The following is a 1153433-nucleotide window of genomic DNA, read 5'->3' as shown; positions in this document are numbered from 1 at the left end:
GGAGACTTCACCTTCACTAGAACCCTATTTTGCAGACAGAGCACTAGAAGAGGAATTAATCCATCAGGCAAAACAAGATCTCAAGTCAGATTTGATTCCTCTGGTAAAACCTCCTCTGCATTTCTGACTTCACATGGAGGGAACCAAGGATGGCATTTGGCCCCAACGTTAATCTACCTAATATTGACATGGCAGAAAATATCCTTTCTGCCTCTATGGGCATTGCATGTGTAACAAATCTTCATGTACCTATGCGCCTATATGCAGATGATTCTGTCATGCTTCCGTGTACACCTAGGGCGCTAAAGGCCAAACTAGAGGTCACAGAAATATATTGCAAGGAGAATAATCTGGTGATTAATATTTCCAAATCTAGCAAAATGGTGTTTCGGGCTCTGCAGTCAAACACAAAATGAACAAAATCTTTTTGCAAAAGAAACCTTTAGAACCAGTAGAATTACAATCAGACAAACCGGATGAATAATGCACCTAAGTGAAGGCTTATTCAGATCAACTTTCATGCAGTAACTAATGGACCACTGAATGAATAGGTGCATTTGAGGTTACGCTTTAACCTCAACCAAATATACTGTTTAAACAAAATACACCAAACAAACTGCGCTAGTTCCACATGAAATATTTTAATATCTGTTCATCCTAAATATTTCTATCCCTAAACATAGAGACTTACCCTCACCAAAAATAATTAAGCTTTATGTCTTAGCCGCATTAGGCAACATGTGTATCCCCCACTCTTAGTCGTTTTCAAGGCTATATATCAGCAGTTAATTCTCTAATAATGACAGCAATTCTTCTGAAAGTTGACAACCAATCTTTGATCATGCCTATACATTATTGATTAAAACCCCAAAGAATAGGTCTGCTGCAAAAATAAAAAAGGGAAATGAAAAGGTAGAGAGAAACAGTAAATAAAGTAATTAAAAATAGAATATTTATGTAATTCTGTACCAACTTATTCCAAATATCGAATAATTAACATTTCAGAGAATCCCAAGTCTGTTCTTGAACAATGCAACTTAATAAGCACCTCATTAATTTAGTTAATTTAGTTAAACTAATTTAACTTTAACTTTAACTCCACCTTTCGTGAATAACACCCTGTATATTTAGTTAATGTTAATGTTAAAGGATATTTATACCATGCACTATCACCACTGGAGTGCTCCCCCTGGTGCTCTGGCGGCTCTGAAAAAGGGAAGGGGGTGAGTTAGTGGGAATAAGCTGGAAAAGTGCGAGAGAGCAGTGATGTGCTGTTGGCAGCCTCAGCACGGTGGGTCCGTACCCTGGGCTTGGGGTGTTTTATGGTCAGTAGTTATCGTGTGCTGTTGTACGAGTCTATGGGCCTCATTACAACTCTGGCAGTAGCCGTCCCGTTAAAAATGGCATGGCTGCCGCCGGAGTTGCATTTTTTCCATTTGCGGGTGCCGGAATCAAGGTTGTCCCGATCCCCATTCTGCTCCATAGGGCTGAATGGGGATGGGGACGTCGAATGCACCAGCACATTCAGAATTGTGCCGGTGCATCCGACGTGCTCTGCTCGCGGGTGCCGTTACACCATCCAGGAAAAACCTGGCAGGTGAAACAGCCCCCGCGAGCAGAGCACGTAGTATGGCGGTCTGGGAACTACGGTACCGGCATGCTTACCGGTACCGCAGTTCCCAGACCGCCATGGTTGTAATGAGGGCCTATGTGCGGTTTGTCTTGTTGCAGTGTAGTGAAGTATGTGCCGATTGCTGTGCTGTAGGTTTGTGGTTGTGTTTGGTTAGAGTTTGAGAGGTGTATGCAGAGGGATGAAGTTGTTAGTGGATTGGTTAATTGGCATTGCTGTCTTTGCAATTATCACTATTCACTATTCCATCCCAGTGTGGCACTTGCTAATCTTCAATATCCTATCAATGTGTGATGCGGGCTACAGGTGAGCATTCCATTTAAGTCCATCTAAGTGTGGCATATGCTAACATTCACATTTCTATCTAGGTGTGACGCAGGCTAAAGTTAGGAGTCCCATCTAGGTGTGACACATGCTAACATTCACATTTCTATCTATGCAGGCTAGGTTGAGCATTCCATCTAAGTGTGGTGCATGCAAACATTCATAATCCTCTCTAGATGAGATACAGGCTAAAGTTGTGAGTTCCATCTATGTGAGGCACATGCTAACATTCACATTTCTATCTAGGTGTGACGTAGGATAAATAGATATTGAAATATTTCATGTGGAACTAGTGCCTTTAGAACAAATGACATAATTTTTTTATTTAGGTGCTAGGCTGGCTAATAATGTCTCCTGAATCCCACATATCATCATGGCCAGAAATTTGGGGACACTGTGGCCTATAGCTACAAGCCGATATCGGTAAACTCACTGTTTCAAACAGGGTGCGTGACAGATCATCATTTAAGACTGGAAAAGATCAACTTGGGTAAAGAATAATCTGTTTCCATGTAACTGTATGAATGTGATACATTTGTTCAAACTATGTACCTCTTGATTTTGCATGTGATTATTGAACATGTTATCTGGTGAATAGTAGCCTGAAGGAAGACCAGATGGTCGAAACACATGTCGGCTATATTAATTTTTGATTATCCAAATAACAATGCATTATTTTGCCTAAAGAATAATCTAATTGACTTTTCAAGGGAGGAGCATTTTTCTGTGTCTGTTCCTTTGAAGTATCAGATTGCTCTGCAATCGCGATTGCAGGTTCTAGATTTGGAAAGGCCGTTGGAACTAAGCCATGTAAGACAAGCATTGGGTTTAGTAAGCGTGCCTACTCTCAGCAAGAAACAGAGACAGAACAACATGCGAGCTATGGAGACGGCTTATCTTCCTTGGTCTGACATCTATAGGGAAGAATTCTTCCAACAAACTTTTCTGTGAACTTTAAGGAAGCTGCAACAAAGATTTCTGTTTGCGTTGGCCAAGTGTGAGAAAGTGTTGCTGGCCAGCAATTTGAAGAGATGGCGATACTCAGCTGACACAAGGTGTCCCAGCTGCCCAAGAGATATGGGAGATGTCCATCATGTCTTACTGCCTTGTCCAACACTTGGTGATTGGGAGATGAATGCTGCAAGGCCTGTCGCTAGTTTTCTACATGCTGCATGGACACCCAGACCTAATTCTGTAAAGAATGATGGGTAGGGCTGGAAGCACGAGACCGTCATATGAGCTTTGGTGCACATCAAGCATCTCTTTTTCTTCCTTGTCATGTAGTCTTGTATGTAGATGTATCATTATGGTCGAATCAACGATCAAAAAACGGTTCCAAAACGTATAGAACAATACTGCATTTTATTTTTGTAGTCTTGTATATTCAATTTCAGTGGTTCTTAATATGTAATGTTGACTATGCTGATAACGCGTATCTTTTATTTTGTCTCTTTCACTGTGATTTTACTGTGCATGTTATCTGATGTTGTAGCATGTTTTTTATCACAAAAGGTTCTTGGAGCCGAAAGTGCAAAATAAATAAATGTAAAACAGGTCAGCACTGCGCAGTGATGTATTTAATCATTGCTATGAAATGCCTGGCCAACCTTCAGTCAGTCCAAAATAGGGCTATCAGGATTAGATGTGGCTTGAGGAAATACCACCCTGCCTTTGCCCACCAGCGGATCTTGCGCTGACTGCTTGTGAATCACCGGTTCCTTGCATGGGTTATCGGGTAGGTCTGGAAACTGGTCTGTGGTTCTGCACTTTCTTACTTGTATAGTATGTTTGGACTTCCTACTCCAGCCAGACCTCTAAAATCTGAAGTCGACACAAACATAAAAGCCCTCCAATACAACAAGTCAGACTGGGGTGGAACATGTCTACCAGTTCTGCATGGAACACCGTGCCCAAATAGTTGATTAATCTTTCTTGCTTGATAATTTTTAAAAAGAAACTAAAGAATTTCTTGTTGTTGCAAATTACTTGAATCCCATTTGCTTTTGAGGAGATAAGTGCGCGATGGTATTTAGCCTGTCGACACTTTTGAATTCCGTTTTGTAGGGATGCATTAGCCTATTTATTTTTATTTATGAATGTCCAGGGCTTTGGGGCTACATTTCTGTGGGATATTCTGCGCTGGATACATAAGAATAAACAAGCAAACGTATACTGTGCATTTGCTTCAATTTCCACCTCGGTGATCCTCTCACAAGCCATTTCTAATGCTTCACATTTTTTGGTAATTCAACAGGCGACAGCGGCAGAAATCATTCTACAATGTCTTGCCCGTATAATGCATTACCAAGGATACATAAAAAGCAAGTGTCACTGAAGAGTATTTTTCGGATAGCATGCCGGCATAATCGCTCAACGAGCTAAGCGCTTCCATCTGTCTGTGTTCAAACTGCAGGAAACAGGTCTGAATCCCAGCACGACTGACTTAGTCATTCATCCTTCTGAGGTAGATAAACTGAGTATCATCAAATTGGGTAATTATAGAACCTATTATAGCATTGATTGGAAGCATCAGGAACCCACCCTAAGTCACCATAAAAAGGCAGGATATGATTAGTTCACAGCAGCGGGTATAGTTTGTGCTTCAGCCAGTCAGACTGGCCAGAATGCTCAGAATGTGCTCCATAACTGCTGACATGGTCAACATTCCAAGGGAAACAAACAGAAATGTCGCCCTCATTTGTGCGCCTCCACAGTCACTGCGAGTTTGGGGGCGTATAAAATGCTGACTCCCAATACTGCGCCCAAGCAGAGCAGGGGTTACGTGGGTGTCCCCCGCTCTCCTTGTGGGCACTAACGGCAAACGGGGGCTGGTAAACTGGTGACAAGAAAGTAAAAAATGAAAAAAAGCACTTGCAGCATCAGCTCCGACCCATGCAAGTGGGAGGGACCAACGCTGCAGGGATAGCGGGGAGTCCGCAGCGCATACAGAAGTGTGCCACCGTAAAGGTAAGTGGGGTGGGGGGACGTGGGTAAAGTGATCTATTTGATCACTCCCTGCACAGTAATTGGCGTCGACATTTTCATCGGCGCAGTTACGGGTGGCGCAGTGATCACATAGATTCCATTCCATGCAGTCAGAGGCATAGCTCAACTACCTGCTGCTGTGCGCCCCCTTAAAATCCTGTTGTCACACATACCTCGTTCCATCAAGGCGTCTCCCTCTGTGACTCCTCATCTGCTGCCTTCGCCCACCTGCGTCATCCACATCCTTTCCTCTTTTGGGGGAAATTAACATGAAAGACTGCGTTGCACACCACGGCTGCTGAGTGACATTTTCTTGGCATGCATCTTGGCCTTGGATTTTATCATTTTTTTACCCTCTCTTTTCTCCCTCATGCTTGTTGTACAAAGGAGGAAAAAGAGGATCCACGCCCTGTGCTATTGGCATCATAGTAGCGTTACAGACCTTGATGAGGGATCATGATCGATAGGGATAATGTCCTTTCCCTACTAAAAACATGCATGCAGCATTATCCTCTGGGTCTACAATGCTAAATGACTGTGATATCACAAGTGTGGTAGTCTGCTATGCTCTCTCTGCCATGTTGGTCAAATATTGCTGATCAATGATGAAATAACATTCTGTAGACATGTTCATGAAATTCAAATGGTGTGCCCAATGAAAATATCTACCAAAATCATAATAATCCAGAATTCTGTTGATATTTGCATGGATTGCAGACCCTTTCTTTCATTAAATAAATCCACTCAATTACCTTAGATATGAATGTGCCCCTTTCTTGCAAAATCCAAGCAATTCCTGAGAATTCTATATCCTGCAGACATTGCCTTGGAACAGATTCCCAACTTGCTCGTGATATTTCACTGGAAATGTATGTTGCACTAAAATGTCCAGGCAAATATATGGAGGCATGTTAGAAATTCCACAGTCCTGAGAAATGTTCCTAAACTGGGAGGCCCATTTCTCACAGTATTAAATAACAGCAATTTTGTGTATTTTGTTGAGGGGATGTCTATGGTGTTTTTTAGTAATAATAAATGTAGCGCACTCAACAACCCGGCTAAGTAGAAAGGCAGGAGAGTTCCTTTCCTCCAGGTAATTTTGGGAACAAAGAAAGGAATGAGCTGAAAATAAAATCTTGAACAATACATTTAGTCCAAAACTTAGATATTGAATCAAAAGATACTAAAATATATTTAAAATTAAATGTAAATAACGCAATTCAATAGTACATGCAACAGCAGCACAATATCAATGCAAATTCAATGGGCAATCATTCCACATCACACACATCACATCCAGACATACCAGATATACACAAACCACTGAACAACATACTGCAAATATGGACTAACTAAAACAACCAGGATGGTGTGTGGGGAATCACAATCACAATTCCCTAACTAAAACAAATAACACAATAATATGACTACATGTAGGCAACCAGAGAACATAATGAATAAATTGTTAGGAGTATCTTCGGGCTACTACCAAAAGCACCAACTGGTTTCGACATAATAAGTTTAGTTATAAACGTCTTCACCAGGGGAAGAAAGAAAATCCTGAAAGAACATATTAGGAATGTATAAGATGAGAAACACAGGCAAAATTGTGTTGCAGTACACCAAAGTATTTGAAACCATACTTACAAATCAATTAGGGCCATTTTAAAAGAGGCCAAAAAAATGATCGGGCAACCAAAATTAATTAGGAAACTGATCAGGAATGGGGTCATGAAACAAAAGTGCACTCATCAGTGGAACAGAATGGAAGAAGGCAGAAAGCCAGCCATCCAAGAGTAGGAGAGCTAACAAACAATAAAACCCCCACAATATCACACCCATTGTCTAAAAACAAAATACACCCAGTCAATGTGCGAGAAAAGGAACATTGAGAAAATGAAACAAAGAAACGAATGGAAAAGATAAATATGTATAAATCTGGACCTGAAACGACCGCTCAGCGTTCCAAGGAGGGATACAATCGATTCCCAAAACACATTAGCAAGCACACATCCCATCGACTTTTCCAAACAGCTGTACTGGGCAAATGTCCACTCCAGACTGCGTACAAGGTCCCAACACAATATGAAGAGGAAAACACGCCAGCTGAATTGGCGTCAGCATATACAGCGTGAGAAAAGCATTGCATGGAAAAAAACACAAAGGCAGTGTGCCAATACACAAATGGAAAGCACGCAAAAGAAACAAGAATAACGCCTTTGTTGTGCATAAACAAAAAGTGACGCTGAATGTATACTCAGCACCCCACCATATGGCGTGATATAGATGCTTCTGTGGTCAAAGGAATTAGACCTCTTCAAGTGTGCAAAGGAATTGGGCCAGGTGGTCTTTCCAAAGTAGCATTGAAGGCCTTTTCATTCTGATAACAGCATTTATTTTTTCTTTGTTTATGGAGATACATGATGGTTGGGTAGTTAATAAGTAGGTGGGCTGCCCTTGATAATATGCTATCATTTACTCAAACTAGATGTCTTCTTGGTTTGACACATGTGTCTAACTGCTCCGTGCAAGCATTGCAATCAAAAAGGCTTTGGTTGTGCTGGCAGCTCTCCTACATTTGGTGTTCACTGTTTTCACCACATCCTTGTCAAACATACTCCTGGCGCATCTTTCCTGGACTTTATACATTGATTGAACTACTGAATCTGAAGTGCCACCTCCAAGATGGCGACGGCTTGCACCAGCCCCACTAAGTCCCAATATTACCCACCTAAATGTTTCTGGTGAATCATTTTGTGACTGACCCGGTCTCTGAGATTTGTCTCCCAGAGGTTCTCCCCATTACTTCCTGCGGACGGTGCAGGTATGGTGCTGCTTTGCAAGCTATATTAAATCAGGCCCCGCTCTTCATGCCAGAGCATGGAGCACGCACAGAGGATTGTAGTAATCGGGTCTGTGGCAGCTTGCAATCTCCTCGGCTCGTCTCTGCACTTATTATAATCCATATTTAATTTTGAGCAGATTAGAAGACCAAGCTACCACACTGGTGTTGTCCGGACTGTGTGGAACTTACTTGCTGCTTGAGAAGAGCCTTCGGCCCTATGTCCACACCTGCCAGAACCTCATGCAAATTGTGCTGGAGTTAAAGAACAATGCCACACGGAAAGCAGGGCGAGTCCGTGGGACACCTGCCGTGTTCTATTGCTGTGATGCTTGGAGGAGTGGTTTAGTGTGTTTGCACAGACAGTGTTCCTCCTCCTGGATTGTTTCACCTGCTGGTGGTGTGTGGAGCTGGCACCTGGGATCTGAGGGATGCACTTAGATATTGTTGCAGACTGATTAACTTGGCGGCAGTCTCTTCATGGTGCTCTCCCTCCATAGCTGAGATGCACTAGTGCCTGCTGCTCTCATCTCCTTTAGGGGAGTGCTTCCTCTGCCATGTCCTGCCAGAGATTTGCTGTTTACTCTTTTCACACAGTATTGCAGTGACTGTTGTTTTCCCTCCCATTCAACTCTGTTTTCTTGGCATGTGTACGCGTGATAAGACAAACCCCTGCCTGGCCTTTGATAAGGGAACCCATTGAAAAGTAGGGACCACTCTCCAGCAATCCTAGGTTGGCTTAGCATCCAGGGTCGGGCTGGACCATAAAATTGTCTCGGGCACCAATGAAAAAGTGGGCCACTGTTGCAAATAGCTATTCATGCCTTTTGTGACAATGTTTGAATAGTAACCAAGGGGGACTTTTTTGAGAAAGTGTGATGCAAATTGTGCATTTTAAAGAATATTTATTCAGCAACACTGGCCCACTTTGACAAAAAACACTTGCCCACACCAGCATTTTGTGTTTTTAGTTCAGCCATGGGCCTAGGGGTCTATAGGCCAGTCCGAGCCTGTCAGCATCATCCTAATTGGCTGCACATACGGGTGAGGTTAGAGAAATGTTTTCTCAACTGAAATCGGCACTAAAGGACTTGGTTCAAAGATGGACTCTCTCGCTTGCAAGGTGGATTTCCTCTAAGCCCACCTAGATAAGCCTGGCTCACGAATGACAGTGTTGCAGAGTACAGTCTACGAACTTGACAACTGAGAAACTGTGAGCCAGAATGGCTGAAGCTGAACAACGTTATTTTAAGTCAGAAGATGCTCTACTATAACTAGAATCCTCTGTTATAGCACTAAGCGCTGAACTTAAAACCAGGCTGGGAAAAAAATGATGGCCTTGAAAACCACTTCTGACCAAACAACGTGTGTATCATTGGACTCCCAGAAACCACTCCACATCCTTGCAAATATTCTTAGAGTAAAATCTCCCGGTTATACTAGGTGACCTGGTGTTCTCAGCCCATTTACAAGTTGAACGTGGGCACGACTGGCACCATGGTTACCACTGCACCCAATAATCACAAGAATCGTCAACTACCAGGAGAGAAACTTGATCCTTAAAGCGGCCACGGTAAAAAGGCACCTCCAGTACCAATCTGCAACTATACAGCTCTCCCTTGACTACAGCTTGACATTTCAGGCATCAAGGAAAACCTTCAAGGATGTTCTGAAATTCCTCAGAGATGGGCAGATTCAAGATGCATGCTGTGCCCAGCTAAATTAAAATAGTCTATAACAGCAAGCCCCACTTTTTCACGTCCCCAGCTGAGGCACTAGAACTTTGCAAAACTAATATCAGAGCCCCTGTACACATCATGGAGCTAACCTTCCACTGGGTGGCATTGCTGCCTCAGGTTTCACTCTGAAGGCCCTATCCTGACTGTGCTCTCTTGCCTTGGGGTGTTGGTGCGCACCGTGAGCCACCTAGGAGTGGTCCCCAGGAAGAAGCCAAGGTTTGAATGAGTTATGATTTTTGTTATCTGGTACATGGTTCATGGGGTTTCCACTCGTAAATTGGGGTCGCCAGTGAGGGTGGAGGTGAGAGGGGATGCGACATTTATAAAAATTAACCAGCAAACAGATCTGTAAGCGAAGGCCTGATACAGGGTGGGCGAGCCTATACTTTTGAGTGCATTTGGTCTAGGCGGGAGCATGCAAGATCACACTCTGGCAAAGGCCAAATTCAATGTGCTAACGTATGTGTCACTAAACATTGGAACCATTCGATGTATTTCCTGGAATGTCAGCAGCCTAAATAACCCACTTAAAACGCATGAAGTCCATTCTGTTCAGGAGTGCAGGGCCAGGACTGGCTGGCTTCCTGAGCGTCTGCTCTGTCTAGACTCCCGCCGTACACATCGGCCTGGCTGTACATTTCTCCACTACTTCTGCGCTAGTGTCATGTTATATAATTATAATAGTAATAATAATATTGCTAATGGGTGCATGGATAATGTTGGCAGAGCATACACCTGGATCTGGTAAATGTATGAGCAATAACCTTGGTTTCTGGCACATTTTCTAGGGTGAGCTCATTGGGGTGACCCTGGCCACTTGTGCTTGGGCGACCTTCCCTGTCTCACTGTGATCTATGCTGATGGGGATACCTTTGCCTGTATTACATAGGTTTTCTGCTGCGCTATGGCTCCATGACACCTGGGGTCCCCTCCAGGAAGGGTTTGGAGATCTCACCATGTACCACCTCAAGGTGTTGCATCATGGACCGGGTGGCTCCCTTGGCAGCTAGAGCTGGCAACCCTCTGGTAGGGCTTTCAAACAGTTGACCTTATCAAACTAGGCTATACTATTCATTCTGGGTCTTTACTAGTTATGCCTTGGGAAAACGGAACACCAACTCACACCAGGGAGGTGCAATGGAGCACATTGTATGGCTCATAATTCGGACATTAACAGCTGGTATTGGACCACATTCCAAGCACTCTGCGTTGCTCAGTGCATCTCCGCGTGGAAGTGACTGTTACATACGCCTCACGTCCCGCATGCACGGTGAGGTGAGGCGCCTGCTGAATAAAGGGCCCGCCCTGCCGGAAGAGAGGCAGTTCCTGGCACGAGCCAGAGCGAGCGTGTTGTGTTGTGTCCTTCATTCCGTTCCTCTGCCAGGCCCGATGCAGGCCCTGATCATCTCTCCCTCCACCGGCTGCACCGCAAGGAGGGATCTAACAGTGGCTTCCGACTGGTGGTAGCGTCCCTTGCACATTGGTGCCAACTGCTCACCATGGACATGGGGCACTATCTTTCCCCTCTTACTTGCCTTTCTTTTTCGAGGTTGAAGCAAATAGTGCTCTGAATACCAAGCCCCCGGAGTACTAAAAGGGATGTAAAAATCATGCACAAAAGGTGCACGTATGGGTTCACTCCTCATTCAACATTGTGGGTGGTGGTGAGGTTTTTGACAGGTGGAGAGGGGGCGCAGAATTAAATGTATTTTACTGCATTTCCGATTTGCTCCTACTCCGTTAGATGATTCTAAAGGCCAAAACTGGAGCAAACCTGGTGATGACGGTAACGTGCTTGAGATGCACAAGTGCAACAGTGATTCACAAAGATTTGCTCCAGGGCATCCCAGAAAGGCCCCGTGCAACTACATATTTGCTCAGCTTTTCGCCATTGTGAATCAGGTCAGAGATGCTCAGAGAAGGGTTTCCTGATTTGCCCCAATGTAAATCTTTGGGAATCAGGTCACATATATTCATTGGTAATTCAGGCATACATATATGTTTCTGAAAAAAAGATTTGGGACTGCTCAACAGATGTCCTTAAAAGGAGGTCTGAATTTCGTCAACCGGTCGTGAGTTCTAAAAGTACGCACAGAGATAACACATTCTGTCACGTGGTACTGAATAAGGGAGACGAAATGAATGATGTCTGTTCCTTGCCCCCTAAATCCCTGATTAAATAATATGACTTGGCAAGTTGTCAGAGTTCTAGTGGTAATCGGAAGTACTGGTTGACAATCCCTCATAGACTGGGTCAGTGCAGAATGTGGCTTTTTCGATTAAATCAACTGGATGGGCCTGAGGCACTGGGCGCGTGCAATAAAGCAATGCCTGCAGAGCATCTACCCAGGATGTGTTGAACTTAAAGTGTAATGCTTAAGGCATCGGCTTTTACATGTTCATAAAACATAAGTTAGGCGTAAATGGTTTCTCCCCGGATCCTTGCCATGTGAGAATGACGCCGCTTCCAGCGATGTCACAGCGCCTCTTCTACATCCATCTTCTGCTAGAGTGGTGGATGCTGTGCTGAACATGTGACTGTCACTGAAATGAACACCTTTTCTGGCTGTAATTAAGAACTTATTAAAGTGATTGGATCGTGGGACATATTATGTTCACTTTTATATGTGCGAGTCTTAATGTTAAATGTATATACTTGAGCCTATACCGTTGTATGTCTACACCATGTGCAGACTTTAAATTAAAATATGAACAATAATACAAATATGAAGTTAAAGAACACTCACTGACCCTCTGAGAACAACATTAAGAGACTGAAAATCATTTCTGAGTTCCATGAGTCTGTAGGCGTGTTCCTCCTGTATTATCCTGGAAACCCTCTGTCCCCAACAATATACAGTGGGGTTGGACTAGTGTGCCCAATTTATTGCTGGCAAACAAAAAGCGCTCTTATCACGAGTGCCTTGCTTTCTCTAGTCAAGTCAGCCATTTTGTGGATATGTTGACGATGGCTTCATGTTACACTCATACCACATAACCAGTCATAGACCTTCTTCTTACAAGCCAGTTTATTCTGATGTGCTATGTGAGTACATTAGTCGTTATGTGATGTTATGTTATGTAAGGTGCCAAAGTCCGAAGGCGACCAGGCGCCATAGAAGAAAAGAAAGAACCCTATCTAAGCTAGGTGGCAGGTCAAGGACTAAATAAACAGAAATGTCTTCAGCTGGTTCCGAAAAGCCAGCTGGTTGACTGTGTTACGTAGAGCAGCCAGCAGGGCATTCCAAGCTTGTGCAGCCCACACATGAAAAGCGTGACCGTTTCCGCCAGCTCTTTTAAAACAATCTACTTGCAGGAGACAAACTTTGGCTGACCGAAGTGGTCTTCTAGGTAAATATAATCTCAGCTTGTTCTTAAGATATATAGGTGCGTCACCGTAGACACATTTGTGACAAATGGTCAGAAGTTTGAATTGAATCCTGGCCAAGACTGGCAACCAGTAGAGAGTCCTCTTGGCTGCTGATGTGGGCTCAAGGCGCTTCATCTGGAAGACAATGCGTACTGCAGAGTTTTGATTCTTATGAAGTCTCCGAAGGTCCACCTTCTTGGCTCTTCCCAAGAGGGCATTGCAATAGTCCACTCTTGGTAGTATTACAGCCCGGACCAATTCAGTACGGTTGTCCTCTGAAACTAGAGGGCCACTTAACGGAGTACTTTCAGGTGATAATTAGTGCTTTTTATGATTGCATCCACATGGACATTATTCTCTACATTGGCCTCCAAATAAGTGCCCAAAGTTTTGACCTTATGTACTACTGGAATCTGATTTCCATCAACCAGGAAACTGCTGTACAGGGGATCCAGTTTCTCTCTAACCTATTTAGGGCCGTACAGCATTAGTTCTGTCTTTGTATGGTAAAGGCAGAGCCAGTTAGTTGTCATCCAGCTTTTCAGCATTTGGTAGGCCTGATCCAATGTTTGTTGGTCTTTATTATGGTCTCCACTAACCTCCAGTGCCAGCTGAAAGTCATCTGCATAGTTGCAGAAAAAGAGATCTGAGTTGTCAAGATCCCTATATAGTGGAATAATGTAAATATTAAAAAGCAGAGGGGAAAGGCAAGCTCCCTGAGGAAGTCCACAGATGGTAATCTCGGCATAAGAGGCACTGTCGCCCCAATGCACTCTGGAACTGCGTTCCTCAAGAAACGACTTAAGCCAAGTCGTTGCCTCTTCTGAGAGACCTCCCACAGTAGACATCCGATGCAATAGGATCCTGTCTCTGATCCAGCAAGTCGAAAGCTGCCGATATGTCTAATAACATCAGCAACCCCGACTTGCTAGATTGCAAACCCGATAGCATATATGTCTGCAAATCCAATAAGGCACTCTCTGTGCCATGGAAACTGTGAAACCCTGACTGTTTTTTCTGGAAAATACCATTTTCCAACACATGTGTCTAAAGTTGTAGCGTTGCTACTTTATCCACAAGTTTTAGAAAGAAAAGAGTATTGGTAATCGTCCTGAGGTTAGCGGCATCATTAGGATCCAAGGCAACTTTTTTTAACAATGGAGTAACAGCTACATGTTTTATAGAATGGGGGATTTGGCTTGTACAGAAAGAGGAGTTTACGAACCAGCAGAGGAAAAGCGTGAAAATATCCTTATGTTCAAGTATGATTTTTGACGGTAGGAGTTCGCCCGGGCAATTTGTGGGGTGCATGGCCCGAATGATGTTACAGATTTCTGTCTTGGTGTGTTCTTTAAAGCTAAATTCAGCCTGAGGTGGGTGAGAAAGTTGCTCTCCATGGACTGGAGGTTTAGCGGCAGTCTTAACTTTAGACTGTGTCTTCTTGGCATTTCTATGACTGGGATCTTTATGAATAACAGTAGCGGTTATTTTAACTAGTTCTTGAAGAATTTTCTTCTGAGCTTTTTTAAATTTATTGGTGAATGCTTTTTGCACTTTTTTACAATTGTCATTAGTGGGTTTAATGACCGGACATATGCTGGCAGGCTGTTCCCAGAACCTCAAGAGTCTGAAGAGTTCTCTAGATTGGTTTCCAGCTTGGCCGATGTGATTATTGTAAAAGTTCTGTTTTGCTTGTATTATTTTCATTGGTTTTCCAGATTTCTAGATTTTCCGGGGTAGTGTCTTTTTGCCAAGTATGTTCTGCCTGTCTTTTCGCTATTTTTAGTTCTGTCAACGCGGGAGTAAACCATCTATGATGGTTTGGAGTGTCTCTGGCCGTTCTGATTTTCAGAGGGGCAACCTGATCTAACATTTTTGAGATTTCATTGTTATAAATGTTAATAAGCGTATCTGGGTTATCTAAGTTCTTAGTTTTATTCGTTATAGCCTCCAAGCATGTTGAGAGGACAGGTAAGGTAACAGCCATCATATTCCTACTATGCACTTTGTGCATCGGTTCGTGCTTTCTGGAGGGGGGGGGGTAATAGGAAGTGTCAACTGGAAACGGATGGAAAAATGATCTGACCAAACACATGGCATAGTAGTCATGTTGTCAATCAAAATGTTTCCACTTCCCACCCAGTCCAAAATATGTCCTTTTATATGTGTAGGTTCATTGTTGTCGATAGTAATATGATGGCTGTTAAAGGATTTGTAAAGATGAATAGCCTTACTATCCTTAACATGTCCCTTCCACAAATTAAAGTCGCCCAAAATCACCACTGCAGAATTGGTGGTCAACAGCGGTGTAATGGTATCTACAATGTCGTCGTTAAAATTAGAGGACTCACCAGGGGGGCGATAGATTAGATTAAGATTGATACTATGGTTTGGACCAACAAGCAATTTAGTGTGTAGGAGATCACAACCTACACAATCCATTGTGCATTGGTAGATGCTTAGTTCCTTCTTACATATAATTGCCACACCACCTCCAGTGCTCACCTCTCAGTGTTTACCAAAAAAGGCATAACCTGGGGGTGTCACCTGCTCTATAGTGGGGCCATGTGCGTCGGTAAGCCAAGTCTCTGTAACACACATAATGCCCACATCATTATCTAGAATGAAATCATTAATATATACCATATGTTTAACCAGAGATCTTGTATTTAGTAAGGCTACCTTCAACAGGTTCACTTAAAAACAACTAAGCTGACAACTACCCAATTGCAACCCTGAGCTAGAATCTTTGGTGGTGCTGATCAGGAACTGGGGCTGCTTAGGCCCACCCAGAATTCAGCACCTCTATCTTCCTGAACCTTTATAGTGTTCCTTACTATCCTTAGACTCTGGCCTCAGTATTACATGGCTCTAGGCAGATGGTCAGACGTGATTTATTGTTCGTAATATAATTTGGGTATTTTATATGCGTAAACATAGCTTCAGGGGTTCAGTACATTAACAGGGGTTACAGGCATACATTAGACGATTACAAGGATAACTGTCCTCTCAACATAACATTTATAAACAGCCCACTATTTAGGGTCTTGGTCTTCACGACACCCACAGCCTCGCACAGCACATGAAAACCCAACACACCAGAAAGGTAACATCCTCGATCTTATCATCAATGCACTATCTTTCCTCCACTACAGCTCTCCTCTCCTGATTGACTGGTCTGACCTCCTAGCTGTGTCTTTCAACATCCTGCACTCCACCCCAGTCAAGCACTCCCTGCAGAAACCCATCAGACAAACCTTCAGGTCCTTCAAGCAATTACCGGTGGAAGCCCTCACGGAAGACCTTGCCAGCCTCCACCTTACATGGACCGAACATCCCCAACTGAACTGTGGCTCTCTACTGGAAGCACTCAACACCACCCTTTCAGCCTCTGTCATGATCTCTGCTTCCAAAAGGTCAGGGTTTTCCCAACTCCCTTGGAAGCAGATCCATAACCCAGGTTCCGAGTGCCAACCAGTCCCAATTGGGACCTTTTGGACCCAGTCCTGGCGCAAGTGGCACCAGGCTCATAAATATGCCCAGTCCCAGCGCTGGAAGCGCCGGGCTCATAATGCTTGGGTGGACTTACCTGCAGCAGACCATGCTGCTTACTTGCCTGCCAGTTGAGCCTCTGATCCTCTTCTGTTTGGAACTACTTTTCCTGTTGGGTGGGGCTGGAGCCACTCCCTAGATTTAGAACACTGGAACTCTTCTGGAAGGCAGGAACTCTTTTCTTACCAGGAACTCTTTTCTTACTTAGGCGTGGCTGTGGAAGGAGACACCTAAGCACTACAGGAGGCTATTTAAACCACACCCGGTGGATGAATCTTGCTTTGCGTTATTCTGCACTCTCTGCAGCAGGACGCTCATCGTGTCTTCTGCATCCAGTCCTGGGCCTAAGGAAAAAGGCTTACCATCCTGAATCCAGTCTTCAGCAACACCTATAAAGACAAGAAAGAACAGGTTAGCATTCCGGCATCTGAAAGGCAAAGGCTTACCATCCAGAATCCAGTCTTCAGCAACACCTATAAAGACAAGAAAGAACAGGTTAGCATTCCGGCATCGGAAAGGCAAAGGCTTACCAACTCTTTGCACGCTCCGGAGGCCTTCGGCGCTGCATCCGCATCTGAAAGACAAAACAAGGTGCGTTTAAAGACATTGGGGAACTTTAATACTCACGTGCCATTACTCCTTTCCACATCTAATCCAGTGGGTATTCCGGCACCCTGCAGCCGCTCCGAACTCGTACCTGCAAAATAAAAAGACAGTTAGAGTGCATCGTGAAGCAGGCAACAAGCGCTTACTCACGTGCTTCCAGGCGCTTCTATTCATCACACGGGCTCCATCTTCAACTCACTTCAGCCCGTCATCCGCCATCGCCGGAAACCTGCAAAACAAGAGACATCAATACTAAAGACTTTAAAAAGACATTTGGATGACTCGAAACTTACCGTTCGTGCAGTAAACGACGGACAGCAGTCCTCTGAAGTCAAGAGGCCTGCGCTACCTATCCAGTGAAGAAACTGGCTACAGCACCCTGCCCCGAGGCAGATGGAGAGCTCGGCATTCACTTACCTAAGGTGAGAGCGTTAACCTTTGGGGTCTACAGGAGAGGAGAAGAGGAAAGAGATAGGGACACCCCAATAACCCCAGTTCATTAACCCCATATTTTCTATCTGCAGACATCTTACTCTACACGTCAGGCATACAGTGCACAGAGGTCCAGCCCAAAGAGCCAACCGGGTGCTACACATCACCTTTGAAGATACGGTAGTCGCCCAGTCAAGACCGGCGCCTCTGCGAGAATCAGGTGAGCGTTACAGAACGCAAAGCCTACCGCAAAACTCTCGCCCAGGCACTATGGAAACCTCGGATACTGACCCCCTAGCCCGGTTACTTGGGGAACTAAGGGCAGAAGTGCATGCAACTCGTCAGGAAACGAATGCTCTAAGAAGGGAACTAATTATTTCCAAGGAGAGAACAGACAATCTTGCTAGACAAGTGCTACAGTCACAAGCCGTACAGACCCCGTTACCCACATCAGGGGCAAATCTTCCTTCAACATCCTCTATGAATCCAGTGCAGATCAACCTACCTGGGAATGTACCTCTGGCTCCGCCCGAGCGATTTTCTGGTGACCCAAAGAGGTTTGCAGTATTTATCAATCAGTGCCGGTTGCACTTCTTATGCCGGCCAGCAGCCTTTCCAACTGATCAAGCTAAAGTAGCTTTTGTACTTTCGTACCTTAGTGGCAATGCGGCAGACTGGTCGATCCCTCTAGTTCATCAAGATGATCCGGTTCTCCATGATTTTCAAGCCTTTCAGCTTAGTATGGAAAAACTGTTCGCAAGACATTCACAGGGACAGGCCTTGGACAATGAGCTTCTTTCGTTGCGACAGGGTAATCAAGACCTTTTGGCTTATATTGCATCTTTCAATAGACTAATAGTGGAAACTCAATGGCCTGAGGACAAAAGGATTACGCTGTTTTATAGAGGTCTACGTGGAGAGCTCAAAGACGTTTTAGCCCAAGTAGTGAATCCCCCACAAGACTGTTCGGATTACATAGACTTGGTCGTTCAAATAGATCACAGGCTGCAGAACAGGAAGGCCGATCGTTCCAAGTTTGATGCTCGAGTATTTTCCAAACCGCCAACTCCTTCCAAAGGAGTAGACTCCGGGGAATCCATGCAAATAGGGGGTCTGAAAGGTCCTCTAACACAACGGGAGCGTGAAAGGAGGAAACAGTTGCAATTATGCCTATATTGCGGAAACTCAGGGCACTTTCTTCGAGACTGTCCGGTGAAACCTGCCAAGAAGGCAGTAGGAGCTGCAGTTACCAAAGTTACAAACTCTGAGCAGGGAAACGACCTCGCCCGACAAGAATAGAGGTCCTCTTGCCGAGCGTAAAAACCAGTTCCGTGACCTCGCATTTCGTGATACCTATGGTCCTCATTAGCCCTGATAATCCAGATCGATTACATGCAATTGAAGCTTACGTCGACAGCGGTGCCATCGGCAATTATGTGGATCATGAAATGGTTTTGAGGATGAATCTGACTCTTTGTCCCAAGGCTGTAAAGGACGTCATTACTACGGTGGATGGTACGGAGATAGCCTCCGGGCCAGTAACGCATACTACTCAAGAAGTGACGCTAGTAAGTCAAGATGGACACCATGAGAAGATCGTGTTCGATGTGATCAAGGCCCCTCAGTTTCAGATTATTCTAGGAATACCTTGGTTAGAGAAACACAATCCTCTGATCGATTGGCGAGCAAGAACGGTCCAGTTTCCAGAATGTGTCTCTACTTGTCACCCTCCACCTGGTGTTGCACTGGCCGCAATTTCTTCAGAGACTCCCCAGTTACCTCCCGAATACCTAGAATACCAAGATGTTTTCCGGAAGGATCAGGCTAACTCTCTACCTCCTCATAGGTCTTATGACTGCCAGATAGACCTGATACCTGGATCTACTCCTCCTTGTAGTAGAATTTATGCCCTCACCGAGCCTGAGAACCTTCACCTTCGACAATACCTGGATCAATACCTGGCAAATGGGTTTATTCGTCCTTCCAAGTCCCCTGCTTCTTCAGCTTTGTTCTTCGTTCCAAAAAAGGAAGGAGACCTTAGAACTTGTATCGATTATCGCTCCCTGAACCAGATCACCGTTAAGAATAGATATCCGTTACCTTTGATCCCTGAACTCCTGGACCAAGTCAGAAAAGCATGCATATATACAAAGCTGGATCTTAGAGGAGCTTACCACTTGGTACGAGTAAAAGAGGGCGATGAATGGAAGACGGCCTTCCGCACCAAGTATGGGCTATTTGAATATCAGGTCATGCCCTTCGGACTTTGCAATGCCCCGGCCGCCTTTCAATATTTTATGAACGATGTCCTCAGAGAGCTCATAGATGTATGTGTTGTTGTTTACATTGACGACATCCTCGTTTATTCTTCATCGGAATCTGAACATCGGAAACACGTGAAAATGGTCCTCGAAAGATTGCGTCAACACAAACTTTTCGCTAAGTTGGAAAAATGTGTTTTCAACGTGACTGAAGTTGAATTCTTGGGATTCATATTATCACCTGGCGGGGTGCGTATGGATTCAAAGAAGGTCGATGCAGTTCTCAAATGGCCATCACCATCCTCCGTAAAAGGTGTGCAAAGCATGTTAGGCTTCGCTAACTTTTACCGCAGGTTTATCCCCGAGTTCTCTCGAATAGTCCAGCCCATCACTGCCTTGTTAAAGAAAAACAAACGTTTTGAATGGTCTACCGAGGCGGAACAAGCTTTCCAGGATTTGAAGACTAAATTTATCTCTGCACCAATCTTAAAACACCCTCGCCCCGAACTCCCCTACATCGTGGAAACTGATGCTTCAAGCCTTGCCATGGGGGCAGTTCTATCACAAAAGGACCCGGTAACCAATCAGTTGCATCCCGTGGCATTTTGGTCCCGCAAATTCTCGCCTCCTGAAGTCAATTACACGATTACTGACAAGGAACTTCTGGCTATCAAGTCTGCCTTTAAGGCTTGGCGGCATTATCTGCTGGGGGCCCGACACACCGTTACTGTGATTACGGATCACCGAAACCTGCAATATTTGAAAACCGCAAAAGCCCAATCCTCTAGACAACTCCGTTGGGCATTATTCTTTGCCGAGTTTGACTTCATAATTACCTATCGACCAGGTACAAAGAACGGTAAAGCCGATGCCCTTTCTCGGATGGGAGTGGAAGAACACTTGATCAACCCTAAACCTGTACCAATCATTCCCGAACAAAGAATTCTGGGTGTAATCGCCACAGAATCCATAGAGGAAGTTAAGGATAAAGCCAGGCAACTTGTAACTCCAGCAGATATACAGAATTGGCATCTGCAGGGAAAGGACTTTGCAGTAAAGGACAACTTATTGTATTTCCAAGAACGATTATACCTACCCAGCACAGATTTACAGAAAAAAGTAATCTCTTGTTATCACGACTCTTTAATGGAAGGTCATCCCGGTATAGCCAAGACCTCAGAAAAGATCAAGCGCTACTTCTGGTGGCCGTCTTGGAAAAAAGATATCAGAGACTTTATAATGTCCTGTGGAGTATGCGCCCAAAACAAGAGTCAAAAGGAAAGACCAGCAGGCCTCTTACGCCCTATTGACATCCCACCTCGCCCTTGGCATACGCTTTCTATGGACTTCATCACCGATCTACCTCCATGCTCCGGATACAATACGATTCTAGTAATCGTGGACTTATTCTCCAAGATGGCGCATTTCATTCCGCTCAAAGGCTTGCCAACAGCAGCAACTCTGGCCCGAGAATTTCTCGAAAACATCGTCCGACTGCACGGTTTTCCTTCGGTTCTAATTTCGGATCGAGGTAGTCAATTTATTTCTCATTTTTGGCGAAGTTGCTGTCGGTCGGCTCAAATTGATGTGAGACTATCGACCAGTCACCACCCTCAGACCGACGGACAAACCGAGAGGACCAATCAAACTCTGGAACAGTATTTACGCTGCATGCTGCAACAAACTGAAAAAACTTGGAAAGATATCCTTTGGATAGCCGAGTATGCCTACAATAACTCTGTCCACTCGGGAACTGGGAAAACCCCGTTTTTTCTTTTGTACGGCAGTCACCCTCGAACCTCGGAGTTGGATCCCCTCCAAGATCTTGAAACACCAGCAGTAGACTACCTGCATTCTACAATCACCCAAGCCTTTAAGGAAGCTGTTTCTCACCTTCAAAGGGCTAAAGAACAATACAAGAAAGGAGCAGATCAACATCGGAAGGAAGCCCCTCACTATCAAGTAGGGGATCAAGTCTGGTTATCCACCAAATATCTATCTCTAAAAGGGCCACGCACATTCAACCCAAGATACCTTGGTCCCTATTCCATCACTACCATAGTAAACCCAGTAGCGGTCAAGTTGGACTTGCCCCCGCACATGAAGATACATCCGGTCTTCCACGTCTCTCTATTAAAACCCGTGCAACCTCAAACCCGACTAACCAAATCTCCAAAACCTATCCTAGTGGATGGAGAACTCGAGTTTGAAGTCAAAAGCATTCTGGACTCCAAGATCTCCAAATCTAAACTATTCTACCTAATTGACTGGAAAGGCTACGGCCCCCAAGAGAGATCCTGGGAACCTGCTGAATATGTCCACGCTCCTCGCCTAATCAAAAGATTTCACCGAACATTTCCTGACAAGCCAAAACCCCCGGAGAAGCGCGGTTTGGGAGGGGCCTTGAGGGGGGTACTGTCATGATCTCTGCTTCCAAAAGGTCAGGGTTTTCCCAACTCCCTTGGAAGCAGATCCATAACCCAGGTTCCGAGTGCCAACCAGTCCCAATTGGGACCTTTTGGACCCAGTCCTGGCGCAAGTGGCACCAGGCTCATAAATATGCCCAGTCCCAGCGCTGGAAGCGCCGGGCTCATAATGCTTGGGTGGACTTACCTGCAGCAGACCATGCTGCTTACTTGCCTGCCAGTTGAGCCTCTGATCCTCTTCTGTTTGGAACTACTTTTCCTGTTGGGTGGGGCTGGAGCCACTCCCTAGATTTAGAACACTGGAACTCTTCTGGAAGGCAGGAACTCTTTTCTTACCAGGAACTCTTTTCTTACTTAGGCGTGGCTGTGGAAGGAGACACCTAAGCACTACAGGAGGCTATTTAAACCACACTCGGTGGATAAATCTTGCTTTGCGTTATTCATCACTCTCTGCAGCAGGACGCTCATCGTGTCTTCTGCATCCAGTCCTGGGCCTAAGGAAAAAGGCTTACCATCCTGAATCCAGTCTTCAGCAACACCTATAAAGACAAGAAAGAACAGGTTAGCATTCCGGCATCTGAAAGGCAAAGGCTTACCATCCAGAATCCAGTCTTCAGCAACACCTATAAAGACAAGAAAGAACAGGTTAGCATTCCGGCATCGGAAAGGCAAAGGCTTACCAACTCTTTGCACGCTCCGGAGGCCTTCGGCGCTGCATCCGCATCTGAAAGACAAAACAAGGTGCGTTTAAAGACATTGGGGAACTTTAATACTCACGTGCCATTACTCCTTTCCACATCTAATCCAGTGGGTATTCCGGCACCCTGCAGCCGCTCCGAACTCGTACCTGCAAAATAAAAAGACAGTTAGAGTGCATCGTGAAGCAGGCAACAAGCGCTTACTCACGTGCTTCCAGGCGCTTCTATTCATCACACGGGCTCCATCTTCAACTCACTTCAGCCCGTCATCCGCCATCGCCGGAAACCTGCAAAACAAGAGACATCAATACTAAAGACTTTAAAAAGACATTTGGATGACTCGAAACTTACCGTTCGTGCAGTAAACGACGGACAGCAGTCCTCTGAAGTCAAGAGGCCTGCGCTACCTATCCAGTGAAGAAACTGGCTACAGCACCCTGCCCCGAGGCAGATGGAGAGCTCGGCATTCACTTACCTAAGGTGAGAGCGTTAACCTTTGGGGTCTACAGGAGAGGAGAAGAGGAAAGAGATAGGGACACCCCAATAACCCCAGTTCATTAACCCCATATTTTCTATCTGCAGACATCTTACTCTACACGTCAGGCATACAGTGCACAGAGGTCCAGCCCAAAGAGCCAACCGGGTGCTACACATCACCTTTGAAGATACGGTAGTCGCCCAGTCAAGACCGGCGCCTCTGCGAGAATCAGGTGAGCGTTACAGCCTCCATCTACCGACACGCGCTTCTGAAACAATGCACCTGCAAACCGAAACCATCAGAACCCTGGTACACGCAAGAACTCAACCTCAGCAAAAGAGTCATCATGAAACAAGAGAAAACCTGGTGCCGCTCTAGGACAGCATTCGACTTAGTGCTCCTCAAAGAACTCAGAGAAACCCACCAACATCTCATCAACACAGCCAAGGCCCTCTACTGTCCGAACACCATAGCATAAGCTGACAACAAAAGCAGAGCCCTCTTCAAAGTGGGCAAGCACTGCATCCACCAGCTACCTGCCCCTTCCATTCCACACTCCATTGAAAAATCCACCACCATCAACACCTTCTTCATCGACAAAATCAGCAAGATTTGCCAGCACATAGACACCAGCTCTGTATCCACAGACCCACCTCTGTTCCCTCCTCACGAAATCTCCACACCCTAAACAACATTCAAGACACTCTCGACAGAAGACCTGGTAGAAACTCTGGCCGCGCTCTAAGCCACTACATGTACAGATGACATCCTCCCAGAATCCATCTTCAAGACCCTCCCCGCAGAAGCTCTCCTTCCCTACATGCAGATCAACAACAGCTCCCTAACTCAAGGCACCTTCCCGTCGACCCTAAAAACAGGACAACTCGTCCCTCTACTAAAGAAACCCACTCTGGATCCTGACAACCTAGGTAACTATCGGGCCATCACCCATCTTTCCTTCCTAGGTAAGATCATCGAGAAAGCAGTAGCTGCACAACTGCAACAACCCACCACCCATCTCCTCCAAACCTACCAATCCAGGTGAAGACCCAGATAGAGCATGGAGACAACCATACAGGTAGTCAACAACGCCCTCAACATCCTTGATGATGGCCACCCCAACCTCCTGTTTCTACTCGACCTCTCGGCCGCTTTTGACACAGTAGACCACCAGGCGCTTACGGACACCCTGCATTGGCACAGGGGGATCAGGGGGATCAGCAACCTTGTCCTGTACTGGTTCAAGTCGTACCACGCCAACCGCCAGCACCCATTACGTGTGGAGTCCGGCAGGGCTCCACCCTTCCCCCAGTGATCGTCAATCTATAAATGTAGCCTCAGGGAGCCCTCCTAGCCACACACAAAATCCACATACACCAATATGTCGATGACACACAGCCATGCCTCAAGGTCGACTCCATTATGGACATCGATAGGCTCAAAACCTGCCTCTCACTGATCCAGTCTTGGATGTCAGTGCATACTTGAACCTCAACCCCTCCAAAACCAAATTCCTACTCCTCACCAACAGCACAGAACACCCAGACATACAGACCTGGCTATCAACCATGAACTCTGAGGGCTTCACACCTAAGCTCACCACCTGCAACAAGTCCCTCGGGTACCACATCGACAAACACCTCTCCTTCAAGACACACAAAGCTAAGAAAACTCAGACAGCTTGGTATCAGCTCTCCCTCCTGCAGACAGTCAAGTCCTTCCTCCCTCCAGACAGCTTAAGATCCACTTTTCAAGCACTGGTCCTATCCCACCTAGATGGGGGCAATGCACTCCTTGAAGGCCTCCCATCATCCACCCTTGTGCCCCTGAGAAGTGTCCTACACGTGGCTGCATGCCTGATCAAGGGTTGATGCAGGCATGACCACATCACCCCGGCCCTCATCGTTCTTCACTGGCTCCCACTGCACGCATGAATCACCTTCAAGTCTTTCTGCATCATCTATAAAACAGTCGCCCTCAAGTCACCCGGCTACCTTGCGGAGAAACTCATCATCTCTGGTGGACAGCGCACCACCAGAAGCTAGGACGCGTGCAGACTTGAAATCCGCCGCTGCAAAAAGGAAAGGACCAGAAAACAAGCCTTTTCTGCCTATGCCCCAAGACTATGGAACTTCCTCCCCATCAGACTCGCCCAAACGCTCCGACAATTCAGAAAAGAACTGAAGACCCACCTCTTCAAAGAATCTCTCTGCCTCAACACCTAAGCCATCACATCGCCCCCTGCACGACCTATCTTGCTAAATGCCACCCACCCCTCTCCTCCCGCCACCCAGTACATCTGTACCCCTCCTCTGTGCCCCTATCCCGTCCCGCTGCTGTATATCTGTTCTGTTGTTACCTCTGAAAAGCACTCTGTTATACATCCGTTATGCATCTTGCCAATTTCCATCCTATCTCTCTGCTTACCTTTCTTTCTAAACTTCTGGAATCTCTAGTTGCACCCTTACTGTCTTCCTTTCCTGAATCTACTAATGTCTTTAACTCAGCACAGGCGGGGTTTAGACCAGGCCAGGGTATGCAGAGTGTGTTAGTGTCCGCACAGGATGATATGTCCAGGCTGGTCGATTCAAGTGGGGTTGGGCCCCTGATTTTATTAGATCTGTCAGTGGCATTCGACACTGTCAACCACCCCATCCTGTTATCACACCTGGCTCAGATAGGTTTATCTGGCCAGGTACTTGCCTGGTTTACCTCTTTCCTGGCGGACCGTACACAGACTCTTGCCATGCCTCCTTTTCTTTCATCTCCCTGTTACCCCACTTGTGGTGTCCCCCAGGGCTCGTCTTTGTCTCCGATTTTATTTAATATCTATATCTGGGCATTGGTGTGTCTCATCCGCTGCCATAGACTCAATTGCTACTCCTATGCCGACGACACCCAGATTATAATCCGGTTAGATCGGGATCCCGATCTAACCAGATCCTAATCCGGTTAGATTGGGAAGGTGTTGTCGTGCCTTCGGAGTTGATTGATGGCCATTGGTGAGTGGATGGACTACAACTGGCTCAAGAATAACGGAGACAACACAGAGGTCCTGGTGGTTGGGTGTCCTCCTGACCCTTCACTCTGGTCCACTGCATTTTGGTCCTCCACTCTTGGTCCTCCCCCTTGCCCAGTTGGCAAGGTGAAAAATCTTGGGGTTATCCTCTCTGCTTCTGTCATGATGCCTACCTCTAAGGAGCCAGGCCGGGCCCAGCAACCCCAGAGGCAGACATCATTCACTCCAGGGAAGTCTCAGCGGGCCCAAGTCGGGGCCCTTTGGACTCAGTCCTGGCGCCGTAGGCGCCAGGCTCATAGTGGACCCCAGGCTCATAAAGGAGGATTTATGTGTAAGTGCTTGGGTGCACACTTACCTGATGCAGACCTTGCTGCTTCATCCAGGCCCTCTTGAGGCCTGGATGGGACTACTTTACCTGTGGGTCTACTTTCCACCCGGGTGTGGTCGGGGAAGGATACATACCTGATCGGTGGAAGGATACATACCTGGAACTTCTTCCAAAGCTATTTAAACCCCACCCGAACAGCCACACGTGCTTCGCGTTGTTCTGCACCTAGCAGCTGGACGCTCACCGTGTCTGCTCCTGCATCCTGACTTCTGCCACGCCTGCCAGCACCCTGGATCACCTGCAAAGGGAGAAAGGAGGAGAATTGGAGAAGGAAAGACCTTACCTGCTAAATCTGCATCCCGGAATCATTTCACCGACGATCCTGAAAAGGAAGACATCATTTTAAAAGCATTTCACTACGATCGCTGCAGCGCTGCATTTTACTCACCTTTTCCAGGCGCCTCCATCTTCAGCGGCGATCATCCGGATTTCGCCACGTCCCGGCGCCTAGGGGAAAAAAGACAAGAACAAAGGTGAGAGGGAGAAAAGGAATAAGGAAAGCTCAATTTCCTGAAAACTTACCCGTTGGGTTTTTCCACTTCATTTCGGGTCCTGCCGCTTCCGGACCCCAGCCCCTAAGGGGAAAAAAGGCTAAGACATTGAATGAGCGAATGCAAAGACATTACCTGAGCGCTCATCCCGAACTTACCTGTCATTTACTGAAGCTGCACGTTTCACTTCGGGTCGGCGCCATATCTCCGGCATACCGAACCCCGGCCCCTATGGGGAAAAAGACATAAGAATTAACGCTTGCTGCAATAAGACTACGAACATTATTAAGGCTTGAACTTTTGGACAGAACTTATACTGCGTCTTACCTGAACAGTCAAGCTTACCTGAACACCAATCCTCAATCCAGTGAAGTAACTGGGTTTCAACGCGCCCCTGCATCAGAAGCAGGATGGAGAGCTCTTCCTTCCAGATCCTAAGGTGAGGCTTCACAGGGGAATCGTGGAAGTGGTATCGTGGAGGGTTGGAAGGGAGTGGGAGGCTTGAGCACCATTCTGTCAGTGGGTAACACTCCCTTTTCACGCACAGGAGGATATTCCTGCGAGCCTGAGAAGCTAGAGTTGAGGGGCCCATCCTGTTCATCTTTGGAGTCCGGCGCCCACCTTAAGGAAGCATCAGCACCCGAAGCCGCGCCTCCGTGGGAATCAGGTGAGCGTTACAGAACGCAAAGCTGTACAATAATCTCCCACCCGGGCGCTATGGAGACTTCCGAGACAGATCAGCTGGCCCAGCTTTTAGGGGAATTACGGGCAGAAGTGCACTCAGCCCGCCAGGAGACTAACGCTCTCAGAAGGGAACTAATCCTATCCAAGGAGAGAACTGATGATCTGGCCAAAAGGTTATTGCAGGGCCAGGCAGGACACACGCCTTTACCTGAGTTCGGAAGCACTTCTACATCAATGGGTTTGAATAACCTGGTACAAATCAATCTACCTGGACACATGCCTTTGGCCCCGCCAGAACGTTTTGCAGGGGATCCCAGGAAATATGCCGTTTTTATGAACCAATGCCGTTTACACTTTTTATGCAGGCCCGGGGCCTTCCCCAACGACCAGACCAAAGTAGCCTTTGTACTATCTTACCTCAGTGGCTGTGCTGCCGATTGGTCTATTCCATTGGTAAATCAGGATGATCCCATTCTCCGGGATTTCCAGGGCTTCCAGACCAGCATGGAAAGATTGTTCGCTCGACACGCGCAGGGACAGGCCCTTGACAATGAACTGTTATCCTTACGCCAAGGTAATCAGGATCTTTTGTCTTATATTGCCACCTTTAATAGACTGGTTGTGGAAACCGGATGGCCTGAAGATAAAAGGATCCCATTGTTTCATCGAGGCCTGCGCAGAGAGCTTAAGGATGTTATAGCTCAGATAGTAGATCCACCCCAGGCCTGCGCAGACTACATTGATTTAGTGGTTCAACTTGATCACAGACTTCAAAATAGAAAAGCAGATCGGCTCAAGTACGAAACCAGAATACCCATCAAGACCCACGTTAACTCCAAGAGTAGTGACATTTCCGAACCTATGCAAATTGGCAGTGTTAAAGGACCTTTAACGCAGAAGGAGCGAGAGAGAAGGCGACAAATGCAACTTTGTTTGTATTGCGGGACTTCCGGTCACTTTCTTCGAAGTTGTCGGGTTAAACCACCCAAGAAGGTGGTTGGAGCCACTGATAAAGAGTTATTGACACCTGGTTCGGGAAACGACCAAGCCCGACAAGCGTAGGGGTCTGCTTGCCGAGCTTGAAAACAAACTCTTTGACCTCGCATTTTGTCATGCCAATGGTGCTTGTGAACCCAAAACAGCCTCAGCAGTTGCATGCTATAAAAGCATACATCGACAGTGTAGCTATTGGAAATTACATAGACCGAGAATTGGCTTCCAGGATTAAGCTTCCTCTCCGCCCGAAAGTAACCCAAGATGTAATTACGACAGTTGATGGAACCGAAATAGCCTCTGGGCCTGTAACGCATTCCACTGTTGAAATCACACTGGTGGGTCAGGATGGACATCGGGAAGCAATCGTGTTTGACGTGATCAAGGCCCCACAATTTCAAGTACTTCTTGGAATCCCTTGGTTAGAAACACATAATCCAAGAATAGACTGGCGAGCAAAGAAGATCACTTTTCCTGATTGTGAACCAACTTGTTATCCAAGAAATCCAGCTATGGGTCTGGCCTCTGCAACCTCCACCCCTGTACAGCTACCATCTAAATACCAAGAATTCCAAGACGTTTTTCAGAAAGAGCAGGCTAACACCTTACCTCCCCATCGATCTTACGATTGCCAAATCGACTTGGTACCCAATGCTCCACTACCTTGCAGTAGGATTTACGCTCTTACTGAACCTGAGAACCTGCATTTGCGTCAGTATCTGGATCAATATCTGGCCAATGGCTTCATTCGCCCGTCAAAGTCTCCAGTCTCTTCAGCTTTGTTCTTCATACCTAAGAAGGAAGGAGACCTTAGGACCTGTATTGACTACCGCGCCCTAAATCAGATAACGATTAAGAATCGTTACCCTCTGCCCTTGATACCTGAGCTCATTTACCAAGTAAAAGATGCTCGTGTGTACACCAAGCTAGATCTCCGAGGAGCTTACCACCTGGTGCGTGTAAAAGAGGGCGACAAGTGGAAGACTGCATTCCGCACCAAATTCAGGCTTTTAGAATACCAAGTAATGCCCTTTGGTTTGTGCAACGCACCTGCCGCCTTTCAGTACTTCATGAATGATGTTCTACGGGAACTTATCGATGTTTGTGTCATCGTTTATATTGACGACATCCTGGTGTACTCTTCCTCAGAATCGATCACAGAAAACATGTTAGGGCAGTTCTTGAGAAATTGCGCCAGCACGGACTATTTGCCAAGCTCGAAAAGTGTGTTTTTCATACCACAGAAGTGGAGTTTCTCGGATTCATCCTGACACCTCAAGGAATCCGAATGGACTCGCGGAAAGTGGACGCCATTCTCAAATGGCCGTCCCCTAGCTCTGTGAAGGGAGTACAAAGCATGCTTGGCTTTGCCAACTTCTATCGAAGGTTCATCCCGGAGTTTTCTCAAACTGTTCAACCCATCACAGCTCTCCTAAAGAAAAATAAACGCTTCGAATGGACTCTTGAGGCCGAACAAGCCTTTCAGGACCTGAAAACCAAATTCACCTCTGCACCTGTTTTGAAGCACCCACACCCAGATCTCCCTTACATCGTGGAAACCGATGCATCCAGTTCGGCCATGGGAGCTGGCCTGTCACAAAGAGACCCAGAAACTAACCAACTACACCCAGTAGCCTTTTGGTCCAGAAAATTCTCTCCACCTGAGATCAACTATGCAATTACCGACAAAGAACTACTGGCTATTAAATCGGCCTTCAAGGCTTGGCGTCACTATCTTCTTGGAGCTAGACACACCATCACCGTCATTAAGGACCACAGAAATTTGCAATATTTAAAGTCGGCCAAAGCTCAATCTTCAGGACAACTCCGATGGGCCTTATTCTTTGCGGAATTTGATTTTGTAATTACCTATTGCCCTGGCTGCAAGAATGGTAAAGCAGACGCCTTATCCCGGATTGGCATGGAGGAGCCCAATTCAAGTATAGAACCTGTGCCAATCATACCTGAACAAAGAATTTTGGGCTTAATTTCATTGCAAACTATTGAGGACATCCAAACTCAAGTAAAACAACTTTTAGACTCTTCAGCCTTACTGGAATGGAGTCAAAAGGGTCCTCACTTCACCGTCAAGGATGATTTACCCTACTTCCAGGAGCGGTTGTTTCTGCCAAGTAAAGAATTGCAGGAACTTGTCATCACCCGTCATCACGAATCATTAATGGAAGGACACCCTGGTATCGCGAAAACAGAAGAAAAGATCAAACGCCACTTCTGGTGGCCCTCTTGGAGAAAAGACATAAAGTCTTTTGTGTTATCTTGCGGAATTTGCGCCCAAAATAAGAGTCAAAAGAAAAGGCCTGCCGGTTTACTTCAACCTTTGGACATTCCACCAGCACCTTGGCACATCTTGTCAATGGACTTTATAACTGACCTGCCTCCTTGTGGTGGTTACAACACTATCCTCGTAATAGTGGATCTGTTCTCCAAGATGGCCCATTTCATCCCTTTAAGAGGATTGCCGTCAGCTCCCACCTTGGCCAAGGAATTTATGGAGAATATAGAGCGCATACATGGTTTCCCTTCTATATTAGTCTCAGATCGTGGAAGTCAATTCATCTCCCATTTTTGGAAGAAATGTTGCCAACTGGCACAAATAGATGTGCGCTTATCCACCAGCCACCACCCCCAGACCGACGGACAAACCGAGAGAACCAATCAGACTCTCGAGCAATATCTTCGGTGCATGTTACACCAATCCGAGTTAAATTGGAAAGACATCCTTTGGTTTGCAGAATATGCATACAATAATTCAGTGCATTCTGGAACCGGACAGACTCCTTTTTATATCTTGTATGGTCACCATCCTCGGACCTCTGACCTAGATCCACCTCTGCCCTGGAAATGCCTGCGGTAAATCACCTATATTCCACAATCACCCGAGCCTTCATAGAAGCTACAACGCATTTACAGCAAGCCTAGAAAAGGTATAAAGAAAACGCTGATGTGCACCGAAGTAAAACTCCTCCTTACCAAGTAGGAGATCAGGTATGGCTTGCAACTAAACATTTACCCCTCAGGGGCCCGCAAACTTTTAGTCCCAGATTCATTGAACCTTACCCCATCAAGGCTATTATCAACCCGGTGGCCTTTAAACTCGATTTACCATCCAATATGCGGATTCATCCCGTTTTTCACGCATCTCTTCTGAAACCGGTACAACCTGGAACCAGACTGTCTGAACCTCCAGATCCTATCCAAATTGATGGAGAATTAGAATTCGAAGTGAAGGACATTTTAGATTTCAAGATAGTGAGGTCCAAAATCTTCTATCTTGTTGACTGGAAAGGATATGGACCTCAGGAAAGATCTTGGGAACCCAGTAACTTTGTTCATGCACCACGACTAATACAAAGATTCCATCGGAGATTCCCGCACAAACCAAAACCCCCGGAGGAAAAGACCTTGGGAGGGGCCTTGAGGGGGGGTACTCTCATGATGCCTACCTCTAAGGAGCCAGGCCGGGCCCAGCAACCCCAGAGGCAGACATCATTCACTCCAGGGAAGTCTCAGTGGGCCCAAGTCGGGGCCCTTTGGACCCAGTCCTGGCGCCTTAGGTGCCAGGCTCATAAAGGAGGATTTATGTGTAAGTGCTTGGGTGCACACTTACCTGATGCAGACCTTGCTGCTTCATCCAGGCCCTCTTGAGGCCTGGATGGGACTACTTTACCTGTGGGACTACTTTCCACCCGGGTGTGGTCGGGGAAGGATACATACCTGATCGGTGGAAGGATACATACCTGGAACTTCTTCCAAAGCTATTTAAACCCCACCCGAACAGCCACACGTGCTTCGCGTTGTTCTGCACCTAGCAGCTGGACGCTCACCATGTCTGCTCCTGCATCCTGACTTCTGCCACGCCTGCCAGCACCCTGGATCACCTGCAAAGGGAGAAAGGAGGAGAATTGGAGAAGGAAAGACCTTACCTGCTAAATCTGCATCCCGGAATCATTTCACCGACGATCCTGAAAAGGAAGACATCATTTTAAAAGCATTGCACTACGATCGCTGCAGCGCTGCATTTTACTCACCTTTTCCAGGCGCCTCCATCTTCAGCGGCGATCATCCGGATTTCGCCACGTCCCGGCGCCTAGGGGAAAAAAGACAAGAACAAAGGTGAGAGGGAGAAAAGGAATAAGGAAAGCTCAATTTCCTGAAAACTTACCCGTTGGGTTTTTCCATTTAATTTCGGGTCCTGCCACTTCCGGACCCCGGCCCCTAAGGGGGAAAAAAGGCTAAGACATTGAATGAGCGAATGCAAAGACATTACCTGAGCGCTCATCCCGAACTTACCTGTCATTTACTGAAGCTGCACGTTTCACTTCGGGTCGGCGCCATATCTCCGGCATACCGAACCCCAGCCCCTATGGGGAAAAAGACATAAGAATTAACGCTTGCTGCAATAAGACTACGAACATTATTAAGGCTTGAACTTTTGGACAGAACTTATACTGCGTCTTACCTGAACAGTCAAGCTTACCTGAACACCAATCCTCAATCCAGTGAAGTAACTGGGTTTCAACGCGCCCCTGCATCAGAAGCAGGATGGAGAGCTCTTCCTTCCAGATCCTAAGGTGAGGCTTCACAGGGGAATCGTGGAAGTGGTATTGTGGAGGGTTGGAAGGGAGTGGCAGGCTTGAGCACCATTCCGTCAGTGGGTAACACTCCCTTTTCACGCACAGGAGGATATTCCTGCGAGCCTGAGAAGCTAGAGTTGAGGGGCCCATCCTGTTCATCTTTGGAGTCCGGCGCCCCACCTTAAGGAAGCATCAGCACCCGAAGCCGCGCCTCCGTGGGAATCAGGTGAGCGTTACAGCTTCTCTATCTATGGCAAAACAAGTCGCGGCTGTGTGCCAAGCGGGCCACTACCAATTTAAGGTCTTGAAGAAGGTTCTTCCTATGATCCCTGAACTGCTCCGTCCTCCGGTGGTTGCAGCGTTGGTCCTATCCCGGCTAGACTACTATAACCCGTCGTATCTAGCTAATCCGACTGGCCTCATACAACGTATACAAAATTTGGCTGCTAGGCTGGCCACTGGCACCCCATATGGAGCCCATATTACTCCGGTGCTGTGCTCTCTTCACTGGTTGCCGGTTAGCCAACATATTACATTTAAGGCTATGGGCCTCAGTACACGGTAGGCGGTAAGATACTGCCCTTACCGGCATGGCGCTATCAGCGTGTCCGCCTTCTCAAGACACCGCTAATTACGTGCCATTACGAGTACACGGACACGAGCATAGTGCTATGCCGGTGATGACACTACCGCCATGGCGCTAAAGACCCCGTAAAGACCCTTAGCAGCACCGACGAAAGCGCTGATAGCACTTCCGACAACACGCAAATAGCGGTCACCGCAATTAGCGGTCAGCGCTATTAGCGGTCACCGTAAAATAGCGGAAACAGAAATAGCGTCATCGCACAGGAACGGGAAAGAGCATGGCGGCCATCTTTAAAAACACAATACATTGCCATCCTCTGCCCCCAGGACCTGTTTCCACACCAGTCCCTCAGCAAAGCATCCCGGATACCCTGACAATGCCAAAGGCCATCAAGAAAGGCACGGATTGCCAGCGCAAAGAGAAATTCAACAACGAGGAGCTGATCATGTTGACGGAGACCCTTGCCGCAAATGCAAATGTTGTATTTGCTAATGACATGCGGTGTGAGACACTCATGAAAAAAAGGGCCATTTGGGCAGAGGTGGCCCAGAAAGTCACCACCACCCGCACCATCAAAGACTGCAGGAAGCGGTGGGACGATCTCCACCTCCGGGTCCGCAGCATACTGGCTGCAAATCGCAACCTGGCCATGGCAACAGGAGGTGGCGCTGAATCTACCATCAAACTCAGGGAGTGGGAGGAGACCTGCGCCAGCACAATTGGCGTAGAATCCATCGAAGGAGTCGGGGACATGGAGTTAGTGCGCCCACATCATCAGATGGAGGTGAGTGTACACATTAAACAATGCTTTGTGAAGGGTGAGGCCCCCCCAAATGTGAGCCCAGAATCAGCTCATGGATGCGTCCACAAACATACATGCACACAACCCTGCCCATGTGAGTGTCACACCCCAACACACACACATGCACACATCACCACAGACACTTGCCACACAGACCCATGCATGCGTGACCCACCCGATTGCCCCATTACCTGATTGCCAACTAATGAAGTCCCAATGCATAGAGCAGCATGAATTAATAAATCGGCATGAAGCACGTTGAACCATCACCAATGCCATCCCCCTCTTTGTCCCTCACAGGCTCACAGACTGACAGTGATGAGCAAGGCACTGCGACGCAGGCTCCCGCAGCAAAGAAACAGGCCAGGGCACAGAAGACACTGCCACCACATCAGGGGCACAGGGAGGAGTGAGCACCAGCAGAGGGGTAAACGCAGCAAGAGCGCCACTTCACCAAGGCCTGAAGCCACGGCTGCAACTATTGCTGGACCCACTGCAGTGATCCCCCATCACTGGAAACACCAACGGAGGGCCGGCTCTCTGCTGCCACCAGTTCGACTGGTGAGGCAGTAGCCACCGCACCGCTGTCTGACGTGGAGGACACCATTGACCTGGACACGAAAATGCAGACCCCCAGCCCCCCGCAATCCATTGAGGCAAGCCAACGCCCACCATCTCGATCCGGTATCCATGGCCATTCTGCCGACAAGACCATGGAAGGGTGCTGGAGCCCACAGGTGCCCTCATCTGATGGCTGAGCCATGGACCAGGGCGCAGCAGCCACCCCATGAGCTGGACGCAGTGGCCATGACCTGGCTACCATCAGCCAGAGGCAGGTGGAAATTACAGCGCTGGTTGGCCAGCATGTGGAAGAGGCAGCCTGTCTGAGGGAGGAGGTTAGGGTGAATGCAAGCCAGACCAGAGAGGGCATGGAAGCCTACACCAACAGGAGATGGCTCAACTGAGGCAGGTCCTCACCCACATAGCGGATGCTATGGACCGACAATACCCCCCACCACAGGATCAAACTGGCACCTCCTCCTCTGCAAGTTCACGGCATACAAGCCTCCGCCGCCGCTCCTTGCGCACCATGAGGCGCACACCACATCCCAACCTCCCAATGGCGGTGGTGGGCATGAGAAGTAGGGCCAGCAAGATCTAGCTGGCACATGTGCAGCAGGACACCTACGTTCTACAAGCCACACATGGGGGTGTTGTGGGGGGAGGGGGAAAGGGTGTTTTGGGAATGTTGTGGGGGGAGGGGGGAAAGGGTGGTTGCACAGTTGGGGCCATGCACTTTTTGTTCACAAATTTACTATAATACACTGTTGACAAGTTGAAACACAGGCTTAGACTTCATCATTGTGTATGTGTACTTTATTGGGGACAGGGCCCATTGTGCACTTCAACACAAACACCAGTGCACTAATACCCATATCCATCCAAAAGAGTTGAACCATGTGTCTCAGAATTTTGGTTGATCAGATGTTGACGCACATCGCGTCCCTCCTGGGCATCGCCTCTTACATGACCTGCAGCCCTGTTCCCTCCGTCCTCATCCCCATCATCATCATCCTCATCAGGTGGTTGCATTTCAATGTCAGGGGGCAGTGGCACATTCCGTCTGATACACATATTGTGCAGCATGACACATGCCATGGTGATCTTGGCCACCTTCTCATGGCCGTACAGGAGAGCACCACCCGACCTGCTTAGGCACCGGAACTGTGTCTTCAAAAGGCCAATTGTCTGCTCAATCACGACGCAGGTACGGGTATGTGCACTATTGTATTCCTCTTCATGCCTGTTCTGTGGGTTCCGTTCAGGGGTGAGGAGTCACCTCTTAAGGGGATAGCCAGCATCACCTGCATGGGTGGAAGAATGGGGACTTGTTACTGTTCACCTCAAGTGCAACCTGTACATATCACCCCAATCGACTTTGCATAGTGAGTGGCATCCACGAATCCCAGCATGCATGCAGACGACCTGTGTAACTGCAATGTGCGAAGGTGAGCTCGTCCCTGCAAGTGGACATGCCCCATGCATGCCTCCGACAGTCATTGACATGTCCTGGGTGAGGACAGGTCTTAGGTGTCCCTGGGCCCAGGCAAATTTGGTATCACACTGCTAGTGTACTGCCATTCTGACATCGATGTTGCCATGCTGTGAAGCGTCACTTCAGTGGTGGTGTAGGGGTGTGGTTCAGTGCAATGGCTAGGGGTGATCCCTTTGCATGCACTCAAGGGTGCATTGCTGTGCTGATGTTGTGCAGCGCTACTTTTCTATTGCTATATCGACGCCATGTTGCTGATTTGTGTCATATGTGGTGTGGCATGATGTGCAATGTGCATGTGGATGGATGTGTCATGTTTGGCATCTTGGATTGTTTTCAATGTTGTGCAGCTTCAAATTGCATGTGGGTTCTTTTCCAGTAATTTGTGGCCTTCCTTGATGGACATTGGTGTACAGCTTTATGTCCAGTTGTTCTACGGATGACAGTCCACACCCAGTTGGAGTATGCATCTCTCCCCCCCCGCCCAAATCACCCCCACATCACACTGCCATGTGCTTGCCCTGCTACTCACCAAGTAGCCACGGACGTTGTCTGGCTTGTCACTCCATGTAGAGTGGTATGGTTGAGTTCCGCAGGACCATTGAATCATGGGTTGATCCGAGATATCGGGCACAACAATGTGTGATTGTCTTGTTTGAGTCACATACCATTTGGACATTGATGTAGTGGAATTGCTTACTATTTTGGTAGACTACTTCATTGTGATGTGGGACCACCAATTCCACGTGGGTACAGTTGATGGGCCCAAGTGAATAGAAGCCAACTATGGTGTTTGCAATCTCCTGGGCAGTCCGTGGCAGGGATATGTGTTCACTTGTGTGCTTCAGGAGGGCATCGAGCACCTGGGTCAGCGTGCATGAGAATACTGGTTGTGAGATGCCATGCATCTGCCCTACTGTATGCTGGTAGGTGCCTGTGGCCAGGAAGTGGAGCACAGTCACCACCTTCAGTAGAGGGGGGATGGCAGTTCAGATGTCTATGAGGCTCACGATGTCGTTGTGTATCATGTCCCCGATGCTGTTGATGGTTTCCCGGTCCAGACGATACAGGGTGTGTATCAGCTCAGGGGTTAAGTTGAATGGACTGGCTCGGATCCTGGGGATTGGTGGCTGCCTCTGTGGTATTACTAGGTGCCCAGGTGGTGCTTGCTGCGCCTGTCTCGCCCTCCTCCTCCTCCTCCTGCGTCTCTTCTGGGCTGCCTGTTGTTGTTGGTGCTGCAATGCAATCATGTCCTCCAGCCCATGTAATGTTGCTAGTAATGGAACCATCTTGGTGTGGGAAGGGGTGTGTGAATGAGTGTGCTGTGCTCCTTTTGTGCTACCACAATCTCCATTGCCTCCACCTGTGCTGATTGTGTCCACCTGTGGCAGGTGGGAACACTGCTCAGTTCTCTTAACGGGTGGTTCGCGATGGCGGCATTTACGCCATGCCGGTATGGGATTTTGGGGGCTGATCCATGCCGCTATTAGCACATCCGCATGGCTTGTGATTGGCTGCTAATAGCGCCATGCCGCTATTTACAGGATGAGGGGTCGCGCGGCCGCGGACTAGCCGCTATTAGTGGCACCGTTCTTAGCGGTGCCGCTAATAGTGGTTGGCCGGGTCACAATCAGCATGGGAATTTAACGATACCGGTAATCCCTTACCGGTATCGTTAATTCCTTACCGCCTACCGTGTAATGAGGTCCTATGTGTATAGTTCACCGAGCCATTCATTGTCAAGGGGCTGAGTTCCTTCAAGCTAAATTTCTCCGTTATCAGCCTGAACCGTGTCTCCTCTCCTCTACGGACGATCTTCTTATTGTTCCGAGGTTTCGCCGTACCAGGATAGGTGGTTGCGCCTTTTCCATAGTTGCAGCTAACCTATGGAACGGCTTACCATCTGGAATGAGGAAAATTCCTAAACATCTGGCCTTTAGAAGAGCGCTTAAAACCACTCTCTTCTAGGCTTATTTCTGTGGCTCAATACCTAGTTGACATGCTCTCCCTCTCCGGGCAACAGAAAAGGCTCCATCCACAGATTCACTTACAGACACTATCCTAATGCTGGGGTGTCTAAATAGTTCTATTGTAAAAACTTTCAGGGTAGTGCTTCAAATTAGTAAGCCAAATAACCTTTACATGTATTATTAGGTCATCAAGCATGATAGAAGAAGGCACAAATCCATCGTTCTTGTACTTGAATTCAATTTATTGATTTTTCATATTAACCAAGAAATCATAAGCCATAGCTGGCTAATTACTAAACAGAAAAAGAAACATAAATCCAATGGTAGGAAAAACAATTAAACAATGGAGACTCTCGCTTGTTCAGAAATCACACAGTGAGCGGGTTAGTATCAATTAGTGGTGCAAAAAAACATATTTATGCAAAATGAAAAGAAAAAACTGGGTTTTTTCCCGTTCTATCAACAAGTTATTCAATTGTTCTGTAACACAAAATAGCCCAATTTATAAGACCACTAGTACGGTTAGGTACACAAGATACCCAGCTGTATTTTGGGGGGGGGGGACAGAACAGTCAAATCAGCGTGTCAATTGAATTGCAGGAGCAGAGGACCAAAACCATCGGCTCTCCCTCTCCAGCGCCATGATACCTTCGGGTGACCGTGCGCTTTAAAAGTGAATATAACATAACATAACATCTGTACTGTGTATACTTCTATAAAGTGCTCTTTTGCTTCGCGAAGCTAGGTCCAAGCTCAAAGAATATCACAATAATAATAATAATAAAGGGTCACAAGCAAATAAATAGCATTTACAGTTAGTGGGGAACACTAAACTGTACAGCGTGGTCATCAGAAGGGAAACTGGGATGAGTGGGTTCTGTGAGGTGTATCTTACTAAGAGCGAAGGAGGTGCTCTTTAAAGAAGAGGGTCTTGATTTATGATTTATGTTCTGAATTGCATGAGGGCGGGGGCAAACCTGATGTTAATTAATATGAGATTCCAAGGTCTGGGGGCATAAGCGAAAGATGCTTGTTTTCTGGTCCTTACTCTAATCTGGCCAGGTCCTGGCTTCTGGTGAGGCAAAGACTGCCAGTGACTTTGTCTAGAAGTAACTCAGGAAGGGACTGGCCTGCAACAGGCACAGGGTTGTGGGTGGGGGCTGCAAAGAGGAAGCAGAGCAGAGGAAGCCACAGTGAGGAAAAATAGGAAAAATGCGGTAAAGAGAGAAAGAAGGATGGAGCGATGTGAAGAAAATGGGGCCAAAGAGGGTAAAAAAGGAGAGTGATGAATATAAAAATATGCAAAGTGATAGAGAAAGGCAAAATATGAGGTGCAATAATGGCTTTTCCTGCATGGCCTTCTTGCCTAGCCAGCTAACTCACTCAGCTAAATGCTTGCTTGTCATCATGCAAAGTCTCATTTGCATGTCCTTAAAAGCATCTAAAAGATGCTCTGTTGTATGGCCGTGTCTAATTTATTATGGCCAGCTATTCGTTCTGCTTTGCTTCCATGCTGCAATGCAGGGTTGTGGAATGCATGCTACATGTGCATTAAGACGCAGATCACTTTTGATACCAAATTGCAAGATTTATATTTAAGAGAAATATCGACCACTCCTATAAATGCTTTGCTGCTGCCACCCTTTCAACACCCACCACATGCTTTCCTTCATTGGCACGGAATGGGGATTGGCATTAATTTTAAATCGTCTTGTATCACATCATATATTTAAATTGTCTGCACTTACCTAACATTAGTTTGATGTCTTCCTTTTTGTCGTGTTCCTGGCAAGGACACAGTTAATGGAGCGTCTGAGCTCTGTCAGAAGTGGCGCCAGCCAATGGGGATGCGTGAGGTTCACGCATGCACGTTAGAGTTATCCCACGCTCAGGCAGTTGCCAGCACGAACAATAAAGAAAGGTTAGAACGTTATCTGGCTCTGTGTGCCTATTCCCTTTGCACTGGAGCTAACCCTTCAGTTCCCTCCAGTGCGTGCAGAACACCTTCATGCCATTTCTCACAAGAAGGACAGGACAATGGCGGCGAGGATGGGATCTCAGTGAATGCAACCCAAGTGCGTGAGACTTTCCGACACCTGAATCTTTGAAGCCTTCACAGGGACGACCACTTTCCATGATGTCAGAAGGTGAGCTAAATGAAGAGGATGTGCGCGGTGCAGCAGCTTTTGGCAACCTGGGCTGTTCCAAATTAATGATTTTTGACTGAGAATCAAAGGGGGATGTTTGTCATTGTCATTTAGGAAAAAGCTCTGAGAAACTCTCCCACTAGCTACCATACTGAAAATGGCCAGGGCAGAGTCCAGTGCGGACGCACAAGCTTTGCAGATTGAAACCTCTAAAGTGCCTGGGTAAGAACAAAACTACCAAATATTATGATCAGCCTGAGAGGGACCCGCTGGCAGCCAGGTGTCCAGAGGACCTGCGTCGTCCGGAAGATGCCATTAATGTGGTCTTCCGTTTCCCCATCAAGAAGGAGCGAAGTGTCCCGCATTTGGACGTACATACACCAAGTGTGGCCGAGAGAACCACCTCACCTAGCCATCGTCTGCAATGCTCTGCCTGGACAATTGCCGGGGTACAGCTCTGCAACGTCCAAACAAGAGTTCAGTGCACGCAGCAGCGGTTCAAGGGGAGATGCCAGTGTGAGGCAAGACCTTATGTGCCATGTGAGACAAGTGACGTGAAGCTCCCATTCCCTCTCACCCACCAGAGAACCAACTCAACGCGATTACGCCTACACGATGAACGGCGCGACAACCCCACCTGAAGGCGACCTCAACCTACTGGTAGGGTATCACCAGGTCAAATTCCTCATCGACAATGGCACCACTCTGAACAATATGTGTGTGTCAGAATACTGCAAAATGATGTCTCCGCCACGGTTAAATCCGTCTGACCTGAAGGATTTCCAGTGGGTAGCGAGAGGGGCGGTACAAAATCATGGGAAGTTCTCCACAACATTACAATACAAGGAGAAGTGCACCGAAGCCAAGTTTCATGTACTTCAAGGAGAGGTTCCCAGGAGCAACCTACTTGGTTGCCCCACAGCCATTGAGATGGAGATTGGGGCGGTAACATACAATATGCAGTCCAGGTTCTCGCCCAGACAACTGTTTCCAACCCTATTTTAAGGCATCAGGTGTCTTAAAGGAAGTCCTGTGACGTTCAACATCAACGAATCAGTATCACCGGTTGCTCAACATCAGAGCAAGATTTCAGTACACCTGCAACCACTGGTGGAAGAAGAAATACAATGCCTATTGAGGGAAGGCATAATAGAACCGGTTAATGGCGCCACTCCATGGGTGTCCCCCGTAGTCGCTGTTCCCAAGAGAGGATCCACCAATAAGACAAGCATATTTGTCACCATGCGCCAGATGAATAAGGCAATCGGGTGCAAGAAGCATCCCGAAATGCACTTGGAAGATATGATCAGCCTACTAAATGGAGCAAAGGTGTTTTCAAAACTTGACCTGAACAAAGGATATTGTTAAATTGTGATAGATGAACAGTCCAGGTATACCACCACCCATTTGCCACGCCGACTTGACTCTGCCGATGTAAGAGACTTAGTTTCGGCATCTGCTTGGCTACAGAGATATTTCAGGAGAGTGTGAGGAGAATGATTCACCATGTGAACAATTGCGTCAACTATAGCAATGACATCTTGATATTTGGGGCCGCGCTGGCACAGCATGATCACGCCCTGCGACAAGTGTGCACGGCTCTGGTGGACGCTGGGCTGACACTAAACAGTGAGAAATGTGTCTTTCACAAGTCGCATCTCAAGTTCTATCGACACATCTTCTCACAAGATGGCATGAGCCCAAATCTGAGCAAGGTTGCTGCCATCTCAGAGATCTCACCCCCCAAAGACATCAATGAAGACAGATAATTCATGGAAATGGCCAGCTACTGTGGCCAATACCTCTGAGATTTCACGACTGCCAGTGCCCCCTCTGGGAGCTCACCAAGCAAGACAAACCATTCCAATGGTCAGAACACTGCGAGGACGCATTCGCACAGATCAAAAATGACATTGAATCAGCAGAACACATGACCTACTTTGATACTAATCTGTGAACAGAATTGACCGTCGATGCCAGCCCAGTCGGCCTGGCAGCAATTCTGGCACAACATTAACCGGGATGAGAATCTCCCTGGACCGTTGTTCCCTGCGCCAGCAAGAGCCTTTCAGATGTGGAAAACAGATACTCACAACCGGAAAAAGAAGGCCTTTCCATCCTCTTGGCATGCAAACACTTCCAAATGTTTCTTCTGGATGAACCATTCACGATCGTGACAGATCATCAAGCTCTGGTGGCCATCTACTGAAGTTATCTATGCAAGATGCCTCCCCGAATAGAAATATGGGCCCTGAGATTACAAGATTTTGATTTCACGATCATCCACAAACCGGGCAAGGAATACAACCCGCCATACCTCATGTCACAACACATGCTACCATGCGACTCCACTGACAAAAGCTTAGCGGAAGAATATGTTAACTCTCTCACCTGCCATGGCCCTGCCAGGGCAATCACATCTGAAACCATCCTAGATCACACAAAGTGAGACCTCACACTGATGAAGGCACAAGAACTAATTTGATCTGGAAGATGGAGGGATCCAGAGAGCTCCAATGAAGTACGAGACACCCATCTCAATGTGAAAATGCGTGCATTCAAGAATTTGAGAGAAGAACTGTCGATATCGGCGGATGGACTTGTCATGAGAGGACACTGAGTAGTAATTCCCATGGATCTACGACAAGCAGTCATTGCTCTAGCAAACGAAGGTGACAGTGGAATGGTGGCCACGAAAAGACAAATTAGAGACACTTTGTGGTTCCCAGGCTGGATCAAATTGTAGAGCGCACCATCAATACATGCCACCTATGCCAGAACACCTCCAGACCGAATAGACCGGAGCCCTTGGTGATGTCAGACATGCCCGAACAACCATGGACCCACCTCGCAATTGATATTGATATTTTATTAATATCGCGCTCGTACACAAGTTGACTTCTTTGGCCCCTTTGAAGGAAATAAGTATTGGTTGTACATTATGGACGAGTTTTCTCGATTTCCTCTTGTGCATCTAATACCATCTACGGCGGTCAGCACCGTCATACCAGTACTGGACAACATTTTCTCTGCATGGGGCATTCCAGAAGTACTGAGGTTGGATAATAGCCCATCTTTCAGCAGTCTGGAGTTTGTAAGTTCATGCGGTACATGGGAATTCATCACAGAAGAATTACTGCGCTATGGCAATAGGCCAATGGCATGGTGGAGCAATTCATGGGCAGCTTGAAAAGAGTTCTTCAGCAAAATGAACTCAGACAAATGTTGATCAATCAGGCTGTGTGCAACATGCTTAGGGACTATAGAAACTCGCTGCATGGTACAACAGGGAAATGTCCCTCAGAACTACTGTTTGGCAGGAAAAGAAGGACCGGACTACCTCATTTCCCAGATGAAGTGAGCGATAATGTGAAGCAGACGAGAGATGTAGATGCCCACATGAAGCAAGAGATGAAGGAATACGCTGATAACAGAAGGCGAGCAGAATGCTCTGACCTGCAAATCGGCGACAGGGGGCTTGTATGCAGATGTCAAGATAGAAAGACAGACTCAAAGTTTGATCCAGAACACCTGACGATATCGCATTTCAATGGAACAATGATTACTGCTCGCTCCCCCAGGAGAGTGGTTACTCGGAGTGTCTCTAACTTCAAACTATACAAAGAAGAAGGTTGAAAAAATCAAGGGGAGGAAGGAGCGGCTGTGACACATGAAGGGTTGATGAGAGAGGAAGAAGTTGAGGCACAAGACCAGCAGGAAGAACGTCGGACCAGGTCCACCAGGTGTATTCGAAGGCCTGTATGTCTCATTGAAGAGATGTGAGGACATAAAACTGTGAGTGGCTTTTTGTTTGCCCGAAGAGGGGAGATGTGTCCTGGCAAGGACACAGTTAACAGAGCGTCCAAGCTCCGTCAAAAGAGACGCCAGCCAATGGGGATGCGCGATTTTTGCGCATGCAAGTTAGAGTTATCCAGCGCTCAGGTAGTTGCCGGCGCAAACAATAAAGAAAGGTTAGAACGTTCTCTGACTCTGTGGGCCTATTCCCTCTGCACTGCAGCAAACCCTCCAGTTCCCTCCACTGCTTGTAGAACACCTTCATACCATATCTCACATGAAGGACAGGAGACTTTTCTTTTGTTACTTTCACTCTAACATCCATCAGTGAACTCCCTCATGCTCTTACTATCCTTGTCTCAAATACAGGCTTATGGCTTTCAGCTACCTTTGTCAACAAACCCACTTAAATCGGGTTGCCACACTTTTGGTTACGTGACATTTCTGTACTATGCTCTATTCAACTTCACTCCTTGCCCCTTCAGGCCATTTTCACTCCTAGGCTACTTAACAGCATCATGATTGTTGACAGACATCAGCTGCTGCTGTAACTTCCGTAGGCCTCGTGCCACATTGTGTACCTGAGTTTTCCCTATTCTGTCTATGGGAACCATCCTTATGGCCTGATTTACAGATTGTTTTTCAATGGGACTTTGCCATTGAAAAAGGTGTTTGTAAATCAGGCCCTTAGTTTCGTACGAAGGCTGTCACCACTACATTGAACAAAAAACTGCCACTAAAAGCTTTTTTATCCTGCACATAAAAGGCCCCAACCGTGGCTTATCAAGAACTAACACCTTCACTATTCAACTGCACAAGGCTGAGCGGTGTTGCCATAATATGTACAAGACCTAAAATAGCCATTCTGTTTTTTCTTTCTCTTCACTCTTCCTTTCCTCATATTTGTTCATCTCTTTCCTTCCCTCTCTCGCTGAGAAACACACTCCAACTCATTAGACTTGTAAAATTGCAATGTATTTACACCTGTTCTGTTCACCGGCTCCCACCAATTGATTACTCACTCTCTTTTCTTTATTTTTGGACTATTAGGTGGTGCTGCAGTGCACCTTGCGGCAAAATGACTACTGCTCTGCAAGAGTACAGGGATGAGTAGTTGTTTCTAAACTCTTAGTCAGACCCATGCCACTACTAAACCTGCAGTGGTCTCAGCCATAAAGGTGAACCAGGATGAACATTGACGCTAAGCTATGTCCGCCTTTGTAAGGTAGCATGAGCTGAGGACAGACTATACTCTTCAAGAGGTGGGTAAGCCAGCAAAGAAGAATCCAAAAAAAACAATGGTACTGTGGTACCAAAATAAAATAAATATCTAATCGAGGTTCAATAGAAAATACAAGACTTTAATCAAACTAAAAAGACAAACTAATAAAAAAACAATAACCTACCCCTGTAATGAACTACAAAATTCTAGGAAGAGGTTTGGAGGAAAGGGGCATGTTGGCTATGAAGAAAGGGGTACGTAGGCAATTACTTTTATACCACGGTTCACAACCAGAGAAGTACAAAGGCAGAGGTGTAGGTGAGAGGCACAATTGGATGACTTAGAGAGGTAGAGTGGATGGTGAGATGCTGGAACATATGCGGGAGGGCAGAATCAGTGATAGTGAAAGAATGATATGGATCTGGAGGTGGAAGAAGGAGAGAGAGAGACAGAGAGAGACGAGGGGAGAGAGAGAGAGAGAGAGAGACAGAGAGACAGTGAGACAGAGAGAGACAGGGAGAGAATGACAGAAAGAGAGAGGTATCCTTGAAATTATACAAAGGGGCAGAGCAGATGGAGAAAAGAGCATGGAAATGGTAGAGATGGGCATGAAGGGACAGCTGAGAGTGGGTGAGATTATGAGAAAGGTACACATGGTTTGTGAGGAGGGCAAACGGTAGTGATGGAGACGTGGGAAAAGGGTTGTTATTGATGTGTAAGAATGAGAAGTGGAAGATAAGGGGACGCATAGAGAAGGGGAGAATGTAGTAATGTAGGTGAAAGAATAAGACAGAGATAGAAGGAGGTGAGAAGATGAGGGGCAGAAGTGGTGGGTGGAAATGGCAATGGTCATTGTGACACATTTGCATGTTTTGGATTTTGGTGTCCAGCTAACCCTATTTTTGTGCCCAAACCCAACATTTGACCTGTGGTTGTCCTGGGGCAGATTCCCTGCCACACACTAGTGCCCATCATTCCCTCTGGGATTACTCTACAGCTCCTTAGACTGGCCCCACCTCTTACTCGAATCATGGTATCTTGGTGACATACAATCAGTGCTTGTAATTGGGATGGACAAAAATGTCTCCCCGGGTCTCTTGTGCCCATTAAGGTAACCAATCTGCTTTTGTTCCCGAGACCGGGCCCAGGCCTAAAGTCAAGTAACTTACCCACTACACTTCAGCAACCTCTGGTTAGAATGCTTGTGAAAATTCCTCTCAGGATTGTACTCTGCAGAATATATTCAAGAACAGCTTTGTAAAGATGTGCACCTTTTCTAATTAACTTGCAACATTACAGGAAACTCTTCCTTTTTTAAATAATGTATCATCTTATAATTGGGACACCTGCTCCTTGTTCCCCCCACTCTCTGGCTCATCAACCTGTGAGGCAACAACCTTGGGATCATCTTTGACTCCTCTCTCTTTTTCTCCACACGTCGCCGACCGTGCCAAGAAGTCCAACTTTCAACTTCACCTTCTATGGGGCATTTTACCTTTCCTCACCTTCCTCCAGAAGCTCAACGTCTCCAGAGCCCTGTTTCTCTCTAGGCTACTGCAACAGCCTCTTCCCAAATCTGCCTCGTTCCTCCCTTCAACTAATCCAGAATAGGACTGTGAAATGTACCCTTGGCCTCAATCCCAGGGACTGCATCTCTCCAACCCTGAAATCTCAGCCCTGGCTCCCGGTGACTGCAAGGATCAAATACAAATCCCTTTGCATCATCCACAAGGCTGTCTGGGGCCTGGGACCTCTTTACATCTAGTTTTCCCTCCTAAAATACCTCCCGGACAGAATCCTTTGGTTCTCGGGCTCCAACTCTCTGCAGGCCAAACTTTTCTACAAGCATAGCATAGGCGGTAGATCCCTTTTCTCGGCTGGCTCCTCCCTCTGGAACGGCCTCCCTCCCCCCTCAGACTTGAGCCAGATCTTCTAAAGTTCCAGAAACTTCTCAAGACTTTCCTTTTCTCCTCTTCCTTCCCTCTCCCCCTCCCGTGCTAACTCTCCCTATGCTGCTGCCACTGGGGCTTGGTCCCCTCAGAGTCATACAGGGGACAGACCAACCCACACCAGTCCCCCTAGCATCCTTTGCCAGCACTTGCCCTCGGCTCTCTTTCCCAGTCCAGCCCTAATTGGTCCTCCCTATCCATCGCACTCATCCTCCCTTTCCCTATTTTCCCTTGGCACTTGCCCCTTTGACTCACCCAGCATTTCCCGCCCCCCTTCCCTGTGGGCACCCCATTCAGCACTTTTCTCTCTACCCCTTGCTCCCTTACATTTACCACCTTTTCAAGCACACGCAGGGGAGGATTGTCCCAAAGGCCAAAATAACAATTTTTTGCTGTTCTACTTTTATGATTCCCATGCCCCCCCTCCCCATCTTGTCTTGTGGCGCCTGGAAACACTTGTGTATAGGTGCATAAAAATGTCCAATAAATAAAATCTAGCTGTGCACACATCAGGCCTGGCTCCAGGAATGTTTATCTGGGTGGGCCAGGGTTGTGACCAGGGGGTCCACATTCCATTGGGTGTGGGTCTAGGAGTGCCCTATTCAAAGTGCTGTCATTGATCCAGATTTCTCAGATCTGCAAAAATACATTTGTGCCCTTCTATGAAAAAAGTACATAGCAAAAGAGAAGCAAGGAACATAGTGTTGCAACATCAATCGACCTGTCTTCCCTTCCCGTCTGCTCTCCCCTTTCTGTTATATCTGATCCTCCTTCACCTTTCACCATCCAGACACGTTCCGTCAGCTGCCCTAATCACTGTTACCATTTACCTACCCTTTCACCTGTTCACACCAGCACCCAGCATGCATTTCCTGGCATGGCTTATGAGAATTGAGGATGATGCCTCCTCCTCTTCCTCTGAGAGGGCTGAGCAGATGGTGTATGCCCAGCAATACCTTCCTGAGCACTGAGGCTACACCCAGCAGACCCCGGAGGGGATTCTTGTGCTCCCTCCATCCTGTTGTGAAAGATAGACCCCCACAATACTGAAGCAGGGAATAGGTGATTGTGTTTCCTACAAAATTACATTTTTTTCGAAATTCTTTTTATTTCAAGAAAAGAACATACCATGCCCAATCAATACAGGTAGTCTTGTTGATCTTACCAATATTTAGAAGACAACAACATATCCTCCAATAACATACACATGTATACAATCCTCCCTTCACCCACCCATTCTACATTCGCCCCCTCCTTTCCAACTGAATCCCTACAATAGTCCCATTCTGAATGTCTCCCATCAATGGCTCATGTCCAAAATTTAATTTTAAAGACATTTTTTGTTGCAAATTTTAGTTGAGTTGAGAGTGCAAAGCTGTGCTAGGGTTGTAAGGGCTGCATCAGGAGGCAGACGTTGCTGGTTGAGGGGTTTTCAGCCTCCTGGTATCGCTCCTGGTGGGGTATGGCATGAAGGAGCGGGTCTTGCGCCGCTGCCGTGCCGCTGTACATCATTGTCTGGTACATACTGTTTACACAATGCAATTGTCCGAGATGACTCTTTGATGTGTTTATTTTGATTTGGTATTGAATGACACGATATTTGTTCAATAAATGTGGCCTGGATATTTTTAAAGTTAGATGTTTGTTTGTGTGTTTGTGTCTTAATGCCTGTGCTGGCCATTTATTAAACCATGAGTGAGGTTTTTGGGAATAGCTTATAATGCGAACTGAATCCCTTCTAGGGGCACCTAATTTTAACAGGCAAGGCATAGTGAAATAAAAAAATATGCTCAGGATCACACACTTTGGTTAAGTGGTAAAGTCATAATTTCAGCGTAGCCTGAAATGTAGATGTTTGACCACAAATCTGCAGAGCTCAAGTTGGTACAAATATGTGTTGAAGTTTGGCTTTTAATAACTAAAATACTACTACATTTTATACAGATTACTTTAAAAATGTAAAAGTCACATGTAAAATCAACTTGACAATGTATTCATCATTGTAGAACCATGTTGATGAAAAGATTAAGGTGGGGCATTTTGTTTTGAATCCTAAACTGCATAGAGCAGAATTCTCCTGTTTGCACTTTCTTGCAAAAGGGGCCATTCATTCATTTTAATTGTTTCCAGCAAGTACGGGAAAAGTAAAGAATAAAACAGGTGAAAATCGCCTTAGCTCTTTACTTTACCACTACCACTACGTGTCTGGAAAAGTGTAAATCACTTCCACATTTAGAAATTGTGGGAGTCATCCGCAACGGATTCCTTTTGTCTCCGTCCGCTTTTACCAGGTGTAAAAGTCAGGCAGATCTCATAGCAATCCATTTGTTTTCAGCCAATTTAAAAATATATGCTGATGGAATGCCAATCTAATATGGCTGGGGAACCTGATCTGCTTTCCAACTTCGCTTGTCAAATCATACAAAATCCTGCAGCTCATATAAAGTGGAGCTAAATGCATCTAGCGCCACTTCTTCCACTCCGCTTGACCTGGAAAATAATCCCCTATGACTGTAGTTTTATTTTCCCCATCCTGAATGAAAGCCTAGAAGCTCCAGCACAGCAATCGATGAGAACTTACAAAAAATCTCTTAGAGACACAAAGTGAAATGAAATGCATGTCAAGGTTATTGTTTCACACAGCTTGTTCTGTATCCCTTTAATTACTAATCACCCAACATTCACACTTTAAAAAAATATATAGGGTTTTGAAAAGTTGTTTAAGTGCCACAGCAATGGTCACTGCCTTTTTACTTTTTCTCATCTCTCATTTATTTATTTATTTAATTTATTTCTAAAGCGCTAGGACAGTGGCCCGGAGGCATAAGAGCGCTGATATGACATACAATAAAAAAAAAAAGCTCAGCAAAGCCTTGGGAGAAACCTGAGAGAAAGTAGTGGCGGTCAAGGATCCATTTACTCGAAAGGCAAGGTTTTCAGGACACATTTGAACCTGGGAAGACTGGCAAACAGCCTGAAACCAGGTGGGAGAGTATTCCACAAGTGAGGAATTGCAGCTGGGAAGCATCCATTTTGCACCTGTACCAGTCTGGCCTTTGGGGTGAAAAGCAACCCTGTGCTATTGGATTTTAGATTATGCCTGTTAGATAGCCACTTCAACTGTGCTGCCATATAAAAAAGGTGTATTCCATACATGCAAGCCTGTGAAATGCAAAGGGTACAAAACTTGATTCTCTTTGTAATGGGGAGCCAATGTAATGCTCTGCTTGCTGTTGAGACATGATCTGTTTTGCGCATCCCCATAATGACCCTAACTGCATTGATACGGACAACTTGCAGACGATTGAGCTCTCCTTTGCCTACCCCAAGTAGACTGCTGCCACAGAAGTCTGGGCGGCTCAAAATGATTGCCCTGGCTAGGGTGGCACAAGTGGAGGCCTCAAGGAATGGTCTGAGTTTTGCTAAAAGTGTAATGTAGTATGTTGAGGTAGACACTAGGCCGCTGCGCTGATATGGGACCTCATTGAGAGCTCTTGTTCAATAGTGACTCCCAAGGTTTTTGTTTTGTTTTTTCAAAGTGGGGAGTCGACAGTCTGTGATTTGAAAGAATGAATAGGACTGATCAAGCTGGCGTCACTTGGGGCCGGTGCCCAGGATAGTAATCTCAGTTTTAGTTATTCAGGGCTAGGCCATTATACAACATCCAGAGCTGGATTTGATTGCATGTGGCATTAATGACCTCAGTGTCTTTGGAGTGGTCACCTGATAAAGTGAAAAGACACTGAGTATCAACAGCATATTTAGCATAGCACCTCCTGTTGTAAATAATCTGCCTCTGAGACGTGTTAAAAAGATACAACCTCAGTGATAGGGCCTGTTCAGCCCTGATGTTTGCATTTGAGGGGTGAGGGTAGATCAGAGGAAGGGCATTGGCATTTGTCCCTTGTCTAAATGTTAAATCCACCTCTGATTGCACTCTTTAGAAGATATTGAAGTACTGATTTTTAGTTATAAAAGATGTACACCTTTTATACTTTGCCCGCAACATTACAGAAAACGCTCTTCTTTTTTGTTATTTTACGGGTGTTCATGTTTAATTTCTGGCACTGCCTAAACACCCAGCACCCAGGATTGACATCATACTTTGCAAACTCTGTAAATTTACTCAAACAGATTGAGGTTATGAAGTCAGTACTTATTAGTTTGAATCATGAAACGTTCTGGCAGAGTAGACTAGGCTTCCAAACCAAGATACATTCGATTTAGGTTGGAACCCCACTGGTAAGTATGCATGAGAAGGTCTGAAACTGGTCAATACTTGCCAACCTAGCATAATCATTTTCAGGTAGGCCCTTGTTGGACCAGCTCAGTGCAGCTTGATTCCCAAGGCATAGCCAGCAAGACACCCACATCTGGGCATATACACATTCACTTAGGGAGACAAACGGAAGCAAATATGCATTGACAAAGCAAACGTCTTTGGCTTTTGATAAGGCATGGATAGGCATTTGCCAGACACTGCCATAAGGGCACCACATAAGGGTACCACCTGGTCATAAAATGGGAACAGCTGGAAAGTTGTTCCAGTAACTGGGCATATGATGGCATTGCCTGGAAAATATCAGCTAATACCGATACGCAAGCCAAAACGGATGGAATGTGATTGCTTGTTTAAGACAGGACTTCAGTGCAAGTCACAGAGGCATTGACAGATATATTGCTTATAAAATCAACTGGCTGAAGACACACATTAAGAGAATTGCATTACACCAGGAGCTTAAGTACAGAGGCAATTAAGTAATTAAACACTCAAAAGAATGCTTAGCTATAACACTGGCAGGCCCTATACAGCAACACGTTTGGTGTTACTTTGTTATAGAGCTTGCTCAAAGAGTTCTAGAAAGGTTCGGTTTTGCTGGTGAGGTATTAACACATCCATGGCTAGTCATTAGGTGGGTAAATGACCAGACACACCCATAGGATGTGTGTTTCTTCTCACATTTTATCGCCATCCTATCTGTGTTCCACTGAATGCGTTCTGGTTGTACCAAATAGGTAAAAAGTCTATGAATCAATTAGAACCACTGTCATTGCTCTGGCCATTCATCCATACCATTGTTTGCATATCAGCCTTGGCCCTGTCACTAATATCAGAAGCCTGTCCCAAACTTCTAGACCACAGCTCCTAAAAATCCATGTGGTTACTTGTGTTCCAGTGAAGATGGAAAACGGCCTAGCAATTGAGACTGAACTGCACCTTTGGGTGGCAGCACCAAAAGTCATTTGCTAATGGCTTGTCCCCTTCTCTAATGGTACAGACATAGTGCAAAATTATGTCATGGAATGTTGCGCAGAGCAGCGGTAGTGGTAATGTTTAATTCAAAGCCTTGCATCTATCACTTTTTGATTTTACTACACTCTCTCCTCCAGAATTACATTTTTATTACTACCAAGCTTATATTTTCACTTATACTCAAGTATGTTAATGCAGCAGAATATATACTTTGAATGTAATTTGTAAGGACCCCCAGTCAGTTGACGCACCTTGCGCAGAAATCTGTGTTCAAGCAAATTACCTGTCATTTATATTGTTTGATATAGTTAACAATTTTATTAAGGATGATGTGAAAAACCACTATATTCCCACAAAAAATAAACATACTTTAAAATACAGAAACCAACATTGTGATTGTAGGCTTGAGAAAATAGTTGTAGGCAGCCTGCTTGAATACGTGTGCTACCTCACTTAGAGGTGTGCATGGCCCTCGATCTCTCTGGTTATTTGTACTTTCATGGCTGTGGGGCATAAATCATTGTCCAGGGCAATAAAACAAATCCTGCAGTTCAGCCTCTCAGAATTATGTCTCTGAGGTTGCTGATTAATGTTTAGCGTGTCGCCCACCCGACACTCTCCTTGTTACCAGTGGTGTATAACACCACTGACATGGCCTCCTTTCTGGGGGGTCCAGGGGCTGGCTTTGGGGGGCTTGGCCCCACTGGCCTCCCTGCTGGAGCCAGGCCTGGCACTCATTGAGTCCTCTGCACAAGCATGGTATCTAGCCTGACCTCTGGGTTGCTTACTAGGGCACAGCTAGTCTCTTAAGTCATATCCCGGAAGAATGCACACACGCAACTTTTAGACCTTTCTCATGCATGGACTTCGCTTCCTGAGGGCATTGCATCCACAAAGCGCTTTGAGGCCATACAAATGGGGAAATGGTGCTATATAAATGCTGACTACAATACAATACAATCTCCTGAAATGTAAATGTTTAATTATGGAGAGCGGGGGTGCTAAGAAAAATCTCATGCGTTCGCCCTCAGCTTACAACCCTTTGCGCGTGCTCCTAACCGCCCTGTGTTCTCCCCCCCCGCCCCCGCTGTCCCCACCATATGTGGCTGGTGGGATCCCACAGTTAAGACCCATGAGGTCTCCCTTGCTACCCCTGTGGTCTCCCTTGCTACCCCTAAAAAATAATAAATAAAACAAATAAAACGTTATTAAAAAAATTACAAATCTAAGCTCCTGGGCTGTGGCCTGCCATGTGACTTTATTTTTGGAGTGCCTGCTTTTCTTGCTCAAGCCTCAAAACAGGGGGTTCCACAAATGTAAACTTTGAGCAGTAACCCCAAGTAAGAAAGAATAGGAATAACAAATAATTTATCTTTCTGGAATTCTACATGGGGCACAGGCGCTATATAAATAAACTATCATATAATATACAATAATTGCTAGACTCATTAAAGGTTTATTTAAGGTACACTTCACGGGGTGAGTCACTGATTTAGTCTGTTCTTAAACACATGAACTGAGCCTTTCATCCTTCTGAGGTCGATAAATGAATATCAACACAGGTTGGGTGATATTGTACTATATCGTTTTATATAAAGCGCTTAAGCGAACGTGCTATATAATAACACATCATTATCATTTGGCCGTGGTCGTCTGCTTGCATTCACAGTTATTTGATTACATGGGCCTATACACAGTGATATCAACGATACATATCGTGAGACCTTCTTGTATGAAATGTATATCACATTATAGTGATATTGTAACGTATTTTTCGTAGTGTACCTAGGAACAATGCTGTGTGATGCCACTTCCTGTTTTGTCAAGGGGTGAAAGGCTGTGTTCCATTGCTTCCTGTGAGGGCACTTCGGGGTGGGGGGTGGTCAAATGACATCAGTTCCTGTGATGTAATCAGGGGTCAACGGTCGTGTGATGTCACTTCCGCTACTCCTGGCATTTTGGTGAAATGACTCCCTGACAGTCATATAGTAACCCCACTATATGTTCTGTCTAAAAGGTATTGGTGTAGGGTTAACAGCTTTCGGTTCTCCAGACTTGGAAAAGAAAAAAAAAGCCTTAGAAAAAATGAATCTTTAGGCAGCAAGAAAAATGAAGCCTATTCTTGCATGCATGAAAAGGGACATTTGTCTCCGGATAGCAAGGACAGAAGTGTATTGCTATGGGTTGCTCCCGAACGTTACATGAAATCTTGTCGATCTGAGCACTTTAAGATTTGAAACTGCTCCTCAACGTATATTTCTGCGCTAATGGAAAATCTATATGTAAATGCAGAGGAGGGCCGGGGAAGAGGATATTTCAGGGTGCCGTGACAGATGTCATCTTTCAGGGGCAGAAACGCGTGAAAGGCTAAAAGGCCTTTAAGGAGACACGGCTTTGTTGTACTTAACGCTGATAAATTGCAGCCGGGCCTGCGTGAGAGAATAACAGGGCGCGCTCCCGTCAGCCAGACAGTGATGAATGCGGAGGGCGGCAGCAGCAGGGGAAGTGCACTAAACTGAAATCACCGCATGACACCCCCAGCCTTTCATGGCCTTGTCTCTCTGACCAGAGTAGCCAAGAAAAGCACATTTGAATCCACCCAAAATAATGCATATTTACCTAGTAAAGTTACAAATATCCTATTTTGATTGGGCTTTCATTTCCACCTCACTCTTAAGTTGCAAGCAGCTAATTTCCCGCCTGGACTCTCACTCTTGCCTCCGTCGAGCTTTGGCTCATTGCTGCAGCTACATTTTAGTGGCACCCTGGTATCAATCAGCTACTTTTGGTACCTTGCACCACATTGTGTAATGGAGAGCATGGGGGGAGAGGGGCAGGGAGTGACAGAGAGGGGGAGAGAGAGAGACATTTTGGGGCCCTGGGCAAAGACACCTTTGGGGGCCCTCCCCCCAGGAATCCGAAAAATGAAGGGATACAGAATCCCTGGCCATGCCCATCCCCCAGCCCCAATGCAATCACATCCCATAGCTTGATATGCAGGAACGCAGCAATCAAAATAACTCACTCACCCCCTCAAAACTTGCAGAAATCAAAATAATAAACAAGTGGCATTTCAAAGGCAACATTATGAGTCCACGACGAGGGTACAGGACACGTTTGACACATTTTTAACAAGCAGTGGCAAAGTTAACAGCTTTGTGTATGCATTACCATAACAGCAGTGCTTAATTTGTGGGGGTGGTTGCCGGTGCCCAACACCGGCACTCTTTTTTGGGCACCGGAACTCATGCTGGGCCAGCGCACATGCAATTGCTTTGTTTGTTCTCCCACTTCACTTTACTTCGATTATAAATCATTGGGATTTGTCATTCTGATCTCAATCTCTCTAGTGCTTGCAGGTTTAAAGCCATGGCTGGCTGGGCCTGGGCGGGGCCAGCAATAGCAATGAACAACACACTGTTACAAACAGCCAATGAAAACTACCATTCTGTTGTTACTATGCAGTATTTGATACATTCTGTATAATAACACAGAATGTGCAGTTTTCATTGGCTGTTCTTCTGAGCCAGTGAAATTACATGGTGACGTGTTGTTGTTGCCACAGGAGGCAGCATGGCGCCACCTTCATTTCACAAGTTACTGTGAAGTGAAGGTGTCGAGGCGTGGCGTCGTCGGTCCTGACTTGTGAGAGAGAGAGCCTGCCCTGCTGCACTGCATGGTGTGGCCTAGTTGCTTCCTGGGGCCCCCTCTGCCTGCTTTTTCATTTGTGCGGGTGCCAGTGTGCGCACCAAGCCCCCCACCCTGAGGCCCGACAGGAGACCAAGTCCCAGCTGGCAAAGCAGGTAAGTCACTTGCGTGCTGTGCAGCCTGACCTGTCACAGTCAAGTGATCAGGCAAGGAAGGCCCAGGTCGCGGCCCGGGTGGCGGCACGGTCCCCTGGTGGTGTCCTGACTGCCCAGGAGTCAGGACCCCACCAGGGGCCCGTCCGGACCTAGGCTTCTGTCTGTGTGACCTGTGTGCAGTGTGCTGCTGACTGCAGTCAGTGCCAGGCCCAGGCCAATTTCTGTGACCAGGGGCTGCCGGCTGCCGCGGGCGGCCAGGCCCATGGATTGTGCCCAAAAGTATGTTTTTTACTTTTTTCTTTGAAAACCTGACCTTCCGTGTAGCCGGTGGCCAGGGCCCTGCCCCACAGAAGGTAGGTTTTAAAAGAAATAACTTATTTTGAGTGGCGGCTGTGGCCCATCACTTCGAAAGTGATGGGCTCCGGCCGCCCAAATATATGTTTTTTCTTTTAAAATCTTACCTTCCGTGGGGCCGCTGCACCGCACACTTATTTTTGTCATCAGGCTCAGCATGGCCGTGGCAGTGGTGGCCCCACGGAAGGTAGCCTAAGTGATTGAGGCAAGGCAGGGCAAAGCACAGGACCGGGCGGGGCACAGGCGGCAACGTGGTCCCACTAGTGTCTGTCACAAAAGGAATGAATTGTTGTTTGCAACTTTGGCCACTTTTTCGTTGGTGCTGAGCCCAACTCGAGACAATTGTATGCCCCAGTCCAACCCTGGATAGCATTCATCTAAGCGAAACATGAACTGTGAATTTTTGCCTGGGTGTTTCCGTTCTTCCTTTTAATGTTATCGGCCTCATTAGTTCACAAACGAGCTTCCGTGAGGGGACCCGGTATGGTGCACGTATTGGGCCAAAACCGAACCAGCTGCACTTCGCGAGAAAAGCCCATGCAAAGACGAACTTCTGAAATGCCATTTCAGGCTTAAAGATACACACATGGAAACTAGAAGGGGATAAACATGGTGCACGTGCCCACTAATCTGTCATCATAAATAAAAGCACTAATTGAGTATTCGTGTATAATTCTCAACCGTCTTTTGCTGTCATTTTTTTACATAATTCCAGCGCATGTTTTCTATCCTGATGTGTGGTTTAAACACCAGATGTGGGCCCTTAACCTGGGTACAATACGCTCCGAGCATGTGCTCCAAATGAGAGCACATGCAATCCACAGATAGGAATCCTCAGATAGGGAGGTGGGTGTCTGTTACACCCTGCAGTTTAGTGAAGTATGTCAAGAACATGTCAGTGGGAAGGAGATATCCGAATATGCATTCTCCTCTGGCACCTGGATATTGGGTGACAAAACATATTTAGTTTTTTAATATGTGTTAAGGTGGAAAGAGGCCCTAAGCAGAAGTAGCACAGGCTGTTGATTTCACAACAATGTCTTTCAGAAATGACTTTTTCCAAGTTATCCAACACCATGGTCATGCTTGAAGGAAGGGTGAAGGGGGATGCATTTATGAGATGTGATGACTGATAAGGGCTTGAGAGTAAATTGATTACACAAACACCTGGGTGAGGTGACTGAAGAACGGGCTGAGGGGAGGGTGCTCTTCCTGGAGGTAACCGATTCACAATACTGGGTGTACTTTAACAGACTGTTAGATGGGGCAGAAGGGGTAGAGACAAATACAGTGCAACAGTGACTGAAACAGAATGGGGCATTGCGGCGCAGTTACAGGAGGAGCATGTCTTAGTTGCATATTTACTACTAGCCTGTGCCAGCAGTTGCTGCAGCGCCAAACATGTGACACGGAGCAGCAGCAGTGTGATAGGCAGGTGGTGGGCCGATCTCGGTAGGTCTAGCACTGAACAGGGGCGGCCGGCGCGCCCGCGCTGATGGTGACGCCGCGCCCGCGCTGAGGGCGGCGCCATGCCCGGCATTATGGGGCCAATATTTTTTGGGCACTGGCACTTATCTTTTTACAAATTAAGCAATGCATAACAGTATGACCTGGCCATAAAATGGCAACAGCTGAAGAGTGGTGTGAGTACCTGGGCATATGATAGCAGTGACTGGAAAATGCCTATCTAACAACTACAAACAAGTTAAAACTGTTGGATTTGCCAATGCTTGTTTTTAACAGGCCTTCAGTGCTAGGACATGCATAGTGCATATAAATCAAGTGGACTGCACATTTGTTAAGACATGTTTATTGCATGAGTAACACATTTACAACTGTAATTAAGCCATTAATTCTCAGAAGACTGTTTAGAAAGAACACTGGCACCCCAACGTTTGATATTACAGCTTGATAAAGCTAGCTCACAGAGATCCTAGGAGGGTGTGTTTTGGGCAGGGAGAGGCCCGTAGTGGGTGAGAATGGCCAGATAGATTAGCATAGTCAAGGGAAAGCAATGGATGAGTAAATAACCAAACAACACACACAAGCTGCTTATCTCACCTCACATTCCATCTGCCTTCTTGCTTGACAACAATCCAATAGTTTCAGTTTATGGGTGGCGCATAATCAAAAATATAAATAGTAAGGTCCAACACTCAGATTAGTAGTGTATGAAAATGTACACATACCCTAGCATAGACATATGACTCATATTAGCAGAATGTGAAAGTGCTGAGGCATGCAGACAGATTGGAAGCCATGGGAAAGGTGCATAGAAGAGATAGTGAATATAAATTAGAAGCTACTGGAAAGGTGCATGTATGCTTGCATAGACTTAGATTAGAAGAGCATCATGGTTTCCAAGCAGTATTGATATTAGCCAGCAAAGAAACAATGACTTTGTAGTGTGCAATATATCAAGGCCACAATGATCATACATGACATGTTAAACTATGAGTGAGACATTTTCTGAATAGCATATCCTGAGAATTAAATCACCGTTAGGGGCTGACAACTTGACATTTTTAGAGAATGCCAATTTTGACAGGTTAGGCACTGCATAATTAAATGAATTGCCCAGGATCACACAACTTGGTTATGAGGTGAAGCTGGGAATTGAGCCAATCTGTAATTTCTGCAAATGACACATTGGGCCTTATTCAGAGTTTACCGGTCCGGAAATAACGGTGGTGGTAAACTTGCCGCCACCGGTGTCTCTGGACCGGCAAACTACGAGTTCTGTAGGCGGGTGGCGTTACTCCTGCCAGGTCTGACCTGGCGGGAGTAACACCACCCACCTGCAGCCGGAAATGGAAACACTGGCACTGTTAATTACGGTGCCGGTGTTTCCACTGTCCCTTTTCCCATGGCGTTCTATAGGACGCCATGGGAATGGGGAGCAACGGAATGCCGGCTCTGGAATTACAGGATCACCAGGGCTGGAATGCCCCAGTGATTCCGGCAAGTCCAGAGCTGGTTATTCCCTACAGGTCCGGCGGCAGCCTGCCGGTTTTACCGGCACGAATACCGCCAGACACGTAATGAGGCCCATTGTTTCCCAGTTCTTACCATACAGCAAGTAAATATTAATTGTGAATGTTTGACTTTCATGAACTAAAATAATACCCTGTTTTGTACGAATTAATTGGAAAGTACACAAATCACATAACAACGTAAGTTGACAATATTTAAAATCAAAACTTTATAGAGCAAGTAATGTAAAAGGAGAATGATTACAGCTTCATCTGCTCCATCATGAAGCTAAATATATAAGTACCCAAAAATCAATTGGTGTGATGTTACATATGTAATCTGGGGTTTGCTATTGTATTTTATAGCTTTAAAAACACTCAACACTCAGAATTGTTGATTGTTGTATATGATATGCAGAATTACCTTTGAAATTCTATTTAAAAAAAGCTTCCAATTTCTTGTGCTAAATCAGCACACCTGAAAATAGACAGAGGCTGGTGACATTTGCTCAGCTCTCTTGTGTGTATGACCCCTTCACTCAAATGGCCTACATAAAAAGAAAGATCAGGCAAAGGGCTTTAGAATGTTTACAATGGCACCAGGATGTAAGAAGGCCTGCCTTCCCACAGAAGATAACAAAAGATGATTTGCCCACGATCAATGTATCCTGCACTGGCAAAACAAGGCTACGAGCCTCAACATTTTGGTTCCTTGAATTTGACTACCTAATCCCCTTTCCTGACTAACACTTCATGCTCTTTATTGGATGACTGATGGTTTTTACAACCCTCATTTGGAGGCATCAAGCTAGACCTGCATCATATTGATGCTATTTTACTTTTGATAGCAAGGGCTGTCTGATGAGGTACATTGCAGGTGTTACTATCATAAAAGTATATATACATGGGAGTTGATCAACTTCAAACAGTGCCCAGATATGTTGTTTGAATTCAGGGAGCTGTTGGTACCCCATCTAGGCTCTCCAGAAGAAAGTTCAATCCTTTCTTCTACACTTCCTAACCACAACAGTATGTAGGGAGCATTCAGAGTGTTCTGTCACCTCCAGTGAGCAGGTTCCTGGGTACCAGTGGTCTCAATTACAGTCATTTTCACCAAGCTGGTCATCCCAAGAATTCCCTTGGGATGATTAGAGAGAAGAGCGTGCCCCTTCTTTGCAGATCTTGGTCTTCAACTTTATCATAGAGGACTTTCGATCAGACTGTAATCCCAAACAGGTTCCAGATAAATGCTTCTTCTTCAAGTTACCAAAGGTGAATCAAGTAAGGTCTACACAGCCCTTTTATAATGTGACACATCCAGGGAATGTGTCCCTTCTCCCCTAGGGGGGCCACTCCCTTTGGAGCTAGGGAGGTTAGCCCACTATGCTTAACACCCCATAGGGGACAGGGCAAGCAGGATCACACAGGGGTGACTCCCCCTTCGAGGACAAGGAATCCACAGAAAGGATTTTTATTCCACCTCTCTCAGCTACAGACTCTCATTTGTTTGTTGGCTATATAGGGATTGAGGAAATCAATTGTGTGCAAGACCCTTTTGAAGTGGCTGGTTTGGGTTCTGGCGCTTTGATGTGCTGACAGAGCTGCCTTTAAAGAATTGGTTCCGAGCTATCCCCCATAGAGAGTTCCTGTGCCCTAGAGACAGTGACAGACCTTCTCAGGGGGATGGAAGAGAGGGTTTCCTGTGTGGTACTCAAATGGTTGTTTTGGGTGAAACCAGCTCATACAAATGCCATGCATGAGTCACTGCCCACTGAACAGACAATATAATTACATTAATTGCTTTTGGCTGTATAAGTGTGCAATAACAGTAGCCATTGGGTCAAAACCAGACATGGCTAATATTTAGATATTAATAACATTTCCACCAGTCCCTGAGATCCTAAAATTATAGAGTTTTGATCTGGGCAGCAGACTGTGTTCACAAATGTACATGTGGCCTTTAAGCAGCTGGTTGGGGATGTCACTAGCCAGTCAACCTAGAACTTTCAAAGGCAGAAATACCCGAATAAATGTATCACTAAAAATCAAAAATGCTCAGGCTCTACCGCCCTCACAGATGGCATTCTGTCACACTGGCATCTACATGAATGCCCCAGACTATTGCACCGCTTCTATGCTCAGAATCTTGACAAAACCAGAACTGGCCTGGCGGGGGTTGGACTTTCGGGAGTGAATACTGTGATGCCCCCAGCTGCCACAGCCACCAGCAACAGGCACAACCTTATAGTTGACCCTGACAAAGCTATCTCCCAAGCTGTAGGGAACCCCTCTGCCCCTCTTTACGGGTTTGCATTGAAGGTTTTTAAGGCTAACAAAGTGCAGACATGCCATCCCAGACCACTAGATGGACAGAATGCACTTATTAATAGCAAAAACAACCAAGACAAAAAAGCCCAGAAGTTACTGTAATTCCGCTGGAGTGTGAAAGGTAGTTGCCACCCAGGTTCCTGGAATTTAGAAATAACTCTATCCACTTTGCCCATATTGTCAGTCATCAGATATTTTCAAAATAGAGTTACGCTCCTGTTTTCTCTGTGGACTTTCAGCAAATCCTCCCCAGATCTGCCAGGAACATCAAAGACCAGTGCAGCAACATGCAAACAAAGGGAAGAAGCTAAAGAAAGTAAGGTTATTATCTTGCATTTGTATTGCACCTAATGCCATAGGTTATGGCATCGAAGTGCTTCTTGCTGGCCTTGAATCAAAGGAGTATAACAGAACATTTAGCAGTGGTAGGAAGGAGCAAAGTCGGTTAGATATTTGGGATGGGGGTGAGGGACAGATAAGATGCCCAGGAAGGCATTGGAAGGAAAGGTGGAGGAGCTATGTGTGCAATTGGACCACATTTATCATGGCACTAAACTGTATTCCATGGGGCATGGCGCTGAAAGGAGAGACGGCTGGAGAAATGTGTTCGCCATTGTGAGGAATTCAACCATCCGCATAGTGGGTGTGCGCTCGCGTGGGCTTTTAACATTTTTTAAATGAATTGAATGATGGTAGATCAATCTTCAAAAAATGTGTGGGGCTAATCCACACACATTTTCCTATGCTCACCGCATGACAAACGCATAGACCTGTGTACTCTGGGTAGACAGAGACTACAGGCGCTGTCCCCGGTCATATTTTGTTGGGATCTGACAGGTGGAGCACACAATGCATCACCAGAAAGGGGGTGGGGGGGACAAACCTTCCCCCTGCCATGGCCAGCATAACTAACTAACAAAGGCTCCATGGATCTGCCCTGTCCTTTTGCTGAGCCCTGCAGCTTGGGCCAGCATTTGCATACTAATCAGAGTTTAATTCAAACAAGCCCATATGATGCCTGGCTGCAGAGGCTAACAAAGGAGACAGGGAACCTCAAAATCCTTTTATATTCACTGTATCAACCTGAAGTCAGCTCCCAGCCTCAGTATCCATTGGCAGTGAAAGGTCATGTCTGAGACTGTGTGTATTTCAGTAAGCATTCCTGCAGGGGGACCCCATTCAGAAGGTATGAGAATGTGGTTTGAGGGAACCAGAGAGTCTGGTCTCACTGCTGCTTCAAGGGAGACCTACCGCTCTAATCAGGAACCATAGAGAGCTCCATTAACCAGAGAAAATATTTGATCCACAATAGACAGGAAGATGGGTGGGACTTAGTAGTACATGTTTTCACCCGCTTTAACGTTTCTGTTGCAAAGTACTCTGGTTATGACCTGATGCATACAGGAGATTGTTGGTGGGGACCCAGGATTAGTTCATTAAGGTTGGCTTAGCCTACACCAATCACTGGGGTCCATTTGACTTTAAAAGAGGGCTGAGCCCCTCTTTTGGCAGATCATCTGAAGGCTTCATTAGAAGCAGAAAGAAGAACTCATCATTGGACCCTGGCTGAAGGTACAGCCTGCCTTACATCTTCTGGATGAAGGAAGGCCAGGAACTCCAAGAGGGAAGCAAGATCCCTCCCCTAAACATCTCCCAGGGAACAGAGGGAGATACTGAATCGAGTGGACCCTCCAGCAGCTCCAGAACCGGTCCCCAGCCAGCACACAGCATGCCCTGCTAGGCTCTGCACCAAATCTCCTAAGTGGGACATGCCACAGAGTCTGTGAACCAAACCAAGGACAAGGCAGCTGCCTGCAACATTCTCCTCAGCTTTGGACTGTCCACCATAAAGGATGACACAAGTCCAGTGAAGACGCTAGGAGGAGTGCATTGACAAGCATCTACCGATGTCCACCTTAAAGGACATTTTTTGAGCCAGTGGAGCCCCTCGAGCTGCAACTGACTGCACTGTTGACTGCTATTACACCGAAGTCACTAAAGCCTTGTGAGATGCCTCGAACCAGTGCTTCAGAACTGCCAACCAGCACTGAGACAGCGATTCCTGACCTCATGCCACCATATAGGGCAGCCTGCAGCTGTCCGCCCAGCTTTGCTCGCCAAACTGCCTGCCGCCTGATACCTGCAGTTGTCTCCCATCTTGAGCTCAGTCACAGAAGTGACTAAGCGCCCTGAAACTGACTCGACCCTGTCAAGCACCAAGAACATCTCCAGCACAAGGTACATTGTGGTTCAGTCCCCCAGGTCCTTCTCTGAAGGCTCCTAGTGACATTTCACAAGCCATTGCTCCTTTTGTGTTGAAACTAAGTATCCTTGAACTACCGTCCTGTCAGTATCCAGAGTGCATCCCTTTTCTTTCTTTGAAACTGTCTGTCCTCTGCATTTCTTTACAGTGTGGGTTGTATTTTGTAGTGTGCTAGAAGTGTCTGCTGTGATAATAATAAAGTAGATATTTGTATACAACCTGGACTGGACAGTCCCTTTTATCATTGGGCAATAATTGTATTTTCGCTGTGTTGCAACTAACCAATGATCCACAACCTTTCGGAGATAAACCTGCCGTTCCATCCAGGTCAAGAATGGTGTATAATTTGCTTGTGTTTCCAATCTGTTTGCATCCCTTCTGGCGTACTAGAGGTGTGGGGCTGATTGATGGTTTAGAAACTGAAATTCATCCCTGGACCACTGGTACCCCGGAGGTTGATTAGTCACATTAGTGGCAGGCAGTCGGATCGAGTTGGAGCTTTGCGCAAAGCTTAGTCAATCATTGATAAAAGTACTGTTGCAGACAATGTCAATAGGTGTGTTAAATAATCATGGATCTTGACATAGAGACTGTGAAAGGCATGAGCAAAGGCTGCGCATCCTTTGTCATGAGAGGGGATTTCCCCACAACACTAAGGTTAATTAAACCTGACTCGCAGACCAGCCTCCAAGTTTGGGTAGAAGCGAGGGCGGTAGGGGAGAAGACCCCAGGGGACAGGTTAGACTGCATGTACCTGAATGAAGAAGACCTTCTAGATAGGGTAGTGGAAGATGACGAGAATGACAGTATGAGCAATTTTTCGAGCCAGCTCTTCCGCCGAGGGGCCAAGTGTTGTTCTCCAACACTCTAGAGTGTCACGGATGTCAGAGGCTGGTGTGGCATCCCACAGGTCCCAGACCTCGGCACAGTGTGGCCCTGTAAGTTTCCCAGCTGTTAATGATGTAGCAGCTACTAAGCTCCTGTTGGAGGAGAGGAGACTAGCGCTGGAGGTACAAAAACATTGGGACAAGGTGTTGTGTGCTAGAGGAATTGAGGATTTGCGGTAACAATGTCCAACATTATCAGAGAACCGTGGGCCCATCAAAGACTCCACAATGCAAAAACAGAAGATTCAGCCATGGGGCAAAGTATACTGTCTTTTATTATCCAATACAGACTGGGGTCATACAGGAAAACAAATCTCCAGAAATCTCAGCTCCTGAACCTGTGTCACATGTTATTATTCACAAGTGACATTACAGAAAAGGAGGTCCACCCCAAAAAACCTACGGGGTGTTCATGTTGGTCAGCTTAGACTAACTACCTACAGGACCTATATGGGTTAGTTGTTCTACTGGCTTTTCGACATCAGGTGGCTCCTCCTGAGACTTCCCCCCAAATTGTTACAAACTACGCTGTTGCAGGGTCGCAGGAAGACCAGTGGGCCTCACAACATTCTGCACCACATCACAAATCGAGCTTCTGGATTGGCGAGGGTGGGTCCTCCCAGGCCTGGGACCCTTTCTGGTACCAGAGCTTGTTGTCCCTTTTCAAGGTGATGGGAAGGGACCTGGAGGGCTGTGTGTTCCTTATTGTTGCTACTGGTCTGATCACATAGCCTGGGAGAGTGCATGCAGGTTACGGTTTTGGTGGGCAACACTTGTATCATTTCACTAGATCTCTCTGGGAACAGCTTCTCTTCCTACCACAAGTAAATGTGCATTGTCCTTTCCTGCTGGGTCATATGTGAGTGGACCACAAAATGAAGCCCTTCTGACTGCAATGATGAGGGTTTTATTCTGATTCTTGCAGGTAGCTTGCTGCCTCTGGAACCAGGAATGTTGTACCTGCCTTTGTCGTTGGCTGTGAACACCAGCTCTCTTGTCATTTCTTTGATACATTGGTGTAGTCGGTGACAAGCCAAACAGCGAGTTACCCCTTTCATTCCTCATCCTGCGAGTCAACTTTCGCATAGGAGTCATCAGGGCCATTCCAGGGACCCTCTCTTCAAATGTCTCAATGGAGACCTACAGGGCCACCATAGAGCTGCGCAGACTAGCACCCGACGACAAGAAAGAGGCCAACAGATCCACCTCTGGCAAAAGCAGCGGTAGCTGCTCAAACCAGGGTGCCCAAGATAAACCCCAGTACAACATCCCCAAAGATTTAGTGCAGGCTTACGAGGTGGGGACGGATATTTTTGAATGGTTTGAAGTGCTCAAGCTTGCTTTTCACCTACAGGAGGTAGACGAGGTACTGTATGGTGCAGCCCTGATGAGTCGCTTAGCGACACCAGGGTTTCATGCTATTCATCAGTTAACTCCTGAAGAAAGGCCAGTTTATGAGGGCATGAAGGTGGCCCTGATCAGGAAGTTCTGTAAAACCCCTAAAGAGAATCTCAAGAGTTTCGGAGAGCTCAGAAAGAAAAGCTGGCAGACATTTGAAACATTCATACACTTGTTGTTGAAATATCTGAGTGGGTGGGTGGCTGGGAACACAGTTGACACATTTAAAGGGATGTACAATTTGATTGCGTGTGAACATGCATTGAGGAATTGTGAGGTTGATCTGCACCAGAATCTTGTGGATAAGACTATCACAGACCCTAAGGAGCTTGCAACGACTGCCGACAGGTTTGTGAGCACTTGAGTCTACCAGAAAAAGGCTCAGGTGAGCACACCTGAACCAGAAGAGAAATCTTCAGACAAAAAAGTTAACAAGGATGGGGAGGACAAAGGTCCAACCCAATCCTCTCTGAAGCCAGGCCCCCAAAAGAATTAAGGGAAATCCCAAAATGTTAGTTCAGCCATACACACTGAAAAGAAGAGCGCAGGCACCCCTAACACTGTGACCGCTATGTTCTCACCACCCAAACGTTGTTTCTTGGTAAGGAGCTGGGCCATAGGAAAGGGGATCCTGCTTGCAAGGGCTTACCCAAGCAAGCCATAGTGTATGTTGGATTTGTGGAAGAGGCCATCATTAGTGTAGGCCTCCTAGAAGAGGATTTCCTAGAAGAGGATTTCGCACTAGCCATGGGAGTGTGTGAATGTGGATTGGTTACACTGAGTGGGAACGGTGCCGGGTCTCTAGAAGAGATCACAGTTCCCAATAATAATCAAATCTATCTAGAACATGTGAGTATCAATGGACACAAACCTCCTGCGGACCGAGACATCACGGCTAGTCTCCCTGATGTTACCCGGCAGTGGGTAGAGTCAAGCCAGTATATTGATGGGCCTGATTGTAGCATTAGTAGGTTTGGCGGAAAGGGTAAGTTCCCCTTGGCGATAGTAGACTACAGCTGGCAAAGTGAAATGACCCAGCACTGTGTAGCGGTTAAAGTGTCCATCCCTGTCCGATGTCTGCTGGGTAATGATCTTGCTGATTCTGAGATATTCGCAGTGGCTACCCAATCGGGAGCCAAAGAGATCGCCAGATTGAACACTCTCAGAGCATTAGGGCCTGTAGTGCTACCGGAGCTCTTGTTGGAAGGACCGGTGTGGCCGGTAGCCCCTGGTCCAGTTCCACAGACTGCTGAGTCGCCTACACCTGTGGGAGAGGGTCCAGTAGCCACTGAGGACCCTACTTTGGTAGCAGGAGACTCAGTGACTTCAGAGTTACCTGGCCGCATGTTAGGGAGAATTCTCTCATAAGGCTAATTTCCCAAACCTAGTGTGTCCCCCAGCAGCTTTGCTGGATTTTTGGGGTTTGTTTTTTTCTCCTGCTAAGACTGAGACTCTTTTCCCCCCACTCTTAGGCATGATTTGAGGTATGTCTCTGACTTTTTGTGTGCTTATGGGCTATGGGGTCTTTTACTCCATAGGGTATCATCTGGCTTTTGTGTATGTGTTACACAGCACCCTCAGTGCAGTAACACAGGGGTGTCATAGTGACCCCCAAACATAGACGCTGTACCCTGGGACTGACTACTGTCTCCCAGGGCATGTAAAGTCACCATTGACTTTACTAGTCCAAAATTGTGAACAGAACCAGTACAAACCATCATATTGTGGAAGTACTGGAAGGTGTTAATTTGATTGCCCCTGGGTCTGTTTCCAAGGGGGCACTGTCTAGTCCCCACTTGTCGAGTTTCTGGCTGGTGGCAGTGGTTACCACGCAAAATATTCCACCGGAATATTTCCTATGGGATTTTCCCATTGATTTTAAACGCACCACTTTTTGGTGCAATGTTAAAGATACCGCCGGTTTATTTATTTAATATTAAATCAACGATTGGGTCTTTTTGCCAGAACTCTTTTCTAAAATGCCGTTCGTGTCCGTCTCTGTAACTCCAACCAAGGTCGGGCCCTTTGTTCCACTTTTTGGCGGGCTTCTCCACAGAAGCCCTCCAACTGGTGCCACTCTGTCTGGGTTCCACAGGATGTGTGGGTGGGGGAATCGGCACCCTGGACTGCGTTGCGTTAGCAACTCAAGTCGCACTCTGTTCTGATTGTGCCAGTGGTGAGCCGCCCGGCTCACCACTTAGCATGTTTGAGTGACAGCTAGGCTGTTGAATGGGGGGTTTTCTGCATAAAAGCAGGGCTTTTGGGACTGGAACTTGAGAAGTCGCTACAGGACCTAAGAAATCCGAAGAGAGAAGAAGCTGAGCCATCTGCAACGACCTCACCACTTTCCTGACGACAAGAGGAGATCTTCTGCTGGAAGAGTCTTCTCCCTCTGAGCTTGTGGGATCAACCAGTTCGCCATTTCACCTTCCAGGACGTCTCTTGGTCGAATCGCCCGTGCCAAGCACCCCGGCGGCCGGATAGCTAAGCTGCACCACTGTGACCACGAATACCAGGAACACACCTTTTCACCGACGAACTCTGCGGCTAGTTTCTTCCCTGGGCAGTGCAACGACTCCAAGTTTCCTCCTCGACGAGATTCTCTCTTCCCCTGGTCAAAACCACGAACTGCACCCGCTGCTAGGAACAACTGCCACCGCTGGAGCTTCCTCACTCTTTAAGGTACTTTGTTCTACCTGGCCTCCCTTTCTTCAGTTTGCCCAAGGTGACCCTTAAATCCTTGGCTTGCCAACTGGGTTGGCCCCTAGACCTTCTAACTTTGTCTTTTGAACCACCCCAACCTCTTTTGAACATTTCTACAAAGACCTGAATGCATTGCTAAACCGTGTGATCTTGGGCACATTTCGCCTTGCTCCATTCAAAGTGGGCCTGGCCTATGAACTTTGGCTCTACAGTATACCCTGCCTTCAGTAACTTGATTTTGCCTCTTAAAAGTGTTGGGAACTATTTTATTTTTATGACCTGCCTTTTTCTCTCCCTTTAACCTAATTATTGGAGTGCCATCTAAGTTATGCGCTCACCTCTGTTTTGACAAAAAGTGGTGTTTTAACTTAGTCTAGTAATTGCTAAGGGAGGTGTAAATACTTTTCTGATTGTGTTGGAACTTGCTTTTGATTAATAGTGCTAGTGTATTTTCTAAAGTGTGTGTTAAATAAATAATTATATACTTTTGATACAAAGCTGGTCAGCGTTTGCTTGTTCTACTGTGTTTTTGGCCGTATTGTGTATCCTCTGTATACTGCCTAACTCTTCTTGAAAGAAGTCTGACTGCTCAGCCACAGCTACCAGGTAAATCTGGGTGGTACAGACTGCTACCAATTGGGTTTACTGCTTACTCCTGTAGTCTTAATCTTCTTGCAGTGGTCCCTAAGGGAACTGCACAGGACTCTGCCTAACACCGCAGCGCAGGAAAATGAGGTGGAGGACTAGGTGAGCGCACATCTGAAGGGTCTGCCCAAGCTGGATGAGTTTGCACAAGCTGGAGGCCCCGGATCAGACAGAATTCTTTAAAGCCAAGAAGGAGTGTCTCACTCAGACGGGTCTGTGGAAGCAGGTGGAAGAGTAAGCTAAGGGTGAGGTCCCCTGGACTGTTCGAAGTATACTGGGAGGATGGAGTGTCAGGGTACCAGAAGATTGGTGATTCCCCTATGTCACAGAAAGTCCCTTTTGGATTTGGCTCACAAAATTCATTTAGCGGATCACTTGGGAGTGACTAAGACATCAGACCAGCTGTCTGCTCACTTTTACTGGCCGTAGTTCAGAGTAAAGGTTAAGGAGTTTTCCGATCCTACCCGACTTGTCAAGCTTCTGGCAAGTTACGCAGTGCCACAAAGGTCCCCTTAATTCCCCTTACGTGGTTGAGCTGCCTTTTGAGAGAATAGGCCTGGTTATTGTGGGTCCTTTGGATCCTCAAACTATCACGACCCTCGCCCAAAACCCCCTTTGGAAAACCCATTGGCCAGGTGGCGCCAGGCTCATACACCATGAAAAACAATGTGCTTGGGAACTACTTTATTGTATTGTCAGCCAACATGGAGGCATCCACATAGCTTGGTTCCTAAGAACCAAGCTATGCGGTCTAGTGTTTTGGGTGTGGTAGCATAGGGACTACTTTACCTGGACTATTTTGTTGGGGCTATTTAAACCACACCTGAGCAAGACAACACGCTTCGCGTTACTTTGCAGCTTGCAACGGGATGCTCACTGTGTCCAGCTATTCCCTCGAACCTCGGAGAAGCAGAACCTGCAAGGAGACAAAAGGAACATCATTAGCAGCAGCACCTTACCTGCAGTCTTCATCTTTAAACACTTGCAGCTACTGAGAACAGCTTCCTCGAATCTGCACGCCTCCCAGACAGAAAGACCTGAAAGAGGAAGATAGAGGCAACATTAAAGAAAGCAGTAGAGATATTTACAAATTACGAACTGCTCAAAAGACTTACCTGGCTGGTCGCCTCTCGGCTGGCACCACTATGGACATTCCACCCGCGCTGAAGAACACTGCGACCTACAAGGAAGGAAAACACGGGTTAGCAAAGGCAAGACTTTGCGGCGCTGCGCATAGCGCTTACTTACCGCATCATAGCGCTCTTAATGCACCATCATTTACCAGCGGGGCTCAACCAAGCCAGTTCGCCGTGCTGAAGCTCCGCATACCTAAGGGAGAAAAAAGAGACATTTTAAACAAAGAAAGGCATGCTGGATAGCAACAAAATTAAAGAACAGCAATAAGACCTACCTGAACATTATCAAACGGGCCGGCGTCAGTGAAGTAACTGGACCGCACTCGCCCATGAAAGACAGCGCGCCCCTGCAAAGAAGGCAGGACGGAGAGCACGCCTAATTCTACCACAAGGTGAGGAGAGGGCGCCAGAGGGACTGAAATCATACGGGGGTGGAGGGAGGATACTTACCCCAGTCGGACAGTCTTGAACACAGTCCTCCTTTATTTTCAGGCAGAACCTTCCCCGCAGACCACATCAGGGCAAAGCTGAGAAGCATACCAGCGAGTAACCCGGCTGGGTGACGTCCCTGTGGATACCAGGTGAGCGTAACACAACGCAAAGCCTGCCATAACAAATCCACCTGGGCGCCATGGAGACATCAGAAATGGACCAATTGGCCCAATTACTAGGAGTGCTTCGTGCTGAGATTCATTCTGCCCTATAAGAGACTAACGCCCTCCGGAGAGACCTAATAGTGACCAAAGAACGCACTGAAGAGATTAGCAGGCAATACTTGCAATCACAGGCAGGATAGACGCCTCTACCTGGAAGCAATCCAATGATGCAAAACCCCGCCATACCACCCACTCCGGTACAGATCACGTTACCTGGAACAGTGCCACTGGCACCACCAGAAAGGTTCTCAGGCGACCCACGGAAGTATGCGGCATTGATCAATCAGTGCCACCTTCATTTTCTTTGTAGGCCTTTTGTTTTATCATACCTGAGTGGTAGTGCAGCAGATTGGTCGGTGCCGTTGGTAACCCATGACGATCCTCTATTACATGACTTTGGGGGGTTCCAGAGAGAAATGGAAAAACGTTTTGCTCGCCATACCCAGGAACAAGCAGTAGACAATGAACTCTTGTTCCTCCGACAGGGGAATCAGGACTTGTTAACATACATTGCTACCTTCAACAGACTGGTTGCCGAAGCTAGGTGGCCAGAAAACAAAAGAACCATGTTATTCCATCGAGGTTTACGGGGCGAATTAAAGGACGTCTTAGCCCAGGTGGTTGATCCACCCAGAGACTCTGCAGAATTCATAAATCTGGTTGTGCAACTAGACCACCAGTTGCAGGACTGAAAGGCAGACCGGTCTAAAACGGACCCTCGGACCGTGTATGTTCGACCAAGGGAAAACACACCCCGTGTACTTGAAAATGCTGTAGAACCCATGCAGATTGGAGGGATACGGCCTCCATTAACAAAACAAGAGCGGACAAAAGAAGACAACAAGAGCTTTGTTTGTATTGTGGGAAACCAGGACATTTCCTGAAGGACTGTGTAGTAAAACCCCCAAGAAGAACAGTCAGGGCCACAGAGAAGGATGAAGCTAAGGAATCGGAAAACTACCAAGCTCGACAAACGTAGAGGTCAGTTTGTCGTGTGAGAAGAAAGAGTTGCTGACCTCGCACTTTGCTATACCAGTGATCTTAATTAACCACCAACAGTCGTCAAGAATGCATGCCGTTGAAGCATACATCGATAGCGGAGCAGTTGGAAATTATATTGATCAAGAACTAGCAGTAGAGATGGAGCTTCCTTTGTGTTCTAAGCCAACTATGGACAAGGTAACCCCAGTGGATGGGACAGAAATCGCTTCCAAACCAGTAACCCAGTGCACAGCCAGGGTAACCTTGCTGTGCCAGTACGGACATCGGGAGTCTATTTCATTCGATCTCATCAAGGCACCTCAGTTCATGCTAATACTAGGGATGCCATGGTTGGTTGCTCACAGCCCTTTGATAGACTGGCGGGCAAGAAAATGAACCTTCCCCGGTGACTGCTCCCCTTCCTGCTATTACCAAGAGGAGAAACCCGACGTCTGTATCCCCATGACTCCCGGAGTGACAGTATCAACCCTGGGAGCAACTAATACCTTGCCAAGTGAATACCATGATTTCCAGGATGTTTTCCGAAAGGACCAAGCCAATACATTGCCGCCGCACAGGCCCTATGACTGTCAGATCGACCTTGTTCCTGGTGCACAAATCCCTTGCGGCAGGATCTATGCTCTCACAGAACCAGAAAACCTTCATTTGAAATCCTATTTAGACCAGTAACTTGCAAACGGATTTATCCGTCCTTTGAATTCCCCTGCAACCAGTCCTTTGTTCTTCGTACCGAAAAAGGAAGGAGACTTGAGAACCTGTATTGACTATCGCACATTGAACCAGATCACCGTGAAGAACCGCTACCCCTTGCCACTTATCCCTGAGATGCTAGACCAAGTTAAAGATGCCCAGATTTATACCAAATTGGACCTTCGAGGAGTGTGCCTCCTGGTCCGAGTCAGAAAAGGAGATGAATGGAAAACCGCCTTCCGTACTAAGTACGGCTTGTTTGAATATCAAGTCATGCCCTTCGGGTTATGCAACGCTCCTGCGGCATTCCAGTATTTCATAAATGACGTCTTAAGGGAGTTAATTGATGTGTGCGCCTTAGTGTACATAGACAACATCTTAGTATACTCAGCCTCGGAACACGATCATGTCAGGCACGTTCGTTCAGTCCTCACCAAGCTCCATTGTAGAGGAGGTCCCAGACATGGCCTACACTCCTCCCCCTCATTTCGAGGCACCAGGAACGCACTCGCCAAGGTATGTGACATATGAAGAGCAAATGAACCTACAAACAGCTGCAGTGGGACTCTGCCCAGTATACATCAGAAGATCCATACCGGTTGAAGCACCCATAACCAGACAACCCTGGGCAGCACGGTACCCTATCAGACAGCCATACCAGCTGCTGATACGAAATGAGGAGTACCTACACACTGTCCACGAAGAGACCCCAAAAGCCTTAACGGAAGGCCAGTGGAAATGAGACAAGGGCCTGAACAGATTCGAGAATGAACAAGAGCAGCTATTGAAGATAACACGCCAGTGCAAGTAACTACAAAATTGAATGGAACAGGCACAGAGAAGAGACAATGGGCCTCATTACACGGACGGCGGTAAGGGTTAACGGTCACCGTTAATGGTACCAGTGACCGTTAACCCTTACCGCCTTACTACGAGGTCCCTTTGCGGGGTGGACACTTTAACGCCTGCTTTTTGCAGGCGTTAAAAACCAACCCGCAAAGGGACCAGGGAGCTAAATACGGTACCGCAATTTGCAGTGCCGTAATTAGCACCTTCCCCATTCCCATTATGCCCTATGGGGCAAAAATGGGAATGGGGAAGGGCAATGAGGCCCAATGTTACAATGCCAGGAAACAGTGTTACGAGACAAGATGGAAGCAACTGTCCTGTTAAACGTGTGTAAATAGGCTTGAAACGCAAGATGCTAAGAAATCGATATTACTTGCAATGCTTAGTAGAAGATAGAGCGGCAAGCGCCAACCGCATATCTGCCTCAATAAGGCACATTAAACAAGTGTGACTCCATTTTGTAAAAGCAGAAAAGGTACCTAGGCGGCCAGAGGCCTGCCAGGCCAAGTTTCGAAACCCAGCCTAAGGCAAGAGAAGGAGCAGAATCGAAACTCAACAAAGAGCAGCTCATGCCTGGAAATCGAGGTCAACCGGAGAAGGGGAGGAGAGCGTCAGCTCACAAGACTCCAACTTCAGAGCATACCAGCCTGCCTCATGAAGGTCAAGATAAGGGGAGCCCATGCAGGTGGCTAGGCTGACACAGAATAAATTGCATTAAAAGCTGGAAGCTGAAGCAGATTGATGGTGAACTAACACGTGACCAGCCAGGCGCGAAGAAGTACCATTGCCTGATGTCATCCAGGACTCGAGGATGCCATAACTTTTCCCGATAAGAGACTACAGTTTTGAGGCCATCCTTAGCCAACTAATTTACACGTCGCCCTAAAACACTGATTGATGGAAGGGAGGCAGGGTGAAACTTGGGACACCAGGCACAGGGGTGTCTATTCTGCATGCTGCTAATTAAAGTGGAGATTTATATTTAGGGGTGTAACTTGCCCAATCACAATGGACCATGTAATCTAGAGTCCTAAAGACACTGTAGACAATGAGACGTTGTACTTGTAGTGACGTCAATCACCTGTGATAAAGAGGGATGAGCGTAGACACCCACCCGATAAGAGTTATCCAATCCACATGCTCCATTATCATATACAGATATAACACATATATTTAAGTTACCTTTCCTAACCAATTATATTGCATGATGATTTTTTGTCGAAATTAGACGTCAGTGATGACGATTTGTGCCTATAAAAATTGTTGTTCAACTGAAGTTCGAGGAAGCCGGAGCGAGACCGGTGATCGCACTACAGCTGATTCCCATTTGTTTCCCTGTTTGATGTATGTATGATTAAACAGACTTCCCTTTGCCAAACTACTGGGCCCTCGTTATTGAGTCGTGTCGGAGTAAGTGAATCCTGCATCCGCTGTCCTCACATGGTGCAGCTATCTTGTCTTACAAGTTCTAGAGGGTGAGTGCTGACCAAAGGGCCCGTCAGTGAATTCCTCTCCTCGTGAACACTTGGTAGCATGAAGATGGTTACGGCCATCGATTATAGATTATCGATTGATATAGTCATAAGACACCCTCAGACCAAAGGCACGAAGTAACTCTAGGCCTTCGGTAAGATCACGAGTCCTTTCACCATTCCGGCTGAGTAGACTGAGAAGCTTCCCGTGGACAATGATAGAGTAAACATTTCAAAAAAATCTGCAGTGGGTCTGAAGGAACCCGCCTTTCTAAGCATAACCCTTCTCATTCCCACGGGCAGCGGATCAGACGAAAACCTTAAAAGCAGGAAGAGGAAGGGGCGTTGATCCCAAAGTTCCAGAGAGGAAACGATGCGATCAGTGAGTGAAACAGTAAACTTGTTACTTTGTCAAATGTCGTGTAGGCATTAGAGAATACTGTATATATAGGGGTTAATGACTCGAGCATAAGAAATAAAACGTAAGGAATATCAGGGGGCACCTGAAGTAAAAAAAGTAAGTCAGGGGGGCACCTGAAGTAAAAACGTAAAGATTTGCCTTGTTCCTGCACTTTAAAGAGTGGTCAGAAGGAATGTAAATCCAGAGCCCACAGTGGGGGGACAATTTAGGCTACGATGATGTTTAAAGACGTCATAAGGGGGTTCGTTCAAATCCCATGACGGGGTATTAATTAAAAGGCAGGTATACGTATGACCAGCTGGTGTCTGTCTAGTCTGTCAAACGTCTGTCATATATGTTCTGTTGTATGTCGAATGTAAAATAATTGTATTGGTGATTGTTTAAAATGCATTTTGGATTTACGCTATTCTGTAACTGAGAGGGAATCGCCACTGAATTGATAGGTTTTGAGTAAATTGTTGGTATACAATTTGGTGGGAAAAGATTGGATTGGAGCTTGCGTATTTGGTGCTCGCTCATACTATTAAAAGAATAAAAGAACTGTATAGTTATTGATTGGTGACGGAATTAAGAATGGAGGAAGTTACCCCGCTTGCGCATTTGTGCAAGCAACTGCCCAAGCATGCAACAAAGCTGAAGAAATATAGCCTAGGAGTGGGTTAAGGCCACCGCAAATAAGATGTTTATGCCGTGGCCCCAGAACGGGGCACTATCTAAGGCTGTTTTACAGCACATGACCACCTTCCTACATGCCACATATACCAGCAAAAAGCTAGAGAAATGTCTTGCTGTGCTGGAACTGTGGAAAATGTTTGAAGAAACGAAGGTGGAAGAACCACCCGCAGATTGGATATTAAATGTGAGTACAGAGGGGGGTGAGACGCCTACCGCGCCACCTGCCCCACCTGAACCAGTAATCAAAGGGAGTAAGTCAGAGGGTCTTTACCTGCTAAGAGAACTTAAGGCAGCCACGGAGTACAGCAACCCGGCATATGAGTCGCCTGCATGCAGTGGTGACAGCATCAAAGAAAAAGAGCAGGAAAGTAATCTTGCCGCCGTAGTCCTGAGGGACAAGGAGAGACGCGGTGATGAAGGAAAGGATCAGGCACAGAGTAGTACATCTCGAGAGAGAGAGAGAGAGAGAGAGAGAGAGAGAGAGAGAGAGAGAGAGAGGGAGAGAGAGAGAGAGAGAGAGAGAGAGAGAGAGAGAGAGAGAGAGAGAGAGAGAGAAAGAAGCAGAAAGGTAGGTGCGAGTTAGCATTCGCAAAGGACGAGTGGATGGGAGGTCAGATATTGCTAAAACTTGATGCTAAAGGGAGTGATGACATAAGACCGAGGGAATGGTCTGATGAGGTGCTGAGAAAGGAAAAGGAGAAGGAAAATGATATGAGAGATGAGAGGATAAGAAAGAAGAATAGGTTGAGGCGAGAACAACTATATTGCGAAGAGCAAGGAATACCGCTCAGTCGCACACAATGCGCAGCCTATGAGAAGTACAGGCAGAATATGCTAAAGTTAGAGGAAGAAAGGAGAGTGCAAGAAAGGAAAGTAAAGAAGCGAGAAGACGAGGAAAGTAGAAGGGCAAAGGAACGTAGAAATGAACGGATGAGGGAAGCAGATAAGGCTAGAGAAGAAGCAAAGAAGCAAAAGGAAATAGATGAGGAAGCAGAACGTAAGTACAGACAGAGGGCACGAGATTTAGAATATTTACAACAGGAAGTTAAAAAACCCAATCCTATTGTAGAATGGGAAGACATAGAAGAATTCTTTCCTGCAAGCAATGCGGTACCAAGTACAAGTGGGACAAATATTGAAGATGACTTCGACACCAGAAGCATCGGGGAAACGATTGATCAAATTTACGATGAGATGGGGCTGGAACTAATTTCCCAAGGGGGAAGGGAAGATGAGCGCTTAGAAAGCATTCTGCTATATGACACTGAGGATGTCAACCGAAGTAGTGGGAGCAGGGGACTGTCCCTAGACAGGCTAGAGATTGGGCAGAACGAAGAAGATGCAAGAAGTTGCGTAAACTGGGAGTATTCAGGGTCTGACTCCGGTGGGGAAACGGAGGAAGTGGCATGTGACGAAGAGAGACGGTGCGAAAAACGGCTCCCAAGGGACCGAGAGGTACGATGGTCAGATGCTAGCAGGTCCGCAAGTAGGACACCGAAGTCCGCTGGACAATTGAGCCGACATAAAGAAACACCCCGCGGTCAGAGGGGGGGCGTTGGCGCCTGCCTATGCAGACAGGTTAAGGGCATTGCCAGGCAGACGGCAAGGTGGGAACGTAACCCCGGCAATAGACCGGAGAACTATGAGGAAAGAGAAGGAGGACTGTGCTTTCCAATTCCCGTTGCTAGAAAAAGGGGGAGCAAGACCACAATATATTCCATGGCCACACATGGACCAAGAAAACCTAAAAAATAAGCTTCCAATGCTGACATCGGGAGCCAGAAAGTGGATACATGAGTTAGAGAAAATGACGGGGGGTGTCACCTTAGCCATAGGAGACATTAAGGGCCTCCTAATTGCCATACTGGGTGAAAGAGCCGATGATGTATGGAAACGGGCAGGCTACCCTAGGGTAACCCTAACTGACACCTCCCATGATGGAGCGCCATTTAATAACTGTAGAGCAGCAGTGTGGAAAGGGCTGCGTATGCTATATCCAGACACATCTCATATGGGAGCGATAATGACTCGAAAAATGAAAGAGTCAGAGGATCCGTTGCTTTATATCCAGAATTTTCCAGACGCGTGGGTGCTCGAAACGCATGAATCTTGGACGAAATCCATCCCTGTATTCTATCATATATTGTGCCATGGGTTACCAGAACCGGTGCAAAAACAGCTCAAGAAATTGGTAGGAATAGAAGCTAAACCATGGGCCGAAATCCAGTTGACAATTGCACATTATTGTAGATTGTTACAGGAAAATAATCAGGAAAAGGAGGCAACACGTAAGGGGGAGGAGGCAAAGCTGGTGCAAAGGAAGCTCTCGAAGTATGCTCTTGAGGGAGCAATGCTCACCAGCCCGACCGAACCAAGCATACAGCAAGCGACTAACCTCTCACAAAATAATCAAGGTAGCACAGGATTTTACCCGAGGGGAAGAAGGTTTGGAAATAGAGGATGGCAGAGTAATCAGGGAGGGTTTCAAGGTAACCAAGGAGGGTTTCAGAATGTTCAAGGTGGCTTCCAGAACACACAGATGGCCAATCCAACTGCCAGATGGGCAGATGGCCCGACCACCGCCAGTATGTTGGCTGTGTGGAATGACTGGACACATGGCACGCATGTGCAGAAGTCATGGCATGTGGCAAAATAACCAAGGGATGGGGGCAGGCATGGAAAATCAACCTGCCATCCCGCAGCAGGGTGGTGCCCAAAATCACATGGTGCAGCAGCAGGCGGCAGGCTTGCAGCAAGGTGCACAGCAAATGGTTCAACCACCGAACATGGGGAGTATGCCACAAGGACAACCCCAGCAGGCACCGCCGCAGATGGCTCAGGGCAATAACCCCAGAGGGGGAATTAACCCTGGAAATGGGAGAAACCTACAAGTGCACAGCGGACCGAATCTATATATAAAATAGGACAGCTCACGGGAGACCCTGATGTGTTCTATCCTATCAGTGACACCAGACCCTAATAGGGAACCTAGGGTGAATGTCACCATAGGGCAGTTGTCTTCAAACCTTTTTTGGCCTGGGCCCCCCCTGAGCAAAATTTGGGCAGGCTGGGCCCCCCCAAATGCACCAGATGAACTTTTGTGCGCTGTCACCACACCCTACTCCCAGTACAGACCCTGACCTCTCCCCACCCTGCTCCCACCACTGCTCCCGCCCATCCTGCTCCCACCACAGTCCCATAACATAATTATACACGCATCCATACACATATTTACATAAAAAATAAATCACCATAAACGTACCTTCTGCAGTGGCCTGCGTGTGGTTGCTAAAATGCCCCGCTCCAGCTTGCTCTGCCCGTATGTGCAAGGAGGCGCAGGAGCACCCTCTCGCACATACATACATGCAGTGACCCAGCCAACATTTCCAATGTGCTATGCAAGGCTGGCGAAGCAAAACGCCCCTAGCATTGCATGGCTCAGTGATCATGTGCGGCTGGGTAACTGAACTGTCAAAGGAAAACAGTGTTTCCCTTTGACAGTTCAGCCAGCCCAGGAGCACTCCCTCAGCTGGAAAAAGCAGCTGAGGGAGTGCTCAGTGTTTCACTGGGCTGGCTCCTCGGCTCCTCCATAATGGCTGAGGGGGCCAGTGGGTGGACGCCCCTCACCCATTATGGATGAGCCACCAGACTTGGACTGGCCTACAGGGTAATAGGGCGATGACCATACCAAAAATGCAAAATGCTAGTGTAGGCCAGTCAAAATGGGCCACTTTTTTGGCCAACGTGGGCCAGTTTGAGGAGTTACCTCACTATTCAGCTAGTAGTTTTGACCATTATTGCTGAATAAACATTCTTTAAATATCACAATTTGTTTACATTTGAACAAAAAACACCCCCTTGGGTACTATTCAAACAGTCAGTGACTAAAAGACTGAATATCCATTTGCAACTGCTGGCCACTTTTTCATTGGTGCCTAAGGCCATTTTATGGTCCAGTCTGACCATGTGATCTGCCCCTGCCCTGCCCACATTTCATGATGGGCTCTCGCGCCCCCCCTGCAATGCGGCCGTGCCCCCCTGTGGGGCGCGCCCCACAGTTTGAAGACCTCTGTCATAGGGAGTAAAGAATATTCCTTCCTAGTTGACACGGGTGCAACGCGTTCATGCATACGAGAATGCGCCCCTCGTCTTCCCTGGTGACAGCGTTTTGGTGAAGAACTTCACCAGGACAAGGTGGGACGAACCACGGTTTAATGGCCCGTTTATCATAGAGGACTGCACCCCCTCCACCGTCAAGCTCCAGAGCAGTAGGGCATGGATCTTCCTAAATGACATTAAACCCTACATAGGAGAGAGCCCTCCTGCTACATCCAACTGCAAAGAAGCAACTGACAAACTGACAACAGGGAAGAACCTCAGCACATGAAGACAAGATCCATGGCGAGGAAGAAGGACGCATGAGCAGAAAACCAAGACAAAGAACCTAAATGCAAGTGTGGCATAAAACTGGACAGGTTCCCCAAGCAAAGGGGGATAAGGACATAACAAACACTCTGTACATCCCAGTTGCAGGGTAAGGGGAAGCACAATCAAAGCCACAACAACATTGATAAAATTAACTGTTGAGAGCATGAAATGGCCAAAGTGATACAAGAATCAAGACCCTGATAGACTGTAACCAAAACCTTGCCTAAGAGTGTAACGCAGTATCCTGAAGCAACCAGTATCGAGACTTTAATCACAGAATTCATGGTACATTCCAGCAGAAATCTCAAGTGGGATGTGCTAACCTACTTTCAACTCATGGTGTTATCATACCCGTCACTCATAGGGAGAGGAACCAGTGTCACAGGCTTTATTCGAGATCCTGCAAACAAGAAGGTAATCCGGCAACTGCTGACTGAGTGTACAGCGAAGAGTACACTAATGCTCCCACCTCAAGTGATCATTGATGAACTTACATATATGCTATTTTTCCGCATCATAGAGGAATGCCCAGGACTCGTCGGGAGAACCACAGATACCCTAACCTTTATCAGAGACCCAAGAAACAATGACTTTCTCAACCAAATATGGTACAAATTGAATTACGTGGTTGCAATCTATGCAGCAGGAAAGTGTAAAAACTGTGGGAATCAAAAGAAAAGCTCATGATCAGGACACAACCAAACAGGCCAAATGTCCCTATCACCCCAGGACACCCGGCTGACACACAATGTCCTGTTTAGATTAGTCACAGACTATCCGGAAATGGTGGGGAGTCCTGCAGATGGTGATGTCATCACCTTTCTTAGAGATCCGGCCAACGCCCCACACATGGGCACACTCCTCCAAGGCATAATGCTCCAGGTGGAGCTGTCCAACTTCCAGCGAGAATTCCTAAGGAGATTCCAGTGAGACCTTTCGCCGAGGGACAGATCGAGGAGACAAAAACTGTTAACACAGCAAAAAGGCCTGTGATCTAGAGATTAGAAAACAAGAGCAAATGTCGTTGACACCAGAAGACAGCAGATACGTATTCCGGGTCTTCTTCCACCTCATTGAAAACTTTCCAGAACTAGTGGGTAGACCCAGCAATGTTGACATACCCGCATTCCTCAGTAATCCAGCAAAAAACGCGTAACTGAACCAGCTCCTGAGGGCTATTGCAGCGCGACTAAGAAGCAATTATGGACATCCACTCCTGAGGAGAGCCTTAGAAGGAGGAAATCCAAAATAGAACTTTCTTGTCATCATTTCACTGTGGAGCAGATAGAGAAGAGAGACACTGTTCCTCAACTTGTCGCAGAGAGACCGAACGAAAGGAGCAGACACAAGAACTTCGCCATCGTATTTTTCCTACTCTGAATCCTTCTCATTTTTTTCTATTTTTTCATATATTGACTTCTGCTTTTATTTTGTTCCTGTTGCTACAACATCTTATTTTTGCGATTTTGACTCATTTTCTATTTTACCATATTTTTATTTTTATTTTTGTTCCTATTTTTACAACTTATTTTTGTACGATTAGCTCATCCTTTCCTATTTTAGCCACAAGTTCAGTTTTAATTTTATTTTTTATTTTTACTTTATTTTTATTTTTATTTTTCATGTTCGCTTTTGTTTTTATTTTTACTTTTATTTTTGCAACATTTCATTTTGTGTGATTTTTTATCAGTTCCATCGTTTTATTTTTCACATTTGACCTGTTTCCAGCACGTCCTCAGGACCAAAGCAAATTCTGGGACCTCACCTAGTATCGATATGCTTAGATGGATGTGATCTACCAGAGTTGATAGCCTAACCTTTTTCCATAGTCTAGCAAACAGAACCAAGCTGCATACCCAGAGACTGCCATCATCACCCACAAGAGGGGGACACTGAAAGCACTCGACACTTTAGTAGTAATAAACTTTCGAACTGTGAGACCAGAGCAAAAGAAGGAATAAATAACTGACTATGAACTCTTTCAAAATGGGGGCCCAGAACAGTAACTTGGTTTTACCCCCAACAGAAGGGCGTCCCCGCTTTCCTGGAAGAAAATTCTGCAAACTTTCACTCAGAACGATTATGTGCATATGTACAGTGATCATAATTGTTTTTCTATTATTAACAATCAGAATTGCTTTCTTTATTGGTGCACGAACTGTCCCCCTATCAGTGCACCCACCAGATAATGAACGTCTGGGGCCTACAAAAGCACCCAGACCCTACATAGTGATTCCAGTTCCAAGAAAAGCTAATGATGAAGCAAATGATTTAAACTTGAATATAATTAGCAGTGATACATATACACACAAGGTGATGAATGAAAGAAAAGGCTGGAGACAGGGTCAACACGGTATGAATGATAATGTAGCACTGGCCACGGCATGCACCCACACTCAGAATGCACACAAACAAGGGCAAGTGTCAATGGCTACAAGGCATCCAATGAAGGCAGCAGAGGAGAGACTGCCCGCCGAACTTTCAATTCCAGAGAATAGTAGAGATAACCAAGAAAAACCAAGTGAAATGCCAAAGAAGGAGGGAGTAGCAAGATCCCTCGAAAGAACAGAAGTGGCCACAAAAGAACTCACAGGGAAGACCCACATGGTAACAGAGTCCAAGCAAAGAAACTACACGAGGAGCTGAAAAACAGAACTATACAAACTGTAACTGCAAGCACACCTGCCCCAACGCATGGAACAAGCCGCAGGTCTACAACACAGCCACAAGTTGGGAGGTTGATGAACCAATGGTAGTTACGGGACGTTTATGGCAGACTGCAAAAGGGAAGGAAAGGAAGCACAAATCCTCCTCCTACCACAACGATGCAGTCAAGGCGGCCTGCTCCATCGAGATACCCGAAGTGGAAAAGCAGCACAGATGCATTCAGAGACGTAATCATAGCAAACTACAGAAGAACGCTGAGAATCAAGAGAAGCCCTCATGAAGATAACAATGAACTTAATGACTACCTGGACAGCACAGCCCATCTTGGAAACAACATATGGTACCAGCACATGAAAGAAGTAGGACGAAGGCAGTCAGAAGGAGAATGCTTTGTCTGTGCACTCCTGCCATACAGTATGGGAAAGTCCAAGATCTTCGTGGCTGTAGAAATTGATGTCTCTACAGCACGCTGTATGTCACACGTAGCAATGTGTAACACCAGAGGACAATTTATGGGAAGAGACGCCTCATTGATATGGGCCAACGAAAAGGATTACCCGGATGAAGATGGCTACGTCCAGGACATTAATACAAGAAAACGAGCGCACACCAGAAATCATGTGATCAGGTGCGAGAACCCTGGCGTCAAAGGATCAGGGATAAAATGGGAAGTTAACACAAGGAACCGCAGTTATTATGGACCATTACTGGGCGTGTGAATCCAAGGCATACATAAGACTGCCGAAAAACTGGGGAGGCATATGCACACTAGTGAACGTCCACGTTCCTGCACTAGTGATCCCTAAAAATGACCTGAAGTTGGACAGTTTCCCGAAAGCAGATGCTCATCTAAGAAGAAGAAGAAGATCTGTGTAACTGATATCCAGGATGAAGAGGGAAAATTACTTTTTACCCAAATCAGAAGAGGCATTCCATGCAATCCCATACGAACACAGGCTGTTCAGCCTCACTTCAACAGTATTCACAACACTGCTCCTGCCCCACATCCAAGTTGGAGTAAGTGCTAAATGGTTGCAGATAACCAGATGGGAGTTATTTTTATTGCAGACCATCAAAACAACTATAAAAGGATTCAACGCAATCTAAGAAGAGCTGAAAACAATCAGACTGATGACCCTCCAGAACAGATATGTGTTTGACATGATCACAGCAATGGATGGAGGTGTTTGTGCAAAAATCGGAGAATCATGTTGCACATTCGTACCATCACACGATGAAGAAAACGGAACCCTAACAGAGGCTATAAGCATGCTGACAAGCCTAAACCAGATGATCGATGAAAGTGACGAAGTAGACGATGACAGCTGGTTTGGAGATCTATTGTCATGGGTCCCACAATGGATGGCAGATATATTCAAGTTTCTAGGAGCTCTACTAGCAATAGTGTTGCTAGGATTCTGTGTAATCGAGATAATCATTACACAGTGCCAGAAAACTGTGAAGAAGTCCATGGGGATGAAAATAATGATTGATGTCGAACCGGGATGGAAGCCCAGGGACCTGACTCAAGAAATAAGAGACTTTGTAAAAGCCAGTAAATTTGCGCCAGAAGGAACAAAGTTCACATACCCTAAGAAACGAAGAAGGTATGAGGGAAAATGGATCTACTGCAACCCAAATGGACAATGTCAGCTAATGACGTGGAACAAAGACGAACATGTGAAGACAGCAGTGAGTTTGAAGGGAGTAATAAAAATATGGATCCCAAGGCTCACACATTCACACCATCATGTACCAACGCAGAGGACAATGAGCATAACACTGAAGAAACAAAAGAAATGAATGCAAAGGAGATTGCAGAAGTGGTCGATGAACCGACCAGAGGGGGGAGTGTAGAGGAGGTCTCAGACATGGCCTGCACCCCTCCCCCTCATTTCGAGGCAGCAGGAACACGCTCGCCAAGGTAAATGAAGAGTAAATGAACCTACAAAGAGCTGCAGTGGGTCTCTGCCCAGTATACATCAGAAGATCCATACCGGTTGAAGCACCCATAATCAGACAACCCTGGGCAGCACGGTACCCTATCAGACAGCCATACCAGCCGCTGAAACGAAATGAGGAGTACCTACACACTGTCCACGAAGAGACCCCAAAAGCCTTAACAGAAGGCCAGTGGAAATGAGACAAGGGCCTGAACAGATTCGAGAATGAACAAGAGCAGCTATTGAAGATAACACGCCAGTGCGAGTAACTATGAAATTGAATGGAATAGGCACAGATAAGAGACAATGTTACAACACCAGGAAACAGTGTTACGAGACAAGATGGAAGCAACCGTCCTGTTAAACGTGTGCAAATAGGTTTGAAACGCAAGATGCTAAGAAATCGATATTGCTTGCAATGCTTAGTAGAAGATAGAGCGGCAAGCGCCAACCGTATATCTACCTCAATAAGGAACATTATACAAGTGCGACTCCATTTTGTAAAAGCAGAAAAGGTACCCAGGCAGCTAGAGGCCTGCCAGGCCAAGTTTCGAAACCCAGCCTAAGGCAAGAGAAGGAGCAGAATCGAAACTCAACAAAGAGCAGCTCATGCCTGGAAATCGAGGTCAACCGGAGAAGGGGAGGAGACCGTCAGCCCACAAGACTCCAACTTCAGAGCATACCAGCCTGCCTCATGAAGGTCATGGAATTAAATGCACTAAAAGCTGGAAACTGAAGCAGATTCATGGTGAACTAACACGTGACCAGCCAGACGCGAAGGAGTACCATCGCCTGATATCATCCAGGACCCGAGGATGCCATAACTTTTCCCGATAAGAGACTACAGTTTCGAGGCCATCCTTAGCCAACTAATTGACACGTCGCCCTAAAACACTGATTGATGAAAGGGAGGCAGGGTGAAACTTGGGACACCAGGCACAGGAGTGTCTATTCTGCATGCTGCTGATTAAAGTGGAGATTTATGTTTAGGGGTGTAACTTGCCCAATCACAATGGACCATGTAATCTAGGGTCATATAGACACTTTAACCAATGAGATGTCATACTTGTAGTGACGTCAATCACGTGTGATATAGAGGGATGGGCGTAGACGCCCACCCGATAAGAGTTATCCAATCCACATGCTCCATTATCATATACAGATATAACACCTATATTTAAGTTACCTTTCCTAACCAATTATATTGCATGATGATTTTTTATAGAAATGAGACCTCAGTGATGCCGATTTGTGCCTATAAAAATTGTTCTTCAACTAAAGTTCGAGGAAGTCGGAGCGAGACCGGTGATCGCACTACAGAATGGACGTGCACAAGGTAGATGCCATTCTGGAATGGCCTTCACCAACGTCTCTGAAAGGGGTACAAAGCATGCTGGGCTTTGCAAACTTCTACCGCTGGTTCATCCCAGACTTCTCTCAGGTTGTGCACCCAATCACAGTACTATTACGAAAAAACTATAAAAAGTTTGCTTGGACCGAAGAAGCAGAAGAAGCCTTTCAGGAACTTAAACGAAGGTTTACCTCCACTCCAATCCTGGGACACCCTCGTCCAGACCTCCCTTATGTCGTTGAAACTGATGCATCCAGTCTCGCAATGGGGGCTGTCTTTTCACAGAGAGACCCGGAAACCGGCCAGCTACATCCTGTGGCCTTCTGGTCGAAAAAGTTCTCACCTCCAGAGATTAATTATGCCATCATGGACAAGGAACTCCTGGCTATCAAATCCGCCTTTAAAGCCTGGAGGCACTACCTTCTGGGGGCCAGACACACCATTACAGTCATCACAGACCACCGAAACCTGCAATATCTCAAAACAGCCAATGCCCAGTCCTCTCGCCAATTACGGTGGGCCGTTTTCTTCGACGAATATGATTATGTAATCACATTTCGACCAGGAGTCAGAAACGCGGATGCCTTATCTCGCATGGGCATAGATGAAATAGTATATACAACTCCAGACCCAGTACCTATTATACCTGAAGACAAACTCTTGGGTATCACAACAGCCTTAACACAAGCAGACCTACGAAATCCAACGAACAATGAATCCTGATGTCTACCTCCCATGGCAAACTCAAGGAGAACAATATACCATCAAGGACCAGCTATCCTTTTTTAGGGATCGCCTATATGTACCCAAGAAGGAATTACAACAGCATATTATTTCAAACTATCATGATTCACTGATCGAAGGGCATCCTGGGATCGCCAAAACCCTAGCTAAGGTGAAAGAGAACTTTTGGTGGCCTACCTGGCATAAGGACATCATTCAGTATATTCAGTCCTGCGGTGTCTGCACACAAAATAAATCACAGAAACAAAAACCATCTGGTCTCCTACAACCATTGGACATTCCTCCAGTTCCATGGCACACTCTTTCCCTTGACTTCATCACTGACCTACCTCCAAGGGTTCAACACCATCCTTGTAGTTGTGGACTTATTCTCGAAGATGGCCCATTTTATTCCTCTCAAAGGCCTCCCAGACGCAGCCACTTTAGCAAAAGTGTTCCTGAAGGGCGTGGTTAAGCTAGATGGCTTGTTCTGCCATGTGCCCAGCTCCACTTCTCCTGGGGGGGGGGGGTACGGGTATACTTTATCGCTCTTCCTTCTCTGTTATTTCTTCTCCTCTTGTTCTTCCGTTCTATTTTTCATTTGAATGTATCTATACAATCTATATCCTTTCCCTATCTCTTTTATTGTTGTCTATCGCCCACCTTGTCCTATTGGCTCTTTTTGCAAAAATGTTGATAATCTTTTGTCTCACATCTTACCTACCCCTATCCCTCTTGTATTATTAGGGGACTTTAATCTCTGCCTGTCCTCCAAACACTCTACTATTCCTTTTCTCTCTGTTCTTGACTCTCGTTTCCTACTGCCTCTTTCCACCCCCATCACATACGCCTGACTCCTCTCTTGATCTGATGTTCATCTCAACTTTTACGGCCTCTCCTGTGCGATCTCTCCCAGTCTATCTTTTGGATCATCATTTGCTTTCGGTATCTTTATTTCCTTCAATTTCTGTCTGCCCCTATCCTTCCTTTTCCCCATTCACTTTCTTTAGACGTGATTTACGTAATTTCAACTCTTCCACTCTTTAACACTGCTTGTACTTCTGCTCTTTCTTCTTCATCTTTCTTCTAAGCGCTTACTGCTGCTGAGGCTGCGTCTTTTATTTCCTCCTCTCTTTCTACTACCCTTGATCAACTTTATCCCCTGCCCTCTTTTCATCCCACTCGTAAACATTCCCATCGGTAGCTTTCTCCTCACCTGTGCTCTATATGCCATCTTCTTCGTTGTTTTGAAAGGCTTTTGCTTAAGACCAAATCAACTTCTGACCACACCTCCTATTTCTCTTATGCTCTCTATGATGACTGTCTACTCTCTGCTAAGCGTCTTTACTTCTCTAACCTTCTACACTCCCAGTCCACTCACCATAGGCATCTTTTTCAAACACTTGCACAGCTTCTTTCTCCTCCCACTTTAGATAATTCTGTTAACTCTACTCTGTCTGCCTCCGACTAAGCTCAGTTTTTTCTTCTAAAGTTCTTTCTCTTCATCAGGAAATTGAAGCTTCTAATTCACCTAAAGTGCTACCCTTTCCTATATCCATTCCTCATGCCTCCATTGCTCACTTTGCTCCAGTCTCCAAGTCTCACTGACGTCCTTCTTTTACTTTACTTGCTTCTCCCAATCATCCTATTCCTTCTGCACTTATTTCTAAGGTTTATCCGTTTCTTGTACCTTATCTTGTTTCCTTTTTTAATATATGTCTTTCCACTTCTACTTTTCCTGCTTCATTAAAACATGCATCTATTATCCCGATCCTTAAGAAAGCCACTGCTGATCCTCTGATTGTCTATAGTTTTCACCCTATCTCTCTCCTGTCTTACCTTTCTAAACTTCTTGAACAACGCATTTACTCTCAGATTTCCACGTTTGTTTTTAATTCTTCTATTCTTCCCCAATTTCAGTCTGGTTTTCGTCCTTTTCATTCCACAGAAACTGCTCTTCTTTCTGTGTTGAATTCTCTTCTCTCAGCAAAATATTCTAAGCACTCATCTTTTCTTATTCTTCTAGATTTATCGACTGCTTTAGACACTGTTGCTCACCCGTTACTTCTGGTCTCACTTTCGTCTTTTGGTTTAACAGGCCCTGTCTTGGCCTGGTTTCACTCTCGTCTTTCTAACAGAAAGTTTTCTGTATCTTGGGTGGGCAAGTCTTCTCACTCGTTTTCCCACAGGGTGCCTCAAGGTTCGGCTTTGGGCCCTTTGCTATTCTCTCTTTATTCATCTTATCTCGCAGTCATTATTTTTTCCTTTGGGCTATCTCACCACTTTTATGCTGACGACACCCAACTATTTCTTTTCTTTTCTTCTTTTTCTCCTGAAATTCATCACACTCCTTCTGCTTGCTTAGTTGCTATTACATCTTGGATGTCTTCCCACTACCTTACTCTCAATGCTGGGAAGATTGAAGTACTATTTTGTCCTGCTAATGCTCTCCCTGCCCATCTTCCACATTCTTTTATATCCCTTTCCCCCATCTAAACTCTAAATCTCACGGCTCGTAACCTTGATCTCTACTATGATACTAATCTTTCTTTCTCCTATCACATTTCATAGACCTCTCACTCCTGTCACTTTCACCTCCATAACATTCATAAAGACTTGTCCATTTCTTACTTTTCAAGCATTTAAACTCTCACTTTCTTCTTTAACCTTTTCCTGACTTTTTTACTGTTCAACTACCCTGTTTGGCCTCCCTAACTCTCCTCTTGCACCTCTTAAATCAGTATTCAATTCCTCCATCTGTCTTCTGTGTCTTCTCCCATTTTGAGACTCTATCTCTTCTTCTCTTGCAACACTTGGTTGGCTTCCCTTTCATTATTAAATTCAATTTAATTTACTCTGTCTTGTTTTCGAATTTCTTCATGGTCTTGATCCCAGTTATCTTACTGCACTAATTGTAAAGACTGAAGACGCGTGTCTGTACTCATGCTCTCTATATGCCAGAGTGGAAGCACAGGACACCCCAGCCAAGATTCTCTATTCGGTAGCTATGGGCGAGCAATCAAGGCTTAAGCTCTCGGGAGGTGACGCAGGCTGGTTCTTAAGTGCAGTGTAGTCCGCAAGCACCCACAAAGGTATGTCCACACACTAAGTTAGTGAAAACACATTTCTTTATATAAATAAGGCTTTGAATATGTACACATACAATAACACACTTTGTGCTCCGACACTTCTAAAATGATAAATATATACAGTCTCAATGTGGTACCACAATTACTCTTGATTCCATTAAAATGCATCAACTGTACTCAGTTCAAATGTCATACAAATCAGTTAATAAAGTGAACCAACAATGAACATAGGAGGAAAGCAGGTCGGTTAAAACAATAGGCAGAGTCGTCGGCATCTCTGTGGTCCTCGGGTGGTGGGAAACCCACCGGCGATTCTCCTTGGCGCGCCAACGGCCTTGACTTTCTCTGGCGGAACAAAGCAGTCGTCGGTGATGAGCGAGGCAGTCCTTTGTTCAAAGTGTTCTTAGGCAAAGGAGAGTTGCGGCTCCAGTCATCAGCGGCACGGCATCAAGGGGTCCCTGCTTCTGGGCAACACAGCTTCAACGGGCCTCCAGCGGTTATAGCAAACTTGCGAACCCCGGTCGACGACGTGGACTGAATGTCCGGTGCTTCTCTTCATTTTCCTTGGCGGTCCCCGTCTCTGGTCGAAAGTTTTTCGAAGGCTGGCTTCCAGGGCGCTTCGGCAAAGGCTAGTCGTGCACGATGGTCCCTCGTAGCTCGGGGAGAGGTCTCCTAGCAAGGTCCTCTCTCAGATCAGTCTCGAAAGTCACAGCAGCTTTCGGATTGCAGTGAAGGTAACAGCAGTCAACCTTCTTCTTCAGGCTCGTCAGTCGAGATCAAGAATCCATTTCGACTTCAGCTTCTGAACACTTTCCATCAGTGAGATGTCCCCAGATATACTGTTTGGTCTCTCATTCACTCTGCTGGGTCACACTCAGGCAACCAATCATTCAGAAGAGCATTCATGCAAGCAGGCAGCCAATCAGGCTCTCAGTGCATTCAGGCCATTCACCTCCCCCCAGACACTCACAACAAGAAATATGTATTGGGACAAGTACCCAACCATTCAGCACTCCACACTGCATTCATACCAGTTTCAGGCAGGGCTGTCTCAGTCTTTGTGTCACATAGCAGAAACCAGGAAACCAGACACCAATAACAAGAAGTGCATATTGGTCACACAATCCATTCACCCAGGTCCCACCCCAAAGGTGTACCTACAACATACAGTCACTGGGAAGGCTCCAGCCAGTCTGGCCTGGACTTCCCCATAATACCATGTTTGGAACATCCACCCACCAGCCAGTCAGGGGAAGGGACGGAGTCAGGGCTTCACAGGACTTTGGTAAAAACAAGGTAACAGGCAATAGAAAGCAAGAGGCCACAGGGGCCATCTTGTCTCCTATCAGGAATCAACTGATTCCAATGGCAGGGCCTGGGTATCCCAAAATGGAGGATATTCAGAGCATCTGTGAAATTCAGCATGGAGCTGCCACCAGCCCATACCCTGCTCCGTGGGCCACACACAGGTGCCCAAAACATACACTAGGGGTACATGGTTGTACCCCCACCCATGGGTGCCATAAGGGTATCCCAAGGGTCTGTACACCAAACCGAAAAGAGGAAGAGCTGCAATGCCAGGAGTCCCACATGGATTACTGGGCAGAAAACAATACAGAATACACATGAAAAAGCAATAAAGGACAAGGATTTGGAGGCACACTAATATCTTTCTATATTCCATCTCATTCTCTTTGCTCCTCCTCTCAATTCTTACTCTTAGCTCCCCGTCCTCCCTGTGCTCAGTCTCCTTTTTGTTCCTTTGAACTCCTTGCCGCTCTTCACTGGAATGCTCTTCCACTTTCTCTACGCTCTATTTTTGTCTATTCCCTTTTCCGTGGTTCTTTGAAATCTCATTTACTACACAATTCTTGAGTGATTGTGAGCGTTTTCTGGTTTTAATTGTTTATTAATTTTTTATTGTACTGCTCTCTCATCCTATGTACAACGCTTTGGTTTAAGGTGCTTTATAAAATACAAAGAAAATACAAAATACGAAAACAAAAACTGAGGCTGTCCCTTGAGAACCATCAAAGCCCCCAAGGTTTGCGAAGGCTCTGATTGAATATTCTCCAACAAAGTCGTTTCTGACAGGGGATCAAACTTCATATCTGCGTATTTTAAGGCTATGTGGGAAGAGTGTGGAGTCACCTACCAGATCTCTACATTCTTTCATCCACAAACAAACGGGCTTGTTGAGCGGTTTGACAAGGCCCTGAAAGGCATGATAGCTGGCTTGGAAAAGAACCTGAGGATAAAATGGGATAGTGTCCTGCTATGCCTTCTGTTCGACTACAGGGAGGTGCTAAAGAATGGAATAGGGTTTAGCCCTTTTGAGCTTCTGTTTGGATACCCTGTTCAAGGTCCCCTCGGTCTAGTGAAAGAGAGATGGGAGGGCAGCCCCTCATCTCCTATGCGAGATGTGGTAGACTATGTACTTGGCCTTCGGTCTAGCATGGCAAAGTACATGGCACAGTAGATGAAAACCCTAAAGGCCAGTCAGGAGCTGGTGAAGCACTGGCACGACCAGAAGGCCACAGAGTCAGTCTATTCTCCAGGCCAGTGGGTGTGGATTATGGAGTCTGTCAAACCCTCAAACCCAGTGCCCTTCAGGACAAGTGGACTGGGCCTTACTGTGTGGTTTAAAAAGCCAGTGAGGTGGGGGGCAGGGGGTGCTGTCGAGCAGCGAAGAAAATGGCTGCCTGAGCAAGGAGCTCCGCGTCAGGAAACATCCTAAACACAAAAATATCCTTCGAAGTGCCAAATAAAGTTTTCATTTGCATACCGGAGGAATGCTGATGGTTCACGGCGACAAAGGGTGAGGGCTGGTGTCCCGAAACAACACAGCGGCAGAGGAAAGGAGAATGATAATCCTGAAGGTCAGAGGTGCACACAGATGCCGACCCAGACTTGGGAGGTGAGGAAGAAACTCCTACTGGAAGCCGGTGCTGCGGCAGCCCACGGGGGAGGGGCAGTGATGTCCCTCAGCCAGGAATCGGAACGGAGGCTCCTAGGAGGAGGAACCAGAATACATGCTGAAGGGGCTCCACTGGTAACCCTGCGGTGCTGAGCGGGGGGCATCTGCACCTAGACCCAGTGATACCATAACTCATCCACCAGTGACACAGTCGGCCCCCAGCCTGTCCCCGATTCCCCCCCTTGTCAACAGCAGGCACAAGCAGCGGCGGCCACACCAAGGAAGCCCACTGCACCTCCCTGTACAAACGCATTCCAGCCAGTACCATGGCAATTTGCAGTTAAAACTAACACCTAAAACGAGTGTGCAACCCAATAGATGCCACAACACAGGGACGACATACCAAGGCCCAGAACCAGGAATCACAACATAACAAATATAGCATGCAAATGGCAAAATTGAAGAGTCACCCCCACGGAACAGGCTGCTATTGCAACCTGTGGGTCCACGCAGTCAGTAGCAACTTGATGCGTGGCACCCAGACTGACAGGGTGCAGCACTGAAACTCAAGAGGGAGCTCCTCCATTGTTTTATAGCGAACATCCGTAAATAAGGTGACACCTTAACCACGAGGTATCAGAGAGCAGACCAGGAGCACAGATCCAAGATATTGTCCCCCAGCCAAAGGTCAGAATCAGTAAAACACAGGAAATACGGAACTGAGGCGCAGGCCCCTAAGTTGCACAAAACACTGGAGAAGGCCATAACTCAAATTTAAACAACAATAAAGGAAACAACAACATAAATTAAGCAACATCTGAGGCATTAGGGGAGTAAAGGGGTCCTGATGTAAAAGGAAGCGCAGCAGGCCTTTACCCCAGAAAAGGGTCAGCAACACCTAGGGCACCCACAGAAACAACGCCCTGTTAACAGCAATTACATAGAATGACGAAAGGCGCAGGAAAGAAAAAAGGTCCAATGGACTCCTTCACTAGCTCCCAGGCCCCCACCCAGGGGACACCAGATCCACCCCGGGCCGAAGGACCACATACAACAACCGAAAAAATGCCTGTGGGGACCACCAACTATTGGCGATGCGAAGCAGATTTATGGCAATGTTAAACTGGACGACATTGTTGCAACCATAGGATCGCTTAAATCCAAGTTGGAAAAGGAAAGTGGGCATATCAATGAGGCAGAGACAAGTTGGCGAGGTGGAAGACAAGGTGGGTCAACACAACCGTGATATTGCCAGTCTAAAGATGGAACTTAACAAAGTGAGAGGCAAATGCAATGACCTGGAGTCGCGCTCAAGGAAAAACAACGTGCGCATCGTAGGGGGACCGGAGGTGGCATGTAGGGGCCCTAATGGAAACATTAATTGAGACACTCTTGAAACCCCTGTTTGTATCAGCTACGTCCTGCACACACTTCCTTGTGGCGCGTGCGCACCGCCCCCTCGCCACCATGCCAAGACCGTGTGCCCCTCCGCGCACAATCATCGCCAAGATGCTCAATTACAGAGAGAGAGGGCCTCTTTACGAGGTTGGAGGTAAGTAACGGTCCTTACCAGCATGGAGCAATTAGCATGTCCGTGTAGTAAACAGCCCTGCTAATTGTGTGCCATTACGAGTTTGCCAGCACAAGCTTTGCGCCATGCCGGTAAGGACATTACCGCCATGCCGCTAAAGACCCCAAAATGGCACTTAGCAGCATCAAGGAAAGCGTTGATAGCACTACCGCCATCCATGGATCCGGCATTAGCGGCCACCGCTAATAGCGGGCACCGCTAATGGCGGTGACTGCAAATAAACGGAACCAGAAGTAGCGTCATCGCACAGGAACATGAAAGAGCATGCCGGCCATCTTTAAAAACGCAATCCATTGCCATCCTCAGGCCTCAGGACCAGCATTACCACAACAGCAGCCCCAACTTCACCTAACACCACATCAGAATGCCCAAGGCCCTGAAGCAAGGTGCTGCGAGCCTGCGCACGGTCTGTTTCTCAGTGGAGGAGCTAACTATGCTCGCTGACACACTAGCTGCAAATGCGGAGGTCGTGTTTGTGCAACACATTGTCAGGATTAGTCAGGCGAGTACAAAGGCAGCGAATATGGCAAGGGAAATGTGCACTAAATCACACAGTGAAGAGCTTCAAATTAAACTACGTGCACACAGGAACAACGACTCATGTATGCTAGAACCCAGGAGTGCAAATAGAGTGTGACAACAAAACCAATATATGAAAAGGGATGTGGGGTAAGCACCTGACCGCGAGGAAAGTCGGCAAGCGCCTTACCCCCAATTGCTGTTACAGGTACTGACAGCGCTAAACCCACGTGGAGGGCAAGCAATGACAGGATCTGTGAACTAACACTCTTGATGGTATTAAATAAGGGAACTAAAGAACAGTACTCACGAGGACGAGATAAACCTCTTGAATGTCAGCTAGCCCACGATTCCTGTTGATGAAACTGAGACCCAGAAAGGCTATAACAGCAATGGGAGGAAAACTAAATACCTAAGTTGGAATAGTGATTACAAATTAGTGAGGAAAACATAAGCATTCACACAGGAGCTAGCTACAACAGCACACCACACCTAATAATCAAATGGGAAATAAATGCAGAAGTGCAATGGAAAACATGGAATGGATCCCAATAGAAAGTAAGGATCAGGAGCAGGGAAAAACGAAATAACCAATGCAAACTTCTCCCTACCCCTCCAAGGAAAAGACAGGAAGCTAATCTAAGAGGAAGGCTAAGGCATACGGGTTTACAGCAGCAAAGGACAGAGTCAAAGAAATATAGAACACAGACAAACTGGGCTGCATCTAAAAGGGGAAAGCACTGAGAAATGCTGCCTGCAAACAGAGGAAGACAAAAAGGGAATCAAGGGAGCAGAAATCAATTAGCGCATGAATCCGAGATTCAGGGCGGAGGAACAAGAAAACAGGAACTAGGAACTAGGTACAAAGGCAAGGAACAAGGGACTAGTCACAACAGGAACACTGCAAACGATGACCAGCGCTGGACTGAAGTAAGACTGAGGCTTTTAAAGCTGCTTAACGAGCACACGCCTCAGGTGTGCTGATTGCTGCACCTGCAGCCACAGCTGTTACCTATCCTCCACCCAACCTTGTCCTGCAAGGGTGGAGGTGGAGCAGTGGGCCAGGCATTCTGGGAAGCATAGTCATTTGGTTAAAGAAGCATGCTGGCTGCCAAAAACCTGGAATGGATCCGGAAGGGAAGTAGCTTGAAAAATAGGGATTTAGCGCTCCCAATTCATCACAGCACTGTAGCATAAGGTTCGGAGGAGAGGTCCAGTAGGGAATAAACCCCAAATCATGCCCCCAAGTGGTGGGAACGGGAGCGAAGGGAGCGAGTCGTGACAGTATACCCCCTCCTACGGCCGTCTTCGGGTGCCCGCCACCCGCACGAGACATCTTCTTTCCATGATGGGAGTGCTTTTTCTTTGGAGGTGGCACTGATGGAAATGGTGGCCTGTGGGCAAAGGCAGATGGACTTCCATGATAGGAGTGCTTTGTCTTTGGAGGTGGTACTGATGGAAACGGTGGCTTCTGGTGAGGAAGAGACTCATGGTTCGAAGAAAGGCATGAAGGACTTGCAGGACCTGAAGCAGAGTTGGAAGGTCCAGGAAGCTCAGTCACTGGGAGTGGACCCTTATAAGTCTTTGAGGAGGGAGGCAGGCTGGTGCAACATGCCTTAGACAATGGTAGAAGCCCTGTTAGCCTTTCTGCCGAGAGTGGACATGCGGGAGGTGAGGAAATTGCTGGCTTCAGGAAAGGTTTATGTTCAGCCATTAGAGAAGGTGGCGGCTGAGGTAGAGGTTCAGATTTTCTTCTGTCATCAATCTGGGAAAAGGCTTGTGGTTGAAAGTGACTAAGGTTTGACTGCACATGTTCTACGCCTTGGAGACCTGAAAGTCCAATGGGTTGTACAAGGCTGGTACTCCTGGTGACAGTCGTGTAACCACCTTGTTGCACGTGGGATACAACAGCAGGGACGTTTGGCATACTGATAGGAGTGATAGACGCAGTACTTGGTATTTCAGGCACACTCGCAGAAGGAGCAATAACAGACACATTTTGAACTGCAGCAGTCATTCCCTTCCTTTGGCTACTAGCACCCAACTGGTGCTTCTTGGCGGAATTCTGTTGCACAAGTCCTGTAGGTAATACGCCGGTCTGCACCACCCCCTGAGCACACCCAGGTGAGTGGTTCTGACTCACCACTTGGTCCAGCTTGATGACTCTGAAGCGGGAGCTGGCAAAAGTCTCAAACTCTGATGCTGCATTTTTAGGAGGCTCTGATGCTAAAGTGAAGCAGTTGGGAGAATCGTCTTGTGGAAAAGGCAGGCATTCTGGTGCTCCTCCTGAAGCAAAAGAAAGGCAAGCTAGACGTTCATCGACAGTAAATGGTTGGGATTCAGGAGGAATCGCTGGAGCAGAAGAAAATACAGCAGGATCTGATGGTGTAGACAGGTATACCTCTGATATTGGCAGCGAGGCTAAGCAGGATACAGGCGTCTCATGAACTGAAGGCAAATACTCTGTATACTCCGGGACTGAAGACATGCACTTTTGATGGACTACCGGAGGCTCTAAAGCTGAAGGATGATCTGCAGGATGAGTCACTGTAGCTGAAGACAGGCAGGCCAGAGGAAACCTTGAGGCTGAAGGCATGCAAGCTGAAGCAATCTCGGTTGCTGGATACAAACATGTCCAGGTCTTTGGGACTGGCTCTTGAGTAAATGGCAGACATGGCAGCGGTTCATTGGTTGAAGACACGTGTGCCAAAGATGACTGCAGGGCTGTGGATTGGATCATAGAAGAGTCAATGGTTGTAGGAGGACAGACAGAAGTCTCAGAAGTTGACAGACACATTGGTGGCTCAGGAATGGGGGGCACCTTTAGGGCAGTAGACTCCTTGGCACCAGTAACCAAAGACTGAGCTGTACCCTTGCAGTCCCTTTCTTTAGTGGGTGACACAGAGTCTCTTTCTTTGTAGAAGTCAAATTCAACCAGTGGAATCACCATAGTAAAGTCTCTGTTAATCAGGATTTCGTCAATTGTCCATTCCTCTGTTTTAGCTTCTGAAAGAGGCAGATTAACAATCAACAGTTCAGGAATCGCCTGCCGGTTTTTTGGTTCTGTATACTGTGGAATGAGTCCATCAGAACATGAAATCTGTACTGTCTCTGACTGTTCGTATTGATCAGAATTGGCAGAAGGAAGAGTGAACCCAGAGGTAACATCGTTTTCCACATCAGCTTTAACATCTACTTCAGTCTCAGCAGCTGTATCAAGAGCAGGGCCTAAGTCTACTGTAGTGACTGAATCTGTGTATGCCACCATTGTGGATTGTGTTTGGAAATCAGAAGCTTGTATGTGTGCTAGCTCAGAATTATGACAAACTGCTACACAGGAAATTTTAGGTAAAGGAGTGGCTTGTAAATCTTCAGCTAACTGCAATCCCTGACAAACAGCAGAACAATTGTTAGAAACTGTGCCCAGATTAAGCGCTGTGCTAGACGAAAGACCTTCACTCCCAATAGATCTAACATATTGACAAATATCATGGTTTACCAAAGTCTCTGCACTCAGGGGCTGAACCTTGTTCACTTCCTCAACATCAACAGATAAAGTCTGAGGTGTATTCAGTAAAGAGTGCAAGGTTTTATTCTCCTCTTGTAAAGAAATGAATTCTTGTCTTAACTCCTCAAGCTTAGCTCTTAGCATGCCCTGCATTAACTGTACATCACTATCAGTAGGCACAGGGGGAGGCATAGTGGCCTCAGGGCTGGATCCTGCACTAGCAATCTGGATGTGCACCGATTGTACATTGTCCTCTACTGCTTGCAGGTTCTGTGATTTATAGTTTCTCTTACCAACTTGGTCTGTGTTTCCCTTAAGCAAACTATTGACATTAGACCTCTTGGCATTAGGGACTACAGTATGTACCTGTGCAAAGGAGTATGCTTTAGACTGAGGGTAGAAAACAGAAGTTATGCAAGGAACCCCTCCATTCTTTATGTTTGTACCATGAAACTGTTCTATCTGAGGTGAAGCACAACTGGAATCATGGGGTTCAACAACAGAGGTACTCTTGTATAATAAGTCTAACAGTGTGTTGTTTTCTGCGGCTAAGGCTTGCGCTGACATAGAATCGGGATCAAAATAAAAGATAGAACTAGGATCAGGCAATGTAGGATGTGCCATCCTATGGGAAAAATACTTTGCACGTAAATGCCCATTCGTGACAAGGAGTTCATTTAAGTCAGGACTAGTGATTTGATTGTCACAGGTAAATGTAGGGGAAGCTTTCTGTACAAACTTGTTAGAGGCCTTGCTGCCTTTCTTTCTTAAACTTGCCATATTCAATGGGAATTTTGGGCTGGTCATTCTGTCAGGATTAGTCAGGCGAGTACAAAGGCAGCGAATATGGCAAGGGAAATGTGCACTAAATCACACAGTGAAGAGCTTCAAATTAAACTACGTGCACACAGGAACAACGACTCATGTATGCTAGAACCCAGGAGTGCAAATAGAGTGTGACAACAAAACCAATATATGAAAAGGGATGTGGGGTAAGCACCTGACCGCGAGGAAAGTCGGCAAGCGCCTTACCCCCAATTGCTGTTACAGGTACTGACAGCGCTAAACCCACGTGGAGGGCAAGCAATGACAGGATCTGTGAACTAACACTCTTGATGGTATTAAATAAGGGAACTAAAGAACAGTACTCACGAGGACGAGATAAACCTCTTGAATGTCAGCTAGCCCACGAATCCTGTTGATGAAACTGAGACCCAGAAAGGCTATAACAGCAATGGGAGGAAAACTAAATACCTAAGTTGGAATAGTGATTACAAATTAGTGAGGAAAACATAAGCATTCACACAGGAGCTAGCTACAACAGCACACCACACCTAATAATCAAATGGGAAATAAATGCAGAAGTGCAATGGAAAACATGGAATGGATCCCAATAGAAAGTAAGGATCAGGAGCAGGGAAAAACGAAATAACCAATGCAAACTTCTCCCTACCCCTCCAAGGAAAAGACAGGAAGCTAATCTAAGAGGAAGGCTAAGGCATACGGGTTTACAGCAGCAAAGGACAGAGTCAAAGAAATATAGAACACAGACAAACTGGGCTGCATCTAAAAGGGGAAAGCACTGAGAAATGCTGCCTGCAAACAGAGGAAGACTAAAAGGGAATCAAGGGAGCAGAAATCAATTAGCGCATGAATCCGAGATTCAGGGCGGAGGAACAAGAAAACAGGAACTAGGAACTAGGTACAAAGGCAAGGAACAAGGGACTAGTCACAACAGGAACACTGCAAACGATGACCAGCGCTGGACTGAAGTAAGACTGAGGCTTTTAAAGCTGCTTAACGAGCACACGCCTCAGGTGTGCTGATTGCTGCACCTGCAGCCACAGCTGTTACCTATCCTCCACCCAACCTTGTCCTGCAAGGGTGGAGGTGGAGCAGTGGGCCAGGCATTCTGGGAAGCATAGTCATTTGGTTAAAGAAGCATGCTGGCTGCCAAAAACCTGGAATGGATCCGGAAGGGAAGTAGCTTGAAAAATAGGGATTTAGCGCTCCCAATTCATCACAGCACTGTAGCATAAGGTTCGGAGGAGAGGTCCAGTAGGGAATAAACCCCAAATCATGCCCCCAAGTGGTGGGAACGGGAGCGAAGGGAGCGAGTCGTGACACACATGCGGTGTCCCACCCAGATAAGAAAGAAGGAGATCTGGGAGGAGGTGGCACGCAAAGTCAGTGCGGTGGGCTCCACCCCCCGCACTGTAAAGGACGTGCGCAAGCACTGGGATGACCTGCGCCTCCGTGTCCGGAGCATACTTGCAGCCAATAGGAGCCAGGGCACGGGAACAGGTGGCGGAGGAGGCTCCCCGATCAAGATGACACACTGGGAGGAGACATGTGCCCACACAACTGGCATAGAGACAATCGAGGGAGTGCGAGAAATGGAGTGTGGTGTGCCGTCATTAGCAGATGGAGGTGAGTGTCCACACAAAACACTGCAATGCAAAGCATGTCATCCCCCAAATGTGACACTGGGCCTCATTACGACCCTGGCGGAAATCGAAAAACGATGGCGGAAATGCAATACCGCCATCGAATAGCGCTCGGTGCGACTACGACCCGTCACCGCAAAGTACGATGCCATTAGCGACACCGTAGTGAACGCCAACGCTAACTGCACCAAGTACGCGCGCGCGCGCCATGCCAAACCGTAAATACCACCATGGCGCAAGGGTACGCGAATTCCGACCCTAGCGGACATGTACCTAACGCCATCAAGCACGGCGGAAAGTACCATTCCGCCATGGTGAGAAGTACGGCATCGCGAATCAACCGTAAACGGCCCCACTGAGTGCCTGTACACCGCTCCCTGGCCACATAGTACAACTCCCCGTAGGTGCAATGAAGTCACAATGCAACCAGTGAAATGTACAAGTCACCCATGCATGCCAACGAACAAAAGAATCTCAAGAGGGGCCAATGGGAGCTGCAGGGCACAGATGGCACGAATACAGAAGCCATTCCAATGGACATGACCTCAGTCCCCCACCAAGAAACGCACGCAAACACAGGCACCTGTGACCAGCAATATTCCGAAAATCACATCATTCCACCAGTCCACCTGGCTGACCGGCATCTGTTACACAAAACCTAATCCCCCGCCCCTGAGCATGACATCATTCAAACAGTCATATTGGCAGCCCTCATCCCTGACCTCACTGGGCTTCGTAGGCAAACGCGGCCAGCACAGTACCACGCAACTATACTCCGAAGCTGGAACCCAATGCAGATCTCCTCACAATACATCGCTCCCCAAATAGGAATATGCCACATCACTTGCAAAGAAGAACGCTACACGGCCCATATCAGAATAGAAATTTAATGCACAACAAATTCACCAAGCCCATACAGCCATTAGGCCATGAACTCCAAAACACATTTCACCATTGTGGGCTGCATCCACAAGAAATGACCAGCTACTTCTTGTGTGACGCCCTGTTCCTTCACAGGTGCCCAAAACATACACTAGGGGTACATGGTTGTACCCCCACCCATGGGTGCCATAAGGGTATCCCAAGGGTCTGTACACCAAACTGAAAAGAGGAAGAGCTGCAATGCCAGGAGTCCCACATGGATTACTGGGCAGAAAACAATACAGAATACACATGAAAAAGCAATAAAGGACAAGGATTTGGAGGCACACTAATATCTTTCTATATTCCATCTCATTCTCTTTGCTCCTCCTCTCAATTCTTACTCTTAGCTCCCCGTCCTCCCTGTGCTCAGTCTCCTTTTTGTTCCTTTGAACTCCTTGCCGCTCTTCACTGGAATGCTCTTCCACTTTCTCTACGCTCTATTTTTGTCTATTCCCTTTTCCGTGGTTCTTTGAAATCTCATTTACTACACAATTCTTGAGTGATTGTGAGCGTTTTCTGGTTTTAATTGTTTATTAATTTTTTATTGTACTGCTCTCTCATCCTATGTACAACGCTTTGGTTTAAGGTGCTTTATAAAATACAAAGAAAATACAAAATACGAAAACAAAAACTGAGGCTGTCCCTTGAGAACCATCAAAGCCCCCAAGGTTTGCGAAGGCTCTGATTGAATATTCTCCCATGTTGGATTCCCCAACAAAGTCGTTTCTGACAGGGGATCAAACTTCATATCTGCGTATTTTAAGGCTATGTGGGAAGAGTGTGGAGTCACCTACCAGATCTCTACATTCTTTCATCCACAAACAAACGGGCTTGTTGAGCGGTTTGACAAGGCCCTGAAAGGCATGATAGCTGGCTTGGAAAAGAACCTGAGGATAAAATGGGATATTGTCCTGCTATGCCTTCTGTTCGACTACAGGGAGGTGCTAAAGAATGGAATAGGGTTTAGCCCTTTTGAGCTTCTGTTTGGATACCCTGTTCAAGGTCCCCTCGGTCTAGTGAAAGAGAGATGGGAGGGCAGCCCCTCATCTCCTATGCGAGATGTGGTAGACTATGTACTTGGCCTTCGGTCTAGCATGGCAAAGTACATGGCACAGTAGATGAAAACCCTAAAGGCCAGTCAGGAGCTGGTGAAGCACTGGCACGACCAGAAGGCCACAGAGTCAGTCTATTCTCCAGGCCAGTGGGTGTGGATTATGGAGTCTGTCAAACCCTCAAACCCAGTGCCCTTCAGGACAAGTGGACTGGGCCTTACTGTGTGGTTTAAAAAGCCAGTGAGGTGGGGGGCAGGGGGTGCTGTCGAGCAGCGAAGAAAATGGCTGCCTGAGCAAGGAGCTCCGCGTCAGGAAACATCCTAAACACAAAAATATCCTTCGAAGTGCCAAATAAAGTTTTCATTTGCATACCGGAGGAAAGCTGATGGTTCACGGCGACAAAGGGTGAGGGCTGGTGTCCCGAAACAACACAGCGGCAGAGGAAAGGAGAATGATAATCCTGAAGGTCAGAGGTGCACACAGATGCCGACCCAGACTTGGGAGGTGAGGAAGAAACTCCTACTGGAAGCCGGTGCTGCGGCAGCCCACGGGGGAGGGGCAGTGATGTCCCTCAGCCAGGAATCGGAACGGAGGCTCCTAGGAGGAGGAACCAGAATACATGCTGAAGGGGCTCCACTGGTAACCCTGCGGTGCTGAGCGGGGGGCACCTGCACCTAGACCCAGTGATACCATAACTCATCCACCAGTGACACAGTCGGCCCCCAGCCTGTCCCCGATTCCCCCCCTTGTCAACAGCAGGCACAAGCAGCGGCGGCCACACCAAGGAAGCCCACTGCACCTCCCTGTACAAACGCATTCCAGCCAGTACCATGGCAATTTGCAGTTAAAACTAACACCTAAAACGAGTGTGCAACCCAATAGATGCCACAACACAGGGACGACATACCAAGGCCCAGAACCAGGAATCACAACATAACAAATATAGCATGCAAATGGCAAAATTGAAGAGTCACCCCCACGGAACAGGCTGCTATTGCAACCTGTGGGTCCACGCAGTCACTAGCAACTTGATGCGTGGCACCCAGACTGACAGGGTGCAGCACTGAAACTCAAGAGGGAGCTCCTCCATTGTTTTATAGCGAACATCCGTAAATAAGGTGACACCTTAACCACGAGGTATCAGAGAGCAGACCAGGAGCACAGATCCAAGATATTGTCCCCCAGCCAAAGGTCAGAATCAGTAAAACACAGGAAATACGGAACTGAGGCGCAGGCCCCTAAGTTGCACAAAACACTGGAGAAGGCCATAACTCAAATTTAAACAACAATAAAGGAAACAACAACATAAATTAAGCAACATCTGAGGCATTAGGGGAGTAAAGGGGTCCTGATGTAAAAGGAAGCGCAGCAGGCCTTTACCCCAGAAAAGGGTCAGCAACACCTAGGGCACCCACAGAAACAACGCCCTGTTAACAGCAATTACATAGAATGACGAAAGGCGCAGGAAAGAAAAAAGGTCCAATGGACTCCTTCACTAGCTCCCAGGCCCCCACCCAGGGGACACCAGATCCACCCCGGGCCGAAGGACCACATACAACAACCGAAAAAATGCCTGTGGGGACCACCAACTATCGGCGATGCGAAGCAGATTTATGGCAATGTTAAACTGGACGACATTGTTGCAACCATAGGATCGCTTAAATCCAAGTTGGAAAAGGAAAGTGGGCATATCAATGAGGCAGAGACAAGTTGGCGAGGTGGAAGACAAGGTGGGTCAACACAACCGTGATATTGCCAGTCTAAAGATGGAACTTAACAAAGTGAGAGGCAAATGCAATGACCTGGAGTCGCGCTCAAGGATAAACAACGTGCGCATCGTAGGGGGACCGGAGGTGGCATGTAGGGGCCCTAATGGAAACATTAATTGAGACACTCTTGAAACCCCTGTTTGTATCAGCTACGTCCTGCACACACTTCCTTGTGGCGCGTGCGCACCGCCCCCTCGCCACCATGCCAAGACCGTGTGCCCCTCCGCGCACAATCATCGCCAAGATGCTCAATTACAGAGAGAGAGGGCCTCTTTACGAGGTTGGAGGTAAGTAACGGTCCTTACCAGCATGGAGCAATTAGCATGTCCGTGTAGTAAACAGCCCTGCTAATTGTGTGCCATTACGAGTTTGCCAGCACAAGCTTTGCGCCATGCCGGTAAGGACATTACCGCCATGCCGCTAAAGACCCCAAAATGGCACTTAGCAGCATCAAGGAAAGCGTTGATAGCACTACCGCCATCCATGGATCCGGCATTAGCGGCCACCGCTAATAGCGGGCACCGCTAATAGCGGTGACCGCAAATAAACGGAACCAGAAGTAGCGTCATCGCACAGGAACATGAAAGAGCATGCCGGCCATCTTTAAAAACGCAATCCATTGCCATCCTCAGGCCTCAGGACCAGCATTACCACAACAGCAGCCCCAACTTCACCTAACACCACATCAGAATGCCCAAGGCCCTGAAGCAAGGTGCTGCGAGCCTGCGCACGGTCTGTTTCTCAGTGGAGGAGCTAACTATGCTCGCTGACACACTAGCTGCAAATGCGGAGGTCGTGTTTGTGCAACACATTGTCAGGATTAGTCAGGCGAGTACAAAGGCAGCGAATATGGCAAGGGAAATGTGCACTAAATCACACAGTGAAGAGCTTCAAATTAAACTACGTGCACACAGGAACAACGACTCATGTATGCTAGAACCCAGGAGTGCAAATAGAGTGTGACAACAAAACCAATATATGAAAAGGGATGTGGGGTAAGCACCTGACCGCGAGGAAAGTCGGCAAGCGCCTTACAGGTACTGACAGCGCTAAACCCACGTGGAGGGCAAGCAATGACAGGATCTGTGAACTAACACTCTTGATGGTATTAAATAAGGGAACTAAAGAACAGTACTCACGAGGACGAGATAAACCTCTTGAATGTCAGCTAGCCCACGAATCCTGTTGATGAAACTGAGACCCAGAAAGGCTATAACAGCAATGGGAGGAAAACTAAATACCTAAGTTGGAATAGTGATTACAAATTAGTGAGGAAAACATAAGCATTCACACAGGAGCTAGCTACAACAGCACACCACACCTAATAATCAAATGGGAAATAAATGCAGAAGTGCAATGGAAAACATGGAATGGATCCCAATAGAAAGTAAGGATCAGGAGCAGGGAAAAACGAAATAACCAATGCAAACTTCTCCCTACCCCTCCAAGGAAAAGACAGGAAGCTAATCTAAGAGGAAGGCTAAGGCATACGGGTTTACAGCAGCAAAGGACAGAGTCAAAGAAATATAGAACACAGACAAACTGGGCTGCATCTAAAAGGGGAAAGCACTGAGAAATGCTGCCTGCAAACAGAGGAAGACAAAAAGGGAATCAAGGGAGCAGAAATCAATTAGCGCATGAATCCGAGATTCAGGGCGGAGGAACAAGAAAACAGGAACTAGGAACTAGGTACAAAGGCAAGGAACAAGGGACTAGTCACAACAGGAACACTGCAAACGATGACCAGCGCTGGACTGAAGTAAGACTGAGGCTTTTAAAGCTGCTTAACGAGCACACGCCTCAGGTGTGCTGATTGCTGCACCTGCAGCCACAGCTGTTACCTATCCTCCACCCAACCTTGTCCTGCAAGGGTGGAGGTGGAGCAGTGGGCCAGGCATTCTGGGAAGCATAGTCATTTGGTTAAAGAAGCATGCTGGCTGCCAAAAACCTGGAATGGATCCGGAAGGGAAGTAGCTTGAAAAATAGGGATTTAGCGCTCCCAATTCATCACAGCACTGTAGCATAAGGTTCGGAGGAGAGGTCCAGTAGGGAATAAACCCCAAATCATGCCCCCAAGTGGTGGGAACGGGAGCGAAGGGAGCGAGTCGTGACAGTATACCCCCTCCTACGGCCGTCTTCGGGTGCCCGCCACCCGCACGAGACATCTTCTTTCCATGATGGGAGTGCTTTTTCTTTGGAGGTGGCACTGATGGAAATGGTGGCCTGTGGGCAAAGGCAGATGGACTTCCATGATAGGAGTGCTTTGTCTTTGGAGGTGGTACTGATGGAAACGGTGGCTTCTGGTGAGGAAGAGACTCATGGTTCGAAGAAAGGCATGAAGGACTTGCAGGACCTGAAGCAGAGTTGGAAGGTCCAGGAAGCTCAGTCACTGGGAGTGGACCCTTATAAGTCTTTGAGGAGGGAGGCAGGCTGGTGCAACATGCCTTAGACAATGGTAGAAGCCCTGTTAGCCTTTCTGCCGAGAGTGGACATGCGGGAGGTGAGGAAATTGCTGGCTTCAGGAAAGGTTTATGTTCAGCCATTAGAGAAGGTGGCGGCTGAGGTAGAGGTTCAGATTTTCTTCTGTCATCCATCTGGGAAAAGGCTTGTGGTTGAAAGTGACTAAGGTTTGACTGCACATGTTCTACGCCTTGGAGACCTGAAAGTCCAATGGGTTGTACAAGGCTGGTACTCCTGGTGACAGTCGTGTAACCACCTTGTTGCACGTGGGATACAACAGCAGGGACGTTTGGCATACTGATAGGAGTGATAGACGCAGTACTTGGTATTTCAGGCACACTCGCAGAAGGAGCAATAACAGACACATTTTGAACTGCAGCAGTCATTCCCTTCCTTTGGCTACTAGCACCCAACTGGTGCTTCTTGGCGGAATTCTGTTGCACAAGTCCTGTAGGTAATACGCCGGTCTGCACCACCCCCTGAGCACACCCAGGTGAGTGGTTCTGACTCACCACTTGGTCCAGCTTGATGACTCTGAAGCGGGAGCTGGCAAAAGTCTCAAACTCTGATGCTGCATTTTTAGGAGGCTCTGATGCTAAAGTGAAGCAGTTGGGAGAATCGTCTTGTGGAAAAGGCAGGCATTCTGGTGCTCCTCCTGAAGCAAAAGAAAGGCAAGCTAGACGTTCATCGACAGTAAATGGTTGGGATTCAGGAGGAATCGCTGGAGCAGAAGAAAATACAGCAGGATCTGATGGTGTAGACAGGTATACCTCTGATATTGGCAGCGAGGCTAAGCAGGATACAGGCGTCTCATGAACTGAAGGCAAATACTCTGTATACTCCGGGACTGAAGACATGCACTTTTGATGGACTACCGGAGGCTCTAAAGCTGAAGGATGATCTGCAGGATGAGTCACTGTAGCTGAAGACAGGCAGGCCAGAGGAAACCTTGAGGCTGAAGGCATGCAAGCTGAAGCAATCTCGGTTGCTGGATACAAACATGTCCAGGTCTTTGGGACTGGCTCTTGAGTAAATGGCAGACATGGCAGCGGTTCATTGGTTGAAGACACGTGTGCCAAAGATGACTGCAGGGCTGTGGATTGGATCATAGAAGAGTCAATGGTTGTAGGAGGACAGACAGAAGTCTCAGAAGTTGACAGACACATTGGTGGCTCAGGAATGGGGGGCACCTTTAGGGCAGTAGACTCCTTGGCACCAGTAACCAAAGACTGAGCTGTACCCTTGCAGTCCCTTTCTTTAGTGGGTGACACAGAGTCTCTTTCTTTGTAGAAGTCAAATTCAACCAGTGGAATCACCATAGTAAAGTCTCTGTTAATCAGGATTTCGTCAATTGTCCATTCCTCTGTTTTAGCTTCTGAAAGAGGCAGATTAACAATCAACAGTTCAGGAATCGCCTGCCGGTTTTTTGGTTCTGTATACTGTGGAATGAGTCCATCAGAACATGAAATCTGTACTGTCTCTGACTGTTCGTATTGATCAGAATTGGCAGAAGGAAGAGTGAACCCAGAGGTAACATCGTTTTCCACATCAGCTTTAACATCTACTTCAGTCTCAGCAGCTGTATCAAGAGCAGGGCCTAAGTCTACTGTAGTGACTGAATCTGTGTATGCCACCATTGTGGATTGTGTTTGGAAATCAGAAGCTTGTATGTGTGCTAGCTCAGAATTATGACAAACTGCTACACAGGAAATTTTAGGTAAAGGAGTGGCTTGTAAATCTTCAGCTAACTGCAATCCCTGACAAACAGCAGAACAATTGTTAGAAACTGTGCCCAGATTAAGCGCTGTGCTAGACGAAAGACCTTCACTCCCAATAGATCTAACATATTGACAAATATCATGGTTTACCAAAGTCTCTGCACTCAGGGGCTGAACCGTGTTCACTTCCTCAACATCAACAGATAAAGTCTGAGGTGTATTCAGTAAAGAGTGCAAGGTTTTATTCTCCTCTTGTAAAGAAATGAATTCTTGTCTTAACTCCTCAAGCTTAGCTCTTAGCATGCCCTGCATTAACTGTACATCACTATCAGTAGGCACAGGGGGAGGCATAGTGGCCTCAGGGCTGGATCCTGCACTAGCAATCTGGATGTGCACCGATTGTACATTGTCCTCTACTGCTTGCAGGTTCTGTGATTTATAGTTTCTCTTACCAACTTGGTCTGTGTTTCCCTTAAGCAAACTATTGACATTAGACCTCTTGGCATTAGGGACTACAGTATGTACCTGTGCAAAGGAGTATGCTTTAGACTGAGGGTAGAAAACAGAAGTTATGCAAGGAACCCCTCCATTCTTTATGTTTGTACCATGAAACTGTTCTATCTGAGGTGAAGCACAACTGGAATCATGGGGTTCAACAACAGAGGTACTCTTGTATAATAAGTCTAACAGTGTGTTGTTTTCTGCGGCTAAGGCTTGCGCTGACATAGAATCGGGATCAAAATAAAAGATAGAACTAGGATCAGGCAATGTAGGATGTGCCATCCTATGGGAAAAATACTTTGCACGTAAATGCCCATTCGTGACAAGGAGTTCATTTAAGTCAGGACTAGTGATTTGATTGTCACAGGTAAATGTAGGGGAAGCTTTCTGTACAAACTTGTTAGAGGCCTTGCTGCCTTTCTTTCTTAAACTTGCCATATTCAATGGGAATTTTGGGCTGGTCATTCTGTCAGGATTAGTCAGGCGAGTACAAAGGCAGCGAATATGGCAAGGGAAATGTGCACTAAATCACACAGTGAAGAGCTTCAAATTAAACTACGTGCACACAGGAACAACGACTCATGTATGCTAGAACCCAGGAGTGCAAATAGAGTGTGACAACAAAACCAATATATGAAAAGGGATGTGGGGTAAGCACCTGACCGCGAGGAAAGTCGGCAAGCGCCTTACCCCCAATTGCTGTTACAGGTACTGACAGCGCTAAACCCACGTGGAGGGCAAGCAATGACAGGATCTGTGAACTAACACTCTTGATGGTATTAAATAAGGGAACTAAAGAACAGTACTCACGAGGACGAGATAAACCTCTTGAATGTCAGCTAGCCCACGAATCCTGTTGATGAAACTGAGACCCAGAAAGGCTATAACAGCAATGGGAGGAAAACTAAATACCTAAGTTGGAATAGTGATTACAAATTAGTGAGGAAAACATAAGCATTCACACAGGAGCTAGCTACAACAGCACACCACACCTAATAATCAAATGGGAAATAAATGCAGAAGTGCAATGGAAAACATGGAATGGATCCCAATAGAAAGTAAGGATCAGGAGCAGGGAAAAACGAAATAACCAATGCAAACTTCTCCCTACCCCTCCAAGGAAAAGACAGGAAGCTAATCTAAGAGGAAGGCTAAGGCATACGGGTTTACAGCAGCAAAGGACAGAGTCAAAGAAATATAGAACACAGACAAACTGGGCTGCATCTAAAAGGGGAAAGCACTGAGAAATGCTGCCTGCAAACAGAGGAAGACTAAAAGGGAATCAAGGGAGCAGAAATCAATTAGCGCATGAATCCGAGATTCAGGGCGGAGGAACAAGAAAACAGGAACTAGGAACTAGGTACAAAGGCAAGGAACAAGGGACTAGTCACAACAGGAACACTGCAAACGATGACCAGCGCTGGACTGAAGTAAGACTGAGGCTTTTAAAGCTGCTTAACGAGCACACGCCTCAGGTGTGCTGATTGCTGCACCTGCAGCCACAGCTGTTACCTATCCTCCACCCAACCTTGTCCTGCAAGGGTGGAGGTGGAGCAGTGGGCCAGGCATTCTGGGAAGCATAGTCATTTGGTTAAAGAAGCATGCTGGCTGCCAAAAACCTGGAATGGATCCGGAAGGGAAGTAGCTTGAAAAATAGGGATTTAGCGCTCCCAATTCATCACAGCACTGTAGCATAAGGTTCGGAGGAGAGGTCCAGTAGGGAATAAACCCCAAATCATGCCCCCAAGTGGTGGGAACGGGAGCGAAGGGAGCGAGTCGTGACACACATGCGGTGTCCCACCCAGATAAGAAAGAAGGAGATCTGGGAGGAGGTGGCACGCAAAGTCAGTGCGGTGGGCTCCACCCCCCGCACTGTAAAGGACGTGCGCAAGCACTGGGATGACCTGCGCCTCCGTGTCCGGAGCATACTTGCAGCCAATAGGAGCCAGGGCACGGGAACATGTGGCGGAGGAGGCTCCCCGATCAAGATGACACACTGGGAGGAGACATGTGCCCACACAACTGGCATAGAGACAATCGAGGGAGTGCGAGAAATGGAGTGTGGTGTGCCGTCATTAGCAGATGGAGGTGAGTGTCCACACAAAACACTGCAATGCAAAGCATGTCATCCCCCAAATGTGACACTGGGCCTCATTACGACCCTGGCGGAAATCGAAAAACGATGGCGGAAATGCAATACCGCCATCGAATAGCGCTCGGTGCGACTACGACCCGTCACCGCAAAGTACGATGCCATTAGCGACACCGTAGTGAACGCCAACGCTAACTGCACCAAGTACGCGCGCGCGCGCCATGCCAAACCGTAAATACCACCATGGCGCAAGGGTACGCGAATTCCGACCCTAGCGGACATGTACCTAACGCCATCAAGCACGGCAGAAAGTACCATTCCGCCATGGTGAGAAGTACGGCATCGCGAATCAACCGTAAACGGCCCCACTGAGTGCCTGTACACCGCTCCCTGGCCACATAGTACAACTCCCCGTAGGTGCAATGAAGTCACAATGCAACCAGTGAAATGTACAAGTCACCCATGCATGCCAACGAACAAAAGAATCTCAAGAGGGGCCAATGGGAGCTGCAGGGCACAGATGGCACGAATACAGAAGCCATTCCAATGGACATGACCTCAGTCCCCCACCAAGAAACGCACGCAAACACAGGCACCTGTGACCAGCAATATTCCGAAAATCACATCATTCCACCAGTCCACCTGGCTGACCGGCATCTGTTACACAAAACCTAATCCCCCGCCCCTGAGCATGACATCATTCAAACAGTCATATTGGCAGCCCTCATCCCTGACCTCACTGGGCTTCGTAGGCAAACGCGGCCAGCACAGTACCACGCAACTATACTCCGAAGCTGGAACCCAATGCAGATCTCCTCACAATACATCGCTCCCCAAATAGGAATATGCCACATCACTTGCAAAGAAGAACGCTACACGGCCCATATCAGAATAGAAATTTAATGCACAACAAATTCACCAAGCCCATACAGCCATTAGGCCATGAACTCCAAAACACATTTCACCATTGTGGGCTGCATCCGCAAGAAATGACCAGCTACTTCTTGTGTGACGCCCTGTTCCTTCATGGTACACAGGGCCACATTCTCGTACGAAAAGGCAACATGGAAGCGCACAGAACCGCAGGGCCGTCCCAATGGGGAGGCACTAGTCCAGCTGAAAGGCCGAAATGTTGCTCCGAGCCACTAGTACTGCGTAAGGGCATGTGGCCCATTGGCGATCGTCCCATAAGATCGTAATGCTGCTCCACTGATTAACACGAAGCAGCAGGTGTCGGGAGTAAAAGCCATCTGCAGGAGTGGCATACAGATGGCAGTGGCAAAAGGGGAGGAGATACCTGTCAACCAAAAGAAAAGAAAAAGAATAGAATGGCCATCAGAACTACATTCGAACAACTCACTTCAATGATCACACTAAATCCACAGCCATATGCATGCTAGCCCACTCCAAAGGATCATCACCACCCCAAAACCACTTGCGACTCATAACTATCTATATCGAGGTGAAAACACCATCACAAACGAGTGTACCTGTGCATGCGTCTGTGAAAACAGAATCCATCAGATGGGATTGGTAACGTGCATGGACACAAGTGTCTGAAGGCGCGTCGAGACAGGGAGGGCTCAACAAGGCCAGATAGACGATGGTCCCACTATGGCAGCCCTGCATCACATAGCGCAGGGGAGGCGGACAGATTCCAAGAAGCCCTGTACATGGCAAACACTGTATCAAATCATCTGTCCATGCATCCATTCATCATTCCCTCATCCCGTAATGATAACGCCTGTTTCCATACTCACATAACATGTGAGAATTCCATTGAGTCTGTGCGTTATGCAGCCTGCAAAATCCACTGTGCCCCAGCCCGTAATTCCAGTGTTGTGAAGTAACATGTATTTGGGAACGTCCGGCCTCATCGTCCACTTCGCTATTGCGCATCCCAAACTATTCAGATCAATCATTGCATCCTCGCCATGGCCCCTGTCCCAAGGACATTGAACAATAGAACGTTATATTTGCAGTCAGACCTGTGGGCATCTCCTCGCCGCTAGCTGATAACCGAAAGCGCCGCCCTTCGAATTCCTCATTTGCAACATCACGTCGAAAAGGCATCTGTGGCCGCTTGAAATCACAAATTAATCCATCTAGTGCGGCTGTGTGTGAAAATGGCAACTGCCTTCACTCACAAATGGGACGCCCCGCCCGTCGTTGCAACTCGGTACAGTGATGCATGAGGGTCCACCGTTACTCGAGTACTACGTTCCACTGACCCTTCACAAGTCTGTTCGCGACTGCAAAGATTGTATGTGAAACAATGGGACCATAGCCGGATGAACATATCAACCAATGTTACACGGCCATCGGGTACAAATACATGATTGTAATAGCAAGATGCCATTCCTCGAATTGCAGCGTTGTGTGCGGGACGTGCTCGGCCAAAGGGGAGAGCAGCTTGCACAGGTGGAATGAATACAGCCTGAAAACACATAAATTGCACACCCAGTCTCCTCCCACAACCACACCCACTCCGAAATGCTACCGGCAGGACTCGCGATGTTGGCCCTGGGGGACCTGATAGCACTGCAAGTACTCCAACTCCAAGAAGAAGACGAACACCAACTACAACCGGCCGCACGGAGGAGACGCAGGAGGAGGAGGAGGGCAAGGCAGGGCCAGCAAGGGCCGCCAGCACAGCCACTACCACCACGCAGGCAGCCCGCAATCCCACGCCTCCGAGCACATCCGTTCAACCTCACTGATGAGCAGATCCACACCCTCTACCGTTTGGACCGGGACACCATAGCCGCCATTGTGGACATGACACAGGCTGACCTTGTCAGCATGATAGATAGCCCAACCGCCATCCCACCCCTACTGAAGGTGGTGTCTGTACTCCACTTCCTGGCCACAGGCACCTACCAGCACACAGTCGGACAGTTGCATGGCATTTCTCAGCCACTGTTCTCACGGACACTATTGCAAGTGCTCGATGCCCTCCTGCAGCACGCAGACGACTACATCTCTCTACCACGCTCGGAGCAGGAAATTACCAACACAAAAGTGGGATTCCATGCACTTGCCGGCATACCGGGTTGCATTGGTGCCATCGACTGCACCCATGTGGAATTGGTCGTCCCACATGCCATGGAGGCCCAGTACCGCAACCGAAAACAATTTCATTCTCTGAATGTACAAATGGTGTGTGACTCCAACAGGATCATTACACATTGTTGTGCCCGATTCCCTGGATCAACCCATGATTCTATGGTCTTGAGGAACTCAACAATACCACGCTACATGGAGCGACACGCAGGGTACAGATCCTGGCTACTCGGTGAGTCTCATTTCATGCATGATGATGTGGGGTATGTGATGCGGCAATGACCTGGCAGGAAGGGGGGGGGGTGCGTACGTAGCAATGGCATTCCACATAATTCGTTTATCGTCCACATACAGGACCAGCATGAGGAGGACTACAACCATGCCCACTCACGTACCCGTGTAGTCATAGAACAGGCATTCGGCCTACTGAAGACTCGTTTCCGGTGCCTCAGCAGGTCTGGCGGGGCACTCCTGTACCGCCATGAGAAGGTTGCAAAGATGGTGATGGCATGTGTCATGCTACACAACATGTGCGTACGTAGAAATGTGCCCATGCCCCCTGACGCAGAACTGCAAGCACCTGAAGATGGTCATGATGAGGGTGGGGATGTGGCAGCACCTCAAGGAGTCCGCGAGGCACAGGAGGCACAGGAGGGCCGTGACATTCGTCAGCATCTCATTGATGCATGCTTCTAGCACTCACGCCTGGTGGCTGATACATGGACACGGGACTCGTGGCACTGTGTGTGTCTGGTACATGCACAATATGGACTGTACGCCTATGATGGCCTAGTACACAAAGATCATTGTCCACACATCTCATTGGTTGATCGTGCATTGTTTATGGCATATGTGATATCATGTTGAACACCCTATCGACCCGCCACCCAAGTGAGCCCAACACACCCCCTCCCCCCTCCTACCTCCCCCCCGAACACCAGTGTCCAAAGATGCTCATTGTCAGTGGGCAGTCGCTATTGCAAGCCCCCTCTGCGGGTATCAGGGGCACCCCTGCCTGTGGAGCGCAGGTTCCTCCCAGATCTACGTTGGGGGCTGCCCTGGACGGAACTTGCAACGGATGATGTCTCTGCCTGCTCACGTCCATGCATGTCCCTAAGGGTTTGTAAGAGCTCAGTGAGCACACGGCGCACTGCGGCAAGTTCGGCACATACGTCTTTGGACGTCGCATGCAGTTCCCCCCTCAGGCTCTCGGTGCTTCTCTCCATTTGGACTCTCAGGCTCTCGGTGCTACTCTCCATTTGTACTCTCAGGCACTCGGTGCTACTCTCCATTTGTACTCTCAGGCACTCGGTGCTACTCTCCATTTGTGCCCTTAGTGTCTCTGTACTTCTCTCCATTTCTGCCCTAAGTGTCTCAGTTGATGTTTCTATGTCTGCCTTAGTGCCCCCACATTCATCGGCATGGTCCTTGAGCAGCGTGGCCAGTTGCTGCTGTTGCACGATTAACTGGTCGAGGGACTGTTGCCTCTGCTGGGCCATGGCCATTTGCGGTGGTGTCACAGAGGGGCTGATCACCTCATGTTGCCCTGCCACAGGGCTTGTGGGGGATGGCCAGTCGTCGTCTTGTGGGTGCCCCTGCGTGGTATCCTCATGGTGTACGGGATGGAACAGACAGGGGGATTGGGACAGGTCATGGATGGATCTGACTTCGACATCCCCGTCTTCTGTGTCGGAGCATGCTGCCATTAATGGGGTGTCACCTATGGTGCTGCTGCCACCAGAGGCAGTGCCTTCTGTGGCATCCATTGGGGGGACCTGTGGTGCTGCTGTTGTGGGCATGCTGGCTGCTGGGGTGCCTGTTGATGTTCCCTCCTGTGTGCTGCCACTTGATTTGTGCTGCTGCCGTGTCTTGATGCGTGCAGCTGAGGTGGAGGGTCTTTGGCCGTAGGTCTTGGCCCTCTTTGCAGGTGTGCTGGTAGGGGTGTCCTGAAGCTCGTCATTTGGATCGGACCCTGTGGTGGAGTAAAGGAGGGCGAGCGTTATTAATGGGTCTGTGGGAATTGGAATGGCAATGTATCACATGCATTGGGGTGGTACCTGAGGGTGATTTGGGTCGGGGCCTTGGAGGTGCTTTCATTTGTGTGTGGAGTGAGGGTGCAGTTGTTTGGCAGCCTGCAGTTAGGGTGTGCCTGCTGTACGTGTAGTGGGTGTTTTTGGGGTTTTTAATTATTTATGTATTTATTGTGAGTTTTAAAGTGCGCTATCAGGCCAATGTGTGTGGACGTTCTCCTGGCCATGTGTTGCTGTTGCGCTATGTGGACACATGTGATTCACATGATTGGACATTGTGGATTTGGCATGGTTTTATTTGGGCCACCTACCGGATTCTCCGGATGTCTGCACTCCTTTCTCCATCCCTCCGACTCCCTCTATGCTCTCCATTCCAATGGTGGAGGCACAGATTTCTTCCCAGGGGGTCAACTTGATGGGTGATTCCGATCCTCCCCCGGTGGCTGTGGCAATGTTGCGGTTGGCAGAAAGTATGCTACGGACGCGTATCCGCAGGTCGTCCCATCGCTTTCTGCATTGCTGTGGGTTGCGGGGTGCGGTCCCCACCGCACTTACCCGCTGTGCCACCAGGGCCCATATGGCCTTCTTGTTCGCAAGTGCCGTCCTGGTCATTTGCGTGGAGAAGACGGCGGCGGCATTCTCCTGGAGGGTCTCTGTAAGCACGGTGAGTTCCTCACGGGAGAAGTGGACCTGCCGCTTGCGGTCGCACGCTTTCTTCGCTACTTTTCCCATTTTTCTTGGTTTCACTAGGGTGGATGACGGGTTGGGATGTGTCTCAGGGTAGTGTTTTTAGTGGTTGTGTGGAATTTGTGGTTTTATAGGTGTACGGCGTGATGTTTCCCGTTCCGGGACCATGCTTTTACTTCCGTTTCCGTATATTTACGGTCACCGTACTTTCCGGTTGGCGCTCACTGCGGTGTCCGCTAAGATGGGTGGCGGTATTGCACCTAGGGCGCCGTACGGTGGCGGTGTGGGCCGTTTTGGGGTCATTTCCGCCATCGCGGACTTTGCACTTCCGCCATGCCGTGGTGCTCGTGCCCGATGGGTCGGAATGGGCCGCACTTTGCTCCATCGTGCAATGGCGGAAACGCTATTTACGCTGTGGCGGTCCGGTCAGTCACTTTCCGCCAGGGTCGTAATGAGGGCCACTGAAATTAGCCAATGCATGGGGCATCACACACACATGTACACAACCCTGCCCATAGGCTGTGCACATCCCCATCGCATCCCCATGCATGCAGCACCTCATACATGTGTCACCCAGATGTATGCTTGTATGACCACCCCATATGGCAAGCAACCTGTATGTCACAACTCAAAGTGCAAATGCACAGTACTGCAGCAATAACAACATATGCATGATGTACGTTGTACCATCACCGATGCTGTCCCTCTCTTGGTCACCCACAGGCTCACAATCTGACAGTGAGGACCAGGACTCCATGGCACAAGCCCCAACACAGATGAAGAAGGCCAGGGGCATGTAAGGAGGCAACAGGCCTAGCACATCAAGGGCACTGGCAAACCTGGACTGCCGCAGAGATCCAAAGCCACTCAGGTTGCTAAGTCACCAAGGGGGACCGACAATGTAATAGCACCCACACCAGCCACTCCCACCACACAGGAGCCAGTGGCAGAAGGCTCACTGTCCGCTGCCAACAGTTTGGTTGAAGAAGCAGCTGCCACGGCACCCCTGTCGGATGTAGAGGGACCATGCCAAACACCCGTAGGACAGGGCACACCCAGCCCGTAGCTGACAACCCACCACAGCCCACACCGCACATCCAATGCCAGCAGCCATGAGCTGTCTGGTGGTGAGTCATTGGCAGTAAGATGGAGCCCCAGGGAGAGCTCACCTGATGGCAGACACATGCCGCAAGCTGCGCCAAGATCAACCAAAGGCAGGAACACAGATCAGGGAATCAGCCTCATCCAACAGGAGGAGCTCACTGTGCTGGTTGGCCAGCACGTGAGCGAGGGCGCCCTGGCGAGGGAGGAGTGTCGAGAATACGCTAAGGGCATAAAACTCGCAATAGAAGCCAGTACAACACGCATTTGCGTTGGCAGCTGTGAGGCAGGTCCTCAGCCGCATTGCGGATGCAATGGAGAGCCAGCGTCCTGCACAGGGACTGGAGCAATCAAGCACCTCCTCCTCTGCCAGCTCCAGGCAGACCAGCCCCCTGCGCAGGTCCGCGCAGTCCTTGCGGCGGCCAGACTTGCAATCACCCAATGCTGGTAGAGGACCTGGGAAGTAGGGGCAGCCTGTTATTGGTGACTCTTGCAGACTAATGCTGCATTAAAGTGCACGCCATGTTTGGGGGGAGTTGTAGGGGGAGGGGGGAGAGGGTGTTTGGGGGAGTTGTGGGGGAGGGGGGAGAGGGTGTTTGGGGGAGTTGTGGGGGGAGGGGGAGAGGGCGTTTGGGGTGGAGAGATCATGCACTTCCTATTCACTTAATGGTTAATACGCCCGTTGTGTCAAGAACAATCACATGACTGGACATTGGTTATTGTGTATGTGTGCTTTATTGGTGAACAGTGCACAGTGTCCTTGTCCACACAACACCCAGTGCCCAGAGTCCCACATCCATTGCACCCTCTTCATCCATGTGTATTAGAAATATTGGTCTATCAGATGCAGGCGCACAGCATGTCCCTCCTGTACATCGCCACCTGCCGGACGCGCAGCCCCATCTTCTCCCTCCTCCTCAGCCTCACCAGGCGGTTGCAGTTCAATGTCAGGGGGCAGAGGCACGTTCCGTCTGATGCACATATTGTGCAGCATGACACATGCCTTGATGATCTTGGCCACCTTCTCATGCCCGTACAGGAGTGCCCCACCCGACCTACTGAGGCAGCGAAACCGTGCCTTCAAAAGGCCAATGGTCTGCTCGATCACCACACGGGCACAGGTATGTGCACTATTGTAGTCCTCTTCGTGCCTGTTCTGCGGGTTCCGGACATGGGTAAGGAGCCACCTCTTCAAGGGATAGCCAGCATCACCTGCAAGGGTGCAACAATGGTTATGTGTAAGTGATTTCATCAAATGGAACCTGTACCTATCACACACAAGCCTGCATTGATTTCTTGATCACATCCACATATCCCTGCATTAATGGAGGTAATCAAAGTAACTGCAATGTGTGAAGTCACATGATCCATGGGTGTGCGTAGCATCGTCTAGTTGATGCAGGGGTGTCCTATTCCTTGTAAGTGTTCATGCACTGTGCTTGCCTACGGCAGTTGTTGCCATGATCTAGGTGATGTGTAGTTAATCGTATGCTTTGATCCTGTCACCGTTGGAACCAAACTCTTAATGATCTGCCATTCCACGCTTGATGTCCCCATGCTGCCATGCTGCACTTCTGTGGTGGTGTGCCAGTGACATTCTGTATATTGGCTTCATGTGATTCCTTTGTACGCACTCATGGACGCATGTACGTTGTGATGCTGATCAGCGGCCATTTGCATTGGGCATACTGTGAGCATGTCGCTGCATTGTGTTGCAGAGGGTACTGTCTGATGATGTGCAGTGTACATGTGGATGGATATGGTATGGTTGCAGTACTGGCTTGTTGTCATTGTTGTGCAGCTTAAGTCTTTCATATTGGTTTCAGGTGTCAGGTTCAGTCTGGGCTGCTTTGGGGCACAGTGTATTACAGTATGGGCATTGTTCAGTCTCTCAACTAATACCACCCAGGTGAAGTATGCATCTCTCGCCCCTCCCCAATCTCACCCAGGTGAAGTATGCATTTCTCCCCCCCAATCTCACCCAGGTGAAGTATGCATCTCCCCACACAATCTCACCCAGGTGAAGTATGCATCTCTCCCCCCCCTAATCTCACCCAGGTGAAGTATGCATCTCCCCCCCCCCAATCTCACCCAGGTGAAGTATGCATCTCTCCCCCATCCCAATCTCACCCAGGTGAAGTATGCATCTCCCCCCCCCAATCTCACCCAGGTGAAGTATGCATCTCCCCCATCACACTGCCATGTGCTTGCCATGCAACTCACCGAGTAGCCAGGAACGTTGTCCGGCATGTCGCTCCATGTAGCGTGGTATCGTAGAGTTCTGCAGGACCATTGAATCATGGGTTGATCCGGGAAATCGGGCACAACAATGTGTGATGATCTTGTTTGAGCCACATACCATTTACACGTTGATGGAGTGGTATAGCTTACGGTTGCGGTACACTACCTGCATGGCATGTGGGACCACCAATTCCACATGGGTGCAGTCGAGGGCACCGATGCAACTTGGGATGCCTGCCAGTGAATGGAAGCCAAGTTTGGTGTTGGAGATCTCCTGGGCAGTCCGTGGTAGGGATATGTGGTCGCTTGTGTGCTTCAGGAGGGCATCGAGCACTTGGTTCAGCGTGCGTGAGAATAATGGTTGTGATATGCCATGCACCTGCCCTACCGTTTGCTGGTAGGTGCCTGTGGCCAGGAAGTGGAGCACAGACACCACCTTCAGTAGAGGGGGGATGGTGGTACAGATGTCTATGAGGCTGGCGATGTCGTTGTGTATCATGTCCACAATGGTGGTGATGGTGTCCCAGTCCAGACGGTACAGGGTGTGGATCTGCTCAGGGGTTAGGTTGAATGGACTGGCTCTGATTCGAGGGATTAGGGGCTTCCTGTGTGGTACAACTGCCTGCACTGGTGGGGCATGCTGTGCCTGTCTCACCCTCCTTCTCCTCCTGCGTCTCCTCTGTGCTGCCTGTTGTTGTTGTTGTTGCTAGTGTAGCAATCCAAGCATGTCCTCCAGCTCCAGTATTGCTACTAGTATTGGAATCATTTTGGTGTGGGAATGGGTGTGGGAAGGGGTGTGGTGTGCTCCTTTTGTGCTGGCCCAGTCTACCTTGCATCCACCTGTGCTGATTGTGTGCACCTGTGGCAGTTGAGAACACTGCACGTGGCAGTTTACGGGTGGTTTGCGATGCCGGTATTGCCGGCATGCCGGTATCCACTTTTAGCGCCTTTTTCATGCCAGTATTTGCATGTCCGCCTGACTTGTGATGTCCTCCTGTTTAAGCCATGCCGGTATTGCCTGCATGAAGGGTCGCGTGCCCGCGCCCATGCCGCAATTAGAGGCACTGTTATTTACGGTGCCGCTAATGGCGGGTTGGCGGGTCGTAATATCCCAGAGCGGTAAGTGATGCTGGTAATCCTTTACCGCCATCGTGTTTCCCTTACCTCCAACCTCGTAATGAGCCCCAGAGACCTTATCCTGAAGTTAGAGAGAGAGCAAGAAACACTTTGCTATGAGGCAAATAACATACACATTTACCCAGACTTTGCAGCTGGGATACAAGCGCAGAGGAGCACATACGACCAAGTGAAGCAATTATTAAGAGCAAGGCAGGTCATGTATGCTTTATTTTTCCGGCGAAACTCAGAGTTCAACATGGAGGGAGAGCACACTTTTTTGAGAACCCCACTAATGCTATGAATTACGTGGAGGCGTCCATCCCTCCTCCACAACCAGACCGTAGCAGCGACCAGAATCGAGATCCAGGAACGGTAGGAATACTGGAAGACCCTGGAGACTGAATAGGTGATTCTACTGTATCCTTAACCCAACAGTTTAAGTATATATCAAATGCATAGGCAGGAAAAAATGGTTTAATTGAAGCCTGTGCAGAGGCGCTTGACTAGTAGACCATCAGATGGTAGCTGCTAACAATGTGCCCCAGGGAAGTTCCACAGTTACACAGAGGGTTCATAATCAAGTTGGGGTAGATGGTGAGGATGGAGGGTGTGGGGGGAGTTTACAAGGTTAGAGACCTGGGAAGGGACAGGGCCCGACCAGGCAGCAGGAAATTACCCACTGTGTCTAAGGGAAGCAGGAGTGTTATATAAAAGTTGGCAGACAGGTTAACAGACGAATATGGGGCCACACTGCGGTCATCACAAGGCGGGTACACCAACATGGAGAAGCAAAGCGAAAACAAGAAACAGATGGGTGATCCAATACCGCTAATCTCATGGAATGTACGGCGTCATAATAACCCCATTAAAGCCAGAAAGGTCTTAGCATACATCGAAAGGTATTCCCCTAAATTATGATGCTCCAAGAGACACACGGACTGGGCTCCACACATGAAAGGTTCGCACCTAAATGGGAAGACAAAGGTACAACACCTACTCATCTCAGGCGAGGGGAGCATTTAGACTGATACATAAATCATTGGCTCTCACCACTGACGACGTCCAGGTGGATCCTGAAGGGAGATATGTCATCCGAGGCAAATTAACAGGGGAAAAGATTATGTTGGTAAACACATATGGTTCAAATATTGACTACGCAGCCTTTTATACTCAGGTTTCAAAAACATTGGGAAAAACACTGGATGTCCCTATGAGGAGACTTCAACATGACTCTTAACGTATCCAAAGATAGGTCTAGCACCAGACAACAGGGGCTCATGGCGGCTGCCCAAACACTCAGACAAATAATGAGCTTGTACGGGCTGATAGATGTGTGGAAGGAGTAACACCCAGAGGAAACCGAATACACATATTACTCATCTGTTCATGACGCAACGTCCAGTATTGATTACTGGCTGACATGGATGCACAGACTGCGCGATAGTAAGATTTTGCCGCGTACCTTGTCAGTCCATTCCCCAGTGGTCATGCATATTTCATTGAGCTCGAAACCAAAGCTCTGATCACTATGGAGAATGCCACCGGTGGCTCTATTAGATGACACACTGGTGTCAACCATACATGAAGGAATTGAGATGTTCTTTAATACCAGTGAGGGCACGGTTGCACAATACACAACAATATGGGAAACATTTAAAGTATGGTTACGGGACACAGCGATCTCAGTCACATCAGGGATCCTAAAGAACACCAGAAAGGAGTTGGGGGACCTAGAACAGGAGTTACGTAGACCCGAAAACGAATACGGAACCACTGGAGACAGAGCCCTCTTAGGAATTATTAAGGGAAATCTGCTGAAATTCCCTGAACTTCAGTTCAGATCGAGAGGCCCATCTCATGACGACACAGGTCGAAGCCGTAGATATGGGGAGGAGGATCGGACTGGCCACCCCCTGCCAGGGTTGGTACGTGGTGAAGAGGGAAAATGGAGACCAAATCCATGCCCCGCACCCCAAGCGCCTACATACAAGAACAACAGGAAGAACAAGGAGCGCACTTATCATTTGAACCAGGCCCCAGCGCACCCATGGGTGACAAATATGCTGAAACACACCCACTTCACCAACAGTGCAACTTCCATGCTACATTAGAATCAATGCTGCAATATCAGAATCTACAAACACAAAAATCCCTGTTTAAAGGCTTGCAAATGCCTATATGAACTAAAATGGTCTAAATGCACAGTGTAAAGCTATGTTTCAGGAAAATTACAGCTAAGTTCATTTCACTCACTGAACACTGGCTGCGGGAGCCTTATCAACATTCCTCGCAAAAGAAGTCCGACCTGCCAAGGCCGCAAATTCAAGATAAAATTGTTTTCTGCAGACAGACATTTTTTAATTATCCACAAATGCGAATAAATCACGGCAACCCAGTGTGCTTTTTTTTTCTTTCTGGGAAAGAAAGACATTTTCTCAAGGACACGCACAACATTGAAACATAACTTGTAACAAGCCAGAGCCCAGGTGCGAACTGCTTGTTCAGCTAAAAGTTATGGGAACAAAGTCACATTGCAACAAGATTAGAATTAGGTAATGGGGGCTGGCACAGCTAAATCAACCCACTGACGCAGGAGGTTAATATCCAATTATCAGGCTCTCTATAAGGGCTACATATGTAACCCACCACTTTGCAGCCAATAACAGGAGGAGATAGGTTTCTGGGAGCTGATCCAATTCTGTGAGGTCAGCCTGCAGTGTGATTATAAAACTTACTTGCAAGACAGCCCCGGGGAAGACGGCGCCTGAATTCGCGGTGTGCACGATGCTTTGTGTGTTTTTTTCTTTTCTTTGCCTAGAAATAAATGCAGTTTGAAAACATGCTGCTGCCTGCTTGGCACTCTGTTGCATTTCTGGGGGCCATATGGGAGGTGTTGGGGCCTCCCATAGCTGGTGAGGGTATGGCTGCTGGCCCCCCACTGCCCTGGGGGGGGGGGGATCCAGCTTCTCCCCGACAAGTTGGTGCCCTCTGTGAGGCTCATTGCTCATTGTAACATGGGTAATTGAGCTCTGCCTGCGCAAGCTCTGCGATGGACTGAGCTCCCTGCCGCCGACTCAAGGAAGCTGTGAGACCCTCGCCTGCACCTGAAGACCACCGGAAAAACGCGTAACCGGCTAAAGGCTTCGGGGGCCACTTGGAAATACCCCGCTTGAGGGCAGGTGAGAGCCCTGCAGGAGAAGGGGTCCGGTGAAGCGCATTGAGGGAGTGTCCAGCAGTGGTGCAACTGCCAGTGCAGCATAGGAAAATGTAAGTAAACCAGCAACATGGGCTCTGAGGGGGGGGGAAATGTTTAAAGTAGAAATGTTAAAGTGTTTTTTTTTTAGGGAGGGATTGTAAATTGGGTGGTGGGTGATTGTACATTGTCACAAAATTCAGCGCATTGGTAGTGATCGGCACGTGAATTGTAGTTGGGACTGGGGTGGTGGCAGTGGTCCCTTCTTGTGTTTTTGAGCATATTGGGTGGGGTAGTGACTCCCTACACATAGAACAGGAGTGCCGCGCTGATTGGTCTAGAACAGGAGTGCCGCGCTGATTGGTCTAGAACAGGAGTGCCGCGCTGATTGGTCTGTATGGTGATTTCATGTACGGGGTCTGGATTTCCTATGAATTGACGTTATAGATCAATGAGTAGATGAGGTTCCCTGCTAATTGAGCGTTTTAGTTCAGTGAGTGGATGATGTTTTCCCGCAGGAGGTAGCTAGATTGTTCCCGAGTGCGGAAGATAGTTGGCTGGTTAAGGTCCCCTGGTGAGGAGCGTATCATGCACTAGGCGACGCAGTGTGTGCAGTCCAATTATAAGAGTTTATTGTGGTTTACCTTGTTCCAGTTGAGACAGGAAGACAGCTGTGGGGATTGTGGGGTTTTATTTTGGGATTTTTTGTGGGGTTGGGAGAAATGGGTTATTGTTCTGTGTATGCACATTTGTCTTTTCATTTGCATTGTGTTTTTAGTTTGGTGACGTCACCTTCAGATTGATGCATAAGGACACAAAGTTTGATGGTGAGGAGATAGTGGTGTGGTTTTGGATTTGGAGAATAGGTGACCCAGAGGCGGTGTGTGGAAGACACATGCGCAAGATTGTGGGGGTGTGCCGGAGAAGGCAATGGTTTGGTGAAGATGGATTGCACGTGGAGTGCACTGGCTAAGGTGCGGAGCAAAGAAGGCTCACAGAAGTTGAAAAAAAAAAAAAAAAAAAAAATGTTCAATTATCTTCTAACTTTTGCTCCCTGAACAGCGGACTACCGAGATTTTCGAATTGAATAGAGGTAAAATGTATCACACAATACAGAAATGACTCCCCTTCCCTTGTTGTGTAGCACACAGCTTCCATGCTGAAATAAGTCAGTAAAACATAGTGTGCAAAGATTCAAAAGTACTGAAGGTAAATTAAAAAGACCATGGCTGCTCATAGGCGGCTTCTCCAGAAGCGTGCAGCAATCGCTAAGGACACACATACACAGCACTTACACGGGAATAGCTTTAAAAGCACATGGCTACAGTTGAACTGTGTGCACGAAGGAAAAGGAAAATGCGAGGGGTCAGCTGATGTTGAACAAACACGAGCAGAGGGAAGAGGGGACTCACCCTTCTGAACCTCCGGGAGTGTAATATTTGATGACACAGGGGCAGAGAAAGGCAGATGAGGACAAGTAGGCACAAAATAAATCATTCAAGCATGCGATGGGAGGGGCAGTTAAAAACAGCTTCAACACACACGCACAAGAATCACAATAGCAGTGTCAACAATCACCACAATATGCACCGCCCATGTGGGGAGGATACATGGGGCAGGATGGGATCATTTCAGCAGACACCACAAGCACCAATGCAGGTACTGTCACCACTACATGTACAGACACAACAAATGACAGCACCACTACCCCAGGACTGACTAGAATAACAACACAGGGGCACTGCACAGCAGCCAGCACCCATACAGAACACTGACACAATAGCAATGGTACCGGTTACATGACTGGGTGGGGTCTTCCTGATGGGGAACAAATCTTTCAAAGGACATAGATTGACATTATACCGCTAATAGGACAGCCCAAGACAACCTTGATTTAACTGACTCTGCCACATACACTCATGCTCCACCTCCCCGACAGAGCGGGCGAGACGGGCGCCGACACACACACTCACGCACACTCAATAATGCAGAGGACAATTGCATAGGGGTGGTGATAGGTATCAAAACATTTTCTTTTCTGGGTGACAGTGGGGCGACTAGGCCATGCATTAGGGAAGAGACATTTGTGACATCATGAGCAATGTGGATATGACCACCTTATTAACAGAGAAATCCATAACTTGTTAAACACCAGGCATACACATGTTGAAAGTAAGGAAGATTGTTTAAGAATAATGGGGGTGCACGGTACAGAGGGGGGTGCATAATGATAGCGCATCACAAGAGAGTACATTTAGCTACATCTTTGAGCACACATCTTTCAGTGAGGAGACTGGGCTCATGAATACACGATTAACACAGAACAATCAAATGAGACACACAAGATGGAAGAAAGTGCACTTGAGGGGGGAGGACTACATTTCATTGACAGTTCACCACAGGAGGAGAGAAATAGGGGTAAAGGGTGGATGATCCATGTTCCCAACAGAATTAATTTGGCGACAAAATAACAGTGCAAGTGGTACTGCCACTAGCGCTTTTGAAAATAACACTGGCACAAATGCATTAGCCAACACACATAGGGAAAGAGGTCATTGCTGCACGAACTGGAGCATAATGGTTGTATTAAAATTTGAGAGCAGATATTGGGGGGAGAAATATATATTGTTTAAATGTAACAGTAATTAGAAATATATATTGTTTAAATGTAACAGTAATTACAGTAGTGGAGTAATAAAATACTAGACTAAATGAGTAATTGACAGAGTAGGTAGGCTTTAAAAAGTGGACATGGGGTGGGATAGAGAGAATGGGAGTAAATTGGTAGCGGACTTCATTAGTACCAGCTTAAAGTGCCTGCAGTTCACTGCGAGGCACGCCCTGAGAAGTGTGAGAGGAGCCATAGAAAAAAAATAAATAAATAAATAAATAAAAAAAAGATTTTAAAACCCTGCGATTATCTTAACTAAGTAACATGGTGCACTTAATTTAGAAACACAGCCACCCTATATGACAAATGTACCACCCTGATGTTTCCCTATTTAGCTTGTCAGTGCCCGATGCCCCACGGGACAAAGGCACGCACTATAAACAGCTTACAACAAAAGCACAGTAAATACAAGGATCCAAAGGCCCATTTGTACACTAGCACCCAAATTGCATATATATGATCCAAGTGTGTAATGAGTATCTTCACAAAAATTAAGTGCCTACCAATTTTCTGGGTACATTCCGAATTGTGTAATAATTTACAGTCAGACCGCCATTGAACGCCACCAGGTGGTGACAGGATGGTGCATAGGTGTACCATTGGCTCCTCCCACTAGGACACTGAATAGTGTGAGAGTAGTGCAGAGAGGTTAGGTCAAGAAATTGAAGAATATGTAAATTCTCAGGTCTCAAGCGCTTCCATTTCATTTCTCGCCAGATACAAAGGACCCAGGGCAGGCCTGAAGACAACGGACAACCAACACCCAATGGCTATGGACTACAGTGGGACATTTTCCCCTCCTGACAGACTTTGTCAGAAGTGTAAGGCGTCAAGCCCTACAAAGCGGTGGCCACCCTGGCAACGAGGGAGCAACGATCAACAGGGCCAACGCAAGAGATTTTCATGAACTGCAAAATAGCACGAACTCTCCCGAGTTAGGGAAACATGGCCATCCCATGGTCCAACGCACACTAGCAACTAGAATAGGGACTGACACACGCATTTCCAAAGTTTAATTGAGTTTCATATTACATTTTGTGCACCTACAGCTGTAACACTGTTTTGTTTCTTCTCTTTTCCCCGCACATGCAGGTTGTTGCGTATGTATGCTGTTAGAAATGTGTAGGAAATTTCCTTAATGTTATCTTCCATTAGAAACTGTGAGGCCTACTGATTAAAACATTGTGTAGCATTCCCCACTCAATTGCCCACCCTATCAAGAACCTCAGACCCCTTAGAGCATGTTTCCCTGAAGTATATTTCCTTGCTTCCATTGAATAAACAGCCCAAGATTTTCCCTACCCATATTGAGAAATTTTGAAAACACGAAATGTCCAGGGGGAGGTTTGATTTTGCCCTTAGTGATTGTTTAGTTCGCGGAGCTTGATGTTACTAACATGTACTAACGTATTGACGCTTTTCTTGCGATTTTCAGGCGGGCAACTTTATCATCTCATCAGCTGCAAGGACCCAGCAGCGTAAGTGGTTATGGGCACGCAAATAAGGACTTTTACCTTCACGATGGGACTATTAATGATGAACGAAATAATGGGGGTGGTAATTTGAAAATTAGTTGTAATAATGAGCATTACCGCTGTATCCCCTGCTAACATTCCCTAACCTAAGCAGGAAGAGTTACGGCGTCAGTGGGTAAGGAAAAGCTGCTGCTAAAGTAAGGAGAGTTAAAGGCAGACACAAGGGGAGTAAAACATACACATAACACACATATCAGAAGTGACCAACAACATGCACACATGTACAAAATTGGTAGGGACACCACTGGAGAGAGCTGTCCTGACTGTTCTTTAACATATGCCGGAAGAGAATTGATTACAACAGAACTTACTACAGCAGAGCACGACGCCCATGTATGACAAGGTGTGAAGAAGATTGCAAGGGAAGACAGCAACATTGAGATTGAAAAAAAATAAATAAATAAATAAATAAATAAATAAATAATAAAAGAAGAAAGAAAAACAAAAAAAGAGAAGAAAAAATAAAATGAAAAGGACAAAAATATGATAAGTGCCTAACAGTGTGGGAGAAAAGAGCAAAGATGGTCACTGAAGAAGGACGTATACTGTTAAGGTACCAACGTTATGTTACCAGCACAACAGTGACAAGAAGTGGACAATCATGCTGGATGCAAGAAGGTTGAGAGAAGTTGCGAGATGAGAGCAGGAACATCACTGCTTATGGACTACTATTGAGCACATGCATCCAAAGATCAAGAGAAACTACCACTGAATTGGGGAGGAGAGTGTTCATTGGTGCGCATCAGCATGCCCTTGTTGGTGATGACCAAGGAAGATGTGAAGAGTGACACATTAACAAAGATGGAAAACAACGGAAGAAGAGAAACAGACAGAGAAGTAAAAAGAGGGGGGAATTACTTCTCGAGCGAGACAGAAGGATGAGTGGGTGAAGTACCAGCATACCAAAGAATGATCAGCAAAAAATGCATCTGAAAAGAGAAAGCAAAGAACTAGCTAGTGCTTGCATGGTAATGGATGACATCATGACTGCCTGGTTGCTTGAAGGTGATAACGGAAGGACGAGTACCGAGCACAGCACCATTGTGCAAGATAGAGATACATTGCAAGAGAACAACAGAAGAAGACATCGGAATTCAAATAAGAGACATGGTGAAAGGAAGAGCCGGACTAAGATAGCGGTGCGCAACATGGTTCCAGCAGTAATAAAGGTGGCCACTCCCTGTGATCAGAGGAAGTACGAAGGGAAGTGAGTGTGGTGGAACACAGAAGGGGAACACTCCTATATGTACTGTTGATCAACAACAATGCAGAAAATTATGGACACTTCAAGGAATTGGCAAAGATATGCAGACCGGAAGGAGGTGAATGTTGCTTGGTGGTGTGGTCGACAAAGTCGACCAGAGGGGGGACTGAAGAGGGAAAATGGAGACCAAATCCATGCCCCGCACCCCAAGCGCCTACATACAAGAACAACAGGAAGAACAAGGAGCGCACTTATCATTTGAACCAGGCCCCAGCGCACCCATGGGTGACAAATATGCTGAAACACACCCACTTCACCAACAGTGCAACTTCCATGCTACATTAGAATCAATGCTGCAATATCAGAATCTACAAACACAAAAATCCCTGTTTAAAGGCTTGCAAATGCCTATATGAACTAACATGGTCTAAATGCACAGTGTAAAGCTATGTTTCAGGAAAATTACAGCTAAGTTCATTTCACTCACTGAACACTGGCTGCGGGAGCCTTATCAACATTCCTCGCAAAAGAAGTCCGACCTGCCAAGGCCGCAAATTCAAGATAAAATTGTTTTCTGCAGACAGACATTTTTTAATTATCCACAAATGCGAATAAATCACGGCAACCCAGTGTGCTTTTTTTTTCTTTCTGGGAAAGAAAGACATTTTCTCAAGGACACGCACAACATTGAAACATAACTTGTAACAAGCCAGAGCCCAGGTGCGAACTGCTTGTTCAGCTAAAAGTTATGGGAACAAAGTCACATTGCAACAAGATTAGAATTAGGTAATGGGGGCTGGCACAGCTAAATCAACCCACTGACGCAGGAGGTTAATATCCAATTATCAGGCTCTCTATAAGGGCTACATATGTAACCCACCACTTTGCAGCCAATAACAGGAGGAGATAGGTTTCTGGGAGCTGATCCAATTCTGTGAGGTCAGCCTGCAGTGTGATTATAAAACTTACTTGCAAGACAGCCCCGGGGAAGACGGCGCCTGAATTCGCGGTGTGCACGATGCTTTGTGTGTTTTTTTCTTTTCTTTGCCTAGAAATAAATGCAGTTTGAAAACATGCTGCTGCCTGCTTGGCACTCTGTTGCATTTCTGGGGGCCATATGGGAGGTGTTGGGGCCTCCCATAGCTGGTGAGGGTATGGCTGCTGGCCCCCCACTGCCCTGGGGGGGGGGATCCAGCTTCTCCCCGACAGTGGCGAGTGGGGCTCACAGACTATCACATGCATAGAGGGGTAAGAAAGGCAGCTCTTAGCAGAGACGAAGAGATTAATGAAGAATTTGAGAAATACCACAAGAAACTATATGCTAGAAAAGACACCTGTACAGACGAAAGCGTAGACCAGTTTTTAGAGGAGATAGCACTCACTAACATTGGCGAAGAGGCCCATGAGACACTCGAACCAGTGACACTAGAAGAAATACAAGAGGCCATTTCCTCACTGGCCTCGGCTAAAACACTTGGCCCCAATGGGCTGGCAATGGAATTATATAAGACATATAAAGATATCCTTGCCCTGCGACTACTTAAGGTATGGGAAGAATCTTACGTAAATGGCAACCTCCCACTGACAATGACTGAGGTGGTCATAACAGTGCTCTTTAAACCAGGCAGACAGTCAAGGGAAGTAGCCTCATAACGCCCATTGTCACTGATTAATTCCAATGCAAAAATACTGGCCAAAGTTCTGGCAAATAGGTTTCTCCCATATATGTCCCCTTCTCATACATCCTGACCAATCGGCTTAATCCTGGCAGGTCCACAGCCTTTAATTTGCGGTGTTTGTTCGGGATTATCTCACAGTTCAACCCCCTCGCATCTGCGGTAGCAGCTTCGCTTGATGCTGAAACAGCTTTCGACTCTGTGTCCTGGAACTTTTTATTCAGTGTACTGAGGCGGATCGGACTGGGAGGTTGTTTCAGGAGGTATGTAAGACTACTTTATACGAACCCAACGGCGAAAGTCTGCACCAATGGGCTTATATCAGGACCAATCCCACTGGGCAGAGGAACCCGATAGGGCTGCCCCTTCTCGCCCCTCCTGTTCGCATTAACAATCAAACCGCTTGCACAACAGATGAGGGACAGACATGGGCACACAGAGGGATACATATAGAAGGCCCCCCACAAATGATCTCCCTCTACGCAGAAAATGCCTTACTATACTGGCAAAACCCAGAATCAAATATTAAACCAGAATTGGAAGAGGTAGACAAATTCACACATCACTCAGGGTACAAAATCAATACTACAAAGTCAGAGTTATTCCCAATAATGGACAGCACCATAGAGCCGGAAGACGTATGCGGGTTCAAATGGGCTAAAACTAGCCTGAAATATCTCTCGGTCACAACATCACGAACACTGAAACTGTTGTATGAAAAGGATCAAAAGGTATATCTCAACGCACTTGCCCTAAAATTAGACTTATGGTCTAAATTCCCAATGTCCTTATATGGTAGGATCGCACTGCTTCAACACCATCACAATATGAGCGGGAGCGTAAATTCTTTGTGAAACTCCGTACCCTGGCAACTCAATTTATCTGGGAGGGCACGATGGCCCCTATGAACTGGGAAACATCAACTGAACCTTACGACCCGGGGGGAGGTGGGGGGGCATTAGCAGTCCCAGATTTCGAATTGTACTATCTGGTGGCACAGGCTCACTATTCAGGGTACTGGTACCAGCCTGGCCCCAGTCCACGACACCAAGCCCTAGAATATTAAGGAGCAGCCCAACAGACCTCAAATGGTCATTCTAGACGACCAATACATTAATACATGCACATTCGACCCAGTACGCACAATGGTAAATACATGGCACCGAATATTCAAGTGCCTAGAGATATTTATTCCATTTAGCAGCAAAATGCCCCTCTGGAACTGCCCAGGCCTCTCTCCAACATTTGATAAAGACGTCCAAATCTCATGGGACCCAGGGGAAGAAATTAAGTTCGGAGATTTAAACCAGAAGGAGACTTTGTGACCGAGGATGCATACGAGGCAAAACTGGGCGATAATTCAGTCAAAATGTTACAATATTTTAGAATGCGGGCAGCAGTATGGAAGTGGTGGCCACCATTCCCCAAGGAACCAGAGCCCTCCAACTGCATAGAGGCCATAGAACTAGGAGAGGAGCGGAGGGGGCTGATCTCGAGGCTATACGGGCTGATACAAGACAATACTGTACAACGCAACACAGCAAAGGGAAAATGGGAGAGGGATTTAGCACAGACGAAACTAAGTGGCAGAGATTCTGTTGCTTAACCAAAGACGTCTCTTTTAAAGCCTGCCTGCGACTCATACAATTTAAAATGCTAAATAGGCTACACTACACTCCAGCAAATGTGACACGATACTCCAGAGACACATCAGATAAATGCATGAAATGCGGGGCAGAGGGAGCAGATACGTGCCATAGGTTTTGGAGCTGCCCCAAAGTGACACTATTCTGGGGAGAAGTGGCCGAGGTACTCCATACAATGATATAAATCCCCCCTACCCTACATCCCCTTAAATACTTGCTGGGCGACATTGGGAAGGTCAATCTTAAAATTTGCAGAATGGCTCAGACAATTGGCTTATGTACATGAAAGGGAGGAGGGGTACATTGGGACAGTGACAGCTACAAATTTAGCCAAGAAAATCTGGGGACCATTTTGAGAATAACGAAGAGACACACTATTATAAAATGTGATGAACTGCAATGGAATAATTGAATTTCTAAATGTATGACGCACCTGAAAGAAAATTGATAAATGTACAACTGTAAAATGAACGTCAATGTAACCTCCAGTTACCTAAATAAAGTTTTTAAAAAAAGTCAGTGAGGTGAATTATCTCATTGACGTGAATGGACCTAAACAGATGTGCAGGGCCTTTCACGCCAACCGGCTAAAAGCCCATTATAGCCAAGATGACTTGGTCAAGGCGTTAGTGACAGATGGAGAGACTGAGGAGGAGATCGATCCCCTCCCAGACCTCCTACACACTGAAGCCAGAAAAGGGTCAGTTGAAGGTGTCAACCTTGCAACGGACCTGTCAGAACAGCAACTGACAGACGGTCACCGGTTACTGGCACATTTTGCCCGTCTTTTTCACTGACTCCAGGACGTGCAGAATGGTGCAACCATGATGTAGACACTGGAGACAGTAAGCCGGTGAAGAGTAGGTTTCCCCAGATGTCCGATAAGGTCAAGGACACCATCAAGTAGGAAGTTTCCAAGATGCTGTCCCTAGGAGTTAAAGAGCCATCCCACAGCCCATGAGCAAGCCCAGTGGTACTGGTCCCTAAAAAGACCAGTGGTGGGAAGACTTGAGTTTGTTTTTGTGTGGACTACTGGGGGCTCAATTCTGCCATGAAGACAGATGCTCTCCCCATTCCTTGGGCAGATGATGAGCTCAGCGCTGCCAAGTACATGAGTACCTTTGACCTCACAGCAGGGTGCTGGGAGGTCGGCTTGACAGATGGAGCGAAAGAGAGGTGAGCATTATCAACCCCAGAAGGACATTATCAGTTCACTGTGATGCCCTTCGGATTGAAGAATGCCCCTGCCACCTTTCAGCGGATGGTTAACCAGGGTTTGTCTGTTCTGGAAAACTTCAGTGTTGCCTATTTAGATGCCATTGCTGTGTCCAGCCACACCTGGGAAGACCACTTATCCAAACTGAAACAAGTGCTTCAGGTGCTGCAGAGTGCAGGTCTGACTATCAAGGCCACAAAGTGTCAGATAGCGCAACGCACAGTGACTTACCTAGGTAAGAAACAACCTCTCGAAGCGAAGTTACATGCTGTGAAGGATTGGGACATCCCCACCACACAGACACAGGGTACTACCGGTCGTTCATATAGATGTATGGGACCATTACCATGCCCCTGAATGATGTAACTTCCAAGAAAATGCTGAGGAAGGTAACTCAGACCCCTACCTGTTAAACCTCTGCTCAGGATATAAAGGATGGATTGTGCAGGGCCCCAGTTTTAAATGTGCCAGACTATGGTCAGGAGTTCATTATCCAGACAGACACCTGTGATTTTGGGATTGGAGCAGTGTTAGCGCAGCTGAAATCACAAGGGGTAGAGCAACCCGTCACCTGCATTAGCAGGAAAGGAACTGGGCTGTCATTGAAAAAGAGGCTTACACGGTTGTGTGGGCCATAAAGAAGCTGGAATCCTACATCTTTGGGTCACACTTTACGATCCAGACGGACCACCAGCCCCTTCGATGGTTGATGGCTCTTTGAAGCACTTCACTTGTGTATTTATTTATTTGTTTATTTATTAATGTATTACATTTGTAGAGCGCACACAAACCCGTGGGCATCAGGGAGCTTTTTCCAGTTACATGGGCCCAAGATGGGCAAAGGCATAGGTGCACACGAGAACATTACAGGCATTACGGACATGGTGAACAGTTGTGAGGCCATAGGGTTAAGGCATAGGCATAAATACAGAGGATGCAGTTGCATGCATGGTGACACAGTTGCAGATCGCTGGGGTCGAATTCATAGATTGAACCACGCCAATATATATATCTTTAAAAAAGGTGGCAGGCTCCAGTACAGGACTGTGAGGTGGATTTATGCAAATAGCCAAGTTTTGAGGGTTCTGCAGAAGACCTAGTATGATTCTTCCACTCTGAGGACAAGTGGGAGTGAGTTCCAATGTTTGTCAGCCAAAATTGGAAAACTGGACCCTCCCCTTTGGTTCGTTTGAACTTAGGTTGGGTCAGCTTGTGGGAGTGTTGGACTCTGGTAGGTCTTGTGGAGTGTGCTTTGTTAATGTTCTGTACTAGGTAAGGAGGGACTGTGTTAGAGATACACTTGTGGGTGATTGAGAGGCTCTTGAATAGAATTTGGTCCTTGATGGCTAGCCAGTGGGCAGTTCTGCAGGCAACAGAGAAGTGTTCAGAAGGTGGGGTGTTGAGGGCTGCGCATTGGACATTGTTCTGAATGGTTTGGAGTCTTTTTAGGTTGTGGGTGGATGTGCCAGCAAAAAGGACATTGTAGTAGTTGAGCCTTGCGCCGATCAGAGCCCGGGCGATAGTTAGGCAGTTGTCTCTGGATATGAAGGCCCTAGCTGCATTGGGCAGTTTGGTTGAGTAAGCTGCGGTGGAGGAGATGGCATTTACTTGTCGGGTCATGGAAAGAGTGGCATCAGGTGGACACCTTGTGTTTTTACAGAGGGGGAGACAGGTATCACAGATCTGTCACTATTGAAGGTCGAGTATTGGGAGTCAAGGGTTTTTAGTGTATAAGCAGTGGCGTAACACAAAATGTGGGGGCCCCCCTGCGAGACCTCCCAATGGGGGCCCCCTAAACTCCGCCCCAACATAGGTATGCTCCGCCCACCAGTTTAGACCATGCCCACCACGATATGCTCCGCCCATACACATTTGCTCCACTCGTATATTTACGAGCCATTCGTCCCACTCATACCTTGACGAGCATCTGCACTCAAGTACAATGTTCTCACTCTTATCTCTCCCTGCACTTCTCCCTCTCCCCGTTTTTCTCCTTCTCACTCTCTCTCTTCTCTTTCCCTCCCTCGCTCTCTCTCCCCCACCCACTCTCTCTTGGTTTCCCTTTCTCTCTCGCTGTCTTTCTATCAGGCCAAGAGGTGCCTTTCCGGTGCACCTCGTCAGCCGGTTCTAAACTGCACACCCAGACTAGATGTTCTAGTAGTCAACCCCACCAGAGGAATCAGGCCGGTAAATAAATGAAGAAACACGTCACATGCACAAAACTAGCAGTCCCATGATTACATGATTGTCTTTTGAACTTTAGCGCGTGCCTGCTCTTCTCTGCGCTTGGCTTTGTCGGTATACCTACCCTCTGCTACACGTAGCTCTGCTTCATCAACTTCTACCGTCCACACACCCCACCCTACCATATACGTCATATAAGGTAAAAAACAAAGAACATCTTGTTTTCTAGGAACGAACCCATTCACATGTGTATCAAGTCAAGTCCTAAAAATTAAAGTGGGGGACTCATCAACAAATGCAATAGGAGGTGATGTCACCAGAAATTAGCATATCAAGGTGAAATATGCACATTTCATTAAATTGGCTTTGCATAACCACCCAAATTAAACAGGACAAATGGCATTTGTCTTTCATAAAATCAACAAACACACAAAAGTTATGAGGGGATATTTTCTTCGAATAGTGTTTTTGAAAATTTTAAAAGGTGTGAATGTTTTAAACTTCAAGAACCAATACAAATGTTTTCCCTGGGACTTGCAGTACCGAAATGAAACATTTCATCTTTATTTCTTTGCCATTTTTCATCAAGTTATATAGTGCAGTGGTGAAGTGTCTGGCCTACAAACCTGACAACTGTGGTGTGATCACTAAGGTCGGATTTAATTCATGAATTCAAAGAGGACATTCAATAGCTGGGTGTGACTGAGTACACCACCTGAATAAAGTGGGTGGACTCCGTCCCCCATAGTGGTTTTTAAAACTTTAAATGGTGTGCATGTTTTAAACTTCAAGAACCAATACAAATGTTTTCCCTGGGACTTGCAGAACCGAAATAAAACATTTCACCTTTAGTTGTTTGTCATTTTTCATCAAGTTATAAAGTGCAGTGGTGAAGTGTCTGGCCTAGTACAAACATAATTAACAAAACTGATTAAGTGCGTGCAGCATGTCCTTTGCAATGATTTGCAAAACGTTTTTTTGGGGGGTGACGTTTCCCCCTGTAAAATGTTTTTGTGAATCAGGGCAGGGCAGCAGGCCCATAATATTTTACACTCTCAACCAATAAAAAGCACCCTTTCCAACAGGCTTACGTTACACATGTATAGTAGACATGGTTGTCCCTTAACTCAATGTACAGTCATAATTTACTAAATTATGGGAGGAAGTGGGCAGAAATGTAAGCCTGCTCTGATAGCATGACCCAAGAGGTGAGGGGGTTGTCGGCAGAGGTTATGTTGCCTAGCATCCCTTTTATAATGTCATTGAAAAGCAAGAACATAACACATGGCCAATAAATACAAAGTAATAAATAACCTAAACATCAAATAACACCACCAACAAAAGAAAATCGAAAGCCGGCACATTGGTGATTTTATTTCAGGTGATGTTGCTATTTTACCAGTAGCATTTCCCTTTTCCGGCGCGACATAAAAAGTGCAGTGTTCAAAAGCAAGATATACCACAATTGGATCCAACAGACTCAATTTGTAAAGAGAGTGTCTGTTGGATTTTCAAGCAGAATGTAAGGCAGCAAATGAGAAAACAGACACGGCGACGCCTTCCCTTCGCCAGGGCATGTCGGCGTGGTTCTAGTCTGTAGTAATAGGCGCAGAGCAGAGAGTGACAGCGCAAGCGATGCCAGGATAACAGGGCATTTGATTCCATTTTGTGTATTCACGTGGGCTGATGGCTGTGCCTCATGCCCACCCACTGCGAAGTGTCAGCAAGAGGCCGCAACGGGCTACGGTCACCCCGGGCACTAGTGCGCTTCCGGTTATTAGGCTGGTCCAGAGAGGGCTAATGGCCTCTCAGCTCCCTGGGAAAGCGCCGTCAGCATCCCCCCCCCATGTATCCTCCACAGTAAACGCTTGCATCATATAAGCATGAAATAGTGCAACGCATCCGATTCAGAAGATGCTTCTGCGAAAAAGCGCAATACACAGAGGTCTTGCCCAGATAAGAAGTGTTGTAGCATTGTACAGGGGGCTGTATGTTTACGGACTCCTGGGTGGGCGTGTCAAACAAATGATGAAAGGGGGGTGTTTCATTAAAAAAAATGAAGACGAGAGTGCCATCGCACCCCATCCTAGCCCGGCCAATAGTCACGCATGCATGCACCATCATAGTAAGGCTGCCCAGTGCCCCTGCTGCTAAATTAAAATAAAAAAATAACTTACCTTAGTTGACGACCTTTCAAACTGAAGCCGATCCTGCCTGCCGAATTACAATGGATCACCCGGGCCGGCAACAACATAAGTCTCACTACACAATCATGCGTAGTGTGTCAGGGTGCGGGCGGGCCGTGTGACTCGCTCTCGGCTCGTGCGGAGGCAGGGCTAGCTTGCCAGCTGCGCATGCGCTTTGCAGCATGATGCAGCCCACGCGCAGGCTCAGCTCAGCAAATCTGCAAGGCAAGTTAGTGTGCCTGCCTGAGCTGAGCCTGCCGAGCGACAGTAACTAAACTTCACGTGTGTGAGTGTGCATCCCAAATCCAATCCCAGGCGCCGGGTCCACTGCAGTGCAGACAGTCAGTAGTGCAGCACCCCAACGGCACCATAGACCCAGAGACAGAGGGCCAGACCGTAGTCTCTCTGGGTTATGGTGCCACTGAGGGCTGCTGCTCTGACTGAGAGAACACAGTCAGTGATATTGCTGTGCTGGGACTGGGAGAGGCGGCCCCTCTCAGTGACGATGGCGTGGGGGCCCCCGCAGCCCCTGGGCCCCCCCGCACCGCGGGGGCTGCGGGGGCCCCTGTTACGCCACTGTGTATAAGCGCTTTAAAAATAAACAATTACAATTACAATTAATGGCCATGTAAGGGAAGAACCCTAAGCTTTTGCTTCAGGCCATATCCCTACAGGGATTAGATATGGACATCCAGCACAAGCCAGGATCCCCGCATGGAAATGCAGATGGCCTCAGCCAGTACTTTCGCCTTGATGACGAGCCAGACCTTCAGTAGGGTAATGGTTCAAATGTAGGGGTTGGGGGTCATGTGAGAAATTCGACCATCCGTACGGTGGATGTGCACTCGACTGGGCTTTTTTGACATTTTAAATTAAATTGAATGATGGTAGATCAACCTCCAGAAAATATGTGTGGCTAATCTGCACACATTTTCCTATGCTCATCGCACAACATATGTACTCTGAGTGGACACAGCCTACAGGCGCAGTCCCCCCTTTCATATTTAGTTGGGATCTGACAGGTGGAGTACTCTGGTTATAACCTCACGTATACAGGAGATTGTAAGTGGGGACCCAGGATTGGTTCATTAAGGTAGGCTTAGCCTACACCGATCACTGTGGTCCTTTTGGCTTTAAAAGAGGTCTTTAAAAGAGGGCTGAGCCCATCCTTTGGCAGATCAGCCGAAGGCTTCACCAGAAGCATCATTGGAAACTGGCTGAAGTTACATTGTGCCTTACATCTCCTGCCAGTGAAGGAAGGCCAGGGGAAGCAAGATCACTCCCCTAAACATCTCCCAGGGAAACAGAGGGAAATACCAAATCCAGTGGACCCTCCAGCAGCTCCAGAACCGGTACCCAGCCAGCACACAGCATGCCCTGCTATGCTCTGCAGCAAGTTTCCTAGGAGGGAAGTGCCAGAAAGTCTCTGAACCAAACCAAGGACAAGGTAGCTGCCTGCAACACTCTCCTCAGCTTTGGGCTGTCCATCTTAAAGGACGACACAAGCCCAGTGAAGAAGCTAGGAGGAGTGAATCGGCAAGCATCTACCGACATCCGACTTAAAGGACATTTTCGAGCAAGTCGAGCCCCTCGAGCTGCAACCGACTGCACCGCTGGCTGCTGTTATGCCACGGTCACTAAAGCCATCCGAGATGCCTTGACCAGTGCTTCAGAATTGCTGACCAGCACTGAGACAACGATTCCTGACCCCAAGCCACTGTGTAGGCCAGCCTGCAGCAGTCCGCCCAGCTTTGCTCGCCGAACTGTCTGCTGTATGATACCCGCAGCTGTCTGACATCTTGAACTCTGTTGCAGAAGCTACAAAGCGCCCTGAAACTGACTCGACCCTATCGAGCACCAAGAACATCTCCAGCACAAGGTACATTGTGTTTCTGTGCCCCTGGTCCTTCTCCGAAGACCCTTAGTGACATTTTATGACCCATTGCTCCCTTTGTGTTGAAACCAAATATCCTCAAACTATTGCGATTGATTACTATACCGACTTCCCTCCAGTCAGTATCAAGAGTGCATCCCTCTTCCTTCTTTGAAACTGTCCTCTGCCCTCCTTTACAGGGTGGGTTGTATTTTGTAGTGTGCTAGAACTGTCTGTTGTGATAATAACAAAGTAGAAACTTTTATACAACCTTGACAGGACAGTTCCTTTTATCATTGGATAATAATTGTATTTTCGCTGTGTTGCAACTAACCAACAATCCAAAACCTTTTAGAGATAAGCGTGCCGTTCCTTTCACGTCATATATTGCTAATGCTCTTGCTTGCCTCAAAGCATATGGGAATCTTTCAGAAGCATAAGCACCTCGACTGAGTTACAACAGGGTGATCTCGTTTATAACAATGAAACACATGAAAGAGCGCAGCTAGGGTCAAAGGCTAATATAATGAGGCTTTGTTCTTTGCTAGCAGGATCAATTTAGTTGGCAACCTTGACCTGTTGGGGCCGCTCCTTTACATTGGAAAGTATGAGCCCTGTTGGGTATAAAGGCAGAGGGGTTCAGAGGGAAAGGGACTTTCAGAACTTTGCGTCTTCTGTTGCTGTTGGGTTTGTGCAGTCACTGCTTTCTTCCTATAAACCTGTTCACCAATGTTCACCAAGGCGTCATGTGTGATCCTTTTTCCTCATCAATGTGAACATTAGTTTAAAACAGGGGTGTAGGGTCTAGGTAACACATTGGATGTCATGGTTTGAATTCAGTTCCTTTTTTAAATCATGTTCAGGGGGTGTTACCTGCTGTTTTAGGGCTGCTTCAAAGTTGCTTGAACATTATACATTTGCAGCAAAACATTATAAGGAAACCTCAACATAATATAACATGACCTAACCGGATCTATGTGATTACAGCGAGAACATTTTCTCAATGCCGATTTCATCTAAAATATTTTTAAAGACATTTCACCAGAAATATATGCGGGGAGACCCCTTAAAATCACCTATATGCCGCATGTAAGGAACTCACGATGGCAACAGTAAAGACAGACACAAGTGATCACAGTTCAAGGGTGTTTATTAAACGGTATGTGGGTTGGAAAAACGACTGATCTAAACCTAAATCTGAAATGGGAGCAAGTGTCGACCATCAAATGATAATTAGGCAGTCCCAGTGGCGTTGTGTCAAATAAAAGGGGCCTATACTAAGAAGCCTATTGCCAAACCTAACAACTAATACAAAAAGAGTGTGGGGTGGTTTTCAAGAAAAGAAGTGTTCACAAATAATGTCAGGATGCGGTAGTTTGGATCTCCCTTCCCCATGTTTTGAGCACAGGGTAAGATGGGATCTTGGAGCACAGCACACACTCAAACTTTCCCAGCACAAGTCGACAGTTCCACTTGCAGCTATCAGGACCGTCTATGGCCAAATCTCGTTTCTCTTGGAAGTCTCTTGCCTTTGAGGGCCTGACGGATTCAATAACAAAACAAAAGTTCCTTCAACAGAATGAAAGTTTGTTTCCTGGTTTTACTTTGGGTGATGATTCTTCACCCCAGGGTCTCCCTCTTCCGGGCGTTGACCCCTCTTTATTTTCAGCCTCCCTCCTCCGGATTCACTATGGCTTGTTCTTTCACCTCAGAATCTTAATGTCTTTTTAAACAGTTCCAGTGGACATCCCTCTGCCGGGTTCACCTTTGTCAACAAACTGTTTCTTGGAACTTTAGAATTTGCCCCCTTCTCCTCAGCATCCCTCTTCCTGGTTCACTCTTGCCAACTTCACCTTTACATTTACTTTCAATGTATATAGGATTCACTTCCCTTGCTTTTTCATGTGTCGGGATTCACTTCCCTTGCTTTCTTTATAGTTCTTAGGTCAAAGGCTTTCGACTGTATGGAAATTTTGCTTGACCTCCTGTATGATCACTTCGACCTATCCTGGCGGCTCTCCTACGGCCTTCTGGTATCTGTAGTTTTATACAGATGGGGATCGACCAGAGTTTCTCAGAGCAGCACCCATGTGGTGCCGGTCCCCTTCTGCAGCTGGTCTCCCCTTTGCAATTTTACAGTTCTTTGAACTTCTCTCACTTTCCCACTTTGCGACTTTCATTCACCACAGCCCGGTTCTTATCGGTTCTCCCTTTGACTCACCGGCTGTGAAGTACTGGTTGGCTTTCCTTGTAGCTGGAGTCAAGGCCGGTACCACGGTAGCAGGAGTCTCCCTCTCTCTAGCTTATCAGCATTGATACGCTGCGTGTACGGTTGACATCTGCTGCAACACACTTGGGCTATTGTCCTCGGAATTATGATTCCTTCTGCAGAGGTTTCACAGGGTGTTGTCGAAAAGGGCAAGGTCGTGTCTCTCCTCGTCAGCCTCTCGATGTTTGTCGCCTTTCTCCTCCTCTTGAACTGCCGGGTCTGGATAGCTGTTTCATTGTGCGGTCTGCCTTGCTCGTACTGTGCTCTCTTGCTCCACCTTTTATCCATCTGGGGAAGGGAAAGGGCCATCAGGTGTGTGTGATGCCTGACTTTGCCTGACCCTTGTATTGGGACATGTCAGGTAAACGGCTCAGGGGTTAGTCCGTTCTCTGGTGTGTCGTGAGAAAGTTTTGTGTTGGAAAAGGGGGTGGGGCAGTGGTTTTGAGTGTCCTATGTGGTAGGATGGGGAAACGTTGTAGAAAGAAGAGGGATACTGTGTCTCACCCATCAGTGTCCCACTCCCACTCCCTGATGAACTCCCATCCAGGTGAGCCTCCCTCACTGGTCCATCCCCAGGAACTGGATTTAAGAGAAATGGCCGTGCCCTGGCCACCTGGACGACAGATCCTTGGGGACTAGCTAGGAGACATCTTTAGGTTTCTCACACCCACCTTAATTATTACCCTAACCCAACCCCCCACCTATAGTTGCAATGAAATTTGTTTATAAAATGTGATGAAGTTGTCCTCGAGTGAATCTCCTGAGATGTAATCCCCCTATACCGACCTAACCAGCTAGCAAAAAAGGAAACCAACATCTTATTCTTCCCACCCCATCATCCCCTCAAAAAGGAGTGAATTGGTATCTACAAATACCTGTAAAAAACAGTAGCACTCAGGTAGATTCTTTTTAACTTGCATTAGGCTTTGGGAAAAGACCACATTCATTCCGAAAGAACAGTACATTGCACAACACATTTCTGCAGCTTAAAACATAGCATGGCATCACATAAAACAGTCTAACAAACCAAACCGAACTGAGTGTAGCACGTCAAAGTTTTTAAGGGATTCAGGGTCACATATTCAAGATAAGCTTGTGACAAGTCATGCTGATGAAATGTTGCTGTGAACATTGGGCTGGAGGGGTCCACACATGTACCAAAAAAATAAACTGTCTGTTTGCAGCTGACAAAAAACTGTAATCTTTTTTAAAAAATCACTGAGTGCAAAATTCACAAAATGTAATGCACATATAAAATGCACAGAAGATGTATTTCTTATTTGTTTTACTTTGAGCAATGCAAGGGTAACCTTATCCACAAAGGTGGCCTATTAATTTCCAGTGGGCTCTACTGCATCACAATTGATGCGCTTGCCAGCTATATTTCATAGATTAGTGTGGGGGCCATGTTTGGCGTTCCCTGTACCTCTAGGCCTCTGTGTTTTTTCCCAGGTGCAGAGCTCATACCATTGCAATCTTACCTGACAAAATTGTATTCCTTAAAGGAATATCAGAGTCTACATCGTGAATGCTTGTCATTGTCCTGCACCCATGGACTCTCTCTATTAATAAATAAATAACCATAGTAGTCCTCATGGAACAACTTCATGCACCCCTAATGCATCACCAAATTTCCACAGCCACATAGGCATATCAGAGGTCCATTTCAGTTCTAAATTCCCTATATTGTAATATTATTAACCTCAATAATACATAATATGTTGTCCTCCGAATGATGAAAAACACACCCAGGGCCTGACGTGCAACAAACTGTGCTGGTCTGGCATGTAATCTCACAATTCGCCACTACTAATTTGATCAACTTCAGAAGGATGAAAGGCTGACTTCTTCTTATACAGATTCAAACCTGGAACCTTAAGATTATAGAGATATGTCTACAGTAGATGCATTGATCCATTGAGGCATCTCACTGCAAAGTTTGTGGTACTGCCCTACTTGGATAACATTCACAGACACATAGGACTCCATTTCTTCTAGCTAACCTTTCTCTTCCTTCCTGAATCCTTTAAAGTTATTTTATCCCCCACGAATCAGACCATACGTATCCAAACTTCTTGCAAACTAAAGGGCGATTCTGCAAGATTGGGCTGGAAGAAAAATCAGCGAGAACCCACAAGTCTACTCAATTCTCACTGGGAGATTCACAGAAGCCAGCAGATGAATTTGAAGAAAGTTCGGCAAGGTTACAATAGCAATCTTGAAAATGCGTTCAATCGCAATTCTGAATAGTAGATCGTGATAGGTGGTTATCTTAATTCTACTTGCATTAATCACGCATCTCGGTCTTCTTCTATAACAACCATCACCAGTGACTCACAGTCTATAGTTGGAGGGCATAGATGGAATGCATTTCTTGCAGAATGGGACATTCAAATTACAGTAATAGCACCTAACGAAAACAACTTCACATGGCACAGAGGTTCTAAAAAAATCTTATATCAACGTATTAGGTACACAACCACTTCTGGGAAAGCTTAATTGATGGACAATTGTGAAAATCTGGGTTCCGTAGAATGACTCTGACATCATGGTATGGATGAGTGACTTCTTTATTATGTTTCCAAGCATTACATCTAGTTTCTAGACTCATATTAATCAGATAATAGATTCCAGTTCACATAGGCAAGCACCGGCATCCTCTCTCTCAGGCTTACATCTTCAACTCCCCTCCAGAGAGCACCAGTCATACACAAATATTCCATCCAGTAACATTCCAATGTCACTCATAACACTCACTCCAGATTCCACTAGGATGCAGGAGAAGACAGATCCTTACATATCTCCCCTCCTTAGAGATATCAAAAACACAACCAGCTAACTCAGCATGACAGCTATATAAAACACCCACACACATAGACACCTACACGTTTAATGCACATGCATCATCTCACCAAACAAAGACATTCTGCTAACAACTTCCCAACACCAATGAACGTCCTCACAGCCGTGGGACACACTTTAAAACAATGCCCCTTCCCCTTTCTGCTAAGTGAAGAAGAGGCACCTCCAACTACTGAAATACCATAACTAAACTTTCCACACATAGAGGCACCTAGACCTCTCATACCAATCCTAACTCCAACATCCCACAATAGAACACACACTTAACTCCCTTACACCCTACAATCACAAGACCCAGGTGTGCCTAAACACACACCACTTCCAACCAGGCTGAGTATATCTAATACTCGTGTAACTACTTCACAAACTCAGTGACCCCACTACCCCTCATTTGCCCGTGTTGAAAGTTTTCTTCACACAAAAACCTAAATCCGGGAGTACTACACTACATGCATACCACTAGTGTATCACATATCACTAGAATCACTCACGTTATACTCATTACCTAATCTTCACATATAATGTTCCTAACATTGCACTTAATAACAACATAGTACACACTACTTTAAAACTCTTAAAACTCTAGCATGTATAAACCGATCCACCTGAAAAATTAAAATATGTGCCGTGGTGGGCCCCCTAATCGTCGTCGCCAATGTAAAGGAGGATCGGAGGCACAATGTAGAGAGGCACAAGTAAGTTTATTCACAAGGGGCCCGCCGTGCCCATCCACTCCCCATCGCCTCCAACGGTTCACTGGGTCATGCGAACCAAGCTCCGTAAGATTACAAGGAGATTGGCTCGCGTGCCCCAACATTCCAATGAGATATTCTCTACACACCTCCCTCCTTAACGAAACAAGAAACATTTTCAATTAAAATTTCCAAAGCTAAAATTAACATTTCTACTTTTCTACTTAATAAGTATTATAGGGAATAATTGCATTTGAACATTTGAACTCATTCTGACTCCTAAGCTTTTATCAAAGCGATACAAATAATCTCTGTCAACACTAACAATTTACAATTTAAGCACAGAAGACACACACTCTTTCAATAATATGCATAGTCTTTCATCCACACTGGTTTAGACCTGGATCTCTGATAACTACCGGAACTGTCATTAACATCTCTACCATCACCATTCTCACTCTTATCTTGAACCCTTCCACCAGAACTGTCATGAGCACCTCCACCTTGGGCACTCTCACTCCTACCTTGAACACTTCCACTCTCTTCATCTCTTTTCTTTTTGTTGTCGTTATTAGACTCATTAGTTTCCACTCTCCTATCCTCGTCATATGCTTTCGCAATTCTCCCTTTAGACCAGACCTCTCTTCCTTCTAATATAACCAGACTCTTCCTTACTGCAGAAATCCTTTTTGGACCCATAAACTTGCTGTCCAAACATTCGTTCACCAGTCTGGGATTCTTTATGTATATCATATCTCCTACCTTCCACTCACGCTCTTTCACTTTCTCACGGGCATCAAAACACAATTTGTTTCTCTCCTGGCTCTCCCTGATACATTTCATTATCTGTTCTCTATCCACTTGAACTACTCCTACTACTCCCAACCACCCTGGACACAATTTTGTTCCTGGTTCTCTTCCTTTAAGAGAAACAAATGGTGATACCTTTGTCACTGAATGCGGGGTAGTGAGATAATTCCATGTCATTATCTCTAACATCTGCTTCCATAGCTACCTTACCCTCATGGCTAATTGCAAGCCTTCCTTCAAAAAACGGTTTACCCTCTCCACTAAGCCATTGGCCCTTGGGTGATATAACGCAGTTCTAACATGTCTAATACTATAACTGCTGAGAAATGTTTTCATTGCCAACGAGACAAACTGAACCCCGTTATCCAAAACAAGTTCAGTGGGCACCCCCTCTCTAAGGAAAATTTTCTCTAAGAACGCAATGAGCTCTCTAGCTGTGACCTCTCTTACTGCTTCCCATTCAATCCATTTCGTGTGGAAATCCACCAACACAAACAAAAATTTCATTCCATCTCCCAATCCCATAATGGGGCCCATTATATCCACAGCAACCTTAGACCACGGCTGCTCTGGCACCTTGTTAAAACTCAACGGTGTTTCCCTCGTCACTTTAGTTTTGTCACTCATTTGACACTCCATGCAGTCCTTCACCCACCTTTCTGCCATTTTGTCAATGCGCGGCCACCAGAAATTCTGTCAGAGTTTTCTCTTCATCACACCTTCCCCTGGGTGACCCTCATGAGCCAATTCCAAAAGAGTCTGCCGGATCGCCACTGGAGGTACCACACATCGTCCTCTCCTCAATTTACCTTCACTTATGTTCAACTCCTCCTTAACTTCCCACCATATGTCAAATCTTTTATCCAAACTATTCTTGTGGGGCCATCCCTTCACCGTCCATTCTTTGATCAGCTCTTCATCAGAATCTTCTCCCTGCAACCACTTTTCTTGAGCCACTGCCTCATTAACCTCACCTACCACCGTTTATTCCCCTGTCTCATCCTCCACTATCTCAGTTTCACTGAAAGGCATCCTCGATAGGCAATCTGCTACAACATTCTTCTTCCCTGGGAGAAAACTCAGGTCAAAATTATACCCTTGAAGACCCAAGCCCCACCTGCTTATCCTTGGCGAACCTAAAGCCCACCTTCCACTCTCAAACAACTGTACTAATGGCTTGTGATCAGAGCGAACTACAAATCGCCTACCCCACAAGAAAAATATAAAATGCACCACAGCCCAAAACATGGCCAATGTCTCTCTCTCGATCACTGAATATTTGGACTCCGCCCCCCTCAAAGCTCTTGAGGCAAAGGCAATAATTCTCTCCTTATTCTCTTTATCCAATTGCACCAATGTGGCTCCCAACCCCATTAAGCTAGCATCTACAATCAGAACTGTTTTATCCATGGGATTGAACCTCCCAATAGATGGTGCTTTACTGATTGCTTCTTTGATGCCTTCAAATGCCTTCCCACATTCCGGAGACCACTCAAATCTCGACTCCTTTTTAAGTATCATTCTTATTGGGGCCGACACTATAGCAAAATCTTTCACAAAACGATGGTAATATTCTGCAAGGCCTAGAAAAGACCTCACTTGGTCCTTGTCCGTCGGTACAGGGGCTTTTTCCACAGCTTCTACCAAACATCTTTTTGGTCTCACACCCAGTTCATTGATCTCATGTCCGAGATACTCCACCTTCCTCACTGCAATCTTACACTTGTCTCTTCTCACAGTCATACCGGCTTTCGACAACCTTCCTAACACTTGCCTCAAAACCTCATCATGTTCATCCTTAGAGTTCGCAAACACAAGCATATCATCTTGGAACACTACAACATTCCTCATACCCTCCATCACTTTGTCCATAACTCTCTGAAATACGGCCGCTGCCGAGGCAAGACCAAATGGCATCCTTCGATACATGAAAGTTCCAAAAACTGTAATGAACGCCGTCAAATGCTGGCACTCTTCCTTCAAGGGAATCTGGTGATAAGCCTGTGAAAGGTCAATCACAGAAAATACTCTGGCCTTATCGAGAGTCAACAACTTGTCACTGATTATCGGCAAAGGGTGCCTGTCCACAAGAATGTTCCTGTTGATGTCCCTCATATCAACACAAAGTCTTATATCACCATTTGCCTTGGCTGCCACGACGACTGGCGATAACCATTCTGAACTCTCACTTTCTTCAATAATTCCTTTCTGTAATAAGGACTCAATTTCAGTCTTTAGTCTCTCTCTTAGGTTATGAGGTATCGGCCTCACCTTATGCACCTTGGGAACTGCTCCTGCTTTTAAGCGAATCTCATGTTCAAAATCTCTCACCATTCCCAATTCTCCCTTAAAAACTGCCGGGAACTCCTCCTCCCACTTGTCATGAACCTCAGCCACAGAAACTGGCTCTTCGGCACTTGCTTGTATCCTGATTCCGAGCTTGTGCTGTTCCTCTCAGCCTAGCAAAGACAAGCCTTCCTGTGTGACAAATACTTCTGAATCACAACTCCTGCCCTTATACTTAATCACTGCTTGGAATTTGCCTAACACGTCTATCTTCACATTTCCATAGGCATATGGCTCTATGCCGTGCTCCTTCAATTCTCCTACTTTTCTTTGCAAACAGACTTCATATGTTTTCCTCGAAATCAGAGTCCATGGAGAGCAACTATCCACTTTTAACGCCACCACTCTTCCGTTCAACATAAATACATTGGTTGGAGCACTACGGTTGCCGGATACTTCCGATATTTCCAACACGTGTTTGGTCTGAGTCAGCTGAGAAACATCCGCGTTTTCTTCCTGCTCCGAGATCCTTGCACTTGACCCTATGTACTGCACTTGCCCTGATTCTCTACACACTCTGGCGAAATGCCCTTTCTTCTTGCACTTCAAGCAGAAAATGTTCTTTGCAGGACAAAACGTGCTCGTAGAGATATGGTGATTGCTGCCACATTTGTAGCATTTGACTTCTCTACTCAAATTCATTTTTCTGAATGCTCTCACAGCTGCTACTTCACCCTCTGTTTTTTCACTTTTCATCGCGGACATGTATTTGTGGGTCTGTTCCATTCCCCGTGCAATCTCAATTGCTACTTCTAAAGTCACATCTTTGGTTAACAACCTCTCTTGTATTTTCATGTTGCTTGTGCAACGCACTACTTGATCCAGTATCAATGAGTCGGTCAGTACTCCGAATTCACAGGTGTGACTTAAGGATCTTAGCGCTGCCACAAAGTTTTCCACTGGCTCCTGTGGTTCTTGAACTCTCTGAAAGAATTTGTGCCTTTCAAATGTTGTGTTCTTTTTTGCCTCAAAGTGGATTTCCAGTTTTCTTTCAGCTATATTGTACTGGTCCATATCACCTTGTCCCTCTAGGGGGGCTGAGGCAAGCCATCATAGACACTACGACTCTCAGAGCCCAGGTTGTGCAGAAGGATCGCCTCTTTCCTTCCTGCAGCAAATTTGTCGCCCCCAATTGCTACCAGGTAGGTATCAAAAATCTTCTTCCACCTGTCCCACCTTATGGGTGGTGCTCCCGGCTCAGATAAGAAAGGTGGAGGCGGGGCCATGCTAGCTGCAGCCATGATGGATGTAAAGCGTCACTTGTTCCACCCAGCAACCTTAAACTTGCTTGTCTGTTCCACTAGACTACTTTGTAATTGTCTCTAATTTTCTTCCACTTCAGGCTTGCTAGTCAGCAATGCCGACAATTGTTCGCAACACTGTCTCTGTGTGCACTTCCCTTCTCGTTCATGTGCCGTGACAATTCCACATAAAACTCCCTGGCTTCAAATCCTTTTTTTTTTTCCTCTGGAGCCGGTTGGGCTTGTTTTTCCCTTCGTGCCGAGGGCGTTGTCCCTCTTGATTTCCTGAGTTGTCAGCCTGTGTCAGCCCCTGCCTCCCCTCCTCCTCACCTCTATTGTGCACTGCCAGAAGAGCGCAGCTGATCACACGGCCCAGAGCTCCCATCCTCGTCGCCAATGTGGAGCTCTGTGTTTTAGCAAAATGACTCTGACATCAAGGTGTGGATGAGTAACATCTTTAATCACTTTCCAAGCATAACATCCAGTTTCTAGAGTCATTATTCATCAGATGGTAAAGTCCAGATCTCATAGACAAGCACCAGCATCCTCTCTCTCAGGCTACATCTCTCAACTCCCTCAAGAGAACACCAGTCACACATAAACATTCTAACCAGTAACGTTCCATTGTCAATCATGACACTCACTCCAGATTACATTAGGATGCAGGATAAGACCAGATCCTTACACCGCCGTGTGACACAATTACATCCAATGTCCCTTCCTCTTTCTACTAAGTGAAGAAGAGGCATCCAACTACTGAAAACCATTACTACACTTTACAAACATAGAGGCACCCATACCTCTCATCCAAATCTTAACTCCAACGTCCCCCAATAGAACACACACACAACTCCCTCACACCCTTCAATTGCAAACCGGTATGTGCCTCAACACATACCACCTCCAACTAGGCTGAGTAGTATCTACTTCACTACTCAGTGAATCCATTACCCCAATTGTGCCCATGTTGAAAGTATTCCTTAGTACATCAAGCTCCTTTTTGGGAGAACCCCACTTCATACATCCAAGGAACACACAGACATCAATAACTCTGCTAAAATCCTCAAATTCTCATGACACCTACTGTAAAGGTTCTAAGCACAACAACCATTAACTCTGCTTAACCATCGGCACATATACACTTTAACATAACCAAACTGTCATTAATTCTGCATTATAAAAGTCCCACCTGTGGAGAAAAACATTAGTACAGAGAAAAACGCTACTTTAGTTTCCACATACCAAACTCTAGCAATACTGACTACGTGACCTATACTTCAATAAAAAGTCCATCTGTGGAAGGAAATGTGTGTTAGTTAAACATGCGAGTAACACTCTATTCCACCACTACTAAGCATTTGTTAACAGAGGCCACGACTTTTACACTCCATCCATGCACACCAATCAATATCATGCACCACCACTTGCAACAGGCCCCCATCACACATGTTCTTAAAACACAAATACTGAGTAACATTTCAAAACATCACTAGAACTACGCATGTTTCAATCACTTCCTTCAAAAATGTCACTTTAAACCTCCTTTAAAACCCTTCACATCAGGATTTAAATCCTGCACACCCCTGCCTGACTGAGCACAAACACCTTTGAAAACTAAACTCAATATAAAATTTGTAAACAAAAATTGTAAACCTTGTTCTCTGCTCCTCACCAGTCGACCACTTTGATGGAGCACCCAAATATCTGGACAACATATCCCACAAGAAACTACAACTGTCAATTTCAAGCTCACACTCTCACGCTCTTTAAATGTTATACAGGCCTCACATGACATTTATCACCAAACTAAACTTAATCTGCTATTCCACTAATAAAAAAATCCTCAAAAGCAAAGAAAAATGAATAACTCTGTTCCTTGCTCCTCGTGTCCACATCTTTAAACAAACAGTACCTTCAGGGATACGGCCCCTTCTCATGTCCACTTCATTAAACTAAAATACCTTCAGGGACACGGCCCCTCCTCATGTCCACATCTTTAAACTAAAAGTACCTTCGGAAACACAGCCCCTCGTCAGGCTCAATGATGCAGTGCTCTGCATCTTTGCAATATTGCTTTAGTAACAATGCGACAGCAGCACACCATAATCCGATACCTAATTGAGAGAGCAGACTTGAGAGCGCAGACTCTCCAAACTTCTTCTTTTTGCACTCTTCTGCACAAGGAAACCTCCTACACAGCGCAGGCCGCTCCCTGCACTTCTCGCTGACACACATTTTGCAAGTGTGTCACTGCGCCTGAAAACAGCCGGTTCCAGAGCCTGATATATGCAGCCTTTTCTCCTCAGCAAAGCCAGAATTATGAGCCCCTTCCAGCACTAACTCCCTTATGGTGTTGCTGCATATTGGCTCCGAGCCCCTTCATAAGCACATTTGTGACTCCGAATACCTCCTACTGTGCCATGGGCTCCAAGCCCCCAAGTGTATTCACGGGCTACAAGTCCCTTAGTTGCAGGTACGGGCTCCAAGCCCTCTCAAACGCTGGAATGGCCCCCAGGACCCTCCTCAACTCCAGGCGCTTTGTACCTTAGCCCAAACTCCTTCAAACAACTTCCCTGTCACTTCTTGGTGCAGCTTAGGTTCACAACATCTTCTGATGCTGCTGCCCTGGGCTCCAAGCCCCCAGCTGCGCAGCATGGCTTCCTAATAATCCAGGCGTAACTTAGACCCCAGGCCTCTTCAAATCGCTACTGCCTTGGGCACCAAGCCCTCCATGTCGCAGCTTGGGTTACCAACCCCTTAAAACAATTTTTGGGTCCTCAGCCCTGCCAAAGTCCCTTGACTTTTTCTGTGCTTGACCTGTCTAACTGCTGACAGGCCAGCTGGCCCCTGGCTCTGGCACAGCTCCTTGTTTCCTGCGCCTGTGCCCTTTGCGCTGGGCCCTTCTGCGCCTACAGCATTAAGCGCTCTCCCTACCTGAGAGAGAGGGTCTTCCATGGTTTGGGGGGTGGTGCTTGTCTCTTCTTCTGTGCTGTCCCCCCAGCACAGCCAGCATCCTCGTCGCCAATGTGGAGCTCTGTGTTTTAGCAAAATGACTCTGGCATCAAGGTGTGGATGAGTAACATCTTTAATCAGTTTCCAAGCATAACATCCAGTTTCTAGAGTCATATTAATCAGATAATAGATTCCAGTTCACATAGGCAAGCACCGGCATCCTCTCTCTCAGGCTTACATCTTCAACTCCCCTCCAGAGAACACCAGTCATACACAAACATTCCATCCAGTAACATTCCAATGTCACTCATAACACTCACTCCAGATTCCACTAGGATGCAGGAGAAGACAGATCCTTACAACAATCCCAACAAAAGACGATTGCGGTAGTTAAGATGCTGGAGGACTGTAAGTTAGATTTGTAAAATCTTGGCAAGTGCCCGCTCGGGGGTCTGGTGTTTAACATGATTTCCCTTTAGGAAGGCAAAGCTTTGGACAATTTTTTTTTTGTGGAAGGTCTCTTCTCTTTATCCTTTTTTTGCCCTCTTTCCTCTTTTCTTTTTCTTTTTCTTTGTTTTTTTTAAGAGTTGAAGGTTGAAAAAATAGGTTTATCTGTTTTGGATTTATTCTTTTTAAGCTTTTGGTCTTTATTCATAGTTCAAAACATTCTGTTTGTTTGTGAAAGGTTAGTTTTGTAACCATATACAATAAAAACATTTTTTTTAAAAATCATATATAGACTATTTTGCTGTATCTAATAACCTTGTTAGCTTGTGTGAGGAGGTAACCACGATGAGTCCTGGTTTAGATGATTACCTAATTATCAAGCTTAGCATCAAAACGGCGTTTACAAATACATGATATCATGCCCGCTTTAGGGCTCTTAGATATTGCTCGTCCACTGCGCTCTGTTTATTGGCATTCTTCACTTTGTCACAAATTGATAAATATGATTAGTAAAGAAATCATACTTGGCACAGATGAGCTTAAGTATGGTAAGGACATACAACAAATAGAGGAATGGAACAACGCAACTATTAATCGTTTGACAAGTTAGTGAAAAACAATCATATTAAAGATAAGTGACATCTTCACACACTTAATATGGATGTTGTTCTCAAAAGGCGCCAGAAAAGCAAAGAATTGAGGTACCTAAAAGCTTTACTGGTGCTTCTTACATAAATTCTAAGAGGCAGATTTGTCAAACATATAAAAAATAAGATAAAATCTATCAAACACAGATTGTACATTGTGGACAATCAAAAGATGATTCTGAAATTATGCAATCACTATAAGAGATCGGACAGACACTTATGAGAAATGTTACCTCTGCGCCTTGTGTTAAAATGAATTTGTCCATATCTGCAGAAGCGTGGATTGCATACATGGCGTACAAATTTCAGATGCCAGCTGCATACAACAAAGTATTATTCATCAATGCTGTTAGGACAACAATGGGTTCCTGTCCATGGTCTCTGGAGGACGTGAAGTGGGGCATATCCAAATTAAAATATTCCAAAGCTGCAGGGCCTGATGGTATTCCCTCATGTGTCATCAAACCCGATCCCTCCCTGTGGCATCCATTCCAAAAATTAAATATGGCAACATCTATATATCATATCAACTACCAGAGTCTTGGCTCACATCTATTATTATTATTCCGATTTTTAAAAAGGGTAATCCCCTAGATCCAGCCAACGTTCGACCAAATGCCCTCATGGATTCCTCCTTGAAGGTGTGTTTCATCTTGATTCTGAGTGAATTAGAAAGATAGATGCTGGCCCACGATACCCTCTCACGTTATCAGGTGGGGTTTCGAAAACATGTGGGAACTGCTTTGTATGCCACGATGTTGTCTCACATGCTTCATCTTCATTGGTTGGCGTTCACTGATGACATTATTTTTTTTTATATAAAACCCCCTTTGGCCTGCAAACAAAATTACAAAATCTTCTCAGATTATCCAAAAAATGTAAACTTGCACTCAAATGCCAGTAAGTCTAGAATTATAATATTCACAAACAGGAAAAAAAATATGCTCATTCAAATAGTCAATAGATGGAATTCAAATTGAGCGAACACTTGCACTGAGGTATTTAGGTTATAATGTATGTAATGTTTCATCTATAAGCATGTGGAGGACGGCTCTAAATCAAAACATTAGGCAGCTTATCTCCCAGATGAGTCATTTACAGGAAATACTGCTTATTCTCGATGATGCCGGTGATAGAATTCTACACCTTGAAGGTCGAGGCAATTGTTCTATATGGACTTGACATGTGCCTGGTAAACATTGAAAAAATGCTGGATAAAGTGCAGGGGCTTAAGTGGAAGCAGACTTTAAGACTAGCTAGTTCTTTGCCCAATTCAATATTGAGACATGAACTTGGTCTATCATCATTATCTTCAAAATATCATTGGAGACAATTAAATTATTATGTGAAAATGACATAAATCCTTGTATGAAAATGTATCACAAATGCTTAAAGACGCCAACCCACCCTCCATGCTAATCTACGACTGCAAAATGAAAAAACGTCTTTTAAATATCAATCCAAATGTTGAAGATATTTGTATGCAACTGGCCTATGTGAAAAAAAAATATATGAATACGATTGGATTTATACCATTGAGGCACTCAGTAGCTACGGTAGTTATAAAGAATATGCATGCTGCATAACAAAAAGAGTTGCTTTTATGGCATATTTATTATGTTTTTCATGTGATAAGGCTTGTGCACTCTTCTTGAGATTCAAATTGAATCAATTTCCAACAAATGACAGAATCATACATTGGCAATCTTACAGGGAGGCTAATGCTACTGAGGCATATCGATATTGTTTGTCTACTGAACAATCAGAAACCGTAAAACATCTGGTAATTTTTTGTGAATACTTTGAGGCCCCTATAGCACTGGCCTTCGGTAAATTCAACATGGGGGACACTACTATTTCAAGAGAATGGTTATGGGTTTGATGTATGTGGGGTAACAATACCTCTTTGGTTTTGTCATTCGCTTGCCTTTTGACTATCATCAATGGGGAACTATTAGCAAAAATGTGTGTCTAACTTTCTGGGTGGCTGTGTGTAAGATTTCGGTTTGCAAATTGATTGTACAAGTCAATACGACTGACTCAGACATATGGCTATGAAATAACGTTAAAAAAACTAAATATATTAACTGATTTTTTGTTTGATCTTAAAACTTTTTTATTATATTTTTTGAGACTGTTGGAATTAGAATAAGATGATCTTTAATCAATTGGTAATCTTAACAATAGTTCACAAAGAGAAGTGATGAATAATTTTAAATGCATCTGGTAAGTTTTGCACAATTGCTATTTGCACAAGGATGTCGAAATAGTGCAACCCTTTTATATTGAGGTTCCTAGTTTGTGTGCAAATTATCTATACTGAATATTTGACTTTTAGAGGCTCTAACATGTCTCAGTTACTAAAAAGAGGTTGCAGCAAGAATTGATTACTCATTTCATGTGTATCCTATATTCATATACAATTGCTATTTGCAAAAGGAAGTTGAAACAGTGTGATCTTTTTATGGTGATATCCTAGTTTTTATGTATTTAACTATATTTGAACATCCATCTGTTAGAGGCTTTGAATATGTGTTCGTTATTTTATATGTAATTGTACTTTTCACTTTTTTTTCAAACTACTTGTCTATGCTGATTAATATGTCATAATAATGTAAAAGTTTGTTTACAAACTGAATACAATAAATAAAAAAATAAAAAAGCTACAACAGGCACAGCATGAATGCTCCTTCACCTCTTTAAGGTAGCATGGGCCAAGGGCAAGCTATACTCTTCAAGCATATGATGACTCTTCAAAGGTATCAGTCAGCAAGCAAGCATCCAGGCAATACTCCTATGGTACCAAAAACGAATGTCCAATTAAGGTTATATAAACAATAGGAGTCTTTAAATAAACTAAAACTACAAATAAACTATAAAAAACACTAACAATCCACCCCTGTAAAGAAATAAGCAGAATATGCAGACTTTTGGTTCAAAGGGACACTCTGGGTATGAAGACGATCTGCAGACAATTGTCTTTGAAACAATCTCCAAGTTTAAGTATATGTCTTTTAAGAAGGCATGGCGTGGTTTCTCAGTTGTCACTAGGCCCCATAGAAGAAGGCGAGGGGGACAGAACCACAGTTAGTTACTTTATTGTCTTCAATGGAGTACTGTGAGACCCTGCATGCTCACTATAAATATGCTGCATAATTCACCCATGGTCTACCCCAGTGGATTTTTTTTCAAACATGTTTTTATTGGCATTTCTCGTGAGTACAGTAGAACAACAAAATTGTAATTCATCCTTCACCCCCTGCCCTTATCCCCTCCACTGCCTACACCTTTATACCCAATTGAGGTTGATTCCAGTTGCAAGATCTTTAGTCAGTTCTACCAGGGACATCCCACACTCTACATTATATCTAGTATCTTCAGGTTCTGAGGGCACCATTGCAGCATACAGTTACTCCATAGGTAGTCCAGTACCATAGCCTAGTCCCGATGGAATCTGTCATTTTCCCGTTGTATCCCATTGATCACCCACTGCGTTGCTACCATACTCCATATTTTGTGAAGCCAATTTATGTTTCAGGGTGGTGTTTTCTGCTTCCAGTTCTACGCTAGAACCAACCATGCAGCTATTTCTAGAATCATAAATGCTTTCTGCTGGGATTTCAGAGGTAGTTGGACTTCCGGGTCAAAAAGACCACAAATCCACTCCCTGGGGGAGTGTGAAGGGGGGGCCACCCACCATCCTCTGTATTTGACCTGTGACCTCCCCCCAGAATGGACCCAAGATTAGCCAGTCCCACCAAACATGCCTCCAATCACCTCTCCCTGTGCACCCTGTCCAGCATTCCTGTGCCAATCCGGGTACATTTTGTGTAACCTTTCCGGGGTGTAGTGCAATTGCACCATAATTGTGTATGAGGCTTCTCTGACTTGGATTAATCTTGTGAGTTGCGGTATATTCCTCCAGAGATTCTCCCAGTGTAAGAGCAGGATTTCCTCGCATAATGTCTTCCTCCACCTGTGCATGTAGGTTCATGTGCATTTCTTGGATTCCGCCACCAAGATTGTGTAAAATGTCAAGACTAATTCTTTATCTCCTGTGTGTGTGGTGATGAATTTCTCAAAGGGGGTAAGTGTCCTAGAGGATGCCTGCTTGATCATGGGTTGCTTCAGACAGTACATTAATTGATAGTAGCCTAATCTGTCTTTTTCTGTGAGACCAATCTGCATCTTGAATTCTTCCAAGGTCATAATCTCCCTTGCTCTCATCATATATCCAACCTTTTCACTTTCCACTTCTCTCCAGTGTTGAAAGGAACCCTGCATCGCTCCTGGGGAGAATTGTGGATTCTCAAAAAGCAGGGTAAACAGTGTCAGGTGTGTGGTCAGAGGCCCTTGGGAGATATGGCAGTCCCATATTGCACATGTGACCAACATAACTTAACTAAAGGAGATGTCACAGGGCCTATCCCATTTTTCAAGCCACAGTAGACCTCTCAACTGGGTTCCTGCCACTGCCCGATCCGTTCTGGCCCTGGGTTTAGCCTTGTCGATCTACAGCCATTCCCGGAGCACTCGTAGCTGGGCTGCCTCGTAGTATTTGGTTAGGTTTGGTAGTCCCAAACCCCCTTCCTGTCTTGGGACAATCAGGGTCTCGAGAGCTACCCTTGGTCGATTGTTCTGCCAGATGAACTGTGTCATCAGTTTGTTGGTTGTTCTGAAGAATGAGTGTGGGATTCTAATGGGAAGTGTCTGGAAATGGTATAATAGTTTGGGCAATATGTTCATTTATTTTGTTGCAATCCTGCCCAGCCATGAGATGCGCCGAGGCATCATTTGGGTAAAGTCTGACTGCAGTTTGTTTAGTAGTGCTCAGTAATTTTCCCCGTACATGCCCGAGATTGAAGATGTTAATTTTATCCCAAGATATGTGATGGAACCCGCTGCCTCTTTAAATCGTGAGATCTCGGATAGTTCTACCCTCTGTGTTTTCGCAAGGCCAAAAATTAGCAGTTCCGATTTAGTCTTATTAACCTTCAGACCCGCCACCTGCTCCATGCTGTCTGATTCTTTTATTAGAGCAGGGATAGGGGATTCAGGCTCTGTCAGCATCATCAGCATGTCATCAGCGAAGGCTGCTATTTTATGTTCTTACTCGCCAAATGTAATGCCCTGTATAGCCAGGTTGCTTCGGATGGATTCTTACAGGGGTTCTAGATATATCGCATACAGCAGCGGGGATATGGGGCATCCTTGCCTCGTCTCCCTTGTGATTAGCACTTTCTCTGATAATTGGCCATTTATTGAGAGGCGCATTGATGGGTTTATGTAATTGGCATTTACTTTGCACAAGCAGTCTGTGCCTATACCCATACGCTCCACTGTTTCGAAGAGAAATGGCTATTCCACACGATCAAAGGCCTTTTCGGCATCGAGTGAAATTAATACTGCTGATATCTGTCTGATGTCCGCTTTTTCTATCAGGTGTATCACCTTCCTAGTATTATCACAAGTAAGCCTTCCTTTTATAAATCCTGCTTGGTCCATAGTTATCAGACTCGCCAAGAGGGGCGATAACCTTGCTGCTAGTACCCTGCATATATCTTGGCATCAAGATTTAGTATTGCGATGAGGCGGTAGGAGCCACATTGCTTTAGGTCCTTGTTCGGTTTTCCAAACACCACCACTTTTGCCTCTGACATAGAAGCCGTCACCTTTCCACTTCGCCCTCAGTTGTTTGTTATATGTTTGAGAAAAGCATTGGCCCAGGGGTTTTATAACCTCCTCTACTTCTTCACCAGTAATGTCTTCATCTAACTTTGTGCTGGCGGGTGGCATAAGTCTTCACATTGTTATTTCCCTAGAGTAGTTCTTGACTGTGGTATAGTCGGGGGAGTATGAAAAATAGAGAACCTCATAGAAGCTCTTAAATGACTGCACTATCGCCTCCATGTCCATGGCTGGTTGTCCGTCTGGTTGAGTAATAGCCACCAACCTGTGTTTGGCTTCCTCCTTACTCATTTGCCTGGCTAGGAGCCTACCTGCTTTGTTGGCTCTTATATAGTATTTTTGCCTAATGAGGAAGAGGGCCATTTCGGCTTTTTGTTCGCGCAATAGGTCGAGTTGTCTTTTTGTATCTTTCAACCGTTTATATAGGGCCCTATTTTGTTTCCTTGCAAGTTCCCACATGATTTCCCTTATTTGGGTTTCAAGGTCGAGCTGCACTAATATTCTCTGTTTTCTCTTCTGGGCTTGCATGGCAATAGTCCTCCCTTATCACTGCTTTGAATAATTCCCAGATTCCTTCTTGTGTACAGTTTGGGTTGTCAGTGTGCGAGAAGTAGTCCTCTATTTTGTCTCCCAGCTATTGCATTTGTGTTGTCTCTGCTACTAATTCCCGGGGAAAGGACCAGCCCTATGGTCCCCTGCACGGGCCCCTCCTCTTAAGTACCATCACCAGGGGGGCATGGTCTGAGAGTATTATTGACCCTAGATGTCTGTCCTCTACTTCTCCCATCATTGACGCCGTCGCCTACATATGATCTATTCTCGACTGGGTCTGATATACATGAGAAAAGCAGGTGTATCCTGCTTCCCCACCTTTCACAGTACGCCAGACGTCTGCAAGAGTCAGGTTGTCTATATATTCCTTGGTTGGGGAGGTCCCACTACTTCAGCTTGCCCTACTCCTATCTATTGTGGGATCCCATGCCAAACTGAAATCCCCCGAAAGGATAATTTGTCCCTCTGCGAATTTCTCAAGCTTCAAAAGTGTTTCACGTAGAAAGGTGTCCTGCCCCGTGTTCAGCGTGTATACTGTGCCCAGGTTCAATGTCCTCCCTCCGATCTGTATTAGGACATCAAGGAACCTCCCTTGGCGATCTGCTAGTGTGTGTATTACCTGAGTCCTTAAGAGCTATCATCACACACCTCCGTCCTCCCTTGCGTAATAGATTGGTGTATTTGCAAGAAAATGTGAAGCCAGAATTTGTGTCTGTCAGATTTCTTTATGTGTGTTTCTCAGATATATGTCTGCTGAGAAGTGGCCTATTTCGTCCCTTCATTTTTTTACATTTGGTGGAGGTATTTAGTCCCCTTACATTATGCAACAGTACCTCCAATGTCATGGGATTTCTGTTGGCAATTCTTTACTAGTTGGACTTTTTCATGCAGACCTTTATAATCAGTTTCATCTCCCCTAATGTGACTATGAGAATCTCTCTCCTTTCCCCTTCCCCTCAAACTCTCACAGAGCTTAAATTCTAAACTGTTACTGAAAACCTCCTCCGGATGTAAACATCACCATCTCCCCTTTCCCCAAACTCTCCCTGGCCCCCAAACTGGTCAGGGCTCCTACTCCTAGGAGCTCACCCAGATTCTAGCCTGGGGCCTGTGCCCTGGTATAACCACGGGTTTCTCCCTATTGGGCGTACACTACCCCCCTTATGGATTCCATATCCCACTTCACCTCCATTCTCTCCTTCGAGGCTATTTTATTTTGCCCCTTTGCCAAATTGTATAGAGTCACCTTCAATGTATGCCGCTGGTCTTCTCGTCTTGGCTGTCGGGTCTGCAGGACCGGTCCTGCATGCCGCTGGTGGAGGCTGTTACTCACTCTCCCTCCACTCGTCGAGCCCTGACTTCTTCACCTCTTCCTGGGGGGCCTCTTATTCTCTGTTCTCTGGCTCGCCTCCATCCCCCACTTCTTGACCATTCCCATGGTTTTGATCCCCCCGCAAAGGGAGGGCCAGAGGTCTGCGGGATGGACTGGACGTCACTCTCCTCCAAGTTCATGATCGGTAAGGCCTCTTCACAGGTCTCTGCTCTCGGCTGGCTTCCTTCCCATGAGAAGAGTTTCGTGAACGGTAAAGTCCATTTATAGGAGATGCGTTAAGCTATGAGTTCCTTTGTCGCCGGCATCATAGCCCTCCTTTTCTGTAGTGTGGATAGCGGCAGGTCCTGGTATAGTTGAATAGGGACCCCATTCATTGCGATAGATTGTTGAGCCCCCGCGAAGCGCAGAATCTCTTCTTTCATAGCATAAGAGGACAATGCCGCCAGAACATCTCACGGGCGGGCCCCAAGTCCTTTCCTCATTGGGTCCCACCCCAAGTATGTGGTCGATTTTCCCCTCCTCCGGTTGTACATCCTGCAGCAGGTCCCCAAAGCATTGTTGTATTATGTTTCTTAATTCTGTGTCTGTGACGGCCTCGCTGAGCTCCTTCACAAGGATATTCGTCTGTGAGAGCGATTCTCCAGGTACTCTACCTGTGATTCTAGGTTATGGGTAGCTCTGGCTACTTGCTCAAGTAGTTCGCCATTCTGTCTGACCTCTTCGGACACCTCGGTCAGACCCCGCTCCATCGTGTCCACTCTAGCCTCTAGGCCGTAATCTCTTCTCTCACTTCTTTCAGGGAACTCCGTATATCGTCTTTCATTTTTGTGAGTTGATGTTGGAAGGCATTTTTCATCCTGTCCTCCATTCCCTTGGGACATTCCAGGAGGTCCTCTTTGTTCAGGGCCATTGCTTTACTCGTGGTCTGCGGGTGTTCTTCACCATCCGCCCGATGGGGTGGATCCAGGAATTATCGCCAGCAGTGTTCCAGTTGCCCCTCTTTTGTGGTGGCACGCGATTTGTTTTTAGATGGGGCATCTTCTCCTTCGTAACTGGCATTTGGAGGACCTCCACCTTCTTTTGTTGTTCGTTTGGGCTACCACGTTCGACAGCTATGTGCTATTTCCCCGGCCGGTGTAGTCTGTTAGTGGTTGTCCTTCTTCTCCCCTGTGTCTTTTTTCCCATTGATCTGCCGAATGAAGGAGGTCCCCAAACCAGTCCTCTGAGTCCGGGCCCTCCCTCAATGTCACACTTCGAGTGGTGAGGCTCTCCTGTGAACCCTTTGCTGTGTTGTCCCGGTGCGTGTTATCCAAGCTCCCCTGGCCCCTCGGGGAAATTGTGGGTCATTGAGTTTCGCCCCCTCAACATCCCGATATTCTGTGTCTTCCCCGGGGTAGTGGGATACCCGCCTTTACTGCCGCTTGTCTCTCCCCAAGTCAAGAGCTCTGGGATGCACTGTGGGTTCCAGCTTCCTGTTGCTGGGTAAGGAACGAAGACTCTGAACAAGCATCTTCCTTTCTGAGTCCGGCACCACAGTATCTCTGCGAGTGCTTTCCTCTTTCCTTGTGGTGCCAGGATCCCTTTTCTGCTCTTCTCTGGCGTGGAGGACATTTTTTCCTCCTCCACCCCTCCCTGCGGGTCGCTCTCCCCGAATTACTGCTTTTTTATATGGGGTCGGATTCCTTGTCAGCTGTAATTGGCCCTTGTGGGAATCCGCCGTGCCCGGCCCATTTCCTTTCTTTGCGTACAGCGAGGGGGATTGAATCACTGCTTCGAGAGATGTCAGCAGACTCACAGTTTTGGTGAGGCCGAGCTGAGCTTTCCTCCACCGCTCGTTGTCCTTGTAGACACCGCTGATGCCGGGTGTCGCCCCCGGGGTGCGAGACCTCATTTGCGGGGGTAGGTGGCAGGCTCTTCCCATCTCCCCTGGCTACTCCGTTGTTCCGCTCCCAGCTCACCTAGGTCTCTGTCTGCTCTCCTCAGGATGAGGGACGCATGCCAGCGCCAATCTGTGTTCCAGGACTGGGGTCAGGGGTGGGGGGTTGTTATGCTGAGGATATGACCAGTCTGAACCTTGCCGTGGGTGGGGGTGTGCAAGCTCCTCCTGCTCCATCACTGGTTCAGTCCTCCGCTTTGGTTTTCTCTTCTCAAGGATTCTCTTCTATTGTCACGGTTTGCACCTGGGCGTGTTGCTGCTTTTCAACGGCCCAGGGCCTGCTTTGTCGCCTCTGCAAGGAGAGATGGACAGAACGTCCTCACGCGCTGGTGGCCATCTTGTAATCCCTATCACAGTGGATTTTGATTATTTCCTGGTTGGTCTGGAAAAAAAGGCAAAGGAATCCGGGAGGGTCCAAAATTCCTGTGCCCTTTACAGCCCTAAGTAGTCAACAAGAAGTAGTAGTGGACTGTATGTCCAACCAACATTATTATGAATCCCTATGGGCACTGCAACCACTACCTTCCAACTCCACTCTCTACTTCATTAATTGCTAACGATCCCCAACTGCAAACATCATCACTCCTTCCATTGCTGTCTGAGTATTATTTATTGTGCTATTTATACATGCACATAAAAACCCTAAAAAGACTAGATGTCCTACACCCAGTATGTGGTACATAAGCTTCCTATTTCCATTTTGTCAATGATGTATATATTTTATATTTTAAAAATATTTTAAAATCCTAAATCACAGAAACATGTTATTCTCATTTCTCAGTTACCATCATTGTGTGCAATCTCTTACATTATTTGTTTATTTTTTTCAGCGTCTATGAGCCTCTATCAAAATGTGCAGATTTACTCTTCAACAAATACATATCAACAATTGGATCACACATAGAATACAGAGTGCAGATATGGCAAGCACAATGGGAAGGGTCTTGTCAGCAAAAGGGGGCTGTTTTTGATAGTGACAGCTCTAGAATGTGCACAAGAAAAAGTGGTCAAACACAGTCAACAGCCCTAGCAGAATATAATAAGGGTGGGCTGCTGCTTGGTAGGGGTTTATAGGCCTTGCCCATAGCTCGTAAGCAATTACAGAATAATAATGATACACCCAAAATACTTGTGCATATCCTACATTATAGAATTTTGAAAATAAAGAAGACTGCAATAGTATGGTCTGGTTGTGTGGGAGCAGATTCATGTTCTTGAAAAAACAGTGGAAAACTAGTTCCCAAGATGGCTGCTGCATAATGAAGAAGTGCCCGAGAGTACTGCGTCTGTAATTAAGCAGTAACCTTTTCTCGGATTGGAAAGCCGTGACCACAGCATGATCAGAGGGGGACTCCTAATGCCGCTGATTCCCCGAATCCAGCCAGCCGACCCGTGATCCAACGACCAAGATTGGCTTCAGTGGTGGGTTTGGCCGGCTAATTTGAGAATTGCAGCGAGTGTTCCTGGGCTGAGCTGTCGCACCGGGACTCCTGTACGAGCCCACACTTGTGAGGGAGGATCTTCATGCAGCAGGGGCGGCCAAGTGGCCAGGACTACAGGAGCAGTAAGCTCAAGAGCGGCACAGCTGGGAACGCCTCCCTAGAACTCCGGTGGCCGTGCAGGGAGTGTCCTGGACTAAACGAGCCAGGAGCGGGAGGCCGCGCTTGATCTCACATTGCTTTCCCCGGTCTATCAGGCTGCAGGCAAGTAGGGTGACAGTGGCTTGCCTGCGCACCAACACTTACCTTTATGTGGGCTGGGGTGCTGAGTGTGTCCTGAACACTGTTCAGAACCCGCTAATCTGTTGAAGCTGCCGGAAAGCTGGGACAAAACGAGAGAATGTCATCCTCTGCATCTTGTAGCACAGAGGCCTTAGTAGTATCAGATAAATGCACACAGCATATAGAAGCTGTTTTTCTGGTGATTCGCTGCAAGTACCAGTGACACATATTAGTCTATGGCTAAATCACATGCCAGGAGGCAGGAGAAAACGGTCCCTAGCTGGGCATACAAAGCCAAATCCACAACAGCCTACATATGGATCCACCCATGCTACAGCCCGCCTCGGTCACCTCCACAAGAGACATAGAAATGGTTGGATCCAAAGAAGACTTTACCAAAAGCTTTCATGACTTTCAGGAAAAATCCTCTGCCTATTTCCAGGCACAATTTACCACGTTCACTTCTGAAATCAGACATTCACTAGCCGACTGTAGCAAAGAAATGTCCTCTTTCGGTGAACGAATGGATCCAGGCGGTCTAATATCTGAATGAAAAACCTCCCTGAATCGGTGACGGACCGAGAGCTAAAAGATGCGATAACACAGATTTTTGCAGATCTCATTCCAGGCGAGGAGGACATGAGCATTCCGCTAAATCGGGTCCATAGAATGGAACCTAAGAGGTTAGAACCAGTAGCTCGCCCTCGCGACGTACTGGAAGCATGTGCACACTCTCTGCAAAAGGAGCAAATATTAAGAGAGGCAAGGGCGGCAGCAACAATTACGTACAATGCAGCAGAAATCCAACTTTATCAGGACCTCTCACTGATAACTCTGCAAAGGCAAGGGACATGCACATGGTGGTGAAGGCTCTTCAGGTGCGTGCAATTAAATACAGAGGGACCTTTCCTTTTGGTCTGCTTTTTTCCTTGGAAGGAAGACAGCACAGAATAACATCCAGAGAAGCAGGTATAGTTCTGCTTCAAATTGAGGATGATGCAGCTACTGGATGAACAGCTACTGGATGAACAGAGGTCACAGATGCCACGATGGTACAACGGAATTCAAGTTACTGTCATTAAACATTAGGGGGCTTAATACTCTGCTTCAGCTCAGGAAATTGGAAGGCTTGTTGAGGCGCTACCATGCGGACTTGGTGGCGCATCAAGAAACTCATATTCGGCGCATGGACAGACGCAAATTACATTTATATCAGTATCCGGTCATTATACAGGCAAATGCAGTAGGGAAGGTGGCTGGCGTGCTCATGGCAGTTAAGGCCTGTACCCAAACCAAAGTACAGTGTACCAAGGCCCACAAAGAGGGCAGATATTTATTTAACAGTCTTACAGGTAAGTTCCATTATTCAGACGGTGGCCACATTGTATGCCCCCAATACAGGTTAGGAAGGGTTTTTGAAATTTGTCATGGGGCAGCTAGAATCCTTGAGAGAGGGAGAAGTAGTATTATTAGATGATTTTAATATGGCATGGGACCCTGCACGAGATTGCAGCACTAAATCACGCTATACTCCATCCCCCCGCCCCGCCACCATCGAACGATAATTTGCACAATTGTCCCTATTGGATGCTTGGCTAACTCTCAGGGGGGTGGACAAAGGTTATAGATTTTATTGACATGTGCATCGTTCATTCTCATGCATAGATTACGCTTGGATCTCCATCCCATTGTTAGGTAGTATCATTGAAATAACGACCCATACTATAACATTATCGGATCATGCACCAATAGAGTTAGATTTAAAGATTAATAAGCAAAATCAGAGACTTTGGGCTTGGCGATTCCCAGCACAATTATTACAACACCAAGTTATCAGGGAAAAAATAGCAACGTAAATAAGTGATTAGACGTAAGCAGAAAATGGCACTCAAAATAGAATTAGAGGAGGGACACAGACAAGTAATGAAAAATATGGAAACAAAAACTGGTCCGGCTATACAGGAAGCGTTTAGGGCCGCAGCCAGTAGGCTTCATTTGTATCAAACTAAGAAGGCCGAGAAAGCTCTACTCTTCCTTAGAGAAAAATATTATATTAAAGCTAGCAGGACAGATCGTCACCTGGCCACCCAACTCCATCAGAGAGTGGTTTCCAGGACCATACAGCAGATTAGGCTCCCTTCCGGGAATATCCTTCCTGAAACTTCCCACATTCTTACTCAATTTCCTTCATTCTATTCAGAGCTATACCAGCCGGATCTTCCAGAACTGCCCTCTCAACAGAAATATCTGGACTCGGTCAACTCTCCCTCAATTAACGCAAATGGATAACGAACAGCTTGAACTCGATATTACTCAGAATGAGGTATGTCGATTTATTCACGATCTTCCGTTCAATAAATCTCATGGCCTGGACGGATTTCCAGTGCTTTTTTATAAAACGTATAGCAACATATTGGCTCCTAAATTAACCCAATTATAAATTCTTTCATGTACTCAGATAGTATCTCCCCCACAATGGAAGAGGTGAAAATGGTATTATTCCCCAAACCAGGAAAAGAACCAACTTATTGTGGAATAGCATTAATGAATGCAGATGCTAAGATCTATACTAAAATCTTAGCTAATAGGATAGAAGATTTACTCCCCTTGTTGTTACACCCAGACCAAAAAGGTTTCATTAAGCTTCGGCAGACACATGATAACATTCGCAGGACGTGCCATATAATAGAAAAAGTAGAGAAAAAGAAGATCCTGGTCATTCTCGCCTCCATAGACGCAGAGAAAGCTTTTGATCGGGTTGAATGGTCGTTTCTCTTTCTCATCTTGGCAGAGATGGGGCTCGGGCATAAATTCATAGATAAAATTCGGGCAAATTATAAACAGCCCATAGCAAGACTATCAATAAATGGCCATTTATCTCCTCCCATCTCTTTACAATGCGGGACAAAACAGGGGTGCCCTTTTTCACTGTTACTGTATGCACTCCACTTGGAACCACTACTTGTTAAGGTCAGACAGGTAGATGATATCAGGGGAATTGAATTTGGGGGTATCTCCCATAAAATCATGGCATACACAGAGGATATGCTCCTCTTAGCCTCAGACCCCAAAAATACATTAAGAGCGTCGACATGAGAACTTGTGAAATTTGGGATGGTTGCGGGACTAAACATTTATGAAACTAAATCAGAAGTTTTAAATCTATCCCTCCCTCCCATTGAGGTGCGGGCGTTAAGGTTGCATACACAATTCGGCTGGGAGCAAGATGGGATTGTATTGCTTGGGGTTTTGAAAGGTGTTACGAACAATTACTGAAATGGGGTCCTCTCACCATCTCGTGATTGGGTAGACTCAACTCGTTAAAAAGGGTTATACTTCCAAAAATTCTATATATGTTTCAAGCATTACCTATTTGAGTTCTCATAGCATTCTTCCAGAAGCTGCATAGAGCAATTACTTCATTTAAATGGAATAATAAAACTCCAAGGCTAGCTTTCAGTACGCTAATGACTCCCACAGAGGGTGGGCTGGGTCTCCCGAATTTTATGAAGTATTATCAAGCAGCGCACATTTGGGTCCTTAAATATTGGTGCACTGGTGACACCACGAAAAAGTGGCTACAGATGGAGAGGGCATTGGGGTCCTCAGTTTGGGGGTAAATTATCATTGGTTAAACAGGACCGACCCTCTAATATGCATGCAAATGTAATTCCAAGTTAGTTGAGGAAGTCTGGGATACAGCACTCAAGAAATACCAATTGACGACATTCCCCTCCCCTCTAACGCCCTTATTTTTCAATCCCCAGTTCACCCCTGGTCTTGAACCCAATGCTTTTATGAAATGCAAACATGCGGGTGTGGAAGCCAGAGAGATATGTTTCAGGGGAATGATCTTCAATCTTTTTTTGCAATGTAAACACGATTTTGGTCTTCGGGAGTCCAGCCAATTTCAATATTTCTAAGTCAGGCACTGGATTCTTGCTCCACCAGTGCATAAGGCGGCAACAAGAGATCTTACACCTTTTGAAAAATATGTGACATCTAACCCAGGTAACTTAGCTCTTATTTCAAACCTATATAAATTGATGGTAGATACCACTCTTAAGGTGTCAATAAGCTAGAGAAAACACTGGCATTGCACACTGGGGGAGGAAGTGCAGGAAGAAGATTGGGTTGCACTATGGAAAGCAATACTCAGATTTACCAGGTCAATCCAAATTAGAGAATTTTGGTACAAATTATTGGTGCAATGGCGCTATACACCTGCTCGCTTAAGGGAAATAAAGCCTTCCATTTTGGGTTTAAATGTTGGAAGGGTTGCGGGGGGTTGGGAGATTGGAAACATGTATGGTGGAGTTGTCCAGGGCTTGTCCAATATTGGGAAGAGTTTAACAAATGTATGGTGCAAATGTTTAGCTTGCAAGAACCTAGAATGCTGAGATCGTGCCTTTTGGTGGTGTTGGAAGAGCACTTTTGACAAAGCCCTAAACAATTCTCGAAAGCATTCGTTATGTTACAGTTGGCATCGCTATTGGTGATCACCCAAAAGTGGAAGTCAAAAGATATATATCATCTTGCGGGATCAGGCTCTACCAAGATTTGGCTTACTAATATTCAATCATATTATCTACCCAGATGAGTACCCCAAGATTTGGTTAATTTATGGATAACAACTGGTTAATAATTTGTATTACCTGGTGCATTCATGTGTATTTAGAAATAAAGTGGATTGCCTGCACTGGAAATATGGCAGTTACATGAGAATGGAATCTTCCAGTGTCTAGGCATGAGCAATCATTTTTGGAAATGTATTTGTGTTTGAGAAACTTTCAACACAAGCTGATTGCTCATCCTCTGTTCCTTTTCTCTATCAACAAATCTTTCCTGCTGAAAGATACAACATTACCACCATGTAGACACAAATAGTGTGACCATTAACTTAAACACATGCCGGTACTCGGTTCATTACAAAATGACGGTACGTGATGTCACGCATATGCACGTCACAGCATCTATATGAACAAATGTACAAAATGGCACCCACTGCAAAAGCACACGGGATGCCGAAAGGCCTGGTTTCCTCCAACCAGGGAGGTCTCTTCCAGTTACCCACTGGGTGAGTCTATCCCAGCTTTCTGCTGGTCATTATATAAATGAGAGCAGAACTATATCTAGAACGGTATGTTCTTTTCTCATTGCAGAATTCAATACAATATTGAGACGCATGACCAAGAAGCAAACAATTAGATGAACGTTGTATGGAGCTTATCTCTACTAACGATTCATTTCATTATGCTGAAAGAGTGATAGTTAATGCACAGATTCTCTGAGATACAAATCCCTTCTGTTTTATAGCTAAACATTCACACAATAAAATGAGCAGCCAGCTTTCTTGATAAACGTGCATATACCCTGCCTAAGCCTTTTCATTTTTGTTATATGGCTCATCTATGTCATTTTGAGTGCTTTTTGGGCTCTCATTTGATGAAAGAGCATATTGGAAGCTTGACTAACTCCGTAAAATGTGTCTAAATTGGGTTGATAGGCACCATATATAGAGTAGATCAAGCATCTTCTAGCGAGTACCATTGATAGTTGTGCTTAATAATAGTAATGGTTGTAAATGTATACATGTATACACAAGTGTGCAGTCACAAGCAACGCCTTAAGCTTATTTTTATTCTCTTTTGTCTCCACATCCCTCCCCCCTCCTTTTTCCCTTTTCTCGGGCACTCATATGTTCTTATAATCATTGTGTATCTGTTGTTTTGTAAGCACATGCTTTCACTTTTGTACAATTGTTTACATTGGGTTGCCCAGCCTTCATAAGGATTGCAACAGGGTTGAAACACATGTTGGCTATTGACCATTGAATCTTTGACTTTTGAACATTTGAATACTTACCATTTCGAAATTAAAATAGTTCTATTTATTCTGTATTTTTCACATTCTATAATGTAGGGCATCGCAAGGATATAGGGTGTTTCATTACTGTTCTCTAACAGCTCTAGAATGCTTGTATACCACACGTCCTCAGACAGTATCTATGCATACTCTCCATCCAAAAGAAACAACCCGGGGCTTCATTTTTTGGTGTACAGAGAGAAATTGCCCTTAAGGAGATTTCGTGCCAATTTGACAATGCTTATATCATCAAATAAGAGGTACCGCTACAGGGGCTATGCTGGTCCCAAATATAGCCAAGATATATGGGGAGTCATTGCAGAGGAAAGTGATTTATGAAGTAGACAATCCCCATAGGCAGGACCTTGCCGTGAGAAAGGTACATACATTAAGTGCTCTTCATATGGGAAGGTGATGAAGAAGAGATATATTTGTTGAAGAGATCAATTTGAAAAAAGCAATCAAGGTCATCTAGAGACATAGATGAAGTCTAACGTCTTGGATTTGACTTGCTATAAGTCACATGGTGTTTTTAAAATAAGTTTAAAAAAACATTAATTAAAACTCTCTGCTAAGCTAAACATACTCCCACCCAAAGTAGATTAGGGACAACGTACACTTTGCAAAATGTTTAAGATTGCTGAGAAACAGTGCTAGGAAGAGGGAGTATGGGGAGGGCCGGCAGTTTGAAAAACAAACTAGGCCATGGGGCAAGGGGTACCAATGAAAATTAGCAGAAAGGCCGGGAAAAGGGTTGTAATAATCACAACAAAGCTCTGGAAAATTGAATCAATCAAGGGGGCTCATTACAGGGTTGCCTGTAGAACCCGCTGGTAGGGGAAACGTTACCGGCAACCCCTTAACACCCTTTACCAACGCCTGATATCCCGGGGCCACCAGGATATCATAAGCAGAGGCGGTAATGGTTAATCCCCATTTGGAAATGGGGTCACTGAAGCCACAGTACCATTGCTAACAGTGCCGGTGTCTTCTGTGACAACCATGCCGGTAAGGGCCTGAAAATGCAGCATATCTGTCTTGCCTGGGGATCCGTGTCCCCTACCGGCATTGTTGTAGTATGATGGTCCGGGAAGGGCACTGGTACATTGCTACGAGCACCCTTATTTCCGGACCCCATACTTAAAATGAAGGCCAATATAGCATTCCACTTTGTTCCCTTTACTATGAGAGAGAAGCAGACAATTTGGAGAGAAAACTCAGAACCAGGAGAAACCCCACTAAATGATCGGATGGGCCAGAAAAGGGACTGGTAAGCTATTCAGGAGAAGCACAATTGATCTGTCAAATTTGTTCATCCCTTCTGAATTTCTTGGCCGGATGGTTTCTAGAATGCTTTGCGTTTCTTCCCCATGATGTGCATTGTAACTCATCCCACACAGCACTGTTGCTCACAGCTCACTTGCTTCATGTGGGGAGATCTGCCATGTGAAGTGATTTCTGAAGGAATTGCCAAGTATCTTCAGGGTTCTCAAACCCGTCGTAGCAATCCTTAAATTGTGATGGAAGTTGAGGTGTTCCTGAAGGGTCAACCCTTTGAATGCATCAAACATTTTAGTAAACTCTTTCCATCTCTTTGAGACATCTATCAAGCGGTCATTGATTATCCGCATAAAAATCACATGCTTCCATATTCTGTCTGTGCATCTGGGCACTGGGAACTTTTTCTTTGTGCAGGGAACTCATAGATTTCACAGTAATAATTGTCAATCTCTCACATCTCTCACCTTTGGCCAGTTTTCGGGATAGGGGTCCGATGTTCTCTCTCAGTGGTTAAGAAAGTGGCATCCAAAAGGCCTAAATTGTCTTTGAAACGTGATGTTATAAAGGCCTGTAAACTGAAATGGGGACAGGGTCTCTGAGACGATATGGCACCTAAACACCAGGTGGGTGCTGAAGCATTGGCAGCCATGCGAGCTGCCTAAATGGCAGTCTTGCAGATCTCTCTTTGATCACTGACGTATTGTCACGAAAGCAGAACTTCGGGAGTTGCTGTACCCCATTGTTTTAGCAGCAATCCGGAGCGCTGCAAGTTATGATACTAGCAAGTGGCAAGAAGCTCCATTTGGGACATAGGTCATCCCACTTTCTCCAGAGGAGAGAAAAAAGGGCCCTGGGATATGACTGATAAGCATCCACTGAGTAGGCCTTAATGGAGAGCTTACCGTATGGTAAGCTCTCTCTAAAGGAGCCCAACTAGGCAGTAGAGCTGTGACCGGGATGAACCAGGGAGGCACATAGAGCTGGTACCAGGATGAACCCTGGAGGTTATAACATCTGGGGGCAACATCACGAGTGGTACTGGCCAGATCGTCAACAACGTTTCTTGGCAAAGCCAGGGAAGAGTGAAACCACCCTGCATGAGAGGTGGTAGCCCAGCTCAAATCAACAAACTAACCAAAATGGAGTCCTATCCTCAGCCACACTCTGCCAGTGGTGATGATTGCCACGTGTGCAAAATCAGCTCTAAGGACAAGATATTTTGGCAGCAGTCTATTTACATGTGTCTCTGGAGCAAACCATAGATGATGATCGAATAGACTCGGGTATCCCTCGTCTGACACCCACAGAAGGTAACAAACCAAATCAGCCCAAATGCAAGCATAATACGGCGAAACCAGTATTCAGTTGTCTACAGACTTGAGAACAATCATTATTGGATTAAAAAGGCTATGTATAAATGTCTACTACCCTGTAAGACAAAGACTTGCAATGGAGAACATTTGTATACCCTCAGTGCTTTGCTCACGTAGCTCTGTGGCATGTGTGACTTGGCTCAAATGACTTATTCTACTTTTACATTTCAGGTGGAAGCGTTTTACACCTTTATAAACCATCTATACCTTTGCTGTTGTGCACTACACATGCCCCAATGCACCAACAACAAGGCTGTCATTCTGCTTTGATGATCCCTAATAAGGGTGAAACTGCTGTGCAGTTATCAGCAGCCATGAGAACGGATGGCCTTGGGTTGAAAATTCTATGTGTAAAATAGCACTGAATGCTTGCATTTGGGATACTTTGCATGCCCCCAGTGCCTTAACCATGTGGCTCTGAACTGGAGGTGAACTGCCAGTGATTCCTATTGGGTGGCACCAAGGCATGTGTCACTTATTTTAGGGTCAACTCAACTTCTGCCCCTTTCCAAGTAACCTCTTACCCTATGCCCCTCCCAGCTGCCTCTTGTAACCATCGCTGTCATGGAAAACATTGCATAGCTGAAAGCCCTGCCATGCTCCTTGCATCATTTCCTCCCCCCCAAAAAACAACTTCAAAGTGAGAATGACATAGTATTCTAATATGTATTCCAAAACCTTTGCAGGCCCAAAACATTCTTTGAACAAACATGTATTAAAATATACACATCACATATTTGTCACTGCCCCATTCCTTTTTTAACATGGTCAACTGTCCGCCTCATGAATCTAGTTATATCAAGTGTTTGTGATGCCTGCCATTCGCATAGCCTTGTTCATGGGTTTATGTGCACACTTTAAAAATATCCCTTGATCTGCACCAATATGATTTCAATCAGATTTATGGCAGGAGACTCACGTGGAGTCCTGACCCAATAAAGGCTCTCCATAAATCTTGCAGCAAAGAGATAATCTGGATCATTGTCCTGTGTTATTTTGAGAATTGGGTGTCCTGGGGAATAAAATCTTTCCACCTGTGGGACCAGTGCGACACAGGCAATGTTCTCAATGAAGAAGGCAGTGCTCATCAATCTTTAAATGTTCCCTATCAGGACATGGCTATTTATGGAGATGACCCCCAGGGATAGCCTTTCATTGAGTGTATTGGGTGGCAAAGGGCCTCTCTGATCAAATGCGGTCCTGTTCAAACTTTCAAGCACAATGACTGTGTGGTCCATGAGAATTGTTTCTGCCTAAGTGTCACAGTGATATCAGCATATTAAGAAGGATGACTCTCATGCCATTGCATGTAATAGACTACAGGAATCTATCACACTGTTCTTCATCTTGACATTGGCTTCAGTATTCAAGATTATTGTATGTTATGTTATGTTATGTTCTGTTATGTTATGTTATGTTATACTATGCTACGTTGATTCTTACCATGCATTGTTACCACCCAGGCGCAGTCACCAAGCACTTGTGTGGCTTTGCAAGAGGGGGGTGGCTGGGTTAGTGAGGATAGAGCCAGAAGAAACTGACATCTCTGAGAGTTGTTTTGCACGTGGGAGTTTGTGCGGGATGCCTTGTGTGTTGTAAGCATATGGGTAAAATTCAGTGCCTTGGGTGTGTGGTAGTGTTTTGGGTTGGTGTTGGTGTTGGTGTGCTGTGTGGGTTTGTGGTGGGTTTGGTTATGGGCACTGGTTAGATAGTGTCCATAAGGGATCCAGAGTCACGGGTGGTCGTGGTTATATGATTATCCAGTGTCTTGATGTGTAATTGCATTGTTGATGGTTTTATGGACTATGTGGGTGGTTCACTCTAGGTGTGCTTCAGCATCTGGGGATGCTGGGTGTGTAGGTAGAGTTGATTCTCGGTTTGTTTATGTGTAGTACGGCTAGCCCAAGATCTGGTATGGCGCCAGTTATGTTAGAGGAGCAGGAAGGGGAGAATGGGTTAGTAAATCGGTCAGTTTGCTGGAGACTCTGGCACGGCTCTTTGGTTGCCGCTTGGCGGTATCTTGCTTGTGGTTCTTGGTTGTGGTTCTTTGGCCTATCTTGTCTCCATTCTATTGTGTTTACTTAAAAAGCATAGTATGGTCAAGAGCCCTTATTCATCCCTGGCAAGGTCAAGCACTACACTCCCTGTCAATCATTATGGTCAGCATCTGCTTTTCTTATGATTGAACCACCATGCCACAAACAAAGAGTGGAAGGTAGGTCTTTCAGCTATCAGAGATTCCCCCCGTCTTTGGAATGCCATTCCCAGAACCCTTAAAGGTATGTCCTGCTTCCTGAGCTTCAAGAGTCAACTAAAGGCATTCTTGCTTACTAAGCACTTTGGCAGCAATCATTTTGTCAGTTAAAAATTGCTCCAAAGTCTACCTGGCACCATATGGTCGCTTCTGCCAACATGCCACTCAAGAAGGACCAACAAATAACACACAGCATGGAAATCCTGTCTTGCAAGTCCTCGCCTACCTTTTTCCAATGTTTTATGTACAAAAGCTACTTCTTATTAACATCAAAAATCATAGGTGACATCCTAGAACATAACAAAAAGCACCACCTCAGTACATAAACTTCAAAAAATGAATTATTAATACTGCAAAACTGAGAAGACACAAGGCCGTTTTTTAGCCCCACAGGTTACAGCCCCACTGCCCTTAGTTAAGTGACACAAAAACTTTGCATTAAATTAAAACCAAAGAAATGTGCATGATTTTGTTACCGAATGGTTACCTTGTCGTGTAGTTTTTCTAGACTAAAGTTTATTCAGGGTAAAATCAACTTGCATAGAATTTATTTTGTGATCAGTAGTGGTTGAAACTGCAAAGAAATAAGGACAAACTTGCCATTGTAATGTCCTCATTTTAATTGCTTATTAATCTGCGTCTGCTAAATAGGCAGATTTAATTGGAAACGCTTAAATTGTCAATAATTGTGTTCCTGTTTGATGAGCGGTATTATCGCCTCCCACGCTGGAGCTGGATGATGCAGAAATCACTCTAGCATTTGTACTGATAGAGAGAAGCAATAAAAATAGGACAACTCGCATTCGAATGGTGGCGCTTTCTTGGAATATCAGTACCTTCGATCGCTACTAATTCAACTGGTAGGATGACGCTAAATACCTAATTGACATTTTTTATAATGAATTAATGTGCATACTTCCATGAACTGGTAAATGATAATAGATGGTGTAGTAATTATAAAACAATGTATACATATATTCGTATAGGATTTAATGTCTGTTAATGATCCTTAGCTTTATTCCAATGTGTTAATTTATTATCCATATCTCGAGGTGGTGTTATACTGGGTACTTTACTCATTATTGGTAAAGAATTTGCTGATATGGATTGACAGATGGTAAGCTGCCTATTTTAACAACTGTTGCTAGAAATAATGATGCACTCTTGTGAATGTCTCCCTCAATGGTGCGCTAAATCAATGACTACTTTTTAAATATGTTGCTTGTAATGAAAATGACAGACTCTCACATACAAAGGGGGTCATTCATAGAATTGCGCCAGCCGCGTGCGCCAAAATCCATTTCCGCGCAGAGCGTATTCATGGATTAAAACATCCATAACCAGCCGTAGCGCAGAGTGGTGCAGCGACCCTGCAGCAGTGCCAGTTACGCCCCCAACCCCTCCCTGTGAGCCATGAACAGCACACAATTCCCATACATGGCGCACAGGCCAGTGGACCAGCATACAGCCCTGCAACAACGAATGCGAGCGGGGTACGTGTATTTCAGGGGTGCGCGGGAAGTTTTACCCACGATTGGCCTTGTGCGAGCGGGGTATGTGTATTACGTGGGTGAGCGGGGAGAATCACACGTGATTGGCCCTGTGCGAGTGGGGTACGTGTATTTCGGGGGTGCGCAGGAAGTTTTACCTGTGATTGGCCTTGTGCAAGCGGGGTACGTGTATTACAGTGGTGCGCGGGGAGAATCAGATGCGATTGGCCCTGTGCGAGCGGGGTACGTGTATTTCAGGGGTGCGCAGGAAGTTTTACCAGCGATTGGCCTTGTGCGAGTGGGGTACGTGTATTACGGGGGTGCGCAGGGAGAATCACACGCGATTGGCCCTGTGCGAACGGGGTACATGTATTTCGGGGGTGCGCAGGAAGTTTTACACGCGATTGGCTTTGTGCGAGCGGGGTACATGTATTACAGGGGTGCGCGGGGAGAATCACACGTGATTGGCCCTGTGTGAGCGGGGTACGTGTATTTCAGGGGTACGCAGGAAGTTTTACCAGCGATTGGCCTTGTGCGAGTGGGGTACGTGTATTACGGGGGTGCGCAGGGAGAATCACATGCGATTGGCCCTGTGCGAACAGGGTACATGTATTTCGAGGGTGCGTGGGAAGTTTTACCCGCGATTGGCCTTGTGCGAGTAGGGTACGTGTATTACGGGGGTGCGTGGGGAGAATCACACGTGATTGGCCCTGTGCAAGCGGGGTATGTGTATTTTGGGGATGCGTGGGAAGTTTTACACACGATTGGCCTTGTGCGAGTGGGATACGTGTATTACGGGGGTGCGTGGGGAGAATCACACGCGATTGGCCCTGTGCAAGGGGGTATGTGTATTTTGGGGGTGCGTGGGAAGTTTTACATGCGATTGGCCTTGTGCGAGTGGATGTAGGTGTATTACGGGGTGCGCGGGGAGAATCACATGCGATTGGTCCTGTGCGAGCGGGGTACGTGTATTTCGGGGGTGCGCAGGAAGTTTTACACGCGATTGGCCCTGTGCGAGCGGGGTACGTGTATTTCCGGGGTGCGCGGGAAGTTTTACCCACGATTGGCCTTGTGCGAGCATATTGCAGGGGTGCGCGGGGAGAATCACACGCGATTGGTCCTGTGCGAGCGGGGTACGTGTATTTCAGGGGTGCCCCAACGAATTGTTAGTGTGTGTCCTCCCAGGTGTGCCCTCTCCCCCCTCCCCAGGGCCTGCAGGCAGACCACAACACAGGGGAACACACTGCACCCCTGGCCATGCCCCACAGGCAGCCCATCCACCCTGGCAAAGCCCCCCAGCCAGCCCACATGTCACCACGCACAAGTGAGCACCGAGACATATCCCCCAGCACCCCCATCCACCCAGCATTGAGGGTCAGGCCCGACTCATGTCCCCCAGCACCCTCATCCACCCAGCATTGACGGGCACCTGCAGGCAGGCCCCGACTCATGTTCCCCAGCACTCCCATCCACCCAGCATTGAGGGTCAGGCCCCGACTCATGTTCCCCAGCACCCCCATCCACCCAGCATTGAGGGTCAGGCCCCGACTCATGTCTACCAGCACCCTCATCCACCCAGCATTGACGGGCACCTGCAGGCAGGCCCCGATTCATGTTCCCCAGCACTCCATCCACCCAGCATTGAGGGTCAGGCCCCGACTCATGTTCCCCAGCACCCACATCCACCCAGCATTGAGGGTCAGGCCCCGACTCATGTCCCCCAGCACCCCCATCCACCCAGCATTGAGGGTCAGGCCCCGACTCATGTTCCCCAGCACCCCCATCCACCTAGCATTGAGGGTCAGGCCCCGACACATGTCCCCCAGCACCCCCATCCACCCAGCATTGACGGGCACCTGCAAGCAGGCCCCGACTCATGTTCCCCAGCACCCCCATCCACCCAGCATTGAGGGTCAGGCCCCGACTCATGTTCCCCAGCACCCCCATCCACCCAGCATTGAGGGTTAGCCCCCGACTCCGGTCCCCACCCAACATGTCATGAAGATGCACATTCATGGGCCTTATGTCCACCAAAATCCCTCTGTACGCCGCCCCAGTCTTTAGACACAATCAAGTTTCCCATCCACCCCACACTGAAAGGCCTATTACTTGTCACTAACCAAAAGTCAAATATGCACATCAACACATGTCCGTCACACACACACACTGGGTGCGAGTGATTGCGTAAACCCACATTGTTCCATGCAGTAAACCAAAGGGCAAATACCACACTTGGAATTAAGCAATCAAAATGTGTTGTGCACAAAAATAATAAAAATGATTCAAAGCATGTAAATAATCATGAACAAGAAATCAAGCCATGTACAAATTAAAAATAATAATAATGATGACACAATCCAAATTAATCCTAAATAAAGTTTGTCAAAGATCCTTGTCCACCAAAGTAAATCCAAAGGAAACCAAAATCCAAAAAATCCATTGATCCATGGTGAGGGTAAATGATGTTCGAAAAGAAAACACTGTCCAACTATGTACAAATATTGCAACAAGGGTCCATGAGCCCAACAAATGAAATGAAAGCTATATACAAAACCCTACCTAATTTACAACTATATACAAAATCGTGGGGCATTGTCCAAGAGTCCCAAAATAATTAAAAAAAGAAAGGAAACCTATCACTAACTAACTATATACAATGGCGGCAGGGAAGTCCTGCGGCTCACTCTGTGATGTTGCGGGCCAGGGCATCATCGAACTCCATGTCTATCTCCTGGAGGCGGGACTCTGTCCTGGCCCCGAGGTCTCGCAGGGATGCACTCACGGCCTGTTCCAACTCCCTCCGAGTTGCCTCGAGGCTCTCAGCATGCCTCAACGCCCGATGCATGGAGAACTCCTCCCTGACCATGGTGAGCCACACCTCTTCCGCCCGCCGCCGCTCCACATCTATACGCTGGCCCAACCGCAGCCACACAGAAGACACTCCCATTCCAGGGTTCTCCTGCCCTCTGGCCGATGCCTGCCCCTCTGATGTTGATGGCCCCGAGCCATCATCGCTCCCACCAAGAGGCTGCTGCTGCTGCTGTCCATGTGCCCTGTCCGATGATGCCTGCACATGCTCCATCTGCTGGTCTCCAGTTGTTGGGGTGTCTACACCTGCTGGACCGCCAACTCCCGACTGTGGCAGGGATGGGATCTCCACCAAGCTGGCTGTGTTGGTCGGGCCAGGTCCACAGGGGGCCCTTGTGGAATCTGGGCCGGAAGACGGCAGGGAGAACGACTGGCGCATAGTCTCCACAGAGGAGGAGAGGTCCGCCAGAGTGCGCGACACATGTAGGAACCCACCGACCAAGGCCCCTCCCAACAGTGCCATGTTGCCAGGCAGCTCTTCGTGATCGCGTGCGTGCTCCCCCCAGGAAGCATGTACGTCATCATGAATGTCACACGTGCGCAACGTGACACCAATCAGGACGGAGCCCATTCGGTCATGGGACTCCTCGTCCGCAGGTAGTGGAGAGCCAGATGACGTGGGCCTCCCCCCTACCTGCGGACGGGCCTTGGACGGGGCATCCCTGCTGGTCCATGGTGGTGCAGTCACTGGGTCAGGGACAGCGACATGCACAGGCCCCTCCGCTGTGACCTGCGCTGCCTCCTGACCCTGGCCCTGGACTGCACCACTTGCACCAGTGGTACTACCCCCACCAGGCCCCATGTGCGGCTCAGTAGCGGGCTCCTCCTCCTCTGTGGAGACCACCAACCTGGATGTCTCTGCACCGTCCTCCGCCATTGCAAGCCCCTGTGGTCTCACCTGGCCCTTCCGCTACAGCCTTAGTGGCAGACGCGGCACCAGTCCCCTCGCTCCCAGATGATGGAAATTCCTGGCACGGTGGCTGGGCCTTGCGTCGACGCCTGGTGGAGGCATCCCCGCCGCTGGGCTCCACAGTGCCATCTCCGCCCTCATGGTCACTCGACGCTGCGTAGAAGGAGACATAGAACACAAGCATCAGGGCACTGTACAATAGTCCCCTAGACAGGAAGCAATAACACATGAGTGGCACTGTCAAACGTCACTTCCATCCTGTCCCTCCAGAACACATGGGTCAATGCATGCAACACACATGCAGAAACAGGCATGGCGCATGCAATCAACATCAGCCTCCATGTACAAGGACCTCCATGGACATAAATGTTGCCTTCAAACTCACATGCATCATGGCTCATACTTATCCCATACACACACATCACCGGAGGGTCATGCATCATGGCTCGTACACCACAGACACAGTGGATACAACAGTGACCAGACTGCATGAGTGAATCTACACATCGTCACGAACATGTGTCATGCATCCATGGCGTTTCAAAGTCACACACATGTTTCTCAGACACACAGACATGCACACCATGCATGTACATGAGAGCAGCACCCATCTCTCACCCCCCCACCCATGTCCAAGAACAGGGACTGGCATGCATACATGTGTGCATTCCGCATGCAGCTCCCCATGTCTCATTGGAACACATGCACCATCCATGTGGTTCACGCAATACTGGTCTCACATGCATTTCCATGATGTCCCGGGGCACACGTATCCATACATGGCCTATGTTACACATACAGGCAAGAAGCTGACTACCAGCACACTGCAACATGCCCTGTTTCACACAGCCACTTACCGCTCAACTCCAGACGGGTCTTCCTCCGAAGGATCTGGGCATTGAGCACTGGGCTTAGGCGTTCCAGGACCCTCACCTGTATGTTGCTCAGGTGGACCCGGCACCCCTCTGCATCCTCTGCCTTCATGAGGCGCCGGGCCTTGTTGAGGGTCCTGGACCTGAGGTCCTCCCAGCGCTTCCGGACGTGCTTGCTGTCGTGGTTGCCACCCCCTCCGTGTTGATGGCAACCACGACGTCCTCCCAGATCCTCTCCCGTCCTTCCTTGTCACCACGCGATGGTGTGAATAGGGCATCATAATGCCCCAGGACATGCTCCACCAGGACACCAACTTCCTTCTCACTGAAGCTGGTGGCCCTCTGCGTCTCTGGCTGGGGGTCACCAGTGGTCTTGGATGGTGTTTGCCCCGACATGGTGACCCCCGAGGCAGGCGTGGGTAGGCAACTGGGTCCTGGGGCTGTGCTGGGCTGTGGAGTGATGGTATCCCAGTCGGGAGTCTTCTGTTCCGGCAGATGTGGACACAGCAACTGGACCCTTGCAGATGGCTCACGTGCAGGCACCAAATAGCAGGGCACGTGGCCAGCAGGCAGAAGCAGATGGCAGGTGGTAGCATGCTCGGGACTCTTGGGGGCAGGAAAATGGCCTTTTGGGCAGGAGCGTGGTCTTCCATGTGTTTTCGCGTGGCCAGCTTGATACGGAGTGATTTGGCACGTGAAGAAATTGCACATCAGCGTGTAATTCGAGGAAAGGCCCTTAGCACGTAAGCACGTCTGTGACGTAGCGTGCACGGGCGTTTCCCTCAACACGGGTGCATAGTGGATCAACACGTGAAAAAACCGCACGTCCGTGTGTGAATGCGTGTAATTCGAGGAAAGGGCCTAAGCACGTAAGTGACGTGACGTGCGCATGCGTTTCCCTCAGCATGGGTTAAAGGTGAGTGGGGCCAGCAGTTCGCTGTACGTGCCTTTCGTGGAGACCGACGTGTGTGTTGCTACTTCGTGTTGTTTCACGCGCCATCACAACTTCACAGTGGATAAAGGACGTATCTCTTCTTTTGGCGGGTGTATTGGCTATGCATGTCTTTCATCATCGCGCTAGTCTGACGGTGAATCGCGCACGCTATTTTTCCCACTGTGGGTGCCCCTGTGTATCGCATACCCATTTTCGAGGTCATAGTAGCCTGTGTCTCCCACGCATATGCGTTTTTCGTGTTCCTGGGTGCCACCACATACTGCGGGAGGTTAATTCTACGCATGTAGGCTGCAGGGGTTGCGTGCATGGTTTTACTGCAGTTTTGGGGTGCCTGAGCGTTGCGTGACCCGTCGTTTCATCACCGGGGTCACATACAGCCTTGCAGGTGCAGGGGTGCTGTTAACATCTTGCATCCCACCCCCTTCACCCCAATTGCCCAGGACAATTGTGGTGTACACCTCCCATTGGCACTCCTCCATCTGTGCCGGCATCACTCCATCTGTGCCATGGTTGGGAAGCCACCAAAGGTGAGGGGCGCCTCAGCTGGGCGTACTCGTGGCGGGTGTGGTCAGGGACGTGGCCGGGGTTACCAGGGAGTAGGGAGACTCCAGGGTGTCCAGGGTGGCCGCAGAGGGGGAAGAGGCAGGGGTGCGCCACTTGGGCACGATGTTGTGCCATGTGTTGGTGCAGTCCTGCCACCACCCCCTGTGATTCCGGTAGATGCAGTTCTTGCATCTGGCACTGGCGCCCGTGTGACCCAGCAGTCCGTTTCATCGACTGCCACGGGCCCAAGGGTAGCGGTAGCTGCAGGTGCAGCTGTGGACACCACCACCCAGGCTCAGGGTCTGCCAGCGGAGGCTGCATTGGCACTTGAAGAGTCACTGGAAGATTTCCAGCAGGTCAGGAGGAACAGCGTAGGTGCATGCAGGGCTGCCCTGACCGAGACACGTGTCCCTGGGGCAGCAATGTCATCTGCTGCCCGACCAGCCGGGTGTTGGCAAGTGCAGGGGCAGATGCAGCCAACAACACCCCGGTTGTGAGTCTACCAACCAGGACAGTCGCGGTCAATGACCCTGGCACAGTGGATGTTGCTGCACAGTGTCCATTCCAGGGCACCCAGCAGCCACTGACGCAAGTCAGGCCTTCGGTCGTCCTTCAACCTGCCACTCCCTTGGTTCAATCCACCGGTCCCACTGGCCATACTGGTCAGGGCAGCATTTGCCAGCCAGGGTCTGTGCCACCATACAAGAGGAGGAAGGTTGCATCTGCAGCACAGGCTGGGACCCCAGACACAGCCACGGCCTCCTGCACGTCAAGGAAGAAGCCTTTCTGCAAACAGGAACTGGACTCCCTTGTGGACTACCTGCAGGCCCACAGACAAGACATGCTAGTGGGGCCGAATTGTCAAACTACAGCTGCCCATCGGAATACCCACTGGCAGCATGTCGCGGATAATGTGAGTGCATTCGGCCATAAGGTGCGCACAGCTGCCGAGTGCAAGAAGCGTTGGAATGACATCAAACGTAGCGCTAAGGCCAAGCGTGCCTCTAATTACAGCATGACTCTGGTGACTGGCGGTGGTCCACCACCTGAGGAGAATCACCTCACTCCGCACGAGGCACTCGTTGCGGAGTTCATACCACAAGAATTGGTCGAAGGAGTGGGAGAGATGCAGGACTTTGATGCCCAGTCCAGTGAGTGTTGTTGCGTGTATGTCCAGCCCATGTGTGTTTTGCCTGTGTGATGTGCTGTGCTTGACTGCCACTACATGCTATGTGTACATGGTTTTCATGTGCTAGTCATGCAATGCTTCACTGATGCGTGCTTACTGTGCAGGATGGTGGACATGTAGAGCAGACAGGGACTGTCCTCGTCACCACACTTGCACCCTACTCACATGTTAGTCACCCAGATGCCCCTCCGGTCCATGTTCCTGCTCTCTGCCCCTTCTGCATGTAGCCAGGGGTGGTTTTCCTCTCAGCACTGGGACTATGTCATTGCATGACTGACGTGCATGTGTCCTCTGCCTGCATGCGGGTACTCCACGTAGACATGCCCCCTTGCCCCTCCACCACCCCTGCACCCCAATTACACCATTGCACCTTTGTGCATCATTTTGGCGTACTGCAATGGCCTATTCAAACCTCCTGGATGCTAACTTCCACCAGCCAACCTGCCAGACACATGCAGTGGGGTACATCCTCTGCCCTTCATGCAGGGTCTATCACTTGGACTGTGCAGATGGCAGATGCTCCGCAGGGACATGAGTGCCCATTCATGCTCCATGTGCATTCCATGCATGCCCCTATGTGTCCTTGCCTGGATGATCATTGTAGTACGTGTCTTGTATGAGCAACATTTCATGGGATTTCTACAGCCATCCCATGCCCACTCTGGCCCTGTCCTGTATCACACACATGTTTAGGGTGTCACAGTCTATGCAGGGCACAGTCCTCCCCCAGTTTCAGGCCACTGACTCTGTCCAACTGGTGTAGTGGCTTAGTACACTTTGGTGTACTACTGAGGGTTTGTCATGTGTCCTGCTTACTGTCCCATCATCATCTGCTGTGTTGTCAGTTCACTCAGATGATTCAATTGATGCTAGTCAACACTGTCTGCCAATACACAGGTCTCTGTTCAGCCTTTTGCTACCAAGCAAGGCATCCCTGCATTTTCACTGAGAGGGGTGAGGGGGGGCTTTGCTTGTAGCCATGCAACCCATTGCATGCACATTGCACGTGATGCCTGGACTAGCCCTTCCACTGGCTTCACGATTTGTGATACACATCATGAAGTACTTGTTCATGTAGATAGTGAGTAAAGTACACATGTTCTGCACTGCATCAACCCGCTTCTGAGCCGTGTAACACAGTTCTACATGCCTACTCACTGATGCAATGTCAAATTGACCAGGCATGCATGGCAGGATCTGTTTTGTGTGTGACATGCCTGCTTCATGTGCTGGCTGTCTGTTTGATGTCTATGTGTATGTGTGTCATGTGCTTCTGACATGTGTACTAATATGTTTTTCTCTCCACTTTTCAGGTGATGACGCAATGGAGCCAGAGGATGGTGTTGTCATGCCAGGCACAGGGTTGTCATCACAACCACAACCCGGTACAAGTGGGGGTTGTGGGGTGGTAGACCACGAGAACCCACGTGTGCTCCAGTCCATCTTGTCTTCGCTGGCTATGAGTCCAGCCCAGATGACCACTCTGACAGCCATGTTGAGTTGGATGTGCATCAGGTCCATACATCAGGGGTGAGTGATTCTGATGTGGACACTTCTCTGTCCACGACACCTGCACTGAGGGGCCAGACAGTGGTGGGACCTCCGCCTGTGGTGGTTCGGGACGCAGGGTCACCCTCCACACCAGTCGCTGATGTGCCTGGGGCATCACATAGATGGGGGCATGTAGTCGTGCAACCGCAGGGCAGGCGGTGCCAACCCAACAAGGACGCACGGTCCTTGGGTCCCACAGGTGCCAAGCCCAGCAACACAGTGGCCGCGCGCCACCAAGGTATACTGAGGGGGAGCAAGGCATGACTGCCAATTCAGAACGTCAGGGGGCAGCACTTGATAACATCGCTGCAAGCATGGAACGTGTGGCCCAATCCATGCTCCCCCCTGCTATGCAGGTGCTTCTCCAATGGCAGGTGGCGCAGTCCATGGCCCGCTTGCTCAGGCTGGCCATGGCGGCCTCTGACAGGGCACGCCAGGCTGAAATGTTGTCTCTGCGTCAAGCAATTACTGCTCACGCAGAGGCACACATGGTGGCCCTGAGGGCTGAGTCTCAGTCCCTCAGATCCACTCTGGAGGCCCTCTTGACATCCCAGAGGGTGCGGTCAGAGGAGAGGTTAGAGCAGCTTGAGCGTACCATCTCGGCTGAGCTACATGCTTGCCGTGAGGTGCATCGGTTGTCCAGCCAGACCACGCCGAAAAAATTCTGTGCTACACGTGTTACCTTGCAAGAGAAAGCATGTGTATCACGGGAGGTTCTGCATGCAGACCTGTGTGTCATTGCCGCACAGAACCAAGCTCACCAGTCCGGCAGACTTACTTGGGGTAAGCTGAGCCTAGGCGTGGTCAGGCTCCTGTGCCACGTTGTCCTTTACAGGATGAGGCAGACTCGGATGCCGGAATATCTTCCACACAGGTCGTGGTGTGCAGGCGTTGAGCCCATGGAGGTTTTTTTATTTCTCAACATCATCGCATGTGGGTGTTGAGGTGCACCCTGTACCTCCCCCCTCCTGGGTACCTCCCCCCTGGGTCGTTTTTGATTTTTCCTTTTAGTTTAGTTAGTTAATATTAACTATTTGATAGTTATTTTAATTAGGTTATGTAGGTTGTTCATTGTTAGTTTAATTAGTTAATATAGTTTAATATTGTTTGTGTATTGTGCATTCATGTGACGGTGTGGTGCTTTGTGGCTTTTGAAAGCATCCACTGTCGGTTCCAGCTGGGCCCATCAAGCTTGTCTTGTGTATGTGTTTGCAGCTTGGGGTCCTGACTCACATAGGCCACTCATGCTTCCCTCATCCAGGGGCTCGCTAGGATGGTTCGGTGTCACAAAATATTTCACAAGGGCTTTGGACTTCCTTAATTACTGTTGTCTGTCTGCTGCTGTTCTACTTGTGTTAACACCCCTAGTGGAGATTGGTTGCGTTTCATCCACCCCATGTCTGTAATGAATTTGGGTGAGTATGTGATTGATTTCTCCATTAATTGATGTGAATTGTGATGCATGTTATTTTCTTGCACATATATGTGCTTGATGCACTTCATGCCGTAGACAGTAGCCTGCAACTTTGGCCTGTCAAAGTGACAATGATTGTGGGAGGAGTTTGGATGTAGCTCTGTAACCTGGCCCAGTGACAACCAGCATGTAGACACACACACAGGGAACTGTCAAGCCTTATTAATTTATTTCATGCCTTTTCTGCAGGAAGATGAGCCTCCAGACTACCTTTGCCAGCAGACACAGGGACGACTAATACAGAAAACTGGGCACGTTCGGTGGTGCAGACATGTGGATGTGTGCGTAAACAGATGCACAGGGCTTGTGCTCAGACGTCCGACAGAAGCAGACGTGTTTCCAGGAGATCCTGGCAAGGTGAGCAACACAAGGGCCCACACCGCAGACTACCTTCCACAGGCCACTTGCACATGGATGCTAAGTGGCACCAGTGCTGTGTAGCTTTGCCAGGCATTGTTGGAGAAGCACATAGTACAGCTGACATGCATTGAGGGCCAAATGCCAAGTGCCTTTACTAGTTGTCAGGGGCACACGCAGGGGCCATCAAACATATCCTCGAGTACCCCCTGCTCCATTGAAGCAGAGTAATAAGGGTAGTAGCGTTCCTGGCCAGAAACTGGTACAGCGCACAGGGACAACCAGCGAGGCTCAGACTTGTGGTGAGTGCATGTCATTTGCATGTGCAAATTGCCACGTGCACCACCTACTTAAATCTGCGGCGGCCTGAACGCAACTTGTACTGAAGTTGCACCTTGCTATACGCGTCTAGCAGCTCACCCAGGGACCATTGTATCATGTCTGATTCTTGACCCATTGGTCTTCCATTTCCCGCACGGCCACATGTGCCAGCCTTACTGCATTGACAGTGTATGTACCATCGGTGGCCCAAGCTAACGTATGGGTACATTGCAGCGGACATGGGAGTTTGTTTGTGGAGATGTCACTTACTTTGGGGCATGGATGGGTGTGTGTGTTGTAAACACACATTCAGATTAGTAACTCACGCTCTCTTTGCAGCATTGAAGTGCTCCTGTTACTGGACCTGAGAATGCGCAGGCAGGAGGCCAGCACTCACCCCAGAGATAAGTGTCTCTTTGGCTTTCATTTGACTGATTTGGTACAATGTGCATGATGAACATGTTTTCTCTGACTGAGTATGTGTTTTTGTGATTAGTTGTATTGTGCCTACTTTACCTTGCAAATCAACATCCACTCTCCTGCCCCTCTTTCCGGTGATCCTGAATACCAATGCCTGTCCATGCAACATATCCCTGACCCTCCTTCCCCACCAGGGTCTCAGAGGCCTGTGTTAGTTTGACCTTGCAAGCACCCAGACCACGGAGGGGGAGGTTGGTTCGTGCCACTCCTGCGCCTTGACACCGGAGCTGTGACAGTACCCATCAGTTGTTGCATCATCATTGTATGTTATGTACCGTGAATGGTACCCATCCTGTTGGACCATTGTTCAACTGTGTTACCTTGTCTGTTCTACCATTGTGCTTGTACATATGCTTTGACATTTCCTGCTACCTCAAGTCATCTACTGGAGACTCTTCCAGGATTTTCTGGTGCCTACAGCCTTTTTCACTGGTTTGTGGGTTTGCCTACTTGGAGTTTTCTGCAATGTGGCATTTTTACCAGTCAAGGTGGCCTCTGAGGGAGCTGGACCCTATTTACACGCAAGCTAGAACATGGAGCCCAAGGGGTAGGGTGATCCTGTAGCCAGGTAGACTTGAAGGAAGAAGGCTGCATACCCCAGAGACAGTTGTTCAGAAGGTCACAGTGATGTGTAAGTGAGGGCCTTTTGTTGTTGGACAGTTGGCTTGGCCTACAGTGTTTTGGGTACTCTGACATTGTAATTGTGGGGTACTATGTACATGATGTATTGTGCTGCTCAATGCCTGTTCCTGTGTTGTCTTTACTTTTCAGGTGTCAGGGGATTGGTCATGTGATGTGTACAGGACACTGAGGGTCACTTGATTTCACATGCATATATTGAGTGCATGTCCCTAATGACACACACAGTTTCACAATGATCCACCACATGTACATCCACCCTTCCATGGCCACAGGTGCACACAGATTGCATTTTCAGGCCTGCGGTGTCCATGCAGCACATGATCTATTGCCATTTGGGTACCCTATACATGCGTCATTTGGTTGTAGATTTCATTAGTTGTTTTCATGTGATGCTCAAGGTGTATCTGCAACACAATGGCTGCTCAAAGTGCTGTGTGCTGTGCAGTGTGTTGCAGGAGAAACACACAGCACACGGGTTCGGGAGTTTGGATTTTGCCATGCCCAATGTTCATGTGAACGGGCATTCAGTGTTGTGTTCATGCTACGACTGTTGGAAAGCATTTGTGTCTGACTTTGTATGTGTGGGAGGTTGTTGATCAGTCATTTCATCTGATTCCATGTCAGGCATCATTGTCTCATGCCAGTTTTCATTTATGACATGTCTCTTTGTATATTATTGGTCATGTGTTTGTCTTTTGCTATTCCATGCCATGTCATGGTGTAGCAGACAAGGGTGATGTGGTTTGGCAGGGTTTGGGTGACATACCAGGGATTGTGATGGACTGTTTTGCAGGGGTGTGTGATAAACACCTTGCATGTGTTCCTTTTGGTCACACAGGATTGGTTATTTTTACGTAGCTAGGGATACACACAATGTGGCACTTCCGTGGGAACATTCTCAGGGTGGTAAGGTTGTGACAGTTGACTGTCTCTTTGTCATCATCGATTGTCACCTGGGATGTGCCAGGACTGTGTGCACTCCGCATGGGTGGGAGTTTAGGTGAAAAATGTGGCCACAAGCTGGGTCCGGGCTGCCTCGCCACGTGCCCTATTCCCTCCCATGGGCAGCGCCTGAGCCTGTGGTTGGGAATATGGGGGCACCACCATGTCCACCGGTACCTCCCGTCGTGTTTCAACATTGTGCAGGACACATGCTGCCACAATGATCCTGCACACTACTGGGGGTGCATATAGTAGCTGCCCACCAGAGCGGTCAAGGGAGCGGAAGCGTGACTTGAGCACTCCGAATGTGCGCTCCACTATGCCCCTGGTTGCAATACGGGCATTGTTGTATCTTACCTGGGGTGGTGTGGTGGGGTTCCGGATTGGCATCATCATGTGGTTGCTCAGAGGGTAGGCACTGTCCCCTGGGGAGGTGATAATAGTTGAGATTATTAGGGTTTGGGTATTTGTCTGTGTGTGACTTGCATGCATGTGCACAGGCATTTGTACTCACCTAGGAGCCATGTGTCGCCATGTTGCTCAGCTTCCAGGGCCCGGCTCAGGGCGGAGATTCTGTATATGAAACTGTCATGGGTGGAGCCAGGGTAGTTTGCATAGACAGAGGTGATGATTCCTTTAGCATCGCATACAACCTGCACGTTGATGGAATGCCAGTGCTTGCGGTTTCGATAGATGTACTCAGTGGCCCTAGGTGGACGTAGGGCCACATGGGTGCAATCTATGGCACCAAGCACTTTGGGGAAGTGTGCCACCCTGTAAAAGCCCTGGACCACGGCCTGCCTTTCTGCGGGTGTTCTGGACATGAATATGTGCTTGCGGACTGAGGGGCGTGCAGTGATGATTGCCAACAGCTGGTGTAGGCAGCGTGACTGCGTGGCCTGTGAGACCCCCTCACTATGGCAGTGGTCCGCTGAAATGACCCAGTGGCCAAAAAATGCAGGACATTGAGCACCTTCTCCAAGGGGCTCAATGCTTGTGAGCACAGGGTGGGGGAAGTAAGGTCATCGTCCCACTCCCTGACGAGGTCTAGGATGATATTAGGTGGAAACCTATACCTGCCATAGACGTGGTCGTCAGGCATCCCAAAAAGACTGGCCCGGGGTAACAAAATGCAGGCCCTGGCTATTCTCCTCCTCCTGCAGTGTCCCACGATCAGTGCTGCGACAAATGGGGCATTCATCGTAGCTGTATATACGTGTTTGTTGTTTGCGCACACTTTTATACTGTGCGTGGGGACGCTTCCGCCTGCCTTTGTGTGGCGGACGCGTTGACACCTATGTACGTCTTTTGCCGTGCGCGGGTTTCCCGTATTCAAATCCATGAATACGGGTTGTTCGCGTGCGTGTGGGCATTCTGTGCATTTCCTTGCAGTACTTCCCCAGTTACGCTTTCTTTTTCATGCGTTGTTCTCCATTCTGAGTGTTACACCCTGTGTCCCGCCCCCTTTTTGGTGTGTGTGCGGATGTTGTGCGCTTTCCCTGTGCGCGTCGCGCACGGCGTTCGGGATGTTGCAATGACGTGTGCGCCCGTGTGCGCCACGCACGGGTTTGGCGCACATCCCGAGAAAAACACGTGCAGGGACTTCCATGAATCACACGCGCGCGTGCTTCCTTTTTCACACTTGCGCCAGCTTGCGCCACTTTTTTCGGCGCACGTTTGTTCCATGAATCGGCCCCATAGTGTCCAGACCAGCTCACTGCCTACATATTTTAACCAGTGGTGCTAAAAATAAATGACAGACTAGCTGATGTCCACCACCATGTTAGAATAGCTATGGTAGTCCGTTCTACATATGTTAATAGAAAGTAATGGTGGACTGTACAGTGCAGAATGCCATCACTGAGCTCTTGTCTGCATATGGGCTGAGTCTGTACAAAATCATAATTAAATTCACTTAATGACACCCTCAGTAAATTGATTATGCTAAAGTCCTCTATTTTAGGTTTAGGTGTGGTAATAAAGGTGTTAATGAACTCTATATTTGGTACAAAATAAGTGGAATATATTGAGGGGTTTAAACATGCATCCAGTCAACAAAATAATAAATAAGTCATGCACTACTTAACGCTATATTGTACATTTAAAATGGTGCCACTGCACATCATTGATTCCACTTGATTGATGGTTTCTTTAAACACATTGGACACACTATTGTCAACAACTAGCATCATCCTTCCATAGGAAAGATATTAAAACATGACTTTACTGGTACTCATCTCCAAATTAGATTGTGCTCCAAATCAATTATAATGTTATAGATTCTGAATGAACTTGCAGAAAAAAGTGTGCAAGTGATACTTATTTTAGAGAAATTAATTTAGCCTTATAGACCATGGAAGGGACATTATCACAGGATAATAACCTGCCACCAAGTTATGGCCCAGGGCAAAGACGGCCATACGTTAGGGAAAAGTCAGTGGGGGTCATTCCGAGATTGGAGGCAGCCATGGTGCTATTAGCACCATGGCTGCCTCCAATACCGGGTCCGGGTCCGGGTCTGGCCTGGCTGAATGGGGACGTACCGGGTCCTTACGACCCTGGAGGACCTAGTAAGTCCCCATTCAGTAAACCATTCCCCATTCCCATGTGAGCCCCTATAGGGCTCAATGGGAATGGAGAGGGTGCTAATTACGGGCCCACAAATAGAAGGCCCGTAATTAGCGCCCTGGTCCCTTAGCGGCCTTTGTGGTTCCCACTAAGGGACCTTGGAATTGGGCCGTAAGGGTTTACTGGCACCGGCATCCTTACTGGTGCCCGTTAACCCTTACCGCCCATCTCAGAATGATCCCCAGTATCTCAAGTGATATGGCTGTTAGCACCTAGTGGTGGTAGCAATATATGTTTTGGAGTTTTGGTGGGGAAGTAAAAAGAAAGATTCTTTAATAGTGAGTAAAGTAAATATGCAAACTGAGTTAGTTTATAAAATATGGTTAATGTTGAGGTATTTAAATAACACGGATGTTATCATAAGTAAAGCATTTTAATTGTGAACTTGTTTAAACTGGAGTGGATATAGCATGAGCATACATTATTTATTTATTTATTTATTTATTTATTTATTTATTTATTTACTTATTTATTTATTACTTGTGTATAATCAAAGAGAATGATTTTTACAAGAAGGAGTCCTTTAAATAAATCGGAATTCATTTCTAAAAATGTCAAAGGTGCAAAGTCGGGGGTTGTAATTATGGAGTTGTTGATTTATGATCAGTCTGTGAGGTGGGAAATTAATCTTTAACAGATTTCCGTGAGAGAGTTTGTTGCCTGGGGGGGGGGCGTCTATGATAGTTCGAGCCCGTCAGATGGCATGACTTTTGAGGGCATCGGGAGCCCCAGGGCATTGATTTTAATGAAGGCTACTTCCAGTAGTTTGGCCGCAGCGACCGCCCAGCAAGAATTTTCCCCAGATATCAGACGGCACCACCATGTGTCTTCTTCTATCAAGACGGAGTCAGCCCATAGTGGAGCCAAAAAGGCTGTACGTTCTTGAATTAGAGAGGGGCAGTTTAACAAGAGATGGCGAACAGTCTCAATGGAGTCAGAGGTTTTGCATAGTCTGCAAGTCTTTATAGTCGATAAACTTCTTATCCCTAAAATTTCTCTGGTGTGGAGCAGATTAAGTCGTGCTCTTAGAAATATGGATCGCAGTTTTCTGTGTGGAAATTTTAGACAATACGCCAGAGGGGATTTCAGCTTATTATACGTGAGTGGAAGATTTTTTAGAAACTTTATCGCTGCGGCTTGTTCGATAGTAACAATCCAGTCTTGGATTTTCAATTTTTCGGTGACTCTTTGAGGATTGGTGATAAGGTCGTTTGTTGAACATTGCAGGTCTTCCAGTTTAGTTTTTTGGTGATGTATCCATTTTTGTACGACCTTGCAATTAGTTGATGCCAGCTCGTGCCCGATAATTTTGAAGATCGGCAGGCCGTCTTGGATTAAAGTCTTCCTGAATAGGGCAAGCGAGGCCGCACTTACGGTAGTATTTAGCAAGAGAAGGCCCAGCTCTCTTCTGACAACTGCGATTGGGATTGAGTTCGGGAGACCTAGGAGGGTTTTCCAGATGTATCCCTCTAGTTTCTGCCAAAGTTGGTTTGGGATGGTGAGCGTTGCGTCCATGCATAGGTTAGAGCAGGGACCATTTTTCCCTTATAAAAATTAACAGCCGCAGATAGCGAAAATTTGCCAAACTTTCTGTCAATCATTCTTAATTGGGATGTTAAATGTTAATTAAATGTGGTTAATGTTGTAGTATTAAAATAACACAGATGTTATCATAAGTAAAGCATTTTCATTATGAACGTGTTTAAACTGGAGTGGATATAGCATGAGCATACATTATTTATTTATTTTAGTTTCGTTTTTATAAAGCGCTACATGCCCAGAGGCTTCAGAGCACTAACACTAAGATAATACAAACAAAGTAAAACAGACAAATACCAAGTCAAAAAGCAGGCTATGATCACATCAGGTACTGGATTCTTGCTCCACCTCTGCGTAAGGCGGTAACAAGAGATCTTACACCTTTTGAAAAATATGTGAGATCTAACCCAGGTAACAAAGCTCTTATTTCAAACCTATATAAATTGATGGCAGACACAACTCCTAACGTGTCAATAAGCTATAGAAAACGCTGGCATTGCACACTGGGGGAGGAAGTGCCGGAAGAAGATTGGGCTGCACTATGGAAAGCAATACCCATATTTACCAGGTCGATGCAAATTAGAGAATTTTGGTACAAACTATTGGTGCAATGGCACTATACACCTGCTCGCCTAAGGAAAATGAAGCCCTCCATTTCGGATAAATGTTGGAGGGGGTGCGAGACATTGGGAGACTGGAAACATGTATGGTGGAGTTGTCCGGGGCTGGTCAACTATTGGGAAGAGGTTAACAAATGGATGGTGCAAATGTTTAGCGTCTAAGAACGTAGAACGCTGAGATTGTGCCTTTTGGTGGTGTTGGAAGAGCACTTTCGACAAAGCCCTAAACAATTCTTGAAAGCATTTATGTTACAGTTGGCAGTAAGGTTTGGAAGTGTGTGGCTTTAGAATGGATAACATACTCTATTCAGGGGCAATATTCTAACTTCACCAAAGACTGGAAAATGGTGTTGGACATCCTGCATGAAGATCATAATGTTGCATATTGTCCTCAAACACTTTGCATATTGGGAATTGCTTGAGGCTGTAGAAACTGTTTGAATTTACATTGTGGCAAGTTTATTGTTTGATTCATGCACAGCAGGAAAAGGGGGGCTAGAGGGAATGCTGGGGGCATGGGAGCAAAGTGTGATAGTTATTAATCTTAAACCACAATAAAAATATTTGTTTTAAAACAGTGAAACACGAAATGTATTACTAGATATTGCCAAGACAGCAACAAAATATATCATGTACTTAACAAACATTGGTATTTGTTACCTATGGATAATGATTTGAAAAAGTTAATTGACCCCAGACCAGGGATCACATTTACCAGAGCATCCATGCTTAGAAACAAAAATAGTCCTTCATATTGGAAAGTTGAGAAGGGGAATACTAATCAAGGACTAAATTGGTAACACCCATTGGGGGTAGGATTGTCTAAATGTGGAACCTTTTCAACGTGTGAACATGCACACTATAACACTAAGGAATTTTTCAATGATTCTACTTTTAGGATTAAGATCAGGGATTGTATCAACTGCTGTGCAAAATATGTGGTGTATGCCATTATTTGCTTAGGCCATAACGTGTAAATAGACAGCACAATCAGAGAATTCAGAGTTTGAATCCAAGAACATTTGGCAACATTTGGCAGTCAATAACAGGGATATTTCCACTCATTGACAGAAGTTCCACCAGATGGATGGCAAGACGAATATCCGGTTCATTGGACTCCAAAAGGTCGTATTTGGAAGAAGAGGAGGAGACTGCGAAATTAAATCCGCCGGCAAGTCTCCAAACTCATCTGTAAGATAAGGACAATTGAACATGGTATTAACACGGAACATGAGATGAGTGTATAAATATAATGGATCTCACTTTGATTTTCCTTATCATGGTATTTCATTGTTCGTTCTGGATTTTCTTCAGTACTCATATATCATCTCGGGGGATAAGGCTCAACCTAGATTTGGCCTACTTATATTCAATCACATTATCTAACCAGATGAGTACCCCAAGATTTGGTTAATTTATGGATAACAATTGGTTAATAATTTGTATTACCTGGTACATTCATGTGTATTTAGAAATAAACTGGATTGCCTGCACTGGAAATATAGGAGTTACATAAGAATGGAATCTTCAAGTGTCTATGCATGAGGAATCATTTTTAGAAATGTATTTGTGTTTCAGAAACTATCAACACAAGCTGATTACAACCATGTAGGTACAAATAGTGTGATTATTAACTTAAACACATGCCGCTACTCGGTTCATTACAATATGACGGTACGCGATGTCACGAATATGCATGCCACGTCACGGCTTCTATATGAACAAATGTACAAAATGGCACCCACTGCAAAAGCATGCAGGACACCGAAAGGCCTGGTTTCCTCCAACCAAGGAGGCCTCTTCCAGTTACCCACTGGGTGAGTCTATCCCAGCTTTCTGCTGATCATTATATAACTGACAGCAGAACTGTATCTAGAATGGTGAGAAAAGGAATTCAGTCTGAGCAACTGTAACGAGCTACCTTGGTTGTTCAATTCTTGTGTAATATTTCACTGTATTTATTTGTCTGCTGCATGCGGAGCGGAGGACATTGCGACTGACCAATGCCTGAATCAACATATAACAAACATTCTCCACAAATTCCACTATGCGCTCCAAATTGTAGTTTTTCAAAAATCGAGACTTTTTCAAAGTAATCCAATTTTTAATGGGTATTTGATTTTGTGATTAATCATCCGTTAGGAACATGATAATTCGTTTTCTTTCACATCAATTTGCTTGTAGAAATGGTACATCCCTCTATTTTCAGAAATAGTATACCCTCACATCCTCTTATTTCTTTATTTTCAGAAATAGTACACCCTCTACACGTGTTTCCCCATGTTTAATTCCACATGGTTCATCAGGAGGGATATGTAATTATAGGCGCTTTTTCACTATAAAAAAAGAAAAAGAAAAAAAGGGGAACAAGACCAATATTGTACTTAGTATGTTGCCCCAAGTATGCCCCAGTTGTTAATATATACAGATATCAAAATTACTTACACATTGGTTCTTTATCCTTTGTCCTCATTAAGTGTAAATCCGCCAAGTTTGGCAGCTAAGTAGTCTGATGTGTAATCTCTAAAAGGAAACAGGACTATTTTATAGTCAGAATACAAGGATGTATTCATGTTCTAGATGTATGTTTTCTAAATGGTTCGGGGCTTACCTGAGATCTTTAATTCTTTAGAGTTGTATATTCATGGCTCCATTCTGCAGAGATGCACCGGTTTCGAGTGTTCGATGCATCTCCCAGAATGGCCGCCATTTGTATCGCGTCCGTTGCGTCACGATGCCACGTAATGACGTCATGACGCTCCGGGAGCGAGCCGATCGCCATTTTGGATCGGGAGTGCCCTTTCTATAACAAATATTGTTCGCGGTGAGTAAACAACAGGATAATTTCATTTTTTGTGACTAGCTTGGTTAAACCTCGCACAATTTGTCGGGTTGGAGACATTGTCTTGTAACTTATTTGTTGACTTTCCATAGGTGTCAAGAGTTATGACCTATCATATATCAATATGTCACACTTTACAACATTGGAGAAAAAAAGTATTTTGATTTAAATTATTTGCATTAGCACAATTTTTAAAGATGACGTATATACAATCTACAAGAAATGGCCCATTTCTGTATCTGAGTTCAGACCAGTATTACAGCAGTCAAATATGCAAATCCATTTAGCTTCACATTGGCGAAGTTTTTGTTCTCTGTTTCCTCCTCTTTGGCCTATTTTAACATGTTCAATTCCAAAAAATCTTATGCCATCTGTATCTTGTGTTGGATGGTCCATTAGGTGATGTTTTCCCAAAGGGTATCTAATGTCTCTGTTTTTGATTGATCTCAAATGTTCTGAAATCCGGATTTTCAAAGGCCTCACAGTGCTTCCTATATAGGTCTTGGTACATGTACAGGTGACAGCATAGACTATGTAGTTCGTATTGCAATTCATGAAATGGTTTATCGTGTATATTTTGCCGTTGGGCAGAGTAATTGTTTTTTTACACTTTTCCGCAAACTTGCAATAATTACAATGACCACACTTGAAAAAGCCTTGTAGTTTTTCTTCTGACCAGATTTGACTTATTCCTTTTGATGGTATTTTTTCAATGAAGTGTGATGGGCATAACATTTGCTTTAGATTTTTTGCTTTTCGATTAGTGATGAGTGGCTGATCCCCAACGTAGTTTCTGAGATCATTGTCTAATGTTAGTATATTCCATTGTTTTTGTAGAATTCTCCTTAGGATTTTATTGTCCGTGCTGTATGTTGTTACAAATCTGATTTTTTTGTCTTGTTTTGCCACAAGATCCTGTTTCTTTTTTTCGAGCAAGAGGTCTGAACGGTTCCATTGCTTGACTTTGGATATCGCTTCATTCAGCTGTTTATTGCTGTATCCTCTTTTCAGAAATTTTGCAGTTGCTGTCTCCAAATGTTTATTCTTATCTTGATCTTGAGTGCAATTACATGTTATCCTGATGAATTCCCCGTATGGTATATTCTTGATTGTGTGAGGTGGATGGTTACTACGGGCATGAAGAATGCTGTTTCCTGCGGTTGGTTTTGTGTACAGAGTGGTCTGAATTTTGTTGTTGTCAATGTATAATTGTAAGTCCAAGAAGTGGATCTCGTTTGTGCTTTCTTCCATTGTTAGTTTTAAGTTGTAGTTGTTGTCATTTAGGTATCTGTGGTATTTTTGCAAAGTTATTTGATTTCCATTCCAAATTACCAGTATATCATCTATGTACCTGCCCCAGAAAACAATGTTGTTGTCTTCTGTGAAGGCTTTATGTAGCCAGGCATGTTTAAGTTCAAAACTGCCCATGTAGAGGTTGGCATAGGAGGGTGCGAATTTAGCTCCCATGGCGGTACCTTGGCATTGTTTGTAAATAATATTATTGAACAAAAATATGTTATTATTGAGAACGAAGTTCAACATTTCCAATATCATTTTATTTTGTTCCAAAAAGGAGATAGATCTCGCTTTTAAAAAATATTCTGTTGTATATCTAGAATGGGAAGGCACAATGGTATGTTCTTTTCTCATTGCAGAATTCAATACAATATTGAGACGCATTACCGAGAAGCAAACAATTAGATGAACGTTGTATGGAGCTTATCTCTACTAACGATTCATTTCATTATGCTGAAAGAGTGATAGTTAATGCACAGATTCTCTGAGATACAAATCCCTTCTGTTTTATAGCTAAACATTCACACAATAAAATGAGCAGCCAGCTTTCTTGATAAACATGCATATACCCTGCCTAAGCCTTTACGTTTTTGTTATATGGCTCATCTATGTCATTTTGAGTGCTTTTTGGGCTCTCATTTAATGAAAGAACATATCGGTAGCTTGACTAACTCCGTAAAAAATGTGTCTGAATTGGGTTGATAGGCACCATATATAGAGTAAATCAAGCATCTTCTAGCGAGTACCATTGGTAGTTGTGCTTAATAATAGTAATGGTTGTAAATGTATACATGTATAGACAAGTGTGCATTCACAAGCAACGCCTTAAGCTTATTTTTATAATCTTTTATCTCCATATCCCTCCTCCCCCCTTTTTCCATTTTCTCTGGCACTTATATGTTCTTATAATATTTGTGTATCTGTTGTTTTGTAACCACATGGTTTCACTTTTGTACAATTGTCTACATTGGGTGGCCCAGCCTTGATGAGGACCGCAACAGGGTCAAAACACATGTCGGCTATTGGGCATTGAATCTTTGACTTTTGAACATTTCGATGCTTACTTACCCTTTCAAAATTAAAATAGTTCTAATTATAAGCAATAGACCATACTAGGGAAGTCTTCTGTATTTTTCACATTCTATAATGTAGGGCATGCGCTAAGGATTTGGGGTGTTTCATTACTGTTCTCTAACAGCTCTAGAATGCTTGAATACCACATTTCCTCAGACAGTATCTTTGCATACTCTCCATCCAAAAGAAACAACCCTGGGCTTCATTTTTTGGTGTACAGAGAGAAGTTAAGGAGATTTCTTGCCAATTTGACAATTTGACAATGCTTATATCATCAAATAAGAGGGACCACTACGGGGGCTATGCTGGTCCAAAATATAGCCAAGATTTAAATGGAGTCATTGAAGAGGAAAGTGATTTATGAAGTAGACAATCCCCATAGGAAGGACCTTGCTGTGAGAAAGGTACACACATTAAGTGCTCTTCATATGGGAAGGTGATGAAGAAGAGATATATTTATTGAAGGGATCAATTTGAAAAAAAACTATCAAGGTCATCTAGAGACATAGATGAATGCTAACTTCTTGGATTGGACTCGCTATAAGTCACATGGTGTTTTTAAAATAAGTTTTAAAAAAACATTAATTAAAACTCTCTGCTAAGCTGCACATCCTCCCACCTAAATGAGATTAGGGACAACGTACACTTTGCAAAATGTTTAAGATTGCAAGAAAAACAGTGCTAGGAAGAGGGAATATGGGGAGGGCAGGCAGTTTGAAAAACAAACTAGGCCATGGGGGAGTACCAATGAAAATGATCAGACAGGCCGGGAAAAGGGTTGTAATAATCACAAGAAAGCTCTGGAAAATGGAATCAATCAAGGGGGCTCATTACAGGGTTGCCTGTAGTTTGCCTGGTAGGGAAACGTTACTGGCAACCCCTTAACACCCTTACCAACGCCTGAATATCCTGGGGCCACCGGGATATCATAAGCAGAGGCGGTAATGGTTAATCCCCATTTGGAAATGGGGTCACTGAAGCACCAGTACCATTGCTAACAGTGCCGGTGTCTTCTGTGACAACCATGGCGGTAAGGGCCTGAAAACGCGGCAGATCAGTCTTGCCTTGGGATGCGTGTCCCCCACCAGCCTTTTTGTAGTATGGTCGTCCGGTAAGGTCACCGGTCCATTGTTATGAGCACCCTTATTTCCGGACCGCCGTACTTACATTGAAGGCCAATATAGCATTCCACTTTGTTCCCTTGACTATGAGAGAGAAGAAGAGAATTTGGAGAGAAAACCCAGAACCAGGAGAAACCCCAAGAAATGATCAGATGGGTCAGAAAAGGGACTGGTAAGCTATTCAGGAGAAGCACCATTGATCTGTCAAACTTGTTCATCCCTTCTGATTTTCTTGGCCGGATGGTTTCTAGAATGCTTTGCGTTTCTTCCCCATGATGTGCATTGTAACTCATCCCACACAGCACTGTTGCTCACAGCTCACCTGCTTCATATGGGGAGATCTGTCATGTGAAATGATTGCTGCAGGAATTGCCAAGTATCTTCAGGGTTCTTAAACCTGTGGTAGCAATCCTTAAATTGTAGATGGAAGTTGAGGTGTTCCTGAAGGGACAACACTTTGAATGCATCAACATTTTTAGTAAACTCTTTCCATCTCTTTGAGACATCTATCAAGCGGTCAATGATTATCCGTATAAAAATCACATGCTTCAATATTCTGTCTGTGCATCTGGGCACTGGGAACTTTTTCTTTGTGCAGGGAACTCATAGATTTCACAGTAATAATTGTCAGTCTCTCACCTTTGGCTGGTTTTCGGATAGGGGTCCGATGTGCTCTCTCAGTGGTTAAGCAAGTGGCATCAAAGAGGCCTAAATTTTCTTTGAAAAGTGATGTTATATAGGCCTGTAAACTGAAGTGGTGACAGCGTCCCTGAGACAATATGGCACCTAAACACCAGGTGGGTGCAGAAGCACTGGCAGCCATGTGGGCTGCCTAAATAGCAGTCCTGCAGATCTCTCTTTGATCACTGACGTATTGTCATGAAAGCAAACTTTCAGGAGTTGATGTACCCCATTGTCTTAGCAGCAATCAGGGGATCTGCAAGTTATGATACTAGCAAGTGGCAAGAAGCTCCATTTGGGACACATGTAATCCCAGAATGAGCCCTGGGATATGAATGATAAGCATCCACTGAGTAGGCCTTAATGGAGAGCTTACCGTATGGTAAGCTGTCTGTAAAGAAGCCCAACTAGGCAGTAGAGCTGTGACCGGAATGAACCAGAGAGGCACAGAGAGCTGGTACCATGATGAACCCTGGAGGTTGTAACAGCTGGTGAGTGGCAACATCACGAGTGGTACTGGCCCAGCGCTCAAATCAACAAACTAACCAAGATGGAGTCCGATCCTCAGCCACACTCTGCCAGTGCTGACGATTCCCACTTGTGAAAAATCAGCTCTAAGGACAAGATATTTTGGCAGTAGTCTATTTCCATGTGTCTCTGGAGCAAACCATAGATGATGATGGAATTGACTTGGGTATCCCTCATCTGACACCTACAGAAGGTAACAAACCAAATCAGCCCAAATGCAAGCATAATACGACGAAACCAGTATTCAGTTGTCTACAGCCTTGAGAACAATCAGTCTTGGATTAAAAAGGCGTGTATAAAATTGTCCTGCCCTGTAAGACAAAGACCATTTTCTGGAGCTAAAGACTTGCAATTGGGCGCATATGTAGACCCTCAGTGCTTTGCTCACGTGGCTCTGTGGCATGTGTGACTTGGCTCAAATGACTTATTATACTTTTACATTTCAGGTGGAAGGTTTTTACACACCTTTATAAACCCTGTATACCCTTGCTGTAGTGTGGTACACATGCCCCAATGCACCATCAACAAGACTGTCATTCTGCTTTGATGATCCCTAATAAGGGTGAAACTGCTATGCAGTTATCAGCAGCCATGAGAAAGGATGGCCTTGGGTTGAAAATGCTATGTGTAAAATAGCACTGAATGCTTGCATTTGGGATACTTTGCATGGCCCCAGGGCCTTACTCATGTGTCTCTGAACTGGAGGTGAACTGCCAGTGATTCCTATTGGGTGGCACCAAGGCATGTGTCACTTACCTCTTCTAGCTTACTCTAATGAACTATTGGTTATTATTATTAGTACAAGCATTATTATTTCCCATAAGCTTTTCCACACAGACTTATTTCAGGGTGAACTCAACTTCTGCACTTTTCCAAGTAACCTCTTACCCTATGCCCCTCCCAGCTGCCTCTTGCCACCTTGGCTGTCATGGAAAACATTGCATAGCTGTAAGCCCTGCCATGCTCCTTGCATCAGTTCCTCCCCCCAAAAAACAACTTCAAAGTGAGAATGACATAGTATTCTGATATGGTTTCCAAAACCTTTGCAGGCCCAAAACATTCTTTGAGCATGTATTAAAATATGCACATCACATATTTGCCACTGCCCCATTCCTTTGAACAACCACTGGTAAGATCTTTTTTAACATGGTCAATTGTCCACCTCATGAATCTAGTTATATCAAGTGTTTGTGATGCCTGCCAATAGCATAGCCTTGTTCATGGGTTTATGTGCACACTTTAAAAATATTCCTTGATCTGCACCGATATGATTTCAATCAGATTTATGGCAGGAGACTCAGGTGTAGTCCTGACCCAATAAAGGCTCTCCATAAATCTTGCAGCAGAGAAATATTTTGGATCATTGTCCTGTGTTATTTTGATAATTGGGTGTCCTGGGGAATAAAATCTTTCCACCTGTAGGGCCATTGCCACAAAGACAATGTTCTCAATGAAGAAGGCAGTGCTCATCAATCTTTAAATGTTCCCTATCAGGCCATGGCTATTTTTGGAGATGACCCCGAGACATAGCCTTTCATTGAGTGCATTGAGTGGCAAGTGGCCTCTCTGATCAAATGTGGTCCTGTTCAAACCTTCAAGCACAATGAATGTGTCGTCCATGAGAATTGTTTCTGCCTAAGTGTCACAGTGATATCAGCATCTTATGAAGGCTGTCTCTCATGCCATTGCATGTACTAGATGACAGGAATCTATCACACTGTTCATCAATCTTGACATTGGCTTCAGGTCGCTGTCTTCAAAGTGTTCAAGATTATTGTTATGATATTTTATGTTATGCTATGTTGATTTATACTGCACTCTTACCACCCAGGGGCAGTCTGCAAGCATGCACTCTTACCACCCAGGGGCAGTCTGCAAGCACTCGAGTGGCTCTGCAGGACAGGGGGTTGGGGAGGTTAGTGAGGATAGGGTGAGAGGATCGGTTCAGAACCAGGGGAAACTAACATCTCTGAGAGTTGTTTTGCATTTTGGAGTTTGTTGCGGGAGGCCTTGTGTGTTGCAACTGTATGGGTGAAATCCGGTGCCTTGGATGTGTGGTAGTGTTTTGTGTTGGTGTTGAGTGGGGTTGTGGTGGGTTTGGTTGTGCGCACTGGTTAGATAGTGTCCATAGGGGATCCAGAGTCCATCATTGTTGATGGTTTTATCGACTATGTGGGTGGTTTACTCTAGGTGTGCTTCAGCATCTGGGGATGCTGGGTGTGAAGATAGAGTTGATTCTCAGTTTGTTTATGTGTAATACGGCTAGCTCAAGGTCTGGTATGGCGTCAGTTTTATGTTAGAGGAGCAGGAAGGGGAGAATGGGTTACTAGGTTGGTCGGTTTGCTGGAGTCTCTGGCACAGCTCTTTGGTTGCTGCTTGGCGGTATCTTGCCCGGTTCTTGGGTGTGGTTCCTTGGCCTATCTCGTCTCCATTCTATTGTGTTTGCTTAAAAAGCATAATATGGTCAGGGGCCCTTATTCATCCCTGGCAAGGTCAAGCACTACACTCCCTGTCAATCATTATGGTCAGCATCTGATTTCCTTATGATTGAACCAACATGCCACAAACAAAGAGTGGAAGGTGGGTCTTTCAGCTATCAGAGATCCCCCCAACCCCTGCCTCTGGAATGCCATTCCCAGAAACATTAAAGGTATTTCTTGCTTCCTGAGCTTCAAGAGTTAACTAAAGGCATTCTTGTTTACTAAGCACTTTGGCGGACAATAGATTTGTCAGTTACAAATTGCTCCAAAGTCTACCTGGCACTATATGGTCACTTCTGTCAACATGCCACTCAAGAAGGACCAGAAAATAACACATAGCATGGATATCTTGTCTTGCAAGTCCTTGCCTACCTTTTTCCAATGTTTTATGTACAAAAGCTACTTCTTATTCACATCAAAAATCATAGGTGACATCCTAGAACATAACAAAAAGCACCACCTCAGTACATAAACTGTACAAAAAATGAATTATTAATGCTGCAAAACTGAGAAGACAAAAGGTCGTTTTTTAGCCCCACAGGTTACAGCCCCACTGCCCTTAGTTAAGTGACACAAAAACTTTGCATTAAATTAAAACCAAAGAAATGTGCATGATTTTGTTACCGAATGGTTACCTTGTCGGGTAATGTTTCTAGACTAAAGTTTATTCAGGGTAAAATCAACGTGCATAGAATTTATTTTGTGATCAGTAGTGGTTGAAACTGCAAAGAAATAAGAACAAACTTGCCGTTGTAATTTCCTCATTTTAATTGCTTATTAATCTGCGTCTGCTAAATAGGCAGATTTAATTGGAAACGCTTAAGTTGTCAATAATTGTGTTCCTGTTTGATGAGCGGTATTATCGCCTCTCGCGCTGGAGCTGGGATCTGCTGGTGCTGTATGATGCAGAAATCACTCTAGCATTTGTACTGATAGAGAGAAGCAATAAAAATAGGACAACTCGCATTCGAATGGTGGCGCTTTCTTGGAATATCAGTACCTTCGATCGCTACTAATTCAACTGGCAGGATGACGCTAAATAGCCAATTGAAATTTTTTGTAATGAATTAATGTGCATTCTTCCATGAACTGGTTAATGATAATAGTTGTAGTAATTATAAAATAATGTATACAGTTGGGTGTCCTGACCCACCTTTGGACTATTATGCTGCAACATTTGGTGCTGTGGGCTTAGAAAATCCAAGATGGCGGAAAAGTCCACATTGCGCCAGAATCCAGGAAAACCGCACAGTTTTGGCGCACACCAAAATGTTCCCCTGACCTGCCACCCACCAGTGCGAGCGTGATGGGCCAGGAGTGCCATGGGTGAAATGTGTGCCAAAGGAAAAACAGCAGTGCCGGTTAGCTCAGAAAGCGCTTTCAGATGACCTTTGTTTCTCTGAAATGCAAGCTAAAAATGCCTATTTTAAACATTGCAAGATATTCAAAAATCTCACTGAACACCAGCAGACATTTGGCAGAATGTAGTCTTGTGTGCATACAAAATCCGGGAAAAGAAAGAGCCTAAAATAATGTTCATAATGAAACTGGCTGAGCTGGGGATGTCAGAGCCTAAGTTAAACTGGACTGAAAGACACTAAAATCAAAATGTTTAAAATACATGAGTGACCTACTGTTGAGTGTCACATAGTTTGCAACTGTTAAATGTCATAGTTTTGAACTTAGAATCAGCATTCTAGCTGCATGTGTAAAAATTGTAAGTTTGATTTGGATGAAGAAAAACTGGGAACAAAAGTGACATTTGGCTGAAGCCTGGCTTGAAGAGAGTGAATTCTGCCCGGCAACTACCCCCGACAGAAGTTGAAACTTGCTCTGCCACTCTTCCCAGGCCTGGCTGCATTCTGCTGCCCCCACCAAAAGGAGATGACACCTCCCTGATTGGATCAGGGGAGGAGCAGCTGGGGAGTGCAGGAAACTGAACAATGAGCCTTCCTTGGCTCAGGCAAATGTTAAATTAGGGGGGGTCGTAAATGGCTTCCTCTTGAGAGAAACAGGGAGGGGCAGTGCCTCTGTGAGCAACTTGAGTTGGAGGAAGTGGACAAACCAGAAATTCCACCATGTGCTTTGGGAAACCACACCCCTCTGGGCCAGAGCATAATTTTAAAAAAAGATGGATAATTCATAGTACGGGCTTGTCAAAATGATATAATTAATATCATTATTCTTGTGATTTTTCTGTGCACATTTTAAGAGGTGTTAGAACTCTGTACCATGTTCTGAGGCAAAACCCCATGAATTATGGAGATTACAGACACAGGGTTCATGCTAGAAAAATGAAAATTAACTGGAATATGTGTAGAAAGGCGGTGTACATCTGTGTCATTTTTGGTAAAAATCCAATATTGGTAAACCAACCAAAAAGCGCAAAATGTTGTCATTTCTTGATCAAAGCTCTTAGAAACATCAGAGCTGGAACAGAAACTACCTTATGTGATATATGATGTGTATATGTAATGTCAACCACTTGTGTATCTGGGAAATGTGTTAGTTATGAAAAATTAATTTTCTAAGTAAAAGCAAAGGGGCGTTTCTTCAATAGACTGTAAGACGCTGACTCACTCTGACTCACTGCTCCCTTCTCAAATCAGGTCAAAGAGAAATCCTTGACCTATCAAATCGTGAGTGGGTTGGGCAAAGAAAGTTAGCATCCACACCCATTTTCAAAAGACATAAAAAGAGCCACTGGAAGCCAGACAGGGACATTCATTTTCCAACCTTCAACTGAATTCCTGCGCAGCACTCTGACGGAGAACTTCACTCCAGAACTTAAAGCAGAGAGGCCTGGACCACCAGCTAAATCCTTTTTCAGCAGGCCTTCAGAATCCAGCAATCCAACCAAACTATTCTACAGCCGGGCGAGCTGTTGGATTCTTTGTCAAGAACTTTTGCCAGAACTGGTAGCAGACCCAGAAAGCAGTGCTGTATCCAGAGAGACCAGACCAGATCGCTGTGAGCAAAACCAGAGAGCCAGACCAGCAGAGCAGAGCTGATCCAGATAGCTGTGACTTCAAAACCAACTGCCCGGAGTCCAGTCCAATCTGCTGACCAGACCCTGACGGACTATTTCAAATTCATAGTGTGAGTACTTAGCCAAAACTGTGCAAAAGCAATCTCTTAGCTTAAAATAATCTGATTCAAAACATTTGAACCTGTCCGGAACTGCATCTTAGGAATTGTGTGTCCCTTCTCCGATTTTCAACCTGTAAAAGTGTCATTTTGCCATTTTGAATCATTGTTTAATTTCTGAAAAACTACCTTCACGAAATCGTCCGTATCTCTTGAACCGTTTGTGCTAGGAGCGAGTTTCTTCCTTATAGTTCCTCCGTAATTGCGCTCGACGCACTCGGAAAAAGTGCCACGATTTGCGATTTGGCTCAAATTTCTTCACTTGTCAAAATAGCAGCTTCTTGCTTTCCTTTGCTGAAATTCGTTTGCAACCTGACAATCATTCATAGAGCATTGCTAAAGTGATCCTGAACTAATTTAAAGTAGCTATCACCCACCCTGAATCTCTTATAGGGAATTAAAAACCATTTTTAGCATATTTTACTTCATTGCCACCACATTTAAAAGGATTTTGCCTGTGTTTTAAAATCATCCCTGTGATCTAAGCTTGCTAGGGGGGAACTGAATTGCATGTTGATTGTATCCCTGAAAACTGTGTGCTTTACTTCCATCTCCTTATATTGCATAAAGAGGGGGAGTGAATTGTCAAAAGAAAAAGTGATCACATTATCTCTTGTTGAAATCTTATCAAATTATTTCTGTGTTGCATTCTGTCCCACCTTGCGTTTCCTTGAACCATATAAAGCATTCTCTGCTACCTTAGTCCTCTGTTCTTATTCATAAGTAACCAAGAACTGTGCTACTGTAGGATTACCTATTGCTGATCACTGCTCATATTCACAAGTGTGATATCAAATATTCCTTTATTATAAATTTGTGATATATATCTATTGTTTAATTGTTTAAAATAAACCGTTTTAATTTGCAAAACAAACCTACTTCTTGGCTCAGTGGGGTCAGGGGGATTCTAAGAGAGGGGCGTTATACAAGGGTTCATCATCCAGATTATAACTTGTCATAAAAATATATAAATAAGGGCTTCCCTTGAGCAATCCCAGACAAGGCACTGACTTAGTGGGAATGCTTGATTGGAGTCATTAACAATACATTTATTCGTATAGGATCTGGTAATGATCCTTAGCTTTATTCCAATGTGGTAATTTATTATCCATAGCTCCAGGTGGTGTTATACTGGGTACATTACTCATTATTGGTAAACAATTTGCTGATATAGATTGACAGATGGTAAACTGCCTATTTTAACAACTGATGCTAGAAATAATGATGCACTCTTGTGAATGTCTCCCTCAATGGTGAACTAAATAAATGTCTTCTTTTTAAGTATGTTACTTGTAATGAATGACAGACTCTCACATACAAAGTGTCCAGACCGGCTCACTGCCTACATATTTTAACAAGTGTTGCTAAAAACAAATGACAGACTAGCTGATGTCCACCACCATGTTAGAATAGATGTGGCAGTCCTTTCTACCCGGTTAATAGAAAGAGTAATGGTGGACTGTACAGTGCAGAATGCCATCACTGAGTCTGCATATGGGCTGAGTCTGTTAAAAAATGATGAATAAATTCACTTACCAACACCCTCTATAAATTGATTATTAATGTGCTGACGTCCTCTATTTTAGGTTTATGTGTGGTAATAAATATGTTAGTGAACTCTATATTTGGTACAAAATATGTGGAATATATTGAGGGGTTTAAACATGCATCCAGTCAAAAAAATAATAAATAGGTCATGCACTACTTAACGCTATATTGTACATTTAAAATTGTGCCACTGCACATAATTGATTCCACTTGATTGATGGATTCTTTAAACACATTGGACACACAATTGTCAACAACGAGCATCAACCCTCCATAGGAAAGATATTAAAACATGACTTTACTGGTACTCATCTCCAAATTAGATTGTGCTCCAAATCAATTATAATGTTATAGATTCTGAATGAACTTGCAGAAAAAAGCGTGCAAATGATACTTATTTTAGAGAAATTAATTTAGCCTTATAGAACGTGGGAGCGTACATTATCACAGGATAATAACCTGCCACCAAGTTATGGCCCAGGGCAAAGACGGCCATAAATTACGGAAGAGTCATTATCCCAAGTGATAAGGCTGTTAGCACCTAATGGTGTTAGCAATATATGTTTTCGAATTTTGGTCAGGAAGTAAAAAAAATATTCTTGGACGAGTATGCTCGTCCTTTTTGCATAGACTTCCACAATAGCCTGGCACCTAAGAGGTTAATAGGGAGTAAAGTAATTAGCCAAACTGAGTTAGTTAACAAAAGGTGGTTAGTGTTGTAGTATTAAAATAACACAGATGTTATCATAAGTAAAGCATTTTCATTATGAACTTGTTTAAACTGGAGTGGATATAGCATGAGCATACATTATTTATTTATTTTAGTTTCGTTTTTATAAAGCGCTACATGCCCGGAGGCCTCAGAGCGCTAAAATAACACAAACAAAGCCAAACAGACAAATACCAAGTAAAAAAACAGGATATGAGCATATCAGTAATAAAAAAACAGCAACAATTTGCAAACAGTCCTAAAAAGCATGACAGACGTTCAGGAAAGATATGTTGGTCCTCTACTACCAGTCTCACGGTCGAAGAACCCTTCGGCAAATAATGCCACATATTCAAAAAACTATTTGGTATTTTGACTGCTGCACAAACTCGTATGTAGAGACTGAGCTTTTTGGTATATGATGTGTAGTTTCTCTTTGATGCAATATTCAAAATAGGACTGACAGACGTTACTTGTGAAAAAAAGGTTCCGTACTTTTCATTTTGTGCACACATAAAATTCTGTATAGGTATCCTCAAAATATTCTTAGATTTTGGTGCAAAAAAGGGACCCTTTTGCAATGCACTTATTTCTACCTCATTTTTCATGAGAGAATGGAGACTACTGCTTTCCTTTTTTGCATATTGTGTATCTTGTGTAAATCTGGACCATACGTATGTCCCTTTCTACTTCTCTTGTTGGATGATTGTTTCACTCTATTTCTTATGAATTTGTAGCCTGCGCTCTTACATCTTTGCTTTCTGGTTCTTTAAAAGAAATCTTTCGAGCAAAAGCATTGCGAAACAAGCAATATTCTCTGATTTGTGTTCACTTTCCGAGGACTTGCACATGACAAACCATTGAACATTTCTATACTATGTTTAGAATTTTGCAACAGAACCTCGGACATGAAAAATATCACCGGAACTGTATAGTCTGCTGCATATATCCACTCTCAATATCTTAAACATAACATTGTTGTATTACGTATTATGTTATGTTATGTTATTTTATGTTATGCTATGTTAAATGGATCTCTAAAGTGCACATTTTCACCACACGTGGCATCGTGGCTCTGGACATGATGACCTATTCATGAGAACAGCATAACATTAACAAGGAAAGGGATAGGTTTTAAGCTTATGACAGAAACCAAGGAGGGCAAGCAGGTGGAGAATCAGACTGGGTAGAGGATTCCAAAGACGCATAGCCTGAACTTGAAAGGAGCTGCCACCTGATCATTAATGTTAGAATTTGGTGATTTAAAGTACGCCACCAGAAGAGGCTGCAAGATTCTAGTAGGTATATAGGGGATAAATGTAGTCCTTAGTGTAGGAGATATCTATGGGGCAACCATTAATAAAGGGAGTTGTTCCCCCAATCAAAAGCATCACACCAATAGACCTACTTATATAGCCCTCTCTATGTACTAAATCATACCACGTAGATCCCTCACCCCTGTGCCATAGATAAGCCAAGAATCAGGGCAGTGTGGAGAAAGAATATATATTTATTATTGAACAGGAAAATAATATGTGCACAAAATCGCAAATCGAGCCACCTCACTCAGTGGCCCAAATGCTTTTCTTTCCTAACAATTCACTTTCACACAAAATTGAATCACTAGTTGGTTTAGGATAACACAGATCACATGCTCTTTAACTCCACAACATGTACAGATTTCCTTGTTTGGTTATTTCCACCATGGGTACATAGAAACACAGGTCTATAGAATAATTCAGATACCTGGGTCTCTCCCAAAATACTTTTAGTGTACAGAATTGCGCAGCTCCCTGGACATGACAGAGCAATGTAACTTCTCCATACACTTTGTATGGAGTTTAGTTCATAACATGAAACCTGACTGGATCATACACTTGGCAATACATTTTACATGAAGTTTAATTTAAATAACATACAACACTTTTCTATTGACAAAAACAATTTCACACATGCATCATTCTTTGTTTTTAATCTCCCTGTGCTCTTGGCAATGCTAGCAGTGTTGGAGCACAACAGACTTTAAAAAACAAAACACTTTTATATATAGATATGGAACACTTTTTGCTCCGTCACTATGCAATGAAGAATATCTCTTCTATCAGAGGTCCCTTTCTCACCCTCTGCAGAGATGTGCTTTTAAATCAGTGACTTCACTCTATTTAAGTTGGCAAGACACTTTTCTGCACCAGCACAAACCCAGATGTTAAGTTTACTATGGAAACCCCTCTGCTTTAAGGCATTGTCTAGGGGTAAGGAGCAGTTGGTAATATGGTTTTTATGCACCCCACCCTGTAGGGAATTTTGGGGTTGGCAAAAAGAAAAACTAGTACCCAATTACTTTAACAGACTATACTTCTATCCACACTGGAAGTGATGTTGTTGATTGCAAATGTCAACAATATCACCCCAGTTCAGTTGGCTATAGGGGAGTTAGGGAGTTAAATATATTTTACGTGGTAAAAATACTATGGATCTATTCGGTCTCCGCACTCAATCAATAAGGGAAGATAATAAATCAAACAGATCCCCAAAAGACTTTGGACAGGTTACTTACATAGAATATTTCTGGTTTTTCTGCTCAGGAAAAGTCATCAGAGCTCCTGAATCATCTAATTGGCTGCAAAGGGACTTGGTTAGATGGCCTCTCCGGGTTCAGTCATGGATACCACCAGAATACATCCTTTTATTTGCCTCTCCAGGTTCTCTCCAGATTTTCGTCTTCCTCCTGGTTTAATCCACCTTGAAGACAATTTGAGTTCTCCAGCAATCTTTTTCAGCAGTTCCTACTCAGATGATATCAGACAGCTCTCCCCTTTTCCCATTGTGCATCTCCTTACAAATCTTTAACCACTCGCCAAATGATCTAAATGATCAGGTGCTACCTTATTGGCTCTTGATCTGGATTGGACATCTACTGTCCTTTTCTCTGTTGGTCCCTTTTAGCTATCTTGCATCATCCCTGTGAGTCAGAACTCTACCTCTTTGAAATTGCATTTTAGACCACTTCAGTTATGACCTTAAGAACTACAACATGGCAAACAAATGTAATTTACAAATAAGAGTCACAAACTATATGTTTCTGAAATGGTCCAATCATGCCAGACTGAATGAAACGTGTCTCATTTCAGCACAAGGTTCCAGGTTTGAATGGCAGATTTATGTAATTTACCCAAACAGGACAAATGTTAGTGTCACAAGATTTTAATAAGCTACCATTTCCCTGAATCTCCACATCATGACATTTTCTGGGAAACTAACATGACATTTTAGCTGGAAACTCTAGTTCCAAAGGTCAAGTTATATTATCGGTTGGGGCTTTACATATGCCTTTCAGCGATATAAGTCCCATTTTTGTAAGTGTCAAAGTGCCAAAGATAATGGAAAAAGTATGATCCTACATAGCACCTATTGTAATCTCAATTCATATGCATAATTTGAGTTCCATAAACATCACATTTCTTTCTTCCACTTACATGTATATCCAGCTATCTGTTTCTATGTTGACCCTGCCTGCAATCAACTCACTTAACATTCCTTTTTCCCAGGCATGATTGACCATCTGTTTCTTATCTTTCAGAGCAGAGAAAGACAACCCTACTCCCTCTCTTGTCTGTCAAATGTCATCAGCTCATCGAGAGGGACAACAAATTTACTTGAATTTTGGGGAATTATTCAGAGTTTACATCCATCAGCTGGGTCATTGTTTTTAGAGGGGCCATCTCTTCACCTCATAAACTATTAGTCCGACACAAACTCTGTCCCTTTTCTTGGCTCTGTTAGCTTCAAACAGATCCTTAGATAAAGAGAAAAGCAGAGTTTACACCTGCATCTGATGGGTGAAGGCAAACTGTTCTTAGCCTTCAAATCTCCTTAGAAAATGTTTTTGAGCTGGGCACAGCTTTTCTTCATGCACAGAAAACTGGTATTTATGAATGTTTCAATTCTGTAACACTTGAGGCCTGCTTTAATATAATGCATTAGGTCATCGAAGTCCAACTTCACATATTATGATCTACATTTGAATGGTTCAGGCCAGGGAGTGTCCTCTGTAAACAATTCCTTTCAAACCAAACTGCAAAATGTATTAAATTCCGGTCTGCCAGTCAAATGTGTGCCTTTAAATTACAGGAAGAATGTCTGCTTTTTTAGGCCCAACATGGCCAAGGCCGTTCATCGTCTTGGGGATATATTTAACCCCACATTAGGAAACAAGGTTCCGAAAGCTGCTTTTATAGACCGTGGAGAGGGCTTTAAATAGTACCCTCTCCCTCTCTGGTAATCAGTGAAAGGAGCATGAGGCAGGGATAATGAATGCTCTGCCATTTAGTCTCATCGGATCTGGGACAACTCTCTGTGGTGGCAATTTCACTGCATTTTCTAAGGGTGGGTGTGCCTCCCACACCCTTCTCATATCACCCCATCTCCCAAGCCTCAAATTCCCTTTTAACCTATTTCCTGACATTGCAACTCTTCCCCTTAAAAGTACTGCAACAAATGCATTACAATTGCCCTTCAACAAATGCGGTGAATTGGATGGGTTGAGTTGCTCAGCTAATGTCTCAACACGATACCGGCAGCCGCATTTTATCCGGCGGTAGCACTGTTACCACCGGATTTAAGGGTCTGCCAAATCAGGGCTTCAGCGGATTTCTCCCCAGCTCTGAGCTGGGGGGAAATCCGCTGAAAATTTGCACTCATACCGCCGGCGCGAAATCCGCCGGCGGTATGAGCGCAAAATTCCCCCATTGAGCCCAATGGGGGATGGGGCATTCCCGAATGGGCTCAATGGGGAATGGGGAATTCCAAATCCGCCAAACCCGTGATCCGGCGCTAATAGCGCCGGTGGGTTTGGCGGTAGGGCAGATAGCGCCAGCGCTATTAGCGCCGGCGCTACCGCCCAACTCGTGATGTGGCCCATCGAGTTAGGGGGTCTGATATAAACCATGAGTTGATGTGTGTATTAGGTTTAGATTTACGGGGAGCTAGGGGGACGATGGTGTCCACTGCACACAACATCGTATTGGAATACAGGTTGGATAGCCTGTCTGGGTCTACAAGAGGCGGAAATGGTAGTTGTAGAATGCCAAGCAAAGGCAGGAATTTGTCCTTAGATTTCTTGAGCTGCGTGCATTATTGGGTGGCATAGCAATGGGTGTGCGGGAGGGTGGACTGTTGAGAGGAACTGCGAATGCAATAAAGTGGTGGTCGGTCCAAGGGCAGGGGATGTTAAAGGGGGTGTGATCTGGTAATTGAGCTCGACTAGCCAGTCAAGGGTATGACCTTTTTGAGTAGGTTGGAGTCGTTATGCATTGTTTGAAGCCTAGAACAATGAGGACGTTGTCTACTGAGGCAGCATTGGTGTCAGCGAAATAGTTAAGGCCTAGCTTGAGGTCCTCGAGAAGGATTATTTTTGTGGTAGGTTTGGTGCTGGACCTAAGCACATGTAAGAGGTCCTCCTCAAATGCTTGGAGTGGGCCTGCCGGGTGATATATAATGTACATGGTGATGGTAGCTGTGCATGATATAGGTAGTTTGATGGTGAGTAGGTCACAGTTCTTCAACTGAGTGGTGCTAAGTTGTTTAATGGCGAGGGTGTCTCAAGCCATCTGTGTGACCCCCTCCAAACCTCTAGAGTCAGGTCTATCACTGCAGAAGATGGTGTAACCAGCAGGTATGGTGATCAATAGGGCAGGACCTTACATGTAGTGTATCCACATTTCTGGAATGCTAGCAAGTCCAGGTTGTTGGCTATGAGGTCATGGATGTCCAGGTGGTGGGCAGGGATGGATCTAGCGTTGACTAGCGCACAATTCAGAGGCTGGGTCGGTGGTGTTTCTTGGTGAGAGGCTGGGGGCAACTTTAGCACGGCTTGCCAATGTGGTAGCCATGGGAGATTTCATGCATTGGGTTGCTTCATAGGGCCTCTTGAGGTTGGGCCGGGCTGCTACGGTATGGTTAGCTGGGGACGTTGGGCAGTTGAACAGATCTCTTTGGGCATTGTTGCAGGTCATGCAACTGGGATTAGGCTCTGGGGCAGGGTACTGTGGAGGTACAGGGTCGGATGTAGGCATGCTTTCTGTACTCGGCTGGCCTGTGTGGGTCCATAGGACTTGCAGTGGGTCGTCTGGGGAGCTGTGCAGTGTGGAGAACTTTCGGAGTTGCAGCACGATCTGGCACCATGTGTTTATGTGCCTTCTTTTTTTTTTAACTCTTTTTTTAGTCCAACAAAACAAATTACAATTTAGAAAAGACAAACATAAATTAAACAATCAGAGCCTTCTTGGTATGTCAAATAATGTTCACAGCAGGAGTGGTACAATCCGGACTCTTGTGGTCAATTATTTGTGTGCTGCATTTTATGTGCATGCTTGTGCTTTATTTGTTCACTTGCTATAGCAATAGGTTTGGTTGTGCTACTTAATGCTGAATGGACCAACAAATAAGAGTAACTGACCCTGTGCTGTAGGCTGAAAACACTGGGCTTGAGTCACAAAGAATTTCCCTGGAGGAGCAAATGAGACAATGCCCATTAGCATCAGAGATGTTCTGTTCACATACTGTTTAACTAGTGCAAGTATGCAAATGGCTGGAGCATCTTCGAGATGCTTGAATGCAAGTCGTTGTGAATCACCTTTGCATGCAAGCATTTTGAAGATGCGTCATGCACCTCCAGATTTGCATCAGTTTCATGTCTTGTGAATCAGGTATAAGCGAGTAGCAACAATTCTGAATTACTCATTGGCATCCCCTTGTTTGCTTCAGTGCAAATATTTGTGAATCAGACCCACTTTTCTTCTTTGCAAAAATGCATTTGCAACATTTTGAGTGGTGGACCAATGAGTGATTATTATTTTGACATGTTGCTATTACAGCAAAACCACCCTTCAGTTTTCAGGTCATTTCACTATGTCTCGAACTCGGCTACTGCATTCAGACAGAGAACTGAGTTGCCTCGCTCAAACCACACATCTCAACCATGGTACTCAGCTGGCTGGATTAGTGGGCCAGCCTCCTCATGGACCTCCACCTCTAGGCCTTTGTGCCAATCAGCCAGGTGCTGAACTTTTTCACATGAACCCATTATAATCTCCAAACCGGCTCTGGGCACCACCTTAAGAAAGGAAGACCGCCCACTAAAAGTCAGTCCCTATTATAAGTCCTTCTTCTTCGGTTTACACACATCCAAAGTTCCCCCCTCCCCCATGGCCCCCTTCATGGCAGTATCTATCTTCTTATTGTCCCCCCTCACACTCCTGTTCTACGCTTGCTTTTGCTCCCCCCACCCCCACCTCCCAGCTCTCCATCCAATGGGCACCATTTGAGCTCCCTACCCCGCGAATTGCGGGGATTCTGGGAGTTACTGGCTTCAGGATAACACTTAAAAGCTTGCGCCTCTCTCTGTGGGAAGCCACAGAGTCGCATTGAACTATCAACTGCCCCCAATGGTCCCCAAACCCCTCACCTCCGAATTGCAAATCTGCAAATATGCATGGATGCTGAAAATGATTTTGCAGTCCACCGCTTCCTGAATTCTAAATTCAATATTTATGAATGGCAGTCTGGTGTGGCTTCGGCTCTACGCATTTATTTGCAGAAACACATATACAATAGTAGCTTAACCTTGAATAATAATTGCGTTTGCAGAGGTGGTGCAGAGCAAAAGCAGTGGAACATGGTGCCCTGGGTTCCTTATGTTAGAGCATGGCACATAGGTCCATAAAGATGTCAACACGTCATCTGTTATGTTTGTCATGAATGCATGTGACGGAATAGGCAGAAATGGTGTGCACGAAGAAAACTATGAGGACAATTCACAAAGGAGTCGCCATGGGCAACTGCGTTACTCCTGGATGGAAGTTACTAGGAGTAAGTCAAAGGGGGTGACTTCTGTTTGCACTTCTGTGAAAAAGGTCCCCCTTCCATGCATGTTTTAGCTTTTCCTAAAATGTAGGTGAAGTCGCCTTTATTCTGGAGGATAAGTGTGAATGATTCCCACGATTAATGAATGCAGGAGGCATTTGCAATGGATTTCTACAGATTCCTATGCCTGCTTTTACCAGTTGGCAATTTCAGGTGAATTTCATAGGAATCTATTGCATTACCATCAGTATGAAAACTTTGAAGGAGGATCGGGGAAAGCCGGCAGGGATCGGGGAAAGCCGGGAGACGTGCTATGTCCATCCTGCTCCTCTGCTTCGCCGGACAAAAGTTAGAAAATCTTAGCAGCTTGAAAATGTAGTGGAAATCGGGTTGATGTACCTGCTGGAACAATATGGGTGATATCCTCAGAAGATCGGATAACACCGCGACATCAAAGATAAGCTATACACGCACCACTTCAGTGGACATCTGCCGAACTCTAGAATGTACCTACGACTACGACAAATTCAGTCTAGTTGGTCACATCAGCGCGTCGCACTGAAACACCAGACTTGCCTCAATCCCTCTGTCATTAGAATACAGCAACAACCTATGACAAATTTCGGTCTAGCTAGGTACATATCGAGTCTACTGCACTGCCGCTCTGTCGGGTCCTCCCTCAGCAGCCACCCACATGCCTGACCTCTTGGATTGCTTACTGGAGCCTAGCCAGCCCTCCTGAGTCCTAATCACGGCCAAATGCACACACATATTGAAAGCCTCCTCTTAGAACTTTCCCATACCTGGACTTCGGTCCCCATAGGCGTTCCTACCACAAAGCGCCTTGAGGCCATACAAATGGGAAAAGACACTATATAAATTGACTACTACAAAGCAATACAATACAATCTATGTGTCACCTACACGCCACAAATCCAGTTCCTGGTGAGATACTGATGCATAGAGTGCTGGCACGTGTGGTCTCCGCACATCACTTTGAGAAGACACCCTGTCTCATTTACAGGGTGTCCAGTCAAAGGGTCGAATACATTGTTTCGAATTACAATAGTTTCGAAAAAAAAGGACCGAAAAAAAAATGAATGCCTTTTTTAAAATGTATTTTTATTTTTTGGCTTCCATATAGGAAAAAAAGTGAATTTTAAAACCAAAAACGGCGGTTTGGGGGCCCCCCCAAAATAAAAAATAACATTCCACCTTTTTTCGGTCCTTTTGGTTCGAAACTATTGCATTCAAATCAATTGCAGTCGACCCTTTCACCCACAACCGATTTACAGTACAAGTAGCGCATCGACACTGACCCCATGCTCCGCTGTTCTTCCTCGTATGTTTCAGGTCAGTTGGGAGCAGAGAGACAGCTTTTGTGTGACCAGGGTTAGTTACCAAGGGTGAAGTGCAGCAAGCAAATACACAATTGGTAGTGGGCATCAAGGCATTTAGAGGGGCATTGGGTATTGGGCAATCACTCGTGGACCCACTCACGACCCACTTTTTATAACTGTGCTCAGAACCCTCCCCATCCTCAAACTGTTGAAGCTGGCTTCTCCGCTGGATCCTCGAAGAAGTAGACACCCCGTAGTTGCTGATCTATAATCTTATGATATGTGTGGCCACCTGTAACACTTTTACCGCCCCCTTTGCTGTACCCATGGACCAGCAACGTGGGTTGGAGAAGGGAGGCATGAGGAAACCATTGAAAACATCAAAGGATTCAAGGCACCCTCTCCCCTATCTCTAACAGAAACCCAAAAATAAAGAAATGAAAAGAAAAGCACAAATAGAGAAAATGGTGTACCCCTTTGCAGTGATGTCATAGCAGTTGATTCTGAATTAAACAATCCCCTGCGTGACGTCACAGCTGGAAGATACAGTATTCCGAAAGGGAAGTAGTTGCTATGTCTTAAGATCCAGAGTCCTATGGAAGCCATACACGCCTAAGAAAGAATCGAACGGCAAAAGCCTGAAGCATGGCTTTCCCCGCCCACGGCAGGTGCGTCTGGTAGTAAGTGCATGGGCGGGGCCATCCGAGGAGTCCCACCCACCTTATGTGCATGTCTTCTAGCAACGTTCTGTAGAGTAGCTTGTGTTTAGCAGTGAATGAGCCTTTCATCCTTCCTTGGTCCCGAGATGAGAGCCCACAGGTTAGTGCAATAACTTCCGCTTCTAGGGGTTGTGTATTGCTGTGCACCCACCTGTGCCATCCTGCCAAGATGTAGGTGGGGGCGGGAGAGGGGGGGTGGATTCCAAGGGTCGTTGCATGCTCTTGGATTATCCCCGTATTCTCCCTGCCATACACGACGCCAAAGCTCGTTGTGCACTTGAATTGTGTCTTACACCCCAAACCATTTCAATGAACATTTGCAACGCTAATATGGCCGCACGAAAGGCCATTAACTTGTACCAGATCTGGGGCGACGGGGGCCTCGTGCAATGCCTGGAAATTCCCAGGTGCCAGCAAATTCCGTAGAGAGCTTAAACGCCAGATGGCTGCGATGTATGAGTCCCAGTGCAGTAATTCCATTGGCAAGCAGGCTCAGCACCGACACACCCGTCACAGAGCGGAGAAATGCGGATGTGGGGTGAAAAACCTGCTCCTTTGCGTTCTCTCTGAATCCGTGTGTATAACAATCTGTGATATGAGCAGGCATTTAATCCAGACACGGTGAGTCTGGAGCAGAGAGAGAGAGGGTATGTTTGTGTGCGTGCGTGCGTGCGCGTGTGTGTGAGTGTGCGCGCGCACGTGTGCACATGTGCACACACATGCGTGCATACGCGCACTCAATCCTTCCAATATCTTTAATCGCTAGGCATCCTCAATGTGTGGTCTATTGTTGTAACATGTATCTGTAAGAAATGCACCATGTCTCAGGGTTCAGTGCGCTATATGAATAAATAAATAAATACCAATACATCTTTCTGGGGACACGCTACCTTTGCAGTGTTGTTTCTGCTGTGTTGCAGCATTATTTGTTTGGGGTGCCTAGCGATGGAATGTTTTCTATGTGCCTGCACTAAGCTACATGCTCTATGCTCTGCCCGGCTTGGTTTGGTGTTCTGCACTGTGTTATGTTATGCTACGCCTTGTCATGTTTTGAATCTGTATAAACATGTCATGTCATGTTTTTTCTGTTGAGGATGAATGTGTTCTTTTGCCAAAGTTAACTAGAACCTACCTGAGTGTTGCTGTTTTTCACTTGTTTTGTATGTACTTATTCTCTCTTTTTGGAGGTTTGGGGGATATGATGTTGGTTTCCTTTTATTCTGTATAGATCATGTTATATATATGTTATATTATGTTGATGTTTCATTAGAATGTTTTGCTTTAAATGTCTAATGTTGAAGAGCCTTGAAGCAGCCATAGTACCAACCACCCAAAAGGTACGCAAATAAAAAGAAGTAAAAAAGAAACATCTAATCTGTTAACTTGACCCTACACCCCTGTTTTGATCTAATGTTCACATGATGTCCTCTATTAACAAGACACAGCAAGTGCAGCCCAGATTGAGGCACGTATTCGAAGGCTGTATTATGTAAATGTACTCCCATAAGCGCTCAACCTCATCCAAATAGGATTGCTGCCCCACACACCACTATAATCATTCCGTAAAGGTCAGAGCAAAACTCAAGAGCCCTCCAGGAAGCCCAGACCATGGGTTCTGCTCCCAGGGAAGCCAAAGACGAAATCCCACCCTCACTTAAATGTGCCCAAATTTCCTTTCAGTTTTCCAATCTCTAGAACCTGGCTGTTCATACCCGTTTAGGGGAGTAACTAGAAGAGCCTTGCCTGTGGGCTTACCATAGCACCCTGGAAGGCTCAAAAGCCTGACCACTGCTGAGCTAAGTACAGTCTTTTTGTTATTCAGCACTGTGCCCAGAGGCAAAAGCATAGGGCTCGATAACATATTTAAAAAAATAAAAAATCCTCGTGCCAACCATGACATGCACGAGGAAACCCCCCAAAAATAAAGTTGTTTTGCTGACTTTTCAGGGAGCTTTTTCAAACTTTGCAAATTCAGCTTTCTGGCATACAACCCCTCCCAAATGTTGTTGGTAGCCTATGGTACTAAGTAGAATGACTTTGCCATCTGTGTTTTCTTGGGCATGGATTCAACATGCTTAGGCTCACCATCACACTGTGCAAGGCTCAAACGCCTCACCATTGCTGGCATAAAGGCCTTATGCACTATGCACAGAAGCACAAACCCTAGGCCTAGTCAAGTATATAATCCTTGTGGTAACCATGACTTAAAATACAGACAAAATGCATAACAGGGATGCTGGTGGAGGGTAATGTCATTGTCGAGGTAATCTTGCCTATAAGGGTGATTATTCCACTCCTCTTGCTGGTGAAGTTGGCTAAAATAATCGGGCAGAACAAAGAGTACACCTGCGCTGCCTTAAAGGAATTGTAAATAGATGTAATAACTGAGAAGGTGACTCGACTCGCCCTGAAGGTGCCTTCTGTCTGATCTGCAGGATGGTGTGGTTGGGTATCTAGTGTGTGTTGGAGTTAATCCTGTAAGAGGCTATAGAGGTTCCGCTTAGAGCTGTTATTGTCTTCCTAGCTTGAATAGCTGGTCGCTTGAACTATTTTGTTATGAATGTCATTTTATTACATACAGTGAATTATACTTAGCTTATTGTTTAGAGAACCTAATAGTACTGGGCATAAGTCCATCATGTCTCCTCTTCCCCACCATGTATGCCATGTTCCCCCCAAGCATGCTTCAATACATGTCCGACTCTTGGCACTGGCAATCCTGTCAGCTGCCTTAGCAAACCCAGTGCTCTCCCTTGATGTAGGAATTGTGTTTTACAAAGTAATCTGGGAAAGCCTCCACACTGCTAAGGCCGGCTTGAGCACCTCTCAAGTCCATCACGCAAGCACTCACCATCTAACTATATCACGTTCCATGATTCGTCAGTTCTAGATATTGCCGTAACAATGAAACGCTATTCTAATCCGAGCTGTACTCCCCTGAGCCCTACACTCATGCTTACCCATAACTTATCACATTTGAGAAACATGCATTCCTGCTTTGACATCCATAGCTCCTCCCACTCACCCCAATTGCTTTTCGCCTCTGAGTTTGGTCATCCACAAAACTCCCCTTCCTTTCCACAGACTAAGGTCTGGCGACATGCTAGCATGGCCACAACATGCCACCGTTCAGACAAGGCCAGGCGCCGTAAGACCACTATAGTGGTGATGGGCATAGTATAAATATTGGGTAACATAACATAACATACAACTCAACGGGGTGATTAAATTCCAGACATACCCCCCTGGCGTGGCTAACAGCCCCCGCCCCTCACCCCCCAGCTATCTCTCCATTCAACGTGGTGCCCTATAGAGTACACTTGTTTCCCACGATGAATTCACTACTAGTGCACACATAGCTCTTGCACCTTTTCCTTCTCATGCCTTCCTGAGCATCTTACCTGTCCCCCGGCCTCATCCCAAATATCTACCAGACCTTGCTCCTCCCTACCACCACTAAACATGTTCTAGCAGCCTCCTTTGCCTGTCTGACAGGAAAAGCGCTTGAACTCCATATCCTGTGGCGGGAAGCGCTATACAAATACAAGATAACATAACATATCACATGGAAAGTTAACACAAGCGAAAATGTATCTAGTGCTGTCATACCGCAGAAAAGCTAAAATATACGCTCCCAGTGAGAATCCATTCACTGCTGAGCGGAAGTCACGTGCGTCGCTGGCCAGGCCAAACGCATAAAGCATAGAGCAGGCCAAAAACCTGCGGAGGCTTGAATGAACGACCGTTAATGGCAACTGGTCCAAAAGAGCACACCACGGCCCACTCAGTATACCTTTTATATACAGCGCGCGCAATTACTCGTATGGTACGGTGAAACGTGGTGCGAGTTCGTATTAACAAGACGCAAAACAACGTCTGAACTGTGTTCATGCGTGAAGAGCCTCGGCCTCTTTTGTAGCATTTTTGCAAATGTGCTTGGGGTCCAAGAAACCAGTGTCACGTGGCTGCGTCCCCCTTTGCCGTTCTCAGCTTTCTACGCTACAAATATCGTTCCAGGTGGTTACAATGTTCATAGTGTAAAAAGTCGTTTCTTACACTTCTCTGCTGTAAAGTGTACTTACAATAATACTTAAATGCTTTATATGTTACATTAAACATCGTTAAATCGGAACTGAATATAGGATTGAGCAAAGGGGTCCATCTAGTGGGCACTCGGAATATTACCTGTTTGAAAAAGATGCCGAAGTTCGGAATCACTAAACTTCTGATACATTTTCAATTGGTGCTCCCTTGTTAATATAATTATTATAATTACGTTGTCCATTAGGGAGGAGAATACTAATCGATCCGCTGCAGAGTGCAGCCAAGCTGACCGGCCATTATGTGCGGCGTTCATGTCTATCTACTTGCTGTTCACTGCTCTTAAACTATGGCCCCAAACCCCTATGAAATGTGGTTGTCATTTCCCTCAATATATGGGCAGGGCAGAGTCCCTATGATAGGTGCCTATGTCCGATTATTGGTCTCAATTGGTTTCATTTTAAGATGATTCCAAAGTTACATAAAGATATTGATGTGGCAAATCACTTCAACACTTGAGACTATGCTTAATAAGTGGTGTGGCTATTATTGAGCCAAGAGACAAATGACGTGTGCCTGTGCAATGTAGGAATGGTCACTATATTTTATAGGGAGAAACATTTTATCCAGTTAAACCAAGAGTGAGTTTTTTTTTAAAAAAAGCATAGTCTGAAAAATATGTCTCTCATAGGTTCTGACATTTTTTAAAGAGTTAGGGGCTTGCCGTTTTGACTGGTTAGGCGCTGTGAGATTAAATGAATTGCCCAAGTTGCCCAAGATCACACACTTTGGTTATGTGATGAAGATGGAATCATGTCATACAGAAAGGAAACATAATTTCTATATGTTTGACTTTCATGAGTTAGAATAATACACTGTTTTATAGGCCTGACTTGGAAAGTACACAAATCGCAAGTTAAACTAACATGACAGTAGTTAAAAAATCATACAGAATCATGTTATGGAAATTGCATTTTCTCCATCATAAAAGAAAGTTTACAAATACCAGAATAATTGATGTGAGCCTAAAAATGTTATCTAGATTTTAATACTATATATTTAGTGCCTGATTCATGGAATTATTTGCTTGGAGAAATAGGGAACCTGCATGCCAAACTACGTGCTAAATCTCGTTTGTAGATTCATGGAATCAAATGCTCTGGACTCTTCCTGGACTTGTGCAGAGTTCGCACAGGCTCGGCACTTCTCTGCAAGCCGTTGAGCGCCTTGCACAAGGTGTGGCTTGTGCATAGGGCTGGGAAGGTGGCAGAACACAGAAAATTGGGAAGAACAAGCAAAAAAGTGGGCATTACGAGAGACGGCCCACAATTGTGCAAAATGACACATATTCATGGGACCATTGTCAGGTGCATTAAAAGGCCCTAAACAGAAATCTCTTTTCACCTGAAAAAACCGCATTGAAACCCTGCACCAGAAATGGACGTGCTTTGCTTTCCCTGTCACATGAGTGGCAAGCATTGGAATACTGTATAAAAAAAGCCCTGCATTGTTTTATTCCACCTGAATGACAAGAAGTATGAACAACATTTCAGAACAGCCCTGCGTTGTTTTGTTTTACTTAAATGACATGAAGTTATGCACTGCATCCCAAAAACGGCCCTGCATTGCTGTTGTTTCACTTGAATGACATGAAGTTATGCACTGCATCAAAAATGGCCTTATTGTTCTTTTCATTCACATGAGGGGCAAGAATTGCAATCCTACATCCAGATACGGCTTTTGCTTTCCATTTCACTTGCACGGCTGCCCTTTAAAACATTGCAAATGAAAAACGTCTTGGCTTTTCATTTTATTCAGTGTCAAATCAAAGAACCCTGTGGAAGGGGGCCTACCCCTCATGGCCAATGGACCCACAGTAAATGCAAACTCACTCAAAAAGGACAAATTAAAGAATCTCGTGACATACAAGACAGGAGTTCAAGTATCAGACGCAGAAACAGATTGCACACGTGTAAAAAAGTAATAAAGAAATTACTTTAAAAAGCCACTGTGAAGGGATAGCTTTGCTCGCCCAGAAATGTCAGTGAAATATGCTATGGGGAGGGGGTTTGCTAAGCAATGTACCTTATGTTTCCATTCACAAGACTTCAATCACCTTGGAAGAGGCTCTCAATACTGTTAAAAAACTTCTTCATTGAAATCCCCGCTCTCCACTGAAAGTCGCACCTACAAGTGAATCAGCCTGCACTGACATGTGATGCACTGAGGGCGTTATATTTCCCTGCTCTGCCAGTCCTGAAGCAGGGTCTCGGGGACTTCAAGGAAAGCAAGTGCGGCTAAAAACTTAACTGGGAGGTGTGAGTTCCTCCTGCACCCACTACAAAGGACAAACTGACAACTTCAAAGGGGATAATCAAAATCTCTGGTCACTGGCTGTGGGGGATAAAACGCCCCTCCCACAGAGGGGGAGTGATGCTCCAAATTGACATTAAAGGACTGAGTCCATTTTAAGGCATTTTTGTAACAATTAGAATGAGAAATAATTTAGTTTTATGCTATTGATTTTATATAATTTCCAGGCAGTTTTTAAGAGCTACAGTGCATTTTCCAAGGACTTTGGGGACTGAAATGGCCAGTTAAGACTAGTTTCTGGCTGCTCAGGAGATGTGACAAGTATAAAATTTGATGGAAAGATGGAAGGTGAAATTAGGAATATGGTTGATCATTTGCAAAGTCAAAACTATTATAAAGTTTATGAAAACAAAAAAAAGGTGCCAAAGGGCCATGCTACCTCATACAGAGTTTGCGACCGACTTACCTGATTCCCTATCAACCCCTCCAACCGCATATCTAATACATATGTCAGGGGCTAGTAGAAATATGAAGTTATGGGACATGAATGGGTTTTTGACAAAAAATGGCCAAGAGAACAAAGAAGGGTAATAAAATGCCAATAGACAGATGGTGCTCTCTTCCCTTGGGCCAATCATGCCAGGGGGCGGAGAGAGGAATGGTAAACTGTTCTATCCGAGGGGTAGGGGGAATTATAGAGTAATCCCCCTAGACTGTAAAGGGAGTGATGTCATTTGGGCTATATACGGAGGACTGTACTAGGTCAGAGGACACAAAAATCCAGGGAGACAGGAGACGGAGGATGGAGAGGAGGCAGCTGAACCATGCCAAGGAGAGTGTAGTGACCAGACCCCTTGTCTAGCTGTTCAGAGAGTCCTGAGATTCAGCTGGCTGTCCAGAATCCCAAACCAAGGAGAGTGCAGTGACCAGACCCCTTGCCTAGCTGTCCAGAGGGCCCTGAGATGCAGCTGACTTTCCAGAATCTCAAACCAAGGCTTATTTTGTAAGTAGCAAATAACACCAGCCCTAAATTGCATAAGCCCTTCCTTTTGTAGCATTGCACCCATTGAAAGCCCATTGAAACCCCTTAGAAACACCCATTGAAAACCCAATTGAAAACCTCACATTGCTAGTTTAAATCAGTCACCTTCCCAAAGAGGAATCTGTGTTTAGCCTGTGTATGTTAGCATATTCCCTTTGGTGAACCTCTCAGTGTCTGTGTGAATCCTTAGCATATTCTTAAGTAAATCAATTAATTCCCCATTGAAATTCACGGTACAAGTTAGTTAAAATTCGAAATTAACCCCCTTGTCCCTAGTGTCCTTCTTTAATAATTATAGTCATTAAAGTATAGCCTCAAAAGAATAAGTGTCCTTGTAACTGAAAACCGAATTTGCCAGTGTATTGTTTGCATTACCCCACTAATTCCTATTTGCATCTGTCCTATTAAAACCCCAAATCGTAGTCCCATTGAGAGCAATACCTTTTGCCTACAAATCCATCTGTAATGTGTCTCTGTCTGTGTCCATAAAAAAACGATTTTCCTATTCTGAACTATACACCTTCCCTGAGCTGCCTGCCCTCCTAAATCCTATGTAAAATGAATTTCCATTTTCCGTTTGTATTTTCCCTTTTACATTTGCTTTCTCCCCAAAATCGATTTTCCTACTTTTTTCCTATTGTTTCCCTGGTGTGCTGATTAGTAGTCTCTAAGCTTCCCTATCTCCTCAACTGTAGCAACCCAAATGTCTTTTCATTCTGTCCTATAGCTCTGTGAGTAATAAGCAAAACTCAATACTGCTCCAAAACCGGGTTTTCACTTTCTGTGCTGGCCTCCCATCTTGGGGTGGTGGGCTTTACTCAAAATCCTATTTTCTCTCTCTATCCCTACTCCTTGCCACTACCTTCCATTCAAAGGGATCAACTTAGCTAATGTTTGGGGGTGAGTGTTGCAGGGGAGTGCTAAACCCTTGGTGTTATCTCTTTCTAATAGTTGCTCTTTTTCTGTGTTGCCATTAACGATTTGAGAATTGTAACAGTATATCTTCACTGAATTGTTTTGTAGAGATTAGTGCAATTGTGTACCACAACAGTAGTGGCTGTAAAATTGTTTGATTTTCCTTTTTCATTAAATAATACATTAATAAATATCTATTGATACACACCGGCCTGATTCCTGGTCCATTGTGACATGGGGTGTTTGTGGAGGTTGGGTGCGAGACGGGTTGGAGCCCTACTCAAATAGAAAAGGACCCGTGGTTTATTAAAAATAAAAAAAGCGCTTTATTGTACGCCACATTCATTGTCGGGGAAGGAGTCCCTGGCTGGAGTGTGCCATGTAATGAAACCGTGACACCGCCCATGCAGCCTCTCGGCATAGAAATGGCCACGGAAATCCCTCGATCTCTACGCCACCCAAAGGCAGGAGTAAAGACACTTGAACATAGGAATCACAGCACAGAGGTGGGTTTGCATGTCAGATTTAGGGGTGCGTGTATGCAACCAGGGTTCCGATCCAACTTATTATACGCATGTTGTCGGGGTGCCGGCAACAGTTACGGGGGACCCTGTGCAGGGACCACGAGATGCAGGCCTGCTTGCAGGGGACCCGATGCTCTGTTTGAAGGGTGCATGTATTCGCGCACAGGGGAGCACACAGAGATAGCTGTTCTGGCTGTTTGGGCTTTGCATGGAGCGTGTCGGGAGCAGGCATGACTTGGAGATACGGTCACTTTGCACTGTGAAATCCATGAATACAAAGGGCGCGCATTTTTTTATTCTGCGCGCAGGCCCAAACAGTGTTGTTCTTGGCACGTGGCAATTGCGACAGAAATGCACACTTTTCCAAGAATCGCCCCCTAAATATTTAAATGCACCCAGCAAATTCAACTATGCAATAAGTGCACCTGGTTACATTCATTGTTTGACACCGTTTTGCAAACTCGAATATAATGGTGCCAGAAGACCATGATACTAATAATGCAACTGGAATGTTAGAAGGAAAACATTTTCACTGAAGACAGCATAGTACTAAACAATGAGATGAGATGATCTGTCCAGGATCACAGTATCGCCCGGTGGAAAGTTGGCTACCTAGCCACCTCCCCAACTAATGCTGCTACCCAATGAATAGGGGTTTGTAGAATACTGTTTCACAAAATTGGTAGTCCGTCTGTATTTGTAACAATACCCACAGAGTATTTTACGTTGAGGTTGAGGTCGACTAATTTAAGTCACGGTTGGAGATTTCCGGCTCCTGTTAGCGGGACACATGAGTTTCCCTCACAACACATGTGACAAGAACAAGATCACTGCTTTCAGGCCACCTCATTTAATTGGCAAAATGTATATCCACTTATGAAATAGATATTCTCACACATTCTTCATTTAAATGTATGTTGTAGATATTGTGTACATTGCATTCTAAAGGTTGGAAAGTATTCGGATTTGAATATAAGTAGATTGCCAGTCCTAATGAAGGCCACTCTTCGCATCATTTAGAGAAGGCACATGGGATGTTTGCACCGCCGATCTAATGGCCAAAACACAAGGTGTCGACATATTTCATCATAATACATCCCCCAGATTGGATAACTGACTGTAAATGAGATTAACCAATGTCACAGGAACAGAAGTGATGACTTTTGGTAGACTTGCCATATAGGCAAACCAGGTATAAGAAATGTTTTTTTAAAATAAAAGATTGCCTTAAAAATTAAGGGCAAAGGTATTTTGGCAATGGGTTCTCCTCCTTCAGCCCTACACGGGGAAGGTCGTTATTAATGAATTTCGTACACATGTATAAATCCACTGGAGTGATATGAAATGGATGTTTTTTGCTGGTGGAAATGTGTTTTAATACGTACAAATCGTTTTGACATTTGTGAATTAATAGTGTTGTGAATATGGAGAACAATATATTTTTCTGTACAGAAGTGATAGTAAATGAAAATATTCTTCCAAAAATACTCTTTTTATATAATATTTAATGTGGATATGTAATGGTCTGGAAATGTACTACTCGTTTGAGAGTCGAACCAAAGTGCATGTGAGGGCGGGGTTGCCTACTTCCTTGTGAGATTATGGGCCCGATTCATGGAATTACTTCTGCGGAAAATAGGGGACTTGTGCGCCAAACGGCATGCGTAATCCTGTTCGTCGATTCATGGAATGGATTGCCCTGTACTTTTTTGGGACTTGCGTGTATTTTATGCAGGCTCACCATGTCTCTGCGAGCAGCCGAGTGCCTTCCGTGGGACACCATGCAAAGCATGGGCGAGGCCTGCACAGAGGGCAGAGTAGGGGGCGTAAATCAGAAAATGAGGAAGAACAAGGGAAAAAGTGGGCATTATGAGGGACGGACCTCAGGCAGTTCATACAACGCCCGCAAATGCGCACGACAAAGCGTATTCATGGATGTGACCGCGCAACCTCTCACCTGCAAAATGCCCACCCAGTGCCCTCGAAATCTCTGCTACCCGAAAGCAGGCATGCAGACTTGCGAGTAGGAATCGTAACTCAGGAGGTGTGTTTGCATGTCGGATTCAGAGGTGCGTGCACGCAGACAGGGTTTTGATCATACTTAGGGGTGCAGGTACGCAGTGTAGCGGGGTGCAAGGACTGTTTACGGGGGTTTGCACGCAGTCTGACCGGAAAAAGATATGCGTTATTGGGAAACTGTATGCATGTTCTTGAGGTGCCCATTACAGTTCTGGGGACCCCACGCAGTGGTGCCGAGGTGCTGGCTTAGTTGGGGGGGTCCCCATGCACTGTTCACGGGATGCATGTTTTCGAGCCCTGGGAGCCCACAAGTGTAAGTGAATGTGGTTGTTTTGGCTTTGCTTTGGGGATTGTTGGGGGCGTTCCGGCCGCGACTTGCATATAGGCCTACTTTGTGGGGGCAATTCCATGAATACGCTGGGTGTGCATTTTTTCTTATGCGCGCAGGCTCCTGCATAGTCATTCTCGGCACGCAGGCATTGGGGATGAATGTGCACTTTCCCATGAATCGGACCCATGTTTCCTTCACGTGATTATAGTAGGCCCCCCCCTAAAAACACAGGGGTGACCCATTGGAGATATTGCTACTCAATTTCTACAACCCCTGTTTGGAGAAACCGAGCTCTAGACACATACCACAATGGGGCTTTCTCATGCAAGTACATCATTTTGTAGCACAGTAAGTGTTATTATCACCAAAGTTAATATACACAAGTTAACAACTTCAGAGAGAGGAAAGGTTGAGTTGTTTTGGCAGAAATGGCACTGCGATCTAGCATATGCACACAGATCTTAGAAACAAGTGATTAACATACTGAGCAATCTTCTTTACCATCATTGCACTCTCAAACCTATCCATACATACTTAAACTTCAGGTAGTGCACTCTATTTATATATTCCACAAAGAAAGGTGAAAACACTAAACAAGTTGCATTGTAGTGAACACGCCTAAAAACACGTTTGCTGTACAGTGCGCCTTATGTATAATCTATAAATAAATAAATAAAACACAGAAACTGTATACATTACAGTGAAAGCATGACTCTTTATAAGATTAATTGATTGGGTTGGAACATAGTTGTGAACAAAAGCCAATCAGAGGTCTCAGTGTATCAGCAGAAGCGCACTAGATCATAACTGGGAGTGTACCCAACTCCAGCTTCGATTAAGTATTTAGACAAATTCCCCTGAAAAAAAGCAATTCGGCTCCAGCCAAATTGTGTCTTGGCATTCTGCTCCTGCTGAATACTTTGTCTTATCATTTGAATGCAATTTAACATCTGACAAAGGCACACATGTAGTGGAGATTACAAAATAAAAATTGAATTAAACGCTATACTCATTTTTATAAACCTGAACGTGCAAAAGTTTGACGTTATAGCAAAGCGCAAGCCCTTTATGCCTCACGTTTACACTTTGGGGCTTTTCTATTTTGTTTGTAGGCTGACAAGAGGCACAAAGCAGAAATAACTTTGCTTTCTTCAAATACTACATGGTTTAAAACCAGATTGAATTCATGCTGGGGTTTAACTATTGGACTCTTGCGTGCAGCCCCCAAAAGCAGTCAGACTGCATAGGAATCCATTGTGCATGCTGCCTGAAATGGTTATTTGTAGGCGGCATTTACACGTTTGACAAGGAGAAAAAAAATGAAAGAGTAAAGGCGATTCTGCCTGTTATCACTCTTTCATGTATCATTCCATTTTGTTAGTATTGCATTCAAGCGACCCTCTAGCACAGTGTTATAGGCAGCAGCTCCCTGCGTGCAATTTACATTTTGTCTGATAGCATGCCTCATAAAATGCAAGACTAAAGTACATTATTTGTGTGCATTGGAGTGAATGAGAGGCAAGTGAAGCATTCTTTTCCGGTGGGAATGTCTGTGGAGAAACGAGGAATTCTCAACAGTTGGTGGACAACAGTAGGTGTCAGGTAGTCATTTATGTCAGGCAGAGTGGTATGCCCCCGCCCAAGAGGTCTCTCAGAGGAACTTCATTTTGGCAAATCTCTCCAATTTCCCTGGGGGCCGGTCTGCGAGAGGGAGCATGGAGACATAGGTGTGAGGACATACATAGCCAGAGAGCTATGTTTTACTAGTCAAATTGATTTGGGGGTTGGGGTTGCTGGAAATTGGAAAGCTTTCCAACAGCTGGGCCACCTCTTCTAGGTCAGTAGGGCTGGGGGAAAGTTTGATACATATTGGCAGTGCAAGATGTGACCGACATCACAAAAACCATGTTAGCCTCTAGGATGAACTGTTTACACGGAAATCTGCATTCTTGAAGCCTTACACTTTGAGCATCACTGGTTTTGCATATGCAACATTCCTCCATACATTTGATCCCTGTTTTCTTGTTAATTTTCCTTTTTCTGATGTGTATGCTTTATATAAGGATGATATCTTGATAAAAATCAAGAGACATACATAAAACCTTAAATAGACATTTTATGTTTGTTTCAGAGTGTTGTTTCTAAGTTTGGAATATGATTTATTAAATAAAACAACTAGTCGGCATCATATTCGGCATCAGCCAAATAGTTCACAAATTATTTGGTATTCAGACGAATGCTAAATATGCTATTCGATGCACCCCTAATCATGACACGTGTTGTTTATGCATTGTAGAAAAATGTTCTGTGGCTTCTTCGCATCAGTCAGCCAGGCAGTGGTCCTTCGAGCCTGGCGGCCAAGGCCCAATTTGTCCTCCCATTAAGACATTGCTGAAACCACCTCATACATAGGGAGTGCCTCGGTATACTTAGGATGAAGCATGTGACGTGCCAACACTTTATTCCTTTCACTTTCCAAGCCGCCTACAATCAGAACACTATGCACCACACAGGTCCTGGCAACATGGTCAACCGCTACACATGGAATTGTACAGCCATCACATTCTAACTGCCACCATCCCACTGACATTATTCCAATCCTGGTGATCACACGGCACATGATCCGCCTTCCACCTATGTAGCACCATACCTCAGGCCGCCACACACCTTCCCTCCTTGACCCTCACTGGAAGAACCAATGGCAGTATTGGAACCTTGACTATTTTTGTTCTATATTTGCCCAATTATCTTTACAACTTTCACAGAACCATAATATTAAAAGGACCATAAAACAAAGAAACTCCCTTGGGTATTGCCGTGGGCTTTCTCACTCACACATATTCACCGATCTTTGCATCCACTTTTCTTGTCCCGTCTCACTCCATGCACACACCCCTCATTTTTCCTTGCCTGATGCAAACCTAAGCGCGCACATCACTCCCGAACCTCACACATGGGGGACTTGATGGCAAGCAATAGGTTCCCGCTGTAGTGTTAGTTTCCCTCCTTCTCAACAACCCGAAGGGTGACACTCTGGTGGTCGAATGAGAGGGGAAATGCATCCCTGTAATTCTGGTCACTATTTCATATTCCTTTTCCTCTAATGCTCACTTTGCGAGCCGTATAGCTTCCATTTTGGTCCTGTGTGACCTCTCCACTGCCCTGTTGGATGCAGGGTGGTCCAGTGACACTTTTATATGAGCAGTTCCATTCTCCATCAAAAGTCCTTTGAACTGGCACTGAAAATGTAAGGTCTGTTATCTTTTTACAGCAGGCCATCCTGTCCAAACAACACTTTAAGATGTTTAATCACACTGTGAGACGAGACGTCAAATCATGGAGCACTTTGACCAACACCCACTTCAAGTAATGGTAAACTAGACATACCACAAAATGCCCACCTCTTGAACCCAACCAAACTGGCCCGAGTACATCCATAAACGGATTCTCCCATGCCTTTGATTGGGAGGGAAGGAGTGGTACAGCATGCACTTGTAGCTTGTACATCTTGTTGGAATCCTGACATTTTTGACACAACACCAATACCGATTAAAGCCTGGCCACCAGTAATCATTCCACAAGGCCTGCTTTCTTCACATATCACAATGTGGCATTCATAAGCCATATCTACCACACACTTTCTCACAGCAATGGGTACAATAGCCTTGCCTCCTCTCTACAAGGATTCACCCTCTACACTTAGCTGACCCCTGGCTTGCCAACACATGTTCTGTCCCTCCCTAAAGGCTTTGGCCTATCAGGTCATCCATGAACAGCACACCCAGGTATACACTACAGAACATTATAAAGAAAATACACCTCACTCCATTCCTACTTCATCATTGTTAGGAAGGATTTTCAGAATCATCCCTGTGGACAGATTCTTAGGGTTCTACGTTATTTTGCAGCGGTATTTTTCATCGCAGGTTTTTTCATCGCCGTTTTTTTCCGAAAAACTCATTTTTTTTTGTTTTTTTGGGGGGGTTCCCCCCCATATCCCCCCATATCCCCCCCTTTTTATTTATTCCCTTACACCCACAACCATATATTTAACTTTTTAACCAACCCCCAAAAAAAAAACACGCGATGAAAAATACTGCGGTGAAATGCGTTTATACCATTCTTAGAGGCCACACTTTTCTGATGAAAAGGGACACAAACTAATGTCTAGCCAAACTCTATCTGGGTAGTGTGACTGAACAGCAAGGCTTAGACTGAGGAGTGGGTGAGAGTGGCTGAGGGTTCAGTTAAGCACACACGGAGCACTCTTAAAAATACCCTAGGTAGAATGCATAAAAGTATAGTTATTTATGTAGGCCATAGACAACTATTATCAAATAAAAACCACAGGTAAGTGACCTACCAAAACATTCACTACTTATATTTATACATTCACCTTGGATTGCTGTACTGAGATCACTGACACTTCACAGTTACACATAATTTTCAATGTATTGTAGTGTAGTAAAGCAAATGAATAAAGAAATATAGCTAAATAAGTAATCAAGAGAACTAATTGGTTAGGGAGAAAGACGTTAGCAAACACCATACAAAACCTTAAAACTAAATTTAAAACCTTAAAAAGTTATTTGCTAGCTATACAAGAAGGGCCCCAGTGCCCTTAAAGTTCCAGGTCCCAAGAATATTCTTTTCAGGAGACTAGGAGTCTCTTTTAGGAAGCTTGATCCAACAGGTAAATTGTAAGTGTTTCATAGTTCAGTAAAAATATGAGGAAGGTCTTTAGGGGATCCTCTACCAATTAAACCACCTTAGTGGAGACCTAGGAGAGGATACCAGAACACCACCATTCAGGGCTATGCTAGGGAGAGATAGGGCTAGGACTTTCAGCCATGCAACCCTATGGAGACAGGGGGGGGCAAAACAGGCATGTTACTTACCCCCTGTACTCTGATTCACTCAGGGACCACCATAGAAGTTCCTGAAATTGGTGGGCATTCTAGATTCATGCCTTGGTTCCATTGGAGGAAGCCCGGGGGTCACAGGTGTAGAGGTCACTTCAGGCATCGGGTTCTTGTATCTGGCACATGTGTGGTACCATGCTCAGATGTACCGGAATCTGGACAGCTGTACACTCCGGTGACTCCCAAAGAGTGATACAGGCAGCCAGCAAACAGCGATGGCCAAGTGAACAAAATGGTGGGATCTGCAGAGTCCCAATGCTCAACTCCGGACAGTGACCGCTGCAACGAAGGAGCACAGGAGGCCATCTGTCTAGTCCACAGTATGGTCCTGGGCCTGTTCTGGGGGCTTTCGGTGGCTGGATCTTCAAGGTCGGGACTGGTTGGTCCCACTGGTCTCTCTGAGTGCTGCAGAGAGGCTGGGCTTAGCCAGGCAAGTGAAGAAAGGGCTACTGGTGATCTTCGAACAATGAGCCCTGAGTCTTCAGTGAACTGCTCTCCTTCATAGGGGTCTTGGCACCAACGATGATCTGAAGTGTGGCTGCAGGAGTACTCCATTTATCTAGGATGTGGACTGGAGTTGCAACCAGCCAACCAATGGCAAGGATATGCATAGTTCAAACTGGCATGGGCTGTCCATTCGTGGACAGCCTTTGGCCATAGCATCTGTCCCCCAACAGACATACCTGATCAAGATAAGGAGTGGGTCCAGACAGATCGATCCCACAACATCTGGCCCCACACACACACACACACACACACAGACTGCCACTTTGCCTAGAAGCTGGAGCTTTCCCCAGGATGATGCTTACCATATATGGCAAATCCAACCACACCGGGGCAGGAAGAAGTTCAAAAGACAAGATGGGCAAAGGATTGGTGAAAACATCATGGCACAGCCTTTTTAAAGTATATGGTACTCTATTTGGCATTGTGTGGTAAAATGCAAAAGGGCTCAAACTAGAAAAAAGAAAACACTACAAAGGTATCCGCTGCCACCAGCCCACCCTGGACACATCATGCAAGTAACCACATAACCAAAAATTAGCTAAAAACATGTTACAGGGATGTGTCCCTGCTGCGCTTCGCTGAAGGTAATGTGTGCAGGGCAAGTAAACAAACAACTTTACAATGGAGTACAGAGATCTCCTGCACTGATAGCCATAGGGACAGAGCAGTGCCCCCAAAACAGACAAGCCACATGAGGTAAGTTGAGCAAAAAGACTTCACTTACCTCCAGAAGTCAGTTAACGTTCAAAAGATTAGCAAAAAGACGCGAGTCCCAGATGCCTTATGAAGGGAAAGAAGCAAAAAGAAAAATCTTTCCTAAAAGTCACTATTACCGCACATGTCAAGAAAACCTAGACAACATTCAGAATGTGTTTCAGCCTTTCCTAGAATAAACTCTACAACAAAATCATGGCACTCCATCCTCAAGAACCAACTGTAAATTGTAGTCGACGACACTTTTTAGAGGTATGTGATCAGTGTGTATTGTAAACTTAAGCTAAACTTAAGCTTAAGCTATGTTCACCTCCTCATCTTCACGCATTTTCACCAAAACTGCTTCCAACCCACACCACTGCCATCACCAGTCACTAAAACTGATGGACTTCTATTACCAAATAGTGCCAGGGCTCAGTCAAGTATATTTCTTTTTTGTTATTCTTTCAAACACCCTTTGGCAAGATACATCCAAAACATCGCTCTTCGAAGCAACCTTCTAATTCCAGCTACCTTGTCTGCAAAGCATGGGATGCATTTTTGATAAAATGTCTCCATTCTGAGGAAAGATGCTAATTCCACCTTCTCCAGGGCCTCACAGACAACCTTGATTGTATCATCTCCCTGATTGGTCGCACCCCTCCTCCTGAGATATGTGGTATCCGACAGTCTATCTCTGAAGACTTGCACACATGCTTTTTTTTTCGGACCATCATAGTCAGACCATACCTTTGGGGGATGCTCAGCACCTTAGCTAAGTTTTCATCATGCTCTCTCTCACTGCCCTAATCAATCAGAATGTCATCTTAGAAGCACTGCGCACCACTGCACCCACGAAAGAAATGATGCATTATCTTTGAAAGGCAGATCAAGCAGAAACTAAGCCAAACAGCATGCACGTGAATTGAGAAATCCCATCATGAGTTATGAAAGCAGCCAACCTGCAGAACGCCGAATTTAGGCAAACTTGGTGAGACACAGAAGCCAAGTCTAGCTCTGTAAAATACTGGCACTTTCCCATAGTGTATATCAACTCATTTGTATTGGGTAAAGGGTTGGTTTCCACTATGATGTTCTTGTTATTTGGATAGCTAAGGGCAACGCGTTTGTCTTGGAAACAAGACAACGCGACGCAACACAGGTTTGAATCCCGATCCCGTGCTTAGAAACCACTCTCTAGTATTAAGCATGTTATAAATGAACAATAAAATAAATAAAAAATAGTCACAAGCCCATGCCCAGTTGCACATCCAGATTTGCTTTTTCAACCATTACAAGTGGTGACAGAGACTCAATTGCATTCATTTTCTCAAATATGCCTTCTTGAAGCAGCTTAAACCGATCCTTGCACACAGACTCCCTCAAGATCAAGGGAACGTCACGTATTTTGGCGACAACCGACTTGACTTCCTGCCTGATCTCTATTTTGTGTATCATCCTCTTCATACACCCAATGAGATTAAAAAATCTCAGAGAACCTGTCATCTTTGGTAACTTTAGTTGGCTTCTTCATCTACTATAACTTGCTCATGCACGTCGGGGCCCAACTCAATTCCCAAACTTTTTTATTCTCTCCACCCTAACAGGGAAGTCCATTCCACCAGGTCACAAACTTTGCACCAATGCTTCCTGCCCTTAGATCCCATAATGTCTTGCATGAACCCTACCAACTGAATGGTCTCCTTGTTGTAACATCCTTGAACAATATGTAGCACCTCCAGCTCCTCCGTGCAGACACCCAACTTACGCACCAACAGTTATTTGGAGAAGATGGTAAATTTAGCTCCTGAGTCCACTAGCATCTCAATTTCTATTCCATTTACACAAATTCCTTCTCTGAGACATTCACACTCCTTATCTTCTCCTACACTTTCTCCAGAAATGGTGGCAACCACCCATAAACACTGAGAGCCTACACGCATAATTTCATTGTGTTATTCAGCCCCATCTTCCTCTTCTTCATCAGATCCTAGTGATCATATCATACTAGTCATCGTATCCTAGTAATCGTATCATACTAGTCATCGTATCCTAGTGATCGTATCATACTAGTCATCGTATCCTAGTGATCGTATCATACTTGCAACATTTAGTGAAATGCTCTATACCTGACACCTTTTGGACACTATAAAGGAGCATGTGATGTACTGATAATGTAGTAAATACCTTTTATTCCTTACACTTTACATGTCACCTAAATACAGGGTGCGTGCCTCCAACAGATCCGGGCTTCCCAGTCATCTTTCACTCGTGGATTCCCACAGACCTCGCATTCTAAGTGAAATCGGGCCACTGAAAGCAGTCCATTATGGATCACCTCACAGCATAGGCCACCATTTCCACTTATGTAGCACCTTACCCCGAGCTACCAAAGACGAGGCTCATCAGGGGGGTGCACTCAAAAGAACAGACAATATAAAAAATGGAGTGTGTGCATGACATCTCAAAGAAGCCATGGAATTGAGATGTGGGGAGAGAGCCATCTGTTAGCATATGATAGCTGGTATGGTTCCTGTTCAGAGCTGGGTAAGGTAGCCCATGTCCCTGTACTTGTTAAAAAAACTCCAGAACCAGCTCCATGCATTGATTCAGAATCCCAATGAGAGAAACAGTGTCCTTAAGGAGCACTTAAGTGAAGTCAGGATGAGAGGACCAGAATCAGAAATGACAAGACAGTAACAGGAGCTGAAATCAGCATGGCTTGGGCTTGATGTGCAACTAAAGGGAGTGTGCTTTGACCCATCCATGTGCTAATGTTGTTTAGGGTTTGGCATGGACTCAAACTAGATTTGCTGTGTGCTCTTAGTGTAGCGAAAATGACACAGGCCTATAGGTGTGCTTATCTGTGACTCGGGGAAGAGGGGCAACCGTGTGTTTGTATCTCTACTGCGGGACTTGGTAAAGGACTAAGTATTGGGGATGCATAGATGCAGCCCCCGGCAGCTAGGGAGTAGGAATTGCAGTAGGGCCTATCACCTTTCTCCAAAGTGTATAGAAAGAGGAGTAGTAGGATTTACACAAATAAAGTTGAGGAGATACGGATATGATATGATATGGCATTTATAACGTGCCTTGTCTACCTACAGGCGTCCCTCGGGGGCACATGCACCTCCTCCCTCTTCTCCACGGAAGGATTCCCTTTCCTCGTCTGACATATCTAGTCCCCAACTAGTGTGACTCTCGTCTCCTTTAACATTATCTAAGGTCAGTCTTCTTATGGATAAGGCTCTATGCTCGAGGCTAAACAGATTTTCCTCTTCGACTTGTGATTGGAAGACCAATGTGTGATCTGCTTTCCTTTGGCCTACTGATTTACTACCTTCCCTTAATTCTTGATAGGCTTTATCAATTCTATCTCTGACGCGTCCCATATCAAAGTTGTGTTCTAAGGCTACTCTGGATGGCCCTGACGTTGCACCCTGTAACAGGAGAAACTCCTCTATACTGCCCCATGTTATTGCTGGACTTGGTTCCATTAGCTCCTTTTGAATGCAATCAATATCGCTATGCCACTGTCTTTTCTTTCATTCCAGTTCTTCATCTAATTCCCTTTGCTTTCTTGCTTCCCATCTAACTCTTTCCTCTTTCTGTCTTATCTCCTCTCACATTGCTCCTGCTCTCCTTTCTTCCTCTTCTCTTCGTCTTTGTATTCTTCTATCCTTTAATTTTTTGTGCTTCCTCATCTTCTCTTTTACTTTCTTGTCTATCCCGTTCATCTATTGCTCTCTGCCTGTTGTCATGCTTTCTTTGCTCCTCTGGCCTTTCTTCATTCTTTTCTTGCTCCTCCTGATACATCTGTTCTCGCCGCTGTCTGTTTTTTCTTTTATGCTCATCTTCCTTCAATCTTTTTTCTCATTCCTTGTCTTTTATATCCTGTTCGTCCTGATCTTCTCTTTGCCTTACTTCCTCGATGCTCTTCCCTTCTAGCTTGAGCAACATCTGTCCTCCCATCTATTCGTTCTGTACGAGCGTTACCTCGTCAGTTTTATCCTTCCCTCCCTTCCATCTCTCACTCTCTTGTTCTGATCGCTCACTTTTTTTCCCCTTTCTCCTGTAAGACCTTAAAGATCTGTTTTCTCTTACTCTCTTCTGGACTATCGTCACTGCTATTAGCAAACGGTTTGTATATTGGATTACTATACCCTGTCGCCGCTTTCAGTTCCTTTAAAGGATACAATCCTACATCTTCCGTACTACTGCCTTTTACTTCCGGCAAGGTAAGGGGAGCAGAAGGCTCGGCGCCTGCCCCCCTACACTGATTAAGCATCCACTCTTGACGTGGCAGTTCCTCACTCTCTTCCTGGTACATTTTCCAGAGCTCTAGAATAGCTTACCTTTTCTCCAATTACTTTCCCGTGTACGCAGTGTGCAAGTATGTGGTCATGTGTTGCAGTACTGCTTTCGACAATGATCCCCCTTGTGGCCATGGTATGAACATCTTATCTGCCGCACCTTTCACCCATTTCGCAATATACTATTTGAGCTTGGGCATGGGTTTTTGCATTAGAGGAGTAATGTCTCCCATTGTGAAAAGTCTCAATTGACTGTCAATACTTAAAACTGTTCACAAAATACCTTTATAAAAACACCAAATATGAGCACACTCCAATGATCGCCTCTTAAAACCTTTATCTCCCCAATTTTTTCTGTCTACCTCTGAATCAGTACCGATTGTTTCCTTAGATAGACAATACAACGTTTTTACCTCATCTCCATTCTCATACACCAATTTGTGTCACTCTCAATAGAAATACGTAAACAGACAGACAGGTCGACTCTTTACATAAACCTTAGTGATCACTTCTTAATCTTTGCCCCTAATATTACCTGATCACAGAGTTTAGCTTGTCGTCTTATGTGGACCTGTCCTGCACGTAGCCTAAGTTACTCCAACTGGAGGGTAAGACAATCTCTTTTAAAAACCCCTTGAGGTAGTACTCTCAGGCCTTCTTCTTCTATATCTCTCTTTATATACAAAACAAATCTCCTGTTACCCCCGTTACTTTTTCTCTTACTTCCATGTTATTTTTCCCGTTACTTTCTAAACTATCACAATTCAATTTCCTCAGTTTGCCATTCCCCTTAGTGTACTCACCATTCGCTCGTTCGGCTCGACCACTTTCGCTTTCCGTCCACAAAGCACCTCTAGAAACCAGGTAGGGTTTTCGTCAAAGAGGGACCCTGCCCACCGTCTCGATTCTACTTGCAAGTTTTCTATTCGGCCACTCTACACAGAAAACCCTGTGATCTTCTGGCTAGATGGTGAAGGATATATGACCGTCCGAAGCTCTGGAGTCTACAGGTCGATGGTTCTTATTTCCAACCATCCAACATGCTACCAAGTGAACCCTTATGGTGCTTTAATTGAGGTAACACATCATATGATGGAGGGGATGCAGAATAACTCTTACACCAAAAACAAGATCGACTCAGGAAGTTGGCAAAATGTCTCCACCGACTGTTTTATTTTCAATTGTCTCCCTAAAACAGGGAATTACAACAGACAGCAACAGACGTTCAATCGTGCACTCAATCATTTTGCATAAAAAACACACTTAAGTACTAATAATTTGTCAGAAGTGATGTCATACTATGTGGCAAACTAAGAAAACATATGTAGGTTTGTGATAGGTTCAAGGGGAACATCTAAGTATACTTTATTTAGGGGATCGGGTTTTGATTGGGTCTCTACAGTCAGGTGACAACGTATGCCCACCCCTAGTGCAAGTCATCCTCATCAGTTACAACATACACGGTACACCATTTGCTCTCAAACTATAAGACCCTTCATTATATGGCCTTTTACAATTGGTTGGCACGCTCATACCCCTAGATCTCTCATCGCTCATGCCTTCTGTCATTCAGCTTGTCTTTCAACTTGGCCTTTCAAAGTATCATTGCTTCTGAGAATAAAAGGGAGTATTGGCACATCCTTATTGTAGTGCAGGTCTGCACATCAACTCCTATTTCCATCCTCGACTCACGTGACTGTATTTCAGCCTGTTTTGCAACATTTAAATGTCTTGAATTAATAAACTTGACACTCATGGTGTTCCTTCCTCGCACCTTAACAAGGGCTGATTCAGCTTCTCACGTTTACTGTTCCTCAAGGATAGATAACCAGTTCTTGACTGCTACATCCTTTGACACCAGTCCAGACAGTTATTCCAAGCCTTTCCTCGATCTTCGGGTGTTTTCTTGCTGCAACATTGCCTTCAGATCTTTCTTTCTTCACAGGTCTGAGCTTACTAAATATGTGACACCGATGTCCAGAATTCCATTTAATGGCGGCACCGCGTGCAGTCTATTCACTACTTATAGCCAGCCTTTATGATTACTTAACCTACTTGAATTACAGCATCTGTACAGTTATAAAACGGCTTGCATTTTCTGCAGTGTTCTTCACTGTGCAATCTTCATTCTGCATATGAAAGTCTTCTGGATTCTTTACTTCGTCATCATATTCAATATGGTCTATGCATCGTCTCTTCGACCATTCCTCTCAGTGCGTCACGCTCATTTCCTCTCACGTCACCAGCCTCTTTTCTTCTCATCTTCATATTCCTTCGGGAACCTACGCCAAGAGATTGTCATCTCTGCGAGGGTACATCACATAGGGTCTACTCAATGGATACCTTGTCTCAAAGATTCTTCATGGAATAGGCACCATCACTGGCATTCCACATGTTGCCATATCCCAGCTTGCAAAATATAGGCAGAATGGGGGCGGGACTTCCTGCAGAGGCATTCACCTGCTCCTCTACAATGACACATAGAAAGAACTTCCCTTTGTAAAGATGGAGTCGGGATCACAACTTTCTTGTCACGAAAGTAATAACCGTCTTGTAAGTGATTTCAACCCGGCACTCCACCTAAGTCAATGCCTAGCGTGTGATGAACAGTTGGAACCCTTAATTATATACTTTCTGAATGATGTACCCTTATATCACACCCTTCTCTTTGAATCTCCCCCCTCCCCCGGTCTCACTGAACCAAGAAGCAGGTTGTTTTGCAAAGTTAAAAGATTTAATTTATGGATTTGAACAATATATATGTCACACTTTTATGAATTTGAACAATATCTAGATATCACACTATTAATATATCACAACAATCAACAATCTCTTTAATCAGAATGAGTATGGATAAGAAAAATAATGCAGCATGGAATAATACTTGATATGGATAGGAAATCAATGCAACATAGAATAATAGTTGATGTGGGTTCAATCAAATGCAATGTCACTCTTTCCCCCTGATACTACTCAATCCCCCCTAATATGCAATATAGAGATGGGAGGAGAGAAAACAGGTTTCAGGAATATACAATCTCAACCAATACAGTTTCAATACAATTCCCCCCGCCCCCTCAGCAAGCAGAGAGAAACAGGAATGATTTCAAAACAGGTAAAATGCTTTTGAATGTGGTTTGAATCAATGGGAAAACACGGAAAAAATGACTTTAATTCTCTAAATGGGATTCAAAACTAGTGGGAGCCGCTTTGGATAGTTTCAGGTAAACACTAGCAATGATGATTGAATAACTAGCAGATTGGAAAATGAATTCTGAGGTCGGATGCAAAGAATAGCTGTTTTACACGTGATGAAATTGAGCCAAATGCAAATCTGCAGCAAACTTTTCAGCGCACGAGAAACACGATTGCAGGAAAACTATAAAGAATTTGGCACTTAGATTTTGTTTCTAGCAGGTACGGTTCTGAAGTTATGAAGGTTTTAGTAGAGGTCCATTTTTCAGAAAGAGTCAAGATTTTCAAATGAAAGATGCACTTTTGAACTTACAAACAGATATTCTTTACACTAAGGAGGCTATGAAGATGCAAGATACCCAACGGTCAGCCACCAGAGCAGCGGCGCCTCTGCTCTGACTTTTGCCCACCAAGAAACTTGCCTTCCTTCAGCAAATATATAAGCGCAGAGATGAATTTATCACTACAATTAACAAAGGACTATATGGATGAGGGAAAGATTCAGAAAAACAAGAAAGGTTCTACAATGCAGTTCTGGATATGATAGAATGGTTTTGGATTGGATTACTTAAAGATAAGAGATTGGCTATGGACAATTCTATGCTAGATACTCACAACTATGGTTTTGGAATAGGCCCGTCAGGATCTGGTCAAAGGGTTCTGGACTGGAATTCTGCTAGCCAACCGGACAAGATTCAGGCACCCGGTTCTGGACTCAGTACGGCACTCTGGTCTTTGCACGGCCTCTGGACTGGATCTGACAGGTTGGTTCTGGGTTACAGCTATCTGGTTTCAACTCTGCTCTATTGGTTTGGATCTCTTGGTTCTAGCAAGAGTTATTGGCAAGAAACAGAATCAGCACAGCCACGCTGTTCAATTTTTGATGTGCCCCTTGGAGTTCTGGGGGGTAAAATCAGGTTTCAAGATTTTAAAGGCCAAGCTGAGAAGGGTTCAGCTTTGGAAATGGGCCTCCTACTTTCTGGAGTCTTTGATCTGGGTTCCTCCTGCAGAGCACTTTGCCAGTAAGTCAGTTGATGGGTGAATCTGTGTGTCCCTCTACATCCTAAGCAGTCTCTATTTATGTATTTCCCAAAGGGGTGGGTAGGCTGAATTATACTAACCACACCCTCTAGGAATCCTATTGGTTAGAGTCTTTCCCCTCTCCTGATTTGAGAAGGAAATCTAGTGTCATAGTTATGCTGTATTTTACAACCCAGGCAGTACCTCCCCATTGTTTCAGTACAGTAAATCTATTTTCACACAAATCATATTTACAATATCACCAACTTGCTAATAATACATGTTCACATTACAGATTTAGTATAGCACATATCAGTCCGAGTCCCAAGTCAGTGAGAGCTTTGGTTCAAATTTGACAGTTTTTTGTGCTTTTTGTTGGGTACCCAGTGTCAGATCTGTCCACATTTTTCTCCATACATGCGCATGACATCTGGGCATAATCCTGTAAACTTTCATATTCCTAGCAGTATCACAATTGCTACAACATCCAAATTTCAGTAGTCCTGTCTCTGAACCTCACACAGAGTCCAGAATAGTTTCAAACGGTGAGCAGCATTTTTATATTAACAAACTCTAATTTACAGATTTTTAAACATTTTTCACAGTTTTCTATGAGTCTTTTCCAAAAAGATATTATCTTGTAATCTAAGATACACAAATCTGTCTGGTCCCGCCTCCATGGTTTGCTGGGCCCAGAGCAGTCCCGGGCTCTCTTCCTGCCGGCAGTTGTTTTCTGTTGACAGTTGAATCTGCATATCTTTTCAATCAAGGGAGTCTTTTGTCTCTCCTCAGAGCAACAGGCCAAAATCTCCTCCCACCTCCATTAACAACTCAATCACAGTTCCTGAGCAGAGAGCAGGGGGAAGATGACTTTGTTTGGGGCAAACTGTGGAATGTGCCTTTGAAGTACTGTGGCTAACATTAGTTCACTTTTAAAACCCCTTGTTTAAAATGGTCTTTTCTAAATAAACTTACATTTTCAACAAATATACCCACAGATCTCTTCATTCCAGTCTTTTTAAAACATAGAAATTGAATTGTAGCAACATATATTGCTTTTGATGGCAAGTCTCTTCTTTTCCACAATTTGATTCTAAGACACAAGTTTTAAACTGCCAGTATAAGTAAATGACAGCTCTGACACAGGCGAGCAGCGGTACTGCGCCCATATTCTGACATACTTTTCCAGGCAAGCACCTTTTTGAATGGGAATATTTTTGTAATGAAATGTGCTTCTCCTGACATTGTGCTTAGGTGGATTCTTTAAATATAAATAAAGTGATGTTTAACACCCAACAAGGATGTGGGATCTTTTCTGATGTTTGGGAACCATGATTTTGCACTTTCAACAGCCAAGGAAAAACAGATTTTAAAGCACTTATGGGTTTTCCTTGGAATGCAATACTGCCTTTTCAAATAGTTCCATTTCACTCTGTGGGCAGCCCAATGACAGGTTTTGGTAGGGTGGTCTCCGGTTCTTTAGGTTTCCCTGTGCACTTCTCAGAGATTTCTAGTGCGTAGAGCTTTTTGGCGGCCATCTTGTTGTTTCTGATGAAAGCAGCACACAGTGAGGTTGCAGGGCAGAGCCTAGTGGGTCAGAACATCCCAAGAAGTCCCCCTTGCGATTTGGCATTGATCGTCCATCAATGGGAAGTCGCAAGACTAGGATATCAGTCTTATTTCTTTTGGTTCCAAAAATGGCAAAGTTCATCATCTTTTCTTCCATCAGGGGTGGATCGACCAGTTCCTCGCCCAGTCCTGATGTGGGTATGAAGCGATGCCCCGGGCCCCTTGGATCTTTCCTTCCGGTCCCCGGGTGGCCCTCCTTGGTTTTAGTCTCTATGGTTTCCAATTCTAGGATGACAAGGCAAAAAAATATTTGTAGACATTGCCCCACCACTATTGATGTAGTGGGGCGGACACATACATTTTGACAAATCAGGACACATTTTTCTATTGGCAATTTATTGACTATATAGATGGAATATATTTTATAGTGGTAATTCTAGGGAGCTGGAGTGACCCCCTCTGGGGTTCCAGAATACTCTTCCAGTTGCTGCAGGGTGTGCCTAGGATGGCAACACTTCAATTGGTTAATATGGACCCACTTATCTTCCCCCTCTGCCAAACTTCCTTTGGGGATGCAGATTTTGTAGTCGACTGGTGAGATTTTGTCTACAATTTCAAAAGGTCCCCTCCAGCTAGGAAAAAATATGCGCTGTTTGGCCTGGTTCCTTTGGAAATTGTATAAGTAGACCCGGTCTCCTACATGGTGTTCTTTTCTATTAGTCTTTAAGTCATAGTGGGTCGTCATGCTGTCTGCAGATCTTTCTAGATTTCGCTGAGCATTGGCAAAAGCATGTTGAAGGTGTTTTCTTAGAATTTCAACATACTCATGAGTTGTGGAGGCATTGATCAATGTCTGCGCTTGGGCTCTGTAGAGCAGATGCTTGGGAAATACCATCCTGTGTCCAGTCATCAGCTCAAACAGTGACATTTTAGTTGCAGATGAAGGGGTAGATCTGATGGCCATTAGGACAAGAGGTAATCGAGTATCCCAACTTGGCCCAGAATCTGCCACAAACTTTTTCAATATTCTCACAATTGTCTTGTTGTATCTCTCTACTGCACCACTAGAGGCTAGCCGGTAGGCAATGTGTAATTTCCTTTTTACCCCAAGTATCTCCCACATCTTTGTCATTACTTCACTAGTGAAGTGGCTACCTCAGTCTGACTCGATCCTTTGGGGTAGTCCAAAAAGCAAGAAGATGTGGTTGATCATCAAGGCAGCTGCTGTTTCTGCCTTGCAATTTGGGGCCGGGAGACATTCTACCCATTTAGTAAACAAGCATGTCACGGTCAACATGTACTTGTTCCCCCTAGAGGAGCGAATCACGGTCCCGATAAAATCGACTTACAAATCTGACCATGGCAGTGTCATCCCCCTCTTTTGGAGAGGTGCACAGTGTGTGAGGGATGTTTGCTGAAATTGTGCACACACCTTCAAGTATTGGTCGAGGTCCTGCCCCATGTGTGGCCAGTATGCAACCTCTCTTAAGATTTCAAGTGTTGTATGAAACCCCCTATGACCGGGTGTGGGCGCATCATGGGCGTGACTTAACATCAGGCCTCGTAATGAGGTAGGGACCACCCACTGATCATGGCCAGCTAGGGATCTCCTTACCAACAAACTGTCTTGGATTCAGAACATTTTTGAACATTTCATCAACACTCTGAGGTCCTCTTTCCCAATGTAATCAGTAGCCGTCAGGGGAAAGTTCTCAGGGTCCTCAATGTGTTGATAAAACGTACCAGTTATTGGATCCACTTTCTGAGCGTAATCAAATCAGCATCTGGGGTCTCCTTACTCCATTGTGCAGTTGAGAGTTCATTGTGAGCATTTGTCTGGGACCTAGTGATAGCAGTGACCTGGATTTCCCCCAACAGGGACTCGATCTCAAGTAGATCCCCTTGGATGGCTCCGGTTTTGGCCAGCTGATCAGCTATGTCATTTCCAGTTTTGTCTGATCCCTCTACTTTAGAATGACCCTTGATCTTTTTCCAGTAGATGGTCGAGGTGACCAGATCATCAATATTTTTAATTAATTTCCCATGTTTCAATGGTTTGTTATTAGCACATAACATGCCTCTGGTTTTCCAGTTAACCAGGTGCTCCACAAACCCGTTCCTTACATAATCCGAATCAGTGATTATGACCAGTTCATGGAGTTGGTGTTGGACAGCAGTGAGGATGGCTTGATGCACAGCCATCAACTCTGCCACTTGACTACTTCGGGGGCCAATCTTGTACCCAGCTGAGGGTTCTGGGGAATCATTCACCCATGCATTCCCTACGCCGGCCACAAGTTCTTTTTCCCCGGTGTTGTCAACATGGTAGGAGCATCCATCCACATAGACAGTGGGCATTCCCTCACACTTGTCTTCTTCAAAGACTTTGTGGGGGGAATTAAGGTATGCCTCCATGTTGTCCTTAATTTTCAGACTTTCGTCCTCGGGACAGTTTTCTCTGGCACAATCATGCAAGTCAGCCAGACCTTGCGCGAGGGGACTCTTCTTGTTTTGGCCATATCTGACCTCCACAGGAAAACCTTGCATTGACAGAATCCAGGAAGTAATTTGGGAATTACTTACATTTCCGGCCCGGATTCTGTCACTTTGGAGATATTGCAGAGGCTGGTGTGGAGTCTCCACTATGATGTGTTCCCCCTGGATGAACGGGCGGTAATTCTTCAATGCCCACACCGTTGCCAGGAATGCCGTCTCACAATTGTTGAATTTTTCCTCCACAGAGGATAAAGTTTTACTCGCATAGGGGATTACTTTATTGACCTTGTCATGTTTTTGGTATAATACTGCAGTCAAGCATGTATTACAGAAACCTGTCTCCAAGAAGAACTCCTTGTCTTTGACAGTGTAAGCTAGGCAAGACGCTTGTGAGAGGCTTCTTTTGAGTTATCTTACTGCCTCGGCTTGTTGTGGACCCCACTCCCACTTGACCCCCCCCCTTCAAAAGATGGATCAGGGATCTTGTGATCTCTGCGTAGTCCTCAATGAAGTTTGTGATGTAATAAGTCAGTCCTTAGTTCCCGCAGAGTTGTGGGGTCTTTCAATTTCTGGAGTGCTTCCACTTTCTTTTCCTGGGGACAGAGACCCTGAGGAGTAATCTCATGCCCCAAGAAATGTACATGGGTTCTGCACCACTGTGCCTTTTGAAAGGAAAGTTTTGCTGCGGCAGCCCTCAACTGTGTCAGAACATAATGGATCTCCACTATGTGTTCCTCCACAGTTGAACTTTTGATGAGAACATCATCTACATAGGCCAAGTTACCCCTTTCACCCAGGTCAGGCATGGCCATATGTAGAAAAATGTTGAATTAATTGCCGGAGTTGATGTATCCGAAGGGAGTCCGGGTCCATGTGTACTGCTGCCCCCCGAAGGTGAAAGCCAACTTGTATTGGTCCTCCCTACTGACAGGTACAGTCCAGTACCCATTGGTCAGGTCTATTGCAGTGAATACCTGTGGCCCCTGGATCTGGGCCAGCCCTTGGTCGATGTAGGGAAGAGGCCATCGGGAAGTATGGACCCGTTTGTTGAACTCCCTAAGGTCGGCGCAGAGTCTCCACTGGCCGTTTGGTTTCAAAATCCCCAGCACCGGATTATTGAAGGTGCTGTGCACTGGACAGATTATCCCACGGGACACAAGGTTCTTAATTAGCTCATTAAGGGACTCCATTGATGCGAGAGGTAAGCGATATTGCTTCACAAACATTGGAGTCATGTCAGGGTCCGTGGGAATTGTTTTGTGTGGATGTCGGTGCGACCACAGTCATATGAGTCCACCACAAAGAGATCTTGAAAATCCAAGAAAACTTGTTTCAATTTTTGCCTTCGCTCCAAAGTCTCATAGGCATCAGCTAGGTTGACTCTCTTTACAACCATCTGCCTGAAGCCTGGAAAGACTTCTGGTTTTGCTATCTCAGCAGCCTCCTCCAGCTGGGTGGAGAAGTCCCTGGCCAAAGTGCTGATTTGGACTGGTGGCTTCAGTTGGGGAAGGCAGTCCTCACGGACATGGGAAATCACCTCATCCCTCCTGAAGTCACAAGTCACATCTTCCTTACCATAAGGGCAGGAAGTGTACACCAGGAAGTTCCCCCCATGCCGGGTAAAGATTGATTGATATTTTATTTCTATTGCGCTCATACACAAGTGTTTCAGAGCGTGACAAGGCAAGGGAAAGGAACAGGGGAGAACAAAAACAACGATATTACTACGCCCAATGGCATTGAGAACGTGCAAGTGCAGGGTAGAGGGAGAAGGGGGAGAAGTGCATGGAAGGGGGAACAGAAGGGGGAACAAAAGGAGAGTGCGGAGCGAGAAGGAAACAACAAAAAGATCCTGGGCCTCATCACGACCTCGGCGGTAACCCTTAAATCCGTCAGTAGCGCTATTAGCGCCGGATTTAAGGGTCCGCCGAATCAGGGCCTCGGCGGATTTCAACCCAGCTCTGAGCTGGTGTGAAATCCGCCGAGAATTCGCGCTCATAACGCCGGCGGGAAATCCGCCGGAGGTATGAGCGCGAAATTTCCCCATTGAGCCCAATGGGGAATGGGGCATTCCTGAATGGGGTCAATGGGGAATGGGGACTTCCAAGTCCGCCCAACTCGTGATCCCGCGCTATTAGCGCCGGGGGCTATGGCGGTCGTGCTAATAGCCCCTGCGCTAATACCGCCGGCGTTACCGCCGAGGTCGTGATGAGGCCCCCTGTCTGGTGTTGTGTTGTCATCACTATCACTGTCAAAACAGTCCTTGGGGATTGGTCCTAACAGTTCATTGCCTAAATCTATGGAAAAATGTTGGTCATCAACCGCCATTCCAATAATGGTGCCTGCGGCTCGAGTGATACTCTTTAAATCGCTGTTATCCACCTCTATTGGAATGGTGTCATGTTGTATATTGACTAGTGGTGTTGGGTTTACCCCCAACCCTTGCTGTTGGAAATAAGCATTTAGATGAATATAGGCATCAGGGGTTTTCCATTTCTGTCCTCTTTTAAATTTCACTTCCAGGGAGAATTGACGGGTCCTTTCTGGGATGGTCACTTCCTCTCCAATCTGAATTTCAACTGCAGCAGTTGAGCTGACCTAAATGCTTTCTGTGGGTCATCAAAGCCCATGGGATTATCCGCTAATCGGGACCAAGCTTTGAAGTTTATTAGGTCCAAACTAATGGCAAAGCGATTGAGAATGTCACTGCCTAAGTAAAAGGCGGCAGTGACGTCTCGCACGACCCAACAATTATGGACTATGCTCTTGTTGCCTATGGAGATTTTGAGCATTCACCTGCTTGGCAGGAGATGTTTGGAATTGGGTGTTTCCAGATCCTTTGCGCCTTGAAACACTTGTGTATAGGCGCGTTACAAATGCCTTATCATATCATATCATTTGTCTATCAGTTTAAATGTGGGAATGGCTGGATCTTTTGGGAGTTGGCAGAACATGGCTTCGCTGATGAAGCTTTTACCGTTGTTCACACACACTCGGGCATGAACAGGGATGAACAACTGCTCTCCAATTTGCCAGGCTCTGAGCTGATTTCTCTTCTTTCTGGACTATAGTAGTGGGAATGTCTGATTGTGGATTGGTAAGGAAGGTTGATTTTCAGAATAGAGAGGACCGCCCATCACCAGTTTGTGGTTCTACTGCTATTACTGTCACGTCTGGGATTTGGTTGTTCTGGAAGTGAAATTCTACTTGGTCAGATTTTTGTTCAACCATGTGGCAGGTGCCGTTTAAACCAACATGGTTAACACTCTGTTTCAACTTTACTGGTCGGTTACTCTGGGTCCAGAGGACCTTGTTTACACAGTCTATTAGGGGTGACAACCTTCGCAGGAGGTCATTCCCTAGTAAACAAGGGGTGCCCTCTGGAGTCACAACTATGACCGGGTGCTTCACCTTGTGTTGCCCAATTTGAATGTCCAAATCTGCAGTCCCCTCGACGGGAATTTCCTTCCCGTCAAAGTTCTGAAGTTGTCCAGGAAGAGGGGTGAGAGGAATTTGGTATTTCTCCCCCCTTCCCGAATTCAGTTTATCAAAGGCCTTTTTGAACAGAAGGGTAGCTTGGGATCCAGCGTCCACCATGCCAAAATTGTACCCTGCCCATGTATCTGGACCGGGCATAGAATCTTCCCTCCTTCTCTGCAAGGGGGCACAGATAATGTACATTTTTGGACAACTGGTGGGTTAGTTTTCTAGTTTTGGACACTGATAGGGAGGTGATTTGGGCAGGGTTCTGTGGGGAGTCTAGGGAATCTGAAAAGAAACTGTGACAACTAGATATGGGAGAAGTTTTGTGTTCCCCTGGTTCCGGTGCTGGGCTGCCCCCCCTTTCTGGAGGCAGTCACCAGGATGGGTTTGAACCAGGTGATTTTCATGTTGTTGGTTCTGGGGTTGGATGATGGGCGGCGCTAGCTCAGTCCCCACATCTGCCCAGTCTGGATTTGGATCCTTTGGGACCCATTTTTCTTTAGGAGGAGTTCCCCCATCTCTGAAGGAGAAGATCCTTTTCCCAGGATCCTCTGAGGACCCCTCTCCTTCAAATTGGAATATTTGTACCCTCTCCTCAAAATGGGTCTGTTTGGGTTCTTTGTTTCTCCTACCCCCCACCCCCCTCTGCTCCTTGGGTGGCAGACCTTCAGGGGTAGGAGAATTTGGTTCAGGTTCCTGGGTTTCCAGGGGCTTTCTACAAGTGGGGAAGGGAGATTCCTCCAAGGCCTTACACCCCCTTCCCCTTGTGCCTCCTCCCTGGGAACCGGTGGGTTGTCGGGATTCTTCCCCTGTCATTGCTCTGAAGCACCAGGTCCGGAGTTTGAGGTATTCTGTGACAGCATGCTCATCTGAGGGTTCTGTTGAGCCCTCAGCATGTGACCCAGATCCTGTGCCATGTTTTGGACCTGGCGCTCTAGCTGTAACACCCGCTCAGGCTGATACGGGGTCCTGTTGTCTCTTCTGGGCTGATCCCGGGAAGGGTAGCTATCCCTTCTCTGAAAATACCCCGGGTTTGGAAAATGTGGGTACCCCTCCACCTTGGCCTCCCTTTTCCCGGATTAGGTTGTCTGGGCTCAGGAAATTGGGGAAAGAAGCATGGATTGTTTTGGGGTTGAAAGTTTTGCGGGTACCTGGGGAAGAAGTTCTGTCCAGGATCTGGGGAATTTCTGCCCTCCTGAGGGAAGTGAGGAGGGAAGTTTCCTGGGTTAGCTGCGGTTTGGTTGGATCCCCCCCCCCTTGGGCTGGAGGAGTCCACACATAACCCAGGATGGGTCTGTTCCCCTTGTAGCGGGGACTTATGTAGTCAGGGGAGTGAGGGATCCCATTTGTGGGGCTTCCTCCTTGGCTCCCTGTCTGTGACTGGCCCGAGGGCCTTCTGTGCTTGGGATTGCTCTGATTTTGTGCAGGCAGGTTTTTAGGCCTCCCCATCCATAAGTCAAAAATGGGGGCAACTTTCACCTCTGCCACCTTAGCAGCAGCAGGGGTGTTGGTTGGTTTGGGGCTTTTAGGATTATTTTTGTTTTCTATGGGCTTTTGCACCTCATAAAATTGTGTGGCCTGTTCAATGACCCAGTCTAGTGATCTTTTCTCATGAAAATCTCTCATTAGCTGGGTCATGATGTACTTGGGGAGAGCGTGGAAAAAAGTATTCACAAATTCTTTGCTGTCCTTGCACACCCTTCTGGTGGTCTGTGCAAAGGCATGCTTTAATTCCTGCACAAATTCTTGTGGGGCCTGATCCTCCCCACATTGCAAGTTGTAGGCTGCCTTGCGAGCCTCCTGAGGATTTCGGTGCACAGATAAATTCTTCAAGATGGCCGCCCTATAGGTGGACCATCTAGAATGATTTTGGTCCTCCAGCCCCGCAAAGAAGCTGGAGTATTCTGGTGAGAAGGTCCATTTCACATATTGAATACAGCTTTGGCTGTCCTTCAAATGTAAAGTTTCCATCATCTGCTCAAAGAGCTCTAAGTGCTCCCAAACAGAATACTTTGCCTTCCTATGATAGGGCCTGATGACGCTCCTTATCACTTTGATTTGCTTTAAGGGGTCCTTAAGCAAGGCCCCTTTGCCTTATTGGCCTTCTTGGTTCGGGTAACCCTGGTCCACTCCTCCTCTGACTCAGAGGCACTGCTCCCAGAGGTGCCCGTCTGGTCTTCTAGGCTCTCCCGGATTCTGCGAGCCTGGGAATGGCTGGCAGAATGTGGGGACCTAGTCTCCTGTGTCCTGAGGAGCTCAGAGGAGTCTTCTGATTCCTCCTTGCTCCCAGGATTTGATGGGTACCCCCCCCGTCCTAGCTGGGCAGAGGTTTTCAGGATGCCCTTAGTGGGCCTACTCTCATGGAGTTCCCCACTAAATTTAACAGTACTTGGGTACCCATACCCAGATGCCCGCCCATCCATTTCTGGGAGGTGCTGGTCTATGAGCCCCATATTTCTGATTATATTGAAATCTGCCATCCCCGTGGCCCTTGGCTCATGTGCGCAAGTGGGCATGGGGGTGGCAGAGTCCAGGGATTGGAAGGGATGAAGGCCTCTGGTACTAGAGTTCCTGAGGTTATGCTCAGGTGTTTCCCTTTCCCAGCGAACCTCATCTCTGTCAGCCCCTGCCCCCTGTTGCCATGCAAGAATCTGAGCTTTCTGTTCCTCAATCAAGGCCTTGCTAGTTTCTATCAATCCCTCTTGCATGGCTACCTGCCTGTGGAGCCTGTCATTGTTCTCACAGAGAGCCTCACCTTCTCACTGTGCTTCTTGTTTTGTTTTAGAGTACTGGCACAGTCTTTGTTGCAGGAGGGTTACCTCCTGAGTCCTGTCTATACTGGCCTGGTCCTTCCTTGCTAGCGCATCTTCCACCCTCCTGGTGTGCTCTAACAATTTTTGATGGTCTTTTGGAGGTCACCCAATCCCTGAAGGGCCAGGTGATTTTCTTCCAGCTTCTCTTTAAATAGCAGGCTTCCTGGACTAAGGTGTCCCTTTCCTGATCAAGATCCTGCCTCTGTGCCGCCAGGTCGTCCCTCTGTCTTTGAAGCGCACCAGCTTTCTGGTGCTCTTCATCAAATTCTGCCTGGGTGTCCAGGTCTTTCAGGATTAATTTATTACTCTCTTCTTTCTCTCTGTCTAAGTGGCTTTGCAGGGTGACTACCTGCTCTGTGCATTCCCTATTGAAATGTATTTGTTGTTCCAGCTTTTTCTGGCTCTGCAGTAGGTAGTCCAAACTTTCTTGGTACTACTTCTGCAGGGCCAGCATTGTGATTCCCTGGTCTGCCTTTTCCTGCTGCAGGATACCCATGTCCTCTTTTATTTTGGTTAGGTACTGCCTACTTTCATTTTCTGACTCCTGGCTCCTCTGTAGCCTCTGCTTAGAAGAGTCCAGTTCAGTTTGGGCCGTTTCTAATGCCTTCAGTTGCCTGTTTGCCAGATCTTGGCCCTCGGCATATTTATCCTGTATGTCTCCAATATATAGGTATAGATATGCCGCTATTTTGGCAATCTTGTTTTGCTCTTCCTTTGCCTTAGAGGGCATATATAGTTTACTCAGGGCCATATGTAATGGACCCTGGTCTTGCCATGTATCTAACCCTGTTGCAGTGATCTACTCTGTGATTGCCTGCAACCACACATTCTGCTCCTGCTCTGTCCATTCAGCTCTTACAAATAATTTATGCAATAGGTGTTCTTTAGACATCTTCATCTCTACCAAAGTTGCCATTCTGGAAATATTAATTTCCTTCCTGACTTACAGAAGTTTATTTTTCTTTTTGCAAAACAGACCGATTCCTTAGAGGGTTCCTATTGAGGGGTTATTTTCACAGTGTAACACAGCATAGTAGCCCAACAGGATTTATGTACCCTGCCAGTTAGCACACTGTATTGGACTGTCACAAGTGGTATATCTAATTCAGAAATCCCGCTATGAGCCCCCAATCTTCTAAGTGATTTAAACCTGGCACTCCACCTAAGTCAATGCCTAGCATGTGATGCACAGTTGGAACCCTTAATTATATATTTTTGTGTCTATAAGTGCTTTTATTTCTGAATGATGTACCCTTATATCACACCCCTCTCTTTGAATCCCCCCGGGCTCACTGAACCAAGAAGGAGGTTGTTTTGAAAAGTTAAAAGATATAATTTATGGATTTGAACAATATATATGTCACACTTTTATGAATTTGAACACTATCTAGATATCACACTATTAATATTTATACAATGATCAGCATTGGGTGATATCACAACAATCAACAATCTCTTTAAGCAGAATGAGTATGGATAAGAAAAATAATGCAGCATGGAATAATACTTGATATGGATAGGAAAACAATGCATCATAGAATAATACTTGATGTGGGTTCAATCAAATGCAATGTCACTCTTTCCCCCTGATACTACTCAATCCCACCTAATATGCAATATAGAGATGGAAGGGGAGAAAACAGGTTTCAGGAATATACAATCTCAACCAATACAGTTTCAATCCCTATTCCCCCCCAGCAAGCAGAGAGAAACAGGAATTATTTCAAAACAGGTCAAATGCTTTTGAATGTGGTTTGAATCAATGGGAAAACACGGAAAAATGACTTTAATTCTCTAAATGGGATTCAAAACTAGTGGGAGCCACTTTGGATAGTTTCAGCTAAACACTAGCAATGATGATTGAATAACTTGCAGATTGGAAACTGAATTCTGAGGTCGGATGCAAAGAATAGCTGTTTTACACGTGATGAAATTGAGCCAAATGCAAATCCGCGGCAAACTTTTCAGCGCGCGAGAAACGCGATTGCGGGCAAACTATAAAGAATTTGACACTTAAATTTTGTTTCTAGCAGGTACGGTTCTGAAGTTATGAAGGTTTTAGTAGAGGTTGATTTTTCAGAAAGAGTCAAGATTTTCAAATGAAAGATGCGCTTTTGAACTTACAAACAGATATTCTTTTCACTAAAGAGGCTATGAAGATGCAAGATACCCAACGGTCAGCCACCAGAGCAGCGGAGCCTCTGCTCTGACTTTTGCCCGCCAAGACACTTGTCTTTCTTCAGCAAATATATTAGCGCAGAGATGAATTTATCACTACAATTAACAAAGGACTATATGGATGAAGGAAAGATTCAGAAAAACAAGAAAGGTTCTACAAAGCAGTTCTGGATATGATAGAATGGTTTTGGTTTGGATTACTTAAGGATAAGAGATTGGCTATGGACCATTCTATGCTGGATACTCACAACTATGGTTTTGGAATAGGCCCGTCAGGATCTGGTCAAAGGGTTCTGGACTGGAATTCTGCTAGCCCACCGGACAGGATTCAGGCACCCGGTTCTGCACTCAGTACGGCACTCTGGTCTCTGTACGGCCTCTGGACTGGATCTGATGGGTTGGTTCTGGGTTACAGCTATCTGGTAACAGCTCTGCTCTATTGGTTTGGATCTCTGCATTCTAGCAAGAGTTCTTGGCAAGAAACAGAATCAGCACAACCAGGCTGTTCTGCCCCTTGGAGTTCTGGGGGTTAAAATCAGGTTTCAAGATTTTAAAGGCCAAGCTGAGAAGGGTATCGAACCTCGACTGTAACTAGTCAGGGATGGCTAGTCATCAAAGGTAACTCCTATTATTTGTTGGGGGGAAGGAATTTTGGAGATCTGCTTTTTTGTACGTGAGCTCCGTTCCCCTATTAATAAAAGATAACAATCTGAGTAGATTAATACGGATCAGGAAGATCCCTACATCAGATCCCTTTTTCCATCCCGACATTAAGAGGGGATCATTATCTTTTATTAATAGGGGAACGGAGCTCATGTACAAAAAAAGCAGATCTCCAAAATTCCTCCCCCCCAACAAAAAATAGGAGTTACCTTTGACGACTAGCCATCCCTGACTAGTTACAGTCGAGGTTCAATACTCTATAATTTTAACCAGTTGCAAAATCCAAATAACGTGCATAAAAAAGTAATAGTTTATTTGGAAAACAACACAGTAAATAAACCTCAAATTGTGTGGAACCCTGAAGGCAAAACTCAGGAACCTGTAACCATGGATTAAACCCAAAAGAGAAGCAATAACAGAATGAATGTGACTCGAATTCGAGTGTGATATAATGTTAGGGAAGATTCGAGGTTTCGATTCCCAACCTATGTTCCAATTTTGTGGATATCCCGAGCTGAGAAGGGTTCAGCTTTGGAATTGGGCCTCCTGCTTTCAGAGTTCTGGAGTCTTGGATCTGGGTTCCTCCTGCAGAGCGCTTCGCCACTATGTCAGTTGATGGGTGAATCTGTGTGTCCCTCTAGGTCCTAAGCAGTCTCTATTTCTGTATTTCCCAAAGGGGTGGGTAGGCTGAATTATCCTAACCACATCCTCTAGGAATCCTTTTGGTTAGAGTATTTCCCCACTCCTGATTTGAGAAGGAAATCTAGTGTCAGAGTTATGCTGTATTTTACAACCCAGGCAGTACCTCCCCATTGTTTCAGTACAGTAAATCTATTTTCACACAAATCATATTTACAATATCACCAACTTGCTAATAATACATGTTCACATTACAGATTTAGTATAGGACATATCAGTCCGAGTCCCAAGTCAGTGAGAGCTTTGGTTCAAATTTGACAGTTTTTTGTGCTTTTTGTTGGGTACCCAGTGTCAGATCTGTCCACATTTTTCTCCATACATGTGCATGACATCTGGGCATAATCCTGTAAACATTCATATTCCTAGCATTATCACAATTGCTACAACATCCAAATTTTGGTAGTCCTGTCTCTGAACATCGCAGTCCAGAATAGTTTCAAACGGTGGGCAGCATTTTCATATTAACAACCTCTAATTTATAGATTTTACACATTTTTCACAGTTTTCTATGAGTCTTTTCCAAAAAGATATTCTCTTGTAATTTAAGATATACAAATCTGTCAGTTCTGTCGCCATGGTTTGCTGGGACCAGAGCAGTCCCAGGCTCTCTTCCTGCCGGCAGTTGTTTTCTGTTGACAGTTTAATCTGCATATCTTTTCAATCAAGGGAGCCTTTTGTCTCTCCTCAGAGCAACAAGCCAAAATCTCCTCCCACCTCCATTAACAACTCAATGACAGTTCCTGAGCAGAGAGCAGGGGGAAGATGCCTTTGTTTCGGGCAAACTGTGGAATGTGCCTTTGAAGTACTGTGGCTAACATCAGTTCACTTTTAAAACCCCTTGTTTAAAAATTGTCTTTTCTAAATAAACTTACATTTTCAACAAATATACCCACAGATCTCTTCATTCCAGTCTTTTTAAAACATAGAAACGGAATTGTTGCAACCTATATTGCTTTTGATGGCAAGTCTCTTCTTTTCCACAATTTGATTCTAAGACACAAGTTTTAAACTGCCAGTATAAGTAAATGACAGCACTGACACAGGCGAGCGGTGGTACTGCGCCCATATTTTGACATATCTTTCCAGGCAAGCACCTTTTTGAATGGGGATATTTTTGTAATGAAATGTGCTTCTCCTGACATTGTGCTTAGGTGGATTCTTTAAATAAAGTGATGTTTAACACCCAACAATGATGTGGGATCTTTTCTGATGTTTGGGAACCATGGTTTTGCACTTTCAACAGCCCAGGAAAAACGGATTTTAAAGCACCTCTGGGTTTTCCTTGGAATGCAACACTGCCTTTTCAAATAGTTCAATTTCACTCTGTGGGCAGCCCAATGACAGGTTTTTGTAGTGTGGTCTCCGGTTCCACCACTGACACAGGAAAAATGGATTGGTGGCCTATTTTTCAGGTTTCCCTGTGCACTTCTCGGAGATTATTAGCGCATAGAGCTTTTTGGCGGCCATCCTGGTGTTTCTGATGAAAGCAGCGCACAGTGATGTTGCAGGGCAGAGCCTAGTGGGTCAGAACATCCCACAGTCTTCATGCAAAAGGTAGTATTTTTCTGCTAGTGTTTGACATAGTTTTTCATGAGACTAGGTTTCAATTCTCATAGGCTGAAGAAAGTTTGTTACTATATTGAAGAACAAAGCCTTAGGAAAGATCCTTTCCAGTTGAAAATGAGTAAACAGTGATCCCATCTTTCTAGACAAGGCATCAGCCATGAGATTAGTCTTTCCCGGAACAACAGTAAAGGTAATGCAGTAAGGGGAGAGGAAATGCGTCCAACGAGCCTGACAATTGTTTTTATGTTTGAAGGCTTTTAAGGTTTTGATAATCTGTCCTGATCTCCACACTGTATTTGGAGCCTAAGAGTAGATGTCACCATTCCTAGAATGCTCTTTTGATGGCCAATGGCTCTTTTTCTATAACTGTGTAATTAATTTCAGAAGCAAGTAAAGTCTTCAATAAGTAAGCCACAGGGAATTCTTCAGCCTAGCTTAGCTTCAGCTTAGGGTTGTATAAGAACTGTGCCCAGTGCTCAAGATGAAGCATCGGATCCGACTATAAACCTCCATTCTTGATCTGGGGTTTGTAATACTGGGGCAGATGTGAAAGCTGTCTTGAGTTTGCAAAATGCCTTATTGGCCGTCGGTGTCCATTCGTATTTCACTCCCTTTTTTAGTAATGCTGTCAAGGGCAGTATCATGAGTGAAAATTGGACATAAACCTCTGATAATAGTTAGAAAAGCCTAGACATCTTGCCAGTTCCTTTAATGTCCATGGAGGAGGCCAATCCAGGACAGCCATACCTTACTGGGATCCATCGCAGTACCCTTGGCTGATAAAACGTAGCCTAAATAAGTCACCTCTGATTGGTGAAATTCACACGTCTCTAACTTGCAAAAGAGGTGATTTTTCTCTAATACAGTGGAAACCGGTCTGGACGTGCATGGTATGTCCGGTATGACTATGGGAGAACATCAATACATCACCCAGATAAACAATAACTGAATGAAGAAAACGATCTGCAAATGCATGGTCCATAAAACTCTGAAAAATCGCAGAAGCATTCGACAGACCAAATGGCATTACTCGATATTCATAATGGCCATATTGGGTGCGAAAGGCCATTTTTCATTCATCTCTGGATCGAATTGGACACCTGCTCCGGGTGTACGAACCACTTGTTGGCGTAGTAATCCATTTTCTTGTTTTAAGGTCTGTACCTCTAATGTCAAAATCTGAACTGCTGCTACCAGCTGCTGCATTTGATCCATTTCTTACTATTGGTGTCGCTATCTGTTATGTTAACACAGTATAGCAAGCATAGGACTGACCTTTTCAATAGTAGCAATGGTAGGATGATAGTAAGGAACTGCCCTGGAGCCTGTATCTCCCTGATGTCATAAAACAGGGAAGACAATAGTTCCAGGGAAACCCTCTGGGGAAGAAAACCCTGATTGTCCAGGCGTCGGAAGGAGTTGAATTCAGTACACTTGGTTTATGGGAGAAGATCTGCTTTTTGCCCTTGAAGCATAGCTGAAACGTCCTTCTGGATTCACGCTGTTGAGCATGCAGGTCTCAGAAAAAAGTGGCTGCGCGCTATAGTGGTGAACAGATTAGGAATGCATACTGATTAGAAAATGTCGCGTTATAATGGAAAGTGACTCAGATTCATTGGAGACAGCGGTCAGTATGGTAACGCTGCAGAATGAAAAACAAGCAGCCGTGCAGGTAATGCTGCAGAATGATACAGTGTAAGTCGCGTTAGGAATACGATGCAGAGACAGAACAGGGCTCTGATGTTCGGTTCCAAGATAGGTCTGGAAATAGAATAAGTGTGATGGAATAGTAGGCAAAGAAAGATTAGGATAGTTGAATGCAGAACGAGCATATAAAGAAAAGAGCAGAGAATGCAGGACTCGGGAGCCAAACGTACGGAGCGTCTTGCTGGAGAAGTGGCGACGCCCTGTTGCCTAGGCAACTGATCTCTATGTAGACTACTATATATGAGAAGACAAATCAAAATGCAAGTTACCCATAGTCCTAGCTGATCACTTATGGTGGTTTCCTTTAATGGTAGCTTTGACTTTCCTCAACTTCAAATACTACCACAAGACAGGGGTAACTACCAATGTTGAGTGATCACTCACCTCATCTCGAGAATTAAATGTTTTACTGTAGAGAAAAGAGAATACAACATAAATACATAACCTATTATAGACCCTGCCCCCGTTCTGCTTTTAGTAAACCCCCAGGGTATATCCCCAGAACCAAGTCTATTTAACATAATTAAGCCCCAGGCCACTGATAAATACGACCACGTGCTTCTGACAGAAGTTGCTATGTTTTTCTAAAAAATAGTATTTTGAATCTGTTCTTCTTTAACCTGCCAAACGTCTGCTGTAGGTGGATGGTTGATAAGCAGGGCATTTAATATTGACATCACCCAAAAAGATGCCCTCAACATGGGTGGAGATACTATGCCAGCATTCCACTAGTTTCAGAACATTAGGCTTTAGATGATTCCTAAAGCACCTATCAGAAGGATCATATATATTATGAAAATAGGAGCAAGCAAATCTAACATGAAGAGTTCATAAAAATCTGTTTGAAAAAGAATCTTAACAGCCAACACCATACCGCAGCTGGGGCACCTTTACGGCAGGTTTCAAAATTGTTTTTTATGCCGTCTATATAGAGAGATCGAGTAAGTAAGAAAAAAACAAAGCACTTCTCCCTTCACTAGAAATGTCCTGTTCAATGACAGTAATTTAACAAAATCTAGAAGGGTGTTAGGGTCAACACATAATTCTGGGTAGTAATGTTTTAGCCAACCAAGTAGAATATGGTGACCCGAAGTCCCGGTTTTGGCGGGGCTGGGACCTATGTCCCCCTGTCCCGAGAATGTATATGTTTTAAAAACCCTGTCCTGGTTTTGGGCAAGGGGAGAGTGACGGTGCTGTTTTTTGCAATCACCAACAATTATCAACTTTATAAACAGTAATAGATTTAAAGAATGTTGTCATCTTAGGATGGGTTCGAACCCCCAAGTTCCAGGTACATGCCTTATGCATTAACTGCTTGCACCACAGAGACAGGCTGAGAAGAAAGTACATTGCAACATATGTAATGTCAAACAGAACAAAAGCACCTTTGTTAGTAATCTTTACATGTTTCTTTAGTGTGTTATAGTTTAGATGCTCAACATTGTGACTCAAAATACCAATAAAGGTCAAGTTCATTGTACAAATATAACATCAAAATACATAATTCAATCAGCATCATGCTTGGTATTTATGTGCTTTTATCAACACTCAAAGTGCACCATTTTTATGCATATACTGCGTGAATGGGGGTGGGGTAGGCCCGGTTGGGCGAGGGGGTTAGGGAGAGTCCTTATTTTATGTTGTTGCCTGTCCCGTTTTTTTTTCCCTTGAAAATCGGGTCACCCTAAAGTACAATCGTCATTCTTCACAGTTTCACGGGATGAAGGGTATTCCTCACATTCTACTAGTCTCTGCCTTTTCCACTGGGGCAGCTCTCGTTCAGATTGGTTATAGCAGCATCCCCAAACTGCCTCTACACGCGGAAGACTTTGCCTTCCTACCCTTACAGTCATCTAATAAAACAGTATCAGGTCAGTGGTAAATGTCCATGGCTAAAATCAGGAAAAAGGGTATATAGTCCATTACTAATCGAGACAGCCAATGACTTAAAATAGATCTTTACAATTTTTAATTTCGAATGATCTGGCAATTCAATTAAATATTTAAAAAAAGGTTGTTAGTATTACTGACTTTTAAAAAGGGAACACTCTAAAAAATACTAATATTCAATGACCCTGATGTCGATTCAGTAAAAAGCTCTTCTAAAAAGGCCATCATAGTATGACTAGTCGGCGCTGAGGCTCCACGGGTGGACTGACCTATAGGGAACTCCTTTTCCTGGTAGGCCTCTGCACCCTGTGCCTCTTTTGTGTGATATTTCCACATTTTCCCATAGGAAAAGGGTTCGATTTGCTGAAAATGTGTAATATGGGGCAACTTTGACATTTATTTCCAGGGCCTCTTTTGGTTCCCAGACCACCCTTGCGCTGAGCTCTTTCGTGTGTGGCTATATTACCAAGATCTTGAATGCACTTGCCTTTCTGTTTTGCCTTCCTATCCGGCGTAAGCGCTTTTTCACCCGTCTTACATCTGACATACTGAAAGCCCTTGCCACCAGCAGGCATAAGTGATGATGGCTCTTGCAGCTGGGTGCATGGAGAGGCTATTTCTTGGGAACCGCCCACCCAGTGACTGTGCTTCACAAGAAGTCCCAGGTCCTGGCAACAACTGAACTGAAATTACAAATGAGAGCGCTTCAATTGCTAATATCAACCTCTTCTCAGGAGTAATTTCATCCATCTTATGTGAATCCTTCTGTGAACACACTTATAAAATGGCTTCCAAAAGACCTCCTCATTTAACGGTTCATATACTTTTACCAAAGAGTTCAATACCAAATGTACGCCCTAGAGTGAGGATGGGGAATTTATGGAGTGTTCCATGACAGGCCCTGTACCTGGGGGAGCATTTCTAGGAGTAATATTTATGAGGGATCTTTCATCTCCACCTCTCACTGCATCCATCTTTGACCGAATGAGCCTGCCTTTTCTAAACTCCCCCACACACATGTTCGGACAATTGGGCTACAGGGCAATGCCCGAAGTACAGGCCCAAAATTCTAGTGCGGGAGAGGTTTTTTTTTAGACAAAGTGGGCCTGTTTTACCAAAGTTGGACAGTTTTATGAGTTACTTTGCTGTGCAGCGTGTAGATTTGACCAGTGTTACTGAATTAAAAATGCAGAACTTGCAACAGAATTTTAGCAAATCCCCGAACCCCCTTTTCGGTACTGCTCAAACAGCGTGTCCCAAAAGGAAACGACTGCGTTTTCAACTGTGGGCTACTTTTTGATTGGTGCCCTAGGCAAATGCATGCCCCACTCCGGCCCTGCCTACACATTCTTAGAAAATAATTCTCCACATCAGGCGTCATGGAAAGCCGATGTTCAACCAAGGCTAGCTTTTTCTTTCTGAGGGTACATAAGTTCCAAAAAGAGAATTTTCCATAAGTAAAAACAAGGGCGAAGCTACTGGAAAGGTCGAAGGAACAAACCCCTCAGAGAAAGGACGTGCCGAAGTAACAGGTTACTTTACCCACCCTCTATTCTTTCACGCTGTCAGTCACTCGTGCTTGGATAGCGCTCTTTGGCACTTAAAGGCGGTGCGTCATACATACCGATCAGCAGTTGCACTCTTTGCCACTTAAAGGCGCTGCGTCACACATACCGATCAGCAGTTGCACTCTTTGCCACTTAAAGGCGCTGCGTCACACATACCGATCAGCAGTTGCACTCTTTGCCACTTAAAGGCGCTGCGTCACACATACCGATCAGCAGTTGATCAGATGAATTTTCCCTGTGCCCTGAAGTCAAATTAATAGCAGATTGTATTTGCTTACGCGCTTTATTGAGAAGATTATAAGCAGTGTCAGAGAAACTGGTTTCAGAAGGACGAGCGAAAGTAGAGACAAACAGTTTAATAGGTCAAAAAGCAAATGTTTACAACTGCCAAAGAAGAAAAAACAAGTAGAGAGAAACGTCTACGTGCATATCTTTAAGGGGTTGGATAAAGTCAATGAAAGGAATGGAGAAATCCTAAGGCACCTTCCACGCTTCTACGCTCCAGAGAAACGCAGATCACTGGAGGCACGTATGCAACAATGCCGGGCATGCTGATGCGTCGCAGGGTGCTGTTTCACCCAAGCACGTCCTGCTCCCGCATATTCTCCAGGGCCTAGTTTCCTCATACCATATTCACTGCTGCAGATTGATGGGTCTGCCTCTGCTGCACTGACGCATGCTCCGACACACCGCCCACTCCTCTCTGTTCCCAAGTATTCTCCAGGGTCCTAGTTCCTCAGGCCAAATTCACAGCTGCAGACTGCCAAAGGCTGCCTCTGCTGCACTGCCACAGATTTTTAAAATAACAATAATTTGGTGATTTGTATAGTGCTTCAATGCAGATTCTTCGAGTTGCGAAACACCATAATAATTGATGGCACTATTATTACCTACTCGTCGCTCCGAAGGTTTCGACTGACCGTCAGAGCATGAAAGACTAAGACAACTGACCAAGGTTGAAAAAGCCTTCTGCTGATCCTTCCTGTCTGGAAAACTACCGCCCGAGCTCTATCACTCCCTTCTTGGGCAAACTCCTGGAAAAACAGGCCCTCTCCCAGCTTACACCCACACAGAATCTGTTGGCTGTCTCAATGACCATCAGTCTGGGTTCAGAGCAGCCAGATGCCGGAAACTGCTCTCCTGAGCAACCATGAAGATCTGCACACAAATCTTGATTGTAGCATTCCATATGTCCTCATCCTCCTGGATCTTTCCTCTGCTTTCGACATGGCCAAACATGCCATCCTGATGAATCGTCTCCGTGAGAACCTGGCCATCACGGATCAGGCCCTGACTTGGCTGACCTCCTTCCTCCTGGACCAGCCCTCCCAGGTCCAACTTGGGTCCTTTCTTTCCACCACCTCTCTCTGCACATGTGGTGTTCCCCTGGGCGCTTCAATGTCTACTTGGCCCACCTTATCTCTACCTTCTTAACTTTCAGTGTTACGCGTATGGCACTCAGCTCTCTTTCAGGCTACCCTCAGCCTCCTTGCCACTCTTGGTCATTCCTGACTGCCTTTCCGCAATTCAAGAGTGGTGCGCTGCCAATGATCTCTGCCTTAATGCCAGTAAGACTGAGATCCTTCTCATTGGGTCCCCTGTTCCCGCTTTCCTTCTCTCACTCTGGCCGCCCTCCTTGGGCACTCTTTCTGTGCCTTCTGTGGGGCTAAAGACCTTGGTGTCATCTTCGACTCCACTTTTTCCTTCTCTCCTCACATCACGGATGCGGCCAGAAAGGCCAATTACCAGCTGCACCTCCTCAGAGGTATTTCTCATTTCCTCATTTTCCCCCAGAAGCCTGCTGTCTCCAGAGCATTGGTTCTTTCTAGGCTGTACTACTGCAACAGCCTCTATCTCAATCTGCCTTCCTCTACTCTCCGCCCTTTGCAACTAATCGAAAACAGGACTGCAAAATGTGTCCTTGGCCTCAAGCCCAGGGACCGTATCGCTCCAGCCTTGAAATCTCTCCACTGACTCCCGGTGGCTGCAAGGATCAAGTTCAAGGCCCTTTGCATCGCCCACAAGGCTTTCTGGGGCCAGGGCCTGCACTGTATCCAACTCTCTCTTTCTAAACACCTTCCTTCTCAAGCCCTTCGCTCAGCCACCTCTAACTCTCTGAGGGTCAGACGCTTCTCTAGACAGACAGTAGGGGGTAGATCTCGCTCCTCTGCAGGTTCCTTCCTCTGGAATGGCTTCACTACCCATCTCAAAGTTGAGCCGGACCACCTGAAGTTCCGGAAGCAGCTCAAGACCTTCCTCTTTGTTTCTGCTTTCCCTCTCTCTATCGCCCTGCTGACCAGCCTGCATGCTGCACTGATTGGCTGCCTGGCTACCCTCAGAGTCTCAGGGGTACCAGGCCCCCCTTGACCAGTAGCCCCTGCACTGCCTCCAGGCCTACCGGACACTTAGGGGCTGTATCTGTAACCCTGCAGTCTCCTTCCTCCTTGCACTTACCCAGAGCGTGCAGCCCTGGCTGAACTTACTCAGAGCATTGTTGCCCTGATTGCACTTTCCCCTTCCCTCCCACTGACACTTCCCCCTCTCCTTCCCTCCCCTGTGCACTTGCATCTCGCACTTGAACAATCTGAATGACACAAGGCCTAGTAAGATCGTTTGTTTTGTCCTCCCATTGTCTTCCCTCCCTTGTCTTGTCGCGCCTAGAAACACTTGTATACAGCCACGTTATAAATGACTTATGTAATATCCATGTTAGGTACCAACATCTCCACTTGAGCTACCTTTGTTCACTCCTTTACTCCAAATTAGGTGGGAACCCAGAAAAAAGGTAAACAACACTATACCTTTACCTTTTTTCTGGGTTCCCACCTAAGGAAACAGTGCCCTACATGCTTTATGCAAAATTATTTACTCTGCCGCATCAGCCACATGTGTGACCTTTTCGCTTGACAGTCCCCTGAGTGTGGCACAACCACAATATGTGCAGATTCCACCTGGTTCATCTGGCTGGACTTCAAGAACGCCTTTGGTTGAGTTCTAGACAGCACACCAGCTTCTTCCTGCTTTACAGCCTTCAGGGTCGAATACATTCTGGATGGTATTACCTCTGCCAGCTCATGGGACCTCCCGTCACAGTTTATTACCTGGCACGTGCCAACTAGGAAACTCCTTCCCCTACAATGGATGTGGCGCACAATAAAGCGCTTTTTATTTTTAATATACTACAGATTCTTTTTGAGCAGGCCTCCAACCCGTCTTGCACCCAACCTCCACAAACACCCCATGTCACAATGCACTAGGAACCAGGCCGGGGTTTATCAATAAGATATTTATTCATTTATTATTTGATGAAAAAGGAAAACAATAAAAATGCAGCAGCCACCAATATTGTGGTAACACAAAATGCAATGATCTCTACAGAACAATCAGGTTAAGTTATCCTATTTCAGTACACACAGATCTTTAATGGCAAAACAGAAAAATAACAATTTTTACAAAGTGATAGCACCAAAGCAGTCCCCCCTGCAACACTTACCCCCAAACATCAGCTAAACTTGATTCCTTTGAATGGAAGGCAGTGGCAATGAGTAGGAATAGAGAGAGAAAATCAGTTTGGGGGTAAAGCCCACCACTACAAGATGGGAAGCCAGCAAAGAAAAGGAAACCCCATTTTGGGAGCAAAAGGGAAGAATGGGGTTTTGGTTATTTCTCACAACTGCTAGGGGACTGAATAGAAAGAAGGAAATTCGTATTGTTTACACTTAGGAGATATGGAAAGTTTAAAGAATACTAAACAGCACACCAGGGCAAAATAGAAATGAAGTGGGAAAATTGGTTTTGGGAGGAAGCAAATGCAAAGGAAAAATACAGTGACAAATGGAAATTAATTTACATTGGGACTTACAATGACAGGCAGTTCAGGGAAGGGGGTTAGCTTACAATAGGAAAATCGGTTTTCAGTGACAAAGACAGAAACACAGAACAGGTACACTTCTAGGCTAAATGTATTTCTCACAATGGGAACAACGGTTTGGGTTTAATAGGGCAGATGCAAATGGGAATTTGTTTGGTCATGCACACAATACATGGACAAATTTGGTTTTTAGTTACAAGGAGACTAATTCTTTTGAGGCAACAATTTAATGACTATAACAATTAAATACAAACACCGTGAACCAAGTGGTTGATTTCGAATTTCAACAATCTTGAACCGTGAATTTCAATAGGGGAATTAATTGATTTACTTAAGAAAAACACTAAAGATTTGCACAGACAACTGAGAGGTTTTTCAAAGGAGATATGCTAACATACACAGGCAAACAAGAGATTCTTCTATGGGGAGATGACTGGATTACACTGGCAATTTGGGGTTTTCACTGGGGTATTGGATTAAATATACTATCACAAAAATGAAGGGTTTATGCAATTTTAGGGCTGGGGTTATATGCTACTTACAAATCAAGTCTTGGGTTAGGATTCAGGAAAGCCAGCTGGATCTCAGGACAGTCTGGACAGATATGGCAAGGGTCTGGTCACTGTGCCCTCAAAGATGGTAAGGTTCAGCAGCCTTCTCTCCACCCTCCTTCTCCTGTCTCCGGGTTTTTGTGTGTCTGTCCTGAGTCCTAGACAAAATAATCAGGATGGGGAGATCCTAAACAGAGGCACAGAAGTGCTAAATGTGAATGTTTATTGTGTACTCACACAGGAAGTAGTAGGTAACTCCACAATTTACTTTACATTTCTTCCGATAAGCACGGAAGATAGTTGAAAGACACGAACAAGGTTGGTTATGCAGTGGTAACACGAATAGGTGTAGGGTCTGGAATATAGAGGTCAGCACTACATTTAGATACATGTTTCCTCATATATCGAGGGGGTATAAGAACCCGCTGTTACACAAAACAGAAAGTGCACACAACATTCATTAAATTTTGACAGGTGTGGGGTAGTGATGCAGTTGTGACACGTAATTCGACACAGGGTGTGACACAGGGTGTGTTTCGGCCAAAGAAAGTGGCTTAGTTGTAGCCGTCTTTGTGCTGGTCTTCGTCAGGAAAAGGCACCAGTGGTGGTGCTGTTCGTGGTATCTGCGGGTAAAATAGAACTATTTAGGATCTCGGGTAGTTGTTCTTTAAGTACTAAATGTATTTAATACGGGCCAAACTTAAGCCCAGGCGATACACCATGTCGAGTATCTACATAACAGCTTACCTACTGCTAGGAGAGGGGTGCTGTCGGGAAATCCACGAGGAGTGCGGGATAACCGGTGCTGGGTTAGCACTTGGTGGAAAGCTGTAGTTTCCTAAGGGCCGACGTGGTACACAATCTCACGCTGCCGGAGTGGGACGTAAATTGACCCAAGTCTGGAATGAAAATAAAAACAGGTATAGGTGACCTGTGGGGGTCAAATATGTCGGGAAACATAGACGGCAGACAACAAGCTAGACAGAGCTGTAAGGGCTCTGGGGAACCTGAGAGGCGAAGTCGGCAAGTATTGGCCAAAATGACTCAGGTGTGACGCTGGAGTAATGCGTCCTCAATGGTGCCTTAGTGGTTCATTGTGCCTAGCGTGAGGGTGGAAACCGCTAAACGACAGGGGGGGGGGGAAAGCAGCGGTGCCCAAATGGAGAGCACGTGTGATGGCGGCTGCTGATAGCTGAGCACAAAACCCTCGTGAACTGGTCGGTAGGAGCCTCCAGTGCGAATAATTGCTACGTGGAAAAAGCAGAGTGTGTTGGTGAGGTCGTCCAAGGTGTGCTCTTCCGCGTGCGAATAAAGGGGACTTACTGTGGTCATGGTGGTAAGCTGACGTGCTGGACGTGGACTGCTAGGAGCCGGATAAGTCGGACATCATAAAAGCCGTGTAAGACTGTGTGATAAACAGCCGGTGGCTAAAGACAAGCCAATGGGATACAGCATTAGCAGGGTGGCAACCTGCGGGAGCCAATCAGATAGCTATGCGCCATGTACCAATGAAAGAGCGGTACAACATGTGTGGTGTTGGGTAATGTAGTCCGGTGAGGTATAAACTGACCACTGCTATTGGTCGACGTGGACTGCACGGAGCCAGATTAGTTATACACCGTGAAAGCCGTGTAAGACTATTTTATGAACGGCCGGTAACAAAGGACAGGCAAAAGGGATCCCGCGTTCGCAGGACGGCAACCTGCGGGGGCCAAACAGATGGCTGTGCGCCATCGAAGCAAGAGCGGTACTACGTGTGTGATGTTGGGTAATGTAGTCCGGTGAGGTGTACAAAGTCCACTGTTGTTGGTGGATAGCTCAGACAGAAAAGGCTGGCCATATGGTTGCAATCATAGGTACTCCAAGGGTGGAAAGTATCCGGAGAACACTGCGGATAGTAAAACAAGGTGGACTTTTAGTGTATAATGGTGTTTACAAGGTGGAAAAACATAGATGTCCAATGTACACAAAAGAGGTGGTCCATTTAGGTCAATCGAGCGTGGTGGACACTGATCTGTCGCCAGAGGGGTGTGACAGTGGCTGGTTGTTCTCTAGAAGTGTTTCCATTCAACGGTTACGTTTAGACCGTCTTGGACAGAGTTCAATTTGTGGACCCATTTTTGCTCGAGTTTAGTAAGGGCAATGTTGATATCACCTCCTCGTCTTTGCGGTAGAAGTTGTTGCACTACAGTCCATGTGAATTGTTCGTGGGTGTGTTTCTTCTTGGTGAAGTGTTCAACCAAAGGTTTGTCCTCGATTTGGTTTTTAATACATGATCTGTGTTCATTGATTCTTTGTTTGACAGGTCTAATAGTTTTGCCAATGTAGATTAAGTCACAGGGACATTTGATTGCGTAGATCACATATTTGCTCTCGCAGTTGGTGTGGCTGTTCTGTTTCCATACCAGATTCTTGTGAGTGAAAATTTTGCTGTTAGTAGTATAACGGCAGGCGACGCATTGTCCGCAACTGAAGTGGCCGACTACCGGCGGCAGATTCCACAGCGTGGTGGCTGGTTTTGTGGGTTCTAGGAAGGTGTGGACCAGGGAGTCTCTTAAATTTCTATTCTTCTTGAAAGCGAACAGTGGCTTCTTTGCGAGGGTGCCTTCATTTTTGACCACATACCAGTGTTTGTTGATGGTATTTTTAATGAGGTTACTGACTGGATTATACGTAGTTACGCACACCGTTCTGTTGTTGGGGTCTTTTTCTTTGGTCGTTAGGCAGAGGGAGCGGTCGGTGTTGGCTGCTCTTTTTTTAGCTGTCTTGATGGACTTCCTGGGGTAGCCTCTCTCTCCGAGGCGTATCTGCAGTTGTTGTGCATGGTGGTTGAATTTCTCTCTGTCAGAGCAATTTCTCCGAATACGCAGAAATTGACCATAGGGGAGATTATATTTCAAACCTTGCGGATGGTAACTGGTGAAATGGAGTAAGGTGTTCCTATCGGTGGGTTTCCTAAAGAGTTCTGTCTTCAGCGTCACTCCGGACCGATAGATGTGTAAGTCAAGAAAATTGATGTCTTGGTAGTCCCATTCAATGGTGAACTTGATGTATTCGTTCCGAGCATTGAGCCATTGGTGAAAGGCTAGTAATTCTTCCGCGCTTCCTTCCCAAATGAGTAGTACGTCATCGATGTATCGACGCCACACCTTGATGTGTGTTCTGTGGGAGTTCGTATTATGGTAAATATGATCGTCTTCGTATTGTGCCATGTATAGGTTGGCGACATCTGGGGCAAATGTGGCACCCATACTCACGCCTTTGATTTGTTGGTACATCTGTTGGCCGAACAGAAAAAAAAAATTCTCGCCCATAGCAATCCGGATGCACTCAACCAGGAAGTTGGTAGGTATGGTGGAGGTATCAGCTCTTTTTTCGAGGCATGTTGCCAAAGCCTGTAGGCCCTCTGTTTGTGGGATGGAGGTGTATAGTGCCTCGACATCCATAGTGACCAATATAGACTGGGCAGTCAAATGTATAGAGTCTAAAATCTTGATTGTTTCTGTGCTGTCTTTCAGGTAAGAGGCCTACACCTATTCGTGTTACCACTGCATAACCAACCTTGTTCGTGTCTTTCAACTATCTTCCGTGCTTATCGGAAGAAATGTAAAGTAAATTGTGGAGTTACCTACTACTTCCTGTGTGAGTACAAAATAAACATTCACATTTAGCACTTCTGTGCCTCTGTTTAGGATCTCCCCATCCTGATTATTTTGTTTATGAAACGTATACCCACCTGGGTAAATCGGGACCGAGCCAGGTGCCCTAAGATTTAAAAAAATGTCCTGAGTCCTAGTACAGCCCCCCCCTTATTTAGCAGAAACGACATCACAAATTTTACAATCTAGGGGGAGTACCCTGTAATTATCCCTGCCACCAGGATTGGACAGTTTCTCTCTGTCTCTCCGCCCCCAGACAGGATTGGATCAGGGGTTTTGGAGCACCATCTGTCTTTTTACATTTCTCATGGGATTTGGGTTTCTTTCAAATTGTGGATCAGTATCAAATTTCATTTCAGGGTATTTCCTTCCAGTGTGGAATGCTACTGGAAACTGGCAGAAAGGTTGATTTTCAAGCATGGAGAAGAGATTCCCATCACCAGTTTGTTCTCCTACAGCAATTGTTCCTCAAGTGGAACTCAATTTTGTTGGACCGCTGCTCAACCATGTGCTGTTTAGACTTACATAGTTGGTGCTCTGTTTTCATTTTATTGGCCGGTTAGTCTGTGTCCAGAGGACCTTGTTTACACGCTCAATTAGGGTTGACAACCTCCGAAGGAGGTAATTCCCTAAGAGACAGGGTGTTGTTCCCTCTGGAGTAATGACTATAACCGTGTGTGTCTCCAAATTCTGATCTCCAGATCTGCAGTCCCCTCGACAGGAATGTCATTCCCGTCAAAGTTCTGGAGTTGTCCAGGAAGAGGTGTGAGGGACATTCGGTGACTCTCCTCCCTTCCTGAATTGATTTGCTGAAATGCCTTTTTGGACAGGAGGGTGGCTTGGGATCAGGTATCCACCAACACTGGAATTGCACACTGCCCTTGCACCCGGATGGGGGCATAAAATCGACCTTCTTTCTTCTCCATGGGGGCAAAGAAAATGTGCATTTTGGGCCAGCTGGGCAGTTAATTTCTTTATTTTTGACTCCGACACTGTGGGATCTTGGGCAGTTTTCTGTGTCGGAGTTCGGGAATCTGTAAATAAAATGTGGCATTCTGAGATTTGGGGAGTTTGAGAATCCCCTTTTCCCCTTGATTCTGTGCTGTCCCCCTTTTCCTGGAGACAGTCACTTGAACTGGTTTGGGAGATTTGGGAATCCCCTTTTTCCCCTGATTCTGGGCTGTCCCCCTTTTCCTGGAGGCACTCACTTAAACTGGTTTGGGGGATTTGGGAATCCCCTTTTTCCCCCGATTCTGTGCTTTCCCCCTTCTCCTGGAGACAGTCACTTGAACCGGATTGGAGGAGTTGGGAATCCCATTCTTCCCCTGTTTCTGTGCTGTCCCCATTTTCCTGGAGAAAGTCACTTGAACTGGTTTAGGGGATTTGGGAATACCCTTTTTTCCCTGATTCTGTGCTTTCCCCCTTTTCCTGGAGGCAGTCACTTGAATCGGTTTGTGGGGAGGATCCCTCATTTATTTCTGAGTCGTTGGGGTGATATTTGTTTGGTTCAGGGGTTTGTGGTTCGTTGTCAGTCCCCATACTTACACAGTTTAAGTTAGGGTCTGTTGGGTCATGGATTTCAGAGTCATCGGGGTGACATTTTTGGGGTTCTGGGATTTGTGGTTCTGGGTCAGTCCCCATACTTACCCATTCTAATTTAGGGTGTTTTGGGTCATGGATTTCAGAGTCATCAGGGTGAACCTTTTGTAGTTCAAAGATTTGTGTTTCTGGGTCAGTCCCATACTTAGCCAGTCTATGTAAGGGTCTTTTGGGACCCATATTTCTTTGGGAGGAATCCCCACGTCCTTAAAATAGAAGACTTTCTTCCCAGAATCCTCCATGGATCCGTTCCCCTCAAACTGGAGGATGCTGACTTTCCCCACAAAATGGGTCTTCTTTGTCCCTTGGTTTCTCCTACTTACCCTCTGTTCCATAGGTTGCAGTTTTTATGGGGTAGGAGATTTGGGTTCAGGTTCAGAGGTTTCTAGGGGCTTTTCACGGGTGAGGAAGGAAGCTTCCTCTAGGACTTTGCATCCCCCTTCCTCCCGAGCCTCCTCCTCTGGAACCTATTGGTTGTCAGGGTTCTCTCCCCGTCACTGTTCCGGGGTGCCAGACCCTGAGTTTGAGCTGTTCTGGGCAGCCATTCTCATTTGAGGGCCCTGCTGTGCCCTGAACATGCGACTCAGATCTTGTGTCAAGCACTGGACCTGGCGCTCCAGTTGTGACACCCTCTCTGGCTGTTGCGGGGGTCTCGGGTCAAATTGTTGCTGCTCTCGGGAAGGGTAACTGTCCCTTCTCCCAGAGTAGCTTGTAAATTGAGGTTTTCCCTTGTAGACCTCCATCTTTGGCCTCCCTTCTCCCTGATTTCGGGGTATAGACTCCTGAAAGGGTGGAGAGAAAGAAAGGTTGTTCTGAATGTTGGTGTTTTGAGGGTACCTGGGGAAGAAACTTAAACTAGAGGGTGGGAGATTACTGCCCACCTGAGGGAAGTTTGAAGGAAAGTTTGAAGGGAGGTTTCCTGGTGCCATACTCACCTGATTGGATCCCCCTCCCTGAGCCGGGGGAGTCCATACATACCCCAAGATGGATCGGTTCCCCTTGTACCTTGGGCCGATGTAGGTGACAGTGTCAGGTGACACATTTGTGGTGTACCCTGCCTGGCTACAACCTGCTTGGCACTGGTCAGAGTGTTTTCTCTGTCCCTGCTTTGGTTGGTTAGGGGGAGGTGTATTTTTAGGCCCCCCCCATTTCTAGGTCCAAAATAGGGGTAATCTTCACCTCTGCCACCTTGGCAGTAGCGGGGATGTTGGTTGGTTTAGGATCTTTGGGGGAATACTGATTTTCTACCGGCATTTGGACCTCATAGATCCGGGTAGCTTGCTCTATTACCCAGTCCATGGTCCTTTCTTCATGGAAGTCCCTAACAAGTTGCATCATTATGTACTTAGGGAGGGCAAGAAAACAGGTATTAATGAACTCCCTACTGTTCGTGCGCACTCGCCTAGTGGTTTGTGCAAATGCCTGCTTCAATTCTTGGACAAATTTTCTCGGGGCCTGATCTTATCCACACTGCAGGTTGTAGGCCACCTTCCGAGCCTCCTGGGGGTTCTGGTGCATGGAGAACTGCTTCAAGATGGCCACCTTGTAAGTAGACATCCTTGAATGATCCTGATCCTCCAGCCCAGCAAAGAAGCTGGAGTATTCTGGGAAGAATGTCTACTTGGTAAACTCCATAGAATTCTCATCATTATTGATGCCAAATGATGTCATCATCTGGTCGTACAGCTCCAGATGCTCCCAGACTGAGTACTTGGCATTTTTATGGTAAAGGGTCATGACATTTCTCATGGCTTTTATTTGTCTAATAGGGTATTTTATCAAAGTTCTCTTTTGTTTGGCAGCCTTCTTTCTCTGCTGCTCCTGAGTCCATTCTCCCTCAGACTCAGAGCTGCTGCTATTTGAGGTCCCATCACTATCATCTAGGCGCTCCCTGATTCGGTGAGACTGGGAGTCTATCCCAGAATGACTGGACCTAGTTTCTTCTCCCCTGTTGTATTGTAGGCTCTCTGGGTAACTTCCCTTGGACTCCCTCTTTGGCACAGAGGAGTACTCATCAGACTCCTCCCTTCGTCCGGAGTTGGTGGTCAACTCCCCGGCCCCTGAACGGGTTGAGGTTTTCAGGATGCTCTTTGGGGGCCTAACCTCTGACACTTCTTTGTCTACAAAGTGGACCAGATGGTCCCTTTGCAGCTGATGCCTCTGCCATTCTAACTCCCTGATCTTCTCTTCAGAGGATTCCTCCTGGTCAGATACATTTGCCAAAATATCTTTGAACCTAAGCAATGATGCATGTCCATCAATCTCTGATGGAGGCTGGCCTGCCGCCTCAATCATGCTAGGCCTAATTGAGTCCGGCTTCCTCATGGTTTTCGGTTCTTGTGAACTGGTAGACAAGAAGTTAGAAGCGCCTTGTTTTCTTCATTCAGGGCCTCACTTTCTTTCTGTAACTCTTGTAGGATCTGGGAATACTCAGACCTCTTCTTTTGCAGGAGGTTAATCTCCAACTCTGTGCAGTTTTGGTCTGTATTGTCTGCTCTAGGTCACCTTCTATTTCCCTCATATATCCCATTAATTTTTCATACTCTACTTTTATCTCAGTCAGTTCCTGAAGACATGGCTCTCCTTTCTCCAGGTCCACCTTCAACTGGCACACTTCCTGGCACAGGGCATCTTTTTCCTGACACAGCCTACTATTCTGTTCACTGAGGTGATCTCTCTGCTGTTTCATAGCACCCAACTTCTGGCGTTCCTGGTCAAACTCTACTTGGGAATGGACATCTTTTATAACCCCCTGATTAATCTCCTCTTCCAATTTCTTAATCTGCTTTTGATATGCACGGGGGGCGTGGCTACAGGGCCATGCAGTAGGACGTGTTTCTCCGGAGGCTCCTGATGATCTGACATGATCCAATGAAAATGCAGCACTAATAACGATCGCCGGTGAACACGAGCGAAGCGACATATCCATGAAGTAATGGTGCAGCCCTGCGTGTAAATTACAGGGTGTAATTCAGGCACAGAATGAAAATGAACTGAAAGAAGTTTGGAGAAGAAACGATACGGGCTAAACAAAATGGCCGGCGCAACCAAACAAAGGATTGTGCAACACTTGACGAACACCAAGGAAGTCTGGTGTGAGAAGGCCGAAGGGAACCTGGAACTGGATTTATACTGGTGAGCGGGCCCGCGGCAGGAGTGAACAAAGTAAAACAGATCAAAGCCGTGAACTGCAGGGAGATGCATGGAACGAGCACCCAGGGTGAAATTAACGTGCCATCAGGCAGCCCCGACGAAGAGGAGGTGCACCCTCCGACAAAGGCCGTACGAAGTGCAGAAAATGTAATGAGCACGAAAGACCAGGACAGCGAAGCTATTCGCTGGAGGAGGTTTGCGACAGCACACAAATACTTTGTAACTTCGTGAACTGCGGTGGAGTAACTAATGGCCATAAAGTTTGCGCGCTGCCGAACAGCCCAGGATAAGTTGCCACATAATAGCAAAACGATACCAAAATAGCCCGCAATAACAAACAGATGCAGGAGGCTTTGAAGAAACTCTGTGCAATGTGGCGCCGCTCATAGAGACTGTAAATAGTGAGCATCGTAGCCCGACAAGGTGCGCCACGGCAAGGATGAAAATGGCAGCTGGGTCCTAGGAAAATGGACACACGGATAAAGAGGGGGCACACTCTCTGAAAAAGACTGCTGCCTTGCTTGAACCACAGACGCCGAAGCGTTGTACTTGCGGTAATCCCTGGAGAACGCCGACTGAAACTACAAACGCAACGTACACTCGCTACCTGAAGCTCGGAAGGGCCCAATAGCAGGAACGGCACTAAGCACAAGAGGAACTCAATGATTATAGCTGGAAAACACCTGACTCCCACAGCCAAAAGTAATTGTGCTTGTGTGAATGAGCACCAGTGTGCCCTCGAGAAGGGTGCTGCAGGCAGCCAAGAGAAAACCAACAGGGGTGTGGGGGATGGCTGTGGAGCTACGATGCTGAAGGACCCCCCACCTTGGCACAAACGCAGGAGGGGCAGGCAGTGGAACAGGGGAGCGGGGGAGCGAAAAAGGACCATACAGCTGGTGACATAACAGCGGGAAGAAGAAAGTAGAGTGTCGGGGCCCCTCATACACTGCACCACGATTGCGCTCTGGAGAACAGCCGCGTGAGCCACAATAGTATAACAGAACTGCCCCAGCTGTACCGCCTCCCTGTCTTTTCTACCTCAGCAGTCCCACATCAGGTGAGGGGTGAGCAAAAATTATAGCTGCCTAAGGTACTCCACACAAACGGAGCGGACAGTGGACAGTGCCCTGTGTGTCAGCATAAAATAAATACTGGTCCGGAGAAAATTGCAGCAGGAATACTGGACCCACCCGTCCAAACGTGTGTTGATCCAGAAGGACACTATAGAACGCCCAAAATTCGGGGCAAGAGGCCTGGGAAGAGCAAGGCCATGCAGGGGCCTAAAATACGGGCGGAGCAGCTGGAAGCCCTGGGAAGTGCCGTACACTACATGAAGATATAGCTAGAAGGTCTAGGCCCTGCCGCATCAACCCACACCACAACGGTGGGGAAGGCAGCCGCAGGAAAGTACGCCCAACCATAACACTAGACTGACATGCTATATGGTGCATACGAACACTAGCTCAAACAAGACGCAGCCATCCAGGGCGCTGGAGGATGATACTGTTCGCTGGACGGGGCTAAATGGTACAAAGAATATAGGAGACATGTCATCTCGAGTGGCCAAGATCACCCTGCACCTTGGTGATAGCAGCAGGCGAGTGGGGGTGTCCCCAGAGGTCATACTGTAAGATATGACAAATAGCTCAACAGAGCGGACATATGGAATGCCATAACTATAGAAGAGACAGCAGGCAGACAAAGTAAGCCAAGAACTGGTCAGTCGAAGGGCCTAAGCTTATCTGAACAACTTAAGAATATACAGATTCTAAGCACACAAGGCACACAATTGATCCCCAGGAGGGACGGATCCACGCTTCAGGCAAAAGTGAAGAAAGAAGCACCATTGCTAGGAACCCAAGGCAGGGCAAATGAAGCGGCGGTCCACCACAAGAACCTACATGCTAAGGCATACGGGGACACCCAATCAATGGCCCAAAAAGGGAGTAAAGGCAAAGCGAAGCAGCCAACAATGGACATATTCACCAAAGCACAGCAGCCCCCAACCACGCCAGCACAGGCCATGACTATGACGCCAGAAAATGGGAACTCGCCACGAGACGATCAACGGACCCTCGCAGCCATCATGGAACTAAAATCCTCATGGGGAACAGCAATGGCTGAGCTGAAAAAAGCACTGGAACTCAAGATAGACGCGGTGGGAATAGAAGTCAACCTGCTGAGACAAGATATGACGGCTTTGGCAGATCTGACAAGTGGCTTAGAGAGTGCCGTTAAGACAAATATGGTGGCTAGTGCCATCAATGCAACAGAGGTCCACGTACTGAAAAAACAAGTGGACAATCTGGAAAACCGAGCAGAAGAAGCGGAAGGACATGCAAGGCGCAGTAACATACCAGTGGTGGGCTTACCGGAAGGGGATGTCACAACCCTCACCCAAAACCCCCTCTGGCAAACCCATTGGCCAGGTGGAGTCAGGACTCGGGCCTCTAGATCCTGGCATCCTCTTCAAAAGCCCTCATGGGGCCAGTCCTGGCACCTATGGCGCCAGGCTCATACACCATGAAAAACAATGTGCTTGGGAACTACTTTATTGTATTGTCAGCCAACATGGAGGCATCCACATAGCTCGGTTCCTAAGAACCAAGCTATGCGGTCTAGTGTTTTGAGTGTGGTAGCCTAGGGACTACTTTACCTGGACTATTTTGTTGGGGCTATTTAAACCACAACCGAGCAAGACAACACGCTTTGCGTTACTTTGCAGCTTGCAACGTGACGCTCACCGTGTCCAGCTATTCTCTCGAACCTCGGAGAAGCAGAACCTGCAAGGAGACAAAAGGAACATCATTAGCAGCAGCATCTTACCTGCAGTCTTCATCTTTAAACACTCGCAGCTACTGAAAACAGCTTCCTCGAATCTGCACGCCTCCCGGACTGAGCGACCTGAAAGAGGAAGACAGAGGCAACATTAAAGAAAGCAGTAGAGACATAAAAAAAATTACTAACTGCTCAAAAGGCCTACCTGGCTGGTCACCTCTCGGCTGGCACCACTCCGGACATTCCACTCACGCTGAAGAACACCGCGACCTACAAGGAAGGAAAACACAGGTTAGCAAAGGCAAGACTTTGCAGCGCTGCGCATAGCGCTTACTTACCGCATCATAGTGCTCTTAATGCGCCATCATTTACCAGCAGGGATCAACCAAGCCAGTTCACCGCCCTGAAGCTCTGCATACCTAAGGGAGAAAAAAGAGACATTTTAAGCAAAGAAAGGCATGCAGGACAGCAACAAAACTAAAGAACAGCAATAAGACCTACCTGAACAATATCAAACGGGCCGGTGTCAGTGAAGTAACTGGACCGCACTCGCCCATGAAAGACAATGCGCCCCTGCAAAGAAGGCAGGACGGAGAGCACGCCTAATTCTACCACAAGGTAAGGAGAGGGCGCCAGAGGGACTGAAATCATACGGGTGTGGAGGGATGATACTTACCCCAGTCGGTCAGTCTTGAACACAGTCCTCCTGTATTTTCAGGCAGAACCTTCCCCGCAGACCACATCAGGGCAAAGCTGAGAAGCATCCCAGCGAGTAACCCGGCTGGGTGGCGTCCCTGTGGATACCAGGTGAGCGTAACAGAACGCAAAGCCTACCATAACAAATCCACCTCCGCGCCATGGAGACATCAGAAATGGACCAATGGGCCCAATTACTAGGAGAGCTTCGTGCTAAGGTTCATTCTGCCCGACAAGAGACTAATGCCCTCCGGAGAGACCTAATGGTGACCAAACAACGCACAAAAGAGATTAGCAGGTAATACTTGCAATCACAGGCAGAAGCAATCTGGAAGCAATCCAACGATGCAAAACCCTGCCATATCACCCACTCCGGTACAGATCACGTTACCTGGAACAGTGCCCCTGTCACCACCAGAAAGGTTCTCAGGTGACCCACGGAAGTATGCAGCATTCATCAATCAGTGCCGCCTTCATTTTCTTTGTAGGCCTGGATCATTTCCAAACGACCAACCTCGGGTAGCTTTTGTTTTATCACACCTGAGTGGTAGTGCAGCAGATTGGTCGGTGCCATTGGTAACCCATGACAATCCTCTATTACATGACTTTGGGGGGTTCCACAGAGAAATGGAAAAACTTTTTGCTTGCCATACCCAGGAACAAGTAGTAAACAATTAACTCTTGTCCCTCCGACAGGGGAATCAGGACTTGTTAACGTACATTGCTACCTTCAACAGACTGGTTGCCAAAGCTAGGTGGCCTGAAAACAAAAGAACCACGTTATTCCATCGAAGGCTTACAAGGCTAATTAAAGGACGTCTTAGCCCAGGTGGTTGATCCACCCAGAGACTGTGCATAATTCATAAATCTGGTCGTGCAGCTAGACCACCAGTTGCAAGAACGAAAGGCAGACCGGTCTAAGACGGACCCTCGGACCGTGTATGTTCGACATAGGGAAAACACATGCTGTGTACCTGAAAATGCTGTAGAACCCATGCAGATTGGAGGGATATGGCCTCCATTAACAAAACAAGAGCGGGACAAAAGAAGACAACAACAGATTGTTTGTATTGTGGGAAACCAGGACATTTCCTGAAGGACTGTCCAGTAAAACCCCCAAGAAGAACAGTCGGGGCCACAGAGAAGGATGAAGCTAAGGAATTGGAAAACTACCAAGCTCGACAAACGTAGAGTTCAGTTTGTCGAGTGAGAAGAAAGAGTTGCTGACCTCGCACTTTGCAATACCAGTGATCTTAATTAACCACCAACAGTCATCAAGAATGCATGCCGTTAAAGCATACATCGATAGCGGAGCAGTTGGAAATTATATTGATCAAGAACTGGCAGCAGAGATGGGGCTTCCTTTGTGTTCTAAGCCAACTATGGACAAGGTAACCACCGTGGATGGGACAGAAATCCCTTCCAAACCAGTAACCCAGTGCACAGCCAGGGTAACCTGGCTGTGCCAGGACGGACATCGGGAGTCTATTTCATTCGATCTCATCAAGGCACCTCAGTTCAGGCTAATACTAGGGATGCCATGGTTGGTTGCTCACAATCCTTTGATAGACTGGCAGGCACGAAAATTAACCTTACCCGGTGACTGCTCCCCTGCCTGCTATTACCAAGAGGAGAAACCTGACGTCTGTATCCCCATGACTCCCGGAGCAACAGTATCAACCCTGGGAGCAACTAATACCTTGCCAAGTGAATGCCGTGATTTCCAGGATGTTTTCTGAAAGGACCAAGCCAATACATTGCCGCCACACAGGCCCTATAACTGTCAGATCGACCTTGTTCCAGGTGCACAAATCCTTTGCGGAAGGATCTACGCTCTCACAGAACCAGAAAACCTTCATTTGAAATCCTATTTAGACCAGTACCTTGCAAACGGATTTATCCGTCCTTCGAAGTCCCCAGCAGCCAGTCCTTTGTTCTTCGTACCGAAAAAGGAAGGAGACTTGAGAACCTGTATTGACTACCGCACATTGAACCAGATCACTGTGAAGAACCGCTACCCCTTGCCACTTATCCCTGAGATGCTAGACCAAGTTAAAGATGCACAGATTTATACCAAATTGGACCTTCGAGGAGCGTACCACCTGGTCCAAGTCAGAAAAGGAGATGAATGGAAAACCACCTTCCGTACAAAGTACGGCTTGTTTGAATATCAAGTCATGCCCTTCGGGTTATGCAACGCTCCTGTGGCATTCCAATATTTCACGAGTGACGTCTTAAGGGAGTTAATTGATGTGTGCGCCATAGTGTACATAGACGACATCTTAGTATACTCAGCCTCGGAACAAGATCATGTCAGGCTCATTTGTTCAGTCCTCACCAAGCTCCGTCAACATCGCTTGTTTGCCAAGCTTGAAAAATGCTTTTTTCACGTCACCGAAGTAGAATTTCTTGGTTTAATCCTTACTCCATGAGGCATGAGAATGGACGTGCACAAGGTAGATGCCATTCTGAAATGGCCTTCACCGACGTCTCTGAAAGGGGTACAAAGCATGCTGGGCTTTGCGAACATCTACCGCCGGTTCATCCCAGACTTCTCTCAGGTTGTGCACCCAATCACAGTACTATTACGGAAAAACAATAAAAAGTTTGCTTGGACCGAAGAAGCAGAAGAAGCCTTTCAGGAACTTAAACAAAGGTTTACCTCCGCTCCAATCCTGCAACATCCTAGTCCAGACCTCCCTTATGTCGTTGAAACTGATGCGTCCATTCTCGCAATGGGGGCTGTCCTTTCACAGAGAGACCCGGAAACCGGCAGCTACATCCTGTGGCCTTCTGGTCGAAAAAAAGTTCTCACCTCCAGAGATTAATTATGCCATCACGGACAAGGAACTCCTGGCTATCAAATCTGCCTTTAAAGCCTGGAGTCTGGGGGCCAGACACACCATTACAGTCATCACAGACCACCAAAACCTGCAATATCTCAAAACAGCCAAGGCCCAGACCTCGCGCCAATTACGGTGGACCCTTTTCTTCACCGAATATGATTATGTAATCACATTTCGACCAGGAGTCAGAAACGGAAAGGCGGATGCCTTATCTCGCATGGGCATAGATGAAATAGTAGATACAACTCCAGACCCAGTACCTGAAGACAAACTCTTGGGTATCACGACAGCCTTAACACAAGCAGAACTTCGAAAAGAAATCCAACGGACAATGAATCCTAATGCCTACCTCGCATGGCAAACTCAAGGAGAACAATATACCATCAAGGACCATCTACCCTTTTTTAGGGATCGCCTATATGTATCCAAGAAGGAATTACAACAGCATATTATTTCAAACTATCACGATTCACTGATCGAAGGGCATCCTGGGATCGCCAAAACCCTAGCTAAGGTGAAAGAGAACTTTTGGTGGCCTACCTGGCGTAAGGACATCATTCAGTATATTCAGTCCAGCGGTATCTGCACACAAAATAAATAACAGAAACAAAAACCATCTGGTCTCCTACAACCATTGGACATTCCTCCAGTTCCATGGCACACTCTTTCCCTTGACTTCATCACTGATCTACCTCCAAGCCAAGGGTTCAACACCATCCTTGTAGTTGTGGACTTATTCTCGAAGATGGCCCATTTTATTCCTCTCAAAGGCCTCTCCGATGCAGCCACTTTAGCAAAAGTGTTCCTGGAGGGCGGGGTTAAGCTACATGGCTTCCCTTCGGTTCTGGTCTCTGATCGAGGCAGCCAGTTTGTTTCAAACTTCTGGAAAAAATGTTGTGCAATGGCGCAGATCGACGTTCGGCTATCTACCAGTCACCATCCCCAAACGGACGGCCAAACCGAGAGAACCAATCAGACACTCGAGCAATATTTACGGTGCATGCTGCACCACGAACAAAGGAATTGGAAAGACCTACTATGGATAGCCGAATATGCATATAACAATTCTTTGCATTCAAGCACGGGACAAACGCCCTTCTATACCCTTTATGGCAGACATCCACGTACCTCTGAACTAGACTGTGAAAACAAAATCAAAATATTGAGGCTGAGTACCCCAAAAGGAAATACACCGAACATGGGTTACAAAGGAACATACAAAGTACTTTATTTTATACTGAATCCAGTTACAAAAAACAGAGCAAAATCAGATAGCTATCGTCCCTCAGTACAACACAATGAACTCCAGCGTGGTTCAGTGTGTTCAGTGAGAGACGTTGTACATTAGAATGCATTCGCTTTTTATACACTTGGTGGGCACGATGTCCAGCCCCACTTCGGGTTAATATTCCACTTAATACATCAGCGATCTAGGGTTCGTGCCACGTCTCGAACAACCGCATATAACTGGTTTGCCTTTAATACATGTATCAACAAGCCTATGCAATAACTGTGTATTCTAAGATTTTCCATGCCGGCCTCTCAAACATTAATACAATGTAGTTAAACAGATGTTCTACGTTCAGTATTTGAATACATTGTTTCAACATATGCTCGTGGATTAGTTTCATTGCACGAGTAATCCTTCTACACACAGGTCAACGAAGGACAAGGTCTCATTTCATGACCTCAACAAGTGGCCTGCAGGCAAGTTACATATTAGCTATGGACAGAGGTCAAGACGGCCATGTTGTATTCTGGAATGACATCGTCTGCCATTTTAACTCACAGGGTGACTTTTACAAAGCGAATCCTAAAATGGCGGATTGACCTAAAATGGCGGCTTGCATTAAATTAAGGTCAGGACCTTGCAACACAGATTCTTTTGCAAGCGACTTTCGAGCAGCTTGGCGTAGGCCAATATTCATATATTTATTGCAATAGGAGTCACAATATGATTTCTTTTTGGACAAACCCTCCTTTTTGGCATAGGTGCCAAGTGCTAAAAACTACTTTGGATCTCCTTGCAAATAACTCCATGCATCATTGTCCATGCACCCTGAATCACTATCGGAAATATCTATTGCCATTAGGTCATTTGCTAAAATATCTTTCAACACATATTCTTTGGAAGTTTTATCCAGGCATACACTTTATGTCCTATCGAACCTATCGCTTGTGCGCAAAATCCCCCTAGCATTGAACACTACCAGGCAGACACTGAATACAGCAACAAAGAAACAACAGGATTCCCAAAATAATTAGCAAGACCGAAAGTACCTTCCAACCGCTTCCCAGAACCAAGCACGTAGATCCCAGCTTCCCTCGGGAACATGGACTTCTGAACTAAGGATGTGCAGATTCTGTATTGCCTCGAAGATAGTTGGGGAGGAATCTGGTACGAAAACACAGCAAGCGGGCCCCACTAATTTACACACTCCACCACGCTCAGCCAGAATGACATCTAAGGCCATTCGGTTTTGAACTGCTACTAATCTTATTGCCTTTTGTTATAACGTCATATTAAGAGTATGTCCGTGGTCCGGTTGATGGTTCTCTCCAGTACTCTCGCTAGTTTTCTGATATCTTCTGAATTCGCTATCTACCCCCAAAATGGCACAACTGATTTAGCTATATCTCCCAAGATTTGTGCTGGGGTGTCTCCATTCTCGTCCCGCCGTGTACGAGCCTTCGAAACTTCTCTTGTACTAGCTATAAACACCCCAGGTACCAGGATCCCTAAATAACAGGTTCCCTGCCAATCCCTGGGCAACCATGGGAATGCTACATTACCGCAAACAAAGTAGACAGGTTCGCCTACATACAAAGGTCTGTTTTCCCCAGTCAAATTTGCAACGTTGGCACAACCTAGAAATTTTCCATTGACTGAGTTCCATTGCTCTGTATGCAAAAAGAAACTGAATCGGGGCTATGGTTAACAGTGTAAGAAGGAGGCATGGCATCCTTATTGCCTAATGAAGCCATCTTAAAGGAAATCAAAGATTGGAAGGGACGAGACAGTTTATCAGAAGGCCTAATAGAAGCAACATTCGGTTTACTCCTGTTTGCGAAAAGCGAGCATCCCAGGTGAGTCAAAACACGTTTCTCAAAACCATTCAAATTGGTGCCATGAAAGTTCCCTGAGATGCTATCATTCCACCGGCCAAAGAACAGTGCTCTAAGAGAAGCATAGCAAGCAGTTGTCAAAGGTAAAGGATGAATATACCAACCTAGCCCCTTATCCCCGTGTTGCGGTAAATGTGAGCAGACCCAACAGTTAGATTTATTAAAAATGGCATGCGTAGCATTCATGATAAGCAGTAGAGTGTTATTGTGGTACCTTTGTCTGTGCTGAGAATCCCTAGGGGATAGATTATGCAAATGTACAAAGGGAGTAGGAACAATAGGTGAACTTTCAGTAGACAACAAAAGTTCTAAAGAATGAGTTTCCTCGAGGTACCACAATCATAAGGCAGCGACTATTAAAAAACCAAATATCATTATAAAATACAGCAATACATTTTCGGGCCCAGGAATTTTGTCCATTGTCCCGGTTGGTCACCCCCTTATTTACAAGTCCCATACGAGCGGTAGCGGTAGCAGGCATTGTAGTCTTCAAATGGATACCCCAAAGTTCGTTGCTGGCGACCTCCCGGTTGAGCGACTTCTTAGTCCTTCCACAACCCTAGCCAACAGAATCCCCTTTCTCCAATTTGGGCAAAAACAAGCCCTTGATGATCATTTTCTTCTTCAAATGCACAGCCGAACCATGCCGTAAGTCTATCAGATGCACAGCAAAACCGTGCCGTAAGTCTATCAGATGCACAGCAAAACCGTGCCTTAAGTCTATTTTCGTGGACGTAGATTGTACCTTACTTTTCCCAGTAATGATTGATCCGGAAACAATATGTCGTCACTTCCTGCTGGAAGCAAAGTGTCGGAAACAAGTGAAGGTGCTGAATTCCAAATAGCAGTTTCCGGATGCAAAATTTTTAGAGAGTGTGGAGACAAAATGGCAGCATCCCCAAGCCTCACGGGCTCAGAGAGATTCTCCAACACACTCTCAGTGCTACTTACTGCTTTGGGATCGTTGGTTGCAGTGTCAGCGAGGGGTTCTGTTTCTTCTGTAACTTGTGGCACAGGGTGAGGAAGTTTCTTGACGTGGGATGCGTGGATCCAGTTCTTTCTCCCAGCGACCCGCACCGATGTCTGGGTGACCAACAGGACTTGGAATGGCCCACGCCAGCGAGGCGCGAGGTAAGAGGAGCGCTCGAAAGATTTGACGAGCACCCAGCTTCCAGGCCGTATACTGTGGACGAGGCCCTCGTATCGCACAGGTAAAGCTTCTCGTACCTGGTGATAAATCAAATACAGGTTTTTAGTCAACTGGCTACAATAATCTGAAAGTAATACATTTTCAACATTTCTTAATGAGTTACATTTAGGAAGGTTCCAAATATTGGCAGGTCTCCCCATTACCACCTCAAATGGAGAGAGCCCAGTCTTAGTTTGAGGGTTTGTGCGCATGGATAACAACACGATCGGTAAGGCGTCCGGCCATTTTAGTTTGGTGCCGGCACACGTCTTAGCGAGTTTGTTCTTGATGATACCGTTGTGTCTTTCTACTAGTCCGGCGCTCTGAGCATGTCTGGCCGAATGGAACTGTTTGTCAATTCGTAATGCCGTACATATCTGCAGAATTACAGCAGCGACAAAATGTGGACCATTGTCTGACCAGATAACTCTTGGCAAACCGAACCGCGGGAAGTATTCCTTTAACATGATTTTTGCACTAGTCACAGCTGTAGCATCTTTAACAGGGAAAGTCTCAACCCATTTACTAAAAGCACAGATAACCACCAGTACATATTTCTTATTATCGCATTGTTCCATTTCAATAAAGTCAAAGTGGATCACTTCAAAGGAGACAGAGGGTGGCCCAAAACTACACCTTGGAGTTACTGTCCCCTTTCCCACATTGTGTTGTAGGCAAATCATGCATTCCTGGACGTAGCGCTGGGCAATTTTCGAAATTTTGTCATTTACCCAAACTTTCTCTAACATTTTTGTCATCTTCTGGGCACATACATGCATGGGACCATGAGCCATGATGACCATCATCATGACATATGCGTCAGGGAGTAGCCATTTCCCTTCTACTATGTCCACCCAACACCCGTCATCGTCAAGTTTCCCCAAGCCTTCATCCCACCTTTTGGATTCTTCTAACGTGGCATCAGCTTGGATGTCCCGTACAGACCCAACACCTGCGTCCATTACATAAGCATCTACAGACTCCCTTGAAACATACATCTCCCTAAGGAGATGGGTAGCAGTTTGCCTAGCTATCTGATCAGCGAAAGCATTCCCTTTCCCTATACCATCTGTAATCTTTTAATGTGCTGCACATTTCATAACTGCTAACTGAGTATGGAGCGCAAGCGCTGAGAGTAGTTGTACTATTAGGGAGCCATGTTGAATTTTGGTGCCATGCGAAGTTAGGAACCCTCTCTCTGACCAAAGTCTCCCAAAGTTGTGAACCACCCCAAAGGCATACTGACTATCAGTATATATATTTACTGCAAGCCCTTCGGAAAGTTCACAAGCTCGGGTCAATGCTATAATCTCTGCGGCCTGCGCAGAATTATGCGTGATTCTCTTAGTTTCCACAACCGTGCTCAATGTAGTGATCGCATAAGCAGCTGTGGATGTACCATCCGGAAGTTTGAAGCAGGAGCCGTCACAAAACAGCTCTCCTTGCGGATTATCCAAGGGAATATCTTTCAAATCAATTCTACCCTTTGTCTCTTGTTCGGTCGTATACAAACAATCATGTGGCACTTCATTGCCGCAAGTAGTATCTTGCGGGAAAGGTAGGAGTTCAGCCGGATTAAGAACACAACACCTCTTAATTTGAATATGAGAAGCAAACAAGATCAATTCATATCTTGTCAACCGTGCAGAAGTGAGTTGTTGTGTTTGAGTTCGGTTCAGTAGAACATCTACAGAGTGAGGCACCATCAGGGTTAGATCATGGCCTAGGACCATTCCCTCACTCTGTTTTACAGACGCAGCAGCAGCAGCGACAGCTCGCAAACATCTTGGCAAAGCGTATGCTACAGGATCAACGGCGGACGAAAAGTAGCCGCACTGCCTATTCTTCCCTCCATGTTCCTGCGTTAATACAGCCAAAGCACATCAATCTCATTCATGCACAAACAACACAAAGGCCTTTTCATAGTTTGGTGTGCCCAAAACTGGTGCAGATTATAATGCAGTCTTAAGCAAGTCAAACGATTGCTGGTGTACCGTGTTCCATGGCAATGGCGAAGAAATGCCCTTCTTTGTCAAAGCCAACATAGGTTTGATCACTAGTGAAAAATGTGGGATCCACAACCTACAGTAAGAAGCCATAGCTATCAAGGCTCTAACTTCCTTCTGTGTATTTGGGACAGACATGCCAGAAATGTGTTTTATTCTTTCAGGTGTCAATCTTCTTCCCCTCCTTTGACAGGAGATAGCCTAAATAGGCGACCTCCTGACAACAATATTGAAATTTTTTAAGCGGAGCTTTGTGACCATGCTTAGCTAGATGGATAACTTATAACACAGTGCCCTCCTTACAGGCACTCTGAGAGTCAGCAGCTAGAAGCAAATCATCAACGTACTGAAGCAAAGTACAGGTAGGGGGCAGTTTAAGGGTATTAAGTTGTTCTTTCAAAGCCCTACTATAAATGCTAGGACTCTCTGTGTACCCTTGAGGTGCACAAGTAAATGTGAACGAGCGTCCCCCTAAGGTGAATGCAAACAAATATCTACTATCCTTGTGTATAGGAATACTAAAGAAAGCATTCTTCAGGTCCACAACACTAAAGTAAGTAGCTGTAGCTGGAATCATGGTTAGGATTGTCGTTACATCAGGCACAATTGGAAATTGTGGAGCCACGACTTTATTAATGGCACGTAAATCAATTATGAAACAGAATGGAATTGCATTATCGCCTTTCTTGTACACGGGTAAAATCAGACTGTTACACAAACTCCCTGAAATTTCTTCAATCACCCCGCGATGCACAAAATCGGAAATAATGCATTTCAAAGCTCGCTCGCCCTCAACTGAAATCCTATACTGAGGAATGCGTGGCAGCTCAATTCCATGTTTCAAAACTATCCTGACAGGCTCAATCTGTAAAACACCGACATCATTGTCGTCGACAGCCCACAAGCTCTCTGGTACATTAATGTATTCTGGAGGCAAAGGTCTAGTCAAGAATTGCGAGACAGAAAATTGCTGTGGTGAAATCGTCAAGCGTACTCTATCAGGAGAACAATAAATCACTGCATTTAATTCTTTTAACAGATTCAACCCCAGCAAGTTCTCTCCGCAATCCGAAGTCAACAGAAATGGACAATGGTTCGTAAAGGGACCCAAAGAAATAGGTACCGGCAAAGAAACCGGACAAACAATTGGTGTACCAGAAAACCCTACAGAAACATTGGTTTGCCCTGACAGTGGAATGTTTGGAACCTGGGAATGATCAATGGAACACTTCTGTGCTCCAGCGTCTATCAAAAACTGATGTTTCCTATTTCCCACCACCATTTCAATGCAGGGACCTTTCTGATTGATGGAAATAGGTGTAGGTTCCAAACCCTACTTTGGGCAATCCTAACGAAACAGAATATCATCATAAGGAAGCTCTTCAGATAAGTATACAGCGGAAGGATGATCAAATATGTTCCTGGTGTCCACACTCGGAGTCTGATTGTCCTGCGAGTAAGGTTGCTGAGGGTCCTGTGTAAACTGACCTCTACCAGGGCCCCCTACACCCGGGCGACCTCTGGATCGCCTACCCATATTTCCAAATGTATTATTTGACCTTTGTTGAAGGACGGGGCATTGTGCTCGCCAATGACCCTCTCGACGACAATAAGCGCACTGGTTAATGTTCACAGGACCCAAGGGCACATTCCCCTGCGGGACATACTGACCTCTAACCTAAGAACTACCCCCTCTGGGGCATCTAACAATATGCTGCAATAGCACTTTAGTTTTCAAAATGCCTTTTCGTTTTTCAACCCTATCTGTTTCATTATTGACACAGTTCTCGTAGAACTGAGCCATGTGCAGTACTTCTGATTGTTATTTCGCCTGCCAAGGGCTCTCAGAAGACACAATTTGTGACTGGATGTCAGGCAGCAATCCACGCACAAATTTGGCCACAAATAATCTTTTCCCAGACTCTGTGCCTAAGTCTTATCCACTGAAATCTGAGAATACCTGTTCGAACCGATTGACGAACTCGGCAGCACCCTCAGACTTTCCTTGGACACAGGCCGTAAGTTTGTCCCATATAATTCTTTTTTCTGGAATTATAGTTTTTAATTTTGCAATAATTCTATCAGGCAAAGTTAGTATCACCTGAGGCGGTCTTTCACCAGCTGGCCTTTCTCCATCGAGTCTAGTTATATTCACCCATGTATCTCCCAACACTGGTACGTCATCAATAGTTGTTTCCATAAATCTACGGGCAGGAGTACATGAAACAACAAATCAATGTCGCCTAGGGTGAACACTGAGGACTGCAAAACGGACTCTATCTCTTTATAGAACCCTGTCAGATTTTTCCTAATGTCGGGAATGGATTGTCTTATAGTGTTCACTTCCTGTCGTGAAAACGGTACGTGAACAAACTGATACATAATGTGCTGGAATGTCCACAGCAGGTTTACCTGCTGCAACATTAGCAGGAATCTCAACCTTTGGGACAAATGTCGGAGGTACCTCTCTCATAGGCAACTGAGATATAGGCAACTCTGAACGCTTACTAAGCAACAGAGCTAAATCGAGCGCTAAAGCAGTCGAAGAAGTGTCAAGTGAAAAAGCTCTCTTGTAAATACTCAATAACACTGTGGGACAACTAATTTTCCTTTTTACACACTCATCCTGCAGGTACTCTACCATTACCTGCATCACTTTTCTCTGCATTTCTAGCGTATATTGACTATACATATCATATACTTCAACAGGAGTTATCGACATATCCGAAATCCATCTAAGTGCATCTTTCGTACAAATTCGTGCTTCCTCAGATATCGATTTATGACAAGGAAGGAACTGTTTCTGTACATACATATTTTCCTCCTCGTCATCCTCATTCTGTAACTTTTCTAACTCCTTTCTATACCCAGATAACCTCTCGACATGCTCATTTACCTTCTCCACAGTGTCTCTAGAAAACGCTAGAGTATTTAGATCCCTTAACCCTTGCGGGAGATCCGCATAATTTAATCTTCCCCACATTATACATAACTGAATCCCTAAACCTTCAATAAAAAAATGTTCTCAGGAAAATTATCCATATTACAAAGTGTGGCAAAAACGCTAGCTTGATCATCCTTCTCCATACAATGCTTAGCCCATGCAATTAACTCATGTTTCTTCTCCGGTGGTACAGTATTGCGAGTGACAACCTTTGACCCTGCACCTCGATCGATTACAAGCGGCTCAGGACCACTTGGAAGAGAGGGAGCAGGCAAATTCGATGGAGGTACTGTAACCGGTGCGATAAAAAGAGGTGGGGGAGCTGGAGGAAGGGGAACATTAGGAGGAGCAAGAACAACAGGAACAACAACAGGTGGAGCAGGTATAACAGGAGGAAGAGGCAAAGCAGCAGGAAGAGGAACATACGGAGGTGGCGCAGAAGCACCAGGCCTTCGTTCATTTAATAATTTGTCAATAAACTCATCAGAAACATGAAGATCTTTAGAAGGATAGATTTTCTGAATACCGAGTGAGAAAGCCCTATCCATATTTTTAGTCGCCTCAGACTGTTTGTCCTGATTATATAACAACGCTTTTTCAGCGTTCGTTTTATGACGGTGCGCATGTTTCTCTCTACTTTTAAGTTGTTGCAATGCTTCTTTTTTCCAATTCTGCAAGACATCAAATGCTGCAGGTCTAGCCTTTTTCCTTAATAGAATTGACTCTAAATACTCAATACGAGGGATTTCAAAACTACGATTGATTGGCCACTGAAGTTCGGAGGCATGTCTGGTTTGTCTGTGCCAAATGGCATTAAATACTATACTTCCAATGCCATGCTTACAGTACATAGTACATGCCGGCGACCCCTCCTGTGGTGCCGGACGGCTAAATTCCAAAGACTGTCTATCACTGCAGAATAATGCCCTAAAGCAGGTAGACAATTTCTCAGGCATATCTCAGATTCTTGGTGTTACCTGGTTAATAATTGTGTCTGCAGATACAATGCGCCAAAATTCAAATTGTCAGGATTAAATTAAGAATCGGGTCACGACTCACCTGACCAAACCTAAGGAGTCGGATCGGATTTCAAAGAATCTTACCTAACTAATCTTACCTCGTGTATGGTGATTTCGACAAATCTGCCTGCCTCGATAAGTGGACCCTCGTCATGATGCCGTCTTGGACCACACGCTTATCGCCAAGGATCGGGCCGTGCAGCGCTGCTGAGGTGTCGCGTCTCGTTCACTGAGGCCCCTTATGTCACACCGTCCAATCCCGGTCCGATAGCGTGCGTCAACCTTCAACAATCCGGCATCAATCTTGAGGGTCCCTATTCGGGCGCCAACTGTGAAAACAAAATCAAAATATCGAGGCTGAGTGCCCCAAAAGGAAATACACCGAACACGGGTTACAAAGGAACATACAAAGTACTTTATTTTATACTGAATCCAGTTACAAAAAACAGAGCAAAATCAGATAGCTATCGGCCCTCAGTACAACACAACAAACTCCAGCGTGGTTCAGTGTGTTCAGTGAGAGACGTTGTACATTAGAATGCATTTGCTTTTCATACACTTAGTGGGCACGATGTCCAGCCCCACTTCGGGTTAATATTCCACTTAATACATTACCGATCTAGGGTTCGTGCCAAGTCTCGAACAACCGCATATAACTGGTTTGCCTTTAATACATGTATCAACAAGCCTATGCAATAACTGTGTATTCTAAGATTTTCCATGCAGGCCTTCTCAAACATTAATACAATGTAGTTAAACAGATGTTCTACGTTCAGTATTTGAATACGTTGTTTCAACATATGCTCATGGATTAGTTTCATTTCACGAGTAATCCTTCTACACACAGGTGAACGAAACGGAAAAGGTCTCAGTTCACGACCTCAACAAGTGGCCTGCAGGCAAGTTACATATTAGCTATATACAGAGGTCAAGACGGCCATGTTGTATTCTGGAATGACATCGTCCACCATTTTAACTCACAGGGTGACTTTTACAAAGCGAATCCTAAATCTTGGATTGACCTAAAATGGCGGCTTGCATTAATTTAAGGTCAGGATGTTGCAACACGGATTCTTTTGCAAGCGACTTTCGAGCAGCTTGGCGTAGGCCAATATTCATATATTTATTGCAATAGGAGGCACAATATGATTTCTCTTTTGACAAGACCTTCCAGCTAGCTTGGAAATGCCAGCGGTAAAGACTCTACACACAACCATTACTCAGGCTTTCAAAAGGGCAAAGGAACACCTTATTCATGCCAAAGAAAAACAAAAGAGATTCGCCGACCAACACCGGAAAAAGGCCCCTGATTATCAAGTAGGAGACAAAGTTTGGTTAGCCGCTAAATTCTTACCTATCAAGGAAACCCAGACCTTTCATCCCAGATTCTTAGGACCCTATACCATTACTAGTGTTTTGGGTGTGGTAGCCTAGGGACTACTTTACCTGGACTATTTTGTTGGGGCTATTTAACCCACACCCGAGCAACACAACCCGCTTTGCGTTACTTTGCAGCTTGCAACGTGACGCTCACCGTGTCCAGCTATTCCCTCGAACTTTGGAGAAGCAGAACCTGCAAGGAGGCAAAAGGAACATCATTAGCAGCAGCATCTTACCTGCAGTCTTCATCTTTAAACACTCGCAGCTACTGAGAACAGCTTCCTCGAATCTGCACGCCTCCCGGACAGAACAACCTGAAAGAGGAAGATAGAGGCAACATTAAAGAAAGCAGTAGAGACCTTTACAAATTATGAACTGCTCAAAAGGCTTAGCTAGCTGGTAGCCTCTCGGCTGGCACCACTCCAGACATTCCACTCGCGCTGAAGAACATCGCGACCTACAAGGAAGGAAAACACAGGTTAGCAAAGGCAAGAGTTTGCAGCGCTGCGCATAGCGCTTACCTCATCATAGCGCTCTTAATGCGCCATCATTTACCAGCGGGGCTCAACCAAGCCAATTCGCCGCGCTGAAGCTCCGCATACCTAAGGGAGAAAAAAGAGACATTTTAAACAAAGAAAGGCATGCAGGATAGCAACAAAACTAAAGAACAGCAATAAGACCTACCTTTATTAATATCAAGCGGGCCTGCGTCAGTGAAGTAACTGGACCGCACTCGCCCATGAAAGACAATGCGCCCCTGCAAAGAAGGCAGGAAGGAGAGTACACCTAATTCTACCACAAGGTGAGGAGAGGGCGCCAGAGGGACTGAAATCATACGGGTGTGGAGGGATGATACTTACCCCAGTCGGTCAGTCTTGAACACAGTCCTCCTGTATTTTCAGGCAGAACCTTCACCGCAGACCACATCAGGGCAAAGCTGAGAAGAATACCAGCGAGTAACCCGGCTGGGTGGCGTCCATGTGGATACCAGGTGAGCGTAACAGGGGAAGAAGGCACGGACCCCACGGATTATATCGAGAACATGATCCTCCAGGAAGTAGGAGCTAGCAAACTTTCTCAAGGGTTCGTGGTTGAACGGGCACACAGAGCCCAGACGAGAAGATCTCAACCAGGGGCTCCGCCTCGAGCTATCATAGCGCAAATATTCAACTATAGAGATCGAGAAAAGATCCTAGACTTCTTTTGTAAAGGCGGAACAATAACCCGAGCGTCAGCAACGATCACAGCCTACCCTGACTACACCATGCTAGTACAGCGACAACAATACAACTATATGGCGGTTAAAAGAAGATTGCACAAAGCTGGACTGAAATATATGCTCCTATACCCGGCAAAGCTAAAGTTCTTGCACAAAGGCAAAGCACACTTTTTCGAGACCCCGGAGGAAGCAGCAAGCTGGCTGGATACACAGGGGTGCCCAGAGATGGAGGAGGACCAGGACCGAGATGGACAGGCTAAGTGAGCCGACGTCATGCGGGCCAATGATGGCGGCGAGAGATATTATAGTGGATAAGGCGTAGAGATTGCTAAGGTCGGGGTGCAGAAGGGTGGGGACTACCTGCCATATGTACTCGCCAAGTGGATATTGTGGACTGGAATATAGAGGCGAGGAGGTTAGACATGTGATGCAAAGCGCAGCGATTTATAGTTATATCAGAGCCGCGAGACACATGTGTTCTATCCCCATTAGGTGAAATAGTAGGTGCGCCGATAGGGCAGCATCTCCCCATTGGGTCCCAAGTACAGGCAACGCCGAGAAAGGGGCTAGATGTGGGGGAGCCTGAGATCCAGTGATGGAGCTGGGCAACAGTTGGGGTAGGTTGGGGAACAAACTTACATACATGTGCGGTGGCCTCCGAACAAAGCCTGGAGATAGACAAAGGGAGGGGTGGGATGTGATGAGGCTATGGGGGACCTTAAGGTAATCACTTGGAATGTCAGGGGGCTCAATAGCTACCTAAAAAGAAACAAGGTCATGAAGTACCTGCACAGACAGAAGATAGATATAGCTCTGATGAAAGAGACTCACCTCAAAATAGAGGTGGTCCGGAAGAAGTGGAGGGGGACCTTGGTGGTTGCAACATACTCTGCCTATGCTAGAGGGGTGATCACCTGGGTAGCACTGCATGTTCCATTCCAGATACTACAGTCTACAGCAGATGCAGATGGGAGAATGGTGGCGATAAGGGGGCTGGTGGAAAATAAAGAAATATGGATTATAAATACGTATGCCCCGAACCACGATACAGTGACATACTTCAAGACCGTATACAACAAAATGAGCATGTACCTAGGGGGGGCGGTGATTTGGGGCGGGGATTTCAACTGCGCGCTAAACCCGAAAATAGATAGATCAGACGGCAAAATACACAGACCCACCCTCGCCGCTACGGCGTTGCATTCAGTGTTGACAGATTTCGGGCTCGAGGATGTATGGAGAGTGTACCACCCACGGGATAGACAGTATTGGCACTACTCAGCCCCACAAAATGTGCATACTAGGCTTGACTATATCTTTACCACACAGGAGCTGGTGGCGGAAGTAGCACAGACAGAATATAAAGTGAGGGTCTTATCAGACCACTCGCCATTGACCCTAATGTGGCAGTATCGGCCCCCAAGAGCTAGGATTCCAACATGGCGACTCAGGGCTGAGGCACTAAAAGATATAGGGGCCGATTCATGGAACAAACGTGCGCCAAAAATCTTCGCGCAAGCAGGCGCAAGCGGAAAAAAACAGGCGCACGCGCACGCGTGCGATTCATGGAGGTCCCTGCGCGTGTTCACCGCGGGATGTGCGCCAAACCCATGCATGGCGCACAAGTCACTGCAACATCGCGAAAGGCGTGCGCGACGCGCACAGTGAAAGCGCACAACCTCAGCGCACACACCAGAAAGTGGGCGGGACATGGGGCGTAACGCGCGGAATGGGGAACAACACGGGAAAATAAGGGCGTAACTGGGGATGTACTGCAGGGAAGCAGACGGAACGCCCACACGCACTCGAACCACACGTATTCATGGAATCGAATAGGGCAAAGCCACGCACAGGCAAAGACACGCACAAGCTGAAACACGGCCGCCACACGAAGGCAGGCGGTAGAGTCCCAGCGCATCAAAAAAGTGGCGCGCGGGAAGTCAAATACGCGATTGAGCGGGGTACGTGGATCTCAGGGGTGCGCGAGAAATTCTACACGCGATTGGCCTGGGTACGTGTATTTCAGGGGTGCGCGTGAAGTTCCACACGCGAATGGGCTGGGTACGTGTATTACAGGGGTGCGCGAGAAAATCTACACACGAATGGGCTGGGTACGTGTATTCCGGGGGTGCGCGTGAAGTTCCACACGCGAATAGCCTGGGCGCGTGTATTTCAGGGGTGCGCGTGAAGTTCCACACGCGATTTCAGCAGGGCACGTGTATTTCAGGGGTGCGCGAGAAAATCTACACGCGAATGGGCTGGGTACGTGGATTTCAGGGGTGCGCGAGAAATGCTACACGCGATTGGCCTGGGTACGTGTATTACAGGGGTGCGCGAGAAATCCTACACGCGATTGGGCCTGTGCGAGTGGGGCAGTGTATTACGTGGGTGTGCCGGAAGTTGAAGAGGTGAATTGCCAGTGTGGGTCCTCCCAGGTCTCCCCTCTACCCCCTCCACGACCTCTGCAGGCAGCCCACACCACAGGGGACTAGCCTGCACCCCTGGTCATGTCCCGCAGGCAGCCCATCCACCATGGTCATGCCCCCCAGCCAAGCCACATGTCCCCCTGCACCCCCACCCCCCAGCACTGTGGGGCACCTGCCAGCAGGCCCCCAACCATGTCCAACCATGTCCCCCACCACCCCCACCCCCCCAGCACTGTGGGGCACCTGCCAGCAGGCCCCCAACCATGTCCCACTCATGTCCCCCTGCACCCCCACCCCCCAGCACTGTGGGGTGTTAGGAAAGATTTCGTAATTGTAGGGAACTTTCCTTCCATGTGGCAACCCCTAAACTTTTTGCTATTGTTTTTAACCTTGTTGTTGACTTTGCCAGAGAAGTACAGCCTTCTGCCGCACTTCTCTGGGCTTTCGCTCCTTTCTTACGGGGAAACTGACATGCCCTTAAGACAGTCAGTAGCGGGGAACGCTGTTTCCCGTAGTTTCTTTTACCGTGTCGCCATTTTAGTGCAACACGACACAAGAGGGCACTGTAAGCTAAGTTACAGCTCTCTTGGGTCTCTAGCCTTCTACAGACCCTAGACACTCTTTTAGGATGGTATTTGGATCGGTGCAAGTCATTCAGGGACTGGGCTGGTGGCAGCGATCATTTGGTTTATTTTGAGCTCCTTTTGCCGTTCTGAGCACCTTTTTGCCGCGAACACAAAAGGGTGGCCCGGCTACCCAAAATGGCCGGACCACGAGGCTCCTTTGTCTCGTCCACTGTCCGTCTTGCTCCCTTTACCTTCCCCCGGGTCAGGCGACCCGGGGCCTTCCTTATTTGGGCATGTAGTTTCCCGCGAAACACGGTTGCTTTCGCGGGCTTCTACATGTCGTTTGAGTGCCCCCAGGATGTGGGCTGGGCTGTCTGGTCCCAATACACATCCTGGGTGCCAGAGAGTCTAGGGTGGTGTGAATGCCTGGGACCACCGTGGTCCGTGATTGGTCCACGTATGGTATGTGTGTTGATGAGCGGATCTCCCATTGGCTCCCCTCCGTTTTGGCGCGAAGGGAACCGTGGATAAGAGGGAGCTGGAAACACCACTGCCATGTCGATCTCCTGAGTTCTTACGGACCCAGGGATACAGGAGCCAAGTATCCTGCGAACACGAGGCTGGACCGAGGAATCGCTGGTGACCCCCTGAAGAACTTCTGCTCCTCATTGCTGTCGCCCGGTGAAGCCCTTTCCACCTAAGATCGAACAAGAAGGCCTGTACTGGCGCTTCGACCTATTGGAATAGCAGGACCAGCTATTCCCGGCACCTTCATCAACTCCTGCCGTAAGCCTTCGGAAGTGTCTCTGGGCCATCCAGTTGACTGACCAGCTTACTAAGGAGTCCTGCTCTGTAATCGCCGACAGGTTGGGTGGTATTCTGAGTCCGGGGCACGCTCACACGCTTCGTTTGCTTAGCAACCCTAAGCTAGAGGTGAACGGTGCTCGTTTGGCTTGAATACACCCGGCCGTTCCGTTGCCCTGCCGTGGCGACAAAACTGTGCAGGATTCTTCGATCGGGACGTCTTTTTACTCTGCACGACGACGAGACGTTCCCTGCTCTTCAGAACCTGCCAGAAGCTGCATCTATCGAGGAGAAGCTCGGGCCTGCTTGCTTCGGGGACCGGTGAGTAGATTAGCTAGGATCTAGTCGCCCTCCTGCAGTGCCCCTTGCTTTTCCCCGCTGTAAATACAGCACCCCTTGTCCGTACTCGCGCCCTACTTCTGCCTCACAGTGGAGGCTGCGCTAGAGTCGCGGACCGTGTTCTCCTTCATTAGGGCACCCTACAGAGCTGTCCAACGTCCTCCGAAGAGCTTCACCTTCTGCCCATTGGCACCGGCGTGTGCAGGTACTTTTGAGCGCTAGGCTCCACTCTTCGTAGGGATTGGACTACCATCCAGTTAGGGGCCTCAGAAGGCGGACATATCACACGCATTGGTTCGCACTGCCTGTTTTCCTTCCCCTGCAGGTGGATAACATATTTCGTGCTGCTAATGCTGTGAAACTGTGTATTCTGTATATATATTGGGTGGATAGTGTATGTGTTGGTTTAATATCGTTGTATATTGCTGCTTTTACTGTGGTTATTAGTTTCAAGGCCTTATAATAAATGTGTATCTATTTTTGATATAAACAACTGTTTGGAGTAGTTTGTAAGCGCTCTTGCTTTGTGTGCTCACTGCGGGCTTTCAGTCACCCTCACCCCTCTTGAGACCTAGTCTTGACCGCCGCGATCGCTACCTTGATTGGTCTGGCTTGTCCAGAGGTTACCCTGTTCCAAGTAATTAGGTTGGCCTTCTGAACTTCTGCGCCACCAGGACAGAGTTCAGAAATCCGTCTTAACAAATTGGTGTACAGCGGTGGGATACGACTGAAGGTATCCAGTGTTGCGCACGAGCTAAGGCGTTTTCAGGTTATTCCAACCAGGACACGCAGTAAAGTATTGAATATAACGTTAAAAAGGCCATAGTCCTATCAACAGTATGGAAACGAATACTTTATTAACCTTAAATGCTTCGAAATCTGAAACATTGAAGAAGATGTGTGCGGAGAGAGGGGTTTCCTCTCAAGGCACTAAATTGGAAATGATCCAGAGAATCGTGGCGTGGCAAGAAGCGCAGCTTGACGCTATAACTTCTGAGGACAGTGCAGAAGGTGGTGGGGCTGCTCTCACTGGCAGAACCGACGGTTCTGCCGCTGCACTGATCCATCACGACCACGAGGACAGGGAGGATGTAATGTCTAACGTTTCCTCTGCCAGTGTTGATGGGGAGGCTATGCTTGAATTCAAGAAGCAAGAGCTGCGGTTTAGGCAGCAGGAGCTTGAATTCAGCATAGCCAAACTGAAAATCGACCAGGCAGAAAAACAAAAAGACAGGGATCACCAGTTGGAACTGGCCAAGCTTCAGTTCGCAAATGGGTCCAAGGGTCCTGGACATGGTTCTGGGGCTTCCTCTCATCCACGGTTTCCAAAAGACCTGCTCAGTGTGTATGAGGAACGAAATGACATTATGGACTGGTTAAATGCGTTTGAGTATGCATGCGAGGTTCAAGAGGTTGATAATGCGGATAAGATTGCATGGTTACTCAGCAGACTGCCCCATTCTGGTTGCAGTGCCATTATGGAAATGTCGAAGGCTGAGCGCGCTGATTTTGCAATGTTGAAGCAGACTCTCATTTTAAAGTTTGGGAAGACTCCGACCCAATATTTGAAAAGGTTTAGAGAGTATAAGAAAAAGGAAGGTGGTACTTGGGTGTCGTATGTAGCTGAGTCCCTGAAAAACTTGACTGGCTGGGTTGAAGGTTATAAGGTTTCTACCTTCGAAGGCATGATCAATCTGGTCATGCTGGAACACATTTTTGCTTCTTCTTCCCCGGAGCTTAAGCAGCATTTGGCCGATTCGAAGGAGATAGATCCTAAGAAGCTAGCCATTGCAGCAGACTTATGGGTGTCACATCGAGTGTCCCATAAGGACAAAACTCATCCTGATAAGCAGGAGGAAGGGAAAAAGTACAAGGATGTGGTGGGTGGGGAATCTGCTAAATCTTCTTCCCAAAAGGGCCACAAAAAGAAAAATAAGGGTAAGCCATACGAGAACTCACAGGGTAGCGGAGGTTCGCCTCCGAAACAGAACTCTGGTTATAATAAGCCTCCCTACGTAAACCGACCCAATGGGGCTTGTTTTTCTTGTGGAGCAACTGACCATGTGAAGGGGGATCCCCGGTGTAAGGTTAAACCTTTGGGGGTCCACTCCGCTAATCTGGCCTTCTCCTCCTACGAGGAAGAAGAGATTACAGGAGCATCCTTCTCCTCAGACTCATTTCCCAGCGGAATAGAGGCTGAGGTAGTTTTAGTGTCCCTGGGTTCCTGGGAGCCTAAAGTCGCAGAGGCTTATGCTAGGATTCCGGATAATACCAAGCACTACTTTAAAGACAGTGTGCTGATCAATGGAGTGGATACTCCAGCTCTTAGGGATAGTGGGTGCAGTCGAACTGTAGTGGATTCTACCTTGGTAGACTCAGAGGAAGTTGCCAGAGCTCCTCTGATGCCCACTAAGTTGGCTGATGGCCCCCTCCGTATGTTTCCCGTGATCCCTGTTAATCTAACTTTAAATGGTACAGCAGTTAGGATTCCAGTGAGCATTCAGAGAAACGTCCCGGGAAAGGTCTTGTTGGGTAATGATCTCAGAGCTTTAGGGCTCGTAGGAGACACTGCCAAAAGACCCTACACACGGTCTCAAGCACGGGCAGCATTGGCCAAGTCCAATACGCCGCCCCAGCCGAAGGGGAAACCCAAGGCGAAAGGAGTCTACAAGTCAAGACGGGGGAAAGAGAATATTCCCCCGAGCTCGCCTACCACTGCGGTGGAGGAAGTTGGTCAATCGCCCGGGCCTGACGAGGAGGTGGCGATGCCTGAAGTATTCGACCCCAACGATCATCCTGAACTAAAAGACTTGTTAGTTGAAGGAGGTCCTGATAGGGACGAATTCAGTAAAGGCCAACGTGAGTGCCCATCTCTGGAAGGCCTAAGGAGACAGGCCTGCTCCCAGCTTGAGGGTGAACCTCCTGGGTTGCAAAGGATTTACCAGGAAGGTGGACTCCTGGATAGTGAGCCCACAGAGTCTACAGAAGGAGACCATAGGAGGTTGGTGGTTTCCCTTGCTGTTAGGCCCTTCCTCCTGCAGTTGGCGCATGTCGTTCCCCTTGCTGGTCACCTTGGTATGAGGAGGACCAAGCAAAGGTTATCCATGCACTTCTACTGGCCCAAGATGGGGGAGCAAGTAGAAAGTCACTGCAGGAGTTGTGCCGCCTGCCAGTTGTCTGGTAAGGTTGGCGCGACAATCCAAGCTCCGTTGGTACCGCTCCCAGTTGTGGGGGTACCATTTGAAAGGGTAGGGATCGACATGGTTGGTCCCCTTGACCCGCAAACATCCTCAGGCAATAGGTTTATCCTGGTGCTGGTCGACCATGCAACCAGGTATCCTGAGGCCGTCCCATTTACAACTGTAACTGCCAAGCCAGTTGCAGAAGCTTTACTCGGCATGTTTACTAGGGTTGGCTTCCCTAAAGAAGTTGTGTCGGATCATGGCAGCAACTTTATGTCGAAGTATAGGCAGGCTATGTGGAAAGAATGTGGGGTCACCTACAGGTTCTCTTCTGCATACCGCCCCCAGACCGATGGTCTGGGGGGGCGTTTCAACAGGACGTTAACAAGCATGATTGGGGCTCTGGAGGAGCCTCAGAGAAGAGAATGGGATCTTCTTGTTTCATGCTTACTTTTTGCCTACCGAGAGGTACCACAGGAGGGTGTTGGCTTCAGCCCCTTCGAACTTCTGTTCGGTCATCCCGTACGGGGACCCTTAGCCATCGTCAAAGAGGGATGGGAGATGCCCACTCCCCCTGTTACTACCAATGTAGTTGATTATGTGCTAGGGCTCAGAAAACGGATGGTACTTCTGATAGGCTTGACTAGTGATAAATTGAAGGCAGGGCAAGCGCTGGTGAAACATTGGTACGACCAGAAATCTTCCCTCATCAACTTTACACTTGGTCAGCAAGTCCTGATCATGAATCTCATAAGGCCTCGAGCTTTACAGGACAAATGGTCAGGCCCTTGCCCAGTGGTGGAGCCCCTGGGTGAGGTTAACTATTCAGTGGACCTTGGAAGGCCTGGACAGGCTCCAAAAGTGTTTCACGTGAATAGGCTGAAGGCTTTCGTCCCAAGCGGCGAAATCGCAGCACTGCTATTTGCTTCAGACGTTGAGGAAGAGGAGTCTGAACCTCTCCCCGACCTGTTCCCGAGCAGTCCTTCAGTTAGCTCTTTTGAGGGTGTCCGAGTGGCCCCTCACCAAAATGGACAAGGCTCAGTGGTTTACCTTGGACATGAAGTAGTTGGAGGGAGGAGACAGCCTCTACTCAGTCAGGTACAAGCAGTACAAGACTGGCCTACCCCCACTACGCAAACCCAAGTGAGAGCCTTTTTAGGACTCACGGGGTATTACCGCAATTTTGTGGCAGACTATGGCACCATAGCTGCTCCTCTGACTGCCCTCACAACTCCGAAGAAACCCAAGAAGGTAACTTGGACTGACGAGTGTGAGAAGGCCTTCAATGGCTTGAAAGACTCCTTGTGCCAGGCCCCTGTGCTCAGGGCCCCTGATTATCAAAGACCTTTTATCGTGCAGACGGATGCCTCTGACACTGGGATAGGAGCTGTACTATCACAAGTAGATGAGAAGGGTAAGGAACACCCTATCGGTTTTATTAGTCGCCAGCTTAAGGACAGAGAGCTCAGATGGTCCACGGTAGAGAAAGAATGTTTCTCTGTTGTGTGGGCCCTAAGGAAGCTGCGGCCCTACCTCTATGGGACCCACTTCACTGTGCAGACTGACCATAAGCCGTTAAAGTGGCTAATGAACATGAAGGGGGAGAATCCAAAGTTGCTTAGGTGGTCCATAAGTCTACAAGGCTTCGACTTCACTATTGAGCATAGGCCAGGTGTCCAACATAGCAATGCTGATGGGTTGTCCAGAATGTTTTACCGACCTGAACAAGAGACTCATCCAGGGGTGGATTAGTTCCCCCTGTCCATAGTCTGGGAGGGGCGAGTGTTAGGAAAGATTTCGTAATTGTAGGGAACTTTCCTTCCATGTGGCAACCCCTAAACTTTTTGCTATTGTTTTTAACCTTGTTGTTGACTTTGCCAGAGAAGTACAGCCTTCTGCCGCACTTCTCTGGGCTTTCGCTCCTTTCTTACGGGGAAACTGACATGCCCTTAAGACAGTCAGTAGCGGGGAACGCTGTTTCCCGTAGTTTCTTTTACCGTGTCGCCATTTTAGTGCAACACGACACAAGAGGGCACTGTAAGCTAAGTTACAGCTCTCTTGGGTCTCTAGCCTTCTACAGACCCTAGACACTCTTTTAGGATGGTATTTGGATCGGTGCAAGTCATTCAGGGACTGGGCTGGTGGCAGCGATCATTTGGTTTATTTTGAGCTCCTTTTGCCGTTCTGAGCACCTTTTTGCCGCGAACACAAAAGGGTGGCCCGGCTACCCAAAATGGCCGGACCACGAGGCTCCTTTGTCTCGTCCACTGTCCGTCTTGCTCCCTTTACCTTCCCCCGGGTCAGGCGACCCGGGGCCTTCCTTATTTGGGCATGTAGTTTCCCGCGAAACACGGTTGCTTTCGCGGGCTTCTACATGTCGTTTGAGTGCCCCCAGGATGTGGGCTGGGCTGTCTGGTCCCAATACACATCCTGGGTGCCAGAGAGTCTAGGGTGGTGTGAATGCCTGGGACCACCGTGGTCCGTGATTGGTCCACGTATGGTATGTGTGTCGATGAGCGGATCTCCCATTGGCTCCCCTCCGTTTTGGCGCGAAGGGAACCGTGGATAAGAGGGAGCTGGAAACACCACTGCCATGTCGATCTCCTGAGTTCTTACGGACCCAGGGATACAGGAGCCAAGTATCCTGCGAACACGAGGCTGGACCGAGGAATCGCTGGTGACCCCCTGAAGAACTTCTGCTCCTCATTGCTGTCGCCCGGTGAAGCCCTTTCCACCTAAGATCGAACAAGAAGGCCTGTACTGGCGCTTCGACCTATTGGAATAGCAGGACCAGCTATTCCCGGCACCTTCATCAACTCCTGCCGTAAGCCTTCGGAAGTGTCTCTGGGCCATCCAGTTGACTGACCAGCTTACTAAGGAGTCCTGCTCTGTAATCGCCGACAGGTTGGGTGGTATTCTGAGTCCGGGGCACGCTCACACGCTTCGTTTGCTTAGCAACCCTAAGCTAGAGGTGAACGGTGCTCGTTTGGCTTGAATACACCCGGCCGTTCCGTTGCCCTGCCGTGGCGACAAAACTGTGCAGGATTCTTCGATCGGGACGTCTTTTTACTCTGCACGACGACGAGACGTTCCCTGCTCTTCAGAACCTGCCAGAAGCTGCATCTATCGAGGAGAAGCTCGGGCCTGCTTGCTTCGGGGACCGGTGAGTAGATTAGCTAGGATCTGGTCGCCCTCCTGCAGTGCCCCTTGCTTTTCCCCGCTGTAAATACAGCACCCCTTGTCCGTACTCGCGCCCTACTTCTGCCTCACAGTGGAGGCTGCGCTAGAGTCGCGGACCGTGTTCTCCTTCATTAGGGCACCCTACAGAGCTGTCCAACGTCCTCCGAAGAGCTTCACCTTCTGCCCATTGGCACCGGCGTGTGCAGGTACTTTTGAGCGCTAGGCTCCACTCTTCGTAGGGATTGGACTACCATCCAGTTAGGGGCCTCAGAAGGCGGACATATCACACGCATTGGTTCGCACTGCCTGTTTTCCTTCCCCTGCAGGTGGATAACATATTTCGTGCTGCTAATGCTGTGAAACTGTGTATTCTGTATATATATTGGGTGGATAGTGTATGTGTTGGTTTAATATCGTTGTATATTGCTGCTTTTACTGTGGTTATTAGTTTCAAGGCCTTATAATAAATGTGTATCTATTTTTGATATAAACAACTGTTTGGAGTAGTTTGTAAGCGCTCTTGCTTTGTGTGCTCACTGCGGGCTTTCAGTCACCCTCACCCCTCTTGAGACCTAGTCTTGACCGCCGCGATCGCTACCTTGATTGGTCTGGCTTGTCCAGAGGTTACCCTGTTCCAAGTAATTAGGTTGGCCTTCTGAACTTCTGCGCCACCAGGACAGAGTTCAGAAATCCGTCTTAACATGGGGCACCTGCCAGCAGGCCCCCAACCATGTCCCACGCATGTCCCCCTGCACCCCCACCCCCCAGCACTGTGGGGCACCTGCCAGCAGGCCCCCAACCATGTCCCACTCATGTCCCCCTGCACCCCCACCCCCCAGCACTGTGGGGCACCTGCCAGCAGGCCCCCAACCATGTCCCACTCATGTCCCCCTGCACCCCCACGCACTGTGGGGCACCTGCCAGCAGGCCCCCAACCATGTCCCACTCATGTCCCCCTGCACCCCCACCCCCCAGCAGGCCCCCACTCATGTCCCCTTGCACCCCCACCCCCCAGCACTGTGGGGCACCTGCCAGCAGGCCCCCAACCATGTCCCACTCATGTCCCCCTGCACCCCCACCCCCCAGCAGGCCCCCACTCATGTCCCCCTGCACCCCCACCCCCCAGCAGGCCCCCACTCATGTCCCCTTGCACCCCCACCCCCCAGCACTGTGGGGCACCTGCCAGCAGGCCCCCAACCATGTCCCACTCATGTCCCCCTGCACCCCCACCCCCCAGCAGGCCCCCACTCATGTCCCCTTGCACCCCCACCCCCCAGCACTGTGGGGCACCTGCCAGCAGGCCCCCAACCATGTCCCACTCATGTCCCCTTGCACCCCCACCCCCCAGCAGGCCCCCACTCATGTCCCCTTGCACCCCCACCCCCCAGCACTGTGGGGCACCTGCCAGCAGGCCCCCAACCATGTCCCACTCATGTCCCCCTGCACCCCCACCCCCCAGCAGGCCCCCACCTATGTCCCCTTGCACCTCCACCCCCCAGCACTGTGGGGAACCTGCCAGCAGGCTCCCAACCATGTCCCACTCATGTCCCTCTGCACCCCCACCCCCCAGCACTGTGGGGCACCTGCCAGCAGGCCCCCAACCATGTCCCACTCATGTCCCCCTGCACCCCCACCCCCCAGCACTGTGGGGCACCTGCCAGCAGGCCCCCAACCATGTCCCACTCATGTCCCCCTGCACCCCCACCCCCCAGCAGGCCCCCACTCATGTCCCCTTGCACCCCCACCCCCCAGCACTGTGGGGCACCTGCCAGCAGGCCCCCACTCATGTCCCCCTGCACCCCCACCCCCAGCAGGCCCCCACTCATGTCCCCTTGCACCCCCACCCCCCAGCACTGTGGGGAACCTGCCAGCAGGCCCCCAACCATGTCCCACTCATGTCCCCCTGCACCCCCACCCCCCAGCACTGTGGGGCACCTGCCAGCAGGCCCCCAACCATGTCCCACTCATGTCCCCCTGCACCCCCACCCCCCAGCACTGTGGGGCACCTGCCAGCAGGCCCCCAACCATGTCCCACTCATGTCCCCCTGCACCCCCACCCCCCAGCAGGCCCCCACTCATGTCCCCTTGCACCCCCACCCCCCAGCACTGTGGGGCACCTGCCAGCAGGCCCCCAACCATGTCCCACTCATGTCCCCTTGCACCCCCACCCCCCAGCAGGCCCCCACTCATGTCCCCCTGCCCCCAGGTCCTGACGAAACGCAATCATCGCAGTAATGGGCAGCATACCCAGCACAAACACCCAGCCAAGGATTGCATCCACCCACATAGTAGATGCAATTACATGATACAACCCCAATGGCAAGTATGTAAATGAACACATGTCCGTCACACACACATACACAATGGGTGCAAGTGAATGTCAAAACACATAACATGACATGCATGAAACCAATGAGAAAATACCACAAATGTAAGTTATAAATATATGTATTAAAGATGAAAATGAAGTAAAGAAATAAAACACACAACAATGGGGATGACAAAACTAATGGTCCATGTCCGAGAACTAATAGAACAAACCAAAAAACAAAGGAATCCAAAAACTAATGTAGTCCAAAGAAAAAAAATGGGGGGAAAAAATAAGGAAAAACCATTGCCTCATGGTGAACTGAAATATAAATCCAACAAATGTTTTCCAAACATCAAACTATGTACAAGAATATCCCAGGGTCCATGAGCCCAACACCATAAATGAAACCTACTACTACTAACTAATGAAAAAAATATATACAGAAAAGTGGCCATTGTCCGAGCGGTCCAAAAAAAACTTAAAAAATAAAGGAAACCTAACACTAACTAACTAAAGAACTATATACAATGGCAGCAGGCAAGTCCTGCGGCTCACTCTGTGATGTTGCCGGCCAGGGCATCATCGAACTCCATGTCGATGTCCCGGAGGCGGGACTCTGTCCTGGCCCCGAGGTCTCGCAGGGACAACCCCGTGTCCACCTCAAACTCCCTGCGAGCTTCCTCGAGGCACTCAGCCCGCCTCAACGCCCGACGCATGGAGAACTCCGCCCTGACCATGGTGAGCCGCTCCTCTTCCGCCCGCTGCCGCTCCGCACCTATCCGCTGGACCAACTGCTCCCACACGGAAGACACTGCCATCCCAGGGTTCACCTGCCCTCCGGCCGATGCCTGCCCCTCTGATCTTGATGGCCCCGAGCCATGATGCCTCCCACGTCGAGCCTGCTGCTGCCTCCGACGCCACTGCCTCTGCCAGCACGACGGCATCCAGGCTGATGGAATCCACCGATGCCGTCGTGCACGTGCCCTGCCAGATGATGCCGGCACATCCTCCATCTGCAGGGGGACAGTTGCTGGTGTGTCCACCCCTGCTGGACCTTCAACTCCCGACTGTGGCAGGGATGGGGTCCCCACCGAGCTGGCTGCGTTGGTCGGGGCAGGTCCACAGGGGGCCCTGGTGGCATCTGGGCCGGAAGACGGCATGGAGCACGACTGGCGCATAGCCCCCACAGAGGAGGAGAGGGTCGCCAGAAGGCCACACACATGTAGGAAACCCCCGACCATGGCGGCTCCCAAATGGTTCACGTACGCACGGTGCTCTTCGTGATGATGTGCATGCTCCTCCCGGGAAGCATGCACCTCATCACGAATGCCAGCCGTGCGCAACGCGACACCAATCAGGACCCTCTCCACACGGCCAGGGGTCCCCTCGTCCGCAGGTAGAGGAGTGTCAGATGACATGGACATCTCCCCTACCTGCGGACGGGCCTGGGATGGGGCATCCCTGCTGGTGCATGGTGGTGCAGTCACAGTGTCAGGGACAGTGACATGCACAGGCACCTCCACGGCGACCTGTGCTGCCTCCTGCCCCTGGCCCTGGACTGCACCACTTGCACCAGCGGGGATGCCCCCACCAGGCCCCATGTGTGGCTCAGTAGCGGCCTCCTCCCCCTCTGTGGAAACCACCAACCTGGATGTCTCCACGCCGTCTTCCGCCGGTGCAAGCCCCTGTGGGGGCTCACCCACCCCTTCCGCTGCAGCCGTGGCGGTATCCCCGCCGCTCTGCTCCACAGCGCCTTCTCCGCCTCTTCTTCACTTGCCACTGTGTAGAGGGAGACATAGAACACAAGCATCAGGGTACTGTACAATGGTCCCCTAGACAGGAAGCAACAGCAGATGAGTGGCACTGTCATACATCACTTCCATCATGTCCCTCCACAACACATGGGTCAGTGCAGGCAAAACACATACAGTAACAGGCATGGCGCATGCCATGGACATTGGCATACATGACCAAGGGACTCATGATTCATACAATGTTGGTTTTAAACTCACATGCATCATGGGTCTTGCCATCACATGCACACACCTCACCGTAGTTCCATCCATCTGGCCTCGTACACCACAGACGCAGTGGATACAAGGATGACTAGGCTGCATCAGTGAATCTGAACATTGTCACAGACATGTGTCATGCATCCATGGCATTTACAAGTCACAGACACGCAGGTCAGACACACACACATGGACACCATACGTGTACATGGGACCAGCACCCATCCCTCACCCCCACCCATGTCCAGGAACAGAGACTGCCATGCTTCCATGTGTCCATTCCGCACAGAGCCCCCCATGTTGCAATAGAACACATCACTGTACTCACATGCCTGACCATGATGTCCCTGCACACACACATACGTACATGGCCTATGTCACACATACAGGCAGGTATCAGACAACCAGCACACTGCAACATGCCCTGTCTCACACAGCAATGCTTGGCCACTTACCGGCCAACTCCAGATGGGTCTGCCTCCGAAGGATCTGGGCGTGAAGCGCTGGGTCTACGCGTTCCAGGACCCTCATCTGGATGTCACTCAGGCGTGCCCGGCCCCCCTCCGCGAGGCGCCGGGCCTTATTGAGGGTCCTGGACCTCAAGTCCTCCCAGCGCTTCTTGATGTGCTTGATGTCGCGGGTTGCCACCCCCTCCGCGTTGATGGCAACCACTACATCGTCCCAGATCCTCTCCCGTCCTTCCTTGTTGGCACGTGGTCTTCCGAAGAGGGCATCATAATGCCCCAGGACATGCTCCACCAGGACACCAACTTCCTTCTCACTGAAGCTGGTGGCCCTCTGCCTCTCTGGCTGGGGGTCGCCACTGGTCTCAGATGGTGCTTGCCCCGACATGGCGACCCCCGAGGCAGGAGTGGGTGGGCAACTGGGTCCTGGGGCTGGGCTGTGGAGCGATGGTATCCCAGTCGGGAGTCTACTGTTCCAGCAGGGGTGGACACAGCAACTGGACCCCTGCAGATGGCTGATGTGCAGGCACCAAATGGCAGGGCACGGTGGCAGCAGGCAGGCAGGCAGGCAGGCAGGCAGCAGCAGATGGCACGTGGGAGGCTGCTCGGGGCACTGGGGGGGCAGTGATTCGGCCTTCTGGGCAGGAGCGTGGTCTTCCGTGTGTATTCGCGTGGCCAGCTTGATACGGAGTGATTTGGCACGTGAAAAATCTGCACGTCAGCGTGTAATTCGAGGAAAGGCCCTTAGCGCGTAAGCGCGTCTGCACGCATACGCATTTTCATTGGACCAAAGGCCCTCAGCGCGTGAGCACGTCTGTGACGTGACATGCGAGGGTGTATCCCTCATTGCACGTGATGACAGAACACACGTGGATTTCAACCAATCGCGTGTGAAAGTTCACGGCACCCCGGAACACACGTACCCAGGCCAATCGCGTGTAGAATTACTTGCGCACCCCTGTAATACACGTACCCAGCCCAATCGCGTGTGGAACTTCACGCGCCCCCCTGAAATGCACGTACCCTGCTGAAATCGCGTGTAAAACTTCCCATGCACCCCTGAAATACACGCGCCCAGGCTATTCGCGTGTGGAACTTCCCGCGCACCCCTGAAATACACGCGCCCAGGCTATTCGCATGTGGAACTTCCCGCGCACCCCTGAAATACACGCGCCCAGGCTATTCGCGTGTGGAACTTCCCGCGCACCCCTGAAATACACGCGCCCAGGCTATTCGCGTGTGGTACTTCCCGCGCACCCTTGAAATACACGCGCCCAGGCTATTCGCGTGTGGAACTTCCCGCGCACCCCTGAAATACACGCGCCCAGGCTATTCGCGTGTGGGACTTCCCGCGCACCCCTGAAATACACGCGCCCAGGCTATTTGCGTGTGGAACTTCCCGCGCACCCCTGAAATACACGGCTATTCGCGTGCGGAACTTCCCGCGCACCCCTGAAACACACGCGCCCAGGCCAATCGCGTGTGGAACTTCACGCGGACCCCTGAAATACACATAGCCCGCTCCCCCAGGCCCGATCGCGTGAGAAACTTCACGCGAACCCCTGAAATACACGTTGCCCGCTCCCCCAGGCCCGATCGCGTGAAAACGTTCACGGGAACCCCTGAAATACACGTAGCCCGCTCCCCCTGGCCCGATCGCGTGAGAAAGTTCACGCGAACCCCTGAAATACATGTAGCCCGCTCCCCCAGGCCCGATCGCGTGAAAAAGTTCACGCGAACCCCTGAAATACACGTAGCACGCTCCCCCAGGCCCGATCGCGTGAGAAACTTCACGTGAACCCCTGAAATACACGTAGCCCGCTTGCCGTGCTGGTACAGGGTTAGCGCAGCCCTTTGCGCTGGATTGGGGATTTTGATGGCTTTTCCCTGCGCGGAAGGCGTTCTTGGGGGCGTAACTGGCGCTGCTGCAAGGTCGATGCGCCACTGTGCGCCACGGCTGGTTTTGGTGGCTGGAATCCATGAATACGCTGTGCGCGGAAATGGGTTTTGGCGCACGCGGCTGGCGCAGGGATTCGCACGCGCACACTGTGCGCCAGCCGCGTGCGCCACTTGTGCGCTGAATTCTATGAATTACCCCCATAATGTTTAGGGAGGATCTGAGAGAAGAAATCATAAGTTATTTTGAGACCAACACTGGAAGCGTTGAGGCAGCCGGTACACTGTGGGAAGCCTTCAAAGTGGTAGTAAGAGGGATAGCCATAGCCAAATCCAAAGGACTACAAGGAGGAATGCTGAAATAACTGCAGGAAACTGAAACAGAGCTAGAAAGTGCCCTGGGTAGAGGGGGTAGCACCAAGGAGGATGCTGATATTATACCTAAATTGCAACAAAAATGCATGGGGCATTGGGAGAGGCTATGCAATCGGAACTATAAAAAATACGTAGAGAGACAGCATGCGGGAGGGGACAAACCAGGGAGGATGCTGGCATGGTTATACAAAAGCGAGACCCCCCAGAACCACAATCCGGGCAATAACAAGGGAAGATGGGCAAATAGTGGACACCCAAGAGGGCGTGAATCGTGAGTTCCTGGAATATTATCAACAACTGAATGGGGATGTAGAGAGAAGCGACCGCAGGGAAATAAGGGAAACATTGGAAGACATAAGCATGCCATGAATTAGCATAGAAGAGTGAGAGGACTTGGATGCCCCTATCACCCTAAAGGAACTGGAAGAGGTGGTAAGTCAGCTACCCACTAGCAAGGCACCGGGTCCGATGGACTCCCTAGCAAATTTTATAAAGCGCATATAGACGAGGTGCTTCCCCCGCTTTTGGCAATGCTGAATGAGTCGTATGATACAGGAAGACTGCCAGAATCCCTAAGAGAGGCAATCATCATTCCACTCCGCAAACCCAATCAACCGGGCAAAGATTGCGGATCTTTCAGACCGCTATCGATGCAAAATCAAGATAGTAAAATGCTCACGGCGATACTGGCAAATAGAATGAAACGGATCATTAATAAACCTATACACCCGGATCAGACCAGATATGTGCCACATAGGAATATATCTGATAACCTCAGGCGATTACACCGAGTCATAGAACATACAAAAGGGGATTTGGACGAGATAGCAATTGTATTGCTAGATGCAATAAAGGCCTTTGACACTGTCAGATGGCCTTGGATGATTGCAGCTCTGACAAATTACGGGATAGGGCCCGGGTATCTCAAATGGGTCAAATTAATACATAGTGCACCGCTGGCCAGAGTCAAAACGGGAGCGATAATATCGGAGAGGTGGCAAGTCAGCAGGGGTACTAGGCAAGGATGCCCGTGGTCCCCGATGTTATACATCTTAGCACTAGAACTTCTAGAGATATACCTGAGGCAGCAATATGACATAATAGGGATTAATATCAAAGGGGAACCGCACTTCGTCTCATTGTGCGCAGATGACATTCTGCTCTACTTACGGTACCCTGAAGAGAACCTCCAGTATGTCCTGGAAGTGATGCAGCGGTTTGCGTCGCTATCTGGCATAGCGGTGAACCCCAAAAAATCATGTATATTTCCTCTGGGTAGGTATGTGGGGATCCCGCGAGATCAGCTACTAATCTTACAAATACCATGGGAGATAAATACGTTTAGATACCTCAGGATAGACATCTACCACACGGTGGAGACAGAACACCAACACAATACTGAGAAGGTGCTAAAAAACATCGAAAATAGCATGAGGTTCTGGGAGAAACTCCCCTTGGCAATGATGGGAAGGGGGGGGCAATACTGAAGATGGTAGTTCTGCCGAGATTATTACATTACTTTGGGAATATACCATATCTGATACCAAGGCAATTTTTTGTCAAACTGCACAGCATATGCAGGGACTTTCTCTGGCACGGGACTAGGAACAGAATCGCCCTCTGGAAGTTACAAAATAGGTATGAAAAAGGGGGCATAAAATTGCTAAACTATGAGCTCTATTATCTAGCTAGCCAACTACAATATGTGGCTAAATGGCTATCAGAAGACCCGACCTCAGAATCTAGACTGTTGAGACAGGAATGTGCCCCGTTCTTCCTGAAAGAAGTGATATGGCGCCCAAACTAGAGATGAAAGCACGCCCAGAGATGATGACTCTGGGATGGGAAGTATGGCGTAAAGCCTGACAGGTTATGGAGAACACAACCCCGTGTTCCCCGCAGGTGCCACTAGTCGTACTGATGGGAAAAGATCGCCAGTTAATGAAGATGATTAGGAAACACTGGGAGCGAAAGGGATAGCAACAGTGGGAGATGTAATGCAAGAGGGGAGGATCAAGGAATTTGGGACTTTGGTGGAGGAAACGGGGTTGCATAAAGGGTAATATATCACATATACCAGAATGATGAAGCGGATAAAAGAGACATGGTCAGAAATAATACTAGAGGAGCAACCGGACGCTGCCATAGAAACAATTTATGACATAGCAGAAGGAGGGCATGAAATATCTAGAATATATGAGATGTTGATGTCCAAAGCGGGGAAGGAAGTGATACAACTAAGACAGGACTGAGAAGAAGAGGTGGGTGCTCCAATGAGTGATGGGGTGTGAGGACGGGCCCAAGGGTACCACAAGTAAGTGTCAAAGAATGCGAGATTACAGCAAATAGAGCTATATATAACCCACAGGGCATATATGACACCCTAGAAGATAGCTAAATTTAAAAACATAGAATGGCAAACTTGCCCCAAATGTGACGAAGAAAACACTGGGTAAACGCGCATGTTCTGGGCGTGCCCAGAGGTTGATAAATTCTGGGAAGAAGTGGCCCATAGACTAGACGAGAAAGGGATTAATATAAATGTCGAAACAGCATGGGCATGTCTGATAGGAGGGTTCTCTAGACCATGCAAATTGAAACAACTAAGCAAATTAAAGGATTTGGCGTATGTACTTGTAAAGCGTAGAATTGCCATGGGCTGTAAGGCATGCCACAGACCAAGCATAGAGATCTGGGGGAAAGACCTCCAGAAATGGACTGAAGCTGAAACAGCGGTGTGGCAAGATGCTGGTAATATCGGAGGGGATGAGAAGCGGAAACCCTGATGGCCTGGAAACATGTAATGGCTACACTGTATGGGCCTACTCAGGACTGGCCAAGTGACCAGGACTCAGTTGAGAACATAGATAAGGAAACCCCTGTGCATGATGGAGTTGCAGAGCGCGAGGTAGAGTAAGCTCGAACGGGGGGAGGGAAAGGGGATGCAGTAAGCATTGATTGACCTGTGTAGAATTTGGAATAATGTGATATGTACTGCAAGTTGGTTGTATGTTTGTTTGAAGAAAACAAAAATAGTTTATGGACTGCTTTTGATATGCACACCTGTCCTCCAAGCACACTCTATTTTATGTCACTTTTTGGTTCAATTTGAGTTGACTCTCTTTCAGGGAATCAACCCTTTCTTGGCACTCCTCTTTTAGTGCAGATAATTGGGATTCTCACTCTGAATTGGTTTGTTGCTGTACTGCCCACTCATCCTTTAGCTTCCGAATGGTATTTCCTAATTATAACTCAGAGGTTTGGCTCTCTTGCACTTTCTCCTATACCTTCTTTAACTGCCCTTTTGCTTGCTCCAATAACACAGATTGATTCTGCCCAGAGGTAACACTCTCCTGGTACCTTTCTTCCATGATTATCATGTGGGAGTACATGTATGCAGTCAGTTGGACCATCTTAATTTGCTCATCATTAGTGGTCTGTGTCATGCAGAAGTCAGTCAGGGCTTGATGTAACAGACCACTGTCCTGCCACACATCCATATTTATAGAGGTCGCCTGTTGCATCATATTGGATAGCCAGGCTTCATGCCCCTGCTCTGCCCATTGCCCTTTAATCAACAATTTGGACAGAAGGTGCTGCCTAGCCATGTTAATTTCCACGGTGCTCATTGTGAAGAGTGTTCTGTACCTGCTGGGTTATCTATGCAAGGGCAAATCTCCACCCTGCTCCATCCTAGTTTATGGTTACAATATTGTGTTTGGCCACACAGCTCTGATACCTAGGGTACAAGTTGTGCTGGCGCTTTCACAGTGTAACACAGCTTACCATCCACTAAATTTAACAATACTTCGATGGGCTAGTCTGCTCTGCTGTGCTGCCACGGGCGAAAACACTTTTCTCAATCACGGCACGAGCCCTCACTTTGTCACGGTTTATTACATGGAACACACCTTCTAGGGAACTCCTTCCCCTACAATGGGTGTGGTGCACGATAAAGCGCAAAATTATTTTTAATATACTACAGATTTTATTTGAGTAGGCCTCCAATCGCACCCAACCTCCACAAACACCCCGTGTCATAATACACTAGGAACCAGGCCGGTGTGTATCAATAAGATATTTATTAATTTATTATTTAATGAAAAAGAAAAATAATCAAAATACAGCAGCCACCAATGTTGTGGCAACAAAAAATGCAATGATCTCTACAGAACAATCAGGTTAAGATATCTTATTACAGTACACACAGGTCTTTAATGGCAAAACAGAATGAGAACAATTTTTACAAAGTGACAGGACCAACGGTTTAGCACTCCCCCCTGCAACACTCACCCCCAAACATCATCTAAACTTGATTCCTTTGAATGGAAGGCAGTGGCAAGGAGTAGGAATAGAGAGAGAGAATCAGTTTTGGGGTAAAGACCACCACCACAAGATGGGAAGCCAGCAAAGAAAAGGAAACCCCATTTTGGGAGCAAAAGGGAAGAATGGGGTTTTCGTTATTTCTCACAACTGCTAGGGGACAGAATAGAAGGAAATGTGTATTGCTTACACTTAGGGGATTGGGAATGTTTAGAAAATACTAACCAGCACACCAGGGTGAAAATAGAAATTAAGTGGGAAAATCGGTTTTGGGAGGAAGCAAATGCAAAGGGGAAAATACAGTGGCAAATGGAAATTTGGTTACACTGGGGCTTACAATGACAGGCAGTTCAGGGAAGGAGTTTAGCTTGAATTAGGAAAATCAGTTTTCAGTGACAAGGACAGAGGCACAGAACAGGTAGACTTCTAGGCAAAAGGGATTGCTCACAATGGGAACAATGGTTTGGGTTTAATAGGGCAGATGCAAATGGGAATTTGTTTGGTGATGCACGCAATACACAGACAAATTCGGTTTTTAGTTACAAGGAGACTAATTCTTTTGAGGCAACACATTAATGACTATAACAATTAAATACAAACACCAGGAACCAGATGGTTGATTTCGAATTTCAACAATCTTGAACCGTGAATTTCAATGGGGGAATTGATTGATTTACTTAAGAAAAATACTAAAGATTTACACAGACAACTGAGAGGTTTTTCAAAGGAGATATGCTGACATACAAAGGCAAACAAGAGATTCTGCTATGGGAAGATGACTGGATTACACAGGCAATTTGGGATTTTCAATTGGGTATTGAATTAAATGTATACTACAAAAATGAAGGGTTTATGCAATTTTAGGCCTGGGGTCATATGTTACTTACAAAATAAGCCTTGGTTTAGGATTCAGGAAAGCCAGCTTTAGCTCAGAAAACTCTGGACAGATAGGGCAAGGGTCTGGTCACTGCACTCTAAAAGATGATAATGTTCAGCAGCCTTCTCTCTGTCCTCTTTCTCCCGGTTTTTGTGTGTCTGTCTTGGGTCCTAGTACAGCCCCCCTTATATAGCAGAAATTACATCACTCATTTTACAATCTAGGGGGAGTACCCTGTAATCTTCGCCAGGATTGGACAATTTTCTCTCTGTCTCTCTGCCCCCAGTCAGGATTGGATCAGTGGTTTTGGAGCACCATCTGTCTTTTTACATTTGTCATCCTCCTTTGTTCTCCTTACCACTTTTTGGCAGAAAGTATGTATCATAACTTCATAACTATACTAGCCACCGCCATATGAAACATATATTTGGTTTTCGCTGGTCATTATGAATTAGAAACGCCAATTGCCAAATCCATATGATGTAGCATGGCCATTTGGCACATTTTTGTCCTTTTCAGAAAATGTACAACAGTTATGAATCTGCAAATGATCAAGCATGATCCTAGTTTCATTTTCCATCTTTTCACCAACTGTCACATATGTCACCTGTTCAGATCATCCAGAAAACTAGTCTAACTGGCCATTTCAATCCAACAAGTCCCAGGTGAATGCAATGTATGTCCCCTAAACCGCCTGGAAATTACAAGAAAAATTGCATGAAATTGAACTAAATCCTTAGTCTGATGACTGCGCAAAAGGCCTAAAACAGAATAGGTTTTTTTATATTAATTGGGAGTGTCTTGTTGCACATGTGGGAGGACTGCCTTATCCCCCACACCCATCTGTTCCCCTGTGTCAGCCAGTGACCAAAGGCTTTTATGAGTCCCTTTGAAATTGGCAGTTTCCTCTTTGAAGTGGGTGCAGGAAGGGCTCACACCTGCTTGCCATGCTCCAGCCACATTTTGCCTTCTTTGAAATTTCTGGGCTCCTGCCTTCATGTCTGCAGAACAGGGAATTATGACGCCCTCAGCAGCATCACATTTTATTGCAGGATTGTTATAGGATATTTGTGATATCTAGCGGGAAGTGGGGCTTTGTCATTATAAAGTTCCTGCTTCAGCCAGAACTGGTTTTTCCTGCAGTAAGTGTCTCTTCAAAGGTGACTGGAATTTTGTGGGTTGAAAGAGAATATACATTTGCTTTGGTCACCCCCAACATCATATTTCCCTGACATTTTCTGTGTGAGCAGTGCTATCTTTTCCCACTGTGGCTTTTTAAATCTGTTTTTCTTTTCACACATGTGCAGGCCATTTTTGCTTTTAATGTTTACAATCCTGTCTGGCAGGTAACAGGATTCTTTGATTTCTCCCTCTTCAGTGAATTTACATTTGCTGTTTGTCCATAGATGATGAGGGGTAGGCCCCTTTCCACATGGTTCTTTAATTTGACATGAACACAAAGAAAAAGCCAGGCCATTTTTGGTAGCAGTATTTAAAGGGCTGCTGTTCATGTGAAAGGAAAAGCAAAAGCCGTTTTTGGTTGTAGTGTTGACTTTCTTGCCCCTCATGTAAAATAAAAGTTAAGCAAGGCCGTTTTTTGGTTGCAGTGTATAACTTCTTGTCATTCATGTAAAATAAAAGCAAAGCATGGCAGTTTTTGCTTGCAGTGTTTAAATGCTTGCCACTCATGTGACAGGGAAAGCAAAGCAAGGCCGTTTTTGGTGGCAGTGTTTAAATGCTGCTATTCACATACAAGGGGCTTCTGCTTGGGGCCTTTAAATGTACCCCACTCTCCGCAGCACTAATGTTCTGGTGTGGCTGATGTCCAGTTCCCTTAAAATGTGTTTGCTCAGCTTAAAAAAACAACCCTGGATCACTTGGGCTCTTAGTTCATCTTCTTCATTAAGCACCACCCATGTAAATAACAGTTTGCCACAGTCGAGAATGAAAATCTCTTTTTCCTTCTGTTTTGCATCCCGCAACAGGAATCGCTAATAATCTGTATTTACCATCCGACTGCAATAATTACCAAGTGCATGCCTCGCAGGATGATAGGAGTTATCCACCAGACCAGCTGCATACAATTTTGTAGATTACTTGGCACTATCATTCGTTTCACCTGTGGCATCAAAATACATTTCCAGACGTTCAACCTACATCGGCCATCTTGGGCCCAAGCTAGATGGAGCACAGAGAATGTCAAACTCAATTAGAGGAGCCAAGAAGCCACGTTGTCTTGGAATTAGAGGAGGTTTGGCATCACCACCGCATCATCAGCTATGATATCTACCTCTAAGGCCACAAACTACTTTCATGACCACTATTATTCAATGTTAGTAAATGTAGGGTACATCCTTCGTGTACTCTTCAGTGGAAATAATTATTGTAAGACTACACATAGAGCATTTGGTTTATCCACCTCTCTACTGTAGAACCTTTGCGAGGCGCCTGCGCACTCCACACGGGGGTGCCGATACCTCAGTGTCACTTACCGGCAACACGATCATTGTTAGATGTTTAGCCTATTTTTTTTCTTTTGAATGCCTGTTTCTACCATCCGAGCACAGAGGGGAGTTCTTTGCCACCCCTCAGATGCCGCAGAGAGAAGAGCCAAACCCTAATGTCACCACAGTGGCTCGGTCCACATGGCTACTTTGCATGGCTCAATGGTGCTTCCAATTACCTACATAAGGAGCAGAGCGGGTTTGGTGTTGCACCGCACAACAACACTGCGCCAGCATCACCTCGTCGCCAATGTTAGTGTTAAAGCTTGTGACTTAAAATTATTCAAGCCCCTTCCACAATGACTTAACACAACACCAGTGTAACATGTATGGGTGCCACTCACGTACTGAACACGTGCGTCCAGGCAGCCTCTATTTATTGGCTCCATGTTATAACCTGTAATTACAAACTATCCCTTAAAGCAATATTACACAATAACACTCATCAAACTCACGTGCGAAAAAAGATTGAGAACAGTCCAATTAAGAGGTATACATTTTATGTATGGTTCTTAAACGTGAAGTTCGCCACTACTGATGTCACAAAGACAGAGATTTTGTGAGGATTTAATTTTGATAACTTACATATAATTCTACATGCTCGTGTCTACCTCAAACTGAACCCCAACAGGATGGAGCTCCTGCTCATAACCAAAAACACAGAACACCTGCCCGCACGTATCTGGGTCGGATCGCTAACATTCAAATCACAGGGCAAGGCTTCTCAGCCTTTCATCCTTCTAAGGCCTTGGGTAGAATAACCTGGTATTACAACACTTAGATTTCCACCATCTACCTTAAGTGCTTCACCCTGCAGCTGACACCCTGCAGCAAGTCCCTTGGATTCCACATAGATAAACTACCTCTTCTTAGAACAAATGTAATGGAGCAATATTACCCTCAGCGGCGGGTCAACACTATTGGTAACGGAACACCACCCAACTTGAGGGCCTAAGCGAAACGAGGGTCCCGTAACACAGGGTGCATTGTCGTTACCCAGGGTCGGTCCGCTGCCAAGGGTAATATCGGCATTAGCACCCATTTTGATGTGTACGCGGGTACTAATGGTTTAATGTTTTAAAAAAATATATATGTTACTTAGCTGTGTGGCCCGGCACCACAACGTTGTTTCCTCTAGTCCATTGTCAATGTTGATAACTGTAACATTATCAACAATGAATCGGACTTGGGGAAAGCATGGTGCAGTGCCGGGCCGCACAACAAGGTACGTTTCTTCCTTTTTTTAAATGACACGCTCTTAGCACCCGCATAGGAAATTACATGGGTGCTAAAATGAGGGAGGAGAGCGGAGAAGGGAAGGGTGCGCTGGCTGGCAGCACCCATGCTGCTCAGAACGCATGCTTTTCTCATACAACAGAGCCCGCGTTCTGAGCATCCGGATTGGCCAGCGCCCCCTTCCAGGGTGCTAATGAAGAAAACTCACCCAGTCTGGCAACTCCTTCTCCTCTTGGGGAAAAGCCAGCCCTACCTACTACATGCCAGCTTCAGATCCACTGTACGGTCACTAGTCCTATCTCACCTGGACAGAGGACACACCAAGTTCATCGGCCTACCCACACCAGCATGGCACTTACTCTATGAGTCTTTCAGCCCCTGCCTGCCTCATCAAAGGCCTACACAAATACGCCACATAATACCCACACTAGCTAGCCCTACAAGCATACATTTTATTATTATTAATCAAAGCGTTAATTTGGATTAAAATCAAATCCATCAAAGTTCAAGAAAATAATACAAGCCTACATCACCTTCAAAGGCAACTGCATCGTATACAAAGCTGTCATGGTACATGCTCCCTTCGTCTTGGCAGACAAAGTCACCATCTCTGGCAATTACATCACCAGAGGTCAGGACCTGGTCACATTAGAACAGAAGAAACATTTTCCATCAGCATCAGACTGGCCCTGCCCTTGTGTACTCCAGATAGGAAATCAAGGTCCTTCTCTTCAAGGAAGACTTTCTTCAGACCGTGTAGGCTCCGCCCGCCAGTCGCACTCAGTTCAGTATCCCTCTTGAAGACCACCCTTTACAGCAGACCCCCGGTTCCACCCGCTCTTTCATTCACTGTTACATGTTCTTCATTCACTATTAATGTTAACTCTTCCCACCTACTCTTCACTGTATGACGATAATAAATGCTATGTTGTAACTTTTGTTCACCCATTCTGCAAACGTATGATTTATGCTCATTACCTCTACTGCTGCATGGCACTCCATTGCTTCCCAAAGCTCGGTTCAAGCCCAATAAATACCCCAAATTATATAATTTAATAAAATAAAATAATATTATGTTACTCAGCACATGACATTTCAAAAGGGGCACTTTTTACACACAAAAAACTGTATTGCAGTTTTCCTCAGTGCTGCTAAACTATAATTTGGCAGACAGAAAGACCAGGCCCACATTCATGTGCACCTGAGAGGAAAGGACCTTTAAGATGCAATTCCACCAGGCCTTGCTGCTTGCTAACTCACGAGCCTATTCATTTTACCAGTGCAACTTGTATCTGCATGAACGTTTATATTTCAGTACTGTAAAATGAAAACACATGAAGAGCTGAGTAAAATAAAGGCCTTAACCCTTAGGCGGAGATCAACAGTAGGATGCAGGAAAGCTACAAATCTTAAAGCAGATATAATGGGCAGAAATGGATTGGGGAGTTCTCAAAAGAATTTTTCAGTTTGAAAGTCACTGGGGCTCATTACGAGTTGGGCGGTAGCCTTGCCCTTATTAAGTGCACGGCTACCGCCAAACTCGCTACCAGCCCCGGCACCCGCGAATGGGCCATTACCGGCCCATTATGAGATGAATGGGCCGGTAATTGTCCATTTGCTGGTGCCGGTATGGCCGGCCTCCATAGGGCAGAATGGGGTTCGGGAGCATGGTTGCACCGGCACTGTTAGTAACGGTGCCGGTGCAATCATGAGTTCTGCTCGCGGGTGCCAGTCTGCATGCCTGGTCAGACCACGCGTGCATTCCGGCACCGACAAACAGAACTCGTAATGTGGCAGAGAGGTAACAACGGCGCCAGTAGCACTACCAGCGCCGTTGTTGCCTTTCCGCCACATTCGTAATGAGGCCCACTGTCAATTAATTGGAAATTAATGGTGGAAAAGTGTTTCTCCTAGTGCAGTGTGCAGCGTACCCCTGCAGCAGCACATTCGTGCGTTTTGCGCGTTTTGCACAAGCGTGGTAATGTAGGCTGGCCAGAGTGTGGTGAGTTGAGGGGGGGGAGCCCTCAACATGGCTCGCAGGAGAGCCCCCACTTTTTGTGTTACGCCACTGGGAAGAGGAGCACCTGTACCAGTCATGTTTTAGAATTTGACCACACCTCAGGCAGATGATCATTTGGGGCTGTTAAAAGCCTATTTTCTTCAATCCAGCGTTGGCAGTGTTCATGTTGTGCTGACGTGCGTATTCCCAGGGCCCAGTTCATGAATTCCTCAATATTTCTGAATAGTTCGTGTTTACATGTTTCTCGTGTCTACCCTGTTAAGCACCATCTTGTTTCACGGGCCAGACCTGTGCACAACATACACTTGCTCCTGAACTAGGTCCGTTTGGATGTGTACCCTTGCTTTATGTCCTAGTATGGATTTCCACAGAGCGTCCTGTTTCTTAAGGTGTGCTAAGCTTGGAGAAAGCTCCAGATTCCAATTCAAGTTGCCGTCTCCTTTGCTTTTCCTCCTTCACAGAGCCAGTCCTGGCTTGTCCTGTCAGTGAACATATGCAGAGAGTAAAGGTAATAGCGATTGTGGGTGAAGAGCGTGCCAGGATTCATGGTAATTGTGAGGAACTTTCTCGTGCTAACCTCGCATCTGTTATGCATTTCTTTAATAGCGTGTTCAGCTTGTAAAATCAGGGTGTTAGCGTGTTTGCTGTGTATTGATTTTAGACAAAACATAACTGGTGTCTCTAATGTATGTCCATTGACTTTCTGCAACTTCTAAGTACGCACGGCAATTGCCATCTCCTATGATTTGATAGTTGATTGTCCAGTTGTCAGTCCTGTCAGAAATAAAGAACTCATGAGATATAAATATTTGTCTCACTGGATTCCAAGTCTCTCCTTTCAGGGCCCTGGCTAGGTCGTGTATCCTCACTCTGATTCTCTGACTGTGCAAAACCGAGTATTATAGAAGAGGCACGTCTAAGTCTACTAACCCAAAATATCTTTGTTTTTTTAAACCTAACCTCCTGTTCATGTAACTCATAGGACCTCATTCTGAGTATGGACGTAGCCATCCTGCTTTTAGCGGCATAGCTACCCCCTTGTCGGGTACCGGGTACCAGGTCTGGGTTCCCTGAATGGGGAAATACCAGGCCATTCCGACCTTGGAGGGCCCGGTATTTCCCCATTCAAGGAACCCGGACCCGGTACATCCCCATTCCCATTTGAGCCCCCAGAGGGCTCAAATGGGAATGTGGTGGATGCTAACAAAGGGCCTGTTAATGCTGGGCCCGTTGTTAGCATCTTGGTCTGCTGGCAGGACCCGCTAAGGTTTTACCAGGCGCCCTTAGCGGGTCCCGCGAGCAGACCTCGTAATGAGGCGGTAGGGGGTTAACGGCGCCGGCAGCTCTACCTGCACCGTTAACCCACGACCGCCTGGGTCATAATGAGGCCCATAGAATGGAAAGCTTTTATGACGAGCATGTAAAGAATGAGATTGTATGTTATATAGGATCTGGTTTTTGGCCCAAGGATGAAGCATATCCTTGTGAAACAGAAAAGAATCAGGTCCGTAGTACCAAGTAATTTGACTGTACTGCGTCAGTCAGGGTGAACAGAGACACGGCTGGGACAAGAAAGGGGAAAAAGCTCAGAGCATGGAGGCAGCAATTAGAACGGTCTAATCCATCCATGATCCAATGTTTAGTGCAGTCCTCAGCACCCCACTTTCCTGATCAAACGCATGTAATGATCACACGCAGTATCTTTAGAGCTGCGAGTCAGGAGTTAAGCAAGAAATAGAATGCCACCTTATAATTGTATTTGTATTTTATTTATTTGTAACGCGCGCCAGGCCCACAGGCATCAGGGCGCGAATCTTTGCTTGCTTCCTGCTGATGTGAATGATACTGAGGCGCTGAACGCAGGCCCTACGGAGAACAGAGCCTTTCCTGTACTACATATGATTCGTGAGATGTCAATAGGTCGACTGGGACCATGACCAGACAGACTCAGTACTAAGGGAAAATAAAGCTTTATTTAAGGAAAATAAAAGGTGAGTCAAGATGGTTCTACATGGTGTGACTGAAGTAAATTATTCCGTGGTTATGTACTTCGCTGAAATTACCTTGGGGCGTTTTTTTCTTTTAATGGGAATCCCCCATATCATTCTACCAACCTGCTACCATTTCCCCTAACCTTTAACATATACTTAACTATTTTACCACTACAAGGTTTATTTCGGCAAAGTAAATAGTTGTTAGTATTTTTATTATTATAATTAGTGTATCTATTGAGCACAGACATTGCTTCAAGAAGCAATGGAGCGATTTTACAATTGAGTGGTTGATAAAAGTCCCACTGAGAAAGAGGGTTTGCGCTGCAAGCACCATATTGGTGACTGGGGTGATGGCAATGTTGACGCGATGTTGCGATTTAGCATATATGTAGTGTAGTAATAAGTAAGGGATAAGTGCTACTATTCGTGTTACTTTGTGTTTAAGTTCATACATGTTAGATTTGCACACGCCCAGCAAGATAATGTCAAATCTGCTCATGTGGGGCGCTGCTGAGCAGCCAGCAAGATGTCTGCCTAACCCTGGAGCTCCACTAACGACCCAATGTATATTCTATGTGGTGGCGGCAATCGTTGAAGGCGAGGGCTACAACTTGGAGCATTGGTGCCCGCTACCGTAGGGAGCAACTGACCACAATTTCGAGGGAAAACGGAGACCGAGCTGCCAGCAGGGACCCGCTAACTTCTGCCCGATCCTGAGAGGGAGGAGCTGTGGGGCAGCGGGCACGGATTGATGCCGCTGACGGTAACACGCCTCTCCGAGACCAGGTATCAGAGCGGCAGAGCATAACAGCTGAGGCCCAGGACGCTGCCAAAGGAGACTGCACAGCGCTACATCCAGACCCATCCCGACTGGGAAGTGGAGAGCTGGCCACCTGCCCGGGCGGCACAATCAGTGTGTGCCCCGGCCACCCAACCCACCGATCCTCACTCTGTGGGCTGCAGAGGGCTAATGCTGCCAGCACTGCGCTGAGTTTTTCCCGTGGACACCGCGGCCAGTGCGGCGGCTGCCCCTCGTGACCCCCACCACCTGTTGGGAGGAACGTGTGTGCCAGCCTTAGCCCTGCGGCCGGGCCCGGGAAGCCGGTAGCCTACCAACAGCTACATCAAAGAATGGGACGAGATCCCGGACCACGGCACTGCTGTGCAAGGGACCACAGCCCACAAGGTGGTGAATAGAACCAGCAAATAACGAAGGTTGCACCCTCAGGGATACCTATCTGTGAACGGAGGAACTACCTAGCACTGAGCGCCTTCCTGTTCCTTCTGCACTGGGACCCTATATCAAACCTGACCTCAGTGATATCCATACACTACTATCTGGGAACAGAGGAAATACCTAACAACAGAGAGGTCTTCCTATTGCTCGTATACTAAGACCCCATGTCAAACCCCATCACCAGTAGATGTGAGACTCACCTGGTCCGCGGCCTGCATCATCCACATGGTTCTGTAGCCTTGGCCTGGCACATGCACCTGCACGGATGCCCGTGGAGCGGTGGGGTGCCGGATGGGGTGTGGACAATTGAGACTCCTGCCATTTCACAAAGGCACCCTTTCACCCCTGGGCTTTCTTGGCTAGCCCCACACTAACAGGCTTTGGCACTCACGTTGATGGCAATAACAGCTGCCCGTGGGCCCACATACTTGCCCTGAAGTACTGCTACTGAACCGGGGTGAGGCTTCAATCATTTGGGGTTCTGGGTTTGGGACCCTGGAGCCACTCATGTGCTGACCCACCTGCACATCTGCCATGACCAAAGGCGCAGGAGGTGGGAAGAAAACAGGTGCAATGGATACATTCACTGAAACCACCGCCCGTGAAACCCCAGACCCTCTACTAACTCACAGCCTGAACAAACGCAAACAAGTATGAATCCTTTCCAAGACCTCACTAACATGTTGGAGGCCATGAGCTTTGCGGCAGTACATGAAAAGTTGGACGATATAACGGCCAATGTGGCATCCATGATGTCCCAGCTCGCCAGAGAATCTGGGTGTATTACTGAGGCGGAGATAAGGTTTGGGGCGACGGAAGACACCATACAGCGTCTCCAGAATACAGTAGCCACTCTGTTGAAGGACATGAAAACGGTGAAGTCTAAGTGTGACGACCTCAATTACCGGGGTCCTCGAAGACGCACTGTCCGGAAGTATGGAACTAGGGGTGAAAAACATACTTAAAGACCTACTCGGAGGCCCAAAGCTCTCCCCCTTTGCAGTGGAGTGGGCCCACCGGGCACTCATCCCCAAACCAGGTGACTTTCTACGACCCATCATAGCGAAAATCCTAAGCTTCCGTGACAGGGATCCTCTCCTGCGCTTAGCCAGAGAGAAAAAAGAACTAGGCTTGGTTTCCCAGACAATAAGAATTTCCCCAGACATCTCACTTGTGGTCCAGCATGAAAGGCGCAAGTTCATTGGAGTTTAGAAACTGCTCGGTGACCACAGTATTCAATACACAATGCTCTTCCCGGTTGGCCTGCGATTCCAATTCAGGAGCAAAATTTACTTTTTCACGGTCCCAGATGAAGCAGTGAAATTCATAGGGGCTCAAATACCACTCCCAGACCGCCCCGCAGTCGGCGGGGATAGTCCACCACTGATTTGAATGACCTGCTACCAGTGTATCATCAACCACTCTGAGTTTTAAAATAAGCATGTAGCACTGAATGAGTAACCTACCACTGCCACAATTTTATCTGGATACGAGATCCTGCAACGAGGGTGTGGTGCGGGCCCCAGCAGCAGCAAGCAAGTCCCACAGCAACTGCTTAGTTAATGTTTATCCAAATGAGGGAGAAATGGCCAGGTTGGGGTAAGCGTCAGATGGGAGTGGGGGAGGGAAACATATTTACACTGCTAGGTTACAGGGGGCAGTGCGGGAGGGGCGCAGGAGGTTGGGACCCATGCTCATATCAGAACCACCCAGAAGTTTACGCACCAGTTGCACCACAGTAATGTCCCGGGGGAAAAAGAGAGAAAATTGTTTGGTAGCAGAGCATAAGATCGGGAACGGTCAAAACTTTACAGACAAAATTAAGGATCAGAGGGCGGTGGGGCTCCTACAAAAAATATCACCCCTTTTGCAATGGCACTGAAACTGATGAGTTGGAATGTGAGGCAGATAGGGAACTTCACCAAGTCACAGAAAATCATGGCCTATGAGAATTGGCATGGGGTAAAGATGCTTCTCCTTCAGGAGACACACACTAAAGTGAGAGGATGTCCATGAGTATTGCACCAACATGGGGCACAAATTGTTTCTTTACGTCATACTCCACCCAATCCAGGGGGGTAATCATACTAATTCATAAATCTGTCAAATTCATCCTAAAGAAGAAATACTCAGACCTGGGGTTGTGAGGTTATATTATCCTGCATTGTCTTATGGAGGGAATTGAACTGTTGCTGGTCAATACCTACTGTCCCAATGTCGACTCCTGTGAATTTTTTGACGAGTAGCGTCAATCTTTAGTAGCTATATTGGGACCCTGATTCTGTGGGTGGGGGGTGATATGAATTTGATTCTCGATCAAACTATGGAAAGGACCAACGTGGCCCCCCGATCCCAATCACGATCAACTCCCCAACTCTGTATACACATGGAATACCTGGGACGGAGAGCACTAAATCCACAAGAGCGACAATACACATTCTACTCATCATTGCTTGACAGCTCATTGTGTACAGACTTAGCCTTAACCTCCGGCTCATTAATGGGCTGTGTGGAGAGTGTGGTAATTTTACCCAGTACCCTGTCCGACCATTCCACAGTAGTTCTGACGCTGAACATAGGAAGGTCCCCCAGATTGGGTGGTACTTGGCAGTTTAAATCAGAAGCACTCTATGATGTGGTATTAAAAGCAGAAATCGTTCAGACATAGAGACCTATTTCGCCTGTAATGAAGCAGGCGCAACCAATGCCGGGGTGCGATGGAAGACCTTCAAGGTATATATCCGTGGAATGTTGATCTCTAAAGAAGCGGGAGTCCTAAGGACCATAAGGTATTACCTTGCGTGCTCCGAGTCCAAACTTAAATCCTTGGAGCGAGAATACTCTGATCACCCAAACACACAAACACTGGCACAGATACGCTCTGAACTAGAGAAATTTGAAGCACATGCCCTTAGGAAGGTGCAATACCTCTCGCACCCTCAGGCAGCTAGGAAGTAAGGGGAGGGTGAAAGACCCGGCAGAACCCTTGCTAGACTTACTAAATCTGAGGGAGGGCATACCCAAGTGGAGGGCATCAAGAATCCACAGGGACACCCCCAATGGTTGGACCAGGACATCGTAAGAGTGTTCTCTGACTTCTATAGCTCCCTATATACCTCGGAGCAACACCACGACACACAGGCTATACACTCTGTCCTCGAAGGGATCCCTGAGTGCTCAAGCCAGCAAAGAACTAGAAAACCCCCTGTAGTTGGAGGAGATGCTAGCGGTGATATCTAACCTGCCCAAGGGCAAAGCCCCTTGCCCGGATGGCCTTGCGTCCGAATTCTACAGAGAACATGCCGCCCTACTTGCTCCATGCCTTACGGAGGTGCGGGTGGAATCCCTCCATGAAGCCATCCTCCCTATGCCCTTACGAGAAGCCACCATTACTATCCTTCTTAAGCCTGATAAGCCAAGTGATGAATGTGGATCCTACAGGCCCCCATCTTTGATGAATGTGAACACAAAAATATTTGCTAAAGCTCTCGCGAATAGGCTTCTCCCTCTAATGCCCCACATTGTACACAACGACCAGGGTGGCTTTATCCCAGGCAGGTCTACATCATTGAATCTAAGGCGCCTATTGGACGTCATGCCGAGAATAGACCCCACAGCGGAGGAAATGACGCTGAATGCCCAGAAAGCATTCCACATGGTGTCATGGGAGTACCTATGGGTGGTCCTCGGGAGTTGGCCCCAAAATGCTCTGCTACATTAAACTTCTATATACAAGCCCCACAGCTAGTGTCCTAGTCAATACTTGCAAATCATTACCTTTTGCTCTAAGTAGGGGCACACAGCAGGGATGCCCTTTCTCCCCAATCTTCTTTGCCCTGGCCATTGAACTGATGGCCGATATGATTCACACTCGACACAGCCACCGGGGAATCTGTTTCATAGACCAGCCTGAGATAGTGTTGCTATATCCGGATGACGTATTGTTATATGTATGGGAACCTCAGGAAAATCCTGACCCTATCCTTCGCAACATGATCCACTTTGGAAGCTTTTCTGGGTTCACAATTAATTACACTAAATCTGAAATATTCCCATTCACTAACAATACTAAACAACCGAAAGGTATATACCCACTCCGTTGGTCCCCCAACGGAATTAAGTACCTAAGGGTGAAGATATCAGGGACGAAACAATCCTCTTAACTAACAATTATGAAGAAATGCTGACCCACATGGAAAGTAAACTAGCTCGATGGTGAGCACTCCCTGTCACAATGGCGGATAAAATTATCCCTGATGAAAATGGTGCTAGTCCCAAAGCTCCTATACACATTTTCCAATGTCCCAATATGGCCGGGTAAACCGTTCTTCACCAAATTACACTCACTCTGTGCGCAGGTGTTGTGGCATAGTGGGGCAGTCGGGAAGAAATGGGCAAACATGACCCTGCCATACGACAGGGGGGGGGCTTTTGCAGTTCCCAATCTAGAATTGTATTGGGTGGCAGCACAGGTCCAATTTGCCTCCTACTGTTACGGTGAAACCAAAAACCACCACATGTCAAACTCGAGCACCTAGCGACCAGCAAATCAGACCTCAAGACATTAATTATGAACCACAGATATAATGACGACTGCCCGTTTGATACCGATGGTGCTACATACTAGCAACACAACCTGGGATACACACATGCTATAAATGGCTCCCGATATGGAAATTCCCCAGTCTGGGCCCCACATGGGACAGTGCCCTTGCAACATGTTGGGAGGGACTAGGCTACCATACACTAGCTGACCTGTTCCAAGATGGAGAATTCATAACACCACGAACATGGAAGGAGGGACGTACTGGCTCATGTCTGGAATTGTTACAATATTACAGGATATTCTTCTTGGTCGCTCCTCTCTGGGAGCCCTGTATGGTATCTGGAACAACATCCCAAAGAAAATGACACGTTCATTTGTAAATATTGGTTGTATGATTGCGAAAAGATGCCTGTTGAAAAGATGGAAACATGCCTCTCCACCTAATAACAAAACATGGTTGTCCGCACTAACCTGGGCCCAAGGATGTGAGGAACAGTACATTGGTTTATTGCCCCCTATGTCTCATCCCAGGAATATATGGACTGAGTTTCAGCCACATTTGTCTAATGTTACCCAAGTATAAAAGCTACTGTATAATTGACACGAAGCATGCCTCTCATTGTAAACTGATCAAAAGCTGATATGTACCTATTCTACCTGTCTTATTGATTATGTTGTAAACTGCAAGTAACCCACTGTACTCTGATTTGATAGCCAACAAATAAAATAAAAAAATAAAAAAATCTGCTGATGCAATATCAAAACAATATAGGTGTGTGGCATACCACAGCCGGTTACTGCCGATCCAAAAGATGAACCCCGGATAGGTGTAAAGGTAGGTGACCGAAATTTTTTTATTTATGGTCGATGCAGGGGCTACAAAATCTTGCATCAAGGAAGGTGAGTTCCCCTTCTCAGGCAAAATGATCGACACACATGGATTCTCTGGGGCTATCCTGTCGGTTCCTTACAACAAGGATCTATGTATTAAGGTAGGTATACAAAATGTATCTGCTCCCTTGTTGTATTGTGCAGATACCCTGACAAATCTCTTTGGCAGAGAACTCCTTAGTAAACTGCACCTAATGATTGCTTTCACGGAGGCATGTATAGTATTATGCTCGACTCCAGGTTTGTATCGGGTAAGTGAAGGAGCACTTTTGCATGCATACTGTAGTGATAGCGGGATAAGGGGGATAACTATACATTCAGCTTTGTTCCTTTATGTAGTGATGGTTCTGTTGAGTTGGGTCCCGGGAATCAGAGATCAGACATGGTGGATACCGATTACATTTTTCTTTCAGCCTGCTGAGTCGCAGGAGATAACATCAGGCAACATTTTCATGGTTCTCCTAGAAGCAGTAGTTATCACAAGGGACAGAGTGGTTCTCTCACGCTCTGATGAGGAAGGCAGAGAGTGGCTCACAGTCATGTGTATCGATCCTACCTCAGCGCTAAGCGACGTTTCTGACAAATGAGGTTCAAGGATGCTGAAGACACAGGAGAGATGGTTTTTGAGATTGGGTTACCTTGACAGATAGAGATAGAGCAAAAGGAAGTACTGCAGACCATGCTCATTATTAGAAATACATCACAATATTGAAAGAAGGATTTGGAGAAGGTGCTGGATCATTTATGGACCAACAATCCTCATGATGTGGGGCTGTTAAAGAGTGTTGCAGCAGTATGGATAAAATTGGAACTTGATGCGATACTACCACGTGTTAAGCAGTACCCCATGTCTAGAGAGGCTGGCAAGGGATTTATGAGACCATTATGGCGTTGTTGAAGCAAGGCATAATACAACCTTCTGTGTACCCATGCAACACGGCCATCTACCCTGTGACGAAAGTGAAGGGGTCCAGTTGGAGAATGGTCTAGGATGTGCTCCCTCTGAATAATATTGTTGAGTTCCCGACATCACCGAATCCCGATACTGTTCTCTGTAATAATCCCTACTGGGTCAACCCACTTCACGGTGATCGATTTAAAGAATGCATTTTTTCTCAGTCCCCTTACACCCTGATTCTCAGTACCTCACAGCGTTTATGTATCGTGGTCAGAGATTTGCGCACACAAGGTTGCCCCAGGGGTATTGTGAATTGTGTCCAGCTCAGTAATCTAGTACATGGATGAGTACATGGATGATGTTATAGTCTGTAGCACTTCAGATGAGCAGTGTTAAGGAGATTCAGTAATACTCCTCACCCTGCTTGCAGAGAAGGGACAAGGGAAAATTGCAATACTGCCAGACAGAGGTAGTATATTTGGGGCAAGTGATATCATCCACACGAAGGAAGATAATGCCAGAGACAGCCACTGCAGTTCAGAATATGCCCCAACCAGTGACAGTGAAACAAATGCAGCAGTTTTTGGGGCTCTGTAACTATTGTAGATCATGGATTTTTGACTACTCTAGTTACACGAGGCCCTTACTGCAGAGACTTAAGGGAGCGCAGAAAGTGATGGGTCCGATAGAATGGTCCGAAGAGATGATGACCTGCTTTCTGGAACTCAAGGCTGCGATCAGTAATGCTCCGGTCTTGGGGACCCCAAATTACAAGAAGCCATTTATCTATTTTCTCATTCAAATGGGCAAGTGATGCCAGCGGTCCTGCCCCAGAAAACATCACTAGGCCATAAACCGCTAGCATACTACGGCAGATTCCGTGACAAAGTGATGCAAAGACCGTTTCCTTGTGAATAGGCTTTAGAGGCAGCAGATTTTGTGATTGAAAAGTCTTCAACCATTACCATGGGTTGCCCAGTGACATTGTATGTGGAGCATGCAGTCTTTGCGATCTTGCAAAAGCCAAAGTCGACTTTGATGACGTTGAGAGTTTTGGGGAATGAGGTTATCCTATCAAATGCTTCCCACACATCCAGTACTGTGTCACCTGATCAATCGTGCAACATTTGTAGCCGAACCAGTGAAACGAGATGACATTGTCCACGACTGTGCAACTTATGAGGGAGAAGAGGAAGAGAGGATGAATGTTAAGGAGGATGCCTTGGAGGGAGGTGAGGTACTCTTTGTTGATGGGTCCTCGACAATTAATCAGGACACTGGTGAGAGGTATATGGGTGCAGACGTTGTGGGACTTGTTGTGGGACTTGTTGTGGGACTTGTTGTGGGACTTGTGGATGGGGAATACCAGGTCAGGATGAAGAAACGGTTGCCTTCACATTACTTTGTGCAAGCAGCGGAACCAGTGGCACTCATAGAGGAGCTGGAAATGAGTACGGGGAATGCAGTCGCTATTTATTCTGACTCGGCATATGTAACATCCACTGTACATTCAGGTTTGTCAAGGCGGCAGAGAAGAGGGTTTAGGATATCTGATGGGACCCCTGTCCGGCATGCTGCACTGTGAACCAGATTAAGACATTAACATTGTCCACAGAGGCAGGAATAGTGAAGCATGCTGCGCATACTAACCGTACTGGCCCAATAGTGCTTGGAAATGATCCAGCGGACAGATCAACGAAAAAGGGCACTTATTTGCCATTCACAGTTTCACAGATGATGGAAACTGTGTCCCAGCAGGTACAATTGCTAGTCCCGTACACTGTAGTTCCTTTGCTTCAGATTGTGGAAATGCAGGAAAGAGCACTTAAAGATGAAAAGGAGCTCTGGGCAAAAGGGTATGTGCCCTCTTGCGTATGAATTTGCTGTGGAGACAGGAGCTTACAGGGTAGGTAGTAATGCCTGTAGAGCTGCTTCTTGTGACTCTACAGCAACTATATCACCCGTTGCACACTTCTCAGTGACAAATCACAGCAGAGCTCCAGGAGGAATGGTTTATATCAAACCTCCAAGAATAGGTAAGTAGATTTGTAGGGAATTGTATAGTTTGTAGCGAATTCAATCCTGGAAACACCATGAAGATGGTAAGAGAAGCTTTGCCCCGGCCTTCTGTGCCTTTTGGAGAGCTCCACATTGATTTTATGGATATGATTCAAAGATGTAACAATTTTCAATACCTCATTGTCGTGGTGTGCACATTTTCCTGATGGCTTGAGGTTGGTCCCTGCATACACCCTGATGCTAAGTCTGCAGCTAAATATTTGGTGAGGGAGGTACTTCCACAGTGGGGAATTTGTGAGGTCCTGAAGTCTGACAATGGGACCCACTTCTTTAATGCATTGGTCTCAGAAATCACTTCATGCTTGGGGATAATGCACAGGTTGTGTTCAGTGTACCACCCCAGGTCAAAAGGATCATAGAGCGGTCAAATGGAGTTCTTAAGGTTTGTTTATCTAAAATGTGCAGTGATTTACATAAGAACTGGCTTTATTGTTTGCAGACAGTTCTGTTTTATTTGAGGAATCAGCCAGTGAAGGACCCCCACCTCATTCCCCACAAGATTGTGAGTGGACATATGTTACACAGACCACTCCCACCTGCATGCAGAGCTTCAGATGCACACAAATCAGCAGAGATTCTTGGTGAGGAGGTTAGGGAATACCATAGAGATTTAATCAAGAGTATCAGACTTGCATCTTCATAAGCTGTGTTCTCTCATCAACAGTCTACAGGAGAAAACAGCAAAGAATCTGAAGATCTACACCAGCCACAGTTGTTCCCTGGGGGCCTGGTCTTCATCCGCACTTTCGTCAGACGCTGGAATGAGCAGCGTTTCCATGGACCAAACAAAGTGATTTTCCCGACTCTCTCTGCTGTGAAGGTGGAGGGCAGCAAGAGCTAGATTCACATCAGCAACGTACAAAGGGATACCGGCGTCCCTCCACCATCACAGGAGCAGGAGCAGGCTTAAAGTTAAGTACGCTTTAGGGATTCACAGTTCATTCCAATGTAAAGGAACATTTGGATTTAAGAAGAATATTAGGATGATTGATTATATGTTTTTATCGCTTTTCTTGTTATTTGGTTCTGGCATGATGGAAAATATGAATGTGAATATTTTTAACTTATCTAATACTGTAGAATTTGATAAAGTATTATTCAGGTCACAAAGAAGTGTTGATTTCGACCTCATTGGCAATGATGATGATGTAAATTCAGATCCAAAAGAAGATGCACATGGCTTTGCAGCAGATAATGTTTGGTATAGACGCATGAGGAGGGTGGGAAGAGAGAGATCTGTAGGATCTTGTTACATCTCCTCTCTTATCCCCATGCTTCTGGTATCCCTAGACTATTTATTATTACAGGTGAGATAGAGTTAGCAGAGGCACTGTGACTGGTGCATCTAACCATGTGCAGCTTTCAAGGGCAGTTCCAAGGGCGATCAGTCACAGCATCTATGCTACCTGTTGATGAGGAATTTTTGACCTTAGATTGCAAAGAGTCCAATTGATCTTGGAAGGATCCGTCGAAGTAAATAACAGATGAGAGAGAGGGGTGAAGAGTTGCAGAGCTGGCGAAATGAGGGCTTTTTCAGAAGAAAGGGTGGCACAAATCCATCAAGAGTGTGGAAATGTCTGGAAAAGGTATATGAAATATCTGACATGGCTCAAGGAGCCAGAGAAACCTGTTAAGATCCAGTTACTCACACATTTTTCTCTATGTTTTAAGGGTGATGGCAGAGTGACTGTTGGAACAAATGGGAACTGAAGCTGCACACTTCGCATCTCTGATCTGGCTGGAGGTACATCTTCACTTCTTGATGTGTTCTGGTCTTGTGAAGGGTTTGCTTATAGACAGTTACCTCCAGCCTGGCGAGGTGTATGCAGTCTCACTATGCTGCATGTGCCTGTCCTTTTCATCCCAGCATTTGTTACTTCCCCGCCGGATGCCCAAAACCACATCTATGCCCCATGTATCCCCTGTGCCCCTTGCAACGCCTGTGTCATTGTATACATAAAATCCGGTTACTTTGCTTGATCATGAAGAAGAGGAACCGTTGGAACAGACCAGTCGGTCTAATTACATCTCAGTGACATATTCAGAAGCTCTGATGGACATTCCTGAGCAGTATTGACTGTTCAGCCCGACTGTGATGTTCTTTTCTTCTCTCTTGGCCCCCGGTGTTCAAGCCACCCCGAACGCGAAGTGGCTCCAGGTCACCTGCTATAAAATTGTATTGTTTTTTGCATTCTTCTGAGTCAGCTTTTAGTGTAATCAAAGAAGAACTGTGGGCCTTGAGGCTCATAGCCTTGCAAAATAGGTACATTCTCAAGCAGCTATGGAAGGAGGGATGCGTCTGAAAACTGGGAGCTCGTGTTGCCCTTTTTGTATCTCCTAATGATTCAGAAAATTGAACTTTCACTCAGATAATTGTACCATTGCACAAGCTTATGGTAGTCATGTAGAATGGAGTAGGAATTACAAATGACCCTTAGTCAGACTTTCTTTTTTCTTGGGTTCCGTCTTCAATGAGCTTAGCTGACAAGATCATAATGTCAATTTCTTGTTTTGTTCCTTATTATCTTTTGTTCCTGTTAGATACTCTTGAGATGTTGCTCTATTAAGATACCGAAAGCAGCTGCCATGAAGACTGTAACCCTGTCTAAGGCTAGAACCACTACCATTTAATATCACATGGCTACTCATGCTGAAGCTGTCTTGTGTCCTCCACCAAACAGGAATGCCTGCCTGGAGCAGCGGGTAGATTGCGTAAATGGTGGGGGAACAGTGGGTTTGTCCAGTGGAGAAGTGTGCCCATATTGGGACTTATGCGAGAAATGATTGTAGGGTTTTTTTTCCCTGAGAAGATGGGTTTGAAGAATGAAAAATTGGTTTATTAATTAATGTATTAACTAGAGGTTGATAAAGGTCCCAATGAGAAAGAGGGGTTTGCGTTGGCGCACCATATTGGTTCCTGGGGTGATGGCAATGTTGATGCGATGTTATGATTTATCATGTATCTAGTGTAGTTAATAAGGAAGGGATAAGTGTTACTATTAGTGTTACTTTGTGTTTAAGTTGATATATTTTAGATTTGCACGCAAGCAGGAAGATAATGTCAAAGCTGCTGATGCAATATAAAAACAATGTAGGTGCGTGGCATGCCACATAGTACCTAAAAGTTGGCAGCGACAAGCTTCATATCCACATGCGAGATAGGAGATTTGCAATGGAGAAACCACGGTGAGAGGATGCGGTAGTGTTGAACATACATGCACAGACATGCATACATTTCTTTAGAGAAATGTGTTTGTGACATCTCGAATACACATGGTACATGGTGAATAGACAAATCTGTATGCCACAAGTCCTCTTATAGCTTAGATTGTGCAGGCCCAGAAGCATGGGGTGATGAGATAAACTCTGTGTGACTGGGAAAGCTGGTCTAGCAATGTTGAAAGTTGAGGAAAGGCAACGGGAAGCTGTGATAACATCAGATGGTGAGCTACAGGGAGGTTCAGGTTTTTATGACTTGGTACTATTGTGGAGAGCAGATATAATCTTTTAAGTACATGGGAGCCTGTTGTTCATTGTCCAGGGAAGTCCGGCCACCTGGTAGAGTCAGTTTGGCGCTGAGTAATAAACCCAGTGGAAGGGATGCTTAATAGCAGAATTAACAAATGATTTATGGGTTTCGATCAGGTTCTCAGGATGTGCCCAGAGAGTTCCCAGGATGTGCCCAGAGGCCATGCGTGCTGAATTGCTAGTCGTATAGATTAGCGTGAAATAAGGACACCAGCATGTCTGGATGGATAAGATATTTATCAGCAGTTCAAAGGGATCTTGTTTGTTCCTCCCCCTCGTCCTATTGTTGAAGTGTCCTTGCAAAGACCATGTCCATCTCATTCGGGGTTAGAGGTCTTCGGACAGTTGAAACTTGTAATGAATTATATTTTTTGTATGAATGTGTAACTATTGAACAACATCATGACCTACCACAGAAAGATCACAAAAAGGGGTGTGCTGTAAATTCGAGCTGATGCAAATATATGTTGAAAGGGAATGGTAGTTAAATAATTCTGTCCAATGAGAGGGTGGAAACTAAAGCAGATTATATTTCTTTGTATAGGTTTGAGTAATCATGTGTGGGGGTGATTTGTATTAAAATATGTGGGAGTGTTTTAACTGTTGCAAAATGTATAAAATGTGTAAACTTGCGTGGTTCGAAGAGACTCAGGTTAGTTTGACTCCACAGCATCATCTAGTTCCTCCCTGCCATTTGTACAATAAACTTGCTTTACGGACACGCGTGCACTCGCTTCTTAAGAGGTGGACCTACTATGGATTACAGAGATCAGAGGTTAACCCCCACACAATTAATAGGGGGAAGTGCACAGTGAAGGAAGCAGAGATACATGAGAGCTGGGAGGTAACAGCAGGGCAAAGGGAGGGTGGGAAATTTGGCTGCAAGGGATCTATAAGCAAAAAGGGGATAAACAGGGGCAGAGTGCCCAGTCTCAGGTTAGGTGGGGTGTAGAGGATGCGTGGAAATAGGTATTAGGAAGAACCCATTCCTTGAAGAGGAGGGTCTTGAGCACCTTTGTGAAATGTAGAAGCAAAGAGGTGAGTCTCATGTTGATGGGGAGGAGGTTCTTGAGTCTGAAGGCATAGACAGAGAAGACCTGTCTTCTGACTCTCTCCTTCCCACACCAGCAGAGTTCAGGTCTGCACATGTACTTACTGGTGAATCAAAGGCCTCCAGAGATTCTGAGCTTCTCAGAAAGGTAGCTTGTGAACTTAAGAGTGATGGCCTTGTAGATGATGCTGCAGGATTTGACGATGACAAATGCTTGCAGCGGGAGCCAGTGCAGTTCAATGAGTGTCGGGGTGATGTTGTCGAATTTGCAGAGTCCTTAGTTGAGTCATGCTGCATCATGTCGGACACATCTGGTGACATGGGGTTGCTGGAAGGCCTTCCAGAAGGGCATTGCCATGATCCAGGTGGGAGATGACCAAGGCTGAATTTGTTTGCTGGGATGAAGGGCTTGCTTTTCAACAGGAGGGAAAGTTGTTACCAAGCTGTTTGTATCTTCCTTTATATGTGCTCCTTAACAGAAAGGTACCTGTTCATGTAGAACCCAAAGGACTAGGCACAGGTGGTCAGCTGGGGTGTGAAGCCCTTGAGGTTCATAGCAGAGGACAAGGTATTGATGTCATAACGTCTGATGTTGTTGGTCAGATGGAATTTAGGCTCGTAGGGGTTGAGTATCAGCTAAGCACTGGACATCCTGGACTGGACCAATGTGACTCACTACTTGAGCTTGAGGATGTGTTTGACAGACGATATCCTACGGTAGACCTGCATGTCACCTATCCATAGGTGGATATGGATGTTGTGTGGAGCCAGACGGGTTCTGTGCACTTCCTTGTAAAAGTTTAGGATAAAGGGGGAGATGATGGATTCTTGCCAGACTCCATGGGTGATGGACAGAGTTGGTGATCTGGAGGAATGCATGTGGATGAATCGGTGACAGTTAAGAAAGTAGGATTTGAACCAGCTGGAGATAGTCTCACTGATACCCATGCAGCAATTTAGAATGTCAGTGAGTGTCTGGTGGTCTGCTGTGTCAAACGCGGCTGAGAGGTTGAGGAGAAACATGAGACAAGAATGGCCAACTCATCGATTACCTTGATGAAAGCCATTTCCATGCCGCATCTGAAGGCAGTTTAGTATGACTGAAGGATGGTTTTAGTGTTGATGTGCTGGAGGAGTTTCATGGCTACAGCTTTCTCCAGGTTTTTGCCCAGGAAGGAAAGATGGGTGATGGGGCAGTAGTTGCTAAGGTATTCAGAGTCCAGTGTTAGTTTCTTGAGACGTGGTAGGATGTGTCTAGCCTACGGGTGGAGGGAATGAGCCTTGAGTGAGGGAGCTGTTGGTGATTGCCAGGAAAGGGAGGAGTGCTTCAGTCTGAAGGGTCTTGAGTATGGAGGCAGCGACAATGTTGTCCATCGACAATGTGAACTTGAGGGATGCTAGGGTGGCAGTGAGGTCTTCCATAGTGAGCGCCTTGAAAGTTGTCCAGGTAGTGGTGGGTTTGCAAGATGGGATGTGTGGTGTTCTGTCAGTTGTGGTACTAGTGTTTATTTGCTGTGGTTCATGCTGATCTTGTTTATGAAGAAAGAGTTGATGGTGGTGTATTTTTCGATGGAGTGTGGTTCTGTTGGGTTAGGCAGAGGGTTGATGCAATGCTTCATCACTTTAAAGAGGGCTCTGCTTTTGTTGTTGGTCATGGCAATGGTGATCAGTCGCCTGCATGTAGCATGTGGTTACTTGAGTAGGTCGAGTTTGGATACTTTGCAGGATTGTTGCTAAGTCTATATTGATGATTCTTTTTTGAGGATGAGTTCCTGAGTGAAGCACAAGGTGTGGTGGGTTTAGACTTTAGAGTATATTGTTTCGCCAGAGAATGGCGGATGATGTTGGTTGTGAGGGTGATGTTGGTCACAGTCCTGGTTCGTCACATGTAAATCCCTCAATGTGAGGTAGTGATTGGTGAGGTCTTCCCTGAGAGCTTTCACTGGGAAGTACTTGAATGATCTTCCAGTGTCTTTGACTTCATGTCCCTCCCCTTTTCCTTCTTCAGCAATCCAGCTAAACCAATGGTTGTCTGAACTGAAGGAAAAACAATACCACAAAGGAAAATACATCTCTGTGACAACAGCACAGGTCTGTAGTTTCAAATCAGTTACTGAACTCAATAAAGTTTCTGGGTTTCTAGTTTTCAGTCTGGGGTACTCCACCTGATAAATCGTTCACACAATCACAGTTCTGCTGGAGGTTTAAGTGTCCCCATACTTCTTTCACATCACATCCTTCTGTTGTTTCCATGGTTCCAGTTCTCTTCCTTGACCTATTCACCCTATTCAACCGGGCGTCCAGTTTTGCATGCATCCCATGGTAGGCAACAAACAGAGGAATGGTGTTAGATGAATACCATCAGGATGTGCCCTAAAGCTCCCTCTAGGCAATCAGCCAACTGGGCTTCCCAGATTTCTGGGTCATGCAGGGGTGATATAGTGGCCAGCACCAGAACTTCCAGCTGTAAACTGGCTGAGTATAAGTTAGGCTGACCTACCTCCTACCCTGACCCGGAATCCTGGCTAGAGTTCCCAGTATCCTGTCCTTGTCTACCTTCTCGCTGAGTCGCAATAGTTTCATACTTGATAGACCCTTTCCTATAACCCTCGACACTTCACCATGTACTCGTACATCCACCCCTTCTCCGCTCCAGTTCCATAGGCTAACAGCGGGCCTGCTTCTATATATCCAACTCTTCCTCTTACCACCTCTTTCCTTTTGTTGTCCTTATTCACCACCTCCTCCTTGTTCTCTGCCTTCATCCTCTTGCTGTTCTTATTCACCATCTCCTGGTTGCTCGCCACACCCCTCCTCTTGCTGGCCATATGTGTTACCTCCTTCTTATTCTTCTTATTCTTCTTATTCTTCTCTCGGCACTTCCTCTATTCTTCACCACGTCCATCCACCTCTTCTGTTGCTTTCGGTCCTCCAGAATTCTCACTCCTTCTTGAGCTAACTCTACTTCTCTATCTTCCAACAATTCCCTACAACATACTGGCTCTTTCTCCAAACACTTCACTCATAGGTCCTGGTTTAAATAGGAACATGGCAACAACTCTGGGGACCGCCCCTGCCTAAATGTATTAAACTGTGGGTTATTATAATAGTCTGATTCAGATTGGCTGTCTTGCTCTGTTCACAGGTGTTCTGTGGCTTGATCCCCAAATATATGGAAAGGCAGTTGGAGCCTTCATTAAGACGGACCACCAGCTTGAATCTGCATTTGTTTAATGTGGGAAGCGGGGTGTTTCCATGGTGCTCCACACAGCATTTGTCATGTGGTAAAGAGAAATATACAGGTTTCAGTGATTTGTCACTGGTGCATGCAGCTGCAGCTTGTGGAGTCAGCTGGTTACATGCAGCAGACCTCTCTCCTGTTCTAGAATTCGTGTGTGCAGTTCCCTTATAATTTACAAGTATTAGTCCATCCCTTTTTGGACACTTTAACAATGAATTGTTCATGTCAAACTTACCTATGTACTCATACCTCACATGGAACAAAACACTTTAGAGGATAAGGTTTGAGGACTGCTGGGCCCTGGGATGTCAGATGAGTGGGTTATTCTCATTGGATTTGGGAGTTGTTTAAAGGGGCTTCGGGTAATTGGTGAATCCATATTACAATTTACAAGCATCTATCCAAAATCCAGGCTATGATGGTGTAAACTATGGGATCCCCCTCACATCTACCCCCCCTGGTCCAACATTGCATAGCTGTTGCTGGCACCTGAACCCCTTGGCCATCACGCCCTCTGCAACAAGAGCTAGGCATGAGACTTCATCACAGCTGGCTTCTTGTAATCCTCTTTGCCAGCAAGTCAGAAAACATTTGGCGAATGGTGCTATCTTTGTGCAGGACTGTCATATGCAATGCTCAGATCCTCAACAAATAAAGGTGGCACAGCACATGCATTATTGTTCTGCCGAGAGCCAGATGGGTACTGTATGCAGAGAGGGAGGTGAAATGTGAACACATGTGAATACATGACTTGAGACCTTCACTATCTGATGATCTACTCAAAAGCGTAAAGGTTTTTGCGCATACCTATACATAGATGCATATACAGCAATTGATAATCTTGTAGCACATGTAAATACTCCAAATGTTAATCATATTGCAGGTGTCTCTGAAATAATTTCATCTCAGTGCTGTCTTTGCTTGCTGTCCCAGCACTTCCCCACTTCACCTGCTTAATGTATCTGTCCTTGCATTATATTTACCCAAACTTGGGATTGACCCATCAGCCATTCACGCTCATGCGTAGAGCTTCTTCTCAAAGGTCTTCTCTATAACCAAATTATTGCAAAACACACATACACCTGTTCCCATTCATTGGGTCGCTCCATTCCTGTGAAAGAGGAATCAAGAGGTTGCCGAAGGAGAGCTTGCGTTGCTAACTGAACCAGTCCCCTTGGAGTTTCCCCAGGGTTCTGCATTATCACGTTTAATGCTCATTGTGTCCCTAAGGCTACAGCAGGGAGGAGGGGCTTTATATAGAGCATCAATATCGCTATGTTCTCTTCTAGCCCTGCCCCCTCCTCCCTGGATATATATTACCTCCACTATCCTTTAATCATGGAGTTGTTTTTCTTGTCTTCCAAACAGGGACTACACTACCTACCCATGGATTCAAAAGACTCCTCACAGCTAGGTTGTTCGAGGAGAAACGTTAAAGAGCTTCCCCCTCACATCCTGCTGGGGGACAATCATACGGAGGGATGTGAATACACTTCCTGGGAGCCTGTTGGTTGAGAAACCTAGGATGATGTTTAGTTGTAGATGTTTATGTTTGAACCGCAGTGACAGGAGGGTGAGCAGGTTCAACATGTGATAAAGCAGAGATGCAATGTGAGGATGCTTGGCGAATGCAGGACAGCGCACACAGGTACATAGGAGCTGGGCCAGTCTTATATTGGTAAGGGCGCTGACCCAGCTTAAGCGCTGCTATATTACTTTGATCTTACTTTTTTGTGTGGGTGATCCAAGCAGGAGAACGATCGCTGCCAGGTAGCAGGTAAGAAGTAGCGTGATGTTGCAAGAGAGATGGCGCACGTGATCGGGGCTCTTGCTAGGGGAGCCCATTGGGAACCAGGGGGAGTGGCCACCATGTTCATTCAGGAATGAGAAAAACTCAACAGAACCGGAAGCATGCTGACAAGCTGTGTAAAGAGACAAAAGGAACCAGAGCACACTTTACACCATGGGAAGTTCAGAGAAACTCAAAAATCCATCTGTCCTTTGAGAAATTTCACCAAACGTAAGGAAGAGAAAAGATCCCCAATCAACAAAAGAAGACCAGGACCCCCAGAGGAAAAATCAGAAATCCTGACTATCAATACAGGAATGAGAAACAGGTGAGAGTAACACTACAATACTCTCTAAATCCTGAAATCTTCTACAACTGATGTTTGAGACAGCAGGATCAGAGTAATCGGGTACAAAATAAAATGAAGCCAGAATGGAACCATCCTGACAGTTGTTCCAAAGGACCCGGGCAAGAGGCAAGCCTTAGTACAGAGTATTGTGGACAACATGACTAAAAGGCTATACGTTTAGCCGCAAAGCTTCTAAAGCAGTGGGGAATTCTACTCAGTTGAGTTTTTGGTACCCAAGCCATTAGATAAGTTGTGACTGACCTTCCAACTGAAAAAGCTGAACTGGTACATCCAAGTTTCCATTTCAAAATGGAAGCCTTACAGAAAATAATACTGATAATTTATTACAGACGTTTGCAGTGGCGTCTGCAATTCAACACAAGGCTTTCTCTTGGTGTTAATACATCTACCTCTCAAACAGGTAGATACAATCCGAGCCCTTAATTCATTCTTAACTTTTCTGTCAAGTATATCTGGATTTCTGGTTACCCTGGATTTAGTGCTTAGTACCTCTTTTTAAAAATAATTCTAGGTCCATTGAAGAAATTAAACTATCAAGTGGATTACCTTAGATTCAGCATGGTAAGGGACCTGTTGGTGTGTTGGAGACTCTTTACTCTAGAGAGGAAACTCTTTACTGTAGAGATTCCTTTGGCAACTTTATTATGAGTTCCTTTTGACTTTATTTGCTATGCTTTTGAATTAAGCAACGAGATCCTGAGGATAACAGATTTTCAACACTTAAACTCGGGAAAAGGAAGGATTATTTTAATCGAACTATAAGGTAAATTAATTTATAATTTTTTCCATATAGCATGTACAATTTGTAGTATTATTCGACATCACTATAGTTATTAATTTTACTGATCCCACAGATTTGAAATATCTTACTCCTGAAGAAGAGATAATAATTACCTGAAACGCGTTGATCTGATTGGGATTGTTTCTTGGAATTAATCACTTGGAGGAAGAAAGAAAGAAATGTAGACTTTTTTTGAAATATTACTCACCCTTTTGGAAGATTACATACCCTTTGCTGATATCACATGTTGACTCCTGACAAGGGTATTTGTGTTATTTAACCTGAGAATACCTTTCTGTAATTATTTGATGTTTTTAGCCTGTGATAGAGTGCAGTGGATGGAAGTATCCTACAACTTGGGATACTTTAGTTCTTCTTTATATGATGCAATTTCTGTGCCAGGAATGTTTATTTCTTCCCAGGACCTTTACCTCTTTGAAATTCTTTCAACCTACTCATAAGTTTGGTTTTCATTTTTGAGTACATTGGTGTGCAGGTAACAGATTTCCTTTTTTCGGTAATTGATTATAGAGATTTCTTGGCATCAATTGATTGTCTTACTTTTTTATACCCCAAGGACATCCCACAGGAAGTCCCATTAGTCCCATTAGTTTGCCTCTCTCAAAGAAGAAATTATTAATTCCAGGCCAGACCCTTCAGCCTGATGTTTTATGAAGGTGCTGGTCCCTGACTGTAGCTTCTTTACATCTGGAGGGTCTTGTTACATTTCCCTACTTACAATATTGGCTATGAAGATAGCCAGTAAGATAGCTCAGCAGGTTGAGCTCTTGCTGCTGCAATCAGTGTGTGATCTGCAGGTTGCAGGTTCGAATCCTGGCAAAGCTAACTCAGCCTTTCTTTCTTCTGAGGTCGATAAATAAGTACCGACTTTGGTTAGATGATATTGTATGCAAATATGTTTTCTGTAAAGAGCTTTGGTGAAAGCTCTATATAAATAACACATCAATATAATCAAAGGAAGAGACATCAAGGGTCCAGTTAAGGAGGACTTGCTGGCTACAACAACCCATTGGGTTCCTGATAAATTGGAAGCACTCCTGCCTGAGACTCTCCAGGATCCAAATTTCAAAGGGGAAAAAGTTGTGATGAAGGAAGAGTCTTTCCCATAAACAGGGCAGAAAGAATGTCACAAGAACTGCGGACTGTCCCAGCTGAACACACCTTAAAGAAGACAAATTCTGCATTCCCATCGGGCACATGGCCTTTTGTGTATTCATGGTGACTTTCGCAAGGTTCCACCTGTGGCCACTGCTTTCCCACCTACACAGATACTGGATAAAGGATTCTCAGGATTTAAAAGCCAGGATCCCAGTCTGCCAGGCTTTGAGCACAATACTATGGTGGGTGGTGAAAAAGGAGAATCTGCTAAAAAGATTTCCTTCTGAAGATGTTCCCCACAAACATAATTACAACAGATGTCAACAGAGTTGGTTGTAGGTATCACTTGGGAACAATCTAAAGAGCGGTGATGGACTCCAGCAGAGGCAAGCCTTTCAAATTGGTGAGAGCTGGCAGCCATACTTAAGGCTTTACATATATTTCTTCCCCTAATTTGGGGCAGGTCAGTAGTGGTCAAGAAGGAAAATTCAACCGCTATGTTCTATGTCAACCACAAAGGAGGTACTAGATTGAGGCATCTGGAACCACTGGCATACAATATTGGCTCCTAGTCAGAAGACAATTTTATCTCTCTGAGGGTTATCCACATACCCCGAGTGGACAACTCAAGGATGGACACATTAAACCAGAAAATCCCAGCTCCTAGGGAATGGTCACTAGAGTCAAACACCTTCAGGTAATCTGTGCAAGGTTTGGGCAACCAATGGTGGACCTATTGACATCCCCAGAGAACAAAATGTTACACAGAGTTTGTTCCCAATTCTAGGAAAAGCAATTATGCATGCCATGTCCAGCACATGGCCAGGGGGCTTGCTATATGTTTCCATACCGAACCCACTGATAAGTGAATAAGTGAAGATCAGGAACTGTGGGGTATACATTCTTCTAATAGTTCTCTTCTAGCTGAGGTAATCATTGTTTCTCCTGCTAATGACGATGGCAGTCACCTCAGTATTGCAGCTCCCCTTTCATCTCCATTTCAGGGACTTTCAGGGGGCTAAGCCAGCAAGCAAGTGGCAAAAGCCGGCCAGTAGACTGAAAGGCAGTGTATCTGGACTACAAGTCTAAGCAGACAAGTGGCCCTGTCCATTCAGCAATCCAAGAGGCAAGCAGCTGCGGCAAAGGTGTAAATTCAACACTTCCAAGGGGGGGGGGGCGCATCTATCAATTATGTAACTGATGGGGGGTGCAGTGCGGAAGGGGATGGGGTGCTCCTGGGGGTGAGGACATCACTGACTGCTGCGCTGTGTAACATATGTGCAGTGTGTGCACATGTGCAGCCGGAGAAGTCAGTGTGGAAGAATGGGATTGGGGGCACCGAGTGGGGCATGGGGTAGAGGGGCACGCAGGGGATAGGAATCAGGGGCATGGGGTAGTGAGTAGAAAAGGTAGTGCAGCATGATGTGAACAACATAGCAGCCGTTTTGGAGTATAAGCCTCAGGTAGGTAAATAATTTGTTGTTTCGCAGCCACAGGCCATGAGTCCTGGGCAAATGTGAATTTCTCGAGAGCTCGGCTACAGCAGTGTGCTGGAGAAACATTGCAAGTTGGCAGTTCCTAGGAGAACATAGTCGCAAGGGAATGGGACCAGTAGATACATTTGAGGCGAGCAAGCCAGGCACCTGGGTGCTCACTGGGAAGTTTAGAGAATTAAAAATTCAATTCAAACCACGTTGGGGTACGCAGTCTGAAATCGCCGCTTGGCAGATGGTCATGGGAAGAGGACTGTGGGGTGAGGAAACGAGGTATGGGGAACCAATCACATGGGGAGATTGTGGTGTTCCTAGGGTGCAACAGTGTTTTGTATCCTTGCTGATGTCCGTGGGGTACCTCATTGTTCAGATGCTGTATGAATGTCTCCCCTTTGCCACGCTCAGGTCATCTTGTTTGTTCGATGGGAACTGACCAATGGCAGATGAATAAAGTTCCAGTGGTCACACCAACCACGTAATGCTTTGAAACATAATTGTGGGGCGGTGTGGGAAGGTTTGTGATGTCATGATGGTTAGTGTGGGACAATGGGGGCCAGGATGGCATGAACCAATTACAATCATTCAATGTATGCCTGCATATAGGGAAGTCACACCAATCAGTTTCAAATGTGTGTATGCAAATGATATCGTTTGTGTATAATTATTTTGCCCACTGTGGGTGACGTTGACATCTCTCTTCATTCAGTCCAGTTCCACCGTGCTGTTTGAACCGTGCTCTTCAAGCTGCCTCTGGGCCGAAATAAATTGTGTTACTACCTGCTTGCTGTACACTCCTTTTGGATTACTTTGGTGTTCCAGTCGTTACTTGCCTTGGAGGACCCCTGATACATTTGGAGGCCCCAGCCACATCTGCAGCTCCCTCAGCAGGCTAAGGGTATTCCAGCCGCACTCCCCAGGGGATGCGGGCCAGGCGAGTGCAAACCAGTCCGAGGAGGCACAACTGAGGAAGCCCTAGATGCTGAGTTCACAAAGGTCTGCCTGCTCCCGAGCATGACCCGTGCTCAGGTGGAGGTGCAGGCCATAGGGAAGGCTTGGTGCCGGGAAGACTCTAGGACACCTGAGCGTACCCTCGGATGAACGTGCAATACCGTGGTTGCATGCCCACGGAGGGGGGGTGGATTTTTTTATGGTATTTAGGACGCATCCTACAGTAGGGAAGGACGATCGGCCTTAGTAGTCGTAGATGTTAATTCACCCCTCCGATAGGGAGTTGGTGTGTGGCAGGCACATCTGCGTTAGAGCAGAAGGGTGCGTAGATGGTGGAGGACCCCATTAGATAGAAGTTGCGCGTAGTGCAGGTGATTGTATAGATGCATCATTTTTGGAGACGGGTGTTGAAGATTTGTTGATTTATTCAAGGAAGGCACACAGTAGGATAGTAGATTTTGGATACGTCTGTTGTTTTGAACTTTGGTGTTTTGTCTATTTAGTCATTAGAGTATTTGTTGTTTTATGTGGGGTCGGCCTGGGTGGAAAGGTCGACACCAGAGATAGTATGTACATAACTGTGCTTGGCATAGTAGTGACAAACGGGGGGCCAGAGAGGGGGCATGACCAGGCATTTGCATGCTAACAGAGTATATTAAGGAACAAGTGGGCCTGTGGAGAAGGCCATAGTTGTACTAACATTGTGTGAATGGGTGGACCTTTGGAGAAGGCATGTGAGCGTGATTGACATGAATGGGCAGGCCTGTGGAGAGTGTCAGTGAGTGTGGATAGCGTGTGAGCACCAGGAATGGTAAGTATGGGTGTGTGAGGAGAGGGTGTGGTGTGTAAGACGTAAGAGTGAAAGGAGGATATTGGCAAGTGTGAAGGAACTAAGGGTAATTCGGTCATTGTGGTATTTAAAGTGGGAAAGGGGGGATTCCAGACTAGAGTATAGTCGGAGTGCAGGAGGGGGTGGGAATGGTTTTCAGATTGGACATGCCCCTGGACCAGGTAATAAGTTGCCCCAATATAATGATAAAAGACTCAAGTACCTCTTTTCAGTGGGTACAGGACACTGTGGCACAGTGTTTTCGCGAATGTCCAGGAGAGGGAACGTTCGATAGAGGAATAATAGAAAGCATGCTTTCGTATTTGCTAGCCACCTATCGATCGAAACTAAAGAGCAGTCAAAATATCCTAGGACGCTGGAAGCTCTATGAAGAGAAAAGGGAGGAGCCTTTGAAGGGGGTGGATAGGACAGTGACACGGCACCTCCTTACAGATTGTACTCGATGCTGAAACATGCCATGGAGTACACCAACCCACGGTGTGTGACCGCAAGCAGGGGGGGGGACAGGAACAGGGAAAGGGAAGCCAGAGGAAGGCGGTGCTAGGGAACAAAAGGAAAAGAGCAACCAAAGGTATTTGGCTGACATAGAAAAGAGCATGCAGTGACAGTTGGACACTATGTTGGAGGAGGCAGAGAGGGTGATAGAAAAGGAAGTGCAGAGACAGGAGAAGGAGCAGGGGGTAGATGGGGTAAAGGGGGGTGAAAAAACAGAGAGAAGCGGGCTGGCAGAGGAGGGAGCAGGGACTGGAATTGGACACTTTGCAGTGGAAAGGGGAGGATGGCGGTGGCAAAGGCCTCGTGGGAAAGGGCAGGTCCTGATCCTCAGACCCAGCTAGCCCTGTTGCAGAAGGGGAGGGGAGCTGCACACTACATACCATGGCAGACGATGGACAGAGACAATTTAGAGTACAGTTTGCAAGCAAGTGGATATACGCCCTTGAGAACGAGTCAGCAGAGGTTACTCTAGCAAATGGGGATATGGAAAGTTTGTTCGCAGCAATATTGGGGGAGCGAGGAGACAAAATATGGGAACAAGCCGGATACAACAGGGTAAAAAACGGAGTAGTAACATACACGATGGAGCGCCTTTAATAATTGTCACTCCCACATGTGGAAAGTGCTAAAAAGTATCTACCCCGATACTTTGGACATGCGGGCCATATTGGCCTGTAAGATGAAACCAGATGAGGACCCTGCAGAATACATATGACAAATTCAGGAGATGTGGACGCTAGAGACCCGACAATCATGAGATGAATAGATACCCATATTTGATCACATTGGTCCGTGGGCTCCCTCCAGATGGGCAGACCTCCCTAGATAAAATAGTAAGGATAGAAGCCAAGGGATGGCCAGAAATACAATCGACTATCGTGCACCTTTGCAAATGGAAGCAGGAAAGGGAGAAGGATATAGCAGATAATTCTGCAATGGCAGATACCAAGTTGGCACAGAAGAACTTAGTAAAGCTCTCAATGGAAGGGGCTGTGCTCACCCCAGGCCCTGTATAAGTGGCTCTGTTCCAACAAAGGGGATTTACAGTTGGGGGAGGGCCACAGCAAGGAGGGTGCTCGCAGCCACAGTACACCCAGCATTGGGGGGTCCTCAACAGCCTGGCTTCTATCCACAAGGGGGGAATAACCCATCAATGGGATACTACCAGCAAGGCAGAGGATAATCAAAGAGGGTCTGTGGATTTTGGTATGGAGGGGCAGGGCCCAGGTTTTCAGGGCCATGTTTCCACTGTGGGCAATGGGCCAATTTCGCACAAATGTACCCGTATGGGCAACAGCTCTACTACAATCCCGGGGAACCACAACCTCAGCGAAAACAGATGCCCACCCAAGCAGGACCCATAGGGATCCCAGGATCATCAGCAAAAACATTGCACACACCCACAGGGGGACAGTACACTGTTGGGCCAGAACGCAGTACCCCACTACACTGGAGTAACAGTTCTGGGAAGGAAAACCCCTTCCTATTTCCACAGAGAATGACACCGCAATAGGAGTGCCCACAGAAGGTGCGTGTGTGTTCAGTCCTTGCAGTAACTGAATGCCCCGAAGAAGCGTTAAAGATAGGATAGAAAGAGTTCTCCTTTTTTTTCATATATTTGAGGGCCACCAAGTTGTGTGTAAAGGCGGGTGGGTGCCTGCTGTCAAACAAAGGTATGGACACACAGGGCTTCTCTGGGGCTATTGTCATGGTTCCAGTAACACAGGAATTACCATTAACGATAGGTACGCAAGACCTTGTGATGCCCCTATTGTATTCAAAAGATACTCCCATATACATACTGGGGAGGGACTGAACACAATGATTTCGTTCTCAGAAAAAGCTATGGTGTGCTCCACACCTGACATGTACCCAGAAAAGGTGGCCATCATACAGGCCTACTGTGCACATAGCACTTTGCGAGGACAACCAGTGCACCCCGAGGTGTTCTCATATGGGGACCAAATACTATTGGGTTGGGTGCTCGGGATGAAAGGGAAAACCTTCTGACTAGCCACAGGATTTCTTTTCAGGCCCTCTGTGCACAAGGAAATTGCCCCAGGCACGTGGATACTGTTGCATTTAGAGGGGGCAGTAACACGTAAAGACATGGGGCCTCATTAGCACCCTGGCGGTATGGGTTAACGGCGCCGGTAGAGCTGCCGGCGCTGTTAAACCCATACCGCCGCATTACAAGGTCCCCTCGCGGGACCCGCTTAGGACGTCTGGTCAGACCAGACGTCCTTTGCGGGTCCTGCAAGGGGCCCAGCATGCTAACAACGGGCCTCTCATTAACGGGCCCGTTGTTAGCATGCTCACCATTCCCATTAAGCCCTATGGGGGCTCAAATGGGAATGGGGATGGTCCGGGTTCCCTGAATGGGGATATACCAGGCCCTCCAAAGTCAGAATGGCCTGGTATTTCCCCATTCAGGGAACCCGGACCCGAGTTTGGAGGCCCATGGTGTTATTATGTGCGACAGATGAGGCCAACATTGAATGCGTACAATCCTCTGTATTGACCCTTCGTTGACATTGACTGATGTGATGATGATCAGATGTTTGCAGAGGGCGAGGAGGAGGGAGAAATGGTGTTCCAGTTCCACATCCCATGCCCAATATGAGTGGTAGAAAGGCTAGTGCCACAAAAACACAGGAAGTGAAGAAGCAGGCCGTCTATACTCGGGGAGACTTGAAACAGGTCCTGGAAAATGTATGGCTCAAAGGTTCCCATGATGTAGACGTGCTCAACGGAGCAGGGACGGTCTGCATCACATCAAAAGAAGGGACGTTGCTGCCCCAGGTGAAACAATGCCCACTTTCCCGTAAGGCAGATGAGGGCATCTATGACACACTCCTCATGTTATGGCAGCAGGGCATAATATAGACATCAACCTTCCCATGCAACAGTGCCATATACCTGATCAAAAGGCCAAAGTAGGGGCCAGGAGGTGTACACAGGATCTCTTCCCCCTGAACAATGTGGTAGAGGCTGAGTTCCCACTCTTATTGTACCCAGCTACAATATTGTGTAATATCCTGGCAAATGCAAAACACTTAACATGATTTGATTTGGAAAATGCTTTCTTCTCCATCCCATTGAACCCTGACTCCTGATATCTCACTGTGCTCATGTATTGCAGTGTCTGATTTAAGCAAACACGATTACCACAGGGATATTGTGAATCCCCTAGTGGGTTTAATAGAGTGATCCAGGTGGATTTAAGCAATTTGCAAATACCCAGTACAGTGATACAGTATGTTGAACACCTCCAAGTATATAGTGTGATGGAGGAGCAATTCAGGAAAGATTCAATAATTATTTTGACCCTGCGAGCAGAGAAAGGGTAAAAAGTAGGGTTAGAAAAGCTAGAGTACTGTCAGACAGAGGTGGTGGACCTGGGGCAAATGATATCAGCAGAGAGGCGGAAGATAACACCAAGATAGAGTGGAAGCTATACACAGGACACCACCACCCCATACGGTAAAATAGATGCAGCAATTCCTGGGATTGAGCATTACTGAAGGACTTGGGTATTTGACTATTCAACATTCAGGAAGCCCCTCCTCCAGACACTTAAAAAGGCACCAAAGGCTAAGAGCCCCATTAACTGGGCCTCAGAGGTGAACGAAAATGTTCTCAAACTCAAAGAGGCACTCGCCCATGCACCAGTGTTGGCAACCTCAAACTAAAAAGATACATTCTATTTGTTTTCACATGATGGTGATGGCTGTCACACCCAGAGAAAACCACAGTGAAACAAGCTCCTGGCGTATTACAGCAGTTTGTTAAACCGAGTAATGCAGGACCATTTTCCATGCGAACAAGCGCCTGCAGAATTTTCCATAGAGAAGGCAGCCGCCATAACTTTGGAGTGCCCAGTGATTTTTGGATGTGGAGCATTCGCTTTTTGCAATCCTTGAAAAATCTAAATCCATGTTAGCAACTCAGAGGGCCTCAGGATACGAGGTGATACTAACAAACCCAGCAATTGAGGTTTTTAGATGTTGTGTACTGAACCCAACAACGTTCATAGCACAGTTAGCTTTGCCGGGAGTATATGTTTACGTTTGCGCATTTTACATGGACAGGATGGAACCCATAGAGGGTGGAGACATGCTCTTTGCTGATGTGTCTTCATTGATGGATTCGAGCATGGGGTGCTGGCACACTGGTGCCGCAGTAGTGTACCATTTTGAGGGAGAATTTCATATCTGGTCTCAAATGCGGCTGCAAGCTCACTATTCAGTACAGGCGGCAGAAATTATGGTTTTAATAACAGCACTAAACATCTCAGAAGGGTATATGGCCAAAATGGTTTCAGACTCAGCATACGTCACCTCCACAGTGCACTCAGGTTCGGCTCAATGAGAAAGGAGGGTTTTAAAAGGATTGGTGGGTCCCTCGTTCAACATGCCATGCCATCATTAATTGAGTTGTTACCCCCTCCCAGTAGAGGTAGAAAAAAAATGCGCCACCCACACAGACGGCCTGGATTTTGTTTCACAGGGCAATGATATGACCGATAGAGCAGCCAAGGAAGCAGTCTATTTACGTGAAGGAACTACCAAATTACTCCCAGGTAAAAAAAACAGAAGGTACCCATGATGGCAATGGGATCTAAGCGACCCGAGAGCACTAATACTACTGAGCCCTTTAACATGCTGCCCAATGTTCAGAAAAGCAAGGTGAAGTGCCCCAAGAGGAAAACGAGCTATAGATCAAGAGAGGGTGCTCCCTCTCCCCCACAGATTTAGTGTGGAGACAGAACAGCACAGGCAAACCTGTAATGTAGCATTAGAGCAGCTCCATTATCCGGCCCACCTGTCAAAGGAACATGTGGCCGCAGACATTAATGAGGGATGGTTTGTGCCCAATCTTTATGAGTTAGTTGCTGAATTTACAAATAATTGCATCACCTGTCAAAAATTCTTAGCAGGACACAGTAAAAACTGTCAGTGCAACTTTACCGCGCCCAGAGGGGCCTTTCCGGCACTTGCATATTGACTACATTGACATGCAAGATAGGTGTGCCTCTTACAGCTACATGATAGTAGTGGCATGTCCTTTTTCACGTTGGCTTATGGCGGGACCCTGTGCCCATAATGACGCAAAATCAGCTGCCAAATTTTTAGTTTGAGAGGTATTCCCGAGGTGGGGAATTTGTGATGAATTGAGATCCGACAACAAACAACACTTTGCCAACAATTTATTTAAGGAGGTTATAGCCCTCCTGGGGATCAGACACCAACTTTGCTCAGTGTGCCACCCTTAAACCAACAGATTGATTAAAACGCTTAAATGGCTGGCTTAAAGAACGCTTGGCCAAACTGTCGGCAAAAATAGACTATATTGCTTGCCTATCGCTTTATTTGCGATACACAATTTACCTGGCGCGGACCATTACTTGAATCCACACTAAATCATTACTGGCAGGAGAATGCATGTGCCTTTTACTCCTGCACATACAATTTTGGATGCTAACAGCTCTGCTCAGATACTTGAAGGAACTTACAAAGACTCTCAAATACATATCTCGTCAGGTGCCAACGACACATCACTAACCAACAGTACAGAAGAAGAGACATTTTCACCAGTGGCCCCCTCCTCTAACCCAAGGACTGCGTCTTCATATGCAACTTTACAAGATCGTGGAAGGAGCCTAGTTTTACATGTCTGCATACCGTTGTCTACTCCACACCATTCCGACATTCGCAGAGACAACAGCGTTGGCTCTCTCGAAGGAGAGGCGAGGAGGCCACTTGATGGGGAGTACTGCTTAGTTGTCATTGACCTTTTTCTCTGCTATTAGGTTGTACAGGAGACCGGTGGAGAAGGAGGAGGACAATAGGCCTCACAGTAATATTAGCAATTGTACAAGACAGAAATATAATATATTTTGGTGTAGTGTAGCATTTTGTGTATTGTTCTAATTCTTATTTGGTTTTTATCTTCTAGTGGACTAGACAGCACTAATAGAAGTAATGATGAATGAAGCAGAAGCAAACAGAGTTTATTTAATGCAGATATGTTTTATGATGGCATTGGGGGCAGCCAGGACACAGCATTTGGTAATGTGCTGTAAATATTATATGAGACATGTGCGGTGAGAGAGGGCAAATGGCACTTGTTATGTGTGCTCGCTCATCACACATGGGGGCACCCAAGAGTTTCCTGCCGCAAGAGGTCATGGTGGGTGAAGAGGGGTGCCTCATGCACTTGCCACTGTGCAAAATGAGGGGTCTTTTTTAGGGCCACTATGTGACCGTTCATTGAGTTGATGGGGGGAGGTGTACGCAGACGGTTTAGGACGTTTTGACCACATGCAAAAGTTTGCATTGGTCAAAATGTCCTAAAGCTGCTACCACCAAAGGTTTGAACATCAAAACTTTGAACCTTTGGTGGTAGCATTATAGGTAAGTACAAAAACAAAAGACTGCGGGGGCTGTGGGGGTGTCCCCTGCAACACCCCACTCCCTATACTGTGTGGTATATTGAGCGGGGTGTTGCAGGGGACATTCCCGCAACGCACCTGCAAAAAAAAAACAGAGGTTGCAGGGTTTTCCCCCGCAACACCCGCTCACTATACTTTACAGTATAGTGAGCGGGGATTGCGGGGGAAATCCCTGCAGCCCCCGTAGTATGTAAGTGTGTTTGCATGAGAAAGGTGTAAACCTTTGGTAGTTCGCACCTTTCTAATGCGAACGATTTGCCTGCGGTAATGTCAGCCACCGGCAAATCACTCGGATTCTATGCAGACAACTATATGCAGCTGGAGAGAATGAAAAAAAGAAACCTATCAAAAACATAATATTAGAATATATCACAGATGATGCAAGGAAAGCGGATCAGTTGTTTATAATGCATAGCAGAGTGCGGTGTCGAAATGCAACATGGCATGATATTCCATGGTGCCACACAAGGCCATTGATGAGGATCGAAGGATCAGTCTTTCATGACGGCAATGGGAGGGGGGAATGGTACAGTGTCGACCGGAAGGGTTAGTCGGGTTTGAGAGGGATGTAGTGACAAAAATGAATGACATCTGTAGGGCAACATGAAATAAATATGTGCATGCTTTAACTTGGATATACGAGAGACACCAACAGATACACATCAAGCGTCTTACACAATTTTCCTTATGTTTTGGATCCACTGGGTCAACATATCTGGGGTCTAATGCTGGCTGCACCCAGATGATGAGCATTCCAGCACTGAAGAGTGGTACAGTGCCAGTCATGGACCATTGGTGGGCGTGTGGGACCCAGGTGTACGTCCAACTGCCTCCCGACTGGGGGGGGCTATGCTTCGTTGTCACATTGCACATCCCTGCCCTGACATTGCTGTTGGCCCATCTCTCTGTGGGCACATAAGCTTTGTTCTACACCATTTGCCACACCAATAAGGTAAAACTAAACTTCATTGCCTTATGTTGCTATTGATTTACATTTCATATCACTTATAGGGTATTCTTATTTTGTCTTTTCTATCCACCAACTATTGAAAACACTGCTGATCGGTATGTTACATTTTCTTTTATTTTTTACAACAAATGTGCTTATTATGATGTTAATGTGTTTGTACATATCCACTCTGATTACTAGACTTGCCCTGACGAAGGAAATGATTTCCGAAATGCATTGGCATATTTCAGTCTGAATTATGTATGGATTGTGGCAATTGCTCCCTCACTAAAAATACATTAGTGACATTTTTTGTTTTGAATTTCTTTTGGATAAATAATCGTTTTGGATACTCAACCATGAAACAGACTCATCTATTTTTTTGATTAAGCATTATAAATTTTTGATACCCGTTTATATTGCTTTGAACTTTGAATAACTACGTACCCAAATTGGGCCCAAAAGATTGCTACTTGGTCTTTAGCTTTTGTTGGATTTTTTGAGTCAGGGTGTCTCCAGACTTATCACAGCCAGCTCCTTCAGAACTACTATTCTGAACATTTAACTCTTCTCCTTTTTTACATTGACTTTAATATTTAGAGTAATGTTTGAATTTTGTGGTGCCCACTCATCTCTCTGTTAACTTGGGTGAACAAGCATTGGCAAGAGCCATGACAGTATGTGAAAGTGCAACAAGTGAATGGTGGCAAAACAAGCAATTATAAAACATAATGAAGATTTGAAATGAGAACAAACAAAGCACCTCTGTAAAGCTAGAACAGTGGCCACGCGCCTATGAGGAAGGAGCAAATACGGTGTGTCGGTTGCGTGACCTGTAATGTGTAGACCGCGTGGTACGACAACTGCGCCTAGACCAAGTACACCCATCTATGGAAAAGCAACTTAAATCAACCATAAAGAAGCTTGTGATTGAATATAAAGGAAATCTTGCGTGATTTGAATTTAAAGAGCTGAACTTGGAAATTGTTGAAAGGTAACCAAATCAGAAGAGCTAGGAAGTATCCCAAGAAATTGTGTTGTTTTGGAAAAGTTGAAAGACTTGAAAGCTTGGGAAAGGGAACACCTTTTTGCACTGTGAGCTAGTTGAACCTTGAAGAAGGGAAGCCCATTGAAAAGCAAGCACTGGAAGAAGCTCTGAACTTTTATTTGAACACTTCTCATTTTGATGCTGACTTCCCTACACATTTGATACAAATAGATGTGAGGGCAAATATAGGTTTTGAACACACTTCCTGACACAGACTTAGTTTTATTTTGGTAAGAGAAATCCCACCTTAGCATGGGGCAAGTTAGGCCTTTTTCCAACCCTTTTTTTATTAAATAAAAGTTTCTAACCCAAACCTTTAAATCAGGTGCCTGTATCTACTTCATGATGTCTTCACAGTCCCACCGTGGTTGGGAAGATTTTTAAAGAAAATGTCCCAGTGCTCATTCTGGTGCTCATCACCTTCTGTACAGGTCAGCTAATACTAAGGCACTGCAAGAACAAAGGGTGGGAGAAGAAGATATATGATGTCCCTGAATGTTGATGGGATGAGGGATAAGGCACATAGTAAACACTTGGGTTCAACATAGTCTGGAGCAAATCAGTGTGATGCACAAGGGGTGGTCACAATGCTGCCTGCAAACATGGACGAGTATGACGCCATTTGGGGGACATGCTCAGATGATGGGCAAGAGTATGTGATAATAGAGTCTTCCCTGGGGGAGTATGAGGAACAAGGCAGAACATGGATAGGGTAACGAGGTTGTGGATCTCCAAGACGGTAAGTAAGAACATGATCAGAATATAAAGGTGTAGATCGAAGGATCGATCAAAGGGATAAATGCAGTGAAGGTGCAAATTCAACATTGCCAATGGGGGGTCATCTACCAATTATGTAACTGATCGGGGGACACAGTGGGGAAGGGCATGGGGCACGCCTGGGGGTGAAGACATCATTGACCGCTGCACTGTGTAACTTATGCGCAGTGTGCGCATGTGCAGCCGGAGAAGTCTCTGGGTAAGAGTGTGATTGGGGGCAGCGAGTGGGGAATGGGGTAGAGGGACACACAGGGGATGGGAATAAGGGGCAGGGGTAGTGGGTAGAAAAGGCAGTATAGCACAATGTGAACAACATAACAGCCATTTTGGAGTATAGGCTGCAGATGGGTAAAACATTTGTCTTTTCACAGCCACGGGCCTTGAGTACTGTGCAAATGTGAATTTCTCGAGTGCTCAGCTACAGTTTTGTGCTAGAGAAATGTTGCAAGTTGGCAGTTCCCAAGAGAACAAAGCTGCAAGGGAATGGGACCAGTAAGTACTTTTGAGGCCAGCGAGCCAGGCACCTGGGTGCTCGCTGGGAAGTGTAGAGTATGGAAAATTAAATACAGGCAAATTCAATTCAAACCACAGTGGGGTATGCAGTTTCAAATCGCCCATTGGCAGATGGTCATGGGACGAGGGCTGTGGGGAAGTGATGGTGAACCAATCACCAGGAGAGGTTGCAGTGTTCCTCGCGTGCAAAAGTGTTTTGTGTCCTTGCTGATGTCCGCGGGGCACCTCATTGATCAGATGCCATGCAAATGTTTCCCCTTTGTCAAGCTCAGGTTGCCTTGTGTGTTCAATGGGAACTGACCAAAGGGAGATGAATAACATTCCAGTGGTCAGCACAATCACGTAATGCTTTGAAACATAATAGTGGGGAAGGTTTATGATGTCACAATGAATGGTGTGGGACAATTTGGGCCAAGATGGCATGAACCAATTACAATCATTCCATGTATGCCTGAATATACAGGACTGACGAAGTCCCACCAATCAGTTTGTATAAGGTGTTTTAAAAAACATTTCGAATGTGTCTATTCAAATCATGTTGTTTGTGTATACAAATGTTTCCCGCTGTGGGCGACGTTAACAGCTCTCTTCATTTAGTCCAGTCCCACTGTGCCGTTTGAACCGTGCTTTCCCACCTGCGCCTGTGCCTAAATAAATTGTGTTACTTCCTGCTTGGTGTACACTCCTTTTGGATTACTTTGGTGTTCCAGTTGTTACTTCCCTTGGAAGACCCCCAATACATTCCCCTGATGCACAGCACTGAAAGTCTATAACAGGCACAGGAGCACGGTCACTAAATGATGTAATAGGTAACAGATTGATTGCACTAAAGTGCAAGCTAATGGCACTTCTTCAATTCGTCCAAGACCAGTTTTCCCTGACTCTACAGGTATCTACTTAGGGGATCAGTGAATGGCAGTCAAGGCATTCAGGGAAGCTTGGATTAACTCTTCTGAAGGGAGCAATTTGGAGGGCAGCTTGCTGCAGAATTGGTCGCCTTCTAAGCCATTGGCCCAGTCAGGGTTTTACCTGTGGGACCTCCCAATGTTCCTCATGGACCTACAAAAATAGGAGTTTGAATCTTTGAACACCATTGACATGAAACCCTTCAAAATTGAAAACGGTCTTTCTGGTACCCATTACATTCACCATAGGCACTGAAGGATATAGGTACTGCTTTGCATAGAACCATTACCACTGATTCACCCAGAAGCCTTGATTGTCATGATTGACTCAACCTCCCTACCCAATGTTCTCTAAAAGTTCCATTAGGCCTTTGCTTTTTAGGCTTATCTGACTTCCGAGGAGGAGGAGGGTTGGCCTTGTTTTGATATTAAAAGGGTCGCGGAGGATAGCTCAGGGGAACGTGCTCGCCTTGGAAGCAAGACGACACAGAGCACCACAGGTTCAAACCCCGGGTCCACGCTTAGAAACCTCTGCGTATTAAGCATGTTATGAATAATCATGTAATATCATATCATTACCTAACTGAACAGGTCCGTTCCCAAACAAAATTAGACACCCTGTTGATTGCATTTGGTCCTTCAGGCAAAGGGAGAAAGAATGCCATTGTTTTGCTCAGTAGATGGATACAGTCGCAACTACTTGGCCTACATCGCCAAAGGTCTTCTGGTCCCCACTAAAATCTAGGGAGAATGAACAAAGAGGATGACAGCCTCTTGGACTGAGGCAAGAAGGCTTCCGCCGCAGGAGATTTGTATATTAGCAACATAGGCATACCCAAATCCATCCATTGGAGATTACACGCTGAATCTCAACAGCCAATCGAATGTTACTCTGGAACGGGTGTTATGGGTGAGTCTCACACTAGCAGCTTAAAGTATTGGCTCCTTCAATAATTGTTGATGGGTGTGCAGCAGAATACCTGGTGGTCTGTGAGATGTTTATCATGAGCTTCTCCCTTCACAAGATTGGGTATGCCTCTAGTAAGTACTGGGTCAAGGAAGAGGGACCAGGAGGTAATGATCCTATATTTTACTTGTAATCTTCATTATTCCTAGTTGTACTCTTTATCGTCACAGTACTTATGACCCACCTCTGCCACCAATCTTGGAATGGAGGAGCCCATGATAGACTTGGTTATGTCAATAAGGTATTTTGGAACACAAGACATATTATGCCTCCAAGTAGAAGGGAGCCAGGCTAGAAGAAAATAATAAGGAAAGTGTTTTCTGTCATGGATGTTGGTACCTCAACTGTTAACACAGTGATGAGGAAGGGAAGAACTAAAAGTAATGAAGATTACTGCTAAGTAATCTGACCACTTTTCCACAAATTCAACTGCAGTCATCTCCGAAAGTCCCTCTTTCCCACTATTCTTGATCTCATCACAGATGTCAGACACTAATCTGGCTGAACCTCATGAAATAGGTCACAGGGAAGGGCATGCTTTGAAGTTCTAAAATAACTGGAGGTAGTCTTTGGAGAAGACACAACATAAACTGTTTATTCATATACATAGTATGTGGTATGTCTGAAATCCTCTGACATCTCATCAATATTTAGCTCTGCCTTTACAGCATCTAGGATCCCGGGGGCGTGGCCTAAGGTTCATGGAGTGAAGACGTCGACCCCCTGAGCTCCGGCCGAGCCACGCAGCCAGATCCTGTTTTGGGTGCAATAAACCCAACTATTCCACCCATCCTTGGCTGTAGCTGTAAATCAGGCGATTAGCTATATCCAGCGCTTTACCCGACGAAAAACGCTGATCAGGGACCCGCCGAGACGCTCCGACCCGACTCCCACTACCCCATGCGTGAAACGCCTGCACCTGAGCTGAACCACACAGTCGGACCCCGCTGCGGGACCCGGGGACCCACCTACACCACCCACCCCTGAGTGCCGCCGTACATCAGGCGATTGGCGGCACTCGGCAACTGCTCCTGGCGAAAATCGGAGGCGGCGGACCCGCCCAGGCACCCCGACGTGGATCCCCCTGCCCCCCGAGGAGGGCCGCCAAAATCCGACGGAGCGGACCGCCCATACTCCGCCCTGGGCACTGCGGACCCAGCAACCCGAAGGTACCGAGGCGTTTGAACGCGCCAGGCGTTTTGCTGCTCTCGGCGATACATATCACCGTGTCACGAAGCCCAGGGACCCGCTCTGACATCCTGCCCCGGGCGCCCCTCACTCCTGGCGGAAGGCACTTAAAATGGCGACCATCTCGGGTTGTCACCGATGAAGTCGCAACCCAACGAGTCCAGACCCACGGTGCCCACACACCCCCCCCCGCTGCTCTCCTCTCCCCGAAACAACGGTGCACCCAACGCTGCGCACCGACATCCACACCGACTCACCAGCTGAGAGTTGGGCGCCACTGCGCAGCACCGAAGCGGAGACTACAGCCCCGGACACTAAACACCCAGAGCGCCTGGAACTAATTCCTGACTCCTCGCCCCACCGTTCACCTAGGCACGGGCTCTACACCCCACGTCCCATGTGCAGGGATAGCGTACTGGGCCCTTCCAGATCCTCCGAAACCGTGCGCCCACCAGAAACGCCTGTCTGGCGCACACATTGACAGAAGCAGCACACCACAAACAACTCCATCATAACCCCCGGACTGAGCCCAACCAACCACTCGCTGTCCTCCGGAGTGTCCCTACCCACTACCAACAAATCCGATAGCCCGCACTCCATCGCTCCTGGTGCCCTTTCGGTTTCATACTACCCTGCATCTTCCCGGCTCCTCTCAGGATACAAAAGAACCAGACTCATAGAGCAGCCAACAAACCTAGTCGAAACAGCAGGGGCAAAAACCTCCTCAACACCACAAAAGAGGGAGACCTCATCCACCGAACACCCGGTCCCTGTACCACATAACCGATGTGAACCCCTCACTTCAACAGGGTACCACAACTGAGCCAAAAAAGCTCACACAATCACTTGCCTGGTCTGGAAACCTACACCCCCCTGGCCTCCATCCAGGTCAGAAACGCTCTACTATGGCCACTTCAAGGAATAAAACCAAAAATGCCACCCTGGATCCCTTTGTCACACCAAAACCCAGCTCCACCCCCCAATCTACGCCAGATGATTCAACAACGCGAGCCGGCCCAGAGGCAGACACCAGACACAATCAGGTGATAGGGGCAATCGAGGCCCTGAGATCATTCATAGATACGAAGATTGGTGAAGTTAAGGCCGACATCCAATTGATAAGGCAAGATGCTCGTAACCTAACGGAACGTGTCACCACCATTGAGGCGTCCCAGACCGACATAGTAAGCGATACAACGGCCCTGAAGAATGAAGTAGCAGAGCTCAAAAACAAGGTGTCCTTCCTTGAAGCAAGGTCCGAGGAGGCAGAGGGCCGCTCCAGGCGCAGTAACATCAGAATACTGGGTATTCCGGAAGGGACAGAGACGGCAGACCCAACGGCCTTTATCGAATCCCTAATACAACAAGAGATCGGGGCCACAGACCTATCACAAGGCTTCGCCATAGAGAGAGCCCATAGGTCCCTCCAGAAGAAACCCCCCCAGGCTCCTATCCTCGCCCCATCATAGCGAAGGTCCTCAACTTCCGAGATCGTGAAGTGATCCTGAAATTCTCAAGAGAGGGAGGAGTAATAGAGCGAGGCAATTCAAAAATCACCATATACCCCGATTACACCCAAGCGGTTCAAAGAGCAAGGAACTCCTTTGTCCCAGTCAAGGCCAGGCTAAGGAAGCTAAACCTAAAATACATGCTACTATATCCCTCCAGACTGAAAGTAATCTACAAAGGAAGAGCTATATTCCTCGAGACACCAGCCGCAGCCACCATGTGGATGGAACACAATAACCTGGCCGAGGTGCCCATGGAACCCTCTCAAGGGAAACCTAACCTAGACAGCCAAGGATAAAGACCGAATGCTTTTACCCAACCACCTGCACCCACACAACATACCTAAGAACACAAGAAACCACCATCATTAACGAAGCAAAACTACAACATAAGAACGCTAAAAGGCTGCGGGGCCCACCCGACCTCCCGCACATGGACACAGACCACGCTCCCGCGAAAAATCAGTGCAGGCCAGTTGCCAGCACGCACCTACTCGCGACAGACAACCGGACTGGGACAGACATCGCGAGAGCACCCGAGCACTCCACCCTTGTGTCTGCAGCTGGGTGCACCAGTTATAAACCTTTTATACAAGTTGTTACTGTTTCGACTGCCCTAACCCTGAAGACCTGCAATCAAACTGGAAAGAACCCAAAACTGAACACCAGACATGACCACCCCGTACAAACAGAACTGGACATGGCATACAACAAGAGGCGTTCAAGCTGCAGAAAAAACAGCAACTTCCTCTTGACAATTACCATTACCACGCAATGGCCTCAAAACTCAGGGTGATCACGTGGAACGTCAGGGGAATGGGATCCTACCTCCAGAGAAATCGTATACACTCCTATTTGAAGAGGAAAAAGGTATCATTTGCCCTCTTACAGGAAACACACCTCTCTGCCGACTCGCAAATAAGTTATCAAACTACTGGGGAGGCCAAGGCAACGGGTCATCCTACTCAAAGTATGCAAGAGGAGTGTACACATGGGTGAGCCCGAACACTCCATTCCAACAGATGGGAGTAGAATCAGATAACGAAGGCAGATACCTGCTGATGTGGGGCATGCTGGAGAACACTCGAATATGCATAATAAATTCATACTTCCCTCAACACGGCATACCCTCTTACCTCAAGAAACTATGTGCCAAAGTTATGCTACACCGAGACTGCACCCTGCTATGGGGAGGCGACTTCAATTGTGTCTTAAATGTCGAAATGGACAGATCTATCGCCCCACGATCACACAACGATCCCCCCGCTCAGGCTTTACACAGAGCGGTCGAAGACTTGCACATGGTCGACACTTGGCGAGACCTCCACCCCACCGACAGATCCTACTCATTTTACTCAGCCCCCCACAACCTGCACACCAGAATAGACTACCTCTTTGTAAACGACGACTTGATCCCCCAAGCCGAATCTGCGAATTACCTGGGCAGATCAATATCGGACCACTCCCCACTATTAATACAACTCTGCCTGCGACCTCCCCGACCCCCTATCCCAATGTGGCGCATGCCAATCGAGGCATTAACCGACCCCACATTCAAGGAGACCTTGGCCGAGAAATTAATAGAGTTCATAGAGATCAATAAGGGGTCAGTCGATAAATGGAGCACCGTCTGGGAAGCAATGAAGGTAACGACAAGGGGAGAGGTGATTGCCGAGGCAGGCGGGATCAGGAGACAACTGCAAAGGGAACTGGAAGCCGAGGAGGAAAAGATCAGGCAACTTGACAACGACCCTTCCCCACAATCGAGACGGAAACCAAATTGAGGGACATCAGAGACGCCTGCAAAACCTCATGGGAGAGGCTCTCAAAGTTTGACTTCTCTACCCGCACAACAAAGGCTCATAAAGAGGCAGATAAACCAGGCAGGATACTAGCCTGGCTATGTAAGAAAGAACATCCCAGACCGACCCTCACCACGATTGAAGATGACAATGGCATAGTCCACAGAACACAACAGGCAATAAACGATGTTTTCTCAGACTTCTATGCAGAACTATATGCCCACAAAGTCCAGATCCCCGAGGCGGACATCCGAGATACCTTGTCAGAAGTAGGCCTACCCAAACTGGACTTGGAACAGAGAAACACGCTGAGAGCGCCCATCACGATCGAAGACATCACCGAGGCGATTAGATCCCTCTCCACAAGTAAAACCCCTGGAACTGACGGCCTCACCCCAGAGTTTTTCAAGGCCTATGAGGAGATTTTATCCCCTATACTGCACGAAGTCTTCGAAGAGTCATTCGAGACTGGAACATTACCTGGCACCATGAGAGAAACCCTAATAGTCCCAATACTCAAGCCCGGCAAACCACCCGAAAAATGTGACTCATATCGCCCAATTGCACTCCTGCACTACGATAGCAAAATACTAACAAGCATATTGGCCAAAAGACTTTCAAGGGTGATAGGCTCCCTGGTACACGAGGACCAAAGTGGCTTTATCCCAGGACACAACACCACAGCCAACCTGAGAAGGCTTCAGCACATAATGGCACAAACAGAAAGATGCAAAGAAGATTTGGCGGTACTCTCGCTGGACGCCATTAAGGCATTCGATTCGATCTTTCGGGAATGGCTGATCGAGACCCTGAGGGAATTTGGACTCGGTGAACAATTCATCCGAAAGGTCAAGGTACTCTACTCCAACCCAGTGGCAAGAGTGAAGACCGGGGGCTGGATATCAGGGGCCTGGCCTCTCCAGAGAGGAACTAGGCAGGGATGCCCGCTTTCCCTAATGCTATACATTCTGGGCTTAGAACCACTTGCGATTTATTTCAGGAAACAACATTTCGACGCGGGCATTACCATTGGTGGGACGGACAACATAATCTCCCTCTACGCAGACGACGTTCTCTTATATCTGCGAGACCCCCAGATCAATGCCCCCATAGCCCTAGAAATCCTGGATAATTTCGCGAAATACTCAGGGATAAAATTCAGTCGCCAGAAATCATACGCCTTCCCTCTTGCTGGACTCAGAGGAAAGAGCACAGAAGATCTCCCCGAGATCGGGATACAGTCGCAAACGGAGGCCTTTCGATACCTGGGCCTCACCATCAAACACGCATCAATCTCCACCCACGAGTGCAACACGGAGGCCGCGATGTCTAGAGTAAGAAGATCCCTCAAATTTTGGTCGAAACTCCCGCTCTCGGTGATGGGCAGAGCTGCAATATCTAAAATGATAATATTACCCAGATTCCTCTACTACTTCACCAACATCACATACTACATTCCCCCAGCCTTCTTCAGGAAGCTAGAATCCTTAATCAGAGACTTTCTATGGGGCCGAACCAGGCACAGATTTACACTGAACATCCTGACACTTCCCTATGCCTCAGGTGGAATTCAGCTACCCGACTTTCAAAGATACTACTTGGCGGCCCAACTGTCTCATGTCGCCAACTGGCTATCCGACGAACCCACAGCTGAGACGAATCTCCTCCGCTGACTAACCCCACCCATGCATCCTAAGGAGCTGGTCTGGAACACTAGAATAGGCCCCCCTGACCCACCTATGATAGTACAACTGGGGCGGCAAATATGGAAGAAGGTCACCTCCCTGACTGGGCTACAAAACCCGTACTCACCCGAGATTCCCATCCTAGCAGACGCATGCAAAACCCCCCTTGACCTACCGGTAATAAGGAGGTGGGAGAATCTTGGCCTATACACATGGGGAGACATGTTCGAAGACGGGCTATTCAAAGACTTTGAATCTCTCCAGGCGAAAGACGGACTCGCCCCGGGGCAATTTTTATGGTACCAAAGGGTGAAGCTTATTGCCAAGGAGAAATGGAACATATGGCCCGAAGAACCTGGGACACACCCCCTTGTACAGGAGATCTACGCTGTTAGCGATGGCTGGAAACCGACATCAAGACTATACACCCAAATAAATGACAGACCCAACCCAAGGAGCGCACGCCTGAAGGAGAAATGGGAGTCCGACCTGGGGTCCGAAATCACAGAGGCAGAATGGGCTAGAGCGCTATCGTACCCGAAAGAGGCATCCAGGAACGCCAGATTCAGGCTAATTCAGCTCAATATCCTCTACAGGACTTACATGACCCCACACAGAATATCCACATTCAGTGACAAAGCCAGCTCAACATGCCCATGGTGCCCCTCCGACCGTGCGGACATGATTCATATGTTCTGGACATGCCCCAAATCCCAGAAACTCTGGTACGCCGCCGAACAGACTTGCAGAAAAGCTGGCCTAAAGATATACGAATGGACACCTAAAGAATGCCTCTTGGGCACCCACCCGAGACTGAGCAAAATCAAACATCTAGTGAAGCTCATGGACATGGCATGTATCCTCGTGAAAAGAGCGATTGCCATGGCCTGGAAATCGCCAGCAGGCCCCAGGTATGAACCCTGGATCAAGGAATTGGAAAGGTGGACGGCGGCTGAAACCAGAGCCTGGGAGGAGGGGATTAACCGGGGCGGAGAAGACTCGTGTGCCACACTAGAGGCCTGGAAATCCATCCTGAGAGAAATGATCTCCTCAACAAGCTACAAACCTCCCTGAACCCACTTCTCTCACTCTGTACGACAGCTCAACACGTGAACTGTAACATCACTGCCACGCGAGCCCCCCCACCTCATTCCACGAAGCCCAGACGGGGCCCAACAAAGTGAATGCCAGGGTTCGATCAAGATCTAGAGACTATAACAGTCAGAGGGTAAAAGGACAGTCAATCTTACCACCGTTACTTGTTTACTTGTTTCCTGTTTAATGTTAAACATAACCTACATGGCATAAGATGTATGTAACGCAAGACATGACCCATATCATAACCGTAATGGTTCTGTATATAACAGTAAATCTCTAAATGCCAATAAAAACATTTAAAAATAAAATACAGCATCTAGGATCCCATAAATGACTTGGAACGGTGGAGTACGGTTGAAACGGTTGCCTGCCATAGGTCCATGAGGAGAGATATTTGTGAGACCACAACGAACATTGAGGCATGGAATGCACTTCTGTTGGCAATCTTCTGCCCCTCAGATGAAAACCCCCCATGATCACTGTATGTTCACGTTAGTTTGAGATGTGTTTTTGGATTGTGGCCATGTAGATGCCCCCTGGCTGACTGTAAAGAGACCCACATTTAGTGACGTACCTCGGGGATGACAGCTGTCACGCCTCATTGCTCCCTGCTGATGGCGAATGCCTTTGCGCATCTGTACTATCTTGTATACGTTTATGCTTTATGTGATCATGGAACCATTGCTCAGTTCAATGTTGTTTGATCTGGTGTTGGTCTTTGGTGTGGTTTTGATCCGTCTGTTATGTATTTAATAAATGCCAATAAACTGATTTTGAAATAAAATACAGCATTGAGGATCCCATGACATGCAATTGTTTATAACATCCTGATGGAACACATCCACTTGCCACTTTGAAGGCTCAGTTCAGGGTGGATAGCATAACACGTACATCTTTACCGAAAAATAACATGGGAACAAAAAGTGCCAGCATTAGAAATCTTCAAGTCAAAATCGAATCCTATAAATGCAAGGGCATTATTAAAATGGAAACAACAAATATTAATAGCATTAAGAAAGGAAGATATAACAGAAGAAATGCTACAAATGAGGCCCAACATGCCAAGAAACAATTAATGTATAATGACTGGATAACCACGAATGAACATATAACTCTGTATAAAGAAAATCAGACAAGTAAAACAGAGACTAGAGCTAACAATGAATTGCCATCGTATCTGTTTATATTCCCTGATAAAGAAATAAGAATGTTCTTTGTGAAATTTCGGTTGAACATATTACCTACCAGGGAAAGAATAGTTAGAATTAAACAGCAAGTAAATAAAGACATCTCTTGTCGGATATGTAAAAACCAGATGGAAACAGAAAGCTTGTATCATCTGATCATGTCCTGACCTGCTCTCGAGCAAGAGAGAAATGTATGCCGATCCTACTTTGAGATTGCACATAAGACAATGAACGCGGAGGAAAGATGGGCATGGATAATGTTAGGGACTGAGAAACGGATGATTTATATAGTTTTTCATTTTTGGAAGAAGATTATGGATAAAATCGAAAATGAGAATTGATTGATATGTATAACTGAAAGATGTTTTGATAAGGCAAAATGAAAAGTTTATTGTAAACGGTACCATTTTAATAAAAATAAAAAAATAAAAAAATAACAGGTACAAGTAGATATGTATGCTTTATAGTGCATCTATTCGAGTAGGACTCCATATGTACTGATTGAAACTGACCTGTGTTTAGGGGAATCATGATTTGTCTGATTTATTATGTTTATGTTCTATTTAATACACCATAGGCTTTGGTTAAATGTTATTAATCAATCTACTGCAGAAAAACTGTTTGTGTTATGTAATGCCTTTATTTGTGTTAGTAAAGTAGATTAGTAAGCCTTTATATACATATGTGCCCTGCTAGAGAAGGACATACCTTAAACACCAGACTAGTCCTGATGAAGATGAAGCAAATGAACCATTCACCTGCTTAATGTTCAGGGCTATTTCTGACAGCCTCATTTGTGTAACTAACACATATGTTGGTGTAGTGTGTTTCTAGACGTGGTCTTTCTATACAATAAATTGAATGTTTCCATTTACTCTCGTGAATAACACTGAAGAAACATGTTTTATGTATGTGAACGACAGAACTGTAAATTGGTGTATTTATTCAAAAGGACACTAAGCCATATTATGTCATCTGCATGACAAATGCAATGTAATGTGGAGGCTTTATACATTACTAAAAGTAGAGGAAAACCTGCTTTCCATTTTTTCAATTTCTATAATTAAGCCCTAAGACTTTGCGAGAATGAAAATGTTGTTCAATTATCTAAAACAGGCGACACTCTTCTGGCAATGTCCAGTGGGACAAAAACCTAAAGGATTAGAAAAGCTGCCATTACCACAAAAGCCTCACTCTAATAGTTTAAAAATTAGTACAAGTCACCTGGTCGCACACAGTAAGTCACCTGGTCGCACACAGTCTGTGGTTAATAATCTGTTCTAATCACTAGTGTGGTTGTTTTTTTTGTTTTAAGAAGGCATTTCATGTGTGTATCACACTGCTAAAGGTTTAGAACATCTCAAAATGGTAATGATGTTGTTGGGATATTTGCTCAAAGCAAAAAGTAATTACAGTATCAATATCAGCATCTCTAGTTTCCCCAGTGTGTATGGTTATTTTTTAAATATATTTTTGTATTTTGGTTCAGTGTTGGCCCTACCGAGAGGGTCCTGGGGTGTTTTACAAGGTTCAAAGTTAAAAAGGGTGGGAGGTGAAAGTTTAAGATAGACAAGTGGTAGCAGGGGAGGCTCTAATGCATAGAGTGCTGCAGTAAAACGGGCAATAAATGTTACTGCAACACCATTGTAAAGATACACACTATGCCTGTTATGGAATTGGGTCCCGATGAAGCATGTACATGCATGAAACATGGAACAGCTCTATTCGTCTGCAGCTAACAATGTCTACAAAGCTAAGAGTGACAATGTGTTCAGTACTTCATCAGGCAGATGACCTAAAGATTCTTAGAAGGAGCCACATTAGCATTATTTTTTAGATTAAGAGTGATACTACAATAGAGTGGCCGGAGACTGCCCCATTTTTATTTGTATACTTAACTCTCCTGACTCTTCACATACCATTTAAGGCCTGGCTAGCGAGCTCGAGTCGTAGGTAATCTACAGTGTCCAGAAGAAGATGGGAAACAGCGCTAGGTAGGAAGTTAGAGGATGCTGAATGGAACAGGGCTATGAAACATGTGCGCACAGTATCTATGAGACACAGACACAAGCTAATTCAATTTAAATATTTGGATCAATACTTCAGGACCCTGGTCCAGATCACTAACCATAACCCGCAGGTGGATGGGAAATGCCCACGATGTCGAGCCTCAGAGGCTGGTTTTGTACATGTAGCCTGGGCGTGCCCTCCTATATTAATGTTCTGGGAACAGGTTTGGCAGAAGATTATGGAAATTACTGGAAATGATATAGAGATGTCGCCTGAAGTGTGCCCGCTGGGTTGTCTTCCTAAACTTAACACAATGAATGAGAAGGTTATAGGCTATGCATGCATCCTCGCCAAATCACTGAATGCCAGATCATAGATGAAAGGCCCTGCTCCAGAAAAGCGAGAATGGATGGGGCGTTTTATCTGGTCTAACAACCAAGTGAGCCTTCCAAGAGCCTCATGCTGTCCAAGGACCCGTTCCAAGGACTACTGGAAAAGTTTCTGAGCATATCTAGATAACCCTCCACAACCCACTTGGAGGCTGCTGCTATTCTGTGATCGGGCACCTCATCCACACGCTGTTTGCATTATAAATTGACTTCGCTCCTGATTACCTGTTCTTTGACCACTTAGTGTAAAATATTCTGATGAAATGTGCATTGTTGTTTGGGTAAAATGAATAAAGAGAAGTTTAAACAAAACTTGCCCTTTCTTCTCCCTCCTATTTCTGTTGCAGAGAACCCAACTATAAAAGGGATAAGTACAAATCCACACCTAACATCACACCCAGTTGCCCCCTACTTCTTCTTCTTTCCATGAGTACAAATCCACACCTAAAACCACACCAAGTTGCCCCCTGCGTCTTCCTCTTTCTATGAGGACGACGAGAGGCATGGATAGGACCTTTTCAGAATGCAAGGACAGATAATGTATTTGCAAGTCAGGAACACATGAGTTCAAACAAAATCTTTAGCTAAATATGTTACCTCGTTGGTTTCCGATACTTTCATCTCACAATCACAGCCCGGCATCACATAAAAAAGATAGATGTAAGTAGTCGAGGCTTTACAGACTTTTACACCTGTGCTGTACACATTTCTTGACCTTTTCTATGTGCAGAGGGATGTGCAGGCAATCCTTCTTCAAGTCATTCACTGCTGGCTACTATATCAGGTGTTACCAAAGTGGAAGAAGCGGCACCATAAAATATCTCTTTACCTACAATTATCATCAAATGGCAGTGGAGTAACTTTGCTGATCATGTTGGGGGGGGGGACATGACATCTGAAGAAAAGATGCCCCAGCCAAATGAATGGGGACACAATGGTGTGCCATGAAAGTTGGGGTGGGGGGCAAACACCCCTGCCCCCAGTGGCATTGCCAGGGGGTGGCCTGGGGGGCCAGCCCCCCCCTGTGAAACCCTGTGCCCCCCCTTGTGCCCCCTACCTTAGACGAGCAGTGACCATGTTCTCCCCTTACTTTTGTCTGTGCCCCCCTACGTTTGTCTTTGGCCCCCTCTGTGCCCCTCCTAAATTTGATTCCCTGCGACGCCACTGCTGCCCCCCCCCCCTAAAATTATGCTGTGATCAAATGGGGCTGTGCACATTATACAATGTTCCAAAAGTAATATGTTCTAAAGACACTATATTTTAAAGCCACATCACCATTCTGGCCCTTGCCCCCCAGTGCCTTTGCATGGCTGCAGGGCCTATAAGGGCAAAGATCGTTTAACTCCCACTGATGCAGTCGATTTTCCTGTAAAAGGACAAGACTTCGTCTTCTCGACCCTGGAACAAGTGAACTACTCGATTAAATGCATACATTGACTTTATTTTCACTGAAAATAAAAACGATCGTAGCCACTTCATGTAAATTGCATTCACCGTAGTTTTTATTTTGTATTGATCTAATCCACGTGTACATTCATTTTGCAATTGATACAGTCCTACATTTCCGGAAATGTGCTTTCTGCCTCCACAAACCAGGCCCTCTGAACATACTACACACAGAACATGAGGAAATATCTTTATCATGCGCATTTCCCACCCAATCAGTTTGATCACAAAATAAACGGCAGCCATTTTGAATTAGGCATAATGGCCCCCTTTACTTTTTTTCCAGTGCCTTTTCATGATTTAGTAGGAATAAAACAAGAATAGGACACTTAGGAGCCCGCAACATTCCTTTGTCCACCTGCCAGTTTGGCATCATCCGAGAGATCCATCATCCATCGCTTGGTATCACTGAGTTAGAAGTACCTGTGACCTCGCTATCAATTTAATGACTAGTACGGACATCACATACAATGTGCACACAGTGTTTAAAACGATGAATGGCATTGGTTCGGTTAATAATGGCAATGTGTCCACATAATCGCCTTTATTTTTAAAATTAGTAACACAGCACCAAACACTGAAGGGAAACCCAGTGAAAACCAAAAAACTGAACTGATCTGTTCTAATATTAACCAACAATATCAGTTACAAATAAACTGCTATTCTATTCATAAATTCAGCAGCAAATGTTGCTTCTACTCCACTTGAGGCAAGGGATCCCCTGCATCAACCCAACTTGCAAATATTAAAAAAGCAATCGGCCTTCTGGGGGGTCAGGGGCGGGGGATATATGGTGCAAACATTTCGAAACTTGGATCGGGCACATCAAAAAAGTCTTCCACTTGTATTTAGTAATGATTTAATGCGGGATAAGAAGAGGAAAAAACAATGATTAAACCTGGGAAGTCAGTTGAGAAGTATTAAGGGAGAATCTGCTGCCAAGGAAACATGCAAGAGACACATAGAGGCCGGGGACCTAGTAGTGATGACTGGGTTAAGGAAAGGCATGGGACATGCAGGGGTAATACTGTAACAATGGGTTCTATGCACAGGAGCAATGCTGCCTGACTGCAGAGAAACAATATTCAGAATTTGTTGTGTAAAATGCATATACTTTAGAGTAAAGGAACATAAAACGTGCGTGCCACTGGCGTTTTTCAGCAAATCAAGAGGCGGCAATGGGACGTAGAATTTGTCATTTTCAACACAATGTTTACGTAGGTCTGAACAAAAAAATAAATAGTTATCAAAAAATGATTTATAGTGAGAATTTACACTTGGAATTTGAATCATTTGTATTGACAAAACTATGGAGCTCATACGAGAATTGAGAAGGTGGCAGCCATTTTACTTTCACTGTGGCCTTAACCTCCTGAGTGTGGGCCTTAGGGCAAATATATGTAGAGGTGCATTGAGTGATGATGGGCATAGAGCAGGATATGTAGATGTATTAAATCATACAGGTAGGTGGTCACCAGGTTAATGGGTAGTTTCTCTATAATACAATATATACGTGATAACATTAAATAGGGTTAGTTTTCTTTACTCTTCCCGCTATCAGAAACAGTAGGATTTGCTATGTAAGCACTGGATGGATAGGACAGCCGTTCTTGGGCACGAGGGCCCTGTAAGCGTGCAGTTCAAAAGCCTTGTTCACATAACATACTCTGGTTTCCTCGAAACACTCGGATTCTACATTTTGGAGTGTTACTAATACACTTTGCTGTGAATTTAATTTAATATACTCAAATGCGCTATGCGTCCTAGTAGACCCCCAAGGAACCCAACCATCCTGCGAAACACCTTCAGATGGTTTTAGCATCAAAGAAGACAAAAACATTAACAGCGCCACCATCTTGCCAAATTAAGACAGGAAGTACACCCAAGCCCATGTTCTGAGGTGACTGATTCCGACGACTCTAATAGTGTCAGTGGCATTACCCAGCCCGGTCAACATACAAGTAATATGGCAAGCTTCATGCAGCTGATGACATGAGCCAGCATTGTCCTGTCTAAAAACTGTGGGTCATCCTGAAAAATGTACACAAAGCAAAACTGTGCTCAGGTGTTATGTTCTAGTAACATAGTGTAATTCTGTTGACATCGGTGCTCTCGTTTTAGTGATTGGCTTTGGACGACTTCTTCTTCTTCTGCTCCTCTCTTTGTTTTGGCTTCTTGCGCTTGCTGCCATCTTTGTACCCTGGGGAAACACGTCCGGTAAAAAAAACTGTTCACAAAGCCGATGTACTTAAGCATAGCAGGCACAGAATAGAACATGTTTCAAATGCTCCTTTGTGGTTAAACCCACCCAACAGATTTCGAATGCATAGCGAGGAAGAAACAAGGGCAAAGTAACTGTCTGTAGAGGGGGTGGGCATTGAAATGTGTACTTCAGACTTGTAGGAAAAGTTCTCATGAAGACCAATTGGAGCAACAACTGTAATCCCCCAAAGGAAAACTATTTTCCTTTTAGATTGATTCAACCCAGAGGAGAAATATTTTCCAAGAAAACCTACAGTGAACGAAAGGTTCTCGAGGTCACTGTGTAATTGTCCACCGTCTAACATAACTGCTCTATGTTTTAATCCCTGACTTAACGTCACATAGCCATTTATTTACTTTCCAACAAAAGTACTGAGTGAAGCTGGAAGGTCCTAGGGAAAGATAAAGCAAGGATGCAAGAAATCCATCCGCAAATAACCAGTTGGGCATTTTCATATCCATTCTGACCATCTCAAGGTAAACCAGAGTTGTCCAGTAGGCCACAAGGATGTAGGAAAATATGATGTAATGCAGGAGGAACAGGGACTCCAGGGGCCTCATTACAAGTGTGTCGGTCCAGAATTATGGTTGCCGGTTGCACCGTATGGGCACCCATTTATGGACCGCCACACTTCAATGCGTAATGGCCCCAGCCCGCAGCACCGGCTTCCGTGTTCCCATTCCCATGGAGTCCTATGCTGCTCCATGGGAATGGGGACTAATATTTTCCGGCGCCTGACTTCCTGATCCGTCAGGACTTGTATTGTCCCGTTGGCACCGGGAGGTCAGGTGCTGGAAAGTGTAACGACTCCAGTGGCAACTCGCTGGAAGCACCGGTAAGGTTACCACCGGACTCGTAATGAGGCCCCCTCTTCATAACAAAGCAGGATTATACCAAACGTGAGAACAATTCGGCACAGTCAGGAGAGACATGACAACAACAGTCCATAATATTAGTAGCTAAATTAAATAGAAGTTGGGGTGAGAGGATGTTAACGGCGAGGACAGCTCAGGTCCAGGGAGAGGATGGTGGGCAGCCGACAAGCAAAAACAATAGAATGGGATACTACACACATACGTTCACAATAGTAATCTAATATAATGTGATGTGGTCTTGTAGAGTGCACTTGTGCCATTATGGTGGCCTCGCTGAGCTTGGCTATTCAAGAAAAGAGGGATGGGTATTAACATGGTAGCGTGAGAAAGCAGATGAATATCCTGTGGCGTTGATGCTTGCAAGCCAGAAGTACCCAGATTCCTAAGTGCCAGTGTGATTTATAGTGGGTATTGGCCCAGTGATCCTCGAGTGTTTGTTTCATCCAAAAGGAGGAGCCCAGGGTCGATCAGGTGTTGGTGTGAACGTGTTAAAGTGAGCAGTGGTGTTGCTCAGTTAGCGTGTTGTGTTTTGTAGGCATTTGCTGCTGTTTGCAAGAGTTCATTGTGTGAAAAGTGTAGGGTGGATTGAGATTGAGATGATTGATATGAAGATGAGAGTTGATGGGTAGGAGGAAATGATAAGCAAGAGGGAAACCTTTGATTCCAGACTGGTTGGTCTGGTGTTGTTGGAGTGCTTGTTAATCGTCCCATTAACAAGAGCTCTTGCTATTCAGGTTTGGTTTAAAGGGCAATGGGAGACCAAATGTGTCTGATGTCCTGTGCTTCTTGGCTGCTGCCTGGAGTATTGGCCCACTGTATGCTCACAAGAATGCCTGCACCGTTCTATTTGGAGGAAGTGGTCCAATGAACCCTAAAGAGAACGATCTCTCATAGTCCTTGACTAATGAGTTGTGTCTAAATGTAAGATATCTTTGTGTAGTTTAATGAAGCAGAGGTTCTGTCTGATTTATGCTACTGAGAGCTGAGGATTGTGTGCTGTTCTTCTGTTGGTGTTAGTTAAGAATTAAGGTTTTCAAGGACTTTCTGATGATCAGGTGGATTTACTCTGTGTGCATTCGCTTTTGACATTGCTCATCAGGAGTCTGGCGATATCCCGGCGGTAATATCACTGGGATACCTCTTGCGCCAATAGCGTTACTGCTACTGGGTCCAGCACTATTAGCACCGGATCACAAGTAGCTGTACAGCAGTAAGTTCCCATCCCCCATTGGGTCCATTGGGCCCAATGGGTTGGGGGGCGCTATTAACGCCGGTGGTAATTGTGCCGGCAGTAATAGCACTGAACATGCCCAAAAACATGCAGTAAGGGGACATTTTTACTTCCAGCAAAGGTAAAACTCCCACTTACCGCCCGACTCATGATTGGGCCAACCCGTAAATGCAGCAGTAAGAGCGTTACCGCCGCATTTAAGGGCTAAGGCCCAACTCATGATGAGGCCCACTGAATTACAGAGGCGGTTGATAGCAGGCACGGACTGGCCTACAAGGCAAAAGGGCAATGCCTGAACCAGAGGAGTGTTCAAAGGGCTGGGGGATGTGTTTGTGCTTCTGAAGCTTCAGAAGACGTTTCAGTGCTGTGTGGTAGACTCTTTGTAGCCTGTTCAGTAGGTAAACTGGGAGCCAGAAGTAGAGGCTGTTGGCCTAGCCTTATCTTGAAAATGCCAGAGTGATCACTGCCATCTACCAAAACAAGATTCGGATGTTTCTGACTGATGTCAGAGACAGAGGGCAAGATCCCATTTCTTATGTCCAAGGGACTGGTGTGGGGTTAAGTGGTGTGGTGCTGCAAAGCACAAGTTCAATTTTGGTTACGATAAGTTGCAGTCTATTTGTTGGCATCTACGAGACAATGTGTGCCTGGCCTGTCATAAGATCTGGTGCATTGGATGAAGGGTTCTTTGTGAGCTTTCAGATGATCTGGGCATCATCAGCTTAGCTGTATCATGTGAGGACTGAGTTAATAATAGGTTCCAGAATTGGGACCATGCAGATGTCAAAAAGGTGTGGTGACGGATTATATCCTTCGAGTACTCTACGCATGACAGGGGCATCACCTGAAGGAGGCAATGTGTGTTGTTTTAGTCCTGTCAGTAAGGAAACAAGGATTCTGGCATAAAGTGGTTCTTTTTAATCTGATATCCTGTAATCATTTTAACAAGGATCTCATGGCTGAGAGTATGAAAAGTGGTTGAGATTTTCAGTAGGAGGATTTCACTAGATGGGATGGAGTCAGAGTTGTTTTTAAGGTTCCTATAAAGAGCATGTTGTGGATTCTGTTCCTCTCATTTGGCTCAATCCATGTTCAGATTTGTGTAGGAAGTTGTTGCTTTCGATGTGTTCGCATAGCGGTTGGTAAATAAAACTTCTCAAGGATTTTTGTGGTACACACAAAGCACATCAGGAAATTGTTGCAGCGGCACGTTTGCCACACATCCCTATATTAAATGGTCACAGCACATGCCACGTTTTTTACATGTAATTGGAGACATCCATTTGTAAAATGATACTTTCAATAAAATACGTTTGGATAAATGGTTTCCCTTAGTCGATACATGGCAAATCTCCACCTCATTTCGGGTGGTGCTGCATAACATACTGAACGTCAGTTTAAAAATAAAGAAAGAAAGAAAGGAACCTGAATAGCAAGCCAGGCTGGGGATAGGCAGGGATGAGACATAGCGTTGGAAGCAATGCAATAAGAAGTTCACAAGCACCTCAGCTAAGTTTTCTGCAGCCGGCCTTTGCATTCAGAGAGGTTCTTAGATTGCACATTTGCACAACATTCCTTGCCTGCAAACAGCCAAATATGTCCCTTTGCAGTAAAACTGGAAGATCGGGTTTGGGTTTCAAATACCAAGTAACCTCTTAAAGGATAACTGTAAAGTAACCGCAACTTGCTACAGGAGTTGCATGTGCGCAGCTGCACATCATACACTCCGAGTAGCCTCAAGTCCACCTCGTGGACTTAGTTCAGTTAAAAGCAAAAAAGAAAACAGGGATGTTCAATCAAAGACCAAAGAGAGAAGGATTAGAGCGGGGCAGAAAGCTTCACATTTTGAGAGGATGGCACCTTTGTCAAGAAAGCGGCGTGCCTGCATTGTCATAACGAAAGAATGGAACCATGCAGCTTTACATTGTGTGTCAGAATTTGATTCTAGCTAGAACAGTGTCCCAAAAGAGTTGTTCCACTCTGTAAGGATTCAAATGTGTTCTGTATACGGGCTGGGTGTGTAATGTTTATTTTCAATACAACAGTTAATTGACTTTTAAAGTGTTATCATTTGGCTGTACTGCTTTTTAAATGAAGATCTGTAATGATTAGCAGCAACTAGTAGACAAGCCTTTTTTCTGGTTCTGGAAATAAGTGCATGGCTGGGTGGCACTACTGTCTCTGATGTAAAGAACCAAAGGAATGTTGCATATGCCTTTCCCAAATGTTTACATACAAAATGATGTATGTGGAGCTGCTGAGCAGCAACTGAAATGGCTGCTTGACCCGTGAGCTCCTAATCTCCAAGGACCTCCAAAGGACCTCACCAAAAGCTGGCTGAGAGCGCATTCCTACACCTGTCCACTTCACAGATGTGTGCCATTACCTACTTCCAGCATCAGCATGAGGCTGCATGCCAGTTAAGGATTGTGCAACACACATGCCATGAAAAACACTAACTTGCTCAAGTCATGCATACCCATGCAGGACATACTAAATATGTGGAAATTGTCACCCTGTGAGTACTCACCAGCAGCTTGGATACATGTATGCAGGTAAAGGACCTGGGCATGCACTGTTGGGTTGATCCTCTCCAGGATTTGGAGGTCAAGGGGTAACACCCGATGGCAGCCTGCAGTGCGCACGTCCACTGAGGTACCTATCTCACGGGCCGCCTTTGCTGACTCCAGATCCTAAGGTTGTCCCATCGCTTCTTTGCGTTGTCCACTGTACGAACTGTAGAGGTGTGGTAGTCTTTATATGACAGATGAGGTGTCACAGAGCATGATACGAAAGCCACCAAAGAACAGGCTATGGAGGAATACTAGGCACTCCAATACAGTACGAGTGGTTAGCAGCCAGTGACACAACACCAGGCAGCATGACATGTAGAGGCTTGGCGCAAAATATGGCTGTAGGAGGCAGGAGTAACACCAAGGCACAGGTGTCTCCACTTCATGCACAAGGCAGCAGTGACAAAATCAGAGGAGTTTGTCACTGCCCTGTGCACGTAAATTCTGCACCTCCAACCTGCAGGTACCTTCCCTGGCATGCACTGAAGTGCCGATATTTTTGGGGGGATAATGCATATTTCCTGCCGTGCACAGAGGCAGAGATATTTAGAGGTTAGCACGTGATTTTCCTGTCATGCGCAGAACCACTGATATTCTGGGGTACCACATGGTTCTCCTGCCATGCACGGATGAGGGGATATTTAAGGGGTACCATGCGGGTTTGCAGGCAGCGATATTTGGGGTTACTTTTCCTTGAACACGGCCTGCACCATGAGTGAGAGGGTGTCGCAGGAGGTACGAGGGCAGGAGAAGGGTCCACCTGCTAAACGTGGTGGTGAGCCTTCAGGTGCCCCAGTACAACCAAGGCCCACAAGGGCTAAGAGGGCCAAGACTGCAGAGCAGGCACAGGCAGCACCCTAGAGAGAGCACAGGTTAAGGAGAAGGTGCCACCAAGGAAAGAGGCACTTCACAGATGAGGAGTTAACAATCCTCACTGATTACATCAACAAACAGCATGTCGACTTGGACCATTGGGCTGGTAGTACCCTTCGTGGAGAGGATGGGTGACCTCATGAGGCAGGCCAAGGGGAAGCTTGGTGGCAATGTGGCTTCTGCCCAGGTTACTGGAGGTGGATCACCAAATGTGGATGAGCGGACTCCATTTGAAGAGGTCACCAGTGGCCTCATCAGCAGTGAGTAGGTGGTTGGCATGGTAGGCATGGACACTTAAGCAGCCACATCAAGTGAGTGTCATGTGGACAGGGGGGCCGTTGCGCTTGGTTAAGATGGCTGCCTGAGCACGGCGCTCTGTGACGGGGAAGATCCTTTTCGCAGACCCTGCCTCGATACTGCCACGTTATGTGCTGCAGTCTGGTGGATCGCTTGTCTAGGATCTACTGATCCTCCTGCTCGCTCGGTGTCTTCTGGAGAGGAGCTGAGGTAGAGATCCCTGCAGTGCAACGGGGCCCCGCCTGGACACACTCTGCTACACCGCTCCCGAATACGCAAGCACCGGGGACCCTGAGGCCGGCGGGGGGAGGGGAGGGGAGACCGCCACTCAGCGCGGCGCGCCCTTCTCAAACTGCTCTCAGCAGTCATAGCTGTGGTCCCAGGCCCCCTTGCTCCCCTCTACCGACACGGTCTCCACTATGGACCTGCCAGGGCTTCTTCCATTCTCCCTCTGCTCCTGCTGGCTCCCGCCTTCGATCCACCGTTCCAGAACCGCAGCCCTGGAGACACCGCCCAGGCTCCGACATCTGCTGGGAGCCCCGCGGACCACACCGTTCCGGAGCCGCGGCCCTGGAGACACCACCCAGGCTCCGACATCTGGTGGGAACCCCCGCAGACTAGGCGGGGCCTCCGGCTGTCGACTCCTCTGATGTGCTGGAGCTCGGAGCCCCGGAGGCATTGATCCACTTTGAGGTGGCGCGCAGAGGGAGGCGCTGCCCCCCTTCCATCAAGATTTAAGTTACGGGGGCCCCTGCATCCATTGCCACTCCCCAAGTTACCACTCATATGGAATGGTGCCTACTTTGCCTTTATCAACACTTTTTAGAGCACTAAAGGCAGCATAAAAAAACCTACATAACGGTACAGTGCTGGACTGGCCCATGCTGCACTTCGCATCATTCAGCAACCTGGACATTACCACGGTCCTGCTCCTGGCTCCTGATGACCCTGTGAGCCCACTGCCTGTGGTTCATTATGCACCAAATAAACGGTGGATCCCCCATATGCCGCTAGCCTGTTGAACTGAGAGCACCCTGCACGCCATACTGCCCTGAAGTCCACGCTGCATGGCCTTCCTTTGTGGCAGTGGCATCCACACCACCCTGAACCTCGGCACTCACCCGAGGATACCCCCCGACTGGGCAGGGCCCCCTCTTCAGTTGGCCCACTGCCACCCTGTGTGGTCCACAACGGTGATCCCGCCGATTAGAAGACGTGACAACACAGAAGAGGCACTACTCTATCCACACACCGGGGCGTGGGGTGCAGAGCCCCCACTACCTACAATACCAAGAGCAGTATAGTCGCATCTACCAGGCTAACTCCACTACTGCACTACCGGTATAACTACAAAGCAGAAACTGGGATAAGACTCCAGCACCGCAGAGTTACTCTGGGCTGAGCCCACTGCACTGCGCAATGCTCAAAAGTCTCGCACTCGAAGAGGTGCTGCCGCGCTCGGTGGTCTGGTGACTCGTGGGCTGGGCTCCAGGTCGGGAAGCCCCTACACTTGGAGTGGGACCCGGTGCTCAGGCGTAGCTGGCCACTTACACCGGCCCATGCCCCCGGGCCCACCCTTCGCTGACACTATGAACAAGGGATCGGGTGCAGGCAAGAAAAAGAGCTCTCTAAATATGTTTGCAAAGACTCCAGCTAAGCCAACAGTGGAATTACCTGAGGAGACCCCCGCAACATCGGCCCCACTAGCCCCCGATGACTTGCAAAAAATGTTAGAATACATCAACAAGGGGTTCACTACTCTTCACACCAAGCTGGATGACATGAATTGCACCATCTCATCCATAAAGGCGCATATTGAGAAAACTGATGGCCGGGTGGCAGAGATTGAAACAAGGATGGGTGCAGCTGAAGACGATTGTGGTTCCCTACGGGCCACGGTCTCCTCGCTGTCTACCCGAATGCTGGCGGTGTAAAAAAAGAATGATGACTTAGAGTCCCGTTCAAGGCACAACAATCTACGCATAGTTGGAGTGCCCGAGGACAATATTAACGAGCCCATGGAAGACTTTGTGGAGCACATGTTGCTGTCAGTTCTTGATTCTCTGAAACTTTCCCCGCAGTTTGTGGTGGAACGGGCCCACCGTTCCCTGACTGCAAAACCTAAGCCTGGAGTACCGCCATGCCCCATCATTGCCAGGATCTTAAATTTCCCCGACCGTGATGCTCTTCTGAGAGCGGCAAGACTCAAGGGGGAGTTGCGGATGGGGGCAGCGAGGATCCATCTCTACCCTGATTTTTCGGTGTCGGTGCAGCAGGAGTGTAAAACCTTCATGGCACTAAAAAGAAGACTCTGTGATCAGGGGGTTAAGTACTCCATGTTATTCCCTGCCAAATTAAGAATAGAACACTCTAATCAAACATTCTTCTTCACGATCCCGGAGGAGGTCTCGAAGTTCATAGATGAACATTTCCAAGGCTGATACTTGACCACCGACATGGCACCTATGTAGCCCAACCACATTGCGCCAACTCCCTGCCAGGAAACGTGCCCACAGAGGCACCCACGCACAGCTGGAGCTATATTGCAGGGAATGCATCGGCAACTCAATATTGTTGTTCCACTGAACTGTTGATCTTCCATTTACGCAGACTATAATAACATCATTCAATCAAGACTGCGGTATTGAAAATCTCCTTATACATCCTCCAGTCCGATGCGTCATCGCCAGGCCAGCCAACAGGCCCCCAGGCGCTGATGCCGACGAGTTTGTTATTACTATGGTTCTATTGGGTTGTCATTCCTCTGGTTGGGGGAGGGATGTGGGTGGGGGGAGGGGGAATTGGAAGTTATGTTAAAAAGGACTTGACGACCACAGAAGATGCCACGCATACCACTTTATTATGTCACGGGCTTGGGGATGGCACGATGTGCCTGCCCCCGTTGGGCTGCCTATGGCTACTGCCACTCCACACCCCGGAAATCAACCAACACCCCCATACAAATGGCTGATAGTAGCTTGGCATTCATGAGCTGGAATATAAGAGGCCTGGGTAACTAAAAAAAAATGAGGCAGATACAATTGTACGCGGAGCGTCATGACATTAATGTCCTATGCTTACAAGAGACCCATGCCCGATCGAAACAATGCGAGAAGTTTGCTAAACAATGGGTCCCTCAAAGGTACTTTACCAACTATTCTACCCAAAGTCGAGGTGTCCTAACTTTGATACACAAGAGCCTATAGTTCTCATGTAGTCATTCACAGATAGACCCGCAAGGGAGGTATGTACTAATCCATGGTAAATTACAAAATCAAGAGGTAGTCATCCTAAATATCTAGGGTCCGAAAATCGATGACCCCGATTTCTACTTACACCTAGCCTCAGTGTTGGAGAGTTACCCTCTGGTCCCGATCATATGGGGTGGTGATTTCAACACAATACTTGACGTCAACCTAGACAGATCAGGCTCTAGGCCCCGCCAACTATCCAGGGTAGCCCACGCAATTTTCACTACGCTTCCTCGTTTGGCTGTTGTAGACGCCTGGCGACTCATGTACCCTGACTCCCGCACATACTCCTACTATTCCACAGTGCATGATTCACACTCCAGGATAGATAGATGGCTTATATCGGACATATTGGTCAGGTCCCTGTCCCACCTAATGATCCTCCCTAGAACTTTATCTGATCACTCACCAGTGATTATTTCACTTAATTGGGGGCAAGACTATGATAAAACAAGACAGTGGAGAATGAGCCCTCACGTCCTACTCGACTAAGCCTTCGCTTCTGAACTTTAATCCTCCATCGAGGAATTCGTTGAGATTAACACCAACTCTGTCCCATCACAGGCTACTCTCTGGGAATCAAATAAAGCATACATCAGGGATATTGCCATCTCCAAAGGGTGTGGTATCCTGAAGGGAATCCGCATGGAGATCGCTGGTAGCGAGTCGACCCTGGCTGCCCTCGAGACCCAATATGCCCTCGATCAGGCTCCTAAAACGTTGGCACGACTGGGGTCTGGACTAGACACATTCCACACCCTAGCAGAACGGGAGGTCAAATTTATAGACAGCCCAAACTCAGTTAAGAAATATGGCGAGGGAGAACGGCTGGGTCGACGGCTCGCCAGGTTGATTCACCGAGAATTCGGAGACCCCAACATACCGGCGATAGAGAGACCAGACGGAACACTAGCCACGTACCCACAAGACATCAACTCGGAAATCCTATCATTCTACACCTCCTTATACTCTAAAGTTGATGGCCCCCAGGTATCTGAAATCGACTCTTATTTAGAAAACCTCCATCTCTCGGTCCTTTCCATTGATGCTAGCATTTTCCTGGAGAGACCGTTTACACCAGAAGAACTCACGGAAGCCATTGAATCATTGGCATCGGGTAAGGCCCCTGGCCCAGATGGCCTCCCCATCAACCTGTATAAACGCTTCAAATCGCTCCTAGTCCCACACCTATTAACCCTATGGGAAGAGGCATGTGAGAAGGGCATACTTCCTCCCTCGCTCCGAGAGGCGATGATAAAAGTTCTTCTTAAACCTGGCAAAAACCTCACCCAATGTGGCTCATACCGCCCCCTTTCACTAATCAACAGTGACGTCAAAATATATGCTAAAGTGCTGGCTATTCGACTGGCCTCATTCATGCCCCACATCATTCATCCTGATCAGACAGGATTTGTCCCAGGCAGATCCACCGCCCTGAACCTGAGAAGGCTCTTTAATGTGATCAGTAGGATTGGTCCAGAGGTGCAGGCGGTGGCGGCCACCCTAAACATGCAAAAGGCATTTGACTCGGTGTCGTGGGAATATCTATGGCAAGTCCTCGAGAAGTGCAAATTTGGCCCCAACTTTCGATTAAGTTGCTCTATACTGACCCATCGGCAAGGGTCCACACGGAAGATAGATGCTCCTCTCCCTTTCAGATAGCCAGGGGAACACGGCGGGGCTGTCAATTCTTCCAGCTGATATTCGCTATAGCCATGGAACCCTTCGCCGACATGATGCGTCAGTCACACTCTCCTAAAGGCTTACGTACTGCGGGTCAAGACGACATTGTTTCCCTGTATGCCGATGATGCCCTCCTTTATATTCGCTGCCCAGAAACCAACCTTGCCCCTATCCTGGAAGATGTGGTCTGCTTCGGACACATATCCGGTCTAAGAGTAAACTGCTCTAAATCTGTCCTATTCCCACTCACAGATTCCACACTACCCCCCTCTGAACTGGGTGGATTCACATGGTCCCAATCCAACATTACTTACCTGAGGGTGGTGTTCTCCCGGCATACGGCGAAGCTATGTGAAGACAACTACTGTAATTACCTCATGCACTTGGCCACTAAAACAGAGGGTTGGGCTAGACTCCCTATTCCTTAGCGGGTCAGATAGGCATACTTAAAATGGTGTTACTGCCCCAACTCCTTTACCGATTTACGAATCTTTCCCTGTGGCCAGGCGATGATTTTTTCCGATCGCTGCGCCGTATAACCAACACCTTCCTATGGCACTCCGGTGCAGTCCGACTCAAGTTAACTACACTGACCGCCCCTAAGGAACTGGGTGGGTTTGGCGCCCCTGACTTTGCCAGATATTGGTTAGTGGCTCAGGCACAATTTTCCTCCTACAGGTTTAAGACCACTGACCCCCCTCCACATGTCCGCCTAGAGAAACGAACGGTCAGTGATCGTGAAATTGGATCCCTTATTCTTAAACCTGTCCCAGCTGACCCAAACTCAGCTGATCCTGTAGCCAGCATATCCTTGGCTCTCACTAAGATCTGGAAACTGGTTGAAACACCACACCCCTTCCACGGGGACCTCCCGCTTTGGAACTTCTTTCCCGATGTCCCAAATATCCCACAATCCATAGTGTCTCGCTGGGCCGATTCAGGCTTCCTGGTACTACGGGATATGTATGAACAGGGCAATTTCCTTGAATGGGCAGACCTCCCAATTCCCCTCAAGCGGAAGCCTTCGGCATGGTTATAATACTCTTCCCTCCGGAAAAATCTCAAGACCAGATACCCCAACTTCCCTACAATACCACCGGATAAGCCCATAATTGAAGAACTGTGCACCTTTGACTGCTTCAGAGGGAAGGTATCAAGGCTCTAAACCCTACTGCAGACTAAGGCTACCCCCTCCTTTAGTAAACTGAGATGCAGGTGGGAGGAGGACCTTGGGGTTGAGGTCACTGACAAACTATGGTCCCAGATGTGTGCTCGCACCCACAACGTATCATATAACTCCCGGTTTAAACTAATACAATTTAAAGTGTCGCACAGATACCATCACACTCCGGGCAGACTACACCATATGTTTAGTGAACTTCCTTCCAGCTGCCCTAGATGTGGTGCGGATCATGCCCCCTACATCCATATGATCTGGAGCTGCCCGCGGCTTACGCAATATTGGACCGAAATATGCACCACACTGTCTGCCATACTAGATTACACCATAGCTCCATCCCCAATGCGATGTCTCTTCCATGACTTCCCCCAACTGGGTCGTGATTCAAAAAAACTGGCTGGACTCTGCATGATATTGGCTGTACGCTGCATCTTGATGAACTGGCTCCGCCCCAGAGCACCCACATATGCACATTGGCTCAGGACAGCCACGTGGGCACACGACACTGAGGAGGCCTGGGGAGCACTGCAACATCCGCACTTAAGGCCAAGAGACATTTGGCTGAGATTTCGCAGTTATATGTCCGCCACGACCTCGAACTCGGACACTGAATCCTCTACCCCTGGCCTCTTCCCGCACAGCTGTCATCCCATGAATAGTGAGTCTTAAGCTTTACTCCCATGCCTTCACCTAGTTCCCTGACCCTCTTGATACACCCGAAAGCCAGCACTTTATTGTGAAGTATGCATTTCTGTAATGATGTGTCCTGTTGTTATGCTGTGAGCATCTCTGTCGTTTTGTATGTCGTCAAGTCGAATAAATAAAGTTTCAAAAAAATAAAAGTGAGTGTCATGTGTGCATGATATATGTTTTCCTCAACACATGATATGCTATCACATATTGTAGTGTAGTGTGTTGGGGTCCTGCTCACCCATCCATTAGTACTATAGTAATGCATCCATGGACACTTTCATTGCAAGTCGTGCATCCTGGAAGGTGGATGCTTGAACCATGTTTACGATTGATATTGATCTTACAGCAGACATTACTGTATACAGTATTTTTAGAATTGTTGCTATATGTGGCAACGGCCTGCAAGACACATGTCATCGGACACACTCACAGTGTCCTGCTTGTGGACGGTGCATTGTGAACACTAATTGTGACTTATATGGAATAACAATGAGCAGTGGCCCATGTCAGAGTCAACCATTCACAAGCCCTGGCGTTCAGTAGACGTGGATGAGCAACGTCAGTGAGAAGTCACACGAGGGTGTGTGCCAGACAGAAGTTGCAGTGGTGGGCAAAACGAGGTTTGATGATGTTCACTCCACATTTGGAGTGTCAATTATTCAGTGATCATGCAAGTGCATACTGATCATATCCATGTTGCACTCTCCTCACACATGGTCAAGATGCATGTGAGCGTGGGTACATACAAACCTGGCCTTGACAAATCTGGCAAATGGGGTGATGGGGATGTTGGAAACACAATTTCCTACATGCAAGTTTTGCCAGCTTGAGAAAACATGATACTTCCACATGTTGCAAGTAGGCATGGATCAAGTAGAGGAGGGGCTCAGCAATTCAGCACGGAACTCCATCTGTCTTCTGTTAGACTTTCCACTCTCATTCATGTATGTATGTATGTATGTATGTATGTATGTATGTATATGCGTGTGTGTATGTATGTATGTATGTGTGTGTGTATAGTTGCCTAATCATCCAATCTGTGGCTTGATACAGGACCTAATGTCCCCCGACATGATTTCACAGAGCATTGTATGTTAGGCTCCAGTGCCTTCCACATTTCTGAATGCCCGGTTTCAATGGTGTGGCTGACCCTATTGTGTCTCTAACTTTGTGCAGGGGAGGATGCAGGGGAGGAGGAGGAGGAGGAGGAGGCAGACAAGGAGGTGGATGAGGCACAAACATCTACCAGTGCAGCCCGGGATGCTGTGCATGGTGAGAATCCCTATGTGTTGCAGACCATCATCTGGAGGTCTGCCGACTCTTCTTCCAGTGATGCTGCCTCATCTGATGTGGAAGGCATACTGATGGACTTGGTGGCGAGTCCACCACTGAGTAGTCCAAATGCCAAAGAGCTCCTTGAGGCTGCTGAGTCATAGGAAGAGAGCCAGGAGACACTGGGCATTGCAGTGGAGAGGCCTGCTTCATTGGTAGATTCTGTGTCTGCAAGTTTGGTACCATCATGGAGTCAGCAGCGGAGGTTGATGTCTGTGAGAGGGTTGTAGGCTGCCAGCCTATGACACTGCACTCACTATGACAGGCCGAGGCTCCAGCATCCTGGCTTGGTAGGATACACACACATGGTGAACGTGTGCCTGCTGGACACTTGGAGTCGGAGGAGAAGTTGCTGGGTGCCCACCTGGAAGAGGTCCTGCAAGAGATGGCCAGACACATCCATCGCCTGGCAGAAAATGTCATCTCCTCCAATTCCACAATCACTGACGAACTATGCCTATTGCGGAAGGAGAGGAGAGAGGACACAAACACCAGAGCCAGGCGACTCGCGAGGAGGGTTCCACCTATGGCAATTCCTGCCACAAGAGATGGCCACCTCGAGGCAAACCCTGCATACAAAGCTGTTTGCCTCTAGGGCAGGCCAACATCAAAACACGGATTCCTTGAGACAAACTATGCATGAGGAAATGTTGGCTTTAAGGGAAATCCGCTGTGCAGACACAGATTCCTTGATACAATCTCTGCATGAGGAGATTTTGGCCTCAAGGGCCCTCCAGCGCCAATAGATTTCTGCCTTGCTGCAAACAATCAACATGTAGTTGGAGATGTTAAGGGTCACCATGCATGCTAACTCTTTGGCCACTAGCGATAGCATCATCAGGACCTTGTTGCAATAAGGGTCCTCATGCATGCATCTCTCTCATGAGTGGCCATAGCCAATGATGATTAGGCTTTGATATGATATGATTGTTTATGTATGACATTTATGGTCACAGTGCACCATCTGAGGATCCACCTCAGGATGGGGGATCCAAGTGAACCACCCGGATGATGCCATTGGTCATGTCCACACACATCCCTATCCTCTTGCCACCAGCACCCCTTCTTCAAGCACCCTGATGTCTATGGAGGGAGCACGGATCCTTTACCCTTTATTTATTTACCCCATACAAGGTGGACTGTATTTGTTGTCTCGTGTCAGGGCCATTGTGCTTTAGAGGGCAGTGACTGAATTGCTCATGCTACTGGGCACATTTTCGAGTTGTGGTCTGGACATGTGGCAAATGCTCAGTGGCCATGCTCAGGGGAGTCAATTGACATGGTGCTGTGACAGCCTCCCACATACAGGTGAACATTCCATTCAACATTGATGTGTATAAGTGCAGTCTGTCAGACGGACTCCTTCAGCTGGTCCAAACAAATGTCCAATGTTTTTTCAGGTATCTTGCCTCATATAGCACCCACACTCTCTGAGAGGACACCCTGAGCACCTTATTTTAAACCAAGTCACCATTCTAACTCTGGACACTGGCCCTCCTTAGCACCAATGTGGATGCCCAGTGTTAGGTGGAGGTGGTGAGAGATTCACAAGACAGCAGTACCACCAGGTAAGGTTGTGCACTATCATGCATTTTCATGGGTGGTGACATATGCATCCCAGTAGTGGCATGATTTGGCACACATAGGGTTGAGCATGTATAATTACATATGGTGATGAAATGGTGATGGTGACTGGCACTGAAGATGTGAGTTGATCGGTATCACACCACAATACTGCAGCCCATCATTGCGAAGCTCAAAATAACTAATTTCGAGAGCACCATTTCACTGTATATATATTTGTGGGGAGGTGGGTAAAGTTAATTAAAAAGGTGGATGGTTATGGCAGGGAACTCCAGTGAAATGGGGTAAAAACTATGTTTAGGTATTTTGGGCTTCGACATTTTTTTTTCAAAGTGATCACATAGATCTGAGTTGTCCTACATAATTATGTATGTGCATGTCTCCTTGATCAGCTATGTATGTGCTTTGTGTTATTGGTTACACAGCCAGTCTCCTCAGGATGTTCCTGTGCACATGTTTTTGATGAGGGCTGATGCAGTAGTTTCTTTTTGGTGTGGTATTACATTTACACTCCAGTCATGTCGGACTTCCATGCCATCTGCTGACATTTGCCATGTCAAGTAGTCACTACATGATCAGGGTTGGACTGGCCTTTCAGGAAGTCTGCACATTTCCTTGTAGGCCCCTGTACTCTGGGCCTCTTAAGTGTGGTATTTCCACATTTTCTCATCAGGAACAGGTTGTCCTTGTTGAAAAAATGTGATATGGGGCAACTATGAGAATGATTACAAGGGCCTCCTATGGTTCCCAGTCCACCCCGGTGCATGATGCATGAGCATGCAACACACCTGACTCTCACAATCCACGTAAGAGGACGATCCAGCTGGCAAGTATGCATGTGGATGATGTGTGAAGTATGTGGTGCATTGCTGGTGAGGTGCAGGTGTAGGAGGCCTAAAAGTGTTTCTCATGTGAAATGTGTAATGTTGCTGCTGTGTTGCATTGATGTGATCAAGAACTGTTGATGGTGAAGGGTATGTAACCCTACATAATATTTTTATGTTTGTGTGTTCTGTGGGTGACTACGTTGCATTCTGAAAGATTTAGGAGGCCTCTTCATGATTGGACAAGGGACATGCTTCAGGTATCAGAGACATGCATGAGGAGGGGGTGAGTGGGCAGCTGTTGGTTTTCCCCATTGCAGGAGCACGTTCATGGCAGTGGTGAGTGGAGGTGATCAGGACCAGCAGTAACGGTGCAGAGGGACTGTGATGAATCCTATGGATCCCTCACTAAAACCCTGCCGAAAGTCTCCCCCCAGTGGGCCAGGGAAAGGCATATGTTTCCTGATCCTGACCTTGGGGGTGGTGTACTGAGGAAGGATCACCTGGGAGGAGACAGGGCCCAGGGTAGTGAGGAGATCCCATGGAGAGAGATGCAGTATTTGTCCTTTGAAAGGGATAACCTTTTAAAATTGCAACAAATGTAATGGCCTACTGTTGTTATTATGTATCTGAGCCACCTATACAATCTGTGGATATAGGCACAAGGGACATAAAACCTGAACAAGCCCTAAGAACAGAGAGACCATTCAAGGCACGTGAAGATACTAATTCTCCTTACTGCCAAAGGACTAATGGAAGGGAATTTAAAAATGTCACCTTAAACAAACTGTCTTGATCTGTAAAAATTAATTCTGATGGTTCATCCCTGAATACTGTTAAGGGAAATAAACATGCTCTTAAAACTAAGAAGTTGTCAAAAAGACCTAATTCTGCAAAGACGACAAGACCCATAATCCTATGAGTACTGGGATGAGGAAGAGGGCTGAAGAGGCGTGTTGTAGTAGTAGTCAGGCAATTAAGCCTGATAGCCCACACCTAAGGGAAGCTAGAAGGCTTAAAAAGGCCCCCTCAGGTGCACGCAACAGAGATGAGCTAGAACTGTGGCTGGAGTGTATACGGCAGAAGCAGAAGTCGAAGGAAGAAGGCACAGTGTTGGCAATCCAGGTAGAAGTGGGAGAACCGAAGGGACACCTGGACTTTGATACAGCAGATTTCACCTGCTTGTCCTGAGAGGGTCTTGTTCCCCCACACTCTGATATGCAGATGCTGCACAGCAGAAGGAATGAAGAAAGACTGCCTATCCACATGTGATGCCTGTAGGCTCCGGCGCATTATAAGAAGATAAATAAAAATTAAAAGGATTATAATTGCAGAGATTGCTCAGCAGGAACTGTGTCAGAGACTGTGTCCTGAAGTTGTGTTGAAGCCGACAGTCTCAGGAGTGAGAAGGCCTCTGAATTTACATGGTTGAACCAAAGACACCTTCAGCAAGGAAGGGTATGGGTCCATAGTGAAGCCGCCAGAATTTGTATAGCCCATGCAGAAAGGAACACAGAAGCTGGTGAGTTTGACCGGGGGTTCTGTTTCCATGCACAAACACTGCCGGCAACAGTATCCAGCTAAATAAGCACTTGTGCAAGAGTAGAAGCGATGCAAAGTGGAGTATTGAGTCTTTAACAATGGAACACTTGAATTGTATCACTCACATGTGATCAGTATTCTCTCTCTTCATTCGTGTAAAGAGAATACACAGTGAAACACAATTGTTGAACTGAAACTTGTAAAAAGCACAGAAAGGAGTGGTCAGGTCTGCCTAATAAAGTTTCTAGGAGGAGGAGTGACCTCTGAATCTTTTATTCAAGCAGTCAACAATTATACAGAGAGAAGTCAAGTGTTTAAACACTGTTATTGTGAATTGGAGAGAGCAAGCATTGTCCGACCCAAGAGCGAACACAGTATTTTCCCAATTAAGACTGAAACCAGCCTTTCACCGTGACAAAGAACAGTCTAAATATGACACTGAGTCAAATATAACATTAACATTGCCTAAAACCAGGGTGTGCAAGCATTACCTGAAGCTAAGAGAGTGGCCACAAAGCTTCTGGGTAATTATTCTGGCTAACAGTAGACAGAGGGATAAAGCCAATGTTAGCGAAGGTAAACTTCCTTACTTGAAGGTGTTGAAGTACCAGAAAGTGCATTTTGTTCTGAAGACAGTTCAAAATGACAAAGTATTGAAGCTTTGGTAGTACATTTTTGCAGACAGCCAGATGAGGCAAAGAGGCTACTCTTCTGGAAAAAGAATATTCAGAGGAAGAGTGCCTTGCCTACTTGTAGGTGTTGGAGTATGCGAAAAGGAATCTTGTCATAATTGAAAACTGTTTACAGTCACAAGTACTGAAGCTGTGGCGGTGTCACAAAATACTGAAACTGTGGTGGTGTATTTGGTTGTCAGTAGATATGAGAATTCAGTAGCACAATTCAAACAGTATGAGGCAGAGGAGTAGACCCCCATGGTAAAGTCTTGTAGAGGTTGTTCAATGTTGGAAGTTGCTGAAGTGGAAGTAGAAGTAGAAGTGCTGTGAAACTATCCTGACAAAAATACCTACTGTGACTCCTAATCTTGTAAAAAGAGACATACTAATTGTTAACCAAAAACTGTGTTTCATTCACATTTGCAGAAATGATATTTACTTTAATTTAACAAAGCACTGTGGCATTTCTTCTTGGACCACTGGAAATTGTGGCAAAGCATTGTGGATAGTAATGACATTGATGCTATTTTGAGGAAGTGGAAAGTCTTTTATTTCTACAAGAAGAGACGTTTTTCTGTTGTTCGAACTTTGGTTAACAGAACTTTACATTGCCATTGAAGGAGCCAAGAACTAAACTGAGACTGTATAACAAACATGGATTCACTTGTTTCCTTTTTGTTGAACATTGAACTGAATTACCTGGAAACCTGGGGAAAAGGAGTTCACGCAGGTTACCAAGAGAGACTGTGAATATCATTGTTGATGTTACTATGAATTGCCATATATTTATTTATGTATTTGATGTTTAAGTGTGAGGGCCAGATATCCTATGTTAGAGTGTTTTACTTTAGTTTTGATAGGCAGGGAATTCCTCACCAGAGTAGGGATAGTGAGGAGTTTAAAAACATGAATAATTTAATAAAATGGCATATTTCAAATAATCCAAAAGTGGTCTGCCTCAAATTTCTGACCCCTCACAGGATCCATCATCAAGATGACTGTGAGGTGAGCCATTTTTGTTGCACTTGATGCATGTGACTCAGCGGGAACAAATGGTATGGAGACATTGTTATGTGATGGCAATGAGCATAGAGACCTGCAAGCCGAGTGTATAATAAGCTGTTCTGGGAAAATAGTATCCTTCCCCTGAAAAGAAGATAAAAGAAAAAGGAAAAAGGAAATTAACTGTTTCTGTTAAGGCACGGGTGGCCTTAAAGACTCTACTGGTACTATGAGCCATTGTCACAGGTTTGCAGTACCAGCTACCCCTTGAAGCCATTCCAACAACAATTGAGTGTTGTGATAGGCATTCATAGTCGGAGTTACCAATCGCGAAACCGTGACTAAGCAACATTTGGATTTGCTTCCTTGGTCTGATGGTCTGATGATAACACTAAGCATACCTTTTTTGGGATTCTGTTGAATAACATAAGGAACAACTAGAGGGAATGTTCCTTTGCCACCTACAAGCAACATATGTTCTACACATTTTCACACCTGAGGAATGTCCCGCTAATACCGCCTTTTCAGGACAGAAACTTATATAAATCGAGCTAATATAGACAGAGTGGAAAACTAGTTGTAGTCAAACCATCACTGTGTAGGATTAAGTTATTGATACCTGATTCTGTATTTGTTTGTGTAGATTGTTGTATTGTATTACAATGAATTGTGTATATGTTTTTAATGTTTTGATATGAGCTAGCAGGTGGTTATCCTTGGTTCTGATGTAAGAATAAAATGATTATGTGTTTTAACAAGTGACATCTTTTGTGACCACAATGTTATCTCCCTATATTTGTTTAGAGGGTGATAACTAGAGTGCCTGTTAGTGAATAAGGGTACATGTTTTTACGAATAGATAGTGTCCTTCCTTTTGTTGATTGCATGGAGACATTGTGCCAGGAGCTGACTTTGCAATATTTTGAATTTTGAGCCTGTGGCATGGAAACTTCTATTTCCACTTGAAATGACTGTGGCCATGGTTTGTTCACTTTATGTGATGGATGTCGATGGAGTGGCATTGCACTTTTAATGTTATGGGGCAGACACTGTTTGCCAATTTGCAGCCTGGTCATAGTAAAACGAAACACACTAACAAGATGGAGGAGGTCAGCACAGGTCAGCACAGCAAAGAGATTGGGCCTCATTACGACCCTGGTGGCCACGGTATGAACGGTGCCGGTAAGGTACCGGCACCGTTCATACCGGGCCACCATATTACGAGTTTTCTCGCGGGTGGCGGTATGCACATCTGGTCCGTCCAGACGTGCATACCGGCACCCGCGAGCAGACCAGGATGCTAACAGACCCGTCATTAACGGGTCCGTTGTTAGCATCCTCCCCATTCCCATTGAGCCCTATGGGGGATCAAATGGGAATAGGGTCGTACCGGGTCCGGGTCCCGAAAATGGGATTTCCCGGCCTGCAAATGTCAGAATCGCCCGGTAAATCCCATTTTTCGGGACCCGGACCTGAGTTTGAGGCCCATTATCTCTAAACCGTTCATCTGATAGGCCTTGTCAGTGCTAGAAAACAGGGACGAAAGGTCAATCAAGGTGCAAAAGCCTTGTGCCTTTCTTTTCTGACCTCACAGACCCATTTAAAATGACCACAAGTCTCTCTAGCTCTGATATAGGCAGTCGTCTTAAATGTGCCTGTGAGCACCGAAACCAGCAATGCCTTAGATTGATTCCCAGCAATGGGCTACATTTCCACAGTTCTCCACTCGGGGTTGTACCAGGGGGCAGGGAGGTTGTCAAAAGCATACAGAGATTGGATAGCTGATCTGGCCCAGAGACTGAAGTCAGTGATTGAGGTGAAAGAGAAATTAAAGCATTTTTGGAGGGTGTGTCTCACAAGTGTAACAAGGGCTTTGACCATACATGGTTGCGGTTACCATAGGCGTTGCTAGGGGGGCGGCTGAGGGGGTTATAGAACCGGGTCTTTTGGTTGTAGGCCCAGATAGAAGCTCAGGGACTACACAAAAGATAGATATGATAGAATATGATAGATTATTTGCATAGCTCCTATACACAATGTATTTCAAAGCACCTCAAGTCAAGGGAGGGAACAAGGGAAAATACAATGACATTCTTACAGGCCATGAAAAGTAAGGATGTGAAATTAACAATCGTACTCGGCCTGACGACATTTCACATAGTGCAAGAGCCAAGACATAGATAAGGAAGGGAGGGGGAGTGTGGGAAGCAAATTGAAACAGACAGGGGACTACTGTACTAGGCCTGGCGACATGTCTGGTAGTGCCAGAGAAAAACAAAAGGTGAGAGAGACGGGTGCAGAAAGGGAGGGGAGGAACAAAACAAGCGACTATCGTACTAGGCCTGACAACATTTCAGATAGTGCTGGAGAGGGTGGGGGAAACAAGTAAGAGGAGGGGGGAGGAGACAGATGAGGTTGCTATCATACTAGGTCCAAGGACAATTCTGATAGAGTAAGCGCATAGAAGAAAGTAAGGGGAGGAGATAGGAAAAGGGAGAAAAGGGGGAGGAGGAGCGAATACAATTGCAGAAGTCAGTAGTAACACATAATGTTGCAAGCCAGGATACATGCTAGCTGGCCCCGGGTCCCGGCAGTCCCGACATTAGCGTAGTCCCAGATCTTTTCCAGACCTAGCAACACCCCTGGCTGTTACCCTAGCAAAGAGGACATGTGTTATGGGCACTACAGAATTCTGAGGCAATGGTATCTTCCCAACTGCCCCCGGACATTTAACTGCATTTGGTAAGCAGCCATTTTACCACATTTTTCGCTTCATTCTTTACATTATAGAAGCGATTATGGGTGTACTTGCCCCCCGCCCATAAAAAAAGACCACAAAAATGCAGTGAAACGGCCACTGCAGTGAGTTGCACCGTATCCGAGCTACGATGAGCTTCCCCTCGTCCCCCTCACCCACATGTGCATGCACTAATCCCACGGCCAAGTTCTCAGAAGATCCATTCATAGAAAATGGCAACTTCATAGTTTTGATTAATTCTAAAGTACATTCTAAGGTGACACCTGGGATAGAAGGCTACCGTGCATTTCGCAAGCAGGACCACATCTTAGTTGACTCAGGTTCTTTAAAAAACTTTGAGAATTCTTATTTTACAAGAATCGTCAAATAATCAGCAAAGTTTAATCGTAATTTGGCACACTAGTATAATGGAATAAAATCGAGGAACAATGTTTTCATTTGACATGCGTTTGAACACATTCAAAGACAAAAGGTTTGATGGCTTCCTTTAATAATTAGTGCTAACCATTAATTCCGATATTTGGAGCACGTGAGCGTGCGCATGTTTGAGAAAGTAAGTGTGCGTCAGCAAGCACTTTAAATGTTCTCTCTGAAAAAATTATGTGAAATCACTGTTATTTAATATGCGCTGAGGACCTTGATCCATAAGTAGGCTAAAGCCTGGAAGAGTAAATGCTTCGCCAAACTCGCCTGCCTTTACCCAGTAAAGTCTAAGTGGAGGAAAAGAAGTAGTGGAACTACGTCCCCCCCAAACCCTCCCCGGCCTGCCCCTGCTGCCCACAAACACTAGCGCCACCCGTGCCCCCTCCCACACACCATACAAACCCCCAAACAAAAGTGCCTGCTGTTGAAGGGAACAGTCAGTGCAGTGCACTGAAGCGTACGTTTCAACTACTTCCTATACTTTTATTTTAAAACAAAACCATTTCGGAATGTTTTTTTTTTTTTAAATAAAAGTATAGGAACAGTAACATTTAATTTTAAAAAGTAGAGGAGCACCGCTCCCACTCACTTCCACCACTGCTTTACCCTATGCATACCTGGCATTAAGAGTGCCAAGCCACAGTGATGTGGAAGACTTGGTACCAGCTGAAAATGTATTCAAAGGTACAATGATGAAAAGAATATCCTTATGGCGCCTTTATTTATCTGCTCATATGGATGCTGCGCATATTGGATGCCCGTCCGGTTCTATGTCTACAGGTGGCGCACAAAAGGACGCACGCAGGAGTGCATAACAAAAGGTAGCAATCCAACAGGTGGCACCTTTTGTGCGCGACCCTGTCCCCGTCCAAGTCGGGGGTCCCCACTGTGATACCCCAATCAATACACGGCACCATGCACGCATCCTGTCACACCGCACACCCCCCGCCACTTACCTGATGCAGGCTCCAGTTGCCTGCTCCTCTCTCCTTCTGTCAGTCTGTGTGCTATGGCTCCTGAAGCCCGGGGCACAGCACGCTTTGTATGCAACCTTTTGTCCCCCGGGCCGGGGCTGTTGCACACCGACTGACAGCGGCCCGTCCTCTATGTGGGGGAGGGCAAAGGCACCACTGACTTGGACTGAGGGGTTGAAGGAAGTGTCAATGTTGTGGCCTCCCAATGATCACACAAACACTTGTTGGTGTGACACTGCCTTTATTGCCGATAACGTAATACGGCTGGGACACAGTTGCCTCACTGTGGTAATTCTAGTCCATGGCTTTTTCCTTAAGTGGCCAAGAGGGGTTATAATACGGGTGGTAGGCTGGCAGGAGTTGGGGCTTGACTTGCCGGTCAGAGCACTGGGGCTGCGCTGCTCTCCCTTGCTAGTCCACGCTGCAAATGTCTTTCACATGCCCGCGCTTTCCTTTTCCGTTCCATCTTCTCACGAGAGGTCGGGTGAGATCTCGCGAGATTACACTCTACATACATCCTTTTGTTGGAACACGAAGGCAGGAGGTGCTACTCTATGACAAAGTCTGTGAATCGTGTGGGTCTCCTTTTCTCCCTCTGTGGTCGACCTTCACAGCTTTCCTTTCTTTCTTGCGTGTCCTCTGCTTCCTCCTCCCAGTCCGTTCTCACCTCCTGCGGTGTCTGGCTATGCTCCTCCTGCTCTTTCTGCCTCCCTGCCATCTCCTTGCTCAGGGTTTGTGAACTTTTGTCGATCCTTCTTTCCCCTTCCTTCTCCTTGCTTTGATACAAGCTCTTCGCTCCTCCACCTCCAATTCCCTCAGGGTCATTCACTTCTCCAAGCAACCAGTTGGTGGTAGATCTCTTTCTTAGGCTGGGGGCTCCCTCTGGAACAGCCTCCCTGCCTCTCTGAAACTTGAAGAGAACCATCTTCGTTCCGGAAGCACCTCACAACCTTCCTCTTTGCTTCTGCCTTCTCTCTTCCTCTCCCCTCCTGATCACTGTCTGTTTCTGTACTGGGCACCTGGCTACCCTCTGAATTTGGGCCTAGATCCCTGCCCACCCAGCTGCATTCCCGCACTGCCTCCTGGCAACCTTTGCACTTGCGTCTGTATCTGCAACCCTACAACCTCTTACCTGCAATTATTAGACACCCATTGTCTGTGCTTAATTCTTGCACTTGCCACCTGCTGGCCGCACTACCTGCTGTTGTTTTGATCACATGTTCAGCACTTTCCACTCCTCCCCTGCCCCTTGCACACTCCCCCTTGCCCCTCCCCTGCACTTGCACGTTCTCAATGTCACTGGGCCTAGTAAGATCATTGTTTTGTCCTCCCTTGTACCCCTTCCTTGCCTCGCTGTGCCTTGAAACACTTGTGTATGGGCGCAATGTAAATAAAATATCATATATCATGCACCTGGTCTCAAATGGTGGGGCCTGGTGTTTCTTTGGGACTGCTCTCAAACAGCACTACTCGTTCCAGGTTCCATCTTCTCCTATCCTGAGTGTGCACGTGATTAGTCCCCCTTTTGCACACACAGATGGGTCTGCTGATATTGGAGCCTGTGACAGTGTCTCTGTGTGTCAGCCTTATCTTTACCCAAACTCCTTCTCGAAATCTGCTGTCCTGGGGCGCCCTTCTCTTGTAATTCACACCTTCATGAGTGCCTTGCTCTTCTTCATTGTCCATACCAATTCTCCCATGTTGACTTCAGCGTCTTCCCTTACTTGACACATCCACGGAGGGACCGATGTGGACACTGCCCTGCGTCCTCTTAGCATCCGAAATGGGAACACATAGTTGATCCCATTGGGGGTCAGTCGGTGGGCTGCCAATGCTTCCCTGACAGTGAAAAAGGGATCCATCCCTGATGCTGTGGCTAGTTGCATCACTCCCTTGATCAACCTATTGGCCCGTTCCACCAAGCCATTTGCTTGGGGGTGATACAGCACCACCTTTACTTGGTGGATTCTGTTTTCCCTCAGGAATGTGTACATCTCGTTGGAAACTAGTTGGACACAATTGTTGGTGACCGATTTTTTGGGCAGGCCTTCCCTCTGGAAGATGTTTTTCAGCACTTCTATTACTGTGGTTGACATTATGTCTGGGACAAACTCCACTTCCACCCACTTCGAGATGTAGTCTATTAGCAGAATGCCATATTTGTGCTCAGGACTCATTGGTTCCAGTGGACCTATGAAGTCAAGTCCTAGCTTCTGCCACACTCTTTCTGGGATCTATGTTGGATGGAGAGGTGCTTGTCTCACTTTCAACCTCTTGTCGCTATTGAGACACTTGTGGCACCGTTTAGTCATCATTCTTATGTCAGGGTGCATGCCTGGCCACCAGTAAGACTCTCTCACTCTTCTCCTCATCATCATGTTGCTCCCCAGGTGCCCTGAGTGGGCCCTGCACATGACGGTTCTTCTCAATGCAACCGGCGCAATGGCTTCGTCACCTCTCCTCAGCATGCCTTGGTCCTCAAATATCTCATCTGATACTTTCCAGCATGGCTGCAGGCCTTCCGATCATCCGGCCAGCCATAATGAACCCATTTTGTGAGTTTTGCAGTGGCGGCGTCGTTGCCTGCTTAGTCTCTCCAGTGTTTCTCACTCATCTCCAGGTATTCTTTGCTTTGGGGATCTTCCAATGAAGCTACAACACACTCGTCCTTCAGCAAGTTCTCATTTGAGCTGGTCCGCTCTGTGCATTTTGCCAACCCGGGATATGTACCACCATGTATGTATATTCTTGTAGCTTTGCCGCTATGCAGGCAAGGCGGGCGTGACCGTTCTCACCCCTCCTAGGCTGAGCATGTGTACCAATGGCTTATGGTCCATCACCAGTTGGAATTTGGTACCCCAGACGTATGTCTGGAAATAATCGGCTGCCCATGCGCAAGCCAGCATTTCTTTTTCAATTGACGAGAAGTTAATCTCAGCTTGTGACAGTACTTTTGAGGCAAACACCACTACCTGCTCCATGTCGCCCTTCCTTTGGGTCAATGTTGCTCCTAGGCCATAGGAATCGACATCTGTCATTATGATGGCCTTCCAAATTGGGTTGCACGGCTGTAGGCAGGGGGCATGTGCGATGCAATCCTTCACCCTTTTAAACGCCTCTGCTGCTCTGCTCCCCACTTGTACTCAGACCCCTTTTTCATTAATTTGCCCATGGGAGCTGTGGTTTACGAAAATTATGCACAGATTTAGTGCAGTATTCGGCCATTCCCAGAAACAATCTCAGTTCGCCCCTGTTGGATGCATCAGGTGTTTTCACAATGGCCTGGAGAAGGTCCTTCTTCAGGCTGATGCCCGCTCTTGAAATTTTGTAACCTAAGTACTCTACTTCATCTGCCGTTAAGACACACTTGTCGAATTGTAGACAGACTCCTGCTTCTTGTAAATGGCTCACCACTTCACAAAGCACCATGGTGTGCATTTGGACATCTGCTGCATACACCAGAATATTTTTCTGGAAGTACACTACATTGCCTACTGCCCTCAGTAGTGAGACCATCATGCGTTGGAAGGCCGAGATGCCGATGGCAGACCAAAAGTTTGGAGAAAACTTTGGACTTTTTCATTAGGAGGAGTAATTCATTAATACTGGGGAGTGGGTAACTATCCGTTACTACCTCGAGATTCAAGCTGCGAAGATCTATGCATATGCGCAGATCATTCGAGTGCTGTTTCTTGATCACTACCACCGGGCTCAACCATTTGGGTGACAATTTCTATTGTCCCATCTTTGAGCATCCTGGCTAGCTGCTCCTGTAGTGCTTCTCTTTCAGTGACAGGGACCGGACTCACTTTATGTTTGACTGGGATGGTCCCATGCTTTAACTTTATTTTATGCACATAGATCCTTATTTTACCTGGCTCATCAGAGAACAGTTCACGAAAATCTTCTCTGGATACCGGTGGGCCCTCTGAGGTGAGTGATAGCACTTGACCTTCCATGCTGGCATCTAGTGAGATCTGCAATTTTGCTTGATCGTCCCAACCTAGCATGGCTGGCCCTCTTTCAGAAAGATGTACTTTGCTCTCTGTTACCCTTCCTTCAAACTCAATGGTGCTTCGTATGCAGCTGAGTAGGTTTACTGTAGCTCCTCGAAAGACGGTTGGTCTCTGCTTTGTCGATCGTACTTCCACTCTGTCTTTCCCTACCATATTTTTGTACACGGTAAGGGGTAGTATGGTTAGATTGGCTGCAGAGTTGGCCATGACCCTTTTTCATTGCAGTCAACTTTGATGACGCAGTGCAGCTTTCACTGAGTATCACTGTGGCCATTTTCCTACCTCTCCACGTGCAAGCAGCCGCCACATATCCAAAACCTTAACACTTTAAACACTCTTTGTTCCTGACTGAGCACTCCCTGTCATTGGCAAGGTGGCTGGTGCTGGCGCACCTGTAACATTTGTCCGGTTCTCTTCTCCCTGATCTGTTGTCCTTGGTGGCCGGCTGCTATCTCTCCCGTCTCCATTTGAATTGTAGTGCCTGAACATCCAGCTCAGGGCAGCTCCCCTTAATTCTTTCTGCCTCTCGGTGGTCACCTCCACCGCTCTGGCTATTTGTATCGCCTTATCCAGCTGCAGCTGCAGCGTTTTGACCAGGATTAATTTATCCTGTATCTTGCGGCTGTTGGTGTGCAGGATTAACATCACATATTCTTTCCTCCAACGTGTCACCAAAAGCACACAATGCATCTAGTTCTCTCTATTTCGTAACATAGTCATCCACTGTCTCAGCCGACTCTTGTTTCTTGCTGTAGAACCTAATTCTGTGCAGTACAACATTCTCACTAGACGAAAACCTATTAATGATTCGCCTCATCGCCTCTTTGTAGACGTTGTCGTCATCACCCTCTTCCACCTCGGGTTTCAGTCCCGCGAAGATTCTCTGGCCTTCCACCCTTAATGCGTTCAGCACCATGGTCCTGTTCCATGTCGCTGCAAAGTTTGTGCCACCCAATACTTCCACATGCGTCACAAACATGGGTTCCCACTGCGGCTATGGTATGGTTGGCCTACATGGGGACTGGAGAACTGCTGGTGGTGAATTGGTACCTTGCATGATGTCCGTTTTGGGTCGTCACATCTGTCCCCGTCGCCAATTATGTTGTGGCCTCCCAATGGTCATGCAGACAGTTGTTAGTGTCACACTGCCTTCATTGCCGATAATGTAACATGGCTGGGACACAGTTGCCTCACTGTGGTAATTCTAGTCCATGGCTTTTTTTGTAAGTGGCCAAGAGGGGTTGTAATAGGGGTGGTAGGCTGGCAGGAGTTGGGGCCTGTCTTGCTGATAGAGCGCTGGGGCTGCAGTGCTCTCCCTCGCTGGCCCGCGGCGCAAATTTATTTCGCGCGCACAAGCTTTCCTTTCCCATTCCGTCTTCTTGCGAGAGGTCGGGTGAGCTCACACAAGATTACACTCTACAGTCACCATCTCAAGATGACCCTGCATGGGGGGCTAGCTGAGTAGAGCAAGTATTTAGTCAGCAACCCAAGGAAGTTACTATTGCACTTACAGAAGCAAAGCTCCAATAACAGTTGGCACCGCACTCATGCTGTTGGGAAGGCATAGTAGCAAAGCCCAGGCATCACTTGCTGATTTTATTGTCTGCACTGAAAGAGGGGGGCGGGGGCGTGATAACTTAAGCAACCAACCATTTCTTCGCCAGCCCCAAAAGTTGAAGGAATAACGTTTGTAAATTGATTCTAAAAAAATAATGAATGATATGTCGTTGCTGTGCCCTCTAGTTAACTATACATTTAAAAAAGAAAATCAAACACGCAGGGCAAGTAGAACCACGACCATGTACATGATTCGACGTTTTCAATTGAACCCAACTGGAGCAAAACAGTGCAGAAGTGTGATTTGACACCACACTCGGAATTTGCACCAACTAGATCCGGTTAGTTAATTTCTCCCCAGAAAATCCACTACCTCATAGAGAGCGGAGATACTGCACATCTGATATACTTTGGTACATTATGACTGCAGAGCTTTTGGCTGGCAGGTGACACATCAGCTGTGCGCAACAACCTAGCCTTATGTTTCCGTGGATGATAACTACTTGCAAGTCTGGATGCTTGACCTGAGATAAAGAGGGTTCTGGGCCAATAGCCCTCAGTACTGCCTCGCAGCAACAGACCTCAAGGTTATTAGCACCTAAGTCGGTAGTTGGTCTTGAACCAATGAATTAAATAAGAAAATGTGGGTACCGAGCAAATGAAACTCGGCAGCAGAGTAGGCAGTCCTTTTTCATTGCCATTATGGCCTTCCGGAGTGGCAGTGAGGCAGAGGGACCATGCAGCAGTAGAGGGAACGAGCAAAGGAAGAGGAGAGAAACCAGGTAAGGTAGAGGGCCAGCGGGCAGAGTGCAAGGCTCTAAGCGTAGCAAGATTTCCTAAAAACTATCAAGAATCATGGCCATATTGGCGATTATTGCCCAGAAGTCCTGGATCCTGAATGGTGGCCAGAATGTCAATAGCCCGCGATCCATTCTTTCAAAGAAGCACTAATCTAACATAGCCACCATGGAAATGGACGCAAGGTTCAAATCGGAAGCCCCTTTCCATTTCCATGCCGGCCGTCGAACTTGAGAGGAGCATGCCGCGGTGCTGCAACATCGCAACCTCTTCAGGTAAGTGGGAGGGAGGGAAGGAGTGTGGTGTGGAAAGAAGCAGGAACAGCGCGGTAGGGAGGGAAAATGCTGGGGCGAGTTCTGTTAGCTCTGAGGTCGGTCGGAACGCTGGCATACGCTATGGCGTTCAGTCTGCTTTCCGAGTGACCTGATTTGCTGTGGCACGTGCCCCGGGTGCAAATAAAAAAATACTAATATTTCCTTGTTCTTAACGGGGTAGAAATGATAGCTTAACCCTTTGAGTGCCCTACAAAAGTGGTCTAGTCTTGCCACAATGCGTATATATACGCCCTTCTTTGTTTGGGCGAGAGCAAATCCTATGCCGCCTTCAGCATGCTGGGTACCTGTGGTAAGAAGCAAGCAATGAAAAGGTCAGATCAGAGTTACAGATCAAACACAAAAACAGTCTCCATGCTCCAGTGCTTCTGATTCAGCGACTTCCTCCGGTCAATTTCCACTGCCCTGTTTAAAAGAACTTGACATATTGTGCCACAGGAAGCAATGTCTACGCCACAAGAATGCACAGTGTGGCTCGTGTGGAGTCAGAAGAGCCCAGATTTATTTAGGAAACCAATCTATATGCATATAAACTCAATTCATATGCAAACTCGATTGCATTTTAAATTAGACGCAGTATGCAAATTACTGAGATGGGCAATTTCAATTTCTGCAACTCCTGCTTGGTTTGCTGCACCCCAGGATACCAAAGCTGACTTCTTGTGTCGTTTTGTTTTTAAACAATACAGTTTCCTGGGAAAGCAACTTGTGACTGATATTACACCATACTGAGCCATGGAGGGCAATGCCAGAGGGCGAGCCTGTTCTTCCTGCAGATTGCTCCTGCCAGCATTCTATGTTATGACCTATTTGCTCCTGAAATGTCTAGATATTGATATTTGGAATTATGTTCTTTACCCCAAGTGTGGGGTGGTTTCATCTGATTCATCGAAAAGTATGTTTCACTGGTGGGTGACGTCGCTGCTTGAGCGGATGCAACATTTACTTGGGATTCAGGATGAAGATGGGAATAGAGATGGCTTTGACATGTGTGCCAGGTGACCTTCTTGCGTCATTGCTAACCACAGGTGGGCTGTCAATTTCAGCCTCGCTTATCCCTCAGTGGAACTTGATGTTATGTGAGATGCCGCATGGCACCGTGCAGTGCCAGCCTGTCCTGTACACTGCCTCTGACATGCATGGCACGCACCATGCATGGACTGTTCTGGGATGACCTCGTAGGCTGGAAAATAAAGGTTCTGCCCGCACTCGAGTGGGACACTGAGACGGGAGTTGGTCAACGAATGAGGCTCCTGCCCATTTGTCCTGTGCCTCCAGCACTCCAGCATCAATTTAAAACTATATATATATATATATATATATATATATATATATACATATACAAAGTACTTTTTGAATAGGAAACACAACGACAACTGATGAGGCAGTGAGAACGAGTCCACCCTCTGAGGGATCCAGTCATACCTGCTTCTGCATAGCCACAGCGCGAGGCCACCCTCACGCCATGTCGGACACAAAGCCACTCGCCATGGTCCATTCAGCCTGACTCCCGCAACATGCATCATCAATCGGCCTGAGCTGTGCCATGTGGCTACGTCGCCTGAACAATAGCGTTCACTCCAGCAAAACAGGCCTGCAGTGAGGTGGTCCATACGTTTTGGCAAAGACTGGCATCCCTAGAGGCAAACGTGGCCATCAGAGAGTGATCACCTTTGATACTGTTGAGTGGGATGGTGATGGGAGATCATACAGAAACCCATGGTCCCGCCAGGTATGGGGTTGTTCAGATTTAATTCCGTTATTTCCTCACTTAACAGTCTATATTGAAATGATCTGAATCGTAATCTGACAATGTGACTATGCTGGGTTCAACAAACCGTTGATATAGAATTCTGCATTCCTTTTCCTGTACATGCCGTTGAGTCAATCAACAATGCACTGCTGATGGGCATGTGCATGGAGTCCAATAATTCACTGCAGATGCACATGTGCATCCAGTCCAACAATGCACTGCAGACGGACATGTGCATCCAGTCCAACAATTCACTGCAGATGGACATGTGCATGGAATCCAACAATGCACTGCAGACAGACATGTGCATGGAATCCAACAATGCACTGCAGATGGACATGTGCATCCAGTCCAACAATGCACTGCAGATGGACATTTGCATGGAGTCCAATAATTCACTGCAGATGGACATGTGCATCCAGTCCAACAATGCACTGCAGATGGACATGTGCATCCAATCCAACAATGCACTGCAGATGGACATGTGCATGGAATCCAACAATGCACTGCAGATGGACATGTGCATCCAGTCCAACAATGCACTGCAGATGGACATGTGCATGGAATCCAACAATGCACTGCAGATGGACATGTGCATCCAGTCCAACAATGCACTGCAGATGGACATGTGCATGGAATCCAACAATGCACTGCAGACAGACATGTGCATGGAATCCAACAATGCACTGCAGATGGACATGTGCATGGGGTCCAACAACGCACTGCAGATGGACATGTGCATCCAGTCCAACAATGCACTGCAGATGGACATGTGCATCCAATCCAACAATGCACTGCAGATGGACATGTGCATGGAATCCAACAATGCACTGCAGATGGACATGTGCATCCAGTCCAACAATGCACTGCAGATGGACATGTGCATGGAATCCAACAATGCACTGCAGACAGACATGTGCATGGAATCCAACAATGCACTGCAGATGGACATGTGCATGGGGTCCAACAACGCACTGCAGATGGACATGTGCATCCAGTCCAACAACGCACTGCAGATGGACATGTGCATGGAGTTCAACACATAGCTGAATAACTGAACCTTTATTAACTCTGGTACTATTAACACATTAGGCCCCTTCCATTGCCAACTATTCTGAACCCTATATTCTCTTGGGGCACCATTCAGAGTTAAGCAGTAATGGTAAAACCGGCAGTATTTTAGAATAATGTCTATTTTACCACTCTGATTATGAGGTGTGTGCCATTTACTCCATGTGGTCTTTATGGGAATACTACATGTGGTAAATACCGCCAGATTAGGCATTTCAAATAATGCAAAAAAAAATCGCCAATGTTTACCTTCACCCAAGCAATGCACTACAGGTCAGGGCTGCCATTGTGCGTTTTGTATATAGTATCAGTAGACACTGATGCTGTACACACGGCATTTCCCTCCCCAAGATGTGGGGGGGGATTTCTTTTTAAATAATGTGGATTCGCAGAAATAGCACATGGAGTATTTTAGAAAATCCACCTTCATTACCGCCAACTTGGTTGATAATTAGGTAGATTTTTGCAAATAGTGCATGCAGAAATAGTGACTACCACATGCAGTATTCCCGGAAGAAAATCCTCCTAACTTTAAATGAGGCCTTTAGTAGGTTGGCAGTTCATAAAGGATGAGAGGGGATGCGCAACACGCCCATTCTGTGCACCGTAGGCCCCATCCGTATTATGTTTCCTGTGCATCTATTGTCTCAGATGCAAAATTTGTCAATTGGCTTTTTGAAACATAATGGTTGTCGCTATGTAAGGTCAGTAATGGAAGGTACCCTCTTAAACTAAAAGTACCAAATGATCTGCTTAAGCATTAGCACCAATGGGGGGCGGGAATACTGGACCAAAGGTGCTGGTAAAGCCCAACCTTGCTTTGCACAAGCAAAGCAGGGGCTGTTAAGGAAGGCCGAGGTCACTTAATAGCTGGGATTCCCGCCCCCAGGCCGCAGGTGCTAAAGCTTCTAGCACCTGTGAAAGGGGAGGGGAGAGGGGTGACAGACAAGGGTGTTGCTAGGTCTGGAAAAGATCCGCGGCTATGCTAATGTCGGGGCTGTCAAGACTCTGGGTTAGCTAGCCTTTTGATTGAAGCCCCTGAGATTCTATCCGGGGCTACAACCAAAAGAACCGGGGATACAGCCCCCTAAGCCACCCCCTAGCAACGCCTCTGGTGACAGACATGATCGAAAAAGCAAGGGCGAGCCTTTATTGGCCTTCAGGAAAATTTACGCAAACATGTCTTTGCCCAGAGCATCCGCACATCGCATGATTGCCATGGCAACAAGTCGCAGCCGAGGGATGCGGCAATGGAAAGAGGCAGTGTGCAATGGCTCGGGCAGGACTATCACATGCAGTGTGAAAGGTTGGCAGGGTGCAAATGGGAGCATCGAGAGCTGCACAGCCCCAACGAGGTCCTACCGAAAATGAGAGTGGGGCTGAGGAGAGGGAGAGCACAGGCGTCAAGGAAGACTGGTAAGCAGAGATACGTAGCATGACCAAAAAACATTGCCATGGAGATAATAAAAAAAGTCCAGGCACCTTCCAGCTATTACTGCCCAGAATATCTACATCCTGATTGACAGGGTTGCAGCAAACATTCTAAAGCTATTGCCCTCAACCCAGAGGCCCAGTTCAGTTTCCTTGCAGAATCTTTGAAAAAGGGTTCTGGACTGGGGAAGTAAAATAGGTGTGGGGTTTACACCGTTTTGCTTTTGTATTACATGTTACCATTATTTTATTTTTAAATTTGTTTATTGGCATTTTCAGTAATATCACTTACAAGTTTTGCAAATGCGTCTTGTGCATACTCTTTTACAATGCTTTTCGGTTTAGCCTTAACAATATAACAAACCACAAATAAAGAATAACAGTAACTGTCTCCTTGCCATGTCCATATGTTTCAGCATCTCTTGTTTTGGGGAGGAGGGGGTATAGGGAAGTTGGGTAGCATACTCAGGGAGGGTACAGGGGGGATACCTTCCCAGGACCATCATCGTTTCCAGTCATACATCTGGGGTTGCCCTTTCTTGTCTTGTAGATGTTTGTTTCGGGTCATGGGCTCATGGGGGCTTGTCGTCCGAGGGGAGGAACATATGCCTGGTAAGTTCTTTCCATGCCTCGAGAGCTCTGCTGGACTCATCCGTAGATCTAGTGACACTTTCTTCCCAGGCCTTGGTCTCAGCTGACACCCATCGCTCTGCTTCACTATGCCGTGCTTTGTATTGCGGTCCTGCTGGTCTTTTCCAGGACATGGCTATGGTTCTTTTGGCCAGAATGCACGCTATGTCCATGAGTCTGACTATGTGTTTCATTTTGGTTAGCCTAGGGTAGGTTCCGAGTAGGCATTCCTCAGGTGCCCATTTGTAGTTGGTCATGCCTGTTTTCTCACATGTCTGTTTTACCCTATCCCACAGTGTCCTGGACTTGGGGCATTCCCACATAATGTGGATTAGATCCGCGTCCTCCCTCGTGCACCAGGTGCCGTGTGACTGCGATTGTTTGTTAAACTTAGCTATTCGTTTCGGGGTTAGGTAGGTTCGGTGCAACACATTCATCTGTATTTGTCGAAATCTATGATTTCTGGACACCTCTTTGGGGAATGCAAGTGCCCTATTCCACTCCCCTTCTGCCATTTCTCTGCCTACATCTATTGCCCATTTACCCTTCATTTCCGCGCTCCGGGGGTTTGGTATGTCGCTCAGGTGTCTGTATATTTGAGATATTGGTCTACTGCCCTCCCCCATATTGTATAACAGCGTGAGTAGTGGTTCCGGGTCCGGTTCCGCAGGCCACGCTTCCCATTTACTTCGTGCTGTGGAGCGAACCTTCTGGTACCAGAGGAACTGGCCCGTGTGGATGCCCTCTCTGTCCTGTAGTATGGCAAATTTTTTAAAGATGCCCTCTTCATAAAGATCTCCCCAGGTGTAAACCCCTCCACTTTCCCATAATCTGATTTGCTTTAGATCAGTGACCTTTGTGTACAGGTCTGCGAGCAAGGGTATTTCTGGTGCATAAGCGTTCTGCGTGCGGGTGAGTGTCCTTGTTCTAAGCCAGATCTCCCTCCCCAAGGTGACTATGAGGGGTGCCGCTCCTAGCAGTTTCGTAGGTACCCAGACCAGTTCCTTCAGGGGGAATGGGAGGCTCATGGTCTGTAGCAGGGGTGTTTCATCTGTGGGCTCGTCGGATAACCATTTAATTACAAAGCTAAGCTGAGCTGCTAGGTAGTACTTTTCTAGATTTGGGAGTTGGATGCCGCCTTGTGTGTATGGCAGGGTCAGTGTCGACAACGCTATCTTATGTCTGTTTCCCCCCCAAATGAACTCTCTTATTAGCATCTCGAGCAGCCGGCAGAAGGGTTTATTAATATAGTAATGTACATTCTGGAACCCATATAGGAATCGCGGTAAAACAATCATTTTAATTATGGATGCCCTTCCCATCATAGATAAGGGGAGTCTCGACCAAAAGTTCATGGATCTGCGCAGAGCCGGGAGCGCTGCTTTTGTGTTATGTTCATGCATCAGTGCTAGGGTGTGCATTATTTGGATTCCTAGATATCGGAATGTGGTGGTCTGCCATCTTATCCCAGCCTCCGGAAGTGTTTCTACGTCCTCATTTTTTAGGGCCGCTAGTGGGAACAAGCAAGATTTTGCCTTGCTGAATTGGATCCCAGAGACTCTAGAGTAGTTGTCCAGGACTTCTAGTATAGTTGGCACGTTCATGTGTGGGTCCCTGACATATATAAGAACGTCATCTGCATAGAGCGAAATCGAAATGATGTGGTCCACCCCTCCTAGTCTTATGCCGGCGTCAAAAAACTGTTTCCGGAAATAAATAGCTATGGGTTCCAGCCCCAATACATAAAGCATTGGGGATAGTAGGCAGCCTTGTCTAGTCCCTCTTTGTATGCTCCAGGCGTCTGACACATGCTTCCCTGACTTTACTCTTGCTCTTGGCCTGGCGTATAGTATCTCAACCCATCTGATAAATCCGGGTCCGAAGCCAAATTCCTTGAGCACCGCCACAAGCCACTCCCAGTAAATGGAGTCGAAAGCTTTTATGGCATCGAGGGATAGTAATGCACTGGGACTCTCATCTTCACTAGTTTGCGCTATAGTGTGTTGCAGCCTGCGCAGATTCATTGACGTGTTGCGCCCTGGTATAAAGCCGTTCTGATCAGGATGTATTATGTCGCCTATTATTTTAGACAGGCGGTTGGCCAGTATGGTGGTTAAAATTTTCACATCATAATTTAGCATTGCCAGTGGCCGGTATGAGTCGCACAGGTCTGCCGGTTTGTTTGGCTTCAGGATTGGGACCACAAGTGTTTCTCTCATGCTTTCCGGTAATATCCCCCTCTCGTATGCCTCTTGGTATACTTTATGTAGCAGAGGTGTGAGGGAGGATTCATAGGCTTTATAAAATTCTGAGTACAACCCATCAGTGCCAGGTGCCTTACACGTGGCTAGGGACCTAATTGCTTCGGTTATGTCCTCAAGTGTGATTTCTGTGTCTAGTGCCATGGCCTGTTCAGTAGGCATTTTATGGAGCCCAATCTCGTCCAGCGTGTCCATGATCAGTTCTTGGGGGACCTCTTCCGCGTGTGAGTATAGGCGTGCATAGTATTCTTTGAAGACTTCATTGATGCCCTGCTGTGTGTGGTGTATGTTCCCTGCTTCGTCTCGCAACAATGTGGTGGGGTGTCTGGGGTGTTCCCTGCGGCATAGCCAGGCCAGCAGCCTGCCCGGTCTGTCCGCTTCTATATGTGTTCTGTTCATTTTGACCGTGTGGTCAAACTTTTCTAGTCTGTGCCATGCTTTTTCATTCTCCCCCCTTAGCCTTCGAAGTTCTGATTCCCTTTCCCGGGTGTCTATGGGGGCCGCTTCCAGTTCTCCGATCTCCCTTTCCAGCTGGTCTAAGTCCTTCCTGAGCAATTTCTGGATTCCGCTGGCCTTTGCAATGGTCTCCCCCCCTTATCACCGTTTTTAGGGCATCCCATACCGTGCTACTGTGTTCCACGCTTCCCACGTTGATTTCTATGTAGCTGTCTATGGATTCTTGCAGTTCTTCTCTAAAGGCAGGGTCTTTAAGAGCCTCTGCCGGCATTTTCCACATGGGAATTGGGGGTCTGGGACCATTGTGGTTCCATGTTACTAGGAGAGGGGAGTGATCTGAGATGGTCCTTCCTAGGTACTGCGCTCCTTCCACCTGAGGTAAGTGTTCCCTGCCGATGAGGATATGATCTAACCTCGTGTATAGGTTGTGTGGGGATGAATAGTATGAATATCCTCTTACGGCTGGGTGCATTTCTCGCCATATGTCTGCCAGGTCCAGTCTATCTATCATTGCAGTCAGAGCTGTTGTTGCTGCTGACGGACCTTTCGGGAGGGGTATGGATCAGTCTAGGTTCGGGTCGCATATGCAATTGAGGTCACCCCCCCAGATGAACAGACCATCTCTGTGTTGTGCAATTTTGGGGTATAACAAGTTCAAGTGGGCCGGTATATTGCTATTAGGAAAATAGGAGTTCCGTCTGCTCTATGTGCCCCCATAGCATTACGAATCTACCTTCCGGGTCTATTTCTGATTTGGTCAAGCGGAAGGGGAGCTGTGGGTGTATCCAAGTGTATACTCCCCTAGCATATCTGGAATAAGCAGTACCGAATCCCTGCCCTCCCCAGTGTGTTTGAAGTTTGGCCGTTGAGTCCACGGAGCAGTGGGTCTCCTGTAAGAGTGCTATCATCACCCCCTTCCTGTGCAGATAGGTCTTAATTCTGTTTCTGCGGAGATATGTCCCCAGGCCTCTCACGTTCCATGTCAGTATTTTAATTGCCGTAGTGGTCATGGTGGTTTAAGGTGGGTATGGTAATTATTCTACTTCTCTCTCTTAAATGCCCGTGGTTGTGGGCCTGATCTCGAAGGTCCCTTCCCTGTGTGGGCCGAGGCACTGGTTTCCCTTTCCCCTCGGTCGGCCCCTCCTCCCCCTCTTTTCTTTCCCTTTGGAGACTTACCAACAGTAGTAACGTTCATTCTGGTGAATGAGAACAGTAAACAGTGCAACTTTGAACTGCCCCCAGCAGTTGCTTCCAACTTGCAGCGCTCAGGGGCTCCCGAGCCTTCTAGGCCTCTCCAGGCCTTCCGGTGCGGGTGTTGTGTCGGCGGTATGCCTACACGTGTCTTAAGGGGGTGCGTTGACGTCTTGTCGTGTAGGTTGGTGTACACCTGCCCATTATCGCTTCTTTGATGCTGTAGTTTGTCATGCCGTGCTTTGGTTTGTTTATCAACCTGTTGTGCTGACATCAGTCTTTCCCGCCCGGTTCTTCGGGCGTTCAATGTCCTTTGGTTCCTCTTGCCATACCTTCCTTACCATCTGCAAGGTTGTTGTGTTCGAGCTACATGTTTGCCGCCTCCGGGGTGTCCAGGAAGACTGCTTTACCTTTGTGTATCACTTTGAGGCGCGATGGGTACATCAGCATATACTTCAAGTTGAGTTAACGTAGTCTTGCCTTCACCGGGATAAAGGAATTTCTCATGCGTTGTACAGTGGGGGTGTAGTCCGGGTACACCACTATTTTGGCATCTTGTCTCCTAATTTCCCCTCCTTCTCTGGAGAATCTTAGTATGGCCTCTCTGTCTCTGAAGTTTAGGACTTTGGCAATCATTGGGCGTGGGTGTGAGCCCGGCGGAGGTCCTTTTTGTAGGGACCTGTGGGCTCGCTCTATAGAGAATCCTTGGGACAGGTTCCCGGCCCCGATTTCCTGCTGTAACATCGTCTCTATGAATTCCGTTGGGTCCGGGCCCTCCATTCCCTCCGGGACCCCAAGGATTCGGATGTTATTGCGGCGGGCCCTCCCCTCCGCGTCTTCTGACCTTGCCTCTAGCCTTGCCACTTTTAGTTCGAGGTCCTGGACCCTGGTTTTGAGTTCTGTTCTGCTTTCTACGTTGTCCTGCAGAGTAGTGTCCACCGTGGTCACTCTTTCAGTGAGATTGCGGGCATCTTGTCTGATTAGCTGTATGTCCGATTTCACTTCATCTATTTTAGTTTCAAGAGATGTGCGTAGTGCCGCTATAGCTTGTAGTACTTGCATATTCGTGGGGTCTCCTTCTTGAGTCGTTTGTTCTGCTGTTGCCCCTGCGTCTTGCTGCTGCTTGGGCCTGACTGTTGTGAAGTAATCCATCGTTGCGGCTTTCAGTTTGCCCTTGGGTGGTGACATCCCCTGTCTTTGGGTGTTCGGTTCTCTACTTCGCTTTGGGATCACTCACCCGTTCTCAGGTTGTGGGTTCAGTGGATTCCCTAGTTGGCGCCTACGGTGGTGTGGCCCCTCCTCGCAGCCTTGTTTTCCTGCCCCGGTGGTGTTTTGGGCCGTCGGCGGCCCCTTATGCTTATGTGGCTGAACAGTCATGGTGGCGGCCCGAGCTGCAGTGGGTCTGGGGCACTGTGGTCGGTGTGCCTCCTCCCCTTCAGGGCCTGTGGCACCACATGGGTATCCAGTTATCACTGCGCCCTACCTTCCGTGGCGCTGCTTCCCCTCTGCTTCTGGCTGGTGGGTGTGTAGGGTGCCTTTTCCTGCCCTTGGGCCGTCCCGATGCAGTGCTCCCTGTGGCCCGGTAGTCTCTTACGCCAGTCCGGATGGCGGCTTGGGCCCAGTAAATCGGTCGTCTGTGCCGGCCCTCTGCGGTGTTATCTGGGAGGCTGGTATGTGTTACTGTTTTGATGCTGTGCCCAGGTCTCGGCCTCCAATAGGGGTATGCAGGTCCCCAACGTCTCGACGCGGCCTGCTTTGGGGCAGCTGATGTTGGCCCTCTATCCTGACGCGTCCGGAGCAGCCTGCGGTCTTTCGGCCTCCTGATCTGTGGGTGGTCTGCTTGCGTGTTGTCTGTGCTCCTGTGCAGCACAGGCCGTAACCCTCTTCCGCTCCGGTGAGGCACAATGCGGGCTTCCCCCCTCTCTGTTACCGAGGCTCCCTCCTCTGCGGCTGTGTCCCAGCTACAACGCATAGCTCAAGGAGCGGGATCCGCGTAGTCACCAGTTGGCTGTTCGTCGCTGGTGTCCGGGGCACAGTTACTCGCCCGTGCGCCACTCGAGGGGTTCGTTGAGTACAGGGTGCGGATTTATGTTCGCCACCACCTTCTCGTGTCTTTTTGGCGGGATGCCTCGATTATGTGCTTTAATCCGCCGCGGACCGCTAGTCCGTTACGGGCGCCGCCATCTTGTGAACCGTAGGGGGCTTCCCTTCGCACACTTCATTTCCGCACTGTGCGGGTCCGTTTATTCCTCGGAGGCAGCGTCGGGTGTCGGGAAACGGTTCCCCTTCCAGCTGCTGCAGCGTTTATTGCGATTTGTTGTCGTTTGTCGGAGTTAAGCGGTCCGTAGCAGGATCGTGGGCAGGAGCGCTGGCGGTTCCCGTCTTCACGCCATGCACGTCGGCCACGCCCCCACATGTTACCATTATAACCTCTAACAAGAACTTTCTCCCAAACGGGTTGCTGCTAGGTCATTAGATGATACATTTTGGATTTTTTAAAAAAAGAGATCTTCACATTCTTCCATTAACACATTGCTAAATGGCAATTCGTAGTGATGCAAGGCTGTGAGGAACTCAGAAGGGGGATGGAAGACCGGAAGGGAAGGTGAGGAAAAGAAAAGAAAAGGAGAGGGGAGGGAAGGGAGGAGAGGGTAGAAGAGGGAAAGGGATAGTCAAAGGGAAGGGGAACAGGAATGGGAGGGAGCCATGTACAGTGGCTCTGACCAGAGCATCAAGTGCCTGGGTCATATTACAGAAACATGGCTCCAGTGCACATGCAATTTTGCTCAGAATTGCCCTCGTGTAAATACTTATTGTTTCAATGCATTTTTGCACCAGATCGATGTTTGCCCTAATGCATATGCTTCACAAAACCGGACTGCGCAAGTGCACATTTTCTGTACAAACACTTTTGAAAGACATACTAAAAACCCAGACAACTTTTATCACATGAATAAAAAGGTAACTATAGCCCAATTTCTCCAGTACGGGTCCTACGGGCAGTAAAAATGCAAAAATGGGGCAAGATTTTTGCACATGCTAATTTTTTATTTAAATAATTATTTCATGAAAAGCAGAAGATTTCTGATCCAAATGATGAAATAAGTACTAATTCAATTCCCTGACAGCGATTCGCACCTGGGGAAGGGCGCTCAGCCAATCAGGTGGATGGACTAGCGGGCAAGAATACGCAGTGTACTGCACTGTGTTTCCAGCCACTCGAGGCCCTTCGCCGGGTGGCGCAATCCTGATTGTGGGGAGGCAACAGGGAGCCTCTGCCTGTTCCACCCCACGGCCTCACATCCCCGGCCATGCCCTGGAAGCCACCTCTTTATTTATTACTCAGACGATTGGGCAACCACAATACGCGCAGAGAACATCGCCTAAGAAAAAAGAAATTAAACTATTTGCACCCTGGGAAAACCAAGTGGTGTGAATAGCTATCACACCCCAGTCGGGGGGTGCACATGGCCGTAACGGGCCGCAGCGCTGCCGAGGCCCTCGCATCGCTCAGGCCTGCCTAGGCTCTAGCTGGTGGACTGTTACCGGCCATGTACACCCCCATGCCCTCATCCCCCTGACTGGGGCGGGATTGCTACAATCACTTACCTTTTGCTAGAGGGGGGTGCTCCTTAATGGAGTCCTCACCTCACCATTGGGTGCATATATTAAGGCTGCGCCCATCAACCTATCAAATGGTAATTTCGGGATATCAACAATAAATATGGTGGAGAAAATACAATATTAACGAATTCCAATGAATAAAATGTGCATACTCCTTGATCATTCTAGAAACCCGATGGGATTTTTATATCAGATGAGCCGATGTGCTCAGCCTAAGCATAGGTCAGCACAAATGACGACAAATGGATGCCAGCTCTTGAAACTTTCAAAGGGATATGCCTGCCCTCTAGGGAAGTGATGGCGGGCCCAGAATACCCGAAAACATTTGCGCCATTCAATTGTCAATGTCAGTATCTACCTCAACAGTATACACAATTTTCACAACTATGTTTAGCTAAACACTAATGGCCACATTTTAAGTGGGGTGCTAATCCCATAGACGTGATCCTCATACATGATCCCAAATCTGTCTGCAACGCTAATCATTTACTGGCCAGGGTGTGAACAGGAGCATGAATCACGGCTGTCCGAGGGTGCTGTGCCTTTGTTTTACCCCAGCGCTGGAAATGGGTTGGAACAAGACGTAGCGGTGATCCAGCAGAAAATGTATTGCCGGAGCCGCTCTGTCCTCCAGACTCCCACAAATTCTGTGCCTCATCCAGCAGCCCACTTTTCTGCCTTTGTAGTACAGTATGCCCCTGCACTCTGCCTAAGCCTCACATACAGTTTTGCAGCTGTTCAAACTGGTATATATATATCCTGCATTTTAGACATCTCTTTATTAGGGTGAATATTATGACCAATCAAAACAGAAGAGTCCATTATTTCACTTAAAAGGTTTTCATAATGAATCACTATAAGACATGTTTAACATTTACAATTGTGGACATAATGTTCCCATAATGCTCTTCGCTTTTATGCAAATCACCAGGATTGAGTTCTACATAGAGATACTGTTGCAGAACCTAGCTGGGGGCCATGCCCCTTGGGCCCGCCCCTCCTAAGAAGTGACGGGTCCCCAAATAAATGTTTTCCATTTCCAGCACTAACCCCGCTCAGTAGATCAGCAGACATTTTGCCACCATATACATGCATGGAGACCAGTATTGCAATGAAGCCCTAGGATTTCTGCCTGCAATTTACAGGTACAGAAAAATGGTGATATGATGTGATAGTTTATTTATATAGCTCCTATACACAATGTGTTTCAAAGCGCTTCACGGCAAGGGAGGGAACAAGGGAAAATACAATGACATTCTTACAGGCCATGAACAGCAAGAATGTGAAAATAACTGTCGTACTCGGCCTGATGACATTTCAGATAGTGCAAGAGCTAAAACACAGATAGGAAGGAAATGGGAAACAGACAGGTGACTACCGTGCTAGGCCTGACAACATTTCTGGTAGAACTGGAGATTAACAAGGGAGGGGGGAGGAGAAAGGAGGGAGAGGAACAGAACAAGCGACTATCGTACTATGCCTGACGACATTTCAGATAGTGCTGGAGGGGGGGGGGGCAGGTAATTAAAGGGTGGAGGGAGGAGACAAACATGTGTTGCTATCATACTAGGTCCAGGGACAATTCTGATAGAGTAAGTGCATAGAAAAGAGTAAAGGACGTCCGGAAGGGAAGAGAGAGGGAGAAGGGACACCCCTTGGTGGAGTCCAAGGGGTGTCAAGCTGCTCCACTGCAGAAAAATTGGATGCAGGCAGAGATGTTGGTGGATTTCTTGCCAGGAGCGGGGTAACACGTGGAATAGATTTTACGCACAATGCCTCCACTCGAAACAGGAAATCATTCCAAAATGGCGCGGCCTGCATCATTCGCCGCCTCTTTTAAAATGAGGCCCTAACTCAAGGAATCTTCCTGTTTTCTGCAGAAGGCAAAGCAGTCTATGCAAAATGCTCATGCGCAGGTGTATGCCCAAGGTGCATAAAAGAGGCCTGGGGTGTTAGACATGCAAGCAGGGTCACCATGGGCCAGTTAATTAAGTGGAGGGTGTTAACGTAGAGACAGGCATGCGCATATTAGTATGTCTTCATTTATGAGGTAGGACTGTCAGGGGTCTTTACAAAAAGGCGAAAGGAATTTAGCTGGATTTCTGCCCTTTGCTCGGATTGTTCGACCGATCTGGCAAGGCCTTGCATTGCTTCAGGAAAACATGTCAGTGAATATTTTCATCAATTTCTCAAGAATGCAAAGAAATGTGATTTCTCAGAGTCCACTAATGGCGCAGAGACTTTACAAATTAGTGAAACAAAATGATCCCTCAAATGTGCACATGTTCATAGACCAGTCAGATTGCACAGTGAGATCAGCACATTTTCAGAGTTCAGTGTGGCGGTCCCAGGTTCAACTCACTGCACAGTGGACTCAGCATTTCATCCTTCTGAAGGTGATACACTGATCGTATTTAAACTGGCATACTAGGCCTATGTCAGAACATACCATTATATAATCATTTCTAATAAAGAACTCTCCACCCTGCCCTTTAGAATTGCATACGCATCTTGTTTGTTCTTCAAATGGATATTTGACTAAATCTGATTGCAGTCACTGGTGAAGCGAGAAAGAACCTTGGGATTTTTTGTGTGTCCGACTTGTGCATCGAGATGAACCCAGAAGATCTGGAGCAGCCTAAGCTTGGCCCATGCACTAGTGAAAAAGACATGAAATGTGAAACATCAAAGAAATATACAGGTTTTTGCGGGGCATGCTTTGCCTAGCAGCACTGCTGTGCGATTGGGTGCGTTGACTAAAGCTCTGCACCCGAACAACCATGACTCTGTTTTGTATTTTAGTTGGAACCACCAGTCCACAGGGCTTGTAATAGCAGCTGACAATGAAATCCAGGGCAGAAATAAAAGGAATAACTGTGTGGCAGCGATGTTCTAACTACATGTCCCAGTACTCAGGAACCTCTAAGGCGTAGGGATATTCTGATATTCCCCCCCCCTTCCATGAGTGCACCCTAAAAAGGAGCCTAGCGGTTATCCCCCGAAAGCATAAGAACTCCGCTAACCACTTTACCAATGGAGAGTATTAGAGGAGGAACACTCAAAATGCCTCTACCTTTTGCTGAAAAGTGTAAGAGAAGAGACACAACTACTCTTGTGAGGTGTGAGGAAAAGGACCTCCATGCTATTACCATGACCTGAAACCTACAACGGAAGTGACCCTTGCAACATCTCCGCTCATTTCCGGAAAGTACAGAAAAGGGGTCTGCGTAGTTTCCACAGCTGGTGTGTGAGAAAGGGCACCCCTGCAGGGCCACTTTAGACCTGGAGGGTGCTTGGAAGTGACGACATGCAATCCGACATCTTAGACACACAGCACCCTGTTTCTACGTGATACTTTAGAATGTTGCTACAGGGAAGCCTCCTCGCATACATACTATTTCCATTCACTATTAGAAACAGTTTGAGATGATGGCGTGATAGGTAAAAATACAGGGCATAACCAGACTGTATGCCTATTTTTGTCTGATTATTTTCAGTTTGAATATTCTAGTCCCCACCTCTCTGCTGGTTGCCAGCAGAGGCGTTGCTAGGGGGTAGCTTAGGGGGCTATAGCCCCGGGTCTTTTGGTTGTAGCCCCGGATAGAATCTCAGGGTTTACAACCAAAAGGCTAGCTAGCCCCGAGTCCCGACAATCCCGACATTAGTGTAGCCCCAGATCTTTTCCAGACCTAGCAACACCCCTGGTTGCCAGTATGTTAAGCACTTGTTATAAGGAATACAGAGGCAGACTCTTACAGGTTAAAGCCAATCAATCAAAGAAGCTACTATGTACTTTGCGGAGTCCCCTCCCCCCACGTGTTTCCTTCCTTACATTATGGTTTACACTTTTCTTGATGTTTCATGCATGCAGCATTATGAGCGAACTCTGCCCCGTTTCTTATCTGAACTGTGGGGAGTAGAAGTCCGTATGACCTCTGACCTCACCCATGATCTGAGACCACATGTTTTTTATGGTATACAATAATTTCCATCAGGCACATTGGGGTTTAGATATATTAAAACTCACGCAGCAAGTATTGTTCCCCTATTCCCACAGTTGGACCAAGGCTTACGTGGATATCTGCCTCTATGGTAGTTTTGTAAATTATGCTCCCTTGGTTTTACTGTCATTTTAGATAATACTTGATTGTTTGTCTGCTAGATAACCACAGAACTGCTGCAAGAAAGGTGATGCCTATGGCTTATCCAGCCATTTCTAAAGCATTCAAGTTAACAGGCCCCGTAGTCTTTCTAGCTATTTGGGGTGGTACAGGGAAACAGATCCACAGATCACACCACCCTTTCTGGAAAATATAAGAAAGGGAACCCATATATCATTTCCACCATGTATCGATGGTACAAGAGATGGTAAGCCCATCATTTTCCAAAGTACACACTGCAAGCATAGGAGAAAGGAACCTCGTGTTTCCAGCTTTTTCTGAATAATGCACCCATCATAAATGATTGATTTTCTAACGTTGATGTATTGTAGGTTCTGTAACATAACTATGGTTACTAACTGGTGTTATTACATAGCTAGACTGGCATACACTCAATGTAGCGCCAGTCTAGCCACATAATTACACTTACCTTTGCTTTACCATTGGTCCACAGTTATTGGGTAAAGCAAACATGACAAATGTCATTACCTGGCAAGCCCGGCCTGCATTGAATGGAGGCCAGTCCTGCCAATTAATACCACTTCTGTTTGCTTTACCCTTGATCTACGGTTACTAACCATCAAGAGTAAAGGAAACATGATAAAGCAAATATAGCAAGTGTTGTCACTGGCCTACATTGAATGTAGGCCAGTCTACCCAGGTAATAATACTTATCATGTTTACTTTACCCTTGATGCACAGTTACTATGCATAAAGAATTAAACAAACATGATAAGCAAATGTAGGTCCGTGCTGTAAATGGGCAGGTAGGTGCTGGTTCTGGGTACCTGCACTGTTTGTTATTTGAAAGACATAGTGCTTGCACGTCTCAGCAGGAAGATAATACTTTTAATGGAGGAGTACAGGAACTTCTCAACAGTAAGCAGGTACTCTGGGATAGTGAGAACATGCACTTCTGTGTGTCCATTTAAAGCACTGACGTAGGTCAGTCTAGCCAGGCAATACCACTTATCACGTCTGCATTAACCCTAATAACAAGTAAAACATTCTGGATAGAAGGCTCGAGTGCACACTAATCTCTGAGGAATTAATACCGTGTAAGAGGTGATACATTTTAAGGGGAGTTCTGGATCTACAACAATGTACTTTAGGAGAGAAGCGTGTTCAGGGATAAAAGGGACATTGATCGCAGAAATGGTGGGCAAAGTTTGCAAGTGCCTCATTCGGAAGGGGTGGGCAAAATGTTGAAATGTTTTTTTTAACTCTGTCTTAAACTGGATAGAACCAACTATATAAGGGGGAAGCACAGATACAACTGGAAACTAACCATAGCCTGCAGGGGTGTGGTAGGCCAGAAAAAAAGGGTGTCTATGTGGGCCTGTGAGTCTTTAGCTGATGTAACAAACCTTTTGTCTGTAACCTGCACAGTGATTCATTTTAATGAAGTAATCTTGAATGCTGAAAAAGCTATCCAGGATCCATGGAATATTTAATGACATCTACTGTGTAACCGAGTGCATGGGACCCAACAATTCACAGTAACCCAGCTGCTGGGACCGGATCTAGTTTAACCAGGGGGATTCATCTTAATTTGTTTCAGTACTTTTTAAGTGCTCAGGGGCATTAATCTTACTTTGTTTCAGTTAACTGTGTTATTGCTACTTGTACATTGATTTGAAGGTGAAGGACAACTATATTATAAAATATAATGGTTACTGCTTCTAAATAAGCATCAGATCTCACCCCATTCATTAAAATTCACACCAAATCACTAGGCACTGAAGGAAAGGAAGGCCGCTATCAGCAGAACTATAGCAATACAACTTCACAACCTCATGCTAAGTGAGTACACAGCAGTATTTGTTCCCATATGTTGTGGACACCCTTGTTTCAGTCACTGGCACGCCATTTCTGTTAGGGTTCTCATTACGCTTGTGCGCACCTGCTGGACAAACTGGCGTCTCCCAGCTCCCTGCGCCCCGTGCTCTGTCTGGGTCTTCCACCTCCTCACTATTGTACTGGTAGACATGCTTCGGGTGAGGAGTCGGCCTCAGGGGCTTCGCTGGTCGGCTACAGGATGGCTGAAAGGGCAAGGCATTCTGTCCTCGACGTCGGCATTCCTCGGTGAAAGCGTCTTCATCAGGCTGACCTAAATAAAACACAGAGAGGAAATATAAGAACTAGCCCAGCCACCTGGTGGTGCATCCATTGGACATGCAGACATGAACCACTTTCCTTCTGGGTAGCCTACTCTCCCTCTAAAATGAGTGCCTACTGGAGGTGAAGACATGGCTGCCATTTTAGGGTAGCTATGCCACTCTTACTTCTTGGAACCCCTGTGGGTTTCTTAGCAACCTCTGATATTTAACCAATCTGCCTACTGATCTATTCAAAGTACCAGTTAGTTTATGGTCTGCTGGTGTTGGTAGAGATTGTTTGTGTATTTAATCTATGTCTGTTTATTAATGTGCTTCTACCTCAAGTTTTTCAAACATAAGCTTTATGCATGAGATTGACCTATTGACCTACTGCACCGTGTGGTTTTGTACAAGACGGTGTGAACGCAAGGCTAGTGTGTCCTGCTGCTCCATTTGTGGTTCTGCTCCACACTGCAAACAGGACACATCAGTGGTGACAGTCAGAGCATAGCATTTCCCATCTTGAGCAAGCTCCAGTGGCTTCTTGTGGAAGCTGGGACCTTTTTAGAGTTGTTTGCTTGTTCTGTAAAGTCCCCCACCACTGATGTTCTCCTTGACGGAGTGAAAAAGTGAAGGGGAGTTATTTTGCGTATCCGACATATTGGGAAAAGTGGTGGAAAACCTGAACTGCAAATTCCCAACCAGCACGATTTTCCTGAATTTGGCAGGCAGAATTGTGAAGCTGACCGGACTTAACATGTCCGCCGGCTTTTCCAATGCCTCTGCCAAATCCGCTCTGTTTACCGACAGCATTAAATTGTCATACACCTTCAGAAACAGAGTTTAACATGTTTCCCTTTCTATGAAACATCCATTAGATAAATGGTATGGAGAGGGAATGTTATTTAAAGAAGAACATCAATGTCTACTAGTCAAGCACCCCACCATAGCCAGACTATTTCTACTGCCCAAAGTCCACAAGAATAAATTTGACCCGCTCGCGGAAGACCCATTGTTAGTTCCATTGGTTCCCTGACTGAACCCCTATCGAGTTACATTCATTTTTTCTAGTCCCATCTGTCACCAGCCTCCCATCTTATGTGAAAGACACAGGTGATGTTTTGGACAGATTACACGACATTCCGTGGGAGAATGATTTTATTATGGGGACTCTGGACGTCACATCACTGTACACCTTCATACAACATGAGGATGACATAAAAGTAGCTACATTGTTTTTACACTCCAGATCAGCCACCTTTACACCACACAACAAAATGCTTCCAGAAATGATTCAGTTTGTACTTGAACACAATTATTTTCTGTTCAACAAGGATGTCTTTTTACAAGTGAAAGGCACTACCTTGGGCACCAGGTTTGCTCCACCTTATGCTATTTTGTCAGTTGGATATTGGGAGGACACATATGTCCTCACCAACTGAAATAACAGATGGAATGTAAATATTGCCATTTGGCTCCAGTACATTGATGATATTTTTTTATTCTGACAGGGCACCATGTAAGAGTTCAACGCAATTCACACATTTTTGACCAGGAACACTCTAAATTAAAATGTTGTGATGAATACCAGTAAACATAACTCAACACACAACTTAAAACAGGCGTGGGTCCTCTCACTACTCAAAAAACAAACACTCAACCCATCCATTCCCACAAATTACCGCCCTATCACCACACTCCCGTTCCTGCTTAAAATTTTAGACAAAGTGGCATACATCCAAATCCAACAATATCTGGAATGCAACCACCTCTGAGGAGTACGTCAGTCAGGTTTCAGAGCACAACACAGAACTGAAACTGCGCTTATCGACCTTAAGGCACAAATAGACGCACTGAGAGACGACGGTAAGGCAGCACTATTGCTGCTGCTCGATCTTTCAGCGGCGTTCAACCTAGTGTAGACCATAAGATCCTATGCAACCACCTGGACTCCACCGCCCACTTCTCACAAGAAGCGATAGGATGTATCCAATCCTTCCTCGACAACAGAACAATGCGGGTCTTCTCACCTTTAGCAGCCGCTGAGCCCATAGCCATCACCTGCAGTGTGGCCCAGGGTTCCTGTGTGTCCCCCACCCTGTACAACATCTTCACAAAGCCCCTTTTCGATGATCTAGATGACCTGGGTATCACCTACACTAATTATGATGATGACACACAGACCCTCATCCCGTTGACGGGCGACTACAACAAGGATTTGGCCTTTGTGAACAGAGTGTACCTCATCATCCAGGCATTGGTGGCCTCTCATGGTCTATGCCTGAATGATGACAAAACGGAACTTCTCATTCTCGGCAACCCCGCAAACCTTAACAAACTGGGCCACAACTATTCCACATTCAAAATTGACGGCAACAACATTACAGTAGCCAAGGAGGTCAAAACCCTTGGATTCTACTTAGACTCCACGCTAACATTTTAAAAAAAAAAGTCAATTCCATGGCCTCATCTACTGCTTACACCTGTAAGCTAATCAAAGCAGCCAAGCCTTTCCTCTACTCTAACAACTGTCTCACACTAGCAAGAGCCCTTGTCTTATCCAAACTGGATTATTACAATGCTTTATATGTAGGGAGCAACAAATACATCACTAACAAGATTCAGATTCTACAAAACAATGCATTGAGAGCAGCCCTAAGCATCTCTAAGAGAGCCCACATTTCTGACTTTAGAAGATCCAATAACTGGCTCTCCACGAAAGATAAAATCCGCCTCAAAACAGCCTCCCTGACACACAAATGTCTCTCGTACAGCATTGTAACCGAAGCTGAACAGCCCTCTTGATGCCTATTGCGCCCTGATACCCTCGGGTCGGGCGCGCATTACAAATATTAAAACAAAACAAATAAACAACATTTAATTTCTGCACCTAAACATAATGGCCATAGAGGGTCAAATCCACACCAAAAAGTACTGCAAGCCAACGGCAGGTAATACCACTTTGCAAGCCAATTCTTGTCACCCATGGAAAAACATCACAAATAGCCCATATGCAGAATTCCTAAGAGCTAAAAGAAATTGCTCACTTGTCATTGATTTTGAAGCTATAAGTGAATATATGAGTACTAGATTCTCACAGAGAGGTTATTCCAAAGAAATAGAAATGATCACAAAGTCTATGAATAAAACTGATCTGAGATCGAGACAGGTTCTGTTAAAATTAAAGAAAAGAACATCAGCCTTGCAAAAAATAAGATGTATTACCACCTATGGTATGCAAGCTAAACAGATTTATAACATTATCAATACAAATTGGCAACTATTGCACAGAGACAATGATTTGAGGCACATTTTACATACAAAGGCACAGATTAGTTACAAGCGTGGCAAGAATATTGGGACATTATCACTAAAAGTCACGTGGATGCTCAAAACATACAAATTGGCTCCAAGAACAAGTGAGCTGCTACCTATGTGGCTCTTGCAGCATCTGCAAACTGATTATCAAAAATGCATACTTCAAGTTTAATGGTATTAATTGGACTCATTACATCACCAAACGCATTAATCGTAACACTGAATATGCGGTGTATGCGCTTATAGGTCCATGCGAAAGACTCTAAATCACTAGTACCAAAAGGAAGATACAAATCTGTATCCTTGAGCACATAGGAGCCATTAAAGGTAAGGATGAAAATTACATGACAGCTTAAATGGATAGGTTTAAGCCCTGTCAAACCACATCTCCAGTTCTCGATGTAGACTCATGATTCAGAGGGAAGGGCAATAGGGTCCCGCCTGCTTCTGATAGCCTTGTATATGGCGGGCTACCATCAGTGATCACGTGGAAGCAGACACGTGTCACCATTAGGAGACTGTAACAAGCTCATCAGGAGGTTCTCTGATCTTAGTGCGAGGCAAGGCTGGTCAGTGTGATTGCACAGCCTGGAAAGTGACTCCTAAGCACCCTAGACAACGAGAGCCACTCTGCTGAACCCGACGTCAGCTTGGCCGCACCATGCCATTGACTCCGAAGGACCCACTGGTGACAAGTGTCAGCAGGAACACCCAGCTGGATTCTCCTTCGCCCTTTTATTCTTACAAATGCTTCTGAAATGGATCCCATATGGGTATCTGTCCAATGTTTGATGCTAAGAGCAGATTTCAGGAGAAGATAATATGGGTAATTTCAGAATAATGGTGCATTGGCAGGGACACTTGAGTATTCAAAAAGTGCTTTATTTGGGGAGAATTTTACTTCAAAAGGGGGTTGGCAGATTGAAGCAAAATGTGCTAATGACCCAACTCAGTGGCATTGGAGAGTGATGATGGCATGATGTTATACACTATCAGGATGCATTGGCTTGGGCATCCTACTCTGCGGCACTGCCTCATACCTCTGCAATGCACCCTCGAATGTTTTTGACATGAAGTGTATCAGATGTGCATTCACTCAAGGGCCTTCACAGGTATCCAAGTGAGCACACATAGGACAATATGAAGGGCCTGACATGGCCCCACATGGCAAGGAGAACATTTTATCAAACTTCTTCAAAATTGCCAGGTTGAAAAAGAATGAGGTCTCCAATCCTGTCATCTAGAAGAAAATCCACTTCTTGGTTTCAGGATGTCCGTACAAAGAACGTGTAGGTGGTACTGCCCACCATGGCAGGCTGTTCCTTTGTAGTTCATAGTGCCAGGCAGCGGGGGCATGGTTTGGCGTACAGCATGATAGCTGCCGATTGCTAGCCCCGCCGCACTGATCATTTAACAAACACAGGGGTGACGGTCATGAAAAATGAGGGATGTGGAACGTGTGACAAGCAAGTGAACCCCAGCAGTAACAAATTAGCTGTTCAGCTTTTAAATCGCAGTCCTCAGAGAAGTAATCAGTACAGATACATCGCTGTCCGTCGATACCGGCTCGCTGAGTCTGAGGAGAGACACGGCTGGCGTGGTGGCCATCTAGTCCGTTCATTATTTTTTTTGGTGACTGGATGGGAATAAGGACTCACTAACATACTGTAACATAACATTTGCGATATACTGAAGTGCTGTTTATCCAGATGTTGTTCTGAAGGCTGGGAATGTGTACAATACGTCACAGCTTGGACCTTCAATCTGCATTAACCCTTTGGATATATTGGCATACTGTGCATGAAACTGCATGAACCTTTTCTTCTCATGGAAACCTTATAAACATGACAGCTGTTTCTCTTGTTTTTCTCCTTGGGTTGCCTTGAATACTTTGTCCTGGGATCACTAAAACCCAGTGTGTGCATTGTACCAAGCGGTACCTTTTTACTGCTTGCTGGGTGCATGACAACTTTAACAAGTAATCCATCTCTTGTGACATATAAGGAGGCTTATTTTGCGGTTTAAAATAATGTTGCTGGTATTTCTCTCATTTGTTTGCTACTTGCCCTGGTCATTAGAGACTAGATGTGTTATAATATGGCCACACAAAGGGGATTCCTGGCAAAGATTCTGCTCTCTCGTCGACAACTGCTTTCAAAAGGCCTTGCCTCCTCCAAAAGATTGGACTTCGGATCCTACCATGCAAATCAGTTTAATGAAATGAAGAGCTCTTAAACATTTCATGGAAGTTCCTAACACAGCAACCAGAGGATAGATGCTCCTCCTTTGAATCTAGGATGGAAGAAATGGACAGAAGGATTAGTGATGCAGAGCAAGCTTCCAATCCAGGAACAGAGCTTGATTCAGCCGCGAGAGTCCTCCAAAATCATCACAGTGAAAATCTGGAAAATCGCAGTAGGCATAATAATCTGTGCATTATTGGTCTTCCGGAGGTGGGGGTGTGGATCAGGAGGGGCCCTACACACTTAAGAAATATGTTACCCAAACTTCTCACCTTGCCTATGTCTATTGGTTTAAACATCCAGACAGCTCAGAGTGGGCCATGCTATGTCCTCCACAAGTAGAAAACAAGGGTCTAGAACTTTCATTTTCACCTTACTCGAATATCCGCAACTGCAGCTGGTACTGAACAAAGTGTGAGCATCTAAGAAACTGCTGTGCAGTGGGCACAACATTTGTATTATGCAAGATGTGTCAAATGCCAGTGCTTTGCAGAGCATGGGCTTTCTTGATTTCGTACTGCTTTGAAAAAGTGTAATGCTGTTATGGCATTGTTTATCCATGCTCTTTCAAGGTAACCCTTTAAGGCCATACTTCCACATATGAAGACCCTATAGATCTTAAACAGCATATATTCGCTCATCCAAATGGAATACACGGATACCTCCCTCACTTCAGACAATCAGGTGCTGTCTACCTTGTGGGATGTTGGTCCAAGATAATTAATTGTTTGTTTCCCTTTTCCTATTTTGTGCGTCTCCCTTTTGTATTTCTGTGCAGACTTCAAATGTAAATATAGGGCTGCTGCTTCTAATTTTGCGTACTTATCTTTACACTCAAGACATTAAAATTGGGATTCATAATACATAATACAGATTATTATAAAGCCTACTTTATTTATGCAATGTTTTTAAAATATATTTTGGGGAAGCCAGTTAAGAGACACAAAGCTGCATCTTATCTTAAAAGAGCTATAACAACTATTGCCTGTTTGCAAGAGATACATTCATCATTACCAGAAGCAGCTAAATTAAAAAACATTTTAGGTAGGAGAGGTAGGGTCTAGTGCATCAGATGGAAAACAATTGTGTTTCTGTTCTAATTAACTACTCTTTTAAATGTAAATGAGTACACAGTGAATCAGATAATAAATAGGTGGGTGCTTGTTAAATTTAGTTAAATCTGAGGTTATTTCTATAATGAATGTTAAGGATTTCTGATCCCTCCTCCTCCAATGTGATCTCCCTAACTCAATAGTCTGTGGCGATTTTAATGAAATTATAGGCCCATATATGGATAGGAAATCTGAAGTTATATTTAAAAGCAATAAACCACTGAAAATTTGTATGTTGTATGTCAAAATTGGGAGTGGTAAATTCATGGTGTTGGACTTGCCCAAGTGATACTGAATTTACATTTCACTCACTTATACTCTATCACATATTGAGTATTTTGTATTACTAGATCTCCCACTGATGCCTTAGTAGATTCTCAAATTGATGGTATAATGCTTTCTGACCATACATCTGTGATTGAAGCCTTTGGACTTTTGCATAAAAAACAGTTTTCTAAAAGATTGAGATTTAATCATTCACTTTTAAATAATTAAACATTTATTTAATTTGTAATGGCTTTTCTTCTACTTTTTAAAATTTGACAAAAATGAAGACACTTCAGTAATAAATTACTGGGATTGTTGTAAGGCAGCCCTTACAGGACATGTTTTTTCATTTGCTGCAAATAAAAGAGAACTGCCAGAAAACATTCGGATTCGATGCCAAAACAACTTGAAAGATTGTATAATGATTAACTTAATGCTGAGTGCTTCCGGGTCAACTTAATAAATGACCCTCTTAAAGTTCTTGTGAAACTATTTTGAAATATAAGACGTAAATGAATCAAACTTCGAATAAATGTAGTAAATTGCCTCTGTCGTATCTGAGGTTTAGAAAAGAAGGTTCTGGAATTCAGTATATCAAAAATGCGTTGGGGATAGAGTATCCTCCAATAGAAATATTTTGGACGCCTTCACTAAATTCTATTAATACTTATATAGATCTGATATTTGATCATTTCTTTAATGAAATACAGCATACTTCCATCCAGTGTGTGATCTTAGTTCCTTGGATGAGCCCATTAGTTTAGAGGAAATTGACAATGTAATTCATAATCTTAAAAAAGTAAGGCACCCAGTGCTGATGTCATGTCCACTGATTTTTACACACATTGTCCTAATATTCAAGCTATAAAGTTGTTAGACCGGTTTTCCTATTTTGAAGCATCTGGTTAATCTGAAGGTTCGCTCTCTGAGGCTATGCTAATACTTTTCTCTCTAGCTGATAAAGACTGAACTTCCCAAAAACTTTGGACCTATATTACTAATTAATGTCGACTGCAATGCTTTGCTATGGTTATTGCTTATAGAATAGATCCTTTTTTTCTAGATTGGATAAGGTTGATCAAACTGGATTTGTTAACGATTGCTTATCCTCTGACACCTCTAGATTGATCTTGGAAATTCTCAGCATTACTTCCAAGTCAACTGGCAGTTATGCTGCCATTACCCTTGGTGCTGAGAAAGCCTTTAATCTGGTGAAATGGGACTATTTATATGAGGCGGTAAAATGCATTGGATTTGGGTCTCAGTTCATTTCTATTATGAAGCTTCTATATTGAAATTCTAAAACTTCTATTTTTATTGTCATTTGTTTATCTAGTTTTCCTTATTTAGGGGTACTAGACAAGCGTGTCCCCACGTGCCTTTCTTTTTAGTTTGGGCTATTTGGTGGTGCTTGCACGATTTATGAACCAAAAGTATTGCATTAGAGTGCATGCATGGAGAAATGGCATATGTGGAGGGACACACAGCTTGTAGGCGTTGTTTGGTTATTTTCCCACCCATTGATTGCCCATAGCCATGCCGATCCCTATGGCCATTTCCACCAAGATCCTTCCCCTTCCCACCCAAAACACCTCATCATGGGAACTCTGAGCTTGCTTTAAACAAGTCCTACCATCAAACCTTGCACTGGAAGTGCCTGACAGTGTTTCTTCAAAGCAATCTTGTGAGAGTTACTGACTTAATTACAGCTGTATACCTGCTACTGGTGTAGTAAAAATGTCTTAACCAGCTCTGCCTTCAGCAACTCGATTTATCAGCACTATGCATGTTCTTCACTGAAGTCTTGTTAAAAACAAGCATTGGCAAAGCCAACAGATTTGGATTGTCTACATCAGGCGTCTCCAACCTTTTCATTGGCAAGAGCTACTTGTAGTTAATAACCAACAGACTGGAGCTACTAGGGTGGTGCTATCCATGAGTATGAGAATTTCGACCAAGATGTTTTGGCCATTTTATTTGCTCTTCATATAAAAAATGAATACTGTATGTATTTACTGTGATATATTAACATCAATAACTTCAAATGTTTATTTTATTATTTTTTACTAGATGCTGTTTCCTAAAAGATGTTTAGCATATCAGAAGTAGGAAACTAACTGGGACATTCATTGTGAAGGCGTAACCTGCATGCTGTCCACCAGTACACAGTAATCTGGTGTAAAGTTTGAAACAGCAACAGCACTCAGATGCTGTCAGGCAGGATCAAGGTTTTGATTTAAGGAAGTTTGTCTGAAAAAGGCAGATTCACAGAGACGGGCAATCACATTGGTTGATGGTGCAGATACCTTTTTAGCCTTAGTGATTGCACCCCCGACATGGCAGACATACATTCCGGACAATTAAGCTTGCTTACAACAGACTCTGCCATGGGAGTCACTGTGCCCTTCACAACTGCACCATCTGTAAAAGAGCATTTGTTTTTCATCAAATAGCACCTTTTGAAGGACAGCTCTGTAACAGCATTTGGATTGCAGCATTTAGTTTACCTACTTTTTAGAATCACAGACAAATTCCTTTTGGAAAATTATTTTCATAATTTGTGTATATTACTGCAAAGTTCCTATCAATGTTACTATTTAATTCCCACTTTGACTTGACTGCGCCGTAGATTAAAGAGGCACATTTTCTTTTTGCACTGGAACAAAAAAAATGGTTTCCCATTCTGGATGGAAATTGCACATCTTTTGCCTTTTGTTGGATGGCGAGTCTGCAGTCTGACTAGTTTTTCAATAAATGTGGTATACGGCTTTAAAACAAAATCCAGAATATACCAGATTCTGCTTTGTCAAAAAATATAATCCACTGCCAGTTTAGCATATCCCCAATTCAGATACATTGCTCACTAGGTCACAGAAGTCAGCCAAGGAAAAGTAAGACAAAGCCTACTTTGTTGATTACCCTTAAACGTTTTTATGTCAATAATTGTCAAGATTGAAAAAATGAACATTTGGAAAACCATGTGAGCCAGTTATATGCAAAAAATTGTTGAAATGGCAGGGCTAAAATAACGTTCAGTTTTATAGTGATGACGTGTAGCGTGCACACATGAGACAACATATGAGTCTTTAAATTAACATTTTGAGCAAAGAGTATGGTTGTAACGAGGGGCAACTTATTCAGAATGATGGCGACATACCACCTGGCTCCCTTTTAAGAAGGAGGCAGTATCAAAGGGACCAGCTCACAGGATTGCTGCCTTTTCCTGCAGGAATCATGTTATTCTGGTGCATGACCAATGGGCCATGCTTGGTTTGCACGTGCAACTCTCCGACATATTGGAATTGTTCACATATTAGACGATTGCTTGTAAATTATGTTTTGCTGAATTCTTTGCAAAAACAGTGCTCATAAATTGTGTCATTTCAGCCCAGTATTGAAAAGCTGGAAATCCTTTGCCAGAATTTCAACATGTGTACAGGTTCCCCATAGATCTCTATAGATCTTCCGATTTGTCCACATAGCTAAAGGGGATCAGCCCTTTTAGTTGTTCTCCCATCCCAGGTCTCACCTCTATGTTCTCTTGCTGTATTCACCACCCTATTTTGTGCAGTGCTCTGTTACTTAGTAACTAGGTTTAAGCTATATTGATCCTATGCATATCAAAATATATATATGCAAACCACTGCTCACATTTCCCACTTAATTCCAACTATGGTTTTGTAAAACATCTCACATTATGTTTTTTTTAAGTCCTGGCATTGATAGACATGTCACTTTACATTCCTGTTTAGTTTTATAAGTTTAAGTGGACAAGCACCAGAATGCAGTGCAGCTAGTAGTTTTCCATGTTTTCTTAAATGTAAAATTGCAGTTATTGCTTGAATGCCTGTTTTGGGATATCCATAGAGGTGGGCTCCTCCATACCACGCCATATTCCATCCTAAGCTTTAATAGAGTTTGGGTACTAGAGCTTTAAAACCGGGATCTCAATATAAAAAATAAAGGACTACCATAAACACACAAAGCTAGATGTACCTTTTTTCTGGCAAGCTGGGACTTGCACGGATTGTTATTTTTCTATGCACACACACACACACGTGCTGAGAAAACGATTACAGCTGTATGTTTCTTCCCCCATTCTGATTGAAAGCCTACAATTACTAGCATGCATAGTAATGCTAGCTGAAATAAATCTAAAGAAACACAGTGAGACTGAAACAATCACAGACCCGGCTTTGTTTTACACAGCATGCAGATGTATGCACCCAGGCCCTTTCTAATCCACCACCATTTGCACCTCTTGGTGACAATGGCCACACACATTTCCCATTTACTTTGGTTATTGATAGTTAACCCCATGTTGGGATGCTGGCCAGGCCCTTCAACCCCAGATGCAGCCCCTCCTCTCACTGTTCACACAGCTTTTGACTGTTTATTTTACTGGAAGAGGAGTGGGAGGGGGCAGGGGAAAAGTCCCAGGGACTTCAGACAACTAAATCAACACAGAGTGCTCATTTTGGGGACTGATGAAAGAGCTACTGGCAAGCCTCAGGCGATCTACCAGTAGCTCACGAGCTACTAGTTGGAGACCACTGGTCTACATGTATTAGGCATTTTCCGGGTGCTGCTATTAGATGGCCATGTAATCGCATGATTTAGCACCTGCTGCCATCAATGGCTAGATAATGCCACTGCGGCGGTGCCTGGCAAGTGCCTTTCCCATGCCTATACAAAAGCCCAAACAGTTTGCATTGCCAATGCTTGTTTATTCTTGTTTTGGACCCTTTTCTAGAACTATTTAGACAAAATCATAAACTTTTGCCATTAAGAGTGGTGAAACAGAGATTACATTTACAGCATATGTAGTTGATATTCAATTTTTTTTGTAAAAATCCTGAAACAAATCCCCAGGCTCTTTTCATATTCACTGATCTCTTTTCTTTGGATTCTGACTTAAGTTAAATGTAGATAAGTCAGAGATACTCCACCTAAATCCATATTTCCTTAAACAGAATGTCCTCGAATGGTATCAAATATTTGTGGATACATATATAATCATCAACGGTAGGCAGTGAATAAGTCTAAAACATTATGTCGAAAAATAAAAAGTTCAATGCTTTATTTTTTAATTTACATGTTTTTCTTGGGTTCCGGAGGTAAAGAAAGGGGTAAAACAAAAAATAAATGACAAAAAAAGGGTTTGGGGGAACCCCCCCCATTTCGAACAAAAAGCAACCAAAAAAAGAAATTCGACATTTCTTTTTCGACTTTTTTTTTTTTAGACATTATGGGCCTGATCACAACTTTGGGGGTAACACCGGCGGTATTACTGCCGGTGGTATTAGCCCTACCGTCGAACTCCCTGGCGCTAATAGCGCCGGATCACGAGTTCGGCGGTAATGTAATTCCCCATTCCCCGTTGAGCCCATTCCCTATTGGGCTCAATGGGGAAAATTTGCGCTCTTGCCGCCGGTGGATTTACCGCCAGCGGTAATAGCCCGAATTTTCGGCGGATTTCCACCCAGCCAAGAGCTGGGGCGAAACCCGCCGAAGTCCTGATTTGGTGGACCCTTAAATCCGGCGGTAATAGTGCGACTGCCGGATTTAAGGGTTACCGCCAAAGTCGTGACTTTCGACATTATGTTATTCGACTTTATCACTATAAACCATCATTAACTACAGAAATTGTTAAGCTGAATTCTTTGTACTCATTTACTCAGTTCAATAACTTTGTTAGTTCATGGTTCTGTTATATTTAACTTGGTGGGGTCCTTAAGAGGCGATTCAAATGATGCTATCCTTAATTGTACTCTACATGCTTTATATACTTCCTATTCACTTGCTGGCTTTGTCTTTAAAACAATTGATTCCATATTAACCAAATTCTTATGGGGGAAGAAAAAAACATTGTACTGGATATTATAATAAACAAGGTATAGTAGTGGTGCATTCCCCTCTTTTTCTTATAAATATTTTTACATAAATAATAAGACTAAGGGCCTCATTACGGGTCTGGCGGTAACTGTGCTGGTAAAACCAGCAGGTTGCCGCCGGACCCGTAATGAATTACTGGTACCCGACTTCCCAGTGCCACTGGGCTATTCCGAATCCGGTGGCCGGGAAGTCAGGCGCCCGTCATTTTTTAATTCCCCATTCCCATTGAGTCCAAGAGGACTCAATGGGAATGTGGAACACGGAAGCACCGGCACCATTAATAACGGTGCCAGTGATTCCATGAAACTCCGCGGGTGGGTGCCGTTCCGCCCGGCAGGTCTGGCCCGTCGGGCAGGACGGCAACCGGCCGCAGAGTTGTAGTGTGCCAGTACGGAAACAACTGTCCCGGTAGGCTTACCAGCACCGTTGTTTCCTGACCGGCACAGTTAGAATGAGGCCCTACGTCCTAAGAATCCGTTTGCATTAAAATGCCAGCTTTATGTCTAAGAGCTTTGTTATGCACATATTACAACATCTTCTAAATGTGAATCACACATATGGTGCAATGACTGATTAAGGTGAATGAGAAGTCCTCTTTTTGGAAACCGTAGTTGCATAAAGGTATAAGATTTGCAAATCCGTTTTTTCTGATGGGGTTCCTCAATCATTTGATGAATTTAGAATAAAATGTGCATTCACTACATCTTGTTTATCTCAATATGCCAAGATAATGGTTGCAATGGTGGATAATATCTATACTTTTACTAATCAAGATATCTCCCCGGATTATCTTAGATGGACATGTGAGAATTTGTTTTTTATTAAGGCCTCAAAGTTTTGCTGAATTCTGCACATGGATAGTCCAGGAGATAAAAAAGCGGTCTTATGAAAGGAAGCGGGATTTAGATCGTGACACAGTGTGGGTTGGAAAAATGTGGTGCCATAAATGGAGTAGAGTTATGCTGATGTCCACTTAAGTTAGTTCAACCCCATCCTTTTCTTCTTCACAGGGCCTTCACGGCCCCCACCAGCTTCTTCAACCTTAAACTCATTAATGATAATATATGTTGGTCTTCTTTAGAAATAGAAGGTACCTTTAAACATACGCTATTCGATTGTAGATTTGTACAATTATTTTGTGGCCAGGTCTGGAAAATATTGCAACAAATATTCAAGATGAATTACATTTGAAAACTATGCGTTGGGTAATCTTGCATTGGACTCCTCTGCTGATTAATCTCTCTTTTCCATTTTCAATCTCTGCGTTAATTGCAATCCTTACCATTGGAAGCAATTGCAGAATATTAGTATTAGAGCGTGGTGGAATGCTGTCTGTAAAGCGCACAGAATAGAAAAGGGCCTTGACACAAGACCTAGCCTTGTGATGCAATATGATCTGGATTGGCGTCTTTCTCAATGACCTATCTAGCGCTACTTAGGCATGGTAGTTGTCTTCCTAACTGCTCTCCCTGCTTAATAACATTGTAACATTGGCCTTATATGAACCCATTCGTCTCTCTCCTCCTCAGTGCGTTTTCCTTCCCCGGTCTGCTTCGTTTTAAAGGTTTATATGACATTTCACTTTGTTCGTATTGATCTTATTTATTCATTTTTTAGATGCACAAAGTATTATATTTTCCTTGTACAGCTTTGTCGTCTCTTTCTCTGATTCATATATTTATAATATGGGTCTTTCTATCATAAGTGTGACGGCTTGGTTTTTAGGAGGCTATCAATTTTTTGCGATTATATTTGGAACTTGTTACTATCCCCTAACAAGGTATTTTCTTGCAATAACTCTGGTCAAATACTCTATTATATATTTTTGAACCATACTACATATTTTTTATATTTACTTGTATGGTCTTTGCATTTTGCGCTTTAACTTGTTATTTTCACTATAAACACAATACAGATATTAACTTAACAAAATAAGCCCAGCCAAAGTGAGGACAAGGGCAAAGGGTGCTGTTACAGCATGGCACAGCCCACCAGAGCCAGCACTATTACCGCTATACCCCTCTGCAAGCGGCAGGAAGCTGAAAGACAAAATGCTTGAGGGCGACAGTAATTTCAAAAAAGCAAATGAAAGCTCCAAAATAAAGTAGCACAGATACAAATAGCGAAGGAGCTCAACAAAGTGAGGTGCATTACATTTCTATGAGGCAGTAGAAGTGTGACTCCAGAGTATGTTGAAAAGGAGTTATTGCAACAAATAATGCTGGGGGCTGGTGAAGGGCACAGGAACATGAGCGGGAGGAGGCAGGGAATGGGGACTGGCCATTGCAGTGGCGATACTCGCTGCTGCTTGACCGGTAGATCACTGCTCCGTTCTGAGCATCACGATTGACTACGGCGGAAAGGCAGGAACTGAATACAGTGAAACGAAATGGGAGTAAAGCTAACATTAATACAATTCAAATATCTACACCGAGTGTGTAACTGCAAGGATAGGTCATGTAAGATGGTTAAAGGCATAGAGGACGCGTGTCCAAAATGCGCTACGAACAGAGGGGCGTTTTTCCACATGGTGTGGACATGCCCCACCATAAGGAGGTGCTGGATATAAGGTGTAAAAAGAACTAGAGGTGGTCCTTGAGGGACAAACACATCTAGAACCCACGAATGTAGGATTGGGAATATGGACTAATACTGACATAGACAGATATTCTAAAACACGCTTAAGCATTGTATGTATAATAGAAAGGGCGGCATAGCAGAGCACTGGATATCCCAGGACCCCCCAAAGCAGTCGGGGATGGACACCATATGAAATGGGACCAACTCGTGCACAGGTGATAACAGAGAGTGCAAGGAAGGGGAGTAGATGGAAGATTGTTGGATGGTTTATTTGTATTGGGAACGCTTAAAATGGGCTCTGCTTTAAATTGTTCAACATGGTTGAATTACACTATGCAATTTTATGTGAAAGCTTTGTAACAAAAATGAAAAATGTGTTAAAATAATTTGAGTTATTTACATAGCCAATGGTTTATCTGAAAATCTGTCATGGTTGGGGCTGTCAAGGACCGGTCTTGGGGCTTGCGCTTGCATACCTGCTATTACCTGCAGACACCAATGCCTAATTTTTCAACAACGGGTGGACAGTCAATCAGTTTTCATGTTAAAACGAGTGTAGGAGTCCCTCTACTGAGGACAAGCATGGGTCAAATAACCTGTTCTATGGAATTTCTTCCACTCGGGAGGGTCTACAACCACGTTTTAGCCCACTGCACCCCTCACAGAGGAGAAATATACATTTGCATATTAGTCTGGTCCCACCCACAAGGGCAGTCCAGCACCGAAATGCTAGGCAGTTTGCATATGAAGATGTGGAGACGTCATCCTAAAGGTTGGGATATTTGATAATCAGTATGGGGAGATGGGGGTGCACACTTGAACCAGAATTAAACTAGGTTGTGTCCCATTATCATTGTTCAGGTTTGAGAGAGCAGTAGTTTAATGTAGGAATGTTTGCTGAACAAAGGGTGTCACAACAGGGTTCTACGTTATTTCGCCGAATGAAATTTCATTGTGGGACTTTTCATCGCTGACCCTTTCATCGCCAACATTTGTTGTTTTTTTTTTATTTATGGGGGGGTTTAATCATACCCCAACCCGCACAAACACCCGCCCTAAAAAAAAAAAATTTAAAATGTTGGCGACCAAAGGGTCGGCGATGACAAGTCACACGATGAAAAAATGGTTGACGAAATGCGTGTATACCGTCAACAGTAAGTGGATGGCAGATTCCACATGGGAATGCTGGGAGCTATTTACTCAACCACTTGCTCAACCAATACCGCTCCCCATTATAAATATCAAATATAAACCCAGCATGTGGAAAACCACAAGTCATGAATAATAATGCCGGCATGTTTTCGCGCAGTGATGAGTTACGTAAAATGTAGGCATTTAAGCAGGCATGATGACCCTGCTCACTTTTTTTTCAAGTGGGGGGGGGTGGTCACGTTTTCCCGGTTGCTGCAGAAAGGGCAGGGATCGAACCAGGCTCTTGTGCGAATGTTGTGGTATGTTATTGGATCTCATACAAGCAAATTCGGGCAGTTTCCCAGCTACTTGGCAAATATGTGGGACCACATTCGTAAGGATGTAAGGTGCAGCTCTGTTCCTGGACGTTTTAAGCACATGTTTTCCCCAGCAACCTACAGTTAACCTCAAGCATCACCATTCTCTGTCATCCCATGCTTCTGCTCATCACAAAATCTAGATTTTTGGCAGACGTACAGCTTAAATTGGCCGTACTCCTACAGCGTTGTAGGTTATAGTGAGGAGTGCGCGAGTCATCGAGTCTGTGCGTTCCTCTTGCATACTGCTTGATCCTGTTCTATTGCTTCCCACTGTTATTTAATCCTTGCATTGCATAACTGTCCTAATCGCAATCATAGTTCTACACACGAATCGCCACCCCTTGTTGGCACTGCCCCCTACAAGACTATATAGCTTCCTCACTTTCAACTGTTGCATACAATTTAGCCAAATAGATTTTTCAGCCGCATTGTAGACCCTTATTCTTAAAATGACACTGACCAAAACTCCTATTTTGTGGTTAGATTATCATTTGCGCTTAAAGTTTAAGCATCCAAGCGCATCAAAGCGCATCAGGGGCATCATGGTTAGAGGCAGTGTGTCAGTTCTAACAAACTTTGGTTTCTTCCTTGGTGACCCTGTCTAGCTCTTGCAGGCATAATCAGACGCGGCATGTTACGAACCAGATGATGACAGTCACAAAAACCATTTTACACATCTACCCCTGAGCAGTGCCGATGATGGAGAGCGTAAAAGCGTCTCTCAAGATCCTGAAGGAGAGCACTAGGTCCAACTGCGCATGCGGACATGAAAGGGGCAAAGCCAGCAAGGAAACTGGGCCAAAAGGCAGTCAAGAACCTTGTCCAAAACTCTTTGCATGAAAAGCCAGTGGACCTAAAGCGTTAAATTAGAACTATAACATCCGAGGGCCAGCAAATAGTGGCTGGCCGGTCAATTCGTGATCTGCTTTGAAAAAGTGGGAAAAGTACAGCGCGAGCTGGAACATACATTTCAGGGGGAAAAATGAAAGAACAAAATTTGAAAAGGACATGGACTAGCGTCTAAACCATAAGAAGGCAAACAAGTAGTACGCCCTTATATTATGTTTCAGTAACACACGCTACGCTACGGGAGGGGGCCCTCACAGCAAAGGCTCAGCATGAGGGCTCAGGCATAAGGCCTATTTTATTGAAATGGAAATATGTTAGTCCGTTCTTTTTTTCTGATAGCGTGATTTTTTTTCATCTGCAATTGAGTAATACAAATGTAAAGAAAATGTGAAGAAATAAAAAACACACAATATTGAGCAACTGATGAAAATGGAGTATTTTAAGCGAGAAGAGCTACGGCATAGAAGGCAGTGCGCCCTGCTTTTTCTGCCTTTCTGTGTTCCATCCATTCTTTTTCCATCTAGCTAAGAGGGATTTGTATGTTGTGATTTAGGATTTGAGGGGGGAGCGTGTTCAGCAACAGTAGATTTGTTTACCTATGTTTCAGGCCAATTTGACAAATGCATATTGATTAATCCGGGAACAACTTCATGCTGGATCCCGTTACCATGGCAGCCCCTGCTGTTCCATTCTCAAAGTCCTACCCGCGCGGCAATGATGAGCTGGCGCATCCATTTACACATATAGCGCATTAGCATAATGCATGATGTATTAACAATAGATGTCTCTGTGCACCGCCATCGCAGGGTCATATATGGAGGATTTGATAATGGATGGTGTCGGGGGAAAAAGCGATCGGCGCGTGCAGAATCGTTTACAAAAACAATGGCGGCTCAATGAACAATCTCCAGTGTCGTCAATCAAGTGCATAGAGTTGAAGAATGAAAGACAGTCGTGCATGTTGGGCCCAACCACCCGGAAGTGATTGTCAGCCTTGTTATTGTAAGACGTAAAACACTGCATGAGTAGCAAACAATACAGATGGCCTCTGAGTATTACAGAATCTGTTGATCGGCTCCTGTTGCCACCTCCCTTTGTGAAGGGAAGGTGGCAGCAGGTTGATTGGTCATGGTCAATGTTTCAATGCCGACCTTGATCCTCAGCCTGTGCCCTTCTATCAACAATGAGCACTTCACCCCTTTACCGATCAACAGGGATAACTGACAAATCAGGGGCTTCAGCCTCCAAAGTAATCTCTCGGCTTCCCGGCAGCTTCTACTGGGCTGTACTGCTAACATTGCTAACGTGACTGACTCTGGGGTATGGCTAATGTGACTGATTCTGCGGTACGTCTTGCATGTCACTAACTTTTTCGGGGCAGCTCAAATGCGACTGATTCATGTGTATGACTGGCATGTGACTGGCTCTGTGGTACAGCTCGCATGTGACTCATTCTGGGCAGAGCCGGCCTTAGGGGGGGGCGAGCCGGGCGACCGCCCGGGGCACCACGCCCCCCACGGCGCCTTTTGCCCCTATCACGCCAGCTCGGGGGAGTCTTTCAAGGGCTCCCCTGAGCTGGCGTTGTGGGAAAAGGTGCAGCAGGCGGCCTTTTACTGTAAAAGGTGCCCGCGGCGGTGGGTGCATTTAAATGCGCCCCTCCGCCGTGGACACTTTTCACAAGAAAAGGCGCCATTAGCCCCCCAGCACGCCAGCTCCGGGGGAGCCTTTCAAGCGCTCCCCCGAGCTGGCGTGGTGGCAGAAGGTGTCTCAGGCGCCTCATTGTCATTGAATGAACCCGCAATGGCGGGCTCATTCAGTGACAATGGGGTGCTAACGGCACCCATTTAACCTCCTCGTCGGAGCAAGGAGTTTAAAAAAAAAAAGTTTCCCATCCTGGCTCTGCCCCTTCTGCCCCGCCCCCTGTTAACCAGGGGGGCGCGGTGGGCGGGGGGGGTGCCAGTTCGCCCAGGGCGCTGCTGCCCTTAAGGCCGGCCCTGATTCTGGGGCATGGCTAACATGCGACTGACTCTGGGGTTTATCATGTGGCTAACTCTGCTGGCATGTGACTGACTCTGTGGTACAGCTCACATGTGGCTGACTCTGGGGTATGGCTGATGTGAATGATTCTGGGGTACGTCTAGCATGTCATTAACTCTGCGGGGCAGGTAACATGTGACTGATTCAGGGGTATGTCTGGCATGTGACTGATGCTGGAGTATGGCCGGAATGTGACTGACTCTGGGGTACAACTCACATGTGGCTGACTCTGGGGCATGGCTAACACGTGACTGACTCTGGGGTTTATCACGTGGCTGACTCTGCTGGCATGTGACTGACTCTGTGGTACAGCTCACATGTGGCTGACTCTGGACTATATCACGTGGCTGTCTCTGGGGCATGTGACTGACTCTGTGGTACAGCTCACATGTGGCTGACTGGGGTATATCACGTGGCTGACTCTGCGGCATGTGACTGACTCTGTGGTACAGGCTCACATGTGGCTGACTCTGGGGTATATCATGTGACTGACTCTGTGGTACAGCTGGCATGTAATTGGCTTTGCCTAAGCTCCACTCAGCTTTACAAGGCACCACATTCCTAGGAACCACCCTGTTTCTTAATAGGCCAGTCAATCTCTGTAGCTCAATATTTGTTTTTCTTCTTGTTCAGTTCTTTTGTCTTTTTTCTTTTTCTATATCACAAACTGCACTTTGGTCTAGAACCTCAGGGCCCATACCACAGAAAATGTGCACCAGCGCAAGTGCTATTGTGCATGTTACTAGCACTAGTGCATACATTTCCCACCTGCAAAAACGTTATTATTTCAATGCACGTTTGCACCATGGCAGAGTTTGTCCTAGTGTTAATATCGCTCCCTATTGCTGCACTGGCAATTGGCTCGATGCCCATTTGTTCTCATTTTATGGTGAAGATCTACACATGATGGCGCCAGCTGAGTCAATCCACAGGTTTCAGCCGCCCATGAAAATAAAACCTGCCAATGTTCATGACACAGGATGAGCCCGCCCTAAGTGTTAAGAGATGAAGGTGTGTTTACGGCCTGTGGGTGGTAGCATCACGCAGGACGCCTGTGAGCGGATCTTCACTTAGACATTCCACGCCATTCAGGCAAGAGAGAACTAGTTCCGGGGTAAAGGAACTGCTATGCGAGCAGGAAGAGCCTCTCCGAATACATGCATTTAAATCAAAAAGGAGGTGAGTCGTGTCCTTGAATGTTGGCCAAGAGTCACTTCAGTATTGAATAGGTCATGTCCGTCTGTGTGCGCAAGTCATGAACATTGTGCAAATGGCACACGCGTTAAAAAGGGCTGAATCTACATGTTCTTTTCTTTACTTTAGAGTTGGTGGGTAGGAAATGGAGATGGAGATGTTATGATATGTTGATTTATACCGCGCACCGCTACCACCCAGGGGCAATCTCCAGACACGGTCTCTCTTTAGCTTTAAACATAAGCTTCCCACGGCAGTAAATGAAGCCGGTTTGTTCAAATATCGTCTCCAATAGGCAAGTTCTGGAGGTGGGACATCTGTTAATTCAAAACTAGATAGTTCGATGAAAGTGAAAACACTAAAAATATAGTAGCAAAACCTACCTTTGGCTTATAACAAATGTATCTAGGTGCATGCCTGAACATGGGCTTCGTGGGAGTTCTATGACGGGTCCCGTCCAGTCCAATGGCTCATGTACGAACTGTGAAGGCCTCAGTGCCCCTTTGCAATTGCCGAGGCAATCAAAACAAAGGCCACCAGCCTTCCTCTTCCTTCTCATCAATGCTACTGTGTTTGTGAACTGTGAAGGCCTCAGTGTCTCTTTCCAACAGCCGCGGCAATCAAAGCAAAGGCCGCCAGCCTTCCGCTTCCCTATCATCAATGCTACTGTCCTTGAGAACTGTGAAGGCCTCAGTGTCCCTTTCCAATAGCCGAGGCAATCAAAGGAGAGGCCACCAGCCTTCCGCTTCCCTATCATCTATGCTACTGTCTTTGAGAACTGTGAAAGCCTCAGTGCCCCATTCCAATAGCCGAGGCAATCAAAGGAGAGGCCACCAGCCTTCCGCTTCCCTATCATCAATGCTACTGTCCTTGAGAACTGTGAAGGCCTCAGTGTCCCTTTCCAATAGCCGAGGCAATCAAAGGAGAGGCCACCAGCCTTCCGCTTCCCTATCATCTATGCTAATATCTTTGAGAACTGTGAAGGCCTCAGTGTCCCATTCCAATAGTCGAGGCAATCAAAACAAAGGCCACCAGCCTTCCGCTTCCCTCGCATCAATGCTACTGTCTTTGCGAACTGTGAAGGCCACAGTGCCCCTTTCCAATAGCCGAGGCAATCAAAGCAAAGGTTTCCGCTTCCCTCTCATCAATGCTACTGTCTTTGCAAACTGTGAAGGCTCCAGTGTCCCTTTTCAATTGCCGAGGCAATCAAAACAATGGCCACCAGCCTTCCGCTTCCCTCGCATCAATGCTACTGTCTTTGTGAACTGTGAAGGCCTCTGTCCCCCTTTCCAATAGCCGAGGCAATCAAAGCAAAGGCCACCAGCCTTACGCTTCCCTCTCATCAATGCTACTGTCTTTGCGAGCTGTGAAGGCCTCTGTGCCCCTTTCCAATAGCCGAGGCAATCAAAGCAAAGGCCACCAGCCTTCCGCTTCCCTCTCATCAATGCTACAGTGTTTGTGAACTGTGAAGGCCTCAATGCCTCTTTCCAATAGCCGCGGCAATCAAAGCAAAGGCCGCCAGCCTTCTGCTTCCCTATCATCAATGCTACTGTCTTTGAGAACTGTGAAGGCCTAAGTGTCCCTTTCCAATAGCCGAGGCAATCAAAGCAAAGGCCACCAGCCTTCCGCTTCCCTCTCATCACTGCTACTGTCTTTGCGAACTGTGAAGGCTCCAGTGTCCCTTTCCAATAGCCGAGACAATAAAAGCAAAGGCCACCAGCCTTCCGCTTCCCTCTCATCAATGCTACTGTGTTTGCGAACTGTGAAGGCCTCAGTGCCTCTTTCCAACAGCCGCGGCAATCAAAGCAAAGGCTGCCAGCCTTCCGCTTCCCTCTCATCAATGCTACTGTCTTTGCGAACTGTGAAGGCTCCAGTGTCCCTTTCCAATAGCCGAGGCAATAAAAGCAAAGGCCACCAGCCTTCCGCTTCCCTCTCATCAATGCTACTGTGTTTGCGAACTGTGAAGGCCTCAGTGCCTCTTTCCAACAGCCGCGGCAATCAAACCAAAGGCTGCCAGCCTTCCGCTTCCCTATCATCAATGCTACTGTCTTTGAGAACTGTGAAGGCCTAAGTGCCCCATTCCAATAGCCGAGGCAATCAAAGCAAAGGTTTCCGCTTCCCTCTCATCAATGCTACTGTCTTTGCAAACTGTGAAGGCCTCTGTGCCCCTTTCCAATAGCCGAGGCAATCAAAGCAAAGGTTTCCGCTTCCCTCTCATCAATGCTACTGTCTTTGCAAACTGTGAAGGCTCCAGTGTCCCTTTTCAATAGCCGAGGCAATCAAAACAATGGCCACCAGCCTTCCGCTTCCCTCGCATCAATGCTACTGTCTTTGCGAACTGTGAAGGCCTCTGTGCCCCTTTCCAATAGCCGAGGCAATCAAAGCAAAGGCCACCAGCCTTCCGCTTCCCTCTCATCAATGCTACTGTCTTTGCGAACTGTGAAGACCTCTGTGCCCCTTTCCAATAGCCGAGGCAATCAAAGCGAAGGCCACCAGCCTTCCGCTTTCCTCTCATCAATGCTACAGTGTTTGTGAACTGTGAAGGCCTCAATGCCTCTTTCCAATAGCCGCGGCAATCAAAGCAAAGGCCGCCAGCCTTCTGCTTCCCTATCATCAATGCTACTGTCTTTGAGAACTGTGAAGGCCTAAGTGTCCCTTTCCAATAGCCGAGGCAATCAAAGGAAAGGCCACCAGCCTTCCGCTTCCTTCTCATCAATGCTACTATCTTTGCGAACTGTGAAGGCCTCAGTGTCCCTTTCCAATAGCCAAGCAATCAAAGCAAAGGTTTCTGCTTCCCTCTTATCAATGCTACTGTCTTTGCAAACTGTGAAGGCTCCAGCGTCCCTTTCCAATAGCCGAGGCAATCAAAGCAAAGGCCACCAGCCTTCCGCTTTCCTCTCATAAATGCTAATATCTTTGAGAACTGTGAAGGCCTCAGTGTCCCATTCCAATAGCCGAGGCAATCAAAACAAAGGCCACGAGCCTTCCGCTTCCCTCGCATCAATGCTACTGTCTTTGCGAACTGTGAAGTCCTCAGTGTCCCATTCCAATAGCCGAGGCAATCAAAGCAAAGGCTACCAGCCTTCCGCTTCCCTCTCATCAATGCTAATATCTTTGAGAACTGTGAAGGCCTCAGAGTCCCTTTCCAATAGACGAGGCAATCAAAACAAAGGCCACCAGCCTTCCACTCCCCTCTCATCAATGCTGCTATCTTTTTTTGAATTTTTTTTTTTATTAGTTGATTTGGTCGCGAGAAACTCGAGACCTTTCAACTCACGGCGAAACAATAGATTAAACATAACAACAATTTAAAATGTTACAAATACATATTTTGTCTTTTTACACATACACATAAAATACTGACAACCTTTAACTAAAATGACCATAATACAAAATCAACATAATAAAACATTAAAATTATTATCATATATCCACCACTGAGACAGGCCAATATTCGGTACAATGATTTTTCCGTGCACATGTATATTCACAATTTCAGTTGGTGGAGATAATTTACAACAGCGTACTTCACCGCCTTCCTCCTAGTATAGAATAATAGCTCCCATAATTTATCCATTGTCATGTCTCTATATTCAGTAAATAATTGCTTAAAATGAACACATCGCGCCAACACAAATTCTGGACATTCAGTACATAAATGCTTGAGAGTTTCTACATACTGTTTGCAGTAGCGGCAACTTAAGACAGATCCACCAATGTTACGCCTGTTTAACACATCATTAGTCAGCCATAAATTCAAGCGAAATCTCATAAAACCATCCCGATGACCTGGACTAGGCGATTTGACCATGTCATTTGCAACATTATGATAACGTTTCAATTCAAAAGGCTGTCCAAAAAAATCTTATATTTAGCGCATGCCATGCGAGTTCGAATCCAATCTGACTCCCAGATTTTAGTTTTAGCTCCATTTGGGTTCTCAATTAACAAGATTGCATCCATTTGGGCTTTTTTCAAGATGGATTGTGTTTTTAAATGCCACATTTTAGGAAAATTATCTGTTGAGCTCAGCAGGTAAGTTGAAATGATATTAGTTATTCCTTTTGTTAGTTGATTCATCAGACATTTATGGTATAGTGCACATAACTTGCATTTATAGATCGCATAAACGGAAATTAAACCCAGTTCATATCTTAGAAGTGGCAAGGGTTGAGAGTTGGGCAAATTTAGCACTTGTCTCTAGAACCGACCTTCTCTAAAAGCCCAATATGTATAGGTCATCAATTTCTGAGTTTCAGCACCATACAATATGACAGGAATTACTTTTAGTTTGAAATAAGTAATTATTGGCACAATTGAAAACTTGCAATACCTTGCCTTAATGATACAGGCTTGCGAAGTGGCCGTTTGTAGTTTTAGCAACCCTTGTTGTTTGCAGTGCTCATTCGCCCGTTCATTAGATATAATCATACCAAGATACAGATAAGCAGATGTCACAGAAATTTGGCAGCTTTGCAAGGGCCACCGAAGTGGAGCTGAGATTTGTCTTATTGTACCAAATTGAATTATTTTTGTTTTAGGAATATTAATAGTTATACCATTTACCTGAGTATATTAGTCCAATGCACTCAATAAGACACGCAACCCTTTAGGGGTACGGGACATGAGTACCATGTCATCGGCGTACAGAAGGCATTGAATTTGCACCCCCATGATTCTTGGTGAATCTGTGGTCAACTGTGAAAAAGCATGGCAAACATCTGAAATAAAAAAATTGAATAAAGCAGACCCTAGCAGGCACCCCTGCTTCAGGCCTCTTGCAGTTTCAGTTGGAGCTGTTAGTAAGCCACCCTTTGTTAATCTGACCTGGATCGTAGTATTTGAGTGCAGTTGAATAATCAATGTTAAGATTTCCCATGGCAATTTGCATCTGCCAGTTTTTTGTACAAGAGCTCTCTTGGAACTGCATCGAAAGCCATCCTGAAGTCGATGAATGCTAAACACAGTGGTTGCTTACACAGGTAGGCTTTCTGGATGACGCTTGAAAGGGTGATCATATTAATAGTAGTACCAATGCCCTGTAAACAGCCCGTTGAAAAGGGTCTCGCAAATTCTTACTATTCAGCCAGATGTTAAAGACGTTTAATAATAAACTGGCGAATAATTTTCCAGGGCAATCTAATAATGCTATCGGCCTATAAGACCTAGGATCTTGACAATCACCCTTTTTAAAGATAGGCAGGATCATTGATTTTTGCCATGTCTCAGGAATGTGACCAGATTTAAAGACCTGAACATAGATGCAATATAAAATCACGGCCCATTCATTCACATTTTGAGCATAGCATTGTGCAGCCCATCAGGGCCCACAGCCCGAGATGTACTTAATTTAGTGATACAAAGTTTAATATCATCAATGTCAAACAAAAGGTCATGGGCTGCTACCTCACTTTGCAGACATAGGTGCATATTACTGAAAGGTGAAAGATACACATTTTGAAAATAAACCTGACATGCCTCCGCTGGAATCGAATTGGTCTGGGTAATCATTTGAAGATTTCCTGATGTGTCATTAAGCAGGGCCCAAATGCCAGCTGTGGATTTAGTAATTAATTGCTTTAGCATTGCAGCCCCATCCAATTCGTATTGCTTGGCTCTTCTGGTTTTAAGCCACCTTTTATATTGCTTTTTTAGGAATTTAATTTTTGTTGCCGAGTCTATTGTGACCGTCATCACAACTGCCAAATTTCTCGCCTTAGATCTGCTTGCTTATGCTTGATATCCAATCAAAACATCAAAAACATGGATATGCTCATGTTTGATAGAATTTTCGCCTCTGTTGGTTTGTTTGAAGATCTGCATGACCATTCCAGTGCATCGGTATATTTTTTCTAGATTTTGATCAAGGACACGTAGTTTAGCTCGGGTCCACTTCAATCTGTTACCCCGGTTGTTTACTGTTACATCCGATATATTTGGATTTATTGTCAGTGTTGTTTGGGGCTCCACAATCTGAAATGATAACTTTAACTTATTATGATCACTTAAGTCAGTGTGTAATACCTCCAGCGTTTCGACACAATTAAAGACAGAAGCATTGATGTATATATAGTCTAGGATAGCATGCTGAGAGCCTCTTTGCCATGTCACCTGTGCTCGTATGTCTCCCTGCATATTTCCATTCATCATAACAAAATTTCGTTCTGCCATAATTGTGGACCAGGTCAATTCATTACCTGCTAATTCAGCGTCCACATTCAAAATAAGATGTAGATTAAGATCACCCAGTATAATGATATACATTAGTCCAACATCTGATACTAAGGTATGCAATACATTAACAAGTTGATCAAAGAAAATATCAGATTTTAGTGTGTTAATGCTCCAATATATATTTACTATGGCCATCTTTTGATTACTGTTAGACAATTTGACCACTAGAAAGGATGGTGATGGAGACTGGCAAACATTTGTTTGAAATCCGCTAGTTTTTTTACCGCTATCAACAAACCTCCTTTAGGTCTGTCCAGAAAACTTTTTTCTGCTGATGTGAACAAAATTACATGCAAATCCCAAATGGGAGGCAACAGGAGCCAGGTTTCCTGGAGGGCTATGATATCAATGTCAGCTAATTCCCCGGTGGATACAGAGTTTAAATGTCTATGCCCCCTTGTATTCCAGGAAATCAAACTTATGGATTTTGTATCTGTTCATAGTTATGCAGACTTCACTTGATCTGCTAAACTTGGCTGAGATGAGCCATTACGAGTTGACATAAAGATTTGTGACACGTGTTCTTGTATCGTTGGAACACCAGAGGGTATTTCTTGTATTAAGCTGAACCCCATATCAAATAATGTCATTCTTGCTTGCCAAAGTGCATCTGCTACCAAAGCTGACCGTATATACAACCGTGCCAAGGTCAGGTCGGTATGATTAATGAATTCGATCTGGTCAATGTCTACCGTTATTATGGCAGGAATGTCGGCACAGATGTTTAGCACGCTTGTACGGTTCAAGTCGTATTTTTTGTATGGTAAATTCTGACACTTGATAATTAAACAATGGTGAGTCTGTTCTTTTTTTCCTTTGGTTTGAGCCGATCTCTCCTTCACATGGTTTGACGATCTAGCAGGAGTTGGAACCAACTTATCCTGATTATTGGGAATGGTTAATTGGGGTCCCTTTACTAATGGCATTAATGATGGAAACCTTTTTTCTGTAGGATGCAGTGACATGACATTTTGATTGGTGGCATTTGTCTGCATGACAAACTTCAATAGATGCTTTGATTTCATCATGTATCTCTTGTCTAGAGACTGACATTGTGTTTGAGGAGGGGACTGTTATTGCTTGCATTGGTTGACGTAAGTAGCTGTTAGTTGAGTATAAATTGGCATTCTGTGCCAAATATACCTCAACCGAAACTCTGATCTCCTCTCGCAAGTCAACGGTATGAGTATCAGTTTTCTTAGATGCTTCAGTGGGTATAGAAATCTGGTCTATTTGGTCAATCGCACTTGCATTTTGGGCAGTGTTTGGATTGTCATCCTGGGCAATAGCAGGTTGAGCTGGGTTATTTTTTTGCTGTAGAATGAGTTGCTCAGCCGATGTTATCTTTTGTGACTGGGTGGGCTGGAGCTTCATGTAGGATTCAATTGAACTTTGTATCTTCTTCTGAATAGCTGCCATCGCAGATAAGCCCGGGACGTTGGTATTCTGCTCAGGGTTCGCACTTACTGCCTCAACGACCACAACTGATTCAGTAGGGGCAACTACCTCCGGCAAGTTTTTCTGAAGAACCTGTTGGTTATCAAAGGCTGTTACCAACCTTGCCAAATCGTGCAGTGGTTTGTATGGCAACCCTGGTACAATACTCTAATCTTCCTCCTGTGCATGTGTAATGGACTTAAAAGGATTCAAGCTAGACTGGTCTATGTTTACTTTTGACGGATTCACTACCAAAGTTTTCTTCAGTTTATTTGCACTCGGTGGCCTCGAGTTAGAGGTCTGTTATTTTGCCACCAGAATTTTACGTTTTTTACTTGCTCTTGAGGTTTTAGATTTACATCCAACAGCACCAAAAACTTCAAATATGTTTGTAGAGATCATCTCTCGCACAGGCAGATTTGTCTCTGTTTGTTGCGAGGCCACTGATTTTGTGGTGACTGTAGGGTTAAGCATTTCCACCTCCACCTCAGGGAGTTCAGAATTAATATTAACCTCCCCCACTGTTTCTGTGTTAGTCATTTTACTAGGAGCACATTGCTCTGCAATCACCGTGCAGTGTGCACCTAACTCTGTAGTCTGCTGTGTTGGCAAGGGGTTGTTTGCCACTGTTTGAGTTGAAACTGGCTTTAAGATTTTGCCACAGTTCACCTCCGACTCATGAGCTTGCAAGACCTCTTGAGATTGGGGCCCATTAATTGATATCAGTAGTAACAGTTGCTCAATATATTCAGTTTGTTTGGTAACCTTCGTATCCAATATCTCATAGAGTTTAGCAACAGCCAATAGGGCCGTGTTCATGGCAGCAAGGGTATTATTCAGTGCGGGGGCCTCTGGGAAGGAACTCCTATCTTTATTGATGGAATTAATAAAAAAATCAGAGTCCCGAGCACCTGGCTCAAACCTGAATTAATTTGGCGTGGGGGCTATGAATGAAACTGATTCCTCTACATATTCAGCAGGGGAATTTTCCTTGTCTATGGAGGTTCTTAGTGCCTCCACTTTTTGGTCATCAAAATTTGACAGAACTGGTGATAAGGCTTCTATATCTGTTTTTGAGTGATTTTTATCACCTTCTTCCAGCTGAATTAAGTCTCCAGTATTCAAGCAGATATATAGCACTTCATTTCCTTCTTCTTGGGTTTTATTGGAAAGATTCATAAATTCAATGTCCTCCTCCTCGATTTCCCCTATCATAGTTAAATGGGCATGAGGTTGCCTTAATTTTTGTTGCGTCAAAACAGAGCACAGTACCGGCTGCAGCATCCTATCATTCGGCAAATCAGTCGACAATGGCCGCATATCTTCAGCAAGGCAGACAGCAATTATCGTGGTGTCCGTGGGAGCACCATTTCATTCGCATTGACATTTCCCATACTTTGGATATTTGTGGTATCATCACTCGTGTGACTCATTTGCTGACCTGCCACCTTTGCCACCAGAGGCACAGTTTGGGCGCTATGGGGGACAGAGTCAACATTGCATTCATCCTGAGGAACTAAACTCACAGTGGGGCATAATCTGATATCCTGAGACACCGAGGCCGAACGCTTAGCTATTGCGCGTCCTACACTCGGTAACAGAGCAGTTAGGCGACTTTGCAAAAGAGCTTTCCCGTTGTTGTCGCGGCATGGTGCATCAATTTTCGCCCTTAAGACTGATATGGGTGGCATATTGCTAGTCAAAGTATAATGTTTCATTCAACCACCGTGGCAACTCAGCAATGAAATAAATAAATTAATAAATAAATAAATAAATCAGTTGTTAGTTTTCACCCACCTTCCAATTAATATTGCCTCATTAGCATGAGTTCACCTAGGTATAAATAAATAATAATAAAAATACCAAGCACATTTAAAGACACTAATGAGTTAGAACCCAAATAACGAAGAACAAATTAACATAAGATAACATAAAAGTGAAATAAAATACTAAGAAAACAACTCCCCCCTTCCACGCTGACTCGCTAGACAGCGAGACAGTAGCCAAAACACTTCACCAAAGCACTTGTCCAAAAGCGGTGCTTTTTTATAGTTCCGGGTGGCGGGGAGGGTTAAACACTAAAAAGAAAAAAGAAAGTATCACTAGAATTGCCGTTACGGCTAGCAATGGCCAATGGGCCTTCTATGGGCCAATAGCAAGTTCAGTAAGCACAGATCATACAGCGCATACCAGCCAATCAGCTTGCTGATATTGTCCATGTGGGTTGAGCCAATCTCGCCTCGGCTCGCTCACGTTGAAAACCGCTGAAATACGCTGAAACGAAGTACTCGGCAGCAGCCAGCGAGGCAGTAGCCAAAACACTTCACCAAAGCACTTGTCCAAATGCTGCTATCTTTGCAAACTGTGAAGGCCTCAGTGACCCATTCCAATAGACGAGGCAATCAAAGCGAAGGCCACCAGCCTTCTGCTTCCCTCTCATCAATGCTACTACTATCTTTGCAAACTGTGAAGGCCTCAGTGCCCCTTTCCAATAGCCGAGGCAATCAAAGCAAAGGCCACCAGCCTTCCGCTTCCCTCTCATCAATGCTACTGTCTTTGCGAACTATGAAGGCCTCAGTGTCCCTTTCCAATAGCCGAGGCAATCAAAGCAAAGGCCACCAGCCTTCCGCTTCCCTCTCATCAATGCTACTATCTTTGCGAACTGTGAAGGCCACAGTGCCCCTTTCCAATAGCCGAGGCCATCAAAGCAAAAGCCACCAGCCTTCTGCTTACCTCTCATCAATGCTACTATATTTGTGAACTGTGAAGGCCTCAGTGTCCCTTTCCAATAGCCGAGGCAATCAAAGGAAAGGCCACCAGCCTTCCGCTTCCCTCTCATCAATGTTACTATCTTCTACACTAAGACCCTGATTCATGGAATTATTTGCATGTGAAACGGGGATTTGCGTGCCATTCTGCCCGCAAAATCCCTGTTTGATGGATGGGGATTTGCGGGCAGAATGACAAGCAAATCACCGTTTTTACACGCAAATAATTCCCCGAATCAGTGCCCAAATGACTAAGCGGAGTGTGAAGAGACCTTTCGATTCATGGATCCCACAGTACGAAACTTCCCACGCAGAAGGAGCCCACACACGGTGATTCTCCACAATATCCATATAACAGACAATGCCATGACCGTGCACATGACTGAGGTGTGTAATGGCGTTAGATGCTTGCGTAGTGCCTGGATGCCCCTTTGGGGTATGAGGAATATACCAATAGACATAGTTAGGGGGATCAGTGGTTGGGCGCGATACCGCAGTGCAGCTGCGGCTACTTATCAGCTCAAGCTGTTGCTCTTCCTTTAGTCCTCAGCCCATTCACGCCACGCATAGAATATATTTTGGTTTACCCTGCCGATAGCCTTCAATAAGGAAACATCTGATTCGTCATGCTTTGCGGAAATCCGCCTGATTCTTGTTCATTTGCAATCTTATTTTTACTGGATCCAGTCACAGAATATGGCTTTTTAGGTATTAGACTCTATGGAACTAGATGGAGAAAAAAAAATCCTACAGTAGAGACAAAGTAGTGTTGGCTGCATGAGGCGCTAATGAGCATGCCCAGGCAATCCTGGCAGATTGGTGGCTTTGTAGGTTTAAAATACCCCTCATCCACAAAGGAGGCCAGTCACGAGCTGTCGATTGCATCCATCAGTCACTATCTGTAACACACACAGGGGATGGCAGTCCAAACATTCCCTGATGTGCCTTCACGTAAAACCTTCTATTGGCTACATGAGCCTCACGGAAAGGCCAGCTTTCCCTTGCCCGATAGCTCTCCCTAGAGCGGGGTGGTGAGCAAGGGCATGGGCGTAATTTTAGGGGGGGGACAGGGGTGTTTGTCCCCCCCCCAACTTTCATGGCACACAATTATGTCCCCATTCATTTGGCTGGGGCACCTTTTCTGCAGATGTGATGTTCCCCCCAACATTTTCAGCAGAGTTACTCCACTGAGCAAGGGGATAGAGAAGAGGGCGGGCCTTGAGTTCCCAATCAGATGTCACTGGAGGAATAGCCCGTCATTCTCCAGATCCACCGGGATGAGACAGCTCTCCTTTGAAATTGCCAAGAAGAACATTTGACAGTTCCCCAGTTCATAGGAATTTTTGATGCTCAAGTTACCATTTAGTGAAAATAACTTAGCTACACAAAGCAACATGCCAGTCATTTTAAAAAAAAGTGCATTCAGAGGGATTCGTTGTGGAAAAATGCATTTCACTGACGGCTAATCTGATGCAATCAATTGAGGCGTGCTATGTGCACTATTCTGTTTCACAAATGTTTTGAAATAGTTTTTGGTCATCGTAATGAAGGGTTTTGCCATTTTAAAGGGACGAAGAAAGAGATCTGCCAGGGTGGTTGAGGATTTGGGCACCCTGGCCAATGTGACCACCTTTACTGGCAATGAGGCCATTTGTGCTTCTAGTGGGAACAATCCAGAGGCCCCGCTTATGGCACCCTGTGTGCCCCCCCCCTATCATTGGTTTAGCCTAGAACCAGCCGTGGTCTCAATTCACGGGACAGTGTAATGGAAAAGAGGATTGTTAAAGCAGGTGATGTGGCATTGTATCTGAGTGATCGCTCTACTGGTAACAACTTCTTTTTAAATTGCGCTCGTTCCCACTGGTTGTGATGGCACATTTTCCAACTGCACTGCTGAGTGCTGTCCATTGATGATGGAAAGATGAAAGGCTGAGTCAGCAATGCAGAGCCTCGATGCCACAGGCTGTGTGAGCGCTTTAAAAATGTAAATAAATAAATAAAGGATGTGAAACGGCAACTTGAATGTTATGCGCAGAGTTCTCTGCTGCCAGTGTATACACCCGCTGAGCTACCCTCCCTTTGCATATCAGATAACCTGTACTCCGTCAACAGCACCACTGCGCGATCTCCACCAGGGTGGAATGACGTCTAACATTGGCACAGTGTGCCATTAAAGCCAGCCGCATGGCGCAGTGGCAGATTTAAGGCAGAGGGCCCCCAAGTGGGTGGGTCCTGGAGGCGGGGCCCCAAAGTGGGCAGAGCTGCGCAAAGATGAACTTTAGGGACACATGATTCATTTTATTTAAGTTGTGATTTTTAAGGCCCGAGCACAGACATCCAGCCCTGAACTAATATTACAACAAGCAGAATTCAGGTCTGCTTAAATCTGCTTTATTTCTTAACTATAATACATTAAACACTTGCTAGAGCAGAGGAGCGTGCGTTTCTGGAGAGGGGATATGGCAAGAAGTAAAATCCCCAGTCAGAGCACCCTGGATCGAGCTGCAGCCAACAACTGGGAAGTGATTAACACAGAGTAATAGTGGGCATTGTGCACCGCGCGCAGGCGTTTGAAGCCCATTAATAGATTCATTGCCTCCATTACAGTGCGCTGTGACCATCTGCTGAATTTCGGGTCTGACTGCAACGTGTGTCTCAGAGAGAGACTGGGAAGGGAAGGGGTGGGGCAGGGCACAGGGGCCCGCTCGCCATTTGTCTGTCTGCCGATGTCTGCCCATCAGAGATGAGAGACTGGCGCACAGAGACGGGTGCAGATCAGAACAGGGTGGAGCTAAGCGGGCGAGGTAGGTACTGCAGCGCAGGAGGCGGATAGGAACCTGGCAAAGGCATGCACATCAACCTTCCCCTGCACAGCTCAGTGGAGAGAAGGGGCATTGTGAGCTCAGAAGGAAAAACCGGCAGAAAATGTGCCCCTGTGGCTTCCCAAAACCTTTGGTGGGAAAGGATCCTTTCCACCTTCATCTTCCACCGAGAAAGCATGTCTGTGGCGGTAAAGCTGCAAGAAATAGCACAATTGGTAGAAGTTACTCAAATGTTACCCCTTATTGTTTACCGAACTGTCCTCCCTGTGAAAGGAAAATGCTTTTCTGTTTTGTGAAAATCTTTGTGAAAACAAAACATTTGGCCTTCCGGGCCTAATAGAAACCATATGAAACAGCGGATGAGAAATCCGTCCTCGTCAGTTATTGAGGCCTTAAAACCCATGCCAGAGGGCTCTATTGTGTGGTAGGTGACCTGACCACCACCCATATTAGTGGTCACGAGTGGAAGGCGAGAGCCTGTGACGAGGGCAAGGTTCCCTAGCACATAAAATAGCCAAGTGATAAAGGCTCTAAAATGCTATTAGAGTTTGGGCAGGGAGGGGAAAAAAAGGCTGCCTCACATAGGACTTCCTGTGACACAGCTTGTTCATGTCTCCTTGACCAGGTCCCAGTGTGTACACATCACAAAGGGAAGCTTGAAATATAGCCTTCGAAGCTTGCGGATTGGCTAGGGCGAGCTGGGTGCTGCGAGAAGAACACAGGACTGGCATGGAATGAGGGCTTCTAAAGTGCCTAGCGCCTGGATGCAACATTTCCCGATTCCCTAACGAGAAGAGAAGGCAACATGCTCTATGAGCTCCATCCCTTGGACATTGACCCTCCCCACCCAAATCCCTCAAAGCCTCTTCTGCAACACCCAAATCCAGCTGCGGCCAGGAGTCCAATTGTAGTTTCAACATTTGGTGTTATTTTTTATGCATTGCTTTAAATAAGAATAAGCAAGTCCGCCTTTCAGAATTGAAAAAGTCAATCCCAGTGGAAATATACATCTATTCTAAATACAACTCTTTGACGTACATGCCAACACTCTCGAGCACCTTGGAGGGGGATTGTGTGACAGAAAGCGGGAGACAGGAATTTCCCATAACATTGCATTGGCAATTTAACTATTTTAGGTGGGAGTAAGTACAAAATAGCAATATTTTTTGTCAAAAAATCAGAAATCTCCCTTCTAAATCGAGGGTTGGAATGTATGCTTTGATTAGGGTAATAAGATACAAAAAAACTGGTAATGCCATAGAAGTACGACTAAAGTAAACACAAATAAAAGGGTAGTCTTACTTCTATGTAGCTGACTTGTTGCAGGGGAGGTGGGTTGTGCTCATAGGCACACTCCTCTCATTGGAGGAGAGCACTGGGTAGGGGAAAGGGGAGGAAATTGGTTCACGCCCCCATTCGTGCAGGAAGAGTCACGCCGGCCCGGTTTTGGGATTTCGAAATCAGATCCCTGCATAAACTGGGACCGTAGCCACCCACCCTTGCAAACCTGGGACGGGGTTTATAAAATGAAAAAACTCCCGGGACTGTTCCGGGAACACCAGGACGTCTGATCACCCTAACTTTGATACCACAACCGGAAGTGGAGAGCAGAGAATTTCGTGGCAGAGCGAATGCGACTTGCCCTTTAGAAGAGGACTCAGCATTCACTCAAATTAGTGGTTCGTCCCACCAGTTTGTGACCTACATCAACACGGATTTCATTGATTGAAAATTACGAGGCACGCATCTGTTCCCTTAAAAAATGCTTAGCATAAAAAATGTGCAACACAATGCGATTAAAGTCAATTTTGTTCTTGTCTGGTTGGCATTTAACTCTAAATGTCCGTTATTTACTCATAGCTATATTTTGGAATATTGAAGGCCAGTTTCACCCCTTCATTTTGTTCCAAGACAAGCAGTTCAAAACAGCTGCCCTCATCACTGGCCACTAGAGGGCAGTGCTGGCTACAAAGACGGAAGGACAAGGCCACAGCAGCTGCTGACACATGCTCCCTGACAGCTCTGGGAGGAACCCGCCTCGAGCATGGAGTCCTGTTGCATTCCAAGGGGCCACAGGCACCACTGCACTGGCAACGGTTTCCTGTTACTAAACACGCACCTTGACACTACAGGAAGCTGGTTACACAACCCTCGGCAAGAGAATAGTCATCAGCATGCAATGTTATGAAACAAAGGTAAAAATGCTTAATTTCAAAGGCATTCCGTTCTTTCGTAGCGACGGGAAAATGGATATAGCACCCCCTAAGACTGTCGACGAGATGCTGGATCATACCGAGCGTGTCACGAGAACAGGCTAAACCGTTTGCCGTGAGGCTGTGACTAAACCTGCCGCGTGTGGTACAGATTTGTCAGCCGGCTGGGAGGACAGACAGGCTTGGGCGAACCCCAAATAAGCCACCGCAGGGCCAGGCCCTGCGAGCTTCTTTTCCCATCCACAGGACTTCCTTCTTATAAATCGCATCACCAGAACACATTACAAATGAAACGACTTTAAATTCCATCTAGGAGCCATGGGACTCACTGATGACAACAGGGTATGAGAGACACATCTTCCACACAAAACGCCAGATGGGTGAAATACTCAACAACTTCGTTAAGAGACTGCGCATCAAGATCAAACATTGTGAGTGCCACATGTACTCTAACAATGAAGCGTTGTGCTCACAACTCATTGCGCGATGCGAATCCCAGTCATTCCGAAAAAAATTGTTGCTGAAACAAAGGTCCCTAGAGAAAATACTTGCATTAGCCCGCATGGAATCCACCATTTACCAACAAATAGACAACATAAACACAGTGACTATTCAACCCTAAGAGGCAGCAGGGGAAGGGGAAGAGTGTGAACAAACTCTCTCTAGCCACCAACAATGGCTCCAGGCGTAGTGACTCCATGTGCTTCAAGTGTGACTGCAAGTATCCTCATGTCATTGCGTACCCCAGACTGGGACAAAAATGTGGAGCCTACGGAGGCGAAGATCACTTCCGGCCCATCTGCAAGACCACACCTTCACTTTACCGACTCAACAGAAAAGACAGCCGAAAGAGAGATGGAGAGCCGTGCAGGCAAGACCGCACGAGGCCGAAAGCGGCAGTGAGACAAGAAGATACAGGCCGGATGACCGCAAGAGCACCAGATCACACCCCCATGGTGAACGTCGATCATCTGACAGACATGGACAGTGGCACTCCAGGCGACATGTCTGCAACATAGAAGTACAATCACCATCGAGCAGTGACTCTGCATCGTTCACAGATGATCATATTAAAAAGGGATACATATGGCCACTAAACAATGTTGTGGCTAAGGAGCACAGTCCGACGCTGATCATGCATGTCAACAATAACCCCGTTGAGTGCCTCATTGACACAGAGGTGACGTAAACATTCTGCAACCCCCAACGCTAAAACCATTTACCACAGACATCTACCCTTATGGGTCCACCACACCCCTGCCGTGCAGGGGGGTAATGTCAGCAGTCTGCTCACACAAATCCCACACAACACGCATTTAGTGCAGCCCATCACTGTGGTTGTGCTAGGGGAGTGGCCACGTTGAGGGAAACGAAGTGACGTAGGGCTAGGGAGGGTGTCAGGGGGAAAAGTTAGTGTTATGTTGAATAAAGAAGTGTCTACACACTACGCTGGTGGCCGGCGTCTTTATTAGCAACAGAGTGGTCCTCCATTGCCATGCCGAGGGCTGACCCTCACAGTGCTGGAGGGAATAATTTGTGGGGGGGTAAAGGGCTGGTGAAAGATGAATGCCCTGCTCAGCTTGAAGAAACACATCCACTCTCAGTGCATGCTGAAGTGCAGGCATTATACTCCTGGATTTTGGTGGGCACTTTTTAGAAGTTGTGGACGCATACATAACACAATCATTAGACTGCACTGCATGGACTCTTCTATCGCGCCGAGAATCTAAGTAACCCCGGCTCATTTAGCAGGATTCTCTAACTAAAGTATAAGGAATTTCAGAGATGCTGAATGGGAGGACTCGTGTCAATATATTTAAAGTTTTTTTTAAAATAAAACATGAAGCAGGGACGTGCAACAGAAGCTGTAAAATGGAGTCATTCGATTGTGGAATGCACGCCAACGCAATCGGTATTCAGGGCCTCATTCTGAAACACTGAGGGCCTCATCTGGATCTCTAAAGACAAACAGCCAAACTGTGGAAACGTTCCCCTGGTGGTTTTCCTCGGGGTCCGCGCAATCCTGCATTCAGTTACAGATGTGCAGGCTCTGAAACTACACACTATGGGGCCGGTGACTCGGACACGGTTCACACCCTCAATCCCGGGAGTGCAGAGTCCTCTAGAAAAGCAGATTGAGCCTGGTTTCCTTCTGCCTGCAAGAACCCAAGCACAGTACGTAATGGAAGCTTAGCCCCATACATGTTCAGAGAGACCACAATACCACGTGTTTGGGAAGAGGCAGGAGTTGATCATTGCTAGCACTATTGATGTGCCCTGTGTGAAGGGTTCTATGTTCTTTCATCCCCAGTAATTCTTTTGATGAGTTCTTTACCGAAAATGTTTTAATGAAAAACTAATCACATTTTTCGTTTTAATATTTGGGGCGTTCCCCACAAATATCCCCTATTATTTACTCCTGATTCTCCCCCCCCCACTCCCTCATATTCCCCGATGAGTTTTTTCAGTAAAAAATTTTCAGCCAAAAAAAATTCGAAAAATATACTGCCGATGTAACAACGTTGTACCATACGTAGGTGGTTAGCCCACTGGGCAGACAAAAAAGTTCAGCAGCAAAGGGCATCCTCTGGTTCAAGGCTACATTGGCGCATAATAGTTGTGCAAAGCACTTCCTTGATGCGATCTATAATTTGCCAAATAATATCTTCAGTTCTTTTTGGTGCCCCCAAGAAGGAATATCCTTAAAGCTGTAATAGGGTGGCCTCCATCAAGAACGGCTAGAGCTTTGGTCTTTGTTGCATCCATTAGTATGGAGGGCACACTCTTTTTCACCTCAATTGCAGTTTGTGAACAGCTCAGTCACCTATTTGTACAGGGAGCAATGGGCCCGTCTGTGCAGGAATGAGGTACAGTCTTACGAAGCAGAAGGAGCCTGCCTTTTCAAAGTTTCACCAAAAGTGCTGTTCTTGGTGCAGAAAGTGTATATACAAGGAATCTTGACCCCAATGCTTCGTTCATTGACCATTTAGCAAAACTGCAGCAAACAAAAAGCAAGATGGAAGAGCACATCTACATACAAGCCAACATTTTGTAGCACCTAGGAGGAAGATTGTCTCAGAGAAATCGTGAGAATTGAATTTCCTCATTCAATTGCATTGGGGTTAAAATTATTTTAGGTGGGAGATAATAAAAAAATAGCAACGTTTTCGTTACCAAAATGGGGTGTCTCCTGCCTAAATCGGGAGGGTTGGCATGTATGCATCGGAGCACAATCGGTGCGCTCAGTGAGGAGTTAATTTGGGATGCAATGGGTACCCAGCTGCTACTGAATGACTGTGCTTATGCTTGGCCCTAAGGTCAAACTGGATAGACCCTACAGTAACCTCAGTCCCTAGCATGGCTCAGCGGTTGAAGATGCAGGCAATAATTCCATCAGGTCTCAACACATGTAATCTGGGCTTGAGTCCTTAAAAAGAAAGTGGGGGACTGTGACCACGCTTTTGGAAGATTGTCACAGCATGTCAAAGGGAGATATGCAAATTTCATTCAGGCTGGTCTTTCATGCTGAAAAAACCAGACGACAAAAAAGTATTTGCTAAGAGAACAGATTTCCATTATAAAATGCACGCACCATTTAAATCCGAGAACCTGTAACAAAACAAGTCCTGTGCTGTCAGATGTCAATAGGAGACATTTTGCAGCTTCCCAAACACAATTGCGTGGTCTTCTGTTTAAGTGTCTCGTTTCAGAGGCAGAGGCCAGGATTTGATTCCCGTGAAGGATTCAAGTCCCAGCTGCAGTCTGTTGATATTATTATTTGTTAAATACACGGAGGGGATGGCGTCCACCCTCTCAAAAAAGCAGGTGGACTCTCTCCACCCCTGTGGTCCTTCCTGCATATAATGTAAAGATCCTCTAGAGGAAGTGGTCTGTATCACATGAGTAGGTCGAGCAGAATTGCATAAGACTCGAATGGAGCTATAAAGCCGTGCCCTCCAAGGTCAGACCATGCTCTATTAGTAAGTTCATTGTTAATGCAACCAACTAAATGTATCATACTGACTCTTTTATACAAGGTTCATTATGCAAAATCCTAAAGGAAAACGGAGGTTTCAGTGCTCGGGCCATGTTTTTGGGATGGGTTTCTCTGCCAGTTTCTCAGTCCATTTGTGCACAGCTGTATGCAAATATATCCTGTCTCCACCTTTACTGAGTTGTGTTGCTTATTGGATTTTATGGTGATGGATTTGGGTTTATACTGAGGTTATATGCAAATGGCATTGTTAAGTGGTGTGTTGCATGTGTATGTTTTGTGTGTATGTGTCTGTGAGAGAGAAATAGACACACACACGAGGGATCAGAGCATGTGCCTCACATGTGCCTCGCTAGTAGCTGCACCGAGAACCATTTTATGATTCTGATAATGACAAAATGATTCCAAATTAAAAACAGCATGTATACAGTAGAAGTAAAGACGTGGTACAGCACAAACGAAGCACCAAATCATTGTAATTCATACTACACAATTGTGACGGCTTTACCCCCAAAATGATAGAATGTTCCCCCTTTACGGTTACGTCTACGATCGCTTTGCTCCAAAATGCCAGCGTTTGACCCTCTGAGGATACACCCGTGATGGCATTTGCGCTGATAAAAACATACTTGTGATTACTTTTCCACAACATGCCAGCATTTTGCCCATGTACGAAAATGAAATTTAAATTAAGCATAGACATAGCACAATGGGCTGTAGTTTGACAAATGATACTTAAATAGAGCCAGTATACCCAGGAATGACCTCTTAATGCTGAACATCATGTGCACGTTAGACTTTGCACACTATTACATTAAGTATAGACATAGTAAAAAGACTAGTTAACCCAATGAACGGAAGAACTTCTACTTTGTCTATGCTCGATATAATAGTGTGCAAACCCTAACATGCACACGATTTTCAACAAAGTATTTACTAGCTGTACTGGCTTTATTTTAAGTACGCATTGTCAAATTACAGCGCTTGTAATTTGACAATGAGTATTTAAATTATACTCGTATAACTAGTAAATACCTTTGACTGCTGAAAAAATGAAAAAGGGCTTTAACAGCATTGCATTAAGCATAGAGAGAGTAAACACACATCTGTTCACCGGAATGGATGGAAGTCTTTTTATTATGCCTGCTTAATATAACAGTGTGGAAACACTCACTTTTAGGAGCGTCCCCTCACACCCTCACTAACCATGCCTGTTACTTACCTCTACATGCATGCCAATGTCACAGAGTAACTCCTAGCACCATCTGCCCAGCCGGTACACTGCCTCTTCACAAATGAGACACCTTCGCCCTCAAGGTTCAATGAGAGCTTTGATTTGCCCATTGAATCCAATGGGGGGGAGGGGGCTTTGCACATCCGCGGGAAGAAGAAAATGAAGATCACATCGAAAAGCTCAACAGCTTTGATGTTGGAGCCTAAAAAGGGACAGCAATGTAGGAGCAAGTAGGGAATATTTGTTTCCTTTTTTTTTTTTTTTTATTTATTGGACATTAGTATGGCGCCTATACACTAGTGTTTGAAGGTGCCACAAGACAAAAGGGGGACGAGGAGGTAGAGGAGGAAAACAACAATAATAATGGTCCTACTAGGCCTTGTGACAATCGGAACCAGCCAAGTGCAGTGAGAAAAGTGCAAGGGGAGGGGACAGGTCAAGCTGGTCGGGCTGGGATGAGGAAAGGGAGAGGGGAAAAGTGCAAGAAGGCTGAGGCCGAGGGACTGGGCAAGTGCTGAGGGGAGCCTCGGTGGGCGAGCGCCAGGAGAGAAAGGGGTGGGAGATAACTAGTGCTGGGACCAGAGTCTGGGCTAGTCAGCGAAGGGAAGCCAGTGGGCAAGTGCTGTTAGCAGGGTGCTGGGGTAGGCTGGATGAGGGTGGGCCTTGTCCCATTAAGGCACATAAGGGACAGGTGTCAGTCAATAGGGGCAGGGGGCATTAGCAAGGGGGTGGGAGAAGAGGAGGAGAAAATGAAAGTCTTGAGAAGTTTCTGGAATTTAAGGAGATCGGGCTCAAGTCTGAGAGGGGCAGGAAGGCAGTTCCAGAGGGACGCTCCTGCCGAGGAAAGCGATCTACCTCCCACTCTCTGCTTGGAGAAACATCTGACCTGCAGAGAGTTGGAGCTAGAGGACCGAAGGACTCTAGCAGGGAGGTATTTTAGGGCTGGAGAGATGCAGTCTATGGGTTTGAGGCCAAGGATATGTCTTGCAGCCCGATTCTGGATTAGTTGAAGAGGGCGAAGGGAGGAAAGAGGCAGATTGAGGAAGAGGCTGCTGCAGAAATCTCCAGCCTAAAGAGAACTAGAGGTCTGGAGACATTGAGCTTCTGGGGAAGGCGAGGAAAGGGAGAATGCCTCTGAGGAGGTGAAGCCGAAAGGTGGACTTCTTGGCAAGGTGCGTATTGTGAGAGGAGAAGGAGAGAGAGGCGTTGAAGATGACACCAAATTTCTTTGCCTCACGAGAGGGTAAGGGGAGGGTGCCCAAGTATGGTGGCAAGAGAGTGGGAGGGAAGCAGTGAGAAGGATCTCAGTCTTACTGGCATTAACAGAGAGATCATTAGCAGAGCACCATCCCTGAATAGCAGACAGGCAGTCAGGTATAAGAGAGGAAGAAGAGGAGGGAAGCTTAAAGGCGAGCTGAGTGTCATCTGCATAACACTGGATGTGAGTACAGAAGGTGGAGATCAAGTGGGCCAGAGGGGCAAGGTAGATATTGAAAAGCCATGGCAATAGGATAGAGCCATGAGGGACGCTACAGGTAGAGAGTGAGGTGGCAGAGGGTAAAGGGCCCAGTTGTACTTGGGAAGGTCAGTTAGAAAGGAAAGCGGTCAGCCAAACCAGTGCCCGGTCAGTGATGCCAAGGGTATCACAGAGACGATTTATGAGGATGGCATGATTGACTGTGTCAAAGGCAGAGGAAAGATCAAGAAGGTTCAGAATGGAGGGAAAGTTGGAATCCAGATTTGAGAGCAGGTTTTCACAGGTGTTAAGGAGGGCCGTTTATGTGCATATGGATGCTCTGAAGCCAGACTGGTGGTTGTGGAGACAGTCAGCAGATTCAGTGAGGTGGGTCAGTTGGAGGTGACCAACTTCTCCAGGAGTTTGACCAGGAATGGGGTGAGGGAGATAGGGCGATAGTTAGCCAGGCAGGAAGGGTCCACAGACTGCTTTTTTACGAGAGGGTGTACACGGAAGTGATTGAGGGGAGACTGGAAAGTGTCTGTGGCAAAGGAATGGTTATAAAGGTCAGCCAAAGCAGGAGCAAAAAAGGAGATGTTGTCCTTGATAATTCTGGAAGAGCAGGGTAGCACCCGTTTAGACGAGACTTCCATAGAGAGGACAACTATGGAGACCTCGGTGGCGCAATGGGAGAGAAGGATGAGGGTATGGGGAGGAGAGTGTGGCTAAGGGAGGCAAGAGCGGAAGGGGGGGAGTAAAGGAGAGTGCAGAGGGCCTAGGAGGGAAGAGGAGAATGCAGTAGGATTGGTGAGTTCCTTGCAGATTTTGAAAAGTTCAGCCGTGTTATTAGTGGGCCGGGAAATGCAGTCTTGGACATGGGCCCTCTTCTTAGAGCGGATGGAGAGTCGATATTGCCAGTTTGCCAGAGGATGTGCTTGTGGCCTACCACTTCTGCTCAATGACTCTGCACTAACGTTTCAGATCGGCCAAGTCAGAGTCATTCGAAGAGTTGCACTTGGAGGCAGGCTTAATGCAGATCCTCATGACAGGGCCAAGGAAGTCCAGAGTGTTGATAATGGAGATATTTCAGAAGCTGCCTGCAAATGCTGTATTGTTGTGTATGACTTTAACACCTAATTCCCTTTCTGAGTGCGGTCTCCTCCTAATGTGATGCCATGGCAGAGGATTATGTCATTCATTACCACCTGCTGTGGCATCAAAGCAGGGGGTTAAAGCACTGTTTCTGCCATGTATTCTAGATCTATTTCTGGGTAGCTGTTTGGTGAGGGGAATTTTACTTATTTTGTATGCCCTCCTATCTTGCCTCCACTACACACCTACTCCATTGCCAATGTGGACATTGCAGGGTGTGGAAAAGGTATGTGGGGGGGCATACACATAACGTTGTAGCTGGGTAGTTTTCAACTACAGGCATATTACACCTTGGATTTCTAAGTGATATCATAGACAACTCAAGTTCCGCTCTCATTGTCTCCCCGGAGTTTGTAGTTCACAGCTAAAAACCACTAGAAATACTGGGCTTGTGACACACAAACAATGCAACTCGCTCTCATGGCATCCTAAGCATTCACCCAGGGAACCCACAGAAAAATGCATTTGAAATGCAATGGTATATATTCCTCATCTTATAATATGAAATGTTACCAACATTCCAATTAAATTGCATCTGAGACTTAAAGCTGTTTAAGGACAGACCTAAAAGTAGCAGCTCACAACACCCCTATAAAAGAAAAAGAATATGGAACCAAAACATACATCTAGGGAAAAGAAAACAGGAAGAAAGGACTCAGGGCCGTGCCAGCTGAGCTCTTCCACCTTTCGAGGTGGATACGCGGATTGCAACCTATCATTACAGCGCTTTGGGGTGAGGGCAGAACGTGATGATAGCCCCCACCAGTGTGAACAATGCCACACCCCAGGAGACGCCTGCCCAGCTCCAGGGCCGAGGCTTTTCTGGAAGACCCCTTGCCGGCCTGTGGAAGACACACTTGTGCACATGCTACTGAGACAATCAGGCGGTCGTTGGACCCACGACGACCCCAAATCACGCAGGGAACTCTCTCGCAGCGATCTAAGCTGTATACCTTTCTCTATCCCCCCAGTGCAGACTTTCACATTGTAGGGGAGTGGGTCAGGGGTCGGCAGAAGTCTTTGATGGAGACGCATTATGGGGGAAGAATGCACATTTACAAATCACAACTCAGATACATACAAAATGGAGTCTAAATCGGGCAGCAAAGGGCATGGGCTCACGCTAATGAAAAGTGTAAGAAACCTCTCAAATACCCTCACTATATCTTTATTTAAATATTTCTGTCGACCTTTATCTCTAAGCCTCGCTAACTTGCGCTCCGATAACACACGTATGGGCTCAGACTTCAGGGAGTAGATTAACCCTGCGCATGCCAAGAGCGTGTATTCCCCCAGGGCAGGGCCTTGCGCGCAGCGTGTCATGATCGTGTGTGAACAGGCGGCTGCCTCCCGGCCCAGAGGCCCTTCTGCCGCTGACACGGCGGGAATCCCGTGCGCTGCTCAGGCGGCGCTGCGTGCGTGCGTGCTGGCTCATCCTTTCGTGTTGTTCTATTGGATAGTGCCATTCCACATCACGCCCGCTGACCTGGATGACTCACACGGCCGCGGACCTGGATGACTCAACTAGCCATTGCTTGTCAAAATCCCACACATGCTAGAGAAAAGGCAACAGCGAGAGGTCTTTCGTAAGTCTCTATATCCACTCTGTCCAATCATAGCAGGGTACTTAGGATGGATTACTAAGGCATCCCATAGTGACATTTTAGTGACTTAGGTTTAGGCTTGCCAATTAAAGCACAATTAGGAAGGTGGGCAGAAGTGGGGCAAATGGATCAATATCCCCTAGTATACAATGCCATGAACCTACTCAGCATTTCATGATTTTCTGCAGGTTATATTTAGATATTCGGAGGAAAACCCGACTTGTCTTGTGGAAAACATTTTTATTTTTTGCATTTATTTCAACGCACAAAACCCTCAGGCATCTGGGCGCTAATTACAGAAAAGTGCATGGTACATTTAATAAAGTGCCAGGACATACACGTAGTTTACAGATATGATAGGTGAATGTGTGCACAGACTAGAAAAGCCTTGCCTCATTTCTTTATTTATTACATTTGAATAGCGCACAGTAGCCCTTGGGCATTGAGGCACTGTTACTTGAGGGGAGCTTAGTTACAGGGAGAAGGCGCATGGGGGGCTGCAGTTGTACATTGAGCAACAAGAGCAAGTATACATTAGGATACATATAATATACATATGAACATAGGTGAGTCGTCACATTTATGTGATAAACAGGTAGGTTATGGCTGTAGATTGTGGCGTGCTTCAGGTGAAAAGCACTGTTTTCATGGTGTTGCGAAAGGTCATGAGGGAGGCCTCATGGTACAGGAGGCTACACCAGGCATGCAGACAGGCATAAGAGACAAAATAGGTGTATGTGTGCAGACTGGAAAAGACTCGCCTCATGGTACGGGCTGCGGCATGCAGAGGTCCAAGTTGATCCACGCGGGGGAGAGAAGTGCAGTGGTAGTTTTCCACGCCATGGTTAGCCAACCAGGTAAGCCTCAACCCGTGCGTGGGGCAGGAGTTAGGTCAGGTGCGAAAATAGTCAGGGAGGTGGAGCTAGTTGAAAATAATGGCCCCAGGTTCAATAGGGCTAAACAACAGGGAACTATGGATGCATGTAAGGCGCCTGCCACTAAGAACAAGGAGAGGATCAAACAGGGGATCAGCTGCCACGTAGGAGTTGGAGTGAGTGTTGTGCATGGCAGTTGCAGTGAGACAGAGACACTGCGCACAAGTGGGAGATTTGAGATGCAGCGTAGAGTAAGAGCGAGCGTTTCGGTGGGAGAAAAGAGGAACCAGAGGGTCTAAGAAGGCCACAGGATTCGTGGTGAAGTGGATAGCAAATGTAAACATGCGCGAGGCGAGTTGGCAGCAAAGAGATCCTTACCTTACTGTGCATAGGTTGACATGACGGCAACCTCGTGGCGAGGGAGAGAATGATGAGGGCAAGTGTTGATAAAGCTCCGCAGTGCCATACTTTCCCGGACAGGCTCAAACAGGGTTAGAAGAGGAGCCCTTATAGGTGGTCCTTTAGGGGGCCGGCGTCTCCTGCCGGCTCCCAGGGCTTTTTCCATTTAGCAAGAGCCTCAGCCAATCCACCGACTGCGGAGGAAGGCATTTTGCTAACAAAGGTCTGGAGAGGCTTGTGCATAACATGGTGGCCATGATGGAGAGTAAAGCATGTTCACTAAAGCAGGTTACAGCCCAGCAAGGGCTTACCTGACCCGGGTCATCATTGGCACAATGGTCACTGGTGCTGGATGGGAAGCCTTGTAGAGGCATTAGAAACATGGTAGAGGCTATGGAGAACTTCATACTGTTACATTGTCCGGTGGCTTGTTGGCTAGAGACTGGTGTAAGTGGCTTGAAGAAAAGGAAAGCTGTTCTGAAGCAATGAATTGTTGATCCTGGCGTAAATTTCAAAGCAACTGACCAGTGATTTTTATCAGGAATAATGCAACAAATAATATAACATAGCAAAATGTGTTTTAAAAAATAGAGCCAGCTGCAAACAGAGTAATCGATTATTGAATCAGTGAGCTATAATGTAATAGTTACTGCAGTGAATTTTGGCTTGTTTTAAATATGCTCATCTTAGGATAATGTCATGAATACATACTATTCGTTGAGCTCATTTAAGCAACTCTGTTATGGGTAAATATAAAAGTAATTGATCACTTAGAATAATCAATTATGTAATGCTTTGTAAAAGGATCCATTACCGCTTTTAAAAATGATGTGTGTGTAATTTTAAAACCATACCATTCTTATTGTAAACTTGTTTATGTATATTATGTTTCCAATGGAGTGTAATTGTATAGCGTGCTGTGCACTGCGAGAGAAAGTAAACCATCCATCTATCTGCATGCTTTCCCCATCCTATCCTTAATGTAGTGTCAGTGCATCTAGCAGTGACTGGGAACCTACAAGTTCTGTGCAACTCAATGGCACCGCAGTGTGGGATTCCAGAGCCAGCATGTGGTGCCGGTGTGTTCCTGGCATCAGTCTACCTGACTCCTTGGGTTTGGGGTCTCGGCCGCTACAGCACTAAGATGTAGTGCTGCCTGCCTGATTGATTATTCTGGGCCACACACATCCTTTGCTACACTAGCGAGCTGCACCGCTGAGATCCTGCTTCCGTCATGGAGGTGGAGTATTCGGACGAAGGGCACAGCAGATCCCACCTGGTCATTACATGTATACCTTAGAAAGTTGAGCGTTTCCACTTGCAGGTGTGTACCACACAAATGAGGCCAGTTTCATATTTCACGAGAATCTCTCGCGAGTCCTTTTCAGTCTCCATCCTGCGGGCATACGCAGTAAATCCCACTTAGCGACCATATAGAAGAACTCCACCTCTGGGCTCTTGCATACGAACCGCCCTGCGACTGTCCAGAAGAGCCAATACTAATACAGTCAGCCCCTCATTTGTAGGCTGTCCATCCCAGACTCCGGGGCGTATGGAACCTGCCATGTAAAGTTACCCAGAAAGTCTCTACTTGAGGCATTGGCCCCAGCAGCCCTGTGATCCTCTGGCAGACCTCTGTCCTCTGAACCCCTTCTTCCCACACATGTGAGACACACATCTGGAAGACACAGTACTGAACATATCATGCATAGTGCAAAATCCAGTCTTAAATACAAATAGTCTTCTCGATTCTTGTTACAAGGTAGGTAGTATTGTAAAAATAAAGTCTAAAACATGATTAAAAGAAATGCAAACACCTTTTAGACCAGGATTAGTACAATCCTTCCATTACATACACTCGTCCAATAGAATTAAGGGGAAAGTACAGTCTCAGAGCTCCCATAAAATGTATTGCAACACCCGGGCTCCATCCCAGAGAAGCCGGTACTTGACACTTCATATGTTCTTTTTGCTTTCAGCAATAATTTCAGGTGAGAGCTGTTTAACTGGTTCTGTCCGCGCAGCCGGGAAAGAGTCACATTAAAATTAAGAAACCAAAGAACAACCCAGCTGAATCATAAAAACATTGTTTTCCCAAACGAATCATTTGGCTCAATTTTTTCCACATAATAAAATACTTGAGCAACACTGACTAAGTGAAAACACTGAGGGATGAACATTAAGGAAGCAAATGCTCCTTCAATTGTTTTGTTTGGTAACACATTTTACAAAACAATATGTGCTAACAGTGTCGAATGGTTGATGTGATTGAACACTCGACACGTGTGTTCAAATGCCCTCATTATCGAAGGTGCAGAAGAAGATAAAAATGTTTGAAAAAGTCTTTGTGCCTTTTTCCTCGTCCACGACATATCCCTGTGTGGGTGAGAGTGTCCGCGAACCCGTGGGAACTCTGTGCTGCGCTCCACTGCATCCCGCATGGTGCAATGCAAGGGCCAGTTCTCCAAGGAGTATCTCCACCACCCAATACCTAGCCTTGTGCCGTAGAATAACCATATCTGAAGCCATTATAATCCTCACAAATGGTTAAGCCCGGCGAAGTGAAGGGCGACAAGGATTGCTACTGTTTGGCTGTCTCCCAGCCTGTTTGGATGCTGTGAAGATTTCGAGCGTGTAGCTCCGCCCACTTCCGAGGTGGGACTAGAAAACCTTGCCCCAGCTGCCCTTGCGGCGTTAAGTCCGGCGAAGTGAAGGGCGACAAGGATTGCTACTGTTTGGCTGTTTGCTGGGGCTGGGATCGGGATCCTGCCTGCACTTCTTCAAAAATCTATTGAAAACATTAATGAGACAAGGTTCTCCTACGCAGCCTTCCTTTAGGTAATTACTGCATTTGGCTGCAGAGTGGCAGTCCCGTATCACTGCATCTCCTGCATTGACGATAACCAAAGCTGCAGAGCTTGGTTAGTCCGCGGCAGTCTGCGGAGGCACGAGGGAGCGGAGGCTTCCCCTGACCTCCTTAGACCCCCCGGACACCCTTCCTACCCCCCCTCCATGGAGGAGTCGGGGCGGGCCCTGCGTAGCAGCCGCTCAAGCCGTGAGGACTCTGGACTGGATCTAAGGAGTCCATTGAAAAAAAGCATCCGGCAACGGCGTCTACCCAATACATCAGCCACAACGACTAAACCAGCGACGCCTCTACAGGATCTATCAGGTAGGATCCATCGAGAACCTACCCACAAAAACATGACTTTAACCTCTCAATCCACTTCCCTCAAACTCCTTCTCCCCCTTCCCCCCTCCTCCCAACCATCCCAACCATCCCCCTTACGGAAAGAACTAGACTTGCCCGCTGTAGCTTGGGACATCTCGTCTCTCCCTGCCCCGGCGTTGCGGGCGGTGCTACCGCTGGCAGAGCCGTCGAGGGGGGCCCCCGAAACGGAGGGAGTACTGTCTCTGACGGGACAGCTCTTGCGCCCACGGTTGGAGGGAGTGGTTGGTTATGTGACGGGGGATGAGGCTGGTGTCTCTGTTTCAAAGACGTCAGCGAGGAATTTGATGAAGGAGGACGCGCGCGAGTTGTTTGCATTGAGGGAAATAGACTGTGTGGACGAGGGGGGAAAAGTCAATGCTCCGCTCTCCCCCGGAGGTGCTGCTGAAGCAGCAGTAGACGGGAGCAGGGGGGAAGGAAAGGAAAGTGGGGAAATCCCACAAAGGGAACCGCAGACATACACTGCAAATGTAAACCTTGGAACTCATGTTGACATCGCCATAGAGGTACATCCGATGAAGCTATGTGCCGACCTGAAAAGCCCGGCCAACGTCCTGACAATGGACGAATCAATTTCTAATGAAAGTGTGAATATTGAGGACACTTCAATATTGGAAAATTCTATGGTCGATTTGAGGATTGACATGGGCGACAGCTATGCACCAAATCTGGCCCCCTCCCCAACAGGTGACGGGGGTAAAATAACAACGAAGGACTTAAAGAGCTCTAATAAAATCATCAAGCTAGACAAACCGGCTTCAGAAGTAAACATCCAACCAGAAATTCTGTGTGAGGTGGCCCTGGCAAATTAAGAAACGCGCTACCTGATAACAACCTTGACAACATCAATCTCCCGCAATCGCATAATGTATCCCAGGAGGGCGAGGAGGTGTTATTATCCGAGAAATCATCATCAATCAACCCGGCAAAAAAATCAGCCCAAAAGCAACAAGGCAGAAAATTTAAATCACCCACGGACAAGAGGAAAAATTCTTTAGAGTTCCAACCTAAAAGAACGATGAGAAAAGCTAAATCCAGATTAAAATCAAATATGTATCTGATAAACTCAGTAGCCAGATTCTTTAAAAAAAAACACGCTGGAAACTCATGACCTAACTGAGGAACTATCAGATGCAGAACTTTTAGAGGGTGATATCTCTCAATTACCAGACGGCATCCATGAACCAAGGACCGATCGGTTAGGGATGAGAATAATCACCCCCAAAACTGGCTTAAAACCAGGAATTCGATATTTTAAAGACCCAGAAGTGCAGGGGACACCTCCTGATCCGGGGCCGCAACATCAAAATAGCAAGTCGATTGAGAAAATATATGAAGCCCGGAGCGAAGGAAGTAAGACGAATAATAATCACCCGAATATAGGGAGATCCGGGATACCCAAGGGAGCCTTTGTAAGTGACAGCACAAAGGAGACATTGGACACTATACTACTGGAGCACAACATTGAGACAGGAGTAGAAAAAGCTTCGACTGACACGGAGTCCCCGACAAGGGAACAACTTCAGGAGACTCCAATGATGGAAAAGACCGGCAGAACTCCAACTAAGGAAAAAACGAAGTCTCTAGAAGCTAGTGGTCCAATGGAGAAATTGACGGAGGGCGAACTGAGAAAGAAATTGTATGAGCACCCTCCAGGAGAGAAAACAACTATAGAAGACAATTCTCAAAGCGAAAAACAAGTCAGGTCAAATGACCTCAGTAACAGTGTCACACCAGGTCCCTTTGTATGCCCCCAATCACACAATAGAAGATTATGGAATGGGATTGAGAATAACGAGATAAACACACCAATGCAAAACAGGAGAGCTTCAACAAGGAACACCGATAGCGAGGAAGAACCTTCAACAAAAAAACGGACATTTTTGCAATAGTGTCTGCAATAAACATCGCAATGAACCCATTTTGTAAACTATACGAATCCCTGTATGACACTCTAAAGGACCAACTGACTTTGGTAGCAATGCTACATACGAAAATGATCTACGTGGAAGGCTTCATTACGGCTAGGGAACCCAGAGGAGGGCAAACCCTCACACCTAATAGGGTAAAAAGTAGAGATAACGGTCAACAAACCAACATAGAACTAATGAAGTGTAGCCAGCACGTCGCCTCATCTCCCACCCAGACGGAGAACAATTTAAAAGAATTGAGAAATGAAAAGGAGCAAGAACCATGAGAACGACTGGGTCATCTACTAACGACAAAAAAGAGTGAAAACGACTCCCGCAAGGCCGGTGAAGAGCCTCAGAATACCCCCCAAACTAAAGTACGAACTCAACAAGGGGGCAAATTAAAAGAATTGCAAAAAAAAACAATCCCCAAATGGATGCGTAGTTTTGACTTTGGGAAAAGAGGGGAAAAGTACAATATCCAAAGAGGACATCGGAAATAGAAAGCCCCAAACTGAGAAGAAGAAACCCAATCCATTAAGCGAAACCTCCGAATTAAAACACCTAAACACATTACCCAGAGTACAGTCAACATACCCACTTTTTGAGAATGGCAAAATAAATGTTAACAAAGCTGGTGATAGAGTGGTTATACTAGAAGGAAAGCGACCACTAACCATGAGGAAATAACAACGAAATTAAATGAAAAAGTGAATAATCGACCAGTAGCCACTTCTGAAATAGAACATATAATCAGGGGAGAAGAAGCTTACACCACATCAATAATTATAAGCGACCAAAATACTGAAGACAGTGAAGATAGCATCGACATCATGGACCTGTCAATATATCCTGATGACAGTGAGGATTCTGATGTCGATCAAGAGTCGCCTCAACTGGAAACCGAGACAACAGAAGCCAAAGTTAATAACAGCGATATGGCAGAAAAAGACAGTAATAGCCCGTTCCGAACGCTAGAAGATAAGTGTAAAAAAATCGTTGGGGCACAAGTAAACAGTGCAAGAGCCAAAATTCCAACCAAGGAAAAGGGAAAAAGGCAGCTGTTACCAGAGAGAAGGAATGTGAATCAAGGACATCGACCCAGCGAAGAAGAACCAGAAGCCCCAAAGAGTCTCTAAAATTCAAACATGGAAAGAAGTAAAATCCACTAACAATCAAAAACCAGACGATATGCGAAAGAGAAAACAAAGAGACGAAACTACGGACAGAAAGGGGAGAAACAAAAGAAAGAATTCAGAGTACGAGAAAGAGGCCTATATTGCATATAGCAAAAAAATTGGAAGTGAAAGGTCGTTCAAATTGGAGCGTGTAGGAAAAACGCGAGACAACCTGATACTGAACAGAAAGAACACACTGGTCCTTATGAAGTGCATTCCTAACTTGAGACAGATCAATTACAACGACATCAGATTCGTAGAATTCAGCACGTCGGGTAAAAGAGACAGTGTCTATCTACACATTCCATCCCCAATAATCAGAGCCATGATAACAGCTGAATTAGAAAGTTTCCAAATGCTAGGGTACGATCTAAGCGTTTACCGCTCAAGAAACCGACAACTGGACCAGGAGAAAGGCAAACGAGTAAGACGAGACCACTTGCACTCAAGAAGAACACAAATAGGGGATGACATAAGTGATCACCAATGGAGATCAAATTAAAGAGCAATCCACAGTGACAAAAAGCCCTTGAACACATTAAGAACTCTACAGAGGAGAAGATAACCCAAGAAGATAACCCAAGGAACCCAGCCCCTGGTGGACCCAGTTAGAACTATATATCGGGACCCCTTAAAAAGCGGAAGACATCCCAAGGGCCCAGTGAAGACCCTGACAATAACAGTCCCCCAGGAAGAACCATCAAGAGATAATGGCTCAACCGTATCGCACACGCTAAAGGACAAAGCAGACAGTGTGGCCTCAAGATGGACTTGGATCTCAAAAGCACTAAGCAGAAAGAGCTAGCCATGCAGAGAACCAACGGAGCTCCGGGAGCAAGGGCCGAGAGGAGGGCTGGACGAGCAGATGAACAACATCGTAATGGGTAGCTGGAACACTAGAGGTTTTAGCCATCTTCTGGCAAAAAGCCACGTGAATCTTGGAGATTTTGATATCTTATGCCTCCAAGAAACATGGCTAATTAACAAACCCTTTCTGGAAGGATATGAAACCTTTTTAGCGCCAGCCTCCTTCTCTGGAAAGGGCCGACCAACATCAGGCTTAATGACAGCCATCAGATCTGGGGTGGGAATCAAACATATGAAAACGGAGGTTTCCAACGCTCACTTCCAAGTATCCGTTCTAGGCTGGACGAAAACTGTGACAGACATCAACAACCAGAATTCTGTAAAGAAAGAAATTATTGTTGTGATAAATGCCTATTGGAACCCGGCAATAATTAAAAATGAAGTCTTTCTGAAAACAGGAAACATCATACTGGAGAAAATGTATCTAGATTGGGCACCAAAATTTGTCATGATATGTGGGGACCTGAATGCGGTTTGCCCAAAAATCAAATCGCACAAGAGAAACACGAAAAAAGTACCCCTAAATATGGTCCGAGGACTCCTATGGATGGAGATGATGTCTGCGTGGAACCTCCATAGCTTAGAAACATCTATGCTTAATGAAGGGACGACAATTCCGACGTGGGAACGTAATAACCAGAAAGCAAACCTTGACCATATGTTCGTCTCCAACGAATTGCTGAGAATAATGGTCAACTACGAGGTCGTGAAAACATCTAATAGCGACCACAACTTATTAAAGGCAACTTGGACAAATATAAGATCACCTAGCCCAAGTATGACGGCAAAAATCGAGGAATGCAGTGGAGGCACAAGGTTAAGACTGCCAGCTAAGGCGGTCGAACAACTCACGAGCATCTATACTGCCATATGTAAACCAAATCGAGCGACAGGATTAAGTACGGAAAAAGATAACATTGACTACCGTCCTCTACTAAAAATCTTTGAGAAAAAGAAAAAACTGTGGGCCAGTCGTGAAATAAAAAACCATATGCACAAATTCAATAAAAGTATTGTGGAGGAAAGAAAAAAATTAAGAAAACTTAAACGTTTAGCAAAAAAAGTAAACACCCTTGAGCTGCTGAATCAAGTGAAATCTGCTGAAAGATCTTATAAAAGCTGGCTTTGGCTCAACAGAGCAACAATCGAGCAGGCAGACGCCACTGCAATGCTGCGGACCCTATGCAGCAGGAAATCGAAAGACTTCTGGTCCTTGATCAGAACAACTTCTGGGGCGCAAGTGAATGCAACAAATAATTTTGTTGGTGAAGAGGCCTGGATGAAACATTTTAGAGCCCTATTCCAGAAAGTTGAAAGGCAAAATACTATAACATCTGCCACCTTAGACTCCCCCTGGACAACAATATGGGACCGGGACGACATTATGAGAAAATTGGTGCGTTTAAATAAATCGAGGGCACCCGGCCCTGATGGCATTAGAAACGTTGACCTAAAAGAGAATAAAGAAGAATGGGCTGATTTCATCCATGAAGTAATAAAGAAGTGCACTCTCCATAGATCCATTCCTACCTCATGGACAACGGCAACTACAGTGCCGATATATAAACACAGACCGAGAGGGGACCCTAAGAACTATCGCCCAATAGCGCTCCTTGATGTGATTGGAAAAATCTTCGGCTCACTTCTTCTGGAAAATTTTCAACATTGGGCAAGAACCTCGGGCAATGAAGACCCACTACAATCAGGTTTCGTGAAGGACGCCGGGACTGCTGTTAATATCCTGCTACTAAGCACCTTAAAAAGCAGGATTCACGAAGGTAGCCCAAAAATCTATCTGGCGTTTTTAGACCTGGTCCAGGCCTTTGACCAGGTCAACAGAGAAACCTTATGGGACAAATTAAGAGCGAAAAACTGCCCGGCAGGGATTTTGGAGCCGATTATAGCCCTCCATCAAAATACCACCATCAGAGTACGTCTAAACCATGCTGGGCTCCTGTCTGAACAAATAACTATGGCTAGAGGAGTGAAGCAAGGGTGCCCCCTCGCCCCAACGTTATTCAATTCGTATCTATGGGACATCAAAGAAGGAGAATCAGTGACTCGTGCATTTCCACCTATTATAGGAGCATCAAAAATCTCAAGACTGCTTTATGCAGATGATCTAATTTTGTTGGATTTTACACCAATCGGTTTACAGCGCCAACTAAATGAGCTGGCAGCTTACGTAAAGAATAACAACTTAGAAATTAGTAAAACCAAAACCAAAGTGATGATCATGGAAAGAAAAACCTACAGTGTGGAAAACTTCAGATGGACCCTGGATGGAGAAAAGATCGAACAGGTAAACAAATTCAAATACCTAGGCGTAATCCTCAGTAACAACAATCAGGAATCTGCAATGCAAGCTCATCTCCTGGAAAAAACAAGGAAATTGGCTACCCAGGCAAAAATGATAGACGTAAGATTCTGTAAATATACAATAACTCCCCTGATACAATTTTACATGGGGAAAGTGGTTCCACGTAAATTCTGGAGGCGAATTGAAGGCCTTTTCTGGAGAACTACTCTGAAGCTACCAACCTCGACACCCATTTCAACAATACGTCAAGAACTGGGACTACAATCACTCAAGTCGATGGTGATAAGAAATATAATAATGCTATACAGAAAAATCAAAATCAGTAAATGCCCAAGTGTAGCTACCATCATCAACACTGAGCTTGAAGCCCATAGAAGCAGCCTTCTCACAAACTGGGCGATAGAAAACCAAAATACTCTCGCCGAGATTGTCAGTACTGAAGAAGAGCTGATCCAAAACCCAAATAAAGTTAGACAAAAACTGTGGGAACGAGATTGGATCCAGACAACGTCCTTGGAAAATCGAAGCAAACTAATTAACCACCAACCACCTATAACAAGAGGTATAAATGACATCCCAAATTATTTAAAAAAGTTTCCAAATAGACGTCTAAGAAGCACGTTTATACGTTTTCGCATGAACCTCTTGCCCACAAACGAAATCAGGGCGATAAGAAAGATCTCACTGGAAAACAGCTGTCGTTTTTGTAAAAAAACAGCGGAAATTGAATCACTGAGACATCTGCTGTTGACATGTACAAACCTGAGGGTCCAGCGAAGTAAACACCTTGGCCATATATTTAAAGAGTCAACCACATGTGGAGAAGAGGACTGGTGGAACAAGCTTATAGAGGGAGATAACGCCTCCTATGTTATAGCGGTCACACAATTCCTCTTGAACCTTAATCTGGAACTTTTGGAATGAGAAAAGTGGGAGACCCTTTTGTACTATACTACGCTAAGCTAGTACCTGGCTTGGTGTCAGCATAGAGGGCTATTCCCCATCCTCTATCTACTTCTCGTTCTTTCTCTTCTTTCGTCTGAGGAGGCTATCTGCCTCTCTCACAACATAGACTGGAACTGATAACTTGGAAGGTGGAAGGGAGGGAAAATGTTTTTCTATCTTGTAAAAATGTCTTTTGTAAATTGAATCAAGTAAAATAAAAAAAAATAAAAAAAAAATGGTTCTTTGCGTTGATAGGGCTGTGGGGGTGGTGAATGTTTTGACAGGAGCAGGCGGGTGAGTTATACAAGGGCATTGACTTTGTTTCTCTTCACTGTGGCCATGTTTTGGGCATTGCCCTTGCCCGGGTGGAGAACTCCCATTGGCTAATCACTGGGCCTTCCTTCATGGTATGGCTCCAAGTTCTCCAGCCTTATGTGGCGCTGAGCCTCTATTTGGCATTGGATCTCGTTTCCACAGCCTGTTACTGTCTGCCTTCTCCACCACACTGACCTCTTGCCATGCCAGCAGCTGATGATCTCCACACTGCTCTCTGCTGCCTGCTTCGGACCTTCCAAATTTTCACATGGCCTATCTTCCGGTAGCATCCTTCTGAAGGGCGACGTATTTCCGCCCCAGGGCTCACTATCTGTTCTGCTCTGCTTCATCCTAGCCCCTTACCTCTGCTTTTCTCACAGGTACGTTGGCCTACCTCCCCCAATTAGTACCGCAGGGCCACTGATCTCATGCTGCTTGTTCCTGGGTACAAATCGATATAAACCCGCTCAATGAGGGGGGTGTCAACATCATGTAGCTGCACCAATGAGCTCGTTGAAGGCCCAAACGCAGGCTGGTAAAAGGCCTGTCGCTGGGTAAATTGCGTAAATAAAGCATGTTTGGCATACGTCGGTACTTTTGAGCCATTGAATTAACAGCAACTTCACTAGCACCTAAACCTCATATGTCCATACATTTCAAGCACAGGTGCTCTCAACTGCTGATTCAATAACAACATTGCTTTGATTGTGTTGTCATTTTCAAATGTTGATAAACAATCAATAGCATGATCTATTTCCAATTCTTGGTCAATGCTGTTCTGCGTCAATGTTTGCCTCATCACACACAGCATGCCACTTACGCCGACAAAGTTTAAATGCTTAGCCCGTACTCTAATGGTAATGGCAGGCTACAGCGCAAAGCGGCTTCCAGGTGGCCTTTTCCTCCCTCTTACTTTGATGACTGAAGTTACAAATAGGCAGTTCCAAGCCAACGCCACGGCACGCCACAGTCTTACTTGCATAGCCATGGCAATTAGGTGGAATAAACATGCCTGCAGTGGGTCAACAGTGACATAGGGATCTTTTCAGAAATGGCATTTGGAAAAGAGAGGTGTTCTCGCTGCGATGCAACCTGCTGCTGCTTGCGTTACACCCGAATAATGATAAGGTAGGTATAGAAGAGCGGTGGACCAGAGATGGAACGCCTGTTGTTCTCACACATCTAAACCATAATTAGCAGACGTGCAAGGGGTTCCTAGAAAGAATCCAGAAGCAGACAGTCTCCACTGAGTCTGGTGTTCAGGGACTCAGTGCCACCAACATTGGAAGACTCTTAATGGGAATGGCCAACAATGGATGGATTGTTCGGATGTATGTCTTTCCTTCTGCATTCGCTTCACCATACAGTCACCTTGTCACATTTACCTCTTCATGCCTTTAATTAGTCTGTCTTTTGCTTCTTCTAACATTGACCTTGTCATTACACGGGGAGACCGTCTGCCCCTTTTCTTACCCATATTCTCCAACCGACCCCTCCTTGACTCCAACTCTAACCTTACAGCTAACCTTCCCATATCCATTGGCAACTTCACAATGTGACGACGCTGAAGAAGTAATGGTAGAAAGAAGTAAATGTCTGATGAAGTGAATGTGGAAGACGTAGGTGTGGAAGAAGTTTTCTAGCTGAAGTAAAGGAGGGGATACCGATTGCTCCGATTACTTTTGCTGCAGCTCATCTGTGCACAGTTGGAAAGTCGTACAGAGGCAGCACATAAAGCTCAATGCTCAAAACTGAATAGACAGTTCTGCAGCGATGACACTTAGGCAGACAGCTCAGAATGGAGACTTGGTTTCAATTTATTTGCTCATTATATGGGCTGTAGAGTGTACGTGTGTGGGGTTCACATGCCCCACACGCTGGTGATCAATACTATGGTGTACAGATGGTAGGCGCATAAAACCCTATGTTAAGGAAGATTATGGATGTAAAGTAATTAGATTAGTGCGGAGGCCAATATAGATTTGCAAGAAAAAATGCAAACAGTGAACTCAATAGAAAAAAATGATTGTCGTCTGCTCGCTCATCAGTTTTAGTAGGAACACAGGAAGGGGTGGAGGGGCAACAGGAAAAAAAAAAGAAATAACCCCAAATCAGGACCACTGTGAGCTCAGGAACACCAGGGCTGCTTCCCTTAACATGAGGATATTACGTCCGAACACACACATAATGAAGATTCTTTCTTTTGGTTCTAGGGCATGACCAAAATCCCATTTTGCAAGGAGGACATTTTGTCTGTTTCTCTTGGGCAAACTTGTAGGATTGAAAGGAATAATGATTGAATAATCCCTTTGAAGAACATATTCAGAATTCTTATTAATAAGCCAGCTCATGTGTGCGTGGGGAGCTGTGGCGTAACTACTCCAAGTGATAAAGAAAGACAGAGAGGGCTCCCTTGGGGAAAGCAGCAACATAAACGCGAATGTTTTATCAGAGCAAGGATACAATACTCTCAAAAAACGATCAGAGTGGCAGAATTTGGGATCAGGGTAAATTCGGGCATTTAATAAACATAACACAGAACCACCTTCCATTAATGAATCTGTGTAACACAAGTTCAATTCTTCATGACAATGGCAAAACAAATAATTTTTGGAAAAAATAGTAAGACTCTGAAAACAAATTTCCTCTAACACCCTAACATTTGCATCATCTATGTACCCCGAAACCGTAAGCTGGCGCTCACCCTTTTATAAAACCTGACCATTCGCCGTAGACCTTATTGCCCCCTGCCTTGTATTGTCACATTGTGAATGGTCACCTTGCATAAAGGGGTAATCACCATGGTTTGAGAATACATAGATGCTACAAACATTGTAGTGTTAGAAGAAATTAAATTTTGAAGTCTTACTATTTTTTCTAAAAATATGTTTGATTTGTCCTTAAGAAAGAGTGCATCAACAAATTAAATTGTGTTAAACAAAATCATTAATGGAAGGATAATGATAAAGATTGAATAATCCCAGAGATTTTCCGATCAAATTTCCAGTTTCAACTAGCCGTGCCATTTTGCTGAGAATGTTCTGCTGTTTCCCCCATTTTCTAAGTAATGGTAAGTGCGTCAACTTTAGGCACACCCTTTTGATTTGAAGATCTTCCCCTGTCAGTGACCCCGCATCAATGGTTTGCTTTGCTCATACTTCGGGTGCATCAGGGCAGTATGAGAGTGCGCCCTCCTCAGAGACAGAACAGTGTCTTTTGAACTGCAACTGGGGGTGGATGGGAAATGGATGAATGATCGGACCTTTTTTTGTCTTAAAATGTTTATTTCTCTTACGGGGCCAATCTGGACTGCACAAAACACACAATGTGTCTCTTGGTTTGGACTGTCGCTGAAATTCCATTAAAGGGCTGGTAACACACCAGCATGCACACCTTCAACACAAACCTAAAATGAGAATACTCTCTTCACACAAACCTGTGGTTCCTAGTGATTGCACCGACAGTCAAAGCATCGACAAACCATAGCATTGACAACAACGCCTGTAAAAAAAAAAAAAATTGAATGTCTTTTTTTTTTAGTTGGGGTGTTTCCCCCAACTCCCTTTTTAATGGTTTAAAACAGATTTTTACTAAACTAAACCCTTTACCATTGAAGAAAAAATGCATTTGATGGTTTTTTTCCGATGCTTTTTTTCCATGGTGTGGCTTGTCGATGCTTTGTTTTAGATGCAATGACCGGATACCAAACCTGTCCTGGGGCTATGACTCAAAGCTCTGGAAACACATCCCACGTTATCCAGTGGTAGCATCAGCCTAGCTGTGGACTGATGTCGCTCACTGGTGTGGTGCTGGTGGACTGGAGATGTGTGTGCGCTGGAGCTCTCGTGTTTGGCAGCCGAAGGTAAACCATAGAAGGAAGGGGAACCCCAAAGCATCTTGAGGCGCACACTTAACGCTCATCTGAAAAAGATATGTGCATGTGTTGAAAGGGATCTCACTCCTTTAAGTAAAGCTAACAGTTCTGGTATTTGTAAAGATAATTCCTTCTGGCACCGGAGAGAGATGACGTGACCCTACCAACCCCCAGGCCTACTTGCTGCCATAGTACTGCTTCCTTTCACACCAAAACCAGCAAGGAGGGTGGGTCAGGAGTGGCTCCCCAGAGCTCCCATTGCTCCCTCCTGCTACCCCCACGTTGTGATGCCACACGCTCATTGCGTCTGACTTCACTGTCACATGGTAGACACATAAGATGCACATAATAAAAGGGTCTGCGCCTGCATGAGGTGGGGCCAAACCAGTGTGAGATTCAACATACCATGGCCTTTTGTCTTCCTTCATCCCTGGCGTTCGCACCTGCATATCTGGGACTAACAATTGTCAAAAGGTGGGCACCAGAGACAGGGAATGTGGCCAATCCGCTAATCCACCACTTCCCTCTGTGGCCTCCTGGTAAAAGGGGGAGCAGATACCATGATGCTTCCCATTACTGCGGCCACCGCTCCACGTGGCAACACCCACGAATTCCACAGTCATCAAGTCAATCGAATGATGAGACCTTTAAGGTGAACCAACTTCAGTACTGATGACCAGGATAGGTGGCCCATCGAAATAAAAAGAGGAGGGGTCATGCTCCTGGGACTGCATGCTCAATGCACATGCTCTGTGCTTATTCAGTTTGACCCGACTATGAAGTTGTGCACCCACTCACAACAGTGCAGAATGTGAATGTTTTAATTTACACCAAACCAAACAAGATGCACAAGACTGGATAGATGCACAACATTCACACCTGCGTCCCCTACCCTTGCCTGCAATGAAGATGATGAGATCAGAGCCCTGATCATTAACGGATGGCACTCAAACTTTAGCGGCAGACCCTAAGAGTACTGGGTATTTGCCTTCAGATAATATTAGAGCTGGGGAGGTCACGCACATTGGCCAGTATAAACTTGGATAAAACCTCCCGTCAAGATCGAAGAGGTGCAAGCGTTCAGGGAAAGACCCATGCCTAGAGGCAGAGATAGGGGAAAGGGGAGTCAACTTACCTCTCCAAAAGCAGCAATCCCACAGCAGAATAAAATGTTCCGATATAGTGGAGGATCACCAACTGCTGCAACAGTAACGTGTGGGTGCTGTCGCAATCAGAATCACTTTGCAAAGGAATGCAGAGCTGCGACCCCAGTCGCATTAGAACTACGGAAGTCCCACACATGAAGAGGACACTGAAACCCAGGGGCAAGGTTCACATTATGTCACAGGTCCTCATCTGCACAAGGGCCTCAGCAAAAGTGATGGTATCATGTCAATTTGAAACACTTCAACCCAGACCCGGTCTACTAGTAGCCAATGTACAGATATTTACATGCGGGGTTCAAACCGTTACCATTATGAGGTGTCTTCACCATAGATGCTACACATGAAGAAAGCATAATGACAGTGAAATTCTAGGTTACCACCAAAGCAAAAAGACACTGGGCCTCATTACAAGATTGTAGGTAAATAAGCAGTAAATCTAAAGTTTAACTGCCAAATTCATTTACTGTTACCGCCACTCAGACCCATGGGATTACCATAGGATTATGAGTGCTGGTTTGGCAATGTAAATCCCAATTTTTGTAGTCAATAGTACTCTGTGGGGATTTTTGATGGATTTACTGTGAGAGTTAATACCACGTAGTAAGTCTACTGACATTTTGGTGATAAAGTAGAGGATTCACCCAGCTCTGGCATTTTGCTGGAAGTGTATCCTCCATGTAACCTACAAGCTTGGAATTTGGCAGTGCAGTAAAGGTGGCAGTCATTCCATTACCGCCAAAAAAAAGTGTCACGATTACTTCCACTTTTTGACTGCACCTCCAAACTCTGGGGAGATGGTGGGACAGCAAAGGTCTTGGACCTAGTAGGCTTCGCCTTTGGAGTATATGAAAAAGAGATTTAATCGTTGAAGCAAGACTTCACAGACCTATATCAATGGCTTATCTTTCTAAAGAAGTGACAAGAGCATTTTCACATAGACCCATCAGTTCAACCATTAGTGCTAAGCCATAGAAGGATTTCATTCCATCTTTGTAAGAAATTGGAGATAGAATTAGCAAATTTATAAGAATAAAAGAGTGATGGGTCCAACGCCATGGGCCTCTCCAATTGTGGTGGCAAGGAGGCCACACCAACCAGATGTGGTTCATGTATGTATTTAGATGGGGCAACCAAACTAAGCAATTAAAAGGGAGAGCCCCCCCCCCCAGACCAACAATCAATAACATCATTACTGAACTGCAGGGGTCAATAGTGTTTTCAAAGGTAGACCTAAAAGCAAAATATCATCAAGTACCACTCCATGAAGCATCCAGATACATCACAGCATGTTTTTCATATGGGGAGCTACTTCATGCAGGAGCTGACAATGATGGCCACGCCTCTTCAACAGTTCACACACAAAGATTGCCTATGGACTTACGGTGAGTGAGGACAACTGACCTTTGAGGCCACGAAGACTGCTCTTATGCCAGGATACGACAATTACTTTCTGAAATCCAACAAGAGATATCAAGATCGCGCTTGATGCAGGCCTATGTTTTCTGGGGGCTGTCCTAACTCAGGCTAATGTAAATCCCATAGCATATGCTATGAGTGCGCTAAAGCAGATAGAACAACGTTACTCTCAGATTGAGAGGGAAGCATTGGCTATCCTCTGGGGATGCAAACCCTTCAATTTGTATATTTCTGGTCACCCGGTTACCATCTTCCCTGATTACACGGTATTACTACCAATCATGATGGGTAGAGCCACCCATCCACATGATATCATTGACTGCGGTTTCTTCAATTGCACTTCAATTCAACCTGGGGGTAGCTAATCCTACAGGCTTCCTATCTGGGCACCCACACAAACTGGCTAGTACCAAAGGCAGAGAGGAGACATGGACTGACAAATATATGAACATGGACATGCATGCATGCAAACGTCCCTGTATGCCTTATCTTGTCAGGTGTACAGGGTTACTGCACCAGAAGATGAGTGTATTCAAGCCATCCAGACATGACCACAGACTGGCAACTGGAAGGACTTGATGGTTCAGCATTTGCATCGCACACAAGAGTCGAATACGTCATTGCTCGTCCTGTGCAGGGTCCAATACAAACTATTCAATTCTAGTGGGGGACGTCTGCTAAGAGGCATACACAATGCTATTCCAGTTACTCTAATAGACAAAAAGAAAATCAGTTGCACATATAAAACACCAACGTGCAAAAAATAAAAAAAATAAAAACTCACTTACAGCAGAAAGTATGGTTCCTGAGACTGGAGTGAAAGGTGGATGCCATGATTAATAAATGTCTGTGGTATCAAGCAACGGGACTAAAGAATGCTTAGCGGCCACTGGACCCACCAGTGAGGAGTGAGACCCTGTCGAAAGCAATCAGTGTTGGCTTTGGAAAAACACTCATGACACCCTGAAGTGGTGTTTGTAGTTTCAACCACCTCCAACACCATCTGTCCAAAGACGTGCTCTCTCAATGGCCTCCCCCTTTCATCCCATTCTTCCCCCTTGAATCCTCTAGTCTATCCCCTCCTTCTCTTCTTGTCTTCTGCCTCAAATTGTCACGCTCCAGCTCTTCCTTCTCTTCTTTTAAACATGCATGCATTCTTTCCATTCTAAAAGAAAACCTCCAGACCCTACTCTGCCTGCTAACATCTATCTCATTCTCTCCTTCCCTTTCTTTCTAAACTGCTTGAGCGTGTCATGTACACGCACATCCCTGCTGTTTTGACCCAACATTTATTTGTACTTGTTTCCAGTCTGGTTTTCATCTTTCTCATTCCATGGAAACAGCTGCCTTACTATTTCTAACTCTATGCATCTCACACCTAACTGCCCTCATTTCTTGCTCTATTAAACCTATTTTCTGCCTTTGATACTGTTGATCACCCTACTTTTCTTCCCAATCGCCTCTCTCTAATCCTCTGTCCTGTCGTCTGATGGATCTGCTATAATCTTTCCCAGAGAACCAAAACGGTTTCCTGGGCTAGATGCATCTCCTCTTTACTACCTCTCCTATTCAGTCTTAGGCCCTCTCATTTTTCCCTCTACACTATCCCACTCTATGCTTAGCACCCGATTTAATTTTTCTTGCGACTTCCAAGTCGCAAGAAATATTTAATTTCTAAAGATCGATTTGCACACCTTTGGAGTAGTGTTCCACTTGCTCATGAAAGGTAAGCCCTGATGGGCTTTTTTGATGCTTACTATGGAAAGAAAATTGAAGAATTAAAAATATGTTTGTAGCACTAAGCGAGCGCTCCCACACCCGTTACTTGTGCTGAAAATGCTTCTGGAGTTCTGCGACCTTCGCTGTACTTTCTTGGGAATGTCACTGTAAAGGTTCTACCTTTGCAGCATTGAACTAACCATTGTTCCCATATGCCAAGAAATCCTTTGAAAATTGCTGCCGTCTCCTCGTGGGGCGACAACAACACACAGTGAGGTTGATGCGTCTCTGGTTGGCCAGCCCTTGACTATTTCACCCAATCAACAACACCAGAAGGCGGTTGCCAGCCCACACCACAAAGGTCCACCCACTAAGGCTCCTGTCTGTGCCTGTCCAGGCCGGGGAGTGCCTTGAGGTCTTCCACCTTCTTGTCCCCCCTCCTCGAACTATGAAACGGCCTCCATACCCAAGAACTTGGGGCCCTGGACCTCTACGCTCTCTGCAGATCTACCAGTGGGTGATGGCTGAACTCTCCCATTGCCTCCTCCACTAACGTTCTGAACCATTTACTGTGCCTATTTTCTCTGCCTTCCTTGCCTCACCTAATCTACTTCTTCTCTCACAGCATTTGTGCACCTGTTTTTGAAATTCGAATTTAGGTGTGTGTGCTTTTTACATCTCTGCGCCCTCTTTGCTTTGCATTTGTGCACCTGTTTTTGAAATTCGAATTTAGGTGTGCATGCTTTTTACATCTCTGTGAAATTCGAATTTCAAATTATTGATGCTTAACGGGTCAATGAAAAGTGATATTGCTGCACATTGCACTTGGCAGCGAGGTCTAAATACCTCAATTATCGACTATATTTATGTTGATAGCATCTCATTTAATCTGGTATCTAAATTTGAAGTGGCGCATTCTGTTAATAGTGATCACAAAATGCTGACTGCATATTTGCACTCTAATGGAATATGCCATGACCAACATATCTTGAGATATATACCACAACTTACTGTAAATAATAGTAGAACTAGATTTCGTTGAAATGGAAAAATGTTAGAACATTTTTATAATGATCTCTTGAAAATAAAAGCAGAGTTAAATTGGGAAGACCAAACATACATTTCAGCTTTACATTGTTATAAATTAAAATCTATTTACGAGAAAATTACTTTGAGATACAGTTATGACAGAGAAATGCAACAGCAGAAAACACAATTTCATAAAGAAACGAGACTTGCCTTACAACTTCCCGTCTCCCAAATATATGTGGCTCTTAGAGTCATAAAAAACAGATACAGAAACTGGACAAGAAGCCATAAGATCTGGCTATACCAACACAACGGAGAAACTATGTTAGCAGCAATAAATTCCAAAAATTCATCTGAAATTTGGGGTCTTTTGAATGTGGAAAATAATGTAACTCGGTACCCAGTTCAAATAAATGGAGTGCTTGAAGCAGACTAGATAACTCACTTTACAACTTTTTATCCAATACACTCACAGAAGAGGTTGAGGTTCAAAACTCATTCCAAAGCTTATATCAAATGCAGATTTTGGAAGAGGATGTTCTATACTTTATTAATCAATCAAGTAATTCTAGGGCACCTGGGCCAGACGGCCTCAGTAATTACATTCTCAAACAACATCCTCTGTTATGGGTCAAGATTTTATATAACATTTTCTCCCAAGTACTTGAAACCAACATTATTCCTGAATCCTGGCGGAGATCGGTAATTGTTCCGATCTTTAAAAAGGGCGATTGGACTAACCCAGCTAATAGGCCGATCGCTCTTTTGGATGTGCCGGGCAAAATTGTTGCGCGTTTTACTCTCTGAGACCTCTACGATTGGATGAATTCCCGTTCTTTACGGGACCCTTGTCAAACAGGATTTATTGCTGGATTAGGAACATCAGTTAATTTAGCAACTTTAACAGCTATTATAAAACATCACCAAGCTAACAATCTTTATATATTGTGTTTGTCGACCGACAGGCCGCTTTTGACTCAGTGTCGCGAAAATTACTTCTACAAAAACTGATGCAAGAGAACTGCCCAAGTCATATCATTGCACTTATCCATGCCCTTCACAATAAAACAAGCATTTGTGTGAGACTAAATCTAGAAGGTTTGTTGTCAACATCGATTAACACCTATAGAGGGTTATGCCAAGGCTGCATTTTAGCTGCAGCGTTATTTTGTTTTTTTATAGCAGATATATGCAAAACTTTCAATGGAATCGAATCAGATGCTCCGAAACTTGAGCATAAAAAAATACCAGTACTGCTTTATGCAGATGATCTGGTCCTGATGTTGAAAACACTGATTGGGTTACAAAAACTCCTTGACGCTCTGTCTGCGTACGTTGATAAAAATGTACTAACAATCAACCTTGAAAAAACTAAAGTAATGACATGCAATTTGTCCATGAAACCCAAATGCAGAAACTACAAATGTTCCATACAAGAGAATCATTTAGAATGTGTCAATGAATAATTATATCTGGGTGTTGCTATTTCTGGCATTACGAATACAGCACAGATGTCAAAATGGAAGACGAAATTGGGTACAATGATCTCCCAATCAATTGTAATACAAGCTAAATTCAGAAAATGTTCGATTATACCCGTCTTGACATTCTTTAGACAAAAAGTGACACCAATTCTATTGTATGGTTCAGAAATCTTACCAATCCGATCAGAATCTGTTTGGGACAAATTTGAGGCTAAATTGTGGAGACATATCCTAAGACTTCCAAATTGTACACCGATTGCGCTCATTCGCAACGAACTCGGGCTAACATCGTTATATGCCCGTTATTTATGGCAAATTATAAGTTTATTTCGTAAGTGCCTCTTAGCATATGATTCAAACATGTTGCTAGGGTTCCTGGCCTGTCATCTTCTGCAATCTAAAGACAATTTTGCAGAAAAATGGTGCCAAGAAGCAATTAATGCTATTGCTTATGCCGACGTGACAATTGAATTACTACTACAAAATCTTATTCGGGTAAAAACAAAGTTATTCCAATGGGTTTGGACAAGGAATAGATCCACTTGTCTTAGGTATCATGACTTTGATGGTAATGTTTTTATGCATAAAAAATACAGTTTTGCAGAAACCTACATGATTAAATCTCCTTACATGCAAGATAAATCTGACTTTCTAAGAATAAGATTGAACCTATGGCCAACACAAGAAGTACGAGAAACGTAAAATTATTCCATCAGAAGAAAAATTCTGCCCATTATGTAAAAACGTTAGACATGCTGAAACTTTAAGACATATATTGGTAGAATGCAATGCTGCATGTAATGAAATATTACTCCACTTAAAACCTCTGCTAAAAGAACATAGCAATGTAAATAAGGATACCTTGTGGTTAATGATTATATCCGGTCTATCTTTACCTCTGAGAATTGGTACTTTTCGATTTTTGAAGAGTATCCCACAGTTAAACACTCAGATGGAGGAATTGTAATGAATTATTTTGATGTATACATTATTATATTAATTACTCCTTTCTTCCCATTCCCTTTTTCCTTACAATGGATTCTCTGAATAAGTGTATTAATATGTATTATTTTTATTCTGATGGTGATTAACTCAGTTTTATTTTGTATTCGCCTTTCTTTTATTATTTTTTGTTTTTCTCTTTTATATTTTATAAGAAATTGTATAAAAATTGTAAAGTAGACTTGTTTCAGCTAAAACAAACAAAAAATTCGAATTTAGGTGTGTGCGCTTATTACATCTTTGTGCCCTCATTGCATTGCATTGGTGCCAATGTTTTTGAAATCGAATTAAGGTGCGTGCGCTTTTTACATCTCTGTGCATTGCACTTTTTCAACTGTTTTTGAAATCGTATTTCCTTTTCGGATTGCATTTGTGCCTCTTGTAACTACTAGGCCACCTGGTTTGGTTTAGCTAGAACTAGGCTGTGCAGCCCCTCTTCTTTCATCCCTCAACTAACCTCTGCGGCCCCTATGGCCTGGGAGGATAGCTCAGTGTCAACATGCTCACCTTGGAAGCAAGACGACACAGAGCAACACAGTTTTGATCCCTGGGTCTGCGCTTAGAAACCTCTGGTTATTAAGCGTGTTATAAATAAACTTTCATTCATATCATGGCTCTCACAATCTCATCCATCTTCTCTAACTGCTACCATATCACCTATCCTCCCTCCACTACGAAGGCTGGAAGGAAAAAGCACAAAAAAGATATCCTATCCACGAATCATGGCTTACCCATCACAGACACATACATCAGTGCAATTTCCAGATAGGTCTTTACTGATATCCTCTTCTATGTCCCTTCTCCAGATGTATAGACTCCTCATCTCATCTTCACTCTCCTCTCTTTCACATCCTCTCCCTTTAACGGTGGCACCAAGTGGGAAGTCTTCTTGGCCGGCTTCTCATCATCATGCTGCAACATTAATGCCTACCACACAGGCACCATCTTGATTCAGTGTCCTCAACCCAACCTCCTCCTCCTCTTTGGCTGGTGCTGCCATCCCTCATTAACTTCCTTTCTTCATCTGCCACTCCCCCTGCCACTCTGTTGGACCCCCCCCTCTGACTGGTGTCCTACGTCCCTGTACTCCACCTCAGAAAACCTTGAAAGGCGGAGACCTCCTTCACTTGTCTGCTCTTAATGCTCGCTCAGCCAACATCTTCCTCCTTCTTGAAGACACTGACCTTGACATTCTCGCTCTTACCGAGACATGGTTCAATGCCAGCTCAGTCACTGCTTTTGATTCCCTTCTCCCCGATGGCTTCAAGATCATCTCCAAGCCACGACCTCACTGTGCTGGTGGTGGGGTTGCCTTAATCTTCCCTGAGTGGGTTCCTTTTTCCGTCATACCCACAAAGCTCTACTCTTCCTTTGAGAATCTGGTTTGCAAGCTGGTCATCTCTCCCTCCACCTCTCAGACCATTGCTACCATCTACAGGCCACCTGGCGCTACCACCCTGTTCCTCTCTGAATGGGCGGTGTTCTGTTCCTCCCTACTCTCAAGCACCTCCAACCTCCTCCTCATGTTTTCAACATCCAATTGGACTCCCCTGTCACTACATCGGCACTCTTTCTTGACCTATGCACATCACTATCCCTCTCCATTCTCCCTTCTGGCCCAAGTAGCTGGAAACACTCAGGACACCTTCATCCATTCCGACCTCTGTCTCGCCCCCCCCCTCCTCTGGTCACTCCACTCTCTTGGTTAGACCATTCTCTCCTCTCCTTGCGCCTGGGCCCCCTCAGCTCTTTGACCGCCCCTCCTAAAGCCCTGCCAACCTCATTCACGGAAATCCGTCCGATGAAACGAGTGTCAGCTGCTGCCTTTGCATCCACCTTTGTCCTCCCCTCACCCCCACCTCCAGACTCTACCACGGACTCTGGTCTCAGCAACCTCCATTTGGCCATTACCAACACCATTGTCATTCTTGTCCCAGTCATGAGGAGCTGCCTGAAACCCGCCTCCAAACGTAACACCTGATATGACTCTGAACTTGCAGCCCTGAAATGCAAGTGCAGAGCTGTGGTGCGGAAGTGGCAAAACACACGCTCACCCTCTGATAAACTGCCGCCTGCTCCAAAGAAAATACAGACTCTCCATTCGTGTCAAGAAGGGGGGCCACATCCATGCATGGGTATCGGGTGCATCCAACAACAGGGCTGAACTCTTTAAAATATGCATGGAACTAACCAACCCTTCCGCAGTCTCCTTCTCAACCTCTTCCGTCCCAGGCCCTCTGCAACACACTGGCCACACACTTCACCACTAAAACTATGGACATCCTGAGCACCCTTGCTACCCTCTCGCCCAACCCCTCCCGCACTCCCTTGCCTCCAACGGCTTCTCACCCTCCTTCTTCCTCTCTATCCTCCTTTTCACCCGTCTCACCTGAGTTGTCCCCCCATGAAGGTCTCTTCCAAACAGGTTCCCCTTGCTGCTCCAGGAACATCAATGACAACATTGATCTCTTGCACCTGCACTCGCTGATCTCTGCAACCACTCTTTTGCCACAGAATTTTTCCCATCCTCGCTCAAACACTCCCTTGTGCGCCACCTCCTGAAAAAACCTTCAGCAGATCCTACCTGTCCAGACAACTACCGCCCTATTTCTATCATCCTCTTCCTTGGGAAACTGCTAGAGAAGCTGGTATTTCCACAACCTACCTTACACACTGAACTTGGTGGTTTCCATGACCATCAATCTGGATTCCAAGCATCCAGAGGCACGGAAACTGCTCTTCTGAACACCCGTGAAGAACTGCTAGCATCTCTGGATTCTAATTCTCCAGCCGTCGTCCTCCTACTGGATATCTCCTCTGCCTTCGATACGGTTAACCACTCCAGCCTCATGAAACAGCTCCATGATACCCTGGGTATCTTGGAGCGGGCACAGGACTTGTTTACCTCCTTCCTAACTGACCGTTCGTCCCAAGTCATTTTGGGCACCTTCTCACCTACTTCCATCTCCACCTGTGGTGTCCGCCATTGTCCCCCAGGGCTCAAAGCTCTCCCCCAGGCTCTTCAACACTTGCCTTGCTCAGCTAGCACTCCTCAGTTCATCCTTCTCTGCCAACTTCCAGTGCTACGCAGATGACATACAACTCTTTCAAACTTCCTGCTGACCCTCTTGCATCTTACATCATTCCTGACTGCTTATCTGGCATCCAGTCCTGGTGTACTTCCAACCATCACTCCCTAAATGACTGAGATCATTCCCTTTCGTACCCCTGCTCCCTCTTTTTTGCCCTTACTCTGGCCATACTACATGGGCTCTCCCCCTGCTCCTTCTTCTGAAGCCAGAAACCTTGAAGTCATCTTCGACTCCTCTCTCTCCTTCCTCCCGCACACTAAGGACATTGCCAAGAAGTCCCACTTTCCACTCTTCCTTCTCAAAGGGATTCTCCCTTTTCTCACTTTCCCACAGAAGCTCAATGTTACCCAAGTCCTGGTTCTTTCTAGGTTGAACTACTGCAATAGTCTTCTCCTGAATCAACCTTCTTCCACTTTATGACCCCTCCAGCTAATCCAGAATAGGGCAGCAAGACATATTCTTGGCCTTAAGCCCAGGGACTGTGTCTCTCTTGTCCTAAAAAAAACTCTCCATTGGCTCCTGGTTGCGGCACTGATTAAATTAAAATCCCTCTGTATCATCCACAAGGCTGACTGAGGCCTAGGACCACACTATCTGCAACTCTATATTACTAAATACTCTCCCTCTAGACCTCTGTGGTCCTCTGGCATCAACTCTCTATGTGTAAAGCGTTTTGCTAAACAGAGGGCCAGAGGCCGATAACTGTCTTTAGCTGGCTCACCCATATGGAACAGCCTGCCCCTCCCTCTTCGTCTGAAGCAGGACCTCCTCGAATTCTGGTAACTCTTCAAGACTTTCCTCTTCATCTCCTCCTTCACTTCATCCCTCCTCTGCTAATTTTACAGTCCTGTGATTGGTGGTCAGGGCCCTTATGCATCACTCAGGGACCTGGCCGTGCATACCCTATCGCCCCAGCCTCTGCCTACCTCTCAGCACTTCCCCTCTTTTCGCTGCACTTGCACGTTCTAAATACTGACAAGACATAGTAGGTCCGTCTTTATGTTCCACTGTATTCATTGTTTTTTTTCTCAATCCCATGTTCCCTCTGTTGCCCTGTGGGCACTTTTGAAACAGAACTGACAATGTATAAGCGCCTAACAAATGCACAATAAAGAAGTGGATGATCACAGGTTTTTCTCTCTTTCTCATCTTTCATGGATAATCTTCACACTCCTATTTGTAACTGCCTCTCTGCTATCCAGTCCTGGATGAATTCCCACTTTCTCGATCTTAACCCAAACAATATTAAAGTACTGTTTCTTCCTGCTACATACCCCTCCGCCATCTCTCCTAACATCCCCGGCTCTGTCGTTACCTCCCTCCTCTCTCTTCTTTTTTCACACTCCCATAATCATGGGGTCATTTTTGACTCTTCTCTCTCTCTTCATATCACCAGCATCTGTCGCTTCCACCTTTACAATTAAGCTCACCTTTTTCTTTTCTTTCATACAGCTAAACCTCTCATTTTCTCTTATATTCTCCAGTCTTGACTACAGCTTTGCTCTCCCTGTATCTCACCCAATCTATCTCCGCTCTCTTTAACTCTGCCATTCGTCTTCTCCCCTCTAACTCTACCCTTCTCTCTATTAATCTGTCTCTTCTTTCCATGTATTTTCTTCCATACAATTCCCGCCTATTACTCTGTATAGGTCCTAAATGCATCCAGGGTCTTGCTCCACTCTCATCTGTCGTCAGTTATAATCTCTTGTTATCTCTCCTCTTGCCCTCTTCATTAATCATTGCACCTCCTCTCTGTCCCTAAACCTTCATGTGCTCAATCTCACTTTTGCTCTTTTCTTATCCTCGCTCCTAAGTACCGGAACTCATCTGGTCTTCGTCCTCTCTTCACATCTTCTATTCTCACCTAAAATCTTATATTCTTTCTGTTCTTTCTCATTTATAAACTTATCCTGACATCTTAACTCTTAGTTATTATTTTGCATTTCGTTTTATTGTCTCTTATTAAACATAATACAAAGTAAAAAAAGTAACATTGTAGGACAAATTGTTTGCAGCATATATTCTGCCAGAGTCCCTGAGGTTGTAAAATAGATGACATTGCAAGAGGTTCAATTTAGTTGGTTACTTGAGGCTCTAAGACTCAAACCTAAGTATACTACCCCAGGCAGGCCCCGTGCCAACAGAGATGTTGAGCACTTTATGCGAACATTGAAAAAAACATTCTGAAATCACCTGTGAGCAGGAAGAACCACTACCGATAGCAGCCATGCCATTCCTGACAGCCTACCGGACGACTCCACATTCCTATAGTGAAGGCATTTATAGGGAGAAAGGTGAGAACCATGATCCCAGCACACCCTTCTGAGCAGACACCAGAAGATGATTCTCAGGAGGTAAAACAAAAACACCTGTCAGCAAATAGAGACCAAGTGCATTAGAATGAGAAAGATGGTTGGCAGGTGGGAGGTACAGTGTTGAACACAACTGGCACCCAGCTCATAAACTGATCATTGCCTTTTGAGCCAACCCCAGGGAGTGTGAGAGAGAAGAAGTGCCCCATGATCACAGCACACCCAGTAAGCAGGAAGGAACGTTGTTTCTGGAAGATAGAAAAAACAATGGATTCCAGGTGTCGGGCAGATATGTGGTCTGAAGGAGGATACTTGTTGTGTATTACCTATCTGTAATTGCATACCTGATGTAGCCCCGCACCATGAGGTGAGGCTCTGCCAGAATGTGTACCAATGTTGCTTTTGACCTATCTGTACTTGCATACCTGATGTAGCCCCCGCACCATGAGGCGAGGCTCTGCCAGAATGTGTACCAATGTTGCTTTTGACCTATCTGTACTTGCATACCTGATGTAGCCCCCGCACCATGAGGCGAGGCTCTGCCAGAATGTGTACCAATGTTACTTTTGACCTATCTGTACTTGCATACCTGATGTAGCCCCCGCACCATGAGGCGAGGCTCTGCCAGAATGTGTACCAATGTTGCTTTTTTCCTATCTGTACTTGCATACCTGATGTAGCCCCCTCCCCCCGCACTGATTTACTGTACTTAACGCTGTGATACCCTTGGGTTACAAATGTAAAAATAAATACATCAATAAATGAATACAAGTGTCTCGGAGGATCAGTACAGAAATTAATGTTGTCATCAGAAACATCACTGTCAAATGAAGAGGCAAGGAGTGGTGTTACATCACACTCGGCAGACAGTCATGAAGACACCCTGGAAGTATAAGCATAGACTGGAACCAAATACCCTTGCAAAGCAAGGAGAGACTCCTGTGTAGATTGCATGACTATATACTGGAGGGCTGATGAATATCGTTCATCACATAAATATTCAGCAGAGTTGTAATTTTAAATTGAGCACTTTATTGCTTTGTGGTGGGATGTCATGATGCCGCATGCACTTAGCATGTGACGTCGCTGTCGCATGATCGACATGTAAGATACATACAATGAAAGAGTTGCGGTCAGTCAAGTGTGAGATGCAACCTACTGTGTCCTGTGTCTTAACCTTCACAGAGCCAACGGATGGTATTACCATAAGTATAAGGAAAGGCTGGCCTTCAATTGCTAGTTTTTTCCGCCGTACTGGAGAAAAAGCAGAACAAAATACACTTGGAGATCACTCTTCCCTTAAAGTTGCAGTGAAGATCATCCAAGCATGTGTTTTTCCAGTGTGTACACATACCTGTGCTTACATTGCTGCATGTATGCATGCTGAAGTAGAAAACCCACAAGATATATAAAGTTGAAAGCGAAATATGCTCTGCACAAGAACAATTTTGCATTTATTATAAGTATAGCTGAGCTTCAACATCTTAACTAATTCTAATGGCAAGACTTCACTATCATAGCATGTTGCAAAAATCCAACAATCTATTCCATAAAGGATATTTTCCCTTCAGAGTGTTACAACACAAACATGATTTAACTCCAAAGGTATGTAACTGAAACTGATCATGTGATAGTAAACATGGCGTGATAGTGACATATACTGGGCAAGAGCAGTATTGTCATGCCTCAAAGGTTCATTGACTTTTGCCGTGAAAGCAATTTCTAAAACCTTCTGTGGCTGAGCCGAGTCCCGCCCCTTTAGAGCCCTTTTCTTGCCATTTCTGGCACCAAAACCTGTGTTCAGCACTGATTGTCAAAGAGATGAGTGGTGCAAAGCTAGCTCTGCAGAACACTGTAAATGAGGTTCTCTGCTGTAGAAGCGGGGTTAATGGCCCCTCAACATTGCCATGGTAACAGAGTATATCCCCAATGTTACATCTAATGAAGGAAGAAAACATTGGAAGCAATAATGAAGAGTCGCTGCCACTCCTTCCTCCCAACAAATCCATCCACATCCTCTCACTCAGCTGATGAAGAGTATCTACCTCCGTAGAGTGTAATTAATAAGTTAATTCCATAGGCAATCAATGGAACAAGGGTCTAACTCGACATTTGATCTCTTTTTGGCCAGCTGTTGACCCGATACCATGTGAGAAACCTCGCCAAACCAATTATGTTTTAATCAAGGCATACAATCACTTTTCTTATCAAATTAAACATTATTTAAATTGCAGTCATTCTGATTGTCCTGGAGCTCACGAAACGTAATTGAGATGAAGATGTTTTTGACCAAAAGCCAGCATTCCAACTTCATGGTTACCCATTTGAATACTCTTTACATTTGACCTCTCCAAACTACATGCTTTCAGTGAATTTCCGAGACTAAACCACTATTGCATCATCAATGTACTAAAAGGCAACACCAACTGAATGCCTTTGTACATTTTGCTGCCATTTTGAATTCAGTAGCAATATCAGACAATAGTATGACCCAGAAAAGGGTATGCATTTAAAGAATGTATTGGTTTCTTAATAGTGATGATATGGTTATCTTATTTTACCTATTTAAGGCAGCGAGATTCAAACATGCAGAAAGCATAGCATTTTGTTTGTATCTCTGTTCACAGCCTGTGCTGACAAACAGCAAACTATGCAGCATAATCCTGTCGTGCTTGGTCTAAATAACATATATTTTCTAAGACTTTCAAGTCCGAAATAAAAAGTGTTACAAAATAGTTTTTTTTTCCTGTACCAGAACGAGGGTAGGACTGTTGTATTTTGGAGTTTATTCACTCCATTCAATCATCAGAAACTGCAAATTGTGTCGCCAATTAAATATTTGGAAAAACTGAAAGAGTTTAATATTTGAGGAAGTAGCAATAACAGTAAACTATGGACGGGCTTAATCAACCAAATATTGAAATTTAGCTACTTCTTCAGTAGATGCAAATAATCGTCATTGAAATGTGTCTTACATATTCACTGTAGCTAGCCTGAAACGCTTCCTGGACCTAAATATTCGGTGGGTCACTGAGGGCCCGATTCTGATGTTGGCGCGAATCACATTGCCAAATCTCGATGCCCAGGCTCCCCTATTGTCAAGTGGTCCTGGGCATCCTCGTAGTGCCTTCATTGCACCTGTTTTTGACAACAATGGGCGCAATGGAAATTCTCTGCAGCACTTTCCTTAAATAACGACATAATCGTGCTGCCGACAACACGGGTATACATTTTACATTCTCAGATCAAAGGGTTTGATTGGGGGCTGGCTAGAACTAGTGGGGGACACTGGGAGCACCTTGTTTTGGACTACCTACGACCCATTTGGGAGATCACATTGGTGCTATGAATGAAAGCATGGGTGCATTGCCTATCTGCTCTGTAAGAGGACCTTGCATCTGTATGAATGCATGTGTATGAATACTGAACAAATACTTCCTGTGGCGCTCCTCCACAATACCGGCACCAAAATTGTACCGTATGTGTGCGCCACTTTAATACACATTATACAGTGGAGGAGTGCCACAAGAATACACGTGTTAAATGGCAGGTACCGACTGTGGCAGTTGCTATGTTGGTTTCCCACCCATCCCAGCAACCGCCACATATTCCGAAAGTGGCACATTCATTCCGACTTCGGAAGAATGAGCCACCTTGAGAATAGGTCTTAAGTACAGAAAAAGGTTGTTAACGCTTTCTCCAACCTTTCCGGTACTTGACACCTACATCCTACATCAGAATCGGGCCCCGAGTCCAGCCCTGCTGCAGAGAAACTAAGTTAGAAAAAACTTTGCACTTTTTGTTTTTAACTTGGATACACACATCCCCTAGGATTGACTATCCTATAAAAGCCTTCAAGTACTGAACATGATGTTTGCTGGTTATGTACAGCAGAGACTGTTGGAAGACTGACTACTGAGCAAGATAGGCACATCATATTTAGTCGGGGTGCAGTGCAGCAGATCACCACTGGAAGAAACTGACAGAACCTTCACATAAGGGTAAATCTGGCATAGCCACAGAACAGTCTTCTCACTGCCTTCTGTACCTTTTTCAATAGTTTCTCTCATAGCTTCCATGGACCCTTGCACGTGTAACATTGGCTAAATCGTATTGCTAAAACCACCAAGGTCACGGAATGTTAAAGAATAAGTGATTAAGGGACCTATTGCCTAAGCCCAGATGCACAAAGAATAGTGTTTCTTCACTGTCCATAGTCACTTGATAGTGGGCAGAAGAAAAAGCAAGCAGACCAGATCCAAGAGATCCATCAAAGGAAGATGCAGGAGCTCAGAAGACACTCTGGCGCAGCGGCAGATGCATGCCTGTAGACTGTGTGCAGGCCAGCCAGGAACCAGAAAGCCTTCTGATGGGAAACCTCCTGGAGGCGCGGAGCAGCATGGCCACCTAAGACAGAGCTCCTGCTCGCCCCTCAGAAAACTATCAACAAAATTATGGCCTCTTCCTTGGACCAGATCGCCCCCCTAAAACTCAGACCAAGTAAACGTAAAAGCCATCTGAACAAATGGTTCACACCCTTCCAAAAAAACTTAAGGCAACAAAAAAGATTGCGTGGCTGCATGGAAATTACTTCCCTCGGAAACCAACAAATGAAAGCTCACCAAACTCTCATCCCTTTTCAAAAAAGAAATCTGCCTAGCCAAGCGAGCATCTTACGACACTCGGATCTCCCAAGCTAATTCCAACATGAAAGAACTATTCACTATTCTCAAAGAATAAGAGATCCCCATCACTATACCAGATACATGTAACAAAGACAAAAAATGGTGTTCAGACATCCATCATGCACTGTCTAACAAAGTATCCACTTTACAAAATAAAATAGCCCAAAAAAAAACTCTTTAACGAAACCACCATCTCCCAAAACAACTGGGAACACAGCTGAAGCCCAACCTACCCGATTCAACTTCTTTAAAGTTTCTATTCTCGAGGTAGAAAGAATTATTCTGTCCCTCAAACCATCAACTGTCAGGGTGAACTTTGTCCAGCACAGCTCATCAAGGATGCGGCTCAAGACCTACCACCCTTCATATACAAGCTTATTAACACCTCTTTTACCACCGGCACCATACACACTAACCTCAAACAATCATGGGTACTCCCACTCTCAAAAAAAAGTTAGACCCCTCAACACCTACCAACTACAAGCCAATTACAATAGTCCCCTTTCTTTTAAAAATATTAGAAAAGGTGGCCTACACGCAAATTCAAAAATATTTGGAATCACACCACCTACTAGGAGCTAGAGAGTCAAGATTCCGCCCACAACACGGAACAGAGACTGCCCTCATTGATCTCAAGACCCAAGTCGACGAGCTCAGAGACAATGGCAAATCAGCCTTACTCCTCCTCCTGGACCTCTCAACTGCGTTCGATCTGGTGGATCATACAATGTTATGTAACCACCTCGACACAGCAGCACACTTCTCAACTTCTGTAACTTGGATTAGATCCTTCTTAAGTGGCAGAACCATGAAGGTCTTTTCACCCTCTGCAGCTGCAGACCCCATACCCATCACCTGCGGTGTTCCACAGGGATCCTGCGTTTCACCCACACTGTACAACATATTCACCAAGCCCCTTTTCGATGATCTGGACCATCTTGGTATGACCTACACTAACTATGCAGATGATACTCAGATCCTCCTCCCACTTTCAGGGGATTATGACAGGGATTTTGCCTTGGTGAACAGAGTGTACATCATCATCCAGGCATGGAAGGCCACGCACGGTCTATGCCTGAATGATGATAAAACAGAACTCATCATTCTGGGTACCCATACCGACCTAAAAAAACTGGGACCCGACTACTCTTCATTCATAATTGACGGCAACCGCATTAAGGTAGCACAGGAGGTAAAAACATTAGGTTTTTATCTTGACTCTACGCTGTCATTCTCTAAGCAGGTCAACACGCTAGCATGCTCCTAGGCCTATACGTGCAAACCTATAAGAACAGGTAAGCCATTTCTCTCCAATAACAGTTTACCATCCTGGCCAGAACACTCATCCTTTCCCTCCTTGATTATTGCAACACCCTGTACATAGGTTCCAACAAATCCATCATTAGAAGAATTCAAACCCTACAAAACAACGCCCTTAGAGCGGCACTAGGCATCTCTAAGAGTAACCACATTTCTGAGAATAGAAGACAGAATAATTGGCTCTGAACCAATGACAAGATCCTTCTAAAAACCCTGTCACTCACCCATAAATCTCTCAATAACGCCACCCCTATCTACCTCTCTGAGAGATTCCATAATCAGACATCCATAAGACCCACCAGATCAGCAAACAGGGACCGTTTAACCATCCCTAAATTCAAACTAACCATGATTGGAGGCAATAGATTCCCTGTTAAAGCGACTAAACTATGGAATTCCCTGCCCCCTACACTGAGAATAGACCAATCCTATCTCAACTTTAGAACCAATACCATCCTGTGGCTGAAAGCTAATGACTATTAAATCACATGATGTCAACTGAACTGTAATTAACAACGCTCATCCCTAGCTGCAACCCCTACCTGGTGCTCATAGCATATAACAGTTGTAAATATTTGTACATTTTGCCATTGTAAAAAATGTATTTCACTTTCAAGACTTAACATATGTTACCCCGTGGGGATCACTACATCTTTGTACATAATGCCTGTAATTTGCAATTTATCCTGCGCACATTATAAATAATAAACAAACAATCTAACAAAGGATGAGGCCCTCCCCCCCAAACCTCTGAAACCCCCCACCAACCCTGATGTCGGGGGCCAGAAACTTGCTGGCAGGCACCGGAAGACGGGGCATTTGGATTGTAGTTTCCCACATAATTCTCTACCTCCTTAAACAACAATCCACCCTGTTTAGTTAATAGTTTACCTTCGCTGCGCCCATCCACACGCCATTCAGACAGGTGACTAGCAGGGTCTTGGCCACCCTCACATAACTGTAATGACCGAAATGCACATCCGCATAATAGCAGCTCCCAATGTTCCCAAATTTGGACTCCGGCCCCTGCCAGGGCGTTCAACCAAACAGCGCTTTGGGACCATATTTATGCTGTAAGGCACTATACAAATGACACATATGAATGGATGAAGGCAAGGAGAGAATTAGCCAGGTGGATGACACAGTGACATTATTGCACCCTCAGGTCTAAGTGTTTTAGAAAAAGTCCCGGGCTTTGAAGGAGATGGCGCAAAGGATGCCAAGGAAAAGTCCTGAAGGGCCAACATCAGGATAGTGGGCCTCCATGTGGACCCAGGAACGGATTTATACTTGGAGAAGTGGATTAAGGAGGAGTTGAAGCTGAAGGGTTCAACTGAGTTCTTTGCAATTGAGTTAGCGCACAGAGTCCCAGGAAGACCACCCACTTCGGGAGCCCCCCAAGACCAATGGTGGTTAAACTGTTCCATTACAGGGACAGAGATGTTATCCTTCAAACAACCAGAAGCAGAGGGGCAATTTGAGTAGAAAGCGCAAAGGTACTGATCTTTTCGGACTGCACCTTGCAAGTGCAAAGGGCAAGGAGATCATTTGAAGAGGCCAAGAGAGTCCTATGGAACAATGCTTATGTTCCCTACGAAATTGAGAGTGATGATGGGGGAGAGATTCTGGGTGTTTCCGGATCCACGAGATGTCTGGGATTGGAAAGAGAGCAAAAGACTGGCCGTCACAGCCCCGCTGGAGAGGAGGGTAGAATGGCATCGCAATAAAGGCAGGAACGAAGAGGGGCGGCAAACGTAGACAGGGAGGAGAGAGTGGACACCCGTGCGAGAGCGGAGAGATGAAAATAGGTTTCAGGTGACTAAGGAGGGGACACTTGCAGAGTCGAGTCAAGCATAACTGGCAGGAGCGGTGCTCAGATACCCCCCACCACTGGGGAGTAGGGAAGGACCAGGGGACTGAAGGCTGGGGTGAGGAGATGATATTGAGATCAGAAAGGTTGTTGCCAGATTGGGGGAGAGGGGGGTGGGCTTTGGTTCCACAGGTTGCAATTTTCATGGGATAGGCAGAGCGGGTCTGGCTATGGCAAAAGAAGGGGTGGGGAGTAGGACTGGGTTGAGGGAAAGGGGGGACAGGGAACAGAGTTTAGAAGGCGGGTGGTTGTAGGGGTGAAACAGGGGAGAAGTGGGAGTTTGTTTATAGGGGTTTAGCTCTTCAGGGCGACAAGTACTTCACGGTTGGGGAAGAAGTATGGGGAGGGCAAAGGGAGGGCACGGGGGGCGAAGGGTGGCAGGAGAATGGGGAGCACAAAATTGGAGTTGTGTTGGGTATTAGAGGATGTGGGGGAGATGGTTATTGAAACGGGTAGACCAGGCCCGGGGTTACGATTCGAAACAATGGCAAAAACTGTTGAAAGACACAAATGGATAACAAGGGTGGCATAAGATGTTTCTCTTAGGGCAGTACAAATGTGTGGCCTATGCTGGGTTTATGAGCGGCTCTAAGTGCGGTGGGGATCCTCATAAAGACAACTTTGCTCTTTCAGGTTACTGGGACATGTCACGAGAGAGGCGGCAGCGTGGTGTGGGTGGAGGGACGCCTGGGATAAGAAGCTATCTCCTTCATAAATGTCTATGCTCCACCTACACTGCTACAGGACACACTGGGGTAGGTCAAAAGGAGAATGATGTGGGTACATCTGGGTCTCATGGTAGTGGCCAGAGACTTCAATGAAGTAATTACACCATAATAGGGTCTGTGGAGAGGAGAATAGGGGGGGGAATACAGACATGAAACTAAAGTCCTTTTTGGATGCCATAGGGTTGGCAGATCTCTAGGCAAGAGGAACACCCCCATAAGAGGGAGTTCTCATTTTTCTCAGCTTCTCATAAATCCTTCTTCAGGATAGACCATGTCTTTGCCTCACAGGCTGGCGTAGACAAAATTGAGGGGCTGGGATATTTACCCAGGGATGAATGGCGAGTGGGGACCAACCAGGTGCAGGATGAGGATGTAATGAGGGAACTGAAGGAGGAAGCAGAAAAGTATTTTAGTATTAACAAGGAATCTGTAGAGTCGAAATAGGTGCTGTGGGAAGCATATAAAACGGTGTTAAAAGGGAGCAACATACCTCTGGTGATGGTCAATCGAAGAGAGTGAGAGAGATAAATGGTGGAAGCAGAGGCTTGGGTCTTAAACCTAGAGGACCAGATGAGACAATCCTACTCAGAGGAAACAGAAAGGGAACTTTGGAACGTGAGTGAAGAGATTAGAATGTGGTGCCTTGAAAGGGTGAAGTTGAATTGGTGGCACAGGAGCTTGTATATACAAATGGGGTGACAAGGCTGGGAACCTTCTGGCGCTGTTGACACAAAGGGAAGAAACCAACAGAGTTGTGTATGAAATTGAATGGAGGGCAAGAAGATAAGGGAGCTGGGTTAGATAGTGCAGGCCTTGGCCAGGTATTATCGGAAACTGTATGCCCAGCAGTTCACTAGGGAGGAGGCAGAAGTGGGGGAGCAGAGAGAAGCCTTGGATGGGACACTGCAATTAGATGAGGTACAGGAAGCGATGCTACAATTAGGAAGGGGCCAATTAGCAGGGCCAAATGGGTTCCCATTGGAATTCTGGCTCAAATTGAAGGAGGAAATCTCGCAGCCACTGTGGAAGATGCTCCAAGAGAGCAAGGAACGAGGACTGCTTCCTCCGGATCCCAGAGAGGCCACGATAGTAGTGATACCTAAAGAAGGAAAGCCAAGGGAATGTTGCGGGTCATATAGACCAAAATCCCTAATTAATATTGAGACTAAAATACTTGTCAAGGCTCTGGCGAACAGGCTAAGTAAGATTATAGCAGATATGGTGAAAGCAGGTCAGTGTGGATTAATTCCGAATAGGTCAACTAGGCTGAACATCAGAACTCTCTACCTGGTCTTGGGGCAAGGGGTGTGCGAAGAGGCAGCAGCATTCGCTAGATATTTTAGCGTTGGACGCAAAAAAGGCCTTTGACTTCATCGAAAGAGTATGCCTGATTGGGGTACTGCAGAGAATGGGCTTTAAGAGGGCTTTATAGGCTCACACTAGACCGGGGTACCAAGCAGCGATGCCGGCCTTCACCTATGTTGTTTGCCCTGGCCCTTGAGCCATTGGCAGAGTGAATTAGAGGGGACCCGGGTCTGTCAGGATTTGCATGGACGGGGGAAGGGAGAAACAGATATCACTGTACGCAGACGATATTCTGTTATATGTGACCAACCCAGAAGCCTCGATACCAAGGATAATGACTATCCTGGAGGAATTATGGTCATATTCTGGCTTGCAAATTAACTGGGATAAATCCATTCACTAACTGGTGGATTGGGGGATGGAAACCAAGATTGATACCCTTTGCAGAGCTGAACGTTCACCCAGCGGTCAAACAGTTCAAGCAGAATCTCGACAGTGGGAGTCCCTCGGGATATCCTTGATGGGAAAGAGTGTCATTCTATAAGATGGTGACCCTTCCTAGACTACTGTATGTGGTGCAGCATGCCCTGATGGGGATACAGATGAGAGAAATGTGTAGGATTAAAGGAATGGTTCACCCAAACATTTTTATTGCAAATAAAGATGGGCAATAATTAAAAAAAATAGATAGGGACTTAAGTCCCTATGTAAAATTTTGAGCAAATGAAGCTCAAAATTTACAAAAGGAAGCACATGTGGGCATCCATTTTGTGAAATCGATGCCCGCCTGTGCTTGCTTTTGCTTTTGCGGCACTAATAAAGGAAAAGCCAGCCAGCTGTAGTAAACAAAAGCTACCACTGGATGGCTTTTCCTTCATTGGTGCCAGGACTCGGAGGATGCAGACCGGAGACTACAGGTAGAAAAGCTGCAGCTGCATCTCGGTAAGTGCTATTTTTTTTTTTTTTTTTAAAAAGCACTAGCTGCGTTTTTTTTCTACGTTTTCCAGGCTGGAGGAGCCCGGAAAACTTAGAAATAAAACTGCAGCTTTAAAAACGTCGTATTTATGTTTGCAGTAGCTTTTGAAGCTACCGCAACCATAAATACAATGTTATTGTGTTTGAAAACGCTGCAGTTTTTCTTTCTAAGTTTCTCCGGCACCTCCGTCTCGGAGGAGCCTGAGAAACTTAGAAAGAAAAACCACAGCGTTTTTTAAACACAACCACGTTGTGTTTCTGCCTGCCGTGGCTATCACTTTGGGTCTCCGGTGCTCCCGCAAGGTTGTGTTTCCATGCTGTGGTGTTTCTGCCTAAAGCTGTTTTCCCATTTGGGGCTCTTGGGCTCCCCGTGGGGAGCTCGAAAGCCCCAAATGGGAAAGCAGCTTTAGGCAGAAACACAACGCGGTTGTGTTTCGAAAACGCTGCGGTTTTTCTTTCTAAGTTTCTCAGGCTCCTACGGCTTGGTGGAAAAACTGCAGCGTTTTCAAACACAATAATGTTGTATTTATGTTTGCGGTAGCTTCAAAAGCTACCGCAAACATAAATACAACATTTTTAAAGCTGCAGTTTTATTTCTAAGTTTTCCGGGCTCCTTCAGCCCGGAAAAATTAGAAAAAAAACACAGCTAGTGCTTATTTTTTTAAAAATAAATAGCACTTACCGATATGCAGCTGCAGCTTTTCCGGAAACAATGAAGGAAGAGCCAACCAGTGGTAGCTTTTATTTACTACAGCTGGCTGGCTTTTCCTTCATTAGTGCCGCAAAAGCAAGCACAGGCGGGCATCGATTTCGCAAAAAGATGCCCCCATGTGCTTCCTTTTGTAAATTTTGAGCTTCATTTGCTCAAAATTTTACATAGGGACTTAAAAAAAAAAGTGCCAATCTATTTTTTTATCATTGCCCATCTTTTTTTGCAATAAAAATGTTTGGGCGAACCATTCCTTTAATGAAATACTGAGAGAACTCCTATGGGAAAAGAAAACATCCAGAGTTAAGCTGGAGATGTTGTGCAATCTCAATGGGAAGGAGGACTAGGCCTTCCGGACTGAAGGCTTTATTATTGGGTGACAAGTGGTCATAGAAAATGGTTGGGTGCACTGGGGGGGGGGGGGTAGAGACAGCTTGGTAGAAACAGAATTGGACATGATGGGTAGGAACGGATGGGAGGAGTTCTTCTGTGGGAAACCCCAAAAGGCTGGATGCCTAGCACTATCAGCAGTAGTGGTTAAGGGTCTGGTCATAAGCCCATAGGCACCTGGGATGGGGGAGGAAACCTATGCTGACAGCTAGGATTTGGGGGAACAGGTGTATTGAGGGGATCCAACATCTGCATGGAAGGTCAAGGGGATACAGAGGATGAGTGATGTAGTGACTTCTGAGGGGATCAGGTCCTTTCATGAGTTAAGGGAGCAGCCGGAGGCTTCCTAGACACGATCATTACAAGTACTTGCAGCTTAGGCATGCTTTGGCGCCTCATATTAATGGAGAAATAGAGATCCCACAGGCTTCCCCAATCGTGTGGAATGTACTTGACGGAGAGATTACAGGAAAGCAGGTCTCAACCCTCTATAAAGCGCTAAATCTATACTCCACAAGATGAGAGACAGTTGGGTGCAGGTCTGAGATTGAGACGCCCTACAGTAGGCCAGGGAAGTAGCCATCACAGCCCACCCGCAGATGGTCCAATTCAAGTACCTACATAGGGTCTATTACTCCAGGGACAGGCTAAAGAGAAGGGGTAAAGGGGAGGACGACATCCGTCCCAAATGTAAAACCCACAAAGGAACCTTTATTCATATGATGTGGCAATGCAGAGATATTGGGTGGGGGGATGATGAGAATTGGAAGGACCTGGGAAAGACCACTACACTGGGATCTCAAAGGGACACTACTGGGGATTTGGGGAGAGCAGGGGAGTTGCTAGGCCTGGAAAAGACCCGGGGCTACGCTGATGTCGGAACTGTTGGGACTGGGGGCTAGCTAGTCTTTTGGCTGTAGCTCCTGAGATTCTATCCGGGGCTACAACCAAAAGATCAGGGGCTATAGCCCCCCCTTAGTCCCCCCCTAGCAACGCCCCTGGGGGAGAGGATGAAATGGACAGATATGATAGGATCTTCATAAACAGCGCGTATAATGGCCAAACGAGCAATCATAGAAAAGTGGATGAACCCTGACACCCCAACAATTGAGTGTGGAGAACAGGGATGGACGTTATTAAACGTTGGGACCAAGTAGTGTACAAACATAGTGAAGGGCCGCAAAAACATGAAAACAACTGGGGAAAATGGGGATGATGGTGAAGGTGTAGGAGATGGAATCTGTGCAGGGAACAGACAGGGAGGGGGAGGAGGGGATGGAGGCCTTGGGCCAGGAATACTGGTGCTGGTGTTTTAATGTGGAAAACTTCGATGTGACCGCTGATATGTGGTGCAAAACCTAATAAAAAGTTGCTTTAAAAAAAAAAAGAAAGCCTTCTGATGTCAGATAGGCTGGGGTTCACCAGCAAAGATGCGAACCTAGGGCCTGGCAGAGCACAGGATAAAGTCAAGTAATGGCTATAAGGCAAGGGAAAGGTGGGACGCCGAAAGCACAAGCGCCCACGGAGCTGCCACGAAAGATCCAGAAAACGAAGCACTCGAAGGAGATAACAAGTTCACTTAAGGGCAAAGCCACTGCAGACAGAGAGACAGAGAGAGAGAGAGAGAGAGAGGTGGCAAGGACATGGAGAGGGTGAAGCCGTAGCCAATAAGATAGTCAATGCAAAGACGAAAGCTGCATGCTGGCCCTTGGAGTCATAGTTCCTGTAGCACATTTAGAAAGTGAATAGCAAAATCCATTACGAAAGCGAAAAGAAGGAGTAAAGCTGCAAACGAGCAAAGCAACTGGAAGGGGGAGTCACGGTTCCAAGACCACCTTAAAAGAATGGTTCACGCAAGCCATTAAAAATGTGAAAACGTAGAGTAAAGATGCCCACTGGAAACTGGAGTGACCATTCCTTAAGCAGCATGAGAGGGGCACGGATATGCAAAGAACTGTAACATGTTGGAACTTGCAGTTAAAGGTTTCCACAAGCACATTGAGTCAGCACAAGCCTAGAGAATTGATGCAAGGGGAAATCTGGAGTCAAAGTTCCCAAAAACGTGTTGAATCCACACTCCCAGTGCACTGCTGCATGTTGCTACTTGCATTGAAAGTGCACAGCATCATAATGAGAAAGTGCACTTAAACAGCTGTTGCATGCTAGACCTGGGAGTCACGGATCCCAGAATCAATTTAGGAAGGAGCTCTTGCCAAGAAGTGTTACAATGTTGGTACTTGGAGTGAAAGTGCCCGCCATCCTACTGGGAAAGTGTACTTACTCAGAACTGCTGCATTCTGGACCTGGGCGTCACAGTTCCCTGAAATCCCCTGGAGAAAGTGCACCAACAGTAAACTGTTTCATGCTGCTAACTGGAGGCAAATACCCAGATATCCATTGGCAAAGTACACTTACAGAAAACTGCTGGAGCACCGAGTCAAAATACTCAAAACCGGTTTAAGAAAACACACTCACACAGAACTGTTGTATACCAAGACGTGGCGTTTGAAGCCCCAGAACTCTCCAGTGAAAGCGCATTTACAGACAACTGTTGCCTGCCGATACTGGAGGCAAAGTGCCCAGAATCTTTTTAGGAAATCACACTCACACAGACTTGTTGCATGATTGGCCGTGGAGGTAAATATCCCAGGATCCTCATGAGAAAGTGCATCACAGAGAACGGTTGCCTGTTGGGATTTGGAGCCAAAGTTCTCAGACACCCGCTGAGAAATAATTTAGCAAGTGCTATTGCAGACATGAACTCAAACTTTCGAAGCACCCGGCAACACGCAATAGACCGAGTTCTCGACATCCTGGCACTTTCAAACCAGTGGACTAAAACTGCTAAACTCTATATCCGTCTCATGTCTTCCTTATCTTGCCACAAATACTAAACATGAAATGAGATAAAGACAACCAAGCGAGCTTCTACCATTGTGATAAGGTGCATGTAAAGACAAAATGCCCCTGCAGCATATAGCCCCCAGGCACTAAATTCATTCCATGCCTCAAAAAAGGCCTGATCTTATCATGCAAATCAAGGCTCAAGGTTTCTGAAGGCATTACATATAGATCAGAATTTCTGCCACAAAGCAAGCATCTGCCCACCCATCACCCATCCGATGCTGTGCAGCAAAAGGGTAGGTTTACTTTATTTTAAAACAACTTCACTATCATTTCAGGTTTTAAAAAGGGTATTTGACTGTGTGTGCTTCTAAGGTGTTGATTTTTAGAAACGGCTCTAATTGTTTCTACAGTAGATGGGCTGCCTAATCTATTTTACAAAGTTACAAATTCAACAATGAGGCACAAACGACATGCCTAGTGGTGGGCAACAAAAATAATATTTTGTGTATTGCTTTCAAAGGAAGCCATTAGCAACTATTTACCGTTATAAGTGCTGTATCAGTCTACTGTGACATCATGGTAGGGGAATATGGAGTTCGTAATTAACCTCTATGACATCACAGAGATTGCTATGGGGCGAGAGGAGAGGGAGCTTCTTATTTTGTATGGTGTATATATCCCCCACACCCTCTGACTCCACGCTGCACCCCCGTAAATAGAGGCCATAAGGGGTAGATCAGAGGATAGAAAAAAGATTCTGGAGTGGGACAACCGTAAGATTAAACTATAGACGGGAAGCTTTCAACAGTGGAGTTTGTTCCACCCCAGCATTCCAAGTGACATCTCAGCCAATTCAAGCTTTTCCCTCATTGAGTATCGGAGTTGCTCGGAGTCCCTCGTTGGAAAATACCACCCATCTCTAATTCTATATGTTTAAACACAAATGGAGCTTGTGCCGGACAGGACTCTGTTTTTGAATTACATGCATTTAGCTGTCATGCGCATTTGACTTTTTCAAAAGAACACAAAGGCCAGCATTTCGAAATCAGATGCGGAATGGGGAAGAACATGTGTGAGAGGATCCTATACAGTGTAATTTTAGATGTGGTTGGAGTAGGGCAAAGGATAGCCCCTGGCATGAAAAAAAAAAAAACGGATCACATTCCCAAATCCCAGATTATGCATTTTCATGACAACCTACTTGAATACCTGGGGCATGGATTTGGGGGGAACATTTGGGGAAAATTAGGAATTTTTAAGCAAAATTGGCTAAAACTAACAGCTGCACAGTTTGTGATGTTATTAAAATGCCCACACTGGTCCAGAAAATGGCCATCCAAAGGCTTGTAAGCCTAGCCTTTCGGGCACTCCCCCATTGCCCTATCAGACACTCCTAGCCTCAATGTACTGTGTTGCTCTTGAATTCATGTTCAGTACATGAAGTAGTGGTGGATAAAATCGCTCTTCTCCAAAATCACATCAAGGATCGTGCGACTCATGCTTGAAATGTGGGCGTTTCCCTTCAATCCTAACACCACGGTTGTCGTGGGATCTTTGGGGACATCATAGGGGTGAAAACGCCAGAAAGCTCAATTCTGATGTAATCAATGCAAAATCAAGTGCAAGGCTGCTATAGGACGGAAGTCACGGCACCAGACAAATACCATTTGCGCTCCGAAGTGCTCTTCAAGCTACCCATCTATCTATTTAATCACCTTTAAATAACTGGTATTGGTTTAACAACAATTTCTTTATTTCATATTATACAAAAGAAAAACATGAAAAAAGTTATGATGCATTGTACACGAAGAGCGTCTACCGAGTAAAGTAAAATATGTAAATCATAGGACCCAAGTAATTTACCCCCTGATTCATGGAATTATTTGCAGGTAAAACGCACATTTGCGTGCCATTCTGCCCGAAAATCCCTGTTTGAGGTATGGGGTTTTTCAGAAAGAATGGCGCGCACATGTGCTTTTTACGCGCAAATAATTCCATGAATCAGGTATTAAATGTTTTGCTGTCAGTTTTGTGGCTGCACCGTGATTATTAAGTGAGGAGATGCAATAGATCATTTTTAGATTTAACGGTTCTCCTCTAGAACTCTCAGCTCGTTCCATTGCACTCCGAGCGAAGTCTTTGGAAATCCAGATTCGAATTGCCCCGGAAAATTAAGAGGTTTGAAAGAATGGCAGTAGGTCCTGGAACCTGCGATCCTTCTCTGTCGCTACACTGGAACTGAAGGACCCCTTTTCGTGGGCTACAAAGGATGTCGAAAAAAACAGCGGTGACACAGTCACTGCAGCTTTCCTACACAAAAATAACTACTGTTTGGTTCAGTTGAGCCTAAACCAAAAAGTGATATTCTATAGGAGAGCAAGAGCTGGCCACACCTGTAATAAATTACTTGAACGCAAAGATCACACAGCCGATGCTAACTCTTATTGGCCATTTATTGAACGTAAGGACAATTATCCTTTCCGTTTTTTCTATGTAGATAACCTACACCTTCAGACAAGACCTGGAAAAGTATCACCCTCCATTATGACAGAAGACCAAGAAGTACCAGTTGCTCTGGCTTGAGGCTCGGATGAGCATCACATTCTTCTGCAAATGCAAGGATCCCTCCTACCCCACATCTACCCTAGCAATCAGAACAGTATTCAGTAGCAAAGAGCCTATCCTCTTCAGACCAGATTCCGCCCCAGGCATGGCAATGGATACAATTGGCAGCTTCAGGTGACTTATGCAGAGCCACCCATGCTGGCATGCAGGGGTGTTGCTAGGTCTGGAAAAGATACGGGGCTATGCTAATGTCGGGACTGGCGGATTCGGGGCTAGCTATAGCCTTTTGGTTTTAGTCCCTGAGCTTCTATCTGGGGCTACAACCAAAAGAGCAGGGGCTATAGCCTCCCAGGCCCCACCTAGCAACGCCTCTGCTGGCGTGGGTAATAGGCCTTCTGTTACCTGATCTCTCTGCTGCTTTCTATACCGTAGACCTTCTCACACGCCTCCGGTCCTGCCGTATCAGAGGCAGCGCCCATGCCTAGCTCTCGTCCTTTCTTACCCATCTTTCTCAGACCGTCTTCATCTCTTCTTTCTTCCCCTCCTATTGAAGTTGTGGTCACACAGGACTCATCTCTTTCTACACTCCTTTAAAATCTTCATGGTTAGCCTGTAGCAGCTTTTGTGGCCTTTTGTTTCATACAATGATACTCCGCTCCTTGTCTGCCATGACAGAGGGCTGCGTCAATCTGCTCCCTTTTTCTATAGGATCTTTCTGCCAGCTTGACCTGGATGGACTCCAACTATCTGAAAATAAACTCGGATGAAACCCGAAATCATGGTTTTTAGTGGACCCTCCTTTGTTTGGTACAGTTGATTCTGTATTTCTTCTATGGGCCCTTGTCCCTCCCCGGTTACCACAGTAAAAAATATTGGTGCTAAATTTGATAACTCTCTTTCTTTTGTTCACCACATCAATCATGATACATCATCTTTCAATTTCTACCTTCGCTTTCTGCGCTGTCTTTCAGTTTCTTACAATCTCTAGCCATATTTCAAAAATGGTCTTGATCTCCTGCTTATCTCATATCATTCAGTGTCTTCAAACTATCCATAACCCTGCTGCGCGTCTTGTTCTTAGTCCTCGACTTTCCACTCGCATTTGCACTTTCATAGCCCAACTTCATTGGCTTGCAGTGAAGCAACAAATGAAATTCAGAATTCTCTGTATCGTAGACTGTTCTCCTTCCACGGGATGCCCTGTTTTATTCTCTCTTCTCGTCTCTGTAGGCCTACTCTACCCAGAAGTCTTAGCTCAACTTATCTTTTTCTACTCACTGTCCCTTGTTTGTGTTGCTCCTGTCTTGGAATAGACTCTTTGTATATCATAGCCCCTTCCTGGTCTACCGCTTTGTGCCAGGTTGACATTCATTTAAGACCTAGCTCATTTTCTCTGACTACAACTGCTGATTTACCCACTGCCATGAAATTTGGGGTTATAGCTTAGCACCAAGACACCACACTGCAGTGTATGTGCGTTTTTACACAACTATCAAATAGAAAGAGAAATAAAAATTGAAGCCATTTTCAAAGTAGGAACAAATGGTATACTTTGATACTACTGCATCAAATGTAACTGGCGATAAACTACCCACGCTAGAGCATGCAAATAAAAGCACACCACAGGCCTAGTTTCACGATAAGAAATATGCATCTGGGAAGGGAAAGGTCTTGGGTTATTCTTCAATCAGTAGAACTTGCAGTGTGTCCTGGGGTGGAGGGGGGGTGGGAGGGCATGCATGGGAAAGTTACTATATACCCTGTGAGATTTTCCTCCGATCGATGTGATTCCATCGGTGGAACCGCACCGGCTGCCCTTAATGCTGGAGCATGAATGCCAGTCTGGATACTGCCATCTTGTCCACTCCTCTGCATGCCCCGTTGCCAAATACCAGGCGCTGCAAATGCTGTTGGTGTTTCGTTTTCTGTGTGCACTTTTCAGTTGGGGATTCCCAGAAACCCGGATTCTTCAGCCCCTTTCTGTTCCCTTCCTCCACGACACAACTCACTTCCCAGCTCACCAGCTTGCCCCCACCCCTCCGACCACCACACTTACCCCTGCATTGTTTCAGCCATGCTAAGGCTGTGCAGCTGTTTTGACAGTCAGCGTGCATTCGCCAGCCTAGTAGGAGGTCAGAATATTGCAACCTGAGGATTCACACTGGGCATTGTACTCAATACGTTTGGTGATCTCCCACAAAGGGGCGGGCAAGATGGTAAGGCCCCATAAAGAGAAACCAGGGGAAGTATAAAATACATTATATCAACAAAGTGGATGAGGCATGATCCTTGCAATACTGTAATCCCTGTGACAAAAACACAAGGCGAGGCAAAGAGTGATGGGATATTCCAGAGTCTGCTGAGTCTAGTATTGGTCTGGTATTCAGAGGGGGGGCCTGAATCAAGAAATACACACACGCACAGGTCACCGAGAATCCTCAAGCTATTTTCTACTCTGCCCAGAGACCACCACAAAACACACACACATACGTCACCGAGAATCCTCAAGCTATTTTCTACTCTGCAAAAAAAGACTTACAGAACAGCAAAATATGCAGCAAACTTCATCTCTCTAAAGATTGCAAGTTCCCGCTTGACGGAAATAGACTCTCCTCATCCCAAAAGCATCCGTAGTATTTGCAGCTGCTGCCACATCAGCACGCCAGCCATTATCTACTTGCCCATCTCACGACCCCACCCCCAACCCGTGCCGAAGCACTTCAAAGGGAGTGGAGAAGCCCCGAATTTACCAGCAACGTCAGCAGCGAAGCGCACATATATTGCAACGGCGTTGTCTAGGCAAATGTAAATCTAGAATTTGGTAAACAGAGCTCGGCGCGTGCAAATACACTTTGGTAAACACTGCACTTCATCATAATGTCATGCGCGCTTTTCCAAGAAAACCTGAGATTATACAAATGCCTGAGGGGGAGTTACAGCAGTCACGAGGGGCTTTTACAACACATAGTTTGCAACAAAAAGTCTGAGCTCCCCGGAGGTTGCGGGGGGAGGGGGTGTAGTGCGTGAATATATATATATATTGGAATGTGAATAACTTCTTGAGCCATCCAATTTTCAATCCGGTGGAATATAATCGAATTTCGTTTACAACGTTAATCTGTTCCCTACCAGTGAAATGTAGCTGGTAGAGAGGGTGCTTAGTGCTCCAAGAGAGGTTGCAGGTATTGTAAGGCAGCTGCGATAACGGAGACTTAGTAACATTTGCTCCTGGAATGTAACGAATTAACTACACAGAGGACAAAACACTCTAGTAATTTAATATGTAATTATGAAATTTTATCACGTTGCGTCATTTGGCAGTATATTTTTGTTTCAAAGACTTGCTGAGTTGCCTTTTTTTAGAGCAGTTATTTCCGAAATTAATTTAATCAAATTTTAGTAATTGCGATTATGGGAAAGTTACTGAGCCATTGTTACATGAATTGTAGTTTTTTTATTGTTGCTCTATTGCTTTAATACTTTTATATTGTTGTCCTTTCATGTTTTATGATGTATTTGTGTGGTGAAATGGTATTTCTATGTTCTTATCGTGGTTGTATCTGTGTGCTGAAAAAGATCCCTGTAGAACTAATTCACCAAATAAATAAATACAAAATAATCGAATTGAACAGAACAGAAACAAAAGGGCATGCAGTTTTCCACAAACTATGGGCCCGATTGGCTATTAGGTTGGCTACCATTTGTGTCAGTCCATGAATTCACAAGCACATTGGCTGCTCAACTTCCACAACCATATAAAAAAACACAGAGCACACACCTCAAACCCAGAGCTGTGCCCGTGATTAAGAATGATTTGAAACCTTCCAGAAATCACCTTTCCGTTTTGCTTATTTGGTAAGTAACCCGTAGTTTTTTTTTGTTAGATGGGAGATAGAAGGGAAGGATGTGTTGCAGGTCATAGTAATTGCAGGTTTTGGTTTCATTTTAAAGTAAACAGCAGCAGCAGCAGCTCTATGATATGACCCCTAGAAAAGGCCCATTTTATTATTTTCTTTGGTCATTGATTTGTTGCTTAATGCCAGCCTCCTCCAGCTTCTAAGCACTTGAGCAGGAACGGAAGCCACGTTGCACTGCATCCTCTTGTTCCCAAAGCAAGTACGTTGCCCCTGAGCTATCCTTCCAAACATTTTATTTTTGCCTGCGGAAGCAACAGAGGGTTTACTTCAAAAGGCGGAGGGCAACTTCATGTACATTAATGATCTCACTGTGCGTCTATCTATAGTGTGTCTGTGAGGCAGGACTGGCAGATCTGGGTCAGGTCACACAGTGCCCAGGCAGGATTGGTGGTAGAAGCCACTGGGGCACACCCCTCTTATCTAAGGCTCAGTGGCTCACTGGATGTGCAAAGCAGACAACGAGAAACACTGATGAGATTTGCATTCATGCTGTGCTCTCACTGAGTACTGCAGGCTGCTCTTACCCATTCCCAGCTAGCTAGACCTAGCCCCCATACCCTTCATGTTGCTACAGTACTGGGTATGAGCTGCACAGACATCCCCATCTCTGAACCCATCCATTCAGGCATTCTTCACTAATGGACTGCCAACCTGTTAGAGATGGTGGCTTCATGGTTTTTCCGGCATCCCTGTTATTTCTCCATCTAACGAGATCTAGATTCCAGGTGAAAAAATCTTTGGCATATTTAGCTGCATTTACAACCACTTTTCTCTGGTGCAACACAGATATATGCTCTTGGCAATGTCTCCAATGGCCCAGGGGTCGCAAGGACAGGTCTGGTGGTAGCAGAGGGGGAGTTGCTACCCCTGGCCACCGCCAAATGAAGTCCCTGACCCTGACGAGACCAATAGAATAGATATGAAGCAATGACAACGATTGCACTGAACGTGGAAGACAGCAAGATGGAAGGACGGGCTGGTGTAGACAGGCTATGCTGGTTTTGAGTGGCGTTGTTCTTTTGGTATCAGTCGTAGGAAAGAAAGCCAAAGATAGGATGGCACAAGAGAAAAGGTAAAGGCCAGTGTGGATTTGGATGATGCAGCCTTCTAATTGGTCACTGTCTGTTGACTTTGTCAGAGTCTCTGCCCAGTTAATGACGCCCTCGCTCAGCGACATGCCTCCAGGAAATGTCCTGTTTTCAGCATCTTTTTTAATGCAAGGTGGGTTTCTCAGGACTGAACAGAGAGAATTCTTGTGTTGGCTCTGTTCGCCAAGAGCTCTACCCCAAGGTTGTCATTCCTTAGACTCTGGATAGGTAGCTAAGGAGTCACAATGTGTTAGTAAGAATGGAGAGGAGGTGAGACCGGACTCGAGCATAAAACCTACATTTCTCACCTTCTCCCTTAGGGTGGGATCCTTTATTAGCGAACTGGGCCATTGGACTGGAAATGTGTCTCAGGATGATCCACCAAGCTCATATTTGTTACCATTGGGTCTGAGTAAGCAATCCGTCATTCAATGTTTTACAAGATCTAAACATTGGGTGATGATGTTGGCTTAGTTTGCACCATAACATTTGTGCGATTAGACGCAGTTTAGCAAGGAACTGACCGTGCTGATGGTGTGGATCAGATCTAAGAAATATTGTTTTGGATAACCGACCGTAGGGTGAAAAATGATGTCGCCATTTTGTCAAGAATTATACAGGATGGAAGGGAATAAAAGAGGCCGAGAATGTACATAGAAGCAGATGTGAGAGCTTTCCGAGTTAATTATATGAAGCAGTGGCTTCCAAGAGTAGCTGCCAGCAACCCCCTTGACTCGTTTGTGGGCTACTGCCATCAGTCACGATTGGGTGCTCCACTCGCGCCCACGTATGTTAAAAACGTGCTGCTAGATCTGCTAGCAATCGGCAGGCTGAGCAAACACAATAGACACTTTATCAGACCAGCAAGAAGCTGGCGTGTAGGTCTGTAACAATTCTCGGCATGCCAGGTCACGACTGACAATGACTCCAGTCTACAGATGCCACCCACGGGCAGCAGGTGCTGCTGCGTTGTTCTCTTTGCTTGTACAATGATATTTGTATTGTGCGCGAAGGCTGGACCTGGAGTATCCTCCAGATCCGGACGCATTTACCTGTCCTGGAAGTCCTGTCCCAGGTTTTTGGTAAAGACCGTAGTTCTTTAAGGAATATCCACCAATAGCCAGTGCATAACAAGGGAAGGGCATTGGGAGTAGACACATCAACAAAGGTTGAACCATATAACAATGGCAATATTCCAAATGGCGCAGTGCACTGTGATGGGCAAGACATCCAGAGGGGACCTTCTGGTAGCTGTGCTATAGAGAATAGGTACACATTGTGTGTCTGGTAAATTACACTGTTGGACTTGTCTCCATATACGACTACCCGCCAATAATGAACTTAGTAGTTGCACATGTAATAGTTTGGCTGTAGAATAACCTAGGACACCTGCAATGAAAACATCTTTGCCAGTGTAGCTTCTTAGACTGTTGGCATTGAGAAGGTACCAAATGGCTACCGATGATGTCTTGGTGCAACGGGATGAGGGCCCGCCCCAAAACTGCAGTATCAGCAGAGGGATTACTAAACACCACGTTTGTAAACAATGGCCCTCAATTCCGTGTCTATTTGGCTGATTTTGATCTGATGACCTGGCATATCCGGGGCCCCACGGGTGTAGCTGCCGCTCTACCTCTATCCTTAAACTGCACCAGAGTGAGTGCATGAAGCCACCACGGTCAGATTCTTTTTTTCAATGAACCTGGCCCGAATCAGAGCTGGAACTGACCATAGCGTTACCACTGACTCAGACAACTGTTCACAATCCCATGAGATCCAATATGAGATGAATCCTTTCAAGGATTTAGAGCACTTTTTCTTGAATAGCCACTAGGCTAGCATTTGTGCGTAAAGGTTAGTATGAGTGGCAAGAAGCTGGACAGCCTGAACACAGCTTTTTCTTGCGCTCTTCCCTGAATGAATAAAGCAAGTCGCAAATCTGAGCTTTCCATCCCAAATGGCATGGATCACCGAATACGATATGGAAATTGAAAGCTCAGCCAAGGATGTTGACACCTTTCCCGCTGGCCTGTGCTCTATGGCAAAAGACATTCCATAACTATCCTCAGAGAATACCAACCCGACTATAACCAATAGTTAGGACAGACACACTAACCGACCTACTGGGGTGGACACTGGCGAGACCTGGGGATGCCTCTCCGTAGGACACAATTCTTATATTTCAGCTCAATCGGTGGCAAACCATCAGAACAGAATAACAACACTGATTAATGTCTTCTACCAATCATGGAACACAGGTGCCAAGGGAAGGAAATGACCCCCAGGCTACCAGTGCGAGAGCCATTTGCTGAGATCAAGTCTGCAGGGCCTTTTCCGTTTTGCAAGGAAGAGTCATAACATAGGAAGCTAACATAGGAAGCAATAAATATTCTGAAAATCGAATGACATCCTCACAAATCCATAGGGGGCAGTGGGGCAGAACCCCTCACTGAATCTGCGCCCATGACATATCAGTGACCTGGGCCCATTAACAATCTGGGTAATCTCATCTATCTATATACATTTATATATATGTGAACATTTGTTTGTGGGGGATTTTTGGCAACGCTTTGTTCCTTATACTATTCTACACCGTTTCACTAATGTGCGCCAAATTTGGCATACTTACCTGTTAGGGTCCTCCTGACATTACTGGCTACATGACATTTGGACACTGCACCCCGTTCCCTGGAATTCAGCACAAGTCACAATTTGTTTGTAGCTTGGCGAAGCATTGTTCCTTGTACAATTCCACACTGTTTCACCAATCTGCACCAAATTTAGCATAATTTCCTGTTCGCACCCACAGGACATTACTAGCTACATGACATTTGGACACCCAACCCCTTTCCCTGGATTTCAGCACCTTCACACATGAGACGGTTGCCTGAAATCAGTGAAACATCAATGTAGTCGTAGAAGGACCGGCACCGACACAAGGAACAAAACTGGAGGTCCAGGCCCTAGGATACATGGTTTCCAAAATATTTGCACCGCAATGCAACGCTACAAACTGCACAATGCCAGGGTGAGGCAACAGGTGGGGAGAGAGCACATAATATCCCAGTATGCAGCAGCACACCAACTCTCGCCTCCCCCCAAAGTCTGCTCCAGGGTATGTCAGCAAGCCAAACACACAATAAATAAATTGGAAAAGCGACCTAGAGGGTCATTGATTTTCAACAATAGATGAGTGTTGTCATGTCTGTCCACAGAACCCGTTCAGAGAACTGGCACTTTTTGCTAGTTGGTAATAAAAAAGAAAAAAAAGACCATCATACCTACACCTTTCCACAGTCCTCATCTTGCAAACGTCACTGCACTGTATCATTGAGAACGGTTGCAAGACTGGGACAGGCCAAAGCTGCAGTTAGACAAAGTATGATGGCTTGACATTTCTTATCCACATTCCTGAAAATCCCCGAGTACAGTGTTCTGCCTAAAGGTCAGTTGCTGGTGATCAAAGGGAGAGGTCTGTCTCCTGCATGCAGGGAACTATATCACACAACCTATATTAAACTGTGTATTTCGGGGAATGCGATTGACCTTCAGAGCCGTATTTGGACATATTGCTCTTTTTTCTCAATCAAAGAACAAGTTACATTCTTACCTGGTAACGTTCTTTCGATGGGATGTTCCTCCGACATATTCCATATCTTTGACAGGTAATCACCACAGCTGTGCTGCTTCAGAAAATTTTCAGCGTCTGCGTCCTGAGTCGGTGATGTCGATATGCTCCCACGAGGGCCTCCGTTGAGCCGACGTCACCAGATGTTATAAGTAGGACGCACAACGCCCGTAGCCTCAGTTGTAGTTTTTTCCCCAGAACGTGTGGGACCAATCTTCTGCCAGTATGACTACAGAAAGCCTTGCGGAAACGTAATAAGCTGCAATTGCATAAGAAATTCTGTAGAGGGGCAGGTCGGGAGGGTGCGATGTGGAATACGTCGGAGGAACATCTCATCGAAAGAACGTTACCTGGTAAGAAAGTAACTTGTTCTTCAAAGGGATTGTGTCCTCCGGCGTATTCCACATCTATGACAGACTCCCAAAGCAGTACCAACGTATGGAGGTGGGAAAAGAATTTTAGAATTTTAGAATGCCCAATTAAATTGCAGAATAGAGGACCGCCTTGCCAAATCTTGCCCATGGATAGAATCCAGAGAGTAGTGTTTTACAAAAGTATGGACAGAGGCCCATGTGGCTGCTTCACAAATGTTACGAATGGGAACACCCCTCTGCAGAGCAGTAGAGGCAGCCACACCCCTAGTAGAATGGGCCCGTAAGCCTACCGGAGGGTCCTTACCCGCCAAACGGTAACATTCAGAAATTGTCAAGATAATCCATCTAGACAAAGTATGCTTAGTAACATCTTGTCCCAAACGCCTTCCAGCGTATCCTATAAAGAGTTGATCGTCCACTCTGACCAGGGACATGAGTGAGATGTAGAAACTTAAAGCTCTCCTAGGATCCAACCTATGGAGCCTCTCCTCTTCCTTACCAGGATGTGGAGGAGGATAGAACGCCAGAAGAATGACTTTCTGGCTTAAATGAAATTCCGACACAACTTTCGGAAGAAAAGAAGGACGAACCCTAAGGACAACCGTTTCCTTATGGAACACTGTGAAAGGTGGCTTTGCGGATAGTGCCTGCAACTAACTCACTCTGCGAGCGGAAGTAACCAACTAAAAATAGTTTTAAAGGTCAACAGTCTCAAAGGACAAGAATATAAGGGCTCAAACGGAGCGACCATCATAAACTTTAACACTAAGTTCGAAAGCCCAACCAGGCACCTGGAAAGGTGAAGGTGGAAACACATTAGTGAGCCCTTTCAGAAACTGAGAAATCAAAGGAAATCAGACGAGTGCTTAAATATGGACAGCACCACCAGGTAACCCTTAATGGTACCCACGTGCAGGCCCTTGTGGGCTAATGAAAGCAAAAAAGACAGAATGGCACATGAAAAAGGATCCACATTCTTAACCCTGCATCAGTCACAGAACTGTCTCCAACGACAACAGTACAGGGACTTTGTTACAGGCCTTCTGGCCGAGAGCAACACCTCCATCACGTCTTCAGGGAGGTTCCAATCCTTGTATCTCAACCTTTCAGCATGAAGGTTGAGAGACTTGACCTCTGGATGGAGAACCCGACACCCCTCCCATGAGAGCAGATTGTCTGGAGGGCAGATGGACAGGTCTAGAAGGTCCGGGTACCACGCTCTCCTGGCCCATGCCGGAGCAATGAGGATCATTCAGGAACCGAACCTCTGTAACCTCCGCAACACTTACGGGATGACGGGGACTGGAGGAAACGCATACAGCAGTGGGAAGGACTACTCCACTACAAACGCGTCCCCTAAGGCTCCTCTTAGAGGGAATTCCCACAAGCAGAATCTTTCGCACTTCCGGTTGACACTGGTGGCGAAGAGATCCACTTGCGGGGTCCCCCAAAGGGCAAAGATCTCCAAGAGAACTTCCTGAGCCAACTCCCACTCGTGAGAGACTGTGCTCTGCCTGCTCAGAGCGTCCGCCGCCTCGTTTTCGTCTCCGCTCAGATGAACTGCCAAGATCGAAATTTCCTGCTGGATGGCCCAGAACCAGAGCTGAATTGCCTCTCTGCACAGAGGGAGAGACCCTGCCTGCCTGCCCCCCCCCCCCCTTTTTGTTGAGGCAGTTCATGGCCACTGTATTGTCAGTCAGAATCAGGACATTCTTCCCCCACGCAGATGGCAGAAAAGCCTTCAGGGCTAGCCGGATGGGCCTCAGCTCCAGCAGATTGATAAGGAGTCTGGACTCCGACGGAGACTAACGACTGCTGACTGTCAACTCGTTGGCATGAGCTCCCCATCCCGTGAGGGATGCGTCCGTCACGATCGTCACCTCTGGCCAGGGTAGCCAAAATGGAGCCCCCTTCAACAGATTGCCTTCGACGGCCCACCACAGAAGGTCCTGGGTGATCGAGGGCGGCACCTGAACGGGATCTGACATCCTGCTGGAGGACTGTGACCACTGCATCTTGAGAGCCCACTGCAGAGATCTCATCCGCAGCCTGGCCTCTGGCACCAGGAGAATGCAGGATGCCATGAGGCCTAGCAACCTCAAGAACTCGAACGCCGGGATACTTTGGGCATGTTGAAACTTGTGCACCATCTGCAGAATGTGATGAGCCCTCACCTGGGGAGGCGAACACTGCCCCAGGGATGTGTCGAGCACTGCTCCGATGTACTGGAGCCGCTGGATAGGTTCAAGTGGGACTTCTTTAAGTTGAGGGAGAAGCCCAGCTTGTGAAGGGAGAGGCAGGTGACTGACAGATGATCCAGGACTAGCTCGGGGGAGCGCGCCCTGATCAACCAATTGTCCAGGTAGGGGTAGACGTGAATCCCCCCTTTCCTGAGATACGCTGCCACCACCACCATGAGCTTGGTGAAGACCATCGGGGCAGAGGTCAATCCGAACAGCAGGACCCGAAACTGAAAGTGCAATCGCCAGCCGCAAACCTCAGGTACTTCTTGTGCTTGGGATGAATCGGCACATGAAAGTAAGCGTCCTTGAGGTCGAGAGACACCAACCAGTCCTGAAGTTGAAGGGCCTGGAGGACTTGCGAGAGAGCAACCATCTTGGACTTGTCCTTCCTGAGGAGCTTGTTCAAACCACGCAAGTCCATGATGGGTCTCAATCCCCCGTCCTTTTTCAGGATCAAAGAATATGGGGAATACCATCCCTGGTTCCTCTCTGCTACAGGCACCAGTTCTATGGCGCCTTTCTCAAGCAGGGATTTGATTTCCTGCGCAAGGAGCGGATCCGGACTCTTCAAAGAGAGTTTCCCCGGTGGATTGTCATGAGGCCTCTGCCGGAAAGGAAGACAGTAGCCATGGGCTATGATCTCCAGAACCCACACATCTGAAATAATGGCACACCATTCTACAAGATGCTGCACCAGCCTTCCCCCAAATGGCGAACCATGGTTCATGGCCTCATGACTGAGCTGAAGCGGCAGTGCCTGAGGGCAAGGAGGCAACTGCCCGAGCGGCTTTGTCACCTCGAGTACCTTGTTTTCCACCTCTGGTACTCCTACGTTGGCCTCTTTGACTAGCAGCTCCCCTCGATCTACCAAAGGTCGAGTAGTATCGAAAGGAACCTCCCCTCCGTTGCTGTCCCCTAGGACGAAAAAAGGCAGAGGTTGGCGAATTGCAGTGCTCAACGACTTTGCTGCAGCTTTGGAGGTTTGCAACCTCTCAAGACTCTTGTCAGCCTTGCTGTCAAAAAAGATGTTCACCATCAAAGTGCATGTTGAGAAGCCGGGTTTGTACATCAGGAGCAAACCCCGACTTCCGCAACCACGCAAATCTGCGCATCACGGTGCTCGCCGCCATGGACCGGCTGACACAGTCTGCCAGGTCCGGACCCGACTGAACTGATTCACACATGGCATCCTTGCCATCTTGGACAAGGGCAAGAAAGCCATCCCGTTCCTCCCCTTTGGGGATATGTTGAGCCGTCAAAGAAGCACAATTCCACAGAGAGTGAGTGAAACGTGCAAAGGCACACAAGAGTTGGCTGCTTTCAAAGCCATACCCCCTGAAGAAAATACTTTATTCACCCAACCGTCAAAACGTTTGTCGTCCCTATCAGCAGGGATGGCAGGGTACAACGCCTGCTTCGCTGGGACCGTAGCCGCCTGCACCACCAAACTCTCCGGAGTCGGGTGCGCTGACAAGTAGCAGGGGTCGCCACTGGCTGGATGGTACTTTTTTGGTAACAACTTACCCACTGCCATGAGACTCTCCGGAGCAGTCCAAGCTGCCGCCAACCTTCTTTGCAAGGCCATATGAAATGGCAGTACGGGGTCAGTTGGTGGACCTTGGTCCAAGATATCGGTCAGGTCATCCTACAGAAAATCCACTGATGGCGCAGACCACCCCAAGTACTCCATCACTCTCGACATGAGACGCCGGCATGAAGACTCGGCGTGCGTGCCAGGCTCAGGCCTACCGAACTCAACCTCCGGAGAGGTGTCCAGACCACTGGCGTTGTGCAAAGATTGACGCAGGTCTTCCATCTGGCTATGACCAGACAATAGTTTGTCAGGAACCTCATCAGGAACCAAACCTTCATCAGACCCTTCATCCTCCTCAGAAAAAGGTTCAAATACAGGCCTCACTGACGTCTTCAGGGCCTTCCTCGGAGTCTCCACCGATGCAGAGTACCTTCAGTAAAGCCTCCACAAAAGGCGTTGAGGGCGTCGGCATAGAGCGTGGCGCCAATGGCCTCGTCACAGGCCTTGAGGTCGGTGCCCCGAGCGTGTCCTTTGGCAGCCTCAGCTCCGATGACGTCCTTGGAGGTGGAGCCTCCAGAGAGTCCCTCGACGGACATGGCGCCGATGGCGCCGACGTCTTCTTAGAAGACCTCACAGCCTCCGATGGTCTCGAGGGTGTCGAGGCCCGGGACCTGGAGCAGGCATGGCTAGAGCGATCCACCTTGTCCGATCAGGACCTCGACGGCTCCCGATGATCGCGCCGACCGCCCGAGCTCGAAGGCGTGCGAGCAGAGGCCGTAGCACATCCCTGTCGACTTCTCTCGAAGGCGCGGACGGAATGGAGCCCTGCGATTCGAAAATCGCCATAATTTCATTACTCCTTACGAAATGCGTCCCATTCCGCAGGAGAGGAATTCTTGTTGGGACAAGCAACCTGCCGCCTGGCGGAGTCCTCGCACGAGGACGGGGAAGGTGACCGGTGACAGCGCTTCCGTGAGTGCCTCGAAGAGGCAGAGGAATGGCAGGAACCAATCTGGGACCTAGATCCCCTGGACTTACGCCGACACGGAGAGAGTCTCCCCTCGAATCGTCGGTCAAAAGCCCAGCGGATTTCGACTTTTGGGTTTTGGAAACCCTACCTACAGATAGCTTCTTCTTCCGCTCCCGCAAGGCCTTCGACATCAAAGACTGGCAATCGTCACAGTCATCGGTGGCGTGGTCCTCATCGAGGCACCAGAGGCAGACCATGTGCGGGTCCGTAAGCGACATCTTGGAACCGCAGACACTTCTTGAATCCTGACCATGAGGTAGAAGACGAAGACATGATATCTTCACAAACAACCAAGTTCGAAGAACCGATAGAAATCAGAAGAACCTAGGTGTGCCGAGATCTCTGAAGCGAACACGTTCGCATAAAAAATGGAACTGAGGCTACGAGCGTCGTGGGTCCTATTTATAACATGCAGTAACGTCGGCTCGACGGAGGCCCTCGAGTGAGTGTATCAACATCATGGACGCAGGAGCCGAAAATGTTCCGAAGCAGCACAGCTGTGATTACCCGTCATAGATGTGGAATATGTCGGAGGACACAATCCCTTTGAAACAGCTGCTTCTTCAGCACAAATTGCCACTATTTGGACTCTGATTAGGATATTGGGCAATACGTCACTAGGCTTCTCCATGACATTCAATGGAGCTCAGGTATGCTATTACTACAACACGCATCAGTGTCCTGGGATGAAAGTAGGTCCATATGCACTCAGGCATGTGCCACTGCCAGATAATTGGTGGACAAGTAGTTAGAACAGTCACCAAGAAAGTAAAAAGGAACTGTGGGTTCTATCCTCCACATACATTATCTCCTATTCTTCAATATTAATATTTTTTCCCACCCCCTATTAATAACACTTTGGACTACATAAAGAGATCTGCAGAATAAAGTGCTGGTACAGTAAAATTGTCATTGGATACTGACCAACACCCATCACCCGAACTGTTTTCTACAAGCAACAAAACAACATCAATATTCGGATAGGTAATGGTCATTTGCTTTTTCATTACACCCAAATACTTTTTCAGGAGATGCTTGCCAATGATTTCGCTTTGTATTCGAGGAATTGGAGTCCTGGATCTATAATGAGCAAATGTGGAGTACTATTTGGTGCAGGTTAAGCATCTCCAGAATGGAATGGGGCATCATGGTATGCACGTTACTTTAAGGTTTGAGTTGTAAGGTGATGGGAGGACGCTTCCATTTCCTCCAGCACAGTAACTCTCTTGATTCGATTTCTTTATGCATACCATCACTTGCTCTCATATGCCATCCAGCGGTGACATGTCAAGATGCTGCTTTTACGCCTTGCAGCACCCCCCAGAAAGATGCTTTGGGCTTGTACTGCATTTCAAATAGACAGGAATGGCTTCCCCTTAAAGTGTAAAACCACTCTTTGAAGGTAAACCTAACAGCACCCATAGCCTGCTGTCACTGCAAAAAGAAAAGAATTTGCATGACAAACATTGTTTTTCTGGTTCGGTTATTTAAGGTTCTATAAAATAAGTGCCCAATTACAACAAAACATTGTAAGTTACCTGCCATTGGTACTTACTATACAGTAGACAATTAAAAGAAGACATGCACATTCAGGCAGGGGTCTGTCTTTTAGGGGACTGGTTAAGTCAATTTAATGTCACCATCAATGTATACATTTACCTTGTTTGTTCCCATGTAGGTGACCAATGCACATAGTGGATCCATCACAGGCATTGCATTCTAGTCCCTCCACATGTGAACGATTGCTGCCGCAGATGACTAATAGAAGTTTCCGTTAACAACTAAACTGGCTGATGATGTAAAGACTTATTTTTGAAAGAAAGAAAGCAAGAGTTGCCATACCTGTGAAAGTCCATTCACAGCCGGCCAATACAATGTTCGATGGATAAGTAGAATGTACACTTTATCCTGACATAATTTCAAAATGTATAACCCTAAATTATCACTTGGTATACACAAGATCACCTTACTTGCACAGTACTGTTCTTCTGCCAATGACCATCCTCTAGTCAGCAATCTGCTGCCTGTTTCCGATAGTAGCCTGCCTGGATCATGCCCAGCTGCTGCGCTTCTGCCCCTCCCTCCATAATCTCCCCATGTCTGTAGCGGCTCCATCACAAGAGTAATGATAACAAAGAGGTCCGAGGGCTTGGATAATCATGGCTGCATGCCCCAGTAGGGGCTTTTGTTTCTCCGTCAACTTTATTCTGGGAGTTTGATAGTCAGGGAGAAGGTAAACTGCAGTACAGGTCTTGGCAGACAATGCTAGTATTTTTCACTTTGAATTAGACTTTGCTTTGGGGACTTTGTTGTACACATTTGTTATTTTGGTCCCTAAAATGACGTATGCTCTTTTTGTGTTGATGTATGAGTCACTGAGTACCCTGAGGTGGTGATTCGGTCATATTGTCCTGATGGCCTATTGAAACTATTGTCAGATGTCCAAGTGTCAGACACCTCCAAGCTTGGATCTTCAAGAATACTAATGCTCTTTTACTTTTTAATTTTGTCACTTTTGGGAGGGTCAGGACTCCGATAATGTATCTACTGCTCTGCAGATTTCCCCCACAACTATTCAAGGCAATGGCCACCGTGGAAAATTACAGCCACTTGGGGCTGCTTTCTGCATCCACCAATTCCCCATTTTCGTTTTATTTTCGCTCTGCTCCCCCCAACCGTCCCCCCTTGGTAAAAGACACAATTCTTCCCAACCAACCAATTAACACATGGCGCCCTGTAGCCTGGGGCTCAAACTTGAAGGTGCAATTCCACCCTGAAAGGAGCACTATTATTCCAACTCTAAGCCTATTAAAGTACCATGCACTTTGCAGGAAGTTAACACAGGATTCCATAGCAGCAGGAAACCCCAGTATGGGATACAATAAGATTTAAAATAGCATGGGTGAAGGATACAACAAGAGGGCCACCTTCCCCCGAGAAAACGCATCACACCGACAGGTCATGAATGAAATGAAGTCTGACCATATGGGGGTGGGGGCGGTTGGTTCCTTTCAGAGACATTCAAGCCAAGCTGCAGAATCACTGATAGTCCGAATCAATATCTTATTTAAGAAACACATTTACAGTACTTTGTCTGTATGCTGCCCACCCCATGAAACAAATTAATATGAAAATAAGTAGAACATTGGTGGAAAGGTCTTAACCTGGCTCGCAGGGTTGCGCCCTTCAATTTAAGTCATGACAACTCCTCTTCACTAGTAATACTACCACGGCGTTGCTCGACATATTTCCTTTACGGGCTAACCCCTCTGCAATGGGAGGAAGCCACCACACCCCTGGTGGAATGTGCCTTGATGCCTTGTGGCAGATCTTTACCTGCTCTCTGATAACACTCTACAATGCAGAGAGTTATCCATCCAGACCCTTCCTGGACAGAGAGAAAGCCACAAAGTGAATAGTCACGCCAAAATTCTGCTGTTCTAACAACATAAAAGCTGAGCACCCTCTGAGGTCCAGCCTGTGCAACCTCTCTTCTTCATTAGAAAGATGTGGGGGAGGGTAGAACACTGGCAAATCAATGCTCTGGGACACGTGAAATTCAGAGACCACCTTAGACAGAAACCTAGGGTGCAACTTGAGCAAAGCTTTCCCTTTGAAGAATCGCTGGAATGGTGGCTTCCAAGCTCGCTCACACATCATGCTGACCTGATAGCCACCAGGAAAGCTGTTTTCAGGTTAAGCAGCCTGATAAGACATGAATGCATGGGCTCAAACTGAGCTGCCATCAAGAATGTTAACACCAGGTTTAAATCCCAGTCAGGAACTAAAAGCGGATTAGTTGGAAATCTATTTACGAGGCCTTTCAGGAATTGGGTCATAACCAGGATAGTGAAGAAGTATCCTTGATCCGGAGATCTTTTGAACACAGGCAAAGTCAAGGGCTACTTAGTGGCTTTGTCTATCTACCGGCCTGAAGAGGCCAGTGACAGAAATAACTCCATTACTGTAGTGGTGGGACAAGCAATAGGGTCTAGCCTGCGTTCCAGTCACCATGCCTCAAATTGTCTCCATCTGCACATGTACAAAGATCTCATAGATGGTTTGCTTGCAGTCCGTGATGCCTCAAGCACCTTTTCTGAGAGGTCCCAGTCATATCTCATACTCTCAAGAGCCACACATGTAGGTTGAGGAATTTTGGGTTTGGGTGGAGCACTCGCCCGTCTGACTGAGATAGGAGGTACACCCCTCGAAGCAGCGATAGAAGTGGGCAAATGTCCAAGTCTAGGACCTCCGAGTACCATGTTCTCCTCGTCCAATCCACGGCAATCAAGATCATGATGGCTCGAAATTTGATCAACCTCCAGAGAACCCACGGTATGACCGATAGCGGAGAGAACCCATAGTTGGGGTCAAAGACCCACTCCACCAGGATCACGTCTCCCAGTGAACGCTTAGCTGGGAATTCCCTCCAGCAAAACCGTCTGCACTTTGAGTTGGCCCTTCTGGCAAACAGATCTACCATTGGGGTACCTCAGTGAGGGAAGATCTCCTTTAAGAACTTCCTGGCACACTTCCCACTTGTGTGAGACCGTGCTCTGCCAGCTCAGAGTGTCCACCAGTCGGCTCTCCATTCCTGTTAGATGGACAGCTGAAGCAGAGATCCGGTTTTCCAGTAACCAGAACCATAGTGGCAGCACCTCCTTGCATCGGGGTTTGGACCGAAGACCCCCTTGCTTGTTGAGGTAGTGCATGGCTACTGTGTTGTCCGTCAGAATGAGGACGTGTTTCCCCTTGAGGAAGGGCGCAAAGGCCATCAGGGCCAACCTGATTGCTCGCACCTCCAGCCTGTTCATATGCCACTGGCAATCCATTGGTGACCAGAGGCCACTCACCTGCAGATCCCCACAGTGAGCGTCCCAACCCTTTAGACACATCCATGATCATCTGGCTTTGGGGCCAGACACCAAAAGGGTCCCCGCTGTGTCATCATGTTCTCCCTGCTGGCCCACCAACAGAGGACATTGGTCATTGACCTTAACACCTTCAAAATGTTCCTCTTGGCATTGAAGTATTGTATTAATTGATCTCTCAACAGCCACTGAAGAGATCGCATTCGCAGCCTGGTCTCTGACACCAGAAAAACACAGGAAGCCATGAGACATAAGAGGCGGAGGAAGGAAGCCGGTGGTAGACTGTTGTGGCTCTGGAACAGCTAGACTATTTGCCTGACACTGATGACTTTCTTTGGAGGTTTGGGGGAAGCCTTCCCCACCAGAGTGTCCAGGACTGCTATGATAAACTGGAGCTTTTGACTCAGGACTTCTGGAAATTCACGGAGAAGTCCAAACCGTCTAGTAGAGAGCAGGCTTCCTCAAGCTGAGCCAATACCTGCTCCAGCGATCTCCCTCGGATCACCCAGTCATCCAGGTATGGGAATATGTGAACACCAGATCTCCTGAGGTGTGCTGCCACCACTGCCATCAGTTTGGTGAAAACCCTGGGCATGGAGGTCAACCCAAAGGGGAGCACCTTGAATTGATAATGGGTGTCTCAGATGACGAATCTCAGGAACCATCTGTGCCTCGATGAATTGGCACACGAAAATAAGCATCCTGAATGTCCAGCAACACCAACCAGTCCTAAAGTTGTAGAGCCTGGAGAATTTTGTTTAATGTCACCATCCTGAGCTTGTCTTTGCTCAGTAATTTGTTCAAGGCCCCAAGGTCCAGGTTGGGAAGGAGTCCTCGTCCTTTCTCGGGGACCAGAAAATAACAAGAGTACCAGACTGATCCTTGCTGCTCGGGTGGCACCTTTTCCACAGCACCCTTCAATAACAGGGCTGTCAGTTCTTCCTGGAGCTCCTGTTCAGGTTATTGACGGGGTGGAGGAGTGATCTGTCTGGAGGTTTTCTTGAAATGGTACACAGTACCCCCATTGGATGAGCAGCAATGCCCAGGCATCACAGGTTCTCCTTCCACCTGACCAAGTGCTCAGAAGTTCTCCCTCCAACCATGAAACATGTGGGGAGAACTCAAAGCGGCTAAGCGGGTGCTGTCGCCCCTGCCTAAGTATGCTGGCCCCTAAAGGCCCCTCTATCCCATCTGGGATGTAAGAAACACCTCTGCCATTGCCTGGCTTGTAGAAGCTGTGCCCTCTTACCAAACAGAACTGTAGCCTCTTTCCTAGAGGAGAAGCCAAATGATTGCTTTTGTAGGTTGCTGTACAGCTACGCCCAATTGTGAGTCAATTTAGGAATCCTTGAATTTCTCCAGGTGTTTATTGGCCTTTGGGCCGAAAAGGTGCACAGTCAAAAGCTATATCCAGAGGTTTTGCCTGGACATTTGGTGAGAATCCTGAACTGTGTAGGTAGGCTGATCTTCTTAACACAGTGGAAGTCCCCATTGCATGGCCTACTCAATCTGCCTTGTCCAGGCTAGACTGCAGTGTTTAGCATTCCACCTCCTTGCCGTCAATGATTCACATGAACCCATCCTTCATTTCACCAGCCTGGATGTGTTCTGCCACTTCCACCACCAGTCTCCACAGCCTGTGCGAGTGCTTGGTGAATGTGCATGACGCATTGACTGCCTTCCGGGCCATGCTACCTGAGGCGAAGGTCTTTTTGGCCAGGGAGTCCTCCTTTTTCCATTCTTTGTCCATAGGCAAGTTAGAGGTGGACGTGGCTGGCCTACAACGTACTGTAGCGGCCTGTACCATTATGCCTTCTGGCATTGGGTGGGAAGACAGAAAGGGTGGGAAGACAGAAAGGGTAAATCCCCCTAGCCAGCTTGTATTTTTTTGGTAAGCTTGGTCTCCCCAGCTAGCATGATGCAGGGCCTCAGCCACAATGTCGTAATGGGGTCTGAGATGGCTGCATCAAAAGGTAATGCCCTTTGCGTTTGCAGTCCCTTGTAGGCTGAAAGGTGTTTTGCTGGTGTGCCAAGACCCAAGGCATCTACCACCCTCTCCATAGTCCTTCTGTACTATGCATAAGGGTGACCATCAGGGGCAGCCTGTTGCAGATCCAGATCAGGAGATGTGTCCAATCCACTTGCATCATGTAGCCCTTTGGCTAGAGCAAGCAAATCTGCTTGGTCAGAGAAAAAATAGTCTCCCCCCGGACACCATGTCATAGGCTCAAAGACAATAGGCACTTGACCCCTTCATCATTGTACATCGACCGCATTGAGTCGAAAAACATCTTTCGACATGAACGGGGTCAGGCAGAACTTACCACGACCCTCCAATGAATCTGAGTCATACTTGCGTCAATGGCGTCTTTTTTTCTAATGGTAGGACCAGGAGGGTGAATGGGAGTGCAAACGTTTTTTAGCTTACTTACGACACCTGTCCTCCTTTTCAGGCGTGGGGCCTTCAGTTTCTTGGCCAGACCGTTGAGCGAGCCAGAGACTTCGACGGAGGACACCAGAGTGCTAATTTAGCTGACGGTTCTTTAAAGTATTTTGGATTCATTTGTGGACACAAACCGTACTCTTCGACATCATGATCTTTACCGAGACACCACATGCAGATACCATGCAGGTTGGTAATTGACATCTTAGCGTTGCAGTCCTGGCAACGCTTGAATCCTGAAGCCTTAGATGCTGACGTATTGACAAAAGTCGATGGAAAGTAGACGAATTGTCGAAATGACATTTTCTGTTAGGAGAAACGCTCCGAATAGCAGTCTGCTGAGCGTATGGAGAAGGAACTTAGGTACGGGGCATAGCGATGTGGTACATATGTGGCCAACATCACAACCCGCACCAACAAGCAGTACAGTCCAGTCAGTTTACGGTCAATATATATAGTCATACTATGCCCTCTATTTAATAGGTTTCCAAGCAGCTCACGCTATAAGGCATATCCATCTAATGAGGAATCTGTGGGAGAATGCAACACATTGAATCATTAGTTTAAGGGTTCCTGAACCTGTTTATGCCAAGCCCACATGATTAAAAATAATGTTGACGGCCAAATGCTAGACCTGCTTATATTTTCTATGAGAAGAAGTCACTGACCTCCGTTTCACAAAAGCTTTTCATAGCCCCTGAACAACTTGTGCCCCACATTAGGAGTGCCAGCTCCACAGTTTGAAGATAGTTGTATTAGATTGGCTGCTGTTATGGAGTGTGTGTTGTGATTCTCAGGCGGGTGGATTCATAAGGTTCCCAACACCAGTTGGCAATTCTCTGTCTCTCTCCACTAAACTGAAAACCAGTGACCGGGCCACAAAACAAACTTGTATGCCCACACTCCTCTATGGTTAGACACAAATTGTTCTTGCTAACCTTGTATGGTTAAGTGTTATATAATGCTAGATTCTGAAAATATAAACTTTGTAAACCGCTTGACTGAAACGCAGACTACCATACAGATAAGATTAGAACTTTTAGATAAATAAAGCTCTATTGGCAATGTTATTGCACTTTCCATTGTACACGATATGAAGTGCCCATCAACCAATGCCAACCCTGCTGCTGCAGCTCAGCTTTCACACTTGAAATTATTAACCTCTTGACATGCGTATCCACACACGCCTCACTCATCTACTAACCCAGAGGGTGTGCCTTGATTGAAAGGTGGTGTTCCATATAACGGGGGCTGCAGTGGAACAGGCTGTGTGGATCACAGTAACTCTCCATGGAGAGCTGCCAGGCTGATCATGTTCAGATTAACCTGAGGGTGGATGAGGCCTTTACAAGCTGAACTGAAATATCCACTGGAGGCTCGAAATCCTAACAACGCTCCAACTTGATGACGACTTTATTCAAGCGTGCAAAGAATGCCTGGAAATGATCCGGCTCGAATGTTAATCCAGCATGTTCAAAACAAACGGACCCAATTTCCTTATGACAGTTTCCACATACACATTCAATGAAGTTATACATTCAAATTAATTAAGGCTTTCTGTGCAAGCCTTGGCAATTGCCCGATTTAAGCTTCAACTCCATTTTACATGATGACACCTGCTCAAAAGCAATTGTCCCACAGAAGGAGACTGCGACCACATTGCGAAGTGTGTGAAGCAACCCAGGGAAGACTACACCTCATGCAGGTGAGGGAGGAGGGATTGTGACTGCCCCATCCTACAAACATGTTTGTTGGAGAGCTGCTGATGCAATCCTGACCCTTGTGAAATATGCAGTCATTGCTTTCCTGTATTTGGAATGAACCTCGAGCATAGTAGAGCAATATGTCAGTATCTTTGAATACAGCCACTGATGAAGTCAGAGCAATAGGTTGCGCAGCTGGTTGTGGAATACATATAGACATTTCCATACTGGCAGTGTGCCGAGTCAAGCGGTTCTTTTCCCTGCACAATGTGCTTATGTCAACAGGGCATTGGTTATCCCTGTAATTTTATTGGAAAACTAATGCAATTCCTCCCAACGCGTTCGATTCTGGAAATAAGCTACCATAACTGTGACAAAAGTACATATTGATCCTTATCCTTGGAACCAATTCATTGTCTTGACCACTGGGTTGAAGAATTGCCTTTTTTTCCAAGGCACTTAATGCCCTAGTAACATTACAAAAAGCTCCTTTCCTTCACCACTGCCTTCGGTAACTCTCTGCTCACCTAATGCCCGGCCACTGGCTCAGATTCCTATTGTGCTCCGTTTCTTTTGCCATTTCTGACTTGTTTGGACATCACTTATTGGCCGTGTCGGTAGGTCCTTTTCTCTAAAAAGATATTCAATACAAAAAAATGCATAGAACTAGACAGGAAGCTAGACAGTTTCATGCTAACATGAAAACGATCACATCACATCAATGTATGACCTCAATGGCCTATTATCCACCAAGACAGAAAAATACGGGTTAAAATGAGCTTCCAAGTGCTCAGTTTGTAAAGAATGATGTGCTAGACCTAGAACACGCTGGTGCTGGCATCTCGGGCATGTATTAGTGGCTTGTAATCCTGTAGCTAGCACCTAGTACATAGTGCACTCTGTCCCTCTGTCCCCCAACCTCTTTAATGTTTCTCTCGTGCCCAGGATGCCCACTCCCTCGTCTTTATTTTCCTCGACAGTCTTGACCTACAACACTGACTCTTTGACTTTCCCACCCTCTCAGAAAAGAGCATCTAACCCCGAGTTTCTTTCGTATTCCAATAAAACTCTTTCTGCTCGATGGCCTATTTTGAATTCTCAAATCTGTGGCTTTGTAGCATCCCAACTGTTTGAAACTCAAATGAAGCATTTCACGAGTGGGATCATTAGAGAAATGTTCTTGTTTCCTAAAGAGACACGTTTTAGAGATGCCCAGTCTGTATTGGGGACTCAGAAAATAAATACATTTCAAATGTACACGGACACTGCAGATGAAGTCCAGCAGGAACTAGATTTTAAAAAAAAAACGTTTTGTTTAAGCACCACCCAATGTAATTATGTGAGTGTGGCAAGTCTACCTCATCAGGCTGAAATGGATATGTGAAAAGCACTACCACATGCAGATGGGCGGTGCCTTTTATGTAACGTTTACATGAGGTCCATGTTTTCAGTAAATGTAAAATCAAATTGAATACATTAAGAGCTTTTATCATTTTTATTTTCTTGAAGTCAACCTTCTTTGTGGTATAGGTGGTTTACTTCAACAAAGAAAAAGTTCAAACTGAACGTATCTAAAAATATTGGCAACTATTTTGTTATGTTTGTATTTTATGACGAAGACCCCTGTTTAGGTTTAGTAGATGGGGCAATAGATTCCATTGGGGTTGGGTGTCAACTCAGACTGCCTGAAGGGAGGGTCCCCCAGTCCATCTCGAACCTATGGTGTTCATCCCATCACCTTCCCCTGTCCTGCCAACCACTATCCTTCCAAGAAAATCCATTTGAGAAATCTACGCCTGCCCAAGCAGCCCACTACTCAAAGTCTGCAGGGATCAGAGTGCTCCTTTTTAGAATGGACGACCAGAGCACAATGATTGCAATGAAAATGATTTCAATTGTGTTTGTCTACTTTATCAGGGTCCCACGACACCTAGCAAAGGAAATTCACCAAGGGTTTTATACAAGAAAACCAAGCTTGCGCTTCCCTTTGATAGAGTGCAAACTACCTGAAGCATGCTGACAGAACCGGGGATGCACCAGTATCACCAACTAAAAGCCAGATAGGGGAAAACCGCAGCAGTGAGAGGTAATATGGTGGACGCCCCTCTTGCAAATTCACTCTGTGGAGCTGCAGCTGGCAGCGCGACAACACCTAGGAAGGATAATTCGAATTTCAGAGAACTTCCTGTGCTCTGCAGTATTAGCACCACAGCTGAATGCAGTTCAAAATTCACAGATGCAGCAGGCGAGTCCATTCCACTATATAAGCTGGGACCATTCAAAGATGCGCCAGGTGTCCAAAGAGGGAAAGTTGTAGAGGTACATGCAAAGGAGGAATGGTGAGTGACGGAAGAAGAGGGTGAGCGGGAGCTGAAGGCGAAGCTGCAGAAGTGAAGAGGGAAGGGTTGGAGCAGAATGTAGCAAAGATTCGCAAGAGTTAGGCAGGGGAGTGGAGGCAGTGGAGAAGAATGTAGGGACAGGAAGGGAAGATTAGAGGGTGGAGGTCGACAAGAACAAATACCCGAAGGGGAGAGTAATGAATGGAGAAGAGTGGAGGGATCCAGCGATGGGAGGAGGTGTACAAGAGTGTGTGAAGATGGCATAAATAAGTGGAAACACCTGGAGAGGGAAATAAAGAATGTGGAGAGTAGCAGAAAGGAGGAAAGATTGAAGGAGAGGGAAAGATAAGGTACAGGTAAAAGAGTAGAACCACACAAGTTGAAACAGATGAGACAGGAAGAAAGAGCAATTTACCAGAGGCCTAAAAAAAGGAGATGGTGGTGACTGGCGTGTAGATGAAGTGGGCCTGGTCATTGTAGATCATCGAGGAGGAGGTGGATAAAGTACAGTCAGAGGAAAGTAAAACAGACTAAGTGTGAAAGAAGCTGTAGAGGTTTCCTAGGGAAAGGCCACGCAACCACCTAGTGATGGCTTCGACTGTGGCAGAGTCTGCTGCCAGTATACTATACCAGCGATCAACCCTGAAGCTCCCTGGGCCCTTAAAGATCTGGCAAAGACTGGTCCAGATGTGGCACCACCGGAAAAAAGCCCGCTCCCCTCTACCCAAGCCTGGCAAGCGGAAGGGTTCACATAAGATCTTAGAACCCTGAACAAGACGACTTGAAAGCATCAGTCAAGCCAAGAAAGAAGTGCTGGGGACACTGGAAAATGCATAGATTGTTAGTGAATTTCATTTGATCATCAGGCCATGGAGCCCAAAAGGAAGTGAAGAACGAACCAATATATGAAAGCAAAATTGCCCAAATTTGATTTATTAAAAATAAAAACTCATTCCTATACTCATACAACCTGAACCCTGGGCCTGTTTGTATTATAAAATACATTTGGTTGTACCCACATTTTCAAGTCCTGCGTATTGCCTCCAGTAGTGATCCTGCATGTGGTAGGGGTCTCTGAGCCACTACCAGCTAGCACTGGATTCAAATGCTGCTTAAGTGTTGCCCTTGTGGGAAGCCTGTGTAAAAAGAAACTTTGTTTTATCTTTGGCAAGGTGCTTTTAGGTCTGCGGCACCAGTCGATAGAAGACTTATTACCAGCATCACAACCTAGAAGAGCATGCAGAGAAAGCGAATCGCAGAGTGCGCTGAGGAGCCATTGGTGATCATGCTCCGAGACCTTTAGACAAAGCTATTGCGGGACAATGCTAGAATAAGACTGGCCGAAAGACAAGGTCATATATGCAAACAGCAAATAAAAACCCATTAAACAATGGAATGTACCCGGTTGAAGAAAAGCATGCACAAATATTTTTGCATGCTGTGCTCGAAAATGCACTTTGCCAGACCGAGAGCATGGCTGGAAGGGGTGAGGGAGCCAGAACTTTGGTAATTGAAATAAAGGAGGATAACAAGGAGAGTCTCCCCTACTGCACTGACCTGGACCCTCAGAAGGCACAAATGGGATTTTGTTTAAATTAGTACCAACTTGTCAAAATTTCCACAGACCAGGTGCACCTTGACGCCTTCAGACAATCTCAAAATCATCAATAAGTGGTGTAGCAGAGCTGAACAGGACCCAAGGTGGCCTTGGTTACCTCGGCTCCAATTTCAGGCTCCACGATGCTACTTACCAGATTGTCCTGGGTCACCAGAAAGGCTGGTGCAGAGGTGCTTAGGCAGATTATGTCCAGCACTCTGGGTTTACGAGGAGTTCATTTTAGGCCACTTAATTGCAGTTCACACCACCTTTCAGAGTTGCTGAATGTGGGGTCACTCAACATTTTGAGAGGCTGTGGCACAGCAGTGGACATCGTCGGACAAAGGCCCTGAACACTCAAGGGAATCAATGATGCCCACAGACTCCTTGATCCCAGAGGAGAATGGATGTTATTTTTAGAGCACACCACTGAGCTGGGAGTCGCCTCCTGGGGAGGTGGAGGGCATATAATTTGGATGAGAATCATGATTTGACACAGACTCTTGCCATAATCTCCTGTTATTTGGTGCTTTTTCTGGCAGCAGGATAGCACCCACTTAATGTCAGCCCTGACAAGGGATAACCACTAGTTGCCCCGGATTGTTCATAGGAGGAAGGAAGCAGAGTATTACTTCAATTAGGCTGGAACCAACAAGCAATATCCACTAAAAATCACCAGGCTAAAGAAAAGGGGGCCATTCTAGGCGGCTGGGAGTATGGATGAATTTAAAAGGCAAGTTGTGCAGAGCATTAGGATGCTTGGGATTCTGGAAGATGTGCGGAAGTGGGCCCAACTTCAGGTCCTTACACTACCAAGAGAGTTAAAAGTGGAACAATGGTCTGCAAAGATGGAAGATCTAGGACAGACCTGGTGAGGAGTTCCAAAGGAAATGACTGACTGACGATACATCGGGCATACAGATTCTCCAAGACGGGGCAAGGACGAGGGAGAGAACAGGTGTAGCCTGCAGATGGTGGTCTTATGATCTGCAAAGATATCAGAGCCATTGCTTCATGCAAATATTAAGTAAAAGTAGGCCACATGGTGAGTCACTGGCTTCTAGTGCTCATGGCTAAAGTCCAGAGAATCCTGGTAGGAAGGAAGCCCTGTTCAAAATGTAAAAAGATGGAAATGAAGACACACTAAGCTTCAATCACCATATAGGTAATATTTCCGAAATATGAAGTGGTTAAACTAAGAGAGAATGCAAAGTGCAGCTAGGTATATAAAACAGCAAATTGATACATTTAAAGTGTTTTCCGTCTTAGAGCTGTATTAGCCAAATTAAATGAAATGATAAGTGTTTCAGAGCACAACCAGGCAAAGGGAGGGGAACAGAGGAGAACAAAAACAACAATCTTACTAGATCCAGTGACATTGAGAATGCGCAAGTGCATGGGGAAGGAAAAAGGGGGAAAGTGCATGGAAGGGGGGAGAATTTGAAAGTGGAGAACAGAGGAGAGAACTGAATAAATAAAAATACGTAAAAAATAAATAAAGGCGATAAACAGTGGTAGTGCAGCTGGCAAGTGGTAAAGTGCTAGGTTAGTCAGAATAGGGTATATCTGATAAGTGCAGAAGAAGAGGGGGTGGGGGACTGTATGGGTACAGATACCGGCCCCAGTGCAAGGGGTCGCCCGGGAGCAGTGCAGGAGGGTGGCAGAGTGAGCAGGTAACTGGGCCCAAAGGACAGAGGGTGGCTGGTGCACGGTGCCGAGAGAGAAAGCAGATCAGCAGGGGAGAAGATGGGTAAAGGCAGAAGTGAAGAGGAAGGTCTTGAGGGGCTTCCGGAACTGTAGATGGTTCTCCACAAGTTTCAAGGTGGCACGGAGGCTGTTCCAAAGTGAGGCCCCAGCCGAAGACAGATCTATCCCCAGCTCGTTTCTTCGAAAAACGACTGTCCCTGAGGGAATTAGAAGTAGAGGAACGAAAGGCACGAGAGGGGAAGTATTTACGGAGGGATAGTTGAAGGTATTTTGTACCCAGGCCCCAGAAAGTCTTGTGGACAGTGCAAAGGGTTTTAAATGTAATCCTTGCATTCACTGGGAGCCAATGAAGGGATTTAAGAGCTGGAGAGATCCGATCCCAAGGCTTGAGGCCAAGGACAAGTCTTTCAGGCCTGTTCTGGATTAGTTGTAAAGGGCGGAGAGTAGAGGCAGGTAGATTTAGAAAAAGGCTGTTACAGTAGTCCAACCTAGGGAGAACCAGAGCTTGGGAGACGGTGAGCTTCTGAGGGAAGGAGAGGAAAGGCAGAATACATCTAAGGAGGTGCAGTAAGAAGTTTGACTTTTTTGAGACGTCAGAGTTGTCTGCAGAGGAGGAAAGTGTGGAGTCAAAGATGACCTGAGGTTCTTAGCCTCGCAGTTAGGGGGAGGGGGTGAAGGAGAGCCAAGGGAGGCCGGCCAGAGAGTGAGGGGAAAGGATGGTGATGGTGTACCAATGAGGAGGACCTCAGTCTCGTTAGCATTTAGACAAAGCCGATTGGCGGCACACCAATCTTGAATGGCAGTGGTACAGTCAGAGATGTAATTGAGGAGGTGGCCGAGGACAGCCTGAGGATGAGTTGAGTGTCTTCAATGTAGCACCTGAAGTTTGAGCAGAAAATGGAAATGCAGTATGCAAGAGTTGCCAGGTATTGGCTGAAAATCCAGGGTGAGAAGTTAGACCCCTGGGGAACACCACAGGTAGAGAGGGAGAAAGAAGATAGGAAGGACCCAAGTTGTACCTGGGAGGGTCAATCAGAGAGAAAAGAGATCAGCCAGGCCAGAGCCTGATCGGTGATACCCAGGTTGTCACAGACGATTGAGCAGGGTGGTATGGTAGACTGTGTCAAAAGCGGAGGAAAGATCAAGTAGGATGAGGACAGTGGGAATGTTAGGTCTTCACAGGTGTTTACTGGAGAGCAGTGTCCATGCTTCTGGCAACTCTGAAGCCAGATTGGTGGTCATGGAGAGAGCCAAATAATACATTTCTTTTTTAAATGGCTGAACTTTAACAACCATGTGAGTAACACTGCAATATGGTATATTAAGTTTGTTAAAAAAATGAAAAAAACGAAACCCTTGCCTTAGGGTAGAGGGGATAGGTGTTGGAAACAAAGACAAAACGTTGTCAACCATAAGGGCAATCACTCCTTAATATGGCATCAATGTATCTCACATTCTTAACGTGAGACTATTACAAACACAAGAAGGTCATTTTGAAGGACAGCTTGGCCAGTTTGTGCAGCCTCTAACCAAAGCATCAAAAGAGCACACAGAAGACTTGTTGAGTTGTCCACTGGCTCGTACAAGTGTAGCGTGAAGGAATAATAACATTTCAACACACTGAAGTGTGGAGGAAGAGGACTGACATCTGGTGATGGTCATGGAACTGTCACAATTTTGCCTAAAGTTTTATGGCTGCGCTGTGAAATGAGTTAAACCGAGACTAGAAATGATGAGCTTGAAATGAAGAAAAACTGAATTAATTACTGAAGTTCGGCATCTATTAGACAAGGTTATGATTGTTTCGTGCAGAGAAAGAAAGCTAAAGATTGATTGGATGGGGTAACTATTGACCACATAACTGTAATTTAATACCCGTGCAGGCATCTAAATGTTTACATACTTCAACAGTAGAGAAAGATTCAATACAGAGACATGGTCAAAACATCGTTTTCTGTATTTAATCGAATATAGCAGGTTTTGCATATGCAGCGTCTTACAGTGGCACATTAAGGAACATTCAGTCTGTGTTTCTTCTACCATCATTCAAACCAGAAAACCATAGCCCTTCATTACTGTAACCTGCATGGCAGCCACTTTCACACAGGCAGTGGAGATAAAAGTGCGAGGCAATCATACAAACGAGCACTGATTAAGACACGACTGTTTTCACGGTCATTACAAAATTCGACAACTGTGCTATATACCACTCAATGTGAAATGAAAACCCAATGAACCCAAATTGAACGGAATTCACGCATGGGTGTTACTATCAACACATGGAAGACCTTGGAAATGGAAAACTCTTTTCTTTTTAAACTAAAGTTGTGTTCCTCTATGCACTGAATCTAAAAAAGGTGTTATTTGTAAAATACCATTACAAACAAGACTTTAAGAAACCATTTGTCGTCATTTTATTTCAAAGAGGAATTAATGTCACAGTCAATCAAGTTTAGAGTTTTACACTAGAAAGAGCACCTGCTACAATAAAAGTACCCATTTTAAGTATGGCAGTGCCGCTTGTTCTTTCGTCTTCTTTAAAGCACAAGAAATAAACACTGCCTCAATAGTAAGGAACATATAAGCTTGTCAAAGCAGCACATCAATGTAAAACAAATGATTTCCGGAAATATATATTTGTTTACCGATTAGAAATATTGATAATCATTGTACATTTTCATGGGATAAGGACTAATTTTATCTCAAATATTAAAACAATTGAAAAAACAGGCACTTTAAGTAGGAGAGTGATGATACTTTGAGATATGAGATAATGTGTGTGATTTGTCGTTTGCACAAAAGAACACGCACAAAAAGTAAGTTGTTTAAATATGAGAGAATGGAAGGTGCACCTAGAAGGATAAAACAGTAATAGGATAAACCTAAAGGGGTTTCCCTCTTAAAGGTCGGTGTTCGCCCGAAGAATAAGTATATATATTTTTTTTAATGGCTGAACTTCCACTACCACGAGTTGAACACTTGTATTTGTATTATATTTCTTTATTACTTGTATCGCGCACCGAACCCTGAGGTAACTGAGCACTTGAGAAACTTAAGATTACAGACATAGACAGGCATACAGATTCAGGACAACAAGTAGGACACCGATTAAAGATGGGTCAGGATGCGAATACAAGTGAGGAAGTACAATAGTGGTCTAAGCAGACGAGTGAATCGAAGCAGAGACGGTGAACGGCTGAAGGCATCTTACAGAGAAGGCTTGTTGCTCAGCCAGTTTTTTATACCGGTTTTAAAAGCGAGGAATGAGGGTTCCTGTCTGAGGGTGATGGGGATAGAGTTCCAGCTTGTATGTAGTCTGTTAAATTTGGCAAGACAAAGATGAAAGTTAGACCTTTGCCTTACTAGTAGAGGGGATAAGGGTTGGAAAGGAAGATAGACTAAGGCCACCATAAAGGTAATTTGTACTTAATATGTCACCAAATTGTCTCCCATTCTTAACCTGTGAGACAATTACACACACAAGGGGGTCCTTTTGAAGGACAGCATGGCCAAAGCATCAACAGAGCACACAGAAGACTTGTTGAGTTGTCCAGTGTCATAGTCCAAGTGTACATTGCAGGAATATTCGCTGGATTCCTTAGAACACTGTTTCATAAGAGCAGGGAACACATGGAACTATCAGACACTTCGCTTTTGCCTGTATGAAGTGTCCTGCAAAAGCAGCAGACAAAGACCCTAACAGACCAGTGGTTTTATCAAAATTTAATTTAAAGGTGTATGTGATGCCAAGATAGTGAAAACTTCACTTTACTTTGCAGGAATCATGCCTTTCATAAGAAAAGAGGGTACATTTTCTGATTCACATTGAAATTCAATAGCACTCCAGGAATAAATGAAGACCGTGGATGTAGTGGCATTTTCTGTGCGAAACAAGAGTAATGCTCTCAGGCTGCGTAGGTTAGCTCACACATTTGAAAACAACAAAGTTAAAAGAGGAAGAACAGCATGGGTTGTCGAAGCGGTGAAAACATCAGCATTTTGACCAAAGGACACCCTGTCTCCAGCTATCCTGGCAGCAGATACTCCTCGGCTACCAAATTATTGTCTGATCAGACTTAACCATGCAGTTAAACTCGTGACTCCACGCGAGGCTCGCATTTTACAGCATGGACCTGCGCAGAAGCTTATATGGGTGTGTACGTGAACGAAGCATTTGTAGTGTAGATTTGAAAACAGCACTTGAAAAAGGGATCAATCCTGGGAGCTGTGTTAATACTTCTCTTTCAACGCCTTTTGTTAATCAAAAGGTCTATGGCCTCAAATGGCCCACAAAATCAAAATAACAATATGAACAGTTGCACAAAATATCATTTTATGTGGAGAGAAGATCTGTATAAAGTGTTTAGACTCGAGGAAAGGGCTGCCCAGCCTTCACTATAATGGACCCTTTTTGGTATAGCTCATCAAATGAGAGCCTCCTTATACCCCTACCAGCATCTAGCCATCTAATTAGGGAAGGTGTTCGCTAACTGTATTCAATGAAGCATCCCAAAACTATAAGTACCATAATGCATTTGTGAAATGAAGGCCCAGACATCTATCGCGATGGGAATATCCGCTGGCCACATCATAGCCCCTTCAAATGCAGAGAGAACTTCAGGGCTTTTACTGAGGTTTTTGAGGCTGCTGAACAGCACTCCCTACCTCCCCCTTAAAATGTAAAAGTAGGTAAAGCAGTGTGGTGGGAAAAATGAGCAGAAGCTAGCCACACATTTGCTGTGATTAACCGTAACTGGGAGTAAGTGTGCTGGTAGCAAGGTCAGCAGCACCAATATCGGAGACAATGGAGGAGCAGTGCCCACTGGGAATGGAGGGTGGAACAAAGGGCACTGCAGCGACAAGACGGTCACCTCTGCTTTAAGATCCATGTAGAAAGACCTCTTGAGAGGGACATCATGATGTGCTTCACCTTTTACATAAAGGAGCCTTCCTCCCGAGCCCTGGTAGAGTTGGCAGGCTCTGCTGGTAAGACTTGAATGTAAGTCTTAGTCTTTGCTTGTGAAGTAGAAGGTTCTGGCAGTTTTTACATTATGGACTAAGGCATGGATGGGGAAACCCATTCATGTGGGCGGAGGCACTGACCCATCGACCTGGAGTTTAAAATTAAGGGATTGTGAAAAAGGCATATGCAAACCCCAGACGGGCAAACCGACTAGGTTTGCGTAGTCCAAATGGATGAGTTGGACTCAACCAATGAGAGCATCACCCAGGCTGCATGCCGCTGATTGCTCCTTCACTTCTTTCATTTGAGTGTGGTGCCTAGGCAAAACCTACACCTAGTGCCCTTGAGCTGGACCTTATGTGGCACAGGTCAGTGACATTTCAGCAGCCGCTAGTCTGGAATGAAGGACAGTAGGGGACCCTTGTGGCCACCTGCCTGTGCCTCTGGGAAAGACCCCAGTATTTCTGTAACAACACTAGGACAATCAGACAGCTCAGCTTGAGGACCAGTAGTAGGCTATTGTACCGCACCACCAGATCACTCCTGTTGTTAAGTCAGACAGGACCTCAGCAGTTATGCTGATACCTTGCAGCTTCTTGCACAGATTAGGGATAAAGGAAACCATCCCAAATCGAAATACTTCCTAACTGTGAATGAATAAAGTATCTAGATCAGGGTAGTCCAACTCCAGGCCTCGAGAGTCGGAATCCTGACAGGGTTTCAGGATATTCCTCATTAATATTAATGAGAAAAAACGTGCATACATTTAGAATCAGTGTGTGCAAATATATCTCATGAATATTAATGAGAGGTATCCTGAAAATCCGTCCTTTTTCAGGCCCTAGGGGCCAGGTGTTGGACAACCCTAATCTAGATGAACTCTTCTAGAGAGGGCCGCTGAAGGATGAGTTCCCACTATTGCAACCATCATACTACACCATGATGGAGAAATGTTGTAAAGAGTGCAATCATGCCTAAGAATGTTCCCTAAAGACTCCATAAACGGAGCATGCAGATCCATTTCAGCAAAACTCTGGTATGAGATGCAGGGGTGAAAAAAACATTTTGAGTCTAAGTAAAACATGCAGCCATTCATGGATTGCCCTAACCTGCTCACATAGAAAAAAACAAAGATGGGCCGTACCAAGAGCAGGCCAGAGGATGGCTTGGGACTGGGCTTATTCACATCCACACATAAGGCAGACTTTTTTTAAATTTGTTTTAACAGTAATGCATTTGTGGCAGGCTCCTGTCCCATCTCCAAAGGGTACTACATTCAATTAGAATCTTTGTCACATAATAACAGAACAACGCATTATCATCTTAAAAAGGAATGGATTATCTAACTCGAGTGCACGCTCTTCGATAATACTGGGTTGAATTGATTATGATCTCTATTATACTGTTTTTTTTTTTTACACAAGCATAACCTAGAGTTTAGGGATTTCAGTAGCTGAAGGGAAACTTGCAGAATCCTGACCACACTTCACCATGAAAATTAAGATTGTATGCAGGAGGTTAAGGGAGCTCTTCTCAGACAAAACAAATTGTGAGACTAAGGGTTGGGCAAGGCAGAGTATTTGAAAAGCGGCAAGTAGGTTGCACGGCTTACTTCAGAGTTTCAAAGACCTCATGTTGACATCAATGGGAGGTCCTTTGTAGACCACTTTCATAGGAATGTATTTGATGGAAAGGCAGGACCTCTGCCCACCCAGAAGAAAACAATTTAGACTTTTGGTGCTGCCACTGGTGGCGAAATTGCTATCTAGGTACATAGTAATCTACTTTTTAATATTATTTGGACGGTAGATGGCAACTCCATTTTGTGTAGGGTGTGATGCTCAGCAAGCATGTCTACGTATTCTTCACTCCGATAAAACAGATTGCAAGAAACACAAATATACAAGTTTGTTTAGCCATTTCTCACATCTCCATGACCTACATGTTCCACTTTGCTTTACTAAGCAGAATATGACCCTATCCAACATGACTAGTTTAACCACACCACCATCCTATTATCAGTCACCCACTCGACAACAGCTAACAAAGGTCAGGCTGAATGCCCCCTCACTCAACACTGCTCATTCCAAACCTTCCCGGTCAAACTCAATGCAGACTTTGCAGACTTCCCCACCAAAGGGAATGCCTCGGGCCCCATAGAATTATTCAGCAACTCTGCTATGAAACTGGTGGACATGCATGTGCCCCCGGCCCCTCTAAAATTCAGCCGGCCAAAGAGCAAACCACCCGCCCATTGGTACACCCCAGAGAAAGTCTCCAAGAAAAGCTCAATCACAGCCCTAGAGAAACGGTGGCACAAAAACCATAACTCGGGTGACCTCACCAATCTCAAATCTCTCAGTGGAAATCAGAGGATTCTGATTACCGAGGCCAAAGCTGCATACTACTCCACCACCATAGCTGCAGCCTCTAACAGGAGCAAATCCCTCGCTGAAGTAGTAAAACATTGTAGCAAACCCTCACCAAACCCTGGAGGTACCAGCAACTCTAACTTTAATTGAAAACGTAGACAAAATCTGAGACACCATCGAATCAACCTCACAGCATTAGCATCCCCTGGACCCCAGGACACACACTGCCCCTCTGGACTGAATTCTCTCCTCTATCCCCCCGGATCTCCAAAAAATGATTGCCTCCTTCAAACCTACTTCTTACTCTGGCGAAATAATTGCAGCCTCCATCATTAAACAAATGGGAGGCCCGGAACTAAATGCACTCCTCTGCTTCATCAATGCCTCCCTCGCAGAAGGATCAACAACCCTATATCCAGACCACCTAGTCATCTACACGCCCATTACAAACCCCCAGTTTACTGGCAAAATCTTGGAAAAAGTAGTTGCTACATAACTACTCGCCAAAATCTAACAACTCCTCCTTCTAAATGTCATTCAGCGTCCACCCCAAGTGTTGCATTAAGACAGCCACCATCCAGGTGTTGGATGATGCCCTACAAATCATAGATATGGGGTGACTCATGCCTCCTTGTCCTCGACTTCTTGGCTGCATTCTATATCGTCGACCACCACGTCCTTCTCTCCCTCCTTACTGACAGGATGGGATTCTCTGGTACTGTCCTGAATTAGTTTACCTCCTACTTCTCATGGAGCCACCAGGCTGTTCAAACAAACTTGTGTTCTAACTGACACCAGGTCTCCTGCAGAGTCCACCAAGGCTCCATGCTCTCACAAATACTTTTGAACCTTTACACTGAGCATGTGGGCACTCTCCTCAAAGATCCCAATATAGCCATCCACCAATAGACAGATGATACTCAGTTGAACATGAATTATGTCCTGCGCTTTTTACTCTCGTTTCCACAATTAGCTAGCCATCATCCAGTCCTGGATGTCGACTGCCTACCTCAAACTAAACCCATCAAGACTGAATTCGTCCTCATCGGTCCACCCACTAAAAAACGACTTTGGCTCAAGTATATGCACCTAGAACGATTTGATTCACAACTCTCAGACTCAGCAAAATCCTTAGGCTTCACCATAGACAGCGGCCTGTCCTGTTAGAAACACAGAGCCAAGAAGGCCCAAATAGCCTGGCTCAGAATCTCTACCCTTCGAAAAATCAAACCCTTCTTCCCGTCGTAGGACTTCTGACCGTAGTGCAGGCCCTGTGGTCTCGCACATCAATACGGGAAATGTACTCCTGACAGGGCTCCCCGCTGCTTACCTGGCTCCCCTAAAAGCAGTCCACCAGGCTGCAGCTAACCTTATTACAGGAGCACTGAAATGTGACCCATCCTATGTCAACTATATTGGCTTCCACTCCAAGCCAGGATACTGTTCAAGACTGCATGCATTATCTGCAAAGCAATCACGAGTAGCACGCCAGCGTACTTGGTGGCTAAGCTCCACATATCTGGTGGCACTCGCTCCTCGCACAGCAAATAAACATACCGGCTTGAATCACAACTCATCCGCAAAGAGGACACGCAAACAATCCTCCTCTCGGCATGCACCCACCCTCTGGAACTCGATCCCGGTGTCAGCTCGGAATGTCCCCACAATTCTTAATTTTCCAAATCTCTCAAAACATGGCTCTTTCAACAACACTTGACCAAGGACTAATTCCAATGGATACACATACCAACACACAGACCTCACAGTACTACGCTACTGTTAAAAGATGGCAGCCCAAATGCTGACTACCCCCACACTGTACAATGCTCCGCTGCTCTCGAGCTAGGTCCACACTCTAAACAATAAAAATAAAATAAATGACTGCTTTATTGCTCATATTATTTATACACATGTGAAACTTCCAAAGCCTACAAATTAGACCGAGGCACACAGAATGCTATAGTACCAAATCAACAACTTTAATGCAGCATAACAAATCTGTGTATCTGGTTGAAAATCCCGCTAGATGGAAGAGACGCCACCTTTGTAATTCATTTTGGGCGTGAGCCTATCATCTGTCACATGACATAGACTGACAGGAAATTACGAATTTGAGTTTGCACTTATTGGAAGCCATACTATGTAATTGGTAATCTATTAAGTCTGAGGAAGTCCGGTTAACAGATGCAACTAGTTGTATCTGCTTTTACTGGCTGAATGTTCAAACAGATGCATGGATTTGTTTTGCTGCATTAAAGTCGCTGATTTTTAACTATAGCACTCCAATGTGTGCCCAGGTCTTTTTTGGTGATTAGTATCACTGGGATATCATTACAGCTCGGTGGGAAGAGAAGCCACTTTTGTTATTTATATATCTTTCTGTGGTTTGTATGTGTTTAGTGTTGCATGGTTTCCGTAGTCCGATCCTGGCACACTATTCCTACACTACGAATGCAGGTGGCGATTTCCTTTTATGACAGGATGTGAAACCGTGTGAGCATAAGAAGCAGTATCTATCTATACTTCAACTCCTGTGTGGGCAGAAGGGTGGGTGCTTGCAACTCTAAACAGACACAAGCCAAAGAAAAACTATTGTGTAGACTATATTTTGCTCCTTCTATGAAGGCTTTATCCAAAGGTACAGTCTACCTTGAGTCTAACAAATAAAGGAGATGGGTAATAATGTCTGCTGGAGAGAAATTAGTAGCATGTTCTTGCTTTCTCTTGCACTACATAAGGATTTTCCTTTTATTAAAATAGCAGTTTCTTTTGTTTGGTTTTCTGCCCTCCAAAAGTCCATGCAACATTGAGGCATGTTTAAATCACCAAACTCCATGCCCTCAGGTGCCAGACTGCCAATTTCATAGTTTGTAAATTGGGATAGGTTATCTGTTGAACTGGCTGCAATAACAGATTGTGTACTGGGTGCAATATGATTGACGGTTGCATGCACCCAAATGACTATCATCGGAAGCTTCTCCTGGTTCTCCTGGTTAAGCCTGTGAACCACTTTGCATAGGAGGGAAGTTGTGTGAAAGTGTTAACAAATATCCACAACAAACTCATCCATAGAGAATTTCCTAGCAACCTCGGTTTTGGGCATCTAGATGCTAAAGTTGGCATATCTGGATTGCTCCATGCTCTGATGATTTGCACACGTGTATTTGTTTAGTTCCTAAGTGTTTCTGGACCACTGTCTGCTTAGAGTGTTCGCTAAGCAGTTGTGGATCTCTGGGACAGGCTGCAGTTGAATGAAATACTCCTTATGCACCAGTGAAAAATCTATTGTGTTATTTCAGACCACTTTGGAGAGGGTGAAGAATTAATTCTTACTTGCGCTTCAGATCCCATGCCACTTGCTGTGGTCCAGTATCTGAGCCACAGCGACACACCATGCCATTTCTTTTTTAAATCAGGGAAGATGAATTCTGCACCCCCATTTTGCTGGCGAATGTGCTGAGCTAACCGGCATATTTTGGTGTCCGTTGTTATGCCGGAAGTTTAGGTGCCCCATCTCGATGGGTACAGATAGAAGCACAGGTTGAGCCCTGCACCAGTCCCTTCCAATTGCCTCCTCTGCTCTATTGCCATACCCACACGCCTCTCTAACATTGTGCGCAGGGAAACTTTGTTCATCCACCAGTCATTCTGTTTTATGTACCTGCAGTACAGATTGCTGCGCCTTTCTGCCCTCCTATAACTTGCCAAGGTGGATCCAAGGATTGAGCTGCCACCTGGGCAGCGTGAGGTTGGCGAGTCAGTGAACCAGGGGATTGCAGATTGATCACTTTTATTCAGCAACCCTGGAATGGTGATGAAGGTGCCCACTCAGCATTGGAACCGTAGGGAGAGGAACCTCACCCTATCATTTTGAATATCGGTTACTTAAGCACCAACAGCGCCTCGCGGAGAAGGGGAATTCCTTGAATGCTGATGTTGGTGAGCCATGGACAGAGATTTATTTAATTATTTATTTTTTTATTGATATTATTTCAACAACCAACACAAACCAAACTTACCAGTGCATGTGATAATAGTTCAATTTACATCACTTTATCTGTGTCCACTGTTTCCCCCCCCTTCCCGCCCACCCTTCCGAGCATACCCGTCTTCCTGTTCTGTTTCTTCGTCTTGCAGTAGGGATCCCGGTCACTTGGCCCATCATGCGTGGGCCCAAATAATTCAGCTATCAGTTGTCTCCAAGCTATCAAGGTTACAGTCTCTTCCTCCGCCCCAACATTGCTTGCCTCTTGCCATACTACCGTCTCTGCCTCTGCCCATTTCTGTAGATCTTTCCACCATACTTCTATTCTTGGTCTATGACATGCCTTCCACCCCATTGCAATTTTCCTCTTTGCTAATACATACGCCAGGTCTTTCAATTTACTCACATGCTTGGCCTTACATGGTCTAGGAAACCCTCCTATCAGGCAAGCCCACACTGTATCCACCTCTATTTTGACCCCTTTGTCTTCCATCCTATGTGCAATTTCTCCCCAGAATCTCTCTATTATTGGACATGACCAAAACATGTGTACCATTCCGGCATTTTCTTCGTCACATTTGGGACCTGATTGTCGTCCTGCATTTTTGAATTTGGCTATCCTCTGGGGTGTCATATACGCCCTGTGAGTAATATATAATTGTATCTGTTGTAATCTGGCGTTTGACACTTATGTGATATCCTGGGCACGCTCCCACATTCCATCACTCATTGGGGCACCCACTTCCTCTTCCCAGTCTTGTCTGAGTTGTACCACTTCCTTCCCCACTTTGGTCATCATCAGCTCATATGTTCTAGATATTTTGTGCCCCCCCCCCCTCTGCTATATCATATATTGTCTTTATGGTGGCATCCGGTTCATCTGCTAGTATTACTTCGGACCATGTCTCTTTAATTCGCTGCACCACCCTATGATATGTGATGTATTGCCCCATATGTAACCCCGTTTCCTCCACCAGCCCCTCAAAGTCCCTTATACTCCCCTCTTGCCGTATAACACCCATCGTCGCTATCCCCATTGGCTCCCAGTGCTTGCTAATCATTAGTCTTAGTTGCTTTTCTCTTCCCGCCAGAGCGATTAATGGAACCCTCAGGGAACACGGTGACGAGCTATCCATTATCTGACAGGCTCTCTGCCATATCTCCCACCCGAGTGTCATCATGCTCAGGCGGCCTTCCGTATCCGATCTGGGCAACCACATCATATCTTTTAGGAAAAATGGGGCGCAGTCCAGTTGGAAAAGCCTGGATTCAGAGGTCGGCTCCTCAGAGAGCCATTTAGCTACATATTGTAGTTGACTTGCTATATAATAAATTTCATAGTTTGGTAGTTTTATACCCCCTTTCTCGTGTGCGTTTTGTAACTTCCAAAGGGCCACTCTGTTCCTTGTCCCCTGCCAGAGGAATTCCCTGCATATGCTGTTTATCCTAGCAAAGAATCGCCTGGGTATCAAATATGGGATGTTCCCAAAGAAGTGCAATGGTCTTGGGAGGACCACCATTTTAAGCATTGCCCCTCGCCCCATCATCGCCAAGGAGAGCTTCACCCAGAACTTCATACCTTTTTCAATATTCCGCATAGCTCTCTCAGTGTTGGGTTGATGTTCTGCTTCCACCGTATGATATATGTCTATCCCTAGATATCGGAACGTGCTGACCTCCCATGGTATCTGCAGGATCGGTAACTGCTCTAGTGGGATCCCTTTATACCTGCCTAGTGGAAATAAACAAGATTTTTTGGGGTTCACAGCTATGCCTGAAAGCCTTGCAAATCGTTCCATCACTTCCAGGACATACTGGAGGTTCTCTTCCAGGTAGCGTAGATACAGCAGCATATCATCAGCGTACAAGGAAATTAGATGCGGTTCCCCTTTTATGGTGATGCCTATTATATCTGCCTCAGGTATATCACCAGGGGCTCTAAGGCCAAAATATACAGCATGGGGGACCACAGGCATCCCAGTCTAGTGCCTCTGCTAAGTTGCCACCTCTCCGATATAACTGCTCCTGTCTTCACCCTGGCCAGCGGCGCACTACATAGTAGTTTTGGACCATTTGAGATACCCAGGCCCTATGCCGTAATTGGTCAGAGTCGCAATCAGCCATGGCCATTTGACCGAGTCAAAGGCTTTATTGCATCCAGAGAAACTATTGCCATCTCGTTAAACATCGACAGGGGTCTGTAGGAGCTGCACTCATGGCCAGGCTTATTGGGTTTGGGGAGTGGTATGATGATCGCCTCCCTTAGGGACTCTGGTCTTCAGACTTCATATGCCTCATTTAGCATCTCTAAGAGCGGGGGGGGGGGGGGGGGGGAGTACCTCATTTTTGTACATCCTCTTTCGCCATTGTCCTGATTGTTGGTCTGGGAGTCTCGCTTTGTATAGCCATGTCAGAACTCTCCCTGGTTTGTCCCCCCCTCCATGCTGCCTCTCTATGTATTTTTTTTTATAGTTGAGGTTGCACAGCCTTTCCCAATAACCCGTGCATTTCTGCTGCAGCCTAAGTATTGCTTCATTATCTCCCTAGGTGCTACCTCCCCTTTTCAATGCTATTTCTAGCTCAGTTTCCGCTTCTTGTAGTTCAGCCAAGATCCCTCCTTGTAGCCCCCTGGACTTGGCTATAGCTATCCCTCTCACTACTATTTTAAAGGCTTCCCAGAGCGTACCCGCTGACTCCACGCTGCTAGTATTGATCTCAAAGTAGCTGCTTATTTCTTCTCTCATGTCCTCCCTAAACATATTATCCTTCAACGCCTCTGCTCGGAGGCGCCACATCGGTATCTTCACTCTCGGGGGCCGGTATTGCCATACTAATAGCAGCAGCGAATGGTCCAAAAGGACCCTCGCTTTGTATTCTATCTGCGCTATTTCTGTCATCAGTTCATGTGTGATGAACACATAATCCAGTCTAGTGTGTAGGTTCTGGGGGGCTGAATAGTGCGAATATTGCCTATCCTGTAGATGGTGTGACCTCCATGCATCCTCTAACTCGAAATCCGGTAACAGACTGCAATGTCCTGGCTGCTGGGGTGGGTGTGTCTATTTTAGTATCAGATCTATTTATTTTCAGGTTTAGTACGCAATTGAAGTCTCCTCCCCAAATCGCTGCCCTCCCCCTCCCCCCAAGCTCTCGCTAAGTTTGCTATATAGGGTTCTAAAGTATGCCGCCGTGCACGGATTCGGGGCATATGAGTTTATAATACATATTTCCTTGTTTTCCACTAACCCCTTCATTATTAGCATCCTCCCGTCTGGCTCGACCGTGGAGAGCAGTAACTGAAACGGAACATGCGGTGCGACACAGGTAATCACCCCACTGGCATAAGTGAGTATGCTGTGCTCACAACAGTCCCTCTCCACTTCTTTCAGACCACCTCCAGTTTTTCTTGCGTTAAGTGAGTTTCTTGTAGCAAGGCTGTGTCTTCTGCCTGCGCAAATACATCATAACCTTATTCCTTTTTAAATAGCTATTGAGCCCTCTGACATTCCAGGTAACTACTTCCCATAACATATCCAGGTCCCACTCTTCCCTCCGCAAATACAGTCCAAGTCTCAGTTCTTACCGCCTTTCATGTAGGCTCGTCCCCAATTTAAACATCCCTCAACTACAAACTCTTCCCCTGCGCCCCACTCCCTCCCACCCTCCTCCCTTCTCAACCCCATCACACTCCCCCAACTCCCTCTCCTCTCCCCTCCCCGCCCCAACTCACACTGAAACACCCCCCTGCCCCCTTTCCCTCCCAACTGTTGCCCAGCTCCATCCCTGGATCTCAGGCTCCCCCACATCTAGCCCTTTCCTTGTCACTGCCTGTACCTGGGACTTAATGGGGAGATGTCGCCCTATCGGTGCACCTACTACTTCTACTGATGGGGGTAAAGCGCATGTATCCTGTGGCTCTGATATATCTATAAGGCGCAGTGCTATGCATCACATATCCAGAATCTTTATCACTATATTCCAGTGCACAGTGTTCTTTTGGCAAGCATATATGGCAGGAGGCTATTGCCTTGCTACCATTCAATTTTAACTAACCCCGCCCCCTTACCCTTATGCAATGTCGCTCCTACCTCCTCGGCCCCCGTATCGTCGGCTCACTTATCCTCTCCGTTTCGGTCCTGGTCCCTCTCCGGCTCTGGACATCCATGCGTGTCCAGCCAACATGTCGCTTCCTCCCGAGTCCCAAAGAAGTGGGCTTTGCCCTTATGCAGAACTTTTAATTTAGCCGGGTAGAGTAACATGTATTTCATCCCTGGGGTGCGTAATCTCCTCTTGACTGCCACATAGCTGTAATGTTGCCTCTGCACCAGCATAGTATAATCCGTGTAGGCCGTGATCGTTGCTGACGCTCATGTTATAGTACCACACTTTTGGAAGAATTCCAGGATCTTTTCGCATCTCTATAGTTCAAAATTGTCGCAATTATAGCTCTGGCGGCGCCCCTGGTTGTGGTCTTCTCGTCTGGGCCCGATGTGCTCGCTCCACCGCAAATCCCTGTGAGAATTTACCAGCTCCTACTGCCTGAAGCAACATATTCTCGACATAGTCCGTGGGGTCCGTGCCTTCTTCTCCTTTTGGCAGGCCGACCACACATATGTTGCTTCGTCTAGCTCGTCCTTCAACTACCTCTGCCGGTTTTCCAAATTGGCCACTTGTTGCTTCAGTACATGGACCTCTTTTGCATTCGTGGTACTTAGTTCCTCATTCTTCTTCATGGCACTTTCCAAGCCACTAGTTCGGTCCGCCAGCGCCCTCACATCTTGCCGCAGTAACTTTACATCTATTCCCACCGTGTCTATCTTCTTTTCCAGCGCTTCTTTGAGCTCGGCCATCGCCACGCCCCACAAGGATTTGAGTTCTGTGATGGCTTCCAGTATCTGTTGGTCGGCGCACTCTCAGTCTCTTGCACCTTCGTCCCGGACTGTGCTGGAGGGGTAGTAGGCTGCTGCGCTTTAGTAAATATGTCCAGGGTCGGCTGCTTCACTTTACCCTCGATTCCCTCTTGGGCTATTTCAGCCCGCCCCTCCGTAACCCTGCGCTCTGGGTTGTCCACAGCTTACGCCCGTATGCAGGTCACTTCTGGCAGCAGTGATTTGTAATGTTTCTTGGGGTCTCCCACCGCCTCGTGTCACCAGGGCCGCGCGCTCCGCACAGCGGGCAAAAGTGCAGCGCTGCACAGTCCATGCAGTCTCATGTGGGCTGGCGGCGCTCCCCTCTGTGTGCCTCTAGTCACGCCCGGACCGTGGGGTTTTTAGCTCGCCACTGTCTCTTGCTTTTGCTGCACTGCGCTGTCCTACTTGGCAGCGGCCCTTTTTTGTCCTTTGTATTTGGGGGCCCCTAGCCGCCCCGCTCCAACTGGGCTGCCAGCTCCTTTTTTTTTAGTAAACAGATGAAGCCTCATGCTGCTCGCTCAGACCGCTTGTGGGCTGGTGGCACTGCTTTGTTGTGCTGTATTGTCACACCCGGACCACGGGGTTATTTAGCTCTCAGCTGTGACTTGTGCGCCCCCGCCATGAATTCCCATATGGCGGCAGTCCTGAGGTGTGTTTCCTTTTTCTTGTTTGCTTTTTTCAGGGGGGGCACCCGTCGGTCCTCCACCCCCTGTACAGCTCGCTCCAAGCTCTAAATTAGTTGCAGCCTGCCTGTGTCCAGGAGCTACGTCAACAGTCCCACGTCGCACTCCCCGCAGCTCAGTTATTTGGAGCTGCCCGCTCCACGTTACGAGGATGTTTCGGCAGCCTGCGCCTCATACGGTGATTAGGCCACGGCGGACCCCGCCGTCTTTAGTCCTCAGGGCCTCACGCTCCACACTATGAGGTGTGCCGCAGGCTCCCACCCAACAGCGGCCCTTTATTGTAGTAGTTGGGGGGCTCCCAGCCGTCTTCCGTATCAGAGCTGCTCGCTGCCTATTGTTGTTGGAACTGCAGCCTGCATCCGTAAACTTCAGTAACCATCCCCGGACACGCTTGTCGCTGCTCTCCTTTCTTTCTTGTTATGATATGATATGGCATTTGTAACACGCTTATACACAAGTGTTTCAAGGCGCAAAATTGTTGTTGGGGCTGTTCGCTCCGCGTTGTGTAGAGGTTTCATAGCTCACGCAGAATGTATCCAACAGACCCGAGGCAGATCTGTGTTGCGCTTCTTGGGGGCTCCCCGCCGTCCTAAGTCACCAGAGCTTCCCTTCCAAGCTGTGCGTTGTTTCGCAGCTTCGTCTGTTCTTCCAGCCCACTCCTGGGCTGACGGCCGCACTTTGCTACTGTTGCCAGCTACCAACGTCGGCTGCTTCTTCTCCGGGGCGCACCCCTCGGGAGTCCTTTGTTCTCAGGCCGCCATCTTGATGTCCATTTCACAGCTGGGTCCAGGATACAAAGTGGCCAAACAGTTGCTCCTCCGCCTCAAACATCACTCCGGCTCACTCTTTCTCTGCCCAGTATGCTCACACAAATTTCATGTGATTTTTGAACTGCAATCAGCTGTTTTGATGCACGCTTCTTGACGGATCTATGTACCGGATCATGGAGCTCTCAGGAAACACAGTCTATTCCATGGCTGCCTAGCCACGCCCCCATGGACAGAGATAAGAGGGAACAAAGGTGTGCTCAAGAAACCTGGTTATCAGTGAGTAACTTAAAGGCAGCAGTAAAAGAAATTAGAGCAGAAAATTAAGATCTTGAAAGGAGATCGAATCATTATCAGAATTTTGGGCATATTGGAACTAATACCAGCGGGTATAATGGGGAGCTTAATTCTTCCCACCATTCAGATAGGAAGGGCATACCATAGCAAGCCCTTGGCCTCCTTCGAGGACCAAAATAACATACGCATTCAATTATAGAGAGGGGAACCACATTCTAGGCTCAGCTTTTGAGAACGGGCATTACAATATCAGTGTGACAAGTTAATGATATTGATTGATTGCAGCCCATCAGTCTATAACATCGGGAAGAGCTTTGATGCACTCCACAAGATAGTGATAAAGGAGTTAACTGTTCAATGCTCTTCCCAGAAAACTCTCGGTATGTCAGGATGTGAAATGACATTTTGGGTGCTCCTAGGGGCAGTAAGGGTTGAATATTTTATTTTACAGCACCATTTCCAGGAAACACCAAAAAGAAATCCTATATATTGCCAGGTATTATACTTTACTCATGACAGCACATAGGTGTGGTTTGCACTTCTTAGACATGACGTAGCTTGCAACATAGATGACTTAAGGTGAAAGCAAGGACTATATCCATTTATTTTGACAGGTACTTTATTAAGCTTCCCATGCAACATTAAATACATTTGTCACAAGAGGGGCACAATGGATTTTAATGTAGTTGGAGCTCGACACAATGTTATGCCTTTACCACACAGTCAAATGGAGCTATAGCTTTGGAATACTGCAATCTTCGATTTCACTGCAAGAAGGCTATGACGGACCCAGAATACTTGTATTGGTGAAACTGCACACCCAAATTTGAGTTCATGTACTTTTTTTAACCTCTGTTTAACAAATGTCACAATTTTGTTGGTTGCAATTTAATATAGATGGCAACATTATTACTGCATTAGATTTGGACATCGGCATAACTAGTGCTAAGAACACTTAGTTCTTCTGCAAGAGTATGGATGGAGATCATACATGATTATGGTAAAGTAGTTGATATCTGGAGACGGTAGTAGAAAAAGCGTATTCTTACTAATCCTTTGTCCATGATACTTCACCATGAATAGATAGATGGTTGGTCACACTAGTGATTCGTAAATATTCTTCCAATTATACAATCATTTCCCACACTATGACAAAGCTCCTGTAGCTATAGGATTGTCAGTATTACATGAAGAACCCATCCTCCCTGGAGGTTTAAGTCTAATGCTTATACAGACCTGGCGCTCAGTTATGCGCTTCACACTGAGTTAAATGAGAGATCAGCACATAATCCATCCACAGCTTGGGAAGCAATTAATGTTTGTCTGTGGGAGTTTGTACATTCATGGAGACTCGAGTTTTATGATCATTGAGAAGTCCTCTGACTGACTGAAACTCATTTGACATGATCCGAGACGGAAAATACAGCAACTGGGTGACATGAACTACTGTCCGATATATGGGAAGGGGTGGCTGTGACTAAATACCTGTTCAGAAGAGTCATGGCCCGTCGCTTAGGGAGGCAGACCAGGCAGGGAGACTCTTGGCTTGGACTCCCTGTAGCAGGAGGAGTACCCAACCCATTTAAGAAATTGCCATGTATGGTGTAGCATATAAGGAGGCTTCTGAAATTGCCTAAGCCCGGTTATGCTTTGCCAAATACAAAGACTTAAACATCATGGTAAATATTTCATAGTTACCTAGACCAAGCTGAATTGCCATGAAAAGACAATTGTCACCATGAGCCCTTTAATGGGTCCTTATTGGTAACAGACTGCTGTGGTAATTCCGGATATAAAGTCTTGTAAGGCACCTGGCTCAGACAGCATTACTGCTGAGTATTATACAAACCATATTGATATTGTAGCACCGAAGCCGCTTGCTACATATGAGGAGGATTAGTTATTTGGCTCTTTCCTCACTAGAATAGAAGAGGCCTGGGCTCTTCCATTACTTAAGCCCAAGAAGGCCAATACCTCTTTTAAATCATATCACCAATTGCATCTGTTAAATCTAAACAGTAAAATGGTGGCAGAATGTTTTTTCCTGCATTGTGGCTTTATTCCAGGCATGGGTTATACACTGTCTTTTGTGTGGTGCTGTTACAGATGTCAAAAAAGCATTGGGCTCCTGGAGTGCTATTTTCTGTTTACTATCCACTAGGTGATGGGAATGGGTGGTAGGTTCCTTTCGTTGAACGGATTGCTAGACAGTAAACCAGTTCCCATGGTTGTGGTAAATTCACGTGCCCACTATCCCAGGAATTTGCACTTGGAACTAAACCACTAGCGTGTATTTGGTTGCTGGAACATGTAGATGGGGCATTCAGTTTTACACAAAAAGAAAAACGATCGCTTCTCTATACTCTGACAATCTGATGGTTGAACTTTGCTCTTCTGAGCAGAATGTTGCTCAGGTTAAAGAAGTGATCGCCTTTGGCATCCTCTCTAGCCTCCAAATAAATTAGAGTTGTTCCCCCTGACCAAGGTTACCCATCAGGCTGTGGCAGAGGAGTTTTCGCTGGTGTCCTCAGAGCATTTGTTATTGCGGTGTTTAGATATCACATATTATGCAGATATATGTGAATACGTTATCTATTGCTGTCAATCTACTCATACAAAAGATTACTAGATCGAGCAGGTTATCTCTCTCGCATTTGGCCCCATTTAGATAAACTCACTCAGGCTCATATATATGTATGGGATACATTACTCACCAAAATCGTATTTCTGATGCTTGTATCTGCTTAGATTCACATGCTGTGCATAGGCCGACATCTAGTGCAAATTGCGGAGTATTAGTTTGTTTTTCGAAACTCGAAAATGGGCGTCGACACAGGGTGTGCCAGTAATACTATCCCTAGTGTGACGTCCACTGTACCCTTGATCCCTCATGCGTCTGGGACCCTCAGGTTGTACTTTTTCTGACATGAGGAGTAGCGCGAGTACAGATTATCCAAGCAGATAGATAGAAAGATAAGACTACAAGCATCCATGCGCCTTCTCTCAGAGGGGAGGAAGGGCGGGTCGCATGTGAATCTAAGCAGATACAAGCATCAGAAATACGATTACAGTGAGTGATGTATCCCTTCTGAGGCTTGTGGAATCTGCTTAGATCACATGCTGAGCATAGATTAGCGAGCAGTGTTAGAAGGAGGTGGGATGTGAGAAGGGTCATGAGCAAATAAATGTCTTAGAACCGCTTGTCCCACTTGAGTATCTGTCTTGGAATGGGTGTCAATGCAGTAGTGCTGGGTAAAAGTGTGAATAGAGCTCCAGGTAGCTGCTTTGCAAATTGTGTCAAGGGGTACATTTGCAATGAAAGCCAGAGTGGCCCCAATGCCTCTTGTAGAGTGGGCTCTTGGCGTGAAAGGCAGAGTTTTTTCAGAAAGGGAGCAACACAGCTGGATAACGTTTATAATCCACTTAGAGATGGCACCTTTAGAGACGCGATCTCCTTCTTTGCCTGTAGCTACGTAGACAAACAGTTGGTCTGTTTTCCTTAGCGGTCTGGTTTTGTTTACATAGTATAGGACCGCCCTACTCTCATCTAGGGTGTGTAGTTTCACCTCAGCCGAGCTTTGTTGGTCTTGGAAGGAAGCCGGAAGCTCGATGGACTGGTTCACGTGGAATTTAGAAATAAACTTAGGTGAGAACCTAGGGTGTGTTCGTAAAACCAGTTTATCTTTATGGACAGTAAAGAAAGGATCCTGCACTGACAGAGCCTGAATTTCGCTGACCCTTCTTATAGACGTAATGGCTACCAATAATGCAGTTTTATATGTCAGGTGTTTGAGACTGCTTTTATGCATGGGCTCGAAAGGAGGGCCCATGAGTTTAGCAAGCACCACATTAAGGTCCCATCCTGGTGGTGGGTTAGAAATTGGAGGGTGAAGTCTCCTTACTCCTTCCATGATGGCTTTAACCACTGGTACTTTCCACCACGATACCTTGTTATGCGAGGTGGTGTATGCTGACAGAGCTGCCATGTGTACCTTCAGTGAATTAAATACCAACACTGCATCCAGCAGGTGGAGCATGTAGGTGACTATAGTGGAAGGAGTGCAATCAACTGGGTTGATTTGCTTATTCTGGCACCAGATAACGAATCTTTTCCATTTGTCAAAGTAGCAATACCTTGTGTTTGGCTTCCTAGATTCTTTTAGGATGGCCATACATCTCTGAGGTAAATTGAGATGTCCAAACTCTATGACCTCAGGAGCCATGCTGCCAGGTTCATTGAGTTGGGTTGAGGATGCACTGTCTGACCTTGGTGCTGGGACAGTAGGTTGTACCAGCACGTGAGTTTGATGGGTTTGCACACCGCTAGTCTGCGTAAGTGTGGGAACCACGGTTGCCTCACCCACATGGGAGCAACTAGGACGAGCGTCATCGGTTCCCTGTGCATCTTATTGACCACCTTCCAGATGAGAGGGGTTGGTGGAAAAGCGTACGCAAACATCCCCGACCAGTTCATACACAGGGCGTTCCCCTGGGAGTCTGGTTGGGGGGACCTGGATGCGAACCCTGGGCACTGTCTGTTTTCGCTTGTGGCGAATAGGTCTATAGTGGGAAAACCCCACTGAGAGAAGAGATATTCTACGATTTCTCTGTGTAGACCCCATTCGTGTTCTTCCGGGAGGGGATCTCTGCTTAAAGAGTCCGCCAGAGAATTGAGCTCCCCTGGAACATGTTGAGATGACAGGTAGATGTTCCGTCTGAGTGCCCATATCCTAATTTTCTGGGCAAGCTTGGACAGATTTGGCGAACAAGTTCCTCCCCGTTTGTTTAGGTAAAACATAGCTGCTGTGCTGTCTGTCAGGATCTGCACTGACAGGTTCAACAGGTAGGGCTCGAACGCTTGGAGCGCTCTGAATACTGCCAGTAGCTCTAGCAGATTGATATGATTCTTGGCCACTGAGTGAGACCAGAGACCTTGAGCTGTGTGGTGGAGATGGTGTGCTCCCCACCCTGACAGGGATGCGTCTGTTGTGACAGAGCCTGCACCTCGGGATCGTAAAAGGGTTTCCCCTCAACGGGTTTTCTCTTGTCCATCAGTGAACACTTTGTAACTCGCCAGCAGGGTGGTGGAGTTGGCAATCCTTGCCTGGTAGGCGGAAGTGGAGGCTACCTTCCTTCCCAACCCATAGATCTTCTTGCTCTCCTTGTCGGGGGGAGCTTAAGACGATAAGGGTGTTCCCGCCCTCTTTCGGGTATTAGTCACTACCAGGGAGTCCGGCTTCAGTTGCCCCCTTATGTAGGGTGGGTCTAATTGGGCTGCCCTGAACAGTTTTTCAATCCTGGGGTTTACTGCCCTGGTGAGGTTGGGATTGAGAAGGGAAGGGTCTATTCTCCTTTGTATTGACTTGAGAATAGGGATGACCTGGGCAACAGGTCTCTTTTCTCCCACTAGTTCCTCGGCAAAGTCCCTCTCCTCCTGTGCTCCCTGCGTATCTATGCGGAAGTGCTCAGCCGCTCTAGATAAAACCTCATTTAAGAGAGGTTGCTTGTCAACAGGAGAGTCGGTAACCGGAGGTTCTTTGTCTACTGGGGAGTCCACTCTGTAGACTTCTGGGTCATCTTCCTCCTCCTCTTGGCCCTCGTCATCCCCATAGTAATCCATTCCAGTTTGGACGTCCAACGTGGCCATTTCTGGATCCTCGTTAAATGATGGATCCTCATCATATTGAGAGTATGGCTGAACGTGGAAAGGGTCAGAAGACCTACTTTGCGTTGGCGCCTCAACTCGAGGTTTTTTACCAGGGGTATGCGGGTCCTTAGACACTGAGGGAGTAGCCCCGTCAGGGGTATAGGCGAGGAAGTGCTGTGGATTTTTGGCATAGAAGTCTGCTAGGGATGACGTTCTAGACATAACTGTCTATATCCTCACTTGACCATTCTTTAGAGCTTGGGATTACCCTTTCCTGAGAGTGTTTCCCTGCTATATCCTGACTGGACCTATGGCCTTGTGTAGGGGTCTTGGATAATTTTACAGAAGACTGACTTGTCCTTATGTGTCTGTGGTGCAGATGAAGGCTGGGAATGCTTTTTCTGCTGTTTTCCTCCCTCCCCGTGAGTGGAAGAGTGCTTCCCCGGTGATTTCACCTTTTCGGAGCTCTTCGACGTCTGGTGTCGAGATTCGGGGGTAGTGTCCCTTACCTTAGAGAGTGGAGATCGAGACATGGGAACAGCCGTCACGCGGTCTGCTGACGCCGACACCTGGAGTGCGGCCTGAGGATGGTGGTCGTCTTCGTCTCCCAACGATCGAACCTCCGTTACTCTAGTGAGCGAGGCACCCTTGGCAACAGTGGATGGTTGCCTGGTGTCATGGGGCGTTCTTGATCGAGAACGCCCAGAGGACACAGATTTGGTGGACCGTTCTCTGCGTGCCTCTCTGAGAACTCGACGCGCGCGTCAAGTCTCGGTTGGACTTCGAGTGCTTAGGGGAAGTGCTGTCAGTAGCACTTTTGTCACCGGGGTGTTCCCCATAGCTGTCCTGCCGGACAACCTTCCGAGGTCGGGGACTTGCGCTTGGCTGTCTCTCGACGCCACGTTGCCCTCGCCGTCCGATAGGATGGTGTCGCTGCCATCACAGAAGGCACCCTCCGCTTCCATGGCCTCTCGTTGCCTGCCGTGGTGGGCCGTTTGATCGAACGGTCCTTTAGAGTCTTCGGTTTAAACCAACTACACACTCTGCAATTCGCCTTGGGGTGGTCCCTCGGCAAGCAGAGGTTACAGGTGGCGTGTCTGTCAACCCAAGGGTACTTGCGGTTGCACTTGGGGCAAAATTGGAAAGGGGTACCCTCCATACGCACCCTGTGGCAGCGGGCTAGTGTGTGTAGGAATATATAAGAAATTGCATGCATATATATATATATATATATATATATATATATATATATATATATATATATATATATAGTGTTGAGTATGTACCACCCCTCACTCACCCTACTTGCAGGGGCCGAGGCCAGAGGCCTTCCTAAGCCCAAAGTCCGCCGTGCAGCTCTTGACGGTTGTTTTCTTCTCCGGGCCGGCGTCGAGTGTCGACCTTCGGTGACTCGACGATGGGATGGAGAAAATGGGGAAATATTATGATATTTTGCAAAATTATGGCTACGGCCAAGGAACTCCGCAGGATGCTTCCAACCAGTATGGCGGAAAAAAACAATCTGAGGGTCCTAGACATGTGAGGGATCATGGGTACAGTGGACGTCACACTAGGGATAGTATTACTGGCACACCCTGTATCGACGCCCATTTTCAAGTTTCGAAAAACAAACTAATACTCTGCAGCTTCCACTAGATGTCGCCTATGCACAGCATGTGATCTAAGCAGATCCCACAAGCCTCAGATATATATATGTTCAAATATGGAGATTCCACTATTCATTCCAATTATTTCATATCACTTATTAGATTGTTTGGGCTGGTGGACACCTGCGAGTTGGATGGACTGTACTGACATTACCATGTCATTTGGTGGTGACTAGGAGCCCTGGATATGGAAACACACATACTACTTGATTGCTCAATTGCAGCATAAATATGCCTGTTCCTTAGGGTCAACGTGTTGTTAAAGAGAGAGTTGTGGTCACTGCTAATAATGTAGGTGGTTTATGCAGGGTGCTAGATACAGTGAGTGGTACCGTTATAGCTGCTCACAGATTGCAGACACACGCACAAATTAGCCTACACACACCTCAAATGTATATGGTGAGGGCATGGAGATTTGATTGCATATTCGACCCAAGTATTCAAAAAGAAGTAGCTAAACAAGGCTAGACGACTTCATCAACAGCACTGTCCATACTCTTCCCACCCTTCCCAAATGCACCCCAGGTCACTGTTCTAGTTGACTATGTATTCATAGCACGTTTACAACACTGCACTGTCAATAGTGTGTAAAATGGATTTGCACAGGAGTTCTTAGTCTCCTGCTGGAGGCAGACGGGAGACAGCCCTGGGTGTGGAGATATGTTCCACCAGCTGAGACAAAATCTGCACACACAGAGCATTTCAATAAAATGCAAATATCAAATCCTTTTTTCAAGAAATATTTACATCAGGCTTCCTTTTTTTTATTTTTGGGGGATTTTCAAGAACTTTATTACACACAAAGAAATCCAAAGTAGAGTTCACTGAGGAGGCTGGCCACCTCCTCTGCCAAATCCACCACGAAACTGGAAATCCTGCACCAGCTTCTGCTTTTTTGTCAGCACCAGGTGGGGCAGTACTGCGTTTGTATGCATGTATCTCCATCAGCCTCACCGCGATTGAGACGAGCGGGACACTCTCCTTCCAGACTTTCCCAATCTCTGGACGACTTCTGCGCAGTGTGGCTGGCACGATTACGGGAGGCAGATGCAGGAAGTCACACAGGTTTTGGATGCCTTCATTGGTCAAGTACCAATACAAAAGTATCCAACCAAACATCTCCTTCACATAATGATGGGATTTCAGACTGCATGGCCTACATGACACATTGGATGGGAACGTTCTTGTCTGCCACTCGGGTTGCTTGGGCATGTGCACATCTTTCCTGGCCAACATGACTCCCTCCTTGAACAGGAGTTCAGAGATGGCGATTCGGTTGTTCTTGGGCATCAACATCTCTGCAGCTGCGTGGTGGGCCACAGCACAAAAGAACAAGTTACTTACCAACTGGTAACGTTCTTTCGATTGGATGTTCCTCCAACATATTCCTCATCTTAGATGTATTCCATCCAGCTTTGCTCCTCTTCGGAGATTTTTTCAGTAGAGGGCGCCATGCGTCGATGTCGTCGAGTCGATGGTCCCTCGAAGGCCTCCGTCAAGGGTGACATCATCGGGTGTATAAGTAGCACGCGCGGCACCCGTTGGCCTCAGTTCTGTTTTTCCCCCTTTTTTTGCCTGTGATCTTGTACTGTGTAGATTGTGCCGGCAAGTGGGTATCAGCCTTGCGAGATTTGAGATGGCAATAACCCGGAAAAATCTACGAGGGGTAGGTTGGGAGGGTGATGAGGAACATCCAATCGAAAGAACGTTACCAGTTGGTAAGTAACTTGTTCTTCGAATGGATTGCATCCTCGAACTTATTCCTCATCTTAGATAGGCTCCCAAAGCAGTATTTTGTTACTTTCTCTGGAGGAGGGGTCAGATTTTTTCCCCATCAATGCCTTTAGATGGCGGAATAAAGCACTGCTTTTCCAAAAGTCAGCTCCCTAGACGGGGAAGCATCCAGGCTATAGGATTCTGAGAAGGTGTGAAGTGAAGTTGCTGCTTTGCAAATGGACCTTATTGGGAAATCTCTTTGAAGGGCCGTGGAAGAGGCGATGCCTCTGGTAGAATGAGCCCTTAACCCTTCTGGTGGGTCTTTTTGTGCTAGTCTGTAGCATTCCGAAATGCACAGTACGATCCAGCGTGAAATTGTCTGTTTTGTTACCGAATGACCCAGTTTCCTTTCTGTGTAGCCTATAAAGAACTGGTTGTCCACTCTAAGCCTAGAAAGTCTAGAGATGTAAAAGCTTAAAGCTCTTTTTGGATCCAGTCTGTGTAATCTTTCTTCCTCCTTAGAAGGATGAGGCGGAGGATAGAAGGAGGGTAAAACAATTTTCTGACTTAAATGAAAATCAAATATTACTTTTGGTAAAAATTATGGTTTAACCCTCAATACAACCCTATCCTTATGGAACACAGTATAGGGTGGCCCAGAAGACAGTGCCTGCAATTCGCTCACTCTTCTTGCCGATGTTAGAACTAAAAAGGCCGTTTTCCAGGTTAGTAATCTTAAAGGATAGTTCCGGGACTTTTTTTTTATTGTTCCTATGGTTCGGCCATGTGTTTTTAAGCATAAATCGGTAGATCGTAGAAAACTTTCCTATGGACCTTATCCGACTTTTCGTCCATTAACGCACTCGAAATCAGCCGCCATTTTCTGATAATCCTATCATTTCCCCCCATCGCCCTGGCTTACCTTCTTTTGCGGCACTAAATCAAATCCCCCGCCCCTGAAACAGACTTGATCAAAACATTCATATTCCCCGCCTCTATCCGTGACGTGACTGAGCTGCGTAGGCAAACGCGCCCAGGCGTCTTCTACGCGACTCCACACAGAACCAGGAAATCAACACAGATGAGCTCACACAACAACGCGCCACAATTGGGAATATGAAACTGTACTTTTAAATTAAACCGCAAGATTGTAAATTTGGTAAAGTACATTTATTTGACATCAAATGTTTTGAGAATATTCAGCGATTTGCATTTTTATTTGCTCACGTTCCAAAAAGTTTGTTTTTGAGGCACACGATGTTCCTTTGCTGTACACAGGGTCTTAGATCATCTCACAATACAGCGCCACAATTCGGAATATGAAACTGTGGTTTAAAAGCAAACGGCAAGATGGTACATTTGGCAAAGTACATTTATTTGACATCAAAGGTTTAGAGAATATTCAGCGATTTGCATTTTTATTTGCTCTCGATCCAAAATAGTTCGTCTTGAGGCAAGCGATGTTCGTGTGCAGTACACAGGGTGTTGGTTTACGATAAAATAAGCTCTTCGGTCGCACTGATAATCGCATGGCTGTTCCAACAACGAGGCACTAGGCCACCACAACGGTCAGTATGTTGCATCTAGCCGTTAGTACCGCGTAAGGGCATACTTGTACTGGGCGATCGTCCCATAAAATGGTCAGGGTGGTAACGTTGTTCACGCGGAGAAGCAGCTGGCGGTTAAAAAACCCATCCGGCGGTGTCTGGTACTCGTGACACAGACAATAATGGATGATGTACCTGTTTGAAAAACATAAAAAATGAAATTAGTCTCACCATCAGATCTTTATTAAAATTATTCATTTTATATATTAGGTCGGGAAATTATTTCATAGCTAGGACAGTGCAACTGGGTATTATACGTCAAGGGGGGGCTGTAGGATACTGAGACAGTCCCACAGTGCAGGGGTTGACAGGGAGGCAGTGCAGGTGGAGAGTGGAAGGGCCCAGGACCGAGGTCGCAGACAGTGGACCAGTTGTAGCAGGGGAGAGGGAGAGAGAAAGCAGAAACAAAGAGGAAGGTTTTGAGGTGCTTCCGTAAAAGGAGATGGTTCTCCCCAAGATAGTGCGCGGTACAAAACAATATGCCACATAGAACGAACAAGTACAACTTAACCCGTCTTTAAAGCTACTGTATAGTAATTAAATTGCGGTATAAACTCATCTAAAGAGTTACTTACATTATATTTGCATTTTCCATTGTGTCTGTGCGTAGGGCAGCCCCGAAATACCACTCCTATGCCGACGTTATTTCTTCTAATGAACGAACATGAAATGGCTTTCGTTTCTGAAATTATATTCATTATCGTTTCTTACGTTATTGCCCCACACCCCCAAAAAAGTCTTTCGGGATGGTCCCGGCCTGTCAAGGTCAAATAACAATAGAACCTTATACTGAGTCGTGGACCATTCCGGCACCCGAGCAAAAAATCAAAGCAGCTGATCTTCACTTTGAACGAGCACACATTCCTAGTTAGCTACATTCAGTGTAAGGCCATCTCACAGGACTTGAAATTTACACTCCATCTTTGCATTTCCATCTTTGCAGCCCCAGAGAACCATAAATACGGAGACATTCTATATTTTTTGAAAAATGATTTATATTACTGTTTGGTTGGATAGACACATTGCATGTACACTGAGCAATCACTTTTATTTACACATTACATAGATACACATATTCAATGGGCCTGCGACATGAGGAGACTCGAGAGAACAGACAATCAAATTACAATCATTTAAACCGTGATGTGTATTTCTCAATGAGCTCTTCTTTAGGTGGACATGGAACAGAGGCAATGTTGGGTGGTAATGCAGTTGTCCCCTGCACAGGTTCGTTCACAACTCCATTTATGTGCCTATCTAGGACGTCAACAATAAGTCTCTCAATAAACTCATATTGCATATCCTCAAACACTGGTTTGATCACCCATTGTTTACTTCTTTTAGTGAAGGCCTTATTGTAGCGAAGCGTCCCTAAAGTTCCGGTCGTCCTACTTTGTTGACGGCCAACATTATGGTTATGTGCCAAGACCGCTAGGAGAGTCCGATTTATCATGCCCTCCATGCCAAAATGCAATCGTTTTGGCCTGTACTTTAGGCACATATTGTGGAACACCTCCAAATCTCCTGTGTGGCAGAATTCCGTGAGTCCCCTCAAATCTCTTGTTATAGTTTTATCAAATACAATCTTTTCAATGGCTTTGTGAGTGGGTGATGAAGGAATCAACCACTTCTTCTTCCGTGCCTCCTCTGTGGACAAATGGCCATGTTCACAATTGTGGAAATGTTGGTTTGTGTTCCAACGGTGAACGTTGGTACAGTGTAACATTACTGACCGCCATTTTTCCAGTAGAATTTCCAACGACCCTCCACATGTTTTTGAGCTCCACCAAAGATGGTTGCTGATTGACTTGGACCACTGTGAAATACCTTGTATTTCTTTTTTTTTATCTGCAGCAGACATTTTTTTATTGATTGTTTTTGCAAGATGCCAAACGTCAAATTGGTGATTTATATTTTTGTACTCTTCTCTCATTGTCTTGGCAATTGAAACGTGTCTGTCCGTGGCTATCGGGTCGATCACCATTCCCTGCGATTGTAGTTCTTGCAATGATGCTACAAAGCCAACTTTCTCCATGGCCACTGAGGATGTACTTTGTGACACCTGCACGACCACCGAACTCACAATTTTCTTACTTTCCATGTCCTGAAAGTGGTAGGTGCAGTACTTGGCTGAAAATCCTGGGCTGTCGCACTGTCCATCACCGGCTAGCCTGAACCGTTTGCCCGCGAATGTACTATCAATAGACATTTTTTCCATTCTCCAAGCTTCGCTAATGGCTGGAAATAGATAATCGGTTTGGTATTTGTAGAACTGAGTTTTTCGCAATGAAATGGATTCCCACAAACTGAAAGAAAGACTCTAATTTTTTAAAACTTGAACCACTAAAAAGTGCAGCCGCTGCACAAAGTAGATTGCCTGCTGGCAGTTGTCCCAGCAGGGGATGTGCAGACCATGAGAAAGGATGATATTTTGTACAGGTGGCATGTATTTTAAGGTTAGTGCCTCGAATTGCACAAGTCACATTAATCAATGGCTCCCCACATACTTCCCCACCTACCGAATGCCCACATTTCAACCGAATAATAATATCAATCAAACAACTATCGAATACAATGAATTTGGCCTCTTTCCTTATACTGTCACTCTGCATCCCAGCTGGTTCGGCCTGTAACGTTGAGGACATGTCACTCACATGAAAGGTAGAATCTCTGATATCGTCTTCCGCTATGTTCAGTGATATTGATGGTGTTTCATTGTAGTCCACTTCATTCTCTTCCATTGCAACATCTGTTCCTTCTCAGGCGATGGGTGAATAAGACAATTTCTTCAACTTTCTCGCGGTCTTAGTTTTTGCGGGTGTGGATTCTGTGAATAGATCTCCGACTGCAGCCGAACTACCAGGAGGACATTCACTATCAATGGCTGGTGGTGGTATAGCTCCGTTGTCAATCACTTCATATTCTTCCCATTGGCGCGATGCATCTCCAGTCTCAAGTCCCTGCCAAAAGGTTTGACAAGCAACATCTCTCGTTCGCTTCACTGTCTGTGTAGATCTAGTTCGTACACCCACTCGCAACTAGAGGACAGATTGGAAAAGGGATGTTCAGTTTAAACACAACTTACAGTATTGAACTATTAACAGTGAAAAACAACATAATATAGTGACCAGGACACTAACCTTCTTTTGCTTTCTTTTCTTTGAAACTTTCTTGCCTCGAACTTCAACATCAGGACGCTGTTGCTCCGACTCGTGTGTGCATGTCTCCACTTCCTCTTGCGCTGCAACGACTATATTTTCATGATAAGCACATCCATCACGCACTGACGCTCCATCGACTCCCTGAAACATAGAACTTTCATTAGTATGTATAACAATATCGAAAACACAAAATGTACTTGGGGACCAATACCCACGTACATCTCAATAGCAAAACACGAATGAACGCTTTGTGTAGAACATTCAAACGACAATTATTCACGCATAGTTGATCTAGTTAGATGGAACTGTCAAGATCCATACCTCGGGCTCCTCATAGACTTCCATTGATGATATTATTGAAGATGATGCTTCAGTGACTCCCTGAAACACAGTAATTGCATTAGTATGGTTTTCTATTTTGATAAAAAGAACAGAAACTTTGTGCAGGCATCAACGGCTCATCTAAATAGACCTGCACAAATGATCAGTTGTCTAAAATAAATAATGGATATGTAAATATGATTTGATTTGCTCGATCGTTGGAAGTGTCACCACCCAGAGATCTGCATCAACTACTAGGGGTGATGTTCTTGTAGAAGGAGGTCCGTCATCTCCCTGAAACATAGTACTTGCGTTAATAAAGAAGGAAGTATAGCGGATGTAATCACGTCATATGATTTTGCTTGATCGAACTGTCAGTATCCATACCTCGAAATGCATAAGAACATCAAGGGACGATGTAACTGCGGTGCACACTTCTGCAAGCTGTTGCGCCGACCCGTAACTGCATGCTCCCCCTTCTTCTTGGACTAATGCTCCATCGACTCCCTGAAACATAGGACTTTCATTAGTAATGAACACAATATTGAAAAAAGAAGACACATAGGCGGGCGACGACAGAAGGACATATCAATGGCTAAAAACGAAAGAAACATTGTGTGTAACAATCACGCTACAAGAATGCAAGATCTGATGATCTCCATCGATGGAACTGTCCGGAAACGTACCTCGAGCATCTGAGTGACATCAACGGTAGTCGTCAATACGTTGGACTCCTCAGCATCTCCCTGAAAGACAGTACTTGCATTATTTTGGATAACAATAATTATAACTGAAAACAAAGACTAGAGGATGAGTACAAGGGTGTACCATTAGGTAAAATAATTACACGATAAATTAAAACTATTGATTTACATGCCTAAAACAAGTCAGTGGCAGAATAGCCAAGTAAGATTACCCGATAGGCGCTTGAAGTGGCTGATGACTGCAATAACGACACGGATGGAGAATTTCCGCCTTCATATTGAGTGGATACATAAATGGGGAAATTATTGTTAGCTAATGCTACACACTACCGCAAGGCCGAGAGATAAATACGTAAACTTGACTCACCAGTGGAGGGATGTGGACGAATAGAGTGGGAATAGCGGTTGAGAGCAATTTTCGCCTCGCTCGCGGTGTGTTGTTCTTTATTAGCAATGATGTGGAGTACATGTCAGAGGTAAAGTGCCTGCTGCAGATGCGGTATCGATCACCCCTCTTGTCCGCAAAGACTTCTAGGACTCTACTTTCAAGCTCAGACGGTGGATATCCGCAATATCGGACCCATTCTCTTATCTGATATATTGTCTTAGGGAAAACATGCATTATAGTACCTTCAGATTTATTATGGGTCTTCGAAGGGCAACCGCCAATGGAACAGGCAGGCATTGTGAAAAGTTCTGAAAAGTAAAGATCAACAATTCTCTATGAATACCAATGTAAACTCAGAACATGTGACTAGTTCCTTGCATGTACTGTCTTGAACGAAAAGAAATTGGACGCAAAATGATTATGGTACATGGCCTTACCTTGACGAACAAACAGTTAGATGCAGGGATCAGAGTAGTTTCTTGTCGTAGAACAGGGAGCAGTTCACAGGTTGCAAACTGAGGAGTTTCCTCGAAGTGTTCACGGAAGTTCACAGAGACGAAGAGCAGATAACCAGCACCTTCACGGGTTGACTAGCAAAGCGCAAAGAAGTGCTCATTAGAAATATGAAGTGGGTTATAAAGAATTCGAAACAGGGGTGTGTTTGTGAATGAATGACGTGTATATGTCGTGGCATTATGCGGTTTGCAGGGGGCCGTCCAGCGTGAGGGGGGATGCTTGGCAGGAGACACGGGGTCTGGAGGTAGACATGGGAACAACAACCCATGCTCTATAGACCACTTTGAAGTGTACATGGTCTTTGGCACCTCTTGGCCTTTATCGCTCCCTGACAGCTCCACTTGGCAGCGCAAGTACCCCGGTGCGAACTGCCTTTGATAGGGCGGGGGGGGGGTGTGGATTAGGGCGCTGGTCGTGCAGACAAGACTCGTTTGCCGCAGGGCCTCACCAAGGAGAGGCCATCTCACTGCATGTAAGAGGCAGGCTGAAGGATCTAGTACATGGAAGGCAGGGGGGTGAGTTTATAAATACCTCAGCCTCCCAGGAGAATATATGGGTGCAGTTCACCCTGGAGACCCTGGATGCCTAGGCAGTTAGTCAGCAGCAGGCTGGCCTGTGGTGGCAAGGCGGCACGGGCCAGAGGGGGTCATCTCTGTACCCGGTGCCCAAAAGGATGCTTTATTATGATCAACTATATTGATTATTTACCTATAACCATGTTTTGTATCAATAAAATCCAACGGCCTTCCTTTTATTGCCAACGCTTGAACAAAGTGGTGTGGTAAGTATTTTTGGGGGAGGAGGCAAGGCCGGGAGGCTTGATGCCAACACGCAAAATAACATATGTATGTCTGCTGCATATGGGTTCAACGGTTATGTGGATTGAAGGTGGGCGGCCAGCGTGAGGGAGGATGCTGGCCGGAGACATGTGGTGTGACAAGACAAGGCACAGGAAGACTATTCAATGGAGACACACTAGATTCATTTAAAAAATCAAAACAACCATTGTTAAAATATATGTTGGGTTTTATTTTAGATCTTAATTTCAATTGAACATAAATAATAAACATTGCACATTGTAAAGTTCCGGTTGCAGCACATCCAGGGAAAATCTGCGGTATTGTCCACTGTCGCTGGGGAAATGTTGTCTAATGGCAAGTACCGCACAGGCAGGTATTACTCTCCGAACGCGGTGTCCGAGCCTCCCGTGAAGCCACCAAGTGAAGCAACGATAGGCCACCAGCCTGTACCACCTGTGAAAATGAAAGATGCAAACTGTATTAAAATGACAAAACTTTCTTATCACTGTCGATTCAGGTAAAAAATGTCATTCTGCTTTGAAAAACATTCTATCTAGAAAATGCACAATATGGAACCAATTTTCATGCATTCGAATGATATGTAGATGTAATTTTATATGTGACGACCATGACATAGTAGTGGCATCACTGACATCACAACCAGAGTATACTTACTCGTTACTCGGATTACGCGGACGAACAGTGCCGCGAAGTTCGTGCATAAGCACCATCATCATCCTCAACACGGTCCGTGAGAGGCAGGCTTCCCTGAACTCTGGCAGCTCGGTGATGCATTGCGGACTCGGCTCGCCTTCCGAAATGTAGGCCAAGCACCCGGAATTTTCACGGCAGCAGCAGTTCTCCTCCTCAGTTGGCATTAGCTCGCACCGATTGCACGTGCACCAGGTGGAGACGCCGTCCATGCGACATGGTCCAGGCTCTTCATCCGTTGACTGGTCCTCCCAACTGCCGTCCGAATCCCCATCGTTTCCGCGTGCTTGCCTTTACAGTAGTTCCTCCTCGGTGTACTCGGGCTCGTACATATACGGCATTATTGTAGCCATTGTGTGGTAAAGAAAGTAAAATAATTTACAGAGATGGTACAGGTGTTCACAAGGACTAGAAGCGGCGAAGGTAGCTGACCAGAGCACAGAAACGAGTCACAGAATACTCAAAGTAACACAGAGAGAGGAATGGAATCGAAAATCTGCTGCTGTGTGTTGTGAAACGGTGTGTTTATACTTATTGAGGAAAGAGGCGTCCTGCCATTTCCATGGCGACACTTCATTAGCTGAGGCGCAGCGATTGTTGACACGAAACGTGCTTTGGCATTGGGAAATGGGCGGTACGCGTCTGCTGATGTCAGGCTCAGGGGCGGGGGATTTGATTTAGTGCCGCAAAAGCAGGTGAGCCAGGGCGATGGGGGGAAATGATAGGATTATCAGAAAATGGCGGCTGATTTCGAGTGCGTTAATGGACGAAAAGTCGGGTAAGGTCCATAGGAAAGTTTTCTACGATCTACCGATTTATGCTTAAAAACACATGGCCGAACCATAGGAACAATAAAAAAAAAGTCCCGGAACTATCCTTTAATGGACACGTGTGCATAGGCTCAAAAGGGGCACACATTAAGAATTTTAGGACTAAATTTAGATCCCAAATCGGTACTTGAAATGGGAGAGGAGGAAACACTTTAGTGAGACCTTTTAAGAATTGTGTTATCAAAGGAATTTTGAAGTAGGAGCATTCTTCCGATGAGCGCTTGAAAATGGAAAGCGCTGCAAGGTAACCTTTTATTGTTCTGATATTCAGACCTCTATGTGCTAGGGTCAGAAAGAAAGATAGTACTTCCGGAATAGAACTTTTTCCAACGGCAATGGTATAGCGACTTTGTTGCTGGCCTTCTTGCTGAAAGCAATACCTCCATAACATCATCTGGAAGGTTCCAAACCCTGTATCTCAGCCTTTCAGATACCAAGCATGAAGGTTGAGAGTGTTCTGACCTCTGGGTGGAGAACCTGACCTTCCATTTGAGAGAGAAGGTTCTCTCTCTGAGGAAGACGTACTGGAGGACAGATAGACATTTCTAGAAGGTCCGGATACCACGTTCTCCTGGCCCAATCCGGGGCAATTAGGATCATGCGGTTCCCGAAGCGTCTCAGCCTCCTGATGACCTGAGGAATTACGGGAATCGGAGGGAACGCATACAATAGTGGGAAATTCCAATCCACCACGAACGTGTCCCCCAGGGCTCCTCTTGAGGGAAATTCCCTTGAGCAATACCTTTCGCATTTTCGGTTGGTACTGGTTGCAAATAGGTCTACCTGGGGGGTTCCCCAAAGGGCGAAGATCTCTTGAATGACTTCCTGAGCCAGTTCCCATTCGTGGGACACTGTGCTCTGCCTGCTCAGAGCATCTGCCGTCATATTCCCCCGGCTAGATGAATTGCTGTTAAAGAGATTCCCTCCTGAATCGCCCAATGCCAGAGCTGCATTGCCTCTCTGCACAGGGGTAGTGATCCCACACCTCTTTTGTTTAGGTAGTGCATGGCCACTGTGTTGTCCGTCATTATCAGGACATTCTTTCCCCTACAGATGGCAGGAAGGCCTTCAGCGCTAGTCTGATTGCCCTCAACTCCAAAAGGTTGATTTGTAGTTTGGCCTCGATGGAGACCAACAACCGTTGATTGTCAAATCGTTGGCATGAGCTCCCCAGCCCAGGAGTGAGGCGTCCATCACTACTGTGATCTCCGGCCATGGTTGCCAAAAAGGTTCTCCTTTTAGGATTGTCTCTGTACAGGTCCACCATAGAAGGTCTTGTCTGAACTTGTTCAGAATCTGAAGAAGATCTGTCATTTGACCAGAGCACTGGGACCACTGAGTCTTTAGAGCCCATTGAAGGGATCTCATCCTCAAGCGTGCCTTTGGCACCACAAAGATGCAGGATGCCGTGAGGCCGAGCAACCTTAAAAAAAGTCGTAAGCCTGGAGATTTTGGGCATTTTGGAATTTGGAAACCATCTGAAGAATGTCTTGAGCCCTCGTCTTGGGAGGCGAGCTCTTTCCCAAGGATGTGTCTAGTACAGCTCCTATGTACTGAAGCTGTTGGGAAGGTGTCATTTGTGACTTCTTGAAATTGAGGGAGAAGCCCAGTTTGTGGAGGAAGTGGCAGGTGACTTTCAGATGATCCAGTGCTTCCTCAGCAGAACGCGCTCTGATCAACCAATCGTCCAGGTAGGGGTAGCCATGAATCCCCCCTCTCCTGAGGTGCGCTGCCACCACTACCATTAACTTGGTGAAGACCCTCGGGGCGGAGGTCAACCCGAATGGCAGGACTCGAAACTGATAGTGTGAGTCGCCAACTACCAACCTCAGGTATTTTCTGTGTTTGTGATGAATCGGCACATAAAAATAAGCATCCTGGAGGTCCAATGACACCAACCAGTCCTGGAGTTAAAGGGCCTGAAGGATCTGAGAAAGGGTAACCATCTTGAATTTGTCATTCCTGAGGAACTTGTTCAAGTTTCTTAAGTCCAAGACGGGTCTCAGTCCTCCGTCCTTTTTGGGGATCAAAAAATACAGCGAGTACCATCCCTTGTTCCTCTCTGCTGCAGGTACTGGTTCTATAGCACCTTTCTCCAGCAGGGTTAGAACTTCCTGCTGTAGGAGCGGGTTTGAAGACTTCAACGGGTGTCTCCCTGGTGGATTGCTTTGAGGTTGCTTTAGAAAAGGAAGGCAGTAGCCTTGGGCTATTATTCCTAGAGCCCAAACATCTGAAGTAATGGCTCGCCATTCTTGCAGATGCTGCGACAGCCTGCCTCCTACAGGTGTTTTGTGGTGCAAGTCCTCAAAGTGGTTTTGTGGCGGATGTTGCAGCCGCTGATGGCAGAGAGGCTCCAGCTGGAGCTGGCTTAGCACGTTTTCCTCGTCCACCACGAGTGGCCTTTCTCTGGCCCCTTTGACTGGCCATTCCTCTCGTCTTTCCATATGAAGTGTAATAACGATAGGATAGTCCCCTCTATGATTGCCCTTCTGCACGAAAAGGCTGAGGTTGCATAATAACAGCTCCTAAAGATTTGGCCGCTGCTTTTGAGGTCTGCAACCTCTCAAGGCTCTCGTCAGCCTTGTTGCCAAAAAGGTGCGACCCGTCAAAAGGCATGTTCAGAAGGCGGTTCTGTATGTCGGGTGCGAAACCCAACTTCCGTAACCACGCAAATCTGCGCATTACCGGGCTAGTGCCCATGGACCTGCTTACACTATCCGCAGTGTCCAATCCAGATTGATGGGATTCCTGCATGGCTTCCTTCCCATCTCCAACAATGGCTAGGAAACCTTCCCTTTCTTCCCCTTCTGGTATGTGCTCCGCAGCCATTGCGATGCACTCCCACAGAGTGTACGAAAACTTTGCCAAGGCACATGTGGAGTTGACAGATTTTAATGCCATGCTCCCGGCTGAAAATACCTTCCATGCCCAACCATCCACACGCTTATCGTCCCTGTCTGGAGGGATAGACGGGTACGCAAGTTTGTTGGAAGCTGTGGCTGCCTGTATGACCAGACTCTCGGGAGTTGGATGTTTTGACAGCTAGCTGGGGTCGCTACTGGCTGGGCGGTATTTTGATGCGAGAGACTTATTTACCGGAGGAATAGAAACCGGAGTTTCCCCAATTCTTGGCCACCCTGTTTTGTAAGGCTACATGAAAAGGTAGTATTGGGTCTTCAGTGGGACCATGGTCCAATATGTCTGTTAAATCGTCTTGGACGAATTGGGCTGGTGGTCTAGCCCATCCCAAGTAATCTACCACCTTGGTCATTAACTGACAGTAAAATGGACTGGCATGCTCTCCTGGATCTAGTCTACCAAAGTCATTCTCAGGAGAAGTGTCAATGCCACTTGCATTATGTAAAGACTCCACCAAATCCCTCATTCTGCTTTCCTCTGAGATCAAGCATTCTGGGACATTTGGGGTGCCATATTCCAATCCAAAAGGTACATTTTCCTCATCGGATCTCTCCTGTTCCTCAAAAATTGAGGTCAAGGATTTGAAAAACTCCTTCCTAGGGAGAGGCTTGAAAACCTTCTCTGGGAGAGGAGGAGGAAGAGGTGTAGTACCAGGCTCTGAAGAAATTACATGTTTTGTAACTTTCTCCTTCTCTTTTTCTGGTTTCCCCTGGCTTGGTTGGACCCTTTGGCGCGAGGGTTTCGGCGTCGACGTCAATAAAAGGTTTGACCCTGAATGCTTCCCACTCTTCGGAAGACGAATGTTTCGTGGGGCATTTCATCCTTTTCAGAGACTCGTCTGATAAGGTGGAGGGAGACCTGTGGCGTTGTTTCTTTGATTTTTTTGACGAAGACGACGAGTGATGAGAATCGGGATCTAGATCGATGCCTTTCGCGTCGAGGAGATTTCTCCTCATGGGGTCTCGACTCGACGCTAGAGGCTTTTCGATCCTTCTGACCTACCTGTAGCTTTCCTCTCCTTTCTTGCAAGGCCTTCCCCGTCATCGCCTGACACTTCGAACAGGCCTCCATGTCGTGGCCTTCTCCGAGGCACCAGAAACACTTGCGGTGCGGGTCCGTGATCGACATTTTTGAGCCGCACGACTTGCATTTCTTGAAACCCGATCTCAGGGTCGGGGTCGTGGTCGATGACGAGGACATATTTCTTCTTGTTTATATTATATTTCTTCACAGAACTCTAGGCGCGCTGAATATCCGAAGCAACGTAACTGCGGAAAAAACGGAACTGAGACCAACGGGCGCCACGCGTGCTACTTATACACCCGATGACGTCACCCTCGACAGAGGCCTTCGAGGGACCATCGACTCAACGACATCGACGCACGGCGCCCTCTGCTGAAAAAATTTCCGAAGAGCAGCAAAGCTGGATGGAATACATCTAAGATGAGGAATACATTGGAGTATACAATCCACTCGAAAGTCTTACTATACAACCAAAACAGTGAACCTACGGTCTGCGTGGCAAGTTCACATTGCAAGATCAATAATGCAGAGTTTGTAGTCAGCCTGCTCATGTTGTGCTGTGAGCAGTTTTTTTGAGGTAAGGTTATTTACTTTACAAAACTTCCGAAACAGAGACAGGACTCAACCCGCAATTTTGGATGGGTGACCTTTTGCAAGCCTGTTCAGAAATGTCTAGGTATTGTTCTTTCGTTAGCCAGAAAACAGAATGCTTCAACTTGGATCCAGTTCAACCCACCATTTTCAGCTTGGTATAGAAAAGTAGCCTGGAACAATGAAACTGGAGTGTGCACACCCAGGAGCTCCAAACACAGACTATTGGTCTTGCTTCACTTACTACCTCTGATCCATGAAAGATGTTACAGTTTCGACCATGCACCATTGGGGTGTATTACCAATCCTAATAGGGAATGCATACTTCTTGTGATTTACTAGGTGTAATATCTGTTCAGCTATTCACAGATAATCTATCTGTCTCAACTACCAGGAACACCATCTTTGTAAGTAGGTTTGGGTCCCTTCCTACCACACAGGGGGTTGGCTGTGTATAGTATTCCTAGTAAACTGTAGTGTGGTCTTTGCTTCTTCACTTTTTTAGAGCATTGAAAACGATAATTAAAACATTTTTTTAAATAGAAAAGAATATACAGGGTTCGAAATTGAGCGTAGCGGGAACTATTTACCTCCAGCATCTAGCATAGTAGAGCCAGGTTAGCTTGAAACTAACAGCTACCAGGAACTACTTTTGGCTCCTCGGGCCAACTGGTGCCTTACAAACATTTACAAGTGACATTAACTTTGAGTATTTGAGAATGTTAATAAAGAAAAATGAGAACACATCTAATACACATTGAAAAACAATGGTTCACACAAAATGGACAAAAAGCTCAAGGTGCATCTTTGGTAGCTCCTGGTTCCCCTGCAGTAGCTCCTGTCTACTGGGTGTTACCCGACTCCCAGGAGCTGGTTTTAGCTCCAGCTTATTAAATCTCAATTTCGAACCGTGCAATACCTCATCGGTTTTAAATATTTAACATTTCCTCCTTCCATTCCTAATTGAAACTTAAAAGGCACCACACGTAGAATGCAGTACGTCAAGGAAAACATTCCTCGCTGTTAACTAGATGCATTTAACAGAACAGTTAAGTCTTCAAGGATTTATGAAATCTCGGGTCATTTTCACTGTTCTTAAGATTCAGAAGTAGGTTATTCCATAGGAGCAGTGTCCCCACAGTAAAACATTGAGCACACCTACTCCTGCATTTGGATCTTGGGATATCAAGATACAAGAGATTTACATAGTGGCGGGATCAGCCAAACCAATATAGGCTGATCTTATTTTGCAGATACACTGGTGTCTTCCCCTATAAGTTTTAAGAGCCCATTATATCACATTTACCATCCTTTCTATTGCTAGTTTTTGACGTCTGCTGGTATCATGTGTCAAAGTATTAATTTTTGTTAACCATGGTTAATTCCTCCATTCCCCAAAGATGTTCTACAGGATGGAGGACTATCACAACTCATAATTGGCCACATATTTCACTAGTTTCCACTGGTGGCAAGTGCAATTTAATCTGGTGGAAAAAACACTGAATACCTCGAAACTAATAATGCAGCCTACAGTGCCTCCAACCCACATCAAAAATACAGCAAATGCATGACAATACAATATCATTAAAACTCAAACAGAAAAAGAATTTCATATCATATCGTAAAAACAAACCCAAGGTAATTACCCCACCAGAGACCCAAAAATACAGTACTTTCGTAGGAAAATCATTGGACCTATAAAGCACCATCCAAATCAGTGAGCTCTAACTATAAAGACTTTTAAAATAACTATTACTGCTAATGCTGTGGCGGTGGTCCTTTCTGCCAGGCACTGGCACCAAACCATTTCATTCTCACCAATACCTAGTGAGTTTAGAAATCTTTTAAGGTGGGTCGATCACTTTCCCTGTACTGCTGGGCAGGAAATAAACAAATGTTTCAATAACTCCTGCAGACCACTCTCCCTACAGAATCTACAATCTGCCTGAGCTGGAAGCAGGAGACCATATCTCACCTGCACTTCCCTAGTTAAAATCAGGTTCCATTTGAATCTTAAGAAGCTCGACCTAAAACCTTTATTAGGATAGATTGCCAGATAGGGGGGGGGAGGGACAAGAACCCATGTCATTTATAATCCAGGGCCAGATGTTTCAGTGAGTCATATCCATGCATTTCATCCATGGTAGTGGCCCAATCAATTTCATGAGGCACCACTTCACTCGCCCAGAATTCCCAACTAAGTCAACATTGGATAACCCTACTCTCTCAAGCAGGGTGAAACAATGACTGGAAAACGCAGATACAAAGGCGTCCGTTCCCATTTGCATCTAGTACCTGATTTCAGTCACTACAGAGGGAATTCTTCACAGGTACTAAAATTGTATAAAAAGATAAAAACTTTGACTGCGCTTTACATTTTAGCATATAATAAAATGTATAATCCCAGCTCATATTTTACTGCTAATACAGGTACCAAGCTGGGAATCCTAAGAATTCGCCTCTAGATCATACCTTCCAGGTAGAAACGTACATCTAAAATCCAAGCTGCATGGATCTCCATTCCATAAAAAGCTTAGGCAGTATTTACATCTCATAGAATTTCAAAATAGGAATCGCTGAAAATAATGTCCAAACCTAGAGTCCCGTTTATGAAAAGGAGTGCAATCTATTTATTGTTGGTTAGAGGGAACAAAATTGAATACCCTGTTAGTCTTGAAAAGTTATTTCATAGACTCTTGAGTGGCATACGTCCAGCACCAAAACAAAGACGGAAGGCTGGAAGGTTTAGAACAAATCTTAAACCTCTGGCCATGGCCGTAATTTTAGGAGGGGGGGGAACAGGGGTGTTTGTCCACCGCAATTTTCATGGCTCACCATTTTGTCCCCATTCATTTGGCTGGGGCACCTTTTCTACAGGTTGTTTTGTACAGATGTCATGTCCCCCGCCCCCAACATTTTCAGTAAAATTACTCCACTTCCTCTGACAATTGCTCTGGGCAACCCAGCACACAAGTGTTGTTTGCCTGCCAAGCTATTACAGAGAGGGGAAAGACCATACGCAAATCAGACTTTACTCCTGCTTATTTGGCAATGCTGAATACCCTCGACCTGATCAAATATTTATATCAATACCTGTTACTTTGTGGGATGTCTTCCTTAGAAAACTATATGATTAATGTCTTAGAATGCAGTAATCACACATCCTTTTCTGCTTCGTGCGTCTCTCCAGTCTGAATAGGCCAGCAATCCCCTTTTTTTGTTCCCAACTTCGAGAGGTAAGGTGAACTGTAAAGTCAACCAATCCCTAGCTCCTTCGAACCACCACCAAAACGCCAACTGGTATATTAAACCAATCACGCACATCTTTGAATAGGCACGCACTGCAAAAACAATCATTCACAGGACCTTCTGCACTCAAGACAAACTGACAGTACAATACAAACATGACAACGTTGTACACCCACTGAAACAGGTCCCACTCTTAGATAACACGAAAACCAACTGAGAGGTCTGTCGCCTATCTGGAAGAAGGTTGTTCAGTTTAGTGCGCCCAAAGTAACTTTGCCCCTGGACTGAACATCTGACTTTAGCCAGTTAAACCATCTAGCCTTGACTCAAAGGCTTAATATACCACTTTGCACCCCTACAGACATTAATGGAACACTATAATGAACTTGCAAAGCTGGAAACTAAATGTTGCTTAGTCGATCAACTATATTTTATTTCATAAACAAATCGAGTTGCTCTATATTTAAATGTTTACTATGGAGTTCTCTAAATATTTCCGGGTTTTGCAAATACCTTTGTCTGGAAATCATGTTCTAAAGCTCACAAGAATTATTGTATGCCACATATGATGTACATAAAGCCTTGGTGCAGCTAACTTACAAAAACCCGCAAGTAATGGGTACATTTAGAAAACCTGATCCAGCTCAGTCGATCAAAAACGAAGGCCACAATTAAAAAGTAAAATTAAGAATGAGAAACTTTTAAATGGTGTGTGCACATGAATCCCCAGGAACAAAGGCAAACGAGCACTGCAAAAAAGAATTGATGGTAACACGTTTGCCTCTGCAAATAAGATTGCTAAGAATATGATAGATACGAATGAGGATGATTTTCTTGAATCGTTGGGTACCTAGTCTAGATGAATGCTAATTGGCTATCCTGATGAAGGTTTGTGAAATGGTGATATAACAAGTTGGAACAGGCAAGTATTTAATGTCTCATTGCTGTTAGAGACATGCTGCTCACAGGCAATATTGTTTGGCCCCTTTTATAGGTTTGTGTCAGAGTATGGTTAGCATTTTATAGGTTAGTGGGGGCATCCATTGCTGATAAATGTGGAAGCACTAAACCAGTTTAATAGTGTACTGAATACAATTATTTAGTTCTAATTTCCAAGATATGAAAGGTTCCACCATGACAATATTGTTCCAAAAACGAAATTGCACGCAATTATTTCAAATTAGAAATATTTGTACTGCAGGAGCCCAAAAGTTATTTTAAAAGTTTACTTTCTCTTCAAACCCATCTCAGGACACCTTCTATAGTCTATGATTATTAACCCACAAAATAGTCAACTTTTGGTGGGTTGATCTGTTTACATAACTTCAACGGGGGGTTCAGTGGGTTTTCAGCAAAGGCTAACATTCAAGGGTAATTTAGGAAATGATTGAGTACACCCAAGACTATAGTAACTAATTTTTGAAGTACTGCAGCACCTCCATGGGACCAACTATTTAATAGCCAGAGATAACAAAAAAGTATGGTATCAACATGTGTATGATTTGATATCAACCACGTGATTACTCACATCACTTAATATCAGTAAAGTGGCTCTCAAAATAGCCCTTCATCGTAATCAGTCTTAAAAAGGCCTATACAAATACAATCTTTTGTTTCATATCTGTTAGGACAGAATTCAATTTTTTGGGGTTTGCTTGCCCCATTTATTGAACCCAAGTTTGTGCTCAGGCTCCCCTTAGTTTTGTAAGATCTTTGAAGTATTTTGAAAGTCTACTGAAGTTCCCAGACACAACAACTCTTTTTGAATATATGGTCCTTATTGCTAGCCATTTGGGCAGGAATTTATGTTTTAAGCCCTGCTCTCAGCCATTTTGCTTTAGGCTATCCCTTTATTTTGGAAAGCAACGTGGAAGGCCCCCATTGGACGTTGTGCACACATGGGCTCCCTGAGGTCATCCTTGCTCACTCTATTGTTGTTAGGCCTGTCCCTAGCCCCAGGCAGGGTGTTACACATCCTGTGTGGCTGGACGTTGGACTTGGGTTTTTTATTTTGGGGCCAACGACAAGCCAAGAAAACCTTTGTTTTGGTCCATTGAGTGTACTATATAGGCCAACCCATGAATATATGGGCTGTCTAGTGAAGTCCCTAATCCTGCCTCAACTCTATTTTGGTACAACGTGTGGCCATAATGGCTGAGTTTGTGCCCTATAGCCACAGCTCCGATTTTAATTTTTGTCTCCTGGGCGTCCTTCCTGAGCTGTCCTCTTCTTCCTCCGGATGAACGCAGTTTGCTGGAATGGCACTTCTGTGCTGGGACCATCATTGGGCTGTTTTACTGCTGCCTTTCTGTTTTACCGCAATGACTGGGCCTCTTGGTGTCAGAAGTTGCCATCTCCCAGAATGGCATTGGACCACCAATACCGGGCTTCTCCTGTTCATTTGGTTTATGCTTGGTCCCCTCCATTTTCTTCATGGAGCCTTTTTATGCTGGCTAGTTGCCTCAGTTTGACCTTAAAGCTGCTAATGTTCCTGCGCCTTCCTCGAGCTAACTTTGCTGTTGCTTTCACCTTTGGCTGGTGGGACCCACTTCAAGTCAGGCCGTTGTTATTTTAAGTCATCCAGGTTGTCTTTACTCACCAAGTTGTTTTGTCGCTCCCGATACGACTTTTCAGGAAGCACAACTGAGGACTTACCTCTTGGCTCTGGATTAGTGGTTTATCTGAGAAACCTTACCTCAGGGGTCCATATGGTCTATGTTTTTTTTCAGGTCCCCTCCGATCAACTTGACAAACCTCTACTGGCCTGAATCCTCCTTTGCTTCTCTTCCTGGGGCTGATCCCTGGCACCAGAGCACTTCAAGTAGATCTCCTCTGGTGTCCCCAGGGGTTCAGTTTCAGTCTTCCCAACACCTATGGGGTAGAGTTAGGACTTACCTTCCTTCTCCCCCACAATCACGGCTGTGCCAACTGACCTTGCACCACGGATTCCTATGAGGGGAACTTTTGAAGTTACATGAAACTATCCCAAGTGACTAAAATAAACAAAAGTACTTGGATGCCTCTGGACAGTTTGTCTGGGTTAATGTTGTTCTAGGCCAAATACTAGAACTTTATCAAGTACTACTGATTGTATCTGTATTTTTAAAGTCTTGCCTTACAATCATGTCTATGAAGAATGCCTTGCTACATTATATAACTGAAAAGCATTACTGTAACTATTTTTTCTAGTGGTATTAGTTTGGTGCTGTTCCAACGCTTGGTTGCCCCTGGCTGTGTGCTTTAAAGGCTCCCTTCCCTTCCTCTACGTACATTTGCCTAATGGTGTACATTTGTGGCATTCATATTACTGTGGCCTAGCGGTTTAGGAACTGCTGTGATTGTTCTGTGGCAGATGGGGTCCTCATCAGTACTACCTTGATGCATATCATTTTTGTCTCTGGGTTCCCCTTGCCTTCCCTCCCCTTAGCCATGTGATGTGCCTACCACCAGGTAGTGGGCAACGCTTAGTGGTTTGGATCTTAACTGACATTACTGTTTTTATATATGCACTATCTTTATACTAGGTTACTGTTAGGTTTTAACATAAGTATTTGACGATATAGGGATAGTTGATTTCTTAAAAAAGTGTATATTTTTCAGTATGCCAGTGTTGTGTGCTTTCTTTGGTTAACTTTGTGGAACAGCTGTACTTCACTACCATTCTTCTGCCTCCCTTAAGTTAAGCCCAACTGCTATGCATCAGGTACCACCTTTAGAGTCTAATTTTTCCTTTTTGTTGGGGAACACTGCCCCACCTTTAAATAATATGGCTATACAGCCCTCACCAGAGGTTTGAACCGAAATCCCCCTCCTCCCCCAACAGTATCTATGGAATGCCGCTTCCACGGAGGCAAGCCACAAAAAGGCAAGAGACAAGTGAGAAGAAGTTTTGCATGCTGGTGATAAATGGGCCACTCTAAATCAGCTACCAAACTTGTACATTGCATACAATCATTAGATTGCAAGAGGGCTGCAGTTGCATGCGTCCACTTACTGCTGGAAATAGCATGTGATACAGCATAAACAATCCTAATGTTCCTACCCTTTCATAAGATAGCACCTATGCCATCTGGTGAGATCCCTTAACCCTTCTTAAAGTATTACTTAACATATAAAAAATCAATTTACATAGATGAAATAAACAGCACAGTGACTCAAAAAGGGTATTATGACGAACAAGAAGGAGTTGCCTTAGTACCATATATTTAAGCAGCATTCCACGGATGACAGCTCTGTACTTTTCAGAAGCAGGTGCAAACCCAAACTAATTTCTTGCACTGGAAAGCTATTTAACTCTTACCTGCTATTCCTTCTGCAAGAGCCATATGATGACTTACCAAAAGTACCACTGAAGGCCCTACAATCAATCCAACAAAGGAGGATAATAGCCAGAAGGGAAGCCTGTCTAAAGAGCCTTTGTACCATTAACAGAGAATTTAAGAGCACTGGAAACAGACAGGTTATACAAGGTGTGTCCTTCACTGAATCATTTCAAGAGCAGGATGGTAACGAGATCGAATTGAAACAGAAATGTGATAAAAACGTAGCCAAAAAGATAGGTTCTAAACCCACCCTTGAGAAACTGTATAAGACTCATAGGAGGAGAGCATTTATGTTGCCAGTAATGTAGTGTTTCAAGTTACTGACTGACATTAAATGGTGACCTTTGGGGCAGAATTTCTTTGCTCCCTTAATAGGTTTGCTGGCTTCCATGGTTTGACTTTTCATTTTTGCTAGATGGACAACAAATACCTGCCATAGGGGCCCTTGTACAATGTGCTGCTTTTAGCAGCCCACGTGGCCAGTAGGGCAGGGACGCTTCTCAAGCAATTAAATTTGGTCTAGAGTGAGTTGATCAACCTTGAAGGTGTGTTGAGAAGGCTAGTGGGAGCTGCAATTTAGTTTTGGGTACACCAGAGCTGTAGCCACTTTAACCACATTAGTAGCCCAATGCACCTACGTAGTAGCTGTTGAGGTACTAATGCATTTCTAAGCCCTGCTGCGGGCCATTTTATTTTGGATATGCCTTTTGTCTATGTTGACCTTGAGGTAGGGGTCAAAATGAAGGTTTGTGATGTGTGCGCATTCTAAGCCCCCAAAGTCTACCTTAAACATGATTTAAAATGGTGTAGACTGGTTTAGAGTCCTCCCTACTTCCCAATCTACATCCAGTGCAGTAGTGTGTATTTCTATTGGTTTTTAGGGCTAGTCTGATTGGGTGGGTGCTCAAATCTTTGTGCACCTGCCTGGACTGTGACTGGTGAGCTGGATAAGGCCAGCCCATTGGTGAATGTATTATCAATGGGAGAGCTTACATTCTGGAGAGCTAATATGGGTTCTTACTTACTGCTGGAAGATGGGTGGCTTCTGCTGAAGATCCCGGTTTGGCCATACAAGCGTGATCTGGGTCCCTTTGTCGTTGAATCATGCTCCTTCGATGCTGCTGGAATCCCATCCAGGTCTCTTGTGCTGGTTGCGGTCCCCCTAGATGGTTGGACCATTTGTCCTTTCTGGTTTTTTCTTCACTTGCAACTTGGACCACTGGTAACACTCTTCTAGCCCAAGTCCTCAAGTTTGGGGGCACCTCCTGGCTTGGAAATCTGAGTTTCTTGCTGCTGCTTTTACTCCGCTTAGTCATGGGACACGTTGGGTCACCACCAGCCATTGCCTCCATCGTAGCACTGTTTCTCGTTTGTATCCTCTGCTCCCCTGAGCTAACCTGGAACCTTTGCTGGGTTCTGCCATGCACTCGCCACAGTCTATGTGATTGAAGAGCCTTCTAAATGGCGAGTTCTAGCTTCAGATGTCTGCTTTGTTGGGAAATATTAGTCCAGTTACATGCTGATTCATGGCTTTCCGTCACTCTACTCGGGGACACAACTGCCGCGAGCCAGACCTAAACCAGATATCAAAACTCTTGAATAAAACCCACAGCCATTCATTGGGCTGGATTCTCCCCAAGCAATACAGTGAGCCCTTGTTCCCAGGTCATGGGGTCCTTCACTGTCCAGTAGCTGATGCCATCTGCAGTGGTCCCAAGTACAGAAGTGGGGCTTGAGATCCCTTTCCTACCATGGTTCTTCATTGTCTAGAGTGGCTTTATGTTCGTTCTACTGCCAGCTCTTCCTGCTGGTTCTCAATCCCTTCCGACAGGCTGGCTCTTCTGCTGCGTCTCTGGGGGTAAAAGGAAAATTCACCCTTTTCTGTACAATCACAGCAGACCTATTAGATTTAGCCTATTGAGTCCCATGGGGGAGCTTTACTTGAACTGGGACATTTTTCAGGGGGGGGGGGGGGAGATAGTTGCAATCAATATTAGAGTCATCCCCTTGTGTTGTAGACTTTGCACTATCCTGTGGATTATGGAAGTCGAGGAGAAAAGCATAAGCAAATAGTCCTGATCAATTTAACCATGGAGACTTTCCTAGAATTCCCACTTCTGGGTACCTTGAAGCAAAGTTGGGGCATTTCTTCCTTAGTGTATTTTGCAAATACATCATTTGGAGTGTCCCATCTTGCAAAAATAGTTTTGAGTGCTCTTCTGTAGAGCTTCCATGCGTGTTATTAAAGTACCAGAGGAGGCGGACCAATAATGCCCTGGGGCCCAAGTGAAGTGAGGACTTTAACCTAGCCCCAGGGGCATTACCAGACCGGTAATGCCCCCACTCCGAGGGTTCTTTAGTACCCTGCCACATCGTACCGGGGTAGTAATAGCATTGTATTCCTCGAGCTGAGAAACTGTGTTGAAACCTTTTACAAAAAAAATACAAAAAAAAAAAGAACACGAGGGATCGGGGAGAAGGGACTACATGTAGTCCCTTCGCCCTTTCCAAGGTGCCCATTAAAAAAAAAAAAATGAAAAAAGTAAACAAAATGGCCACTATGGAACGGTAGAAGGGACAACACATAGAACCTTCTCCCATTCCATGGCGTCCTGGGGAGAAAGGAAAAAAACTCTGGAACTCAGCGCTCCGAATGGAGCGCCCCTGGTGAGTCTTTCCCAGCCAGGTAACGACCCAGCGAGGACCAATCAAATCGTTTGTAACTATGTGATTGTCCCTTGCCAAGTACTAATCTTGAATATTATATTTCTGCTTACACTGTGCACTAGACAATTATCCACTTCTGCGACATGCTGCCTTCAAGTCAAATGTTCATCGGGATGCACCAATTCCGAATTTGCTATGCTATTTGGGATAGTGTTAGGTAATTCCCTGCCCCCCAAAAGCCCATTGTTTAGATAAAACATTGTGGTTGTGTTGCTATTTTGCACCCACTCATTCTGAATCTGTTTTTGCAAAGTATAGTAGTCTACACTGCGTTTGGCTCCAAGACATTGATGTGCAATTATGTTTCGATGGTTGTCTGAGTTAACAGATAAAATTGTGCCCTCGCCACCCTAGGATGGAAGCATATGTGGTAATGGGTACTTGATCAGAAGCGAGGAGGCACTCTCAGATTCCATAACTGTAACAAAAATATGTGGTTGCAAGTAGGCTTTACAAGTGTTAAAAACGGTTCATTCATTTAAATGAAAAAAAATGTGTATATAGAAAAAATCATAATTGAAACAAAAATGGTAAAACAAGTAAATATACTTATCTGTGAAAAGACTAATACACTTGTTACTGGATGATACAATTAGTTATGTTCTTATAGTAAATTCTTATAATAAATGTAAGTGTGTAATGACCCAATTAGAACAGAATCCTTAATGCACTGCTTAAATACACTATATCTTGCACTCTTACCTGGTATTGAATTAATAATATCCAAGCAAGAAATGATATAGAAAGTATTTGTAGCAAATTAATAAATACAACAATAATACGCTGAAATAAGGTCTCTTACCCTTTATGTTTACACTTAGAATCAGATTGTTGTATTGTATTGTTCATTTATAGAGCGCACCGGCCGTTAAGCAACAGAGGACATGTAGATCATATATTAGAGGAAGGGGTAGCTCTGAGTGAGTCTGGGATGGAATTCCAGAGGTGAGCAGCTAATACAGGGAAGCTAGAACCTCCCGTTCTTTTCAATTTAAAATTGGGGATTTTGATGCTGTTTGCCTGGGCTCTTCTAATAGGCCATTCAGAGGTTTGCTTGGTGAATTTATCGGTGAGGTAGGCTGGTGCCTTGTTATTCATACAGTTGTGTAATGTTGAGGGTTTTGAACTTGATACGGTCATTAATGGCAAGCCAGTTGGCGGCTCTTCTCTGGTCAGAGATGTGTTGCCCTTTGGGGATGCCTAATACTGTTCCGAGGGCATTGTTCTGCAAGGTTTGGAGTTTAATATTGTGTTTACTAGTGCCTAGATACAGTGCATTACATTAGTCTAGTTTGGAGAGGATGAGGGCTCTCGCTATGGTAGTGCAGCTGCCTATAGATAGGAAGGGTTTGCAGGCATGAATGAGTTTGCATGTATAACTGGTGGCTGATGCAGTGGCATTTACTTGTTTATCGAGAGTGAGGGCCGAATCTAAGTAAAATCCTAGCGTTTTGACTTCTTTAGCTACCTTGATTTTGATACCATCGATCGTGATGAAGTTGTAGAGATGGGACAGTTTGTTAAGTTTGTTCATGGAGCCGATGATCAGTAACTCGGTCTTATCGTCATTAAAACATAGGCCTTGTGTGGCCATCCACGTTTGGATAATTTGGTAGACTATTTATGAGGGTGGTGTCATTGTCGCCTTGGATTGGGATAAGGATCTGCGTATCATCCGCATAGTTGGTGTACGAGACCCCTAGTTAGTCCAATATATCAAAGAGGGACTTTGTAAAAATATTGTACAAGGTAGAGGAAACACACGACCCTTGGGGGACTCCACAGGTGATGGGGACTGGATCTGCTGCTGAGGTGGGTGAGAAGACTCTTATAGTTCTCTTGTCCAGAAAAGAGGTTATCCACACTGTAGCTTGGGTGGAGAAGTTGGCTGCGGATTGAAGGTGGTTGCATAGAACTTTCTGATCAACCAGATCGAAGACGGCGGATAGGTCTAGGAGAATGAGAATGGAGATGTCACCTCTGTCTTTAGGCTCATCTAGTTGGTTCTTGAGATCAAGGAGGGCCGTTTCAGTTCTATGTCTCGGTTTGAAGCCTGATTGTCTAATCCCTAGTAGATTGTTGATCTCTAGGTAGGATTGGATCTGTAGATATGCTGCTTTATCTAGGATCTTAAGGAGGAACGGGACAGTAGTTATGGGCCTGTAGTTAGTTGGGATGCTTGGGTCCAAGTAGGCTTTTTTTTAGGAGGGTTAGTAGCCAAGCATCTTTGAGGTTAGTGGGTATAGAGCATGATTTGAATGATGCGTTGATAAATGTAGTGACAAAGGGGGCTAGTTCATGCACAGCCTCTTTGATGATAGGGGCTGGGCAAGTGTCACCAAGGCATCGAGAGGGTGTGAGGGACATGATGATATTCTTAGTTTCCTGAATGGAGATGGCTCTAAAGCTGAATTAGTTGGGAGGTTTGATCTGGATAGTTGCAAGTTCCTGGAGGATGGTTTTTTGCATTGAGAGGGCAATGTTGTAGAGGGAGGATTTTTTAGCTGCTATTTTATTTTGTAGCATTTTGATTTTGTTGCAAAGGGCATTTTGGATGTTTGTACACCAGATTTTGCCTTTGACGCACGGGTCTATGGGAGCAATGGGAGATTCTAATTCTCTCAAAATGCAGAAGATTTCCTTAGGGTTGGAGTTAGCTTTTTTGATTCTGTCATTGAAGGTTTCTTTTTTAGCCTGGATGGTTTGTTCTTTGTAGCTCTTGGTGAGGGTGGTAAGGAGGTTTTTATTATCGGGAGAAGGATTTTTTTCTCCAGCGGGCTTCTGCGTGTCGTTTCTCCTTGCGTAGGGCTTTTAGCGTTGGGGTGAACCAAGTGTTAATATGGGCAGGGGGTTTAGATTTGGTAAGCTTGAGTGGCGCAATGGCGTCTATCGCAAGGTTGATTGTGTTGTTGTATAGGTCAACTAGGTCATTGGGGTCAGTGATCAGGCTAGAAAGGTTGGTGATAGGGTGAATCAGCGGGATGAGGTTGGGTATAGTTATATATTTTTTTTGCAGCGTGTGAGGGCAGGAGGAGCGTACGATTTAGTGGCTTTATGTTGGGGAAGATCAGAGATGGTCAATGAGATCAGATAGTGGTCCGTCCAGATGCAAGGTTCAATTGCCGTTATGGTGGATGCACAATTAATGTCTGCGACCCAGTCCAATGTTCGGCCTTTGCAATGCGTGGGCCTGTTATTCCGAATGATGAGGCCTGCTTCTGAGATGGTATTGGCTATAGAGGAGGCATTGGTGTCTTTTGGGTCGTGGTAGCCTAAGTTGAAATCACCTAGTAGGATGATTTGGGTTCCTGGTTTGGTGTTGGTGTTTAAGAGGGTAGCTAAGTCTTCTTCGAAGGTACCTAGTGGCCCTGGAGGTCTATAGGTAAGGTGTACCGTGATTGTACGTGAAGGGGAGAGTTCTAGTTTTAAGGAGAGTAGTTCTGCTGATAGCATGGAAATACTAACTATTTCTTTGATAAGGTTATCTTTACATATGAAGGCTATGCCGCCTCCTTTAGAGGTGTCTATCTTTTCTGAATATGGCAAAGTTAGGGGGTATGGCGAGCATTAAGGCTGGCCTGCAGCTTTGTGCAGCCAGGTTTCAGTGACTGCTAGGAAGTCAAGTTGGTTGCATGTAATATCTGAGATTTCGGGAGCATGGGCTATTAAGGATCTAGCGTTAATGAGAGCACCCTTGAGGTTTTGTGCTGATTTTGGGCATTCTGTGGTGTGGACATTGTTAGGCAAGGTTTTGGATGCTTTGGTCCTGAGTGTGTTGTTACTACTGACTTTCCTAGTGTGCTTATTGTGCTTGTTGGTGGGCAGAGTCTTGTGGTGGCTAAGGTACTGGTGGGTATATGCCGGCTTAGGTAGTCTATTACCTAATCTGAGGTTCCTTAGATCTGTAGGGCAGGCCAGATTCGGTTGGGTTTGTAAGTGGAGAGTGGACTGTAGTGGAGGCAGTTGTGTGAGCAGCATTTTGGTCAGTTCCCTTTCTGCGAGTTGGTTGAGGTGGGGAGTTGCTGTAGTTAATAGGGCAATGGATGATACGAGTGTGGCCAGAAGGCATATGGGTGTGGCGAGCGAGGAGTGTGTCATAACGATGTTGGCAGGTGAGTGGACCTGAGGTAGGCAGGTGTGGTCCCGAGTACCTAAGGTGAGGATTTAGCAATACTGTATGGGTCCACAAGGGTAAGGGTAGCCCTCATAACATGTATGCCGTAGCTGGTATAGGGGTAGCTAGTACAAATTAAGGTAGGCTGGGATGTGATAGTGATGTAGACAGTGGCCGTTTCTGCAGGAAGGGGAAGATATGAAATGGAGCTTTCAGCAGGCGGCTAGAGCAGGTTGACATGGACCAATGAGAAACAACATATATATAGCAGCAGAATTACACAGTCTAGCAACAGCTCACCTATTGGGGTCTGGAACGTTTATGCAGGCATGTGGATGCATAGAGCAACAATTAGGCAGGCTAGGGAGAGCTTTCTACTATAGGCTTGAGCAATTTGGTATGAGGCAATCTAGGAGCAACTTGCCTATTGTACGTTAGAGTATAATATTAAAAACATATGTAGACAGATAACAGTATGAACAAATTGGAAGTCGTTGGCTGGCATAATTACGACATCACGCTTAGTGTCAAGCGATGTCATCAAAACACCACAAAATCATCATGCTATATGGTCCATGTCAGTATACCCACTAGGAGTGAAATAAAATGGCTGCCATGCTTATGACAATGCGTTTAATGGCACACAATGACATCATCAAGACACCAGAAAGAGGTGCCATTTTCAATTTTTGAAATTATGTATCCTCGTGAGCACAAAAAAAGCGAGGAGCACCTTGGCCTCAAGTAGATCTTCAAGGTAATCCATTACCATATTATTGACCTTCGCTTCATATATTAGAGATGGATATTTCGCAATACAAGTATCGCATCGCCCTCATCACTTTCCCCTAATCCTGTCAAATATTCCTATATTGGATGCACACATTTGAAGCAACCATCCAGAATGCAATCAGGACACAGACAACGGATTTAAGATTAGTCAAACAACAGGTCTATAAGAGGACTATGAAGTATATTATGATGGCATAACTAATCAAGTCATATAAATGTTATCTCTATATATTCTATAGGTGCACAAAATTGGCAAATAATCTATATTACGCTAAACCAACTAATCTTCCATATTGAGCTAAACCAAATAATCCTCCTCTTGAGCCATAAAAATGGTGAAACGCGCGTTGAGATCGTTTATAATTCAGTTACCAGATAATGGCGATCTAAAGCCAAATGATCCATAACTGAGGATCCGATTATTTAGTACTATGAACATTCAATGATTAGACAACCTCAACATTGAGGAAATTTGATAGAATTGCAGAATATTGTTGATTTAATCAACAAACTATTCATTAACACAATTCATGGGGATTTAATGAATTAAACATTTAATCAATAATTCAATCAACTAAGCATTCTGAGGAAGGAAATACGACAAACATATCAAAGGAAAATCATTTCCCCCTCTTGCTTCTCCACTCTTGACTGCCAACTCTGTTCTCTCCTCCTTTCCCCTCTCCCTTTTCCTATCTCCTCCCCTTACTTTCTTCTTTGCACTTACTCGATCAGAATTGTATTTGGACCTAGTATGGTAGCAACCTCATCTGTCTTCTCCCCCCTCCCCTTACTGGATTTTTTCCTCACCCTTCCCTCCTCCAGCACTATCTGAAATGTTGTCAGGCCTAGTATGATAGTTGCTTCTTTTGTTCCTCTCCCCTACCCTTATGCACCCCTCTCCCACACCTCTTGTTCTTCTCCGGCTCTACCAGAAATGTCATCAGGCCTAGTACGGTAGTCGCCTGTCTGTTTCCATTTCCTTCCCACTCACCCTGTCCCTTCCTTATCTATGTCTTAGTTCTTGCAGTATCTGACATGTCGTCAGGCCGAGTACGATAGTTAATTTCACATCCTTACTGTTCATGGCCTGTAAGAATGTCATTGTATTTTCCCTTGTTCCCTCCCTTGCCTTGAAGCGCTTTGAAACACATTGTATAGGCGCTATATAAATAAACTATCATATCATATCAATTGAATTAAATATCAATATGAAAATAGATTCAACAAAAGTAGATAAGTATATAAAACATATTCTCAATCGGAATCAAGTTCAGCATTGGATTTTCTTAATCGGTTCTTGACATTGGTCAAGTAAAATGTATTCCTAAGGAAGAAGGGGATACCGCAACAAGTAATGCAAATCGGAAATAAATATATTGACATTTTTTAGTGTGAATTCAAACACCTTTTTGTATTAAGACGCTTTTCTTTTTCTAGAATACTCTAATATACTGTACGTTTTTCTTTCACTTAAAAATGAATGAACCATTTATTAACATTTGTTCTAAAGGATACATGCAAGCAAATATGTTTGTCACTTATCTACTTGTGGGAATCACAGCAGGAATTTCCAGTGGATGCAATACAGAATTTACCTATAATACTAAATCCTAAATAGCTGTGCACAATAAGAAATATACTCCTGGACCTTAAAACTCTACTTTAGATTCCATAACAGGTTTTCTGTATTCCAGTATTTCAAGTATTAGCTAACCCGTTATAACCAGTAGATTTTCCCAGTCCACTTTTGTTTGTGACCATTGTGTGGGTACCAGATACAGTGATCATGCCTAGAAGTTGCATTTCTGTTTAAATTGAGAGATGTTCGCGGCTGATAAAAAGACACAAGGCACTTGACATGCTTGTACCTTTATTTGTCAAGGGAAGGCTGGTGCGCCTTTTGTATTTAGCTGCAGCCTGAGAAATCTCTTGATCTGGAATTAGGTTTGATTTTATTTTGATTATGGAGAACCACAACTGGTGAAGTAGAGTTATTGTCCACTATGTTTTTGTGCCATGGTTGTGAGTAATCTAGACAGGGATGTATGTCCTATCTGCGCAAACAAAGGCTACCAACGTCAAAGCTTTTGTGAATTGTGACGATCCTTCCGAAAGCATCCCTTTTCCCCCCCAAGGAAGAATCTCTGTCTATGAGGCTAGGCCGCTAACCAATAGTGCCCCCAGGGGTGGTCAATTGCAGGAGGCTCTCAAGGAGAGGGACTCCTCTGCTGGGGACAAGGACACGATTGGGAGGCACTGCCCCTTTGAACACCAACCCTGCAGGCTGATGTCAATGCTCAAATCTTCCGGGACGAAGAAGAGCTTCAGAACACTACAATCAAGCGGCATGAAGGCTCGATCAGCTGCTGTCAATTGGACTGATGTAACGCTGTGGCCGTCCTTGTTATTTCAACTGAACAGCAAAGGACTGTGTTCTTAGTCATCCGCTGACCCGTCTGGTGATGGCCCGTGCAGTTCTGGTATGCTGAGAGCTGTTGTACATCCAGAAGGACAACCCAGTGACCGAGAGGGCCGCATCAAAGCCTGTAACACTGAACTTTGCCTTTGGGAGACTGCAGCGATGCACATCTCCAAAGCTGAAGAGAAAAGCGGCGGGACGCCCAGAAGCGTCTTGAGAGTTGTTTGGGAACCAGCATAGTGAACGTGGAAGGACGCAAAAGTGGTTGCACAATCTGCAGTGGGTGGACCGGTGGGTCAGAGAAGTGTGCCGAGACCGCATAATGTATTTTACAGCAATGCTACATAGGTGAATGTGTGGAGAGTGCAAGAGACTGTGGTGGTGTAACCCGTCATGGGTGGACCGAGGTGTCCGACAACTATGCCAAAACCATCAGCAGTAATTGGTCATGGAGAGAAGCTGGCCGCAGAAAAAGCGGGGAGGAAGGAGTTTAAGGAGAGAAAGAGAACCTGAGAATCACTATTGTCCCTGAAATCATAAAACATATGATCCAACATAACTATCCTTTGCCATAGACATACTGGCGTCAAATATAGCCTGCCGCGAGGAATGGCATGTGAAGGGCCAGATGTTCATTTATCACCCACCGCGGAAGAGGTTGGATGAGGTTCCGCTCTGACCTTATTTGTTTTAGCTAAACCTCTGTTCCGCTATGCACAATTTGCTAACCAAGACATGTTTCCAACTGCAAAAGGTCACCGACTTCCTTCTGAATTAGTCACGTAACTGTGCGGGAAGCTGCATATAAAATGATGTGCGACCCAGCAGTGTTCTTGCGAAACTTGTGTTGTCCCGGTCTCGCCACTCAATTGCATTTTTGACTAATGCTTGAATAAATGTTTATGCAAAACTGTAACTCTGCAACAGTGTCTCATTCTTACATTCCAGGCGATAACCCATAGAGTAGAGAAATTGCAGTATCTCTCATTTTGTGATTTTCCACAATTCCCCCTAGGGGGGTCGTAAAGCAGGGTCTCACAGGGAGAGACTCCCCTCTTGGGGACAAGGATTTCCATTCTATACAGAAACTCCCTAGAACCACTTATGAGTTGACAAGATCTGAAGACCCCTCAAGTCATTACCAACCAGTCTATTACTGCAATACGGCCAAGTATCCATCCCCTCAGGTCAAATGTACTGGGAAGAAAAATGAAAGAACCATGCAGACTATGCAGTGGTTGGTAGCCAACCATACTGCAACAAAGAAGATGGATCAAAGAGCCACGTGTCCTCAAATGAATGATGCAAAGGATTGTGCGTCTATGCTGGGGAGGACCCTAATAAACAAAAGAAGGACCAGTGAAGATTCCCTGGAGCCTGGGAAGTTCAAACCACGGCTGTGGAAGAAGCCAAGAAACGCCGACACATCCCGAGCGGAGAGGCTGCTAGAGAGCTGAAAAACAGACCCAGGAAAGGCAAAGAGCCGAGCTGTAGATCTAGAAAGATCCTCGAGGCGGTGGCGTAACTCAGAGTCGACAGTGTGGTCCTTGAACAATGCTGAGACTGTACCAGGAAGTGTTCCTTGGAGCTGTGTGAGAAAGAAGCGAACAACCAAAGCGATTGTACCAGAAACTGGAACCTGACCCTACAGGAAGAACTAGTAATGCATCCTCAATTGAAAAGAGGTAATGGTACTAACAGGAGACCCAGGTGGGGGACAGGATGAAAAGAGAGTGAAGATTAACAAGGGACCAATCATAGTTGCCCCAGTACATGTAAACAGCAGAAAGAGTTAAGATTACCAACGCACCAATCATACTTGTCCCAGTGTAGGTCCATACTGAAAAAGATAATAGAGACTGTAAAGGGACCAGTAAGACCCGTCCCAGTAAAAAGGAATACGATAATCGAAGTAAAAATGCCACAAAGCCCTCCAGGGCACTTCCAAGAAAATATAGAAACACTTCAAGGTTTAAAAGAAGAATCGGCAAACAGACCTTTGTGGAATCAAGGAATTGAATGTGCAGGGAGCGAGGCGAAGCCCCACAGGAGTAGAAGCCCGCCCTCGGTAAATTAAAAGAACTCAAAGCACTTTTTCAGAAACCATCTTAAGAACTTTTGAGGCTATAGTAGCATGTCCAGGATAAGGGAGTCCTTCTCCGGACCCCTTTTTTCTTGGGTTATCATGATCAGTGGTAGGGACAGAGTGGGGTAGTTTTGGATGGAGGATGGGCTGTTGATTTGGACAATCTAACTGATGATGAGCACCCTAGTTAGTTTTCTGCTAGCTAGGCCAAACACCTTATTACTAGGAATAGATAGCCCTTTATTTTATTATTTGAATCAACAAACCTGTATAAATGCCACCTATTGGTCCGTCTTTCTTATGGCCTACCAGTCTGTACAGCTTCCTTTACTTGTTTGATATTAAAGCAGTGCAGCCGCCCTTTCATCTTCACATTCTTCGCTAATTGAGGATCTATCAGGACTATTCCTTCAGTTGTAAAAAAGCACAAACACCTTGCGTACTTGAAGGACAGTCACTAAAGGAAAGGCGCTGAAATGTCTTCCCAGGGAAATAAAGTACTTCAGAATGAACCCCAAAATATACTAACTGGTCACAGAGACCACTGAAAGATGCAGTCTAATAAGACAAAGTGAAGACTATTCTCAAAATTAGTTTCAGCACCACCAGGAATGATTTTGTTAGTGCCATTTTTTGGGCAAGAAATTCAAAAGTTTTGCCATGAAGTACATTAATAAACTGAGTTATTTTTACATTTGCTAATAACCTCTCAATTCATAAAATTGCATATGGTTAGCGCAAACCTAGCCCCAGGTAACATTTATGACTAACCAGAAAAAAGGGACAAGAATCTACAACCTTGGTCATTACGCATAAAATATTCCACTATTGGAGAGGATGGCTAGGTGCATGCAGACTAGCATCACTGTCTACCCTAGGAGTATTATTAATGCCTTTAAAAGTCAGCACTTTGTCAGTGTGTATGTACCAAGTTAACACTTTGATTATCGGAGAGAAATATAGCCGCAACCAATATGGAAAATAGGTATGATATGGGAAGTTGAACTGTGAGGGTGGCAATTTAGTACCCATTTTGTAGGGCCACTCACATAGGAAAATCATATATATATACATATAAATATGTATATATATACACAAACTTTACATTGCTCATTCATGCAATATTAAATTGGAATGTTTTTAGAACTACCAGATGTTTGTATACATTTTAAGATGCATATTTTGTCTATTTTTATGATTGTGTGTATTATATCAATGAAATATTAATATGTAACAATTACCACTGACCAAGCTTACCCTTTCCTTCACCTATTAAGAGTATTGTATACACATCAATTGTTCTTGTTGCTCCGTGTGACCACTTTACTTGGTTGTTTTAAGGCATCATGAACCCCCCCCCCATGAAAAACATTCTCAATTAAGATTAAATAAAAAAATATGTATCATAAGGCTAATTCTGAAAAATACTTGGAACAAGACAGGCTACCAAAAGGATTGAATGTTTGCATCTTCCCATTTTTCATAATGAAGATGTGAAGAAAAGAAACTGTACATAATCAGACAGAAAAGCCAAGGAAAGTACTAACAAAAGTGATTGAAAGAAATAGATTCTTTGTAGTTGAACTATAGAATTATAGGACTCAAAAAGGGAAAATTATGCAAATCAAGTAATCTTGTTAGCGATAAAATTACAGAGATGCCTGTTTACAATTTTCAATCCAATTATGATCCTATCACTGAAAAGATATTACTCACAAGATAGTGATGGCGAAGCTGGTGTACTAAGTTCAGAGGTAGAAAGTGAGCGACAAACAGGACAATTGTTAAACTGGCCCCTCTACATAAATAATAGCAAAACAACAAGTACAAGGGTAAAGAAAAAACAACAAGAAGCTACCAATAAAACATTAAAGATCCCACGATTCAACAAATACAAGTGCCAAAACAAAACCAATATGAAAAAGTGGCAGAAGACTTGAGCGAATAATTAGAGGAACCCTGCTAAATGACCAAGTCAAGAGACACAAAAGAAATTTGAAAGAAAAAAGTAAGAATGAATCTGGTACTTATCAGATCGATTCATGGACTATATTGAAATTACGGTGTTCAGTAGGCAACAACTTGTCTCCTTTTCCAGCTATCCCACAGATTTACAAATTGATCTCCCAAGTCTAAAAGAACACAAACTCAAGAAATACTTTCATGATAAACCACCAAGAACAATGCCAAGGAAACAAACAAATCACATAGTGACATGTTCATAGAAGACAACCGCAATACACAATTATTTTTATCTTCAACAGAAGTTAAAAGGAGGTTGAATATGAAAACCACACAAGATTTAGAGATGTAATCAGATGCACCTGAAATACAAGAATTCAAAACAAATTAAAAGATCACTCCACAATCGGTAAGCATGTGACCATACCATTGACCTCTTTCAAAAAGCCGTAATCTCAGATTTACTTAACATCATAGGCAATAGAGACACAAACAGCATAAATAAATAAAACAAGCGCACACAGGGAGGTACACAGAGGCCTAATGCAGGCCACAAATAAATAAAAATGAGGAATACAAAGGAGTCCATATTGTGATACTAAATAGATTGATCATATTAAACTAGCTCAGGAAAATCTCGGTACACCAGGCAGTTATCAGAACCTTCCAGATAATCCTACAGCATGAATACGAGAACTTATTCAGGTCTAAATATAACTTGGAGTAGGTCTGTGGGAGCTCACACAAACAAGCATTTAAGGGCTTCTTAACTAGAGAGATGACCATACACATTTACCGGGGAGACATGCATTTTACGTGAATGCATCCCCTAGACTACTGTTCAATATAAATAGAATATTAATGAAAAATTATACCCTGTAAAGAGGTTAAGTTAAATTGATGGAACACACTTTAATAGAGATGGAGCAGGAGTGGGACACTACCGGTTGGCCACCTACATCATGCACAGACATTTGAACTCATCAGATCATAGTTATCACGGAGAATGTTTTGATTACACAAACTTAAAACATAGTATGCAACATAAATACTCAAGTTTCAGTACAATTTAATTACAAGGTTTTGCTAGAAGACTATACATTAAATTTGATTACAATATGTAATACAATGCACACAACTACATCATTAGGAGATGTCTGCATTAAATACCAAAAAGCACAGGGCTCACATTGGTGCCTTCTATTTTTAAGGCAAGTTATGACACACAATGGCATCATTTAAAAAGACATTGCGTTATGTGAGGTGCAAAACTATGTCCAAACAACATAAAATGACCCCAAAATGTGCACAGAACATACTAAACGGCAAACTATACAGTCGTGTATCTCTCTTCGCCCATTTACCAGAAGTGAGTATAAAATAGACATTTGTATTTTAATGTCTTAAATGCTAGCAACAAAGATAAAGTTAAAACTATTATAACTACTAATGAAGACCCCTTTCACAGATATTTATAAATGTACCCACAGGGCTAATAGATTAGAGGGAAACAGGAGTTTTCTCCACACAGTTTCAAAAATTAGATTATTTCTGCAAAAGTGGTATACACTGTTTTAGAAAACCATTTGCAAATGTATTAAAGCTTACCTAATTAGATGCCCAATCAATTACAGTGCAAATGAAAAAAGACGTTCCATAGAACGGGTGCATATTTTGTACCATTTCATTGTTTGGATGGTGGCCAGCTTCTAAAGCCTTAACCCTATGGCTGCAACCACATATTTCTGAAAAATATATCCGGTTATAATATACTGAGAAGTGTAAATAGTGAAACTAGACCGCAGTAACTTGTATTTCATATGTATTCCTTTCTACTTTACCTCTTGTTTTATTCACATGTAAAATGCATTTTGTCTTGATGCATTTCCTTCATTGTATCCTTTTACATGTACTCCTTGATTGTATATATAGAATGTCCAATTTCAATGATTGACAACATAGCATGTACATTAGGGATACATTTTAAACCTTCTTAAAAGAGTCTTGTAAAAGCCCTTCAGGGTGAAACGCCTACAGCACGACTAGGAAATCTTTTCAGTTAGTGCCATTTTTCTAGCAAGAACTAATTCAAAAGCCGTCGGTGTAAAACGTTTTTCCACTGACATTTTGGGGATAATTTTTCAATCCATGGAAAAAAAAAGTGTAAAAATCAAGGAATTTTATTTTTTCGACCAAAAAAATGCAGTAATTTCTCCATTCGTTTTTTAAAATTCAGTTAATTCATGGACAACCATAAAAAAAAAAAAATCACATATGGGTAGGGGGAATCACGATCCTACGTAACTTTCATAGGGAGTATATGACCAGAAAAAAAAGGCAGGGATCTGGAAACCGGGTCATTACACAAACGATTATTCCACTGCTGGAGATGGCTAGGTGCAGGGCCTATATGGATCATCCCCCACACTTTTTTCTTCAAAATCGGAACAGGTTTGTCTGCATGTACCTCTGTAGCGATTGCTAGAGGAACAATAAAGGAGGCCAAGCAACATCGTATGATTGCCCCAATGAGTATTGCATCAGCAAGTGACTAAAGACAAACATTTCACATTTTGGAACACATTCTTAATAGCAACAAGAACTAAAGCTTCTTGCAGCAGAGAGAAAGCAGAAGAAGCTGAATTGTTGCCACAAAGGGAACTATACAGACTAGGGTGAGCGGTTTGCTAGTGCAGGAAAGGTGCTGCTTTTAGCCCCACCCTCACCCTCAGATAACCAAGGGAGGAAACGAGAAGCAAGCCTTATGCAGCACCATACCTAAGATCATCAATCTGATCAGTCTCCCGTGTAATTTGCACATAATGGGATATGCCAACAAAAGCTTGGAGGGTAGTGATGCAACGTGCTCCGTGGAGAAAACTGCAAAGCACGGGGAGGCAAGAGGTGTAACTGGTACTGCAGGAGCAACCAGAACAGTAGACAAACTGGCTTGATGAAGACTTATTTAGTCTTTCAGACTACAATTTTAAACTCTGTAAATGTATCCAAAATCGAATGCTCAGTCATAGTCGGTGCCTGCTGGAAGTAGCAATGCCACAAGTGTGGCTCCCATACATTATGGGAATCCCTATGGAATGCAGTGTAACAAGGATTATCAGCATGTAGGCAATCAAAGCACCTAATGGATCACATTGCCAGGCATGTGGCCAACTAATGCTGGGTCTATGATCGGTGTAGGACGACGAGTAGAGCAGCACCAAACGAAGTGTTTTTGTTAGCCCCTGGATCACAACCCATATAATTCCATTTGGTCATGGCCATGTTCAGAGGTGAGCAGTAACCCATGGGGAAAAAAACACTAGCCATCGAAGATTAAAATGGGCTTGTGGAGGGGTGTGTGGCCTGACTGAAGGGGGAGAAACTAAAAGCAATATTCCCCCTTCCTGCAACAACACCAAAGACCCAGAGACGCGGCATACATGTGGAGAAAAGTGTCCTGATCTTGCAGGACCAAACATTACTGTTAATAGACCCCCAGTAATCTCTCAACTAAGGCAGTCCCCCAGTAATCTCTCAACTAAGGCAGTCTACTCCACTGGACAGTAGACCCAGTACACCCAAGATGGCACTTTGTCGCTCTTGGCTTCTACGGTGTTTGAGCTACACCAGAGTTTCGACTGAGCATCGAAGGGTAACTGCAACAAGAAAAAAAAGTTTCTGGCCAAGGAACTAATTGGTGTCGCTTTTATCCTAGCACTCCACTTAACCGTGCGGCCCGATGACATAGCAAGGCCCTAAACAAGATGGCGCCCTGGTGATCTCTGCTCCGACAGCGCTATAGCTGCATGGGAGTTACATGTTGCCAAACACCTAGGGAGAGAGCTGCAAAGGAGAAGTTGCAGGCGAAGAGGCCAATTGGCGCAACCTCCACCCTGGCACCCCATCCAACAAGTAAGGTGTGCAAAGTTCATGCCACAGAGGAGCACACAGGAATGGCGACTGGGTCCAGCAGCACTCAGAGAACCAATCGCTGCCTGATATACACTCCATGGAAAATACACAGTCGAGGTGAGCGAAGCATCAAAAATTATAAACCCCGGGGGGGGCAGGAACGACAATATCCATCATGGTGCAAGGGTTCATTTGATGCAACCACACCCTCCACAACCTCTGCCTTACCACACAACTTGGATGTGCTATTCCGCTGGAAGAAAAGATCCCCAGAGAATACCCTGCCTGGCTGTTGCATGCTCCGATCCCTTCCCCACTTATCTCCCCCTAACACTGGGAATAGGTGCCGCTCCATATATCCCCAAGAGGGGCAAAGATACTTAGAACTCTACAATACTTAGAACTCTACAAAACATGCAGGTCCTGGATTAATGATTAAAGACCAGCCAAGGGGTTACAAGAGAACTGAGATGGACCCCTTAAAGACCAGCCAAGGGGCTACAAGAGAACTGAGATAAACCCCAGCCCTCATTCTTCTCGCTGAAAACCTGCATATACCCCGATGAATATATATATGCATTACAAAGAAGCACACCAAGAGAAACAGGTTGGTTACATGCTGGCGATTATCCATTTTCAGCCAAGCCTCTGCACCGGCCCACTGCCTGCTGCAAGCTTTTACAAAGCCTCCAGCAGCCCCCCTTTACTCCCACACTCAGAGCCATTATCGGTGTTATGGCATGCCAATTGAACATGGCTTCAACCAAACCTAAGCAACACAAGACTACAGATAAAAATCTTCTGTCCGCGTTCAATTCACACCAAAATATCCAAACACCAGCCTCAATTGCTTCTTTCACAATGCCCCAAGATGCCGACAAATCCTTACTAGCCCAAAGGCTGACATTGCTTCACTTCCACCAGATCTTTAAAAAGATATACTACTGAGTCAAAGCAAGATATCAAACTGTATGAGATTCAGAGGGCAATTGGCAACCTTAATAAAAATGTTGGCACCATGGAAAAGCAGGTTGGCAAAATCAATACCTCACTGATGGACGTCTCCAACAATCAGGCAAGTATTGAACAACAAGCACCGCTACTTAGGAACACTGGAGACAACCAGTCTAGATCAAATGACGCTAGACTCTGTGGAATCCCATTAACCATACCAAATGTAGAATTGGGGGATGATGGACCTAGACCGCACTAATCATGTGTTCTATGCATGCCAAATGAAAAAAGGATTTCTTCCCGACATCTAGATCAGTATTCACGTCTCATGGGAAAGGATAACACATTCAAAGTTTATACCTTCCCAGGTACCAAACTCTCTTCCAAGAGCTCACTAAAATCACATGCCAAAAATAAAGAGCAATGAAACCAGTCACCTCCTGTCTCCATGAACACTCGATTTCATGCAGAGCCTCTTCAAGTATTCCAACAGCCAATGCTCCATTTCTTCTTTGGAGGAAGCCTCTACCCTGCTCCATTCTGATTTCCTGGCAAACAGAGAATATGCTCCCTCATCCCTACACTCGGCCAGGTCGCATAAACCAAGGAGCAGAAAGAGGGAGAGCAGAAAGAGGGAGAATACGCCAACGATTAATCTCAGATGAACATCAAAGGAATTAGCTGATTGAATTCCCTTTAAAACAATGAGAACATTGGACAGGAATGCCAGCAACATTTTAATAAAATGTTATTGATATACCCGCGCCAAGCTGGATCTAAACCCCCACATGTGTCACCCTTGAGATTGAAGACCAAAACTATGGTACAAGTTACTTACCTGTAACTCTTGTTCTCCAGCATGGGTCTTGCATGGATTCACATGAACATGAACATACCCAGTCAAGGTGGGAATACTCTGTAAAAAGAAAGCAGTTTACCTTTAAACTACTTGTCTCCCGAGGCCACCAGGGGGCGCAGGCAAGATGGCTGTCTGAACCGTGAGCTCCGCACCCAGCCCCGGGGAACTGGCGGAGACGACACAGAATTAGGGTCCCACCCTGCACATGACCCCCAGAGAACGCTGTCGGGACCCGTGAACCCCCGCAGGGTCCAACTTAGGAGTTTCACCGACACTCCTGTACGAAGATACGCTGCCCGAAAGATTCTTGTGGCCCCTCCCCCACGGCTCCGTGCTACGCATCGGAGATGCTCCGTGGAAGCCGCGGCCTGCGTGGATAACAGCAAGCGTGTCGGCGTCCTGAGGCGGGAGCTCGCCCCAAGGGAGGAGGATGCCCCCCCACCTGGCGGCATTGAGAGATACCGGGTGCCGGCGGTGACACCGAGGCACGGGAGCCCGACACCTCCGACGGACGCTTGGACCTACAAGCCACGCACGCGGAGGCAGCCGCTAAGGGGAACCTGCCTGGCCGCCACGACCAGGTTGAAACAAGCAACATGGGGGCCGACGCGGGAGCATGCCCCCCCCCGCTGCCGAGTGAACTGCGACGGGCCACCTTGGGAGGGTCTGAGGCACACAGGCGGTACTAAGCCGGGCCCTCAACGCTGTGAAGACGTCCTGGCCGAGACCCCCGCGGAAGCCTCACTTCCCTCTCCATCGGTGTCACCCCGGTCCGGGCCGTCGCGGGAGCGCGCCCTTGATCCTACAGACTGGGGGACACAGGAAGCTCCATATCCCAGGTGAGGAGCCCTTTGGGCCGGGACCTCAGGGTCACCCCCTCATGAGCTAGACCCCCAGGGAGGACAGTATCCGGCCCCGGGGAACACCACAAAAGACACCCTCCACGCCAGACCCACGGGCAGCCGCTCGGCGCTTTCCCCACACCCAGGAGGGGCCAATCTACACCGTCACTGCCACCGCTGTCCCCGCACAACCTTGCGGTGACGCCTGGGGGCTATTTCCATAGGTGTACCCACCGCCCCAAGCGGACCTGACTCTCCCTCTGAGCCAACACCTACAAACTCACCCCGGGGAGCCCCAGTTCGGCCACAAACCAGACAGGGACCATCAAGAGCAGCCGCCCAGAACGGGCACCCAATGAGCTGGAAAGAGGCCCTTTCTAAATATCAGTTTGTCGCCAGCGAGGGCAGCATGGCGACAGGCTCCACCCCCTGACCTGGGCGCCAACCAGAATATCCAGACGATCCTGGAAGAGATCCGCGGAATGAGGACCGACATGGGTGCCAAACTGGCAGACCTCACAACCAAAGTCACCACCCTAGAGGATCGTGTGGAGGGAGTAGAAAACAACCAGCTCTCCACAGCGCTCCTGGAGACTCAAATGGAAGCCCGATTCCAGGAAATGCAACGCCGGGAAGAGGAACTCCGGTTCAAGGTGGATGATATGGAAAACAGGGAGAGGAGAAACAACGTACGCATTTTTGGCCTAGTAGAATCTCAAAGGGAAACCCCACAAGGCCTGGAAGGCAAGGTACACGACATCATAAGGATAGTCATGGGGGCGTAGGCCGACAAGATCAAGTTCAACAGGGTGCATCGCGCGGGGGGGGGGGGCCCCCCGAGGCCCACGCTTGGGGCTGGCCCGGCTACATTACTACAAGGACAAAGCCAAGATCATGGAGAAAGCGAGGAAACTTGGTAATATACAATACGGAGACTCCAAGGTGGCAATCTACCAAGATCTCTCAGCCCTCACCCTGCTTATGAGGAAGAAATGTGGCAACCTTACCAAATGGCTACAGGAAAGGGGGTCAGATACCGCTGGGGTCACCCCTTTTACCTAGAATTCGAATGGTCGGGAGAGAGACACCACCTGGTGACCGAAGAGGACATTCAACGGGTCACGGAAGACTTGGTGGGTGACTGCACCGGCTATTCCAGCGGGCAAGGAGAAGGAGCCCGGCACCCCCCACGGGGCTCCGACAGACTGGGAAAGCTTAGTGGAAAAGCTACGGTGAAGGGAGCTCGCAAGTTCCAAAAAACTTGACACCCATCATCAACTTCTGAGGATCACCCAAAGTGACAACAGTACTACCTCTCCACACGAGGATGAGAATTCTCTGGTTATTGAGGACACTAGGTGGAGACCCCTGTGGAGAGGCCGGAGCCCAGAAGCACTACGGCCATGCACCACGTTGGCGCCAATTTTGGCCCGCAAGGTTTCAGGGCTGGTTGTTTTTTGAAATGTTGACTGAATTGTTTAGCGGACCCGCACACAAGGTCCGAGTCTCAGAACACAGGTTGAGACAGGGGGTCCTGGCTGTGAGATCCCGCCTCGGACAAATTTGCCGAGGCCAATATGGGATCATCCCACACTGAAAGAAGGAAATGGGTATCCCGAACATTTGCACTACCTGGGGCTGGGGTAGAGTCCTTGGTGGTTAGTTTATTGACCCTGACGCGAGTCGGGCGACGTGGACGAACGCCTTAAGGTGGGGGAGAAGGGAAGAGGGAGGGCACAGGGGAGGGGGACGGAGGGAGACGGAGTGGGACAGGGAGGGTGGCGGGGAATGACCAATGTAAATGATAAAATGGAGACATTAAGAAGGGCTAATGGTGGGGGGGGGAACCAGACCAGCCAGATCGAACCACAGTTATTTAATTTCCAGCGGGCCTCACACCAGCACAACACCAAGGAGCAGAAAGAGAAAGACTTTGAAGGTGACAATTGTTGAAGGAAGGATAGGCACACTAAATGTCAAGGGCCTGAACTCCCAAAACAAAATATCACTGACTAGTAACATGTTCCACAAACAACAACTAATGGTGCTCTTCCTTCAAGAAACCCGCTATAAACAGGGCAAAGAATCACACTTCAGAGTAAAGGAAATCGGGTCCAACTTCTGGGCCTCCCACAGAAGCTCAAAGAAGGAAGGGGTGGGTATCCTAATGTATAATAAATTCCATCTCTCAAACATCGAAACCAAGAGAGGCTTTGGGGGAGGTTCCTGGCGATCAAGGGCACCTGTGAAGGCGAACGCATCACTCTGGCCACCCTATATGCACCCAGCTCAGGCCAGATACGGTTTCTGACCCAAATCCTGGGGGTAATGGACGAATGGGCAGAGGGAGCCATGATATTAGGTGGTGACTTCGTCATAATGGACCCCAAACTAGATTGGTGGACGGCAAAAGGGGCTGAACCAAAGGGGATCACCAAAGATAACTTAACATTGCAGACCCTCCTAAAACACCACTACTGGGAGGACGTCTGGCGCGCGGTGCATCCGGGACCTGGGGGCTACACATTCTTCTCCCCCCCACATTATACTTACACAAGAATTGACTTGCTCTTAACCTCAAAGGAAGGGGGTGGGGTGGCTACAATCCCAAAGGTTGAAGCAATAACTTGGTCTGACCATGAGCTGCTCGTGGCAAGTTGGTTGCTGCCCCTGTCCCCAGATCATCCCGTTGGCGATGCAATGACACACTCCTGAGGGACCCGGTCTTTAGAGACTTCCTAAGAGGTGAAATGGTGGCGTACTTCGAAACAAATGACAACGGAGAGACAGATATGGTGACAGTGTGGGAGGCAGCTAAGACCACCTTCCGTGGTCTTCTCAGAGCCAAAAGCACCAGGAGCAAACGGGAAAGAGGGCTCATTGAGACTAAGATACGAACAGAACTGAAGGCCCTGCGGGTTCGGCTCACCCAGGAGGGGGTAGACAGGGAGTCCCTTTTGGCAGAAATGCGGGAGAAGCGACAGGCCTTACACACAGTCCTCATAGGGGAGGTGGTCAAGAAATTGAGATACACACGGCAGAGGTACTATGAAAGGGGAGACAGGCTGGGGACACTACTGGCGCGTAGAGCCAGGGGATGCAGACTAGAGAGGCGGATCGGGCCTATCAGGGACGGAGGTGGGGGGGCAACATGCGTAACAAAAAGGTAGAGATAGTTGATTCCTTTGCAGAGTTCTACAGGGATCTATACACGAAACAGGGAGGGAGGGGGGGGGGGGGGAATCGGTGGAGGAGATCTGGGCATACTTGGGGGAACACCCGCTGCCCCGCTTGACTGAGGCTGAACTGCAGGAAATGGAGGGAGATATAACAGTGTAGGAGGTAGAGGCAGCCATCAAGAGACTAAAAGTGGGAAAGGCCCCAGGGGGAGATGGGTATACGGCTGACTTTTACAAACCATTCCAGCCCACGCTGATGGAACCCCTAGCCAAACTGTTCAATCAAATCCGAAACAAAGACACGATCCTGCCCACCTTCCTGCAGGCCCTCATCATGGTAATCCCCAAGCCGGGTAGAGATCTGACAGAGTGTGGCTCATACAGACCCATTTCCCTCCTGAACCTTAATGCCAAGATCTTCGCCAGAATCCTGGCAACCCGCCTAGAGAAATGTCTACCCCGTCTGGTCCAACCGGATCAGGCGGGCTTCATACTTAACAGGCAAGCCTCAGACAGCTTGCGTAAAACCCTCCATGTGCTAAACTCAAGGGTGACCTGAGACGAAGGGGCCCTACTGCTGGCCCTGGACGCAGAGAAGGCTTTCGACAGGGTCAGCTGGGCATTCATGGGGGAGGTCCCATCGGCGGTAGGGATGGGCCAGAGATGGTTGGGATGGATGGCGGCACTATACTCTGCCCCCATGGCCGGGGTAGTAGCTAATGGGATGGAATCGAAGGCCTTCCCCCTAGGGAGCGGGACAAGACAGGGTTGCTCACTATCCCCCCTGATATACGCCCTGGTCATGGAACCCTAGGCGATTTCTGTGTGCAACGATGAAGCTATCAGCAGAGTTCCGATAGGTGACTCCCACTGCAAGATTAGTTTATTCACCGATGACGCTCTCCTTTAAGTCACCAAACCATCACAATTGATCCTCCACGTGATATGGGGCTTGGCGCGCTACGGGGATCTCTCAGGGTACAAGGTTAACCTCGGCAAGTTGGTGGCTTTTATAGGGGGTCACCTGTGGGAAACCGAGACAAAATATGTGGAGTTGCAGAGAGACGGGTTCCAACACCTGGGAGTCCAGATCACAGCCAACTTGACCGACCTCTTCTCTAATAACGTTACCCCACTATGGACAGATGTTAAGAGAGACAGAGAGGTGGGCGGCCTCAGGGTTTTCTTGGATGGCCCGACTCAATCTGATCAAAATGGTAGTACTCCCCCAAGTTCCTGTTCCTCTTCCAGATGCTCCCCACCCAGGTGCCCAAGACATTTTTAGATTCAATAAAGCACACCTTGCTCAGGTTTCTCTGGGCGGGAAAGAAACATAGGATCTCCTATGATGTATAAACGAGACCCAAGGAAGATGGAGGGGTGGGGTTCCCAGACCTCGACACATACTACAGGGCAGCCCAGTTGAGGATCCTTGTCGAACACTTTTACCCCGGGACAGAAAAGCAGTGGGTGGCCCTGGACAACAAGTTGCTCGCCCCGGTCACGCTCGACGAATGACTATGGGTTCCAAGGGCACGGGTCCCCCGACGGGTTCTGGACCACCCTGTTCTGGGAGTCCTGTGGTCAGTCTGGAAGGAAGGAAGTTACTATAGATGGCTCACAACCTGGCCATCCCCGTTGAGTTGCATTTGGGCCCTGCCGTTCCTAGACAAGGTGATGGAACCAGATGCCTACCAGCGGTGATATGAGGCGGGCCTCGTCAGAGCGTGTCACCTGTGGGTGGGGGGGTCCTTCATGCCCCTTCTAGACCTTGAGGAGCCCTGGGGTTGGGCAAACTGTCACCATTCTGCTACCTCCAACTCAAGGTAGTTCCCTCTGAGCCCTCATGGGGCGACACCCTCAGGAGGGACCCAACAGACTTTGAGAAAATGATCATCTCTACCTAGGATTCCAGGGGGGGGGGCGGTCATATCCCGTTTATACAAACTCCTCTTGTTCTAGATACCGTGGGACCCCCACCACCACGGTCACAATGGGAGAAAGATCTGGGAGAGGTGATAGATGACAAAAGGTGGACGAATATGTGTATCCGAGCCCACCTCTCAACGACCTCCCCTCAGTATAGGCATCAAGCACTAAAAGTTGTATACAGGTGGCATTACCCTCCACAGAGGATTTCCAGAATGAGCCCGGGTTACGACCCCCACTGCTGGAAATGCCGCAAAACAAAAAGGTGACTACATACACATGTGGTGGACATGTCCAGGGGTACAGTCATATTGGGGGAAGGTCCTGTCCTGGATCAAGGGGGTGGACGGAATCTGTAGACCCCTGTGCCCCTGGTGGCTCCTCTTTGGGATTGAGGTTGGAGATGATCATGAGGACACCCAGGGCCACATGCTACAGGTCATGCTGGTGGCAGCCAGGTGCTGCTTGGCCCACACATGCCCAAAGAGAAGGAATGGGTCACCAAGGTTCGGGCGATATATGACATGGAGTTTCTAACGCACGTCCTTGACAAATCTAGGTCCAATATTGAGGAACTTTGGCTCCCCTTTTTCGAAAAGTATGAGCACCCGACCTGAAGGGAGAAACCAAAGTCCGTGGAACTGCCCAGGCATCAGGACATATTATTCATGGAACACCACAGATACTAATCAAGTAACATGTGATCTCCCTAATGGGGCACCACCAAATGGAGCCCAAGACAATGTGTGCACAAGACCATTCGACAGTCTGTGTCTGAAAACGCTCTCTGTGGGCCTGCAAGACAAATCTGAAATTAACGTTCGATCATCGGCTATAGAGGGATGGGGATAAGGGGGGGAAGGGTTATGGTGAAAATGTTCTTTTAGGAAATGCACATGGTTGAAATGACTTGTTTGATGTAATAACCTAAAAATGACAATAAAACTATATTTAAAAAAAAAAAAAAACTGCTCGTCTCCTCTATAGGAGATTAGTTTCCTTTGGGTCATACTTCCACCCGGCCACTGGTCACATGCTCATGAACACGATTACACATCAGTCCATATACACAACCACGGGAGGTGGCAAAGGTCACAGAAGCAATACACTTGCCCATGGGACAGACTCACTTTACAATCACGTTGCATAGCATCGCTTGGCCAACTCAAGACTCCTCCCTGGAATCCCTGTCGAAACAGTAGACTTTTGTGAAGGTGTGGGTTGACCTCCACGTAGCAGCCATGCAGATGTCGAGCAGGGAAAAAGCAAAGAGAAACGCTGTTGTTGCTGCAATGGCTCAGGTGGAGTGGACGCTCTGCCGGCCTGGAAGCGGTCTGTTGGCCAGGCGATGGCAATGTATGATACAGCCAGAGAGCCACCTGGAGAGGGAGGCCTTAGACAGGGCCTTACCATAGGTCCAAAATTGACTAAAAGCGGCAAGTCTTCCGAAAGGCTTTTGTGCGTGCCACATAAGACTTCAGGGCACAAGCAATGTCCAGCGAATGCAATGCCCTTTCAGCAGGTGAAGACGGGTGTGCGAATAAAACTGGTAAAACCAAAGGCTCGTTGAGATGAAGGTCCAAGGGAACCTTCGGCATGAAGGTAGGATGAGTTCACAGAACCACTTTAGTGGCGTGGAAGAACAAATCAGGCTGCTTACAGGAGAGGGCTTGTATCTCAATGACCTGCCTGGCCGAGGTGATTGCCACCAGGAAGACAGCTTTCCAGGACAGATATTTTAAAGGGGCAGGATGCATTGATTCAAACAGAGGCCCTATGAGCTTAGACATGACCACATTCAGTTCCCAAGCCGGGGCGGGAGCCTTCAACAGTGGGGAATTCCCAAAGACCCCCCGAGGAACTCCTTAGCGAGCCTGGGCGAACACACAGAGTTTGCACGGAGCCAGTGTCCTGGGATATGGCAGAACTTGAATAATGCATGGGCAAAGCCAGCCTTGGCCATCAAGAGCAGGTACAGAAGGAGCTGCACAGCAGCGACGCATAGAGAAATGTCCTGTGCCCGGCACTACACTGCAACGCACTTCCACTTGTGGCTGTAGCAAGTCGACGTGGGGGGGGGGAGGGGTGCCTGGACAGGTTCTTGCATTCTTAGGACTGGGAATAGCTTGCACATTTTAAGGCTGCAGGAGCCTGGCCGTGAGGTTCAGGGAGGCCAGGTTTTGGTGCAGGATTGATCCTCTTTCTCTGGAGAGGAGGTCGGGAAGTGGAGGCAGTTGGATGGCCGGAACCACCGACAGATGGAGAAGGTCAGAGTACCAGATCAGGATCATTCGGCAGTGGCAATGTCTGAGTGTGTTGATCACACATGGCAGAAGCGGAATTAGCAGGAAGGAGTAAAGGAACAGCCCCTCCGCAGAGAACGACAAGGCATCCCCCAGACTCCACTGCTGAAGATATCTGCTGGCAAACATCTGACACAGAGTTGCCAGTAGTCATCAAGAAGTTGATCTGAAGAAGACCACACTCGCTGAAGAGGTGTGACACTTGCGCTTGCTGAAGCTCCTGTTGGCAGGACCTTAACTTCCTGCTGAGAGTGTCTGCAACAGGGTTCTGCCAGGTGAAATGGGACGAGAAATATGGGTTCAAGAAAGGCTCAGTGGCATAGAGAATGGGCTTCCAGGGAGTGGGGGAGGGCGTGTACGGCCCAGTTTCCTGAAGTAAAACATGATGGTGGTGGTGTGGTCACTGAAGATCCGCACCACCTATCCCTGCAGCTGAGGCTGGAAAGACCTGAGGTGCCCAGGAACAGTGCATTCTGAGATGGCACAATGCAGGACTTCTGACTTAGCTAGGATTCTCGATCAACTATCCGAAGTTGGAGGGTCTACACTGTGTGCTGGGTTGCCAGTGCGTGGGAGCAGGATCGGATGAGCCAATCATTCAGGTAAGGGTAGACGAGGATTCCCTTGCAGCCTAGATGCGCTGGTACCAGGCTAAGCATTTAGCGAAAATTTTCAGTCTGTTTCAGGCCAAAAGGAAGGGGAATTGAATTGGTAATGCCACCGCCTGGATGACAAAACGCAGAAACAGCTGGTGTTTGCAATGAATGGGGTTGTGGAAAAGTACATGTACTCCAGGTCGAGAGTTGCTAGACAATCCCCTTCCTCCAGCTGGTTGGGCATGTGCTGCAACGTGACCATCCTGAACTTTTGGGATTTAAGGAACTTATTGGGGCGCAAGTCTAGGATTGGTCACCAGCCTCCTGGCTTTTTCCTCACCAGAAAGTATCTGGAGTATACTCCGGAGCACCGGAGGTGCTGGGGACCTGATTCTATGGTCCCTTTGCGTAGCATGGGCTGAACCTCCTACAGCAGCTGGGCCATATGTAGCTATTGTCGCGCGACAGGAGGAATGTGGGGGCAACGGTCTTGAAATTCTAAAGCATGCCCCTTGCCGATTAAAATCGAGCACTCATTTGTCGTCGGAGATCTTTCGCCACTGATAGACAAAAGACAGTCTGCCTCCCACTGGGGTGCAAGTCCTGGGCCAATTCAGGCAGGCTTGTGCATCTGCATCATTGATGGGGGGTCAACGACTACGCTGGGTGCCACGGTCATGAGCCTGCTGTGTGGTGGAGCAGGCAGGCCGACGATAGGCGGTGGTCTACCTGTTGGACAATCTGGAGACTCTTCCATTTGGGGAACGAAAGGACGATCTCTGCTGCAGAGCCCTAGAGAGCGTGCAGTCTCGGTCTGCCTTGATGGCCTGGAGGTGTCATCTACCGCCTTCCCAAACAGGAAACAAGTTGTCCCCATCAAACGGCATATCTATGACCTTGGTCTGCAAGTCTGTGTGGAAATGAGTGGCCTTCATCCAACCTTGCGTCGGAGGGCCACACCATTCCCCATTTGGCATAAGCCTGAGTGTGCAGCAATGATGGCATGGTCTGAACCTTCTTCTTTCTGAAATAGGGCCATGGCTTTGGCCTTTTTTGTTATCAGGGAGGAAGGCAAGGATGGGCCCCAGCTTCTACCACAGCTTGTGTTGTACTTTTAACAGGATGGCGAGGTCATTGGCAGCCATAATGGTGGAGGCTGCAGTGGTAATGATGTGCTTTCGAGCAGCATCGCACTTCTTGCCTTCCTGCTCTGGATGCATCATGAACAATGAAGAGGAGTTGGATTACCTCTTCCTGGCGGCAGCTGACACCATGGAGTCCTGAAAAGGCAGAGACCCGAGGCACATGGGAGCCAAATCCGGAACCTGGTATCTCTTCTTCAGCCCGTCACGCTTGGCAGGCATGGCATTTGGAGCCTTTGTGACTGCCAAGCCAGCCTCCCATTTGCCGTCCAGCAAAGGGACGGATAAAATGGTCTTCTCAGCAGATTGCTGCAGCTGAAAAAGGAATCCCTTCCTCTTCTTCTCTTCTGGCACCAGGTTGAAGAGTTTGGCAGCTCTCAATATCCTGGAGTGAAAGCAGCCAATTTCGTCCAGGAGAGAGGTCCTGGCCGCTCAACAACCAGGGGTTCCCCATCTGCAGGACCGTAGACATCAAACTCAGCAGTGAGAGTACTGGTGGTGTCGGAGCCAGTGTGAACTGGCTCTTCTGCCACAGGGGGCAGGGGCCCCATCACTGATCATGGGCTAATAGGTGCCTTATGAGGCGGTGTTGGCTGATGACGAGGATCTTGAAGCACTCTTGGCTGGACCAAGCAAAGGGGCAGCAAACAGCTGCTGCTGTATCTTTGCCACCAATGTATGCAGGGTGGTTAGGATGTCCAGTGACATGTACCTTGGTGCAAGAGCCGGTGTTACCGGTGCGGAGGAGTAGGAATTGGGCTTGAGCCCCTTGGAGGGCTAAACAGCTGGAAAAGCGTATGGGTCACTGACCCTTGGTGAGGCATAGGCAGAATGGGGTCTGGTTCCTCATGGTCCTCATCCGAATAAATATCTTCTAACTGGTCCTCCTCAGAACTGGTGTAGATAGTTTGGAGCGGTCTGGGTCTGGGCAGGAAATCTAGAGGCAGGTCCCTCACCAGGTAAGAGCCCTTCGGAAAAGAGGCTATGACAGGAGCCTGCGGATGAAGGGGGACTGGGAGGCAGAGAGACCATGGGCGTGGTGACCGTTGACGACGTAAAGATGGCCGTTGTTGACAAACATGTGGCCACTGAAGAAAGACTCGTCGACAGAGCGACGATCCTGGTGGATGAAATTATTGTCAACGGGGCCCCTGTCAACAACGAGTCCTTAGAAGATGTGGTCTTCGACGATCTGTGCTTGGATGGTGTCAGCTATCTCTTCATGGACAGAGGCAAACCACCAGCCGGTGGGCTAACCGTCGTCGGACCTGGTGGCAGAACCTTTCTAGAACCTGGTGCCACAAAGACCGTTGACGAGGACACCAATGGAGCATGGAATTTTGCCTTCTGTTGGTTCTTTGCAGAGGAAGCTTCCTCAAAGGACATCAACCATGTCTTATTAGAGGGAGTACGCTCATCGGACCTGCCAGTCCCGGAAGAGCCATGGCTGTGCCCGGAGGCCGCGTCAAGATGCCTTTGCATCTTCGATCGAAGCCACAAACATCCGGTGGCGAACCTTCTTGGTCTTCGACAGACAGTATTGGCAAATGGAGCATCCGTTTGCATCGTGGTCAGGGTGAAGATATGATATATGATATGATATTTATAACGCGCCTAATACCCAGAGGTTTCTAAGCGCGGACCCGGGGATTGAACCTGCGTGGTTCCATGTCGTCTTGCTGCCAAGGCGAGCACGTTGCCGCTGAGCTATCCTCCTGAGATCAAGATAATAAAAGCACTTGAGGTGCCAGACCTCGAAGAAGATGTTCTTCAGCGTTCACAGGCCCTGAAGAGGCTTTTCTTCATGGCATCAGCCATGGTCACGGTATAAGCCCAAGCCTGGGCCTTTTGGCGCCACGGGTTAAAGATGTGACTGTGGATTGAAGATCTTTGCCAACAACGGGTCCCAGCTGTTGATGGCCATGTGACGGTTAACAAAGAGATGGATGATTTCTTCAAGAAAACAGCAAAAACAGGAAGAAACAAAAACTAAGAATTTCAAAGAGCGAAGCACGAGGACTCCCAACACTAGAAACGTGCAGTAAAATCTGAAGTTGGCCCCCAGGTGTGTAGCTTAGGAGGACGAGCGTCATTGGCTGGGGGCAGTATGACCCAAAGGAAACCTATAGGCCACAGAGGAGACTTGCAGTTTAAAGCTAAACTGCTTTCTTTTTACCAAGTATTCCCAGCCTGACGAGTGGGAATATTCAACGAGCATGTGAATCCATGCAAGAACCCATGCTGGAGAAGGTCATTCTCCTTACTTAACCGGTTTATAGTTCAAAGCTAATTTTATAGTCATTACGACCGGCTAATGTTCTGGTTAAAAATATTAATGCTAGCAGAAATAATGAGACAGAATTAGTAGACTTTCAGTTCTACACCTCATTTTTACTTTAAAGATTGGCTTCGGGAGATTATAGACACCCAAAGCATAATAATTTTAACAAGGGTAGAGAAAGATCACGTGCAACTACACTACCACAGGGGAATGAGAAAATATTAAAAGAATTAGATAACACATGGAATTTTAGAAATAAAGATGGAACACTGCACTCAAACACAGTCACCCTAACAATACAGGTCTATTAAAATAATCTCCCTTAACGTACAAGGATTGAACTCCCCTTTTAAGCCTTACTACAAACTCTCTCACCAAGACAAGGATGTCGTTCTGCTTCACGAAAACCACTTGAGAAAAGTGGATAAATGGTGCCACTCTTCACGTACATTCCCAATTCAATTCTTCTCTGCAGCAGATAGCAAACAGAGGCGCAGCAATCCTGACTAATGCCAGAACACCTTTTATTTAAAAAAAAAAAAAAATAAGAAAAACATGTTCTCAGGGATACTGATGGCCATTATGTAGACGTCGCAGGAGACTTGGTAGGGAAACAGAGTAGTTTTCCATCTATGGCCCTAGCAAACACCAATCCCATTTCTTTGAAAGTCTGACTCAGATGATTGCACATTTTGCAAATGGAGAACTATTCCTAGGAGGTGATTATAACTCTGATCGGACACCACCAAAGATCGCTCCTCTCACACACTGTGAAGCGACACTCAATCTTCCAGAAACATTGTCTGGGGCATCTCAGATTTGGGATTAGTTGACGCTTGGTTGGCCGACCCTTACCTATTACACCTTTTACTCCCCTGTACCGAACATCATTCTAGAATTGACCTGCTATTTCATCCCTCTTTCCTCACTTGACTCCATAAACATCCATAGCTCATGCTCTTATTGACTCTTATTGACTCTTATTGACCTGAGAATCCTTATGAATCATGATCCAACCACTAATGGACTGAACAACCTACTGAAAGACCCTATTCTAGAGGGGAAAATAATTGAACCTCACCCAATATTTTTAAATAAAGGATAATAGGGAAGTATCACTGAACACTCTGGGAATCGGACAAAGCAGGAATTAGTAGCGACAATCAAATTATCTGACCACACATATGAAAGCAATCTGAACTAGAGAAGCTGGAAGCACAAATCACTACTTTACAACAGGAACACAAGCTAACGGGCTCATGGAAAATACACCAGATTGAGGGTGGCAAGAGGGGCAATGGAGACATTTACTGAGGAAGCAACAAAACCTTATTACGTACTAAACTATTTTACGATGCTAAAGGCAACAAGGCATATAAAAATGCTTCCCTATAAACTATGACTAATCCAATCGAGAAATGATATCGCTGAATGAAAGACTGTCTTCTCAAATCGGAGGAACCTGAAAAATTGAAGATTATGCTTCCCTGTTTAAAACAGAAGATCTAAGCCCAGAGCGGACTTACCCTTTACAAGCACATCAACATACCCTCACAGTGAAAATGCTATTGGACTGCGCTACAAAGTTGTCCTGGGCCATTAAATAGATTCCACCTGGCTAATCCCCCGGTCCAGATGGCTTTTCTATAGACTTTTACAAAAGGCTTTCGCCCCAGCTACTTGACCCATTAACACTCCGCTCTAACCATTTTTTGCAAACAGGCAAGGTCACACCCCTAATGGCTGGTTCCACCCTAACCCTTTTACTTAAGCCTGGCAATAATCCTGAAAAATGCTTGGCATACCGTCCCATAGCTATTTCAAATTATGATGCACACATTTACTCCAAGATCATAGCTAATCGCCTAACCCCACTTAAACCAGAAATAATCAGCATGGATCAATCGGGTTTCATTGTTAATCGACAGACTCACGATAACAACCAGAGTAATTAACGGAGTTGATTTTTGGTGAAAGAAAAAGACAATTCCCCTAGACTTCTTTACATTGGATGCAATCAAAGCCTTTGACAGTATAGACTGGACATACTTAAAGTTCCTGCAGCTTTTGGATTGGGACCCAATATTATACAACTGGTTTTTGCAAATTTTGGTCACACCCATAAACCCATCAAAATTAACAAAGGCTTTCCAACCCTGTCTCTATTAATTGTGGAACGCGTCAAGGTTGTTCCTTATCCCCTCTCCCCTCGCCATAGAACCCTTTGCTTGTAGAATCAGAAAGAACGTAAGCATAACTGGACTAGAAACAGGCCAAACGACACATGTGCTTGCCCATTTGGCAGATGGCTAAATGTTCGATGAGAAACCCTAAATGGACCCTACCAGCAATAATGGAAGATCTAAATCACTTCAAATAGGTTTCTGGGTACACCATTTACTACACAAAGCCCTGTGCATTTAACAAAATGACCCCTTTCTACCGATGTACAACCTCTTGTACAACTCTCAAAAGGGAGACTGAAAAACATTAAATCTCTTATAATTGTTCTTACATGTTTGCCCGACACTCTTTATTAAATGTTTGACCATTGGAAGAAAGATAACACCTCCTGGTTCAGCAGATGCACAACCATTAAGATAACCTTACATCCACATTTACTAGATTTTCCAAGCCCTTCCGATTAAGATACCATTATATGCCCAAAGCAGAATATGTAACTTTAGTTGGCAAGGTAAACCGCCCACCTTTCCAGGAAAACCCTGTGTTCTAAACAGCAAGGAGGAATAGCAATTCCAAACATGCAGAACTACTTGGTGGTAGTGCACATCTCTAGGATTCTTGATTTTACAGATACCCAAGAAAACAAGCAATGGAAAGAATTTGAACAATTAGACATGCCAACAATTCCCTTAGCCTATACTCCCCTAGCTCGTACCTAAAAGTCACCCATCCAGACTATCAATAAGCACCCCAAAATTGGTGAGCCTTTCTTACTTGGACCTAGCAATTCGAACATTCAAACTATTCACATAGCCCTCTCCTTTATCATCACTCCTAAGAAACCCAAGTTTCACACCAGGCCTGGGTACTCACAGCTTTATGAGATGGAAACAAGAGGGCCTTCAGGAGTTGGGTCAGTTATATCTGGAAGAGACAGCATTAACATTCAAACAATGAAAAATAACATTCTCTCTTACAGAAACCAACTCCATATCAAAAAGGGTGATGCCAGAGACTTAACATATTTTGAAAAGCTAGCCTCAGTCAATCTCTCTATACACTAGATCTCAAACATATACAAGATGTTGTCCGGTGACATTTGAGACCCCACTAGGCTACATGAAACATTGGAAAGAAGAACTTGAATGTTCATCCCACTCATGAGAAACCACCTGGAAATGGGCAGCTAAATGATCTATATGCACTACCATCACAGAGAACATTTACGATCAGTGCTCCAGATAGGATTTTGAGGTGCAAGTATTTTACTCCGTATTTTTAAACTTTGAGAGTGAATGTGATTTCAAGAGAGTAAAAATGACTTCTCTCCTTTGCAAGAGAGTAAAATGTATGTAACATCCAGCTGACATGTGCAAAAACTTTATGGAATTCATTATCACGGAGCAGCTTTCTGCAATGTGACAGAATACACCTTTCATTATTTCGCTAAGATCTAGCCATTTGATCTCTCCTGTATATATTTAAATGTTGAAAATGCAAAAACCTAGTCAATTACTTAATAAAGCAAACATGAATTGTATTGTTTGTGTTGAGGTTCGATCACTGAATTGTCTTTTGATTAATGGAAATCCTCATTTCCTGGAGCTATTACTACCTAATGGTATGCCAGTGTTAATACAACAGTGCAGAGAGGCAAGAGCTCCATGCTAAATTCTATACCTTATCTCCTGGTCAAATGGTTAATTATATATAGCTTTTGGCAAAGCGCTGTACATAGAAAATATGGTATCTAGTCATAGCATCGAGTGCCAAAGCATCGAATGCCTTACCATCTAAAGACACAGCGTATATATGGAATATTTATCACAATTATCACCAAACCGAACTTGGTACTCCTTTATCGACCTCAAAAGGATAAAAGGCTGAGTTGGCCATGCCGGGATTCAAACCTGCAACCTACAGATCATGCACAGATCGCAGCAACGAGCGCTCAACCGGCTGAGCTATCTTATGGGCTAACATCCTTCAGAGGTCGGAAAACTGAGTATCGACTGAGGTATATAATCACAGTGGCTAGAAGTTGGACCAAACATGTATGAAGTGCTACATAAAGTTAAATACATATCTGGATTATCACAGGCAAAGGTTTTGATATTGATAATTTATTTGTATTGCGCTCATACACAAGTGTCTCAAAGCGCGACCTGCCAAGGGATGGGAACAAAGGAGAACAAAAGAACGATCTTACTAGGCCCAGTGACAATGAGAATGTGCACATGCATGGGAGAGGAAAAGGGGAAAGTGCATGAGAGGGGGGAGAAATGGAAAGTACTAAGCAAAGGAATACAAATAAATAAAAAGTAAATAAATACATAAATGATAAAAAGCAACAAACAGTGGTAGTGCAGCTAGCAAGTGGCAAGTGCTAGGTTTAAGGCAACAGTGTGTCTGATAAGTGCAGGAAAAGGGGGGTGGATTGTAGGGATACAGACCCCAGTGCAAGGGATTGCCAGGAGGCAGTGCTGGTGGGTGGCACTGAGCAGGTACCTGGGCCCGAAAGTCAGAGGGTAACCAGGTGCACAATACCGAGACAGAACAGATCAGGAGAGGAGGAGCAAAGGCAGAAGCAAAGAGGATGGTCTTGATGTGCTTCCGGAACCAGAGATGGTTCTCCTCAAGTTTCAGAGAGGCAGGGAGGCTGTTCCAGAGAGGCCCCAGCCGAAGACAGATCTATCCCCAGCTCATTTATTTGAAAAACGACTGACCCTGAGGGAGTTCGAGGTGGAGGAGCGAAGAGCTCGGGAGGGAAGGTATTTACGGCGGGACAGCTGGAGGTATTTTGGCGTCCGGCCCCAGAAAGCTTTGTGGACAATGCAAACGGTATTGAATGTAATACTTGCAGCCACTGGGAGCCAGTGGAGAGATTTGAGGCCAAGGACAAGTCTCGCAGTCCTGTTCTGGATAAGTTTAAAAGGGTGGTGAGTAGAAGCAGGTGGATTTCGAAAGAGGCTTTTGCAATAATCCAACTTAGAGAGAACCAGGGCTCGAGAGACGGTGAGATTCTGGGGGAAAGAGAGGAAAGGCAGAATACCTCTGAGGAGATAGAGTAGGAAGTTTGACTTTTTAGAGACAGAGATGTGGGCAGAGAAAGAAAGCGTGGAGGAAAGATGACCCTGAGATTCTTAGCCTCACAGGTGGGGTAGGAGGGAGGCCAAGGGAGGCCGGCCAGAGGGTGACAGGAAAGAAGGGTGAAGGTGTTCCGATAAGGAGTTTCTATTTCAATTACAAATGTAACATTTGTTTTTGAACAGCACTTGCCCTTTCTGGGCAGTCAGGTTTTGGATGTTTTAATTGTAGTCTTGACGATTTGAGAGGCTCCAACACCTGTGATTGGTGCAATGACAATCTCTCACCCTTGAGCAAAGTCTCTGCTGACACCGACTATTTATAGTAATGTACCCCATGTAAAAATGATCTCCCTGCGCATGATTATGCACACAAGACAGGAACACTGAAACATATAATTGTGCAATACTGGTTTGCTTTCACTGGATAAAAAGCAGAATTTGTTACAAAATATTAATTCTCAATTGCAACTTAGTGTTCAATCTTATTAATTATACAATCCTAAAATGCGTTAAAAATAAATCTTATTTTGAAAGGCTAAAGAGAAATACATTCCGTTTCAGAAACTTTTCTCGATGGCTTGCAATTACATCGATGTAGATAAAAATCAAAAGCAGCATTCTGGTTTCTGTCAAGTAACCTGACCTTTGCACTGCCCTGGGCTCTAAACTTATGCATAAATGTACACAGGAACATAATAAAGCTGTCGTATTTACAAGATTTTCATGCGTAAAAAGACCTAGTACGCACCTTATTTGGAGCCCTGTTTACGATGTTAACTATCAATATTTTACCCCAGACCGAGTGCATAAGATAAACCCTGAACACACTCCACTCTGTTGGCGAGATCAGTAACATGGCGCACATATGGTGGCAATACCCAGGAATTAAACCCCTTTGTGCTATTAATTTAATCTACACATTTTGGGGCATCCACCTTCCTTTAAATCATTTAGTGATCTTGTTGGGTGGCAGATGACCAGGATAACTTCACTTTGGGGTCGGCACATTCCAAATTAGCAAAGCATATGTTAACGGATGCACGACTTACCATTGTGCATAATTGGAAAAGACCAAAAGTACCCATGAGGCATATGTGGTGGTCCAGAATTTGCCATGGAAAAGAACATCTACACATCGATACTCTACCCAATATATAAACATCTGGGATCCATTATTTTCCAACATTAACTCTACAGATTCCCATCCCTCAATTCCACATCAATGGAGTCCTTTTCATTATCTTGTTGCACACATCAACTCCATGATAACAGCCTGTGCTTTCTTTACCGCGATATTCTTGAATGCTTATGGGGATACCTTGCTACTGTTGGACTTCTTCGCATTTTATTTTTTATACCTCTATCAAATAAACTATTAACTTTTCCCACAAACATTATGCATAGCGGTCTCATTCATTGTGCCTGGTTTGGTTATGTATTGTTCCTGTTTATTACTTTTGTAATTATTTCATGGAACTGCTTGGAATCCCCTTTTCTCCACACATCATCAACCCATCTGCAGATGATACACAGCTCCACCTCAAGAGATCCTCCATGGAAGACATCCACAGGCTCAAGGCCTGCATCTCATTGATCCAGACATCGATTTCCAGTGCTTACCTGAAGCTCAACCCGTCCATGACTGAATTACCTGGTTCTCTGCTATGCAGCTAGAGGTCTTCACACCTCAGCTGGCCACCTGCGTCAAGTCCCATGTGTTGGACATCAACAGACACCTCTCCTTCAAACAGTACATAGCAAGGAAGACACAAACACCTTGGTACCAACTTTCTCTTGAGAAAAAAATCAAACCCTTAATTCCAGAAAACTTCAGATCGGCTGTCCAAGACATGCCCTCTTAGACAGCCTTATGGCGACTACCCTGACTCCCCCGAGATGTGTCCTGAATGCAGCAGCATGACTCAAAGGACTGAGTTTGGGTGATGTGGTGGAACTTGCAAACTGCACTGACCCCTGATGAAAGCCCATATCATTGTAAAACCATTTACAAGGCTGCTATCCTGAACTCTGCAAGCTACCTCACTGAGAAACGCAATCTCCAGTGACTTACGATCCACCAGAAGTAGGGACATGTGCAGATTTGAACTGCGTCAGCGCAGGAAGGAAAAAGCCAGAAGACGGGCCTTCTCCGTCTATGCCCCAAGACTGTGGCATCTCCTCCACAAACATCCAACTGGCCTCCTCACTTCTACAGTTCTGGAAAGTGCTCAAAACCCTCACTCTTCAAGGAATCACTCCTCCCTAACACCTAGCTCTATACATCATAGACTTCCCGCCATACAAGAGACACAGTGATCAGATTCCCACCGTTTCCTTGCCTGGTTACTTGTACACCTGTTGCTGTCAATTGCCCTCTCTCCCCTGTTAGATCCTCACTGACTCGTTTCTGTGCTCCCTAAACGTATTCTTCCCCCTAGAATTGTAAAGCACTCCAATGCTTCCCGAAGATAGGTCTGGGCTTAAATGCCCTAATAAAAATTATTTGGGGGAAAAAAAAGGCTTGTAGTTGTTTGAAAACACATGAGACGCTGCTGGCATATAGGAACCAACTGCCACATTTCTTGGCCTCGTAGCTAGATAACCTACTCTGCTTGGGCAACACCAGCATGGCCGTTGCACAACAGGCCCAAAGAAACCAATGTGTAACTCATTATGAAAGGTTTGGGAGAGTTAGTAGTAGGAATCCTATGATCTAGTGGGCCCAATGGGCTCCAGAAGAAAACATGTAGGCATCCTTGCACTGAGCAATGCATGTGTCCCTCTAAAACAGTACTTGGTACAATTACAGATATTTAATCAGATCTGAGAAGATCAGTGGATATCTGGCTCACATTGTCATTGGTCTAATTACAATGCAGCCAGATATTTTCAGTTTTGTTAGCAAGCAGGCAAAACAGAAACATCTACCCAATCAAAACCTCTTGGGCAAATCTCAAATGCAAAGGAGTATTTTATCTTAAAACTTGCAAATTAGTCTATGCAGGAACACACTACCCCTTTTGGAACAGGAAGTCTACATTTTCTATGCTTACATTTCCACTCATGCATCCCCACGGGTACTGTGTTAAGCTGATCTAATCCGGTGTCCTTTATTCCTAGGTGTTTTGCCACCAGGATGTCTTTTTTTGAAAATGTTAAAAGTATTTACACCATGTGTCTTTATCTTGATCCGTTTCATGCTAGAAAAAATGCTTCAGTGTCAACTCAGCCCATCAGGGATGTCATTTGGTGGTTACCAGGGGTAGACCTCTGGTACCCCTAGACATATCCTTGCCCCCCCTGGGCCACTGGGGTTGCAAGGGACAAAATGGCAGTGTCCCCCGAGACAAAGAGGCAGCGCCAAGAGAAGATATCTGTTGCACCAGAAAAATGCAGTTATAAATGCAGCTAAATGTGGCACAGCTTTTATCAGCTGGAATCTAGATGTCGTTTGCAGGAGAAATAACAGGAATGTAAGAAAAAACCACTAAGCCGCCCTCACTAACAGGTTGGCAGTACATTAGGGAAGAATGCCTGAATGGTTGGGTTCAGAGGCGGGGCTGGCTTTAAAGCTCATACCCAGCACTGTGGCATCAGGAAGGTTATGGGGGTGAGGTCTAGCTAGATGGGAATGCGTAAGAGCAGCCTGCAGTACTCCGACAGCACAGCATGAACGCAAATCAGTGTTTCTCATCTGCTCTGCACATCCAGTGAGCAACTGGGCCTATGAGAAGAGGGGTGAGCTTCAGTGGCTTCTTCCACCAATCCTGCCTCGGTACTGTGCCAAACCTGCATCACAGGCACACTGCAGATGGACGCAAGGTGAGAATTAACATGAAGTTGCCCTCTGCCTTTGAAGTAAACCATCTGTTGCTTCCTCAAGCATATATATTTGGAAGGGTAGCTTGGGGGCAACACCCTTGCTTTGGGAACAAGGGGATGCAGTGCAACATGGGTTCAGTTCCTGTTCCAGTGCTTAGAAGCTGGAAGATGCTGGCATTAAGCACGATATTAAGGACGAAAGAAAATAATAAAATGGGCCTTTCCTAGGGCTGATGTCATGGAGCTGTGCATTATACATTTTAAAATTAAACATAAATGCTATTACTGTGACCTGCAACACATCCTTCCCCCTGTGTCTCCCATCTAACAAAAAATACTGTGGGTTAATTACCAAATAAGCAAAACAGAAAGGGGATGGCTGGAAGTTTTCAAATCATTCATAACCACTGGCACAGCTCTAGGCAACCCTCCATTGTTTTACAGCCTGCTAAGCCACTACAGAAGTGGAAAGACCATATGCAAATCATGCTTTGTCCTACCCCAAAAGAGGCAATCCTGCCCAAACTGCTACGTCACATCCCTTCTGCACGAGACCACAAGCATCCCCAGACATGTTACGGCCTCATTGGGCGTCATGAGTGAGGAGTAGCCTAGGTCTCTAGGCCCAGCAGGCCTTTCACGGGGTGAGGTCATGGAGCTGCTTCTTACATTTTATAAAAAACCCTGCAATTACTTTGACCTGCAACACATCCTCCAACACGTTGCTTCTGTCTCCCATCTAACATGGCACCCACACAGAAGTCTCTCAAAGGGTCCTCGCAGCTGGCCTTTCCAAGTGGCATGGCCCGAGAGACTCCACTAAATGCCTGCACCGAGACCAAACCATTTTAAAAATAAAAAATTGTAGATTGTTCTATGTGTGGGTGCCCTTCAACTGACCCGAAAGTGCACGCATTTTAGAGGGCTTCGGCCGTGACTCTGTACAGAAAGGCCAAGGTGGTGGGGGTTGCCGCAGTCCCCTCGAACCCTGAATGAAGAGCTCGGTGGGGACTAGGCAGGGGCCAGAGGAATGGACATCTTTGTGCTGGGCAGTTAGAGATGTTCTGAGACGGTACTGCAAACACTTGGGATGTTGGAGGGTGCACAAGATTTATGAATTGCCCGACGGTGCACCAGACTTAAGAGGTTGGAGGGGCAGTGGTCTGGAAAGTTAAAGATGTTGGCAGAAAGGTATGGTAGAGGTGCACAGGAGACTTTCACAGAGTGTGCCTAAGATTTAAGGTTTTTAAGGCCCACTTGGGAAGTGAGATGGTGGAGTAGGGTGCTAGAGACTTAAGATTTTGGAGATTGTACTTGATACCAATAGTGTTGGGGGTGCTGGAGTCTTAAAGTTTAATGGATGGGATGGAGGCTCAAGCTGTTTGAGGAGGGTAGAGAGATACTGGGGAAAGTCCTTAACACCATGTGTTGTGGGAAATTGCTGGAGACTTAAGATGCTTGAGGCTCTACACGTTGAAGAGGGTGTAAGAGATGTAAGATGTTAGCAGCGGCTAACAGACTCGCAGTGTTTGGGTTTTTAGGGTTTGAGGTGTGTTCTTGAAGCGAAATGTTATGGAGGCTGGTATTGGAGACTGTTAGGAAATATTTCTTAATTGTGGGTAATTTTCCTTTCATGTGGCAACCCCTAAACTTTTTGCTGTTGTTTTCACCAGGATCTAGACTTTGCCAGAGAAGTGCCGCCTTCTGCCGCACTCCTCTGGGCTTTCGCTCCATTCTTACGGGGAAAGTGACATGCCCTTAAGACAGTCAGTACCGGGAAATGTTTTCCGTAGTTCTTTTATCATGTTGCAGCTTTCGCGCAACATGGCACAAGAGGGCACTAAGCTAAATTACTGCTCTCTTTGGATCTCTAGTCTACTACAGGCCCTAGATACTCTCGTGGGATTGTTATTGAACGGTGCAAGTGAATCACGGACGGGACGGGTGGCAGCGATCGTTTCTTTGTGTTTTTGAGCTCCTTTTGGCGTTTAAGCGGGTTTGTCACGCTTAGCCCAAAATGGTGGCCTGGCTCCCAAAATGGCCAGACCACGAGGCTCGTTGTCCTGTCCGCTGACCTTCTTGCCCCCTTCACCTTCCCCAGGTCGAGCCGACCCGGGGCCTTCCTTATTTGGGCATGTACTTTCCCGCGAAACACAGATGCTTTCGCGGGCTTCTAAACGCCCTGTGTGTGCCTCCAGGATGTGGGCTGGGGTGTCTGGTCCCAATACACATCCTTGGTGCCAGAGAGTCTAGGGTGGTGTGAATGCCTGGGACCTCCGTGGTCCGTGATAGGTCCACGTATGGTGTGTGTTTTGTGAGCAGATCTCAATTTGGGTCCCGTCCGTTTTGGCGCGAAGGGAACCGTGGATAAGAGGGGGCTGGAAACACCACTACCATGTTGATCTCCTGAGTTCTCACGAACAAAGGAATACAGGAGCCAAGTATCCGGCAACCACGAGGCTGAACCGAGGAATCGCTGGTGACCCGCTGAAGGACTACTGCTCTGCACTGCTGTCGCTTTGTGAAACCCTTTCTACCTCTGATCGAACGAGAAGGCCTGTACTGGTTCTTCAACCCCTTGGAATAGTGGGAACAACTATTCTCGGCATCTTCACCATCTCCTGCACAAAAGCCTTCGGAAGTGTCTCTGGGCCATCCAGCAGACTGACCAGCCTACCCAGGAGTCTTGCTCTGTAACCGCCGTCAGGTTGTGTTGTATTACAAGTCCTTGTCACTCTCACGATTCGTACACTTGTGTAACGCTCACCTGGCTCCCACGAAGGCGCTGGTCTGGTCTGGGTTGCTGTGGCCTCTTCAAGCGTGATGCGCAGAATTCAGACCACCGATTGAACAGGACCCCCAAATCTTGCTTGTCTGGCCCGTAGGAATATCCTTCTGCAGATGAGAAAGGGGATTAACTGTCTGCTGAATAATGTGCTTGCTCCCCTCTTTCCCCCTTAGTTCTCCTCTGACTTCTTCCAAAACCCCCGGTTTAAGCTCACCTTATGGTTTGGAAGGATGAACTCTCCATCCTGCTTCTGGTGCAGGGGCGCGCGTTCGTCCAGTTACTTCACTGGTATTCAGAATGGCGCTGGCAAATCCACTTGACTTTACTGAGCGATACGCCGTAAGTATGAAGATGCAAAAGTTCAAGTGTGAGCCTCCTTTTATGTTGTCTTTTTCTGTCCTTTATTTCAGGTGCAGAACAAAGGCGATGCGTTGAGGGGTTAAATTGCCGGGGTAAAATCAGGTGAGTCAGTGATGAGGGCGACCCCTCTAAATGTCTTTATAATTCCCCAGTTATGTCTTTTGTCCTTTCCCCATAGGGGCCGGGGTGCGGTACCTGCCAGAGTTGTGGCGCCGACCCGAGATGTGGAATGGCTCACCAAGAATAGCCAGTAAGTAATATGGCTGAAAATCCAGCTTTCCTCTTGTGTTCCCTTGCTCACCTTTTGTCTCTTCTTCTCTCCCTTAGGTGTGGTGCAGAGATGTGGCGACCGGCAGTGGGATCCGCGATGTTGCCGGGCGGCGTCTCGGGAACAGGTGAGTGAAGCGCGGCGCTGCAGCGAGCAACGCGGTGCTTTTAAATGGAAGTCTTCCTTCGGAATGCTGGCGTGAAGATTCCGGATGCAGGTAAGAAGGTTGAAATAGTTCTTGGTTTTCACCTTTCTCTTCTTATTCCCTTACAGGTGTTCCAGGTTCGAGGCGGGCGTGGCTGGAGTCCAGGTGCAGGAGCAGACACGGTAAGAGTTCAGCTGCTGGGATGCAGAACAACTCGAAGCACGTGTGGCTGTCCGGGTGTGGCTTAAATAGCCTTGGAAGAAGTTCCAGGTGAGTATTCTTCCACAGCCCCACCCAAGTAACAAAATAGGTCCTTCAGAAAAATAGTCCCTCCTTAACCTCATTTGGCTTGGTTCTTCATGCAGCATGGTCTGCATCAGGTGAGTGTGCAGCATGGTCTGCTTCAGGTAAGTGCACCAAACACTTCCCCTTATGAGCCTGGCGCCTATGGCGCCAGGACTTATGTCCAACATGAGGCCGGCGCCAACGGCGCCAGGACAGAGTCCAAAGAGCCCCTATAAAGGGCCGTTGGGCTTGATGCCTGCTCCCGGGGGTGCTGGGCCTGGCCTGGTGCTCTGGGGGTAGGCATCATGACAGCACTCCCCACCCCCCCCCCCAAGGCAGTTTCCCCAGGAGGTTTTGGTTTGTTCTGGAAATTCCGATGGAACCTTTTTACTAGCTGAGGTGCATGTACGTGGTCGCTGGGTTCCCAAGATCTTTCCTGAGGCCCGTACCCCTTCCAATCAATTAGATAGAAAAGTTTTGATTTTGAGATCTTAGAGTCCAAAATGTTCTTCACCTCGAATTCAGGCTCATCTATCTTGATTGGTTCTGGTGGCGTTTTTAATCTGGTTCCTGGTTGCACTGGTTTCAAAAGCGACACATGAAAGACTGGATGAATCCGCATGTTGGCTGGTAGATTTAGCTTGCATGCCACTGCGTTAATAGCTTTGATTTCAGTAAGGGCCTAAATACCTTGGATTAAAAGTCTGAGGACCCTTGAGCGATAAGTGTTTTTAGTAGCCAACCATACTTGATCCCCTATTTGGTATGGAGGCGCCTCCTTGCGATGCAGATCCGCATTCTTTTTGTATTTCCCTTTCGCATGTTGTAAGTGTGCAGTAGCATCCTTGAAGACTTCGTAGAATGCAAATGGTCCACTGCGGGCATTTCGAGGCTCAAAGGTGAGTCCAGGTCTGAAGTACGAGGGTGATGTCCATATAGGGTATAAAAGGGGCTCTGACAAGTTCCAGAGTGTATCGAGTTATTGTATGCATATTCAGCCACCCATAAAATGTCCTTCCAATTACCCTCCGATTGGTGCAACATACAACGTAGATATTGTTCAAGGATCTGGTTCGTTCTCTCCATCTGACCATCGGTCTGTGGGTGGTGGCTGGTTGAGAGTCTTACGTCGATTTGTGCCAGTTGACAACACTTTTTCCAAAAACGAGAAACAAACTGGCTTCCCCGATTGGAGATTAGTATGGACGGGAATCCATGCAGACGGATGACCTTTGAGGAATTCCTTGGCAAGAACAAAAGCTGAAGGTAATCCCTTCAACGGAATAAAATGGGCCATCTTGGAAAATAAATCCACCACAACCAGAATAGTATTGTATCCATTACAAGAGGGCAGGTCTGTGATAAAATCTAGTGACAAGGTGTGCCAAGGTGCTGGTGGAATGTCTAAGGGTTGAAGAAGACCGGCGGGTTTTGTTTTTTGACCTTTGTTTTGGGAGCAAACTCCACAGGACATCACAAAAGATTTAACATCCTTTCGCCAGGACGGCCACCAGAATTGTTGTTTAATTTTTTCCTCTGTTTTGGCAATGCCAGGATGTCCTTCCATCAGAGTATCCTGATGACGGGAAATAACCAGTTCTTGCAATTCCTTTTCTGGCAAAAATAAACGTCCTTGGAAGTAAGGTAAGCCATCGTTGATTGAAAAGGCAGACCCCCTTTTGATCCAATCCTGCAAGGCTGAAGAGCCAGGAATAGTTTTACCCATGCTTGAATGTCTTCAAGGGTTTGTAAAGTGGTTATCCCCAAGATTCTTTGTTCGGGAATTATCGGCACAGGTTCTGAATTTGTGTCCATTTCTCCCATTCCAATTCGAGAAAGCGCATCTGCTTTGCCATTCTTACAGCCAGGACGGTAGGTGATTTCAAAATCGAACTCCGCAAAGAACAAAGCCCATCGGAGCTGTCGTGAAGACAGAGCCTTGGCAGTTTTTAAATATTGTAAATTTCGGTGATCAGTGATCACGGTGATGGTATGCCTGGCGCCAAGAAGATAATGCCGCCAAGCCTTAAAGGCGGACTTAATGGCTAATAATTCCTTATCAGTGATTGCATAATTTATCTCCGGCGGCGAGAACTTTCTGGACCAAAATGCTACGGGGTGCAGTTGGTTGGTTTCGGGGTCTCTCTGAGACAGGACAGCTCCCATGGCTAAGCTGGATGCATCGGATTTGACTATATATGGGAGATCAGGACGCAGATGTTTCAAAATAGGTGCGGACGTAAATTTAGCTTTTAATTCCTGAAAGGCCTGTTCAGCTTCCTTGGTCCATTCAAAATGTTTATTCTTCCGCAAGAGTGCAGTGATGGGTTGCACCACCCGTGAAAATTCTGGGATAAGCCTGCGATAAAAATTGGCAAAACCAAGCATGCTTTGGACACCTTTCACCGAACTAGGTGATGGCCATTTGAGGATGGCATCCACTTTCTGTGAGTCCATTCGGACCCCTTTAGGTGTCAGGATAAATCCGAGAAATTCAACCTCGGTGGTATGGAAAATGCATTTTTCCAGCTTTGCAAACAGTTTGTGCTGGCGCAATTTCTCAAGGACGGCCCTGACATGTTTTCTGTGATCAGATTCCGAAGAGGAGTACACCAGAATGTCGATATACACGACAACACAGACGTCGATGAGTTCCCGAAGGACATCGTTCATGAAGAATTGGAAGGCAGCAGGCGCGTTGCACAACCCGAAAGGCATCACCTGGTATTCGAATAGTCCATAGTTTGTACGGAAGGCCGTTTTCCATTCGTCGCCTTCTTTAACTCGTACCAGATAAGCCCGGAGATCTAACTTGGTGTATATGCAAGCGTCCTTCACCTGGTCAAGGAGTTCAGGGATCAAAGGCAGAGGGTAACGATTTTTAACAGTTATCTGGTTCAATGCGCGGTAATCGATACAAGTTCTAAGGTCCCCTTCTTTTTTTGGCACGAAGAACAAAGCCGAGGATGCCGGAGACTTTGACGGGCGAATGAAACCATTAGCTAGGTATTGATCTAAATATTGTCTCAAATGCAGATTCTCCTGCTCAGTAAGGGCATAAATCCTGCTACAAGGGGGTTGTGCACCGGGCACCAGATCGATTTGGCAATCGTACGATCTGTGAGGAGGTAACGTGTTGGCCTGTTCCTTTTGGAAGACGTCCTGAAAGTCTTGGTATTCCGGAGGTAGTTGCATGGAGACAGAGGTTACTGATGCTAGACTGACCTTCAGATTTTCTGGGTAGCAGGTTCGTGCACACTCTGGAAAGGTTATTCTCTTCGCTCGCCAATCAATTCGAGGATTATGTGTCTCTAACCAAGGGATTCCGAGTATAATATGAAACTGTGGAGCCTTGATTACATCAAACACAACTGCCTCCCGATGGCCGTCCGGACCTACAAGTGTTACCCTCAGCTGTGGGCAATTTCGGTTCCATCGACTGTGGTGATGACATTTTTGCTGGTTTTAGGACACAGGGGGAGGTTAATCCTATAGACCAATTCACAATCCACGTAGTTTCCTATAGCCTCACTATCGATGTATGCCTTTATTGCATGCAACCGCTTAGGCTGTCCCGAATCTACGAGGACCATTGGCACAGTGCAATGCGAGGTCTGAGAGTTTGTTTTCAAGCTTGGCAAGCGGACCCCTACGCTTGTCGGGCGGGGTCGTTTCCCGATACATAGGTTTCATGGATTTTTTCAGCGGCTCCTACCACCTTCCTGGGCGGCCTTGCCGGGCAATCTCGTAGAAAGTGTCCAGAGGATCCACAATAAAGACATAAGTGCATCTGCCGTCTTCTTTCATGTTCCTTTTGCGATAAAGGTCCTTTAACTCCTCCGATTTACATTGGCTCTGAGGCTTCAGCCCCTTTGAGATTAGCGTGGGTCTTGACTAACACCCGGGTCTCAAACTTGGACCGATCTGCTTTTCTGTTTTGCAGTCTGTGATCCAATTGGACCACTAAGTCTATATATTCTGAGCACTCTTGGGGCGGATTTACAACTTGGGCCAGGACATCTTTAAATTCTCCGCGTAGACCTCGATAAAATAACGGGATTCTTTTATCCTCTGGCCACCCAGTTTCCACAATTAGTCTATTAAAGGTTGCAATGTAGGAAAGGAGGTCTTGATTGCCCTGTCGCAGAGATAGAAGTTCATCATCTAGAGCCTGCCCCTGGGAGTGACGAGCAAATAACCTTTCCATGCTTGCTTGAAATCTTTGAAAATCACGAAGAATCGGGTCATCTTGAATTACCAGTGGAACTGACCAATCGGCAGCACTGCCGCTGAGATATGACAATACAAAGGCTACTTTGGTCTGGTCATTAGGGAAGGCCCCAGGTCTGCACAGGAAATGCAAACAACACTGATTCATGAATACGGCGAATCGTTTGGGGTCCCCAGCAAAGCGTTCGGGTGGGGCCAGCGGCATGTTTCCAGGTAGATTAATCTGCACCGGGTTACTGGAAAGCACAGGAGCGGGGTTCCCTCCGGAACCGGGTAAAGGAGTTTGTCCAGCTTCACCTTGCAAAAGCTGTCTAGCCAGGTCATCAGCTCTTTCCTTTGTTACAATCACTTCCCTCCTGAGAGCATTAGTCTCTTGACGAGCAGCGTGTACTTTGGCCCGTAATTCCCCCAGTAGTTGGGCCAGCTGGTCAGTCTCGGAAGTTTCCATAGCGCCTGGGTGGGAATTTGTAGGAAGGCTTTGCGTTCTGTAACGCTCACCTGGCTCCCACGGAGGCGCTGGTCTGGTCTGGGTTGCTGTGGCCTCTTCAAGCGTGATGCGCAGAATTCAGACCACCGATTGAACTGGACCCCCAAATCTTGCTGGTCTGGCCCGTAGGAATATACTTCTGCAGATGAGAAAGGGGATTAACGGTCTGCTGAATAATGTGCTTGCTCTCCCCTTCCACCCTTAATTCTCCTCTGACTTCCTCCGAAACCCCCGGTTTAAGCTCACCTTATGGTTTGGAAGGATGAACTCTCCATCCTGCTTCTGGTGCAGGGGCGCGCGTTCGTCCAGTTACTTCACTGGTATTCAGAATGGCGCTGGCAAATCCACTTGACTTTACTGAGCGATACGCCGTAAGTATGAAGATGCAAAAGTTCAAGTGGGAGCCTCCTTTTATGTTGTCTTTTTCTGTCCTTTATTTCAGGTGCAGAACAAAGGCGATGCGTTGAGGGGTTAAGTTGTCGGGGTAAAATCAGGTGAGTTAGTGATGAGGGCGATCCTTCTAAATGTCTTTATAATTCCCCAGTAATGTTTTTTGTCCTTCCCCCATAGGGGTCGGGGTGTGGTACCTGCTAGAGATGTGGCGCCGACCCGAAATGTGGAATGGCTCACCAAGAATAGACGGTAAGTAATATGGCTGAAAATCCGGCTTTCCTCTTGTGTTCCCTTGCTCACCTTTTGTCTCTTCTTCTCTCCCTTAGGTGTGGTGCAGAGATGTGGCGACCGGCAGTGGGAGCCGCGATGGAGCCGGGCGGCGTCTCGGGAACAGGTGAGTGAAGCGCGGCGCTGCAGCGAGCAACGCGGTGCTTTTAAATGGAAGTCTTCCTTCAGGAATGCTGGCGTGAAGATTCCGGATGCAGGTAAGAAGGTTGAAATCGTTCTTGGTTTTCACCTTTCTCTTCTCTTATTCCCTTAAAGGTGTTCCAGGTTTGAGGCGGGCGTGGCTGGAGTCCAGGTGCAGGAGCAGACACGGTGAGCGTTCAGCTGCTGGGATGCTGAACAACGCGAAGCACGTGTGGCTGTCCGGGTGTGGCTTAAATAGCCTTGGAAGAAGTTCCAGGTGAGTATTCTTCCACAGCCCCACCCAAGTAACAAAATAGTTCCTTCAGAAAAATAGTCCCGTGATGCCTGCTCCCGGGGGTGCTGGGCCTGGCCTGGTGCTCCGGGGGTAGGCATCATGACAACTTGGCATTCCCAGGTCTGAAGTGAGTAGTGTACATTTGGCAGAAATACACACGGCCGCTCCGTTGCCCTGCTGTGGTAACAAACTGTGCGGGTTCACTGCGTTTGGGACGTCCTCAACTCAACTTCTGCTGCTGCGGAATCTACACGACAACGAGACGTCCCCTGCTCCTATCTGAACCTGCCAGCACCCAAACTGACGCAGAGAAGCCTGGGTCTGCTTGCATCCGGGACCGGTGAGTAGCATCCCTAGGAACTGGTCGCCCTCCTGCAGGAGCCCATAGCTTTTCCCCGCAGTGTGTCTAACAGCACACCTTTCCGTATTCGCGCTCTGCTTCTGCCCACCGTGGAGGCTGCGCTTGAGTCGCGGAGCTCTTTTTATCTTCATTTGTTCACCAAACTAAACTGCCTGATTCCCTCAAAAAGACTCCCCTTTTTGCCCGTTGGCACCAGCGTGTGCAGGTACTTTTGAGCACAAGGCTCCACTCTTCGTAGGGCTTGGACTTCCTTTTAGTTGGTTGCCTCTGAAGGCGGACTGGGTCTAATTATTATTCGCACTGCCTGTTTTCCTCCCCATCTAGGTGGTCTACACATTTCGTGCGTCTAACTCGTTAGACTCGTTTGTATTTGTATATATATTGTATTGGTTTGGTATGTGTTGGTTTACTTGAGTCTTATTGTGATTTCTCGCTACGGTCACTGTTACAAAGGGCTTGTAATAAATGTGTATATATCTTTACTATAACACCTGCTTGGAGTAATTTGTAAGTGTCCTTGCTTTGTGTGTTCATTGTGGGCCTTCAGTCACCCTCACCCCTCTTGAGACCTAGTCTTGACCACCGCGATCGCTACCCTGATTGGTCTGGCTTGTCCAGAGGTTACCCTGTTCCAAGAAACTAGGCTGGCCTTCTGAACCTCTGCCCCTCCAGGACAGAGTTCAGAAATCCGTCTTAACAGAGACTTAAGATGTTGCAATAGTGACTTACAGATGTTGGGAGAGAGTGTTTGAGATGTAACTTGTTGTAAGAGTAAACTGTATTGAATGCAGATATCAGATGTTTGAGGAGGGTAATTGAGACTCACACTGTTGGAATGTGAAAGAAGAGTACTGGAAACTTAAGTTGCTAGTTTGCTTGCGGTTGAGGGTGTAGGAGAATGCTGGAGAATCAAGTTGCTGGAGTGTGGCAGTGGGTAAACATGAAGGTGTTGGCACAAGGAATTGGAGGTGTATGGTGTTGGAGGGCAGGAGTGGGTGCCAGGCATTTAAAGCTGTTGGAGCCCTTAGCGACTTGCAGTGGATGATGAGGTGCCCGTGGTGAAAATGGTTGGGGGATATTCAGGCTATGGGTGACTGGCGCGAGTGGGTTGCTGTTCAAGGGTTCAAAGTGAACTGTTGAGGTATCAGATAATATTATCCCCATATATATGGTCGCCGTAAATAATATCGCCGGGAAAAGGTTGTGGCAATATTATATGGGTGACCATATATATGGGGACAGGGGCAAAAAAAAAAGTTTTTAAAAAAGATTTTTTTTTTTTACAGTTTAGCCCGAGTGATGTAATTTGGTAATATGAGCCTTTACACACCAATATTAATGCTACATATGGTGATCCATTCTTGTACGAAATGTATATCATATTACAGTGATATTGTACCCATATTTGTCTTAGTGTACTGAGGAACAAGGTTTATAGTGACATTTTCGAAATGCCATTTTTCCGCCACAAATTTCAAATGTTTATTTTTTTTAATGGGGGGGTTCGGCCCCAACCCGTTTTTTTTATTGAAACTTAACTAACGAAATAAACATAAAAAATACATTCAGAAATGTTTTTTTGCCATTTTTGTTCCGAGATTTTGGCATGTCGAAAATGTGTTTTCGAAAATTTTACTGGATACCGAGGAACGATATGTGATTACACTTCCTGTTTTGTCAAGGGGTGAAAGGTTGTGTGCCATCACTTCCCAAGTCACTTGGGGGGGTGGAGTCAATTGATATCACACATGTGATGTCAGAGGGCCTTCCTGTTTCTGAAAAATGTGGTCAATCATCTCAGCTTTAGAAAAGCTTTGAAAACCGATTTGTTTTAGCATTTCTGCAGGTTTAGTCCGCTCTCTTCTACGCCAGTGCCATGATGCCCTTGGGTGAACGAAAGCTTAATAAATGTTCTTAATGTAAGAGGTCAAGGGCTGTGTGATGTCACTTCCGCTACCCCTGTTATTTTGGTGAAAAGACATCCCAGCATCCCATTCTGAATTCTAACAGGGTCATAAGCCCTTTTCTACTACATTTGTGCCAAAAGACTGGATCAAGTTGGCTCACTAGAAATCCAAAAAGCACCTGTAATCACCGTCGCCTGTGGCAGATGCAGTTGCTTTATTTCTTCTGCCAAAAGCTCACACTTCACATTTGTGGTTACTTCATAAGCACCAACTCTCACTAAATCTTCCCAGAGTCCAGTGGAGCCAGAATCTACAGAAGGTTAATTTTCTCCTGCAAGTCTCATTTGATGTTTTCAAAGTAGGACTTTAGGACAACTAATGCAACCAAGCATTGAATGTCAAGGAGGCACATTCAGGCTAATGGTGATTGCGTAAAATGACTTGTGTTTGCTCTGTCTTCCACATCCAGACAGCCATGTATGGATTCACAAAAAAACACTACTACTTAAGGTAAGGGCTTGCAATCCTCCTACTGCTGGCCAAAGACCAAATGTAAGAACTTTAAACTGTCAGCATTATTCATCCACCAGAAAAGCTTAGAAGTGGTCAGGGTTTTCAATGAGCTGGAATGTGGAAGTAAGCTTCTTGTCAGCCCAAGATAACTCGTAAGATTCTGCAGCCACAAACCAAGGGTATCTGCTAGAATAAGCATTACAAAAGATTACATTCTCGTGACTTTGTTGAGACTTCTGAAATCTATAGGAGGCCTACCACCGTTTTCTTTTTTCACATGGAAGTAGTGAGAACAATATCCATGTGCTAGTTCGTCTTTACGAACTGTACCAATAATTTAATTTTTGTCTTTCCTCCAAAGCAGGGAAATGTGTATATATTTATTGATTGAGTGGATGCTGAGGAAGCAGCTTTGTTGCCATTTGTGTCAGCATTTGTATTGCCCATGTATTAGATGGCTCCGATTCCTGGGTGAAATAAGACAGTCTGGCTGCAAATGATAGTTTTGGGGGTGGGGGTGGGCGCAGGCATGGACAGTCAACGCTGCATCTGCACGCCTGGCTGAGTGCTTGGTCTACAGAACCCGACTTGGAGCATACAAAGTGAACGGGTGTTCTTTTGGGATGCCGCCATAGTATCTGTATCAGTTCAGTTACTTGAACAGCCTTATTCACTATCTCACCAACCTGGTCCATTCTACTTGTTACTTTAATACTTTTCGATATGGGATCGGAAAACTGAACTCTATAATAACTAACTGGTATATTACTAATTTATTGAAATCCTGATTTCCTGCAGGTCTTCAATATATTCTTTGAGGCTAGCATGTGTTTTATTTGTATTCACCTTAATCTTTGTCCCCACTGCTTTGAACATTTCTAGCGAGCAGCAATTCCAAATGATAAGCTCAAGCTACTAGGGTGACATTTGCAATCTTTCAGACCAGTCTCCAACGTATGGCAATCATCAGATTAGCCTATACAGCTCGGGCCAACTAAATCGCCAACTTACTCTATTTTGCATTTCAAGATTAAATCCATGTACTAACATGTATGTTAAAGAAACCATGCTAGAAAATCCTTGTTGTGGTGACAGCCTCCTTAGGAATGAAGAAATATTTTTTCACAGGATAAACCTCTGGTTTACTTTTTGCCAAAATGAAAAAAAATCTCTCCTGTTTCTCCTTTCAGGAAATGGGTCCAAGGCCTTTTCTAGGTCTTGCCCAGACATCGCTATTTCTACATACACTATTATATATTAATTTCTACCTGCATACATCCGCTATTCTTTCGCCTCATGCCATGAAAAAATTAACAATTTTTTATCAACTTTCTAGTCTAGAGTCAAAAGGCATTTCATGCAACTTTCTTAAACTGAGTTAGACTTTTTTTTTTTAAATAGTACTTGGCGTGAACACCTCAATAGTAGGAAAAGTGGTGTGGCCAATACTGATGCCAGTTCGAACTTCAACACCAAAATCATTTCAATTTATGTGCTCCCAAGTACGACCTGATTATGTCTGACAATCCATCAGGGTCGCTGGCAATAATTGGTACAATGTCACAGAAACAAGATTAAAGCCAAGGACAATCAGTAACTACTAATGTTGATGAGAAGAGACATGGTTCCCATGACGCTTTCAGTGCCTTCTTCCACGTGTGTCGTTTGGGATGTGTACTAACCTTTAATTTAGCTTTTATCGATTTCTTTCCAACTCTATCATAGCCCTTCTCACTGCTCTTAAACTGCCCTCAATGATTTTTCTTTTGTTTTGAAATTAAATGCACGGTGGGTATCACAGGCACGTTAAATCACCTCCAGAAGAGGTTGGTTTAAAAATCTACACATCATACAGTTTGGAGAATTTCAAAAGACCCATCGGACACTTTCATAAAAAAACACAGAATCCAGACCAAAGACCATGAACGGACACTCCAACAAGTCCTTTTGGACAGGCAAGTTTTAGAAAAAACACATTGCTTTGTGCTGAAATGACAAATACCGCGGATTTGTCAGGTTATCCCTGAACTTTACATGCAGTTAAAATAATATCCGAGGGAAGGGTGGGCATTTGAAGCCAGCAGGGCCAAGGCAGCTGGGGAAAAACACGCCCAACAGTTCTTGGAAACAAAAGGTGAATGTTGTATTATATAAAAAAATGTGGCCATAAATGTACATGTTCTTTAAATTTAGCAGAACATATTCAGATGAGCTAGTGAATACTTTAATGATCCAATGCTTGTTCTTAATCCTACCACGTCTGCCTGTCTGCATACCATGGGACATTCAAAGGAAAACACAAAGGGAGATGATGGGGCCATACTCTAGGCAAAAAGGTTGCAGAGAAATGTATGTTCAAATCTGGCATTAGACCAGTAATAGATGTCCAGTGAGCAACGCGTGAACAATGAAGAATGAATGACAACCCTGCAGATCGGTTCCTACAACATGTCCTGAAAAAGGCCTGCCAATAAGATTTGGCTGTAAAAAAACGACAAAGAAAACTGGAAAGAAGCCCCATAGCAGAGATCTTCTGAGCTTTGTAGACTCTGTTCTGTCCAAGAAGAGAGCCCTGGTCTCTGCGGCGTATAACACAGACAAACTCTTTAAAATCTGTGCAGAGCTGGCCAATCCTTCTGCAATCTCCACCTCTCCTGTTCCATCCCAGGCTCTCTGTACAGCTCTGGCCTATTACTTCACCACTTAAACTGAGGACATCCGGTCCCCACTGGCCGTCTGTCACTCTACTCCTTCCTTCACTTTCTCTCTGACTACACCAAACAAGGTTTCAAGACAAGTCCGATCTATGAAAGTCTCATCCAAACAGGTGCTCCCTGCTCTTCCAGAACCATCAAGGACCATTTTGACACCCTCTTTCCAGCCTTGGCCGATTTCTGCAATCTCTCTTTGGCCACTGGAACTTTCCCCTCTCTCCTCAAGCACTCCCTTGTGCAGCCCCATCTTAAAAAGCCTTCTGCCGATCCTACCTGTCCAGCAAATATCGCCCGATCTCCATCACCCCTATCCTGGGCAAACTCTTGGAAATACTGACCATCTCCCAGCTTACTATCCAAACTGAATTTGTTAATTGTCTCCATGACCATCAGTCTGGCTTCAGAGCAGCCAGAGGCACAGAAACTGCTCTCTTGAACACCCGTGAAGATCTGCTCACTAATTTCGATTCAATCCTTCCCTTTTGTCCTCATCCTCCTTGACCTTTCCTCTGGTTTTGACAAGGTCAATCACAACATCCTGATCAATGGACTCCGTGAGAACCTGGGCACCACAGATCAGGCCCTATAGTGGTTGTCGCCCTTCCTCCTGGACAGACCCTCCCAGGTCCAACTTGGGTCCTTTCTCTCCACCACCTCTCTCCTCATGTGGCATTCCCCAGGGCTCTAACCTCTCACCCTGGCTCGTCAATGCCTACATGGCCCCTTTGGCCCACCTTATCTCTACCTTCTCCTATAACTTTGTTACGTGGATGACACTCCCCTCTTTCAGGGTCCCCTCAGCCTTCTCTCCTCTCCTCTCTCACTCATTCCAGACTGTCTATCCGCGATTCAGGTTTGGTGGCCCACCAACAATCTCTGCCTTAATGCCGAGATCCTTTTCATTGAGACCCCTGCTCCTGCTTTCCCTCTCACACTCTGGCCACCCTCATTGGGCACTCCACCTTCACCTTCCTGTGAGGCAAGAAACCTTAGTGTCATCGTCGACAACACCCTCTCCTTCTCTCCTAAATTCAGAGACTTTGCCAAGAAGGCCCACTGTTAGGGAGAATTCTCAAAAATGTGATAATTCCCTCTACCTTCTAGACACCCAGCAACTTTGCTGGATTCTGAGGACTTGATTGTTTTACCTGGAGAGTGTGTGAGCCTTTTTTCCCCCACTCTTTCATGTATTTTGATGTGCGTTTTACCCTTGTGTTCTTTGATTATGGTGTTTTAAGACAACTCCATAGGCATCGTCTTTTCATGTGTGTTACACAGCACCCTCAGTGCAGTAACACAGGGAAGTTTTTTAGGCTCTCCCAAGGTTTAAATACCTTCTCTGGGATAAACTGTTTCCCCGAGAATGTGAAGTTAAATTGACTTTACTAGTCTTTTTAAATTCCTAGACACAGCACACACTATCTTACAATAGAGTGCTGGAGGAGTTACCTAGAATCCCCTCCCTGTGTCTAGAAACTCATGTAGCTGTCAAATGCTACCCTTTCCTATCGAAATGGCTGGTGGCAGTGGTTTTACAACAAACTACCATGATTTTTCCCGACCGCTAAAAATCGCAGGAGCCATGGTTTTCAAGATGGCACCTTAAGCCCCTTTGTTTAAACAGGTCCCGGTCTTCATTTTTTACCATTTCTTTTGGAAAGGTCCTTCTAGCGTTTGTCTCTGTGCGCCAAACTAGATTTGGTCCCTTTGTTTCTATGCCTTTGGCAGCTTCAGGACTGAAGACTGCCTCTGGCATCTGAGTGTCTGGGGTGGGCAGGAAGTGAGGGAGGTGCCCAAAACTCCCTGTGCTTAGTCTCCTAGGAGACCCAAATGCACTCTGGCGTGATTGGCTGGCTGACTGTCCGGCAAGAACAACCACCCTGCTGGGTGAGTGGCAGCTAGGCTGCAATGAAAGGGAGAAAACTGTTTAAAAGGCGAGTCTCTTGGCATGGAAGGCAGAGTCAACCACTGGAAAGAAAGAACCGAAGACGAGTTGGAAGAGGACGGCTGCTGCAACTAATAGCCCATTGGTTTACCCGGTGGAGCACTGCTGCAGGTCCGAATCGCCAAGTTCATCTTGACAGAGAATCCCCTTCAAGGACAACTTTTTCCTTTTATTTTTTTTATTTATTTGTTCATTTGTTAAATACCCAGACCCTGGGGCATCACAGAGTGGTTACAGCCAGCTTGACTATTGGTCATACAGTCTTGAATATGACATGCATTACTTACCGTAATAGCATTTCTGATGATTGTATCTGCTCAGATTCACATGCTGTGCATATGGTCCGACATCCAGTGGTAACCGCAGAGTATTGCATCTTGTCTTTCGGGGACCGAAAGGGGACGTTGGCATAGGCGCGTCTATAACACTATCCCTATCGTAACATGTACTGTACCCAAAATCCCTCACGCGCCGAGGTCCCTCAGATTGTATTTTTTCTGCCATGAGGGAGCCCAAGGCTATAGTGAGCGAGTACATAAAGAGAGAAAGTAGTAAGTCGTCTATGTTCCTTCCACCCCGAGCGGGAAGGTACGGAGGGCGCATGTGAATCTAAGCAGATACAATCAGAAATGTTATTACGGTAAATAATGCACGTCTTCCAATGTTTGTTAATCTGCTTAGACTCACATGCTGTGCATAGACTAGCGAGCAGTACCCGGAGTTGGAGGTGGGTTGTGCGAAGGAACAGTAGAGAAAAGAGGTCTTAGTACTGCTTGTCCCACCTGAGACTCCGACCTAGAATGAGTGTCTAGGCAATAGTGTTTTGTAAAGGTGTGTACAGAACTCCAGGTTGTCGCTTTGCAAATGAACTCTAGGGGAACATTTGCAATGAATGGTTTGGATGCCCCAGTGCCCAGAGTACATATGTGCTCTAGGCGTGAAGGGCTGTTCTCTCTTAGCAAGAGAAAAACATAGTGTGATGCATTTAACAATTCACCTTGAGATAGCTGATTTAGAGACAGGATTCCCTTCTCTACCAACTGCCACGGAAACAAAAAATTGTATGTTTTCCTCAAGGCTTTAGTTCTTTCCAGGTAGAACATGACTCCCCTGCGCACATCTAGTGTGTGTAGGCTTCTTTCTGCCATGCTAGTGGGATTCTGGAAAAAGGTAGGTATTCAATCGATTGGTTCACATGGAACTTCGAGATGAATTTAGGCGCAAATCTGGGGTGTGTGCGCAGAACTACCTTATCCCTGTGGACTGTAACAAAGGGGTCTAGAACAGAAAGTGCCTGTAGTTCGCTAACCCTTCTAATAGAAACGATAGCCACTAGGAAGGCCGTCTAATAAGTCAGGTCTTTTAGACTTGCTTTATGCGTTGGCTCAGAGGGTGATCCCACGAGCCTGGCCAAAACCACATTAAGGTCCCATCCAGAACCCCTTCCAAAAAGGCCTTAATCACTGGTATTTTCCACCATGACACCTTTTGTTGCGATGCGGTGTAGGCTGAAAAAGCAGCCAGATTAACCTTTAGGGAATTGAAGACCAACCCAACAGATGGGTTAGGTACAGCACAATGTACAGCACAATGTGTGTGGGTGAGCAATCGATGGGATTGACGCCCTTAGAATTACACCAGATGACAAAACGTGTGTTGGGTTTTCTAGCTTCCCCAAGTATGTCCATTCACCTCTGAGGGAACTGTAGGTATCCAAACTAGGACCTCAAGTTCAGTTTGTGGGCATGGATGTAGGGTCTCCCCCCCTGTCCTGATACAACGTGTTGTATGGGAAGGGTAGTTTTACTGGCGGGGAGAGGGACATTTCCATCAGATGAGCGAATCAGGGTTGGCAGGCTCACATGGGGGCCACCAGTATCATGGTAACTGGTTCCTGGTGCATCTTGTGCACAATCTTGTTGATAAGGGGAGTTGGGGGGGGGGGTGGGGGTTGGAAGAGCGTGGACAAATTTCCCTGACCATGTTATCCAGAGCTCGTTCCCCCTTGGAGCGATTCTGGGGGTACCTGGAGGCGTAGTCCTGGCATTGGGCTTTCTCCTGAGTTGCAAATAGATCGCGAAGACGTTGGACACGATGTCTCTTCATGCAGACGCCATTCATATTCTATGGGCAGAGGGAAATCTCTGCTGAGCACGTCTGCCAGAAAATTGAGTTCCCCTGGAACATGTTGGGACAACAGAAACATATCGTGTCGGAGAGCCCATATCCAAATGTTTTGGGACAGCTTGGCTAGCCCTGGAGAGTGAGTGCCCCCCATGTTTGTTCAGGTAATACATGGCTGTAGTGCGGTCTGTTAGAATCAGCACTGTCTTCCCTGTATTTGCATCTGAAAGGCTTTAATGCCTTGAACACTGCTAATAGCTCCAGTAAATTTATGTGGTTGGACGCTACTTGTGGGGACCACACCATGCACTGTCTGCTGAAGCAGGTGAGCCCGCCACCCCGGAAGAGATGCATCTGTCGTGAGAGTGGCTTCCACTGCAGGGGTGTTGAAGGTTTTCCCCTTCAAGAGGTTTTCTCTTGACCACCACTGCAGAGAGAGAACAAGGACTGGCGAGACAACTACCAGATCTTCCCATTGTCCACTGGCCTGACACCACTGGCTGTTGAGACACTCTTGCATGGGACGGATGCGCAGCCGCGGGTGGGGAACCAAGCATATGCACAACGCCATCCTTCCTAGCAAACGCATGGCTTTGCGCACCGTCACCTCCAGACTGGCTACATATCGAGGGATCTGAAAAAGCATGTCATGAGCCCTCTCATTGGAGGGGAAGACGAAGCCATCTTTCGTCCGGATTAGAGCGCCCAGAAACTGTTTTGACTGGGGACTAGACTGGATTTTTCCTAGTTGATCGAGAACCCCAGAATGAACAGAAGGTCTACGGTCTTTTGGGTGTTAAAAAAACATGCGTCGTACGAGTCCCCTGTTATGAGCCAGTCGAGGTAAGGGTAAGCCTGGGACGGATAATCTGCGCAGGTGTGCTGCTGCTACTGCCAGGACCTTCGTTAACACCCTTGGTGCCGAGGCGATGCCGAAGGGGAGCACCTTGAATTGGTAATGCCTGTCCTCTATCATGAACCTTAGATGTTTCCTGTGCGCTGGCAACATTGAAATATGAAAGTATGCATCTTTCATGTCCAATGTTGCCATGTAGTCCCCCTGTTTCAACAGTGGGATCACCTCCTGTAGCGTTACCATGCGAAACGTCTGAGGTTTTATGAACTTGTTCGCTGGGTGGAGGTCTAGAACAGGGCGCATGGTGAGGTCCTTTTTGGGTGCAAGGAAAAACACTGAATAAATACCCTTGTTTACCTAAAGGATAGGGACGGCTTCTATGGCGCCCTTTCCCAGCAGCGCTTCCACCTCTTGATTCAGGATCTCAAGATGGTCCGGTGAGAGGCGCTGTGGGCAACCGTCTTTATGACCCACTGGTCTGAAGTTATCCCCTCCCATGCCGTGAGGAAAGATGTTAACCCCCCACCCCCTGACCAGGGTGACATGGGAAGGGACCAGGATCTGCTTGTCATTTCAGAGCAGCGGCTGCGGCTACTCTAGGTTTGGGGCCTCTACCTCTGGCTTTGCTGCGTTGCTGACTCCTTGGTGGATAGTATGCGGGGCTTCCTGATGCGGGGCTTTCCTGATGTTTGTCCAGCATTAAAGTTTCCCATGATATAGTTGTTCTGACTTGCACAGGACTGCCCTCGAAAGGACCGATGGGAATTATCTCCCCTTTGGAGGGAAGGGTTTTGAGTAATTTGTTGTAGAGATTTAAGAGTCTCATGCTCTTTTTTGGCTGTTTCTAGGGCCTCATAGACCGCCTTCCCGAAGAGGTTACTTTCTTCAATGGGTTTGTTGATGAGAATGGCCTGTGTCTCAGGCTTAAAACCTGAGTTACAAAGCCAAGCATGGCGCTTAAGTAAAGTGCCCTGGTCCAGAGACCTGCCTGCTGTTTCATCCGTGTCCAGAGTGTTTTTATTACATTCTGGTTTACTTGCCTGCCCTACCAGGGAATTGGGGGTGGCGTGCCCTTTAATGTATTGAGGGTCTGAAGGAGCTGGCCAAAATAATTTTTCTACTCTTGGGTTCACAGCCCGGGTCTGAGCTGGCGACACCAGGGAGGGGGCCAATCTTCTTTTAACAGAATTAAAGAGGGGAATGGCCTGGCTTGAGGGGGTTTTCTCCTTGAGGTGGTCTTCTACAAAGTCCTGCTCAAGTGCCACCTCTTGAGTAGTGATTTGAAAGTGATCAGCTGCCTTCCTTAACATGGCATTGAAGGCCATTTGGTCGTCTACAGGTGAGGCCTGGCGAGCCTGGGTGGACGGAGGAGAATCCAGGCACAGAACATCAGTGTCCTGATCTTGTTGGGGGAGCGTCCATCCCCACTTGCTGAGTTTCTTCCCAATTGTCCGTGGCATCCGCCTGGTCCTCATTGTAACCCTGCAGGAAGGAAGATTCTTCATCTTCACTGTAAATGTCCGGATAAGTATGCATCTGAACGATGTCTTCATGGTGGACTGGCTGATCTTCCTGGAAATCAGAAGCAGATTTAAGATTAGGTTCTCCACAAGATCTTTTTCGGGGAAGGATGTTCAGAAAAATTGATATTTTTCAAAACGATCCATACACCCTTCAAATTTCTCCCTTGTCCACTTAGAGGAGCCAGAAGGGCCTATGGGTGGAAAAACATCTTCCACCTTTTGACGCCGAAATTTGTCACTCAGGGTGTTGGAAAGAGGCTCTTCACTGTCCTCATAGGTCTCGCGAGAATCGGGACACCATGGCTTATCTATAGATTTGTCCGCGGCCTGCCCCATGTTTTCCGACGGAACAGGTATAAGTCCAACTGCCGAAGTAATTCTTGCAATACTGTGTTCGATTACCACCGACTCGGCATGAGTTAGTGGGTCCGAAGGCCTATCGGTAGATTTACCGCCTACCGCGGCATTAGAGGGCCTAAACGGTTGGTTTTTCGCTTTGAGGCCTAGTCATAATTTTTGGGCCTACCTTTCGGAACCGTTGGAGCGTCGAAATTCCACACTTCGACATGCAAACCTGATTTAGGGGTAGCGCCCTTGTTTGCTTTTGGAATGCCCAGTCGCAAAACGCTGCTGCAGATGCAGGGAAGGCTGTTGATCTGAACAATCAGAGGAATCCGCCAAAACTTTCGACGCCCCTGCTGGCACTTTCACCTTTTTCGACGTACCCGGCGGTATGTCCGACTTATTGTGTGCTTATGGGCTATGGGGCCTTTTACTCCATAGGGTATCATCTGTTTTAGTGTATGTGTTACACAGCACCCTCAGTGCAGTAACACGGGTGTCATAGTGACCCCCAAACAGACTCCATACCCTGGGACTGACTACTGTCTCCCAGGGCATGTAAAGTCACCATTGACTTTACTAGTCCAAAATTGTGAACAGAACCAGTACAAACCATCATATTGTGGAAGTACTGGAAGGGGTTAATTAGATTGCCCCTGGGTCTGTTTCCAAGGGGGCATTGTCCAGTCCCCCCTTGTCGAGTTTCTGGCTGGTGGCAGTGGTTACCACGCGAAATATTCCACCGGAATATTTCCTATGGGATTTTCCCATTGATTTTAAATGTACCACTTTTTTGGTGCATTGTTAAAGATATCGCCGGTTTATTTATTTAATATAAAATCACTGGTTGGGTCTTTTCGCCAGAACTCTTTTCCAAAATGACGTTTGTGTCCGTCTCTGTAACTCCAACCAAGGTCGGGCCTGTTCCACTTTTTGGGGAGCTTCTCCACAGAAGCCCACCAACTGGTGCCACTGTGTCTGGGTTCCACAGGATGTGTGGGTGGGGGAATTGGCACCCTGGACTGCGTTGCCTTAGCAACTGAAGTCACACTCTGTTCTGATTGGCCCAGTGGTGAGCCGCCAGGCTCACCACTTAGCATGTATGAGTGACATCTAGGCTGTTGAATGGGGCTTTTTCTGCATAAAAGCAGGGCTTTCGGGACTGGAACTTAAGTCGCCACAGGACCCAAGAAATCCGAAGAGGGGAGAAGATGAGCCATCTGCAACGACAACGCCACCGGTGGAGCCCTGCTGCAATGACCTCACCACTTTCCCGACGACAAGAGAATATCTTCTGCTGTAAGAGTCTTCTCCCTTTGAGCTGGTGGGGACAACCAGTTCGCCATTCGCCTTCCAGGATGTCCCTTGGTCGAATCGCCCGTGCCAAGCACCCCGGCGGCCGGATAGCCAAGCTTCACCACTGTGACCGCAAATAAAAGGAACGCACCTTTTAACCGACGAACTCTGCGGCTGGTCTCTTCCCTGGGCAGTGCAACGACTCCAAGTTTCCTCCTCGACAAGATCTTCTCTTCCGCTGGTAGAAACCACGAACTGCACCCGCTGCCAGGAACAACTGCCACAGCTGGAGCTTCCTCACTCTTCAAGGTACTGTGTTCTGCCTGGCCTCCCTTTCTGCGGATTGCTAAAGGTGACCCTTAAATCCTTGGCTTTCCAACTGGGTTGGCCCCAGACCTTCTAACTTTATCTTTTGCATCAAACCAACCTCCGTTGAACATTTCTGCAAAGACTTGAGTGCTTTTTAAACTCTGATCTTGGGCACATTTCGCCTTGCTCCATTTAAAGTGGGCCTGGCCTATGAACTTTGGTTCTACAGTAGACTCTGCCTTCAATAACTTGCTGTGGTCTTAGAAAAGTGTTGGGAACTGTTTTATTTTCATGACCTGCCTTTTTCCCTCCCTTTAACCTAATTATTGGAGTGCCATCAAAGTTAGGCGCTCACATCTGTTTTTACAAATAGTGGTGTTTTGAACTAGACTTGTCTAATAATTATTAAGGGAGGTGTGTATACTTTATCTGACTGTGTTTGAACTTGCTTTGATTTAGAGTGCTTAGTGTATTTCCTAAAGTGTGTTGTAAATAAAGTATATACTTTTGATACCAAGCTCTGGTCAGTGTTTGCTTGCTCTACTGTGTTTTTAGCCCTATTGTATATCCTCTGCATGCTGCCCTACTCATCTTGAGAGAAGTCTGACTGCTCAGCCACAGCTACCAGGTAAATCTGGGTGGTGCAGACTGCTACCAATTGGGGTTACTGCTTACTCCTTTAGTCTTAATCTTTTTGCAGTGTTCCCCAAGGGAACTGCACAGGATTCTGCCTAACAGTCGCGCAGCACTGCCTGGCCGACTCCAGACTCCTCCCTGGAATCCCGGTCGACGCAGTAGAATCTCGTGAAGTTGTGCGTCGACCTCCATGTAGCAGCCCAGCAGATGTCCAGCAGGAGTACACCAGAGAAAAACGCTGTGGTAGCAGCGATCGGTCTGGGCGAATGGGCTCTCGGACGGCCGGGCAATGGTCGGTTTGCCAACCGGTGACAGTACATGATGCAGCAGGAGAGCCATCTGGAAATGGAAGCCCTCGAGAGGGCCTTCCCTTGGTTCACAGTCCCAAAGTTCACAAACAGCTGTGATGTCTTCCGAAAACTCTTTGTGCGGTCCACGTAGAACTTGAGCGCTCTAGCCACATCCAGCGAGTGTAAAGTCCTCTCGGCCGGCGACGGGAAGAAAACAGGTAACACCAAGGGCTCGTTGAGATGGAAATCCGACAGCACCTTGGGCATGAAGGAGGGGTGTGTCCTCAGCACCACCCTCGTCTCATGGAATGTCAGGTATGGAGGCTTACAGGAGAGGGCCTGGATCTCTCCCACTCGTCGTGCGGCAGTGATGGCCACAAGAAATGCTAAGGGCAGCTCCTGAACAGCTTGGATCCGGGCGCCACGTTTCCTTTGTCCTGGGCCATCTCCCATCTCCACACGGGGGAGGCCTCAAAGATCTTCTGGAATCCTCCAAGAAGTGAATCTCGACGAAACTTCGCCCTTGAGGGGCGTAGAAAATTCCAAAATGGGTCCCTGGTGATCGGGAGTAGAAACGGTGGAGCTTGAGGCTCGAGTGACCGAAAAAATTAGATTAAACTCTTTGAAAAATTACAAAACGCAGTAAAAGCCCGAGTGGTATAGCACAAGGATTCCCAACACTTGAACATGCGGTAAAAATCTGAAGATGGCTGCCAGAGGAGGGGCTTAGGTAGAGGGCAGTCATTGGCTGGGGCAGTATGACCCAGAGACCAGTGATTGGTTATTAGGAGAAAGACAGTTCAGAAACTAAACTGATTTTTTCTTTACCGAGGATTCCCAGTCTGACGATGGGGAATATTCATGAGAATGTGAATCCATGCCAGATCCCATGCTGGAGAAGCAAAATTTTCCCAGAGTCTGATAGTGTCCATCTGGATTTTGAGGTCAGAAGGGCAGTTTCTGTGCTATGATTGGGCCTGAAACCTGATTGTCTAGTTCCAAGGAGCTGGTTCTGTTCAAGATGTGCCTGGATTTGTGTGAAGCTATTTTATCTTTAATTTTGAGTAGAAATGGAACTGTTGTTATTGGACGATAAATGGTAGGTACTGTGGGGTCCAATTTTTTTTAAAAAATGGTGTGACCCATGCTTCTTTAATGCTGGCTGTAGTAATAGTCTTTTGGTACGTATTTTATTTTGTAGAAGAGCAATTTTGGAGGCTAGTGCATCTTGTATAGTGGTGCACCATTCTTTACTGGAATTAGTAGGTGTCGTGGTTGGAATGGGATTTTCTAATTCTTTAAGGATAGAGAAGAGTTCTTTCACATCTGATGATGCATTACGAATCCAGGTGTCATAGGAATTGGCTTTGTGGGAGATAATGGCTGTTTAATAGTTTTTGTTTGCGTCCTTAAGAGCTTTAGCATAGTCAATGGTGGGGTGTTTGTTGTGGGCATGTTCAAGGGAACGTTTGGTCCTTCTGAGTGCAGCTAATTATTCGTCAAACCAGAAGTGGAACTTTTTGCCCGCACATTGCGTTTTGGTTTTGATAGGTGCTACTTAATCAATGGTAAGAGCCATTTATGGTAGTAGTCTGCGATGGTACTAGGGTCATTGCTGGTGACTAGGTTAGTTGCTAGTGTTTTGTTGAGTATAGGTACAAAGTTCTCTGCAGTAGGTTTTCGGGGGTTTCTGGCATTGACAGTGTCCATTACTATGGTCTTGGTAGGACAAAGTTTGTCACTCATAAGGGTGAAATTAATGCAAAGTGGTCCGACCAGCTAATGGGGGTAATGGTATCTATGGTTAGCCTTGTGTTAAGTGAAAGAATCCAGTCAAGGGTTCTGCCCTTGATATGGGTGGGGGCATTCACCAGTTGGGTGAAGTTTAAATCTTTGAGTGCTGAGTGTAGGGCTGCAGTTTTATGGTCATGGTCGTCATTGCAGCCTAGATTCAGGTCTCGGAGGATAATGAATTTCAAGTTAGGTTTAATGGAAGATGCAAGGAGAAGTGGGATATCTGTTTCAGGATGGATGTTGGAGCTGGGTGTCCTATAAATCACCACAATATTAATTGTGTTTTTTGTTTTATTCATAGCGAGTTTGCATGCCAGCATTTCATACCCTGCGATATCTTCGATGGAACTTGATCTAAGTTGCAAGTTACTCTCAACTATGATGGCTACACCAGGATGGTGTAGTCGGATGGGATAGCTAGAGATAGCAGCGGTCCCTAAGATGGTGAAGCCAAGATTCTGTGATTACTAGTAGATCAAGGTTTTCTTCGATAATTAGGTCATGTATTTGAATGGCATGGGGACCAAGTGAACGTGCGTTAATGATGGCACATTTGAGACTGGTGGGTGGCTTGGGTTCAACTAAAGTTTCAATCTTAGGCGTCTGGAGGTGTGAGGCATTGGGGGTTCTTTTTGAGGTCAAGGCAGAAACTGGCTTGTGCGTTTCATTTTGCCTGCAGTCATTGGACTTCGGTGGTTTAGGAGTCATGAGGGAGTGAGTGTGGTGACGATGGAGCAGTTTAGTGAGTGAGCTAAAGGCGGAGAGCCCCATCATTCACGTTGATGGGGTAGGTTTTGATGTCTACTGTGGTTTGGGGACGGATGTGGGGTTTGTGGCAATATCCCTGGGAGAGGACTCTCTACCAGGGATCTTGGTGGTGGGCCTGGGATTGTAGGCATAATCTTGACTAGCTGCATATGGTGTCGTAGGTGGAAGGAATGGCGTAGGGCAAGGTATAGGGTAATGTCTGGGGCATGCCAATCTGGACAAGCCATTTCTGAGAATAAGGAAGTGGTTACTTGTACATGTGTGTTCTCTTGGACAAGGCAGAATGGCAACATGATAATTACACACCCGAGCATTACTTGGTTCAGTAAGGGGTGGGACTGGAGAGCAAGGTGGGCTGAGCTTAGTTCACACACATGAGGCTCAGGACAAATATGGTGGCACAGTGTGGCAAGGTTCAATAAGCAAGTCAAATGTCTAGAGCACAATATGGTGGGGTGAGCAAGATGCTACTAAAAGCACAATATGGCGCGGTGATCTGGGAACAATATACTACCAGTAACAATAAGACAGTATAGGGTAAGCGCAGGGCACTACTAGCCACATAATAGCAGGCTAATTGTGCCATACAATCAAAACACTAAAAGGCTAGATACACCATACAGCCAGAACACTAAAATGCTAGATGCTACATGCAGTATACTTCTAAGCACCCAGTATAAGGTGGTAGACTAAATGCGACATACTATCAACAGCACTGAATGGCTAAATGCTAAATGAGATATGCTACCGGGCACAGTGAGAAACACTAATAGTCTAGATGCTAAATGCAATGTGAATTCTAGGCATACAGTATAAAAAGGTACCCTAGAAACGACATGCTATCAACAAATACTAAGTGCAATATACTACTGGAAAAAGTATAGAAGGCAGTCTACAGTGGATAGTACTATCTTTCCAAAATGCAACAGGCAGCAGGTTATGGTACATAGGCAAGGTTATCTCGGGATCACTATCACAGGTAATCAAATGAGAATAAACCTAGTGGTTGAGGTTCGAGTACCAAAGCAAGTGGTTTACATACATAGATGGTAGGCAATCCTTGACGTAGTTTAGTACAAGGGCAAACATGGAATAGAGCACATACAGATGGGCAGAGAGTGTTCAATGGAATAAATAGGTGCAGTCACTTATGTCAGATCTGGCAAGACTGTATACGTTCAGGCAGAAGAAACTCTGGACGCCTGTAAAAAATTAAGTTATTGGAGTAGTGGAGTAAGGCCAGGTGATCATGCAATTACCATAGTCAAGGTAGTGATCGCAACAAACAGGTAACCCTTGCTGCGGGTTACATGAGAAATTGCCAATCGTGGTGGTGCAGTGGGTCAGCGCACACAGTACAGGAGTGTGTTGTATGTTATGTTCATGGTCGATAAGGTAGGTGACCGGCTTAGGCCAACCCACTGGTTGGGACAAATTCAGCTGATAAAATCGAGGGCCTATGTAACAATCGGCTATAAAATTTGGGATATCGTTAGCAGGTAAATCGTGGAGACTAATATAAAGCAGGGTCATTGCTCGTTTTACGGAGGTCATACAGGGCTTGACTATCGTAGAGACTGAGAATACGTGAACTAGTGGGGGTCAGCCTTGCTGATAGGCATACATAACTAAGTACAGTGAGCCCTCTTATTCGGTACTTACGGGGAGGTGCAGACCGTCTCCAGACAAGCGCCTTTGTCTTTGTACAGCGCCTTCGTGCAGAAAGCCGGCTCACGCCTACCGGCGTTCTGCTTGGTGCATATATGCAGCAAGACGCCAATCCGACATCGGGGCGGGATACAAGCCAAGATTCGATGCAATGGACCTCAAGAAGTTATGAGGGCGGCCATCTTCGTCTGTTGCTCATTGTGGTGGTCAATGGCGGAGAGTGCCAAGATTGGCAAAATGCAGAACAAATCAGCCTGTTCTATGGCTGTGCAGCAAACAGGAGGATGAATTAAAAATATAGGGTGTATGAAGCTGGAGAGCGCGTTGCACCATGCTTTTTCTGGGGGGCATATTGCTTTCAACTGAAAAAGTGATCAGGGCCCACAGGGTTACTTGGATGCACTAGACTCACCGGCGGGAGCGAATACTGCTCCTGCAGCATGGAGAGATCTCCAATCAACTCGTAAGCCACCTGGATACCATTTCCAGAGCTGGTTAGGATTAACCAGCTTGTGTGCTTGAAGAACAGCAACTAGAATCAAAGATTTGCCAAGTTTGACAGCTTTGTGATCCGTCTCCATGCGGTGCAGGATTCCCCCGACGTCCTCCCGCTTGTCCCCACGACTGAGACTCAGGAACAGCGAGATCTGCAGGAACTGACAGGAACAGAAGTCTTCAGCTGCATCTTTTTCTTCAAAATAAGGTACTGTGAAAACCCGACCGAGAGAACTTACCTCTCCCCGCGAAAGTTTGTGGAACTTTGGCAACTTGCACTCCTAGTCAGCTTGTGACCCGACATACGAATCTTTCTTCCGTGAACTACTTCTAAGAACCATGGCAAAGACTTTTCCGTTTTAAATACCAGAACCGTTGTTACTTATACAAGACACTAGTCCATTGACTTTGGCCTACCTATTGCATGAACTAACTCCTCTGGTGAACTCAAACTATTTGCACTGTTTTAGAGTAATTGTAATATTCGTTTCATCAACTTATGCCTTTTTGCTCCTACTTCAATGCTATTTGGCTCCTACTTCACAGGAGCTCAACTGCTTAGTATTCAGTATTATAGTATAATTTGTGTTATATTGGTTGCCCTATTTAGTGAATGCTTTATAAATGATTGTGTAATAAATTAAGAAGTGTTTACCAAGAAACCTTGAGTATAAGTGTATCTGAATACTTGTCATTGTAGACCTTTGTGTAACACCCTTACAAGCTCACATTCTCTCTTGAGAGAAGCCTGGCTGCGCAGCTCGGTACCACCAACTGTGTGATAGACTTATACCAAAGGTTGGTTTTTGCTTACACCTGTAGTCCTAGTTGTGGTGTAGTGGTCCCAAAGGGTACTGCATACAAACTTTTCCTAACACTGAGGTCACTGCAACCAAAATGTCAGTCTTTATGAAAATAAAGCACATGTATATTTGTTCCTCAAAGCACCAAGCAAATGATCATTTGTGCACGGATAAGTTTGCTAAAATGGGCACTGTCTTGACATTTGTAATCAATCTGAACTTTGATGAACTAAGGACTGCAGCACTTGGACCCCAGAGCGCTGACTGCAGTACTGTCGGAAAACATGCAAAGCCATATTGCTCAGTAGGTATTAAAACCGCCAGACCACTATATCTGGAAGAGTAGAAGTCAGTCCTCTTGGGTGTAGGAAAAGAAGCATACCACTCTCATGCTTGGCTTTAGCCTCATGAATGTCAATGAAGGTTTTGTCTGGTTGACTAAGAATTCCAGTCCAAAGAGATGGGTCAGTAAGAACTGAAGAGGAGTCCAGCATTTGTAGGGTTTCGGGCCTTAATCAGCCAGTCTGCAAAAAAGGGATTATATGTGTATCCCTCAACGGACCATCAGCTTGGTAAGGCCTCTGGGTGCAGAAGCATGCTGTTCTGGTCCATCGCAACCCAAGAGGAATGCAATTGTGTTGGATGTGGTGACGCACCTTACTTATTGATAGATCTAATATATTATGCAAGTAAGATTAAATTGTTTGATATAGTTCAAAGGCGAAGAGGAGAAAAAGCATAGGACACAAAGACACCAATACATAATCACAAGACAAAAAGTGACCCAAATTGATGGACACATGTCCCCTGCAAACCTTGTTTATTTACTCTAGAGTCAGTCAAATCTTACTAAGAGTTAAAGATTGTTATATGCTGTATTTCGAGAACTTGATATGTGCAGATTTATGAGATCAACTCAATTCAATTTGATGATAGTTCATCACATTTCTTAACAAAATATTCTGACCATGATTTCTTCAACAGATACTTTTTATACAAGAAATCTTTATAAAACATGGAGGTCGACACGTTTCCGGGAAAACAATCCCTTCATCAGGAGCAAATAATTCTTCGATTTCATATGTTCAGGGTTCAACTCACATCTTCCAAATAAGACAAATATTTAAATAAGTATATTCTTCACATAGGGGCAAGTACAGATCATTGAAGAACATGGTGTCTTAATTCATAAGGTTTGGGTAAATATCACCTTTTTCGCAGTCACAAGATGATTTCCGGATAGTAGTGTCATCTTTAAAAGGGGGGTGGTGTGTTATTTAACCCCCAAGTAACCTCTATAGATCTAGACAACCTCTATAGATCTAGACAGAAGTCTGGGTAATTGCCAGTTCTATAAGGATAACATTACTATGTATTTTATGACATGCATTACTCACCATAATAGCATTTCTGATGATTGTATCTGCTTAGATTCACATGCTGTGCATATGGTCCGACATCCAGTGGTAACCGCGGAGTATTGGATCTTGTTTTTCGGGACCGAAAGGGGACGTCGGCATAGGCGTGTCTGTAACACTATCCCTATCGTGACATGTAGTGTACCCAAAATCCCTCACGCGTGGGGTCCCTCAGGTTGTATTTTTTCTGCCATGAGGGAGCCTAAGGCTATTGTGAGTGAGTACATGAAGAGAGAAAGTAGTAAGATGTCTATGTTCCTTCCACCCCGAGCGGGGAGGGCGTGTGTGAATCTAAGCAGATACAATCATCAGAAATGCTATTATGGTGAGTAATGCATGTCTTCTGATGATGGTTAATTTGCTTAGAATCGCATGCTGTGCACAAACTAGAGAGCAGTACCCAGAGTTGGTGGTGGGTTGTGAGAAGGAACAGTAGAGAAAAGATGTCTTAGTACTGCTAGTCCCACCTGGGAATCAGACCTAGAATGAGTGTCTAGGCAATAGTGTTTTGTAAAGGTTGTGTACAGACCCCTCCAGGTTGCCGCTTTGCAAATGGACTCTAGGGGAACATTTGCAATGAATGCTATGGAAGCCCCAGTGCCCCGAGTAGTGTGCTCTAGGCTTGAAGGGCAGTTCCCTCTCTTAGCAAGAGCGTAACAGTGCGATACATTTGACAATCCACCTTGAGATAGCCGATTTAGAGACAGGATCCCCCCCTTCTCTACCAGCTGCCACTGAAACGAAAAATTGGTTTGTTTTCCTCAGTGGTTTCGTTCTTTCCAGGTAAAACATGACTGCCCTGCGCACATCTAGTGTGAGTAGGCGTCTTTCGGCCATGCTAGTGGGATTCTGGAAAAGGGTGGGTAGTTCGATCAATTGGTTCACATGCAACTTCGAGATGAATTTAGGCGCAAATCTGGGATGAGTGCACAGAACTACCATATCCCTGTGGACTGTAACAAAAGGGTCCAGAATGGAAAGGGCCTGTAGTTCGCTAACCCTTCTAATAAAAGTGATAGCCACTAGGAAGGCCGTCTTGTAAGTAAGGTCTTTTAGACTTGCTTTATGCATTGGCTCAAATGGAGGTCCCATGAGTCTGGTTAAAACCACATTTAGATCCCATCCAGGAGCTGGGTGAGAAATGGGGGGATGAATCCTCTTAACCCCTTCCATAAAAGCTTTAATCACCGGTATTTTCCACCACAACACTTTCTGTTGTGACGTGGTGTAGGCTGAGAGAGCAGCAAGATTAACTTTTAGGGAATTGAACACCAACCCTGTGTCCAACAAATAGGTTACATACAGCACAATGTGTGTGGGTGAGCAATCGATGGGATTGACGCCCTTGGCATTACATCAGATGACAAACCATTTCCATTTTCTGGAACAGCGTTAGGTTTCCTAGCTTCCCTGAGAAAGTACATGCATCTCTGAGGAAAAATGAAGGTGTCCAAACTCTATAATCTCAGGAGACAGGCTGCCAAGTTCAGAGTTTGTGGGCATGGGTGTAGGGTCTCCCCCTGTCCTGAGACATGATGTACGGGCAGGGTAGTTTTACTGGTGGGGAGAGGGACATTTCCATTAGAGGAGCGAACCACGGTTGGCGGACACACATGAGTGCTACCAATATTATGGTGACTGGTTCCTGGTGTATCTTGTGCACTATCTTGTTGAGTAGGAGAGTCGGGGGTAGCGCAAACAAATTTCCCGGACCATGTTATCCAGAGTCCGTTACACTTGGAGCGGTTCTGGGGGTACCTGGAGGTGTAGTCTTGGCCTTTGCCGTTCTGAGTTGCGAACAGGTAGATCTCTGGCAAGCCCCATTCTGCAAAGACGTTGGACACTGTCTTTGTGCCGACGCCATTAGTATTCTATGAGCAGTGGGACATCTCTGCTGAGCAGGTCTGCCAGAAGATTGAGGTCCCCCTTGTTTGTTCAGGTAATACATGGTTGTGGTGCTCCTGTCAGAACCAGTACTGTCTTCCCTTGTAGTTGCGTCTGAAAGGCTTTCAGTGCCTTGACCACAGCTAATGGCTCTAGCAGATTTATATGGTTGGATGCTACTTGTGGGGACCACACGCGGTCTGTTGAAGCAGGTGAGACCCCTCCCCCACCCCGTGAGAGATGCGTCTGTCGTGAGAGTGGCTTCCACTGCAGGGGTGGTGTAGGTTTTCCCCTTCAGGAGGTTTTCCCTCGACCAGCACTGCAGAGGGAGAACGAGGGCTGACGAAACAACTACCAGATCTTCCCATTGTCCGCTGGCCTGACACCACTGGCTGTTGAGCCACTCTTGCATGGGACGCATGTGTAGCCGCGCGTGGGGAAGCAAGTTTATGCATGACGCCATCATACCTAGTAAGCGCATGGCTTTGCGTACCGTCACCTCCCGACTGGCTACATATTGAGGGATCTGAAAAAGTATGTTCTGATCCCCCTCGCTGGAGGGGAAGACGAGGCTGTCCTTCGTCCGGATTAGAGCCCCCAGAAATTGTTTTACTTGACTGGGGACTAGACTGGATTTTTTCTCGTTGATGGGAGGATCCCAGACTGAACAGAAGGTCTACGGTCTTCTAGGTGTTCAAAAAGCATGTGTCGGAAGAGTCCCCTGTTATGAACCAGTCGTCGAGGTAAGGGTAAACCGGGACGGATAGTCTGCACAGGTATGCTGCTGCCACTGCCAGGACCTTTGTAAACACCCTTGGCGCTGAGGTGTTGCCGAAGGGGAGCACTTTGAATTGGTAATGCCTGTCCTCTATCATGAACCTTAGCTATTTCCTGTGCGCTTGCAAAATTGAAATGTGAAAGTATGCATCTTTTATATCCAATGCTGCAATTTGGTCCCCCTGTTTCAACAGTGGGATCACCTCCTGTAGCGTTACCATACAAAACTTTTGAGGTTTTATAAATTTGTTCGCTGAGCGCAGATCTAAAACAGTGCGCATGGTGAGGTCCTTTTTGGGTATAAGGAAGTACACTGAATAAATACCCTTGTTTACCTGAAGAATAGGTACGGCTTCTATGGCGTCCTTTCCGAGCAGCACTTCCACCTCTTTATTCAGGATCTGCAGATGGTCAGGTGAGAGGCGCCGTGAGCGTGGCGATCTGAACTGTGGTGGTCGGGCGAATTGAACGCAGTACCCGTGGGCGACCGTTTTTATAACCCAGTGGTCTGAAGTTATCCCCTCCCATGCCGTGAGGAAAGATGTTAAATGCCCACCGACCAGGGTGACTTGGGAGGGGACCGGAACCTGTTGGTCATTTCTGACTAGAGGTTGCGGCTCCTCTGGGACTGGGGCCTCTACCTCTGCCGCGTCGCTGACCCCTAGGTGGGTAGTAGGTGGTGCTTCCTGATGTTTGTCCAGAGTTATAGTTTCCCATGCTGTAGTTGTTCCGACTTGCATGGGACTGCCCTCGAAAGGGCAGTCGAGAACCACCTCTCCTTTGGGGGGAAGGATTCGGAGTTATTTGTTGCAAGGATTTAAGAGTATCATGCTCTTTCTTGGCGGACTCCAGGGCATCGTCGACCGCTTTCCCAAAGAGATTGGTCTCTTCTATGGGTTTGTTGTTAAGAGCGGCCTGTGTTTCAGGCTTTAGCCCTGAGTTGCGAAGCCAAGCGTGCCGCTTGAGTATAGTGCCCTGGGCCAGAGACCTGCCTGCTGTCTCAGCAGTGTCCAGAGTGTTCTTGATAATATTCTTATTAACCTGCCTGCCCTCGGCCACAATGGTGAGAAGCTTGGACCCAACAGGTTCGGGAATCTCCTGGAGACCTTCTTGTACAAGGTTCCATTGTGCGTCTGCATAACTGGTCAGCAGCGTGGTGTTATTCGCTATGCGTGTGGTGTATGCAGCTGCCGAGGTAACACGCTTACCTAGGGCATACAACCTCTTGGATTCCTTATCAGAGGTGCCTCGCCCGTAGCAAGGGGTACTCCTGCCCGTTTGGAGTCAGGTGGCATGGCCTTTAATATATTGACGGTCCGAAGGAGCTGGCCGAAATAGTTTTTTCCACTCTTGGGTTCACTGTCCAGGTGTGAGCTGGCGTCACCAGGGAGGGGGCGAATCTTTTTTTAACAGAATTTAGGAGGGGAAGGGCTTGGCTTGAGGGTGGTTTCTCCTTGAGAATGTCCTCCACAAAGTCTTGTTCGGGTACCACCTCCTGAGTAGTGATCTGCTGCCTTCCTTAAGATGGCATTGAAGGCCATTTGGTCGTCTACAGGCGAGGCCTGGCGAGCCAGGGTGGATGGAGGAGAATCCAGGCATAGAACATCAGTGTCATGATCTTGCGTGGGGAGCATCCATGGATCTATTTCCACTTGCTGAGTTTCCACCCAGTTGTCCACGGCATCCGCCTGGTCCTCCGTGTAGTCCTGCAGGAAGGAAGGGTCTTCGATGTAGATGTCCTTGCAAGTGTCCATCTGGACCACCTCTTCATGGTGGACAGAAACCGAGGGCTGAGAGTCAAGATTTTCTTGGAAACGTGAAGCTGATCTTAAAGGAGGGTCTTCACAAGATTTTAGGGGTTAGGATGCTCAGAAAACGAGACAATCCATGCACCCTTCGAATTTCTCCCTTGTCCACTTAGAGGAACCAGAAGGGCCTAAAGGTGGAAAAACGTTTTCCGCCCTTTGGCGTCAAAATTTGTCTCCAAAGGTGTTGGACAGAGGCTCCCGACTGTCCTCGTAGGTTTTGCGAGTATCCGGGCACCATGGCGTGTCTTTAGACTTGTCTGCGGCCTGCTCCATGCGTTTCTACCGTGTAGGTACCAGCCCAACTGCCAAAGTAATTCTCGCGATACTGTCTTCAATCTCCGCCGAATCGGCGTGAGTTAACGGGTTAGAAGGCCTACCGGTAAATGTACCGCCTACTGCGGCGTTAGAGGGCCTAGCAGTAGATTTTTCACCAGGAGGCCTAGAAGTAGGTTTTGGGCCTACCGGGCCTTTAGGTACCGAAGCGTCGAATGACCGCGCTTCGACGTGTAAACACAATTTAGGGGTAGCGCCCCTGTTTTTGGAGTGCCCAGTCGCAAGATGCTGCTGATCTACCCAATCAGAGGAACCCGCTGAAATTTTCGAAGGCCCTGTTGGCGTTTTTAACTTTTTCGACGGAACCGTCAAAATCTGTGGTGGGTTGTGTGCTTAGTGTGATGTGGTTTTTGTACGCCCCGGTCGCCGGGTGTTGTCCCTGAAGCGAGACTTGCGTAAGGCCTTGAAGGGTCAGGGACGGAAGTGTCCGCCTCATGGTCTATGAAATCTGATACGGATGTTTGGTCATCTGAGGTGCTCCCGTCGCTTTCGGTGGGTGTGGCGGTGGGGAAAGAGGGTTCAGCCTGCGACATACCGTACGCGGCCCACCGATTTACACAGCGCTCCCTAAGGGTCTTAGGCCGAAGGGGCTTACAAGGCAAAGACTGCTTCATGTCGTGATCTAAGGGGAGCCAAGAATTGCACGTTCTGTGCTAGTCTTACCACGGGTATCTGACCCTACACTTGGGGCTTAACCTAAATGTAGTCCTTTCCATAGCAAAAGGCATAAACAAAGATGACCAGACCTAGAGGGCAAAGAAGGGGGAACGAGGAAAGAAATAACGAAAGATATGGCCACCCCGACCCCACTCTCCCTACTGTGGGATCTTAGGCGTCGAAATCCACCACCGTAGAAACTTCCCGCAGTCTCCTTCGAAGTTCTTAATCGCCGTCTAAGTGACTTATGGGAGAATAACCGATAACGTCGGTAGAAGATGAAAAATGTCACAGAACTTGGCTATAGGGCTACCAGTTATCTGGGCGGAAAAAAACAATCTGAGGGACCTCGGCGCGTGAGGGATTTTGGGTACTCTACACGTCACGATAGGGATAGTGTTAGACACGCCTATGCTGACGCCCCCTTTCGGTCCCCAAAAGACAAGATGCAATACTCCGCGGTCACTACTGGATGTCAGACCATATGCACAGCATGCGATTCTAAGCAGATTAACAAGCATCAGAAAAGTAGATTATGTGTAATAATCGCATATCTCTGATGAGAGGAGGTGACCGAACCACCTGCAAATTTAGCCATCTTCAAAGAGCAGCAATCAATGCTTCTTAACAGTCTGCTGTGGTGAAGTATGGCATTTCAGTCACTAAAAAGTAAATATCCCCCAAGTTTCTATGTCATGTATTAAAAATATGCGGTCAAGCTTATTCCAAACCTGTAAGAAAGTTTGTCAGAGAGGAAGTTAATAACCAACAGTAGATCGGTCTGTTTCAATATGGGAATCGTTTCGATTTGAGCATTCAAAATGGCTGTCTAAGTAGGATGTGCGGCTTGCAAAAAGTGTGCTGATGTCATTTGTAAAACAAAAAATTTGTACGAAGGTAGGCGTCTACCCTGGTGCCCGTTAGTTCATCTATTGTCATGATGTGCAGAGAGAATATATAGAATTAAATGACACATTTCTTCAATTTTAACATGTGATTTCAACAATTGAAATACAGAGGAATACATGGTAACTAATGGCTTTGCTCTACGAAGAATACTGAGGTTACATCAGTTATCAATCTCTTTCACACTTACAATCTGAGTCATAAAAAAAGATCATATAGTGTATAGTGTGTGACCATTCTATATAGACATTTTGGGAAATCTAACCATCTGGATACAATCGGTAACAGTGCCTATTTTGAGACAGTTTTAACATACTTCATAAGCAATAGACATTATTAATCTCTCAGATTGTTAAAAAGTCCACATTATTCCTACCGAGTGTCAGGCATGATCACTGATACAAACATTTTGGGAATTTGATCCATCTAGGTACCATAGTCTGGGAACCATTCTTGCTTTCTCATATTACATTATGAGTGATGTGATATTAGTGTTCATACTTATTTTAACCAATATGGATAGAGGTCAGATATCTAAATTATAGAGGATGTGGATCTTGAGTCTCTCTCACGGTTAACATGTTAAAAGTTCATCAACAATTGTCAGAATATTATTGTAATATCATTGCTAATTGAGTCCACTTCCTCAGAACATAATATGATTAATAGGTCCTACATTTCTGGTAGTTCAAAGAAAAGGGGTGAGGGAACATTCTTTGTTGAGTTCAGTAGGATGCACAGAGTCCAGTCTGTGGATTCAGAACATTTCCCTTATTGCCAGGATTCTTTGTGTTGCCGCCTCTCAGTGGAGTCTTAACGGTTTCCAACACTACAAATTTAAGCTGTGCTATTGTATGTCTTTTTTCGCTAAAGTGTCTTGCCACTGGTGATTTGGGATTATTGAGTCTTGCATTTGATTTGTGTTCTGTGATTCTTTTATTTTTACGTAGAAGCGTCCACATGGGCAGATCAATCCATATATATTAAAAATTTGGAATCACATGTGGCAAAACTGTGCAGTTTAAGTTTCTAACCTGTGTAAGGATGTCTTGCATGGTCACCTATTTGGATGCTATTACAGTGTCCACAGTGTAGGCATGGAAATGTGCCATACTTGGGTTTGGAAAGTAACATCTGTTTACTCAGGATATTTCTCTCAGCTCTGACGAGATTATCTGTCAAATTTCTCCCTCTTAGAGGCCATCATCGGTGGTTTTGGAAAGAGCCTAGTCAATTGAGGGTCAAGTCTTGTGATCTTCCAATTCTTCTAATGAGGCAATTAATCTGTCCACTTTGTCTCGAGAATGTCATCAAGATGGCAAATTGTGGTTGTTCTGGATGTGTCTTTGGTCTAAGTAGAGTGTTCCTGCATCCAACATTGACCTTCCTTGCAGCTTCTTCTAAAATGGTTATTGGATAGCCCCTTGGGTTGAACCCGATGGTAACAATCTGCAGCCTCTTTATAGATTCTTCCGATATTATTCTGCGCACTCTCATAAATTGGCTCAATGGTCAATTATCTTTAAGATGTATTGGATGGTAACTCGCGTAGTGTAGGATGTTATTTACATCATCTGGTTTACAATAAACTGTAGTACCGAGTTTGTTGTCATTTGGTGTTATCAGTACGTCTAGGAAATGGACACTGGGAGTGCCCATTTCCAGTGTAAATTTGATTCTTGGGTGTAAATCATTTAGATATGTAAGAAATGTGAGTAATTCTTCTTGTGAACCTTTCCAAATTCCAAAGATATCTATATCTCTTAGATTCTTGTAATTTCGATTTCCAAGTTGAGTGATTAAGTACGTGGTCGGTTTCGAATGCATACATAAATAAGTTTGCATATGCTGGAGCCATAAGAGAACCCATGGACATGCCAGAAACTTTCAGATGGTATTCTTTTTGGAATTGGAAGCAGTTATATAGGATGATTTTTGCCAACTCAATTGTGAAAACTTTATCCGACTGAAAATAGTCTTCTTGCAGTAGAGCCCATTCAAGGGCAACTAGTCTTTCACTGTAAGGAATGGATGTGTAGACACTTTGGACATCTAATTTAAACAGGGTCCAATTAAAATCAAATCTGCTCAGTTCTTCTAGCGTCAATAAAAAGTGGGTGGTGTCTCGTAGGTAGGTACTACTTTCTTCACTGCAAGTCCTTGATTTGGCTTGGCAATAGACACCAAGGGATGGAGTAGAAGCCTTGGAAGTGATCCTCTGCTGTATGCATCTTGATTAGAGATGTGGTATGCCATTGGTTTTGAAAGCCATAAAATCCAGGAAACTGTGCCTTACAGGTGAAGAAACACTTTTGGATGGTTGCTTAAACATGAACTCTACAGACCAACTAGAAAATCAATGCCGTAGAATGGGAGGACTTTGTCCTGAACATTGACTTGCATCATAGTGGCCCTCATCCAAGTCTGCCTCCTTACATCAGCCCAAAGCACTCAGACGAGGTCCCCTCCCTGACTCTCGGGGTGAAGGGTGGGGTAGTCACTGGACCCACCAAACCTCAAACTGATCCAGCCTTTGTGGACAGTGGGGAGCATCCAAGGGTGATCCATCAGCCACCCCGCTACAACAGGCAGGAAAATAACCCTTGGACTGGTATCCTCAAGTCACGCCTTGGCCTAAACTACCAATCTCCAATTCCTCAGCTCAGTGTCTAGTCCTGCTAACGGTAGAATGAGTCTGGCGGCATGAGGTGCAGCAAAGCCTAGAAGTGAGGAAAGGAATGCTGCAGTTTTAGTAAAGCACTCTTTTTGCAACTTTCCCTCCATATTTTCTATGGAGCCCAATTCTTTTTGCTTTGAAAGCAATGTTGACATCCACTTGCCTTTCGCTAATTGCCATAGGGCAACTTATCAGTCCTTCCGACTATCAGTACTGGGAAACGGTGTCCTGTCATACTTTCGAAAAAAGAGTTTCGAATGACAAAACTTTTGAATACAAAGTTTCGAGAAAAAAAAAAATTCAAATGCATTTTTTTTTTTTTAATGTCAATGGGTTGAGTTTCGTATAGTAAAATAAGTGTTTTTTAAAGAAAAAACAGGGTTTGGGGGGAACCCCACATAAAAAAAATGCATTCAAAAGTTTTTTTTTCAATGCTTTGTTGTCAAAAATGTCATTCGAAACTTTGACTGTCGAAACAGTGACCGACTATAAACCCTGGGAAACTAGGTTTCCCTTTCTGAATTCTTGTACTTTTTAACATTATACAAAGCACATTACAGTGCAGTGGGGATACTTGTGCATCATCCTAGCTTTTTACACTTGGCAGCAGATACATTTGTACAATTTTTGCATTATTTTTAGTGTGCATTCACCTTTATGGGATTTGGCTACTAACATTTGGCTAGTGCCCAAAAATGGCCATGGCACGAGATCTTTCACTTGTTCTTTGGCCATATCGTTTGACCTTCGTCCGGCCTGGCCAAGTCAGGAAATGCCTTATAAAGTCTTGCCCAGGAAACCTGCTGCTTTAGCAGGCTAGTGGTGCCTTTGTTTTTGCGAGTGTGGCCCAGGAAGGGGGTGGGTCTGTCTAGTCCCACTCCACATTCGTGGTGCTAGAAAGTCTAGGTGTGGGGCAAATGTATACCCAGTAGTGGTCTCTGGACAACTACTTGCTGTTTGAATGGTGCAGAACCTTACCAGTGGTGGGCTTGAACCTGCTTCCAGCTAGGGTTTCAGATCAGAGGATCAACTCTGCAGCCATTTCTCAAGCTCATTGGTAAACCAAGAATCCCCTGAAGTACAGCCTGCTGAAGATAAAATGTCAACTTCTAAAGTGGCTCAGAATCCCCTCCTGTGTCCAGCCCGGTGAAACCCTGTATAACTTACCGGATGTCTGAAGAAACAGCAGTATCTCAGCCCTTGGACTAGTGGGACCAACTAGTCTAAACACCTTAGAGGAATCTGTCCTTCAAAGTGTCCCTGGACTGCACAGTGGACTAACCAGCTCTAGTGGTGCTGCTCCGCATTCCAGCCCGAAATTCGGTGGTCTCCGGTTTGTGCCACAAGTTGCCTTCTCCCTGAATTTCAGTGTGCCAGCATCAAGTGATCCTGTCCTGGAGCAGCTTCTGTGACCGGAAGGACACTGGTGTGCTGAGACCATCACTCGAACTTGCCTTTCTCCAACCTATGAAGTGCTCGGAGGATGTCTGCATCAGTGTTACCTGCATTTCTTCTTCAACAGAGGTTGCATCATGCAGCTGCACCCAACCGTAAGAATGGCAACTCCTGGCAATCACTCACCGGAACCTATGCCAAAAGATCAAACCCCCAGACGCTCCACAAAAACATCTGGGCAAATTGGACTGTGGAGGGGGTGGGAGGTAAACGCTCTGAATCTGTCCCCCTCTAACCTCCATAGGATAACATTGGGATCAAGTCCCTTTGTCTCCAGCATTCCATTCACCTTTTGGCCATCGAACCTGGGTTGAGTAACCTGAAATACAAGAAAACATTTACTTCCCTTTAGTAACATTGGGAAAATGAACTGTACCTTACCTGCAGAGACTCCCAAGGGAGAAACTTTGTGGCTCCTGTGACCTTTGGGGACAAGGCCCTCTTATGCTTAGGGGTTGGACTGCTTCAGTTAGGGAATTACGGTGGGACCTGGTTCCATCATGTATTGCATTTAATCTGCTTACCTGTGTGACTTAACGTGCTTATGAACCTATGGTGAACATATAGATTTGTATTAAGCAATAATACCACCTGTTAGATTCATTTTTCAGTGTGACCAGAAGGTCTATAATAAATAACTTTTATACTTACTGTCTAAATTGAATGTGTGCGAATCCTTGTCCCACCCACACTCTCCAGAGAAGAAGCCTTGACTGCTCATCTACATACCTTGATAGGGTTGTGGCAAACCCCTCAGAGTTCCCTGTTCACAATAACTAGGGTGGCCTCCTAGAATCTGTCAACCAGGACAGATTCTAAAAATCCATTTTACCATGCTGTAGACACAAAACTTCATGCTCAGTTATAAAAGCATCAGGTTCACGGGTCTCAGTCTCACACAGACCATCGAGCATGTAGCTTCACTATGCCAGCCCCTTCCAGTATATGCACAATGTGAAAGCCCAAGATGTCAGCCATCCACTAAGAAAGCACGATCCAGGTCTTTGAAGCGGCAGACCCAAGGGAAACACGGACAAGCTGCACAAGAGACTGAAGAGCTACACATACACACAAACACACACCCCGCAGTTAGGGGAGGACTAGGACCTAAATAAAACAAAAGGGAGTTCGAAAGAGTGTCAGCATTTGGAGAACGTGGAGGCGTGGCAGTGGTACGTTGGAATCAGTAGAAGTTGTGAGCAAGCATACAGGAGGGGGAAGATGAAGTGAAGGAAGATAAATAGGAAGGAGAAGGGGTAAATAATGAAGGAGGTGATGAGGAGGAAGAGGCAAGCAAGCAGAACAAGGAGGTGGTGCAGAATATGCAAAAGGGGATGGGAATAAGGAAGCCAAGAGGAGAGGGGTGGTGGGGGGGTTTAGTACCAGCAGTGAAGACAGCCACCAGACCACATAAAGTGGCCTAACCCTTTGGAAGCTCTTGAGTTTGGCGTGGGAGCATTCAGCAGAGTGCTTCCTTCCTGCTGAAGCTTAACAAGCTAGCACAAACAGGCACTGAGAGCCAAAGCAAAGGTGGTCCATCAGGAATTGTGTCCTGGTTTTTCAAATTATTAAGAAAAACCTGAAGAAACCAGGCAGCAATAAGGAAGCACATGGCCACTTAAGCCCCCAGGCTGAGCATTGACAGTTACTTCAGGGACGGGGCACAGCAAATTAGTTTCTTGCCTAAGGAGACTTATTTACCCCAAGACTTTCGCTTTACTGGACCATACAGAGAAGCCATTTCATGGCTGTGTTGCATTTTCTTTAAGTGTCCTAAGTTATGTAACCAACTGCAATACAATTCTATTTGTTGAAAAACTATCTCCATAGATTTCGCTCAGCTTTGTGACACAACATAGCAGGGGTCCCGTGCCCAAGGTAACTGTCACTTCTCAGTCTTGGGGTTTAAGTGGCTGATTCCTATTTTCTTTGGGTTGGATCTTAATGAAGTACCTACTGAAAAAAAGAAAAGAGGGTGAAAGAACACATGTGTACCAGAGCAAGTACTATTTGCACTAGCATGGAGAAAAGAACTGTCAGGTGAAATCAACAGGAGATGCAGTGCAAAGCAACACTCATGCACTCCTGACTTGCCTATACAAAGAAGAATTTCTGCTAAGCTAAAGACTCGGGTCCTCTACCCATTGGAAAAATAATCGCAAAAGTACGGAAAGTGAAAAACACAGGAGTAATCCAAATGGCATGATTTACATTTCTCGGTTATTAGTGGCCCACAGCAAATTATCATCACATTACAAAAACATTGGGATTAATCGATTTTGAGAGGTCTAACTGGTGCTTGCTCAGTGCCTGCAATTCATGGGCTTTATTGTGGACACTGCCCTTTGTCTTTAAAGTTATTTTAGACTGATAAAGCAAGATTACATTTGCAATATTGAAGGCCGGATTTCTCTCAGGGAGTTGGCCAACACCACGAGTCTGGCTTTTTTGTCTCAGCATTACATGTCCCAATGCATTACAGAAAATGTCAAGGTTGAAGACTTGGCACTTTTGCCATAGTCAGTTAACACTCCAGTCAACTTATGCTTGTAGAGCCTCTCAGAGAAGGAATTATGAGCTTGATCATAAGGAAGACAGACTTTTAATGGTGAACTTTGGGTCGGCCCCATATTGCATTAAATACAGCAGCATGCGCTGAGAAGTCAGTTGTAGAGCAATGCACTTGAGTGAAGTAGTTTCTGCAGGAACTGCCAATGCATAACACTTGCTTTGAGCTTCGAAGGGGCTCTTTGATCATCAAATATCAAGTCAGTGGATTGCTTGGTCTGTTGTACTCTTCTCCAAAAGGACACGGTCTCAGTAGTCTACTAGACTTGTCTCAACGCCCAAGTGCCTTGATTCTGCAGTGGAGATCTATCCATTTATAGTGGCAACAAAGTTTTTTTCAAGCTTGGGGTTCAGGAGAAGTAGCGTTTCCCTCCATTTAGAAACATTGCCAGGATGCTGGCGTGACTATGGCGAGAAAGGCCTTGGTGGTTTTAGTTGTGCTATAGTGATGCCGCCAGTGTGGTTTCTGCTGAAATGTTCTACAGATTTTCGTATACCTCTTCCACAGATTATGGCACTGCTAGTCAGTCACGAGAAGTTCACTCTCCAACTTAAATGAAAGGTCCAGGTCATTAGTACTGAAAATTATGGGACAAAAGTGGTAAGTAACAGGCCTTTCTAGACTCTGCTGCAGGGCTCATCTAGAGCCCAAAACTTTCTCAAAGACTAGGAGTTTCAAGTCAGCATCGACAGTATCTGGCTTTGTTGGTGTGTGGAGCAGGGTATCAATTCCATTTGAGAATCTGTAGTGGACATCTTCAATCACTGAGAAGGATGCCAAACAACTGAAGAGTCTGTCAGGATAAGTGGGCTTATCACTCTACTAACTCAGAACAGCATTATGTGGATGATAGTAGGTTAATCTGGCATATCATAAATTGGAGTACATTTAGCCATTACCTCTGCCCCCCACCCACCATTATTCAACTGTATGCGAGGATACCAGCATACTCTGATTTTGGGCACTAACCGACAACTCTGCTCACAGGAAAACAATGCTGTTGTGTTGAACCTTTCAGAGCCTGAGATGTCAGGGCTTTGGATTTATCACAGCACTTTTGCATAGACTAACAAATCAATTACCCCTGGTAATGTTCTTTCTGATGGATGTTCCTCCTGCGGATTCCTCACCTTTGATATACAAGTATCCTACTTTGCAATCGTGGAAATGTTCGACAGCATGGAGCGCTGTGTGGCATTGTTGTAGATGTCCCTCGACAGTTACCATTCCCTTGTCTGGACGAGACGTCGATGATAGTAAAAATAGCACATACTGGACCCCTTGTATCAGTTCCTAGTTTTCCCATTCTTTCTGCTCAGCCGTCATGAGAAATAGATAACCTGCATGGGCGTTGAAAGAGAAGTGGTGAGCGATGAGGAATTTGTGAGAGGAACATTACCAGGGGTGAGTAATTTATTTTTCTAATGGATGATTCCGCATCTTTGATAGACTCCCAGAGCAGTCTTCTAAAGCGAGCGTCCTGGCCCGATAGTGTTCCTAAAAAGTTATGCTTTGAGAATGTATGGCGTGAGGAACCAGTTGCTGCATTGCAAATGTCCTGCACTGGTCCACCCCTTTGCAGAACTGAAATGGTTGCCACTCCCCTGTCGGACTGGGCTCTTAGATTAAGGATATATTTTCCAGCAATGGAGTAGCACTCCGAAATGCATAGGATGATCGAACTTGATAGATTTTGTTAAGTCACGGTTTGGCCTAACATGTGGGCAGCACTACAAATAAACAGTTGGCCATCCTGTCCGACTTTCGCCATTATACAAATGTAGAAGCCAAGAGCCCTTTTCGGGTCAAGTCTGTGTAACGACTCTTCATACTTAGAAGGGTGAAGAGGAGGATTAAAAAGCAGGTAGTGCCATCTTCTGCGTCTGATGAAATTCAGACACCACCTTCGGAAGGAAGGATGGATGGACGAACCTTCAGAACTATCTTCACCTTGGAAAATATAGTAATGGTGGTTTGCATGACAAGGCTTGTAGCTCACTCACTCTGCGAACAGAAGTGATGGCCACTAAAAAGATTGTTTTCAAGGTTAATAGCCTCAAAGGCCAAGAGAGGTTCAAATGGAGCTCCCATTAAAAATGATAGTGCCAGGTTCAAATCTCAGGACAGAACCAGAAAAGGGACCAGTGGGAATGTATTTCTCAGTCTTTTCAAGAATTGTCTGACAATTGGCATCTGAAAGTAAGATCCTTATTCTGGTGTGCATTTAACGCCAAGTATCCCTTTAACAGTAGCCACCTGCAGCCCTTGTTGGCCTAGTGCAGTAAATCTAACTGTACGCCAGCTGCAAAATGTGTTCCAAAGGAAGCAGTATTGGGCTTTTTTTTGCTGGTCTTCTAGTCGAAAGCAACACCTCCATAACGTATTCTGGGAGATCCCAATCTTTATATCTTAACCTCTCAGGAACCAAGTGTGAAGGTTCAGCTTCCCGAGTGAAGAAGATGGCCTCCCTCTTACGAGAGTAGGTACACACTGTGGGGAAGACTGAATGGAGGGCTGATGAACATGTCTAGAAGGTCCGGGTACAACGTTCTCATGCGCCAATCCAAAGCATTCAGGATCATTGATTTCCCAAATATCCTCAACCTCCTGATGACATGAGGCATGGTATGCGAGGAACAGGAGTGGAAACTCCCAGTCCACTACGAAAACATCCCCTGGAGTTCCTCTCTGAGGAAGTTACATGGAGCAGAACAGATTGCAATTTCTGTTGATACTGGACGTGAACAGATTCACTTGAGGGCTTCCCCAAAGGGTGAAAATCTCTAGAAGGACTTCCTGAACAAACTCCCACTTGTGGGAGATTGTGCTCTGCCTGCTCAGAGTGTCTACCGTCTTAGTCTCTTTCCTGGCTAGGCGAAAAGCAGACCGACCTAGTTTTGTAGCGTCCAAGACCAGAGCTGCATTGCATCCCTGCACAGTGGTAGTGACCCCCCCACACCTCTTTTGTTGAGGTAATGCATGGCCACTGTGGTGTCCGTTGAGCATATTGCCGTTTGGGTATCGTGCATGCAATAGATGGGGATGCAGTATAACTCAGACACCAAATAATCAAACCAACTCAGGAAGATGGCAAAGGTACTGTTCATTAAAACAGGGCTTTACAACGGACATCAACGGACGTTCGCTCGAGCTCTCAGTGCACTCATAAAAACATCCTTTTATGCAAGAAAAACAGACGTGACATCAAACTACGTGGCAAATAAGAAAAACCTACAAGGGATTGTGATACGTTCAAGGGGAACATCCAAGTATACTTTCTATAATTGCTGTGATTTTGAGTGGCCATCTGCTGTCATGTGGACAACTTATGCCTACCTCTAAAAACATGTCATCTTCCACACTATTAAGTACACAGTATATCATTGGTTCTCAAACTATAAGGCACTTTGTTATATGGCCCTCCATAATTGGTTGGCACGCTCGTGCCATTTCTGTAACATTCAGCTTACTCAGCAGCACGTAAGCTCATACCCAGGTGCCAGGAGGTGGAATTTACTTTACCTCCCCAAACAATTAGCCCAACATCTATCACCCATGCCTTCTGCCATTAAGATGGTCTTTGAACTTGTCCTTGCAAAGTATTCTCATTTCTGGGAATATTTGAGAGTCCGAGCATTCACCATCGTTGTTCTAGGACTCCATGCTCAACTCTATTTCCATCCTTGGATCACGTGACAGGAGACCACGATTTGGTCCATTTTGCAGCATTTAAATGGCTTACATGAATAACATTTTGGCTTACATGAATATTTGGCACGCTTGGTGTTCTTTCTTTGCACCTTAACAAGGGATGATTCAGCTTCACACGTTCACTGCCTTCAAGAATAGATAACCGACCTTGGCTGCTTGAGTTTTGATACCAGGCCAGGCAGCCTGGCCACTCGTTTCCACGAGCTCCGCTTATTCTTGCTGCGACACAGTTCTCTCCTCTTCTCTCCATGGGTACTGGCTTACTAAATTCATGACACTGATGTCCAGTCTTTATATTATGGCAGCTTTGCCTGCAGTCTATTTAGTACATATAGCCAGCTTCTAAGATTTTTAATCTACTTGCGTCACAGAATCTATACAGTTTTTGAACGGCTTGCATTTTCTGCAGTGCAATCTTCTTTCCACATATGAAATTTGATTCTTAACTTTATCAGTTTCTGTAAGATCCATGCATGCTCTTCAGCCAGTATTCTCAGGGCATCACGCTTGTCTTCTGTGACGTCACCAGATCCTCATTTAGCTCCTTTTCATATTTCTTCAGGGAGTTCCTCAGATTATCGTCTCTTCAGGGATACATTTGATAGGGTTTTCTAAGAGGATACCTTCTTTCGAATACTCGCCGTGGTATGGTCACAACTGCTGGTGTTAAGCATGGCACAATCTCAGGCTTCAAACATACAGGAGATAGGGGGGCAGGATTTCCTGCAGAGGCATGTAACTGCTCCTCTACACAGTCATTATCAGGATGTTCTTGCCCTACATGGAGGGGAAAAGAGGCCATCCGCGCCAGTCTCATCGCCTTTACCTGCAACTGGTTTATGTGTAGTCTTGATTCTGCAGGGGACCAAAGTCTGTTCATTGTCATATCGCTCATGTGAGCTACCTATCCCGTGAGGAAAGCATCCATGACTACAATTCTATGGCCAGAGCTGCCAAAAAGGAGGAGATGTGAGGGCCCACTAGAAGGACCTCATACTTAGGTGGGCTTCTGGCATCAGGAAAATGCTGGATGCCATGAAACTCAACCTCAGAAAAAAAACGAACACCGGTAGATATTGGGCGTTCTGACATCTCACAACTAACTGCAAGCTACATTGAGCCCTCAATTGGGGAGGCAAAGCCTTCCCGGAGGAACAGTCCAGAACCACTATTAATTGAAGCTTTTGAGAAGGTGTCACCTGGGACTTCTTGAAGTTGAGGGAGAGCCCAGTTTGTGGAAGGCCTGGCAGGTGATGTTGAAGAGCCTGCAAGCGAGAGCAAGCTCTGATCAGTCAACAGTTTAGGTAAAGAAAGATATGAATTCCCCCCTCCACCTTAGATTTGCTGAGACTACTGCCATCAACTTGGTGAAGACCCTCGGGCAGAGGTGTGCCTGAAAGGCAATACTCAAAACCGATAATGGAAGTGCCAAAGGCAAACCTCAGGTACTTTATGTGCTTGGGATGTAAAGGCACATGAAACTAAGCATCCTGAAGATCAAGTGACACCATCCAGTCCTGGTGCTGAAGGGCCTTGAGGATCTGCAAAAGAGTGACCCATCTTGAATTTGTTTTTCCCGAGGAACTTGGTCAAGGGCCTCTGGCTCCAGGATATGTTGCATTCCCTCGCCTATCTTGGGAACCAGAGATCAGGTGGAGTCCCAATCCTGGTATCAATCCAGTACAGGTACCTTCTCCACAGCACCTTACTCCAACAGGGTAAGAATCTCCTGTAGAAGGATCAGATCTGGTTCCAGAGGTTATTGTTCCCACACAGGACAATCTGGGGGACTTTGCAGAAATGGGACACAGTACTCTGAATGCATGGGCACTACAGACAGTGGCCCAAGGGTACTAAAATGCCATTCTTGCAGATGCTGGGGTCAACCTGCCTCCCACCAGGCTTCTATGAGCAAAATGCTGAGAGGTTTTGGGGAAGTGGCAGAGTACAATGAGGAGAGTGTTGCCCAAGCATTTTAGGCTCCGCAACCCGTAGGGGCACATGTAAACCTCCTTTGTCCTTTTGTTCTCCTCTTCCCCTTTGACGAAAAGAGCAGTAATATTGAAAGGAATGCCCTCGCCAAGCATGTGAAGGCAGGTGGTGGTGTGGCTGACAAGTTAGTTATGGTGAAGGTCCTGAATGAAGCTGTACCCACAAACTTGCAATAGAAATTAAGAAAAGATACTTTTTGCAACACATCACTGTAGGCTTTCACCACAGTGAGGTGAAAGGGGAAAGTTAAAAGACAGACACCCTTCAAAAGATCTCTAGAGAGGGCACCCTAACAAATGGTATAAAAAAAGCAGACCCCACCCAGCGTTTTCCAAGGGACAAGAAACTAAAGTTACTCACTGTAGTGACTAAAGTACTCATTCACTAATCCCCTTTCCTCCATCCTTGTGGGCGTCCGTCCCCATACATGAGGACGGTACCTCAACCTTCAGCAACAAAAAATTGAGCTCCCCATTTAAATTTAGTAAAGCGCATGGGGGCGCGGCCTCGGGCGTTGAAACGACCCACCGAGGCCCCGCCCTACGGCGCCTCACCTCAGTCCCCTTTGAACACATTGGAAGCGTTGATACCCATCTACGCCCATTACATATTAGCCATTGGCATACTCGTGGTGGAAGGCAGATGGTATGTATGGAGGAAAGGGGACTAAGTACTATGAGTACTCTAGTCACTACGGTAAGGCATGCATTACTTACCGTAAAAGTATTTGATTGCATCTGCTTATATTCACATGCTGCGCATATAGTCCAACATTCAGTGGTCACCACAGAGTATTGCATCTTGTCTGTCGAGAATCAAAAATGGACTTTGACATGGGCGTGCCTGTAACACTATCCCTAACATGACATGTAGTGTACCCAAAATCCCTCAAGCGTCGAGGTCCCTCCGTTTGTATTTTATCTGCCGTGAGGGAGCATATGACAATCGTGAGTACAGAAAGGAGAGAAAGTAGTAAGAAGTCTATGTTCCTTCCATCCGAGCAGGGAAGAAGGGCGGGCGCATGTGAATCTAAGCAGATACAATCATCATACTTACGCTTTTACGGTAAGCAATGCATGTCTTCTGATGCTTGTTAATCTGCTTAGAATCACATGCTGTGCATAGACTAGCTAGCAGTACCCAGAGTTGGAGGTGGGATGTGAGAAGGAACAGTAGTGAACAGATGACTTAGTACTGCTTGTCCCACCTGAGAAGCAGACCTAGAATGAGTGTCTAGGCAATAGTGTTTTGTGAAGGTGTGTACAGAACTCCAGGTTGCCGCTTTGAAAATGGACTCCAGGGGAAACATTTGCAATGAATGATATGGAAGCCCTAGTGCCTCGAGTAGAATGTGCTCTAGGATTGAAGGGCAGTTCTCTCTTAGCAAGAGTGTGATGCATTTGGCAATCCACCTAGAGATCGTAGATTTGAAAACAGGTTCTCCCTCTCTACCTGCTGCCACTGAAACGACAAACTGATTTGTTTTTGTTAATGGTCAAGTTCTTTCCATGTAAAACATGACTGCTCTGCATACATCCAGTGTGTGCAGGCTTCTTTCTCCCAGGTTTGAGGGGTTCTGAAATAACGGTGGTAGTTCTATGGACTGGTTCACATGGAACTTTGAAATTAATTTAGGCGCAAACCTAGGGCGAGTGCGCAAAACACCTTATCTATGAACTGTTACAAAGGGGTGTAGAACCGAGAGCGCTCGTAGTTCAACGACTCTCCTAATGGAAGTAATGGCTATTAAAAAGGCAGTCTTATAAGTGAGATCTTTGAGACTTGCTTTATGCATGGGCTCGAAAGGAGACCCCATAAGTCTAGCAATACCACGTTTAGGTCTCATGCGGGAGCTGGGTTAGAAATGGGAGGGTGAATTCTCTTTACTCCTTCCATGAAAGTCTTAATAACTGGTCTCTTCCACCACAACACCTTTTGTTGTGCTGTAGTGTAGGCTGAAAGAGCAGCTAAGTAAACCTTTAGAGAGTTAAAGACTAGGCCCGAGTCGGGTATAAAACGATGTGTAGGAGAGCAGTCAATGGGGTTGATGCTCTTAGAGTTGCACCAGATGACAAAAAGCTTCTACTTACTGGAATAGCAATATCGTGTGTTAGGTTTTCTTGCCTCCCTGAGTATGTCCATACATCTTTTAGGGAGTTGCAGGTGCCTGAACTCTGACCTCAGGAGCCAGGCCGATAAGTTCAATGTTTGCGAGAATGGGTGAAGTGTCTCCCCCTTGCCTTGTAACATGTTGTACGAGCAAGGCAGTGTCATTGGAGGAGATGGGGACATCGCCATCAGATGAGCGAACCAGGGTTGGTGGGCCCACACGGGAGCCACCAATATCATTGTGACGAGTTCCTGGTGCATCTTGTGCACTATTTTATTGAGTAGATGAGTCAAGGGGGATGCGGGGGAGGGAGGAGAGGGGGTGGGAGCGTAAAATGTCCCTGACCAGGTTATCCAGAGTCGTTCCCCTTGGAACGTTTCTGAGGGTACCGAGAGGTGTAATCTTGGCACTGAGCGTTCTCCAGAGTTGCGAACAAGTCAATCTCTGGGAAACCCCATTCCGCGAAAACATTGGAGACAATGTCTTCGTGTAATCGCCATTTGTACTCTATTGGTAGTGAGAAATCTTTGCTGAGTACGTCTGCCAGAAGATTGAGTTCCCCTGGAACATGAAGAGACAACAGAAACATGTGTTTGAGAGCCCACTTCCAAATGTTCTGGGATAGTTTGGACAGCCCTGGAGAATGAGCGCCCCCTGGTTTGTTCAGATAGTACATGGCCGTGGTGCTGTCTGTGAGGATCAGGACCGTCTTCCCCTGAAGTTGTGTCTGAAAAACTTTCAGCGCTTTGAATACCGATAGCAATTCCAACAGGTTTATGTGGCTGGATGCAATGTCTGACAACCAAACTGTGCGCGGTCTGTTGTAGCAAGTGAGCTCCCCACCCTGTGAGAGATGTGTCTGTAGTTAGAGTGGCCTCCACTGCGGGGGTGGTGAAGGATTTCCCTTTCAAGACGTTCTCCCTCGACCACCACCTTAGCGAGAGAACGAGGGCTGGCGAGACAACCACTAGATAATCCAATTGTCCGCTGGCCCGACACCACTGGCTGTTGAGCCAGCTTTATAGTGATAATTTCGAATTCAATAATTTCGAATGCATTAATTTCAATCAATGTCGAGAAAACAAATTCCCACCCTAACCCCGTTTTTTTAATAACCCTTTTACTAGCCAAACCCCAAAAAATACATAAAATTGAAAAAAAAAAATGTTGAATATTTTTTTTTTCAAACATTTTTTTCGAAACATTTTAACTGCACACCGTTGAGCCACTCCTGCATTGGACGCATGGGCAAGCGTGCATGAGGAACCAAATAAATACATGAGGCCATCATTCCCAACATTCGCATAGCTTTGAGTACCGTCACCTCTCGACTGGCTACATACCGAGGGATTTGAAACAGCATGTTTTGGATCCTCTCGGAAGATGAGGCCGTCCTTTGTTCAAATTAGAGCCCCTAGGAACTCTTTAACCTGGATGGGGTCTAGGCTGGATTTCTTCTCGTTGATGGGGGAATCCTAGACTGAATAAAAGATCTATAGTTCTTTGGGTATTTGACAGACAGGTTTCGTAGGAATCCCCTGTTATGAGCCAGTCATCGAGGTAAGGATAAACTGGGATAGATTGCCTGCGCAGGTGTGCTGCTGCCGCTGGCAGTACATTTGTAAATACCCTTGGTGCAGAGGCCATGCAGAAGGGTAGTACTTTGAACTGATAGTGCTGGTCTTGTATCATGAATCTGAGGTATTTTATGTGCGCCAGCAACATTGAAATATTAAAGTATGCATCTTTCAAATCCAATGTTGCCATGTAATCCCCCTGTGCGAGCAGGGGAATTACCTCTTGCAGAGTGACCATACTAAACTTATAGGGCTTCCCAAATTTGTTTGCTGGGTGCAGATCTAGTACAGGGTGCATGGTGAGTGACATCCTTTTTGGGTACAAGGAAGTACACTGAATAAATACCCTTATTAACCTGTAGAAGTGGTAGGACCTCTATGGTGTCTTTTTCCTGCAGGGTTTCGACTTCTTGTAGCAGGATACGCAGATGTTCTGGCGTCCGGCGTCTTGCTTGTGGCGGTCTTAACTGTGGGGTCCGGAAGAATTCTACACAATACCCGGGGCCGACAGTCTTTAACACCCACTGGTCTGTAGTTATTCCCTCCCATGCTCGAAGAAATTATGTTAGCCGGCCCCGACCGGGGATGCATGGGAGAGGACCCGGGATTGCGATTTCAGGCCTGAAGCTGGGGATCCTCGAGGGGTAGAATTCCAGCCCCTTTCTTTACCACATTTGTTGCCCCCTTGTGGGGAATGGGGTGGTGTAGCTGCTGGTTCCTTCACCGAGCTGTATTGATTTTGAGGGAACCGTTGCCCACAAAAGGAATGTCCATTTCCACTCCCCCTTCTTTGTGAAGGTCTCTGCGTGATCTGATCCAGAGTCTTAAGAGTGTCATGCTCCTTTTTTGAAGTTTCATGGGCTTCATCCACGGCTTTACCAAATAAATTGGTCTCCTCCACTGGTTAATTTATAAGTAAAGCTTGTGTTTCTGGCTTGAACCAGAGTTCCCTAGCCATGCGTACCTTTTCACGAGGGTACCATGAGCCAAAGACCTTCCGGCCGTTTCTGCTGCATCCAAAGTATTTTTTAGCACACTTTGGTTAACTTGCTTGCCCTTTGCCACTGTTGAGAGCAGACGGGCTCGCAGTGGCTCCGGGATTTCTTGAAGGCCCTCCTCTAGCTTGGCTCATTGCGCATCAGCATAGCTGGCCAACAACGTTTTATTGTTTGTGATGCCCGTGGAGTAAGTCGCCGCAGTGATCCTTTACCCCAGAGCGTAAAGCCTTACCTTCCTTGTCAGGGGGTGCCTCCCCAGTAGATCGGGGAACCCCTGCTCTTTTACTGGTAGTTATAACCAGTGAATCTGGAGTAGAATGATCCCTGATGTAAAGAGGGTGAGAGGGGGAAGGTCGAAAAAGTTTCTCTACCCTTGGATTCACTGCTCTAGTAAGTGCAGGTGTTAATAAAGAAAGGGCCAATCTCTTCTTAATTGGTTTTTCTTTCAAAATGTCTTCCACAAAACCAGCCTCTGGAACAGCTTCCCTGAGTAGCAACGTTGAAGTGTTCCGCTGCTTTCCTCAACATGGCGTTGAAAGCCATTTGATCGTCGACCGGGGAGGCCTGTCGAGTGGGGGTGGTTGGAGGGGAGTCCAAGCACAAGGCATCAGGTTCCGGTGTTGGAGTAGGCTGCTAAGGGCAAGGATCAATGGGATCCGGGTCTACTCCCCAAACCTCAGTGGGGTCTAAATGTACCTCCTGGGAGACGACAAAAAGATCTTCATCTTGAGCCTCCTCCTCAGTGAGGTCAAACATATTCCTCTTCTTCCTCATCTTGGGTAGGGTCAAAGACCGTCTGCAGCTTAGTCACAGGGAGAGGGGGATTTTCCTCCCTAGACCTCTTGGGTGTCGACACTCAGTTCCACAAATATCTGTAGCCTGTCCATGCATCCTTCAAATTTTTCTGTGGTCCAAACAGATGAACCAGAACAGTCCAGGGGTGGAAATCGCTCTTCTATTGGATCTTCTGTTTGCAAACGTCGAAGAAATCCCCTCAGGAGCTTCCGAAAAGTATTTTCAGGGTTACAACAGTTGACGCGTATCCTTTTGCTTGTCTCTGGGCCTTTCCGTAGGTTACGGTAAATCTTTCGGCCTATCCTTGGGTTTTGACGAATCCTTGAGTTTGTCCTTGGGTTTCGATGAATCCTTGGACTGATGCTTGTGAGAATCCGACAAAATGATCCTGGCAATGCTCTCAGAAATCACTTCAGCATCGGGAAGCTCTAAAGTATGGGCCCTCTGGTTGCACGACTTTCGGCGGAACCAGGGCCTTTTTGGCCGTGGATGCTTTCTTCCGATGCGTTTCGACATAATGGTGGCTATTGGGATCAGCGCACTTCGATTTAACAGGCCCAGTCGCAAGATGCACCTGCGGTTGTGTGGAGGGCTGCTGACCCTAAAGGTCGGCGGGCAAGGCCGAAACTTTCGGTGTGCCCGTTGGCGCTATGGACCGCTTCGACTGTTTCGTCGAAGACTAACTAGGGTTGTCTCTTTAATGTGGGGAACATGTGCGTCTATGTCGCCAGGGTGTACATTCCCCATAGCAGGGCCAGAGTCTTGCCTAGCGGGGCCGGGGACAGGCGACGTGGAGCGAGAATTCTCTGCCGAGAGGTCATCGCCTCCAGATCAGAGGCTTGTTCGTCATTCAGCCCCTCGTCGCAATCGGCAGTTGTGGCAGCGGGAGAACCAGATCAGCCTGCGACATTCCGTCGGCCGCCCACCGCTTAACACGGCACTCCTTCAAAGTTTTCGGTGCAGGAGCTAGCAAGCCACACAAACCGTCTCGTTGTGATTAAGGGGTAAACACCGGTTACATTTACGGTGCTTATCCTTCTAAGGGAATTTGGCCTAAATTGAGTCCTCTCCATAGCTGAGGAAATAAATGGTGACAGAGACCCAGGGAACAAAGAGGAAAGGGAAAGGCATTCTCAGAAAGGGAAATATCCACCGCGACCCCACTCTCCCTACTGTGTAGACCGGCCAGAGGGACCGACCACGTGGTCTGCAGCGCCGACCGGACACCATCGGTCGAAGATCCGTGAACAGTCTTCGGCAGAGAACTGGAACAGCCATCGATGGAAGGGATGGTAATAACATTTATAACTTTAATAATATATACGACCAAAGGTCAAAGAAAACAATAGCAATCTCTCTGGACGAGCTCTGCATAAGGCGACCAGTGTGCTGTGCTGGGCGGAAAAAAAACAATCTGAGGGACCTCGACGTGCAAGGGATTTTGGGTACACTACACATCACGTTAGGGAAAGTATTACAGGCACACACATGTCGACGTCCCCTTTCAATTGTCGAAAGACCAGATGCAATACTCTGCAGTGACCACAGGATGTCGGACTATATGCACAGCATGTGATTCTAAGCAGATTAACAAGCATCAGAACTTTAATTACTAGTACGTCCCATCCCCCTTTCCTCCATCCTAGTGGGTGATTCCACCAAACAACATAAGAGTTGAGCCGTGATAACCAGCCTCATATCTAGGCGGAAGCAAAGGTTCTTCAGAACCGCCTGACCAAATTCAGCATCGCTCCTCAAGCTGGTGTCCGAGTGCAGAGTGGGCCAGGTTTTCGCACTCAAACACTTGTGTATGGGCGCAATACAAATAAATTATATCATAAGTAGCCGCCTTGCTGATGACATCCCAAGAAGCAGGTCTCTGAAACAACGGCCGTGGCCTTGGCTCTGACCCCAAAGGCATGAACACCCTCAGGAACAGGTATGCCCATGGCCGTGTAAGCCTCCGAAATGGCCTGGACGTGCAACCTGCGATGGAATCCTGAGAGCAGGGGGAGGAGCCCCCAAAAGACAAAAAATTGCTCTACTTCCTGTAGGATTTTGTCCGAGAGATAAAACATGGACCCTCTTGAGGTCCAAGGAATGCAGGGCCCTCTCGGCCTCAGACTGCATGTTCCGGAAGAACACTGGTAAGCAGATCTCCTGATTCAGATGAAATGTAGAGCCCACCTTGGGCAAGAAGTTTGGGTGTGTGTGCGCAAGATGACATTGTCGTGACACGTGGTGAAGGGCTCACATAAGGACAACACCTGCAGCTAACTAACCCTGCACGCAGAGGTGAGAGGCACCAGTAAAACAGTCTTTAGTGTCTCCAAGAAGATGTCCACAGAGGCCATCAGCTCGAAAGACTTGCGCTACAAAGCTGCCAGAAGCCCATTGAGGTCCCACACTGGGTGCAGACCCATGCACTGGAGGAAAAACCTAGAGAACCCTTTAAGGAGGGGCTTAACCACCGGGATGGCCACAGAAAAACATGCTCAGGGTAATTCTTATAAGCCCCAGTGGCCACCAAATAAGTACGACAAGTATCCACCTGAACTCCAGAACGAGCCAGGTGCGCTGAAAAGGCCAGTAAGTTATCCAGAAGACAGGTGACCGGGTCCAGACTATTATTACAAGCCAAATGGCAGAACCTAGTCCATTTACTTTTATACTGTGACAGAGTAAAGGGTCTCCTTGCCTGCTGAATCATTTCCCAGTTGTCATCTGAAAATTGAGCATGTTGAAGCCTCAGCTGGTCAGGGAAGGTGGACGGGTCCATGGGAGCACAACTGCAACAGATCCGAAAACCAGGATCTCAAAGGCCAGTAGGGGGTGGGGGGTACAATCAGGATGAGGCTGCAACCCACTGAAGCCAGGAAATTGCAGAGGGTCTGTTGGAGCACAGGGGTGGGTGGGAACGGATAACACCTGCGGCCATGCCAACGGCTCTGGAAGGCATCTCCCAGAGAACCCGACCAAAGCAAACTAAGGCACTTGGAAATCAGAGGGGATGCGAACAACCCCTCCAACACCAGAACAGGGGGCAACAAGGCGTCTGAGTGCAACTCCCACTCGTAGGTGTTCAAACCCAAGTGGCTCACTCAGCTGGTCCGCTTCTGCTTTGCTGTCCCCCGAGAGGACTGCTGAAATCTAAATCCCCTCCATCAGGGCCAATTCGCAGATAGGGAGGGTCTGCCACCCTGCTTGTTCAGGTAAAACATTGTAGAAGAATGGTCCATCCTGACCAGCACAGACGTATCCCTGATAAGGGGCAAGAAACGCATTGAGGGCCAGGCCCACTGCCCCGAGCTCGAGCAGACTAATATGTAGAGAGCTTCCGCCCAGGACCATGCTCCATGAATCAAATAGCCCTACAGAGTAGCCCCCGAGCCAGAAAAAGGGGAGCCCGCCCTCACCACTAGGGTATGCTACAGTCTGGTGAAGGGGGCTGAACTGACACCCCATCTCCGGATCCCAATTGGCCACCAGGTGGAGCTGGAGGCGCTGAATCGTAAGGTGATCTTGTTGTACAGTGAGCATGCAGGAGGCCATCAGGCCCAGAATGTTCTGGATCCACAATGCCGAGGCGGTCGAGATGGCCAGAAAGAGCCCCACCACCTTGCAGAGGGCAGAAGCCTCTCAGGCATAGGGAACACCTGCTGAAATGTAGTGTCCCAATGCACCCTAGGAAGACCAGTTTCCGAGATGGGCACAACTGTGACTTCCTGTGGTTGAGAGAGAACCCCAGCTGATGAAGGATATCCGCCAATCTCAGCCCTTCGGGTGACCCCGCCCTCACCAGCCAGTCCAAATAAAGGTACAGATTATGGCCCCTTCAACTTTGTGAAGACACGAGAGGCAGCATCTTGTACTGAAAGTGGTACGACAATAGTGAACCGCAGAAACCTAAAATGCTGTTCGTAGATGGGTACATGCAGGAACGCACCCTTGAGGTTCAGGGAACACATCCAGTCCCCTGCACACAGACTATTTGTGTGGGAGTAATCATCTTGAAGGATTCCAGCAGTAAAGACTGGCTGTTGGGTACAGCAATATTTCTGAAATGGTACCCGGAGCCCCTGTCTACAAGAGGAACCGGTTCTATCGCCTGCATCTCCCAGAGCGAAAGGACCTCCTGTAAGAGCCGGGGGTCCGATATGACAAAGTGGTGGAGAGGATGGTAGAAGCAAAGGAAGACTGATGCCCATGGAGACTACAGGTAGGACCCACAGGTTGCTGAGGAGCCCCTTCCAGGTGTCCTGAAACAGAGCAACGGCACCCCACAGGCGAGCTGTGTGCCCATACCTTGACGTCACTGCTTCATGTCGTCAGAGGTGGGGGCAGAGGAGGCAAAGCGGAAAAACCTGCACAATATCCTCTGCTGCTTCCTTCTGTTGTCACTGGACGATCAGTCAGGCCTCCGTGTACTGCGGTCCCGGAACCCCTTAAAGCAGGAGAAAGCGTGGGGCTTGAACTTAGTCCTGCCATGGGGCAGAGGGAAGGATTTATGTCCAGGTTTGTCAGGATGGCCAAGGACTTGGCGGTTTGAGTGGAGGCTTTGCGAACTCCACGCCCTCAAAAGGCAGAATCAGGATCTGCTCCTGCACATTAGTTGAACTTGTGGCGTGCATCCAAACCATCCTTCTCATCTCGACACCAAGGCACAGCCCTACGCTCGCTGTGTCTATGTAGGAGACAGAAGACTCCATGAAGTCCTTTGCAATGGCCTGGGCATCTGCCAAATTGGCCTTGAAGAAGGCTTGCTTGTCCAAAGGGAGGTTGGGCAGCAATTCCTTAAGCTCCCACCACAGCTTCTTGTTCACCGCAGCCAAGAGGGAGTCCACGTTGGCTTGCCGCAGATGCAGCCCTGAGATGGAATAACAGCGCTTTGCCAAAGAATGGAGGATTTTGTCATCCTTGGAAAGGCAACTGGAGGTGGCTCCTGTGGAAGAAGATGACGAAGATGATGGTTTAGAATACAAGGAGGCCGCAGCCACCACTGAAGAATGAGACTGAGGGTGGGAGGCCAGGAGGATTGGCCCCGTCCGTCAGCCTGAACCTGCTGTGCAAATTCCTTTTCATCTGGGCATTGGCCCAGGGCTTCTCCCAGAACTTTTGCACCGCCTGCAGGACATCCTTCTTGAGAGGGATTCCAGACCGTATCATGGTGCGCTTATCCAAGACCTCAGCTAGCACTCATGACTCCTGGGGGGCTTCCTCTGGCAGAGGGACCCCACAAGAACTCGGCCAGGCACTGAAGGCGAACATGAAAGGCCTTAACAGATGCCGAGGGTTGATTGTCCTGAGCATCATGGCCCCCCCCCTTTTCACGAAACGAGGGGAGATCTGGGCCTATGATACAGGTGCCAACTGCCCCCCCTTGACCTCCTGACCCCGCCCCTTGACCACCCCTTGACCCCCCTTTGCCTCCCCCCCCCCCAAAGTCTGGCACCGAAGACAGGTCCAACAGATGTTCAGGGGGAGGAGTTGGTGGTACAGGAGGTGGAGGGGTCAGAACAACCAGTAGAGCCTTGACTAGGGGAGGGACCAGCACTACAACTGGCAGCGCAGGAGGATCGGGAGGAGTACCCAGAGGAGGGGGGACAGGGCAGCACCACCTGCTGCAGTATATCCTTCAGGAGCCCCTTCATCTGATGGGAATGCAAGAGTTAGCACTCGAAAAGAAGCGGTCCTCGCAACGAGTGTAGTGTGTAGGGGCCCAGCCCTCAGAGGTGCTGGGCTTCCACCACTGGTCAAAGCGCTGAGGTGCCTGTGGCATATAACCATAAGGCTGTGATGGATAGATGTATCCCTGAAGAGACCAGATGCCAATACCGTACAATCTGCTGCTGCTTTCAGGGGGAAGGGCACTGGGTTCATCTTGCAAAGCCCATTCGATGGGCAAAAGCACAGGGGCAGGCCCTGCTGGATCCAAGATAACCGCCAGCCTGGCAGCATCCTCCACGTGCCTCTCCACCATTTTGAAGCCATGCCCGGGATGTGAGGGCGCAGAGGCCAGGATCCACGAGATGCCTCAGACACAGGAGACTACAGCTCGGTCCAGCTGCTGTAACGCCCTGACTCGCGAGCTCCGGTAGGCTGGAAGCCCTGGGCACCTGTGCCAGTAGCCGTGCTGGATCGTAAAGGACAGACTTTTGGGAGGTGGCACTCTACTATCACTTACAATAGCCCCCCACCACCCGGATCGAAGAACGATGAAAGCCTTTGAGGCCTCGGGCCTGCCAGAACCTGAATGCAAGAAACCCCAATCTGTGGGAACCACAGGGAAGGAGACGCTGTGCTGTCGAGCCGTGTTGAACAGCGGGCCTTCCTCGTCTTGACGAGAGGTCCTGGAGACAAAATCCTTAAGGTGGGGCGGAGGATAAGTGTGGAAGATCTCCCTCCACCACGACAACCGATTCTTCAATGCTCTGTGACCGAGAGTGCTGCAAGCCGAACATGCGTCCAGCAGTGGTCGGGCCCCAAACACTCAATGGGGTTCAGAGGCCGGTACCAGTGGTCGCATGAGGTACATCTCATGAATCCTCCTGCGGCTGACATGCGCTGGGAGAGTCGAGGAACCGAAGGGAAGTTAAATAAGATTGAGAAAAAGAAAAATGGGGAGCAAGCTGAAAGCTAAAAAAAATCTCTGCGCTGACTGCCAGGTCCGACACCATCTGTATGGAAAAAGGGACTGAGGTGAGGCGCCACGCCCGAGGCCGCACCCCTGCATGCTATACTAAAATTTTATGGGGAAGCTCAATTTTTTTACTGCCAAAGGTTCCGCTACTGTCGCCATGTTGAGGACGCCCACAAAGATGGAGGAAAGGGGACGGGACATGACATACTAGTATAAATATTAAAACAAATGAACCTTTATATAACATTCCAGTTTTAAGAAATAAAGTTAGACATTTTTTGCCAGAAAGCTGCACTAGTACCAGTCCGTAAAATGCAGCTAAGGGTGAAAAGAGGCAAACTTTAAGGGAGACAAACAAAACATGACGAGTAAAAAAAACACCTTAAAACCAAGTCAGACATAAGTATGCCCGGCCATGTACTTTTGTATACTCTAGAACTTGAAGAAAAAGGTAGGATGTGAGACTCAACACTGCATCAAGAGTGTTAGCTCTCCATGGATGCAGGATTTTGAGAATGTTATAAAAATGAGGAAATGTGGAACACTACATTTTTGCTACACATGGATTGAAAAGACGACAATTTGAGGCAAAGAACAACCTCGAGCTAAGAGATCTTAGGCTTAAGGTTTAATTAAAGCACTGAACATTCTTAAGTAGGTTTTGATTTACCCAAGTTCGGAGGAAAATAAATGGAATGAAAATGTAACTGAAACACAGAAGAGGTTGGTGCGCAGCGAGGAACCCATGGGCTGTTGCACCTCTACCCTTTTTTCAGTGAACATTGTTCTAGATGTGTTCAATCCTTCCAATTGATGATCACAGTTAAAAATAAGCAAGACTAAAACCCAAGGTAACTAACCTTATGCACTTGAGCTTTTGGTTTCATGTTTATCTATTTATAGAAAAACCATGGTGAAATGTGCTTCTTTCCACCTCAAAAACAAAGGTGAGATGTTATGAAGAAGTTTAATCTGCTACGTTATTTACCAAATCCTTCCATTATTTTAAATACAATGTGATCACTTCAATGGCAGAAATAAAGGTCTAACCACAGGCTGAGCGGTATATGTGGTCAGAAGCAATAAAACAGGCATGCATAGAGCATACACTTTAACAAACCCTCCCTAAAGCTATGAAACTTATTAAGAACACCAAGGAGTTCCTCAAGATTTTTTACAATATCAAACTTTTATTGGAAAAAAAAAAAGTCTTAAAAATAGTTAAATATTGCACATTCTTCTGCATACATTCAAAATGTTTTTACCAAAAGGGGACCAGCTCTCAGAAGCATTTAGCAATTGACAAATCTAAATAGGAGTTACAGCTTTTAAGTCAGCTAAATGCATAGGCAATAAAAAGCGATGTTTTCTATTGACAAGAAAACATTTGCAAAAACGAAAAATGCCACGCAGTTTTTAAGCTTGAAGAAAGCAGATTCGAGTTCCCCAATTGCAGAATCACACACAGACACAAAAAGGCTACAATACTATCCATGAAAGAATGCACCACAAACATCAGCATTTATTAATTTCCAAACGTTTTAGCAAAAGATAGCATTCCGGTTTGCTTTCATTTTTGTTTGCTTATGCTTGGTGACATTACATAGTTAAACAATTGTCAAAATCTACTCAACTGCCAGCATTCATGCACAACTAGAAAACATACTGAAATGTATTAATTATTAACAACACTGCTACATGTATAAAAATGTGAGAATTAAAACTGTGCTGGGAATGTTAAATTTACAGCAGATTAGGTACTACTGTGCTACGTGACTCACATTTCAAACAAAACGAATGCAAGATTCATGCGCATGTTAGAGTACATTTTGCACTAGCCTTACGAAAAATCACGGTTCACCTTGAATTTAATAAAAAGTAAGCGCATACCAAATTTACAACAATTTTAAGACAAAAAAAAAATATGATCAACGTGGTCCCGACAAATAACTGAAAGTCTATGACAAGTATGATAAGCTCCATTGAGCTTTTATAAATACTTTGTAGAATAGGTACAGTTAGGCTCAAAGCACAGTTCCTTTGAAATCTTCAAAATATGCTCCTGTTAATCCACAAACGGTGCTTGCTTATGTTAACATTTCTGTTAAATGCGTGCGTTGAATTTATTTGTTATCCAAGCGTAGCAGCTGCTCCTTACCATTTACTGTTAAGGACTTTAATTGGCCATCTTCTTCCACTTCCACTCTTTCTTGTCCGTTCTCAATAATTCTTTAAGACAAAATTAGTAATCAGCAAATCAACAACTGGAAATAGGCTGCTTATCTGATAAAACATTAAGCTCATTATGATTATGTATGTTCATTTGATTATTATATACAATCATGTGTTTCACTTGATACATTTGTGGAATGAAGTGATGCATTACAGTCCATGGAAGGCAGTTATGTTACTAAGAGTGCACAGAGGTAAGTGCCTGAGGTAAAGCAAAGGGGACAAATTTCATACCAAGACGAAATACCATTATCACTTTTAGTAACATCAACAGACGCCTCCGATCTCCCTATGTGCCGGGAGCCTCCAAGTTAAGAACAGTGGGTCTGGTCTGTTGGCCACTGTACCCCTTCCGTTTTGTCCCAGTCTCCAAAAGGTCCCCCTCCTATTGAGTCACACTCACTGTCACCACACTCTAAATCCATTACCTCGCCCCATAATTCTTAGATCAATTCTGTGAAACCAAGATTGGAAAAAAGATTCCTCCTCAAATGGGAGGTAATCATTGTCCAGAGTTTGAGTCCACTTGGACAGGCAGAAAGACAGGACCTTGGGGAGCCATTCCATGTCACACAATCAGGAAAGAGTTAAGTTCACAGCAGCAAATTCCTTGAAGTGGAGAAATGAAAAGCCAGGAGCAGGTGGTGTGACATGTTATTGCTAGTTCCTGACACACAATGGAGCTCAACAGTCTATTGTCGAAGATTAACAGTTCTGAAAATAAGTTTAAAAATGTAACGCAGTATATGCCCACACCACGTTGAAGATTAAGCAAGGCTATTATATTTTAGATTCTAAAATTACTTAAAAATCGTGCAGTGGAACTTGAAATTAACTGAAAGATCCTACATCACGTCAGTAAAGAGAATTATCTGGTGCTTAGGACTCGTCCCAGCAATTGAAAAAGTACAAGTACCTATTCCACCATTTTATGCATCCGTTAAATCTTTTGGTGGCTACTCAAATCATTGAGGGCTGCCACATTCAAACTTTGCAGGGTGTTGATTTAGCCTTAAAAATAAATGCCAGACAGTCTAGTCAAACACAAGCCACATTTCTTCCTGGCTGCAGTAAGGAAGGCATGGTATCAAACGGTGAAGACCGACACGAGTGATCACAGTTCAAGGGTGTTTCTCAAACTTCAAATGGGTTGGTCCAACACGTTCTAAACCTAAAGCTAAGGATGGGAGCAAGTTAAGACCATCAAATAAAGCAGTCAAAGTCAAGTCTTTGTCAAATAAAAGGCCCTATACTAATAAACCTATTGCCAATCCTTACTTCTAAATACAAGAGTGTGTGGGACAATGATATATGCAAAAGAAAATTGTTCCAGAAATATATGTCAGGATGGTTCTGCAGTTGGCTTCCCTTCCCCACGTTTTCAGCATGCGTCAAGGTGGCACGTTTGAGCTTCGCACACACTGGCTTCTTAGCCACGGGATACAGTTCAAAGAACAGACATTGGGGCATTCTACCAAAGCCTCTTTCCAATAACAGTCTCTTACTGCAGAGGATCTTTCGTACCAAACAGTCTCATAGTTCCACTCCCATCAGGATTCTCACATACACAGGTTCTCGTTTTCAATGTTCATCATGGGTCTCCCTCTTCAGGCAGAGACCCACTTTATCACAATATTGACACTTTCTCCTTCGTTCGGGCTGGGACCAGGGATCCCCCTCATTCGGGCTGGGATCCTAGTGATACGGATCTCTCGATTTAGGGCTCAGATCCTCTTGATATCAAAATCGAAGACTTGCAAATGTGCAATGCGTTTTGCTTGAACCATCGCAGGACCACTTCGATTAATTTTACACAATTATTCTAATCAGTCTCCTACTTTCGTTTCTCTTGGTGGGATACCGTACACAGATGAACACATCCACGGTGCTGGACCACTCAGTCAACAGTATTGATCTTTCCTTCTCAAGTTCAAACATATCAGCAGTTGGGCTTTATTCGTGTCTTTCACCACACGCGTCTAACAATGTTCATTCCAGCACTTGTTAGACAATGTTGCTGCTTGCCACCTTGAGTTCAACAAAGACCAGTCTTGCATCGGCCTCCCCAATTCACCGGCTGTGTTGCTCCTTCTGGCACTTTGTTCTTGGACCCAAGGACGATACCACGGGCGGTTGCTGCTGCTCCTCCCCACCTTGGTCAGATAAGCAGGAGGGCCTTCGGTATCTCAGACACAATGCAGAATCTTTTATCCTGGGCTCCTGGCCTTACGCTTTCCACTTCGAAGGTTTCCTGAAAGTAACGGCATCTGATCGAAAACATAAATGGTAATTTCCTTCTACAAACCCTTCTTGTTTTGCAGTCTTTCTCCCCTTGTTCAGCTGCCAACTTGAAACTGCTGTACCTTCGTGTGCTTTGCCTCGCTCAGAGTGTTTCGTGCTCTGCCTTTTATCCATGTGGGGAAGTCTAATGGAAGTCAGGTGGGAGTGATCGTCAGTAATTGCTGGAACACCGTTAACAGGACATGTCAGATACACTGCTTGGGTCTGAGTCTTTTCTCCCAGAGTGGGCTGTCTGTATGAAAGTGCTGGGTAAGGTGGGGGGTAAGGTTCCCATATATCCTACGTGAGAGGATGGGGAAAAGGTGTTGCAGGGGGAAGGATCTCGACTCTCGCCATCCGGTGTTCCTCTCCCCGAAGACCCCTCGTCCAGGTGATCCTCTCACACACTGGTCCACCCCCAAGCTCTGGATCCAAAGGCAATGGCTGTGCCCTGGTCAACTGAGGGAGAGATCTGCGGGGACTAGCGGGTGAGTTAACTTCTGGTTTCTCACACTGTCTCCAGCGGAAAAGGGAGTATGGCCAAGCTGGACACGAATGAGAAAATGCCAGAATTCTCCATTCTGTGCCAATTCCCTTCAAGCTTGGAGACCCCCAGCTTTTCATTTTAACCCTGCAGTAAGTGAGCCCTTTTTCTCACACGTATTTTGATCTGATTTGGATTATCTGTTTCCTTTGTTTTTGGAGTCTGACAAACTCCATATGCATCTACTTTTTGTACTGTGAGGCACAGCACCTTCAGTACAGTATCACAGAGAAATGCTTTAGATTTCTCTGAAGGTTTAAATACCTTTTCTTGGGTGAATTACAGTTACCAAGAATAGTAAAGTGAGATTGACTTTCCTTTTCTCTTTGTAGGTCCAGCGCACACCCCATTTTACGTGGAGTGCTGGGCGGGGGGTTACTTATCCTACTTACTCATGTAAAAATGTTTATGTTACCATCACGATTTTAAACATTGGGTTTAATGTTCCTACCATTGTGCTTTTCTACCACAGGATGAATCCTCAGCTGAAGTATAGTACCCATGGGTGACCATTGTGTCAAAATGGCCTGGTCATCTTTTTTCACCATTTCTTATTTGTGAGGTCTTTCTTGGGTTTTACTCTGCACGCCAAACCAGGACCCTCCCAAAGTAGGACAACCCAAGGTCAAGTCACCTCACCAGAGTGCTGGAGTGAAGGAAGCCCGTCCTCCAGATGTCCTCCCACTTGTCCCCACAACTGAGGCCCAGGAACACAGTACCTGCATCACAGCAACCAGACAGAAGCCAGCTGGATCCTCTTCTAACTTGCATCCCCGGCTTAAACCCCGAGTTCTTAAGCCAGGCGTGCCTTTTGAGAAGAGTGCCTTGGCCCAGAGTCCGCCACGCCGTCTCTGCTGCATCCAATGTATTCTTTAGGATGTTGTGGTTCACCCGTTTCCCTTTCAAGGCAAATGCCAGTAGGGACTGGCGCACCAGTTCAGGGACTTCTTGGAGAATTATTAGCAATTATTTTCGAATATGCTGCCGAAGTGGTGATGCGTTTGCCAGAGGCATACCATTTTTTTGCAGTCTTTGTCGGGGGGGGGCGGGGTAGGGGGAGGACTTCTGCAGTAGATAGTGGTACCCCAGCCCTCTTCCAGGTGGTAGTGAGAACCAGGGAGTCTGGAGTGGCATGCCGTCAGATGTACAACAGATCAGAAGGAGAGGGGCGAAACAATTTCTCTGTTGGAGAGTTCACAGCCCTTGTAAGGGAAGGTGACAGCAAAGATGGTGTGAGGCGTATTTTGATGGATTTCTTTTCTTGACTAGGGGGGGGGGAATAGTCAATAGGCGATGATGCCTCTGTGGAGGAGGGAGGAGCCAGACAAATGGTGTCTGGGTCAGGAGTACGAGTGGGGAAAGCCAAGTTGCTTCCTCTGCAGGCTGATCTCGACCCCAATCTGGCCACTGGTGAGTCCTGGCCAAAAGGATGGTCTTCCGGGCCATGGGGATCCTCAGATTTCCACAGGTTCTGGGAGTTCAAATACTTCTTCCTGTGGAGTATGACTTCAAAGCTTCTGCACCATTGGTATATTAGGGAAGGTATCTTCCTCCCTAGGTCTCTCAGGGGTTATAAAACATTCAGTGAAGTACACAAACAGTGAAGGTTTGTCCATATAGCTCAAACCTCACTCTGGTCCACAGAGAGGTCAAGAGGGGCGGGGGGGTGGCTCGCCATGAGGACAGGGGTCCTTAGATGGAAGGTCAGACAAAGTCTTACAGAGGGGCTGGGACTCTTCTGAATACTCCTCTCGACAAGAGGATGTGCTTCTTGGTCTATTCGCCGCTGCAAGACTCTCGCATAGCTCCGGTGGATGAGGGGGAGATTGACGCGCCTGCAGGCATAGTCTTGGTTTTCTGCTCCACCAAAACCTTTGGGGCTGACGTGCTTTTAGACTGTGCGTGTGTTTTTTTAGACGAGAGGCCCTTATGGGTTGAATGCCGGGACGGATGCCGAGACAAAGGACGCAGAGAGGGCAGCCAATCGGGAGGATCAGTAGGCGCTGTCAAAAATTTCGGCGGGCCTGTTGGAGTCTTATGCTTCCTCGACCTATCAGTCGAGGGAGCCTGTGGCGTTGAATGCTTAGCCTTCGATGGTGCAGTTGTGCCCTTGTTGCCGGGGTGTGATCTCCCATAGCAGTGCCGTCAGCCTGCCCGTCGGGCTGGGCAACTGGGAACCGGACAGTTCCGCGGAAAGGTCTATGCCTCCACATCGGAGCCATGGCTGCTGCTAGAATCTTCGCCGTCGGCGACTGCGCCTAAGGGGGAACCACACTCGGCCTGCATAGAGTAGGCCACCCACCGTTTCATCTGCCGATCCTTTAGCGCATATGTATGGAAACGTTTGCAAGACTTGCAGGAGTTCTCGTCGTGATCGTGAGGTAAGCACCTAATGCACTTGCAATGGGTGTCCTTCCAAGAGCATTTTCTGTTACAAGACAGACAAAATTTAAAAAGGAGTCCTCTCCATAGCAGAGGTAAAGGGTGGCAGCCAGACCAGAAATGGAAAGAGGGGAAAAAGAAAGACATGCATTACTTACCGTAATTGCATTTATGATGATTGTATCTGCTTAGATTCACATGCTTGGCATATGGTCCGACATCCAGTGGTAACTGTGGAGTATTGCATCTTCTCTTTCGGGGACCAAAAGGGGACGTCGGCATAGGCATGTCTGTAACACTATCCCTATCGTGACGTGTAGTGTACCCAAAACACCAAGCACTGAGGTCCCTCCGATTGTATTTTTTCTGCCATGAGGGAGGGGAGCCCAAGGCTATTGTGAGTGAGTACATGAAGACGAGAGAAGTAGTAAGACGTCTATGCTCCTTCCACCCTAAGCGGGGAGGTAGGGAGAGCGCATGTGAATCTAAGCAGATGCAATCATCAGAAATACTATTATGGTAAGTAATGCAGGTCATCTAATGCTCGTTAATCTCAGAATCGCATGCTGTGCATAGACTAGCAAGCAGTACCCGGAGTTGGAGGTGGGTTATGAGAAGGAACAGTAGAGAAAAGATGTCTTGGTACTGCTTGTCCCAGCTGAAAATCGGACCTAGAATGGGCGTCTAGGCAATAGTGTTTTGTAAAGGTGTGTACAGAACTCCAGGTTGCCGCTTTGCAAATGGACTCTAGGGGGAAACATTTGCAATGAATGCTTTGGATGCCCCAGTGCCCAGAGTAGAATGTGCTCTAGGCTTGAAGGGCAGTTCTCTCTTAGCAAGAGTGTAACAGTGTGATGCATTTGACAATCCACCTTGAGATAGCCGATTTAGAGACCGAATCCCCTTCTCTACCAGCTGCCACTGAAACAAAAATTGGTTCGTTTTCCTCAGTGGTTTAGTTCTTTCGAGGTAGAAAATGACTGCCCTGCACACATCTAGTGTGTGTAGGCTACTTTCGGCCATGCTAGTGGGATTCTGGAAAAAGGTAGGTAGTTCAATCGATTGGTTCACATGTAACTTTGAGATGAATTTAGGCGCAAATCTGGGGTGAGTGCGCAGAACTACCTTATTCCTGTGTACTGTAACAAAGGGGTCTAGAACAGAAAGTGCCTGTAGTTCGCGAACTCTTCTAATAGAAGTGATAGTCACTAGGAAGGTCTTTTAGACTTGCTTTATGCATTGGCTCAAAGGGAGATCCCATGAGTCTGGTCAAAACCACATTAAGGTCCCATCCCGGAGCTGGGTGAGAAATGGGAGGATAAATCCTCTTAACCCCTTCCATAAAGGCCTTAATCACTGGTATCTTCCACCACGACATCTTTTGTTGCGATGTGGTGTAGGCTGAAAGAGCAGCCAGATGAACCTATAGGGAATTGAAGACCAACCCAGTGTCTAACAGATGGGTTAGGTACAGCACAATGTGTGTGGTGTGGGTGAGCAATCAATGGGATGGACGCCCTTAGAATTACACCAGATGACAAAATGTTTCCATTTGCTGGCATAGCAATAACGCGTGTTGGGTTTTCTAGCTTCCCTGAGTATGTCCATGCACCTCTGAGGGAGCTGTAGGTATCCAAACTATGACCTCAGGAGCCAAGCTGCTAAATTCAGAATTTGTGGGCATGGGTGTAGGGTCTCCCCCCTGTCCTGATACAACATGTTGTATGGTAAGGGTAGTTTTACTGGTGGGCAGAGGGACATCTCCATTCGATGAGCAAACCAGGGTTGGCGGGCCCACATGGGGCCACCAGTATCATGCTAACTGGTTCCTGGTGCATCTTGTGCACTACCTTGTTGAGAAGGGGAGTCGGGGGGGGGGGGGGGGGGGGGGGGGGGTTCGGAGCGTAGTAGACAAATTTCCCTGACCATGTTATTCAGAGACCCTTTCCCTTGGAGAGGTTCTGGGGTACCTGGAGGAGTAGTCTTGGCATTCTCCTGTGTTGCGAACAGGTCGATCTATGGGAAGACCCATTCTGCAAAGACATTGGACACAAGGTCTTCGTGCAGATGCCATTCGTATTCTTCGGACAGAGGAAAATCTCTGCTGACCACGTCTGCCAGAAGATTGAGTTCCACTGGAACATGTGGGGACAACAAACATCTGTCTGAGAGCCCATATCCAAATGTTTTGGGACAGCTTGGATAGCCCTGGAGAGTGAGTACCCCCCTGTATGTTCAGGGAATACATGGCTGTAGTGCTGCGTTAGAATCAGGACTGTCTTCCCTTGTAGTTGCATCTGAAAGGCCTTTAATGCCTTGAACACCTCTAATAGCTCTAGTAAATGTATATGGTTGGCAGCTACTTGAGGGGACTACACTCCATGTGCTCTCTGCTGAAGCAGGTAAGCCCCCCCACCCAATAAGAGATATGTCTGTCGTGAGAGTGGCTTCCATTGTAGGGGTGGTGAAGTTCTTCCCCTTCAAGAGGTTTTCTCTTGACCACCACTGCAGAGAGAGAACGAGGGCTGGCGAGACAACTACGAGATCTTCCCATTATCCGCTGGCCTGACACCACTGGCTGGCCACTCTTGCATGGGACGCATGAGCAGCCGCGCGTGGGGAACAAAGTATATACACAACGCCATCATTCCTAGCAAACGCATGGCTTTGCGCACCGTCACCTCTCGACTGGCTACATATTGAGGGATCTGAAAAAGCATGTTCTGAACCCTCTCGTGGAGGGGAAGACGAGGCTGTCTTTCGTCTAATTAGAGCTCCCAGAAATTGTTTTATTTGACTGGGGACTACACTGGATTTTTTCTCATTGATAGAAAACCCCAGACTGAACAGAAGGTCTACAGTCTTTTTGGTGCTCAAAAAACATGTGTCGTACAAGTCCCTGGTTATGAGCCAGTCGTCGAGGTAAGGTTAAAACGGGACGGATAATCTGCGCAGGTGTGCCGCAGCTACTGCCAGGACCTTCATAAACCCTCTTGGCGCTGAGACGATGCCGAAGGGGAGTATCTTGAATTGGATATTTCCTGTGTGATGGCAGAATTGCAATATGAAAGTATGCATCTTTCAAGTCCACTGTTGCCATGTAGTCCCCCTGTTTCAACAGTGGGATCACCTCCTGTCGCATTACCATGCAAAACCTGAGGTTTTATGAACTTGTTCGCTGGGAGCAGCTCTAGAACAGGATGCATGTTGAGGTCCTTTTTGGGTACAAGGAAGTACACTGAATAAATACCTTTGTTCACCTGAAGAATAGGGACGGCTTCCATGGCGTCCTTTCCCAGCAGCGCTTCTACCTCTTGATTAAGGATCTCGAGGTGGTCTGGTGAAAGGTGCCGTGAGCGCAGTGGTCTGAATTGTGGAGTTCGGGCGAATTCCACGCAGTACCCGTGGGCGACCGTCTTTATGACCCACTGGTCTGAAGTTATCCCCTCCCATGCCGTGAGGAAAGATGTTAAGCGCCCCCCCCCCCGACCGGGGTGACATGGGTGGGAACCTGGATCTGATGGTCATTTCTGACCGGAGGCTGCGGCTCCTCTAGGATTGGGGCCTCTACCTCTGGCTATGCCACATTGATCACCCCTTGGTGGGTAGTATGCAGGGCTTCTGGATGTTTGTCAAGTATTAAAGTTTCCCGTGCCTTAGTTCTGACTTGCACGGGACTGCCCTCGAAAGGACGCTGAGAATTACTTTCTCTTGGGGCAGGGAGGGGGGTAAGAGGTCTGAGTGATTTGTTGCAGGGACTTTAAAGTCTCATGCTCTTTTTTGGCTGTTTCTAGGGCCTCATCGACCGCCTTTCCTAAGAGGTTTGCTTCTTCAATTGGTTCACCTATGAGAGAGGCCTGTTTTTCAGGCCTGAACCCTGAGGTACGAAGCCAAGCGTGCCTTTTAAGTAAGGTTCCTTGCGCCAGAAACCTGCCTGCTGTTTCAGCTGTGTCCAGAGAGTTCTTTACTACATTCTGGTTCACTTGCCTGCCTTCGGCCACAATAGTAAGAAGCTTGGAACTGATGGGCTCTGGGACCTCTTGGAGACCTTCGTGTATTAGCTTCCACTGAGCGCCAGCATAACTCGCCAGTAGCATAGTGTTATTCGCTATGCGTGTGGTATATGCGGCAGCCGAGGTAACCCGTTTACCTAGGGCATATAACCTCTTGGATTCTCTATCTGGAGGTGCCTCCCTTGTAGCAAGGGGTACTCCTGCCCGTTTCTGGGTGGTAGTCACTACCAGAGAATCGGGGTGGCGTTCCCTCTAATTTATTGACAGTCCGAAGGAGCTGGCCGAAATAACTTTTCAACTCTCGGTTCACTGCCCGGGTTTGAGCTGGTGACACCAGGGAGGGAGCCAATCTTCTCTTAATCAAATTAAGGAGGGGAATGGCCTGGCTAGAGGGAGGTTTCGCCTTAAGAATATCTTCTACAAAGTCCTGCTCAGGCATTGCCTCTTGCGTAGAGATTTGAAAATGCTCAGCTGCCTTCTTTAACATGGTATTGAAGGCCATTTGGTCGTCTACAGACGAGGCCTGGCGAGCCGGGGTGGACGGAGGGGAGTCCAGGCCTGCCTGGCCTTGTCCTACTTCCTGCCTGTCCCCCGCATGCCGGGCGCATCGCGGCGCCACAACGAGGCTAAGCCTTGCATATCCAGCTCCCTACATCCGCCGGCATGCGGATGTGCCGGCGGCCCTACGAAGGCCATACAAAGGCCTGTTGAGAGCCTGTTTGGAGCCATAGGAGCCAGGGGCCAGGAACTCTGCCCTCACCGCTCCAGGTAAGCTAACGCTGCCACCTACCACCTGTTTCTGTGCCTGTTTATGCCCGACTCTACCCTCTGCCATACCCTATGCCCATCTTATTCCAGGTAACTTTCGGCCAACAATACTGCACTACTCCCAGCTACCTATTGTCTCCAGCACTATGTGTGTCTGTGACACCCCAGGAAATAGCAACCAAAGTGCATAACCCATGTGCACCACAGGACTATTAGGTGTTACCCCATTGAAATTTTTGCCAAACTGTGCTATTTGAAGCTAGGTGTTACCCCCACTGCATTTTTGCCAAATTGTGCTATTTGAAGTTAGGTGTTACCCCATTGCATTTTTGCCAAATTGTACTATTTGAAGCTAGGTGTTACCCCACTGCATTTTTGCCAAATTGTGCTATTTGAAGTAAGGTGTTACACCATTGCATTTTTGCCAAACTGTGCTATTTGAAGCTAGGTGTTACCCCCACTGCATTTTTGCCAAATTGTGCTATTTGAAGTTAGGTGTTACCCCATTGCATTTTTGCCAAATTGTACTATTTGAAGCTAGGTGTTACCCCACTGCATTTTTGCCAAATTGTGCTATTTGAAGTGAGGTATTACACCATTGCATTTCTGCCAAATTGTACTATTTGAAGCTAGGTGTTACCCCACTGCATTTTTGCCAAACTGTGCTATTTGAAGCTAGGTATTACCCCACTGCATTTTTGCCAAACTGTGCTATTTGAAGCTAGGTGTTACCCCACTGCATTTTTGCCAAACTGTGCTATTTGAAGCTAGGTGTTACCCCACTGCATTTTTGCCAAACTGTGCTATTTGAAGCTAGGTGTTACCCCACTGCATTTTTGCCAAATTGTGCTATTTGAAGTTAGGTGTTACCCCATTGCATATTTGCTGCCTACCACTATTCCTGCGCATATTCCGTTTACAAAGCCACCTTTTTCAGATAACACCCACATTGCTACTCCCACTCTGCTAACACAACGCCAGCGCAGTATTGCAGAAAATGCTAACTATATTACTCCTCTTCTGTGCAATGGCCACGCCCGCATCCCTAGACATTCCCATCCAGGATACTGACTCAGGAGCCCCCCCCTCCCCAGCCAGGCACTAGTCTCACCTACACAACTAGGTACTATCCTGACCCTTCCTACCCAAGATATCATTGCAAGTCAGGTCCTACAACTTTTGCCTCCCACCCTTGCACTACCACCGAAAGAAACAACAAACTTCGCGCTAGACTCTCTAAACTTTATGAGCCGCCCCGAAGATTCCTGTCTGATTCCAAATGTGAAGCCAAAAGTTCTACCAAAGGCACCACTATCCCCACAACCAAGTCCAAACGTATCATTCATACAAACATCTCGGCAAAAACGGATGTACATTCTTACAAAGGAGCTCTCCTCAATACCAGATCATTGGTTGCACATGCCCTTGATATTGCAGACCTAATTATCAAAGACAAATTAGACTTTATTGCTCTAACTGAAACGTGGCTCCACAATGCAGCAGGCCCATCTCTAATGCTAGCCATCCCAGACGGCTACACTATATCTAGGCAGGACTGGGTAGGTAACCGGGGCGGTGGCATCGCCATCATATCGAAAGTAAGTTTAGCTCTCAGACTAGCCCCGACCCAAACTCTGCAATCGTGTGAATCCCTCACCGCCAAACTCCCCATAAACAATACCCAATCCCTCACTATCCACCTGATCTACAGACCACCAGGTCCACTTGGAACCTTCGAGGAAGATCTACACAACCTAATTTCTAACAATGCGAAAACCACTTCACAACTACTGCTACTAGGGGACCTTAACTTAGGGTTCAACGACCCAGCAGACATACATGCCTCTACCATAGCCAATACGATCTCATCACTCGGACTCTCACAAAAAGTCAACCTACCCACCCACCTGAAGGGTAGAACCCTAGACTGGGTTGCTGATGCCAATTGCTCAGCGGTCATCTCCGCCACCACACCACTTCCTTGGACCGACCATTTGCTGGTCTCATTTAACCTATTGACCTCTAGATCACCTACCACAACTGTGTCACTGGCACCACCCTGCCTCACAAGAAACAAGAAAAATATCTCAATAGAAAAAATCATCCCAGCTATCCTTCCAACCCTAAACGCATTGCCAGACAATCTAGATCCCAACACACTAGTTCACGAATATAATAAAATCATGTTAACTACCATGGACAAAATTGCCCCACTCAAACTTCGCTCCAGTAAGCCTAAAACCCATTTAAACAAATGGTACACACCCGAACTCAAAGTCCTCCGTCTAAAAAAGCGCAAATGTGAAGCTGATTGGAAATTATGCCCCTCCAGTGAAAAGAAAGCCATCCTGGACACGATTTCTCGTCATTACAAAGCTGAAATCTGCTTAGCTAAACGGAATTCCTATAACATCTGCATTGCCAACTCCAACTCAAGTATGAAGGAGCTCTTCTCCATACTGAAGGAACTTGAGTCACCCATAGCCACACCCGACACCTGCACCAAGAACCAGACCTGGTGCACAGACATCCAACAAGCACTAGCAAATAAAATAAACACCCTACAAAATAAAATTCATCTAAAAAAAGATTCCCTAAACCTCACTAACCCTCCCACATCTCCGCCCAAAGCCTCACCAAGTACACACACTAACTCATTCACCTTCTCTAAAACTACCACCCTTGAGGTTGAGAAAATCATCCTCTCTCTTAAACCATCAAACTGTAAAGGCGATATCTGCCCTGCACACATAATAAAGGACGCAGCCAGAGACCTGTCACCCTTTATCTCTAAACTTATAAACGCCTCCTTCTCCTCAGGCAGTATCCCCTCCAACTTAAAACAATCTTGGGTACTCCCCCTCCTCAAAAAACAGACGCTCAATCCCCTCATCCCCACCAACTACCGACCCATCACAACGGTACCCTTCCTACTGAAAATCTTGGACAAAGTTGCCTATGTCCAGATTCAAAAATACCTAGAACTACACAAGCTACTAGGCGCCAGACAATCAGGTTTCCGCCCACTACACGGCACGGAAACAGCCCTCATCGATCTGAAAACCCAAATTGATGATCTGAGGGACAAGGGCAAGACAGCACTCCTCCTCTTACTTGACCTCTCCGCGGCTTTCGACCTCGTCGACCACAAGGTCCTCTGCAGACACCTTGACTCAGCTGCTCATTTCTCCCCAGAAGCCATCAAATGGATTGAATCCTTTCTGAGTGAGAGAACTATGAGAGTCTTCTCCCCTTCAGCAGCAGCAGACCCCTCTCCTATCACTTGCGGAGTCCCGCAGGGCTCATGCGTCTCCCCCACCCTATATAACATCTTCACCAAACCCCTGTTCGACGATCTGGACCATCTGGGTGTCACCTACACTAATTATGCTGATGACACTCAGATTCTCCTCCCACTTTCAGGGGATCACAGTGAGTTGGTGAATAGGGTATATCTCATCATTCAGGCATGGATGGCATCTCATGGTCTATGCTTGAATGATGACAAGACAGAGCTCATCATCTTAGGTACCCCTGCTAATATCAACAAACTAGGCCTTGAATATGCCGAATTCAACATAGATGGTAATCTCATCAGAGTATCCAGGGAAGTAAAACACCCTTGGCTTTTATCTGGATGCCACTATGTCATTCACTAAACAGGTTAACTCACTAGCATCTTCCACTGCGTACACTTGCAAATTAATAAGGGCAGGCAGACCATTCCTATCCAATGACAGCTGCCTGATCCTGGCAAGAGCACTCATACTATCTAGGCTTGATTATTGTAATGCCCTCTATAGCGGTGCCAACAAAGCCATTATCCACAGGCTCCAAATCCTACAAAACAATGCATTGAGAGCTGCCCTCGGCATTAATAAGAGAGATCATATCTCAACCACCAGACGCCAACAGAAATGGCTCTCTACAGACAACAAAATCAAACTAAAGTTGGCCTCCCTAACCCATAAAGCCCTCAACAATGCCGCCCCCAGTTATCTGATGGACAAGGTAAAGAGAAAGTCCTCCATCCGACAAACAAGAACTATCAATTCCAACCGTCTGATAATCCCCAGATTCAAACTCTCCACCATTGGTGGGAACAGTTTCCCGGTGAAAGCTGCCACGCTCTGGAACTCTTTGCCTCACAACTTAAGAGCTGACCAACCATACTCGCACTTTAGAAGACACCTCATCAGTCACCTTAACTCCAATAACCCTTGTATTTAGCTGCACTTTCCTACACCTATGTATAGATAGTGATACTCTTGTTCGTGTTTCTGCCTTCGCCTCTAACAGCCCTGCACACTTCTGTACACTTACCTCCTGTATAGATATTGACTTTTAATGTTTGAAGAATTGTATACCTCTTATTCCTTATTACCTCTGTAATCCTGAATATTCTTTTAGGTTTACCCGCCTCTAACAGCCCTGTACATATCTGTATATTTACCCCTGCATAGATATTGACTCTGTATGTATGAAGATTTGTATATTTTTTATTCCTGTAATTCTGATTATTTTTATTACTACCTCAAAGTGTATATTTCTGCAACATTGTAAGCTTCGAATTATCTTTTGCTTGCGCCCTGTTGCCCCTGGGTAAGGTGCGCCATACAAATAAATAAACAAACAAACAATACATCAGTGTCCTGATCTTGATGGGGAAGCGTCCATGGGTCTGTCCCCACTTGCTGGGTTTCTTCACAATTGTCCATGGCATCCGCCTGGTCCTCATTGTAATTCTGTAGGAAGGAACGTTCATCTTCACTGTAAATGGCCTGATAAGTATCAACCTGGACGATGTCTTCATGATGGACGGGGACAGAAGGCTGATCTTCTCGGAAATGTGAAGCAGATTGAAGATTAGGCTCTCCACAAGATCTTTTCGGGGAAGGAGGCTCAGAAAAATTGCTAATTCTTTCAAGACGGTCCATACGCCCTTCAAATTTCTCCCTTGTCCATTTAGAGGACCAAGAAGGGCCCATGGGTGGAAAACCATTGTCTTCTGCCCTTTGGCACCGAAAATTGTCTCTCATAGGTATTGTGAGAATCGGGGCACCATTACGTATCTAAAGATTTGTCCGTGGCCTGCCCCATGTTTTTCGGCGGAACAGGAATAAGCCCGATGCTGTGTTCGATTACTGCCGAATCAGCATGAGTTAGTGGGTCCAAAGGTCTATCGGTAGACTCACTGCCTTCCGCGGCGTTAGAGGGCCTAGCGGTAAGTTTTTTTTCACCTTGAGGTGAAGTCGTGATTTTTGGGCCCGTCGTAGCTTCGGATTTCCGCGCTCTGACGTGTAAACCTGATTTAGATGTAGCGCCCTTGTTTGTTTTGGAATGCCCAGTTGCAAGACGCTGCTGCGGATGCGGGGAAGGCTTTGGAACCAACGATCCGTGGAATCTGCCGAAATCTGACGGCCCTGCTAGCGCTTTCACCTTTTTCGACGTACCCGTCGAAATAGGTGTGGGGGTTGTGTGTTTAATGTAATGCGCTTGTACGCCCCTGTCGCCGGGTGTTGTCCCTGAAGCGAGAAGAGTCGGGCCTTAAAGGGTCGGGGACGGGCATGGCAGACCTAGCAGTGTCCGCCTCGAGGTCCATCACATCCGCAACGGATGTTTGGTCATCGGAGGTGCCCCTGCCACTTTCAGCGGGGGTGGCGGTAAGGGAAGGGGGTTCCACCCGCAACATACCCTACACGGCCCACCGCTTTACACGGCGCTCCTTAAGGGTCTCAGGCCGAAGGAGTTTACAAGCCGCACACCGCTTCTTGTCGTGATCTTCGTCCTTCCACGGGTTTTAGGGCAGAACCTAAAAGGAGACCTTTCCATAGCAAAAGGGGAAGATGATCAGACCTAGAGGGTAAAGAGGGGCAAAGAGGAAAGACATACCGGAAATATGGCCACCCTGACCCACCCCGACCCGCCCCTCCCTACTGTAAAGGCCAGCCAGAAGGCCCAGCCACGTGGATGCTTCAGCTGCCGGATCGTAGGCGTTGAAATTCACTGCCGTAGACAAGTTCCCCGCAGTCTTCGCCGAAGTTGTTCTTGGCGTCGAAATGACTTAGGGGGGGAAAAACAGACAAGTCGGTTTAGGATAAACAATGTCTCTTACGTAAGAGCTCAGCTATAGGGCGACCAGTTATCTGGGCGTAAAAAAACAATCTGAGGGAACTTGGCGCGCGAGGGATTTTGAGTACACGTCACGATAGGGATAGTGTTACAGACACGCCTTTGCCGACGTCCCCTTTCGGTCCCCGAAAGACAAGATGCAATACTCTGCGGTTACCACTGGATGTCGACCATATGCACAGCATGTGACTAAGCAGATTAACTAGCATCAGAAATGCTTTCTCAGAGAATCAAACCCTGGGGTCCCACTCTCCCTTCTGTATAGGTCTGGCCAAAGGCCAAGGCTATGCTTTGGACAGTGTCGACCGAGGCACCAGCCACCGAAAGCCGTAGACTTCTTCGGCAAAGGGGTCCACGAAGCAGCCGAAGATAAAAGTTGAAAACTAGACAACCATCGGTAATGGGACAAAGAAATTATGAATTTGCAATATAACTCTTTCGAGTTCCGCATAAGGTGACCAACTAGTTGGGCGGAAAAAAACAATCTGAGGGACCTCAATGCACGAGGGATTTTGGCTACACTACATGTCACATTAGGGATAGTTTTACAGACACGCCCATGTCGACGTCCCCTTTCGGTTCTCGAAAGAACGATGCAATACTCCGCGATTACCACTAGATGTCGGACTATATACACAGCATGCGATTCTAAGCAGATAAACAAGCATCAGAAACATTTTTGTCGCCCCCACACCACACACACCAGGATAGACCTCTTACTGGTTCCAAACTAACAGGAAGCCTCGCAGAGGGTGGAAAAATGACTTGGTCAGACCACGAGATGGTCAAAACAGATTGGTGGTTGGAGGAAGGGAGGAGGGAACACCCGCACTGGAGGTGTACCAATGGCCTTCTTAAGGACCCAGTATTTAGGGACTTCCTCCAGACGGAAATTACCCAGTATTTCATAACAAATGACACAGGGGAGACAAGCCCAAAGGCGTTATGGGAGGCGGCCAAGGCATCGGTAAGGGGCCTACTAATACTAGAAGGGGCATGAATAAAGAGGGAAAGGACACCGATAGAGGGGAAGCTTTGGGATTAGTTGAGGGATATAAGGGCAAGGCTTACGCGACAAGGAGAAGATAGAATGAGGGACAAGAGATGCACTCGCTCCTGAGAGGGGAAGTGGTAAAAAAGCAGAGATACGCCAAACAAAAGGTTCTACGAAGGGGGCGACAAGGTGGGGACTCTGTTAGCAAATCGAATCAGGGTAAGCAGGGGAACCAGAAGGGTCCAGCGGTTAAGAGATGAGAATCGAACAATCAGAACCGAGGACCACATCCCAGACCGTTTTGTAGACTGCTACGAAGCACTTTAACTCCAAACAGACTGGACCGCAGGGAAAGGAGATTGGAGAATACCTGGGTCGGCTCCCAATCCCCAGCCTCACCAGAGGGAAAAGACATGCTGGAAGCAGAAATAACCCAGGAAGAGGTCAAGAGGGCAATAGGCCAGTTGAAAACCGGAAAAGCACCAGGGGAGTATGGCTGTACAGCAGGCTTTTATAAGCAGTTTCAGGACTCCATATCAGGGCACCTAGCGAAGGTCTTCAATTTCATTAGGGGGATCAGAAGATATGCCCCCCAACCTTCGGGGAGGCACTGATAACTGTGATACCCGAACAGGGCAATGATAAGACTGAATGCCCCTCCTATAGACGCATCTCATTGCTCAATGTAGACACAAAGATCTTCACGAGGCTCTTGACATGCCGCCTGGAAGTCCACCTCCCCGGCCTTATAGACCCAGACCGGGTTTATCCAAAACAGCCAAGGATCTGACAACCTGAGAAAGACCATAAATATCCTATACGACCCAAAAACACAGGGAGGGGGCTCGGATTCTCTCACTTGACGCCGAAAAGGCCATGGACAGGGGTAACTAGTCATTCATGTAAGCGGTGCTAGAAAAGATAGGACTGGGAGAACGATCAACAGGTTGGATCCAAGCCCTGTATCACTCCACGGGCTAACGTATCAGTTAATAGGAATGTATCCAGAACTATAGGTCTGTGTAGGGGAGCAAGACAGGGGTGCCTCTTGTCCCCATTGTTATACGCGCTGGTGATGGAGTCCTGGGTGATAAGCCTACGACAGTCAGACATAACTGGAGTCCACATAGGTGGAAAAGATGACGTGCTGCTCTACCTCATCAGTCCATTGGTGTCAGTACCGGCTCTCCTACAGGGGCTACAGGAATATGGAGAACTATCAGAGTTCAAGGTTAAACCTCTTCAAATCGGTGGAGTTCTTCACAGGAAGCTGGGAGAAGGCAGACAAACTGGGTTGGCAAACAGGGATTCCAGATACCGAAAGGCTTCTGCTACCTGGGTATAGAGGTAACTAGAGAGCCAGAAAACCTATTTGAGAGGAACTACCCCTCCCCCACCACCCTGGGAAAAGAAAGGGAGACCTGCAGCGGTGTGATATAACAGGTCTGTCATGGATGGCATAGCTAAACTGCATTAAGAGGACGGTTCTCCCCAAGTTGGTGTTCCTATTCCAAATGCTCCCCACTAGTGTGCCGCCACTTCCTGACCACAATCCAGAAAGCCCTCCTGCGTTTCCTATGTGTAGGAGTGTAGCATAGGGTGGCACACAAGGTGCCTGGGTTGGCAAAAGAAGGTGGAGTAGGTTTCCCATACCTGGGAGCATATTATAAAGGCAGGCCAGCTGAGGATTATGGTTGACCACCTGGACCCCAGCACAAAGAAGCAGCAGTGGGTACACATGGACAATGCCGTCCTACACCCGTTAACGTTAGGAGAATGATGTGGATCCCACAAAGTGAAATCCCCATTCAAGTACTAACACACCCAGTCTTGGAAGTGTTCTGGTCAAACTGGCACGAGGAAAGTGCCATCCGCTGGCTGTCAACCTGGCTCTCCCCCTTAGCTCATATGGGCACCGCAGCTACGGAACCACATCTCAGACCTGGTGCGGTTCCAGCAGTGGTACAAAGCGGGACTCTCCAGGGCAGGGCAACTATGGGGAGAGGGTGAATTCATGTCACTAGCCAGGCTGGAGGAGTGGTTGGAAATGAAGGGACTCTCACCCTTCAAGTAAAGGGTGTCCTGACGAAACCCATATGGAGGTTGGTGAGGGGGGGCAACCTATCCAGAGACCCGACTCCCTTTGAAAAAGTACTACTGCAAGAGACCAATACCAAGGGAAGGATATCTAGGCTGTACAGGGAACTGAAGAGGGGGGAATTCAGACAATGTGCCAGCACAGGGAGATGGGAGGAAGACCCAGGGATTGAAATGACTTGCCAGCTCTGTGGTAAAATGTGCAGAGGGGGGACATAATCCATGCGATCGCTGCAATATCGAATGCAGGCTCTTAAACTACTGCATAGATGGCACTACCCACCTATAACACTAGAGAAAATGTACCCAGGGGTAGATGCCCATTGTTGGCGCTGTAGGTGGCCGAAGGCAGACTTCTGTCACATGTGGTGGAGATGCGCACCAATCCACCATCCTGGAAGGAAGGGCTGGGGTGGTTAAAGCGACTGGATGGACTAGACAGGCCTAGGGACCCCATCCTGCTACCATTTGGAGTGGTGAAGAAGGGGGAAGAAGGGGTAGCGGAAGGGCGCATTTTCTGCACCCTTGAGGTAGCAGCGAGCTGCTGCATAGACAAACACTGGAAAAGGGATACTGTGCCCACGGAGAAAGAGTGGGTCCGGTTAGGCAAGATTGTATGCAGTAACCCTGTGGGAGACTACACCAGTCTTGTCCTCTTGGTATTAGCTAACCCAGCTATTGGTATAGGTCTGTATTACACAAGCTGGTAGACTGACTGAGCAGCCAGACTTCTCAAGAGGGCTAAATGCGAGCTGTAGCATTGAAATCCAGAAACACAAGTATACAAATAATACTTACTCTCAAGGTTTTCTAGTAAAATTACCATTTAACGGTCAGTTTTAAATAAGCATTCTTTAAAAAGGGCAATATGCAACAAAAATACACTTCAGAACACTTTCTAGGAATCAATATAAGCAAGTAGCTACTCTTTTGAGATGCTCATACACACTTCCTACACCCTGAGGTGACTTCAATTACTAGGACAGTATTGGCATTTTTTGTGCTTGGTAAAATTCTGAGGTTGTGGAAAAGGAAAAGGTTAGGGAAGGAAAATGGTTAACAGGTTCTCAGAGCATGTGAGCACTTTTCAATCTCCCAATGAAGTGTAGATGAGAACATTCCCAGCAATACATTTTAAACCTAGGCACCACTGATGAGGGACAGTAAGAATCAAAGTCAATGGGTCAGAAGAGTCTGCAGGGAGCCAGGACAGCCAAAGTAATTTTGAACAATGTCTATGGAGCTGAGGAACTTTAGATAGCACAATGTCTTGCACAAAGTTTAGATAGTTTGTAAGAAATCACTGTTGGGTCACACGCTGTTAGGCTTGTGAAAGAGAGCTGATATCAACTCTGCAAAAAGCATCTTCTGCAAGTCTCAAGTGAGATAGTGCAAGCTACAGACAAAAGAGTAAAGTACCCCATAGTCAAGACAGTACCTTAGGTTTGAAGAAGAGAATCCAGCTGGCTTCTGTTCTGGTTGCAGTCTTGCAGATCCTGGGCCTCAGTCGTGCGGACAAGAGGGTGGAGGTCTGGAGGCCTCCTGCACTGCAGTTAGAACGTCGTCAGCGGCTACGGGCTCTTTTCAATTCAGCGGCACTTCGAGGTACCGGCAAATAGCACCACCACAGATCTTGGACACTTGATGGGCTTCCCTTGCTTCTGGAGTCCAGCACTCGGGTGAGGTGACTCCACTTGGGTTGTCCTGCTTCGGGAGGGTCCTCAGGATCTTTCAGGAGTTTTGGTCCGGCTTAAAGATTAAGCACTCTACTACAGATTTCTCGACCCCTGGCACTCCGTTCCAGCAGCAGCAAAGATGTACAGTCAGTTGGGGAAAGTCAGTCTTGGGGTTAGTTGGTCCCACTTACTCAAGGGAAGAAGTTGTCAGTTCTGGGGCTTCTCTAATCGATTCAAAATTGGAGCTTCAGCACTGGAGCAGGGATTCGCCGGGCAGTTCAACAGTCCAGGAGGGTGCCTTCAGTCCAAGAAACTTCAGCTTTTATGTAGGTTTCTCCCATTCATGCACTGCCTAGCTGTCACTCACAGCTGGCTGGTTGTCCTGCAAGGACAGCCAGCCAGACTGTCATTCACCACTGGGTGCATTCAGGTTACTCGGAAGACTAAAGACAGAGCATTATGGGCACCTCCCTCGCTTCCTGCCCTGCCAGATACACTGGAGCCAGAGGTGGGATTTGGTACTGAAGCCTGTCAAAGGCACAACAAACCAAAGGGTTAAACCTTCTTTAGCGCTCAGAGTAAAACCCAGGAAAGACCCCACACACAAGAAATGGCGAAAAGAGAAGACCGGGGCCATTTTGACAAAATGGGCACCCATGGGTGCACTACTGCAGCGGAGGATTCAGTCTGCGGTAAAAACGCACAATGGTAGGAAAATGAAACCACTGCCACAGGCCATTAAAGGTCAGGAGGGTAACATACAAAATGTTACCCGAGTAAGTAGGAAAAGGGGCTACTAAGTAACTTCCCAGTACTTCCACATAAAATGGGGTGTACTAAACCTACATAGGGATAACGGGTAAGTAAAGTCAATTTCACTTTACTACTCTTGGGAACAGTAATTCACCCAACAGTAGGTATTTAAACCTCAGGAGAAATCCAATGGACTTCTCTGGGACACTGCACTGAAGGTGCTGTGTGTCACCATACAACAGTAGGTGCGTATAGAGTTTGACAGACTGCAAAAACAAAGAAAACAGAGTCCAAATTAGATCAATAAAACGAGAGAGTGAGAAAAAGGTCTCACTAACTCCAGGATTTAAATTTAAAAGTCCTAAAGTCCAGCAAAAAAGCTGGGGGTCTCTAAGGTTAAAGGGAATTTGCAGAGAACAACAAGTTACTTATCCAATCTTTCGATTGGATGTTCCTCCCATGTATTCCTCATCTTAGATATATCCTTAGCTTCAGCTTTGGTAAAAATTCTCTCCCCACCAGAGAGCGCTCCACTCAAGGCCGCGGCGTCGATGTCCCTCGGCGGCATCCTTCGAGCACCAACGTCATCCGCTGTATAAATGCCTTGAGCGCGCTTGTTGGCCTCAGTTCTGTTTTTTCATGTCTTATAGCCCATAAATTATAGTTAAAGGACGTGCCTCTCTTGACCCAAGCCTTAAAAGAATTTAGAGTGTAATTCACGTAAACTGTACTGTGGGATTGGCAGGGAGGGTTGATTATGAATACGTGGGAGGAACATCCAATCGAAAGAATGTTACAGTTGGTAAGTAACTTGCTCTTCAAATGGATTGTGTCCTCCCACATATTCCTCATCTTAGATAGACTCCCAAAGCAGTTTTGTATTGGAGGTGGGAGTACAGAAATGTTCTAGTCATGTACAGAATGAAGTACAGATTGAGCAGAGAGACTTCCTTTAGAAGAGGTCGAATCTCGAGCATAATGTTTTATAAACGTATGCATGGATGAGTTTATAGAAAATGTTTTCCAGTCTACAACTGCTAGGCGCTTTTCCCAATGTCGTTGTGTAATTATTTGATGCCTGGTCAGCTGCTACCTGGGCTTAATCCTGTGACTGGTCAGGATGATGAATAATTGTTAATAAAGAAGTGTAAGCCTTGTTTAGTGCTTTTACCATTAGGAAATTAAAGACTCTTTTGACCGGTTGTGGTTTAGTTCAACTTATTTATTACTTTTTTTCCCTTAAATCGAAAATGCAAGTTGATGGCAATCCATTTGCTGTCTAATGATTATGAACCTGATTGGGTCCAATTGTTCCAACTTAAATATTGTGATTTTTCCTGTGGATTACTTATAGGTAACTGGAAAGTTGAATTACCATACTTTCTTGTATTCGTTGCTTGGTGGTCGCAGTTACGTCACTGGGACATTTGTTCAAAGCCAGTCCATTGCTGGCTGTCTCATTTCATAATGTCTTGTAGAAGGTACTTGATGGTCCCAGTTGCCTCAGTGGGACATTGTTCAAAAGCAAATTCAATGTTGGCTGATTCTGTCTCCTGACAGACTGTCTTTTAAACTTGGTGCTTTTCTGAAAGTTTGTTGGATGTTCGTCCGTCCAGGGTACCAGGTTTAGAATAATGTCGAGCTCCAAAAACAGATGGTTTTTTCGACCAAATAATGTGCAACAGAATATATTCCTTTGGAATCCCATACTTCTGCTAGTTCATTTTCCTCTAGGACACAATATCCCCACAATTTCCGCTTGAGAACAGACTATAAGGACACTCTCAAATCGCAATCAAGGAATATCAGTAAGTACTGACCAGCTGTGCAAATAGCCAATTGCAACGGTCTACTCAAAATGCTCAAATCTTAAACCATGCGTCTAAATACGTATTACATCTTTGTCCCAAGGTATCTCAAACAATGATTTCTGCATAAGAAAATTGACTTTAACGACACTACAAAATCGTATTCAAGGAATACCAGTATCCTAAATAAGAGAATAGGGAAACCAAACTCCCTCCCCTGAGGAACCGCCCCAAAAGGGACGGGCATGCATGGATGACCATGTGGCTGCTGCAAAAAAATCTTGTGCAGGAACACCCCTTTTTAGTGCTGTCGACATTGCCATGCCCCTGGTTGAATGAGCCTTCAGTCCATCTGGTGGTTCTTACCGAGCCAATCTATAACATTCTGTTATAGGCAAAATTATCCATCTAGATAATATTTGTTTAGTTACAGCAAGTCCTAATTTGCGGCCATTGGATCCCACAAAAAGTTGATCACACCGACATATTTTTGCCAATCTTGAAATATAGAAGCTAAGAGCTCTTCTGGGATCTAGTCTATGTAGCCGTTCCTCTTCCATACTTGCGTGAGGCGGAGGGTAGAAAGCAGGCAGTGTTATTTTTGAGACAGGTGAAAATCAAACTATTTTTGGCAAAAAAGATGGTTTTACTCTAAGGACTACTTTGTCTTTATAAAAGATGGTGTGAGGAGCGCTAGAAAGCGCCTGTAACTGACTTACCCTGCGGGCTGATGTCAATGCTACAAGAAGCATTGTTTTTAAAGTAAGAAGCCTTAGTGGACAATGTAAAAGCTCAAATGGAATGCATGTGAGGAATTTCAGAACTAAGTTTAAACCCCACAGAGGAATTTGAAAAGGTATTGGAAGAAGCACATTTAGACTGTTTAAGAACTGAATTATTAAAAAGGTATCTTAACAAAAGATTCTTCCTCGGAGTAGCGCTTAAAAATGGAAAGCGCTGCTAAGTATCCTTTTATCGTACCAACCTGGAGCCCCAGATTAGCTAAGTGTAATAGAAAAGATAATATTGTGGGAATATTACATTGAAACGGATCCACATTTTTTTCTTTGCACCAGTTACTGAACTTGTTCCAACGACACTGATCGAGATTTGGTTGCTGGCCTTCTGGCCGAAAGCAAAATCTCTATCACGTCATCCGAAAGGTCCCAATCCCTATAGCTCAACCTCTCAGAAGCCATGCTTGAAGGTTGAGTGTGTTGACCTCTGGATGGAGAAAATGACCTTCCTCTTGCGAGAGAAGATCCTCTCTTTTTGGAAGACGTATTGGAGGGCAGATGAACATGTCCAGAAGGTTCGGGTAGCACGTTCTCCTGGCCCAATCCGGGGCAATTAGGATCAGGGTTGTCCTGAACTGTCTCAACCTCCCGATTACTTGAGGGATCACAGAGACTGGAGGCAATGCGTACAGAAGTGGAAACTCCCAATCCACCACGAACACGTCCCCTAGAGCTCCTCTCGGGGGAAATTCCCTTGAGCAGTACAGTTCGCACTACCGGTTGGCATCGGTCGCGACCAGATCCACTTGAGGGGTTCCCCAAAGGGCGAAGATCTCTTGAATGACTTCCTGAGCTAGCTCCCACTCGTGGGAGACTGCTCTGCCTACTCAGAGCGTCCGCCGCTGTGTTTTGCTCTCTGGCTCGATGAACTGCCAATAGAGATCCCTTCTTGTATTGCCCAGAACCAGAGCTGCATTGCCTCTGCACAGTCGTAGTAACCCTACTCCTCCTCTCTTGTTGATGTAATACATGGCCAACGTGTTGTCCGTCATTATCAGGACATTCTTTCCCCGTACAGAGGGCAGGAAGGCCTTCAGCGCTAGTCTGATTGCCCTTAACTCCAAAAAGTTGATGTGTAGTTTGGACTCCGATGGAGACCAACGACCGCTGATTGTCAACTCGCTGAGGCGTCCGTTACTACGGTCATCTCCGGCCATGGTTGCCAAAAAGATTCTCCTGAGGATATGATGTCTTCAAGCCCACCATTGTAGATCCTGTGCTACTTTGGCCGGAACCTGCAATAGATCTGACATTTCCCCTGAGAATTGGGACCATTGAGTCCTGAGAGCCCATTAAAAGGGATCTCATTCTCTATCTGGCACCAGAAAAATGCAGGTTTCCATAAGGCCGAGCAAGCTGAGAAAATCGAAGGCCGGTAGATACTGAGCATTCTGGAATTTTGTTACCATCTGCAGAATGTGGTGAGCTCTCTTCGGGAGGCGAGGCTTTGCCCGAGCAAGTATCCAGGACTACTCCGATAAACTGAAGTTTATGTGATGGTATCATGTTTGACTTTTTTAAATTCAGAGAATACCCTAGTTTGTGAAGGAAGTGACAAGTCTTCGACAGGTGATCCTGGGCTTGTTCTGGAGAACGTGCCCTGATCATCCAATCGTCCATATAGGGTTATACATGAATCCCCCCCTCTCCTGAGGGGGGGCTGCCACCACCGCCATCAACTTGGCGGAGGTTAACCCGAATGGCAGAACTCGAAACTGATAGTGAGAATTGCCAATCGCAAACCTCAGGTACTTTCTGTGCTTGAGATGGATTGGCACATGAAAGTAAGTATCCTGAAGGTCCAATGATACCAACCAATCCTGGAGTTGGAGAGGCTGAAGGATCTGAGAAAGTGTGACCATCTTGAACTTGTCCTTCCTTAGGAACTTGTTCAAGTTTCTCAAGTCCAAGATGGGTCTCAGTCCTTCGTCTTTCTTTGGAATGAGGAAATACCAACCCTTGTTCCTCTCCGCTACAAGTACAGGGTATATGTAAACCTTGCCATAGTGCAAGTTACATTAGTGGATTTTAAAGCCATGCTCCCTGATGTAAAAAATGTCCTGGACCACGCATCAACCTTTTTATCATCCCTATCCGGGGGAATTGTGGGGTATGCAGCATTTCTAGTACAGGTAGCTGCTTGAACTACCAGACTTTCTGGAGATGGGTGTTTACTTAAGTATTCTACGGTCTATATTCTGACAAACTTTTTATTAAGTGCTGGAATGGCTTCAGGATGCTCCCATGCAGAATTAACTCTCCTTTGTAAGGCTACATGAAGGGGAAGTATGGGGTCTTGCTGAGGTCCTCCTGAAAGGATATCAGTCATTTCTTCATCTTGATAGACAGGTGAATTTCTACCCCATCACATGAATTCAGCGACTACTCATTAATTTTCCATAGCCCGCATCAGCATGTTCTGCTCGGTCAGGTTTTTCAAATTCGTATTCTGCAGAGGTATCCAGACCACTTGCTGATTGCAAGCATTCATGTAGATCTTGTATTTTAGATTGAGGGTCAACTAACTCCTCAGGGACTGGGCTTGTGCCAAATTTAACACCAGCAGGAGAAACCTCTTCATCTGCTGATGACTCTTCCTCATGTATGGATGACATGGTCCTAAAGAAATCACGTCTACTCCCAGGATGAAAAACCTTTTCACATGGTATAGGTTTTAACATTGGTATAGGCATGGGCGTCGACAAAAACGATGTTGTAGCAACAACCTTCGATATTGTCGAGGAAGCTTTCGATGCCTTCGAAGGAATTGTCGAAGGAATTGTGGAGACCATCAACACTGTCGAAGGAGCCTTCGATGAAGTCAACTGTATACTCGACGTGAGCTTTTTAGGTTGAGCCGTCGACACCTTGTGCTTGACTACCTTCGATGTCTTCTAGGGAGTTTTCAATACAGACCTCAATGACCCATGAGAGATTGACGCCATTTTGTTTCCTTCTACCTCCGGTTTATGCACTGGTAGACTTTTTCCATGAGGTGTTTGGGAAGAATCCCTGGATGAAACCCTCGACAATTTTTTGTTGGATTTTCACGTTTTAGATCTTCCACTGTCACGTTACTAAAAATGTTTAACATTGAAGCTCTAAATGCTTCCCATTTTCTCAGGGAGTCATGTCTTGAAGGACAGGTTATCAGTTCCTCAGATGATGTCGAGGAAGAAGAAGAAGAGGGTGATCAGTGTCTTTTTTTCGTCTTTTTGGAGGACGAAGAAGAGGACTTCCCAGATCGTCTCCTCGACCTATATAATTTATGGTGTTTTACCAAAGATTCAGCCGAGTCCTTTCTACCCTTCAAAGAAGACTTCGATGAACCCTCCCCCATCGCCAGTTTACCTCTTCGTTCTTTTAAGGCCTTATGGGTCATCAACTGACAAGAACCGCAGTCATCAACAGGGTGGTCAGAACCGAGGCACCAGAGGCAATTTTTATGTGGATCAGTCAACAACATTTTCTTCCCACATTTCTTGAATCCCGTCTTCGGTGTGGAAGGGTTCGATGAAGACATTCTCACAAAACTGAAGAGACATTTGTAACGATCCGAAGCGAACAGAAAAACGTAACTGAGGCCAACGGGCGCGCTCTAGGCAGATGCAGATGACGTCTGTGCTCGAAAGATGCCGCCGAGGGACAGACGCCGCAGCCTCGAGTGGAGCGCCCTCTGGTGGAGACATTTTTTTCCAAAGCAGCAAAGCTGAAGGTAAGGATATATCTAAGATGAGGAATACGTGGGAGGACACAATCCATTCGAAATTAGAATACTCCCAAACAGGTCAAAAAAGAAATGTCCATCTATGTCATGGAGTACCTGACATCTCTTAGACCAGATAGAAGGGATCTGGCAGCCCTTCTTCAATAAATATGGTCTATAAACTGCCCAAGGAAATTGGAACACAAATATATACATGGAAGACCCCCAAGGGTGATTATGTGGTGGAGGAACATAATGGAATTGTGTACAGGGGGGACAGAGGGGATAGGAGTGGGGAAGGAGAAATGCAACCTTCACATGTTGAATCAGTTGGTGTTACTGTTGATGGATTACAATTGCAAAAAGGTCAATTAATTTCTTTTTTTAACCAAAAGGACATGGAGGAAAGTAGACTCCATAGTAAAGCGAAAACAGAGCACAGTTCCACAAGACATAGCCAATAAGAATGAATGGGTGGGAAAGGCTCCGCTCCTTCAGGATTTAAAGAAAAAAGGTCCAGAACTCCACCAAAAAGTGCTGGGGGTCTCACTAGGTGGTTGAGGGTGTGGGGGGCGGTTAGGGAGAGGGGAGGAGGTGGGAGGATACAAATTAGAAATCTTCCCAACAGGTGTGTTCTGATCTCAAAGGAAAAGAGGAGAAAATGTATTCCACCATCCATGAGAGCCCAAAGGGCTCCCATCAACACTGCACAAAAGGTGCAGTGTGCAGCAAAAGTTTAATTACAGATTCCCTCAAGTATGAAGCATGGTCAGATCAAAAAGAATGAATGCGCGGGAAAAAGGGTCCCACTCACTCGGTCATGAGTCCAGCAAAAGGTGCTTGGGGTCTCACAAGTAGAGTAGATTTGGCATAAAAATCCAACATTTGACACAAACACAAGCAAAGCGTTTAAGAGATTAGCGAAAACCAATCTTGAAAAATGTAGCTACTCATTATTTGCAGATTTTAATACTTAAACAAGAACAGATCATTACAATAGGAGCAGAAACAAAACCAGATTTGATAAAACTGCATTTGGACTTTCAGTACCTTTTCGTAGTAATCTTTCTGCCATTGATAATTTTGCTAGAAGTAGATACCGATTTGAAGTTACCCATCCCTGTGCCACCGAACGAAGATGAGGAAAAGGAAGTAAAGCCGCCATGGCCCAATGAACCAAACGAAGAAGTGAAACCTAGCAGAAAAACAATTAAATTCAAAACACTCAATTCAAACATATGTCAAAAATGTAATTTAAAAAAAGCATGAAAACCGATATATATCCGACACCTGAGACTATTCAACTTGAGATGAAACACCTGAATCAAGGAACAGGGTGCACGTATGTACATTTCTTTTTTTTTTTAATTGAGGTTAGTTGAATTTAATCAACTTTTTTCAATTTATGACAACAATTTATCAAAAGGTTTACATATAAAACGCAATGAAATATAAAACATGCAATCATAAGAGATAGCATTTTTTTTTTCAAGTTCACATATCCATGAAATCATCCTTGAATTATCATTGTGTATAACAGTGAAAAAAGGAAACTAAAAAGCAACTCTAACCATGTCAAGTAAAAATGAAGAGCTTTTCTGAACACAGAGTTTGAAGACAAAAGAAAAGAAAAAAATATCAGGGCAGAAATTTCACATATTCATATATCAGAATTAGTGTTTGACATTCATGTCAGACACATTTTATACATGGGATAAGAATTGTTAGTTGAACATCACACCCAATTATGAGTCCCTACAGATCACACCATATAGCAAACCATCAATACTAATGCTAATAGTTTGGATTTTGCAATAATCAATCGAATGAAGAGCAATGAGTGAGTATAACAATCACAGATCCAAAGATCCAGAGTTATCATTAGGAATCAAACTATTTTAGTAAATTTAAGGCTCGCAAAAAGTTAATTGTGGCCAGCCTTATACTCATACAGTTGGTAGTGGAAATAGCAAGCCATCTATGCTCATGCCTCATCTGGCTAAAGTAGGGCAAATGTTTACTAAAGTGACTTTGTCTTAAGTTCATGAGTTCAGGACAATCTACAATGACATGCTCCAAAGTTTCAACAGTTGTTGCATTATTGCAAAAACGACACCCTGAAGATTCCTGCAGGATTTCTTTCCTACGGGCTTGAATTTCACGGGTAGGACATAAATTAAAACGCATGCGCAACAATGCATTCCTGACGGCAGGAGAAGGAGATTTACATAAGTAGAAGGCCATATCTCTGTAACGTTTTGCCGAAAAAACAGATGGATCAAAATCTTTATACTTCAAACACAGATCTCTAGTGTCAATCCATCATGTAGAGCTTTTTCTTGGCTCTATCCGGATCGGTAACAAGGGTTTCAATAGAAATGTCTGCATTTAGTAGTATGGTAAGAATGTTTTTAGACCATGTTTTCGGAAACAGATGAGGATGACATCAAGTAACTGGCAACTGTAGCTAAGGTTGAATTATCAAGAACAGATAATAAACATTTTCTGAACAAGCTGCATAAGCGCCAGTTATACATTGCCAAAAGTGAGGTCAAACCCAATTCATATAGAATGATCGGGCCTGGAATGCATTGTGGCAGATTTAGAATAGCACGCCAAAATTTTGCTTCCAAAGCATTCAAAAGCACCAAATCAATCACACTGTATGTTTCTAAACCATATAAAATGGTAGGGATGACATTCTGTATCCAGAAGATCAAGGCAGGTTCAATGGAAAATTTCCCAAATTTATACATGAGTCGAGTCTGGCGGATTGCTGCGTGACTTAACTTCAATTTTCATTAACTGAGATTGAGTGGTCGACGATCCGTCACATAGGATACCCAGATATGTGTAATTGGGAACCACCTCTAGACTTATGTGCTCTATTTTCCAAATCATTTGATGACTGCGCTTGCCTTTCGGGGTGTAGACTACGATTTGGGTTTTGTCATTTACTACCAGCTCATTAACTCGAAAATATTGACATAGGGCTGTTAGGCGATTTTGCAGGCCAATGGGAGTTTGATATTAGTACTAAATCATCTGCGTGCCATAGCACTTTCACCTCGATGTGCTTCAATTTCGGTGCATCTGCACATACCTCAAGTGCACTTCTAACATCATTAATGAAAAAATTGAACAACACTGAGGCGAGTATGCACCCTTGCTTAAGCCCCCGATGAGTGAAGACAGCTGATGTTAGAAGCCCCTCAAAATTCAATTGTACCCGGATGGAGGTATTAAGAGTGTAGTGCAAAAATGATATCACTTAAAGTTGACGGACACCCAGCCTCTAACAATTTATCCATCAGTCGAGGACTAGAAACTAAATCAAAGGCCGAGTGTAGGTCAACGGAGGCGAAGTACATGGGCTGTTTATTGGACTGTGCCTGATGTTTAATTGCGTGAAGAGTTGTTAAATTTACCGCAGTCCCAAGACCTGCAACGAAGCCTGTCTGGGCCGGGTCACGCTGCTTTGCATTGGCGACCCATTGATTAAATTCCTTCAACACCAACCGAGAATAAAATCTTTCCCGGCGCGTCTAGGAGGGCAATGGGGTGATAGCATTTTGGATCTTTACGATCACCATTCTTGTTGATGGAAACTATTAGAGAAGTGCTCCAAGATTTTGGAATTATCTTAGTTGATAAGATGTGATGAAAGGAATTAAACAAGATAGTGGCCCATTCTTCTGCATTCTGCTTAAGCATGTGATTCGTAAGACTATCCGGCCCAGCCGCTCTTGAGGAGGATGACTTACTAATGAAATCCCTCACAGATTCCATCGAACATTCCAGGGACCAAGTATTAGAAGATCTCTGTATATATTCATATTTAGACATGTTATGATCAGCATCTAGTTGGGTAAAATGTTCTACCCATTGCGTTTCTGCAACACCATTTATTTGGGATTCCAATTGGGAAGAGGTATTACACTTGTTCAACAATTGCCAGACTTGTGCTGAATTTTTCAAAAAGCAAGCAGACAGGAAGTTCTCACTGTCAACTTGAAATAAACGCGCTTTTCCAGCACAAGTCCAATTGCGATATGAACATTTCGCTGTTTTGATGGTTTGAAGCTGTTCTTTTAGCGGCAGGTTACGAGAATAACGTATCTCTTTTCTTAGTTGAGCTTTGCGTTGGTGTAAAGCTAGATCAAAGCCGTGAGTATGAGCACGAGAAGGTCTGATATGTAAAAATTGAGCATTTCTGAACGCGTCAAGCACCTCAACATAAGATGATAGTGCATTTGTGCTTTGATGTCTTAAAATAGCTGTATTTAATGATTGCAGCTGGTCTGGTGACCAATGAAAGCGATTCTTACCGTTGTTAAGTATCAGAGATTGTTTAGACCAATGTTTAGTAGTGCAATCTGTTTGACATGGGGTCAACAATTGAAGAGACAATATGTGATGATCACTGTTTGTTTTATATTTTTGAACTTAGTAGCGTTAGCATATATGCTTTCACTTGCATAGATGTAGACTATGGTGGAGCTAGAATGTCCCCTTTCCCACGTGTTTTGCGGCGGGATGTCGCCCATAATGGATCCATTCATCACTTTCAAGTTAAGATCTTCGATAAAGATGCTCCATCTCAAACTTATTTTATAAAATAAGTTATAAAATAACCCCTTATTAGGTGCAGGAAGACATACGAGATTTAGGTCCTCCACCACCATTATACCAGAAATCGATTGTAGGGCAATAGTTTCAAAAACTGATAAGGCATGATAAAAAGCGTCATCAGTAATGCCCGCAGGGTTACGATAGAGGTTTATGAGGGCAAATACATGAGGTCCATGAGTGATTTTGACCACCTGAATGAATCTATTCGGCGAAAGCCATTCCCCAATTTGGAAATTTTTGCTAGATTTCACAGCCACCAATAAGCCCGCAGTGGGTCTACCTTTATTGGTGGACAGCTGGAAGGGAGCAAATGGTATGATCATCCCAAGTGGGGGCATGTACCATCCACGTCTCTTGCAAGGCTACAATATCGTAACTATTTAATTGAGCATTCGCAGACCACTGTAAATGTGAGTGCCCTCTGGTATTCCAACTACCCAGAGAGATAGTTTCACTCTTCTCAACTGTTGGTGGTTTTAACGTGTTTTTTGTTGTCAATCTGGTCTGTGGGCAGTTCACCTCTGTGCAAAAAGTGCAAGAGCATTCTGTGGTCGGAGTCTGTACCGGTATTTCATTTTGAACTATTTTCTTGTGTAGGTGGACGGACGGGGTCTAGCGCGAGCTAAAAGCCCAGATTAAAGAGATCCATTTTTGATTTCCATAGAGCGTTCCGGACCAGTCCCGATTTAATCCATAATCTTAGTTTTGCAAATAAATTCAATCTGGTCAAAATCACTCGAGGACAAGTCCTCCAGGGACTGAATGTCTGCAAAGATGTTCAAAACACTAGAGCGACACAGATCATATTTCGGAAAAGGGCCCTCACGACATTTTAAGATTAAGGTGTGGAAGGAATTGAAACGCTGTGTTTTGACATCTTTTTGGTTACGAGCTTGAATTTTGGACTTCATACCAGAGTTCTCATTCGGATTTCTTATGTTTGAGTAGGAGAAGGAAGGATTAAATTGGGCCCTCGACATTGGAGCGTTACTTGGACGGCCCAAGGACGGATCACGGCGGTGACACTCCTTTTGGGCTTTAACAGATTTGGATAAACCAGGAACGGTTAGAATTTCAGCCGCACGATTTAGCTCTGGAAGAGCCTCGGACAGCCTTTTGCCAAGGTAGGCATCTACTGCCGTTTTCAGGGCAGATAAGCGATCTTCAAAGCCAGCAGTTGGTGTAGGAAGTATCTGACGACCGGAGCTGCCCCTGGCAGTACCGGTTGAGATGGAGTGGGTCGTGCTGCCTAGAGGGGAAGGCTTGAGAGGCAAAGTTGAGGAGACATCACGTTCAAAAAGGTCCACCAGTTCATTCAGAGGCGCATAGTCACCATGGGGGACTTGCGAGATGGAACTGGATGCAACCTCGGATGCAGCCGTCACCGCTAAGGGGGTAACAAGATCTATAACACCTCCTGTGCATTGAGGAGGAGGCGCTATAGGCGCTGAGGCCCCAGTCACCAAACTAGTTGGTGGAACTATGACCTGAGAATTTTGATTAGGTTCTTTAGCGGACTTACGCATTGTTGCTGCTTTGGTTATCAATTTAGTTCGTTTTAAAGCTGTGGTTTTTCTCTTGTTTTTCTGAGGAAGAGGCTGACCTTCATTTGTGTTGCTAATTTTAATAGCATCAGTGCGGGGAGAACTCCGAGGGGAATCAACACTGATCCAAGAATCATTTTTTTGGTCTATGCACTCTAGAGGGCGAATTATTTTTTCAAAGGTTGGAACCACTGTTAGCAAGGTTCTAGCGCACCGTGAATTTGGGTTATTGTTCAGTTCCGGTCCTGACAATCTCTGCAAGATGGCGGCCTTGTGAGGGGCTGCAGCCAACAGACCCGAAGAGCTCAAATTTTCTAAGATAGTGAGTCTGTGCATGATAAGGTTTTAGGTCGAGGGAGAGGATGAATTTTGAGAGCATTGTTGCATCCACTCCCCAATTTGATACATTTTTGTTGTTTGGAGCGCTATTTTTCGATCCAATTCCTCAAAGAGTTTGAAGAGGCTTGATATTGTTGTATTCACGGCCCCTAAGGTAATCTGTAAGAGGGCCGGATTTACAGGCGGGTCACTAGGGGATTTTGCTGACAAGCAGCGTCTCGGCGTTGGTTGTATGAAGGACTCTTCGATTGCGTGCCTTGTAGAGTCCATATAACCAGGGAGATTGTAGTCCGTGATGACAGACAATCTCGAGCTCTCCAGGTCAATATTGCACTGGCGTGAGGGTGTATTGATCATTACAGATTCTTTAGCATTCACGTCAATCTCAATCACATCCACACAAGCTGTGTCATCTACTGGTGGATAAGAGGTTTGGGGCTGCAAAATTGTCCTAGGCTCGGTAACAGAGTGCGTTTTGGATGTTGCACTGACAAGTGAGACCGAGTTATCCAGGTTTTCTTCCTCGACTACAGTTACCATTTGATTAGCCTGAACATTTTTAACAGGAGATTGAGGTAAGGTAAGTAAGGTTTGGTCAGAAATGACCACAGAAGGAATTGACTCAGTTAGACCTAGAGATGAGGTGTTTTTAGATTCAAGTGGTTGCTTGTTTGCTACCGGCAGCATGCTTTCCAGCGGACCTTTTGCATGAGTCACTCTTGAAAGATAATTTATCTTGTCGTAGAAATTCCTAATATCTCGATTTAGGGAGGGTGTTTTAACTACAGGGGTAAGAGTGATAGATTTTTGAAATTTGCGAGGAGCTCTTTTTTTCTTCACTCGATTTGAGATTATTCCCGTTTACTGGGGTTTTAAGCGTTACCTTTGGTGCAGCTGTCTCAGAAGTAGCTTTACTAATCAACACAACATTCGAAATGTTACTCGTGCGAGTTGCTGCGGATACTTCTGGCATGTCTGTTTTTAGCGTATACGGCACACAAGACATAAGCAGCCTTCTAGTTTGACTACTTCTTGTGACGTATAACAGGCATCTAGTACCAGTGTAGACTGCGCAAGTGGAAGTAGTAAAAAGACAAAAAACACTTTAAACGCTAATTGAAATGCGTTACAAGGATTACCACGCAATAATAAGCGCTTAATGAGTTTAAGCGTCTGTGGTACCAGAACAAAGTACACAATTACAGTAAGATGCCGTGCGATGTATAGAATGCACTGAATACAAGGATTAACGAAAATACATGAAATACCACAAAAAATACAGTTTAAAACACTATACTAGAATGCAATAGGTATGGGTCTCTTTCAAAAATAGGGATAAAAAAAAAATCAGAGCTGAATATGGGAGCAGATGTATCAATTGCTAGATCTGTTTAAAAAGGTCAGTCAATAAAAGAGAACCATTAAACATCGAAGATCTTAAGGAGCTCCCAGTAATAGGGTAAGGAACGCCCGACAGCTTGAGGAGCGGCCAAAGTCCAACTCTCCCCCACCTTACCCTAATTACTCTTTAGAGTTAAGCAGATGGAGGAGCGTAAGACCTTAGTCTGATGTACTCACATGGCCGTGGCACGAGGACAAGTCACAACCAAACAGCAAAACAGCAGCTCCAGCCCTTACTGCCTCCAGGACTTAACGCTGCAAGGGTGGTTGGGCTGGCAATTTGTGCTGTGCTGCAGTCACGTGATCCGTCACGTGTGCGTGATGGGCCCCGCCTCGTCCAGGAAGTAGGGAAGGCAGCAAGAGCTCTGCTCGCAGTGCTGCTGGGGTCAAACTCAATTGCAGGCGATCTCAGACGCTCGAGTCACAGAGCGCACTTTCCAAAGTAGCAAATACATCTTCAATGAGAGAGCAAAGTTTTTGTATTTTCAAGTGAAACCTCGGAATAAGGTCCTACTTTAAATGCAGAAAAATGCTCGAAATATAACTGACCTTAGGAAAGACCTTTAGGAATATCCGGTTCTGAGCATCAAAGTGTGATTAACTTTACATGCCAAGAGTGTTAGGCAAGATTGTATGCAGTACCCTTATGGTGCACTACAACAACCCTGACCTCCTGGCAATAGTAAACAAACCTTAGGTATAAGTCTGTACTACAAAGGTTGGTAGTGTGGACGAGTAGCAAGGTTTATCTCAAGAAGGGCACACAGAGGTTCACAGTGACAAGTATTCAAGCAAACACTTACACACAGGGTTTCTTGATAAAACAATTATTAATTTATTTACCAATCAGTTAATATAAGCCTTCTTCAGAAGGGAGCACTGTAAAACACCACACAAATTTACTTCAAAATTGTACAATCTCTTAAGTTCAGAATCAGTAAATAACCATTTGGGATGGCATACAGCAGGGACCTACACCCACAAGTAACTTCAATCGCTAGGGTTCTGTTGACAATAATGTATTACTGTTGGCATTCAGAATTAGTTCAGAGCAAGTTAAAAGGGAAAGATTATTAGAGCAGACAAGATACCACAAATATTTCAAGCAAGCAAATACTTTCAGATCCCCCAATAAGAGTCAGTTGAAACGGGCTAAGCCAAAATAAATAGGCAAGAGTCTATAAGGGCTGTAGTACTTTTGTGAAGTTAAGTAGGAAAGTCTTTGCACGTTTCAGAAGTCTTTGAAGAAAAAGATGAATCAATGTATAGGACCACAAGCTGTTAGACTTGTGAGTAGTAGAAGATGCATGGAACTCTACAGCAAGAGGTATGTTCTTAGACTTTTTACAGTATCTTTAAAATGAAGAAAAGATGCAGCAGATGACTCCTGGTCCTGTGCAGCTCTGCAGATCTCACTGCTCCTGGGCCTCAGTCGTGGGGACAAGAGGGAGGAGGTCGGGGGACTCCTGCACTGCACTGGGACGGTCAAAACATGCAACCGGCAAACTTCACTTTCAGTGGCTGTTCAGTGTTTCAGCTCCTTGCGTCTATCGCAAATAGCAACACCACGGTTCTTGGCTGTCGAGATGGACTTTCCTTTCTTCTGAGGTCCTGCACTCTGTTGAGGGGGCTCAGGCTCAGTCACTCCTGCTTCCTGGTAGTCTGGAGGATCTTCCTGGAGCTCTTGGCCAACTTAAAAGCAACGCACACAAACTGGTGTTTCTCTCCCTGGCTCTACGGTTTCGAGCAGCAACTCGGTGGAAATTCAACCAGCTTCGAGAAGTAGGTCCAGGTGGCTTACTTTGGAGTTCATTGGTCCCACCAAGTCAAGGGGAGAAGTCGTCCTTGCAGGGGCTTCTCGGTCGATGCAAACTTGGCATTTCGGCAGTGCAGCCGGGCTTCAACACCGGGCAAACCAACAGTCCAGGAGTTGCAGCAGGCCCCCTTCAAGTTGTTCTTCGGTTCCTTCGTCCAGTGGTAGACTGCCTTTCAAGCCAAAAGACTTGCCTTTTATACAGTTCTCCCCTTTCATTTCAGCCTAGCTCTGTCACCCAGTAGGGTGGCTGTCCTTGACGGACAGTCAGCCGGCCAATCATCACAGAGTGCATTTGTGTCTGCTAGGAGACTAAGCACAGGGATTTTCGGGCACCTCCCTCACTGAGAATCCCGCCAAAGAAAAAACGAAAAAAAATAAGAAAGGTACCAAACCTGGTTTGGCGCGCAGAGTAAATCTCAAAGACTTTTCCACAAAGAAATGGCGAAAAAAGAAAACAAGGGCCATTTTGTCAAAAATGGAACCCTTCGGTGCTTTACTGCAGCTGCAAACGCAGCCCACTGTAAATGCACACAATGGTAGTAAAAACAAAACCACTGCCACCAGCCATTCAGTGAGGAACGGGTAACAAAAAATGTTACATGAGAAGCTAGACAAAGGGTATACTAAGTAACCCCTCCAGCACCCTATGGTAAGATAGTGTGTGCTGGGTCTAGAAAGTTACAAATGTAAGCAAAGTCAATTTCACTTTACTGCAGGGTGGGGGGACAGTTTATCCCAGAGAAGGTATTTAAACCTTAGCAGACCCCACGACCGAGGCCCAGGATCACCAGGATCTACAGGAACTACAACAGGAACAGAAGCCCAGAAGCCAGCTGGACCTTTTTCTTCAGACTGAAGTTATTGTGAACTAAGGGGTACGTACTTCTTGTGTGTGTAGCTTGCTTGTTTTCAGTTGAGATTTGCATTGGCTGCCCTTTGCAGAGCTGCTTGCAGCTTTGCCTCTCAAGCCTGTCCGCTTGTGACCCAACAGTGATTTCTTTTACAACAAAACTCTTAACATTGTGTAAGCCTTTTACCTACCTTCAAGAAGTGCCTCAGCTCCCCTAGACTTTGCTCAAGTGATATTGGCTGTCCTGGCTCCCTGAAGACTCTTCTTACCCTCTGACTTTGTGTTGATCTGTCCCCCCCCCAAAAAGCCATACATACCTTACTTGTATAGCTGGGAAAGGGTTAATCTACAATGCATTGGGGGTTCACAAGTGCTTACCTGTTTGAGAAACGTGTTAACCATGGTTTCCTTCCCTAACTTTTTCCCACAACTTTATTACCACTGTTAGGGAGAATTCTCAGAAACGTGCTAATTCCCTCCACCTTCAAGACCCGCCCAGCGACTCTGCTGGATTTTGAGGACTTGATTTTTTTAATCTGGAGAGAGAGATCTTTTTTTCCCACTCTCGTATTTTAATGTGATTTTGTACTCTGTTTCTTTTTGGTTGTGGAGTCTGACAAACTTAATAGGCATCATCTTTTACATTGTGTCACATAGCACCTTCAGTGCAGTGGCACAGGGAAGTCTTTCAGATTTCCCAAAGGTTTAAATACCTTCTCTGGGATAAACTACTGTTTCCCAGCGCAGTAAAGTGAAATTGACTTTACTTAAATGTGTAACTTTCTAGACCCAGCACACACACTATCTTACAATAGGGTGCTGGAATGGTTACCTAGTATCCTCTTCGTCTAGCTTCTCATGTAACATTTTTTTTACGTTACCTTTTTCTCACTGAATGGCTAGTGGCAGTGGCTTTGTTTAAACTACCATGGTGTGCATTTACTGCAGGCTGTGTTAAAGCCCCCAATGGTGCCATTTTTGTCAAAATGGCCCTCGTGGTCTTTTTTCGCCATTTCTTTGTGGAAAGGTCCTTCTTGAGATTTACTCTGCGCGCCAAACCAGGTTTGGTCCCATTGTTTGCTTTGTCTTTGGCGGATTCACGAGTGAAGCCCGCCTCTGGCTCCAGGGTGAATGGCGTATTTGTCCAGAGTCGCTCCCCAGCCCAGGATGGGGGGAGTCCGTCACCACCAAGGATGGCTCCGGCTGTGAGAAGGGGGCTCCCACCGTCACGTTGCTGTAGAAGAACATCCAATGCATATGCATAAGGCTCATGGGAATGGGTAGCCTCTCTGACTGTGCCCCCATTTCCTAATCCCAGCAGGATGCCAGGTGGAGCTGGAGGCATCTCGTCTTGAGCCTGGCATGCCGCATCATGAGCACATATAATATAGGTCATGTCATTTATAACGCACCTGTACACAAGTGTTTCTAGGTGCAACAAGACCAGAAAGGGGAGACAAAGGGAGGACAAAACAAACTATCTTACTAGGGCCTATGTCATTCAGATTGTTTGAGGGCGAAGTGCCAGGGTGAAAAAGGGGGGGGGGGGGTGCTGAGTACAAAATGCAAACTCAACTAAGTGCTGCCGGGGTGTCTGTTTCAATTAAGTGCAGAGAGGCAGGGAACTGTAGAGTTGCAGATAGTCCCAAAGTGCGTGGGAGAACTGAAGGCAGTCAGTGCAAGGGGCTACTGGTTGTGCAGGAGTCTGGTGCCCATTAAGGTTCAGAGGGTCGCCAGGTAACCAGTTAGCACAGCAGACAGCAACATCAGCAGGGGAGAGAAAGCAGAAGCAAAAAGGAAGGTCTTTAGTTGCTTTCGGAATCGTAGGTGGTCCTGCTCAAATTTGAGAGGCAGGTAGGCTGTTCCAGTGGGAGGCCCCAGCCGAGGACAGATCTACCTCCTACCCCACTCTGCCTGGAGAAGTGTCTGACCCTCAGGGAGTTGGAGGCGGGTGAGCAGATGGCTCGAGGAGGAGAATGCTTAGTGTTATGGAGAATGTTCATTTTTATATAGTTTACTTCCTCGCTCCTTAGAGAGACCTCCAGCTCTCTTACTGGAATTTGGGACTTTTTGAATTTTAATCTTGGTGCGAGTGAGCCCTTTTTCCTCCCTCACCCAGGTGTTTTGGTCTGATTTGGATTCTGTATTCTGTTTTTGGAGTCTGACAAACTCCATATGCATCACTTTTTATATTGTGACACACAGCACCTTCAGTGCATTGGCAACGGCAAGTCCTTTAGATTTCCCGGGGTTTAAATACTTTCTCTTGGCAAAACTATTGTTTCCAAGAGCAGTAAAGTAAAATTGACTTTACTTAACTTTTGTAACTTTGTAGACCCAGCACACCCTGTCTTCCATAGTGTGCTGGAGGGGTTACTTAGTATACCCTGTGTCGACTTTCTCATGTAATATTTTATGTTACCCTTTCTACAATTAATGGCTAGTGGCAGTGGTTTACTTTTTCCTACCATTGTGTATTTGTATCGCGGGCTGCGCTCGCAGCTGCAGTGTAACACCCATGGGTGCCCATTTTGTCAAAATGGCCCAGTCTTCTTTTTTTTACCCATTTCTTGTTGGAAAGGTCCTTCTTGAGATTTACTCTGCGCACCAAACCAGGTTTGATCCCTTAGTCGTTTTGCCTTTGGTGGGATTCACGAGTGACGCCTGCCTCTGGCTGCAGCATGTCTGGCAGGGGCAGGTAGTGAGAGAGGTGCCCGAAACCCCCTGTGGTTAATCCCCTTGGTTACAGGAATGCACCCTAAGGTGATTGGCCGGCTAGCTGTCCTTGGGAGGACAGCCACCCTGCTGTGTGTTTGACAGCTAGGTTGGAATGAATGGGAGAAACCTGCATAAAATGTGAGGCTTTTAGCTTGGAAGGCAGAGTCTACCACTGGACAAAGTAATCCGAAGGAGGACTTGGAAGAGATGCCTGCTGCAACTCATGGACCGTTGGTTTGCTCAGTGAAGCCCTGCTGCTGTACTGAAGCTCTGAATTCACCTCGACTAGAGAAGCCCTGCGAGGACAACAACTTCTCCCCTTGGGTTGATTGGACCAATCAACCTCAAAGTGAACTTGTCTGGACATCCTCTCGGAGCTGGCTGTACTTCCATTGCTGCTGCAGGAACAGAGGTGCCAGGGAGAGGAACACCACATCGAGTGCATCGCTTTTAAGTCAGACCCAAACTCCAGGAAGATTCTCCGGACTCCCAGGAAGCAGGACTGACCAAGCCTGAGCCACCTCAACAGAATACTGGACCCAGATGCAAGGAAAGTCTGAAGTGGTATTCGAGAACCACGGTGTTGCCATTTGCTATAGATGCGAGGAACTGAAACTGAAGTGCCGCTGAATTGAAGTTTTCCCATTGCTGCCGCTGACCTTCCCATTGCAGTGCATGAGTCTGCAGACGTCCTGAGGAACAGGATCTGCAGAGCTGTACAGGCACAGAAGCCACCTGGAACCATTTCTTCTAACCAAAAGGTACTGTAAACCTTGTGTAGCTTGCTTGTTGCCATTGCAGAGTTGCTTGCAGCTTTCCCCTTCAAGTGAATCTTATCCCTACAAACTTTTATAAAAATATTGTGCAGACTTACTTCCCTGCAAAGATGATCTTCAGCTCCCCTAGACTTTTGCTCAACTAACATTGACTGTCCTGGCTCCTTGACAGACTCTTACCTCTGACTTTGTGCTTTTATTTTTCCTCCAGGAAAGGGTTAATTTACTTTGCATTGGAGGGTTTACAAAGTACGTACCAGTTTATGAATTTTGTTAACCTTTTTTAATTCCCCCATCCAATCCTTAACACCCAAACCCAGTATTGCTCTAAATGTACCAGTGATAAATCTATGTCCACAGTGTCCTCGCTATTTAAGTCACCCGAGGGTGTAGGAAGTGTCTGTGTGCCATCCCCAATGGGTATCATTTTATCAAGAGAAACAGAGCGTGTTTTGAAGTATACTATAAGTGTTACATGCTTTTCTCCCTTCTGAAGAAGGCTTCTATAACTGTTAAATTAATAATTGCTTAATCAAGAGACCTTGCGTATAAGCGTTTATTTAAATAACTGTCACTGTTTAATAACCCCTCTTGAGATCAGTCTGGCTGCTCAGCCACACTACCAACCTGTGCAGACTTATAACAAAGGTTGGGTTCCCTATTGCAGGAGGACAAGGTTGCTGTAGTCTCCCAAAGGGTACTGCACACCATCCTGCTAACACTGAAGTTGCGGCAAAAAGGAAAAGGTTAAAAAAGGAAGCAATAGTTAAAAAGTTTCTCAAACAGGTAAGCACTTTTGAACCTCCCCCTCCCCCAATGCAATGTAGATTAACCCTTTCCCAGCTATACAAGTAAAGAATGTATGACTTTTGAAGGGACAGATCAAACACAAAGTCGGAGGTTAGAAAGTCCTTCAGGGAGTCAGGACAGCCAACGTCAATTGAGCGAAGTCTTCTTGAAGGAAAGTAAAATGTCTTGCACAATGTTAGAGTTTTGTTGAAAAATAAATCACTGTTGTGCCAAAAGCTGGGAAGCTTGTGAAGGGCAAAGCTGCAAGCAACTCTGCAACAGGCAGCAAATGCAAGCCTCAACTGAGAGCAAGCAAGCTACACAACAGGATGCAAGTACCCCTTAGTTCACAGTACCTTAGGTCTGAAGAAATTGGTTCCAGCTGGCTTCTGTTCCAGTTTTAGTATGGCAGATCCTGTTGTTCCTGGACCTCAGTCAGTGGAAAAACAGGGACGAAGTCTGGGGACTCCTGTACTACGATACGAAGGCTGGTGGCAGCAATGGGCAAAGTTCAGATCAGTGGCACTTCACGGTTTCAGCTTCTCTCGAATAGCACCCCGTGGTTCTTGTACACCTTGTGGGCTTGCCTTGCTTCTGGGTCCAGCAATGTTGAGGTGGCTCAGGCGTGGTCCGTCCTGCTTCGACAAAGTCCGGAGGATCTTCCTGGAGCTTGGGTCTGGCTTAAAAACAATGCAATTTATTCTGGTGTTCCTGTCCCCTGGCACTCTGTTCATGCAGCAGCAATGGAAGTACAGCCAGCAGAGAGGATTTCCAGTCAATTTCATCATGGGGTGGATTGGTCCCACCAACCCAAGGGGAGAAGTCGTTCTTTGCAAGACTTCTCTAGTCGACGCAAATTTGGAGCTTCAGCACTGCAGCAGGGCTTCACAGGGCAAACCAATGGTCCAGGAGTTGCAGCAAGCTTCTCTTCCAAGTTGTTCTTTGGATTCCTTCGTCCAGTGGGCGATCCTCCCTTCCTTGCAAAAGAGCTTGCTTTCATGCAGGCCTCTCCCATTCATTTGCAGCCTAGCTGTCACTCACAGCAGGGTGGCTGCCCTAAAAGGGACGATATCTTTGTCGTCGTGGCCATATCCGTGCCCATGTCTGAGTCCGCTGGGGGACAGGGGGCCCGGCGCGGATGTAGAGGCTGAAATGGGGGCATCAGATTACTCTTCCTCTTCTTCGCTGGCAGCTGATGGGGATTCTGGGGGACCACTGAAACCGGGCCCAGTGGCATCCTCTTCTGGATCTCGACACAAAGGTGTGAAGGGTCGACGGAATGTTTAGAGACACACCCCTCGGTTGAGCTGGCGGGATCGCAAATACTAGGCCCTGCGCGGTCATCGCCATCCTCTTCCACATCCTCATGGACCTTGTGTATGGACTCCAGGTCCTCGTCGTCTGGACGAGACCTCCATTGCTTGGGCCATGGACTGGGAGGGCTGTTTCAGAGCCTCCTCCACAGCCCCCCTCTTTTTGCCCCCTCCTCCCCGTGCCCTCCAAGGAGCTGGAACCAGGGTCTGAGCAGGATTTCCCTTTTCCGGCGTGCCATCAGACTTTGCCAAAGTCACTGTGGCAGTTTCGCACCACGGGGCAGGGATACTTTCTGTGCTGCAGGGGCTACCTTCACAGGGTTAGGCCCCCTTAGCCGTCGTGAGAGCAGCCACCACCAACTATGTCGTCGACAAAGTCTTATCCTGTGCAGATTGGGGTTTCTTGGGGCCCGATCTGCACAGAACTCCGTCCGCAGTTTCTCTGGCTTCTCCCGCAGTTTAGCCGGGTTGGATGATTTCTTTTTCTAAGAGGATCCTGATTGCTGACTGGCAATGGAGAGTGATGCTCATCGCTCCCCGTACACCATGAGGCCCGTTTCCGCGGCGAACCCGGTGGACTCGGACCTGCGGTTCTTGGCCTTGTCTTGGACCCCCATGGATAAGACGCCCTCAAAGGACTTAGAAAACCGATCCTCAGACCAGCCGGTGCTGGGTGAGGCATGACCCTGCTCGGAGCATGGGACAGAGGCCTTGGCGTTCGGCCACCCTGCCAGTCTACTGTGCCTACCCCTCGTCTTCTTGGAGAACCAGAGGCTTATCTCACACTCCACCTCCTTGTGGTCCATATGCAGGCAGTCGAGGCATTGCAGGTGCTTGTCCTCAACACATACATTAAGTAGCTCACACTTGGTGCAGGGCTTGAAGAGGGACCTTCCCTCCTGTTAGATAATGTTCACAGAACTAGTAAATCTTCCTGACCTGGGTCAACCCAAGATTTTTTTTGCTTTACTAGTGGGATAAATACCTCAGTGAGTGGGAACCTTTCTCCACACTCGCATAATCTTTAACTCTTTTTGTGGGTGTCATTTTTTTAAGACTCCCCATAGTGTCTTTTTAAAGTTATCGTCCTCCCCCTGCTCACACCCTCGTCCGCCCGCCTACTCTTCCCAACCTCCATCGACCAGTCCGCTACCAACCAGAACCCGCGGCCACCCCACCCTTGCTAACCCTGACCAACACCCACCACCCTCCCCCGCCACTCCCACAACTCCCACAACTCCGCCACCCATCCACACCCCTACAACCTCCAGGATAAACCCACAGTCCGAAGTAAGATGCATCCTTTTTAATGCCCGCTCTGTAGCAAAAAACAGACATAACATCTTTAATCTCCTCTCCTCCGACAATCCCAACCTAGTCTTCATCACAGAAACCTGGTTATCTGACGACTTTGCCCTTGTTGCTCATGAAGCCTTCCCTACCCCAAATGGTTTACTCATGAGCTGAAGATTGCAAAACAACTAAATAAATCCCTGGAATGCAAATGGTGGAAAACAACAATTCTGAGTAGATCCACCTTCGCCATTCATCATCGCTACTATAAAGCTGAAATCCAAAAAGCCAAAAAAGCCCACTACAACAACCGAATTCTTAACTGTGGAAACCCCAGCAAGGAACTCCACAAAATCATTTCCGAGTTTGTCAAACCAACCTGTACCTCAGCCCAATCTACCTCATCTCAATCACTCCGACTCACTCTTGCTCCACTTCTACACCACTGCTCTCTACAGAACGACTTCTAACAACAAACTAGCCCTCCTCTCACCGCCACAAAATCCGTCCACCCTACCACCCACCCCCCGCCCACCTCCGCAACTACTACACCCACCTTCGACTCCTTCAAACCTCTCTCCAGAGACAAATTTCTCGACTTTTCTGCTCGAAAACCCTCTGGCTCCCCTCCTTGACCGCTGCCCCGCCTCAGTCCTCAAAGAAATATTTTCATCCACCTGCGCAGGAGAGCATGCAAGAACCATCCTAAACAACTCCCTCGGCTCTGGAATCTTTCCTGATGCCTTCAAGATTACACATGTCAAACATCTTCTAAAAAAAGAATTTAAAAACCACCCCATCTCGAATACCAGATTCCTTGCAAAACTCATCAATTGAACCCCATACTCCCAACTAAACGCATTTGTCGAAGCCAACAACCTCCTGGACCCCACCCAATCAGGCTTCAGACCACGACACGGCATCGAAACCACTCTGGCATCAATCTGTGATGACCTTAAGATCGACGCTGACTCTGCAGGATGCGCCGCACTAATCCTTCTAGACCTCTGCCACGTTCCATACAATTATGGTTCCATACAAATTTGTTTCAACTCTCGCTTTGGCCAGCTTTTTGTTCCTCCTGGCCATTTTGAAATAGTATAGCTTTTTTTGGTTCATAGTCTCTCCATTTACAATTTTTACCACACAATTTGGTATATCATTCAATTCAATTTCATTCAACTGGAACACACAGTTAAATACACTGAACTTCTGACCGGCGCATGCACACTACATGTTATGTAGCTATGTTATCTATGGACCACACACCCGGAACCAGACACATTTAGACCCAAGATGGGTCCGCGAACTATTTCGCAAACGAGCACAACTCCGCTTATCTCAAATAATGTATTTAATTAATTATTCTAAACCATTTTCCTCCAAAGTGCCCGTTGGCTCTTTCTGTTCTTCTCTTTTTCATCTTTCTCCTCTCTGTGTCCAACTCAGTCCACAATAACCCCATACGAATATCGGCGCTTTTCAGTCATGCTCGTGCTATTTCTCTTTTGTGTGCATCACAGTAAGACCTAACTCAGAGGCCATACCTAGTGCCCTTTGTTTATAGTTTATACTTTCTACTTTATTTACTCATTAATTGCACATGCAATCTGCTTTTAAAATTCAAATTAGGCTTACATGTACAGCTGCAGGAAGCAGCACGGCTTTTGACACGTTGGCAGCAATTGTGAGAGGCTTGTTCTGACTGACCTATTAAGCCTCAGCCGCCAAAAGGCACGTCTTTCCTCTTCTAAATCACAGAATGGCAAACACGCATCCGAATTAGAAGTAGTTAAACTTTTTTGCCTCCTCTCCCCCATCAAGGACGTCGGGAGTGATTGCCACTGCAGTCTAGAGAGGCTTGTCTCGCCTGACCTATCAAATCAGACGTCGCAAGGCACGTCTTCCATTCTCCAATCGCAGCGCGACACACACGCAGCCCAATCAAAGGGTTTCATGCACTTTGCGCCTCTTCTTTCTTCTGTCTGTTTCGAACAGTTTGCTGTTAACCCACCGGAGCACTGCATGCGCGGATGCATCCAGATTAATTCTCCAAATTAACTCTGGAAAAAGGTAAGAGATACGTGAAACCAGTCAGGTGACTAGATTTCCTCAATATTTTTTCACTAACGTGAGGCACTCTCTGTCCCCGTCATTTGATCTTTTTCAGAATGGACTAACCATTTCAGAGATATAAACTCAGCAGAACGCCGTTCTTCATTACATCGAAATTCCGAAGACAATTGAGTCTTAATATGCATTCAAGTGAACGCTCCCACAAACTATCTGGATAACTTTAAACTAGTATTCAAGGTAGGCATACTCCACAACTCTGTTCCCCTTTTGGCTGATTTGTCATGCATTTACACTTGATTTGTTAGTCCCCATGGAAACATCACGCATGACTTCACATGCATGTTTTTCAATTTACTTTTAAAGTTAGTAACACAGTAACTAGGAGCCATGCAACTGAAGAACAAGTTACTTCTTACCTTGTAACGTTCTTTCGACGGGATGTTCCTCCGACGTATTCCTCATCTTAGATATCTCCTTCCAGCTCTGCTGGCCTCGGAAAAATTTTTCTCTAGAGGGCGCTGTGCGTCGACGTCCTCCGAGTCGATGTCCTTCGACAGCCGCCGTATCGACGTCGACGTCATCCTGCCTATAAAGGCAGCGCGCAGCGTCCGTTGCTCAGTTCCGTTTTGTAGCCCACAATAATACTTTCTGGACTAACTAATCACCCTGAAGGAGCGTAAGCTGCAACAACAAGGGAAGTAGAACTGCGGGGATGGATGGGAGGGTCGATGAGGAATACGTCGGAGGAACATCCCGTCGAAAGAACGTTACAAGGTAAGAAGTAACTTGTTCTTCGAAGGGATTGTGTCCTCCGACGTATTCTCATCTTAGGCAGGCTCCCATAGCAGTATTCTATTATCGGAGGAGGGAGTACTGACTTCACGCTGTCTTCTATTGATGAATAGAATGCAGTACAGCCCTTCCAAACCTAGTCTCTTGACTGGAGGAGGAATCCAGATTGTAAAAACGTGCAAAGGTATGGACAGAAGACCATGTAGCGGCCGCACATATGTCTTTAACCGGCACGCCTCTTTTGAGGGCCGATGAAGCTGCAATACCTCTGGACGAATGAGCCCTAAGGTTTTGAGGGGGCTCTTTCCCTGCCAGTTTATAACATTCCAGAATGGCTAGAATGATCCATCTGGAAATGGTCTGCTTAGTTATTGGTAACCCCAGCTTGTGACCTGTGTAACCTACAAACAGCTGGTCTGCCTGTCTTATCCTGGCTAGTCTACTAATGTAAAAAGTTAAAGCCCTCCTAGGGTCTAGCCTGTGTAACCTCTCTTCCTCTTTCCCCGGATGAGGAGGAGGATAGAAAGATGGTAGGGTAATCTTCTGAGTGATATGGAATTCAGAAACCACCTTTGGGAGGAAATTAGGCTTCACTTGCAGGACAACTTTGTCTTTGTGAAATATTGTATGAGGGGGTTTACAAGAAAGAGCTTGTAATTCGCTCACCCTTCTAGCAGATGTAAGTGCTATTAATAAAACAGTTTTAAGGGTAAGGAATCTTAACGAACAAGAATGGAGAGGTTCGAAAGGTGTAACCATCAGGAAAGTTAGTACTAAGTTTAAATCCCATAGGGGAACTTGGAATGGTCTTGGGGGATAAACATTGGTTAACCCCTTTAGAAACTGTATTACCAAGGGTAATTTGAAATAGGATGGTTCTTCTGCAGTACGCTTAAAGATGGATAGCGCTGCGAGATAGCCCTTAATGGTGCCAACTTGAAGACCTAAATTTGCCAAATATAGTAGAAAGGACAAAACCATTGGTGTACCACATGAAAAAGGGTCGATATTCTGTTCTCTACACCAGCTGCAAAATCTGTTCCAGCGGCAGCGGTATAAAGACTTTGTTGCTGGCCTCCTTGCCGAAAGCAACACCTCCATATCATCATCCGGGAGGTCCCAATCCTTGTACCTCAGCCTTTCAGAAGCCAAGCGTGACGGTTGAGGGTTTTGATGTCTGGATGGAGAACCTGACCTCCCTTCTGTGAGAGTAGGTTCTCTCTGAGTGGAAGTCGAATTGGAGGGCAGATGGACAAGTCTAGAAGGTCCGGGTACCACGTTCTCCTGGCTCAATCCGGGGCAATTAGGATCATGGTTCGCCAGAATCTTCTCAATCTCCTGATCATTTGAGAAATGACAGGGACCGGTGGGAACGCATACAGAAGCGGAAACTCCCAGTCCACTATGAACGCGTCTCCAGGAGCTCCTCTCGGGGGAAATTCCCTTGAGCAGAACAGGTCGCATTTCCTGTTTAGGCTGGTGGCGAACAGATCTACCTGAGGGGTTCCCCAAAGGGCGAAGATCTCTTGAAGGACTTCCTGAGCTAGCTCCCACTAGTGGGAGACTGTGTTCTGCCTGCTCAGAGCGTCCGCTGTCAAGTTCTTCTCTCCGGCTAGGTGAACTGCCGATAGAGCGATTCCTTCTTGGATTGCCCAAAACCAGAGCTGCATCGCCTCTCTGCACAGGGGTAGTGATCCTACGCCTCCTCTTTTGTTGAGGTAATGCATGGCCACCGTGTTGTCCATCATTATCAGGACGTTCTTCCCTTGTACAGCTGGCAGGAACGCCTTCAGCGCAAGTCTGATGGCTCTCAGCTCTAACAGGTTGATGTGTAGTCTGGACTCCGATGGAAACCAACAACCGCTGATGGTCAAGTCGTTGGCGTGGGCTCCCCACCCCGTGAGTGAGGCATCCGTGACTACTGTTATCTCGGGCCAGGGTTGCCAAAACTGTTCTCCTTTCAGAATGTTCTCCTGACAGGCCCACCACTGAAGGTCTCGAGCCACCCTGTCGGGAACCTGAAGAAGATCTGTCATTCTCCCTGAGAATTGTGACCACCGAGTCATCAGTGCCCACTGGAGGGATCTCATTCTCAGGCGAGCCTCTGGCACTGGGAAAATGCAGGATGCCATGAGGCCTAGCAACCTCAAAAAGTCAAAGGCTGGGAGACGTTGGGCATGCTGGAACTTGGTAACCATCTGTAGAATATCTTGAGCCCTCACCTCTGGTGGCGAGGCTTTTCCCAGGGAAGTATCCAGGATCGCTCCTATGAACTGGAGCCTCTGTGATGGTATCATTTGTGACTTCTTTAAATTGAGGGAGAAGCCCAGTCTGTGAAGGAAGTGGCACATGTGACTTAGCTGGATCTGAGCGTGTTCCGGAGAAACAGCCCTGATCAACCAATCGTCCAGGTAGGGGTAGAAGTGAATCCCTTCCCTCCTTAGACTTGCAGCCACTACCGACATTAACTTGGTGAAGACCCTCGGGGCGGAGGTCAGCCCAAATGGCAGCACTCGGAATTGATAGTGAGAGTTGCCAATTGCGAACCTCAGGTATTTCCTGTGTTTGAGATGGATAGGCACATGGAAATAAGCATCCTGAAGGTCCAGAGATACCAACCAGTCCTGGAACTGAAGGGCCTGGAGGATCTGAGAAAGAGTGACCATCTTGAATTTGTCTTTTCTGAGGAATTTGTTCAATTCTCGCAAGTCCAAGATGGGTCTCAGTCCTCCGTCTTTCTTTGGAATGAGAAAGTAAGGGGAGTACCAGCCCTTGTTCCTCTCCGCTACAGGTACCGGTTCTCTGGCACCTTTCTCTAGCAGGTCCCAAATTTCCTGCAAGAGGAGCGGATCTGGAGCTTTCTGAGAGCTGATCCCCGGTGGATGACTCCGAGGTATACGCAGGAAAGGCAGGCAGTAACCTTGGGCAACTGTTTCCAATGCCCAAGCATCTGACGTGATAGCCTGCCATACCGCCAGATGTTGAGTCAACCTGCCTCCTACAGGTGTCCTTTGAGGGAAGTCCTCAGAGTGGTTTTGGGGCGGCTGATGCAGTGTCATGATCTCTGCTTCCAAAAGGTCAGGGTTTTCCCAACTCCCTTGGAAGCAGATCCATAACCCAGGTTCTGAGTGCCAACCAGTCCCAATTGGGACCTTTTGGACCCAGTCCTGGCGCCAGTGGCACCAGGCTCATAAATATGCCCAGTCCCAGCGCTGGAAGCGCCGGGCTCATAATGCTTGGGTGGACTTACCTGCAGCAGACCATGCTGCTTACTTGCCTGCCAGTTGAGCCTCTGATCCTCTTCTGTTTGGAACTACTTTTCCTGTTGGTTGGGGCAGGAGCCACTCCCTAGATTCAGAACACTGGAACTCTTCTGGAAAGCAGGAACTCTTTTCTTACCTAGGCGTGGCTGTGGAAGGAGACACCTAAGCACTACAGGAGGCTATTTAAACCACACCCGATGGATGAATCTTGCTTTGCGTTATTCTGCATCCTCTGCAGCAGAACGCTCATCGTGTCTTCTGCATCTGATCCTGGGCCTAAGGAAAAAGGCTTACAAGAAAGAACAGGTTAGCATTACGGTCTTCAGCGACAGCTCTTCACTTACCTGGTCCATCGGCTGTCACCAACGCCTCGCGCTGCATTCCGGCATCTGAAAGACAAAGGCTTACCTACTCTTCGTGCGCTCCGGAGGCCTTCGGCGCTGCATCCCGCATCTGAAAGACAAAACAAGGTGCGTTTAAAGACATTGGGGAACTTTAATACTCACGTGCCATTACTCCTTTCCACATCTAACCCAGTGGGTATTCCGGCACCCTGCAGCCGCTCCGAACTTGTACCTGCAAAATAAAAAGACAGTTAGAGTGCATCGTGAAGCAGGCAACAAGCGCTTACTTACGTGCTTCCAGGCGCTTCTATTCATCACACGGGCTCCATCTTCAACTCACTTCAGCCCGTCATCCGCCATCGCCGCAACCCTGCAAAACAAGAAACATTACTAAAGACTTTAAAGACATTAGAATTACTCTCAACTTACCGTTCGTGCAGTAAACGACGGACAGCAGTCCTCTGAAGTCAAGAGGCCTGCTCCCCTTATCCAGTGAAGAAACTGGTTACAGCACCCTGCCCCGAGGCAGATGGAGAGCACGGCGTTCACTTACCTAAGGTGAGAGCGTTAACCTTTGGGGTTCTACAGGAGAAGAGAAAGGGAAGAAGCGAGAGACATTCAATAACCCAGTTCCTTAAGCCCATATTTTCTATCTGCAGACATCTTACCCTTCGAGTCAGACATACAGTGCACAGAGGTCCAGCCCAAAGAGCCAGCCGTGTGTTACACATCACCTTTGAAGATACGGTATACGCCCAGTCAAGACCGGCGCCTCTACGGGAATCAGGTGAGCGTTACATGCAGATGCCGATGGTAAAGAGGCACCTGCTGTTGCTGCGGCTTTCGAATATCTACCCCGTCCAGCTCGGGTAGTTCTTCTTTGACCCCTTTGAGCCGGTCGTCCTCTACCTCTTCCGAATGCGGAGTAGAAGCGAAAGGACTTGCCCCTCGCAGAGGTTCCTGTGGGACGAAAAGGAGTCTGACGGATTGCAGCTCCTAGGGATTTTGCTGCTGCTTTTGAAGTTTGCAGTTTCTCTAAACTGTCATCCGCCTTTTTCCCGAACAAAGAAGAGCCATCGAATGGCATGTTCAAGAGCCTGGCTTGCACATCTGGGGCAAAACCAGACTTTCTCAACCAAGCGAATCTCCTGGTTGATGTACTTGCCGCCATTGCTCTGCTGATACTGTCAGCCGAATCAATGCCCGTCTGGAGGGATTCGCACATAGCGTCTTTACCGTCCTGTATAATATTCAGGAACGCATCCCTTTCTTTTCCCTCCGGGATGCAGTCAGCCGCTGTAGAAGCACACTCCCAAAGTGTATGGCTGAACCTAGCAAGGGTGCAAGTAGCATTAACAGATTTTAACGCCATGCTACATGCTGAAAAGACTTTCTTTGCCATAGCATCATATTTTTTATCATCCCTGTCCTGTGGGACAGTAGGATAAGCCGTCTTGACATCGGTAGAGGATGCTGCCTGTACCACCAGACTTTCTGGGGATGGGTGTGTAGACAAAAACTCTGGGTCTGTAGAAGATACCCTGTACTTTGTAGACAGTTTTTTTATTTACTGATGGTACTACATCTGGGGTTTCCCAGTTTGTCATGATCTTTCTTTGAAGAGCTTTATGAAAAGGCACCACAGGATCCTCCTGTGGGCCTTTGTCAAGAATATCCGTGAGGTCATCTTGTTGCCAAGATTGTGAAGGTGCAGACCACCCCATGAACTCTGTAATCCTGGCCATTAAGGCTCTGTAGGGGGTTTCAGCATGCTCCCCTGGGTCTGGCTTAGCAAACTCCACCTCAGGGGAAGTGTCTGACCCACTTGCCTCATGTAAGGAATCATGAAGATCCTTTAACCTGCGCTCTTCAGAGGAAAATTCCTCTCTAACTGGGGTTACAGGTCCCTGTAACTCAAGTGTGTCGTCCTGTTCAGACAATTCACCCTCTTCTAAAATTGAGGATATAGTTCTCAATTGTTCTGAACTCATAAAGGGAGTAAATCCCATTTCCAAGGCAGAGGATGCCGAACTTGTCATTATCGGCCTCGAAAACGTCAATGTCGTTGACGTCGAAGGCTTCGAGCGTGGCGTCGAAAACAAAGGCGGAGGCCTCGAAGACCTCGACAGAATTGGAATTCTACTCGACAATCTCGAAGCCATCGACGTCGAGGACCTGGGGATAGTCACTAGATGTGTGGTAACCGTGACTTTTCTTGGCGTCGACGCCGGTGTCGAAGCTGGCGTCGAGTCGACAGACCCGTGTGTCGAAGATCCCTTCGACAGCGGCGTCTAAGACATCGACCTCGACGGAACCGGCGTCGACGGAACCTTTGAGGAAGGTTTGGAGGTCATAGTCCTAGTCGAGGGTTCGAGACGCGCTCGAGAGGTTTCCTTCACCGGGTACTGCGACTCGCGGCGTTTTTGACCTTCGGGTCTTTCGACCAGAGCATCGCTCTCGGCAGTCTTCGAGGGGGTCGAGGCCGCTTTCTCGAAGACGCTCATCATATTTTTTCAGAATTCCTCCCATTCAGCCCGGGAACTATGTTTCGTGGGGCAAGGGATTCTTTTTGGTGAAACAGAGGAAGAGGAAGACAGAGAAGGGGATCTTCGACGTCTCCTCTTCGAGTGCTTCGATCTCGAGGAGTGATGAGACCCACTCCGAGGCCTGGAGCGCGAATGGTGACGAGGAGACGAATGTCTCGACTTCGTCGACGAAGAAGCAGCTTTAAAAGTTTTATCTTTCTCCAGCTTCCCCCTACGCTCCTTCAGGGCCTTAGCTGTCATGGACATACAGTCCTCGCATTCCGAACAATGGTGTTCAGCTCCCAAACACCACAGACACTCTGTGAGGATCGGTCAACGACATCTTTTCCCCTCAATCTCGACATTTCTTGAAGCCGGATCGAGGAGTTGTCGGTTCCGACGAGGAAGCCATCGAGTATGGATCAAATAACTCGAGGTAAATAGGATTAATCTGACTAAGAACTGAGCAACGGTATTCCGAGGCACTGAGTAAGCGCGGAAAAACGGAACTGAGCAACGGACGCTGCGCGCGGCCTTTATAGGCAGGATGACGTCGACGTGGATACGGCAGCTGTCGAAAGACATCGACGCGCAGCGCCCTCTAGAGAAAAAAATTTCCGAGGCCAGCAGAGCTGGAAGAAGATATCCAAGATGAGGAATACGTCGGAGGACACAATCCCTTCGAAATCTGCATTCTCAATTTATAATAACTGTCTAAACTGGCAGCTCATCGACTCATCCTTCCAGACAAGAAAACAAACAGCGAGGTATGCTAATCACGTCCGGCTAGAAGGCATTTAAAATAGTGTATTATTTTTCACCCCCTTTTTTTTTTTTTACGAATGTGCCTTGAATTGCCCATAATTATTTTTTTCACAGTGTACGGTCTAACTGCCGTGCCGGCTGTGAGGTTGACTCGCTGTTGAGATCTTCTCTGGCCCATTTTCCAGATGCACTGCCCAGTTCTCTGTCGGTAAGCACCTCATCTGGTAAATCCAATCTCACTACAGTCAGATTTTATGGCAATTTCTTTGCCTTATGGCTTTAACTCACTTTGCAAGCAATCTAGATAAAACTTAGCATTTAATATAGAGAACTCTTGCTTCTTCTGAAACATAAAGGGTATATTTTGTCTGTTTCCCCACAGGGTCCAGTTGTTTTTCTTTCCCCCTGAGGAAGGCAAATTGTGCAAATTAATTGCCAGACAGGTGGCTTATTTGCCGAAACGTGTTCCCGATATCAGTTAATTTTGCTTATCAAAAAGCTTTAAAAGAACATTTATGCAAAGGCACTTACACGTCTGTCGGCAGACCTGTCTAAAGCCATAATTTGGCAAAAATTAAACACTTTGTATGAAACTACACATTCTTTTTCATGTACAGAAAATGATTCATCTTGTTTCTTGTTTAATGTTTTTTGCTTCAACACCTGGTTGTATTAGTGTCTCACTCCAGACTGTTCAATTAGTGTCACTACATTTTCATTGACTTTTTTTGTTTTTTTCCACTTACTTTTGCAATACAATATTTATTGAAACAAATGTTGTCCCTCTTTTCTTTTTTCCTCTTTTTTGAATATTGTCTTGAATGCTTCTAAGGTTTGACATGGCCACAAAACTCGCTTCACAAGTGGTATCAGTATATGATACACTATATATCCAAAAATATCTTCAAACATATTTTGTCTAATCAATCAGCGGTTTGGACCTTATTGTTAATGATATGCGTTCCATACAATTAACCACTCATTCCTACTTGACTGCCTCCACTCCCTAGGAATCTGTGGAACTGCTCTCCAATGGATTGCTTCCTTCCTCAACAACAGGAAACAAATAACCTTCCTCTCCACTTTTGCCTCGGCTGCTCGCCCAGTCAATACCGGAGTACCACAAGGAGCATGCCTATCAGCCCTCCTATTAAACCTCTATATGTCCCTGGGATCATCCACCCACATAATATCCTGTGTTACAACTACGCCGATGATACACAAAACATCCTGAAACTCCTCAACTCTGACCCCAACTCCCAACCCGACCTTGCTGCCTGCCTCCTTGACATCGACCGTTGGATGACTACAAACCACCTCCTCCTAAACCCCACTAAAACCAAAATCATGGCGTGCGGCAACACTGAGCTTCTCCCCCAACCTCTGCCTTGGCCCCCAGACATGGGCCTACCACCCACCGCCTCTCAGTAAAAAAAAAACCTTGGATGCACTCTGGACTCCGACCTAACCCTCTTTCGTCAAATAAACAACGTATCCAAGTCTTGTCATTACATCTCAAAATTCTCAGACGCATTTTTCCCTAACTCTCCTTTCCTAATAGACTTGCCACTGTCAGGTCTATTGTGATGTCAAGACTAGACTATCCCAACTCACTCGGAGTTCAGGCCTATAACCAAATTAAACTGCAAAAACTGCAAAACGCTGCCACCAAAATGCAACTAGCACTGGGCCCAAGAGTCCACACCTCTCCAGCTCTCAGAACGCTTCACTGGCTCCCAGTTGGACGTAGAGCCACTTTCAAGACCCTGTGCATCACTCACCGTGCAGTGCACAAGACTGGCCCTCTATACCGGCAAAGCAAACTAAAACCTTACCTCCCACCCGCACCCTGAGATCAAGCTCCGATCCCAACCACTAACTCGGTCAGGATCGGAGGATCCTCATTCTCGGCCTTGGCTCCCTCTCTATGGAACGCGTTTGCACCTCACATCTGACACACCCAAGACTATCTGTCATTCCGTAAATTACTAAAAACATGGCTCCCATAACACCAATGACCACCCTAAAGATGTGCCTGAATCCCCCAACACACAATGAGACTATTCTTCCTGGTGCTCAAAACCTCCAATCCTACCCACATGATAGGATATGATGGAGCATAGGTGGATGGGACGGAATGACAAAGTGGATAAAGTGGATGGAACGGGCCGAGCAGATGTGGCATGGGTAGAATGCGGATGAAAAACGAGACAGAGCCCGAGAGAGCCGAGCGGACGAAAACCGAGAGAGAGCCGAGCGGACGAAAACCGAGAGAGAGCCGAGCGGACGAAAACCGAGACAGAGCCGAGCAGACGAAAACCGAGACAGAGCCGAGCAGACGAAAACCGAGACAGAGCCGAGCAGACGAAAACCGAGACAGAGCCGAGCAGACGAAAACCGAGACAGAGCCGAGCAGACGAAAACCGAGACAGAGCCGAGCAGACGAAAACCGAGACAGAGCCGAGCAGACGAAAACCGAGACAGAGCCGAGCAGACGAAAACCGAGACAGAGCCGAGCAGACGAAAACCGAGACAGAGCCGAGCAGACGAAAACCGAGACAGAGCCGAGCAGACGAAAACCGAGACAGAGCCGAGCAGACGAAAACCGAGACAGAGCCGAGCAGACGAAAACCGAGACAGAGCCGAGCAGACGAAAACCGAGACAGAGCCGAGCAGACGAAAACCGAGACAGAGCCGAGCAGACGAAAACCGAGACAGAGCCGAGCAGACGAAAACCGAGACAGAGCCGAGCAGACGAAAACCGAGACAGAGCCGAGCAGACGAAAACCGAGACAGAGCCGAGCAGACGAAAACCGAGACAGAGCCGAGCAGACGAAAACCGAGACAGAGCCGAGCAGACGAAAACCGAGACAGAGCCGAGCAGACGAAAACCGAGACAGAGCCGAGCAGACGAAAACCGAGACAGAGCCGAGCAGACGAAAACCGAGACAGAGCCGAGCAGACGAAAACCGAGACAGAGCCGAGCAGACGAAAACCGAGACAGAGCCGAGCAGACGAAAACCGAGACAGAGCCGAGCAGACGAAAACCGAGACAGAGCCGAGCAGACGAAAACCGAGACAGAGCCGAGCAGACGAAAACCGAGACAGAGCCGAGCAGACGAAAACCGAGACAGAGCCGAGCAGACGAAAACCGAGACAGAGCCGAGCAGACGAAAACCGAGACAGAGCCGAGCAGACGAAAACCGAGACAGAGCCGAGCAGACGAAAACCGAGACAGAGCCGAGCAGACGAAAACCGAGACAGAGCCGAGCAGACGAAAACCGAGACAGAGCCGAGCAGACGAAAACCGAGACAGAGCCGAGCAGACGAAAACCGAGACAGAGCCGAGCAGACGAAAACCGAGACAGAGCCGAGCAGACGAAAACCGAGACAGAGCCGAGCAGACGAAAACCGAGACAGAGCCGAGCAGACGAAAACCGAGACAGAGCCGAGCAGACGAAAACCGAGACAGAGCCGAGCAGACGAAAACCGAGACAGAGCCGAGCAGACGAAAACCGAGACAGAGCCGAGCAGACGAAAACCGAGACAGAGCCGAGCAGACGAAAACCGAGACAGAGCCGAGCAGACGAAAACCGAGACAGAGCCGAGCAGACGAAAACCGAGACAGAGCCGAGCAGACGAAAACCGAGACAGAGCCGAGCAGACGAAAACCGAGACAGAGCCGAGCAGACGAAAACCGAGACAGAGCCGAGCAGACGAAAACCGAGACAGAGCCGAGCAGACGAAAACCGAGACAGAGCCGAGCAGACGAAAACCGAGACAGAGCCGAGCAGACGAAAACCGAGACAGAGCCGAGCAGACGAAAACCGAGACAGAGCCGAGCAGACGAAAACCGAGACAGAGCCGAGCAGACGAAAACCGAGACAGAGCCGAGCAGACGAAAACCGAGACAGAGCCGAGCAGACGAAAACCGAGACAGAGCCGAGCAGACGAAAACCGAGACAGAGCCGAGCAGACGAAAACCGAGACAGAGCCGAGCAGACGAAAACCGAGACAGAGCCGAGCAGACGAAAACCGAGACAGAGCCGAGCAGACGAAAACCGAGACAGAGCCGAGCAGACGAAAACCGAGACAGAGCCGAGCAGACGAAAACCGAGACAGAGCCGAGCAGACGAAACCCGAGACAGAGCAGAGCAGACGAAACCCGAGACAGAGCAGAGCAGACGAAACCCGAGACAGAGCAGAGCAGACGAAACCCGAGACAGAGCAGAGCAGACGAAACCCGAGACAGAGCAGAGCAGACGAAACCCGAGACAGAGCAGAGCAGACGAAACCCGAGACAGAGCAGAGCAGACGAAACCCGAGACAGAGCAGAGCAGACGAAACCCGAGACAGAGCAGAGCGGACAAAACCCGAGACAGAGCAGAGCGGACAAAACCGAGACAGAGCAGAGCGGACAAAACCGAGACAGAGCAGAGCGGACAAAACCGAGACAGAGCAGAGCGGACAAAACCGAGACAGAGCAGAGCGGACAAAACCGAGACAGAGCAGAGCGGACAAAACCGAGAAAGAGCAGAGCGGACAAAACCGAGACAGAGCAGAGCGGACAAAACCGAGACAGAGCGGACAAAACCGAGACAGAGCGGAGCGGATGGAACAGGTAGAGTGGATGAGACAGGTAGAGTGGGGGTGGAACGGGTATGGAACCGGACAGAGTGGATGGACCACATGTATCACTGTACTCCTGTTCCCATGTTGTTGCCATATACGTGTACCCCCCCATATATCTGTTTCCCCATATATACCTGTATCAACCCTGTCGCTATATATCTATAAGCCCATACATACCCGTGTCCCCATATAAACCTGTATCAACCTGTATAAACCTGTACCAGCCTGACTCCCACCTTCCTCCCTGAAGGAGCTGGAGCTCCTCTTCACACACTGCTGGAGCAGTCCCAGCTAATGGAGAACCCTGGCAGCAACATCCTACAGTAAGGTAAGCCTAAAGGCTTAATCTGCTGCCTTACTTCCTAAAAATCGAATCCTGCCGCTGAAATTTGCGGAATCTTGATGCTGTGATCCCACAATTCGCCTACAAGAATATATATGTGGCCATCAACTCTTCTGCCTTCTGCAACCTTTGTTGATAGTGAACCTCCATTGCCATCCACGAGGTTTCACTACTCCAAGATGGCCGCCCGCCAAATTAGATGTAACCCAGCACCTTGTTTCGCTGTGCTGACCTCCATGTGGCCACTGATTGGCTGCCGTCCCGTTTTTGAGGACCAATAGGATCCGGGAGGCGCGAGCCGGCCCTTCCCATGAAGGCACGACCCACAAAGGCTCCCTTCCCTAGCCTGTCCACAGCCTTCCTCGCCGTTCGCCTGGGCTCCATGCCCAACTTACCTGTGCAACCCTTGCAATCATCTGAACTTTTCGGCATGGTGTTGACCACAATCATTGACTCTGCACGGTCCTAACACAGTAAGACTGCCCTGCGCCTTTAACTTTTCTTGTTCGCAGCCACACTATATGCATTGTGCTTCTGTAGTACGTGCGCACACAACTAAGCTGCCTCGCCTGCTAATCACGCATAGCTGTGTAATCGCTTCCCGTGAGCGCCGACCCATCCGCGGCACAAGCCTGTACAACTGCCTTATCCCCCAGCGTGTACTGTTTGCTGCCCCACCACCTCTAACTACGGCACTCATACGAACGCCTTCATGTGCAATCTGTCCTCACTGTCTCACTAATCATTGCCTCCCGCCCGCACCCATTATACCGACTTTTGTTGCAACATTGTCGATCCTGCAATTACAACGCACCACTTCGAATCGGCTGTATGCACGCCTAGCGAGCGCGCCATTGCCCACATTCGCCATGCTGTCTCTGCTGCATTGTCTTTGATTGGCCATTATAACGCACTGGCGGTCTCCAGCTGCATGCACGCCATGTATACTCAAGCGGGATATTCACTCTAAACGGTACTTGTGTGACTCCACCCAAAGCTGTGCCCAGGCCAACCACTGCTTTACAAGCTTATTTGGTCTTCCTAAACCTTGCCTCATCTCTCGCTTGCGCTGACTTGTGCCCCATTTATGCTATAGTGCCCCCTGCCAGATATGCCCACATGCACTGCTAGCCTGAGTGTATCTGCAGTGCCCAACCCAGAGGCTGCCCATGCATATCGGCTCATTAGTCCTACATGGCATTTGAGTATCGCCTATTGCTTTGGAGTCAACTGGCACTATTTTTGAATCTGTGTCACACATTGCATTTGAGTTTCGCCCACTGCATTTGAGCCAACTGTTGTACTTCATACCTATGTGCTGCTCCATTGCATTTGCATTTAAGTCTAATGCTTCTACCCTGAACCTAGTTGTTGCCTCATTGGATTTGAGTCACCTGTCTCTGTTCACATTAGCACTAAGTATCTAGGTGACTCCTGCTACCAAATTGCTCCTACATGCATTGTGCCTTGTACTTGTTGCCAACGGCTCCCACTGACTACTAATGTGGTACTCTAGATAGGCCTCCTTTATATAACTATGTATCTACCAGCTATTTACACAGTCCTACTGAGGATCATCCTACATCTACTCATCATGCTAGATGTTAACCTACCTAACATCCTGCCTCCTTTGACATCGGTAATACATTTGAACTGTAACTTTCCTGGTAACTCTCTTGGCCAACTCCTATATCCTAGACATGGATCCCCTGAGACAGCCACCTCTGTATCACTTCCATGTGATACACTTAGTAAAAACCTTAGACTCTGTGCCAGACTAACTAAACTGTATGAACCTCCCTGTAAGTCTCTTCCCCCTTTCAACATCAAAACCAACTTCCAGCAGATCTGTAGTCCTCCATATATTGGACCACCTCCCCTACCCAAATCCAATACCTGCCCAACTCAGAACAATAAGCCCACTCCACCTAATACACCCACCACTCCATCCCCCAAAGCCACAGAGGTATCTAAGACCCCAACTATCGTTGGAGCACTCCTGAATGTGAGATTGCTTGTTGCCCATGCCCTAGACATTGCCGACTTAATCTCAGAAGGCAACCTTGACTTTCTCGCTATTACAGAGACGTGGCTACACAGAGCAGCAGGACCCTTGCTCATGCTAGCCATCCCGGACGGCTATACGATAATCAGAAATGACCGAGTAGGTGCAAGAGGTGGCGGCATCGCCATAATCTCCAAAACGAGCCTCTCACTCAGACTAGTACCCACCCAATCGATCCAATCTTGCGAGACCTTATCTGCTAAACTCCAGATAAATAATAATCAAACTCTCACCATCCACCCTTTATATAGACCCCCAGGCCCCTTAGGCAGCTTTGAATAGGATCTCCACAACCTTTTCACTAATAACCTCAAACCTTGTTCTCAACTAATCCTCCTTGGGGACTTGAACTTAGGTTTCCATGACACCACGGATACTAATGCTACAGTGGTAGCCAGCACTATTCACGCACTAGGCCTAACTCAAAGAGTTGACAAGTCTACGCACCTGAAGGGAAGAACGTTAGATTGGATATCTGACTGAAACTGCTCAGCCACTGTTTTATCCATAAAACCCCTACCTTGGACAGACCATTCTTTAGTGTCCTTTAATTTAGCTACTTCCAGACCTAACCCCACGGTCCTTCCAATAGCACCGCCTTGCTTAACCAGAAATAAAAAATGCATTAGAGAAAGTGATCCCAGCTATTTTACCGACCCTCAATGCATTATCAGCTAATCTAAACCCCAGCACCCTAGTACAAGAATTCAATAATATCATGCTTGTCACCCTAGATAAACTGGCACCTCTCAAACTCAGATCAAGCAAACCAAAAGCACACCTAAACAAATGGTTTACTCCACAGCTAAGAGACTTACGCATCCTGAAAAGAAAAAGTGAAACTACCTGGAGGCTCTACCCATTCAGTCGATAAAGCCAAACTAACTTCTCTCTCCTCACTCTACAAAAAAGAAGTTTGCCAGGCAAAACGTAACTCGTATGATGATCACATAGCCAACTCCTTTATGAAAGAGCTTTTTTCTATTCTAAAGGAACTTGAGTCTCCTATCGCCACACCAGACGCCTGCACCAAGGACAAACCTTGGTGCACAGATATCCAGCAAGCCCTAACAAATAATATCACTCTTCAAAATAAAATCCAGCAAAAAAAAGGAGTACTTAAAATTCAGGATTCGCCTAAAATGCCCAACACCAATAATTTATTGGCGCACAGTGATTCCTTCCACTTCTCTAAAATGACCACCTTGGAAGTAGAAAAAATTATCCTGTCGCTTAAACCATCTAATTGTAAAGGTGACCCCTGCCCAGCACAGTTAATAAAAGACACTGCCAGAGAATTATCGCCTTTTATCACTAAACTGATTAACGCCTCCTTTGCCTCAGCTACCATCCCTGCCAACCTTAAACAGTCTTGGGTACTCCCCCTCCTTAAAAAGCAGACATTAGACCCCCCTCATCCCTACTAATTACCGCCCCATTACTACGGTACCGTTTCTTCTCAGGATTCTGGACAAAGCCGCTTATAACCAAATTCAAAAGCATCTAGAACTACACAACCTCCTAGGAGAGACACAATCAGGCTTCCGTCCCTTACATGGAACTGAAACTGCCCTTATTGACTTGAAATCCCAAATCGATGAGCTGAGACACAAAGGGAGAACAGTACTCTTGCTACTCTTGGACCTCTCAGCCGCCTTTGATTTGGTGGATCATAAAGTCCTCTGTAGTCACCTGGATTCTGACGCCCATTTCTCCCCGGAAGCCATCAGATGGATTGAGTCATTTCTGAGTGAAAGAACGATGAGTCTTCTTCCCCTCGGCAGCGGCAGATCCCACCCCTATCTCATGCGGAGTCCCCCAGGGCTCCTGCGTCTCCCCAACTTTATACAATATCTTCACCAAGCCCTTGTTTGATGATTTGGACCATCTCAGTATCACCTACACTAATTATGCAGATGATACACAGATCGTCCTCCCGCTTTCTGGGGATCATGCCAAAGACACGGAATTGGTGAACAAGGTATATCTTGTCATCCAGGCATGGATGGCCACTCATGGCCTCTGTCTGAACGATGACAAGACAGAGTTGATTATCCTGGGCACCCAAGCTAATATCAAAAAACTTGGTGAGGAATTTTCCTCATTTAACATAGACGGGAATATCATCCAAGTGTCCAAGGACGTAAAATCCCTGGGATTCTATCTATCCCTTTATAAACAGCTAAAATCCCTTGCCTCCTCCACAGCTTACACGTGCAAATCCGGTACACCATTCCTTTCCAATAAGAGCTTCTTAATCCTGGCTAGAGCCTTAATACTCTCTAGAATGGACTACTGCAACGCTCTTTACTCCAGAGCGAATAAAACTATAACTCAAAGACTACAAATATTACAAAATAATGCCCTGAGAGCAGCACTAGGCATAAACAAAAGATCCCATATCTCTGCCTCCAGATGCTATCACAACTGGTTGACCACTGAGAACAAAATAACACTTAAGATGTGATCCCTGACCCACAAAGCCCTTAATAATTCCGCCCCCAGATATCTTATTGACAAATTCCACAGGAGAACATCCCTCAGACCGACCAGAGCTGTCAATTCTAATTGCCTGACAATACCGAACTTTAGACTCAAAACGATCGGAGGAAATAGCTTTCCGGTAAAGGCCGCAAAAATCTGGAACTCACTACCACAAGACATGAGAGTGGACTTGTCCTACCCTCGCTTTAGAAAAAATTTCATCCAATTCCTCACCTCGGCTGACCTCAGCTGACCTTAGTTGAACTGTGTCACCTACAACCATGATTGTCCTCACTTTGAACTTTGTATATTTTGTAATTATCTGTGTTCCATGACCTTACGGTTTTTTCTACTGTACATTTTGCCATGATGTAACCTGTAAATTGATTGACCTTTCTTGAATTTGTATATTTTGAAATGATCTGTGTTCCAGGGACCTTGTTGTACTTTATACTGTACGTTATGCTATGATGTAACCTGTAAGCTTTGCATTTTCTTGCCACTGCGCCCTGCTACCCTTGGGTCTGGCGCGCATAAAAAGTGAATAAACAAACCCCTGTCACTACCTATCCGCATGTCACTATGTATGTCCCCACCGTCCTGTTCACGTGCCTGATCCAAAGTCTGAGGCGCTTTTACAGATAACCACTTATTACACCACTACGCTTACTCTCCACTATACACCATCATTCAACTAGAACACAGCTCTACCCCTGATAATTCAGCCTAGCTGTTCACTTACGAATACGACCCCATGAACACCTCAACACCCTAATAAATCACAGGTAGCTGAGCACATTCCGGCCTAGCTGCTCACATAGGCGTTCCTCAGGCCTAACGCAGCCAAGAACCCAGTCTTTGTGTCCACCCACCAGACTGCACACATCCAACTGATAGCTTCTTCCTAGCGATAGGTTTGGTGCTGAAGGTATCATCCAACAACTACACCAGCTGCATACATATCCGGTGCACCCACGCACCATACAACACTATCTCCACTAACTTGAACTACGGTTCCCGAGGGCGTTCAACCTACCAGCGCTTTGAGGTCATACCAATGATATATAAGGCGCTACAAATGCCAAGTAACAACCTTTTAACAATTTATTGGAAATAAGTGCCTGTTGTTGCTGGGTTGCCCTAGGGGCTCCCCTTTTAACTTCCTTTTACGAAACCTTGGGTGACCTACAATTCCCAAGGGTAGAAAGGATCTTTGGATCCCCTTTACATTTTGTTCAGTGAGACCAGCACACCCCACCCAATGGCTGGTGGCAGTGATACCTTGTATTAATTTGGTGCAACTTTACCGTGGGCTGTGTTCACAGCTGCAGTAAAGACACGTAAGGGTGCTCATTTTACCAAAATGGCCCTGGTCTTTTTTCACCATTTTAGTGTTTGTCGTTTCTTGTTCCTTCCGACATCAAGGGCGGGAAAATCCTGTGTGTGATTTTTGTCTTCAGCTGGAGTCCCCTGGACTCCCCGCCCAGGATCCAGTCTGTCTGAGAGCAGGAAGTGAGGGAGGAGTCCAAAACTCCCCAGCCCTTTGTCTTACGCCTTTCTTGAATGGGGACAAATACCAGTGGGGGGCTGGCTGTCCTGATTGGAAATGCGGGGAGAGAATCTGAAAAAACGTCAACCACTGGAAACGAAACCAAAGAGGAAGATTGAAGGAAACACGGCTGAAATAATTTTCAGCGACCGGAGAGCCTGCGGTGTAATCAGAGCCTGCTGTAGCCCTTCTTTCCAATCGACCTGGGGACTCAACAAACGACAATCCTGACCCAGAGCCTGGTGAGACCTACTAGACACAAGAAGCCCTGCATTTTGAGCCATCCCATGCGTTGCTGCGACCTTGCGTTGTTACAATTCTCCAATACCCTGGGACTTCAACCCATCATGCGGTGCACAGTCTTCCGAATTCCAAATCTCGCTGAGACTTCATGGGCATCCTGGTGGATCTCCAGAGACATGAAATGAGTCCGAAAAGTCCCCTCAGCAGAGTGCTGGACCTTTGTAACGACAATAATTTAACCCTGATTTTCTGTCTTCTTCTGTGCTCCTGAAAAAGGCACCAAAACTGCATTTAGCCGTGAGGGAAACCTTGCCTACAGCCTTCTTCATCGACCACTGCTGGAAAGTTCCTTTTGAGATCTTGTATTGGAATCCACTGACCGGGTATTTAGCTGCAGATCCTGAAGGCCTCATGCTGCAAAATCATCTTCAATGCTGAGGTACTGTGTTGGCCTGTTAGGATTTCTATGTAACTGTAGGTTATTTTCTGTGATGGGCAGGCCTCCCAACCAGTGCACCCAGTCCTACTGCTAGAATTCTGCTAGGGTGTCTTCTGCCCCTGGACCCTCTTCTAACCATAGAAGTAAAGTAGTCACCTGTTTGCCAATTTCCCTAAGGTACTCTGACATTTGCTACTAAAGAACCTATTCTGACACTGCCTGTTGGTGCCCCACCCTTCTGCCACTGAGAACACTCATGCTCCAAGAATAAGGGAAAGACTGTCAAGGGATTGGGACTTCAGCCTAGAAAATAAAATAAGTGTTTCAAAGTTACTTACTTGTAAACAGTTGGTTGGTAACTGTGATTCTAAGAGTGAACAGTTACAAAAGTTCTTACTGATCTTGAATGTGTGATGCACTATTCTAAAATGTATGGTTAACATATTTTTTCCTTAGCAACTGTTTTGCCAGTCTAACAGAAAGTAGATGTGAAGGTATTTTACTCTGTGATTAGGTTGTGGCTCTTCCCAAAAGTAAAGTGTTGGTTTCACCAGATTAGTCTATTAAGGGTAATTGTACAAGTGTCCCCCAACTGGGTCTTGCTTCCCCCGACTTGCTGCTAGTCTGTCAAGTCTACATTAGGTTGTTGCCTACCTAGAATAACCGAGTCATTCAGTAAAGTAACATTGGGTGTTACTTTCCCCTACATTATGAGGTTAAACAAAGTATGTGGGTTTTACTTACCTTGTGTTAGCTGTGTGCCATCCAAAAATAAGTTACTGCTTACCTCAATCTGAGGTTCCCCCATTTCAAAAACACCTGTAAATGTATATTACATTCTTAGGTTTTACTCACCTAGTATAACTGTGTTATGGCAAAAGTAGTTCTAGGTTTTTAGTGCACCACTATTGCCCGAAAGTATATTGTCCAGTTGACTGATTAAGTAATTTGTACTGAGAATCATTACAACTGGAAGAGTCTACTGCCCTTGCATTACTGACAGTAATTGTAAAAAGTAACCATTGGTTTTTACTCCAAGAATAGGCTTGACCTATACTGAATGTGTATGAAAAGATTTTGACTTCTCTAGAACTACTGTTAGGTACTTCAAATAAGGTATATACTTGGGTCTGTGTACTTTCAAGTATAGTGTTGTGTTTTTATACTGTGATTTCATATAATGTAAGATTTATCTGGGCCTACCTGTATTTAAATAAATCCTTTATTTTTACAACACAACGTGTTTGTTTCTCTTTGGATCATTTGTATGACAATTTCACTTGTACTGATTCTACAATCCTCTCTCCGTCCGAAGATAAGCCTGGCTGCTCCGTCTACACTACCATAAGGTGGTACAGCCTTATACTAAGAGTGGAGTCTTGTACTGCATCAGTTGAATGGTTTTACTAAGCCCTTAGTTGGATTTCAGAAAAACTGTTCCAACACCTCCTTCTCCTCCGTCATGGCTGGAGAGTGCCAAGTAGGCCCAACGGCCTTCAGGAATCTTCGACGATCTTTGCCCTGGACGGTGCTGAAATTCACTGACAAAGGATCCCCACTGTCAGCAGATGGAGAAGAGTGCACACAGTCTCTTTCAAAACAAAAATAACCTTTTTCCTTCGAACACACACAAAAAAACATAAAAGTAGCTCGCAGAGCAAACTCGAGCACTCCCAACAATGAAGCATGCCATAAAAATCTAAAGATGGCTGCCAGAAGAGGGGCTTAGGGAGAGGACTGTCATTGGATGGGGGTAGTATGACAGGGATTGGTTAAAGGGAGAAATACAGTTGGTAGGTGAAAGTGAAACTTCTCTTTTATAGAGGATTCCCAGCCTGACTGGGAATGTGAATCCATGCTGGAGAATGTAAATATTCAAAAGGTTGAGACAAATTACAACATTTACTCATTCCATTAAGGCCATTCTCTGCACGTGGGCCAGTGCCTTTTATAAATGGCATATCTGACAGGAGCATGATCAAAATAGCTCTTTTCCTGTTATTTAACCAGGTCACAGTTTGCTACACCTGGATGAACTATGTGCTTGAAAAAGAATTGGACACTTTTTCTTAGTTCCTATTTTAGGGAAAGTAAAACATTCCTGGTCCCTTGGAATGTTAGATGGATTCTTCCATGCGCCAATCACGGTCTTAGCTGCAGTCTCTTCTAACTAATACGTTCTCTCCAGGGGTCTTTCCTGTTGCACCTTTCTTGGTTTGGATCCTTGTTAAGCCGTGGGTTTGACTCTGAGCATCCAACTAGTGCTAGCCAGACCAAAACTTGAGAAACTCACCTGTACACCGGGTGTTCCAGCACTTAAGTGTCTGCAGCCAACACTGAATTTATCCCGTAGTCCGGTCGCTAGTTTTTTCAGTCTGCAGGTGTCCATTGGTTCCATGAGTAGAGGGGTTCTGGCGCCCCCCCCCCCCTCCCTAGTAAGCTCTACATGCTGGAGTGGGCTTTGTGTTCCCTGATCTCCGTCTGCAACCAGCTTTTCCTAGCCTGCTGATTCTCAAACCCTGGGGTGGAACTCTATTTTCTCTGGCAGGCTGTCACTTTGGCTGTACCTGTGAGGTAAAAGGAGAACTTGCCTGACTTTCCAAATAACAGCATACCTATGGGATTTGGTCTCATTGTTTTCTATCTGAGAACTATTTAAGACATCTTAAACTCTATTTTAAAGTGACTTGCTCCTCACTTGAAATTAGACATTTTTCTCCTTGGCCCCACTTTTTAAGACAACTAATTTCAGAATGTACCAATGATTTAAAAGAATATAAATGACTGCAGTTCACATATGCTAAGGAAACCAGTAACCACTGGTGTTTAAATTGTTTCTATCCATTCCTACGGGTGACTGAGCCCATTACAGTGCAGTACTGTGGTCCTGATTTTATTTAAAGTTTGGTGGCCATTGGGGCAGTTTACTATATTTACCAGGTTACTCACCGTAGTGACCACCTTACTCCTAGTCCATAGTCCCCTTTCCTCCATACTTATGGGACATCTCTGTCCTGTGGGACAGGACCGGAGCACTTTGTAAAAAGCATCCACATTTTTTTAGAAAATGTGTCCTTCCTCTCCTTGTGCGGGGCCCGGCACGCGGTCGTAACCCTGCCCATCTTTTGCCCCGCGCATCGCCCATCAGTCCTTTTCTATCGCCAGGTCAAAGACCGATTAGCAATAACAGAGGAACCTTATTAGAGGGGACGGCGGGCGGGCATATGGAGGAAAGGGGACTATGGACTAGGAGTATGGTGGTCACTACGGAGAGTAACCTGGTAATACTCACCTTTCCTCTATACTTATGGGAGATTCCCAAGCACTCCTTACAGGAACTACGGGTGGATGGAAATACCCCTCACTGAAACAGGTTCTTCAGCACAGCCTGACCAAACTGAGCGTCAGCCCTTGAGATCATGTCGAGACAATAATGCTTACAGACAGCAGATGGGGAGGCCCAAGTAGCTGCCCTAGCGATGGACTCCCAGGGGACATTTCTGAAAAGCAACCGCGGCTGCCTTGCCCCGCACCAGGTGTGCATGTATACCCTTAGGAGGTTTCAGCCCTTGGACGGTGAAAGACTCCGTGATGCAGGCGGCGATCCACCGAGAAATAGTTGCCTTAGACGCCTCCTTGCCCTGAGGGTTACCGAAGGTCACAAAAAGTTAAGAACTCCTAAGCTCGGAAGTCCTGTCCAGGTAGAACTGAGCTCTCGGACATCAAGACAGTGAAGAACCCTCTCAGCCTCAGAGGCAGGGTTCGGAAAAAAAACTTGTAGGTAAATAGACTGATTCAGATGGAATTCAGTCACAACCTTTGGCAGAAAGGCAGTGTTCGTCCGAAGGACTACCTTGTCCTTGTGAAAGACCAAGCAAGGATGCTCCACCGCCAATGCCTGGAGCTCACTCACTCTCCTTGCTGACGCAACTGCGACCAAAAAGGACACTTTCCAGGATTAGTACTTGAGGTCCACAGTAGCCATTGGTTCAAAGGATTTATGGCACAGCGTCATCAGGGCCACATTTAGGTCCCACGGCAGGTGCCCATTACGAACCGGAGGGTAGAGGCGTGTCAAGCCAGCAAAATGCCACTTCACCACTGGGTTAGTCAGGGAATAAGAACACTGGTCTGTAGAAAGATGAGCAGAAACCGCTGAGAGATGAGTCTTGCATGACAGAACATGAACCCCTGACTGCTAGGGAGGACACGAAGGACAGCACCGTGTCAATCTTGGCCACCCTTGGATCCAACTTCTTCTCCAAACACCAATGACAGAACCTGAGCCATTTACCCTTGTGCTGAGATTTGGTCGAGGGTTTCCTGGCTGCCTGGATAATACGCATGTTATTCATAGACAAATTCAGATGCTCTAAAGACTTGAACTCAGGCACCATGTCGCCAAGCTGAGCGATTAAGGGGAGGGGTGCCACAGCTGCTGTTCCCCTTGATTAAGAAGATCGGGAGTTACTAGTAACCTGATCGGCGGATACACCGACAGGTGTTGAAGCTCTGAGAACCAAAACCTGGCCGGCCACCACAGGGCTATGAGTAGAAGGGAACAGTTAACTGAATTCTTCAACTTCCAAATTGCCCGGTGAACCAGAGGCAGAAAGGCGTAAGCTCTCATGTTGTGCCATGGAATCTCAAGAGCATCCCCCAGAGAGGAGGCTCCCAGCCCCCCTCTGGATGCATACCAAGGAAGCTTCTTGTTTACCGCTGTAGCGAAGAGGTCCACCTCCGGTGTGCCCCAACACAAGAAAATCCATGAGAGGACCTCCGCCTTCAACTCCCACTCGTAGCCGACCACTGTCCGCCGGCTGAGGGCATCCGCTGTGACATTCAGCTGGCCCGGGATGTGTACTGCAAGCAGCCAGACACCATGAAGCACGGTCCACTCCCATATCTGGATAGACAGGTCCACAAGATGGGGGTGTGAGGGAGGATTATGGGAGGGGGGAGGGAGGGGGGAGGGCAAGACTTTGTTCCCCCTCGTTTGTTGATGTAATACATTGACATCACATTGTCTGTGCGTATGTGGACCAACTTGGTGGCAATGAGCGGTCTGAACGCCTTGAGCGCCAGAAAGATCGCCAGAAGCGCCAAATGGTTTATGTGCAGGAGCTTGTCCTGAGGCGACCAGATGTCTGAGACCTGAAGATCTAACATCGCACCGCACCCCAGCAGGGAGGAGTCCGTCGTGATAGTCAACGTGGGGGCTGGGTTCTGAAACCCCGCACCCACCGACAGGTGGCTGAGCGATGGCCACCAGTCCAGGTCCACTCATGGAATTCGGAATCATCATCCGCTTGGAATCCGAGTCCACAGCCTGACGCCAGGAACTCCTAAGAGCCATCTGGGTCTGTCTCATCTTGAGACAAGGAAGAGCCAACACGCACGAGGCCATGAGGCCCGGAAGCCTCTGGAACCACCAGGCCGACATGCTCTCCGACTGCACAAACATCTGACACGTGGCAAACAGATCCGCCATTCTGTCCCCGGTCAGGTACACTCTGCAGTCGATCGAGTTCCAGCGAAAACCCAGGAAAATCAGGTCCTGCGAGACCGTCATGGAAGATTTTCGCCAGTTCACCGATAGCCCAAGATGGAACAGGAGCTGAAGGAGAGACTGGAGATTGCCCGCTGCTGCTAGCGGACAAGGGCTGCATAAGAGCCAGTCGTCCAAATACGGATACACAGATACCCTGGAGACGAAGATAGGGCGCAATCACCGACATCATCTTCGTACGCGGTGCCGAGCTGAGGCCAAAAGGAAGCACTCGAAGCTGGAAGTGCTCCTCTCCCAAAGAGAAGCGAAGATATCTCCTGTGTGGGTTCCAAATCGGGATATGCATGTACGCGTCCTGAAGATCCACAACGCTGAGCCAGTCGCCCGCCTGCAAGGAGGAGCGTATCTGGCTGGGCGTAATCATCTTGAATTTTTCTTGGGGTAGGAAAAGATTGAACTGGGAAAGGTCTAGGATGGTGCACAGGCCAGCCTGGTTGGGTTTGGACACCGTAAACAGCCGGGAGTAGAAGCCCTCCCCTCGCTCCCCGAGGGGAACGGGTTCCACAGCTCTGAGGTCCAGAAGTTTCTGAACCTCGGCTTTGAGGGAAGGCGACCCTGACAGCTGAAAAGGAGGGTTGCGGGGTGGGGTAGGGGGTAGAGGTAAGCAGAAGCCCGCTCGAGCGACTGACAAGACCCATCTGTCTTCTGTGATGGTCTGCCACGTCTCCCAATGAGACGCAATGCGTCCTCCCACCGGGGTCTCGTGCGAGCGCGGAAAACCCTCATTTAGTAGGTTTATCGGTGGCGGTGCCACCTGAGCCTGATGAGGAGGCTGAGGAGCGGGAGTAAAACCGCGTGCACTGTTGTCTAGGGCGGTTATTCCCCGCAGGAGTATCCACTCTGCGAGATTTGCGGTCGAGGAAGTCCCTAAAACCAGAGGAGGGTCAACTTTGAGACAACGGTCTCTGGGATTTGAAAGGAGCTTTGAACAGAACAGAGAATGATTTAGCCGCCAGAGTGCTATCCTTGGTCTTAGTGAGCTCTACATCTGTAGTAGAATGAAAAAGCTCCTTACCATCGAATGGAAGGTCCAACACCTTGTCTTGCACTTCCTTAGAAAGTTTGGTGGCATGCAGCCACGCCTGCCGTGAGATATCAACCCCCAGCATCAGGCCCCGAGCCCAGGTGTCTACGTGATGAGCCGCAGCCTCCAGGAGATCCTGGGCCAAGACAATGGCGTCGGAAAGGCCTCCTTTGAAATCTTCCAACTTCCCGACCGGGATGTGCTCCTCAAACTCAGACAGACGTATCCACATCCTCATGTTAGCTCCTGCCAATAACTCAGCATTTGCCTGCCTGAGCTGCAAGGCTGAGTTGGCAAAGATTTTCCTCCCTGGGGAGTCAAGGAGCTTGTCCTCCTTACCGAAGACCTGAGTAGCCGTTGTGGAAGAGGATGCTGCAGGTCTGGATTGCAACGGACAAGACGACAGGGCCACCTCTTCCGAGGAATGTAGCCTGTACCTCGCGTCAATCTTATTGACAAAAAAGTCCTGTGTGGCTTTTCCCAGACTCTTCGGACCTCGGCCAGAACGTCCTTCTGCAGGAACAGGCCGGTACGCTCCAAGGGAGACCGGGTGAACACCCCAGAAAGCACACCCTCCTGCGGAGCGGGTGCCTCGGGCACCGGAACATCTAAGAAACTCATGTCCAGTACCCGGTCATGAAAGGCTCTGATAGAGCGGGGAAGGTCCTCGTGACAGAGCGATCAACGCCCCTCCCGGACCGAGAGGAACCCAGGAAGTTATCCCCCCGCCGGGGTGCTCCAAGAACTTACTGGGCGTTTCTTCTTGTCGATGAACGCCTGAAAATGCGAAGGAGGCGTTCGTCGGAACACCTCCTCCCACCGCTCCAATCGACGTTGAAGTGCCCGGACCGAAAAGGGAGAGAGTAAAAACAGGAGTCCCAACGGTGTTCCAAACCCAAACACTCTAAACAAAGTGGATGGGGATCCACCCTCGTGAAGCAACGGAGACACGATGAACAATCTGGAAAGTCTAACTTGAAAGACATGCAGACTAGTAAACTAACGCTAGCGAGAGCCAGAGAGGAAAAAAGGCAAGAAAATCTTCCGAGGATGCAAGTGCGTCCGGCCCCGATCCAGCGGAGAAAAGGACTGATGGCGATGCGCGGGGTGGAGGCAAGATAGGGGGGTTACGGCCGCGTGCCAGGCCCCGCGAAAGAAAGAGGAAGGACAACTTTTTAGAAAAAATTTGGATGCTTTAGTGCTCCGGTCCCGTCCCACAGGACGGAGAGATGTCCCATAAGTATGGAGGAAAGGGGACAGGATATAGGAGTATGTTTGAATATCTTTGTTGCCCTCCTTTAAAGTGAAGTTGAAGTAACGCCTTACTGATCGACTGCATTTGTCTGATATATTTGCTTTGTTGGTACATACTGAAGTACTTATTTGACATGGTTTTTAACCTTAACGCAATACTAAAATCTATGACAAATATTACATATTCAGTGTTAGTCTTTATGTTGCTTGTATCAGTTTAGAATCACATGCTCTGCTATCTAGTGGTACGTCCAGACTATCATTTTTCTTCAGAATTAAAGTTAAGCTTCAGCAGGATGTTCCAGTCATTCTATACCGAACGTTTTGTGCTTGTACCCATACTGGACGTATCCGTCAACAGCCTTAGATTGTTTTCCATGAGTTGTAACAAATGTTCGAGCAGTACAACCTGTCTCCACAGTTAAGCATAATATATTTGTACAGTTTATGCTGTGCATTGGGCATCAAAAGGTGGGTTGGCGCTTGTGACCAACCAGATATCAGCACCTGAAAGACTAGCTGGGTATATGTGCGTCTTCTCAGTCTTGTGAATCTATTTAGATTCACATGTTATTCATATATTAGCCATCTAGCTGTACTGTTCTTTGTGGTCATGCAGGTGGTAACAATCAAAATAAACTTCAAAGTGCTGCCTGCCCAACTTGTGCATCCGTTTATCTACACAGTAGTGTTTGTGAACGTATGGACTATTGGTGTAGCAGGGCAGGGGGCCCCTTGAACTTCAAAAAGTAATAATTTCTGTTTGAAGTCACTGACTTCGGAAATAATTTCTTTCTGAAGTCAGAATGATTTCAGGACGACTAGATTGTCTCACTGGCCCAATTACCTAGGGCCATTGTTCTGAAAGCCTTTATTAGATTTTTCCGATGTTTAGCCACACATTGGGTACTATGTAGATGTACAATGCCATTATTCCTAGTACTTTCATGGTCTTTATTACAATTACCAAACACTGGTTTGCAGTTGAAAGAAAGATACCACAGGTAACTAGTTCTTCAAATGGATTGTGTCCTCCCACGTATGCCTCATCTTTCATAGACTCTCAAAGAAGTTTTACTTAGGTACGCTCCTGGCACCCACCTCCTACTTGTTTATATTATGAAGGACAGTTTTGCCAAATGTGGCTTCCTCTCCTGATAAAGAATCTGCACAGTAAAATGTACTGAAAGCATGAAGGGACAACCAGGTCGCTGCTCTGCAGATGGCCCGCACTGGCACACCTCTGAAGAGCAGAGGAAGCAGCCACCCATCTAGTGGAATGCACCCTCAAACCTTTGGGCGAATCTGCCTGCCAATAAGTAGCATTCTGTTATGCACATGACAATCCATCTAGAGATTGTTTTGCAACTGCAAAGCCTAATATTTGACCATTGTAACCAATGAAGAGCTGATCATCTTGACGAATATACGCTCTTCTTGTAATGTAGTAGCTTAGCACCCTTTGTAGGAGAGATGTAGTCTCTCCTCCTTTGATGGCCGACGAGGTAGATAAAAAGTTGCTTGCTTGATGCATTGTGCAAGGTGAAACTCCCAACAACTGTCTGAATGAAAGATGACCCGAACTCTTAGAATTACCTTGTCCTTGGAAAAGGATGTGAAAGGTGGTTTGGAAGACAGGGCCTGTATTATCCTACTGGCAGATGCAATAGCTACTAAAAAGGCTGTTTTCATGATGAGCATTCTTAAAAGGACATGAATGCAAGGGCTCAAATGGAGCTCCCATAAGACATCTTGGTATTATATTTAAATCCCATGATGGCACGATGAAGGGAATAAGCAGAAATAAATATGTTAAACCTTTAAGAAACTATACCACAATCAGCACCTTTAAGTACAAGCCCTCATCCAGAGATCACTTAAAGATTGACAGTGCTGTAAAGTAGCCATTCACCATGCCCACTTGCACCCCAGAATGGGTTAGGTGGAGCAAGAAATATAAAACATGGAGAAATGTACATGTTTAAAGATAAAGTTTCTCTTCCCTAAACCAGCTCCGAAATGTATTCCAACAGCAGCAGTACAGGGATTTAGTTGCTGGTTTCCTAGTTTAAAGAAACACCTCCATTACATCTTCCGAAAGGTCCCAAACCTTATACCTCACCCTAGATGGCCATTTCCAAAAGGTCCGGGTACCACATTCTTCTGGCCCAATCCGCAGCAATTAGGATCATATTTTTCCTGGATTTCCTCAACCTCCTGATGACATGAGGAATGATGGGGACTGGTGGAAACACGTACAGAAATTGAAACTCCAAGTCCACCACAAACGCATCCCTTAGAGCTCCTCTGTGGGTAAATTCCCTGGAGCAGAACAGCTTGCACTTCCGGTTGACACTGGTCACGAACAGATGCACTTGAAGGGTTCCCCAAAGATCTCCATAAAGGCTTCCTGAGCTTGTTCCCACTCATGGGAGATCATGCTCTGCCTGCTCAGAAGCGTCCGCTGCAGTGTTTTCTTCTCCGGCTAGATAAGCTGCCAGAAGAGCGATTTCTTCTCTCAGTGCCCATAAAGAGAGCTGTAATGCCTCTGCACAGGGACAGTGACACTACTCCCCCCGTCCCCTCTCTCAGGGTAATGCATGGCCACTGTGTTGTCCGTCATTGTCAGGACACTTTTCCCCTGTATTGAGGGCAGATGGCCATCAGCGCTAGTCTGATTGCCCTTAGCTCTAATAGGTGGATATGGAGATTGAACTACGACCAGTGTCCGCTTACTGATCGATCTCTCATTTGCGCTCACTATCCTGTTACGGAGGCATCCGTCACAACGGTCATCTCTGACCATGGTTGCCAAAAGGGGTTCTCCTCAACACTTTCTCCCAGCTGACCCACCACCAGAGATCCTGTGCGACCTTTGTTGGGACCTGGAGAAGGTACACCATTCTGCCGGAGAATTGAGAGTGCTGGGATCTGAAAGGCCACTGTAGGGATCTCATTCTCAGATGGGCTTCTGGCACCAGAAGAATGCAGGATGCCATGAGGCCGACCAACCTTAGGAAATCATAGGCCGGGAGATGTTGGGCACTCTGAAATTTCTCAACCACCTGCAGAAGACGCTGAGCCCTTAACTCTGGTGGCAAAGCTTTTCCCGAGGCGGAATCCAGGACTGCCCCAATAAATTGAAGCTTTTGAGAAGGTGTCAAGTGGGACTTTTTTAAGTTCGGGGAGAGGCCCAGCTTGTGGAGGAAGTGGCAAGTGCGACTGAGATGACAGACTTGTTCCAGAGAACAAGCCCTGATCAACCAGTCAATCAGGTAGGGGTGGATGTCAATCCCTTCCCTCCTTAAACTTGCTGCCACGACTGTCATAAGTTTGAAGATCCTCTGGGCTGAGGTGAGCCGAATGGCAGAACCCGAAATTGATGAGAACCGCCAACATGCAAACCTAAGGTAACCTGTGCTTCTGATGTAAGGGCACATGAACGTAAGCATCCTGAAGGTCCACGGACACCAACAAGTAGGGAGAGTACAAACCCTGTTTTTTCTGCGCTGCAGGTACCAGTTCTATTGCACCTTTCTCCAACAGGATGAGAATCTCCTGTTGGAGAAGCGGCTCTGGAACCAGAGAAGAACTGGCTCTTGGGTGGGTGGAGGGGTGGGGGCAATCAGGTGGTTTCTTTAGGAATGGGAGACAGTAATCATCTGCTACAATTGTCAGCACCCATCCGTCTGAAGTTATGCTTCGCCAACTCCAGAGATATGATAGTCTGCCTCCAACACAGACTTGTGGGTGAGGAAGTCATTTGTCACTCGACCTGCAGCGGAGGGCAACTCTGTGGGTGTTGCACAGGAAGTTCTAACTCCTCTGGGTCAACGAGGCATTCTCCACTGACCCCTTTGAGAACTGTCCTCTTCCTATAGAGACTGAGGATTAGTAAAGGAAAGGACATCTTCTTCATTCTTGAACTGAAGGTTGAGGTTGTCCAATTGCCGCCCCTAATGATTCAGCTGCAGCTCCAGAAGCTTGCCGCTTCTCCAGACTATTGTCAGCCTTTTACCCGAACAGAAATGTTCTATCAAAAGGCATGTCCAGTAAACGTGCTTGGACATCTGCAGAAAAAACTGACTGAGCCAAGACATGCGCATAAGCACAGTAGTGGCAGCCATGGACCTACCTACTGAATCCACCGTATCCAGGGTGGACTGAAAAGACTGCCTCATTGCATCTTTTTAATTTCATTAGCTTTGACATACAAGTCATAAAAGTGCATATACCATCACACATCAAGGGATACAAAAATAGCATCTTTTCCATCTCGCACAAGACTTAAAAAGACTTCCCTCACCCTGCAGAATATGTTCTGCTGCAAGGGTAGCTAAACCCCAAAGGGTATGTGTGTATTTAGCCAAGGCGCTTGTAGCATTAGCAAATATTAGTGCCATGTTCCCTGCACTAAACACCCTTTCCCAACAAGTCAACTTTTCTATATTCTTTGTCTGCAGGAGCAGAAGGATAAGCTGCGGACTTAGATGGAACTGTTGCCACCAACAACTAGGCTCTTTGGTGTAGGATTCCTGTTCAGAAAAGGGGGGTACACAGACACAGTTCTGTATTTCTTTCTTAAACTTTTTTTACAGGGGCGAACGGAATCCGGCATCATACAATTTTCCATAACCCTTGCTCTTAAAGGCAGCATGGAAAGGTAGCACAGCCTCCTTACCTGGACCACTGTCTAAGATGTCAGTAAGGTCATCTGGGGTTTAGACAACCCCAGATATTCAGTCACTTTACAAATCACAGATCTATATAAAGGATCAGCATATCCAACTACCTGTGTTACCAAATTCAGTCTCTGGAGATGTTTCTCAGCAACTGATTTCTTTTGAGAGTTTCCACTAAATTCTACTTTTTGGACTCTGGAGAAATTAGTTCTTCTTGAGTCCCAAACTCATAAGTGGGCTCGATCCTCCTTGAAGATGGTTCCACAATTGGCTTTGCAATCTTTACAGTCTTTGGAGGCAGTGAATGCCCCCAATGGTGTTTAAGACATTGAGGGCTTCGACAAACTATTCGAAGTGGTCAGTGAATGCGCTATTTCACATTCTTTGATGGACTCTGTGGATAACCCGCCTCGAAAGCACGGACAATAAGCTTGATGACTTTGATACTGTCAAAGAGGACTTTGATATTGGAGATGAAGGCTTTGAGGGGGTAGACAGGCATTTTCTTATGTGTTGAAGAAAACTCCTTCAACTTGCATCGATAAGCCTCTCTTGCCGACGAGATTCCCCACTTGTCTGTCAGATGCTGACGGATGGCTTAGTTTCCCCGACGGATGGCTAAGTTTCCCCAACTCCTTCAGAGGGACAGTCTGAGGAGTTTGCCTCTGAAAAACATCAAGCATTTTTAAGCAGAAGCTTTCCCATTCCGCAGGAGTCAAGGTTTTCTTTAGGAACCAAACTTAGTCGGGAGAGAAAAGCACCGAAGAAGAGGACCTTCAATGCTTGTTTTACTCTTCTTGTGAGAAGAGAACGACAAGCGACCTAGATAGTCTCCGATGTTTGACGTTTTCTCTTGGGGGGCACATCCCTTGATTCAGAAGAAGACTTTCTTTTGGATGGGGATTTAGGAGAGGGCTTACCTGCATCAAGTTTCCCCTTAATTTCCTGCAAGATATTGACAGTCATATTGACATGAGCCACAGTCTTGCACCTTGAGGCCTGTCCTCCAACACCACAGATTGGCACGGTGTGTGTTTGTTATGGACATTTTTGCCCCACAGTCCGCACACCTTTTGAAACTGGTCTTCGGTATCAAGGACATGTTACAAAAATATCAAATTCACTTGATTGTAAAAACAAACGCAATCTAATTTCGCTGAGGTGAGTAGCTCCGAAACACGCAGCAATGCAGAAAGAAACGGAACTGAGGTAACTGTCAGCACACATGCTTCATATACCAGTGTTGACATCAACAGGGACGCTATGGAGGCCTTTGAAGACAGACTCGACACTGCACAATGCTGGACCCTATGACATTTTTTTCCAAAGCAAGCAGACTTAGATATATCAAAGATGAGGAATACGCGGGAGGACACAATCCATTCAAAATGTATGCATCTTTCATGTCCAGTGTGGACATGAATAATCCTCTTGTTAGAAGTGGAATGGAACCTTGAAGTGGAGGAATGATCCCTTAAAGTGTTGCAATTCTGAATTTTGGGGGTTTTACGTATTGGTTTGCTGGCCTCTAATCTAAATCTGGCCTCGTTTAGGTTTCTTTGGGTACCAAAAAATAAAGTGAGACAATGCCCCAGTTTACCTGATTTGGATAGACATTCTAATTTGTATTATTGTATATTGGTTAAAAACAAAATGTCAACTGTTAGGCAAGATTGTATGTAGTACCCTGTGGGAGACTGCACCAGCCTTGTCCGCTTGGCAATAGTTAACCCAAGCTTTGCTATAAGCATGTACTACACAAGTTAGTAGAGTGACTGAGCAGCCAGGCTTATCTCAAGAAGGGTCTATGAGCTGTAGGGTTATAACAGAGGTTCACAGAGACAAGTATCCAAACAAACACACTCAAGGTTTCTTGATTAAACAATTATTAGCAGTCAGTTGAACAAGCCTTCTTTAGAAGGGAGCAAATATATAACACAAAAGAACAAGTTATTTACCAACTGGTAACGTTCTTTCGATTGGATGTTCCTCCAACGTATTCCTCATCTTAGATGTATTCCATCCAGCTTTAGTTGCTTTGGAAAAATTCCAAAGAGGGACCATCAACTCGACATCGACCCACAGCGCCCTCTGCCGAGAATTTTTCCAAAGCAGCTAAAGCTGGATGGAATACATCTAAAATGAGGCATGCGTTGGAGGAACATCCAATCGGAAGAACGTTAGAAGTTGTTAAGTAACTTGTTCTGCGAGAGGATCGTTTCCTCCAACGTATTCCTCATCTTAGTTGGACTCCCAAAGCAGTATGGACAATTTTCCGGAGGAGGGAGAAGATTTTTTTATTTTTTTAAAGTTTTTTTTTTTTTTAAATAGCCTTAAATGGCTGAATATAGTACTGCTTTGCCAAAATTCAGCTCCTTAGACTGGGAACCATCCAGACTAGAATTTTGAAAACGTATGCAGCGAAAACCAAGTTGCTGCTTCACAAATGGATTTTATGGGAACACCTCTTTGAAGAGATGTCGAAGAGGCGATGTCTCTGGTGGAACGGGCCCTTAAACCTTCTGGTGGGTCCTTTCTCTGCTAATCTATAGCATTCTGAAATGCAAAGCACAATCCAACGTGATATGGTTTGTTTCGACACCGATTGACCCCATTTCCTTCCGGTGTAGCCAATGAAAGGTTGATTATCCACTCTAAGCTTGGAAAGCCTAGAAATGTTAAAGCTTAGAGCTCTTTTCAGATCTAACCTGTGCAATCTTTCCCCTTCCTTACTAGGATGAGGTGGAGGATAGAATGCGGGTAGAAAAAATCTTCCGATTCAAATGAAAATAGGACACAAATTTAGGTAAAAATAAGGGTTTAACCCTTAATATCATTCTGTCCCTATGGAACACAGTAAAGGGTGGCCCAGAAGAGAGTGTCTGCAATTCGCTCACTCTTCTTGCAGATGTTCAAGCAACTAGGAAAGCAGTTTTCCATGTCGGTAATCGACAAGTCTGCAATGGTTCAAAAGGGGCACACATTAAGAATTTTAGAACCCGATTAAGATCCCAAATTGGTACTTGGAAAGTGTAAGGAGGAAACACATTGGTGAGTCCTTTTAAGAAGTGTACTACTTAAGGAATTTTGAAATGGGAGCATTCTTTCGACGAGCGCTTGAAGATGGAAAGCGCTGCAAAATGACCTTTAATGGTCCCAACATTTAGACCTATGTGCTAGGGACAAGAGGAAGGACAATACTTCCGGGATAGAACATAGAAAAGGATCAACATTCTTTTCTCTGCACCAGTTGCAGAACTTTTTCCAACGGCAACGGTATAGAGATTTTGTTGCTGGTCTTCTTGCCGAAAGCAACACCTCCATGTTGTCATCTGGAAGATCCCAATCCTTGTATCTCAGCCTTTCAGATACCAAGCGTGAAGGTTGAGCATTTTGACCTCTGGATGGAGAACCTGGCCCTCCATTTGTGAGAGAAGGTTCTCTCTCTCTCTGAGAGAAGACTTACTGGGGGACAGATGGACATGTCTAGAAGGTCCGGGTACCACGTTGTCCTGGCCCAATCCGGGGCAATTAGAATCATGCGGTTTCAGTCTCCTGATGACCTGAGGAATGACGGGAATCGGAGGGAATGTGTATAATAGTGGGAAGTTCCACTCCACCACGCACGAACGCATCCCCTAGGGCTCCTCTCGGGGGAAATTCCCTTGAGCATTACCTTTTGCACTTCCGGTTCTTTCCGGTCACAAATAGGTCTACTTGAGGGGTTCCCCAAAGGGTGAAGATCTCTCGAATGACTTCCTGAGCCAGTTCCTACTCGTGGGACACCATGCTCTGCCTGCTCAGAGCGTCCGCTGTTATATTCTCCTCCCCGGCTAGTTGAACTGCCGTTAAAGAGATTCTTTCTTAAATTGCCCAATACCAGAGCTGCATTGCCTCTCTGCACAGAGGTAGTTACCCTACACCTCTTGTTTAGATAATGCATGGCCACCGTCTTGTCCGTCATTATCAAGACATTTTTTCCTCTGACAGACTGTATAAAAGCCTTCAGCACTAGTCTGATTGCTCACAGCTCTCAAAGGTTGATGTGTGGTTTGGACTCTGATGGAGACCAGCGACCGCTAAATGTCAGATCGTTGGCATGAGCTTCCCACCACATGAGTGATGCGGCTGTCACTACTGTAATCTTCAGCTATGGTTGCCAAAACTGCTCTCCTTTTAGGATATTCTCTGTGCAAGTCCACCACAGAAGATCCTGTCGATCTTTGTTCGGAATCTGAAGAGAATCCGTCATTTGACCTGAGAACGGGGACAACCAAGTCTTTAGGGCCCATTGAAGAGATCTCATCCTCAGATGTGCCTCTGGCACTAGGAAGATGCAGGATGATATGAGGCCGAGTAATCTTAAGAAGTCGTAGGCCTGGAGATTTTGGGCATTTTGGAATTCGGAAAGCATCTGAAGAATGTTTTGAGCCCTCGACTTGGGAGGCGAGCTCTTTCCCAAGGATGTGTCTAATACAGTGCCTATGTACTGGAGCTTTTGGGAAGGTGTCATTTTTGACTTCTTGAAATTGAGGGAGAAGCCCAGTTTGTGGAGGAAGTGGCAGGTGCCTTTCAGATGATCCAGTGCTTGTTCGGCAGAACATGCCCTGATCAACCAATCGTCCAAGTAGGGGTAGACGTGAATCCCCCCCTCCCCCTTCCCCTTCCTGGGGTGCGCTGCCACCACTAACATTAACTTGAAGACCCTCGGGGCGGAGGTCAATCCGAATGGTAGGACTCGAAACTGATAATGCGAGTCGCCAACTACAAACCTCAGGCATTTTCTGTGCTTGACATGAATTGGCACATGAAAATAAGCAACCTGGAGGTCCAATGACGCCAACCAATCCTGAAGTTGCAGGGCCTGAAGGATCTGAGAAAGAGTAACCATCTTGAACTTGTCCTTCCTGAGGAGCTTGTTCAAGCCCCTTAAGTCCAAGATGGGTCTCAGTCCTCTGTCCTATAGGGGAGTGCCATCCCTTGCATCTCTCCGCTACAGATACTGGTTCTATAGCACCTTTTTCCCAGCAGGGATAGAACTTCCTGCTGCAGGAACGGGTTTGAAAATGTCAAAAAGCGTCTCCCTACTGGATTGCTTTGAGGTTGCGTTAGAAAAGGAAGGCGGTAAGCTTGGGCTATTATTTCTAGAGCCCAAACATCTGAAGTAATGACTCGCCATTCTTGCAGATGCTATGACAGCCTGCCTCCCACTGGCGTCTTGTGATGCAAGTCCTCAAAGCAGTTTTGTGGCGGTTGCTGCAGCCGCTGAAGGCAAAGAGGCTGCAGCTGGAGTTGGCTTTGCACGTTTTCCTCGTCCACCGCGAGTGACCTTTTTATGGCCCCTTTGACTGGCCATTCCTCTCGCCTTTCCATATGAGGAGTAGCAACGATAGGATGGCCCCCTCCAAGATTGTCCTGGCGCACAAAAAGGCTGAGGTTGCCTAATAGCCGCTCCTAAAGACTTGGCAGCTGCTTTTGAGATCTGCAACCTCTCAAGGCTCTCGTCAGCCTTGCTGCCAAAAAGGTGAGACCCGTGAAAGGGCATGTTCAGAAGGTGGTTCTGTACGTCTGGTGCAAAACCCGACTTCCGTAACCATGCAAATCTGCACAATACCCTGCTAGTACCCATGGACCTGCTCACACTATCTGCAGTGTTCAAATCAGATTGAAGGGACTCCTGCATGGCCTCCTTTCCATCTCTAACAATGGCTAGGAATCATTCCCTTTTGTCCCCCTCTGGTATGTGCTCCGCCGCCATTGCAATGCACTCCCACAGAGTGTACGAAAACTTTGCCAAGGCACATGTGGAGTTGGCTAATTTTAACGCCATACTCCCAGCTGAAAATACCTTGCGTGCCCAGCCATCCAGACGCTTGTCGTCCCTGTCCAGAGGGTACGCCATTTTAATTGAAGCAGTGGCTACCTGGACCACCAGACTCTCAGGAGTGGGATGTTTAGACAGATAGCCGGGGTCGCTACTGGCAGGGCAGTATTCTGAAGTAAGGTATTTATTCACTGGAGGAATAGAATCCGGAGTCTCACAATTTTTGGCCAGCCTATTTTGCAAGGCTACATGAAGGGTAGGATTGGATCCTCGGTGGGACCAAGGTCCAACATATCGGTCAAATCATCCTGGATGAATTGGGTTGGTGGTCTAGTCCATCCTAAATAATCGACCACTTTGGTCATTAGTTTACGGTGTGAGTGACTGGCATGCTCCCCTGGTTCTGGCCTGCCAAAATCTGTTTCAGAAGATGCATCAATGCCACTTGCATTATGTAAGGATTCTATCGGGTTCCTCATCCTGCTTTCTTCAGAAACCAGGCATTCTGGGACATTTGGGGTACCATATTCCAGTCCAAAAGGTACATTTTCATCAGATCTCTCCTGTTCCTCAAAACCGAGGTCAGGGACTTGAACATTTCCTTCCTAGGAAGAGGTTTAAAAAACCTTTTCTGGGAGAGGTGTGTTAGTGGAACCTGAAGGCATTACAGGCTTTGCAGCCTTCCCTTTTCCTTTTTCTGGCTGAGTTGGCTGAACTGGAGCCTTTGGCGCCGAGGGCTTCGGGGTCGATGTCGACAAAGGCATCGAAGGCAGCGACAAAATAGTGGTCGTCGACAGAGCCGGCTTCGAGAGCATCGAGGCGCTCGTCGAAGATTTACCCTTCGAGGTGCATTGGGTTTCGGACGGCGTAGGTGACATCGAGCGGTCGACTCGAGCAGTCTTTTTCGCTCTGCGTCCTAGAAGGTTCTCGATCCTGCCTTCTTCGATCACCCGGGATCAAGGGTGCGCGAGTGTCGGAGCTATGATGCTCCAGGCCGGCTTCCGAAGAAGGCGTGGACCGAGGCTTCGCTTTCTCGAACACCTCTGAATGCTTACCACTCTTCGGAGGAAGAACGTTTTGTGGGGCATTTCATTTTTGGGGCTTCATCCGAGGATGAGGGTGACCTGTGGCGTCTTTTCTTTGATTTTTTTCGTAAAAGACAAGCGATAGGATTCGCCTCGGGACCTGGACCGATGCCTTTTGCGTCGAGGAGACTTTTCCTCACGGGATCTCGACTCAACACTAGAGGCATTCCGGTCGGATTAACGCCTTCCTGTAGTTTTCCCTTCCTCTCTACCAAGGCCTTCCCCGTCATCACCTGACACTTCGTACAGGCCTCCATGTCGTGGCCTTCCCAGAGACACCACAGACATTCTCGGTGCGGGTCCGTGATAGACATTTTCGAACCGCAAGATTTACACTTTTTGAAACCCGATCGCGGGGCCGTAGTCGGCGTCGATGACTAGGACATATCAATATATATCAGTATTATTCACTGCGTCACACAACTCGAGGCACGCTGAATCTCCGAAGCAACATGCACCGCGGAAAAACGGAACTGAGGCCAACGGGCGCCGTGCATTTTACTTGTATACCCATTGAAATCACCCTCGACGGAGGCCTTCGAGGGACCATCGACTCGAAGACATCGACGCACGCGCCCTCTGCTGAGAAAGTGGGCCGTGGCCCTCTTGATGGCCGAGATTTTGTCCTCCGACAGGAAAATCCTCTCGGAGCACATGTCCCAAATGAGTCCCAGGAATGTCGAGGTATGGGTAGATGTGGAGGCCCTGCGCTGGGAGGAGGGCCGCCACAGCGTTCATGAGTCTGGTAAAGACCCTGGTGGCCGAGTTGAGGCCAAATGGAAGGACCTTGTATTGGAAATGGTAGCCCGTGATCCTTAACCGTAGGAAAGAACAATGGGGCTGAGAAATTGGGACGTTTAGGTACGCTTCCTTCAGGTCCAGGGAAAACAGTCTCCCTTGTCCAATGTCTTCGCTATAAAGGCTGGCGTAACCATCTTGAATTTTTGCACAGGTAGGGAGAGGTTGAGGGTGGAAATGTCCAGCACAACTCGGGCCCGCCTGGTTGTTCTTCTGAATGGCGAAAATCCTGGAGTAGAAGCCAAAGCCTCGCTTGGGGACTGGGACTTAGTCCACTGCCTGGCTCTCTACGAGCAACCGGATCTCTGCCAAAATAGTTGCTGTCCCAACCTGTGGGAGTGGAGTGGAGGAGGGAGGAGAAGCTGGGATCGGAAGGCGGTACCCCGTGGATACAACGGAGAGGATCCAGGGGTCCGTGAAATTCTGGCGCCAGAATTGTGCATGGAGAGCAAGCCTGCCCCCCCCACCAGAGACACGTGAACCCGAAGGGGCGAGTCACGCCTTCTTTCCCTCGGAGGCTGCCGCTAAGGAGGGGGACTGGAAAGAGCCCTTACCCCCCCCATCCCCATTTTTTGTTGTTTGCGCCGGTTCTGAGACTGCGAGCGGTCCGTCTGCCTGGATCTGCGCTCCTGGAAGCCGCAGAACCCTCCTATGTACGACCCTTTTACGAGCGCTGCTTCGATTGGGTGTACGATTTGGGGGTGTGGTCTTTGTAAGAATGGATAAAGACTTTGCGGTTTGTGAGCTGTTCTTTTTGTCCAGCTCTTCGTCCCTAGGGAGTGGAAGAGGCCCCCACCCCCTCCTGAACGGTACATCTAGAATGTGCTCCTGGACATCCGGGTTGAATTTCGTTGCCCGTAGCCAGGCTGTCCTCATGTCCATGGCAATGCAGATGGCACGGCCTGAGGTATCAATATGAGCCACTGTGGATTCCATGAGGTCATACGCCACAAGCTTGGCTTCCGCTAGCCCCGCCTTATAGCGTGATTGGCACTGGGTGGGGAGTTCCGGGAGGACGTCTGCAATTTCCCGCCATAACCGTTCGTTGGCGGCAGCCAGCATGGCATCTGTGTTGGCCTGACGCAGGTGCAAGGAGGTGTTGGAGTAGATCTTCTTGCTGTACGCCACCAAGATCTTCTCCTCCTTGCCTAGCAGCGCCGCAGAGGAGGCGGCCGAGGACGACTGAGGCTTTGAGTATAGTGATGCTGCAGTGATCACCGAGGAGTCTGGCTGAGGATGGGTCGAGAGCAAGAGTCTATCCCCCTCCATCTGCCTGTACTTGGCGTCCAGGCATCGATTGACCGGCTGGACGGAGTGGGGCTTGAGCCAACCCTTTTTGGCCAGGAAGACTACATCGGTTTACAGTGGAATCCCGGTGTTGGCAGAGGTGCGTTTCATGAGGACTTCAGCCAGAACCCCCTCTGCCCGCTGTTCGATCTCGGCTGGGGGAGGCCCAGGTATTCCGCCATGCCAGCAAGACGTTCATGGAAGACCCTGGCTGAGGATGGCGTGTCTGGATCCTCTTCCTCGTCCGTATCTTGCAGATCTGGAGGATCTTGTGGAGGAGGGGGTAGATGGCGCCGGAGGCTGGGGTACAGGGACCGCTGACAGAGGAGGTTGAAGAGTTGGCTGTGGAGGCGGTTGCACCGGGGCCAGGGGGCCCGATGGAGGGGTCTATGGTAAAGTTAGCATGGCAGGGAGGACTTCCGTGACTGAGTCTTTGATGATAACCCCCATCTGAGGAGACCCCATGAGGCCGAGAAACTTCTCGAAGAGAACCTCCTCACTGGTCAAAGAGGTGGCAGGGGCTACCGACAGGGTAGCGGTGGGCTGCTGCATACCCTGTCCATATGGACGAAAAGGAAAGTTGCCCTGCGCAAATGAAGGGTAGACTGAAGGCCGCGTACCGGGTTGAAGACAGACCCATATGGACGCCCGTTCTTTGCTAAATTCGTGGAATGGCGGACAGGTGCCCCTTTCTGGCACGACGGCCATTTTGTCGAGCTGCCTGTCATTTGTCTGCGACGTGTTGCTCGGCCCGCTGGGCCCAGCCTCGTCCAATACTCTTGCGTGCAGATCACAAGGCCAACCCTGCTCCTTGGGCCACGGCCCAGTAGGTGCGACACCCTCGACCCGGGGGTCAGTAGAGCTGTGTTTAGGCACCCCCTCGGACTTATTGCCAGTATTGGGGCGTAACCTCTAGGCCATTGTGCCGGCAAAGGGACGTAGTCCCTCTGGTGTAGACCTGGTACAAGAACCTTCCGGTCCCTCGACACTGCGCCCGGGAAGATCCGAGGACCCCTCCACCCAAAGGCTGGTAGCTGTAGCAGCCTCAGGGCACATGCCGGTAGAAGGACCTGGCTGGTCCCTCCCACGCCTGCGTCCCCGGGAAGGAGTCTCCCTTGTGGGGTGCGCTGGAAAATAATCGGCCCTACCTTGGGCCTGGTTCGATGCTTCGCAAAGTTCTTGAGATCCTCTGGAAGAGCTCCCACCACCTGGCGAGTCTGTTCTTCAGCGCTTTCGAGGACAGCAAGTCACATGCCGAACATGATTGCCAACCGTGGTCTGAGCAAAGGCAACGTAGGCAGAGGCATGTAGTTGGGAACTGCCCATTGCAGGATGGACACCTGCTGAACCATGTTGAGGTCGACATGCGCCGGGGAGGAGCGGGACGCCTGAGGACCGAGTACCTGAATGATAGAGGAGACAAAAAGAAAAGACAAATAAGTATCTGTGCATGGAATTACATGGCCGAAGCCAAACCCAGGAGCGCTGGCGAGTTCGGCCCATTCCCTTCAACACGGAAAAGGGGACTGAGGTGTGGCGCCGGAGGGCAGAGTAAGGGTAGCGCATGCTCCCTGGGCCACGCCCCCGCGTGCCTCTAAATTTAAAGAGGAAGAATGTTTTTTTTTCTGGTGAAAAAAGGTTCCGTCTCCTGTCCATTGGAAGGGACGCCATACAGTATGGAGGAAAGGGGACAGGACGTAAGAGTTAGATTTCTCTTTACAGCACTATTCCCTCCATTTTTATGCAACCCCAAAAATGTTGCTTTTATTTTGCAATGAAGCCTTCAGCTTCACTACACTGGCTTGTTGCCCATTTGTCATGGGGAAATTGACATGTCCTTTGGTATGTCAGTACTGGGAAACATGGTTTCCCTTAGTCTCGTTACTTCATTGCCACTTTTGGTAACCCGTTACCACTTTTGGTGACTATCATTGTACAGAGCATCATACAATGGGGTGCACTTTGGTTTGCCCTTGACGAACACTCAGGGGAATTTTGATTACTTTAAGTGTGTCTAAAGGACAATCTGGTGACAGTAGTTACTTTTGGTGTATTTTGATTTAGCCTTGCAACTAGTGTCCAACATGGCTGTGCCACAAGGATTTTCGTTTCTCCCAGGACCATCTTTTTACTAACCAGTCTTCCTGACCTGCGAGGACAGGAAAATCCTTGTATGGACTTCAATGTTCAGGAAAGCAGAGGCTTTTTGCGAGCTACTGCAGGGATAGGGAACAGTCTGTCTGAGATCTTTGATTGGCTGGGAGTTTCATCTCCAACCTGGCTTCCTGGAAAAAACCTGATGTATACTGTCCAGTGTTAGATTACAATTGATATAGTCGCACTGTGTGAGACTACACAACACTTATCTGTTTGGTTTTAGGTAACACACCTTTTGGTATAGGTCTGTACTACACAAGTTGGTAGTGTGACTGAGCAGCCAAGCCTAACTCAAGAGGGGTAAATGTGAGCTGTAGTAATGACATTCGTAAATACAAGTAACCAAGTAACACTTAAGGTTTTTTATAAATAATTATTTAACATCCAGTTTTAAATAAGCATTCTTTAAAAAGGCAATTTGTATAACAATGCAAATACACTTTAAAATTACTTTTCAGATTCTGAACAAGTTAGTGGATAATCTTTGGATATGCATCTTACACAATTCCTACACCCTGAGGTGACTTCATTCACAAGGACAGTAATGGCATTTATGTTATCACACTAGTTACTTTGCAGCTTCTGAGGTTGCAGAAGAACAAGTTACTTACCAACTGTAACGTTCTTTCGATTGGATCTTACTCCCACTTATTCCTCATCTTAGATATATATCCTTACCTTTAGGTTTCGCCTCGGAAAAATGTTCTTCTCTCCAGCAGAGGGCGCTCCATTCGAGGCGGCGACGATGTCCCTCGGCGGCCTCCGTCGAGTGTCGACGTCATCCGTAGTATAATTGCCTCGAGCTCGCCGTTGGCCTCAGTTCTGTTTTATTTTGTGTATCAGAGCCCATGTATTATAAACAAAGGTGTGCCTCTTATTGATCCAAGCCTTAAAAGAATTTAGAGCGTAAACCACGTAAACTGTACTGCCGGGTAGGATGGGAGGGTCGATGAGGAATACGTGGGAGGAACATCCAATCGAAACAAAGTTACAGTTGGTAAGTAACTTGTTCTGCGAATGGATTGTGTCCTCCCACGTATTCCTCATTTTAGATAGACTCCCAAAGCAGTTTTCTATTGGAGGTGGGAGTACAGATGTCTTTTTAGTCATGTACTGAATGTAGTACAGATTTGGCAAATAGACCTCCTTGAGAGGTAGTGGAGTACAAAGCATAATGTTTGATGAAAGTATGCATGGATGACCATGTGGCTGCTGCACAAATGTCTTGTACAGGGACACCCCTCTTAAGTGCTGTTGAAGTTGCTATGCCCCTAGTTGAATGAGCTCTTAATCCCTCAGGGGGATCTTTTCAAGCTAGCCTATAACACTCGGCTAAGATTATCCATCTTGATAATGTTTGTTTGGTTACAGCTAGTCCTAATTTACAGCCAGTGTATCCCACAAATAGTTGTTCACACTGACGTATTTTTGACATGCTTGAGATGTAAAAGCTAAGAGCCCTTCTGGGATCTAGCCTATGTAGTCTTTCCTCTTCCTTACTTGTGTGAGGAGGAGGGTAGAACACAGGTAGAATTATTTTCTCTGACACATGAAAGTCTGAAACTATTTTTGGTAGAAAAGAGGGTTTGACTCGAAGGACAACTTTGTCTTTATGAAAGATGGTGTGAGGAGGACCACTCGAACGTGCCTGCAACTCACTTACTCTGTGGGCTGATGTCAATGCAATTAGAAGTATAGTTTTTAACGTAAGAAGCCTTAACGGGCAAGAATGTAAAGGCTCAAAGGGTGCACATGTCAGAAATGTAAGTACCAAATTTAAATCCCACACTGGAACTTGAAAAGGTATTGGTGGAAAAACACTGTTTTAACCTTTTAGAAATGGAGTATGAAAGGCATCTTAAAATAAGATTTTTCTTCTGACGAGCGCTTGAAGACAGATAGCGCTCCTACGTATCCTTTTACTGTCTTAACCTGGAGCTCCAGATTAGCTAAACGTAACAGGAAAGATAATACCAATGGAGTATGACATTCAAAGGGATCCACATTCTTATCCCTGCACCAGTTACTGAACTTGTTCCAACAACACCGGTACAAAGATTTTGTTGCTGGCCTTCTGGCCGAAAGAAAAACCTCCATATCATCCGGAAGGTCCCAATCCTTGCATCTCAACCTCTCAGAAGCCATGCATGAAGGTTGAGTGTGTTGACCTCTGGATGGAGAACGTGACCTCCCTCTTGCGAGAGAAGATCCTCTTTTTGGAAGATGTATCGGAGGGCAGATGACATGTCGAGAAGGTCCAGGTACCACGTTCTCCTGGCCCAATCTGGGGCAATTAGGATCATGGTTTTCCTGAACTTCTCAACCTCCCAATTACCTGAGGGATCACAGGGACTGGAGGGAACGCGTATAGAAGAGGAAACTCCCACTCCACTACGAATGCGTCTCCTAGAGCTCCTCTCGGGGGAAATTCCCTTGAGCAGTACAGTTCGCACTTCCTGTTGACAATGGTCGCGAACAGATCCACTTGAGGGATTCCCCAAAGGGTGAAGATCTCTTGAAGGACTTCCTGAGCTAGTTCCCACTCGTGGGAGACTGCCTGCTCAGAGCGTCTGCCGCTGTGTTTTGCTCTCCTGCCAGGTGAATGGCAGATAGAGAGATCCCTTCTTGTATTGCCCAGAACCAAAGCAGCATTGCCTCTCTGCACAATGGCAGTGACCCCACTCCTCTCTTGTTGAGGTAGAACATGGCCACTGTGTTGTTCGTCATTATCAGGACATTCTTTCCCCGTACAGAGCACAGGAAGGCCTACAGAGCTAGTCTGATCGCCCTCAGCTCTAATAGGTTGATGTGTAGTCTGGACTCCGATGGAGACAAACGACCGCTGATTGTCAACTCGTTGGTGTGAGCTCCCCACCCCGTGAGTGAGGCGTCTGTTACTACTGTTATCTCCAGCCATGGTTGCCAAAAAGATTCTCCCTTGAGGATATGTTTCTTGCAAGCCCACCATTGTAGATCAGTGCTACCCTGGTTGGAACTTGTAAAAGATCTGTCATTTCCCCTGAAAATTGGGACCATTGAGTCCTGAGCGCCCACTGAAGGGATCTCATCCTCAATCTGGCTTCTGGCACCAGAAAAATGCAGGATGCCATGAGGCCGAACAACCTGAGAAAATTGAAGGCCGGTAGATACTGGGCATTCTGGAATTTTGTCACCATCTGCAGAATGTGGTGAGCTCTCTCTTCGGGAGGCGAGGCTTGGCCCGAACAAGTATCCAAGACTGCTCCTATAAACTGGAGCTTCTGTGATGGTATCATGTTGGACTTTTTTAAATTCAGAGAAAACCCTAGTTTGTGAAGGAAGTGGAAAGTCTTGGATAGATGATCCTGGGCTTGTTCTGGAGAACGTGCCCATATCATCCAATCGTCCAAATAGGGGTAGATGTGAATCCTCCCCCCTCTTCTGAGACTCGCTGCCAGTACCGCCATCAACTTCGTGAAAACTCTTGGGGCGGAGGTCAACCCGAATTGCAGAACTCTAAACTGATAGTGAGAGTTGCCAATCGCGAACCTCAGGTACTTTGTGCTTGAGATGGATTGGCACATGAAAGTAAGCATCCTGAAGGTCCAATGATACCAACCAGTCTTGAAGTTGGAGAGTCTGAAGCATATGAGAAAGAGGGACCATCTTGAACTTGTCCTACCGAAGGACCTTGTTCAAGTTTCTCCAGTCCAAAATGGGTCTCAGTCCTCCATCGTCCTTTGGAATGAGGAAGTATGGAGAATACCAACCCTTGTTCCTTTCCGCTACAGGTACATGTTCTATTGCACCTTTCTGTAGCAGGGTCAAAACTTCCTGCAACCGGAACGGATCTGGGTTTTTGGTAGGGTTGTATTCCGGTGGGTGATTCTGAGGTTTCTTTAGAAAAAAAAAGGCAGTAACCTTGGGATACTGTTTCCAGTGCCCAAGCATCTGATGTAATGCCTCGCCATTCTTTCAGATGCTGTGAGATCCTGTCTCCCACTGAGGTCTTGTGAGTCAAAACCTCAGAGTGGTTTTGCGGCAGCTCCAGCAGCGGCTGAAGGGACAGATGCCGCTGCCGGGGCAGATCTAGCACCTCTTCCTCTCCCCCGAGGAAATTTCCTTTTCCCACTTTGACTGGCCTGTCCCCTTCCTCTTCCAATTGAGGAATAATAACGAAAAGGATGACCCTTCCAGGAAGATGAGCCTGTGTAGGGGCGTTGCTGAGGTCGTCTTATAGTGGGACTGAGTGACTTTGCCACTTCCTTGGAGGTCTGCAGCTTCTCCAAACTTTCATCAGCCTTGCTGCCAAACAACCTCGAGCCGTCAAATGGCATTATTAAGAAGTCTAGATTGAACATCTGGTGCGAAACCGGACTTCCTTAGCCACACAAATCTGCGTAGCACTGCGCTAGACGCCATGGACCTGCTGACACTGTCAGCAGTGTCCAAACCTGCTTGAAGGCATTCTCCCGAAGCCCTTCCGGGATGTGTTTAGCTGCCGCTGACATGCAGTCCCACAGAGTATAATTGAATCTAGCCAGCGTACAAGATAGATTGGTGGACTCTAGAGCCATGCTCACTGATGTAAAGACCTTTTTTGACCATGTATCTATCTTCTTGTCATCCCTATCTTGTAGGGTATGCAGCATTTTTTGTTGATGTAGCTGCCTGCACAGCCAGACTCTCAGGAGAAGGATGCTTACTCAAATACTCAGGATCAGAGTTACAAGGTCTGTATTTTGCCACAAATGTTTTATTACCTGCTGGGATAAATTCCGGTCTTTCCCAAGCAGCATTTACTCTCCTTTGCAGGGCAATATGAAAGGGAAGTATGGGATCTGGTTGAGGACCTCCTGACAAAATATCTGTCATATCATCCTGGTATACAGATGAATTCCTACCCCATCCCATAAACTCTTACTTTATTCATAAGTTTTCTGTAACCCAAATCAGCATGTTCTGCTGGATCTGGTCTTTCAAATTCGTATTCAGGAGACGTATCTAGTCCACTTGCAGACTAACATTCATACAAGTCCTGCATTTTTGATTGAGGATTGATTAATTCCTCAGGAACTTCTCTTGTACCATATTTTACTCCTGCTAATGAAACTTCAGGTTCATCTTCTTCTAAATCTTCCTCATTTTCTGAGGACATTTCTCCATATACAGCTAACCTAGTTTGGAAAATATCATGTCTGCTTTCTGGGTGAAATACTTTCTCAGGAATAGGTTTCAACCCTGTAATTGGTGTCGACAGAAGCGTTGAAGTCGTGGCCGTTACCTTCAATGTTTTCGAAGGCACTACGAATGCTGTCGAAGGAATGTTCGAGGCAGTCAACATTGTCGAAGGAGCCTTCGAGGTCGTCGATAAAGCACTCAACGTGTCTTTTTTCTGCTCGGTCCTCGACAGCCTTCGACAGAGGCTTCGAAGATGTTTTCGTCGAGGTCTTTAAAGATGTATCAACGTCTAGAGTCTTTTTCTTAAGGTTTGTCTTTTTAGGTGTCTGGGAAGAGTCCCTAGAAGACACCCTCGACAATTTCTTGTCGGACTTTCTAGTTTTAGACCTTCCTTGGTCACTTCTTTTGTGAGTAAAGGCATGACCTTCAACAGACGTTTTTGAGGGGGTCTGGGCCGCGTTCAACAGTTTTTTATCATCGACTCGCTAAATGCTTCCCACTTTTTAGGGGAGTCATAACTTCCTCCGAAGTCGAGGAAGAAGAAGAAGAGGGAGATTGGTGTCTCTTCTTCACCTTTTTGGACGAAGAAGAGGACCTCCTTGATCTACTCCTCGATCTGGATTTTTTATGGCGTTTTGCCGAAGACTCAGCCAAGTCTTTCTTCCCTCTCGAAGAAAACTTTGAGGATTCCTTCCCCAACGCCAGTTTACCTAGTCTTTCTTTCAAGGCCTTGTGGGTCATAGATTGGCACGAAACGCAGTCGTCGATCCGATGTTCGGACCCGAGGCACCAGAGACCGTTACGTGAGGGTCTGTCAGAGACATTTTTCTTCCGCACCTTAGACATTTCTTAAAACCCGTTTTCGGAGAAGACTAGTTCAAATAAGACTACATAATTTGCTGTGACTGAAGCACCGTTTTATTTCGATTCGAAGCGAAGCCAACGGAAAAACGGAACTGAGGCCAACAAGCGCGCTCGAGGCAATTCTACTACGGATGACGTCGACACTCAGAGGCCGCCGAGGGACATCGACGTCGCCGCCTCGAGTGGAGCGCCCTCTGCTGGAGAGAGGAAACATTTTCTGAGGCAAACCTTAAAGGTAAGGATATATATCTAAGATGAGGAATACATGGGAGGACACAACCCATTCGAAAGGAAAGGTTTAGGCAAGGAAAAGGGTTAAACAGGTTCTCATATGTGAGGTCACTTGAATCTTCCAATGAAATCTAGACAAGCCTTTCTCAGCAATAAGAGTCTAAAACAAGTTACCACCTATGAGGGACATGCTAAATCAAGTCAATGGGCTAGAAGAGTCTGCAGGGAGCCAGGACAGAAAAGGTCAATTTGAAACAGTATATGGAGCCAAGGCACTTCTTCGAATCTAGGTCTTGCAAAGTTGGAGTTGGTTAGAAAATCACTTAAGAGTCACAAGAGCCTGTGAAAGGAGAGTTGTAATCAAAAGTAAGCCACTGCAATTCCCAACTGAGAAGAGCACAGCTAAAAATACAAGCTAAGTACCCCAAGTCTAAACAGTACCTCTGGTTTGAAGAAGAGTGGTCCAGCTGGATTCTGTCCGGTTGTCACAAGAAAAAAGGTATTTAAACCTTATGAGAAATCTAAAGGATTTCTCTTTTGACACTGCACTGAAGGCGCAGTGCACTATCATACAAAAAGTATGATATGGAGTTTGTCAGACTCCAGAAACAGTGGGAACACGTATTCCAAATCAGATCAAAAACACATGAGTGAGAAAAAGGTCTCACTCACACCAGGGTTAAAATTAAAAAGTCCTAAACTCCAGCAAAAAAGCTGGGGGTCTCGAAGGTTGAAGGGAATTAGTACAAAAGAACAAGTTAGTTACCAACTGGTAATGTTCTTTCAACTGGATGTTCCTCCAACGTATTCCATATCTTTGACATGTAATGTCCACAGCTGTGCACTTTGGAAACTTTTTCGGCAGAGGGAGTTCTGCTGCGATGACGTCAGGTCGATGTCCGTCGAAGGGCGACGTCACCGGATATAAATAGGACGCATGACGCCTGTAGCCTCAGTTCATGTCCCCCCCCCCCCCCAGAACATGTGGCACCAATCCAATGCCTGCTTGACTGCACATAGCCTTGCGGAAACGCAAGCTGCAATCGCATAGGAAATTCTCTAGAGAGGCAGGCGGGGAGGGAGGGGTGTGGAATACTTTGGAGAAACATCCAGTCGAAAGAACGTTACCAGTTGACAAGTAACCTGTTCTTCGATTGGATTGTGCCCACCAACGTATTCCACATCTTTGACAGACTCCCAAAGCAGCACCAGAAAATGGAGAAGGGAAAAGAATTTAGAGTACCCAATCAGATCGCAGAATAAAAAAGTGCCTTACCAAAGGCCATATCCTGACCATGGATAGTATCCAGGGAGTAATGTTTAACAATGGTGTGGATAAGACTCCCATGTGGCTGCATCACAATTATTACTAATAGGAACTCCGCGTTTGAGGGCTGTGGAAGTAACCACGCCCATAGTGGAATGAGCTCTTAACCCTTCAGGAGGGTCCTTACACACCAATCGGCAACACTCGGTAATGGGGAGGATAATCCACATGGACAAGGTCTGTTTGGTAACAGCCTGGCCCAATCAGTGTCCAGCATATCCCACAAAGAGTTGATTGTCCACTCTGATCCTGGACATCCTAGAAATATAAAAGCTTAGAGCTCTCCTAGCTCTACTAGGATCCAACCTATGGAGAGACTCCTCTTCCTTACCAGGATGAGGAGGAGGATAGAAAGCTTGAAGAACCACTTTCCGACTCAAATGAAATTCAGATACAACCTTAGGTAGAAAGGAAGGACGTAACCTTAGTACAACCCTGTCCTTGTGGAACACAGTAAAGAAGGGTCCCACAGAGTGTTAGAAAACCTTGCTAAGGCACAAGTGGAGTTGGCTGATTTCAACACCATACTCCCTGCAGAAAATGCCTTGTGAACCAAACCCTCAAAGCGCTTGTCGTCCCCATCAAGAGGGATGGTAGGGTACACCACCTGCCTCGAGGTGGCTGTAGCTGCCTGAACCACCAAACTCTCAGGAGTGGGGTGAGTGGGTAAGTATCTGGGGTCGCTAACAGAAGGGCAGTACTTCTTTGTCAACTATTTGTTAACAGCCGGAAGAGATTGCGGTGACTGTCAAGCAGCTGCGAGATGAAAAAGTAACACCGGGTGAGAGGACGGACCTTGATCTAAAATGTGCATTAGATAATCTTGTACAAAATCTTCAGGAGGCCTGGACCAGCCCAGATACTCCGTGACCCTAGCCATGAGCCTCCTATATGACGACTCAGCACGAGCCCCAGACTCAGGCCTGCAAATTCCACTTCCGGAGAAGCGTCCACCCCACTGGCATCATGAAGGGTTTGCCTCAACTCCTCCAATTGACTCTCTCCAGAAAAGACAGGAGCCACATCAGGCTCAACAGGGTCCTCAAAGTCAGACCTTTCCTCGTCCTCATATGTCGTCCAGAGGGAGGTAAAAACCTTGCCTTGGGACACAAGAGGGCATGGAGTCCACCACTGGTGTCAGACTTAGCAATAGCCTTCCTTGGAGGACCCACTGTATCAGGGAACTCCAACGGTAAATTTCAGGCAAAAATCCCAGAAGGCGTCGAAGGGTTTGATGCCGAGAGCATTGACTGCTTTGGCGTGGATAGCGCAGAAGGCTTTGGCGTCGACAATGGTGCCAACGACACAAAGGGCTGATAAGAAGGCAAAGCCTCAATGTTGGAATCCGACGGACACAGCGCCCGCCGACTGAATAGACGCAGGCTTCGAGCCCTTTGCAGGTTTCTGCAGTTCGCTGGGGACCGGCCCTAGACCTAGAAGCACGTCTTTTGCGACTATCCTGAGCCTTGTCTGAATAGGACCTCGAAGGTTCCTGATGCGAGTCGCGCCGAGGACCCGAGCCCGAAGGTGTGCAAACCATGTTACGAGACCGTTCCTTCATCATAAGGCGTAGCCAGAACCGTGCCATACGATTGAAAAATTGCCAACATCTGCTCCTTAAAGGCAGCACATTCCTCCGGTGTCGAGAACTTCATGGGGCATGCCACCTTCTTCGCGGCTCCATCCTCCGAGGACGACGGGGAAGGCGAATGGTGACGGCGCTCCCTAGAATACCGGGACGAGGAAGAAGAATGGCGGGAACCACTCCGGGGACCGAGATCCCCGGGCCTCCTCCCGACGCAGACAATCACCTCTTGAGTTGTCGGTCTATACCCCCTTGGGCGATTTAGATTTTCGGGACTTACTGGGTTTAGAACCCCTACCTGAAGCTTCCCCTTACGTTCCCGCAAGGCCTTGGCAGTCAGCGACTGGCATTTTGAACAGTCAGTGTCGTGACTCTCGCCCAAGCACCACAAACAAAAGCGGTGCAGGTCAGTGATCGACATTTTAGACTTGCTGTCTCGGCAGGTCTTGAAGCCAGACCGCGCTGTCGGAGGGGTCGAAGAAGACATCTCTACGATGAAACACAGGAGGCGCGCAGAGTTCTCGAAGCAAACATGTTTGCAGAAAAAACAGAAATGAGACTACGGGCGATGTGCATCCTATTTATAACATCCGGTGACGTCGCCCTCGATGGAGACCTTCGAGGGACATCGACCCGATGTCATGGACATAGGACGCCCTCTGCAGAAAAAGTTTCCGAAGTGCACAGCTGTGGACATAACATGTCAAAGATGTGGAATATGTTGGAGGACACTATCCATTTGAAATAAGAATTCTACCCAACATCTAGCTGCAAGACGTAGTGAGACCATGGACCCGTTGGAAGGCGGCCTGCCGACCAACTTCTGCTGCTGTCCTGGAAGAGCCTCGTCTTGCAGGTGATGAATGAGCCTAGACCCCTTCAGTGGAGGGAACATCCATTCTCATTCGAAGCCCTGTGAAGAAGAGCCCTTGCAAGCACCAGCTCAGAGTTTGGGCTACTGTGCTGCAGACGTTGCCGCTCCGCGTTGAAGTCTGGAACTTTGGGGTTCGACCGCGTTTGCCACAGGACTCATCTCTGCCAATTTTTTCGTGGTTACAGCATCAAGGGGATACAAGGTGAAGTCCGACCACAACGTGCTCCCCCGTGTCGCTGTGCATCAGTGGCAGTCATCCAAATAACTTTTCTGCATCCAGTACTGTGCCGAGAGGGGCCCTGCATCCGGTTCTTCTGCATTATCCATTCCGAAGACCTTGCACCAGCATTTGTTGCCGACACGAGAAGTACCTTAACCTGCAACCCCTAGGCATCAAGAACTAGAGATCGCAGGAAAATCAACCTTGGACCCTATTCTAAAGGCCTGCCAAGTTCTGAGAATAATCACAGTGAGGGGGACTGAAGATGGGGGGGGGGTTGCTGTAACAGTAACTTGGACCACTATCTCCTTTTAAATGTTTCTAATAATCCTTTCCTTTTACCAACTTCTAACAGTATTCTAATGCAAACAGCAAGATATTAATGTCCCCAACACCCTAGCTATTGAAGTCACCTGAGGGTGCAGGTTGCGTCAGTGGGCCATCCCAAAAGGGTCTTTACTGATTTAGAAACTAAGAGTGAATAGTACTGAAGTGTGTTTGTGTTACTTTTTATATTGCTCCCTTCTGAAGAAGGCTTACTCTGACTGATGAATTAATAATAGTTTATTCAAGAAACCATGTGTGTACGAGTTTATTTGAATACTTGTCACTGTGAATCTGTAACTCCTCTACAGCTCACATTGACCCCTCTTGAGATGAGCCTGGCTGCTCAACATACTACCAAAACTGTAGTACAAGCTTATACCAAAAGGTTGGGTTTCCTATACCTGTAGTCGTAGTGTTCCCAAAGGGTACTCCATAGAAGCTTTGCCCAACAGCTTGCTCAAGCTAACATTCCGAAACACATTTATTCACTAAAACAACCTCTACCCCTGGAACTAATCATTGGACCCTAGAAACACTCGGGAAAGGGAAAGGCTGATATCAGACAAGCTCATAAGCATCCATGCGCCTTCTCTCCAGGGGGAGGAAGGGTGGGTTTCATGTGAATCTAAGCAGATACAAGCATCAGAAATATGATGGTGAGTAATGTCTCCCTCCTGAAGATTGTGGAATCTAGATTGCATGCTGTGCATAGATTAGCGAGCAGTGCAAGAAGGAGGTGGGATGTGAGAAGGTTCAAGACCGAATAAATGTCTTAGAACCGCTTGTCCCACTTGAGTATCTGTCTTGGAATTAGCATCAATGCAGTAGTGCTGAGTGAAAGTATGTATTGAGCTCCATGGAGCTGCTTTGCAAATACTTTCTAAGGGGATATTTGCAATGAAAGCCAGAGTGGCTCCAGTACCTCTTGTGGAGCGGGCCCTTGGTGTAAAAGGCACTGTTTTATCTGATAGGGAATAGCACAGTTGGATACATGCGACTATCCACCTAGAGATGGCATTCTTAGAGATGCGGTTGCCTTCTCTGCCTGGGGCTATGGAGACAAACAGTTGATCTGTCTTTCTTAGCGGTATGGTCTTGTCTACGTAGTAGAGGACCGCTCTCCTCACATCTAGTGCATGGAGTTTTACCTCAGCAGAGCTTTTGGGCTCCTGGAAGAAAGCCAGTAGCTCAATAGACTGGTTTACATGAAATTTGGAGATGAATTTAGGTGAGAACCTAGGGCGAGTACGTAAAACCAGGTTGTCCTTATGTATAGTAAAGAAGGGATCCTGCACTGACAATGATTTATGGAAGTGATGGCTACTAAGAAAGCAGTTTTATAAGTCAGGTGTTTGAGACTAGACTTAGCATAGGCTCAAATGGGGGTCCCATGAGCTTAGAGTACCACATTGAGGTCCCAACCTGGCAGTGGGTTAGAAATTGGAGTGTCGAGTCTCTTTACCACTTCCATAAATGCTTTGATGACGGTACCTTCCACCATGAGACCTTATTAAGGGAAGTGGTGTAGGCTGACAAGGCCATCAGGTGGACTTTTAAGGAGTTGAACACTGACCCTGCATCTAGCAAGTGAAGCATATAGGTTAGAATGTTGATGGAGTACAATCTATAAGGTTGATCTGCTTAGTCTGGCACCAGATTACGAATTGTTTCCATTTGTCACAATAACAGTGCCTAGTGTATGATTTTCTTGATTCTTTCAAGTTATCCATGCATCACAGCGGTAGATTGAAATGCCCGAATTCTGACTTCAGGAGCCATGCTGCCAAGTTAATCGAGTGTGTTTGTGGGTGCACTGTTAGTCCCTCGTGCTGGGTGAGTAGGTGGTACTGGCACGGGAGCTCAATGGGATTGCACATCACCAGTTTGCACATACCAGGGTCGTCTTGCCCACATAGGAGCAACTAGGATAAGCATCATCGGTTCCTTGTGTAACGTGTTCACCACCTTGTTCATGAGAGGGGTCGGGGAGAAAAGCGTAAGCAAATTTCCCTGACCAATTCATTCATATGGCTTTCCCCTTGGAGCCTAACTGGGGGAACCTGGACGCGAAGTCTGGGCATTGATTATTTTTGCTTGTGTCGAATAAGTCTATAGTTGGGAAACCCCACTGAGAGAAGAGGGGTTCTACAACTTCTTTGTGTACACACCATTCGTGTTCCTCTGGCAGGGGATCTCTGCTCAATGAGTATGCTAGAGCGGGGAGGTTGCCTGGAACATGTTGTGATGACAGTAACATTTTCCGTCTGAGTGCCCATTTCCAGATTTGTTGTGCAAGTTTGGGTAGATTGAGAAGGTGTACCCCCCTGTTGATATCAAACATTGCTGTGGTGCTGTCTGTTAGGATCTGCACCGACAGGTTTGTTAAATGGGGTTCAAATTCCTGAAGGGCGTTGAATACTGCCAGAGGTTCCAGCACATTGATGTGGTTTGGTTCTGAGCTGCAGTGTAAGACCACAAACCCTGAGCTGTGTGGTGAAGGTAATGAGCTTCCCCACCCTGCCAGAGAGGCATCCGTTGTGACCACTGCCTGTATCTGTGGGTCGTAGAAGGGTTTCCCTCTGGTTAGGTTTTCGCTCGTCCACCAGCAAAGATTATGTACAAGTGTTGGCTAAACGACCACTAGATCGTCCCAATGACAGCTTGCCTGAGACCACTGTTTCGCCAACCAATCCTGTATGGTACGCGTGAAGAATCAGTTATATGCAAGATGCATTCATGCTATTAAACGCATTGCTTTGCGCACCCTTATCTGGTGGCCGGCCTGATAATGTGCTATTTGCAGTAACACATTTTTTACTCTTTCCTCTGAAGGAAAGATCAATCCTTCCTCTGTGTGTAAGATAGCTCCTAGGAACTGTTTGGAAGTGCTTGGCACTAGGCTTGATTTTCTTCTTCTTGATTGAGAAGCCCAATTGAAAGAGGTTGATCGTTGTTTGTCTACAAATCAGAGGTGATTTCCCCCATTATGCGCCAGTCGTCAAGGTAAGGGTACACTGGGATTGCTCCCCTGTGCAGGTGCGCTGCCACTACCGCTAGTACCTTTGTGAATACCCTTGAAGCCAAGGCTATTCCAAAGGGCAGAACTATGAATTGGTAGTGCTGGTTCGCCATCTTGAAACGCAAGAATCGTCTGTGTGCTGGGAACATTGAAATATGAAAATAGGCATCTTTTATATCCAGTGTTGCCATGTTATCCCTTTTTTAGTAGCGGGATTACCTCTTGCAGCGTAGTCATGCAGAGCTTTTGTGGCTTGACATACTTTGCAGGGCGTAAATCTAATACAGGGCGCATTGTTAAATCTTTCTTTGGCACAAGGAAATAAGTTGAATAAATTCCCTGGTTTGCCTGGTTGGTTGGGACCACTTGTATGGCGTCCTTTAATAGAAGAACAAGTTACTTTCTTACCTGGTAACGTTCTTTCGATGGGATGGTCCGACGACGTATTCCATATGTATGACAGGTAATGTCCACAGCTGTGCTGCTTTGGAAAATCTTTGGCGTCTGCGTCCTGCGTCGATGCGCCGTCCCCGAGGACGTCCTCTGACGGCCGACGTCACCCAATGCGATAAGTAGGACGCACGACGCCCATAGCCTCAGTTGTAGTTTTCTCCCCCAGAACGTGTGCCACCAGTTTTCTGCCCATCAGACACAAAAGGCCTTGCGGAACGCAAGCTGCAGTCGCAAAAGAAATTCTGCAGCGGGAAGGTAGGGAGGGAGCGATATGGAATACGTCGTCGGACCATCCCATCGAAAGAACGTTACCAGGTAAGAAAGTAAATTGTTCTTCGAGGGGATTGGGTCCTCCAACGTATTCCATATCTATGACAGACTCCCAAAGCCGTACCAAGCAAGGAGGTGGGAAATGAATGTCGAACACAAATTTAGCATGCCCAATCAAATTGCGGAATATAGGACTGCCTTGCCAAAGGCCAGATCCTGCCCTCTGATGGAATCGGGGGAGTAGTGCCGTACAAAAGTATGTACTGAAGCCCAGGTGGCTGTATCACAGATGTGACGAATAGGAACACCCCTCTGCATGGGAAGTAGACGCAGCCACTCCCCTGGTAGAATGGGCCCGCAAGCCAGCCGGAGGGTCCTTACCCGCCAAGCGGTAACACTCGGAGGTAGATAGAATAATCCAACGAGACAAAGTATGTTTCGTCACAGCTTGTCCCAAACGCTTTCCAGAGCAACCAATGAAAAGTTGATCATCCACTCTGACCCGGGACATGCGCGAAATATAAAAGCTCAACGCTCTCCTAGGATCAAGCCTATGGAGCCTCTCCTCTTTCTTACCAGGATGTGGAGGAGGATAAAACGCCGGAAGAACAACCTTCTGGCTCAAATGAAATTCCGAAACCACCTTCGGAAGAAAAGGAGGACGAACTCGAGGGACAACTCTGTCCTTATGAAACACAGTGAAGGGTGGCTTAACTGAAAGTGGCTATAACTCATTCACTCTGCGAGCGGAGGTAACCGCAACCAAAAACAGTTTTCAGAGTTAACAGCCTCAAAGGGCAAAAATGCAAAGGCTCAAACGGAGCACCCATAAGAAACTTAAGAACAAGGTTCAAATCCCAACCGGGCACCAGAAAAGGTGACGAGGGAACACATTAGTGAGCCCTTTCAAAAACGGAGAAATTAAAGGAATCTTAAAATAGGAACATTCTTAAATATGGACAGCGCCGCCAGGTAACCTTTAATGGCCCCCACTTGCAAGCCCCTGTGGGCCAATGAAAGCAAAAAAGACAGAACCATGGGAATGTCACATTCAATAGGATCCACATTCATAACTGCACCAGTCGCAGAACTTTCTCCAAAGCAACGGTACAGAGACTTTGTTGCCGGCCGTCTGGCCGAGAGCAACACCTCCATCACGTCTTCAGGGAGGTCCCAATCCTTATACCTCAACCTTTCAGAAGCCAAGCGTGAAGGTTGAGGGATCTGACCTCTGGATGGAGAACCCGACCCCCCTCCCATGAGAGCAGACCGTCTCGGTAGGGAAAACGACGTGGAGGGCAGATGGACAAGTCGAGAAGGTCCGGGTACCACTTCCTCCGGGCCCACGCTGTAGCATTGAAGATCATCCGGGAACCGAACCTCCGTAACCTCCGCAGTACTTGCGGGATGACTGGGACTGGAGGAAACGTGTACAGCAGTGGGAATGACCACTCCACCACAAACGCGTTTCCTAAGGCTCATTTTAAAGGAAATAACCTCTCGCACTTCTGGTTGACACTGGAGGCGAAGAGATCCACTTGAGGGGTCCCCCAAAGGGCAAAGATCTCCAGGCGAATCTCCTGAGCCAGCTCCCACTCATGAGAGATCGTGCTCTGCCTGCTCAGAGCGTCCGCCGTCTCGTCGTTGTCTCCAGCCAGATGAACAGCCGAGATCGAAACTTCCTGCTGGATGGCCCAGAACTCGAGCTGCATCGCCTCCCTGCACAGAGGAAGTGACCCTGCCCCCCCCCCTTTTGTGGAGGTAGTGCATGGCCACCGTGTTGTCCGTTAGAATCAGGACACTCTTTCCTCGCACAGTCGGCAGAAAAGCCTTCAGGGCAAGCCTGACGGCCCTCAGCTCCAACAGATTGATATGGAGTCTGGACTTCGACGGAGACCAACGACCGCTGACTGTCAACTCGTTGGCATGAGCTCCCCATCCCGTGAGGGATACGTCCGTCACGATCGTCACCTCCGGCCAGGGCAGCCAAAATGGGTCCCACTTCATCAGATTGCCTTCGACGGCCCACCACAGAAGGTCCTGGGCGACCGAGGGCAGCAACTGAACAGGGTCCGACAACCTGCTGGAGGACTGAGACCACTGGAGCTTGAGTGCCCACTGCAAAGATCTCATCCGCAGACGAGCCTCTGGCACCAGAAGAATGCAGGATGCCAAGAGGCCGAACAGTCTCAAGAACTCGGACGCTGGGAGATTCTGGGCAAGTTGAAACTTGTGCACCATCTGCTGAATGTGAAGAGCCCTCACCTGGGGAGGAAACACTTCCCCAGGGATGTGTCGAGCACTGCTCCGATGTACTGGAGGCGCTGCATTGGTGTCAAATGGGACTTCTTTAAATTGAGGGAGAAGCCCAGCTTGTGAAGGGAGTGGCAGGTGACGGACAGATGATCCAGGACTTGCTCGGGAGAGCTCCACCTGATCAACCAATCGTCCAGGTAGAGGTAGACGTGAATCCCCCCCCTTTCCTGAGATGCGCTGCCACCACCACCATGAGCTTGGTGAAAACCCTCAGGGCGGAGGTCAATCCGAACGGCAGGACCCGAAACTGAAAGTGCGAGTCGCCAACCGCAAACCTCAGGTGGTACTTCTGCTTGGGATGGATCGGCACATGGAAGTAAGCGTCCTTGAGGTCGAGAGACACCAACCAGTGCTGAAGTTGAAGGGCCTGGAGGACTTGAGAGAGAGTAACCATCTTGAACTTGTCTTTCCTGAGGAGTTTGTTCAAACCACGCAAGTCCATGATGGGTCTCAATCCCCCGTCTTTCTTCGAAATCAAAAAATAAGGGGAATACCATCCCTTGTTCCTCTCTGCTACAGGCACCAGTTCTATGGCGCCTTTCTCCAGCAGGGCTTGAATTTCCTGCGCAAGCAGCGGATCCAGACTCTTCAAAGAGAGGTTCCCAGGTGGATTGTCGTGAGGCCTCTGCCGAAAGGGAAGACAGTAGCCGTGGGTTATGATCTCCAGAACCCACACATCTGAAGTAATGGCTTGCCACTCTATAAGATGCTGCGCCAGCCTTCCCCCAACCGGTGAACCATGGGACCTGGCCCCATGACTGAGTGGTAGCGGCTGCGGCGTTGCCTGAGGGCAAAGAGGCAACTGCCCGAGCGGCCTTGGCACCTCGAGTACCCTAGTTTCCACCTCTGGCACTTTTATGGTGGCCTCTTTGACTGCTAGCTCCTCTCGCTTTACTGAAGGACGAGTAATAGCGAAAGGAACCTCCCCTCCATCGCTGTCCCCTAGGACAAAAAGGCAGAGGTTGTCGAACTGCAGCGCCCAACGACTTCGCTGCAGCTTTGGAGGTCTGCAACCTCTCAAGGCTCTCAGCTTTGCTGCCAAACAGATGTTCACAGTCAAAGGGCATGTTGAGGAGCCGGGACTGCACATAAGGAGCAAACCCAGACTTCCGCAACCACGCAAACCTGCGTGTTACGGTGCTCGCTGCCATGGACCGGCTGACACAATCTGCCATGTCCAAACCCGACTGAATGGCCTCACACATGGCATCCTTGCCATCCTCAAACGTAGCAAGGAAATCATCCCGTTCGTCCCCTTCGGGAATACGTTCAGCCGCTAATGCAACACAGTTCCACAGTGTGTGTGAAACGAGACAAGGCACATATGGAGTTGGCCACCTGAAGCGCCATACCCCCTGAAGAAAACTCTTTCTTCGTCCAGCCGTCAAAACATTTGTCGTCCCTATCCGGAGGGATGGTAGGATACGATGCCTGCTTTGCTGGGGCCATAGCCGCCTGCACCACCAAACTCTCCGGAGTGGGGTGCCTGGAGAAGTAGCAGGGGGTCGCTACTGGCTGGACGGTATTTTCGCGACAAAGACTTGCCCACTGCTGGGAGACTCTCTGGAGCAGTCCAAGCCGCCACCTTTCTCTGCAGAGCCATATGAAACGGCAATACTGGGTCAGTGGGGGGGGACGATGATCAAGGATGTCCATGAGATCATCCTGAACGAACTCCCCTGGGGGAGCCGACCAACCCAAGTACTCGGTGACCCGAGAGGTGTCCAGCCCACTGGCATCATGCAGTGACTGCCTCAGGTCATCAAGCTGGCTATGGCCCGAGATAAGCTCATCTGGTACCGTAACCGGAACCAAGCCTTCATCGGAGCCTTCATCACCCTCTGAAATGTACTCCATGCGGTGAGAGGAAGACATCTGGGGACCAAAGCGGTGTCTGACCTTAGCCAGAGCCATTCTAGGGGCCAACCCCATGCCACGGGGCCCCTCCGACACCACCGCCTTGAAAGGCGTCGAGGGCACCGAACGAGTCGACGCCGGCATCGACAGAAACGGCGCCGACGTCGAGCAAATCTGCGTCGTCAGCTGCAGCGCCGCCAGCATCGATGGCGTCGACACAGGCCTCGAAGCCGGAGCTCCGAGCGTGTCTCTCGATGACCTAGGCACTGACAGAGTCAACGACCCCCACGGAGGCGGAGCCTCGAGAGAAATAGTCGACGACCTCTGCGCCACAGGCGTCGACATCTTCTTCGAAGACGGCACAGGATCACGCAGTTTTGAGCGCGACCGGGACCTGGAACGGGCATGGCGAGAACGGCTACCCTTGTCCGAGCGAGACCTCTCCCGCGAGCCGTGCCGACCACCCGAGCCTGAAGGCGTACGAGCGGCGTCTCTCGACCGGTGCCGACCGACCCCACTCGGAGGCGCGGACGGACAGGTGATGTGCGATTCAAGAATCGCTAGCATCTGCTTCCCGAAGGAAGCCCATTCCTCCGGTGTCGCTTGCATGGAGCGATATGCGACGGGCGGAGTCGTCGGAAGAGGACAGGGAAGGCGACCGATGCTGGCGCTTCTGGGAATGCCTCGAAGAGGCGGAGGAGTGGCGAGACCGACTCCTGGAAGGAGACCCACTGGAGTCGCCTCTCGAGTCATCCGTCAAAAGCCCCGCAGTCCTCCACTTCCGGGGCTTAGACACCCGACCTACCGACAGCTTCTTCTTGCGTTCCCGCAAAGCCTTTGCCGTGAGCGACTGGCAGTCGACAGTCGTCCGTATCGTGGGCCTTCCCGAGGCACCAGAGGCAGGCGTCGTGCGAGTCCGTGACCGACATCTTGGACCCACAGTCCCTGCATTTCTTGAAGCCTGGACGCGGGGTTGAAGACGAAGTAGACATCGCCACGAACAGGCCTTCACAAAAAACTGAACAGGTTCAACGAACCGAGACGAAAACAGCAAACTCCAAAGAGTCGAGGCGTACCGAGATTCACGAAGCGAACACGTTCGCAGAAAAAACGGGACTGAGGCTATGGGCGTCGTGCGTCCTACTTATCTCATCGGGTGACGTCGGCCGTCGGAGGAGGTCCTCGGGGACGGCGCATCAACGTCATCGACGCAGGATGCAGACGCCGAAGATTTTCCGAAGCAGCACAGCTGTGGACATTACCTGTCAGATATGGAATACGTCGGAGGACCCAATCCCCTCGAAGTGTTATTTCTTCTAGAAAGATCCACTGATGTTCCTCTGAGTGGATTTTCTGTCGTGGGGGGTGGTAATGAGGACGTTGAAGTAGTTCTATGCAGTAGCCCCCTGCTACCGTGGACACCACCCAACTGTCCGAGGTGATACCCTCCCATGCGTGGGTGAAGGTGGAAATGCGTTGTCCTACTGGAGATGCATGGGCGGGTACCTGGAGCTGAATGTCACTTGCTCTGAGGTCGTGTGCCACCTAGAGCATGGCCTCTGCCCCGACCACGACCCCTGCGTTGTCCTCTGGGATAGCCTTGAAAGGCTTGTCCTTGATTATTTCCATAGGAACCTTGGGCTTGATTGTAGCCAGATCCTCTGTGAATTTTGGCCATGAAAACAGCGAAAATTACTGTTACCACTTTTACTAGTAGGCTTGTTGGTGAGTGTGCATGCTCTTTTTCTTGTTGTGGTAAGAACCAATGAGTCTGGTTTCAATTGGCCTGTTATATATAAAGGGTCTGATGGTGCAGGCCTGAATAGTTTTACCACACGTGGGTTAACGGCCCGTGTAAGATTGGGTGCTTCCAAGGAAGGCTGTATCCTGTGTTGGACCGATTTTAGTAGCAGGTTAAACTGACCTACTGTCTTTTTGTCCCCCAGTATTTGTTCAGCAAAGTCTCTATCCTCCTGTACCTCCTGTGTTTCAATTTGGAAGTGTTCGGCCGCTTGGCTAAGACTTAATTGAGGAGGGGTTGATTATCGACAGGGGAATCGACTACTGGAGTGTCCCAATTAAGAAGGGAATCTATGGAGTACATGTTCGCCTCCTGGTCTGCCTCTGGGTCTTCATCATGCCCATAATAGATTTAATCTGTATCCTCTACATTAAGTTGAGGGTCAGATGTTTCCACAAAAGAGATCCTCCTGGTCCTCTGATTCTAATTCGGGGTCATACAGATCTATCACTGTACTTTGTAAGGGGACATTAGATCAAGACCTTTTAGAAGGGGGTTGAGTGGGTACGGCAGAGACTTGAGCCGGAAGGGGCTGAGGTGGGAGGAGTGGAGTGGAAACTTTGAAAGTATTCAGGGGTTTTCATAAAAATTAGCCATGATGGTCCTTCATCGCATAACCCTATCAATATCTTGTGAAGGCCATTCCTTTGAACTTGGGATCACAATAGGTTGAGGGGAAATACCCATGTCCTCATCAGTGGGAGGTATAGTTTTAGGTCTAAGTCCTTAGGTTTCCCTATGGGCTTGGATAATATTCCCTTTTGCAATGTCTTCTCCCTAGGAGGGCTCCTGTCCTATGAGGGGTCTTAGAGGACTTTTTTATGAGGGTTGTTTCACAGACTTCTTGGGGTCTGCTTTATCTGACGAACGTGGAACTTCGGGTGTGGGAAACAAGGCTTTGTCCGCGGACGATCGGACTTTGGAAGGAGTTTTACGAGCAATCCCCTTGCCGTCTTTCGACGGTTGAACCCTGTCGTGTGGCGATCTTGATGCAGATTGCCCAGAGGATCGGGACTCGGTGGACCTTTCTCGGGGAGTCGAACATTGTCGAGTATTCGACTCGTCTGTCGACTGGGGCTGGGTGGTGTGTTCTTTTGTAGCGCTGCCGCCGCTGGGTGTAGTCCCCTCAACATGGCCGCCGGCCTGTCCTACGGGGTCGGGGGTCTGCGCTTGAGTAGCTGAAGCTACTCCGATGCCCTCGCCGTCCGAAAGTACAACGTCGCTGCCATCGCTAAAGGCTCCCTCCACCTCCATGGCCTCGAGCTGCCTGGTGTAGTGGGCCCAGCGTTTCCTGGAGCAGTCCTTTAACGGCTTGAAGAGCCTGCACGCTCGTTTCGACGTGGTCTCTTGGGAGACACAAATTACAAACTAAGTGTTTGTCAACCTAGGGGAATTTGCGGTTACACTTAGGGAAAAACTTAAATGGTGTATTTTTCATAATTATGGGTTATGGAAATGGCAGCTGGGCGAACAAAGGGTAGAAAGGGGAGAATATGCATTCTAAAATGGCCTCCCCCTCTCTCCCTACTGTTGGGCGGAGGTCGGGGGCGGCCTTCCAAGGCCGAACGGTCCGTCGCGCTGGTCACCGATGGGCAGTTTTCTTTCTTCACCAGCGTGGTGTATCGGCAGTCGATGAAAGGATAGAAAGAAAAACTATAATAATTGTGTAAAAGTCAATGGCTTATCGCCGAAAGGAACTCCGCTATATGCATCTGTCTAGCATGGCACAAAAAAACAATCTGAGGAACCTCGACGCGTGAGGGATCATGGGCACAGTGGACGTCACACTAGGGATAGTATTACTGGCACGCCCAGTCGTCCCTTTGAGTTTCGAAAACAACAACTGTAATACTGGATGGAGGAAAGGTGACGGGACGTAGGAGTAGCATCATTTATTTAGTCTTTGGTAATATTACATGCTAGTAATCATTTTTCCTAGTGTTATATGGGCATCCATGGATAAATATTTTTAGAACCGTTTGTCCAAGTGTGTTCCTGGACTTTTTACTGTGTGCGCTCATTGAGGACCCCTTACCAGGCTTGCATCTTCTGAGACTTAGCCTTGACTACTTGTCCAGCTACCTTGAAATGGTTTGGCTACAACTCCCAGAGTTGTCCCAGTCACTAAACTAGGGTGGCCTTCTATACATCGGTCCACACCCTCTCATGCATATAGGATCCGAATTAGAGGGTTAATATTTTTCTCCACCCTTGGAGTAGCCGGATTAGTGGAGATAGGTTTAGATAAAGAAGGGGGTTCCCCTCTTTAATTGCTGAAATTAGCAGGCTCCAGTTAGATACCATGTTTTTCTTCTCTTCAAATATTTATCCTCATCTGGTTCTTCAGTAAAAAATGCATTCAGCTGGCATCTTTTTACAGTTCTGAATACTCAAATATCCTTTGTTGGGGAAGAAGAGACCTGGAGTCTACCTCATCTGGGGTTAGCATGTAATAATCTGGGTCTATGTTCTAGTACAACTAATGAGCATCAGTGCCACCAGCGTCCTCAAAATTGCCAAGGTCAGAGTAGATGTGCATCTGGACATGTTACCTTGCTATCTTTTTAGGGATTTCACACTGTTGTGGTTTTCTTCCTCTTGGAGGGTGTGTCATGTCTATCCATTAAATACCCCACTTTAGACATGGCTTCTTGGAATTCCCACATAGACCACTCTTTGGTGCGTCAAGGTGTTGGTTGAGCTATGTCTCAAACTCAAACCCAACATTTCAGTGTGGTCATCTTGGTGGTCAGCCATACTGCCCTCTTCCTTCCACTCTTACTCAGAATCTGGATACATCTACCAGAGTCTTGTTTCGTTTCTGCAAAGAACATCTTTTCTATGGCCAGGGAATCAACGTCCATAAGTTTGGTGTGTAATGTGTTGTAGGTTTTACATTCCCCTTCCCTGTATTATTTGTTTTGTTGGGGTCCATCTCCCACCCTTGTGTGATCCTTTGTTAGCAAAAACTCCTCGGGGTGGGTCTTTGGTGTTTCACATGAAGTTCGAAGCCTCTACACGCTGTCCCGCCGCCCTCCTTGTGTTGGCACCTGTGTTTGATATTAGCGGCATCTCGATCGTGGAGACTTCGCCATAAGCCGCCTTGAAGTTGAACTGTGGGAGCTGGAAGTGGGGGGTGGGATGGGCTTCCGCGTGGCCTTCTTCAAAAGCACTTCCTTAATTGGCTGTTGGGGGTCATTTCCAAACCCTGCGTCTGAAACCATGACCTCTAGTGCTGGCACCTGAGCATCAAAGACTGCTGCTTCCGATCCAGCTTTCATGGCCCCCAAGGCTACATATTTGGAATGACCGGCAGCGGTCTTGGAGTCGTCCTGGCAAGACCATTGTTAAACATTAAATTTCCTCTCTGGGGAAATTTACAATTACACGGTGGGTACTCGCCAGGTGGGCCTCTGGCATTCGAAGTTAGCCTAGTTCAAGTAATGTAAAAGGGACAAAGACATTTTCTAGGCATATAGGTATAAAAATCAGTAAACTGTGCGTTAGGATTTATTTTTTGGCATTGTCTATGGACCCCTCAAACATTTTGCTTTTGTTTATGAACCTGTCCTGAGTCTTTTTGTAGGGAAGTGAACCCTTCAGATTCACTCCCCAAATCTTTTGCTCATTGTGTTATGGGGAAACTGATAAGTCCTATAGACTATTACTAGTGGAAAACTATGTTTCTCTTTTGCTCTTTATTTTTTAACCTTTTTGGTAACTTTTTAACATTGCACACAACAATGCAGTGGGCATACTTTTGTGTCCACATAGTCTATTACACTTGGGATTTTTGGTTACTTTTATATGTGCCTAAAGACAAACTGATGACAGCAATTATTTTTTTTACAATTTTCATGTTATTGTACATGTGTGTTTACCACGTATGGCTACTAAATGTGGCTAGTTCCCCAAAATGTCTGGGTCACAAGACTTTTGCTTTTTCTTTGGCCATATTATAGTTTGGCCTTCAAACTCCCCCCCCCCCCACCTCGGGTCAGGAAAGTCCTTCTAAGGTCATGCACTTTCCTGGGAAATCGGCAGCTTTTGCAGGCTAGCGAGCCTTTGTGTGCAGTCCAGGATGGGGCCTGAACCAGTCCAGTTTCAGTCAACATCATTGGTGCCGGAAAATTTGCTACTCGGGCGACTGTGAAACCAGTAGTTGTCCCTAATTGGACAACTACTGGGTGCTTCAATGGTGCAAATCCTTACCATTGGTGGGCTTGGACTTGCTGCCAGTTCAGATTTTGATTAAGAAGGACCTCTGCAGCCATTTCTTCAGATCGACATTGGAGCCAAGAATCCCTCTAAGAGCAGCAGCCTGCTGAAGATCCAAAGACGACTCCTGAATTGGCCCAGCATCCCTTGCTGTGCCCTGCCCAGTGAAGCCCTGCTCCTCTGCCCGATGTTCGAAGGACCAGATTGTTCCTTCAGCCCTTGGACTAGTGGGACCAACTAGTCTTGACGCCTTCTTGATGATCCATCCCTTCAGAGCCTTTCGAAGTGTCCCTGGACTGCCCCAGTGGACTGACCAGCTCTCTTGTGGTCTACTTCATCAGAATCATCTCGGATTCTAATTGAAGTCTGGGACTTGGATGGACACAAGCATCTCCCTGAATTTCAGCTTTACACCGTCAAGGGGACTTGTCTTGGAGAAGCTGCTGTGACCACGACTGGAAGGATGCCTGTCATAACTTGTGTGCGGAGACAAGTCACTGGAACTGCCTCCAACCTGTGAAGTGTCCTGTAGCGGTCTGCATCAGTGGATTCTGCATTTATTTTCCGAAAAGTGTTGCAGTGTGCATTTCCATTCAACTGGAAGACTCCTCAAACCTGCAACTCCTGGGCACCGCTCCCTGAAACAAATGGCAGATCAAGCCCCCATTCTAGGCACAAAGTTATCTGAGGAAATCTGAGTCAGGGGGTAAGCCAGCATCAGTGTGCCTACTCACACCCAAGTCATCCGTAGGGTATCGTTGGGAACCAGCCACTTTGTCCCCCATCTCCATTCAACTCACCTTTGGTTATCAAAATTGGGTTGGCTATCCTGCCCCTGGGTTAGCATGGAGTCTGAGAAAGGAGCACTCTGGTGAAATAGTTGTAGAACTTTAAAACTATCACCAACACAAGCATATTGAATCCTACCTACAGAGACATCATACTGGTGATTAACATTGTGTGGCTCCTGACAGCTTTTGGGCACAAGGCCCAATTCATTTTAGGGTTGGACTTAATATAGGATATAGTCTGGTGACCTGGTTCCCATCATTTACTGTACCTAAAATCCAAACCTGCTATGCTAATTAAGAAATCTGATGTATATTTGAACATATGGGGAATTTATTTGTATTAGAGTGTTGTCCGATAATACTACGTTACATTCATTTTCCACTATGTTCATAAGGCCTATAACAAATAACTATTTTCATAGTTGATTGTCTACATTGAATTGTGTCATACTGTGTGGAATGTTGTACTTCGAGCCAACCCTAGAAAGTAAACTTAGAAAAGCAAGGGAATCTAAGCCAATTCACAAGCCCCAGAAAAGATGTTCAAGAGGCCAATCATGAATGGGTTCAAAAGGTGGAAGCATATGCAGAAATATACATGCTGCAGGGGCTGCCTTTTGTCTTGCCACTGCTGGCAGGCTGGCAATGTTTTCTGCTAGTTGGTGAGCTCCCCCCACACCCCTCTTTTCTGAATGTAGAAGGCGCTGTCTGTGCCACCTTGCCGCTTGGACTTAATGGTGGCGTGGGCATGGCAGTGCTTGCTTGGACTGGGGTGTGCTTGCAGCTGCCCATGTACTTTTCGGACACACTGGGACTGGCGGTGGGTCTGGACTGGTGGTGCTGGTACTGGTTTTGGTTGTAGGTGCTCCTTGTGGGTGTACCGCTTTCCGTTTCATAGCTACTGCGGTTTGCTTGGACTTCCCTTATCGACCTCCACTGGTTCCCGATTTTGTTATTCTGATGCCATGTACTACATCTTCCAACCTTTTCCGACGCTCAATTGCTCTTCTTGTATTTTATTTATTTGAAATTTCTATTGTGGCTGTCTAATTCTGCTGCTAGACCTGCACTTTTACAGTTGACTGGATCATCTTATCGTTTCTAGCTTCATGGTTAATTTGTTGTCTTCTCGGTTCTATATTTGCGATTGTATTGTTCATAATTTCCTAATTTTTACCATCTCAATTATGTACAGCGCTTTGGCGTAAAGCATTTTAGAAATTAAACAAACAATACTTTAGGTCCCATCTAGGCGCCACAGTGGATTTTGTTTAATAAACCAGTTTTTCACAAGGGCTTGGTCCACTGGGATCTGCCGCGATGTGATATATGCCATTAGAACAAACAAGTATATCTTAAGGGAGTGGTCACATTCTTACTGTACCACCTAGATTCAGAACGAGTGGTCATCTGCTCATATGCACTTTATTGGATTGAGTGTTTTTCACACTAGATCGCAAAGTGTAGCATATTAGTTAATTTGATTTGCGTGCTTCCCTCAGTATGTCTGTAAATGTAGGGGGTAGCCCAAAACCAGGACTTTACAAGCCAAGCTGCCAAGTTCATAGATTGTGGATTTGGGTGGGTCATTTGATGCAGCTTGAGAGACACTTGTGAGTTGAATGCAGCTTCAATGGGGGCTCTACTACAATTTGTATCAGCCTAAGGTACCACATTTGACGTGACCAGTTTTACTGTAGCATCTTCCTGAAAGAGGTTAAGTACCATATATCCATGAACATGGTAGCCAATGGGGGCGTTCTTGAGTAACCCTGGTTTTAATAATCTCAACGGGAAGGTGCAGCATTTTGAATTTATAACTGACTCAATCAAGTCTAGATCTGGAGTTCACTGCCTACTGAATATCTGTTTGAGTACCTCTGTGCTGGGTTGGCCACTTGTTCTTCTATTGGTCTTCTCTGCTGAAAATGTCTGAGGCAATTTTCCATTCCTGAAACGTGTTGGCTTACCAGCTAAACAACCCTCTGTATGCATGTTAAGATTGATTTCTCAAATTTGGCCTGGTGGACAGATTTTAGAAGGTCATACTCAAACAGAGAGCTAAGAGGTTAGCTAACACCAAGTCAGGGAAAAGCTTGGAGAGCAGTCAAGGCTATTCAAAGGAACATGGGGTCATGGGCCCTAAAGGAGTCCACAACATGTAAATCACAATTACATGTAGACAGGAATGTAATACACAATTACATGTAGACGGAATGTACACATTTATTTTAGGATTTCTACATTATGATAATGTTCATGATGACATATTATGACACATTTAGTACACTAAAGCATAATGGATCATACCAAATAAGCAAAAAGTTAAATTGTCTCATGAAATTAAATTTGCAGTATGCTAGGTAAACTCCTCCAGGTTCCCCAGAGGTAGCTACTGCCTACTGGGTGTTGCCCGACACCGAAGAGCTGGTTTTAGCTCCTGCTCATTGAATCCTAATTTCGAGCCCTGCATCATAAAATATTGCCTACCAAAATGGCTCACCCCTTTCTCCACATCGGCCCATCCAGCCTAACTGGTTTAGGTGTAATAAAATCCACTGAACATTTACCAAACTCATTGATCCCCATAAACACTTCCATTTAAGTGTGGTGCAAACACATTTCTAAATGCAGTCAAAGCAGTGTCATTATGTGGTATGCATCAACATTTTCTTTGCAAGTTTATAACAGAGTATTGGCCAACCATACCCGTGTCAAAAGGCGAAAACCCAGTACCAAATGCAGGAAATCCACCAAATGCAGAAAGAAACTGTCCTCCAGCTCTGTTGCGGTTTGCACGCTGACCTCTCCTGTTCCCAAAGAAATCATCAAATGGGTCCTCTATAAACAGAAAAATATATTACACAAATGACAATTTTAGAGGCCGTCTTAAAGCTAGTAACTTCACATTCCTACCTCTAGACAAGACATGAAATTGTAGATTTCAATGTAACCATATACTATTGTGGGCAAGGTATTGGAGTTGAGGAGTGGAGGGCATGGCTGGGGACCAAAACTTTTGATTTTTAAAGAAAATCATCTTCTCAAAAAAACTAGCACAATCCATTTGTCCTACTTTGACACCCACATAAAACACGTTACAGACAAACTCATGTGCTGTTCAACAACTGACAAAACAGTTATGAATTACCACTTACAGCATTTTTATCAGTAATCACTAGCTTAGATGGTATACATTGAATTTAGATGCAGGTGATCAATTGGGGCTGCGTAAGTATTAGGTTTGAATCCATGAAGTCCTTTACCACACATGCACGTCATTGCAAAACGTTCAATTCTGTCACATTACTACACAGACAAACATTTTAAAAAGTTAGACTCATTTCAATAATTAAACACAAGATCAGATTATTTGTGACCTTAATAAAGAGTAGACACATTCTAGTGATGCAGGATCAATTACACCATCTTTCCCTTAGAATTCTACCGCCTCAATCTTTAAGCAAGCTGAGGATGGAGGCAGCTATTCAGACCATCAGTCCACAAAAACATGTTCTCACGTAAGCGGACACCAGGTCTGGCCTCTCAGTGTGTGCCCGCAGGGGAAGGGTATGAGAGCAAGAGCGTGAGAAAGACCTACATTTAAACATCTACCTCACCTGGAGGCCCCATCAACACTGCTAATCAAGGCTCCAGTATAGGCTCTGGATTGATGGTTGAAGTGTAGAACATGCACACATTCCTATGTCCCCATACGAATGAAGAGATTTTCAGAACCAACTTTTGATGGGTTCTGAGAAGCAAGGCTAAAGGTGCAAACAGTTTCACAGTCAAGTCTTAACTTAAAACTATCTACCATGCCACGACAAACGGGGTGGAACCAGGGTCATGAGAGCTCTTCAGTCCTCTTGAGGCTGGGGAATGGTAGTCTACCGCCTCCTTAGCTGAACAGCCCCAGTTGGTCCTTCGTCTGAATATTTAGAGAAACCTGCTTAATAAAATAACCTATCTGTAACAGACCGAATAAATAAAAAAGTAGGCGGGTACCTCATAAGCATTGTTTTAAAGTAGAGATTTAAAGCCCTGTGAAACTACTCAAAGTTATGAAATAAACATCAGCCATTTACAGGGTATATTCCTATGGTTAACTGGGTTTTATCCCAAGTGGCATGTAACCCATTGTGGGTGCCACTAAACTATAGTTGTACATACGTATTATATTGATTTTACTTACCAGTAGGGTGTTGAAGTTTATGCTTGCTTATGTTTAATAAACCGTAATTTTTTTCACTTATTAGTGTGGTCCAGCGCTGGCGGGTGAGAACTATATGGGATACATTACTCACCGTAATCATATTTCTGATGCTTGTATCTGCTAAGATTCACATGCTGTGCATAGGCCGATATTGAGTAGAAGCTGCAGAGTATTACAGTTGTTTTCAAAACTCAAAAAGGGACGTTGACAGGCGTGCCAGTAATACTATCCCTAGTGTGACGGCCACTGTACCCATTATCCCTCACGCGTCTAGGTCCCTCAGATGAACAAGTTACTAACCAACTGGTAACGTTCTTTCGATTGGATGTTCCTCCAACTTATTCCTCATCTTAGATGTATTCCATCCGGCTTTAGCTGCTTCGGAAAAAAAATTCGGCAGAAAGCGCCATGCGTTTATGTCGTCGAGTCGATGGTCCCTCGAAGGACTCAGTCGAGGCTGACGTCATCGGGTGTATAAGTAGCACACGCGGCGTCCGTTGGCCTCAGTTCTGTTTTCCCCCCTTCATTATTGATTTTTCACTGTGTAGATTGTGCCGGCAGACAGGTATTCGCCTTGCGAGAGTTGAAGTGGCAATAACCCGGAAAAATCTACAAAGGGTTAGGTTGGGAGGGCGATGAGGAATCCGTTGGAGGAACATCCAATCCAAAGAACGTTACCAGTGGGTAAGTAACTTGTTCTTCATGTGGATTGTGTCCTCCAACGTAAAAACTCATCTTAGATAGACTCCCAAAGCAGTAGGGACAATTTCGCTGGAGGCGGGGTTAGATTTTTCAATACCCTTAGATGGCTGAATATAGTACTGCTTTACCAAAATTCATCTCCTTAGACTGGGAAGCACCCAGGCTATAGAATTTTGAAAAAGTATGCAGCGAAGACCAAGTTGCTGCTTCACAAATGGACTTTATAGGAACACCTCTTTGTAGGGCTGTCGAAGAGGCAATGCCTCTGGTAGAATGAGCCCTTAGACCCTCTGGTGGGTCTTTTTGTGCCAATCTGTAGCATTCTGAAATGCAAAGCACAATCCTTTGTGATATTGTTTGCTTTGTCACCGATTGACCCAAATTCTTTCCTGTGTAGCCAATAAACAGTTGATTGTCCACTCTAAGCTTGGAAAGCCTAGAGATGTAAAAGCTTAAAGCTCTTTCTGGATCCAACCTGTGTAATCTTTTCTCCGACTTACTAGGATGAGGGGGAGGATAGAATGCGGGTAAACATTTTCTGCCTTAAATTAAAATCAGAGACCACTTTAGGTAAAAATGAGGGTTTAACCCTCAACACAACTCTGTCCTTATGGAACACAGTATAGAGTGGCCCAGAAGACAGTGCCTGCAATTCAATCACTCTTCTTGCAGATGTTAAAGCAACTAGAAAAGCAGTTTTCCATGTCAGTAATCTTAATGGATAAGTGTGCAAAGGCTCAAAAGGAGCACACATTAAGAATTTTAGGACCAGATTGAGATCCCAAATTGGCACTTGAAATGGGTAAGGAGGAAACACATTAGTGAGTCCTTTTAAGAATTGCACTACCAAAGGAATTGTGAAATAGGAGCATTCCTCCGACGAGCGCTTGAAGATGGAAAGCGCCGCAAGATAACCTTTAATGGTTCCAACATTTAGCCCTCTATGTGCTAGGGACATGAGGAAGGACAGTAGTTCCGGAATAGAACATAGAAAAGGATCGACATTTTCTCTGCACCAGTTGCAAAACATTTTCCAACTCAACGGTAGAGACTTTGTTGCTGGCCTTCTTGCTGAAAGCAACACCTCCATTACGTCAACTGGAAGGTTCCAATCCTTGTATCTCAGCCTTTCAGATACCAAGCGTGAAGGTTGAGCGTTTTGACTTCTGGATGGAGAACCAGACCCTCCATTTGTGAGAGAAGGTTCTCTCTGAGGAAGACGTACTGGGGGACAGATGGACCTGTCTAGAAGGTCCGGTTACCACGTTCTCCTGGCCCAATCCGGGGCAGTTGGAATCATGTGGCTTCCGAAGCGTCTGTCTCCTGATGACCTGAGGAATGACAGGAATCGGAGGGAACGCGTACACTAGTGGGAAATTCCACTCCATCATGAACGCGTCTCCCAGGGCTCCTCTCGTGACAAATTCCCTTGAGCACGGTTGATGCCGGTCGCAAATATGTCCACTTGAGGGCTTCCCCAAAGTGCAAAGATCTCTTGAATGACTTCCTGAGCCAGTTCCCATTCGTGGGACACCGTGCTCTGCCTGCTCACAGCATCTGCCGTCATATTCTCCTCCCCGGCCAGATGAACTGCCGTTAGAGATTCCTTCTTTAATTGCCCAATAACAGAGCTGCATTGCCTCTCTGCACATAGGTAGTGACCCTACACCACCTCTTTTGTTTAGGTAATGCATGGCCACTGTGTTGTCCGTCATTATCAGGACATTCTTTCCCCTGACAGACGGCAGGAAAGCTTTCAGCGCTAGTCTGATTGCTCACAGCTCTAAAAGGTTGATGTGTAGTTTGGACTCCGATGGAGACCAACGACCGCTGATTGTCAGATCGTTGGCATGGGCTCCCCACCCCATGAGTGAGGCGTCAGTCACTACTGTGATCTCCGGCCATGGTTGCCAAAAAAGTTCTTTCAGGATATTCTCTGAACAAGTCCACCATAGAAGGTCTTGTCGAACCCTGTTCGGAATCTGGTGAAGATCCGTCATTATACCAGAGAACTAGGACCATTGAGTCTTTAGAGCCCATTGAAGGGATCTCATCCTCAGACGTGCCTTCGGCACAAGGAAGACGCAGGATGCCATGAGGCTGAATAACCTTGAGAAGTCATAGGTCTGAAGATTTTGGGCATTTTGGAATTTAAAAACAATCTGAAGAATGTCTTGAGCCCTCGACCTGGGAGGTGAGCTCTTTCCCAGGGATGTGTCTAATACAGCTCCTATATATTGGAGCCGTTGAGGTGGTGTCATTTGTGACTTCTTGAAATTGGGATAGAAGCCCAGCCTGTGGAGTAAGTGGCAGGTGACTTTCAGGTGATCCAGTGCTTGTGCGGCAGAACGTGCTCTCATCAACCAATCGTGCAGGTAGGGGTAGATGTGAATCCCCCCTCTCCTGAGGTGCGCTGCCACCACTACCATCAGTTTGGTGAAGACCCTCGGGCGGAGGTCAATCCGAATGGCAGGACTCGAAACTGATCGTGTGAGTCGCCAACTACAAACCTCGGGTATTTTCTGCGCTTTAGATGAATCATCACATGAAAATAAGCATCCTGGAGGTCCAATGACACCAACCAATCCTGGAGTTGAAGGGTTTGAAGGATCTGAGAAAGGGTAACCATCTTGAACTTGTCCTTCCTGGGGATCTTGTTCAAGTTTCTTAAGTCCAGGATGGGTCTCAGTCCTCCGTCCTTTTTTGGGATAAAAAAAATACTGGGAGTACCATCCCTTGTTCCTCTCCGCTGCAGGTACTGGTTCTATAGCACCTTTCTCCAGCAGGGTTAGAACTTCCTGCTGTAGGAGCTGGTCTGAAAACTTCAAAGGGTGTCTCCTTGGTGGATTTTTTTGAGGTTGTGTTATAAAAGGAAGGCAGTAACCTTGGGCTATTATTTCTAGAGCCCAAACATCTGAAGAAATGGCTCGCCATTCTTGCAGATGTTGCGACAGCCTGCCTCCTACAGGTGTCTTGTGATGCAAGTCCTCAAAGTGGTTTTGTGGCGGTTGCTGCAGCCGCTGACGGCAGAGGCGCTGTAGCTGGAGCTGGCTTTGCACGTTTTCCTCGTCCACCGCGAGTGGCCTTTCTCTGGCCCCTTTGACTGGCCTTTCTCTGGCCCCTTTGACTGCCCATTCCTCTCGCCTTTCCATATGAGAAGTAGTAACGATAGGATTGTCCCCTCCAAGATTGACCTGGCGCACGAAAAGGCTGAGGTTGCCCAATAGCAGCTACCAAAGACTTGCCAGCTGCTTTTGAGGTCTGGAACCTCTCAAGGCTCTCATCAGCTTTGCTGCCAAAAAGGTGAGACTGGTCAAAGGACATGTTCAGGAGATGGTTCTGCACGTCTGGTGCGAAGCCCGACTTCCGTAACACAAATCTGCACATTACCGTGCTAGTGCCCATGGACCTGCTCACTATCTACAGTGTCAATCCAGAATCAAGGGATTTCTGCATAGCCTCCTCCCATCTCCAACGATGGCTAGGAGCCCTTCCTTTTCGTCTCCTTTTGGTATGTGCTCCGCCGCCATTACAATGCACTCCCACAGAGTGTACGAAAACATTGCCAAGGCACATGTGGAGTTGGCTGAATTAAACACCATACTCCCTGCTGAAAATACCTTCCGTGCCCAGCCATCCACGCGCCTATCGTCCTTGTCGGGAGGGATAGAAGGGTACGCCAGTTTGTTAGAAGATGTGGCTGCCTGTATGACCAAACTCTCGGGAGTGGGATGTTTAGACAGATAGCCGGGTTCGCTACTGGCAGGGCGGTATTTTGAAGTGAGAGACTTATTCACTGGCAGAATAGAATCCAGAGTCTCCCAGTTTTTGGCCAGCCTATTTCGCAAGGCTACGTGTAAAGGTAGTATTGGGTCTTCAGTAGGACCATGATCCAATATGTCTATTAGATCATCTTGGATGAAATGGGCTGGAGGTCTGGCCCATCCTAAATATTCTATCACCTTTGTCATTAGCTGACGGTATGATGGACTGGCATGTTCTCCTGGTTCTGGCCTACCAAAGTCATTCTCGGGAGATGTATCAATACCACTTGCATTGTGTAGTGATTCGACCAAATCCCTCATCCTGCTTTCCTCTGAAATCAGACATTCTGGGACATTTGGGGTGCCATATTCCAGCCCAAAGGATACATTCTCCTCATCAGATTTCTCCTGTTCCTCAAAAATTGAAGTCCGGGACTTAAACTCCTTCCTAGGAAGAGGCTTGAAAACCTTTTCTGCGAGAGGTAGAGGAGGAGTATTAATGGGTCCTGAAGGCACTACAGGTCTTGTAGCCTTCTCTTTCCCTTTTTCTGGCTGATTCGGCCGAACAGGAGCTTTCGGCACCGAGGGCTTTGTGGTCGACGTCAATAAAGGAGTTGATAGTGTCGACGTAATACCCGACGTCGACGGCACCGGCTTCGAGGGCGTCAAAGCGCTCTTCGAAGACTTGCCCTTCGAGGTGTGTTCGGTCTCGGACGGCGTCAGTGACCTCGAGCGGTCGACTCTACTTGTTTTTCTCGCTCAGCGTCCCAGGTTCTCTATCCTTTCTCTTTCGATCACCCGGGCTCGAGGGCGCGCGAGTGTCGGAGCGATGATGCTCCCAGCCGAGTTCCGAGGAAGGCGCGGACCAAGGCTTCTCTTTCTCAAACTCCTCCAACATTTTGACCCTGAATGCTTCCCATTCTTCGGATGACTAATGTTTAGTGGGAAATCTCATCCTTTTTGGGGATTCGTCCCGAGAACGAAGTGAAGGGGGATCTGTGGCGTCGTTTCTTTGATTTTTTCATCGAAGACGACGAGAGATGGGAATCGCTTCAGGACCTGGACCGATGCCTTTCGCGTCGAGGAGATGCCTCCTCACTGGACATCAACTCGACGCCAGAGGCTTTGCGGTCGGATTTACGACTGTTAGGGCGAATTCTCATTCTATGGCTAATTTCTCTTAACTATATAGTCCCCCAGCAGCTTTGCTGGATTTGAAGGGTTTGTTTTTTCCTCCTGCTAAGAGACTCTTTCTCCCACTCTTAGGCATATTTGCTATGTGTGTTCTAGGCTATTTTTTGTGTTTAATGTCTATGGGGTTTATCTCACCTCCATAGGAACCATCTTTATCCATATGTGTTAGACAGCACCCTCCGAGCAGTGATCCCCAAACAGACTCCATCCCTGGGACTGACTACTGTCTCCCAGGAATGTAAAGTCCCAATTGACTTTACTAGTCAATCTTTATGAACAAAACCAGTACAACCCATCTTACTATGGAGGTACTGACAAGGGTTAATGTTTCCCTTCTGTTCATTTTCGAGAAGGTACCGTACAGTCCCTCTCTCAAAAGTTTCTGGCTGGTGGCAGTGGTTACTACCAAAAATATTCAACCGCAAATATTTTCCTATGGGATTGTCCCATTGTTCGAGGCTACCACATTTACTGACAGCCTCTAACAAACCGCCGGTTTATTTTTACGTTAACTTTACTCCGGTAGGTTTTATTTGCCAGAACTTTTATATAAATTCTTTCTCGTGTCTTTCTCTAAACTCCTAACCCAGGTCGGGGATCCTTTGTTCGTCCTTTTGGCGGGCTCCTGCCAAGAAGCCCTCCTTTCGGCGCCACTGAGTCTGGGGTGGATCCATTGTGTGGGAGGGGGAGTAGGGCCCCTGGACAGGGTTGCCTCAGCAACCCATGTCACACTCTGCCCTGATATGCTGGAGGGTCTCCCGCCAGGATGACCACTCCACTGTGAGACGAACAGGTTGCGCAGCACTGCTTGGCCGACCCTGGACTCCTCCCTGGAGTCCCGATCGACGCAATAGAATCTTGTGAAGGTGTGCGTCGACCTCCACGTAGCATCCCTGCAGATGTCCAGCAGGGGCACACCAGACAGGAATGCCGTGGTAGCAGCGATCGCTCTGGTCGAATGGGCTCTCGGACGGCCGGGCAGCGGTCGGTTTGCCAACCGGTGACAGTGCATGATGCAGCCGGAGAGACATCTGGAAATGGAAGCCTTCAAGAGGGCCTTCCTTTGAATCACAGGTCCAAAGTTCACAACAGTTGTGATGTCTTCCGAAAACTCTTTGTGCGGTCCACGAAGAAGTTCAGCACTCTAGCTACATCTAGCGAGTACAAAGTCCTCTCGGCCGGTGACGAAGGCGACGGGAAGAAAACTGGTAACACCAAGGGCTCATTGAGGTGGAAGTCCGATCGCACCTTGGGCATGAAGGAGGGGTGCGTCCTCAGCACCACCCTCGTCTCGTGAAAAGTCAAGTATGGAGGCTTGCAGGATAGGGCCTGGATCCCTCCCACTCGTCGTGCAGAGGTGATGGCCACAAGAAATGCTGTTTTCCACGACAGGAACTTCAACGGCGCCGAATGCAGAGGCTCAAATGGCGGCCCCATGAGCCTGGTCAGCACCAAGTTGAGCTCCCACGCTGAAGCCTTCACCGGCGGGAATGAACGGAACATTCATAAACTCCTTCACTAGGCGATGAGACCACAGAGATGATCGTTCCGTATTTCTGGTGCAACAGCAGGTACGACAACACTTGAGGGGCCGTAATTCGCAGAGGGTTAATCTTCTGTGCACGGCACCAGACAGAGAACCTCTTCCATTTGTGTCCATAGCACTTGAGAGTTGAGGACGCCCTGCCTCTGCAAGTACCTCCTTGCAGTCTGCCGGGATATCATACCCTCCAAACGCTAGTGCCGCAGGAGCCAGGCCTGCAAGTTGAGCGACCCCGGGTCGTGATGGAGGATGGCGCCTCTTCTCTGGAGAGAAGATCTGCGTCTGTCGGTAGTTTGACTGAGGGGGGAACGCTGACAAGTCCAGAAGGTCCGGGAACCAGATCGGTCTCGGCCACGCCAGTGCAACGAGGATCATCCTGCACTGGGACCTCTTGAGCTAGTTGACGAGTCGCGGCAGCAACGGAGGGAACGCATACAGGAACAGGCCGTCCCAGGGGAACGAGAAAGCATTGCCCATGCTCCTCGGCTGGGGAAACCTGCTGGCGAACCTCTGGCACTTTGAGTTCGCCGCCGTCGCGAACAGGTCCATCTGGAGTTTGCCCCATCGTCGGAAAAGCCAATCCACTTGGTCCTGACGCAGTTCCCACTCGTGGCACGAGCGCAGCTCCCTACTGAGCGAGTCGGCGATGGTGTTCTTTATCCCTGCTAGGTGGAAGGGCACCAGAAACATCTCCTGGGCAACGGCCCAATGCCACAGATCCTGGGCATCCCTGGATAGGGCCGGGGACCTGGTTCCTCCCTGCTTCCGGATGTAGAACATCGTGGTGGTGTTGTCGGTGAAGATCCTCAGCACTTTGCCCTTAAGGGATGGGAGAAACGACCTGAGGGCCCAGAACACTGCTCAGAGCTCCAGGATGTTGATGTGGAGTGACCTCTCCTCCGGGAGCCAAAGGCCTCTCACGTGAAGATCTCCGGTGTGCGCTCCCCATCCTTCCAGGGAGGCATCCGTCATCGCCGTCTCCTGGTGTGCTGGGGTTTGAAAGTCCGTTCCGGCCGCGAGATGCACGTGGGTGTCCCACCACCGAATAGCTTGGCGGCAGACCCCGTTGAGCGGGATCTTGTCTTCGAAGCTGCCCGCCGCTTGCATCCAACGGGCGTCGAGGAATTCCTGTAGAGGTCGCATCCGCAGCCTGCATAGTCGCACCATGTAGATGCGAGAGGACATCATACAGAGAAGGGACTTGATGGACCTCACCCTGGCCACGTCCGTGGCCAGCAGGCGCTGCACCTTGCCCAGGATGGGCTTCGTCCTTTCCTCCGACTGAGAAGCCAACCCCGCCACTGTATCGAGCTTGGGTCTCAGAAACAGTGCGACCGGTGACGGAACCACGTGGGATTTTGGGACGTTGGAGAATCCCAGATCCGTGAGCAGTTTGACGGTCTTCGTTGTGTGCGCCGACGGCGAGCTCCCTTGTCCTTGCTCGGATGAGCCGTGTTAGGGAGAATTCTCTGTAAAGGCTAATTTCCCAAACCTAGTGAGTCCCCCAGCAGCTTTGCTGGATTTTTGGGGTTTATTTTTTTTCTCCTGCTAAGATCGAGACTCTTTTCCTCCCACTCTTAGACATGATTTGAGGTGTTCCTTTGACTTTGTATGTGTTCTATGGGGTCCTTTACCCCATAGGGTTTCATGTGTTTTTTTGTGTGGGTTACACAGCACCCCCCGTGCAGTAACCCAGGGGTGTCGTAGCGACCCTCAAACAGACTCCATACCCTGGGACTGACTACTGTCTCCCAGGGCATGTAAAGTCACCATTGGCTTTACTAGTCTAACTGTGAACAGAACCAGTACAAATCATCATATTGTGGACGTACTGGTCGGGGCAATTCGATTGCCTCGGGGTCTGTTATTCGAGGGGGCACTGTCCAGTACCCCCCCGACCGAGTTTTGGCTGGTGGCCGTGGATACTACTTTTTATATTCGACCGCAAATATATCCCTATAGGAATTTCCCATTGTTCGAGGCTACCACTTTTTAAAATAGCCTCGAACATATCGCCGGTTTATTAAATTAATATAAATTCACTAGTTGGTATTTTTTGCCAAAACTTGGTTCCAAACTGGCGTTTGTGTTCGCTTCTGTGACTCCAACCCAAGTCGAGCCCTTGGTTCCACTTTTTGGCGGGCTTCTCCACAGAAGCCTCCAAAAGTGGCGCCTCTCTGTCTGGGTACCACAGGGGGTGTGGGAGGGGTTTAGGCACCCTGGACTGAGTGGCCTCGGCAACTCAAGTCGCACTCTTGTGTGATTGGCCCAAGTGGGGAGCCGCCCGGCTCACCACTTAGCATGTTTGAGTGACAGCTAGGCTGAATGAATGGGGGTTTTCTGCATAAAAGCAAGGCTTTGGGGACTGGAACTTCAGAGGTCGCCACAGGACCTAAAGAATCCGAGGAGGGAGAAGCCAAGCCGACCTGCAACGACGACACCACCGGTGGAGCCCTGCTGAACCGTCTCACCACTTTCCCCGACGACAGAGGAGATCTCCAGTCCGGAGAGTCTTCTTCCTTTGACTGGTGGGGATAACCAGTTTGCCCGTCTTTTCGCCTTCCTGGACCATCTCGTGGCCGCCTTGCCTGTGCCAAGCACCCCAGCAACCGGAACACCACGGTTTACCACTACTGCGAAGAAAAGGGTAGTACCTTGTAACCAGAAAACACTGCGGCTGGTTTCTTCCCTGGCGGTGCAGCGACCTTCATCTTTCCTCCACGTCGAGACCTCCTCTTCCTCTGGACGAAACACTGACTTGCACCCGCTGCCAGGAACAACTGCCCCTGCTGGAGCGTTCTTCCCATTTCAGGTACTGTGTCCCGCCTGGCTTCCCTTGCGACAGATCGTTCGGGGTGACAGTAAAGCCTCGACTTTCTAACCTGGGTTAGCCTGGGGCCTATTAACTAACTTTTCCTGACTTGATGTCAATCTTTTATGAACTATCTACAAAGACTCTTTGGGCATAACCCCACTGTGTGATCCTGGACACATTTTGCTTGATCTCTCCAAGAGTGGGCCTGGCATTTGAACTCCCTTGCTCTCCAGTAGACTTTGCATAACCTGCCTCACTGTGGTTCTTTGAAAAGTATTGAAATTGTGTGTTTTCATAACTTTGCCTTTTCCCTCCCTTTTTCTATAACTTATTAGAGTGCCATCTTAGGTTAAGCGCTCACCTCTGTCTGAAAATAAGTGGTGTTTCTCACTAAGACTTGACTAATAAGTAATCAGGGTTGTATATATATATATATATATAATAGTGACTGTGTGTTGAATTTACTTACCTCTTTTTGTGCTAGTGTAATTTACAAGTGTGTCTTTAAATAAATAATTATATACATTTACACCAAAGCTCTGGTCAGTGTTTGCTTGTGCTACTGTATCTCTGTACCTATTGTGTATACTCTATATACTGCCTTACTCATCTTGAGAGAAGTCTGACTGCTCAGCCACAGCTACCAGGTAAATCTGGGTGGTACAGACTGCTATCAATTGGGTTTACTGCCAACCACCTGTAGTCCTAAATCTTTTGCAGTGGTCCCTAAGGGAACTGCACAGGTTTCTGCCTAACAAGCCTATCATCCAGGTAGGGATAAACGTGGATCCCCTGCAGGCGCAGCCGCCACTGGTGCTAGGCACTTAGTAAATACCCTGGGCACCGACTTCAATCCGAATGGCAGGGCCTTGAATTGGTAGTGCCGTCCTTGGACTAAGAATCTGAGAAACATTCGGTGTCCTTTTAGAATGGGGATGTGGAAGTAAGCATCCTCCAAGTCCAGAGACGATAGGAAGTCGCCTTCCTCCAGCTGTCCCAGCACGTACATCCGGAACTTCTGGGCCTGGATGTATTTAACAGGCGCAGGTCCAGGATGGGGCGCCAACCGCTTGTGTTCTTTCTGATGAGGAAGTATCTTGAGTATACTCCGGAGCCCCAGAGCCTCTTTAGGGACGAGCTTGATGGCACCTTTCTTGAGTATCGCCTTTCTAACAGCAGTTGAGGGATGCGATTTTCCTTCCAAGCCAGGGCATCCAGCACCCAACAATCGGTGGAGATGGACTCCCACACGCTGACGAACTTCGCCAGCCGGCCTCCCACCGGGGTGCTCAGGTGGGGGCCCGACACTACGGCCGGTTCAGTCCTGCTTGGAGGTGGCCTTGCCGCCCTGGCCTCCCTGGCGACGAGATCCTCCCGACTTGCCGCGCCCTCTGTAGGCCTCTTACGACGAGGAACGGGCTGCCTGGCGGTACGTAGAGGAACCACCGCCGAATTTTTAGAGGCACCTTGCTTGCCTCTGGAGTTCCGAAAGGGCGGCTGTCGTTGCTGCAAAACTCCCAAGGCCCGAGTCGACTCAGTGTCGGCCTTGATGGCCTGAAGTAACTCATCCACTCCTTTTCCAAACAGGTTGTTCCCATCGAAGGGCATGTCCAAAACTCTGCCCAACTGGCGGAACCCGGTGTCAGCGATGTCCGTGGCCACCATTATGGCGTGGTCCGAAGCCACCTCACCTTCCTGCAGGATCTCCAAGGCTCTGCTCTTTTGTCGTCCGGTAGGAAGTCAAGCAGGGGAGCGATCTTGTACCACAACTCCCTGTGGTAGCGGGCCACAATCACTAGGGCGTTGGCCGCCTTAATTGTCGTCGCCGCAGACGAGATGACTAGTCGTCCCATGGCATCCAGTTTCTTTCACTTGCCGACAGGTAGGGAGGTTGAAGTTGAAGTCGTCGCCCCCGCCGCTTTCTTCTTAGCCACCACCGAGACGACTGAATCCGGGGTCGGCTGTGCCCTAAGGCACAAAGGGGCGGAGTCGGGAACCCAGTACTTCTCGTACCGTTCCCTCTTGGCAGGTGTCGTGGACTGGTTCTTCAGGAGAGCAAGTCCCTCACCCCAGATGTCATCAAGCAATGGCACAGCGAGGACTGCCTTCCTCTTGGCCTCGCACCGTTGATATAGGAAGCCTGCCTTCCTTCTGTTCTTCTGGGCAGAGCTGGAAAAGCTCGGATGCCCTGGCAATCATGGCGTGGAAGGAGCCAATTTCGTCGGGCGGGGAGACCCGAGGGGGTGGTGATGGAATGCCCATCCCGTCGTCACCACCGTCGTCATCCGTCCCCGTCATGGCCGTATCTGTTCCAGTGTCCTCCCTATGATCAGGGGAAGGAGATGAAGGCTGAGCTGGCTGCGAGGGCTGGAAGGGCAGAGGGGATGAACTCTCCTCTGCTTGTTTGGAGGGCTTCCCGACAGGCCGGTTTCTGCTGGGTCGTCCGTTGGGGGTAGAGGCAACCTCGTCCTTATCTCCGTGCATAAGGTTTGGATTACCAACAAAATGGCCGCCGAGTTGCCTTGAGGCTCGGGCACTGGTTGCGACGGGCACAATGGTTGCTCCTCCTGCACGGGAGCCTCGTCGGTGCCACCGTCGCTCTTCATCTGCCTCCTCGGGATTCCTCCCGTGGGACCGGACCTCCTCAAACCTCTTGTTGAGGCCCTTCACAACTTCAACCAGCTAACCAGCTCCTCCTCAGAGGCTGTGTCCGTGTCGGTAATGGCCACTGAACCCCCCTCCTCCCCTCTTTTCCCACCGGGGTCTTCACGGGGGTCTTATCGATGGGCTGAAAAGAGGATTCCCTCCGCGGTGGCAGGAAAACTCGGGGCACCGAGGTCGCCTCCACAGGCTTCGCCAGGGCCACCGAACTCCCTCGATAGAGGCCTTAGCCGGGTGAATCAAGGCCTTCACCACCTTGGGCGTGGTTGAGGCCTTCACCTTGAAGGGGTTGGGTGGTCACCGCCTCAATACCCCTCGGCTGACTCCTTCGAGATCGACCGGGACTTCTCCAGAAGCTTACCCGGGTTCTCGGATTTTCTCTTCCGAGCCAGAGCGCTGGGTCATGGTTGATGGCGTCGGTGAAAGTGCGCCCTGTCTGGCAGCCAAGGAGCCCGACCCTTCGGCGCTACCGGTGCCCGCGGTACATTGCCTTCTGTTGGGCCCCCGTCGCCGGCGCGCCCTCAAAGGACTTAGAAGACCGCTCTGACCTCTTCTTCTCACCTGCTGGGCTCTTTCCTTCCAGCCAGTTGGTGAGGGCATACGCCGATCCTTCATGGTCCGTTCCGACATTCTTGCAAAATGCAGTCCTTCTCCACGTGCGCCTTGTCTTCGTGAAGGCACAGACATCTCGAATGGTCATCCTTCTTGAAAGAATTCTGTAATCCGCATCCAGGGCAGTTCCTGAACAGCTTGGATCCGGGCATCGAGCTTCCCTTGTCCTGGGCCATGTCCACAGGGTAGGCCTCAGATCTTCTGGAATCCTCCCAGAAGCATAACTCGACGAAAACTTTGCCCTTGAGGGGCGTGGAAAATTCCGAAACGGGTCCCTGTTGATCGGAAATAGAAACGGTGGAGCTGGAGGCTCGATTGACCGAAGAAATGAGATTAAACACTTTGGGAAAAAAAAAAAAAAAAAAAAAAAATCGCAAAACACAGTAAAAGGGGCTTAAGGAGAGGGCAGTCATTGGCTGGGGGCAGTATGACCCAGAGATCAGTGATTGGTTACTACTAAGAAAGACAGTTCAGAAACGAAACGGATACTGATTTTTCTTTACCGAGGATTCCCAACCTGACGACAGGGAATATTCATGAGCATGTGAATCCATGCCAGACCCCATGCTGGAGAAATATATATATATTCCTTTTAATACAAAGCTTTGGTCAGTGTTTCCTTCTGCCATAGTATTAGAGCCCTATTGTGTAAACCCTGAATACTGCTCATCTCCCTCTTGAGATAGGTCTGACTGCTTAGCCACAGCTACCAACTAAATCTTTGTGGTACAGACTGATACCAAAGGGGATTTATTGCTCATACCTGTAGTCTTAACCTTCTGTAGTGCTCCCTAAGGGAACTGCACAGGATTCTGCCTAACAACGACCTACCTGTGGTTTTCCCCTCCTCTCTCGCAAGGCCTTCCCCGTCATCGCCTGATACTTCGTACAGGCCTCCATGTCGTGGCCTTCTCTCCGAGGCACCACAAACACTCTCGGTGCAGGTATGTGATCAACATTTTTGTACTACACGACTTGCACTTCTGGAAACCCCGATCTAGGGGTCGTGGTCAGCGTCCATGACGAGGACATATTCGTTATATTTAGTTATTCCCATAGAACTCTATGCACAGAGCCCTCTGTCGAAATTCTTTTCTGAAGCAGCTAAAGCTAGATGGAATACATCTAAGATGAGGAATCAGTTGGAGGACACAATTCACTCGAATGTTATTTTTCTGACATGAGGTAGCATGAGGTGTAGTGCGAGTACAGTTGTATCCAAGCAGATACATATCAGACAAGCTCATAGGCATCCATGCGCCTTCTCTCAGAGCAGAGGAAGAGTGGGTCGCATGTGAATTTAAGCAGATACAAGCATCAGAAATAAGATTATGGTGAGTAATGTATCCCTTCTGAGGCTTGTGGAATCGGCTTAGATCACAAGCTGTGCATAGATTAGCGAGCAGTGGAAGGAGGAGGTGGTGGGATGCGAGAAGGTTCATGAGTGAATAAATGTCTTAGAACCGCGTGTCCCACTTATGTATATGTCTTGGAATGAGTGTCAATGCAGTAGTCCCGAGTGAATGTACAGCGCATCATGTATCTGCCTTGCAAATACTGTCTAAGGGTACATTTGCAATGAAAGCCAGAGTGGCTCCTGTGCCTCTAGTGGAGTGAGCCCTGGGCGTAAAAGGCAGTGTTTTCTCTTATAGGGAATAGCACACCTATTATCCACCTAGAGATGGCAATCTTAGAAATGCAGTCGCCTTCTCTGCCTGGCGCTATGGAGACAAACAATTGATCTGCCTTTCTTAGCAGTCTGGTCTACGTAGTAGAGGAACGCTCTCCTCACATCTAGTGTGTGTAGCTTTACCTCAGCTGAGCTGTTGGGTTCCGGGAAGAAAGCCGGTAGCTCAATTGACTGGTTTACATGAAATTTGGAGAAGAATTTAGGGGAGAACCTAGGTGAGCACGTAAAACCAGATGTGTGCGTACAACAAAGAAAGGATCCTGCACGGACAATGCTTGAATTTCACTAACTCTTCTTATGGAAGTGATAGCCACTAAGAAGGCAGTTTTATAAGTCAGGTGTTTCAGACCAGACTTGTGCATAGGCTCGAAAGGGGGTCCCATGAGCTTAGCGAGTACCACATTGAGTTCCCAACCTAGTGGCGGGTTAGAAATTGGAGGGTGGGGTCTCTTTATTCCTTCCATAAATGCCTTGATGACCGGTACTTTCCACCATGAGACGGTATGAGAGGTCGTGTAGGCTGACAAATCCGCCAGGTGGACCTTTCGGGATTTGAATACTAACCCTGCATTCAGCAAATGGAGCATATAAATTAGAATGTGGGATGGAGTATATTCTATGGGGTTGATGTTTAGACTGGCACCAAATTACGAATGTTCTCCATTTGTCAAAGTAACAGTGCCTAGTGTTTGGTTTTTTTAATTCTTTCAAGATATACATGCATCTCTGCGGCAGGTTGAGATGGCCGAACTCTGACTTCAGGAGTCATGATGGAGTGCGGCTGCATGTACACTGTTAGTCCCTCGTGCTGGGTGAGTAGGTTGTAGTGGCATGGGAGCTGAATGGGATCGCACATCGCCAGTTTGCACAGATGTGGATACCATGGTTGTGTTGTCACATAGGAGCAACTAGGATAAGCGTTGTCTATTCTTTCTGTATCTTGTTCACCACCTGCCTCATGAGAGGTGTTGGAGGTTGGGGGGAGGGGGGAGGGGGGGGGGGGGGGGGGGGGGGAGTATAAGCATATTTCCCTGACCAGTTCATCCATAGGGCGTTCCCCTTGGAGCCTGGCTGGGGGAACTTGGACGCGAAGTATGGGAATTGGCTGTTGGAGACTAAGTCTATAGTGGGGAAACCCCATTAAAAGAAAACGTGTTCTACGACTCCTTGGTGTAGACGCCACTCGTGTTCCTCTGGTAGGGGATATCTGCTCAATGAATCTACTAGAGAGTGGAGTTCCCCTGGACCATGTGACAACAGGAAAATCTTCCGTTTGAGTGTCCATTTCCAAATTTTCTGCGCAGGTTTGGATAGATTTGGAAAACGTGTACCCCCCCCCCTGTTTGTTGATATAAAACATTGCAGTAGTGCCGTTAGGATCTGCACAGATAGGTTTGCTAAATGGGGCTCGAATGCCTGAAGGGCATTGAATACTGCCAGAAGTTCCAGCAGATTGATGTGGTTCTGAGCTACAGTGAGAGACCACAGACCCTGAGGTGTGTGGAAAAGGTAGTGAGTCCACCCCACTAGACCAGTCAGGCATCCGTCGTGACAATTGCCTGTACCTCTGGATCGTAGAAGGGTTACCCTTTCGTTAGATTTTCCCTTGTCCAACAGCGAAGATTTTGTACAAGTGTTGGCAAAACGACCACTGATCACTTGCCTGAGACCACTGTTTCGCCAACCACTCCTGCAAGGGAAGCATGCGCAGAAACGCGTAGGAACCAGGTAAATGCAAGATGCCATCATGCCTATTAAACGCATAGCTCTGCGCACCGTTATCTGGCGGCCGGCCTGATAATGTGGTATTTGCATTAACAAATTTTGTACTCTTTCCTCTGATGGAAAGACCAACCCCTCTTCTGTGTTTAGGACAGCTCCTAGGAACTGTTTTGAAGTGCTTGGCACTAGGCTTGACTTTTTCTCGTTGATGGTGAAGCCCAACTGAAAGCAAAGGTTGATTGTTCTTTGAATGTTTCATCTGCAAATATGGGGGGGGTTCCCCTGTAATGAGCCAGTCGTCCAGTTAAGGGTACACTGGGATTGCCTCCCTGCGCGAGTGTGCTGCCACTACTGCCAGTACCTTTGTGACTACCCTTGGAGCAGAGGCTATTCCAAAAGGTAGCACCTTAAATTGGTAGTGCTTGTTCGCCATCTTGAAACGCAAGAATCTTCTGTGCGCTGGGAACCTTGAAATATGAAACTAGGCATCTTTCAAAAACCAATGTTGCTATGTAATCCCCTTTACTAGAGGGATTACCTCTTATAGCGTAGTCATGCAGACTTTTTGTGGCTTGACATACTTGTTTGCAGGGCGCAAATCTAATACTGAGCGCATTGTTAGATCTTTCTTTGGCACAAGGAAATAAGTTGAATAAATACCCCTGTTTACCTGGTTGCCCGGGACGACTTCAATGGCGTCCTTTAATAGAAGTGTTGCCATCTCTTCGAGGAGTATACACTGATGTTCTTCTGAGTGGGTCTTCTGTCATCGTGGGGGATCGTGGGGACATTGGAGAAGTTCTATACAGTATCCGCCTGCTACTGTGGACAGCACCCATATGTCTGAGGTGATTTCCTCCCATGTGTGGGTGAAGCTGGAAATGTGTCCTACTGGAGAAGCATGGGAGGGCACCTAAAGCGTAATGTCACTGCTTTGGAGGTGGTGTGCCACCTCGAGCAGGGCCTCTTCCCTGACCACAACCCCTGCGTTGTCCTCTAGGATATCCCTGGGAGGATTGGCCTTGATCATTTCCCCAGGAGGAACCTTGGCCCTGATCGAAATTGGATCCTCATTGAGTTTTGGTCTTCAAAATGGTGAAAATTGCCATTACCCCTCTGCACGGAAGATTTGTTAAGTTGACCCAAAGATTTAAGAGTGTCATACTCGTCCTTTGCAGTCTTAAGGGCGTCTTCTACGGCCTTACCGAAGAGCACATTTGGTTCTACAGGCATGTTTATTAAAGGCATGGTCTAGTAAAACATTTTATTTAAAAAATAGGCAACAAAAAAAAATACTAGCATTCTCTTTTTTAAAACTTCCTATGTAAAATTTTGAGCTATTCAAACTCAAAATTCGCAAAAGCAAGCACATGGGCGCATCCATTTTGTGAAATGGATGCCCTCCTGTGCTGGCTTTTGCGGCACTAATGAAGGAAAAGCCAGCCAGCTGTAGTAAAAAAAAAAGCTACCGCTGGGTGGCTTTCCCTTCATTAGTGCTGTACACGGAGGACGGGGACCGGAGACCAGAGCAGGAAAGCTGCAGCTGAATCTCGGTAAGTGCCATTTATTTAAAAAAAAAAAGCACTAGCTGCAGTTTTTCTACGTTTTCAGGGCTGGAGGAGCCCAGAAAACCTAGAAATAAAACCGCAGCTTTAAAAACGTTGTATTTATGTTTGCGGTCGCTTTTGAAGTGACCGCAAACATAAATACAACGTTATTGTGTTGGAAAACGCCGCGGTTTTTCTTTCCAAGTTTCTCAGGCTCTTCCGGCTCAGAAAGCCCCAAAGGGAAAGCAGATTCAGGCAGAAACAACGCAGCATTGCGGAAAACAACCGCTACTAGACCATGCCTTTAAGGTGGCCTGCATCTCTGGTCTGAATCCTGACTGGCACAGCCATGCATGCCTCTTAATAAGAGTCCCCTGCGCAATGACTACCGGCATTGTCCGCCGCATCAAAGTTGGTCTTAAGACAGTTAGAGACCACCTTCCCCTCTGCAGCCACTTGTGCGAGCTGGGACTTTAGTGGCTCTGGGGCAGAAGTAAAGCCGACATTTCTTCCTACTTGTGGCAGTTGTAACTGGGCAAAAGTGTTACATTGTTCCCTATTCTTGTTTGATAAGCCGCAGAGAAGGCGACTTTCCTACCCATGGTGTAGATCTTCTTGCTCTCCTTGTCGGGAGGAGCCTCAGAGGAAGCAAGGGGTGTGCCCGCCCTTTTTCTAGTTGTAGTCACAACTAAAGAGTCTGGCTTCAGCTGCCCTCTCATATATAATGCGTCTGAAGGTGCGGGTCTGAATAATTACTATACACAAGGCAAGGGTTTACTGCCCGTGTGAGGTTAGGTGCTTCTAAAGATGGTTGTATTCTGCGCTGCACTGACTTCAGTAGCGGGATGAACTGTGTCGTCTTGTCCCCACAGGATTTGTTCTGCAAAGTCTTTATCCTCCTGGGTGTCAATCTGAAAGTGCTTGGCCACCTTGGCTAGCACCTCATTAAGGAGGGGTTGATTATCAATAGGAAAATCGACAAATAGAGTGCCTTGGTTAAGAGGGGAGTCTATAGAGTACATATCGGCTTCCGGGTCAGCCTTTTGGTTCTCGTCATTCCCATAATAAGGGTCTGCTGTATACTCATCAATGTAACTGAGGGTCAGCTGCCTCTACAAAGGAGAGATGATCTTGGTCTGATTCGGGGTCAGAACATTTGAACGAGACCTCTTAGAAGGGGCTTTGAGTAGGTAAGGCAGAGGCTTGAGAACCAGATGGAGCTGTAGTGGGAGGAGTGGAGTTGAAGCTCTGAAGGTAATCGGGGTTCTTTTCAAAAGAATTGACCATAAAGGTCATTCTTCTCATTACTCTATCAATGTCTTGTGAAGACCATTCCTTGGAATTTTGGATTACCACAGATTGAGGAGGAAGTCATAAATCCTCATCTGGGGGAGGTACTACTTTAGGCCAAGATTCTCTAGGCTTCTCCTTCTGAGGGTTTTTCTTTAAGAGGGTTTTTGTCCCTATGAGGAGTTGGAAGTATTCTTGTGATGTCCCCCCCCCCTCCCACCCGGGGCCCAGAGGGATGTTTGACTCCTTGGGGCCTGCCACCTTATCTGCCGCCGAGCGTCGAATTTCGGACGTGGGTAGGGCCAAGGCCTTGTCCGCGTACGATTGACCTTAGGGAGTTTTTCGAGCAACACCCTTGCCGTCTTTCAACGGTTGGGCCCTGTCATGTGGCGATCTCGAGCAAGATTGCCTAGGAGGACCGGGACTCAGCTGACCTTTCCCTGGGTGTCGAACGTTGTCAATCACTCGACCCATATGTCGAGTCTTGACCTGGGCTTATGTGCTTAGTGGTGTGTGTCTTTGTAGCGCTACCGCCACCGGGTGTAGTCCCCACAACATGGCCTCCGGCCTGTCAGACAGGGTCGAGGGCCTGCGCTTGAGTAGCTGGAGTTACTCGGACGGCATCGCTGCCATCGCTAAAAGCGCCTTCTAGCTCCATGGCATCAAGTTACCTGGTGTAGTGGGCCCAGCGTTTCGTGGAGCTGTCCTTTAACGTCTTTGGCTTGAAGAGCCTCCATGCTCGACAAGACGTTTCGACGTGGTCTCTTGGGAGACAAGTTACAAAGGAAGTGTTCGTCTACCCATTGGAATTTGCGATTGCACTTTGGGCAGAATTTAGAAAGGTGTATTTTCCATAATTACAGGCTATGGAAGCTGGGCGACAAAGTGTAGGAAGGGGGTATATACATCCTAAAATGGCATCCCCCCTCTCTCCCTAATGTCTGGGACGAGGCCCGGGGCGGCCTTCCAAGGCCGAACGGTCCGTTGCAATAGTCTTCGACAGGCAGTTTCTTTGTCTTCACTGGTGTGATGTTTCAGAGGTCGGTGAAAGGATAGAAAGAAATACTATTGCCAATTGTAAATGGTCAATGGCTTTACGCCGAAAGGAACTCCGCTATACGCGTCGGTCTAGAAGGGTGGGAAAAAACAATGTGAGGGACCTAGACGCGTGAGGAATCATGGGTACAGTGGACGTCACACGGGATAGTATTACTGGCATGCCCTGTGGACGTCCCTTTGAGTTTTCAAAAACAACTAATACTCTGCAGCTTCCACAAGCCTCAGAAAGATATAGATAAGACATGCATTACTTACCGTAAAAGCATTTCTGATGGTTGTATCTGCTTAGATTCACATGTGCATAGTCCGACATCCAGTGGTAACCGCGGAGTATTGCATCTTGTCTTTCGAGAATCGAAAGGAGACGTCGACATCGGTGTGCCTGTAACACTATCCCTACGTAACGTGTAGTGTACCCAAGATCCCTCGCACGTCGAGGTCCCTCCGATTGCATTTTTTCTGCCAAGAGGGAGCCTTATGACCATCGTGAGTACAGAAAAGAGAAAGTAAGTCTATGTTCCTTCCATTGGGGAGGAAGGGTGGGCGCATGTGAATCTAAGCAGATACAACCATCAGAAATGCTTTTACGGTAAGTAATGCATGTCTTCTGATGTTTGTCAATCTTCTTAGAATCACATGCTGCGCATAGACTAGCGTGCAGTACCCGGAGTTGGAGGTGGGTTGTGAGAAGGAACAGTAGTGAAAAGATGTAGAAGTACTGCCTGTCCCACCTGAGAATTAGACCTAGAATGAGTGTCTAGACAATAGCGTTTTGTAAAGGTGTGTACAGAACTCCAGGTTGCCGCTTTGCAAATAGACTCAAGGGGGACCTTTGCTATGGATGCCCCAGTACCTCGAGTGGAATGGGCTTGAAGGGCAGTTCTCTTTTAGCAAGATTGTAGCAGAGTGAAATGCAATTGACAATCCATCTAGAAATAGTTGAGACTGCATCTCCTCTTCCTGTGGCCACTGAAACGAAAAACTGATCAGTTTTCCTTAGTGGACGAGTTCTTTCCATATAGAACATGACAGCTCTGCGTACATCCAATGTGTGCAGGGTTATTTCCCCAAGGGTTGATGGATTTTGAAAGAACGTTGGTAGCTCTATTGACTGGTTCACATGGAACTTGGAAATTAATTTAGGTGCAAATCTAGGGTGAGTGAGCAAAACCACCTTGTCTTTGTGAACGGTTACAAAAGGATCTAGAATACAGAGTGCCTGCAGTTCACTTACTCTTCTAATGGAGGCGATTGCTATTAAAAAAGCAGTCTTGAGGGTGAGGTTCTTAAGACTTGCTTTGTGCATGGAATCAAAAGGAGCTCTCATAAGCCTAGTTAACGCCACATGTAGGTCCCATCCAGGAGCCGGGTTACAAATGGGAGGGTGAATTTTTTTATTCCTTCCATGAAGGCCTTACTCACTGGAATCTTCCACCATGACACCTTCTGTTGTGATGTTGTATATGCTGAAAGTGCCACTGAGTGCACCTTTATTGAGTTGAAGACTAGGCCTGAATCAAGTGAGTGAGTTAGGTATAAGACAATGTGAGTGGGAGAGCAGTCGATTGGGTTGATGCTCTTTGAGTTACACCAGATGACAAATCGTTTCCATTTACTAGAATAACAATATCTAGTGTTAGGTTTCCTAGCCTCCCTGAGGATGTCCATACATCTTTGAGGGAGGTGCAGGTGTCCGAATTCTATGACCTCAGGAGCCAGGCCGCTAAGTTCATTGTCTGCAGGCATGGGTGAAACTTCTCCCCTTTGTCTTGCGACAACATGTTGTACGGGCAAGGCAGTTTGACTGGAGGAGATCGGGACATCTCCATCAGATGAGCGAACCAGGGTTGGCGGGCCCACAAGGGGGCCATCAATATCATTGTGACTGGTCTTGGTGCATCTTGTGCACAATCTTGTTGAGAAGGGGAGTCGGGGGGCCTGGACAAATTTCCCTAACCATGTTATCCAGAGTCTGTTCCCCTTGGATCAGTTCTGGGGGGTACCTGGAGGTGTAATCTTGGCATTGGGCGTTTTCCAGGGTCACGAACAGATCGATCTCTGGAAAACCCCATTGTGCAAAAACATTGCAGACGATGTCTGTGTAATCGCCATTCGTACTCCCTGGTCAACGAAAAGTCTCTGCTGAGTACGTCTGCCAGGAGATCGAGTTCCCCTGGAACATGTTGTGTTAACAGGAAAATGATGTGTTTGAGAGCCCACTTCCAAATGTTCTAAGACAGTTTGGACCGCCCTGGAGAAGGAGTACCTCCCTGTTTGTTCAGATAATACATGGCCGTGGTGCTGTCTGTAAGCATAAGGATAGTCTTTCCCTGTAGTTGTGTTTCAAACACTTTCAGTGCTTTGAACACTGCCAGCAGTTCCAGCAGGTTCATGTGGTTGGACGCTATGTCTGGCGACCAAACTCTGCTTGCTGTCCTCTGGAGCAGGTGGGCTCCCCACCCTGTAAGGGAGGCATCCGCAGTTCTTCCACTGCGGGGGTGGTGAATGATTTCCCCTTAAAGAGGTTTTCCCCTCGACCACCACTGCAGCGAGAGAACTAGGGCAGACAAGACTACTACTAAATCGTCCCATTGTCCGTTGGCCTGACACCACTGGTTGCATAGTCACTCTTGCATTGGACGCATGCGCAGGCGCATGCGAGGAACAAAGTAGATACATGACGCCATCATTTCTAGCAGTCGCACAGCCTTGCGTACTGTTACCTGTCGACTGGCTACATAGTGAGGGATCTGAAACATGTTTTGAACGATCTCGGAGGGGAATACGAGGCCGTCCTTTGTTCAAATTAGAGCCCAAGCTGGACTTTTTCTCGTTGATCGAGAAACCTAGGCTGAATGAAAGATCTATGGTCTTTTGGGTATTTGATAGACGTGTCTTGTAGGTGTCCACTGTTATGAGCCAGTCGTCGAGGTAAGGATAAACTGGGATGGATTACCTGCGCAGGTTTGCTGCCGCTACTGCCAATACTTTTGTAAATACCCTTGGTGCAGATGCTATGCCGAAGGGTAGTACTTTGAACTGGTAATGTTTGTCTTGTAACAAACCTGAGGTACTCTGTGCGCTGGCAACATCGAAATATGAAAGTATGCATCTTTCATATTTAGAGTTGTCATGTAATCCCCCTGTGTGAGCAGGGGGAATGACTTCCTGCAGGGTAACCATGCAAAACTTTTGTGGTTTTACAAACTTGTTTGCAGGGCGCAGGTCTAGAACAGGACGCATGGTTAGATCCTTTTCGGGTACAATGGGGTTATTGCAAGTACTGGTTCCTTGCGGGGAGTTCCAGTTGTTTCCAGAAGGGTAGTGTTGATGAGTGGAGCATTGGCCATGAAAAAACCTGTTTCCAAACCCTCTCCTTGTGGAAGATCTTTAAGTAATTTGATCTATGCTTTTTAAAGTTCATGTTCTTTTCTCCAAAGCTTCATCGACCGCTTTCCCAAACAAGTTGGATTCTTCCACTTGTTTGTTTGTAAGAGCTGTTTGCGTTTCAGGTTTAAACCCTGAATTTCGGAGCCAAGCATGTTTTATGAGAATGCCTTGAGCGAGGGCTCAGCTGCCTGTCTCAGCAGAGTCTAAAGTGTTTTTAAAATACTCTGGTTGACTTGTCTGCCTTCAGAGCCTGTGGCAAGTAGGCGGGTCCGCAGAGGTTTTGGTGCTTCCTGTAGGCCTTCTTGTATTAGAGCCCACTGAGCATCTGCGTAACTGGCCAACAAAGTAGTGTTATTGGCGATGCGTGTGGAGTACGCTGCCGCTGTGGTAACCCTTTTTCCCAGGGTGTAAAGTCTTTTCCCCTCTTTGTCAGGGGGAGCCTCACCTGTAGATAAAGGAACCCCTACCCTTTTTCTTGTGATAGTGACCACTAAAGAATCTGGGGTAGAATTACCTCTAATGTAAAGAGGTAATTATGGCGAGGGGCGAAAGAGTTTTTCAATCCTTGGATTTACGCCCCTTGTTAAAGCAGGTGTGGACAAGGATGGAGCAATGAGTCTTCTAATCGAATTGAGTAGCGGTATGGCTTGGCTAGTAAGCAGCTTTTCTTTGAGTATATCCTGAACAAAGTCGGCTTCAGGCGCTGCCTCTTCAGTGGCAATTTTAAAGTTGTCAGCTGCTTTACATAGCATCACATTAATTGTTAGTTGGTCATCAATAGGAGAGGGATTCCTAGTAGGAGTATTCTGAGGGGAGTCCAAAGCCAGGACATCTGGGTCCGGGTCTTGTGGTTCTGTAGACTGCCAGGGTTGTGGTTCATCCACATCTGGCTCCTCCCCCCATCCTTCCATGGGCTCATCTTGAATGGGCTCCTCAAGTTCCTCTTCGTCATAGAAGGGGTTTCTCCTCTACCCTAACTGGTGGAGTGTCCTCTTCCGTAAGGTCATAATTATAAATGTCCTCTTCTAAAGAGGGGTCAGAAAACCTTGGGTATTTGGGTCTGGGGTTGGCAGAGCTTTCCTCTCTTGATCTTCTAGGTCTAGGTTGTTCTGCACGCGAGTTGAACTGGTCTAGCCTTTCCATGCAGTCCTCGAACTTTTCCCCTAGTCCAGACTAGTCCAGAGTGGTCTAGGGGTGGAAATGTCTTTTTCTAGGTCTTCTGTCGAAAAAATGTGTCTAGCACTCTCTTCCGTCGAAAAACGTACAGCTTTTTCAGCATTGAAGTGAGTCCTTCCTCTCCTTCAGAGAAGTCTTCTAAAGGGACTGATGAAGGTGGGGTGGTCTATTTGTGACCTACTCTTTCTTTCAGAACACGGTCCTTAGATTTCGACGGATGTTTGGATCTTTCGGGGACCATCGGAGAGTCTCTAGCCTGCCGTAAATGTCAACCGACGGCTACAATCCTTGCCAGACTAGCTTCGACCTCCTCACCCGTCAGGAGGTGTGTAGGTAAGTCTGCTGATTGTACGGAAGTCTGTTTTGGCGGGATTTGGGCCTTGCCTTTATCAGTCACCGTAACTTTCGACAGTGCCTTCTCCTGAGTCCTTTGTTGACGGCGAACGATTTCCTCGGATGCGTGTCTACGGAACTGTACGTTTTGTGGGGAGCGCCCTTTGTTTTGGAATGCCCAGTCAGGCGGGTAGGCGGCTGCAGGGAGGGATGCTGATCTTTATCGGTGGGTATGACCGGAACTACCAGTCCACCCGTTGGCGCCAAAGTCTTTTTCGAAGAAAGGCTAGGGGTTGTGTTCTTAGTGTCATGCCCTTCTCGGTCTTTGTCGCCGGGGTGTGATCTCCCCATGGCAGGGCCTACGCCGTGCTCATCGGGGCCGGGGACAGACGATGCAGAACATGAACGTTCCGCCGAAAGGTCGACAACCTCCGGTTCGGAGGCTTGGTAGTCACTCTCGCCGCCGTCACATTCAGTGGTAGCAGCAGTGGCTGAAGTCACGGCCTTGGACATACTGTAGGCTGCCCACCTTTTAACTCTACGCTCCTTTAAAGTCTTGGGGCGGAGGAGCTTACAGGCTGCACACCCTTCCTCTTTATGATCGAGCGGCAAGCATCGGTTGCACCGTCTGTGCTTATCCCTCCATGGGAATTTTCCCTTATATATAGGGCAAAATCTAAATGGAGTCCTCTCCATAGCTCAGGTGACCAAGAGTGCCTTTGACCGAGTGGGAAAGAGTGAAGAAAAGGAAAGGCATTTTCAGTCTTAGAAGGAAATGTCCACCCAACCCCACTCTCCCTACTGTATAGGCCGGCGGAAGGCCCAACCACATGGTCAGCGACGCCAACAGATCACTGTCGAAATTCGGCGGGGACTCGAACAGCCGTCGAGATAATGGACGGAAGGGGTAATATTAAATGTTCTTTATAGAACAACTCGAACAAAGGTCGTTGGACAAAAGCAATGTTCTTTACGAACTTTGCATTAGGGCGACCAGTTAGCTGGGACCTTGCCGCCTGAGGGATCTTGGGTACACTACACGTCACGTAGGGATAGTGTTACTGGCACGCCCATGTCGACGTCCCCTTTCGATTCTCAAAAGACAAGATGCAATACTTTGCGGTTACCACTGGATGTCGGACTATGCACAGCATGCGATTCTAAGCAGATTGACAAACATCAGAAATATATATATATATGACAATGCATTACTTACCGTAAAAGCATTTCTGATGGTTGCATCTGCTTAGATTCACATGCTGTGCATAGGTCCGACATCCAGTGGTCACTGCGGAGTATTGCATTTTGTTTTTCGTAGTCGAAAAGGGGACGTCGACAAGGCGTGTCTGTAACACTATCCCTATAGTGACGTGTGTTGTACCCACAATCCCTCACGCGTCGAGGTCCCTCTGTTTGTATTTTTTGTGCCCTGAGGGAGCCTTCTAGACGTGAGTGAGTACAGAAAAGAGAGAAATATAGAAAGATGTCTATGTTCCTTCCATCCAAGCGGGGAGGAAGGGTGGGCGCATGTGAATCTAAGCAGATACAACCATCAGAAATGCTTTTACGGTAAGTAATGCATTGTCTTCTGATGTTTGTTAATCTGCTTAGAATCACATGCTGTGCATAGACTAGCGAGCAGTACCAGGAGTTGGCGGTGGGTTATGAGAAGGAACAGTAGAGAAAAGATGTCTTAATACTGCCTGTCCCACCTGGGAGTCAGATCTAGAGTGTGCATCTAGACAGTAGTGTTTTGTAAAGGTGTGCACAGAACTCCAGGTAGCCGCTTTGCAGATGGACTCAAGGGGAACATTTGCAATGAATGCTATGGACGCCCCCGTGCCTCGAGTAGAATGTGCTCTTGGCCTAAAGGGCAGTTCTCTCTTAGCAAGAGTATAGCAGAGAGTGATGCATTGGACAATCCATCTAGAAATAGTGGACTTTGAAACTGCATCCCCTTCTCTTCCTGCTGCCACCGAGACGAAGAACTGATTAGTCTTCCTCAGTGGTCTGGTTCTTTCCATGTAGAACATGACCGCTCTGCGCACATCTAGTGTGTGCAGAGTCCTTTCTCCCAAGTTGGAAGGATTTTGAAAGAACGCTGGTAGTTCTATAGACTGGTTTACATGGAATTTTGAGATGAATTTTGGAGCAAACCTTGGGTGAGTGCGTAGAACCACTTTATCTTTGTGAACTGTAACAAAGGGGTCTAGAACAGAAAGAGCATGTAGTTCACTTACTCTCCTGATGGAGGTGATAGCTATTAGAAAAGCAGTCTTAAGAGTGAGGTCTTTAAGAGTTGCTTTGTGCATGGGTTCAAAAGGTGAGCCCATGAGTTTTGTAAGTACCACGTTAAGGTCCCATCCGGGAGCTGGGTCAGCTATCGGGGGGTGTATTCTCTTTACTCCCTCCATGAAGGCCTTTATAACAGGGATCTTCCACCACGACACTTTGAGTTGGGAAGTGGTGTATGCAGAAAGTGCCGCTAGGTGGACTTTAATGGAATTGAACACTAGACCTGAATCCAATAAATGGGTCAGGTATAGAACAATATGTGTGGGAGAGCAGTCAATTGGGTTGATGCTCTTTCCTCTGCACCAGATGACAAATCTCTTCCATTTGCTAGAATAGCAGTGGCGAGTGTTAGGTTTTCTGGCTTCCCTGAGGATGTCCATGCATCTCTGCGGGAGCTGTAGATGTCCCAATTCTACGATCTCAGGAGCCAGGCTGCTAAGTTCATGTTCTGGGGGCATGGATGCAGAGTCCTGCCCCTGTCTTGTGACAGCATGTTGTACGGGCAGGGGAGTTTCACTGGGGGAGATAGAGACATCTCCATCAAGTGAGCGAACCATGGCTGTCGGGCCCACATTGGGGCCACCAGTATCATGGTTACTTGTTCCTGGTGCATCTTGTGGACCACCTTGTTGAGAAGGGGAGTCGGGGGGGAAAAGCGTAAACAAATTTCCCTGACCATTGAATCGACAGACCGTTCCCCTTGGATTGGTTTTGGGGGTACCTGGAGGCGTAACTTTGGCATTGTGAGTTCTCCAGGGTTGCGAACAGGTCTATTTCTGGGAATCCCCATTGCGTGAAGACGTCGAAGACGATGTCTTCGTGCAGTCGCCATTCGTACTCTTCGGGCAGGGGGAAATCCCTGCTGAGTTTGTCTGCCAGCAGATTGAGTTCCCCTGGTACATGTTGTGCCAGAAGGAACATATTCTGTTTGAGAGCCCACTTCCATATGTTTTGGGCCAGTTTGGTCAGTCCTGGAGAGTGGGTTCCCCCCTGCTTGTTGATGTAATACATGGCTGTGGTGCTGTCTGTGAGGACCATCACTGTCCTGCCTTGTAGGTGTTCCTGGAAGGCTTTTAGCGCCTTGAACACCGCTAGTAGCTCCAGAAGATTGATGTGTTTGGATGCTACGTTCGGAGTCCACTCTCCGTGAGCAGTCTGATGGGATAGGTGAGCCCCCCCATCCTGTGAGGGATGAGTCTGTGGTTAGAGTGGCTTCCGCCGCGGGTGTGGCAAAGGGTTTCCCTTTTTCTAGGTTTTCTTTTGTCCACCACCTTAGCGAGAGAACTAAGGCCTGCGAGACCACCACTAGATCGTCCCATAGTCCGCTGGCCTGACACCACTGGCTGTTGAGCCACTCTTGCATTGGGCGCATGCGCAGGCACGCGTGAGGTACCAAATAAATACACGACGCCATCATGCCTAGCAAGCGCATTGCTTTGCGTACCGTCACCTCTCGACCGGACACATATTGAGGGATCTGAAACAACATGTTTTGAACCCTCTCTTTGGAGGGGAAGACGAGGCCGTCCTTTGTTTGAATTAGAGCCCCTAGGAATTGTTTGATTTGGCTGGGGTCTAGGCTGGACTTCTTTTCGTTGATGGAGAAGCCCAACTGGAACAAAAGGTCTACAGTCTTTTGGGTATTGGAGAAGCATGTTTCGTAAGAATCCCCTGTTATGAGCCAGTCGTCGAGGTAAGGGTAAACTGGGATGGACAACCTGCGCAGGTGGGCCGCTGCCACTGCCAGTACCTTCGTGAATACCCTCGGTGCTGATGCTATGCCGAAGGGTAGCACTCTGAACTGGTAGTGTTTGCCCTCTATCATGAACCGGAGGTATTTTCTGTGCGCTGGCAACATTAAAATATGAAAGTATGCATCTTTCATGTCCAATGTTGTCATGTAATCTCCCTGTGATAGCAGTGGGATCACTTCCTGTAGGGTTACCATACGAAACTTTTGGGGTTTGATAAACTTGTTCGCTGGGCGCAGATCTTGTACAGGGCGCATGGTTAGATCCTTTTTGGGTACAAGGAAGTACACTGAATAAATACCTTCCGTTACCTGAGATAGAGGCACGACCTCTATCGCTCCCTTTTCCAGCAGTTGCTGTACTTCTTGTAGAAGGATGGCAAGATGTTCCGGTGACATGCGTCGTCCCCTCGGGGGTTTGTATGTTGGGGAACTGTTGAATTCGATGCAGTATCCGTGGGCTACGGTGGAAAGTACCCAGCGGTCTGACGTTATACCCTCCCATGCTGGAAGAAAGGATGCTATCCGGCCCCCGACCGGTGTTGCATGGGAGGGGACGCGAATCTTCGCGTCACTTGGTGTTGTTAGGGGCTTGGGAACCTCTGGGGGTGGACCCTCGCCCTCTTCCTTTGCCCCGGCGCTGTGCTCTTTGACTGTACTGGCCACTACTGGTCTGGAAATTGGTGGCAGGGTACTGTTGCTGCTGGTTTTGTTGTTGGCATTGGCCACGAAAAAAGCGTTTATTGCCATATCCGCGCCGGGTAGCGGGCTTAGAGATTTGGTCAAGAGTTTTGATTGTATCGAACTCTTTTTTAGCCATCTCCAGAGCCTCATCCACCGCTTTCCCGAAGAGGTTAGAGTCTTCAACAGGTTTATTTATTAAAGACACCTGTGTCTCCGGTTTGAACCCTGAGTTGTGCAGCCATACGTGTCGTTTTAGGACTATTCCCTGAACTAGGGAACGTCCCGCAGTTTCTGCCGCATCCAGAGAGCTCTTCACAATACTCTGGTTGACCTGGGTTCCTTCGCCAATAGTTGAAAGCAGGCGTGTACCTAATGGTTCCGGCGCTTCTTCGGCATCTTTGCGCAGTTTGGCCCACTGCGCGTCCGCATAGCTAGCGAGCAAAGAATTGTTGTTGGCAATTCTTGCCGAAAAGGCGGCCGAGGATGTAATTCTTTTAGCAAGGGCATATAACCGCTTGCCCTCCTTGTCAGGTGGTGCCTCACTGGTGGAAAGTGGTACCCCTGCCCTCTTTCTTGTATTGGTTACTACCAGGGAATCCGGAATGGAATGTCCCCTGATGTACAGCGGGTCTGAGGGTGAAGGAGTGAAAAGTTTTTCAATTCTAGGATTGACCCCTCAGATTAGTGCGGGTGTGGACAGCGAAGGGATGATTCTTCTCTTCACCGAAGCGAGGAGGGGAATTGTCTGACTGACCGGGGGTTTCTCCTTAATTACCCTTTCTACGAAGTCTAATTCAGGGGAGAGCTCCCCAGTGTCCAGTTCGAAGTGTGCTGCTGCTCTGCGCAGCAGGGCATTAAATGTGGGTTGATCGTCAATGGGAGACGTGTTTCTAACAGGTGAAATGTCAGGAGGATTTAGGTTCAGGACATCAGTGTCGGAATATATTGATGGTGATTGCCAGGGGTGAGAAGGTCCTTCTTCTGGATTTTCTCCGAAGCCTTCTCCTACCGAGTCTGGGCTGTCCTCCCGACCTTCCTCCTGGTTCCGTCCGTCTTCCTCGTCCATAAAATCATCCTCTTCCTCAAAATAATGTTCTTCCCCAGTGAGGTCATACACACTGTGGAAGTCTGAGGCTGTGTCCTGGTGGGGATTGACTAATCTTGGAATTTTGGCCCTGGGGTCCTCCTGAGGTCCTTCCCTTATTCTCTTTGGAGTGGGAGGGTTTTGGGCATTCATAAACCTCTCCATTCTTTCCATGCAGAGATGGAGCCTTTCCATGGTTTCATGGGGTACCCCTGAGCGGTCTAGCGGGGGAAAATTGGTGTCTTGTAGCTGAACACGGCTCGACCTCTCCCATAACGTCGAGGAAAGTGTCCCGTCGCCTTCCGAAAAGCCTTCAGGTGTGTCTTTCGACCTTTGCGTAGCGCTCGACGTGTCTTTCGGCGTACGCTTGTGGGCGTCGGCTACCACGATCCTCGCCAAGCTCTCAGCGACTCGTTTGTCAGCGGAGAGCTGTGGTTTCGACGTTATGGGTGTCGAACGCTCTACGGCGGCATGCGCTTTCTACTGATGCGCTCCGGCCGATGATTTGGGGGCGGCGCCCTTATTTGCCGAAAGCCCAGTCGCTGGTCGCGGCTGCGGTTGCGAGAGGGGCTTCGAACCCGAACGGTCCGAGGAGGCCGCCGGTGAAACCTGCGTCTCCTTGGGCGCTGATGCTCTTTGCCTTCGGCAAAGAAGAGCCATGGGTTGTGTGCTTATGTGTGGTCTTGTGTGCGTCAGTGTCGCCGGGGTGTTCATCCCCATAAGCAGGGCGTGAGCCGAGCCCGTCGGGGCCGGGGACAGACGACGAAGCGCGTGTGCGCTCTCTAGGGGGGGTTTACGACTTCCGTAGCGGAGGTCGTGGTATCACGTTCCTCGTCACTGTCGGAGGTAGCGACGGTGGGTGGAGCGTCGGCCTTCGACATAGCGTAGGCCGCCCACCTTTTGACCCTACGGTCTTTTAGAGTCTTCGGCTTAAGAAGCCGACAAGCCGTGCAACCTTCCTCCTTGTGATCGAGGGGCAAGCAGCGGTTACACCGAGAATGCTTGTCCTTCCAAGTAAACTTGCCCTTGCAAAGCGGGCAAAACCTAAAGGGTGTCCTCTCCATAGCTGAGGCAATAAAACGTGATAACCACCCCAAGGGAAAGGAAGGGGAAAAGGAAAGGCATTCTCAGAAAAGAATTAGAGATGTCCCACGACCCCCGCTCTCCCTACTGTTTTTGGCCTGCGAGGCCAGGCCATGTGTTCGGCAACGCCGAAGGATCTCCTCCGCTCGTCCCCTCCGTCGAAGATCTTGCTCGGCGGAGAAGCTTCACAACAGCGTCGAGGGGAGGATCGATATGAATATAGGAAAACGACCAAAGGTCGAGGAGATGAAATCTGCAATGTCTCTCGAGGAGCTCCGCGTAAAGGCGACCAGTATCTGGGGGGAAAAAAACAATCTGAGGGACCTCGACGCGTGAGGGATTGTGGGTACAACACACGTCACTATAGGGATAGTGTTACAGACACGCCTTGTCGACGTCCCCTTTTCGACTACGAAAAACAAAATGCAATACTCCGCAGTGACCACTGGATGTCGGACCTATGCACAGCATGTGATTCTAAGAAGAATAATAAACATCAGAAATATATATATATATATATAGTTTAATTGGGCGTACACATTTCAAACAAATGTGTACAGGCAACCGAATGCAGCGAGGAAGCCCCAACCAACCGAGTAATGCAAAAGTGAGGGAGTTCTCCCCTCAGAAAACATTGAATTTAATGGGATATGGTGAATTTGACAGCAAATGTGAAAAACTGGGTCAAAAGCCACACAGTTTACAATCTGCTTTGTAGCACACCCCCTGAAGAAATTAAATTGTTGCCAGGTCACCAACAGAGCAGAGTTGCATTTTCCAACACATTCACATGACATCTTTTCCCACAGTATATGCCAGAATAACGAGTGTAAAACATGTTGGCTGTGCCCAAACACGTCCATGCTGGCTGTCCCAATATATGGCAGAATCACCAAAGACCAGGACGATGTGAAGAACCAGGAATGAGACACAGACAAAGACTTATGGTTTATGGGCATAATCTTTTATTAAAGTAAAAGGGGTTGGGGAAATGTCTCTTGTCCCTACTCTAAGAGGCGTTTCCCTTCCTAAAACAAAACTAAGTGTCTGTCAAGGTCAGGATGTCCAAAGTAAAACTATGCCTTGTCCAAAGTACTATTCTGGCCCTCACATTCTAATAAACTAACCTCTAAAGTGAAAGGGGTAAGGTCCTTGGCCTTCTGTAGTTCATAAATGTTCAAAAAGGAAAATACGAAACTCAACATAAATGTTCCACGATTCCATATTCCAGAGGGTGGGTCCCTTCCCCTGGGTTTCTCATCTCTTCGTTGTTTATTCAACAATGTCTGTTCTTTTGATAAACAACAACAAAAATAGTATACAATTCAACATGGCTCTGTCTTCGCAGGATACCTGGCATGCCTTCCTACCAATATGAATAACACAACGTGTACAAAAGAACTGTCTTTTTCTGTCTTGGTCTTGTCAGGATACATTGAGTACTCTCCTGCCAGGTTTTCATGTCTCTTGTGATTAGCAAAACCTTTTTGCTAATCCCCGATTTGCTTTTCTCAGGGCCACCAACCTGCCCTTGCCTGGGCTACCTTTCCTACCAGGGTTTCTTTTCCATGCAATCACTTGCAATTACCTGGTACATTTGCATGCCAGGGCTCATCTCAGGTGGGCTCTCTGCACCTTTCCAAAGTGGATAGTTTCTTGTTTCTACTCTAATAGTTTATTTGCCTGGTATTTTATCGTGCCAGGACTTGATTTATCTGTGTATCGTATACACTCAATCTTGCTTTCATTCCCTTGAAGACCATCTTCCTTTCATTCCATCTTGGTACAAAATACTTTAGTTCTGGCTCTTATGTACTTCATTCCCCTGGGTGGACTCACCGACTTTGGCTAGCGTATTCTCCTCTTGTGGTAGGCCCCCAGCACTTGATCGGCGTCTCTTCAGTTACCGTATTTGCTTGAAGGCTTCACAACGTCCAGCTGTCCCCGCTAGGCTCTTCTGCATCAGGTCTTCAGGCTCTGATACAGCAAAGGCTGCTTTCAAACATCCCACAAATGTTAGTAAGCCTTTTGTAGGATTACAGCGGTCCTGCAGCATGAAACTTCTTGCCGGCAGCTTCCCTGCTTTCGGTTCATGAGCCAGTCTGCTCACAACTCCCTCTCCAGCCTCACGTCTCTCGGCTCATTCCGTGAGAGGCAGCTTTCTCTCTCCAGCAGCTCTCAGCCCATGTCAGCTGCTACACAGGTTTAAATCTCCCAGGCACAGGTATTAGATCGTAAAGACTACAGTGTAACCGGTGTTCCTGGCTTTCCTTGATCTGCATCATCTTCCTCATCGCAGTTCTTTGGTTGTTATGGAAATGTATTCTTGAATTATTATATTTAAAGTCTGGAAAGTCTGGGTAATGGATCTTTAAAGTTTAGTCAGTTGTAGATGACTTGTAAGTAGAAGCTGAGAAGGCATTTTCCTTAATCTTAGGAGGGTAAGTCAGACTGTGAAGAAGGATATAAAGCAACTATTAGAAGGTCTTCAGCATCTTCACTAAAGCAGATGAGGGGTGGCGTTACAGTAAGCCATTAAGGCATCAGGCAGGGATGGGTCATCAAAAGAAGATGGGAAATATCAGGTCTCATCCGATGGGGCCATGATATTCTCCTGGAGGTTGTCTCTTCTCTTCCCCCATTTGATCCTCCCTCATATGGCCGCCCCCAGGGACAGGATCAGGTAGGAGCTGCTGTCCCCTGGCCACATGGGGAGAGGTCACAACTGGGAAAGAAGTGACGACACCATTCGATTCATCACAACGGTCTTTTCAGACGCAGACCCATAGGAACGGGTCCTGCCCAGCCATCCTGCTCTATATGAGACTCTAGTCACACAGCTAGAGCAAAGATAAGCTCCACCTGGGCTTAAGGTGCGTATAAACACACCGCTTCAGTGGACATCTGTCGCAGGCACGGCTATCCATCCACACACATTAGAAAGCAGATCTGACAAATTCTGTCTAGCTGTACACTTGCATCTTTGCCTTCTAACAAAAGAACCTGCAGGCGTGGAAACTGTTAGAGGACGCATAAAAACAAGATAATTGAAGCTAAAAATACTTTATAGTGACCAGATTAATTCAGCCGGACCAGAACTCTTTCGACTTTTTTGAACTTGGGAAAAACCCATAGTTTCCATTCCACCCATTAAACCCACCAGTGATGACTGCAATAAAGTGCAGAAAGCCTTTGCAGATAAACTGCAGAAAGCGCAACATAAAATAACCGAGTAACTCTGAACTTCTCCTCCAAAGATTACCTCCTCTCATAATCAGAGCACGATTCACTATTACGGTAATTAGCACAAATTCTTGCTCAGATGTCTAATTCAATATCTGAAATCCATCCCCAGCAAGATCAAGATATTTGTTTTAGGTTCAAAGAACTGAATATGGCAGAAATGAATGATATACTTAAAACAATGCATCCTACCAACTGTCCTGAAGAACTGCTCCCATCCACAATCATACTGCAACATAAAGAACTATATGTTCCTTTTCTGTGTAGGTATGTGAACTCCTCCTTCCGAACAGGTTGTATCTCTCAATCTATTAAGGATGTAGCAGTGACACCAGTATTAAAAAAAGCAGGATTGGACAATTCGTCCGTGGGCGTTTAGCTTCCCGGCGCCCCCCTCGACGAGCTGTTTGGTTATTGAATGGGAGGGTGGGGGAGTTTTTGGAGGCAAAATGGGAACAGGCTAAGGGACTCATAGGAACAGAAAGGAATGGTGGTGTGGGCCCAGGGTCAGCGGAGTTTACCATAATAGGACCACCATGGCGCAAGTGACGATTCTTTCTCAAAATGTCAGGAGCTATGAACACACCAGCTAAAAGAGCCAAGTTGGACAGGCAGGCCAAGAGATGGAAGGCGGATATCCTTCTATATCAAGAGACCCATATAAAAGGGAGCAAAGATCAAACTAAGCGGATACGCTAAAATATATCATTCTAATGCAGCTGGGAAGATGGCGGGAGTTCTTATTGCGGTGCGGGACAATATCGCCATGAAGATCCAAGATCACAGGGAAGATATATTTTCCTGAACGCCCAACTAGGAGGAAGGCGCATCACCTTGGCGGCTGTGTACACCCCCAACACGGGACAGGAAGGTTTCCTTAAAGAAACATTGGTATCCCTGGAGGAGTTTGCGTCAGGAGATCTAATCCTCGGCGGCGACCTGAACATGGCTTGGTCTCCCAGTCTAGATAGAAGTGCTACGATACCAAGGCCCCGTCAAAGTCTCTGAGAAAAGCATTTGAGTCGCTGTCCCGACACAACCTTTGGCTGGCCAAAAATGGAAATGAAAAGGGATACACCTACTTCTCCCAAGTTCACAATACACAATCTTGAATATACTATATTTGGACTATGACAGGGCTTGTCAGGAGTACGAAGGAGATACACACGGCCAGATCTCCTTTTCGGATCATGCACCTGTTATAGTGACCATGGCCCTGGGGTCTCGTGAGGCGCGCCCGTGGTCCTGAGGTTCCCCGAAGATCTCCAGGAAGAGGTGGTGGTGGAGGGGATAGACAAGAAGATAGAAACTTACTTCAGCGAGAAAGACACAGGGGAGATTTCACAGGGAGTGCTGTGGGACGCCTTCAAGGCAGTCTTGAGGGGAGAGCTGATAGCGCTCAAAGGAACACGAGATAAGCAACATTTTCATTGGGAAGAGGAGCTGGAGCAGTAAATAGACGAAGCAAGGAGGGAGGTGTCGAGTAACCCAAGTAGAGCTTCGAAAAGAGCACTGAAACACGTTCAGGGCCAATTGAACCTGCTGCAAACCACAAAGGCTGAAACGGCCCTGCTTAAAACAAATCAAAAGTATTATATGTATGCCAACAAGGCCGACAAACTCCTGGCGCGGCAGCTGCGTGAAAAAACTCGCAAGGGGACGATTCTAGCGTTAAAAAAACGCACACAGACATGGCAACAACGAACGCAGAAATGGGGGAAGTATAGAATGACTAGTATCAGGCCGATATAACTAAGCAAATCCATCAAGAGAAGCCCAGGAAGCGTATTTGGATCAGATAACCCTGCCCAACCTGTTGGAGGAGTCCAGATCCCGGTTAGAAAGAGATATTGAATCCGCTGAGGTCGCGGAGGCCATTAAGAAGCTCCCTAAAAATAAGGCTCCGGGGCCGAACGGCTACACAGGCGCATTCTATAAGAAATTCCAAACAGCCCTAATCCCAAGACTCACAGTCCTATATAATACCTTCAGGGCTGAAGGCAATCTTACACCATTCATGAATGAAGCAACACTAACGCTCTTTCCAAAGCCGGATAAAGCTCCTTCGCAGCCGGGATCCTATCGCCCAATAGCGCTGATCAACATGGACGCTAAAATATACACTAAGATTCTGGCAAACAGGCTCTCCAAGCACCTTACAGCACTAGTGGACCCATATCAAGTGGGCTTCATCCCCACACGGCAGACAATACAAGGCGGGTGTGCCACCTCATTGAGAAAGTCGAGCACTCAAAATCAAAAATACAAGCAACACTCGTCGCTTTGGACACCGAAAAAGCATTTGATAGGGAGGAGTTGTCGCAGCTCTTCCTCACGATGGATCACATGGGGTTCAGGAAGAGGTTTATGCAAATGGTGAGGGCTAACTACAGGAGCCCCACGGTATGAATTTCCTTGAATGGAACCCTCTCATCTAGGGTGGCACTATCCAGAGGCACAAAGCAGGGCTGCCCTCTGTCGCCCCTTCTCTATGCCATTTTTGTCAAAAATACAGACACACCAGCTCATCCGAGGGATCCCAATGGGCGGCAAAGAACATAAGGCCATGGCCTTTGTGGACAACATGTTGATAGCCCTCACTGAACCAGAACAATCCCTTCCAGTACTAACCCAGGAACTTGAGGACTTCTGGGACGTCTCGGGGCTCAAAATAAACACCAGGGGATAGTCTCCACATTATCTCAGAAGTTGGGAATGAAGATAGCACAAGACTGCATCCCCCATTTGGGCATCAAATTGACCCCATCAACATCCAAACTATTCGGCGAACTTTCCGGCCCTGCTCACCCTTCAACGTTTATCAGAAAAATGGAACCCACTCAACAAGTCGTGGTGGGGGAGGATCTCTGCGGTCAAGATGGCCATATTACCGAAAGTCCTCTGCTACTTTCAAGCACTCCCATTGACGAAGCCAAACTCCTTTTTCAGAGCGTGGAATAGAATGGTGTCCGCCTACGTCTGGCAGCGAAAGAAACCCACAGTAGCCATGACAACGATGACGGCCCACACAGGGAAGGAGGGATGGCACTGCCACACTTTCGAAGATATCATGAAGCTTCACAACTGAGTGTCATGAAGGAATGGGTGGCAAGCTCCCCTCAACAAATCTGGGCTAGGCAAGAAGTCGCTGGAGCCCCCACTTTCCAACCTCCTGTGGAACAAAAAGAGCCTTAGGCTCCCAAACACCAAAATCAGTGTAGCCATGCGGGCAGGCCTTTAGGCCTGGGACTCAGCAGTCAGGAGAAGAAACATCACGACGATCCCATCACCATTCACCCCGCTGTTTGGAAATCCGGACTTTCCCCCATGTCAGAGTCCCAATGCATTTGCTATCTGGGAACAGGCGGGCCTGTTTGAAGGCCAAGAAATAAGGTCATTCAAGGAATGTACACGCAAATTACCAGGTTACTCACCGTAGTGACCACCTTACTCCTAGTCCATAGTCCCCTTTCCTCCATACTTGTGGGACATCTCTCCGTCTTGTGGGAGGTATCTCCTGTGTGGATTGCAAATCAGGATATGGATGTACGCATCCTGAAAATCCACCACGCTGAGCCAATCGCCCATCAGCAAAGAGGAGCGTATCTGGCCGGGCGTGATCTTGAATTTCTCTTGGGGTAGGAAAAGATTGAACTGGGAAAGGTCTAGGATGGTGCGCAGGCCAGCCTGGTTGGGTTGCGGCACCGTAAACAGCTGGGAGTAGAAGCCCTCCCCTCGCTCCCCAAGGGGAACGGGTTCCACAGCTCTGAGGTCCAGAAGTTTCTTAACCTCGGCCTTGAGGGAGGGTGAGTCCGACAGCTGAAAAGGAGGGTTGAGGGGTGGGGTAAAGGTAAGCGGAAGCCCGCTCGAGCGACTGACAAGACCCATCTGTCTTCTGTGATGGTCTGCCATGCCTCCCAATGAGACGCAATGCGTCCTCCCACCGGGGTCTCGTGCGAGCGCAGAAAACGCGCATTTGGCAGGTTTATCAGTGGTGGTGCCACCTGAACCTGATGAGGCTGAGGAGCGGGAGAAAAACCGCATACACTGTTGTCTACGGCAGTTATTCCCCGCAGGAGTATCCACTCTGCGAGATTTGCGGTCAAGGAAGCCCCTAAAACCAGAGGAAGGTCGACTTTGCGACAACGGTCTCTGGGATTTGAAAGGAGCTTTAACCAGAACAGACAATGATTTAGCCGTCTGAGTGCTATCCTTGGTTTTGGTGAGCTCCACATCAGTAGAAGAATGAAAAAGCTCCTTACCATTGAATGGAATGTCCAACACCTTGTCTTGCACTTCCTTAGAAAATTTAGTGGCATACAGCCACGCCTGCCGTGAGGTATCAACCCCAAGCATCAGGCCCCGAGCCGAGGTGTCTATGTGATGAGCCGCAGCCTCCAGGAGATCCTGGAGGAAGACCCTGGCATCGGAAAGGCCTCCTTTGAAGTCTTCCAGCTTCTCGACCGGGATGTGCTCCTCAAACTCGACAGACCTTTCCACATCCGCATGTTAGCTCCCGCCAATATCAATTCGGCGTTGGCCTGCCTGAGCTGCAAGGCCGAGTTGGCGAAGATTTTCCTCCCGAGGGAGTCAAAGAGCTTGTCCTCCTTTCCCAGAACCTGAGTAGCCGTTGTGGAAGAGGATGCTGCAGGCCTGGGCTGCAAAGTGGCCGCAGCCACCACTGTGGAGGAGGGAGGCGGACAAGATGACAGGGCCACCTCTTCCGAAGAATGCAGCCTGTACTTCGCATCAATCTTCTTATTGCCAAAATGTCCTGAGTGTGGCTTTTCCGAGACTCTTCGGACCTCGGCCTGAACGTCCTTCTGCAGGAACAGGCCGGTACGCTCAAGGGAGACAGGGTGAACGCCCCAGAAAGCACGCCCTCCTGAGGAGCGGGTGCCTCGGCCACCGAACATCTAAAAAACTACCCAGTCATGAAAGGCTGATAGAGCGGGGAAGGTCCTCGTTGTCCTGATCGCCTTGAGGGTCATCCGACAGGTCAGGATCCTGCTGAGCCGTGTCAGGCACTGCCTTGTCCACTTGGGACAATGGAGGCAAAGGCGGGAGAGCAGGGGGGGCACCACGGGCAAGGGAGGCGCCGGCGGAACCACCAGAGGAACAGGTGGAGCCAGAGGCGATGGTGGACATATCCCCATGAAAAGCCCTTTGAAATATTCCCTCATGAGATCGGTGCGCATAAGCGCTTGAAATTTACCGAAAAAGGCATCCTCAGGAGATTGTTTTGGGACCTGAGGAGGCCTCTCATGAGGTGGACAAATCCAGGGACGTAACGGGGAAGGGTGCCACAACGGCCCCTCCACCGACGTAACACATAAATCAAAGGAGCCGCCCCAAGGGCAACGAAACATTGTGCGGAAGAGGCATCCGGGCGTTCCAATCATAAACCGGCCGGTAAGGATGCACACAAGGGACCTTAGGTTCACCCAAGAGACCGAGCCCTACATCAGAAGCCGATGGCGTAGTTGTAGGGTTAGCACCTAAAATAGCCGCCGTGGTCGTGGCGGGGACGGGCGCCATTTTGTCCTCATCTGAGGAGAGCTGCGGCACGTGAGGAAGTGAGGCAGGGGTCCCAGTCGATGGATATGGGGTCTTAATCTTAGCCTTAACATAAGGAAACTCGGCCGAGCCGGTACTATGAGGCCTGGAATGTTTTTGTGACATACCAACCCCCAACTGAGCCTTCAAAAGGAAGGACCTTGGCACTGCCGGTAAAAGAAACACCTTGCTTCTTTGCCCCCTCAACCACAAGGGCCTTGACGGCCTCTCAGAACTGTTGGTAGCTTTAGTCTCTGTACAAGGGACCTCAGACCCAGGCCCGGTAACAGCCTTTTCTGCGCGGGCCTCGAACCTCCGTTCGGTAACTACAAGTCCAGCCAAGGCCTCGGGGCGCACTCCAGTTTTGTTTTTGAGGGAAGCCGACAGAGGCCTCAGAGCGAGCTCCGGTACCCCATGACTCAGTAGAACTGGGTCTACAAACAGCTCCCACAGGATGGGCCTCGGAGCGTACTCCGGTGTTCACAGGCCCCTTACGGAGACCCTCGAGAGAAAACTCCGGTAGAATTATTAGGCCCAACAGGCGAACCCCGGTAACAGAGCGATCAATGCCCCTCCCGGACCGAGAAGAACCCGGGAAGGTATCCCCCCTGGTCGGGGTGCTCTGAAAAATAAAGAACTTACCGGGCGTTTTTTCTTCTCGTCGATGAATGCCTGAAAATGAGGAGGAGTTCGTCGGAACACCTCCTCCCACCGCTCCAACCGATGTTGAAGTCCCCGGACAGAAAGGGAGTCACAGTAAAAACAGGAGTCGCAACAGTGTTCCGGACCCAAACACTCTAAACAAAGAGGATGGGGATCCGCCCTCGCGAAGCGATGGTGACACGAACAAGCTAGAAAGTCTAATTTGAAAGACAGACTAGTAAACGAACGCCAGTGAGAAAAAAAGGGAAGGAAACCTTCTGTTAGGAAGAATTCTCTGTTTAGGCTGAATTTCCTAACCTAGTGAGTCCCCCAGCAGCTTTGCTGGATTTTTGGGGTTTATTTTTTTCTCCTGCCAAGAGCGAGACTCTTTTACCCTCACTCTTGGACATGACTTGAGAGTGTTCTCTGTGACTTGCTATGTGCTTATGGGCTAGGGGGTAATTTTCCCCATAGGCCATCATTGGTTTTTGAATGTGTGTTACACAGCACCCTCAGTGCAGTAGCACAGGGGTGTCTTAGAGACCCCCAAACAGACTCCACACCCTGCGACTGACTACTGTCTCCCTGGGTCAGTAAAGTTACCATTGACTTTACTAGTCTTAATTTAGGAACTTAACCAGTACAAACCATCTTACTGTGGAAGTACTGGTAGGGGCAATTAGATTGCCCCTGGGTCTGTTGTCGAGGGGGTACTGTCCCGTCCCCCCTCGCCGAGTTCTGGCTGGTGGCAGTGGATACCACGGAAATATTCCACCGGAATATTTCCCAATGGGATTTCCCATTGGTTTTTGATGCACCACTTTTTGGTGCAATGTTAAAGATACCGCCGGTTTATTTAATTAATATAAATTCACCGGTTGGGATTTTTTGCCGGAACTCGCCGCCAAAATGGCGTCTAGGTTCACTTCAGTAACCCTGAACCCGAGTCGAGCCTTTGTTCCACTTTTGGCGGGCTTCTGCACAGAAGCCCTCCAAAGTGGTGCCATTCTGTCTGGGTACCACAGGGGGTGTGGGAGGGGGTTTAGGCACCCTGGACCGAGTTGCCTTGCCAACTCAGGTCGCACTCTAGTGTGATTGGCCCAAGTGGTGAGCCACCCCGCTCACCACTTGGCATGTTTGAGTGACAGCTAGGCTGTATGAATGGGGGTTTGCTGCATAAAAGCAGGGTTTTTGGGACTGGTTCTTCAGAAGTCGCCACAGGACCTAAGAAGCCGAAGAGGGAGAAGCCGAGCCGACCTGCCAAGACGACACCACCGGTGAAGCCCTGCAGAATCGTCTCACCACTTTTCCCCACGACAGAGGAGATCTCCCGCCGGAGAGTCTTCGTCCCTTAACTGGTGGGGACAACCAGTTGCTGCCTTCTTTTCGCCGTCCCGAAGCATCTCGTGGCCGCCTTGCCTGTGCCAAGCACCCCAGCCAGCGGGCTACCACTTTTTACCTCAACCGCGAAAGAGGGGTAAAAATCCTTTGTGACCGGAGAACTCCACAGCTGGCCTCATCCCTGGTAGTGCAACGACCTGCAGCCTTCCTCCCCGTCGAGATCACCTCTTCCTCGGGACGACGCCGCCAATTGCACCCACTACCAGGAACGACTACCACCGCTGGAGGAATCTTTCCACTTTTAAAAGGTACTGTGTTCCGCCCGGCCTCCCTTGCCACCGATTGTACGGGGTAGATTTAGCCCTCGGCTCTCGAACCTGGGTAGGTCTGGGACACCCTAACTAAACTTTTCAGAACCATAGTAAAACCGTTTTCTACTCACCTGCAAAGACTTGTGACGTTGTGTGATCTTGGGCACATTTTCGCCTGGCTCCCTCTAATGCGGGCCCTGAACTAATTCTCCTTGTTCCACTATTGACTGTCTTTGCTAACCTTATGTGAAAAGTGTTTTACCTTACTGCTCTCTTTATTTTTGCCTTTTCCCCTCCCTTTTTGTAATACTTGATGGAGTACCATCTAACGTTAAGCGCTCACCTCTGGTTGGAAATAAGTGGTGTTAACTTAGAATTGTCCAACAAACGAGTAGGGATGTACATATGAGTAATAGTAACTGTTTGACTTTCTTATCTTTTCTAATGTGCTAGTGTAATTTATGAGTGTACCTTTAATAAATAAGTTTATACTTTTACACCTAGCTCTGGTCAGTGTTTGCTTGTGCTGGTGTACCTCTGTACCTATTATGTATCCTCTGTATACTGCCTAACTCTTCTTGAGGGAAGTCTGACTGCTCAGCCACAGCTACCACAGTGAATCTGTGTGGTACAGATTGCTACCAAGTGGGTTTACTGCCAACACCTGTAGACTTAAATCTTTTGCAGTGGTCCCAGAGGGAACTGCACAGGTTTCTGCCTAACACCTTCCGAGGAGGCAAGTGCGTCCGGCCCCGATCAAGTGGAGAAAAGGACTGATGGGCGATGCGCGGGGCGTAGCCAAGGTGGGCGGGGTTACGGCCGTGTGCCGGGCCCCGCCAGGAAAGAGGGACACATTTTTGAAAAAAAAATTGGATGCTTTTTACAAAGTGCTCGGGTCCCGTCCCACAGGACGGAGAGATGTCCCACAAGTATGGAGGAAAGGGGACGGGACGTAGGAGTATTTGCCATTCCTTCAAAAGGAGGAACATTTTTGGCACACACAGCTGGTGCATTGGTTATCTACTCCACTGTACATGGAAGCAGGGACAAGGCCACTGACAAAATTCGAGACGTTTCTGAGTATCCAACATTTACATTCTACCATTGTGTAATGATCTGCAATCAATAGATATTTTTTTGTGCAAATATACAGATGATTTCCAACTGGTTTTGGAAGTTACTGGGGATTACGAAAAAGATCAGTTGTTGGATACAACTTACTTGATCATCAAAGGATGGATGTCAACAAATTGGCTGTGTTTGAACACAGTCAAGACAGAGCTTGTGGTGTTTGGCCCAAGACTCTCAAGCGTTGGTCTTAGTCAGAAGTACTCCAACTTTGTTATTGATGACAGTCAAATAAAGGTTGTGCCTAAAGTTGAGACTATTGGCACCTACATGGATGAAAGCTTAGACTGTAGTGCCCATGTAGCTGCCAACACAAAAAATAAGAACTACCACAAGGTGCTTCGACAGGTTGCACCCCCGATTTCGATAGATAATCGGACCAAACTGGTGAGGGCAGTGATCCTCCAGCGTGTGGACTACTGTAATGCCTTACTGGGAGGTGCAAACAGGTCAGATATTCAAGAGCTGCAAAAAATTAACAACTCCGCCACAAGCATCATCTTTCAGATGAAACTGTCTGAACCAACTACTGAGAAAGGAAAAGACTACATTGGTTACCAGTGGCAGCTAGTGTTCAATTTAAGCTGTTAAACGATTCGCCATAAATGTATCTTTGGGAATGCGCCAGCGTACCTGAAAGCTCGAGTAAGCACATATCATCCTCAAAGAAACTTGAGATCTGCTGAGAGCTTCTTCCTGAAACACCACCAAGTTAAACTGCCAGGGGCCTTGGTCTGGCCTTTCAAGTTCAGGGGGCAAGAGCCTGGAATGCTTTGCCATTGTGTGTAAGAAAAACCGAAAACTTGCTTGAATTTAGAAAGCAGCCAAAAACAGTGCTTTTCAACCAGTAAAATTGATTCTTAGTAGCTTGAGCCTCATACTTCTGTCTCTCGGCGCCTGGATGCCTATGGGCTTTGGCGCAATACAAAGTAACATAACATTACACCAGAATTGCCTCAACACCTGCCATTAGAATACAGTGACAATCTACGACAAATTCGGTCTCGCTGGACACAAAACTAGACTCTTGCACTAGCACACTCTTGTGACCTCCCTCCAGACCCATGCATGTGTCTGACCTCCTCATAGCCAGCCCACCTTATTCCTAATCTTGACCAAATGCATGCGCACAACATGAGCTGCTTGATGCAGCAGAGGGCATGTTCAGTGTTTTCACTGAGCTGGCTTGCATTGCTCCACAATGATGGGTGAGGGGTTAGACGTGCCGTCCACAATTATGGGTGAACAATGACTGGAGGACATCTGTTCCTCAACAGATCTATACCCTGTTAATTGTTCTTACCACCAAGCCTACCTACCCCGGACTGTATAACTAACTGATCATTAACTCTAACATTGCGAGTTTGGTCAAAGACTTTCCATGCGAAACTGGTTGTAGTCCTTTAGTCTTGCAATTTAATCACTTCCTATGTTTAAAGGGATAAACAACATTTTTCAGAGCTCCATCCATCTGGATAAACAGACCTGAGCCCTAACTAGGTATCCCCACAGCCTTGTTTTTCATTTGAATGGCACTTTGCATCAAACTAATTGCAAAACATTGGTGTCAAGGAACAGGATTTGATGCGCCGGCAATATAAACATTATATGAAATATATACAGTTTTGATCAGATTTGGATTTTATATATCTCCTTTGTATCCATAGGCATCTATGTTTTGTATGGTGACACTAGCACCTTTCGCGCAATGTCACATAGAAATCCTGCAGATTTCTCATAAGGTTTAAATAGCTTTTCTTGGGTGAACTACAGATCCCAAGAATAGTAAAGTGAAATTGACTTTACTTACCTTTCCTCTTCGTAGATCCAGCACCCCCACCCCCCCCCACCCCCATCTTATGTGGATGCTCGGGGTAGCCCCTTTTCCTACTTACTCATGTATATTTTTGTTACCCTCACTACTTTAAATGGCGGGCAGTGGTTTAATTTTCCTACCATTGTGCTTTTCTAACGCAGACTGAATCCTCAGCTGCGGTATAGCGCCCATGGGTGACTATTTTGTCAAAATGGCCCAGTCTTTTATCACCATTTTCTGTTTGCGAGGTCTTTGCGTTTGACTCTGCGTGCCAAAACAGATTTGTGCCCTTTGTTCATTTTGTCTTTTGCGGGCTTCAGTGCTGGAGCCCGCCTCTGGCACCAGTGTGTCTGGAGGGGCAGGAGGCCAGGGAGGTGCCCATGACTCCCCTATCCTTTGTCTCTGTGGTTGCCTGAATGTACCCAGTCCTGATTGGCAGGCTGGCTGTCTTTGCGGGACGGTCACCCTTCTGTCTGAGTGACAGCAAGTCTGTGCATGAATGGGAGAGACCTGCTTAAAGGGCGAGGCTTCTTGGACTGAAGACAGTTGACCAATGGGAAGGACATCCCAACCAAGAAACCGTGAACAAAGCTTGCTGCACCCTTCTGGACCGGTAAAGCACTGCTGCTGTGCTTAAACTCTTTTTTCTGATTGACAGGACGGAACAACTTCTTCCCTTGGGTTAGTGGGACCAACTAACCCCTGGACAACTTTGCTGGAAGACCTTCTCCAACTGGCTGTACTTCTTTGCTGCTGCTGGAAAAGAGTGTCAGGGGTCGAGAAATCCTGTGCAACGTCTGCAAGCCGGCCAAAAGTTCCAAGAGTCTCCAGAGGACCCTCCCGAAGCAGGACAACCCAAGATCGAGTTACCTCACCAGAGTGCTGGTGTCAAGGAGTGAAGGAAGCCCAACCGGTGTGCAAGATCCACGGTGGTGCTATTTATTTACCAAGCACTGAAACCACAAAGTGCTGCTGATCAGAAGAACGGACATAACTCCACCGACCTTTCAATTGCTGTTTAGGAGTCCTCCAGATGTCCTCCCTCTTGTCCCCACGACTGAGGCTCAGGAACACAGGCTCGGCATCACTGCAACTAGACAGAATCCAGCTGGGTCCTAGCAGAGGATTCTATTCCATTGACTGATTCTTACTGTCCCTCATAGGTGATTCATTGGTGTTTAACTAATATTGCTGGGAAAGGTTTTTATCTAGACTTCATTGGAAGATTTAAAGTACTCACATGCTCTGAGAATCAGTTTAACTTTTTTCCTTCCTTTAACCTTTCCTTTCTGCCAACCTCAGAATTTACCAAGTACAAAAGTGATGTATAAATGCCAATACTGTCCTAGTTCGTGAAGTCACCTCAGGGTGTACGAAGTGTGAATGAAGCATCTCTAAAGGGTATCTACTTGCTTGACTTGATTCTGAGAAAGGATTTCCAAGTGTATTTTTATTGTTGCATGTTGTCCTTATTAAAGAATGCTGATTTAAAACGGACCATTACATTATTTTACTAAAAAACCGTGAGTTGAAGTGTTATTTGGATACTTGTATTGGTGGATTACAATGCTACAGCTCACATTTACCCCTCTTGAGATAAGTCTGGCTGCTCAGTCACTATCAACGTGCGTAGTACAGACCTATACCAATATGTGGACGACCAAGAGGACAACGGCTGTGCAGTCTCCCACAGGGTTACTACATCAATTATTGCCCAACAGGTCAGAACTTAATATGGACATTGTTGGATTGGCCAAAGAAATAGGTTTCCTCAATCAGTTTGGTTTCACAAAGGTAGGTCTGTATAACCAACAGATGTAATACAGAGATGTTGCGTTTTTCTGTTATAAAGAAGGTGCCATTTCATAGCAAATAGTTCGACCAAGTCCTTGAGCATCAGAGAAAAAATTGATAGGTTTTTATATGTTTTGATCCCACAGCTCAAGTGTGCCAGAAGGTTTTCATGGTTTAATGTTGTGCTCGAATAGAACACGTACCCCAACTTTCAGGTACTAAATCGAACCAAATTCAGAATTCAACCCCCTCGCTCCCCCCCATCCTTTCAGCTTCAAGCCCAGGCAAAAATCAATATCCAGATTGAAAATGCAGGCCTCATCTTCTGCAACACCCCTCACAAGCCTTTCCATAATTAAATTCCATTCACTCATTACCTTTAAATGTGTATGGCACATAGGGCAGATCTCAAAGTTGATCATGAAAGGGGATCTGCGCGATTTTTCCTGCGACGGAAAAGTTTGCATGATAAATGTGCAAACCACAAAAGGTTCGCACATTTCCCATGCAAACACGCATTCAAAACCCCTAGATACCCACTCCCCCACCCAGACCCCCAACATAAACAAACCCTACTTACCTTTTTTACACGCCGAGTCCCTGCAATGCCAGTTCCCTTTCACTTCCGTGATCGGGAACCGGCACCGTAGGGTCCTTTTCTTTTTCTAGTATTTTTTTCTTTTCACAGAGCTGCTGGGGTGTCCCCCGCAACCCCTGCTCACTATTCCACACAGTATAGTGAGCTGGGTGTTGCAGAGGGACACCCCTGCAGTCTTTTTTTGTACTTAACTACAATGCTACCACCAAAGGTTCAAACTTTTGGTGTTCAAACATTTGGTGGTAGCATTTTTCAGACTTTTTGTACAGTCGGACCTTTTTTTCGGTCCGATCGTACAATTCCCATGAAAGGCATTAAATAACACCTATACTTCATGAAGATATACATACAATAGTAGTTGGCTGACTAAACCAATTTCCTAAATGATCCCAACTATACTCTCCACAACAAAGTATTAAGGTGAAATCCCTTTAGAAACAGGACAAATGCTGGTATACAAAGTGAAACCGGAGACACTTTGCTGGAATGATTAAGTCTTCAAGAACACGTCACCAGACAGGTCACATCAGTAACAAGCATACCAGTGGCTTTTTCTTCGGCTGACAAACTTTCTAGCAGTAATGTGCTTACCTTTGATCAGTTTGAACGCCTGGCAATCATGTACATTGACAATCTGATTGCAAAACAGTGCAGATTCAGTATCTGAACTCACCTGGCCTGAACAATTTCATCAGATGATGCAAAAGGACTGCTAGTGACGGTATCAAAACCATAATCTTTTCCCCCAAATTTGAGGCATAGAGCCCTCACAGCCATACGTTTGTATGGGTATTTCCCCAGCTTCAAAACAGATTACTCACCATAATGGTATTTCTGGTACTTGTATCTGCTTAGATTCACATGCTTTGCATAGGCCAACATCTAGTGGTAGTCAGCGTATTACATGGTTTGTTTTTGAAACTCGAAAAGGGACGTCAACTGGGTTTGTCAGCAATACTATCCCTAGTGCGACGTGTACTGTACCCATGGTCCTTCACGTGTCAAGGTCCCTCAGATTGTTTTGTTTCAGACATGAGGTTGCATGAAGTGCACTGTGAGGACATATGAAATAAAGCAGAGAATAGAGATCGAGCAAAAAACATCCATGCAACTTCGACTGCTGCAGGGAAGGAAGGTGGGCGCATGTGAATTTAAGCAGATGCAAGCATCAGAAATACGATTAGTGAGTAATGTATGCCTTCTGGGGCTTGTGGATCTGCTTAGATCACATGCTTTACATAGACTACCGAGCAGTATCTGGAGAAGAAGGTGGGTTGTGAGAAGGTACAGCAGCAAATAGATGATTCAGCAGTGTATGTTCCACCTGTGAGTCTACTTAAGGCTATTGATGCAATAATGCTGTGTAAATGTATTAACTGAGCGCCAAGAAACTGCTTTGCAAATGACGTCTAGTTGTACATTTGCAATAAATGCTAGAGTAGCTCCTGTACTTCTTGTAGAGTGAGGTCTTAGTGGTAAAAGGTATTTTCTTAAACAGTGAATAGCAGAGCTGTATGCATGCGACATCCCATATGGAGATAGCATTTTATTTTAAATGTGGTCTCCTTCCCCAACAGGTGCCATGGAATCAAAGAGTTGGTCTGTTTTTCCTTAGCGGTTTTGTCTTGTTTATGTAGTATAAAACTGTCCTCCTTAAACCTAAGGTAAGGAGGCTTTTTACGGCTGAGTTAGATGGATTGGAAAAAAGATAGGAAGTTCAATGGACTGGTTGACATGGAACTTGGATATTCATTTTGGTGCAAACCTAGAATGTGTCCTGAGGCCCACCTTGTCTTTGTGAATTGCAATGAACGGGTCTTTCACAGACCAAGCTTGTAGCTCACTTAGTCATCTTATGGAGGGGCTAGCTGCTAGAAAGGCAGTCTTGTAGGTTAAGTGTTTTAGGCTGGCCTTGGAAGTAAGGGGACTAGGAGTACATTAGTCAATACGGTGAGTAACTTATAAATTACTCCTACGTCCTGTCCCCCTTTCCTCCATACTGTATGGGCCATTACAACTGAATGTAGCCCCAGGGTGGTGAGGTTCCTTAATGCTGCGTTCGAAGGGGGCGTGGCTTGCAGTCATGGCGGTCGGCATGGCTCTGTAAGAGCTCCCGGCTGATGCCACGCGCCTTTTAAGAATGCACAGGGACACAGTCTTCTACACAGACTCACCAAGATTCGTGTGGCGGAACTCCCACGGCAGCCCCCAGTCGTCTTTAGAGCCAGGAAAAGGCCAGATCAAGCACTATGCCAGACCCGAAAGGGGAAGTAGCAGAGAAGGCCGCGGAGTACAAGATGGAGGACTCCTGATGGGTCGTTAACCCAGTTGCATCGGGCCAGCAGCGCTCCTCTACGCAGGGTGTCCCCGTACCCACATGTGCCCAATAGCAGCTCCCAGTCGGGTCTTGGAGCAGAGCGCAGCCACACAGAGGTCGCCGCGCCACCTGGAGTGTGTGCGGGGCACCTGAGCTGGTGAACCCAGAGGTGGCGGGAGCCAACTGGGCGAGCGAGGTTCCTGCAGCCGGAGGTGTTAGCTTCGGTGAAGCACCCCCCCTGCTGGGGATGGCGGGCGAGAAGTCTGGGAGCCGCGGTGGGCTGGCCGCGCACCGATCCGTTCCTACCCATCTGCGGGACGGCACAATCACCAGCAGATGCCATCTGGAGGCCCGCTGGAGTCGCCACCCCGTGGAGTCCATGCCAGAGCCTGGAGGCTAGGCGGGAGCGGCGCTACCTTGTAGGGCCTCGTAAGGCCGCATCACAGGACTCCAGGAGGGAGAGACGGAGCTGCCAGATCCCGAGGGAGGTCGGATGGGGACAGCAACCACACGGTACAGGTCTGAGTGTGGAGCGGTGTGGGGGCGGAGCAGGGCGCAGCCCATCACAGCAGCCCGCTTGGAGGTCCACCGCACCCCATCTGAATCAGCTGTGCCAGTAAACTTCCGGCGGGGACGGCAGCCGGCAAAGACAAGCCCCCCCCCTTTCCTCTTCGGACTACACCTCAAGGCCAACAGGGCGACAAACCCTCGCTAGACTCCCAGCCTGGCCCACCATGGCTAGAAAGTCCAGTAAGCAAACCGACATCTCAACCCTTTTATCCACTCCGGCCACAGATAGACCCAGTAGAGGGGAGCGCCGAGAGACGGGGAGACAGGGGCGGAAAACACACACAGGCCACAACCCCAGGGAGATCAGTCGGCAGCGGTCACAAAATCGGACCTCCAGGAGCTGCTCGTGGCACTAACTAAGGAGTTTCAGAGAGGGACCGAGGAAGTGAAAGGCACAATCACGGCAAATGACAAGAGTGAGGGAACTGGAAACTAGGACGGCGGAAGCGGAGAACTCCCCCATGTGAACTCGCTTACGAAATTGAGAAAGGGTCAGACAGACTGGCGGCGCTGGAGGCCAGATGCGAGGCCCTCGAGTTGAAGCAAGAGGATGCAGAGAACCGCTCCATCCGAAATAACATACGCCTGAGGGGCATACCCTCATCAGTCCCGGACGCCGACCTGGAGAGCTACGTGCAAGAACTCTTCCATTTCATTCCAACTGTACCGTCAACAAACCCCTGGTGATCTACAGGACCAGAGCCAGACCCAACCCCTCGGTCCCACCTGACGTCCTCGCGAGACTGCATTACTACAAGGTAAGGGAGGAAATCATGCTGGAAGCTAGAAACTCCCCGCGTATCCTTCAGAGACGCCTCTATCTCCCTATATCAGGACTTGGCGGCATCGACATCGGCAAAGAGGAAGGCGCTGAAGCCAGAGTCAGAATGGCTAAGGGAGAAAGGAGTCTCATACCACTGGGGGTTCCCCACTGCACTAATCTTCGTCTGGAACGGTAGCACCCGCCACATACGCAACACCCATGAGGCAGAAAAATTATTGTTCCCAGATTGGGGGGGGACAGGGGTGGGGGGTGCAGGGGGGGTAGGGCGGAAAAACAATGAAGACCCAACCTCCGAACAGGAGGAACGAAATGCCTCCCTCCAGGGCTGGTCATGTGTCGAGAGGAGGCACCGGAGGATCAGAGGCCCCCACAAAAAAAGCAAATAGCCCAGCAAAGATGGCTAGGGCGCCCCAAGGAGCCTCGAGGCCGAGAGGTGTTACCTGTTGGTCCAAACGTCCCCGACAGACCCCACCACAGAACGAATATCAGGCAAATGAATCTGCGGACCTACTGAGTTCTCACCTGCTGGCAGCAAAGGCCAGTTGGCCCACATCTCAGAAGGCAGCATTGGCCCAGCCGGAGGGCACCCCCCCCCCCCATTTCTGGTTGAAGGTTGATCCAGAGAACCAAGTTTGTTGTTTGTTGTTGTTGTTTTGGGGGGAGGGGAGGGAGGGGTGGAGGACATCGGGTGGGGTCTAATACCAGTAACACGGATGTCAGTCATAATGATATCTACCCACACGAAGTGGCAGAGAAGGGAGGGAGGCAGAAATTAGGATCAGCACTCACGTCCTCAGACATGGGGCCACCTACTACTAATCTAACCATGATCACATGGAAAGTCCAGGGCCTGAACTCCCCTAGGAAAAGGAAATCCGTGGAACATCGCTTGGCCCAACTAGAGGCGGACATAGTAGGTCTGCAAGAAACTCACCTCCAGGCTGCAGACGAGCAACAAATCAGGTTCCACAGATTCCCCAAGAGACACTTTGCATTCTGCGGCAAGAAAAAAAGAGGGGTCGCGATCCTGCTCAGCCAAGCGGTGGCGATCTCCAAGGTCACAGTCAAATGTGACCCTCAAAGGCAGATTTCTGCTGTTTAAGGGACGCTTGGTCGAACTCCCTATCACGGCCATCTACTGCCCGAATGAGGCCCAGGAGCGCTTCTTACACAAGTTCCTCCCAGTGATGACCACCTTTGCCGAAGGGAAATTACTAATGGGGGACTTTAATCTTACCCCGGACCCCACTATCGATAAGTCCCTGCCACCCACCGGAGCAGACTTTTCAAAAGCGCTGGGACTGGCTCAATTCCTGAGAGAGATGGGGACGGTCGACGAATGGAGATTGGCCAACGACAAAGCAAGGGACTACACCTTTTTCTGACACGTCCACAGAGGCCTTTTCGAGGATAGACCTCCTCCTGTTCTCGAGCATCCTGTTCCCCTGCATTACAGACATCCATATAGGACTGAGGACCATCTCCGATCATGCCCCAGTGGTAGCACAGCTACAAACAGAGGGCTTACCGGATCCCCCACAAAGGGCCTCGAAGCTGCAAGATATAGCAGACAGTCGGGAGCTATCGGAGGCCCTGACAACCTACTTCACAGAAAACGTGGGCAAAGGTTCCAAAGAAGCAATTGTATGGGACGCCATGAAGCCGGTCATTAGGGGGGTGGCTATGAACTGCGCTGCGGCACACAAACGCAGACCCCAGCTGAAACTAGAGGAACTAGAAAGGACAGTGGCGGAGAAAGAAGCTTCTCATAAGAAGAGAGTCGACCAAATCATGGAGTGAGCTCCGCAAAGAAAAAGTTGTCCTCGAAATGCACCCGGCGGAACTGACGGCCCAAGCCTTAACATTTACAAAGCAATATTACTACCTGAACAGCAATAAGGCCAACTGTGTGCTGGTGCAGAAGCTAAAGAAACTGCACACCAGGAATACCATCACAGTCCTTCCGGACCGAGAGGGGACAATCCGCTGTCTGGACTCCGAAAAGCTAGCTATTATGATCGAACACCATAGGGAGGCAATGTCTGGGAATCCCACTGAGGTAGATCTAATCGCAGGGTTCCAGCAATCAGTCCCGAAGTTGCCCCGCCACCCACAGATGGACGCCCTGGAGGAGCCCATCACCCCGGAGGAGGTGGCTGAGGTGATTTAATCTATGAAAAACACAGCTCCAGGCCCTGATGGTTTCCCCGCAACATTTTACAAGAAATACAGACACATCTTAGCCCCGCAAATGGCCTCTCTGTTCAACACCTTCTTGGAAACGGGCTTGGTCACCCCCTCCATGGAGGAATCTGTCACTGTCCTGATCCCAAAAGCCGGGACAAACCCGGAACTCTGCATATCGTACAGCCCCATAGCCCTACTAAATGTAGACGCTAAGATTTTCTCAAATTTTCTAGACTAGCTGCTCTCCTCCCACATCTCATACACCCGGACCAGGCGGGCTTCATTCCGGATCGCAGCACCCAGGACAACATTAGACGGACCATTAACGTCATCGAAACAGCCAATAGAACTGGTGAGGAACTGGCGGTGGTGTCGCTTGACACACATAAGGCCTTTGACAGGTTATATTGGGGCTTTATGGGAGCAACTCTTCAGCACTATGGGGTGGGACCAAAGTTCCGGAAATGGATATTAGCAAACTATCAACAGCTCACTACAATTCTCAGAATCAATGGGGCACGGTCCCCCAAAATTGCGATCACCAGAGGAACCCATCAAGGATGCCCCTTATCGCCCCTCATATTCGCGTTATCAATGGAGCCGTTCGATGCCAGGATCCGCCAAAGCCCCAACATCCAAGGCTTAAAACACAAGCAGGAGACGTATAAAGCCGGCCTGTATGCGGACGATGTGTTACTGACGCTGACCCACCCAAGTGCATCGCTCGCTGCGCTAGGAGGAGGAGTTGGAGGCCTTCAAAACTGCTTCCGGGTTCACAATCAACCCCAAGAAGTCGGTGGCCTTGGGCATCAACATGTCCAAAACAGTCTGACCCGTCACCAGCTGGCCTCCCAATCCTGTGGGCCAAAGCACATCTGAGCTACCTGGGCGTTCAACTTCCCAAGTTGGCTGAACACACTTATAAGGTGAATTTCCCGTCCCTATTCAAGGACCTGCAAGCGGACATGTCCCGCTGGCAAAAACAAGCGATATCATGGATGGGGAGGATCACAGCACTAAAAATGAATTTGATCCACTGACTGCTCCATCACTGCCAAGCTCTCCCGGTTGCGATCCCCAAAAAAGCCAAGCAGAAACTCCAAGCCAGCATGATGAAATGTATCTGGGCGGGGAAGAAGCCACGAGTAGCCAGGAAAATCATGCTAAGGAGCCCCGGCTCTGGCGGCCTGGGGGCACAGGAGGTTGAGAGATGCTGCTTGGGCACCCAGCGCTCAGCGGCATTCACGTGGCAAGCGTTGACCAACAAACCCCGCTGGCTCAAGCTGAAGAAGGACTGGAGCTGCGGTCCACTGGACTCCCTACCATACATCACAGGGCCTAAAAACCCGCCGAACGCTGGCCCGCTCACATCAACCTGGAACACAGTTAATAGCTAGAGGCAGGCGGCCAGGAAATGGAAATGCAGAAGCTCAGCAGGCCCTCTCTCCCCGATCTGGGACAACCCGGACTTCACCCCTGGGGTGGGGCAGGGGGCCTTCACCAGATGGAAAGCAGGAGGCCTGAAGCGGGTTGCAGACTTTTTCGACGGGGACGCCCTGTTCACTTTTGAGGACTGCAAAAGGAAATTCCAGGTCACCGAAGTCGAGAGATTCTGATAGACCCAACTGCGTCACTGGATTTCACAAGAACCAATTAGAACACTGGGACACAGAGAACTCACGGCACTGGAACAAATGCTAACAACCAACCCGCCCAAAGGAAAGATCTCGTCCCTGTATAAGCTACTAGACAGGGCAAACCCAGCCTTGAAGGAGCCCTACATGGAAAGGTGGGAGAGACATTGGTAAGGAACTAGATATGGCTAGCTGGAGCCGCATCTGGACGAGAACCCACAAATCCTCGAAATGTGTCACGAATAAAGAGGGGGCTATCAAGGTCTGCTACAGGTGGTACATCACACCAGAAACTCTGCACAAGTGTGACCCCACCATCCCGCCACAATGCTGGAGAGGCTGCAGAGACACCGGCACGCTGTTCCACCTGCTCTGGACCTGCCCGAAAGCTGAGCGGTTCTGGAGGGAAGTCCTGGACCAGATCCGGGTTATCACAGGTCTGACGATACCGTGGGATCTGGGAATCGTCCTACTAGGTGACACAGGAGAGGGCCAACTTCCGATGTCAGGCAACCTGGCAGGTCTCTGCACGCATCTACTCATCGCGGCCACCGAGCCTGCAGAACCCCCCCCCCTTTCTGGTGTCCCTCCCTGGATTCCCCCCCGCCTTTGTTTGCCTCAGAAGAGGCAAAGTTCTTTTGTTTGATTAATTGAGGAGATACTATGGTAATATGTTATTGAGTATGCTGAAGCCTATGTTTCTATAAATGCCAATAAAAGAGTTTAGGAAAAAAATAATGCTGCGTTCGAACTGGAGCTGCCATCCAAGCAGTAGTGCTTGCAGAAAGACGAAGGTGTAACCCATGTAGCCGCCCGGCTGATGACCTGCCCCGGATGTGCCTCTGGAAAGCCACTGCCGTGGCCTCCGCTCTGACAGTGTGGGCATAGAGGTTTGCCAGAAGGGGTTTGTGCTGCCCCTCGTAGGCCTCCTTGTTGGCCGTAACCAACCACCGTGCTATGGAGGCCTTGGAAGCCAGATGGGTTCCACCGAAGGTTACAAAAAGAGCCTCCGATTTGCAGATGCTCTAGATTCGGTCCAGGTAAAATTTTAGAGCGCGCTCGACATCTAGACAAGGCAGTACCCTCTGAGTCTTGTTCTTGGGTCTGAGCCTTGTACTTGGGGTCCGCGAAGAAAGTCGGTAGCACCATCTACTCATTCAGGTGAAACGAGGAGACTAACTTGTGTAAGAATGCGGGGTGAGTTCTAAGCACCACCTTGTCCTTATGAAAAGTAGTAGAATGCTCTGAAGCCACCAGTATCTGGATCTCGCTGACCCTGCGTGCAGATGTAAGACCCACCAGGAGGACTGTCTTAATGGTGACTAGCCTCATGTCCGTGGACGCCATTGGCTCAAATGGTTTATGCACCAAGGCGCCCAAGACCAGGTTGAGGTCCCACCCCGGGTGTGGCTTCTTGATAGGCAGTTAGAGCCTGGTGAGGCCCGCCAGGTGCATTAACCACTGGATTTGAGGATGAAAATTCCTCCTCCTCCGAAATCCGGTAGGCTCCGATGGCCACCAGATAGGTGCAGCATGTGTCAACCTGCACCCCAGAGTGTGCGAGTTGTGCAGAGAAGGATAGCAAGTCATCCAACGTGCAGGTCAGTGGATCAGCCACCATTGATTCCACCCAGGAACCACGTTGTGAGGGCTAACTTCTTGGGGGCGGGGTTGATGACTGTGCCTCCCTACTGTGATAGTAGGTGAGCTGGGCTCAGCAGAAGGTGCACCAGGGGTTGATCCAACAGGCTGAGAAGTTCCAAGAACCATGGCGTGGCTGGCCACCAAGCAGCTATCGGAATGATAGAGGTGCAGGGACTCCGGTATCTTGCAGATTACCCCGTGGACCTGGGGAGTGGGAGGGAAGGCATACGGGTTCATGTTCCACTGGATCTGCATCGCATCACCCATAGAGCCCAAGCCCTGTCTCTGGCAGGACGCGAACTGGGGGCATCTCCTGTTGGACCAGGTGGCGAAGAGTTCCACCCGAGGATGACCCCACCTGTCGAAGATCCCCTGAAGGACTCTGTTCGTCCAACTGCCATTCATAGTTATCTGCACCCAGCCCGCTTAGCTTGTCCGCCTCGAGGTTGGAATCCCCCGGGAGGTGAATTGCTGCCAGGCATATGCGGTTTACCACAGCCCACTCCCAAATTTTGACTGCTAGAGTGCAGATGGGAGGAGACCTGGTGCCCCCCTACTGGTTGATGTAACACATGCTGGTGGAGCTGTCTGTTTGAATGAGGATCACCTTGCCACTGATCAAAAGGAAGGAAAGCTTTGAGAGAGCCAGACGGCCATCAACTGGAGCCAGTTGATGTGTCGCCTGCTCCTGACAGGACCATACCCCAAGGACACTGGCTGTCCAGGGAGCTCCCCAACTCTCTAGGGATGAGTCTGTGGTAATGGTAACCTGGGGAGTCGATTGACGAAATGGCTTGCCTATCCGTAGATTGTTCTCCACCATACTAGGTCCTGGTGGAGAAGAGGTGGGATGCTGACCAGCTCTGCCTGGGAACCCTTCTCCTGATTCCAGGAGGCTGTGAAGTGCAGCTGCAATCCTCATTTTGAGCCTGGTGTAGGGCACCGCCAGCAGACATGACGTCATGATGTCCAAGAGGTGCTGGTACCACCACGTAGAGGTCACTGCTCTGCTGAGAAAAAATTACTCTTTGCCTTCTTGATGGCTGTGATCTTGACCTCCGAGGGGAAAATTCTCTCGGAGCTTGCATCCCTGATAAGGCCCAGGAATGATAACCTTTGCGTGGGCTCCAGATGAAACTTCTTGAGATTGATGGAAAATCCCAAATCATGTAGTGTATTCATGAGGGCGGAGGCAGTGTGGTTGACTGCCTCTGGCGACCTTGCCCTGACAAGCCAGACATCTAGGTATGGAAAGATGTAGTGACCCTGGGACCCAAGTAGGGCTGACACTGCGTTCATCAGTCTTGTAAAAACCCTGGGCGCCAAAATGAGGCCAAAGGGTAGAACCTTGTATTGGAAATGGAAGCCCATGATCCTGGACCTCAGAAAAGATCGATGGGGTTGACAGATCGGGACATGCAGGTAAGCTTCATTCAGATCCAGAGAGCACATCCAATCTCCTGTGCACAATGACTCTGCTACAAGTGCTGATGTAACCATCTTGAACTTTTTAAGAGGGAGAGAAAGGTTCAGGTTGGAAAGGTCCAACTCCTCTCAGGCCAGCCTTGTTCTTGTGTATGCCGAAAATCCATGGATAGAAGCCCAGAACCCACTGGGAGGCTGGGACTTCTTCCACTAACTGACGCTCTATGAGGGAGCGAATTTTCGCAAACAGAGTTGCTGTCCCAATCAATGGGAGGGGAGAGGAGAAAGTGGGATAGGTAGGCGGAAGCCCGTGGACACGACGGAAAGGATCCAGGGGTCCGCGAAACTCACAATCTAGCATTGGATGTGAAGAGCAAGCCTGTCCTCCAACCCCCCCCCCCGGAGATTGGTGGATCCGGATGGGTGCGTCATGCCTTTTTGCCCTCCAAGGCTGAGAAGGGGGCCTGAAAAAAGCCTTGTGCACCGCCTTATGCTGATTGCGCCGGTGCTGGCTTGGGGATTTGTCAGGCTGCCTAGACCGTCTCTCCTGGAAGCCACAGAAACCTCCGGAAACACAGACGTTTGTCTGAACGCTGGTGCATCTGGCTATATGCCTTGGGAGTGGCCTTAGTGTGGATTGAGAAGAATTTAGCAGTCTGGGAACTGTTCTCTTCCATTCCACTACAGGCGAAGAACTTGATAAGATTGCCACACTCGAAAGGAAGGTCTAGTATGCGCTCCTGGACATCCGAGTTGAACTTGGATGCCCGCAGCCAGCTCGTCCTTCTCCTGTCTGTAGCAATGCAAATGGCACGGCCTGAGGTGTCATTGTTGGCCACCGCGGATTCTATGTCCTGTGCTACAATTTTTGATTACGCAAGCCCCGCATTGAAGCGTGCCTGGCTCTGTACCGGAAGTTCGGAAAGGAAGTCTGCGATTTCCCACCAAAGCCTTTGATTAACTGCAGCGAGCATTGCATTCGCATTGGACCGACAAAGGTGAAGAGAAGAGTTGGAATATATTTCCTTTGCGTATGCTTCCAGGAGAGGCTAAAGTAGCCGAGGACGATTGTGGCTTGAAGTAGATTGAAGACACAGCTATCACAGAGGAGTGTGGCTGAGGGTGTGCCGACAGCAAGAGTGGATCCCCCTCCATCTGCATAAAATGTGTGTCGAGGCACCTGTTGGTAGGCTGTGCAGAATAGGGTTTAAGACATCCTTTTGTTGGTGAGTGCCACCACGTCCTTTTGCATTGGAATCCCCGTTCTAGCTGTGGGGCGTAGAGTGAGGACCTCCGCCAAGACCCCCCCAATCCCTGCCTCTGGTTGTTCCACCTCGGGCTGTGGAAGCCCCAAATATTCAGTCAGGCCCCCGAGCCATTCATGGAAGGCCTTGGCCGACGATGGTGTGTCGGGGTCCTCCTACTCAGGTGTCCACCAATGTGTCCTGTTGGTAAGGTGCAGCTGGAGCAGTCCTGGGAGCCAGCGGCTGCTGTGGCTGGAGCAGGCTGCCACGACTGTCGGAGGCATGGGAGCTGGTATTACTGACAAGCCCAGTCGCCGTCCCTTTGAGTTTCACAAACAAATACTGTAATACTCTGCGACTACCACTAGATGTCGGCCAATGCAAAGCAAGGGATCCAAGCAGATTCTCAAGCCTCAGAAGTTAAATTATAGAACTCAACATGTCCCTGTAAAAGAAAAGTTACTCGCTGTTGCGGCTACTGCACTTCTATTGCATACCATAGTCACCTTTTCTCAATATTGTATAGGCATGATTCCCCCCACTCCCAAACTGTCGACCCGACCAGAGCCACTGGTGCTTCCTGCAAATGTGTGCACCACTTTAAAAGTGAAGACGCATGGATGTGGTCACAGGGTGTCACTTTGCCCTGCAAGCCTTGCCCTCTGCCACTCTTCAGTCCTCCTTTTAGGCATATTGGCTCTGATGATCTTAGTTACACTTGGTTCACTGGGGCTGGAAGGAGAATTGCATTGGGGGTGGCTATGTAAGGAGTACACTAGTCACTATAGCAAGTAACAGCTACCTTAGGAGAAAAGATTTCTCAATACTGACTGGTTCCAGGTGCACCTGTCTGTAAGCATGCGTTCACGCAAGAGTGTTTGCAATAGACATGAGGTACAGACCAAGTCCAAACTCTGCTCATCACATCCCAACATACCCATTTTTGATAAGCCACAGCCGTGGCCTTCACATTCACCGATTTCTGCTTTGACGCCTACTGGCTTTAGCGAATTATAAATAAATATGACGTGCAGGCCTCAGGAAGGTTCCAGTTTCTGTACTTTGATGAAATGCTACAAAAAAGTCAAAGATAATTAGAACTACCTAGTGCGAGCAAGGTGGAGCTTAAGGGCTTGTCTGATGTCTAGGTAGTGCAGAACTTGGTCATCCGTTGGAGATGGAAAGAAGGTAGGTGCAGAATCGTCCTGATCTGAAATAATCAAACTACTTTGGGTAGAAAAGAAGGGCAAGTCTGCACCATGTTGTCGTTGAATACCAGGAACTGATCAGATGAGAAGGCCTGGATCTAACAGACCGAAGCAGAAGTGAGAGCAACCAGGAGGGAAGTTCTCATGCGATTAGGCAGATAGCGACAGTTGCCATATGGTAAAATGTTTTACAATATGTATTTCTAATAACCAGCATATTTTGCAGGCATATGAACATTAGTTAGCAGGCACTCCTCTCCAGAAAGAACATGGCATGATAACCTGTTCTGAGATGAGAGTTTGCAGCACACGCTTTTTGCTCACTGTACCTTTCACAGATGGGAAATATCCATTTGCATATCAGTCTTTGTCCCCGCCCACATGGGCAGTCCAGCACCGAAATGCTAAGGTAATTCCTCATATGAACATTACACTTGTCCGAGCAAAGCAGATCAAAACCCTAGACTAAACATATCAATTATTTTCCAATAGGTTATTATTCCAAGAACAACCTGGTACACCCCTGTTATTTTGTGCAATGCCCCTATGAGAAAGGGAAAAGGGACAAGGTGCACCAGTGAGGGTTCTTGCCAGCTTTCCATAAAATTAAGCAACATTTTTGGAGCATAAGAATGACCACAGATGGTTATGTTTGACAAATAGGTCTGTGAAAAAGGTCGTATGCTTGAATCACAAAGTCCTCAATGCACACTGGTCTTGGTGATCACTTAATTTGTCCTAACACTCATCCTAACATTAACATAAATGGGGGCACTCGCAAGCCCATGCAAGATGGCCACACCCTGGCAGAGCTCGGCCACTGATGAGCAGGCTCACTCCTTTTATATCCACTGCGCTGCGGATGTGGCCGCCTAGGTCGTGGACTTTGGCCACAGAGCCCTCGGGAGCTGTGATCGCTTGAGTATGGGAAGCGATCTGCTACCAGGTGATCCCGCTTAGACAAAGAAGGCTGCTGCCTCTAGCACCCTGACCGCTGGTACGGGAGGCCTACCCCAGTGGCGCGAACTGCGGCTGACTCACCCGGCGCTGCAGGGGCTTGCCGTTTCTGCGTGCAACTTGGAATCAAGCACCGCCTATGAGGCCATACTGGCTGCAGGGGGAATATCGCCTGGGCGCCTAATGGCGCCGCTGGATAGGCAAGGTCCTTTATGCTGTCTCGGCCATGTAGGAGGCAACTCTGGTGCCACCTACACGGTCGAGCTTCCCGGCCTGGCGTAACGCAGAAGCTGAATCGTTTCGATGCCGTGATTGGGTGCCTACACTTATCTGTAGGGGAAGCGAGGCACCAACGCCATGTTTTAAAGGCCAGCAGGTGCTTCAGCGCGCAGTGTACATTTCTCCTGGCTCTGATTTAGATGGTAGCTCTGTGCCCAGCCCATGCATTGGGCAATGCATATGTTGCAGCTGTGTAGAGCTTGCCTGGATCCCTCAACCCTGTGGTGCAGTCGTGCACCTTGAGATGGGCTTGAAGTCCCTCTAGATGCATAATTGAAACTAGCTGTACACTGGATGCACCCAGTAGGTGCCTAACAGTCCATTGCCAAACTTGTATTATGCGATGTTCTACTCCCAGGCGCAAGCAAACAATGCATATCAGGTAATGCTCCATTGCTGAGCTTCACCACCGTAATGAAGCTGGATCTCTGCAGCGCCGCCCATGATTTTTATTAACCTTTTTTGGCTGGAGCCTCCCATGTGAGGCACTCTACATTCTGTGCTCATACCAGCTTTCACGGTTTGATCACTGGCTACATGGAAAATGCTTGTTAACATCTCGGAGTCAGAGGTAGACCAAGCCAGTGAGGCAATCCTAATCCAACGCAAGAAGGGCGTCATCAAAGATGGATGTCGCGTTGCAGCTACAAGCGATAAAAATATCAGACAATGCATGCAGGAAACAAAACTGCAGGGCATCATGAGGGAGCTAATGGACAAATAGCCGCCTCAACACACAAGTGGATCTCAATACAGAAAATGAGCAGCTCATACACGCCCTTGAGGACAATCGAGAATCTCTCAGCGGAGGTCGATTCAATGATTAAAGTAGTACAGAGCATGGGGGCCAGGGCAGAAGATCAAGAAAATGGGTCCAGATGCAATAATCTTAAGCTGGTGAGGGTCCCTGAAAACACAAACATCGGACATGAAAGAAACCATATTAGAAACCTTACAAGAACAACTGTAGCTGGTTGATCCCCAGAGATTTACTATAGAACGGGCACACAGAGCTCCAATTCCAAAACCAGCCGCAACTGAACTCCCTCGCATTATCACTGTGCGACTGCTCAATTTCCAACACAAATTGTCTATACAAAGCGTACTGTGCAGTGGGCACAGTCCAATATAGTAACTACCATACGGATCTTCAATGACTTTTCAGCTGAAGTTTCCAAGCTCAGGAAAGATTTTAACCCGATCTTCGAGATGCTAAAAGGTTCGAGTCTCGGGTACCATCTCAAGTTCCAAGCTACTTGGTGCCTGCAGCGTGAGCGTCAGTGGCACTCATCGATTCTCCCTGTGAAGCTTGGCGATTCCTGCACCAACATGACCTAGTGACCGCTTACAGCATGCAGTCTTCGCAGGCAGAGGCCCCCGATGAACTGAGAGATTGGCAACCGCAACAGGGCATGACGGTTTGTACCAGAGGGACCAGATCCTATAGGGGGCCCCCAGGTCCAGAGGGCGAATGTGATAAACTTTCAAGATGAGGATCACATTGCTGGTTTGCTGTTCGCCTTCAGGAATAGGATGCTAGCGAGAGCACTAATCACCCCTGTGGACTGAGGCCGTACTTCCTTACAGTGCACTGATGGGGTGTCTCTTGAAACATTGCTATATCATGGGTACGTTAGGTCTATATGGTTACCTTTGAAACTCAGAACCTCCTTACGTTCCACCCTGTGCCCTTGTATGCTTCTTGTTATGAGTTCAACCCCTCTATGCCCATGTGTGTGCTACATCATTGGGCCCTCGAGGATGCTTGACATGATCAATGCAGCAAGTGTCCCACATGACGCCTCGGACGAAAAGGCATTCTGTCTTCCCGGGTCATGGATTCTCACTCTAGCTGACCCTTTGTAGCCTGACCCCTTGTGCAGAGAAGCCAGGCGCACCCGCATGCCACATCAGGGCTTTTAGTGTAGATTGGGTGCTACAGCTCATCAGATGTGATGCATCTTATACCCCTCCCACCCAGTGTTAGTTTTTTTTATTATTTCATTGTTGTACACAGGTTAACAGCCTTCCCCCCCCCCCACATTGGGGTGGGACCCAGGTGATAGGACTCGCTAGGTCCTCTCAGTTGAGACTTGAATTGGTTGCTTTTGTAAAGTTTCTTGCAGCTTTTCGCCTCACAAGCCTCCCAGCTTGTGGCCCTACAGTGATTTTATTTTTCTACAAAGACTTCTAAAACATTGTGCAAGACTTTTTACTTACCTGCGAGAAGTGCTTCAGCTCACATATACTTTTGCTCAATTAACTTTGGCTGGCCTGGCTCCCTGAAAGACTCTTCTTACCTCTGAATTTGTGCTTTACCTTTCTTCTAGGAAAGTGTTAATTTACTTTGCATTGGGGGGGGTTTCAAAAGTACTTACCTGCCTCAGAATATTTGTTTAATCTTTGTTTTATTCCCAAACCCTTTTCTTTGACACACAACTCAGTATTGCTCTAAATTTACCAGTGATATATTAATGTCCACCTAGTTATTTAAGTCACCTAAGGGCGTAGGAACCATCTGTGTGCCGTCCCAAATGGGTACCGATTTAGAGAAACTAAGTGTGTATTTTGAAGTGTATTTTTGTGTTACTTATATATTGCTCCCTTCTGAAGAAGGCTTATTCAACTGACAAATTAATTGTTTAATCAAGAAACCTTGAGTGTAAGAGTATTTGAATACACGTTACTGTGAATCACTAAAAACCCTACTGCTCACATTGACCCCTCTTGAGATAAGCCTGGCTGCTCAGCTCCACACTACCAACCTGTGTAGTAGACTACTAACAAAGGTTGGGTTACCTATTCCCAGGAGGACAAGGTTGCTGTAGTCCCCCAAAGGGTACTGCACACAATCTTGCCTAACATCTTGGCTTTGTTTTATTGTGGTAAAAATTGCAGTGCAACATTGCCCTTTATGCATCTGCTTGGGGGGTTTCTACACATATCCTTTGTTCAACGCTGGGTCGGACCTTGTGAGAGTGAAGTTATGGCCTCTTCTGTAAGGCAACTGAGATTAGGAGTTTGACTGATTTACTGCTCATCTCCCAATTCGCCCACTGCTTCCTCTACCCAGCTTTATGACAGCGCTCACATGTATCAATATTAAAGTCCAGGGGCTGGGACATCCCATTAAAAGTCATAGGTTGCTTAATTATGTAAGAGATCTAATAGGGACATCGCCCTACTTCAGAAGACATTTAGATGCGACCTAATCAGCCAAACTAGCCAAAGGGTAGGTCGAGGTAGCAGTGCACTCACTGTACCATCGGAAGCGTGGTGTATCCATTTTACTCCATTAGAATATACCATTTGTGGTCCTGAACAACCTTACTGATAAAGAGGGCTTGTATGTACTGCAACATGGGAGTGTCTACCATCAGTAAATCACTATCCGACTCCCACATTTGACTCCCACATTTGACTCGGTTTCTTTATGCATACTTTTGCAACCTGCACCCCCATTTTTGTGTCGGCTGATGCTGGTGGGTGGGGATCTCAATGTCACCATTGACCCCGGACTGGATAGACAGGGAAGGGGCCACAGAACATCCCCCCACCCCCGAAGAAATGCTCACCTTGATGTCTGAGCACCGACTGACTAATGTCTGGCATGGTGGTCGGTCAAAATCTTGAAAAAAAAATCTCGAATGACAAGGTCGAAAAAAAATCTCGAAAAAAAAGTCGAATTACTCTTTAAATTATATATTTATTTTGGGGTCCGGGATTAAAAAGAAATGGGTAAAAAAAAGCTAAAAAAAGGGGGGTTGGGGGAACCCCCCCATTTCGAATAAAAAACGGCATAAAAAAAATTCGACTTTTTTTCGACCTTTTTTTGTTCAACGTTTTTTTTTTGGTATTATCACTATAAACCGCCTGGCATCATACACATGGGGGAACAAGGGACTTCACATTGGACTCTAACCTTCATCATAGTTATTCGAGACTGGACCATTGGCTTGTGTCCAGCAATTTGTACATGGTTGAAAAGTGTAACATCCTCCCCACACTTTTCTCAGATCACACACCTGTAGTTTTGAAACTCTCTCTCCCAATCGAGGTTCAACACGCTGTTTGGTGTCTGAACTTGATGGTTCTTAAACATCCCAATATCAGAGAACACCTCAAACAGGATACCACTCACTTCTGGCAGCATAACTCCACAGGGTATTTCGGGTCTCCCGCTGAGTTTACAAGCGCAAATCATGGGCCGCCCGTCAGGCACAATTATCTGCAGACCTTAGTAATGCCGAACAGGTAAACAAACTAACCCAAAAAAATAGGGCATACACTCAGATAGTGAAAGTCTGATCAGAAATCACCTCACTACTGAACTCGCACAGAAGGCATTCACCGGGTGGTCCCAGACTTTCTATAACGACAGCGATAGGTCAACGCATACGTTGCCACTCGCACCGAAGAGCAAACAAAGCAATCAGTTGATAAAACTCCATCAGGTGCAAAGCTGGCTTCATGCTGTTTGGGACAGCCTCATCAACCACTGATTCATAGAATTTTACAACACGCTATATGTGGCTCCCCCAGACCGACATACTGCCCGGGTTCATACTTTCTTGCGGGATATGCAGTTGCCCTCAATCCGATCAGCCGACCCAGAGGCCCTGAATGCTCCATTGTGGAGGACGAAATAGCCAAAGCCATCAATGGCCTGCCCACTGGCAAAGTGGCTGGCCCAGGTGGCTTACCACTGGACCTGTAGCAGGTATAAAAGTCTGATCTATGAAAATCTTGTCAAAGCAGGTTCTCCCCTGCTCTTCCATATCAAGGACCACATCAACACCCTTGCTCCAGCCTTGGCCGATTTCTGCAATCAATCCTTTGCCACTTGTATAAGTGGCAAAGGATTGCCACTTGTTCACCTTCCCCTCTGCCTTAAGCACTCTCTTATGCGCCCTCTTCTAAAGAAGTCCTCAGCTGATCCACTGATCCTTCCTCTCCGGCTATCACCCAATCTCCATCACTCCTTTCCTGGGCAAACTCTTGGAAAAGCTGGCCATCTCCCAGCTTAATCTACATACTGAATCTGTTGGTTGCCTCCATGACCACCAGTCTGGCTTCAGAACTGGCAGAAGCACGGAAACTGCTCTCCTGAAAACCTGTGAAGACTTGCTCTCCAATCTTGACTCTAATCTCCCTTCGGTACTAATTGCCTTCCTGCTCAATCATCTCTGCAGCAACATTGGTATTACTGTTCAGACCCTGGCCCGGTTGACCACCTTTCTCACCTACCAGCCCTCTCGGGTCCAACTGGAGTATTCTCTCTCTCTCTACTTGTGGTGTTCCCCAGGGGTCTAACCTCCCTGGCTCTTCAACCACTACGCCTGGCACCTCTTGCTCACATCGCTACTTTCTGCTCCAATTTTCAATGTTATGCGGACAACACTCTGCTCTCATTCAGGCTACCCTCAGCCACCTCTGCTTCTTCCCTCATACCAGACTTTCTGGCTGCAATTCAGGAATGGTGTGCCGCCAAAAATATCTCTGCCTTAATGCCAGTAAGACTGAGATCCTCCTCAATGTGACACCTGCTCCCTCCCCTACCTCCCTTTCTCCCTGGCCACCCATTCTGGGCCCTCTTCCTGCTCCTTACTTTTAGGCTAAGAATCTTGGTGTCTTCTTCGACTCCACCCTCTCCTCTCCTGACATCTCTGGCGTCTTTAAGAAGTCAATCTATCAGCTGCACCTCCTCAGAAGGTGCACTGCTATTAGTACAAATAGGTACTCTGCTATTTGTAGCTCCTTCATTACCTTCACGGAGGTTGTTTTATTGCCTCATGTGCCGAGGGACTCCGGGGGACGGGTAAATCCTAGCAAGTTTTTGGAGCAGAATATATAAAAAAACAAAACTAAGCTTCATCTATATATTGGCGATAAGACGTTTCAGTCCACATACTGCCATTGGGCTGCTTCACTGGTGATTCAGGACAGTCTTCTGGGAGAAGAACAAGTTACTTTCTTAACTGGTAACGTTCTTTCGACGGGATGTTCCTCTGACGTATTCCTCATCTTTGATATACGTTTCCAGCTTGCTGGCCTCGGAAATTTTTTCTCTGTAGAGGGCGCTGCGTGTCGACGTCCGCCGAGTCGATGTCCCTCGACGGCCACCATATCGGTGCCGACGTCACCGATACGGAAAACGGAACTGAGCGCTGCGTCCGTTGCTCAGTTCCGTTTTGTAGTATAAGAAAGACATGCCTGAATTGGTTAATAACCTTGAAGAAACGGAAGCTGCAACCACAAGGGAAGTTATTACTGCAGGGATGGATGGGAGGGGCGATAAGGAATACATCGGAGGAACATCCCGTCGAAAGAACGTTACCAGGTAAGAAAGTAACTTGTTCTTCGAAGGGATTGTGTCCTCCGACGTATTCCTTATCTTTGATAGACTCCCATAGCAGTGGTTGGTAATTGGAGGAGGGAGTGACAGTGTTATATATCCCTTTAGGGGTGGACCGAGTGTAATACGGCTTTGCCAAATCTGGTCTCTTGAGCAGTGGAGGAATCCAGGTTGTAAAATTTTGTGAATGTATGTGCGGACGACCATGTGGCAGCCGCACATATGTCCCGGACTGGTAGCCCTCTCTGGAGAGCCAAAGAAGCTGCGATACCCCTGGTTGAATGAGCCCTGAGGTTTTGGGGTGGCTCTTTCCCTGCTAGTCTATAACATTCCAGGATGGCCAAGATAATCCACCTGGAGATGGTTTGTTTCGTTATGGGTAGTCCCAACTTGTGACCTGAGTATCCTACAAACAGCTGGTCTGCTTGCCTGATTCTAGCCATTCTGCTGATGTAAAAGCTGAGAGCTCGCCTAGGGTCCAGCCTGTGTAGCCTTTCCTCCTCTTTCCCCGGATGGGGAGGAGGGTAGAATGAAGGCAAGGTCATTTTCTGAGTAATATGGAATTCAGAAACTACCTTTGGGAGAACATTAGGCTTCACCTGGAGGACAACCTTGTCCTTGTGGAAGATTGTATGAGGGGGTTTACAGGAGAGAGCTTGAAGCTCACTCACCCTCCTAGCCGATGTTAGTGCTACAAATAGGACAGTTTTAAGTGTGAGAAATCTTAATGTGCAAGAGTGAAGTGGCTCGAATGGAGTGCCCATTAAGAAGTGTAAGACTAAATTTAAGTCCCATAATGGAACCTGGAATGGTTTTGGAGAGGAAACATTAGTCAGACCCTTGAGAAATTGTACCACTAGAGGAATTTTGAAATACAATGATTCCTCTGCAGTGCGCTTGAAGATAGAAAGCGTTGCGAGATAGCCTTTAACAGTGCCAACTTGAAGGCCTGAGTTTGCCAAATAAGAGTAGAAACGATAGCACCGTTGGTCTACCGCATGAAAAAGGGTCGATCTTCTCTTCCCTACATCAGCTGCAAAACGTGTTCCAACGGCAGCGGTATAAAGACTGTTGCAGGTCTTCTGGCCGAAAGCAACACCTCCATGACGTCATCAGGGAGGTCCCAATCCTTGTACCTCAACCTTTCAGAAGCCAAGCGTGAAGGTTGAGGGTTCTGATGTCTGGATGGAGAACCTGACCTCCCTTCTGCGAGAGAAGATTCTCTTTGAGTGGAAGACAGATGGACATATCTAGAAGGTCCGGGTACCACTTTCTCCTGGCCCAGTCTGGGGCAATTAGGATCATGGTTTTCCGGAATCTTCTCAACCTCCTGATCATTTGAGGAATGACGGGGACTGGTGGAAACACGTAGAGGAGTGGAAACTCCCAGTGCTCCTCTCGGGGGAAATTCCCTTGAACAGAACAGATCGCACTTCCTGTTGGTGCTTGTGGCGAACAAATCCACCTGAGGGGTTGCCCAAAGGGCGAAGATCTCTTGAAGGACTTCCTGAGCTAGCTCCCATTCGTGGGAGACTGTGCTCTGCCTGCTCAGAGCGTCCACTGTCAAATTCTTCTCTCCGGCTAGATGGACTGCCGATAGAGAGATTCCTTCCCGAATTGCCCAAAACCAGAGCTGCATTGCCTCTCTGCACAGTGGTAGTGAACCTACGCCTCCTCTTTTGTTGAGGTAGTGCATGGCCACCGTGTTGTCCGTCATTATCAGGACATTTCTCCCCTGTACTGATGGCAGGAAAGCTTTCAGTGCTAGTCTGATCGCTCTCAGCTCTAATAGGTTGATATGTAGTCTGGACTCCGATGGAGACCAACGACCGCTGATGGTCAAGTCGTTGGCATGGGCTCCCCACCCTGGGAGCGAGGCGTCTGACTACTGTTATCTCTGGCCATGGTTGCCAAAACAGTTCTCCTTTCAAGATGTTCTCTGAATAGGTCCACCACTGAAGGTCGTGGGCTACCTTATCCGGAGGAGGTCTGACATTCTCCCCGAGAATTGTGACCACTGACTTCTCAGTGCCCACTGAAGAGATCTCATTCTCAGGCGAGCCTCTGGCACAAGGAAGATGCTGGATGCCATGAGGCCTAGCAACCTCAAAAAGTTCAAGGCTAAAAGACGTTGCGCATTTTGAAACTTGGTGACCATCTGTAGAATATCTTGAGCCCTCACCTCTGGTGGCGAGGCTTTTCCCAGGGAAGTGTCCAGGACTGCTCCAATGAACTGGAGTCTCTCAGATGGTATCATCTGTGACTTCTTTAAATTGAGGGAGAAGCCCAGTCTGAAGGAAGAGGCAGACATAATCTAGCTGGGTCTGGGCCTGTTCCGAAGATACAGCCCTGATCAGCCAATCGTCCAGGGAGGGATAGACGTGGATCCCTTCCCTCCTTAGACTCGCCGCCACTACCGACATCAGCTTGGTGAAGACCCTCGGGCAGAGGTCAGCCCAAATGGCAGAACTCGACATTGATGAGTTGCCAATTGCGAACCTCAGGTATTTCCTGTGCTTGAGATGGATTGGCACATGGAAATAAGCATCCTGAAGGTCCAGAGATAGCAGCCAGTCCTGGAGCTGGAGGGCCTGAAGGATCTGAGAGAGAGTTACCATCTTGAACTTGTCCTTCCTGAGGAACTTGTTCAATTCTCGTAAGTCCAGGATGGGTCTCAGTCCTCTGTCCTTCTTTGGTATGGGAAAGTAGGGGGAGTACCAGCCCTTGTTCCTGTCCGCTACAAGTACCGGTTCAATGGCACCTTTCTCTAGCAGGTCCATAATTTCCTGCAAGAGGAGCAGCTCTGGAACTTTTCGGGAGCTGTTCCCCGGTGGATGACTCTGAGGGATGCGTAGAAAGGGTAGGCAGTAACCTTGGGCAACTGTCTCCAACGCGAAAGCATCTGACGTTATAGCCTGCCATTCTGTCAGATGGTGAGTTAACCTGCCCCCTGCAGGTGTCTTGTGTACAAAGGCCTCAGAGTGGTTTGGGGCACCTGCTGCAGTCTTAGTACCTTTGACCCATCCACCTCGGGTGGATCTTCTTTGACCCCTTTGAGCCGGCTGTCCTCTGCCTTTTCCGAATGCGGAATAATAGCGAAAGGACTTTCCTCTCCCAGAGGTTCCTGAGGGGCGAAAAGGAGTTTGGCGGATAGCAGCTCCTAAGGATTTTGCTGCTGCTTTAGAAGTCTAACTTTTCCAGACTGTCATCAGCCTTTCTTCCGAATAACGAAGAGCCGTCAAAGGGCATATTCAAAAGTCTGGCCTGTACATCTGGAGAAAAGCCAGACTTTGCACAACCACGCATGCTTGCAGATTGTTGTACTAGCCGCCATGGCTTTGCTGATACTGTCAGCGGAATCGATGCCAGTTTGAAGAGACTTGCACATGGCATCTTTGCCATCTTGAATGATGTTAAGGAAGGCTTCCTTCTCCTCTCCATCGGGTATGCAGTCAGCCGCTGATGAAGTACACTCCCATAATGTGTGACTGAACCTGGCGAGCGTACAGGTGGCGTTGATGGACTTCAACGCCATACTACAGGCAGAGAAGACTTTGCCATAGAGTCGTACCTCTTGTCATCCCTGTCCTGTGGGACAGTAGGGTAAGCAGTCCTACTGCTGGATGAAGTTGCCGCTTGAACCACCAGGCTATCTGGGGTCGGGTGTTTTGACAGGTATTCAGGGTCAGCAGCCGCTACCCTATACTTTGTCGACATTCTTTTATTGACTGCTGGGATGACTTCAGGAGTCTCCCAATTGGAAGCAATTTTTCTTTGTAGGGCTGCATGGAAGGGGACCACCGGTCCTCCTGTGGGCCTTTGTCCAATATATCCGTTATATCATCCTGTTGGAAAACAGGTGAAGGCGCAGACCAACCCATAAACTCAATTATTCTTGCTATCAGGGTTCTATATGGTGTTTCTGCATGTTCCCCTGGGTCTGGCTTTACAAATTCCACTTCTGGGGAAGTGTCAAGTCCACTGGCCTCATGAAGTGAGTCCTGTAGTTCCTTCAGCCTCCTTTCTTCAGAGGTAAAATCCTCTGCAGCAGGCAGTGAGGATCTCTGTAAACCAAAATTTTCTTGGTCAGAGTCTTCTCTTTCTTCATAAATTGAAGAAAGACCAGGGTATTCTCTCTGAAAGGGAGTAAAGCCCATCTCTAGGGCTGAAGGAGCCAAACTCGTCGTTATCGGACGAGAAAATGTCGACGTCGTCGACGCCGATGTAAACGGCCTCGAAGGCACCGAAAATGGCGTCAAAAGAACTGGAAGGGGCCTCAAAGAATTCGAGAGGATCTGTATCCTACTCGAGGGCATAGACGACGGTCTCGGCATCGTGCCGGAGGCCCTTGAAAACACTGTTGGCTGTGGAGCTTTGGTCCTCTCTTTCATCGGCGTCGACAATGGCGTCGAGTCGATCGACCGATGCGTCGAGGAACCCTTCGACAACGGCGTTGATGGCACCAACCCGTGCGTCGAGGGAATCTTCGACGACGGCGAAGGAACCCTCGACGACGAAGACAGTGCCTTCTTACCTGATGGCTCATGGCGCTCTCGGGTGGAATGTTTCGCCGGGTGCTGCGACTCGCAGCGTTTTGATTGTTGGGGTTTTTCACCCGGGGTATCACCCTCAGCTGTCTTCGAGGGGGTCGAGGCCGCGTTCTTGAAGACGCTTATCATTTTCTTTCTGAATTCCTCCCACTCGGTTTGATAACTGTTTGGTGGGACAGGAAACTCTTTCTGGGGACACCGAAAACGACGAGGAATGGGACCTTTGACATCACTTTTTTGAGTGTATAGATCTCGAAGAATGGTGGGAGCTGCTTCCAGATCTAAAATGGGAGCGTTTGATGGCGAGGAGACTAATGCCTCGACCGACAAAACCTTTGAGGTGGTTTTGGCTGACTTAACTCTCTCGAGCTTCCCCTTTCGCTTTTTCAGGGCTTTAGCCGTCATGGACATACAGTCCTCACACTCCGAACAATGGTGCTCGGACCCCAAGCACCATAAACAGACCCTGTGTGGATCCGTTATTGCCATTTTTTTAACCGCAGTCTCGACATTTCTTGAAGCCGGATCATGGCGTCGTCGGTTCTGATGAAGAAGCCATCGAGAACGATAAGGAATATTCTTTGAATTAGATAAACTGACTGAATTGAGCAACGACGTTCCGAAGCCCCACGAAGCGCGGAAAAACAGAACTGAGCAACGGACGCAGATCGTGTCTATTTATGGGCATGGTGACGTTGGCGCCGATACGGTGGCCGTCGAGGGACATCGACTCGGCGGACGTCGACGCGCAGCGCCATCTACAGATAAAACATTTCCTAGGCCAGCAAGTTGGAAACGTATATCAAAGATGAGGAATACGTCGGAGGACACAATCCCTTCGAATGCTGGTTACTGCGGGCTACAGGCCTTGGAGCAGTCTTTGGACCTACTCTGTCAGTCTTTGCATTTTCTTTCAGTACCCCAAGCTCTATACTGAAGGCTAACTGTATCCTTTGCTCAAGGGGTCCCGAGCTACTCGATAGCTGAAAACTAGATCTGTCTATGCAGTGGTGGCTATACTTGTGGAAGCTCACTTACTGCTGACTTTTGAAACTCCATATTCTGACGAGAGGTAACTGCAGGCCAAGAGCCTTTGAGCCTCATCGTCTGATTTTGCGAAAGCTTTACTTGCACTGTATTGTGGAACTTGTAAGTGACTGCAGCAGGTACAGCCCCAACTGCTAATCTGTGAGAACTGGACATTTCTTCCTGGTGAATTAATCATCCTTTTTGTGAGGGTATGTGTTTTAGGTCTTTGAGCCATCCCTGCGACTACACTGGCTTCTGATAGAGGAGCTTTGAAAAGTTCTTCATATTTTGAAGTGAGGCGACTGTGGGCCTAGGGCCTTTGAGCCCCACTGTCTTTTTGAACTTCCTGAACCTATGGATATAGCGAACACCACATTTCGAATTGTATTTCCTTGTACTGGGGATTTCTGTTGCTAAGCTGCATCTATAGCTGGAAGTGCTTTTCAGTGAGAATGTAACGCTCACCTGACTCCCACGGAGGAGCTGGCCTGGTTCGCGCTGCTGTGACCTCTTCTAAGGTGATGCACATGGTTCGGAAGACGGACTGGACCGGGCCCCCAAATCTGGCTTGTCTGGCTCGCAGAAGTGTCCTTCTGTAGGCAAAAATAGGGGATTAACTGTCTGCGGGGTAATGCAATCGGCCTCCCACTTCCCCCTCTCACCCTCCTCGAAACCCTTCTGTGATTCCTCGTGGAGTCTCACCTTGGGGTCTGGAAGGACGAGCACTCCATCCTGCTTCTGATGCAGGGGCGCGTTGGTATCCAGTTACTTCACTGGATTTTCGGATTAGTGAGAACCAAACTTGCTTGGCTTCCAGGTAAGTTTTTTGATAAGAGGTTCCCCTTGGGTCCATGCATTAATGTACTAATGCTAGTGTCTTTTTCCCCATAGGGGCCGGGGTACGGAATGCCGGGGAACAGGCACCGACCAGAGATGAAAGGGGAAATCCTTGTAGAAATCAGGTAAGTCTTTAATGAGCGTTTTTTGGTAATGTCTTTTCATTCGCTCATTAACGCTGATGTCTCTTTTTCCCCTTAGGGGCCAGGGTCCGGAAATGCCAGGATGCGGCGCGGACCCGAAATGAAGAGGGAATGAATCAACAGGTAAGTCTTAACATGGAGATTTAGCTTTCTTTATTCCCTTATCTCTCTCAGCTTTTGTTCTGGTCTTTTTCTTCCTAGGCGCTGGGGCGTGTCTGCGAATCCGGATGATCGCTGCTGAACATGGAGGCGCCCTGTAAAGGTGAGTGGAATGCGGCGCTGCAGCGATCGACGCGATGAGCTTTTAAATAAAAGTCTTCCTTTTCAGGATTGTCGGCGAGATGTCTCCGGGATGCGGTTTTAGCAGGTAAGGACTTTTCGTTCTTCTGTTCTCTTCTTCTCTTCCTTTGCAGGTGATTCAGGATGCTGGAAGGCGTGGCAGAAGTCAGGAAGCAGGAGCAGACACGGTGAGCGTTCAGCTTCTAGACGCAGAACAACGCGAAGCACGTGTGGCTGTTCAGGTGGGGTTTAAATAGCCTTGGAAGAAGTTCCAGGTATGTATCCTTCCCCGACCAAGCCCGGATGGTAAATTAGTCCCACAGGTAAAGTAGTTCCTTTCAGGCCTGAAGGAGGCCGGGATCCTGCAGCATGGTCTGCATCAGGTAAGTGCACCCAAGCACTCCCATAATGAGCCTGGCGCTATAGGCGCCAGGACACTGTCCAAAGGGCCCCTATATGGGGTTGCTGGGTCCTTCCTTGGGGACTGGATGTTCGCTTTCGGGGTCGCAGGGATTGAACCGGCTCCCCGGTTACTTGCTGACATAGGCAATGTCCCTGGCAAGAAGTCTAAGCTGGTTCAAGCCCTGCGTCCCCGAAAGCGGACATCCAGTCCCAAGGAAGGACCCAGCAACCCCATATAGGGGCCCTTTGGACTCCCTGGAATCCCGATCGACGCAGTAGAATTTCGTGAAGGTGTGCGTCGACCTCCACATAGCAGCCCTGCAGATGTCCAGTAAGGGCACACCAGATAGGAACGCCGTGGTAGCTGCGATTGCTCTGGTGGAATGGGCTCTCGGACAGCCAGGCAGCGGTCGGTTTGCCAATCGATGACAGTACATGATACAGCCGGAGAGCCATCTGGAAATGGAAGCCTTCGAGAGAGCCTTCCCCTGATTGACAGGTCCAAAGTTCACAAAGAGTTGTGACGTCTTCCGAAAACACTTTGTGCGGTCCACGTAGAACTTCAGCGCTCTAGCCACATCCAGCGAGTGCAAAGTCCTTTCAGCCGGCGACGAAGGCGACGGGAAGAAAACAGGCAACACCAAGGGTTCATTGAGGTGGAAGTCCGACGGCACCTTGGGCATGAAGGAGGGGTGCGTCCTGAGCACTACCCTTGTGTCGTGAAAAGTCAAGTACGGGGCGCTTGCAGGAAAGGGCCTGGATCTCTCCCACCCGTCGTGCGGAGGTGATGGCCACAAGAAACGCTGTTTTCCACGACAAGAACTTCAACGGAGCCGAGTGCAGAGGCTCAAACGGAGGTCCCATGAGCTTGGTCAGCACCACGTTCAGCTCCCACGCCGGGGCCGGAGCCTTCACCGGCGGGTACGATCTGAACAGTCCCTTCATGAACTCTTTCACCAGACGATGAGACCACAAGGACGTCCGCCACGTGGTTCTGGTGTATCGGGAGATCGCAGCTAGATGAATCTTGATGGACGCGTGCGCCAGTCCAGCCTTGGCCAGCGTCAGTAGGTACGGCAGTACTTGGGGAGCCGTAATCCGTAGAGGGTTATCTTCTGTGCGTGGCACCAGACAGAGAACCTCTTCCATTTGTGTCCGTAGCATTTAAGAGTTGAGGACGCCCTTGCCTTTGCAAGAACCTCTCTGCAGTCGGCCGGTATGTCGTATCCTCCAAACTCTAACGCCGCAGGAGCCAGGCCTGCAAGTTCAGCGACTTCGGGTCGTTGTAACGCTCACCTGATTCTCGCAGAGGCGCCGGTCTTGACTGGGCGACTACCGTATCTTCAAAGGTGATGTGTAGCACCCGGTTGGCTCTTTGGGCTGGACCTCTGTACACTGTATGCCTGACGTGTAGAGTAAGATGTCTGCAGATAGAAAATATGGGGTTAATGAACTGGGGTTATTGGGGTGTCCCTATCTCTTTCCTCTTCTCCTCTCCTGTAGACCCCCAAAGGTTAACGCTCTCACCTTAGGTAAGTGAATGCCGAGCTCTCCATCTGCCTCGGGGCAGGGTGCTGTAACCAGTTTCTTCACTGGATAGGTAGCGCAGGCCTCTTGACTTCAGAGGACTGCTGTCCGTCGTTTACTGCACGAACGGTAAGTTTCGAGTCATTCAAATGTCTTTAAAGTCTTTAGTAATGATGTCTCTTCTTGTTTTGCAGGGTTCCGGCGATGGCGGATGACGGGCTGAAGTGAGTTGAAGATGGAGCCCGTGTGATGAATAGAAGCGCCTGGAAGCACGTAAGTAAGCGCTTGTTGCCTGCTTCACTATGCGCTCTGTCTTTTTATTTTGCAGGTACGAGTTCGGAGCGGCTGCAGGGTGCCGGAATACCCACTGGATTAGATGTGGAAAGGAGTAATGGCACGTGAGTATTAAAGTTCCCCAATGTCTTTAAACGCACCTTGTTTTGTCTTTCAGATGCGGGATGCAGCGCCGAAGGCCTCCGGAGCGTGCGAAGAGTTGGTAAACTTTTGCCTTTCAGATGCCGGAATGCTAACCTGTTCTTTCTGGTCTTTATAGGTGTTGCTGAAGACTGGATTCAGGATGGTAAGCCTTTGCCTTTCAGATGCCGGAATGCTAACCTGTTCTTTCTTGTCTTTATAGGTGTTGCTGAAGACTGGATTCAGGATGGTAAGCCTTTTTCCTTAGGCCCAGGACCGGATGCAGAAGACACGATGAGCGTTCTGCTGCAGAGGTTGCAGAATAACGCAAAGCAAGATTCATCCACCGGGTGTGGTTTAAATAGCCTCCTGTAGTGCTTAGGTGTCTCCTTCCACAGCCACGCCCAAGTAAGAAAAGAGTTCCTGGTAAGAAAAGAGTTCCTGCCTTCCAGAAGAGTTCCAGTGTTCTGAATCTAGGGAGTGGCTCCAGCCCCACCCAACAGGAAAAGTAGTTCCAAACAGAAGAGGATCAGAGGCTCAACTGGCAGGCAAGTAAGCAGCATGGTCTGCTGAAGGTAAGTCCACCCAAGCATTATGAGCCCGGCGCTTCCAGCGCTGGGACTGGGCATATTTATGAGCCTGGTGCCACTGGCGCCAGGACTGGGTCCAAAAGGTCCCAATTGGGACTGGTTGGCACTCGGAACCTGGGTTATGGATCTGCTTCCAAGGGAGTTGGGAAAACCCTGACCCTTTGGAAGCAGAGATCATGACAGTCGTGATGGAGGATGGCGCCTCCTTCCCTGGAGAGAAGATCCGCGTCCACTGGCAGCTTGATTGGCGGGGACGCTGACAAGTCCAGAAGGTCCGGGAACCATATCTGCCTCGGCCACACAGGTGCGACGAGGATCATCCTGCACCGTGAGCTCTTGAGCTGGTTGATGAACCGGATCAGCAATGGCAATGGAGGGAACGCGTATAGAAACAGGCCCTCCCAGGGGAACGAGAAAGCATCGCCCATGCTTCTCGGCAGGGGAAACTTGCTGGCAAACCTCCGGCACTTGGAGTTAGTCGCCGTCGCAAACAGATCGATCTGGGGTGTGCCCCACCGTCGGAAGAGGCGGCCCACTAGATCCTGTCGTAGTTCACAATCGTGGCACGAGCGAAGCTCCCTGCTGAGCGAGTCGGCGATGGTGTTTTTTATCCCTGCCAGATGAAACGGCACCAGAAACATCCCTTGGGCGACGACCCAATGCCACAGATCCTGCGCCTCCCTGGACAGGGCTGGGGACCTGGTTCCGCCCTGTTTCCTGATGTAGAACATGGTGGTGGTGTTGTCGGTGAAGATCCTCACCACCTTGCCCTTGAGGGACGGAAGGAAGGCCCTGAGGGCCCAAAACACTGCACGGAGTTCCAGGACGTTGATATGGAGGGACTTCTCCGTCGGGAGCCAAAGGCCTCTCGCGTGCAGATTTTCGGTGTGCGCACCCCACCCTTCCAGGGAGGCATCCGTGGTCACTGTCTCCTGGTGGCCGGGGGTCTGAAAGTCCATGCCCGCCATCAGATGCGCGCGGGTGCCCCACCAACGCATCGCTCGCCGGAAACTCTCGTCGAGTTTGATCCTCTCCTCGAAGCTGCCCGTCTGGATCCAGCGCGCGTCCAGGAACTCCTGCAACGGGCGCATCCGGAGCCTGCACAGGGGGATGAGATAAATGCAAGAAGACATCATTCCGAGGAGGGACTTGATGGACCTCACTCTGGCCGCAACCAGAGTGGCCCTCGTCCTTTCCTCCGACGGATAGGCCAGAAGCGACACTGTGTCGAGCTTCGCTGCCAGAAACAGTGCGTCTTGCGCAGGCACCAGGTGGGACTTGGCATAGTTTATGGAGAATCCCAGGTCCGTGAAAAGTTGGACGGTCCTTGCCGTGTGCTCCACGGCGAGCTCCTTCGTCTTCGCTCGGATGAGCCAGTCGTCCAGGTAGGGGTAGACGTGGATCCCCTCTCGGCGCAGCTGCACCGCCACCGGTGCGAGGCACTTGGTGAACACCCTGGGTGCCGACCTCAGTCCGAAGGGAAGGGCTCTGAACTGATAGTGACGCCCTTGGACCACGAACCTGAGAAACTTTTGGTGTCCCTTTAGGATGGGAATATTGAAGTAGGCATCCCCCAAATCCAACGACGACAGGAAATCGCCCTCCTCCAGCTGACCCAGGACGTGTTGGAGGGTGACCATCCGGAACTTCTGTGCCTTGATGAATTTGTTCAGTCGTCGTAGATCCAGGATGGGACGCCATCCTCCCGTCTTCTTCACGAGGAAGTATCTTGAGTAAACTCCGGAGCCCCGAAGCCTTTTTGGGATGAGCTCAATGGCGCCCTTCCTGAGCAGCGCCTTTACCTCCAAGAGAAGTTGAGGGAAGTGATGTTCTTTCCTGGCCACAGGGGGGACTCGTGGGCACCTCTTTAGAAACTCGAGCGCGTGACCCTGGGCTAGGGCGTCCAGCACCCAACGGTCGGTGGAGATGGACTCCCACACGCTGATAAAGCTCGCCAGCCGGCCTCCCACTGGGGTGCTTCGGTGGGGGCCCGACCCCACGGCCGGTTCAGTCCTGCTTCGACGAGGCTTTGCCGCCTTGACCTCCTTGGCGACGACGGCAGGGTCCGCCTGACTTGCCTCGTCCCCTGTAAGCTTCCTGCGACGACGAATGGGCCGCTTGACGGTAGGTGGAAAATCCCCCGCCGGAACCTTTGGAGGCACCCTGTTTGCCTCCGCTGCTCCGAAAGGGCGGCCGCCGTTGCTGGAGAACCCCAAGAGCCCGGGCCGTCTCTGCCTTGATGGCTTGAAGGGAATCGTCCACTGTTTTCCCAAACAGGTTGTTTCCGTCGAACGGCATGTCCAAGACTCTGGTCTGCACGTCCTGACGGAAGTCAGTAGCCTTGAGCCATCCACGCCGCCTAAGGCACACGCCGTTGCCCAACTGGCGAAATCCAGTGTCAGCGATGTCCGTCGCAATCGTAATGGCGTGGTCCGACGCCACCTCTCCTTCCTGCAAGATCTCTAGGGCATCCGCCCTCTTGTCGTCCGGTAGGAAGTCCAGCAGGGGGGCCAGTTTGTACCACAACTCCCTGTCGTAGCGGGCTACGATAGCCAAGGCGTTGGCCGCCTTAATCTTTGTCGCTGCAGACAAGATGACCCTGCGTCCCATCGTATCCAACTTCTTTCCCTCGCCGTCCGGCGGGGAGGTCGAAGTAGAGGCCGCGCCCCCCCCCCGCTTTCTTCCTGGCCGCCGCGGAGACGATCGAGTCTGGGGTCGGGTGTGCCGGAAGGCACAAGGGGGCCGCGTCCGGGACCCGGTACTTCTTCTCGTACCGATCCCTTCTAGCCGGCGTCATGGATGGGTTCTTGAGGAGGGAGAGGCCCTCATCCCAAATATCATCCAGTAGAGGTGCGGAGAGGACCGTCTTCCTCTTGGCCTCGCGCCGTTGATAAAGGAAACCTTCCTTCTTCTCTTCCGGGCAGAGCTGGAAAAGCTCGGATGCCCTGGCGATCATGGAGTGAAACAATCCAATCTCGTCGGGCGGGGAAGCCCGGGTGGGAGGTGACGACGGTAGATCCTCGTTGTAAACCTCGTCGTCCGTACCCGTCGCGGCCGTGTCAGTCCCCGTATCATCCCCACGAGTCGTGGACGGGGAGGAGGGCTGAACAGGGCGCGATGGTTGAAAAGGAGGTGGAGGATGAATCCTTCTTCTCTTAGGGGGAGGGCTCCCAGAAGGGCCTGGCTCCGGGTCCCCCGTCGGGAGCGGTTCCTCCGCTGGTGGTAACGGCAGTCTCGTCCTTATCTCCGAGCATAAGGACTGTATAGCCAACAAAATGGCCGCCGAGTTGTCTTGCGGCACTGGTTGAGGGGATTCCGACGGGCGGTCAGGGGCCCCGTCGGCACCCTTGACGTTATCGTCATCTCCCACGTCGTGGTCCCTCCCGACAGGCTGGAGGTCTTCCACGCCAACGCCGTGGCTTAAGACTTCGATCAGCTCTTCCTCAGAGGTGGAGGCCGAATCCACGACGACCTCCTGCCCCCCCTTTCTTCTCCGTCGGAGGTTTCACAGGGTCCTGTCGATGGGCATAAAAGAGGACTCCCTCCGCGGTGGCAGGGAGACTGAGCCCCGAGGTCGCCACCACTGGTGTAGCCTTCACAGGCTGAGCCAGGGCCGCCGCGACTGTCTCGATAGAGGCCTTGGCCGGATGGATTGGGCTTTCACCACCTTAGGTGCGCTCACCGCCTTCTCCTTGGGGGGAGGGTCACTGCCTCGCTCTCCCTCCGATGGGGCCTTCGAGCTCGACCAGGGCCTCTCCAGGAGCTTCGCCGGGTGCTCGGCCTTCCTCTTACCCGAACCAGAGCGTTGGCTCGTGGTTGATGGTGCCGGGGAGGGTGCGCCCTGCCTGGCGCCCGTAGAGCCCGACCGTTCGGCGCTCCTGGTGCCAGCGGACTCGCGGTGCTTGGCCTTGTATTGGGCCCCCGTCGCCGGGGCATCCTCAAAAGGTCTTAGAAGACCGCTCGGATTTCTTCTTCTCGCCTGACCGGCTCTTCCCTTCCAGCCAGTTGGCGAGACGTTGATGGCGGTCCTTCATGGTCCGCTCCGACATATTGCCGCAAAACGCACAGTCCTTCTCCACGTGCGTCTTGTCCTCATGTAGGCAGTAAAGACAAAGGGAGTGTTCGTCCTCCTTAAAGACATTCTGAAGCTGGCATCCAGGGCAGACCCTGAACAGCTTTCCGGGCGTCGAGCTTCCCTTCTCCTGTGCCATGTCCGAGATGGGCCTGAGAAACTTCTGGAGTCCTCCAAAAGCGTGGCTCGACGAAATCTTCACCCTTGAGGGGCGTAGACGAATCCGACACGGGTCCCCGTTGATCGGATGAAGAAACAGTGGAGCTTGAGGCTCTTTTGACCGAAAAATCGAAGTTTTTGAGAAAAAAAACGTGAAAAAAATAGCACTAACGCTCGAGAGCAATAGCACGAGGATCCCAACACGTGAACGTGCGGTAAAAATCTGAAGATGGCTGCCAGAGGCGGGGCTTAGGTAGAGGGCAGTCATTGGCTGTGGTCAGTATGACGCAGAGATCAGTGATTGGTTACTACTACGAAAGACAGATCAGAAACGAAACGGATACTGTTTTTTTCTTTACCGAGGATTCCCAGCCTGACGATGGGGAATATTCATGAGCATGTGAATCCATGCCAGACCCCATGCTGGAGAAGGGTGGTCAAATTTCATACGTCGGCGCCCCAGCAAGTCACTCAAATGGGCAACAAGTTAGGAGATGGAGGTTCTACGTGCTATAAAAACTCACTTAATGGCAGGGGCATGGCCAGTTCTGACAGCGATCCAAGGTCCTATAAGGGAGCTTCCACATCTGGCTTTTCAAATGTTTTTGTTTTTTGAAAGTCTGAGGAATTTAGGTCCAAATCAAGACCCTCTGCTTGTCTGAGCCTGGGGGGTTTGCAGAAAAACATAGCCCTTGTTTTGGGAATAAGATGGGGGATACACGTAAAACAACTTGGAGCAGCTTCAGGTTGGCTTTGGTCCCGATGATTCATTACGTCAGGCTGCGATGCAACAAGGGATTTGCGTAAGAATATCATTGATCTAGACATGCCTTCCATCTTTGATGAAACTAATTCGATAAGGGAAAAAAGGTAATGCCGGAGGGGGGCGTGAATGAGGATTGTCTTTTAATTCATTAGACTGTTTTAATGCAATCCCGCATGGCACTAGTGCTATTGTTTTAGTATTTTATTTCTGCTCCCTTTGAGTAATACCCAATTTCGTCTGTCTGATTTGCAAGTTCCTATATATCATTGGTATATAATATAATACAATACTTTACATACCTCTCCCTTCCCTTTTTCCCTCTATTCTCGTGTCTGTATTTTGTCTGTCCCCTCGTCTGTCCCCCTACACCCCTGTAGGTCTTGACAAATTAACCCTACGCCATTCGCAGATCTCGTTGTTGAACCATCCTCATCGATTTCTAACTATGTTAATATCAATATTTAATAATTCACTGGTTATATGAATCATCTAACCTGGATTACATTTTGTTCATTATCTTTCCTAAATGACTTCTTTGTAACAATGCAGATTTAATGTTTCTTCTAATAATTTCAATAAAAACGATTAAACTAAGATAATACGCTCACGTATAGGTAACCACTGTACCTTTTTTCCTTGCTTCTAAGATACTGCACTTATGGATGTTCAAGGCAGCTCTGAGGGCATTGTTTTGAATGATTTGCAATTTGTCCAGGTTGCGCTGCGAAGTTCCAGCAAAGAGGTCATTGCAATAGTCCAGTCTCAACCCTATGAGGTGTCTAGCTATGGAAACGCAGTTTTCAGCTGTGAGGAAAGGTCTACACGTGCTGAAATTAGCTTGGAGGTGTTTGGAGTGAACGCAATTGCATTGACCCATCTTGATAATGAGAGTGTTGAGTCAAGGTATACCCCACCAGGTTTTCCCGTTGTGGCATGTAATGTGATCCAGTCAACGGAGAAGGATTTGTAGGCTGGTTTTAACTTGTAAAGGGTATTAGCCGTCCCAACCACTAGGATTTCCGTTGTATTGTTTAGAAAAGAGCCCGTGGGTGGCCATTCAAGCCTGGATGGTATGATAGACTGCTCATATCAGGATCTGTATGTCGCCCGCATAGTTAGTGTATAAGGCCCCTTTTTAATAAAGGTAGTCAAACCAAGACTTTGTAAATATATTGTAGAGGGTCGGGGGAAATGCAGGAACCCTGCAAGTGACCAGAGCTGGTGGTGCTGCAGCGATAGTTAAGACTCATTGATCTATCAGATAGAAATGAGGGGCTCCAGGCGATGGGCTCTTGGGAAAAATGGGCTGCAGAGGCCAAGTGGTGGCAGAGAATATGGTGATCCACCAAATCGAAAGCTGCTGATAAGTCAAGCAGCAAGGAGGAGGGCAGGTTTACTTTATTTCGTCCAACTGGTTCTTCAGATCCAACAGGGCTGTTTCTGTGCCAAACCCCGGGAGGAAGCCAGATTGGCCCTGGGCACAGATATCCAGCTGCTGAAACTCTCCAAAACACGGAAGGAACACTGGCTTACTAGATCAGGAGACAGATTTAACCAATCTCAGGAGTTGCAAAGCAGGAAGATTAGGGTAATGATTACTACACCAAAATGATACCACTGATTAACCAGACATTTCACCCGACTCCTTCCTTCACTCAATTTTCTTTTTGTATTTAATAAAGCAATTATACCGGATTTCATTTTACTTCTAAGCAATAACAGGTTTAGCAGACAAGGAAACAAGAGTCCATAAAGCTAACGTTTTCTCCAAGATCCACATAATCCCTCTTCTTTTGGCCAGTGTTTGTGGCTTAAAGCCTTATGTATAGGTGGGTAAATTAAAAATCAGACAGAAGCACAGTTCATGATTTTACCTAGATCACAGTTCTAAAAGCCCAGATCTTCTGGTTAAAAATGTGTCGGTTCATCCACAAAAAACACTTTTCTTGTCCATCCTTTCCCATCCTCACCCCCGACATTCAGATTCCCGTTTATTTTTGCTCCTCCCCTTTACCTTTCAAGGGTGGGTGGGGGCAAAGGGGAAAAGAGGAGCATGCAACTGGGGGTATGGATGGAAGGCGGTGTTCTGTATGCTGTTAAGAGGGGGCAGTGGACTTTATGGATGGAGGGCATCAAATAGTCTCTAAGGGGACTAGAGGGGAGGCAAAAACTTGGTAAGGTCGGGATGTTGCAGTGATGAGTATGTAGAGTTACAATGCATCTGTGGGGTGGATGAGTGGACAATATTTTGATGTGCATGTCTGGTTGCTAGAGGGCAGAGATGTGCTTTTGAGGGGAGATTTGGTCAGTCTGTGTGAGAGGTGGTGGGACAGGTTGGCTGCCTGATCGGTATAAGTAATCAAGCCAGATAACCCTTAATCTTCCTTTAAATGATTGTTTACTAACCCCAATTAAGTAAAAATATTTCTCAGTGTTATATGGTATGTGGGACATTTGTTTGGCGATTACTGAGCAGGTTGGAGAGGTGCCTATTTCTCTATCCCTTTCCAGACACGCTTTCTGGCCACAATGCAAAAGGCAAGATCTTTGTGCAAGAAGTTTTCTAGAGCAAGGGAGCTGACCACCAAGGGTCTACATTATTCTGCTACCCCACAGCCGAGCTTACCTTAGGCAACAGGAGAAATTTCACATGCAGTGCTTTCTAGAAACAGGGGAGTTGGAGAGAAGCAACTATGTCACTCTACAGAACTCAGACATGAAGACTGATTTGCCCTACAGTGTTCCGACAGGACTGCTGAAGGTTAGGAGATGATGCATAGGCACAATAAAAAACAAATACATTTCGAGCTATATAAAAACAGACCTCCAACTGCAATCATCAAACATGGCACCCTTCAGCTGGCGCTTACGCGATAATGCAGCAATAGGAAATAGAGAGCTATTATTTCAACACAGAAGAGATTACTTAAATTCACATTCTAACATTTTGCCAGAGGTGCAGAAAAAAACATACCAAAGAAATCAAAAGAAAACGGGTCTCTTCCACCGAAGAATTCCCGGAACACGTCTTCTGGATTACGGAATTGGAATCCAAATTCAAATTGACTATCAAAATGACTTCCACCTGCAAGCAGAAGAATACAAATAGATTTTTACACAACAATTAAAACATTATGAATTCATCATGTCAACAGGTCATTCGTTTCCGATCCATCAACTAAACATCTACATGGAAACAAATTTATATAAAAAAGTTAAACTTTGTGGAATTCAAATTAGAAAAGCATGATTTCAAAATAGCAGTGGAGCAAATGCCCTAACTGCATCCATGCAAGACCTGGCTGCTAGCTTTCTCTAGGTAATAAGCAGGCAGCTTGCATTACCCAATTACTGTGGCAGAGAGCAGTTAGAATCTGCAGGGCTAGGACCTACATTGCTTTGTGCTTTACCAATTGTGCAGGTATCTTTTGATCATGTATCTGCACATAGATGAAGGACGATGGGCAGATTGTCAAATGACTCGTAGTTTCGGACACTTGCAAGGAACAGTAAAGGTACATATATCTCTATAGTGACTGCTCACCACAGGCCATTTTCCTCTCTGTAGATCTTCAAACCCAACCCTACCATCCCAGCAGAATGCTCCTGTCTCACCACAAAGTTAAAGGAAAACTATAGCATCTATTGAGTCTTGACAGACTGCTTCAACTTATTTAGGTCACCATTTGACAGATTGATATTGATATTTTATTTATATCGCGCTTGTACACAAGTGTTTGAGTGCGACAAAGCAAAGGAATGGGGACAGGAGAGAACAAAACAATGATCTTACTAGGCCCAGTGACATTGAGAACGCACAAGTGCATGGGAGACGGAGAGGGGGAAAAGCGCATGGAAGGGGGAGAAGTGGAAAGTGCAGAGCAAAGGAGAAAGATAAATAGTAATAAATAAATAAATAAATAAATAAAGGCGGTGCAGCCAGCAGTGGCAAGTGCTAGGGTTAAGGCAGGAGACAGGGTAGGTCCAATAAGAGCAGGATAAAAAGTGGGGGGAAGGGGGCGACTGTATGGGTACAGATACAGGCCCCAGGGAAAAGGGTGGCCTGGAGGCAGTGCAGCAGGGTGGCAGGGGGAGCCAATACCAGGGCCTGGAGGACAGAGGGTGGCAGGTGCACAGTGCCAAGAGAGAACAGATCAGCAAGAGAGAAAGGGGGGGGGACAAAGGCAGTAGCAAAGACGAAGGTCTCCAAGTTTCAGAGTGGCAGGGAGGCTGTTCCAGAGGGAAGCCCCAGCTGAAGACAGATCTACCCCCAGCACATTTCTTTGAAAGACGACTGTCCCGGAGGGAGTTCGAGGTTTTGAATGTAATCCTTGCATTCACTGGGAGCCAATGAATTGATTTTAGGGCTGTAGAGATACGCTCCCAGGGCTTGAGGCCAAGGACAAGTTTCGCAGTCCTGTTCTGGATAAGTTGCAGAGGGCGGAGAGTAGAGGCAGGTATATTTAGAAAGAGACTTGTACAATAGTCCAACCTAGAGAGAACCATAGCTTGGGACAGTGAGCTTCTGGGGGAAGGGGAGGAAAAGCAGAGCACCTCTGAGGAGGTGCAGCAGGAAGTTTGACTTTTTAGAGACATCAAAGATGTGGGCGAAGAAGCAAAGTGTGGAGTCAAAGATGGCCCTGAGGTTCTGAGCCTTGCAGGTGGGGGCTGGAGGTGGGCCAAGGGAGGCTGGCCAGAGAGTGAGGGGGGAAAGGATGGTTAAGGTGTGCCAATAAGGAGGATCTCAGTCTTGCTGGCATTCAGAAAAAGATCTTTGGTGACACACCAATCACGAATGGCAGTTAAGCAATCAGAGAAGGAGAGAAGGTGGCCGAGGGCAGCCTGAAAATGAGTTTAGTGTCGTCAGCGTAGCACTGGAAATTTGAGCAGAAAAAGGCAATGCATTGGCCCAGTGGGTGAGAGTTGCCAGGATTTGTTTGAAGAACCAGGGTGAGAGGTTCGACCCCTGGGGAACACAACAGGTAGAGAGGGAGATAGATGATAGGAAGGACCCAAGTTGGACCTGGGAGGGTCTATCAGAGAGCAAAGAGGTCAGCCAGGCCAGGGCCTGATCAGTGATACCCATGTTATCACAGAGACAGTTGAGCCGGATGGTATGGTTGACTGTCCAAGGCAGAAGAGAGCTCGAGTTGGATGAGGACAGAGGGAATGTTAGTCATGGTTGGAGAGCAGATCTTCACGGATGTTCAGAAGAGCAGTTTCCGTGCTTCTGGCAGCTCTGAAGCCAGACTGGTGGTCATGGAGACAGCCAACAGAATCGGAATGAAGGTTACACTGAGAGATGGCCAGCTTTTCCAGGAGTTTGCCCAGAAAGGGAGTAATGGAAATTGGGTGATAGTTAGCCGGGCATGAAGGATCAGCTGAGGAATTCTTAAGAGGATGCACAAGGGAGTGCTTCAGGGGGGAGGGGAAGGATCCTGATGCAAAGGAGAGGTTGCAAAAATCGGCAAGGGCCGGAGCGAGGGTATCAATGTGGTCCTTGATGGTTTTAGAGGAACAGGGATGAACCCGTTTTAATGAGGCTTTCTTAGATCGGACTTGTCAAGCGACCTCATCAGGGGGAAAAGAGGAAAGGAAGAGAAAGAGGGTGGGGGGTGGCTGAAGGAGGGTCAGCATACACAGACGTAGAGTGGAGAGGAGGGGAGGGGTAGGAAAGGAGAGGGTGATAGGATGTCCTGTTTTTTTTTTTTTTTAGATAAAGTGAGAGGCAAGGGCACTGTGAAGAGCCTGGGAGGCAACAGGAGGGGTAGCGTCTGCAGCAGAATTGGCCAGCTCGGCCGAGTTGTTACATGCCACAGACACTGGCTTGAATGTGGACCCTGTTCTTAGTGAAGACAGAGTCGGTATTGCCTTTGGAACAGGTGACAGGCCAGTTTTTCAAAGGATGAACAAGAAGCCCTCCATTTCCTCTCAGCTGCCCTACACTTATGTTTAAGTGTAGCTAGGTAGGAGTTGCACTTGGCTTTGGACTTCAAGCAGATAGTCATGACAGGGGCAAGAGCATCAAGAGGCAAGAGTCCACTCAAGAAAGATCAGGGCTCCCCCCCCCGCCCCCATCCCCAACCGTACTGGGAGGATATGGGTGCAGAGAGGATTTTGTAGCAATCAGGGAGGAGATATGATATGGCATTTATAACACGCCTATACACAAGAGTGTCAAAGCTGGTGACAGAGCTGGCTGTGAATCAAGTCTCAGTTCGGCCAAGGACAGCAAAGTCTAGTTCTTCGAGGAGGGGGCAGATGTCGGAGGAGTTTGACAGCAAAATGTGAGTTGAGAGTGGCAAGATGAAGAAGGTTGCCAGCCTTAAAGACCTTCCGGGGAGGGGTACAGATCAGAGGTACGCCCTGCAGAGGAGAAAGGGCCCTAGTAGGGGCTGAGGAGGAGGAGGAGAGGGAGAGAGGGCAAGGTAGCCATGGGGGAGCAGAGGGGACAGCAGGAGATGAGGAAATTGAGGAGAGGGAAGCGCCTATCAAAGAGGAGATTGGCCTGACGGCCTTGGAGCATGACAGTGCCATTAAGGTACACATTAATGATGACTTTAGAGGAGTCGAAGGAAGGCATGAGAACTTCCCAGCGAGAGCCACTATTAACGGGAGAGAGAGCACAGATATCATATGAACAGTCCATTTGTCTGTCGAAGTAACGACAAAGGATGTGGGTTAGGGTCTGTCTGGAGGAAGCATTGGAGTAGTTGTCTGCGATAGGAAGACCAGGGTTAAAGGCCAAAGATATCCTTTTTGAGCTTCTTCCTACCAGACTTGGTGACGGGAAGCATAGTCAATGGAGAATCAGTTGGAAAATGTAAAGATGAAGTCATACACTGGGTGAGTTGAGTAGTAGCTTTAATGTAGCCAACCTGAGCCCAGCAGGACTCCGCCATTACATCTGCATCGCCTCTCAACTGCTAACTGTGGAATGAAGAACGCTAACCACGTAAGTAAACAGAGTTCAGCAGGCGTGGAATCCTACAGCAGTAGGATTCCACACAGCTTCATAACACATTACAACACTTATCCCCCCCATCACACATCACTCATCACTATGCACCCAGACTCTAGAACAGCAAAAGAAGGAAGGAAAAGGAGAGAGCGAGATGGGCAACCTGTACGGGGAGGAGGAATGGACCACCTACTGTACAATGGCTCCCAAAACAATCATTACATTTAGAAGGTCATTTTCTCGCTCAGATGGGATGACTGCTGACACTGACCAGGGTAGTGAGGCAAATTCTGTACTTTCACCAGCACCACCACAAACAGCGGTACCCTCAACCAAAACAGAATCTGCACCAACATGACAGCTTAACGGCACGCCAACATCCGCAGAAGGACAATCTCGGAATCAGAATCCCTGGAAGGAAAATCAGGAGCCACTTCGGAGTGACCCACGCTACTACTGGCTTCCATGACTTACTCCCCACAAGGGAACCTTGAGCCCTTTCCACAACCACCACTCGCCTCATGCTCCACCTGGACCCATCATCAAGCTTCACATATCCTCGCCCAGTCTTCATCACCACCCGAGGTTGCATATACTTCCTACAACCCTTGGGCACAAACCTCGGATTCCCGATTTGGACGCGGTTCCCAACCCTCACCGACAGGGGCCTCCTACCCACCAGCTGTTTCTGCATGAATAATTCTTGTTTGTGACGCACCCGATTCAAAACCTCACGCAAGTCAACCTGTGCATGGGTACCACCACCCAGAGCCGGCACACTCAGTTTTGAACCAGGTTTCCTTCCCTGCATCAACTCATACGGGGAATGACCCGTAAGTGCTGAAGGAGTATATCTATATGCCTTCAGAGCCTCAGAAACCACATCCTTCCACGGGAGGCCATTGGCCAGTGGCAGCTGTATGGCCTCCTTTACGAACAGATTCATACGCTCCATCAGACCATTAGCCTCTGGATTATACACTGAGACCTTATGGTGGCAGATCCCCAGGCTCATCAAAAACTCCTGCATATAATCAGGCACGAATTGTACCCCGTTATCCGTAACAATTCCGGCTGGTACCCCTTCCCTGTCAAAAACCATAGTAAGAAACTACACAACCTTCTCAGCCATCACAGTGGACAATGCCGTGGCCTCCACCCACCTGAATGAGTAATCAACCATGACCACTATAAAGCTGAGACCACCTCCCAAAGTGTCCATAGGGCCCATTATGTCAACAGCCACTTTCGACCACACATCCTCCGGGACATCAACAGGATACACGGGCTGGGGATACGGAGCCTTACTCTCGGCACTCGCAGAACACGCAGTAGAGTCCCTAACCACATCTACGTCACCATCCATCCTAGGCCACCAATACAACTCTCTTAGCCTCCTCTTTGTCATGGACCTTCCCAAATGACCCTCGTGGGCCAATGCCACTAGCTTCCCTTTAAACAACTCCGGTGGAACCAACCTCTGGCCCGTGGCAATACCCCAGGGCCTCTCTGGCAACTCATGCCAAACGTGACCGTAGAGTCTGGACAAACCTTCACTCAAATTCCCACTTTTGAGAGCAGAATTGATCTCGATCAACATGGGATCACAGGAACACTCCTTGCTTCACACCTGCTCACCCACAGCAGGAACAACACTCGCTACCAAAGTACACTCATCCCCGTCCACCTTGTGCACCTCATCAACGCTACCAGCAAAGTAAAACCGCGACAGGATTCTTTACCCCGGGAAAATATTCAATCCTGAAATTGAACTCGCTCATGTCCGCCATCCACCTCATGATTGTGGAAGAGGCATGCGATAACCCCTTTGTAGTCAGAACATGCACCAAAGGCTTATGGTCTGTGCGACGGGTGTATTCCACTCAAATAAAAAGGTTCTAAAGTGTCTCGATGACCATACAGCGGCCAGAGCCTCACTTTCTATGACCGCGTACCTTTGTTCCGCATCTTTCAGTACCCTGGAGGCAAAAGCAACAGGGCGGAACTCGCCACCGTCCTTTTGTTCCAAAACAGCACCGATCCCATATTCGCTGGCATCAACCATCAAAACACTTTTCCTGCAGGGGGAGAATGAACCTAGGGAAGGTGCTTGATCAACCTTCAAATTTTCAAACTCCATTTGACACTCGCCTGACCACTCAAAGTGAATGCCCTTCCTAAGCAGAGCTCTCAATAGGAAGAAACAAAACGGCTATAATATTCGACGAGACCCATAAACGACCTGAGTTGCTCTTTGTTCTACACAGATGGGCATCCTTCAACACCTTGACTAAGTCCTCCTTAGGATGGATCCCCTTGACATCCAACGTATGACCAAGATAAGTTACACTGGATACACCTACCTTGCACTTGCTTAACTTGACTGTGAGGCCACTGCATCTCAGCACTTCCATCACCTGCAACACATGTTCGGCGCAACACTTGCCCCAGACCAATATGTCATCCTGAAAGCACTCTACCCCTTGGATGTCGCAAACAGTTTCCGCATGATTCTTTGAAACATTGCAGACGCGGGGGCAAGCACCGAACGGGGTCACGAACGAGGTTAATGGGCGAGACTCAACATGAAGGTCTATCTGATGGTAAGCGGATGAAAGATCAAAAGCGGAGAAACAAGAAGCCCCTGCCACCAATGTGAGAATCTCGTTTATATTAAGTAATGGATGCCCATCTACCCAGATGCAAGAGTTCAAGTCCCTAAGATCCATGCACATCCTCATACTACCATCAGCTTTATGTGCCACCATCACTGGCGCCAACCATTCGGAACTCTCCACCTCCTCGATAACACCGGCTTCCATGAGCTTGGCCAGTTCAGTCTTTAGCCCATCCCGAGCCAATAGGGGAACTCTCCTGACTCTATGAACACAGGGTATGGCCCCTCTCTTCAGAATTATCTGGAGAGAAACCCCTTAATTTACCCAGCGCAGAAGTAAAAACAGTGGGGAATTTCCTTTCAAGGTCTTCTGCAGTCAACTACCTGACCACGCCAGTGCTCCTGTTGTCTTCACTCACACTCAATACCTCTCCAGCACCCTATTGTAAGAGATAGTATGTGCTGGGTCTAGAAAGTTACAAATATAAGTAAAGTCAATTTCACTTTATTGCTCTGGGAAACAGTTTATCCCAGAGAAGGTATTTAAACCTTTGTGAAAATAGAAGACTTCTGTGTGACACAATATAAAAGATGATGCCTATGGAGTTGTCAGGCTCCATAATCAAAAGAAACAAAGTACAGAAATCACATTAAAATACATAAAGAGTGGGGAAAAAAGGGTCACATTCTCTCCAGGTTAAAAAATAAAGTCCTCAAAATCCAGCAAAGTTGCTGGGGGTCTCTAAGGTGGAGGGAATTTGCACATTTCTGAGAATTCTCCCTAACAAAGGGAGGTCTTGAGGTGCTTCTGGAACCAGAGAGCGAGGGTATCCGCCATTCCAGGCGACCGACCTGCCCGCCGTGTTGAATCCTATGGGCCATTAGTTTATGTGTGTCTCCGCCGAACATTATTATCTTGATCTCCCTCGATTGGTGCATTTGTGGCACAAGGGGTTCCAAATGTAATGCATATAGGAGGGGAGGGGGGGAAAGAGGGCAGCCCTGTTTTGTACCCCTCTGAAGAGGGACCGGGAGGGATAAGTGGCCATTTACTCACAATAGGGCTGTGGGGTTGGCGTAATTGGCTTGTTTCATAGCAATACATTTAGGACCGAAACTCATTACTTACCGAAGGCAGCAAATAAGTTAAATGGGTCAGTAGGTTTGGGGGCTAAAGTGGTCAGAATTTTTTTTATAGAAGGAGGCGGGGTACCCATCCGGGGCTGGAGATTTTTTTGTTGGTGGGTGTCATTTTTAAGACTCTACAATAGTGCCTTTTAAAAGTTCTTTGACAACCTCTTGGCAATAAGTGTCTATTGTTGCTTGATTGCCCTATGGGCTCCCTTTTAACTTTCTGTAGCTAACCTTGTGAGAACCAGAGTTCCCAAGGGCAGAAAGGATCATTGGATCCCCTTTGACATTATTAAGTGAGACCAGCACCCCTCACCTTATGTGGAGTGCTGGGGAGATATTGAGTAGCCCAGTTCCCATTTTAAATGTAACATTTAGTTAACAAGGACAAACTTATCTTTAAGGGCTGGTGGCAGTGAACCTTTTAATAAATCAGTGCACCTTTACCACGGGCTATTTGCACAGCCTGGATAAAGGCACCCATGGGTGCCCATTTTACCCAAATGAGCTAGTTTATTTCCACCATTTTAGTGTTCCATGTCCTTTGCTCTTCCTGTTCCTACCCCTGACCTCCAGGGTGGGATCCCGACCGAGGCTCCAGAGTGTCTGTGAAGGGAGGACGCGAGGGATGAGTGCAAAACTCTGCAGTCCTTTGTCTTCCAGCCAGAGTGTGAGAATTCAGTTCAAACTGGGAGACTGGTTGTCCTGAAACTTGACTTGATTCACATTTCTGGACTTCCAGAAATGTGCATCAAGTCTGAAAAGTCCCCTCGCCATAGTGCTGGGCCTTGCAAACGAGAATCTGACAAGAGATATTTGGCTTATTCTGTGCTCCTGAAATAGGTGCCAAATCCACAGCGCTGCATCCAGCCGCGATGAAAACCTTGCCAAGAGCCTTCCCCAGGATCATTGCTGCAAAAGTCCTTCCAGTGTCCTGTCTTCTGGAAGAAGCATTCAACAACCAGATTTTGCCTGCAGATCCTGAAGGCCTACGGCTGGAAAATCATCTATGCTGAGGTACTGTGCTGGTTTGGGCATTTTCTTCCCTTCAGTCTTTTGGGATTCCAGTGTATCCTTGGGGTGCTACTGTGATTGGGAGGTATCTCGTCCAGTTCACCCGGACCCACAACTGGAATCCTCCAAGGATGTCTTCTCTGAAGTCCCTGGACCCTAACTAACTTTCAAAGTGAACTACTTGTTTGTTCAGTCTTCCACAGGAACTCTGACTTTTCCTGCAACTAAGCATCATCTCACCCTGCTTACAGCTGGCTACTAGACCACTAGGGTCCCTCTTCTGCCTCCGAGAGAACTCATGTACTAGAATTGGGAAGGGCTAGATAATTTAAAGGGTCTGCCTTGAAAAGTAGAACAAGTGTTGAAGTGTACTCGTCCAAGTTTAAAGGCTCAGGATTGAATAGTTAGAAAAAGTTATTACTTACCTTAGATATGTTCTGTGTTGGGTAGAATTGTCAATTCTGTTCTATTTCCTTTCAACCTTAGAGACCCCCAGCTTTTTTGGTTGACTTTAGGACTTTTTAATTTTAACCCTGGAGCGAGTGAGACTTTCACTCATGTGTTGTCACCTGATTTGGATTATGGGTTTTCACTGTTTTTGGAGTCTGACAAACTTCATAGGAATCTACTTTTTGTATGGTGACACACAGCACCTTCAGTGCAGTGTCAGAAATCCTTTAGATTTCTCATAAGGTTTAACTACCTTTTCTCGTGTGATAATAGTAAAGTGAAATTGACTTTACTTACCTTTTCTCTTTCTAGGTCCAACACACATCTTATGTGGAGTGCTGAGGGTTGCCTAGTAGCCCCTTATCCTACATTCTCATGTAACATGTTTATGTTACCCTGCCTACTTTAAATGGCTGGTGGAAGTGGTGCAATGTTCCTACCATTGTGCTTTTCTACCCCCAGGCTGAATCCTCAGCTGCAGTACAACACCCATGGGTGACCATTAGTCAAAATGGCCCTGGTCTTTTTTTGTCGCCATTTTCTGTTTGAGGTGTTTCTTGGGGTTTACTCTGTGCATTGAGCCAGATTTGAACCCTTTGTTCATTTTGCCTTTGGCGGGCTTCAGTCTGAAGCCCGCCTCCAACTCCAGTTTGTCTGGAAAGGCAGGATTTGATGGAGGTTCCCAAAACTCCCCTGTTCTTTTTCTCTAGGAGTGCCTAGATGCAACCAGTCCCGATTGGCTGGCTGGCCTTTCAAGACAGCCACCCTGCTGTGTGATTGACAGCCTAGGCTGTGCATTAATGTAAGAAACCTGCTTAAAAAAGCAAGGGTTTTGGGACAAGAGGCAGAGTCAACCACTGGAAGAAATACCCGACGAAGAAACTGAACGAAGCTTGTTGCATCCTCCTGGACCTTTGAATTGCCCAGTGAAGCCCTGCTGATGTGCTGAAACTTCTTTTTCAATTCGACAGAGAAGCTGCAGAAGGGACAACTTCTTCTCTTGGGTTAGTGGGGCCAACTAACCCCGAGACAGACTCCACTAGACTATCTTCCATGACTAGCTGTACTTCTTCGCTGCTTCAAGAACAGAGTGCCAGGGGTCGAGAAATACGTAGTCTAGAGCAACGTCTGACATCTGTCCAGAAGCTTCAGGAGTCTCCCAAAGAGTTTCCCAAGGACACTCCAGAAGCAGGATGACCAGAGCTTGAGTCCCCTCACCAGAGTGCAGGACCCAAGGAGTGAAAGAAGGCCAACCAGTATCCGAGATCTGCGACGGTGCTATTGGCTAAGCGGTGAAACTGAAGTGCAGCTGAACCGAAAAGAGCCCGTAGCTGCCGACGACCTCCCAACGACCGCTGCATGAGCCCTGCAGACGTCCTCCCTCTTGTCCCCCACGACTGAGGCTCAGGAATACTGCGTCTGCACCACTAACAGGACAGAATCCAGCTGGACCACTCTTCTTCAAACCAGAGGTACTGTTTAGACTTGGGTACTTACCTCATTGTCTTTTAGCTGTGCCTTTCTCAGTTGGGAATTGCAGTGGCTTACTTTTAGAGTTGATTCCAACTCTCCTTTCACAGGCTTAACAGCTTGTGATCCTACAAGTGATTTTCGAACTCTTAACTTTGTGCAAGACTTTGATTCTAAGAAGTGTCTCGGCTCCATAGACTGTTGCAAATTGACTTTGGCTGTGCTGTCTCCCTGCAGACTTTCCTAGCCCATTGATTTGATATGGTTTGTCGATCATATAGGGTAACTTGTTTTAGACTTATTGCTGGGAAAGGCTAGTCTATATTTCATTGGAAGATTTAAGTGCATATACTGAGAACCTGCTTAACCTTTTCCTTCCTTAAACCTTTCCTTTCTGCAACCTCAGGATCTATATAAATGCCATTACTGTCCCTGTGATTGCACAATTCCTACACCCTGAGATGACTTCAAAGAAGCATATCCAAAGATTATCCAGTGACTTGTTTTGATTCTGAAAAGTATTTTTAAAGTACATTACATGAATTGGCTTTTTAAAGAAAGCTTATTTAAAAATTGATGTTAATTATATTAATTATTTAGAACTGAAACCTTGAGTTTAAGTATTACTTGGCTACATGTAATTTATGGATTTCATTGCTACAGCTCTAGAGCTCACATTAACTCCTCTTGAGATAGGCCTGGCTGCTCAGACACACTACCAACTTGTGTAGTACAGACTTATACCAAAAGGTGGGTTACCTAATACCAAGCAGGTAAGTGTTGTCTAGTCTCACACTGACTATATCATCTCTAATCTAACATTCTGAAAACTAAATATAGGATTTACTTAACTTGAATAAGCTGTTCTTAAATAAATATTCTCAAAGTCTTACTTTCCTTAGAAACGTTCACCATTCTAATGTGTGTCTAAAGTAGGTAAAAGGTTAACTTACTCACCTGTGAATTGGGTTCCCCTCTTCCCAAATGTAAAGTTGGTTTCACTTTATTATTTGTGTTAGGGTAATTGTAGGAGTGTCCCCAATTGGATCATACTTACCTTTCAGGTTGCTGGTAGCCCCTTACAAAAAAGTGTATATATAGGTTTTACTTACCTTGTGTATAACTGTGTTATTATAAAATAAATTTGAGTTATTGCTTCCCTTAGTCTGAACTGAAAAGCAACTGTAATTGAATATTACACCCAAAAGGTCCAACTCTGAATAACTTATCCCGAATCACAGTTATAGGTGTTTCGCTGTTCCTGAAATAAGTGTTCCACTATTCTGAAAAGTATATTGTCCAGTTGACTTACTATGTGATTTCTTAATGAGCATCACAGAACAACTGATAGGGTCTACTACCCTGGTTCTACTACCCTGGTATTACTGAAAGCAATCTAAAAGTAAACATTAGTTTTGACTTACGTAGAACTACTGTTAGGTTTTCCAAATTACGTTATGCGCTTTGGTCTGTATACCTTCAAGCATAGTGTCGTGTATTTCTATAACAAGTTTATATGATCTGTGATGGTACTTATTTTCCCCCCCAATATCTATCTGGGCTTACTTGTATTTAAATAAGCCATTTTTCTACAGTGTTTCTTTGGACCATTTGTATTACAATTTATTGATACTGATTCAACAGCCCCCTTTCACTCATCAGATAAGCCTGGCTGCTCTGGCTAGGATACCCTGAACGCCGGTGGTACAGCCTTATACTAAGAGCGAAGTCTTGTACTGCCACAGTTGAATGGGTTTTACTAAACCCTTAGTCGGACTTCAGAAAAAAAATGTCCCAACACTCACCACTCTGCTGCTCTGCACGGATCGAGAAAAGAACCTCCAAACATCACAACCCAACAGCGTGTCAAGCCGCAGCGCTAGCAAAGCAACAGCAAGAGGCCGCCTCCATTACGTTTTTTGGCACCATACACTTAATTACAAGTCTGGTTGTATTTTTCTATCCTATATGAGCCTCTGCCCCATGACTTTTGGCAGCATGTTTTATCATTTCAACCTAAGATTTTGCAGGGCCATTGCTTTGGCTACCAGTCCCTTCATTAACCAAAATCTTGTTTTGTTGCCATAATCACTTTCCTGCTAGCCTCTTAAAGGATCTGTGGCTCTGATTGTTTAACTTATTTTCATATATTTGAAAACTCCACTTTGCGACACTTCAGTCTGTTTCTTCATGCCATGGGTTTGCTCACATATTTTGAGTGTCAAGGTCCATGTGGTGGTCCTTACCAAATGGGCATCTATAATCCCGCCTTCCTTTTGGAGTAATAATGGACTTTCTAGGAGCTCAGCCGCAGCTCCACTGTCATTTCTGCTTCAGGTTGCTCCACCTCAGAATTACTCTGACTGTACCAAGGTGTGTGACCTACCAGACTCAATTGCTCAGGCTGCCCTGTGCCTTTCCTTTCAAATCTATAGCCTAGTTTTTAAATGTTTTAAACAAGCCTAGAACATGTTTCTCTTCAGTTGTGTTAAACTACCCACATAAACCTGTGGTTACAAAATGGACAGAGCTTAAATGGAGTTACGTTCATTTTGAGACGAGTGCAACTAAGTCTCTTCACGTTTTGTCCACTAAATATACAAGAGTTGAAGTGGAAAAAGCAGTGTGCCTTTCTGCCACAGCAATCGCTGAAAGAAAACAAAAGCACTGCATTGAAGTTTGAGGGTGTACATCTGGTATCTGGCCTGCCACTCGAGGAGTATTCTTGCAGCTTGTATCGGTTTTAGTGACATTCTGTATATAGTCCATTTTAGTAACTGTCGTAAAGTATTACACGTTTTTTACCAAACTTAAAGTTAGGCATAAACTGTTATGTTTCTGTAATGGGATCCATCATGGATGGTTACATTACCCCCACAGCGCTCCTTCCAGTCGACACACAATGCAGATTGTTTCACACAGGTGCGTCTGCGTATTTACATAGAAGCCTTATGCCTATGAATGGTTACCAGTTATTCTACTTGCAACGGAATAACCTCAAGTTGGCTCAATTTAGATTTCTTCACTACAGACATGTAAACTATATTCTGAAACCTGTAACAAGTGCATGCAGTACAAATCTCAGATATGGACACTATTACCTGAACTCCACTATGCCCAGATGGACATTCATTCCATCCTTTCTTTACTTCCTTTCCTCTCCCCAGCTTCCTCCACCCAGCCAGCATCCATATTAAAAGTCCATACTCAAATACCAAAACAACTATATCTTGACCACTTGGACCTTCACCTGAACTTTTCTTCACTTTCGCCACCTCCCCTTTCTTTTAGAGAGAGATCCTCCTGTCTCCCCCACCAGCTCCCACCTCTAAGCCCTACACCCCATCACACCCTCCACATTGCCCAGATCATTGCACCCCCCTCAAAGCACCCCTTTCAGTCTGCATTGGCTGTCTCTGTTCAAGCTTGTAACAGAATGCATGATCACTCACCCCTCACTAATTGCAGGATGCTTCAATTACTCATCTCTAGTTTGCCGAACGATCAACCACCACCTTATTAGGCAGTGGTTGAGCAAGCACCCTTTACATTAATGCTGACTCATTTCACCAAGCACCACCTACAGCCTCTCTGGACCTTCACACCAGTTTCAGACAGAGGAACTTGTCATTGACTCAGTCTTTACACATTTGGGTGCAGTGCAGTATATTGCTTGCTCAAACAGGTTATGTTGCAGAATTTTAGTTCCACTGACAATTGGGGGAAAGACACCCCATTACATTGGTATGCATGCCATGCAGCCACTGGCACACTATCTGAAGAACAGAGCAAGGGCGCCTTTCTCTTGCAGCTATTAGATAATGGTGTGGATGCCATCTCGGAGTAATTTTCCTTTAAGTGAAGCATGAAAAAAAAATCAATGTTTTGGGGGCGAATTAGGGCTTGCGTGGATTGGAGCAATACTATTTCAATCATTGCTCACTATTCCACTTTATTTTGAAGAAGCTCAACCAGGGCGAAATACGCCCCCCTACTAGTGGCTCAGAGGATCCTGAACTTTGAATCCTCAATGAAATTACTATCAATGTTAATTAGCCTACTAGCAGTCCTTCTTCACATGCCTTTTTTTGGGCTTGTAGGGAGCTGGGGTAGAACTTTGCTGGTGCCTCATGTGTGAGAACAGGTGAGCATCACCTCACAGGGACTTGCTCATCCCGACCTGGATTTAGAAGTCTAGATGGAGTCAACCTCTTCAGAGTCCACCGCCAATGCCCTTTGGCCTATGTGGCAAGCCAGACGAAGGGCTCAGACCAGTTTGACAGTTATATTTAAAATAAATAAAAAATGCTTCACTGATCCTACTTCTAAAAGGTAATTCCCTTCCTAATAAAACTAAATTAAGTTGCTAGTCTACAGTCAAAGAAATATAGTCCTTGGTACAAACATATCCACTTAACTGGCCCAACCACTTAATACAATTTAAAAGAAATCGTTTGAGTACCCTGCACTCTTGGTTCTTCATAAAGTTATCTCTGGCTGTCCCAGGACCCCCTCCTGGGTCTGGATCCAATGGTTAGAAAAATTAACAGGGAGAGGTAGGCTCTGCAGCCCAGGACCTCTACACGACGCAATCCTCCCTTTATGAGTGCATACTGTGAATATTCAATAGCAGATTTAACGGTGGAATGTGTCTGCCCCAGCTCAGCGGATTCTGGTGGATGCATCACACCTGGCATGCTGGAACATCGTGTGTCTGCTGGAGCAAACTGCCACTGGGCCTGCCTTATTCGCCTTCTTACCTGCCTGTACTGCTGGCCCGGCCGTGCAGCGCTACCGTGACTACTGCTGCCGGTGATAAACACCAATTACCAAAGGTACCTCTGGGACCCCTTGGAGTAGCTGGACCTGGCCCACCAACAATCCGGCACCACAGAATCTGCATCTGGCGGGCCGTGACTTGACCGGAGGCTCTGTATGCAGTGTTGCCTGCCATGCAGAGCTGTCCGACAGTGGGCAGCCCACTGCGATCCCGCATCAGGATTCGTCTTGGATGACTCTGTGCTCAAAGTGAACACCCGATTGGCTTGATACCGTAGCCTGGTAGGGCCGATTGCTTCTGCTGCCCCACGATACAGACACCCCAGCTATGTGGGATCCCTGCTGGAGCCCACTGGGCCCCGGCCACCCTCTACTTGATACCCACTGCCTCCAAGCCGTCCCTTGCGGTGTGAGACACGGCTGCGGCGGGGGGGGGGGCAATGGGTAAGGGGGACTAGACAGTGTTGGACAAGGAGGACAGACACTTATGTTCCGGCCCGCCTGGGCGCGGAATCTGAGACAGCCTTGGGTGGAGTAGCGGATACTCCCACACCCCATCAGCCTTCTGGTCGGCTGCATGGTTCGGTGGTTCTGTCTCAATATCAGCTTTGGGGTGATCCTGCCACAGGAGACAGAGGAGTCTTCATTCCTGGTATCCAGATACCAGAGGACTGCGATCTACAGTGAATGGGGAGGCCTGCACTTAACCAAAATTACTTTGATCGGCCTCGCTGCGGCTCCCCACACCGTTTTCTGGAATCTCCCTGTATGAGGACATTACCAGGGGCAGCCTGTGCCTCCCATCTTTCCTACTGGCTGCGGCGGATGCCGGCAGGGGCCTTGGATGTGTGCCCCGGCTCCATGACTTCACTGCCCCTGCTCCAGTGTTATGGACTACTGCCCTGCACCTGGCCCTGGATGGGTCATACCCAGTGTTCCGAGGTGCCTGGACGCATCCCTCACCTGCATCGACTGTTGAGAGTACATGCTGCATTGCAGCGACCCCCCTGTCCCTTGCGCTTATTGAGGAAGCCATGGAGCCCCCTCCCCACTTACATTGCTCAGGGGTGCCTAACCTGCTGGCTCTGGACTCATCATAGTTGCTCCCCAGGGTCCAACCTGGGGCTCGGTGCGCTTGGCATACTCAGATGACTTTGTTAACTGCCTTGCAGGCACAGATGGTTTGAGCACTCCCCGATTGGCAGTAGCAGCTTGGAACCGTGTCTGGGAGTGATCTAGCTGCTACTTGGAACACTATCCTGCACTAGCCTTAGCCTCACCCCAGTTGGAGCATCGGCTCTCTTGCCCTTTCCACACCCCGAGCCGGCCGGCTCCTAATATACAACTACTTCCACAGGGATCAGAGGTCGCAGTGGCCACTGGGCACATTTACAGGACCAATCCACAACATCTTGGGGCGACCTAGCAAGGTTGCTGTGGCCGCCATGCGCATTCCTAGTGGGGCGCGTAGCAGCCTGTTGACCCCTGTGAGCCTTCCTCTTGCATTTCCCCCCCCCCTACCCTCCTGGGATCTCTCCTGGTGAACTGCCCCGCAATCATGGCCAAGGGAGGTGGCAAGAACCAGAGCTCAATAAATATATACACTAAGGCTGCACCCAAATTCAGAGTGGAACCGAGGGGGGCAACAGCAAGCCTTTGGTGTCGTAGGAGCCAACAGAATTGCAGCGCATGATGGATTATATGCGTGAGGGATTTACTGCCCTGCACTCCAAATTAGACATGAGTGGCACCATTAGCGCTATAAAGTTTTGAATGGAGAAGACCGATGCACGTGTTGCCAAGGTCGAGACTAGAGTGGGACCAACAGAAGATGACATTACGACACAGAGGGCTGATGTTTCCTCACTCACGAGGCAGGTGGAGTCCATCAGCAGGAAATAACCTACACATCATGTGTACTGAAGAACAATCTAGACGGTCCTAGGGAGGACTTTGAAGAACATACTTTGTTAACCTTGCGCGATGCTATAATAGTGTCGAAGATCAACTACTGCGGTAGTCTCTTGGTCGGTCTCTGCAAGCAGGACATTGGCAGATTCCAGATAGTACAGAACTGGGCTGTTAGAGTTGTGGTGGGCTTGTCTCGCCACGATCCTGTTTGAGGCTAGGCGTTCGTTGCCTTGGCTACCAGTAGAAGCACGGACCAAGTTCAGGCTACTGGTCATAACCTTCAAGTGCAGGCTAGGCCTGATGCCTTCCTACTTGCAGGAGTATATCACTGAGAAGGTTAACAAGAGAGCTCTCAGGTCTAGCAAGCAGAACTATCTGTTCTTACCGAGAAGTAGAACAAAGAAAGCAGAGAATGGTGCCTTCTTTTCTGCGACCCCCAAGCTTTGGAATCAGCTCCCAGCAGCCTTAAGATTCCAGAGCTCGCTGACAGTATATAAGAAAGACTTAAAACCCCTCTTATTCTCCTAAGGCCAATCATGGTCTTTCTATTCTCCTGCCTTTGATATCTGATGGCACCCTTCATGTTTTTTGTTTGTATGTATTACTGTACGCGCCCTAATGCCTCCGAGTCCATGGTTGCGCATTACAAATAATATAAAGTAAAGCTGGTCCTAAGCCATAGCCACAATTTGCTATCGAGCGCCCTCTACGATCTCTGGCTTCCAGACCCAAGCCCGGGACCCCCCACACCCAGTTATCGGTCGGGTGTTTACCTATTGTGACAGGGTTGCTTTGCTGAGGGCCGCCAGGGCTAAGGGTGAGCTAATGTTGGGATCCAGCAGGATCCACTTATACACTGATTTTTCAATTGCAGCACAGAACGCGCGTAGGCCCTTCAACAGAAAAAATAATTAAAAGAGGCTCTGTGACCTGGGGGTCATGTATGCCATGATGTACGCGGCCAAGCTCAGGATCGAGCACACTGGGAAGGTATACTTACACAATACCAGAGGAGGCTGTGAAATTCTTGAAGGACCATTTCCCAGGATGACCCTTCTATGTCTAAATTACCCTACTAGAAGGGAAGGATAGGACAACTATGGCACACCCTAGTGAGGAAAAATATTTGTAAATAGTAAGAGTAAACTTAGATACTAGGTGTTTAGAAAAAATGCTTATCAAGTATGAGGTGCAGAGGAGAGAGGGGCAACCATGACACCTTGGTTGCACAATACAATGAAGAAAATTTAAGTTCCCAAGCCGGGATCTTACGTCCCCTGCACACTATCTAATATCTGGAATACCAGACCAACAAGTAGATATATCTAACAAGTGATTTTTCTTAATAAATTCAAGGAAGTCTGTAAATGGTAATGCATAGAAAAAGGTAATTTGTTCAAAATAATGACTTTGAATCAGATAAGGTTACAAGAAACATTCTTCATTGTTTATTCTTGATGTTGAAGCTGTGGAAGGCCCAACGCGTTTCGAGTGCTACAACACTCTTCATCAGGGGCAATAACAAAGGTTTCTAGGAAAAAATATATATATATAATATGAACATTAGGAATATATTTACACCAACAGCAATTTGTTCAACAACATTTCCAAATAACTCATTTTAGATCAAGATATGTATCACAATAACCCATGACATACAAGGATTACCTATGTAGCAGAACGTATGACATTTTAAATATACTGAGTATACACTAACCCTCAAGAGGAAGACCTGTCCCTCATTAATAACTGTAGAAACTGATGGCAAATTCACTAGGTTAATAGTATTTTCACTGTTATGATCGAATGAGGAAATATATAGAAAAAATCCTAAAAGTCAATACATTGAAGTTCTAATATGGTAAAGTGAGCAACTGTGCAACTATTTAGAGAATCTAACCTTGTGTTTTTTTAAAATAAGAGGTACTTCAAGAGAACGGGGGTGGTCTGGGACGGGAAATCCAGGACTTCGTCTAAACAAGACAGCGGGTCTTAGATGGTAAGTTCTTATCTGTAGAGATGAACATCAAAAGCGTCTATTTAGACTGTTGTATGTGACATAGTTATGATAGAATAAGTAAAGCCAGTAATGAGTCACTTACATCGGTAACGCGGTTCACCAATATCAAGGATAGCTGAGGGGAAGTGGTAGTCAATGACCGCAAAAGGTTTGGAGATTTGTTCTGGACTGGAGCGCTGAGAAAAAGTAGGTAGAGTCATGGTTGCCCCTCTCTCCTCTGCACCTCATACTTGATAAGCATTTTTTCTAAACACCTAGTATCTAAGTTTACTCTTACTATTTACAAATATTTTTCCTCACTAGGGTGTGCCATAGTTGTCCTATCCTTCCCTTCTTGCAATTGTTACCCCGTAAGGGGTTGACACCTTACCGTGGACCTGAGCACCCCAATATCTCTGAGATGTCATTTTCTAAAATCAATAGCTTAACAGACAAAGCAGCAACTACCTTAGCGTTTTCAGATGAAGAAGCCGTTAGGATCTTAGGCCTAATTAGGGATACTAGTACTGAGGCAATCAATAGAGAAAATCCAGAAATACTTATCCAACGACTTGAACGACTCATTAGGAGAGAGATCTCACAGAAACTTCATGCTACCACTTTAACCCAGTACTATAAGGCCAAGAGAATCCCGAGAGGACTAAGAGTATACCTTCGCCCGACACTTTGTAAGGACAATAAGGAGTTTGTAAAACGTTGGGAGCACATCCTTAACAAATGTTCCCTTGATCTGATATTACTTACCATAGAGGAACTCGCGAAAACACTCAATATCATCAACCAAGAGATTGAAGAAGTCTCTACACACCTCTTGAAACTCAAAACTGCATCTGAACTTCAAACAATTTTGGAAGATACCAATAATAAGCTCGATAGCTATAAACGGGATATTGAGCAACGAAAGATTCGGAAATTCCGGAGAGACATTAGACTACGCCAGAGAAATAGTATACACTTGGCAAGGCTACTATAGTAACTACAAACCAAGACCTGGTCCATCCGGAGTTCCCAGGAAACCATCTCCTGACAACAATACTGACAGCAGTGACATTACAAGTGGGGAAATAGAAGAACAACCCAGTGTAAGTTCAGCAACCCCAATCAACACCATCATAGTGACAGACAGCAGTGACCCTATCCCAAGGATAATAGATACATCCATTCCAATAATCCCGGTGCAGCCTTTTTTAGGAGACGCCCGACCAGAAGAGGGCAGAAGAAAACCACGCCAAAAAAACAAATAGACTCACCCCTGATCATTAATATCTCTTCAAGACAGTTATCTAAAACCCAGATTGATACGCTTAATCTTGGGATATCATTTATCCCCACGAACTCAACTAACCTCTTTGAAGAAGAAGTTAATCTTTTCAAGTTTTTACGCAAAATGGAACTAAAAATCTTTTTTGATAATCTGGGAGAAATAACCCCAGCTAAACAACATGATTTTCTAGAGATGAAGAACCAGAGTAACTTCCATCCGCAAATTAATAATCCACTCCTTAATCTCTTTAAAACCAAAACCACTCGTGACCTGAGAAGAATCAAATATGAGACCTCTACTCAGCAGAATATTCGGCGTCATCAACTTAAACTGATCAAAGAACTTGCCGACGACACTTCCATCACAATTAAACAAGCCGACAAAGGGGGAGCCCTTGTACTCATGGATACAAATCTATACAACACGGGTTGTCTTAAACTACTGGATGATAGACAGACTTACTTACTGCTTGATAACGATCCTACAAATGACATCAGCACCATCATCAAACAGACAATTGAAAAGGCTAGTACGATGGATTGGATTTCAGACAAAACGGAAGAATTTTTAATTAAAACTAACCCAATCATCCCAGTTTTCTATGGGTTACCTAAAATTCATAAAGATCCCAAAGACCCGCCCTTTAGACCAATTGTCGCTGGTACTGACAGTATATTTCAACCTTTGGCGGTCTACCTTGATACAGCACTGCAACCTCTGGTAAAGAAAATACCGACATACCTAAAAGACACCACACATTTTCTCCAGAGAATCAACAACTTACAGATCAGCTTTCCAGATCCTCCAATATTCTCTATGGACGTCACAAGTCTATACACTTCCCCACGATGAAGGCAAAGCGGCCCTAGAATGGTTTCTTTTACAACATGATGAAATTCAGATTCAAAAAACCTTTGCTATTGAACTTATCAACCTGATACTCTACAACAATTACTTCAGATTTAATGATAAGTACTATTTACAGATTTCAGGTACCTCTATGGGTTCGGCTGTGGCTCCGTCCTACGCAAATATCTTCATGTTCTACTTTGAGAAAACCTTTGTTTTGGATCACCCACATTGGAAACACAGAATACACTGCTGGTTAAGATATATTGACGATGTATTTGGCATTTGGAACGGCACACATCAAGAACTGACAGATTTTTGGCAATATATTAACCAATGTAACCCACGTATCAAATTCACTATGGAAAATGGCACACCACAGGTGAACTTTCTGGACGTAACAGTAGAATGGAAAAACATGGAATTAACAACACTAATGTACAGAAAACCAACTGATGTTAACAGCTCCATTCATTTCAACAGTTTTCACCCGAGACATTTAAAAGAAAACCTACCGTATAGCCAACTATTACGGGCTAAACGGATAACCTCCAACATAGAAAAACTTCAGACAGAATTTGATACTATAAGATCAAGATTTCTAGAAAGAGGTTTCCCGGAAGAAGTAGTAGCTCAAGCCATTTCCAGGACACAAGTACACACCCGTAACTTATTACTTAACAACCGAAACAAGCTCAGTCAAACCTCATCTACACATTGAAGTACTCTGCCCAGAGCTTTCAAGTCAAAAAAATCATTACTAAGAATTGGGATCTTATCAAATCGGATCCTAACCTCAACCGTCTCTTTCCAGTCCCCCCAATGCTAGCATACAAAAGAGGACGGAACTTCAGAGATATGCTAATCAAAGCTGAAAGACCTAAAATACCTACCCAAAGGACTTTGAAGCAATCAAGAAATGGCACTTTCCCGTGCCTAAATTGTCAACACTGCTCGAACATCATCAAAGGTAATTACATCAGACATCCGAACAATGGTAAAAGGATTTTCCTAAAAAACTTCGCAACCTGTGACTCCAAAAATGTCATCTACACCATTAGATGCCCCTGTGGGAAATATTATGTTGGGAAAACCAGTAGAAAAGCTAAAGAAAGATGGACTGAACATAAGTCCAAGATTCACACAAAAAATGTGAAGTCACCTGTATTCCGGCATTTTAGAGACAATAAGCATAACATATCGCAAATGAGATTTGCAATACTAGAAGTATTACACCCCCTCCAACGAGGAGGTGACTTACCCAAACCTTTGGCACAAAAAGAATTGTACTGGATTCATAGACTAGATGCAATGACCCCACTCGGTCTAAATGAAGAGTACTATTTAGGTCCATTTATTTAATTAACACCTTCACTAAATTTTCTCTTTCCATGCATCTTCATCAATGTCTCTTTAAAAAACACTTGATATGATTGTTGGTTAGAATTATCATAACCACATTATAAGATTGTGAACCAACTAACTTGGACAGTTGACATAGAAATGTTAAATGTTTTCAAAGTTCATTCATATTCAGTCATTCTGTTGACTCCATCCCGGTAATATACAATCTGTACGATTGATATTCCCTTTACTAGACTGTGAACCAAACGGGTGGGCAGAATGGCATTGGTTGGTTGCATTATAAGTATGTACCTTACCATTAGTATCAACTATTTTTATTACTACAACTATAACTACAACTCTAGTTTTCTACTTATATTATTCATGACACTTTAAATGCGTGGATGTTGATCCATATGATTTTTATAAGTTTGGCCATCTGGATTCCAGACCCTTGCACGAATTATATTAATTTCAACCATTAAGGGTTATGCACATATTGGGCATTGTTATTCCCCTAGAGGTCACATTATAACATTTCCTTCACCCCGACACTAGGTTTGTTTACATGTTGCGTCATGCACGCGTTTGCGTGATGACGTCACATTGTAAACACGCCGCGGTCTGTTTTTCTCTTTTCACTCAATTGATTAAGCTCTTATAGCCCTACGTGCCCCTTTAGAGCATCCTTCCAGAGGAGACTAATTAGATTCCATTCTGTCTAACTTGCATCCATCTGAGCCTGGAGCTCAGCGCACAGTATGACGTACCACACGCAAGCACGTGATTACGTCACACTACTAACTACTTGATAAACAGTGGAGGCACTTGCCAAGATGTCGAGCAACCCTTTTGGCAGCTGGTCTCCGTGTGTGCCGCACTGTCATACACTAGGTAAGAATTTTAAGCTTCCAATACTGGCTCAACCTAGGTTTTTTGCAACAAAGCTTTCGAACACCCTGTTCACTTTTTGTGTCCATTACTGAGACTCTACCTACTTTTTCTCAGCGCTCCAGTCCAGAACAAATCTCCAAACCTTTTGCGGTCATTGACTACCACTTCCCCTCAGCTATCCTTGATATTGGTCAACCGCGTTACCGCTGTAAGTGACTCATTACTGGCTTTACCTATTCTATCATAACTATGTCACATACAACAGTCTAAATAGACGCTTTTGATGTTCATCTCTACAGATAAGGACTTACCATCTAAGACCCGCTGTCTTGTTTAGACGAAGGCCTGGATTTCCCGTCCCAGACCACCCCCGTTCTCTTGAAGTACCTCTTATTTTAAAAAAACACAAGGTTAGATTCTCTAAATAGTTGCACAGTTGCTCACTTTACCATATTAGAACTTCAATGTATTGACTTTTAGGATTTTTTCTATATATTTCCTCATTCGATCATAACAGTGAAAATACTATTAACCTAGTGAATTTGCCATCAGTTTCTACAGTTAATGAGGGACAGGTCTTCCTCTTGAGGGTTAGTGTATACTCAGTATATTTAAAATGTCATACGTTCTGCTACATAGGTAATCCTTGTATGTCATGGGTTATTGTGATACATATCTTGATCTAAAATGAGTTATTTGGAAATGTTGTTGAACAAATTGCTGTTGGTGTAAATATATTCCTAATGTTCATATTATATATATATATTTTTTTTCCTAGAAACCTTTGTTATTGCCCCTGATGAAGAGTGTTGTAGCACTCGAAACGCGTTGGGCCTTCCACAGCTTCAACATCAAGAATAAACAATGAAGAATGTTTCTTGTAACCTTATCTGATTCAAAGTCATTATTTTGAACAAATTACCTTTTTCTATGCATTACCATTTACAGACTTCCTTGAATTTATTAAGAAAAATCAATTGTTAGATATATCTACTTTTTGGTCTGGTATTCGAGATATTAGATAGTGTGCAGGGGACGTAAGATCCCGGCTTGGGAACTTAAATTTTCTAAATTACCCTACTATTCAGTGTGAGAGTCTGTTGGGAATTGGTTCTGTAATTTATTGCGGGGCTACCGTTTGTAAAATATACTTGTTAAAGTTCTACTACAACTTGGTCTTATTGTGTTGTAGGTAGGGCTTTATCCAGTGTGCAGCCCCCCACGCAAAGCTGCAACGATGTTTAGGTAGGTGGGCTTGGGGGTGGAGGGTGTGGGGTATTCATGCCTCTGGAATAGGGATGGGGGTTTTAGGGGGGTAGAATCAAAGTGTGCTTGACATGCCGGTTAGGTTAATGGTGCGGCAGCATCCCTAAGGTGCAAGGTCTGCAGGATACTTTAACTCTGCACACTCTGTGCTTGCGACCAGCTTAGAGTGCAGATAAGGTGGTGGATAACACATTGGGCTTGATGAGATGGAACGTGCAGGATTTTGGGAAATCCTGTTAAGATGTGCAAACTCCAACTGTATGTTGAACAGCATGGGATTCGGGTTCTCTTTATGCAGGAGATTCACACCCTGGCAAGAGGGTGTGATATGTTCGCAAAATCCTGGGTGACACAATGATACTACATGGCCTACTCCTCTCAAAGCCGTAGGGTAATGAACGATTCATAGAACTGTTCCGTATGTACACAAATCACAGACCTGATGGGCCGCTACACATGGGGTACTATTGGGCCAACAGGAAATGGTCATGATGAACATATTGGTCCAAACATCGACGACCCAGACTTTAACTCCCAGGTCACGACCTGTTGGCATTGTATCCTCGAGTGCCCTTACGGTTTGGGGGGGTGGGGGTGAGGAGGTGGGGTGGAGATTTTTACACTATTCTGGATATCAAACTTGATAGATCTGGGTGTGGGCTGCCCGCCAACTATCCAGGGCTGCCCGTGCAATAATTGATGGGCAGACTAGGTCTGGTGGACACTTGGCAGCTACTGCACCCTTCTACTCGTGCATATTCCTTTTACTCCACGGTCCATGACTCGCACTCACGTATCGACAGGTGGTTGATTTCTGATAACCTCACCTGCAACATTAAAGGAGCTGGCATTTCGCCCAGAACCTTTTCAGACCATTCTCCTGTTACATTGTCATTTGTATTGGAGGCGACGGCCAGAGAGACTGCCCTTGAGGAAGCGACTGGTGATGGCTGATCTGGTGTTCGTGGGGGAGATGGAGAAATGCGTTGAGTACTTAATTATCAAAACGGGCTTGGTTGAGGCCCAAGCTACCTTATGGGATGCCTTTAAGGCATATATCTGAGGCATGTCCATGGCTAAGGAGACTGGCTTGCTCAAAGTGATTCATCAGAATATCAAAGCATGCAAATCCTTGCCAACTCGAGACACAATATGCACCAGCTTTGGCACCAGTCAGGCTCTGCGGCATCAAAAAGGAGCTGGACAGCTTCAGAGAATACACAGACAGAGAACGGAAGTTCGTAATGACCCTGGAATGGCGAGGAGTTATGGCGAGGGTGAGCGCCCCGGCAGATATCTGCCTAGACTGGTGCAGCTTGAGAGGGGAAGACAACACAAACCGTCAATCCATGATGGGTCCAGGGCTCTGGTACACACGACGGCCTATGTAAACCGGGTGTTTCACTCATTCTATGCTTCACTCTACGCAAACTCTAATGAATGCTCTGTCCCAGAGGTGGAATCCTTCCTAGAGGAATTGCCACTCTATTCTGTCGGACAAGGTGAAGGAGACACTGGATGGCCTGATGTCCAGGGACGTAATTAAATTGGCTATTGATGCTCTCCCAACCGGTAAAGAACCTGGCCACCACAGTCTGACAGAATTTTATAAAACACTTCATATCTCTCCTTGTCCCACAACTGGCCACTCTATGGGATGAGGCATGCAGACTAGGGGTTCTGCCTCCTACATTACGAGAGGCAGTCATAATAGTATTGCTCAAGCCCGACAAGCCGCCACGAGCTATGTATCATATCGGCCTCTGTCATTAAACAACTTTGATGTTATGATATTCTCTAAGGTATCGGCCCTCCGGCTCGCCCTGTATTGTTAATACACAGTACACCCGGACCAGTCAGCTTTTGTTCCTAGCCGCTCCACGTTAGGCAAAGTTTGTATGCAGTACCCTTTGGGAAGTGCGCCAGGGGACCACTCCGGTGGTGATACACTACACAAAACTATGGCTACAGGTGTAAGAAACCAAACCTTTGGTATAAGTCTGTACTACACAGTTTTGGTAGCGTGTTGAGCAGCCAGGCTTATCTCAAGAGAAGAAATGTGAGCATTAATGATGTTACACAGAGGTCTACAATCACAGGTGTTCAAATAAACTCAACTCAATGTTTCTTGGTTAAATACTTATTAATTCATTAAACAGTCATTTATGAAACATTCAATAGAAGGAGGCAATCATATAATAAACACAAATAGACTTCAATACTGTACACTTGAAGTTTCTGAATCAGTAAGACCCCATTGGGGATGGCCCACAGACAACCTACAACCACAGGTAACTTTGGTAACAAGGGTGCTGGGGACATGAATATCCTACTGTTGTCATGCAGAATACTTTTCAAGAGGAGTAAAAGGCAAAGGTTATCAGAAGAGTCAATTCAATTGAATAGGCTAGGCCGAAGTCAATGGGCTAAAATTTTGGATAGTATAAAGCAGTTCTGCACTGGGACAGTCAAAGACTCGTAACTGGCAAACTTCAATTTTGGTGGCTGTAAGCAAAGCACACAAACTGGTGTCCCTCTCTCTGGTTCTACGGTTTCCTGCGCAACTCCGAGGAAATTCAACCAGCTCCGAGATAGGTGTCCAGGTGGCTTATTTTTGAGTTGATTGGTCCCACCAACTCAAGGGGATAAGTCGTCCTTCCAGGGGCTTCTCTGTCGATTAGAACTATGCAAGTAGGCACTACAGCAGGGTTTCACCAGGCAAACCAACGGTCCAGGAGTTGCAGAAGGCGTCTTCAAGCTCTTCTTCGGTTCCTTCGTCCAGCGGTCAACTCTGCCTTCCAAGCCAAGAGACTCGCCTTTTATTCAGTTCTCTCCCATTCATTCCAGCCTAGCTGTCACTCACTCATCAGGGTGGCTGTCCTTGCCGGACAGTCAGCCAGCCAATCACCACAGAGTGCATTTGGGTCTCCTAGGAGACTAAGCACAGAGTTTCGGGCACCTCCATCACTTCCTGCCTACCCCAGACACTCGGGGACTAGAGGCGGTCTTCACTCCTGAAACCTGCCAAAGGCGAATGAACAAAGACCAAACCTGGTTTGGTGCGCAGAGAAACACTCGAGAAGAACCTTTCCAAAAAGAAATGGCAAAAAAAGACCGGGACCCGTTTTAAAAAAGGAGGCTTAGGCGCCATCTTGAAAAACATGGCTCCCGCGATTTAACGTTACCGGAGCTACGAATAGTTTGCGGTCAGGAAAAATCAATGTAGTTCATTGTAAAATCCCTGCCACCAGCCATTCTGAGAGGAAAGGGTAGCATTTGACTGCTACATGAGTATCTAGACACAGGGGATATCAAGTAACCCTCCCAGCACTCTATTGTAAGCTAGGGTGTGCTGGGTCTAGGAATTTAAAAAGACTAGTAAAGTCAATTTCACTTTACTTAGTCTTGGAAACAGTAGTTTATCCCAGAGAAGGTATTTTAACCTGAAGCGCTTCCCTGCGTCACTGCACTGAAGGTACTTAGTAAACATTGTAAAAGATGATGCCTATGAAGTTGGTTAGACTCCATAACCAAAGAAAACACAGAGGTAAAACGCATCAAAATACGAGAGTGGGAAAAAGGCTCACAATCTCCAGGTAAAAACAACCAAGTCTTCAAAATCCAGCAAAGTTGCTGGGGGTCTATAAGGGGAAGGGAATTAGCACATTCTTGGGAATTCTCCCCAACACTCCACTGCTTTAAACCAGAGAAGCTGCTTCAATATTCAGGCCCAGATAGGCCCAGGTGTGCAGGCTGTGGCGGCTACACTTGATACCCAGAAGGCCTTCAACTCCGACATTTTCTGTGGGCAGTGTTTGAGAGGTGCAACTTCAGTGCAACTTCAGTGCGCGCTTTATATCCTGGGTAAGGTTGCTCTATACACTTCCAAATGCCAGGGACTGAACTAATGGGCGGCTCTCCGATCCCATTTCCATCTGCAGGGGGACTCGGCAGGGCTGCCCGTTCTCACCAATGATCTTTGCTGTCGTGATGGAGCCTCTCGCCAACTTAATCCGACACACAGGGGGATTAGATTGAAGGGTGCACCGGAGATCAGGTCTCTATATGCGGATGATGCTTTATTGTTCGTGTGTGGCCCGGAGACTCATCTAGCACCGATCGTACAGGATATCCTGGCCTTTGGCACCCTGTCTAGCCTGAAAAGTAACTGCGCTAAATCCGAGCTCTTCCCACTGAGACTCTACTGCTGCGCCCCGAGATCTCATGCGATTCACATGGGCACCTCAAGGAGGATAAATGTGTGTCATTGTGACACAGCAACCAGCCTTTTTGTATGACTGCAATTATGGCAGATACACGCTCCAGCTCTCGCACAAGCTGCGTAACTGCACAAAACTTCCCCTTACTATTGCTGGCAGAATGGCATTCCTGAAAATGGTCATGCTGCCCAAGCTGCTGTATTTCTCGAATGTCCCAATTTGGCCAGGCGCCAAGCTCTTTCACACACTGAGAAGCGAAAAACAATTATGTGGCACGACTCAAGTGGGAAACGTTGACTAGGCCACAGATTTTGTGAAGTATTGGATCGCTACTCAGGCATTTGCAGTGTACTGGTTTGACTTGCCAGAGCCCACATGAAGGCTGCCTTCCAGTTGGCTGCAGTGTGCTTGTCTGAGACATGCGATCCTAGCTACATGGGCAGAATTCCAACACTACCCCCAGAGGATCCCCTGCTTGGCCTGGTGATTGAGGGCTACTCTGCTCACAGCCGGGTAACCAGAACATAGAAGTTGCTGCAAGACCGTGTATGGCCTGGGGTACAGACTTGGGTATGGATATCACAGATGAAGATTGGGAGACTATGTGCTCGAGGAACTGTGCTGTGTCGTTTAACTCCAGATTCCGCCTAATAAAATTTAAACTGTTACACAGGTTACACTACACTCCAGCCAGGCTTAGTTTATTTTCACCACGGTGCTCAACCCTGTGTGCAAGGTGCAACTCAGAAGGTGCTGGCTATCTACATATGATATGGGACGGTTTGAAATTACAAGAGTCTGGGGTGGGGTATGCAATACAGTATCTGAAATGTTTGCTTACACAGGTGTGCCTAGCCCTTGGACCTGCCTATTTCACAGGTTTGAGGGGATCCAGCCAGGTTACCACAGATTGGCTAGTTTATGTATGATTCTTGCTGTGCAAAGTATTCTCTTCTCATGGTTGCGGCCCTCATGCCCCACTGTGTAGAAGTGGCTATAGGCCACTACATGGGCATCCAATCAGGAGCAGCTGGCGATCAATCCATCCCATCCAGAGCAAACCTGTTCACATGTGGCCTCCCTTCTGCAATTACTTGCAGCAGTTGCATGATAACGTGCCTGATGCCGTGGACTTGAATAGCTGATTGTGAAGCGACTCGATAGTTGTACATGCTCTGGAGTCTAGCCCGCATTGTAATGGAAATGTCCGACCACCCATGATGGTAAAATTCAGATGCATGTTGTATATCGCCGTCAGATGCTGCCAATTCGATAAAGTTTAAAAAGAAATAATAAACAAAAGTTCCTCCTTCAAAAAAAAGTTCCTGGAACAAAAACAAAAACAAAAAATGATATCTACATTTCTTTAGGTGGAGGCAGTGCTCCAGATACAATTTGAAGTTGGGAGTAAAATGATCTTTATGGGAGTAAAAATGTAAGTCCAATTCCCAATGAGAGTATTTTATAAGTAAAAATATAATTTAACTGATAAACAGAAATGTCTTTGTAAGATTTAGTTTTTTGCACCGTTATTCATGCACATTAAAAGATACACGTTTACTTCTATTTTAACTGCCTGATTGTAAGTTTCTTCCTGTGGTACTACTGGTCCAAACATATTCATGAAGCTGTGGGGTGCAAGATTCTTCTTGTCTTCTTCGCATTTTTTGTTGGGAGTATTTGTACTCCCCATTTTTATTTTTGTGGCGCATATGCCAATTTTTAAGAGTAAGAATCTGATAATCTTATCTGTAGGGCTGGGTGGAGGGATATGTCCTTGATTGATCTTCCAACACTTGGGCCAACTTTCAGGTGTCTGTTCTCCCACGATGCATGCTTTTCACTCTGCTTACTGTGACCCTGTGGCTCCTGACCCAATATCTCAGTTCTTTAGGGTTCCTATGACCACCCCCTTACAAATTCTGCTTCTCCTAGGTTTTCTTAGTTCCCTGTGGCCCTTTGAGGTTAATGACTCTCGGGTTCCCGTAAAAAAACTTTTTCCTGGTCTCGTTCACCCTCTTCCTTCAGGTGCCTGTGATCTCTTCCCTCCGACCTAGTCAGTTCCTCTCCCTCCCTCCCTTTGTCCCTATACTCCGTTTGCAGATTCCGGGCCTGCCATGTCCTGTAACATGGTAGCACCCCCAGATTGGATTTGCTTTACATAGCCTCTGCTTCGCCAGCCTTTTGTGCTTCTTTTCTTGAGGTGTGGCGTCCTCTCTCTAGCGTTCACCTCCTTCCGTTGCTGCAGCCAGCTGCGCTGGTCTGCGTGACCATTCCCTATGCTGGCTCAGCTCTGTATTGGGCTTCTCCTCCTTCATTCAAGGATTGCTGGCCCTTTATTCTTGCTCCGGTGTCCAGAAGGGGCGTTTTGTTCAGCACAGGTTGTCAAGCACATGGAAAGTTCAGCGTTACCTTGAGCCAAAGGCAGTTGTATTGTCAGTATTTCTTACACCCATGTATGCAGATATTTCGGTCTAGGGAGTTCTCCATGGGAATGGGAGTCGCTCCCAGTGAGGTCTCCCTTTCCCCAAAACCCCCCAAGGAGGGTTTTACTGAGCAAGCTCACCTGCATAGCCTCAAAGAGGGTGGGATCCGCTAGGGAAGTCACCAGATTAGTCACACCTCATGCTCCTCTGCAACATCTATTGGTACATACTGTACTGAGACATCAGCCTGATCTTATCGGCATACTCTGCTCAGAATTTCCCTTTCTCTACTTTGTGTCTTAGCCAGAAACCTTGAAGGCCTGCCACTTGTTCACTGTAGAACAATCACCTTAGGTCTGTCCAACCACAAACGTAGGATTGTACTTCAGGCAGCATTTAAAACGGGTCTTTCCACGAATCCCAGACACAAAAGTAAAATTGGCACAAACCAAACGTTTAAAACTGTTGCATCTCATAATGCCCACCCCAGAGAGTCATTGAAAAAAAGAAACCCATGACCAAACCAATGGTGCAAATACTAAGCTTTGGAGGGCAAAAACTGGAAGGAGTAGTGTGAGTGGCATGGACACACCACACAGGTGTCATTAGAGGAACTGCGGCGTGAACACATAATTAGGTTTGAAATACAAGTTGTAATACTCCAGGCCCAACACATACAAGGCAGACTAAGCATGGCATGAATATCTAATACAGATTTCACAAGCTGCCCAAATGCATAGCTACATATGAATTAAGCTTCGATTCTGAGCAAATATCAATCTGCACCTTGTGGAAAACAAGTAAAATATTGGTTTATAATGAAAATTCCATCCACAAGATATTACTGAAAAATGCAAACCAATTTATAATACTTAAGATGTTCTATTTCTCATGCAATCAAATTACGAATTTGGAACCAAAAGAATAGCCTTCTATTTGGATGTTACTTACCACCACCGCCACCTCCACTTAAACCTTCTTTTCCATATTTATCATAAATATCACGTTTTTTGGCTGTAAAAAATAAAGTATAATTAGAAAGGTGTACTTGTACTATACTAAAAATCTGTCATCCTTTTAGGGTGCAACAATCTTGTTACAGGAAAGGCTGAAATTATTGCATTTGGTTTCACTGGTAAGCTTGCGCGGTCTTTAAAGCAAAGTCACATAGCTCGGTACAGTAGTTCTGAAGCAAATGATTTAGAGCCACACCCCCCCCCCCACCGACATGAAGAATGTTAGCCATTTCTCTCCACCAGGTAAGATGCTGTTTTCTTTTTATTTAATAAAGAGGTCATTCTTTTGTAAATTTCAAAAAGAATAGAATACGGCCCCATTGGAGTCCTCAGGGCAACAAAGGTACTCGGTCACACATTTCCAAGGAGTTCAGTACTGGGGCTCACAGTATTATTAGCATCAGGGAAGTCATCGTCATTTAATTTTTTCCATTTCATGTTTTCCAATCACGTGCACATTTCATATCAGCAGAGGCCTGTCATTATTGTCAAAAGCTGTAACAATTGTAACTGTGAGCAACTACAAACTAAGCAGCGGCCTTTGTATTCCTAAGTGTTTTGTTTAGTTGTACTAAGTATCCTAAAGCATCTCTACTGTTAAATAAATCTATATTTTAACATAAATGTGTGCGTTTGTGTTTCTTTGATGTGCATTACTAACTAGGTTCCGTGTACTTACATACAGTTCACAGCTTCCTCTTATAAGCTAGACTGCTCTGCCACTCTACCAAGGTTCCATGATTAGTACAGACTGATACTAAGAGTTGGGGGATCTACAAACCATTGGGATAGTTTTGTAAAGTCTACCTCACAGTGGACTTTGAGAAAACTTAACAGACACAAACTGCATTAGTTAAGTAAACTGTTAACTATATTAAAATATTGGATGAGATCATGGGGAACTTGGACACTTCCTGGAATAAGTAAGCTATGTATACGGCTGATCGTGCTGCAATGTCTGGTTCGTAAAGCAATGGTTAAACATTGATTCGAGGCCCATAAGACCACGCTGTTAAGTTCTAGCATCAAGTGCAGTAGTGCCGGTAAACAAAGCATGAAGTATCTGCTCTTAAGTATTGGCAAAATTGTTTTAGCTAGAAAAAGGATCAGCCCAAAACAAGAGATTACAAATCTGCACTGAATTTTGGGAAGCCAGTCCAAATAGATCTATCCAGAGGTAACAGCTGCATGGGCTCCGTTGCATGCCTTTATAAGTTCATGATCTTCCCTTTCAGACAAGACCGGAGGCAACATTATGCTAGACTACCTTTTAATTCTGCAACTCACAGAACTTCAAAACTTAATGTATTCAACATTTTTTTCGTTGGGGGGGGGGGGGCTTAAAATCATGCACTACAAATCCTTCTTGTAGTCCTGGGGCCTCTCATCTCCCCACCACCCACCGTCTGCAATCATAGTCCCTTCACATCTCATATCCTGTCTGGGTACTTTCCTCTTTCTTTTTGCTGCTCCCACAGAGATAAGTTGGAGGGCCAGGGGGGTGGGGTTTTCGGGAGAATTCTCAGAAATGTGCCAATTCCTCTCCACCTTAGAAACAGGCCCCCAGCAACTTTGCTGGATTTTAGGACTTAATTTTTTACCCGGAGAGAGCGAGACACTTTTTCCCCCCACTCTCTCATGAATTTTTTTTTTTAATGTTTTTTTTCCAAACTTTATTTCTTATTTTCAACAAGTAAGAAACATATAAAGTACAAAGCAAATGTTACTAGGCCAACAGGCTATCATCCAGGTAACAACATAAACCTGAATCAAAGAAAACAACCTCGAAATTCATATTAACCGCAACACATTTAAAAACGTAGCCATGAGCGGTGGCCTGACATTCCCAAACATAACAGACAACACAAAACAAGAGAACATAACACCACAAGCACCCTCCCCCAAAACGTATCCATAAAACAAAATGCAAACCCATTCTATTACACAATTCCGATCAAGATGGTTTACCCATAAAAATCATTGAAATTCCCCCATTGTTCATCATAACGTGCTTCTTTGCATTGCTTATAAAACATAGTCTTCTCATATTTAGATAGAACTTGCACATCTAAAATCCAATCCTCTTCTGTTGGTTTCTTTCTTGTATTCCAGACCTTTAATTACCTGTTTAGTAGCTACTAACAGAACTTTGGCAATCCAACACGATATTACCCAATCATATTACCCATGAATTTTAATGAGATTGTGAACACCGTTTCTTTTGGTTGTGGAGTCTGACAAATTCCATTAGCATCATATTTTACATTGCGTCACACAGCGCCTTCAGTGCAGTGGCAAAGGGAAGTCTTTCAGACATCCCAAAGGTTTAAATACCTTCTCTTGGATAAACTACTGTTTCCAAGAGCAGTAAAGTGAAATTGACTTTACTTACATTTGCAACTTTCTAGACCCAGCACACACTATCATACAATAGGGTGCTGGAGGGGTTACTTAGTATCTTCTTTGTCTAGCTTCTCATATAACAATTTTATGTTACCCTTTCCTCACTGAATGGGTGGCAGTGGCTTACTACCGTGGTGTGCTTTTACCTCGAGCTGCGTTTCGCAGCTGCAGTTAAACACTAAAGGGTTCAATTTTTTGTGGCAAGGTCTTTCTTGAGATTTATTCTGCGTGCCAAACCAGGTTTGGCCCCCTTTGTTAGTTGTGTCTTTGGCGGGATTCACGAGTGAAGCCCGCCTCTGGCACCAGGGTGTCTGGCAGCCGCAGGAAGCGAGGGAGGTGCCCAGAACTCCCGGTGCGTATTCTCCAAGGAGACAGGAATGCACTCTTGGGTGATTGGCTGGCTGGCCTTCCAATAAGGACAGCCACCTTGCTGGGTGACTGACAGCTAGGCTGGAATGAATGGGAGAAACCTGCATAAAAAGGCGAGGCTTTTTGGCTTGGAAGGCAGATTTGATCACTGGATGAAGGAATCCGAAGAAGAACTTGGGAGGGACCGTTGGTTTGCCCGGTGAAGTCCTGCTGCTGTGCTGATGCTCAGAATTTGCATCGACAGAGAAGCCCCGCAAAGGACGACTTCGCCCCTTGAGTTGGTGGGACCAATCAACTCCAAAGTAAGCCACCTGGTCATCCTCTCTAAGTTGGATGAATTTCCACTGCAGTGGCTGCTGGAACCGAAAAGCCAGGGAGAGGACACCAGATCGTGTGCGTTGCTTTTAAGCTGGCCAAGAGCTCCAGGAAGATCCTCCGGACTGCCAGGAAGCAGGACTGACCGAGCCTGAGCCACCTTAGAGTGCTGGGCCCCAGGTGCAAGAAAAGCCCATCTCGACAGACAGGAACCCCATTTTTGCTATTTGCGGTAGACATGAGGAGCTGAAACACCAAAGTGCCACTTGTTTGAAGATTGCCGGTTGCGGTCGGTGACCGTCCCACTGCAGGAGTCCCCAGAAGTCCTCCCTCTTGTCCCAAGACTGAGGCACAGGAACACAAGGAACTGCAGAGCCGCACAGGAACAGAAGCCATCTTCTGCACTTTTCTTCAACCTAAAAGTACTGTACAGTCTAAGAGAACTTACCTCTTGTTGTGTCACCTTCCCTTCCTTGATCTCAGTTGAGACTTGTCTCGGTTGCTCTTGTAGAGTTGCTTGCATCTTCTACTACTCACAGGCCTAATAGATTGTGACCCTACATTTAATTCGACTTTGGCTACAAAGATATATAAAACATTGTGCAAGACTTACTTACCTGCAAGAAGTGCTTCAGTTCACATTGTCTTTTGCTAACTTAACATTGGCTGGCCTGGCTCCCTGAATGACTTCACTGTTCTGCTGATATGTTTTACCTTCCGCTTTCCTTCCAGGAAAGGGTAACTGACTTTGCACGGGGGGGGGGTTGAAAGTACTTACGTGGTTAAGAATAATTGTGTGAATACTTGTTTTCTGAAACCCCTTTTCTTTGGCACTCCTTTAAAGTTTATTCTAAATGCAACAGTGATATATTAATGTCCACAACACCATGGCTATTGAAGTCACCCGAGGGTGTAGGTAGTGCATGAGCCATCCCAAATGGGTATTTGCGGATTTAGAAAACTAAAAGTGTGTGTTTTTGAAGTGTATGTCTGTGTTGCTTTATATTACTCCCTTCTGAAGAAGGCTTATTCAAACTAACGATTAAATGAGGATTAATTTATTTAACAAAGAAACCTTGTGTGTAGGGGTTTATTTGAATACTTGTCACAGTGAATCTCTGTGTAACTCCCCTAAAGCTCACATTGACCCCTCTTGAGATAAGCCTCGCTACTCGACCACACTACCAACGTGTGTAGTACAGACTTATACCAAAGGTTGTATTCCTATTGCCAGGAGGTCAGGGTTGTTGGAGTGCACCCAAAGAGTACCGCATACAATCTTGCCTAACAGGGGGGAACCTCTGTATTAATTGCCTTATTTTACCTTGTTGCAGGACTAGGAACACAATTGTACACATGTAATGAATGACTTGCCTTTATTTATTTAACACTTGTAAAGCGCGCCTAACCCGTAGGTATATGGGCGCTGGACAGAGATTTAGAAACATGGTTACAAAAGCATAGAATTGAGCAAACACATAGAAAAGTTGTATCCTGGGATTTAGAGTGACTAACGTTTGAATGTAAGGAGCCAGCTTTTAAGTTTTCATCGGAAAGGTGTGATGGGACGGATCTGATGGTAAGAGGGAGTGTTTTCCAATCTTTGACAGCTATTACTGGAAAGCTACGTCCGCCGGTCTTGGATCTTTTAAATTTGGGAACTGTAACAGGTTTCTGCCGGGGTTAAGAGGTTAGTCAAGTATTTTGGGGCAGTATTAATAAGGCATTTGTGTGTGGTTGCCAACATTTTGAATCCGATTCTGTCTTGGATCGGTAGCCAGTGCGCTTTGAGTCTTGTTAGGAGATACATTCTCTCATAGGGATGAGAAGTGCAGCCCGAAATGCGTTATTTTGAGTAACTTTGGAGTTTTTTTATACGGTTAGAAGCGCCAGCTAAGAGGAGGTTATAATAATCCAATTTGGACAAGATAAGGGCTCTTGCTAGGGTTAGGCAGCTGTCTGGTGTGAGGTAGGGTCTGCAAGCATTAATGAGCTTGGCTATATAGGCAGCTGAAGAGATGGTAGCGTTGACTTGTCTTGCTAAAATTAGTGAAGACTCCAGGTATACCTCCAAGGTTTTTACCTCTTTTAGACAATAATGGTGTTCCCATCTATAGTAAAAGCTTTGTACTTTGGGTCTACTTTTTTTAGGCAGGTTTGTGCACCGATTAGCAGGAGCTCAGTTTTGTCGTCGTCTAAACAGAGTTCATTCGGGAACATCCATGTTTGGATGATCAAGTAGACTTCGTTGAGTAGCCTTTGAAACAAGGGGAGGCATCTTGCCACACACCATAGAGTATTTACAAACATTTTATTGTATATAATACTTATTTTGTCACGCTTTTTGTTTTTACATGCACTGCTCTGTACCAACTATTCATAAATTGAACAAGTAGAGGAGCAACAAAACTAATATCACACAGCTTTTAATTATTTAGCTTGTGAAACAATGGAATATTCATTCAAAGCATGTATATTTTTGAGTCTTTTTTTCTAAATATACATTGTATTTTTCTCATACTCTTTTTCATAAACATGCTTGAGTGCATAGCAGTGTGCAAAATTATTGTGAGAACAAAAATCACACATATAGAGAAGTGTAGGCACTTTGAATACACATTATATGCTTGTATCTTGTGTTCAATGTGACAAGAATTAGTACAGTGACAAGCAAGTGTTCAGGAAGCATGTATTAATATGTCTTTCTTTGTGCCACTAAATGGTCAGTGTAGCCAGGCTGAGAGGTGACCTAGTCAAGTTGAGAGTAGCGGCATCTTTGTCGCAGTTGCCCGATTGGTGCAGTAGGATCTGCGCGTCATCCACGTAATTGGTATACGACACCCCAAGTTAATCTAATCGATCAAACAAAAGCTTGTTAAAGATGATGTATAGCGTGGTTGACATGCAGGATCCTTGGGCCATTCCACAGAGAACTGCGGCTGGGGCAGCACTTGCTAGGTTAGAGAAGACTCATTGTACGCTCAGAGGAAGGATTCAATCCAGGCAATGGCTTTAGGGGAGAAGTTGATGGTGCAGGCTATGTGATGGCACAGAATTTTGTGGTTTACTAAATCAAAGGACGCCGAGAGGTCTAGAAGTAGTAGCAGCGCTAAGTTGCCGTTGTCAATGATTGAGTCCATCTGGTTTTTCAGGCCTAAGAGCGCAGTTTCTGTTCCATGTCTAGGTCTGAAACCGGATTGGCACAGGCCCAGGAGCTGATTTCATTCCAGATGCTCTTGGATCGGTAGGTATGCTGCACGGTCTACGATTTTAAGGAAGAGCAGAACCGTGTTGATGGGACGGTAGTTTGTAGGGATATTGGGGTCTAATGTGTTTTTTTTTTTTTTTAAAGGAGAGGGAGGACCCAAGCATCTTTTAGGTTCTTGGGAACCGTGCTTTCAGCGTAGGACTGGTAATCAGGGCAGTGATGAATGGGGCTAGTTCAGTAGCACATTGTTTAATGAGGGGTGCCTGGCACGTGTCACCCCAACACCTAGACGGTTTCAGGCTGAATACAATTTTAGTGGTTTCAGCAATGGAGATATGTCTAAATTCAAATGGGAGGCAGGGTGGTAGAACAATGTGGGAGTTATTGAGAGAGGATGTGGTGGCTAAATTGCCTTTTTTGTTGGCCATTTTGGTTTGTAACATGCAGTCTTTGTCTAGAAGTGAATTCTGGGTGTTAGTTAGTGCATCAAGTTTGGTCTTTGTGGCATAATTCAGGAGGGCTTGTAGGAGTCGCCAGTTCCCTTAGGATTGTAAAGAGTTCTTTTGAACCCCGATTTGGCAATGGCAATTCTCACATTGTAGGTGAGACTCTTTACTTGGAGAATGGCTTGTATTTTTAGCCAAAGTGAGGTAAGTGTTCTCTATTAGTATTGGTAGGTGCGTCTTTCCAGTGGGATTCTACAATATGTTTTAAGATTATGAGCGAACCATGAGTTAAGGTGAGCTTTAGGTTTTGGTTTGGAGAGCTTGAGTGGGGCAATTTTGTCCAGGGCATGAAGGATAGTTGTATTATACAGGCCTACTAGAGTGGCTGCATTGCCAGGCCAGTGGTTGTATTCTGTGATAGGTCCAATTAATGGGAGAAAGTTAGTACTATTGATGTTGCAGGTATTTCTGGCAGAGGAGGCTGGTGCCAGGTGTGGTGCAGCCTTGGGGAGCGGTTGTCTGGGTAAGGTGAATGACATTATGGTGACACAAAGGGCAGGGGGGAAATGGATGTTATGTTAGCCCATTCAGGTCTGCCAGCCAATCCAATATTCAGCCTTTGTCATGTGTGGCCTGGTCAATGCAATGGGTGAAGGCTTGGGCAGCAATAGTGTTTTGTATAATTGTGGCATTTGGGTCAGATTTGTCACGGAGGCCTAGGTTGAAATCGCCTAAAATTATTCTAGATGATGGCCTAGTGTCTCTGGATAGAAGGAGCGCGATGTCCTCATCGAAGGAGAGGTGGAGGCCTGGGGGTCTGTATGTGGAAGGTGATAGTATTGGTGTTGGGGAGAAAGGGTTTGAGGGAAAGTATCTTCTCCCTGATGGGAAAGGGTGTTGGGTGTGTTCTCTGAAGGTCTGGGAAGATTAGGCAATCAGGGCGACTCTGCCTCCTTTGGCAGAAGTTCTGTATTTCCTATAGATTTAAAAAACCCCTGAGATGGCAAACAAGAGTGCAGGGCCAGCTGCAGGGTGTAGCCAAGTTTCTGTCACCACTTGTAGGTCAAGTTGGTTGGTGGTAATCAAGTCAGATTAGATGAGTTGATGTATTAGATCTTTGGGTTTGGTCAGTATCGGCAGAGAAGCATTTGGGGAGTTTGCGTTTGCAGTCTATGTAGGTGGTGATTATGGTAGGGTCTAGAGTAGTGAAGGCCTTTTTAGCGTATTGCGCTAAGCAGGTTAGGAGAGGTGGGGAGGATTTATTATGATTGGGGTGAGGGTCCTCTCTAGAGCTTTTGTTTGTAGCAACTTGCAGGATAGAAGTGGAGATGGGTAGCGCTGCATGGAGAATTCAATGCATGGGGCATACTTGGGGCACTATAACCTGCACTATGAACAAGTGGCATAATGGGATTGGTTATGGCACAAGTCATTAGGGCAATGCAATTATCATTTGAAGCATTAGGCCCAGTTGAGAAAATTGTAACGAGTGGAGCAAATGGCATACATTGGGCATTATAATCAGCGGTAGGGGCGTCAGTGGGCGCGAGCGGTGCTCCTCTACTTCTTTTAATTAAGTTTGACTGTTCCTATTCTTTAATTTTTAAAAGAAACTGTTCCGGAACGGTTCAGTTTTAAAACAAAAGTGTAAGAAGAAGTTAAAACGTTCACTTTCAGTGCAATGCCCTGAGCGTTCCCCTAAACAGCAGGAGCATGTTTCTTGGGGGTTGTATTTTGTGTCGGAGTGTGTGTGGCGATGGGGTTTTATGGGGAGCGGTGCAGGCCAGTAGGGAACATAGTTCCACTACTACTTTTTGTACACTTCGACCCCTGAGGAGCGTGTGGCAAAGTATGATCAGTCACGACATGCGTCATACTTCGGGCAGTATAATCCTCATTTGGAACATAATGGGGGAAAACGGAGCAAATGGTATATTTTGGGCAAATAGTCCACAATCTGGAACAAATGGTGTACTTTGGGCATTACAGTCTGCACTAGGAGCGTGTGGCATAATAGGTTCAGTCAAGGCATGCGCCATACTGAAGGCAATACAGTCCACATTAGGTGCATATAACATAGTAAAGGCAAACGGAGCAGATGGTATACTTTGGGCATTCCAGTCTGCACTAGGAACGTATGGCATAAAAGGGTTCTGTCCAGGCATGCGTCATTCTTGGATCAGGAAAATTCTTATTTGGAGTATTTCGCTTTTTTTGAGCAGATACGTGAGGCATAATTAAGGCATTGCACGCAGCAGTAGTATAGAGCACAGTTGGAGCCGGCAGGGTGGACGAGAGCTTGGGATCATGTACTGTGCAATTAACGGATACAGGATCACATTACCAGTAGAAAGTGGTACAGATGCATAATTCAACAAAGGAACATTACAATGATCATGCATCGCAGCGTTTGCAGTGCGCGGCGCCTTCAGGTCAAGTAGCACGAGAATGGCTGTACACTGGATAGGCTTGTGGGTTAGAAAGTCTGATGGGTGAGAGGCAGCAGGTAGGAGGTGCCGGTGTTGCTTGTGTAACACAGGCGCATTCTTGTGATCAACTGTCTACAAGTGTAAGTGAGTGCTGCCTTAGAGGCAAGGTAGGGCTAGTTGTAGCAATGTGCAACTGTGCAGGCTGCAAGACATCGAGAGCGACAAGCTCCGGAAATGTTAGATTTGCAAGGGCAGGCTTATCGCGGCCATTAGTGCGGTTTAAACAGGCATGATAAGGGTAGGAATTGGCGGGGAAACACTTACAGTTCTTAATGCAAGGCGAGAATTTCGATGACAAGTTGCTCGATGAAACTGTTACCCAGGCAAAGCACAGTTTACGGTTTGGTCTGAAGGGGCAGTGCAGATCTGCTCGGACTTGTGAATGGAGGGGGGCTGGAGCCTTTATTAAGCACTCTTTTGTCGTTGTGTGTAATCACGTTAAAGGCACACAAGGTATTGGAATGAGCGCGAGTCAGGGCTAGTTCGATTACTATTCATCAGGCACAGGTGTATTCAAGACCGGAGCCGCGAGTGTACGTGCCCACACTTGGCAGCCGGTCCCACTCTCACTGTAAGAACGGTGAGTTCGGCGGCGTGCACTAGGACCCCAGAGCCTCGACTACTATTATGCACAGCTAGCCCGCAGCCGCGCAACATGCAACTTCTGGCAAAACATTGCAAATCAGAGACGGCGCGAAGCTACGGAAATTCAGAAACCTTGTAAGAAGTTCATTCACTCGTCACAGAGACGTGCAACACTAATGGCTAAGCGCCCATATTGAAAACTTGCAGAATACGGATTAAAAAAATGCTTTAAAAGAAAAATAAAGGGACCAGAGCTGATGACCACACAGCAGCTTGCCTAGTTCAAGCAAGCAGAGTGACACTACAAATTATCAACTTTCCCTCTACACAGTCTGGCCACCCTGGTTTCAAGTCACCCGCATGGCATCTAAAAGTGCCTCCCGTGAGTGGAGTGAGGAAGAATGTGCAGAGGACATGGCAGTAGAAGACCAGGACATCTCCCTCCGTTTCAAAAAGGTCCGGGGTAACTCCCTGGCAGTAGCAGTATCCCAAAGAGTCCAGCCTCTTACGGAATGCCTAGAAGCCATGCTAGCCGATAAGGGTGCCAGAGAGGGAAGATGGCCCAGGTGAAGGTACATCAGCTAGACACCCCAATACTGGGGTTGAACACATGGGGAATAAACAGGCTCTGAAGAGGCTGCCCTCTTCTACCTCCTCGAGCCAAATATAAGGGGATAACAAGGTACCCTGTGAGGTGGCCAACCCTTTCGATAGGCTGGTTGACAGTGCCACACCTTCTACCCCTAGCCCTATGGGTGACTAGCATAGGGGAGGAAGAGGAGGAAGACTACTAGAACGAGGAGGATGAGGAAGACCAAGAGAAGGACCTCCTATAGACCCCTAGGAAGCATGCAGAGAAAACTCACCCCCATACTAGAGGATGACAATATGGTCGACATGCTCAACCCAGACACTATTAGACACCCCACGTCTACAGAGTGGGTACCGTGACCCAGGGTAGCGCTATATACACAGCGCAATATCAGAAGATATTTAGACAGATGATAGAGTGCCCGAGACCGGAGGAATACCGGAAAAGTCACAGACACCCCGGATCTAGACCCCAAAATGGTGACTTCATGCCCAAGACCTCCAGAGATGATCAGAAATGAGTAGATTGCGCTTGGAAAGGTGTTGGATCTTACAGGCACCCTAGTGAAAATAATGGACCTGGCAGGGAGGGCCAGAGATGCGGGAGAGTCAGTGGACCCACAGGCCCTAGGGAGCTGGGCTCAACGCGTACTCTGCCTACTAGGCAATGCCAACTGCGCCCTTTCTTCGGAAAGACGAGGACTCTTTCTCAAGACAGATAAACTCAGCGATCTAGCCCCTTATGAGGCTGGGAGAGCACGCAAGGCATGTTTGGAGAAACCTTCGCTGAAGAGATTTACCAGTTCGTCGGGACATACACCGCGTTGGAGAATGCGCAGAGCAGATACAGAAAATATTCCCAGCACATGTTTTTGCTGGGACTGGCAACAGAGGCCGATCTCCCAGTCGCTTTAATATGCAAAGACTGCCTCAGCAGCAAACTCAATATTGCGAAAAGAGGCAACAAGACACCTTCCTCACAAGAACCCGGCATCCCAGAGGGCGTAGATGGAGGGGCACCTACAGGCAACAAGGTGCCACAGGCAGTAAGTGCACAATGCATAAGCATCCCAATGATAGGGGGCAGGACGCTGTTTTTAGACAAATGGCGAGTATTGTAAGCAATAGTGGGGCTATGCCTAGAATTTACAACCCGTCCAGCAGTCACAACCCCAGTCAATAAACATGGCGGAAGGTGAGTGGGATCTGTTACAGGTAGAGCTGCACAGCCTAGCCGATAAGGGGGGGGGGCAATAGAGTGCAACACGGGGGAGGCCCAAGCTTCTTCAGCAATATATTCCTAGGTCACAGGAAAGCAAAAGTGAGACCAGTGATCAATCTGAAAGGTCTGAACGAATGGCTGGCACTACAAGATGGAGGAGATGAATCCCCTCGGAGACCTTCTGCGAAGAAAAGACTGGCTAGCAAGACTAGATCTCAGAAACGCCCATTTTACTATCCCAATAGCACCAGAAGATCAGAGATTTCTGTTTCCGTTGGAACACTGAAGTGTGGCAATTGAAGTGTTTCCCGTTTGGGCTAGCGTCAGGCCCCTGAGCCTTTACCAAGATGAGGCCAGTAGTGCTAGCCACCAGAAAGCGGGGCATCAGAATCGTCTACTTATGAAATACTCCTCCTAGTGCAAGACAGCGCTGGATCAAGTGCGCTAGATCTGTACACTGCTTACCTCACTCAGCTTCCTGATAAACAGAGAAGTCGGAACTACAGCACAAGCAGAGGATGGAATTCTTGGGATTTGTGATAGACATCCAGAAGGCCATGCTCGAGCTACCCACGCACAAAGCCATCAAGAAGGAGCTGCGAGCAGTGATTAAGAATATTTTGCTTTGCAATCTAGCCAGGGTAGTTGGACTGCTAGCAGCATCGATACAGGCGATATTTCGAGGGCAACTGCTTTACAGTGCCTTACAGAGAATGAAAAACAGACTTCTCCAAGGAGGTGTGGGATACTACCAGATAGTCACTCTAGACAAAGACGCGATAACGGAGCTGGAATGGTGGCTGCAGAATATGGAAGCATGGAACAGTTGAGCTATCTTCAGCGACGTCCCAGAGCCGATAAGAGTCAAGACGCGAGACGAGCCGGCTGGGGAGCAAGATAGGGAGAATTGCAATTACATATCAATTGTCTAGAATTGCTAACGGGATCAATCACAGTACGAGCGTTTGCCAAAGGCAAGGCCAATTGCTGCATCTTGCTGAAGATGGACAAGATCTCAGCAATCCGGTACATAAACCGCATGGGAGGAGCAAAGAACTTCTGGCACCACTGCTTAGTGCCGAACTAAGTAGTGACAGCGGAGTACCTGCCAGAGGAGCAGAACATGGTGGCAAATTAGAATTTGCGCTACCTAGTGGACTCCAGCCACCACAAACTGGAAACTGCATCCTGCAGGATTCGCTCAACTGCAAGAGATCTGGGGTCCTTTCGACACCAATCTCTTCACGACAAGATTAAATGCACAAACTGTTAGGCAAGAATTGATGTAGTAACCCTGTGGGAGACTACACAAGACTGGTCCTCTTGGTATTAGATAACCCCACCTTTTGGTATAGGCCTGTACTACACAAGTTGGTAGTGTGGCTGAGCAGCCAGGCTGATCTCAAGAGGGGTAAATGTGAGCTTTAGAGCTGTAGCAATGAAATACACAAATACAAGTAGCCAATTAACATTTGCACTCAAGGTTTGTAGTTAATTATTTATTTCACCGCAGTTTTTAAATAAGCATTCTTTAAAAAGGGCAATGTATGTAACAATCAATATACTTTAAAATACAGAATCAACACAAAGCTAGTAAATATTCTTAAGTGATGCGTCTTACACACTTCCTACACCCAGAGGAGACTTCACTAACTAGGACAGTAATGGCATTTATAAATCACTAGGACACTTTGTAAATTCTGAGGTTGGTAGAAAGGAAAGGTGAAGGGAAAAAAGGTTCTTTGAGAATGTGAGCACGTAAATCTTCCAATTAAGTTTAGATAAAAACCTTTCCCAGCAATAATAGTTAAACGCCACGTTATCACTTCTGAAGGACAGTAAATATGAAAGTCAAATGGACTAGAAGAGTCTGCAGGGAGCCAGGACAGCCAAAGTCAATTGGAGCACAGTCTATGGTGCCGAGGCACTTCTTACATCGCAAAGTCTTGCACAAAGTTACAGAGTTTGTTGAAGAAAAATCACTGTAGGGTCACAAGCTGTTATACACTGGAAGGGTAGAGCTAAAATCAACTCTAGCAAAGTAGCTACTGCAAGTCTCAACGGAGAAGAGCAAAGCTAAAGACACTGAGGCAAGTACCCCAAGTCGGAACAGTACCTTTGGTTAGAGGAAGAGTAGTCCAGCAGGCTTCCGTCTGGTTGCAGTGATGCAGATCCTGGGTTCCTGGGCCTCAGTCGTAGGGACAAGAGGGATGTCTCCTGCAGCAGCAATTCAGAGGTCGGCGGCAGCTATGGGCTCTTTGCAGATCAGCAGCACTTTGCGGTTTCATCGCTCGTTAAACAGCACCACCCCGGATCTTGGTCTCTGGTGGGGCTTCCTGCACTCTGGCTGAGGGGACTCTAGCTCTGGCCGTCCTGCTTCTGGAGGGTCCTGGGGAGACTCCTGGAGCTTCTGGCCAGATTGCAGACGTTGCACTCGACCAAGGATTTCTCAACCTCGGACACTCGGTTCCTGCAGGAACCAAGTACAGTCAGTCGGGGAAGATGGTCCAGTAGAGTTAGTCTCAGGGTTAGTTGGTCCCACTACCCCAAGGGTAGAATTCGTCCCTATCTGGAGCTTCTCTTGTCGATCAGTAAAATTAGTTTCAGCACAGCAGCTGGGCTTCAACGGGCAATTCAAGGTACAGGAGAATGCAGCAAGCTCTGTTCATGGTTTCTTCGTCTGGTTGTTCTTCCCAGTGGTCTACTGTCTTCAGTCCCTAAACCCTTGCCTTTTAAGCAGGGCTCTCCCATTTATGCACAGCCTAGCCTCACTCAAACAGCATTCCTAAAGACAAAGGACAGGGGAGTTTTGGGAACCTCCCCCACTTCCTGCCCTTCCAGACACACTGGAGCCAGAGGCAGGTTTCAGTACTGAAGCCCACCAAAGACAAAACGAACAAAGGGCTCAAACCTGGCTTGGCGCGCAGAGTAAAACCCAAGAAAGACCATGCAACCAGAAAATGATGAAAAAAAGACGACCAGGGCCATTTCAAAATCGCCACCCATGGGTGTTATACTGCAGCTGAGGATTCAGCATGCGATACAGCACCACAATGGTAGGAAAATTAAACCACTGCCACCAGCCATTTAAAGTAGTGAGGGTAACATTTTTTTTGCATGAGTAGGTAGTAAAAGGGGTTACTAAGTAACCCAAAGCACTCCAAATAAGATGGGGTGTGCTGGACCTACAAAAGAAACAAGGTAAGTAAAGTTAATTTCACTTTATTATTCTTGGAAACAGTAGTTCACCCAAGAAAAAGTACTTAAACCTTATGAGAAATAAAGGATGTCTCTGCGACACTGCAATAAAGATGCTGTGTGTCACCATACAAAAAGTAGAGGCCCATGGAGTTTGACAGACTCCAAAAACAAAAGGAAACACATAATCCAAATCCAATCAGAACACATGAGAGGGAGAATAACCAGGTTACTCACCGTAGTGACCACCTTACTCCTAGTCCATAGTCCCTTTTCCTCCATACTTATGGGACATCTCTCCGTGCTGTGTGACGGGACTGGAGCACTTTGTAAAAAGCATCCAAAAAAAAAACCTTCAAAAATGTGTCCTTCCTCTTGCGCGGGGCCCGGCACGCGGCCGTAACCCCGCCCACCTTGGCTCCGCATCACCCATCAGTCCTTTTCTATCGCCAGGTCAGACCGATTAGCAATAACAGAGGAACAGAGGAACAGGTGTATTTGCTGCTTTATTTGAACTGCCTCACTGAAAACGAACGTGCGTTTGTTTTGTTACTTCAACACCAGCACTGCGAGTCAGGAAGACTCTTGCTGTATCACGCTTGCTGCCCGGCGGGGGCGCAGACTGCTGCCGGTCACGTGCTTTATCACGTGACTTCCACCCACCTTAAAGGACAGCCACAGTCACCCTTGCGGCGTTAAGCCTGGCCGCGGAGTAAAGGGCGGTGCATCTTGTCTTTTTTGCAAGAACTGTTTTGCCGCTGTTTGGCACTGAAAGGCGCCGATATCGGGACCTGACAATCAGACGACTTGCTGAAGGTCCTACACTTTGGACACCAGGTAATCACTGTCTCTCCTTAACTGGCCATCATTCACACTTACACCCTTGGAATTGTGTGAAAACACAAGGGTAAAGATTACAAACTTGCTTTACGTACTCTGTGTGCTCTTATTTTCAGCGCGCCTACCTGCATAATACCTGCTTGATTACTATCTAGACGAGTGTTCATTAATATTGGGGAAACTGACGCCTGATAATTCCTCTGTTATGAACATGCTGTGTCTGCGAGCTCTAGCCTTTGAGCAGCATTTTCTTTAGTCACTCGAACTTGCTCAATCTGGGTACAACAACACACTACCCATTGCCGAAGACTGCAGGATTTAAGTTCCTTTGATTCGGCTGATCAAGTGAAAGTAAGTGATCTGTTTTATTAACAGACACTTAATAACCCAGTCAAAAAGTAGAGCAAGGTGAACTATCAATAGTTCTAGCTACAAACCCGTGCATATACAAGGGATAAAACTTCCCAGCAATCAACCTGAGGATGATCTTCGGGCTCCTGAATGGGATGAGCCTACACCATCGACCGTCTCCCCCGATAATGGATCGATGGATACCCAAGCATTTCCTGCGAGTCAGCCTTTCTCTTATGCAGCGCCTCAGCACATCACAGCACAGATACACTCTGAGTCAACTAATTCTACCCCAATCAAAATATACACAACACATGAAGCTCATATCCCTCTAACTGAAAACTGGAAAAAGGGACTTGATTTTAGTGTTACAACAACAAAAATACAGAGAAAAATTGAAGATCATTTTGGGGAAAAAAACTCTCGAGGAAGCTGCTCTACTGATAACTCATGGTGAATCTCCGATCAGCCAGAGCTCTGCTGCGTTAACGTCACTGGTCTCCAACATAAGTACGCATCCCTTGGAGAAGCTAAATCTATCCATTTTAGATGGGGTTTCAGATTCTTTAGTTTCTGACCAAGACAATAACTTGGTAACGCCTCAGACTCCATCTGAAGCCCAAAACCTGCAAGCTGAACCTAGTCAGAATCTATCCGAACCCTCTACACATACACTAAGTGCACTTAGTTATGTATTAAACTCTTTAGTATCTGTATTCGAATTATTGAAAGGCGAAGTTCAATCACAGACTGGTTCCCTTCTAGAATTAACAAAGGAAGTCGCCTCGCTGGATGGAAAAATGGTTGGATGTTGCAATCTTATCAACACCAATATCTTGCAACAAATACAAGAACTTAAAGTAGAATCAGCAAAACAAGGTATGGATCTCTCTGCAATACAGAGATCCATGGCCCTCAAAAATAGTCTAGAGGACACCAACAGACTCTCACTTCACGAGCTCCTGTATCATCTGCAAAATTCTGCCATCAAAGATTTGCCTCCGCTCACCCAAGTTAGTGATAATGACAGAAACCAGCCTTTAGACGACACTCCTTTGTCTGAATCAATTCTTGATGAATTTCGAAGATTGGCCAATGTAAGTATTGAGTGCGAAAGCGAAATCATCTTAAATGCATATCCATCAGTTGGCCCGGCAATCATCAATGAAGACCAAATTGTAGAAAAAACTCCTCGTCCACAACACATTTCGTCATCAAGTGGTAGGAAGGAAAGGAAAAGAGAAGCAAGAAGACGAAAAAGACTACGAGAGAAAGTCACAACTATGAAACGTGGAAAAAAATCCATATCTCGAAAAAATTGTCAAGAACAACATTGAAATTGATAAACAACTCCATGAGGCAGCCCTCAGCAAAGATATGGAGAGGAAAAAGAAAACAGTTTTGATGACATCAACTATTTCGCAAACTACTAAAGTAAACTTCGAACAAACCGCCGGAAGCCTTTGCTCAAGTAACCCGAGAATTCTCATGAGACTAAAGGATCTCAAGAAACCCAGCCCCACAACAGCTTTGACTTATTGACAAGATCAAAAGGCAGAAGAGAGGTCCCTTAATGCTAGAAATAATAGAGCCTTCTATAAATAATACTTTGCAACTATCAAATAGGTTATGAGCATTTTCCTTCCTTGCCTATTCAAGCTCAAAACCATCCTTGGGATTGTGACACTATGTTCTTTGCAGTTACTCATGCCATTAATCTGGTGAACCGCAAAGTAACTAATTTACTGTCAGTGTCCAGGACCTTGGATGGTATGGCTTTGGGTCTGCCCGTTCACCTGTCTTGAAGATCAGAATGACAAATGTCCTTCCCAAGTTATGGGGAAGGAGGCCCGTAGACCAGAGGATATTAAATACTTTGGTCAAGAGGAGTGCCCTTAAATCAAATTCTTTCTTCGAATAAAATCTACTGCAACAACGCAGGCACTTTTTAGTGGTGACCTGGCAAAAATGGTTTCCTTTGTTATCTTGTAAGAAAGGAAGAAATAATTACCCGGAGATAGGGTGAGAATTGCTGCATCTTATAAATCCTGGGGAGCCAGCCAGATTCAGCAGTATAAATACTTTGTAAAGATCTGACCCGGCAGAGGAAGCAACGTAGATTAGCTGTCGAGTGAGAGTGGGTATATCATGTCCATTGGATATTAATTCCCAAAATGTTTGAGGGTCTTTTAACTGTGCTGCCAGCTCCATGTGTGACTATTTGTTAAATGCCCATTCCTTTGTAGTGTCTGGACAGTTTCCTTTATAAATGGATGGTCTCAGTTTGTCATCACCCACAGCAGCTAGGAACTTTGTCAAAGCTTTGAGAAAGCCCAGTTTTGCTGGTTTACATTAATGTGCACGCCAGACTAAAACCTTTTTCCCCAGTGGTAATTGAAAATTACAACCAGCCATGTTGTCTCGGGAGGACAGCTCAGCGGCAACGTGCCCGCCTTGGGAGGAAGGCGACAGAGCAATACAAGTTTGATTCCGCGGTTAGAAACCTCTGGTTAGTAAGCGCGTTATAAATAACCTATCATATGTTAAAACGTTTTTGAAAAATGTGGAACATTTATAAAAAATAAATCACTCCTGTCGTCCAGACAAATCTCAATTTAACTCAAGACCTCTCAACCATATTACTAGTGATTTACTCCAATATGATGGATACCCATCTTAAAGTACTATTGGCGCTGGTAACCACATCATCCCAAGAAAGTACTACGACTAGGACAATTCATGGGGGGCAATGCATTTCCAAGGCAATGAAAGTAATAACTTAGTATAACCTCGGACCACACACCCTCCACTACCCACCTACCCTAAGACTGGTGATATGTTCTTCCCCAAGTTTCCTCCTCTGGCTGCCAAATGGCCCACCTTCCTTCTACCCTGGTTAGTTCCCAGCTCCTTTGAGTTGATCACTTACAATCTGCTTTCTACACAGTGTAGTTCCTATGACTTGTAAAGTGCTCTGTTGCTTCACAAAGTTAGGTCTGTGAACAATAAACACTATAATAATGTTGCTCTGCCAATTGGATCCAGATTCATTGCTGTAAATAATTTGTGAAAAATGATATGTTACTCACCATAGCGATTAACATACTCTTCATCCCCTTTCCTCCATACTGCATGGGCGTCCCTTCCTAGGGACGGGAGACGGAACCTTTTAGACCAGAAAAAAACCTTCTTCCCCTTTATAAATTCAGAGGCGCAGGGGGGGGGGGGGCGCATATGCGGCCCTGGGAGCATGCGCTACCAGTCCCCATTGACGCATCAACAATAATTAACATTGCCCAATGACAGTATTATTAAGCAGGGGGCGTATGGAGGAAAGGGGACTAACGACTAAGAGTACGTTAATCACTATGGTGAGTAACAATGCATGGGCGATTACAACTGAATGCATCCCCACGGTGGAGAGGAGGCCATCCTTAAGCAAATACATTCCTTAGAACCGCCTGGCCGAAGGCTGCGTCTGACTTGGAGATGGCGTCCAAACAGTAATGCTTATAAAAAGCCGAAGGGGTGGCCCAGGTGGCCACCCTGCTTATACTTGCCACGGGACCTGCCGCTGGAATGCGATGGCCGTGGCCTTGGCTCTGACAGCATAAGCGTGCATGTTCGCTTGGATGCTTGATAACCGGTTCTGGAGCCACCAAAGGTGAAGTGCATCCAACTTGCGGAAGCCCTTGGAACTGTCCAGCTAGAATGGAAGAGCGCGCCTGAAATCCAGGTATAGCATAAGTATTGGGTTTGAGTTCTGATATAGTACTTACCTTGTATATGAAATAAACCATTATTTTACAATACATAAGTGAATCAGTGTTTCTTTGGACCATATGCATGCTAGAATGTCTCTGTACCGATCTACAGCCCCCTCTCTCCCTCCTAAGATAAGCCTGGCTACTCTGGCATCACTACCAAATCTCAGTTGGTACAGTCTTATACTAAGAGTTCTGTGTTGCCTCAAACATAGTTTTATAAAGCCCTTAGGCGGACTTAAGAAAAAATGTCCCAACATTCCTCATTGGTTCAGCCAGTTTCTAAATCTGAAACATTCTCTCTCCACCATCTCCTGATCCTTCTAGCATCTTCTTGTCTCTCAACTGCTGACTTTGCATCTTATTTCTCCTAAACAATGACTCTACTCCACTAATATATTCTTTCCCCCTCTGCCTCCTCCCCACTTTCCCTATCGTCATGTTCCCATTCCTCCATCATAATTTCCTTTTGTCCTCTCTCGCCCTCTATCACACTTTCTAATGCTCATCCTGCAGCTGCACCATCTGATCCCATGACCACCTCTCTCTCCATTTCCTAGGTTGATCGTTTTCTTCTTCCTCACTTGGCCTTCCTTTTCAACCTTTCTCTTCAGTCTTCTTCCTTTGCATCACCATTCAAACAGTACAATTTTTCCTATTCTTAAGAAACCCTCCTTAGACCCTTCTTTCCATCTAAGCTTCTGTAACATGTGCTATATTGCCAAGTGTCCACACACATTAATACCCACTCTCTTCTTCCATCACACCAGTCTGGCTTCTGCCCCAGTCTACGGAAACAGCCCTCTTTCGGATGGATTCTTTATCATCTGCTTGCTACTCTAAACACTCCTCTTTTAGTTCTCCTCGACCGGTCAGCAGCGTTTGTTTATTTATAAGGCACTTCCACAACAAGAGTGTTTCAAAGCACCATAAAGCAAGAGGGAGGGGAACAAGGGAGCAAATGAACAATGAAAATTACAATTAATACAATAGAAATGGACAGCGGTCCTACTAGGCCGTGTGACATTCGGAGCATGCCAGTGCAGTGAAAGAAAAAAAGGAGGTGGAGGGTAAATGCTACTACTAAGGGTCCCCCAAAGGAGGAAAATGCCAGAGTTGCCTGTTGGGGAGACAACAGGTAAGTGCATGGATGGAGACGTCCCAAACGAAGAGGGTAGTCTACCGCCCAAAGTTAAGTGGAAGCGCAGCCAAGTACACTTTAATTGTAGCCACCTGCAGTCCCTGATGGTCCAGGTGGGGTAAAGAAAGCAAAGATCATAGGAGTATTGCAAGAAAAAGGGTCTATATTTCCTCTACACAAGCTGCAAAATGTATTCCAACGGCAGCTGTACAGGGCTTTGGTTGCTGGTCGTCTCCCACAAAGCGAAACCATGACCTCGTCTGCGAGATCCCAATCTTTGTACCTTAGCCTCTCAGAAACCAGGTGTGTGGGTTCAGAATTCTGATTTCTGGTTGGAGAAGACGCCTCCCTCTTGTGATAGTAGATTCACTCTGTGGGGAAATACTGAATGGAGATCATATAATGTCCAGAAGGTCCAAGTACCATGTCCTCCTAGCCCAATCCAGATCAATCAGCATCATGGCTTTCCAGAACTTACTCAACCTCCTTAAAGGATAGTTCCGGGACTTTTTTTTTATTGTCCCTACGGGTCGGCCATGTGTTTGTAAGCATAAATCGGTAGATCGTAGGAAACTTTCCTATGGACCTTACCCGACTTTTCGCCCATTATCGCACTCGAAATCAGCCTCCATTTTGTGATAATCCTATCATTCCGCCGCATCGACCTGGCTCACCTGCCTTTGCGGCACTAAATCAAATCCCCCGCCCCTGAAACAGACTTTATCAAAACATTCATATTCCCCGCCTCTATCCGTGACGTGACTGAGCTGCGTAGGCAAACGCGCCCAGGCGTCTTCTACGCGACTCCACACAGACCCCGGAAATCAACACAGATCAGCTCACAATACAGCGCACCACAATTCGGAATATGAAACTGTACTTTGAAATCAAACCGCAAGATTGTAAATGTGGTAAAGTACATTTATTTGACATCAAATGTTTAGAGAATATTCAGCGATTTGCATTTTTATTTGCTCATGTTCCAAAAAGTTCGTATTGAGGAAAGCGATGGTCCTTTGCTGTACACAGGGTCTTAGAGCATCTCACAATACAGCACCACAATTCGGAATGTGAAACCGTGGTTTAAAAGCAAACGGCAAGATTGTACATTTGGCAAAGTACGTTTATTGGACATCAAATGTTTAGAGAATATTCAGCGATTTGCATTTTTCTTTGCTCTCGATCCAAATTAGTTCGTCTTGAGGCAAGCGATGTTCGTGTGCAGTACACAGGGTGTTGGTTTACGATAAAAATAAGCTCTTCTGTCGCACTGATAATCGCATGGCTGTTCCAACAACGAGGCACTAGGCCACCACAACGGTAGGTATGTTGCATCTAACCGTTAGTACCGCGTAAGGGCATACTTGTACTTGGCGATCGTCCCATAAAATGGTCAGGGTGGTAACGTTGTTCACGCGGAGAAGCAACTGGCGGCTGTAGAAGCCGTCCGCCGGTGTCTGGTACTCGTGACACAGACAGTAGTGAATGATGTACCTAAAAACATAAAAAATGAAATTAGTCTCACCATCAGATCCTTATTAAAATTATTCATTTCATAGCGAGGACAGCGCTACTGGGTGTACACAAGTGTTTAAAGGCGTGGCGAGGCATGGAGGGGGGGGGAGTGGAGTACAAGGTAAGTAGCATAAAATAATAAATAAATAGGGCCAGCTGGTGGCAAGTGCAAGGTAAGTGCAGAACAAGTGCTGGGAAGGGGGGGCTGTAGGATACTGAGACAGTCCCCCAGTGCAGGGGTTGACAGGGAGGCAGTGCAGGTGGAGAGTGGAAGGGCCCAGGACCGAGGTCGCAGACAGTGGACCAGTTGTAGCAGGGGAGAGGGAGAGAGAAAGCAGAAGCAAAGAGGAAGGTTTTGAGGTGCTTCAGTAAAAGCAGATGTTTCTCCTCCAGATAGTGCGCGGTAGAAAACACTATGCCACATAGAACGAACAAGTACAACTGAACCCGTCTTTAAAGCCACTGTATAGTAATGAAATTGCGGTATAAACTCATCAAAAGTTACTTACATTATATTTGCATTTTCCATTGTGTCTCTGTGTAGGGCAGACCCGAAACACCACTCCTTCTTTGCCGACGTTACTTCTTCTAATGAACGTGGCTCATCGTTTCGTTTCTGAAATTTTATTCATTATCTTTTCTTAGTCTTTCAGGATGGTCCCGGCCTGTCAAGGTCAAATCACAATAGAACCTTATATTGGGTCGTGGGCCGTTCCGCCACCCGAGCAAAACATCAAAGCAGCTGACCTTCACTTTGAGCGAGCACACATTTCTAGTTAGCTCCAGTTAGTGTAAGGGCATCTTGTCTGCGTGCCTTTTTTTTTATTGTCCCTATGGGTCGGCCATGTGTTTGTAATACGGAAACATTCTATAATTTTTGTAAAAATGATTTATATTACTGTTTGGTTTAATTGCAATGGGCCTGCAACATGAGGAGACTCGAGAGAACAGACAATCGAATTACAATCATTTAAACCGTGATGTGTATTTCTCAATGAGCTCTGCTTTAGGTGGACATGGAACAGAGGCAATGTTGGGTGGCAATGCAGTTGTCCCCTGCATAGGTTCGTTCACCACTCCATGTATGTGCCTATCGAGGACATCTACGATAAGTCTCTCAATAAACTCATATTGCATATCCTCAAACACTGGTTTGATCACCCATCGTTTACTTCTTTTAGTGAAGGCCTTATTGTAGCGAAGCGTCCCTAAAGTTCCGGTCGTCCTACTTTGTTGACGGCCAACATTATGGTTATGTGCCAAGACCGCTAGAAGAGTCCGATTTATCATGCCTTCCATGCCAAAATGCAATCTTTTGGGCCTGTACTTGAGGCACATATTGTGGAACACCTCCAAATCTCCTGTGTGGCAGAATTCCGTGAGTCCCCTCAAAGCTTTTGTTATAGTTTTATCAAATACAATCTTTTCAATGGCCTTGTGAGTGGGTGATGAAGGAATCAACCACTTCTTCTTCCGTGCCTCCTCTGTGGACAAATGGCCATGTTCACATTTGTGGAAATGCTCATTTGTCGACCATCGATGTACGTTGCTACAGTGCAACATTACTGACCGCCATTTTTCCAGTAGAATTTCCAACGACCCTTCACATGTTTTTGAGCTCCACCAAAGATGGTTGCTGATTGACTTGGACCACTGTGAAATACCTTGCATATCTTTTTTTTTTCCTGCAGCCGACAATTTTTTATTGATTGATTTTGCAAGATGCCAAACGTCAAATTGGTGATTTATATTTTTGTACTGTTCTCTCATTGTCTTGGCAATTGAAACGTGTCTGTCCGTGGCTATCAGGTCGATCACCATTCCCAGCGATTGTAGTTCTTGCAATGATGCTACAAAGCCAAATTTCTCCATGGCCACTGAGGATGTACTTTGTGACACCTGCACGACCACCGAACTCACAATTTTCTTACTTTCCATGTCCTGAAAGTGGTAGGTGCAGTACTTGGCTGAAAATCCTGGACTGTCGCATTGTCCATCACCGGCTAGCCTGAAGCGTTTGCCCGCGAATGTACTTTCCATTGACATTTTTTCCATTCTCCAAGCTTCGCTGATGGCTGGAAATAGATAATCGGTTTGGTATTTGTAGAACTGACTTTTCGCAATGAAATGGATTCCCACAAACTGAAAGAAATACTGTAACTTTTTAAAACTTGAACCACTAAAAAGCGCGGCCGCTGCACAAAGTAGATTGCCTGCTGGCAGTTGCCCCAGCATGGGTTGTGCAGACCATGCGAACGGATGATATTGTGTACAGGTGGCATGTATTTTAAGGTTAGTGCCTCGAATTGCACGAGTCACATTAATCAATGGCTCCCCACATACTTCCCCACCAACCCAATGCCCACATTTCATCATCATAATAATATCCATCAAACAGCTATCGAATACAATGAATTTGGCCTCTTTCCTTATACTGTCACTCTGCATCCCAGCTGGTTCGGCCTGTAACGTTGAGGACATGTCACTCGCATGAAAGGTACAATCTCTGATATCGTCTTCCGCTATGCTGAGTGATATTGATGGTGTTTCATTGTCGTCCACTTCATTCTCTTCCATTGCAACATCTGTTCCTTGTCCGGAGATGGGAGAAAAAAACAATGTCTTCAACTTTCGCGTGCTCTTATTTTTTGCGGGTGTGGATTCTGTGAATTGATCTACGACTGCATCCAAACTACCAGGAGGACATTCACTATCAATGGCTGGTGGTGGTATAGCTCCGTTGTCAATCACTTCATATTCTTCCCATTGGCACGATGCATCTCCAGTCTCAAGTCCCTGCCAAAAGGTTTGACAAGCAACATCTCTCGTTCGCTTCACTGTCTGTGTAGATCTAGTTCTTACACCCACTCGCAACTAGAGGACAGATTAGAAAAGGGATGTTCAGTTTAAACACAACTTACAGTATTGAACTATTGACAGTGAAAGACAACATAATATAGTGAACAGGACACTAACCTTCTTTTGCTTTCTTTTCTTTGAAACTTTCTTTCCTCGAACTTCAACATCAGGACGCTGTTGCTCCGACTCGTGTGTGCATGTCTCCACTTCCTCTCGCGCTGCAACGACTATACTTTCATGATAAGCACATCCATCACTCACTGAGGCTCCATCGACTCGCTGAAACATAGAACTTTCATTAGTATGTATAATAATATTGAAAACACAAAATGTACTTGGGGACCAATACCCATACGTACATCTCAATAGCAAAACACGAATGAACGCATTGTGTAGAACATTCAAACGACAATAGTTCACGCATTGTTGATCTAGTTAGATTGAACTGTCAAGATCCATACCTCGGGCTCCGCATAGACTTCCATTGATGATATTATTGAAGATGAGGCTTCAGCAACTCCCTGAAACACAGTAATTGCATTAGTATGGTTTTGTATTTTGTTTAAAAGAACATAAACTTTCTGCAGGCGTCAACGGCTCATCTAAATAGACCTGCACAAATGATCAGTTGTCTAAAATAAATAATGGATATCTAAATATGATTCGATTTGCTCCATCGTTGGAAGTGTCACCACCCAGAGATCTGCATCAACTATTAGGGGTGATGTTCTTGTTGAAGAAGCTCCGTCAGCTCCCTGAAACATAGTACTTGCGTTAATAAAGAAGGAAGTATAGCGGATGTAATCACGTCATTTGATCTCGCATGATTGATCTGTCAGTATCCATACCTCGAAATGCATAAGAACATCAAGGGACGCTGTAACTGCGGTGCACACTTCTGCAAGCTGTTGCGCCGACCCGTAACTGCATGCTCCCCCTTCCTCTTGGACTAATGCTCCATCGACTCCCTGAAACATAGGACTTTCATTAGTAATGAACACAATATTGAAAAAAGAAGACACATAGGAGGGCGACGACAGAAGGACATACCAATGGCTAAAAACGAAAGAAACATTGTGTGTAACAATCACGCTACAAGAATGCAAGATCTGATGATCTCCATCGATGGAACTGTCCGGAAACGTACCTCGAGCATCTGAGTGACATCTACGGTTGTCGTCAATGCGTTGGACTCCTCAGCATCTCCCTGAAAGACAGTACTTGCATTATTTTGGATAACAATAATTATAACTGAAAACAAAGACTAGAGGACGAGTACTGTGGTGTACCATTAGGTAAAATAATTACACGATCAATTAAAACTATTGATTTACATGCCTAAAACAAGTCAGTGTCAGAATAGCTAAGTAAGATTACCCGATAGGCGCTTGAAGTGGCTGATGACTGCAATAACGACACGGATGGAGAATCTTCAGCCTTCATATTGAGTGGATACATAAATGGGGAAATTATTGTTAGCTAATGCTACACACTACCGCAATGCCGAGAGATAAATACGTAAACTTGACTCACCAGTGGAGGGATGTGGACGAATAGAGTGGGAATAGCGGTTGAGAGCAATTTTCGCCTCGCTCGCGGTGTTTTCGTCCTTATTAGCAATGATGTGGAGTACATGTCTGGGCTAAAGTGCCTGCTGCAGATGCGGTATCAATCACCCCTCTTGTCCGCAAAGACTTCTAGGACTCTACTTTCTATCTCAGAGGCTGGATATCCGCAATATCGGACCCATTCTCTTATCTGATCTATTGTCTTAGGGAAAACATGCATTATAGTACCTTCAGATTTGTTATGGGTCTTCGAAGGGCAACCGCCAATGGAACAGGCAGGCATTATGGAAAGTTCTGAAAAGTAAAGATCAACAATTCTCTATGAATACCAATGTGTTAAAACATTAAATGACACATAAAAGGTTCAATGCAAGGTCCGTTTTGGTTCTTGGAACTATACATGTTATTCACATGCGGATAAGTATTTCAATAACTTTCAAAAAATAGAAAAAGTAATTTGACTAAACTCAGAACATGTGACTAGTTCCTTGCATGTACTGTCGTGAACGAAAAGAAAACATGGATGCAATTTGATGACTACTAGCAAATAGATATAAATTAAAAAATTGGACGCAAAATGATTATGGTACATGGACTTACCTTGACGAACAAACAGTTAGATGCAGGGATCAGAGTAGTTTCTTGTCGTAGAACAGGGAGCTGTTCACAGGTTGCAAACTGACGAGTTTGCTCAAAGTGGTCACGGAAGTTCACAGAGACGAAGAGCAGATAACCAGCACCTTCACGGGTTGACTAGCAAAGCGCAAAGAAGTTCTCATTAGAAATATGAAGTGGGTTATAAAGAATTCGAAACAGGGGTGTGTTTGAGAATGAATGACGTGTATATGTCGTGGCATTATGCGGTCTGCAGGGGGCCGTCCAGCGTGAGGGGGGATGCTTGGCAGGAGACACGGGGTCTGGAGGTAGACATGGGAACAACAACCCATGCTCTATAGACCACTTTGAAGTGTACATGGTCTTTGGCACCTCTTGGCCTTTATCGCTCCCTGACAGCTCCACTTGCCAGCACAAGTACCCCGGTGCGAACTGCCTTTGATAGGGCGGGGGGTGGATCGGGGCGGTGGTCGTGCAGACAAGACACAGGAAGACTCGTGAATGGAGACACACTTATGTGGATTGCAGGGGGCCGTCCAGCGTGAGGGGGGATGCTTGGCAGGAGACACGGGGTCTGGAGGTAGACATGGGAACAACAACCCATGCTCTATAGACCACTTTGAAGTGTACATGGTCTTTGGCACCTCTTGGCCTTTATCGCTCCCTGACAGCTCCACTTGCCAGCACAAGTACCCCGGTGCGAACTGCCTTTGATAGGGCGGGGGGTGGATCGGGGCGGTGGTCGTGCAGACAAGACACAGGAAGACTCGTGAATGGAGATACACTTATGTGGATTGCAGGGGGCCGTCCAGCGTGAGGGGGGATGCTTGGCAGGAGACACGGGGTCTGGAGGTAGACATGGGAACAACAACCCATGCTCTATAGACCACTTTGAAGTGTACATGGTCTTTGGCACCTCTTGGCCTTTATCGCTCCCTGACAGCTCCACTTGCCAGCACAAGTACCCCGGTGCGAACTGCCTTTGATAGGGCGGGGGGTGGATCGGGGCGGTGGTCGTGCAGACAAGACCCGTTTGCCGCAGGGCCTCACCAAGGAGAGGCCATCTAACTGAATGTAAGAGGATGGCTGCAGGATCTACTACATGGAATGCAGGGGGGTGAGTTTATAAATACCTCACCCTCCCAGGAGAATATACACTAGATTCATTTAAAAAATCAAAACAACCATTGTTAAAATATATGTTGGGCTTTATTTTAGATTTTAATTAAACATAAATAATAAACATTACACATTGTAAAGTTGAGGTTGCAGCACATCGAGGGAAAATCCGCGGTATTGTCCACTGTCACTGGGGAAATGTTGTCTAATGGCAAGTACCGCACAGGCAGGTATTACTCTCCGAACGCGGTGTCCGAGCCTCCCGTGAAGCCACCAAGTGAAGCAACGATAGGCCACCAGCCTGTACCACCTGTGAAAAAAAAGATGCAAACTGTATTAAACTGACCAAACTTTCTTATCAATGTCGATTCAGGTAACACATGTCATTTTTCTTAGAAAAAAATTATATCTAGAAAATGCACTATATGGAACCAATTTACATGCGTTCGAATGATATGTAAATGTAATTTTATATGTGGGAGACGACCATGAAATAGTGGTGGCATCACTGACATCACAAACAGAGTATACTTACTCGTTACTCGGATTACGCGGACGAACAGTGCCACGAAGTTCGTGCATAAGCACCATCATCATCCTCAACACTGTCCGTGAGAGGCAGGCTTCCCTGAACTCTGGCAGCTCGGTGATGCATTGCGGACTTTGCTCGCCTTCCTGCAGACTTTGCTCGCTTTCCGAAATGTAGGCCAAGCACCCGGAATTTTCACGGCAGCAGCAGTTCTCCTCCTCAGTTGGCATTAGCTCGCACCGATTGCACGTGCACCAGGTGGAGACGCCGTCCATGCGACATGGTCCAGGCTCTTCATCCGTTGACTGGTCCTCCCAACTGCCGTCAGAATCCCCATCGTTTTCGCGTGCTTGCCTTTCCAGTAGTTCCTCCTCGGTGTACTCGGGCTCGTACATATACGGCATTATTGTGGCCATTGTGCGGTAAAGATAGTAAAATAATTTACAGAGATGGTACAGGTGTTCACACGGGCTACAAGCGGCGAAGGTAGCTGACCAGAGCACTGAAACGAGTCACAGAATACTCAAAGTAACACAGAGAGAGGAATGGAATCGAAAATCTGCTGCTGTGTGTGGTGAAACGGTCTGTTTATACTTATTGGGGAAAGAGGCGTCCTGCCATTTCCATGGCAACACGTCAATAGCTGAGGCGCAGCGATTGTTGACACGAGACGTGCTTGAAATGGGCAGTACGCGTCTGCTGATGTCAGGCTCAGGGGCGGGGGATTTGATTTAGTGCCGCAAAGGCAGGTGAGCCAGGTCGATGCGGCGGAATGATAGGATTATCACAAAATGGAGGCTGATTTCGAGTGCGATAATGGGCGAAAAGTCGGGTAAGGTCCATAGGAAAGTTTCCTACGATCTACCGATTTATGCTTACAAACACATGGCCGACCCGTAGGGACAATAAAAAAAAAGTCCCGGAACTATCCTTTAAGACTTGAGTGATGACACGGTTGAAAACATGTAAAGGAGCAAATAAAATCGCAATCCACTACAAACGCGCCCCCCGCCCCAGGTGCTCATCTCTGGGGAAATTCCCTAGAGCATAATAGATTGCATTTCCTATTGAAACCGGATGAGAACAGTTCGACCCGAGGGGTTCCCCAGAGTACGAAGATCACTAGAAGGACTTCCTGAGTCAGCTACGACTCGTGGGAGATCAAGCCCTGCCTGCTCAGAACATCCGTCGTTGTAGTCTCCTTCTCGGCTAAATAAACCACCAACAAGGGCGCTTTCAAACAGTATTTTACTTGCTGTGCAAGTGCCTAACAAGCGAACAATCAAATAAAGGAGATCCTGTTTTCTAACGCCCAAAATTCTTTGCTGTGTCAGTGAGCCTACCCAATCTCCACTGTTGAATTCACACATGGCCACTGTTGTCCGTCATTATCAGGACATTCTTTCCTGGCAAGGAAGGCAAAACGGCTGTCAGTACCAGTCTGTTCGCCCTCAGCTCTAGCAGGTTTATATGTAGGGTGATCAATGTCGTCACATCTTCCCCCCCCCCCCCGAGGCTGCTTCCTTCTATGTGGCAAGGGAAAGGCCAGGGAAAGGCCAGGGGAAGGCAGCCGCTACCTGATCCGGACCTTGGGGGCAGATATATATATATATATATATATATATATATATGGGAGGACCACCGGGGAGGGGGCTGTTCAGGGAAGCACCCCCCTCAGAAATGATGGGACATGGTTGGAGGAATCGCATACACCCGCTTCCCTTTCAGAGATGTCCCCTAGATGCCCCATGGTCATATCCCCCACCAAATATTTTTGTAGACCCACTTTATTTCCCCACACACACCAAGATCCCAAGCCACATACAAACTACTTTCGATGGGATGTTCCTCCGACGTATTCCTTATCTATGATAATTGTATCTCCAGCTTGCTGGCCTCGGAAAACTTCCTCAGTAGAGGGCGCTGCACGTCGACGTCCGTCGAGTAGGTGTTCGACAGCCACCGTATCGACGCCGACGTCATCATGTCCATAAATAGCCACGCGCAGCGTCCGTTGCTCAGTTCCGTTTTGTAGAGTAAGATAGTCTTTGCATTAATTGGTCATTACCCTTGAAGGAGCGTAAGCTGCAACCACAAGGGAAATGTTACTGCGGGGATGGATGGGAGGGGCAATAAGGAATACGTCGGAGGAACATCCCATCGAAAGAATGTTACCAGGTAAGAAGTAACTTGTTCTTCGAAGGGATTGTGTCCTCCGACGTATTCCTTATCTATGATAGACTCCCATAGCAGTGGTATGTGATTGGAGGCGGGAGTAAGAGATGCCATGTTACCCTTTAAGAATGGACAGAGTGTAACACAGCTTTGCCAAATCTAGTCTCTTGACTAGAGGAGGAATCCAGGCTATAGAATTTGGTAAAGGTATGTACGGACGACCATGTGGCACCCGCACATGTGTCTCTAATTGGTACCCCTCTTTGGAGAGCTGAAGAGGCTGCGATACCCCTGGTCGAATGAGCCCTTTGATTTTGAGGGGGCTCTTTCCCTACCAATTTATAACATTCCAGAATGGCCAAAATAATCCATCTGGAAATGGTTTGTTTCGTTATTGGTAATCCCAACTTTTGTCCTGCGTAACCTACGAAGAGTTGGTCTGCTTGCCTAATCTTAGCATGTCTGCCGATATAAAAACTCAAGGCTCGCTTAGGGTCCAGCCTGTGTAGTCTCTCTTCCTCTTTCCCCGGATGGGGAGGAGGATAGAATGAAGGTAAAGTAATCTTCTGAGTGAGGTGAAATTCAGAAACTACCTTTGGGAGGAAGTTAGGCTTCACCTGTAGAACAACTTTGTCCTTATGAAAAATTGTATGAGGAGGTTTACAAGATAGGGCTTGTAACTCGCTAACCCTTCTAGCAGATGTTAATGCTATTAATAAGACAGTTTTGAGGGTGAGAAACTTCAATGAACAAGAGTGGGGTGATTCAAATGGAGCACCCTTTAGGAAGTTTAGAACTATATTTAAATCCCATAAGGGAACTTGGAATGGTCTTCGAGGATAAACATTAGTTAATCCCTTCAGGTATTGTATTACTAATGGAATTTTGAAATATGATGGCTCCTCTGCAGTGCACTTGAAGATTGACAGCGCTGCGAGATAGCCCTTAATAGTGCCAACTTGAAGGCCTGAATTTGCCAAGTAAAGTAAAAAGGATAACACAGCAGGTGTACCATATGAAAAGGGTTTGATATTCTTTTCTCTGCACCAGCTGCAAAATTTATTCCAACGGCAGCGGTATAGAGTCTTAGTTGCTGGTCTTCTGGCCGAAAGCAACACCTCCATGACGTCATCTGGATGGTCCCAATCCTTGTACCTCAACCTTTCAGAAACCAAGCGTGAAGGTTGAGGGTCTTGATGGCTAGCTGGCGAACCCAACCTCCCTTCTGCGAGAGAAGATCTTCTCTGTATGGAAGACGAATTGGAGGGCAGATGGACATGTCCAGAAGGTCCGGGTACCACGTTCTCCTGGCCCAATTCCGGGCAGTTAGGATCATGGTCTTCCAAAACCTTCTCAACCTCCTGATCATTTGAGGAATGACAGGGACCGGAGGAAACGCGTACAGAAGTGGGAACTCCCAGTCTACTACAAACGCGTCTCCTAGAGCTCCTCTCGGGGGAAATTCCCTTGAGCAAAACCGGTCGCACTTCCTGTTGATACTGGTGGCGAACAGATCCACTTGAGGGGTTCCCCAAAGGGCGAAGATCTCTTGAAGGACTTCCTGAGCTATCTCCCACTCGTGGGAGACTGTGTTCTGCCTGCTCAGAGCGTCCGCTGTCAAGTTCTTCTCTCCGGCTAAGTGAATTGCCGATAGAGAGATTCCTTCCTGAATGGCCCAAAACCAGAGCTGCATCGCCTCTCTGCACAGTGGTAGTGATCCTACGCCTCCTCTTTTGTTGAGGTAGCCACCGTATTGTCCGTCATTGTCAGGACATTTCTCCCCCCGTACAGATGGCAGAAAAGCCTTCAGTGCCAGTCTGATGGCTTTCAGCTCCAACAGGTTGATATGTAGTCTGGACTCCGATGGAGACCAACGACCGCTGATGGTCAATTCGTTGGCATGGGCTCCCCACCCCGTGAGTGAGGCATCCGTGACTACTGTTATCTCCGGCCATGGTTGCCAGAACAGTTCTCCTTTCAAAATGTTTTCCCGACAGGCCCACCACTGAATGTCTCAAGCCACTCTGACCGGGATCTGAATGAGATCTGTCATTCTTCCTGAGAACTGTGACCACTGAGTTCTTAGTGCCCACTGAAGAGATCTCATCCTCAGGCGAGCCTCTGGCACAAGGAATATGCAGGATGCCATGAGGCCTAGCAACCTCAAAAAGTCGAAGGCTGGGAGACGTTGGGTATTTGGAAATCTGGTGACCATCTGCAGAATATCTTGAGCCCTCACCTCTGGTGGCGAGGTTTTTCCCAGGTAATTGTCCAGGACTGCTTCAATGAACTGGAGTCTCTGTGATGGTATCATCTGTCACTTCTTTAAATTGAGGGAGAAGCCCAGCTTATGAAGGAAGTGGCAGACATAATCTAGTTGGATCTGAACTTGTTCCGAAGATACTGCTCTGATCAACCAGTCGTCCAGGTAGGGGTATACGTGAATCCCTTCCCTCCTTAGACTTGCAGCCACAACCGACATTAGCTTGGTAAAGACCCTCGGGCGGAGGTCAGCCCAAATGGCAGAACTCGAAATTGATAATGAGAGTTGCCAATTGCGAACCTCAGGTATTTCCTGTGCTTGAGGTGAATTGGCACATGGAAATAAGCATCCTGAAGGTCCAGAGATACCAGCCAGTCCTGAAGCTGGAGGGCCTGAAGGATCTGAGAAAGAGTTACCATCTTGAACTTGTCCTTCCCGAGGAACTTGTTCAATTCTCTAAGTCCAAGATGGGTCTCAGTCCTCCGTCCTTTTTCGGTACCATGAAGTGGGGGGGGGTGGGGGGGATGGAGAACCAACTTTTGTTCCTTTCCGCTACAGGTACCGGTTCTATGGCACCTTTCTCTAGCAGGTCTAGAATGTCCTGCAGGAGGAGCGGATCTGGAAACTTCAAAGAGTTGTTCCCCGGTGGATAGCTCTGAGGGGTGCGTAGGAAAGGCAGGCAGTAACCTTGGGCCACTGTCTCCAGAGCCCAAGCATCTGACGTAATAGCCTGCCATTCCGTCAGATGGTGAGTTAACCTGTCCCCTACAGGTGTTTTGTGAGGGGAGACCTCAGAGCGGTTTGGGAGCAGCTGATGCAGATGCCGAAGGTAAAGCGGCTCCTGCTGCTGCGGCTTTCTTTCCTCTACCCCGTCCACCACGGGTAAATTTTCCTTGGCCTCTTTGAGCCGGCCGTCCTCTGCCTCTTCCGTATGTGGAATAATAGCGAAAGGACCTTCCTCTCCAAGAGGATCTTGAGGGACGAAAAGGAGTCTGACGGATTGCAGCTCCTAATGATTTTGCTGCTGCTTTTGATGTTTGCAGTTTTTCCAGACTGTCATCCGCCTTTTTACCGAAAAGGGAAGAGCCGTCAAAGGGCATATTCAAATGTCTGGCCTGTACGTCTAAAGCAAAGCCAGACTTTCGTAACCACACATGCCTGCGAATTGTGGTACTTGCCGCCATGGCCCTGCTGATACTGTCAGCAGAATCAATGCCAGTTTGAAGGGACTCGCACATTGAATCTTTACCATCTCTGATGATATTTAAAAATGCGTCCCTTTCTTCTCCTTCCTGGAGGCAGTCAGCCGCTGATGAAGCACACTCACAAAGAGTGTGGCTGAACCTAGCGAGCGTACAAGTAGCATTAATAGATTTCAATGCCATGCTACAAGCAGAAAAGACTTTCTTAGCCATAGCATCATATTGTTTGTCATCCCTGTCCTGTGGAGCAGTGGGGTATGCAGATGTACTGCCTGATGAAGTTGCTGCTTGGACCACCAGACTCTCTGGAGTAGGGTGCTTAGATAGGTATTCAGGGTCAGCAGCAGATACCCTATATTTTGTTGACTTCTTATTAACTGCAGGGACAACTTCAGGAGTTTCCCAGTTAGTTAAAATCTTTCTTTGTAAAGCAGAATGAAAGGGAACCACAGGATCCTCCTGTGGACCTTTATCCAGAATATCTGTGAGGTCATCCTGTTGAAAAACAGGTGAAGGCGCAGACCAACCCATGAACTCCATAATTCTTGATATTAGGGTTCTATAAGGGGTTTGAGCATGTTCCCCTGGGTCTGGTTTGACAAATTCCACTTGTGGGGAAGTGTCTAGGCCACTTGCTTCCTGTAATACATCCTGAAGGTCTTTCAACCTTCTTTCCTCAGAGGCAAAAGTCTCTGGTTCAGGTGATGTGGTCCTCTGCAGCCCAAAAGGCCTTTCTTGATCAGAATCTTCCCTTTCTTCATAAATTGAAGTTAAGGGGGGGATGCTCTGGCCTGTGAAATGGTATAAAGCCCATCTCTAAAGCAGAGGGAGCCATCATCAGTGGACTTGAAAAGGTCGATGTCGTTGACGCCGATGTAAAAATCCTCGAAGGCGCCGACAAAGGCGTCGAGAAAACTGAAAGAGGCCTCGAAGAACTCGAGAGGATCGAAATCCTGCTTGAGGATGTCGACAACGCTCGTCGTCATGTCGGAGGCTCTCGGTGTAACCGTTGGCTGTGGAGTAGCCGTGGGTTTTTCTTTTATCGGCATCGATGTCGGCGTCAACTCGATCGACGGATGCGAAGAACCCTTCGATAACGGCGTCGATCTATGCTTCGAGGGGACTTTCGACGATGGCGTCGAAGATGCTTTGTTTCCCGATGGCCCGTGGCGCTTTCGGGTAGACTCTTTCGCCGGGTGCTTCTCGCGGCGTTTAGATTTTTTGGGCTTTTCACCCGGGGTATCACCCTCAGCTGTCTTCGAGGGGGTCGAGGCCGCTTTCTCGAAGACGCTTAGCATCTTTTTTCTGAATTCCTCCCACTCAGTCTGAGAACTGTTTTGTGGGGCAAGGTACTTTTTCAGGGGAATTAGAAGACGAAGAAGGGGCTCTTCTACGTCTCTTTTTCGAGTGACTAGATGTCGACGAGTGGTGGGAGCCACTTCCAGACCTAGAACGAGTGTTTTCGACGGTGAGGAGATGAATGTCTCGACTCTACCTCAGAAACCTTCGAGGACGTTTTAACTGACCTACCTCTATCGAGCTTCCCCTTACGCTCCTTCAATGTTTTCGCCGTCATGGACAAGCATTCCTCACACTCCGAACACTGGTGCTCGACTCCCAGACACCACAACAGATCCTGTGAGGATCCGCCAACGACATTTTCTTCCCACAGTCTCGACATTTTTTTAAGCTGGACCGAGGAGTCGTCGGCTCGGAGGAGGAAGCCATCGAGTACGAGTCAGTATTCGAGGAATAATGAAGTATATTTCGACTGAAGAACTGAGCAACGATATTCCGAGGCGCACGAAGCGCGGAAAAACGGAACTGAGCAACGGACGCTGCGTGTGGCTTTTTATGGACATGACGTCGGCGTCTATACTGGGAGAAAAAAAAAAGTTTTCCGAGGCCAGCAAGCTGGAGATACAATTATCATAGATAAGGAATACGTCGGAGGACACAATCCCTTCGAAATACAGATTACTCATAATGAATTTCAACAGTTACTCCCTCAATGTCATTCAAAAGGCGGGACCATGGCCATTGACATGACGAAGAAGGAACAAGTTACTTACCTGTAACTGTTGTTATCCAGCATGGGTCTGGCATTGATTCACATGCTCATGAATATTCCCCGTCGTCAGGCTGGGAATCCTCGGTAAAGAAAAATCAGTATCAGTTTCGTTTCTGATCGGTCTTTCGTAGTAGTAACCAATCACTGATCTCTGCGTCATACTGACCACAGCCAATGACTGCCATCTCCCTAAGCCCCGCCTCTGGCAGCCATCTTCAGATTTGGTAGCACGTGAAGTGGCAGTATGACCAAGTGAAGAGCCGCAGAGGGGTAGGCGGGATGGTTCGCATGTGAATCCATGCCAGACCCATGCTGGAGAACAACAGTTACAGGTAAGTAACTTGTTCCTTCTCCAGCATGTGGTCTGGCATGGATTCACATGCTCATGAATAAAAGAATACATAGCAGTACACACATGCACAACTACGGGAGGTGGCAAAGGCTCAACATTAAGCATTGCATCCAAAACTCAACATTAAGCAATTCTTACCTCCTCACCAGGCTCACCTTAGGCCAACAGGTTGCGCAGCAATGCTTGGCCAACCCTGGACTCCTCCCTGGAATCCCGATCAACGCAGTAGAATTTCGTGAAGGTGTGCGTCGACCTCCACGTAGCAGCCCTACAGATGTCCAGCAAGGGCACACCAGATAGGAACGCCGTGGCAGCTGCGATCGCTCTGGTGGAATGGGCTCTCGGACGGCCAGGCAGCGGTCGGTTTGCCAACCGATGACAGTACATGATACAGCCGGAGAGCCATCTGGAAATGGAAGCCTTCGAGAGAGCCTTCCCCCGATTGACAGGTCCAAAGTTCACAAAAAGTTGTGACGTCTTCCGAAAACTCTTTGTGCGGTCCACGTAGAACTTCAGCGCTCTAGCCACATCCAGCGAGTGCAAAGTCCTTTCAGCCGGCGACGAAGGCGACGGGAAGAAAACAGGCAACACCAAGGGTTCGTTGAGGTGGAAGTCTGACGGCACCTTGGGCATGAAGGAGGGGTGCGTCCTGAGCACTACCCTCGTGTCGTGAAAAGTCAAGTACGGGGGCTTGCAGGAAAGGGCCTGGATCTCTCCCACCCGTCGTGCGGAGGTGATGGCCACAAGAAACGCTGTTTTCCACAAGAACTTCAATGGAGCTGAGTGCAGAGGCTCGAACGGAGGTCCCAAGAGCTTGGTCAGCACCACGTTGAGCTCCCACGCCGGGGCCGGGGCCTTCACCGGCGGGAACGATCTGAACAGTCCCTTCATGAATTCTTTCACCAGACGATGAGACCACAAAGACGTCCGTCCCGTGGTTCTGGTGTATCGGGAGATTGCAGCAAGATGAATCTTGATGGAAGCGTGCGCCAGCCCAGCCTTGGCCAGTGTCAGCAGGTACAGCAGTACCCGAGGAGCCGTAATCCGTAGAGGGTTAATCTTCTGTGCGTGGCACCAGACAGAGAACCTCTTCCATTTGTGTCGATAGCATTTAAGAGTTGAGGACGCCCTGGCCTTTGCAAGAACCTCTCTGCAGTCGGCCGGTATGTCGTAACCTCCAAACTCTAACGCTGCAGGAGCCAGGCCTGCAAGTTCAGCGACTTCGGGTCGTGATGGAGGATGGCGCCTCCTTCCCTGGAGAGAAGATCCGCGTCCACTGGCAGCTTGATTGACGGGGATGTTGACAAGTCCAGAAGGTCCGGGAACCATATCTGCCTCGGCCAAGCAAGTGCGACGAGGATCATCCTGCACCGTGACCTCTTGAGCTGGTTGATGAGCCGGATCAGCAGCTGCAATGGAGGGAACGTATATAGGAACAGGCCCTCCCAGGGGAACGGGAAAGCATCGCCCATGCTCCTCGGCTGGGGAAACCTGCTGGCGAACCTCCGGCACTTGGAGTTCATCGCCGTCGCGAACAGATCGATCTGGGGTGTGCCCCACTGTCGGAAGAGGAGGTCCACTAGATCCTGTCGTAGTTCCCACTCGTGGCACGAGCGCAGCTCCCTGCTGAGCGAGTCGGCTATGGTGTTTTTTATCCCTGCCAGATGAAACGGCACCAGAAACATCCCTTGGGCGACGGCCCAATGCCACAGATCCTGAGCCTCTTTGGACAGGGCTGGGGATCAGGTACCGCCCTGCTTCCTGATGTAGAACATGGTGGTGTTGTCGGTGAAGATCCTCACCACCTTGCCCTTGAGGGACGGAAGAAAGGACCTGAGGGCCCAAACCACTGCACGGAGTTCCAGGACGTTGATATGGAGGGACTTCTCCGTCGGCAGCCAAAGGCCCCTCGCGTGCAGATTTTCGGTGTGCGCTCCCCACCCTTCCAGGGAGGCATCCGTGGTCACTGTCTTCTGGTGGCCTGGGGTCTGGGGTCTGGAAGTCCATGTCCGCCGTCAGATGCGCGCGGGTGCCCCACCACCGGATCGCTCGTCGGAAGCTCTCGTCGAGTGTGATCCTGTCCTCGAAGCTGCCCGTCTGGATCCAGCGAGCGTCCAGGAACTCCTGTAATGGGTGCATCCGAAGCCTGCACAGGCGGATGAGATAAATGCAAGACATCATTCCGAGGAGGGACTTGATGGACCTCACCCTGGCCGCGTCCGCAACCAGCATCCGCTGCACCTTGCCCAAGATGGCCTTCGTCCTTTCCTCCGACGGAGAGGCCAGAAGCGCCACTTGTCGAGATTCGCTCCCAGAAACCGTGCGTATTGAGCGGGCACCAGGTGGGACTTGGCGTAGTTTATGGAGAATCCCAGGTCCGTGAGTAGTTGGGACGGTCCTCGCTGTGTGCTCCGCGGCGAGCTGTGTGCTCCGCGGCGAGCTCCTTTGACTTTGCTCGGATGAGCCAGTCGTCCATCTAGGGGTAGACATGGATCCCCTCCAGGCGCAGCCACGCCACCACCGGTGAGAGGTACTTGGTGAACACCCTGGGTGCCTACCTCAGTCCGAAGGGAAGGGCTCTGAACTGGTAGCGACGCCCTTGGACCACGAATCTGAGAAACTTTCGGTGTCCCTTTAGGATGGGGATATGGAAGTAGGCATCCTCCAAATCCAACGACGACAGGAAATCGCCCTCCTCCAGTTGGCCCAAGACGTGCTGGAGGGTGACCATCCGGAACTTCTGTGCCTTGATGAATTTGTTCAGTCGTCGTAGGTCCAGGATGGGACGCCATCCTCCCGTCTTCTTCACGAGGAAGTATCTTGAATAAACTCCGGAGCCCCGAAGCCTCCTTGGGACGAGCTCAATGGCGCCTTTCTTGAGCATCGCCTTTACCTCCAAGAGAAGTTGAGGGACGTGATGTTCCTTCCTGGCCACAGGGGGGGACGCGCAGGCACTTCTTTAGAAACTCGAGCGCGTGACCCTGGGCCAGGGCGTCCAGCACCCAACGGTCGGTGGAGATGGACTCCCACGCGCTGACGAAGCTCGCCAGCCGGCCTTCCACCGGGGTGCTTCGGTGGGGGCCCGACCCCACGGCCGGTTCAGTCCTGCTTAGACGAGGCTTTGCCGCCTTGTCCTCCTTGGCGACGACGGCAGGGTCCGCCCGACTTGCCTTGTCCCCTGTAGGCTTCCTGTGACGACGAACGGGCCGCTTGACGATAGGTGGAAAATCCGCCGCCGGAACCTTTGGAGGCACCCTGCTTTCCTCCCGCGCTCCGAAAGGGCGGCCGTCATTGCTGGAGAACACCAAGAGCCCGGCCGTCTCCGTGTCCGTCTTGATGGCTTGTAGGGAATCGTCCACTGTTTTCCCAAACAGGTTGCTCCCGTCGAACGGCATGTCCAAGACTCTGGTCTGCACGTCCTGACGAAGTCAGTTGCCTTGAGCCATCTACGCCGTCTAAGGCACACGCCGTTGCCCAACTGGCGAAATCCAGTGTCAGCGATGTCCGACGCTATCGTGATGGCGTGGTCCGACGCCACTTCTCCTTCCTGCAAGATCTCTAGGGCCTCCGCCCTCTTGTCGTCTGGTAAGAAGTCCAGCAGGGGGGGCGATCTTGTACCACAACTCCCTGTCGTAGCGGGCTACGATAGCCAAGGCGTTGGCAGCCTTAATCGCTGTCGATGAGATGACTCTGCGTCCCATCATGTCCGGGGTCGGCTGTGCCCGAAGGCACAAGGGGGCCGCGTCCGGGACCCGGTACTTCTTCTCGTACCGATCCCTTCTCGCAGGCGTTGTGGATGGGTTCTTGAGGAGGGCGAGACCCTCATCCCAGATATCGTCCAGTAGAGGTACAGCGAGGACCGTCTTCCTCTTGGTCTCGCGCCTTTGATAAAGGAAACCTTCCTTCTCTTCCGGGCAGAGCTGGAAAAGCTCGGATGCCCTGGCGATCATGGCATGAAACAATCCAATCTCGTCGGGCGGGGAGGCCCGGGGAAGAGGTGACGACGGGAGATCCTCGTCGTAAACCTCGTCTGTGCCCATCGCGGCCGTGTCAGTCCCCGTATCATCCCCACGGGTCGTGGACGGGGAGGAGGGCTGAGCAGGGCGCGATGGTTGAAAAGGAGGTGGAGGATGAATCCTTCTCTTAGGCAGAGGGCTCCCAGAAGGGCCTGGCTCCGGGTCCCCCGTCGGGAGAGGTTCCTCCGTTGGTGGTAACGGCAATCTCGTCCTTATCTCTGAGCATAAGGACTGTATAGCCAACAAAATGGCCGCCGAGTTGTCTTGCGGCACTGGTTGAGGGGAGTCCGACGGGCAGTCAGGAGCCCCGCCGGCACCCTCGACGTTCTCGTCGTCTCCTACGTCAGGGTCCCTCCCGACAGGCTGGTCGTCTTCCACGCCAACGCCGTGGCTTAAGACTTCGATCAGCTCCTCCTCAGAGGTGGAGGCCGAATCCACGACGACCTCCTGCCCCCCCCTTTTTCTTCTCCGTCGGAGGTTTCATGGGGGTCCTGTCGATGGGCATGAAAGAGGACTCCCTCCGCGGTGGCAGGGAGACTCTGGGCCCCGAGGTCGCCACCACTGGTGTAGCCTCCACAGGCTGAGCCAGGGCCGCCGCGACTGTCTCGATAGAGGCCTTGGCGGGGTGGATCAAGGCTTTCACCACCTTAGGTGCGCTCACCGCCTTCTCCTTGGGGGGAGGGTCACCACCTCGCTCCCCCTCCGATGGGGCCTTCAAGCTCGACTGGGGTCTCCTTCACCGGGTGCTCGGCCTTCCTTTTACCCGAGCCAGAGAGTTGGCTCGTGGTGATGGTGCCGGGGAGGATGCGCCCTGCCTGGCGCCCGTAGAGCCCGACCGTTCGGCGCTCCCGGTGCCAGCGGACTCGCGGTGCTTGGCCTTCTGTTGGACCCCCGTCACCGGGGCGCCCTCAAAGGTCTTAGAAGACTGCTCGGACGACTTCTTCTCGCCTGACGGGCTCTTCCCTTCCAGCCAGTTGGCGAGACGCAGATGGCGGTCCTTCATGGTCCGCTCCGACATATTGCCGCAAAAAGCACAGTCCTTCTCCACGTGCGTCTTGTCCTCATGCAGGCAGTAGAGGCAAAGGGAGTGTTCGTCCTCCTTAAAGCCGGTCAAGTGGCACAGCGAGTAGAGCGCTCGCTTTGACATCAGTGCAGAGCCTACGAACGCAGGTTCAAATCCCAGCAGCGCCAAACTCAGCGTTTCATCCTTCCGAGGTCGATAAATGAGCACCACACACCGTGGGTAATAATAAGCAGCGCTCAGATACCTAAGGGTTCGTAGCGCTATATAAATGCCAAATTATTATTATTATTATTATTATTATTAAAGACATTCTGAAGCTGGCATCCAGGGACGACCCTGAACAGCTTTCCGGGCGTCGAGCTTCCCTTCTCCTGGGCCATGATCGAGATGGGCCTGAGAAACTTCTGGAGTCCTCCAAAAGCGTGGCTCGACGAAATCTTCACCCTTGAGGGGCGTAGAAGAATCCGACACGGGTCCCCGTTGATCGGATAAAGAAACGGTGGAGCTTGAGGCTCTTTTGACTGAAAAAGAGAACATTTTCCTAAGAAAAAGCGCGAAAAAAGCACTAAAGCTCGAGAGCAATAGCACGAGGATCCCAATACTTGAACGTGCAGTAAAAATCTGAAGATGGCTGCCAGAGGCGGGGCTTAGGGAGATGGCAGTCATTGGCTGTGGTCAGTATGACGCAGAGATCAGTTATTGGTTACTACTACAAAAGACAGATCAGAAACGAAACGGATACTGATTTTTCTTTACCGAGGATTCCCAGCCTGGCGACGGGGAATATTCATGAGCATGTGAATCCATGCCAGACCCCATGCTGGAGAACAGGAGAAATTATGAATACTTAGAAAGAGTATCAAACGCATCGGTCTAGTTGAGAAAGTAGCAATTGGGCCAGGAAGTTGAAATACAAGCCGAACCCAGATGACAGAGGTGAAGGGAAGGAGAGTCGAGAGAAGGAGATCCGAGGAAAGGGTAGTCGGGAGAATGAGAAGGAACAGAGAAAGCTACAGACGCAGATCTGCCCAACAGTCGGGACGCAGCTGAAAACCACGCAGAAGGAAGATGCGCAGCCGCAGAGAGGCTGACCCGACTTCTAAGAGAAGGAGGTGCAAGCGGTTCACCGGAATGAAGGGAAACGCTGCAGGAACCACGCAACGAGAAAACGGGAAGAGTAGCAAGGCACCTAGTCAATACAGCAAAGCTAAGGTGAAACAGCATCAAAGGCAACCGGTAAGACCAGGGAAGGATAAAAGGGTTACCGGGTTACCAGTGCACCGATACTTAAAAACAAATCCAAAGGAAAGTAATGAAAGCAAGGGTAAGCTCATCACTAATGAGGAACGTAATATACATTATACCTCCTCATGAAAAGGCAAAAAGAAAGCACATGGGAAGCCATTAATCAAGTGAAAGTATATTTTAAACCGGAAGCGGATCAATAAAGTCCTACTTGGAAAAGCAGGTATTTATGTAGAAAAGCCCTGGCCGAAGAGTATACCAGGTGAAGACAAGTGTGTAAAATATTGTGTGAGCTGAAAGGAAAGCAATACATATGAACTGTAAAGTATTAGAAGAAGAAGAAGTTAAAGAAAGATAACATGAAGTGTGAAATGTGAACAAACTGCTTAAAAAGAAAAGAAAAAGCCTTGGGAAGAAAGGTACCTTTGGGACTGGAAAAGAAACCTTGAACAACCTGAATGCTCTGAGGGGAGAGAGAAATCCACTTCAAAACTTGGCGATTCTTTTTGGAACTGGTTGTTTTAGGCAAAGAGAAGGAGTTCTTCCTAGAACCGTGAAGTTGTCTGAAGAAACCCCTTTTGTTGAACTTTTTGTTGAACTTTGAACACAAGACGACAAGTAACATTTCCCTTTACACCTTACAGTTATTTAAGATACACCACAGTTATTTTAGAGTGAGGGTCAGAATAGGATTACGGCCACAGGACTTCTATTTTGACATCTTGACAATGACAGACTCCTTGGTTGATGTAGGGAAATTCCTCCTAGATTATGGATAAGTGATGCATTTTCCAACCCCTTTTTATATTTAAATAAATGTGTATAGCCACAAACATGTCTCCTCTGTATCCGTGTCTCATTACAGGGTCCTCACAGTGGTCCCGATTCCTCTGGGGACCAAAGCATACTCAATGTCAGATCATTCATGTGCGCCCCACCACCAATTGAAGGAGGTGTCCCACTACACTGCTCTCTGGCCAAGGCTGCTAAAAGGGCTCTCTGGTTATCAAGTTCTCCTTGCGGGCTCACCACTGGAGGTCCTGTGCTACCCATCTGCCTGAGAACGGGTGCCATTGTGATCCCAGAGCCCACTTAAGTGATCTCATTCTTAGACTGTCCTCCAGCAGCAGAACAATGCAGGATGCCATGAGACCGAGCAACCTTAGAAAGTCAAAGGCCAGGAGGTTGTGTGTTTTTAAATGTTATGGCCATCTGCAGGATATGTTGAGCCCTCAACTCGGGAGGAAAAGGCTTCCACCCCCCCCCCCCCCCCCCCCCCAAGTACTTCAGCGCCTGTATCTGGAACCCTACAGTCCATTCTCTTTGCACTTAAGAGCCACCCTCTGGCAGCACTTATTGAGTCACCTGCACTAATCACCGCCCCTTGGCACTTCGCCCATCCCCACTTCCCTGCACTTGCGCGATCTGCATGACACAAGGCCTAGTAAGATCATGGTTTGTTCTCCTTCTGTTTCAACACTCCTTGTCTTGTCGTGGCTATAAACACTTGTGTACAGGCGCGTTAGAAATGACTTACCATATCACACGTCCTCCTGGCCCAATGTGGAGCAGCCAGCATCATGTACTTAACAACTTTCGCAACCTCCTGAAAACATGCAAAAAGACAGGGAATGGTGGAAACTCACGCAGGGAAAATCCTATTCCACCATCAACACATCTCCCAGAGCTCCTCTAAGAGGACTTTTCCAGGAACAGAGCAGGTCGCATTTCCTGTTTGCATTGGAAGCAAACAGATCCATTTGAGGGACTCTCCAAAGGGTGTCGATCTCTTGAAGGACTTCCCGATCTAGCTCCCACTAGGAGAGACTATGCTCTGCCTGCTCAGATCGACCGCCACTGTTTTCCTCCCAGGCTAGGTGAACTGATGGGGAGATTCCTTCTTGCAGTGCCCAAAACCAGAGCATCATTACCTCTCTGCACAGTGGTAGTGACCTCACAACTCTCTTGAGGAAATGCATGACCACTGTGGTGTGTCATGATCAGAATGTTCTCCCCCCCCCCCATACATAAATAAGGCAGAAAGGCATCAGCACTAGTCAGATTGCCCTACGCTCCAAAAGGTTGATGTGTAGTTTGGAAGAAGACAGAGACCAGCATCCGCTGGATTGTCAGATCGTTGGTATGTCCACCCCCCAGCCTGTGAGGGAGAAGTTTAACTACAGTTATCACCAGCCATGGTTGCCAAAAAGGTTCCCCCTTTCAACACATTCTCACCTCAAGCCCACCACAGGAGATTCTGTGCGACCTTGCCCGGAATCTGAAGTAGACCAGTCATTCTGCCAGGAAACTGACCATTGGGATCTGAGGGCCCATTGAAAGGATCTCATCCTTAGAAGAGCTTCTGGCACCAGAAAAATTGAGGATGCCGTGAGGACTAGCAACCTCCGTAAATCGAAAGCGGGATGAAGTTGGGCACTCTGAAATTTGCTGATCTGCAAAATGTGAAAAGCCCTTACCTCGGGTGGTGAAGTCTTCCCAGAGGAAGAGTTCAGGACTGCTCGCATGAATTGCAGCTTTGGAAAGGTATTTGGGACTTCTTGAAGCTGAGTGAGAAGCCCAGTTTGCGAAGAGTGGCAGGTGCCATCTAGCTGTTCCAGAGCCTGTTCGGGTTAGCGAGCTCTGATCAGCCCATCGTCCAGGTAGGCGTTGACGTGAATTCTTACTTAGATTCGATGCCACCGCCACCATTAACATGGTGAAAAGCCTTGGTCAGAGGTCAGCCCGAAAGGCAGGGCTCGAAACTGATAACGAGAACTACCAATGGCGATTCCCAGGTACTTCCTGTGCTTCTGATGTATTAGCACATGGAAGCAAGCATCTGGAAGATCAAATGACACCACCCAATCCTGGAGCTGAAGGGCCTGGCGAATCTGCGAAAGTGTGACCATCTTGAATTCGCCCTTTATGAGGAACTTGTTCAAGCAGCTAAAGTCCAAGATGGGTTGCAACGCTCCATCCTTTTGTGGGATCAGAAGTTAGAGCGTACCAGCCTTTCTCCAACAAGGTTAATTCCTCCTGTAGACTTCCTCTAGAACTCAGGAGCTTAAAGTGTACTGAACTTTTAGGAAGAAATTTTAAACTCTGCTATTCAACTGAACCCGCTCTTTCCTCTGAACTCTTGTTTAATCTGGATATTATTTGTTTATTTGTTGTTAGTCCCTTTTCGCTATTTTGGCACCCTTAACCCTACGAGTCCATGGTTTGCACTGACTAAATTAGTAAAGTAAGAGGAGCATGTCGGGTTCTTTCAAGGAGGGGCAACATGAGGGACAGTTTGGAGGTCTTTTTAGAAAGGTGAGGCAGCATCCAAGGGCAACTGTCTGCAGAGCCCAGTAATTGGAAGTAATACTTTGCCACTCTTCCAGCTGCTGGGTTAACATGCCCCTACCACCGTCTTGTGGCTTAAAGTCTCAAAGTGGCTTTGGAGTTGCAGAGGTTGCAGATGGCAAAGAGTTGGAGGGTGCGGCAGCACCTTTGCCTCCACGCCCTGGTGATCCACGAGGCAGTCTCCTCTGCCAGGAGGATAACATGACCGACCCCTTTAACCTTGAGAGAAAGGAGGAAGATCAGACCTGTTGTGGCTGCTGGATTGCAGCAGCTTTAGAGGTCTGCAGCTACTCTAGACTCATCCACCCTGGATCCAAAAAGTTGTGAGCCCTCAAAGGGCATGTCCAAATGTCTAGACTGCACATCAGGTACAAAGCCTGACTTTCTCAACCAAGCAAACCATCTCAGAACAGTACCAGCAGCCACAGAGCGACTCTCACAGTCTGCTCTGTCTAAACCAGACTGAAGCGATTGACACATGGCATCCTTGAGGATCCTGTAGTATGTTCAGGAAGCCCTCTCTGCCATCATCGCAACCACCTCCCACAGTGTATAAGACAACTTGGCTAAGACACAGCTGGCGTTGACTGCCTTAAGAGCCATGCTCCCTGCCAAGGAGACTCTTCCCCAGGGTATCTGTCTGGGGGAATTGGAGGGTATGCTGCGCCCTTGGAAGTAGAGGTGGCTGCCTGCACCACCAAGCTGTCCGGGCTTGGGTGTGGAGAGATAATCTGGGTCAATTGATAGAAATAAAATATCTATTGCGCGTGTACACAAGTGTTTCAGAGCATGACAAGGCAAGGAAGGGGGGCAGGGGAGAACAAAGGTCTTGAGGTGCTTCCGGAACCGGAGATGGTTCTCCTCAAGTTTTAGAGTGGCAGGGAGGCTGTTCCAGAGGGAGGCCCCAGCCGAAGACAAATCTACCCCCAGCTCGTTTCTTTGAAAAACGACTGACCCTGAGGGAGTTGGAGGTAGAGGAGCAAAGAGCTCGAGAGGGAAGGTATTTGCGGAGGGATAGCTGAAGGAGGAAGGATAGTAATGGAGGAAGGTCTATATTTGTGGGCGATATCTTTATGCACTGCAGGGGTCGAGTCTGGTTTCCTCAAATTTTCCAGGATTTGATTGACTGCTGTATGTAAAGGGGGTACGGGATACTTTGGTAACCCCTTACCCAGAATGTCAGTTAAAGCATCCTGCTCAAACTCCACAGCACCTCTACTCCAACCAAGATAATCTATGACCTTTGACATCACAAATCTGTATGATGCATCAGCATGCCTAGATCCCTCAGGTGTACCAAACTCCGCCTCAGGAGAAGCGTCTAGCCCACTAGCATCTTTAAGTGGCTTTTGTCAACACCCTGTCGGCCTGAAACGGCGCAAAGGGGGTGGAGGGGGGTCGCAAGTCTTTTTCGAATTATCCGAAGGGATAGCTGTTGCCGCTTTCGCAAATACCTCCAACATTTTAAGTCTGAATTCCTTCAACTCTGCTTTGGGAGCAGTTTTCTTAGGGAGCTTACCAGTTTTCCCTCGGGTGAGGTATCTGAAGAGGTAGTTCGAGAAGGATGGAGTCTTTCTGGACTTCCTTGAAGAGAATGAAGAGTGATGAGACCTCGATCTGGAACAGCGCACCTTTGCTGTGTTTCTTGGATCAGTGAGGAGAAACTGCTTGTCTTTGGACAATTTAACCTTCATCGGGGTGGTCAAAGTGAATTTGGTGGAAGGCCGAACCAGGACAAGTTTCCCCTTTCTCTCTTCTAAGGCCTTCACTGTCATTGATTGACATGAGCCACAATCATTGACTTTGTGGCCTGTTCCCAAACGTCAAAGACATACGGGTGCGGATACCTTATGGACATTTTGGAGCCGCAATCGGTACATGTTTTGAAACCCGTTTTCGGGGTGGACATGGACAGAGTACATCGAAGTGCATATGTAAGAATGAACGCAGAGGCGAGTGAACCTTTCAGCAAGCAGTGCAGACAAACAAAACTGAGGCAACGGGTGTAGTGCATGCCATTTATACCGACACCGACATACTTGAGATGGATGGAGGGAGTCTGATGACACCAAGTCGGCGGCGACAACCCACTGCACCCTCGGCTGTGAAAAGTTTGAGCTGCAAGTAGGATATTTGAGTTTATCAAAGATGAAGAAGACCTGGAGGGAGGACACAACCCATTTGAAATGTGTGCTTTGGGCATGTACGGAATGGAGGTGAATGGCTTTTTATGGCTGGCTATTGGCTTGCAACTTTAATTTGTGCCCCCGTTCGTACAGCTCCAATTATTTCTCAACAGTTCCGTTAGTGTCTTTTAAAGGTGGGTCAATGGCCCGAGGCCTTACCCTTCGTGCTGTTACACATGCAAAGTAACCCAAACAAGATCACCCTATGAGATTGACAGGTCATCGTAAGCACATGGGCACATCCTCTCTTGTGGCAGCAAAACGTTTGAATGTACAGATGGAGGATGAAAATGTAATTATTCAAGTCCCTTGCTAAGGCTATTCGATTTCTCCATTCACAGGTCAAGGAGATGACATTACTAGAAACAGCCGCTGGAACCTGCCATTCCCTACAACTCAGCAACCATGTCTATTTTAAGGTTCACCAGAGGAAGTCTGCTTTGCAGCCCCGTTACCGCGAACCCTAAGAGTTCCGGTTTACCACTCAGATGAAGTGACAAGGATATTCGACTTCCATCAAGCATCAGTAACGACTACAATTTCTTCCATGCCAGATTCTCTGGTTGATGCTGTAACAGGAACGCCAGTTGATTCCACATCCTCCTCTGTATCTGCATCTGTATACAAAAGCCCCTAAACTAAAGCCAAAACCACTTCACCTGCAAATGTGTGGTGTTCTTCCAGAATATACTCTTCAGCCAGCTTCAGCAAGCTGTGGAACCTCCCTGCCAGGAAACATGAAAAATAAACCTGAGATTCACTAATTCTGGATACTGCTTATCCGGCACCAAGGTTCAGAGAGTGAAATATAGCTTTGCCAAAAAGGACTTTGTGGGAAATACTCATACATCTGATGGGGACTTTAAATCAAAAGGAAATTGGAGGAGATGATTCAGAGGAACTGCAAAAACACATGACCAGACTCTTTCTGGTTTTCAATTTAAAATTGTGCTGCTGGATTATTTCTATTGGTGAACAGTCAGTTCATCCTAATAGGAGCCTATAGCCATTTGTAACCATACCAGAATCAGCTGCTTTTTTAACCTATTTACTCATTTGATTTTCTGCTCTAAGAAAGGTGGGCATCGACTATTCCGGAACATTGCCTCACTGTATCAAGGAACTGTTTGCAGAAATAATAACTATATTCGCAAACTAATCAAGGAAAAATGTTTATATATTTATACATTTTTGATCTGGTCTTTCACAATAACTGTCACCATATTCATCACATCCTGCCACGAATCGCAAGGTCCGAATGCTTGTCCTTGAGCAGAAATGTACGCCTGCATTCAGAATGTTTGATTCCTAGGTCCGCGCTGATTCCAACATGATCAGTCTTCTGGGTTTTCAGGGTAGCTCTGGTCCCTTCTAGAGCCAATTTACATTGATCTCTGGAACCAAGGGTCCTGAACCCTGTTACGGGCATTATTCCCATTTGGGAATTTTAGGGCCACCGAAAATTTTTCTTCCCCCTCATCAGCTTCCAAAAAAAAAAAAACTGCTTCAATACATTCATCCTCTCCTGCTACAGACTCTCTCTGCCACACTAATAAGGGTTGAGTTTACGAGTACTCGCAGATGCAGATATTATCTGTCCATCAATACTAGTAGAATTGTTTTTTAATTTCATTTTATATAGCGCCTTACACTAAAGCGCTGAACAAAGGAACAAAAACAGTACAAATAATGAAGTCAATATTTAAAAAAACACAGAATATTTCTGAAATTGCAAAAACCCTTATTAACCAGACAAAAGAAGATGGGATTGTGGCGAGACCAGAACAGATGAATAGATAGTAATAGAGCAAAGACAAATTGGAAGTGTATTCCAGTTTAAGAGTGCTAAGAGAGAAAGACCGAAAGCGAGATTGAGCACGGTATACAGAGATGAGAAGCAGAACAAACAGAGCGAGTGAGAAGGTAGAATGAAACGAGCGAAGAAAGATAGGGGGGGTGGAACCAAGACCATAATAAACTTTAAAAACCAATCTTTAAAAGGATCCTACCACTCGCCAACAAAATGACCCCTTTCATCATCATCATCATCGCTCTTGTCATGTCTAGAGTAGACTGCTTGGGTATGGCTTGAACGACTACTAAAAAAACTACAATGCATTCATAATGCGGCAGTCAGACTGCTTCTGAAACTACCGAAGAGAACACACCACACCAGCGCTAAAAACACTACATTGGCTACCAATAAAACAACAAATAAAATTCAAAACAATGTGCATCGCGCACAGAGCAGTACACAATCAAGGCGCCGAGTTTCTGAGAGACAAACTGCGCCTACATCAACCAACAAGAATGCTCAGATCAAGCAATGACATCCGCCTGGAACTGAAACCCTACAATAAAAGAAAACTCGAAGGATCATCTTTCTCTCACCAGGCACCGAAAACCTGGAATGTCCTACCAAAGTACATACGTAACACAATATTCAGGAAACTACTCAAAGCCCGGCTCTTCACGTCATAACTAGGAGACCGCCCACAGGGGGACACAACTTAGAAATCGATGAACGAAAAGACAGATGCTGATCCACTTCCATCAACTGGGAAAAGATTCTAAGGAAAAGACTCCACAACACACCAAACGAGAGACAGCCATAAGAGGGCCCAAAAGACCAAATGCATAGCAACACAAAGGCGGAAGCACCAGGACGACTCTTCAATAGCACCTGGGCCCAAACCATAGCCATGCCCCAAAAGACCCTAGTGACGACAAATAGCAAGGCAACAGGGAACTCCCATCGCACAGCTCCGCAACAGACATAACCATTCACATTATAAAAGGCTCATTAAGATACAGCGGGGAGCACGTTGCGCCATCACACACAAGCAACAACCTAACAGCTCCTAAGGAAGACGCTCCATGAAAAAACAAAAGGTCTGAGAGATAGTCATGATAGGAGGAAAACAACGACTGAATACATAGGCAAACCAAGACGCAGAACTAGGACTTCTCATTAACAGCACCCTGAACCTGAACCATTCCAAGCTCCAACAGACCATTGGCACAATAGATAAGAGAAGGTAGCACCAACCTCAGTTACCACACCTGAAGGAAAGGTTCAGACATGCCTATCACACCATACAATGCCCACTAGGATACAGCTGGGTCCGCGCCCCACCATCACACAATACAGCGAGAGGGTCTTTAAGGGATCGGCAACAACCCACCCACAGGAATACAGCTCAAATGGAACAAGAATTATCAGGACCAGGATACAAACCCCACTAACCTAACTTTCAAATCTCTGCATACTCAACCCAGCTAAAACTCACAACCATCTCCCTCTCAGCAATCCGCATCCACTTTACCACACTGCATCAACAACACAAATAGCACCTAAAGCACACAAGGTCTCGCCCGATCCGATACTTGCACCAGAGCTCTGCATACAGTGTACACAGAGCTGAAGCCACCAACAGCACACCACTTCTACTCTCCCTCCACCACTTCTCCTACTCGCCCCCCCTCCACCAGACAACCCTACCCGCCCTCCTCGTTTACAGATCTGCCAGAGCGCCTGGAGACCAATTCCGTTGGTGATGGTGCACTATATAAGTACCTTTAACATAACATCCCTTGTGTGAAAGAACCACAGTGAGAGATGCTTATGTACAGGCAGTGCAGCTTTACACAGCTGCTGGAGGCAACAGAGGCCCAAGAGCAAAGGAGCCATCAACAGTGTGCAGTAGGGGTTGCTCTCTTCGTGGGATGTTAGGGACAATCCTGTACAGTTTGTATTTCTATACTAGCTTCTGTTCCATGTGAAATAGTGGGGAAAATACATTGATCCCTGCCGCTATAGGGATAGAGACTTAGGATAAGGCAAACCATTGTACCTAAATAAGATACTCCCCCAAAAGGTGGGTGTCAATGTCGACATGGCACCCTTAACACCCCAGTATCAACATGACCAAAATTCTTCCACATCTAAAGGAGTCAAAAACGTGAAATCTTTAGATTAAATCTTTATACTCTTGTTTCAATTTCCCAAACAACTCAGTAACCGGAGCGTATATTGGTGTTTTTTTTTTACTTTAGGAAACAGAATCTCTGTTAAAGTAGAGAACAATAAAATTGGCCTCAAAATTCAAACAGCATGAAGTGTTAAATGACAACAATTTCAAAAATAAATCAATGGCAACACTTACCATCTGATAAAACCTCATATGCCTCCGCAACTTGTTTAAACCTCCGCTCTGCTTCTTCTTTATTATCAGGATTTTTGTCAGGATGCCACTTTAATGCCAACTTACGATAACTGAAAAGGGGACCAAAAAACATATTTAAAACCATTTCCATCTACCACTTAAAAGCGACTGAACTAAGGTTTTGAAGTGCAGAGGCTAAAATGAGGTCCTTTTGGGTATCAAGCCTCATCCAGTGAGCAGGAGCTATGTATTGGGCACACCCTGCCATGCTCCATGCATTCTTTTCAGTGTCAAGAGCAAACTCCTGAATTTTTGCCAGCTTTCAGAGCATGGAATAAGGTGGAACAATGGCCTGCACTTGTACCATTCTCTGCTAGGGGGGGCAGAGGAAAATGAAGCCTCCTTGCTGTTCTGTTTGGAAGGACATTTACTTGGTTAACCTCTCCAGGGCTTGGTGTGCAGCACTCTGTGCGGATGGGCCTTTAATAACCTTAACCCAAAGCATGCCCATCACTTAAGAAGCAAATGCATGTTTGTACATAAAGCAAGTTTATTGTGCCATAGGCCGGGAGTGGCTAGATGTTTCTATGGAGTCAAACTGACCAGAGTCTCCGTGAACCACAAAAGTTGACACACACGCTTTTGCAACAGTTAAACACTCCAATATATTTTATTACAAACCACCCCCCCTTACACGTTTGGTCAAAACCTGTACAAAGAAATCCAATCTTTCTCCAAGTCCCCCCCCCCCCCCGTTCGCATTGGTCACAGTCATCTTAACCATCTTCAGCTGTGTACAACACACACCCCTTTTAGAAGCTGGCCCGAGACTGCCTAATGCAGGCGTAATTGCACATGGTTTGCAAGAGTGTTCTGAGCCATTACAAGTATAGCAGCCACAATGAGGTTTGTTCTGAGCCACTACAGGTATAGCAGCTCTGAAGAGTTTTGTTCTGAGCAATCACAGGTATAGCAGCCCTGATGAGTTGTGTGTTATGAGCCATTACAAGTAGAGCATCCCGGATGAAATGTGTGTTCTGAACTCACTGAACATTTAACAGTCCTTTTGATAAGTCGAATGTTAAGTCAACTGTTACAAGTGAATGTTAGCTGCATCTTAAATGCATATCTCTGATGCAGATTCATTAACTCACCTATTAACAGGATTTGAACGAACAGGTTACACAATATTGTCTGCAGCAGTGTTATTGACCCACTGAGCTGCCTCTTTCCCAACATGCTGTTGACACTGAAAGGCACATAGGGTTAGGGCACTGGCAGTTCCATGTGAGGCTTGCCTGACATAAATAGCTTGTCAAAAACTCGAAGCCTGTTTGGACTATCCTACATTAGTCAGGAGATTCATAATGAGGCTTTGAAATGTGCCAGATTTTTGGCAATGGGACTCAGTAATCTGACATGCAAGAAGCAGATGTTTTGAAAAGTGCAAGATCAAGTAGAAGGGATTGAAGTATATGACAGAAATGCCATCTTCTCGCACAGTCAGAGGTTGGTGGGAAGAGCTCAGACACCGTTCTTGCTCTGTACTTTAGCTCGCTGCAGAAAATGCCAACACATGTTCGTGCTTTAACAGCAGCTCTGTTACGAAATTCAGGCACTGTCCCAAAACATAGCAGTCCTGTTAAGAAATGTGAGCATGATGCAATCAGCCCTGCTATGAATATTTGGCATTGTGCAATGACATGCATACAGTATAGCAGCACCGTTGATAAATTAGGCTACTTTGCCTGAACATATAGTAGTCCTGTTGAAAGGTACAGGTACAATCTGTGCTACTGAAAATATATTCAGCACTGCTTCTACATGTATCCATTATACCTGCTTGCGGTGGGTGGTCAGAAAGGTAGTTAAAAGTTCAGACCACATGCCTAGCTATGCAATTGGTGTGCTTCTGTGAAGAAAAGAAAAAGTATGAAATGCCCATGCTGCTGCAACTGCGCTGCCTCTATTAAAGCCAATTAAGCAGAAACACAGCCATGTTTTGTTATTTTACACAATATTACCAGTGTCTTAAAATAAAGTGAAAAAAAAGTTCATGATTCAAGAAATGCAGGCAGTTGAACAAAGTGAACAAAACAAAAATTCACTTTTTCATTACTCAGAAAGTATTACCTTGATAGAATACTTAACAGAGGAGCGAGTTAAAAGCAGACCAGGACTCATCCCAGTTGCTTCTTTGAGTACCTGTGTCAATTATTAAAGTAAAGAGTGGATTTGCAAGCTGGTGCTAGCCAGGCTGTCACCAGTGCGCTCCATGATTTATGGGGATGATGCCATAGGCTAGTATCTGCAAAATTCTTGGCTCGAGGAGGCTGAATGTTTACTATTTTGAGTTTACTGAGGCACTGGTTAGCAGTGCACAGGAATATTTAGTCCAATTACAATATAGGATGGGTATAAAACTGTTCCCAGGGGAACAGTGATCTCACGCGTGGCGGCCCAGAGGAAGCAACACACGAGGGAGGTAGTGGAGGCAGAGGAGGCCGCAGTGAGGGCGGAGGAGGACATGGTCACCTTGGGATCCCCGGTGGCGCAGCAAAAACTGATAACGGGCCAAGAAATGTACCAACGGATAATGCAAGGAGCAAACTGGCTCAAGCGTAGCTAGATTTATGAAGCTGGGGAAAAGGCAGGGAAGATGCTTGCGTGGCTGGAGCAGGAAAGGGATAGCGGTTATGTCAGAGCGCTGCTGGCTGGGCGACAGGGGTGAGGTTCTGACCAAGGGCAACGATATTGCACAAAGGGGTGGGGGGTTAACAAATCTATATACAGCGCCCCTCCTAGTCGATCAAGGTTGTATGGGTCTAGGGTGGTAGGATCGGGTACTCCCACTCCTCCAGCAATAGTCCCCACAATTGATAGCTCAACAGCATGAGGGGTTGGCGGCTGACATCTCGGAGGAAGAGGTGGTGGCAACAATCTCCCACCTGGAGTCGGGGGGAGCTCCGCGGGCCCGAACGCCTTCCCAGTGGAGGTTTGGATCAGTGGTCGGGCCACTCCATAGGCTTTTTCTGCCATGTGGTACAGAGGACATTCTACCCGACGATCTTAGAAGAACAAGTTACTTTCTTGCCTGGTAACGTTCTTTCGATGGGATGGTCCGACGACGTATTCCATATCTATGACAGGTAATCACCACAGCTGTGCTGCTTCGGAAACTTTTTTCGGCGTCTGCGTCCTGCGTGGATGACGTCAATGCGCCGTCGAGGACCTCCACCGACGTCCGACGTCATCCGATGTGATAAGTAGGACGCACGACGCCCGTAGCATCAGTTGTAGTTTTTTCCCCCAGAACGTGTGACATTAGTCAACTGCCAGTCAGACACAAAGCCTTGCGGAACATAAGCTGCAATCGCAAAAGAAATTCTGCAGCGGGGAAGGCAGGGAGGGAGCGATATGGAATACGTCGTCGGACCATCCCATCGAAAGAACGTTACCAGGTCAGAAAGTAACTTGTTCTTCGAGAGGATTGGGTCCTCCGACGTATTCCATATCTATGACAGACTCCCAAAGCAGTACCAGAGCAAGGAGGAGGGAAAGAATTTAGAATCAAAATTTAGAATAGCCAATCAAATAGCAGAGCAAAGGACCGCCTTGCCAAAGGCCAGATCCTGTCCTCAGATGGAATCGAGGGAATAGTGACGTACAAATCTATGTACAGAAGCCCAGGTGGCTGCATCACAGATGTTGCGAATAGGAACACCCCTCTGCAGGGCAGTAGATGCAGCCATACCCCTGGTAGAATGGGCCCGCAAGCCAGCCGGCGGGTCCTTCCCCGCCAAGCGGTAATACTCCGAGATGGCCAAAATAATCCAGCGAGACAAAATCTGTTTCTTCACAGCCTGTCCCAAACGCTTTCCAGCGTAACCAATAAAGAGTTGATCGTCCACTCTGACCCGGGACATGCGTGAAACAAAATCTTAAAGCTCTCCTAGAATCAAGCCTATGGAGCCCCTCCTCTTCCTTACCATGATGCGGAGGAGGATAGAATGCCGGAAGAACCACCTTCTGGGCCAAATGAAATTCCGAAACCACCTTTGGAAGAAAAGAAGGACGAACTCTAAGGGCAACCCTGTCCTTGTGAAATACAGTGAAGAGTGGCTTAACTGAAAGTGCCTGTAACTCACTCACTCTGCGAGCGGCAGTAACCGCAACCAAAAACACAGTTTTCAGAGTTAACAGCCTCAAAGGACAAGAATGCAAAGGCTCAGATGGAGCACCCATAAGAAACTTAAGAACAAGGTTTAAATCCCAACCGGGCACCAGGAAAGGTGACGGAGGGAACACATTAGTGAGTCCTTTCAGAAACTGAAATTAAAAAGGGATTTTAAAGTAGGAACACTCTTCAGACGAGCGCCTAAAGATGGACAGCACCGCCAGGTAACCTTTAATGGTACCCACTTGCAAGCCCATGTGGGCCAAAGAAAGTAAAAAGGACAGAACCATGGGGATGTCACATGCAAAAGGATCCACATTCTGAACTCTGCACCAGTCGCAGAACTTACGCCAACGGCACAGAGACTTTGTTGCTGGCCGTCGGGCCGAGAGCAACACCTCCATCACGTTTTCAGGGAGGTCCCAATCCTTATACCTCAACCTTTCAGAAGCCCAGCGTGAAGGTTGAGGGATCTGACCTCTGGATGGAGAACCTGACCCCCCCTCCCATGAGAGCAGATCGTCTCGGTAGGGAAGACGACGTGGAAGGCAGATGGACAAGTCGAGAACGTCCGGGTACCACGTCCTCCGAGCCCACGCCGGAGCAATGAGGATCATCCGGGAACCGAACTTCCGCAACCTCCGCAGCACTTGCGGGATGACGGGGACTGGAGGAAACGCGTACAGCAGCGGGAAATGACCACTCCACCACAAACGCGTCTCCTAACGCTCCTTTTGGAGGAAATTGCAGCGAGCAGAACCTCTTGCACTTCCGGTTGACACTGGAGGCAAAGAGATCCACTTGAGGGGTCCCCCAAAGGGCAAAGATCTCCAGGAGAATCTCCTGAGACAACTCCCACTCGTGAGAGATCGTGCTCTGCCTGCTCAGAGCGTCTGCCGTCACGTTTTCGTCTCCGGCCAGATGAACTGCCAAGATCGAAACTTCCTGCTGGATGGCCCAGAACTCGAGCTGCATCGCCTCCCTGCACAGAGGAAGTGACCCTGCCCCCCCCCCTTTTTGTTGAGGTAGTGCATGGCCACTGTGTTGTCCGTCAGGATCAGGACATTCTTTCCTCGCACAGTCAGCAGAAAAGCCTTCAGGGCTAGCCTGACGGCCCTCAGCTCCAAAAGATTGATATGGAGTCTGGACTCTGATGGAGACCAACGACCGCTGACTGTCGTTGGCATGAGCTCCCCATCCCATGAGGGATGCATCCGTCACGATCGTCACCTCCGGCCAGGGAAGCCAAAATGGAGCCCCCTTCATCAAGTTGCCTTCGACGGCCCACCACAGAAGGTCCCGAGCGGCTGAGGGCGGCACCTGAACCGTGTCCGACATCCTGCCGGAGGACTGCAACCATTGCATCTTGAGTGCCCACTGCAAAGATCTCATCCGCAGGCGAGCCTCTGGCAACAGAAGAATGCAGGATGCCATGAGGCAGAGCAACCTCAAGAACTCGAACGCTGGGAGCATCTGGGCATACTGAAACTTGTGCACCATCTGCTGAATGTGAAGAGCCCTCACCTGGGGAGGAAAACACTGCCCCAGGGAGTGTCGAGCACTGCGCCGATGTACTGGAGCCGCTGTGTTGGCGTCAAATGGGACTTCTTTAAATTGAGGGAGAAGCCCAGCCTGTGAAGGGAGTGGCAGGTGACGGACAGATGATCTAGGACTTGCTCGGGAGAGCTACCCCTGATCAACCAATCGTCCAGGTAGGGGTAGACGTGAATCCCCCCTTGCCTGAGATGCGCTGTCACCACCACCATGAGCTTGGTGAAAACCCTCGGGGTGGAGGTCAATCCGAACGGCAGGACCCGAAACTGAAAGTGCGAGTCGCCAACCGCGCACCTCAGGTACTTCTTGTGCTTGGGATGGATCGGCACATGGAAGTAAGCATCCTTGAGGTCGAGAGACACCAACCAGTCCTGAAGCTGAAGGGCCTGGAGGACTTGAGAGAGAGTAACCATCTTCAACTTGGCCTTCCTGAGGAGTTTGTTCAAACCGCGCAAGTCCATGATGGGTCTCAATCCCCCGTCTTTCTTTGAAATCAAAAAATAAAGGGGAATACCATCCCTTGTTCCTCTCCGCTACAGGCACCAGTTCTATGGCGCATTTCTCCAGCAGGGCTTGAATTTCCTGCGCAAGGAGCGGATCCGGACTCTGCAAAGAGAGGTTCCCCGGTGGATTGTCGCGAGGCCTCTGCCGAAAGGGAAGACAGTAGCCGTGGGTTATGATCTCCAGAACCCTCACATCTGAAGTAATGGCACGCCACTCTACAAGATGCTGCGCCAGCCTTCCCCCAACCGGCGAACCATGGGACATGGCCTCATGACTGAACGGTAGCGGCTGCGACGTTACCTGAGGGCAAAGAGGCAACTGCCCGAGCGGCCTTGGCACCACGGGTACCCTGTCGTCCACCTCTTGTAACCCTGCGTTGGCCTCTTTGACTGCCAGCTCCTCTCGCTTTACTGAAGGAAGAGTAATAGCGAAAGGAACCACCCCTCCATTGCTGTCCCCTAGGACGAAAAGGCGGAGGTTGGCGAACTGCAGCGCCCAACGACTTCGCTGCAGCTTTGGAGGTCTGCAACCTCTCAAGGCTCTCGTCAGCCTTGCTGCCAAAAAGGTGTTCACCGTCAAAGGGCATGTTGAGGAGCCGGGACTGCACATCAGGAGCAAACCCCGACTTCCGCAACCACGCAAACCTGCGTATCACGGTGCTCGCTGCCATGGGCCTGCTGACGCATTCAGCCATGTCCAAACCCGAATGAACGGACTCACACATGGCATCCTTACCATCCTGGACCATAGCAAGGAAACCATCCCGTTCGAGCCATATGAAACGGCAGTTCCGGGTCAGTTGGGGGACCAACATCAAGGATGTCCATGAGATCATCCTGCACAAACTCCCCTGGGAGAGCAGACCATCCCAAGTACTCGGAAACCCTAGCCATAAGGCGCCGGTACGAGGAATCAGCATGAGAGCCAGGCTCAGGCCTACAAAACTCCACCTCCGGAGAGGTGTCCAGTCCACTGGCATCATGCAGCAACTGCCTCAAATCGTCAAACTGACTATGGCCCAAGACCATTTCATCTCGAACCAGGCCATCAGAATCCTCACCCACCTCTGAAATATATTCCAGGTGGCGAAAAGAAGGCACCCGAGAGTGCTTGCTCTTAACCAGAGCCTTCCTAGGGGTTTCCCCCATGCCACGGGGTACCTCCGACACCCCGGCTTCAAAAGGCGTCGAGTGAATCGGCGCCAGCGTCGAGAGAATAGGCATCGGCGTCGAGTAAATCGGCGTCAGATGCAGCGCCGCCAGCATCGACGGCGTCGACACAGTCCTCGAAGCCGGAGCTCCGAGTGTGTCCTTCGACGACCTGAGCGTAGACGGCTTTGACGACTTCCTCGACGCCTCAGACGTCGATGTCTTCCTCGAAGACATCACAGGTGCACACGGTCTCGAACGCGTCGAGGACCGTACGTCGAGAACGAGTCCCCTTGTCTGAACGGGACCTCTCCCGTGACTCGTGCCAACCACTCTTGCGAGTGGTGTCTCTAGACCTCTCACGGCCGACCCCACTCGGGGGCGCAGACGGCTTAGTACCCTGTGACTCGAGAATCGCCAGCATTTTCTTCCCTAAGGAAGCCCATTCCTCCGGCGTCGCACGGCTGGAGGGGTAAGCGACGTGCCGGGCAGAGTCCTCAGAAGAGGACCTGGAAGACGACCGCTGTTGGTGCTTCCGAGAATGCCTCGAAGAGGCCGAGGAGTGGCGAGACCGACTCCTAGAAGGAGACCCACGAGACTTCCGACGACGACGCAGAGAGTCACCTCTCTAATCATCCGTCGAAAGCCCTGCAGACTTCGACTTCCGGGGCTTGGACACCCAACCTACCGACAACAACTTCTTACGTTCACGTAAGGCTTTGGACGTGAGCGACTGACAGTCGATACAGTCATCCGTGTCGTGGGCCTCCCCGAGGCACCAGAGGCAGGCGTTGTGCGAGTCCGTCACCGATATCTTGGACCCACACTCCCCGCACTTCTTGAAGCCCGGATGCGGGGTCGAAGACGAAATAGAAGACATCTTCACACGAAGGATTTTCTCACAAAAACAAACAGGTTCGAAGAACAGAACTCCAAAGAGTCGAGGCGTTAACCGAGATTCACGAAGCAACACGTTCGCGGAAAAAACGGAACTGAGGCTACGGGCGTTGTGCGTCCTACTTATCACATCGGATGACGTCGGAGGAGGTCCTCGACGACAGCGCATCAACGTCATTCACGCAGGAAAAAGTTTCCGAAGTAGCACAGCTGTGGTGATTACCTGTCAGATATGGAATACGTCGGAGGACCCAATCCCCTTGAAAAGGGACTATTGTGGTCCTTCCAAAACAAGGCAAGCTGCCGGAAAGTGGTGCTTCATATAGGCCTATTTCGCTAATTAATCGGGAGGAGAATATCTTCGCGAATATTCTGGCCAATAGTCTTTTGGGGGGGTTTTGTTTGTTTTATTCATATTTATATAGCGCACAACAGTCCGAGGGCATCGTGGCACTTGTTACAGTACAAATCTTAGTTACAAAGTCATTGGCAATATATATACAGGATACAAAATAGTTATATAGTCGCTGGTAATATAAGTATAGGTTACAATATAGATATACATTTGTGTTATATTACAATCAAGGGTACCCGGGCAAGGCTAGTTGAGGAAAGTGGCCTTGAGGTTGTTGCGGAAGACAGTGATGGAAGTTTCGGCTCTAAGGGTGGCCGGGAGAGAGTTCCAAAGTTTTGGTGCAATGTAGGAGAAGCCTAGACCTCCAGCTGTAGCTCTCTTTATGTGTGGCAAGTGTAGCTGGTTGGTGTACTGGGCTCTGGTGGGGCAAGTGGATGTGGTGCTGGATACTGCTTCAGATAGGTATGTTGGGGCAGTTTTATAGATATTGACTGTCTAATCCACCCGGACCAGTGTTGGTTTATGCCATCTAAATCAGCCCGCATGAACCTTCGTAGGGTGCAGCTGGCGCTGGCTGCCACAATTCCGGGGCCACTGGCATGGTCATCAGTGGACTTTGAAAAAGCATTTGACTGTGGGAATCAATTGAGTGTATGGGATTTGGGAGCAATTTCCTGGGATGGGAGCGGTAGAAGAGCAGGTTAACAGTTTTCAGTCTGGTCATGGATAAATTCAAATCAAACGTCGTATATTGGCAGTCTATACTACTAAATTGATGGGCAAAGCAGCCCCGTTTAAAACGATATCCCTCCACAAGTACTACAGAATGCCTCACTACCAGTCCCCAGGAAGGTGTTTCAAGAGATTGAGGGGGCCCCGAGGGAGCTCCGGTTTGGGATCGCCGTGGGGGCAGGGGGTCTAGGGCCCAGCAGGCACTCATTGCTCTTACACTCTCCAGCGGTCAGTTTGGGAGGGGGGATTGGAGTACCTTGCGTACAATATTACTGGGCGGCACAGTTAGGAGCGGTTAATGACTGGTTGCGTGAGGACACTGGGTTGCCTCATAGCATTGGAAAGGGGCTGGATGTGTGAGGGTGGGGGAAGGTACTCCAGCACAGGTGCTTTATGGCCAATGGGAGGGGTGGGTAGGGCTTCCCCTTATGACGAAACATGTGCCACAGGTATGGGCGGAGGTGCCTACGCCTATTGGTTGGGGTGAGACACCGACACTGAACGAAACCCTGTGGGGTAATCCACACCTTCCAGTACTTCTTAAGATGGGCCATTTCAGGTACTGGGAGAGTCCAGGGATCCAGCACCTGGGGGGTGCAGTGCAGGGTGAGACTCTCCTCACCCTTGAGCACTTGCAGGAGAAGTTTGTACTTGGGGATGGGGAACATTCTAGATACATTCAGTTGGCGCATGCATGGAGGGTGCAGTTTCCCACAGAGCTCTCCTTTGAAGGCGAACTTCTTGCCTTCCCGGATTCAGACAAAAAGGTTATGTCCACACTGTACCAGGTCTTATCTGCTTTTGGGACCCGGGACCTGGCTCGCCTCGCGGATAGGTGGGCCAGGGATGTGGGCCCCACGGAATCTGAGGATTAGGTAGAAGCATTGAAGTTCCCAAGGGAGATTGGATCAGCCAGGCTGCGCTTTATACAGTACAAGATCCTTCATAGGGTCGTTTACTCCCGTTGGGCGGAGAGGGTGACAGCTGCGAGTCCGGGGGTACATTCTACCACATCTTGTGGGAGTGCTCCCAGGTTCAGGTGTTGTGGTGGACATGTATGAGGAAATTTACTAAAGGTACTGAAAGTGGATGTCCCCAGAGACCCGAAATGTGTTCTGCTTGGGATATGGGGGATTTGGGGGGGCAGGCGGGGGATGGAGGGCTCAATAAGTATGAGAGGACCTTTCTGGCATTGGCACTGGTATTAATCAAAAATGTGGTTGCCTCCCTGTGGGGGGCACTGGACCGCCTCCGGTTGACTTGTTGGGTGGCTGCAATGGACAGGTGCATGGCCCTGGAGAGGAGGGTGTATAAAGCGAGGGGATGCCCCACAAAGTTTCAAAAAGTGTGGGGTGTGGGGTATGGGAGGAGGATACGCCTTGAAACACTTGTGTATAGGCGCGTTACAAATACCATATCATATCATATCATATCATACAGTGGAGGTGCGGGGAATGTTATTGTCAGCTGGGGAGTTTGATACGTTAGTCCAGCTTCTGCAATGTGTGTTATGAATTTACTTTACTCTGCCACTGGGCGATTCTGTCTAGTAATAGCAATTGGTTAGTGTGGTTTGTTTTAAAGAAAACAAAAAATGTTTCATGAAAAAAAAAAAAATAACTAATGGGGTCCTTGTGTTTTCGGGCCCTACTCATTCACTAGGGAATTTTTTGTTAACTGGACAATGTGCTTATGCGTGCAATGGTGGCAGCAGAAGCTTTTTCATTTACTTTTATATCTTTTTACCGAACCAAACCTATTGGGTGTACATGTACAGAATTTTTTGTCAAAAAGGATTCCTTCAATCTTAATTATCTCCCTATACTGGAACCCTGCCACATCCTTGATTGAAACGATGCTTGATGAATGCTTAGAGTACATATCCAGCAAATACCAACCACTAGAAATTACAGTCGCAATTGAAGTCGCCGCCAATGATAGAGAAGTGAGTGAATGTGGACAAGATAAGCCCTCTTATCTTTCCCGGGGAAGGGGCTCACAATTCAGGGAGCTACTGGAAAATTGGGATATGGACATAGTTGCAAGTAATGAGGTGAAGTCTCAGATTACATGGTCCCGTGGATCCAAATCTTCGACAATTGACTTCATTTTTGTTACTCGAACTCTCACTGTCTATGCATTGTAGCCGTATCCTAACCAGTGACCATGCACGTTTAAATTGCATTTTGAAATGGGAAAGCAGGCCTTTGGTTATCGATCCCACACTCTCCTTAGTAGAGATTGACCGTCCCTTAATTTCCATAAGATGGAATCAAAGCCTATGTCAGCAATGTGTTAACTATGTATCTCAACAAATTCAGTCATCTCAACTTTCTGACAAAATGCCTGAATTGTTAAGGATAAATGGTTATTCTGAGGTGATAAAGAAAGCCCTATCCATATTCAGTAAAAAGTATACGGAGAGTGCTCAGCCCCATCCATTTGACTCCACCTGTAAGATCCTAAAACGTGAAAAAAATAAAGCAATAAGACAACTCAATATCGAGCTTGGGAGCAGCCCACTTCAGGTTCATTCAGGCACAAATTCTTAAAGAATACAAGAGGAACCTGAAACCCGCTCGCATATTGAAATACAACAGAGAGAATTGCGATCTAATAAGACCCATATCTATGCAGGACACTAGAACTATATGGCGCACAATCAAAAAGGATGATAAAATAACTCCCCTGATTACCCTCTCTTGTATATCTGAAGGGGTATGGTATGACTACATATCAGCTAAATTTCGCATCCCTGTGAGATTTGAATCTGTGCCTAATGTGCAATTGTGTTATAGCAGGATCGCCCGATTAAAATGGACTCACGATGATTTCAAATGGTCAATAGCGAAAACATCTTATTCTAAATCAGCAGGTCCCGATGGGATTCCTCCCTGCCTCTATAAAGCTGATCCTGAGTTTTGGATAGAAATCTTGAAACCTAAATTTGATTCAATCATCAGTACTGGTCAAATTCCTTCCTCATGGACTACAGCGAATATTGTCCCTCTATTCAAAAAGGGCGGTCCTTCTCTTCCACAGAACTATAGACCCATCTCATTGATTGACACAGATGCAAAACTTTTTGCCATTCTTCTCCTACACGACCTTGAAAAACATATTGAAGAGAACAACCTTTATTCTAAATACCAAACAGGTTTTAAGAAAGGAATGAGTACCTTGCTTAACGCTGTCTCATCTTTTCGCGATCACAAAAGGCAAGAACTCTCAAGCAGTATATATGGCTATGATAGACATGACATCAGCTTTTGATAACGTTGTACGAAACCGACTATGGAATAAATTGAGATGAATGGGAATTCCTACAGTATTGCTATATTGGTTTATTCAATTACATACTAGCACCTCGTATAAAATAAAAATTTCTGCAGATGGTAGAACAACTGATCCCATCACCACATCCATTGGTCTGAAACAAGGGTGCAATTTAGCTGCAACTTTCTTTAATCTTTACCTTTCTGATCTTGATAAGGAATGGGATCACAGTAATTTATTCTCAGTCAAAGTTGGTGCTCTAAGACTTAAATGGATTGCGTTTGCAGACAACATCATAGTCTTTGATCCTACGCCTGCTGGATTGCAAATTAAGCTTTTGCTTTTTCAAGACTTTGCAGTTGCTCATAATCTCACTCCAAACCCTGCAAAATCAGCTATTTAAAAATTTGGTACCAAACAAAATAGTAAGGGATACAAATGGGAAATTATGAACACTCAAATCTCATGTACCTGTACTGCGATATATCTCAGCTATAACCTGACAGATCAAAACTCATTAAAAGCTTGGACTGACAATCAAAAATAAGTCACGCCCTTTACTATCTCAACTAAAAATGATCTACGCAAAATATTGCAAATTTTCACTAACCCCATTGATTGACTTTAACACAAAAAATTGAATCGGTCATCTTATACTCCATTGACATGTGCTCAAAAGATGTTACAGTAATTTTGAATACCACGCAAGGATCACTGATAAAATCTGCCATGCACCTGCCCTTAAATATACCAAACGCAGTGATACGTCACGAGCTCGGGTTGGTTGCATTATCAACACGCTGGAAATGGCGTCAAATATCAGGCTACGTCAAGATTCATTTTGCACCCAAAAACTCCTTGTACGGTGATTTGAATAGCATGCTGAAATCTTCCTCTTCTGCTTCCTTTAATGAATATAATAGCAACATGCAACATATCTTGAACTACTTAGGTATTATCATAGAAGACGTATATCAACGTCCTGCTTTTGCCAAAAAGAAACTTTTTGAACAAGATTGGAGGAACACAATCGATAATATATCAACATATCAAATGTACAGGGAGTATGGTGCGTTCTTAAAACAACGTATACCCAGATATGACCACGTGGTTTATTTCCATGCAACCATACCCGAGAAGCCTATATTTAGGTACAGGTTAAATCTATACTATACAAGAGAACGTATTGAAAATTGGGCTAAAACTGGGACACCTAAGGTAATGAAGTGTCGCTTTCCATCATGCAAGGAACCGATTGAGACAATGAAACATCTTATACTAGAATGTCCACATTTTAGTGTAATGCGGACTAATCGGTTCTCGAAATTTGTGAACACAGATTTTGAAGATTGCTTGCAATTTCTATGGACACGCATGATGCAAGGCACCCACAAACCGATCATATTTGAATTAGTCAGTCTGTGTAAGCATATCGAAAAAGAACTGCTTACATTTTAAGATTTGGAGGATATATAGTGTGCGAACAATATGATGTAATGTTTTATGTTGAAATATGAATATAAATGATAATTGAAATGTAAATATTTTATCCTTTTTTGTAATTGATTTTGTAAAGGTTCTACAAAGTAACTTTTCTTTGTAATTGAACTAAATACAAATTAAAAAATAAATAAATACTCCACTGGCCATTTTGTTAGTTGGCCTTTGCTCTGGTCTTTGTGACCTGGGAATAGGTTATTTGGGCATACAGTTCTCCGCGAAAGCCACGTCTTTCGCAGGCTCCTGCAGGTCACGTCTGTAGGTACCCAGGAAGTGGGCTGGGACTATCTAGTCCAAATCCACACTACTCGTGCCAGGATGTCTGGTGTGCACGAGGACATGAGCGCAGTGGTCAGCGATTAGAACACTGCTGCCGTGCAGGAGTGGGGCAGATCTCACTGGCCGGTTGGGTGCAGGCACTCACCGGACTTGTGGATATGACATATGACGAGGGGTTCAGAATGCACACAAGCAGATCAGCAACAGGTCCGAATCGACCTGTAGGCAGAGCCAAGTAACCAGAAGAGTCAAGCAGATCCAAGGACTATCTGGAACCGCACAGAAGACGGTTGGCACAATGAGGCTGCTGTAGTCCCGGTAGAGCCCTGCTTTGCACCTGATCTCCAAAGGCCTTCAAAAAGTGCTTCAACCACTTGGAGTGGTGGGAGCAATCTCCGTCAAAGCCTCCTGGTTGTACTGCAAAAGAGCCTGTCCAGAGGTGTCCCAGGGCCATCCAGTGGGCTGCCCAGCTCTAACCTTGACACCCACGCAGGAGCTTTGTCTTATCAAGCTTTGCTTCAAACTTTTGGGAATCCTACCTTGCAGTGCAAAGCACCTTCATGCCAAATTTCCCTACTGCTTTGGGCCGCAAAGGAGAAGTGCGTGTGTTATACCGCAACAGTTGGGTGCCCCTGCATCACTGTGTGACCGACGGTCACACAAGGCGGCTTTCCCACGTTTCTTAGAGTACCCTTGCAACCAGTTGCATCAGTGTTTTCTTTGTCTTGGAACGAGACAAGAGATTCAGCTCCTGGTGTAATCTGGACCAGCATCTGCACCTGCAGCGCCTTTGCACTTTGAAGCCGAATAAAGGGCAGGAAATCTTACCTCTGGTGACCCCTCTGGACTTGCCAAGTGTGGAGCCAAACCGAGTTAAGGGCAATGAGTACTGAAATCACTTACCAGTGGCCCATTGTATTTGTTACGCACAGAGAACCTTTGTCGTCCTCCCTTTGGCTTGAGAAGCCGCCGGTTCCTAAATCCTCCAAAAGTTGGGAATAGCTTTGTTCATCACAGCAGATCATCCCGACTCTCAGAACCTGTTTTCCACTCTTCAGAATCCTTCCCCTAAATTTGCCAGCTCCTTAGAAATTGTACTTTGTGACTGTTTGCACGACCAAGCACTTTTCCGTGAGAATCAAACATTGAGCACAATGCTCCATTCATCATAGGGCTGGACTTTTAATATTAGGGTTATCCATCTCAGATTGTCATTCTTATGAAGTGTGCCTGCCCATTTCATTATCCACTTGTGCTTAATCTTGGGCGTAAACATTGCATATTTTCGTATACTACTGTCCAATGGTAATTGTTTGGTGTCGTACTGAGTCTGCTCATCAAAGACCACAGATCACCCCCATTCCGCCAGTGACTTAGCCCCGACTGCTCTCCGAGCTACAGTGAATTGGTCTTTCCATCTTCCCAGAAGCGTTCACCGTTTCACAAACAAAAGGTTGACTCCTAAACATCTGTCCACGAGAGCAGAGTTTATAAATTAATTTTAACCCAACACAGCTTAATGTTAATCTCACTGGGACCAAAACGGGCTGTTTTAAAAGCACTAGTTTTAGGAGCCATATTGACTACCACAGGGCAGCACATCAAAAATGGTTGCGGCAGCAGTAGGAACTTGTACTAAAATCCCTGTGGCAGCCAAAATAAAGTCAAAAGATCCAGAAATACTAATAGGAAAGCGCAAAGGTTTTAGGGGTCCCATAAAATAGGACAAGAGAACCCCCAAAAATGTAACTGTCCAAATACCTATTTTTACAGCATATAATATTTCAGACAGAACACTACACTAGAGCGCACAAGATACATAGCATGCACATCTTAAGTCCCAAAAATATTTTGGTGCAGTTTATTCCTGTGGGAGGATTTGAAAATTCAAAGTTTCAGCAGGGCTACTAAAACTGAGCTCCCAATGCAAATTGTTTAAAGTTATTTATTCTCCCATAGAGCATAAATCAACGGCTTTACACCAAACCTACATGAAAACATAGTGCCTGGTCTTGTTCGCAATCTTCATCTGGTCAAAATAACATTCCAACTATTGCATTCATCCACGTATTCATGGGTCTAGAGGTTTATTATTTTTTTTTTTTTAAGTACCGATTGTCCATTTCGCAGACCAGTTATGTCAATTTTAGTAAGTGGAAACCACACACCAGAAGTGCCAGTTTGGCAGCAGACTATCCCGACTTGCTGTTCATAAGTCTTGTCAAAGTAGTAACGCCGGTCAGAGTTTGGATTCTACTACTACTGCCTTACTCTTGGAGACTATAGACATATTTACCCTTCAAAAGGCATTTAAAAGACATTCAATACTCATTTTCTTTTGCTTTCTTTTAGTTACGCATTGGCCCCGCCCCCATTTCCCAGAAGCCCTACATTAAGGCACATGCACCAGAAGTGCCGCCAAAGTGCCAGTTTGGCTGGGCGGTGTGCACTAACCTTTTTATATGGGCTACATTACTCACCATAATCGTATTTCTGATGCTTTTATCTGCTTAGATTCACATACTGTGCATAGGCCGACATCTAGTGGAAACGCGGAGTATTACAGTTTGTTTTTCAAAACTCGAAAATGGGCGTCGACATAGGGCATTCCCAGTAATACTCTCTCTAGTGCGACGTCCACTGTACCCATGATCCCTCACGTGTGTAGGACTCTCAGAAAGTATTTTTTCTGACATGAGGTAGCATGAGTAGTAGCGCGAGTACAGATGGTCCAGCAGATAGTTAAGACTACAAGCATCCATCCGCCTTCTCTCAGAGGGGAGGAAGGGCGGGCGCATGTGAATCCAAGCAGATACAAGCGTCAGAAATACGATTATGGTGAGTAATGTATCCCATCTGAGGCTTGTGGAATCTGCTTAGATCACATGCTGTGCATAGATTAGCGAGCAGTGTTAGAAGGAGGAGGGATGGGAGAAGGGTCATGAGCGAACAGATGTCTTAGAACCGCTTGTCCCACTTGAGTATCTGTCTTGGAATGAGTGTCAATGCAGTGGTGCTGAGCAAAAGTGTATAGAGCTCCATGTAGCTGCTTTGCAAATGGTGTCAAGGGGTACATTTGCAATGAAAGCCAGAGTGGCCCCAGTGCCTCTAGTAGAGTGGGCTCTTGGCGTAAAAGGCAGAGTTTTTTCAGAAAGTGAGTAACACAGCTGGATACATCTGACTATCCATTTCGAGATGGTGCCTTTAGAGATGCGATCTCCCCCTCTGCCTGTAGCGACGGAGACAAACAGTTGGTCTGTTTTTCTTAGTGGTCTGGTTTTGTCTACATAGTAGAGGACCACTCTTCGCACATCTAGAGTGTGTAGTTTCACCTCAGCAAAGCTTCTGGGCTCTTGGAAGAAAGCCGGTAGCTCAATGGACTGTTTAACGTGGAATTTTGAAATGAACTTAGGTGAGAACCTAGGGTGTGTTCATAGAACCAGTTTATCCTTATGAACTGTAAAGAAAGGATCCTGCACTGACAGAGCCTGAATTTCACTGATCCTTCTTATGGATGTAATGGCTACTAAAAAGGCAGTCTTATAGGTCAGGTGTTTGAGACTAGCTTTATGCATGGGTTCAAATGGGGGACCCATGAGTTTATCAAGCACCACATTAAGGTCCCATCTTGGTGGTGGGTTAGAAATTGGAGGGTGGAGTCTCTTAATCCCTTCCATGAATGCTTTAACCACTGGTACTTTTCTACCACGACACATTGTTATGGGAGGTGGTGTAGGCTGATAACGCTGCGAGGTGTACCTTGAGTAAATTAAAATACCAGCCCTGCGTCCAGCAGGTGGAGCATGTAGGTGACAATATTGGAAGGAGTACAATCAACTGGGTTGATCTGTTTATTCTGGCACCAAATAACAAATCCCTTCCATTTATCAAAGTAACAGTGTCTAGTGTTTGGTTTCCTAGATTCCTTTAGGATATCCATGCATCTTTGTGGTAGATTGAGATGGCCAAACTCTGACTTCAGGAGAGCATGCTGCTAAGTTCATCGAGCTGGGTTGAGGATGCACTGTTTGTCCTCCGTGTTGGGATAGTAGGTTGTGCCAGCATGGAAGTTTGATGGGTTTGCACACTGCCAGTCTGCGCAGGTGTGGGAACCACGGTTGTCTCACCCACATGGGAGCAACTAGGATGAGCGTCATCAATTCCCTGTGCATCTTGTTAACCAACTTCCTCATCAGAGGAGTGGGTGGAAAAGCGTTGGCAAACCTCCAGAGGGCTTTCCCGTTGGAGCCTGGCTGGGGAAACCTGGATGCGAATCCTGGGCATGGTCTGTTTTCGCTTGTGGCGAATAGGTCTATAGTGGGATAATCCCACTGTAAGAATAGGTCTCCTACGACCTCTTCGTGTAGACACCATTCGTGTTCTTCTGGGAGGGGATCTCTGCTCAAGGCGTCCGCTAGTGAATTGAGATCCCCTGGAACATGTTCAGATGACAGGTAAATGTTCCGTCTGAGTGCCCATTTCCAAATTTTCTGGGCAACCTTGGACAGATTTGGCGAACAAGTCCCTTCCTGTTTGTTTATGTAAAATATGGCTGTCGTGCTGTCTGTTAAGATCTGCACTGACCGGTTCAACAGGTGGGCTTCGAACGCTTGAAGCGCTCTGAAGACTGCCAGAAGCTGTAGCAGATTTATGTGATTCTTGGCCAATGTGTGAGACCAGAGACCCTGAGCTGTGTGGTGAAGGAGGTGTGCTCACCACCCCGACAGTGGCGCGTCTGTAGTGACTTCGGCCTGCATCTCCGGGTCGTAAAAGGGTTTCCCATTTGACAGGTTTTCTCTTGTCCACCAGTGAAGACTTTGTACTAGTGTTGGCGAAACGACCACTAGATCGTCCCATTGACCACTTGCTTGAGACCACTGTTTCGCCAAACATTCCTGCATGGGTCGCAGGCGCGCGTGGCAAACCAGGTAAATACATGACGCCATCATGCCTAGCAAACACATCGCTTTGTGCACCCTCATCTGCCGACCGGGCTGATATTGAGGAATGTGTAGTAGTAGATTCCGAATTCTTTCCCCTGTGGAAAAGCCAACCCCTCGTGTGTGTTTAGGACAGCTCCTAGGAACTGTTTGGAGGTGCTTGGCACCAGGCTTGTTTTTTTCTCGTTGATTGAGAAACCCAATTCGAAGAGGAGGTCGATTGTTCTTTGGATGTTGGAACTGCAAATTACTGGGGTCTCCCCTGTAATGAGCCAGTCGTCCAGGTAAGGTTACACTGGGATTGCCTCCCTGCGTAGGCGTGCCGCCACCACCGCCAGTACCTTGGTGAATACCATTGGAGCCGAGACTATACCGAAGGGCAGCACCTTGAACTGGTAGTGCTGACTGTCCACCTTGAAGCGCAAGAATCTTGTGCGCGCTGGGAACATGTAAATATGAAAATAGGCATCTTTCATATCCAATGTTGCCATGTAATCTCCCTTTTTTAGGAGGGGGGATTACCTCTTGGAGCGTAGTCACGCAAAATTTTTGGGGCTTGACATACTTGTTTGCAGGGCGCAACTCTAATACTGGGGCATTGTCAAATCTTTTTTTGGCACAAGGAAGTAAATTGAATAAATACCCTGGTTTACCTGGTTGCCCGGGACGAGTTCTATCGCGTCCTTTGTGAGAAGATTGACGATTTCCTCGAGGAGGATCTTTTGGTGGTCCCGGGAGTGTATTTTTTGTCGTGGAGGGTGGTTGCGGGGACGCTCCAGCAGTTCGATGCAGTATCCCACGGACACTGTAGACAGCACCCATCTGTCCGAAGTGATCCCTTCCCATGCTTGGGTGAAGTTGGAAATGCGCCCCCCCCTACTGGGGATGCATGGGAAGGGACCCTGGGCGGAGCGTCACTGTTTGCTGGGAGGCGTACCGCCTCTGCCTGGGCTGCCTCTCTCTCTACCGCGGCCCCTCTTGTTACCTCTACCGTAACTTTGGGTACCTTGTTGGTTGTTAACCACGATGTACCCTGCCCCTGTGAGTAATTTGAACCCCTCTGGGAATTTTGTCCGCGTGAGCGACAAAAAATTATTATTCCTGCTCTGGTTCGTGGGTTTGTTGGTCAATTGTCCCAAGGACTTTAGGGTATCGTATTCATCTTTGGCAGATGAGTGCCTCTTCTACTGCTTTGCCAAACAAGAAATTCAGTTCCACCGGCATGTCGACAAGAGTAGCATGGGTCTCGGGTTTAAACCCTGACTGAGCCAAGCGTGTCTCTTGATGACAGTGCTCTATGTGATGAGCCGGCCTGCATTATCTGCGGCATCAAAGGTCGCCTTTAGAATGCACCCGGACACCGATCTAACCTCCGACGCAATCTGGGCTAACTGGCCCTTAAGTGGTTCTGGTGCAGAGGCGATGAGGGCAGCTACCTGCTCCCACTGGTGGCAATTATAGCTTGCCAGCAGAGTGGTGGTATTGGCGATTCTTGCTTGGTAAGCGGAGGCCACTTTCCTTCCTAATCCATAAATCCTCTTGCTCTCTTTGTCTGGGGGAGCTTCAGATATGGATAGAGGTGCCCCCGCTCTTTTCCTGGTGTTAGTGACTACCAACCAGTCGGGCTTAAGTTGACCCCTCATATAAAGTGGGTCTGACTGGGCGGACCTGAACAATTTTTCAATTCTGGGGTTGGCGGCCCTAGTGAGATTAGGGGAGAGAAGGGTCAATTCTGCGTTGGATGGACTTCAGAATTGGTATGGCTTGGGCGATGGGTTTCTTATCCCCCCATGATCTCTTCTGCAACGTCCCTCTCTTCCTGAGCCCCTTGAGTGTCTATGTGAAAGTGCTCTGCAGCTCTAACTAAGACCTCATTCAGAAGAGTCTGATTATCCACAGGTGAGTCAGTGACCAGTGGTTCTTTGTTAACAGGTGAGTCTATATTATAGACCTCTGCCTCGTCTTCCTCCTCTTCATCCTGGTCCTCGTCTCCATAATAATCAACTCCTGCTTGGTCGTCGAGCATTTGTATGTCTGGATCTTCAGCATACTGGTGATAAGGTTGAACAGAGAATGGGTCTGAAATCAGGCCCTGAGCTGGAGCTTCCTCACGAGGTGTTTTATTGGGAGGCTGAGGGTCTTTGGATCCTGAAGGAGTAGAGTTGTCAGGGGTATTCCGATAGCTCAGAAAATAATCAGGATTTTTTTCATAGAAATTTGCTAAAGATGACATTCTTCTCAATACCCTGTCTATGTCGTCACAGCTCCATTCCCTGGAACTGGGGATGATCACCTCCTGCTGAGGTTCCTCTCCTATTCCCATATCCAGTAGAGTGGGAGGGATAACTTTAGGCTTGGTAACATGGTCAGGGGTCCTAGATTTACTTTTATCTGAAGACCCATGTTTGTCCTTGTGTTTGACGACCATGAGTGGAGGAGTGTTTCCCTGATGGTTTGGCCTTCTCTGAATCTTTCGACGCCTGGCGCAGAGATTCAGAGGTGTGTAGGATAGCTTCTGTATCTTTAGAGTGAGAACGTCGAGACTCTGAGGCAGATGTGGAGCGAGCGGCCGGAGCCGACCCTAAGCGTACAGCTTGGGGTGGAGGTCGGATTCGTCTTCTGACTACCATACCTGTGACTTTGGGGAGCGAGGCACTCTTGGTAACTGTGGATGGTTGCCGTGTGTCGTGAGGCGATCTCAACCTGGAACCCCCAGAGGTCACAGACTCTGTGGACTGCTCTCTACGTGCCTCCTTCTTCCGAGCACACGACATGCGTTTCAAATCTCGACTGGGGTTAGTGTGTTTGGGTGTAGTAGTATGGGTAGCGCTCGTGTCGCTGGGTGTGTTCCCCATAACTGCCACACCGGACAATCCTCTGAGGTCAGGGACTAGCGCTTGGGTGTCTTTCGACGCCCCTGTGCGCTCGCCGTCCAAAACGGCGGTGTTGCTGCCGTCGCTCAAGGATCCCACCGCTTCCATGACCTCGAGCTGCCTGGCGTGATGGGCCCAACGTTTAGTGGAGCGGTCCTTTAGCGGCTTAGCCTTAAAGAGCTTACACGCTCTGCAGTTAGCTTCGGGGTGGTCCCTCGGCAAACAGATTACAGATGGTATGTTTGTCAACCCAAGGAAACTTGCTGTTGCACTTGGGGCAAAATTTAAATGGAGTACTCTCCATATGTTACCTAATGGCAGTGGGCGAGTGTGTGTAGGAAATAAAGCGAGTGTGATTATATCCACCCCCCACTCTCCCTACTTGCAGGGCCGAGGCCAGAGGCCTTCCGAGGCCCAAAGTCTGTAGAGTCTCGACGGTTGTTCGTTCTTTGGACCGGCGTCAATCTTCGATCTCTCGACGTGGGATTGGAAGAACAGGGATTTTTAGATAAATTATTAACAAATGGCAAAAAGCCGAACTCCGCAACAATGCTTCCGACAAGTATGGCGGAAAAGAACAATCTGAGGGTCCTAAACGCATGAGGCATCATGGGTACAGTGGACGTCACACTAAGGATAGTATTACTGGCACGCCCTATGTCGACGCCCATTTTCGAGTTTCGAAAAACAAACTTAATACTCCGCAGCTTCCACTAGATGTCGGCCTATGCACAGCATGTGATCTAAGCAGGATCCACAAGCCTCAAATGTAGTTATGCTATGGTAACATCGCATTATGGACCCTGTTTTATGCTCATCTCTATCATGATCACATCTGCGGTAAGAATTCACGTGTGAGATGGTTATTGTGTTTCAATGTTTTACAGTAGAACGGATGCCTGATCTTAGCAATGAGCAAGTTCATGCTTCGTGCGGCTGATCTAATTGTGAACCTGTGACATGCTCGCACTCGAGCTTGTGCATTTCCAGCTCGGCTCTGAGCAGGTCTAACAACTGCCTGACAGCTCACGTATCTGTTTACTATTTTGCTCATTGATTGTCACTTCCCGGTGGCAATGTCGCAAATTCCTCTGTAGCACTGCATTACTCATTTTAGCACTACTGAAGAGTGACATCTGACTTGCTCCACTCCGACTGTTTGCTAACTGTATAGCATATTGTCAAAGATGCTCATTTATCTTGCCTCTCGAAATGTTGCTAGTTTGCTTAGCATAAATGCAAGTTGCATATTTTGACTGCCATTGAACTACTTAATTGTATGTGGCCTGGTTCGCAGTTCTTACTCATACACAATAAAGCTTAATAGTGCATTGGCCTTTTTCGTGTGTACCTCTCATCACTAGTACTCTGTTCCTCCATTCACTTGCAGACAACCTCTTGCATTATATTTGGAGGCCTTAGAAGTGGCCGAGTCTGTAAAGATCAAACTTTGAAAATTGTGTCTCATCCTGTACAAGAATTGTTAAATGATAATACTAATAAGGAGGGTAGTGAAGAGGCAACTTGTCAGGAAACACCCCATACGCACGACAAAGCACAAATCCACACTCCTTTGATTCCTGGAAGAAATGTACATTCCTTTGCAAGAGGCTCATGATATTGATTATGCTATCCTATCACTATCCCAGTCGATTACTTCAACAAATCCATTTCTGCGGTTTCAAACTACTGGTATGACTCAGACCTCGTCAACCTAAAACGCAAGTGCAGGGTGGCTGAGAGGAAATGGCGTGCTTCGGGTACATCCTCCGCAAACTGGCCTGCCGCCTACTCCAAAGTAATTACCGGTTCTCTGTCCTAACCAAGAAGGGCGCTCATATCCGTCTCTGCGGCATCTAACAACTCGGCTGAACTCTTTAAAATCTGCAAGGAACTGGCCAATCCTGCCGCAGTCTCTACCTCTCCTGTCCCTTCCCAGGCCCTCTGCATGGCACTGGCCTCGCACGTCATCTCTAAAACTCAGGACATCCTGTCCTCACTCCCTCTACTCCCTCTGGCCCTTCTGCCACCTCACCACCCTCCTTCTCTGCCTTTCCCCTCTTCACCGCAGACGAGATCTCTAGACAAGTCCGATCTATGAAAGTCTCGTCGTAACAGGTTCAACCCTGTTACTCCAAAACTATCAAGGACCACCTCAACTCCCTGGCTCCTGCCCTGGCTGATTTCTGCAATCACTCCTTCGCCACTGGAGTCTTCCCATCCCCCCGAAGCACTCCCTTGTGCACCCTCTTCTTAAAAAAAACCCTCTGCCGTCCCCTCCTGCCCGGCTAACATTCGCCCAATCTCCATCACCCCCTTCCTGGACAAGCTCCTTGAGAAACTAGCCATCTCCAAGCTTAATCTCCATACTGAATCTGTTGGTTGTCTTCATGACCATCCGTCTGGCTTCACAGCTGCCAGAAGCACGGAAACTGCTCTCCTGAACATCCGTTAAGACCTGCTCTCCAACCTTGACTCTAACACCCCTTGCGTCCTCATCCTGCTTGATCTCTCTTCTGCCTTTGACACTGTCAACAATGCTATCCTGCTCAACCGTCTCCGTGATAACCTGGGTATCACTGGTCAGGCACTGGCATGGCTGACTTCTTTCCTCTCAGACCGACCCACCCAGGTCCAACTAGGGTCCTTCCTCTCCGCTACCTTTTTCTCTATCTGTGGTGTCCCCCAGGGCTCTAACGTCTCTCCCTGGCTGTTCAACCAATACCTGGCACTCCTTGCCCACCGCAACAGTGCTCTCTTCCCCAACTTTCAGTGCTATGCGGATGACACCCAGCTCATTTTCAGGGTACCCTTGGCCTCCTCCTCTCCTTCCCTCATCTCAGACGGTCCGCTATCCAGGAGTGGTGTGCCGCCAATGACCTCTGCCTTAATGCCAGTAAGGCAGAGATTCTCATCAGCACACCCGCTCCCTCCTTTCCTGCAGCTCTCTGGCGGGCCTCTCATGGTCATCTTCCTGCTCCCACCTACAAGGCTAAAAACCTTGGCGTCATCTTCGACTCCACACTCTCCTCACATCTCTGACGTCTCTAAGAAGTCCCACTACCAACTGCACCTCCTCAGAGGTATTCTTCCTTTCCTCTCCTTCCCCCAGAAGTTTACTGTCTTCAGAGCTCTGGTTCCCTCTTTCTCTCTAGGCTGGACTATTGCAACAGCCTCTTTCTAAGTCTGCCTGCTTCTACTCTCTGCCCTCTACAACTTATCCAGAACAGGACTGCGAGACTTGTCCTTGGCCTCAAGCCCAGGGATCGTATCTCGACAGGACTCAAATATCTGCACTGCTTCCCAGTGTCTGCGAGGATTAATTTCAAAATCCTCTCCATCGTCCACAAGGCCTTCTGGGGCCTGGGGCCTCAATACCTTTAACTCCCTCTTCCAAAATATCTTCCTTCTCGAGCTCTTCGCTCATCCGCCTCCAACTCGCTCAGGGTCACTCGCTTGTCCAAGCAACAACTTGGTGGTAGATCTCCTTCGGCTAGTGCCTCCCTCTGGAACAGCCTCCCTTAAACTCGAGGAGAACCATCTCTGGTTCCGGAAGCACCTCAAAACCTCTTTGCCTCCTTGCTTCTGCTTTTTTGGCCTCCTCTCCTCTGCTGCCCTCCTGGCTGTAACTGGAGCTGCACTGGCTTCCTGGATGCCCTCTGATCTTGGGCCCAGGTCCATCCTCTGCCAGTGTCACACACCTGCACTGCCCGCCTGGCAATCCCTGCACTTGGGGACTGTTCTGTATCCCCACAGTCCCCTACCAGCCCTCGACACATGCTTTGTCACCTGATGTCTGCACTTACCCTTGCGCTTGCCTCTTGCTGGCCGTTACTTATTGTTAACTATTCCCATGTGCTGCACTGTCCCTTGCCCCCCTCCCACGCACTTGCGCGATCTGAACGATACCTGACCTAATAGGATCGTTGTCTGTCCTCCCTGTGTTCCCCTCCCTTTGAAACACTTGTGTATAGGCGCGTTATAAATGCCATATCATATCAATGTTAGCGCCTGCCATTATGGCCGAATTGGGGAAAACACTGCGTCTGTCCCTCAGTCATTCCACTCCGGTTGTGGCACCTGTAGGTGGAGTGGACTCTCTTCACTTCCACAACATTAGGCACAGACGCTCATGGCTCGAATTCCGTTTGCAATGGCGACATTTCGAGCACAAGTAATTTACTTCCTCCCACGGCTAGCTCCCCAAAGACTCTGGCCTCCCACAATACAAAATATAACAGAGGATTCCCCGGCACCTCATGACTGCCACAATCACGTGAGCACCAAGCAGATGCCTCTGAGCACTGATGACGCTTCACTGAACACCTTGTTGGGCAATTTGCACACATCCCTAGATCTAAATAACTCTGTCCTCACTCGCATACTTAAACTGTTGGATAAAGGGCATGATCTCACACATTCTGCTTAGGGAGATTACATTGTCCATGTCTGACCTCTTGGCTAAACTCAACACTTTGGAAGGCTTTATATATGCACATGAAACATTGAAAGGCACTACTGGATTACTCAACCCACCTCCTGAAAAATCTCTCAAACCTCATCTTCTCCCAAACCACAGGAGTGCCTTTATGCGCTAGCTCTACACAAACGATTTACTCAAAGGATCAGGAATTCTCCTTCTCTAGATCATATGCTCAGGCTCGCAAAAACTGAAAGTTTATCTTCGGGTCCCGAGACACTAGATTCTCGGAATGTATGTCAATATAACAGCGAATGCAGCAAAAATTGAAAATCTTGAAATATTACTTAAAACCATACACGTGCCAGAAGATTCTACTCAAGCTAATTGTTGTGTATGCCCTCAAGACATAGTAATTGAGATTGCCTCTACCTGCGACAATCCAGATAGTCTTTCAGCCTTGACTAATCTTATATAACAGAAGACTCAGTCTGCCAATGATGCAGCACACTAGCAGGTTTCTGTTGAATCTATTTACGGAAGCCCTTCTAAGCACTACTGATCAAGTAGAGATAAGCAGCTTTACAGCACAGCACTTCGGAGAAAGGCCGACAGAAAATCTTTAAAACAAGAGGCAAATAGATCACCTAAAAATCTCACTCTTTCTAAACTTAAAAGTTCACAATTCTAACATTAAACATGTATGTAATCTTTCGAATGAAGATGGCGTGCTGGATTTAAATCAAGAGGGCAGAGAAGCACTCCAAATGAAAGAAGAGTTGCCTGGTACACCTAAAAACATATCTGATTCTCATATCACAAAAATAAAGAAAAATAAATTTAAGAAAATGCAGCCACTGAGTCAGCTTTCAGCAGTGATGTAATGCCTGCTAAGTCTCTGCCTCCTATTAATATTAAGGCAATAAAATGTACATCTTCTTCAGCGATAGTTTCTACAGCCATCACGCAAACCAAACTTTAATAATGTTTCCGCTTATAAAGAACTTAAAAATGAATATGAATTCAGCTCCCAATAAAGCAGCAAATGGGCAGTTACCTACGTCGTCATCCTTTTCTGCATCCTCCACCTCTGCAAATGCTGTAGAGAACAAAGCTACATCTCTGAACCCCTCCGAGTCATATATGATGATGGATTGTCTCCCAATGAAGGGGGTAAGAGTAGTGCCCCCCCCCCAACCATCGATCTCCCTGCAATTGATTTTACCGCCAAGACCTTCAATATCACTGGATGGATCAGCGATCCCATCATCAACGGCAAGCACCAAATGAATGAGCCTTTTATTCTTCATGCATTCCACAACATTGAGGATTCTCAACTCTGATGACATTGATTGGGTTACACCAACTACAAATAGCCACATGATAGGCCAATTTCATTCTGCCATCACCACCAAACTAGTATGGGAGCATCGTAATGATCTTAATTTGTTAGGCCTAACTCTCCATTTGTCTACTTCGCAGGAAGCTGCCATCAACTTCCTTGAAACATATGATACAGCAACTAAGCTAGCTGATACTCCCAAAGTCCCGAATGAAGCCATCATGTCACAGCTTGTATCTTTGTTATTCGTGATCAAGGACTGGTCATGGCTGGAGCACTTAGCAAACAGTCTCAAGGCTGCAAACAGTTGCATAGCGTAGCCACATCCCTCCGACAGTAGCTTGATGGAACTCTTGTGGGTTTAGGAATCTCCTGGATTCATTCCAACTCACTCCTTTAATGACCAGCTGTCAATTTTACTCTGTCAAGAAACTATGCAAGTCAACAACTTTCAGTGGCAGCCAATATGGGGCAGGCTGGTAGGCCCTATGAGGTTTAGCTGTACTTGTTAATCATTTAACGATTGCTTCCAGAGTGGTGAAGGCTTTAGATGATGCGTTGGCCATAGATCCAACATTCCCAAGTGCGGATTCTGTACCTTATTTAATAATCTGTCTCTATTGGAATTGCACCAGAAAGGCGTTAGACCAAATGTTTGTACAGCTTGATGCGATCCTTGAAGATACCTTTTCTTTAAACCAGAATAAAGGATTCTGATTGGCGGTGATTTCAACTCCTGTTGCATTTCGCATCTGCCTCCCTCCTTAAATGAGATGGTTGGTGGCAATGTCTCTTCATCCATCACCAGAGGAAAAGATGGATTGAATTTCTTGCCCACATTTTAGGCATCGACAGATCTATCCTTCCTTTTACATGGCACAGAGGTAATAAAACCTCATATTGATTACTTTGCATCTTACACTAATTTGTTCCATTCTGGTGTACTGCCATCCATTTTCTCGCCTGGTTTAGGAAACCACTTAATTATTTCTCTTTCTATTAATGTTGTATGCCCGTTGCTTGTGACTTCTCATAATTTAACCCTTTTAGAAATTGAACGCCCTTTCCCTTCTGTTCATTGGAATTCTCACCTGTACAACAAGATGACATCTATGATTCACAGAGACATTAAGGATGCCCCAGCTTTAAACCTTGGTTTAAGTATTCCTCAAGCAGAAAACTGGAATCATTCCATCATTAGATCTACGCTGCGGAAACTAACCCGAAATCAGGCTACTACTAATATTCAACATGTTCATGCCTATAGCTCTGAGGTTTAATCCTCTAAACATTTCGAAAAATAAGTCACTGAGAGATCTTAAATTGCTCAATCTTCCCATTTCAGCATACTTGTATAGAAAAAAACATATCTGCAACGAATACAGAAATAGGTGTTTAAGTATTAAACATCAACTACATATTTTAGACAAGCAAAAGATTATTCTGTACTTGTGCCGTAATAATAAAAGTTCTGGAAAGGTAAATTTAAGAAATGTTTCCGCTAAATGCACAGAAAATGTAACCACATCGATTTCTGTGGAAGTATGGACCTACTTCACTGATGAATTTAAATTGCCTTTTCATTTTACCAAGGTTGAGTATTTGAATAGTACGAGGCTTAACGCATCCTCTTGTCCATGGTCTGTAACAGATGTGAAATGGGCACCATTAATACTAAATAATTCTTAAGTCCCAGGTCCCAACGGCTTGCGTTATAAAACATGATCCTGGCCTATGGGCCCCACTCAATATTAAAAATGTAATAACATCTACCAGTATAATAAAGTACCACAATTCTGGCTTACCTCCATCATTGTCCCAATTTTTTTTTAAAAAAGGGCAGTCCAGCTGATCCTGAGAACTTTCGGCCCATTGCTCTCTTGGCTGTTTCGGCAAAAGTCTTTTCCATTTTGATTTTAAGAGAATTAGAATTGTACATGAAACAACATAACATGTCTTGCTCTCATATTGGATTCCGCAAACATATGGGGACTGCACTTCATGCCACCATCCCAGCCCATGTAATGGCCAGGACCAAATTGGTAAATAGTGGTCCCGTTTATATGGCATCCCTTGATATGTCGGTGGCATTCGATTGTGTGATTCACAATGTATTATGGGGGCAGATGCTCACTCTAGGCTTCTCTTCTCAACGTATTCTCTTACTTTCTAAACTACTCACTCACGTCATATATGGTAAGAGTTAATGACCGTGGTGCTCTTACGCAGCCTATTCCCACTTGCGTGGGTGTTAGGCAAGGGTGTAATCTTGCATCTACATTGGTCAATCTTTACTTGAGCGATTTGGATAAGCTCTGGCACCAAAGTGTCAGCTTTCCTATCAAACTCGGCTAACTGCATCTGCACTGGCTCGCTTTTGCCGATGACATCCTTCTGTTTGATAGAACCCCCTTCGGACTGCAGGCCAAGCTGCAACATTTCGCTCAATATGCACAGGATTTAAATCTTCATTCTAATGCCACTAAATCCACGATTATTAACTTTAAAATCATGAAGAAAAAGAAACCTCTTCCTTTACTTGGTCTATAGATGGGCTGCGGATTGAACAAGTAGCGTCTACGCAATATTTGGGTTACAACTTGTGCGACACCACCTCGCTCTCTATGTGGAGACTCATGCTCAATCGTAAAGCTAATCCATTGATTTCGCAAATGAAATTAATATACAGAAAGTATGGTACATTTTCCATGCTCCCTTTATATCGACTTCTATATTCTAAAAGTTGAAGCCATAATTCTTTGACTTGATTTGGGTCTTGCTGACATTGATTCTATAATCAACCAACTTCAGGGCCGGATATGGAAACTGGTTTTAAGGTTAGCCAAATCGATGCCAAATTCCATTCTGTGCCACGAACTGAGGATTTCATCTCTTTCTGCCAGGTACAACAGGAGACTTCTCAATTATGCAAAAATGCTTACAACCCCATCTAATTCATTATATGAAGATCTTGCCATGATGCTTAAGGAAGGTAATCCGGTCTCTAGGTCTTGATATGAGCACAAAATGAGAAATGATTTAAATACAATTGATTCCAATATTGATGATCTATGCCTAAGACCTTCGTATGTTAAAAAAAGTTATACGAATCGCATTGTGAATCGCATTGTGTCGTACGACAAAGTTTAAGCACCTATTCGTCCTACAAAGAAGCAGCATGTATTTCAACTAAAATAATGCCTCAGCAGTCATTTAATGACGTTCCATGTGAGAAGGCTCAGGATTTATATCTAGGATTTAAACTCAATCAATTTTGGACTAATGATAGAACTAGAAATTGGTATAAAAATAAACAAGAACAATTCCAAGATGGCCGCCGTCCTTTGAACACCGCGTCCCTGGAGCTCCTGCGGTGCGCTGTCCGAAATGGCTGATGGTGATTAAACTGCCCTCCCCGGCGTTCACATAACGGCGATAGCGGTGGAGAGTCGCACCAGGGGTATCGGCTGAAGAGGCGACCGCCGGGGGCTGAAGGAGCTCCCGGACGACTGCTGCTGCCCGTGAAGAGACCTGAAGGGATCTCTGTACTGCGGTCCGCCTGACCTGCGGATCGGGGAGCGCGGGGTGCGGATCCGACCAGCGGGGTGTATTTGGAAGAGGTTGGAGAGCCAGTGTGAGGCTGCCCGCTGACGGCCTGCCCGCTCGCTCTGAAGGCGGCTGATCCCCAAGCGTGGGCTCGGTTTGCCCGCCGTGGAGACTCCCTGCCTGAAAGCGTGTGCCGCTCCAGAACCCGGGAGCGGCAAAAGTGACATTTCAACTCTGCGGTGAGGAAGACGAGCTCTGGAGTGGGACACTGCATGCCCTCGGAGCTGCAACGGAGGCAGCCGCGCTCCGCTCGAGTGTCGGCTGGAGAAGCGGGGGGAGACTCACTGCGGTCCGACCCTGCAAGCTGGCCCTGGCCGCTCCCTGTTGGTGTAGGATTGCGGCGGGCGGCGGATCCCGCGCCAGTTCAGAGATTGGGAGGCCCCTGTAATTTTGCCGGGCTAGCCCCACTTCCTAAATGGGTGGTGGCTGTGGAACGGGAGGGGCGCCCCAGGGGACTTATTGACCGGTGCAGGTGGTCGCTAACTGGATTGTTGGAACTGAGCTGTGGGCAGCCCTTGAGCCGGGAGGAGCTGCAATCTCCAATTATAGGACCGTACATCGATGTTGCCAAGGTTCTGGAGAGGTGAGCTGGCGAAGAGGCACAACGCTACCCGGGTGGGGTGTGTGACTGCACCCGCTTGGGAGACCTGGCACAGTCTACACACAGTGGGAGGACGGTCTGCTGAGTCCCCTGCTCTTTAAGTCTCTGTGGGGTGGAGCGGCTGTCATATTCTCCGAGGGGAAGGTTTGAGCTGGTGGCCCGTCATGTCCAGGAATAGGCTGCGCGACCCTCCTTCAACCTCCAAGACCACGGCAAGGAACCGTGAGGTCTCCCTGACCAAGCTCTGGGCTAAGGGCCAGGGAACTTATCAGCAGTGTGAGCCCTCAGCGGAGGATGGCGAAGACAGGCACAGCGAGAGCTCTGCCTCCGATCGGCAAGAAGGGCATGTTACCTATTCTGCTCTTAGGCAGTTATTTGGCAAAATGGTGGACAAGATTACTTTGGCAAGCCAGCAACAAATTGATACTTTGAGAGAGGATCTGGCCGAGGGCCTTAAAAGGTATAAAGAGGGATGTCCGTAAGGTCGAAGAGCGCATAGACACCAACGAACGGGCTGTTCAAGAGCTAACAGAGGATACCCGCAAAGCCGAGAACCTACTGGAAACATTGGCGCAAGCTACCCAGAACTTGGAAATTCAAGTAGAGGATCTGGAAAATCGCTCCAGGAGGGGCAATATCAGCATTAAGGCACTACCAGAATCTGTCCAGAATCCAGAGCTGCCGCAAACTCTTCAGACAGTGTTCAGAGATCTCCTTACAGGGAATGCTGGTGCGGACATTCAGATGGACAGGATCCACCAGGTGGGTCTTCCTCGTTTGAAGCCGGGGGCTAGGCCGAAGGATGTTCTCGTGGCCTTCCACAATTATGCGATAAAGGAACAGGTTCTTGGGAAAGCGAGTGAAGCTCGGCATATATTCTACAACGGTAGTGAGATTTTTCTATTCCAGGACCTCTCCCAGATCACCCTCAACAAAAGGAGGCGGATGCGGCCAGTCTTGAACTTCTTGCAGGAAAAACAGATCAGATATAGGTGGCTCCACCCCTTCGCGCTGGTCTTTGAGTGGGAAGATGTTAGGCAGAAACCTGTGCAGTTCCCTCTGGGACCACTGCAAAAGATTTAGGACTACAGGTGTTTGGCAGTAAACCCACTTGGTAGCAGTCTGTACCACACAGGTTCACTTGGTAGCTGTGGCTGAGCAGTCAGACTTCCCTCAAGAAGAGTTAGGCAGTACACAGAGTATTCACAATAGAACAAGTAAACACTGACCAGGGCTTGGTGTAAAAGAGATATCATTATTTATTTAAAACCACATCTAGAAAAACACACAGGCACTAATAGTAAGCAATTCAAAAACACGGTCACTAAAAGATATACTCCCTTAAAAGAATATTAGACAAGTCTTAAGTAAAGCCCCACTTATTTTCAGACAGCGGTGAGAGCTCAAAGTAGATGGCACTCTAATAGTTTGTTTTAAAAAGGGAGAGAAAAGCAGAGAACAAATTGAAACAGATCCCAACACTTTTACAAGAACATAACAAGAGAGGAAGGCAAAGTAGAACCGTGAATTCAGAGTCAGTAGGCCGGATCCGCTTTAAGAGGATCGAAACGAAATGTGTCTAAGGTCACACGGTTGCAGTGTACAAAAGTCTTGAAAAGGTTCAAAAAGGAGTTGGACCAAGGAAAGGGACCTGTTAGAGGGTCAAGGCGGCCAGCCCAGTCCAGAAGGTTAAGGAGTTATTATTACCTTGTAGCAATCTTTAGAAAGGGAGGCCTGGCCACCACCTTAAAGTGGTGAGAAGACGCCAGCGGGGGCAGTTGTTCCTGGCAGCGGATGCAAGTCGGTGCTTCGTCCGGGGGAAGAGAGGATCTCGTCGTGGAGGAAGACAGGAGTCCGTTGCACTGCCAGGGAAGAAACCAGCCGCAGAGTTTCTCAGATGCAAGGAGCGGTCCGTTGATTCGCGGTTCAGTGGTGAGTGGCTATCCGGCCGCCGGGGTGCTTGGCACGGGCAGATCGACCACAAACTGGTCTGGGGTGCGAAGAAGGAAGGTAAAACTGGTTGTGTCCACCAGTCAGGGGAAGAAGCCTCTCCAGCCGGGAGATCTTCTCTGTCGTCGGGAAGTGGTGAGTCGGTTCCGCAGGGCTCCACCGGTGGTGTCGTGGTAGGTCGGCTCAGCTTCTCCCTCGTCGGATTCTCAGGTCCTATGGCAACTTCTGAAGTTCCAGTCCCCAAAGCGCTGCTTTTATGCAGCATACCCCCATTCACTCAGCCTAGCTGTCAAACATGCTAAGTGGTGATCCGGCCGGCTCACCACTTGGGCCAATCACACAAGAGTGCGACTTGAGTTACCAAGGTAACTCAGTCCAGGGTGCCTAAACCCCCTCCCACACCCCCTTTGGTACCCAGAAAGAGTGGCACCACTTTTGGAGGCTTCTGTGGAGAAGCCCGCCAAAAAGTGGAACAAAGGGCTCGACTTGGGTTGGAGTCACAGAAGAGAACACAGACGCCATTTTAGAATCAAGTCCTGGCAAAAAATACCAACCGGCGAATTAATATTGATTAAATAAACCGGCGGTATGTTCGAGGCTATGAGAATTAAATAATTAAAGTTGGTAGCCTCGAACAATGGGAAAATCCCGTAGGAAAATATTCGCGGTTGAATATAAAAAGTAGTATCCACTGCCACCAGCCAAAACTCGATCAGGGGAGGGCGGAGACGTGCCCCCTCCACTAACAGACCCCGGGGCAATCGAATTGCCCCGACCAGTACGTCCACAATATGATGGTTTGTACTGGTTTCTGTTAATAATTTGGGGCTAGTAAAGCCAATGGTGACTTTACATGCCCTGGGAGACAGTAGTCAGTCCCAGGGTATGGAGTCTATGGTGGGGTGTCACTATGACACCCCTGTGTTACTGCACGGAGGGTGCTGTGTAACACACATAGTAAAAACACATGAGACCCTATGGAGTAAAGGACCCCATTGCCCATATAACACATTAACAGTCAAAGGAACACCATAAATCATGTTCAAGAGTGGGAGAAGAGAGTCTCACTCTTGGCAGGAGAAAAAAAACAAACTCCAGAAATCCAGCAAAGCTGCTGGGGGACTCACTGGGTTAGGAAATTCAGCCTAAAGAGAGAATTCTCCCTAACAGAAGGCCAGCAACATAGAATTACAACATGTGATCAAGGCATGGAGCTGCTGGTTATAGAACGCCCGCTGGCGGACCAGGCGGCCCCTCCTGTTCGCGACAGACCGGGCAAACCTTGGGAGTGGGCCACGGTCAAGCGGAAGCGGTCCAGGAGGCGCTCAGCCCGGAGGGTAGATCGTGGCTCACCGGAGGAGCTCCGTCCACATACTCAGTCTCCCTCTGCTGATACCCAGGGTGGGACAGGGGCTTTGAACTCAGAGGCACAGCAAAGGAAGTCCGGGGAAGGCATCTACAGCATTCTTTTGATTACAGCCATTTCACAGCAATACATCTGCACAGGTTTTAAACGGGCGGGGGGGGAGGGGGAATGCCTCTTGGGATGGGATATCCTGCGTTGGGGAATACTGGGTTATTTTTGAGGCTCAGCTCTCGTCTCTTGAGAAGGAGGGGGGGCATGTTGCCAGCTGAGCCCGCCCAGAGGGCGGTTTAGATGTTGGGAGACGGGACAGGGGTGGGGTGAGGGGGATCTCAGGAGCAGTGAGAAAGTCAGGCTACCCTGCAGACCCGGTATGAAGGACCGGGAACCACGAAGTGTAAGAAGCATAGCGCTTGCGACCTTGATTGTTTCTTGATCAACACCGGTATCTAACAAGGATCAGCTGCATATAGTTTCATTAAATGTGAAGGGGCTTAACTCTCCTTTCAAAAGGAGAAAGTTAGAACTCTACATACGAAGGGAGAACCCATATATAGTGGCTCTGCAAGAAACTCGCATTCAGACACGAGATCAATGGAGGGTGAGGATCTGGGGTTATGGACGGCTCCACCAGGCCACACAGTCATGCAAGAAGGGTGGGGTGATCCTCGCTCTGAAAGACGGGCTCGACCTCTCGATCAAGTCTATACTGAGAGACACTCAGGGCAGGTATTTGGCACTCCTGCTGGAGGGCAGGGGAGAGGTCTACACCGTTGCTACGCTGTATGCTCCCAATATGGATACGTGGGGGTAGAGTCAAAGGCTTCCCAAGCCAATAGCGTGACAGGAGGTCGCTATAGCCTTGCAAAAGGAGCTAGATAACTGCTAACTCAGAACAAAGAATCACCGTGGATGAATAAAACATTATAAAATAGCAGCGATTCAGACTCAAGTACAACAGGGCCTGCAAATCCCCAACAATCCTCAAGTTTTCAGGGGAGAGGACAACGGGGCAGACCCCGATACCAAGGCCAGCATCCCATGCGCACACGGAATTGGACCCCACGCGCACAACAAACATGGTGATCCCAATTTTCAATCTCAGCGACCACATCTTGTCCTCCCACGAAATCAATGTTCTCAGTAAAGGCCTAACATTCATTCCGAGTTCTCGCGCTGACATGTTCACCACTGAGGTTGAATTACGCAAATTCTTTCGAACCATCCGACTACGCTATTTTTTCAGAGATAGCCCTGAAAAAGAACTGCCAAAATCAACAGGCCTTAAACCACCATCCACTTTCACCCCCCTCTCTTCCATGGTTTGTCCAGAGATCCTATCGTTTGAGAATCGCATCCTCTTAGAAATGCGAAACATTTTCAACAAACAAACCCACTTTAGGAATAACCTCTCGACCCAACAGAGGTTGGCCCTCAAATCATTAGAAAGTAACAAACAGTTTCTCATCAAACCGGCAGACAAGGGCGGCGGTATCGTCCTCTGGAGCAACACCCTATACGACACGGAAGTAACAAGGCAACTTTCGAACACTAAGTTCTACAGACAGATACCGGTCAACCCTACGTCAAGGATCCTGTCGGAAGTCATCAGTCTGATGCGTTACGCACACGACGAAGGTTGGATCGACGAGGATGAAAAAGCTTTCCTAGTCAACAACCATCCCATTATTCCAGCATTTTATCTGCTCCCTAAAATCCACAAAAACATAACCAACCCTCCAGGGAGACCTATCGTGGCCGGTATCGGATCAGTCCTGGAGCCTTTATCTATCTATGTGGATCACTTCCTACGGCCCTTTATCAGCAAGATGCCCTCCTACATCCAAGACACCACGGCTATGATAAAGAAACTGGATACAACGAAAGTCGAACAAAATGACTTTTTAGTAACCCTAGACGTTGAGTCCCTCTACACGAGCATCCCGCAAATGGAATGTCTAAAAGTCCTCCAAACTTACCTAGACGACAGGATAACAAGAGATCCACCCACCGCCTTTCTCCTTGAGTGCACCCGCCTAGCTCTCACAGAAAACTACTTCATTTTCAAACACTCTTTTTACCAACAATGCCACGGGACTAGCATGGGGGCTACTTTCGCCCCGGACGTGGCCAACTTGTTCATGGACACTTTTGAGAAGAACTCCATCTACAACATACACAATACCTTCAAAGACTCGATCGGATGTTGGCTAAGATATATTGATGACGTGTTCATGATTTGGAAAGGGACCGAAGACAATCTTCATGTGTTCTTGTTGTGGTTAAACTCACAAAACGAGTGCATTAAATTTACCATGGATTATAGTCAGCATCAGATTCTTTTTCTGGATCTAACAATATCCAAGAATCCAAACCATTCACTCAGCACCACTTTATATCGTAAACCCACATCCAAAAACACTCTACTAGAGTACTCCAGCTTCCACCCTCTAGGGTTGAAAACCAACTTACCCTATGGCCAATTCTTACGCATCAGACGTAATTGCTCTACATTAACTGAATACGAATCTAAGAGTAAAGAACTCGCTACCCGTCTAAAAGAACGGGGATACCCCAGCCACATCATTCGTCAAGCTAGAAAAAGAGTCAAACATACTACTCGCAAGGCCTGCCTCACTCCCACCGTCAGAGATCAATCCAACTCTAAAATGACTTGCGTCACCACTTTCACCCCCTTGAGTAACTCAATTAAAAAGGCAGTTCTAAAACACTGGGACAAGCTACAAACAGAATCTTTTAAACCGGAAAAACCAAGATTTGCCTTCAAACGAAGTCGCAACCTGAAAGACCGACTTGTACATACGTACACAGAAGGAGATGCCCCAGACAGTACCCAAACCACACTGTGGAACCTCCCACCCGTCAAAGGCCACTTCAAATGCGGCAATTGTTCCGTCTGTAACCTCACGGCTAACCTCAAGACCATTGATCTGAAAGGAAAACAGTGGACCTTTAACTCATTTACCAACTGCAAAACCAAATGGTCCGTATATATCATCAAATGCCCCTGTGATCTTATTTACATAGGCAAATCCAAGAGAGAAATTCGACAACGGATCTGTGAACACCGCTCCAGCGTACGAAACCAAACAGAAGACAAACCACTAGTGGCACATTTCAAGATGATGAATCACACTCACAACGACATCTTCTGGGCAATATTGCAAACAGTAGGCAACCCCTTCCGCGGAGGCAACAGGGATCTTGCCCTTCGTAAACTCGAGCAAAAATGGATTTATCGTCTGGACTCTGTAAGACAGGGTCTTAACATCTCCATCGAATGGAACCTGTTCTTTAATAAGTAAAAGTGCGGTTCACCCCCCTGTGCTCTGACCCACTTAAATTCCCATGGGCTTTCTTCCACTACCAGAACAAGCTCCCTCCAACTGTCAGTCTCCCTGAGGTTTTTCAAATAGGTTTTTCTTTTGTATACATCCATGATGTTCTGGTCACACCTGTAACAATTTCCTATCTTTTTTCGTGATTCATCTTTTTCTGGCACTTGTCTGTGATTTACTGCAACCCATGACTCCTTTCATTACTGTTGTATAGTCATGTCCTTAATTTACCAGCACAGAAACGATACAGAAATTTTGAACTGTTTTTTCTGGTAACTATGTTATTGATGACTCACGTCGCTTTACTGCAACACATGTTTTGTAATTTTGCAGTGCCAGCATTGTATGTAACATGTACCTAGCGACTCGACAATATTCGCTCAATAGCCTTTAACTTGATTTCCTCATGGATATTTCATGGAATAATAATGCATGTTGCAAATGGTGCCAATATTAATTAATTTTTTCGCCCATGATCAATTCATGACTCTTTCAGTGCACGCACCAATATACACATGACCTAAATATACGTGCATACCGACGCATTCAGTGCGACTGCTCCCACCCCTTACACTATCCCCAGACGCATGCGCAGTCCCTGCAGGCACTACGGCCTCGTTTTAAACTCCTGACATGCGCAGTCAGTCCAGCGCAACCGACAGCAGTGACACAGCTCTTTTTCCTGTCTCACGTACAGGTAAGATCCGTAATTCCCCGCGCTGCTGGTACCACCTTCTCTGGTCACAACCATATCCCAACGTTTCACTCGTGGTTTTGTCCTCTGTACTTAGGCTAGGTACCTCTGTACACCACCTGCATATCCCAGCACCACGCAGTCACGGACTCCCCACTAATTATCAGTACTGCAACTCCCACTCACTTGTTGACTCGAGCACTCCTCATCTACAAACTCTGAGTCACGGCCGCTCACTGGACATAGCAGCACGAGTTAGTCCTTGTTGTAGCCACTGCCTTATGATTATTTCGTATCAATTTTTTGACCTTCTTTTACTTAGACTGGGGCCTCTGACATTTGCAGATCGTCCCCCCCCGGCCGCTAACTCCAGCAGCCGCTATTCACTCAAACAGCCATGGCGCCTATCAACGTCCACACGGTAGGTCCGTTTGCCTTGCCCTTCTCACCATTAGTGGATACTCTATTCTCACCGTTTTTAACACAGCCTCTTTTACCATAGGACGACATCTCACTCATTCATCCGGTCTGAACTCGACCTCCAAGTCCTGAAGACAGTTCGGTATTTTCAGTGCAGCGCTTTTCCATCTCTATCAGCTTCTGCCCTTGTCAGCTATCAACCGAACCAGAAACACAAACTTAAGTGTCGACAACGTCAATGTGTTGTGATATAAAACAACACATAAAATAGACTGTCACCACTGTATACTAATCCTTCACAATGCAGATTTAATGTATGCATATATGCCAGATTATGGCACAAAAATGTCTTCCTGTTTAATAAATTTATAATGTTTTATTCATCCACGGTGATTCTTTGTTCTGAGTTAGCAGTTATCTAGCTCCTTTTGCAAGGCTATAGCGACCTCCTGTCACGCTATTGGCTTGGGAAGCCTTTGACTCTACCCCCACGTATCTGTATACTTCTCAACCCTCTCGAGTCAGGCCCCCTAAAAAAGAGGGTTCGCCCATTTTCTTTTCTCTTCTGCTCCCAATATGGGCCAAGATGCATTTCTCCAGAGATCTCTGGTCCGGTTGAAGGGCTTTGCCGTATTATCTTAACTGGAGACTTTAACTTAGTATGGGATCCATCCAGAGATAGGAGCAGTGACGTACGGGGTTCGGCGAGCGGGCCCTCGCTGGACCTTAAAAAGGAAAATCCAGGATGTGGCCTTAGTGGATGCTTGGAGGGAAACGCAGGGGGGAAGACAGGGGGTACACGTTTTATTCCTATGTCCATAGATCCCACTCCCGTATTGATTACATCTGGGTCTCAGCCTCGCTTCTGGGACTGGTCGTGATGCTCTCCCTTGGCTCCATAGCGCTATCAGACCACGCCCCTATGACACTGCTTCTTCGCAGATCAAGGGGCCTTCTTGGTTTGTGGAAATGGCGATATCCATCCTGTTTAAGGATCAGGTACTGGTCAGGGAAATTGATAGAGAACTGGAGGATTACGTGGAAAGGAATGTCTGGGGGGATACTTCTCCACAGATATGGTGGGATGCTCTTAAAGCAAGGATAAGGGGGAAAATTTTGGCAATCAGGGCCAGGAAAGAGAGAGGGAGCTGAGGAGAGAAGAGGAGGTGGTGGGCGAGAGACTCAAGGAAGCAATGGCAAGGTTAGCCGTTAAGCAGACACCGTCCACTGCTAAGGAAGTTCGTACATTGAGAGGACATTTGAACCTCATCCAAACTAGAGCGGCCGAGCGTAGCTTACTACATCTGCGGCAGCTACACTACATGAAAGCTAATAAGGCTGATAGACTATTAGCGCGTATGTTGCGGAAGAACGAGCAGCGTAGAACAATTCTAGCCATAAAGGGGGAGGGAGGCCAAAGAATTACAGATGCTGCAGCGGTGGAGGGAGAGTTCTGTCAATACTACTCTGCCCTCTATAAATACAGTACTCCTGACCCCGCACTGCAACAGGCCTACCTGGATAGGGTTGAGCTCCCGGTCCTCTCGAGGGATGAGAGCGATCAACTGGAGGGGGAAATAACCACTGATGAGGTCAGGAAAGCGATCTCCGAGCTCGCTCCGAATAAATCCCCGGGGCCCGACGGATTTATGGTCGAGTTCTTCAAGAATCACAAAGAGATCTTAATCCCACATCTAACTAGGCTCTACAATTATGTTGGTGGGTGCGGTGTCTTACCGACCTCTATGGATGAGGCCAGAGTGATGCTTATATATAAGCAAGATAAAGATCCAGAGAATTGTGGATCCTATCGACCGATTGCACTCAAATGTGGAGGCAAAGATCTATACGAAAATCCGAGCTTCCCGACTATGTTCCCTCATGCCCAAACTGATACATAATGATCAGGTGGGCTTTATAAAAGGGCGTCAGACGGGCGACAATATACGGAGAGTAATCCACTTGGTTGAGAAGTCCCATATTAAAAGAGATTCCCGGCCTTCTTCTGGCAGTTGACTCGGAAAAGGCTTTTGACCAAGTAGAGTGGCGCTTCCTTTTTGCCACCATGGTCAAGATGGGGTTTGGGCCCAAGTTTTTGGCCCGAATAAAAGCGATCTATCGGAATCCATCCCTTCGGTTAACGATCAATTGACGGGTGTCGGCCTTAGGGCAAATTGAAAGACGCACAAAGCAGGGTTGTCCCCTGTCCCCGTTACTCAATGCGCTCCACTTGGAGCCTTTTTTGGAGGCGATAAGGGAGGACAAGGGGATACAGGGCATGGTATTTGGCGGACGAACCCATAAGCATTTGCAGACTATATTTTACTCATGTTGACTGACCCTGTTCCTTCACTTGCAGCGCTGCAGGAGGCAGTAGATATTTTCGGGCGGGTAGCGGGATTGAAAGTGAACATAAACAAGTCAGAGATCCTGGGCCTGAATCTGTCAGCAACAGCAGAACAAAGTCTCAAACAGGGCCAGCCCTTCAGGTGGGCAAGTGGAGGTCTTAGATATCTAGGGATCCACCTTACTGAAACAGTAGACAAGCTCGATAGAGCTATCTATCTTCCGCTGTTAGCGAGAATTAGGTCCAAGCTGATTGGCTGGGGCCCTTTGTATGTCTCGTGGTTTGGGCGCATTAATGTCCTTAAAATGGCGGTGTTGCCGCGATTGCTATATTTTTTTGCAGTTCTCCCGGTGGCGGTCCACGACTCCTTTTTTTAGAGCCCTACATGCTCTTATTAACCCCTTTCTTTGAGCCGCAAAAGGCCCAGGGTGCCTGCGACTCTTATGAGGGCTCTTGTCTGTCGGGGAGGTCTGGGGGTGCCCGATTTTAGAGTTTACTATTTAGCGGCCCAGATGAAGGTTCTTCGGGATTGGCAGAAGGACGACCGGGACAAGCCGTGGAGACCTATGGACAGGGTGGTAGTAGCCGGAAGTCTGGAGGGTGCACTTTGGCTCCCGAAAGAAGATCGACCCCCTCAGATGTATAGGAGCCAAATCACTTAGACGGTAGGACGGGCTTGGGATGCAGCAATCGGGAGGGCGCATATATACCTTTCCCTCCCCTTACACACCACTTTATGACAATCCGCGATTCTCACCAGGATATAAAACCCTAGCATTCGGAGATTGGCACGGGGGGATGCCGGATGATTCGAGATATGTTTGAGGGGGATAAGCTGAAAGACTTCCAGCAGTGTAAGGAGTTCGGGTTGAGGGAATCCCATAGATTTGTATATATGCAGCTGAGACATTGGTTGTCCCACCCAGTCCAGAAGCAGGCAGGCACTCGGCCCTTGACTCTGTTCGAGCAGTACATAGCTACACATGAGGGGGATAGGGGTCTTGTGGCATCCATTTACAAGGATATTAAAATGGGAGAGGACATTTCACGCAGAGCATATATGGAGAAATGGGAAGAGGCCACGGGTGTTGTACTGGACGAGGACGAATGGCAGGAACTATGGAAGCAGATCCCGAAATTAATTAGATCTCTCCAGACCCGGGAGATGTGGATGAAGCTGATCCATCAATGGCACTTAACTCCAGTCAGACTTAATAAAATGCTGGCATCCACCTCACCCCTATGCTGGAGAAATTGTGGCGAGCGTGGCTCGTGGGCTCATATTTGGTGGGATTGCCCGAAGTTGGCCGCTTACTGGGGGAGTATCCACCAGGCCACTGAAAGAGTGCTAGATGTTAAGCTCATCGGCAACAGAGGTCTCTTGATGCTAGGCCTCCACCGAAGCCTGTTGGTCATACCTAGGAAGTCAGATCGTATGGTGTACGTCATTATGATGATGGCGGCAGCAATGGCACTGGCGCACAGGTGGAGGTCACAGGACCCTCCCCAAGAGCACGAATGGGTGGAGAGATTGTGGTCAGTTGTCGCCATGGACTGGCCCTCGCATGCTTTACAGGGCCGACATGGGAAATTTCTGTCGGGTTGGTCTCCCTTGTTGAACCTTTTGAAAGAGAGCACGTAGAGCCTGGTGCCCTAGAAGTATGGAATTACTTGGCATTATACCCTCTCAAGAGGACACCGATTTAGGCGTGAACTAACATCTAAAGGGAGTGGTTGCCTGAACTTAGATACGATTATCTTTATCTGGTTATCAATTTCTCTACTACAAGGATACCTGTCTTCAGCACTTCGGCTCCTGAGTTTCTGGAAGGTCGGGCTGGAGGGTTTGGGGTGAGGGTTGGGGGAGTGGGAGAGGAGTTTTCTTCTTTGTTGTATTTCCGGGTTCTGGTGAATGGCTACTGACTGTTTTCCGAGTTGTGTTTGATCTTTATCTCTTGTTAAATTTCAATAAAAAGTAATTGCAAAAAATAAATAAACAAACAAGAACACCCTATGGGTGCTTGTTGCTCGTGTGTGCTACTCTCAAATTGAAACCTTAACAATGTTATCTATTGCGACCATTTTGAAAACCAAAGAATTATAGCTTTTGGCAAAACCAACATTGGTAGTACAGGCTCCTCTAGAGAACGGCTTTGGATTAGTTGCATGTGGGGAACCAATACTTCTTTAGTTTTGTCTTTAACTCGCTTATTTATTATCTGTGATGAACTCTGTAAAAATGAATACGATCATAATGACAAAAGAATAGGTTTGGGTTTTTGATTTCAACTTCTCTTCATTTAAGTACTACAAAAAAAGCTTACCACCCATCTTCAGATGTGTATCTTATTTAGCACTTTTATGGGTGCGCCAATATAATTAGTTTATGGATTTATTCCTATACTGTGTCATAATCAATTGCGCCTTTAAATCATGGCTGTAGCAATATTGAAATGTTTAAATTTTAAAGCTGATCAGAGTTGAATTTACACACTTGCTATATGCACAAACCAGCAGGATTAGAACAATTCTGTATACTTGCACATTTTGCTATTTGCACAAAATAGCAGGAATGGACTGTTCGTGTTTTAAATTTTACTCTTCAGGTGATTGCATGTAATCGGTTTTCATTTTAACGTGTTTTAATTGTATTGCAAGTCCAATTCGGTTACAAATCTTTACTGTACATGGTAACATAATGGTGCTCTTGTACTTGTTTTACAGTATTGTGATTCTTTTAAGTTGTAAAAGTTTGTTCTTAAACTAAATACAACCGAATAAATAAAAAAAAGTGGCAACCACACTGGGTAGCCGAAAGACAGCCATTCTGATTGCTATGGGGTCCTGACACTTTTTCCAAACTGCTGCCCGTTGAATTTTGCATTAAGAGGCACATTGCAGCCCTCTGCCTGTGGCTCCCTTGAACCGTAGGCAAGGCTCATGAGGGTGCATAGAGATGTAAACTATGCCACCAAAATGCATTTCCTATTTGCGTCTATATTGCAACCCTCTACTCTAGGACAAGCCCAATTCCCCAGAACATATGTAAGGATTTGATGTGGAGAGGGAAAGCAACATGCTCCTTTTCAGAAGTGTTGCAGCAGAAGGTCCAGCCACAGATTGGGCAAAGTGGCCAGTAGCCCAGAGAGCATGCCCCAGGTAAAGGAGTCACTGGGCAGGCCCTTGCCCCATTCACCACCAAGCGGGCATCCTCCAAGGCCCCTGAAGCCACAGGATATAGCTACCGATCAGGGCAGATCCATGGGCACTGTCAACTCAGCGGCCCTGGTTCGTGTGTTTGAGCCAGATCATAAATGGCAGGAGCTTGTGGATCTGGCTTGAAATTAGAGAACTTGCTCCCTCATCCCCCCCATTAGTCCTTTCCTGGTGTTAGACAGGACCTCTGGAGATGCAATATGGCCCTTTTCATTTTTTTGCCAGGGTGGCATCTATGGGCCTCGTAAAATCCAAACAGACTAAAGGCCTCCATTTGAAACCAGGCAGATTAGCCATCTTTCAATTAGCCAATATGGTTGTGCCACCATTGCCAGTGAGATGGCTCTGCGGATTGAGTGCTTGCTGATGTAACCTGTAGTTTGCAGGTTCAAATCCCTGCAAGGACAACTAAGCCCTTCATCCTTCCAAGGTTGATAAAATTCGCTAGGGTGATAAATTGGATGTAAATAGGTTGTATGTACAGCACTTTGGCGAAAGCGCAATATTAGTATCGTTCGTGGTCCACCAAGCCGGAAAAAAGCAATATTGGGCTATAAAGCATTCAAGTGGAATTATGACTAGGCCAGCAAGCATAAACTAGCACAGACTATATTGGTATTTTTTGCCCACTTTTTAAGTAAAATAAAAAAATATATATACAAAAATACTCAGGTGAAGGATGAATGTATACAATTTATAAAGTGCACATCTAGCTGGAAGTGACAGTGTTGTAATTTGGGGTTAAGGGAGATGCAACCATGGGGTTACAAATAGGGAGTCAATAAGCAAAGGAGCTTTGATGGGTAGGCCAAGAGTAGTGGGTGTGCATATTTTGTTTGAACATTTTTGTGCAGATTTTAATACATATCTTGAAAACTGCTCTAATGGGAAGTCTAACTTAACCCGAACAGAGTTGCTGTCCCAGTCTATTATACTCTATATTGCCTCTTTCCTAAGAAGCTATGGAAACTGAATGAAGTGCTTTACATATACACACACTGTTTAACATAGCATTACAAATGATTATACAAAACACACGCACCCCCACTTCATTTCACTTTCTAAAAAACGACTGCAAACAATTGTTCAAAAAGTCGACAGAGAACCACCAACCAGTTATGAAATACAGCCTGCAAATATCAAAATAATTGCACTTGCAAATAAATTAACATTAGGAACACGGTTAGCATGGGATGTGTGTGCAGGTGAGGAATACACTTTACAAAAAAAGAGGTTAAAACCATAACTTACGCCTTTTTAATATCTTCTGGTGACGAATGTTTATGAACTCCAAGGACATCATAATACTCGACCATTGTGAAATCGGCGTCTAAGTAGCAATAAAGTCCTGAAAACCCAAAAATCAGAAAATTACCAAATAGACCAGCACAAACAAGGATGCAAACTAAATACTTGCGCATAACTATAGTTTGCTTGGGAGGAATTCTTGGAATATTTCCCTGTCACAATGCCAGACACCAGACCAATTAAAAAATAATAAATCATACAAAAAAAAAGATTTTAAAAAAGGCTTGTGCGCATTTTAAATTTTAAAGCACTGTTGGCTCACAGGGCCAACTGCTCACCACAAAGAAACCCATTTCAGTTTTAATTTTTTTTATTTACAACTGCAGCCCATGCTTGGGTACATCAGTTGGAGCGTGCCTTTGCTGAAGAATTCCTTCTATAGCTAACCAACCATCTTACATCGCTTCTACAAAGCTTAAGCTTAGAAGAGAGTATATATGCCAATTAACCCATGTGAAAGGAGATTGAAGATTACAAAAGACCCATCTATCAAAATGATACTACTACAGAAAATCCCACTTGAACACTGTCTCAGAAGGCTACCATCTACAATAGCTATCAATAGGTCTTAACAGGGCAACCCTATGTTTTGAAACCTACTGAGCAAGGTCAATGAACTATTGTTATATAATATTTTAATTAAGGAGGGCAACTGCAACATTATTCTAGACCCATAACCACAAATCAGAGGTTACATTCATAGGAGAAAGGGCCCTCTAAGGCTGGACTAAAATAACTTAAAAAGCACAAGCTGTTACACTTAGAGACGGTAAACCACGAAAAACAGGTTCACTTTTTCCAAACCACACGTCTAGCTTCCATGTAGACTACCTACTAGCCAACAAAAATGTGGCAATTACATCATTTGTTCTCTCAGACCATACATGGTTCTATTACTCAAACTCTAGATTCACCCACTCCCTCAGAAAAACATAAAAATTAACGTTGGCACTCAGTTGACAGGTGCAATTAATAAGTCGCCCAAAAGAAGAATGAATCAGCTAAAGTGCTCTCAAAAACTGTAAAATTCAATTAGAATGATTTCTCATGTTGTAGACACTCCCCTCAAATGCTAATGAAACTAACATTTGAATAAAACAGAAAATGCACAGAAGATGCCAAAATACGATTACTACAAAATATAATGGAGGATCGAACAAAGTGGGCACATGTTATTCAAGCCAGAAAAGAATAGTTAATGACTGTAGCCATAAAAGAAACACCAACACCCAAATTGGCAATGTGGATATATTGGAAACCTTCAGCGATTTCGATAACCTCTACAATCAGGCAGTCGCCAAATTCTAAAGAAGGCATTTATGGTTTTGATTCAGAGGCTAAACTAGGACAAATGACTCAAAAACCCTATCTGGGTCAGAGGTCACAGCACTAGAAGTCTAATATCGAGATACATAGGAAACCCGAAAAATGAATTGCTAATGGCATTTGACTCGTATGACTGATTTGGCTGAAATTCTGCAAACAAAATGTTTGACAGGATCTACCAGACTGGAAGTTTAGGTAAAGATCTGTTTCAAAATGAAAAGGTTTTTATAAGAAAGTTAAAAAAAAAAGAAAAAAAATGTAATTTTTCTTCTTCTTTTTTTAAAACTGTTTTGGCCTGCTCTCCACTCATTTCCAATAGAGAAAAATCCCAAATTCTGCTCAAAAACCACTGGACCAGATACCAAACAACCTCGGTACTAAGCATTGCCTAGATTTCCAGGAGGGGTCTGGGGTGATTTGGTCCAATACTTATTTGTTAAATATTTGATAGAGAAGGGGTGGCCGCCTTCTTCTAAAACTATAGGTATACTATAGGTATACCTCCCATGGTGCTTTGCAGGAGAGACTTTTCGGAAATGAAAATCTCCTTTTTTTGTTTGATGTGAGAGAGAACTAGGATTATTATGGGAATAACCGCAGCTAGCTGAAAATGAAGAGTGAAATTTGGAACAATGAAAAACAATGCAATGGCATGATGCAAGTAGTGTGGAGGGGGAAATTACACTATGTGAAATTGGGGAGGGGGCTAGGGGACTATTGGGGATTAAAAACTAGCATCAAGATTCTCTCTTTGGAGATTAGCGATTCTCTTCCACATAGGTGGACTGATTCAATCTCAGAGTATGTATTAAGATTAGTAGAGCCTTTAATTGGCCAGGCCACCCTCCCGGCATATATGACCCTATACGGTTGTGTCATGTGTCAATAGAGTGAACCACTCATGAAGACTTCTTTCTACTTCCAGCCTCCTGCATCAACTCTGCATATAAATGACCTTCAATGCATGAAAGGTGCGAGTCGCTCACAAGAGTACCCATTTTCTTCTTTGCGCATAGGCAGTGCTCCAGATAAGATTTGGAAGTGGGAGTATTTTACTCCCTATTTTTTTAAAGTTGGGAGTAAAATGTTTTTTTAGTGTAAAAGTTCAGTTCCCAACGGGAGTATTTTATAAGCAAGTAAAATATGTTTTAACCAGAAAATGTTTAGTGATAATTATTTCTTTGCACCTAGTTATTCATACGCATTAAGATATACAGGTTTGCTTCTTTCGATCAGGCAGTTAGAACTATTTTTTCCTGTGGCACTACGTACACTACTGGTCCAAACATATCCATATAGCTTTACGAGTGAAAGCTGAGGCACAAGGTTCTAAGTGCCTCTTTGCTAGTTTTTGTTGCGAGTATTTTTACTCCCTATTTTCAGGGAGTATTTGCCCGTTTTTTAGGGAGTCAAAGTAGCTGGTGCACCCCTTCGCTGTAGGGCGGTGCATAGTACCTTCTCTAAAAGGGCCTGCAGTCTTCTACATGCCAGCAAATGTAGAGCAACACTGTACCTCATTTCTTAATGGGGCAGTAAAACTTCTATTGCTAGCCTCTGCGGAGGGGGGGGTTGCCCAGGGGAGCCTCATGACAGCACTTCAGGGTCAGATAAAAAGGCAGCACTGGCAAGTATCCAGAGACACTACCCCTCAGAGGAAGCCAAAATAATGGCCAGTAAACCTGGAAGGAAGTAGTCACTTCCTCACAATACCCAAAGGGGAAAACTAGAATTCCAAATAATGAACTCCATTGCAGCTTCTTCGTTAATAACTATAAAATAAATGAGAAAACAGCAAGGCACACCATTAATACTAAAGAGCAAGACTCTAGAACGGATTACATGTCATGATTAAAAACTATTCTTTCAAGTAAATGGTCAATTGAGAGCACATAAATAAAGGGAAGTTACACAGGAACTCTTTGGGAAGAGACAACATTTGCACAGAGAAACCCAACTGACTTGAGAGCTGAATTTCAAGTGAGAGTAGAAGCAATAGCACCCTGTGAAGATACGAACAGGCCTCCATGTCGATGCTCTGTAAAGGTCAGCAATATGGCAATCCTCAAGAAAAGTTACATCTGCTTGAGCTCCCTTCGCATTCCAAGAAGGGACTCTTCACTGAGGTTTCGAGAGTTGTTTGCTCCCCACTTTCCTTCACAAGACTAAAGGACCTCTAAAAACCTGTAATCACTATAACAAGAGTGTGGATGACAACATCTAGGTTATGAATGCCAACAACATGACTTTGCTAGATCCAAAAGAGACCGCAATCGGAATTTCTTGGTAATCAAAATGGGGTATAGAGATCAATAACTAGCTACACCAAGCATGGACAAACTGGTATGGAGAATCAAACCACCCAATTTTCAGGTGGTTTGTGGTCCATAAACTGTTGACCCTTCTTGAAACGAGTCCGGAAAACATTGAGATTAACCCACGAAAGCCTAGAGAGGGACGGCAAACGGATGCAATCTCCCAGCGGGCACATTGTATGCCTCACTGCCCTGCTTGGGACTGGTGGCACCCAACTTCCAGGCAGGAAACCTGGGCAAGGAATGTTGTATACTATTTCTAGGCCACTGGTAGAAATAGAAACTGTTCTATATATTGAGGTGCAGCTGGCAGTGTGAAGGGTGGGCTTGCTTTGGGCAGAGAGAGCATTTGGCCTTGGGGGGGGAGGGGGACGGGTGGGAGGGGTAGGTTGGGCTAGGTTAGACCCCCCCCTATCCTCAAACAAAAGTGACATATGAATAAGGATTACTTTGAGGAGACACAGAGCTTACTGCCTGCACATCATATGCCTTTCTGCCATCTAAATATATACTGGTGAAAAGGTGGCATTCAGACAATGCAAAAGCACCAGGGTGGAATTAAACAATCAGATTTCTAAATCTGCCTGCTTCTACTCTCTGCCCTCTACAACTCATACAGAACAGGACTGCAAGACCTGTCCTTGGCCTCAAGCACAGGGATCGTATCTCTGCAGGACTGAAATCTCTGCACTGGCTCCCAGTGCCTACGAGGATTAAGTTCAAAACCCTCTGCATTGTCCACAAGGCCTTCTTGGGCCTCAATACCTTCACTCTCTCTTCCTAAATATCTTCCTTCTCGAGCTCTTCACTCATCCGCCTCAAACCCCCTCAGGATCAGTCGCTTCTCGAAGCAACAAGTTGGTGGTAGATCTTTCTTCGGCTGGGGCCTCCATCTGGAACAGCCTCCCTGAAACTTGAGGGGAACCATCTCCGGTTCCGGAAGCACCTCAGAACCTTCCTCTTTGCTTCGGCTCTCTCTCCTCCTCTCCCCTGCTGAATTCCTGGCTGAAACTGTATTGTTAACCTGGCCACCCTCTGATCTTGGGCCCAGGTCCCCAAACCTGCACTGCCTCCCTGGTAACCCCCGCACCTGGGTACTGCTTTCTGTATCCCTACAGCCCCCACCAGCACTTGACACCTGATGTCTGCACTTACCCTTGCCACCAGCTGGTCCTACTTCTCTTATTGTTTTTATTTATTCTATTACCCCCTGTACTGCACTGTCCCCACCCCCGCTCTGCACTTTTCCTCTCCCCCCTCCTGTGCACTTCAGTCTTCCCTCCTTTGCTGCGTCGCGCCTTGAAACGCTTGTGTATAGGCATGTTATAAATGCAATATTATATTGCATGGGACCGTTTTCTGAATGAGATAGCGCTGATCCAACTGTCTGTCGAATTACAATATTTTGTGCCCATTTCACATTCAATGTTGCCTAAATGCTCCATTTTGGAATTTTCCAGAAACTTCCTCTTTTTTACTTGTCTTCAAATGTTCTAGTGCTTTGATTCACTGTCACACCCCTCTCCAATCCAACCATTTTTTCCAGCTCACATGCCAAAACCTTGCATCTCTCTTCTGCTTTTTAATGGTGGTGCCCATGTACCACCCCCCCCCCCTTTTCCTTGACAGAAATGTACACACCGTTTTTCTTGCCATTATCCATGCTCTATTTTCCATCTACCCTGTTGCCATGCTGGACTCAATTCTCAGTTTTGGTCAATTATTCGCTTTCTCATGTTCTGCATTGTGGAAGTTTGGGTTGGAAGGTAGTTTCCTTCTGGTAAATATTGTTCATTTTTATGCAGAATAAACCTCCATCACTTGCTACCACCCAACTGGCTTCTTTTACATCCATTACTGCAATGCACTAATGGATTCTTATTTAAACTGTATAAAAAAGATTTTGCAAAGTATTTTCCCATTAATTCTATTTTAAGAGGGTGCATTTTAGTTAAGTAGACGTTCAACAAGTCTATACGCAACTACAGGAATTTGGGTGCAAAGGCGTTTGGTTCCTTTCATGAAGGCTTCAATGGGTGAAACATGCTACTCCAGTCTTTGAGAGGCATCCTCTTGTGAGGCAAGGTGGTCCATGTACTGCCACTGTCCTCAGCCACAAAGGGCTAACGGGGCCCTGCTGGTGCTGGGTTCCTTCAACAACATATGCACTGATGTGCAACAGGTATTGAAGGAAAGGCAAACTAAGAACTTCCTGACTGGGGCAGGTCCCGGCCGGAGAGGGAGCCTAGACGTTGCAGCGCTGGTTGGAGAAGGCAAGGAGGCTGGTGCAGAGGCAGCGAACCCATAACGGGCCCACAGAGCTGAGCAGGCAGCGTGGTCGTCTAGAGCAAAGGAGGAGCTGCTTCTGAGGAGCCGGTGAGCTGCAGTAGCTGAGCTGCCTGCAGGTGGGCCGATAAACACTGCTAGCCGGAGGCCAAGAGCAGCAGCACCCCTGGTGGATGGTATTGCGGTTGCATTGTGCCGGATGGTGGGAACAGGGGAACGCAGCAACAGAGGAAATTAAGTAGGTAGGCAGTGCCTAAGTGGGAAGCTGCATGTGAAGTGGCTGCAGGGCCAGTAGTGGGTGAATCTAGGTCTCAATTGCCAGGTCCAGGGCCCACGGGAGGACACAGCCACTGGTGATAATGCAGCTGCAGAAGCATCCAATGGGCCCGATAAGTTGAAGAGCAGGTTTCTAAGAGGGGAGTTCAGCGTTACTACTTTAGCACCCCGGCACCTGGAAGGGCTGAACACTAAGAAACCGAGTTCCCTAGTTTTGCTGCCTGCCCTCGTGTACATCTAATCACCCTCTGTGTACTCCAGGAGCCGGTGAGTGCACTGGGAGACCTGTGGAGAGGATACCCACAGGGATCTGTTGGGGGGCTGCGTCAGTGGACAGGGGACAAACCCTGATGGAGTGGTAGGAGAGGACCAGAGATCTGTGGTAATGGAGGAGGCATTGCTGCAGCGATTGATTGAGGGGCCCGAGCTGAGTGGAGGAGAGTAATGGGTGGCCTCCAGATCACAGACACAGTGGACCCTGCCCCCCCCCCCCCGTGAAGTAAGGGTGAGGAGGAGCGGGAAGGCCTGCGAGGGAAGCGGAGGGAGAAGGACAGGCCTTGAGAGGCCGATCGCGGTGGCCGCCCAGCAGCTTTGGGGGAGGGAAGAGGAGTGGTTCTTGATCTGGTCCGGCCCACAGAGGCATTGAGAACTGGAAGGGGCAAGGAAGGGTCTGCCCGGGACCGAAGGTTGCTCAACCCCCGGAGTGGAAGTGGAAGGACATAGGTGGATCACCTGAGATGAACCCTAGCGCAGTATCGCTACCAGGACAGTGAAAATATTGCCAAGGGAGGAGGGGGGGGGCCCTCATCACTGCTCGGCGGCGATTGGTACAATTAAATATTACATTCAGGCCATCCTGGAGGAGATCAGAGGGAATGCACACAGATATAGGGGTGAAGGTGATAGATCTTTCGGCAAGGGTGGATACCCTGGAGGAGAGCGTGGAGGGGATGTGGCTAGCCAGGCCTCAATGGGGATCCTAGAAGCACAAACAGAGGGACGCTTCTTTTAAGTGGAAAGACGGGAGGAGGAACTTCGCCTCAAGGTAGACAACATCGAAAACCAGGAGAGGTGGCATAACCTCTGGTTTTTCGAGCTGCAGGAGGCGGTAGGCGAGTCCCATCCTACTGGCCTGGAACACAAAATATAAGAAATAGGAATGGCCCTGGGCTCCGAGGAGGGACTCTGGGGGGAGACTGTAACCCTGGACAGAGTGCATCGTGCTGGGCAAGGGAGCAGAGGGCCGCGCTCGGTCCTGGCACGTTTGCACTGCTACGGCGACAAGGCAAAAATCCCCAAAAAAGGCACAGCGCAAGGGTGATGTTGGGTATGACGACCCCCAGGGTGGGCATTTTTCAAGACTTGTCGGCTCACACTCTGATGCGTAAGAAATGCAAGGCCCACAATAAGTGGCTCCACCAGAAGGGGCGGAATATAGATGGGGATACTAGTTTGCACTGGTGTTTGAGTGGGAGGGATACCATCTGGTCATGCAGGAGGTCAAATCGTATCACAGAAGAACTGGCGAGGCCGCAGAGCCCTCCAAGTGGAAGACAGAAGCAAAGTAGACCCTCACCGTGAGCGCCAAACTCCACACTGGGCAGGCACAAAGTACAAGGAGCTATAAAGTTCCAGAAGCTTAACACCCCATCACCCCAGAAAGATGGCACATGAAGGGGGCCCAAGAGGACTGTGCTGACCCCTAGGTTTCTTGCTGGGCCCCGGATCCTGCTCCTGGGTTCTTCCCCCACCCCGGTTGAAAAAGAAGGGGGTGAAATCGGCAAGGTTTTAAAATTTGCTCGCCAGTGTTGATGGGGGGAGGTGGAAATCAGTTGGAAGTTAGGGGTGATACAGGCGACTTTGGAACGTAGACTGTGTGGTGGTGCAGGTGGCACTGTGGAAATTGGGGGTTGTAGGAAGTGGCAGGGAAGATGAGTACTGCCATCAGGGGAGGGGTTGCATCCCTGGTGGTTTGGCTGGTGTGGCCAGGATGGTTGGGACACGGTCGAACGCCTCAGTGGGGGATAGGGGTAGGAGGGACGGCGGTCACGAGTGGGGGGGGGTAGGTCTCATGCAGTGGTCAATATAGAAGAACAAGTTACTTACCCCTTTTAACATTCTTTCTATGTTCCTCCCACGTATTCCTCATCTTTGTTATCTCCAATATCAAACTTCAGCTGCTTTGGAGAACATTTCGGCAGAGGGCGTGGTTGGCTTCAGTTCTGTTTTCTCATGTCATTCGCAAGTAGAACGACACACTTCAACGCGGATTTGACCGTACTAGTCTCTGAAGGAGCGAAAACTACAATAACCTGGGAATTTCTACCGAGGGGTGGGTTGGGAGAACGATGAGGAATACATGGGAGGAACATCCAATCGAAAGAATGCAAGTAACTTGCTCTTTGAATGGATTGTGTCCTCCCACGTATTCCACATCTTGATCAATGGTATCCATGAACAGGACGGAGGACAGCTTTTCCAATGCTTCCATCCTGACTTAAGGTATAATGAAGGAAGTAATGCTTAGTAAAAGTGTATTGTAGACCAAGAAACTGCCTCACAAATGTTTTTAATAGGGACACCTCTTTGCAGAGCAGAGGTAGCCATGCCCCTAAGTGAATGGGCCCTCAAGCTTACTGGGGGAATTCTTGCCCACCAGCTTGTAGCACTCCAATAGCTAGATAATCCATCTGAATATGGTCTGCTTTGTTACAGCCTGTCCTAGTCTATGACCCGTATAACCTATGAATAGTTGGTCTTCCACACAAAGTTTTGACAACCTTGAAATGTAGAAGCCGATTGCCCTTTGTGGATCGAGCCTGTGCAACCTCTCCTTGTCAGGATGAGGTGGAGGATAGAAAGTGGGTAACAATCTTTTGTCCCAAATAAAAGTCTGAAATGACGTTAGGAAGAAATGAAGGCTTGGCCCTTAGGACGACCTTGTCCTTACGAAATACTGTAAATGGGGATTTAGAGGATAGTGCCTGCAACTCACTCTACGAGCTGATAGTGCTACCAACAAGATGGTCTTGAACATTAATAACCTTAATGGACATGAATGGCATGGTTCAAATGGTGCACACAAGAAATTTTAAAACCAGATTAAGGTCCCAAACAGGAACCTTAAAAAGGGGAGTGAGGGAACACATTAGTAAGCCCCTTCAGAAATTGTGCCACCAAAAGGTATCTTAAAACATGAGGTTTCCTCAGATGAGCCCTTGAAGATGGAAAGCGCTGCCAAATAACTTTTAAATGGCCCCAACCTGCAGCCCAAGATTGGCCAAGTTCAGCAGAAAGGATAACACCTCCAGTGTATTGCAAATGGTCCACATTCTTGTCCCTGCACCAGCTGCAGGCAGAATTTGTTCTAATGGCAGCGGTACAAAGACTTCGTTACTGGCCTTCTGGCAGAAAGCAAAATCTCCATTACCTCATCCGGGAGGTCCCAATCCTTGTACCTCAGCCTCTCGGAAACCATACGTGAAGGCAGTGTGTCTTGACCGCTGGATGGCCTCCTCGTGCGAGAGAAGTCCTCTCTTTGTCAAAGACGTATTGGAGGGCAGATGGACGTTGAGAAGGTTCGGCCAACACGTCGCCCTGGCCCAATCCGGGGCAATGATCATGGATTTCCCCAACTTCACAACCTCCTGATCACATGAGGAATGACAGGGACTGGAGGAAACACGTACAGTAGTGGAAACTCAGTACACCACAAACGCGTCTCCTAGAGCTCCTCTTGGGGAAATTCCCTGGAGCAGTACAGTTCGCACTTCCTGTGGACACTGGTCGCAAACAGATCCACTTAAGGGGTTGCCCAAAGCGAGAAGATTTCTTGAAGGATGTCCAGAGCTAGTTACCCCCCCCCCACACCCCAACCCCGTGAGAGACAGTGCTCTGCCTGCTCAGAGCGTCCGCTGCCATGTTCTTTTCTCCAGCTATGTGAACTGCTGACAGAAAGATTCCTTCTTGAATTGCCCAGAACCAGAGCTGCATTGCATCTCTGCACAGTGCTAGTGACCCTATACCGCTCTTGTTGAGGTAGTACATGACCACTGTGTTATTGGTCATTATCAGGGCATTCTTTCCCCGAACAGAGGGCAGAAAAGTCTTCAGCTCAAGTCAGATTGCTCTCCGCTCCAAAAGATTGATGTGTAGTTTGGACCAACGACTGCCGATTGTCAGATGTTGGCATGGGGGCTCCCAACCCTGTGAGTGAGGCATCCGTCACTACTGTCATCTCAGACCATGGTTGCCAAAGAGGTTCTCCATTCAGAATGTTGTCCTTGCAGGCCCACCACAGGGGATCCTGTGCAACCATGCTTGGAACCGGAAGTTGGTCTTACATGTTTCATGAGAACAGACCATTGTGTCCTGGGAGCCCATTGAAGGGATCCCCTTCTCATGCGAGCCTCTGGCACCAGAAAAATGCAGGATGCCATGAGGCCAAGCAAACTCAAAAATTCCAAGACCTGGAGACGCTGAGCATTCTGAAACTTGGTGACCATCTGCAGAATGTCTTGAGCCCTCACCTTGGGTGGCAAGCTCTTTCGCCAAGGATGCACCCAGTACAGCCCCGATGAACCAGAGCTTTTTGAGATGGGGTAATGTGGGACTTTCTTGTAATTGAAGGAGAATCCCAGTCTGCGGAGAGTGCGACAGGTGACGTTCAGATGATCCAGGACTGGTTCGGTAGAACGCACCCTGATCAGCCAATCGTCCAGGTAGGAGTAGAGATTGTATCCCCCCTCTGAAACTCGCTGCCACCACCGCCATCAGTTTGGTGAATACCCTTGGGGCTGAACTCGAAACAGATAACGAGAACCACCAACAGCGAATCTCAGGTACTCTGTGCTTGAGATGGATTGGCACATGAAAATAAGCATCGTGAAGGTCCAATGACACTATCCAATCCTGGATTTGGAGGGCCTGAAGGGTCTGAGAAAGTTTGAGCATCTTGAACTTGTCCTTCCTGGGGAACTTGTTCAAGCATCTCAAGTCCAAGATGGGTCTCAGTGTTCATCCTTCTTGGGGATTCGGCAATAGGGAGCATTCCTTCCTTTTTACCTCTCTGCTACAGATACAGTCTCTATAGCACCTTTCTCTAGCAGGTTCAACATTTCCTGCACAAGAAATGGATCTGGAACCTTTAAAGAATGGCTGCCTGGTGGATGAGTCCGAGGTCTCTGAATAAAGTGAAGGCAGACTATGGTGTGAAGTGCCCAAGCATCCGAAGTAATGTCACCATTCTTTCAGATGCTGAGACAGTCTGCCTCCCACTGGAGTGTCGTGACTCAAGACCTCAGAGGTTTTTTAGGCGGCTGAAGCAGTGGCTGTTGGTAAAGAGGCTGCTGCTTGGGTGGTCTTTGCACCACTCCCTCGTCCACCACGACTGAATCTTCTTTGGCCTCTCTGACCAGCCATTCCTCTCGCTCTTCCAACTGAGTAGTAGCAAAATTATCTATCCCTCCAAGATGTTCTGGACTGATAAGTTAGAGGGTGCCCAATAGCAGCATCCAAGGACTTAATCCGCCTTTGAGGTCTGCCGCCTTTGAGGTCTGCAGTTTCTCAAGGCTTTCATCAGCCTTTTCATGCCAAAAAGACCTGTCAAAGGCATGTTATAGTACATCGAGAGCCCGGCACGGCGAGGAGAGCGAAACATCCACCCCGGAGGTTCCCACCGGGGGAAAAGGACCAACAGGAGGGGCAATGATGTCTAAAACAGAAGGGAAGGGGCGGAGAAGGTCCACAACACCCGGCGGCCGCCCCAGGATGCCTGAGGCAGGTGAGGTGGGGAACTGGGGAGGGCAAGTCCCTCCAGTGAGGGTGGGGGTAAGGGTGTTAAGAGGGAGGGGGCGGATTTCACACAGAACATGGGATGCAGCAGGCAGAGTTTCGGGGATTCCTAGGAGACAACAAGGGAGAGCAGGGGGGGGGCGGGATCGAGCAAAGGGAGCCTGGGGGCACCCACGGGAGAGAAGGATAGAGGGCCATACAAGCGGGGAGTTAGCACAGGCTGATACCTGTTCAAGTGGTTAACACACAACGTTAGGGGGCGTAATACCCCCCTCAAAAGGAAGAAATTGGAACAATTTACAAGGAAAGAGGGCCCACACTTTCTGGGGATACAGGAAACACATCTCAGGCTAAAAGACCAGTGACGCCTGAAGCTGTGTGGGTTCAATCAGATATTGCATGCCTCTGGGAAGAGCAGATCTGGTGGAGAAGCTTTAGCCATCAGAAACTCTGTGGACTTCAGGGTCGCCGAAGCTATAAGGGATAAGCAGGGTAGGTACATTGTAGTTAAAGGAACATACCAAGACAACCAATATACCCTGGCGGTAGTGTACACACCAAATACAGGCCAGGAGTAATTCCTGAGATGGGTCCTAGGAGTATTGGAACATAAGGCATGGGGCAAATAGTATTACTGGGGGATCTCAACATAGCCAGGGACAGGGCGCAAGATAGATTCGGAGACTCGGGGAGTGGAGGGGGTGCAGTGATGTCTGCAGAGCTCTAGGACAGGATTGGGAGAGTAGGGCTAAGGGATGTCTGGTAGGAACTGCAAAAAGTTGAAGAGGGCTACACCTTCCTATCGGGGGTTCATGGATCGCAGTGCAGAATAGATTATATTTGGGTGTCAACGGGTCTGATGGGTCAGATTGGAGAGGTGAAGACGGGCCCCATTGGCATAGCGGATCATAAGGTGGTATCTATGCTTATGGATTTGGGGCGCAAGGAAAGAGGGGGTGTGGAGATGGAAATACCCAAGGTTCCTCCTTAGGGACCCAGTAATCAGAAGAAACGGTAGGGAAAATTAGGGACTTCATACAAAATAGGAAGGGGGATACGAGCGAAGGGATAAGATAGGATGCCTTCAAGGCCACACTTAGGGGGGAGCTGACAGCAGCAAGGGCACAGAGGGGAAAACAGCTGAAGGTATTGGAAGATCAGCTAGAGGCAGAGGTGGAGACAACAAGGCAAAAGATGGGAGCAACCCCGACTAGGGCCTCCATGAGTGAATACAGGAGAGCAGTGGGGCAGTTGCAGATCCTCCGGACGAAAAAAAGCTGAAGTGGGCGCTCCTTGGAGTTCGTCAAAAATATTATGCAAAAGCCAATAAGACTGATGCACTCCTTGCGCTCCTCCTGAGAGGGGCCAATTCTAGTAATACGATTACGGCTCTCAAGAACAGAAAGGGGAACGGGTCACACTTGCAAGAGAGATACAGGAAACATTGGCAGAATATTACGAATCCCTATATACATCACAGAGCCCACAAGACCACTTGCAGGCAGAGTTCCTGGGAAAGGTGACGTTGGGAAAAGTTGGGAAGACGTCACTAGAAATCCTTGGAAGGGAAATCACGGAAGGAGGAGTACGAGAGGTGATCTGAAAACTACCATCAAATAAGGCCCCGGGCCTGGATGGTTATGCTGCAGCCTTTTATAAAATGTTTGCAGCAGAGCTAGCCCCCCCCACCTGACGTCCCTATTTAACACCTTCTGGCAAGCAGGGAGGATAACCCTGTCTATGGAAGAAGCTAAGCTAACATTGATTCTTAAGCCCAACAAGGACCCCGAGGAACTGATGTCGCACAAATTGCATTGATAAATATTGACGCCAATATCTATACGAAGATCCTGGCAAATAGGCCCTTCCTCCCGGAGCTGATGTGCCCGGACCGGGGGGGGGGGGGGGAGTAGTTTATAAAAGGCCATCAGACCGTGTGGAGTGGTCCTTCCTATTCAGGGTCATACAGAAGATGGGCCTGGGGCGAGTTAGGGGGGGGTTTAGGGGCGGCGGGGCGCGTTTTTGAAAATGGTGCAGGCCAATTATCAAACATCATCCACGAGGATAGCAGTGAATGGGGCTATGTCAAGACCCTTTAAGTTGAGTAGGGGCACAAAACGGGGCTGCCCTCTGTCCCCAATGTTATATGCAAACTATCTGGAACCACTCTTGCAAGCAATTAGGGAAACGGGAGCGATGCAGGGCATTCCATTTGGGCATTCCATTTGGGGGGACCGCTCAGAAAGTGGCAGCATTCGCAGACGATATGTTGCTGACCCTGACAATGCCGTTGGAATCTATTCAAGCTAGTAGAAGCCTGTTACAGGAGTTTGCAAAGGTCTCGGGCCTAAAGATCAACGTGGGCAAATCGGAGCTCTTGAAAGCAGGGATGCGTGACTCATTGAGGACAGCCACCCTATTTGTATGGAGCCTAGGTGGGGAGTGGGTGGGGGGGATTCGAGATCTAGGAATAAAAATCACACCAACTCTCAAGGGCGGTACGCCGCCAACTACCCCCCACTGCTAAAGGACATCAAGCGTGATTTTCATAGGTGGAGAAACCTCCGGGTGTCGTGGATGGGTCAGGTAGCGGCAGTTAACATGGTCACACTCCCCCGTATGTTATATCTTTTTCAAGCAATCCCCCAGGCAATACCAGCAGGCTTCTTCAGGGAACTGGTAGGCAATTATTGATGGTGCCTAGACGGGAGGGAGGGCTGGTCCTGCCGAACTTTCAACAGTACTTTGAGGCTATGCAGCTGCAGGTAATTTGAGAATGGCTCCAAGAGGGTGAATCTGTGCAAAATAAACAATGGGTGAAAATGGACAGAGCAGTGGTATATCACAACTTGGCAGAGGTCCTGTGGCTCCCGAAACAACAAGGCACATGTGTAGTTGGCTGATTTAAGAGCCAGGCTCCCAGCAGAAAATACTTTTCTTGACCAAGCCCGTTTAGAGGTAGCAGTTGCTGCCTGCACCAGCAGACTTTCTGGGGTAGGGTGTTTCGATAAGTAGCTGGGGTCATTACTTGGATGGCATTTCCTTGTCAGGTTCTTATTTGCTGCCAAACTTGACACTGGTGCTTCCCAATTGGCACCTACTCTCTTCTAAAAAGAGATATGAAAGGGTAAGACAGGATCCCTTCGAGGACCTTTATCCAGTACATCTGTAGGGTTATCCTGTTTGAAAGGGAGGGCAGGTTTGCTCCAATTAATCCACTACCATGGTCATCACTTGCCTTAAGAGGCACCTGCGAATCCAGAAAGTTTAGGAGGATGAACAACTCCCCGGATTTGGAACACTGACTGTCGATAACCCGATCACTTCTCTGGCGAAGAAACTTTTGACGGCGACGTCGGAGCAAGGTAACACTGAAACAAAGGTGATCCTCGAATTACAGCCTACCACTGAGGAATGACAGCAGACCTTTGTGAACCAAGGTACTGGCAGGAAATAAGGGATCGTATGGCTATCTAGAAGCCACTGAAAACGTTGGATGGACACCCATCGATTATCACCAAACAAGGGGTGGGTTGTCACCCTCCTCACATCGCCCTACTCGACCCAGGTGATGTAACCAGGAAATGGACAATGGTAAGGAGAAACACACACGATGTGCACCAATGCATTTCCATGGGCTCCGCAGGGTCCTGGGGGAGATGGAGGACTGGGGGTGGCCCGGTGAAGCGAGAAATGGAGGTGGTATTGAGAGCCAACATAAAACTGAAACTGCCCATACAATGTCATATTAGGACTCTATTATCTGGCTCACATGACTAAGATTCTATGGTTGAAACACGGTTCAGTTTGTTAATGTGTTTATATAATCTAGAGGGGGTGGGGGGAGAGTTGGGGGCTCATGGTTATGACGAAATGTATATGAGATCGGGACCGTTCAAGGTGCGGTTTCCGCTGGTGGTCCGAGGGCGACTGAGTGAACATATCCCGGCCAAATCGGATGCGGCATAGGTGGGGGGTGGAGGGGAGGGTGGGGGGAGTACAACTCGAGGAGTCTGTGGGAACGGATGAGGAAGAGGGGGAGAGGGATGGAAAGGCAGACTTCGAACTCTTTACGGCAGAACACCAAGAATGCGCCTCAGCCCGTGCAGGGCCAAGCAAAACTCCGCTCATTAGCAAGAATCCAGACATGTGGCAGGTACCTAGATCACAGACATTGAGGCAGGCGCACTTACTTGGCTATTCCACGCATATAAATAACAATGGCGACCACACCTAGACACCGCATGCTACAAGTATGCACACTCAATGTGAAAGGCCTAAACTCCCCCCACAAAACGCTCATTAGTAGCTAGAGAATTCAAGAGGTCCAACATTGATATGTTCCTACAAGACACAAAATACCAGAGGGACAGCGAGAAAAGGATACCCAGTAGTCTGGTGGGGATGCTTATTGGAGCTCAGGCATCACCAAAAAAGCCAGGGTGGGAATCCTGATCCGAAAAAGCCTCCGCATGAAGATCCTGAACTCCTGGTCTGACACAGAGGGCAGTGCCATGATAATAGTGGGATCCATCCGGGACACAGTAAGAACCCTTGCCACAATTTATGCTCCCAATCAAGGTCAAAAGAGATTCCTTCTTAAAACAACCGAATGGCTTTTCAACAAGTCGCAGGGTCACACTATTGTAGGGGAGGATTTCAACACATGGATGAACAGCACCATAGATAGGCAAACCACACATAACATCTCCCAACCCCCCCCCCTCCCAAGACAAAAGACCACGTAGAAATTAAAGCGACCCTGGCCTTGTACGGCCTCTCGGACAGCTGGCGCCATTTACACCCATCTGACAAGGAATTTACCGTTTGTTCCATCCCCCACGATACGCTCACAAGAATAGACTATGTGTTTCTCTCTGAGGGCCTAATGAGAATACAGCAGATCGCAAACATGCACCCCATTGCGTGGTCTGATCACGACATGGTCGTGGTGGACATGGACTGGGATGGTCTAGCCCGTAGCAATAAAAAGTGGAGGTGCAACGACACTGGTCGGATGTGCTTTTCAGGGAGGAACTGGAAAATGAAATTAAACAATTTCTCATAACCAATGACACAGGTGAAGTCACAAAAGTAAATGTATGGGAAGCAGGAAAGGCCACTTGGCGTGGGATCCTAATCAGAGAGGGAGCGAGTAAGAAGAGAGAACGCACCTTATTGGAGACTAACATCAGAAAGAAATTAGACACAGCACAAAACCTAGCACAGACGTCCCCACAAAACAGAGCCAGACACCTTGCCGAAACCAAAGACCTAAGGGAGGAACTAAAAGCCCTGGAAATAGGTAGGGTAGCTCAGACCTTACAATACCTAAAACAACAGTACTACGAGAAGGGAGACCAAGCTGACACCCTCCTCGCGGCAAGCCTTGTGCACATCAGTTAACGGGGACGAAGTTTCCGAGGCCATCAAGCGTCTTAAGTCGGGGAAGGCACCAGGAGATGATGGCTTTACACCCGGCTTCTATAAAACGTTCGCTGCGCTCCTCACCCCCTTCCTAGTCACCCTATTCAATAATATCTTTGAAACGGGACGGGCACCCCCGTCCTTTGCCCAGGCCCTCCTAACAGTCATTCCGAAGGAAGGTAGAGACCCAAAACATTGTGCATCATATCGTCCCATATCACTCCTCAACATAGAAGGCAAAATATATGCAAGAGTAATAGCAGCCAGACTAGAAACGCACCTACCTAAATTAATACATTCAGACCAAGTCGGCTTTGTAATAGGAAGACAGGGAGCAGATACAATGAGGAAAACACTAGACCTGATGCATGAGGCGCAGGGGAGGAGTGACGACCCAATCCTCCTATCGCTTGACGCCGAAAAGGCGTTCGATAGAGTGGACTGGGAGTTCCTGGAAAGGGTCTTGGTCTGGATAGGTCTCGGCCCCAAACTCTGTCGCACCATCAAGGCAATATACTCATCTCCCATGACCTCCATGACAGTGAACGGTGGCTACTCAAGATGATTTCCACTGGAAAGAGGGACCAGACAGGGCTGCCCACTATCCGCCATACTATTTGTGCTGTCCCTTGAACCATTGGCGCAGAAGTTAAGACTTGACAAAAGGGTGGAGGGAATTACAGTTGGGGACCAAGAATACAAACTAGCCTATATGTAGATGATATTCTCCTACACACAACCAACCCCCTCAATTCGATACCGGCTGCTATGGAGATAATTGAGGAACTTGGCAAACTGGCGGGCTTGAAAATTAACACAGCAAAATCGGTCCTCCTCCCGATTGACAAGAGTAGGGACTCAGAGGTTGATAGATTCGCACCTTTAGGTATGAAGGTCAGTCTCACCACAATGCGGTACCTGGGCATCAATGTATCTCGAAACCTAGGTGACCTATTTGAAGCCAACTTCCCCCCCCCCCCATACTACACACGCTCCAAAAAGATATTGCCCGGTGGACAAAGCTTACCATCTCGTGGATGGGCTGTTTGAACACCATTAAAATGGTCATCTTACCGAAGCTGCTCTACTTACTCCAGATGCTCCCCATTAACTATCAAAAGAATTCTTTGTGACCATTAAAAAAGTTCTACACACCTTCCTATGGCAAAACAAAAAACCAAGGGTCCCCGCTGCTCTACTTCACCTTCGGAAGGACGATGGGGGGTAGGCCTCCCGAATATGGAGCTCTATTACAGGGCAGCTAATTTCGAGTGCTAATACCGCATGTCAAACAACAAAAAGACCTCCAATGGATAGCTCTAGACAACTACCACCTGCGCCCCTTTATCGTGGGAGAGTGGTTATGGGTACCCGGACCCCAGTTACGAAACAGTATTAAGAACCATCCCAACCTTGGGACCTTATGGGCCATATGGAAACCAAACAGGGATATTAAAGGAGTCACGACATGGCCCTCCCAACTAGCACACTTATGGGCACCCGGCATTCGGGATGATATCCCGGATCTGGGTAGTTTTGAATCATGGTACCAGGCGGGGCAACTATGGCGTAATAATACATTCATCTCCATCCAGGAACTGGAAGAGGCCCTTGGCATAGGCCCACTCTCATTTTTCCTATATTTGAGACTGAAAGGCGTCATGACCCGCGAGGTCTGGAAAGAGGCCCTACAAAGAGACCTTACCCCATTTGAAAGCATTCTAGATACATATCTGGGCTCCAAGGGCCTCGTAAGTGCAATGTACACAGCGTTAATAGGAACCAATATATCCCCCTCAGCCACTTTAAAACGGAAATGAGAAAAGTACCTTGGCAGACATCTCTCCCCAAAGACATGTCTTAAGATATGCAGAAGAACCTCAAAAACCTCTATTTCATCCCAGTACAAATTGCATGGAATTAAGCTACTCTACAGATGGCAATACGACCCGCTTAGACGAGCTAAGATGTATCACGATGTAAGTCCTTCTTGTTGGCGGGGCTGTGGCCAGAAAGCAGATTACTGGCACATGTGGTGGGGATGCCCGGCGGTCCAAGCTTACTGGGACGAAGTCCTCAGCTGGATCAAAGAGCTCGAAGGGGAGGAGAGGGAGAAGCAACCACTCTTGATCCTATTTAGCCTGGTCGAGACTGATGAACATACACTTAAGGTACCTAAAATGACACACGGGCTCCTGCTGCAAGGGCCTGCCTCACGACCGTGTGGAAAAGGGCAAGTTTACCAACCAAAGCTGAGTGGATTAATGTCTCCCGTAATATTTACAGTATGGGCAAGCTATGGCGATCGCACCTTCATTTACAATGAGTGGTCCGAATTCCGTGCCAAGTATATTACCTGAGTGTGCAATACAATGTAGTCAAGTCGCCAGTGTTTTGTTATGTCTATTGCTTCAATGTTTATCCCCAACATGTCATATGTAAGTGCCATTGCTAAACATTACGGATTTGCCTACTAATTCTGCCTTCGATCTACAGAAATCAGTGAGACCATCTCTCACCTCAAGGGTTGCAGGGTGGGGGTAGGGCATAAGTTGGGGTTACGAGTTATTATGGGTGCTCCTACTGCATGCAAGTTATTTCACAATCTTTGTAATGTAAGCTGCAATATCCTTGTAGAAAACCAATAAAACCAATTCACAAAAAATAAATACATAAAAGGCACCTGCATGTTCAACGGACTCAGGTTTTCCAAATTCTAATTCGAGACGTCCACTCCACTGGCTGCCTACAAATTTTCATGCAGGTCTTTCAGTCTAGATTACTCTAATATGAAACTAGTCAGGGACATTTGGTGTGTCATATTGCAAACCAAAGAGCGAATCATCATCAGACAGCTCATTATCCTCATAAATAGAGTTCAGGGATTTAAAGACATCCTTCCTGGGTTAAGAAGTGAAGGTTTTCTTCATCTCAGGTAAAGGCATGGAAGGCTTTGAAAGTTCGAGCCAGATGCCTGTGGAGCCGTGGATGTAGACATTTGACGTCTATGGCGCCCCTGGCACCAGTTGAAGTCGACTTCGATGTATGGCTCAAAGCATCCCTCGATTTCTCATTGTGTCGAGGCCTCAACAGCTCTCAATGGGAATCTGGCCTTCATCCCGGGGTCAAGGGCATGCAGAATTTGTCTTGAGCCCTTTCCTTACCAGTTTCAGAAGGCTGTCCCGGGCATGGCTGGCCTGCCTGCTTCGATGGTTTCTGGCTCCCGAAAATCTTAAGCATTTCTTGCCTGAATGCTTCCCATTCGGCTGGAGTGGAGACCTTAGTGGGACAGGATATCATCCTCTCAGGGGAGGAGTCGGTCAAGGACGTCGAAGTAGGCAATTTATGATGATTCGTCGACATCCTTGGCGACGAGGAGTAGTGGGAGCCACTCCTTGACCTGGACCTTTTTTGCCTTATTTCGTGGAGGATTGTCACCTCTCGCTTTGCCAGAAGGCGGCTTTTATGGCCTGCCGGCAGGGTTTTCTTAGGGAATTTAACGACCGCAAATTTCCCCTTACACTCCTTTAGAGCTTTTCCAGTCATCGATTGACACTTTGAACAGGCCGAGGTCTTGTGCTCCACACAGAGACTCTGCAAGCATACTCAATGTGGATCAGTCAGCGACATCTTGGCATTAGAATCCTGAAATTTTTAAAACCTGGTCTTCGGGGCAGTCCGTGTCAGAGACGAAGACCTTTTCGGATATTTCAAAGACATTTCTGAAGCATGCCGTAGTTCTCAAAGCACAAGCTTACTCGGAAAAACGGAACTGAAGCCAACATGGCACTGCGTGTGCTATATATCCCTTCGATGAGGATATCCTCGAGAGGGAGGCTGTAAGATAGATTTCTGAAATCTGACCTGGTGGGCAGAGGTTCAGAAGGCAACCTAGTTTCTTGGAACAGGGTAACCTTCTGGACAAGCTAGAACAATCATGGTAGCATTGGCGGCGGTCAAGACTAGGTCTCAGGAGGGGTGAGGGTGATTGAGCACACACAAAGAGCGCACACACAGTAAATGAAACCACAAATTACTCTGTCAGGTGTATATTAATAATATACATCCATTTATTAAAGGCCGGCCTTTTAAGTAAAACAAAGTAATTATACAGCAGTAATAACAAAACCAACACTAAATCTAACAAACATTTATACATTATCCACTGGCCAACAGGGATATTACTTAGTACAGTTCCACCACCTGTAAAGAAAGGGGTTATACAGTGCGAATATCTCTGTGGCGGTCCTTCACAATTCAAACCCCAACTTGAGAGGCAGTCCAGTCCCTAAGATGAGTGGAGCCTTGAGCTCAAAATGAGGTCTCTTTCAGGGGCTGTAGCAACTCAGGAAGGTGGGGGAGGCAGTGAAGAGTTCCCAATATTAAAAGGGGGGTCTCCCCAAGAGGGCAGAACAGGATACAAGAATTGGGAATAGCTCGGTAGCACAGTCTACCTCGATAAACAAGAGTGGCCCTCAGAGGACACTTGTGCATAAAAATAGATGTATTCGCCAGGTGCAACCGGTAAGTACTGACCGACCCTCGGCGTACTCGGACCAAACCTCGGCAGCCAAGTCCACTTCGGTTGCAGGTTAAAATCCTGAAGTTGCACGGCTCTGCGGCTTTCAGGGGCTGCGTTGCAGGGTGATTCCGTGACGGGACAGTGGTGCTTTCTCCTCTCCTGATGAAGGGATCAGGCCAGTTCTGCTGCAGCGAGTCTGAGGGCACAGCAGCAAGGCACTCACGAAGTTGGTCACCACAGCTGGGTGACACGGTGAGAGCGTATGCTTGGGTTCAGGCATACTCTCCTAATGGCAGACCTAGGAATACTAGGTGTACGAAACTTGGCGAGAGAGTGCCTTATACCCAGAGCTTGCAGTCTCCAAAGGACAAGTAAAAACTTGAGACGGTGGCGGTTCCAGGACAAAAAAGGTCCCGTATGTGCTGGTCCGTTCCCTCGGCGGAACAGGAACACTTCTGAAGGGGCTCTCTTACAGGTTAAGTTGGAAGGGGCCGAGAATAGTTGGTCCCACTATTCCAATGGGTCAAAGCGCCCTTGCAAACCTTCCAGCGGGTCACACGCAGTTCCAGGGATCGGCTTTGTTGATTCAGGATACTTGGCTCCATTACTAAGTTCGGTGTGATCTCAGAAGATCGACCTGGAATGGGTGTAAGATGCCTTCTCTTATCCAAAATCTCCTTCACGCCAAAACAAAGAGAAACCAATAGGAGATCTGCTCACATACAGCCATCCCAGACATGGAACAATCACAGACCACAGTGATCCCAGTCATCCCAGCACACCAGACATCCTGGCACCCGGGATGTGTTTTGAACTAGACAGCTCCAGCACACATCCTGGAGGCACACACACAAGGCATGCAGAAGCCCACAAAAGCTTTGGTTTGCGCAGGAGTCTGCAAGACCAAATAAGGAATTTCCCAGGCAAAGGGACAAGATGGCCAAAGGACAGAACAAAGGAGCTTGTGGTATGGTCATATTAGGCACTGGCCACTGTCCTTGGCCAAACGCGGTACAAGCGCGGTATGGCCCTTGCATTAAAAGTAACAGCTGCCACCAGCTCGGTCCAAGACACTTGTACATTCACCAAAAAATCCTTTGAGGGTGTCAAGGGCCTTAAAAATTAAAATAGGACCCCAGCACACTGTACTGTAAGGTACTTTGTGCACTGAAAATGTTGCTAAGAAAATCCCAACAAACTGAAAGACGAAGGGAAACAAAGTCTCCCCATAACAAAATGAGCAAAAAGCCCAGCAGAAGGCTGGCCTCCACTGGCAAAAGACAGACTAGGGTGGTCAGACAACAGCAAAAAGTTTGGGGGGGGGGGGAATTCACAACAGAAGGCAAAATTACCCAACAGCGGCCCTCGAAGGACAGAGTCGACTGCATCAACGCACAGCGCCGTCAGCCGAAAACATTTTTCAGAAGCAGCTGAAGCTGGATAATGGAGATAGCAAAGAAGAGGAATACTTGTGAGGTCAATCCATCCAAAGGGACGGATAGGACGTCTAGTGGGTGGGCGAAGGTCAGGAGGGCAAACGGCGAATGGCGAAGAAGGGCTATGGCTGAGATGAGGATAGCCATGTTCAATGCAGAGGGGCTCAACTCCCAAAATAAGAGATTGCTAACCATCAGTAGGTTTTGCAAGCAGCAACTGACGATCCTCTTCCTGCAGGAGATCCATTATAAGCAGGGGGCAGATTCTGCAATAAAGGGTAAAGATATTGGTATGACTTAATGGGCCTCTCAAAGGGATTATAAGGAGGGGGTAGGTATCTTATTTGCAAACATTTTTAGGATGACAGAGGTTCATATCAAGAAGGGGAATGGGGGTGCGGTTCCTGGGATAAAGGGTCTCTATGAGTGTGAATCACACTGGCCACTCTATATGCACCCAACTTGCGGCAGATGAGATTTTTGCACCAGACATTTGGGATGATGGAACTTTGGGCAGAGGGGGACACGATCCATGGGAGGGACCAGGGGAGGTTCAACCTTGTGACCAACCGAGCGATTGAGTGGTGGTCAGCAAAGGGGGGCAGGCCAAGGAGAACATTGAATTCTGGAACGTCTGGCAAGGTCACTTTTTCAGGGCCAGAGGGCTATGCATTCTTCTCACCCTGCATCAGTTGTACACCAGGCATTTCAGTGCTGGACTACCCCAGGGCAGGACAAAGACCGATATGTTACAGATATTTCTCCTCTGTGAAAGAGGTGGTGAGCTAAAGAATCTGCCCAAGCCTCTCAAAACCAGGACTAATGGCCGGTAGAAGGACTCCCAGGACCCCCCTTGTTTTTGTACACCAGGATAGATTGGTTGCTAGTCCCAAAGAACCGGCAGGAGAAATAGAGGGACCTAAAGTTGAGGTCATAACCTGGTCAGATCACAAGCTGGTGGTGGCAGAGTGGAAGGTGATGAAACCGCCCCAGGGGCATTTCCGGTGGAGGTGCAATGACACACTGGTGAGGTACCGGGTGTTCCCGGCCTTCTTAGGGAAAGAGATAGGGGCATATTTTGAAATCAATGATAATGGAGAGTCGAGCATGGCTACGGTATGAGAGGCAGGCTAGGCCACGTTCGGGGGTTGCTCATCGCATATGATGAGGGAAAGGGGGAGTGGGGTTGGTTGAGGCCAGAATCTGGGAGGAACTGAAAGCTTTGAGAAACCAATTCGTCCAGCAGGGCGCAGATAGGAAGAGACTCTGGGCGAGATGAGGGACAAGAGGCAAGAGTGTCACACAGTATCTAAAGGGGAAGTGGTGAAAAGGAGGAGGTTCACACAACAAACATACTATGAAGGGGGTGATGCAGTGGGGACGTTTCTAGCTAATAGAGTGAAAGGATCCAGGGTGGAGAGGAGAGTAGACGGGATACATGGGCCGGACGGGGTCTGGTGGATAGAGCGGAGAACATCTTGGCTCAGTTTGCGATTACTGTCAGGAGCTCTACAGCAGATCGGTAGAAACGGGGGAGGAGGTGTGGGACTATCTTGCCGATCAATCCAAAGACTGAAAGTCAGAAAGGTCCCTGGGGAAGATGGGTTCACCGGAGAATTTTACAAACAGTACCAGTCATTATTGGCAGCACCCTTGGCCAAGTTGATTAACTATAGTCGGGAAAGGACCTGGTCAAAAGTGCCTTGCACAGGCCCTTTTCCCTACTAAACGAGGATGCCAAAATCTTTTGCATGGTGCTTGTGTCTTGCCTTGAGTCCTGCTTTCCCCATTTGATCCATGCGGATCAGACAGGCTTCAAGATGCATAGGCAGGGGGCCGATAACACGTAAGGTGCTTCACGTTCTCAACACACCGGTGGTGGCGGAGGAGGAGGAGGGGGGGGGCACTAGTGCTGGCTTTAGATGCCGAGAAGGCCTTCGACCGGGTGAGTTGGGCCTTCATGGGGGAGGTCCTCTTGATCATAGGGATGGACCAGAGATCGAAGGGGTGGATCGAGGCTTTATACTCCAATCTGACAGCCAGGGTGGTGGTAAACGGGAGCGAGTCACAGGCCTCCCTGTTACAGCAGGGTACGAGACAGGGGTGCCTGCTCTCCCCATTGCTGTATACACTGGTTATGGAACTGTGGGCCACAGGGTGAGGAAGGATGAAGGAATAAGGGGGGGGGTAGTGGTAGAGGGAATAAAAGGCAAAGTCAGTATCTTCACAGGGGACGCCCTACTTTACATCACCAAGCCAACGCAGTCAGTGCCACTTTTGCTGGAGAGCTTAGTGCAATACAGTGAATTATCTGGCTTTAAAGTTGATCTGGAGAAATCTGTGGCCTATGTGGTAGGGGGGCTGTCGGGGATAGAGAGGGAATATATCAAGGGATTGCTGTTTCAAATGCAAGAGGACTCCTTGTAATCTGGGGATACAGGTGATGAGTCCCAATGGAGATATGGAGATCTTTTCACCAAGAACTATCTGTCGTTATGGGCAGCTGTGAGAAAGGATATAGAGAGGTGGGCAAGGTCGAGGCAGTCGATTGAGCGCCTAAACTATAACAAGATGGTGGCGTTGTCCAAATTCCTGTTCTTATTTCAAATGATTCCGGTGGTGGCACTACAATCCTTTTTGTAGGTTAGGGCAGCTTTGTTGAAATTCTTATCGGCAGGGGCCAAGCTTAGGGTCGCCTACAGGACACATCTTACCAAAAGAGGGGGAGGGGGGGCGTGGGATTCCAAGATCTCTCGACCTACTATAGCGCGGCCCAGCGTCATGGGCCACCTGGACCCGCTCTCTGACAAGCAGTGGGTATCAATGGACAATGCAATCCTGGCCCGGTCTCCCTGGGGGAATGGTTGCGGGTGCACAGGTCCTGTATCCCGAGGAGGAAGTTGAATCACCCGGTTCTGGAAGTCATGCAGTTCAACTGAAAGGATGGGGGTCGGGGGGAGTGGGGGAGGGGGTACGGAAGAATAGGTGGCTGCCCACATGGCCGTCGCCCCTGAGGTTTAGCTGGGGACCGTCTGGGGGAGGGGTGGGGAGGGTGTGGCGGGGCGACGATGAGCTGCTGGCATTCCAGCTTTGGTATGAGGCAGGGCCGAGCAGGGCCACACAAATGTGGGAAGGGGGACTTTCATCTTGTTAAGTAGGCTGGAGGAATTTTTGGGTGTTGGAAAGCTACAGTGTTCCGCTACCTACAGTTGAAAGGAGGGCTGAAGCAAGGCCAAAAGGGGTGAGAACTTGAGGAAGGGATTGATGGACTTTGAGCAGCGCTTGCTCTCGAAGGCGTGATCTAGGCGGCTTGCTAGGCTGTATAGGACAATACTGCTGGCGGAGCCCAGGGACCCTCTCACAGCCAGGATTAGATGGTGACAAGACCAGGGGAAAGACCTTGATGACACCTTATGGACGCAGATGTGAAGGAGAGTCACACGCTCAGTGGTTTCCCTGCAGTATAGCCACCAGGCCCTGAAGCGGTTACATAGATGGCCCTACCCGCCAGCTGCGATCGCCACAATGTGTCAGGGTTGTGACCCGTACTGCTGAAGTGTCACCAGGTGAAGGGGGAGGGGGGGACTACAGCCATGTGGTGGGGCTGCTCTGCAATCCTATTGGAGGGGTGTTTTATTGTGGACAGAAGGGGTTGATGGTATCCACAGGGGGTTCTCGCTGTGGTTTCTCCTCTTTGGGCAGTGGTTAGAGGAGGAGGATGGGCATATGTTGGTGGCCGCTAGATGCTGTCTAGGTCAGTTGTGGAAGAGCCTACATATGCCTGTAGAATATGGAATACCACACATCTTTTAGACTAGTACCCGACCAATATTGAAAGCATATGGGCCCCATATTTTTTACGCAGTGAAGCAGTGAGTGGTGTTGGGGGGCAGAGGGCCCCAGGTCTTGTGGACAGTGTGGTCCGATTGTGTAGGAGTCACCACGTTGAAACCCACCGTATAGGATGTCACTGGGGAAAGGCGATTCATTGTGAAATAGCTGCAAACCCAGCCCGAGGACTGAAAGTGTCACGCCCGAAGGGGGTTACACCCCTGCATGAGGAGGGTTTAAGGTGCGGCAGAGGGTGGGGGATATATTGTGTTGGTCTTCGATACAGGATTTTAGAATGTTTGCATGCATTATTTTAAATGCCAATAAAGTTCAATTTTGAATGATTGTTTGGAGGGGGTGCGCGGAATGTGGGAAGGAGTTAGCAGTGGGAGAAACATAGGTTGTGTGCAATGGTATGCCCAACAACATCTCGCACTTCTCCTATTGCTTCTCCTCCCAACCACCATGTATAATGGACCATTAAGGAAGTTGGAAAAAAAATCAAGAGCCACATTTTTTTAAAAAGGTAGGTCTGGAATATTAGGATTTGCATACACACCTACCCAGCACAGATATAGCACAAACAATTTCTACGCGGTTCTTCCTAAAAATATATATTTTTTAAATACATTAAAAGTGTCTATGGAAAAGGATATTATAACCGCTATCCTTTAGAAAAAAGGCTGGTCCCTATTTAAAATAGCAATCATTGCTATTTGTTTTAGGAAGAACCACGTAACAATGTGAAATAGATAGGAAGATTCCTAAATAGCGTATACAAAAAGGGAAATCATCCAGGTGATTATGAAAGATGGAAACATGACAGACTAACAGTGATGTATGATTGAAACAATGAGAAATACTAAACTACAGTTATTTGATTATTATAGGCATGAATAAGAAAATAAAGAATTGACTAGGCAGCTCCTGAAGAAGGGGAATACTTTCCCGAAACGCTTAAGAGTTATACACAAGGATTTGTCCCATCACATAGATTAGTAATCTACCCATATGTGAAATCTGTTCAAATTTGTTGTGGAATATCTGTCTATTGATAACTTGAAATATAGTTTCTATTGAAAAGTGGATGATTTCATTTAAAATTGTACCTTGTCCATTTGGTTAATTGGCAAAAAAAAGAAGAACCTAAAGATTGGTAAATTGATTTTTTTTACTGAAAAATTAGTACAGATGGCATTATTGAAAATGATTTACAAAAAATTTAATTATTTGTTTACAATACCAATTGGGTGTTCAGGGGACGGGAGTTCCACAAAGTTGCATACTTCTGCTGTTTTTTCATTTGATAGTACAACCTTGCATCAGGGTTGGTTTTTCTCCCGGCACCACACTACCGATCAGAAGTATATAAGAATTATTAAGAACACTAGGTGTGCACTAGGCCAGGTAGAGTATAAGATTTGTACATATGATACGATAGGTTATTTATAACGCGCTTAATACCCGGAGGTTTCTAAGCGCGGACCTGGGATCAAACCTGTGTTGCTCAGCGTCATCTCGCTTTCAAGGTGAGCACGTTGCCGCTGGGCTATATCCCCCCCTTTGTAGGGTGTGGCACATCAGCCATAGTAGCTCCCAAGGAGAAACATTAATATGTTCTCTAAAATTAATACTATAACCGAAAAACAAGTAACTACCTTTGCGTTTGATAAAAAGGAATCAAACCGCATCTTGGGACCTAGGACATAGAGAGTAGCATACCAACAGCCACTAACCCAGAGATATTAATATCACCATTGGAGAGATCAGGAGGGAAATAATGCAGACACTTATTCCAAGAGGCTTAAGAGTATACTTGAGGCCCACCCTGTGTAAAGACAATCCAGACTCTAAAGAGATGGGAGCACATCTTAAATAAATGCTCACTTGACCTGATTCTCCTGACCATTGAGAAACTGGCTAAACCAGTAAGCAGTTTGGATAAGGAAATTAATGAGTTGACAGAGCAATTAGCTACCTTCAAGAGTAAGGAAGAGTTGGCGATCATCTTGGAGGAAGTGAATGGAAGTCTCGAATTGTAAAAAAGAAATTGAACACAAGGCATAAAATAAGCAGCGTCACGGAGCAATTTGCTATGCAATTCTATAGGTTTGCTAATTAAATTGGCACTTGTGTAGCAAAGCTAGCTATTTATGTTACCCTGTAAATTAAAGCACAGCTCACCCTGGATTCCTCTCTTGAATTCAGAGCTCTCTCCACCCTCTTTTTTCTGTTCACTGCAAGTTCCAAAGGGCTAATGGAGATAGAGTGCAGCAGTAATCATCCCCTTCACGCATGTGCCAAAAGGCCTGTGTGGGAGTGCTACGCACATTTCTCTTTTTCAAATAATTGCAAACCAGACATAATCAGGATAATACTGTTATTAAGCCAACTGTATCCTGTCTGCCAAAGACCAGTATATGTTAGTTATTTCTTTTTTTAAAAAGGCTTTCAATTCCTTTTCTAAAAATGTCAGGTCACATAATGCAGAATTACAGTATTGATACTGTAAAACACTGCATTGTCTCCATGCTTTAGAGTGAAGTGTATCTAAACTTCAGTGTCAACTTGATTTCATTTTTTTGGGGAAGATGCATCATATTGACCAGTGGACACTTGAAAATGCACATGACCACGCAGCCAAATGGTTTGATGGCAAACCTAGTCATGTGGCCTGCTGGTTAAATACATCTTGCAACTGGTGCTCAACCCATTAGCTGATCCCATATGAAATTCTTACCATTTTACTTTGTACCCGCTAACCCTGAAAGTGAAATGGCAGCGAACTACAATATTATGCCTAGTTTGCACAGTTCTCTGCCTGCTACGCCATCCACTCGGATTAGTCTTTTACATAATGAAGACACAAAGCTAACTTGATATTTACGTAAAGTAGCGATCAATAGTTTAATCCAGTCTGTACATCTACAGACCTACTGCAAAACCGTACACTGTAGTTGGCCTCCAGAGCTCACTTCTCTCTATGATTAGGATTGCATTATATATTTGCATCTGCAGTAGAGAGAGCTGGCCAAACTGTTTTCAGAGCCTTTTTATCATATCTATTTATTTGTATCCATTCATGCAGCTAACCTTTTTACAGACACTCATCCAGGGCTCGTGAAGTATTTTTACCCACTTGCATAGTCGACTAGATGACTAGGTTTTAAGAAGGGCCAGTACATTTGCAGGAGATGCTGGAAACTTTTATTTAAACGTTACTTTACAGTAAATGTCAAATAAAAGCTTTACTGTGCATGGCTGGCCTCTGGGCGGCATGTGTGCGCCAAACTAAAGTGGGTGTGTGGTGACATGTGATACAACTGCGGCCCACCCTATGCAAAGAAAGCAAAGATTTTGTAAAGAAATGAGAAGCAAATCTTAACAAGTGTTCCTTAGATCTCATTCTTCTCACTATACAAGAATTGGCAAAAAATCTAAAAGATCTGGGGCAGGAGATTCAAGAAATAGAAAAAGAACTAGTGTCAACCCTGAACAGAGAAGTGGACGCCATTTTGGAAGACATCAATAATAAACTGTCCGGATATAAAGCAGAACTTGAGACAAAGAAAATACGCAAATTTAAACGAGACACATACGACTATTTGAAGGATGAAGTGTACAGTTGGATGGATAAATATGGTCCTCCACTAAGAAAACCTAAGACGGACTATACTAGTGAAACACCCAATAGAGACAGAGTGCCTTTTTTAGGGGAAGGAAGAAGAGAACACAAAGGGGGAAAAGTAAAACAGAGGGAGACCAAACACGAGGTGACAACAGAAGAAAACAGTTATCAATCACCAGGATTCCTGACTTCGAGTGAAACAAAAACCTTACAAAAAAGGACTTTGTTTTGTCCCAACCTACAATAGCACCTTATTTGACTCGAAAATTGAACTACACAAATTGGTTCGTAAAATGAAATTGAAAGTGTTTTTCAGCGAACTCGAAGAACATCCAAGGGATAGACAATTTAGACCTTAAGGAATTCAGAGGAAAGTGTAATTTTATTCCACCAATAACTGTTCCCTCTGTAGATATCTTCCAAAAATAGGTTACAAGAGACCTGGAGAAAATCGAATTTAAACACCCCAGAAATCGGAATAGGAAGCCACACGAGCTCAAGTGGATTAAGGATCTATTTGGGGATAACTCCATAACCATAAGGTCTGCAGACAAAGGAGGAGGTTTGGTATTATTGAACACCAGCGATTATGAACAAGAGTGCACCAGACAACTCAGTGACACAAACAACTATGCTTCACTCGACAGATATCCTACAGAAGAAATTAGATATAGCCTAGAGAAACTTTCGGAAAAGGCAGAAGAACTTAAATGGATTAACCACAATATAAAGAAATTCTTGATCAACCTACACCCAAAGATACCTCACTTTTATACTCTCCTGAAGATACATAAGGGCATACAGAAACCACCGGGGAGACCCATCGTAGCAGGAACTAACAGCATTCTGGAACCACTGGGTAAATACATTGACTATTTTTTACAACCACTTATTAAAAAAACCAGCACCTACATCAAAGACTCCACACCTTTTCTACAGGACTTGAAAGCCATCCCATTTGACATTAACAATATTAGTTTTACAGTAGACGTCAAAAGTCTATACATGTCAATCCCTCATGATCTTGGTAGGGAGGCAATAGAATGGATACTTTTGGAGGAAGGAGACATACCTGCACAAAAAGAATGTATCGTGGCACTTCTTGAATACATCAGCAGTAACTCATTTTCAGTACAAGAATTCATATTACTTGCAAGTTTCGGGCACAGCGATGGGGGCCACCATGGCCCCTCCATATGCGAATGCGTTCATGCATAAATTCGAAACTGAACATGTGCTTCTGAATCATCTATGGAACCAAGACCTTATCATCTGGATCCGATACATTGATTATATTTTTGGGATTTGGAAAAACACAGAAACGCGACTCCTTGAATTTTTTGGTTCTCAATAGCATAGACCCAAGGATACAGTTTACACATGAATACTCACGCAAGTCAATACATTTCCTGGATGTGGAAATAAATATTACAGAAACAGAATATCAGACAACGATTTATCGGAAGAGTACCGATCGCAATAATTTGTTACAAAGACTGAGTTTCCATCAACCTAGTCTGATTAAAAATGTGCCTTATAGCCAAGTGCTAAGAGTGAAGAGAATGGTCAGCAACCCGACAGACTATGAAGCGGCAGTAAAAGATGGGCAAGAAGTTCTTTGCACGAGGAAATTCAGAAGAAGTAATCTCAGCGGAGTTACACACAGCCACACATAACAGAGAAGACCTGCTTAAACCCAGAACAACTAAGAAAGATAACACACCACCACTGGTTTTTGTATCCAAGTACTCACGTCAAAGCAACCGTATTAAGGGAATCATTAAGAAAAATTGGAACACTAACATGCAACAAAAGGGTTGAGCACTTGTTCAGAGAAATTCCTACTTTTGCGTATCAACGGAGTGAACATTTAAAAGACAGATTAGTCAACACCAAACCACCACAGAAAAAGAGAAATACCGATCGCATAGGAACATTCCTGTGGCCCAATTGCAGCAATTGCAGTTACATTATGAGAGGGGAATCGGTGAACTATCCTTACACTGGAGAGAAAATCAAGCTAAGAGGTTATGCAACTTGTGATACATCGGGGATTATCTATGGGATCAAATGCCCATATGGTCTGTACTATGTAGGCCAAACACAGCCTACAGCAAAGTTAAGGTGGAATGAGCACAGATCCTGTATCAGGAATAAAACTGTAAACTCAGCAGTGGCCAGACATTGGCAAGACAAACAGCATCATTTGGCACAAATCAAATTCGTGATTTTGGAAAGAGTCCAAAGAAGAGAGAAACATGAAAACTTACAAAAACGACTTGACCAACGTGGGACATTTTGGATCGACAGACTGAGCTCCTTGACACCAAAAATAATTAACGAAGAGATCAACTACATATGCTTCCTCTGATTCCGAGAGGACAGCACATGAGGTTTTCAAACATGTACATTATAAAACATTTTAATTTTCCTTATGATTTTTTGACAATATGGCATTCTGATGTGATGTATATTTGGTTTTTACTTACAACATATGCAAGACTTTCTTTGCTTTAAATTAGATTTTCCAATCAGATTTTCCAATTAAATGGAATGCAATTGTTAAGAATCAATGTTACCTGTAGGACAACGATTGCTCGAACCCTTGCCACCCTTAGATGAACAGAAAGAAGGATTGGCTAATGTGGCGTCGTCACAACAGCGCCTCCCATATGTATTTACACACCAACATACAGAGAGGGGCGATATTTCCTATCAGACAACTGCCATCACACGCTCCATACCTTTTGTTTACTTTTTGTACACGCACGTAGCAATCTTGGCCCTAGCAATGTGGGTTCCCATGGTGACAACCCTGCCCTTCCGTTACACCACGAAGGGGTGGGGCCCGAGGTGTACGTGCGGCGGCGTTCACGCTGCTGCCCGTCGCCATGCCCCCGTTTCCATGGGAATCTAGTAATGCGCCTGGGCTCGGGCGCATTCGCCTCACCTCGGATGCGTCTTTCTCCACAACTCAAGTACGCGAGTAATAGGTAAGTGATCTGCTGGCATTATACTTAGGAGACAGATCCTTAACATAGATGGGTTCTGACAGGCTCTGTTTTCGCCTAAGAGGAGCTTCAGATATATTGTGTTTATTTACACGTTGCTGTGAGGAATTCAACATAACAAAAAGGGACAGATTGTTTAGATGCACACGCTGCAAGCACTTGTTTTTTTAAATGCTGAGCTTCGCTGACATTATTCGCCTTGTTGTCTTTTTCTTTTAACTTCATAATCTGGACCAACTTGGGGTATGTGATTTACATTCCTATTGAAACATGATGCATTGTCCTGCATTTTAACGATTGTTTGGTGATAAAAGTGAATTTGATTTAAGTACAGCCCTGAAGATGGTCATAGACCGAAATGCACTGGCACATGTACTTTTCAAAAGAGCTGACCTATGTACTTATTGGTTGCCTCATTAAAATATGAGACACGGAAGCATTTCACTTGATAAACTTTTCACTGATTTTTGTATACATTTCTTTGAAATAACATTAATAACATACGATTTACCTGTGCAGCCCTGACAAGGGCCAACTGAGAGCACCAGCCTTAAGTTTAGTTTAGTTTCTTTATTTGTACTGCGCGCCGAACCCTGGGGTAACCGGGCGCCGGAGACTTAGAGACAGTTACTGCATGGCAAGAATATACAATACAGACTGTGAAATAACAATAATAAGTGTAATAGACCGGGTTACAAGATGGTGGACAAGGTCATGCGGAGAAGAAGTACATTAAGCAGAGTTTTTGTTGGAAAGCCATATTTTTGTATTGGCTCTAAAAGTCCAAAAGGAAGGTTCTGCTCTAAGGTTTAGTGGCATAGTGTTCCATAATTTGGCAGCTAGAACAGGGAAGCTGGCGCCACCTGCTTTTTTTTTTTTTTTTTTTTTTAGGGAGAGTTTGGGAACGGAAAGGCAATGAGTATGGCGTTCTAGTTGGTCTAGTTGATGTGCGATTGGGGAACTTGGCTGCCAGGTATTTGGGTGCGTCATTGGAGCGGCATTTATGGACGATGACGAGGGATCGGAGTGTGATTCTGTCTCGTACAGGGAGCCAGTGAGCATCTTGCCTGATGCTGGAGATGTGGGCGTGTCGTGGGATGCTGAGGGCGGCTCTGAGGGCATTATTTTGAAGCACCTGTAGTTTGTTCAGGTTGCTTTCTGACGTGCTGAGAAAGAGGGTATTGCAATAGTCAATTTTTGAGAGCACTAGCGCTCTAGCTAGTGTAATGCAGCTGGAAGGAGATAGGAAAGGTTTGCAGGCATTGATAAGCTTATTTGTATAAGCTGTGGGTGAGGCTGTGGCATTCACCTGTCTTGAGCGAGAGAGTAGAGTCTAGATAAACCCCAAGGGTTTTAATTTCTTTGGCTACTGTGATTAGGCTACCGTATATGTTGATGGACGCGTAACAGGGGTCTAGTTTGTTTAGCCGTGGTTGGGAGCCAACAAGAAGGAGCTCAGTTTTCTCATCGTTGAGGCATAGACCATGCTCTGCCATTCAGGCTTGGATCTCCAAATATAGGTTGTGGATTCTGGTGGAGTCCTCATCATAGCACCCTTATAGGGTGATGAGAACCTGTGTATCGTCAGCATAGTCTGTGTATGTGACACCCAGGTTATCTAGGCGGTCAAACAATAGCTTAGTGAAGATATTGTATAGGGTCGGCGAGACACACAAGCCTCGAGGGACGCCGCAGGTGATGGGGACAGGGAGTGCTGAGGCCACTGGGGAGAAGACACGGGTGGTTCGGTTGGCTAGGAAGGACTGGATCCAGGCAGTCGCCTGGTTAGAGAAGGCCGCTGAGGTCATCAGATGTTCCGTGAGGATCTGATGGTCGAGGTCGAAGGCTGCCAATAGATCTAGCAGTAAGAGAATGGCTAGATTACCCTTGTCCTTTGCCTCGTCCATCTGGATTTTTAGGTCCAGTAGGTCTGACTCTGTTCCGTGCCTTGGCCTGAAGCCGGATTGTCTGAGACCCAGGAGGCTGTTGTCTTCCAGGTGCTTCTGTATTTGCAGGTAGGCCACTCTGTCTAAGACCTTTAGGATGTAGGCAACGGTGGTGATTGGCCTGTAGTTGGTTGGGTTATTGGGGTCTAGATTAGTTTTTTTTAGTAGTGGCATGACCCAGTCCTGCTTGAGGCTGCTAGGCACTGAGCTTGATTTGAAGGATGCGTTGATAAGGGCTGTTATGAAGGGGGCCAGAATGTTGGCGCCTTCCTGGATGATGGGAGCTGGGCAAGAGTCCCCTTGGCATCTGGAGGGTTTGAGGCCCTTAATGATCCTTCCTACTTCTTTAGTGGATACTGGTGAGAAGGAGAAGGGGGCAAGTGGGTGTTTTGGGAGTGGATGGTTTGTTTTTTTGGATAGGCTAAGCTTTTTCTGTTCGATTTTGGATTGTAACATGGTGATTTTGTCTGCTAGGGCTTTTTGAATCCTTTCACACCAGTCTGCATCTTTCGCGCAGGTTTATGCCAGTGTAGGGGGGGGATTCGAGTTCCCTGAGGATATTCAAAAGCTCTTTTGTTTTGGATTTGGCGGTGGCAGTTTTGTAGGTGGTGGCCGCTATCGAGAGTTGTGTTTTGCTGGATAGGTTGGGCGTTTTTCTCCAGGTGGCTTCTGCGGCTCGTTTGGAGTTTGAGGGGTTTTTAATTCTGGTGTGAACCATTTGTTCATGTGGGCTGCCGGTTTGGCTTTGGTGAGTTTGAGTGGAGCGATGGTGTCTACTGCTTTTTCTAATGTTTTGTTGTAGAGGTCAGCAAGTTTCTCCGCATCTAGGTTAACGTAGTTTGTAGGGGTGAGTATATTGTCTATAAGTGGACGAAGGTTTTGTAAGGTAATGTTGCGGTTATTTCTGGTGAGGGTTTGGGGGGAGATGGGGGTTGGAGTGTTTGGTTGTGATTTCCATTGGAGCCACCTTATTTTTTCTGTTTTGCTAGTTTGTAGAGACATGTGCCATTTTACAGAAAGTGCATTCAAATTTGTTGTCATCCATTGCCCATGGGTCTAGTTCTTGTCTTTTCAGTTGAGTGGGCAAACTAAGTTACTCAACTTGCAGGTCTAGTGGAATTTTAAAGAATTTGCAAGGCCCGACTTATCTCACGGTCTTACTTCAGAGGTACACAAAACTGCTATACTGTTACTCATTTTATATCTTGGGTACAAGTATCTTTGGGTGGCATTAAAAACATTAGTACAAAATTGCTAATCAAGAACAATTTTATTCGCAAACTCTGCTAATCAATTTTTGAAAACTAATTTATGCCTTGGAACAACAACAAAAAGTATGCAAATTCAGAAGGGATACACTAGACTACTCACAGGATATAGTCTACATGTGGGAACATTACGCCCAATCAAGACCAGTACTCAATAGAATACCCCCACCAAACCCTAAAGAACCAGGGCAAGAGGAAAGTGATACAAGCAGTGAAGCACCAACAAGTGGAGAGGAAGGTGAAGGTGCAGGGAGTAACTTACTGAGACCATCTAGTCTACACACATCACAAGAAGCTACAACTTTCAAACGCCCAACCTATCTTTTTTTTTTTTTTTAGAAAAAAACACAACGAGAAGGGGTAACAAAAAGTCGAGGGTCCAAGAACAAACAGAACAGTAGTGGTTAACATCTTAACTAAAAGCTTATCCAAGGATCAATTAGAAACATTGTATAAAACTCAGACGTGCACGTAAAATGAGACTTAAAGTGTTGACACAAGTAATGCAGAGGCATAATGCAGGGGGAACATCATGTAGGACATGTGTATTTAGAAATCAAACCAAAAAGCCAGTTTGATCCACAAGTGAATATAGTTGTTAAAATGTTTGAGGTACAAATGTTAAAGAATCTGAAAACAGTGAATTGCTCTAAAACTAAAAGCTACAACATCAGAAGACATCAAAGTCTAATCAAAGACTTATCAGAGGACCATCCAATAACTTTAAAACCAGCGAACAAAGGAGGAGCACTTGTCATAATGGACACCTCATATTATGATAATACGATCAAAGAACTACTAGACAATTAAAATACCTACATTAAAATTGATCAAGATCCTACTATACAAATTGCAGAGATCATAAATGAGACACTAAGGAAAGCAAGAGAGCAAGAGTAGATATCAGAAAAAACAGATACTCGAACAACCATCCAATAAAACCAGTTTATGGATTGCCAAAAATTCACAAAAACCTAAAAACACCACCACTAAGGCCTATAGTTGCTGGTATGGACAGTATCTTTAATCCACTGGCCATTTACGCAGTCAAAGCTCTGCAACCTCTTGTACAGGATACTTCATATCTGAAAGACACTACAGATTTCTTGAACTCTCCGACGGCATTACCAGACATCCTTGAAAATGATATTTTCGTATTGTTCGATGTGCAGCGTTTGTATACATCAATCCCGCACCAGGATGGGTTGGAAGCACTGGAATGGACACTACTGAGAAATAACTGCGGAGAAAATAAGATAGTTATATTGGAACTGAGTAAAATCAGTTCCATTTACAAGCCTCAGGAACATCTATGGGCTCCTCTATGGCCCTGGCGTACGCAGATCTCTCTACTCCGATACTTACAGAAGAAAGATGGCAGATGCATATAATTACCTGGAAGAGATGTATAGACAACGTGTTTGTCATCTGGAGAGGTGATGGAACAGATCTGGAGACATTTCTGGAATTCATAAACTCCCTTTATGAGCGGATTAAGTTCACCATGGAAGTTGGACACCCACGTTACATTTCCTGGACGTGGAATTAGAGATTGGAGCAGAGGGTATAATAACTAATATCTACCACAAGAAGACAGATAGATAGATGTTAACAACTCTCTACATTACTTGGGCCACCACTAAGATAGATGTTAACAACTCTCTACATTACTTGGGCCACCACTAAGAACATTTGAAAAACATTTTTCCCTACAGTCAATTTTTATGCCTTAAAAGGCTTGTTTCATCAATAGACAAAGGGAAGAAAATGTGACAATTGCTGAGAAATATAGGAAGAGGGGTTACCCAAAAGACAGAAAGCAAGGGAGAAACCGATATTTTGAATAGAAGGGATCTTCTAATCCCAAAAACAAAAAGAGATCCCATTCCTTTATACAATAAGATACTCGGGGCAAAGTCATCATAACAAGAATAATTAAGAAAGAAGAACTGGTGTATTATTGAATTGGATCCACAACTGAACAAGCTATTCCCAAAGCCTCCCATCATTGCGTACAAGAGAGGACAGCATTTTAAAGACCAATTGGTCAGGGCTGAGAGACCAGCGAAGGATAAACAAACCCTAATAAAAGAAGCCAGTCACATTTGCATGTTTAAACTGTAATAATTGTTATATATAATGAGAGGGGGGGTTATGTGAGACACCCAAAGATTGGTAACACAATCATATTGAATGACTAAGCGACTTGTGACTCCAAATCAATAATATACGGTTTAAGTTGCCCCTGTGGAATCCTTGGTTGTAGGTCAAAGGATCGAAAAAAAAGGATCTAAAAAAAAAAAAAAAAATCTTTTTTTAAAATATTTTCTTTTTGGGGGGGGGGGGGTCCCAACCCCTCAACAACCCCTGTTTTTGTGGTAAAAACCACTTTTTTTAACTATACGAAAAGCAAATAAAATATATATAATAAAAAAAAATGTGATCCTTTTGTTTTCGGCCCTATTGCGTCGATCCTTTTACATTCGAGCCTTTTACATTCGAGCCTTCAACTGGACACCGGAATCCTTTATGCCGGCCAAACTAATAGAAAGGCTAAAGAACGCTGGAATGAGCATAAAAGCAATATCAGGACAAACTATGTAAGATCACCAGTAGCCCAACACTTTGCTGAAAACAGACATAACATAGCCCAGCTTAAAGTTGTCACATCGGAAGTAGTCAGGAAAACCCAGAGAGGGGGCAACCATGCTAAACACTTGGATCAAAGGGAAATCTTTTGAATGACAAATTGAACAGTCTCACACCTAATGGGATGCATGAGAAGTACAACTTGGGGCTTTCTTATGAGAACATGTACTGATTAACACTGCATGACTGTTTTAGTACAAATAAATAAATGTAAAGGGATAGAACATGTTAGAGCTTCAGTACCGGCATCTGTTAAAAAATGGGATAAAATACCAACTGTTAACCTCAAAGTGAATTGTATATGAAGATTGGGAGCATGGTCCTTTTTTATTAACATCTGGATGGATCGCACCAGAGATAGACGTCTAGTAATTAATGACACATTGGGATTTTTTGCGCTAAATATCGGAAGACCTTATAGGGTTGTCGAAACTTGGAACCAATATAGTGACCATCATTATGCATATGGACAATCAGAATTGTCAAATTCACTATTGTTACCATCCCACATTGTACACACTAGGACTCTAGACCACTGGATAGTATTAAGAACCTTTAGGAGGATACATGTTATACATAAGCGATTATAGCATCATCACCTAGATAGGTTACTACCTCTCAACATCGGACTAAGATCACATTACAATTGCTAGACCTAAGTGGATCCCTTGTATTGCAGCATCTCACAGGATGGGACTGCGCGCGTTTCCATGTATTAACAATTCAATGGTCTGCCGTACAATTAAAAAAAAGAATAGGTCTACATGAATTGATAATACATGATGCTACTAGTGACTTTAAAGCACTACAACTGAAGGTGATCCCACATCAGACTAAGATCCAATTACATTAGCACCACCTCAAAATCTTAAATGGATTATGCAACTTCCCCCGGGATGGTACTTATCACGTTTCCGGGCTGCTCACAGCTTGCTTTCTTACAGATTGCGTGATAAAAATAGAGAACATCATTATTTGTATCGCAAACACAAACATTACTATGTGCGTTAGAGCACAGTAAAGAGAATAGGATGTACATTTTCTTAAATCCTTTTTTAATTGCTTTCTAAGCAAGTTTCAGTGGGAAATAGTATCTAACAAATTGTGTTGTAAACAACTGATTTTACGTTGTTTAATATTCATAAAGGGAGCGTCATCGCACTAGATACAATAACAGTATGTCGTCATCACGCAACGGCGTGATGATCATCAAACAAAAAGCACCCATTTTGTATTTCGCGCTCCTCGCGGTTTTCTCATGGGCGACAGGCCAGAGATTCACAGCAACACAGGTAAGAGAACCATCAGATATTGACATTAGGAAGCAACGGCATCCTAACCATAAGCCAATTTACCATTTCTTAAAACAGATAACGTTACCCTAACACACAGTTCCCTACTCCCATTTGCAGGTGAAATAGCTCTGGCTTGAGCTCCTTATTCTTGGACTGTTCAAGTGTGAAAGCAGTACACACCAATATCACCCGAGATACATCTTTTGAACGTGGGGCAGGTGTAAGATCTCTCAAATTATTGGAATGATGGCAATTTTAAAAGCCACTAGTTGATCAATATTTATGTAAGATTGGAGGGATGCAGATAAGCTCCACATTTTGATAGAAACCTTTTTTTTTAAATACAGGAACCTTTTTCAATTACAGGAACAACACAAAGAGGGTGTTTTAGGGCTCCCAGCCTGGGGTGATTGCGTGATCAAGCATTACTTGACAAATTTTAAAGTAACGGAGACTCCGTATGTAATCCAGGTAATTGTTTTAACAATCAGGGGACTGAAGATTCTCTAATTCTGCACTTAGGACCTGGACTGTTGATTGCTTATTTTAGATACAGACACGCCTTTTTTCTAAAGGTTAGAGGTTATAATATAGTTTTCTACAGACACATTTTTGATTGTGAAGGAAGAACCACGTAACAATTAATGTGAAACAGATAGGAAGATTGCTAAAGAGCGCATACAAAAAGGGAAATCATCCAAGTGATTATGAAAGATGGAAACATGACAGACTAACAATGATGTATAATTGATTGATATAATATGAGAAATTTGATTATCTACTATAGACATGAATAAGAAAATAAAGAATTCAGTAGACCGCTCCTGAAGAAGGGGAATACTTCCCGAAACGCGTAGAGTAATAAACAAGGATTTGCCACATCACATTGCTTGATGATCTACCCATATGGGCAATCTGTTCAAATTATTTCGTGGAATACTGGTCTGATAACTTGAAATATAGTCGATATTTCAAATTGGATGATTGAATTTAAAATTGTACCTTGTTCATTTGGTTAATTGGCAACAAAAAAAAAACGAAAAGAACCTAAAGATTGGTAAATTGATTTTGATTCACGAGTGAGAATTAAATAACAGATTGTTTTACTTAATCTTTTGTTTTTACAAAAAATTCAGCACTGATGGCATTATTGAACACGATTTACTAGAAATTGAATATTTGTTTATACAATACCAAATGGGTGTGCAGGGGACGGGAGAGTTGGACTTGTGCTGTTTTTTTCCTTTTGGCACTAGACGCCAGTAAGACATTTGATAAGGTGGATTGGACCTTCATGCAATTGACTTTGGAGGCTTTCCATTGTGGGCCCCATTTCCGAAGAATTTCGGCCAACTACATTTCCCCAAATACATTACTCCAGGTAAACCGGGATCAAACATCCCGATTCCTCTCACATGTGGGAGGCAAAAAGGATGCCCCCTTTCCCCTCTTATTTGCTTTGATTAGGGATCCTTTGGCTCAACGTATACGTAGTAATCTAGCGATTCAAGGGGTCACAGTTCGGGGCTCTCAACATAAGGTTTCCCTCTATGCAGATGATGTGTTGCTCTCAATAACTAATATTCGCCCCCCTTTACAAGCGGGGAGCTGCAGTCTTTTAGCCAAGCAGCATGATTTGAAATAAGTTATGGGAAACTGGTGGCAATGGGGTGTGACTATCCTTACAGGATATTAGCTCCTTTCAATCCCCATGTCCGATCTGGTGGATTATCAAATCCATTGAATACCTGGGGGTACCGATTACGGCCTTTCCTAGAGACCTATTTGCGGCTCATTCCCCCCCCCTCCGCACCCCTCTTTAAGTCGCTGGAACTGGATTTGGAAAAAAAGGGTGAACAAGGAGATTTGATGGGCCGCATTACAGCAGTTGAAATGAACTTTCATCCCTTCCGGTGGAAATCCCCAAAAACCTATTAGACCGTCTCCAGTGTAAGATCTTGGGATTTATTTGGCGGTGCAAGAAGTCTAGAATCCCTAGGAAGGTGAGGATGGGAGGCGCCCGGTTGGGTGGGCTGAGGGTCCCAAATCTGTGGAAGCTACCCAAATTTCACAGCTCCTGACGTGGATGTCCCTTCCCCTCTCAACCAAAATGAGTTGAGATTGAACAAACCAAACTCCTGTTTCCCCTTTGCTCCCTGTCCTTCATCCCCCACAAATTACGAAAACACTGGGAGAATTTGCTCTCCTCTTCAAAAGTCACCTTGAAGTCATGGGATACGGCTCTGAAACAGAAAAAGATTGAGAGGCTTGGGCCCACTCTCTCCAATTTTCCACCACCATGCCTTCACTCCTGGCTTGCACCCAGCTCATCTGAAGTGACTTTCCAACTCTTTGAGTCAGACAGATTCTCATATGCTCAGCTTCGGCATTGGATCACACACCCAGGGATAAGACAGTTAAGACGGAATGCAACACAAGCCTCGAGCCCATCGGAATTAACCGTCCTGAAGGGACCGGGGCCTGGAGGGGTCACTCCTGAGGGACGATGTGTTAGCTGTGCACCCATCTTGCATGAGCCGCTGGGAAACTGACCTAAGCCACTGACTGGAGGACCAAGCGTGGTTAGATATCTGGACTATAAATCAATCATTCTTCCTCCAGAGGTGCAACCAACAATGAATGTGCCTTAAAACTCCTATTTCGTTGGTATTACTCCACTGGACAACTGACAACTGCACCACTTCCAGTCTTTAATGGCTCCCACTTGCTGGCGAAAATGCAGGGTGTTCATATTTCCATAGGTTGAGGGACTGTCCCCTTATTTAGGCCTTTGGGGAAACCGTTGTCATGGTTATTGAATCCATCACCAGCACCAAGCTTCTGATGTGTCCTGAAACTTTACTCTTGCCCCCCCCCCTGCCCCTCACCCCGAGTGAAGAGGTATATCCCAAATCTGGGGAGTGGCCGTAACCAATTAATTATTGCTCGTCGAAGGAAATCCCCAGAGGGATCAGATCTCTTGCTATGGTGTGATTAAATATGGGACGTGCTGGTGGCGGAAAAGGTTATGGCAGCAAAGGAAGGCAAACTTCACCAATTTATGAACTTGTGGTCTCCCCTACTGGACTATGACCAGAGCTACCCGGCTTTAAAATTGAAACCCAGTTTGGCTAGACTATCTGCGGTCTGGGGTCACCTAAGGACTTGTCGCTCGCGTGAGGGAGATTTGTGCAGGATACTTGGGGATAGGGCGCGGGGTGGAGGGGAGGGAGGGAGGGCATTCCTTGTCCATCCTGAATTGTGTAATTGGTAATATATTTGCTGAATAATTTTCCATGTTCCAACCGATAAATGCAGTAAAAAAATAAAAAAATTCAAAAAAAGAATCACATTAATTTTAAGTGTTTTTTTGCTGCAATAACAATAGTAAGGCTTTAATAACACCAGCATTCGAAATAGTTTAAGCAGGGGTAAAAATGTTGTTGCAAGTTACAAATCGAGCCAGAAAAAGTCACTTGCCACCTTAATTATATGCAAGCACACCGCACACCATTTCTTACTTGCAAAGATTGTTATCACTAGCCAACCGGTAGCATAGAGTGCACATTTTGAGCCCTGGTTTTAGCCTCCTAGGAGATTGCAGATTTGTGTAATAACATTTTATTAAAACAATGACTATGAAGGGGTGGTTTAGTGTGATGTCACTTTAGGAACCATGTCCAATCACACACATTGGACAATAAGATTCACTTTATGGCCCTTTAATTAAATTCTGTCATACTTTGATTTATTTCTCTCATTACTACTTTATCTTTTTCAAAGGCATTTAAGGTTGCTACCGTTATCCCTTTATTAGAGAAACCACCTGTGGATCGTTCGGAACTTCAAACGTTCATCCAATCTCTCTTCTTCCTTATTTATCAAAACTCTTTGAATTAACAGTTTTTTTTCCCCAGTTTGCCCATCATGTTAACCTATAGAACATTTTGCCTTCCCGTCAAGGTTTTTGTCCAGGTAACTGCACTAAATTGCTCTTTTGCAGGGCATAAAATAAGCAGCACCACATTAAAATTTTAAATTTAATTCTGTAGTTTTGCAAATTAATTTTAAACTTGTGCAGCAGAGCAGGCAACTTAAATTACAATGTTCAAAGAAAATGCAGTTCACCCTGGATTCTTTTCTTGCCCTCTGGCCTCTCTCCACCCTCCCTTTGTTCTCTGCAAGTTCAAGAGCTAATTGTGAGCGCAGTTGTCATTTTCTCCTCCACTAAGTGCGAAGGACCTGTGGGGGAGTGTTAGCCAGGAAGTGTGGCTAACTTTCCGAATAATTGCAAGCCAGCAGTAATCAGGGCGATACTTTTATTAAGCAACTGTAGTCTATTTCTGGAATTTCCAATCACAATTTTAGGAATTGATTTTTTTTTTTAAAAAAGGTATGACTTTACATAATGCACAACATTATAGCTACTAGAAGACACTGCATTTTCTCCAGGACGTTCAATAAAGTTTAGGTTAATGCATGGCACAAAATGTGTACTCGCCACTAGCCATTGGCAAGTCAATTGATTTTTGGCAAGAAGGAAAGGGTGTCCTGTTAGTAGGTTTAGAATGGAGGTGTCGAGTATGGTTGGCTAGCAGCTTCAAAATATAAACCCTGGTTAATATATCTAAATCTCAGTCTAAACTATATTGAAATGTTAATGGAAAGGGAAATCTTTTTGGCAAGCACGAGAGAACACTTATCACACAGCCAAAAACTTTTGATGAAAAACCTAGTTCCGACACCTGCTGGCTAAATATCTGTGCAGCTGGTGCTCAACCCTTCAGCTGACCAAAATTCTGGACATTCTAGCTCAGTCATTCTCTTTAAACTAGCTGCCTTGAAAGTGACAATCTGCAATTTTCCACCTAGTTTTCTGCCTGCTACAACATCATCTGATGCTCTGCTTAGTCTCTCCCCTTACATATGAATATACAATTATAACTAGATGGTTACACAATGTAGCAATAGAACGTTCCATACGGTCATTACATCTACAGACCTACCGTAATACCATATGCTAAACATCAATATCCCTCCTCTGCAGGTGCATCCGGACCACCCGAGATTCCGGAAGCAGTGTCTCATTGTCTCCGTCGCTCCCTCTCTTGTGCATGGATTAGTTACCTGGCTACCCTCAAAATATCAATGGGCACCAGGCTCCTCCATGACCAGCAGCCCTTACACTGCCTGCAGGCCAACCGTGCACTTGGGGCTGTATCTGTACACCTACAATCCTCTGCCTCCTGCACTTAACCAGAGCCCCGCGCTGCACTTCGAGAAATGCTGCCCGTATTACGATGCCCGGATTACACTCCCCCTGGCATTTCCCTCCCACTGCACTTGCATGATCTGAATGACGAGGCCTAGTAAGATCGTTGTTTTGTCCTCCCTTTGTCTTCCCAACCTTGGCCCGCCTAGAAACACTTGTGTACAGGCGCGTCCTAAATGAGGCATCATATCATATAGTGTCTAGATCTCCCTTTGCTCTGCTATTATAATATTGTTTATTAGCACCCATGGAGAGGGACTGGGCAATAAGGAAGCAGGCAAGGCAGGTGGAAATCGGCAAGTAACCACCCACATTCCAATGCGAGCAACCTGCACCTCTACAACGGCCTCAATCTTGAGCCGCTACCTGCTCCACATCTCCAGATCGCTGCGTGTGAATTACAAACTGCACCCAAGCCTGCCTGGCAGGCTATTACAAATGCTGCATGCCACGGGAAGCAGTATTTATTGATTTTTCGTTTGACCGAAAGGCAAGGGGCAACTTGGGCATCTGAAGTTTCCAGTTAACTTACCTTCGCCAACACCAGATTCTGTACTTTGTCTCCAGGTTGAACTTCCCTTTAACATTGAACGTTTTTAAATTTAGAAACTTCTCAACTTCTCTTCATACAACACATGATGGGGCAGGCATAAAGTATATGGGGACCCACTCTGTACAAATATCGAATGCACCCAGATGCACAAAGCATTGCACTGAAAACTGTTTTCAGAGTCTTTTTATCATATTTATTTTGTTTATGTCCTTCTGATAAAGAACAGTTGACAGACCTTTATCTTACAAAGTCTTATTTCAGAGGTACACACAAAATGCTCCCTTGCTCGTTTTAGGTCTCGAGTTTGAATACATTGTTAGCACTGTGACATTATCTTGAGGCTTCGTCCAGGGCGCACCCTTTGAGGCTATGGATGTGAACCCGCTAAGCAAAACCCTCCATAGGGGTTTGAGAAAGCGGGACTCACTGGGAGCGACTCCCCACCAGGGGACAGGGACTCCCATTCCAGTAATGAACTCCCTTGTTCCGAGACCATCCGCATACATTGGAACACCAGAGGATTTGTCTGCCAACTGTGGAACTACAAATATTGTCAAAAAAATGCTTAAACAGTGATCTCAAGGAAATGCTCAACTTTTCAAGGGGTTGGACAAACACACACACACACACACACACTGGAAGGCACTGTTGAGCGGAGCGTGGATGAGGACCTAATCCACGTCGCTCCTGGCAGAAATATCCTGAATTCGGCTGAGGTTTGCCGAAATATGCAGTGAACAAGCAATCTAAAGGCTTCCTCCACATAACGGGCACCCAGGCAAGGTGAAATAAAACTAATCTGATACAAAACGACCAGACGCACAAAACATCCATGCTCGGGTGCCATCTTGACGGGACTACGGAGCAGGAACAGGTCGTGGACTGTCACACGGGATATCCCATATGAACACTGGTAGGAAAAAAAGAATATTGCAGGGAACCTCCACAGGAGCGGCAGCCCATTTCTGAATTTCGGAGCCCACCAGAGTATTGGGAAGCTGCACATCGGGTCCCGCCGAGAGAGGGATAACGGAGCAGCTGTAAAGATCTATCACCCACCGTGCCGAAAAGCTAACCGTAAGCGGATCCAGCCCCAGTGGGACCTCATCCGGGGAGACGTCCCTGGGACACACCACGAGCAGCAGAGACTATAGAAAACACTCCTAACAGGGGTCAAAACGGGTGCATTAGGCCAGACATAGAAAAAACATAACAGACCAGGAAGAAACCTGACATAACACTGACCGAGAGGGTTGGGAACATACTCACAGGAATCAACAAGACAACCACCCACAAAATGGTGAAGAGAAAAATGTAAAGATATCCTGGCGCCAAACCTAAAACCACCAGACAAACCCACGACCAGCAAGAAGGGGACCCAGGAACATCTCCAGAGACGGGGGGGGTGACCTTTGAGAATCTCATGACGGCCATTCAAGATACGCTCAAAGTATTGGAGACCAGGATCCAAGAAGTAGGGGTGGACGTCTAACAGGTGCGAGCGGACCTGGGGAAAAGTAAAATGAAAGAGTGGCGTCAGCAGAACAACCAATAAGTGACTTGGAGGACGTGGTGGAAACCATGCGCAATAAAATCCAGGGCCTCAAGGACCCTAGAAGATAGCGCAGGGAATGCTCTAGAAGATGTAACATTCCGTTAGTGGGAGTACCTGAACCGATGGAGGGGACAGTACAGCATTCTTTTTGGAGAAAATAATATGGCCCAGTGGCCTCTCCAAACTGTTCATGGTTGAAAGAGCACATGGTTACCTGGCCAACCCCCGCCTCCAGGAGCACTACCCTGGGCCATAATAGCAAAACTGCTCAATTTTAGAGACCGAGATGCGATCCTATACAGATGGAAAACGCAGGGATCCCAATATTCCCGGATTTCACGCAAGAGGTACAGAAACAAAGAGATCCATCAACTCAGTGAAAAAAACTCCGGGAGCATGGCCTTCGATACATGTTTTTTCCAGCCAAACACAAGGTGTTGGCAGATAACCAGTCGTACTTCTTCCCTACACCCAACGAAGCATGTATCTGGATAGAATCCAAATAGGGCCGGTCTACCAACCCGTAAGTGTGGAGCGACACTGAAGACCAAAAGAGATGAAGTCCTGATGAGTGGACACATTAGAGACAAACTTGATGACAGACAGGGCAAATACAAGAGGAAGAGAAATTAAAGGAAACACTCATAACAGATAAAGAGAACTTTCCTTTGGAAAGAAAGATAATTCACTAAACTGTGGTGGAGGAAGAAGAGGAGCATCAGTCAACGTCTAGGGTGAACTCCTGACTGCGACCCCGCCAGTCTCGCCAATATACACGAGACCGAAGGACTGAGCAGTCCAATTTGTATCTTTTTTCCCATTGGTTAGTGACGGAGGTCCGTCACAACTTGAGGCAAGAATTAGCTCCTGTGAGAAATATGGGGGCACACAGGCAAAGGAAGAGGGGGGGGGGGGGAGGACTGGCAGGAGGAGCGAGAGGGGATAGAGGGGGAGAAACGGAAAACAAGAAGTGGGGGCAGCACAAACCTATTTAGGGACAACTCACCATCAACGAATTAGCCGCATACAACATGGTGGGTACAACTCAGTAGAGGGCTTATGACTTATAAGTAAGGGCAACTAATTTTGGTAGGGAAAGGACACGATCAGGAAAACAGAGGGAACTTTGGCAACCCCAATAGGAGGAGGAATCTGGGGGGAATGATATACCAAAACAGCCTGAATGTTGCAAGCAGGAGGAAGGGACATTCTACCACATCCTATGGCAATGCACTCGTATACAACACTTCTGGCGAAGATGTTGCGAGAGACTCTCCAAGGTCTTAAGCCGCCCAATCCCAACTGACCCCAAACTCCTCCTCCTGGGTATTGATGTGGAACAGGACCTATCGCGCTTTGAAAAGCTGTTACTCTCAACGTCCACAGGAATAGCTAAAAGAAACATTGCGCAGCTATTGGGCTCAGAAGTCACTCCCCAATATGATCAATGGATATCAGACATAGACGCAATTATCCTAATGGAACATCGCGTTTACCAAGCAAGAGGTTGCCGGAGCAAAGCAGACAAAATCTGGGGGAAATGGGAACCAACGTTGTGAAACGCATACCACTGAACTAATGCAGCCCGATGAACAGCACTATCGCCGCCCCAAGGCTTAACAATTATGTCAATAATACCTCTCACCACCCTAAAGAACCAAATGTGAAAGTGTCAATTGATATTTGATGTGTTTAATGTTTCCTGCACTTCTACCCTCACTGGTGCTCCGAGATGGGTGCACATATATGCAGCAGTACCTCAAACAGCTCTACCACATGTATGCAAAGTTATATGTTTGTGAGTTAAATGTAATTGTATTGCAAGATGAAAATACAATAAAATATGTTATTTGAAAATAAAAAAACAACAAAAAAAAAAGATAGGAACCTGGAACCTACGTGCTCTGGGTAAGAGATCTAAGCACTCCCAGGTCCTACTACTACTATTCTTACGTAGGCATGGCATTCACATAGCACTATTACAGAAGACGCAGATGACTGAAGACCTAAAAGATCCCCAGAGGAGATAGAGTGGTACGCTAGTGGGAACCAAATGCTCATGCTCCCGGGGGGTACCAATCTGGGTAGACACCAGAATACCACTACAGCTGGAGACTGTCAAGGGGGATGAGGGACACGCATTCATTATAAGGGGCACGCTAGAGGGACACAATTTGACCATAATAAACTTGTACGCACCTAATACGGACAATGAAGATTAAATCACAAAGTGGGCGAGCTGATAGGCAAAGACAGGCTGGATATTCTCATCTGGGGAGGGGATTTTAATTGTTATTTGGACCCAAACATAGACCAGACGGGGACAGGAGCCTACCAACACCCCAGATCTACATGCTCCCTTAATAAAATTACAGGAACTGGACCTGCAGAATTATGGAGGGGGTCACATGGAGATGATAAAGAATATTCATACTATTCACCGGTGCACGGGACACACTCCCGCCTAAACTACTTATTCACGGGCACTAAGGGCACACATAGATTTACCCAGACAGCATATTTAGGGAAGGTGATTTCTGACCATGCCCCACTGGTTACGGTACTACAAATGGGACGTCATCACCCAGCAATACCGACCCGGAAACTAGGAGTAGAACAACTTAAAGACAGTCTTTAATACAAACCTGAGAGAAGAAATTATTTCCTTTCTGAGAGACAACGAAGGATCTGTGTACGAGGTGGGCATTCTGTGGGAATCCCTAAAGGCAACAGTGCAAGGGGTGTGTATATCCAAAGCGGTGGGAATCAGGAAAACTCTCACACGGGAATTGAAACAATCAGAAGATGCAATCAGGGGCCTAGAAACTGACCAGTGGAAAGGGGAAGCGGTGGGGCAGGACTTGGCAGAGGCCGTTATATCCCGAACTTCACACCAAGAAGGCCTAACGAAATTTGATAGAGACCGTTACACCAAAAAGGTACACAGGGAAGGGGATAAAGCGGGTCGGCTGCTAGCGTGGCTGATCCGTTGACACCACCAGAGGGGAGCAATAACACAAATTAAGGATAGTACGCGATCCAGAGTAGCCACACAGCAACAGATTAACGAAGTGTTACGGGAATACTATGAATAACTGTACTCAAGTGAGGGCAAATACTCTGAAGAGTAGGCCTCAAGACCTCCTAGAAATAACATGCATGCCCAAGTTGACAACACTCCAGAAGGAAACACTGGAAGGGCACTTAGAGGTTGAGGAAATTGAATGAAAACAATGCAGAAAGGGAAGACCCCGGGGACAGATGGCTTGCCGGTGGAGTACTACCTAGAATACACAGATATACTGCTCCCGGTGCTACAGAGAGTCAACGGGGAGGCCTCCACTCGGGTTGTCCTCCCAGAATCAATGAGAGAGGCAGCGATTACTGTGATCCTGAAACCCCGAAAATACCCAATTCATTGTGGATCATACAGACACATATCACTTCTAAACGTCGGCACGAAGATACTAGGGAAGATAACGCTGAGATTAGAGAAGGCCGCCATCAACATTATACACCCCAACCAATGCGGTTTTATAGGGGGGCGAAATACCTCCATGAACATCAGAAGGCTACACTATGTTACGGCGCATAGGAAGGGAATTGACTATTGTGGGACCCGATGGCAAATAGGGGAAAGAGCACGATCTATGCAGTACCAAGGGAAATATGGAAACAGACATTGGGGAAAACACAGAACTCCCATTCGTATAGCTCGGACCTACCAATGAGCTTTGATCCAGATCAGGGGAATGCTGGCCAATCTTGACTGGACAAAACTACGAAACAAGGGCTGTACAAACAAAAATAGGCGATCTCTATGAAGAAGGGATATAGTTACCATTCCAGGAACGGCGCCAATGGTAGAACATGCCCAAAGGGGTTTTCCTAAGCTATGCCCGCATCATGGGAATAGCCCCCTGATGCACCATTTGCTACACAGTACCAATAGCAATGGTCTGATAACACACTTGTATCAGCTGATAAAGGAAAGGAAGAAACTCCCAGAGCTAGCTGTAAAGGCGAAATGGGAACAAGACATTGGGAGAGAGATAATCGAGATACAGTGGATTAAAGTATGAGAACAAACTCGTAAGGTATCGAGAAACGCCAGGTTCAGACTCATTCAATACAATTTTATCCATAGAGTATACATGACACCATTCGGACGCCACACGATCAATCTACGGCACCCACAAACCTGTCCAAGATGTAAGGAGGCCACGGCGGGCTTCTGGCACATGCCATGGGATTTCCAGGTGATCAGAGTATTCTGGAAAGCATTAGTAAGGAAGACTAACTCCTGGGCCAATAGTAAGTATAAGTGCATACCTGAAACATGCCTCTGGGGGAATACTACCAGCGGGGAAATTAACAATATTGAAAAGGAAAATCAACGTCTTTCCTACTTATACTAGCCAAACGTAGAATTCGATCTCTTGGAAAGATCCAAAGGGCCCATTAATTCAGTCATGGTTGAAAGATGTATATCGATAGGGGATGGCAGAAATGGAACTACTTGGAAACCAAGCTACAGCTGGTGCGGACAACATTATGGACGGGGTACAAATGCTGAACGAACTAATGAACACCCGGCTTGCGCCCCCCGTAACGGGAGCGACAATGGAACTGTACTATTTTATACCAGAGTTTAATCTTTAATGAAGGAACTGAGTAAGATGCAGAGATGTTGATCTGTATTACCACTGTTAAGTTGGCTGCCTGCACTGTGAAGCGAACGGGTGCAGACACAGTTAACTCTATACCTTAGACGAACAAGTTAATTACCAACTGTAACGTTCTTTCGACTGGATGTTCCTCCCACATATTCCTCATCTTATGATCATTCGTTATCTCCAGCTTCGCTCTTTCGGAAAAAAAATCTCTCTCGGCAGTGGGCGCTGTGCTCGAGGTTGTGGCGTCGATTGTCCCTCGACGGACTCCGTACTCTGTCGACGTCACCGATGGTATAAATAGCTCGAGCCACGCCCGTTGCTTCAGTGCTGTTTTTCGATCAAACATATAGGAGGAACACCCAGGCGTGCCCCATAACTGATGCACTCTTCGTGAGAGGAAAATGTAATGTACTGTGGGGTAGGATGGGATGGTCGATGAGGAATATGTGGGAGGAACATCCAGTCGAAAGAATGTTACAGTTGGTAAGTAACTTGTTCTTCGAATGGATTGTGTCCTCCCACGTATTCCTCATCTTATGATAGACTCCCATAGCAGTGGCAATTTTGGAGGTGGGAGTACTAATTACAGTTTATGGACAGAATGCAGAACTGCCTTGGCAAATAATCCCTCATTGAAGGAGGCCGTATCCAAACAGTGATAAAAGGATGCATGGTTTTCCAAGTTGCAGCTGAACAAATATCTGCTGCCGGGACTCCCCTCTTTAGAGCCGCAGAAGTAGCCATTCCCCTTGTAGAATGGGCTTGAAGCCCATCCGGTGTGTCTTTTCCCGCCAATCTGTAGCATTCAATTATGGCGGGATATTGTCTGTTTTGTTACTGATAAGCCCAGTTTATGACCAGTATAACCCACAAACAGTTGGTCATCTTGTCGTAATTTAGACATCTTTGAGATGTAAAAACTAAGAGCCCTCTTGGGATCTAGTCTGTGCAGTTTCTCCTCTTCCTTGCCCAAATGAGGAGGAGGATAAAATGTTGGTATTTTTTGTGACAAATGGAAGTCCGAAGCTACCTTTGGTAAAAAGGAAGGTTTAACCAAAAACAGTATATGGTGGTTTGCATGAGAGAGCCTGAAGTTCACTAACCCTGCGGGCTGATGATAGGGCCACAAGAAGGACAGTTTTTAGTGTTAGAAGCCTCAATGGACAGGAGTGCAGAGGCTCAAAAGATATGCAAGTCAAAAATTTTAGTACTACATTTAAATCCCAAGTTGGGACATGAAAAGGTACTGGAGGGTATACGTTAGTAAGCCCTTTTAAGAATTGAATGATTAATGGTATTTCGAAATATGAAACCTCTTCCGAGGTGAGCTTGAAAATGGACAGCGCAGCAAGGTGTCCTTTGATTGTTCCTATCTGGAGCCCCAGATTGGCTAGATGTAATAGAAAAGAAAGCACTACTGCAGTGCCACATTGAAAAGGGTCCACATCCTTATCTTTGCACCAGTTACTAAACCTGTTCCAGCGACATCGGTACAAAGATTTTGTTGGTGGCCTTCTGGCCGAAAGCAAGACTTCCATTACGTCATCCGGAAGATCCCAATCCTTGTATCTCAACCTCTCAGAAACCATGCGTGAAGGTTGAGTGTCTTGACCTCTGGATGGAGAACCCGACCTTCCTCTTGCGAGAGAAGATCCTCTCTTTGTGGAAGACATATTGGAGGGCAGATGGACATGTCTAGAAGGTCCGGGTACCACGTCCTCCTGGCCCAATCCAGGGCAATTAGGATCATAGTTTTCCTGAACTTTCTCAACCTCCTGATTACTTGAGGAATCACAGGGACTGGGGGAAACCCGTAAAGCAGTGGAAACTTAGCCTCCACTACGAATGAGTCTCCCAGAGCTCCTCTTTGAGGAAATTCCCTTGAGCAGTACTGATCGCACTTCCTGTTGATCGTGGTGGCGACCAGATCCACTTGAGGGGTTCCCCAAAGGGCAAAGATCTCCAGAAGGACTTCCTGAGTCAGCTCCCACTCATGTGAGACCGTGCTCTGCCTGCTCAGAGCGTCTGCCGCCGTGTTCTTCACTCCAGCTAGGTGAATTGCCGATAGAGATTCCTTTTCGTATTGCCCAGAACCATAGCTGCATGCCTCTCTGCATAGTGGTAGTGACCCTACTCTTTTGTTGAGGTAGTACATGGCCACCGTGTTGTCCGTCATTATCAGGACATTCTTTCCCTGTACAGGGCAGAAAGGCCTTCAGCGCCGGTCTGATTGCCCTCAGCTTCAGAAGGTTGATGTGTAGTTTGGACTCCGATGGAGACCAACGACCGCTGATTGTCAGATCGTTGGTGTGTGCTCCCCACCCCGTGAGCGAGGCGTCCGTCACTACGGTTATCTCCGGCCATGGTTGCCAAAAAGATTCTCCCTCGAGAATGTTGTTGTTGCAAGCCCACCATAGAAGATCCTGAGCAACTGCGCTCGGGACTTGCAGAAGATCCGACATATTCCCTGAGAACTGGGACCACTGAGTGCCCATTGAAGGGATCTCATTCTCAACCTGGCCTCTGGTCCTAGGAAAATGCAGGATACCATGAGGCCGAGCAACCTGAGAAAATCGAAGGCCGGTAGACGTTGGGCATTCTGGAACTTTGTTACCATCTGCTGGATGTGGAGAGCTCTCACTTCGGGAGGCGGGCTTTTCCCGAGGAAGTATCCAAGACTGCTCTGATAAACTGGAGCTTTTGGGATGGTATCATATGAGAGTTCTTGAAATTGAGGGAGAAGCCCAATTTGTGGAGGAAGTGGCAAGTGATCGAAAAATGTTCCTGAGCTTGTATTGGAGAGCTTGCTCTGATCAACTAGTCGTCCAGGTAGGGATACATGTGAATACCTCCTCTCCTGAGACTCACTGCCACAACCGCCAACAGTTTGGTGAAAACCCTCGGGGCGGAGGTCAACCCGAATGGCAGAACTCGAAACTGATAATGAGAACTGCCAATCGCAAACCTCAGGTACTTTCTGTGCTTTGGATGGATTGGCACATGAAAGTAAGCATCCTGAAGATCCAATGATACCAACCAACCTTGGAGTTGGAGAGCCTGAAGGATCTGAGAAAGAGTCACCATCTCGAACTTGTCCTTCCTGAGGAACTTGTTCAAGTTTCTCAAGTCCAAGATGGGTCTCAGTCCCCTGTCCTTTTTTGGAATGAGAAAGTATGGGGAGTACCAACCCCTGTTCCTTTCCGCTACAGGTACCTGTTCTATAGCACCTTTCTCTAACAGGGTTAAAATTTCCTGCAACAGGAGCGGATCTGAAATTTTGGCGGAGTTGGCTCCCGCTGGATGATTCTGAGGCCTTTTTAGGAAGGGGAGACAGTAACCTTGGGCTACTGTTTCCAGTGCCCAAGCATCTGAGGTAATGGCCCGACAGAAGACTGTCCCCTTCCTGTACCAAATAAGGAGTAGTAATGAAAAGAACGACCCCTCCAGGAAGATGAGCCGGAATAGGGTTTTAGAGGCTGGCGCATGGAGGCGCTAAGCGATTTAGCTGCCGCTTTCGAGGTCTGAAGTTTTTCTAGGCTTTCATCAGCCTTGCTGCCAAACAGCCTCGAGCCATCAAAGGGCATGTTAAGGAGTCTGGCTTGCACGTCTGGTGCAAACCCCGACTTCCTCAACCACGCAAATCTGCGTAGCACAATGCTTGCAGCCATGGATCTGCTGATACCATCAACAGTATCCAGTCCAGACTAGAGACATTCCCCCATTGCCTCCTCCAGTCTTTGCCTTCCCTTTCCTCTCCTTCCGGAATATGATCAGCCATCGCCGAAATACAGTCCCACAGGGTATGGTTTAACCTGGCCAGGGTACAGGTGACATTTGTAGATTTAAGGGCCATACTGCCTGACGTGAAAACTTTACGTGCCCAGGCATCAACTTTTTTATCCTCTCTATCTGGAGGGATAGTGGGATATGCAGTTTGCTTTGATGTGGATGCTGCCTGAATGACTAGACTGTCTGGAGTCGGATGCTTGTTTAAGTATTCGGGATCCGTACCAGCTGGTCTGTATTTCTTGGGAAAATTACTATCTCCAGCAGCAATGCTCTCAGGCTTTTCCCAGTTTTTCTCCACCGTCATCTGAAGAGCCCTGTGAAAGGAGAGAACATGATCTTTTTGAGGACCTCTGACAATTATATCTGTCATGTCATCCTGTTCAAAAACAGGTGAAGTGTTACCCCAACCCATATACTCAATTACTCTGGTCATAAGACTCCTGTACCCAGCATCTGCATGCTCTGCAGGATCAGGTCTGGCCAACTCCAATTCTGGGGAGGTGTCAATCCTACTGGCAGAATGTAGAGTGTCACTCAGGTCTCTCATTTTAGATTCTTGATCAATGAGTTCTCAGGAACTTGCTTTGTGCCATATGAAACTCGTCGAGGTTGTTTTTGGTTCGATGGCGTTGATGAAATCGTCGAAGCCTTCGACGACTTATGTTTTTTTATATGGCACCGCAGAGGTGCTCGACTCTCGAAGAGTCCTCAACGACTTGGCATCGACTCGAGTTTTTCGAGTATCCTCGACACTACCAGTTTTTACCATGGTAGTTTTGGACTTGACTTTGTCGTCCAATGGAGCGACTTTAGGGGTATGGATTTTCCGAGGTTCATTCGAGGGGGTCAGGGCCGCATTCTCTTATACCTCCATCATCTTTTTATGAAATTCTTCCCATTTTCTGGGAGAATCCGATTTTGTTGGACATCGAATTTCTTCGGTCGACTCCGAAGATATGGAGATCTACGTCACCTCTTCATTTTTTTGGACGAGGAAGAAGTGTCTCGATCTACTCCTGGATCGAGATCTCTTGGGAGTGCCTATGGCGATCCGATTCCTTCGAATCAGTCACTTTCTTATGTTTTTTGGACGCAGCCTTCTTTGAGGCTTCCCTCCCCACCGACAGTTTACCTCTCCTCTCACGAAGAGCTTTCTCGGTCATGGATTGGCAGGAACCACAGTCGTCGGTCCGGTGACTGGAACGGAGACACCAGAGACAAACCCAGTGAGGATCCGTGATCGACATTTTGATCCACAATCTACGCACTTCTTGAACCCAGTCTTGGGTGTCGAAGTAGTTGAAGATGACATTTTCTTCACAGAAAATCTCAAGCTCGTCGTTCGATAGCGAAGCGATCGGAAAAACGGAACTGAAGCAACAGGCGCGGCTCGAGCTATTTATACCATCGGTGACGTCGACAGAGTACAGATTCCGTCGAGGGACAATCGACGCCACAACCTCGAGCACAGCACCCTCTGCTGAGAGATTTTTTTTTCCGAAGCAGCGAAGCTGGATATAACGAATTATCATAAGATGAGGAATACGTGGGAGGACACAATCCATTCGAAAGTCATATTTCAGAGACCCGTACCACTACGATTGATCCGACAGTCTGGCCATGTGGCACAAACAGGTACTCAGGAAATGTATGTTGTATGCCTTATACCCACTCAACATGTTGAAGAAAACGTTATGCATTAATGTAGAACTAATATACCGCAATACCATGTAAACCTATAGCAAAGTAATATTGTTGGATGCTGTCACTGCTTTTCTTTCATTAAACACATTTTTTTAAAAAAATTAAAGAAAAAAATAAACAAACACCCCCTTTCGTATCCGACAATAAGGATAAATAGCATGTTCATTTGAAGGAAGAAAAGAATAGACGCAGAGGCGAGCCTCCGACGTACTGATGTCATTGGGTGGCGGAGCCACGTGTAGCAAGCTTTAGTGCAAAGAACTAACCGGCAGGAGGTCCAGACCTGGAAGGATACTGGGAAGGAAGCCAGAGGGGGAGGGGGTGTGAAAGAGGAGAGAAACTTAGCCAATGAGGCATAGGGCTGTGCGGAGCTGGCAAGGTCGAGAGGAGCAGACAGAGAGAATGCTTGACTACGCAGAGGACGTTGTGGGATTAGAGTCTAAAAAAGCTGAATGTGTGTGTTTTGGTCCAAGTCCTTCTTCTGGTTAGCCACAGGACATTCAAAAGTAACCATCCAAAATTGCTAATCAAATAGGTTTGTTTCCTCATTAAGAAAATTAGCAAACTGCTAATCAATTTTTGATAACCAATTTATGCCTTGTATAATCTGTCTCCATCACTGGAGGTTATCATCCATTTTAGATCTTAGCGATGCTTTCAACAGAGTGGAGCACCAGACTTTGCTCAGAAGGTGGTATTCCCGGAACAGTTCTACAATGATTCTCCTCCATTTTTTTTATTGTTCTTTTGTTGTCTCCAGAAAGGACCCTTCGTATTCTTATCCTCTTGTGTAGTGTTTCTCAAGGCTCTTTTTTGGTTCACCTTATTTACTCCATACAATTCCACTCCAGCTGCTGCGATTTCAGACCCACTTCCACCGTTAATATACTCAAGCTACTCCTCCCCCTCCATCTTTTAATGATTCTATTCTATTCCATTCAGGGTTTATCTGCTTGCTTGGTGGCAATCAATTCTTGAATATCTTTTTGTTTTGTCTTAACACTAAACAAAAAACAAGCAAATAAAATTGCTGCTTCTCCTTCCATTTCTTTTCCACCTTTTCAGCTCTATGTTGGGCATCAATCTTGCAATCTGGTTTATATATTTTTGATTCTTCATTTTCTTTACAGGCCAGATTGCATCCAGGTTCAGTACCGTCATTTTCATCTGTTTACCATTAATAAAATGTATAATTTATTAACCATTGCTTCTTCTAAAATTCGGCTACAAAATTATTCTACAAGCACGTATGTCTTGGTTATAGCTGTTCTCTTTATGTGTGTCTTCCCAACTATGCCCTTATTTTTCTCTGTGTTCTATCTTGAACACTGTTGATAGAATCTTGTATGGTCTGCATTATTCTTCTCGTACTCCCCCTTACATGGCTCATTTGTGTTGGCTTCCTACCAATTTAAGATGGAGTATAATTTTCTTTTTGTCAATATTTGTATTCATGCTTTGTTTGGCCCTGGGGATCTTTGTGCTTTGGTTTCCCTCTTCCTTCACCGAATGTTCTTTATGTTGCTTCTCAGTTCCTTCTCTTGGCCCCAAGTCAACCCTTCACATCTTTTTGTTTCACTCATTTTAAGTTTTAGCACCCAAAATACACAATTCCCTTCCTTTGGATGTTTACTTAAAGAAGCATCTTAAGGCTCATTTTTTTGCATCTCGCTTTTCTTCGTGTGGCTGGTTATTGTGCTAATGTTCTCTGTTTTCACCATCACAAAGAGATTTTAGGGCTCACATTTTTGTCATTTGATTGTATTAATACTTGTACAAAACTGGGATAAAAGCGCTATATAAAACAAATGTATGAATAAGACATGCATTACTCACCGTAATAGCATTTCTGATGATTGTATGTTCTTAGATTCACATGCTGTACATATAGTCCGACATCCAGTGGTAACCACAGAGTATTGCATCTTGTCTTGAGATTCGAAAGGGGACGTTGACATGGGCGTGCCTGTAACACTATCCCTAATGGGACGTGTAGTGTGCCCAAAATCCCTCACCTGTCGAGGTCCCTCAGATTGCACTTTTTCTGCCATGAGGGAGCCCAATGACTATCATGAGCGAGCACATAAAAGAGAGAAAGTAGTAAGACGTCCATGTTCCTTCCACCTGAGTGGGGATGAAGGGTGGGCGCATGGGAATCTAAGCAGATACAATCCTCAGAAATGCTATTACGGTGAGTAATGCATGTCTTTTGATACTGGTTGATCTGCTTAGAATCACATGCTGTGTGTAGACTAGCGAGTAGTACCCGGAGTTGGAGGTGGGGTGCGAGAAGGAACAGTAGTGAAAAGATGCCTTAATGCTGCTTGTCCCACCTGAGAATCAGACCCAGAATGAGTGTCTAGGGAATAGTGTTTTGTAAAGGTGTTTACAGAACTCCAGGTTTCCGCTTTGGAAATGGACTCTAGGGGAACATTTGCAATGAAAGCTATGGAAGCCCCAATGCCTCGAATAGAATGTGCTCTAGGCTTGAAGGGAAGTTCTCTCTTAGCAAGAGAGAAAGAGTGTGATGCATTTGACAATCCACCTTGAGATGCCTGATTTAGAGACAAGATCCCCTTCTCTACCAGCTGCCACTGAAACGAAAAATTGGTTTGTTTTTCTCAGTGGTCTAGTTCTTTCCAGGTGGAACATGACTGCCCTGCACACATCTAATGTGTGTGTAGGCTTCCTTCAGCCACGTTAGTGGGATTCTGTAAGAAAGTAGGCAGTTCTATTGATTGGTTCACATGGAACTTAGAAATAAATGTAGGCGCAAATCAAGGGTGAGAGCACAGAACCACCTTATCTCTGAACTGTAATGAAAGGGTCTAGTACTGAAAGGGCCTGTAGTTCACCAACTCTATTTATAGCCACTAGGAAGGCTGTCTTATAGGTAAGACCATTGAGACTTGCCTTATGCATAGGCTCAAAGGGAGACCCCCCCTCCCCAAGTCTAAAATATTTTAAAAAATAAAATAAATCACAATTAGGTGGGGTTGGAAATGGCGGGGGTGAATCCTTTTAACCCCTTGCATGAAAGCCTTAATAACTGGTATTTTCCACCACAACACCTTCGTTGTGACGTAGTGTAGGCTGAGAGAGCAGCTAAATGAACCTTCAGGGAATTAAAAACCAGGCCCGGGTCTAGTAGGCGAGTCAGGTACAATACAATACGAGTAGGAGAGCAGTGCATAGGACTGACAACCCTTGGAATTGCACCAGATAAAGCGCTTCCATTTACTGGAGTAGCAGTATCTGGCGTTGGGTTTTGTCGCCTCCCTAAGTATGTCCATGCATCTGAGGGAGTGGTAGGCGCCCAAACTATGACATCAGGAGCCAAGCCACTAAGTTCAGAGTTTGAGGGCATGGGTGAAGAGTCTCCCCTAGGTCTTGAAAAAACATGTTGTATGGGCAAGGCAGTTTCATTGAATGAGATAGGGACATCTCCATCAGATGGAAGAACCAGGGTTAGCGGGCCCACATGGGGGCCACCAATATCATGGCGAGTGGTTCCTGGTACATCTTGTGCACCATCTTGTTGAGTAGGGTAGTTGGGGGAAAGCGTAAACAAATTTCCCTGACCATGTTATCCAGAGACCGTTCCCCCCTTTGATCGGTTCTTGGGCTAGCTTGAGGCGTAATCTTGGCATTGAGGGTTCTACAGAGTTGCGAACAAGTCCATCTCTGGGAAACCCCATTCTGCGACAACGTTGTAGACAATGCCTTTGTGTAGTCGCCATTCGTACTCTACAGGCAGTGGGGAGTCTCGGCTGAGCAGGTCCACTAGAAGATTGAGTGCCACTGGAACAGGTTGAGCCAACAGAATCATCCTGTGTTTCAGAGCCCATCTCCAAATGTTCTGGGACAGCTTGGATAGCCCTGGAGAGTGTGTGCACCCTTGCTTGTTTAAGTAACACATGGCTGTGGTGCTGTCTGTGAGAATCAGGACTGTCTTTGCCTGCAACTGTCTGAAAGGCTTTCAGTGCTTTGAATACGGCTAACAGCTCCAACAGATTTATGTGGTTGGATGCTACTCCTGGGGACCACACGGCATGCGCCAACTGCTGAAGCAGGTGAGCCCGTCCCACACCCCCACACCCCCAAGACCAAGTGAGAGATGCGTCTGTCATGAGAGTGGCTTCCACTGCGGGGGTGGTGAAGGTTTTCCTTCAAGAGGTTTTCCCCTCGACCACCACTGCAGAGAGAGAACGAGGGCTGGCGAGACAACCACCAGATCTTCCCATTGTCTGCTGGCCTGACACCACCGGCTGTTGAGCCACTCATACATAGGATGCAGACGTGCGTGAGGAACTAAGTAAATGCAGCACGCCATCATTCCTGTCGCATGGCTTTGCATACTGTCACCTCTCAACCAGCTACATATTGAGGGATCTGAAACAGCATGTTTTGAACCCTCTCGTTGGCGGGGAAGACAAGTCCGTCTTCTGTACGAATTAGAGCCCCTAGGAACTGTTTGACCTGACTGGGGTCTAGGCTGGACTTATTCAGCATGGGATTCTCCATCAACGAGAAGAAGGGTCTATCGTCTTTTGGGTGTTCAACAGGCATGTTCCGTAGGAATCCCGGTTATGAGCCAGTCGTCGAGGTAAGGGTAAACAGGAATCGATTATCTGCGCAGGTGCACTGCTGCCACTGCTAGTACCTTTGTAAACACTCTTGGTGCTAAGGCAATGCCGAAGGGGAGTACTTTGAACTGTATGCATCTTTCATATCCAGTGTTAACATGTAATCCCCCTGTTTCAGCAGAGGGATTACCTCCTGCAACGTGACCATACAAAACCTTTGAGGTTTGACAAATGTGTTTGCTGGGCGCAAGTCTAGCACAGGGCGCATGGTGAGATCCTTTTTGGGTACAAGGAAGTACAAATACCCTTGTTTACCTGTAGAAAGGGACAACTTCTTTGGCACCCTTTTCCTGCAGGATCTTGACCTCTTGCAGCAGGATGCGTAGCTTTTCCGGCATCTTGATTTTGGCGGCCTGAATGGAGGCGGTTGGCAAAATTCTATGCGCTACCGTGGGTGTCCGTCTCGAGCACCCATTGGTCGGTTATACCCTCCCATGCATGAAGGAATGATGTTAGAGGTCCCCCGACCGGGGAGGCATAAGAGGGGACCATTTCTGACCTGAGGCAGGGGAGCCTCTGGGAATGGAAATCCGGCCTCTACCCTTTCCACTGTGTTGTCCTCTAAGTGGATATGTGGTGGTGGTGTTGGATCCTTGTCCTGAAGACCAGTTGTTTCCTGAACCATACTGGTTTTAAGGGGAGCGAGAATGCCTGTGAAAGGAATGACTAGAACCGCCCCCTCTTTGTTGTGAAGACCTTTGGGTAATCTGTTTTAAGGTTTTGAGAGTCTCATGCTCCTTCTTAGCTGTCTCAAGCACTTCGCCCACGGTCTTGCCAAACAAGTTGGTCTCCTCAACCGGCTTGTTTATTAAGGCTGCTTGGGTTTCAGGCTTAAAACCAGAGGTCCTCAACCTGTACCCTGGTCCAAGGTCCTTACCGCTGTTTCAGCAGTGTCAAAAGTGTTCAAAACGTTGTGGTTTATTTGCGTGCCTTCTGATACAATCACGAGCAGTTTAGCCCGCATTGGTTCTGGGACCTCTTGAAGGTCGTCTTGCAACAAATTCCACTGAGTAACTAGCCAACAGAGTGCTGTTGCTGGCTATTCGAGTGGAGAATACAGTAGCAGTCGCAACCCTTTTTCAGTCCATACAACTTTTTGCCTTCCAGTAGGAGGACACGTGCCCTCCTCATAGTCGTAACTACCAGGGAATCTGGAGTGGCATGCCCTTTAATGTATAATGAGTCGGTAGGTCAAGGGCTGGAGTTAACAATGAAGGCGCTAGGCATCTCTTAATAGAGTTCAGTAAGGGAATGGCCTGACTGGCAGGAGGCTTTTCCTTCAGTATGTCCTCACAAAATGCAAAATCCTGCACAGCCTCCTCTGTGGCGATTTGTAAATGTTCAGCCGCCTTCTTTAAGATGGCGGTGAACGCCATTTGATCATCCACAGGTGAGGCCTGACGCAATGGGGTGGTAGGAGGGGATTCCATACATAGAGCGTCAGTGTCCGGGGTAGGAGTAGTGGATGCTCAACGTTGATTATCAGCTGGATAGCTGTCTTCCCAATTGTCCATGGGATCAGCAGCATAATCCATAGGGTCCTCAAAAGGTATAATCCTGTATGTAGGTTTGATAGGCACCTCGTCATCTGTAAGGTCAAAAACATCCTGTTCATGAGGATCCTCAAAAGGTCCTCTGAAACTTAGCCATAGGCATAAAATGAAGTTCCTCATGAGGCCTCTTGGAAGCAAAATTCAACAAACGTCTCCAGTCTGTTCATGCATCCCTCAAACTTCTCCCTGGTCCATGATGATCGACCAGAGTCGTCCAGGGGAGGAAAGATCTTGACGAATATCCTTTCAGAACGTCGTGATTTTCCTTCTAAAATCTTGGATAAAGACACATGGCTCTCAGAGTACCCCTTGAGGCTCCGGGCGTTGGGACGTGTCTTTAGGCCTTTCTTTGACGTCTGTTTCGACAGTTCGCTTTGACCGTTAAACAAAAGGATCATTGCGATACCATCGCTGATACTCGGGGCTTCAGGGAGGTGTGGCGGGCGGGCCAGCCAATGGCTGCGCTGTGAACTTGGCACCACTAGGGCCATACGCAGTGTCGAAACGTTCTGAAGCGCCTCAAAGGCCGCGTGTGATTTGGTGCAATTGTTGAACCGATAGGGCTCGTCTTTCCACAGGTATTTCACCTTACAGTAAAGGCAAAATCTAAATGGAGTCCTGTCCATAGCGCAGGATTGTGCTAGCGACGACAAACCCAAAGGAACAAAGGGGAAAAGGAAAGGCATTCTTGAAAAGAATATATGACCACCCCGACCACACTCTCCCTACTGTAAAGCCCGGCCAGAGGGCCTGGCCACGTGGTCGGCAGCGCCGAACAGATCAACAGCCGTCGAAATTCCATCGTCGGCAGTCTTCGGCGGTGGCACAGGAATCAGCCATCGAAGGGAGTAACTAATAACGCAATTATGAAGAGTTCCGCATTAAGGCGACCAGATAGCTGGGCGGAGAAAAAAAAACTATCTGAGGGACCTCGACGCGTGAGGGATTTTGGGTACACTACACATCACGTTAGGCATGGGTGTGCCAGTGTTACAGACACACCCATGTCGACGTCCCCTTTCGATTCTCGAAAGGCAAGATGCAATATTCTGCGGTCGGACTATATGCACAGCATGCGAATCTAAGCAGATTAACAAGCATCAGAAATACATCTTATAAGCGCGTTTCTGCCTATGGACGTTTTCCTGCCGATTCCAATGTGGAACTTTTAGTAACTTTAAAACTCCTTCAAACGGGACTAAAGAGTACAAAGGATGCAAGGCAATAATTTGAACATTAAAAGAGAAATAAGAGATAGTTACTATAAAAGTTTAACACAAACATATGAAGAGAAGAGATAGACATAATTAAAACTTTCAGGGACTTAAAATTATCTACTGTGAATCAGAATGCCCAGCCCCACTAGAAGAAAGCAGGTACTCCCCTGTGAGGTGCCTACCTGCGGCCCAGGATGATTATTACCGCCACATCTTTTTTCCTCGTCCCAGCACACGATGGGTAGTACATGGCCAACATGCAAGGGGTGCTGCTCAAAAGCTCCTGGGAGAAGGTAAAAGATCTGCTCTATAGCTATGCAAAGGTTATGTCAACCTAACTCTTTTGTAAACATGTCTTTATTGGGAAGTTAAAGGGGGTTTGTTTGTTGTGTGTACTTAAATATTAATGCTTGCCCAGGGACTTTGATGACTTAAACCCTCGTGTGGTTAGGTTCTGTTGTCTTAAGCATCATGACTCCGAGCATCACAAGCACTGGCAACTTAAGTAACAGCCGTCGATTGTGTGCCTACAAACAATCACTGATACTGATCTGCAGCAAATTGCACATGTACCCACCACGGGGGTTGCCACCACCCAAACTACTGGGGATAGGCTGCCCGTCTCGCAAAGGCATCTGCCTGCTGGAGGCCCACCAGTGGAGTCAGTGCGTATGAACTTGTCACTTTGATAAAGACTGCCCCTTAGCTTGACTACAAGAGTAGAGTATTACAATCCTACCCAATGTCACTATTGGACCCAGATCATACCAGTTCCTCGGTCTAACCCTTCCTCTTCACTCCTTTGAAGCAAGACCTCCCTTTTTATCATTCATCCCTCTGGATTATCATCAGTACAGGTAGTCTGTCAGTTTGACTTTCGGTGGCCAATCCGACGGGCACTGGCTCCTTGTCATTTATAACGGCCTCTGTTGCAACGATCCTTCCATTCTGCTAATGAGCTCACAAACACCCCTTCCCTCTGTCCTCATCTGTGTAGGAGCCTAAATCATGTTCCTTTCTCTGTGCCACCTCAGTGACCTGGTGAGGTTAGGCTTTGTAAGAAGTTGTATTTGGGGGGCACTAACGGTTGTTCTCTAAGGTATACTAAGTATATATGTGTTAAAGGACACTTCTGGTGCAAACAGGGATAGTCCCCGGGCCTGTGGAGACTCAAACTTATATGTAAAACGGCCTGTTGCTAACAGGTAACCCATTCGCACTCTAATCAGACAATGGCTCCCATTACAAGTTTGCCGGTCTGGAAACAACAAGTCTGCGGGCGGGTGCCGTACCGCCTGCCAGGGTCAGACCTGGTGGGTGGAAAGACACCCCGTCCGCAGACTTCACTGAAGCACTGGCACCCGGTGCTTACGTGATCCCCATTCCCACTGAGTCCTTTGGGACTCAAATGAGAATGGGGATTTACAATGACCTCCGCCTGACTTCCTGGAACGCCGGGGGTCGTAATCCCCCAGTGATTCCGGCAATCAGGCGGCTATAAATCATTATGGATCTGGCGGCTACCTGACGGTTTTACCAGCGCAGTTTCCGCCAGACCTGGAATGAGGGCCAATGTCCCTTTATAATTTTAATACACGCAAGTTCCTCATGCTTCATAGAAAGCTGTTCTTAAGTTCATTCTTGTATTAACATTTATGAACATTAGAGAGGCTCACATGAGACCAAGCAACATAATTTGATTGGTCGTTTTTAATCTCCTGGGGGCTGTCTCTCCCAGTTTTTTTTGTTTTAAAGTATACATATCACAAATCTATAGGCAGGTGTCAAACAATTCACCCTAACACAAACCACTGTATTTCACAAACAGGCAACTTACATACATTTTAAACTTTGCAACCGCGTTTCAATATTCAATATCCATCTTCGGCGCTCGAAGTTGTCTCTCTTCGGCAAAAATATTTCTACATTCACATGTTCATCTGTATACTTAAAACGCAAATAGCAAATTTTAATATTGCTACATTTAATTTCAATGACTATACACCATCACTACAGTTTACTAGTGAACATTCACTAGATTGCACAAGAGGTACTAACCTTGAATAGTATCTAGTAACCTTGTGAGAAGGATCCAGCCTATAAAACAGAGTGTATAGGGGATGACAGTTGCCAAGTCCCGACATTGGTCAGAAACTGTTCTGTCATAATATAGCTACAACTTACCCAGCCTAGGCCAAGCTGACTCCTGCTGGGTGAACCCTTAATACCAAGGCCGTCTGTTACTGGTCTCCTGCTTCTATTCTGTTGAACTATAGTACATAAAAGGGGCCATTAGAGGATGTACCACATTCATGACTAAACGCACCAAGTAGTGTGTATCAAGTTTAAAGAATTCTGGGCTAGGTCCGTAGTCTGCGGGTAAAACCGCATCAAGTTACGTCCCAACCCGTCTCATGAGCCCCAAAACCCGACACTTAATTATCTTACACACGGAGAGTGGGGTGGCCAACCGGAGAACCTTTATGCAGGCTGCAACATTAGACGTTACACTGGGAAATGGGCCTCGATTGGATCCCATGCACACATGTTTAGGTTTGATTCCACTTGAAGATTTGATTTTCTTTAATTAGTTATCTGCCTGTTTTTGACATTAAATAGCCAGCTACTAAACTGGTATTCAGTTCAACTGGACTGAACAAAATCAGTCATTACTTTCAGTGTGTGTGCAACAAAGTTAGGCTGCATCTTTGTGCATATTCATAATGGAATTGCATGCGCTTACATAGTCACTGTCCCACAAAAAACGATTTGGTCCAACTGCCACAGCCTTTACCATATGCATGTACACTGCTTGCAAAATATGGCAGATCCATCAACTATAGACAGTTGTGCTTGGGCAGGTGTCTGCAAGCTTTGGCTGTCCAGATGTTTTGGACTACAGCTCCCATCATTCCTAACCAGCATAGTCGGTGGCCAGATATCATAGGAATTGTAGTCTACATAGTGAGAGACAAAAGGTCGCAGACCAATGCCCTAGCGGCTCAATACGACTTTTATTCCTGCTACAGGGCACACATTTTGAAGTTGTAAGCTACTATCTAGCCGAAGGAAAGTCACTCGCCACCTCCTTTTTATGCATACAGACACCACACCATTTCTTACTTCCCAAAAGTCATTAACACAAGCCAATGGCTAGTGACGAGGGCACATTTAGCACCCTGCCTGCTACATTACTCCTGTAGTGATGTGCCCTAACCATATAGCTGAACCCCAAGAAATTATTTGGTCCAATTGCCACACTGGGCCTCAAATACGACAGTGCAGTAACAAGCTGAGGTAACTTACCGCCGCATTACTGCACCACTGTACTACAATTTTGGTGCTGAAGTGGAGATCTTACCTCCAGCATAAGCTATAAGTAAATCTGCCACATTACCACCAAAGAAAATTTTTAAAAAATAAAATAGGGCGCATACCACCGGCGGTGATTCTGCCGAAATCCCCATGAGTCCTCTGGACTCCAATAAATGGGGAAGAACACTGCCAACCCCCACTTGTAATCCGCAGGACCTAGTGGCGGTAACAGTAAATCCCTGCGGTGGTATTTTGGCCGATTTCACGCCGAAATACCACCAAACTAGCATTGAGGCCCATGGTCTGGTCTCCATCATCTTAAATACATTCCTTTTTTCCTTATCAATTTTTTGGCTTCAAACAAGTCTACACTAGGCATTTCTGCATTGCATTCTTTGCCAAAATGACATTCTCTGCAGTATGCATGTGGATGTTACTTGGAATGATGCCGGTTATATATGTTGTCATAAAATGCATGCTCTGTAGTGTCCTCGTAGAAGTTATTGGTTCAAAATTCTGTAAACTGCTCGTTTCAGGACTGCCTATAAAGTTTTTTTTTTTTTTTTTTTTAAATAACATCATACATCCCTTTTTGCTAAACTTGGATTTCTACAGCTAGTGTGTCTATACACTCCCTCCCAGCTTACCCCTCTTTTTCCCCCATTTCCCTCCTAACCTCATACACTTGCTATACTTCATAAAAATAAAACACACTTCTATTCAAACAAAATAATCACTGCAATGACAAACTAGTACATTTGTATCCATGTATGGGCCACAAAACAATCATTGCTACTGTTTTGCCAACTGGTTCACAAATTCACCTCTTACTTAACAGCACATCATGGTTTGATTAAAATGCAATGTTAAATTAATTATGAGCTTACTGCTCAAGTCATCCAAATACCCATTGATGTCAAATCTTGCTGTTATTGTTGTACAATAAGTTCTCAATAGAGAAAGTAAACTGAAAAAAGTGCCTAAAAAGGTTACTTTCCTGAACTTGGTAATTTTTCTGGGTCCTTGGAGTTTTCTCCCGAAGATTGAAATTTTAGCCATCACCCTCGATTTACAGCATATTTAAATGTATCGAGTCACCAATCCTATTCCTCCTTGACATCTCTGCTGTGTTTGAAACTGTAAATCATCTCTCTCCAACCTTTGCTAACATGACACTCATTTGTAAAGGTGCAGAAGTAAGGCTCGGACAAAATGGTGGCATGTTTTTGAGTAAATACTCTTATTAAATAAAATAAGGGATGAAAAAAGGCCTCTCTATCCGCAATGCTAAGAGGGGTTTCCCTGCCTCAAATGAAATTAATGAAACTGTCAAAAGTCCAAAACTAAAAGGCCTGTCACTTTTGTGTCCCAAATCCTACTTGTGTCTATAACGATCTAGGACAACTGTGTAAGGATAATCTATTCTTAAAAGTAAAAGTGTCTCCTTGGTGTTTTCAATCAACAGAAAAGTTCCCAATTTTTCTGGTAATAAATTTATGCAAAAATAATGCCCCCAAAATACAGGATTCCAATATTAGGGTTGCGCTTCTTTCCCCTAGACTGCTTGTTATCCCAGGTAACTGGATAATTCACAGAACTACTGTCTCTTGCTTTCACCGTTCTTATACCAAACAGCTTCGCACACTCTGCTACCAAGGCAAAGGATTCCTTTTATCAGTTCCAAGATTCTTGACCCTCTTGTTCTTTCTCTCACATGGGTGAGTGCAAGACTCAAAAGTAGCTCTCTCTCCTTCCAAGCCAATGGGTTCTTATGAATAGTCTCTTTTCTTTCCCAGGGTCCAAGACCCTCTTGACATTAAACTCTGGATTCTCATATGGGTGCAGAACCCAGACTTGGATAGTGTGTTGCCTCTGCTTGGTTCACTCTCCTGCCAAGGATACAACTTGGTCAGGGTCCCAGACCCTCCTATTATACTGTTGGTGCAAGTCCCAGACTTGCACAGCTTTGTTGTATCCCCTTGGTTCACCCTCCTGCCAACTTGGGGTCTCAGACCCTCCGTTTCCAAGTTTGGATTCCTCCTGTTGCTTCCTCAGACCTCCTGCACCTCCCAGACAACCTAGGTACCTGCCTCCTTCCTTCTTATAGGTTACCACAGTTGCTGGGCAGCTGCGTCCCTCTCTGAGGCTCTGTTAGCATTCAGGCTTCGCACAGGATCTACAGTGGCTTGGCAGCACTTGACGCCGCTCAGCTGCAGGTTCCTTCTTTCGCACCCTTCACTGCGCCACCTGGAAAACTTGCTCGCCAGAAACCCGAGTAGTCTCCTGCTGGTGGATCACGTCCGGGTTCTCCCGTTCCTCCCAACACGGTTTCCCTTGTGGCTCACATATGCTGCTTTCCTGCACGGCTCCCGTTGTCCCTCCTCAGAGGAACTCTCTTTCTCGCATCCCAGTCCCAGCAGAGCTTGAACCTCCTTGAAACCCCTGCGTGGGGTTGATGTATTGCTCTGGGCCAATCACTGGCATCAAGAACCTAGACCACTCGTTCCGCTTCTCACTAATGAACCCTGGACTCGCGGCTATCTTCTTCGTCCCAATACCAGCTTTTAAGTTGTATACCTGATACTTTGATTTTCTGGCTTTTTATTGTTGTCATGTAAATAAGGTTAAGTGAGTTGACAATAAAACATCAGTTCCATCCAATCTAGGATTTAGAGTTGGAGAAGGGGCTATACAACAATGTCCCACTGTCCGAGCTATTAATCAATAAATCCCATCAATTATCCGCTGTCAAAGTTGTGGGTCAATGAAAACCATAATGTGGCTTGCCAGAGAAGCCCTTAACCAAGCAACACAATAACTGCCCTGCCTCCAGCGCCCTGAGCCAAGCACTGCAACCTCCACAAATGCTATGGGAAGCAGTACAACAACAGCTCCGATTAATGTGACAAAACAAAGAACGCCTGTTCAGTGCACAGCGGACCTCATTAACTACAATAGCTCTGACCTGTACTTCAAGAAATGCAAGAGCTCCAAGACAGCTGACGCAACAAAAAAAAGCTGGGACCGACATGGCAGAATTGAAACGCTACCGCGTTACTACAACCACTAAACTACTACACAATGCTTAAGAACACAATTGTGAGTACCATCAGTGTGACACCTATACTGCCTACAGCAAACATTGCAAAGCTAATCTAGCTATTCGGGTGCAGCAGTAGAGCACACCACTAAATCTGCCAGGTGTGTATGAACAACACGGTAGCGAAACAGTGAAATCTGAACTCACAACGAAAGAATGCCAACAACCCTGCACAGTCACTTTAAGACTTAAGTGAATCACCAATCCAACATGAAACCAAATAAACTATTTACACAAAGAAACAGGGTCAGACTGGAACACTAAACGGGGTACAGCACCAATGAAAAAAATGGCTCACAATCGCAATTCATTCATTTTGTGAAAAGCTGAGTGGTACACAGGAGGGAGATTTTTGGTAAGATGCGTTGCAGACGGTGTACTTTGAAGAATATTTGTTTAGTAGCACTGGTTAAATTATCAGCTGCAGTGTGGAGTACCTCCTCAAACTGACCCACTTCGTTCAAAAAACCTTGCCCACACTAACATGGGCCCTGGACTGCAGTCACTGCCCAGTAGGCCGGTCCTTATGCAAAAAAAAATAACCTTTGCAGTTCCAACACAAAAAACGATCGACCATGGTAACCCATAACGTCAACCCACATCATTCATCACAATACTCCAATCACTAACTGTTCAATGTCATCTCATCGTTGATTACATAAAGACAGAGTAAACATGGAATTCAGAGTTGGGACATAAAAGCAAGAACCTTTAGCTTAGAGAAAGCATCGGGGTAGCATGCAGTCGCAAACGAGGCGTAAATCCCGGTTTCTCCCCCGCTTCCTCAAAACCAAACAAGGCAACGTCTCCGATATTGTTGCATGCTGCGTATACATCCAATAGTAAAGATTTAGGAGGAGTAACTGATTTGGCTCCCAGTGGGCAGCCAGACCAACATGCGCTCCCCAACCTCTGAGAGGCGCTGTGTATCCCCCCCCCCCCCCCCCTTTCCGAGAGCACAACCGGCAAATCGTGCACAATGCCCAGAAAACAAACCCGCAGACTATCCCACCTGTGCCTCTCTTCTCCGCTGTGTCTGGGGGGAGGCCGCTCCGCTCCCGCTGTCAGCCTTTCTCCTGCTCGCACTCCGCTCCGCTTACCTTTTCGTTGCCCTAGCCCGTCACCCAGAGCGCCCGACAGGAAACAGACTATGTCTGGCAGCTTAGCAATAAAGCTCGCGTCACTTCCGTAAGTCCTGACGCTCCCTGTGCTAGCAGCTACTGCCGCCTCTGGAAGTTTCTAGAAAGCGCAGGATGAAAGCAATGATTATGATGATCAGGCTAGCACCGAACGTGTTTATGTAAAATCATATATCATACTGAAACGAATACGGCATCCTAGCCCATACCGTTTTGCAGTTACATTTATTTCTTATGATTTTTGCCGTGATTTTGTTTGCATTTAAAGGAACCCCTGCTGCTGTTTTCTAGGTAGGTTCTACACAGCCCTGAACAAAAACAATAATTGATTATGCCAACAATGTTGGCTTTCTGTCGCATGAGAAAGACCAGGGCACCGCTTAGCAGCTTTGAAATGGTACAAGTGCCTGGGCATATAATAGCAGTGCCTAGCACATGTCTAATATTTGAACACAAGCCGAAACTGTTGGCTTTTCCAATGCTTGTTTTTAACAGGATTTCAGGGAAGGAAATGCATAGTGCTTATAAATCGAGTCGCTGAAAGCAGACCTGGTTAAGATATTTTATTATTTGCTCATACATGCCAACTCTCTCGATTTAGGCAGGAGACTCCTAATTGTTCCTTTAAAATGTAGATATGTTTTACTTTCTCCCTCCTAAAATAATTCTAACCTCAATGCAGCCCAATGGGAACATTCTAACTACCCATGGCCATGCTAATCCCTATGGCCATTCCCACTCAGTTCCTGCCCCTCTCCACCAAAAACACCTCCTCATCTGAACAAGACTTACCATCAAACTTTGCACTCAAAGTGCCTTTCAGTGTTTTTTCAAATCAGTCTTCTGGGAGGTAATGGCTTAATCAGAGTCATGAACACACTAATTGTGTAATAAAAATGCCATAACCAGGTCTGCCTTCCGCCACTTTATATATAAGCACTACACTTGACCATTATGCATGCAGGGCGCTGAATTCTCAAAAGTTCTATTGAGGCTCTGTAGCGCAAAAGACATTCAAACAACCTAATTTGCATATGTATTGTCACCAACAGAGGGATCTTCACAGAACAGGGCTTTGCAAGTAGCACCATCCGTCTTTCATACTTTGGGGCACCCTGGAAAATGGCATTACAAGAAGTTGCCATGATCAAGCAGAGGCACAACTAGTTTGGAATGCATGAATGGTCACCGTTTGTATGTGTGGAGCAACTCTAATCAAGTAAACCACAAGTGAAGCTGATTTTTTTATAATAGCATATATGATAAGCTGTGAACTGAATCACTTACCAGGACTCCAGATAAGACACTGCAAGATTAAATGATTTTCCCATGTTCACACACTTTGGTTAAGTGCCTTTAGTACTTGACCAATATATTTTCCCAGATCTAGTCTAGATGAAATAAACATGTGTTTAGGTTTTGGTTTCTTGTGCTCAACTAACACTTGGTTTATAACGATGGCTTGAAAAGAACACACATTATTTTAAACTAACCTTACATAATAAATTAACCTTAAACTATATAAATGGTTGTAGAAACGTGTTGAGCAAAAAGAATGTTGCTCTAGCTTTTTCCCCCCCATCCCTAATGGAATTTTACAGTAGCATCATGCAAAGTAACGTGAGCCTAAATTAATCTCCCTTGGATTTTAAAACTGTAGTCATTATTTCATAGCATGGTGCATCCTTCCCATTTCTCATCACCCACCCTACAGGCCTGTTAAGGGACAAGAACCCCTTCCTTTAGCCCCCGCCCTGCTGTGTCTGCGGCCATCATTGTCTAATTGCTCCCATTATAATGCACTGTTGATCATGTTTATACAGGACATCATGTTAAGATGTTTCACAGACCCAGGGAAAAACCACTCTGCTGACCTCAGCTTCAGCTATCAGACGAAGTATGAGCAAGAGCTGGGAAGGCTTTCATTATGCCCGAAGCAAAGTCAGGACTTTTACCCATCCTGGACAGGGTGTGTACAGGACGCGGGGCACAACCTATACATTCAGGACAGCCCAGCAAAATAAGGGCTGGTTATCCACCCTAGTACACATTCAACATCTATGCTTGACAAGGCATACTTTCTAGGCAAACTGTCTCCCAAATCAGAAACTAAAAATGCGCTCCTCCCACACTTTATTTTTCAACAAAAATGTTTCGTTTTTCAGATGCATATCTCTCGCTCTCTTTATGTCTAGCCCCCTATTTGTGTCTCTCTTCTCTTTCAGCTCTCCTTTTCCAACCCCAGGTCTTTCCATAATCTCACCCTGTTCTCCCATTCCACTTTCCCACTACTGCCACTCCCCTCTCTTACATTCTAATTCATCTCTGTAAGTACCCCTCATCTCACCTTTTAAAAAAAAAAATGCTCTCTTTTGCTTTTTCAATCCAAATAACAATCGACGGGAGTAAAAGTCCAATGTATCTTCAGACAGTCACAAGTTGCAAAGCAAAGCATTTCTCCCATCACATTTTCAAAGTTCCCTCACCGCCTACTTCTTTCCCTGAGCTTACTAGATTGCGTTATTTTTTAAAAAATGTACTTGTGTTTAACCAATCAGATTTTTACAAGGTCAGAAAAGAAGAAAAGGTTTCACAGTTTCAAATTTCCAGAAAAAGTCTTCTGCTTAATTCGAGCGGGCTTCAATCTTCTCCATGGCGCATTTCAGAATCTTTGCCGTGGCGATCGTCCATCTCGTCTTCTCGCCCGAGATCTGGCGGGCCCACCAAAACTCCTCTTCGCAGGGTTTAAAGTCTGCGAGGAGCAGAGTCAAATATACTGTTCTTGCCTGTCTAGTCTCGGGGCAAGACATCAGCAAGTGTCTTAATGTTTCCGGTTGGTGTTGGTCGTCGCACACTCTGCATTTGTTTGAGCTAGAGGCAGATCTGATTGTCAACATTTCGTGCATAGGCAAAAGGTTTAATCGTGCTCTCATGAAAAAGCTTCTCAGTGATTTATCTGGGAATTTAATGTAATATGCATGTGGTACCTTCAGTTATTCTGAAGGCGTCAGGAGGTGGCTTAACAGTTTGTTGGATGCTGCTGCTTCATTAGTATTGATCCAGTCCAGTTCTTCCATTTTTGTTTTAACTCTCTGAGGATTAGAGATCAAGTCTTCCTCGCTGCAGGATATACCATAGAGTTGGCTCTTTTTCGCCAACACCCATGTGTTTAGCAATTTACAGCGTCCACTTTTAGTTACATCTGCGATCAACTGGTAGACAGGCGGACTGTCGGTCATCAGGGATTTCCTGAAGAGCTGCATTCTGCTCTACTCTACTGTTGCTGATATAGAGAGTAGACTGAGTTCACGTCTGATTGCTGCAATAGAGGTGGATTTAGGTACACTAAGGACTGATCTCCACAGGTAGCCTTCCAATTTTGCCCATAATGACACTGGCATGTTAGGTGTTGCGTCCATCCCGTAGGCTATAGATGGCACCACTTTCGTTTTATAAAACTGAATTTCTGGCAGCAACGAAAATCTTCCGTATTTTTTGTCAGTAGCTCTGGTTTGGACTGTTAGATTTCGGATTTTGTCCCACAGGGCCTGCTGCATTTTCGCTTCAGTTCTGGAGCTATCGATCGTAACTCCCAAGTATTTGAATTGTGCTACAGTTTTCTTTGGGTGTTTTACCAGAATCAACATTTTCGTCTTCAACTTGTTTATTTCCAGGTTATTTTCCTCTATGTATTGCGACAGGTTGTTCAGCTGGCGCTGGAGTCCAGTCGGGGTTTGATCCAGCAGAAGCAAGGCGTCGGCATAGAGCATACGGGAGACGCTGCACTTGCCTATTTTCGGAGGAAATTATCTTATTTTCAGTTTATTTGTATTCCCCCAAAAAGGTGATAAAAAGAGCCAGAGTTAAAGGACAGCCCTGTTCTACTCCCCTTTTCGATGGTATTTCCTCTGACAGAATGCTTTGCTGACTCAGACGTACCTGCAATTTAGTGTTGGTGTGTAGGGCGATCACAGGTTCCAGGATCGACAGAGGGCAGTTCCAGGCTTCGAGCTTGGTCCATAGTTTATGTCGATTTACTTGATCGAACGCTTGGGTCAGATCGACAAATGCTAAGAAAACTCTTGGGGTGCCTGCTTTGATGTTACTTTTGATTATGTTTATAAGCAGAATGTTCACTGACGTATCCGCATTCTTCAGGAAGCCAGTTTGGATTGGGTCAGAACTGGGAGAGGATCTAGCCCACTTCTGATTGGTAATATCCTCAAATAAGATTATTCAAAAGTGCTTATGATTTTATCATTCGTTCCTTTATCAAAATCAAAATTCTCCCTCAACACATGTTTCCCTGCTTGTATATTTTAGTGGTTCCTCGGAAGGGTTATAGTCATTATTCTGACTGATTTCTATTTCGGAATGGTGTGAGTCTACATTGATCTTGTCTTTATAGTTTGGGTGTGCAGTATTAGCCAGTTCCACAGTGATCTTCAATGCATAGGGACTTTCTCGTGGTAATGGGAGTCCTTGTCCCCTAGAGGGGAATCCCTCCTAGTGAGATCCCACTTGCCCAGACCCCTAGGGAGGGTCCTACTAAGCAGGCTCACCTCCCTAGCCTCAAAGGAGGTGACTCCTGTAAGGAACTGATGGTGACAACAGTAAAGACAGACTCAAGTGATCACAGTTCAAGGGTGTTTATTAGACTGTATAAATGGGTGAGAAAAATGCCTAATCTAAATCTAAGATGGGAGCCAGCTACGACCATCAAATAATAATGAGGCAGTCTTCGTGGCGTCTTGTCAAATAAAAGAGCCAATGCTAAAACAAAACTATTGCCAATCCTTACTGCTAAGTTACTAAAGATTGTGGGATAGTGTTCACAAGAAAAGAAAGAAGTGTTCACAAATAATACGTCAAGATGTTATAGCTGGGGTCTCCCTTCCCCACGTTTTTAGCACCGGACAAGGTGGGACTCTTGAGCACAGCACACTCCTGCGCTTCTCCAGCACAAGGCTACAGTTTCTTTCAGCGATATCAGGACCTTTGGTGGTTAAGTCTCTTTTCTCAAAAGTCTCATGCCTCCGAGGGTCTAATATATCCAAAATAACAAAAAGAAAGTTCCTTTCCGTATGAACGCTGGGTGATGACTCTTTACCCTGGGATCCCCCTCTTCCAGGCTCAGATCCTTCTCCAATGTTAGCCTCCCTCCGTCGACCCTTGTATGACCACTTTGACCTCTTGCGTCGGCCCTCCTACGGCCTTCTAGTATCTGTTGTTTCAACAAAAAGGGGACCAGTCAGAGTCTTTCGAATGAGCACCCACGTGGCGCCGGACCACTCTGGACCTGGTCTCTCCTTGGGTTTTCTTAACCGTTCTGTAACACAGCAAGTCTTTGTTCCTTGATTCACATTACGTTGCCACTTGCAACCTTCGCTCAGTCACAGTTCCGTTTACTATCGGTTCTCACTCCGACTCACCGGTTGGGATGAACTGCTTGGTATTTGTTGTCTCTGGAGTCAAGGGCGGTACCACGGTAGCAAGCGTCTCTCCCTGACTTGGTTATCAGTGTAGGAGGATTCCGTGCACCATTGACACTTGTTACACCACACGCTGGCTGTTGTTCCTGGCCTTGTGATTCCTTTCTCTGAGGCTTTGCGGTCTGGGTCGACAAGGACAAGGGCACTTCCGTCCTGGTCATCCTTTCGGTTCTCACCGCCTTTCTCCTCCTCTTGAACTGCCGTCCTGGAACAGCTGCCTCATCGCATGGTGTGTCTTGCTCAAAGTGTGTGCTTGTGCTCCACCTTTTATCCCTGTGGGGAAGGGAAAGAGCCATCAGGTGTGCGTGGTTGTTATCAATTGCCTGACGCTGCCTGATCCTAGCTCTGGTGCTAGTCCGTTGTCTTTCGTCGTGTAAGAAAGTGCTTGTGTCGGGAAAGGGGGTTGAACGTATGAGTATCCTACGGGGTAGGATGTGGAAAAGGTGTTATAAGGAGGGGGGTACCGCGTCTCACCCTTCAGTGTCCCACTTCCACTCCCCGAGGACCCCCAATCCAGGTGATCCTCCCACACTGGTCCACCCCCAGTAACTGGATCCAATAGCGATGGTGTGCCCTGCCCACTTAGATGACAGATCCCCAGGGACTAGCGGGTGAGACACCTTCATGTTTCTCAAACTCCCCCCGGGAAGAAGGGACGAATACCCTAGATTTGTCACACATGAGAATATGTACCTCTTTCACCACAACCTCTTTAGCACCTGCCATCCATTCCTGGATATGGTGACAAGGTCTTCTTTCAGGCCTTGTTAAAGGAGGGCAGAGGGTGGACATGACCCTTATTCCTGCTCATGGTGCCGACCTGACTGCTGGCAGTAACACAAACCTAACTGCTGAGACAGCAGCGGGCCCAATGCCGAATCTCCAGGTGCCTCCTTGGGGATGTTAGTGGAATAGCAACTATGGGGGTCATTACGAGTGTGGCGGTAAGGGGCTAACGGCCCCGGTAAAGGTGCCGGAGCTGTCAACCCCTTACCGCTGCATTATGAGGTCCTTTAGCGGGTCCCGCTAAGTGCGCCTGGTAATACTAGGCACCCTTAGCGGGACCAGCTAAAGAACCAGCATGCTAACAACGTGCCCGTTATTAGCACGGTCCCCATTCCCTTTGAGCACTATGGGGGCTTGAATGAGAATGGGGATGGGTTCCCTGAATGGGGAAATACCGGGTCCTCCAAGGTTGGAATGGCCTGGTATTTCCCCATTCAGGGAACCTGGACCCGGTATGCGGTATGGGGGTAGCCATGGCTACCGCCAACCTCGTAATGACCCCCTATATCAGGCAACCAGAGAGGGGAGGAGGCAGAGCGAGGTGGCTGAACAAATGCGGCCCAGTCAATGAATGCTGTTCTGTGGCACACGGCAGCATTTTTGGGGTGGAGGCGGAAAGGGAGACAGATAGATGCAGTTGGACGACGTGGCCTCATGCAGGCATACACGGCTCCCACAAACTACAGCAGCTGTGCCCGCAAATAAAGAAACCCCCACTTGCCCACCAGGGATTTGTAATGTTAAAAAAGGCCATCAGGAAGGTCTCAGCAACAGGCCACAGACTGCATTTTGCATGGCAACAATGTGGCAAAGCCCTGCAGGAAGAAGGGGGTGCGGCTTAAGTCCCATTTAACATTTTACCTACGCTAGGGAGAGCCAGCCAATCAGAGAGAGGGTATGCAAATTTAAGGAGGAAACAGGAAAGGGTAAAGGGTAGGTTAGAAGGGGGAGGTCAACGGAGAAAGGCCAAGAGACCTACAGGAGGAGGGAGTATGGAGGCTATTATAGGAAAGAGGGGTACTGCTGAGTGGATGCGTGTGAGTGAGAGGAGAGCGTGGAGTAGTGGCAGTAGGACATAGTAGTGAGTGGTAGAAAGAAGAGAGAGGTAGTAGTAGAGCAGTGATAGTAGTGAAGTGGTAGCTGTGCAGAGGTGGTAGAAGGACCAGAGGAGGAGGAGTAATTAGGATAGAAAGTAACATCCAAGGATGGAGGTAGGAAGGCGGAGTGAAACATCGGAGGGATGGAAGGTAGAAGGGGAGAAGGAGGAAGATTGGAAGGGTGAGCTAAGACGGTGCATGATTGGCTCTGATGATTCCAACAGGTTGAGAGCAAGGCACTGTTCCATAACCCCCACTAGAACACTAAACTGGTCTAAGAGAGGGACAGGTAGGGAGTGCCAGAGAGTGTCAGCGAGCCGGCATATTAGGGAAAACCCCCCACAGTATTAGCCTAAGCCAAAAAAAGTATGGGTTACCAAGCCCTAGCACTATCCCGGATTACAGATGTCTGGGCTAAGGTGGGGGCAACCCAAGGGAGATGAGGGCAGAGAAAAATAGATGGCACTAGCGCCAAGTACCATCAATGCCTTAAAAAACAGACTCTTGTAACATAGTCCAAGTGTACCGAGCTTTGGAAAACTTAAAAATAAACACCCCTGAAGTGTACTTTCGGGATCAGAGTGGTCATTGGTGACAAGAGTCATCACAATATATCTTTATATCTTTGCCAACCTGGTGTGGTAGGTCAGAAGAAGGAGACGGAATAGCTGGTGGCATTTTTACAAGTAGATTGATTTACATAATAAATAAGACCCATCTATCCCTAATAATATGGTGTTTGCCCTACCTAACACAAGCTAAGTAGGGTGCTTGTCGTCATTGAGCTTGTCTGAAGTAAATAACCTGTCCTTCGTCCCAAACTACCCTGTTCTGTCCCTACCACTATTCAAAAAGGCTCAAAATAAAAGGGGGTCCAGGAGATTGGATCCCTTCTCCTGGAAATGCTTCTGTAGCCTCAACCAGTCTCTCTTGGGATGACTTTTGGTGATATTCTGAATAAGTTCCTTTAGTTCTACAAAGGGCCTCTTGTCCCTCTGGGGCTTCCCCTTTTCTACTTTTGGAGCTGTTCCTTGTTTCGATGACCAGATACTCTGGGCTTTCCTTTCCTCCAAATCTAGCAATGTCTCTATGTTGTTTAGCAACTTCTGGTATGCCCGTGGTCCTCCCCTGGCGTGTTCGCTTAGTTGCACGAATAGTCCTTTTGTTATACCGGGATGAGTATGATTGGTCCATTGCTACTCTTCATTAGATTTCTAACATTCGTTTATACTGGTACGAGTGTGAATGGTCCCTTGCTTTCCAACATTAATTTATACTGGGACGAGTATGATTGGTCCCTTGGTACTCTTCACTAGCTTTTCAACATTAATTTATACGGGGACAAGTATAATTGGTCCCTTGGTACTCTTCATTAGCTTCTCGCTGCATTCCCTGCCCGGTCTCCCGTTCCTCACATTACCTCTCTTGTACCGGGCTGGCATCACTTGTTCTTCTCGCAGGGTCAGATTTGTTCGACTGACACAAACTGCGTGGGCTTTGTGATAAATCCTGCAGAGTCATCACTAAACCCCAGCCTATAGTCTCCTTCCATGTGGCCAGGGGAAGGCAGCTGCTATCCGATCCTAACCCCAGGGGTGGTAACATCAGGGAGGATCACATGGGAGGCGATGGCTGTCAAGGGGAAGTGGTGACTCTGTTAGGAGAGACATGGTAGTCATCCTCTTCTGAGGATGCGATTCCCCTAATACTTAAATATCTAATGGCCTGCTGTCAATGTTCTCTCACCTAGAATTTCCTGAAGTAAAGTACAGAACATGAATACTCTTTTAACCAGCATAAAAGTGGTAGATTGAGGGTTCAGGAAGTTAATAACACAACTTCTAATTGTTATTCTGCCTTATGTAGAGGTTTAAAACCCAGGGGTAAAACACCCACTCTTTTAACAACACCACATACGTCTGGCCACTCTCAGTAAACAAATCAGCTTAAGTTAACTGATCATAAAAAGAACAAAAACATGATGTACTTCAAATCCCATAATGCTTGGAGTACTGGCACGAGGAGGAGGTGCTCAGCGTTCATGAAGTATCAAGAGCACTCTAGTTGTTGTGCTAGAAAGCACCGGAGCAGGATCTTTAAATATATAAATGGGATCCAGATGCAGGAGGGAGGAGAAGCTGATGGTGTAGTAGTGGCGGTAGCAGGGCGCTGTGCGGGAAACACTGTAGATGCATCGGAAGCGTGGCCTTGCAGAGAATGCGCAACCGGAAGCGGCTCTGAATGAAGCTATTCTGTATGGGAGATGAGCTCTCAACACGCAATGGACTGCTTCGGTACGGAAGGCGCACCGGAGATCACCTGGAGCTGTCAAAGTCCCTGTGAAGGACTGCGCGGACCACAGCAGTTGAACCGGAGTGCACAGAAGCTCAGAAGGCCCCAAAGAGACCCACAGCAACACCAGCGAGTCAGGAGGAGATGCTGAGTTGGCCTGAAGCAGGTGACCCTCGGACGCTCCAAAGGAGGCCGATATATGAAATTGATAGTTTTTAATATTAAACAAATGAACTGGGGCAAACTGGACTCAACTCTCCGAACCAGGGATTCCAATTAGGGGACAATTGCTGCCCACATTGCCAAAGCCGCAGAAGAGTGACATTGAGGCAAACTGGGCGCATGTCTCCTAACTAGGGATTCCAATTAGGGGACAATTTTAACCTGCATTGCCAAAGCTAGAGAAGAGTGATTTTAAGGCAAACTGGGCGCAACCGTCCTGATAAGGGATACCACTTGGGGGGTGATTGTAACCCGCATTGCCAGCAGCCAATAGGTGGACAAATTGTAATTTGTTTTTATTTATTTTGTGTGTATTCGATGAAAAATAAACCTTAAAAACAGCTTTATAAAAAATACGAAATAGACAGTTCTGCACAGCAATCATAAAATCATAAAACATTATTAATCATATATACAGGCCGTTCCAGTCAATAAAATACAAGATTCATATTCCATATTGCCCTTCCTTACTTAATCCAATGTACTGGCAGACACAATCCCCTTCCATCAACAGCCTCACAGCCTCCTGTCAAACATAGTACCCTGCACCAGTTATAACCAATGCGTTTGCTCCATATAATGTGCTCCAAAACTGATCAGTGTATATACCATCAGATTTTATCACAAAAGCAGAATAGGCCTTATGATACTGTAATTCCAAAACACTGCATTGTGTCAGGATATGTCGGCTGGTTTCCACATGTGCGGAGCACAGGCGGCAGAGTCTTTCTTCATATTGTACACCACACCAAGTCCCTGTATAATCATATGTAGGAAATATGTTTAAACAGAGATAGATGACAAAACCTCTCATCCTCTTCCTACAAGGCTTAAGGAGATAAGAACATGGCTCATCTATTGTAAAAGCCTGCTGTATGTATTCCTGGTATCGCCTTTTTCTGAATGGTATCAGCTCTATCCCTATCGCAGGTCTTCTTCTTAAGCAGATCTAAATAATCCAGGGGGTGGGAGGGTTCAAGAGATGAGATAGAGAGAATGAGATATTATCACAGTGAACATGGGCTGTATTTGATAACAAACTAAGAAAAGAGTTTACAGGTTTTATCGTTAATTTTGCCGCCAGCTGGTCAATGAGCTTGTTGCCATCTAGAGGACTCAACCTAAGTCTGCAATAAAACTTACTTCTCTTTAGCAGCCAATGATCATAGAGGGAACATACGTCCAATTCAAAACGCAGGGCCTCTGCTGGCGTAGCATTCATTACCTTTAATATAGATCTTAATAGTTTCCCCTCGATTCTATCCAACCAACCCACATGGGCCTCCGATAGTAACGCGAGGCCATATGTCAGAGCGGGGATAATGCTTGTCTGATATATCTTAATCAGACCCTCAATGTTATTCCTCCTGATCCTGCCACAAAGGGTTTTTATCAGGAGCCACTTCTTGAATGCACGTGCCGAAATAAACCTACCAAAATGTTCAGGAGTTGGAAAGGAACAAATGGAACGAATGGAAAATCTTAGATAGGTGAAACTTCAACTTAATGCAATTTGAGGTCCAGACAAATGATTCTGAATGCTTTCCTTTCTGCCCAGTGCCAAGATTTTAGTTTTAGTTTTGCAATTTGAGGTCCAGACAAATGATTCTGAATGCTTTCCTTTCTGCCCAGTGCCAAGATTTTAGTTTTAGATGTATTTATAATCAGATTGTTCAAACTTGCATAAGCACCTTGTTCACACTTGCATAAGCACCCAGTGCATTAATGGCACCTTGTAATCCGATTGCTGTACGATCCAGAAGGCTTGTATCATTGGCATATATTAAAGAGGGGATTACATCACTGCCAATCCGGTTGTGGGGGGGTATTCTGGCTCCCATGAAATGAGTATTCAGATCTAACGTATAGAGATTATACACAGGGGCGCTAATGCACATCCCTGTTTTAGGCCCTATTGAATTTTCCTCGATAGGGTGCCCCCATGAGACAGTCGTATGGATACCTCCGTATTACTGTGCAAAGCCTTAATAAAATGCAGTAGGACTTGATCAAGGAGCCACTGGGATATGTGAGAAACCTGAAGGTGTCTCACCTGCCAGTCCCAGGGATCTGTCGTCCAGGTGGCCAGGACACGGCCATCGCTATTGGATCCAGTTTTTGGCGGTGGACCAGTACAGGAGGATCACCTGGATGAGGGGTCTTCGAGCAGTAAAAGTGGGACATCGAAAGGGCGAGATGCGGTATCCCCTTCCCTGTTATACCTTTTCCCCATCCTACCAGGTAGGATACCTAGAAGTTCAACCCCCTCCTTTTCCCGACACAAATACTTTCTCTCAGACAGTTCATCATGAGCGATGACAGACTAACACCAGAGCCGTATACCTGACATATACCGGAGCACGAAAGCACACTGTGAGCAAGGCAAAACACTTGAGGAAGCAGCAGTTCGGAGATGGCGGTTCAGCACAAGGAGAAAGGCGGCAAGACCAGAAAGGGTTGCAAGGAGGGAATTGCCTGTGGCCTTTTCAAAGGAAGAAAACTGCTACTTTAACGTGCCCTTGAGGATAGAAACATAAGACCAGGAATTAAAGCTGCAGAAAGATGCATTGTGTGTCGAAAGTACCCGGGGCTCTCCCACATCGATAGCCGAGGCGGGGAGGAGCGATTGCCGGAGTGGCACTGTCCTTGGCACCTGCAACAAAGCCACTCCAGTAAAGTCAGCAACGCCGGTGAGTCTGGGGGACTGATAGCAGACCGGTCTGTGTTAGAATCATGGTTGCAAGTGGCAAAATTGTATGAAGAAATCTGCAAAGAACCAAGTGGAAGGCATATGTGGTGAGCGACGCGAATATAATTGAATATCCAAGGCGTGATTGAACTTTTGAAACCAAGGTAGATGACATATACAAAGTGGTCCGGCGCCACATGGGTGCTCATTCGAAGGACTCTGTTAGGCATCCAACTGAGAGTGTAAAATTGTGAACCATAAAATCGAAGGGGTCTTGCAACGGGTCAAGCCAAACCCTATGCACATTCGAAAGGCTTTGATTGTTAACTACAAACTATAATTGGTCTGAAACTGGCTTAGTGAGATTAACAATTAGTTGTGAAAAAGGGATCTGAGCCCGACTGAGGGGGATCCCGGGTGAACCGTGAGTCACCTGAAAAAAGGCATACAAACTGTGATTGGTCTGAGCCCGGCTGAGGGAAGCTAATTGTGAAAAGGGCATCTGACCGTGACAGAGGGGGATTCATGGTGAGCCTTGAGTCACCTGAGAAAAAGCATACAAACTGTAATTGGTCCGAACCCGACTGAGGGAGACTAATTGTATTGTATTTGGTTATTTATATAGCGCTCTTTCCCCACTTGTGTGGCCTCAATGCGCTTTTTTCCTCGGTTGGAACGCCCTTGGTGACCGTAGTCGATGTGGTTTGAAATTCTAGGGAGTTTAGCTTAGGAGATGCATGTGTGCATGTTGCCGTTCTAAGACTTGGGTGGCTGGCAAGGCTCAACTTAGCAGCCGAAGAGAGGTCAGGCACATGGGTGGGTGCTGTTGAGGGTTAGAGATAGTTGCTATTGGTGAGAGAGTCTATGTGAGGCCAGCTATACCGGGTACCTTTCGGGTGGTGGTCGCTGTATGCTAGTGGCAGAGGTGTTGAGGTACGTCAGGTGTTTCAGTCTGGACGGCTATGTGTGAAACTAGATCCGATGTGCTTAGCCATAGCCGTATTCTATCGTGCATGGATGCTCGGGCCTGCCTGCGGCCTGTGTCCACACTAGTGGTGTGAGATATACGTACCGTAGGCTGCGAGATTCCTCGGCTTGGGCAATATTTGTCGAGGTCTAGAATTGAGAGTCCTATACAAGGGCCTAGGATTCATAGTGTAGCAGGTATCCGCATATATTAAACAAAGATGGAGGCTACACCTAGAATTGAGAGTCCTGTATAGTGGGAGAGAGGCCTAGAGATCACAATGCAGTAGGTTTTAGCATACAGTAAACAAAGATGGAGGCTACACCTATATTTGAGAATCCTGTATAGTGGGCAAGAGGCCTAGGTTTCAAAATGCAGTAGGCCTCATCATATAATAAACAAAGGAGGAGGCTACACCTAGATTAGAGAATCCTGCATGGTGGGAGGTACGGGTGGGGGGCTAAGATTCAAAAGGCCGTATGTTTCAGTCTTTAGTACAGTAAGTTTCCATAATGTAACAGTCATCAATGGTTTGTTGTACCCAGATTTGGGAATACATTTGAAGTGGGAGATTGCTAGTGTTGAGAGCTTCCCTGAATGAGCGATGCAGGTTAACAGTGGCAGTGATTACTTAGTGATGGTTGTGTGCTACCCTGGGCTACTTATCTTATTGTTAGTCATTTCTCATGTGGACGGGCGGGCGGGGACACGGTGAGAGCGTTGCGAGTGTGCCACAGCGAAAGCTGCTGGCTTACCCGGAGTGCTTGTCGGGCGGGAGTGTTGTTGTGGGTGGGTTGATAGTTGATCTGATGTGCCACAACGAAAGCTGCTGGCTTACCTGGAGTACTAGTCGGCTGGCAGTGTTGTTGAGCAATATGTGGTGGTGTGTCAGGTGAAACCGCTGCAAGAGCTGCCAGCCCCTGAGTTGTGATTGATGCAGGGGAGTTTATTAGTGGTGTATTCACGGGGTGCACTGGATTAGGAGAGTATTGGGAAGACCCAGGTTTTAAGGACCTTCCTGAATTTCAGGTGGTTTTCAGTGTTGCGAATGTGTATGGGAAGGGAATTCCAGATGATTGGCGCTTGGACGGAGAAGGAGGAACCGTTAAGCCTTGTGGAGCTGTGGGGTGGGATCACTAAGTAATATGCAGTGCGAGATCTGAGGTTCCTGGAAGGTTGGTAGAGGGCGATTTTGTCTCAGAGGAATTCAGGGCCGATTTTGTGGAGTGCGCGATGGGTGATACACATGGCTTTGAAGGTGGTGCGTCGAGCAATAGAGAGCCATTGGAGGACTCTCAGGGTAGGGCTGATGTGTTCTCTGGTGGGCAGGTTAATGAGCAGGCGTGCTGCCGCATTTTGGATTCTTTGGAGTTTCCTTAGTTGGGATGCCAGGGCTCCTAGGTAGAGGCGTAGTCTAGGCGGGAATGGATGATGTAGTTGATGGCCGAGAAACAGTGGGAATATGTGAGGTAGGGAAAAATCTGCCTGAGCATACGTAGGTGGAAGAAAAAGGTTTTGGATACGCTGCTGGTGTGTTGGGTGAGAGATAAATCTGAGTGAAATTTGCATCCAAGGTTTTTACCCACGTTAGAGGGTGTCAGTGCTTGTCCTAGTGGTTTGGGCCACAGGATTGGTTAGGGGATGAGTGAAGGTTTCCTGCAGACTAGGGTTTCGGTTTTACCAGGGTTGAGGATGAGGTGGTTGGTCGTCATCCAGTGATCAATGTCAGTGAGGTACGATGACTGGTCTGAGCTGCCAGAGCCTTCAGAATTTGAGATTTTGAGGATGATCTGGGTATCATCTGCATAGTTGTTGCAGGTAAGGTTGTACGAACAGATGATTGCGGGAATGGGTTGTATGTAGAAGTTGTGAAGATTAGAGGTGACGTGGACGCTAGTTGGGGGACACCTTTACAAACTGGACGTGATATGAATGTTAACTGGTCTTAGTGCATGATTTGCAACCGGTTAAAGATAAAGCGAGAGATCCACGAAAGGGCTGTGCTTTTGATTCCTAGTGTTTGTAGTCCGAAGTTGCGGAAAGGTCTAGCAGGATGAGAACCGCGCAGCTGTCTGTGTCGGCTGCTCTTTTTAGGTCGTCCCGGATGGTGACTAGGGAGGATTCTGTTCCCCTTTTTTTTTAAAACACATTTTATTGTTTTAACAAGTGCATAAAACATAAATACAGACATTAAGCAGAAGGCAATTAATTCAATGATGTAAACAGTCACTTACAGCCGAGTTCACCCTGTGGGGTGGGGGGTTTCCGGGTTACTCTGCCAGTGATAACAGTGGGGGAGGGGGGGGAGAAGGGAGAGAGGCTTTTTCATTGCTCGTCCAACCATTTGCCCCAGACCTTTTGGAACTTGCATGGGCAGCCTCTTGGTGTGTAAATTCGCTGCTCCAAAGAGGCGCACCTGGTGACCTTGTTCGCCCATCGGACTAGGCTCAGTACTGCCGCTGATCCCCAGTTTGCTGCAATTAGTCTCTTGCCTGCCCCCAGTGCCACGGCTGTGAACAGTTTATCATGCTTGGTGAATCCCAGTTCCCCCATATGCCGTGCCAGCTTTGGGTCCAGTTGTATTTGGGATCATACTGTTGCAGAGATCCTACGTATGCACCCCACCCAGAAGGACTGCACCACCGAGCACTCCCAGATTGTGTGGAAAAAGGTGTCCCTTTCACGTTGGCATCTAAGGCAGGCTTCCGCATCCTCTCCACTCCATCTAGCCAGTGTAGTGCGGGAATAATAGGATCGGTGCAGTACCCTGAGCTGGATCAGGCAACGTTTTGCCTCAATACCGATCTCGCGAGGGAACATCAGGACCTCCACCCATTCCTCCTGCTCCAGCACGCCCATGTCTCTTTCCCATTATCCCTTCAGAGTGGTGAGCTCTTTAGTGCCAAAGGAGTTGAGGGCCTGATATAACGTGGAGGTAACCCTGGAGGGGATGCGTTCCGCAAGGATATTGGCTTCCAGGGGGGAACAGGCCGGAACCTCACCCAGGTCCTGGAATTGTGCGTTCATGGCGTGGATCAGTTGCATGTATCTGTTCCCCTTAATGGTCTGAAACCTGATTGCCCTGGGTCTAGGAGGTTGTTGGCTTCAGCAAATTGGCCAAGCTGTTTGTAAGCCGTGCAGTCAATCAGTTTGGCGATGAAACGCGTATTGGAGATAGGTCGGTTGTTTTGGGGGAAGACTGGGTCAAGAGTTGTCTTTTTTTAAATGGGTTTGGTGTCGGATGTTTTTAGGGCTTTCGGGAATGATCCTGATGTGAGTGAGTGATTAAGGATTGCGCATGCGGCGTTACCTGCACAGGTGGAGGTTAGTATTTTTTTGAGCTTTGAGGGTGGGCCTGGGTCTTCCGGGGAGCCTGACGGGTGGTTGATTGCTACCAGTGAGAGCAATTCATGGTGTGTGATGGGAGAGAAAGAGTCAAAAGAAGATTGTGATTGTGGGCGTTTGGGGGGGTTTGGGTGGGTGGGAGTATGCTGGCGAGTGGGCGGTGGCGGTAGGATTTTTAGTTTGGCGATGATGGCGTTGAGTCTTTCGTTGGCGGCATTGTAGAAATGGAGCGAGAGGGTGTTGCATAAGGCTTGGGAGCTTGGAGTGAACAGGCGAGAGCATGAGGGGGATTTGAATTCTGCTATGATTTTATGTAGTTCCTTACTTGGGTTGCAAGCATTTTGGATTCAGTTCCCATAGAATGATTTCTTGCTTTTTCTGATTTCCGATCTGTAAATTCTGGTTGTCCTTGCTAGGACGGTTTTGTTTTGGGCTGAAGGGTCGGCTCTCCAGGCCCGTTCAAGACGGTGCTTGAGAGTTTTGAGAGGATTGGGGGGTTCCACCTCGGTGTTGGTCCAGATCTCTGCTAGGTACGTTTTGACGGGGTGAGGGGTTTGAGGGCATTGGTAAGCCAGAGGTCAAAGGAATCTATTGATGGGGGTCCTTCCACAAGGAAGAGTGAGTTGAGGGAGTTGCAGAGTGAGAATTCAAGATCTGGGGTGATTTCCACTTTGTTCCATAGTGGGAAAGTAGAGGGGGCGTTTGGCTGCTGACCATAGTGTTGAATGGAATGGTGAAACAGAGTGCTGAGTGATCGTACCATGACAGGAGGCGCGGGGGCTGGGTAGATATGTTTGCAGTGCTCGATATTGCGTCGAGGGTGTGGCCTCTCGTGTGGGTGGGAGTGGAGGTGTGGTGTTTCAGATTGAGTGGTTCTAGACTGTCTGTGAGTGACATGGTCATAGGGTTTGATGGGGAGTTGAACCATATGTTGAAATCTCCTAGGATGGTGAGGGTTTGGTGTAGGATGAGGTTGGCGGCCAGTGCTTCACCAAATGTGCCTGCAAAGTTTTTGTTATAGCCGGGGGGTTTGTGGATGAGTAGGAAGCTGTGTGAGGCGGATGATGCGAGTTGGAGTTTTACCAGGAGGGATTCATAGTCTGTGGTGCTAGTGGAGGTGACCTTGGTTATTAGTTTGAATTGGTCTTTGTATAATATTGCAAGCCCTCCTCCCCTTTGTGATCTGTCCGGACGGTGAAAATGTAACCAGGTGGGAAGGTCTCGTGCACATGGGGTTTGTAGTCATCCCAGAACCAGGTCTCAGTAATTAATAGGATGTCTGGGTTTTCTTCTGTGATGAGGTAATAGATGTGGAGTTTGTTTTTGGAGACTGACCTGGCGTTGATGAGGGTGCAAGATATTTGGTGGGATGCCTTTGTGGCTAGAGGGTGGGAAGGTTTGGGGGGGGGAGCGGGGTCTGATGTGGGGACTGGCAGTGGTGGGGGGGCAACAAGAAGGGCGGTGAGTGTGTGAATGAGGGAGCAGTTGGGGAGGGGAGAAAAGGGCTAGGACTGGGTTGGGTGCAGGCAGTGAGTTTTCACTCCTATATTGAGGTGGCAGTGGTTGGGAACTGTGTCAGAGAATGGGTGATGTTAGGAGGGACATTAGGTGCCTTCGGTCTCGCCCTTTTCTTGCATTATGAGCGGTCATGGGTGTATGGGAGAGAGTGGGTGGTTCTCTGGTGAATGCGGTATTGGATAGAGCTTCTGTTGCTGCATGAAGGGTGGGGAAGTGGGAGTTGGGGGTGGTGTGTAGTTGATTGGGAAGAATTTGAAAGGGAGGTGTCAGGGGTCGTTTGCTGGCGCAGTTGGAGTGTGATAGGCATATTAGGTGTCTTGCTGCATTCTCTGGTGTGTTCCGTCTGGGGATGCTCTCTGATCCGTCTCTCCATCTTGCCGCTCTTAGTTGCGTAGAGCAGGATCTACGGGTGGGCAGAGTGTGCCAGTTTGAGGCGGGTAGGTGTTGTGAGGGTGGGTGAAAATGGGGGGGTGAGGGATACAAGTTAAAGGTGCACTGTGGAAGGCTGTGTGATGCCGGGGGTAGTGAAAGACTGTGGTGGGTCTCGTTGGGGCTAGTGGTGCGCCCTGCCCTGTTGTGGCCTGTGAGTGACATGGCTCCTAGTTGGCTGTGCTGTGCGGTTGAGGCCTAAGTTTCACAATGTAGTTTGAGTACAAGGTAGAACAGAACTACCTTTGTGTACAAGGTGATCACAGCTAGATTTGAGAGTCCTATATAGTGGGAGAGAGGCCCACTCCTAACAATGCAAGTTGAGGACAAGACAAAACACAGCTAGATTTGAGAGTCCTGTATAGTGGGAGAGAGGCCTACGCCCAACAATGCAATTTGAGTACAAGACAAAAGATAGCTAGATCTGAGAGTCCTGTATAGTGGGAGAGAGGCCTACGCCTGACAATGCAAGTTGAGGACAAGACCAAACACAGTTAGATTTGAGAGTCCTGTATAGTGGGAGAGAGCCCTACGCCCGACAATGCAATTTGAGTACAAGACAAAACATAGCTAGATTTGAGAGTCCTGTATAGTGGGAGAGAGGCCTACGCCTGACAATGCAATGTGAGGACAAGACAAAACACAGCTAGATTTGAGAGTCCTGTATAGTGGGAGAGAGAAACTACGCCCAACAATGCAATTCGAATACAGGACAAAACACAGCTACATTTGAGAGTCCTGTATAGTAGGAGAGAGGCCTCCGCCTAACAATGCAATTTGAGTACAAGACAGAACACAGCTAGATTTGAGAGTCCTGTATAGTGGGAGAGAGGCCTCCGCCTAACAATGCAATTTGAGTACAAGACAGAACACAGCTAGATTTGAGAGCCCTGTATAGTGGGAGAGGAGCCTACGCCTAACAATGCAATTTGAGTACAAGACAGAACATAGCTAGATTTGAGAGTCCTGTATAGTGGGAGAGAGGCCTATGCCTAACAATAAAATTTGAGTACAGGACAAAACACAGCTAGATTTGAGAGTCCTTTATAGTGGGAGAGAGGGAGGTAATCACAGTATTGTACAGGTGTAGGTAATTTTGCTAAGTGGCCGGGCTTCCAGGGTAGAGTAATTGCTCTACTCCCCACCCAGTCCAGTCCTACCTTACTAGTCGCTGTTGGTTGACGGCTGGCCACTGGCTTCCCCTGCTGACACCTGCAGACACATTATGGAGCCACCTCTCATAGGAGCAGCCCTTTGCTTCGGGGCTCTTAGCTACTGGGGCTGCACGGGCAGAGGGCTGCCCTGGCGCGGTCAGTTATAACCTTCAAACACAGCAATCAGGGGAGGTGGGTGGGCTGGGAGGCGGGAGGGAAATAAGCTAGGAAGTGGAGACAGGGAGGGAAGCGGGTGCACGCCGGGCCTGGGGCTGATAATAAAGAGGCTAAAATTGATGTTTTAAGGCCTAGGAGGGTCCTTCACCATGCTCCACTCACCTTGCTTCCCAGGGCGAAAGAGGCGAGCAAGGCTTCAGCTGGCCAGTAGGCCTACCACAACACAGGGCAAATGTAACCAATCAGGGGAGGTGGGCGGGCCGGGAAGGAGCTCAGCTTAGAAGTGGATGCGGGGAGGGAAGCGGATGCACGGCGGGGCTGGGGTCGATAATAAAGAGGCTAAAATTGAAGTTTCAAGGCACAGGTGGGTCCTTTACCAAGCTCCACTCCACTTGCTCCCCAGGGCAAAAGAGGCAAGCGAGGTTTCAGCTGGCCAGTAGGTCTACCACAACATAGGGGAAATTTAACCAATCAGGGGAGGTGGGCGGGCTGGGAGACGGGAGGGAGATCAGCTGGGAAGTGGATGCGGGAAGGGAAGTGGATGCACGGCGGGCCTGGGGCCGATAATAAAGAGGCTAAAATAGAAGTTTAAGGCCCAGGAGGGTCCTTTACCAAGCTCCACTCACTTTGCTTCCCAGGGCGAAAGAGGCGAGCAAGGCTTCAGCTGGCCAGTAGGCCTACCACAACACAGGGGAAATGTAACCAATCAGGGGAGGTGGGTGGGCTGGGAGGCGGGAGGGAGATCATCTGGGAAGTGGATGCGGGAAGGGAAGCGGCTGCACGGCGGGCCTGGGGCTGATAATAAAGAGGCTAAAATTGAGGTTTTAAGGCCCAGGAGGGTCCTTTACCAAGCTCCACTCACCTTGCTTCCCAAGGCAAAAGGGAATCTGAGCCCGACTGAGAGAGATCCGGGGTGAACCGTGAGTCACTCGAGAAGGAATTGTGGAAGGAAAAGGGATCTGAGCCTGGCTGAGGGGGATCCAGAGTGAAGAGTAAATCACCCTATGTGAATATTTGGAAAGGAACTTTTGTTTGTTTGAGTCATCAGGCCCTCTGAAGCATGAGACTTTTTGATAACCCAAGAGACTTGGGCGTAGAAGGCCCTGATGTGTACAATAGAACTGTGTCCTTGTGCCAAAGAAGCTCAGGAGTGTGCTATGCTCGAGTGAACCGCCTTGTCCTGTGATGAAAACGTGGGGAAGGGAAGCCAACGGCCTAAACATCCTGACATCATTTTGTGAACACTTCTTTCCTTTTGTGAACATTATCCCACACTATTTTGTAGCATAGCGATCAGGATTGGCAATATTGAATTTTTAGTATGGGCCTCTTTTATTTGACTAGACTTCACAAGGACTGAATTATTATTATTTGATGGTCGTAGCTTGCTCCCATCATAGATTTAGGGTTATATAGGTGTTTTTTCACACCCCTGATAAAAGTTAAATAAACACCCTTGACCTATGATCACTTGTGTCTGTCTTACTTTGATACCATGCCTTCCTTACAGATAGCTTATGCCAAAGCTTCACTCTAGAAACTGTATCAAAGGCTCTTGAGAAGTCTATAAAGCACACATAGATAATTTGGTTACGGGCGATGGCATCAGCAAGTAAGTATTGCATAACACAATTGTTATGCAAAGTGCTGTGAGCCTTACGGAAACCACTTTGGCATCTATGAAGACATCCTGTAGATTCGGGCCAGGTATTTAGATGTTTCAGCAATAAGGTTGCAAAGATCTTGGCACAAGAGTACAGCATGGCGGGCGTCCTATAGTTGTAGTGGTCAGCTGCCTCCCCTTTCTTATAGACGGCTATCAAAATAGACTCCCTCCAACTCCTAGGTATTTCGCCCGAGGTTAGTATCTTTTTGAACCACTGGGCCAAGATTTCCGCTCATACTGATGGGTTTACTTTAAACACCACATTGGGTATGGTGTCTGGGCCCACAGCTGGGAACGCTTTCAAATGCATTATTACAGCTTCAATATCTTCATGGTCAAAGGCATCCAACACTCTCAATTCCTTTGGCCGAGTATTATCCAAGTGTCATTCAATTGAGGGATCGTAAAACCATGTCCCTATATGTGATAGCCAGGTTTCCTCAGAAATGGGACTCAATCCTTGCACAGAGCAACCAGTTTAGTAAGACCTGAAGAAGGACCAGAACTTTCTATTAACATTTGCGTGGAGGAGATCGAACATGTTCCTCCAATTCGCACTATATATTGAGCTGCGATGCTGTCGGACCCAATTTTTATATTTAGTGAACAGCATTGTCAAATAAGTGAAACGGTCTATCTCCGTAATATATTGTTTCATGGTCAGTGCCTGATCCCTACGCAGTTCTTTTTGTTTTAGGTGGATTGGTAAGTCAAAGGGAGCATGCCCCATCCCCTCTCCCTGACCCCCTACTCGACAAGATTTTAAATGGTCAAATAGCTGGCACAAAGTGTTATTCAGATCCCAGCCATGGTGAGTCATCATATTCGTAATTAATTTAGGATTTCCATTGAGAAGAGGATTCAACTTCTCAATACTTTCCTGAGACCAATGAAAATTAGTTCCCCTATTATTTCTCCGGCTGCATCCAACTCTCTAGGGAGCCCTGCAAATCGACTTGTGTTTTTGTGCCATCAGATAGAATATTGGTGACCGTTGTGAGGGGCTGAGCCCTCAACTCCTGAGTCTTCATCGACAACGCTGTTTTAGACATTCTGCCCCCATTTTGCTGCAAAGGCTCTCACCCAACAGACCAAGATGTATTTAGGAGCTGCTGATTAGTCAAAGGAAATTTCCTGGAAGCCTGAGGCAAGGCAGCATCAGTTCTTTTAGATTTAGTTGAAACTTTAGATCTTACTTTAGCTAGATCGTTTGACATGACAACCTCCCTCTCCACATCCGGAGATAGTAAGCCAGAATAGTCTGCATTGATTTGACCGAGCCATATTGAAGGCTGAGTTTGGCTCGTCAGATCAATGGCAGGGCTAGAATCAATAAGGACCTGTTGGCCCCTTCCGTAGATTCGCCATCCAGAGGTAATGCACAGATTGGTGGGGCCAATGGAATTGGTATAGGATGCCCTTCAGGCATCCCCTCAACGAGGTGCTCAGCACTTAATTCTGGATCAATGGCCACTATCTTGGTCACAATCATCTTCATTGCACTTTGATCCTTTGCTAAATTAGTGCATAGCACCAGCAAGGTGTCCAAAGATGTACTAATAGCGTCCAGGGAAGCGTGTACCAGCCCCTCTTGTTGGCGTTGCCTGGTTGGAGGAGGTGAGGATCTAGATGCCCCAGATGATCCAGACTGTACCCCAACTGCACTGCCGCCATCACTGTCAGTATCATAGCTACTGGATGAGCTAGAAGTAGAAAGAAGCCTTTGTAGATCTGGGGTGACTGAGAGCTGGGTCCCAATGACATTGTCATATGAGACAGACGAGTTTAGAGCAGTATTCTTTACAGCAAAACCCAAAGAATTCTGATGGAGATTCATCACCATATTGAGAAGAGAATTATTATTGTCATTCAAAGGTGATAAGGGCTTCTGCCTGAGAGGGCAAATGTTGCGTGGCAGCGGTCTCGCCACCTTCAGCCCTTTCTGAAGGGGCTAAAGTTTCTAGTTGTGCTGATGCTAGGGATGATGGCACGTTGTTTAGAATCTGCAAGAGGCCCTTGTTTGAATCTGTCTCGGCCAGATGCTGAGACTCCAATACTAATTTAGACGTGCCTGGCACAGAGATGGCCATGCTGCAGTCCACAAACCGCTTGTCCATGGCGGAGGCACCAAAATAGCCTGTGATTAAATTAGCCAGTAGAATGGACGGGCCATGAGAAGTGCCGGTTGAGGGGCACGTCAAAGGCAGTGGGAGAAGGTTTCCGCCCTTTAAAGCACTGGTGAATGCTTTCCCCTCCTTACCGCCCCTGGCCGCCTTCATAGTAAGCATGCAACAACGCACCCCCGGGAGATAATGCTGGTAAAGTGACTGAGTCTGGCTCACCGGGAGTTTATAGGATATCAAACGGAAACTGGCAGATCCACTCTCCCCTACAAAAGATCCACACAGGTTGCAGTGAAAAAAGCTGTGAGGGAGAGGCTATGGGAAAGGAAGGGGGAGGCCACCTGGCAAAGGGGGATAGCCGGGATGCATTCTGCACTCACCACTTTACTACCCGGGTGTCATGCACTCTGCCACTCAGGGCAACTCAGTAACCCAGAACACCTCCAACAGACACAAGGCACATGCATGTACTACCCACGCGCGGCAGCGTGCTCTGCTGGCACGCCACCACAGTTCCATTCCAAATCAGGGCATCCCATTAACACGGAGGTGGTCGCCGCAATGGTTCTGGCGGTGCTGGCGGTTACCATGGAGATTGGGGCATACACACCTTACGCATCGCCAGTATCATGCAAAGCAACTCTGCTCACGTGGCCTCCCAGCCCGAACGCAGACCCGCTTGCGTAACCGTTCTGCCATGGAAACAGTTTAAAGGTACGCGGGTTACACAATACATCGCAGTGAAGTGGCGTTTCATGTTTTTGGGCATCCTGGACATCGACCTTGCTCTGCTATTGGACTGCCTTCTGCTCAACCCATTGTTACGGCGACTTCTAATGTTTTGTTGGCTTACTAGATTTTCGACCTTGCTTGCCTCCTGGACTGCCTTTTGCTCAACCCTTGCTACGGTGACTTGTCTGTCTGCAAACCCGAACTGCCGTGTCTTTAGCACAGCCTCACAGTCTTTCTTGATTTGACTGCTCTGGTAACAGCGTTCGCAAGGAACTTTGGACTTCCTGTTACTCCGCATTTGAATCTGCTCTTGTTTTGGATTTGTTCTTTCTTTACTATGACCGGCCCCTGATTCTCCATCTTTGGGGCCGTCCTCCATCGTACTCTGAACTAAGGTGGCGACCTCCCAGTGCCTCAGGGGATCCCTGGCTTACTGATCCCTTCTTTGTTATCCACACTGCACCATCTGGGGAACAGCTTGCACCACTTCAGGGGAGAAATAGCCTGCCTTCTTCCCTACTTACACCACTCCCATGCAGCTCACTGGTAGCTGCCCTACTACTTGTACATTTCCAGTAAGATTTGCTTATTTGCATCCTTGCCAACCTAACAGCCTGTTTCCTTTACAGCTGCCTGGGGACCCGGTGCTCCTGTTCCAGCCACCTGTGGCTCCAATAACCGGTCAGCGAGTTAATATTTGTCTCTCTGACTGGTGCTTGGGGACGGAGGTATACTTAGTCTACGCAGACTCAGATTCCTGACAGATTAAGAAGACACTCCACTCAGACTATGGATACCGCCTCAGGGGACCCATTGGCTGCCTTGGTCCAGGCTATTACAGTGTTACGGGCTGATAGGAAGGCCGCTACTGCCGCCATACATCAGTGGCTAGACACAATCCAAAGAGAGCGACATGCTCTACCTTCAGCTCCCGAGTTCGGCAATCCTCCACCTCAGCCCAGCTCCTCTACTAACGCCCCTCCACAGACTCCCGTTTTCGTCCCCACTCCATTCCCTTTGGCAGCCCCTCAGAAGTTCCAAGGTGATCCACGAAAATTGCAGACTTTCCTGAACCAGTGTAAACTCCACTTCTTGTGCTGCCCCCAGGCTTTCCCCCGACTCCACCACTAAGGCTGCCTTCACCCTCTCGCACTTGAGCGGCATAGCAGCCGTCTGGGGTAACCCGCTGCTATAGGGTAACAGCCCCATGCTGTATGACTTTGACCTCCTGGTGGCAGAAATGACTAGGGTCTTTGCCACACGTCATAAGGCCCAAAACAGGGACCTGGAACTCCTAGACCTGAATCAGGGAAAAACCACCCTGGTTGATTACATTACTCAGTTCAATCAATTGGTAGTTGATACAGCCTGGCCTGAGAACAAAAAGGCTGTCGTATTTTATCGGGGTTTGAGCGACACCAGGACATTCTTGTTGTGGGGCCTTCCTTGCCCACTCAATACCCGGACCTAGTAGACTTGGCTATCCAGGTAGATGCCCGTAAAGCTGAATGGAAGATGGAGTCTGGAAAGGTCCCGTGCTTACCCTTCTCCCCCGGTCCCTAACCTACCAATGCATCTTAGGAGCCCATGCAGATAGGGGGAATACGCAGTCCCATAACTGCCCGACAAGAGAACGGCGCAGGACTTCCAACGCCTGCTTCTATTGTGGCCTAAACTGACACTTCGTTAAAGAGTGCCCAAGACGCCCCAAACCACCAGGTTTTCCGAAGGCTCGTCCCTAGACCTGGGGGCACGGACGGGCCAATATACGACCCCCTCGTTGCCGCCTATCGGTCTCCCAAGACCCATGTTGATCCAAGCCCTCATGCTTTCTCCAGACAGTACCAGGCACCATGTTCAGCTCGTGATAGGCCCGGAGCTACAGGCAATTATGTGGACATCTCCTTGGCGGCATCCCTCAACCTGCCCTTGCAAAACAAGAAACACACCGAACCAGTGCAAGCAGTGGACGGTTCATCACTTGTTTCCGGGCCGATCAAACAACAGACAGCCCCTCTGACTTTGGTTATTCACAACAATCACCGAGAGGTGGTAACATTTGATCTGATCAGTACGCCCTAGGTCGGTCTCATCCTTGGCATACCCTGGTTGCAGGTCCACAACCCGGTCATTGACTGGACTCGAGGCCATATCTTCTTTGAGTCACCCCACTGCCAGGTTCACTGTCTGGCCTCTCCTGAGGGCGTGGTCTCACCATCCCAAGCCCTAGGCGCCCTCGCCGAGTTGGCGCTGGATGACCCTCAGGCTATGGATCTCGATTCTCCAAGTCATGTCATGGGTGCAAACGCCTCCAGCATCCCTGTGGAATACCACGGACCACAGACCTTGTCCCTGGGGCAGTAGTGCAGAGTGGGCATATTTACTCACTTTCCCCTACCGAAGACCTGGCACTAAAAGATTATCTACAAACCTCCCTCCAAATGGGGCACATCAGACCCTCACAATCTTCGGCTGCCAGTCCTATCTTTTTCGTACCAAAGAAAGAGGGCGACCTCCGTCCTTGTGTGGATTACAGGTGGTTTAACCAAGTAACGATAAAAATCAGGTTCCCAATATTGCTCATGCACCCTTTGCTCGATCGACTGACCCATGCCACGGTTTTCACTAAACTCGATCTCCGCGGGGCCTATAACCTTGTCTGAGTCCGGATGAGTGATGAATGGAAAACTGCTTTTAGTACCCAGCATGGCCTGTATGAATATACGGTTATGCCCTTCGGCCTCTGCAACGCCCCAGCAACCTTTCAGAGGTTTATGAATGACCTGTTTCATGACATCATCAATGTTTATGTAGTCATCTCGATGATATCCTGATTTACTCCCCATCCTTACAAAAATATATAGCACATGTACGGGAAGTGCTCACCCAACTCAAGACCTACGCCCTTTATGCCAAAAGCGAAAATGGTTGTTTCCTGCCACCAAAGTGGACTTTCTAGTGTTTCACATCACCTGCGGGGGGCTTTCCATAAACACTGCAAAGATCCGTACAGTCCTCGACTGGCCTGTCCCCATGAATGTCAAATCCCTGCAGTTGTTCCTTGGGTTTGCGAATTTTTACCGCCGGTTCATTTCTGGCTTTTCTGCCATCACCTCCACCTTGACCAAACTCACCAGCCCTAGTAACCCGTTTACGTGGACCTCAGCCCAACAAGGGGCATTTGTTGCTTTGAAAATCCCCTTTACCACCGCACCCATACTCCAGTAGCCAAACGAAGACTTACCGTTTGTAGTCGAAGCAGGTGCTTCTTCCTACGCCCTGGGCGCATTGTTGTCACAGACTTGTCCAGCCACCACCGGCCTGTTGCACCCAGTGGCTTATCACTCCTGTAAATTCACCCCAACAGAAGCCCACTATACCGTCACAGAGAAGGAGCTCTTGGCTGTGAAAGACTCATCCCAGATCTCGAGACACCATTTACTAGGAACCAAGAACCAGATCACGGTCTACTCAGATCATCGTAACCTGCAGGACCTCGCAGCTCTGAAATGCCTCAACAGTCGACAGGTCCACTGTCATTTATTATTTTCCTCCTATGATTTCGTCATACCCCACCGCCCCGGTATCACCCATGGTAAAGCAGACGCCCTTTCACGCCTGGCAGGGGGGACTCCCTCCCGGTATTCCCCGAGACACTACTTGACAAAAAACACATTGTTTGCCTATGCACTCCATCCGACTGCATGCTAACTGCCATCCGACAGTGGGCCTCCTTACACCCCGAACAAGCCCAAGAGTGGGATCCAGTGTTTCTCGATGGACTACTGTTCGTACAAGACAGGCTATACCTACCTACCCAGGATATCCGGATGCGTGCCCTAGAATGGTCTCATGATGCTCCTATCAATGGACACCCAGGTCAGAAGCGCACGCTAGCCTTGTTCCGGCGTTGGTGTTGGTTGCCCACTATACGCAAGAACGTGCGCGACTAAGTGGGTAACTGCTCAATATGCGCCCAATGCAAGCATCGCAAGGGGCGCCCCCTGGGTTTACTCCAGCCTCTGCCCATTCCGCTTTTACCGTGGCACACGGTCACCATGGATTTTGTCACAGATATGCCAAAAATACAGGGTTATGACACTATATGGGTGGTGGGGATTCATTCACGAAGATGGCACGCTTCATCCCTTGCACTGGTATTCCCTCAGCCCCTACCTTGGCTGGTATGTTTTTTTGTTCTGTTTTCTGTCTCTTCGGCCTTCCTACTGCTCTGATCACGGACCGAGGCTCCCAGTTTACCTCGAGGTTCTGGTGGTCACTCACAAAGCTCCTAGGCATCGATTCTCGGTTCTCATTCATTATACCACCCTGAGACCGATGGCCAGACCGAACACGTCAATCAGACACTCGAGCAATACCTACGATGCCTGTCTCTGCAATATCAACAATCATGGTATCAGATGTTACACATCACTGAATTTGCCTACAACAACGCCTTGCATGCTTCCACAGGTTTTTTCCCCGTTTTATGTTCTGTATGGCCAGCATCCTCGAATCCTGCCCTTCCCAGATCTCCCTATTTCACAAACACCTGCGGCAGACGCATGTGTTAGGGATCTGTCATCCATTCAGGGTCATACTGTAGAGGAGGTCCCAAATATAGCCTGCACTCCAGCCACCCATTTTGAAGTACCACGAACGTTCACACCGAGATATGTGAGCAAATAAACCAGCAGAGAGCCGCGTTAGGGCTCTGCCCAGTGCCCATCAGAAGAGCAATACCTATTGAAGTGCCAATAACCAGACAACCATGGACAGTAAGATATCCATTGAGACAACCCTTCCAAAAAATGACACGAAACGAAGAATGCTTAAAAACTGTCCCAGAAGAAACTCAAAGGGCCTTAATTGAAGACGAATGGTGACGACACAAGGCCCCGGACAGACTCACAGATGAAAGAAATGACAACCAAAGGATGACACACAAAGACGAAACATCATGAATAAGAACATCATGAACTTGGAAGGAGAGACGATGTTGAAATATGAAGAAACTTAAACTGTAAAGCAGGATGAAGATATTCAACCAGCTAGCACCAGTACATATGCTTGTAACTGCAAGAAGCTAAGAAAACAGTGCGGCTTGCTATGCTTAGTAGAAGAATAGAGCGGCAAGCGCCAACTATATATCTACCTCAACAAAGCACACTATATAAGTGTGAGTCCACTTGTACAAAAGCAGAATTAAGCCAGGTTACTAAGGGTCAAACAGGACAGGATTTATTTTACAGCTAAAACAAGAAAAGACGGCGGAATTGAAACTCAGCAAAGGGCATCCCGTGACTGGGAAATCAAGGTCAAACCAAGAGAGGGAGGCGGACAGTAGCTTCAGAGTATCGAAACTTAAGAGCAGAGCAGCCTGCCCCGTGAAGGTCGAGATAAGGAGGACCAGGCAGGTGGCAGGCTGAAATGAGAATTAAATGCACAAATAGAAGGAAAACAAAGGAGATTCACGGTGTGCTAACACGTGACCAGCCAAGCGCGAAGAGGCACCAACGTCTGATGTCACCCAAAACAGGAGATACCATAACTTTTCTTGACAAGAATATACAGTTTCTAGGCCGACCACAGCCAACTAATTGACACATAGCCATTCGAGTACTGATTTATGGAAGAGAGGCTGGGTGAATCTTGGGGCATCCTGCACCTGGTTGACCATTCTGCGTGCTGCTAATTAAAGTGGAGATTTATGCTTGGGGTTGTAGCCAACCCAATCACAATGGGCCAAATAATCTAGGGTCCTATAGATAGTAGAACCAATGGGACGTCGTACTTTTAGTGATGTCTACATGAGTAATGTTAGAGGGAAGGGCGTATATGCCCACCTGATAAGGGTTAACCAATCTTCTCACTCCGTTACCATATACTGATATAACACCTATACTTAAGATATTATTTCCAACCAATAGAATTGCATGACAAATTTATGAGTGTTACACGTCAATGATGACGAATTTTGGGTATAAATGTTACTGTTTGAATGAAGATTGTTGGGAATTGAAGTGAGAGGGGCTATCGCATCACTGTTGATTTCCATGTTTCCCTGTTTTTTGTACTTGTCATTAAACGGACTCCCCTTTGCCAAACCATTGAGTTGTCCTTATTGATTGGTGTTGGAGTAAGAAATCCTGCACCCCTTCCACCTCAAGGTGCAGCTATCTTGTCTTAGAAGTACAACAGAGCGAGCTCTGACTCTATGGGCCAATCAGGGGTCTCTCGCACTCGAGTACACTTGGTAGCAGAGGATGGTTGGAGACCATCGATTATTGATTAAAGTAAGACACCTATTGACCGTCGACATAAACTAACTGTAGGGGCCTCATTACACGGATGGCGGTTGACCAAGGTGCTATTAGCACCTTGGTCCATGCCGGTAAAATACCGGCACCGCCTTGGTGGAAAAGGGAATTACCGCCCTATTCCAAGGTTGGTGGGGCGGTAATTCCCCCTTCCCCCATTGCCCTTCCCCATTCCCATTTTTGCCCCATAGGGCTCTATGGGAATGGGGAAGGCGCTAATTACGGTACCGCAAATTGCGGTACCGTAAAAAAAAAGCAGACGTTAAATTCCCCAACCCGCAAAGAGACCTCGTAGTAACCGGTAATATACCGGTACCGGTAAACCCTTACCGCCTACCGTGTAATGAGGCCCTAGGTCTTCGGCAATATCACGAGTCCTTCGCCATTCGGCTGAGTAGACTGCAAAGCTCTGCGTAGACAATGGTAGTATAACCAACCCAAGACTGCAGTTGGGGCCTGAAGGGACACGTTTTGCAAACATATCCCTTCCCATTCCTACGGGCAGCTGATCGGACGAAAACCTGAAGGAGGCTGTAACGGAGTCAGTG

General features: G+C 46.6%; 1 protein-coding gene and 1 pseudogene across 4 annotated transcripts; both read right to left on the bottom strand.

Moving 5' to 3' along the window:
* Window positions 1-382155: 382155 nt before the first annotated feature.
* Window positions 382156-1122007, bottom strand: DNAJB6 (DnaJ heat shock protein family (Hsp40) member B6). 4 transcript variants are annotated; one of them, XM_069647976.1, is made up of 10 exons: window positions 1121838-1121974; window positions 1048295-1048391; window positions 1001491-1001600; window positions 948251-948313; window positions 915658-915768; window positions 826982-827113; window positions 737339-737483; window positions 708265-708335; window positions 433337-433543; window positions 382156-384321 (listed from the first exon to the last, which is right to left on the bottom strand). In XM_069647976.1, the coding sequence occupies exons 2-10, from the start codon at window positions 1048357-1048359 to the stop codon at window positions 384239-384241; spliced, it is 987 nt and encodes a 328-aa protein (XP_069504077.1). In that variant the 5' UTR covers window positions 1048360-1048391; window positions 1121838-1121974; the 3' UTR covers window positions 382156-384238. The 4 variants fall into 4 exon arrangements, with proteins under 4 accessions (XP_069504077.1, XP_069504074.1, XP_069504075.1 ...); XM_069647973.1 differs by having other exon boundaries at window positions 1121750-1121893; XM_069647974.1 differs by lacking the exons at window positions 382156-384321; window positions 433337-433543 and having other exon boundaries at window positions 707601-708335; window positions 1121750-1122007.
* Window positions 580267-581107, bottom strand: LOC138569020 (small ribosomal subunit protein eS10-like; annotated as a pseudogene).
* Window positions 1122008-1153433: the final 31426 nt, after the last annotated feature.

Source organism: Ambystoma mexicanum, chromosome 2q (genome assembly GCF_040938575.1).
Source record: "Ambystoma mexicanum isolate Mex_15411 chromosome 2q, UKY_AmexF1_1, whole genome shotgun sequence".
In the NCBI taxonomy this organism is placed as follows: Eukaryota; Metazoa; Chordata; class Amphibia; order Caudata; family Ambystomatidae; genus Ambystoma; species Ambystoma mexicanum.
This window is presented reverse-complemented; position numbering and strand designations above follow the sequence as displayed.

Excerpts from the sequence above, each read along its gene's own strand:
- DNAJB6 (XM_069647976.1), bottom strand. The coding sequence starts at position 1,048,359 with ATGGTCGAGTATTATGATGTCCTTGGAGTTCATAAACATTCGTCACCA. Across the intron at positions 1,001,601-1,048,294 it reads CCAGAAGATATTAAAAAGGC|TTATCGTAAGTTGGCATTAA; the intron begins GTAAGTTATGGT and ends TCCCCTTTTCAG. Across the intron at positions 948,314-1,001,490 it reads ATATGAGGTTTTATCAGATG|CCAAAAAACGTGATATTTAT; the intron begins GTAAGTGTTGCC and ends TATTTTTTACAG.